Raw genomic sequence first — 1,063,662 nt, 5'->3', positions numbered from 1 at the left:
CTGCTTGCTGAAGTCTCATTTCTCCCTGGTGCCCAACCTTGCCTGGGCTTGCCTGCCCCACACATCTCCTTAAGGCAGTAAGGGACCCTCCTAGGAGCTGCCTCTCACTTCTCCCAGGAGTCCCCAGGGCAGCCAGTTAGTAAGTTACTATCAGGGGTCCAAAGTGAGGGTTCTACTCCACTGCCATCCAACAGCCTCCCCTTTCGCCCCACCCACTAGCCAGCTTTCTGCGGATTATCTAATTAATTTTTGCTTAGCCACAGACCCCAGAGCTCAGGAACTGCGTTCAGTAACGCAAGCGATGAGGGCTATTTTATTTTAGGGACTGAACGCAGGGGGGGACAATTATGCAAGCGAGTACCATCGATTTCTGCTGAAACAAGGAATAGAAAAATCTTTCTGTCTCCTCCAGCTGAACTATGCTGTCTGTTTTTTTTTTTTTTTTAAACAAATAAACAAGCCAATCTTCAAACAGTGGGGAGATAGAAACCAAGGTCCCCTCCTTACTGCAGCCTCCAGTTACTTCGACTCAAGATTCTGGGGTAATTCCCATCTTCCCAGTGTCAGAGTCATGTCTTGTCTTCTCTACCAGGGACCCTCTGTCTGAGATCTTGGGTTCTATTGATTTTTTTTTAACTGACTTTAACTATGAAGTCACATTTTCCCCAAACTATATCCCTTCTCCAACAAATCCCCAGCCACACAATGGAAGGCCTAGTTGGTTCCCATGATGTGACTTAAATTGATATTCTCCATAAATCTACATAGTTATTCCAGAGCTCTTACATTCATATATTCACAATTCAAATTCAAGGTTGTGAAGGGTGTGCAATTTTAAAGACATGATTATTTATACTCTTCCCTCTTGTCCAGTCTTGAGGGGTGCAACAAGACACGTAGACATCTCTCGGAAGGATATAGGCCTTGTATAAGAAATGTGTAGAATATATCGAGGACATTGATATGGGGGCTACGTGGTGTATAAGGTCAATATTGAAGACATTTGCGCTCTGTAATAGCTAAAAAACACAAGGGAAATTTGTAAGAACTCAAGTCTAATTAAAGTTTGTATTTGAAGCTCCGTTTCATGTAGCATGAATATTCCTGGGCTTTTCATGTGAGAGGGAGGCTAGGATGGCAGGTAAACGCAAAGAGATGCGGAACTGAGGAACACACGCCGTTGTTCTAAAGAGTGGCAGAGCTGACTCGCCTGAGTGTGTGCTGCGGTGACAGCTATTGGTGACTGTGTCCTCGCCTATCTTAATGTTTATGAAAGTGTGGCCAGAGTTCTTGGAATTACGGGCACGGTGGTGCCGGAGGACTGGAGAAACTGTAGCCTCCAACTGTTTGAACAGAAGTGGTATTTCCCCTTCCATGGAGAACCCTTAGGTTTCCTTCCTCCCAGCCTGGTTTCTTATTCTTTTTCTTTTGTTTTTTTTCAGTCTAGAAGCAGTGCCTTCACACAGTGTTCAGGGGCAGTGCCCACTCCTCAACAGTAGCCAGCATCCCCCTCGGATGGGCCACCTCACCGAGGCCTTCTGGCGCTCATTGGCTCTGCCGCCTCCGAGCCCCTTTGACAAAGCAATTCTCAAACTCGCTGGTCCCTTTATACTTTCACAAATGACCGAGGACTTCAATTGGTCCCTCTGTAGTTCCCAAACTAGGGTGACAAATTGAGAAACCTTAACAAATAGATAACAAGCCATTTAAAATAGCAAAACCTATCAGAGAAACATAGCATTTTAATGAAAATTGTGTTGTCAGTGCAAAAGACATAGATCTCACTTCAAAGAGGATGAGACAGTTTCTTCTGGAGCCAAATATGAGTGGCCGTGGTGTGAGGACACAGATTTAGGTCACCCCAATTCCGTGTTCCAATGTGTTCATGAAGATTTTATACTTATAGAACAAAAACAATCATAAATCAAAGCACTCTTCAAATGCATTGGCTGAACATCGGGTAGGAGGAATACAGCAAAGTGGGGGAATCTCTACCATAGGCCTCAGAGGCTACCTGACGACATTCTGGACATTCTTAGCCCTTGGGTTGGTGGTCTGTCAAGACATTCTGAAAAGGTCACACCTGATCAACTGATAGTCACGTGGGTGTTAGGTCAGACACAGAGGTGAGTGATAATGGCTTTTGAGGGGCTAAAGATAGCCCAAGGTAATTAGTCTTTGGCCTTGCAACATCCTGCCTCTCTGTGATCACAGGAGTCTTACCAGTGTGTTCAGCTCTGCTGGAAGCAGCTGTAGCAGATGCAGCACTTTGCTGGCAACTTTAGTTCACAGTATACTTCAGAAAAATTCTTGGAAGAGGTGACCTTATTGTTTATGTTTGCGAATTTCTTTTAACATCTGGCTTGATGGAAGATAGCTGAGTCCTCCAAACTGCTTCTGTATTTAGTGTTTTAGGCCATTTCATGTCCTGAAGCCACACCCCCCCCTTGAAAACTGAGAATAAACAAAAACGTGAGGTGTGGTACACATCTTTAATCCCAGCATTAGGGAAACTGAGGTAGGAGAATCACTGTGAGCTCAAGGCCAGCCTAGAACTAGAGTGAGTTCCAGGTCAGCCTAGGCTAGAATAAGAACTTACCTCAAAAAACAATCAATCATAAAATAGTTATGGGCTGAAGGGCCCCCACATGATCGAGAACCACTTCACTACGTTTCACTTGTGTCTCGTGTCATTTTCAGCAGACGCTGAATGGGCCTTTTGTGTCAGCCTGTCTCCATCTGAGGAAAAGGCTGAGTAGGTCCTGGGCCTTGCTTTGGAGGGTGCAAAGGGCACCTTTTCTCTCTGACTGTCCCAACAGCAGCTCCCTGACTCTGTGAAAGGACCCCAGAAGTTTACCAAACATCTTCTGGAACTCCATCTTTGTCTGTCACCTGGACCCTTCTGAGTCATTTCACGTTGACTGTCAACCTGACAAGACCCAGAATCATCTAGAAAACTTGCTTCTTTCTGGTCATGTCCTGAGGGTTTATATAGGTTAGGTTAAACTGAGGTGGAAAGAATCACCTTGGCACCATTCCAAGGGCTGGAGTTTGGGATGGCATCAGAAGAAGTAAGCTCTGGCTGGAGAGATGGCTCCGTGGTTAAAGGCACTTACTTGCTTATGAAGCCTGACAGCCCGGATGCGATTCCCTTCTACCCATGTAAAGCCAGATGCACAAAGTGGCTCGTTAGAGCACTTCTAGAGTTAGTTAACTATGTCAAGAGGCTGGCTGAGCAACAGCCTTCATCACGTCCTCACTGCTGACTGCACACCACCATGCCTTCCCCACCGTGATGGACGGTGACCTGGACCTGTAAACTGAACTAAAGCCTTTTCCCTTAAGCTGATTTTTGTCCTGTGGTCTCAGCAACAAGAAAGGTAACTAATACACCTTTCCAACCATGATTAAATGTATTCACATGTTTAAGGTTTGTTTAAACCTTTTTTGGTGGTCTTACCCCTTTGCAGATCACTGTCCCATGTCCCCTCTACCGTAATGCTTCTTAGGAGTGCTGCTACATTTCTTAACAACCTCCTTCTCCTTCACTTCCTCCTCACCTTTCAGAAACTCCCCTCACAGGTCTGCAAGCGGCCCTTTGTTCTTTCACAACCCCCTGGCGGCATTCCTTACTGGTGACAGGCTTCTGTTTGTTTCAGGCCTGCCTGTCGTGCTTAACCTAAAAGTCTCCATTCAGGTGGTTTGGGGTGGGGCTCCCGGAGGGAGGGCTGTGTTGAAAATTCCCTTGGTAAAAGGGTTTGAGCCTGGCAGAAATGAATACCACTGTCAGACCAAAGAAGCTCTGTGGTTTGGGGATCCTGGATTGATATGGACGTTCCAGGTTCCAGTATATATTCCTGACAGCTTTTGTGTTGTAAACAAGCTCTTCCTGGCTCTCCACAGAAAGGTTCCAGACATGGTGAGCACCCCCATGAGTCTGATCAGGATGTGTCCATAGCACTTTCCCCAAGAGGAAACCAAGGCTCCTGGAAAAGGCTGATTTCAGAAAGAAATGAGAAAACCTACGTCTCTTCACACCAGAAGGCAGAACTGCTACCAGAGGTCTCTAAGGTCCTGTCATCAATAGAGGCATTACTGGGACAACTGAAATGTCATGAAATGCGGTGACTGCAGTGGCTCAAAACACTTCAATTATGCTGAAATATACTGGGTCTTAATGTTCTTTTTGAAGGTACATTGATTATCTTGGAAGAATGCTGAGGAACCCAACTTGTTATATTTAAAAGCTGGCAAAGAGATGGAAAGAACCCAGCGTCCACTCTCCAATATGAGCTGTAGTTCCTTGAGCCAACTGATTGATGGTGGCAAGTTCGTCTTTCTGGAATTATATATTATATTATAATTATATATTATATTATATTTATGGAATTATAGCCCATGAGAAGTGAAGAAGCTATGGAAGAATTAAGATATTTGTATTGTGTAGACCCCTACGAATAAATGAATGGATGGATAAAAGGAAAGAAGGGTGAAGAAGGAAAAAAGAGGGAGGAAGGGAGACACCCAAAGGGGGAAGAACACAGCACACAATGTTACCTTTGTCAAGAAAACTTAATTCTGACTAGGCCTGTTTGTCCCACATGAACTACATCCTGGGACCCAAATCTTGCCAGGTCTCTGTGTTTTCAAGTAAAGTTTTATGCGCATACACCCGTGCTGGTTTGCTTAGGTACTTGCAACAGAGACTGTGGGGCCCAGAAAGCCTATAATACCCACTAATTCTTTTCAGTGAAAGTTTGTCAACCCTTGCTGTAGACCAACTCACAGCATACCTGTCAATTGACTGCAATGTATAGACCTTGTTTAGACCCTGACTGGAACAAAGTGACAACTAATTAGGAAATAGAAACTTAACCACTGATTGGAAGATATGTATAATTATTGCTAATAATTTTAGGCACCATAATAGTTGTGTGTGTGTTTAAATTCTTATTCAGTGGAGAAGTGTTGCCCTATTGGGATAAAATGAGATTTGTTTCCCAATAATGAGTCAGTGGGGACTGTTTCAGACAATGTTCCCAGTTATCTGTGTCATCCAGTAACAACCCTTTATTATTTTCATCTTAAAAATGAAAACCAAGGCAGAGAGTTACTACTTGGGAGAAGTGGGGATGGCAGGCAATCTTCTGGGTCCAATTTCAAGAGCCTGTATTCTTCATCCCACGGTTAGCACTTCCCGAAGGTTGCAGAATGGTCCATTTGGAGATGACCTCAGAACTCTAACCGCACAGGGTGTATCCACCAGGACATGGGCAGATAGCTCTGTAGATAGCCACCTCTGTCACCAGCTCAGCAGACATGTGGCACCTTCCTCTGTGCTTGTCACAGGCTAGACATGGGAGAGTCGCACCCAGGAAGCCCCTTCCAGCAGAGAGTAAATGCAGAGAGGGAACATCCACAGACACTCTTCCTCACTGGCAGCCCATGCTGGCTTGTCCGTGGAAAGGGCCTGGGAGCAGTGAGTCTACAGATGGGAAAATCCACAACACAGTGACTGCAATGGTCCTGGAGGCCATATGCATAGACCAGGTGGGCATGGCACCTTGGGTTCAGAAGACTGAGCCCTCTAACAAGGCAAGCAGCAGGGCAGGACTGCTTACATCAGGCACACTTACCTGCATGTGCCTGGGTAGGATCCCCTCGGCTTGCACAGTGGTCAGAGTGGGAGCAATGCCACACATCTTCTCCCACTTGTTCCCTGACACTCCAAGGTCACATCATGGGAGGGCACCAAGGCACAGAGAGTGGATGGCTCCACTAAGTGCATAGTGATTAAATGGCAAGCGGCTGGCATCCAATGTCTATGCTCTTTGTCTTAAACCTCCTTGCTCCTTAAGATGACTAATGAGGTACATTTGGGGACAGAGGAGAGAAAGTTTTACTACTACCTTTATTTAACAGCCTTCCCCTCTGCATTTAAAATAGAACCCCACTTACAAAATGCACCCACACTTTCAGGATGCACTAGCTTGACAAAGAAGGTCCATAAACTCAACCTGTAGAGGGGGGGCTGCTGACATCACCGAGGGCTCCAAATGCTGGTCCCTTGTCACCTCTGCTCTTGGTACCTGTGGGAGGGACAGCAGGGGGTGGAGGGGTCTGAGGCATTGATTTCTGACTTGTGTGACTGCTGTCCACTCCAAGTCCATATCCTCACAGACTCAACACCGACGTCACATATCAAAGCTATGCGTTTGGGTGCCTAAGTTCTCACAGCCTTAACATAGATGGCACCTCTCAAAGCTGTGCGTTCAGGACCTTAGCTTTCTGCCTGAAGACCCATTTGTTGGTGGGCTGAAGAGATGGCTCAGCAGTTAAGGTGCTTGCCTGCAAAGCCTGATGACCTGGACTCGGTTTCCCACTACCCATGTAAAGTCAGATGCACAAAGCGGAGCATGCGTCTGGAGTTCGTTTGCAGAGATGAAAGACCCTGGTACTCCCGTTCACACACTTTCTGTCTCTGTGTCTCTCTCTCTCTCTGCTTGTAAAATAAATCACTAACTAAATAAGTAAGTAAAGACCTGTTTGTTGGGAGCTACAGTCTACGTCTGGACTATGCCAAAGCTTCCTATGTTGAAGCCATGGTCCCCAGATGAGGCACTACTGGGAGCTGGTGGAACTTTCAGGAGGTGGATATAACAGAAGAAAATTAGGTTACTGGGGGATGTTCTTGAAGAGTATATAGGAGACTCACACCCTCCCAACTCCCTTTCTTTTGCTTTCTGGTCGCCATACAGTAAGAAGACTTCTGAATTGTGCACTCACTTCCAGGATCTTACCTCACCCCAGCCCCATAGCAACAAGTCCAAGCAGCCATTGAGGGAGACCTCTGAAACTGAGTTCAAATAAACATTTCCTCCTTTTCAGTTTTGCCTTTTTTCTCTCAGGTATTATGTGACAGTGGCAGAAAGTCTGATTCAATCTCTGTACATTTCAACAGCACCAAAGCTAGGCCGTGATAACATGATGGAGATTCACGTTCTCTGTCAGTGAGTCACCTTGTGACACAGTGAAGACATGCCTGGTGTCGCACCCAGTTCACTGCTTGAGTCTCTTTTCTAGATTTCAGTGACCAAATGGCTCCAGCTCACTTGAGAAAGGTGTGAACCTTGGGGTTGCCTGAGACCTGACTGCTGTCAATAGCTGCTGCTGATGTCATGTGGGCCCTAGAAAAAGTAACAGGAGGGGTGCCATGTGCAATAGACAGAATGATTGTCCACTAAAGATGTCCCATGTAGCTAGCCATGGGGGTACACACCTTTATTCCCAGCCATTGGGAGGCAGACGAAGAGGGTCACTGTGAGTTCAAGGCCATCCTTAGACTATCTAGTAAATTCCAGGTCAGCCTGGGCTTACAGTGAGATCCTATCTCCAAAAAACAACAACAAAAATGCCCATGTCACATTTCCAATTACTGATAACTCAGACTCCTTATGTCTTTATGTGGGAGTAAAGACCATGAAAATATACTGAGATAAAAGTACTTGAGATGAGGAGATCATGAGTCAAACAGAGAAGACCCTGGTCACACAGATGACCTGAGATGAGGAGACCTGGTCACACTGATGTCTTGCGATGAGGAGACCCTGGTGACACAGATGTCCTGAGATGAGGAGACCCTGGTCACACAGATGTTCTGAGATGAGGAGACCCTGGGTCACACAGATGTCCTCACATGAGGAGACCCTGGGTCACACAGATGTTCTGAGATGGGGAGACCCTGGGTCACATAGATGTCCTCAGATGAGGAGGCCCTGGGTCACATAGATGCCCTCAGATGAGGAGACCCTGGGTCACAAGATGTCCTGAGATGAGGAGACTTGGTCACACAGATGTTCTGAGATGAGGAGACCCTGGGTCACACAGATGTCCTGAGATGAGGAGATACTTGTCACACAGATGTCCTCAGATGAGGAGACCCTGGTCATGCAGGTGACCAGTGATGTTACTTTTATCATCACTATGATTCTTATACATAAAATAAATACTCAAGGATGGAAAAGTTTATTTTGCTCTTGTTTCCAGAGGGTTCAGTCTGTGCTCACTTGGCCCCATGCTCATAGGCAGAGCGTCATGGTGGCATGAACAAAGGAGAGTCCTCTCTTCATGGCTGACCAGGAAGCTAACAGTAAGTGGCCGCCCTTTATGAGAACTTCCTCCAACAAGGCTCCATGGTTTAATGTTTCCAGGACATACCAAGACAGAACTACCAGGTTGGTTAAAGCCTTCAACACATGGGCTGGTGGTGGCATTTCGTGTTTAACCACACAGGGCTCAATGTAATATAGACTCTTTTCACCCCAGCGAGCACCACATTGTCTGCCACCAGGGGGAGCCATGACTACAGCCGAAAGGTCAGGGAGGTGTGGCTTTGCTGGCTTTCAAGTGGCAGGAATGGTCTCTGAGCCAAAAGATTCTAGAGACCCGAGACACTGATTACAGGCCTGGACATGAAAGCTGCCCCAGGGGCTGGGAGGATGGCTCAGTGGATAAACAGTGAGGATGTGAGTTTGGAGCCCCAGAATTCTTGTACGGAGTCAGCTGCCAGGCAGGGGCATGTCATCCCAGTGCACTTAAGGTTCCAAGCAGAGTGGGGAGAACAGAATGGAAAACAATGCGAGACCTTGCTTCAGAGGAGGTGAAGGGCGGGAAGAGACAGCTGAAAATTGTCCCCTGACCTCCACGCGTGCACTCTAACACACACCTAATCATGCATGTACATACATGTACACATATCACACACACACACACACACACACACACACACACACACACATAGAGATATACACAGAGGGAGAGACAGAGGTGCTCTAGGTACAGTCACTGGAATGAAAGGCAGTAAGGACACCTTGTTGGTGAAGCCCAGTGACACCTGGCCTGGGGTCCTCTAATGTGGAGGAGTGTGGCATAATGTCATTCACGACGTTATAAACTGGCCAAGCACGCCCCCCCCCCCCCGGAAGCTCTTACCATTGCTGTCTGATGCCCTGCATGGAAGAGCAGAGCCCAAAAGCTATCCCCAGGCATTACCTGAGTGTGAAAGAATTTAGGAATAAGTTACCAGATGATTTCACCTACAGTTATGTGTGTACAGGAATGTCCACGTGGGGCTAAAAACTCCCTGACACATGGGCAGAAGTGGGGCTTCTAATTCCGTATCTACTGAGAGGGCATGGACAGGCGAGACTGGATAGAAACGTGATAGAAGCAGGGAAAGGGCTATGATAAAAACCATGGTCAGGGCTGGAGAGATGGCTTAGCGGTTAAGCGCTTGCCTGTGAAGCCTAAGGACCCCGGTTCGAGGCTCGGTTCCCCAGGTCCCACGTTAGCCAGATGCACAAGGGGGCGCACGCGTCTGGAGTTCGTTTGCAGAGGCTGGAAGCCCTGGCGCGCCCATTCTCTCTCTCTCCCTCTATCTGTCTTTCTCTCTGTGTCTGTCGCTCTCAAATAAATAAATTAAAAAAAAAAAAAACATGGTCACTCATAGGTCACTGGTCATCCTGCTCGGGGGACCCTTCCCAGCCCAAAGGGAGCTTTGGATTACTTTCTCCTTGGCCTGAATAAAATCTGCTGGCTTCACTGTAACTCTTGCACTCTGCTTCTTTATTGTGTGGAGAGAAAGAGCCCGTGAACTCCCGAGCTGAGGTGCCACCTCCCCCCCAACACAAAGGTCTTAAGATTCCCCCCTCCCCCCACCCGAGCAATCCACGGAGGAAGACTATCTCACTCAGTGTCTGCAGAAGTCTGTGCTGAAAGATGTCATTTGGAGCTTAGGACTGTCCTTTGTGCAGACTAGTGCGTTTACTGGCGTTGGGGGGGGGAGAGAGGAAAAGACCCATATGCAGGAAGGGAGTGAAGGAGGAAGAAATAAAGAAGACAGGGCAGGAGAACGTGTGTACTAGATGGCTCAGAGCCCCTGGCTAGTCCCGTATTGACAAACTAGATTCATCTCCCCTGGAGAGAAGTCACATGGATGCAGCACCCCATCCTCACCCTCAACCCATGGTAGAGGACTATGCTCATTTTACCACCAAGTTTAGGGTCTCGCGGTCCAAAGTAAGCCTTCACGGTGGGGGTAGGAGGAAGGGAAGGCCAAGGATGTCAGATGATCAGATAGGACCTCCCTTATACAGAAGCCACCTTGGCTACATTGACCTCAGATTGCTTTTAGGTGAGGGGTGTGTGTGGCCTGGTGGCCCTTCCCAGAGTGCAGGGACCAAGGCATTTCAGGGTGCTAGAAAAGGTGGGGAAGAGGACCCAGCCAGCAGTTAAATGTCCAAAGCTGCCTGTCCCTTGACTGCTCAGAGGTACGTCTGAGATCCCTTCGGCAGCAAGAGCCTGCAAGGCTGAGTGTGTAAGTGAGAGCTATTTAAAGAGCCCCGCCTAAGCTGAGGAGCTAGCCCAGTTGGCGAAGTGTTCATCTTGCATTGTGTAACTGTTCTTAGGGGTATTTTAACAAACCTATTCACTCCAGTGAGGGCACTGGAGTCAGGCTGAAGGCACAATTTCACCAAAGTTCAACCTAGTGGGCCAGTGAGTTTGTTGGGGCTTCTTATCAAAGTATTGATCAAAGGCAGTTGCCCCGCTGAGAATCCCACCCCCAAGTGGGTGAAGCCTATGACAATCGCATCCCCGGACCTCACTGGATGACTTGCAGGTGGTTCAGCTGGGTGGCTTCTAGCTTCCCAGCAGTGGCTAATGCTCACAGAACCCTGAGGAGGGGCCTTGCACATCTCGTAAATGTCAGGAGCTTCCCGAGACTTGACTTTGGATCAGTTCTTGAACTCTGGAAGCTTTGATTTACTTCCTAAGTCTTGCAAAACCTCCTTCCAGGAGGCGGCATTTCCATTAGGGAAGGACAGCTACACAACACCTGTGGAGAGTGTTTGAGTTCCAACCATCCCCCCAGAGTGCATGCACAAAAGCCTGGCGAGGGGCTGAGAAGCCAGTCTAGCCTAAGTGGCAAGTTCTAGGCCAGTGGGAGACCGTGTCTCAGAAAAGGTAGACAGTCCCTGAGGGATGACACCTGAGGTTGTCATCTGACCTCCGCGTGCTCATGCACGCATGTGCACCCCCCCCCACACACACGCGTGTGAGAAAGAGACTCATCATGCCAGCAGAGGACCCCTTAGCTGGGGGCACTATCCAGACTGCTGGCAGGCTCAGGTACCCAGCACCACTCAAGTTCCCAATGGCAGCCGTAGCCTGGAAATTGGTTCCTAACCTTTAACCCACCCCTGTTCTCCATGTGCACCACAGCTCAGGAAAATGAGGGGCCTGTCTCTACCCCCAATTCCACACAGTATTCTGTCAAAGAACACCACATCGGTAGCATGGGGAGCCCACAGCAACGGTCAGCGCGCATCAGTCTGTGCTTGCATTTATATGCAATTGTAGACAGGGAAAAAACCCCCGCACATGAGGAAGGCAGATTGAGGAGGGCCCTCCCTGGGCTGAGAGGGTGCCACTGAACCACACAAACAGCTCCCATATATTTTTTTCCCCCCAGGGAAATTTTGGAAACTATTGTGGCAAGGAAATGAGAGCTTTTACTGTTAAAATCAAAAGAGCAATTGACGCTTAGGAAAACCATTGGTTATTTTCCAAAACCGTGATATTTGAACATGAAAGACAAACTCAGTTAAGGGCAGAAGGGATGGAGCTGAAATCTGATGTGATGGATTAACGGCTCCATGTAATTTAATATTGGGAATTTTTGTAGCCCCAGGGAAAAAAGGCAAAGAGATATAATTGATATATTTATGACAAGGAGAGACTTTTTTTTTTTTTGCTCATGTCACAAGAGGCCAAAGAGAGGACACAAATAGGAAAAGCAAGGCAATGATTACACAGGAAAGAATTTTTCTGTTGTAGATAGTTCCGCAACGCTGGGACAAACATCCAACCAGTTTTATAGGAGGAAGAGATTTATTTCAAACTTACAGATCCAGGGGAAGTTCTGTCGATGGTGGAAGAATCATTCATAAATCCAAACCAAGAGGAAAAAACAACACCAGCAGCCAGCAAACACCGAAACGCAACAAGCACAAACCAGCAACAAGCAGGATCCTTGCCAGCTCACATTGCTTGTTATACCTGAAAACCTGGGTCTGCTACCAGGGACACCTTGGGGCTGGACTCCACTATCCTCCCCTGGTGACACCTCCTTCAGCCAGGAGGCTGGAGATCCAAGTTACAAGTTTATTTTTTCTTAATTTTAGAGAAAGAGAGAAACAGGGGGCGGGAGAAGAGAGACACCCGGGGGCATGTGTGACCTTGTGCTTGCTTCACCTTTGTGCGGAAGAGTAGAAAATGGGTCCTTAGGTTTTGCAGGCAAGTGCTTTAACTGCTAAGCCATCTCTCCAGCCCTACACGTTTAATGTTTCACATCTCAGTCAATGGGAGACATACATTCAAGCTGCCACACTTTCCTGAAGCTAAAGATAGATCCAAAATGTTCCATGAATAAAGAGGAAAGTATTCAAGCAGACAGTTCAGAATTCCAAAGACAAGGGCTGAGGATGAGAACAGTGGTTGGGAACTTGCCTGGCATGTAGAAAGCCCTGTCTTCTATCCTTAATATCATAAAGATGTTCAAAGACAAAGGGAAAAAAATTACTTAATACTTAGATGTCCACTTGCATTTTCAGCTGACCTGAGAGTCTGTCAAGCAGACTAAAGGGTAATAGACAGTAGAACCTCAAATTAAAAAAAAAAAAAAAGTCAGCACAAAATTATATACCCAGCCAAGCTGTCTCTCCCGTGGGTGAGAAAAGTGGGATGTACAGTATGTATGATATTTTTTTTAAAGTACCATGAAATAGTGAACTATTCCAGATTATTTTAATTAAGCCTCTCAGAGTAGAATAGGGCAATTCTGAGGATGAAAAGGAAGCACTAGAGCTCCTGCAATGTTTCTAGGGTGGGGCTGGGCCTGTGTCATGATTGGAGGTGCCCATGGGGAAGGAGCTATCCTCGGTCACACCATAAGGACTGAGTTCTGAAAGGGCTGTCCTAGCTGTGTGCTCTCCCATAAGCCATTTTGACTGTTCGGAATTTAGTGTCCTCTGGTGTAGAATGGGAGAGGACCCCTACCTCACTGCCTATTTATGAAATCAAGTGACGATGCCCACCCATCACTTTGTACAAAGCAGCCGTATTTGAAGGTACTGGTTGAAATACTTACGGTTATTATTGATCTTGGTGGGGTAGAATACGTTCAAACACAGTTTTAAACTCTTCCCAGCAAACTAGCCAGAAGCCCTTCTCTCTGTGGAGGGAAGACCCAATAGAAATCCTGGAGTTGAGGCAGGTGCCTCTGGGAACAGCTGTGAGAATGGAGCCCAAGATCTGTCCTGGATGTCCAGGCTGGTTGGGCTGGGATGGAAGGTGGAGTTCGTTTAATTTCCCTCTGGGATATTAAAGCACCCAGCTCTCTGTTGAGTGGAAACCTATGACAGAGCACCCAAGACAGCACCCACAAAACAAATGTGAACCACAGTTCCTGGAAAGAGCCTTGTCGTGTTGAAGGTCCTGCAGACTGACCCCCTGACTGGGGCTTTGTGACTGCAGACTTGCAATGTTGTCGACAAAGAGCTGCATTCTCTTGGGGTGTCTTTAAGTCCCCTTAGTAGCCATTCACTGCTCACCCTATGTCTGGTCCAGCATCCTTTTGACCATCAGGTAAGTAAAACATTCAGGATGTATTAACTTAACAGATCACTATTTTCTACTAACTCAAAAGCTGGGAATATCATCAGACGGCATCTGAGACCTATTGCAGAGACTTTCTCAATTCACTATAACCCACTAACCAAAGTTTTCACTAAGGAAGTTGGTAAATAATTTATGACTGTCTTCTGTTCTGGGACCTTGGAAATTCATGTGATCATCTCCATGGTGGAGGATAACATTCAAGCTAACCTATGGCTTTCAGGCCACAGTCACTCATATTTCACTCAGAAAGAATGATCTCTTACTCCCTTTTGTGTGAAAGCTGTGTTTTGTGTCTACAAAAGCAAGCCACCTCATCAGTGTTCCTCCTGGGAAAAGAGAGCCGGATGCAGACCTGTGTACAGTGTGAAATTGCTGTCTATTTGTCTTCAAACCACAGACATGGGGCTGGAATTTCAAGCCAGCACTGGCTATTTGAGATCCGACAAGGCACCCCCACCCCCGTATGATGAGATGATAGCTCTCAGGCTGCTGGAGCCAGCTCTTCTAGGCTGAGTAACACTCCCTCAGAGTGGCCTGGGAGCAATGGGCAAGCTGTCCTGGCTTCTGTGGGGATCTGCACACTGGTTGGAGCTGGTGTCATATATGCAGGCCTCCACTAGGAGCTTCCAGCTGGACGAGGGCACCACTGAAGTTCATCTTCTTGGGAAGGATGTGTCAAGCCAGGTAGTCGCTGTCACCCATGTCTATCAGCCATCATATGCCAGGCTCATATGCAATGTATGTCACTTAACCCCTAGGCAACTGCGAGCGGTGGCCATTCTTATCTTCAGTTTATGAGCAAGGTCATCCAAGACCCAGGGAAGATAAGACACTTGGTGCTCATAGATACAGACCTTAGATCCCGCCACTGGAGAAATTAGCCCACAGCATAACTTCAGGAAGAACTTGAGGGTGATATGTTGTGACTCTTAATCTTGATTGGCAGCCTGACCAAAGTTAGGGTAACTTAGAAGACAAGCTGGGTGTGGTGGCAGACGCCTTTAATCCCAGCACTCGGGAGGCAGAGGTAGAGGATCGCCATGAGTTCAAGGCCACCCTAAGAAGACAGAGTGAATTCCAGGTTAGCCTGGACTAGATTGAAACCCTACCTCGAAAAACCAAAGGAAAAAAAAAAAAAAAGAGAGACACCAGGGCATCTCCAGGGAGACACACCTTAACTGTGGACAGCAAACATCCCATGGGCTGGGGTTGCAGACAGAGAAAGAGAGCTGAGCCCCAGCATTCATTACTCTGCTTCGTGATTAGAGATGCCATGAGACTCACTGCTTCAAGCTCCTCCTGCTGCGTCAGCCTTAGCTGATCCTGCCACCACGCCTTCCCCTACCCGGATGACGGACTATACCCTCACGCCACGAGCCAAAGCAAACCCTTCCTTCCTTAAGTTGCTTCCGTCACAGCAAGCAAGAAAGGTAATCGATACACAGTTTCTGTTTATCAATGTCGACTATTTTCATTTGAGAAGTTATTTTATTTGCTCTTGAATGAAAATCCTCTAATGTCATCATCATCCTTTAAATAGCTGTGACATAGTAATGTCCTCTCCATGAAGTAAAACATCTTACTGGTTTCCTCCTGAGGGCTGGTGGCTGTCTGTTTATGAGCATGGTGCTGTGGTCCTGAACTTTGCCCTTTCTTCTGCTTGGGAATGTGATGGCTGCAGTGTTTTAAATTTTCCAACTCCTCATGCCAGATCTTGAACCCACATGTTTTGTTCTTGAGGCACAAGGTAATGACGTATGTTCATGTCCTTGAATCTCTGTTTTCTCTATAGTGGACACCAAATTGACTGTGAACCATGGGCATAAGCTGAGCTTGTGTAACCCAAGGAAGGATGATCAAAGCTGTGAAAAATCTTTGCTCCAACCCTCAGAACAGAGTTCTGAGTTCTCAGTCCTTATGCCCTGGGCCAGTAACAGTGCATGGTCCAAGGACCGGCAACTCCACCTCCTGGCCTCTCTGTGGGTTTTCATTTCCCTCTGGTCCCTCCCGCTTAGGTTTTGTGATGATTCACCCTCCTCTCAATACCTCTTCATGCTGGGGAGCGCCAGCGTGCAGTCCTTGGCCTCTTCCCAGTGGAGAGCAGCTCAGGGTACTGGCAAACACTTACTGAAGGGTTAATGAGCCACTGGCCTCGGGCCACTGACCTCAGTGGACCATAATACTTTCCAAGACGGCAACATGATAGGCGACTTCTGTTAAAAAAGCAAGCTCAGGGTTGGAGAGATGGCTTAGCGGTTAAGGCGCTTGTCTGCAAAGCCAAAGGACCTCGGTTTCATTCCCCAGGACCCAGGTAAGCCAGGCACATAAGGTGGCACATGCGTCTGGAGTTCATTTGTAGTGATCAGAGGCCATTCTCTCTCTCTCTCTCTCTCTCTCTCTCTCTCTCTCTCTCTCTCTCTGTGTGTGTGTCTTTCTCGCTCTCAAATAAATAAATAAAAATAAAATATATTTGGGCTGGAGAGATGGCTTACCGGTTAAGTGCTTGCCTGTGAAGCCTAAGGACCCTGGTTAGGGGCTCAATTCCCCAGGACCCATGTTAGCCAGATGCAAAAGTGGGCGCATGCGTCTAGAGTTCATTTGCAGTGGCTGGAGGCCCTGGTGGTCCCATTCTCCCTCTCTCTCTGTCTCTGTCTGCCTCTCTCTCTCTCTCTCTCTCTGTCACCCTCAAATAAATAAATTTTTAAAAATGAACAAAAATATATTTTAAAAAAGCAAGCTCCTAACTCAAAGATCTAGCCGTAAGAGCTATCAGGCCACCTGGACAGGCAATTGGTAAACTAAAGCAAAGGCTTTACCTTGCCCACATTCGTGTCTCCCAAAGACCCCCCACCCCACAATCCCTCACCTGATGCATCTTTACTCACCCACGTTCATACACAGCAGTGGCAAAACTGGACCCCATGTTCATACACAGCAGTGGCAAAACTGGACCCCTGGAGAGCTGCTGCCCCCCACCCCCCCACATCAATCTAGTCAATCCCAAATTCTAACACGTGCTGGGCATCCACCGTGCAGAGGGGCACACGTTTATCTCTACCTGGTGGGTTGACTTTCCTAGCAACTCACCTTCACAGACGAGGAGACAATCGCCCGAAAGGCCGGGATACGAGCCGTCAGGTAGGAAACATCTACGACTGTGATTGTGTTTGAGAACGTTTAACAGGCTGCTGACTTCCGTACAGACTTAAATAAAGGAGCAGCTTTGTTATTCACTCATCTCTGGGACAAGAGAACGGATTGGGCTGAGTAAAATCATTTGCTACGTTAACACTTTGCAGCATTGAAATATTAACTGTGGTTCGGGGCGCTGTGGACAGTGAGGTCAAAGGCTCCGGAGCGTCCTCTCTGGGGCGGGCACGTCCGCACATCCTGCTGCCCACAACCCACGTCCTCAGTGTGGACTCCCGGGTGAGGATCGGGGGGCTCTGGGGCTCTGAGGCTGAGCCGGGCCTCCACTCCTGCCAGAGAGGACTAAGCGCTCTGTGAACGTGGGGAGGAAGAGGAAGGCTTTGTGCTTTCCCCACCGCTGTTTAAATCCCGACCGTTCCTTCCTACCAAGTGCTCCTGCTACAAGAGGCCTTTCCTAAATGCTAAAATAAATAAATAAGCAAAAAGAAGAAAGCTCTCCTGACCACCCAGTCAGGAGACCCCTGCCTCCTGCACTGGAGACACACAGACAAAAACCACCCCACACATCCTCACCACACGGACACACATCATACATCACACACACTAACACAGGCCACCCTCACTCCTCACCATACACGCGCATATGATCACCATGCTTATCACACACAAACTACCCTCCACACAAAGACACGGGTCCCTGTTCCACCCCCCCCCCACCACTCACAGGCACCCTCATCAAACACACCCACACAGCCCCACACAGAGAAACGCATCACATTACACACACACGTGTGCCACACACAGACATACCTTTGCCAGCCAAGTGTTACACACCCACACCCTCACCACACACACCGAGACAGGAGGGAAAGGAAGGGAATGCGGGGGGAGGTGGGGAGAAGATCTCATTACTCCCCGGCATCGGGTTGAAGTCAGAATTTTGACACTTCTGATCGAGTCATCTGCAAAGGACTCCACCCTGCTTTGTGGGAAATAACTTCAAACAAGAGTGTTAAGGAGTCCTACCTTTCCTTTGGCTCTTCCATTCTTTCCGCCACCTCTTCCTCAATGGACACTGAGCCTTGGAGGGTGTGAGATGTTTCAGTGCTGGACACTCCTCTGTCACTTCTTCGCACTACTATGTTGCCAGTGTCCAACACTGAAACATCTCTATCACACCCTCCAAGGCTCAGGGTCCATTGCGGAAGGGGTGGCGGAAAGAACATAAGAGCCAAAGGAAGGGTAGGAGTCCTTACAAAGCAACTGTCCAGACAGAAATTTGTCTTGATACCCAAGACCTTGCAGTGCCTAGCAAAACCTTCACAAGACCCTCATAATAGGAGAAAAAGATGATGACATAATCAAAGAGAGACTACTGGAGAGAGGGAGGGAATATGATGGAGAGCGGAGTTGTGAAGGGGAAAGTGGAAGAGGGAGAGAATTATCATGGTTCATTGTCTGTAAGTATAGAAGTGGCAATAATAAAATAAAACAATAATAAAAAGTGTTAAGACAGCCAATGAACTGTTCTTAAGTCCAAAATGTATGCTATTTGGGTTTAACATTACCTATTTATTATCTATGAACCTGTACTTTGCTGAGAAAATCTCACAAACAAGATCATGAGCTATTGACTACAGTCCACACACATGCTTTGATTGCCTCACGACCTGTACTCATCTTCTCTCATGGGCCCTGCTGTGGCTTTTATTTGACCTGACCTCAAGCAAGAGCCCCAGGACAGGGGCAGGGAGTCTGGAAGCTGCTCCCAAGGCCCGCATTTTCTGCGGTACCAGTGTCATTGAATTGGTGGGAATGCCTTGTGTCCAAGGAAGACAACAGTGGGTTTCTATATGATGAAACCACCCTGGGTGTTAGCACTCTGGGGCCAGGCTGCGTTTGAGAGTATTTCTCTCCCTCCCCAGTGCTGTGAGAGCCTCTCGCAGGGCAGGCGCATTGAACAGCAGCGCTTTGTTGCGTCCTGTGTTTTACATCGCTGGGTGCAGGGGTTGGCTGGGGTCTTAGCTCAGCTTCCCTACAGACATAGCAACAGCTGAAGTGAGGTTGCCATGAACCTCGGGCTGGTTTGTAAACAGGTCCCGTCTGAAGAAGTCCCTATGTCCCTTTCATGGTCCATGGTCCCTTTCTCGGGGTTTCCTGGCTTCCTTGGGTGGGGCTATTAATGCAACAAGGTTCTTTCTTCAAGTATGGATTAAAATATAAAACCTAGCGGGCCATGGTGGCACATGCCTTTAATCCCAGCACTCAGGAGGTGCAGGTAGGAGGATCTCCATGAGTGTGAGGACCCCCTGAGACCACATAGTGAAATCCAAGTCAGCCTGGGCTAGAATGAAAACGCTATCTCAGAAAATCAACATATATATATACAAATATATTCAGATCTGTTTGAATAAGTTAAGTATCTGGCTGATTCTTTCCTCCCCTGAATTAAATATACATTTCTTTCCAAAGGAAAAAAAGAAAGCTGTGCACTGGTCCGCGGCTGTGTGCATCCCCTTTCATAGTGTCCCTGAATGACACATTGTTGCTCCAGAGCCTGGGCTTTGCCCATGTGTAGCACTGCGCCAGGTAACGAAAGGACTTTTTCTTATGCTTCTGTTCTTTGTTTCCAGGGAGCAGCAGGGGGAGGGGCAGAACCAGACAAGTGGAAGAGGCCAGGGTTGTGAGTCCCAAAGAACGGAGCTGAAGAGCCCTCATGCCACACTCCCTGCCCATCTGCTTCTGTTTTTTTTTTTTTTTTTTTTTTTGTCCTCCCCAGACACTGCTGACCATTCTCTCTTCATCCTGGCTGTGCTTGGCCCTTCCTCCAGCCTGCCACGCCTTAACATGAAGGAGGCTGCTTCCTGACCCTGCTGTGGGTTCAGCATGGTAGCATGGTGGTACTGGGCATTCATCCCCAAGGGCACCACTCCTGGCACTGACTATGGGAAGGAGGACCCTGGTGTGCAGTCCACATCGTTTGCAGTTCTAGTTTTCTCCTGGAGCTCCTGGGCCAGAACAGTGTACCAGCACCACAGCTTTACCGGGTTAATTAGATTAATTATGCACCTATCTTTGCCCTCCCTGCCCAGCAGGGCCAGGATGGAGAAAGAAAACCACCCCAGGAAGTCCCTAGCAGTCTGCCATGTCCCCATCAGAAAGGGTGTGCCCAGCACTCATCAGCCCCGTGAGCATGTGGGGGTTGGCAGCTGGCCCCACAACCCTCTCAGGTGTCACCTGCCACATTGTCCCACCCTGGCGGGGTGTTCCAGTCCTTGACACCTCCGGATGGCTCAGGGAGAAAAGGGACGTGCTAATTGCATTCATCTGGTGGAACAGGCCCTCTGACAACAATGGTAGGGGCGGTCGACAGGCTGCGGACTGCTGAGTCCGAAAGTTCACGAAGTGAGGCGGCTCAAGTTCGCCTCTGGAGAGAGAGCAGCCCACGGCTTGCTGGCATGCAGGACCCCACAAAGCAGGTGTCTGGTACTCAGTCCATTTCCTGGCCTTGACCAGACCAGAGGCTTCTGGGTTCATCCCGGGCCTCTGTCCGTGAGAATCATGCCCCAGAGGCCACTGGGAGCTGAGCCTTTTGAAGGGGGGTAACAGCAGCCTTCAGGGACTGGGATTGGTGAAGGTGCCCCCTGGGCAGCTGCCCCTCCATGTTTGGATACATGTCTGTACTGTACCCCAGCGCCCATGCCTTCTTCCAACCTCTCAGGGTTGCCACTTCATTGGCCTCTACCAACGCCTCTCTCCAGTCTCTCCCTGTGGACTCAAGGTTAGCCTTGGATGGTGCCCCAGTTTATGCCAATAAGAATACCAGCCTTCTGGGCATGACTCACGCCTATAACCCCAGCACTCTGAGGCAAAAGGATTTCTGTGAGTTCTAGGCCTGGGGCACAAAGTGAGTTCCAGGCCAGCCTATGCTACAGAGGGAGACCCTCTCAACACGAAACAACAGCAAACAAACAAACCGACTGAAAAGCAGTAACCACAAATAACATGGATTTTCAGAGTTCAAAGCAAGCCAACAACTTCAGGATGTTCTCAGGATGTCCTGACAATGAAACAGGTAGAAGCTGGGCTATTCTCATACAGATGCATTTTCTTTGGCTTTAATAAACACCGTGGTTTCTCATGTGTCACGTTTAAAATTATATTTTGCTGATCAATATATAATGAAGCTTCCTAAGGGATTATACAATCCGTGGCACATCTTCACTGTCACAAAGCCTCAAAGGAGAATGTGACAATAATAACACCACTTACTCTAATTTTCTCTTCACCACAGGGCAAACATAAGTGCTCTGTGTTTTCATAGTGCTTCATATTTGTAAACAACAACGACCACTACATTCAGTTCCCAGCACAATTAGTTCCCGTCAACCATCTTTCAGGGTCCAGGGAAGCAAGAATTATTATCTTTGGTTTATGGATTGAGGAAACTGAGGCCCACAAAGCCTGCATAATTTTGTTTGGAATCACAAATCACCAGTTGGCACAAGAAGTAGAATTGGATGTTAGATGTTCTGATTCTTTCTCCATTACAATGTAACGTCTTCCCCACCCCTCCCGGAGGAGCTCCTGACAGTTGGTGATTTCTGGAGAAGAGCTGGGAATTTCTTAGTGGTGTGGCCATTGGCAAGTGGCCCGTGTTCCAGCAGATCAGCCACAGTCAGGCTCATGCAGGCAGCCGTGATTAGACTCAATGTATCAACCCCCCAAAGACATGAAAAGAGGACTAATTGGAAAGGGGTTCTACATGGGAAAGACAGAATAGAGGGCAATGAAGGGTGAGTATGATAAAAATACATTTATAGGGCTGGAGAGATGGCTTAGCGGTTAAGTGCTTGCCTGTGAAGCCGAAGGACCCCCGTTCAAGGCTCGATTCCCCAGGACCCACGTTAGCCAGATGCACAAGGGGGCGCACGCATTTGGAGTTCGTTTGCAGTGGCTTGAAGCCCTGGCATGCCCATTCTCTCTCTTTCTCTCTCTCTGCCTCTCTGAAGTAAATAAACAAAAATAAACAAAAATTAAAACAAAATACATTTATATACATGCGTAAAAGTGTCCAAAATAAATTTTAAAAGAATTCAATTTTTTTCTTTTTTAAAAAATATTTTATTTATTTATTTTTTTAGCAAGAGCCAGAGAGAGAGAGAGAACTGGTACATCAGGGCCACAGCCACTGCAATCACACTCCAGATGCTTGCGCCACCTAGTGGTCATGTGTGACCTTGAGCTTACCTCACTTTGCTGTGTCAGGCTAACATGGGATCTGGAGAGAGGTCGAACCTGGGTCCTTAGGCTTCGCAGGCAAGTGCCTTAATCGCTAAGCCATCTCTCCAGCCCTATTTATTTATTTGACAGAAAGGGAGAGAACGGGTTCTCTAGGGCCTCCCGTTGCTGCAAACAAACTCCAGATTCATATACCACCTTGTGCATGGCTTATGTGGGTCCTAAGGAGTCAAACCTGGGTCCTCTGGCTTTGCAAGCAAGCGCCTTAACCACTGAACCATCTCTCCAGCCTTTAATTGCCCTGACCAGCGGGGAGTTGAACAAGGACCTGAGGAGAAGTTAACCTGAGTGGGAAAAGGCAAACAGACACAAGAAGGAGACCATGCTAGGTGTTTGTCAAGGCCTCGAGATTTTTTTTTCCACGTAGGTTTATATAGGGTTGTAGGGGGAAGGGGACATGGTCAGGACAAGGAGTTGTATGGGGAAGGGGACATGGTTAGGGCAAAGATCACAGAGTTACTGGTTAAACCGTAATGCCTTTGTTTCTTCATCAGCTACTGGCAGGATGCGGGAGTGCTCAGCCAGGCGTATGATCCCATTGTTTCTGGTAATTGAATATTAGGTGAGGAAGTAGAAACTTAACTTGCTATATGGCAGTCTTTGTTTCTGGTAGTTGAATATTAGGTGAGGAAGTAGAAACTTAACTTGCTACATGGCAGTCTTTGTTTCTGGTAGTTGAATATTAGGTGGGGAAGTAGAAACTTAACTTGCTATATGGTGATTTCTGTTAACATGGCCGAAGTTTGGTTCATAGCTCCCAACATTTAATTGCTTTTTATTAAGACTATGGTTTCTGGATATAGCTTAAAAACATTAGGTGCCCACAAACTTCTCTTGGGCCACCAAATAATGCCACTCAGTGCCCATGTGTCCTGTGTCCTTCCTCAACACACAACTCTGTGGCTAACATTTCACGTGCCATTTTCTAGTTGCTTCCACTGAAGCTGATGCCTTACGCACAACAGGCCTGGTGTGGCTCTGGAGGGAGCTGAATGAACCCCATGAGTGAGGCAGCAGGAGAAGGTTTCTGGACAATCTCTCTGCAGAATAAATGGCAGCAGTCACAAAACCCTGTGTTTTTAGACTAACTTGGGAGAGAAATGTCTCACCTACCTGAAACCTTGGTAGGGAATTGTTGCGGTCAGGTTCGCATTGCTGGCAGAAATCACCTGACAAGAGCAGATTTGGGGGGAAATAAAAAGGGTTTACTTTGGCTTACAGACTCGAGGGGAAGCTTCATGATGGCAGGGGAATCGATGGCATGAGCAAAGGGTGGACATCACCCCCTGTCCAACATAAGGTGGAAAATAGCAACATGAGAGTGTGCCAAACACTGGCATGGGGAAACTGGCTGTAATACCCATTAGTCTGCCCCCCAAATACACTGCCTCCAGAAGGTGTTAGTTCCCAAATCTCCATCCATTGGGAACCTAGCATTCAGAGCACCTACGTTTATGGGGACACATGAATCAAACCACCATATTCCACTCCTGGTACCCCATAAACTGATAATCATACATGATATAAAATACAATGCATTTAGACCAACTTTGAAAGTCCTCATAGTTTTAACAACTCAGTCTAAGACCTTTTAACTGAGCCATAATACCAAAAAACCCACCCCCCCAAACCCATAATGGCACAGAGTAAACATTCACACTGCAAAAAATGGCGTTGGGCATAGCAAAGACATATTCAACCAATACAACTAGGGCAAACATCATACTCTGTAACTCCAAGTCCAGCAACTCTAGTCAGTGACAAATCTCCAAGTATTATAATTCTAACCAGCAACAAGCTGAGAGTTCCAATTCTGCCCCCTCACCCCGCCCCCCAAGCTAGGCTATTCACAGTCCTGGAAAACTTCATCTGGGGCTGGCAACTTTCCTTGGCAGCCATCTCGAGGTATTGGCATCTCCACTGGGTCTCCAGTGCAACCAAATGGTTCATCCTCATGGATCCATGGGTCTCCATGTGGGCATTCAGCAGACCCGCCTCACACTGCCCATGGCCATTTCCAAAACACAAGACTGTGTTGCAAACTCAATGACAACCTTTTCCCCACATTTCTTATACTCCACAATACCAGGTAGGGTGCCACTTTCTTAATCCAGGGGGGGATGAGCAGACTTTGAAGAACAGGACATTCCTTGAGCATTCAGGCCCCTTCAAAAGAGGCTACATTCTTCCTGTTGCCCCAGTGCAGGTCAGCTGGCCCAATCTCAAAGGTTATAATCTCATATAATTGCAGCTGAACAGGCAGAAGTTTCAGCCCAGAGATTTCAATTCTGTGGCATAGCCCTCTACACACACCAGTCCATTTCTACACACCACAATCCTGCTCAAGTTCTCAGGGCACGGGCATAACAGCAAGCCTCTCACACAAACTGCTTCTAGTCCAATGTAGACAAAGCTCCTTTTTACCCTCATAAACCAAACCTCACAGTCCATAGTTCTTACTGCATTCGGAGCTTGCAACTCTGACCAGAATAGTCCATCAAGCTGTACTTACAGCACCGCAAGGCATCTCTTAGGCCAAAGTACCACATTCATCTACATTCCCCTTGAAAATCAAAAGGCCAAAGCCACACAGTCAGGTGTCTAGAAGCAAATGAGCCCCACTCCTAGTACAAACATAACTATTGCAGTCAGGTTCACATTGCTGGCAGAAATCTGAAACCTGACCAAGAGAAGCTTTTGGGGAAAAAAATGGTTTATTTTGGCTTACAGATTCAAGGGAAAGCCCCATGATGGCAGGGAAAAACTATGGCATGAGCAGAGTGTGGATGTCATCCCCTGGCCAACAATAGCAACAGGAGATTGTGCCAAACACTGAGTGGCAAGGTGAAGCTGGCTATATACCCATAATCCTGCCCCCAACAATGCATTGCCTCCAGAAGGCATTAGTTCCCCCCCCCCCATCAGCTGGGAACCTAGCATTCAGAACACCTAAATTTATGGGAGACACCTGAATCAAACCACCACAGCAGTTGTCTGGTTGCTATAAATCACTGTACTAGACAATGTCTGTGACTTCATATCCATCCAGGGGCCAGAGAGCCCTGTGTGCAATGAGCTCCTAGTGGAAGGACAATGCCCTTGAGTGGTTTTGTCCTAGTTGCTTCGCCAGTTCGGAACCCCAGAGAACCTGGGCATCCAGGTTGGGCCCTACGGCATCTTCACCTGTGGCTGCTGGGTGAAGAAGAACCCTGGGATTTGCTCAGGTTGTACGGAGGCAACACGAAGCAGCAATGGCTGCTGGGACGGAGGGGCCCTCGGAAAGGGGAAGGTGTGAATGACCAGAGGAAGATGAAGGGAGGCTTAATGGGTGACAAAGGCAGGGCACCTTGTAGCCTTGTCCTTGCTGAGTCTAACGAGCGTATGTCACGGCAGCTGACACGGAGCTCCTAAGAGAAGTGAGACAACCAGGAAGGCTACCATTGTGTGGCCTACTTCACCTGTTCATTCCTGTCTCCACTCAGTGCTTTGGGACAGAAGACATTTGTAGACCTCCTCCTGGCTGATCCGGGGGAAATGTTAAGGGTGGGAGCCTCCATGCCTTCCTCTTGCAAAGCCACAAGGGGGCTTATTGGCTCCTCACTCTAATAGCTTTGTCCATGGGAGCCTTGCCTATTGCTCCAGCCTCCTTTTCATCCCTGACCTCCAACGGGCATTTACTGGGATGCTTTATATATTTATTTATTTATATGTGTGTGTGCATAGATGAGTGTGTGGTGTGGGCCAATATGTATGCAGATGCCCCACATCCCGTGTGGCGACCCCAGGAGAATGCCAGGTGACCTCTTATAATTCATCTGTATATTTCCCAGAACCGGGGTCTCGGTCTCTCTCAACCCGGAGTTGGCATCCATTAGTGAGCCACAGTGATTCTCCAGGCTCTGCCCAACCTCCACAGACCTTCACTGATGTGCACGCTGAGCCCAGCTTTTTACGTGGATTCTGCAGTGTGGAGCTTGGTGGGCTCCAGCCCAAAAGGCCCTCATGCTTAAGAGGCATACACGCTTAATCACTGAGCCGTATTGTGAGCGTGACACTTGTTTTTGCATGCAGTGTGTATGTGTGTGTGTGTCCATGTTTGTATGTGTGTGGGTGGATGTGTGCCTGCAGGTGTATACGCCAGTGTTCCTCTCCTTCTATTCCTCCTTCTCCTTCCTCTTCTCCTCCTCCTCCTCTTCTCCTTCTTCTCCTCCTCTTCTTTCTCCTCTTGTTCTCCTCCTTCTTCCTCTATCTCCTCCTTTCTTCTTCTTCTTTGAAATAGGATCTCTTAGGAGCCTGGAGCTCACTGATCAGGCTAGACTGGCTGGTCAGCAAGCCCCAGGGATCCCCTTGTTCAGATCTGGAATTACATCTCTGGCATTTTCACATGCGGTCTGGGGATTGAGCTCAGGACCTCATACTTTCAGGTCAGACACGTTCCCCACTAAGCCATCTCCCTAGCCTTATTTATGTTTTTAATAAAACATCTGTTTGAAATTTCTCCAAAGGGGAGACTCACTGACATGGAGAGAGTGCTGGCTGTTTCCGTGCTGGGTTCTGAGGGGTGCAGAAGAGGCCGAGACCCGCGCAGCCTGGGGCCTGTGACGGTTAAGTTCTGGTGTCAACTCCCTGACTGGGAATCCACAGACGTTCCTCTTGGACAAGGTTGCTCCCAGGAAGGGCGACTGAAGGAGAAGGTCCTCCGTCCAGAGAGAGCCCTTCCCCCAGCGTGGGCGGCCCTCCTGGAGGTGCCACTGTTTACTGAATACCTTCGCTTGCACATGGGTCTATCTTGCTCCACTATCCTTCGTCATTGGGACCAAATTTCCTCAGCCTCCCCTCGTGGACTACAGACCAGCGGCTCTCCAGGAATCCTCCAGGCCGTCAGTGTTGGATTGGGGTAAGTGAGGCACCCAGCCACATGCACTGAGCAACTACTGGGTTCCTTGACTCTCAGGCCTGAAGACTGCTGTTGTTGGACTCTTTAAGCTAATCTGATAAATTCCCCTCTTAATACCATTCTTTCTATCAGTTCTGTTCCATTAGTGAACCCTGTCTAACACAGGGTCTGACTCCCGAACAGTCTACAGACGCCCCTTTGTCAGCTGTTTCCCCCTGCCCACTCGTGTGGACACAGAGGAGACCTCTTGGCTCTCTTGTGAGGGCAAGCCTGCTAGATGATATCCAGGGTGTGCTTTCCAGCATTGTGATTGGATGAATAATTTTAGTGCACACAGTGGGCCCAGGCCCCTGTCAAGTAACATGGCTGAGCTTCCCTAACCAACGCGTGTGGGGATGATTGCTTCTCCCATAGGGGCCTTACGTGGCTCTTCAGGCTGCTGTTTATATAAGGCATTACTTTCAAGGCACACAACTTATCTTAGTCAGTGTGTGGCTGCCACACTGGCAAGAGCTCTGGGGACAAAAACCACTCTTGCCGGCTGGACAGATGGCTTAGCGGTTAAGTGCTTGCCTGTGAAGCCCTAGGACCCCGGTTCAAGGCTCAATTCCCCAGGACCCACGTTAGCCAGATGCACAAGGGGATGCACACATCTGGAGTTTGTTTGCAGTGGCTGGAGGTCCTGGTGCGCCTATTCTCTCTCTCTCTCCCTTCCTCTGTCTGCCTGTCACTCTCAAATAAATAAAGTATTTTTTAAAACCACTCTTGCCTAAGACTGAAGCATTTGCAGCCTTGACAGGTGGCTGCATTTGTGGCCAGATCTGGACACAGTGCTTGTGGCTGTCTGTGGGGCTAGCTCCAACTGGAATGGGGATGTGACTGTGGGTGTTGGGGCTCAGAAAGAGTGGTGGGCAGGCTCGGGGATGAAGCCAGTGGATAGTGCTAAGGTGCGTGGAGTCACCCTAAGGAGGCAGGTCTTCCTCCCTTTAGAACCAGCAACTTCCACCCCTGAAAGCACCCAGTAAAATTCCCCCTGCTTCCCGTGACAGGTGGCCAAACTCTGTGATGATAAACAGTCGGGGTTGCTCCACTTGGAGTGATCCTAGAAAAACGAAGGCTCAGGGTGCTGGGAGGGGCAGAGGCTCATAACAGCTGGACAACCCCACAGTGGGCACCTCATTCACCACCCTTTTTCTCACCAGGTTCTGTCCTGTGCATCGGCTTGCCATACGGCACTTTAGAGAGGCGCTTGGCCAGTTTCCCCTTGAAGGTTTGAAGAGCCCCCACCTTCTAGTTTCTCCTAGTAAGGAGGCAGAGTTAACGTGCTCTGACAAGAACCTTTGCTTTTAATTAGACTCCTGTAAAGTCTGTGTGCCTCATTCCCAGCGAGGAGGGCCAGCAGGGAGCTCTGCCTTATCTAGACATTAGGCTTCCTGCTTTTTAAACAAGAGGAAAGGTTTCCTGTCATGTCAAAGAAGAGGAAAAGAAAGCCCGCCCCCTTCGCTCCTTAATGAGGCCAGAAAGCTGGGGTCAAATGCCATCCAGGCGGAGGAGCACGCATGCACGAGAAGCTGAGTTTGGGTGTCGGCACCCACTCAGGCCACCTGCGGTGTGGCGTGCTCCTGTGATCCCATATCCCGGTGCTGGGGAGCTAGAGACAGGGGGATCCCTAGGATTTATGGCTGGCTCATCTAACCAAATTGGGCAGCTCTGGGTTCACGGAGACAACCTGTCTCAAAATAAGGTGATGAGTGATAGAGGAAGACCTCTGCTGTTGATCTCTGGCCAACGCACACATGTGCACATACACAAATACATGCACATACACATATACACACACAAACATGCACACACAAACACACACGCACACCTCACAAGATCTTGGGTTCAATCAACAACACTGGAAAATAAAATAACTGGTATGTGTTGAATGAACTATGTTCCCTCCCAAATCCAGATGTCGAAGCTCTAAGCTCCAGTTTTTCAGAATGAGGTCTGATTTAGAAGCAGGGTCCCTGCATGACAGATGTAATTAGTTAAGGCGAGTTCACACTGGATTCGGGTTGTCCTTCTTCAATACGACACATGTCCTCACTTGGACACAGATGCCTACCAGGGAGATGGCCAAGTGACGATGAAGACAGAATCTGGGGTGATGTTTCTACAAGCAAGGGGTAGTGAAGATTGCCAGTGCCTCTGGGGAGCTGGGGAAGCCTGGGAGGGTCCTCCTGGACCCCTCTGGAGGATTCAGTCCTGACAGATGTCCTGGGACTTCAGGCCTCCATGAGTGTGAGACACGATGTGTCTTTTGTCTAAGTTGCTCACTGTAAGTGGTCTTTGGCAGCCCCAGGAAACCAGTGTATGAATTATACCAGGGTGTCTGGATGTGAGTTCAGCCCCTCATTCTTGTCCTGGGGAAGCAGAAGTGTGCAGGACACCTGCTGTCTCAAAGCGGGGACAACCTGGCCAGTGTCACAGTCAGACCCTCATGGCAGGAATCTGTGACACGTTCCCACCCCCTGGACCCAAGTGCCTATGTGTGCCTATATGTGCTACTAGGATGTCAGGAATCTGATGGGGTGGGACGTTGGGTACCATATGTGTGTCTGGATATGAGTGTGTGAAAGAAATCAGAGGCATCGAGACAACCTGGCTAGTACCTCATCCTGAAACCATGACACTAGCCTGACGGTCCTCCTTTAATGCAAGCAGACAGATTTCTGGGTGTGTCAAAGGCCTTTGGCGGAAGACTGGCATTGCACACAGTCTATTCAATGCTCTGCCCTCCCCAGGTGAGGCAGCTTGCTGAGATCCTGCTGCCCACCCTAGGACCACCTCCCATCTTCTGCTTTCCTTCTAGATGGGCATGAGCACACCTGCACCACTGTGCCCTTCTCTCTCTCTCTTTTTTTCCCTTCAATTTTCATTTTTTTCAAGGTAGTGTCTCGCTCTAGTCCAGGCTGACCTGGAATTCACTCTGTAGTCTCAGGCTGGCCTCCAACTCATGGCGCTCCTCCTACCTCTGCCTCCCAAGTGCTGGGATTACATACATGCGCCACCATGCCCAGCTGCCCTTCTTCTCTTAGCCCCATCTTCCCTGGTGTGTTTTCCACATCAAGCTGGAGCGTTTCTAAGGTCATGGTGCCCTGGGGTTGAGGATGAAATACATATCAAGGTTAGCTACAGAGCAACTAGCAAAGGGGTCTGTCCGCAGGGAGCCCAAGGACATGGCGCTGCATCTGCACAGTGTTCTAAGACCAGAATCCACTGCTGACCTCTGGGCTTCTGAGTGTACTCAGGAAATCCTCGTGCCAGGGCTGGGGAGATGGCTCTGTGGTCAAAGGTACCTACTTGCCTAGCTTGCTGGCACAGGTTCAATACTCAGCCACCTGACATGTAAGACAGTGTTGGCAAGTTGTAAGAGTCCTTGGTGAGCGCACACGCAGGTAAAAACATTTTTAAGCTACAAAATACTTGCTTGCTTAGATACTCCACACTCTCTGAGAGGTCCTTCCATCCTCCCGGTCTGTCACAGCCCTAGGCTGAAAGAGGCAAAGGGAAAGGATTGTGTGAGACTCTGAAATGCAGAGAGCTCTCTGTATGGCAACGTCTGACAAGCAGATGCCCATGGGCACCTACCTGGCATGTCCAATAGCCAGGAAAACCTCCTTTGGAGTCCCCCCGGTCCCCTGGTGGATGACCAGAAGACAGTAGGTTTTGGATGGTCTGAGTGTTGAAACTTCCAGACACTCCCTGCTATTCCTTCCTGTTGGCTTGTGGGTTGGCTGCTCCACTTGACGCATGGATGCTTGAGCTCCAGAGGGCTGAAGGACAGGCCATGGAAATTCGGGAGTTATATCTGAATGTGTCATTCATGGGAGGCCTGGTTCAGCTGCATAGCCTTGGTCATATTCCACAACTTGTAACATCGTCTCCTTGTCTGACAAATGGCTGTGTGGTAGTCCCAGCCCTGTAGGCTGTCCCCAGCCCTGTAGGCTGTAAGGGGTTCATAAATGAAGCATTCACGAATGTGTTCCAGCACACAGTAAGCCCTGAACGCATCTGTGAAATGGGTACGTCAAGCTCCAGGCTGGCTGTGGGCAGTGTGGGACACAGACAGCTGCCCGAGGTCTGTGTGTGGCAAGAGGATGGACTCCCAGGGAGTATGACCCCGTAAGGAGGAAACACTGGCCGCTTCAGGCTCGGTCTGTCTCTTGCATAGGCCATCGGTGTCTGACTCGCCCCGGGCATTCCTCGGTCTGCCAGCGCGCCTCTTCTGAGCGGTGAGCGAGATTGTTATTCTCGTGGATGGAGCCAGCAGCCCATTTGGCAAGAAGAGGCTGGGTTGGAAGGCGATCAGCGAGTGGGCTGGGAATGAGGCTCGCCGCATTCTGGGCTTCCTGCAGCCCTGACCCAGCGGGCGTTTGGCTGAGCAGGGCTGGCCAGCAGATGGACAGAACTTTTCTCAAACTCCTTTCTGAGCCAACTTCAAAGACACATCCAGCTTGGGGCAGCATTCTTTGTTTTTCTTTTCTTCTATGAGAGGTTTCATATGCAGACATCCTTTCAAATTTTGTGGGTTTTTCTCCCCCGCTAATGAGATGTTTGGAGATGTTGGTACTGGGGTGCGATGGGATCTATAAGGAGTGAGGAATCTCTCACTCCCAATGGTCATAAAATTTCTGGTATTTTTCACTGTCCAGGAAGTGGGGGAGGGCTAAAGTGTTTGCCTCACAAACATGAAAAACTGACTTGGTCCTGGCACCCACAGGCATGCTGAGTGTGACGGCACATGGCGGCGCTCGCAGCACTGGGGAAGGGGGAGACGGGGAACCCCCCGGGTCTTACTGGCCAGCCGGTCTAGCCTGGGATTCTAGTGAGCTCCAGCTAGTGAGAGGCCTGGTCTCCAAGGAGAGGGGATGACATTCTTGAGAATGACACAGTTGGCCTCCCCAGTCCTGTGCACACATAAGCATGCACTTCTGTACGCACACACACACACACACACACACACACACACACACATACACACACATTGGAAGAAAGAAGAGAGAGAGAGAGCGTGTGAGAGACAGAGACAGTAGGTATTGGTGTCCAAGATGACCACCGTGGGGTGAATTCTGTGACGTCTCACCAGCAAGGTCCGAAGTTTTGGTTTTAACTCAATTTTTAGCTATACAGGCTAACCTTCCCATTGATAGATGATTGCTTATTTTTCTTCAAACACTTATTGAGTAACAGTGATATAGGCTGTGAGAACTCAGGCACACGTGGAGCAGGAAGGACAAGATGTCCACTTCACCTAACCCTCCTGGGCGGGGGTTGGGGAGCCCGGAGAAGCCACATCCAGGAATCTGGGAAGCACACCCCAGGCAGGTCAATGAATAGCCCTTTGGGTCTCTCCATCCCATTCCAGTTCCAGTTTCTTTGTAAGATCCCTGCCCTGGAGTCCCATTACTGGTTACCTGGAAGATGTGAACCACTGAGCTGTCCTCATTGATTTAGACTCTGCATCTTACAGGAAGCACTGGGCAGGTTCAGTTGTTTCCTTTAACCTCAGTTTCCATAAATGCAAGGCAGGCTGTCTGTTCTCACCAAGTCTGCGTGAAAATGAGAGAGCATGGAGTCAAGGCTCCCAGGATGGAGGTGGGACACACATCCATTCTCAGAACTCGGGGCCTGAGCCTCAGTCCGTGCTGCTATGACCGAGTGCCTGCTTCTTGATAATTCAAAGAGCGGAGTGGGCTGGAGAGATTGCTCCATGGTTAAGGCACTTGCCTGCATAGTCTAAGGACCCATGTTCTACTCTCCAGATCCCGTGGAAGCCAGATATACAAGGTGATGCAAGATCACAAGGTCATATATGTTTTCAAGATGATGTACACATCTGGAGTTTACCTGCTAGAGGCCCTGGTGTGGCAATTCTCTCTCTGTTTCATTCTGTCTTAAGAAAAATAAAGAGAGAGAGAAGAGAGATTTACTCATAGTCTTGGAGACTGGGTCATTGCCTCTGGTGAGGAACTTCCTTCTAACCCATGGGAGAAGGCAGACAAGCAAGACATGGAGGCAAGCTTGCACCTAAGGAACAGCTGAACTTAGGACTCCTTCCCAATAAGAGCTAACTCAGTAGCTGCCATTGATCTCCCATGGGCTCTCAGCCCCTCTCAAAGACCCTGTTGCACTGGGGACTAAGTTTCCCACCTATAAGCTTCAATGGGCTCCTTCAAATCATAGCAGCGAGCTTTGAAGGGTCCCAACAAATCACTGCATTCCTCTCCCAGGAGGCTGGGAGGAGAGTTGCCAGGCTGGATTTGTCACATCTAGAACATGACATGATGGCCACTGTCCCCTCTAAGGAAAGTGTGACAGAACAGTGGAGGGGTCATCCTCATCTGCTGGTTTGGAAGGGCCAGGGTTAAAACATGGGAACTCTGTGGCTTTCTTCCTCTTCTTCTTGCATGTGTGTGTACATGTACGCATACGCATGTGGAGACCAGAGGTCAGTGTTGGCTGTTTCCTCACTCTTTCTCAGCCTTATTCTTTGAGACAGGGTTTGCTGAATCTAGAGCTCACAGTTTTGGCTAGACTAGCTAGCTAGTGACCCTCAGGAATTCCCTGTCTCTGTCTCCCTAGGGCTAGGATCCCAGGTATTGTCAGAATGCCTGGAATCTTACATGGGTGCTGGGGATCTGAACTCAGATCCTTGTGATTTTATGGCAAGAAAGTTACTAAATGAGCCATCTCTTCAGCACCACCCCCACAGCTTTCTTAGCAGGTAATCGAGGCCTTCCTATGTGGGACCCCTGACTCTCATGTGTGTGGTACCTGCACCCACTTACTTGCTAAGGATCTCAACTGCAGGCAGCTCTGTGGCCCGGCTGCCCTCGCCTTAATAGAGAGGACCTGAGATTCCTGAATAGACCCAGAACACCAGGGATGCAAGAAGGCAGCTCTCTGATGGCTCTGAGATGAAGCTGGTATTGCTTCCGGGGATTCGGAGGTCCTGTGGAGGGGCGGGGGTGAGCATAGATAGAAGACCCCTTCTTGCTTCTGTGGAAGTGTGCTGTGTCCCCATGCGGAACCTGGCTGGGTGACGTGTGGAGGAGCATTCTGGCCAAGGACTGGTGAGCACCACCTTCCCCTGACACGAACTCTGTGCCACACGGAGCCAGGCAAGAGCCGAGCGATGGGTCTGGTGTGCCAGGCTTCTTTAAGCCAGAACCCCGGCCTCCCCCGCAGCAACCTCCTCCCTCACGGGGCTGCTGTTTTTCATTTGCCCATGGCTCCAGCGTCTGTCACACAAGCAGGTGATTCGCAGGAATGCTAGGGCCATTCAGGGCTTCTAATTGAATGGTAAATGTTCCCCTGGGACATTGCTCAATCAATCCCTAATGAACAGAATGCATAAGGCACGTTCTGGGGACAGTGAGCAGCAAGGTCGGCAGACACGGGTGTTCTGATCTACTGGGACCCACAGCTAGAGAGCCGGAGGGTTTTCATGACCCTGCAAGTGAGCTTCCAGCAGCACCAGCACCACAAACAAGGCGACAGGGCAGTGCCAGGCGTGATGGCTGCTTGGAGCTGTCGGGCAGGGCCTGGGAGACACTTAGTCGGGAACGTGCTTCCCTTGTAAGCATGAGGACCTGAGCTTGACTCCCATCCCAACACCCGAGTAAAACTGCCAAACGTGGTGAGCTCCAGGCCCATGAGAGATTCTGCCTCAAAAAAAAAAAAAAAAAAAAAAAAGTGGATGGGGTTTCCGTGGGACTGCACTTGAAGTTTTCCTCTAGTCTCCACACACATGCAAAGAACACCCATCCATGCAGGTGCACACAATTCATGCATTAAAAGTAAATAAATAAAACAGCCAGGTGTGGCGGCACACACCTTTAACATCAGCACTCGGTAGGCAGAGGAAGGAGGATTGCAGTGAGTTTGAGGCCACCCTGAGACTACATAGTGAATCCCAGGTCAGTCAGGGAAACAGTACCTCAAAATGAGAGAGAGTGGGGGGGGGGGAGAGGGGGGAGAGAGAGAGGGTGGGGGAGAGAGAGAGAGAAACAAAACACAGGGCTGGAGCGATGGCTTAGCTGTTAAGGCGCTTGCCTGCAAAACCTAACAACCTGAGTTTGATTCCCCAATACCCACATAAAGCCAAATGCACAAACTGGCACATATATCTGGAGTTATTTTGCAGTGACAAATAAAGAAATAAAAATATTTTTTAAAAAAAGGGTGGGGGAGGTAAAACAAGGCATGCAGCTGACAGGGACTCCGGGGTGGGGTCTTGAGAGGTCAGTGTACCCCGGAGAATGAAGAGGCACTGGCCGGTAGCATCCAGAGCAGACACTTGCCCAGAGCCGTGTTGTGAAATGCACAGATAACAGGTGCTGAGCAGGAAATCAAGGTAAAGGAAGTTAGAGGGCCCAGGGGATGATGGGGTTTCAAAGCAGGGGAGCATGGGAAACTTTGGAGCCCCAGTTCTGATCTCAAGAACTTACTTGCCCCTGGGTTCTTTCTGGGGTAGGTCTGACCCACTTTACACATGTGCACCCCAATATTGCCCAGCTCCCACTCACACCTCCAAGTCTAGGCCTTTACTGCCCACAGCACAGGCAGCTTTGGGAGCCACTCCTATACAGTGCAACTGCCTCTGAGGATGAGGATGGGGGATCTATCTCCTCCAGGGGATGTTAAAGAGGTGTATCCACCTTCTCACGACACCAGCCCAAGGTTAATAGTCAGAAGGCCAGGGACGGGTCTGGCCAAGAGCGCACCCTGTGAGCGTCCTTCCTGCATCCCTCACAGCCTCCAGCAGGTGTTCAAGGACAGCGTGGTCGCGTTTGGTATCTGCATGGGGCCTCTGCTGCATATGAGGGAGCCCCCCTCCCGCTGCTGCCACAGCAAGATCCCTGACACCCCCTGCTCCCCCACAGGCCCAGCTCTCACCTCCACGCTGCTCTGGTAGAGAGGTTCACGAAGGTAGCAGGGGCCAGAAAAGAGGCACCGGCACCCCCTGGCTCCCTCAGCTCCCACACTCATGGCATCACCAGACGGTTCACAGGTCCCAGGCTTAGCAGGTCTCTGCTTGAATGTCTCCACTACACTCCCGGGGATCTCTGCAGTGCGATCTGCGCAGTGTCAAGCAGTGCTGGCCTCCAGAGCGGCCGTGCTTCAAAGGTCACGTCCATAGGCATGTACGGCACGTGGTCATGTGTGCGCAACTCACACAGGAACGCACATTTGCACATGGACTGAAACACTGGGTGCACACAATACGCGTGTTCACAGATGTACCAGAACATGTACCATGCAGATACATGGACACATTCAACACAAACACATACATGTAACACTTGCACATGGACACAGTGATGTGCTGCCACTCCTGTGTGCAGCTGGGCCACCCTCGCGATGATCACAAAGGTGGACGGAAGTGTTGAGGCCATGAAAGATGCCCAGCAGAGCTCCCAAGAGTCATCTGTAAACACGGTCATACGCTGCAGAAGCGCGTTTCAGTGAACGATGGGATGCGTACCTGATGGCACTCCCAAAGATTATATTCTGGGGAATCAAACCTGGGGACTCAGACTTTGTAGACAAGCACCTTAATTGCTAAGCCATCTCTCCAGCCTCAGGACTATGTCTTTTTTTTGAGGTCAAGGTCTCACTCTAACCCAAGCTGACATGGAATTCACTATGTAGTCAGGGAGGCCTTGAATTCACGGTGATCCTCCTACCTCTGCCTACTGAGCGCTGGAATTAAAGGCATGCGCCACCACACCTGGCTAGGACTAATTTTTATGTTAGGGGTTAAAGGGTGAGTGACCCTAGTGGGAAAGATGAGATCCAGCTGGCCACAGAGACGACAGTTCCTTCTCTAGGGGAGTTTCTCTTTGTAGAAACTCTGGCTCCAGAAGGTTCTCAATTTTTAAGCTATTTTCCAGAATGATAGATAACAGCACTGTTTCCCTGCACGGGCGCTTCGGCAACAGGGCTGTCAACATCTTCTGAAGAGCGCTGTGGCCAGTGAAGGGCAGGCTCTCAGCATGGCATCCTCAGGCCATCTCTCCACACCCTTCCACGCCCACCACTTGTTTGCACAGCTCAAAACTTAAGCTCAGGCCCAGGGCAATTTTTGAAAATAAGGTAAGATTTAGTAACAGCTTGTGAAAGTTTCCATTTGCTTCCCCTTTCTCTAGCACACATGTTCTCAGGATAGTGCTGAGCCATTATGGCTAGCCCAGAAACTCCCCATAGGAACAATGAATGAGACAGAGATGGAAAAGCAGAGGTCTATTCTGTTCGGTTTTTTTTTTTTTTTTTTTTTTTTGGATTTACGAGGTAATGTCTCATTATGGTCCAGGCTGGCCTGGAATTCACTATGGAGTCTCAGGGTGGCCTCAAACTCACGGTGATCCTCCTACCTCTGCCTCCCAAGTGCTGGGATTAAAGGTGTGCACTCCCAAGCCCAGCCATGACGCCCAGCCAGATGTCTATTCTGTTATGGAGATAGATGCCCGCAAGAACTGGAACAGATTTTGGTGCAAGCCTTGAACACTGAGTAAAATTAAAGTTGATAAAATGCCGGGACACTTCCATGTTGAAGATGATTGCCAGGGATGACCTGCAAGTGACCAGCAGGTGTCCGTGCGAAGTGGGCCTAGCAGGGCACTGTGTCCCCAGAATGAGGTCAGCTCTGGTGAGAACTTGTTCTCAGACATCTAAGCCTCCAGGTTCAAAGGACCGATTTGGACCTACAAAAACCATGATGTCTCCTATTTTTGCCTTGGCAGTGGGAAGAGCAAGACTCCCAGAAAATAGCTTCCTATCTGAAAGAAAATGTGAGCAATAGTCAAAGGCATGAGGGAAACAGGAAGCAAATATTTACTTGCACTGGCCTCACCTAAAGCCATTAGGTGTATATGTAGGCTAAAATGAAGACAAAGAACTCTGATGTGACACAATATTCTAGAACATTCTATGGGTGTATTTGTGGATATAAATGGCATCTATAGAATATTGTTGATTTTAAAATGTCTAAATTATCACTTAGACTGTGATTCCACGTATAGAAGTGATACATTTATATAATATAATTTTAAAAGTCATCATATTTCCTTTTGCTAAAAAGAATATGTTGGGCTGGAGAGATGGCTTAGCGGTTAAGATACTTGCCTGCAAAGCCCAAGAACCTAGGTTCACTTCCCCAGTATCCGCGTGAGCCAGAGGTACAACATGGGGCATGTATCTGGAGTTCATTTGCAGTGGTTGGAGGTCCTGGAGTGCCCATTCTCTATCTGCCTCTTTCTCTCGCTCTCAAATATCTAACTAACTAAATAAAAAGATAAAAAATAAATTGTTCAACATTGGGCTATATGATCTCTCACTGAAAGTGATAGCTCTGAGAATATTTTTTGTGTGTGTGTGTGTGTGCACGTGGTGTGCATTGGAGTGGCTAGCTTCTCATTGCTGGGACAAAGCCTTTCAGAAGCAGCTTATAAGAAGAAAGGCTTTATTTCAGGCCAACAGCTTTCAGGGGAAGGAAGCTTCATATGGCAGATAAAAGCAACTGGTGTGAGCACGTGACATGTCTGAGGCAGAGGGACAAGTGAACACACAGAAGACTAGAAACTGGAAACACCAGGGCCTCCAGCCACTGCAAACGAACTCCAGATGCATGCGCCACTTTGTATATCTGGCTTTACATGGGTTCTGGGGAATTGAACTGGGGGCCATTAGGCTTTGTAAGCAAGTGTCTTTTACCACTGAACCATTTCCACAACACTTGTATTGAAGATACAATACAATACAGTACTTGTATTGAAGAGTGAAACCCAGCACTACATAACCAAGTTGAGCATTGTATGCACAAAGGGCGAGGGTCTAACGAGTGAGGGGCAAGGAATTTTTGACTTTGAAGAATTCTTAGAACTTTTGACTTTGAGGAATTCCTAATCATCTGTCCAAGGAAGTAATTTAGGGGTATGACCTATTGGACTTCGCTGGTCTAGAACACACACACACACCCACACACACACTAAATTCACAAAACAATCACACTAAGCCTACCCGTTGCCTTCAAAAGATCTGTAGGCAATTTGTTATTTGTAGCAGGAGCTGTCTTCACTGTGGTCAGCATGTTTCACTGATGGACACTTGGTCAGGAGTGCAGCCAGGTCACTGAGGAAGTAGGGCAGCGAGCATTCTTCACAATCAGTCAGCATCTCTAACCATTCCTTGTCAATATCGGTCATCCGCATTCCCTCTGGTTACATTGCTTAAAGTGGGTGGATTACACGGCTGTAAGATTAACTTCAGGGCAAGTTTCAAGACAGGAACTTAGCAGAAAAATACATCTCACCGCAAGATTCTCAGAGAAGTTATTTGTAAGATCTGAAAGAAATATTCCCACAGTCCTTTTCCGTGGTTCATTCCTGTATTTCACATAGTTCATTCCAACACTTCATTCTTACAGTTCATCCCCATAGCTTTTTCCTACCACATAGAAACCAGAATCTGACCACATATACATACTATGGGCTACTTACTGAGGAAGCCTAATGTTTTGTTGCATGGACCCTCCCCTCTCCTTCAGAGACCTTGAGGGGGCCAGAATCCTGCTTTGTCTGGTGCAACCAAAAATGTCCTCTCTCTTCTCTTCAGACCCCTGCCACCCTGTCTGTGATTATTGGTGCCATCACCTCTCTTTCCTAAACCTTCGGCCTAAAGCACAATCTGACTCAGTGTCCCTCCCCCTAACCTAACCTGACAGGGAGGGAACTTGTGGCTCTTGTAAATGTCACCTTTGTGAGATCTATGAATTTTATTTCCCCCCATAATCTTATGAGCCTCCCTTCTCCCTCTAGAGGTGGATGTTTCAGTTTGGAGTCAACCTCTGTGCAGCAGGCTGGCATTCAGTCTTACATCTGCTTCTCTCCTCTATTCCACCCTCTGCCACAGCACCATGTGCCTGGACCAGAGATTTCACTGTGCCAGTGGACCCCAGCATCCAGGGCAGTCCAACACAGCAGCTTCCCTGGGCAGGGTCCAAGTGGCAGGTACCTTGCACAGTCTCCCAGATGTCCCCAGGGAGCCTGGCCCCAGTGCCCACAGTGACAACCTCATGTGGGTCCTCCAGGTTACAAGCTTTCCCTTTCTGCATCTCGTTTCCTCACTCACCCACCGTGATGGCTAATGCTGGCTGTCAACTCCACAGGATCTGGAATCACTTAGGACATAAACCTCTGGACATGTCTGTAAGGGAGTTTCTACACGGGGGGGAAGGGAGAGGGAGAAAGATCCACTCCACTGTGAGCGGCACCATTCCATGGTGTGGTGGTATCTGTGGCAGTCAGGTTCACATTGCTGGTAGAAATCACCCAACCAAGAGCAGCTTGTGGGAAAAAGAGGCTTATTTTGGCTTACAGGCTTGAGGAGAAGCTCCACAATGGCAGGGGAAAATGATGGCATGAACAGAGGGTGGACATCACCCCCTGGCCAACATAAGATGGACAATAGCAACAGGAGAGGGTGCCAAACACTGGAATGGGGAAACTGGCTGTAACACCCATAAGCCCACCCTCAACAATACACTCCCTCCAGGAGGCATTAATCCCCAAATCTCCATCAGCTGGGAACCTAGCATGCAGAACACCTAAGTTTATGGGGCACACCTGAATCAAATCACCACCCATGGGCTGGGGTCCCAGACCGAATAGAAATGAATATTCATCAACATTCACCTCCCTCTTCTTCCTGAATGTGCAATATGACCAAGCTGCTCCTTGCTCCCATGGCCACGCCCCCCCCATGCCAAGGTGCACTGTGCCCCCAGACTGTGAGCCAAGGGCCGGGTAGGTGGCTCACTGGATAAAGCGGTTGCTATAGCAGCAGGAGGATTGGAGTTCAGACCCAACAGAGCCCACGGAGCTGTAACCTTGGTCCCTGAGAGGAGGAGGTGGGATCCAAGCAGCTAGGCAGATGACCTGAATCAGCGAGCTCTTGGTTCACGTGAGAAACTCTGCCTCGATGAATGCGGTGGGGAATAAATGAGGATGACACCCAACGTCAACCTCTAGCCCCTGCTCACACATATGTGTACATGCACCAGCACGCACATGTGACCTGCATATGCACACACATGCACACCATACCACACCACACACACATACACACACAAAAAAAACCGTGAACCAAAATAAGTCCGTCCGTTCTCAGGTGGCTTTTATCAGCTATTTTGCCACAGCAGTGAGTGAAATTAACTAGAATATTATGGGAGCTTTGGAATCAACTCCCACAGAAATCCCTCCTGCAAGTCTCCTTTGTCTGGAGGTTTGCCTCTGGGGGTCAGGCCTGGAATAGGGAGCCTTTCGCATCCAGGACTGCCTCTCCTGGCTGCCTTTCTACGTTCCTCCAGCCTGTGAGCTCTGTGAGGGCAGAGACCATGGCTGGCTCAAAGTCTTGGTGCTTGACCATCGTCTGTATTGGCCCACTGGGAATCCCTGGTTCTGCCAATCACACCACGAGCTTTAGTCGCCCCAGCAGCACAGAAGTGGGGTTACTTTCTTGTTAGTCCTCCCGCCCCTGCCAACACAACACACAATTTATTAGAGAAATTTTATTCAAAATCAGTGTCTGAGTCGAGGCAGCCAATATGTCCTTGGTTTGCTTAAATCTATGTCCTGTTAGAACTGTTTCCTGCTTACGTTACTCAGGTAGGGGAATCCTCTCTTCTCTTTGTTGCTCAGTTTGGGATTTTGAGACCAAAAACCTTCACTATGGCCCACCTTCTTCACACTGTTGAGACATGGTGCTTTCCCCCCAGGTACAGCAGAATGGATGCCATCTTGGAGTAGAACGTACTCGGGTCAGGTAGCCACGGCAGCTCGGAGTGGAACAGTGCAGTGACCGGCAAGCCTGTGGCCATGGCAATGGAGTTATTGGCACTCCCTAGGAGACTGCGGAGGGAAGGTCACAGGAGCCCCACCGGGGACTCCTGCTATTGTCCCCGCCTGTAGTTGCAAGTGATCTTGGGAGAAGCCAGAGAATGTAGGAGGTTGACTAGAAGGACAATTCCATGATGTGGCTTCCGTGAGGTCATCGCTCATCTTGGGGTGCTATTTTGGGGTGACACGGCTGCATTTGAGTCACTCATGCTTCCATAAGTAACTCCCCATCCATAGCCCTGTAATGCATGAAACCCCAATAAACTCACTGGTTCGCCAAGATTGGCTTTTGGTAAAACTGTGCCTTGGTCTGTCATTTGAGGCCTATCTGAGGTGAGCCAACGTGGTTCCCCATGGAAGAAGACTCACGTGACAACTGTATGTTCCCATCGTTTCGGGCAATGCCCAGGACTGATGCCTAAAACTCTTTGGCTCACACTGGAGACCACTGTGTGTGACACACTGCATCACTGACTGCTTACCAAGTGCTATTCCCTTACAGAGACACAATGGTTTAATTATAGAAAATACTTAAAAACTCTTCCTAGTGTCATCCCTCAGCATGTAAGTATCACATTAGTATTTCTTTAGAGTGTATTGTATTAGAATGTTTGATTTCAAAAATTGTTATTTGAATTGCTGGCTTGAGTTTCATAAAAATATCATTAAATGAATATTGGCTTGGGGTTAAGACAGAATTTGTAAGTTTCTTAAATGCCCCCAAACATATTTCTGCAACTTTATACTATGTGTTTACATATTTTTAAAAATATTTTTATTTATTTATTTGAGAGAGAGAGAAAGAGGCAGAGAGAGAGACAGATAGAGAATGGGTGTACCAGTGCCTCCAGCCAGTGCAAATGAACTCCAGATGCATGCACCATCTTGTGCATCTGGCTTATGTGGGTGCTGGGGAATGGATCCTCGAACTGGGGTCCTTAGGTTTCACAGGCAAGCACTTAAACCGCTAAGCCATCTTTCCAGCTCCCTATGTGTTTATATTAAGGTGGCTTTCAGCACTAGTGATTTTAAAATCAGCACATTGATCAACTCTGAAAAACGTTAGAGATTCTCTGTGCCCTGTGATATCAAATATTTGGCCAAGATTTCTCTATGTAAAAATAAACAAACACATCAACCTCATTAGTATGTAAATTCAAATCATTACTATGCAAATCAATATTATTATGTAAATTCACCCATCTTTGCTAAATGGTATATATACATCAGGGAATCATTCTAAACTAAGTTTAAAATATTTATTATTGGTAAATATTTGAATGTATTCATATTTTATGTGCCTATATATCTAGAGTTGTATAGAAAATTCCTCAGGTAAAAAGAGGTGGTGTGAGAAAGTTGAAGAAACCCCGGTCTAAAGGTAGGTGTCATGTCATGGCATCTTTGAGTGTTTAAGTGGGACACAGTTTTATATATATATAAATCATCTGGATTCTGGGCTTGGAAAGAGAGTGGAGATAAAAGACTAAACTCGCCGGGCATGGTGGCACACGCCTTTAATCCCAGCACTCGGGAGGCAGAGGTAGGAGGATTGCCATGAGTTCAAGGCCACCCTGAGACTACAGAGTTAATTCCAGGTCAGCCTGGACCAGAGTGAGAACCTACCTCGAAAAACCAAAATAAATAAATAAATAAATAAATAAAAGACTAAACTCTATGATGTAAAATGTGTGGACGATTGAGTAAAGACAAGGATAAGCGTGTACAAAATGTATGTGTGTGTGTGTATGTGTGTGTGTGTGTGTGGTGCGCGTGCTCACGTGTACACACACTGCTGTGGTAGTTACCCTCGCATTGCTGGGACAGAACATGCAACCAGAAACAGCTTATGGGAAAGGGGGCTCACTTCTGGATCACGGCATCCAGGGGGATGGGTTGTGGTGGGGAAGCATAACAGGCAGAAAGCGGGGCACCACATTCCCCACAGCAGCCAGGAAGGAAGTAGTTGGGAGTACGAGGTTTGGGGCTCGGCGACAGTACTCCGAAGTCTGTCCCCAGTGACACATGCTCTTCAGCAAGGCTCCATTTCCCAAAGGCCCACAGTTTTCTCAAATTGCCACCAGCTGGAAACCAAGTATTCAAAGCATATGAGCTCATGGGAGGAATTTCATTCAAACCACCATCCCCATATACACTGTCACCAGCTCACTACCATTGTGACAAATTGTCTGAGATCACCATCTTACCAGGGAAAATGTGTATTCTGGCTCGCGGCTTCAGAGTCAGCAGTCGGTGATCAGCGGACTGGATGCTATGGGCCTGATGCACCGTGGGACGTGGCGCAATGGGGCTGCTCACCTCGCGGCTGCCTGGAAGCAGAGAGAAGGAGAGTGCTGCAGTCATCTTCGCGCTGCTGGGACGAACATCCAAGTGAGACACAGTTTAGGGGATGGATGAGGGGATTTATTTCAAGCTTGCAGATCTAGGGGGGAAGTTCACTAACTCTACCAGGAGTAATGCAAGTGATTGTCTAGATGAGTTATGTTCTATGTAATGTGTCTTAAGTTTATAATGAGGTGAGAGTCAATCCTAGGCTTATCTGACACCAAAGGTTGGGGCCTCTGGAAAAGTGAACCTGGGTGAGCACTGCTGGTGGTACCCAGGTGTGGTGGTTTGAATAGATGGTCCCCAATATATTCAGTTTTTTATTTGTTTGTAGTTAGCATCTGCAGCCACCTGGATGGAGGCAGTGTCACTGGGTGGATCTTAAGGTGTGGTGGTGGGTTTGAGATTTCAATCTAAAGATAGGCAAAGTGTGCCTACCTGGAGTTCCTGAAGTGTGCTGTGATGTGTGGCCTTTGGCTTGTGCTTCTGTCTGTCTGCTTGGGCCTGTGAAGGCAGGCCAGCTTCTTCTGCCATTATGGAACTTCCCCTGGATCTGTAAGCTCCAATAAATATCCCTTCCTCCATCACTGTGCCTGGTCTGGAACCTGAAGCTGTCTGCTACACCAGGCATCTCCAGTCTTGCCTACCTGCCCATGTGGCTACTCAATGATGGGTGAGTTGCTGCATCCATCCTCTTGAGGAATAAGGTGCTTACCTACTGTGTGAATGTGTGTGTGTGTGTGTGTGTGTGTGTGTGTGTGTGTGTGTGCGTGCATGTGCGTATGTGTATGCGGGTGCATGTGCCACAGCCCACATGTGGAGATCAAAGGACAGCCTAAGTTTTTTTTTGTTGTTGTTGTTATTGTTGTTTTCACTTCCTACCTTGTTTGAGACAGGCTCTCTTTTTTTTAAAAAATTTTTTTTGTTTATTTTTACTTATTTGAGAGCGACAGAGAGAGAGAGAAAGAGGCAGATAGAGAGAGAGAGAATGGGCGCGCCAGGGCCTCCAGCCACTGCAAACCGAACTCTAGATGCGTGCACCCCCTTGTGCATCTGGCTAACGTGGGTCCTGGAGAATCGAGCCTCGAACTGGGGTCCTCAGGCTTCACAGGCAAGCACTTAACCACTAAGCCACGAGACAGGCTCTCTTGCTAGCAGCTTTGTACACCAGGCCCGCTGGCCTGTGAGCCCGAGGCTGCGCCTGCGTCTGCCTCCCACGTCTCCATAGATGTGCTGGGATTATAGAGGTGTGTTACTGTGCCTGGCTTTTTGCAGGTTCAGGGGATCTGAACTCAGGTCATCATGCTTGTGCGGCAAACATTACATTTTCACCCCGTGGGCCATTTCCCCAGCCTCCTGCTTGCTTGTTTTTATGAGTCAATATTTACCTCCTGGTAAAGGAAACCAGCTCTGTTAATGTGAAACAAAGGTTTCATTGTCATCACTGAGCCTTTGCTCCTTCCAGTCTCTCTTGGTGTTTGTCCTTTGGCAAAGAGCTAAAATACCCAATCAAGCAAGTGTATGAAAGAAAAGCACACTTGGGGCTTCCAGCCTCACCTCATAGCACCAAGGAGAGCTAGCTGGTGGCTGATTACTGCCATCCCCACACCACAATTCTCTGCTGGGCTGCACCCTCTTCTCCGAGACCACAGCTCACCTGTGGATGTTGGGTGGTGTGGACCATTCCATGAGCGTGTGACTGCTCCTTCCCAAAGCCTTGCTTCTGGTTCTGTCCTTGAGCAAGAAATTAGTCTGTTTTGGTCCACACTTTGTCTGCCCCCAGCTCCTGTGCCTCCTGATCCAGGACTAACTATTCAAGACTCATAGGATGGCCATTTGCTGTGCAGGCATGGCAGGGATTTCCAAGCAAAGTGATAAAGATTCATCACCAACCGATGGCCGTGTTTCTCCTCACCCTTGAGAAATAGCTCTTGGGCCAGACGTCCAGCGGTTATGGAATTTCATAAATGAGATTTGGACGACCTCTTGGGAAGCTAGAGAAAACATTCTAGTACTCTTGAAGCTTATCTTTGCTGGCAACAGCCAACATTTTGGAAGAGTAAGAAACATGAGTAGGGTTTCTTTTGGTGAAGTCCAACATGCAAGATTAGTGCTAGATGGGACTTGGATCAGACGGCAGAGGGCGATTTTAATATTCCCATGTGCTCAACTTTTACTGCCGCTATCGATGTTATTAATTCAGCGCTGGCTCTGGCACCCAGATGCATTTCCAGTGGCAGTGTGAAGCCACTTCTAAGATGATCATCTTGGCTTGATGTATGCTAACTCCACGCTAGCTTTTAACACCAATTCAGTATTTTAATTTGGTATTAAACACTGGGTCCCCTGCTCCCTTCCATGGGGCCAAAAGTCTAACAGGAAAGTTACTTAGGGAAAAATATCATTTATGGCAGTATGTTTTACGGTAAAAAAATATTGTTATTACTTGACTAAAATAGTGATAATTCCACGTGAACCATCGGGGCTGTTTCTCTACTTGCCCTGTCTTCTCTGCCCTCTGTCTGCTGTGGCATCCCAGGAAGCTAGTGGGCTTGTGCCTTCTAGATCTTCTTTCCTTTCTCTTCTCTTCCTCTTTCCCTCCTTCCTTCCCTCCCTCTTCCCTTTCCTTCCTTCCCTCACTCTTCTTTCTCTTCTACCATTTAACAGACACTACATATTTATCATCCCAGACATGGAAAGAAATTCCCATCCTTACAGGAAATCTACTTTTCTGTGTGTCCGTGCATGCATGTTCGCATAGAAACGAGTGCAGTTACGTATGTACATGTGAGTGTGGTTATGTGTATGCCACAGTGTGTGCATGCATGCATGTGTGGAGGTAAGAGGACCACTTTTCCTCGTTTGAGGCGGGGTTTCTCTCTGTGGATTCTCCCTCTGCTGTTCTTCGCTGCCTGGTCCATAAGCTTGCAGGGAAATCCTCCTGGCTCCACCTCCCATCTAGCCAGCTCGGCCTGCTAGAAGATCGCCAGTTTACCTGGAGTCTGGAGTTTGGGAATCAAACCTGGGTGCCCTGGACTGAGTGGCGAGTACCTCATCCACTGAGCCGTCTCCATCGACGTGGCCAGCAGGGGGTTGCTCTCAGGTAGGCCCAGCAGTCCGCTGTCAGGGTCAGAATCTTTCCTGTGGCAGCAGCTCAGCCTGTGCCGTCACACAGGACACCACGGGGTCATCTCCACTTGAACCCCAACATTTGTTGTGTGTCCCCGGTCGGCACCATCTTGGCACACTTCTGGCCGCTTGCAGCGCGGCTGTGCACAGTTGCACACCCCAGACCTACTATCATTCACTCATTCATGCATGCCTGCATTTGTTCCTTAGCTCCTTCTCCCTCTGCCCCTTCCCCATAAGCCGGGCTGCTGCTCATAATGAACACCGTGTGTGTGTGTGTGTGTGTGTGTGTGTGTGTGTGTGTGTGTAGTGCATTGTACAGTTTATGCATGTGTGAACCCTCTTCTGACAGTCTTTCATATTTCATCCTTGAGACACTGTCTTTACCAGAACCTGAAGCAACTGTTTTCAGTCAGTCTGGCCAGCCAGTGAGCCCCCAAACCCTTCACTGTGGCTGCAGGCATGCCCAGCCATGCCAAGCCTTTTACACAGGTGCTGGTGCCCTCTTGCTTGTGCAGCCCGCCACCGTTACTGACTGGTCCAGATTCTCAGCCCCACACATTTTATGATCATTTGAAAATAATTTTAAAGTTGGAGATAACTGCTGGGCGCGGTGGCGCACGCCTTTAAACCCAGCACTCAGGAGGCAGAGGTAGGAGGATCGCTGTGAGTTCGAGGCCAACCCTGAGACTACATAGTGAATTCCAGGTCAGCCTGGGCTAGAGTGAAACCCTACCTTGAAAAACCAAAAAAATAAAAATAAAAATAAAAAAAGTCAATTGAGGATAATTACATTAGGAAAGTTACCCATGTCCCCGTGGTGTGTGCACAAATTCTACATTTTATGTAAATGGTGAAGATCGCAGACTGGGTGCAAGTCCAAGGACTTGAGTGGCCTTGACCATGCTCAGCGCTTGTCCAGTCTCTGCTTTATCTGTACGGCGGACACACGTCACCTCCCTGCTGGAGCTCCTTGAGGTTAAATGAGCTCATACGAGACGCTCAGAGGACGGCTCTGGAGGCTGTTCCTCTAGAAGGACACTCTCACTACAAACAGACGACAGTCACATTCCATTCCCGATCCTAGGGACCCTGACTAATAATGCTCGTTGACATTTGTCTTGAGATCCAGGCCCTTCCTGGTGGTCTCCGGCCATCTGTTCTGGTTAGCTAAATACAGGAGTGCAACATACAGGCCTACCGGCCCTGCGGCAGGCAGCCCAGGGCTCAGGGAGGTGCCTGGAGCAGCACACATTTGGCCCAGGCCTCATGAGAGAAGATGTAGTCTAACCCCTGGGCAGCAGGTGGGCTGTTCTGGGCCCTTGAACTAGTCAGAGGACACGGCATAGAATGTCCCGGGCTGGGTCACTCCGAGCTTGAAGCTGCATGGGAGATTTGGTATCTGAGCCAGGAGACACAGAGAAAGTTAGCACTGGGCTGACGTTGCACGATGACTCAGGAGATTGTGTTTTGGGCCTAGGTGGCGGCTGCCCAGGATGCCCAGCCACATCCATCAGCGAGGAAAGCGCCCGAGGTGGTTTGCTGCTTCGTGGCGCTCCAGCGCCCTCTACCGATAAAGATGCACATTGCGCCGCCCAGAAAGAAACTTCCTGGCTCTCCTAGGGAGGGGGATGGGTAACACACTCCACCTTCCTATGGGAAGTACTGCCTGGCAAAGTCACAGGGAAATCGCCCACCTGGAAAATTGCTAGAGCACGTGCACTCTGAACCCACTGTGTGCGAGGCCGTGTCCTGGGGGCTCCGCCACGAAGGGGGTCACGGGGCCTGAACTCATGCAGCAATGAGTGCGGGCACTGGAGAGATGGCTCAGTGGAAAGGACCTGAATCCGGACGCTCAGTACTCACGTAAATGCCGGGTGTGGTGGTGCACGCCTGTAATCCCAGTGCTGAGGTGAATCCCTAGGCCTTACTGGCTGGCTCCTCTAGTTGAATCAGTGAGCTCTAGTTTCGAGGAGAGGTAGGTGTTGTCTCAAAATAAATAATAAATAAATAAAAAATAAGATGGAGGGCGGGAGAGATGGCTCAGCAGTTAAGGCGCTTACCTGCAAAGCCTGAGGACCCAAGTTCTATTCCCCAGTACCCACAAGCCAGATGCATAGGTAGTGCATGTGTTTGGAGTTGCTGGAGGCCCTGGTGCAACAATTCTCTACCTGCCTCTCTCTCCCTCTCTCAAATAAATAAAACAAAAAGTAGAGTGGAGAGTGACTGACAAGGATACACACACACGTGCACCCCATACACATGGACATGCGTCCCACACACACTAAACATATGTCACATCAGCTACTCTCTTGTTGCTGGGACGAAATACCCTGCCAGAAGCAGCTGAGGGAAGCAACGAGGTTATTTTCAGTTCACAGGTTTGAGTGGTGGAAGCCTGGTGGGGGCAGGAACCCCGTCTGTCTTCACCCCAGAAGCGAGGAAGGAGAAGAAAAGCAAGCAGGGCCCTCAAATTCCTCATATTCCGCCCCCAGGGGTTGACTTCCTCTTGCCAGGCTCCACCTCTTAAAGGTTCCACAACCTTCTCCAACAGAGCCACCCACTCAAACAAGAGAGTGTGTGGGTGCATTTTACGTGCCCACCACCACACATGCAAAAGCAAAGCAAAATAATACGAAAAAGAAACGGATGTGCAGGAAAATGACAGATAATGAACCATGAGTGCCCTGCTGGAGAGCATAGGAAAGGGCGGCCTTCCAGACTGGCCAGCCAAGGAATGACTTAAGCCTCAGCCTAATGTCTGGAATACATGGAGGGAAGAAAGCATAGGTCAGTCTGGTCTAGAGAGTGAGACTCTACTTCAAAAAAAACCCCCACAAAACAAAATATATTTCCAAAGCCCCTACCTTTCTCATCGCAGAGGAAAGAAAATGGTATGCAGTCATTGGTAACTGAATCTACTGCTTACATAACGTTCTTGGATTGTTTAAACCATGTTGCTGCATTTCCTTGGGAGAATTCTTGGCTTTTCTGGGTGAGGATTCTTAGTGTCTTAAATGCTAAATCTGCTTCTGTCCCCAAGCAACTGCACCCTTAGGTGCACCTCCTTGTCTCCGGGATTGCCAGGGTGGGACGTTGCTCACCAGTGCTTCTTTCTCGCTGCCTCTGTCTTCTGCCTTCTGGTGGGAGTCCCAGTCCTGGAATCAATCTACAACCTTCTGTCCCAATGCCGCGAGCCTCCGCTTGTGTTTTCCTCCCAAGAGAAGCCCATGACTAAAGTCCCTTCCTCTTCCCTCCTGCCGCCCTCATCAAATCCCTTCTCCACTAAATGACTTCTCAAGCAGCCGCCATGAGAACCCCGGAGCGGATGTCCTGCAGATGGAATGCTGGAATGTGTCACTAAACCTTCCCAAACGCTTCAAGGAACACTTGGGAAAGGGAATGCCACACCACGGTCAGTGTCTGTGGCATCAGCCCCACAGGTGGAGTCAGAAGGGGTGGGTGACTGCCTGCTGCTGGTGCCTAAGGCAGAGAGCACACAGGCTTTCCTGTCCCTGTCTCTGTGGAGAGATAGAGAGAGAGAGAGGGAGATTCAATCTCATTTACCTTCTGTTCCCAGAAAACTTACAGCACACACACACACACACAGGAACACACAGATGGTTTAAGGAAATATGGCATAGGAAAGCCATCCTACCACATGCTGTTGTGTGGGTGACGCTTGGGAACTCAGGGAGAGACTGTGGTGAGATCCACTAACACAAAGCCCACCGTCTAGAAGAACTCATAGACATAAAGTAGAATGGGGCGCTGGTGAAGGAGAGACAGGAGCAAAATAGCTTTTTATAGGCAGTCACGCAGGGCTAGAGGCTCAGAGAGGACAAGGAGATGGCACCCAGCCTGGCCTGGGAGGAGGAGAGCTCCCATCTAAGACAGTCTCATCCAAGATGGCAGCAAGCAACACCCCGAGGCAGGAACTTCCTGTTTCTTCCTCAGCTCAACCAATCAGGTCTCTCCTGGCACAGCTTGAAGCTCACCCTATTTGGATGTCCGATCCTAACCACAAAGCTCTCTCTTCTTCCTGTGGTTTAACCTCAAACACCAGTGTGTCAGTCTCTCTCTCTCCCTCCTGCCCAGCCTGGGCTGCGAAGTGGGGGCACTTCCTTCTGCCTGGGCATTTTCTTGCTTACCCCCTACATGTGTGTGCTCCAGTGGCTGAGGTGCGGTTGCCCCCCTCAGCAGCGCTCAACCATTGCAAGAGGTGCAAGGATTCCCACCCAAGCTCATCCCCACTCACTCTGCAAAAGTCGCAGCTGTGAGGACAAGCGAGTTACCACACAAAGTCCCCTAGTGATTAAGTAAGTTCTGTGTTGAACGCTTCCCTGGAACCCCCTTTGGTTATCTGAGCACCCACAGCCATTTGGCTTGCATCACAGCAGCTCCCGACAGATCGCGGCTCTCACTGACTGTGTCTTGCTGGGCTGAGCCCTCTGCATGTCTCAATGTGCCTCCCACCAAGAGCCTGCTGGGTTTCTGGTATCTCTTAGAGAGCAGAGGAAGCTGACAATGGCCTGCCATCGCCTCCTGACTCCCATAGATAAAACATGTCTCTCAATCAGCAAGTCATAGGTGAGTGGCCACATCTTAGCGTCTGATCTTTGGGGCCATTTTTAAGTTCAGAGTTCACTAGGCCACCGATGACAGTACGTCTGGATGGGACAGACTGTCCCATACTCATCAGTACACAGGCTTGCTCAGGAGCCTCTGCGCTCCAGGCCAGTACAAAAATACGATCTGGGATCCTGGAACACACCTTGATGTAACCTTTCTGGAATTCCCAACTATCCCACGCTGGCCTCTTCCTTCTGATCCATCCTTCTCAGGCGTGCAGGGGGACTGGTTCTGCCAGTCAGGGTGACCCACCTGCTGCTGGCTCTGCGTGCAGAGGTGTAACAGGGAGAGTGCCGTCACTCTGCATCCTGGCATCCCTTGCTGCTCAGGGGGCTGGCTACAAGCCTGGGTTCCCAAGAAAATCAGGACCCAGCTAGTCCGAGCGGTGGTTGAACAATGAGATCCAAGATGCAGATCAAAAGATCAACACTCCAGAGTTGTCCTCTGAGCTCCGCACACGCTATGGCACAAGTGTGTGCACACACGCACTCACAACCCACACCACAACAGAAGGAAGAGTTGAGACCTGGGGAGAGAACTCAGTCAGTAAAGTGACTTCCTCCCGAGAGTGAAGACCTGAAACTCAGCGTGACTATTGCCGAGTGTGCACCCGTAATCCCGGCGTCGGGAAGGCCAGTCTGGCCTAATAGGGGAGCTTCAGAACAAGGTGAAGCCCTGTCTCAGTGACGCAGGGCAGTGATCCTGTGGAACAACACCCGAGAGTATCCTCTGGCCTTCACATGTATGCCTTACTGTATGCACACGAACCACCCTGCATGCGCCCATTACATGTAAACACGAATGCACGCATGCATGCAAAACATACACTCATGCAAAAAAAAAAAAAATGTGTAGAAGCCTGCTTCCACCCTGAAGCCAAGTGTCCCACGCTATGTCCTCAGACTTTGCCGGCCGGGCACCAGGTTCTGTGTTACCCTAGTCACATCTTGTCATACATGTCCCTGGATGGGCTTCGGCCTCTCAAGAAGTGGTCCCTAACCTTCCCAGGCCATGCTCCCTACTTCCCTTCCCGCAGCATGCAGCTCAGGCTGACCCTTGCGTCTGTACTTGTTATCCCAGCCTAAATCCTGAGATACCCAGCCTGTTTTGTTCCCTGCTTGAATCCTGGTGATTATAACGTCACAGGTGTCCAGCCAATTATCTGTCCAGTGGATGAGTAAATGGGAGTTTTGTAAATGGTAAATTCAGTTTTGAACATGGCCCACGTCTGGCTCATTTAAGAACAGGTAAGGGGCCGGAAAGATGGGTTGCTGGGTACATGCCTGTAATCCCAGCGCTAGGCAGAGGGGAGAGTGGGGGGCAGAAGCAGGAGGATGATCAGGGTCTTGCACCAGTCTAGCCTACTTGGAAAGTCCCAGGCCACTGACAGACCCTGTCTCAAAATAGTGGAGAGGGCTGGAGAGATGGCAGTTAAGGCACTTGTCTGAGAAGCCTAAGAATGCGGACACAGTGACACAAGCATTTAATGTCACACTTGTGCACAGGGGCAGACGTGTCTGGAATTTGTTCACAGTGGCTGAAAGGCCCTGGTCTGCCCATTCTCTCTATCTCTCTCTTTCTCCCTCCCTGCCTCTTTCTCTCTCTCAAAAATAAAATATAAAAAACCTAGTGGATGGCATGTGAGCAATGATACAGTTGTCCTCTGGTGCATGCACGCGCGCGCGTGCACACACACACACACACATTAGGTAGGATACTCAGATGCTCATGAGCATGGGTGACTTTGAGACAAGGTTTCCCATGCTACTTCATGAGAGCACAGGAAGGTTGCTGGCTGGATGGGCCCAAAGTGCCTCTGGGCACTGCTGCTCTGCAGATGGAGTCAGGGTCATCATCATTCATCTACCATGAAGAAATGGTTCAGGTTGTAGATGGACATCGCGACCTGTCCCTCATGGGCATGTCACACTGTATTATATCAAAGCATGTACCAGCCACTGCTCAGGGGGACTCTCGCTGCCCTGTGGGCGTGCACTGGGAACCCAGCTGAGGGCTCCAGTCCTCAGGGACCATACCAACCTGGGCCTGGGGACAGCCCACCTCATCCCCTTCACAGGGCACCATGGCCTGGGGTAGCCCCGGAGCTTTGGGAGCCTTGCTCTGGAGAAGAAGAGTGAGGGTGGGATTTACAGATGTATTGGAGTTTCAACATGGTTTACCTCACAGTACCTGGGCTTGGTTAAATCCTGGATCTAACTCTCCTCTGCTTTTGGGCATCTCTGTGCAAATCCTGTTTGTTTGTTTTTCTTTAAACTTTTATGTTTTGAGCCTGGCATGGTGACACATTTCTTTAATCCCAGCACTCAGGAGGCAGAGGTAGAAGGATCTCCGGGAGTTCGAGACCACCCTGAGACTACATAGTGAAGTCCAGGTCAGCCTGGGTTAGAGCGAGACCTTATCTCAAACAATCAAACAAAAAAAATCATGTTTTACTAAACTTACCAAGCACCTGATTTCCTTATGGCGTTTTCGTACGTTGTTAGATCTGGTTGACCATCCCCTCACCATCTTCGCTTGTTTCCCACCTCTCCGTTAACCGTTTTTAGCCATGAGAGGGTTTCTGCTTGTGGTTTGGGCCCCAAAGGGAGGAATGTAACAGAGTGGAGGCCAGTTTGGCTGGGGCCATGAATTTTGGGGGAAGCGGTGGGGCGCCAGGCTGAGGATCCCAAAGACCAGCCCCGGCCCGCTGTGGTCCAGTGGCTCCACCTCTGTGCAGGCTCCTTCTCTGGGCACTGGGTGGGTGGCCACGCCACCTCCGTGGGCCACCGTGAAGCTCATGGTGACAGAGCTCTAAGCCCACGGCTTGGCCTGCATCAGTCCTTCTGCTGTGGCTGCTGAGAGCAGAGGGACAGAGGCTCCTTGGGTCCAGCTGGTAGCCAGGTATCCTCGCTGTCTGCTGTCAGCGTGACTGTCAGTCTGGAAGCCTCTGGACTCACTTGCAGAGGAGCGTGCCCACTTGGAAGCTGTGTGAGAGCAAACGCCATGCTGATAGCTGAGGAAGGGTCACTGGGAGATCACCACCCAGCCTGACCAAGAGCCACACCTGGGCTCCACCCTCAGCACCCAGCAATGTTGCTTGGACGAGCAGCTCTGTGTATGGAGGACAGCTTGATGTCACAGCGGGAGTATATGAAGAGGCTGGGGTTTGATTGCTTTTTTCTTTCTTCCTTTTTAAAAAATATTTTATTTGTGTGTGTGTGTGTGTGTGTGAGAGAGAGAGAGAGAGAGAGAGAGGGAGGGAGAGAATAGGTGCGCCAGGGCTTCTAACCACTTCAAACGAACTCCAGACATGTGTGCCCTTGTCTGTCTGGGTCCTGGGGAATTGAACCTGGGTCCTTTGGCTTTGCAGGCAAGTGCCTTAACCATGAAGCCACCTTTCTCACCCCTGGTTTCTTATTTAAGTGTGACGGCTGCTCCACGCACAGAAATGTCCTTTTGAGTTCTCTTATTGCACAATGATTTGGAAAAGCTTGCCTTTGAGATGAAATACTCCGTTTATTTCTTGGCATTGGAAAAAACAAAACTTGCTGTTCTTCTGTATCTGTTTCCTCTTTTGCCCTTTCACTTCTTTTCTGTGTTTGCATTTTCCTTTATTCTTTTACTGCAATAACATAAAGCTTCAATTACTTTTTCAAATGGTACAGAATTATAAAAATTATACTGAGATACACAAATATGTATTTTCGAATATGTGTGTTTGTTACATGCACTCGGGTGGAGCCCTGTGAGCCCACCTGTGGAGCCCAGAGGAGAATGTTGGGTACCGTCTCTCTCCGTCACTCACCTGTCTGTTTTCTCTCACGGATCCAGAAGCCATTTTCCTGAGCCCCAGCGTTCTCTGGACTCTGCTGCCCACAGGTTGCTTACTGATGCGCATGCTGGGCCCCGCTGTTTGCATAGGCGCTGGGGAATCCAACTGAAGTGGGACCAGTCCCCCCGCCCCCGGCCCTCATGCTTGTACAGAAATGCACATAGCCACCGAGCCATCTCTCCAGCCCCCAAGTGTGCATTTTTTCCACATATTCAAACATAATTTATTTAGTTATTTGAGAGCGACAGACACAGAGAGAAAGACAGATAGAGGGAGAGAGAGAGAATGGGCACGCCAGGGCTTCCAGCCTCTGCAAACGAACTCCAGACGCGTGCGCCCCCTTGTGCATCTGGCTAACGTGGGACCCGGGGAACTGAGCCTCGAACCGGGGTCCATAGGCTTCATAGGCGAGTGCTTAACTGCTAAGCCATCTCTCCAGCCCTCAAACATAATTTTAACAAGCTCAAAAGTGCCAATTTCTTCACCTAACCCTCCACTCTGAGTCCAGCTCCCTTCCTTGTGGGCCTTCACTTCTCCATGTCTGTACTCATTTTTTATCTCCCTCCCTTTCTTCCTCCCTCCTTCCTCTTCCTTCCCTCCCTCTCTTCTATCTCTCCCTATACTTATCCTTTCTCTTTGCCATTTTAGTCATATATTGCAAGCATCGTTTTGCATCATCCCTTACACATTCTTCAGAAAACGACAGCATTTTAGTACGAGGTTTGCAGTACACGGTCTCCTTTACTGCTAACGTGTTGAACTGCTGCAGACAGCTGCTGTGAGGATCTCTGTGTGTCCTCGCGTGCTCTGCCTGGACATTGCACATTCTTTGACACGCGCGCTTCCCCCTACATGTTCCACACCCATCCATACTTCCCAAACATCATGCGCAGGTGGTTTCACTGGGGGTGGCAGGGAGACTCTCTAAAGATCCGCCTGTAAGCGGTGCAGCGAGCTCCAGAGATGCAGCTCCACAGCCTTCACCGTGCTGAGAGGGGCTTTCTGGGGACGCGGCTGCCCTTGAGTTGAAGGATGGGGTAGACTTCTCGTGGTGCGGCTGCCTTTGACTCATCCGTTGCTGGGATGAACCTCCAGACCAGACACAGTTTATGGAAGGAAAGGGTTTATTGAAGCTTCTAGATAGAGGGGAAGTTCCATAGTGGCAGGAGAAGTTGGCCCCCTTTGCACAGGTCCACACACAGAGAAAAGCCACCAGCAACGTGAGCAAGCACACTGCCGGATTCCCAAGGTGAATTCTGACACTTGGCATATCCTTGACTAACAATTCCAGCTCTTCCCCCATACCTTAGAGCTGGACCCTAGGACTTGATCTGCCCAGTGACTCATACCTTCTCCCTCCAGGTGGCTGGAGAGCTAAATTACAAACTGTAATCAACTCTTGAATGGATTGGCGGACATCCATTCAAATTACCACACCGGATAAACTCAACGGTTCACCAAAACAAACAAATAAACAAAATAAGAGAGAGAGGGCTGGAGGGAAGGCTAAGTGGTTAAGGCGTTTGTCTGCAAAGCCAAAGGACCCAGGTTCGATTCCCATGTTGGCCAGATGCACAAGGGGGCACATACGTCTGGAATTGGTTTGCAGTGGCTGGAAGCCCCAGCACACCCATTCTTTCTCTCTCTCTCTCTCTTTCTCTTTCCCTCTCCTTCCTTCTCTGTCAAATGAATAAATAAATAAATAAAATAGATTTTTTTTAAAAGAGAGATAATTTCCTTATACTTTATTCACACTGCTGTTCCCAAGCATTAGCTCCTATGTCAGTCTCGTGGGCCTGAAAGCCCATCTTGATTACTGTTTTAGTCTTAATGCATTTCTTTGCTCAGCCTGACTAAGCTGGACCTATGATCCCCACCGTTCTCGCCACTGTCAACAGAATGAGCAGAGAGAGGAGCTGGTGTGAGGTTGGGAAAAGCCAGAGGCAGGAGCTGCTGCTGTCCTGAATGTCAGTGAGGCAGGAGGGACAAGCCAACTGAGGGACGGGGTAGCAGGCCCTGTGGGTCCTTCCTCTCCTCTCTTGCTCGTCCCCTTGTCCCATCTCCATCCTGGCTGCTCAGTGCAGCCCCGCCAAGAGCCTAGGGATGGGAGACTGTCTGAAGGAGCTGCCTACAAGTGGCTTAGTGTGCTCCAGAGATGCATTCCAACTCAGGCGCTGGAGACACCCTGCTGCTTGGACGGACTGGAACTGAACCTTTGACACTCTGACACACCCACCAACCCGTCCCTTCAGTCTGCTCACTTCTCCCTAGTTTTAGAGAACAGGAATCCTGGGGCTGGGGAGATGGCTCGGCAGTTAATTGACTGCACGAAGCCAGCTCACAAAGCGACCCATGCTCCCAAAGTTCATTTGCAGTGGTAAGAGACCCTGGCACACCTATACTCTCTCTCTTGCAAATAAAAACAAACAAAATAAACCATGATACTGTGATAAACCCCAGGTCCCAGAGTCCATGTTAAGTGACTTCTATTCTGGGGAGCCCCCCCCCACTTTAAGGTTGTTACTGAGTTGTCTGCCAGTAGGAATCAAAACTAACTTTCTTCCTCTTTCTCTTTCTTTCTTTCTTTCTTTCTCTCCTTCCTTCCCTCCCTCCCTCCCTCCCTCCCTCCCTCCTTCCTTCCTTCCTTCCTTCCTTCCTTTCTTTCTTTGACAAATTCTTACATAATCGAGGCTGGCCTCAAACTCACCCTCTATCTGAGGATGACCTTGAACTTCTGACCCTCCTGTTTCTGGATCCTAGAATCAGAGTGTCCAAGCTCTGGGTGAGTAAGATTTCTCACACAAGATTGGGGACAAGGCAAGATCAGCTGCAGGGGTGAACCCAGGCCCCCTAGGCAGTGGCCTGCAAGGGCCCCTCTTATAGTCTGGGATAGTGATAGGTCCTCCGTCCATGTGGTCAGGGGCTGGCCAGGCACTGTGGGACAGAGGAGCACCCAGCGAGGGAAGGTGTCCTACCCAGACCAGTACAGAAGTGAGGTGTCCTTACCACTGAGCAAGGACTGTTCCTGGTCAAGGGCCATTCTTTTGTTTGTTTTTGGAGTGAGGCTGCAGGAGGTGGATTTGTGTGGTGTGAATGCATGTGCAAATATGCATTTGTACGTGTGTGTGTGTGTGTAGGCTGGAGACTGAGATTGGGTATCTTTCTCAATTGTTCTCCAGCTAATTTTTTGAGACAAGGTCTCTCCTCACACTTGGATCTCGCTGCTTTGACTAGACTGGCTGCCAGCAAGTTCAAGGAATCCTCCTGCCTCTGCCTGTGCCTCCACAGTGCTGGACTTACTGGAGCTTGCTACCACGCTTGGATTTTCCCATGGGTACTGGAGATCTGCACACAGCTCCTTGTGCTTGCTTGCAAGGTCCACTTTGCCCACCAAACCATCTCACCAGCTTCCCAGTGCCAGTCTCTCATGGCCTCTTGCAACATTAATGACTCAGGAATAAGTTGTGAAAAGTTATAAAGTTCTATAGACTTTCAATCCAGGCCAAAGTTTGTCCAGGCCACAACCTAAAGGTCCAGGTATCACACTTCGCACGGTTAGCCAGGTATCCGGGTGGGGCCAGGGATTAACTGGCTCGGGCCACGCTGATGTGAGCTGTGACCTGACCTCAACCCTGGCTGTTCCTCTTCCTGTGTGAGTCTCAATGCATGAGCTCAGTTTGCCTTGGGGGTTTCCTGAGAAAAGTGGGAGGGGTTGAGTACAGCTCATGACGGTGGTGGGGGGGGCTCAAACACTGTGCCCCAAGCCATCCCAGTCCCAGTGCCACTCCACTGCAAACTTTGTGTGTGTGTGTGTGTGTGTGTGCGCGCGCGTATCGTTTCAGAAGCAAATATAGGCAGGGCCTGCGTAGGGAGCAGCCAGTGTCGACACGCTACCAGGATCACTGCTCAGAAGCAGGACCTTCCCACCCGTGAATCAGTCAACTTGGCTTCCTGATCTTGTGAAACCTTAAAGTCAGGAGGACAAGCAGATCCGTCTAGTCTGACACAACTACTTTTGGGGAGGTAGCTGCTCTCTTGGAGACAGGGTTCGCTGAACTCCTGGAAGGAATGGTATGTAAAGCCACATATCACAAAGAAGAATGCCTCTTGTGTTAGGCAGCCCTTCGTCCTGCTCAAGGGGAAAGAGACAGTAGTCGGGGCTAGGGAGACGGCTGCATGGCCAAAGACACTTGCTTGCACAGCCTGTTGGCCCAGGTTTGATTCCTCGTTACCAACATAAAGCCAGTTGCAAAATAAAGTGGCACATGTGTCTGGAGTTTATTATCAAAGGTGAGAGGCCCTGGAATATTCATATGCTTTCCCTCTCTCTTTGTCTCTATCAGTTAAATAAATAAAAATAAGAAAGAAGCCGGGCATGGTGATGCATGCCTTTAATCCCAGAGGTAGAGGTAGGAGGATCACCATGAACTCAAGGCCACCCTGAGACTCCATCATGAATTCCAGGCCAGCCTGAGCTAGAGTGAGATACTACTTTACAAAACCAAAATAATAATAAATAAAATACAAAGAAGATGATAGCTTCCATTCCTTAAAACTTTACATTTATTTACGTGTGTGTGTGTGTGTGTGTGTGTGTGTGTGTGTGCGTGCCTGCATATGGAGGTCAGAGAACAACTTTTGGATCAATCTCACCTACCTGGTTTGAGGCAGGGTCTCTCGTTGTCCAGCACTCTCCTCACAAGCTTCCAGGAATCTCCCTGGTCTCTGCCTCCCTTCCTGAAGCAGGTACAATGGGATCAAAGAAACCGGTCATAGCTCTTGGCATTTCCATGGGGTCTGGGATCCAAACTCAGAGTCTTGTTGCAAGCGCTTTACCCGCAGAGCATCGCCCCGGCCCAGCTTCTCCTCTCTACGTGGAAGAAGAAACTGCATCACCGTAACACCTCAGGGAAAAACAGCCCACGAGAGCCTGTCACCCCCAGCCCCCGCCGAGGACAGGGCTCTTCCCTCTGAGCTTCAAAGGACAGCGAGCCAGGGAAGGCATCCGGCCGACTCCTTGGCTGCAATTCTGTTCATGCTCATCAGCCGAGGTGCCGTGCTCCTGTAACGGGAAGAAAATGGCCCAAACTCTGGAAACCCTCTACCCTGCTCTCACTCCCTGGGGCCAGTCTGAAAACCCTCTTGTTCAAGGCTAGGGGGTCTCTGCTCTTCTCATCAAAGTGCTCATTCATAAAAACAGTGGCCAAGTGGGTACGTAATTCCTGGCTCAGGCCTTGAACATCTGGTGCCCTTTGGATCTGACGATACGGAATGGCAGCAGGGTGGCCAGACAAGTGTGGATTACAGGGGTGCTGGGTAATCTTCTGCCGTATGTTCCTGTTTAACCTCTCCTCTCTCTTGCCCACATTCACGCACACAGGAGGCATCTTGGCTCTGAGGAGGCTTCCCCCACTAGCCGCTCAGCATCATGGGGTTTTCCGGATGCCCATATGCCGCCTTCTGCGTTAAGTTCTTCACAGTTGAGAGGCAGATTACCCATTGCCTCTCAGCGCTCAGATGTTTAATATGCACCCTCCTGTGTCCCTGTATTTTCATGCTTTGTCCATAAATTGGTTCATGGGGTGTGATCGTGTTTAGGTGAAGAGCCTTAAACTTCACCAGGACTCATTGGGACAGAGACACATCGTCGTGACTTGCTGCGCCCTGCGTAACCAAGTCTTGTCCATACCCTGCGTGTGGGTTGTGGCGGACATGACACCATGGGCTGGTGCTGCTTAGATAGATTTCAGAGTTAGACACAAGACATGGTTTCTTCGAACCTGGATCCTTTGGTTTTGCAGGCAAGTGCCTTAACCACGAAACCACCCCTCCTTTTCTTTCTTTTTCTTTTTTTTTTTTGTGAGTGTGTGTGTTCATGTGTGTGAAAAGGTACATGCTTGTGAGGGTGTGTGTGCACATGTGTGTGGAGGCCAGAGGACAACCCCGGGGTGTCTGTCCTCAGGAACACTGTCCATCTTCCTTCAGACAGTCTCTCTTTGACTTAGAATTCACCGCATAAGCTGGACTGGCTGGCTAGGGCGCCCCCAGGGGTCTTCCTGTCTTGTCTGTACCTTCCCAGAACTGGGATTACAAGTGTACACAGTATGGGTTTTTTTTTTTTTTTTTTTTAATTTAGTCCAGATTCTGAGGATCAAACTCAGAGTTTCGCATCTGTGGACTTTCAAACCAGGCCAGATCCTCCTCTCCTCGACGGCTCTTCTGCATAAACTGCACACTGAGATGCGTGTGGCGGCATCCCCGCGCACTCTGCATTTGAGAGGTCAAAGCAGGATTGTCATGCGTGTGAGGCCAGTGTGGGTTATAGAATGACACCATGTAGCAACTCCCTTCCTCACAGAAAACAAACAGCAAAAACCTATGCACTGTCCCCTTTGCGCCAGCCTTTCCCTAATATGTTATTCATCTTTTTTTTTTTTTCCTACAGAATTTCAGGTTTTTGTAGGATTTTCTCCTTGGAAGGCTCATAAGCTTGTTCACAGATTCTAGTTATTGAAATGTCATGAAGTTTTGGTGTGACAGGTATCACAGTCTCTTGTGTCTCTAGTAACTGTTGTGACTAAGCTAAAAGCTTTCATTTTTCTGTAGCCAAATGGTTTCATTCATAAATTACATTGTGCTTCATCCTTTCTGGTGCTTATTCTAGGTTACAAAGGGATCTCCGTCTCCCTATCTTTGCACTTGCTCTTTTTTTTTTTTGTCTTTCCCAGATTTATTGAAGATATTACAGAATAGCAGAAAACATTCAAACAGCTCCACGTGGTTGGAGAGAATGCCAAAGTCCAGAACCTTCGGCCTTTCCTTAAGTGTCAGGGTCAAGTTCAACAAGCTCCTGATCCACAGCTGAGACCTCGGGAATATGATATTTCTTCTCCTCCTCCTTCTATCCTTCTTCCTCCTCTCCTTCTTCCCGTAGCTGGACAGGCCCTCTCTGAATCCACTTCGTCAGCTGAGTGACTCAGCCTGCTATTTTGTTGCAGAGCTTTTCTTGGGAATGATGGTGATCACCTTGCCCACACACTTGTTGGTGTGGAAGTCACTGCCCAGGCGTGTGCAGGACTTCTCAAAGATGACCCGGGATCCTTTCTTCACAGTCTTAGTGTGAACGTGGCCCATGTTGGCAGGCTCTGGGGAGAAAAGTGCGCTTGCCTTTGAATGCCTGTTTGATTATCAGCTGGGAATGAAGCTTCATTTTAATCCACAGTGGTCTGATGTCTTGCGCTCTGCCACTTCTCTGCATCGCTCTGTGGCGCTGCGCATGCCGTACATTCAACATTGGTGCAGGGTCGCCCCGGACTCTCGGCCAGGCTCCTGTGGCTATTGTTACCGAAGTTTTCTCCGATTGTGTGTACACTCGCTCTGACCGTCTGTGCTTTATCTTTTATTTCCAAAGGCTACTTAGTTGTTTGTGCATATTTTACCTTTCTGTATTATCTGAAAATTAGGTAAACTCATGAAAAATAAAACAGCTGAAATGTTAAGACTGCACTGAATATGCACATTAATTTAGGACTAATTGGTGTATCAATTACATTACGTTGGTTAATTGGTATACCTATTGTATTATACACTATATTATGCTAATTTAAACTAGGAGCATGGTACAAATCTCCAGTTATTAAGATTATGAATATATTAATAATTTAAAATTTCCTAAATAGTACCATGTCTTTATTATCAGGCTGTTTTGTTTTTGTTTTTAAACATTGGTTTTATTATAACAAGCCTTCACTGGGGATGCACCCTTCTGAGGCGCTTGCTGTTGGATTCCGTCACAGATGTGTCCTCTCAGCCAGGGTTGGCACATGTGCTTCCATCACAGACCGTGTTCTCTGATTGTGTACTCTTCCAAAACGTTAAAAAGCGCCATCCAGTTAAAATAAATTACCAGCACCCCGGGGCTGTGATTAGGGGCCTTCCCCATCACTCACACACCAGGGAGTTCTAGAACCTTGCTTTGCTTGTCCAAATAACACACGTTACAGAATGAGAACAACGGTGATGCCGCTCTCCCGGATAGAGTCAGGAATCCCCCACCCCCACACACAGAGGGTTGAAGAAGATTGTGGAACTAGGGAGAGCTTTCCCACTGGAGGGTCCGTGGACTGAGTCCAGGGTGGGCTGAGCCACTGTGCCTCTCCTTTGGCAGGGTTGTGTTCCAATGGCAAGCTTTCATTCAAAAGTTCATTTTGTTTTCTAGAATGTGTTGCTGGTAGTTCTTTTATTTATTTATTTTAAATCTTATATATATAGCATATGTGATATAGATATACATATATATATCATATATGTATATATGTATGGATATATATCATATACATATATACATATATACATATATACATATATGTTATATATGTATATATGTATGGATATACATACACACATATATATATATATATATATATATATATATATATATATATATGTATGTATTATAACAAGTGATACACTTTTATCCCCTCAGGCTTGCCATGACTCAGGGATCAATGCAAAAGAGGGGGTGGGAAGATTGTAAGAGCCACATATGACATAGTCCCCCAATATGCCATAAGGACTGATTGAGGCCTTCATAACCCCATGGTGAGCTTTCTTGACTGGATGGGGGAGAGAAGGAATGTCAGGGTGTTGGGGTTGGGAATGGATTAGAAGGGTAGGCAATGGGGAGTTTGGGCAGGGAGTTACACAAAAAATTAAGCTATCTGGCAGTTCATTTAGGCAGAATGCAATGCAAGGTAAAAATGAGGTCTCCAGGAGGATGTGGCATGTTCAATCTGTGACTTGGCCCCTGTGGCCCCATAGCTCATGGAGCCACATGAAGATGACGGCTTTGTGAGCTTCACTGTGGCTCGTGTGTAAATCACCATGGGCTGAACCTCCCCTCAGCCTCTATCCCTAATTCGTATGCTGGAATCCTAACTCCAGTCCCTCTGAATTTCATTATATTGGAGATGAAGTCTTGTGGAGGTAATGAAGTTAATGACAAAAAGCAAGATGAGGGAGAGCAACCTGGTCCAAGAGAAGAGCTAAGACAGTGCCCTTTCGAAGCTGCCTTTAGGAGACCTGGAGGTTTCAGCCAATCAAGGAACACACTGAGGTGGTCCTTTGATGTGTTTCTGAGGGGAAAGGGTGTGTCTGGACACAGACTATGAGAGAGAAGTCACAGAGGTATTGGAGGAGGACAGTGGGGACACGGAAGTCCTCTGGTCCTCCAAGGTCAGTGGAGGAGGAGAGTGGGGATACAGAACACTGGTGGTCTTCCAAGGTCGATGGAGGAGGAGGGTGGAGATACAGAACACCTGTGGTCCTCCAAGGTCGATGGAGGAGGAGGTGGAGATACAGAACATCTGTGGTCCTCCAAGGTCGATGGAGGAGGAGGGTGGAGATACAGAACACCTGTGGTCCTCCAAGGTCGATGGAGGAGGAGGGTGGAGATACAGAACACCTGTGGTTCTCCAAGGTCGATGGAGGAGGAGGTGGAGATACAGAACATCTGTGGTCCTCCAAGGTCGATGGAGGAGGAGGGTGGAGATACAGAACACCTGTGGTCCTCCAAGGTCGATGGAGGAGGAGGGTGGAGATACAGAACACCTGTGGTTCTCCAAGGTCGATGGAGGAGTAGGGTGGAGATACAGAACACCTGTGGTCCTCCAAGGTCGATGGAGGAGGAGGGTGGAGATACAGAACACCTGTGGTCCTCCAAGGTCGATGGAGGAGGAGGTGGAGATACAGAACATCTGTGGTCCTCCAAGGTCGATGGAGGAGGAGGGTGGAGATACAGAACACCTGTGGTCCTCCAAGGTCGATGGAGGAGGAGGGTGGAGATACAGAACACCTGTGGTTCTCCAAGGTCGATGGAGGAGGAGGGTGGAGATACAGAACACCTGTGGTTCTCCAAGGTCAATGGAGGAGGAGGATGGAGATATAGAACATCTGTGGTCCTCCATGGTCGATGGAGGAGGAAGGTGCAGATACAGAACACCTGTGGTCCTCCAAGGTTGATGGAGGAGGAGAGTGGGGATACAGAACATCTGTGGTCCTCCAAGGTTGATGGAGGAGGAGGGTGGAGATACAGAACATCTGTGGTCCTCCAAGGTTGATGGAGGAGGGTGGGGATAGAGAAAGCCTCTGGTCCTCCAAGGTCTTTAAGCAGGCAGAGTTCTGTTCTTGCTTCCATCAGGGCTGGAGTGGAGGTGGGGAAAAGCAGGAAGGAAAAGCAGAGAGCAACATTACACTTCAAGGTTTCCTCAGCTAGGGTAGCAGGAGGGCCTGGCCTTGTCTTCCTGCCCTTGGACCCCAGGCAGCAGGAGTTTCTTAAAATGAACACATGTGTTCTGACAGTTAAACTGAATTCTTTAGGGTTGGGACTGTAATCCAACCTGACTGTCCTTAAGAGATGTGATCTGGACATGGGCAAACACAGAGGAACAACCCTGTGAGGACATATCTGCCAGCCCAGGACAGGCCTCAGGAAGGACCAGCCCTGGGGCACCCCAGCCTTGGCCTTCTGTCCTCTGGACCTGGGGCAATCAATAAATGGCTCTTGTCTGAGCCAAGCTCTGTGGCACTTTGTCACTACAGTCTCACACGAGGCTGGACTCAACTTAGAAGAAGACACCTGCCAGCCTGTGGTTCTCAAGCTTCCCTTGGCTTTTCTGGAAAGGACTGGTTTCTCAGTGGGACACTCAAGACCAGAAAGGGTGGGCAGGTAAGAGGAAGGACGGAGAGAGTCTGAGGAATGCATGGTAAGGACTGGAGGCCAGGAGCAGTAGGGACCTTCTAGAGAGTTCTTAGGAAAGGAGATGTGCTGGTCACACTGTGACCTGACACCAGAATTAAAATGATATAGGAGGCCCATCATTTGACTCATGCTCCAAAAAATACCAGGCAGAAGATCCCCAAAATAAGCAATTAATATTTTTTTTTCACCATGAACCCTTCTGCGTAATGTGTTGAAAGCTCACACCATCCCACAGCCCTACCCAGGAGGTAAGTTGTCCCCTGTCACTGTATCTTTGCACATTATCTGTTGATTTAATTCATTGTCATAGGATCTCAGTGTTTATATTCAGTTACACTTATCTTACTTACATCACAAAGTTTGAAACAAGATATTTATAGTATCTGCTATATTACTAGGTACTGTTAATCTCCTGTGTACTTAACTCATAAATTTAAATTGCTTGTAAGTTGTCTATACATAGGAAAACCATAGTGTGTGTGTGTATATATATTTTATATATATATATATATATATATATATATATATATATATATAATATATATACACACACACACATGTATAATAGATAATTATAGTATATATGTTTAATATATACTATATATTCCATGGGGAGTCTAGGAATGTGGAAAATAGGGGAACTCTTCCTCCCATCCTGCTTTTTAATAATTAACATTTTATCATTAACTATCATTTGTTCTGTTGGGGACCTGGGCCATGATGATGGACAGAAGACAGCAGTCTATCACAAGGGTCTGGGGTTGAGCAGAGCTGAGATGACCATTTTATCCAGTTAGATGGAAGGTCCCGTGGTGTCCTGGGTGCCATGGTTGGTTTGGAAGGATGTGTGTCTTGGCACAAGAGTTTGGATACAGGTTATGAGAACCTGTCCAATGTGTGTGTACTGTCACATTGTGTGTGTGCAAGTCCATGTGGAGAGCAGAAGACAGAAGACAACTGTGGATGCTGTTCCTCAGGTTCTGTCTGACTCTTTTTTTTTTTTTTTTTTTTTTTTTTTGGTTTTCCGAGGTAGTGTCTCACTCAAGCTCAAGCTGACCTGCTCTCAGTCTCAGAGTGGTCTCAAACTCATGGTGATCCTCCTACCTCTGCCTCCTGAGTGCTAGAATTAAAGGCGTGAGCCACCGTGCCCGGCTTTGTTTTATGAGACTGGGTTATTCACTGGCCTGGAACTTTCTACATAAGCTAGACTGACTAACCAACAAGCCTCAGAGAGGGATCCTCCTGCCTTTGCCTCTAGTGCTGGGATTACAAGCATGCAGCATCATGCTTTGCTTTTTTTATGTGGCTACTGGTTCTAAACTCAGATCCGCGTGCTTGCCAACTAAGCACTTTACCAAGTGAGCCATCTCCAGAGACCATTGCTCAGCGCTTTTGTTGGGATTTAAGGACCTACTTGAAGGGCCCGAGCTCTGATTGTGAGGCCACTGAGTTCCAGGCAAGGATGGCTATGGGAGCCTAAGAAGACAGGACATTCTCTCATCATGTGGAGTCACAGAGCAGCAAATAACAGGGCTTGCCTTGACCTGGGGAAGGTCCTAGAAGAGAAATTGACTTGTGTTCTCATCCACCGTGTCCTCAACCAAAACTGATTCCCACTCTTCAACAGGAAACAGGATGGGGTAGGCCTTGGCCTGAAGGCAGGGGAAGACCTGCAGGCTTTGGGATGAGAGGCAAAACACGAGGCAGGGGATTCCAAACAGGTATGGGGTCACAGTGAAGGACAGCTGCCTGCGTAGAGCAAGGGCCCGAACTTCTCCATGTGGACCCCAGGACTTCGCACATGACGAATCTGTTTGCATGGAGAAGGGAATGGAGTGACACGAGAAAATCCCAAGCCATAAGACTAGAAAGCATGCAATTATTTTCGCAGAAAATGAGAGACCAGCCCAAGTTTCCTTGTTTAGGACTTGTTTTTAAACAGCGGAATAATTGCAGCCGCCTATTTGAGATTTCCAGATGGTTCCTCAATCTTTCTGCTTCTTCAGAATTCCTTAGCATCGTTACACTTGTCTCAGAAGATTGCTGTAGTGTTTCTAATTGGATCATCGCGTTTACAGCAAACATGTCTCCGAGGACCGCTCTGCTGTACTGGGTGACAGAAATGTGTGGAACCTTCCACAGCAGTTGGAGGAAGAGATGAGGTTTTGTGTGGCTTGTGCTCTTCAAGGTTTCCATCATTCCTTTTACTCACTATTACATCCACATCAACAAATTGAATACTAGCATGGGAGGTCATGCTTCTGAATCAGGATAAAAGAGCTAAGTTTGATTATTTTTCAATTAAAATGGCACTTCCATTTGACTTCAGAGCACCTCTTAGTTTTCTACATAAGGGGAAGGTAACGTTTGATTCTTCAGTGGGAAAACTTGGTCTGTTTTAGTTTTCTCACAGTGTGTGTGTGGAGGTCAGAGGATAGCATCCCTGTCTTTCATTGTCTTCTGCCCTGTTTGAAGCACAGACTCTTGTGTTTACTTGCTATGCTTGCCCTTAAGCTTTTGAGCAATTCTCCCACCCCTGCCTCCCCTGTGTCCTAGACACACTGGGACCACGGACACTGGTGCTAAGGTCTCTAGTTTGATGTGGGTTCTGGGGAATCTTAACTCAGTTCCTATTGCTGGCATTTTATAAGCATTTTATCCACTGAGCGATCTCCCCAGCCCACCTTCCCTTTTTTTTTAAATTTTTTTGTTCATTTATATTTATTTATTTGAGAGTGGCAGAGAGAGAAAGAGGCAGAGAGAGAGAGAGAGAGAGAGAGAGAGAGAGAGAGAGAGAGAATGGGCACGCCAGGGCTTCCAGCCACTGCAAATTAACTCCAGACACATGCGCCCCCTTGTGCATCTGGCTAACGTGGGTCCTGGAGAATCAAGCCTCGAACCAGGGTCCTTAGGCTTTACAGGCAAGCACTGAACCACTAAGCCATCTCTCCAGCCCACCACCTTCCCTTTTTCATTTTCATTTGAAGGAACATTGTCTTTGCTTTTAGAGCCTTGTTCTACCCAAGGCTGACCTGGAATTCACTATTTAGACTCTTGCTGGTCTCAAACTCATAGTGATCCTCTTACCTCTGCCTTCTGAGTGCTGGGTTTAAACACACACACACACACACATACACTTTTATAGATATACATGACATGATCCCGTTCTTTCTGGTAAATTATTCTTTAAAGCTGTGGCCACCATAGATGGATAAAGACATTGACATTGATATAGACAACCTATAGATAAATAAAATATAGATATAAAGGACATACTGTAGAGCTACTTAAACAATATAAATATACATATATGTAGATATAGATGATAGGAATAAATACTTGTAAAGCTGGATCAATAAACAGATACAGGTAAATAAAGACAGACAGAGATGGGAGATAAAGACAGAGTTCACTGTGTGAGAGGTAAGCCAGGGCCACAGGTGGAGCATTCCACATAATTCATTGACTTCCTCCTAATTGTTATCAGTCTGTGCAGCTGATAGCTGACAACCTATGATAAATTTGAATTTCCACATTAGACCTCAGTTGGTCAGAATGTTGCCAAATTTCATGATTTCCTTTCCCCCCACATCCTTCTCAACTTCTCCCCTTGGATTTAAAAACAAAATTTTCATTTATTTACTTATTTTCAGCAGAGACAGACACAGAGAGAAAGAATGCGTGAGCCAGGGCCTCTCAGTGCTGGAGAGAAATTCCAGAAGCGTGTGCTGCTTTGTGTGCCTCGCTTCCCCTGGGTACTGGGGAATAGAACCCAGATCATTGGGCTTTGCAGGCAAGCGCCTTTGCCACTGAGCCATCTCTCCGGCCCTTCTTGAATTTTTAAAGAAGAAAACTCCTCTAATTTTTCTAACAACAACAACAAAAGTCCTTCCAGATGGTGCCATATTTGGGGATACAAGCTTAAATTAGTATGTTAAGGATGGGCTTTAGTGAAGACATGAACCAGGATGTTTCCATAGCTCATTTCCCACTTTGAGATATATGGCTTGTGTGATAGATACTGAGATATGGTTCGTGAAACACGTGAACATGCAGTACTTCAAGGTGAATCCCTGGTGATCTGGGGACACACAGGCCTAGTTTCTGCATGAAGCAAGTCAAGCTCTTGGTCCTGAGCTCCTCTTGACATCTAGGAGCCCAGGTGACCACACAGGGAGAGGCTGAGTGAGCCAACCGCCCCTTTTCTGGGCAAACTTTCCTGATTCTTCCTCCTTTCCATTTCCTTCCTTCTCTTCTGGAATTCTCCCTTCAGAGAGCAGAGAGAGGGAGATAAAAATCACTTGTCTGGGTTCTGCATGCACCCCAGAGCCTCACCCCACGTGCTGGTTTAGAATCTTTTTTATTTTTATTATTGTTTCTAAAATACTTTTATTTATTTATTTGCAAGGAGAGAGGGAGAGAGAGAGAGAGAGAGAGAGAGAGAGAGAAAGCGAAGAGAGACAGAGAGAATGGGCACACCAGAGCCTCCAGATGTTGCAAATGAACTACAGATGGGGCAGTTGGTGCATCTGGCTTTACATGGGTACTGGGGAATTGAACCTGGGTCATTGGGTGTTGCAGGCAAGCACCTGAACCGTTGAGCCGTCTCTCCAGCTCCTGGTTTAGAATCTTGATGCTTTCCTTGTGTGGATGAGTTTGTGTATGTGTTTGTCAGCTCTCTGCCTCTAGGCCTCCTCCTCAGTTGTTCAAGAGCATCTCTGTCTTTTTTAGTCAGGTAACCCAAGAAAAAAAATAATGTGATTTAAAATAAATAAAATAAGATAATGGGATTGGAACTCAAGTCCTTTCCATCCTGGGAAGAGCAGGGAGGTAAATGGAATTACTGCAGGAGGTCCAGTTCCCTCTGCATGACTCAGGTCTCGGAGGTCCTGGCTGTCTTCCTCCTGTGCCTGTCTCATCACACTCCCATCCAGTCCATCCCTGGTACCATCGTGGCTCCTGGGGTGTCCAGGTCTTCAGAGTCACCTTCAAGGAGGTAGGGAGCCCCCCGCCAGCAGATGTGGGGACACAAGGTGCCCTTCAAGTCATTTTCTCTCATTGGACTTTTCTTCTTCCTGTGGTAAAAGGTACAGCCTACAACTGGCCTGTGACCATGTCTAAACATGGGCATTACGTAAATCCATATTGCCTACACATCACTATCCAGGGTGTGCTCTATTTCACTTCTCTAATAAATGATTTCCAGCACTCTGTCGTCAATCGCTGAGCTTATTAAGACCCAAGGCCTGGATACAATGGCTCCACCGGAAATCACAACTGAGCCTCTATCAGCAGGTGAGGCGAGGCCATTACCTGTCTGTGCCAGCAGAGGGCGCCAAAGGACCAAACCTTGCAGGCCTGCTCCAGGTTGGAGGGGAAAAAAAATTTCAAGGAAGAAGGGCAGGTTGCCAGGGAGCATTTCAATAAAAGCTCCATTTTACATAGCGAAAGCTGGAGACAACCAACAGTTTAGTTGTGTAAGCTAAGTTTTCCACGAGTTTCCTATCAAGGAACAAGAACTGTCACTTCTTTCCCAGCCTACTTCGTACTTGGCTCTTGAACCCACGTCCTGGGATTCTCCACAGGAATGGTAGGTGGAACGGTGCCCTGGGCCACTTAAAAAAAAAAAAAAAAAAAAAAAAAAAAATATATATATATATATATATATATATATATATATATATATATATATATTTTTTTTTTTTTTTTTTTTTTTTACTGGGCTGGAGAGATGGCTTAGCAGTTAGGGCACTTGCCTGCAAAGCCAAGGACCCAGGTTCGATCCCCCAGGTCCCACATAAGCCAGATGCACACGGTGGTTCTTTTGCAGTGGCTGGAGGCTATGAGGTGCCCATTCTCTCTCTCTGTCTCCTCTTGTGTCTTTCTCTCTCTACAGCAGGAGAGAGACAGAGAGAGAGGATGGATGCACCAGGGCTTCCAGCCACTACAAACTCCAGACGCGTGTGCCCCCTTGTGCATCTGGCTTATGTGGGTTCTGGGGAATTGAACCAGGATACTTTGGCTTTCAGGCAAATGCCTTAATGGCTAAGCCATCTCTCCAGCCCCCTAGCGCCACTTTTGCAGGCAGGGAACCCCTCCGCGTGGTGTCCAACTTTGGAGTGGAATCAAATTTGATTTAGAGAAAATAAAGAAATGAAGAGCAATTCTTGTTTCTGGCAGGTGTGAGTTAGCCAGGCAAGAAGTGCTGGGAAGCTGCCTTGGTAAGTCCTCCACCAGTGGCTGGCTGCTCTGCTGAGGCGATGGCAGGAATCCAATCCATGGCTTCCAGGATCCCAAGGCACTGGAGGATACAGGTACAGGAAGCAGCAGGCCACTGCATTGGCAGAAAGGGCTTTTCCCAGTGTCCATAACAAAAGACCCAGAGGAAACCAGAAAGCTCTTTAGAAAACAAAACCCTGGCTGCTGTTGCCACAGACAGATAGGAAGGAATTAGCTGAGAAGGTGACTATTACATTAAAGAAGGTGGTGCTGGGGAGTGGCTCAGTGGGTGACAGCATTTGCTAGACAAGCCTGATAACCTGGATTTGAACAAGCCCAAACCCAGACATGCTAATATGGGAGGCAGACACAGGAGGGTCCCTGGTCTGGGATATGCAGCCCAGAGTTACCAGCAGCTTTGCTTCACACAAGGTGGATGGTGACGACACACCTGAGGTTGTCCTTTGACCTCTATGTGTAGTGTGTGTGCCTGCATATACACCCCTCACACACGCACCAGTTTAATAAGGCACAGCTCTCCTCAAATCCAAGGCTCACCCCAAACAGAAATCAAAAGTCCTTCCTTAAGAACCTTCATTGGCATTCATTATCTAATATGAAAAAAAAATTAAGAAGCTCACTTCCTTCCTTTCCTCACTTCGCACTCCTTACCTTGTTGGTGAGCGAGTCTGGCCTAAAACAGCCCCAGGCTCAGCCAAAGACAAAGAGCAGTCGAGGTGAACAACCGTCATTCCACTCAGGCCTCTGCGCATGTATACACACGTGTGTGTGTGATACACATGCCCACCACACCACAATACTGCACATACACACACATACTCACCAGCAAAGCACAGCCCCCAGGGCTCTCCCGACTTCCGCCTGCCCTCCTTTCCCATGCCTCACTTCTCCCAGCCTATCTCAGTTCGGCGTTAGCAGATAGATGCGCACCGGACTCTGGGAACCGCAGCCTTTTCTGCTTCTAGATGAAAATCAAGTTCTCTATGCAAATTAAGGGCTCCATCACTTGACTTCCTCGGCCCAGGCACCCGTTGCTCCATTTCTTTGACCTCTTAGTAGAATAATTAGGTGATCTCGTTACCAGGCAACAGCAAGGCAGAAAGAGCAGGGCCACGGGATAGGAAGCCTCTTGCTCGGTGTCCGGTGATGTTCACAGGTACCCAGTGTGGCTTCACCGTGCACCCCGCCCCCCTCCCATGGCAGAGAGGACCCCTCCTGGCCAGAATGCTTACAGACCTGCTGTTCACACAGTGGCCACCTGAACCACCACAGCTGTTCAGAGGACCTGGTTCTGGGGAAAGGAGCCACCACTAGTCTCTCTAGTATAAAAATCTCAGAGCGACAGAGACAGACCTAACTCTGCAAGTGAAGGGGTTTGGAAACTCAGACCCCCAAGTCTGCAAAGGGGAAAAATCACAGGGTAGAACTGGAAGATTTCATCTTTCTTTCAGGTTTTGTATTCTAAAACCTTATACATTCTTAATTTATTTGTTTTATTAAACTTTTTGTGTTCATTTTTATTTACTTATTTGAGAGCGACAGACAGAGAGAGAAAGAGGCAGACAGAGAGAGAAAGAATGGGTGTGCCAGGGCCTCCAGTCACTGCAAACGAACTCCAGACACGTGCGCCCCCTTGTGCATCTGGCTAACGTGGGTCCTAGGGAATTGAACCTCAAACCGGGGTCCTTAGGCTTCACAGGCAAGCGCTGAACCACTAAGCCATCTCTCCAGCCCCTTAATTTCTTTCTTATTTACACATTATTCACAATAATCTGTACACCATGGTGAGTTCTGCTGTAGCATTTCCATACATGCGTGTTTGATCCATTGTGCATGCCCACCCTTACTTCTATCCTCTCTCACTCTCCCTCCTACCTCCCAGCCCCCGTGGTTCCCTTCTCCCCAAAGCCCTTAACACTTCCTCTTCTTTTTCCTTCCCACATGTGAGGAGAAACATGTGATCCTTGATTTTCCATGCCTGGCTTACTTTGTATATAGCGAACCCTCCCCCTGACAATTCTATCTTTCCCTCAAATGGCATGATTTCATTCTGTCTGACTGAATCACACTCTCTTGTAAATACATTTTCCTTGTCCATCCATCTATTCTCCTGCAACTAGTGTGTATACACAAACACACACATGGGCCCATATTGTACACACACATATCCAGAAGTGTGACAGCTGTACGTCATGGTAGTTCTAGTTTTAGTTTTCTCTTGGCATGTGTGTATACTGACGCATGTGTTTGAGTTTATGTGTGTGAGTGTGGGCATGTGTGTGCCATGGCATGCCATTGGAGGTCAGAGGGTTACTTCGGATGTTTCTTGCTTTCCACCTTGTTTGAGACAGGGTCTCTTGTTATTCATGACTGTGTTTGCCAGGCTAGCTGGCTTGAAGCTTCTGGAAGATTTCTTATTTTTTAAAATAATTAATTAATTTATTTGACATAGAGAGAGAAAGATATATATATCTCTTTGCAGAGAGATATATATATATCTCCACTGCAAACTATCTCCAGATGCATGTGCCCCTTGTGCATCTGGCTTACATGGGTCCTGGAGAATTGAACCAGGATCCTTTGGCTTTGCAGGCAAATGCCTTGACCACTAAGCCATCTCTCCAGCCTGGGAGGAAAAGTTTTTTATGTTGACTTACAGACTTAGAGGCAAGCTTCATGATGGCAGGGAATAGCGTGACATGAGCAGAGGCTGGACATCACCTCTGCCACAGCAGGTGGACAACAGCAACAGAAGAGTGAGCCATGTTCTGACAAGGGGAGCTGGCTGTAACATCTCTAGTCCTGCACCCGGCAGCACACCTCCTCCAGCAAAGCTCCTCCGCCCAATTTGCCACCAGCTGGGGATCAAGCATTCAGAACACTTGAGTTTTTATGGGGCATATCTGATCCAAATCACTAGGAGCTGACAAGGATTTTTCTCCCCTTCTGTAGTTGCCTCTTCACCATGTTGGTCAGTTCCTTTACTTTGTAGGGACTTTATTTATTTTTTATTTATTTATTTTCTTAAAATTTATTATTTTTATTTATTTATTTGAGAGCGACAGACAGAGAGAGAAAGAGGGAGATTGAGAGAGAGAGAGAGAGAGAGAGAGAGAGAATGGGCACATCAGGGCCTCCAGCAACGACGTGTGCGCTCCCTTGTACATCTGGCTAACGTGGGTCCTGGGGAATCGAGCCTCGAACCAGGGTCCTTAGGCTTCACAGGCAAGCGCTTAACCGCTAAGCCATCTCTCCAGCCCTAGGGACTTTATTTGATGCAATCTCATTAACCAGATTTTGTTTTCATTTCCTTAGCTACTGGAGTTGTAGCGGGGGACTGTTACCTACACCAACATCTAGATGTCTCTCTTATGCCTTCTTCTGGTAGTTTCAAACATTTAGGTCCTTCATTAAGATCTTCATTCCATTTTTGTGTTATTTTCAGGGTGAGAGATAGGAGTCTAGTTTCAATCTTCAAAAAAGAACAAAGCTATAACTGTCACAGTATCTGATCTCAAAGTACACTGCAGAGCAATATTGACAGAGACAGCATGGTTCTGACACGTTAGCACACACAAAGACTCATGGAACAGAATAAAGGATCCAGAGACAAATCTATGTCCTTCAGCCAACTGCCTCTGGACAAAGGTGCCACAAATATAAGTTGGAAGAAAAACAGCTTCTTCAACGAATGGTGCTGGGAAAGCTGGATATCCACACAAAGAAGAGTCTCTGGAGGCACATCAGTAAGGAGGACTTTGCGCAGCGCTGTCTGGTGTGATTGTCTTCAACGTGTGTGTTTAGGAAATCTTCCACCATCAGAAGGCTGCATCCTAGAATAACAACTGTGAAAATGCCTGGAGCTGGGATTATGTGATTTTGGGAAACTTCTTCTAATTGTTTCCATACTTCATACATTTTTTTTCGGAGATGGGTCTCACTGTAGCCTAGGATGACCTGGAACTCACTGAACAGTCCCTGGCTGGCTTTGAACTCTCAGGGATCCTCCTACTTCTGCCTCCTGTTTGCTGGGATTAAAGGCATGCACCACGATGCTCAGCAATTTTTCAAAATTTTTACAGTAGATGTTGCCCTTCTGTTAGGACGTGTGAGCCCATCCACACATGCGGATACATGTGTGTGTGTTTTGTATGTGTATGAGAATTTGCAATATCTAGGGCTTTGCTTTCTAAAATGTGATTCTCTTGGGAACAATGAGTTGTTATCCCCTGAAACCTGTTTACTCCTTTAGGGGTGGAGAAGAGAAACATCTCCCTTCTCGATGGTGTCCTGCCTTGCTTTGATCACCGGTGAGGCTTGGAAGGTACAGATTCTGCCCCAAACCCAGCTGTGTACTTCAGCCCGTCTCCCGGACACCAGGCATTCGATGATCACAGAGCCTGCATCGCCCCAACACTCACCCTCCAGATCTGGTAAGTGTGTTTCCTCAGGGGTCCTCATTCTAAGCCTGCCAGGAGGCTCTGCTACCTGCCCATCTCCAGAGGAGAACACAGACACAGAGCCATCGGGGTTAGGCTCAGATGCCCAGTAGTGCCCATTTCACAAGTGCCCCCTCCGCATGCAGTGGTAGGCTGTCCCGCAGGCATGTGTTGAACTTGAAAAGCAGCGTGCACTGAGGAGCTGCGGGAGTCACAGGGCATATGGAGACTAGTTCACAGCACAGGACACCATGTTGATTTCGTCTGGGCTTCTCTCAGGAGGCCACACGATGTTTTCCCTTGTACAGAGCTGCCTATGTGAGGCGAGTGACCATGGCCTCCTGAGGAAGGGAGTCCAAGCCAGGAAAGACATGCCTGCTCCTCCCATACTTCTTGACCCAGAGATCTAGGCTTTCCAGAAACTACAGTTGCATGGCCTGGAGGCATACCACATACTTCAGCGCAAGCTTGTGCAAAACCCTAAGCCACAAACTGGTGGGAACAGCTTTGGGGGAGACACTTGGAATCTCATGTGTCACAGCCTCTAGGCGCACCGTGGTTTCACACGACAATGAAACTCTAAAATGGACCTTGTGTGGGAATCGCAGCTGAGTTTAACAACCCAGTTCTCTTTGCTTATCACACACGCCTAATCTTCCTTGTATGCATTGTGCCACGTCCTTTGGGATGAAGATTGTACCTTTCCGTGGCAACTCGAGGTTGATCTCTGCTTGGACGGGATCATGCTGTAAGCTAGGAAGATGTGGTGAGAGCAGTCCTTTGCTCTCAAGGATCTTGCAGCCTAAGGGAGATGCCCCAGCTCTAGGAACAATGATCTTTGTGTCTCTGTGTGCGTGACTGCAGGCAAGTGGTAACTTGGGTCCCGCTTAACGGAGCCACTGTTGTACTTGTGGTGGTGTGAGTCAGGTGTCCCTCATAAACTTAGGCGTTCTGAACGCTAGGTTCCCAGCTGATGGAGATTTGGGAATTAATGCCTCCTAGAGGCAGTGTATTGTTAGGGGAAGGCTTATGGGTGTTATAGCCAGTGTCCCATTGCCAGTGTTGAGCACATGCTTCTGTCACTGTTGTCCATCTGATGTTGGCCAGGGGGTGATGTCCACCCTTTGCTCATGCCACCGTTATCCCCTGCCATCATGGAGCTTCCCCTCGGGACTGTAAGCCAAAATAAACTGTTTCTCCCTCAAGCTGCTCTTGGTCAGGTGATTTCTGCCAGCAGTGAGAACCCGACCGCACCAGCACTTCACATGTTTCTCTACAGGTTTACAGCCAGCCTGCACCAGAGCCGAGCACGCAGAAGGTCTGATCCATGTGCTGCCAGAGCTCCCCACCCGCCCTCAAATGGTTCTGCTCGTCTCTAATCTCCTTTTCCTCTCACATGCCTATCAGCTAGCTCGGCATCGGCACCGGCTTGGCAGAACAATGCCTCTGAAATTAAATTCACAAAGGCCTTGGCAGTTAATTCTGAACCCAGGCCTGATGGGTCTTGGCCCCACATTGCAGCCAACTCGCCTGACCCAGTAATGAGCAAACAGAGCAAGGCTTCGTAATGCTTCTGAGACGTGCCTAGGGACATGGTGAGGATGGCTGCGGACCTGCACCCTGCACCTTCTGGAACAATACCCCCTAGGACTAGACAAAGAAGACCCTGAGGCCTGGAGCTCTGTGAGAAAACCTCACGACATCACCAGCAGTGCCCTCAAGGGAACTGCTGGTGCTGAGGCCCCGGGGGTGGGGGTGGAGGGGGTGGCGGGGGAGGGGGTGGCGGGGGAGGGGGTGCTCCAGCAACCCGTGTTACAGGCCTTTTTATCATCCAAGTTTCTGAGGATTGGCCTTCTCCTTCTCTCATATTTTTACCTCCTTCTGCTTTTGCCCCCCCCCCCCCCCCTCCAGCAGCTGAATAATTTGGGCTGTGAAAAACACAAAGGTGACTGTGTCTTATCCTTTGGGGACTTGCTACATAACAGACCTTTGAAATCCCAAGAAAATTGCTGCTCTCTGCACAATATTCTGTTCCACTCAGGTCCACGGAGGGGCTGTCTCCTCCTGACACGGCTTCCTTGGGATCCCACAGGCAGCTCGGGAGCCCAGGCCAGCAACCTGACTGCCTATGTCAGATCCAGACCACTAACATTTTTTTCATTGAGGACAGTTGCCTCCTTCTGATAAGAAATTACTGTCATCTTTCTTGCTGCTTGGCACCACATAGCTCTGTTCTGTCATTGGTTGAAAAGACACATTGTGCTGGGGGCCATTTCCAGAGGCATGTCTGTATTTAAAGATCGTTATCTTTAAAAATTGGCATCAGAAGTCACTGCCAACTAGGGTGCCTTGACTGTGCTATGGGCACAGGCGGAATGCCACTGCAGGGTGATCTCGGTGACTCAGGTCTATTTTAGAGTGCTTAGTTCAGTGTAATCACCACACTTTCCAGAGGAGTTACTGTGTAATTGCCACGTAGTTTATTTCATGGTAACTATGCAATTAACTTGTCTCACTTCTCTTACGGAAAGTACTATAATTCTAATACAAATGCACTGGATACTAGTTTTCTCAACTATACTTAAAAATATCTATATTGTTCAGTACTTTCTTCAGTTTTCTCCCTTTCTGATTTTCAAATAACATATCTACTTCATTTCCTCTTTCTTTCCTCTTTTTCTTCCTTCTTCTCTTCCTGTACAGCTCCTCTTACTCCTTTTTTTTTTCTTTTTGCCTTTTTAAGCCAAACAAAGGTAAGATTGCTAAAATTATGTTGAGCAACCTCAAATTATTAAAAAAAAAGTTGGGGACATAAAAAATAGCAGTGGTGGCTAAATTATCCTCGTGGACGAATGAATGCAGGGCCAGGGTCTCTGAGAACCTCCTGAGGTCTGACAGAAACCAGCAATTTGTGCATTCAGCCGCACTCTCCACGAAGTGACAACTGGGTATGGGAGGGAATTTTGCTTGACTCCAGGGCCCTTTGTGTTTCTTGCAAGTGGGGATGGCACTTGGTGACTGTCCTCCAGGACCTTCCCTCCATTGTTTAGGAGGAGAGGGAGGCGGATCGAATCCCATAGTAATAAAAGGCTCTGACGAGTGGGAGTAACTTCATGGCTAATTACCACCTGGAGGAAAGTGGTTCATGCCAACTGCTGAGTTTCTTCCTGAGTTCCATTATGCCTGTCCCTGTCTGAGTGGTCAGCATGGCATTCACACAGGCCACCAAAATGGCTGATGCATAATTTCTTCTTTGTTTAAGTTTTTATTTACTTATTTATTTGAGAGAGGGGAGGGAGAGAGAATGGGCACCCCAGGGCCACTAGCCACTGCAAACAAATTCCAGACGCACATACCACATTGTACATTTGGTTTATGTGGGTACTGGGGAATTGAACCTGGGTCCTTACGCTTCACAGGCAAGTGTCTTAACCACGAAGCCATCTCTCTAGTCCCTGAGACATACTTTCTAAGCACAAGCCAATCTCACCATTGAAATCTGAGACTCAAGGTCAGCTGTAGGCATGTGGGCTCATCTAATGTAATCAAACCATCTGTCTATCCATCTACCCGAATATTCAAAGTTTAGAGAGGGCTTAGGTCTTGGGGATAAGGAAGACATGGTTCTGCCCGTGAGGATCTTGAAGACGAGTGGAGGAGACAGAGTGAAGCAGCTCACAATTCGGCTGAGGAAAGAGAGAGCCCCGCGCCATGCACACAGCTTGTGAAAGCTCACTCCCTCCTGCACACCCCACATTCCTTGATTGGAGCGCCAACCAGGCACTCTCCAGGGTCCTGAATGTACGACCCAGAAATGAATCCTACTGACGGAAAACAGACAAGTCTACTAATGCACACACTGCTTGTGTGATGTTATGTTCTGTTTCTGCAAAGAAATAAGGGAGGGGACAGGGAAGGCAGGTCCATGCCAGATGCAATGACAGAAAAGAATTCTCGTTCAAAGCGGTATGAAATCAGTGACTGTCATAAAATGAGGGCCTGAACCTTGGGATGTCGGGAGGAACTGGTCTCCATGGTGGAGTGTGCAAGTGCAAAAGTTGGAGGGTCTTATCTAAGCTCCGGGGGACAGGTGACCTAGGATAGGGGTCCTGGAACCAGCATAATCGAAATTTGTTACCAAAGGCAACCTACATACATATATATTTTTTCTTTTTTTGCATCTTGGTGAGTACAAAGTCAAATTAAACACACACAGCCAAGTCAGAAAAGAGCAGAGAGAGATGTGTTACCCTAGCGGCTAATGAGAGCATGGGCATCCTCGCTGAAGAAAACTACTCTCGGGGAAACAGGATTGTAGCAGTTCTTTTATTGCTGCTGGGTCAAACCCTTAGACCAGAAGCAGCGTATGGGAGGAAAGAATTCATCTGGGCTTATAGTCTTGAAGGAGAGTTGCATCATGACTGGGCAAGCATGGCATGGCAGACAGCTGGGCATTGTGTGACCTCAAATGGGTGAAAGTAGTCGGAGTGAGCTGGCTTTGAACACCCAGTGGGCTGGACTAATAAACTTCAAGGTTTGTGCCACCATAACACACCCCCTCCAGCAAGGCTCCACCTCCCAAAGGCTCCACAATGTTCCCAAGTTGCCTGTTACAGTTACTGTTTGACTTGCTGAGACAAACACCAGACCAGAAGCAGCTTATGGGAGGAAAGGATTTATTTCAGGATTGTAGAATCCAGGGGAAGTTCCATCATGGCAGAAAAAGCTGGCTCACTCCAGGATCCATAGGAGAGAGAATGTATGAGAGAGAGAGAGAGAGAAAGACAGAGAAAGAGAATATGGGTACACTAGGGCCTCCAGCTGCTGTAAATTCCAGATGTCATCTAATTTTGGGGTTGTTAGGCTTTCCAGGCAAGCACCTTAACCACTAAGCAATCTCTTCAGCCCCTGTCTTTTTTTTTTAAAGAGTAAGAAATGGGCTGGAGGGATGGGTTAGTGGTTAAGTAACTAGCTTGCTTGCAAAGCTAAAGGACCCAAGTTCAATTCCCCAGAACCCATCTAATCTGGATGCACAGGTGGCACATGCTTGTGGAATTTTGCACTGGCTGAAGGCCCTGGTGTGCCAATTCTCTCTCTCTCTCTTTCTCCCTCAAATATAAGTGAAAATGAAATATAAGAAAGAGTATGTATAAGCTGAATATCCCTTGCACCCTTGCCATTGTTTCAATACTTATGTCTGTCAAAACCAGATGTAGTTGGTGTGGTTATTTTCCAGGGTGTGGAGACCAGAGATGCTGTTGAACATGGTAACAGGCATCATAAGACCCTCTGACCTCCCCTCTCCTCCCCCGCCCCACATGTAGTTGTCTGACTCTGCCCATCAGTGGTGCTGAGACTGGGGACCCCGTCCACATCCTGTGCACCCTCACACACTTGCTCAGAGGCTGAGATGGAAGCTTGGAGTAGCTGTGTGTGGAAAGCTCCAGTCTTGGCTAGTCATGCCTGGAAGATGGCAAAGTAATTAGATGGGGCGACTACATTCTGTACGGGAAGAATGGGAAAAATTATCCTGTCATCACAGGGCAATTATCCTGTGAATATTTTGGCAGCACATTATGTTTTGCTGTGTAATTGCAATTAACATGTAAGCGATCTAGCACTTCTCCTGTGTGCTGGCGAATATGACTCATGCCAAGGTGACAGCTACACGCGTGTGGCATGTGTCTGAAGGGAGAGGTGGCTCCAGCATTAGCTGTGTCCTTGGCCGCAGCCTCTGAGATGGCCCACGTTCTTGGACGAATTGAGGCAAGACTGCTGAGGAGGGATTTACAAAACAACAGTCACGTGCCGTGCTGAACACATTCTGTTGTGTGAAGATGTGAGTTTTCTGTATCGCAGAAACCTTTGCAGGTCAAATACCTATTCTTTTCAGGTTTGAAAATATTCGCTTTTCTGGTTCAGTTGTTTTGTTCTTTGAGGCAAGGTCTCCCTGTGTATCTCATACAAGGAACTCACTGTGTAGTTTAAACTGTCCTTGAATATGTGATCCTCCTGCCTCACCCACTGTCTTGTGTATTGGCACTGAAGACCCTGCACCATGCCTGGAACCAAGGATCAACCTACTCTCGATGGCACAGAATCTTCTATACTTTGGAGAAGAAGTACAAATATAATTTATCTTCCCATACCTTTCAATATTCTAGCCTGGCTTTAAAAGTATTTTTTCCTTTAATTCTAGCACTCAGGAGGCAGAGGCAGGAGGATTGCCATGAATGAGTTCGAGGCCACCCTGAGATTACATAGTGAATTCCAGGTCAGTGTGGGCTAAAGCAAAACCCTACCTCAAAAAACCAAACAAACAAAAAAAGTATATTTTTTCTGCAGATCTAACTATTTCATTAAAATTCTTTTCAATTTTTTGCATATATTTGTTTGTGTCGTGTGTATGTGTGTGTGCATGTATGTACACATATGGACATAGGTGTGTGCAAGTATGAGGAGGCCAAGAGGTCAACATCGAGTGTCTTCCTCAATCATGCTCCATCTTAATAATAATAATAATAATAATAATAATAATAATAATAATATTGTTATTGCTTTTTGAGGTAGGGTCTGTATTTCACCAAGCCCAGAGCACATAGACTTGGCTATATGAGATAGCCAGTATGTCCCAGAATCTTCCTGTCTCTGTCTCCCCAGCACTGGGCTCACATCTGGATCTTACGTGGATGCAGAGGACCCAAACTCAGGTCCTCATATTTGTGGTGATCACATTACCCACTGAGCCATTTCCCTGCCCTGCCCCCTCTAACCCTTTTAATGCTCCTCAATTTTTCTCTGTGGTGAGCTCTGATACGTTTCCCAGAGTCCTGTCCATCTGAGTAGCTCAACACAATCACCTTTCCTCTGAATTTTCAGTACTGTCTTGATAATTTTCTCCAATAAATGATTCCTGAAGAGAACACTGGTTCTTTTTTCTCTTCTTTAGCAATTTCCAGTAGCAGAATAAGAAAGGTGTGGACTGAATGTGTCCTGGATGAAGGAGGAATAGGTGCTGGGATCCCAGCTTCTCGTGGGTAGCTGGTTGGAACCACGCAGAGGTTCTCGCTAAACCCGGTGTCCCGGGCTGCACCCAGTTGAATCAGATTGGTGGGTGCCTTGTTCCGCTTCTTTCTGGACCTGGTTACCCAATTCCAACAGAGCCTGCGGGGATTTACTAGGTTCTGGGAAACCTGCTCACACCACCTCAGCCCTTACAAGATGGGTGTACTGGCCCCGGGGCCAACACACTCTCAGTGACCTCAGTCCTAGTGACCTACTGTTAAGTAAGACGGCGTCAATAGTGACAGCTCAAGCTTCTGTCCAGGTATCCTATTTCCAGGCCCGAAGCCTTCATCTGCTGTGTGCAATCAGCCACCAGCCTGTGTCTTCATTTTAACAGTCTCTTTCTCCTGAACCTGTGCTCCATCACAGCTTCCCATGGCCTCAGGGCTTAAGCAAGACCAAGGGTGCTAGGCTGGCCCTTCCTAGACACAGTCTAGTCATCTTGGTTATTTGTATTTTGTTATTTATTTATTTATTTATGTATATTTATTTTTGTTGTTTTTTGCAACAAGGTCTCACTCAAGCTGGCTTCAAACTTGGAAAGCCTCTTGCCTCAGCCTCCCAAAGGCTTCAATTACAGGCATGAGTCACCATGCCCCATAACTAGTTCAATTCATTATTTTGTGATACTTGGCACTGAACTCATGGTCCATGCCTTATCACTGAGCCTCTCTGGTGGTTTGAATCATGTGTTCCCCTTAAACTTATGTGTATTTATCTATTTATTTATTTATTTATTTGAGAGAGAGGGAAAGAGAGAGAGGGAGAGGGAAGGAGAGAGAATGGGTGTGCTAGAGCCTCTAGCCTCTGCAAATGAACTCCAGACGCATGTATCACTTTGTGCAAATGGCTTACGTGGGTCCTGGGGAATCTAACCTGGGTTCTTTGGCTTTGTAGGCAAGTACCTTAACCACGAAGCTCTCTCTCCAGCCCAACTTATATGTTCTGAATGCTCATTCCCCAGCTGGTGACAATTTTGGAGCTGGAACCTCGCTGGAGGAGGTGTGTTTCTGGGGGTAATCCTTGAGGTTTGCTAGTCACTAGCTTGCCAGTGTAATTTGTCCCACTCTCCTGCTGTCGTTTTCCACATGTGGTGGCAGAGGTGCCCAGCCTCTGCTCATGCCATGCTTTCCCCTGCCACCATGGAGCTTCCCCTCGAGGCTGTGAACCAAAATAAACACTTTCCTTCCATCAGCTGCTTTTGGTCAAGTGTTTTGTCCTAGCAATGAGAAGGTAACTATGGAAACCTCATTGCTAATGGCTATTTATTTACTTGAGAGAGAGAAAAAAAAATAGGGGAGACAGAGAGAGTGAGAGTGAGAGCGAAAGCGAGAGAGAGAGAGAGAGAATGGGCATGCCAGGGCCTCTTGCCACTGCAAATGAACTGCAGACTCATGTACCACTTTGTGTGTATAGCTTTACCTAGATACTGGGGACTCAAACCTGGGCAGGCAGGCTTTGCAAGCAAGTGCCTTTAACCACTAATTCATTTCCCAGGCACATCTAATGGCTTTTCAGATTTTTTAAATTTTTTAAAAAACATTTTGTTTTCTTATTTGAAAGGGATGTGGACAGAGAATGGGTGCACCAGAGCCTCTAGCCACTGCAAATGAACTCCAGATGCACATACCACCTTGTGCATCTGGCTTACTTGGCTACTGGAAAATTGAACCTGGGTCCTTAGGCTTCACAGGCAAGCACCTTAAGTGCTAAGCCATCTCTCTCTCCAGCCCAAGAATTTTATTTTATTTATTTTTTTATTTTTTTTAAATTATTTATTTATTTATTTGAGAGCGACAGACACAGAGAGAAAGACAGATAGAGGGAGAGAGAGAGAATGGGCGCGCCAGGGCTTCCAGCCTCTGCAAACGAACTCCAGATGCGTGCGCCCCCTTGTGCATCTGGCTAACGTGGGACCTGGGGAACCGAGCCTCGAACCGGGGTCCTTAGGCTTCACAGGCAAGCGCTTAACCGCTAAGCCATCTCTCCAGCCCAAGAATTTTATTTTTATTCAGGGTTTTACTATTATTCCCTCCTTCCGCCTTGTTTGAAACAGGATCTTCCTCATGCTGCTACCAACACAAAACTAGGTAGCCCGCACAGGCCTTGAACTTCTACCTCCCTCCCTCAGTCTCTCCAGGGCTAGGATGATGGACATGTGTCCCTGAGCTGGAGTCAGCTTTCCAATGCAAAAAACACACGAAACACAAAATATGAAGAAACCTTCTGTTTTATGCGAGAGCTCTCCATTCGTAAAGACGATACTCATTATTTATTTCATCACCACTGTAATTTTACACAGTGAATCTTGTCATCAAATCACAGCTGTGGTCACAGAGTGGCAGTGTGGACCTGGCGATCACGAATGCCCTCTTGTCGTCATGCTGGAAGCAATCATCTATGCATTATCTCTCTGCATGCACTGGAAGCATAATTTGATTTGCTAAGAATTATTTATACACAGTTTTTCAGACGTTTATTGAATCTACCCGCTGTAATTGTACAAGATAATGCGTGTGAGTCGTACGTGAGTCTGAACGTATGATCTCTTCTCATTCGTGTGCATACGCACGTGTGAGTGTGCAGGGGTGCACACCGGCCCTGGTGTGCGTGTGGAGGTCGGAGGACGACCTCGGGATACTGACTCGCTCCTTCCACTTCGTCTGAGAAAGAATCTTTCTTATCTCCCTGCTACAAACACCAAGCCGGCCGTCCCGTGAGCTTTGCGATTCTGACTTCGCCTCCAGCTGCTGTCGGTGCATAGAGATTGCAGACCGCGCATCGCTTGGTGTGTGGTCTACATGGGCGCTGGGTATGTAAACTCTGGTCGGCAGGCTTATGGAGCAAGCATCTTGAACCACGGCTTTAATCTCCCCAGCCCCGAACATATGCTATTTATTATAGGCTCCCATGGTCAAGAGCAGGGCCAAAAGTAAGGCCTGAGTCTGAATGCCAGCCCCTTGCCAAGGTGCCCCTACCAGCCCTAACTTCCCACCAGGCTTCCGTACCCTCTTTAATTAGGCTCCGATCCCACACTACTCCTTCTGCACAATCATTTCATAATGCCTGCGTCTAAGCTGTAGTTTAATAATCTAGATAATAACACGCTTCGTGCGGAATCACTGATAATAGCTGCATATTTATAATCCTCCCCACGAATGTTTTCATCTTTGGAAACACAATAACATTTCTCATACCAATTTTGAATCCCCACATGATCTTATTTTCTTCTTAACTGCTGATTTCTTCTTGCTACCCTGGCAGTTATCATCCATCAATGCACTGCTGAGGAAACCCGCGTGCCTTATCTCCTGCTCGTGGATGGGACCTCACCCCGTCTCTTACTCCCATCGCTCTTAGCTTTATTAATGTTCACCTGCTCAGCACTTAATGCTTTAGGAAACAGAGCTGAATGCCTCTGCTTTGATCTGGTGCTGGGTTAGTCAGGGTGCTCCTGAGAAACAGAATCAATGGTGTATGTGTGTACGTATATGTGTGCATGTGTGTGCACAGGATGAACTTGATTGGAGGAGCTGGCTTGTGTGATAATGGAGGCAGCCAAGGTCCACACGACTGAGAAGTCCTGTACCAAGCCATCTTCACTCTGGAGCACCCTCAATGCTGATAGCATGGCCCCAGTTCGAGTCCAAAGGCCAGAGGACGAGGGAGGCTGATGGTGTAACTCGTGACCTGAAACTTAAAACCTGAGAGTGCGGGGGCTGCTTGGAGTTCCGATGTCTGAGGGCAGCAAGAGAACCTGTCTCAGCCCCGCACAGAGACCGGCTCCTGTCTCCTTTTCCTTTGTTGTCTCTGTCTAGTTGGATGAGTGAGGCTCCCCATCACTTCCTCACCCCTTCACTCAGACAACACTGAGCCACACTTTCCCTGGCTGACTCACGACTCCACTGCCAGGCGCCGTGCCCCTCTGGGAACTCCTCACTTACACACCACAACTAACATGGCGTCAGTTCCGTACACGGCCGTTCATTCAACATTAGCTAGAATTACCCACCTCAGGTGCGTTCTCACTGTTGGACTTTGGAACATCCACAGTCCAACTTCCTTGGGCCCATGCTGACCTGTTCAAAGAGTTTCTCAAGATCCCTGTGCTCTGCAGCACCTTGTGCATCTGGCTTATGTGGGTACTGGGGAATCAAACTCAGGTCCTTAGACTTTGCAAGCAAGTATTTTAGACACTGAGCCGTCTCTCCAGCCCTACATTACTTTTTGTAATTAAAAATATATAGCTTATGGGGCTGGAGAGCTGGCTTAGCCGTTAAGGAGCATGCCTGCAAAGCCCAAGGATCCAGGATCGATTTTCCATGCCCCATATAAGCCAGAGGCACATGGTGGCACATGATTCTGGAGTTTGTTTGCAGGGGCTAGAGGTCCCGGTGTGCCCATTCTCATTCTCTCTCACCCTCTTCTTCTTTATCTCTAATAAATAAATAAAAATAAAATCTTATAAATAAATAAAAGTAAAATCTTTAGAAAAAAATTTTAAGATTTTATTTTTATTTATTTATAAGAGACAGAGAGAGGGAGAGAGAGAATGGGCACACCAGGTTCTCTAGCCACTGCAAACGAGCTCCAGATGCATGTGCCACCATGTGCCTCTGGCTTATATGGGACCTGGAGAATCAAACCTGGATCCTTAGGCTTCACAGGCATGTGCCTTAACCACTAAGCCAGCTCTCCAGCCCAAAATAAAATCTTTTAAAATATATATGGCTTATTCCCAAAGACTCCACATGTCTGGGCAGCAAGGTCACTGAGAAATCTTGCTGGAGCTGAGCTAAAAACCTCCTCCCTATAGACCAGCTGTCAGAAAGCTGGAAGAAGCTATGCTGCATGAAACCCTATGGTAAAGAGAAGTCATCAGTCAGTGGAGATAAACAACAGTGGACACTGCAAGCCTTAAGTTTGCCAAATGACTCAATAGCTGCAATAGTGGCATACCCATTATGGGGCAACCATCAGCTGTCTAATTGGACTGCTTCAAGGGACGGAATACATGCCTCATATTGTAAACCTAGTCAAAAACCTATGGCATGGGAGCCCATGAGCCCTAGAGATGTGACACCCACTGTTGTCTGGGTAAATGCATATATTATGCTCACCAAACTACCCTGTAAAAACACTCTTTATCTCTCACTCTTCCTGTCTCTATTCCTTTATTTCTAAAAGAGAGAGAAAGAGCCACTGCAAAAAAACTCCAGTCACATGCACCACCTGTGTATCTGGCTTACATGGGTCCTGAGGACTGGAACCTGGGCCCTTTGGCTTTGTAGGCAAGCATCTTAATTGCCAAGCCATCTCTCCACCCCAAAGCACTTTTATTAATGTTCATACCTATATATTAATGTTGCTCTCACATTTGGTTAGAGAAGCTTCTCACATGGCAGTGGGCTCTGGGATGACTCAAAAAACCCCACAGTGCTGAAAAGAAGTGACAGAGGAGTGCTCAGCACTGAAGCTTCTCTATCACACCTTCCAAGGCTCAGGGCCCATTGTGGAAGAGGTGGCAGAAAGAATGTAAGAGCCAAAGGAAGGGTAGGACTGCTTACAATGCAATCTTCTAGACACAAAATGACCTGGATATCCACGACCTCATAGTGCGTGGCACTACCTACACAGGAACCTCATAATAGGAGGAAAATATGATGGTATCAAAATAAAAGAGAGACTAATTGAGAGGGAGAGGCGAGCTGATGGAGGGTGGAGTTGTGAAGGGGAAAGTGGGGGGTTAATTATCCTGGTCTGTTGTCTGTAATTATGGAAATTGTCAAGAAAAAAACAAGTTTTAAAAATAAAAAAAAAAAATCCTCATGCTTTTCCACTGCTCAGAGAACGTGACCTGTTTGCTCCTGAGAGAACCCCCAGTGACTGTCCTGTGGGGAAAATGGGTGCAGTCTTGCTTTGTGGCGTTATAGCAGAGCGGAGGAACATTTCGTAGGGAGGGCCTAGTGGAGTGAAGACAGGTCAATAGAAGCACGTGTTTGAGGAAGATGTTGAGACTATGGTCCTATGATCTTCCCTCAAATGAACTCTAGACATGTGCTCCCCCTTGTGCATCTGGCTAAAGTGGGTCCTGGGGAGTCGAACCAGGGTCCTTTGGCTCTGCAAGCAAACGCCTTAACCACTAAGCCATCTCTCCAGCCGACTTTTTCTTTTTGTTTTTTTGTGGGTGTAGGGTTTCGCTCTAGCCCAGGCTCATCTGGAATTCATTATGTAGTGTCAGGTGCACTCAAACTAACAGTGATCCTCCTATCTCTGTCTCTGCAGTGTTGGGATTAAAGTAGTGCATCACCATGCCCTGCTGCAGTTATAAATCTTTTAATGGCAGCAACTCATTAGAATCAAGTCTTATTATTAAAAAAAAAATTACCTCTTTTTCTGCCAGACTAAATGGACTCAGAACACATACTGTCAACATAGACATGCAGAGAGCTGAGGAGCAAACATTGTTTTAGAGACATTTTTCTTTTTGTCATCATAGAAACTACATGCCTAATATAGAAAACTTAAAAAGTAGGAACAGAGCTGGGTGTGGTGACTCATGCCTATAACGCCAGCTCTCAGGACACTGAGGCAGGAGGATTGCCATGAGCTCAAGGCACGCCTGGGCTACATGGTGAGACCCTGTCCCCAAACAACACAAACAAACAATCAAAACCAAAGTAGAGACAGTATGAAAAAGTGGAAAACACACTTGTATTTCCTTCCAGTCTTTTTTTTTTTTTTTTTGTCTGTGCTTTTCCCATTTTAACATAGTTAAGAACAAATACATGTGTCAATTCTCAGAAAAAGTAGTGGGCAAGAGTCAAAAAAATAAATTCACATGAGGTTGGATAAAAATTCTCATATTTTGTTCAATAATACAACAAATTGCAAATACCAGCTTAAGGGGTTCTGATCGGAGCAAGAGAAGTAAGCTAGAGGGTTTGTATTAACAACATTTGGGGAACACACACACACACACACCCCTGACCGAGTCTTACCATAGATATGACTACGCTGGCTTCCTCTGACCTGACTTCTTACAGCAGGAATGGTGGCGTGCACCTTCCATGGGAGCTGGCTTTCAGCTTGGAGTACTGATCTTTCTCAGGCCAGCAATGTATAGTAGTGTCTTTCCATGTCTCAGCTCCCAGCCAGCTACAAAGAACTGGGGAAACTGGCAGGGGAGGTGGCTCAATGGTGAAGTACTTGCCTAGCATGTGAGGGGCCCTGTAATCCATGATTAACCTCACCCCAAAGGAAATCAAAAAGAGGGGAACACAATGAGGGCGAGTACTCTAGAATGCCTGCTGTGTTGTTGCTGGCCTATGGTGTTTGCTAGGTCACATGGATGAGGTGCGTTTTTGACTTATATATTCCATAACGAGGTTAGCAGAGTAATAACATATCATAAACTGAGGAGCACCTGCATATTTATAAGTATTTATTAAATACATGTAAGTGTAGTGACATTGTATATGTGTTGGGGAAAACGATAGCCAACTCATGTTGCCGTATTTCTTTCTCACATGGAGATGGTTTTCTCATTCTCACCTTTAGGTCTGGAATCTCTGATGTGAAATAGCATGAAGGTGTGCCTTTGCCCATACACAGACACTGGTGCTCAGGATTACGAGAAGGCTGAGAATTGAGCTACTTAGGTCTGATGGGATCCTGGATCTGCTCAACCAACCCTTTTGGAGACTTGGGATCCCCAGGCACCACCAAATATCCCTATGCAGGGCTGAAGAGAGGGCTTTGTGGTTAAGGCACTTGCCTGCAAGGCCAAAGGACCCCTGTTCGGTTCCCCAGGACCCATGTAAGACAGATGCACAAAGTGGCACATGCATCTGGAGTTCATTTGCTGTGGCTGGAGGCTTCCATGCACACATTCTCTTTCTCTGTCTACCCTTTTTCTCTCTATAGCACTCTCTCAAATAAATAATAAGTACATAAATAAATAAAAATGTTTTACAAACCATTATGTGCTGTTACTGTAGCATTAGTCAGGTGCATTTCTACTCAACTGGCTTTTAAAAAACCTTTTTAAATTTATTTATTTGATAGAGAAAGAGGGAGAGAGAGAGAGAAGGAGGGAGAAAATGGGCATGCCAGGGCCTACAGCCACTGCAAAGGAACTCCAGACACATGTGCCCCCTTGTGTGTCTAGCTAACATGGGTCCTGGGGAATCGAACCTAGGTCCTTTTACTTGGCAGGCAAATGCCTTAACAGCTAAGCCATCCCTCCAGCCCTCATCTGGCTTTTTAATTCACATCTGTGACATTCCACATGTGATTCTTGTAGAAATGAAGATTGCTTTCATAACTTTTAAAAAATCTACTTTATTTATTTATTTGAGAGGGAGAGAGAGAGAGAGAGAGAGAGAGAGAGAATGGGTGCACCAGGGTCTCTAGCCACTGCAAACAAACACCAGACGCATGTGCCACCATGTGCATCTGGCTTAAGTGGGACCTGGACAATCAAACCTGGGTCCTTAGGCTTTGCAGGCATGTGCCTTAACTGTTAAGCCATCTCTCTAGCCCTATGATTGCTTTCTATAGCTATCAGATCAAGGAGACGCCGTTGGCCATTCTTGCTAATCAAAGAACCAACTAGAACCATGACACAGACAAGTCAAAAACATCTCACAAACCAACCAGGGGCCACATATAAATGCCATGCAGACCGACTGGAACCATTACATGCTGGTGAAAGTGGCTTAGCCACCCAGTCATCCGTACTCTGGGTGAGCACTCATCATAAATCGGTGTGATCAGACCCAGTCTCGTGCCTGACAGTTATAGGCATGAGAAGGATGGGGGCTGGACAAGGAAGAGATTGATATTCTCAAGGGATATGCTGTGAGATCTTCATAGACACCAACTATCTCCAGGACACTAGTCTGTCATTTAATCCATGGGCATGTGCATGGTGGGCTGTCATAGAACCAAGCTGCAGCTCTGCTACATTTTTTTTTTTTTTTTGTGGAGGGGGAGGGCTCTGCATCTGTCTTCTCTCTCTCCAGTTCCATCCTCATCCCAGCACGGACTGCCACTAGCTTGGTTTTGTGGCCATTCCTCTAGAGAGATTCAGAGTGTTGAATCATTTCAGAAGAGTGACTCCCAAGGGACACTGCAGAGATCCACCTGAGTCTTGGGGACCGGGGATGCTGGAGGGTCAATTGGCTTGTTCCCAGACAAATAGTCTGTTCCAGTATGCCAGCTTCCCACCTGGCATTCGAATGCCATCTCAGCAGGTGTACCCAGGCACCACGCACAAGCGGAAGAGCAATGGAACCAGCTGCAGGCTTGGATATCGCGTGGCAAGTACGATCTCTCTTCACTCTTCATCATGTGGCATCTTGGGAGTGACCCCTGTGTCTTTGGGAAGAAATTACACACAACAAAGGCTAAAGATGGGGCTGGAGAGATGGCTTAGCGGTTAAGGCCTGCAAAGCATAAGGACCCAGGTTCGATTCCCCCATACTCATGTAATCCAGATGCACAAGGCGGCACATGTGTCTGGAGCTCATTTGTGAATAGAGGCCCTGGTGCGCCCATTCTTTCTCTCTCAAATAAATAGATTAATTAAAAAAATAGTTTTGCCCTTCAGGTTTAAAAAAAAAGGGCTAAAGATGTCTTTGACATGATCTTTTTCCTCTCATGTGACAGGAGAGGAGTTTGGGGCTCAAGGTTATATAAAGAATCACCCCAAGTCCTCAGCTGTGTGGTTCCCATCTACAGAACAAGTTGGTGGGAGACAAGATGTAATTTCCATAGCATGTCAGAATTGAGAAGACAACATTGGTAAGAGCAGGACCGAGTCCAGAGTTCCCGAGTCATGATCCTAGGGCCTCCTTGGAGCCACGGCTCTGGAATTGCCTCTGTTCAAGGCTGTGGACTTGGCCCTTGGCCATGGTCACAGGAAGAGCTGTTCACAACTGTCAGTGGCACAACAGCATAGCTTTCGAAAATGCTCTGCTTTTTCATTCCAGTTCTTTCCTGTGTGGTCATTTTGGTGCGTCCTAAATTCAGAAAGAGAGTAATGCCATGTGTGAGTTATGTAAGCCATGTGCATAATTTCCTTGCAAGGGGATATGAGCTCAAAGTCTCTCTGTAATAAACAAAAAGCATTGTGCATAATTTCCCACTGGTCTTTTTTGTTAATTGGACTCTTACTGTTGAAGCCTTTAATGTGGGGAATAAATGAATAACTGGCTTTTATCACAGTCTCCTTTCATTATGTACGAGGGCTCAAAATTTAAAGTGAACTATTTTTAGATCTTACATTATGATATAAAAGACTGTTTATTGTGGGCAATACAGGAAGCAAATTGCAATTCTGCTTCTGTCTGGTTTCCCCACGGGGGCTTACGTGAGTTTCCATTCTTGCTGATTCATTGATTATGTCCAAAAGTGACTCCAGTCAAATCTGATCACTTTCAACGTGGAATGCGAGCCTCAGATATTTCTAGCACAACTCAAGTTCAAATTTTGTGTAATCTGTTTAGGATGAAGGTGTTTAAATAGATCAGATTAAAATGCTGATATTGAAGCCCTGCTGGGATGAAATATAGACAGCAGGCTACTGTTGTGGGGGAAAGAACACATTTTCCGTTATTGTTTTGGTTTCAAAGGCTAGTTCTCTGCTCTGCATTCTCTTTCCTCTTCCCCTCATTTCATTTCACTCTCTAACTTCTCCTCTCCCCTCCTTTTGGCTCATATTCCAACTTTATTGCTCTCTTTTATATCCATGTATGCACATGTAGTGGGGCGTATGTGTGAAAATGTATGTGTTTGTGTGTGTATGATTATAAAGCTGGAGGATAACTTTCGATGTCATCCTCAGAAATGCCTTTTTCAGACAGGGACTCTCATAGATCTGGAGCTTACCCATTAGGCCAGAATGGCCAGTCTTAGGGATCCTTTTGTCTCTACCTCCCCAGCACTTGGATTCCAGGTGCACAGCATCATACCTGGCATTTTCACATGGGTACTGGGGTTTGAACTGAGGCCTTCACCCTTGAGGAGCAAGCACTTTGCCAATTGAGTCACCTCCCCACCCTGCAGCCATCCCCTAATGTGACATGACGTCATAGACTTTTGTCAGCTAGCTCTCTTGCTCCTAGCCTCTAGGGTAGAAACGCTTGAAGTGGCACACAGCAAGTGACTGTAAACCCAGGAGCCTCTGGAAATTACCATAGTCTCTACAGGTTCCTGTAAAAACCTCTTAGACAAACACATGAAGAATTACCTTTTACAGTTCTTGGACCAGAATAGACCCAGAGCAATCTGCTTGTGGGTCAGAAGCCTGTGAATTCATGACACAGACGTTTCCATTTCCTTTCCTGCCCACTGGATTCCCATCGTGCCTTAGGCCCTGAGGGTAAGCAGATAGATGAGAGACAATTCTTGCCTTTGGCTCACCATCAGGGCTTGGCGCTGGGCCCTCCTTCCAGCCTTCAGCGCCACGTGGTGCTGAAACGTCATGTTTCCCAACATGAAGTGGTGGTGGTGCTAGGGTCTCCTTCAATGCAGAGGGGAGAATGCGATGAGCAAGGGCATGTGAAGCATTTATTGTGCTTGCACTGCAAGTGCTGGGTGAATGGTCATCTATCCCCGAGGTCACATAGCAGCCCAGGATCTGGGACTCAGCAGCCCAGGAGTGCAGATGAGAACTTCATTGTTGGAAAAAGAATGGCTCTTAAGCTCCTTAAAAGGACGTGTCCCTTCTGGTCCCCTTGGAAGTGACCAACAAAGTGCAGTAGGGAGGGTGAGAGGTGGGTTGAAAAAGGTGCTTCTGCAAAGGAACACGGGAGGAGCGGAGGGGTAGGGAGAGCCTCAGATCTTCACGTAGAGGCCTCACTGTGTAGGGGAGCGAGGACAGGCAGGAGTGGGCAGGAAGCGCTTATGATTGCCAAGCCTTTCGAATAAATTGTCTGGACAACAGTCCTGAGGCAGGCATGAGAATCTCAGGGGGCATTCTGAAGTTGGCCTCTGGTGGCTATTGCTTCGGCAGGGCTCCCCCATTACCATGACACCCCGATCCTAGTTAGAACCTGCTCCTGGGGCGACAAAGTCCTGAAGGGCTAGAACTGGAGAGCCGAGGAGACACCTCACCACCTCAGTACTCTTGGGGATTCCTTCAGAGGTTCAGGGAAGAAGGACGGAAGACAGAGGGAATACCCTTACAAGAGAACCCACATGGAGGAGCCTGGAACCACTGACCGCCACTCAGTACAGGTCAACTCTACCCACCATCAGACGAAGCAGCCTTCCATAGATGGGGATATTGACCACCTTCTATCTCCAAGGCTTCTGCTTCCTTCGTGATCCCCAAATCTTACTAGCTCTGGGACAAGTGTTGACAGCTACTGGCTTATACACAGCTTCTTTGGTCATTTGGTCATTTGGTCATTTGGTCTGACCCAGCTGTTCCCGCTGGGTGTGCCAACCTTCTGCTTTTTCCTCTGACGTTACAGTACGGCAATGGGAAGGGTGGCTGACTTTGAACTTCCCACTCTCTCCAGCTTGATTTGTCTCTACGGAGTCGGTGTACTCTTGGCAGGTAGGTACAGCCTATCAGAGCGTTCCACCGCCTCATGCTGCCGTCCTCCCCTCAGAACACGGATTTTGTCTACTTCTCGATTAGGACACAGGAAATCAGCCTGGTCAAATCAATTGTTTGACCAAATGGGGCTCAATGTCCAATAAGTTCAATCTGAGAAATCGGGTGACCTGTCCTTTTCCCTGCCACTTCTTTCCAGCCCTAGTGGTTCTGGAAGGAATAGCTGCTGAGCTGAGGAGTTGGGAAAGTTCAGAGATACTCCCCCGCCCCCCAAATCCTCTAGGTGAAAACAACACCCCCTCAGTGTCATAAAAAATGAAATTTGGGGACATGAAACAATCAGTCTTCTAAAGAGTAGAAAGAGGTTTCAGTTGTGTTCATGATAAGTGAGGCTCTGTGGACTTGGTAGAATTTATTATTCAAATTGGTTGCAGACATATTGGCCACTGAACAAAATATCAAACGCTGACGAAGGTGTGGGAACAAGGAGCTTCTGTATGTGGTTGGTGGGAGCGCCCATTAACGTAGCTATTACAGAAACAGTACAGAGGGCCCCGAGAAACCTAGAAACAGATCTGCCATATGATTTAGCCATCCACCTCGGGGAGCACACATGAAGGAAATGAAGCCAGCACACCAGAGCTACATGAAGACCCATGTTTATTTTTCTGCTACTCACAGTGCCCAGGGTATTGAACGAATCTGGGCGCTGCCACTGAATGAACAGATGAAGACCTTATGGGTCATATGCACACTGGAACACGATTCAGCCGTGAAGGAATGGAATCGGGGGCTGGAGAGATGCTCAGTGAAGAAGAGTGCTTGCTGCGTAAAGCACAAGGGCCTGAGACTGCCAGAGTCTGATTTCCCGGAATCCACATTAAAAAGCTGGGCATGATCACACGTGTCTGTTACCCCATTTCTGCAGAAGGGTGTGGAGACTGGATAATCTAGGGGTCTATGAACTTAAAATGGCAGCTCTGGGGTGATAGATAGGTACATAGATAGATAGATAGATAGATAGATAGATAGATAGATAAAGACAGACAGACAAAGAGGAGAGACTACAGCTTCTAGGGAATACATGGATGGGCAATAGAGGAAGGCACCCAGAGTGCTTTTCTGGCCTCTACACATGCACACACAGACATGTGCATATGTAACTCACACCACACACACACACACACACACACACAGAATGGAGTCCCTTCATTTATAGTAAAGTGGGCAGATCCAGTAGGCACAAAGCTACATGAAGTAGGCCACATATACAAACATGAGCCCTGCGTGTTGGAAGTTGAGAAAGGTCACTTGAACGTTGAGTGGTGATCACTCGCGATGGGGGAAGGGTGCTGGGGGTGTTGGTGTATGACAGGAGACTGGATTTGATCAGCGCACATGTACACACTGATATGCACAATTAATATGCTAATCAAAAATCAAATGGAGGGGCTGGAGAGATGGCTTAGCGGTTAAGCGCTTGCCTGTGAAGCCTAAGGACCCCAGTTCGAGGCTCGGTTCCCCAGGTCCCACGTTAGCCAGATGCACAAGGGGGAGCATGTGTCTGGAGTTCGTTTGCAGAGGCTGGAGGCCCTGGCGCGCCCATTCCCTCTCCCTCTATCTGTCTTTCTCTCTGTGTCTGTCGCTCTGAAATAAATAAATAAAAAATAAAAAAAAGGTATTTAAAAAAAAAATCAAATGGAGCCGGGTGGGGTGTGGAACTGCATGCCATTAATCCCAGCACTTGGAAGGCAGAAGCAGGGGGATCACCATGAATTCGAGGCCACCCTGAGACCACATAGAGAATTCAGCGTCAGCCTGGGCAAGAGCAAGACTCTACCGTGAGTTCCCCGACTCCTCCCACCCCCCCCCAAAAAAAAAAAAACACATTCCAATGAAACAGTCAAGTGGGGATGGCTGCAAAACAGATGCCATGGAATATTTCCTACCATTCTGGAACTTTCTTTCCTGCATACACCCCAGAACTACCAGGGTGTAGAGCTGTAGAGAGCTTGTGGAGGAGAAATAGGAAACGGTTGGCCTGACAGGGCTGTTTCCTTGCCACGTTTGGCTTTCCAAGAGAGTCAAAGGAAACTCGAAACTGGGGGATCGCGAGTCCTGCAGAGGGGCCAGGTGCACCCTGCATTTCAGGAAGCTGCCAGCAGGTGGGGGAGCTGCGCGTCTCCGGCTCACATCTGCAGGAGGCTGGCGCGCTGCGCTGCGGCGCCGCGGGAGGGAAGCGCCGGCCCGGCCAGGAGCCCAGGGCTCGCCCGCCTCCCCGCTGGGCACTCGGAGCCATTTTGGGCCCCTGCAACGCGCCCGCTGCCAGGACGCCCGGAGGTACGCACCGCTCAGCGCATGCAGCTGACCTGCCTGTGCAGATTGCATCCTCCGCCCAGCTTCATGAAGATTTCAGTATCAAGCGTTATCAAACCGCATAGCTGCCTTTAGGAGGGGCAGCACTGCGGGTGACGTGTGTGTATGTGTGTGTGTGTGTGTGTGTGTGTGTATGCATGTGTGTGCATGCGTGTGTGTGCATGCGTGTGTGTTCTCATGTGCACCCCGTGTACACGTATGCAGAGGCGGGAGAAGAAGGCTGGGTGCCCTCTACTGCTCCTTGCTTTCTCCTCCGAGGCCGTCTCTCCCTGAACCTGAAGATCACGCTGGTGTTCCGTTAGACTGGCTGACCACAGAGCCCCAGCGATCCTCCTGCCTCCACTCTGGGCCATGCTAGGACTACAGGCATGAGTGGCCGCGCCTCACTTTTTACGTGGGTGCTGGCGATAGAGCTAGGCCCTTACACGGGAGCAGCAGGCTTTTTAGTAGCTGAGCCATGTCCCTAATTTCTGGCTGACTTTTAAAAAATAAACTTTTAAAATATTTTATTTTTATTTATTTATTTGACAGAAACAAGGTGAGAGAGAGAGAGAGAGAGAGAGAGAGAGAGAGAGAGAGAGAGAATGGGCAGGTCAGGGCTCCAGCCACTGCAAACCAACTCCAGATGCGTGCTCCCCCTTGTGCATCTGGCTTACCTGGGTCCTGGTGATTCGAACCTGGGTCCTTTGGCTTTGCAGACAAACGCCTTAACTGCTAAGCCATCCCTCCAGCCCCTGGCTAACTCTAATTTACTCATGATTTGGGGATCAATAGGATGGATAGAAAAGGATTCAGAACCAGCCCAGACATCAAGACCAGGCCAGGGCACTCAGTTAAAGTGCCCAGCACTCCAAAGGCACCCTGAGGTACTGTCCTAGTTCAAAGTCAGCCAGGGGGTCAGTTCAAGTGGTTGACTCTGTGTGCCGTCACAGTCACTCTCAGCAGTGAGATGGTTTGGCCAAATTTTGCATCCTGAGTTTCTTCAATTTAATTGTTGTCATTTAATTGAATGTGTTTAATTGTCTGTGTGTGGTCAGAGAGTGAGATGAGGCAAAAGTGATTTCTGAGGGATGCATCTCTTTCCCCGTGGCCATCCTGAAGCTTGTCTCTCCCTGCATCTCTGTCCCTTCTCCACCAGCTCTCTCCCACATCTTTGGAGAAAACCTTAAATTAGAGTTTGCCTCACCAGGATTCAGTAGTTGCCTGATCCTATGGGGCAGGTGTTTTTTACTTTTCCTCTCTCCTTAATTTGGTGTGAAGTTCAACTTTGTTTCCACATTCCTTCCATATTCTTTTTCATTTGGAGGATTCATGCTAAAGATTTAAAGAGCTCTGAAGGCTGGGGAGATGGCTTAGTAGGTAAGAATGCTCACTGCATATGCATAAGGCCCTAAATTCAATCTCTAAGTGCCACTGAAAAAAATCTAGATATGGGGCTAAGGAAACAGTTAAAGGAACTTGCCTGCAAAGGCTGATGACCTGTGTTTGATTCCCCAGTCTGCAGGTAAAACCAGACACACAAAGTGGTTTTTAGCGGCAAGAGACCCTGGTACAGCTACATTCTCTCAGTCAAATAAATTAAAAAATATATATCTTTTAAAAATCCATGCCTATAACCCCAGCACTGAGGCGTGCAGAGACAAGAGGATATCTGCGGTTTGCTGGTCGGCCAGTTTAACCAAAAATCTAAGAGCTCCAGATTCAGAGAAACTCTGTCTCAAGGAGGCGAGGTGGAAGAAAGAGAGGATAGAGTATCCTCCTCTGTACGCATGCACACACCTGAACACAAACATACATACCACACACACATACATACATACACATACAATACACACTACACACATACCAAGAAATAGAGAGAATTTTGCCTCTATTAAGTATAGGAACAATATGGTAATGTCAGCCATTCCTCATTCTGTTGTTAGCCCAGACATCTCAACCATGTGACCTGTTCCTTCACCTAACACAGGCACTGTGGGTAGACCCCAAAAGTTCCTGTGTAGCTGGTGCCTGGTGTGGAGATGTGAGAGGTGCTGGGTCTGTTGAGAGGTGGGATACAGTAAAGTGCAGTCAGGTCATAGAGCTCCTTCCTTGGAAGGGGTTAATGCTGGTCTCGGGAGTGCATAGTGGTCCAGAGACAAAGAAAGCACAGGGCAAAGCCATCCCTGTGCCTGACATCTGCATGTGCTGGCGCCTTCTCTGCTGTGTCCTGAAGCACTTGGGGTGGAGGCAACTTGCCAGGATGTCGTCACCATGCTCTGGCTTTATGTGGGTACTGGGAAATCGAACCTGGCTTGTCAGGCTCTTCAACTGAGCCATCTCTCTAGCCTGGGTCCCAGTGTTGTTAAATATAGTCATGCTGTTGTACGTCAGAGCCTCAGAGTTAATGATCTCATAACTGCTTGTCTCTGACGAGCGTCCTGCTCTTCCCACTGTCCGGCTACTGGCAGCCACTGTTCTGCTGTCTGTCCCAAAGCTCCCCCTGGTTTAGATTCCAGAGAAGTGAGATCTTTATTTTGCAGAGCTGGTGGGGGGGGGGTGTGTGTGTGTGGAGAAACCCAGCTCCTTGCATGTGCTGGAAAGCACTCTGCCATAGACTCACATCCCAGCCCAGGATGTGTCTTTCTGTGTCTGCCTTACTTCAGTTAGCATAATGTCCTATGGTCCTTCCACTTTGTCACAAGTGATATGAGTTCCTTTTTGTTAGTGAGTGGATGATATTCCATCACATGTCATAGCACATAAAATAATTTAATATTTTCTTTATCAGTTCCTCTGTTGACAGACGGTTACATCATTTCCACTCTGGCAAGTGGACGGGCATGCTGTTGTGAGCACGGGACAGCAGCCGTCATTTCGAGACATAAATTCCATTTCTTTGGGATATAAACCCAGGAAGGCGAATTGCTGAGTCATATGGTAATACCTCTTTTAATATATATTTTTTAAACTTACTAAGTTGAGAGGGATGCAGAGAGAAAGAAAGAAGGAAAGAGAAAAAGAGAGAGAGAGAATGAACACACCAGGGCCTATAGCAACTGCAAACGCACTCCAGATGCATGCGCCCCCTGTACATCTGGCTTATGTGGGTACTGATGAATCAAACCTGGGTCCTTAGGCTTTACAGACAAGCATCCTAACTGCTAAGCCATCTTTCCAGCCTAATAATGCTGTTTTTAATTGTTGAAGAAACCCTCACTTCTTTCCTTAATGACAATAACAATCTTCATTCCCAGAGAAGATCCAGGGCTCCATTTTGTCCACACCATTGCCCATATGACACTTTGCCTGTTTTGGAATAGCCATTCTAAGAGGTTCATCTGTATGTGCAACTTGATTACTTGAACAATCAGGAATCAGGTATGAGACATGCCTCACCTGCAGGTTTATGAGAACATTTCCAGGAGGGATTTACTGAGGGGAAAGACCCCACACAAAGAGGTTCCAGGAAAGGAAGTGCCTCTTGCCTGGCTGCCCTTGCTCCTCGCTGGTGAGTGGTGATCACACCTGCCGTATTGCTGCTGGCCTTCACGGGCATTGGAGCCCGGCTTCTTCAGCCCTCCAGCACAGACTGAAGACCAGTGGCTGTTCAGGAATCCCCCAGCTCTTCAGTGCCAGATTGGAACTGTGGAGGCCTTCGCTTTTATGGACTGAGAAGCTACTGGGTTCTCAGATTCTCAAGTCTGCCGACAGCCATTGTTGGACTACCCAGCCTTACCTTTAACTGCTTTATCTTATAAACCAGCTTAATAACCCCCCTTTATGATATATATTGATTCTTTCAGTTCTGTTCTTGCAGAGAACCCTGACTCGACTCACACAGGTGATATATATGTATTTTTTTTTTTTGAGGAAAGCCTAACTGACTGGTCTTTTTTTAAATGCAAGAGAGCAAGAGAGAGAGAGAGAGAGAGAGAAAATATTGGCATGCCAGGGCTTCCAGCCACTCCAGTTGAAGTCCAGATGCATGCCCCACCTTGTGTGCATGGGCAACCTTGCGTGTCTCTCTCACTCTGTGTGTCTGGGTTATGTGGGAGCTGGAGAACTGAACATGGGTCCTTAGGCTTCACAGGCAAGCACCTTAACCACTAAGCCACCTCTCCATGTTTTGAATTGCATGTCCATGATCCTAGAGATGCTGAACACCTTCCCATGCACCTGCTTGCCATTTTTGTGAGCCCTTTGCCCATTTCTTACCAATATTATATTTTATTGTTGTCAAGAGTTTCCTGCGGATTTGGAATTTTAGTGCCTTATCAAATATATAGCTTGCAAACATTGTCTCCATTCCATGGCTGGCCTTTCATTTTGTGATGTTTCCTTTGCTTTGCAAAATCTTTTCAGTTTGATGTCCCACTTTTTAAAGCTAGTTTCAGTTCTTACAGTTAAGTCTTTAATTCACTTTGAATTTTTGCAAGATAAGTGTGTAGTTACTGGAAAAAAAAAAAAAAAAACAAAAAACAAAAAACACCTGACCAAAAGCAGCTGATGAGGCTGATGAGAGGAAAGGTTTTATTTTGTTTTACAGTCTCGATGGCAGGGGACAGCATGGCATGAGCAGAGGCTGGACATCACCTCTGCCACAGCAGGTGGACAACAGCAGCAGGAGAGTGGGCCAGGCTCTGGAAAGGGGGACCTGGCTCCAACACCCCTAAGCCTGTTCCCAGAAACATACCTCCTCCAACGAGGCTCCAACCCCCACCCCAACTTACTGTTATCTGAGGACCAAGCACTCAAAACACATAAATATATGGGGGAGATCTCTTTCCAACCACCACAAGACAGGTCCAATTCCATTATGTAGTTTTCCCAGCACTTTTGAAGTTGTCACTGACAACCTGCATGCATACATATGACATAATGTAGCCAATCACAATTCCCTCCCACCACCTTTCTTAGTCTTCCCTGCCTATCTTCCCATTCACGTGAGTTCCTTCTTTCTAACTAGTTCCTTTTCCATTTTGGTGTCCCTGTTTTCCTTTACTCTCATATTATATGGGTCTTGTGTAGGTAGTATCAGCCACTGTGAGGTCATGAATGCAACAGCCACTTTGTGTCTGGAAGACCATATTCTGAAGCGCCTTCCCATACATTGTCTCTTGCATTCTTTCCACCACTCTTCCACAGTGGTCCCTGGGCTTTGGAGGGTGTGCTAAGGACGTCTCACTTAGTGCTGAATACTCCGCCATCACTGCTTCTCAGCATTTTGATGAATTTTGAGTATTGGCCACCACCATCTGAAAAGAGAAGATTCTAATGCCTATAGATAGAAATTTGCTTCTTTTATGCCCAGAATTCTTAGGTTTGATCTCTTTACAATGTCTTGAAACTTCTGCTCACATCTTCTATCATTCTTCCTTGTTAGAATATTCCAAATCCTTCACCTTTTCCTTAAGCTAAGATAATCTGTCTTCCCCTTCATCCATTCTACTGGTGATATACTTACAGAAGTTTTTATTTGACTGACTGTGTTTTTCATTTCCCACATTTCAGATTTGTAAAATTAATTTTTTAAGGTGACATATAAAGATTTACGTATCATTCATTCTGGCATTTTCTTTTTAAAAATTTTTAATTAATTTATTTGCATATCTGCAAGCAGAGAAAGATAGATGAAAAGATATGGAAACCTACTTTTGTGGACAATGGAATACTGAGGAGCTGTAGATTGTTACTAGAAAATTTTCAGTGCCAGGGATGGGATACCTTCTAGTGAGTTGTTGGTCAGGGAGGTCCCTGATGCCCCCAAAACATTACAGGCCATTGCTGAGGCCCTTGGTTTCCCACCAGGAATAGATGGTAAGACCCTATTGCTGAAGAGTCCACATACTTAGGTTGCAAGATCACTGAGAAACCCTGCTGGAGCTGAGCTGCAAACCTCTTTCATCTAGACTGGCTGACAGAAAGCTGGAAAAAGCCATGCTGCATACAGTTCAATGGGAGAGAGAGAAATCACCACTGAAGATACTCAACAGTGGACACTGTAAGCCTTTTATTTTGCCAGCCAGTCCAAATGAGCCAACGAGTGCAATAGTGGCACATCTGTCATGGTGGAAACCAATTGCCCTCTAATTGGACTGGAGGCCCACTCCATGGGAGGGAAAACATCCCTGATACTGAAAACCTAAAACAGGGATAGTCAAGAGCCCTAGGGGTGCATATCTGTTGTTGTTTGGCTAAATGTATATACTATGCTCACCAAACTGCCCAGTAAGCACTTCTCTTAATGTTCACACCCATATATTAATGCTACTCTCACTTTTGGTACAGAACCTTCTCTTTTCAGATGGCAATGACCTTTTGATGACTCAGAAGGCATCATGGTGCTGAGAAGAAGTGACAGAGGAATGCTCAGCACTGCAATGTCTCTATCACACCTTCCAAGGCTAAGGAGTCTATTGCAGAAGAGGTGGCAGAAAGAATGTAAGAGCCAAAGGAAGGGTAGGACTCCTTACAACGTGCTCCTCCAAACACAAAATGGCCTGGATATCCATGACCTCACAGTGCCTGACACTACCTACCCAAGACCACCAAAATAGGAGGAAAAGATGATGACATCAAAACAAAAGAGAGACTGATTGAGAGGGGGAGAGGGGATAGGATTGAGAGTGGAGTTTCAAAGAGGAAAGTGGGGGGAGGGAGGGCATTACCATGGGATAGTGTCTACAATCATGGAAGCTGTTCATTAAATAAAAGGGTGATTGTGGCTAGGAATGTTGCCCAGTTGGTAGAGTGCTTGCTTGGTGTACACTAAGCCCTGCGTTTTATCCTCAGAACCACTTATGCCTGATATAGCGACACATGGCTGTAATCTTAGCCACGGAGATGCGGAGGGAGGAGGATCAGAAGTCCAAGGTGGCCCTCAGCTTCATTGCTAGAAGGTTCAAAGGCAGCTTGGGCTTTGTGAGACTCTGTCTGGTATTGTTTGCAGTGGTAAGAAAGCCCTTTGCTGATCCCCTCCTCCATTGCCGTCGCTTGAACGGTAAGCACAGAGAGACTATCCATGCTCTCTCAGAGGGTGGGAGCAGAGCCGTTAAGTCTTATTACCACGCCAAGTGCAGGAAGTAATTGCACACATTTGTAAGGAGCTTAGGGTTGATTAAAAATGCATAAACAAAAGCTGCAAAAATTCTTCTCAGGCTCAGGGATGCTCTCCCCTCAGGGAAGGACCCAGAGCTGTTCACCCTCCATCCTTGCAGCAGCCTTCCAGGTCCCCTGGAGCAGGCAGAGGGCAGGAGGCAGGGTGATCTGGAGAGGTCTTTTTGTCTTCACAAGTAGCCAGGGAGAGGCATCCGTAGCCCTTCTGGGAAGCATCCTGTTGAATTCTTACCAGCTCAGCGTCCTTACCTTAGAGGCTATGCTGTTGTGCAAGGTAACGTTTGCTACCAGCATGGACCAGAAAGAGAGCAACAGAGACAAACTGTTGGGGTGCTTGGGGAAGGAGGGTTCACCCAAATGGATGTAGCAAGTCTCAGAGTGGCAGAGGCTTTTGGCAGGAGTTTTAGCAAACTTTCCAGGTTCACTGATACTAATCTTTCTTGTTACTATGTCTTGGCAATTTCTTCCCATCGAACCAAGCCATTCTGTTGGTTCAGGATTGTAGTGGATAGCCTCATGTTGCTTGGATGAACTTCCAAACCAGGCACAGTTATGGAGGAAGGGATATTTAGTGAAGCTTACAGATCCCCAGGGGAAGTTCCAAAATGGCAGAAGAAGCTGGCCCACTTTTCACAGGTCCAAGCAGAGAAAGAAAAGTGCCCACAGAAAAGCAGGCAGGCAAACACACTCCAGGAGATGCAGGCAGAACTCAGGGACATTGCATATCCTAGACCGGAATTCTAAACCACACTCATGGGCCAGACCCTAGGATCCACCCACAGTGATCCTCCTCCAGCCACATGGCTGCAGATCTAAATTATAAGCATTACTAAAATCCTGAATATATTGGGGGCCATCCATTCAAATTGCCCCAAGGGTCAACCATAAACACACCACTGTGACAGGTATGAGAAGTGAGAGATGTCCTCATTCATCATTTATTTGTGAAAACAGGCCAGGCATTGTTTTTCCTTGAGAGGAGTCAGCTCCTGCTCCCAAGGAGCCCATGTTGTGGGGAGGGAAGGAGAATGGTGGGTTCCGTAATGGGTTTGGGTGCACAGTACTGAAGTCATGCACAGGAGGGACAAGTTAGGTTGAGAACTTTGGTAACAAAAGTAGACTTTATAGGCCAAGGTGCTGAGAAGAAGTGACAGTGGAGTGTTCACCATTAAGTGAGACATCTCTGTCGCACCCTCCAAGGCTCAAGGGTCACTGCAGAAGAGGTGGTAGAAAGAATGTAAGAGCCAAAGGGAGACGGGGAAGACCCGCAATGCTTTCATCTGGATACAATGTGGCTTTTATATTCATGGCCTCACAGTGGATGATCTCCATAAAACCCGAATAATAGGAGGAAAAAGTGATGACATCAAAATAGAAAACGACTCCTTGGAAGGAAGAAGGGATTCAGTAGAGAAGGGACTCGACAGGGGGGAAAGGGGAGTTGTGGGAGGTGATTATGATCATGGGATATTCTCTATATTTGTGGAAGCTGTCAATAAAACGTCTAAGAATGTCAAAAAGAGGGTTGGAGGGATGGCTTAGCAGTTAAGGCACTTTCTTACAAAACTTAAGGATCCAAGTTCAATTTCCTAGTACCCACGTAAGCCACATGCACAAGGTGGCACGTGCATCTGGAGGCCATTTGCAGTGTCTAGAGGCCCTGGTGCGCCCATTTCTCTGTTGCTCTCCCTATCTGTCTCTCATTTACGAGTAAATGAAAAAAAAATGTCAAAAAGATAGACGTGGATCTCCAAGGCCTAGTATGAAAGCCAACCAACCTTCCCACCTACCTCCCTCCCTTCCTTTTCTTCCATCCTTCCTTTCCTTCCTCCCTTCTGTCCCTTCCTTCTTTCTGCTCTCTCCTTTCTTTCTCCTCCTCTCTCTTTTTCTCTCTCTTTCATGTACACACACACACACACACACACACACACACACACACACACACATACACACACACGCACACACACACGAGAAAGAGAGAGAGAGAGAGTTATCAAGCATCTACTCTGTATCAGGCATTACTTTAGGTGCTGAAAATTTAATAAGGAGCAGCCCCTATTTTCAAGAAATTCCTTGCCTATAGTCTAGATTGTTCCTTTGGAATAAATTCTCAAAGAAAGTACATTTGAACTACACTGTCCTCCTTTAAAAAAAAAAACTTTTTATTTATTGTTATAGAAAGAAGGAGGGAAGGAAGGAAGGAAGGAAGGAAGAAAGGAAGGAAGGAAGGAAGGAAGGAAGGAGAGAAGAGAGAGAAAGAGATAAAGAGAAAGAATGCGAATATGGGCACACCACGCCCCCTGCTGCTGTAAAGAAACTCCAGATCGCCACAGGTATGTGTCACTTTGTGCATCTGAGTTTCTGTATGTACTAGGGAATTGAACCTGAGTTGGTAGGATTTATAAGCAAGCACCTTTAACCAGGGAGACATCTTCCCAGCCCCACGCTAACCTCCATTTTACTCTCATCTCTGCTATTTAAAACAAATGTGTTACTGACATGTACAACAGAAGTTTCATAGAATTTAGCTGAATAGAATTCCATTAACTGAACACATCCCTGGAAACAATCCTAGATGGAAGAATGAGTATTTTCACACCCAAAGCTCTCATTTGTATCTTTTTATTTCAATCATCACTCCTTCTATGTAATATTACTATTTAAATTTTCAATGTTTTTATTTATTTATTTATTGAGAGAGAGAGAGAGAGAGAAAGAGGTAGATAGTGAAAAAGAGACAATGGGCATGCCAGGACTTCCAGCCACTCCAGAGGAACTCCAGATGTATGTGCCCCCTTATGCATCTGGCTTACGTGGGGCCTGGGGAATCAAACTGGGGTCCTTAAGCTTTGCAGGCAAATGCCTTAATTCCTAAGCCATTTTCCCAGTCTCACTAATTAACTTTTTTTTAACCTTTATAAATAAAATCTTACTTTTCATAAAAGGGATTATAATGAAATACAAAAATGGTTTCTTGCCAACATTATTTGTGACATTTATATGTGCTGTGGTAGAAATAAATTCCACTTTTTCTTCATTGTATGATATTTCATTGTATGGATATATTCTGGGTACATACCCAGCCTACTGTTTATGGGGTACATTATGTTCTTGCTCCTGTCCATGACCATAGTTCTCCTAAGATGATCTTGTGCGTAATTTTTTTTTGTGTGAACATGTACATGCCTATCTGTTCAAGCATACTTTTAGCTAAAGATGTTTAGGTTGGAGAGATTATATATTTAGCACTTTTTTTTAGTGTAAATTGTCAGTTTTCTAAAGGAATATTCCAGCTCCTATTCCCACCAGCATAGTGTCCTAGGTCTTCCACGACCTTCTCTACAATTTTAGTCATTCAGGTAGGTACCTGACTGCACTTTTAATTTGCATTTCTCTCATGAGCAATGCAGTTTCTGACTTTCTCACGTACTTAGCTGCCCTATGACAGCATCTTCAGTGAATTGACTGTTAACATCTCTAACCCACTTATATGGTAACCGTCTTTTTCTTACTGATCTGCAAAGTACTGTCTTGTTGACAAGTCCAGCAGTTGGCTGGGGCAGTATTGTTGGACAGCTCCCTTCCATATGGCCACACAGGCTTCTAGGCCGCTCCAGTAGCTCTACTGAAACATGTCTCCCAGGTTATTGGTGAGAGAAGAGAGGGCAGCACTGAATTGCTTTGACCTGTGAGTGGTCCGTGTTCTGCTCATAACTCAAAGGTCCTTCAGGAGAAGTCAGATGTCCCTGCCCACCTGGAGGGGGTCTGGGAAGCTTGGAGGAAGGAACAGGCGGGTCATTAAAGATTGAAAATTGTCTCTTGTTAGGCCAGACCACCAGTCTCCGCTTGAAGAGATTAGAGAGCAAAGGGAACGTGACAGGGGAGTAGGAAAAGCCCCCATTTATCGGAGTCTGGAAGAAAGGGTGCATGCTGCAGGGGCAGAGAGAGAGGCACATGGGGTGAAGAGGAAGAGGAGCTGGCATTGTGGGGGGCGGCCCTGAAGCATGAGCAGCAAGCGTGGTTAAGGAGAGTCAGGTGCAGGGGTTGCATCTCATGCTGTGCCTCCGGAGACATACAGGGGCCTCTGACATTGGCGAGAATTTACTGCACCGGCTCCAACGTTCCCAGAAAAATGGAGGAAAGGAGCACTCCATGCACGGGGACGGTGAGGCATTTCCTTGAGATGCTGAAGACTGGTACTGTGTAGCAAGACCGTGAAAGCCAGGTCCAAGGCCACTGGACTGTGCTGCCTGCAGCCAAACGAGAACGTGGCAGTAACAGGCACGTGGAAGTACCTGGCTGCGCATCCATTTCCTGTTTGCAAAGTCAATACGCAGTGCAGTGTTCAGCTAGACCGTGTTGACGAGTGTCATCTCGCTCTGGCAGAGAGTAGATTCCTCAGGGACAAGCACCGGGTTCTATTTTGAACATCCCTCGTCAGTCAAGTACGACCCTCTACCGAATGGGGATTTTCTCATTTTACAAATACATTCAACTAAACCTTATTCATTTAGGAGGCATCGATTCCTTCCCAAAAGTGGTGCCCACTTCACATGGCAAATAGCTCACGTGTGGTTTTTTTTTTTTTTTTCCTTCTCTTTTCTCCTCAAGATCTCTTTAAAAAGAGAGCAAGACAATACAATCTGCATTAATGCACAGCCGTGAAGAGGACTGGAGGGGAAGGAGCGATGGGTGCTAGGCTTCTGTACGTTTCCTGGAAATGATGGGAGCGGGGCAGTGGTGACTTATAAACCAGAAGGAAGGATCCCTGGGGGGAGGGAGAAACAGCAGAAACGAGCCACAGCTCCACCTCTGTGCCCCAGTGCGTTGTAGAATTCCACACAGGCTCTGAATCAGACATTTCAAAGGTGGGAGACAGATATAGGAGGGCCAACCAAGACAGGAGCCCTGACGAGCTCCTGGCGTCCTTTGAGCACAGAGCAGCCAACAGGAAGATGTTTACCCCTCAGGCGACGGAGCAAAGGGCTCTGCCCAAAAGAAGCTAAGCGAGGTGTACAAGGTGCACCAGGCAGCCTGCGAGGGCCTGTGCCCACAGCATGCACTGTGGCCCGAGGGCGAGGCTTGTCTCCACCCTCCTTCCCCTGGGGTAGAGCTCCTGGACAGGGACAAGGGGGTCTCACTCACCCAGCAGAGCTCACAGCCTTGTACTTGCACTGTTTACAAATACAAACGGACAACATGGTCACAAATCCGCTAGGAGGACCTGCAAAGGGGAAAGAGCAAGAAGCACCAGCAGAAGGAACTGACCCAGGATGAGACAAAGAACTCAGGGAATAAAAATTTAATTAAAATAAAATCCTCTTTGGGGGCCGGGGAGGTAGGTCAGGCAGTGAAGTGTATGCCTCCCAAGCACTGAGCACTGGACCCCAGATCACGCGTACAGATGCTGGGTGTGGTGGCGCGCACCTGTCATCCCAGGGCTGGGGAGGTGGAGAGGAGGAGCCCTGAGACTCGCTGGCTGGCTCCTTTAGCCCAATTAGTGAGCTCTAGGCCAATGGTAGGTCCTGTCTTAAAGGAGGTGTGAGGTGTTGCTGAGGAGGACACTTGAGGCTGTCCCCGGACCTGCACGCCCGTCTGTGCATGCACGAAGTGCACACAAACACACGCACGCACGCTAAAACATACCAACAGCACCTCCTCATCGCTGTCCCTAGAGGGACTTCAGGACAAAATGCATGCATATATGTGACGCAAGTTTCAAGGAAAAAGATCACTAGGGAATAAGAAAGATGTCTTGGAAAGAAAAAAATAAGTTGTTTTCAAAGTAAAACATTTGACAAAATGTTTAACCAGGTTGTCAAGGACATTTCTCATTCAGTGGAACGAAAGCAGCAAAACAAGGGGGTAGGGTGTGTGTAAGGCCCCGCGCGACGAGGAAGAGCCACGGAAAGAGACCCAAGAAGAATCCACAGAGTCTTACAGAAAGCGAGAGGAAAGCAAGCTGAGGGGATTCTCTTATGAAGGACGTCAAAAGATCCTCCCCAAGGCCTGAGCAGTCATGGCCCCAAACTAAAAGTGTCTTTTATTTTAATTTTTGTTTTTGTTTTTTTGTGGTAGGGTTTCGCTCTAGCTCAGGCTGCCCTGGAATTCACTCTGTAGTCTCAGGCTGGCCTTGAACTCATGGTGATCCTCCTACCTCTGCCTCCTGAGTGCTGGGATTAAAGGCGTGTGCCACCACACCTGGCTGAAACCATCTTTTCATCATAGCATGGTGTGCAGGAAAGACCACACCAAGCCACGGTCCCACGGAGGTTCAAAACCACCAACCAACAACAGACCCAGAGGGATCCGGAGTGGAAGGACTGTTCGCTACCTGTAGGATTCTTACCAGCACTTCGTACTACAAGGAGAGACCTCTTGCAAGTTAGCTACACACGAGGGTTGAGGAAGTGACGAAACCATCCTCTTGTTTTATTTCCTGGGCAAAATTCCTGACCAAGCTATGTGAAGCTGTGTGCACCAGTGAGAGACCAGGGGGTGCCAGTAGGAGTCTACCGGATCCAGGGTGCCGGCTCAGAAGCAGAGCCAGCGAGGGGTGAGTCTAAGGCAAAGGCACTCAGAGAGATGCGGAAGGGGCGGAAAAATGACTCCGAGTATTTGAAAGTGCTCTTAAGATGCGATGACGGTCTAGTAAAGACAGATATTGCCAGATAGGTGGATAATGAAATACACAAGGATAAAAGAGAATTCGTGCCAGAAAGGCGAAGTCACCGTTGCTCTGTTTAGATGCTGCCGCATTCTGCCTTTCGGCGTCAGCCTTGGGACCAGCAGATTATGGTTGCAGAAGAAGACAGGCACGTGGTCAACCTCGACGATGAAAAACGTGGACAGATGAAAGTCATCAAGAGGAGAAAGGTGGACAGACAGGCAAAGGCACGGGCAGGGAGCTCACATACTCCCTTAGAGGAGGAAGTCATGCTGTTGTCCACCGCTGATAGAATAAAAGGCCGATCGTAAAGACAGCTTATACCAGAACAAAGCCCTCCCGCCACCCCGATATCACTCTATTGAGAAAAAAGAGGGGAAAGTATTTAAAATGCCTGGTAAACCCAGCTGTCACCTCTTGCTGCAAGAGAGCAGTTAATAATGCCTAATTTTTAAAATTTATTTATTTATTTATTTGAGAGCGACAGACAGAAAGAAAAAGAGGAAGATAGATAGACAGAGAATGGGCGCGCCAGGGCCTCCAGCCACTGCAAACGAACTCCAGATGCGTGCGCCCCCTTGTGCATCTGGCTAACGTGGGTCCTGAGGAATTGAGCCTTGAACCAGGGTCCTTAGGCTTCACAGGCAAGCGCTTAACTGCTAAGCCATCTCTCCAGCCCAATTTTTAATTTAAAAAAATATTTTTATTTTTGGATAAGGCTTCAATTTTATAACTAAAAATATTTAATTAAGGTTGCTTTTGAGGGACTGCTCTGTAAGCAACTAAATTGTGCATCCTTTAGAAAAGCTAAAACTTAATTTTTCTGTGAACACTTTTAGGGGTAGGGAAGAGATACTTCTTTTTTTAGATGTTTCTTGTAAAAATTATTTTATGTTTATTTATTTGCTTGAGAGAAAGAGAAGAGATACAGTGAGAGAGACAGAGAGACTGGGTGCACCAGGGCCTCTAGCCACTGCAAATAAACTCCAGACGCATGCTCCACCTCGTGCATCTGGCTTACATGGGTCCTGGGGAATTGAACCTAGGTCCTTTGACTTTGCAGGCAAGCGCCTTAACCACTAAGCCATCTCTCCAACCCGAGATACTTCTTGTAATTGTCACCGTAGACCTGTATATGCTATTTGATGCTTTAGCCATAATTAATTTAATTAGAAAAATACATTAATGTTTTCCCCAAAGTAAGTTTACTTTTGAAAAGTAATCTCTATGCATATGCATGCTATATGTGTGGGGGGTCATGTGTGTGCTGTGGCACACATGCGGAGATCAGAGGGCAGCCTGCAGCGTCGTTCTCACCTTCCACCTTGTTTTTGAGGCCGGGTCTCTTGTTCACTGCTGAGTTCACCAGGCTGGCTGGCTTGGGATCTTCTTGGGAGTCACCTGTCTCCTCCTCCACCTCCCAGCAGGGCTATAGGGGTTACAGATAGGAGCTCCTGTGTCTGGCTTCATGTGAGTCCTGGGCATCTTGACTCGAGCTGCTGTCCTTGTGCAGCAAGTGCTTTCCCCGAATGAGCCATCCTGCAGCCCTTCTTCTGGGTTTCACTGTGTGTGTGTGTGTGTGTGTGTGTGTGTGTGTGTGTCTTCCCAGGTTGCAACTTTTAGAGGAAGTCAAATCTCTCCCTGTCTCACCCACCCCCAAAAAAGGGACCAATTATGGATAACTTGGCTTCCAACTAGACTAGGTCCCCTGCATTTGGATTTATATTTAAGGGAGCTTTGTGAATGATTAATAATTGTTTTAAAATGTGAACACAGTCTCTTAGATCTTCCCAGACCAGCAGGCGAGTGCCATGAACAAAACTGCAGCTAGGGCTGGAGAGATGGCTTAGCGGTTAAGCGCTTGCCTGTGAAGCCTAAGGACCCCGGTTCGAGGCTCGATTCTCCAGGACCCACGTTAGCCAGATGCACAAGGGGGCGCAGGTGTCTGGAGTTCGTTTGCAGTGGCTGGAAGCCCTGGCGCGCCCATTCTCTCTCTCTCTCTCTCTCTCTCACACACACACACACTCTCAAATAAATAAATAAAAATAAACAAAAAATTAAAAAAAAAACTGAAGCTAACTGTTTGCTTGGCAAGGTGACAATGCAGGGTGTTTGCATGTCGTGGACTGTGTCAGCCACACTGATGGCCAGGCAGGATCATTCACAGCAGAAAGCATCTCTTGACAGTCTATGTGCAGACTCTTGAAAAAACAGATGGGTGCATCCTTTACCCTCCTAGGTATAGCCATACCTTTTGCACATGACCTCAGCTCCCTTCATCAGGAATTGGAATCTGTTCTCTCTCTCCTGAACCTGGGTGGGCATGTGACTTGCTTTGAGTAGAGAAGGGTCCCCTTCCCCTTCTCTGGCATCCTCAGATTATGTCTAAATGACCTTTTTTTTTCCCCAGGCATCTTCTGGGTTTATTTCTGTCTTTATTTCTTCCTCTAACTCCTGTTTGCCCATGCAGATTTCTTATCTGTGGTTCTGTCTCCATCATGCCACATTCTCTGGTGCCCGTGTGACATTGTGTCCTGCCTCGCATTGAGGAGCTAGTCCCTCGCGTGGAGGGAGGCTGTGGACTAAAGGAGGTGCTCAGCCTCTGAGCGGCACTGGGACAAGGCATAATGTGCAGCGCTGGTCAGGTTTTCTCCTTGGGATCCACGACATTCTAAATGGAAAACAAGGGCGGTGTGTGAAGCCTGCATGCGCCTCCGTTCCCACATCGCAGCAGTCACCTTCTCACTGCTGTGACCACATTCCTGACAAGAAGCAGTTTAAGGGAGGAAGGTCTTGTTTGTAGCTTCTGGTTTGAGGGCACATGGTCCATTGTGGTGGGGAAGGCACGGTGGCAGGAAGTTGAGGCAGCTGGACACATTGAGTCCACAGTCAGGAAGCAGAGAGAGAGAGATGAACACTGGAACCCACTTCACTCTCTCCTTTTTATTCAGTCCAGGGCCCTGGCCCATGGTATGGTACCATCCACAATGAGGATGGGCATCCCCACCTCAATTAACCCACTTAGGAAATTTCCTTACAGACATGCCCAGAGATTTGTATTCCACTGTATTCCAGATCCTGTCAAATTAATAACATGAGCCACAGGAGCCTTGCGGGATCTCCGAGTTTGTATCTCTACATTTGGCATATCTCTGTTATTAAATGTTCTTCTCCATCTTCTTCTTTTTAGAGAAAGAGTGAGAGCAAGAAAGAATGAGAGAGAGAGAGAAAGAGAGAGAGAGAGAGAGAGAGAGAGAGAGAGAGAGAGAGGAAGAATGGGCATGCCAGGGCCTCAGACACTGTAATTAAACTCCAGATGTTTGCACCACCTAGTGTGCATGTGCAACCCTGAGCTTGCCTCACCTTTGTGCATCTGTCTTATCTGGGATCTGGAGAGAGATAGAACATGGGTCCTTAGGCTTTGCAGGCAAGTGCCTTAACGATTAAGCCATCTCTCCAGCCCTCAAATGTTCTTTCTTGTTATTTGAGACTGTCTTTTTCTAGACTAAACAATTGTGCCTATATTAGCATAAAACATCATGTTCATAATTTACGTGGGCTACATAGATAAAAATGGACACAAAATCATCCATCTAGACCTCGTAGTTCACTCAGCTTCCTAGTAGAAGAAGTGCAAATCGCAGGGCATTGAAAGCTGAAGGGACCACAGGCTTCAGGAGAGGACAGTTGACCAATCCATGGCCTGACCTTCAGGGGAAGCGGTAATTTTTCTCTACGGCTGCAGGGCTGCAGACACAGCCCCTCCTGTGCTTCCAAGTGGAGCTTGGTGAATCTGGTGAGTCACAGGAAGTCCCCACAGGAAGTGGGAAGGGGCCGCTCCCCTGTCTCCTGCATCTGTGATGAATGTGTGCAGTGTGAAAGCGCGGGAGGGCTTGGAGTGTTCCGAGACTGAGAGCTGATAGATAGGACAGAGTCCGGACTTCCTCCCTACTGGGGCTGAGGGCTGCAGTTCACGTGCAGACTTCCCACGTGCATGGAAGGGTGTAGCTTTCCTATTCATTTCTAAAATATGCGTGGTTAGCTGCCCGGCACAGAAAGCAAACACCCTTAATAGGCCCATGTATAAAACCTGGATCTTCCCTTCTTGCTCTGAAACATCCTTCTATTTTTCCTGCATCATTCTTGCCACTGTACAAATCTGAAGACAGCTGTTTGCAGCATCCTTCTTCATAGGGGCTTTATGACTGTCCTCTTGCCATAGCCCCCTGGGTTGTCCAGGACTGTGGCCCCTGCTGCTGGGCTCTGGACATCATCCCTACAATGCATGGAGATGAGCCAGCATGCAGGGCACCATCCAGAGAGATCTCAGTCCCTCACAGTGTCCCATTACCCAGGATTCAACTGTGCTCTGAGTAATTTCTGCATCGGCTTGCTTAAAAAGGCAGTTGTGGTGTGCAAATGCTGGTGTTAGCACATGCGTGTCTACATGTGTGACCTGCAAAGCCTTTAAAATAGGAGCATGCTATCTGTCTGTCTCCAACTTTCACTCTCTTCCTTCCTCACACCCACACATGCTATGAACTGGAAGGTCCCAGAAAGAAAAGGGGACACCCGTGTGAAGATTTTATGAGGCTGACTGGCCTGATGACAGCTTCGCACTTGTGGAGAGTTGGAATGGGCAGATCCAGAGGCCAGGTATCCCGGGCTATGGTTCACTCCCTTTGCAGCCATTGACTGAGCACGTCTGTGTCTGAGACAGGAGCCTTGTCATTCCGATGTGAAAGCTTTGGAGTGTATTAACAGACCACTGGCTTCTACCGACACAGAAGCTAAGGATGCCCTCCGAGAGCATCTGAGATGGACAGCCCAGTTTTCCTCACTTGGTCATATCTGGTAAATGCATTGGTGTATGGCTATCATTTGTTCTGACTGAAAAGTCTACATGAGCCACTTTCTGCATTGGAACCTGTCGTGTGGGACAACTTGAATCCGTGTTCCTGGGCCACGGTCACTTATCGCTGACTCAGAATAAATGAGCTCTTATTCCCTCTGGGGAGAGGAGCACGGGACAAGCTTGTGAGGGGCCACGCTGGCTTCTGGAATGTGGGGGCCCTGAGCAGCTTTTGGAGGTATAAGCCACGTGCCCCATACTCAGGTGATTTCCTGAAGTTTCTGATCTTTCCTAGCGTCTACTAAACTTCCCTTCCAGTTCATTCCAGGCCTTACCCGCCTTCTGCTCCCTGGATGGAGGACATCTGTCTGTGCCTCAAATTTCAGAGCAAGGTGATTTTTATATGGAACAATGTTGTGCCAACAATCAATGTCAGAAGAATGGGGAGAAAATATAACTCTTTTATCGTTATGTTTCTTGTTACCATGACCAAATGCCTCACAAGGATCATTGCAAATGCGGGTTTATTTTAGCTTGCAGTGGTAGGAAGGCACACAGTAGGACTCTGAGCGGGCTGACTGCCTTGTGTCCACAGCCACGAAGCAGAGAGTGGGCAGGAAGTGGGACAGGGATATAAAACCTCAAGGTCCATCCCAAGTGGCCTGCTTCCTCCTGTGAGGCTGTCCTTCCTGAAAGCTCCACAACTTTCCCAATGGCCTATTTCCTCAGTGACTGGACTTCATACCTGAGGGCCGAGGCTACAAGGTCCCCATTGGGAAAATCTATCAAGGCATCCTGAGGTCAAAACAGAGATGGCGTTGGTGTGATGATGGAGAATTTCCAGCTTGAACCTCTCAATGTGCTACAGACACAATTTTCTCTTGCTTTCTGAAATGAGCACCATCACAGTCAAGGAAAGCCAAGAATATTTTTAATCACTTTTCTTCGGCCTGGTATTACAATGTAAGAGACTTGTTATTAACAAGCATATGCATTTAATATGTTTTCTGAAGATGAAGGTACCTTTTAGTCTTATTAGAAAAGCAATGTGCTGTTTTAACAGAATGACATCAGGGGATCAAGTTCGTAAAATACCAATATTCCTCATCTGTCCCATCAACCAACCTCTTGCATATCATCCCCAACTTCCATCCACATGATAAACTATCAGAAACCAGGCCTTAGTGCACAGTTTCATAAGCTGCTTTTTGCCCCTTTTCTCTTGAATGTTACTCCACAACGTGGTCAATATCCAGTCACTGAAGGATAGCCTACCATCTCGATCCATTCGTTAGTTGTCTATTACTGGCTTTAGTTATTCAGTCTGAGAAGTGAATTAGACAACATTGCTTCAATAGGATGAATGACCCAGGCCAGAACTGTGCTTTGATTTACAATATTCACATGATGAAAAGAAGAGGAAACATGATCCGCTAGCCTGGGCATGTGTACACGTGAGGGGTGGGCTATGCTTTCCCAGCCACATCATGCCCCTCTCCCGACACTAGCTCTCAGTGCCACTTCCTTTCTTGCTTTTAGAAAAGTTTGCTATACTTTATTTAGTTACTTATTTATTTGAGGGGGGTAGATAGAGAGAACGGGCATGCCAGAGCCTTTAGCCACTGCAAATAAACTCCAGACCTATGTGCCACCTTGTTTATTTGGCTTTCTGTGGGTGCTGAGGAGTCAAACCTGGGTCCTTTGGCTTTGCAGGCAAAAGCACTTAACTGTGATGCCATCTTTCCAGAGCTCTTGCTTGGCTTTTGTTCTCTGGACCTGAGGTGAGGCTTAAAGGAGATCTCCAGCAGACTGAGGGGTCCCTGAACCTGGGATGGAGTTTGAGGGAGGGTCTGTCATTCCAGGCCCTTGTGAGAGTCCAGAAGTCCCAGCAATCATATTTTTCTCTGAATCAGGGGCCTTTATGTCACCTCCATGCTTTTCAGCCAGAATAGGCCCACCGTGCCTCCCTCGTGACCCAGCCAAGGAGCCTTGCTGAAAACCCCGAGACTTGAGCTGAGGCATTAACCCTGCCACAGCTGTAGGGCCTTGCTATCTGGGGGACAACAGGATGTGCTTTAGCTCACTAAAATTGTGATGCTATTGCTGGAGGAGGCCAGAGGTTTCCATAGCAACTGAGATGATGCACAAACCCTTAGCATCACTGTCACCTGTGTCCACTTGGGGAGGAGGACAGACGCCATTAGAGTGTCCTGGGAGGTCTTTTTCCTGTGGTGCCAGACTGTCAGCAATCAAGTTGGGAAGCTTGTCCACCTTTTTTCTTTCTCAAGTCCATCCTGTTTGGGCAACTCAGGGATTCCCACTCGATCCCTGGACCTTGGGAGTCTCCCATGAGCAGTCCCTCCGCACCCACTCCAGATCACAGGCTCAGTCTTCTCACAATTCTGTTGCAGTTACCTTCTTGTGGCTGGCAGAAAGCACTTGACCAAAAGTAGCTGTTGGGAGGAAAGATGTTTATTTAGGCTTGTGGCCTCCAGGGGAAGCTCCGTGGCGGCAGGGGAAAGGAACGACATGAGCAGAGGCTGGACGTCACCTCTGCCACAGCAGGTAGAAAACAGCAGCAGGAGAGTGAGCCCAGTTCTGGCAAGGGGGAGCTGGCTGTAACACCCTAAGCCAACTCCCAGCAACACACCTCCTCCAGCAAGGCTCCACCTCCCAAATGAACATCAGCTGGGGATCAAGCATTTCAGAATACTTGAGTTTATGGGGACACTTGATCCAAACCCTTGAGGACGGTGCTGCTGAGCTGAGAGCAAGAATCCTCCTGAACAATGATTGCATCAGCAAGAGGTCTCCACAGAGACTGCTCAGGGTAGGCCAAGATGCTTTCTTGACACTTCGGATCTCACCAGAACTGACGGAGACTGGGTTGAGAATGACAGTATCCCATCATTTTCTGTGCTGCGGATGGCAACTCAGGCCTTGTGCCCACTAGGCAAGGATTTTTACCACGGAGCAGCATCCCAGACCCCTGCGGGAGAAACTGGAAGGGAGCCATGGTGAACTGGCAGTGTGTTCCTTGTATGTGGGGGAGAAGTTGGTGATGGTGAAAACTGCTATGGGGACCTTTTGTGAAATATCAGGCAGGGGGATGCTTTGGAGAGAACTGATACCACACCAGCTTTGTTTCTCTGTGATCTGTTTGCACACAAGACTCTCTTGTTTGCACACTGATTTTAACACCCTTCCCTTTGGCATGTTCTTATGTCACCAAAGTTCTGGGGAACGTGGACCAATCAGAGGAAAAGAATCAGCTATTGGTTTAAATAACATTCTTAGACAGAAAATATGGATGTCTTATTTCCAGTCATCTTGACTGAGCCCTCAAGTCTTTCCTTAGGAGAGTATGTTCTAGAACTTGAAATAAAAATGTCTCTTCCTTCTTCATCAGTCTGAAGTGAGAGAACCTTTGTGGTCCCAGAATAACACGTAGGTTCTCAGAGTGAGCTCCTGGCTACAGACTCTTGGGAGATAGGGCCTTATGTCCCTCCCTCCCCACTGGAAACTTCCACAATGTGATTGGTGAAAAGCAGAAACATAATACTTATCATTGGTTTCTATGTAGTTATGTCTTTGCCAAAACTGGAACTTGGGCTTGACAAAACATTTAAAAAATATGTATAGGGCTTAGCGGTTAAGCGCTTGCCTGTGAAGCCTAAAGACCCCGGTTCGAGGCTCGGTTCCCCAGGTCCCACGTTAGCCAGATGCACAAGGGGGCACACGCATCTGGAGTTCGTTTGCAGTGGCTAGAAGCCCTGGCGTGCCCATTCTCTCTTTCCCTCTATCTGCCTCTTTTTCTCTCTGTCACTCTCAAGTAAATAAATAAATAAATCTTTAAAAAATATGTATATTATTTAGGATGATGTTTCAGTTTCCTTCTCTTTGCTCGATAAATGTCCAGCAAGAAGCAGCTGATGGGAGAAAAGGGTTTTTATTTCAGCCTTACAGATTCCAGGGGAAGCTCCCTTCTGGCAGAAGGAGCTGGCTCACTTCCATAGATCCATACAGAGAGATGCCACCGAACAGCCAGAAAACCCAAATAGCCAGAGCTCCAAACTGTTCTCTGTGTACCTAGTAGGATGGTTGTATCTCTTCCCCAGAAGGGTTCTACCTGCTGGGGACCTAAGTTGCAAGCTCAATGTTAATCAAAAACACCTGAGGGCTGGAGAGATGGCTCAGCAGTTAAGGTGCTTGCCTACAAAGCCTAAGGACCCAGGTTCAATTCCCCAGGACCCATGTAAAGCCAGATGCACAAAGTGACACATACATCTGGAGTTCATTTGCAGTGGCTGAAGGTCTAGGCATGGCTATTCTCTCCCTCCCTCCCTCCTTCCCTCCCTCCCTCCCTCCCTCCCTCTCTCTCTCTCTCTACACACACACACACACACACACACACACACACACACAAGAAAGTCTGGGGAGATGTGATTGACTTCTTTGGAGGGTGGGGAAGGACATGTCTTATACCCATGCAGTGATAGTCAACTGGTGCCTGGAAGGACCTAGAATCTCCTCTGTCTTAAGCACGGCTTTTACTGTTGTAAAAATGTCCATGAGTCTAGTGGTTTGGACCATCATGCCTTGGCCATCACAAAATCTTGGACACCAGTAGTTCCAGAATTATGTCAATATTTCTTCAGAAAGCCTCCCAAAAAGGGGAAAAAATATTAACTTTACATTTCTATCCTTTAGGAGTCACTGGCAAGTCTTGTGGTCTCCACCTTTAAAGCCAGCATTGATAGGAATGCAGGGAACCCCCAGCAGTGATTGGAATGGGCAGCAAGGGGCCGCTCTAAAGGGTCCTGGCGCTGGTTGGGTTGTCTCCCCGTGCCCTTTTTAAAAAATTAGTTATGTACACAGTGTATAAACAGCCATGTTGGTACCATCATTAGCCTCCTCCCTGTCCTCCCCCCTTCACAGGGACCCTCCTCATTGGGGAATGAGGGTCATACATTGTGGGGTTAGCCATCAGTTATGGGTAAGAGGCAATGTCTCTGTGCATAATGTCCCAGCGTGTGGCTCTGACGTTCTTTCCACCCCCTCCTCTGTACATTTCCCTGAGCCATGTTGGGTTCGTTTTAGGTCTGCTTCAGTGATGAGGTCTTGGGAGCCTCTGTGTCTCTGGATATCTGGTTCCCTGTGCCCTTTTGACAGATGAGTGAGACTTCCCTGAGATCACCATAGCAACAGGGAGTCTGGAGAGGCAGCCTGTTGGCAGGATTGGGAACTGTTTCTACTCCTGAAACCCACATCTGCTCTTGCCTCTCACACCTGCTACTTCTGCCTGGGTCCCGCACCTCCTTCAGGGGAAGACCCGCCTCCCTTGTCTCCAAGACCCGCCACTCTGGCTCCTGCTTCTTGCCTGGCACACCCTGTCACCGGGCAAGGGCTTAGAGCTGTAACACCAGCCAACAACAAGCCCTTGGTTAGCATCCTCCCACCACTGACAGAGCAGAGCCGTCACTGACGCTTGTCAGGTGTCACTCTGTGTGAATAAAGTCCTAACCCTTCACTCGCCCTTCACGCCCATCCACTTTAAGACAAGCACTCAGCAGAAGAATTGGCTATATCAGTCAGTGGCAGCTTCCAGTCTCTCTGACCTCTGACCCCTGTGTCTGTGTGCACACCTCTCTGGTCCCATTCGTTCTTCTGAGGTTGGCCATAGGAGCCAGGGCAGAGTGAGAGAGGGTGGGGGCTGTTTCCTCTGCCTCAGGACCCTCCCTCTTCCCAGCACATTCCCTTCAGCTAGCTGACCAACATGGCTACAGGCTACAGGCTACAGGCTACAGGCTGGAATGTGGGTGTCTTTGAGGTGGTCCTTTGGTCCCCTGCATTTAGGGTTAACCATTCCTGTGTCCCAATCCCAGAGGATTAAACATCCCTATGCCTGGATCCCAGGGGAGCTGGGAAGCCTGGCTAAGATGCTTCCAGTTCTGAGTTGTCTGTTGCTGAGTGACGGGGAGGAGTTTTCCCACGATGATCCACCTTTAACACTGGGATAAAACGCAAACCTCCGAGGCTGGGGATGCGGCTCAGCTGGTACTGTGCTTGCTGAGTGTGGTGCGTTGATTCAGGTGTCCTCCGTAAACTCAGGTGTTCTGAATGCTAGGTTCCCAGGTGGTGGAGATTTGGGAACTAACGCCTCCTGGAGGTGGTGCATTGTTGGGGGAGGGTTTACGGGTGGTATAGCCAGTTTCCCCATGCCAATGTTTGGCAACTCTCCTGTTGCTGTTGTCCACCTGATGCTGGCCAGGGGGTGATGCCCACCCTCTGCTCATGCCATCATTTCCCTTGCCATCAAGGAGCTTCCATTCGAGCCTGTAAGCCAAAACAAACGTTTTTTTTTTTTTTTTCTACAAGCTGCTCCTGGTCGGGTGATTTCATCCAGTAATGTGAACCTGACTGCAATATTGAGCATGCACAGAGCCCTGGGTTTGATTCCTGGTAGTGCCATTATAGTCTGGGCATGGCAGCCCACACCTGTCATCCCAGCCCTTGAGAAGTAGAGGCAGGAAGTCATCACCAGTTGCACAGGAAGTTGGAGGCAAGCCTGGCCTACATGAGACTGTCTCCAAATAAAACAACCCTCCTGTGTTTTAAAGAGAATAAAGAATGGAGATTCTGCAACTAGAACATAACTTTAATCTGTGATACTGCCAGTGTTTTGCCTGTGAATTCAGGTACCCAGATCTTTAGGAACAGTCAGAAGCAGGCAAATTCTCCAAAATTCTGGCTTATGGAGACACTGGCATCAGCCACTGGCTTTCCTGCTGCAAAGGCTTCTGCTTGATTTCTTCCCTTCCTCTTCCTTCCTCCCTTCCTCTTCCTCTTCCCCTTCCCCTTCCTTCCTTCCTTCCTTCCTTCTTTCCTTCTCTCCTTCCCCACCCTCCTCCCTATCATCCATTTCTTCTCTTCCTGTCCCCTTCTCCGTTCCTTCCTTCCTTCTCTCCTTCCTTCCTCTCACCCTCTTTCTCTCCCTCTCTTCTTGCTTTCTCTTCTTTTTCTCTCTTTATCTCCTCCCTCCCTCCCTTCCTTTTTCTTTCGTTCTTTCTGTCTGTCTGCCTGCCTTTCTACCTTTCTTTCTGCAGAGCCCCTTCTCTGATGTTCAGGTCTCTTCTGGAAGTGGGGGTGGGGTGGGGCAGGCCTTGCCATGGGAGGAGGAGGGGCACCTGCCGTCTGCCATGTCACTCCAGGGGAGAGCGAGAGGACTTTGATTACTTCGGGGGTGGCAGGGCAGGTACGCAATCAGTGCTTAATTGGAAACTCTGAGTGCAAGGCAGCCCCTGAGATCAGCAGGTGCCCTCCAGGGGTACGGAGAAGTGCAGACCTCTGCGTGGAGCCTCTTGAAGCCCTTCCGTGCTTAATAACAGCAATGGAAGGATCCTGAATGAGCCCATCTAGGCAATCAGTGAGGGTGTCCAGCTGCACAACACAATCTCAGCCAACTCCCAGAAAAGGCAATTAATCCTCCTAAAAGACCCTGGGAAGGGGGCAGAATTTCATTTTAAATATCCCACGTGGAGCTACCAGCTTGGAGGCTCAGCAGGTATGTGAAACTGCGGCAGATCAACTCACGCAGGGATGTATGCTCTGAGCCAGCCGTGGTCTGCCAACCCTTGAGGTTCAGCCTTCATTCACTCAGGGTTTGCATACTCCAGGGCCTGGCACAGGCCTGAGTCTTCTGCCTCAGTCACCCGCTCTGCCTTGGTGCTTGATATGGGCATCATCCAGAGTCGCTGTGCGCTCCTCCAAGCTTCCGAATTTGCCATCAGTTTGAACCACCACTTCCTCCTCGGGGTTGCTGTACCCATTCACCCATTTTAAACGCTTGTTTCTAGGTCTTGGCTGTTATGAATGAGACCACTGTGATATTCATTCACATGCAAGTCCTCACGTGGACGGGCGCTTATGATCTTATCGGTGGGTTCTTAGGACTGAAATTGTGGGTTGTTTGGTGAGTATGTGTGTAACTGTGAGTCATTTCACCTCCTGTAGAAGTCACATTTGCATTATATTCTCACCGCTCACTGCTCTTTTAGTTTTAGCTGCTCTGCACTTTCCAGATATATTTAGTTATAATCCCTGAAAGTTTTTTTTCCTAGTTGTTCTAGAGTTTAAAATATTGATCTTTACGTTACCCCAGCCGATTTAAAATATTATTATACCATAACATAAGAAACAACACTGTATCCAATTTCTTCTCATCTGTTCAGTTTCTGACATGTACTTTCTAATATTAGTCATCCCACAATGTATTGTGGTTACTATATGTGCCTTAAGCAGTCACATTTTTGCATACATATGTGGTGTGTTTATGACTAGTGTATGCATGTATGCTCGCAGGTGTGTGTACTGTGTACAGAGGCTGGGTAGAATGCCCGGCACCTTCCTCTTCCACCTCCACATTGTCTCCGCAAGGTAGCGTCTCGCTGAACCTGTAGGTCAGTGTGGTAGGTTGAAGTTATGTTCTGTGATAGACCCAGGTGTTGTTAAAATTGAGTTTGCAAGGGCTGGAGAGATGGCTTAGAGGTTAAGGCGCTGGCCTGCAAAGCCTAAGGACCCATGTTCGACTTTCCAGTTCCCACGTCACAGTTTTCCAGTTGACCTACCCAGTAGCCTGTTGGAACTAGACATTGGGTTTTCTGCTGTTGAGTGCTGTGCCAAACATATGCTATCAGGCAGCTCAAACAACTGCTTAACCCTCCCATTTGTCTATTTAAATAAGGGACGAGGTTGGGAGGTGCTTTGTGGAAGGGAGTAGCTTACTCCGTTCTCCCAAGCTGAGTCCTTCTGCCATTTGCAGGGAAGCTCTTTGTACTTTAACGAATGTTCTCTGCCCTGTGGGGAACTTGAATGATTCCCCAGTGAGGTAGGCGCTCTGGGAAGTTCAACTTTCCTGATACCACTATGTTTCCCCCCCAGCAGCTGTTCTCGGCCTGTCCTCATAGGGTTTCAGTGCAGCCACCCACACACCCCTCGGCAGGGGCTCCCCTGCTATAGTCAGGGCCCCTCCATAGAGCTCCCTTCTCTCTGGTTTCTGTCCCATAAATGTCCATGGCTTCAGTTTCCCTCAACCAAGCAGTCTGCTGGGATCTGTCTGTTTGGGTCTCCTTCCCCTTTCCGATCTCTAGGTAGGAAGCTTGATCAGTATATGTTGGCTTGTGTCCCACTGATGGGGGTTTGAGGTCAAAGGCTGTTCATGCATGGAGACATTCACATCCTCTAGTTGTTTTTAGTTTATAGTATCTTTAAAAGTTTACTGTTTTTTTTTTAAAATGATTATCTCCTTTGGGTGTTTGTTTATTATATTTATTTATCTGTTTGTAAGAAGAAAGAGAGAGAGAGAGAATGAATGGGTATGCCAGGGCTTACTTCTGCAAATGAACTCCACATGCATGTACCATCTTGTACATCTGCCTTTACATGGGTACTGGGGAGCTGAACCAGAGACATCAGGTTCTGCAAGTAAGTGTCTTTAACTGCTGAGCCATCTTCCCCACTTCTACTATGTTTCTTTTGGGGTTGTTTTGTCGTTGCTGTTGTTGTTGTTTGTTTTTGAAACAGGTTGTCACTCTAGCCCAATTGTTAGTTGATTTTAGTGACCAGAGGGCAAGTGTTATTTCCTTTACATAGTCAAAGGCAAAACAGGCATCTGTATTTTTTATTGTTGTTGTTGTTTCTCGAGGTAGGGTTTCACTCTAGCCCAGGCTGTCCTGGAATTCACTCTGTAGTCTCAGGGTGGCCTCCAACTCATGGTGATCCTCCTACCTCTGCCTCCCGAGTGCTGGGGTTAAAGGTGTGCGCCACCACGCCCGGCAGGCATCTATATTTTAAAATTTAGTTCCTATGATGATCACTTTGTTGCAGGCGGTAGGTTAAGTGTAGAATGCTGAACAAAGCACTCTTCCTGAGCTTGCAGTTTTTGATAATGTTCAGCACGGCACCTAGTCTGTTGAAAAAGCTCAGTAAACTGGGCGTGGTGGCACACGCCTTTAATCCCAGCACTCGGGAGGCAGAGGTAGGAGAATCACCATGAGTTCGAGGCCACCCTGAGACTACAGAGTGAATTCCAGGTCAGCCTGAGCTAGAGTGAGACCCTACCTCGAAAAAACAACAACAAAAACAAACCCCAAAAAACCAAAAAAAAAAAAAAAGAAAGAAAAAGCTCAGTAAAATTATCCCAAACGACTATCAATGCTTGTAGTTGATGCCATGACAGCATCACGTCCTGCATGGGTGGAGAACTTCAGTCACATTTTCCTGCCCAGCAGGCTTCTAGCATGTTCCCAGCTCATGGCAATGGGGTTTGGGCCTGGCCGCATCTGATCACAAGGAGCTTGTTATGGCCTCACAAGGCAGCATATTCCGTCATGAAACTCTAGTTAACTGTGAACTTCCATGGCCTGGATACAAGTGGGGACTTGGCCAATAAAAAAAGCATTAGATATTGTTCTGCAGAGGAGAAACGGCATAGAGGAGGGAGCTTGGGAGCCACGCAGACAGACTCCATTCATCACGTCTCCTGAGCTGGCTCCAGGGCTGCCTTCCAGGCTCCTGAGTCCCTGTTTCCACGTTCGCACTGAGCCGCTTCCTGACAGCTTGTCTGCGATGCGCTGCAGGGACAGCTTGGGCGCGGGGTTCGCGCACGCTGTGTGGTGGCCGGACGCTATGACCACCGAGGCTCTTTCTGCTTCTGAGAACTTCTGCCACAGCCTACTTGCTTCTATTCTCCAGGAGCTCTGCTCATGGTCACACCTAAAGCCTCTATAAAGAGCAGGTCCCTGCAAGGGCTTCTCCCTCGACTTTGTAAAGGTTTTGTCTTCCTCTGCACTGGGTGATCTAGTTAGGTCTATAGTCTCTACCTATGTTTCTCTCTCTCTCTCTCTCTCTCTCTCTCTCTGTGTGTGTGTGTGTGTGTGTGTGTGCAGACGTGTGTGCCCTGTGCATGCAAGGAGAGGCCAGAAGACATCATTGCGTGTCATCAGAAATCACTCACCCTTGAGTTTCCTGGAAATAGAGTTTCTCACTGAACCCAAACTACCATTTTCCATCAGAATGGCAGACAAGAGATCCCCCCTCCCCCACTTCAGTGATTCTTTTATCTCTACTCCCCACGTGAATGGAGTTCCGCATAGCCATGCCCACCTGTTTATGTGGGAGCTGGGGCGCGGAGCTCAGGGCCTCATTCTTGCATGGCAAACACTCTTAACTTGCCGATTCATCTTCCTGGCCCTCACTCATGTTTCTTTCTCTCCCCCTTCCTTCCTTCCTTCCTTTTGAGAGAGGGAAAGAGACAGAGTGAGTGAGAAAAAGATAGATAGATAGAGAGAGAGGGAGAGAGAGAGAGGAAGGGTCTGCTAGGACTTCTAGCCATTGCAAACGAACTTGGGATGCATGGGCCACCTTGTGCATATGGCTTACATAGGTCCTGGGGAATTGAAGCGAGGTCCTTCAGCTTTGCAGGCAAGTGCCTCAACCACCACCAAGCCATCTCTCCAGGCCCCACTTGGGTTTCTTAATCTTCTCTTTCACTCTCCAAGCGGTCTGACACTGAGGTTAGCAAGACAAATCCACATCTCAGGTGTGCATTTGTTGTCAGACAGCCACCCAGCCTTCCAGAAAGCAGAGCCTATTGTGTCTGTGCTGTTTGTGATCTGGGAAAGCTCTTGGGAAAGTTTTCTTTATTTTAATAGAACATTTTAATTTACCTTGGAAGAAACAAACAAACAAACAAACAAAAAAACCCCATCTAATTGAAAATATGGAGTCAGATTACCCTGTGGAGAGGTTTCCTCTGTCATAGAGATTGGGGGCTTTGAATAGCCTTGTTATTTCAAAGCAACCATGCACTTGCAGAGCTGAGCTGATGCCTAACCCAACAAGACAATGGAGAAAACTGGATTGCTGGGAACTAATGCACACTGTGGGTCTGCGGTCTTGCCTCTCCCAGAGAGCAGACGGGTGCTGCACACTGTGGGTCTGTGGCTTGGCCTCTCCCAGAGGGCACATGGGGGCTAAATCCTTCAGCTTTAGTATGTGTAGATCACCTGAGCAACTAGCTTGAAATATGCCCAACTGTGGGCATGAACTTTTAGTATACAGTGTTATTCTGTGCTACGTTCTACACAAATATTTCAAAAGAAGTACATGCGGAGGAAACATTGATTGCTCACACCAGCAGTGTTGAACATCAAGTGAGCATTGCCAGGCCTAAGAACAGGCCAGGCTACCACAGTCACCCAGCCGACTAACCAGTGTGAGGCGCGGCCTGCAACTCTCCCGTCAGGCATCTGCAGGTCCATGTACAATTCTGGTAGAAGACTCGGATTTCTAGAATATATAGTCTGATATTTGAAACGCACGACTCCATAGGTTTATAAATCTCAGAGCAAACAGCTTTAAAAATGTTTTTACTTTTATTTTTAAATATTTTTATTTAAAAATTTTTATTTATTTGAAAGAGAGAGGCAGATACAAAGAAAATGAGCATGCCAGGCCCTCCAGCTGCTGCAAAGGAGCTCTGGGCACATGTGCCACCTTGTGCATCTGGTATACGTGGGTCCTGGGGAATTGAACCTAGATCCTTTGGCTTTGTAGGCAAGCTCCTTAACTGCTAAGCCATCTCTCCAGCGCTTTTACAAGTGTTTCTATGCTTACTATAACTACATTGGCCATGTGGGCCTCTCACTAACCATGCCTGCATCTTAATGCTTGGTTTCAAGGAACCAATTCCATAAGACATTCTCTGACATGGCCTTGCATAGGTAGAAGTATTTTACTTTGCATCTTTACCCTCGGTCTTCTTTCCCTAAAGACTTCAACCTCCTCAGTGATAGAAAGGTAACTGGGAATATTACTCCAGTTTATGTTTTTAATAAACCTTTTAGAGTAAAAGGATATCTAGGAAACCACATGATGCACGTGCACAGATCACTTAATTATTAAAGCATGAGCACATGTATGACCAGTATCCAGACGGAAAATGGTAATTAACTAGCTACTCCCTGCAGAGTCACTATTTCTCTGACCTTCTGGCGACAAATTCCTTTCTTTACATTTTAATGTTCCCAGGGTGTACTTTTTTCTGTTCATGACCCCCTCATCACCTGAGCAATTTTCTATGCATCCCTGGGTATATAGGTAAGGAACATAAGTATGAAAATCAAACATTGTTGCTCACATATCATAAATAAATTTTTTCTAAAATAATTATTTGGTATACAGCAACTTATCATTGTTTAAAGAAAAGAGCAAGTTTTCATACTAATGAGAAGCATCCTTTTAGTGGAAACAAGAGATAGAGCCACATGGAGTATATAGGTAGATGTATGTAGTTTGTAGATAACACATACACACACGTATCATACTCCTAGACCAGTGAGTCATTTGCTTTGCACACATACATGCATTTCCATATTTGTGTCTGCCTTTTCAAACACACACACACAAATAAAATATGGTGCACAGACTGCATAGGCTGTATATTGTCCACATAGTGTATACATATATAGAAAAATCTTATGAAACCATACTGATCAAAATGAAAATGCATAATTGCAGAGCCCTCCCCACCAAACCCTTCCTGAGCTACTGAATCCTTTCGAGCTATGAATCCTGGTTTTAATGACATAGGAGTGATAGGAACAAAACTACCCCATGCCTCCCCTCACCAACACACTGTCCATTGATCCACATCATACACTCAGAGGCCTCACACATGACGAAAGGAAGGGAGTGATGCCAATCGTGTATCCGACTTTGGGAAACTAGGAGTCTGTTGTTGAGCAGGTCTATGGACAAGGAACTTGAGGGCAGCCTAGACCACCCTTTCGTGGTGGAAAACACCCCTTCTCAGTGAAAGATTTCCAGTTTGGCAAAGCCCCAGCTCCTTCTCTAGGGTGATAGCCCTGCCCAGGCTATGCAGCCCTCTCTTGCTCTGGGCTCCAGGCCTTTATCCTGACATGGGTCCCCATGCCCTCACTCTCAGCTAGTGTTCACTGTCTATTATAGTGACAACTTTGTCCATCCTAGTAGACTGGAAGATCTGTGATCAGTTCCCTGTGCCTGAGCCAAGACAGTCTGGGATCTCAGACTGCTTCAACAAGGGCCACACACTTTATTTCAGGTAGAAACCAAGAGTTAACTAGTGGTTACTAGGGGCTTGGTAGTGGGCAAGATAGAGGCAGCCAACGGCGAAAGAAAGGTGGCTGGATTGGATTTGTGCCTACTGAATGCATTTATGAAAATATTCACATTGAGTCCCATTAATGCATGCAATGAATATATCTTAAATAGAAATGAAATAAATACAGTCTTCATTCATCTGCTATGGGAACTGAACATACACTGGTCACGTCAGTGTATGCTCACCCTCCTGACCTTTTTGGCATCTGGCTATTCATCCTATGCTTATGCTGTGGCTGGTACCACTGGCCATCGAAGCTGCGAAGTGTCTCCCTTCCCAATCACAAAGACCTGCCAGGCCCTGCAGGTCTATGAGTTGGAGAATCTGCTACTCCCAGGAGCCCCGGAACAAATCCTCGCACGTTTACTGGGTGAAGATTGAGCAGAGGGTCTGAGGGTCTGGGAGCATTCCTTACCGGAGCCTCAAGTCTAGATGTGCTGTGATGGTTCTGCACTTAGACCCAGCACCATGGCTTTAATGGCACCCCAGAGGTTCACATGCTGGAAACAATTTCCAAATCCCCATGTTGATGGTATGTGGAGATGGTAAGTTGATGGCTTGTGGAAGGGAACTGGGATGAGGCAAAGTCATGAGAATGGACCCCGTGAGGGCACCAGTGGCTTTATAAAAGGAAAAGACCGAGCTGGAGAGATGGCTCAGGGGTGAAGGTGCTTGCCCGTGACAGCTAAGGACCCATGTTAAACTCTCCAGGTTCCATGTAAGGCAGACGCAAGATGATGCAAACGTGCAAGGTTGCACATGCGCACAAGGTGGTACACACATCTGGAGTTTGATTACAGTGGCTGGAGGCCCTGGTGCGCCAATTCTCTTTCTCTCTCTCTCTCTCAGAAAAAAAAAAAAAAAAAAAGAGAAGACCCCTGAGCTGGCACAGGCATTGTGGCTCATCGTGGTGTGGCAAAAAGTCCTCACCAGGTGCCCGCCTGCATCATGCTCTGGGCAGTCTCAGGCTCCAGAGCCATGAGCCTAACACATTTTTGTTACAGCGACAGAAAATAGATGAAGATAATTGGTGTGCTTGGCTCGTGTGCTCCGAGCTTCTGAAAATACCCACTTTATTTCTCCTTTTGTATCCATCATATACACGTGCACATCTGCATATGTGTGTGCACACATTTTCGTAATTAAATTCTTATGCACACACACACAGACACACACACACCCATATATAAATAAAATAGCTCTTAGGCTGTTTGCTTCCCAGGAGTGACGTCTTAATCTTCCTATGGCCTTCAAGTGAGCAGGAATTGATAATGGGCTTTTCCATTGTGTACTAGGGAATTAGAGAGGCTTTCATCCCATCCCCTACGTTCTCCCTGTTTTGGGTTTTCCCACAGCAGAAGTAAGGCCTGGGGAGAACCCTTTACTGCTATGTTCTGCTAAAGGCCCATCTATTGGACTCTTTGGAAAAAAAAAAAAAAAACGTTGGGAAAAAAGAAAAACCTTGAAAATCCTATATTCATAAGAAAGAAAGTAGGCTTTCCTTACAATACCCCCAGCTGCATTAGAAAACTCTTATCTACAGAGAAATGGAGAAAGTTGTCATGTGGAGTACTCAGAAATATGGATATATAATGCTTGTAAAATTAAAAATGCCTAATACAGCTTATATGCCTATGAGCTGATGTGAAGAATCACCCTGTCTGCAGATGCCTTTAGATATTTGTGGCCAAGGAGAGCGCTCCCTCTGGCCTGCTCCGCAAGCCTCTTGCTGGCGTGGCCCCTCCCCACTGGTGTGAGCATTGGGCACATCAGCAGGACGCACTTGCTGACTCCTTATATCTCAGGTACTTTCTCAAGAGGAAAGTTAAATGAATCATTCCCTTAGTTTTTAGCCAGCATGATGAGTTGCTTTCTTTCAGTCTTTTTAGATTCTTCTTTGGGTCTTGAGTATCTAACCCTCAGCTTCCAGGCTTGAGTGGAGGAAGATGGCTATTTTCCACAAGTGTTTATTTTTAAAATACCCAGAGAGACAGTGATTTTAATAATTTCCAAACCTGCTGCTCAGCCTGGGGGCTCCATTCATCTGTCTGCCAGAGGGTCTAGTAGGAATCTTACCCCAATTGGCAGGTTTCCTGAAGGAAGCTGGAGATGACTTACTGACAGGAATAGGTGGGAAAAAAAGATGAGTTGGGTGTACTGGGGTGGCAGCTTCAAGAGGCGGGGCTAGAGCCAGGGCAAGGAGAGCTGCAGAGACCTGCTGGGTTCTGGGGAGCTCGAAGATCGCTGTGACTTCCTTCACGCCTCTCATTTCTTGTTCATAAGCTTCATGTGTGACCAGAGCCATCATACCTAGCTTAAAAAAATCATGGATTCTGGGGATCAAACTTGGGTCCCCATGTGGCAAGCATTTCACCCACTGAGCTATCTCCCTAGCCCAGTATTTCCTTGAGTGTCGTGGTGACCCTACAGAGTGAATGTTTACCTCTTTTGTACTTGTGACCATATATGGGCAAAGCGAGGGTTCAAGACTTCAGGTAAGTGGCTTAGGGCAGGATGGGAATCTAGACCCAGAGGTGCCTGGCTCCCTGGTCAAGCAGAGACGTGTAGCACCCTGGGACGGAGGTTGGGAACTCTGAACTGGAGACCAGAGGACCCATCTCCTCACTTACTACCTGGGTGACCCTTACACCACTGAGCCCCTTTCCTTTTCCAAAGACAGGCCAGCTCCCGACAGAGTTGGTACAAGCAGAAATGAATTGAAATACCAAAGCTCTCAGGGCAGGACCCGCAGGAGCATATGGAGCCCACGAGGTGGTTGCTGACAAGTCACCTCTGAGAAAGTTCTTAGTGTAATGCTCACTGGATGTGGTGGCTCATTCCTATAATCCCAGCACTTGACAGGCTAAGGCAGAAGGATCAGGAGTTCAAGGTCATTCTCAGTTACACAGCCAGTTCAAGGCCAGCCTAGGCTTCCTCAGATCATGTCTCAAAAGTTTCTAGCGCTTAAGTAACCAGGCTGCGGTACGTGTTACGGGTAATGTAGGGACGAAGTACATTTCCCCAAGTCCATTTCGGTTCCTTGTCACTTTGAGCAGAACAGACCATGAGCCTTCTTGGGACTCCTTCACTACAGAGCCAGACACACAGCAAGGACCTAGGGGACAGCACACTCAGAACAGCCCACGTGGAGTGCTCCCTTCTCCCATTCCAAAGTAAATATCTGTAACTAGTTCATATGTAAATCTCCATATTACTGTGATACTTTCAGGGCTGGCACATAGCTCAGAGGCCCTGGGTTTGCTCTCCAGCATTGAGTCAAAACTGAGTGTGGTGACATATGCTTGTAACGTCAGAAGTCGGGAGGTAGAGGGGAGAGGAGCAAAAGTTCAAGGTCATCCTCTGTTACACAGTGAGTTAAAGGTGGATGGGGGTAGGCTAAATGAAATGAAAAACAATAAGAAGGAAAGAATACTTTCTTCATTTGCACATCTTATTTTTACTTCTTTTGGGGAAAGTGAGTGTGATGTTCAGAATTCTGGCAATACAGAAATTCTCATTAAATTCAGCGTGTGTAGCCCCTCCCTTGCATTCTTTTTGCCTTCTGTTCTATCATTTGTGGGGGGTAAGGAAAGTAGTATACAGGAAACAGTCCAGGTACGACACAGAACTTATTCGTTAGCATGCACAGGGTTTTTTTTTTTTAATTTATTTGAGAGCAACAGACACAGAGAGAAAGACAGATAGAGGGAGAGAGAGAGAATGGGCGCGCCAGGGCTTCCAGCCTCTGCAAACGAACTCCAGACGCATGGCGCCCCCTCGTGCATCTGGCTAACGTGGGACCTGGGGAACCGAGCCTCGAACCGGGGTCCTTAGGCTTCACAGGCAAGCGCTTAACCGCTAAGCCATCTCTCCAGCCCAACATGCACAGGATTTTAAAGAAAACATACAACATCCAATTAATTTAACTTTTTATGGGGAGAAACATTTTCAATAAAATATCCTACTGGATTCTCTTAAAATATTAAATTTTCAATCCACAAATTATTCACAGTCTCCAGATCCAGGCGGTGAAGTTGTTTCCTGAACCCTCTTCAGCTGCAGGTGACGCTCGAGCAGATGAGCCCCTGGCCCGAGTCCTTCCTGCACGCCCTGTGCAGCCTTTGGCAAGTGTGTCCGTTCCCAGTGCCACACGGAAGGACGATGGACATTCGTAAAGACTTGCATGATTTTTCGCGATCCTGAATATTCCCTAAGTGGAACTGTAGCCCAGAGCACCGAGCACGTATGCTTCGTACATGCGATAAGCATTGTGGACTCTAACTGCCCTTAGGACCGCTGTTTTGCCATGATGCAGGCCTTTCCCTTGTCCTCCAGGAACTCAGAAATAATAGGGTTGCCTCCACGCTTAAAACTCCTCCAAGGGCTCAGCAGTTAAAGGAGCTTGCTTGCAAAGCCTGATGGCCCAGGTTCAACTCTCTAGCACCCATGTGAAGCCAGAGGCACAAAGTGGTGCATGAATCTGGAGTTTGTTTGCAAGGGCAAGAGACATGGTATGACCATTCTGTCTCACTCTCTCCCTCTTTTTCTCTCTTTCTGTTCTTCTTGCAAATAGATTCATAAAAATATTTCTTTTAAAAACCTCAGAGGAAAGAAAAGAAAAAAACTCCTTAGACACTCTTTTGTGCAGAGAATAAAACCCAGTTTTCTTACCAGGACCAGCAAAGCTCTGAGATCTGCCCTAGTTGGCAACTTCACCTTGAACTCAGATCCTTGGTCTCCGTGTTCCTGGTACCAAAAGGCGTCACTGAGTTTTCAACTATGCTAAGCGCTTTCTAGCTTCAGTGTTTTTGAACCTTTGCACATGCTATTTGTTCCCTGTGGCTGCAATGTATTTCCTTTACTGTCCTGATCTTTGGCATGCAAGCATTAGTACCCATGTACACACGCATGCTCTCACACACGGCGCACATGTGCACACACGTGGATGCGCTCACACACATGCATTCACGTCTGAACACAGGCGCTCCCACACATGCACACAGGTGCACAAACACACGCATGTGCTCTGGCTTGAATGTGGTTCGTGTCTCGAAGGCTCACGTGTTGACACTCTGCTCCTCAGGGTGGCAGTGTTGACAGGTGGTAGAACATTCGAGAGGCGCAGCCAGGTGGGAAATGATCCTGTCATTGGGGGTGCTGCTCTTTGAAGACATTAACAATATTCTTAGGACTTAGTTTTCACATGTCAGGGCGAGGGTTCACATACCATGGTACCATTTATCACAAGGACCCTGCCAGATGTTAAACCTAGGGACCGAGCCCAGCCTCCACCACTGTGAACTTAAATTCTCTATTCTTGGAGCTGGAGGGATGGCTCAGCAGTTCAGGTGTTTGCCTGCAAAGCCAAAGGATCCCAATTCAACTCTCCAGGACCCACGTAAGCACAAGGGGTCACATGCATCTGGAGTTCGTTTGCAGTGGCTGGAGGCCCTGGCTTGCTCATCCTCTCCCTCCTTCTCTCCCTCTCTCTCTCTCTCTCTCTCTCCCTCTTTCTTTCTCTCAAATAAATAAATAAAATATATTTTAAGATGCTCTATTCTCCACAAGGTATTCAGCAGTAGGTATTTTGTTACAGCAATTGAATTGACAGAATCCTATACACTTTACACACTCACAACTATGTACAAAAGTGTACCTGCACCCCTCATACAGCACATCTCTCTTCTCTTTCCATCCAGCAAATCCCTTCCTCTCAGTCACTCCTAAAATGTCTTGGTTAAAAGGGAGAACAAGGACTGGGGAGATAGCTTAGCAGTTAAGGCGCTTGCCAACAAAGCCTAAGGACCCATGTTTGATCTCTCTCCAGATCCCACGTAAGCCTCACGCACAAAGGTGATGCAAGAGCAGGGTTGCACACGCGCACTAGATGGCACAAGCGTCTGGAGTTTGATTGCAGTGGCTGAAGCCCTTGAATGTCAACTCTCTCTCTCTCTCTCTCCCTCAAAGGTGGGGGAGAATAAGGATTCACCTTCCCCCAAGCTCTGCACGGAAACGGTGAGCCTTGCTTTGCTGCCCTAGCTTCTTCTGGTTTTCCTCCACGGACCTTTGTTTGTTATAGAACTCCCCCACCCCTGAGAAGGTGCTGGCCATTTTGTCTACCAGTGTCCCCTCTAGACAGACACCCACGCCTGCAGCATCAAGATGTGTGGAAAGCGTGGAGTCACGGAACCCGGGACCGTTTGCTCGGGCTTGCTTGAGTGACAGGCTAGTTCTCAGCAGAGAGGATGAGCTGTTCCGGTTGTTCACAGCACAGGACGTGACTGTCGCTGGCGGGAAGGAAATCACTCCTTTCTAGTGACAACGAGGCCTCCTGTGAACACTTTGGTTGTAGATGGCTCCCTTGACCTTGGACACTTAAGACTTCTTCTTACTTGCAAATGAGGTAACTCAGAGACCCTTTTCCTGACCTCAGAGCTTACACTTGATGAGACCGTAAACAACTGTACTAGAATGCCATGTGCCTTTAGTAGGTCACATGAAGGCAGCTGGCGTTTGCAGCTCTTCAGAGAAGCGAGCGCTCTCATGGGTGGTTTGCTGTGCACAGTCCTTGTTGTTGAGGCCCGGACTCTGCTGCCCACCATCCTCCAACTGCTGGCTTATCTAAGGGGGAAGGGGTCTCCAGACCACGGTCTGAAGGGCATATCCGACCCTTGCCTACCTCAGGGGTCTACAGACCACGGCCTGCAGGTCGTATCTGACCTAGCTTGTGCTTTTATGTGGCCTGCAAACTGCAATGCCTTTTATACTTTTGGAATGGCTACAAAAATAGCAAATGAATATTTTGTGGATTTTTTTTTTTAATTTATTTGAGAGCAACAGACACAGAGAGAAAGACAGATAGAGGGAGAGAGAGAGAATGGGCGCGCCAGGGCTTCCAGCCTCTGCAAACGAACTCCAGACGCGTGGCGCCCCCTTGTGCATCTGGCTAACGTGGGACTTGGGGAACCGAGCCTCAAACCGGGGTCCTTAGGCTTCACAGGCAAGCGCTTAACCGCTAAGCCATCATGTGAAAATGATATGGAATTCAAATTTCAACCTCCATCACCTAACCCATAGGATCACATTTGTGTGCTCCTGGCATCCCTCTACTGGGGGGATTTCAATGACTGCTACTTCATAGGTGGTCAGTTATAGAAAGAGCTTGCCAATGCTTTGCCCACATAGTAACATCTTCCTTATTGGTTGATCTCCAGCCTCACCCTCCATCAGCTTATCTTTTTCTGAGAGCCCTTTCTGACCTCAGCTCAGCTGACTCTGAATTCCCTATGTTCTGATCTCTCTCTCTAAATATATATATATATATATATATATATATATATATATATATATATATATATATATATGTATATAGTTTTTCAAGGTAGGGTATCACTCTAGCCCAGGCTGACCTGGAATTCACTATGTAGTCTCAGGGTGGCCTCGAACTCACAGTGATCCTCCAACCTCTGCCTCCTGAGTGCTGGGATTAAAGGCGTGCGCCACCATGCCTGGCTTTTATTTGTAATATTTCCAAGTTGAGAAAAAGAGAGAGAGAGAATGAGTCACCAAGGCCTCCTGCCACTGCAAATAAACTTCGGATGCATGAGCTACTTTGTACAGCTGGCTTTACATAGGTAGTTGGGAATTGAACCCAGACCATCAGATTTTGCGAGTAGTTGCACCTTTAACCACTTGGCCATCTCCCCAGCCCCTGTTTTTATTTTATTTATTTATTTTGGTTTTCCGAGGCAGGGTTTTACTCTAGTCTAGGCTGACCTGGAATTCATTCTGTATTCTCAGGTTGGCCTCGAACTCACAGTGATCCTCCTACCTCTGCCTCCTGAGTGCTGGGATTAAAGGTGTGCGCCACCATGCCTGGCTCCCTATTTTTATTTTTTAAAGCATGTGAGGGGTTGGGAGAGATGGCTTAGTGGCTAAAGCACTTTCCTGGGAAGCCTAAGGACCCAGGGTCAGTTCTCCAGGCCCCACCTAAGTCAGATGCACAAGGCGACACATGTACCTGGAGTTCATTTGCAGTAGCTAGAGGCAAATAAAAATAAATTTAAAAACTTAAACAAAATTTAAAAACATATGTGTATGTGCAAAGCACATGTGTGTGGGTATGTATACATGTGTATGCATGTGGCAGTCAGAGAACAACCATCAATCTCACTTCTCACCTTTTCTGAGACAGGGTCTATTACTGGCTTGGAGCTACTGGGTTTTAGTGGCTGGCCAGCAAGCAAGCCTTGGGTTCTCCTGGCTCTGCCTCTCAAGTGCTGGGATTCTAGGGGCGCACCACCATGCCTGGCATTTGTATGTGGGTTCTGGAACTCAAACTCAGGTCCTTGTGCTTGCAAGGCAAGCAGCTTATGAAATGAGCAGTCTTCCCAGCCTCTGCATTCTCTATATTCTTGTGACTTCTTGGGTCTACATGGAGACTTTCCACCACCACCCTCACTTCAGTTCATATTGGTGGGATTAAGAGGTTAAAAGCCTATCCTCCCCTGTGCACTGGAAGCCTTATCAATGGAGAGCCACTTTCCTTTTGTTCACTGTTGTATCCATGGTATTGATGCAACAACACATGAATTGTTTCTAGAGTAAAGATTGAGGGAGGATTTTTGAAGGCAAAGTGAAAGTTTATTCAAGTAAACAACAAAAAAAACCAAACCAAAACAAACAAACAAACAAAAAACCCAGCATAGCAGGCCCCACCAGAGGCAGACAGCTGAGAATGGAGAAGTGAGTTAGCAGCTGGCCACCCTATGGGCACAGTTGGAATACTGGTTTTGAATGCCATCTCATAACAGAGGAGGAAGTGGCCTCAAGGGACTTGCTCTGCCAGGCCCATCTTTTGTGACTTCTCCTGTGTGTGGTCACAGGTAATGAGGTAACATGAGTAATTAAATCCCTGGACAATAAGACTCCGACTTTAAACCCAAGGTGCCCCTAAGGGATTGCTAACCAATGGCGTTAGTACTTGTTAGACATTGTACCAAGCCAGGAATGGGGAGCAGTAAGCAGTCTGAACAATGCGTTCACAGTGACCAGGCATTCACCCTGCTTCCAGCACAGGGGTGTGGCACCCTCATGACAATGATGCCAGGCACAGGACTATATCCTGGCCAGAGCCTGGGCTAAGGACCATCCTTGTCTGCCCCATTGCCCTACAAAGCAGCTCTTGAATTTGGCTGTGCTAAGTTTCTGTATCGGTTCCTTTTCTCTTCGTGTCTCTGTCACCTGACAGAAGCCACCTATGTGAGGAGGTCACCGACTTCCTCCAGCTAGCTTCCCAACCCTCCCCAAACAGTGCCGACAGCTGGTCCTAGACCCTCAACAGGGCATGAGCCGTTTGAAGAGGACACTTTTTATCCAAACCATACCTGCCCCTATCATTAAGTGCTCATTTCCAAAGTTTGAGGAGATCTTGTCATTTTCGGGCACTGTGGATGTGGCGGCAACTTGCAGAAAGTGGGTTCAGTGAGCAGTTGAGGCAACTCCCCAATCCACGCAGCTACTGAAGGCTGCACAGCCCTTTACTGGAGCTGACTACATGCTTACAATAGCACGGTTGGAATTAGCCATTTAAAATGCTTTTTCTCAAGATTTCCCTTGGGTAATTCTGAAGGGCAAAGTCATTCTGAGCCCAGAAGCACACAGCGTGTGCTGTGTACCTTGCAACGGAAACCGTGTCAGCTGAGCCACGTGGCGCTGCTGAGTTCAGAGTCAAGATACAGCCTGACTGGGAGCGGCTGTTTTCTAGCCCTAGATAATTCTCGTAGACCACCAATGCTCTACATGGAATGCAACTCTGGACCATCATCAATTAACTGACTCACAACCAGTTTAATCCTTTCCCTCCTCCATTTGCAACCCAGTAGTAAGAAGCCTGACTTTGTAAAACTGAGAACTTTACTGTGTGAACACATTGTATATTGGTCGTTTTCCTCTTGGGTTAACCTTTTCTGTTCCGCTGCATTTGTAGCCTAACCCCACGTCTTTGTAGGTTTATAATTCTAGGAATGCTATCAGGTTCTTACAGTGTTTCCATGGAAGGGAGGTAGCCATTCAAAAGACTGCCACGTGTTCTCCGTCACAAAGTCCCACCCAGCTGGGGAAAGTGCTTCCCTACAGTCTCGTTCCTGGGGGCTTGCTTCACTCAGAGGAGGACAGAGAGCTAACGATGCTTTTATAGACCACGGCCCAAGGACAGGTAGGGTATCTTGTTGTCCACTACTGTGTATGCTAGACTAGCTGGTCTACCAGCTTCCTGGGTTCCTCCTGTCTCCATCTCTCATCTTGCTGTAAGACAGCAGGGATTGCAGATATGAGCTATCGTGTTTGGCTTTACATGGGTTCTGGGGATCTGAATTCAGAGCTTCACTTGCATGGCAAGAGGGTTACCCACTGAGCCACCTCCCTAGTATGAGGGCTGAAGATGGAAGGGAGTAAAGCTCTTGTCACTCGGGCCTGGAGCACCCAAATTTATTCCCAGACCCCATGCCAAAGGTCGAATGTCTCCATGGGCATCTGTAACCTCAGTACATGAATGGACGAGATGGCAGGTGAAGGCAGGAGAATTTTCCAGACGCTTATAATGAGCATAGCAAAGAACAGCAGAGCACCAAACCCTGCCTCACATAGGTGCACAGGGCTGAAAGGTGTCCTTTGACCTCCACACAGGTACTGTGTGCACTCACACACCCCAATAAATAATGATAAAATAAAATACATTTGGAAATAGTTAAAAGGGATATTACAAGCAACTCTTGCCCATAGTTTTGGTAACTTCAAGGAAATGGATGAGTATCTTAAAAAAAATATAGACTATCAAACCACACAAGAAGAAATGGGCACAATCTTCCTCAACTCAGTACAGCACATTATAAATGAAAGAAATTTGATGCCACAGTCAATGGTGTGGAACAGGATACTTTACCCCTCATACTGGGCACAAGGGAAATGCCTTCCACTACCACTCAGCATTGTCCCAGAAGTTCTCACCAGTGTGAGGGGAATGAAGTGGCAGCAGCGGACTCACACCACTGTTTCTGCAGGGGCCACGATTGTCTGTGTCGAGAATTCCAGAAGCCCAAGGGAAGCTCTTGGAGTGAAGGACGGAGTGTATCCATACTATAGGATGAAACCAAATACCTGACATCCTGGAGTTCTGCATTGATTGAATCATGCTCCTCCAAAAAATGTGTGCTGAAATTCTAATCCTCCCAGTTCCCAAGACTGTGACATTATTTAGAAATAGGGTGATGCTGGGTACATTGAGTTAAGATAGGGTTACACCAGGTAGGACTAGCCTTTGATCACATCTGATTAGAGTGACACAGACATGCCTGTGAAAAAAATGTGAGATTGTCCCCTGCATGCTAAAGAGCTCCAGAGGTCACCAGAAGCTTGGCAAGAGGCTGGAGCAGGGCCTCCTCTCATGACCTCAGAGGACACCAGCTTTCCTGTCACCTTGAGTTTTGCCCTTTGGCCTCCAGGACTGTTATCAGTACTTTGCTATGGTTTAAGCCACCCAGTCTATGGCATTTTGTGAGGGCAGAGCTAGGGAACCAATAGACAGTAGCACAAACAAGAAATGGAGAGAAATCCTGTAGGACAAATCAAAACCTGTGCAGGGTCTAGATGTAGAAACACACACATCTCTCCTGAACTATATCAGAAATCTGAGATAGGACATCTGCATATCACATTCATGGAGAACTTATCATCATGAAGATGTCAATTCTTTTTACCTTACAGGCTCCAATACAGGATAGTTACTGGGGAAGGACACTTAATTGGGGAACCTTTGCAAGGTGTTGGTGGTAGTTTGAATGTATGTCCCCCATAGACCCAGGTATCTTATTAAAGCTGGTAACTTGGGTCTCCAGCTGCCTGCTGGAGGAAGTATCACTGGCGGCAGATCCTGGAGTCTAGCCCTAAGGTGTCACTGGGGGAAGATCTGAATTCTAGGCAAAAGGTATGCAGAGAAGTCAGAGCTCTGGTGGAGTCCCTGTTGCTTTCTGTTGGGTCTGTTTGGTTGTTTCTCTCTGCTGGGATGTAGGGTAGCAGCCTCTCTCACCATTGATCAAACTTCCCCCTGGATCCGTGAGCTTGAAATACATTCCTCCCATAATCTGTGTCTGACTTGGATGTTCATCCCGGCAGCATGAAGCTCTCTACTGAAATACTCATCTGTAAAAGCACTGGAATTCAAAACCTAAGCACAAACCCCTGCATGCTTTAAAGCTACTTTGTCTACATACATGTACATATGTCTTCTTGTATATATGTGTGCATTCATGCGTGCATGTCTGCCTATATGTTTGCATACATTCATGAATTTATGCACGTATGTGCTCTGTACAATGTTCCATAGTTTGGAATCCTTCTTTGAGAATTATTTTGCAAGCACATATTCTCCCTATAAAATTTCCCCAAGGGGATACACTACATAAATATTTAGGGGATGCTGCCTTGCCTGAATGTACAGTCTATAATAAGCAGGGGAAAATGCTTTCACCTAGAAAAGGGAACCCCGGAGATGCTGACAGAGCCAGCATGCCACAAACTCAAGTTCCTCCTACAAAGCCATTCAGGATATAGAGAAATCAGCCCTCACATATTGTCATGCATTCTGCATTTTCCGCTGCAGTATTCTCTTGGTATCAAGCCCCCGGCTGGCCAGGTGGCCGTCGTACATTTTGAGACATAAAGGGTAGTCTTTGTCAGTAACACAAGGCTTTTCTGACCCATAGTTGGATCTGGAGGGCCAAGCAAGGCTTAAAGCAACCTTAGCTCTTGAGGCTACTCACTTGTTAAAATATGCAATCGCATTTCTTTTCTTTTTAATTTGTTTTTTTTTTGAGGGAGAGAGAAAGAATTAGTGTGTGTGAAAGAGAGAATTGGCATGCCAGGGCTTCCAGCCCCCACAATCAAACTCCAGATGCATGTGCCACTTTGTGTGCATGTGCGACCTTGCATCCTTGTGTCGCCTTGTGCTTCTGGCTTCCGTGGGACCTGGAGAGTCAAACATGGGTCCTTAGGCTTTTCAGGCAAGCTCCTTAACCACTAAGCCATCTCTCCAGCTTTGTAACAGCATTTCTTAACATTCACATTGAGCCCTTGACCCACCCCTTCCAGTTAACCACTTCACATGACCCTTGGCCTCATTCTAGCTTGCCACAGTAGAAAACCTGCTCTTCAATCTCTTGTTCCTACCTAGCATTTTCTCTTATGAAAGTAACAGACAATACCTTGTGCATGTTTACATATTGCAGGCCAGATTCCCTCCCTATAGTTGACTTTCCCAACCTGTAGCTCTTTTTGACCCCCACAATGTCATTTAACTGAGGAAGACCTGAGACTGGGAGAGGTTATTGTCTAAACAATGGTTCATTCCTTAACTAGCAATCCTTGGTTCCTTGACACTGCTCTTCTCACCTGGAAAAAAGTAGGTGTGTCCTTCTCCCTGTCCAGTGCTTCCCATGAAAGAGTGTCTCCATTTCCTCCAGGAATGCTGCAACTGGACTAACGAATTTTTTCTAGGGTTAAGGCATTTGCCTGCAAAGCCAAAGGACCCAGGTTTGATTCCCCAGGACCTATCATTAGCCAGATGCATAAGGGGGCACACACATCTGGAGTTCATTGCAGTGGCTGGAGGCCCTGACATGCCCATTCTTTCTCTCTCCCTCTTTCTCTGTCAAATAAATAAATTAAAAAAAAAAAAAAAACAGACAAGAAATGCGGATGAGGATACAGGCAAAGAGAAAGCTTCTTCCACTGCTGGTGAGAGTGCAAACCAGCACAGCCAGTCAGTGTGGAGATTTCTCAGTGTCAGAACTAGATCTCCCATGAAACCCGGACATACTGCTCCTTGGCATGCTCCCTAAGAACTCCACACTCGACTACAGAGATACCTAGATACTTGCACATCTGTGTTTATAGCTGCTCTGTTTTCAACAGCTAAGAACAGCCAATGAAAATGTGGTTCCTATATGCAATGGAATTATATTCAGCAATATGAGAAAATGAAATTATGAAAATTTCAGTGAAGTGGATGGATTTGGAAAGAATCATATTAAGTGAAGAGACTTAAACAGAAAAGACCCAAATCACGCATTCTCTCTGATAATGTAGATCTTATCTTATAATATTTATTGGTATGTACACAGGGGGTAAGTGTGAATTAAGCCTATAACTGTAGATCTGTACCCAGAAGTGAATACAAGCAGATAATCTTGAAGAGAGGAGGGCAGGAAGGGCGGAAGGATTCTCGTGGTCCAGGGAGAGGAGAGTTCAGAGGAAGTAGAAGACAGGAGATTGGAGCTGGGGATGGGAATCAATAAACACAACTTCTGTTGTAAATTCCAGAAGGAACGATACCTAAATTTGGCCACGCAATCATGCTCCTTCTCAGCGAGGGACTGTTAAGAAGAGTGGGGTCCAATGCTTGTGTTCTCAACTTTGAAAGCTACAATCAATACACACCCTTGAATGGCTGTAGTGGGTACTTACATAGTGGAAAATTCAGCATCCATGAAGAGGAGGAAAAACCACAGTAAAAAAAAAAAAATTGCACAATATTCTATGAAGCAGAACAAAATCTGAGCATCCTATGGGGCACTTTAATTAGAGCCCAGAAAATTGCAATTTCTTGCAAAACAACACAATGGACAGGAAAAATCCAGTGTAGATCCACAGAGGACCACTTAGAGATATACCAAAAAAAAAAAAAAAAAAATGCTGGAAATGGCAAACTGGGGAGAAAGGCTCAGAAACAAGAGGGGGAAATTGGCATGATTATCACAACAATCTTAAAATGGTTCAACACTGTACAATGTCAGTTAGGCCAGTGTGCTGCAGAGATTCCAGAAGTTTCCACCTTAAATTCTTGTTATGCTTCACAAGGATGCGAGTTGTCAAGGACTAGAGAAAACTGAAACTGTCTGTAGGACTTCAGGTTGGCTGGGGAACAAGATACAAAGAAAATGGGAGTAGGTGATCACTCTGTTTTTTTTTTTTTTCATTTGGGGGTGCTCCCTACGTGGAGAGAGGGAAGACTGTGGAAACTTTAGGAGGCTGGAGACATGCTGGAGGAAGTGGGCCACGGAGGGTGGGCCTTGAAGTTTTATAGGCCAGCCTCTCTTCCTTTATCTTTCTTCTTCCTGAGTGTCCATGCAAGGTGACCGGCTCCTGTCACTATTGCCATCCTGCCGTGTTGGAATGGACCTCTGGAATAGAGGGGCAGAAATAAAACCCTGTTCTTCCTTAAGTTGTTTCATGTCTGGTATTTGGTCTTGGAAACAAGTCAAGTAGGTAAAACACCATGTCATAAAGTGTTATTATGACACTCTTGATTAATACTGCACACCATGCTGGGGACTCCATAGGCTCTCGACAAGTAATGGGAAGCCCTGTGAACAGAACGATCGGACTGCGCTAGGCAGGGGTGTGAGGGAGAGAGCAGAGGCGAGGAGGAGGAAGGGGGCCATAGCGAAGTACTCTGAGGTTACAGGCAGGTGAGACAGAGTGGGCAGTGAAGGAATCCTGAGCTGGCCTGGCAAGAAAGCAAGTGCCCAGGAGGAGAAGAGTGACAAGGACAGGCGGAGGACGCTGGCAGGAATGCTCTTCAGCCTCCAGAGGGGCCTGTGAGTGTGATCTCATCTCGGCTAACTTGTACTGGTCTCCAGTGCCGTCGTCCCACCAACCACAATGTAGCCACAAATAACCTGGCCATCACTGATCCTCCCCGCCGCCGGGACTGCCTCTGCTCTTGGCCTCCCATGAAGGCAGCAGAGTGTCTGGTGACTTAAAGGTTTCATAAGTGATCAAATTCATCTCCCAGTCATGGTCACATGTGGCCCTTGGCAAGCCACTCAGCTGCTTGTCTCCATTGCCATTATCTGTGACATGAGGGGGTTGAGGTCTTCAAAGATCTTCAGAAGGCTCAGAGTTCATGACGTCACAGTTGAAGAACCACTGAGTGACTTTTTTTTTTTTTTTAAAGACATGAAGCAGGGCTCGAAAGACAGGTTCGTAGTTAAGGTATTTGCCTGCAAAGCCAAAGGACCTAGGACTAACGTAAGCCAGATGCACAAGGTAAGCACATGCATCTGGAGTTCGTTTGTAGAGGCTGAAGGCTCTGGCCCATTATCTCTCTCTCTCTCTTTCTCATAAATAAATAAATAAATAAATATTTTTTACAAAGAAATAAAACAAAGAATGGTATAAATATACTATGTAGCAGAAGGTAAGACAGCTCATCACCGACTGCTATAGAGCAAAAGAAAAATAGTGAGGGGTCACATGGGGAGCAAACCCGACCCAGTCTTTATCCATGGTCCTGTGGTGGGAAGGAGATCATGGTGATGGTGAGAAGGAACACTTCCAACTTACCCATGGGTCACATAGCCTCTCTTATGTGGGAACAGTAGCCACCTCTCAGCCTCCCGCTTGGAAGGAGCAGAAGCCAGGGCTACATCCTGTTGCCAGGCCCACTGCAGCATCTGCGATGTGGGTTGTACCCCCTTCCCAGGTTGGGACGAGTGCATCTCCCGTATTTCCTCTGTGTAACCTTCAGCCAGAGATGATGGGGTTCCCTGAGGGATGGGTCTCGTAGTTAAATTATGTGATAAAGAAAGAATTATGGGCCTACTGAAATAGCGGCTAAGGACTTGGGCTGGAGGCAAGCCAGAGAGCCAGAGGAAAGGTGCTTCTAATGATGACATCGGGAAAGAACCTCAAGTCATTCCAGCCACAGTTGCTTAGATGGGACAGAGGTGACGTGCAGGAGTGGGAGGCTCTAGAAGAACCTCACTGGAAAGGAAAATGGGGCCCCAAGCGTTGGAGTGTTGCTAAGGGCCTGGGTCCTACTCAGGTATGAAAAGAGAGACAGACATTAGAAATCAGTGTCTGTATTCTGGAATTTCAGTCTTTTTTTTGTTTGTTTGTTTGTTTTTTGTTTTTTGATTTTTCGAGGTAGGGTCTCACTCTAGCCCAGGCTGACCTGGAATTCACTCTGTAGTCTCAGGGTGGCCTCGAACTCACGGCGATCCTCCTACCTCTGCCTCCCGAGTGCTGGGATTAAAGGCGTGCGCCACCATGCCCGGCTTCAATCCAAGGTTTTTGAAGTGATTAGATCTTCTTCTCCATCTTCAGCCCTCACGGGGTAACTACTAGTACAGGCTTCTCAGACACTCTGCTTAGGTCAACGTGGTGAACAAGGGGAGAGGGTAGACCTAATGCTGTCTGGCCTAGAAGCCCTTGGAATCTCCCTGTTTGTATGGAAACATGGAAAACCACCCCATGGTTCCCTCTCTTCTCTTTGTTTTCCAATCCAGTAGGAGCAATCACAAGGCGAGGCTATCCCACACCCCTCTTGAAGAGCTGGAGATGCTGAGCAGCGGAGGCCTGTTGCATGTCCCTTAGATCTTTTCTATTTCGTTCCCATCCTTTGAAGATACACCGTAAGGTGACTGCCAGGGATTCCTGTCTCCTGCTGTTCATGCATCTTTGCAACCACCTTGGTTTTTGGTGGAACTTGAACCTGGTTAATATGGTTAACATGGCACATTGCATTTTCTACGTATTTTCATTCTCAGTAGTGCTCATACTTGGTGAAACTTTGTGTTAAGTGATTCCCTGCTACATCTAACATGTTCTTCATCCTTTCTCCGCCGTGATGTCTCCCTTTCTGTTCAGCGATCCGATGCCTTTGCTTCCATCAGATGCTGATCATAAGAAAGGCATCTGTCATGTTTGCTCTTTATTCTGGACACTTTTATTCAAGTGGATATATACAGCTGCAAATTGTGTGTGTGTGTGTGTGTGTGTATGCATGCTGAAACGGGATGATCTTAGGTGCTGTTCCTTAGGTGACATCCACCTTTTTTTTTTTTTCTTTCCCAGAGACAGTGTCTCTCATTGACCAGGAGCTCACCAATTCAGCTCCTGCCTCTAACTCCTCAGCACTGGGATTACAAACACACACCACCATGCCATTGTTTTATGCCTGGGTTCTGGAGAAATGTCTCAGGTCCTTGCTTTTAAGAGAAGCACATTACTGAGTTATTGTCCTGGCTCCCTGGTTACTTTAAGAGTGTCCAGAAAGCTTGGCATCAAACAGGCATTGTTCTGATTAACCTGTGCTCCAGACCTTCTCTTCTTGCTTTCCTGTGAGCAGAACCTTCTCCCTCACCTGCGTTCAAAGCCTTCTTCCCTAACTGTGAGTAGAGCCAGCTCCCTCAGTCTCATCTATGACCCACACATGTGAAATGCAGAGATAATGGTATCATGTGGCCATGGCAAAAATTGGTTTTCTAATATACTGATTTCATTTGCTTTGAATGCCCAGTAGTAGGGAGGGTTTGATCATATGGTTATTCTATTTTTAATGTTTTTAAAAGTATGTTTTATATCTTATGCTTCTCCTAGCATCATTCATAATTAGCACACAGCTTCCCCTCAGTCAAGAGTTATCCAGCCCATGGAAGCCACCCCCATGATGGCTAGCTGCCACAGTGCTGGGAAGTGTTCTGTGAGCTGCTGAGAGAGAAAAGCATCAATAGTCTTAACAAGCAGTGGGTTTGGAAAGTGATACAATCAACCAATCAGGTAAGATGTGCCCATGGACACAGTAGTAGCACAAAAGTTATAGGGACAATCAACTGTTCTCTGGTTGGGCTTGACGTTTACTCAGTGGGAAGGAATTTGAATTCATGCCTGGTACTGAAAATGGCTTGGAGGGACATAGGCTCTAGAGGGAAAATACCACTATTCTTTGGCTAAATTGATGAGTTGAACCCATCCAATTTTCTCCTAGGTCTCTCTCCATCTATCTATCTATCTATCTATCTATCTATCTATCTATCTATCTATCTATCTAACTATCTATATATATATATTCCCCAATGATTAAGGGTTCTCTCACTTTTTGTTTGAGAAGCTTCTTTTCACACATGGTGGTGAAGACAGGAGAGATGATAAGAGAAAGTCCAGTGCTTAGCACAGAAGAGTCATCTCTAACACTCCCACCAGGGCTTAGGGAATGTGGCAGAGGTGGTGCTGGAAAGAATGTGAGAGCTGCTCTCACCATCAGCCAGAGAAACTCTGTGGAGAAATTCTGTGGAGATGGTGGAGACACTGAGGTGAGTCAAAACTCAACCAAGCTGGAGATAAGATGTTATAGAGAGTTCAACACTAAATGAGACATCTCTAGCTCACCCTTCAAGGCTTGGAGTGCATTGTGGAAGAGGCGCAGAAAGAATTACGAGCCACAGGGTGGGAAGGGATACTTTGGGACACTGACCTCTAGACATGAACCCATGACCTCATAGCTGTTGTTGATACCCCAGGATGACTTGCATAATTCTGAGTCAACCAGCACTTTGACATCAAAAATGGAGGAGGACAAAAAGAATGAGATGTCAAAACAGAAGAAGGAATACTGGAAAGAGGAGGGTGCTCAATGGGATAGGGGTAAGATAAGGGACAAAACAGCTTAATAAGACAGGAATATAATCAAATTACAGTATGTTCATATATTAATGTTTCCAATAAAAATGTTTAAAAAATTATTTAGCCAACACTCTCCGTAGTGCTGGTGTTGAGAAACTTTGATCGAACAAACTCCAACTCAACTATACACTTGGCAGAGAAAATAACACCAAAAATAGATGAAGCGAGAATTTCCTCTATTATTTCTCTTCAATTCCTTCTTTACTGGCCACAAAGCAGCACAAAAGAGAAATATTGCAGGCTAATTTTCTTCACCTTGAATTTCAAGTGGTTTTCAAATATTCACCTTTGTAATTTTATCTTGAATGGGCACATCTGACAGTCTAGATTGGAGCCAGATGATCATTATTGCTTTAAAAAGCAAATAAGCACCACGTGGTTCTCAGTTCCTGGTTCCTAACCCTGAAGTCATGTGATGGGAGGGAGCCAGGCCAGATACCTACATATACAAACTCCCTCCCGTGCCTGAACGGCAGGTGAGGAATGAGTTTTTGTCTATATCTACCAGAGGAAGAGATAGCTGTTTTGTCACTCTTCAAAATATGGAAGGAAAAACTCAGCTCCTTGGAGTTTGGAGAGAAAAGATCCTGAGTTCTCATTCTCACCTTCAGGAATGTAGATAAATTTCTTTAAGGACTAAGTGGCCAACTTTTGTGCCCCAGAGATGTCTCCAACTCCCTAGGTCCCATTTTCCCTTGCCATGTAAACACAGGCAAATCTGGCTGTCTCATGTCCATATTCTTGTCAATTAATTTCCTAAGACTTTATTTTAACCCTGAATTCCAAGTTCATGGACAAATTTATCCAGAAATTACAATGTTAGAAATAGAAAAATATTTTCTTCACAATCAATTGTGTTGAGGAGCCCTGAGGGGACTTGAAGGTGACCTACAAGGTCTTGCCTACCTTCTTGGCATTCCCTATGTGACTGTCTCATGTAAACAGGGTTGTGCCACACAGAAGAGCTACATTGCTATTTGTCCAGAAGAAAAGAGCATTTTTGTAACCTGTCCCAATAGGGCTCTTTCAGAAAATATAATGAAAATGTTCTCTAGACTTAGGCAGAGCTACTGATTAAGGCATGTCTCCTAGGGTTCTACTGTAGGAAGACAATACTTCCACTGTGGTTTGAATGCTGTTACTCCCCTCTGAAACATGTGTTGAGATTTGATTGACATTGTGGTTCCTGGGTGATGAAGATACTAAGGAAGGTCAGTGGAGTTCTCACTAAGGAAGGTCAGTGGAGTTCTCGCTAAGGAAGGTCAATGCAGTTCTCACTAAGGAAGGCCAATGCAGTTCTTAATAAGATCAACTGAGTTCTCATGGAACTGTAGGAAGAGCAGATTGTGGCCCCACACTTTCCATATCATCCACTTGCTCACTCTTCTGTCTTATTACAATACACCCAGGCAAATCTTAGACTTCCAGCCTCCACAAACAAGAGCTTGAACAAATCTCTCTTCTTTATGAGTCATGTGTCCCAGGTTTTTTTTGTCACAGCAACAGAACACAGAGCAAGACAATCTCCAATAAATGGCTATTGACCCTGAGATAAACATGAAGGCTTATACTTTTCAGTTCCCCCACCTGGCCTCAAAGGATCTGTCTCTTTCACTTGATTGACTGAAGCTCTGTGGCCCCATTATAGTTTTCCATTTCCAAGTACAGGAAGGAAGAAATGATATGTCGATGTGCTGAATTCTTTCATTTCTTTTTTTCTCTTTCTTTCAATCTTTCTTTTCTTTTCCTTCTTTCTCTTCTTTGAGGCAGAATATCTAGCCCAGGCTGGCTTTGAGATTGTGGCAATCCTCCTTTCTCAATCTTTTAAAAGCTGGGATTTTAAGCAGGCATCCCCTCACCCACTTCGTGTTGGATTCCCTCCACACAGGCAATGTGACAGTCTTCAATCAGGCAAGAGTGTGGTCACATTCACCATCACTTGGGGATTATTAAAAACAAGGATAAGGCCTGGAGGATGGATTAGCAGTTAAGGCTCTTGCCTACAAAGCTACAGAACCTAGGTTCAATTCCCTAGGGCCCATGTAAGCCAGATGCATAAGGTAGAGCATGCGTCTGGAGTTTATTTGCAGTGGTTGGAGGGCCTGACACGCCCATTCTTTCTCTGTCTCTTTCTCTCTCTCTGCCTCTCTCTGTAAATAAATAAATAAATAAAATACTACAAAGAAAACAAGGATAGAAAATGAAGGGGAAGACCTTCTTTCATTACCTTACACTGCACTGTTTTGGCCTGGATGAGCTCTGAGCTCATTCACCAGAGGAAAATAATGCTGTAAGTTACTACTAAATAGCTATAACAGAGGAGACTCAGTAGCAGACTCTAGGAAGCAAGTATTTATAATTTATGAAATAACACTAAAAGGTGTAAGATATTAAATATATTACTCACACTGTACCTTGGATGATAAAGCATTCACCAGGGAGGAAGGGTAAGATACCAGAAGCTGAGCTTGAATCCCATCACGCATACTGAATGGCCAGGTTGGAGGCGCGTTCACCCCAAGGCCATTTTACAGGAAGCTAGTGACAAAAGAGGCTGCCAGGCTTCAGACATAGAGCCAGCACCCCTTTCCCCAGGCAAGGACACTCAGCGTGCCAATGAACTTGAAGAAAGAGATTATTAGTCAGTAAGAGGGGTTCATAGCGTAACGGTTAGCACTCTGGATTCTGACCAGCTACCATGCACTTGATTCCTGATACTGTCATGTAACAAGAAATCGTGAAAATTTTTTTTTTGTTACAAGTAAACATTTTCAAAGTGCACTGAATTTAACAAGAAGTTTATTAAGTACATATAGTATGTCTCTTCACATGATATTTGTCAAGCTTGAAATTCTCCTGACCCCAAAGTCAACAGCCAAATCCCTCTCTCCCAGGATCCTCCAATGAATGAATGGCAGAAGAACCACAGAAAGGGGAATCTGTGTGTCGTGTGTGTGTGTGTGTGCGCGCACGCGTGTGTGCGTGTGTGCGTGTGTGTAGTGTATCAGTGGTCCTGTGTCTCCCCATCCCCAGTGCAGGTATTACAAGAATGTGCTATCATGCCTGGATTTTACATGGGTTTTTGGGATTGGAACTCAGCTCCTCATGCTTAACTTTAGTGACTGCACAATCTCCCCAGGCTGGGTGTATTTTCAGACACCAAAACTTCAGTTGGTTAGCCTGGAGAGTGGCGTGTTCTCTGTGAAAATTCAAAATCTTAACATTTCCAGGGCAGTGGATGCAACCCCACCTGGTATCATAGGTGATTAGCAGGGAGAGTTTTGTGACTATTTCTAACTTATAAGACTAAACTTGTGTTTTGGGGGACCTGAAAGTATGACAATGTGTGCCCTAAGGCAGGGGCTGCTAAGGACCTCCGCATGGACTGGCCTCCAGTCTTCTTTCAAGGTGCTAGACAGTCAGTCACACTAGAAAGAATCTAAGAAAGGGACACAACGTCCTCTCTGGACAGAGATGCTGTCATCTACACATAAATGAGTTTAGGGTGTTCTCTGACTTCTCCCGAGAGTGTTTACTCAACAATTGCTATTGAGGGCTCATCTGGAAGATGGCCCAGAGACTGCTACTGTAGATACGCCAAGGTTCCTACCACCATAGAATCATAATTTAATGGAGAGAAAAGAAGGTACCACAAAGAGGAGTGAGCATGTGAGGAAAAAATGCAGATGTCTTCAAGGATTATGAAAATTCTCCCAGAAGTCCTGTTGGACCTGACATGCGAGAATGAGACAAGCTTGCCACACAGGCAGCCTTTGGTAAAGCTACCATCCTGGGATCTGCTCCAGAGATCAAAGGCCCTGAACCAAAGAAAATTTTTATAGGCAAAATAGCTGAGTATTCACTACCTGTTCCAGACTCCAGGAAAACTTGTCATACCTCTGCAAGAGCAGAGGCCATTTTACAGGGGGAAGCATTTATTTTCAACTGACCCCTCCTGTTCCTCCTCCTGCTTCTTCCTCCTCCTCTGCATCTCTGCCATAGCTCCTTTCCCAGCTTCTCCTCCACGGTGAAGCCTTGGCATCATCAGTGCTGAAATGGCCACAAGGGGGAAAACCCTGAAATTCTTTCACAAGCTACAGGGCATCTTTCGATGCTCACGGGCCAGGTGAAACAAGATTCGGCCTCGTGCTATGATGACTTGCTAATGAAGAGGGGGAAAATAGGTCACATGGATGCTTTAAAAACACACTGGCTTATAGGGATTCAAATAATGCATCAGGATTTTGTGTCACAGAACAATTTCTTTTCATGTAAATTTGATGTACGTGACTGGCAGCTACCGTAACATAAATGCTCTTAGCACAGTCTTTGAGCCCTAGGGTGGGGCTTAATGGTCCCAAGCTCAGACTTTCAATCCATAATTTTGTGTCTTTCCTGTATGTGTGTGAGAGAAAGGTAAATGTGGGCTATTATTTCTATGGCCCTACATTAATGCTGACATGCCTTGCAAGAAATCTCATTACATTACTTAGTATGGAGTCAAAGTGCTTACGATTTAAAGAAACTAAAATTTTACCTGTAGGAAAATTGGCACAATTTCTTATCTTACCATCCTTACTGCCAAGCATTAAAAAAAATGCACTTTCTGTTTGGGCAATTTTGCACAGCAGGAACTTAAAATTATTTACAGCTTTCCTTATCTGGAACCAGAGGAAATGCACCATTTTCCATGCTACCGTTTATACTAGGAACTGTTCTTAGGAAAAACTAGGGCTAAATTACTGGTGTGTGCAGAAATCAGAGGAGGAACAAGAGTGCCAAAAGTCAAGAGGTTCCCCCCCCACACCCACCATGCCCAGTACAGACATAAGGGACTTAGCTAGAGCAGTGAGCATTAGCACAAGGATGTGACATGGTTTTGGGGGTTTCTGAAAAATGGCTCTCAGGCAAGTGGGAGTGTAGAAGATACTTTGGAATGTGTATGAAACTGAATGCAGTGTTGGACAGAGACTTTCTGTCTGATGTAGTGGGCCATGAATGTAGTGCTGGACAGAATCTACCAGTTTAATACAGTGGACCATCAATGTGCTGCGGACAGAGACTTCCAGTTTGATGCAGTGGACCATGAATGTGGTGCTGACAGAGACTTCCAGTTTAATACAGTAGACCATGAATGCAATGCTGACAGAGACTTCCAGTTTGATACAGTAGACCATGAATGCAATGCTGACAGAGACTTCCAGTTTGATGCAATGGACCATTAATGCAGTGCTGACAGAGACTTCCAGGTTTCTTTAAAAAACATTTTTTATTTATTTATTTATTTATTTGACAGAGAAAGAGGGGGAGAGAGAGAGAGGGAGAGAGAATGGGTGCACCAGGGCATCCAGCCACTGCAAACGAACTCCAGACACATGAGCCCCCTTGTGCAGCTGGGTAATGTGGGGCCAGGGGAATGGAGCCTGGGTCCTTTGGCTTTGCAGGCAAACACCTTAACCACTAAGCCATCCCTCCAGCCTGAGACTTCTAGTTTAATACAGTGGGCCATGAATGTGGTGCTGACAGAGAACTCCAACTTGCTGCAGTGGACCATGAACATGTGTACAGAAGCTTCCTGGTAGATGAGGTGGGCCATGAGTTCTGTCATTCTTATGAAAACTACCATCCAATTGCATGTTCTAGGGGGCTCAGTACTATTTTCCCAGGTGTTTGAACCCATGGAGATCAGAAAAAAAAAATCATCCTTTATTTTCAGCCCTGAGCCATTTCTAGCCTGTGGTCTTATTCTTTGCTATTTATCTGTGTGTGCCTGCAGACACCCTCCAGATAGGAGTCCTAAGACACACCACATGTTAACCGGTTATTGTCCTCACTGGTGATTAATAATTCCGTGTCTGTGGGCTAAGGAGATGGCTCAGTGGGTAAAGCGCTTGCCTCACAAGCATGAGGACCTGAGTGCAATTCCTAGTACCCACACGAAATGCCAGGAGTGCTGGTATATACCTATGACCTCAACACTGAAGAGGTGGAGACAGGAGTGCCCCAGGAACTAGCTGGCTAGTCAAGCTAGTGTAATTGGAGAGCTCCAGGACAATGAGAGACCTTGTCTCCAACAGAGGTGGATGGTATACCCAAAGAACGGCACCTGAGGTTGTCCTCTGGCCTCCACATGTATGGGCACATATGAGAATGCACACAAAATGTACCCACACACATGTGAACGTACATACATATTGCACGCACACACACTAATTCCACATCCTAGATTTTAATTGACCTTATGTGAGATGTGAGTTTAATGAATGTGAATGGGCTGAGGAATGTTAAGTATCTGGACATACATATACTAGGGACTTCATCTTACAGTGGACAAGGAGTTTACAGGAAAGCTGACTCCTAATTCTATTAACGTTAACAGCACTTGTGTCTTTATTGGCCAGGCATATTGATAAATATTATGGAAAGGTTTATTTCCTTTCATCTTTGCCACAATTAGGTATAAAGACTAACACACACTTTACTGCTGGAAAAATGGAAACTTGCACAGGTGGGAGAAAGTGTCTCAGGAGTCACTGGGCCCTGTGCTGCCCTGCTGCTCTGAGTGGCAAGCAGCCCCTGCTTACCCAGAACCTCTTATCTGCTCGGTGTAGCGTAGGAAGCTCTCCTGTTTGGTATTGTTGGTGCCAGTTGCAATAGAGCCATTAGTGGCAGAGGGCGCTGATATAGACTGATACAAACCATTATAGTTTAAAGAATGCTACCTTACCTCTTATGAGTGGCCCAACAACTTCATGAGTAGGCTGGATTGATGTTTTAATATCATTTAATTAGAGAATAACTTAACTTTGGAACATATAACCTAACGTTTATTGCCCTGTGAGTGTGTGAACTAGACAGTCTTTAGAACCTCATGCCTGATCACACCTATGGATTGAGTCCAGAGCCCCTCTTCCATGTTCTCTGGAATCTCCATCCTTCAAATAACTGACCCACTGCTTCTGATCTCCACTCACTGGGCAGGAGCAGAGACCAAATAGTGAATCCATATTCATGACCATAGAGAAGAAGAAAGATCTCTCACACCTAAAACATGGTCTCTGCCCCTTATCCACAGACAGCACGTACCCATGGATAGTCTAGCGAGGGCTCACTAGGTTAAAATGAATGAACAGCAGGACCCATCACCAGTTACTTTGGGAAACAAGTGAGGAAAATGAAAAATGGGGGGTGAGGACATGGAAGCTTGAGGGTAAACGCGTTTTCAGAAAATGTATCATTTCCACAACCTTGCTTTTCCCAGCTGATCACAGATCCGGGAGATACTGTTGATTTCCAATTTCTGTCACTACAATGCATCCTTTCTCGTGCCAAGCAATCAAGTCCTGTCAGACTAGATCACCATCAGGTTCAGCCATTACCAGTGCCCAAGGCTTGGATTCTTTACCAGCGTCATGATTTGGCACTGCTCTGCTAGAAGATTAGTGATTCATTAACTGCATACGGTTTCCTCATTAAGTGCTCATATAGTCTCTCCATAAGAATTTATTACAATACTGTAGCCAACTGTTTAATATCTAGACAGGTACAAGGCCTCTGAGGAGAAATCCAAATAGAAGTGCAAACCATTTCTCCAAGGAGAAATCAAATAGAAATACGAGCCTTTCCAGGCAGCCTATCCAACTTAGCTGTGATACCCAGTGCGGCACATTTGCTTGTCTTGTTTTGGAACTGCGATTTGTGGCCTCGAGGCAGAAAACTCCAGTTGGGTCTCTAAGGCTCAGTTAACCTGGAGATAATGACCTTACTGCAGAAGGTTCTGAGAAAAGCAAAGATGCTGCTGTTTATGGAAGGGGTTGACCTTGGGAGGCTGTCATTGGGAAATAGTCTTCCTTTTAATCCACCATGATCATCAAATTTTCTTTCATTTACTTATTCTACAGAGTTCAAAAAAAAAAAAAAGTCAGAGTGCTGAGAATCACTGTTGAGTGCTCAGCTCTAAATGGGGCATCTATATCATTCCTTCCAAGGACTAGGGGACATTATGGAAGAGGGGAGGTTAAGACTGTAAGAGCCAGAGGATGGGGAGGAGTCCTGTGAGCTGCCGGGTGTGGCATGGCCATTGCACTCATGAACATACAGCTGCCCTGGGAATGGATCACCAGCTCCCACCAAGCTGAAAGCTAAAAATGTCATCAGATAGCCACTGAGGTATAACAGAAGTGTCCCTGCTTTGCTGTGACCCGCCTACTTGATGTTTCCTCCAACACATTTGAAAAGCACTTTAGTTTATGACTTGTCTTTTGTTCTATAATTATAAAACATTCGTGAAACTGTTAACATGTGGGAACACGGGATCTGGGGTAACCTACATTGTGTCCCCAGCCATGGCCCACTCATATTTGGCTCCAGAATAAACTGCCTTTGACTCTCTTTGAGATGAGAACTATTTTTGCTATGTTTTGTGTTGACAGAAGGCAGCAATAAACAAAAGAAATGTGGTTACTGCCCCTAGGGCTATGTCGTGGTAACCCACAGGGACTCGCATATGAAAACACTCTTCATAGTCGACTTGAGGTTCAGGACCCAAGAAGACTACAGGCTGCCGTGGAAGCCTGTGATGAAGGCTTGGCCAGATCAGACTGGGTGAAGCATCATGTTTTCAGGACGATGCAGGACGATAGACTAGTGTAAGGAATCAATGCCGCAGCCTGACAAGACACACAAGCATTCACAAAGATTTAACAGTGTCCCAGTTCCAAACCCGAGAGCTCCAGCCACTCCACCTACCAAATATTTGTTTCTGTTGTTCCTCATCTGTGCACATGGCATCTGGGAGCCACTGAGACTCCTTGGGCTGCCACAAAATCCAGGGTATTGATTCACATGGTGTAAGAATCAGTCTCTTGAATGATGGCAATAACGCTCTTTGGTTTTGCCCGAATGTGTGTTATTTCACAGTACGCTCATCACCAGGATTGGAGATGGTGTTTCCCGGGAGCGCTTGTGAAGATAGCGAAGGAACAGTGCCAACTCGGAGTGAAGCCCATGTGCCACCCTACTGGGACATGGCTTGTTTATCTCCCACTGCCAATGAGGCCAGGGCTAAATTTGCCAAGCCACATGGGGTAATGCCAAGATGGGTAGCAACGGACTATTCGTGATGAACTAAATCAGTTAAAACAAGAGAGGCAAAGTGACTCACATCCTAAGCTAAGCATTGTGCAAAAGGGGAGAGCAACAACTTATATGTGGCTAGAGGGGTATCTCACAGAGAAGCTTTCAAAATGGCTTCACCTGGGCCATTCAGGGGTCCTAGTGTTTCATGGATAGATGGAGTGTAGTGGGTTAAATATAAAGCCCCAGAAACTTAGGCTTGAATCTTGAGTCTCCAGTGGGCAGATCTTCACTGGGGAAGCCGTATGTCACCGGGATCCGATCACAGAGTCATAGAACCTGACTCCTAGAAGGGATGATTGTTAGTTAAACCAGTTGGTGGCATAAAGGAAATTGAAGTCTGATGAGACAATATAATTGACCCAAACTGTTGACTGAGGGGTGCTATTCTCGCCATTCTTAAGAAGCCCCTAGCCTCTTAAAAATATCTACCAAAATCTATTATTCCCAACCTCCCCAAGCCTGGATCACCCAAGATGGCCCAGGGTCTGTCACCATAACTTCTCAATCTGTGAAGTAGGCATGACAACCCTACCCCAAGCTGCTGTAAGAATTCAGGGAGGCCACCTACAGTTTATATACCTATGGGTTCAACAATAATCTGTTCTGTTACAGGAATTCTGACAGAGGAAGTCCAAGGTCAGAACACATGGCTAAGGAAGGACTATTATTAAAATGTCACAAAAGGGGGCTGGAGAGATGGCTTAGCGGTTAAGCGCTTGCCTGTGAAGCCTAAGGACCCCAGTTTGAGGCTCGGCTCCACAGGTCCCACGTTAGCCAGATGCACAAGGGGGCACACGCGTCTGGAGTTCGTTTGCAGAGGCTGGAAGCCCTGGCACGCCCATTCTCTCTCTCTCCCTCTATCTGTCTTTCTCTCTGTGTCTGTCGCTCTCAAATAAATAAATAAAAAATTTAAAAACAAATGTCACAAAAGGGAAGTCGGAAGGCCTGCATGCCATCTAATAGTAACTTTTGGGTATCTAGACCTGAGCAATGAAAAGCTCTGTGTGGCTGGTGTTATAAATCAAAAATAACATTATTATGATTAAGTATCTCTGTGGTTGTCCAAGCTTCCACAAAACCCAAGAGCTGGGACTAAGACAGTTTTTTTTTTTTGTTGTTGTTGTTGTTTTGCTTTTTTGAGGTAGGGTCTCACTCTAGTCCAGGCTGACCAATAATTTACTACATGGTCTCCAGGTGGCCTGGAGTTCACAGCAATCCTCCCAAGTGCTGGGATTAAAGGTGTGCACCACCACACCTGGCTCAGACAGTTCTGAAACTTAAATAAGTACTTGGAATTTGCTAACAGTCTCTGGATTGTCTTATGTATATTTCAAGTACAGAATTTAATCCTCTTTTTATTTAGGATTGTTTCTTAAAGAATTGGATGTAAGTGCCTGTGTGAATAAGTGGGTACCTCGCCTCTTTTGAGGGGGAAAAATTCCTAAGATGATAAACCTGATATGCTTAGTCAAAATTTCTAGGAGGAAAAGGAGAAATAATTATGTTTCTGCTATTGAAATAGCTTTGCAAATTAGCTTACATTTCTTAGCTTCTTGAAGAACAGTTTTATGAAGTAGCAGATTCTCACACTCTTGAGTTCTTTGTCTCATGACCACACAAGACTATGCATACGGATGATGGGGAATGAGAAAAAGGTGGAAAAGCCCCAAAATTTTTAGGGCAAGCATGCTTAGGATTTCAGCTGATATCCAAAGAAAAGAAATAACGGAATCTGGGAAATTACATACTTTCTGAGTTCGAGTTCAGGGATCAGGTAGGCTCAGCAGTGAGGGTCTGCAAGCAGCCTCAATGAGAGGGGGATTTCTTGGGGCATAGTACATTATCTCACTCAGGAGGTAATTATTCCTCTCACCTCCTTAGCATGTTTTTAGGTGTAGGGTGGTCTCCTGACAGGTGAGTGATTGACATAACTCCACCTTCTTCCCTTTTATACCATGAAGACTAGAGGTGGGGTTGCTCCTCCGTTTCCAAGCCAGCTAGTGTCTGCCTCCCTACAGCAAAAACAATGACAAATATTAGCCCGTTTCAGAAATGAGTAAAGCAAGGCAGAATGGTCCAAGGTGTTCTAGCCGCGGTAGCCAGAAGACTTGCAGTTTTAGAACAATGATATGAACACCTGTGACTGATGACACCTTTGTTCCTTTTCAAATCAAGTATTTAGCAGGGAGGAGATTAAGCTGTGGCATCCTGTGTCTGTGGGGCACATGGCTCATGAAGTCTGCAGAATGAGTGTGATGGTGCAGCTGGGAACATGGGATGGGACTGGAGAAAGGGAATCCTCTGAGGGTCCTCAGGGAAGTACTTTCTCCACGGCATGCATCCATGATGTTGGGAGTTTCCAGGATGTAAGCACCTGGTAGAAGCCCCCTCCTTCATGGTGAGAGACTTCATCCACATTGTCCCCTCCCTTCTGTCTAGTTCTACCTCAACTCAAATACAGTATCCCCTCCCTCCATGTGGGTGAGACCCCACACACATAGTCCCCTTGCCAGTGGTGCTAAAAGTTGTATCTCAGAAGACTAAAGAAACAAAGGGACATTTGCTCCCAGGAGAGAACCAATTTGCTGGGGAGATAATATAGAGCCAAGAGTCTGAAAGCCTGGCCCAGAGAGTCTCATGAGATAGATCCCAGCTCCTGGAAATATTTTTTAAAATACTTTTAGACCAATCATTCATCTGAAAATGTAGGTAATCAATGCTGTTTATCTCAGATGGTAGTGGGAATGAAGAGTTTAGGAGGATGCTTATTAAGAGTTAGGTGCTCTGCAAGTGTTTGTTAAATAAGAAATCCCTCCCCCAGTGAAGAAAGCAAATGTGGTATTTTGAAGTCCATAAAGGTGTAAGGAGAGAGGATTATGGATAATCCAGACACAGGAAGCTGGTTTTGAGAGGATGATGTTGAGTTTTCCTAAAAGTTCAGAAGGGAAGTAAATTTTCATAAAAGAATGGCTGGGGGTGTTGGTACCTGACAAGCGTTGGTCACCTGAATGTCTGGAAGACAGCCCAAGACTACAGAGCAAGCTGGGCTGATGAGGTGGTGAGAGGCGGCCCTGGTGGAGGACATGCGAATTCCACGTGACGGGGCATTGAGTGACCAAGCCAAGCAACAGACAGCCATGGGGGAGGAGGCATCATCTCTAGAGATGAGGGTGCTGGTCCTGGGTTTCTAGTGTGGACAGATAGGCATCACATTAGTTACTTCCTCATTGCTGTCGCAAAATGTCCAACAAGAAGCAATTCAAGGAGGAGAGTGTTGACTTCATTTTTCAGGTCTAGGCTACACTTCATCATGGCAGAGGAAGGCCAGAGCTTGAGGCAGCTGGTCACATTCAGTCAACACTGGGGAAGCAGAGAGCCATGGGACCTGGCTCAGCCAGCTCTCTCCTCCTTAGACAATTCACGACCCTAAAGGGTAGAATTGTGCTACCCACAGGATAGGTATTCCTATATCGATTAACCCAATAAAGATAATCCCTCTCAGGCATGACTACAAGTTAGCCTAATCCAGATAACCCCTCTCAGGCATGACTAGAGGCTAACCTAGTCCAGATGATCTCCTTCAGGCATGACTAGAGGCTAACCTAATCCAGAGAATCCTTCATAGGAATGACCAGAGGCTAACCCAATGCAGATGATCCCTCACAGGCAAGAGCAGAAGCTAACCTAATCCAGATGATCCCTCACAGACATGACCAGAGGCTAACCCAATCCAGATAATCCTTCACATGTATGACTAGAGGCTAACCTAATCCAGATGATCCATCACAGGCATGACCAGAGGCTAACCTAATCCAGAAGATCTCTCTCAGGCATGACTAGAGGCTACCCTAATCTGGATGATCTTTCTCAGGCATGACTGGAGGCTAGTTTCCTGGGTGATTCTAGGTCAAGTTGAAGATCAATATAAGCCTTCGCAGGCATCCTTATCCTGGCCAATTCTTCTGGTGAAAACTAGTGAGTGTGGTGGATATACCAGCACATCTTGGCACATGTGTTTATGAACACATCTGACAGTAGTCATGGGGAGGGAAGAGGAGTCCTGCAGAGATCAAGTTTTGCTTTTCTGAACATGACCAGGGGTCTGCTCATTCAGAAGAACAGAGACTAGGAGGAGACATTAGGTCTTATCACAGGGAGCAATGTGGAGGTGTTAGTTTAGGTCTAGCAGGTCCCTGGACAAAGGCTCCCCTGTGGATGTAAGCAGTCATTGTGTGGTGACGAGTGTACAAGACGGGAGGAGTTGAGCTGACTGGACAACTGCATTCAGAGTGCTGGCCAATGGTCACCTTTAACATCACCATGAAAGGATGGTGACTCTGACCCCTGGTGTCCACATTACATCAACAAGATGCAGGAGGACCATATGTGAATGGAGTGTGCCTGTGGTCCTAGCTCTTACAGGTGGACATCGCACAGAGTAGAGCACCAACCTTCAGAACATTGTGATGGGGTGTGAAGTTTTAGCCTGTGAAGGTAAAAATAATATAAACATGCTGAGTGCCAGCTTCATCTAAAAATGATGAAAATGATAAAATATGTTCTCAGTATTTGTTATCAGGCAGGGCTCTCTAGAGGAACAGAACTGTTAGAATGAATTATATGAAAAGGGGAATTTATTGGATTAGCTTGTGGTAGTCCAATAGCAGTTGCAGGCCCAAGAATTAAGGAACCTGGTAGCTACTCAGTCCACGTGGCCAGAAGCCTCAGCAGTCCCGACCCGGCACTGAAGGCCTGGAGGCTTCCTGAGGAGCCAATGGTCTTCAATGCATGCAGGTCTTCAGCTGATACTGGTCTTCACTCCACATCGGAAGGCATCAAGCAGCTCTGGCAGCCAAGTGGAAGGAAGGAAGGGGCTCTTTTCACCCAGAGCTTCCTTATATAAAGTTTCCATCTGAAAAGGGCCACCCACTATGGGAGCAGGGGTCACTCTGGGGGAAGGACTTCCTCCTTCAGTTAATCCTTCCTGGAAGTAACCTCCTTGGAGACCCGCCTGAAAGGGATTTCTGTGGATCACTAAACAGATCAAGTTGACAACACCTTAATTATCACAAGTCCACCTCTTGTCAACTTAACAGCAAACCATATCTCCTTACATCATACTTAATTTCCAAATGAAACCAGTGACAAGTTCATAATTCTGCTTAACATGGTATAACTATCCCTCATACAACCAGAAATGCAAAATCTTCCCCCCAATACAAAGCAACGTTCCTTGAGGAATGCTTAGTCTCTAGTATAATAGGTCTAATATAAATTCAACAACAGTTAGCTAGTGGTATAATCTTAATATTGGTATAGATATGTGCAAACATTCTGTATAAGGTAGGACAGAAACATTGCAATTATAGTTCTTGTTTTGTAACTTGTCATTGTTTTGTAACTTGTGGCCTTACCTGGTATTTCTAACAACCTTCTTCCAGGTTTGTATTGCTGGTAGAAATCACCCAACCAAGAGCAGCCTTGGGGGAAAAAAGAGATTTATTTTGGCTTGTAGACTTCAGGGGAAACTCTATGATGGCAGGGGAAAATGATGGCATGAGCAGAGAATGGACATCACCCCCTGACCAACATAAGGTGGACAATAGCAACAGGAGAGTGTGCCAAACACTGGCAAGGGGAAACTGGGTGTAACACCCATAAGCCCGCTCCAAACAATACCCTGACTCCAGGAGGCTTCAATTTCCAATTGCCATCAGCTGGGTACCTAGAATTCAGAATACCTAAGTTTATGGGGAACATCTGAATCAAACCACTTACATTCTGCCTCTGGCCCCTATAAACTGATAACCATCCATGACATAAAATGCAATGCATTTATCCAACTTTAAAAGTCTCCATAGTTTTTATCAATCCTAATGATTTTCAGGAAACCCCATAATACAAGGTCTTTTAACTGAGCCATAATACAAAAAAACAAAACAAACAAACAAACAAAAAAGATCCTCCAGAAACCTATAATGGCACAGAATAAACATTCACACTGCAAAAGATGACATTGGGCATAGCAAAGAAATATTCAACCAATACAAGATTTAAAACAACCAGGGCAAACATCAAACTCTGTAGCTCTAAGACCAACAACTCTAGCCAGTGACAAATCTCCAAGTACAATAATCCTAACCAGCAACAAGTCTCTGGTATTCCAATCCCACCCCTCCAGCTGTGCTGTCCTGGAAAACTTCATCGGGGCCAGCAGCTCTCCTTGGCAGCCATCTCATGGTCCCTGCATCTCCACTGATCTACATTGCAATCCATGGTTCATCCTGATGGCCCCAGGTGGTCTCCATGCAGGCATCCAGCAAATTTGCTTCACACTGCCCATGGCCATTTCCAAAACACAAGATCATGTTGCAAACTCCATGACCCTCTCTTTTCTTTATTTTTTATACTCCACAATACCATGTAGGGTGCCAGTTTGTTAATCCAGGGGGGAATAAAGCAGACTTTGAAGAACAGGACACTCTTTGAGCACACAGTTCCCTTCCAAAGAGTCTAAATTCTTCCTGTTGTCCCAGTTTAGGTCAGCTGGCCCAATCTCAAAGGTTGTAATCTCTCATATAATTGCAGCTGGCTAGATAGAAGTTTCAGCCAAATATTTCATTTCTGTGCCATATCCCTCTGCTCACACCAGTCTGTTTCTATGCAATGCAACTCTGCACAACTTCCCAAGACACAGGCATAATAGCAAGCCTCTCACACAAACTGCTTCTACCTAGTCCTGCTAGGCAAAGCTCGTTCTCACTCTCATAATCCAAACCTCACAGTACATAGTTCTTACTGCATTCAGGTCTTTCAACTCTGACCAGAATAGTCCATCAAGCTGTACTTACAGCACTGAAAGGCATCTCTTAGGCCAAGGTTTCTAATCCTTCCACATTCCTATTGAAAATCAGCTCCAAAAGGCCAGAGCCACACAGTCGGTGTCTAGCAGCAGTACCACTCTTGGTACCAACATTACTGTTGCAGTCAGGCTTGCATTGCTGGTAGAAATCACCCAAACAAAAGCAGCTTTGGGGGAAAAAGAGGTTTGTTCTGGCTTACAGTCTTGAGGGGGAAGCTCAATGATGGCAGGGGAAAATAATGGCATGAGCAGAGGGTGGATTTCCTGGCAAACATCAGGTGGACAATAGCAATAAGAGAGCGTACCAAACACTGGCATGGGGAAACTGGCTATCACACCTATAAGCCTGCCCCCAGCAATACACTGCCTCCAAGAGGCTTTAATTTCCAATTACCATCAGCTGGGGAGCCTAGTATTCAGAATACTTAAGTTTGTGGGGGACACCTGAATCAAACCACCAAAGTATTCTAACACAATACCCCCCCCAAAAAAATCTGAAGAAGATTATTGTATCTAAGAGAAACATTGTACTAAATGACTTTTAAAGAAGACACACAAAGCCCAAGTGTAGTGTGTTTTAGCTCTTGTAACACATTGGGGAGGGTGTGTAATGCACTCATTATGGATTTTGAAAGAGGAACACACTTAGAGAATGTGTGGGGAGATTCCATCACATGTTCATGCTGGTTTCAGTTCACGTGTTGTTTGAAATTCAGTGAGGATGATGCGTGAACTGGGGCCTTTAACTCATCAGTTTGATATACTTAATAAATTCAAATAAACACTATTAAAAGTCTTGTTTGTTCTATTTGTTTAATAAGAATACAACTTACTCTTAGAAAACACATTAGAACACAATATTATTTTGCTTATAAGTTTGATTGTATATATCAGTATTATAATGTAGTCTATTTTATATCATATTTTAAATTTGTTTGGTTAATTTCTTCCAACTGCTTTTTATCAAAATGATCCTAAGATGCTTGTTTATAATTTATTGACAGAGGTCTTTCATACACCAGGACTAAACACAGAGAAAGGGCAACTCATTTCAAGTAACCCTATTACTGAGAATTGAAGAACATTTTAAATTAAATAAGTGACTGAAAACGTTTTGGTTTGTTTCAATAACTTGAATTAGAAAAATATTCTTTGTCACACTTTGATATTTCATTTTTTTTTTGGTTTTTCAAGGTACGGTCTCACTCAAGTCCAGGCTGACCTGGAATTCATTCTGTTTTCTCAGAGTGGCCTCAAACTCACAGTGATCCTCCTACCTCTGCCTCCCGAGTGCTGGGATTAAAGGCTTGCGCCACCACTCTCGGCTCTAATTTTTATTTAATATTGTTCAGTGAGATTTTCCAACTTTTTGTATGGACTTACAGCAAAGTGAGTATTATTTAAAAATTTCAAGGCTGGGAGTGGTGGTGCACACCTGTAATCCCAGCACTCAGGAGGCAGAGGTAGGAGGATCACTGTGAGTTTGAGGCCACTCTGAGAAAAGAGAGTGAATTCCAGGTCAGCCTGGACTAGAATGAGACCTTAATTCACAAATAAAATAAAATAAAATAAAATAAAATAAAATAAAATAAAATAAAATAAAATAAAATATAGAAGTTAAAGATTATTGAGGGCTGTAGAGATTGCCCAGTAGTTAAAGCCCTGCAAAACCTAATGACTCAGATTTAATTCCCTAGTACCCATGTAAAACCAGATGCAGAAAGTGGGACATGCATCTGGAGTTTGTTTGCTGCAGCTAAAGTTCCATTCTCTCTCTCTCTCTCTCCCTCTCTCTCTCTCTCTCTCTCTCTCTCTCTCTCTCTCTCTCTCTTTCCCCCTCTGCTTGCAAATAAATAAATAGAAAAATTTTTAAAGATTATTGAGAGGGAAGCTTGGTTACAGTTGGATGTGAGCTTTGGGCCCAGGACCCCTTTGTTGATACCAAGTTCTAGAATGCAGTAGCTGTGTGATGATGTGATATCATCCCATGGGCTCTTCCTCTGTGGATTGCACTTGACCCAAGTGTCATGAGCAGGAATAAGGTCTTGGGTATGGAGCCGTACATGCATTACTTAGTAGTTGATCCCTGGTGCATAGGCAGGATAATCTCTTTATACTTGAAGTTCCTCCCAGTCATGATTACGAGCGGATGTTCCGACACTTCTGCAACACCTCTTGGAAGATGCCTCACCCGCTACACAGGAGGCAGCATGGCCATGCCGTTAGAGACTTGGTGAGGGTTAGACAGCTCCTCCAGAGTGTTGTTTGAATAGATTCAGGAGCTGAATCATTTTCTGAAATGCGGTAGACAAGAACAGATGATGCACATTTTTCACACATTAAAGGGGAAAGGCATTTCTGCCTAACAGCTTTCTTCCCTCTGCACAGTCTTTGTAACAACTGAGTCCACGGGGTATAGTGTCCTCAGGAATCCTGGGGCACACACAGACCACGGTGGGTAGGAAAACTTGGAACTTCCAACTAGGTTCAGTGCCCAGAAAATAGAATTCTTACTTTACCCAAAACAGTGGAAGCCTTCTTCTCCATTTATGGACCTGGTTCCCAGAAGCCATTCTGTCCCCAGCTAGAGCTAGGGCTCCTTTGAGCCACCCTTCCCCGTCGCTGCTGTCCCAGACCCCTCCCGATCAGTCCTGCCCTCGTTTAGGAACATCTATGGCGTCATTCAAGTTCACACCACTTTGAGATCGCAGCGGGCATCTGTGCATGTCTGAAGAGCAGCCGAGGACATGGTGTGGAATCAGGCCCTTGGCCAGCCCTGGCAGCACCTGTGACTTCCTGGCTCCATCAGCCACACGCTTGTCATCAGTGGCCCAGCCACAGCACAAAAATGTACCCAGAATGCTAAAAAGCTTGTTTTGTTTTTTAATTTTAATAAAAGGTCTTTTTCTTTATTTACTGTGCAGTGTTCAAAGGACTCACAAGTATTTACCGGCCCCCATCAGATCAGAGGCAGGAATGGATGGCCAGAAGCCGGGTGTGGTACCAAGGCCACGGCACAGAAGGACGGGAGAGACGTGCACTGCAGTGCCCAACTGGGATGGCAGTGTAGCTCTCCCACCTTCCTCTGGCTCCTGCCACAGGCGTGACTGCCCCAGTCAATCACCTGCTGGCTCTGAGCTCAGGCAGGGATGGATGAGAGCCGAACAGGACCAGGGAAGGGTAAAGGCAATTCTGCTCTGCCACGATAAAGCAGAGCTATCCAAGCCCCTGTGAGGCGCAGCAGCATTGGCTCTGGTCACATGCCACACTCGGCTAGTGGCAAGGGGGTGCTGTGGACAAGCAGAGCCTCTGCCTCACAGAAGCTTGGTTGTACCATGTCTTCTTCCAAACTGGCTAACGTGCTCTTGCTGATGACTTGTGTGGTGGTGTAGGTCTTCCCGTAGCACTGCATAGCAAGATAGGACGTTGGGGGATGGGCTGGCGACTAAAATAAATATCCTTGGAGAGTGCAGGTCCCATGAGGGTCACAAAATGGTACCATAAAAAAAATAAACTAAGAAAGAGAAAAAGATATATAGTTCAGTCAGAGAGCAGTTACGTTGAAGGTGTGAGGCCACAGGTTCATCCCTAGCCCAACAAAGAGAGAGAGAGAGATTGGTCAAGAGAGAGCTGAAGATGGGAAGGGTGGTTTTTCAGCTGGGGTACACTGGTTCCAGGGGCCCTGGGCAAAATATAGTCATCTGCAGGGAGTCCATAGTGGGACAAAGTGACTTATGTAGGAGTCAAGATGAGACAGTCAGAATGATGAGTAGATAAGGCCTGCACGGGATTAGACAAAGGCATCATGAAAGTTCCTTGTTCAAGATGGGGCCCATGATAAGGCTAGAAAGACCTTGAGAACTCTTCCTGCCTCTGGTCAGAGCCTGCAGCTGACAACGTGCATTGATGGGCAGGGAGAGCGCTCTACTCATGGCCTGATCGTCCACCCTGTGCCTCTGTATCTCTTGAACCTCATGTCCCGTTTCCAGTGAGATCCCCTCTCCCATCGCAGGGCCTGCAGCAAAGAGGTGCTGCTGTTGGCTGGCTCTCTAGAGAGGTCACTCAGACCCGGATGTGCTTTCCAGTGAGCGCGTCTGCACTTATGTTCTTGTCCCCTTACATGATTGTGTTTAATTGATTAGTCCCAGTGCCATTAGACTCAGATGGGAGAAATGGAACCTTTCTCCAGAATGTCTAGACCTGTGGAGTGGAGATGTTGCCCCTGGATACCACAAGGAGAAGCCGACATTGCAGGGGAAGTAAGATGATGGGAAAGTTTTCCCTCCATCACGGATGAGCAGACATGAGAGAAGATAAGAGGAGTTCCAGGCTGCAGAGGTACATCTGTTTCTAATTCATCTGGGGACACAGGTACAATCTTTCCTTTTCTAGCATTGGTGAAAGGATTGACTGCCCTAGCATCCTCCCAGATAATTCACTCTTATCCAAACTGGACCTGGTTAATTTTCTGTCTCTTATGTTCAGATGAATTCTAAGTAGAACACTGATAATGAAAAAAGAAAACCCAGCTCTCACTTCAAAGAATGTAAGTGTAGGGGCTGGAGAAATGGCTTAGAGGCTAAGGTGCTTGCCTGCAAAGCCAAAAGACCCTGGTTCAATTTTCCAGTAGCCACATGAAGCCAAAATATCATCATTTGCAGTGGCTGGAGGCCCTGGCACACCCATTCTCCCCCCCCCCTCAAATAAGCAAATAAATAAAGTATTTTTAAAAAAGAACATAAGTGTATTTTGGAATCAAATATAAGTGACCATGGCTTGGGAACACAGGTTTAGGTTACCCCAAATTCTGTGTCCCAACTTGTTAACAATTTCATTGTTTTTATAGTAACAGAACAAAGAAAGTTGTAAGCCAAGGCACTCTTTGACTATATATCCGTAGGTTATAGCAAAGTGGGGAAATCTCTGGTATAGTTTCAGATGTTATCTGATGACATTCTTAGGTTTCACGTTGGTGGAAGCTAGGGAGTCGATTTGTATATTCCAAAGGCATTTATTTGATAGTCACCAAAAGTTAAGTCACCCAGAGGTAAGAAATAAATACTATTAAAAGGGCTAAGACTGCCCATGATAGCCTGGCTCTTACCTGCAACATTCCAGCTCCCCCTGATCATTGATGTTCTCATCAGTTAATCTAGTTAGTGAGCCTTGTAAAGTGTTCCACGGAGGAGTGGCAACCTTGCAGAAACTGCAGTTCTCAATATCCTAGTTCTGATCTTGTGTCACCTTGTGGCAGGCTCTTCACTCTGGAGCCCCGCCCTTGAAATCCACCCAGCGATGACCCCCTTCCTTCCCTGCAGGGCTGTGAGATAAGGAGCCCTGGCCTGTCCACGTTCCATGTCATCAAACTACACTGAGATGCTGGACACATGAGATGAGGCTCTTTCTGCCCACACATTATTTTAACTGCACGCATTGGTCATCAGCAACTACTGATTAAAGGAATTACACATTACTACCAAAAGAGCATAATTGTTGGTATTAGAAAAAAGACTGTAAGTGGTAGGAAAATGTCCAGCTCAAATATTTTGGAATTCTAGTTTTCATATAAAAGGTTGAATGCTCTCCATGGAAAATAAACCCATGAGTTGGTCTCTTTGGAGCTAGGCTTAATAAGCTCGAGGTCAGGACATCCAAGACTGAACAGCTGTGGCTCACCTGTCACTCCTTCAGGGGAAGCAGCACTCTGTGAGCACCCCAGTGTTTCCCATTGAGCTGCTCCTCACACTGTGAGTGGAGAGTTTTCCTAGCAGCAGGAGGGCCTCATGTACTCTTGCCCTCGGGTCACATGGAGTATCGCAAAATGGGAACTCAAGGGCTGAGGGTTAAAATATTTTAATTTATTTATTTATTTATGGGAGAGAATGAGTGAGAGATAGAGAAAGAATGGATGCACCAGGACCTCTAGTCATTGCAAAGGAACTCCAGATGCATGCACCACCATGCACATCTGGCTTGCGTGGGTAATGGGGAATCAATCCTTTAGGATTTGCAGGCAGGCTCCTTAAGTGACAAGCCATCTCTTCAGCCCCATGTGTTGAGGTTTAATAGTGTTAATCATTTTGTTTCATTTTAGGTACTCTTAAGTGATCTCAGCTTTCTGTCACTCTTTCCTTTTTCTTCGTGTTGTTTTCATGACGGGTGTACACAACAGTGAAGATTCCCAGGACTGCTACTGAGTTGGAGCTATGACCTTCACTCATGCTAAGACCCCACTAGTCCTCACAGTGACAGTGACAGTATGTGTCAGCTTAGCTAGATATTGGTTTGGTTAATTTGGTTAGACCAAATTAACACTAAAACCAGTAGAGTACGGTTAACACAAATGGTCTTTCATGTGAGTGGGCCCCTCCAGTTAGGTGAAGGGTTTTTAAAGAAAAGATTGACTTCCCCATTAGAAAAAGGAAATTCTTCCAGGGGTAGCCTTTGAATTCCAGAGTACAACTTGGACTCTTTCTGAAGATGTCAGACACACGAACCTCCATAACCACAAGCATCAACTCCCTGAAGCATTGTGTAGTGAGTTACCTGGCTATTGTCTATCATCCACCTATCATCTCTCTACTTATCATCTAAAGATTTATAGATATATATCATACATATATCTATCATCTATAAATCTACCATTGCCTACCTAGCTTTTATCATCTATTATCTATGTATCTGTAATTTTTATCTGATTGTTCTGTCTTTCTTCCTTGTGTCCTTTCTTCTCTTCCCTTTCCCCTTGCCCCCACTCTCTCTATCCCACTGGTTCATGTAGAAAGCACTAACTAATTCACCAGTGCTTTATACCAACGAATCAGTTTTGTATTAGGTCTTTTAAAGAACATGATACTATGAAAGCGGTTTGACCTTGTGGTCCACAGCAAGGGCTTGGAGAGTCTCCGATGTCACCGGGTCACATGTGGAGAATGTTTGTGCTAAACTAGTTCCTCCTGTGTCTCTGTAACCTCAAACTTTGCTGAGGAAGTAGACAATTGATCTCTGTGTCAAAGCTAATCTTCAGGAAGAAAACATTGTCATCGAGAAGACACTGGGCTTCCCATTGTCCTCCCAGTGTCTACAGAGAGCACTGGGTCCCTGGACTTTGGCACCCAGCTGGGGATGTTTCCATGACACCCTCTCCCCTAAGCATCCTTGGTTCATAAACCTTGCTGATGAGTATATTTGGAAACCGCCTCCTAACGATCCCATCCTTGCATATTTTGTTTCTGTAAATTACCACAAATTGAGCCATCACTGGAGGACTTCATGAACACCTTCTGTGTGCCCACAAGACTCCATGGGCAGCAAGGAACTAGAAGACACCAGGCAGGTGGCCCTCCCCTTGGCAAGATTTCATAAAGCTCTGGACCACAGCCAGACCATCTCAGGAAAAAGGAGGAAAAAAAAGTCCACAGTTGGTGGTAAAACTCTTTCTTTGCCTGAGGGAACGTTAGCATGCACATTACTAACTGAGGCAGCCCATCTGGAAGCTGGCTGTGAGAAGCACTTCCCACCACTGTGAAAGGGTCAGTGAGAGGTGACTCCATCCACACTTCACTTTCACTTGTTCCAAGTGGGTGCGTGCTCTCTAATGTCCAGGAACTGTTTAGAATGTCTGTAGAAATGGCGAAAGTGAGTATGATTCCTGTCTGTGGTCCTGAAGCAATTCCCAGTCTGGTTCTTGTCCTCAGGGCTCTCTGAGCCTTCCTTGGTGCCAGGTTGACCAGTTGTCTTATTCAAGTATGCGGAAGGTGCTTTCTTTACTATCATTGAGATGTCATATTTTTTTTTCTCTGTGTGAATGTGTCTGTGTGGTATACATGTATATATCTATGTGTGTACATGTTTATATGTGTTTGGACCCACGTGTGTAGCTACATATGTATGTGTGGGTGGTTTCTACCTTATTCTTTGAGCTAGAATCTCTACCTGAACCTAGAACTCATTCAACAACTAGGATAGACTAGCCAGTGAACCTCAGAATTCCCCATCTTTAAACCACTTTTCTCTCCAGTAGTTACATTATAGGCATGAGGCACAGGCTGCTATGCTGTTGCAGTCCGGTTCACATTGCTGGTAGAAATCACCCAACCAAGAGCAGCTTCTGGGACAAAAGAGGTTTATTTTGCCTTACAGGCTCGAGGGGAAACTCCACAATGGCAGGGGAAAGTGATGGCATGAGCAGAGGGTGGACATCACCCCCTGGCCAACATAAGGTAGACAATAGCAACAGGAGTGTGCCAAACACTGGCATAGGGAAAATGGCTATAACACCCATAAGCCTGTCCCCAACAATACACTCCCTCCAGGAAGCATTAGTTCCCAAATCTCCATCAACCTAGCATTCAGAACACCTAAATCTATGGGGGACACCTTAAACAAACCACCACACTCTACCCCTGGCCCCCATAAACTGATAACCATACATGATGTAAAATGCAATACATTCATCTAACTTTAAAAGTCCCATAGTTTTTATCAATTCCAATGATGTCCATACATACCCATGGTCCAAGATCTTCTAACTGAGCCATAATACCAAAAAGTAACCTCAAAAACCTTTAATGTCACAGAATAAACATTCACACTGCAAAAGAAGGCACTGGGCATAGCAAAAAAAAAAAAAAAAAAAAATTCAACGAATACAAGATTTTAAACAAACAGGGAAAACATTAAAACTCTATAGCTTTAAGTCCAATAACTGTAGCTAGTGACAAATCTCCAGTCCGATATCTCTAACCAGCAACAAGTCTCTGGACTTTCAATTCTTCCCCTCTAGCTAGGCTACTCAGAGTCCTGGAAAACTTCATTGGGGGCCTTCAGCTCTCTTTGGCATCCATCTCATGGTCTTGGCATTTCCACTGGGTCTGTGCTGCAATCCACAGTTCATCCTCATGGATCCACTGGGTGTCCATGCAGGCACTCAGCAAACCTGCTTCACACTGCCCATGGCTGTTTCCAAAACACAAGACTGTGTTTTAGCTACAAAATAATGGGGAGATATTATTATTTTTTCTGATTCTATTTGGTGCTCTGTAAGCCTCATACCCAAATGGGAATCTCTTTCCCTAGATTTGGGAAGTTTATTTTCTATAATTTTATTCAATATATATTCTATGATATTGATCCAAAGGTCTCCATATTAGATACCCAATTATGTTTTCTCATGGTGTCCACATTTATTTCACAAATCTCTCATTGATTTTTAAAAATTTCTTATTGTTTCTGACTAATTAATTTGATTCTTCTATGGCCTGATCTTCTGTCTTCCACTAGGTCCATCATATTGGTAAAGCCTTCCCTGAAGCTTTTTGTTTGATTTCTGTATTTCTCACTGCTGCTGGCTTTATTTCAGTTAGTTTTTTTTTTTTTCTTTCAGGTGTTCTGTGTCTTTACTGAGCTCTATTTTCATATCCTGGTTTGACTTCCTCATTTCATTTAGCTGTTTGTGTCATTTTGAATTTATTCAGGATTTCACTCAGGCATTAAACAGTGTACTCTTTAAGTTCTTTCTGCATATTTATAATCTTTTTTTTTTTTTTTTTTGGTTTTTTGAGGTAGGGTTTCACTCTAGACCAAGCTGACCTGGAATTCTCTATGGAGTCTCAGGGTGGCCTTGAACTCACAGCAATCCTCCTAACTCTGCCTCCCGAGTGCTGAGATTAAAGGCATGAGCCACCATGCCCGTCTCTATAATCATTCTTTTGAGCCCTTTTCTGGAGCTTCTTCTAAGTAGTTCTTATGGGATCATCTGCTTTGGAACTAATAGTTCATGGGGGAGACATATTGGCTTTGTGAGTGTGTATGTGTGTGTGTCCCATTTTGTGCTGAGACTCAACTCATCTGGAGATAATATATTGCTTAGGTCTTTCTGGCACATCTGTGTTAAGTAAGTACTTGGAGCAGTGCTTGATGTCTCCTTGGGCTCATATGTCTTCACTGCTCTGTGTTGCTTGGGGTTCAGTGTTGGAGGTACTCGGTCCTGCTTCATGGATGGTGTTGGTGAGGTGGTCTCAAGCTGGTTGCATCTTTGCTTGTACTTACACTTGGAGATCAGCCCAAATGACAGATCATCGGTACACCCTTGGTGGAGGGAGTAAAACAGCTAAAAGGAATCCTAGTGCTGGACCTCAGCAAGAGTCTTAGCCCCAGTGTTAGATGAGCTGGGTCCTTACAGTGAAGGGGAAGAGATCCCTAAATGGAATGTGTCTACTGGATATGATGCACTGGTCTAAATGACAGATCATCTGTGCCTGTTTGGTGGCAATAAAAGCATTCCTGCACAGAATCTGAGTTTTGGAACTAATGCATTGTTCCCAACACCAATAGCAGATTATCTGAGCCTGTGTGGTGGAGGTAGGAATATTCCTACAGAGAATTTGAGTACTAGAACTTATGTGCTGGTCCTAGCATCAATTCAATAACAGGCCATGTGTGGCCATGTAGTAAATGGAAGAGGTTTCGTAAGGAGAATACCACCTCCTCTTGTCTAGAGGAAAGGGAGCCTGAACAACAGGATGGAAAAAAACCCCTTTCAGCTCAGGCATTATCCATCACTCCAGTATCACCAGGATATGCTTTCAGAAGTGGATCTTTTTAGCCAATCCCTCCACAGATGGTCAAGTCCATGCTGAACTGCACAGGCCTTTGATGTAAAGGACTTTGCATTTCCTGTAATTCATGCAAATTGTATTTTCTTGGCTTGAAAAATCAAAGTATTGTTTGAACTGTCAATTTGGGGTCTGACAAGTACCTGAGATCTTCCAATGCTTGGGAAATTGCTGCCCCTCTTGGGTAGGCTTGGATGGAGTGGGGGCTGACTGGGTGCTCACCCAGTGTTTACACCTAGCTTGGTCCCATGTGGGTGGGAGAGGCTATATCCCCATTTTGTCTTAGGTCCAGAGAACTGGAAGGCAGGGAGGAGATGGTCTCCTAAACCTTCCTCAGAGAGACTGTCCATTGAAATCATGTTATGTATTGGGGAAGAACATAGCACTGCAAGGAGAGGCATACTCAGAGGGGCTGAGACAGGGGGGGTGCTGTGGTAGTTTGAATAGATGGCCCCCAATATATTCAGTGTTTTTAGTTTGTAGTTTGCATCTGTAGCCACTTGGCTGGAGGTGATGTCACTGGGCCAATCTTAAGGTGCCTGGTGGGTTTGAGATTTCAATCTAAACATATGCAAAGTGTGCCTAGCTGGAGTCCCTGAAGTGAGCTGTGCTGCATGGCTTTTGGCTTTCAGGCTTGTGCTTCTCTGTGTGTGTGGTCCTGTGAAAGCAGGCCATCTTCTTCTGCCATTATGGAACGTTGCATGGATGTGTAAGCTTCCATAAATATCCCTTCCTTCTATAACTGTGCCTGATCTGGAAGTTCATCTCAGTGCACCTGAAGCTGTCTGTTAAAGTTGTTAAATGTGAAGTGAGGAGATTCCGTGACAATGATACTTGGCCATAAGGATCCATAAGAAAGGTGGATTCCATTCAAGTTTAAACAGCTGCTGGTAAGAATCCTTGTAGAAGTGTTTTCTCTGGGTGGTTGTAGTTGCTTTGTGTTACATTGGGATTCTGGCCAAGGCTCTTGTGAGGCTCCTGTTCTCGGGCACAACTGGGCACATTCTTCTGTTTCATACCACCTCTCCTGGCCATGTGTCTCAGTGCAAGGACTGATGGAGTGAGTGACTGCTCAGGGATGTCCAAAAGTGACTCCCCTTTGAAACTGACTCTTGTCATAGTTGCAGAGAAATAACGGAACCTATCCTTGTGCCTGGATGTTTAGTGCACTGGCTGTAGGCACTGGTTCAGTGAGAGGAAGGGAAGACAGAACCTACACTGGATAAAGACCTCCTGGGGTGAGAAAGCTCACAGTTAGGGTCAGTCAGGTGTGTGGTGTAGTATTTGAGTGGGGTCTGCAGGGCCATTCCTGCCCTAAGGAATTAGGAGTAGAAAGAAGTCCTGAGCTGGGAGCAGGCTGGCCCTGCAGGGCTGTCTGGTACTGTGGACATCTGTCTGCAGGCTGGGGTATATGAAGGCATAAGATGCTTTAAGAGAGTCTTACTGTCAGGGCAGGAGAGGTGGCTCAGTGGTTAAGGCACTTGACTGCAAAGCCTAGTGACCTGAGTTCGATTCCCCAGTATCCATGGAAGGCCAGATGTACAAAGTGGCACAAGCATCTGGAGTTCATTTGCAGTGGCTGGAGGCCCTGGTGTGCCCATTCTCTCTGTCTGTCTCTCTTCTCTCTACCTCTCTCTCTCTCTCTGCTTACAATGAATAAAAAAAGCCACACTGCACACTGCATGCAGTTCAATGGGAGACAGATATATCACCAGTAAAGATACTCAACAGTGGACACTGAAAGCCATATATTTGGCCAGCTGGGCCAAATGAGCCAATGAATGCAATAGTGGCACTTCCATTAAGGGGGAAACCAACCACCCACCCTCCCTGTAATTTGACTGGAGGCCTGCCCCATGGGAGGTAATACATCCCTGATACTGAAAACCTACAACGCAGGTACTCATGAGCCCCAGGGGTATAATGTCAGCTGCTGTCTAGCTAAATGTATATACTATGCTCATCAAACTTCCCAGTAAGCATTTCTGTTAATGTTCATACAAATATATTAATTCTACTCTCACTTTTGGTAGAGAACCTTCTCTTTTCAGATGGCAATGACCTTGGGATGACTCAGGAAGCATCATGGTGCTGGGAAGAAGTGACAGAGGAATGCTCAGCAATGAAATATCTCTATCACACCTTCCAAGGCTCAGGGTCCATTGTGGAAGAGGTGGCGAAAAGAATGTATGAGCCAAAGGAAGGGTAGGACTCCTTACGATGCCTTCCTCCAGACACAAAATGGCCTGGATATCCATGACCTCGCAGTACCTGACACAAGACCATTATAATAGGAAGAAAAGATCATGATATCAAAATAAAAGACTTATTGAGATGGGGAGGGGATATGATGGAGAGTGGAGTTTCAAATTGGAAAATGGAGGGAGGGAATTACCATGGGATATTGTTTACAATTATGGAAGTTGTCAATAAAGATAATTTTTTGTTTTTAAAAAAGAAACCCTTGGGCTGGAGAGATGGCTTAGCGGTTAAGCGCTTGCCTGTGAAGCCTAAGGACCCCGGTTTGAGGCTCGGTTCCCCAGGTCCCACGTTAGGCAGATGCACAAGGGGGCGCACGCGTCTGGAGTTCGTTTGCAGAGGCTGGAAGCCCTGGCGCGCCCATTCTCTCTCTCTCCCTCTATCTGTCTTTCTCTCTGTGTCTGTCGCTCTCAAAAAAAAAAAAAAAATTAAATAAAAAAAAAAAGAAACTCTCGTGGTCCTATTCTGATTCTTCAGAAGTCACCCCACTGTGGTGAGCATTTTGGCTGCTAGATCAAAGCTATAGGGCCCACTTAAGACAGGGCTACAGTGGCCCTGAAAGAAGAGGAGCAAGGGCTGCTGAGAAGAAGTTGTGTATGGGTGAGGCTGTGCTCATCAGGACCCCATGAGAAGAGTAGCCTGGGACGTGAACACTTTGGTTCTGGAGAAGCTGAGCTGTAGGTGGCGTGCGACAGGCAAGTGGCCCTGTGTGGCAGAGCAGGTGTCAATAGCAGGTAGATGGAAAGGTAGTGGCTGACTGCATGGGGACTGCATGGAAGGCAGGAGCCTCGCGGTTGGAGGGTGGACGGGTGTAGTGTGGGGCAGCAAGCACAGAGCGAACTGGCTTCTACAGGGAAGGGACGAGATAGCAGGACGTACGGCGCTGGGGATGGTTGCTGGTCCGTTTTGTTTTTTGCTTTGGTTGGTAAAGGAGCACTGGTATTTTTGTTTGAATATCCACGACAGAGGGTGGAAAAGGACCTGTGGCTGAGGTGAACGACATGCTCAGGAAGTATCCAGGTGGGTTCAGTGTCATCACCAGGGTCTTCCTAAAGCAGGTGCAGGCGGTCAGCAGCAATCATGGCTACTATGCAGAGCTCTAAGGGATGCAAAGCCAGGGCCGTGGGCAGCTCCAGAAGCCAGTATGGCAAAAGAATCGAGCCTCCCTTCCAGGAGCCTCCATCAGGGGTCCTGCCCGAATGTTCATGTTAGTTCTTGAGAGTTGTGGCTCACTTCTGACATTCGGAGCTAGAAGGAAAACACATCCCTGCTATTTTGTGTCATAGAGCTGAGGTCACTTGTCATGGCTGCAGCAGGAAACTAGGACAGAGCCCAGATTGGATTCATAAAGAAAGGTGAAAGGAAGGGAAGAAAAAAGAAGAGAAAGAAAGAGAAAGGAAGGGAAAGAGGGACGTCAAGAAAGGGTGTCATATTTTAACATGAACCAAAAGTGCATGTTTCTAGTGTGCTGGGTGCTATGGTGAGAGAAAAGACAGAAAGGGGAAAGGCAGAAAGAGATGTGCCTGATGTTTTGACTTCATGGACACCCACATCAAACAACAACAACAAATCAGAAATGGCTTATGAGATCACTTGCTTAGTCAATAAAGTGCTTGCTGTATAAACACAAGGACCTGAGTTTGAGTACCAGAATCACATAAAAGCTGGGGTTGGCCTTGTGCACCTATAATCCCAGTGCTGGGAAGGAATAAAAAAAGGGCTCATTGACTATAGTTGTCTAGCTGAATAGGTAAGCTCTGGGTTCAATGAGAAATCCTGTCCTAAAAAAAAATATATATATAGATAGATAGATATATAGATAAAGAGAGAGAGAGAGAGGGAAAGGGGGACTTACTGGCAGCATATATAATGGGAGGGGAAAAAGATGGTTTGAGGCTAGATTGTACCTGAGCGTCTTGGAGCTGCTGCCCAAGGAGCATGGATTCCATGTCATTGTCAGCAATGACAGTCTTATACAGGGCTCACAGGTAATCATCTTGCCATACTGTGAAGACCCAGCCAGCTGTGTAGACAAGTCATCACTAGTGAGGTAGGTCCTTGGAATTAGGCTAAATTCTTAGGCAAAGTAGAATGGCTCCTTTGGTGCATTTGTATCTGGTGGCTTGATTTTGTCTCATTCTGTCTGACCTATATGGCCCAATGCTTCTATTGACTTCTATTAGAATTCTCAACATTAAAAATTTGTACCATTTCAGTGAAAACCCACCAAGTTCCATAACCACTTTCAGTGAGCTTGTGTCTTCTGCTTGCCTTTGGTCTTAACAGGCATTTAGTCCTGTTCCCAGCCTGGCCCCTCCAGAGCCCCTCATTCATCTTGGCACCAGGCAGCCAGCTTGTGGAAATTCCATCACATTGCTGTGTTTTGTTTAACTCTGAAAACTCCTGATGGGAACTCTCCTGTAACTCACCTTATTCTGTCTAAAATTACAGCTACACCCACCTAACCCACACAGCTCTGGTAAAGCCATTGTCTCTAATTTATTTTAATTCTTTTAAGTGCACTTGCTTTCGTCTGAAAGCCTGGGTCTAACCAAATATTTCTCTAAGGGTCCAATTTGAAATGGGGTCTGAAGGAGCCAAGAGCGGGATAATTTTCACATCACAACCTTCCTGATCCCTTGAACACACAATGTCGCCATTGTTAATGTTGACGGGTGCAGTGGTGATGGTAGACAGGTTTGTTCATTATTGCAAACAGGCCCCAATTAGTTTGCTGGGTGCATTGTTATAACTGTGTATAATTTTTTTAATGTCTCTCTCCAACCACTCATTTCATCCTTTCAAAATTTTGAAGGTTTTATCACAGGCTCCGAAAGTCATGGATGAGTACAGTGTACCTATGCTTTCTATTCTTCTCTTTCCATTTTCCTTGGTCACATTTAGCCATTTTATATTAGTGATGTAAAGTCTGCTGGCATTGAAATTGGCAAGCAGGTTAAACTTTTAATATGTTAAGTCAGCTTGACCTCCTGTGATTACAACTGTTATTACTATGGTTTCAAAGAAGTAGACGTGAATTCAGACGTTAGTACAATGCTTGGTGATGAATAGAAAATGAAATATGAGAATGTGTTGAAGCAGATGCAAGCCAAAGAGCACTGACATATGGAATAAGAGGCCCAAAGCTCCCTTCACAGTGCATACAACTTGATAACTGTGGCCCAGCATGAGCTGGTCGATGAATAAATGAATGAATGAATGACCATGAAGCAAAAGCTCTGATGCAGAGGGAATTGTCCACCAACGGGATGAAACCGTAATTAGCATTTTTCTTTGCAATACTTAAGAAAAATTGTTTTATATTTTATTTATTTATGAGGGTTAGAGGAAAAAAACAACAACAACAGAGGGCCTCTAACAACTGCAAATGAACTCCAGACACATGCACCACCATGTACATCTGGCTTATGTGAGTTCTAGGGAATAAAAATGGGTCCTTAGCCTTTGCAGGCAAGTGGCCTAACTACTAAGTCATCTCTCCAGACCTGAAATACCTTTATAGTTTATTTATTTATTCATTTATTTATTTATTTGAGAGAGAGAGAGAGAGAGAGAGAGAGAGAGAGAGAGAGAGAGAGAGAGAGAGGAGCAGATAGATAGAGAAAAAGAGAGGGGAGGGAGATAATGGGTGCCCCAGGGCCTCCAGCCACTGCAAATGAACTCTAGGCACATGTACCACCTTCTGCCATCTGGCTCACGTGGGTACTACGGAATTGGACCTGGGTCCTAGGCCTCACAAGCAAGCACCTTAACCACTAAACCATCCCTCCAGCCTTGCAATACTGTTTGCAATGTAAAACAGAACAAGGACTCTGCCTTAAATTGTGACAATATTCAGCTCCATCCACCAAACGTGACATTCTTCTCTTGTTTAGCTTGAGCACATGAGCCAAGACATGGCTGGAGGTCTCTGCACACGTCTTTCCTCTCTGCACAGCCAGTCCCTTCCAGGCAGGTGCTCTTTGATTTGGAGAGAACTTAACTTTCTCAAAGACTGTTCCAGAAGAGACCCAGAGACTCCCAAGTGTTTCTCAGAGGACTGGGTTGAGTCCTAGATGGTCTGACTTTGCATCGGGGTGGATGATGATTGTACCCAGCAGGGAGGGGTGCATCAGGAGTCAGAGTAATAGGCACCCCATCCTGTGACATGCCTCACATGAAGGTGCATAGTTTACTGCTTGCTTTCAGATGAGGGAGCATGCAAAATAGAAGTCCCATGAAGGAGCGGGGCATGGTGGTGCACGCCTTTAATCCTAACACTTGGGAGGCAGAGGTAAGAGGATCACCATGAGTTAGAGGCCACCCTGAGACTAGGTCAGACTGTGTAGAGTGTAGCCCAACCTCTAACAAAACACACAAACAAAAAAAGTCCCATTAATGCCAAGGATTTTGTAGCTTTTTTAGGGAGCTATCAGATCCCAAGGGTTAGTCCCAAGCAGAGTAGGGACTTAAGAAACATATACTAAAAAGGTTTTAAAAGTTGTGACTTGAATTCATCCACTCAAAAAAGAAATAAATAAAAGCATGTGCTGAAAAGTTAATTCACATTGGTCCCATGTTAGTAGATGAGAAGCTAGTGGGAGATTTGTAAGGGATGGGATTCCACCACCATAAATAGAATACTTGCTGATTAAGAAAATTTAACGTTATTGCTGAAGACTCCGCATATTTGGGCTGCAAGGTCACTGAGAAACCCTGCTGGAACTGAGCTGATAACCTCATCCATGTAGATCAGCTGACAGAAAGCTGGAAGAAGCCATTATGCATGCAGTTCAATGGGAGAGAGAGAATCCACCAGTGAAGATACTCAACAGTGGACACTTCAAGCCTTACATTTGGCCAACCAGGCCAAATGAGCCAATGGGTGCAATAGCTGCATGTCTGTCATGGTGGAAGCCAACTGCCCTCTAATTGGACTGGTGGCCTGCTCCATGGGAGGGAATACATCCCTGTTACTGAAAACCTAAAACAGGGGCAGTCATGAGCCCTAGGGATGTAACGTCTGCTGCTGTCTGGCTAAATGTATATACTATGCTCATTAAACTGCCCAGCAAACACTTCTCTTCATGTTCATACCTATATATTGCTACTCTCACTTTTGGTAGAGAACCTTCTCTTTTCAGATGGTAGTCACCTTGGGATGACTCAGAAGGCACCATGGTGCTGGGAAGAAGTGACAGAGGAGTGCTCAGCACTGAAATATCTTTATCACACCCTCCAAGGCTCAGGGTCCATTGCGGAAGAGGTGGCGGAAAGAATGTAAGAGCCAAAGGAAGGGTAGGACTCCTTACGATGCCCTCCTCCAGACACAAAATGGCCTGGATATCCATGACCTCACAGTACCTGACACTCCCTACACAAGACCATCATAATCGGAGGAAAAGATGATGACATCAAAATAAAAGAGAGACTGATTGAGTGGAGGAGAGGATATGATGGAGAATGGAGTTTCAAAGGGGAAAGTGGGGGAAGGGAGGGAATTACCATGGGATATTGTTTACAATCATGGAAGTTGTTCATAAAAATAATTTTTAAAATATTTAAAGCTTCAGGATTGACATCTTGTTAACCTGTTAATCTTGATTGTCAACTTGAGAGGATTTTGGTTTGCATGGAGACACATACATGGGTGTGTTCACAGGGGTATTTCCAGATAGGTTTCAATGAGGAGGAACACCCACCGTGAATATGGGCGCTGATGGGTTGGGATCCCAGACTGACTAACAAGGGGAAAAGCAGAAAGTGAGCTGGCCTAGAGCTTCTCTCACAGCCATTGCCTCCCCACTCTACTGTGCCCTCAAAGTATGAGATTTCCTTACATGGCGCTTGGGATGTATTTTGTCACAGCAATGAAAGAGTATCTAATACCGCCTTCCACCATGTTGTGATGCAGCAGGAAGGCTTTTCCACATGCCGGCACCCCAGGCGGGAGTTCCCGGGACGATGCAGGGATGATGTAGCAGGGGGCTTTGCCAGATGCTGGTACCCAAAGCTGGACTTCTCAGCCTCCAGAACCACAAGAAATAGATCCACTTTGTTTAGAAATGAGTCACCAGCACTGTTCTGACACACAGAGACCGACACAACTCTGGAAAGCCATGTGTCTAGCGAGCTCTCCTGTAAATAGTGGGATCTTCTTCTTTTCTTCTCTCCCTCTGCTTCTCTGGCTTCCAGCCTCATGCCGTGCTAGCCCTATACAGATAGATTTATTTCATAGAGCTTTTCTAGTAACTTACCACAAACTGGGTAGCTCACACGATGTAATTACTCTCTTCTGTTCAGGAGGCCAAAAGTGAGAAGTCGCAGTGTCAGCGTGGCTGGCTGCTTCTGTGGGCTCTGGTAGTCTCCTCTGTACCTACTACTCCTGGTTGCTATTGGTAACCTGGGTGTTCCTGGGTCTGAAGATGCCTCACTCTTATCTCTGCCTCCGTCAGCTCATCATCTGTCATCATCTCTCTGTCTCTCCTGGTCTTGTATTCCCTTCACTTCTCTTATAAAGGGAAGACACTTTTCATTCCTGGGGGCCTGCCTTAAGCTAGGTTGATTGCATCTTGAGATTTCTAAACTTCATTTCATCTGCAAAGATCTTTCCTCTAAATGAAGTCCCATTCACAGAGTACAAGTCGGCACATCTTTGAGAACCATCATTTGACTCAGTATGCTTGGCATATATCACATGTACACCCATACAAAATTCTCAAGGGTTGGAAGATGGCGAAGGGATGGAGTTCTTGCTGCACGGCTGTGGGTACGTGTTTTCGAATCACCAGGTGCCACATGAGAGCCAGAAGCTGTGGTGGGCTTCTATAGCCCCCGAGTGCTGAGGGTGAGCTGGGAGGTGGTGGCAGGAGAATTTCACAGGAGCTCGTGACTGGTGTGATGAACAATGAGAGACTCCACCTCAAATAAGGCAGAAGACCTCCACACATGAACTATGGCATTCACGCTCCCACACATGAACACAGGAAGACCTCCACACACAGACTATGGCATCCACACTCCCACACATGAACACAGGGAGACCTCCACACATGGACTATGGCATCCACACTCCTGCACGTGAACACAGGGAGACCTCCACACATGGACTATGGCATCCACGCTCCCACACGTGAACACAGGAAGACCTCCACACACAGACTATGGCATCCACACTCCCACACATGAACACAGGGAGACCTCCACACACAGACTATGGCATCCACACTCCCACACATGAACACAGGGAGACCTCCACACATGGACTATGGCATCCACACTCCCACACATGAACACAGGGAGACCTCCACACACAGACTATGGCATCCACACTCCCACACATGAACACAGGGAGACCTCCACACATGGACTATGGCATCCACACTCCCACACGTGAACACAGGGAGACCTCCACACACAGACTATGGCATCCACGCTCCCACACGTGAACACAGGAAGACCTCCACACACAGACTATGGCATCCACACTCCCACACATGAACACAGGGAGACCTCCACACATGGACTATGGCATCCACACTCCTGCACGTGAACACAGGGAGACCTCCACACATGGACTATGGCATCCACGCTCCCACACGTGAACACAGGAAGACCTCCACACACAGACTATGGCATCCACACTCCCGCACGTGAACACAGGGAGACCTCCACACATGGACTATGGCATCCACACTCCTGCACGTGAACACAGGGAGACCTCCACACATGGACTATGGCATCCACACTCCTGCACGTGAACACAGGGAGACCTCCACACACAGACTATGGCATCCACACTCCCGCACGTGAACACAGGGAGACCTCCACACACAGACTATGGCATCCACACTCCCGCACGTGAACACAGGGAGACCTCCACACATGGACTATGGCATCCACACTCCCGCACGTGAACACAGGGAGACCTCCACACACAGACTATGGCATCCACACTCCCGCACGTGAACACAGGGAGACCTCCACACATGGACTATGGCATCCACACTCCTGCACGTGAACACAGGGAGACCTCCACACACAGACTATGGCATCCACACTCCCGCACGTGAACACAGGGAGACCTCCACACATGGACTATGGCATCCACACTCCCGCACGTGAACACAGGGAGACCTCCACACACAGACTATGGCATCCACACTCCCACACATGAACACAGGGAGACCTCCACACATGGACTATGGCATCCACACTCCTGCACGTGAACACAGGGAGACCTCCACACACAGACTATGGCATCCACGCTCCCACACGTGAACACAGGAAGACCTCCACACATGGACTATGGCATCCACACTCCCACACATGAACACAGGGAGACCTCCACACATGGACTATGGCATCCACACTCCCACACGTGAACACAGGGAGACCTCCACACACAGACTATGGCATCCACACTCCTGCACGTGAACACAGGGAGACCTCCACACACAGACTATGGCATCCACACTCCTGCACGTGAACACAGGGAGACCTCCACACACAGACTATGGCATCCACACTCCCACACATGAACACAGGGAGACCTCCACACATGGACTATGGCATCCACACTCCCGCACGTGAACACAGGAAGACCTCCACACATGGACTATGGCATCCACGCTCCCACACGTGAACACAGGGAGACCTCCACACATGGACTATGGCATCCACGCTCCCGCACGTGAACACAGGAAGACCTCCACACATGGACTATGGCATCCACGCTCCCACACGTGAACACAGGAAGACCTCCACACACAGACTATGGCATCCACACTCCTACACATGAACACAGGGAGACCTCCACACATGGACTATGGCATCCACGCTCCCACACGTGAACACAGGAAGACCTCCACACATGGACTATGGCATCCACGCTCCCACACGTGAACACAGGGAGACCTCCACACATGGACTATGGCATCCACACTCCCACACATGAACACAGGGAGACCTCCACACATGGACTATGGTATCCACACTCCCGCACGTGAACACAGGGAGACCTCCACACATGGACTATGGCATCCACACTCCCGCACACCCACACGTGTGCACAGGAAGACCTCCACACCTGAACCGTGACATCCACGCTCCCGCACGTGAACACAGGAAGACCTCCACACATGGACTATGGCATCCACACTCCCACACATGAACACAGGGAGACCTCCACACATGGACTATGGCATCCACGCTCCCGCACGTGAACACAGGGAGACCTCCACACATGGACTATGGCATCCACGCTCCCACACGTGAACACAGGGAGACCTCCACACATGGACTATGGCATCCACGCTCCCACACGTGAACACAGGGAGACCTCCACACACAGACTATGGCATCCACACTCCCGCACGTGAACACAGGAAGACCTCCACACATGGACTATGGCATCCACACTTCCACACGTGAACACAGGGAGACCTCCACACACAGACTATGGCATCCACACTCCCACACGTGAACACAGGGAGACCTCCACACATGGACTATGGCATCCACGCTCCCACACGTGAACACAGGGAGACCTCCACACACAGACTATGGCATCCACGCTCCCACACGTGAACACAGGGAGACCTCCACACATGGACTATGGCATCCACACTCCCGCACGTGAACACAGGGAGACCTCCACACATGGACTATGGCATCCACACTCCCGCACGTGAACACAGGAAGACCTCCACACATGGACTATGGCATCCACGCTCCCACACGTGAACACAGGGAGACCTCCACACACAGACTATGGCATCCACACTCCCGCACGTGAACACAGGAAGACCTCCACACATGGACTATGGCATCCACACTCCCACACATGAACACAGGAAGACCTCCACACATGGACTATGGCATCCACACTCCCGCACATGAACACAGGGAGACCTCCACACATGGACTATGGCATCCACACTCCCGCACATGAACACAGGGAGACCTCCACACATGGACTATGGCATCCACACTCCTGCACACCCACACGTGTGCACAGGAAGACCTCCACACATGAACCGTGACATCCACGCTTCCGCACGTGAACACAGGGAGACCTCCACACATGGACTATGGCATCCACACTCCTGCACGTGAACACAGGGAGACCTCCACACATGGACTATGGCATCCACACTCCCACACATGAACACAGGGAGACCTCCACACATGGACTATGGCATCCACACTCCCGCATGTGAACACAGGGAGACCTCCACACATGGACTATGGCATCCACACTCCCGCACACCCACACGTGTGCACAGGAAGACCTCCACACCTGAACCGTGACATCCACGCTCCCGCACGTGAACACAGGAAGACCTCCACACATGGACTATGGCATCCACACTCCCACACATGAACACAGGGAGACCTCCACACATGGACTATGGCATCCACGCTCCCGCACGTGAACACAGGAAGACCTCCACACATGGACTATGGCATCCACGCTCCCGCACGTGAACACAGGAAGACCTCCACACATGGACTATGGCATCCACACTCCCACACGTGAACACAGGGAGACCTCCACACATGAACTGAGTCATCCATGCTCCCACACATGAACACAGGAAGACCTCCACACATGAGCTGTGGCGTACATGCTCTGCACTCCCACACATGAACACCCATACACGCTAGAAAAATAAAATTCAATTTCTTTCTTTGTAAATTCCCCCCAATTCTTCCTATCATCATCTGCACCAATATTACTTCTCCTTCTCAGATAACTTTCTGCCCTGTCAGATGTGAATTGACCCCTAACCTCCTCAGCAGGCTTAAAACAATCTCCCTAGCAGGCAGGGCATGGGGAGAGTGATCACAACCCCTCTCCCTGTCAATTGCATCTCTGCCATGTGCGCCAAAAAGTAAGCGAGCAGTGGAATAACTCATTCCTGTGCTGATAACAGGAAAACCCCACACTCCAGTATAGTTCTGTCCCTATTTTCCATAGTCATTTTCTTGTCAAAAGCAGGGTCTTCTGACAATTTGGACGTCAATATCTTAGGAATTCAGGCCTTTGAGCTGACCACAGTCCTCCCTTTCATTTGAAACCCTCCTGGTTCTTGAATGCCTGATTTGATATTGCCTCAAAGAATAAGTAACCAACTGCTCCTGTTGTCTCGGGGCCAAGTGCAACCTTCAGCTCAGATGCACAAGGAAGTAATAGCAGCACATGTGAAGCTCTGTGTGCACACAAGGGCATGGATTCCTTTTGTATTTGCACAGGGACACTCACAGGTACACAAAGGGGTTTAGTCACTTCTTGATATCCCAATGCTGCTTTTCCCATTTTTCTTTTCTTTTGTTTTGAAGTACAATCTCGCTGTAGCCCAGGCTGATCCGGAATCCATTATGTAGTCTCAGGCTGGCCTTGAACTCACACTGATCCTCCTGCCTCTGCCTCCTGTATGCTGGGATTAAAGGTGTGCACCACCACACCCAGGAGAGATCAAAAAAGAGAGAGATAATACAGGTGCCCCAGGGCCTCTGGCCACTGCAAACAAACTCCAGATGTATGCACAATGCTGTGCATATGGCTTTACATGGGTACTGGGGAATTGAACTCAGACTGTCAGGCTTTATAGGCAAGTACCTTAACTGCTGAGCCATCTCTCCTACCCTCTTGCATTTTCCTTAACCTGGTTTATATTTTATTTAGTTCCCCAGTTATCTCTTTTTCAAATAATTTCTGACTAAGTTTCAAAATGTGAAAGCTAGAGTCCCTTCAAAATATTTCTGTGGGCTGGGGGAGAGTGCCCTGTGAGTAAGTGTTTTCTCCACAAGCAAGAGGCTCTGAGTTTGATTCCCAGAACCCACATACAATGCCAGAAGTGGTTGCACGTGTTTGTAACTCCAGCATTGGAAAGGGGGACACAGCAGGTCCTTGGAGCTTGCTTGCCATCCAGTCTAGATTAACTGGTGAGCTCCACGCCAACGAGAGACCCTGTCACAGAGGAGGTGGGTGGTACTCTTGAGGACAGCACCTGAGGTTGTCCACTGGCTTCCACAAGCTCATGCACCCCATACATATGTGCACCTATACACATATGAACACACATGCATGCATACCACACATGCATGCCTGCACACCACATACATATAAAAAATGCACGCTTCACACATGCACACACATACACACCACACACACATGCATAGCATACACATGTGTGCACATCACATAACTACACATACATGCATACCACACACACACGCACTCACTCAATACATACACAAAAAGGAAAGTAGTGTTTATAACAATATCTATCTACCTACCCCGAGTCAATCCTGTAATTTTATAACAATGATACCTATGTACTTATCCCCAGTCAGTCCTCTCATTTTCCTTGCATTTTTTCTGCTAAATTTCCCTCTTTATTATAAATTTCTGTTAGTTTTTATCATTTTGCTCCCAGCCATGATGCTGGGTGTTCCCGATGTCAGCGACCTCCCAGTTTTCTCCTTGTCTCTGGTGCATGCTGTGCCTAATGAATGGCCCATTTGTGCCCACTTCACATTACAGGGCCAACCATGAAAATATCCATTTCACATCGCTCTAATTTGTGTACAGAGCACTTTATCATTTATCTTCAAGCACTGAGTCTCAGGGTGGAGCTGCGGCTGATATTTTGAATATCCTTCTTGACGAAAAGGCAAATAGCAAGTCAGCGGCGGGGCTTTAGGGCTGAAGCGGAGTCCGCACTCTGTAACCGTGAGAGCAAAGAGAATCAAATTACTTCCTGTCCTATTATTTTCAAGTTTACCCAGAACAAATGAACACCTGTGTTCTGGTTTTACTTATTTATTTTGGGACTAAAATGTCACACACAAAAAATTCTAAACAGGAGTCCAGTGATAATCATTTGACAATGACAACAGCTTATGAGGATGAGGACCTGGGAATGACTCTCTGTGACCGGCAGCGTTCTCGAGGCAGAAGCAGAAAGGGAGAAAAGATGACCAAATGGGGGAGGACTGTTGGACTCCAAGGATTCTGTGGGCAGGCAGCAGGTTGACAGAACTGTCCAGCTGAAACAGCGATGTTAGTGAAGGAAGGGGGCCCCGGGCAGAGGAGCTCAGAGGACACACTTCAGCCAAGGGCCATGGGCCACAACACCTAGGCTCCAATCTACTACAACTTACCCAGATGGATCCCAAAATTGTTCTCACTGGTGACTTCTTTTGACTTTCCACTTCTGTGCCATTTGGAGGGAAACTGTATCATATCTACTAACCAACACCTATATACTGGGGACAAATAACCTGTCTTTTTAGCATCACATATCTGTGACCTGTATTTAATGGAGGTTTAGTATTTTTGAACCACTGAGATTTGGGCTTTGAGTCAGTGCTGTACAAGAGCAGATTTTGAAGACTTCAGAAAGCATGGAGGGTTATATGTGGATCTTGGGGATCAGAGGGCAGAATTTTGGCTGCCATCACTTTGACCCTGGTATTATTTCAGTAACTATCATATTAAATGGCAAAGGGGCTTTGCAGATGCACCAAAGGCTTCCTATAAAAAGACCTTATTCTGGAGAGATGGCCGTGCACAGAGCCCAGGCACTGACAAGCCTCCTTCAGAAGAGCAGCAGGGAAAATCCAAAAGATTTGAAGTGTGAGGAGTGTTCTAGAGCACACTGCTGACACTGAAGATAGAGACACCATGAGCCAAACCATATGGAGGCTTCTAGAAACTGAAGATTCAGTCCCTACCCCATGGAGCTAAATTATTTTTATTTATTTATTTGAGAGTGATGGACAGAGAGAGAACGAAGGAGACAGAGAGAGAAAGAGAGAGAGAGAGAGAGAGAGAGAGAGAGAGAGAGAGAGATAAAGCAAGAGTAAGAATGGGCAGGCCAGGGCTTCCAGCCACAGAAATTGAACTCCAGATGCATTCACCCCCTTGTACATCTGGCTAACGTGGGTCCTGGGGAATCAAGCCTTGAACCAGGGTCCTTTGGCTTCACAGGCAAGAACTTTCCAGCCCAGGAGCTAAATTATTTGATCCCTGAGGAAGCCTGGTGTGATAACTCTTCCCTGTAGCCACACAGTGGAAACATCTTGATATTTTGGTTCTGTGAAGTCCTGAGCAGAGATCACAGACATACCATGCTATATTCTTGATCTACAGACTTGAATACTTATCAACTCATGTCAGAAGCTATTATTTTGTGATATTTTTCTAATTTTATCTTAGTATTATTATTTTATTTTTGGGTCTTTTGAGATAGGGTCTCACTCTAGCCCAGGCTGACCTGGAATTCACTATGTAGTCTCAGGCTGTCCTTGAACTCACAGCGATCCTCCTACCTCTGCTTCCCAAGTGCTGGGATTAAAGGAGTGCACCACCACGCCTGTGTAATTTTCTAATTTTTAAAATTTTGTTGTTGAGTTAGCGCACGGGTTTTGTGGGTAACATTATGGAATTTTCAAGTATAATTTATTTCAGCTAATTTTTCTGGCCTCATCTCCTCCTTCCCTTCTTTTCTTCTCTTTCCTTTACTCCTCTCACTCCTCTCTGTTCACAGGTCACACATCTCATTTCGCCACCACCTTCCTTATCACCTCCTACCACCTGCTCTGGGTCACCATGCTAGCTTTGTAGGTTTTATCTATGTGTGCCCCTTTATGTACATGCATATTAATATTATAAGCTGGATTTGCACATGAGAGAATATGTGGCTTTGGGCTTTCTGAATTGGGTCACCTCACTTAAAATAATTCTTTCCAGAGCCATCTATTTTCCTGCAAATTCCATAATCTTGATTTATTTCCTGCTAAGTAACATTCCATTACGTATGTGTACCACATTTTCCTTATCCATTCGTGTGTGGATGGACATCAGTGATGGTTCCGCTTCCTTGCTATTGAAGTACAAGCGTCTCCGTGGTAGGATATAGAGTTTGGGGGTATATGCCCAGGAGCAGTCTAGCTGACACTTCTGTGGCAGTTCTATCCCTAATTTTTGGGAACCCTCTCTGCTCATTTCCACAATGGCTGCTCTAGTTTTCATTCCTACCAGAAGTGAATAAAGGTTCTCTTCCCCAACATCCTTACCAGCATCTGTTGTTGATTTTCTTGATGGTAGCCATTCAGACTGGGGAAAGATGAAATACTTCAAAACCCACACACAAAAGAAGGAGGAGGAGGAGGAGGAGGCGAAGAAGGAAAAACCAAAACCCAAAGAGGATATTAGATGATAGAATGACTGTCCTTGCTCCTAGATTGGCAGAATTAATGTTGTAAAAATGGATATAGTAAAAAAAAATAATAATCTACAGGTTTAACACAATCCCCAGCAAACTGCCAGTGATATTCCCTACTGAAATAGGAAAATAAAACAAAACAACAATAACCAAAAAATAATCCAAGAACTCATGTGGAAACACAAAAGACCAACAGCAAAGGCAATCCTTAAGGAAAGGGAACACAGCGTTAGGGGCCTGAGTACACCGTGTGCCACAGGGCAACGGTGACAAAGACTGCCTGGCACCGGCACCAGGACAGACATGTGGAGCAGTGGCACAGAGCAGAGACCCAGGGACAACGCCATCTTGCTTCGGTCATCAAATTTTGGACAGATGAGCCGAAGACACCCAGCGGATAAAAGACAGCATAATAAACAAATGATGCTTCCAAACCTGGACATCCACCTGCAGTATAAAGCATATATATACGTATGTATGTATGCATGTGTATGTACGTGTATGTGTATATATATGTCTATGTATGTATGTATGTATATGGATATGTATGCATGCATGTATGTATGTATGTATGTGTGCATATATATACTGGCCAAATACTATACAAATTTTATGCTGGCCAAATATCAATTCAAAGCGGATCAAAAAGCTGAAACACTAAAACTCCTGGAGGAAAATACAGGGAATGCACTCTGAGCAAACAGCTTCATGTATTAACAAGTGGAACTACATAAAATTAAGCTTTCTGCATAGCAAAATAAACCATCAGCAAAACAGCCAATACACAAGACAATTTTTTTCCAGCTGTATTTCACATGGTGGTAGTGGGGGGTGTCTGATATCCAAAATTTATAAAGAACTTCAAAAGTTAAACACCAAAAAACAAAACAAAACAAAGCAAAACACCCAAAATCCCACCCAGTCACCAAATGGGCTAACAAAACAAACTGGCAGTTCACAAAAGAAAAAACACAAATGACCAATATGGGTTTTTTTTTTTTAAAGCGTTTATGGGGGCTGGAGAGATAGCTTGGTGATTAAAGCACTTGCCTGCGAAGCCAAAGGAACCCAGGTTTGATTCCCCAGGACCCACAAAAGCCAGATGCAGAAGGGGGAGCATGAGTCTAGAGTTCGCTTGCAGTGGCTGGAGGCCCTGGGGTGCCCTTTCTCTCTCTCTCTGCCTTTCTCTCTCTCAATAACAAATAAAAGAATAAATAAATAAATAAAATACATTTAAAAAATATTTATGGGCTGGAGAGATGGATTAGCAGTTAAGGCACTTGCCTGCAAAAGCCTAACGACCCAAGGACCTGAGTTCGATTCCCCAGTACCCACGTAAAGCCACATGCGCAAGGTGGTGTAGGCCCCTGGAGTCTCTTTGCAGAGGATGGAGGCCCTGGTTTGCCCCTTCTCTCTGCCCATCTTTGCTCTCTCTCTCTCTCTTTCTCTCTGCTTGCAAATAAATAAATAAATAAAAATGTTTTTCAAAATGTGTTGAATATCTCTAGCCATCGGGACATGCAAGTTAAAACTACTTTGAGATCCCTGTCTGCAATAATTCATGACATCAGCAATGAAAGTGGAGCACACCTTCTCAGTTCTCAGAAGGGGAAGGCCTTTCTCCTAGCTGGCTGCGCGGGCGAGTCCAGCCGTTGGTGACAGCCGGCGTCACAGCGTTCACATAGAAACCCACGTGCACAGCTCACGCCTTCGCTGAGATAGTTTGGCGGCACGGGTGTGCTTCGACCTTGTTCGTTCGTTAAAATGCATGCGCTCTCAGTGACATTTGAGCTCTTTCTAGACATTTCCCCTCTGGCACTCATTATAGAGTAACAAATTTTACTTGAAGTAAGGGTAAGACTCCAGATTTTTATTCTAATTCTTTCCCCCAAGCAAACTATATGCCTGTAGCTTTCACCGGTGGCTCAGTGGGGATTGTAGGGTGTAAGAGATAGCTGTTAGGTAACCTACAGCCAAGGTGAAGCAGGATAGAAGAGTTGGAATCAGGTGACTGCAGGAGGTGGAGTTGGTTGCCTGTCCCCGGGGAATACTATGTGGCCACACTGGGTGACTTTCACACTTTTAATGCAGCCCTATTAGCTGCTCTCTGGCCTTCATCCCTGCTCCCGTGTTCTTTACAAAGCTCACTCATTTCTGACTGTCCAGAGGGTGACCTCCGTAAAGACAGTGACTGGCATCTCTTTCAACTGTGCTGCATAAACCATGAGTATCGCTCATAGTGGGCTCTCGGTAAAATATCCACCAGGATCAAACAAGATCAGTGATCCCCTTTGGATTTCAGAAAGTGTGGAGGGATGAAGAATGATACAAGGAGGTTGAGGAACTCACTGTGAGAGGATCAGGGGATCTTTGGAAGATAAGTACCACATAGCAGCAATGTACCCTGACAATGGTCAGAGTGGCGCAGTGTGATGGCTTATATTGTCAACCTTACAGGGCCTGGAAATCACCCAGGAAGTGAACTTATCGCCATGCCTGTGAAGGGCTACCTAGATCAAGTTGGCCTCTGGGCATACCTGTCAGGGCTGGTCTTCATTAGGTCAACTGAGGCGGGAAGAGCACCTTACCTGTACTGATTAGGTTAACTGAGGCAAGAACCACCTTAACTCTCTCGATTTGCTTAACTGAGGTGAGAAGACCACCTTAACTGTTTAATTAGGTTAACTGAGGTGGGTAGACCACCTTAACTTTTTAATTAGGTTAAATGAGGTGAGAAGACCCCCCGTCCCCCGCTTAACTGTATTGATGAGGTTAACTGAGGCCAGAAGACCACTTTACCTACAGGCAGCACCATCCTATGGGCTGGGATCCTGGACTGTATAAAAGGAGAGAGCCAGGTGAGCAGCTGCGTTCGTCACTCTCTGCTGCCTTGCTGTGGGTGGATGTGAGCAGCTGTCTCAAACACCTGCCACACCTTCCCTACCATGATGGAACTTTAAGTTGAGATAAATCCTTCTTTCCTTAATTTGCTTCTGGTCAGGTATTTTTGTTCTAGCAGCGAGAAAGTAACTAATACATTGTACCCAGTGAATATATCATCTAAAAAGTAATACAATTAAAACCGTCCCAAATCAACTACCAACGGGGCAGTACAAGGCTCTGTGATCATGTTCTCCCTTGGAGGGAATACATCTAGCCATGGGCCTGGGGAATCATAAGGAAGTGTGTACTACAGATCATTCTTTATCCTGAGTCTCTCAATGATACAGACTCTTTCCATGTTCTCTGCAATGTATGCCATATTTGTTTATTTGTTTATGAGGAAGGGAGAGATAGATAGATAGAGAGAGGGGGATAGGTGTGCCAGGTCTGCCAACTGCTGCAAACAAACTCCAGATGCATGTGCTACCTTGTGCATCCGGTTTACATTTAAGTGGGTCTTGGGGGGATTGAACCTGGCTCCTTTTGCTTTGCAGGCAAGCTCCTTAACTGCTAAGCCATTTCTCCAGCCCTGCTGCAATATATTTCTTTCCTTTCTTTTTTTTTTTTTTTTTTTAGGTAGGGTCTCACTCTAGCTCAGGCTGACCTGGATCTCACTATGTAGTCTCACAGTGGCTTTGAACTCAAAGTGATCCTCCTACCTCTGACTCCCAAGTGCTGGGATTAAAGACATGAGCCGCCACTCCTGGCTTCTGCAATATATTTTGAACTTAAAAACTTTGAACAGTGTGGCTGGGCTGTCTGGACTGGTGTTCCTTGGAAATGAGTCCAAGAGTCCAATCCTAACACACATTATACAAACCCTTATTATTTTCCTGCTTATTAAGGAATAACTTCGGGGTAGAGAGTGTTTCAATATAGAAACTGCCATAATAGAAAATAAAAACTCTTTCAGCAAAGATAAGATAGGTGTCATCAGGGCCAGGCAGACTTGTTTTAAGCAGCTCTGTGTATTTTAGAAAACAGTGATTTTTATACGTTGACAAGGTCGTCTTGACCCAGCTAATGTCAAACAGTGACATCAAAATGTTTGTGTCAAAATGTCCTGCAAATCAAAATATACATGTTAAACCATCCTGCTTCCTGTGCAGCTATAGTGCCATGCCTGGAGCCACACGGGCGGGTCAGATCTATCCACGCAAGCTCCCCAGACCATCTTTGCATATTTACCAAAAGCTCATGTCTGCTGGGGGAGCCACACTCACTTTGGCCTCCAAGTTCAAAGCATGCAGGTTGTGGGGTCTTGAGTCAGTCAACTGATACTTCCATATAAAGTGCTCACAGTAGCATTCATTTGTTATGAAAATTTTAAAATATTTTTTAGTTATTTATTAGAGACAGAGATAGGGAGAGAAAGAGAGAGAGATAGATAATAGATAGGTAACTTAGATAGATAGAAAGATAGATAGATAGGTAGGTAGATACATAGATAGATAGATAGATAGATAGATAGATAGATAGATAGATAGATAGATAGATAGATAGGTAGATGGAGCTAATGGGCATGTCAAGGACTCTAGCCACTGCAAACAAACTCCAGACACATGTGCCACCTTGTGCATCTGGCTTATGTGGGACCTAAAGAATCGAACCAGGGTCTTTACGTTTCACAGGCAAGTAAGCCCCTTAACCACTAAGCCACCTCTCCAGCCCTGTTATGAAATTTTAAAGTAAAATATATAATGGAAATACCACAGCTTCAAGAACAAAATTTGGACACAGCTGAGTTTTGTGATTTTGATGAGACCCTTGGGGAAGGGCCTTAGACTGATGGGCGTAGTCAGAACACAGGCCTGGGACAGGGTGAGGTGACAGTAACTGATACTGTGGCTGAGGGTCTCCTATCAGATTCTATAGGGTGGTCTATGCAAGCAAGCCACTAAGTGCTGGGGAAACTTGACATTCAGCAAGCAGAAACCTGTGGTTCTTTGAGTGTCTTCTGAGGGCTGCTGGGAAAGCTACCTTCCTGCCAGGATTAATGTGACAAGGATCTCTCAGCTGATTCACCCGAGCCCCGGGGCCTACAGCTTATGATGTCTGAGGCCCTTCCACGTGCTCCTCCTCCACCTCAGCGGCCACGGTCTTTGTTGCTCTCTCATCACCACGCCCAGCTTCTCAGGCACATTTCACCTTCCGCCTCACAGGGAAATTGGACGTGGTTTTGGAAGATGAAATTCATGTGGCATTCAATTTACCCACTTGGGTGTGTCTGACTGCATAGTTTTACTGTGTTCCCATCTCTCCAAACATTTCTAGAACATTTTCATCACCCTAAAAGGAAGTTGTTATGGATTGAAAGTACGTGTCCTCCCAGAATGTATATGTCAAAGCCACAAAGTGAGACAGTGTTAGGAAACGGGGCCTTTGCGGATGACTTGGCCATGATTAGAAGAATGGGACCCTTAAGATGAGATTTAGGGGCTGGAGAGATGGCTTAGCGGTTAAGCGCTTGCCTGTGAAGCCTAAGGACCCCGGTTCGAGGCTCGGTTCCCCAGGTCCCACGTTAGCCAGATGCACAAGGGGGCGCACGCGTCTGGAGTTCATTTGCAGAGGCTGGAAGCCCTGGTGTGTCCATTCTCTCTCTCTCCCTCTATCTGTCTCTCTCTCTGTGTCTGTCGCTCTCAAATAAATAAATAAATAAAAATATTTTTAAAAAAAGATGAGATTTAGTGGTCTTATAATACTAGATACCAGAATGTTCTCTTTCTCCTGTTTCTTTCCTCTTCTTCTTCCTCCTCTTCCTCCTCCTCCTCATTCTCTCTCTCTCTCCCGTTCTTTATCTGGCTGAAGAGATAATGGCCCACTCTGACACATGCTCCCTTCACAATGTGCTGCCCTTGCAGGAGGCTCAAACCCCTGGCACGTCTGATCTTGAAGCAGAACCCCCTGATCTATGAGCCCAAATGCAACCGTCTTTACTCCATGAGCAGTTACCTTGGGGTATTTCATTACAGTGATGCAAAGCTGGTGAAAATGTGGTTTTGGATTCTTGCACATATGTACTCCTGGTATGGACTTCTGGGTCACCCGTCAGTGTGTGTTTATCCACTGGAGTCGCCATAGCAGCCCAACCCTGTCAAATTCTCATCACCATGTGTAAGTCCCCTACTTCGCCACACTCTTTTCATCAGTTGTAATTGTCCTTGGTATTCTTGGCCGTCCTAGCTGGGGTGTTCTCTCCCGGGACTTCTGGTGTGAATGACTAGAACTTGGAACCCCACACACCTTGTCTCTTCAGCTCACCTGCATTAAACATGCCAGGGGCTTCTAGCCCTCTCTGAGGAGTGTCTTCGCCAGCAAGTCCCAGGTATTCTCGTGTCTCAGCCACCTTGGTGCTGGGATTACAGGTGTGTACTACCACCCCTGGCTTTTACATGGGTGCTTGGAATTCAAACTCATGTCGTCATGCTTGCATCTCACTGTGATCAAAATGAAGCAAAACTTCCGGGACATGTGCCCCACAGGGAGGGTGCAAGATGCTCTGCCATCATCTCACAACTGGTCTCTACCACCTAACCCAGGTTCCCCCCAGAAACGGATATTCCTTACCCACACAAGAGGATCAGGGGAGTGGAAATTTCCACATTCAAGAGCTTCCCAAGCACAGCATGCTTGATTGTTTTTTCTTATTTTTTTTTAAGTCACTTAATATTTATTTTGGAAATGATTCAATGTTAGTACCAAATATTTACCTCATTTTGAATGGTGGGTGCCAACTGACAGTGTTATGATGGAGGAAAAATTTCCTCATGGAGGTAGTTAGGATTTTCTTGGGTTGTTTCTCCAATGAGTTGATATATATATATGTATGTACACACACACATGTCTTTCAGGACTGCATAATGGCATCAGTTTGTACATGTGTTACCACACCTGCAGGTGACTGGAATAGGAGGGAAATTTCCAAGTCAAAGGAGAAATGGACTTCAATTTTATATTGAATATCGTAAACATATTATCATGCAACAAGGATTCTGGTGCAATGGCTGGGACAATGAAAAATGAACACATGCTATTTTCTGTATCTTCTAAAGAGTCTCACCTCTTTTACCAATGAATGAGTTAAGTTAGTTTTGTGTACAAGTTAGGTTGGGGGTATGGTATAAAGTTTGGTGGTGACATCTTTACTTGTTTTGGCCTTTGGAGGTAGGGTCTCTCTCATTCTAGCCCAGGCTGACCTGGAATTCACTATGTACTCTCAAGCTGGCCTCAAACTCACAGTAATCTTCCCACCTTTGCTTCCTGTGGTGTTAATATTTTATAACTTAGAAGCAAAAAATATCTTATTATATCATTTAAAATAAAACTTTCAGCCAGACATGGTGAGAGCACCTTTAATCCCAGTACTTTGGAGGCAGAGGTAGGAAGATTGTCATGAGTTTGAGGCCACCTTGAGATTATATAGTAAATTTAAGGTAAACTTGGGCTAGAGTGAGACTCTACCTTGAAAAAAAAAAAAACTTTTATCAACTCAATTGTACCTCCAAATATGAGTATTTTGAACTAAATATTTAGAGGAATTAAAATAAAGAATGATGATCTCAAATAATTAAGAGACGTTATTAAACTTCTGTTATGATATGCCAGCTTCCATATTGGTTTCATGAAGCTGAAGCATGAGTATGCTTGTAATATAACAAACATTATCCAATAGTGTTTCCCTAGAACTTAGTATTAACTTTAAAACCGTGTCTAGGGATGGGGACATGGCTCAGCAGTTAAAGGTGCTTTCTCCACAAGCCTGTTCACTTAAGTTGGTCCCCCAGCACTCATGTAAAGCTGAACACAAAGTGGCACATAGGTCTGCAATTCCAACTTTCCTATGGCGACGGTAGGCAGAGCTACATGAAGATTGTGGGGTCAGTTGAACTGACATTCCCAGTGGCAAAATGAGAGAGAACTGTGTCTTACAGATGGTAGAAGGAAAGGACCAACATCCTGAGGTCGTCTTCTGACCTACAAACACACACAAACTGTAGTAGTTTAAATGTATGTCCCCTGTTGCAGTCAGGTTCAGCATTGCTGGCAGAAATCACCCAACCAACAGCAGCTTGTGAGAAAAAAGATTTATTTTGGCTTATAGGCTCTAGAGGGAAGCTCCACGATGGTAGGGAAAATAATGGCATAAACAGAGGGTGGACATCACCCCCTGGCCAACATCAGGTGGACAACATGGACAGGAGAGTGTGCCAAACACTGGCAAGGGGAAACTGGCTATAACACCTATAAGCCCACCCCCAACAATACACTCCCTCCAGGAGGCACCAATTCCCAAATCTCCATCAGCTAGGAACTTAGCATTCAGAACAACTAAGTTTATGAGGGACACCTGAATCAAACCACCACATCTCCATACACTCAGGCGTTCTTTTAAAGCTTGTCTCCAGCTGCCTGAGTAGAGGAGGTGTCATTGGAGGCATATCCTGGGGTCCAGCCCAAAGGTGTGTAGGAGGCTGACCTGAATTTCAGCCAAAAAGTATTCAGAGAGGCCTGAACTCTGCCTGGGTCCTACCTGATATTTGCTATGAGTTTTGTGCTTGCTGCTTTTTTGGTATTTTCTAGCTGTTTGGTTGTTTTTCTTTGTTTGGCATCTTCTTCTGCCATTGATGTAACTTCTCTTTGTATCTGTAAGCTTGAAATAAATCCCTTCTTCCCCTAAACTGTGATTGGTTTAGATGTTCATCCCGGAATATAAACCTGACTATAATACAAAGTTTATCAGTGTTGCAAATTACAAAAGCAAAAATATGAACAGTAATAGGAAAAAAGAAAAAGGGCTTTTAAAAAATAAAAATAAGAGGATTATTTGTTAGTAATTAATAACTTTGACCATAAAATGACTTCATTTTCCAATGAGAAGGCTGAAAGTGCTTTAATGTATAAAAATACAATGCCCAGTGATATGCTGGCAACAAGAAACTCACTTCACCAACAAGAACCCATATAGATTTCAAAGGAAGACATCAAAAAAATATTCCATGCAAATAACAATCCACAGTGGGGGCTGGAGAGATGGCTTAGTGGTTAAGCGCTCGCCTGTGAAGCCTATGGACCCTGGTTCAAGGCTCGGTTCCCCAGGTCCCACGTTAGCCAGATGTACAAGGGGGCACACGCGTCTGGAGTTCGTTTGCAGTGGCTGGAAGCCCTGGTGTGCCCATTCTCTCCTCTCTCTATCTGTCTTTCTGTGTCTGTCGCTCTCAAATAAATAAATAAAATTTAAAAAAAAAATCCACATGGCCAGGTGTAGTAGTGCACGCCTTTAATCCTAGCACCCTGGAGGCAGAGGTAGGAGGATCGCTGTGAGTTCAAGGCCACCCTGAGACTAAGCTATACTTAGATAAAAAAGGCCTTAAGACAAATAGTGTAAACAGAGACAAAGAAAGTCACTATATACTAATCAAAGCATCAATCAACAAGATGATTATAAATCTATAGGCACCTCATGCTAGATAGCCTGCTTTACAAAACAAACATGAGATCTAGGGAGGATAAAGGTCCAGTATTATCATAATGGGAGACTTCACACTCCAGTATCATCAGTGGGTAAGTCAGCCTCTCAAAGTGTCGAGAAAGAAATGTCTAAGTAGGTGTAAGTGTCCAAAACAGACAATTAAGAACATTTCATGTGAATGCTCTGGAATGTACATTCTTTTCACCAGCACATAGAGAATCCTATCGAATTTACTTAGGACACACAGGTCTCAATGAGTTAAAGCAAATTAAACTCATAGCACATATTTTTATGACCATATAGAATAAAACTAGGAATCAACAATGGCATCAACTTAACAAATTTTGAAAATACCTACAGATTGAGCAACATGATTTTTTTGTGTTTTTTTTTATTAAATATTTTATGTATTCACTTTAGGGAGGGGGAAAGAGAGAGAATGAGAATGAATGCATTTGCCAGGGCCTCACACCACTGCAATCAAACTCCAGACACATGAGCCACTTTGTGAATTTGGCTTTACCAGTATGAATTATAGACAGGCCCAGGTCTGGACCATGTTCTCTTGGCTTCCTGATCCACACAGATGTGAGGAAGGAGTCACGCCACAAGCTTTGGCTGCCAGAACCAGAGCCTCTGCTGTCCCTTTCCTCTCTGTGTTGGACTTGAATCACTGGCTGCGTGAATGCATTAGCTGCTTTTCCTGTTGCTGTGACTGAACACCTGGCTGAAGCCACCTAAGGGAGGGAGGATTTATCTTGGCTCACCCTTTGAGCAGGAACAGTCCCATTTCCTCCAGCAAGTTTCCGTGTCCTAAAAGTTCCACAGATTCTTGCCTTAACCGCTAAGTCATCTCTCCAGCCCAAAAGTATTGTTTATACTAATTACACTATATACTAATCAAAGAAGAGGCAGATAAGGAGGAAGGTCATCTATGTGCCAAACTGAGCTTTTCTAGCAGCAGGTCATGTTGCGGTCTTGTATCCAGTAATTGACCCACAATAACCACACATTCCCTACCTATGTATGGGACATTGCCTGAATTCCTTGCGGACAGACTCCTAAAGGGCTAAAATTAAAAAAAAAAAATAATGCTGTGGCCCCCCTAAGAGTTTCCAGATTAACTTCCAGAACTGGAAACTCACCTCGAAGATTGTCACTCACTGGACAAGAGAGGAGCTGACCTTGCAGGGCAAGGAAGGCAGAAGAGTGGGGCCGAAACATGCCCACAGATTCTGAAAAGCTGTAGGAAGGGCAGCTGCTGATAATGAAAGAGACCAAGGCTTGGCATGTGGGGGAGGAGCCCACAGAGGCAAGGGGAGGGGCCAGCCAGCGGCACCAGGTGCTCTGAAGAGGGTGTCTTTGCAGTCAAGGAGCCCAGGGGTGGTGGTACAGGTCTGTAGTTATAGCGCTCAGGAGGCTGTAGCAGGATGGCTCTTGGAGTTGGATGCTAGCCTGCGCTACCATAGCGACACTCTGTCTCAGAAAACAATATGAAAAAGAAGTAATAATAAAGTAAAACCAGGTGGGGGAGTCTCAGCACTCAGAAAGTGGAGGCCAAAGGATCAGGAGTTCAAGGTCATTTTCAGCTACACAGAGTTTGAGGTCAACCAGTGCTACATGAGATCCTGTTTCAAACAACTAAAAGGAATCAAGGTAGGCATATCCCAGGCACCTCTTCCCCAAATGCAGCTTGGAGCGGAATGTCCCAGAATCTGGCAGGAATGTATGACCAACTTCCAAGAGCAGGTGGACTCAGACATCAGGAAGTCTGGATGAGGTTGGCTGTTACTCCAGGGGAAAGGGAATTAAATAAAGATGCAATGCACTGGGAGATTTGTAGCTCTCTTTAACAGGGTGGGGATAATTATCCACAGTAATACAGAAAACAGCCAGCGGAGGAAATGAAACCCCAGTTAATTTCAGAGGGAACTAAGTGTTCCTGAGGAAGGATGTGTGATCTCAGGACTAGAGGGCTCAGCAGTGGCTGATATTTACAAGTGACCAGTCAACACCGGAACCAAATTCTTTCGGAGTTATCCTGAGTAGGTGGTGCCTTTGGATGGGAGGGGCAAGGACTCCAACTTGCAGAGAATGGAGTCAAGTAGTAATCCCTCCCCTGAACAAGAGACGGCAGATCTGATGAAAACAGGCTCTGAAGAGAGAGCTCGGCAGCTGAGAGTGCTTGTGGCTTAAGCATGAGTACCTGGGAGGTCCTGAAACCACCAGCATTCGATTCCTTGGCACCCACGTAAAAAGCTGTAACTCCATTCCTACAGGGAGCAGACATTGGCAAATTGTTGGGGCTCACTGATTGAAAATAGTAGTTTCGGGTGGCAGGAGAGTCCCTGTCTCAAAGCAGGTAAGTGATATAAGAGGGGACCCAGAAGCTGGGCATGGTGTTGCACACCTTTAATTCCAGCACTCAGGAGGTAGAGGGAGGAGGATCGTCATGAGTTCGAGGCCACCTTGAGACTACATAGTGAATTCCAGGTCAGCCTGAGCTAGAGTGAGACCCTACCTCGAAAAACAAAGCAAAACAAAACAGGAGACTGGATGTTCTCCTCTGGCCTCTGCTCACCTGTGCACCTGTACACACATGAATATAAACGCCACACATGCCACGTGCACCACATAACACACACACACATGCGTACAAAAAAAAAATATATATATATATATAGAAAGAGAGGGGGGCAAAGACTGGGAGTAAGAGTCTTTAAGAGCAGATTATCTACTTTGATGGAGATACAAATTTGGGACAAAGAGAGATTAAATAATATGTCTCCTAACATAATTTTCCTTTAAATTTTTCAATTTGTTTCTTATCATTTCATACACATATATTGTATTTTGATCCTCTATACCACTCCCTCTCTTCTCTGCCTCTCCCATGGAACCCCTTCTTATGGCCCCAACATACCAGTAGATGCGTCACTGAGGGGAATGCCTCCTCCCCTTCCCCCACCAGGAACCACTGAGTGCATGAAGATGCCACCAGTACACACTAGAGAAGAGACAGCGTCTTCAACGAATGGCGATGCAGAAACTGGATCTCTGCACATAGAAGAACGGAATTAGATGCTTACCTCTCTCCCTGCATAAAATATTTTATTACAAGAACGCATTTTAAGACAAAATTGTTTTTTGAAAAAGGGAGTCACCAGCATCAATGCAGGGTGACTGCTTGTGAGGTTGGCTCATGCCAAACTGAGCTCGCCTGTCCCTGGGGTCCAGGCACTGGCCACCCAGACTGGTCATGTGCGCAGCAGAGCAGCACACGGCAGCAGAGGTCTGCATGGGCTTACCTGGGTTGGGGTGGCTGGGGACCAGCCAGTTGGGGGCAGTTCCTCATTCTGGTGGCTGGGCACCTGTTTGTTAGAGCTTTGCTCAGAGGAACATGTGACAGTGTTTCTTCACTTATGTTTTGGATTTTCTTTTCACTTCTTAGTCCCCTCAGACCCTGTGCTGTGAGCAGGTAACAGTAGCAGTACAGGTTCTGCTTCATTGTTGTTAGAAATCAGTATTTTTTAAAGTATTTTTAAATTTTCTTTATTTATTTGAGAGAGAGAGAGAGAGGAAGAGCCAGAGAAAGACAGAATGGGCACACCAGGGCCTCTAGCAACTGCAAACTAACTCCAGATGCATGTGCCACCTTGTGCATCTGGCTTACATGGGTTCTGGGGAATCGAACTGGAGTCCTTAGGTTGCAGACAAATGCCTTAAGCAATTTCACTAGCCCAAATCAGTATTTTCAACTCGAACATTTTTCTCTTATTACTATTACTTATATTTCCTCTTCCTTCTCCTTATTTCTCCTCCTCTTCCTCTTCTCCTCCCTCCTTATTTATCCTCCTCTTCCCCGCTCCTATCCTCCTACTTCCTTCTCTTCTTCTCTTCCTCCTCCTTAGTAGTTCTCTACCCTCTCTCCCACTTCTTGTCAAGACCTTTGTTCTATTCACTGTGGAACAGAGCTTTGGACACCATGGGTTTGTAAAGTCACATGACTGAAAGGTGGGGATGGCTATGACGATGTTTGGCTTAGCATGCATACTAGAGACCCAAGTTTGCTGGAGATCCCAGCATAGTGAGGTCATAGCCTGACTGGAGCCTGAAGCTCCTGAACCTCACCCACAACTCTCTCCATCACAACATAAGAGTTCCTCCCCCAGGGAACTACATTCACCATCTTGTTGTCTGATGTTGCCAGTACTGTGTGCCAGGAACTCAGGCCCGGGTCAGGTAAGCTGGGCCTACCGTTCCTTGGCTTGGAGACCATAGCCACATGGCTCAGCTTCTTGGTGCCTCTAAGTTGTGACAATCATGGAAAATAATTCAGAGGAGCTCCAACACCAGAGGAATTCAGGTGATGCATCTGATCCAAGCCAGGCTCAGTGCACACTGCATCCCGTGGTGATTACCTGCAATGTGGTGAGTGCTGCTTTCTCCATCTCATGAAAACCAGCCAAGGAAAGATCCACATACTCTTATCTACTGATGTCCACAGCTAGAGAAATTTGCACCTGAACTGTGGTGGAACTGGGCTTTCCCTGGGCCTCTTGCTGTTTCAGGGGTACAAGCAGGAGACACAGGATTGACCAACTGTAGGGTTTGCATGGATTCTTCTGCTACCAATGTAGACCAACATCAAAGGCACTAAGTAAACACATCTTCTTAAAAATATGACAGTTAGGGGATGGAGGGATGGCTCAGTGGTTAAGTCATTTGCTTGCAAAGTCTAATGGCCTGGGTTTGATTCCCCAGTATCCATGTAAATAAAGTCAGATGCACAAAGTGGTGCATGCATCTGGAGTTCATTTACTGTGGCAAGACGCCCTGGCATGCTTCTCTCTCGCTCTCTTGCTCTATCTCTTAGTCTTTCTGATTGAAAATAAATAAAAATATTTTAAAAGGTAAAAATATGACAACTAAGAAGCATATTTTTACAGATGGTGGTGACAGCTAGGAAAACTCAAAACTTGTCAAAGTGCTGAGGAAAAGTGACTGTTGATTGCTCAGCACTAAATGAGATATCGCCTGTGGTGGTTTGATTCAGGTGTCCCCCATAAACTTAGGTGTTCTGAATGCTAGGTTCCCAGCTGATGGAGATTTGGGAATTAACACCTCCTGGAGGGAATGCATTGTTGGGGGCGGGCTTATGGGTGTTATAGCCAGTTTCCCCTTGCCAGTGTTTGGCACACCCTCCTGTTGCTGTTGTCCATCTTATGTTGGCCAGGGGGTGATGTCCACCCTCTGCTCATGCCATCGTTTTCCCCTGCCATTGTGGAGCTTCCCCTCGAGCCTGTGAGCCAAAATAAATCTCTTTTTCCCAGAAGCTGCTCTTAATTGGGTGATTTCTACCAGCAGTGCGAACCGGACTGCAACATCTCCTTTGTGTCCCCTGAGGCTCAACGAACATGGCATAAGAGAGGTAGACAGAAAGTAGAGGATGGGGAAGAGCACTGGGAAATGCTGTCTTCCAGGTCATGAACCAGCCCTTGCATTCATAACTTCAGAGTGATTGTCATGGACTGCACGAGACTTGTATCATATTGAACCCATCAGCATTTCATCATGGATGACGGATGAGGGAAAAATAAAATCAAGGAAAAAGAGAGACTAACTAGAAAGAAAGGATCAGTGAAAGGGGAGCAAAGGAGGTGATGAAAGGTGACAGGAAGGGATGAAGACAAAAAAATTATGCGTATTTATGAAAAGCATCAATAAGAGATATTAAAAAATAAATGATTCATCAATTAAAATGAGATGACAACTACAGTTCACAACAATTATATATTTCAGAATAGGTAATAGAAGGGGTTTCATATTGTCAATTAACATGAAGTTGCCATAGCAACGGCATAGCGTGATGTTTTAGTTCAGGCTCATTGTGGGCATTGGTCAAATCAGTCTTTATCATTTCTTTATGTTTGGGGCCTTTAAGCTCTTCCTTTGGGTCTTCTTAATAAGTTATTGTTGAGTGACAGTCACCACGCTGCTGGGGACACAATACCAGAGCTTCCTTCTTCTCTCTGCATTTGAGTTCCTTCCATACAGCCCCCTCTTATCTCCCATGTCTCCACCCTTCCAAGGCTCCAGTAACCGCTATGCCACACTCAAATAGACTTACGTTAAGCTTCCACATTTGAGAGAGAACATGCGCTATTGGTCTGTGTCTGGCTTATTTAACTAATATAATTCCTCTAGTTCTATTATTGTGCTGCAAAGAATTTCGTTCTTTAAGGCTGAATATGTTCCATACTGAACCATTTGTTTTGTTATCTTCTGTATTACCTTTCTTGGTGTTTATTTCTTTTGTGATTTTTGTTGCTTTTTTTTTTTCACTACTCCCAATTTTCATTTTGGTTTGATTTTGCTTTTCTCGGTCTTTGAGATGCAGACCTAGGCTTTTCATATAAAATTCTTCTCTTTTTTTGGTTAAAGTAGATATTTACTCTTAATGTTTATTTTGCTGTATCTTATAGTTTGATTTGTTTTATTTCCACTTTTACCAGTTTTAAGAATTAAAAAATTCCCCTTTTGATATCTCCGGTGACATTAAATCATTAAAAAGCATGTTGCTAGGGCTTGAGAGATTGTTTAGTGGCCATATAATTCTCATTGATGTCAACATTTATTTTTGTTTCTTTAGATGAATTTGAGTGGCTGGTCTGGTCAATTGCATTGAGATAGAGGTACCTTTGCTTATTTCTAAGAAAGCATGGGTGCTGGAAACTGATTCTTTGTTTACTACTTTCTGGAAATAGCTTATTTTGCTCTCACATTAGGAAGATGATATTGTTAGAGCTAAGAGTTTTTATTGTAAGTTGGTTTTCTCTTTTCGTTTGAAATGTTGCTCTGGCCACCATTGCTTTGATGACAAGTCAGCTGACTCTGCATTGTGTCTCCCTCCTGTGTTGCTTTTCCCTTTCAGTTTTCTAGACTTTTTTCCTTGATGATGACACTCAGCATTTTGTCTATGATGTGTGTCTGAATTTGGATCACTATCCTAGAGCTCATTGAGTGTCTTGGTAGCATATATTAAATCTTAAATAAATGTTAAATATTTGTATTGCATGTGGGCAGTTTTCAGCCCTTATATGTTTGGATTTTTTTGCAAGGTTTTTGCTTCTTTTCTGATGCACTAATTACACTGTCATTGGGTGGTGCATGTGGTGAGCCCATGTTTACCGAGACTGTGGTTCATTCCTTCTCTTTGTTCTTAAGATCACATTATCGTGATTAACCTGTCTCCAAGTTCAGTAATTTGTTTCCTTCTATTAGCTCATGGTGACTTCAGAGCCCTCTACTGAGTTCTTCATTTTGATTAGTATACTTTTTCACTCCAGAATCTTTCTTTGGTTATTTTTTATAATATCTACCTCAATGTTGATGTGCCTTACAGCTCTCTTCACATATTTAAACAACTTCCTGAAATCTTTAGCTATTAAGTACAACATTTGAGTCTTTCAAATGCTTTTGGGTTTCTAACTTCCTGTATATTTCACTATTTTATGTATTTGAATGTTTCAAATGGATGCATTTTTTTTAAACATAGACATTTGAGACATCACACTTTAGTAAGTCAGAATACTAACCCCCTCACCCCAGGCTTGTTCATAGTGATTCACTCTTCTCTGCTTTGTGACTTAGATAAAGCAGTTCACCGAGTTTGTCCACACCTTACACTGTAACCACAGATGATTATCCTCACAGCTGTGGGAACATGGGCTTACACTGCCCACGTCCACACCTCACACTGTAACCACAGATGATTTTCCTCTCAGCTGTGGGAACGTGGGCTCACACTGCTCACGTCCACACCTCACACTGTAACCACAGATGATTATCCTCACATCTGTGGGAACATGGGCTCACACTGCCCACGTCTACATAACACTGAAAGTACTTCCAACCTGACTTTCTGGCCATCTCTGCTTTTGGTCTCCGTGATAAGCTTGGCATCCCTTCCTCTGCATCATACACAGCTTTTAACCTCCATGCATTGCTGCCTGATCCCTCTATCATTTGTGACAATGACCTTGGGCATAAATTGCCCCTAAGTCTGGTTAAATTAAAGTCAAGCCCTTGCCTCATTTAATCTCTCTTTTTCTCTCTCTCTTTCTCTCTATTAAACTATCTTCTCTCCTACTTCATTGGTTGGCATCATGATGCAATTAGCATTGTCTAAAGATTCACCACCACATTATTCTACATTATTTTTGTTGATGTCTTTTAACCTGAATTTCATTAGGTGCTGTTCCAGCAGTCTTACTACATGATCTGTAGGACCCGTTTTACAGTCTGTATCTTCCCTGGAAAGGTCTCCTGTCACCTTTCTCTGTAACCACACATTCATTAGTTTTCCCATTGTTGTGACAAAACACCCAAAAGAAGCAATGTATGGGAGGAAGGATGTATTCTGGCTTATGGTTTACCTGGAAACCAGTCCTCAGACAGCACAGTGTTGTCAAAGTGGCTCATCTGGCAGTGGTATCGGAGTGGGCTTGTTCACATCTTGGTGTATCCTATGAACTTGTGACCTGATCTGTTCTCTTTCTTCTTTGTGTACCTCAAACACCTAGATGCTTTATAACCTTCATCTCTTCATTTTTATTTTTATTTTTTTTTGCATTTGGTGTGTGTGTGTGAAGATCAACCAGAAATTGATGTTCAACGTCTCCCTCTTTTGCTACCAGGGTCTCTCACTGAACACAGAGTTTGTCAGTTCGCCTAGAGTGACTAGCCAATTTTCTCTGGGGATCCCATCTGTGCTCCTGAGTACTGGAATTAGGTGAATGACATGCCTGCTTGGCATTTGTGTGGGTACTTATCTCCAGCCTTTATCTTGTGCAGCAACAGTTTACCCCATGAGCAATCTCTCCAGAGAGTAATATCTTTGAAAATATCCTTCTTGAGCTTGTGGCCAGGTGCAGTATAGACTGGTGGTTTTCAGTTCCTGCTCCATCCTCACCAGACCACAACCCTCCATGCTGGAGAGCCCCTTCCTCCTCATCTTGATTTAGAAGTCCTGTTTCCTGGGTCTTGTGTCTTCCTTCTTAGTTTTAAACTCCATTTTCATCCTGTTGGTAGCTCCAGATCCCTTGTGCTCATTGTGTTATGGAAAAATGTCTACACTGTAGCATTAGTGCTTAGTTAGGACATGAAACTTTAGGTGAGTGGTGCTCTGACCAATGGATTTGAATGACTTTCTCTTCTGTTTTCTAACTGTTTGGGGGTTATTTTCTTTAATCCACAAAACATCCACAGGTGGAAAGGCTTGGGAAAGTGGGAGATGCTATTAGCATTCTCATTTCACAGACGAGGAAACCCAGGAAGAATACCAGTGTGATGGTTCTCCATCCTTCATGTCAAGCTTATTTTTTCCACTCAGTATATTTAGTTAGTATCTTTGCTGACATCCTAATGTTTCAACCTCCTGTGAATTTGTGTGGCAAGTTTTCTTCTGTTGCACCACATATGTGATGGACCATCATGTCCCTTGGTCCTGATAGTTTCCTGAGTTTAATGATTCTCTTCCCTCCACAAGCTCTCCATCTCTCTTCCATTCCTTACAATCTTCACCTTTGTAGGATCTTCCCCAGGTGAGCTCAGAAGCAGGACCTTTTTCCTGCAAGCATATGTTCTGTCCTTGACTATGGTCCTTGTGGGGTTGGGTTCCAATGCCCCAACCCCCTGTGACTTCACCCTCACAAGAGAGTGAAGAAGCGAGCCTGGGAAGAGCCACACTGCTTGACTTCCAGGGTCAGCATGCCTGGGCTAGTGCTCAGACAGCTTGTGAGCATGGCTTCTACGGCTGTCTGTGAAGATTGTAGAAACAATTGGCTTGGTGGATTTAAAAATCCGAGAGCCTCCCTCAGTATGGCAGCCCCTCTAAGGTGCTGGGGATGTGAATGAATAGTTCCAAGGTTGACCCAAGCAGCCTCTGCCTGCTGACTTAAGCTTAGGGCATCTCTCTTCTCCCATAAAAGCCCTCTGGCTCTCAAGCTGCTGAACTGAGTCTCTTGGTCTTCAGCTTGCAGAGGACACGATGTGAGACACACAGCCTTCACAATCATGTGACAAATTCCCTATAGCAATTCTTCCCCCCATCCCCACAATCATGTGGCCTACCAACACTATAATAGGCATTTCTCCTACTCCCCCACAATCCTGGGAGTCAACACCCTATAATAGCTTTTACCACCCCCACACCACCATAATCATGTGACCAGGATCCTCTAACAGTTACCACCACACATCCACAATCATGCAAGCCAACACTCCAACAAGTATTTCTCTCTGTCTCTCTCTTTACACACACACACACACACACACACGCACACACACACACACAGAGTCATGCACAAACTACTTTTGGCTTGAAAATTCTATCCTGTCATGGGACATTTTTATCCCATTGGTTGGAAAACCCTAACTAACAGAGAATGCTACTTTGCTTAGGGATTTTGATAAAGTGTCTCATCCAACATGTTAGATAAGATACATGGGAGGTTAGAGAGCAACATGAATCCACCAGGATGCTGTGAACTCTCAGAAGAACATGGGAAGAAGTGACAAACAATATGAGAAGAAAATGATTGTGGACTGACCATTGTGAAAGAAAGTAGCCTCGTCCCTCTGTATAAATGCATCAAAGTCTCCTTGGGTAGAACCTGCAAAGCTGGAAAAGAACACAACAGAACACTGGACTCCAGTCTGGCCCCTTTAGGTTTTGATACAAAAATCTGGTCATGTTTCACAATCCCCTTAATTTTGCTGTTTTAATGCCTTTTAACTACAGACATTTCTTATTAAGAAAACAAATAGTTGAACAATTTAAGTGTAATAGTACAAAAATGACAACAAAATAGACAATGACCATCATCGTTTCTTTTTTCTTTAATACATTTTTTATTAATTTATTTAAGAGAAAGAGAGAGAATGAATGGGCATGCCAGGGCCTCTAGCTGCTGCAAATAAACTCCATACACATGTGCCACCTTGTGCATCTGGCTTACATGAGTCCTGGGGAATTAAATCTGGGTCTTTGGGCTTTATAGACAAACACCTTAACCACTAAACCATCTTCCAGCTCTTTTCTCTCTTTCTTTCTTTCTTTCTTTCTTTCTTTCTTTCTTTCTTTCTTTCTTTCTTTCTTTCTTTCTTTCTTTCTTTCTTTCTTTCTTTCTGGTTTTTCGAGATAGGGTCTTGCTCTAGCTCAGGCTGACCTGGAATTCACTTTGTAGCCTCAGGGTGGCCTCAGATTCACTGTGATCCTCCTACATCTGCCTCTCAAGTGCTAGGATTAAAAGAATGTACCATCACACCTGGCATCATTTCAGTTTACTGGTTATATTTTACAGAAGTAGAGCCATGTTAAATGTGCTTTTTTTTAAAAAAAATAAACAAATCCCTTTCTTTCATCATTGACTTTATTCTTTCTTTCTGTCCCATGTCTCTACTTCATCCCAGTCAGGTAACAAACATCTATATATGGTGAGCAACATTTTTACTCCTTATACATTCTCTCTCACATAGACAGACAGACACACATGGATAGTAAGAGAAATTACATTTTATTTTTACTAGTGAGATGTTACAGATTTTTCATTTCCTTGCTTTTCTCAATTAATATGGTGAAAGTGTCCTCACATCAGAAATAGCTGTACCTAGGCTATTTCACTGACTTCAGTCTCAGAGCATTATTCAACCCCACTTGGGGATGGCCATGCAGATCTCTCCCTCCCTTTCTCCTTTCCTTCATTCCATTCTCTTTCCCTTTTTTTCCCCCCATTAGTGAGCTTTACTATTACATTGCACAAACGACTTTAAACTCTGGTGATTTCCTACCTCAGTGGGGTTGATGCCAAAGACTGAAATTACTAGTTGCAGGGTGTTTTCGAAATAGATAGTTGCAGAATCCATTTAACATAAAGAAAACTGTGAAAACATCAAATTGCTACCAGTAATGTCTGAAAGTGTCCTTTACCCTGTCTAACAACATTAGAATTTCAGCTTCTTTTATTCTTTCCTACTTGGTGAGTGGTAGAGAAGAAACTTCCAGTGGTACTTAACTTTATATTTTATGGCTTTTTCCAGGTGGCCGAGGAGCTCAGTTCTGTTGGCATTTTTGTTTTATGCCCTAAATTTTTATATTCAAAATCTGTGTCCAGGCTGGAGAGATAGCTTAGTAGCAGTTAAGGTGCTGGTCTGTGAAGCCTAAGAACTCACATTCTACTCTCTCCAGGTCCCACGTAGCTAGATGCACAGTGACACAGACATGCAATGTTGCACGTTGCCACAAGGGGGTGCATGCATCTGGAGTTTATTCACAGTGATGGAAGGCCCTGGCATGACCATTCTCACTCCCTCTCTCTCTCTCTCCCCGCTCTCTCTCTGAAAATAAATGATTAAAAATTTCTAAAAAAAAAAAAATACTGAAACCTCTGTGTCCATTATCTTTTGTTATCAATCAGTAGGTATGTTTATCTATGTTGCTATAATAAAATACCTGAGGCTGGATATATCAGTTATTTTTCTCTTGAATGGGACAAAATATATGACAAAAATCAGCCTAAGGGAGGAAGGTTTTACTTAAGCCTACAGTTCCAGATTACAGTCCATCTTGGTGGGGAAGACATGGTGGCAGAAGCTTGAGGCAGTGTGTACCAAGTGCTCAGGAGGTACCTTCTGGATGAGGAGAGAGGGAGGGAGGGAGAAGAAGTGAGGGAGAGAGGTAAGGAGAGGAAGGGGAGAGAAAAATGGTGGAAGAGAAGAAGAGAGACATAAAGAAGGAATGAGAGGGATAGAGGGTGAGAGAGAGTAAGTAGGAGAGGGAGGGAGAGGAAGGGAAAGGAATGGAGGGCAGAATGGAAGGAGATGGAGGGAAAAAGAGGGAGTGAGAGAGGAAGAAGGTGAGACAAGGACAAAGAAAATAATAAGACAGAGAAGGGCAGAAAAAAAAACAAGAGGGAGGGCTAGGGAGGGAGGAAGAAGAAAAACACCAAGATTTCATCATGGTGAAGAAAGCATGGCCAGTGGTTCAAATCCATACATCATTCAGAGGGAGATATAAAAAGAGAAAGAGAAAGAAAGAGAGAGAGGTAAGAGTTAACTGGCTATGAGCACCAGTGGGAGAAAGAGCGAGAGAGAAAGACAGGGGAATGAACTAGTTCTGAACACCCAATGGGCTAGACTAATCAACTCAAGGCCCTTCCCAGTTGACACATTTCCTCCAATAAGGTTCTACCTCCTAAAGGCTCCATTAGTTGAGGAATAAGTAAGAAACTTTATCACACATGGTTGAGGCTATGGGAGACATTTTACATTCAAACCAGTACAGGGTCCAATGTGGGGATGCTAGAGAAGGAAGTGGTCTTACTATTTCACCCCATCTGACACTGGAAGGTGACAAATAGTGTGGACAGCTTGTTGAACTCTCTTGTGTGGGTGTGTGTTCTGCAGGCCACGCTGGCTGCTTTCCAAACCAGACCATGGTGTGATGGTGGAGGTGAGGCAAGCGTAAAACCCTTAGAGATGAGCCGGAGAAATGGATCTGTAGGGCCTGAAGACACCTTAGAGGCAGTTTTATTTTACTCTCTAGGACCCACTGAACAGCTGGGTATGGCTATAATCTAATGGGGATTAGAGACAGAAAACTTGCTGAGGTCCACAGAAACAAAAAGGCCGGGGTGGAATGATTGCTTAGTGCTTAAGGCACTTGCCTGCAAAAGCCACAAAGGACCCAGGTTCGATCCTCCAGGAACCACTTAAAGTCAGATGCACAAGGTGGTGCAAGCATGTGGAGTTCGTTTGCAGTGGCTAGAGGCCCTGGTGCACCACTCCTCTCCTCTTTCTCCCTTTCCCAAATAAACGAATGAATAAATAAATTATTTTTAAAAATACAGGCAACTTTGAGATCAGTAAGAGCCTCCAGGTCAAGTAAGGGTGAGGATACCTGATGTTTTACTCTAGCCATAAGTGAGCATATGGGGCACTGCATGGTGATATATATATATATGTATGTATATATGTATATGTGTATATGTATATGTATATATGTATATTTACATTTATATATATACATATTTATATTTATATATGCCACACACCCACATAAACACATGCAAAAATATACCTCTGAGGGATGATGGAGGCCCCCTCTGTCCACCCAAGTGTCCACTCTAAACCAGTGGGATCATCTTGGTATCCTTTCACATCCGCCCTTGCATTCTCCTCATGCAGAAGGGACCAGGCCCCACAGGGTCTGAGTTCGAACATAGGAAAAGCCCCTTATTTCACTGGCTGCATGATGGCCTGTGTGGTTCTGGGCCCGAGCCCTGGCGTCCCTCTCCGGAAGCTGAGAGGACAGTGCGTCACCAAGCTCGCGGGGAAGACATGAAGACTGTGCGCATGTGAGCAGCAGCCGCGCAAGCCACCCTAAGCAGCGGCCCACGCAGAGCCGAAAGGCCCGCCCTGAGAAGGATGGGCGCTGTTGCCAGCCAGGTATCCCCAGGCTGCTCAGAGTATCTCCCAGCGCCAGGGGCTCTGAGTGTGTCCACGTCAACTCTCTTGCTTCCCGCGGAATCCATCATCGCCACCTTCACTCGCTTGGGTTTCCTAATGCTGTCCTTGCGTCCTACCCATGTTCCCATGGCCATCCTCCTCCGGGATCCTAGAGGAAGCCACGAGGGAACACTGACTGTGCTGCCAGAACCGCTTGCCGCGCGTTGGAGGAGAAGTCTATTACCCTCCCTGCCTAGGACCTGCCCCCACAGTCCTGCTGTGTCCTGCCTCTTTCTACATCTCCACTGAGGTGTCTCTCCTGCTAGAACTCTGCCCTCGTGTCAAGACCAAAGCCAGCAAAGCCAGGGACATCTGCTCCAACATCCACAGGAACATCCCTGGGCCATGTTTGCATCCCTCTCTCGCCATTTGCGCGCACACGCACACACACACACACACACACACACTACATAAGCACACAACAACAGACTGGTAAGATCCACCCCAGCATCCACACGAACCTCCCTGAACCTGATCTATTGGTGTGCATGCTTGCTCCCACCACACATGGATGCACATCCCACACAGATGCACATTCGCAAACACGCAGTCCATACACACAGGCATGGTATACACACCTGAGCACACTATATAGATAAAAACATACACACCACATACACATCACATAGACAAAGATACATACACCACCAACACATAGATACAACACAGCACACATTACATACCCATCGCACCATAGACATAGAAACAATGCACACCTAAATACACGTATAGACACTCCACATACATCACAAGGTGTACACATATAGTCACACCACAAAAACATGGACACACACTCAAAACCACTTGCCCAACATAGAGACAACACACAGAAATCATTACATACAGATACAGGACCCAGAAACACACAGTTTACTAAGAGAAACTCAGATGGACATACACGATCATGTTCACACACAATTATACACAACCACAAATGTGTGCTATGCATACAAACACATCACATAGACACAATCATATTGCCATTCCAGGAACACAGATAACACATATAGAAACGCCCAAGCTGCACACAAACATATGCTCAACAACACACACATGGACACGTACACACACAAAACTAACTGAATTTTATGTGCCAATTTTTGGTCATTCAGCCTGTTTCATAAAATTATTAGGATTATTGCTTGATTCTTCACTAAATTATGAGATTTGAATGGCTGTGTCTTGAACATCTTCTTGGATTTTTTAAAGGAAGTCAAGGGAAGTGTGCAAGGTCTGCTCATAGAGGGTGCAGAGCTTAATGAACTCACATGAATGCAATGTGTTTTCCCCGCTCCAGATAAGGACATCAGGCGTTCCAGAGGTCTTATTTCCCCCCAAGTTGTCCTCTGCCCATCTCTGGGTTCTAGGAACCACTACATTGACTGTGGGTAATATACAAGTCCCAGGCACTTGTAGAAGACTATGTGAGGGGCACAGAAGATTCACCATGGGCATCCTAGGCCACCTCTGCCCTTTGCAGCTGAGCCTGGAGAAGTAGCCACAGCTAGCTTCCTCTTTAGCCAAACTTCTCTCCTCCAGAGGAGTTGGGTCATATGTTCACTCTGGGTCCAGCTGTGACAACATCAACACCTCATAATTCTCTGCCTCCTCCCCCCTGCTGCCCGCCCACCAGAGCCAGGTCTCGTATCTCATTTCGTCACCTCAACACATTGCTGGGATGACAAGAGCAGGAATGACGACTCCATTTTCCATGAGGTTAGATGGAGTTGGGGCTGAAATCTGAGCTCCCGCTATGGGCAGAGGTGTGTACCTGCATGGAGTGACGGATGGTCTCTGTGAGTGGGGGTGCATGTGCATAGGGTTGGGGATAGTCTCTAGTCTCTGGTCTCTGGTCACAGCTGTGCACCTGCATGGGGTTGGTGAAGGTCTCGGGGTACAGGTGTGCTCCTACATGGGATGGAGCATGATACCTGAGTATAGAAATGCCCCTGTGTAGGGTTGGTGGTGGTCTTGGGGAGTAAAGGTGCATCTTTGTAGGGTGGTAGATGGTCTCTGATACTGTTGTTTGCCTATTTTGAGACAGCGTCTCTACATACATACATAGTACAGGCTGCTTTCGAACGTACGATTCCATGGCCTCAGTCTCCCCCATGCTGGGATCATAGGTGACCACCACCAGGCCTGACTTACCAAGCACCTGGTTGGAATAAGGACTGGGTCGTATCTCTTGACTCATATCTTGGGAGTTTTAGGATACTCTCCCATTGATACAGATTAAGAGCAAGTTAGCTTTTTTGTTTCTCTCTCTCTTCTATATAGTTAGCTAGGAGGAATGTGGATGCTACCTTTCCGGCCCTGGCAAGACTAGAACCTGCGTCTGGTCTAGTCTCATTCTATATGGCTGCAATCACCACATCACTAACAGCTTCCTGCTTTTTCCTGCTTCTCCTGGGCTCAGCACACCTCAGCAGTCCTAACACTGAGCATGCCCTTTGTCCAAGTTCTCTTAACTTTTAGCTGTAAAACCAAAACAACCAACAATGGCATGGAATAAATATCAACACTGAAAAAGATGGCATTGGGTATAGCGAAGACAGATTGATCAAACAGATCATTTAAAACAGCAGTACAAATACCAAATTCTGGAGCTCCAAATTTAACAACTCTGGCCAGCGACCAATCTATGAAGTTTCCAATTCTACCACTCTACCTGGGCTGTTCCTAGCCTAAAGAAAACTCTATTCAGTGCCAGGCCTTCTTGGAAGCCATCCAATAGTCCTGGCATCTCCACTGAGTCTCCACTGTAACCCGTGGTTCATCCTCATGGCTCGATTTGGTCTCTACACAGGGACCTTCAACAACCCTGCTTCACGCTGATCATGGCCACTTCAAAAAAACAAAAACAAACCACATTGCAAGTCTGATGACCCTCTCTTTCCTGTTTTGTTATACTCCATAGTACCAGGTAGGCTACTGAATTTGCTAGTGCAGAGAGGAATAAAGCTGACTTTGTAAAGCAGGATACAAGCACTTAGGCCCCTTACTTTCAAAAGAGTACAAAATCTTTCTGCTGTCCCAATGTAGAACAGCTGGCCTAATCTCAATAGTTGTAATCTCTCAAACAATTGCAGCTAAACCAAGTTGTTGTCTTTAGCCCAAAGTTTTAATTTCTTTCTGTGCCATTTCAATCTGCTCACACCAATCCATTACTATGAAATGTAACCCAACACCAGTTCTCATAATACAGGCAGGCAGATTGTAACACGCCTCTCACACAAACTGCTTCTAGCCTAGTCTGATTAAAAAAAAAAAAACCTCTTTGGAGCTGGAGAGATTGCTTAGTGGTTAAGGTGCTTGCCTGAAAAGCCAAAGGATCCAGGTTCGGTCCCCAAGACCCATGTAAGTCAGAGGCACAAGGCAGCACTTGTGTCTGGAGTTTGTTTGCAGTGGCTAAAGGCCCTGGCATGTCCATTTCTCTCTCTCTCTCTCTCTCTCTCTCTCTCTCTCAAATAAATAAATGAATAAATATAAATATTTTAAAAATAAAACAAAATTATTTCTTCCCCTCATAAGCCAAACCTTACAGTCCATAGTTCTAATTGCATTCAGGTTTTCTAACTTTGTTCAGAATGATCCATGCAACTCTGCTTACAGCACTTCAAGGCATCTGTTTAGACCAAGGTTACAAATCCTTCCACAATTCTCTTGCAGTCTAGTTCCAAAATGCCAAGAACCAAACAGTCAGGTTTCTAGCAATAACAACCCCAATCCTGGTACCAATTTTACTGTTGTAGTTACCTTCCCCTTTTTGGCACAAAGCACCCAACCAAAAGCAGCTTGTGGGAGGACATGTTTATTTTGGCTTCCAGACTTGAGGAGAAAACTCCATGATGGCAGGGGAAACTGATGGCATGAGCCGAGGATGGACATTACCTCTTTTTTAAAAATATTTTTTGTTCATTTTTATTTATTTATTTGAGAATGACAGAGAGAAAGAGAGAGAATGAACACACCAGGGCTTCCAGCCACTGCAAACGAACTCCAGACGCGTGTGCCCCCTTGTGCATCTGGCTAACGTGGGTCCTGGGGAATCGAGCCTCAAACCAGGGTCCTTAGGCTTCACAGGCAAGCGCTTAACCGCTAAGCCATCTCTCTAGCCCAGACATTACCTCTTGACCAACATCAGGTGGACAACAGCAGCAAGAGAGCATGCCAAACACTGGCAAGGGGAAGCTGGCTATAAAACTCATAAGCCCACTCCTAACAATACACCTCCTCCAACAAAACTCTAATTCCCAAATTGCCACCACCTGGGGACCTAGCATTCAGACCACCTGAGTTTATGGGGGATAACTATTCCAAATCGCCACAGTCTCTAAACTGGGAAGTGGGTAATTTTCTTTGGCTTGAGCCTTCCTGCTTGCCTTCCCTCATAATCATAACTCTCCCTCAAAGAAATCTCATAATTCATAACTTACCCTATACTGATTCTGTGTTTCCAATTCCTTGATAATTTGGACAAGGACCCTCAAGTCAGACTCCATGGTCCTGTGGCTTTCCCACATCTTTGTAGAGATCTAATCCCTACCAGAACTGCAACCTTGCAAAACCACATCTCTTAACTTTTGCCTGGGGATGTCTCAGATCTGTTGTGAGCTGGTCTGATGACTCCCTACATACCAAACAGAATGATAAAATCCTTCCCCATAGTGCCTCGGAATGTGGCTGTATTTTGGAAGTAGGTAGTAGCAGGGTGCAGACATAATTATCTTAGATGAGGTCATGCTGGAGTGAGAGGAATTGCAGTCTCCTATGAGAGCTTTCCTTATGAAGACAGAATAGGCACAGGTACACACTCAGAGTCAAGGCCATGGAGGATGAGACCAAGATCAGAGTGCTAAGACTCTGACCCAAGGAACACCAGCTCCCACATAATCCAGAAAGATTCCTCTCCACCCACAGGATTCAGGAGGATAGCCCTCCCGCATCTTGATGTAAGATTTTTTTCACAGTTATAAGATAAAATATTTACATTTCATTGACTTATACAGTTCATTGCCCTTTCCTTCAGGAACTCCAGATCTTGGACACAGGTCCCATTTGTGTGTATGTGGGCATGTGTACATGGGTGCCCAAGCATATGTGTGTGCATGCACGCAAGTGGCGGCCAGAGGGCAACCTCGGGCACATGCCACCATACCCTGCATCATTTACTGTCATGACTACAGCTTTATTTGCCTAAGTCAGACAAGAGTGGGCCCTTTTTTGGCAGGGTTTTCTGCCTGAAATCCCTTCAATCCTTCTTGGGTCGATGACACCCTTCCCTAAGAATATTGATCTTGTTGACCCTGTGACAGAAACAGGAGGACACGGGAGCTTGGATCCTACACCCCCTCCCATGCCTCTGAGTCTCACCTAAGGCAAGGACAGTGGGCACAGGGCCAGCCTTCCTGACCTTGCCTTTTTTCTGCTGTGAAAACTGACCTTACGCTGTAGAAAGTCTATAATTCCACGTGGAATGGTTCCAGGCCAGAGGGCCATCAGGCTGGGTCCCACTCTACGTAGGGTTAGAGACATATGAATCGTATTAGACGTGATGTGTTTTATAATGGTGACTTTTGCCCCTGTCTTTCTCAGGCACATGGCTCCCTCTGTGATTTAGCTTTGCAGGTGGTTCTCTTAACTAGACCAGTCAACAGTTTCCTCTTAAAGACTTTGGCATGGCGTGTGGAATGATCTATTTTGCCTTTGAGTTTCCACAGGGCTTCATGTGCCTCCATCAGGACAGGCTGCACACTCTCTGCATCAGAGTTCCATCTCATTTCATCAGTATTTACCAGGTGCCGGAATTTGATACTTTTCATCTCTGTGATCAAAGCACCAGACACAGAAGACAATTTGATGGAGGAAGGATTTATTTTAGCTCATGGCTTTTGAGGATTCAATCCACAGTTGCCACCTGTATAGAACACTGTGGCAGCAGAATGTGAGGCCATGGAAACTCCTCACACAAGCTGGGCAGGAAGCAGAGAGACGGCTTCCAAGAAACCAGAGCAGAATATAGTCCCACCCCCAAACACTCCCACTTTCTCCAGCCAGGCTCCACCTTCTGCGTCCACCTAATGCCAGCATCTTTTGAGTCCCTTGAGGTATTGATCCATTTATTATGACTTGCTCATATCTGGAGATGCTCCTAGCCACACCCAGGGGTGTGCTTTACCAGCCCCTGAGGCATTGCTTGGTCCAGACAAGCTGATAACCACAGTAACCTTCACAGTTCCTCTGAGTCAGGTGTGGTCCTGCCTTGCTGGCCAGGGGTGCATGTCTGCTCTCACGGAGCTCACAGCTGACTGGGCCTATGGATGCTTCTTCTGAAGAATGCCATGTACATACATGTGAGGGAAGAGTTTGGTGCATGGGTCAGTCCCGTTCTCCATCTCGAACGTGTCTACTCTGTGCACATGCTCCAGAGAGCCAACCACAGAGAACCGGCTTTGTGGGGAGAACCCATAGCCCGTGCGAAGTCCGCGAGGGTTAATCTGGGTTGTCAACTTGACAGGATCTAGAGTTACTGTGGAGACAAATCCATTGGCAGGTCTGTGAGGGATTTTCTTGATTAGGTTAATTGAGGTGGAAGGATCCACTTCAAATGTGGAGAGATCCATTGCATGGGCTGGGGTCCTGGACTGAATCGGAAGGAGAGAGAGGTCTGAACAGCAGCATTCACCACTCTGTGCTTCCCGGCTGTGGGCTGGATGGGACCAGCTCTACGTAGCTTCCTCACCAAGATGGGCTGAGGGACTGCATCCCTCAAGCTGTAAACTGAAATAACCCCTTCTTTCCCTATGTTTCTTTTCTTGGGTGTCTTGTTGTGACGATGAGGAAGGTAACTGATTGGAAGTCCCACGAGGTCATGCTCACAGAGGCTTGCAAGTAAGTAGAGCGCTCACCGGTGGCCGTCTTGACCCTTCGATGCTATTTCCCTTGGAATTATGCTTTCTATTTGAAAGGAGCCTTGGCTCTTGGGCCGTCCCTATGAGCCCTGTCTTTGTGAGGACTCTCAGATGCCCATCCCCCACTTTTTCAGGTCTTAACCAGGTCATTTCCTGGCAAGTGCTATTGCCGTTCAATGGGGCTAGGACTTGGAAGGTCTGTATTCCATCACCATCCACCACCCAGGTGGAGGTCTGAGCATACACACCAGGAAGCTTAAGACTGGCTGTTTGCCCCCAAGTCCCCTCAGAGTGGAGCCTGGCAAGGCCTGGCCCTGCCCTGAGTTGGGAGAGTCATGGTGCTTTCCATCTGGCCCAACTCTGAATGCATATACCAAATGGCTTCCCAAATATGGAGTTCACTTAAGCATCTCCTTGGCGTAGTGAGCCACGGAAAAGGGAGGGTGCATAGTCCCAATGGAGGGCGGAGAAATAACTCGGCCCATGTGGGCCACTTGTGTCCCCTTGTGTCACCTGGTAGAGTCATGGCATCTCATCTGTAAGGAGATGACCCTCCTCACTGACACCTTTCACCCAGAGAAATTGCAAGTAAAAGACACCATGCCAGGTCAAAAGGGAACCATAGAAACGAAGGAGAAAATTCTACTGCATGAATTCAAGTTGTGGTACTTCTCCCTTTTGAGAACAGGAGCCCTTCACTGTCATTTCACACTGGATCTCCCCCCACCCCCAAATTGAATGGCCGGCCCTCCTCTTAAACTCAGTCAGAACCTTAGCCTCACCAATCATGGTGACCAGGCAGTAAGCGTAGGGCTCAGAGCTGCAGCCACTGGGGTTAGAAACCCTGTTCCTTCTGCAGGTGAGGGGAAGGAGGCTCCTGCACCAGACCTGGTCACTGGAAGTTGCCGTTTGGCCCTGATGAGTAAGCCTACCTGCCTGCCTGCCTACCTACCTACCTAGCTACCTACCAAGGCCGAGGTGAGCCTTGCAGATAGCTCCTGTTCACGAACACTTGCACACTGAATGGATGGAAAGCCAGCTGGACCCAGGAACGGAAATGAGGCCCATGGCCAGCCTGCCTTCCTGGACAGGGCTGAAGAGCAGGGAGTGCAACGTCAGCTGCATGCAAAACCAGAGGACACGGGGGTTCCCATGTGGACGGGCAGGGCTGGGCGTGCAGCGCAAGCGGGCCTCAGAGCGTGATCACCCACAGCTGCAGAGCAATGGCAGGCAGCTCGGCTCGGCTCAGCTGACCCTTCCCCGTTCACAGGGTCTGGCCATCTTGTGCCCAGCCCTGGTAAAGCACCATTTTGTTTTTGCCTCACCATGTGCTATTCCTGTGCTGCTCTGCGAGCGGTCTGACTTAGGTGGGCCGCCCTTGGAGGTACACAGGCAGTCCTGTCTGAAGAGGCCCACTGCCTGTGAAAGTGGCTCCACTCCCACTGGACGGCGCTCTCCTACCTCCCCCAGATGTCCCCCTGGTCTGTTGCCCTCTCTCTGTACATTCAGTCTTGCACCTTAAGTTGGGCTGCATTCTGGTTCCGTAGGTCATTATGTTGCAAAAAATAAAATAAAGTGATGGATGTGGACACAGGCCCTTTGAAAAGCTTCGGTTTGAAATATTACTGCGATTCCAAGGAATGTCATACAGCCCAGGCCACAGCAGGCTTGCTTTCCACAAGGTTGTGGAAGGAGTTACGTGTTGGGGATTTTACACATTATCAGCTATTTTAATCAGTTTTTTTTTTTTTAATGCACCATTCAGAGAGCAAAACTAGAATTGCTTGTGTCTGCACTTCACCATGTATTCAAGATAATTAAAAATTAGCCAGGGAAATCAGAGAGAGCTTTACAGTAGCAACCACGGATTTGGAGGCAATATGTTTTTTTTTTTTCTTTTTTCCTTTTAGGCAAACGAACTGGACTTTTTTTTTTTTTCCCTGAGAGTCAATACGGGCTCTGAATCTTGCTGCACGTTTTATTAAAACTGCTAACATCTCATGGTCACCTCTGTTTAGCTGACAACCTTCCGGAGTCGTCACTCACCCCTGGCCATATCTTATTAGCAACCGGCAAGGGGGGGGGGGGAGAAAAAAAATAACTAAAAATAATCGGCTGTTGAAATGATTATTTAAGCCTCCGAGAGACGCATCCCGATGACTGTGCGTGACTGTGCTAGCCGCGCTCTGGGTCCTGCCTCCTGTTCCGCTGCACTCGTCTGTCTGCTGCGGCGCTAAGACTGCAGAGCGCCCCAGCGGCCAGAGCAGGGGAGGGGTCCCCGCTCGCGTCCGCGCGCGGCCCGCCGGGCTCTCCTCCTCGGGCAGGGAAGGTTAAGCCAGAGAAAAGGGAGCCGGTTGCTCGAGGCCGAGCAGAGAGGAAAGATGAGCGTGCCCGCCCGCCTGCTGCCTGGCTGCGGAGGGTGAGGGCTGGCGCGCACCGGAGGCCGCTGGAGGCTGCGCATCGGGCCGCCCGGGATGAGCTCACGGCCGCCGCGGCGGCTCCCTGCTGCACCTGCCGACCTGCCGGCGGCCCGCTGAGCGGACGGCGCACCTGGGCCGTGGCCGCGGCGCCCGGGAGCAGGTGTGCGGGAGCGCAGCGCGCCGAGCCAGCGCCGAGCCCGAGCCCGAGCTCCGGACCAGCCCGGCCGCGCCGCGTGCCCCGGGCAGAGGAGGCGGCAGGGGCGGCGGAGGCGGCGGCCCCCGGGCAGGTGGCGAGCGGAGATCCGAGCCGGGCCGGGCGGAGCGCAGCGCAGCGCGGGGGGCGAGGCCGGCGCGTCGCTCGCTCGCTGGCTCGCGGGAGGCCGGGCAGCAGCAGGGGCATGTGGATACTGGCTCTCTCCTTGTTCCAGAGCTTCGCGAATGGTGAGCCTTTCGGTTTGTGATGGATTTTTTTTTTAATTTTTTTAAAAATTTTTTTCATTTCTTGTCATTGACCTGGGTGGCTGGGTGTTGGGGTATTGCGGCGGGGGAGATGGCTACATGGGTGAAGTCTTCCCCACCTGTGTTTAAAATTTCATGCATTTTATTTTATTTATTTATTTTAAATATGTGCATGGCTTGGGAGAAGAGACGTGTTACCTAGGCAAGTGCCAGCTCTGAGCCTAACTCCAGGGCTAGAGCCAGCCGGGTCTGGGCAGAGGAGATGGAGAGATCCAAGCCACTTTGAATATGGGAACCTGGAGAGGGACGCGGTGCTGGGAGGCGGAGGGGTCACTTCAGAACGTTGCCTTCAAGATGCTGAGCCGCTCCAGCCTTTAAGACATGTGCCTTAATCCTGCCACGATTTCTCTCAGCAGTAAGGAAGGCTGGGGGAGAGATGTATCTTTCTGCGTCTCTCTCACACCCTCCACACTACACATCCCTCACAGTAGTTTCATGTAAAAATATGCACTGCTAACATAAGCATTACATCATCTGAAGTGTTGACAAATTAACACACACACACACACACACACACACCTGTAAAAGTGAAATCAGAGAACATGATAGATGGTGTTTTCCCTCCCCCTTCATGCTCAGGCAATATTATATTTCGAGATGTGTCCTTCCTGGGTTTTTAGAAAGCTACTGCTCTTGACGGAGTCAGACCCAATTAGTAAGTGTGACTGCACCTCAGGCTGCCTGCCGCCACGCAAATATGAACTTACATACGTATGTATGAATGGCTTCTTCTCATGTGGGAGCCGGAGGGAACTGTCTTCATTTGACATTGCCTGCGAGCCACAGCCTGAATTCCCATTTCAAATTTGGGAACACACATCTGCTTGCAACGTATAACCTGCTGACAGTGAAAATTAAACCATTAAGCAGAATTCATTACAGGGTGGGGGGGGTGGAGAGAAAGAGAGAGAGAGAGAGAGGAGACTGGTCCTTATGAGAAAACAGGAAAGGCAAGAGGAGGCTTTAAGCTTTTCCTGAAAGATACACAGGGAAGCTGTAAGCGCTGGCTGCATTTTCTTTGCCTACCTAGGCAGTACTTAGAGAATCAGCTCGCCTACAGGCCAAAGAAAAGGCACAGATGTTGCCCAGCTTTAAAAAAAAAAAATAATGATGACTAAGAAAAGATGGAGCTGAAGGAAGACGGTGCTCTTGAAATTCACATTGAAACGGCACCTTGCTCTGCAATAACACCGAAAGTGAAGTGATGGGAACTTTCATCTTTGAGATTTTTCTCCCAGGGGGAAAAAAAGCATTGCAACAAGTTCTGACAAGACACCCCTCCTTCCCAGAGGGCATTATGCCTGTCCTGTCTCCTCATGGGAATTTACCTTGGGGGACAGATGTGCTTCGGGAACAGGCACTGAGGTGTCAGGACAGCTTTCCTGCTTGCTGTTCTAATAGAAATGCACAGAAAAGACACACTTGTTCACAAACGTGTTCCACAGCCAGCATGCCTGGGTGTCCTGCTTACCTGTCAGGGAGACATAGCTGGACTCCTAGTGCAGGCCTGTGCTGAGGGAGGAAGGGAGACCTCCACTGTGTGGAGGGATAGATGTCTCGCCATGGCGAGCCAGGCTAGGCTTTTGGTTGTCAACCAAGCGGTATCAGCTTTTCAGTGTATGCTACGTATGACAAGGCAGCGTGAAATGTTTCATGACGGTCTCTGATCAGAGAGATACAATAAATGTGCATGTGCTTTTGAATCAGCATTCTGCAACTAAAATCGAAGGGAGAATTATATGCAGTCAGTGACAAAACCGCAGCACGGAAAATGGGTGCCTAGGTTGCTCGTGTCCACACGTGTGAAAGCCTGCAGGACTTTTAATGTCAGTTTTGAGAATTACCGTGACTGCTAAACACACACACACACACACACAGGCAGGTTTGCATTTGCATGGATGTGGTATGTGCTCTGACTGCACTGACCAGGAGAAAAGTCCTGTGGATCATGGCCCTTCCTTTCAGGATCAAGCACTTGGGGGCCGGGGGAGGGAGGCCTAACTAGAGCTTTGGGCTCTTTTGCTGGGGGCGGGGGAAGCTTTGGGGGTTTCCAAGGAATCATGCTGTAGATATACCATGCAAAGGGTCATAAAATACATACTCATGTCAAAGTAAAATAAGAGTGGGTTGGACCACTGCCTGTTCCTAAGACTATATTTTAAAAAATAGGAAAGTGAATGGCTCTTACCTATTTGAATGACACTTAACAATGGAGGATTTTTTTTGTTTGCTCTACAACTGCCATATTTTGGCCTACCTTCATCTTGAAACATACCCAAATGTGTGATAAGTGCCTATGATTTCTAATACCCAAACGGATTCTTGGTAGGCCTCCAACATCAAAATACCTCGTGATGATCAGTTTTTCATGTGTAAATGATTATGCATTTCGATACTTTGGGGATAATCAAAGCATACATGTGTCTGCATTTTGTACAGCACAGCTTCATTTTTAACTGTGGAAAGCAGCAATTTCCCTGCTGATGTAAGAGGGTGCTCACTCATGTCTTAATAAAAGCATGATAGCAGAGAGTATTTGGGGGTGAACACCAGAGGCGAGGGATGGGTCCCTGCATGGGTTAACGGTTGTGAATGACCTCACCTGAGAAGGTGTGGGGTCATGCAGAAGCGGCCAACCTGCTCTGCAGTGCTCCGAAAATACTCACAGGAACACAAGGAGCAGAGACACACGCGTGTGCACACACACCCACACGCCACTCAGGGCCTTCTCAGCATGCACACCCGCTGCATCGTGTCTCAGCACCGTTTGTCTTGATTTTAACCCCGCTGAGCACGCCGTCATTTAAAATTCTCATTAAGAGCGGAGGTGGGTTCCAGAGAAGCAGAATGGGGAGCCAGTAGATTTCGTATATAGAGCCTGTTCTTGCTGCACCCCGACGTCTCTGTTTCTGCACACAGACACCCTTGACATTGACTTCTCTTCAGCCATGAGACTTTGAGCTTCACTGCGCCTTGCTCTCAGCCCCTCCCCCCCCAGCTCCACAGTGAGGAGGGGGTGGGGTGATGTTAGTGAGGGGGGGCATCAAGGTCAGGAGGGTGTGCAGCACCTTTGAGACTCAGCAGAACACGCGACAAGGGCATTAAAGACCGAACACTTGATATTTCATCCCACCATAGAAACAGACCTTCCTTCTCAGTACAGATGCTCCTTGAGGCCTCTGAAGGTGATTTTTCAAAATTTAATTTCTATGAACATAGGCAATCAAAAATATTCTCTGCCCATCTTCATGAAGCAGATTGAGAGTCTACCTCAGAATTTCAGGGTTTGTCTAAAATCCCCAGGCCTCTGAACTGAAGCTGCATGCCCCCTACAAGATGCCCTCCATAGGAAAACAAAATGCCAGGCAGACCTTTAATAAATGCCAACCGGTCTGCCTCCACTCCTTGGCTCTCTCCTTTGCCACTTGGGTGTCACTACAGGTTCCTTGCTGCCTGGAAACATCAGTGAATTACAGGGCAGGCTCTGTACAATACAGCATGCTGGTGGTGAAAATAATTTTGTCTAAAAAAAAATGCCCATTTAAATCCCTAAGGCCTGGATCTCCATATAGCTGATAAAATTACCTTATCTCTGATGTGTTGGGGTTGGGGAAGGAACAGTGACAATTCCTAACAAGCCAATTCAATGCGTATGGAAACTTGATGTCAGGGAGGGAGGGGTCATTTAATAAAGGCTCTCTGAGCAACAAGGACGCTGGAAATTGATGTTGGGGGGTGGGGCTGGGGGTGAGGGGAAAGCGATGAGTTTCTCACAGTGATGCTTGTACAAAATGGATGGTGTCCAGGTTTCTCTTTAATTAGCTGAGTTGTATAGGTGAGATGAGGAATGTGGCTCTCGCATAATTAAGGTGGAGAAAGACACGAGGAGGGTGTAGGCTTAGGCAATGCCCTGGGGGCGTCTTCAGATCTATCACCCCCATTCTCCTTGATTTCCTGTGGATGGTCCACTGAGGCCACCTGTGATTGTGTCTGGGCATCTTCTTGGCGGAGGGTGTGGGGGGGTTCTGTGCTGAGTGAGGTGCATGCTGGGCTTTGGTGGTCCCTTGCTGCGCTGTCAGTTTGGGGGGAAAGTGAGGCGGTGCTTCTACCTGCATGTCAATTGTGTCCCCACCATAGGACACTAGTGGGCGGCAGACCTCACCAGACTCCTGCGCAAAGCAGAGCCGGCAACCCGCCGCCGCCTCCGAGGGAGGATTGCTCAGCGCCTACGTCTCAGGCTTTCCGGGGAAGACTCCTCCCGGGCCTCCCTCAAGTTCGCCGCGCCCCGAACTCCGGGCCGTGGGGTTGGGGTGTGAGCCGGCGTGCGGCACGTCCGAGCCACCGCAGGCCATGAACGATCAGATCAGTCTGTAGTCATTGTTTGGAGGACCGGGGCGGGAGAGGTGGGGGGCGCGCGCTCACAGCAAGCGCGCAGAAGGGAAAGGGGGTGTGGGATGATGGTGGTCCTCGGCGAGGACCCCCTAATGCAGACTGGCGAGGGTGTCCCGGGGTGGCGTGTGCATCTCGAAGGTGGCAGCTCCGCGCCTGATTGGCTGACCTTCCAATGTCATTCCAGGAGTCGCGGCTTCTCCTGGGGTGGAGGGACAGAGTGATGCCCACGCCCTCTCCTCCTGCGCAGTCCGTCAATCTCCTGCAGCTGCTGCTGCTGCAAGGCCCGGGGGGTGGGGGGGACCTGCAGCCGCTCCCCTCCCCCAGGCAAAGCTGGCAGCACCTGTGGGCCTCAGGCTGGCCTTAACTCTTCAGAACCGGAGAGCTGGGCACGGGGGCTGGGGGTGGGGCTTTCTCCGCTCCCTCGTTCTGCCTGTCTCCTCCACCCCATGGATCCGTGCTATTTAATGTTGTGAGAATGCGATAGCGTTCAGCGTTGCCATTTCTCTCGCCAAACCCATGGGTTTAGACAAGACGGTGGGAGTGGAGGGTTCCAGCGGCCCTACCGTGCACGGGGCTGTGCTGTTGTGAATTCGGAGGTGGGTGATGTGCCCTCCAAGCTGGCCAGGGTTCGGAAGGAAGCAGCCAGGGGAAGGTGTTGATGCCCCCCGGATGTTGGTTCAGAGGGCAGGGTGGGCAGATTCTGCTCAGGGTGCTCCAGAGCACCAGGCGTAGCCTCCATTTATTCCTTTGCCCAAAGCCTGGGATTTCTCTTGGGTGGCTTCAGGACAGCGTGTAACTCGAGGTGAATGGAGCTTGCTAATTGCAACCCTATCCAGACATCTGTAAACTGAGCTGGAGAGAGGGCCCAAGGGTGAGTGTCCTCAGCGCAAAGGTGGCCTAGGTGGACAGGTGTGAGAGAGAAGTGAGTGCGTGTGTCCAAGCCTTCCTTCACCTCCTGAGACTCTCTTCTCTCTCTCCGGCTTCTTCTGCCCATTTTAGCGCCTGGTTTGTCTTTCCGCCCGCAGACTCCACTTCTCACGGAAAAGCCATGTGTGAGGAGGGAAGTCCTGCCTCCTTGTTGTGACCTAACCCTAGACTCTCTGGCTGGAGAGGCATGTGTGTCCTGCAAATGTTTCTGGGACATGTTCCCTGTTACAAAAGGATTCACGTTTGGCACATGTGATGGGACTTCTGGGTGACACCACCTCACAGAACCTCTGTGGGTGCGCCTCCCATGTGGAGTGGGTCAAGTGTCCTAATCCATAATTTCGTCAATGCCCCGGACCCCTTGTTCTCAAGTGACACGGTTTGAAGTGTCTGCACCATGTTTATTGCCCATCACATTCTGAGCGGCAGCTAGAAACATCAAACTGACATTTGAATTTCCCAGCAGCTCCTGGGAATTCATTTCTTCATCAAAGAGCCACCCAGGATATTAAAATTAAAAAAAAAAAAAGCTCAGTTTCTTAGGCCTTTATCATCACTAAAAAGCCACACCACTATTTTTCTTAAGTCTTCCGTGGATTTAGGGTTTCTAATCATTATCTTATTTTGCAGCAGAGCTGAATATAAAAGTTGGCACCTCATCAAAGAAACATGAAAGAGATATGTGGTAATCATTGCTAAAAATCTCAATTTAACTTAAATATCAGAAACAAATACTTTATGACTTACACTATATATCGTCTTTTCAGTTTTGGGAGATTTATAATTACTCTGTGCTGGCCAACCCGATGATTTGTTTCAAACACCATCCAGTTGGATTGTTTTTTTTTAGTGCCTCTGGATTATGTAAATATATGTCACGGTTTAATAGAGAGGGATGGATCAGACAGAATAGATATGATGAGATGAGAAGAAAGAGGGTACGGCACGGGAGATGGAATGACAGGGATTAATCAATTTTGCCTACATCCCTATTTAAGTTATTTTTTACTCAGAAGACAGTGAATAAGACTTAAGAGTGAGCAAGCAGTCCTATTTATAGAAAGTCGCTTTTAAATGCTGGGGCAGAAATAGTGAAAGAAAGACTTGAACACGCACGGGATCCCCTCTGCTCTGCATGCTGGCTTCCCTGTCCTCCTTGCACGGTGCGCTTCACCGAGGAAATAAAGCAGGCCGTCCTTGAGAAAATGCTGAGAAAAGAAAAAATTGTGTCGGTCTCTGAAGAATATTCTAGAAGTGCAGTCAAGGTGTAGGTTCAGGGCAGGCTTGGAGAGACCTGAGTAGGTCTGAACAGTGGCCTGGAGGTACAGCCAGGACATTTCATTCCAGTAATGCACTCGTATCTATTTGGCAATAAGGCCGCCTCCCTTGGAGATTACCCGAGGGCGGGATCTGCATGCCAGCCTGGAGGGCATTGGATACTGGCAGAAGGGTTTCATGTTGGATGTGGCGACAGTCAAGGGCCCGCCACCTTAACCTGTCATTGCATTCTGGAGATTTAAATTGTGACATATGTACCTCTAATTGATCAGACCTGATGGGCAGATGATGGTGCCACAGGCTGTGTGATTGATAAGAGCATTACTGGACAAGGGGAAAAGAAGATGTCTGTTCTAGAAGTGAGAACCTTTTTTTTAACACTCCATATAGAAGTGAGATCATGGGCATTTTCCCTTTTGTTCCTGAATTATTTCACTTAACATAGTCTCTGTCCTCCAAATCCCTCAAAGCTGTACAATTAAAAAAAAAAACTGATTTTAAAATATTTATCTATTTTTTAAAATATTTTATTTATCTATTTTATTTATTTATTTGAGACAAAGAAAGGGAGAGAGAGAGAAAGAGAGAGAGGAAGAGAGAGAGAGAGAGAATGGACATGCCAGGGCCTCCAGCCATTGCAAACAAACTCCAGATGCATGCGCCATCATGTGCGTCTAGCTTATATGGGTCCTGGAGAATCGAACCTGGGTCCTTAGGCTTCGCAGGCATATGCCTTAACCACTAAGCCATCTCTCCAGGCCCCTTATTTTGTTTTTGGAAGAAAGAAAGAATGGTTGGGCACACCACAGCTTCATATCACTGCAAATGAACTCCAGACACACAATGTATTTGGCTTTACCTAGGTACTGGAGAACTGAACCTGACTCTCAGGCTTTGCAAGCAAGTGTCTTTAACCACTGAGCTATCTCTCCAGCAGCTAAAAATACTCTTTACTGACAACCTCCATATCTATTACCCTGGTCAAATCCTCTCCCACCATTCTCTTGTGTCTCCCCAATCCCACTGACCCACTTCTTTCCCTCTTCTATGTCAATGCCATCATTTATTTATTTTTTCTTTTTGCCCTCATATCATGCAAGTCTTGTGTAAGTAGTGTCAGCCACTGTGAGTTCACGAATGCACTGACCACTGTGTGTCTGGAAGACAGCGTTCCAAAGCACTCACCTCATCCTTTGGCTCTGGCTTTCTTTCCACCACTTCTTTCATAGTGGTCCCTGAGCCAAGAAGAGTGTGAAGGATGTAAACTTTTAAATAACATTTTTTAAAACTTCTATTTGTTTGAGAGAGAAAGAGAAAAGGAGAGGGAGGGAAGGAGAGAGGGAGAGGAATGGAGGCACCAGGGCCTTCAGCTACTGCAAACGAACTCCTGACACATGCATTACCTTGTGCCTCTGGCTTATGTGGGACCTGGAGAATTGAACCTGGGTTCTTTGGTTTTGCAGGCAAGTGTCTTAAGTGCTAAGCCATCTCTCCAGTCCAGTAATATTTTTAAAAGTAAGAAACTTCCTCTGATTTGTTTGTATATTTATTATCTGTCCGTCAGTCCGTCCATCCATCCATCCATCCATCCATCCATCCATCCATCCATCTCTCTCTCTCTCTATCTCTCTCTCTGTCTATCATCTATCCTTGTGTGTGTGCATGGGGATGCCATGGTGTGGATGATGGAGATGAGAGGACAGATTTCCGAAGTAGGTCTTTACCTCATGTAAGGCAGGCTCTCTCATTCTCCAGGATAGCTGGTTGGTCCTTGAGCTTCCAGGAAGCTCTTCCTTCCATCTCTTTGGGATTACAGAAACCTACCACGACTTCCTGCTTTTACATGGGCATGGGACACTGAACTCAGACACTCAACAGAAAGCACTTTACCTATTGCCTGTACCATTTTCCCACCCCCTAAAACTTTTTTTTTTTTTTTTTTGAGGTAGGGTCTTAACTAAGCGGACCTGGAACTCAGTATGTAGTCTCAGGCTGGCCTTGAACTCACAGCAATTCTCCTACCTCCACCTCCTCAGTGCTGGAATTAAAGGTGTGTGCCAACATGCCTGACTACATTTTATTTTTATTTATTTATTTGAGAGAGAGAGAGAGAGAGAGAGAGCAATACAGAAATAGGAAGGTAGAAAGAGAGAGAGAGGAAGAGAATGGGTGCGCCAGGGCCTCAAGCTACTGCAAATGAACTTCAGATGTGTGTGCCTCCTTGTGCATCTGACTCACAGGGGTCCTAGAGAGTCAAACCTGGGTCCTTTTGCTTTGCAGGCAAGCACCTTAACCACTAAGCCATCTCTCCAGCCGTCCCCATGCTCCCACCGGCTACATTTTTTTGAAAAAGCAATGGAATCATCTTCCTTCCAGTGGTTTCACTGCCCCACATGGGCCTTGTTTCCTGTCCACAGTAGAGACGCTGAACACATGTGGGATTCTGTTGCCTTCTGGACTGGAAGCGTGGTCCACAGCCAGGCCCTGACTTGCCCCATGATCAGCTGCTGTGCAGAGCACCTGCCTTTTATCTTTCCGGGAGTGACCCCAGCCTGGGTAGCTCTGAGGCGCTCGCTCCAGACCATGGAATAGACATACTGAAGAGGCAGTAGAAACAGATTCGTGCTTGGCTTATGATTTTGACTCGTGTGTAATCCTCTGCTCTTTTACTATGAACATGAAGCAACAGAAAAGGGCGTTTAGCCTGGCTTTGTGCGGAACTTAAACAATCTCTTTTTGTTGTATTCTCTGAAAGTCAGTTCAAAGCTTTGTCTGGATCTCTGAACCACCTTTTGTCAGAAGCTTCTGCAAAACAATCACATGGTGACGTCACTTCCGGTGACGGCCCAGATGAGCTCAAGGGTCCAAAGTGGCTCTTGCATCACCACGGGTTCACCATGATGCTCAGGTGTGAGCTGGTGTTGGGCCCAGGGTGGAAAGGCAAGGCACTGAGATGGCTGTCTGTGCGACGGGAGGCTCCTGCCGTTGACTCCTGCCAGTCATATGGAGTCAAGTGCTGGCTTTTCTCAGGAGCTCTGCAGGGACTGTGGGTGACTGGGGACAGTTCTGTCATGTTATTATGAGACAAAGGCTGATGTGGAAGCCAGAGGACACCCACCCTCCGGTGGCAGTCCAGGGCATTCACCTTTTTTGCACAAAGGAAATGAGTGTTATTGTGGAGACCTCCCTTTGAGTAAACATATCTATTTGTGTGCGTGTGTGTGTGTGCGTGTGTGTCTGTGTGTGTAGATGTGTGCATCCCATATGCGTGTGTGCAGAGGCTGATAAGGATGGCCGTTAACCTCCTTTTTTCCTCTTCTGCCTTATAACCTTGGGAGAGACTCGAGCTTACTGCTTTTGGGTTAGACTGGCTGACCAGTAAGCCCCAGTGAGCCTTCTGTCCACATCCACTCCAGCCCTGGGTGACCATGCCTGGCTCTTGTGTGGGCTCTGGGGACTGAGCTCAGGTCCTCACGCTTGTGACTCACTGAGCCATCTCCCCAGCCCCAGGGAAACATATTCCTTACGAGAAAAACTTGAGATTCATTGTTCCTCTCTGCAGCCAGGCCACTGTGATATGATTTGGTCTTGGGTTCTCCTGGGATGTCAAAAACCTCAAATCCCAGTTCACTTAACTACTGTGTTTATTTCTTAATGGCTGTAGAGCACTTTTTAATAACTGATGTGTAGGTGCCTGAGTAGAAATAGCGATGTTATATAATATCAGCCTTGAGACTTATGAAAGGAGCTAAAGATACTCATTGATAACTGGCCACGGGAGCAAAGCAGGCAGCTGAGCTCCATGGAGAAGCACTATGGTTACCCATCCTCCCCCGAGTCCCATCACTGCCCACACAATTCCCACAGAGGATAGCTGCTCAGATATTTCTCTGGAGGTACATAAGATGTGAAAAGCTCCTTAAGGGCCAGGAGTCTCCTTCCACAAGGTGTTTTAGTTGACAGTCCAAGCTGGTGGTTTGTCTGGTACCTTGGCATGATAGCAGCCCATGTGGGATGGTTGCTCACCACAAGTGCATGCCAGTTTTGATTACCACAGAAGCATGGGGCGTCTTATTACCCCAGCAATGTGTCAGGACTCACCAAAAGCAACAGCTCTACTTGTTACTGTTTTAGGATAAGGTTGGGCATTTACGCAGGACTCTTGGGAGGAAAACGTTGACCGAAGGGTGATGTTGGTATTGGTTTGGGGTCTATAACTTTGATCAGCAGTTGGTTCCTTCTGGGATCTCCCGTCACCAGCTGCAATCCCATTGGCGTTCACCGTCACAAGACACCCCACATCCTTCTTCCCTGCCACACACACTCCTGCTACCCTGTCACCGAGGCGGGAGGGCTAGAAAGTGCTGTAGGTTTCTGCACTGTCTGGTGCTCAGAGACAAGGGGAGCAAAGGCTGATGGGAAGAATAGGGCTGGAGGAAGAGGTTTGTGTCTGGCCCATCACTGCATATGACCTCTGTTCCCATGTCAGGGCAAGAGGAATGTGGTGATGTGGAAGGGAGACCCCAATTGGTGGACTTGAGCTGTGATTTGGGGACTCTCCTCCTCTCAGGACGGTCTCTGGATGATAGTTCTTTCTGTCTAAGTGGGATGGACCAAGGAGAAGGGTAAGAAGGCATGATGTTTTCCTATAGAACTCTCTGAGCCTGAGCTTCCTATTGGAAAGAAATTCCAGTGTGGAGCTTGGTGTGTGTCGTGGTGGGGGGTGGTGGTGGGGGGAGAAGCTATGGTTTTAAAACCTCCCATATGTTTCTACCTCCAGTGATTTCCATGGCCATTTGTTGTGGTGTGATACACAATGACTTCATAGGTACCTGCTCCTGAACGCTTGGCCCCAAGTTGATGTCACTATTGGAAAGGGTTGCTGGAGGAAGTGGGTCACTGAGGTTTTGTGACCCAACCTCCTGCTTCATGACTTCGGATGCAATGTGACCAGCCAGCTGCCTGTTTCTGCTGCCGTGTCTTCCCCACCATGATGGACTGTATCCCCTCAAACTGTAAGCCAGAAGAACCCCTTTCCTTCCTTAAGCTGTTCTGTGTCTGGTATTTGGTCATAACAATGAATAAAGTAACCAACACACCACTTTTCCCACCATCCATGGGGTCCCCCAAGATACAGATTACATAGTTTCCTATATAGTTGGTCCGTTTCTGACCTGAAGAGGGTCTGATGCTGCTACTTGGGGCGTGACTGATGGAGGAGGAGGACTTGTCCTAATCAGTGTGTGCCTGTGTATGCTCTGACCAGCGGAGCTCACAAATCATTCTTGGAAAAACAGGTACATGGAAAGGAGACAGCCATGCTCTGACTGAGGGAGAGGGACCAGACGTTAGCTAGATTGACTGAGAAGTTTCAAGTGTGCCGTACTGTGTTGCTGGGGAGCTCCATAGTGGGCGGCGGCTTAGGGAAGGTATGTATGCGAAGGTTTGGGATTTGCTGACTACCACAGGAATATGAGGAGACTTGCTAGGGGCTGGCCATAGGACAGACTCCAAGCAGAGGGAGATGCACTTCCTCTAGGGTGACTCTTGGTGTCTATTCTGGCGGCTATGGTTCATCTATGCATGTCAGCATCTTTCTGTCTGTCTGTCATCTCTCACCCATCATCTGCCTGTCAACCACCTATCAATTACCCATCACCTGTCTATCTATATATTAGTCAGTTTATCTATCATGTATATACCAGCTTATATACCTATTGATCTACCATCTATCTATCTGTCTATATGTCTATTCATGTATCATCTATATCTATCTATCTATCTATCTATCTATCTATCTATCTATCTATCTATCTTTCTATCTATCTATCTATCAATCTATCATCTACCTCTTTCCTTTCATCTTATCTGTTGATCTATCTACTCTTATTCTCATTTATCTACTGATGTAGCTATCATCTATTGATCAATTCATTGCTCAATCTGGGTCATTCTTCTTGCTTTCATGTATTTGATCCTCTGATTTATCGATAACATAAACTTTTCTTATAAACTTGACTCCTACTTCATTGGCACCTGGAGACACCGGTCGAAAAGCTCCTTGGAAACTGAAGACAGTCACATTGCCCCGAGGAAGTGATTGACAGTGGCCTCACTGCAAGATGAGCTGGCCTGCAAGGAGGTCAGACAGAAGGATGGAGTTATTTTCCGGTGGAGATGTTGCTTCAGGGCCACCCCAGGATTCCGTGTCCCGGGCACGTGCTCACTGCAAAGTCACATGGCAAGGCTTTGGGGTCATTTTCTCTGGTGGGTTTTCTCAGTGTCTGGTCCTTTCCTGTAGGGAATGTCCATGATTTGGCTGCATCTATTATACACAGTATGTGTTGTCAGAAAAAGTGAAAATGACATATAAAGACATATACACATTATAGACCTTGCTGCCTATATGATAAAATTGAGGCCAGCGATTAGTGGTGGAATTAGCTTTTCAAGAACACCATGCCCTTGATTTTTGAACTAAAATAGGCTTGAATACGTGTTGGAGGGAGGCCTAAATTCAGCACCTTTAAAAATATCTTTTTGTCCTGAGATCTTCGTTTAGATAATATTAAAAATAGCCTTCTCCCTGTGCATCTTAGAGAGTTTGACGCTCTAATCCGCTGGCAACTTCATTGTGATTCACTGCGGAGAGGTACCTTTCAGAGCGGCTGTTGGGAACCGTGGCTTCAGAGGTGGTGGGTACAAAGCCTGCGCAGGCCATGGGCATGCTTTTCTGCTTACTCATCGCTACACGAGTTAGGGGCGACGCTTCTTTCTGTGCAAGGATAGCTTTCCTCACCTTTGCAGGCATCTTTAAAAATGATTTTTAAAAGGGAGAGCTTTACATTAAGGAGGCACAAGTTCTGCTGAGGGAATTTGTGCAAGAAGACACCAGTTTAAAATAGCTCCCGGGTCTTCTCGGATTGGGAGGCATACTCCGTTCTCTTTTGAAGTTGGTAGAACAGTAGGTCAACCATTCTCATCTCTCCTCGACAGCAAGGGCATAAATATTTCCATCACCTGCTTTAATAATCTGCAGTAGACCCATGAGTAATTATAAATAGCGAGCCACTTTCTTGAGACACAATAAAAATAAAACACTGTAGGACTAAGATTTCTTGTTGGAACAAATAGCCGTAACTCATACAAAATGGCTGTTCCATTCTTTGATGAATCTAATGGGGTGAGTGGTTTTCCCCCGGGGTTTCCAACACCTCCCAGCATGAATGAATATTGGCAGGTCCCATTACACACCAAGCACCATAGTGGCAGTTTGTGATAGAGGTGATGGAGGGGAGAGCTAGTTGCAAGATAGGAATGGGGCTGCATTCAGCTTCTGTATCCTTTCCTCTTTCCTCTCTCCCTCCTTAGACAAGGGGAGAAAGCACACAGAGCTTCCTCACACACTGAGAAAAATATAGGGGGAGAGTAACATTTCCCTCAGGATTCTGGAGGCCTCTGGAGGGTCCATGGTCTCATGATGACCCATCCTCCTGTGGTGAGTGCCTGACGTGGATTTTCCAGGGAGACTGCTATGTCTTCCTCTTCGAGGGGGTAGGTGTGGATTTAATGTGTTTTTTTTTTTTTTTTCTGAAGTGCATAGCACAGGTTATTTTAGGGTAAGCCTGAAGCTCTAAAAAGAGCCTTAAGGGTTAAAGTAGACTTCCGGGAACCAGGCAACTGTTATTTTGGGCAACTTGACTTATGGCAGGTATGAATAAAAATGACCACAGCCATCATTTTCACGACTTGGCTATTTTTATGACAAGTATGCTCCTGACAAATTCTGTTGTTTCTATGATTTTTTAAAGTGAAATCCGAGATCCTTGTCTGACGGCGATTTTGCAATCATATTGGACATGGGGTGATATCTGGACATTTGTGGTTGTCGCAGGTCTGGTTGGTGGGGGAGTTGCTCTTGGTGTGGGGGGGGCGGCTGGAAACCAGGGACGCGACTCAATATTCTGATAGCTATATGACAAAGCATGATCCTGTCCATCATGCTAGAGGGGCCACCATTGAGACCTCTGAACTACTTGCTTCTGAACCTTGTTGCTGTGTGTAATGATTGCTGTGTTTGGTTCTTCCTCCCTTCCCTTCATCCCATCTTCTCTACCTCCATCTCTTTCTCCTTCCCTTCCCTTCCCTTCCCTTCCCTTCCCTTCCCTTCCCTTCCCTTCCCTTCCCTTCCCTTCCCTTCCCTTCCCCCTTCCTTTCCTTCCCTACTTTTCTTCCTTCTATCCTTCCTTCCCTTATTCCTTTTTTCCTTCTTCCCATCCTCCCTTCTCCTTCCTTCCTTCCTTCCTTCCTTCCTTCCTTCCTTCCTTCCTTCCTTCCTTCCTTTTTTCTTTTTCTCCCTCCCTCCCTCTCTCCCTCTCTCCCTCCCTCCCTCCCTTCCTCCCTCCCTCCCTCTCTCTCTTTCTTTCTTGGTCTCATGTAGCTCAGGATGGTCTTGAACTCACTGTGTAGCTGAGAATGGCTTTGAACTTCTGACCCCCCAGCCTCCACCTCTGAAGTGCTGGAATGACAGGCACTCACCACCATGCCTGGTTTATTTGGTCCTGGAGATCAGACCCAGGGCATCCTGCATGCTTGGCAAGCACTCTGCTCATTGAGCTACATCTGTAGGTCCCAGTTTTGTGCTTTGACAATGGGTTCTGGAATGGTCCTGGGCAGAGGGGAAGGGAAATGCTCAGAATCAAATCTCAGCTGTAATTTCTGAGCTACGAGAGTCATTAGCTTGCACCCATCACCCTTTATTTACTTTTGTCTTCTTTCCTTTCTTGTAATCAAATCTGTGTTTCCCCTCCTGTCATTAAGGACACAGATACTGGAGGTGCTCCTGGGTCCCATCAGCCATTCCCCCCCCCCCAAGTGATTATGCTAATCTGTGTTTGATCAGATGATTAAATTATAATGTGACTAGTCCTGTGTGCTAAATGTTCAGAATGCATTTTTCCTGGTCTGTGCCTTGTGCCTGGAGCTCTGTGGCCAATGGAGGTCTGGTCTGCAGTGGCCCTGGATTTCTGTTCTCAAAGCTTTGTGATTCTCTTTGTTGCCTGGGAGAGGGTGTATTTATATAACCTGATCTCTAGCAGAGGCTGGAGTGGAGAGGCCTCCGAAACAAGGCAAGCCTAGTTGGAAAGCATTAATTACTTGGCAACATTCAATGTGGAATGTGCTGGAAGAGAGCTATTGTGCAGTAAAACCGTACTCAGAGGTCCACTCAGTCACTTTTCTAGGTGAGCTCCGTGTTCTTCTCCCCTTCACTGTCATGTGTTGCCTGGCTTAAGCTTCTGTGTATATGGTGGCCCTGGGATGGATGTTCTCTAAATTTCTATTCCCATGGAAAGTACCCTACCATTTAGTTCTGCTTGTGTGGGTGCACATGAGCAGGCGTGTGTGTGGGTGCACATGCAAGCATACGTTTGGAAGCTGGAAGACCACGCTTAGTAACATTGCTGAGGCCCCACCCACCTTTATTTGAAACAAGACCTCTCCCTGCATCCTGAAGCTCACAACATAGGCTAGACTGGCCAGCCAGCAAGCCCCAGGGATCCACCCCTCTACCTCCCAATGGTGGGGTTACAACTGTACACCACTGCATCCGGCTTGTTCACATTAGTTCGGAGGATCAAAGTCAGGTCCTCGAAATGTAAGTCCCTTCCTGATGGAGCCATTCCTTTTTCTTTCTTTCTTTCTTTTTTTAAATAGCATGGCATAAGGTAATGGTCCTTGTACTAAGTTGGTTTGCTGCATTTGCTTTTGTTGAGTAGTTTAGTCTGGGGGATTTAGTCTGGGTAAAATGTGTATGAAGTGCTTTATGATGTCAGAAAATGGGGAATGTGTAAGAAAGAGCCAACTTAGAAGTATGGAGATATGGTGGTTTGAGTCAGTTGTCTGCCATAAACCTACGTTTTGTTTGCTTGTTTTATTTTTCGAGGTAGGGTTTCGCTCTAGCCCAGGCTGACCTAGAATGCACTATCTAGTCTCGTGGTGGCCTCTAGCTCAGGGTGCTCCTCCTACCTCTGCCTCCCAAGTGCTGGGATTAAAGGTGTGCACACATGTTTTGAACGCTTGCTTCATCTGGAGGCAATTTGGGAAGTGGAGCCTTGCTAGAGGAAGTGGGTTGTTGGGGTGGGCTTAGGGGTGTTGTAGCTAGCTCCCCCTTGCCAAACCTTGTTTTTCACCTGCTGTTAGCAAGGTGATGTCCAGCCTCTGCTCTGCCATCTTTTCCCTGCCATCATGAAGCTTCCCTCAGGATTGTAAAATGAGAACTTCCTCCTATCAGCTGCTTTTGGTCATGTGCTTTGTCTCAGAGACACAAATGTAATTGCACCAGTGGATGCCGGTAGGATTGAAACGCCTCCACCATAGGACCAGAGATTGCTGTGGCTTACCGTGTAGTCTGAGGAACTTAACAATGATTGGATTTTTCTTCATAAGCCAACACATGTTCCCCCCCACCCAGCTCCCAAGCACAATGATGCTGTCTGGTTATAATGAGTATAATTACTTAGAATATGGGAAGTTGACTTTTATCTATGAAAATGTGCATGGAGCTTGGTCTGGCTGCCACTTGTCCCAACTTTTTCTTCAGTGTGAACTGTGCTACAGACCTACCAGTCATGGGCCCTGTTGATACTATCCAGAACGTTGGGCCGTAGAATTGATCAGAGCTTGGGGAGTAAATGTCTGCACACATTTACACCTCCCCGTGGCTGAGATATTGCACATTAAAATCTCTCAGCTTTCTTTGAAGAAAGGAGTCTCACTTGTAATTTGTCTCATAGAAGAGGGTAAAAAATAACTCCCATGGGGATGCTCCAGTAACCACGATGTGTACCAGCTGTGTTTGGCCACCATGAAAGTTGGGAAGAGGACAATGATGATAGCAGCTGAGGTTTATTCCTTATCACCGGAAGTGAGGTACCACCATGAGGACTTTGTTCAGAGTGTCCCCATTGTGGTCAGGACTTGAAAGGAGGAATTTCCGTCATTGGGTGTAAAGCAGGTGTGTTAATTGTGAACTGGTCAAAGTGCCAGTGGTGAAATCACAGAGGGAGGCTCACACCTCATTCCAGCCCATCAGACGGGAAGGCGCTCTAAATCTGCCTTACGGATGGTGGGGTCAGATGTGGGATGGTACATTTCCATCCCAACCAGGTCATAGCTAATTCCAGGGTGGCATTTTGAGCCCATGTCACATGTTGGCATGATTTCCACACACCAAATTTTCTTTAACCTTCTGAATAAAGCCACACTGATTTCTTTACAGTGTTTTTGTGCATGCCTCTGTGTATGTGTGTGTGTGTGTATGTGTGTGTGTGGTGTGCATGCAAGTGTGTGCATGTGGAGTCCAGAGGTGACATCATGTGTCTTCCTCAGTTGCTCCCCTCTTTATTTTACTGAGGAAGGGACTCTCATTTGAGCCCTTAGCTCATCAGTTTGGCCAGTCAGTCTAGCTAGCCAGCTTGTCCCAGGGACTCCCTGCCTCTGCCTCTCAAATGCTGGTATTACAGGCAAATGCATGGCCTCCAGCCATTTTTGTGGATATTGGGGATCTGAACTCTAGTCCTCATGCTTGAGTGGCAAGCATTTTACCCACTGAGCCATCTCTCCAGCCAGCTCCCCAGCCTCCCTTTGCAGTCTTTAAGTGGAAAGTGACCATGTAAAATTGGTTTTGAAGTCAAGTAGGGAAGAGTCACTTTGGGCTAGTGAGATATTAACTTAAAGAGCAGTGTGTAAAATAGAAAATTCTTTTTTTTTTCTACTCAGCCATTAACTTTCTTGAATTCTATAGCCAAGAAATAGTTTAATTAACTGTTGTCCATGCCCTGGTGACATAGTTCATGATACCGTGTCCTATTGTGAGGAGTAAAGTTAGAGAAGGGCTGATGATATTAGTATCTCTTGCAGCATACTGCATTTCATGGGTTCTGAGCTAGCCATCAATTTTCTAGATTTCAAAATAACAGAATCAAAGTATTCTGCGAATTTTGGATTAGAGACTGAAATCGGATGTGCGTGTGTTTGCAGTTGGGGGCTCCCTGAAAGCAGATGCAGACCCTGTTTGCTGGTGCACTTCTGAGTCCGCCTGCAGGTGCACTGTCTGTGACGTGTCTGAGGGACATGTGTCTGCAACATCACTGAGACATTCTCATTGATTCGGTTTGAATCACAGCTCTCTTAATGAGAATAATATATGCCTGTGCATATGTGAGCACAGAGGCCTGTGTGTGCATACATGGGCAAACACATCACACCATGGAGACGTACCTACTGTCCTGTTACGTAGGTAAGTCCAGACAAGCCATTCCTGTGTGAGACTTGATCTTAGTTTGTGGCTGTAAGGCGGTAGGTTGTCATTTTGTTGAGGTGTACTCTTTGCACGGCTGTCGATGCATGGGGTAGGCCAGTGGAAGGCAAAAGGCTTGACTGATGTGAGAAACCAGATCAGACCAGATCAGTAAAGCTAGTTCAGGTTTATTGGCATGGCTCTTGGGCGAGGTTCGCTGGTCCCAAGATGTGAGGCCAGAGAAGTAGCATCTGGGGCCTAAGATGGAGGCCTTTTAAAGAGGGTGGGGGCGGGGGAGATGATGCGCTAGTTGGGAACCAGGGACAGACTGAGGAAAGTACCTATTTCAAGGATGGGAGGGAGCAGAGGCCTCCTTATAAGGTTCCAACTAGGGAGGGGGACCAGCCATTGACTGACAGGGGAGACTTGAAACTGCTGGTCCTCAATCATGCTCAGGAATGTGGGTGACGGGTTTCTGGAAGACATGACCGTCATGTCAGGCCCTTTGTTCTGAGCACGGTCTCGCCTAACAGAAGGTTCCTGTGGACTCAGGCCCCGCACCTCTCAGCTGGACCCATCGTGATTTCATTCGCTCCTCTCTTCCCTGCCATCTCACACACCTTGAATCAGCAGCACCCTTCCACATCGGCAGCAAAGCCAAGCCCTGATGTCTGTAGCTCCCGAGCACTGCTGGTTTCTCCCCAGCCAGCCCAGCCACGCTGCTCACTCGCTCTTCCTTCCACCCCGCGTGCTGTGTATGTCTAGGTGTGCACGTGCATGCAGCTACATGTGTGTGCTTATACATGTGGAGGCCAGAGGTCAATGTCATGTGTCTTACTCCATTGCCCTTCACCTTATTTATTTTTTAAAAGATTTTATTTTCATTTATTTATGTATTAGAGACAGAGAGAGAGAGAGGGAGAGAAAATGGGCATGCCAGGGCCTCTAGCCACTGTAAAAGAACTCCAGATGCAATTGCCACCATGTACATCTGGCTTACGTGGGACCTGGAGAATCAAACCCGGGTCCTTAGGCTTCACAGGCATGCACCTGAACCGCTAAGCCATCTTTCCACCCCTTCACCTTGTTTTTTTGAGACAGGGCTTCTTCCCGAACCTGAAGCTCCCTGATTGAGCCAGAATAGCCAACCACCAAGTCCCAGAGATTCTACTGTCTCCACCTCCCCAGTGCCAGGGTTAGAGGCACACTACCACACCTGTACCTGGCTTTGGTGTCATCTAGTAGTTGCCTTCCTTGTGCTGGGACAAAATACCAGACGGAATTCAGTTTAAGGGAAGAAGCAGTTAATTTCAGCATACAGTGCCAGGTTACAGTCCCTCATGGTGGGGAATGTGTGACGGAAGGAACTTGAGGGAGCTGGTCACATTCACCCATAGCGAGGAAGCAGAGCGATGAATGCTGCTGCTTAGTCGGCCCTCTCCTTTATACCGTGCAGGGCCCCAGGACACAGAATGATGCTGCCTCAGTCACCTGTTAACCTAGTCAGTGCAGTTAAGGCAGTCTTCCCACCTCAGCTAACCTAATCAATGCAGTTAAGGCGGTCTTCTCACCTCAGCTAACCTAATCAATGCAGTTAAGGCAGTCTTCCCGCCTCAGTTAACCTAGTCAATGCAATTGAAGTGGTCCTCCCAACTCAGTCACCTGTTAACCTAATCAATGCAGTTAAGGCGGTCTTCCCACCTCAGTTAACCTAATCAATGCAGTTGAGGTAGCATTCCCAACTCAGTCACCTGTTAACCTAGTCAATGCAGTTAAGGTGGTATTCCCACCTCAGTTAACCTAATCAATGCAATTGAAGTGGTCCTCCCAACTCAGTCACTTGTTAACCTGATCAATGCAGTTAATGTTGTCTCTCTGCCTCAGTTAACCTAATGAAGACCATCCCTGACATGTATGGTCAGAGGCCAGCTTGATCTAGATAGCCCTGCACAGACATGGCAAGAAGCTCACTTCCTGACAGTTAACCCAGTCAAGATAATCCTTCACAGGCAAGACCAGAGGCTCATTGTCTAGGTGATCCTAGGCCACGTCAAGTTGGTAATCCATATAAATCACATGGGGGTTTTGGGATCTAAACTCAGGTCCTCATGTTGGCATGTCCAGCACTGTACTCCAGTTCAGGTCCCCCCCTCGATCATTGCCAAGTGTTTACCCTTAGTCAGAGGTGACCGACTAAGGGAGGGAGGAGCTGCCTGAATGTAAACTGAGCTCTTTACCCTTACTCTCAAAGCCTGCAGCATGTCCCCTCATTCCTAATGAAGATGGTACCCTCACCCATTTTGTAAGGCGACTTTGGTGCATCATGTGACAGCCATGCCAGGCTCGCTCCCTGCAACCGCCTTGGCCTTCTGGGTAGTTCCCCACCACACTGGGCTCCTTCCACCTCAGCACCTGCCACGAGCTGCCTGGCGAGGTGGCATGCCCCATGCTGGGCCTTCCCATGCTCTGCTTCTGCATGGCCCTGGGCTCTGTCCAGAGACCACGTCTTGAGAGAGGTCTCCCCAGCTCTCTGATTAGAAGCCAGGTCACCTCCTTGGCCACTCTGTTACTCTTTACAATGCTCTGTGCTTCCTTGTAGCAACGATGAGAAGTCGGAAGTTGGAATCGCCTAGTCATAGGCAGCTTTCCGGTGCTGGGATAATCATTCAAACCCAGCAGATAATGGGAAGAATGGGCTTATTTCAAATTTACAGATCCAGGAGGATTTCCATCTATGGTGGAAGAGCCTCACTCCCATTCATAAATCCAAGCAGAGAGGGCAAAGGCCACCAGCCACACCAAAAAGCAGCAAGCATGCATCCACCATGGCTCAACCCTGCTCTCTGCACCTTTGGCTGGAACTCAGATCCACCCCCAGTGACACCTTAGGGCTGGACTCCAGGATCTACTCCCCAGGGACACCTTAGGGCTAGACTCCAGGATCCGACCCCCGAAGGGTCACCTTCTCCAGCCAGACAGCTGGAGATCCCAGTTACAAGTTCAATTTTAACACCTGAGTCCATGGAGGGTGGGGGGAAGTACATTAAAACTACCACAGTTGCTTATCCCCTAGGTTGTCAGCTGGGGAAGCCCAGACCTGCCATTCTGTTCCCATCGCAGAATACTGGGGGGCCAGGGGTGCTCCTTACTGTGTGGAGAGATAAGATCTGAGTGGTACAGTTCTCGGAGACCAGGTTAGCTGTTCTCTCCAATTCCATCCCATTTCCTTGTTGTCTGAAGGGTGATGGGATTGTTCTATGTGTTAGGAGTTTCTTTAAGTGAAAGATCTAGATGTGTGTATTATTCATTGGAAAGTCAAAGAGAATTGTGCCCTAGAATTTTCAACTCTACACATTACTAGAGGTGTAGCAGTAAAATTGTTTTTGTTAGGCCAGGTACAGTTACAGGTGTGTGCCTGTAACCCCAGCAGTTGGGAGGCCAAGGCAGGAGGATTTTGAGTCCAAGACCAGATTAAGGTACAGAGGAAGAGACGGCCTCTGAAACAACAATAAAAATAACCCTTACTTAAAAACAATAACAACAACAATAAAACTTTGTGAGTGTCTATTTAATCTCAGACATGTTTTGCATACTTTGAGATATACAAAGATTTGATTGAATGCTTTTTTATCCAGAAGCAGTTAAGGAAATGCCTATAGCAATATTAAACCATAAGACCCAGGAGAGCAAGGATTTTGTTTGGCCAGTCACAGTATCTTCAGTTCCTGGCACAGAACCTGTCACATAAATTGATCTGTAAGCATTGCATGTGTAAATGACAGAAACGACCATATAAATGAGTGAAAAACTGTTAAATAAAGACCATTCCCTCTTGTGTAGAAAGTGGCAAATTCCAGGGAAAGACAGACATGCAACCACCTAATAAAGGTAGGAAAGAAAATGAATTTTTTTTTTACAAATTTAAAAAATATTTTATTTATTTGAGAGAAAGAAAAGGAGAAGGAGGTAGAAAGAATGTGTATGCCAGGGCTTCCAGCCACTGCAAAGAACTCCAGATGCGTGTGCCACCTTGCGCATCTGGCTTATGTGGGTCCTCAGAATCAAACTCCTTAGGCTTTGCAGGCAACTACCTTAACTGCTAAGCCATCTCTCCAGCCCTATAAATATGTTTTAAAAATATTTTTATTTATCTATTTGCATGCAGAGAGAGATCGAGAGGAGAGAGACAGGGAGAATGGGTAGGCCAGGACCTCCAGCCACTGCAAATGAACTACAGAGGCTTGTGCCAATTTGTGCATCTGGCTTTACGAGGGTAACTGGGGGATCAAACCCTAGTTGTTAGGCTTTGCATGCAAGTGCCTTAACTGCTGAGCCATCTCTCCAACCCAGGGCAATGATCTTCATGTGGGGCATCTAGAAAGTTCTATAGCAATGGAGAAAGGAATGGCTTCTCGTTGGCACATGTAGGAAGGGCTCAAGGACAACATGGTATCCAATCGTGGCCTCTGGGGGGTGGTGGGGGGAGGCAGCGATGTGAAGTTTGGCAGTCAAGAAGCCACAAGGTGGCAGCTCTGGGAGCTGGGGGAGTGTGGCCATGCCATGCCATTATGCTTCTGTGTGGAAGTACAGTGGACACCTCTGAAAACGGGGCTGAGGCCAGACCATGGAGGCATCTGCCGTCACCCTCAAATTGTCTTTGAATTTGATGTGTATGGCGTTACCGTAATTGACATTTGAGTGGTCAGTGAAGTGTTTTGGACCCGGAGGAAAGAAACCACAGGGTAGGGATCGAGGGGGCTGGGGGTGCAGGCTGAGGCTGAGAGAGATTGCCCCAGGCCACGGCGCTGGCCATGCCATCAGCCATCAGGGGATGAGAGGCAGGGGGACATGATGGCCCAAGAGTCTCTGTAGAAGTGTTGTGCCAGGGAACACCTTCCTGGGTAAGCTCACCGACAAACTCAGCGTGCAGCTGGGTTTACGCTATTGCGTTCCTAGTTACCACCTGTGCCACCCACCTGAGTTTATTCATCCATTCGCCCATCCATCCATCCATCCATCCACTTATTCGTGCTTCATCCAAGATACCGTGAACTTCGCCTTCCTGCAAACTGTGCCAGGGCAGAAACATGGACATGGAATTTTATAGATCTAATAAGAAAAACAGAAAAAAGAAAAAAAAAATCCAGAAGTTTTGTTATCCCAGCAAAAGCCATGAGATTTTGAAAGCTGAAGGTGCCACAGTGTGTTCAGGTCAGAAGACACAGCCTGATTAATTAACGCGGTTCAGCTAGAAACTGCCAGTTCTGATTTCTCCTTTTTTTTTTTTCCTCCCTGCGTTTCTCTTCAAAGTGTAGAACACACACATCTTAGATAGTTGCATCCCCCTCCCCCCCCCGCCCATTTCTCAAGCAAGAGCTGACAGTTGATTGCAAAGGTCCCTCCATCTCCAACTGGCCATGGCTCTAAGACATGGGACCTTATGGCTCAACTATCTCCACAGCTTAGGACCTTGGGCCTTACACACCAAATGTCCAACATGGCCCTAGGACACAGGGGCCTACAGCTACAAGAGGAAGGACTTGTTTTTGGCTCCTAGTTTGAGGGTGCAGCCCAGCATGGTGGGGGAGGCAGCTGGTATATGAGGCAGCTGGGCGCATTGAGTCTGCAGTCAGCAAGAAAAGAAAGAGGAGAGCTGTGGTGAGAGGGTCCAGTGGTTAAAAGTGCTCACTTAAAAGGCCTAGGTTCTGTTTCCTAGCGCCCACAGAAAGCCAGACCCTTGAAGTAGCACATGAATCGAGTTTGATGGCAACAGAGAGAGGCCCTGATGTGTTCATTCTCTCTCTCTCTTCCTCCCTCCCTGCAAATAAATAAATAAGTATTTCTTTTAAAGAGTAATGAAATGCTGATGCTCAGCTCTGCACCACGGTTGGCTGCTTTACATAAAAGGCTATTTGTCCCCTACTTGGCATGTGGAGATGTGGATGTGTGCCCTGACATTTTAGCTTGGAAATATAGCTCAGGGGGCTGGGAAGATGTCTCAATGGTTAAAGGTGCTTGCTTGCAAAGCCTGCAGGCCTGGGTTCAATTCCCCAGCCACCCATATAAGACAGATGCACAAATTGATGCAAGTGTCTGGCATTCATTTTCAGAGGCAAGAGGCTGTGATGAACTTATGCATGCATGCAGGCACGCGCGCGCGCGCACACACACACACACACACACACACACACACATGCAAAAATACAGTTGTTTAAAAAGAAAAAAAAAAAAAAAACTATAGTCCTGGGGCTGGAGGAATAGCTTAGCAGTTAAGGCATTTGTCTGCAAAGCCAAAGGACCCAGGTTCAATTCCCCAGGACCCACATAAGTCAGATGCACAAGGGGCACATGTGTCTGGAGTTCGTTTGCAGTGGCTGGAGCTCTGCACACCCGTTCTCTCTCCCCCTTTATCCCTCTTTCTCTTTGTCAAGTAAATAAATAAATAAAAATATTTAAGTAAAAATTTAAAATTAAAAAAACTATAGCTCATTTTGTAAGTCCCCAAATAATAAATTTTTAAAATATTCAATTAACTACTTTATTTATTAGCGAGTGAGAGAAAGAAAGGGAGACAGAGAGAGAGAATGGGCATGTCAGGGCCTCTAGTCACTGCAAACAAACCCCAGATGCATGCACCACTTTGTGCATCTGGCTTATATGGGTGTTCTGGGGAATTGAATCTGGGTCCTTAGACCTTGTAGGCAAATACCTTAACTGCTAAGCCGTCTCTCCGGCCCCACTGAACAATACATTTTTAAATGAAGTTATGAGAATAATAATCTAAAGATATGTAACTTGCTGTGCGTGTAAGACGAGCTCGTCATTCAAACACTCCACAGAATACTTCTGTAACTAGATCTGTGGGGACCAACGGCATCTTATATCCAGTTCAGTTTGTTATGCCCAGTTCTCAGCGCCCCCAGGGACCACCAAGGAGAACCAAACACGCATGCAAAGGCAAGGAGCTTTATTTCGGGCTTAAGCTCAGACAAGCGCCCCCGCGTAGCAGGAAGGCAGTATTTTTATAGGGATTTGAACAAAAGAAGTAGGGGGCAGTTACATGATTGGTTGGTTTCAATAGTAACTGTACTTGTCTTCTTTTGATTGGCTGGGGCAGAGAGGCAGAAGGGACAAGTCTTGGGCATGCCTGGACATGGCTCGGGGCTGACTCAGGTCTCTGCCTAAGCGGAAATTTGAAACTTAGGCCTGGCCAGGGCAGCGCCTCACTGAAGCCTGTCATGGCGCCAGTCTGGATTCCGGGTCTTTCAAGTTCAGTCTCTGTCCGCCTGGCCCAGTGGTAAGACCATGCTGACCATGGAGACTCAGCCAGGTTCTCTCTACCAGGGCCTAGCGAGGATGAGTTATGACATGCATTGGCATTGTGTCCTTTAAAACCTGTCTGAACGAGCGCTGACTGCTACACTGAGACTGCAAACCGGACGCAGCTGTCCATGTGTCCCCCTCCCCCGCCCTTCCTGGGACTGTGTGTCTTCTAAGGTGAAAGTTGGGGGATGGTATGATGACAAGGCCTACCCTGTTGTCTGGCAGAGAGTCATGGGGGGACAGAGGGTGTCCCTCCCTGGATACAGCCCAGCACAGCTGTGGTTTGAGGCAGTCTGTGTTCAATTATGGCAAAATGTTAAATTAGCTGAAAGAGAATTTTTTTTCTGGTCACTTGAATTTGCCTTTTGGACTTCATTAATCATTCAATAATTAAATCACTCTGGTTAACCCCTTCTAGCCAGTCCTAAAACATCCAGCTTCCTATCTAACCCCAGTTCCTCTGTTAAATGTTCCTGAGCAAACAGCCCTGAGCCATAAAAGGGGTTCCAGCACCCTGAGGTGCTTGCCCAAGGTTGAAGGACCTGGTGGATGGAAAGGTCAGCTCTTCCTGTCACTTGTCGGGTAGCAAATGCTCACCTCTCATCACATGTCAACAGGAAATGCCAAATTTCTATTTCAGATCTAAATATTGTTTTCAATCTCAAAAAATCTCTTTCTTATTAAACGAAAATAACGGAGTGGTCATTTTAAGGTATAATAATGTCTTATTCTGAAGAATCTCTTTTGTGGGGGGTTCAATTTCATTGTAGCAGTTGTATACATTTAATGTTATCTCACATTTTATTCAATTTTCTGAAGGAACTATTTTAGAATCAAAGATGTTTAAGAGTTCCCTTTCACTCCAGACTTGGTGGAGGGCTGGGGGGGAAGAAAACATGCATATGAAGTTGGGAACTAACTTGTAAATTTTCAATTAATTTTATTCCAAGAGCTAAGAAAGAGTTCCCCTGATGATTAAGCTTGAGGTAAATGGCTTCTGGGGGGTGTGGGGTGGGCCTGCAGCCATGTTATGCTGCAGGGAAGGAAAATGATCTTTTCCCATGGTGAGGCTGGGAGCTTTCCTACCCGGGAGCTTGGGGAAGGGATGGGCCATGCAGAGCTCTACTCCATCTACCTTTTTTTTTCATATAAATGATGACAAATTGCCTTGCTGTGAATCTGAAAGTCCCTCAATGGCATTTTTATCAAAGCCTTTAGAACAAAATGCTTACTTAAAGAGACTGTTGCGTCTTGGGAGACAGGGTGGTGGGGAGCGGGCCTCATTATTTATTATGCAGATGACACACTGCATTATGCACGGGTGCTACTTTCCTGCCTTTTAATCACTCGTTAGGGGCGATGAGAGTGATTACGGTGGACAAACAGGGCTCTTGCCCGCACAGGGCTCCTGTGACGTCACCCTCTTCTTCCAGGGAGCTTCGTGTCGCCTGCCCTGGAAGCCCCCCAGGTACACACGCTAGCAAGACACTTTAATAATTCGCTGAGAGATCATTGTCAGTTAAGGGAAAAGTCATCTTTTATCACAGGTGCTTTGAAAGTGGCACGTTCCAGAGATGCACTGAGCAGTCAGATTTGCACTAACGCTGGGTGCCTCTCCCCCACACCTGGCGTCTACGTGGGAGAAAACACTAAGCCGGGAAGAGTAGGAGTAAGGAGAGGAGTGGGTGTGGAAGGGGAAGCCAGAGCTGTCAAACTGTTAAGACAAATGGGGCTGAGAGAATCCTAATTAAACCTGAAATTGCTTAGAAATAGGAAGTATGTATTCCTAATGGCTGGCATCAGAAAAAAAAAAATCTAATTTACTCTTGTCTTTAAATAAGGATAACCCATCATTTGGCTGTCCAAGATTTCAATCATTAACCTCCTGATTGGGTGAAGGGAGTGATTTTCTAAATGCTGTGAATTTCACCTCCAAGGGCTGCATCAGCTATGAAGACAGGCTGGAGCAGAGCTCCAAGCAGCCCGTGTAGTTTTGTTTTAATTGTCTTCTCCTCGGTGTGTCCTGGGAAGACCATCATGTCCATACTGGAAACAATATTTGTTGAGGGCTGCGGAGATGGCTCAGGTGGTAAAGTGCTTACCATGCAAATATAAGGACGACACTTTGGATCACCAGCACCCAGGTAAATGCTGGGCGAACCTAGTGACCCCCTGTCAGTCCACGTAGAGAAAGTTCCCAGGGCTCCAGTGAGATACCCTGCCTCAGAAAACAAAAAACAGACCTGAGTGATGGAAGAAATGAGACAAACCATGTCAACACACACACACACACACACACACACACACACACTCACACACACACACTCACACTCATATACACATGCACATACAGTGCACATGCATACCTGTGCAAAACAGAAAGAGAGAAATACTTGATCGGCAGAATTTCAAAGGACATGGCTTCTTAAGACCTGGAAGAAAACAGCTTTATTCTGAAGATACCCTGCAGTGTTGATGTTAGTAGTAAGAAAATGTGGCCCCTAGAGTGAGGATTGGACTTTCTGGGAGGATGGGGACTATCTCTGATGCAGATGTGAGCAGCTCTCTCTCCTCCTGTGGTGGCACCTCTGGTATGGAGATGCATGCCACACCCTTGCCTATTAAGGGACAGAGAGGGCACCTGGGGCCCCCTTGAAGTGTCTGCTTTGTGGCCACATGATTCAGGAGAGAATGAAGAATAAGCAAAGACCTTCTTCTGAACCTTAGCAAAAACTTTAATCCATACTGTTCTTCCCCTGGTTTCCATTAGTTTTTATTTTATTTTTTAACACATGTATTTGACACAGATCCTCCTCACCCTTTATTTTTTCTGTCTGTTTTGACACTGTTTCCATGGCAGATTGGAAGGAGCCAGAGACTGATATGAGGAGGAGAAAGGCTTCTATTTCTGATCAAGTCTCTGGCTTTGAGATATCATGGGCCTCAGATGTGGAGTCTCAAATGGGGTCATAACAATAGTGGCTGAAGTATCAGATGGCTACACTTCATTAAGCCGTGTGTGTGTGTGTGTGTGTGTGTGTGTGTGTGTGTGTGTGTGTGTGTGTTGGGGGGGGGGAGTCTCTAACTGTTCACTGCCATGTTTGCCGGGCTAGCTGCCTCATGAGCTTCTATGGATTCTCCTGTCTCCGCCTCCTGCCTTGCAGGAGAAGTGCTGGCATTGCAGCTGTGTGCTACCACGACTTGCTTTAAGCAAATCCTGGATACCTGAGATCTAGCCCTCAAGTCTGTGCACCAAGCTTCTCACCCACTGCACATCTTCCCCAACTAAAAGTGTTATATTTTCATTTTCTGGTAGAGGTTGTTCTTAGTGGTATCCCAGGCAGTGAATGGATCCACCTTGGTTCCTGTTCTGGGAACAGGCTCCGAGTCTCTGGGAGGGGGCGGCTTGCCTGTGAGGTCTTCCCTTTGTTTGCCCGAGTTGGGGGCTGGAGAAAGAAAGAGGCTATAGATGAGACAGGTGAGCTTAGTTTGGAGAAAAAGAGCCTTAGCTGAGGTGTGTACTGAGAAGGCCACTAAGTTGCCAGCCCTCATGACCTTCAGACTCGGCGAGGTTGAAGTGGCCACAGGGCTCCGTTTTGTCATTTGTTTTGCAATAAATAAAATGGCCACACCTTGATGGTGGCGTTGGAGGGGAAGGGCCTCTCTTCTCTTCCATGCCCTGCATTCTCAGCTGCCTTTGAGCACTCTCCTTCCAAAGCCCATCAGACCCTGTTTAGACCATTCAGGGCATGGCCCTTTTCTGGTTCGGATTGTCCTCTATATTTACTCTGAACTTCTAAAGACCATTTCCAAGCATCACAATCCCCTCAAAGCTTCCTGCCCCGTTCTCCACTCAGATTTGGTACCCACATCCTCCGTCACCATCACCTGTTGGGAGGCCTGTGTGCAGCTCCTGCCTTCCCAGTCCTGTGACCTCCCTCCTGTGACAAAGGACACCTGGGTGGCTGGAGGGTGGTCCTGCTGTTTGTACAACCTGCAGAGAGTGATTTCACCACCACCGTCACATCCACAGGTCACTGTCTCCTCTCACTGCTTTGTAATGTTCCTTTCCCTGCCTTGCCCAACATTAACAAATCTCTTTGGGCATCCGTCCACTGCCCGTGGGTCCGTGGCAGTTCTGCCACTAAGCTTTTGGTGCCTACCTCTCCTTCCTTGGCACTCCTCATCTTCGTGGGAGCATTGAGCAGGGAAAGAAGGGAGAGTTGTTCATTGTTTCCGGCACATCTTTTTCTGAAGGTCTCAGTGCTACTCTGGGGCTTTCTCTCCATGCTTCCTGCTTGGGCTTCCATAAAGTTTGTTCTTAAGTTTTTGAGGGTTTTTTTTTTAAGATTTTTTTTTTATTGGCAACTCCTGTAAATATTAACACTATACCATGATCATATTCACCTCCTGCCACCTTCCCTTTTCCTCCTCTCAAATCCTCCCTCCGATGAATCCCTTCTTCATCCTTTCAACTGATACCTGTGTCTATATTTTGACATAGGTTATATAGTTTTGTATCCCTTCGCGCCTGGTCTCCTGTTCCCTCAGGGTCCTCCTCAGTAGGGTCCCTGGTGTTCACTGTGGGGTATCTAGGGCCCCCAATAGTCTTTGGATGGTGATGGGGCTGTGCTTCACGATATTTATTCCCACCCTGTGGCTCTTACAATCTTAACACACCCCCTCTTCTGCAACCGTTATTCTTATGGATTTAACGATAACACAATAAGCCTTTGAGAATTTCAGATTTAGGGCTGGAGAGATGGCTTAGTAGTTAAGGCACTTGCCTACAAAGCCTAAGGACTCATGTCTGAATCTCCAGGCCCCACATAAGCCAGATGCACAGTGACGTGAGCAGGCAAATTCACACATGTGCACAAGGGGGTACATGAGCCTGGAGTTTGATTACAGTGGCTGGAGGCCATGGCCCACCAATTCTCACTCACTCTCTCTTTCACAAAAAAAATAATGAGAGGCCAGTCTGTTGGGCTTGCTTCAAAAAGAGAAAGAAAGAAAGAATGAAAGAAGGAAGGAAGGAAGGAAGGAAGGAAGGAAGGGAAAGAAAGAAAAAAAAAAGAAAGAAAGAATGAAAGAAATAAAGAAAGACAGAAAAAATTTCAGCTCAAGGTTACATGCTGCAAAAGTGTTTTGAAAATGATACCCAGGGCTAATACCCCCAGCTACGGATGGTGCAAGGTTGTGTGCTTCTCCTAGGAGTCAGGCTTGGCATGCCCACCCCTTACTGCCTTCCTTCTTCATGGCGTGTTCCAGTTTCATGCATCCGCCACGTGTGTTTATGTTAGTGTCTCCACCTTCTGCTGCCTCTTGGGGATTATCAGCCTCTTGGCTACAGTATTGATTTTCGACGATGCCCGTGAGTGCTCGAAATTCAGAAAGATTCAGTGATTGGGTTCACTCAGACCCATGCGTGTGTTCCTCTTTTACCTGGTCACAAGTTTGGTAGCGTGATTCTCTGCAGCCTTTAGACGACAGAGTTCAAGTTTTGGGCTGGGGAGATGACTTGGTGGCTACTGATGCTTGCTCCACAAGTCTGCTGAGCAGAGTTCAAATTCTCAGCACCCATGTAAAGCTGGACGCATAAAATGGTGTGTGCTTCTGTAATCCCCAAGTGCCCAAGACAAATGGAGGTGCAGTCAGGAGAACCAAAAGCTTGTGGGAACAGTGAGTCCGGTCTTCCCAGCAGCCAAGGCCCAAAACAACAAACAGTAGAGATGTTGTCTCAAGTCAGCCAGAAGGAGAGAACCAACACCCTGAGGGTGTCCACTGACTTCCACGTGCACTGTGGCGCACACACACACACACACACACACACACACACACACACACACACACACCATTATTATCATCTCATCATCCATATACATACACACAAATAAGTAGAATTTAAAACTTACCCATCTCATGCCCATAGTGTGTGTCACAGAGGGTGTTCTTTTTGAGCCTCTGGACTCATCCACGTGTGCCGTACTGCACACCAGGCCGTGCGTGCTTACACATGAGCTTTGTGGTTTTCCCCCTTTCTACTACTTTCCTCCCTTTCCCCCTATATTTCACAGGAAAATTTCTCTAACGACCCACCCAAGCTCACTCTCCTCAAATCCGTACCTTAGACTCACTCGGCTCTCAGCCAACTCCCATCTCCTACTCCCCCCAGGAGAACAGTCCCCTCTGAGGTCACCAGGGACCCCCTCCCCCCGCATTACTGAGCACAGCTGTTAACAATCCCTCTTAACAGACTTCTCCCTTGTTCAGTCTCGTGTCTGGTTTCCTCATCCCCACGGTCACCTGCATCACCCACGGGGACGTGCTGGGTCTCCACGTCAGTCTTCATTGCTGTCTCTCACGTGACCTTTGGGTTTAAAGTGTTAGAATTCCTCCAATCCCACCCCTGTGCCATCCTGTCTTCACAGCCATGAAGAGACTGCACCGGATTAGTCAGGAACAGTTTGGTGAATGCTGCATTGGTGGTCACGTGGCAAAGGAGCGGTGGGGCAATGGAGAAGGTATAGAATGGTCTCCTGAAAGAGGACAGGGGCCAGGCCCAGGATAAAGAAGCTGGATTTGATGGCCCAGAAGGGTCACTTTTGCACATAAGGCAGAGAGTGGCAGTGGGTTGTGTCCTGTAGAGATAGTCCAACACACACAGTGAGTGCACATATACTGCCCAAAGTCAACGTGTTTTGTTTGTGAGGTAGGGTCTCACTGTAGCCCAGACTGACCTGGAATTCACTATTGAGTCTTCTCAGGGAGGCCTCCAACTCATGGAGATCTTTCTACCTTTGCCTCCTGACTGCTGGGGTTAATTAAAGGTGTGCACCACCACACCTGGCAAAACCAAAGTCAACTTCGACCTTTGTAAGTACCTTATAACTTTTATTCAACGTAAACCTTGTATCAGTGGTTGTGTAATGGAGAGCAGAGTCCCGTTGCTTCAACATTTTCAATAGAGAAGGCTAACACCTTAGGTCACTCCCAAGGAAACAGACCTCATATATATATAAATATAAATACATATAAATATATATATATATATATATATTTTTTTTTTTTTTGGTAAGGAACTTGGAGTGGTGGTGTGGTAGTTTGAAGTATGTTTCCCCATTGACTCAAATGTTAAAATGAAGCTTATAATTTGGGTGGCCAGCCTCCTGGCCAAGCCTGTCGCTGGAAGTGGAACCTGGGATCCAGCCTAAAGGTGTGCTTTGGAGCGGATCTGAATTCCAGCCCGAGGGTGTGGATATAGAGCATTTGCTGTGGTGGAGTTGTGTGTGCTGGTTCTGGAGTTTTCCTTGCAGTTTTTCTCTCTGTTTGGATCTATGGAAATAAGCAGCTTCCCCCTTCACTGATGTATCTACCTCTGGATCTGTGTTTGATTGCATGTTCACCCCAGCATAATGGAGCGGTCTACAACAGGAATATTCTTAGAAACAATACTTGTGAGGAAATGCAGCAGTGATAATTGAAATTGAGATGCTACCCCGAGATAAGCTACAAGCAGAACCTTAGCTGACCTCCTGAGGCAGGTAGTTCACGCTGTGTTGGACGCCAGCAGCCACTAGTGACCACCCATGGTTGAGAGATGCTCTTTTGGTCATTGTGGACACCTGGGAGGGGCCTAGAAAACAGGGGCAGGAGAGCTCAAGTCTTAAAGAAGGGACCTGGGCATCAGACCAGAGCACCCACAGCAGCTAACAGAGTCAAATAAAATTCACTTAGTGATGGTGCATGTGGAAAGCCCTTGTGACTGGTGAGATATGCCTCGGCATGATAAACACAGCATACCACTTGCATGGATACTGAATAAAGATCAGTAGAACTAGGCCGTTGTTCCTTCTGCAGCATGCACCCCCCTTTTCCCTCATCTCTCTGTCTTCTTTTATTTTCTTACCTACCTCCAGAGCTTGGCCACTACCTTCTCCTACACTCACACTTATTTCAAGGTAGCTTCCTTTTATTTTCTTGTTTCCTCTGGGTCTTGATGTCACCAGGTGTTACCCGTGAATGCACACTTTTGTCTTTCTTACTGTGTTGGCGGAGAGCAAGGCATCTTGTGCACATAGATCCAGAGACCGCCTGGAGCTTTCTCAGGAGTATAGACAGGAAGACTGTGCCCTAGAGAGAGAGGGTGCAGTTCACTTGATAGTTAAGGAGTAGTCAAGAGGCCAACAACAGTTTCTTAGGAGTTACCCCAAGGCTACGTAATATGAAAAATCCATGTTTAAATCACAGGTTTAAGGGCCTAGATATATTTCTAATATTAGAGGAATTCACTATATGCCTAGGTGGTCATCCAGCCAGATAGTTCAATAGTAATAAACCACTAATCAAATATTTATAATGCTTTCCATTATGTTTTACCTCGAGTGTGCTACATAAGGCTGATTTCTTATGATAATGAGACTAAAGTGAATCTAGCCCTTGACCATATTTGTACAAGTCATTGTGTTCAGTTCACAATTTTTGGACCTTGTGGCTGTCGAAATGAAGCATTGGTTTGTAATCTCTCTAGGATTTTGAGATAAATCATAACACTTTTTGTCCAAGGTCATCCAAAGCCATTTGTGTAGGAAGTCTTCATGAATAATAAAAGAACTAGAGTAAACTTTAAATCCCATCAGTATCTGTCAGGGAAACTCAGAGAAATCAGTTCATTGGTAAACACACATTATTGAACACATATGGAGCACTGGGAACTGAGGCCACTAGGAATCAGCAGACATTCATTGCACACCTACCGTGTGCCAGGCCTCAGCTGGTTCTGTGTAAGCAAGACCTCATAGACCTGCCTCTTCCATCAGGGAGCCAAGGCTAAGGAGATTAGTTACTGACAGCAGTAGCTCAGAGCATGTCATGGTAAGATAGAATGCACTTTGGGTGCACATCATGGGGAACTTCAGGAAGGTCTGAAGGGCTAACATTGGATCACTGTGAGTTTGAGGCCAGCCTGAGACTACATAGTGAATGCCAGGTTAGCCTGGGCTAGAGTGAGACCCTACCTCAAAAAATGAACTAACTAACTAAATAAATAAATAAATAAGAAAATGTCAGGAGACTGTCCAAGATCATGTCATGTGCATAGGTGTACGGCAGGATAACATGAAGCATACCCAGTGCAGAAACCAGCAATGGTAGACCTCTCACCCACCATCCATTGGCCTGGAGGTGTGAAGGAGTGGTTCCTTGAACCTGGAAGGATGAGAGGCCTTTGCTGGAGAGGTGTAAAAACCATAGGGGACCCAGCAAGGAGTGAGCCAAGGGGTAAAACAACTGACTTCATGAGGCTTTAGGAGATTGGAGGAGGTGACGCAGTGACTGGCGAATATGAGAGGGACTTTGGGTGAGAGATAATTATACTGGTGGCCATGAATTTTTTGTAACATAAATCTTCTTGGTTGTTTGATTTAACTTCAGGCGCCTGCAACAGTCCAAGTGAGGGAAACAAGAATGAAGATTAAATTCTCTCTTTCTCTTTTCTGCTCCCTTTCCTCCTTCCTACTTTTCCAAGATAAGTTCTGTATATGGTATACATATATATATGTGTGTGTATATATATATTCATATATATATATAATATATGAATATATATATATATATATATTCATATATATATACACATATATATATGTACGTCTGTGTATATGTATATATATATACATACACTATATATTTGTATGCATTACACACACACATATTCTCTCTGTCAAAATGTAAGAGTGTGGGATCATGGACAGCTTCCACCAAGATTTCATGAGAAAACCTTAGAGTTCAGACAATGTGTAGCAAGTCTGGAATCCTTACAGGCAGCTGTGAGAATGACACCTAAACTGCCACGGAGACTTCAGGAAGTGGGAGGAAATGTTGGGATGTGGAACATATGCCAAGGAAAGCGGCAAGCAGCAGGCAGCGAGCAGAGCCAGACCAAGAAGGAAGCTACACGGGCTACAACTGGCGCGGCCATGAGGCTGGGGCTGCTCCAGCTGTTCAGAGCTCTCAGTGACTCGCGTGCCTCAGGCACCGCGCATATGCCCCCCACGGCCATATGGGGGTCTTGGTCTTGGTCTTGCTTTGGATTCTCCCATTTGGAATGGACATGCTCACTCTCTCCATATCTTAATTTTGATTTTAGAGGGGCTCACAGCTAAAAGGGCTTGTTTCAGGAGACTTTGAAGTGGAACTTTTAAACAATACCAGAACTGTTGGGACTTTGGGGAAGGGATTGGTGTGGTTTGGGTTGTATGCAAACAGTTTAGGTGGAATTGTAACTTTGTTATTGGCTTTATTTAAGTGTGTTTTAAGGAGATGTAGCAGACAGCTCCTAGTTCGCTGAGATGAACTTCCAGACCAGGCACAGTTATGGAGGAAGGGATATTTATGGAAGCTGACAGACCCAGGGGAAGTTCCATAATGGCAGAAGAAGCTGGCCTGCCTTCACAGGACCAAACACACAGAGAGAAGCACAAGCCTAAAAGCCAGAAGCCACACAGCACACTTCAGGAACTCCATCTAGCCACACTTTGCATATCTTTAGATTGGAATCTCAGACCCACCACCACACCTTCTGATCTGCCCAGTGACACCTCCTCCAGCCAGCTGGCTGCTGATACAAACTACAAAGTAAAAAAACACTGAATATATTGGGGGCCATCTATTCAAACCACCACAGGAGATGTGAGGAAAAAAGGAGCAGAAGTATTTGGGCGTTCAGCCAGCAAGGTTGGACTGTGATTGTCAGTCTTGACTGTCAATGTGATTAGACTGAGAGCTTCCTCGCAGACCAGGAAAGCACGCCTGTGTGTGGACATGACAAGATCATGCAGGCTGTAATCTTATGGGTGGTTGAGTTCGCTCATGGCTCAACATTGAAATATACTTATGAGAGGTAGTGAAAATTTGAAGGATGAAGTTGGTCACTGGGGACATGTCTTAAAGGACATGTGTAGACCTGGCTATTCCCTATCTTCACTCCATTTCTTGGTTGCCATGAGTTGAATAGCTCTGACTGTTTGTGTTCTCTCTACCACGGAGGAGTGAAACTTTGGTATATCTGGATTCTAGAAATTTCTACATCACCCAACCACTCTGAGGTTTGACACAACTACATCCATCTTTACAGCTGATGGGCCCCTGAGGAGAAAGGGGAGTAAGGGGAGGGTTGGCAGCCTGAGATTAGATGCTGTGGGTGTTGTGGTGAGAAGAAAGTATTTTGCAGGTGATCAGAGCCTGCGTGGAGGTCCTCTCATATCAGCTGGTGTGTAGCATTATTTTATAGCACATTTTGAGTCAGCCCCATTGAGTACTTTAGTCATTCTTTCCTGGGTGTTTTTTTCCGGCTTGGGGTAGGCAATGGAGTGCCATCTGTGTGCCCACGTGGTAGAGTGGCATTCTAATCACTCCACTGCCTTTTTGGAGAGGAGAGGCAATGAGAAACGTCAATGGCATCATTTGCATTTGTAAAGCAAAAGCAAGCCATCACATCTGCATTGGCCATATGGCACGTGTCCTGTAATTGTTCTTAAAAAACATTTGAGTCCTCAGCTGTGCAGTGCTGACGGAAGGCTCAGGGAAATTGCAAGATGTTCAAGAATGAGCATTCCTTTTCCTCTCAGCAACTGACTGATCTGACTTATCTGTCATCCAGTACACCCAGAGGAGAGAAGAGTTTCTGGTCACTGTAAACTACCAGTAAACACCTAGCAAATTGCGGCCCTAATAAGATGAGTCCTGTCAGCTGTAGTATTTGCCTATATGGTGGACTAAATGATGCCACAGGGTCCCCAGGATGCCTGTGCCCAACTCAAGAACACTCAATTCAGACTCTTAAGGAAATATTATTAGAGATGATCCATTAGGTTTGATGTGGTTGAGATGTTCCTTACAAGAGGAAGACCAGCCACCAGAAGAAAAGTACTCAATATGATGGTGGGATAAGAGTTTAGGGAGATGCGAGAAATGGCTCACAAACCAAAAAAACAAAAACAAAAAACAAAAAACAATAAAAAACACGCAGGCTGGAAAGCTGGGAAAGACAGGGAGAGAGAGATTTTTTTCACTCCGGGTGAAGTACCACATGCTGACCTCTGGTCTTGACTTTATAAAGCTGAGTGTGAACTTTGGTCCTCCGGAACTGCAAGAGGATAAAGAAGGTCATTGTAAGGCACTGGATTTGTTACAGCAGCAAAATGAAACTTATACTGTAATGTAATTTCCTTCCAGGGATTTTTCTTGCATTTCCCTGCCAGGTTATCTGCATGAGGGGGGAGATGATGAAAGAAATTAAGTCTGACTGGATGCATTAGCGCATCTGTGGTGATGTCATTTCCAGATTTGGAGTTAGCGAGGGGCACTGCTCAGTGGAAAGCCCCTTACAATCGCCAGTTCTTCACCCAGCTCACTCAGAACTCAAGAGCTGCTGCTGATCCAAACACAAGCTCTGGAATAAGGGGAAGGAGTTTTCTTTTTTTAATCCAAGATTTCTCATTACATATGTGCCTTAATGTCTCCTTTGCCTACAAATATAGCAGCTGATGCCAAAAAACTGTCAGAGTAGGGCAAGTTGTCCAAACTGTACCAGCTTACTCTTGAAGATAAAATATTTCAAGAGCTTGGCGTATAGTTTTATAGTTTTATGAGACTGGAAATGGAATCCTCCCTTTATTGATGCAGAATTCTTCTATTTGAGTTGTTCCGTTTTAAATTCTTGTATTGTGAATAATGTTTCTCTGACTAAAAAAAACAGTACTTTCTGATCATTTAATGATTATGAAACATTTGAAACATACAAGCCAAAGAGGGGCAGGGATAAGAAAACACCGCGTTTCTTCAATGTGGAGACGCTGACACATTGGATTGGTTTTCGGAGTTAGTGGTGTGCAGCCACGTACATGGCTCAGCATGCTCTTCCATGAGAGACTTCGGTGGTGACATTCTCTCTCATTACAGGCATCCTCCGTGTAAATAGCAAATTCCTTGTTGCATGTACTGGTTTCTCCAGAAATCTATTTCTTGTTCGTCTGCTTTGCCCATTTCATTTTGAGTGGTATTTGGAAGAGAAGTCTGTGATTTTTCTCTTCTTCTTTCTTTTCATTCTCCTCCTATTCCCTTTCCGTTTTCCTTTTTCTTCTCCTCCATTTTCTCTTTCTCTTATCCTTCCTCTTCCTTTTGGTATTTTAGGGTTAATTTTTTTAATAGATGTGTTCAATTTTTGAAGGCCATTGTTTGCCTTTTAATTTGGTTGGGTTTTTAGTATATAAGTGTCATTGAACTATATGTGTTATAAACTATTTGACATGTGTCTTGGGGTTGCTGTGAAAACTTTTATTTTATATTCTTTGCAGAATAATTTATTTCTATCCTGATGGTTATGATCAGCTCATAATGACCTTCTCCTTGTAGATAAAAATATATTTTTCTTCTCCATTGTTGAGTAATGCTGCTTTTAACCCCCAACCCATCACTCCATCCATTATACATTAAGAATACTTTTTTCCCTAGCTTTTTTTTTTTAACCCTAAATTTCTTTGTTAATTGATTTCACTTTTTGTTGTTATTGTTGTTTTTTGTTTGTTTGCTTGCTTTTGGAGGTAGGGTTTCACTGCAGCTCAGGCTGGCCCAGAATTTGCTATGTAGTCTCAGGGGCCTTGAGCTCATGGTGATTCTCCAACCTCTGCTTCCTGAGTGCTGGGATTATAGGCGTGTACCACATTCCCAGCTTAATATTATCTTTAAGCAGTTCTAGGGCAAGTCAAAATATATTCATGGATAGTATTATGTGAAGCTGTAAGTGTTCACACACATGAGTTAAATGCCCAAGAACAGTAATTTGTATTTAATGATGGACTTTTGCCTAGATAGCAGTGATACAAATCCTTGGTATTTTCCACATTTTAGTAATGTGCCAACAGTAAGCAACTTAGACTGATAAATTAGGCAAAAAAATTCATTACTTCTTATTTATTTATTCATTGAGGGAGGGAGGGAGGGAGGGAGGGAGGGAGAGAGAGGGGAGGAGGAGGGAGAGAGAGAGAGAGAGAGAATGAGCATACCAAGGCTTCTAGCTGCTGTAAAGAAACTCCAGATGCATGCCCACCATGTGCAGCTGACTGATATGGTTTCTGGGGAGTCAAACCTGTGTCCTTCAGCTTCACAGGCAAGTGCCTTAACCACTAAGCCACCTCTCCAGCCCCAAATCAATTACTTGTATTTGCATTAAGGTTTGTAGGAGTGAGGGAAGCCCACAAGATGACAAGATAGGAGGAACCCAAGTCTGAGCAAGCCCTGGGCTTCCGGAATTTCCCCCATTCAACTCTTTCTCAGCTGACTTTCCAAATAACGGTGTCAGAGCAATCTCATACCAAAAGATTATGGTGGCTGCACTCAGAAATGCTGATAATGAATTCTACGTAGCAAGCATGCACTTTCTCCTGACTGTTTGCATTTAAAATATACATTTTGCAGTAATTTTGGTGACTTCATTTTGAAGAGGTTCTTAACAGACATTTTGGAAGTGTCTTGTGTCATGAATTTATTCATAAACCAGCCTGTCACAAACCTTAATGCTTGCTGGAGAGAACGTCTTAGAGGCATTAAAGTTGCTCGGTGTGCTTCCTCTGCCATCTTGAAAGATCATTTCTCACTTCTCTTACCTCTTAGATGTGTGGACTTACTGCTCTGAGCTTCAGGACCGAGCAGAGAAGAGAACGTAACATTGAACTCCTAGCTCTGCAGGCCTCTTAGGTGCTCAGTCCCTCTCCTGGTTATGATGACAGCATCAGTTTGAGAAGCTGTGGCATCTTTGGTTTTGGCTCATGACCCATACCACTCAGGTGAAGGGTGGGAAACCAGTGATGGGACCTTAGGACAGCAGAGAAAAGATAAACAGTGGATTGTGTCTTCATATGCTGGCATCTCTAATGAAGAGCAGGATGCCTTCTGGTATATCTGTACGAGATGCACCACTGATGAGTCATGGACCACACAATGAATGGCTTGCTAATTACAGCCAATGCGATGGAGCTGGTGTAACGCAGCCCAAGTAGACCTTGGATTCCTTCTGACCATAGGGCTTTATTTATTTATTGTGCTGTGAACCCTAACACTACAGAAGTATTGCCCAATTCCACTGTGTTCACACTATAGCTTGGGCTTTAGGATTGGATGTAAATTTCTGAATTCTGGAATCCACACTGAAGACTGCCTTATCCAGGACAAGCCACTTCCCTCAGATTTCTTGGGAACCTGAAATGGCTCTCCAAACTTCTCAGATTTTCAGGTATCAATCCATTCATATGTCATTGGTCAGAGAAAGTCAAACAGCCAAACCTGATGTCAACAGGGCGGGTTGGGGAAATAGACTCCTGCCTCACACCACAGGGATGGCTAGCAGCTCCTATGGGCAAAGGAGCAAAGACTTCAGAAAATACCATGATTTTTCCATTGTAGCTCAATTGCTTTTATTTGACAGCCCTGCTTTGAGGGTCAAATGAGCACCTAGTTGGATAGTGCATTGTACCTGGCACACATGAGGAGCTCAGTGAATGTCTGTGGTCAAAGTTTCCACTGATTCGTTGTTGTGTCTTCCAGTGGTCCTCACTGTGGCTTTTGTAGTTTGGAGTTTGGGGACAATCCCGCCTCCTGTCATGATCTGTAAAGTATACCAAAGCCCCTTGGGGCCCATTGCATCCACACAGGCTCATCTGTAACCCTCGATGGTTGCTGTGCCACATAATCGCCCGCATCCAAAGACTTGTTGGCAATGGCTTCATCTTTCCACCCATTGTGCTCACCGAGTTTTCGGCTGATGTTTCAATTCACTTGGTATCCTGTTCTCGTCTGTTTTCCTTTATTGTCTACTCTGATCATTTATTCTACCTATGTTTATTGCATTCCTAGCATATGCCAGCTGCGGGGCAAGGGGCAAAGATGCATGCAAAGTGTGGTCACTGTTGACTGAAAGCTTAGGAGTGGGCTGGAGAGATGGCTCAGCAGTTAAGGTGCTTGCCAGAAAAGCCAAAGGACCCAGGGTCGATTTCCCAGGACCCATGTTAAGCCAGGTGCACATGGAGGTGCGTGTGTCTGGAGTTCCTTTGCAGTGGCTGGAAGCCCTGGTACACCTGTTCTTTCCCTCTGCCTCTCTCTGTCATAAATGAATAAACAAACAAATAAAAGCTTAGGAGTGCCTGGGACATGTAAGTCCTCATTCATTGCTGATGTTGGTGGATGAGGGTGCAAAAGAGGGTACAGTCTGAGGGAAGAAGGATCTGGAACACTGGACTGTGTTCAGAGAGCCGAGGAAAATCACCACAGGCTTGTATGTAAGGGAGGTATATGACCTGTGTTTGGGGAAACACTGGATTTGGGGTTCGTGTGTGTAAGTGATCTGAGTGGTTGGACGCTGGGCATTGGTTGGAGAGAGATTCTAGGAGTGTGAGCCAGAGAATGGAGGAGTGAATGTGGGGGGCTGGGGGGGCTATCTGTGTCTTGGGGGAAAGAAGTGGTCAGTGACTACAAAGATGACTAGGATGCCTGCACCAGAAAAACCTCTCATGTGTGGCTGAGAGAGGTGAGGAGGTGAGGCTTTCATACGGACACAGGAACCTGTGAGTCTGTATTCCTGATGGGATAACACAGATATGTTGGAAAAAAATTCCTGATGGGATAACACAGTAGATATGTTGGAAAAAAGGGGTGAATTAGTCTGCAACTAGCTCTGCGGGAAGAAGAGTAGAGAATCCATTGCGTGGTACGTGATGAAGCTGTGTGTCTGTCTTAGCATGCTGAAGGAAGAAGAGACAGCAGTGGGTGGGTGCTCAGCACAGGCTCCGGGGCAAGACTGGCAAGGTGGGTAACATTTTCATTCCCAGCTTGATTAAGAGTAGGCCTCCACTGCTCACTGCAGTCTTGTTTTTGGAGCTAGAAGTTCCACAACAGAGCAGAGGCATTAAACTTAACTGTAATTTAAGCTGATGTTGCCTGAGTCCCCAGAGACCAGTAACACGAGTGGGGTGGAAAAATCAGCTGTTTCTGTCGTCGCCTAATGATAGAAAAGACTGGAAAATCAAACATATTGGGTTAGCCTCACTGTGCAGCAAGGAAAAAAAAAATGAATGAATTATAAATAAGATGGATAAATAATTTAAATATATCACTTATTGCCTCTTTATTGCTCAACGCTTGAAAAATTATTTCAATTAGAAACTTAAACTCAGTTTGATAGACGCCAAAGAGTGTGAGGCTCAAGATAAATTGGAAATCCCTTTGTGGTATAAAAATTTGATTCAGCGGTATGAGCTCTATTAAAAAGAAATTAATAATGTCCAGGAAAAAGAGGCAGTGCCAAAAAAAGGTTAGCCTTTTCTCACAGAATGTTGCTTATTTTTTTTAAATTTTTTGTTTATTTTTATTTATTTATTTGAGAGCAATAGACAGAGAGAGATAGAGGCAAGTAGAGAGAGAGAGGGAGAGAGAATGGGTGTGCCAGGGTCTCCGGCCACCGCAAATGAACTACAGACGTGTGCGCCCCCTTGTGCATCTGGCTAACGTGGGTCCTTGGGAATCGAGCCTTGAACCAGGGTCCTCAGGCTTCACAAGGAAGCGCTTAACCACTAAGCCCTCTCTCCAGCCAAGAATTTTGCTTATTTTTAAGAGTAAAAAGCCACCTGCTTATTATAAAAATAACTTTAAAATCAAACCCATAGAAAAACTAAGTATTAACCCCACATAACAAAACTGAGTATTCACATTATATCTTAAAATCATAGAAAGGGTGAATATTATACATATTATTATATATGTAATATATATATTATACATATTATATATGTATAACACACACACACACACACACATATATATCACCGTATTTTTTTTCTACACTCAAGAAAACTCTTCATTTGATAGATAACTTGTTAAAAAATAGCAGAATAATTTCTTATCATACACCTGTAAAGCAATGGACTCACCTGGGCGAAGCAGCAATGGGTCTTCTCCAAGCAGGGTATTCCAGAAGCTGGGGTTGGTGGCTCTGTGGACAAAGCTATAAGATGCCTCCTCCCCCGGCCCTCAGTATGAACAACAGACAAGCATACAGCCAGCTGGAACTCCAGAGGCATGTGGTGTGGAACCCCCTTGGCCATCTGCTCCAGGATCTGAGGGTCTGAGACTGAGTTAGCCTTTTGACATTGCAGCCCAAGACCTGAGATGTGCAGCTTAGAAGGGGAAAATGTTTATTTTGGTTTACAGTTTCAGAGGTCTGGTCATGGTCATCCTGGTGCTTGTGGCCTGTTGTGAGATAGCAGCTCACAGTGCATCTATGTGGATATACAAGTTGGAGGAGGTTTCTCACCTCATTGTGGCTAGGAAACAGAGACAGACGGAGAGAGAGGGAGAGAGACAGAGAGAGAGAAAGATGAAGAAGAAGAAGAGAATGCCGAATGCCTCCAGTGATGTAACTTCCTCCCAGTCAGCTGCCCTTATCTCTTAAAGGTTCCACCATCTCCCAGTAGTGCCACTGGCTGGTGACCAGACCTTCAGGACATAGGACTTTGGGACACAGTCAAGATAAAGTATAACAATACCAAAGTATTGGGATTTGAACAGTTTCAGATTCTTGTTAATTCATGGAAACATGTACCAGCTTATGTTTCATTTCAGGCTCCAGAATGAACCCTTTCCATTCCACACATATATATATATAAAAAAGAAGGGTCTGAAGTGAATGTCTCAAGAATGAATGACACCTTAATATTTCACCTTGTGAACTAACTATGCATCCGAGGTAACAAAATATTAACTAAGAATCAGTCCCCCTGCTCCATCCCATAATAAACGGCATGCTTGTCACCACCAGATAGCAAGCGGAGGGGGCTTCCCCATGAGCAAACACCAGCTGGGCTACGTGTCTGTCTGGCCAGTTTCCACCAAGCAAGGGGGATTAAACAATGTCTTTCGGGCCCTGGAAATACCTCCTTTTTCTGATAGTAGGTCGAGTCCTACAACTTGCCTGTGAGTGGGTTCCCACACCCCACATCAGGCACCACTGAAGCCCGTTTTCTTAATCTTAGTAATGTCCAGACAATGAACTTGTGACTCCTGGCAGTAAAACTCTGTCTATCTTTGGCACATATTCCTTCCTCTGCCCCAATACAGACAGAAACGTGACCCTGTCAAGTTCATATGCTGAAGTTCAACTCCCAATGTGATTAATTTGAGGCAAGTTCTCATATATCCAGGCTAACCATGAATTTGTTATGTAGCAAAAGATGACCTTGAACTCCTTTTAAAAAGATATTTTATTTAATTATTTGACCAGGGGGGCAGGTGGGGAGAGAGTAAGAAGCAGGTAGAGAATGAGCTTGCCAGAGCCTCGAGCCCCTGCAAGCAAACTCCAGACACATGTACCACCTTGTATATCTGGCTTTATGTGAGCACTGGGGAATTGAACATGGGTTCTTAGGCTTTGCAGGCCAGTGACTTAACCCCTGAGCCATCTCTCCAGCCCGATCTTGAACTTTTTTTTGTGGGGGGGAGAGAGAGAGAGTAAGAGAGGCAGAAAGAGAGAGAGAAAGGGAATGGGCATGCCAGGGGCTTCAGCTGCTGTGAACAAACTCCAGATGCATGCACCCCCTTGTGGCCCATGTGCAACATTGCATGCGTGTGTGACTGTGCGCCTGGCTACATGGGACCTGGAGATTCGAACATGAGTTCTTAGGCTTCAGAGGAATGCAAGTGCCTTAACTGCTAAGCCATCTCTCCAGCCCTCGACCTTGAACTTCTAATCCTCATGCGTCCACCTCCTGAGTGCTGAGATTGGAGATGTGTGTGTGCCATCATGGCCAGTTGAGGCTGGGAATTTGTGCATGCAATGCAATCACTCTGCAACTGTGTTGCATCCTCAGCCCCGGAATATGGTCTCTTAAGAGGCTGTTACATTAAAATGAGGACATCAAGGCGGGCCCTACACCATTCTAACTGCTGCCACTGGGGGAAGAGGACAGGGACAGAGGGCTCATTTGAAGACCTAGGACACAATGTCATCTGAAAGCCAAGGAGAGAGGCCTCAGGACAAGCCAGACCTGCTGAACCAGGCTTATGTTGGCTTTCCAGCCTCACAAACTGGGGGAGTAAATTCTGTTACTAGGCCACCTATGCTGGGGTCTCTCATTACAGCAGCCTCAGCAGACTGAATCACCAGCACCACCGTTCCTGAAGCCATGGGCGGGTGGCAGACGTCTCAGTTGTCACACACTCACCGAGCTGAGCTGTGGAAATGTCATCAAGGTTTGGCTTTATAGCCTGGGTCTCAAAATTGGGATTAAGACAATGTGAGGACAGCCACATTTACTAATAGTAATTTTATAGTAATGCAGCCCCTCATAAACAGGGCAAGAAATCATTTGACAGTATCCTGACCCCAAGAATGAAAATGGCATACTTTGATTGACCATAATGTGAGTACTTTGGGGCACATTGTCAGAGGATTGCATCTTATCTATTTTTTCTACAATTCTTAGCACCTCTTAGAAGACAGATATAAGTGCACCCTGCTCTCCATCCATCCCCGTGGGCAGTGGCAAAACCATTTGCTTCTCCAGCCAGTCAGTGCTGAGCATGGTTTGGGTGCATAGGATGGCTCCTCCTCTCCACGATGTTTCTTGTGTGCCTTTCCTCAGAATAACGCATATGAGTGGAATGTTACTCTTGTCTACATATCTCCTGGACATTTTACAAATATATTTATTTATCATGCTCCTTCCTTCAGCATCCAAACAACTTTGATGGTTTATTGCACTAGAGAATTCCCACATGTGCACTGAGTGTGCATGCGTGTGTGCACACGCTTGCACGTACCCTCCCCCCCACACACACACTTGGAGAGGTCCAAGAGTCAACCAGGTCCAGTTGTCTACCCTAGTGATTCCATGTAACAGGACGCTGGGAGTATGAACACCCAAAAGTTTCCATGGAAATCACAACTTCATCCCATAGAGCAGCCTTTAAACCATGAGCATAAGGAAGGATGGTGAATTAGGAAAGTCACCAAGGGTGAAACAAGCTGTCAGGAGAAATACATGTTCCACTAAGTTCAAGGTGGCTAATCCTCTAGCTAGAGTTCATGAGAAGGGCTATGAGAAGCTGGATGAAGGGGGACACCCCCCTTATAGATTCTGAACAATGGCCCTTGAGTCTCTGAGATGGGAGGGAATGGAACCCCACCATGCCTGTGTGAGCCTTAGAACCTAGCAGGACAGAGACATAAGAGCTGATGCAGAACAGGCCTCCACGGGCAGTGCCTGGCCCAGGGTCCCAACGCCGAGGATGGGAATGTGCACATAGTCAGAAGAAATAGAATGGAAAAACAAAAAACTACTTTTTCCTTCCACTGTGTGTGATGCTTTAACAACGGAGGTGGCTTGTCAGGATATAATGAGGCAGCTGCTGGGATTATGGAGTTTGGTCTGGATTACTTACAAAGTGCATGGGGAGCTGGAGCTTCTTACCATCCCACCCACGTGCTCGGGTCAGGAACAGGCACTCAGCCTGGCACAATGGCCAGGCCAGGTCGTCCTTCTGCAGTCACCACTCTTTCCTAAGAGACACAGGGTTAAGGTTGGAGAGATTCTCAAGAAGTGTGATTCCTTTTCATCTCCACTGCCCTCTGCCTTCTTCCCTTATCTTTCCTCATCTCTATGGCCTGGACACTTTCTGGACTTCATCCTGTGTCTTCTTATTTGTGTATTTGTTTTATTTATGAGAGAGAGATAGACAGAGAAAGAGAGAGAGAGAGAGAGAAAGAGAGAGAGAGAGAGAGAGAGAGAGAGAGAATGGGTGCACCCGGGCCTGCAGCTTCTGCAAATGAACTTCAGATGCATGTGCCACCTTGTGCATCTGGCTTACGTGGGTCCTGGGGAATCGAACCTGAGTGCTTTGGCTTTAAAACGCAAGCACCTTAACAGCTAAGCCATCTCTCCACCCCCATGTGTCTTCTTTAACTTCTCACAGTCTTGTTCTCCTCCACCATCATCTCTCGACTGTGGGTTGGGTCCACACGAGTAGTCTCTCATGATTTCAAAGGAAAGGTGGAACATTTTTTTGGTTTTTTTTGGAAAAGCCTTTTCACAGCAACTCAGTAATATTTTGTTAGTGTTTCAGTCTTAACAAATGCCAACTATCTGTCAGGTAATGATATAAAAATTGATATTTTTTTTCCTATTGTAAATGCTAGTCTTCGACTTTGGATGCCGAGTGGAAAACAACTCTTTTAAAGGTTACATCTGAACCCATGGCCCCAACACTGCCGCAATCCATGAAACAGCATGAGAAAGGTCAGTTGCTAAATACGTCTTTGAAATGGATTAGCAGAGGGCCTTCCAGGAATGTACTGTGCATTCGACGCTCGATTGTGGTGTAAGCCAAAGTCTTCGTGAAATACTTTCCGTGGGATTTTTATAGTAAAGGGTTTCCATTACTTCAGTTTTATTTATTTATTTATTTATTTATTTTGGTGTTTCAAGGTAGGGTCTTGCTTTAGCCCAGGCTGACCTGGAATTCACTGTGTAGTCTCAGAACCACCTTGAACTCATGGTGATCCTCCTACTTTAGTCTCCTAAATGCTGGGATTAAAGGCCACCGCGTCCAGCTTGGTTTCCCTTGTGTTAACAATAAAAAAAATAAAGCCCACATATGGGCTGGAGAGATGTCTTAACAGTTAAGGCATCTGCCTGCCAAGCCAAAGGACCCAGCTTCAATTCCTCAGGACCCACATAAGCCAGATGCACAAGGTGGCGCATGTGTGTAGAGTTTGCTTGCAGTGGCTGGAGGCCCTGGTATTCCCATTCGCTTTCTCTATCTGCCTCTTCCTTTGTTTCCCTCTCTCTCCCTCCCTCTCTTTCTCTTTCTCTCTCCCTCTGACTCTCAAGTGAATGAATGAATGAATGAACGAATGAATAAATAAATGAAATGTCAAAGAAAAGATTTTCATAAAAAAATCCCACATATGATATTTTGTAAGGAAGTGTGTAAGTGGTTAATAGTAGCAGTTTTGAGAATTCATCCCAACTTCATTGGCTCAATATCAGAGAAGTGGGAGATAAGAACCAGTGATTCCCAAACAAAAAGCAAGTGGGAGAGAAGATCCTACCTTGGGCAGGGTCCACCAAAGTTATGGTGTGTCTCCATCTCACCTGAGATGCTTGGATGGGATGTTTGCTCTGGTGAAGAGCTACACACATACAGTGAAGCCCTTGGTCTCCTCCACCAAGCTTACATTCTCATCCTAAGAATTTATTTACAAATATCTGAGGTCATGTCCCTGTTTGCCTAGATTTTTGTGTGTCCTTCTAAATCAAAAATAATTGTGCGCTCCTCAAACATTCATTTCTGTTCAGAACTCTCAAAGTTGAATGTTAGGGACAACTTCCAAATCTACTTGTTCATTTCAGAGCTAAGAATATCTGCTTAATTATACACTTAAGAATTATTTAGAGGAGAGGTGACAGTACTGGAAGGCATGCTTTACTCAGGTGTCAGTTTGTTTGGGTGTTACTCAGAAAGTCACAGCTTCTCACAGAGCCAACTTGTCCTTAACGTGGGGGGCATGCTGACAACCAGCTGATGAACTTTTCTGCTTCTGTGGCTATTCTTCCCATGTCAGGCTTGCTGCTAAGGGTCATTTCAAACCACTGTCCTCTGGAGGAGGTAGAGAAGGTTCATGCCATGGATGGGTCTGAAATGACCCCAGTCTCATGTGCTTGAACATACTGTCCCTAGCTGGTGATGGCATGATGGAAGTTTGTGGAACCTTTTGGGACTGTGGCCTATCTGGCAGAGGTGGGTCACTGGAGGTGGTCCTTTGAAAGTATAGCCCAGGTCTGGTTCTGGTCTAGCCCTCTGCTTCCTGGCCCATACCAACATGTGGGCAGCTTCTGCTAAAATCTTCCTCCACCATGATGGACTGAAATTTCCCACTACCATGAGCCAAGATAAACCCCTCCTTCTTTAAGTTCTTTCTGTCCTTAAGTTGTTTCTGTCACCTGTTCTGTCCCAGCACTGAGGAAAATAACTCAGATTCTGATTGCTTCAACCCACATCTTCCAGGTCTGGCTTTGAATACTGAACTTCACACTCTTTTCTATCTATCCCAAACATGCTTACGAGGACTGCCTGCTGGGGGCATGCTCACTGTGAGCCTGTAACCAATCAGTTTCGGGCCATAAATGTGATTAGCCATATGTTGGAGTAAACTACATAGATAAGAGCAATCTAACAAATATAATGTATGAAAAAATATGGAAGAGATTTACGAGAGGATGATAGTAAACAGCCCGTAACTGAGAGTGTGCTAAAATGAGCCACCATTCAGTTATAAACTGAGATTACCCACGTGTGCTGGTGTTCATAGGAAGGTGAGGCTTTGGCTGGGGACTGGAACTGGTGCAGTGTGTATCAGAAGCCTGGTTGTAGTAAGTGACGGGCCTGTCTTCTGACAGGTGGGAGGAATCACAGAAATCCACTGGGTCTATCTGCATGAGGTCATATGTGATTTCTGAGTTGAATATGATAATGGCCATGCCAGTTAATACAGGGGTTATCTGAAAGAGCATCGTTAATACCTCAGGACTAGAGGAAAGTCTGACATAGCTCTTGGCCTTCTCTCTGTAAGGCTGGATTGCAGTTTACATTTAAAGTGACATCACCAAGTACAGATTGGATGCTCTTGCGGTCACATTGTGTTTCTGCAGAAGTGGTCTGGTGGTTTCCAGAGGGCTTCCCCACTGTGTCTTTTTTCTGTCTTTTCTTTTAATTTTATTTTTTATTAGTTATGTACACAGTGTGTATACAGTCATGTTGATACAATTGTTAGCCTCTTACCTGTCTTCTCCCCCTTGGCAGGGACCCTCCTCATTGGGTAATATGGGTCGTGCATTGTGGGGCTAGCCATCAGTTATGGGGAAGAGGCAATGTCTGCATAATGTCCCAACTGTGGCTCTAACAATCTTTCTGCCCCTCTTCTGCAAATTTCCATGAGCCATGTAGGGTTCATTTTAGGTCTACTTCAGTGATGAGGTCTTGGGAGTTTCTGTCTCTGGATCTCTGGTTTGGTAGGAGTTGAGTGTTCTCTGTGTCTATCTCCTTTACCCTTGTGCTGGTACCAGATTCATCAAGAAAGCAGCATTCTTGCTCATTTCCCCAATTACTCTATGGTTTCAGCTGGGGCCCTGGAGAGGTGCAATGAGATGATTCTCTCCTCAGGATCTGCATCCATCTGCAAAAGAGAAGCAAATACTCCAATAGTAAAGTCAGCACCAGATAATGGGCTAACCATTATTATTTTAGAGAGACTTTAATAGGTGTAGGCCCTCTTGTAGCCCACAATTGGTGGGAGCTTGACAGTGGAGAGCAGGCTTGTTTTTTGGATATGGTTCTGACTTGCTTCCTAACACCAGCTATGGGTTCCGTTCCACTGAACAGATGTTAGCCAAATCAAGAGCAGTTGGTTACTCATCATGGCTGTGTGCCACTATTGCATGTGTGCGAACATCATGTCAGGTTTTTTTCTGCTGAGTAGCCTGGACCACAAGTTGCTTGGACAGATATTGGTGTCTTTCATGCATGAGTCCCACATCATCTTTGCAAGACAGACAGAAGCTGAGTCCTTCCTGGGGCAAATTGGTGATCCAATATATTTAGAGGGCTTCCATAGATGCCACACTGAGCTCTTGGGCTTGGACTTAAGCAGGCTGGTCTGTAATCCTGGCTGGTCATTCTCCAGATCTGTCATCTTGGGAAAGTTTCTCATCTGTCTTAGTGCAAGATTCCTAACTTGAAAACTGAGCATCAGAATCTCTACTTCGGGAGATCAACTGAGGATTAAATACAAATCAATATGCTTATTTATGTTTATAGAGATATTAGTGTATAGCCCACAGTAAGTAAGCCACAAATATTATTCGTTACTCTTACTAAATTAATAGTTGCTCATCCTGGGAATTTAAAATGAACATTAAGCGCTTCAAAGAACCTGGTGACAAAGAACTGCTGACTTTCTTCGACCTGCGACTGTCCACACTGTTTGGCCAAAGATCTTAGGTTGGTTTTTCACATAGTACCAGATGTGGTACTCACTGGGATACCCTTTGAGAAATACATTTAAGAGTGGGGCTTTTCAAAGTGTAGCCCCATGTGCTCACAAACCTGGGGTGTGTTGACCTTAGTGTTCTGACCCATTAGATCCAGTAAGTATAGACCCAAGGTTAGGCTCCTGGAAGCACCTGTGTGGTGCTGGTGCAGACAGCCACAGGCTTCTGTGTCGGTCCTCATGTTTGTGGAGTAAGTGATCCCTGGAGCCATCTCTCCAGCTCATGAAGAACCGATTCCAAACATGATGTTCATTTATGTAATAAGTGCACATTTAACTCAAGCTCTACACAAAGCAGAAGGCAACTTCCAAACCCATGGGGCTATCTCCCTGAGAGGTTAAAATCTAGTAGGAGAAATAAGATGCTTGGGTGTGAGGCTGCTTGGACCCTCTATGCTTGCTGCAAGGCAGCGAGAACTGAGGAGATGAACCTCCCTTCGCACATCAGCCAGGGCCCAGGTGAAATCACAGAGGAATTGGTGAGATGAGCAAGAGCACTGCTTCTACGGTGCACCTGACCACCTGCGGCACCAGGGTGGTGGAGACAGACACTGAGGACATGCAAAATACCACAGAAGCAGAAATCCAGAAGCTGCTGAGAGCGGAACACTAACGTAGACTTAAAACACACCCACCATGGCTCAGGGAAGTTTTCAGAAGACACGGGTGGAAAGAATATAAGAGCCACGAAGTAGAAGGGAATGTCCGGAGGCACCTCCTTGAAATGACTGACTGCTGCTCTCACATCTCGTTGTAACCCATGACCCCGTGAGGGAATACCAGCAACCCCACTGAAGAGGGCCCTCAGCGGAATGGGAGCAGGGAGGAGGGAAATGATGGTACCAACATGTGTCTGTACAAAGTGTCTAGTCAATAATAAAGAAGAGAAAGATGATCAATCTCATGACCAAAATAAAATTCCACTATTGATCCAAAGTAAAATATAAATTGAGAAATTCAGACTGGGGGTGGCTGTCTGGGGAGCAGATAGATCTCAGAAGTGGGACCACTGGAGTGGGCTTTGGGGAAGGGTTCTGTTGCAAGCAGGGTCAAAGGGAGCAATATTTCAACAGGAGAAACTATGAGAAGGGTGCCGCAGCATAACTGTTCCATGATAAAAGTACAACTTGACTGTGGAGTTAAATGAGAAGCACTAATGGCTGGGCTTCTGGGGTTCCTTGGGGAATGAAAAGAAGGTTGTCATTTTAAGTTTGACTGTGGCATTAACAGCCGCACCCAAGATTGAAGATCTTTTCTGTTTAAGTTGAAAAATCAGCACATGATACCATTTTTAAAAGTAAGTATAGAGCTGAAGAGATGGCTCAGCAGTTAAGGTGCTTCCCTACAAGGCCTAGCAACCAGACTTTGATCCCCCGGTACCCGCATAAAGCCAGATACACAAGTGGTGCATGCATCTAGAGTTCCTTTGCAGTGGCTAGAGGCCTCGGTGTGCCCATTTTCTTGCTTTCTTTCTCCTTCTCTCTCTCTCCCTCCCTCCTTGCAAATAAATACAAAAATGATGTAAAAAATAAGTGGAAAGTATTACTACTGAGTTATTTTTTAAACACTGATAATAACTCTAAAAATAAGTTCTTGGGCTGGAGAGATTGCTTAGAAGTTAAGGCACTTGCCTACAAAGCCAAAGGATCCAGGTTCAATTCCCCAGGACCCATGTAAGCCAGTTGCACAAGGTAGCACATGTGTCTGGAGTTTGTTTGCAGTGTCTAGAGGCCCTGGTGTGCCCATTCTCTCTCTATCAGCCTCTCTCTCTCCCCCCCTAAAATAATAAATAAAAATATTAAAAAATAAATTCTTAACTACCTGTTTTTTTTTTTTGCATAATTTAAATAAAGGACCTTAAATAAGTGGCCACAAAAGTATCTCGTTAATGCTTGTAACAGTCTTTTACTCAAATACTACAAGCATTAGCTTGCCAGGGACACCATGACAGAATACCACAGGGTAGGTGGTTTATGCAATAGAACTTCATTTTTCACACCTCTGGAATAAAGGTCTGTGAGAGAAGTGCCAGCAGGCCTGGATCCTCTGGGGAGGCCTCTCCTCAGCCTGCAGGTGATGACTTCCCCTGGTGTCCTCATGTGGTCATCTCTGTGTGTGCCTTATCTCCTCTTCTTACAAGGATGCCAGTCAACTTGGATCAGCACCTAGACCAGTACCCTCATTTTATCTTAACCATCACAAAGACCCTGTGTATAAACACAATCACATACCAGGCAGTTGAGCCAGATTTAGCATGCATGTTCTGGAAAATTACCATAGGGTAGATAACTCTGAACTTATATGACTTTTCATTGCCAGAGGTATTAAGGCATGAAACAGTTAGAGAACCTTAAATCTGACTGTCTGTCCTGGGACTGCGTGTCATGTTTTGAGAAATCACTTGGGGTAAAAAGTCTTGCCTATGAGAGCCAAACCTTAGCACAAGCATGGCCATCTGGACTTCCTTCTTCCCCTTTTGGGTAACACATTTGCTCCTTTTGGGGGGATTGTTGAAACCATCCTGATATTGATACAGTGACTGTTTGCTTTTTGGATACATGGCTTAAGGAAGGAGATTTCTGGGCCTTGGTCAAATATCTCCATGGTGGAACGTCACCACCTTCACCAGCTGCAGTGGTGAAAAGTGACTGAGTCCTCCTGCTTCTGCCCCTGGGAAGCTGCTTCCTTTTTGAGGATCTGTTTGTGAATGCACAAACAAAATTCTTAGAAATTCAAGTCACATACTCAGATTTTTCTTTCAAGTAACCTCTACTCTTTAATCTGCCTTCAAAGGGGGGGAAAAAAAAGAGGGAAAAAAATCCATGCCTTTCTCGTTTCACTTGCACAGGGTTGTTTGAAGATGGAGATGGGAGAGCCAGTGTTTGGAGTTTTGCAAGGCTAAAACTGCATTTTTTTTTTTTTTTTTTGAGCTCAGCCTTTCCATAAAGGGAAGCTATCCACAGAAAAGGTGGTAAGATGGAATGTCCCACGCTGGTGCCTGCCTTCCTCGGTAGCTCACCGTGTGGAGATGAGTCACCCACCACACTCATGCAGGCAGTCAGTAGCAGATCTGGCAAGCTGGTCCACTCCCATTTTGCTATTTTTAACTCTTATTTGTCTAAAATGGGTGTTTGGTAAAACGGGTGCGTGATACAATCTAAACAAGGGCCCCTAATTTCCCCGGTAAGAGATGTAATGGGTGATGGAGTGGGCCACACTTGGATATCTTTCCAGTTGGAACTCTAGGGCAGGCTGGGCTGTATTCCATTATTATCCAATGAATGCTCTGATCTGGACTTGAGCTGAATGACAAGTGGCAGCTGTGAGCAGAGCAAGCTCCTGTCACTGTGTAATGCCTGGGTTCAAACTGTGCCTATTTCACCGAGCAGCTAGATGGCCTGAATCACTCTTAGCCCCAAGTTACCCCTCTGGAAATGGGTTAATAATAGCAGTTCCCTTACACAGCCCACCTAACGACTGGATGAGCAAATACATGATGCAATTAAAATAGCACTGATGGGGCTGGGGATATGGCTCAGTTGGTAAAGTGTTTACCTCACATGAGTATGAACACCTGGGCTTGAGGCCCAGTAACCACGTAAGACTTCTGCATACACTGACATCTACCTATAATCCCAGAGCTGGGGAAGTGGAGACAAGAGGATCCTTGGAGTTTGCTGGCTAGACAGTCTAGCCTGGCAGGCAACCTTCAGGCCACTGAGAAGCCTGTTTCAAAAAGAGGTGGATGCCATAAGGAACAATACCCAAGGTTGGCCTCTGGCCACTATATGTGCATACGTGCCCCCGCAGCATTATATACACATGCACAACACACACATGCGTGGACACACACACACATACACACACACACACACACACACACACCTTGTATAACACACTATTGCATATTTTAAGAGTGACATAAATGTTGTCAGCACAGTTCTGTTAGCATAATGCATCCTCTTGTGGTTTTGGACTTTATAGAATCTTCTAGCATTCACGTTTATAATATGTCACAAGGCGTGTGAGAAATGGTGATTCCAGCTGCATATTGTGGCACAAGTTTTCCCTGTATATAGCTTTAGGAGCCTGGTCATGCAACCTTGTTTTTGTTTTTTTTTTTTTCTAGACATGTTGACTTCCTGAGTCCCCTAAGTTCCTTTCCTCCCCTCAGGAGGGAATATTTAATTCTGAAGAAATTGCTATACATCAGTGGATCACCTTGGAGATTTTCTGGCCAACAACTCACTGACCTTTCTTACTAGCCACTCTGCTGAATCTATATACTTTGCAGATGGGTATCTATATTCTTTGCCTGAGAACATATTTCTTTAATCAGAAGATCACCACTGTTCATGACCTCACAGTGGCTGAGGCTACCTACACAAGACCTACATAATATGAAGTCAGAAATATAAGGGCATCACAATAGAAGAGGAACTGGTTGGGAAGAAGAAGGGATTCAGTAGAGGGGTACAGGGTGGGGACAAAAGCAGATGGTGGGAGGGGTTATGATCACAGTACATTGTGTGTATGTATGTAGGTTGTCTGCAAGTAGTTTGAAATATATTGCAACCACAACTCAACTCTAATTTTGTATTAATTAAACGTAAGCAACAATTCAGAACAATAAATTGGAAATGAACTCCAGGGTAAGAGGTAGAGTGAGACTGGGTCACAGAGTCCTATCCCACACAGCATAGCAGACATGAGCCAAAACTGACAGTAGACAGGATTATCATGTGGTCCTCAAGGTGGGTCCTCTGCAGGTAAAGCGAGACAAGCCTTCATGCCTGTGTAAACAGTATGGTCAGGCATATTGAATGCGGAACAGCCTCTATTCTGCCACATTGGAGGGTAGCAATCCAACAGTGTATCAAATAAAAATGAAGTATTTAAATTTTAGGCAAATAGTGAATATTTTCTCAGCATAAATATTTTCCAAGTATTTCATGAGACACAGTATTAGTTTTCTGAGCTTTCTTAAAAACTATCATAGACTGGGGTTCTTAGAGATCAGAAATCTATTTTCTCCTAATTCTAGAGGCTGGAAATCCATGATCAATGTTATGGTAGCTTTGGGTTTTCCTGGAGTCTGACTTCTTGGACTGTAGGTAGCTGCCTTTTCCTGGTGTCCACCAGTGAGTATTCCTCAGTCTGTGATTCGTGATCTTAATCTTCTCTTCTTAGAAGGATACTAATCACATTGGCATGATCCTTTTACAAATCAGCCCAGAACAGAGGAAGTAATCCAGTTAACCAAAGTATAATCCAAAAGAAAGAACTACAATGTGGAGGCATAGAAGTGACAGAAGCGGTGATGAGCTTTTAAGGCTACATGACTGCCGAGTTGTGTTTACAAAATAAAGATATTTAGCATGAAAACATGGAATCATATATATTAAACTCAGAATAAAGAGTAACAATGAAAGGTATAAACTAAGAGTTAATAGATATTACTAGTAGTCACTAAAGAAAGTGACAGCAGCCTAATATCATGTACAATTAAAATATAACCACATGTAGGATTAACTATATAAAGTTTCAAAGTTACCAAAGGAAGATGCTTACAGGGAAGGAGCCATAGCTCACAGAGGACAGGGGCACTGGTGATGGGGACCATGGCTACAGGTGCAGTGTTTAGTCTGTTATGTGCCCTCCTCTAAAGAACCCTGGCTAGGCTGTCTTCATATCAGTGCTTTACATAAGAGCATTGATGAGAGAGAAAAAGGGTAGGTGACTTACCTCTAGTTGTAAACACATCCAGTGAGATCATGATCTGGAGTTTGAATCACAGTCCAGTGCATTTGGAAGAAGGCAGGAGAATTTTGTAAAAGAAAAATTATGAAGTGGGCATAATGCAGACTTTCCCCTGCTACTTAGTTGTCTACTTCAAATGACAGAGCAAAAAGTTCAGGAAGAAGTCTAAATATATGTGGGGATTTTTGACAAGGATGACTCCAATCTTCTTTGGAAAGATGATTTTATGGAATAATATTGTAACAACTAACATAAATGAGCCTGTAGTCAGGAGTCATGATATCCTTGGCAGGGTGCTATGCCTCATCTTCCACTGCAACAGACTACTTTTGGGGCAGAAATAAGGAATACATCCTAATTAGCTTTTAATATGTCATTATCATGGCTGGGTATATGAGTAAGTGGCTAAAGGTGCATGCTTGAAAAGCCTTCAGGACTGGATTTGATTCCCCAGTACCCTTGTAAAGCTAGATGTACAAAGTGGTGCATGCATCCAGTGTTTGTTTGTAGCAGCAAGAAGCCCTGGTGCACCCATTCATTCTTTTTCTCTCTCTTTTCCTTTCTGTCTCTACTTCCCTTCCTCTCTCCTTCTCTACCTCTTTCTCTTTCAAACAAATAAACACAGTTCTCATTTAAAAATATGGGCTAGAAATACTAAAGAAACATACTTCAATTAAAAAAAAAATCTTATACTTGAAAAAGCCTCCTTACACATGACAGAACCACCTCAAGGGCAACATGTAACTTACTGTATATTATAAAAGTCCCACCAAGTATTATCACAATATGCGTGGAAATCTGTGAAGCATTCCTTATAATACGTGACTCACATAACAAAGAAACAAGTCTTTATGGTGAACAAGACAAAGATGCATAAGATGAGTCACCAGACACAAGCCTGAGCAGAACCTGAGAAGGAAATACTCCACATGAGGCTGACTGTCTAGTAAACGCTTAGCAGTATGCTCGATCTTTCCAAGAATACAAGCGAATCCAACCAACCTTGCCTGTCCATGTTTCCCCTACAAAAATATGGGTAGAGCTGGAAACATGGGTATGTTTACCCCATGCTGCCAAGGCTGCTCACCTCTCATTTCTCATGAATGTGTTTGTTGGGGCAGCCTTGGAGGGTGGCACCCTCTCTTGGAGTTCAAGGTAAAGAATCAACAAGCTCTTGGCTCAAGATGTGCTGTTGTATTCTCTTGCACTAGATAAAAATGCAACTTTTTCCAGCATATTCAGCCAAATATCACAATATTGTTAACATGATTGAGCATGTCCACATGCATTAATATGAAACAAATTACAAGTTTTTTCAAATGAAAAATGTTATAAGATGGCAAAAATGAGGTGCTTATGGTTATATTTTATCACTTATTTTGGTTTCTCGAGGGTCTCACTCTAGCTCAGGCTGACCTGGAATTCACCATGTAGTCTCAGGGTGGACTCAAATTCATGATGCTCCTCCTGCCTCTGCCTCCCGAGTGCTTGGATTAAAGGCATGTGCCACCATGCCCGGCTCTTATGATTTATTTTTTTTAATTTTTTTGTTTATTTTATTTATTATTTGGGAGTGACATACAGACAGAGATAGAAAGAGGAAGAGAGGGAGAGAGAGAGAGAGTATGAGAATGGGCGCTACAGGGCCCCCAGCCACTGCAAACAAACTCCAGATGCATGTGCCACCTTGTGCATCTGGATAACATGGGTCCTGGAACATTGAGCCTCAAACCGGGGTCTTTAGGCTTCACAAGCAAGCACTTAACTACTAAGCCATCTCTCCAGCCCCTTATGATTTATTTTTTAAAAAATATTTTTAGTAAAAATCTGTGGCTCCTGTGTGTTCCATTGTCCAAAAGAGTAGGTATCCATATGACTTATTTATATCCTCTTAGATTTTGATCAGCCCTCCCTCCACCTTTCCGTAACTCAATCTCTTCCCCTGACCTCACTTAGGCCTTTCCACCCCCATTAATCTGTTCTTCTACTTAAATATATACAATATCATCCTATTAAATACCCACCTCTTTCCCTTTCTGTTCCCTTTATATCTCCTTTCTAGCTTATTGGCCTATGCTACTGAGTTTTCTTCCTACTAACAAAGAAGTCTAGTCATTTGTAGCTAGGATCCATGTGGTGGTTTGATTCAGGTGTCCCCTATAAACGTAGGTATTCTGAATGCTAGGTTCCCAGCTAATGGAGATTTGGGAATTAATGCCTCCTGGAGGCAGTGTATTGTTGAGGGTGGACTTATGGGTGTTATAGCCAGTGTCCCCTTGTCAGTGTTTGGCACACTCTCCTGTTGCTATGGTCCACCTTATATTGGCCAGGGGGTGATGTACACCCTCTGCTCATGTTGTCATTTTCCCCCTGCCATTATAGAGCTTCCCCCTCGAGCCTGTAAGCCAAAATAAACCTCTTTTCCTGCTCCCCCCCCCCACAAGCTACTGCTCTTCGTTGGGTGATTTCTACAAGCAATGCAAACTTAACTGCAACAATCCACATATGAGAGAGAACGTGCGATGTTTGGCTTTCTGGGCCTGGGTTACCTCACCTAGTATAATCCTTTCCAGATCCATTCATTTTCCTGTAAATTTCATAACTTCATTTTTCTTTACTGCTGAGTACAACTCCATTGTGTTGAATGTGTCACATCTTCATTATCCACTCATCAGTTGAGGGACAACTAGGCTGTTTCCATTTCCTAGCTATTGGGAATAGATTGGCAATAAACATGATTGTGCAAGTATCTCTCAGGTAGTGAGATGAGTCCTTAGGATATATGCTTAGAAGTGGTATAGCTGGGTCATATGTTAGATCTATTTTTAGCTGTCTCAGGAACTTCCACACTGATTTCCACAATGACTGGATCAGATTGCATTCCCACCAATAGTGTAAAAGGGTTCCTCTTTTCCTGCATCCTTGCCAGCATTTATGGTCATTTGTTTTCATGATGGTATCCAATCTGACAGGAGTGAGATAGAATTTCAACATAGTTTTAATTTGCATTTCCCTGATGACTAGGGATGTAGAATATTTTTTTAGATGTTTATATACCATCTGTGTTTCTTCTTTTGAGAACTCCCTATTTAGTTCCATAACCCATTTTTTAATTGGGTTGTTTGATTTTTTTGGACAATGGAACACACAGAAGCCATAGATTGCTACTAGAACATTTTCAGTGCCAGGGATGAGATACCGTCCAGTGAGTTGTTGGCCAGGGAGGTCCCTTATGCCCCAAAACATTACAGGCCATTGCTGAGGCCCTTGGTTTCCCACCAGGAACAGATGGTAAGACCCTATTGCTAAAGACTTCACATACCTGAGCTTCAAGGCTACTGAGAAATCCTGCTGGAACTGAGCTAATAACATCCTCCATGTAGACCAGCTGACAGAAAGCTAGAAAAAGCCACACTTCATGCAGTTCAATGGGAGACAGAGATATCACCAGTGAAGATACGCAACAGTGGACACTGCAAGCCTTCTATTTGGCCAGCCAGGCCAAAAGAGCAAATGGGTACAATAGTGACTTGTCTTTTACGGGAGAAACCAACTGCCCTCTAATTTGACTGGAGGCCCACTCCATGTGGGGGAATACATCCCTGATACTGAAAACCTACAACAGGGGTAGTCATGAGCCCTAGGGCTATAACATCTGCTGCTGTCTGGCTAAATATATATACTATGCTCGCCAAACAGCCCAATTAACGCTTCTCTTAATGTTCACACCAATATATTAATGCTACTCTCACTTTTAGTTAGAGAACCTTTTCTTTTCAGTTGGCAGTGACCTTGGAATGATTCAGAAAGCACCATGGTGCTGAGAAGAAGTGACTGAGGAGTGCTCAGCACTGAAATATCTCAATTATACCTTCCATGGCTCAGGGTCCATTGTGGAAGAGGTGGGGGAAAGAATGTTAGAACCATAGGAAGGGTAGGACTCCTTATAACATTCTCCTCTAGACACAAATTAGCCTGTATATCCATGACCTCACAGTGCTTGACACTACCTATACAACACAATCATAATAGGAATAAAAGATCAAAAGATCATGACATCAAAATAAAAGAGAGACTGATTGAGAGCAAGAGGGTACATGATGGAGACTGGAGTTTCAGAGGGGAAAGGTGAGGAGGAAGTGAGGGAATAACCATGGGATAATGTTTACAATTATGGAAGAGAAAGAGAAAGAGAAAGAGAAAGAGAAAGAGAAAGAGAAAGAGAAAGAGAAAGAGAAAATGCAGAGAGAGGGGGTGGGGTGGGGAGAGAATGGGCATTCCAGGGCTTCCATCCACTATATCTGGCTTACGTGGGTTCTGGAGAATTGAACCGGGATCCTCTGGCTTTGAAGGCAAATTCCTTAACCACTAGTCCCCCACAGTCCTTTTTACAGAGCCTTTCAAGTCCAGTTGTCTGAGGACCAGCTTGGTTTTTCTGGCTGCAAGCTGTATTCTTGTGGATGTGTGGACACACTTTCCTTTCTTTCTTTCTTTTTAAAAATTCGTTATTTAATTAATTTTTTTATTTTGTAAATAGAGAGAGTGGGCACAGCAGGGCCATCCAGCTACTGTGCTCCGGAGCTCCAGACATATGTGGCATTTTGTGCATCTGGCTTTATGTGGGTCCTGAGCAATTGAACCTGAGTCCTTTGGCTTTGCAAACAAGTGCCTTAACCACTAAGCCACCCATCCAGCTCCACACTCTCCTTTCTTGGGAGCCTGTCACAACCCACACACAGAAAGAAAAGCCAGATCGTTCCTTACAATGATCTTGTACTCCTTTGGTGGATTGTTACTTAGTGAATATCACAATTGTCTTTCAGAGCCAATCACCTTCCCTCTTTATTCTCTTGATGGTATTCTCTGAAATTGTTTCTCCGTTGACTTTCTCTGACTGGAACGCAGCTCTTTGAGGACAGACTGCCCGTCTCACTCCTTGCTGTGAACCAGAGAAGTCTCTGCGCTTGTTCCATCGGCAGGGATGACTTCAATGAGGATATTTCTGTCAATATTGTAGCAGCATCAAGTGGCACAGTCTTTCTGGAAGCGGAATTTGACAATCCACATTAAAAACTATAAACTGACATCTGCTTGCTAAATGTCTCTCCTCAGATTTTATCCCATGATTAGGATACTTTTGAAGAGTTTACTAAGTGTGTTTGTGTTGGTCAGATTTCTATTGCTGTGACAGACCATCTGAGACAGTCAACTTTAAAGGACAAAACATGTATTTCAGTTCATGATCATGGTCAGTGTTGCAGTCAGGTTCGCATTGCTGGCAGAAATCACCCGACCAAGGGCAGCCTGTGGAAAAAAAACAAAAACGTTTTGTTTTGGCTTACAGGCTTGAGGGGAAGCTCCATTATGGCAGGGAAAATGATGGCATGAACAGAGGGAGGACATCACCCCTGGGCAACATAAGGTAGACAACACCAACAGGGGAGTGTGCCAAACACTGGCATGGGGAAACTGGCTATAACACCCATACGCTCACCCCAAACAATACACCTCCTCCAGGAGGGTTTAATTTCCAATTGCCATCAGCTGAGAACGTAGCATTCAGAACACCTAAGTTTATGGAGGACACCTGAATCAAACCACCACAGTCACTGAGATTCAATCCCTGTTTTCTGGTCTCTGTTGTTTTGGGGCCCAAGACAAGGTAGATGCAATGGCTAGTAAAATTGCAGAATACAGGTTAGGGAAGTGGGATGCTGTGGGTTTCAGAGGAGGGGAGGGTAATTTACAACTCATATAGCAGATGCTAGGCTGGACTTTAAAAGACAGTACTTGTGGTTATGCCTGGGGCTTTGCACTTGTTAGCCATGCTCTTCATTCCTCCCTAAACTTCATCTCCAACTCAAGAATGTTTAGTTTGTCAATGAATTGTGACTGGCGTTGAGCAAGATGAGTTGGGTCAAGCACTTGAAGGTGCATCTTAGGTACTGAGGACACAGTACCCCAGAATGCAAACACTTCGTGCATTCCATTATGCGCACACGAGAGGCAATTCCAAGTGCTACCAGTGTTACCTAGAGAAGAACCCGTCTGTAATGAGAGAACTGTAATTAAAAGTTCTGTGGGCTTCTGTTTTACAAGCAGGATTCTCTGTAGGACATAACTTGAAAACCAATTGGTGCAACTTGCTCTATTCTTGCAGGAGAGAGAAAATGCAGAAGGTAGCTGTGGCTGTCTCACCACCTTTATGGCTTCCTGTGTCACTGAGGCAGGGAATCATAGTCAATGATACAGTAAACCAGGGGCATATTTTAGTTTGTGTCAGAAATAGAAAGAAATAAAAAAAATTTGCTTAACTTGGCAGGTGGAGGAGCAATTAAATGACTTGACCTATGCAGAAAATGGCCAGAGCCATGAGGGAATGGGACAAGGACTGGGGAGACCACCATGATCCAGAGGAAGCTAAGCCCCAATCCAGTGTGGCCATTGTCTAGTGCCTCCCTCCATTTCACTTTCTGTGGAGCGGGACCTGCTCACGCCTGTCCAGCCTGGTCAGGGGCACCTCGGCTTGAACTGCTGGGACCCATGCTGCTACGTCTCTGAGCTAAGCCACCCTGTTGCAAATAGTATTGGCTCATTCCATTCATGCTTCAGGATTGCTCCCTTAAAGCAAACTGGCCTCCCTCCATACTCCCTGGTTCCACGTCCATGGATTCAACCATCTACAAATCAAAAACATTTAACAACACTGTGTTTGTACTCAACACATGTGGGCTTTCTGCTTGTCATTATTCCCTAGATATTGCATTGGTAATATAAGGAGTGTGGAGATGACTTTAAAGGGATTGGGGAAGATGTTTGTAGGTTACACGAAGACACTTTACATTTTATGTAATGGACATGAGTACTTCTGGGTTTTGGTATCCAAGAGTGTCTCAAAACCCATTTCCCCAGAGAGACTAAGGGAGAATGGTACTGAGGAGAAAAAAAAAAAAAAAAAAAAACAAAACTGACTCCATTGTTTTATAAACCAGTACACATTATGCCAACATGGAACTTTACCAACAGTTTTATTGTTTCAAGCCAGCACTCCCATTGGAAAGAATAGATATAAGGCTCTTGCTCTCACTATTCTCTGTGCAGACACTCTCTTCCAGAATGTTGGTCTGGGTTATTTGATGTGTAGCTTGATTTTGTTTGCTGGTTTATTTTGAGGCAGTCATGCTCTATAACCTAGGCAAGGCTTGAACTCATGGCAATCCTTCTGCCTCTGCCCTAGAGTGCTGGGATCAGACGAGTGTGCTACTATAACGGGCTTCTATATTGATCTAAACATTGTTCTATCATAACCTCAAGTGAAAATCATTCCAAACATGAATCTGATGGCTTTACAAAAAACAAAACTTTTATGAAAGAATGATGGCGATGAAATGGGGCTCAGGAAAAAATGTGCCCATGGAGCTGAAGTGTGATGGATGGTCACCGCTTTCATGACATCTAAACCAAGACATGTGAGGTGGCGTCTCCTTTGTTTTCAATTGTGCTTTCCTGATTGTAGATGTTGAGCATATTTTTCAGGAACCTATAGCCATTTGTGTCTTTTGAGAATATCTATCCAAATGCTTGGCCCATTTTTAAATAGTGTTTTGGTTATATTCTTAGTACTGATTTAAATACCTTGAATATTTTTTTTTCTTACTTCAGTGCATTGATTTCTGTTTCCTCAAGGGAGCACACACCATGTCATGTCCTCTGAGCTCTCCTCTCCCAGGACACCACACACCATGTCATGTCCTCTGAGCTCTCCTCTCTCAGGACAGCACACACCATGTCCTGTCCTCTGAGCTCTCCTCTCTCAGGAGTGTACACACCATGTCATATCCTCTGAATTCTCTTCTCTCAGGAGTGTATACACAATGCTATGCTCTCTGTCTGAAAGGCTTCTCTCCTCCTTGGCCTTTTAGCTGTGATCCAGAGCTCCAATGCCAAATCAGACCAAAACATCTTCTTCTTAGTGTCATGGCAGTACATAGCTTTGCTCATCACAGATGAGATGCTTACATTTGTGTCTGTTATCTTGATCATCTCTGTCTCACCCACAAATAGAAGTGTTATCCTGGTCTGAATTATATGTGATTTTGTTCACTGTCATGTTTCCTCATCTCTGCTCAGTGATGGCTTGCATAAGAGGAGGAAGGATGAGTAGTAATATGGAAGTTTGGATGGTCCCTTATTATCTAAGTCTGTTTTGATGTATTCTTAGGTGGGACCTGAGATGAATCCATCAAGTGACTGTAGCCAGGACTGTAACTACAATGAGCCTGGGACTCTTCTGTGATGGCTGCGATTAATGTGGTTTCCAGTGAACAGATACTTTATGCACATCTGACAGTACATTTACACATGACTTTAAAGTTGTGAATAGAGCTCACATATTTGTTAGTTTTCCTTTATAACTTTAAGTTAGCTGACATTAATGAATTAGAGTAACACTGACTGACTTCACTGCAAGCGCCAGGATTGTTTCATAGAGGATACATTTGAACAGGCAGAATCTGGAAACTTCTGCTGTGTGGTCAGATGTTGGGGAATAATGGAGCTATTGTCCACCTGGACCTTGTATAAACTGGAGCCACAGAGGTTCCCAGGCCATTCTGGAGGTAGGGAAGCTTCTTTCCACCTCTCTCTCTCTCTCTGTCTCTCTCTCTCTTTCACTTTCTACTAAGAAGGATGCTTGCTCTTTTTCTTCATTACTATGATGGCCTTTTGTCCTGCAACTTACATTGAAATGTCAGACAGAAAGGAAAAAAAAAGATTGTGTTAGTGACAATGTTCTTATAATGACCAAATGCCAGCCTGGCTGCCCTCCATGCTGTGGTATACTCTTCTTGGAAAGAGCTCTTGGGGTCTCCTCCACTCGCTGTACAGGGTCTCAGCTGCCACACTGCCCTGTTCCCAGTGGGTGAGGCTCAACCCAATTTCAACTTCCCAAGGGCCCACGACTTCCTTCCCAGCGGTGGGTGAGCACACGAACCCAGCATATGCCGGATCCCCAAGGCTCCTCAGTGCCGGGCATCTGGCCTTCGCAGACAACAGCTGAAACAGCTGGCACCGCAGCTTCCACTCCCTGGTGCCCCAGGAGCTGGCCTGTTGCCTACAAGACTGTTTCCTCTCTTGTTCTGTCAAAACAAGTGGAGCTCCATGAAGGCTTCCATGCACTTCCCAGCCACGCAGGCTGCCCAGCACGGCATCTGGGTCCATGTGCCTTTTCCAATCAGAGGGAAACTGTGTTCTCATGTGCCTTGGCTTATGGGTACTTTTTAAGGAACGTCTTGGAACAGAGTACTGAGTGAGATGAATGGTGCCCTGCAGACACTCATGTCCATCTGTTGTGTCACAATATCTTATTTGGAAACAGACCTTTTGAAGACACGATTAACAGGGATCAGAAGGTTAAGTCACCCTGGGTTTAGGATGTGCTCGTGTACTTGTGAGAGGAAGGAGAGGGATGCGGGCATATAGACACGGAGGGAGGAACCAGAGAGATGCATCAACGAGCTAAGGAGTGCTGAGGCTTAGTGGAAAACTGTGAGATGTGTGGGCATTCTTCCCCTGGAAACCTCCAGGAGAAGTCCACACTCCTCACACCTCAGTTTTGGACTCACTTTCTATTGCCTTAAGCCACCAAACTTGTGGCAATTTATGAAAAGTTCTAGGAAACTGACTGAGTCCTCTAGAAGCAGAGCCAGAGGGAGGTGCTCGTGAGCATGGTTGGCTGGAGCAATAGTTGGGACAAGAGCAGGACAAAGAAGCCTCAGGAAGGGACACATCTCAACTGTGGGGGCTGGCTTCAGGCTGGCCTCACAGAAGACCTGTGTCCAGCTTTTAGCAATGGAGCCAGCTTCTGAAAGACAGACAAGTCAGCCTGTGGTGGACTGTGAGCTGCCAGGGTTAAACAAGGCATAGCAGCCAGGGGAATTTGGTCCTCATTTGACAGAAGGTGGCTCATGGGTGTGGGGGGAGTGCAGCTGAAAGGCCTTCATTGCTGAAGTTCTTAGTAGCTATGGACCAGGCACACCTGTAATAGAACAGGGCTCCTAGAAAGACCACCATGGCTTCTTCCTGCCTAGTAATTATTTCTTAATTAAAATTCCATCAAGTTGTGGGATTTATGCTTGATGAGTGGCAATCAAAAGAGGATGTACATGGGGCTGGACAGATGGCCCAGCAGTTAAGGCACTTGCCTACAATGCCTAATGATCTGGATTTGATTCTTTAGTAAAGCCAGATGCACAGAGTGGTGCATGCATCCAGAGTTTGTTTGCAGTGTCTAGAGGCCCTGGCACATCCATATTCTCTCTGTCTCTTTGCAAATAAATAATTTTTTTAAAGAGGATGCACATGATGGACACATGTCACACAACATGCCAATGGCCATCCCTTTTCCAGGGGTCTGCTGGGTGGGAGGAAGAGGTATTCAATGACAAAGACAGGAGCAGGTATTGAGCTACAGGTGTCCATTTAGTCACAATAGGAAGAATGGGTGGAGCTTTCACAGATGAGATCCATTCAGAACTAGGAATGAGACACACAAGAGAACTTTCTTTTATTTTTTAATTTTTTTTTTAAACATTTTAGCCAGGCATGTTGACACACGCCTTTTTTTTTTTTTTAATTTTTACTTTATTTACTTGAGAGCGACAGACACAGAGAGAAAGACAGATAGAAGGAAAGAGAGAATGGGCGCGCCAGGGCTTGCAGCCTCTGCAAACGAACTCCAGACGCGTGCGCCCCCTTGTGCATCTGGCTAACGTGGGACCTGGGGAACCAAGCCTCGAACCGGGGTCCTTAGGCTTCACAGGCAAGCGCTTAACCGCTAAGCCATCTCTCCAGCCCCTTTCTTTTATTTTAACTAAAAAAAAAATGTTTATTTTAATTTATTTATTTGAGAGCAACAGACAGAGACAGAAAGAGGCAGAGAAAGGGAGAGAGAGAACGGGCACACCAGGCCCTCCAGCCACTGCAAATGAATTGTAGACACATGTGCCCCTTGTGTATCTGGCTTACATGAGGTCCTGGAGAATTAAACCTGGATCCTTTTGCTTTGCAGGCAAACACCTTGACAGCTAAGCCATCTCTCCAGCCCATGCCTTATTTTTAAATAATGACTAAAATATGCTTTCTTAGTTAGGTTTGTATAGCTCTGGTTTTGAGGTTCCCTTCCTCTTCATCCAGGCTGTGTGTTTTGGTCTACATGCCTAACCTTTCTGTGCCTCGGCTTTCTTATCTGGAAAGTGGATTTGTGACAACATTGTGCCTTATGCTTAGTTGGTGTGAGAAGTAAGTCTGTGCACATGAAAGCCTTGGCACAGCATCTGGTTGAAGAGAATGACACTACTGGTCCTTTCGGCGTGTGTGTGTGTGTGTGTGCAGATGTACACACCTGACTCACACGCAGGTGGAGGCCAGATTAGGAGAGTGAGTCTCTTCTATCGTTCTTCCTTTTATTTCCTTGTGACAGAGTCTCTCACTGAACCTAGAGCCGCTGCCCTTCATTTAGAATGGCTGACCAGTGAGCCCCAGTGACACTGGTCTCCGACCCCTCTCAGCGCCGGGGTTGGGGGCATGCGTGACTCTGTCCATGAGCGGTGGGGATTGAACTCAGGTCCTCCTGCTTGTGCAGCAGGCATTTTACCCACAGACTCATCTCCCTCGCCCTGCGGTTATCTCCACACCCACAGCGGGGCTGAGAAATGCACAGGCTTCACACCCCAAATTGAGTGACGTTGACCCCAATTCCATGCTCAGCTGCTGGTCACTGTGGGTGCATTTTCTTGTCATCAGAAGACGGCCCCTGCCAGATCCAGACTCACGTGGAGTACCAGCCACTGAGTTTACCACCTGCCCGGCACTGCATTTGAAATGGGGAAACCTAGTTAAAAACTAGGCCTTCGATGCTATCATGCTAATATGCCAGTAGATGGTCAAAATGTAGAAAGATGGGAGGATAGATTCTAAATCTGGTTTTCATATTTCAATAAAAATGAAAAAAAATGGAGAGACATTAGTCTTTGAAAAAATGTCAAAGGTGACTTCCTAGTTCGGCTGAGGAAGAAATGAAGACCAGTTACATAATAACTCCTTTGTATTTTTAGAAAGGTAATAGATATAATTTAGTGAATATCCCTTGGTTTTCCTTGGAGAAGAGCTTACTCTTATTAGTAAAAAAGAAAAGAAAAAAAGAAAGAAAGAAAAGAAAAGAAGGAATGTTCCAGTGGCCTGGTAAGACAGAAAGATAGGTTTCCCTCAGGAGCTTCTCAGCAGTGTGGGGACCAGCCAGGGGCTTTACACTGGGAGAAGCTGACTGGCTTCTCAATGGAGAGCGAGAGCAAGAGTGAGAGCGAGAGAGAGAGCGAGAGCGAGGGCGGGGGAGAGGGCATTTATGGTCTAGGAGCAGGGGTCTGTGCATCAAAAACCACTAAGAGGAGACATAGAAAAGGGGTTCTGGCTAATCTGACTGACAGTGTCCCCTGAAGGCTGCCCAGGGTGACCAAACATCCCTAGGGAAATGGTGAAAGCTGAAGAGCTCATGGGGACACCTAAGGTGACTAGATATTGATGGTGGTGATGTCAACTTAGCAGGACTCCTTCTAAGCTTGGACACCGTACAGATGAACACAGAAGTAAAGAGTCATGGCTGAGTTCAGGGGAGCTCAGAGGAGCCTGACTAGAGCCTGTTCCACGCTGTTATTCACAGCGACCCAGGAGCCTGAGCCAGGCTGGCGCATAGAAGCTCGTCTCTGGGGGTGATCTGGGGGAGGCAGAGCTTACATTCAGGGCTCTCCGTAGGCTCTTGCTGTGATGCCCCAGGATGCTGCCCACACAAACGGTGAGCACCAGACACCTCGTCCTGCCTCGTGGCCACAGCTCAGCAGGCCAGGTGTGCAGCCGAGGTCCCCTGTGAGTCTCCCCACAGACCTCCATATGCCCTATGAGCACATGGCATGCTACACCCTCTATTCTGGGATAGTCACCTCCAAAAACAAATTGCCATGAAAACATCATGGAAGAGCCAGTTGATCACCACAGAGCTGCTGGTGTCTCGTGCTAATGTCAGCCTGTTTTCAGAATTATTCCTGTAGGGGGACAGAGGATCTGGCCCTATGTCTTGGGCGTAAGGACAGCAGGACAGAGTGTACCTGCAGAGTGCTAATTTTAGCAGATATCCCAGCCACCTTCTAGACCTGGCTGGAAGTTTTTAGCTTACAAACAATTTCATCCCAATATCAAATGGGGTCTTTGGGCTTAGTGGTTAAGGCCCTTGCCTGAAAAGCCAAAGGACCCAGGTTCGATTCCCCAGGACCCACATATGCCAGATGCACAAGGTGGCGTATGCGTCTGGAGTTTATTTGGCAGTGACTGGAGGCTCTGACATCCCCATTCTCTCTCTCTGTCTGTGTATCTACCCAGTTCTCTGTCTCAGGTAAATAAATAAATTGGATTGCCTCCCCTCTGCAACCAACTGCAGCCCTTCCTCAAGCCACTAGACCTCGGCCTGTCTTCCTGCCCAAGTGCTTCTCCTGCCTGCCTGAGCCTCCGCGCACTGAGTCCCCTCCCCCAGCCTCGTGGTCACTTGTCCTCAGTGACTAGCCGCTCGCTGTGTTTGTACGTTTGCTGATTACAGTCAACATGGTTCTCCGGAGCTGCTTTGGCCTGGAAACCAGTCCGTACTGGGCAACTCCCAATTGCCCAGGTGCTTCCTGCAGGTTGTTCATAAGAGTGCCAGGGAGAGGCCCCACCCAGATGGTCACGGAACCTCTGAAACTCCTGGGAGTGGCCCCTGTGTCTCATGAGAGGAAACCCCACAGGGATTTACAGCCCTGATGTTGGCTAGTCCCAGTCTTGAACTTAACAGTTAAGCCCTGCAGGACTCTCGGGGAATCAGGACAAGGGTTTCCACTAGTGGAAGACTTGGTGTGACTGTGGGAAGCCCTGGACCACAGCACGCACACAAAACCACCCCGGAAGTTGCAGAAGAATGCAGGGAGACGATGTTTGTTATGGGGTGTTTTGTGGTATGTTATGGTGGGGATGGAGAGCTGGCCCCGTGGGTGAAGTGCTTGCCACGCAAGCCTGAGGACGGGACTGTGGATCCCCAGTACCAATGTCGAGTGCTGGTGGCAAAACCCCTCATAATTCAAGCACTTGAAAAGACAGACCAGGAATTCCCAGGATAGGATGGTTGGTTAGACTAGCCAAATCTGCCAGCTCTGGGCTCAAGTGAGAGACCCTGGTTCTGTAACAAAAAGGGAAGTGATTAAGGAGACACTCGATGTCAATCTCAGGTTTTCACATGAACACACACATGCGTCCCACACATGAATGTGTGCCCACTCACATGTGAACACGCATACATACCACACACACCCATGCAAAGAAAAGTATGCCATGGTACCATTCTCAGAATGGCCACACGGCACCCCCCACAGGGTGTCCCCATAAAGTAATGGAATAGCACTGTGTGTGTGGGGGGGAAGGGGGTCACTATAGAAGCTCAGAGACCTGGAGCGCAGTCTGAGCTGAATGTGGGCCTGGATGACCTTGTGTCTTGCAGTGTGGTCACTGCCTGTGGTATATTATAAGCCTGGATGGGCTTCTAAGATAACTGTTGTGTTTGTTACTCAACACCCACATGCTTCATAAACACATCCTCCCCAACTTCATACATGCTGTGTGTATATGTGCGCACACACACACACACACACACACACACACACACACACAGTGGCAAGTGCAAGGATCCAAGGATCATAATTGGCAACACAAGCTATGTCAAACCACTATGGGTTCTGCCTCTCAAAGATCCTGAATGTCACAAGGTTCACTGTGAGCAGGATTGTCAGTTCATCCTGTCAATTAGCCGTGATGCCCAAGACCAAACATTAACAAGGCTGTAGCTAATACCATGACGTCATTTCCGCCTGTCATTCAACCAGGAGCCACGGTGAGGGGCATCATGGGGCATGTGCTGTTCTCAAGTGCAGCCAGGCTGATATTTAAAGGAATTTTAATTGCAGGCATGAACAAAACATGCACCCTTGGTGTTCCATCTCCCACTGGCCTGCAGAAGCTTCCTGGGGCTGTAAAGGTCTAACTTTTCTGAGTAGAAGGCAACGTGCTTGGCCACTGACCATCGCTGGCACCACAGCTGTGGCTCACGGGGCTGCTTTGTTGTGTCTGGCCTCTCAGTGCCCTGCTGGAAGGGATCTGGAGCCAGGGGGACTGCTAGGATCCCTCAGAGCCCCACTTCCGCCCTAGTTTACACCCGTGACCAACTCCATCCTTCCAATTTCAGATGGGGGAGCTAATGGGGAGACTCAGAGGCATGAAGACAACCAGTTACCTACTTCCATGAGTAGAAAAAGGAATGTTGCTTTTTATCAGGAGAAAACTATTTAAATTTTATTCTTTTTCTGTGGGCACCTACCTGCTCTGTTTCCTTAACCTTGAACCACTTTGTGCTCACTTCTTTTTGTTCCCCCATCCTCTGCCCTCTCTGTGCTCTCCTCTTTCTGTTCCCCTCTCCTCTGCCCTGTTTGTGCTCATCTCTTTCTGTTCCCCACCCTCTTCCCTCTCTGTGCTCACCTCTTTATGTCTCCTCTCCTCTGCTCTCTCTGTGCTCACCTCTTTCTGGTACCCCTCTCCCAAACTCTCCCTGCATTCACCTCCTTCTGTTCCTAGTGGAGCTTTGAACCAGTTACAACCGAGAACCAGAGCACTGAGTTGGTTGCTTGCTGTCACACGGTTTTACAAAGTTTCAGAGTAGTTGATGGTGATGATCAGAACTTGAACATTCTCATTGACCAACACCTTGGACGCTCCACCCACCAATAGTCAGTGGCCTGCAGTAAAAATCAATTGAGTCTGAGATGACCTATTTACAAAGATCAAGCCTAGGCATGGATGTTCAGCACCAGGATGGCATCTCCCAGTGCTTTATGGAGGGCATACCTCAACCATTGTGTTACCAAAGAGGTATTTAATTCTTTGACACATATGCTACATGTGAAGTCAGAAGGCTGGCTGGCTGGCCATCTATCTATCTATCTATCTATCTATCTATCTATCTATCTATCTATCTATCTATCTATCCATCCATCCATCCATCCATCCATCCATCCATCCATCCATCCATCCATCCATCCATCTATTGGGGCCATGCGGATCATGACATCTAGGGGTTACTGGGTTTGTATTCTCTGCCAACTAAGGAATTAAGAAGCAGGAGAGCATTTTTAAATATTTATTCATTTATTTGAGACTGAGAGAAAGGAGGGGGGGCGGAGGGAGGTAGGGAGGGAGGGAGAGAATGGGCGCTCCAGGCCCTCGAGCCTCTGCAAACGAACTCCAGAAGCACGAGCCACCTTGTGTATGTAGCTGGCTTACATGGGTCCCGGGGAATTGAACCTGGGTCCCTTGGCTTTGCAGGCAAGTGCCTTAACAGCTAAGCCATCTATCCAGCCCCAGGGGAGTATTTTAAAAGAATATAGTTTATTTCAGAGTTAGGGGAAGAAATGAAAGACTCCCCAGAGAGGTGTAGGGCTCCTAGAGCTAGGAGCACCCAGGGTTTTCCTGGGAATTGAATGGGAAGGCCGTCCTGAGTGTGTGATTGGTCGGCTTGGGTGCAGGTAAGAGGCGCTGATTGGCTCACGGTGCGTCCAGTGCTGAGCCATCTCAGGCCCGCCCACCTCCGGGCCAGCAAGGAGGCGCAGATGCAATCTTGGCTGTCTAACTTACCAGCGGGGCTCCTTTCCTGAAATAACCTACCCCAGAAAGCCGACTCTTGCAGCGTTTTTCGGGGAGAATTTCAACGTACCTCGCAGTTTGGTTCTAGCCGTTCTTTACTTTTCATCCGCGGCCCTTCCCCTCCCCGCGGAACTTTCCCAGGGTAGTTTTAATTAGCCTCCCTTCCCCCCCTCCGCCTTTTGCTAGTTGATGGAGCTGGGAGAAGGGAAACGGCGGCAATTTGAAACCTTGTTAGAAATTTATGAAGTGCTAAAATGTTTTATTCCCAGAGGCTGGCGTGCCAGCTGTCACTGCGCGCATCCTGTGCCTGCGCCGGCGAGAGGAGGGAGGAGGAGGGGTCCCCGGGCGCGCGCCAGCCTGGGCAAATGGAGCGCTTCGTGATTAGCGCTGGGCAGAGGCAGCCTCCCGGCTTCCCTCCCCGGGCCTGACCACCGTGGGAAAGAGGGCACCCAGGCCCAGTGGGAGACGGTATCAGACCGGACACATATACCATTGAGATTAAGGTTATCAGAGCCTTTAATAAGACATTGGGGGGTGGGGCGGGCTCTGGAGGGTTGGTAGCGTGAGAATTAACACAAACACCTATTTTATGGGTGGCCTCAAGCAGTTAATTGCCGTATTACTTGGAAAATGTCCCTGAACTAATTTGCTCTGGAGAAAACATCTTGCAAATCTTACAATTGGTCCAGAGGAGGTCTTGCGGGTGCCTCCAAATGGTTGTTCTTTCTGGAGCTCTCTATTCAGCCATTGCTCTGATGCCTCCCATCTCTTTCTAAAGGGAGCAATGAAACTTGTTTCTTTTTTTTTGTTTTAGTTTACTTTACTTATCTTGGGGAAGGAGGGGAGGGACAAATGGAGAAGGAATTAAAGGAGGACAGGGAGGAAGAGGAGATAAAGAAGTGGTAGAAGGCTTGGTAGAAGGATAAAGATGAGGAGGACAGGGATGAGGAGGAGGAAGGCTGAGGTCAGGCCAGACAGCCCCTTCACAGTCCATGCCAGCCTAGCTGTACAGGGAGGAAAGGGAGACGTAGGGAGGACAGGGCAGCTGCCTCCACTGGGTCCACAGCCTCCCTGGGGAGGGGGAGACTTATACAAATCCTGCATGGTGACCACACTGGTTACGAAATGTAGTCCTAAGCACCTTCTCCACCCTGGCAAACCTTGCTACCTCTCCAAACAAATCATGCCAGCAAAAGATTTGGGTCACATAGAAACTTTGGAAAGTTTATTTTTTAAAAAAATAAAGAATCTTAACATGAATGTCCCAAAACACCATTTCCAGGGCTGTCGTAACAAAGCATGATGCACTAAGTAGCTTAAAGTAGAAACTCATTGGGCCTCATGGTTCTGGAGGCTGGAAGTCCAAGGTCAAGGCCTTGGTGGGGTTTGACTCCTTGTGGGAACTGTGAAGGGTTGTCCGATCTGCTTGCCACCATAGTGGGCCATCTTCATGTCTCCACAAGATTCTCCGGAAAGCAAGAGGAGACAGGAAGGTGAGGGAGAAGGGAAGACAGAGGGGAGGGAAAAGGAAGGAGAGTTACAGGGGAGGAAGAGGGAGAGACAGACTGTGCTCTGCTATGGGCTTTAATGATAGAGAGAAGGACCTCAAAGACAGAAAGCTGAAGACACAGGAGCACAGCCGTGCCAGAGCATGGGCACTTCTGACCTGTGCCGTGGTGGCATTTTAGCTGTAGGGAAAGTGGCATGTAGTAAATGGTGTGGAAGCCAAGGGAAGAATAGTGGAGTCTATGGAGCACAGGCGTCCTGGGCTTGGCTCACCGGTCAGTTCCAGGATCCTGCCTGTGTTCTGCAGACAAACTGCATTTCCTTCTGGGATTTCCTGGGTACAGGTAGGATGGAGGCCTGGGTGCTGTGAGGGTGGTGACTGCTGTGATTCCTGTGTCACTAGGAGTAACAACAGCTGAGCCCCGAGCTGGGCCGTGGGGATCTTGAGATTCACATGTGAGTCCTTTCATCCTTTTGGAAGCACTGTCTGAGGTTCTACCATGTGACACACACTATAGACGTGACCCCAGCAAGGGCTTCTGGGGGCCTGTGTCCTGGTTAAGTCGAAGGCTCAGGTGAGAGGAGAGAAGGATGGGCCAACTTGGGCAGCAACAGCAGGTAAAGTCCAGATCTACACCCTTAACCAGGTGAGCTAAGGATAAGGGACGGCCAAGCCTGCAAGGTGACAGGAGGGAAAATGAAAGCCCTCCAGCTCGGTGGCAGTGTGCCCAGTTGCAGTGACTTCTCTGGCTCTGGCCTACTTAAAGGCGGCAGAGCAGCAAGGCGGTAGACGCCCACGTGCTTTCCAGCTGTGTGACTGGTGTAGGGCAGGGGCCTGTGGGGCCTGGCAGAAACACAAAGCACTGTTCCTGGGGTTAGGATGTCATGTGTGTGTGTGTATGCACAGTGTGTGTGCATGTGTACATGTCTGTTTGTATATATGTGTGCACTCATGTGTGCCCAGATGCATGTGCATATGTGGATGGAGACCAGAAGTAGATACTGAATATTTTCCTTTATCAACTGTTTTCTTTTAGGTAAGGTCTCGTTGTGGCCTAGCCTGACCTGGAATTCATTATGTAGTCTCAGGGTGGTCTCAAACTCACAGTGATCCTCCTACTTCAGCCTCCTGAGAGCTGGGATTAAAGGAATGTGCTACCATGCTTGGTGTAATCTACTATTTTTGAGATAGGATCTCTCACAGAACCTGGAGCTCACTGATTCAGTTAGGTTAACTAGTCAGCAGGACTCTGGATCATCCTGCCTCCACCTCTCCAGCACTGCAAATACAGGTGCACTCCACTATGCCTGGAACGTTAGGGAGATGCTGAACTCACATCCTTTTTAAAGGTTTTATTTATTTATTTTAAAAGAGAAGGAGAGGGAGAAAAAGAAAAGAGAAAGAATGGACTCAACGGGGCCTCCAGCAACTGCGAATGAACTCCATACACATGTGCCACCTTCTGTATCTGGCTTTCGTGGGTACTGGGGAATTGAACTCTGGTCCTTAAGCTTTGTAGGCTTAACCAGTAAGCTGTCTCTCCAGCCGTGTACTCAGACCTTTATGCATGGCAAGCACTTTACTGACTGAGCCATCTACCTAGAATCTCTGACAAGTCATGCACCCTTCTCAGCCTCGGTTGACTTATCTGAAATGGGGTCACTATGATATTGGAAGCGAGGGGCTGGATAGATGTCTCAGTGGTTAATGACCCTTACTTGCCTGCTTGCTTGGAAGCAGGACTAAAGCAAGGGCCAATAAGAAAGCCAGGGCAGAGCCTGAGTCTCAGTGGGGGTGGGCAAATGGACTCCTCTACTTAGCACCTCTGTCCTCTGGGATGGGGTTTCCTCTAGGGCCCTGATGCTGAGGTGAGGGAATCAGAGTGGGGACCTGAAGCCAGCCTGTGTCACCTAGCCCAGCCCAGCTCACAGGGGTGTTGAGGACGAGTGATGTGGCAATAATTCCAGTGAGGGCTTGTCATCTATCTAGACAGAGTGTCCTCACCAGCCCCCCGCCCACGAGGAAGTCCACTTCTCCTGCACTGTGGGCATCTGTTGACTGGGCGTAAGGCTAGACCATTGGTGATGGAGAGCCCCTTTAAGCACCCAGCTCCCTCGAGGGAAGAAAACTGGGCCCCTTATCTTTACCCAGGCAGCTGACTGTGGAGCCACAGTGACCTCAGAAATTCCAAAGGAAATAATAAGTAGAAGAAGCAGGAATAACCCAGATGAGTTCTTCAGTTTTGTGCTAGATTTTCCTGTACCTTCTGCTCTGGGTTAGTGGGAATTCTGTTTGGTGTTCCGTCTCCTGTCACCGTTCCAGCATCTACTGGGGTGTGTGTGTTCAATTCCGATGGCAGCAACTGCCTCTTTCTCTCTCTCTCTCTCTGCCTATTGCTTTCTAATAAATAAATAAATAAGAAATTGTACTGTTGAGTCACGTGCATGCTCATGCACATACATGTGTGTACATGCACAAATGTACACACACAGTCATATTTCTCTTCATCAGGAGGTGATTTGCAGAACACTGCTTAACTTGACTTTTTTAAAATGCGTTTTAATTTTTTTTTATGTTTTAGATTATCTGTTTAGTTTTTTTAAATTTTTTAATTTAATTTTATTTTTTTTAATTTTATTAACATTTTCCATGATTATAAAATATATCCCATGGTAATTCCCTCCCTCCCCACCCCCCCACTTTCCCATTTGAAATTCCATTCTCCATCATATTACCTCCCCATTACAATCATTGTAATTACATATATACAATATCAACCTATTAAGCACATATACTAAAATTGGAACGATACAGAGAAGATTAGCATGGCCACTGCGCATTTAAAAATTTTTTTTGTTCATTTTTATTTATTTATTTGAGTGTGACAGAGAGAGAAAGAGACACAGAGAGAAAGAGAGAGAGAGAGAGAGAGAGAGAGAGAATGGGCACACCAGGGCCTCCAGCCACTCAGACACGTGCGCCCCTTGTGCATCAGGCTAACATGGGTCCTGGGGAATTGAGCCTCGAACTGGGGTCCTTAGGCTTCACAGGGAAGTGCTTAACTGCTAAGCCATCTCTCCAGCCCTTAATGTTTTTTTTTTTTTAATAATTTTCTCATACTTAAATCAGAAGTGGCCATGGCTGTGTGGATGACCATGATGGGACTGTGGTGATGAGGGTAATGCTGGTGACAGTGAGGAGGATGAGGTCACATTTCTCATCCTTGTTCTGAACGTGAAACCCAGTCCTTACTGAGCTCCCAGCATGGATCCCTCCCACTAATGATGGTCCATTGAATGTCAGCTCCTCTTCTCTCCAAAACCTCTACTTTGTTCTTTGGATTTCCCCTATTTATAAGCACCTACTTTTTATATTGCTGTTGTAACAAGTTATCACACACTTGATGAGTTGCTACAACATACATTTATTATGTATGTACAGTTTTGGAGGTCAGAAGTCCCACATCAGTTTTGTTGGATCCAAACAAATGTGTCAGTGGGACCAGGTTCCTAGAAGAGGCTGAAGGAAGATAGGGATCCTCTGACTTATCCAGCCTGTGAGCTGCATTCCCATGCGCCTTGACACCTGTTCTCATCTTCTATCTAAACAAATTCAGTAAAGCTACAGGCTATAAAACCAACCTATGAAAGTCAGGTCCGTTCATACACACAATAAGCTGTCTGGAAAGGAAATAGGCCAACAACCCCACTTATACCAGCATCTAAAAGAAAGGAGTAAATGGAGCAATAAACTTACTTGATAAGGTGAAAGAATTACACACTAAAAACCACAACACACTGGTGAAAGAAATTATGGGAGTCACACACAAGTAGAATGGCAGCCTGTGTCCATGGGATAGAAGATTTAATCTCATTAAAACGTCCAAACCACTCCTCAAAATGAAGACTCAGTGCAGTTCCCCTGCTGTGGTTTCAGCCTGTCCCTTCTCATATTTAGGTGTTGAAACTTAACGGCCAGTGTGATGGTATTTGAGAGCAGTGCCACTTTTGAATGGCATTACGACCCTTCTGAAAGGGTGGCAGTCTCATCTCTTGCCTGTCCACCTTCTCCCACGTGAGAACAAGACATTTTTCTACTCCAGAGGAAGCAGGAATAAAACCCGTTGGAAGCACAGAGATTTCACAGGACAATGGAGTCTTCCAGAGCTAGATGCTAGGCTTCCCAGCCTCTAGAATTGTGAGGAACCACACTTCTGTTCTCTACAATTTCCCAGTCTATGGTTGTTTTGTCACAGCAGCACAAGCAAACTAAAATACCTTGCCATGACCAGCACACCCATGACCTGTCAGGGAGACTTGAGGGTTAGAAAAAAAGATAGACACAAGTAATAAAGTAAAGCTGGGATGGAGTAGTCTACAGGCTCTGCTGGAGACATTGTGCCACCCCCTAGCCAGGGTTGGGTTACTTTATACACAAGTAGAAAAGCTTCAGCAACTATTTTCTTTTACCAAATACAGAAAAACCATGGGAACAAGGAGACAAGGTCAGATGATGCAGGAATGATATAGCTGTGGACTGTTTTCCTACAAGAACTATTCTGTGCACAAGGTCAGGTCTGCACAAACAATCCAAGAGGAGAAAATAAAGAAGGCTGTGCCTTGTGAATTCAGCTGACGACAGACACGGCTGTGTGAAAGACTCCTTGTGATTGTGGTTCTGCCCAGTGCAGGGGCCTTTCCATAAATACAGAGTAATACTGTACCACATCACATGTGGCTCTCTATGATACCTATTAAAACACTGGTGCTGTTTTCCACGGAAACAGCAAAACAATTCCAAGACTCTCACATGAAGCTTCCAGGAACCCCGGATAGCAAAGTCAATCTTGAGAAAGAAGCATGAGTTTGGAAACTTCACACACCCTCCCCTACTTTCCCCTTTACAACTCCACTCTCCATCATATCCCCTCCCCCTCTCAGTCAGTCTCTCTTTTATTTTGATGCCATCATCTTTTCTTCCTTTTATGAGGGTCTTGTGTAGGTAATGCCAGGCACTGCAAGGTCATGGATAGCCAGGCCATTTTGTGTCTGGAAGATTAAATTGCAATCAGTCCTACCCTTCCTTTGGCTCTTACATTCTTTCTGCCACCTCTTCCTCAATGGACTCTGAGCCTTGGAAGATGTGATAGAGATGTTTCAGTGTTGAGCACTCCTCTGTCACTTCTTTTCGGTACTATGGTGCCTTTTGAGTCATCCCAGAGGTCACCACTGTCAGAAAAGAGAAGGTTCTCTAACCAAAACTAAGAGTAGCATTAATATATGAGTGTGAACATTAGGAAAAGTGCTTACAGGGTAATTTGGTAAGTGCAACATATGCATTTAGCCAGAAAACATCAGGCGTTACACCCCTAGGACTCATGACTTCCCCCACTATAGGCTTTTGACTAGGTTTTCAGTACTAGACATGTATTCCCTCCCATGGAGTGGGCCTCTAATGCAATTAGAGGGCAGTTGGTTTCCCCCATAACAGACATGCCACTATTGCACCCATTGGCTCTTTGGCCTGGCTGGCTACATTTAAGGCTTGCTGTGTCCACTGTTGAGTATCTCCAGTGATGATATCTCTCTCTCCCATTCAACTACATACAGTGTAGCTTTTCCAGTTTTCTGTCAGCTGGTCTACATGGAGGAGGTTTTCAGCTCAGTTCCAGCAGGATTTCTCAGTGACCTTGCAGCCCAAGTATATGGAGTCTTCAGCAATAGGCTCTTACTATCTATTCCTGGTAGGAAACCAAGAGCCATGGCAATGGCCTATAATGGTTTAGAGGCATCAGTGACCTCTCTGGCCAACAACTCACTGGAAGATATCTCATCCCTGGCAATGAAAATTTTCTAGTAACAATCTATGGCTCCTGAGCGTGCCATTATCCAAAAAGGTAGGTTTCCATATGGCTTATTCATAATATATTGAATTTTGATTAACCCTCCCCCACCCTTCCTTTCTTATCTCATTCCATATGCAAAAGATTAAAGATGTCATCATAAGGCTGAGAACTGTATGACTCCTAAAAGGAAGCTGAGAAAGGCTTCATGACAGTATGCTTATGACTTCGTGGCTATAGTCCCCAAAGCATGGTAATGGAGGAGAAGTACGTGCAAACGCACAGTGATGTTGGAGGGGACTCATTGCAAAGAGAGGGCAGGGGATGCAGCCCAGCGAGGGCAGAAGGTGCTGGCAGGTCTCAACAGAGGCTCATCCTTAAGGGCAGCAGCAGACGCTCTTCCCAACTTTCTGCAGAACCCCCACAGACACCTGCAGGGTCACAAGGTGAAGTTCGATGTCAGTGCCGTCCTGACATCATGAGAAGCAGCGCGGGCAGCACTAGGCAGTGCCACTCATGTTGGCAAAGGCTTCACAGGAGGTGCTGGCAGCCCTCAGGTCCAAGCACCCATTTCTTATCACTTCTCCACATCTTAGTTCTACAGGAATATGACTGGGAATATGGCTTTGTGAGGGTGTTTGCTCATATATATTTTTTTTATTTGTGTTTTTGAGATATGTCTCATGTGGCTGAGGCTGGCCTCAAACTCATTATGTGGCTAAAGGCTACTGAATTTCTTTCTTTCTTTCCTTCCTTCCTTCCTTCCTTCCTTCCTTCCTTCCTTCCTTCCTTCCTTCCTTCCTTTCTTCCTTCCTTCCTTCCTCCCTTTCTTCCTTCCTTCCTTCTTTTCTTTCTCTGAGGTAAGGTTTCACTCTCATCCAGGCTTATCTGGAATTCACTCTATATTCTCAGGGTGGCCTTAAACTCACGGCGATCCTCAGACCTCTGCCTCCCGAGTGCTGGGATTAAAGGTGTGTGCCACCACACCCGGCAAGTTGATCCTCCTGCCTCCACTTGCCAATTGGTAAAAGATGCACAAAAACCTGTTTGAGCCACCATGCTCAGTTTATGCAGGGCTGGGGATGGAGCCCCTGGGCTTTGTGCATGCTAGGCAAACTCTGAACCAACTGTCTTCAGCCTGTTCTTGGATCTCAGACCTCTGCACCACCCCAAATGCACCCCAGACTTCCTTTACATCACAAACTAAAACTGTCTCTTCTGGAAGCCCAGGAGCATTCAGCGATGGCAGAAAATAGTCTGATTCAAGGAATTTGCACTCAGCTGTAAATGAGGCTTGATGCAGAATTCTAAAGAGATGTTAATTATTCCCAGGGGCACTGGTGCAGAGCTACAGTGTGGGAAATACTCCCAGGGAGGGGCATCATGGACAGCCATGGCTGCCTTAGGGGGCTCCCCCTACTTTACTTGTGGGGCAGGGAGATACAACCTTAGGTTTCTGGCCAAGCTCTAACTCCACCTCCCTTTATCTTTGTGGGGAGAAGGCCTACTTGTCTGGCTCAGAGTTGACTGCAAATTATGGGAGACTTTATTTCTCAATGCTGGAAAAAGACTTCTCCCTCTTTTTTTTTTTTGATTTTTGCATGCATGTGTTATGTGTACACGTGTGTATGTATATTTGTGTGTGTGTGTGTAGAGGCCAGAGATCAATGTCATGTGTGTTCAGTCATTCTTCATGATATTTTTAAAATTTATTTATTTGAGAGGGAGAAAGAGGCTAAGAGAAAGAGAGATTGAGAATGGGCACACTAGGGCCTCCAGCCACTGCAAACGAACTCCAGATGCATGTGCCCTCTGTGCATCTGGCTTATTTGGGTCCTGGAGAGTCGAACCTGGATCCTTTGGTTTGGCAGGCAAACGCCTTAACTGCTAAGCCATCTCTCCAGCCCCTCTTCATGGTACTTTTTGAGACAGGGTCTCTCAGTGAAGTTGGAGCTCACTGATTCAGCTAGACTGGCTGGTCCATAAACTTCAGGAATACCCGTTTCTTTTACTCTTACCCTAAGATTTGAGGCACATGCTGCCCCAGCCGGCTTCTGTGAGGATTCCTAGGATCTGAAATCGAATCCTCATGCGTACATGACGTGTACTTCACCCACGTAGACGGCTCCTCTGCCCTGGACTTCCATTTCTAATTTTGTTACTTTCATGAGAGACGTAACTCGCATTATATCAAAATTTGCATAGCAGTTTTTTTTGTTGTTGATTTTTTTAGGAGATTCTTGTCTGTTGCTTTGCAAAGGTTGCCATGCAGGGGTTTCTTCTGTGACATAAGGGGATCTGGTGAGGACAGCGGGGTTCTTGGTTCAAATGTTGTCATGAAACAGGTTCACCCACACCCACACACATGGCCTTTCCTGAGGAGCAGAACTGCGAAATCAATGCTGAGAACTGAAGCCTGAAAGGAAATTAGCAGGGGAGACTACAGCATTTGCCATATTTAGACTCTCATTGCTAGAAAAAGTGATTCTGCAAGCTTTTAAAAATAACTTTGGGAAGTAAACCTGCCTTGCATCCTGAGCGCTACAGGCTGATTCAGGCTCCTCGAGTTCCTGTGGGGAAGCCCTGGTCTGGGAGTTCAGGTTGTGGCTGCATTTGGAGATAGGATCTTTGTAGTATTGATTATGTTAAACAGCTAACCCAAGGTCATCAAGATGGGCTTGAATCCAATGCTAAGAGGCCATTAGGACACAGAGACACACAGAGGGAATGATAATTTGAAGACACAAGAAGAGGCCTCTGTCTACAGCCCTAGGAAGAAGAAACCATGTGGACCCCTTGACCCTGGACTCCCAGCCTCCAGAGCACGAGATAGGAAGGTACCTACTGTTAAAGCCTCTGGGTCTACAGTGAACCTTTTCTTATTGTTTTTGTTTGTATTTGGGGTGCTGGGGATTGAACCCAGGGCCTCAAGCGTGTTAGGCAGAGCTCTTCCTCTGAGTCACAGCACCAGCCTCGATGGCCCCACTTCCACGGTAGCATATTGTCAAAAGAGAAAGGGGAGCAGACTGATGCCTTTGTAAATTAGTAACAAGAGGGCAGAGCTGTTTGAGAGGAGAGGGCTGACCCTTCTCTTCATGAGCATCTGTCTATTCCTGCCCACCCTTAAACAAATGACTTCCTTTCTTAGAGTCCTTGGCAGCAGGCAGTCGCCCCCGCCCGCCCCTCAGTGCGGCCTCGTGCTCTGTTTCCCCTTTTGTCCTGTGGTCTATTTCTGACTGCCCTGTTCTTTCAGCCTATCTAAGGCAGAGGAACCCTGATCCTTCAGCCTGGAAGTTCAAAGAACTAACTCTTACATAAGACCTGGGTGACAAAAAATGACCCTCTGTGAGGTCCCAGGGGACAAACGGTGGTCAGCTCTGTGCGAGGATAAGAACGTGGAACAGAGAGGGTCCTGTCCCCGTCAGAGCTCATGTTGCTCTCCATTCCCGGAGTGCTGGAGCTAGGAGGCAAAGGTGGCTACGCAGATACGCCTCTGCCCTACCTAGGGTCATGTGACTAGCTCTGGCTGATAAGCCAGGGTATTGAGGCCCATCAGGATGGCTTGGTGGCTCCCCGGGATGCACATCTCCCACCTTATCTGCTATCTGCTGTCTCTCCAAGTGCGCATCCCTCACTAGTCCACCAACCTCCCTCTGGCCTGCCAGATGTGCACAGCCTTGGGCCTTACCGTTGACCTCCTGAATGTCACACTCTGGACTGAGGCCAACTACCTGTCTTCCCACAAGCCCTCCCCCGACCTGGGCATATTTTGATGACGTACTAGAGCTCCTGGCAAGGGGACAAGGAATGAGCCCAGAATCACGAGCCAAGGGTCCTGGCTCATGGCACAGAGGAATGGAGCCCGCCAACCAAGAACACCAGCCAGCATCATTTTCTCAGAACTCCAATAGGTTTTAGCCTGCTGTTAGTTTTAGCCATCAAAACAGATGAGTACTCTGCTTCCTTAGCCAGCATGTCCATAACTGGCACATAGATGTGAGTAGGCTTCCTGTGCAGAAAAGAGCCGTTGAAATGGAGAGGCGACCAACCAGCCCTGGGACTCCAGTGATGTTTCTTCCATCCACCTGGTTTATCTACAACCTTCCATGTATTTTAATGATATGAACAGGCAGCATGTCCCCTATGACAGGGGCCAAGGTGTCACTCCAAGCCTGTCCTTCCCGCAGGGAGGAGAGCTACCTCTCGGCCTGAAGTGGAATCAAGAGTTGGAGAGCTGATGAGGATACTCTTTCCATAGACTTTGCTTTTGTGGAAGGTGGCTCCTCTGTGATAGGAGGGGAGGTGGTTCCTCATCCCAACACAGACAAGAAGTCAGGGAGTGTGGAACCCCTAACTCACCCAAGTGTCTTCTCTGAGGTGCTGGCTCAGCAGAGCCAATGGAGAATGAGACCATTTTGATATGCTAATAAAAGTCAGAAATTAGAGTACAGAAACATAGCTTCTTTAGGCCTAATGATTTTCAGTGGTTGTAGAACATTTGTTCTCTATGGTTATCTTTTTTCTTTCCACTTCTTGACTTATTTCCTGACTGAAATCACAATGTAGTTATAATTTCTCTTTCTACTAAATATCATATCAAACATTTTAGTAGGTTATTGTCTTTTTAAATATGCATTTTATTCATAATATTCTACTAAAGTAATGTACCACAGTATATCATTTTCTTATTATGGATTATTTTGATAATTTCCAACTTTATAGGGCTTTAAATAAAATAGAAAGCAATAGCTTCGTACAAAAAAAAAAAAAACCCATTTGTGATCTTCAAGACTGTAATCTCAGCAAGCATTTAGAACAAAAGAGCCTGAAATTGGATATATGGCTTCATAGACAATATTTGATCTTTGTGCCTAGTTCCTGGCATAGAGCTCCTAAGGCCTTTTGAATTTCTTGACTGATGAGGGGATCAGAGCCTTCTTTTGTTCTACTGAGGTGCCTGGAGTCTGCATGCTGGGTACCTTAAGCATGAGGCTGGTCACCAAAAGCCCAAGGCATGATGGGAAGGTAAGAATGTCTAGCCTCTCCTTGACCTTCAGCAACAGGGAAGGGTAGAAGTTGCTTTCAATTATGCCTATGGAATGGGACCATCATAAAAACCCAAAATGAGGAGGTGCAGAAGAGAACTTCTCTTTGGGGAGCAGATGAACACATTAAGTGTGGGCAGCTATCGAGCCATGAGGGGTATGGGAGTGCCACACCCCATCCCATGCCTGCCCTTTGCACCTTGCCAGCTGTTTCTGTGTCACAGCCCTTAGTATTAATCAGGAACAGTAGTAAGTCCAGTGTCCCCCAGAACGAGCGGTTCTACCAAACAACCTAGCCAGATAGGACCGAGCTGGAAATGCCTGACTTTGTAGCCATGTTGAACAGAAGTGTGTGCAGCCTGCAGACCTGATATTGACTGGCCTGTGAGTGAGGGAGACTTGAAAGGCCGAGCTTTCAAACTGTAGGCTTGACAGTGAACGTCAGAACTGAAGTGCAGGGCCTGCGGTTGGGGCCTGGAGAGCTGGAGTGCCAGTTGGGATGAGAATACTGCACATGGAGCCAGCAGTGTTGTCGATAAAAACAGCTTAAGATCTGACACGCTGCATTTGAATTGCCACTCTGCTTCTGGCTGGCTTGTGGTCCTTCCTGGCCTTTGGTGCACAGCGTAGCATCCAGAATCATCTGTGCCTCATTCCCTTTAAGAAGTATCTGATGCCCAGCCCATAAGACTGCTGCTGATGGAGGGCCAAGGGATGCTATGACATGAGAGAGTCTGGGACACATCAGTATTACACAGAAGGATCTGGCTGCAGAGTTGCTGGGCAACGATTACGTCTTCCTTGGGAGCTCCTGGCTGCTTACTTTACAGATGAATACATGCGCATGTTCAACACTCTGATGCTGTGTGGCACTTATTTCCTTATGACTTCTATATGTTCCTCAAGGAGCTGCATTTCTTCTTGCTCACACATCTTGGAATGAAGTTGAATTCAATAAACAAGTAGAGAATCTAGTTTGCATTGGTGTGTTAGGCATGAGAATGCAAAGCAAGAGGCACTTAGTACTTTCAGTTTGGAACGTCCATTCCAGTTGGGAGGAAGACAGCACCAGAATCCATATACTGCAGTGTGCTGTGTGCAGTGAGTCTTCTGCACAGGAAGAGGGAGGCCAGGCTTCCTGTAGTGTGCTGTGTGCAGTGAGTCTTCTGCACAGGAAGAGGGAGGCCGGGCTTCCTGTAGTGTGCTGTGTGCAGTGAGTCTTCTGCACAGGAAGAGAGAGGCGGGGCTTCCTGTAGTGTGCTGTGTGCAGTGAGTCTTCTGCACAGGAAGAGGGAGGCGGGCTTCCTGAAGTGTGCTGTGTGCAGCGAGCCTCCTGAGCAGGAAGAGGGAGGCGGGGCTTCTTGTAGTGTGCTGTGTGCAGTGAGCCTCCTGCAGAGGATGCTTCCTTGGTGGGTTATTCCATGCCTAGCAGTTTTGAAAGTTGACTTGTGAAGATTCCATCAACTTAAATTTCAAACCAATGGGCACTTTTCTATTCTGTCACAAGTGCACTTTGAGACAAGAATCAAAGTTTCAAGCTCTTTGACTTAGTCAACTATATTCTTTCCCCAAAGCATTTATGTTTTCCTGTATGTGACTGAGGCCCTCTGGAACTCAAGAAGACCCAGTCACAAAGCCAGATGGAGGAGGGATTAATAAGACAGGAGAAAACCCCCCTCCACAGTAAGCATTTCCATACAAAGTTCACTGGGAGAGCAGGCGTTCATGGAAAGAAGGGAAATTGAGAGAGCCAATGGTCCTTAGCTATTGGTGTGATGAGATGGAGGCTTCCTTCTCCATCATTGGGATTTCACTAGTCCTGAGCTACTGGTGTGGAGGACTGCATAACTTGAGGACCTACAAGTAATCCTGCTTACATCCAGCCCAGATGCCTGGCCCTCTGAAGGAAGAACATTTGCCCTTGCTGTGTGCTGGCTGGACTCTGGATTGGCCAGCCAGTTCTTAAAGAGAACTTTTTCTGGTTGTTTTTGACCTTTTAAAATACTTCCTGCCCTGCTAGCATAGTGGAAGCCTGTTCTCTCCAGAAGTCAAAAGTCTCCAGTCAGGGTTTTCTTGGATTGGAAGGGTTTAATGTCATCTCCGGGCCTCATTCAGATTTCCTTGAAGACACTAGGGCCTCCAGGTAACCCCGAGTCCATTAGGAACAGATCATTATATCCAAGGGGCTGGCTCCCAGCCCAGGATGAGCACAGAGTATCACTAAATAGACATAATAGTCACATAGGTCGCCTACTTCACATTTCAATTCCTCTCTGAAAGTGTTTTTCATTCTCCACTGTTGTGTTTTTATCTTTGATTCAAGCTATAATCTGCCAGTTTATGATCCATGTAGCTAATTAAGACTAGTTTAGGGGCAAAAAGTAACTTATTTTGCAAACTGTGCTCACTTGTAATGGTTTCAATAATTGTATCATCTATTTTAGAAATTATCGCTAACATGTAATTAATTAGGGGACCCATGTTCACATCAGTCAGGAAGGAAGCCTCCAAGGTGATGAAGTCATAGAATCCATTTTATTCTGAGGCAGGAAAACGAGTGTCACCTCCATCAATTGGTGCTTCTTAGCAGGAGAGCGCCTAGATGTTGTCAGGCCAGCTCTGAAGGCCCTTCACACTACCAGTTCATTGGGAACATTGCAGTAATGCCTTCAACATTGGGAACCCTAATTGCTAGTACATTCCACCTTATAGAAGGGCAAAAATCTACCTCACTTGAACTTCCTTCTTACAGTCCTTGAGGTCTTATAAAAATTTGGTCTTTCTGTCCACAGATCCATTGCATCAAATTCAGGATTCTCTGTTTGTCCCCTCTGCTCCTCTACCATCTTTTTATTGTGGACTGAAATCTGTCTTGTCTGAAACCCTATGTTGAGAGACTAACCATTAGTGCCTTAGAATGTGCCTGTATTTGGAGAGAGTTCCTTAATGAGGGAACAAAGCTAGAATGAGGCCAGGCCCTGAACCAACATGGCTGTGTCTTCAAACAAAGAGGAGATTAGGACACAGGCACACAGAGACACTGTACACACATTTGTCCAAAATCTTGAGCCGTTCATGCCTCTTTCTCCACCAAAGCTCATGTTTTATTTTTTCATGTTTCTGTTCTCTGATAATGTAGATCCAAATAAAAACAATGAATAACATCCATTCCATAGCATAAATGCTATCCTGTGTGGACATGTCCTCTGGCAAACAAATTACTCCATTACTGTTGAGTTCAGCCTCACTTAAGTTCTCCAGGCACGGGCAGAATGCAGTCAGATTCTTTACCAGAATACAATGTAAAAATGGCCTTTAGCCCTGCTCCAGCACCTGGTGATAGAATCCTTGTTCCCTCCTGAAACCTCATGAGCTGGCCTCCGTTGTTTCTCTTGGGCATTCTTGTCTCTCAAATTCCCACCAGAATGGCTCACTAAAAATTCCAGGGATTCTCTAGCCAGAAGGTTCAAAGTCTTCTATATTCCCCCCTGCCAACCAGTTCCAAAGGCTTAACAACCTCATGGACAGGTTTATCACAGAAACAGCCTACTTTGTGGTACTAATTGTATTCATTACTTGTTGCTCTGACAAACCCTTGACAAAAGCAACTTTAGAAAGGAAGGCAATTCTGGTTTATGATTGGAGGGTACGGTTCTTCATGGCAGTAGGAGTGCCAGGCCTCTGGTTGCATCACATCTTCAGCTAAGAAGCAGATCAGGGCCGGAGAGATGGCTCATGCTTACAAAGTCTGAAGGCCTGAGTTTGATCTCCCAATACTCGCATAAAGCCAGATGCAGAAAGTGGCACCCACATCTGGAATTCGTTTGCAGTGGCAGGAGGCCCTGGTGTACCCATTGTCTCCATTTCTCTCTAAAAAATACAAAAAATAAATAAGCAGAGAGGTAAATACTAGTGCTGAGCTCATTTTTTCCATTAATTCAGTACAGGACCCCAACCCATGGCTCCACCTCCATTTGGGGTCAGTCTGCCCTGCTCAGTGAAGCCCTTTTGGAAGCATCCTCACAGACCCACCCAGAGGTGTGTTTCCATAGTGATGCTAAAAATAGGTTGACAACGAAGATGAACTTCACACAACCTAACCGAGTTACACGGCTTATATTGTTCATGGGGTACCACAGCCAGCTCACATAGGCAAATGAGAACTTAGGTGTTTAGGGTCTTGAGTATTTTGAGATGAGTTCTGGCTCCCACCCTAACATCTGTTGCACTCTCTGTTGTCTTAGCAACTGTCTTGCAACATCTCACGTTAGATCATGCCGTCGAGGGCTGGACCACATGCCTGTCGGCCATGCTGGAGGTTCTGAGGTGTCCTCTGATGGACTGTATGAGTGTCCTTGTACAGATCAAGGAGAAAGTGGAGGGATGGAATTGTCATGGTTTATTATCTACAATTATGGAAGTTGTCAACAATAATTAAATAAATACATTAAAAACGATTTTGTCTAGTTAAGGGTGATTTTTACCAAATCCAGCCTGTCATGCCTCCCCTACTCCCTCTTGTAAGTGAACAATCTTGAGTTGATTTAGTCCGAAACATTCCAGTGGTAACTTTCAGGAATGACAATTCAATTTGGTCTTCAGGAGTCATCATGAAGGATACATACACCTTAATATTCTATCTGCTCCATAATGCTTAAACATACACCACAGAATTGCTTTGGTAACAGGCAGCCACCCAACCCAGCCCAGCCCAGCCTTCTAGAAAAGAATTGCCTTGGAGACATTTCTTCAAATGAAGTGTCAAGTCCAAATCCATTCAAATTTCCCATGAGGGATAATGGATTCCATTTAATGACCTTTCTCTGTGCCTCTGGGTGGACATTGGGTCTATTCCATATCTCATGGTAGGGAGCAGTATTGAGTCTCGTAGGAGATGACCTGCTTGGCTACAGGGCTCTTGCTCAGAGACACCCAAGCCTCTTTTTGCAGGTTTCGGGTTATTAATGGTGTGTTAGTTACCTGGAGAAGGTTTGAGATCTATTCTGTTATGAGTACTTAATGGGAAGGAGAAAGCGATTTTTCTCTCTGTAGAGAACTTCCTGTGATTCGACAAATCCATTCTAGTGTGATAGGCAAACTGTCAACATTAATGAATTCCAGCTGTGATCTGGTCCCGGGAGGGGAAGCCCCAGTATAGCTGTAAATTCACATGAATGCTAGAATGCATTCGAACATGCTGTATCTTTACCCTGGATTCAGATCTAGAGAAAACCATACTAAAAACTGTGTTTTCTGGTTTGGTTGTTTCCACCCTTGATCATACCTTAAATTTGGAGAACTACAGAAAAATAGGTAAAACAAATTTTCTAGAACAACAACATAAAAACTAGAGGGAAAAAAAAAATGCTGCAACAGATATTCTAAAGCAACATTCCCCCAGCAAAGTTTGTTCTGTTTTACTTTTGTTCAGGTCTGATGAGAAGACATTGCTGAGCCTCAGTTTACCAAAGTGTAATAGAGTCTTAAGGAGACTAAGGCTCGGGAAAGAAGGCTTCAGAATGAGCTCTGAGAAACACACCAAGTGCTAGCCAAGGGCATCTAATGAAAATCTTCAGAAGCATGTGTTGGCTTTTGTTTTTGACATAAGACCCAACACTATGGTATAGCCCAGGCTGGCCTTGAACTCACTGCAGTCTTCCAGCGTCAAGTCACTATTTTGTATTGATGTTTGAGGATTCAAAGGTGTGTAAGGGACAGGCTTTGATGTTCCAGGAATTGTGTGCCCTCCGTTCTGAGGACAGTACCCTGGGACTTTTCTTCTCATTCTCAGGGACTCAGAGTCCCAAGGAGTCACTCCTTAAAAGTGAATCTAGAACCACATCCCAGTCCTGTCCCTCAGGATAGAGGTCAGAATTTCTCTGCACTTTTCCATCCTGAATGTTCAAAGAGCAGTACTAGCTGTGTATAATGGGTGTGTGGGCCATTAAACTTCGGTTTGGAACGTGGAGTATTTAGCATCTGTGTCACAGCACAGATTTTCATTAAAGCTTTGTTATTCAGTTATGTCCAAACCAAGACCAACAGTAATAGCCTTAACTTATATTTTCAAACTGTGTTGCTGAGCAATGATTTCACGGTCTCATAAGAAGAATTGGGCTTGGTGGCGCACACCTTTGATCCCAGCACTCAGGAGGCAGAGGTAAGAGGATCACCATGAGTTCAAGGCCACCCTGAGATTACATAGTGAATTCCAGGTCAGCCTGAGCTACAGAGTGAGACCCTACCTCAAAAAACCAAAATAAATAAATAAATAAAAATATAAGCATGGCTCAGTACATTGTGGTATATTTCAAGTCACTCATTCCAAAGCCTCGTAGGCTTTCATGCTATACCTGGTGATGCTTGTCTGGTGGAATGATGCCTTTGAACCCTGTTTGTGGAGATTAAAACAGTTTCACATATGGACGTGCACCCCAAAGGGAGGGGGCCCTTCTTATCTCTGCATGGTGCAAATCCCACGTGTGGGAGGTTGACATTCCCTTTGCTAGGGAAGGCACCCTCCCACCACAGTCTGACACAAGAATGAACAGGAAATGTGCCAAAGCCATAAAAACTCAATGCCCACCCCTGTCGATGTGCCCCCTCCAGCAAGGCTCCACTTCAGATCCACGTCCTTTCCAGACAGCACCAGTCTCCGGGAGGACAAGTAATCCAACCCACAGTCTGCAGGGGGATGCTTCACACTTACATCAGAGCACGGGACAACTGGCTTTGTCACGGCACCCGTCCTGCCACTGAAGCTTCACTGAAATGGTGGCAAGAGAATGTAGGCCCATGTTTAGGGATGAAGAGGAAGAGAGGCATGGCTCGCAAGCCAGAGGATGAGCTGCAGGAAGAACCAACGGACAGCTTTTGGCTTCTGAGCAAAGAAAAGTCCAGTGAATTGGAAGAATGAGATACTAACTACAGTCAGTCCTCCAAGCGGTCACAGGAGACGTAGGACACACTTGAAATAAGTTGAGTGCTCATTTACTTCGTTTCCGAAACACAAAGTTAAACTTGTGCTTTACCTGCAAGAAAAAGAGAGAGAGAGAGAGAGAGAGAGAGAGAGAAAATTACTTTAAAAACTGGATTTTGATAATGGCCTGGGCCAGAGCACAATGGATAATGGAGAACTTCTGAGCACTGTGAGGTTGCAGTGTAGGAAAACGATGCACTGCGCAGCCTCCACCGCTGGGATAAGTTAGGACAGACGTGGGCTTTTCCTTGTGCTCCTCCACGGCCATCAGTCAAGACTCGTGCCCAGGCTGTCATTGCAGCGCTTGACTTTTGTACTTTCACATTGAGATACCATTTCAGGGTCTGGCTGTACTGTGTCCTGTTCTTTAATCGTGGGGCAGTGAGGAGCGTAATTTGGTTGGATTCCCTTTGCCCATCCTCCCCTTCCCTTTGAAAGTTTTATTTTACAGTTGCTCTGGCTGGCCGTGTGTGTGTGTGTGTGTGTGTGTGTGTGTGTATATATATGTTGCTGTGTTTGGATCATGCCCTTTCCTATATCATTTTTCTTTGTCTTGAGCTACTGCCTGTTAACAGTTAAGGTATAATTCTGTCTGTGTTATTATGATGTTGGCAGCATTATCTTTTTATTTCTTCATTTATATCTTACATGAATTTGTGCTCCTTCCACCTTCATTAACATTTGTCCCCAAATGTCTATGCTTCCAAATTCAACGTATCTGTTAGTCTGCTTTCTCCTGTTATGACAAAAATCCCAAGGCTGGGTAAAATGTGAGGTAAAGAGATGTATTTAGTTCATAGTTTTGGAGGCTGACATCCAAGGAGCACAGCTCTATCTGGGTCCACCCCAAACATGTTGCATGGTATCTCGATGGCAAAGGCACGCATGAGACGGAGAAGTCACACGGTGCAGCAGGCAGCTAGAGGATGTAGTCAGGCACACGTGTACATTATAGCCATCCCCTTTCCTGAGAACTAACCAGAGTCCCGTGAGAAATATGTTAGTTCTTTCCAAGAGCCACAGTCCCAGTGACTTAATAACCTCCTGCAAGGTGTCCCCCCCACCCAAGGACCCTCCCACGTGGCCACATTTTCACATCACCACAGCTTCTGGCATATGAACCTCAGAGGACAAATTCAGCTCACGGCCACAATACAGCAGAGCCATTTATATGATTTCGATTTCTTTCTGGGTTCTGCTCTGAGGCTCATCTCTCCTGCCGAGATTTCTGATTCTTTGGAATTCCTGGCCATTCTGTTGCCCTTTGAAACCAGTGATCTTGAGATACCGGTGCTGGACTACAGCGCTCAACATGTACGTTTTCCACGGCAGGGTCCGCATGCTCCTCCGGAAGTGTTCGTGTCACACACAGCCCTGGCAAGAATAGTGACTTTTCAACATCTGTTGGTGCAAAGAGACCTAGTTTGTAACATGAATTACCTACATACACATAAAAATGATTAGAAAAATGATAGAAAAACTATGAACTAAATACATCTTTTTTCCTCACATTTTACCCAGCCTTGGGATTTTTGTCATAACAGGAGAAAGCAGACTAACAGATACGTTGAATTTGGAAGCATAGACATTTGGGGACAAATGTTAATGAAGGTGGAAGGAGCACAAATTCATGTAAGATATAAATGAAGAAACAAAAAGTAGATAATACTGCCATTAGAAAGAAGGATACTGAAAACACTTACTAGCCATTTTCTGGGTGAAATTCTTAATTTTCTTCCCCTTCAGAGCTTTGTAAAACACAGCAAACAATTCAGCTTTCTTTTTTTTTCTTGTTAAAAAAATCAAATCAGTATGGGGCTGTAGAGATGGCTTAGTGGTTAAGGCGCTTGCCTGCAAAGCCAAAAGACCTTGGTTCGATTCCCCAGGACCCACCTAAGCCAGATATATAAGGTGGCACATGCATCTGGAGTTCATCTGTCTGCAGTGGCTAGAAGCTCTGGTGCTCCCATTCTCTCTCTCTCTAATAAATAAATAAAATAAAATATTTTAAAAGTCAGAATGAATACTGGGTAAAAAGAACACTCTTGTACAAAATAGCTCAAATATTAGAAATATGTTATTTTGGCTGCATGCATTTAGGCGTGTGTGTGTGTGTGTGTGTGTGTGTGTGTGTAGGCATGTTAATGTGAGTGAGTGAGAGCACACAGACATGGTATAGCCCTTGTGCAGGTATTGGTGGATAGCTCCGGATGCAGTCCTCACCTTCCACCTTGTTTCAGTCAGTGTCTCTTCATTCTCATATTTTAGTACTGTGTTCACCGACTGGATGGCCTGGAAGTTTCTGGGAAATTCTGCTTTCTCTATCTCCCTTTCTATCATAGGTGAAAATTAATATACAAGTTTTTACATGGGTTCTGGGGTTCTGAACTCACGTGGAAAGTAATGTATCCTGTGAGATACTCAGATGTAAAATGTGTTCTTGTGTCTCTGAAACTGGGCTGGAGAGATGGCTCAGCAGTTAAGTGTGCTTCCTGAGCAAGCATGAGAGCCCGGGGCACCTGAAGTCACCTACCTGAGTTTGAACTCCAGATTTCACACAGGTAGCTGGACACACCACATGTACCTAGAACCCCAGCCCCACCAAAGGGAGCAGAGACCAGAGTATCACCCAGGCTCCTGAGACACAACAAACTCCAGTGTCAGCAATAGACCCTGGCTCTAATAAGAATGGGTAGAGAACACCGGATATGGTGGTGCATGCCTTTAATCCCAACACTTCGGAGGCCAGCCAAGGTAGGAGGGTCACTGTGAGTTCCAAGCCAGCCTGAGACTACATTATGTATTCCAGGTCAGCCTAAGCTAGAGCAAAACACTGCCTCAAAAATAAAATGAAATAAAAAGAATGTGCAGAAGAGCAGTGGAACCGGACACCGGGTGTTCAGCTCTGCCCTCTACAGGCAAACACCCATAGTACAGTGACTGTACAGGCACACATCTGCATGCGTAAAAACACACACGATGTCACACGTATGCACAAGAACAGCAACTCAAAAAGAAAACAAAAAGAAATTCTATCCTTATCCTTGTGGTCAGTGACATTGTTATAATGAAATTTAGGTTATAAGAGAAGATGTTTATAAAATACCCACCCAGTATTATTCCTCAGAATGAATCTTCTCAATTAGCCAGAGTCAGTAAACTACAATTTCTTTCTCTTAAAAAGTAAGCTATTCTGGCTGGAGAGATGTCTTAGTGGTTAAGGTACTTGCCTGTGAAGCCTAAGGACCCAGGTTCGATTTCCCAGTATCCACGTAAGCCAGATGCACAAGATGGCACATGGATCTGGAGTTCATTTGCAATGGCTAGAGGGCCTGATGTGCCCATTCTCTCTCTTTATCTCTAATAGATAAATAAAAATTTTAAAAAATTAAATTATCCAATCAATAAACACCTGAGGATGTCAGTTATACACCTTTCAGTGCACTGGCTATGAGGAATAAGGCCACATGGTTGCCTGTGTCTCTCTGGGTGGCTCTCTTCCACATGAGCCTGTAGCAGTGTTATGGCTGCAACAGTGACCAGAGGCTGAGGGGCAGGACCTGACCTGGCAGGTAGATCACAGTGGAATTCCTAAGGAGCTGACGGTGAAAGAACACGCAGGAGATAACCGGAGAGAGGCGGGAACGGTATTCAGTGGAGGCTCTGTGGCTACATCAATATGGCTGTTTCTTTCTTATCTTGTCATGAACTTCCAGGGATTTCTTTCTTTTTATTTACCAGTTTCAGTGTCTCTGCTCATTAATCTCACTCACTTTCATTTCAATGTCTGCCTCTACGCAATGAATTCCCCTTCATAACAGCTCATAATTCTCCCGAGTATGCTCAGGGTTTTACTGACTTCCATACAAGGGGAAGATTTGCGTTAGTGATCACTGGGTTTTGTTGTTTTGCATTGGACAGACGGTTAAGTTGCTGGGGGTGGGTTGGATTCCTTCTAGGCTCAGGTTACTGAGGGTAACCTGGCATCAGGGCTGTGGTGACGTCATCGTCCTGCTCTGTCTCATGTTCTGCATGCGGGCAAGTCATTCCACACGACTGTGCCTGGAAGGCGATCATTTTCCACTGTCTGTTCTGATGTTCCTTACCCAAGGTTGCTTAGCTCCTTAGGCCCATGCAAGTGTCCACACATAGGTAACCAGTCATCCAAGACCCCTCCCTGCCTGTGCACGCCCACCTCCTGCACCTCACTTGGGCTGTACTTCCCTCGCCCTCTGTGGCCCTCCCCCTCCTGTGCATTTTCTTTTCTCTGCTTTGTGAGTCGCAGGAGCACCAGCGTCTTCTGCTCTCTGCCACGTCTTGTCCTACTTTAACTCAGCGATTCCTCTGACTTCCACTTGAGTCCCCCCCCACTTTTTTTTTTACAGAGAGAATTTTGTTGTTTTTAATAATCCTCTATGTGAGTTGTTGACCTAGGACAGTAATAATAAACTCAGTCATTATATTTATGAGATCATGTAACAGAATATGGCTTTGTTTACATAAAATTTTAGCTCACCATAGGCTTTAGTTAAATCTGACTTTTAAAGACAAAAACCCAAAAAGAAAACAACAACAACAAAAAAAAAATAAATAAATAAAACAACCTTGAAATAAATGAAATACCAACAAAAGCTTTAGGAGAGACCTGTTGGACTATTTGGATTAATAAATAAACCAAAAGGTGTCTGTAAACAATGTCTTATTTGCTTAAAGCCCAAACAAAAGAGGAAATATCAGGCACATTTCAAATTAAAATTATTTAGTTGTTTTTATCAAGCAATTTAAAAGATGAGGTTTCCCCTTTGTAACGATTGCAGAAAAGCTCTCAGGAAGTAAGCTGGGACTCACCTGGCTCCCGCCTGGTTTGTTACCGTATTTCCTGGTCACAGCCTCCCTCTGGGCGTCTGTATATCTCTCGGAGGATAAATCTGTTGCTGGGGTTCTGGTTGTCATCTCATCAGTAGACACAGCCTTGCCTGGTTTCTGTGCCATTGTGAAGTTATCTAGTGCTGACGACGACACTGGTCCCAGTGTGGGGGACCATGGGGCACGACTGGAACAAGTTCACTGGAAACGCACAGTCGTGACGCAGGAGCACGACTTGCCGCGGCCTCATGCAAGTGTGAGCGCGTTCCGAATCATTACACGAGCACTGTCTGTCTGATTTTGGTGGTTGTCCCCGGATGACGCTGAATTTGAAAGCATTTATTCAAATATGAAAACATTTAAGAGGTTCGGAATCAGTTAAATGTTATACTTAGGGGGCGTATATTACCTAAGGCTAAGTTGCATTCCTCTTAGTGTGGAAGCTCTTTGCAGAAGAGGCCCATGTTCATGCGCATATCCACTCTCAGATTCTTATAAAATCAATAAAAGCATTTTTGACCCAGTCGGCACTTCCAGTCAGTGTGAACATACCGAGCTTAGAAATCCAGGAGGCTGCCTTGGTTCTCAAGTTCACTGACCTCTCAGAAGTAACTGCCGCTGCTAAGAACCTCTGGGTGACTTGCCGCACCCAGCGTGTCTTATTCTCCTTTTGGTGGGTGGTTTAGACAGGGTCTGACTCCGCAGTCCAGGCTTGGAGCTCTCTATGTAGCCTATCCTGACCGCAAACGCCTGTTGACCCTCCTACCTCAGCCTCCCCAGTGCTGGAATTGCAGGAATGATACGAATTCTTGGTTTCCTAGGGCTGAGGCACTGATCTTGTTCTTTCTCCCTTATCTCCATGTGTGTTTTTAAAAAAAATATTTGAATGTGTTTTTCATTCTTTTTGGTTTGTATGTGGACATGTGGGTATGTGTGTTCACATATGTGTGCAGGAGTGCCTGTGCTATGACATGTATGTGGAGGTCACAGGGCACCTTCTTAGTGTCAGTCCTCACCTTTCGATTCCTGTCGAGGTCAGATCTCTCATCATGGTTGTTCGTGGTCACGTTTGCTTGTTCACACACTTCCAGGGAAGTCTTCTATCGTTGCCTCCCATCTCACCATGGGTGTGTGGGGATTACAGAAAGTTGCCACTGCTTCTACCTTTTTCTTTTCTTTTTTAAAACTTTCTTTGGTTTATTTTTATTTATTTATTTGAGAGCAACAGACAGAGAGAGAAAGAAGCGGAGAGAGAGAGAGAGAGAGAGAGAGAGAGAGAGAATGGGCGCGCCAGGGCCTCCAGCCACTGCAAACGAACTCCAGACACGTGTGCCCCCTTGTGCACCTGGTTAATGTAGGTCCTGGGGAATCGAGCCTCAAACCGGGGCCCTTAGCCTTCACTGGCAAGCACTTAACCACTAAGCCATCTCTCCAGCCCCCTGCTTCTACCTTTTTCTGTGTCAGGTCTGGAGATCTGAGCTCAGGCCTTCAGGCCTGCTCAGCAAGCACTTGATCAACTGAGCTGTCTCCTCAGCTTCTTTTAACTTCTTTTCTGGGGCGTGTGCATGTGTGGTGTATGCACACATGTCTTTGTAAGAGTGCCCTTCTTGTTGCTGGGACAAAAATACCTGGTGGAAATCAGCTTAAGGGGGAAGGGTCCATTTCGGCTTACAGTGTGTGGTGGCTTGATTCATGTGTCTCCCCATACTCTTATGTGTTCTACGTGCTGGGTCCCCAGCTGGTGGAAATTTGGGAATTGGAGCCTCCTGGAGGTGATGTATTGTTGAAGTCGGGCTTATGGATGTTCAATGCAGCTTCTCCTTGCCAGCGTTTGGCACACTCTCCTGTTGATGGCAGAAAGCACCCAACTAAAAACAGCTTGTGGGAAGAAAGGGTTAATTTTGGCTTCCAGACTCAAGGGGAAGCTTCAGAATGACATGGGGAAAGATGGCATGAGCAGAGGGTGGACATCACCTCCTGGCCAACATCCGATGGACAACAGTGGCAGGAGAGTGTGCCAAACATTGGGAAGGGAAAACAGGATTTAATAGTCATAAGTCCAAGTATACACTGCCTCCAGGATGCTCCCATTCCCAAATAGCTACCAACTGGGGACCTAGGCATTCAGAACACATACATTTACAGGGGACACCTCAATCAAACCACCACATTTCATCCCTGGTCCCCATAAACTGATAACTATACATGATGTAATATACAATGCATTCAGTCCAACTTTAAATGTCCCCATAGATTTTATCCATCCCAATGAAGTTCCAACATCCCCATAGTCCAAAGTCTTTCAAAAGAGTCATAATACCAAAAACATGGCACATAATAAACATTTACACTGCGAAATATGGCATTGGGCTTATCAAACAAATATTCATCTAAGATTTAAAACAAACAGGGCAAACATCAAACTCTATAGCTCCAATTCCAATAACTCTAACCAGTGACGAATCTCTGAGTTCAGTAATTCTAACCACTAAGAACTCTCTGGAGTTCCAATTCTGCCCCTGCAGCTAGACTACCCAGTCCTGGGAAACTTCATCTGGTGCTAGCAGCTCTCCTTAGCACAATCCCATAGTCCCAGCATCTCCATTGGGTCTCCACTGCAACCCACAGTTCATCCACGTGGCTCCTCTAGGCCTTCATGCATGTAATCATCCAACAAGCCTGCTTCACACTGCCCATGGCCATTCCCAAAAATCCAAACCATGTTGAAAATTCAATAGCCCTCTTTTTCCTGAATTTGTTATGCTCCATAATACCAAGTGGGCTGGCAACTTGTTAATTAATGGGGTAATATAGCAGACTTTGAAGAATAGGAAAGCCCTTTAGCATTCAAACCCCCTCAAAAGAGTTTACATTCTTCCTGTTGTCCCAATACAGGTCAGCTGGCCCATTATCAATGATTATAATCTCTCAAACAATTGCAGCTGAATGGACAGAAGGTTCAGCCCAAAGATTTCATTTCTTTCTAGGCCATATCCCTCTGCTCACACCACTCCATTTCTATGGGATGCAACTGCACACAAGTTCTCAGGATATGGTCATAACAACAAGCCTCTCACACTAACTGCTTCTAGCCCAGTCCAGGAAGAGCTCTGTCTTACCCACATAAGCTAAACCTCACTGTCCATTGTTTTTACTGAATTCAGGTCTTTCAGCTTTGACCAGAATGGTCCATCAAGCTGTACTTATAGCACTGCAAGAAATCTATTAGACCAAGGTTTCAAATCCTTCCACATGCCTCTCTCAAATCAATTCCAATGAACAAAGCCACAGTCAAGTTTCTAGCAACAATGGCCTCACTCTCAGTGTCAATTATACTGTTGCAGTCAGGTTCACATTGCTGGCAGAAAAAACACTCAACCAAGAGCAGCTTGTTGAAAGGGTTTATTTTGGCTTATAGACTTGAGGGGAAGCTCCATGATGGCAGGGAAAAATGATGGCATGAGCAGAGGGTGGGCATTATCCCCTGACCAATATCAGATGGACAACAACAACAGGCAAGGTACAGCTGTATTGAATAGTAATAAACCTGCCCCTCAACAATACACTGCCTCCAGGATGCTCCACTTCCCCAATCGCCACTAGCTGGTGACCTGAGCATTCAGAACACGTAAGTTTTTTTTTTTTTTTTTTTTATTTATTTATTTTTCAGAACACGTAAGTTTATGGCAGACACTTCAATCAAACCACCACAGTGACTCATACCTATAATCTTAGTACTTTGGGAGGCTGGGGCAGGAGGATTTCAATGAGTTGAAGGTCAGCCTGGGCTTTAGAGTGAGACTTTAATTCCAAAATAACCAAAACGTTAAGTTGTATGTTCGATAATATTTTTTTTTTTTGTTTGTAAGTAGATTGTTCATTCCTGCTGTTACATTATTCAGTGCATAGGCATTTCACATGTGTTTATCACGTTTTTTACTGCCTGTGTCTGGGTGGTCTTTGCTTGTAGCTCCCTACACAGCTGCTGTGAGCAGCCTAGCAGGTTTCCTGGTGAGTGGTTTTTGAACATATGATCCGTTTCTCTTGGTGTGTTGCAGAAGACGGACTCTTGTGTCCAGGTTCATGTGTGTCTTCATCTCTGGATGATCTGGATGTATGGATACTTTTCCAGAAATGAGTTCATCATTCATTTTCCCACCTGCAGAATGAGTCTCTGTTGCCCACATCTGTGTGACACAGAATCTATTCTGTATTTTCTATTCTAGTTCTCCCGATAATGTACTAATAATCTCTCATCACTGTGACCAAATGCCTGCCAAAAAGCAACCTCAGAAAGGGGGGTTTGTTTGGGTTTGTGCTTCAAGAGGACGCACCCCCATCATGGCAGGTGAGGCATGGCAATGAAGGGAAGGCATGGTGGCTGCATCAGGAGGTCATCTGGTCACAGTGTAGCCAGGGTCAGGAGACAGAGGATGAACAGGAAATGGAGCTGAGCTGTGAAGCCTCAATTCTTATTTCCAGTGATCTACGTCCTTTAGCAAGCTCAACAGCTATTCCATGGGGAAATGATTCTAGTGGGGTCTACTTTACAACTCCCCCACTTCCCATTCCCCACTCCCCAGCTCACCTTCTTACCCTGCCCTGTCTGAATGTCAAGGAAGAGGAAACTATGGCTTTGGTTTTTCTTTTGTGTGTAACATCTTCATCATGGCAGCCCCGTGCCATGTGATATGACAATACAAAGCCTCAGGAAGTCAGCTGAGGGAACACTTCTCTGCGGTCCCAACCTCTGGCCACTTACCACGGTTACCCCAGGGTCTCATGAAAGCTCATGCCAAATGTTTTTGCATCGCTCTTGGCTAGTAAGGACAGCTAGTCCTTGGGTGCTTTCCTCACACATAGGCTCTGCTCTCTTTTGAAGCAGCTCATGTCTGAGGGAGTGATTAGGACAGGGTAAAGTGAGATGCTTGTGGGCACAATGGCTCCAGTGGTGGAAGACATCATTCATTGCCTGTGATTAGGTGATGCATAGCATAGACAGTGGGTTTTATGTTTTGTTCTTTATTTATATTTTTAAAATTACTTTTTTTGAGTTAGGGTCTCACTCTCTAGCCCAGGATGACCTGGGATTCTCTCTGTATGGTCAGGGGGGCCTTGAACTCACAGACATCACCTACCTCTGCCTCCCAAATGCTGGGGTAAAAGACTTGCATCACCATGCCTGGCTTAAGTTATTTTTTGATGTGTGTGTATCTGTGTGTGTGTGTGTGTGTGTGTGTGTGTACGTTCATATATGTGTGGAATGCATGTGTGGTGGTTAGAGAACAATTTTGGGGTTTTTATGCTTGCCTTCCACCCCACACTGAGGGAGGATCTCTCACGGTTTCCTGTTTATTGTTACACTCAGGCTAGCTAGTCTGCAACCTTACAGGAAAAGTCATCTGTCTCCACCCTTCATGTTGCCTTACTGGGGTCACGGGAGCCTCTCCACAGCTCTGGATTTTACTTGGGGTCTGGGAGTCTGAGCTTAGGTGCTTAGCTGCTCTCCAAGCGGTTTATCCACTGAGCCATCTCCCCAGCCCCTTATCATGCTGCCCTGCAGTGTGTAGACAGACAGTAGAAAGTGAAATGTCTTGGAAATATAAGGAGAAGTGACAGGGATTCCCCATAGGTCACTTATCTCTTTACTAGGATTAAACATTTATTGATGATTTTCTCATAGTCATTAAATAATTTCACAAGCAGGCTCTTGGAATGTGGTCTTCTATGACAAAGTATTCATTTGATGTTTGATTGAGCAGTATTTCTTACACACACATATTTATGTCTTTATATTTTCAAGCGATATTTTGTTATGTGTGTGTGTGTGTTCATTTGTGTGTGGAGTGCACAGGTGGGAATCAAAGAACAACTCTTGAGTGTAAAATACATTTTATGTATGTGTGTGTATGTTTGCAAAGACTTTCCTATCTTGACAAGGCTACTTTTAAGGATAAAGAAGGGTCAATTCAGATATGACCAAGCTTTATTTGGTTCAAATTATGCACAATTGAGTTGGCAGAAGACTAATGCAGGGGAAAAAAATCCTCAGAAATCTAGGTGGAATTAATTAGCTTTTAAGAATGACAGTTACCTCATTCCTAACAATGTATTTGGGGTAATGTCAGTTTCTTAGAAAGCTCCGCTGTAAAATTACAATGCTGCCATCAGCGTTTTTACTTGACTTGAAAACCGCAGTCTGGAACTGCTCCCTCTGCTCTGATTGGAGCTGACTTCTTAGCGATTTTCACATTGTGACTTAGGAAGCTTTGCTAATGACGTGACTTATGTTTGGGAGAGAAAATGACAAGGCAGTCACTACTGATGAACACCTCTCCTCCCTTCTTCAGGGGAAGATGTCTCACATTTAGGAAATGTGCTTCTCTCCAGCATCTTTTCCCAGGTAGAAACCCCTCCCCAGCCCGCTTCCTGGCTTAGCTGCTGTTAACCTTGACTGCGGTGGGCTCTGCCAGAGATGAGACCCAGACAAGAAGAAGGGGGCTCCAAGCAAGGTGTCTATAGACGGCTAGCCTTGGTGCACAAAGCTTGCCCACATTTGGTCTTCTGTAAGAAAATCAGCCGTATCAAGAAAACCAAAACCGTGAGAGGCAAAGGTGTTGGCTGTCCTGTGAGTGTGTAGGGGATGGAGCTTGTAGGATTTTCAAGTGTCATAGCCTGGCTGAACAGAAGGAATGGACGGAACCTTGAGGACTATATAGTCTCTGGACAACTGGCTTCCCTCTCTCCCATTCTGTCTCTTCCATTACTAAGACAACATGATACTGGCACCTAGTGTTTGAATGACAGAGTTATCGAGGACAGCTTATCCACCATCCCACGTCTACACCCCCAGGCCACTTTAGTCACTCTACTACAGCCCTTCCTAATGGACTTTTCTCTCAGGAGTATGACAGCAGCCACACATCTCTTCACCACACACCCCCATACCACTCTTCCTTTACATATATTTACTGAAGTTAAGGCGAGAGGAAGCTGGGAATGGTCCAGTCAGGTGTATCTCGCAAAGGGAAAGAGTGTTCCTTTCCATTTCTCCTGCGTGATATTATGACCTTCCGGAATTTCCTGAACAAGATCTGCCAACCCACATGGGTACCACAGAGCAATTTCCACTATATAACTTTGATGTGGCTGATGAGTAGTACCCGTTACCTATGCAGTACCACTGTCTATCCTGATGAGTTTATTACAACTCAAGCCCTTGGCACAGGTGTCCTTTCCATCCTGTGTGGTACTTTTGGTACCATCTGTGGCCTCATGTTTGGAACTACATCAATCTCCTGGACCTAGTGCGTGAGTCCTCTGCCACTGTCCTGAGGAAATTCTGGGCACAGAATGCATGATGTGTTCTACCATCGTGTGTGGTCAAGGATGACACGTCAGGAGATGCGGTCAGACAAAAGCTGTGGAAACGGCAGTGGTGGGGGGCGGGGGGTATCTAGACTGTGTGGGTCTCACAGGCAATCAGACCCCACTCACTGTCTTCTCCACAGGGAAGGGGCTGATGTCTGTCTTTCAACTTTGTAACCAGGATCTCTGGTCCAAGGTTTGATTTGTACCCCTTCCTTTCTCAGCTCCTCCAAATTCTCCATTCCTTAATTGTGGGTGGTGATTCTAATGTGCTTAAAATAGAGGCAACTTTGTGAAGCATGAATTCCAAAGGAAAAGCTCCAAGAGATGAACAAATTCTGAAAGGATTTCTGTCTCATCACAGGAGTATGAGGTGGGAAGTGAAGGAAGGAGGTGACAGACTCACCCACCGGAGCTTACTAAACACTTCCAGTGAGCTACGTGTTATTTTAAACATATCACACCATGGCAAGAGTGTCTTTCTCATTGCCATGACAAGACGCCCGACAAAAGCAACTTCAGGAAGGACGGGTTTGTTTTGGCTCACAGTTTGAGAAAGTGCAGTCCACCCTAGCAGGGGAAGGCGTGGTGGTGGGAGACTGAGGCAGCTGGTCACATTGCATCGGCAGACAGGCAGCAGAGAGGAGACGAATTCAGATACTCAGCCCTCTTGGGTTTGTGCTCTCTGGGACCCAAGCCTAGGGGGTGGTGCCTCCCACCTTCAGGGTTGGTCTTTCTTCTTCAGTTACACTTCTCAGAAAACACCCTCTGCATTAGTCGGCCTCCATATCCCCAACACACAATACCCACCTCAAGCAATCTAGGGAAGGAATGTGTTTAATTTGGCTCACAGTTCTGGAAGATAGAGCTCTCGGAAGTGGAAAAAACATGGCAGAAACAAGAAGCCCACAGGGAGGCAGTGGAGAGAGCCACAAATGCCGAATGCTCAGCCAGTCCAGCAACCCAAGCTCGCAGGATGGTCCACAGTTAGAGCGTGTCCTCCCAGCTCAATTAACCTAATCTAGAAAATCCCTCACGCATACGACCCGAGATTTGTTTCCATGGTGATTGTAAATCTCAAATTGATAACCAGACATTAACCGGCACACTAGCAAAGTCCTGTATCACCCAGCTGTGCCCCAACTCTCCCTTCACTTTGTTTACTTGTTACGTTTTTATCGACCGACCATCTTTATACATATGTATATGATGTATTTTGATCATAATCCCCTCCCATTACTTTCTCTTCCCCCCCTTCCTCTGAAGCTCTTGTATTTCATTGTTGTTGTTGTTTTTCCCAACCAGTACCTTCTCTACTTGGCTGTTTCTTTCTTCTCTCGTGTACGGATGTGGCCCTCTGAGTTTGTCCTATGCTCTGATGGGGCACACATAGGGCAGGAGCTGGCTCCACTGCATGTCTTTGCTTGACATTAGAAATGCATGGCACCCCAGCATGACAGACATACCCCCACTGGTGTGTTGTGGAGCTTCCTGGAGAGTTGCTCAGAGGAGATCTGTGTCACATCTGGAAGGAAGCCAGGTCAGCAGGCAGCATGGGCAGAAGAAGCAGCAGATATGCAAAGAGCTGGCCACAAGGGTTCTGGCCAGGTGCTCTATCTGCCCAGCTGCTCCAGACTCGGCCTGCCTCTGACCAGTCTCCCTCTGTTGTGGGAAACTATTCCCCTGGAACGAAGGGAACATGCAACTTCACCCCACATAAGGTTCAGATGGCAGAGCAAAGTACAATTGCACCAATACCAGTTCAGTGAACCAGCGAGTTCACTGGGGTCACTTACAGAGCATGGAGAGAGAGGCTGCTTAGAGGAGCATGGAGCCCCCAAAGCAGCCACTTTGATGGGGCTCCTTGGGTCAAGATCACTCCTCAGATACTCCTCCCTCATCTGCAGGATGAGAGCCTGCTCACAGAGCATCGGGACCCCAGGGCAGCCGCACCACCCAGAATTCTCATCCCACTCTGAATGACGACTTCCCCATGACTGCTTCAAGGGGCTCTTTGTCCTTGTCCAAGAATATGAGACCCCAGAACAGCACTTTAGTGGGGCTCCCTATGTTAGGGTTACCCCCACAGATGATCCTCCCACATCCTCGAGGTGAGGGTCTACTGACAGTTCATGGAGACTTAAATGAAACCACCTCAATAGAGCTCGTTGTTCCCCGATCTTCTACCCTGTATGTACATTGTCTTCCCCTAAGGTCACGAGGCCTGTGTGCTATTGTACACAGTTGGCATAGGGGTGCCTGAGACCTCAGGTGGGGGTCTGCTGACCCTCCCCAGGCCTTCTGTGAGTTGTCCCAGCTGCTTTTGATAAAGCTGGCAATAGTTGTTGACTGCTTTCAATGGGAGGGAATTTGCCATAAAACACCCTCAGACAGAACTGTTTCCCACAACAGAGGCTTAGTACCCGGTACCCTGTACCCAGTACCTAGTACTGAGCTGAGCTGTGAAAATATTTCTAGCAAGAGTGTGTGAGTGTGGAGGGAGGCCCTCAGAACCAGCTTCAGTGGTGTGAAGATAGCTGTCTGGTGTCTGGCTGTGAGCAGAGTCCCACACAGACTCGGCCTTGCTGCCACCAGCGGGGCCACATGTACCAGCAGATTCAGTGAGCAGATTGAGGCTGGTTCTTTGAAAACCAGCCTGTTCTCCTTGTAATCAGTGCTAATTTTTGCATCTCTTTCTTACTAAGTCATGTTCAATACCCAGCAAGAAACTCAGTGCATGCATTTGTATCAGACTTACCATCAACTGCAGCCTGCTCTGGATTCCATCATCCCTCTGCTCCCCAGCACAGTCAAAGAGAAGCTGAGTCCCTGAGAACCTGCCTTGGACCCCTGCCCAAGGGGGCAGGGGCAAGTTTGCCACCTAAAGGGGACAAGCATAAATCCCCAGAGGTCTTTATAAAAACATGGTGTGTGGGAGGGAGTCCTGGTTCTGCCACCACTGACCCTGCATCCTCCATCCAGGGACTTCCTCTCCGAAGCTCTGCACCATCTTTTACAGAATGCCTGCACTTAACCTGGCAGAGCCACCATTCCCCACAATAAGTACAATGTCACGTGGCTCCTTGCCACGGCTGTAGAGAACAGGTACCCCACGTGTGTTGATGTTGTCTCTGGACAGCCAGGCCACTCCCAAATCATACTGATTCTTTCCTTTCTTTGGAACCCATGACTGGAGGCGCCCTGGCTTTTAGAAAGACTCAGGGAAGCTGAGGTCCTGAGGTGGTGTACTTCGTTGTCACTGGACTTCTGTTGTCTAGTTTGTGGATTCTGGCCATTGGGTTTCATTTGTTCAAGTATAAGAGCTCTACATGCATTTGGTAACTAGCGAAATAAAGGCACTCAGTAAGTGAATTAAAAAGCCAAATGTGTAGGAACCGGTTTGACAACATTTGCTTTGTGGGAGTTGAGACAGAAACAATTTCAATAAAACAGATCAGGGGAATGGCTTAGGAAATCGTAGTATATAAAATATGCATTCAGGAAAATGTGCTTGTGAAATGTGTGTCAACATGGAGTGTTGCACATCATATGATGTTATGAAAATAAAGCAGAGGGTATCACAACAACCTGCTTTATATTTATGCTTTAACACAGTGTAGTTACATAGGTCAGGCCCATGGGCATGTGTTCTGGAAGGAAAAAAATGTGCGAATGAAAACAGAAACTGTAGACTCGAGGAGGTGGGTGGCTGTGGTCCCTTTGTCAAAGTTCTCTGTATCATTAGTGCCAGTTTGCAACAAAACACATATTGTTGACTTGACACTTCATTCTCCAATAACCAGTCATGCTTTTAAAATGCTGGGTCTATGAGGTCCACTTTTATTCTTTTAAGTTGTGGGTTATTTTATTCAAGGATAGGTCTCAATATACCCAACAAATAGAACATTCGATCATAGCATCTGGCTGTGGTCCTTCGGGTACCTGTCTTCTAGTGGGACGTGCCCACTGGAAGTTACGCTCTGTGCATGCACCAGGGGATAGTGTGGACAGGCCCTGTTCTCCCCAAATTCAAAATATGCATAAAATCTAACTGTGGCCATTACTGTGGGGACAGAATGTGCAGCGTGTAGAGCAAGCTCTTACACTTCCCAGTGTTAAGTTCCAAGGCCGCTCAGCAGCCTGTGTCCAGAAGCTGAGGTGAACATCACGCCTTGATGAGCCAGCCTCTCTGTCGAGCACGCTGAGTAGTTTTGAGTTATTTCGTCTTAGCAGGTGCCTCGGAGGCAAGGCTGACTGAGCGTCGTCTCTGTTGTCTCTTGCAGTGTTCAGTGAAGAACCACATTCCAGCCTCTACTTTGTCAATGCATCTCTGCAAGAGGTAGTGTTTGCCAGCACCTCGGGGACACTGGTACCCTGCCCGGCTGCAGGCATCCCTCCTGTGACTCTCAGATGGTACCTAGCGACGGGCGAGGAGATCTACGATGTCCCCGGGATCCGTCACGTCCACCCCAACGGCACTCTCCAGATTTTCCCCTTCCCTCCTTCAAGTTTCAGTACCTTAATCCACGATAATATTTACTATTGCACAGCTGAGAATCCTTCAGGGAAAATTAGAAGCCAGGATGTCCACATCAAGGCTGGTGAGTACCATGGTGTTCCCTGTGGCTGGGCTCGGGACGGGAGGGCAATGACAAGAGAAGGGCACTGTGGCTGAGGACTAGTGACACCTTCTCCCTCCTGCCCCATGCCGTCGGCGCATGGCAGCGTCGGCTGCGGGTGCCCTGTGGCGGCAGAATGGCCTTTGACTAGATTTCAGAGCACACGAGTGTCAGAACTAAGGCCAGAAAGTCATGGTTAGCCGGTCTGCATCCAAAGGTGGTTCCTTGCCGACCTTAGGGTACCTCAGCTTAGACTTCCAGGCATGCACACTGTGTGTGCTCCCCCACTTTAACATTTCTCTGCTTCCCCTTCCTATCCCATCTTAGGTTAAGGAAAGAAGGGGTGTGATTTGTTTTTAAATGTACATTTTGGCTGGAGTTAAAATATAGCCTAAACATATGCTGTCATAGAAAGTGGATCAATCTAATATCTTAGCTTTCTTAGTAAAATTAAGTGGCTATTTGAACATTTTGACTATATCATGTGTTGCCAAAATATGTTCTTTTTACCAACATATCGTGACTTTTTTAGAAAATCATCAGTGTTACAAGTCAATTCCAAAATGCTGCCTGAGATACCCAGACATCAAAGGCTTTATTCGGGACATATTGTGTCCTTCTATGGATTCAACAAAGCCTTGGAAAACAAATTCCAGTTAGCAAACAGCACCGGAATGTGTTTAAGCCTGTCTTTGAAACACTTGGGTAACTGACATAATGTGATGGCAGGGCAAGAGAATGTGACTTTGATTGTTGTCTCAGTCACACGGTAGCTGGGGGAGCATTGGAATAATTTCGGCAGCGAGTGAGGTGCTTATAGAAGACACTATGACACGAGCCACATATGAGATGTCTCTGAGAGCCTGCAACGGATCACTTTGATATAAGCAGTCAAACATCAGACTGTGAGTCACCCTGCCAGGAGCCATTTTCTCAACTCTATTTTGATCTCATTGACACCCGCATGAATTCCAAAACACACTCTTAAGAAAGGCAGGGGATGATTGGCCTTCATTAGGAGATAGGAACATCTGATGTGTCAAATCAGTAAAATAAAGCAAATGTAGCTTGGATGGGGTCCTCTGAGCCTGACAAACAGAGACATGGCGTATGCCTTTGACTTGGCAGTCGGAGGCAGTTCAGCGATGTGTTACAAGAGCGTATTTATGGTCTACAAACACCAGGTATAGCGGAACCTGGAATTTCAAACAGCTCCACATATCTGACTTCTGCCTTGAGTTTCCCGTCAGGTAGAGGAGGAGGAATTACACACTCACTTCTGCTCTATGTGCTGTTTTCTAAATTCGCCACCAAAGTAACTCCTTTTGCACGACGCTGAATTCTTGGAAGGCTGATGTTGCACCATCGTGTCTGGCAGCTGCACGACCCCCCCCCCCCCGCCCTCTCTCTCTCGTGCATGGCTGCAATGTTACAGCTGACAGGCCAGCATCGGGAGCCCTGTGGCACAGGAGGGCAGCGTGCGTGGAACACACACAGCATGGGTAGCCATGGCTCCCAACGGGAGTGTCTTTTCGCTTTGGATTTAGCCTCTCTTAGTATGGGCACATTATGCCTGCGATAATCCTTTATTTATTTTCTCAGTGCTGGGGATTGAACCCAGGTCCTGTGGATGCTAAGCAGACGCTCTACCGCTAAGCAGCCCTCTCAGCCCCAGTGTCGCCTTGCCCTTGGGACGGGCAGGGGAGGAGTAGAGGTGCCACAGCTGGCAGGGAGGTGCAGGCTGAGGCTGAATGGGCCCTCGCTCGTGGAGACGAGGACTGTGTCACTCATCCTGAGTGTCCTGCTTGACTGCTATTGAGTTTTTTGTTTTTTTTTTTTTTCCTAGAATCATCCATCGTATTCTCCACTTTCCTTCTGTGACTCCCAAAATTCTTGATCATAACAATTTTCAGCCATTTCAGCTCAGGCCTAGATGCCTACGAGTGGAGGAGAGCTAACTCATACGTCTCATTGCCCAACAATTATTGTAATGTCAAACACTTTCTTGGGCCTGGAGAGATGTCTTAGTCAGGAAAATGCTTGTGCGTAAACATGGGGACCTGGGTTTGGATCTCAGCACCTCCATAAACGCTGAGCATGGTGGCACATGGTGATTTCAGCGATCAGGAGGCAGAGACAGGGGGTCTCCTCTGCAAGCTGTCTATCTATCTAACAGACTCAGTGAGCTCTGGGCTCAGGGAGAGGTCCTGCTAATAAGTAAGGTGAATAGTGATTGGGGGAGACGCCTGATGCAACCTCTGTCCTTCACAGACATGTGCCTGCACAAACATGCCAACACACATACAAAGCACACACATGCATTCCAATCACTCATACACACGCAAAAATAAAATAAAATAATTCTGCTCTAAAAGCTGCCCTGCATATGGGCCTCCACATGGGACATCCATTGCCCATCTCCTTGTGCTGCTTCAAGCAGCCGGCAGCTTGATCGTGGGCAGGACACATGTGTCCAGCACACACGTCCTCCAGAGTCAACGGAGGTTGATCACACTGACTTACCTGGAGGTGGCCAAGCTGGGGCTTTGTATCCAAAACAGCCAAAAACATTTCTCCTACCCACCACGGTGGGCTAACTCCACAATGCATGACCCATATACTTCAACAAGGAGGGGCCAGGGGGAGGGGATAGGACATGGATGAGCCTAACCATGGTACCAACTGGACTGTATTCACTGAGTACAAAACTAATCAATAAAAAAATACTATTTTAAATAAAGAACAAAGTAAAATTAAGTTAAAAAAATAAATCAAAGAAACACAAATGGGCAGGACCAGATACATGAAGGCACAGTCTACAGAACCGGGCCCCTGACACGCTAGAAGCCGCAGCCAGCCCCGTGAGTGCCTGTCCCGTGGCCTCACATTTCTGAATGGAGGACGCAAATGTCGGCGGCAGCTCTATTCATTCCTGTGCAGCCTTGAATGTGGGAATGGGTAACGATGGAGTGTCTCTGCTGCAGTAAATGTCAGAGAGGTTGTTCTGAGCCTTCCTCTCAACTCCACCTCATCCTTGCCCTCCCATGTGGGTCCTCATGGGGTCCAGTTTAGCAAGAATCCTGCTAAACCACCCATCCTCCAATATCTGACCAAATTCCTCACCCCCCCCCGCCCCGCCTTCAGTGTACGTACATTGTCGGTGTGCCTTTAGCAAGAATCTCATTCAGCCAGTTTAGCAAGCATATCTTCACCCTTGAGGGTCTGCTATTACTAATTTCACATCCTTTTGAAGGTAATGAATATTTAAGCAAAGATAATGATACCTTTTGCCATGTGTAGCAGTGAAGTGTGCCGCAGCCAGGAGCGCAGAAGCCTAGTGTAGAGGTGAGAGAGTGTGACATTCATTGTACCATCCTTTACTACGTGCGGAGTTGTGTGGCCTCACCTCACTCTGGGTGGTGGGAGCTTATACACGCATACCGTAAACCTAAGGTGATATTAAAATACCCAATGATAGGGCTGGAGGGATGGCTTAGCGGTTAAGCGCTTGCCTGTGAAGCCTGAGGACCCCGGTTCGAGGCTCAATTCCCCAGGACCCACGTTAGCCAGACGCACAAGGGGGCGCACATGTCTGGAGTTCATTTGTAGTGGCTGGAGGCCCTGGTGCACCCATTTTCTCCTCTACCTGCCTCTTTCTCTCTCTGTCTGTTGCTCTCAAATAAATAAATAAAATTAAACAAAAAAATAACCAATGATAGAGTCATCACTCATAAGAAAACCAAAAAGGAAAGTGGACAAAATACAAGTCAGTATCAGAAAACTGTGGGCAAGTGTCTTTCATGAATATGGCTGTGAAAATTATAAAAAATAAACCTTGATTAAATCAAATCCAAGACGCTATAAAAAGGATAACACAGCATGACCATGTGAGGTTCACCTCCAGAAGGCGAGGTTGGTTTCCAACTTTAAAAAGTGATCAATATAATACTCACTACATTAACATAATAAAGGTAAAACAGTGAAAAAACTTCCACAAATGCAGAAAATCATTAAAAAATTCAATCTTCACTTATGGTTAAGACAAAAATATCTTGGGGTTGGACAAGTTACTTAGTGGTTAAGACTACTTCCTGTGTGAGCATGAGGGCCTGAGGGCCCCCCGGTTTTATTCCCCAGTACCCACGTGAACAGCTGAGGGAGGCCATACGTGTCTATAACCCCAGTGCCACGAGGAGCAGAGACTGGAGAATTGCTGGGCCTTACCGGTCAGCCAGTCAGAGTGAAAATGGCCAACTGTCCATGTGCCTCAAGGAAACATGGGAAAGAGTGATGCAGAGGAGGGCCGACAAATCCCTCTGGCCTCCAGGCGCAGACGGAGTGCCGCATCTGCACATACATACACATGCCAAAAAAGAAAACCAAATACCTCAAAAACTGAGAATAAGAGGGAATTTTCTCACTCTGACAAAAGGACTACAAAAATCCTAGTACGCTTAATATCCTAAATAATGAGGGAAAAAAGTAAATGTTTCCTTAGACACATGAAGAGCAATGCCAGAGTATACTCTCTTACCATCCTTATTCTGCACAGCACTGAGTTGCAGCCGTATGACATGAGAAAGAAGGTACTTGTGATCTGATTATAAAGAAGCTGGCCTATCCTTATTTGCAATAAGAGTGTAGAAAATCTGATGGAGACTATTTAGAAGAAGAAAAAAAAACCCTGATAAGTGAGTGGTAGTGAAAACTAGCATACATATGCACAAATTATTTTTTTAGTTGAGATTATCATTTATGATAGAATAAAACACAAGAAATACTTAGCTATCAACCAACTCCCCAAAGTGAAAGAACAGCACACTGAAAATTACAAAACTGTACTTGGAAAGAACTAAAGGAGATGTATGCAAGTAAAAGGAGAAATAAAATGTTTTTATGAGTTAAAGGTTGAGTGTGGAAAAGATGTCACCTGTCCCCCAAATGGTTTCTAGATTCAGTGACAAACTCAACACAGTCAAAATAAATAAATTGATTCTAAAATGCCTATCAAGAAACATAAAGGATAGAGAATGGCCAAAGCAATCTTGAAAACCTGACAGCTCTTTAAAATGCCTTGCACCACTTGGTTTTAAAAACTTACTGTGAGAGTCATTACTACAAGCATGAACAATGAAACAGAGCAAAGTTCAGATCTACACAACACGAACAGTTAAAGAGTGACAAAAGCTACCCAGAAAAATCAGTGGAAATAATATACTTGCTTCAAGTGATGCTGGAAAAAAAATACATATCCATATGTTAAAAAAAAAAAAAAAAAAAACGAAGTTTAACCCATACTTTTTAACCATACACTCAAATTGCCTCAAAAAGAATTATGGATCTAAACATTAATCTGCACCTGTAAGACTTGTTAAATAAAAAATGGAAGTAAATCTTTGTGGTCTGGTGTTATTTAAAGGTTTCTTAGGTAGGACCCCAAAAGAATTGTCCTTAGCAGGACAAATTACTACATGGGAGCCAAATAGTATAGACTTACTCTCTTCTGAAGACGCTTTCAGCAGAACTAAAAAGCAGGCATGCTTGAAATAACTACTTCCAAAGTCAATTTGTTAAATGGCTGTTATTGACAAATTTAATGATATCAAAAATAAGGTTAAAATGCAGATAAAAGGTTTAAAAAACAAAAAATAAGCAACGAAGCAAAAGCATGTGCACTGGAGGCTTTTTCACCTCATGCCCCATCCCTGGGTTGGGTTCTCAACTGCTCTTCCCCTGTTGTCTGGGTACGTTGGGTCCCTGTGGGCTCTGCCTCTCTTCCTCACCCAGTGACCACCACTGCCCTGTGACACCTGGTGTCCAGAGCTTCACCTGGCTCCTTTCCCCAGCTGTCCCCACAGCTACTGTAGTCCTTCTCCCAATGGGAACCTGGCCAGAGGTGTGGCTAAGGTTGGCACACTTTCTCTGAAGCAGGAAGTGATGGGAGCTGTCCCACCCCAATCTGGCAACACCATGGTAAGTGTGACAACTGTCATGCCAGGAACAATCCTCCTGTCCACCTCCAGTTCAGAAATCAAGGGTACCCATCAGGGTCCCTTGGGTATTTTCACAGTGGGCAGGAAGGGAGATAACCCAGTTGGTGGGCTGAGGGCTCAGTTGTGGAGTGATGGCTCAGGACACTTGTGAAGGACTGTTTTTGGGGATTCTCCTTGTATAGGAGTGTGACATTAATGAGTAAATAAAAATAATGTGATGACAGGTTGAGGAAAAGACTAGAGAAAAAAGAAACTGAGTTTTAGTGGTACCACTGTCTTTTATTTATTTATTTATTTGAGAGAGAGAGAGAGAGAGAGAGAGAGAGAGAGAGAGAGAGAGATAGAGAGAGAGAGAGAATGGGTGTGCCAGTGTCTTTAGCCACTGCAAATGAACTCCAGATGCATGCATGCCCTTATGCGCATGTGTGAAATTGTGTACTTGCGTCACTGTGCATCTGGCTTATGTGGGACCTGGAGACTCGAATATGGGTTCTTAGGCTTTACAGGAAAGTGCTTTAATTGCTAAGCCATCTCTCCAGCCCACAACTGTTTTTTATATAGCTGGCCCCAAGATTTTCTTTTCCTTCCTTCCTTCCTTCCTTCCTTCCTTCCTTCCTTCCTTCCTTCCTTCCTTCCTTCCTTCCTCCATTCCTTCCTTCCTTCCTTCTTTCCTCCCTTCCTCCTTTCCCTTCCTTCCTTCCTTCCTTTTTTTGTCATGCAGTAGTAACTTTCTTGTTGCTAGGACAAGACACTCAACCAGGAGCAACTTATGGGAGAAAAACACTTATTTCCAGCTTACAGTTTTGAGGAGAAGCTTCTTATGGTGAGTAAGGCATAGCCTTACTCAGATGTCTGGGCATCACACCTCTACTGCATCAGGGAGGAGGCAGCAAGAGTGAGCAGTGTGCAGTAAGTCAGCAAGGCTGGACTATAACTCCTGAAACCATCCTGCCAGTGATGTACCACTTTAAGCAAGGCTCCAGCACCCAAAGGCTCCACCAGATAGGGATTAAGTATGAGGCTTAATCACAAACATATGAGGCTACACAGCACATTTTACATTCAAACCACCATAGGTTCTATGAATTATATAATTGATCCTGGTCTGCTTAAGTGACTGTTCATAGTAAAAAATTAAAAAATATATTATAATTAATTTATTTGTAGAGAAAGAGAAATGAATGAATATGGCTTTACATGGACACTGGGGGATTGAACCTAAAATATAAGGCTTCTCAACAAGTGATTTTAAACACTGAGCCATCTCTTCAGCCTCCAAACAGGCGATTTTTGTGGGGGGGGTTCATGTTTTAAAGGGGCTGTTTGTGCTAAAGGAGTTAGCCTATTGCAGAGTCATTGGTACTCAAGCTGTGTTTACTGTGCTTCTTCTTGCTCAGTAAATGGACCTGGTTGGCTCCAAGTCATCACTGTGGTCTCTTTCTTCTCAATCTTAACCACAACCACAAACCTCAAGAAGCTGGCCCAGGAAGACCAAAGTGACCATAGTGTTTACTCAGAAGCCCTTGAGGGATTGCTGTAGCATGGGTGTGCTGGCTGTTAAGGGCTCCGACCTGTATCCTTTAAAGCACTGCTTGGTCATCGGAGCCACTGCACACACATTCAACTGAGTAATCCTGGGAATTCCATGCCAGGGGCAACCCTCAGCCAGCATCAGCCAGCTGTGACAATACAAGGTCCCAGCTGCTCTGGCATGGAGGTGGGTATGCGGGAGATGCTCTCAAAGTCATCTAGAGATGACTTAAATTAGGAGGAGGTGCTTGGGAGGAAGAGTCATATATGATACTATTTCATTTGTTTTGGTTTCTGTTTTTTGTTTGTCTGTTTTTGTTTCAAACCAAGTCTCATTATGTTAGTTAGTCATGGCTAGTCATAAACCTCTGGGCTCAAGAGACCCTCCTGCCTCAGCCTTCCAAGTAGCTGGGATGACAGAGGTGGCCCTCCTGGACTATTCCATTTCTTATAAGGCTACTGGTGCCAGTCTGGGGTTATAGATCCCAAAGTGCACCTGGGTGCATTGAGCAGGTGCTCGTGTTGGAAACTCTTAGATGACTTTTCAGCAACCTGCTACACTGTCTTTAGAATGAAGGGTGCAGTGAAATGTGGAGAAGTCTCCTCATCTTTTCACCATTTAAACAGAGTTCAGTTTACCACAGTGATCCTACTACATTAGAACCTGGGCTTTTTGGAGATTGCCTGAGGAGAGAGAGAGAGAGGCAAAAGTCACAGACTTTAAAATTGTGGAGACTGTACATCTGACTTAGTGGCTTAGACGCTTGCCTGGCAAGCCTAAGGATCCATGTTCGACTCTCCAGATCCCACCTAAACCAGGCGCACAAAGGTAAGGCAAGGGCAAGGTCACACGTTTCCACTAGGTGGCACAAGCATCTGGAGTTCAATTGTAGTGGCTGAGACCCTGATGTGCCAATTCTCTTTCTGTCAAAAACAAAATAAAAATGAAATTGTGGCTTCTGAGGTGACCCATGCACTGGGGAGGCCAGTGGGTAGCTGTGGTGGTTTAAATGCAAAACATTCCCATATCCATCAGTGTGTATGAATATGTTTCCCATCTAGTCCCCCAGTGGGTGGAACTTTTGAAAGGGTAGAGCCCTGGGGGAGGAAGCGTGTCCCCTGGGTCAGGCCTTGGGGTTGATTAGCCTACCTGATGTTCAGAGCTAGCTCACCCAGACTGTTCATTCTCTCTCTCTGCTGTGGATATGTGAAGTCACGAACCAGCTACCAAGCTGTTCCCCACCGTGATGCAATTCCCTGAATCTATAAGCCAGAAATAAACCCTTTCCTCCCGTAAGCTGCTTCTGGTTGGGTGTGTTGTCCCAGTGATGAGAATGTCATTGTAACTAAAGTGGTGAGGACCCCAGTGCATGCATAGGTACCTGGGACAGAGTGACCTTCCAGGAGGCTGGACCTTGGCTATGGTTCTGGGATAGGCTGTGGTTGGTCACCTTTTAGTCTATGGCTCTGATTCCCAGGCCCAAGTCATGACCTGTGACAGAGGAGCTTACCTGTATCTCCCAGTATTGTCTCCTCTCTGCCCTTCTGTGGCTGAGACATGTTGGACCTTTGCTTTGATTTCTAGTAAACACCCTTCTTTGTGAGCTGTTGATAGGAGAGCTGAGTCTGCTGGAGGTTTGGGGACATGAGGTGATCTTACACGTTAGCAAGAAACAACCAGGCCCCTCTTTCTCTCTGTCACCTTTCTCCTCCTCTGTGTCCCCTGCTTCCCACCACACCCAGGGAGTTCTCATTTAGCAATGAGTGACACCAGCCCACTTGTATCTTTCCCAGCTGGGTTAGAGTTACTTAGACAGTGTTTTGTCACACAGGCATTCCCTCCCCTGTGCAAGAGCCTTCTGAGATGGGATCAATTTTACCGTATGGACCTCCTGTCAGTGTGTGGACTGGCTGCCTGCAAAGCACACAGCACCAGGACAACATGTCATTTTTTTTTTCTGTACAAAACTCACCTTAAATGATAGTCTTTTATATATACTATGTTTTCCAGATACAGAATAGATAGGAAATTATCTATCTACCTTTCTACCTACATATAGGAAGAGGTTGGTACAAGGTGGTATTGACTCACAGCATTGTGGAGACTGAGACCCTCAGTATTCTGACCCCAAGCAGAAGACCCTGGGGGTAGCAGTGGTGGAGTCTGAAGCCTGGTGGTATGGATGGCATTCAAGGTCAGAAAGCCCTGGTGTCCCTCCAGGTCACTGATGGTAGAAGGTTGATATACCAATTAAAGTCATCAGGTAGACCTTGTTTAACTTGCTCCTGTCACCTCTGTGCTGTCCCCCAGCTTCAAGGAGCACATGGTGCCCACGTGGACCAGGACCATTCAGCATCCCCCTCCCCTCAAGTAATGGGAAGAATAATGCTTTTTTTTTCCAAATAACTTTTAAAACTATCTGTAGAATTTTCACTTAAGAGGAATTGTTTTCATTGCCAAATCATTTTCAAAGACTTCTTGATTTTTTAAAAAATTCTTTTCCTTTATTGTCAGAACATTCCTCTTTGATCTTACAGGGTTGAGTATAACCCCCAGAGCCAGCCACTCCCCTTAAGAAGCCACTTTTCACCTCCCCCTTGGGAAGCCATTAGGCCTGGTTGCAAGTTAATCTTTCCTGTAGAGTAGGGAACAGTGTATTGGTAATGAAGTGAATGCTCAATTGGGTGATGAAAGAGATGTGAAGCTATGTTATGCAATTGATATCTGTACGCTACTCCGCATGTGTTAGTTTGATGTCTTCTTGGAACAGGTCCAGCGCTATTGATCTAACTGAGGTTCTTTTCTCTGCCTTCCAGTTTTACGTGAGCCCTACACAGTCCGTGTGGAGGACCAGAAAACCATGAGAGGCAATGTTGCAGTCTTCAAGTGCATTATCCCCTCCTCGGTGGAGGCGTACATCACTGTCGTCTCGTGGGAGAAAGACACTGTCTCACTTGTCTCAGGTAGGCTGTGCGCCACCCACGGTCAGGACATGGGGACACCATTTACAAAGGGTATTCCAGCCTTCCATTTCTGGGTTCATCAGAGTTACGAGTGAACATACTTAGGCCAGTGGAACATTATGCGTAAGTTGATGCTACTCATGTGGTGGGGCCATCACATGTATTGTGTTTAAGCCATTCAGTCCCCAAACTCTGGTGAATAGTGACTTGTACTATTTGCGTAAACTTAACTTGCAGGGGAGAATTGTGGTTTTATTTGTGCTTTTAAAAATAGACAGGTTGAGTACTGTGTGTCTAGGACACCTCGGTGGCATCTTGCAGCCCACATTCTGAAACTGAAGTGTGGACCATGGAGGCCTGCTGGTCCTCCCAAATGAGCTGAGTTATGCTGTATATGACCTTGGAGTCAAGGTTTCTATTAAGAATCTCTATTTAGGACCGGGATAGCCGTTTGCAGGGGAGTAATTTCTTGGCCTCTACTGGGTGCCTAGAAATGTCACCCTGGAAACGCAGCCTGCAGGGAGTCATGGCGTGTCCACTTTTAACAGTGTTGGCATCAGCTTCTTGCTCGGGCTCTACCTCCCCTCCCTGCTGGCAAGGCCACTGTGGTCATGGTGCTCAGCATCTCTGCTTTGGGTCTCCTTTAACAGTGACTCCTGGCATATTTGGAAATGTGTTGCTGCTTTTCCGAAAGAATTGTGATGAGGCTAGTGTGAAATACCAAGTGGCTCCTCTTTCCTTTGTCTCACACATAAGGCGAGGGCTTGCAGATGCACTTTAAGGCAGTCCTGACTGACAGCAACGTTGCATCGATTTATAGAGAAAAGTTGGAACTTCCCCTGCGTGGAGTTGCCTTGTTTCGTTTTCTGCTTCTTGATTATCTACAGAGTATATGGGTTACCTTATATTAAGGAGCCAGTTATGAGTACACATTATGGTTGGGAGTATGTTGATTAATCAACTTAATTTAATATTTTATACTTTAAGAACAAATGAGGGAAGGTAGGATGTAACAAAAGTTCTTAGCTTTGTGTGTGTGTGTGTGTGTGTGTGTGTGTGTGTGTGTGTGTAGATGCTTGTATCCTGTACGCATGCATGCAGAGGCCAAAGGAGAGTGTCGGGGGTCCTCCTCTTTTTCTTTTATCCACCAGTTGTCTCGAGGTAGAGTCTGTTACTCAACTTGGAGTGATTGTCTTTGCCGCTTTTGCCAACAGCAAGCCCCAGTGATTCTCTGGTCTCTGGCCCTCTGCAAGGACGAGGGATACAGACATGCATGGCCATGCCTGGCTGTTTATGTGGGCACTGGGAAGTCAAATTGAGGCAATGCCAGGTTCTCTTAGGCCCTCGTGTTGTATAGCAAGAGCTCTGAACTGCTAAACCATCTCTTTAGCCCCTTAGTTTTCCTTAATATTCTCTCTCTCTCTCTCTCTCTCTCTCTCTCTCTCTCTCTCTCTTTTTCTCCAGTATTGAGGATTGAGCCAAAGGCTTCATACATGCTTGGCAAGTGCCCGGCTCCATTTTTAACTGGGGACTTTGAGATGGGGACTTGCTGTGTTAATGACTTATGCAGGCCTTGGACTTTCGCTCCTTCCTGCCTCTGCCTCCCAGGTAACTTGAATGACAGGCTTGTTCCACCAAGCCCGGCTTAATAGAATCTTTACAGTGAATGCAGACCCCTCATACTTTAGTGGACAGCACATTCTTGCTTTATGCAAAAAAACAAAAAAAGAAAGAAAGAAAAGGGGGCTGGGGAAACTGCTTAGTGGTTAAGGTGTTTGCCTGCGAAGCCTAAGGACCCTGGTTCGATTCCCCAGGACCCACGTAAGCCAGATGCACAAGGGGGCGCATGCGTCTGGAGTTGGTTTGCAGTGGCTGGAGGCCCTGGTGCATCCATTCTCTCTTTCTCTCTGCCTCTTCCTCTGTCTGTCTCTCTCTTAAATAAATAAATAAATATTTTTAGAAAGGAAAAAAAAAAGCCAAGGGCTGTGGAAATCTTGGGTAAGGAATGTCATGTTTGTCTTTTCCAAGTTGCTTTGCAGTGACAAGAAATTTGAAACACTGGCGCACTGCTATAAGAAGAAATAACGTCTATCACACAACGTACTTACTTTCGCCTTTCATCATGCTTTTTTCATGTGTACACATGCGTGTATACATGTTCCTATGTGTGTGGATGCACACAGGTATATGTGCTTGTGGAGGTCAGAGGACAACCTCGGGGGTCATTTCCAGGAATGTCCTCCACTTATTTTTGAGAAAAGGTTTCTCACTGGTCTAGAGATCAACAAGTAGGCTAGGCTGGCTAGGCAGCAAGCCCTAGGGATCCACCTGTCTCTGCCTCCGCCGTGCAGGAATTCCCAGCATACATAGACCAAGGCTCACATTTCGGTGGGTTCTAGGTATTGAAGTCAGATCCGCACACATGCAAGATGATCGCTTTACCCCTGATCTCTCCCCCAGCCCCTGTCACCTTGCATCTTGGCTGGGAAAGTCAACGAGAAAAGCACTAATGCTTGCACACCACGAGCTTGATGTGAGCATGCCGGCCGTTTCCCAGAGGTGGCTGTACTTGGGCCATGAGCCACCTTCTCCCTGGGGGAGGCTGCAGGTGGCCAGATGTCCATTCTGGAATCAGACTGTGTCTTTTCTCCTCCTTGTCAATTCATGGGGCTCCCAGTCTCTAAGGTGTAAACAACCCCAATTCTTTTCAGCCATCTTCGGAAACAGCGTGTCAGAAGCCTGAAAGTAGGAATCCTCTGATTGTCTCAATGGAAGGAACAGTCGTGATGTCTGGTGGCCCCATTGCTGTCACCCAAGCTCTTCTATCACCTTCACCCCACCGCTGGCTCACCTTTGCCCTCATACTCGGGTGTAGTAGATGGCAGAGTCCCGTGTGCTGAGCGGGCACACAGCACACATCACTGAAACGAGCCAGGAACAGCCAGGGTCATGGGACTGTCTATACTGGTTAGATGTTCATGTCCTTTGTCTTTCCCTTCCCCCGCATAAAATCTTTGGAATATCAGAACATTAATAATAATAATGCAAACCCACAGAAGCACAGTATTTTGACCACTGGAAGTACATGGAGTGATGATCACTATTGCTGAGACTCCCCCTAAGACAATGCCCCGGGGAAGAACAATGAGCCCACGGGCTCCGTGTTGGGGCATTGTGAGCGAAGCCCATTGAGACTTGCTTTCTGATTAGGGAGGGGACAATCTGAGTGAGAGCCCGGCGTGCCATTTCTGTTTCTCCTGATACAATTGTGAGCGTCTCACCAGGGGTTTAGCCACATTAACATCAAAGACACAGCCCAAGGGTAACGGGATTTGGAAAATGGAAAAGGCAAACATTCTACGGATCCCAGAGGAGCCTCCTCTTTCTCTAGCAGTCGCCCCATTTTCCACCAGGGTTTCCAAGCGGAACCCTTCCATTCCTGATGACCTGAGGAGAATTTTATCTGCTACCACTGATAAACGCAGATCTGAGGACAGCTGTCTTCTGCCTGTGTTTGGGGATACAACAGAATGATTCTCTGTCCCTGTTTGTAAGAATAACACATACACCAGCACTTTGCATGAAACATTTGTGTGGGGCTTGGTGTGGAAGCAGATCTGGACTTGGTAGGTAACCAGTCGGTGGCTGCCACGAGCAGCCCCTCCCTCAATCCCTCACAGGTGGATTGGGCTGCTCAGAAACTTCGAAAATCCACACTATGGATAAAGAAGCTTGGCGGGGGGGGGGGGGGGGGGGGGGCTGTGACAGGAGAAGGCTCACAGATGATGTTGCTTAAGGTTCCATGAAAGGGGTAGTTAAGAAAACTCCTTGTTTGCCTTTCAGAAAGGTGGAGAAAACAATGACATGACCGAGTCCAGCCAACCAGGCAAGGTTTTCCTGCAATGCATTTCCACCACTGGTGCTCCTAGTGCTTGGGGAACCCATTCTCAGTGAAGGGGGGTGTTGGGGGCCATGAGCTGTGCCCTGTCTACTGCTGCAGTCCTCCTTTTCATAGTCTTTCGGGTTATATTTCATCTCTGAGTGTTTCAGGCTGGTCTGCTCCTTGGGTGTTTAGGTTGAGTGAGACTCGGGGTGCCCTGCAGTCCAAGGGATGCCATCACCCTTTGAAGGATGAAATGGGCAAACCCGAGAGTCACCTGAGAGCTTTGTGTTTGACTTCAAAACCCCTGGGGAGTTGCCAAATGAAAAGAAACTCTTCTTTAACAATGCATTAAGAAGAAATTTGTAGAATCAAATGGAAAGTACAGAAGGAGGGCTGGAGAGATGGCTTAGCGGTTAAGGTGCTTGCCTACAAAAGCCCACGGACCCATGTTCAACTCTCCAAATCCCACATAAGCCAGACACACGAAGATAATACGAGCACAAGGTTGCACATGCCCACAAGGTGGCGCAAGCATCTGGAATTTGATTTCAGTGGCTGATGCTCTGGTGCGCCAATTCTCTCTCTTTCTTAAATGTAAAAAATCAACTATAGAAAGAATGCTTTTATATCTGTGTTTTATCTAACGCTGTCCTTGTGTTGACTATGGAACCTCATTCTGTCCCAAAGGCTGGTAGTCAATTCCTCACAGGGGCTTCAATGGGAAGGGAGGAGAGGTGTAATATTTTTGCTATGGCCTTGTTGGAGAAGGAGGCAATGGAGAAGAATACTCCATAAGAACATTTGTAGGAAGAGGGGAGTCTCTTTCTAAAACCATTAGCTATGTTGTAGCTTTGCAGCCAAATCTGTATCTTACTGGGTGTCTCTGTGTCTTCATCCCCATCCAAGAGTGATTGCTCCTAGTTCCTGTGATTCTGGAGGCTTCCCTGATGCTCCTGAGTCTGGGTCATGAGTGGTCAGCAGCTGGGTTTGTACGCTCTGCAACATCACCAGGAAGCCCAAGAGACCACCAGCGGCAGAGCTCTGCGGAGCCACCGCCTTCGGAGAGGCGTATCCCTCCCTCAGCACTGGAAGCTGTGTGCTATGGACTAGAGTCCCAAACTTCCACAGCAGGGAGACAGATGTAGAGATACCCACGTAGAATTCTTGCAAAAGGAGCACGTGTGTGTGTGTGTGTGTGTGTGTGTGTGTGTGTGTGTGTGTTTATATTTCATATAGCATGTTTGGATGTCTGAATGGTGCCTATGGGGGTGAAATATATGTTGTGTGTGCACACATATGGTATGTAAGTATAAAGTATACACGTGTGTGTAATTTGTGTGTGCTAAACTTGGTCTTCTCAGAAAGCATGGTGTCTTCATGTCTGGTTAGCATTCCTTTCTACATGGTATTCCAGGAGAAGATGACTTAACTGTAGCCCCAAAGAGTAGCTGGATCCCTAGGGAAGAGTCTCTCTCTCTGTGTCTCTCTGATTTTGGTCTCAGTATCCTTAAGAAATGGCCTCACAGGACGGACCACCCACACTGACTGGACATTAAAACTCTGCACTGCGTATTTCATGTCATCTTTTTCTGTGATTTCTGGGGATTGAACTCAGAGCCTCATGCACAAGAGGCAAGTATTCTACCACTAAGCTAATCCCTTGCCCATGCTTTACTTCTTTTTTAGAAAGAGGGAAACAGAGAGAGAATGAATGTGCACACCAGGGCCTCCAGCCACTGCAAACAAACTCCAGACCCATGCGCCACCTTGTGCATATGGTTTATGTGGGTCCTGGGGAATCAAACCGGGGTCCTTTGTCTTTGCAGTCAAGTGCCTTAACTGCTAAGCCAGCACTGCAGCCCCATGTTTCACTTCTTAATCCTGGGACTGTCTAGGTGATTGCCCCTTTTTGGACATAAACACGCAGGAGACTTTTTCTGTATGTTGAAAGTCCACAAGATAACACCAAGTCCTTTGACTCGCTAGGATCTGGCATGTAGTCTCTCCCCTGCTGAGATAATTACAGGGAAAGGGATCGAAGCAAAGCCAGCACTGGGACAGACACATGGGAGAGAGTTGCAAGGCAGCCACGCTGGGAGACCCAAGCCCTGTCCATAGATGCACACTCCCCGCTCACAGGCACCACCAGGGGCAGCTGTGCAAGCTGGGCTCTGTAAGGAAAGCACTTTCAGACTCACTCCATTATGTCTTTGTTGTAAATTGCGACTTCTTTCATATGGATGGCTTAAAATATTTTTTATGCATTCAGTGATCACTTCTCAACTATAACCATTAACACTGCTGGAGAATGCCAGTGAACAAGATGGTATATCTTCTGAGAATTTAATGCCCAATCTTCCCAGCCTCAGAGGAGATCTCAAAATCCCAAGTTATTTGAATGTCTTCAAAGGCTCAGAGATTGTCTTGCTCTTCCTCAGTGTGCCCTTGGTTCATCGTATGTCCTGCCATTGGTGTGTGTGGGGGGGAGTGGGGGTGCTTCCTTCATTCTTCTCTGTCCCTGTGGTGTATGGATATTCAGTATGTAAAGAACACATGGCCAGCTAGACTCACCAGACTTAATTTGGACCCAAGTGTGTTCTTTCATCTCTTGTTCATCTGTGAGTTTTTTTTTTTTTTTTTTGTTGTTGTTGTTGTTTGTTTGTTTTTTTTTTTTTTACCCTAGCCCAGGCTGACCTGGAATTCACTATTAGCCTCAGGCTGGCCTCCTCCTACCTCTGTCCCCCCCCACCCCCACCGAGTGCTGAGATTAAAGGCGTGCGCCACCATACCTGGCCATCTATGAATTTTTATTTCAGGAAAATTTGACTGGCGTCACGAGGTCATTCACAGCATCAGGAAGGGCTGACTGCCGTGTAGCTAAATGTTTGGTAACAGCATGCTGAAATCAGAAGTCGTGAAGGTGGGTCCCATGGGTAGCGGGCCACACTGTGAGAAAACGGGACTCAGGGTCTACAGACGTGAGCTTTGGCTGAGAGTAATGGATTCGATACTCAGGGGGTCAGTGTGAAGTCAAGGCATTGTCAAGAGCAGAGATGACTGTGCAGTGTCCGCATTTCAAATAATGTCACTGGACTACGTGACATCTCAACCCTGTGTTTCCCTGATGTGAAGGAAGCGAGGAAGTTTGTCAATGGAAATAATAATAAGCATCCAAAATGATTAGTGGTCTGAAAACTTATACACGAGAAGGTTTTCTTCTCTCAAAGTATCCCAATTCCAAAATCAATTCCAAAGTCACTGATTTTTTTTAAAGTGGATAAGCCATCACTGAGGGATCAAACTTCTGTAGCTCAGTCTTATTTGGAAATTTGTACTGACTTCCCAAGGTCTCTGTGTGGGGAAGCAGAGAAAGTGTTTATAGAATATGCCAGTCCAGTAGCCTCAGGAAAAGAGGGGATACTGTGAGGGTCGGCCATCCAAAATTGAGCTCTGTGGATAGTAGGAAATTCCCAGCATGCACTGCTCTGGTAAGCAAATACTGTAACTCAGCAGGTTCAAATCTTCTGATTGAGTCACATCTCCTCTGCCCTCTGTGCGCCTGTCATTTTGCAATGGTTTGGATGAGAGGTGGGGTTTGAACCCCACCACAAAGGTCTGGGTTGGGCATTCTCTCACAGCTTTGGCAGTAAACTTTCTCTCTGTGGAATGGCAGGCAGTGTTTTTATAAAGATTAGAAATAATTTAACTGCAGTACTTGGCTAGAAAATGTGCTTCCTGGGCTACACAGAGTCAAGTGATTTCAGGGTCCAGCTTCCTCTTCCTCTGTGGGGCCTGGAGATACCAGCGTGGATCCTGAAGCCAAGCTCGAAGGCCATACAGTCCAGATCCAATACGATACCATGCAACTCCGGGTTAACCACATGACTTTCCTACATATCAGTTTTTCTCAGCTGTAAAATCCAAACAGTACTAAAAGTCTTGTCAGAAGGGGAGTGTGTGTGTGTGTGTGTATTTATTTTGACACAGGGTCCTGTGTATCCCAGACTGGCTTCAAACTTTTTGTTTAACTGAGGACAACATTGAACTTTGGACCACCCTGCTTTTGTCTCTCAAGTGCTGGGTGCACACCGCTGTGCCCTGACTACCCAACGATGAGGATAAAATGCACGTCCTGAGCCATATCCCCAGCCACATATCACAAACATTTTTTTCTCAATTTTTATTAACATTTTCCATAATTATAAAAAATATACCATGGTAATACCCTCCCTCCCTCCACTTTCCCTTTTGAAATTCCATTCTCCATCATATCCCCTCCCCATCTCATTCTACTTTCATATATACAATGCCAACCTATTAAGTACCCTCCTCCCTTCCTTTCTCTTCCCTTTATATCTTCTTTTTAACTTACTGGCTTCTGCTACTGAGGTTTTTCCTTCTCACACAGAAGCCCAATCATCTGTAGCTTGGATCCACATATGAGGGAGAACATGTGGTGCTTGGCTTTCTGGGCCTGGGTTACCTCACTTAGTATAATCCTTTCCAGATCCATCCATTTTTCTGCAAACTTCATAACTTCATTTTTCTTTACCGCTGAGTTATACAAACGTGTATAGAAAGTAACTGAGTGGATGCTGAGAAGCGACAGTGGAATGCTCAGCACTAAGGGATGCATCTCTGCTACATCCTGCAAGGCTCAGGGACCATTTTGGAAGAGGTGGCTGAAAGATTGCAAGAGCCTAAGGCAGGGAAGGAGGGCTTACCATGCTGTCTCCCAGTCACAAAGGGGCCTTGACACTCACGACCTCACAGTGACTGACAACTCCTACACAGGACCTGCATAATAGGAGGGCAAGGGCATGATGGCACTGAAATGGCAGAGAGGCTAATTGGAAAGCAGAGGGTGTTCAGTGGAGGGGGATTTGGCAGAGGGACAGGGGGCTGGTGGGAGGGGGTCACAGTCACAGTACACTGTCTACACTTATGGAAGTTTCTGATAAAAAGAGATGGCTTGGCGGTTAAGCACTTGCCCGTGAAGCCTAAGGACCCCCGTTCAAGGCTCTGTTCCCCAGGACCCATGTTAGCCAGATGCACAAGGGGGCGCACGCATCTGGAGTTCGTTTGCAGGGGTTGGAGGCCCTGGAGCGCCCATTCTCTCTCTCTCTCTCTCTCTCTGCCTCTTTCTCTCTCTGTCTGTCAATCTCAAATAAGTAAATAAGAATAAACAAAAAATTATTTTTAAATTTTAAAAAGTCAATGAGGTAATATACATTAAGGGATGGGCACACAGATAAACAGTCACGCATGCATACATGGCTTCTGGGTGTCATGTCAAATAATGACAGGTGTGCCACACCTGTTTATGAACATGGATATCAAAATCGCGGGGTTGCCGTGTGGATGAGCATCAGAACAACTTTCTGACCTGGGCAAGGGGACTGTGGGCAGGTCACAGGGAAGTGATAAGGGCGGCTGCCTGGCCCGCAGGAACCCCGCGAGCCTGGATGAAGAAGGGGTGCCCCAGAGCGTTGCTCATCTCTACCATGGGACTCGGTGTTCTCTGGAAGATTATCTGTGGATGGAGTAAAGACCCGGGGGTGTGGGGGGTCTATGCCGCCTGAGCCATGGTGGCAGAGTGGGAACTCAGCCTGAGCTCCTGTGGTTGTTTCTGATCTAGCCAATGCTGTTACCATCAACTTGCTTCGTTGCTGTGTTTAAGCATGCATTACGGGTAAAGTGCTGCTGTGCACGTGGTGGCTTCTTCAAACCATTTTATGGCCTCTTTAGCAAGGGCACAGGGGGACTGTGAAGATAGCGCTAGTCAGTACGTCGCTTACTTTTCAAACACCAAGGATCTGAGTTCAATTCCCGGAACCCATGTAAGAAAAAAAAAAAAAAAAAAGCCAACATGATGGTGTACTTTTGCAATCTCAAAGGAGACGGGGGATCCCTGGGGCTTGCTGGCCAGCCACGTAAGCTTAATTGGTGAGCTCTAGTCCAATGCCAGCCTGTCTCAAAACAAATGGATGGCACCTGAGGAGCAGCAGTTGAGGCTGCCTTCTGGCCTCCACGTGTTTGTGGTCATTCATGCACATGTACCAGCATACACATGAACACATGCACACGTGTGCACACCCACCCCACACAAAGGGTACTGGTAAGATAGAACTATACCAGATATAATTTATTTAAAACTGATGAGGCCAGGCATGATGGCACATGCCTTTAGTCCCAGCACTTGGAAGGGGTAGGAGGATCGTCATGAGTTCAAGGCCACCTTGAGACTACATAGTGAATTCTAGGACAGCCTGAGCTAGAGTGAGACCCTACCTCAAAACAAAACAAAACAAAACAAAAAACTGATGAGGTTATTATATTGAAGGGATAGAGACTAAAGCACTTTAAAAAAAGTTCAAAAGAAATTCACAGGCCAGTTTAAAATAGACTTATCTCTGAATTCTACCTAACTCTTAAATATTTAAAATATTTAATTACTTCAATGTGAGTAATATGCTGTGTGGAGGGGTTACACCTAGGGACAAATTGTGTGCGTGTGTGTGTGTGTATGTATGTATATGTGAGGTGTGTGTAAGTGTGTGTGTGTGGTGTGCATATGTATGTGGTGTGTGTGTGAGTGTATGTGTGTGTGGTATTTGTGTGTGTATGTGTATGTGGGATGTTTGAGTGTGTGTGTGCGTGTGTACGTGTGTATGTATGTAATATTAGTCTGTTTCAGGCACCAGAACACATTACCGTAGACTGGGTGACACACACAGTAGGAATGACTTTTCACAGTTCTGAAATTCTCAGATCAAGGTGCAGGGTGGATTTGGCACTTGGTGAGGCTTCTGGTTCACAGACTACCTTCTTGCTTCTTCACATAGCAGGAGGGGTGAGGGATCTCTCAGGGGTCCCTTCATGATCCCATTCTTGAGGGACCCATCTTTACAGACTAACCTCCCCCAGCGGTGCCAGTTCCACGTACCAACATGCTGTTCATAGGGTTCAACACAGGGATTTTGGAAGCACACAAACTATGGTTGGCACCCGTGCTTCTCCAGCACAGGAAATGCCCTTAAATTGATGGCTCTTGGATTATCATAGGTAAGGGACACATGAAGAAGTAACAAAGGCCATGATCCAAGCTTTCTAGAAAAAGCCCTCAAGCACCCAAACCTGCGTAAGTCTCCCACCTTTTCTGCCTCCCTCCATCTGCATTTCCCCCCACCCCCGCCACAGTGGATCGCCCCCCCCCCCCCCGCCTCCCCTGCAGCTGGAGGTCAGGGTGGTGTGCTTGTTTCCAGCTCCATTGCACTTGAGCCCTCAGGCTCACCCTCTCCCTTGCTCTGGCCTTTTTATATCGCATCCCTTTGTTCTCCTGGGCCCACTGCATTGTAGCAGCATCTCTCCAACAATTGTTCTTGTAGCAGAAAAAGAAAGGTTTCTATGAAGAGCTTTCATCTAGTCATTTTCAGACCACAGATGACATTAGGGAAGAAAGACAGCAATGAACACCCCCCCACCATTAATTACATAGTGAAATTTATAGTTCTTGCCATTGAATTGAAACCCTATCATTGAAAAAGCCAAATGAACTTGAAATTGAGGAGGGCCATTTCCCAAAGGGAATGTAGCCAGGCCTGGATATCACTTCATGGAGATCCAAAGGGCACACCAGCCGGGTGCACATGATGGGTTTCTGCAGTTACACTGTCTTTAAATGTTATTCCAGGGCTGGAGAAATGGCATAGCAGTTAAGGTGCTTGCCTGCCAAGCCTAAGGACTCATATTTCGCTCTCCGGGTCCCATGCAAGCCAAATGCACAATGAATCAAGCCTGCAAGGTTGCACATGCACGCAAGGGGGCGCACACATCTGGAATTTGATTGCAGTGGCTGGAGGCCCTGGCATAACAATTTATCTTTCTCCCTTTGTCTCTCCCTCTCTCCCTTTCTTGCATAACAAAAAGGCCAGTCTGTTGGGCTTGCCTAAAATAAATGTTATTTCAGGGTTGGAGAAATAGCTCAGTTGGTAAAGTGCTTGCCTCACAAGGTTAAGGACCTGAGTTCGATCCCCTTTGTAACATGCCTGGAAAAGTGAGCCAAAGCTGTAATTCCAGTGCTGGGGAGGTGAAGACAGGCAGATCCCTGGCCAGTCACTCTGGCCTATGTGGTGAGCTCCAGGCTAATGAAATGCCCAGTTCTAAGAAAAAGGTGGATGGTCTTGAGGAATGATGCCCAAGGAGGAGGTTCTCCTCTGGCCTCCACACTCAGGCGCATTCCTGCGTGTGTGTCTGTTACACGTATGTGCACCTACACACATGAACGTTTGTGCACACACATGCATAGTGAGTTTTGAAAGCATATTATTCCTGGATTAAAGATTTCAAGAAAAGCCTTTTCTAAATTCTTCACTAGAAATTACAGAATGTGGAAGCAAAGGAGGGTCAGCCTTCCTGGTAATTTTAATTACCCAGACAGATTTGCTGAGAACCTGCCCTCTCTGTGCGGTCATTTCCCGTGTGTCGGTCTGCGTCCCTCACGCTCTCCTGCTGAGCAGAAATGACGCCTCTGGGAATCAGCCATTCCCCCTGCACCAGCTCTCCAGCATCCCAGCACCATGTGAAGATGCCCTAAGCCTCATCTCACAGGCCTGGCTTCCCTGCTTCTCCAGGGGTGGCATCAAGAATCCTGGAGTCCATCTTCAGGGACAGTCACATGGGGCCTCTGTCTTCTTTGAGGCCACTGACCAATTTATACTGGACCCATCGCGTACATCATTTACAGTCCTGCCCAGGAACCCGGCTTATTTCCCGAGTCCAGGTGATTTGTGGGTGTGAAAGACAAATACATTGACTTCTGTTGCGCTCTATCAAAGGAGTTCTTGCAAGTGTCTTTATTTTTGAGACTTAAACATAAAACCTTTATAAATAGTCAGAACATGAATAATCACTATTTTTCTATGGGAAATGATGAAGCTGGAAAGCTCATTTCATGCATTTAAAATATAGGTTTATTGCATCACTGATTAGCCCATAGATTTTACACCTGTTTGCTGTCATTGGGGGAAAAATATCTTCTTAATTATTTTCATTTGAAATCCTAGCCATAAGGAAGAACTATGAATGGTGCCTACTGATTTATGAGTCATTATAGGAACTCTCGTGAGACTGTTCTGCAGAGGAGGACAGAAAGGGGGGATGATAGGTATTTTCTTCTCTTTAGAAAGGTTAAATTAAGGAGACAGCATATGCGTCCAGTGTTTCTAAGCCCTACGTAACAGTTAGGGTCAATTTTCTAAGAGATGCAAGTCCAGTCACTACCTATGTGACGAGTCAGGAAAATTCTTTACACATGTCATGTTATTATCACTGGACCTAAAATCCTGTCTTATAGTGAGGCTAAGCCTATTAATTACTATCCTATATGGCCAAAACATTTGAAAAATTCAGAGAAACAGCAATTTGATAATTGTTTTTCTCTAGGATTTAAACAAGTCTCTTTAAAACATACATTTTAAAATTTTTTGTGTTTATTTTTATTTATTTATTTGAGAGCAACAGACAGAGAGAGAAAGAGGCAGAGAGAGAGAGAGAGAGACAGAGAATGGGGCTCCAGGGCCTCCAGCCACAACAAAGGAACTCCAGACGCGTGCGCCCCCTTGTGCATCTGGCTAACGTGGGTCCTGGGGAACCGGGCCTCGAACCAGAGTTCTTAGGTGTCACAGGCAAGCGCTTAACTGCTAAGCCATCTCTGCAGCCCAAAACATATTTTATTTATTAGAGAAGTTTTGTTTTTTGAGGCAGGGGCTCGTTCTAGCCCAGGCTGACCTGGAAGTCACTATGCAGTCCCAGGCTGGCCTTGAACTCACAGTGATACTTCTAACCCTCCCTCCCAAGTGCTGGATTTTTAAAGGTGTGTGCCACCATGCCTGTGTGGCTCAATTTTTATCACAGACATATGTTGAAAAGCACAATGGAGCCAGGTGTGGTGGCGCATGCCTTTAATCCCAGCACTCAGGAGGCAGAGGTGGGAGGATAACCATGAGTTCAAGGCCACCCTGAGAATACAGAGTGAATTCCAGGTCAGCCTGGGCTAGAGTGAGACCCTACCTCAAAAAAAAAAAAAAAAAGCAATGGAAATGAAAATGGAAAATACAAACAGGTAACCTGTAGACTTAAAACACGTGATAGCGTTTAGGGGGAGGTGTAATGGTAGTTGACTGACCTTTGTAATCTTTACCTCACGGTAGCCGAATGAAAGCTTCGTGGAGGCGGAGCCTCCGGACATGAGCTGGGGAGTTGCGCGGATGTTGAGAACGGCAGCTGTGGTCTGGTGCAAACTGGATGGATGTTTGTTTAATGTGCTTGGGGTTCACAAAGGGTCAGTGTTCACTAGTCACTCTTTGGGCATCTAGTGTGGAAGATGAGAATGAATCACACCGTGTTCTTTGAGATAAGAGTGTTCCTTGTATCTGGATATCAGGGGGTTATTCATTGGGGATCTGGGTTGCTACATTATTATTTTTTTAATTTTAGAGTAAATAATTCAGAAAGAGGAGACATAAGACCCAAAGTGTTCCACCGTGCAAAAGAGTCACACAGGGTCTCCAAATAAACGACAGAGCTGTCCCGTGCCCAGGGCACTGAATGATGTAATCGTGTTTCTGAACACCGGCTCTGTGCGGTCTCTGAGCTGGCCTTTGAGAACGCAGCTGCAGATAAGGAGGCCCGTGTGCCCAGAGGAGGGGAATGCACGGAGCTGCTTCCTGGCAGCCTCCTACCACACGGCCTTATTGTAGCACCAATTTTTGTACTTTAATTCTTTCCCCAGTCACTGTGCTTTGGTGGGATTATACTGAAGAGAGGAAGTGGGGTCCCTTGAATCTCCATGGTCTGAGCAAGCACTTGCTCAGTCTTTAGCTCCTGGAATGTGATGCCATGCCGCCGGCTTGAATTGGGATCATGAATAGCTTCTTATCTTCCAGTATCTCAGAACAGCACTTCTTCAACTGCTCAGTGCCCTGGAATCATCTGGGAATATGTTAAATAAGACAGACTCTACCTCAGTCATTCGGGGCCCGAGACTCTGCATTTCTAATGGGCTCCTCCATGCTGGTCCAAGGGCTGTGCTAGAGAGCAGCAAGACTGTGAACTTTTCCAACCAGTTGTGCATTATATAGGTCAGGGCCATTTTGCAAATGTACCAATGCCCACAGGGACTCCTCTTGCCAGTGGAATTTGAGCCATGGCATCCCCACTCTGAAAAACTCTGCAGGCAAATACAGTGTGAGACTATCACTGAGGACTGCCACCTTTCACTGCTTCTGCTGGCCTAGGCCACACGGCCAGCTCTGTCATGCCAGAGTACCCTCCCCCCAATACATCCCATTGACTGCTCCTTTCTGCCAGGCTAAGGCTGGCGGTTCCCGCCAATTTTTCTGAAAGCTCCATTGTAATCACATCTGCCCCAGTGGCCCTGGGGAAGCAGGTGAGATGCTCCTCCTCAGCTCCCAGGGGTGCAAGCAAGACATGTGTTGTCTTGATGTGAACGTACCAACAACCACCAGGATGGCACAGATATAAGAGAAAATGGGGGCTGGAGAGATGGCTTAGCGGTTAAGCACTTGCCTGTGAAGCCTAAGGACCCCGGTTCAAGGCTCGGTTCCCCAGGTCCCACGTTAGCCAGATGCACAAGGGGGCGCACGCGTCTGGAGTTCGTTTGCAGAGGCTGGAAGCCCTGGCGCGCCCATTCTCTCTCTCTCGCTCTACCTGTCTTTCTCTCTGTGTCTGTCGCTCTCAAATAAAAAAAAATTAAAAAAAAAAAAGAGAAAATGGGATGGGATGCCAGGAGGAGCTCCCCACTCACTCCTTGTCCTGTGGCTTCACAGTCCCCACTCTCATGTCATAATTCAATGCCATGGTGAGATGCCAAGAAGTGGAAACCTAATCTGGTTATGGGGCTGGAGGGTGGGCCTTTGGGATGTAAGTAGAGTTAGGTGAGGGCACAGAGGGGTCTCAATGATGGTGATAGTATCTTTATTAGATGAAGAGAGACCCAAATTAGCAAGCCTGCTACCTAGCCATATGATATCCTATGCTATGGGGGGGGGGTACTCATCAGAGAGTCCCCATTGCAAGGAAGTCCTTGCCAGCTTCAACTGCCTGAGGTTGAACTTCCCAGCCCTTAGAACCTTGGATGAATAAGCTTCTATTCTTTATACATTACTCAGCCCATGGTATCCCAGTATAGTAACAGAAAATGGGCCAAGAGATGCTCTGCATGAGGCCAGATTTCCCCGCAGATTGACAGCTGGTTCTACAGAGGTGCAGTGGGGGTGGGGAAGTGATCCATAGCCTGTTAGAAAAATCCAGTGATTTAATCTTGGGTACATGTATAAGGGGGTCACCACAGGTTTATGAGGCCCTAATGCACAAGAAGAGAGGTTTGGCTTTGTGATGTGAATGTGTTATTTATGCATACCTCGTAGATTGATTGCACTTTGCACAGACTGTCCCTGAACATATATAACATTCCAAGCATGAAAGTACTGCATTTTTATTTAGTCTTCATAAATTGAGTTCTGGATCTGAGTAATGTCATCATACAGACCTCTTGTTTGCAAGTGGCAAGCCTTCAGGCACAACTGTCGGCCCTGTGGGGTGGATAGTCAACGTGATATCAGTCTCATTGCACTTGGATTTTTAAATATTTTATTTATTTATTTGAGAGAGAGAGAGAGAGAGAGAGAGAGAGAGAGAGAGAGAGAATGGGCATGCCAGGACCTCTAGCCACTGCAAACGAACTCCTGACACATGTTCCACCTTGTGCATCAGGCCTACATGTGTACTGGAAAATCGAACCTGGGTCTGTAGGCTTTGCAGGCAAGCGCCTTAACCACTAAGCCATCTCTCCAGCCCATGCCCTTGGGTCTTCTCTGAGGTAGCCAGTACGCCGTGGCAGGTCAATTGAGGCTCAGGGCTCAGCAGCAGCTCAGCAATGCCCTACAAAGCTCAGGGCCACAAGCTGTCCACCATGGACCATGAGGTGGGCCATGTCACACCCCTATCTGTGAGCTATCCTCCATGACAAGGGCCATATTAGTATCGACGTGGTCTCATTTCTCATTGCTCTGACAAAATACCTGGCAAAAACAACTTAAGGAGGAGCAGTATGCTCCAGCTTCTCCTTGGACATTGCAGTAGAAGGAGGCATGGTGGAAAGAGCTGGAGCAGTTGTAGTGAGGAAGCAGAGAGCCATGAAGGCTCAGCTCTCTCGCTCGCTCCCCCCTCCCTTTCTGCTTCTTATGCAGTCCAGGACCCTGGCCCATGCAATGGCACTACCTACATTCTGATTGGACGTCCCCCTCAATTCACCTAATCTACAAGCTTCCTCATAGACACTTCTAGGAATTTGTCTCCGTGGTGACTCTACATGCTGTCAAGTTAACAGTGGAGCTGAACTTTCCCAGACAGCCCTCAGGAATGCCCGAGGGTTCTTCCCTCAAGAAGGAGAAATGAACACTCACAGGCAAAGGTGACAGATGCCCCAATGTCTAAGATGTCTTAGGAGTGGAAGGAGAGTGTCGGCCATGCGGGGTGGACAGTCGACATGCTATGGGCTGGCCTGGGCCCAGGAGTGCGGGTGTTTAGGAGCCTGGCACACTCTTGTTTCCACACAAACTCACACCACAAGCACACGTATTTGCACAAACATACCATCACACACACACACACACACACACACACACACACACACACACACTCAAACAGGACAGTAAACACACATATAAACATGCACACACAGACACACATCATCGATAGCCAGAGAAAGCCACTGTGAGTGCAAGCCCACTGACGTATGTTTCTGCGGGGCCTGGGCTCTCCCTTTGGCCTTCTTCCTTGTGGTCTCCGCTCCGGGTTGACCCAGGCTGCTATCACCGTGCAGACTGGGAACTCAAAGGGCAGACATCGTATCTTCCAGGTGGATCTGGAAGCCAAGTCCAAGGTTGGCTGCAGCAGGATCGTGCACCTGAGTTCTGTGGAGGAGCTTTCCGGTCGTTCATGGAGGCTGTCTGTGTTCTCATGTCACGTAAGCCTTCCATCCCATGCTGTCCCGCCCCTCAGTGCCCCTGCACCAGGAGGTGGGGGCGCGGGCACACAAACTTGTAGCCCGCAGCACGGACATTGTCACTAGGTGGCACGCAAGAGAGCTAACTGAACCGGAAGGACACATTTTTGCGTGTTTCTGGGCAAAGCAAAGCTTCAGAGGGCTCCTGTGTAACAGCCGTTCCTCCAGTGTTGTCGTGGCAGAGGAGAGAGGAGCGATGGAGACTCCTGACTCTGGGCATGGGCCGCACGCGCTCTGACCAGCTGCTCTCAAGCTCGGGTGCACCGGGTTCAGAGGCCCACGACCCATGATGCTGTACAAACAGCACGCTCTTGGCTTGGCATCTGTCACGGCAGTACTTGTTGGCTTCCAAAGAAGATAGAGAGAAAATCTACATAATTAAAGGATGAAAGACGCTAGCTAGGACTAGGAATTGAGGATGGCTCAGGGGATAAAAGCATGCATGAAGACTTGAGCTCATACCCCCAACACCCACATAAAATGCTGAGCGTGGCAGTGCGTGCCTTTAACCCCAGCCCTGGGGAAGCCAAGACAGCTGCTCTAATACAATTGATGAGGCCTGGGCTGGAGAGATGGCTTAGCGGTTAAGCGCTTGCCTGTGAAGCCTAAGTACCCCGGTTCGAGGCTCGGTTCCCCAGGTCCCACGTTAGCCAGATGCACAAGGGGGCGCACGCATCTGGAGTTCGTTTGCAGAGGCTGGAAGCCCTGGCGTACCCATTCCCTCTCTCTCCCTCTATCTGTCTTTCTCTCTGTGTCTGTCACTCTCAAATAAAAATTAAAAAAAAAAAAGAATTGGTGAGGCCTTTCTGTCTCAATAAGGTGAAGCAACTGAGGAAGGCAAGGTGTGTCAATTTCTGGTCGTCACACATACACAGACACAGGCAAGTGCACCTCCACACACGTGTAGGTCTACTTACTTACAAACATGCATACACATATGCATACACCCCCCCCCAAAATAAATAGAGATGCCAGGATTGTACATTTGAAGAAAGAAATGTGCTCTGTGAACTTGCTCCTGATGTGATCGCTTCTGGCGTCATGGTCTCTGCTGCTGTGTTCTCTGTCCAGGTTCCCACAGCCTCACATCCTCACCCTTATGCGTCAGGTACATCTGCAGCCATGACCAGCCCTGGCCCCTAGTGTCTCCGGGAGTGGGGGAGAGGGCAGCAGATTTTGTTAGTTCATGCTCCAATTCCACAGGACAACAACTACATAAGTTTACAGTTTTGCTTATCCATGTGCTCCTAGGCTGTTTATTTTTATTACCCAGCAGGAAGCTTTCCCCCAAAGAAACAGGCCTAGTTTTGGACCCTGGAGTTCATTATCTGTATACTTTTATGTTGCATTTTGTCCCTTGGGCAGGCCCAAAAGTAGACATCTTGGTTACAAAAGAGCCCGCATCCTTCACTCTTCCTTTTCTCCTCTGTCCCCTGCAGATCACACCCTAGTCCTTCTGGAACGTGAGAAGGTCTTCATTTTGCCGTGGATTAATCTCTCACTATTATTTTATCAGTCTAAACTCCTCTACAAAGAAATCTTTTAATGCAATGCTTAACTATATGGAGAGAGGTTAATTTAGAAGTAGGCATTAGGCTGGAAAGATGGCTCAGCACCTAAGGCGCGTTCCTGCAAAGCCTAACAACCAGGGTTCGATTCCCCAGTACCCATGTAAAGCCAGAAGCACAGTGATTCATGCATCTGGAGTTCATTTGCAGCTGCTGGAGGCCCTGGAACATCCATTCTCTCTCTCTGTCTTCTATCTCTCTCTGCTTGCAAATAAATAAATGATACTATTTTTTTAAAGAAAAAACTGGGGGTGGGGCAGCTGGAGGGATGGCTTAGTGGTTAAGGCACTTGTCTGTGAAGCCGAAGGACTCAGGTTCAATTACCCAGTACCCATGTAAGCCAGCTACACAAAGTGGTGCATGTGTCTGGAGATTGTTTGCAGTGGCTGAAGACCCTGGTACATCCATTCTTTCTCTCTCTCTCTCTCTCTCTCTCTCCCTCTCTCTCTGCCCCTTTCCTTCTCTCTCAAATAAATAAGTAAAATTAAAAAAAAAAACAACACAAATTAGGCATGGTGGCTCCTACTTGTAATCTAAGCACTTGTAAGGCAGAGACAAGAGGATCACTGACAACTAGAAGCTAGCCTGGGCTACATAGTGAGTTCTAGGCCAGCCTAGGATAAGAGTGAGATCCTGTTTCAAAACCAATGAAGAAAGGTCAGTTTGTCTTTTAATCCTAAAAGGACACATTAAACATTTTTTTAACTTCTTACTAAATTTTTAATTTTTACCATGAAATCTTTCCAGTGGAGATATGTTTTCTTTTCCTTTCTTTTCTGTGCCTGGAACAAAGTCCAGTGTTTAATGAGGGCTGCTTTTGTTGTTGAATGAATACATTTCCAATTAAAAAAAAAAAAAAAAAGGACAGAAAATAACAAAGCAGGCCCTTAAACCCGGAGCAAAGACCAGTGTTCACCCTTTGCACATTTCATTCATTTGCTGCTTATAAATAATGCTGACTAGAACTAAAAGCTGACTTATAATTTCCGTGCTTATTTTGGGAGTGCTTAAGACATACTGTGCCCCCGTAAGCATAGAAGCTATCGTTCGGTGTGTTTTTACATGTGTGTAAATGCTATTTTTTTCCTGCTGAGAGTCAGCTTAGGGATTTAGAAATCATTTCAAATGAAAGTGCACTGCTTTGCTATGGAATCAGCGCACTTCCTACTTCCTGAACCCTCAAGGTCAAGGGTTGGGGCCCCTTGTAAACACACGTAGTCAGAGGCAGTGGTGGTTTTGGCATGGCTCATGCTACATGGTGGTAAGAAATTTGTCTGTCAGCGGGATGGGATACGGTAGAAGTGAATGCGGTACCACTGTGGGCTCCCCTTGGGAGACAGATTGGGGCATTTGCACTGGCTATGGAGTTTGCTTCTTTTTTTTTTAATTTTTTTTGGTTGTCAAGGACATCTGATGGCAGAAGGACTCTCAGTTAGCTGATAGCACATGCTCTCAGCCCTTATGCCAATCTTGGGGGCCAGGGTCTGAGAGAGTCTCATAGGTTTTACACATGAATGTGCGTGCTCTTGTGCACGGTCTCCCAGAGGAGCGTCGGGCAGGAGGGACTGATTTCCGCAGCAGACTTTGGACTTGTCATTCCGAGTAGAACAGAAAAAGAGCCAGTGGAAGAGGCTCTTGACATTTGGACCCAGATCTGCAAGCAGTGGAATTGGGAAAGAATGTCTGCACCTGTCTTTGCACTCAGGGTTAAAGGCTTAAAAGTGTATATTGTTACTTTCGTGGCTGTGGTGTAAATCAATCCTTTCCTGGCCAGTTGATGGCATCCTCCCCAGTATTTCAGCACTGAACCATGATAACTCTTCCTCTTTGGCTCTTTCTTCCCTTCCTCCTTTCTTTCCTCCCTCCCTCCCTTTCTGTCTTTAGTCATTTCTGTATGATTTGGAGGCAGGCAGCAGCATGTAGTTTTTTTTTTTCTTCTTTGTTTTTTCGAGGTAGGGTTTCACGTTAGCTCAGGCTGACTTGGAATTCACTATGTAGTCTCAGGGTGGTCTTGAACTCATGGCCATCCTCCTACCTCTGCCTCCTGAGTGCTGGGATTAAGGCATGCACCACCACTCCCGGCAGCATGTAGTTTTTAAGGACTGAATTTGGAAGCAGATCTGTGTCTATATTCTGTGTCCGCGGCACGCTGCCCACGTGACCTTTGATCTACGCAACTTCATGGGATTCAATTCCTGTGACTGCTACACCCACCCCCTACCATGAAGTGAAGGCCCAACAGGGTGATGGATGTAAAAACACTGAACTCTGCTCTGGCATATAACCACTGTTCAAAGTGCAACAGCTGTCCTGAGTGCAGTTGCCTCAGATCACACTCACCACACAGCATTGGCTTATCTCTTAAGCAATGGATTTACTCACATCTAATCTTTCCAAAACTCTAAAGCATTTTGTCTTTGGTTCCACGTAAGTGGTGCGGAGATGCTGCTGTGATATTTTCACCCATCATACGTACCAGTTGTTGCTTTGAATGCCACGCTTGGCCACACGGGGAAGATAAGGGCACTGAGTTGGGGTTTTCCAGAGGCTCCAACCTAAACATGAACACTGAGCATAGACAGGAAGATAGATAAATGGAGGGATGGTCATCTGAACACCAAGTGCATGTGGACAGGCAGTATCATGATGTAGCAGAGACTGCACGTTGACATTAGACCACAGTGCGCCGAGGAGAAAGACTGGAGTGCTCCAGGGCCGTGGCTATTTCTCCATGAGCAAATGATAGCTGCGCCAGATCGTAATGTCCTCAGTTTCCCCAGATGACAAAAAATGGGAGTCTTTTTTTGTTTGCTTGTTTGTTTTCCGAGGTAGGGTCTCACTCTAACCCAGGCTGACCTGGAACTCAGTCTGTAGTCCTCAGTTGGTCTTGAACTCAAGGTGGTCTTCCTACCTCTGCCTCCCGAGTGCTGGGATTTTAAAGGCGTGCGCCACCCCCGTCTGGCTAACGTGTGCCATTTTGATTCTTTAATGATTCTCCTCTGCATGTACCTGATGCCTCGTGATCCCATTTATTTCAGATTACTTCTTCCCTCCAAGCACCTCCCTTTGCATCTCAAGCTGACTACTGGCAGGGCTAAAAGATGGGGTGCATGGGGCCTGTTATCGGAGCAGAGGCAGTGTGCTTGCAGCCTCGGTAGCTAAAATCAGTATTATCTTTAGGACAACTTCCTTAAATTCAGGACTTGATCTGATTCTTTACCCATCCATGGTTGATTACAAGCACATAACAAGATTCTGCCTGTGATTGGCGTCTTCCTTTTGTGGGGGTTAAATAAAGCACCTCTAGATTTGTTTGTGTCTTCCTCCCCCCCCCCCCCCCCCCCCGCCTCTCTGGCTGGAGTTTCTCTGCACGCACTGTGGCGTCTCCAGGGGACTGTGGTCGTCTTGTTCCTGTTTTAGACTTGAAAGCGGGATTCAAATGCAGCTGGGCCTTACAGATTGGCCATTTTGCTATCATTAAGCTTCATGAATATGAAGAGTATCATGAAATTTCCACCATGCCCGAGGGTGGGGGTCTGCGCTGGAATCCTTCCTCAGCCGGCTGTGCCCTGTGAGCGTGGGCTTGGCACGTGGCCGCGGGACGTTTCCTCTCCCAAAGTGCACACCGCCTGTTAGCTCAGGCGCAGGCTGAGCACTTCAGTCCAAAGACCTTGGACTAAAACAGGAGGTCAAGCTCTTCACAGACTTGAGGTTCAGAAGCAAGATCAGGTCTGTACAGCCAGAAAGTGACACTTATGTAGCCCTCTTGGTTAGGACCTTTTCTGCTGTCACCCAGTTCACCCTGACAAATTCCAGGAATGAGTCCACATCTCTCTGCCTCTGAACGCTTGCTCTCCGTGGGACCTTTCTGGGCCCCCCATGCCTATCACATGCACGTCGATCCTCAGCTGTGTTAATACTCCAGTACCTGATTAAAAGATACCAAAGGGAAACGTCTCTTGACCCATTTGCGTTCACAAAGGAGCATCTTCTAAACTGGAGATTTCTACTGCCTTGTCCTATTGTGTTTGCTTTTGTAAATAGGCAACCATTCCTCATTCAAAATGTCAGGCAAGTCTAGTCTCACCGGCTCCACACTATTTCCAGGTTTCCCTTGAATGCACGCCTATTGGCTGGTCACTAGTTGTCTATCCTTTCAGAAATTGCCCTGCGCATTAACAAATACAGGAATGTGTCACTTTGCGCCAGAAATACTTATAGAATCAGCACAGCATGGCTCCTCACGCCCAGCAACTGTAATCTAGTCACCACCTCGTAAAAACTTTTCTTTGGCCTGGCTCGCTGATTTCCAGAAAGTGGCGGCTGTGTTGTGCTTTGGGGTAAGTCCTCAAGAAATGGGGTTGTACCCTGGGTTGTTTGTTTTTAATTGCTTGTGAAAATGGCCTTGATAAGTAAGCCAACAGAGAATGACATCTTCAGGGCTAATTATTGATGTATTCCTTCTGTCAGTTCCAAAATAAAACCGTAGGGGTGCAAGATGGGACAGAGCTCCCTGCCCAAGGATGTCACTGCTCCTGACTACCGGCTTCAACTCCCAAGGTCACACGAAGCTCGTCCTAGCCAGAAAGGTCCAGAGGACCCAGAAAGTTAGCCAGCAATAAGCAGAGTGTGAAGAGCATGCCTGCTAAGTCTCTGTCTCATCCAGAACATTTCACATTACTTGAAAAAAAAATGTTTTGGTTTTCTGTGTGTGTGTGTGTGTGTGTGTGTGTGTGTGTGTGTGTGTGTAAAATGCACATGCCTGGTGTAGTTCTGTGCACAGGCCCAGAGAGGACACTGGGTAGTCTCGTTTATCCTTCTCTACCCTATTTCCTGGAGTTGGAACCTCTCATTGGCCCTGGAGTGTGCCACAGTTTCATCTAAACCCACTGCCCTGGCCGCCCCAGTCTTTGACCTGCTTCTTCCAACCCCCCCCCACACCCTGAGCACTGTAGTTATAGGAACATGCAGCCCCACCAGGCTTTTAAAACTCATTTATCTATTTGTAAAGAGAGAGACAGACAGACAGACAGAATTGGCAGCAAAGGGCCTCTAGCCCCTACAAACAAACTCCAGATGCATGCACCACCATGTACTTCTGGCTTATGTGGGTACTGGAGAATCGAACTCGGGTCATTAGGCTTTGCAGGCAAGCACTTTAACTGCTGGGCCATTTCCCCAACACATGAGGACTTGAATTCTTTCTCTAGCATCAGGATTTTTCTTGTTGTTGTTTTTTTTTTTTTTTTTTTTTGAGGCAGGGTCTCACTGTAGCCCAGTCTGACCTGGAATTCACTATGTAGTCTCAGGGTGGCCTCAAACTCATGGTGAGCCCCCTACCTCTGCCTCCTAAGTGCTGAGATTAAAGGCGTGCACCACCATGCCCAGTTTAGGATTTTTTTTTAAATGTGGGTGCTAGAGATAGGATTCAAGTCCTCATGTCTTGCAACCATTTTTTCACACTGAGCCCTCTCCCCACTTTCAGTGTTTATGAAGCACAGGTTTTCGTTTTTCTGGGTATTTTTGAATAGGCCGACATCACATAGTCAGGTCCCATATTTGAATTAATATGAGCAGTGTTTCCAGTATAGTTGACACTGTGTCTTGTCTGTTGAACACACGCATGCATCCCTCCCTGTGACCTTGATCAGGCAAAACAGCATGACCTGGCCACGTTCTGCTGTCCCACTGCTACTTACACTGACCTGATGGAATTCTGGTTCCTTCTTTCTTTCCTTGCCATTGGCCGAGAGGGGTTGCCATGACCATTTTATCCACCTGTCATGCATAATTATACTCCAGCCTTGACAGGACCAGCATCAAAGGAAGCTGGGAAGGAACATTACGGCACTCGACTTCACTGTCCCCAGGAGGAAGCCACCAGCAGCGCAGTTTTGGGGTGCAGTGTGCAGGGGGCTCAGCACTGGTCTCTGGGGGTGTTGTAAGAGAAAGGGCATATTTGTGCTGCTAGATACCTTTTGTGCCGAAGCATCTCATAGTGCATCTTGGGTTTCCCTCATCTGCTTGAGGGCTGGGCTGGAGAAATAGTGCACACAGATTCTGTGACAGTGCAGCTGTTATGGAGCAAGTGTCAACATCTTTTGCTCGTGCACAATAGGGCTTGCCTACAAGGTCTTACAAAAAGAGATTTTTTTTTCATGTCAGGATTTCGAAGGGACTGGTGAGCAACCTGAAGATCATTTGCATTTGTGTGTGAAAATAAAATAAAAGCCAGGCATGGTGGTGCACGCCTTTAATCTCAGCACGAGGGAAGCAGAGGTAGGAAGATCACCGTGAGTTTGAGGCCAGCCTGAGACTACTACAAAGTGAGTGCTTGATCAACCTGGGCTACAGTGAGACCCCACCTCAAAGAAAGAAAAGAAAAGAAAATAGAGATTCCAAGGCAGATAGAAGGTAGCTTTTAAAGGGGCTGGAAATGAAATGAGGGTCACTGCTTGAATGTGTGTGTCCCTCTGTCTGTTGGAACCTACTACCCATGTGATAGGATTAAGGACTGTGTCTTCGGGGACAATTCTGGATCATGAGAAGCAGAATAAATGGGCCACAAAGATATGCATGCTCTGACTTCTGGAACCTGTGAATATGTTATTTTTATGCAGATGTGGATGTCCCCATAAGCGAGGAGATAAAAGGCTGGCATGCTCTAAGATCTCTAGAAGGAGCACAGCCAAGCTGGCACCCCTTTAGCCCATGCACCCCAGAGTAGGGTTCTGATCTGTAAATCCATAAGATAATGTACTCATGGCCTTTGTGCATGTCTGTGTGGTATGTGGCATGAGCGTATGCATGTTCCTGTGTGTGGGTATGTGTGTGGGGTGGGGGGGGAGATGCACACGTACTGCTAGAGACCAGAGTTTGATGATGGTGTCTAGACTGGCCAGATAGCAAGCTCTAAGGTTCGCTCCCTGTCTTTGCCTCCCCAGCACTGGTATTATAGGAGCTTACTACCGTGCCTGGCATTTATATGGGTTTTAGGGATATTCCTGGTTATATGGCAAGTGATTTAACCACTGAGAAAGCTCTCCCGCCCATATTCATATTGTTTAAAGCCTCCACATCACAGTGTTTTGTTACAGCAGCAGTAAGAAACTAATACCTCAAACACTGAAGCAGAATGCATCTCCCGTCACAGGAGCTGGCATGGCTGCTGGCTTGCATTGGCTACATGAAATGTGCCTTCCCAGACAGACTAGGAACCCTTCAGCCTCTATAATTCCATCAAACAGGACTCGAATGTCTCTTGGCTCTGGTATGTTCCCCTGGTAGTCAAGATGGTTTACAACAAAAAGAAAAGATTTTTATGACCCCAGAAGCATTGCACAATCAGCTTGCATTAAAAATGTGCAAATGGGACTGGAGAGATGACTTAGTGGTTAAGCACTTGCCTGTGAAATGTAAGGACCCCCGTTCAAGGCTCGATTCCCCAGGACTCACATTAGCCAGATGCACAAAGGGGTGCATGCATCGTCTGGAGTTCGTTTGCAGTGGCTGGAGGCCCTGGCACACCCATTCTCTCTCTCTCTCTCTCTCTCTCTCTCTCTCTCTCTCTCTCTCTCTCTCTCTCTATATATATATATATATATATATATATATATATATATACATACATACATATATATATATATATATGCCTCTTTCTCTCTTTCGCTCTCAAATAAATAAATAAAAATAAACAAAAAAATGTGCAAATGTCCACTGATATTCTGATCTGCATCTTAAATCACAAACACTGTGTGTTAGAGATCACATTTTAAAAAATATTTTATTTTTAGTTTTTGACAGAAAGAGGGAAAGAGAGAGAGAGGAAATGAATGGGCATGCCAGGGCCTCCAGCCACTGCAAATAAACTCCAGATGGGTGCACCCCCTTGTGCATCTGGCTAACGTGGGTCCTGGGGAATCGAACCTGGGTCCTTTGGCTTTATAGGCAAATGCCTTAACCATTAAGCCATCCCTCCAGCCTCAGAGAATGCATTTTGTTTTTTTCCACTTAACTCAGTTTGTACTAATCACCATGTCATAGTGGGTGGCAGCATGCGTGTTCTTCTACATTGTGGCTTAGGTGCCAGTCTGGAGTTGGGCAGCTGAGTGCAGGGTGTCCTCCATCCCATGTCTGGGGATTACGATCATGTACCACACAGATTTTGTACATGGATTCTAGGGATCAGACGCAGGTCTCCAGGCTTGCACAGTGAGCATTTACCTACTGAGCACGGCCCCGGTGTGGCCTGTCAACTCTCACAGGAGGTCATAAGAGCATGAGGAAGACACATGAGGAAGATTGCCGGGCACTAAAGGAGAATAGCTAACCACCTAGGAGGCTCACAAAAACTTTAAATGCTTAATCATGTTCTGCTGCTGTCTAAAGGGTTCATTCGCACCTGTCTTTGTAACGGTGTTCAACAATTAGCCAGGAGACCTTCAGTTGCTGGTAGCTTTAAAGGCTGTGATTGAAACCTCAAGGCTAGCTGTGTGTGTGGAGGTGCTTTTCTGACCCTTTAGGGCCTCATAATAGTGTATGTGCCCACCAAGAAACACTGGCCCAAGTTAGAGATCCTCTCACCTGTGCCTCCCAGAGCTGCGTCAGAAGCCCATGCTGGTGCCCTAGGTGCGGATGGTCTGCCAGCATCTCACCAGACAGCTGGTCAACTTTCAGGAGCCCTCCTAAGGCTCCTATCTGGAACCCTACCACACCATCCACTCTCCAGCTATTCCTTAACCTACATCCCAGCTCCCAAGGCATGGAAGATGTACAGGAGGAAAGATCACGGCGCAGCTAGGGCGCCATTCTTCCCATGACCTCTGCACCAAACGAAAAGCCACAATGGCAATTGCTATGAACAAAAGTAATAGGAACTATTTAAGCCCTTGAGGCTCCAGCATCAACAGCTGGCCGAGCAGTTTTATTTTGTGTGTTCATGTGTCATCTGAGAAGACCATTTAATTATCCACACATGTACATGTACAGATCACTCAGTCGTTTTCATATCTACCCCCGGGAATGAATATAAATGCTGTAGAAATTGCTGAGCATTTTGTTTTCCCTTTGTGTTCTTTTGTTGTGGGGTGTGTGTGTATGTGTGCAGTATGTGTGATAATTGTGTATGTGTTGTATAAATACGCTCGTGTGTGTCCTCCTCTGTTACCTTCCTTCCTTAGATCCCTGAAGCAGAGTCTGTGACTAAGCTCACCGTTCTTATTGTTTTTCTTTCTTTCAGTTAGACTGGATGACCAGGTGTTCCTCATGCTCCTGCCTCCGCCTTGCTCAGCCCTGTGTGGCCACACTGGCTTTTTACACGGATACTGAGAATCACACTCAGAGCCTCTTGCCTGTACATCAGGCATGTGTGCCCACTGAACCTCCTCCCAAGCCCCCCCACCATTTGACTTTAAAACAACATCGTGTATGTAGTTGCGAGAATGTAAACCCCACTCTAGCTTCACTGGCTTCGTTTCCCTTCACTTCTTCATCACTCTGGACACATTCTGTCGCGTGCACGAAGGTTCATTTATTTTATGACTTTTAATGGATGCCAGTATCCTTCCTGCCCATCTGCAGCACATTCCTGCCCACTCAGCACCATCGGTTGGCACTTTCAATGTGGAAGACACATGGGCAGATTTCTCCAGAGCATCTGGATGCTTAGAAACAGCTGGTGATGAGGTGGATCTTATTTTTCATGTGGATGCATGGCATCAGGCAAACAGGCCACATTGTTATTAATGGTGAAAAGTCCAAGGGTTTCGGAGCTATGAGACTGAACATGGCTGTCAGCTACTATTATAGGATGTGTTTTGAAGATAAATTGTTTTAGGGAAGGATATTTTGAATGGATAATAATTTTCCAATAATATGTAGTTATTATTTGAAATAATAACTGTACATCTATATTTATAAAAGCAAATAAGTATAACACAATAACATAAAAATTATACAAATAATATTTAGTTCCATCCATGCAAAGGATGTGCATTGTAACAATGCTACCATTGTGATGCCTTTGCCTGTCACCCACAAAGTGGCTCTTTCAGAGAGAGGAACTAGACACTGGGCTATGGACTGTGTAACACAATTTCTGGGAGTCTATGGAAATTATTTAATAATAACAAAAAATATTCATAAAATCAGACATCATACTTCAAAGTTTGAATTAAAGTGATGTTTGATGGAATCTTTTTGAAATGTTTATAACATTTACAAGCTATTCATAGCTACCAAATATGTCTGATAGAGAAATGTCTCAGAAGTTTCCAAACACAGCAGAAATAAGTGACCAAATACACTTGTGAGGGAAATGGGGTTCATAGCTATGAAGCAAAGGCTAGCCTTTCTTTTTGCTACTAAGGAGCAAATTGGCTGTCTGACTCAGCCATAGTATTGTGTAGATGCTTATGACAGCTCTTGGCTACTGTCAATATTCTGAATTTTTACAATTTTTCCATATAATTGCTGATAAAATGATGGGTAATCATAATCATGTGATGAAAAGAAACCTAATTTTCAGGCTAAAGAGATGACTCAGTGGTTAAGGTGCTTGCCTGCCAAGCCCAATGACCTGGTTTGATTTCCCAGTACCCACAAAAAGCCAAAGACAGAAAGTGGAGTGTGCATCTGCAGTTTGTTCATAGTGGCTAGAGGCCCTGTGTGCCCCTTCCCTCTCTATCTCCCTCTTTGCAAATATTTTTTTTAAATACTGTTTTTCAAAATGATAAATTAGTACATCCACATGAATATTTGTGGATTGCGTTTTTCCACTTTTAAAGAAAATTTGAAGAACGTAAGCGCTGATGTTGCAGGTTCTTGATAAAAAGCATAGAGCCATCACTAGGGTAGAGATGGGAGAAGAGAGAGAGAGACTGGAGGGAAGTGTGGGAAGGAAGCAGTTCCTTCAGGCACACACGTGCCCACCGTGTATGCATGTCCCTGGGGTGTGCAGCTGCTCAGCCTCCGTGGCGTATGAAGGGTGCCTCATTCCTCTGAGAGCTAGGAAGAAACAGCAGAGACGGCAATCTACGGAGCTCCTGATTACAGTGTGTGTGTGTGTGTGTGTGTGTGTGTGTGCATATGTGTCATATTCTCACACGATCCCTGCTTCTCATCATCCTTTTCTCTTAGATCTGTAAGGTTTGAGGTCAATATTTTCATCTTCTGAATATTTCACCCAGAAGGGAAAAGCTGAAATGAGTTTAGGGAATAGATGTTAGTAGAAAGTTCATGGGGATCAGGTCTCAGAGGTACCCCTCTTCTTTCTGTGAGTAAGAAATAAGCACTCAGGGCTGGAGAAATGGCTTATTTAGAGCCAAAATCAAAGTGGAAAACAACACTAAGTGCCTGTAATCTCACTGCTGGGAAGGCAGAGACAGGAGGGTCCTTGGGGCCCAGTGACCGGCAAGACTAGCCATATTGGTAAGGTCTGAGGTCAGTGAGAGAGAGACCTTGTGTCAAAAAAATAAATAAATAAAATAAAATAAGGAGAGGAGCCCGGCGTGGTGGCGCTCACCTTTAATCCCAGCGCTCAGGAGGCAGAGGTAGGAGGATCGCCTTGAGTTTGAGGCCACCCTGAGACTATGTAAGTGAATTCCAGGTCAGCCTGGGCTAGAGTGAAATCCTACCTCAAACAACCAAAAGAGAAAGGGGGAGGGGGCTGGAGAGATGGGTTAGTGGTTAAGGCACTTGTCTGCGAAGCCTAAGGATCCAGGTTCGATTCCCCAGGGGTTAGAGGCTCTGGTGTGTCCATTCTCTCTATCTGCCTTTCTTTCTCTCACAAATAAATAAACAGATAAAATATATCAGAAAAGGAGAGATACAGAGGAATACACCCAGTCTCAACCTCTGTCCTCACAGACACGCACACCCTGATACAAGTGTGCCCAAATGCAAGCTGGGTCTGTGACTTTCTTGCTGCTGTGACATAATATCCAACCAGAGGCAGCTTAAGAGAGGAACTGGTTTACGTTTGGCTCACAGTGCCGAGGGGAAGTTCACCATGACAGGGAAGGCATGGCAGTAGCAGACAGCTGGTGTCACATCCTCACACCCACAAGGAAGCAGTAACAAGAGCCCGAACACCCAGTGGGCCTGGACTCTGAAACCTCAAGGGTTCACCCTGTGACACACTTCCTCCAGCAAGGCTCCCCTCCCTAAGGATTCCAAAACCTTCCCAAACAGCACCACCAACTGAGGAGCAAATATTCAGACACACAAGGCTATGGGGGATGTTTGCATTCAAGCCACTGCATGTACCAATACAGATGTGCACACACACGCATGCTCCGCCTACACTCACAAGAGACATCGTCCCTCAGAAAAGTGGGTGAACAGCTTCTGCTTTCAGTTATCTTTAGGATTATTGAGCTCCCAGCTAGATGCTTCACCAACAGGTCTTCTCTTTGAGTTATGGTTTTTTTCCAGACTTCCTTCTTTGTTGGCACAAATTGCAGAGGTTTTTGACCCTGGACTCTTGCATTAAGGATATCACTTTAGTCTCTGCAGTGAGTTTCATGGCCTGGAGCCCCAATGCCATAATACACGTGTCATTTTCTTCCCACATGGCCTACACTACACTCTTCAAGCATTACTGAGGATATTTTTTTTTCCTGTCACAAGATGGTTTAAATAATGCCTCACTCTGGGATTGTCCCTATCCAAAGCAAAACACTTTGTTCTTCTCCTTCTCACTTTGCTAAAAACTGAGAGGAATTTAGGAATGAATGATTAAAAAAAAGTTGCATCAGGGGCTGGAGAGATGGCTTAGTGGTTAAGGCGCTTGCCTGCAAAGCCAAAGGACCTCGGTTCAACTCCCTAGTACCCATGTAAGCCAGAGGCACAAGGGGCACATGCATCTGGAGTTCGTTTGCAGTGGCTGGAATCCCTGGTGCACCCCTTCTCTCTCTCTCTCTCCCCCTCTCTATTTCTCTCTCCTTCTCTCTTTCTTTCTCTCATGATGCCTCTTTCTCTTTCTCAAATAAATAAATTTATATATATATATATATATATATATATATATATATATATATATATATATATATGTTACATCACAACTGAATTCCATGGAGGTGACAGTGTCTGAGGAATGTGGAGGGATCTATGGCTAGCTGGACTGCACACTGATAACCTGAAAGGGTGTCTTGTATTTCTGACAAGCATGAGACCTGAGAGTGCCTCCCGCCCACTTCCCACAAGGCTGCGGAATGTTTGCTGCCATCACTGAACAGAAAAGGTTCTAAAAGGGCATCACTGTGTGGAAGCTTTCTGTTTCTCCATAAACACGGATCAGTCTCAGTGTTCACTGCTTTGCCATAATTCAATTAGTAACCTTCTGCACACAGCCAATTTCATCTTTGAGTATCCCTGCCTCTGATTAAATCCTTTGCTCTCGGTGTGGGCCTTCCCAGTGCTCTGTGTCAGGGAACTTCTGCCTTTCATCATGATCACGAGAAACACTGCTGGTTGACATGCCTGTGCCCAACTCCTCTGCTCTCAGACGAGCTCCCAGAAGGAAGGACAAGGGACTCATAGGAGGAAAGTGCACAGAGGCAGATACATACAGCCTTCCTGAGAGAACCCTTGGGACAGATCATAAATAAATAAATAATAAAATATTTTTTTAAAAATCTGAGTTTGCTTGTACTCTCAGAATAAGAACTTGTTCCCATCTCCAATCCACCCACCCACATAGACAGCATTTATAGCCCGTCGATTAAGCACTGGCATTCCTCACTCCATCAGGCAGTGGAATCAGTGTCTCTCCAAGTGCAGCTGAGTTGTGAATTCACCCAGTGTTGCATTTGACTTCCTCTTGCTGAGACAGAACGCCCAGCTGAAAGAAGAAGCAGCAGAAAAAAACAACAGGCTCTTATTCCATTCTGGAGGCCAACTATCTGGGATTAGGGTGTCCACACATTGAGACCCCTGTCTTTGGTCTGTAAGTGGCTGGATCCTTCCTCTCTGGGTCCTAACAGGGTCTTGTTCTGTGCCTACATCCCTTGGACTTGTGCTCCAAAGTTCTTATAAAGACATCAGTCTTATTGGGTCACCTTAACAGCCTCTTTTTAACTTAAGTCTCTTGGCAAGACCCCCATCTCCGAACACAGTCACCAGGTAGCCCTTCAGCAGGCGAACCACGTGGGAGGACACAGCTCAGTCCGTAACACAACAGAAGTGTCTGCCCTTGACTGACATGGCCCAAGGAGCTGACTTGATGCCATCCCTGGCTAGTATCAGCCCTGTGAAATGCCTGCAGTGTGCCATGGGCATCATTTCTCCATAGTGCCCGGCTGAAGCCCTGAGGCCTCTTTTTAAGTTAACTAATGTGTGTGTGCCTGTGGGGGCAGGGGGCATGGCAGGGTCTCTTGCCACTGCCAACAAATCACTTCCCATCTGGCTTTATGTGGATGGCTGGGGAATTGAACGTGGGCTAGCAAGCTTGTCAAGCAAATGCCTTTACTCCCTGCGCCCTCTTTCCAGTCCCACCTCCTTATGAGCCTTTCTTTCCTCCCCACGGAGGCTTATTTCAATTCAGAGGAAATAAGTCCAGAAATATACACTGCAGACCAACCAGTGTGAGTGACAGGGGAGAACACAAGCCTCTCTTGTTCAATTTCAGACAGCAGAAGGAAAGAGGTTACAGGCCAGTGTCCGGCCAGTACCCATCCTGCAAATCCAACTCAGCCGAGTGCAGCGTTCAAGAAGAGCTCCGTTACATCCTACGACTATCTGCTCATCTGTCCACCAGAGAGTATTTGTGCTTGTCACAAACTGTGGCAGGTGCTGGAAACACAAGGCAGTATCGTGTGTCAGCAATGTCACAAAATGCTTATGAAGAAAAAGAGGTTGATTTAACTCAGATTTTGATGGGTCAGGGGCACGGTGTCTGCATGGCTCAGTTCTGGTGAGGGCTGCATGGCAGCCAGGAAGTAGGTAGGGGAAGAGCCACGCCTACTGCTTTTATTAATTACAATCCTCTCTGGAGAACCCCAGGACGGGCACCAGAGATACCACAGGGTCACATGTAAACTATTTCACACCCTAAAGCACCTAAGGACTCCTGTTCTAGGTCATTCCTTCACAGTTCCACAGTACCCACCCTCCATTCCATCTTCTTGGCACCAGGCCTCCACTCTCAGTGGACCCTTAGGGACATTCGACCACTACCCAAGAACAGTGTCCAGGCCCCTGCACCTCACAGCCCCTCATCCAGGCTCCAGGCTCCAGGCTCTTACCAGAACACATCGAGACTCTTGCTGGCTCTCCTTGGGATCCCTCACCCCCCATTCTCATTCTTACTGATTGTGAGAACTACAGGAGATATTATCTAAAAGCAGTGTCTTGGCTCTGTCTTTCCACACTCAGCATTGGAACAGTACTTCACCTCTCACTGCTTTCTTAATTTATTTATTTATTTAAGAGAGGAAGAAGTAGAGAGACAGAAAGAGAATGGGTGCGCCAGGGCCTCCAGCTATTGCAGTTGAACTCCAGACACATGCGCCACCCTGTGCATATGGCTTGTGTGGGTAGTAGAGAATCAAACCTGGGTCATTAGGCTCCACAGACAAGTGCCTTAACTGCTAAACCATCTCTTCAGCCCCCTCTCACTGTTTTTGTTTTTGTTGTTGTTGTTGTTTTAGGCAATGGCCTTTTTGTTAATGACAGAGTGAGCAAGCGAGAGCCAGAAAGAGAGAAAGAGAGTGTGTGAGAGAGAAAAAGAATTGGCTCACCAGGGCCTCCAGCAGCTGTAATCGAACTCCAGATGTGTATATCACCTTGTGTGCATGTATGACCTTGTACAAATATCACCTTGTGCATCTGGCTTATGTGGGATCTGGGGAGTTGAACAGGGGTCCTTAGGAGGCTTCATAGGCAAGTGCCTTAACCACTAAGCCATCTCTCTAGCTCTCTCTCACTGCTTTTGATGGGCACTTACAGCTGTGACCCAGCCAGCTGTTCCCGCCCACTCAGGTTCCAGTCTTCTCCCTCCATCTGACTACGTCTCCCTGCTCCATCCTTTATACCCACATGCTGACCCAGGATCCCCAAGACACAACAGAAAGCCAATGCCAAGTTTCTCTTCTCTGTAGCCCTTCTGGGTTATGGAGTCCAGTTGTCAGCAGGTCATCACAACGTGTGTCACCTGGACACATTACTGATCTTTCCGAGTGCTTGGTTTTCTGTCCAAAAGCACATTGGGAAGACTATCGCTTATACGTTGAAGTTTCTAGGGGTGCTTCACATGGCTGCATTAATCTATTGCCTTGCTGAATAGCAGCACATGGCTGACTTGCAGCATTGGATTCTGCTTTCCACCATGTTCTACTCAGCTGTTGGATTTTTACCACCACCTGCTTTTGGAGCATTCAGGAAAACAGTAATATACTGATCCCTTTCTAACTATATCACATACTTACTTAAAGGAGAAACTTGGAAGTTTACTCCATTTGTTTTGTAGTAGCAGGGCATTTGGTCTATGCAGATGGGTAGTAATTATTGCTCCTGTGGCATGGCTGGAAATGTAATTTAATGAGCTGTAATGAGACTGTGTGGCATTTAGACCAATACCTACAAGGTCAAGGTCACCTTTCCAATTTCTTTGTACAACATCCCTAATCATTTCATGTCTCGTAGTGTATTGTAGTGTATTGGTAAACTCTCAAAAATTAGGTAGTTTTAATTATCAGGCCAAAGCCATGATTCCACTCCCCCCACACACTTGTACATCTTCTAAAACATGCATTAACTTGTTTTTTTTTTTTAATCAGTCTGTGGTGATCTTTATTTCATAATAAGAAATCCATTTAGCTGGGACCAAATGCATTGGAATGTTGGAAGTCTACAGTCTTCAGACGTGTGTATTCTAGAATTTCTGTGGATTCAGAGCCATAGTGAGTCTCTTGTTACCTATGTAGAAGATGAAAAGAGAACCTTTAGAGCTGGAGAATTTTCATAGCCAGTAGATTGCTTGTTTGCAAGCTTGCAGAACTGAGTTTGATCCCTAGAACTCACTTTAAAAAAAATACTGGGGGTGGGGGTATGCACTTGTAATCCAGGCCCTGGGGGGCGGGGGGAGGGGATGAGATAGATGGATCCCTGGGGCTTGCCAGTTCAGCTTAATTGGAAAGTGACAGTGACTGAGGTAATAGGGCCTGTTTTCCTAACGATAAGGAATACTTGCCCAAATTCCTTTTTTATTTATTTATTTATTTTTTATTGTTTTTCTCAATTTTTTTTTAACATTTTCCATGATTATAAAAAGTATCCCATGGTAATACCCACCCTCTCCCCCCCACACTTTCCCCTTTGAAACTCCATTCTCCATCATATCCCCTCTCCATCTCAATCAGTCTCTCTTTTATTCTGATGTCATGGTCTTTTCCTCCTCTTATGATGGTCTTGTGTAGGTAGTGTCAGGCACTGTGAGGTCATGGATATCCAGGCCATTTAATGTCTGGAGGGAGCACGTTGTACAAAGTCCTACCCTTCCTTTGGCTCTTACATTCTTTCCACCACCTCTTCCGCATTAGACCCTGAGCCTTGGAAGGTGTGATCGAGATGTTACTCGGTACTCCAGTCACTTCCAGCACTATGATACCTTCTGAGTCAACTCAAAGCCACTGCCATCTGAAAAGAGAAGATTCTCTACCCAAAGTGAGAGTAGCATTATTATAAGGGTATAAATATTAAGAGAAGTGCTTACTGGGCAGTTTGATCAGCATAGTATATACATTTTCCCAGACATCAGCAGATTTTACACCCCTAGGGCTCATGACTACCCCCGTTTTAAGTTTTTAGTATCTGGGATGTGTTTCCCCCCATGGAGCGGGACTCCAGTCCAATTGGAGGGCAGTTGGTTTCCACCATGACAGACATGCCACTATTGCACCCATTGGCTCACTTGGCCTGGCTGGCCAATTATAAAGCTTGCAGTGTCCACTGTTGAGTATCTGCACTGGTGTTATCTCTTTCTCCCATTGAACTACATGTAGAATGGCTTCTTCCAGCTTTCTGTCAGCTGGTCTACATGGAGGAGGTTATCAGCTCAGTTCTAGCAGGATTTCTCAATGGCCTTGTAGCCCAAGTATGTGGAGTCTTCAGCAATAGGGTCTTACCATCTATTCCTGGTGGGAAACCAAGGGCCTTGGCAATGGCCTATAATGTTTTGGGGGCATCAGGGACCTCCCTGGCCAACAAATCACCGGAGGCATCCCATCCCTGGCCCTGAAAATTTTCTAACAATGATCTATGGCTATGGCTCCTGAGTGTTCCATTGTCTGAAACCAGAGGATTCCATGTGATTTATTTGCATCCTCTTAGATTTTGATTAGCCCTCCCTCCACCTTTCCTTTACTCAATCTCTTCCCCTGACCTCACTTTGGGCCTTTTCACCCCTGTTAATCTATTCTTCTACTTGCATATATACAATTCCAACCTGGTCTTGTGTAGGCAGTGTCAGGCTGCGACATCTGTCACCCCATTGATTGCCAGGGTTGATTCGGCTGAGCTGGCTGGCTGGGTGGGTGTCCCCTTCCTCCCTCACCACTCCTGGTGTGTCCCTCCCAAAGCTGCGCATTCGGTCGAAGAGGACGACCTTCCCCGAATAGAGGAGGACCGGTCTTCGGTCAAGGGTAAATGAGTAGCTGCGCTCCCCTGCTAGAATCTCCAAACAAGCTCTCAAATTCCATTTTTTTTTTAAATTAATTTTTTTTTGTTCATTTTTATTTATTTATTTGAGAGCGACAGAGAGAGAAAGAGGCAGATAGAGAGAGAGAGAATGGGCTCGACAAGGCCTCCAGCCACTGCAAACAAACTCCAGATGCATGTGCCCCCTTGTGCACCTGGCTTATGTGAGTCCTGGGGAATCGAGCCTCTAACGGGGGTCCTTAGGCTTCACAGGCAAGCGCTTAACCGCTAAGCCATCTCTCTAGCCTCCCAGTTCCTTTTTAATACTGTTAAAAATGTGGAACTTAGGATTGGCAAACTTAATATATTCGTCCCGGTGTGTGGGTGAGTGTACAATGTGGGGTCCGCATATGAGGTGTGTGTGGCATGTATGCCGTATGTAGGAGTATGTGGTCTATGCATAGTATGTGGTATGCCTATGTGATGTGTGTGTGGTATGCATATGTGGCCTGTATGTGGTGTGCTATGTATGCTGGCATATTACTGTGGGTGGAATGTATAAGCGGTGATGGGTATGTATGGGGTATGCATGTGTGATGTGCATGTGTAGTGGGGGTGGTAGATGTGGTGTGGGTGGTTTGCATGCACATATTTACATATGTGTATGTATGTAGCAGGCATATGTGGTAGGTGTGTGTGAGTGGCAGAGATGAGGTTGGGATGAGTAAGGGGATGCTGTTGACTCCATTGTCCATTCTCTGCTAGTTCAGGCCAGTAGTTCAAACTCCAGTGGCAGCTAGACACTAGTGTGAATGAGAAAGTCATCTGACAACCCCCCTACCCCCCACCCCCGCCTTCTGAGCCACCTTGGCTGGCCTGTGGCTTCCTTAGCAACGATCTTCCAGGAGACCCCTCCCCCACCTCTCATTCACCCATCCGTCAATCACCGCATAGCCATTAGCTGAGCTGACCTCACTAATAGCTTTCTGCTGTTTGCTAAAGTTTCCTGATGCAGTTGCAGAGAAATGAAGACCGAGGGTCAGGGGATTCCTGCCCACCGTCCCCCCAACACACACACACAGCAGAAGCACTGCAAGAGGAGGGAGGCTTGGGGTGACCCAGGTGGTGAGGCACAGAGAGATCAGGCTGTTAGGGTCCCTTTTCCAGGCTGCACCTGGTCACGGCTGTGGGGGGCGGTGCTCTCATTATTCTGCTGCCCTCCCTCCTGCCTGGGGAGAGAGCCAGCCATGCAGCGGCTGCAGAGTCGGCTGTCCCCAGCTCTCCCCTCCAGTCCCACACTGGGCTGGGTTTTATTTTTCCTGAGGCTGGATTTTCACAAGCTTCAGATTTGGAATCACTGTGCCCTGGATCCTGTGCACACATGCGTGCGTGCGTGCACGTGTGCACACACGCACACAAATGAAAAGCATATTAGATGAGATGAAGTGGACTTCTTTGCCTGTGTATGCATTTTCATGTGTGCATGGATGAGTAGTGATTAGCACGCACGCGTGTGCACACGTGTATAAAGGCCAACGTTGGATGTCTTCCTCAATCTATATCTACCTTATTTTCTGAGACAGGGTTTCTCACTGAACCCAGAGCTCACTGATTCAGCTAGACGACGAGCTGCCAACGACTCCCAAGGATCTGTCTAATCTCTGCCTCCCCAGCTCTGGCATTCAGGGTGCCTACCACCCTGTGGGTGCTGGGATTGAACTCTGGTTCTCACACTTGCGTGGCAAGCACTTCAGCCACCGAGCCACCTCTCGGCCCCCTCAAATGGCCATGGTAAAATTTTTGTTTTGAGGTAAGCCCAACAGACTGGCCTTTTTTTTTTTTTTTTTTTTAATTGCCCCAGTATGGGAGCATGAGTGAGAGAGGAGAGAATTGGTGCCTCCAGGCACTGCAATTGGACTCCAGAGTGTGCCATCTTGTTCATAGGTGCAACCTTGTGCGCTTGCAGCACCTTGTGCGTCTGGCTTACATGGGACCTGGAGAGTTGAACATGGATCCTCAGGCTTCACAGACAAGTGCCTTAACTGCTAAGCCATCTCTCCAGCCCCATAGTGGACATTATTAGTTATGAATATACTTAGTATGCAAACAGCATATGTTGGTACGATCCTTTCCCTCATCCCTGCCCCTTTTCTAAAGGGACCCTCCTCATTGGAGATGCAGGTCATCCCCATGGGGATTGTGGGTTGTGCATTGTGGGGCAGCAGAAAGTTTTGAGGAAGAGGCAATATCTCAGCAGTAGGTCTTACCATTACCATTAGTCCAGTGCTCTAACAGTCCGTCTTGTTTTGGGAAGCCTTGTAGGTCTCTCTAATCAACAGCTCATTGGGGGTGTTAACCACAAGCTGGTTCTGGGAGTAACAGGCCAGCGCCAAGGGAAAGGAAAGAAGAAACTAGAACAAAGGTAAAAAAGGAACAGGATAAATTTAAGGTTAGGCTTCATCTCACCCTCTCTAAGGCCCTTCAATTCAGGTACTCCCCCTAAGGTCCTGTTGAGGTCTCAACCTTTTAATCTATCTTCCAGGATATAGGATTCTATGGTACCAGTTCCATTTGGTTTCTGTTTTGTGTCCCCCCCCCCCCCCGCCTACTTTTCCCTTCCCCTCCCTGTTGTCCAGGCCTCGAGATGTCTATTAGGTAGGCCAGCAACTTGAGCTGATCCAGGTAAGGAACCACACATGAGAGACCATGCGATGATAGTCTTTCTGTGATTGTGTGAGTTCACTGAGAATGACCTGTTCCAAATTAGGTCATTTTTCTACAATTTTCATGGTGTCGTCTTTTTCTAACTGCTGGGTAGAATTCCATCATGTAGATATTCCACATCTGGTTATTCATTCATTCAATGATGGGTACCTGGGTTGATTCCAGTTCTTAGCTATTATGAATTGAGCAGCTATAAATGGGGTTGAGCAAATCTCTCTGAACTGAGGCATGGAGCTTTTAGGGTAAATGCCCAGTAAGGGAATGACTGGGTCTGTTTGTAACTCTATAGTCAACCTTTCTAGGAGTCTCCATATTGATTTCCAAAGTGGTTGTACCAGCTTACATTCCCACCAACTCTGGATAAGAGTTCCTATTTCTGTACAGCTTCACCAGCATTTGTTTTCATTAGCTTTTTTAATGTTTGCCATCCTTACTGGGGTAAGGCAGAATCTCATAGTTGTTTTAATTTGCATTTCCCTGATGGTTAGGGACGTTGAACATTTTCTCAAATATGTGTTTGCCATTTGTATTTCTTCCTCTGAGAACTTCCTATTCTGTTCTCTGCCCCATTTCTGGCAAAGCTGAAAAATGTTTTCACAGACAAACCTAAGCAGAGCCCATAGATTACCCACAGAATGGGAGAAGATTGTCACTGGCTCTGCAGCTGACAGAGGCCTAATTTCTAGAATCTACAAAGAATTCAAAAACCTAAACAATGAAAAATCAAACAGTCCACTGGACATTTTTGATATTTTGTATGCCTATTGTATGATAATTCTATGCATCTGATATGTATGCGTTCATTTGTCATGAATATTTCTCTTGAAATATGAACATTTCCAGCCCATGTTCGTATCAGTGACAACAGGTAGAATCACAGTTGCTGGAAATGAAATCCAACAGCTTTTCTCCAAGGGTGCTGCAGTGTCAATACCTGAAATGTGCATGTTGTGCGGCCTTACTGGAGCAACTTTGAATGAGGAGCTTCTGTGGGAAAGTGCCGTGAGACTCTCAGAACCACCGTCTATTGCTCAAGGTATATCAGGGTACTTGACGACGAGGGAGAAGCTCACATTTGCTCCCAGGAGCCATAAGGGAAATAGCAGGGGTCTCTGTCGCATTGCTTAGTTGAGTTGGGGCACAGGTGAGCTGCCGGATCGCTGATGAGTCAGAAGCATATGAGGGCGGCCAATGCTGCAAAACCAGACCAAACCAAACAAACCCAAAGAGGAGACAAAGCCCAGCCGCAGGAGATTCGTGGGGTCCGTGGTGGTCTAGACAATTAGCGAACATAAAAATCCTCACTGAAAAGCCACCAGCGAAACCTCAGCTGCCTCATGCATCCTACTGCCACGTTAATAAGATCGAATGACAAACCGATTAATATAGAATGGGGAAAAGGGCCATCTATTTTTTTTTTTAAATACCCAACATTCATGCTTTTTTTCATATTTTCCTAGCCTATAATTATTCTTAATCAAAATACAGCAAATAGTAAACAGAAAAGGGAACTAAACGTGGTGACAGTTTGCCAATAACAAGGAGACAGCATTCCATCTGTCTAGCCGCGAGTAAAATGGGTGTAATTACTGCTCATTTTTCTCGTAATTGCTGAGTTATTAGTTTAAAGCTCACACTCAACTGGTGAACAGTGAGTACTACCCATTCTTAATTACAGCCCCAGCTTCTCCACATGCTTGAAAACAGGCGACTCAAGAGCAGAGAGACAGATCCGCATTAACTGTCTGTCTATGGACTTGTGACCGTCGATTTAATTTGTCATTCGATCAACTCTAAATCTCCTCAGCACCCAGATATTGAACTATAGTGCTTGTAATTCTTTTTCAAATTGCAATTTGTTTTTAGGCTAATAGTCTTGAATCCATTTCCACTGGTGAACTCACAAAGCTTTTTTTTTTCAAGAAAATGATCCAAGCAGACCATGACTGTCTGCCCCGTGCTTGTCAGATTATACATTACTGGCTTGTTCTCAGAGATCTGCAAGTTGCTTTCACAGCTGATGACCAGGGACCTTTCACATGAATGCTCAGGGTGGCACAAGGTGCTTTTCACTCAAGTGTTTCCTGTACCCCAGTGGCTCCCCAACAATTCCAGTCAACAAACCAGGGTTAGCTCCAGTATTTCATATTAAACAGTATTTCTGTATTTCATAGCAGGGAAAATACAAAGACAAAATAGCCTTCCTAAGGTGGAGAAGATGGCTCCATCAGTAAGGCACTCACTTTGCAAACCTGGGGACATGAGTTTAATGTTGCCTTAAATCCCAGACTCTCCTGAACAGCCCGACTCTACAGTTGTTTGTGGGGCACAGATGGCCAGTATGTGTGTGCTTAAGGGCGCACTCTCCAGCGACAGAGTGCTTGCTGAATGACACAGGAGGTAAAGAAGTCACAGGACTGCAGAGCAGCACATCCAGGCTGAAGTGGAATTGCCTCCCAGAAGAGTCATTTGAGTGATGAACACAGAAGAGGAGAGGATGAAAATACGGAACACGAGGTTCGTCTTACTCCTTTCCTCCAGAGCAACACCAGGATTGCTTTTCTATCTTCCAGAAACTTACCAAAAGGAACGACTAGCTGGATGTGGCAAGGTACGCCTTCAATCCCAGCACTTGGGAGGCAGAGATTGCTGTGAGTTCGAGAATACCCTGAGACGACATAGTGAATTCTAGGTCAGCCTGAGCTAGAGTGAGACCCTACCTCGAAAATACACACACACACACACACACAAATGATGGTGGTAAAACTGGGTGTGGAATATTCACTGGAACACATCTCACACTCTGAAGAAGATAGGAGGAAGGTGTCTATCATGGTGACAAGCTGAACCAAGAATCAGTCATTGCTATTCCCGCCACAGATACAGAAAATTCTCCTCTCTCTCTTTCTCTCTCAGAGAATATTGAACTTCTTAGTTGAGATAAGCTAGTGAAGATTGGAGAAATGCATTTTACAATCTCCATCCTAAACCCCTGAGGACTGCATATCCAAGATTCTTTTGAGCTCCCTGTTAACTGCACGGCGCATAATCCTTTGGTTGTGCTCTGCCAGCTGGGGAGCAGAGATAGGGGATATTTGGGGGTTGCAGCTTGCAGAAAGCCTTGCCAATACTTCACCCCAAAGCACAAAAATGAGCATTTGCATAATCTATCTATAGTTACCCACATTTCTTTCAGTCTTCTTATCATGTTTGAAAAAAAATCTATTAAAAGTATATTAAAACTAAATGTGCATTTTTTTTTTCTTCAGAGAATTCATTTTGCCTGTGTCTCTGTGTCCTGTAACTGGGCTTTCCCATAACTTATTCATTTTTGTGTGCAGGGTGTTTGCCGAAGAGTTGACCTTGTCCATGCTAGCCTTGGTGTGTCTAGATCAGTTCTTTTGACTCAGAAGCTTAGTTCTGAACAATTCTGAAAATTTTTTATCTAATAGAGCCCCAGGTAAAGTGGAGTTGTGCAAACTCAGATATCTTATCTCCTAGAACAGAAATAGAGATGGAAGCTGAAATCCACCATGCATTTTTCCATGTCCCTTACTGGCTCATAAGGTAACCACAGTGGTATGGATTCCCCTGTACAGAACACTCCTGAGTCTTGTCCACCAGCCTGTCAACCAACATACACATGGAAAGAAGGGAGGAAGGGACCGAGGGAAAGGGACAAAGAAAGAGAAAGAGAGGAAAAAAAATCTCCTATATTAAGAAATAACATTTTGTGCTGATGAGACTGGCCAGCCTGCCTCCTCCTTGCTTTCTTAATTATTTTTATTAATTATTTTCCAATTTTTAAATCCTTAACCACATGTATTTATTCTGCATAGTTCTACTAAAGCCACTTTCTAAAAGTCCATCCAGAAATATTACATTTAAAATCTAGTAGAATTCACATCTCTGGGCCTTATGCTAGCTTCCATTTTGCTATTCTTTAAAACAACAACAAAAGAAAAACTCGAAGCCCCACTTTGAGACTTTCTTTCTCTCTCCCTTTTTTTCCTCACTTAGTTCCCCCTTTCTTGCCTATCATGGTGACTCCCAACCTCCACCATCCTGCTTATTAGCTTGTCCTCTCTTCTTAAACCTGTTTCCTGTACCCCAGTGACTCCCCAACAATTCCAGTCAACAAACCAGGCTTAGCTCCAGGCACCCAAGAAACACTCAAAGGACACAAATACACTCCCCAGTCTCTTATTGCTCATGTTCCATGAGGAAGGCAGACAGCTGTTGTGACACACTTGTAAATGTGGTAGTCTGATGCAAATGATTTTAAAACCATTAATAAATTAAATTTATTAGAATATTAGCACTGTGCTTATTTCTGTTTCTATATTTTTTAAACATTTATTTTTATATTTTTAATTATAATTAAATAATTTAAATGTTTTTATTTTTATTTATTTATTTGAGAGAGATCCAGAAATATGAAGGGAGGCAGAGAGAGAGAGAGAGAATGGGCATACCAGGGTCTCCAGCCACTGCAAATGAACTCCAGATGTGTGCGCTCCCCTGTGCATCTGGCTTATGTGAGTCCTGGGGAGTCAAACCTGGGTCCTTTGGCTTTGCAGGCCGGATTTTAACTGCTACACCATCTCTCCACTCCCTGTTTCTTTATTGTTTGCATGTGTGAATGCATGCCTTTATGCATGATGATACATGTGGGGGATGCATGTGGAAGCCATGGGTTGATATTGATGTCTTCCTTGATGGATTTCCATTTATTTATTTTTCGTTTCTCAAGATAGGGTCTTGATCTAGCTCAGGCTGACCTGGAATTCACTATGTAGTCTCAGAGTGGCCTCAAACTCACAGTGATCCTCCTACATCTGCCCCCTGAGTGCTGGGATTAAAGGTGTGTGTCACCACGCCCAGCTCCATTTATTTATTGAGGCTGACTATCCCAACGAACCCAGAGATTACCTATTTGTCTAGTCTAGTGAACTAGCTTGCTCCAGCCTCCCCAGCACAGAGATTACTTGTGGCTGCTATGCCCTCCTGGGCACTGAGGACCCAAATTCCATGACTCACACTTGGGCAGCTCCCCAGCCCCACTTAATATTCTTGGAGCACAGGTGAGTGAGACTCTAGAAAGTGAAGCCGCAGGTGCAGGAGAGAACGGGGTGCCTGTTGATGGAACAGCTACCGTGGGAAGAGGAGGAAGATGGATGTCCACAGTTTCACATTCTTTCAAGTGCCGAGATGGGCTGGTGGAGAGGAGAAATATTGGGCAAAACAGGGCCATCTGCATCCTTGCTCTCAAGCACTCCTCCATGAGGGGTTTCACGCTCCCTGTGTTCTGAGAGTACTTTCCTCAACCCTTTTCCTTGCTGTCTTCCATTAACCATTGACCAAGTAGTATTTTAATAGGGATGCTTATATTTTGTGTCTTCACGGCTTCTTAAAGGAGCATATCCTGGTATATTTAAGCATCAGTAACTAGTTGGTTTCCTTTTTCTTTTCAATTAGTCTATGTTCTTGTGTCCAGAAAAAGAAATACCATCCACGTCATCTCTTGGGAGAAAGCAAACTTGTGTATTCTTTCTTTCTTTTTCTTTTGTTTTGATAGGGGTTGTCTCTCTCTCTCTTTTTATCTCTCTCTCTTTTTCTCTAACCCAGGCTGACCTGAAATTCTCTATGGAGTCTCAGGGTGGCTTTGAACTCCCAGCAATCCTCCTACCTTGGCCTCCTGAGTGCTGGGATTAAAGGCATGCATGACCACACCTGGCTTAATTTATTTATTTTTTTGTTGTTGTTGTTGTCTTGTTTTTGGTTTTGGTTTTTCAAGGTAGGGTTTCATTCTAGCCCAAGCTGACCTGGAATTCACTGTGGAGTCTCAGGGTGGCCTCGAACTCATAGCGATCCTCCTACCTCTGCGTCCTGAGTGCTGGGATTAAAGCATGCACCACCACACCTGGCCTAATTTTGTGTTTTACAAACACAGCTCTCCACAAACTTCTTATACATAGAACACAACTCTTACACACCCATGATTTATTCCTATTACAGGCTTATGGCTGACAGTTCTGACCGATGCTTGTGATGACTGGGATCTTACCGTCAATTCCTAGCCTCCCTTTATTTTCTCTTTGATGATTTCCCAAATAGAAAATTTGCATGTGTTCATGCAGTTCATAACCATGGACACATAGGTTTCCCATGAGTATGCTAAAACCTATGACTTTGTTTAGAGGATTTCCCCAAAGCATATAGGCTTAGACTTATGTATTTTGTTTTAATTCTGATTGCTTAATTGATTTATTCAGACTTTGTTTGCCAAGACCAGGAACCACCTCAGCCACTGTAGTCAAGACCAGGAGCCCCCAGAACACGCTGATAATGAAATGTGTGCAATATGTCCAAAGTTGACGCTGTGCTTTGGTGTCTGAGCTGTGGGTTCCAAGCTCACATAGAGAGTGTGAAAATGGGTCTTGCTGAGCCACTGCCCGCCTCCCACAAGCACCTCCATTTATTATATCGGTGTGACCTCCATACCAAAGTGCCCAGATACCTGAGCCTGCAGAGAGTCATTTCAGAACTGCACACTCTGCTTCTGAAATGCACATGCCACATTCAGAGATATATACATTAAGTTAACTGATTTTGATCATTTCTTTTATTCTCTGGTGATGATAAGTTAAATAGGGGAGGCTGATGGTTTGGGGACTTATCAATACATGCCCTAAAGGGGTCTGTAGATAGCAAATCAATATGGAAAGACTAATGTAGGATGTGATCAGGAATTCACAATTAGCTTCTCTTGACACGCATTTATGAAGCCCGTGAGAATGCCTCCCCTTAGGGTGGATGAAATGAAAGTGAGATCTCTGTGGAAACCTTTATTAAGCAGGAAATGACTCCAGCGTTTGTTCTTAACTTGTTCTTGACTTAGTGTGTGGGTGGAACTGACACTGCCCGGCAGGGGGATGGCGCCTGGCATATCCTTTCTTCAGCTCTCTTGGGCCCAGTTTCATGTCACCCTCTCGCAGCCATGTGACCCCAGCTCTTAAAAATGCTGCGCAAGATCGGGTTGGACTAAAAACCAGCATCGTGGGAGTGAAGAGTAAGTCAGAGTCCTATCTTCAGGCTGAGCGGCCTCAGTATTGGAAGGTGACCTTGTCTTCCCAAAAGGCTCAAAGAGTTGTTCACGTTTCTGTGTGGGATTTGATAAGCTAGGGGAGTTATAATAGGCAGCATCTGGGGGCACAAACTTTATATATAATAAGCTCCTTTAATGTGTGTGTACATGTGTGTGTGAAATGCTTTACTATGTATCTAGAACAGTTCTTTTATATATATATATATATATATATATATATATATACATATATATATATATATAAAATTTATGTGTATGTAAAATGCTTTACTATGTATATCTACAGCAGCTCTTTAGTACATATATAATTTATTATATGAATATATATATTTAGTATGTACACATATTTTTAATATGACTATATACATTTAGTATATATATATATATATATACATATATATATATATATATACACACATAATACATGCCTTTTAATATATATGTGTGTACAAACGTAAAAAAGACCTTCCCCTCATTTCTTCCACCTTCACTTGTCATGAACTATGTTCCCTGTATCTTCATTTACCTGTAGATCCATGCTGTTAGCCATTATAAATTCTCTCTATACTTATATCCCATGTGTTCATTATGCATTCTATGCAGGGACTGCACTGGCATGCAAGACCAGTTGGCTCCGCTAGGTGGATCTGGGTCAGGAGGCCTCAACCCTCCCCGATACTGGGTGCTATGAGGCCTCAGGTAGAACACCTGAGTCTGCACAGGCGACAGCAAGCTGGAGCCTGGAAGCCAGAGCAAGTCTCCAGACACCCAGCTCATGGTCTACTGCTGCCTTTGCCAATAGCCCCATCAAGGGATGCCCACTGCCTCTACATAGGCACACACTCTCCTGGTACACCTCCTTACCCAACCTTCTCATGGCCAGAGAGGCAGGTGATGTCAGAATTATTGCATGCTCTTATGAGGAAAACCCCGAGAGACCCAGAATTTCAGAGTTTGTCCACTGCTGCAGGCGTAGGGTCAGACACAGGGCTTCTGTCCTTGCCAACCTCTGATTTCCCGTATACACAATCAGCACCGGTCTCACACCATGTCTAGTAGCCTGGTGGAGAGTGAGGTAGGCCATCACGTACAGGTGCTTGCTCCACTCCTGGTTCTGGAAGAGATGAAGTTGATGATTTTTCTTGCCATGTTTCCATATCAGAGGATTTATCATTCAGGTCCAGTTTTGGAGTCATGGGACAGCTTCTATAATTGTCCACGTAAACAGTCACTAGCTGTTTTCACCATGGATTCCCATGTCCCACCTCCATCCTGCAGCCCCTTCACACACACGAGGCATTGCAGAACAGGCAAGAAATTGGAAGTGGATCTGGGCTGCTGAAATTCCAAGAAAACTTGAGGGTAACTGAGTTATACCCTTTAAGTCAGAGGAACCACAACACACCAGGAATTCCACCCAAAGTCCTGCCCAGTGAAACAGATCCAGTGTGTCATTTTTGCAGGTGAACTTCTGTGCATGCACACATGTACGCATGTTTGCATGTATGCAGGGGTGCTTGTGTGGAGGCCAGGGGTCGACATTGGGTATCTTCCCGAATTACATTCCATCTAATTGAGGCAAAGTCTCTCTTTTTTCACTTAAAAAAATTTTTTTTTTTTAGAGAGACAGAACTGGTGTGCCAGGGCCTCAGCCACTGTAGTCAAACTCCAGACACTTGCACCACCTAGTGGGCACGTGCACCTAGTGGGCATGTGCGACCTTGCGCTTGCCTCACCTCTGTGTGTCTGGCTTACGTGGGATCTGGAGAGTCAAATATGGGTCCGTAGGCCTCACAGGCAAGTGCCTTAACTACTAAGCCATCTCTCCAGCCCGGCAAAGTCTCTTTTGAACCTAGAACTTTCCAATTCAGCTTGCCTATCTGGCCTGCTTGCCCTGGGCTCCCCTGACTTCACCTCCCTTGTGCTGGGTTGACAAGTGGGCTCCACTTCTGCCCAGTATTTACATGGATGCCACGATCTGAATTCACACCCTCAGGCTTCAACCACTGAGCCATCTCCTCAGATGTGTTTTGGATTAGTTGCTGGTAGAAACATCAGGACGGGCCACTTGCCTGGAAGGGCCAATAAGAAGCCCCCTGGCTCTGAGAACGCAAGTCTGAGGAGCTTCCTCTGTGGCCACACTAAGCAGGTAGAGGGCTGTGAGCCACGTGGAATGGATGCATTTGTCTGTGCACAGAGAGGCACACCTCACTGCTAAGGAGCACAGGGAGGAGGTAATGGTGCCTGGCTTTGAACGGCAATAGCATGAAGGTGCTTCAGCTCCTGGGTTCTTTCTGTTGTTAGCAGTCTGAATGGGGCTCTGTGAGTGAGGAGGACTTCCCAACTCCTCTTCCCACCAGCCTCAAGCCTTGTCCTGACATCCTGAGGCTCAGCCATGAGCTCCCCATCACCAGGGCTCAATAGTAGATTCATCTTCTTCCCCCTCAGAGGGCCAGGGACCAAGGACTTCACACTATTCTTTGTTAGTACCTCACAGAAGTGCTACTTGAACCTGGAATCACCCCCCTTTGCATCCACAGGTCCTGTGGCTGTGGCTTTAACCAATCACAGCTTAGGAATATTTGGGGAAAAAAATTCTGTACTAGAGATCTTTTCTTGTTATGATGCCCTAAACAACTCGGTATGACTAATTACAGTGAATCCCATAATTTCAGAAATTGAGATGTGGTTTAATGTGTGTTATCATAATTATCACATAGGTTACAGGCACATGATGCTACTTCACATAAGAAACTTGAACATCAGATGATCTTGGCGTCTTCAGGGGTCCGAGAGGCAGTAGTGCTGGGGGCATCCTGAAGGATGACCTTGTGTCATGATTATCCATCTGTTTTCATGCAGCATTGCGCCACAGCTGTCCCCAGCTATCCCGTGTTCTCACTGGTGCCTGGCTTCCAGGACAGCTGCTGAGTCTAGATGTTCATCCTCTGCAGCCTTCGTAGTGACAAGCTTAGCAGGTGAATGGTGGATGGAAACTGTTCCACATCCAGGTGGCTAGTAGGTCAACATGGTCATACACACAAATTGTCAGAAGATAATTGTTTTACTGTGGTAAAACTGACATAAAATAAAATTTATGAGTCAAGCCATTTTAAGCATCTACCACACAAAATTCAAACCAATAAATATCTCTATGCATTGTGATTTTATTCATGAAATTTTATGCCAAATTCAATCCATACTCCACCCACACAGGGTCCCTAGCCTTTGGCACATTTTTTTGCTAAGTTTTTTTTAAAAATATTTATTTATTTATTTATTTGCAAGGAGAGAGAAAGAGAGAGAGAGAGAGAGAGAGAGAGAGAATAGGCAAGCCAGGGCCTTCAGCCACAGCAAATGAATTCCAGATGCATGCGCCCTTTTGTGCATCTGGCTGTACATGAGCACTGGGGAACCAAACCTGGGTTGTTATGCTTTGTAGGCAAATGCCTTGACTGCTGAGCCATCACTCCAGCCCCTCTTTTTGCTAATTTTAAAGCAAGCTTTGTGCTTTGTTCCTTCCAGACAGTCACTTGCATTAAGCCTCCTTCTTTGCATGTCTCCTGCCCTGTCCACCTCCTGTAAGTTAAGCAATGGCCATGCCCTGGCAACCCCTGTCACCTTCCAGAGACTCTAAGCCATGGCATCCCCCCTCACAGATGAGATGTATGCTCAACCTCCACACCATCTTCTTTTCTTTTTCTTAATTTTTTTGTTTGCTTATTTATTTATTTGAGAGAGATAGATAGAGAGATAAAGAGGCAAAGAGATCGAGAAAGAATGGACGTGCCAGGGCCTCCCGCCACTGAAAACAAACTCCAGATGCGTGTGCCCCCTTGTGCATCTGGCTACTGTGGGTCCTGGGGAATCGAGCCTTGAACCAGGGTCCTTAGACTTCACAGGCAAGCGCTTAACTGCTAAGCCATCTCTCTGGCCCTCTACACCATCTTCTTGTCATCGGTGAGCATCCATGTGTTGTTTGCTTCTTCTGTTCCAACACTAACCACTCTTATGTCTAGCTTTGTGGTTCACACTGGATCCTCCAGGGCAGATAAAAATGACTTGTCTCTCTTGCCCACGGAGTTCACATCTCTGGATGAAGGGCTCGTATTTACTGGCTATTGTATCCATCAGAGTAGAAGAGATTATATCTAGATAACAACTTCTCTGTGCCCCAAACAACAAAGACAGATTCATTTCTTGCTCACTACATCCACGCATGGTGGCTCAGCTTGCTTGGGCCCCTCCACATCCTGGTCCGTACTCTGGGAAGCATGGTGCAGGGCAGATCGACCTTTGTTTGACATGTCAGGTCTCAAGATCACCTGAAAAGTTCTGAGCTAGCCATACAAATGTCTGCCTCACTTCCCTTGCCTTCCCACTGGCCAAAGCACACAGCAAGTATTCTCACTTCCACACAAAGGAGTTTGGCTATCATTCAATTGCAGGTACAGCCCAGTCAAAAATACACAATGGGGGCTGGAGAAAGGGCTTGGAGGTTAAAGCACTTTGCCTGCGAAGCCCAAGGACCCATGTTCCACTCTCCAGATCCCACATAAGCCAGACATACAAAGGTGAGGCAAGCACAAGGTCGCACATGCCCACTAGGCAGCACAAGCATCTGGAGTTCAATTTCAGTGGCTGAGGCCCTAGCATACCAATTCTCTGTCTCTCCCTCTAAAATAATAATAATAATAATAATAATAATAATAATAATAATAATGGTATAATTGGATAAGATGCAATCCTTCCAGAGGTAGGAGTACTATTAATTCTATTTCAGTTTGTTTCTGACTTCTCTAGAATTAAAAGACTTTGTTTGGTTATGGTTGGAGTGTGGCATGTCCTTCACGGGCTTGTATGGTTGAATAATGCCATCCCCACCTGGTGGTACTGCTCTGAGACGTCATGGCACCTTTTAGACACTGGGCCTAGCTGGCATAGAAGGGCTATAAAGGCAGGACTCGGGGCTTAATAGGCCACGTTGGCTGTGTGTTGCTCTCTGCTCCACGGTTGCCAGTGAAATATAACCAGTGGCCTTTTGCCGCTGTGTCTTCCACATAATGGAGTGCACCCCCTGAGTATGAGCCAGGATAAATCCTCCCTGAAATTACTTCTTATCAGGTATGGGGTCACAGCAACAAGAGAAGTAATTAATGCAAGCATAGACATTAAATAAGCTCAGGCTTTGTGGACCCTGAGATCGCTCTCTTGACCACTTGGCTCTGCCACTCTGGCGTACAAGCCTCTCAGACGGTGTGTGGGCACGTGACCACGCTGTGACCCAGCATAGCTGTGGGTACATCTGGGCTTTAGGTTGTTAAGATCTCTATTGACCTTCCCTTAACCCTCAGGGTGACCGTTCTGTTTTTCCCATTCATAGAGAAATGGAGGGGCACTGGGGTGCTCTCATTTGCCAAAGGCCATCTGTGTAGTAGATGGCGAAGGTAGGCTCTTGAACAAAGGCAACCTGATTCCAGGTTCCATAATCCTAACTGCCTTGCTCAACTGCTTTCCTGCGAGAGCTTTCAGAGTATAGATAAGAAAAGTGGATTATCTTCTCAGATATTGAATTTTGTGAACATGCCTTATGCACGATACCTCTTACTGTCTAAATAGATACAACTTTATTCAACCTTTTATTGTGCTGGAGTCAGCTGTGCACTGGGAGGATGGTTCAGTGAGTAAAGTGCTTGCCTTGTAAGCCTGACTTGAGTTCGATCACCAGAATCTAGGTTTGAAAAAAAAACTGGCATTTGGGGCCTGCTTGCAATCCCAGCATTGGAGACAGGTGAACCCCCGGAACTCTTTAGCTTAGCCGGACTAGCCTGCTTGGTGAATTCCTGGTCAATGACAAATCTTGTGTCAAGAAAATAGATGGCATGTGAGAAACAAAACCTGAGGTTGTCCTCTGACCTCCATGTATACAAGCGCACACATGTACATGCACATGCATACCCTTGCACACACACACACACACACACACACACACACACACACACACAAAGTCAGTTGTGTCTTTTCTCATCTTAATCCAACAGCGCAGGTATGCAGTCGAGGCTAACTTCCCCCACTCTGCAATGGGAAACTGAAGTGGGGAAGAGAGTGTGAGTGCCCATAAGATCTGTGCAAAGAGCTGCTTGGTGTGGTGTGGTGTGTGTGTGTGTGTGTGTGTGTGTGTGTGTGTGTGTGTGTGTGAACATGGTGCCTTACTCACTGAGTCAGGTGGGCTGCTCTTTGCTAGTCATTACAGCCCCAGAGGGGCGCTGAGTGAAGGAATTCTTTAGGCAAGAGCTTTGTTAACACTGGGCCAATGGGCAGCCCAGCAGGGTGGGGGTTGAGCTAGGAGCCTTCAGTCCCTGTGCACGGAGCAAGGCGTCCTGGGGGGAGGCAGGGGAGGAGCAATTTTTGCATTTCTGGAAAGTGGACTTAGATAACGTACGACTTAATCTGTGTGAAGGAGAGAGGGGAGTCAGCACACAGGGGCACTTGGGTTATAGGGCTACAGGTTGTTCTTTCCCTGGGGTGGAGGAGTGGCACCTGGCTAATGTGTGACCCATAGTACGTGGTGGGTCACTTGTTCACGTTGACCACGAAGGGCCTAGTTACCTGGAGAGCTTGTTTTCAGCCTTCCTTGTCCGTGCGGCAGAGCATGTACACTCTGGGTAAGAGAGCCTGCAACAGGTGTGTGTCCAGCACAAAGAGACCCCCTAAAAGTCCCTAGGGATTATCTCTACATGACCACGGGCAGTCAACAAGCTTGGGGGGAGGGTGAACTCCTCTAAAAAAAGAAAACAAGCTGTGCGTGGTGGCACACACATTTTATCCCAGCACTCGGGAGGCAGAGGTAGGAGGATTGCCGTGAGTTCGAGGCCACCCTGAGACTCCATAGTGAATTCTAGGTCAGCATGGGCTACAGTGAGACCCTATCTCGAAAAACCAAAAAAAAAAAAAAAGGAAAAAAAGAAAGAAGGCAAGCTATCCCTTGTTTGTGAAAGTACCAGCACTTCCTATCATACCTGGCACAGGGGCGCTTGATAGGCTGTCAATTTCCAATGTTTGATTGCACTTTAAAAGATAAAAACAGGAGAAAACAAAAACAAAACAACAACAAAGAACCCCACCCACTCCCCCTAGGCCGGTGTTTGCTTGGGATCAGGTATTTACACATGAAAGCCTGCCGTGCAGGAGGAAGGAGGCAGACGGAGAATCCAGCATAAGTCTGGCTTGGATCTAAGTGTCCTCCAGGGGCCTCTGTGGAAGGTGAGCCATCCGCATGGAGGCCCACGCTGTCCTGTGTTTATTTAGTCTCTGTTTGAAAAGCAGCTTCTCCCCTGCCTCCGAAGAAGCTGATTACAGACGCGCTTCACCGTTCCCTTGCAAAAATGTCTCCTTGAGATGGCACCGTAATCAGTGTTAGATCAGCACTGTGTAGCTGCCAGGCATTCTCTTTGATCCAGTATGGAATGCATTTGTTTAAGAGCCTTGCTTTATTGATTTTTTTTTTAGCTGCTTTTTGCTGTGTGTGGCTCATTTGTACATATGCACATCACATGTTTTCTGTTTTTTTTTTTTTTTCTACATCAAAGTACATAGTAAGTTCTAGGCACTCAGGAAACAGGTATAAACCAAAGGGATTCCTGCCACTTACCTTCCACTGTGGAAGCTGATTTCCAGGGGACCCCTTTGAATAGGTTCAAAGTATTTTATGCACTCTTCATTATTCCCGCCCTCATTGCAATAAAGCCTCCTGGGAAAGGGCTTCTTTGGCACCTCAAACTCCTACTGGACAGCAGTGCCTTTTTTTCTTTCAGTTCATGGCTTAACTGGTTAAATTTGAAGGCCACTAGTTTCCAGGAGAGTGTTGACAACCTGTGTTGTAAGTGAGGAGAGCTATCAGTGTAGGAATAAAGTTGAAATTTACTTCGGTCACTAATGTGATGTTTCTTTATTAGTTTTAATTATATAGCCAGAAGTTATCATGTTATGACCTTTAGGGAATCTAAAAAAAAAATAGTATCAAGTCCATAAAAAACAATGTTAAGATTTTTTTAAATTACTTAATTTATTTATTTTATTTTATTATTATTATTTTTTCTGGTAGGGTCTCACTGTGGTTCCAGGCTGACCTGGAATTCACTATGTAGTCTCAAGGTGGCCTCGAACTCACGGTGATCCTCCTACCTCTGCCTCCCGAGTGCTGGCATTAAAGGTGTGCGCCACCACGCCTGGTTTAAGATTTTTTAATTCTAAATATACCCAGGGGGCAGGCCCTGATCTGCCCACTGCATAGCACGACCAGAAACCCCAAGCTGGGTGTGATTCAGTCCTGTCCTGAAGCTAGCAGAGCCCTAACTGTGCCCAGTATGCCAAGACCAACTGGCAAACCACCCAGAGAGTGAGTGTGAGGGTGGGGATGAGGCTCCTCCAGGTCTCTCTGTCAGAAGGTATCTCACACAGATTATAAGATGAAGATAAAATTACACTCGTCTTATTCTGTTAGGGAGCTAGCAAGCTGGTGAGACTGGTTCAAAAGAATCCCAGCAGAACCTTGCATTTGTCAGTCATAATGACATCAATATGAAAATACGGGCAACATCATTTCCCATGGGGGTAGAGTGGAGGAAGGGGATGCGGGGTGGGGCAGGGAGTCAAGTAAACCAGAGAGAGGCAGATTTGGGGGGTATATCAGTTACCTAGCAACCAGCTGAATGTATAAACAGCTCCAAGGTGATGAGAGGGTCCCATCTGATCACCTCTGACCAAGGTGGAACATCTTTTTAAAAATTTTTAGTGGGCTGGAGAGATGGCTTAGTGGTTAAGCGCTTGCCTGAGAAGCCTAAGGACCCCGGTTCGAGGCTCGGTTCCCCAGGACCCACGTTAGCCAGATGCACAAGGGGGCGCATGCGTCTGGAGTTCGTTTGCAGTGGCTGGAGGCCCTGGCGCACCCATTCTCTGTCTCTCTCTGCCTCTTTCTTTCTCTGTCTGTCACGTTCAAATAAGTAAATAAAAAGTATTTTAAAAATTTATTTATTTTTCCTTTCTTGACATTTTCATACGCATGTATAATGTGTTTGGATCTTATTCTCTCCAAGCCCCTCTCTTATCCTCCCCTCCTCCCACCTCCCACTGGTACCTTTCTTCTTTCTCACCAATCCCCATCTTGCTTTCATGACACTCTTTTTAACCCACGAAGTTACCTTGGGATTGGTCGGTGGTCATGGGTGGAAGGTTATTGACTGTAGAATTGGCATCAGTGGCGGCACCACTGATGAGGTCATTGTGGTCGGGGGCTCCCGCAGTCACCTCCACCCTGTTTATTTTCGGCGTGTGTGTGTGTGTGTGCAGCATGTGTGGCGTGTAGTGTGATGTGGTAACGTGGCAAGGGTGATGTATTTAGAGACGTGCACACTCTGTGAGGCCAGAGGGGAGCACTGGATGTCTTCATCCTTTCGCTCCTCTATCTGTTTCCTTGAGACAGAGTCTCTCCTTGAACCCAGAGCGACCATTGATTTTTGGCCAGCAAGCCCCAGTGATCCCTGTGAAGCTCTGCTCCCCGCAAGACTGCGGTTCTAGGGCACAGCGTCCTCGAGTCCGGTTTTTATCATGGGCGCTGGGGAATCGAACCTGGGCAGTTTCAGGTACTCTATGTGATTCACTGTAGCTAGTTGTTGTAGACAGCTTCTCCTTGTTGGGGCAAAAATACTTGAAAAAGATCAACTGAAGGGAGAAAGTGTTTATTTCAGTTTGTGTTTCCGAGTGTCAGTCCCTCGTGGCAGGGAGGGCGTGGTGGCAGCAGTGTGAGACAGCTGGCCACGCTCAGTGTACAGATCAGGAAACAGCGGGCTATGACTCCTCATGCTCAGCGCGCTTCCTGTTTTTCCTATATCCGTGTGCACCCTCACGTTGTTGCCCAGTCTTGGCTGGTGGGCACAATGCTCCAGTGAAACATGCAAATGCAGATGCCCCTTCCACAGACGGATGTGGTCTCCTTGGGTCATATACCAGCAACGAGGCTGAAACCACCATGTAGAGGTTATGTTTTAAATATTTTACTTATTTATTTATTTTCAGAGAGAAAGAGGCAGATAGAAAAAGAATGAGATAATGGGTGTGCCAGGGGCCCCAGCCACTGCAAACACACTCCAGACGCATGTGCCACCTTGTGCATCTGGCTTACGTGGGTCCTGGGGAATCAAACCTGGATGGTTTGATTCAGGTGTCCCCCATAAACTTAGGTGTTCTGAATGCTAGGTTCCCAGCTGATGGAGATTTGGGAATTAATGCCTCCTGGAGGGAGTGTGTTGTTGGGGGCGGGCTTATGAGCTTTATAGCCAGTTTCCCCATGCCAGTGTTTGGCACACTCTCCTGTTGCTATGGTCCATCTTATGTTGGCCAGGGGGTGATGTCCACCCTCTGCTCATGTCATCGTTTTCCCCTGCCATCATGAAGCTTCCCCTCGAGCCTGTAAGGCAAAATAAACCTCTTTTTCCCAGAAGCTACTCTTGGTTGGGTGATTTCTACCAGCAATGAGAACCGGACTGCAACAGTAAAGTGGTACCGAGGAGTGGGGTTGTTGCTAGACACCTGACTGTGTGGCTTTGGCCTTTTGGAGCTGATTTTCAAGAGGACTGTGAGAGGATTTGAAACCTCGGCCTAAGAGATGCCTTGCAGTGCTGTAAGTACAACTTGATGGACTATTCTGGTCAGAGTTGAAAGACCTGAAGGCAGTAAGAACTATGGACTGTGACGTTTGGCTTATGAGGGTGAGAGCTTTGCCTGGACTGGGCTAGCAGTTTGTATGAGAAGCTTGCTGTCATGCCCGTGTCCTGAGAAGTTGTGCAGGCTTGCTTTGCGTAGAAATGAACTGGTGTGAGCAGAGGGATATGGCACAGAAAGAAAAATCTTTGGGTGAACTGCTGCCTGTTCAGCTGCAACTGAGAGATTACAACCTTTGAGACTGGGCTAGCTGACCTGTGCTGGGGCAACAAGAAGAATATAGACTCTTTTGAAGGGGCCTGAGTGCTCAAGGAGTGTCCTGTTCTTCAAAGTCTGCTTTAGTCCCCCCTGGATTAACAAATTGGCACCTACCTGGTATTGTGGAGTATAAGAAATGCTGGAAAGAGGGTCATTGAGTTTGCAACATGGTCTTGTGTTTTGGAAATGGCCATGGGCAGTGTGAAGCGGGTTTGCTGGTTACCTGCATAGAGACCCCATGGGGCCATGAGGATGAACTGTGGCTTGCAGTGGAGACCCAGTGGAGATGCCGGGACCATGAGATGGCTGCTGAGGAGCTGCCAACCCCGATGAAGTTTTCCAGGACTGTGAGTAGCCTAGCTGGAGGGGCGGAAGTGGAATGCCAGAGACTTGTTGCTGGTTAGAATTATTGGACTTGAAGACTTGTCACTGGCTAGAGTTGCTGGACTTGAAGCTACAGAGTTTGATGTTTGCCCTGGTTGTTTTAAATCTTGTATTGGTTGAATGTTTCTTTGCTATGCCCAATGTCATCTTTTGCAGTGTGAATATTTATTCTGTGCCATTATGGGTTTTTTGAGGTTATATTTTGGTTATTATGGCTCAGTTAAAAGATCTTGAACTATGGGGATGTATGAACATCGAGATTGATAAAAACTATGGGGACTTTTAAAGTCAGACTGAATGCATTATATTTTACATCATGTATGGATATCAGTTTATGGGGGCCAGGGGCGGAATGTGGTGGTTTGATTCAGGTGTCCCCCATAAACTTAGGTGTGCTGAATGCTAGGTTCCCAGCTGATGGAGATTTGGGAATTAATGCCTCCTGGAGGGAGTGTATTGTTGGGGGCGGGCTTATGGGCTTTATAGCCAGTTTCCCCATGCCAGTGTTTGGCACACTCTCCTGTTGCTGTTGTCCACCTTATGTTGGCCAGGGGGTGATGTCCACCCTCTGCTCATGCCATCGTTTTCCCTTGCCATCGTGAAGCTTCCCCTCGAGCCTGTAAGGCAAAATAAACCTCTTTTTCCCAGAAGCTACTCTTGGTTGGGTGATTTCTACCAGCAATGCGAACCGGACTGCTACAACAGGCAAGTACCTTAAGCACTAAGCCATTCCCACAGCCCTAGAAATCCTATTATTAGTTCTTTGCACACTCCCCATACTGTTTTCCATAGTGATTTCCCTTTGCACCACACACTCCCTAGCCGCTATTGTCTTGTTGGTAAAGGCTGTTCACAGTAGAGAGATGTCTCTTTGTGATATTGACTTCCATTCCCTTCACCATCAATGTGAGGTCGAGCTTCTTTTTGTTACGCCCAGTTCTCGGCACCCCCAGTGACCACCAAGGAGATCCAAACACATATGCAAAGGCAAGGAGCTTTATTTCGGGCTTAAGTTCGGACTCTTGGCTTCACCAATGCAGTGAATCCGTACAAGAGCCCTAAGCAGCAGGGGGGGCAGGTCTTTTATAGGGATTTGAACAAAGAAGTAGGGATAAGTAGGAGAATGGTTACATGATTGGTTGATTTAAGCAGTAACTGCACTTGTGTTTTTCTGATAGGCTTAGGATACTGATGGGCAAAGCTGGTGGGCAGGGGGCTAGGGGGATTCCAGGCAGATTAGGTAACCTTTATTGTAATTGGCTATGTGTATTTGAGGAACTTTAAGCAAACTTATTTTAAGAAAACTTATCTATAACCACAGGAACACATGGTGCAGACAGTCTATTCCCCCCTTATCAGGAAACTGACCTTGCTGGGAAGCAGAAATGTAGTCCTATTGATGATTCTGAGGCTTGTTGTGGCTTCCTGAGTCCTTCACTTTAAAAAAAAATTTTTTTTGTTTATTTTTATTTATTTATTTGAGAGTGACAGAGAGGAGGAGGAGGAGGAGGAGAGAGAGAGAAAGAGAGAAAATGGGCATGCCAGGGCTTCCAGCCACTGCAAACGAACTCCAGACGCGTGCATCCCCTTGTGCATCTGGCTAACGTGGGTTCTGGGGAGTTGAGCCTTGAACCAGGGTCCTTAGGCTTCACAGGCAAGCGCTTAACCACTAAGCCATCTCTCCAGCCCGTCCTTCACTTCTTAATATGCATGTTGCCTGTTAGCAAATGTGCTTTTGAGAAATGCCTACATATGCTTCTTGCTATTTTTTTGTTTTCCATGAAGTTTTGTGAGTTCTTTAAATATTCTTAATATCAATGCCATGACTAATTTTAGCAATTTTTTAAAACAATATCCTCTAAGTTTTGTCTTCACATTGTTGAGTGCTTTCCTTGGTGTGAAGATTCTTTTGCATCTGATGCGATTCTGTGTGTAGCTTTTGCTTTTGTGTCCAGCATGTTTGTGTCCCCTTCCCCGCAACAAATAGATCGCCAATTCCAGATTCCAGTGTTTTAAAGCATTCCCTTCATGTTTCTTCAAAGAATGTCATGGATGGGCTGGAGAGATGGCTCAGCAGTTAAGGCACTTGCCTGCAAAGCCTAACGAATGCAGGTTTGACTCCCCAGTACCCATGTAAAGCCAGATGCACAAAGTGGCTCATTTGAAATTTGTTTGCAGTGGCTAGAAGCCCTGGCATGCCCATTCTCTCTCTTTCTCTCTCTCTCTCTCTCTCTTCTCCCTGCTTGCAAATAAATAAATAAAGTGAATTCTTTTAAAATATATTTTATTTACTTGGGCTGAGAGATGGCTTAGCGGTTAAGCGCTTGCCTGTGGAGCCTAAGGACCCCGGTTCGAGGCTCGGTTCCCCAGGTCCCACGTTAGCCAGATGCATGAGGGGGCGCATGCGTCTGGAATTCGTTTGCAGAGGCTGGAAGCCCTGGCATACCCATTCTCTCTCTCTCCCTCTATCTGTCTTTCTCTCTGTGTCTGTCTCTCTCAAATAAATAAATAAATAAAAATTAAAAAAAATATATATTTTATTTACTTATTTGAGAGAGAAAGAAAGAGGAAGAGAGAGAGAGAGAGAGAGAGAGAGAGAATGGGTACTTTAGGGCCTCCAGCAAACGAACCACCTTGTGCATCTGGCTTATGTGGGTCCTGGGGAATAGAGCCAGAGTCCTTTAGCTTTGCAGGCAAACACCTTAACCACTAAGCCATCTTCTCCAGCCCAAAACTAATTCTTTTTTTTTTTTAATTTTTTTCTGCTTTATTTATTTATTTGAGAGGGACAGACAGAGAAAGACAGAGGGAGAGAGAGGGAATGGGCGCGCCAGGGCTTCCAGCCTCTGCAAATGAACTCCAGACGCGTGCGCCCCCTTGTGCATCTGGCTAACGTGGGACCTGGGGAACTGAGCCTTGAACTGGGGTCCTTAGGCTTCACAGGCAAGCGCTTAACCGCTAAGCCATCTCTCCAGCCCTCATTCAATCTTTCTGTCCCCTCTTGTGTAAAATTCCCTGAGCCATGGTGGGTGTGTTTTAAGTCTACTTAGTGTTGAGCTCTCACCAGCTTCTGGATTTCTACTTTGATGTGTTTTAAGTATCCTCAGGGTCTGTCTCCATCACCCCGGAGCTGGCTGTCAGGCTCACCACAGAAGCAGAACTCTTGCTCATCTCACCAGTTCCGCTGGTTTCACCGGGGCCTTGGCTGATGTGCAAAGGGTGGTTCATCTTCACAGTTCTCTCTGCCTTCTGAAAAAGAAAAACAGATTCTCCAATGGAGAATGAGGTCAGCATAGGTTAAGCATTGTTAATTAAGAGAGATATTGATGGGTGTAGCCTCTCTTTTGGCCAAAGACTAGTGGGAGCTTCTCATTGGAGTCCGTGATCTTGGCCTCCGTAGGATTCCGACTCAGTTCCCAGTTGAGCTATGGGCTCCTTTCTAAATTTGTGAAATGTAGATACCACCATTGCACAGGTCTGTACATCTTGTCAGGCTGGCTGCTTTCATATAGCCGTGTCCTCTGCTAGCACACAGGTTGTTGGCTAGTTTATCCAGTGGTTCATGTAGTGCTTTCCAGCACTATATGGACAGACCATATGGGAACTGGATTACTTACAGATTTCAGCCTGCTATCTTGATATTCTGTGTCAGCAGCGTGGTGGTGTCTTTGGCAATGGGTTCTTACCTGTTACCTCAGGTGGGTAATCAAGTGCTTTGAAAGAAGCCTGTCTTGCTTTGGGGTCCTCATAGCTTTCCTCGATCAATAGCTCAATGTGGGTTGTAACCGATTTCTGGTGCTGGGAGTTACAAGCCAGGGCCAGATGTTTTAGGGTTAGGCTTTATCCTACCTTCTTCAGTTCCCTTATTACCAGACAATACCCATATACTCCTATTGATGGTTTATTCTTTTAGTCTGCTATCCAGTAAGATTTACATGCAAAAGGAATTGGCATCATCATTCTTTTTTTATAGTTTACATTATGGAAATCTTTTACCACTTTGGTTAAATTTATTTCTAGGAAAGTTCTCAGCTATTTAAATAAGATTGCCCTCTTGATCTATTGCAGATGACTGGTTCTTAACATATTACATTACTCATGCCTGTGTGTTGACTTTGCATCCTGTGCTTTTGCTAAATTTGTGAAATCTAGTAATTTGCTGGTGAAGTCTTTGAGGTTTCATCCTTAAACAGTGGCAATTTAACATGCTCCTTTCCTGTTTCTATGCTTTATTTATTTATTTTTGGTTGACTGCTTGACTTATGGTATTAAGTAGTAAGCTGAATAAACGGGATAGAGGTGCATGCCCTTGTTTCATTCCAGATCTGAGGCACACAAGGAAGCCTTCACATATTCGCTGTTGTCCTCTCTCTCTCTGTCTCTCTCTCTCTCACACACACACACACACACACTTACTATTTGGAATTACATTCCTTCTAAACTTCATATGCTTCAGAATTTTTATTGTGGAGGATGTTGATTTTTATCAAATGCATTTTTGGCATCTATTGAGGTGATTATATGTGTTTTTTATATTCATCATTTTGCTATGTTCTAATGTTTATTGATTTGTATATATTAAACCATCCTTGCATTCCTGGAATAAATCATACTTTAAATAAGTTTTAAATGTGCTGTTGACAGTGGTTTGTTATTAACTTTTTGAGGATTTTTGTATCTGTGTTTATCAAAATATTGGCTGACAGATTTCTGTAATTGATTTGAGCTTACCTGTTTTTTTTTTTTTTTTTTGTATCAGCAGACTGTTTGACTTATGGAATGTGTTTGGAATAATTCTTCTCCACACCAAGTTTTGGAATAATTTGAAAACAATTGGTATTATTTTTAAGTGATTACTAGAATTAATCAGCAAAGCCATCTGGTTCTTGGCTTGTTTTGGTGGGAGAATGGTAGTTTTGTTGTTGCTTATTTGGTACTAAGTGAATATCATTATTTGTCTTTTTTGGTTTTCTGTCAATTTATGATTCAACCTTGTTAAGGTGTATGCATCCAAGAATTTCTTGGCATATACTTGTTCATATATTTTGTTTTATTTTATTGGATCCAAGAACTTATTGTAATGGGGAAAAGGGAGAAGAGGGAAGGGAGAGAAGAAGAGGATAGGGTGTGTGTGAGAGAAGGAGAAGGGAAAAGGGGAGAAATGCGTGTGCACATTACTGAGACAGGAGAACTTAAAGAGCATATGTTCTCTTAAAAAGTGTTTTCAATTAAAATTTTATCTTACAATGGAAAGGATATATTAAGTGTAGAACATTCATGTATTCACATTTACAATGACTGTGGATATGATCAGACAATATATACATAGAAATAGATTATTTGTAGATTTATCATGTGTAGATATTACATAAAGTGGTAATGAAATAATACACTATGGTTTCATTGAAAATAAGCATGTTAAGTTGGAGAGATGGCTTAGCAGTTAAGGCACTTGCCTGCAAAGCCAAAGTACTCAGCTTCAATTCTCCAGACCCATGTAAACCAGATGTATGAGGGGGGGCATGCATATGGAGTCTGTTTGCAGTGGCTGGAGGCCCTGTTGTGCCCATTCCCTCTCTCTCTTTCTCTACCTGCCTATTTCTGTATCTCTCTTTCTATTAAATAAATAAAAATAAAATATTTTTAAAAAGAAAATAAGCATGCCAAAGAAATATAATTACCTTTAAAGAATTTGTTTCATTGTAAATTAGCATAATTTAATAGATGTACTTTTTTACTTTATACTTGTGAAAAATTCAAAAATAGGGATTATATAAGAGTAGATAGACTGAATTATATTTTATTTAAAAATTATTATCTTTAAGCCTGGCACAGTGGTGCATACCTGTAACTCTAGCAATTCAGGAGGTACAAGGATTATTACTTCCAGACCAGCTGGGCTATAGTGAGATCTTGTAAGACCCAATTTTAAACAAACCAAAACAAAATGCAATAAAACACAAAAGCAGAATAATGACAATAATACAAATCCAGCAAACATTACTACCCTCAAATACTGAATTGTTTTGAGTCTGTCTAAATGGAAGGATGTCCTTAAGTGGATAAAATTTAGCAGTGGACAATATTCAAGTTAATACACCAAGAATTTACTAAGCCAAGCTGCAAATTAGATTAGACAGTTGTGCCAAAAATTCCTAGACAGAATCAATCCAGATGTTCTGCATATAGATTTTTTTTTTTTTCCTTTGAAAGGGATTTAAGATGGATACAAAGATGCTGGTAAAGGAGAGAATTAAAGTACTTCTATAGAGTTCTTCCACTCTATTGATACATTAAAGTTCCCCCAAAGTAACAAGCACTAGAGTTCCCCTACCTCCCGTAAGGTACCACAGCAGCAGAGTATCCCCACTTCCCCAAAGGTACCCTATCACAAGTGCCTCCACTTACTCTAAGGCACCCCATAGTAGAGCTCCCCTCACATCAACTCCTTTTCCCCACGCATGGGGGAAATTCCATAAAGGCAAGGAACATAAAGAGTTCATCCGTGGATTTCACTGAGCAGCTTGTAGACCATCTATCTTCACCACTGTCTTATAAAATCCATGAAAATGGAGTTTACACGTTGACAATTATTCAGAGGCCTAATGACTTCATGTTCAGGGACTAGACATTTTCTTCCATTCAGTTGTTTATTGGAATATATATGTATATACATTATCCTTCTCAATCTTTATTATTATTATTTTATTGTAGAGGGGAGAGAGACTGAGAATTGGTGTACCAGGGCCTCAGCCACTGCAGTCGATCTCCAGATGCTTATGCCACCTCGTGGGCATATGCGACCTTGCCCTTGCCTCACCTTTGTGCATCTGGCTAACATGGAATCTGGAAGTAGAACCTGGGTCCTTAGGCTTTGCAGGCAAGTGCCTTAACTGCTAAGCCATTTCTCTAGCCCATGGAATATTTCTTAATGCTTTCATTTTTTTTTGTTACTTTATTTATTTGAGAGCAACAGACAGAAAAAGAAAGAGGCAGCTAGAGAAAGAGAGAGAGAGAAAGAGAGAGAATGGGTGTGCCAGGGCCTCTAGCCACTGCAAACGAGCCCCAGATGCATGCACCCCCTTGTGCATCTGGCTAATGTGGGTCCTGGGGAATCAAGCCTCCAGCCGGGGTCCTTAGGCTTCACAGGCAAGCGCTTAACCACTAGGCCATCTCTCCAGCCCTGCTTCCATTTCTTAATGCATGACCATGTATGGGCTATCCATCCCACATGGGTCTTAGTTTATACGAACCGAAGTGTGAGAAATGACGATTATCTTAAGAAAGCAGACCTCATGCCATGTGCTTGTCTTCACCCTCACTTAACAAAGACTACTGTAGCTGCCAAGGTCCCCCTATGTGGCTAGGAGGACAGGTGCCACATCTTCTGTGTGGCATGGGGACACCTGTCCCTGCCTGGCGAGTGCTCTGCCCTGTGAATTTTGGTTAGCACAATATCGGCAGAGTCTGTCCAGATGGGCTCACAGCTCCCCTGCAGGTGCTTGACCTGGCTTCTTCTAAGTCGGGGGTTCTCAGCCAGAGAGGACGCTTGCCTGGGAGTCACGTGATAATGCCAAATCCACTTTTTGAGGGTCACACCTGGGACAAGCCCCCCTGCCATGTAGTGTGCAGAGGACAGGATCCTACCATGCATGCCATACATCCTGCCATGTCCCCCACAGCAAAGGGTCTTCTTGCTGTAGACGTCATCCCTGTGGAGCTGGAAGCCCGCGAAGGCAGCAGGCAGGCGTGCAGTCCGCTCTGGTTGAATGCCATCAGTGTCTAGGGCAGGGACCCCGGCTTCCTGGTCAGGTGTTGGTAAGAGCCATGTAGTGGTGTTTTGGTCAATGATGCATGGCACATACCGTGGCTGTCCCATGAAGTGGTATCTCCTAGTGACGGCATGGTCCTCTTTCTTTGCATAAGTACCCTTTAGAGTTTCCCCGCAATGACGAAATCCTCAAATGTTGTTTCCTCGGAATGTATCCCTGTTAGTAAGTGGCAAAGGACTGTGTGTGTGGGTGTGAACATGAGGAAGAGGGGGACATGTGTGTGTAAGGCAACATGCACACACATTCCTGGTCATAATTTCTATGACAGCGTAGACATCCAGAGTCTCTTCCAGATTCTGTTGAATGTCTTCTGTAAACACACGGTTCACTGGCAGGGCAGCAACGTGAATTTTCTGACGACTGTGGATGGGCTGGCGTCCCACTCCCGCCGTACCACAGCTCTGATTTCTGCGATTGGACATGAAAACGGTGCCAACCTCACAATCACGTGTCATGCTCTGTTGATCTTCCAAAAAAAATTGTGTGTGTGTCTGTGTGTGCGCGCGTGCGTTCACATGCATGTGCGTGCAGCTATGTGACTGAGGGCATGTGTGCCCCTTGACCAGTGTGGAAGTCAGAGGACACCTTGGGCCTTGGTGCCCACCTTCCACCTCGTTTGAAGCGGCCTTCGTGGACCCACACAGGGCTTTCTTAGAGATTGCTGAGAGATATTTTCGACTCTCACCTTGTGGTTTTTTTCACAACAAAAAGCTTAAGTCAAGAATCTAAAACCACCACAGGCAAGAGTGAAAGTAATACTGCTAAAAGACTAAGGGAACAAGATTCCCCCAGCTGTTGTCCAGAGGGCGCTGGGGTGGCTTTGCTGCGGGGAATGTTCACTGTGCACACCAGGTTCGCCGGGCTGTGAGCTTCCAAGGATCCCAACTCATTGCAATGCTACTGCTTCTGGCTTTATTACGCTCTGGGGGATGAAACCGAAGTCGCCATACTTACTGCAGCCGTTTCATTCGCTGAGCCAACTCCCCTGCTCACGCCGATCAGGCTAATCTATCAATGCGCACGTGAGATTTTGTCTTTGGGATCTGATGGCGGAATTCCTGAACCACAGGTGAGCTCACTTTTCAGACGTTGACCTGCAGTAAAGTACAAGCCTGGTCACCCACAGTGGAACTTGATCCAGATTTTGTACTGTGCCTTCATAACCTACCAACATTTGCAATTAGAATTTTAAAAAGTCACAACCGTTTGATATTGATAAAGGGTTTTCTCTATAATTAAGGTAACATTTTGTAAGTAAGGCAAACCTTTCATGGAGAATTCCTTGGCCTTTTTGTATGTTTTTTGTTGTTTTTTTTTTTTTTTTAATTAGGACACCAGCCTGTCCAAGTCTATCAAATAATGGGCACAAACACAAAGAAAAAACCAGACTATTTTTTAAAAATTTTTTATTTATTTATTTGAGAGCAACGGACACAGAGAGAAAGACAAATAGAGGGAGAGAAAGAATGGGCGCGCCAGGGCTTCCAGCCTCTGCAAACGAACTCCAGACGCGTGCGCCCCCTTGTGCATCTGGCTAACGTGGGGCCTGGGGAACCGAGCCTCGAACCGCGGTCCTTAGGCTTCACAGGCAAGTGCTTAACCGCCAAGCCATCTCTCCAGCCCAACCAGACTATTTTTGATCCTCAATAAACCCTTAGCTTTGTTCCATGGCCTGACTTTCCATATTCTAGGGAGAGGAGTCCAGGGCAATTCTGTCCTTTTACACCCCATAGAGCAGGCTTGTCATCGGTGGCCACGGCACTGGAGGACCCAGGATTAGGTCTCCGCTGCCCAAGCTGGAACACAGGTAGGCTGTGGTGGGCAGAGTGGTCATCACCTTTGCTGTGGCCCTTAGAGGGCATACAAGCCCATGCATTTTCTCTTGGACAAGACTGATGTTTTTATGTGTGTGTGCATGTATGAATACACTTACATATGTGCATGGCATGTGTTTGTGTATGTGGGGGGGGTGCATGTGCACATATTTACACACGTATGGGGAGGCCAGAGGTTAACATTGTGTGTCTTTCTCAACCACCTTCATCTTATTTTATGAGACAGCATCTTTTAATGACCTGGAACTCATCAGTTCATCTACTCAACCTAACCAGCCACCCTTGGGCATCCCCTGCCTGTTCTTGTCCTGCATGCCCAGCAGAGCACTCGGGTACTCAGGATGTGGACACAGGTCCTTATGCTGGCACGGCAAGTCCTGTATGTGCTGAGCCATCTCACCAGGCCCTGCGGCACCTGATTTGGAGAATTTGAAAAGAAATTTCCTTCGTGTACAGGGAAAATAATTTGGTGCCCAGATTTTGATTATCTCATACTTATTCCTTTCTTAATTACTTCGTATTTGTTAAATACAAGCTAATAAATTCTGACAAACAATCAGGGAACCGGCACCTAGTGATCTGTTCAGTTTTAATTGCCTCGCCTGTTTTTTCCCCCCTCCTCTGCTAAATTATAACCCATCAGTATGAGGGTCTCTCTGGTGAGCAGCTAGGAACATGCCCAGGTGCAGCCAATTCCGCTGCCTAAAGAAGAATTAATGGCTCCAGAACCCCCAAGATGAAAAGGCAGGGCGGCTGTAATGTATTCTCAGCCATGCCGCAGGCATGGGCAGGTTTTGCATCCACAAGGCTATTCCAGTGAATTCTTCAAACCTGTAACTGCCGTTTCTCTGCACCCCACTGATGAATTGGAAACTGTGGCCTTCATGAACACACGTAGGATTTTCTTAAAGATGTCCAGAAGATCTCTTCCTTTAACCTAAGGTTTCTTTAGCAATACAAAGCCCCTCTAAATATTAAGAATAGAAGGGGCTGGAGAGATGGCTCAGTGGATAAAAAGGGGAGGCCACACAAGTGTGCAGATGGGAGTGTGGATTCCCAGTAATCACGTACACGGTGAGCAGGCAGGGAGGCCAGCCTGAAATCCCAGAGTGCAGGAGGTGGGGGCAGGGAGGCCCCAGAGCAAGCTGGCTACTGGACTGGCTGAATCAGCCAGCTCTGGACTGAAGGAACAAACCCTGTCTCATAGTATAAGGTTGGCAGTGACTAAGGAAGACACCTGATGTCAATCTTTCACATACATATGTATGCACACCAACACAGATGTGTACTCATGTGCATATAAACATGCAACACACACAAACTTTTAAAAATTTAAAGCCACCAGCCACCATATCAGACCCAAATGAAACTAATACTGCCAAAAGACTCAAGTAAACATGATTCTCCCAACTGCTTTCCAAAAGGGAGCTGGGATGGTAGATGGAGATGAATTGACCCAGAGGATGTCAGGTACCTGGAGATCGTTTTCCTCTCACCACTACACCACTAATAATATGCCTTACTACCCAGGTGTAGTGGCACGCAGCTTTAATCCTAGGACGTGGGATGCAGAGGTAGAAGGATTGCCGTACGTTTGAGGCTGGCCTGAGGCTACGTAGTTAGTTCCAGGCCAGCCTGGGTTAGAAGGAGACCCTACCTCAAAACTCTGATAATAGGGTTGGAGAGATAGCTTAGCAGTTAAGCACTTGCCTGTGAAGCCTAAGGATACTGGTTCAAGGCCTGATTCCCCAGGACCCACGTTAGCCAGATGCACAAGGGGTTGCACGCATCTGGAGTTTGTTTGCAGTGGCTGGAGGCCCTGGCGCGCCCATTCTCTCTCTCTCTCTCTCAATCTCTCTGTATCTACCTCTTTATCTCTCTGTTGCTTTCAAATAAATAAATAAAAATATACAAAAAAATTTAAAACTCTAATAATAATAATAAATATGCCTTTCTATTTGAAGGTATGTTAGTGGCTTTTAATTTGCTACAGTGAGATGGGTTGTGTGTCTTATTGATGGTGTTATTATTTTAAAAGGCTCATTATTCTTTTTAAATATTTTACTTATTTATAAGCAGAGATAGAGGAAAAAAAGAGAGACAGACAGAGATAATGGATGTGCCAGGGCCTCTAGCCATGGCAAATGAACTCCAGATGTATACACCACTTTGTGCATCTGTTTTTACATGGATAACTGGGGAATTGAACTGGGGTAATTAAGCTTTTAGGCAAGCACCTTAACTGCTGAGCCATCTCTCCAGCCCTTTACTCATTATTCTTAAGCCATTTGAACACAGTATATTCTTTTCAAGTAAGCACAAATGCTCTCCTCTGGGGAAGTCATTCTCCACACTACAGTCTTATCACACAGGGTGGGGAATGGAGCTCAGCTGCAGGAGTGATTCCTTTGCATGCATGAAACCCGAGGTTCCTTCCATTCTTAGCGTCATATAACTGGGCATGGTGGCCCACACCTTGGATTCCAGCACTCAGAATGTAGAGTCAGGAAGATCAGAATTTCAAGATCATCTTCAACTACATGAAACTCAGTTTCAAAAAAATAAATAAATAAATAAAGAATGATCACAGCATTGATATTTTAATTTCATGGTCAGGTCACCACAGAGCCTCCTTTGCTTCTTGGACTCTCACGTCTAACCACCATTCGCTCTCCTCTTTGTGGCTGCTTAGTGAATATCAGACCACCTTCCAAGTCACCGTGGAAATGTTGCTTAGGAGGAGAAAAATGCCACCGAGCCCTGGATGTGACTGGGATGTCTGTCACAGACTTTCTTAGCACGCAGTGTTATCAAATAGTTATAATTAAAGTTAATCACTTAATCATGCGATTCAATGGTGGTATGCCTCACTGGGATGGCACCCATGAAGGGAGGCGCCGTTCTTTCCTCTTTCCTGCCCAGTGCAGCTTGCACAGTGACAAAAACATTGTCTCTCACCCACGTGTTTCCTAACTTACACTGCGCAGAGACACCTGCCTGTAAGAGCACCGAGTACTAAGAATTCCATTGTGAGCAGGCTTCATGGCCTCACTATGTTCAGCTTATCCTGAGCAAGGCTTCCCCACCAAGTCCGGTCCACCTCTTGCCAAAGCCAGGCCAGCTTTCCGTCAGTACCTAAATCCAATTCAATGCTGACATCCCTCTATCCAATACTTTCCAATATCACCGGCCCTTCCGTACCAGAGGGTCCAGCAGTGCCACCTCTGCCTGCCTGCGTCGTCTCCCGTCTCCCTTCCCCTCACTCACAGGCTCTCTCTCCCCGCTGTGTGAGGGCAGGGAACATCACGCTGTCTGAGGCTGCGCAGAGCAGAGCCAAGGCATTTCCTACGAGCATAAATCTTAATTGCCACCCTTGCTATAGATCATAAGTGACCTGAGCCTAAGTATCATTGCACATGGGGAGGGAGAAAACCAGGCGGAACAGCTACAAAGAGCTATTAATGATAACAAACCAGGTGTTCTATCTCACTTCAGCATAAATTTTATGACAACAATTTTGCTTAATTGCTTCTTCTGGCATTGAAATTTCCATATGATGTGCATGTTTAACTCTTTCTAGACCCAAATACTAGAATGCCCCCTCCAACACTAATTTAAAAATATGAAGCAATGCATCTGGTTTGATCCATTTTACAGAGAAAGAACATAAAAATAAACCAAGAGTAGATTCTAGAGCTAATACCTTGACATTGAGATAAGAGGTGACCTGGGAATTTTATAGTCCCGCTTGCTGATGGTATTATTGAAGTATCCTGGCAAATGGAAATAACAGTATTCCCCATATTATGCCCCACTGCTCTGGAAGAATCTGGAAGCAGTGTGTATTTCGTTGTGGGCTCCAATGATCGATAGATTGGAAGAATATGTCGCAGTGGGGAGTTACTGAGACCATGGTAGACACAGTGTAAATTATGGAGTTCCTGAAGGCTTGGAACACATTTCACTGTACCTGCCTTTCATTATCAAAGCTTACTTGGGGGACAGTGGGTAAAGCTCTTATGCAGCAAGCACAAGGACTGGAGTTCAGATTCTTGGGACCTCTGTGAATACCAGGTGGGCTCAGTAACCCACCTGTAATCCTGGCCTTCAGAAGCCAGAGTCAGGGATCTCCAGGGCTAGCTGTCCAACTACAATAGTAAAATCGACATGCTCTGGGTTCAAGGGAGAGTGAGACATCCTGCCTCAGCAAATTAAGTGGAGAGCAACAGAAAAAGCGCCTAACCTCGGCCTCTGACCTCTGGCCTCTGTGTGTGCATGCACAGGCGCACCCACACACATGCACACCCATGCACATCACACACACACACACACACACACACACACTACACATGCAGAAAACCTTCTCCGGACATACAACAGTTTATTTTGAGCTGTAGCTCTTATATTTCCTGGGAATAGTTGTTTAAGAAATGCTGAAACGGGGCTGGAGAGATGGCTTAAAGGTTAAGGTGCTTGCCTGCAGAGCCAAAGTACCTTGGTTCGATTCCCTAGGACCCATGTTAGCCAGATGCACAAGGTGGCACATGCATCTGGAATTTGTTTGCAATGGCTAGAAGCCCTGGCGTGCCCATTCTCTCTGTCTCTCTCTCCCTTTTTCCCTCACTCAAATAAAAGTATTAAAAACGAAAAGATCTTTTAAAAAATGCTAAAATGTTCCATGTTGCCCATCTGTGAGGAGATCGTGTCTTTGGTTACTTTACCAGGCACACATGCCACTTGTCTATGATGATAATTATTGAGTTCCATTCACTCACGGAGCGGCCATTTGTTCACTTTGAAAAGTACTTTTAAATATCAGTCTCTATGCCTGCCTTCATAACAAAGCACTTCTGGGACATGTCAGACCTACAGCCATGTCAAATGCAGATGTTCCTTGAATCCCAATGCTTCCACCTAACAGTTTATCCACATGAGGATGTCCTGAGAACACCATGGGCTTAATGCAAGTTATCTGTGGATTTGAAACCTTCAGTCTTTTCCTGGGATAGCATAATAAGGTGTCATCTTCTTTTGGCATGTGGGTACCAACAGCCAGCTGCAGCTCTCGGCCACGTGACCCCAAGGAGACTGGGGATCTTCAAACTGTGTGCTGTGTTCCTGAGCTGGTGCCCAGATAGGCTAAGTGCATGTGTGACTTAACACTACTTTCAACTCATCATAGGATCACTGAGACAGGATGCCACGGAGGTGGAGGAGGGTCCGGACTGAGGCACAGTGGCATTCTTCATGTGCTGTGAAAGGAAAAATAGTGGTGCCATATATTTGGGTGAATGAATGGGAGTGTGCTGGGTGATGGATGGGGGGCACGTGTGTCCTTCCGGAACTGCTCTGCTGTAAACCCACTTCCCCCAGTCTCCCTTCGCTCAGTGCCAGCTTAGTGACCCAGGGTCCTGGCAGCTTCCTTCTCATCCATCTGGGATGGCACACAGCACATCAGACCTGCCATGGTGGGAAGACATTCCCATCCACTCATTTTTATTTTGTAGGAAGTTGAAATTCCGGAGAAGATGGCATTTTGGTCCAGGACAATTTCGAATTAAACAGACGGTAAGGCGCAGGGTCAGTCTTAGCTCCATCCCCTTTGTGGATGCCTGTGACTGATGGGACATTTGTCTTTCTGTGATTTTACAACACAAGCAAACTGTGGTTGCTTAACTAGCTCTTTGCTGATTAAGTACAAAAAAATTCACGCTCCTTGATAAAAATGATGAAGTTAGTTGATTTAATAATGTTGTTTAAGAATGTAAACACAAGATTATTAATATTTTTCTGTGAAGGAAAGTGACCCGCAGCGGGGGCAGATGACTCCGTGGAGACATTCATTTCACAGAGGCTGTAAGTGACCCAGAAAAGCTGCTGACTTTTCAGCAATGGCCACAACCCACTGGCTGTCCCGTGGCTCTGTGACCTTGGCGAAGCCCTGTAATTCCTGGCTTCATTTTGCTCAGACTTGAGCTTGGCCTAGATTGGAGGCCAAATGCATCCCAAAGCCAGCGTTAGCCAGCTAGGGCATTCGTGTTCGGTCTATGGACTGTTGGTCTGCTCACTGTGACAAAATGTATTTTGAACAGTTGCTAAAGTTTAGCATTTTAAAGGTGGTACAAAAGTCTAAATTTTCCCTTCTCATTGAGCTGATGGCCTGGAAATGCCTTATCATTTTCACCAGCTGGAGTGACTCATCCCCTTTACTCAGGTTACCAGTGGTGATCCCACCACTTTCTCGCCTCACCAACGCCAATACAAAGTGCCAGTTGGTATTCTTGTTCATGTGAATGGCTGTTCCTCTATAGCAATTCAGAAACACTAAATGATTTATAAATTATTATCCAAAGTAAAAGTCTTTTCTTTTCAAGAAAAATGAGATATAGTATGTTTGTATGGAAATAATTTTAAAATATAATTAATAAAGAATATTATATTTTCCTATTTAAAAATCTAATTTTCAGGGCTGGGGAGATGGTCTAGTGGTTAAGGCCCTTGCCTACAAAGCCAAAGGGCCCAGGTTCAGTCCCTCAGGACTCAGGTAATCCACGTGCACAAGGAGGCACATGCATCTGGAGTTCATTTGCAGTGGCTGGAGGCTCTGGCGTGCCCATTCTTATTCTCTCTCTTTCTCTGTCTGTCTCCCTCACTCTCAAATAACTAAATAAAAATAAAATGTAAAAAAAAAAAATTAAATCCAATTTTCACAAGGTTAATTTTTCTTTTTGAGAGAGAGAGAAAAAAAATATGCTCACCAGGGCCTTCTGCCACTGCAAACAAATTCTAGAAGCATGTACCACTTGGTGTGTCTGGCTTTATGTAGGTACTGGGGAATTGACCCCAGGGCCATTAGGTTTCACAAGCAAGTGGCTTTAACCACTGAGACATCTCTCCAGCCACTCAAGTTGCCTAAATAGTGGCCCCTGGTGGGATTTTGATTTGATGCCTTCAGTCTAGACGAGGGGTTGCTGAAAAACTGTGAATCACTGACCAAGCTTGGTCCCTGACCTGTTTTAGCAAATAAAGTTTTATTGGGCTATAGTCATACCCACGCACGTGTGTATTGTGTGCCGCTGTGTTCAGACCACAGTGTCAGACTTGAGCATTGCCACAGAGACGGTGTGACCCTCGAAGCCAAAAAAGACTTGCAACTTGGCCTTTTACAGTAAGGCTTGTTTTCCGTTAAGACACCCAAAACTTGAAATCTGTCACTCATAATGAGAAAAAGAAAAATAGACAGAAAAGAGTGTCTTTTTTTCTGATCCAGTAGAAGATGAGGTCACAGGGCAAACCAGTGTCTGTAGTGTGGAGGTGCAGCTAGGCCCACAGAATGACAGTGAGGGCGAGTGGCAGAGGCAGATGCTCAGGCAGCAGGGAGATGCTGTAAACACTGGAAAACAAGAGCCAGTGACTGCTAGAAGGGAAGTGTGGCCGTCTGGGAGTGAAAGTGCCCTGAGAGGTCCTGTGTTCCTCAGGGTTTTTTTTTTTTTTTTTTTTTTCCCCCTTTAGGAAACTTACCAGGGTCTCACATGGATATCAGAGGGAAAAAAATTTTTTTTTTACCGCATCTGTGCTTGGAAAGTAGAATAGTAGGTATCTGAAATAAACCCAGTGCCTTCTCCCTACCATACCAATGCCTTGTTCTCTAAGAAAATGACTTCAAGAGCATTATCTGCCCGGAGGAAAGGGTAGTCGGCCCACTCTAGCCACTTCTAGCTTTCTTACTTCACACGAGGGGAGAGACCAGCAAGCGGGGAGGCTTTCACAGGCTAAGAGCCCCCTCCTGGAGATCATAGCTCAGAGTTTGGGCATACTCAGGGCTGAGAGTCACTCTTTCCCTCCTAACTCCTTACCGTCACATCCACAGGGACCTACAGTCATAGTACGTTACAGCTGAGAGAATGAAAGACACTGAGGTCGATGCTGTCTAAGAAGGAGTTTGGGAGAAACAACAATGGGAGATTAAAAAGAAAAAGTCGCTGTCAGCCGCAGCTATAATACATTAACCATTCCTGACCAGCTCCACACAAAACCTCACACTCAGTCTAATTAGATCATCTCCTAACATCCGGTATATCATGTCTGGCTTTCAACAACAACAACAAAAGTCCAAGGAATGAAAAGCAAGAAAAAAAAATTCAAATGAAGACAGAATAGAAATCAGAACTAAAATTAGACGTGGCACAGATCTTGGAATTATTGGCCAAGAATTTAAATTAATCATGATTGTTAATAACATTAAGAATGAATAATATTAATATGATAATAATATTAATTGTGATTAATTATAATCAAACTGAGGGCTGTAACATAAATGGCATGAAAGAAGCAGATAAGTAATATAACCAGGCTTGGAAACCTGAGGAGGAATTTAAATGCGATTGAATTTGAATTGAAAGAAATGCTGGAGATAAAAAGTAATGTAATAGAAATAAAGAATGCCTTTAGTGGGCTCCCAGCAGACCAGATACAACCAAGAAAGACTCAAGCTCGAACATGTGCTGGGATCTGAACGGAAGGAAAAGAAGAAAGTAGCCGGGCGTGGCGGCGCATGCCTTTAATACCAGCACTCGGGAGGCCGAGGTATAAAGGATTGTTATGAGTCTGAGGCCAGCTTGAGACTATAGAGACCCTATATCAAGAAAAATAAAAATAGGGCTGGAGAGATGGCTTAGTGGTTAAGCACTTGCCTGTGAAGCCCAAAGACCCCGGCTCAAGGCCCGACTCCCCAGGACCCACAGGATGCACAAGGGGACGCACGCGTCTGTAGTTCGTTTGCAGTGGCTGGAGGCCCTAGTGTGCCCATTGTCTCTCTCTCTCTCTCTCCATACATATATACACACACATATATATATACACACATATATCTGCCTCTTTCCCTCTCTGTTGCTCTTAAATAAATAAATAAAAATAAACAAGACTTCCGGTTAAGATGGCGGCCTAGGTACCACGCCAAAGCAGCCTGGGGGGGAAAAGACCAAAAAAAACTCAGCAAAATACACACTTTTACTAAAAAGTGGGGTGTATAGGAAGTTGAGGCGGCAGCGGAGAAGTGGAAGAGTTATAGAGCATCCAGAGCCTGCAAAGGCGGGAACAGCGGCTCCGGGGCGGCTCGGCCATCCGCCGCACCCGCGGCGCGGCAGAAAACCGCCGGACTCTCGGCTCGAGCCGCAGGACAAGCCAGGTGCGGGATTTTCCCCTCACACCGCGCTCTCCGCAACTCGGGAAACGTGAGGGGAGAGCGGCAGCGAGCAACGGAGGGAGGAGCAGACCGCGAGGTAAAAGCACACGTGGAGAAGCGATACAACCAGAGCAGCCGCGGCTCCCTCCCCTCCCCCGCCGCCTGAACCCAGCTCCAGCGAACACAGCAGCGGCCTGGGACCAGCCACGCCAACTTGGGCTGACGGCGGGACCCAAGCAGGAGCAGAATTCGGCAGCAACTTCAGCGGCTCCAGCACCGGTACCAGTGGCGCCAGCAGCAGCGGACCCAGGAGCGGCAGCGGTGGCAGATCCCGCAGCAGCGGCTTCGGGGTGAGCAGCAGCGGTGGACACGGCAACGGCAGCTTCAGCAGCGGTGGTGGCTCCGGGGGTGGCAGCTACAACAGCTGCAGAGGCGGCAGCAGCGGCTCAGTTTGCCTCGTAGGAAAAGCAAGTGCCCAGCTCCAGAAATCAGAACAGCAGCCCGACGACCCAGGCAGCAACTTGACTGAGACCACAATCACCCAAGGTAACTGGGATTGCACCAGGGAAGGGTCTCACTTGGTCACAAGCTGACTTGGATACCTCAACAGACCAGAAATCTAAACCTCTTTGTTGATAGAGGATCTGGTCATTATAATAACTACTCTTGCATACAATCTCGGGGCTGTTTTTGATGGAATGGGTACAGTGTTTAGTTAAATTTTAGAATCTACCAGTATATTATTCCACTCAGCCTGCTTGAATACTCCTATAGCAGGGAAACTCAACCCCTAAGAACATCTTTGTAGATACTCTGAGAGTCTTAAGAGCCACACCTAATACCTTAAGGTCCTACCCTGAAAATATATTACATCAAATCAATTGATACAGCTAAGAATACACAGCTAGCTAGAAAATCCAAGCATTAACTTAATCCAAGATGCAAAAATATATACATTATAACACAAGAAACACTAAAAAGCAAGACGATATAAATCCACCTAAAAGTATTAATGCATCAGAAATGTCCTCCAGTGAGAAAGAGTTAGAGGAAATGCCTGAGAAAGAGTTCAAAAGAATAATTATAAATATGTTCAAAGAGGTCAAAGAACACATGAAAACAATCAAAGAAGAAATCAAAGAGGAAATCAAAGAGGAAATCAAAGGAATCAAAGAAGAGGCAGGACACCAATTTAATGAAATAAAGAAGGCAATCCAAGACATAAATAGAGAAATAGAAATAATAAAGAAAAACCAGTCAGAATTACTAGCAATGAAGAACACAGTTAATGAAATAAAAAACTCTGTAGAAAATCTCACCAGTAGGATGGATGAGGGAGAGGACAGAATATCTAAGCTAGAAGATCAGGTGGCAGACCTAATGCAGTCCAACAAAGAGAAAGACAAACTTATAGAAAAGTATGAGTGGGAATTTCAAGATATTCGGGACACTATGAAAAGATCCAATATAAGAATTCAGGGCATAGTAGAAGGAGAAGAACTCCACTCCAGAGGCATAGTAGGCATCTTCAACAAAATCATAGAGGAAAATTTTCCCCAAATTGGGAAAGAGGTGCCAATACAGATACAGGAAGCCTTTAGAACCCCAGCCAGACAAAACCCAGAAAGAAACTCTCCTCGCCACATTATACTCAAACTTCCAAACACACAAACCAAAGAAAAAATATTGAAAGCAGTTAGAGAGAAAAATCAAGTTACCTACAAAAGCAAGCCCATCAGGATTACAGCAGATTATTCAACACAAACTTTTAAAGCCAGAAGGGCCTGGAGTGATATATTCCAAGTTCTGAAAGATAACAACTGTCAACCAAGGTTACTTTATCCTGCAAAGTTATCCATCCAAATAGATGGAGAAATAAAGACATTCCATGACAAAAGCAGGTTAAAGGAATATCTGAAGACAAAACCAGCTCTACAGAAAATACTTGATAGAATCCTCCATGCTGAACAAAAGGAAAAGCACACATATAAGGAACCTAGAAAAAACCAGCCATACTCAAATACCAGTTAACAGAAGAGAGCACAGGTAGAACAAGTAACACACACACACACACACACACACAAATGGCAAACATAAATACACACCTTTCAATAATATCTCTTAATATCAACGGTCTCAATGCCCCAACGAAAAGACATAGATTTGCAGACTGGGTTAAAAAGCAGGATCCTACAATTTGTTGTCTCCAAGAAACTCACCTCTCTACAAAGGATAGACATTATCTTAGGGTGAAAGGTTGGAAGACGGTGTTTCAAGCAAATGGGCCTAGAAAACAAGCAGGGGTTGCTATCCTAATATCAGACAGGGTGGACTTTTGTCCGAAGTTAGTCAAAAAAGATAAGGAAGGTCACTTTATATTGATTAAGGGCACACTACAACAGGAGGACATTACAATCCTAAACATATATGCACCTAACATGGGGGCTCCCAAATTCGTCAAACAAACACTATTAGAACTAAGGTCACAAATAACACCAAACACGGTGGTGGTGGGTGACTTTAACACCCCACTCTCATCAATTGACAGGTCATCCAGGGAAAGAATAAACAGAGAGGCATCTGGACTAAATGAGGTCATAGAAGGAATGGACCTAACAGATATATACAGGACATTTCATCCAAAGGCTGCAGAATATACATTCTTTTCAGCAGCACATGGAACATTCTCTAAAATAGACCATATATTAGGACACAAAGCAAATCTTAACAAATTCAGGAAAATTGAAATAATTCCTTGCATTCTATCTGACCACAATGGAATTAAACTACAAATCAGTAGCAAGAAAGGCTATAGAGCATACACAAAATCATGGAAACTAAACAATACACTACTAAATGATGAGTGGGTCAATGAAGAAATCAAAAAGGAAATCAAAAAATTTATAGAGTCAAATGATAATGAGAACACAACATACCAAAATCTCTGGGACACAATGAAGGCAGTTCTAAGAGGTAAATTTATAGCCTTAAGTGCCTATATTAAGAAATTAGAAAGGTCACAAGTAAACGACCTAATGCTTCGCCTTAAAGCCTTGGAAAAAGAAGAACAAGGCAAACCAAAAAGTAGTAGACGGGAAGAAATAATAAAGATTAGGGCAGAAATTAATGAAATAGAAACAAAAAGAACAATCCAAAGAATTAATGAAACAAAGAGTTGGTTCTTTGAAAGGATAAACAAGATTGATAAACCCTTAGCAAATCTGACCAAAAGAAAGAGAGAAGAGACACAAATTAATAAAATCAGAGATGAACAAGGTAACATCACAACAGATTCCAGAGAAATTCAAAAAATTATAGGGACATACTATAAAAGCATATACTCCACAAAGTATGAAAATCTGAAAGAAATGGATGATTTCCTTGATCTATATGACCTACCTAAATTAAATCAAAATGAGATTAATCACTTAAATAGACCTATAACAAACATGGAGATCCGAGCAGTTATCAATAATCTCCCAACTAAAAAAAGCCCAGGCCCGGATGGATTCACTGCTGAATTTTACCAGACTTTTAAGGAAGAGCTAACACCATTGCTTCTTAAGCTTTTCCAGGAAATAGAAAAAGAAGGAATCATACCAAACTCCTTCTATGAGGCCAGCATCACCCTGATACCAAAACCAGGCAAAGATAGAACAAAAAAAGAAAATTACAGACCAATCTCCCTCATGAACAATGATGCAAAAATTCTCAACAAAATATTGGCAAACAGAATACAAGAGTATATCAAAAAGATCATTCACCCTGACCAAGTAGGCTTTATCCCAGAGATGCAGGGATGGTTCAACATACGCAAATCTATAAATGTAATACATTACATAAATGGGTTGAAGGACAAAAATCACATGATCATCTCATTAGATGCAGAGAAAGCATTTGACAAAATCCAACATCCCTTCATGATAAAAGTCCTACAGAGACTGGGAATAGAAGGAACATATCTCAATATAATAAAGGCTATTTATGACAAGCCTACAGCCAACATATTACTAAATGGGGAAAAACTGGAAGCTTTTCCACTAAAATCAGGAACAAGACAAGGGTGTCCACTGTCCCCACTTCTATTTAATATAGTTTTGGAAGTCTTAGCCATAGCAATAAGGCAAGAGACACATAAAAGGGATACAAATTGGAAAGGAAGAAATCAAGTTATCATTATTTGCAGATGACATGATTCTATACATAAAGGACCCTAAAGACTCTACTAGCAAGCTGTTAGAGCTGATCAAAACCTACAGCAATGTAGCAGGATACAAAATAAATACACAGAAATCAGTAGCCTTCGTATATGCTAACAACAAACACACAGAGGATGAAATCAGAGAATCACTCCCATTCACAATTGCATCAAAAAAAAAAAAAATACCTTGGAATAAACCTAACTAAGGAAGTAAAGAATCTATACAATGAGAACTTTAAGACACTCAAGCGAGAAATTGCAGAAGACACTAGAAAGTGGAGAAACATCCCTTGTTCCTGGCTTGGAAGAATCAATATCGTGAAAATGGCAATCTTACCTAAAGCAATCTACACATTTAATGCAATCCCTATCAAAATTCCAAAGGCTTTCTTCATGGAAATAGAAAAAACAATCCAAAAATTCATTTGGAATCATAAAAAACCTCGAATATCTAAAATAATACTGAGCAACAAAAAAGAGGTTGGTGGTATCACCATACCTGATTTTAACCTATACTACAGAGCCATAGTAACAAAAACAGCATGGTACTGGCACAAAAACAGACATGTAGATCAGTGGAACAGAATAGAGGACCCAGATGTAAGCCCAAGTAGCTATAGCCACCTGATATTCGATAAAAATGCCAAAAATACTCATTGGAGAAGAGACAGCCTCTTCAGCAAATGGTGTTTTGAAAACTGGATAAATATCTGCAGAAGGATGAAAATAGATTCTTCTCTCTCGCCATGCACAAGAATTAAGTCCAAATGGATTAAAGACCTTAACATCAGACCGGAAACTTTGAAACTGCTAGAGGAAAAAGTAGGGGAAACCCTTCAACATATTGGTCTTGGCAAAGACTTTCTGAATACAACCCCAATTGCTCAGGCAATAAAACCACAGATTAACCACTGGGACCTAATGAAATTACAAAGATTTTGCACCGCAAAGGACACAGTGAAAAAAGCAAAGAGGCAACCTACAGAATGGGAAAAAATCTTCGCCAGCTATATATCTGATAGAGGATTAATATCTAGGATATACAAAGAACTCAAAAAGTTAACTAATAAGGAATCAAACAGGCCAATCAAAAAATGGGCTAAGGAGCTAAATAGAGAGTTCTCAAAGGAAGAAATACGAATGGCATATAAGCACCTAAAAAAATGTTCTACGTCACTAGTCATCAGGGAAATGCAGATTAAAACTACATTGAGATTCCATCTCACTCCTGTCAGATTGGCCACCATCATGAAAACAAATGATCATAAATGTTGGCGGGGATGTGGAAAAAAGGGAACCCTTCTGCACTGCTGGTGGGAATGCAGACTGGTGCAGCCACTGTGGAAAACAGTGTGGAGGTTCCTAAAGCAGCTAGAGATTGATCTACCATATGACCCAGCTATAGCACTCCTAGGCATATATCCAAAGGACTCATCTCATTTCCTTAGAAGTACATGCTCAACCATGTTTATTGCTGCTCAATTTATAATAGCTGGGAAATGGAACCAGCCTAGATGTCCCTCAACAGATGAGTGGATAATGAAGATGTGGTACATTTATACAATGGAGTTCTACTCAGCGGTAAAGAAAAATGAAGTTATGAAATTTGCAGAAAAATGGATGGACCTGGAAAGTATTATACTAAGTCAGGTAACCCAGGCCCAGAAAGCCAAGCGCCACATGTTCTCCCTCATATGGGGATCCTAGCTACAGATGACTGGGCTTCTGTGTGAGAATGAAAATACTATGTAGCAGAGGCCAGTAAGTTGAAAAGGAGACATAAAGGGTGGAGAAAGGAAGGGAGGAGGATACTTAATAGGTTGATATTGTATATATGTAATTACAATGATTGTAATGGGGAGGTAATATGATTGAGAATGGAATTTCAAACGGGAAAGTGTGGGGGTGGGGAGGGAGGGAATTACCATGGGATATATTTTATAATCATGGAAAATGTTAATAATAAATAAATAAAAATAAACAAAAAATTTTTTAAAAAAGAAAAATAAATAAAGGAGAAAGTGACCTGCGTATCAGTTTTCCTGTTGTCTATTCCGACTATTTTTTAATGCTCTTGCCACCACACTTGCCCTGCCGCGAAGGACTATATCCTTCCAAACTATAAGCTAAGATAATTCCTTCCACTTTTTAGTTACTTTTCATCAAGTGTTTGTGTACAGCCACGAGAAAAATGCTAACGTAGACCCTAACAGGCAGAAACGCAGGAAGCCTAGCCAACCTAAGGGCATGATGGGGGGACAGTCACAGAACACTCTGCCAATGGCAGCGGGCTGCCCGCTCTCTTTATCTCACACAGAGCACTCGCCAGGATTATGTCCTGGTCCATCAAAGGTACTTTGGCATGAGTAAAATTGCATAAATTATATATCATCCCAACATATAGAATTAAATGAAAACCCAGGTAAATAACTGGACAAATCTCTAAGTATTGCACGAATGAAAACATGTTTAAAGAACACCCGAGTCGAGGGAAACATTAAAGGATGATTTTAGAAGTACTTTGATGCAAAAAGGAAACCAGACGTGTAAGGCGTAATTAAACTGGTGGAACTGACTATGCGGAGGGCAGCAGAAGGGAGCTGGGAACTGACTGCAAAAAGGAGAAAATAAACCATAAAGCCCAGAACAAAAAGACTAAATGGAAAGCAGGAAGCCGACAAAACTAAAATCTGGTTCCGTGCAATGATCAATAAGATTGGCAAATTTCTGTGTCAGTCAGCTTCTCTGGAGAAACAGAACCAAGAGAACGTATCTAGTTATAAGAGGGAGTTACCAGATCAGATCGCAGAGGCAGAAAAAGAAAACGTCCTACCGTGGTCGTCTGTAAGCTGGAGTGCCAGGGCATCGGTAGGTGCTCTGTGTAAGAGGCCTGAAACACCCAGGTGCCACAACAGCGTCAGCCTCCCGCCCCCCAGCGGGAGGCCATAGAACCTGGCCATTGCTGCGTCCGTGAATCCAGGTGTCTCAGCAGTCCACACTCAATGCTGAGGGCCTGGATTTCCCTGACATCACTGGTACTGAGTCCTTGTCACACATCTGAATTCTGACGTCAGCAGAGGAGGACAGCAGTGACGCGTGCTCATGAGCAGGGGATAAAGGCGCATATATGGCTTCATCCTCAAAGCCTGACTTCTTTATATCAGGGCTGCATGGAAGGGGGCACCCACAGTGAGGGTAGGTCTCCCCACCACTTCAGTTAGTCCTCTCTGGAAACACCCTCACCTCCCAGAAGTATGCCTCCTAGATGATTCTAAATCCAGTCAAGTTGACAATAAGGAGCAGTCATCTCTCTGACCTCTAGTGATCCATCCACAGTAACACAGAGCCTGGTGTCTCATGCGTGCCAGTATCAGCACAAACTATGGCATCAGCCTGGAGAGGGAAGGTGTGAATGAGAGAACGAGTCTCCCCCTTTTTACACATGTTACCCCTCGTGTCCCAGCTATTGGATGGTACCACCTATATTTAGAACGTCTTCTCCACTCAGTTTGCTGACCTGTGCCTGTCTTCTCTGGAAACACCCTCACAGATGTTTCTAGAAGTATTTTTTGCCCATTCTATAGGCATCCTTCAATCTAGACAAATTGGCATCCAGATTTAATTATTTAATTTAATTTGATTTAGTCACTACAACCTCAGACAAGGCTAAGACACATCTTACCAGACTTGAAAGAAGGGGAATCATGAATGAATTCATGGCATTCAAAGGCTAATAATTAAAAGGGTGATAGGGTTAGGAACAGATTTCTGCCCATAAATTTAATAAGAATTAATGTATTTGAGGAGAAGTAGGTGACCCCATGGGACTCAACCTATCGAGAGACTGAGGCAACAGGACCCCCGAGGTGGTCTTCTTTTCCTTGAATGCATTTTGATGGTATGTGGCCTTTAAGAAATCAGTAGGTTCCCAAGCGGGGGAGACGGCTTAGTGGTTAAGGTGCATGCCTGCAAAGCCAAAGAACCCAGGTTTGACTCCTCAGGACCACATAAGCCAGATGCACATGGGGGCACATGTGTCTGGAGTTCATTTACAGTGTCTGGAGGCCCTGACACGCCCCTTCTCTCTTTCTCTCTCTACCTGCCTATTTCTGTATCTCTCTCCCTCTCTCAAAAATAAATAAAAATAAAAATATGTTAAAAAAAAGAAATTAGTAGATTTTATCTGAATGATCAAATTCACCAGTTTTCTACAATCTTTTTCTCAAACTAGTGGCTGAGGAAATATTTTTAATTCATTCTTTGAAGCAAAAAAATTACCTTGAAACAGGAAAGGAAAACTACAGATAACGATCTTCATGAACAGAAAATGCAAAATTTCATGACAATATACTAATGTGCAACTCCCTAATTATAAAAAAAAACAAACTAGTCCTTTACAAATAAATTGTGCAGCCATGGTGCATCTAGTCAGGTTTTTTTTTTTTTTTCCACAGCAATGAAGAAATAACTAATACAACTCTCTCCCTAATTTTTCTATAAATCTACAGTTGTTCTCAAGAGTAAATGAGCTGTTGATGTAAAATAGACTAAATAAAACTTTGCTAACCATTATTTAGCCATGCAAATTTCTTTTATAAATTTAGTTTTGATAATTTACATACATATGTAATACACATATATATATGTATATGCGTATATATGTGTATTACATACATTACATATATATGTAAATTGTGTATTTTGATCATATTCACCCCATTACACTTCCTCAAGTCCTCCCTCTCCTCTTGAACCCTTTATTCTCAAGAAGTCCCATTTCTATTTGATGTCTGTGTGTGGGTGTGGGTGTGGAGGGGGCTCACCCAGTTTAACTGGGGTTCTTGCCTGAGCGTCAGTGAGGGTTATTTACTACAGGCAATTTACCAGTGGCTTCACCACCGAAGGAAATGTCTCTCCCACTCCCCAGAAAAGCACAGTGAGACATTCGAAAACTCCCTGCCCTTACATAGCTGAACAGGTGAGCAAACTGTAGCCATCTATACAATGAGATATTGTTAATATTAGTTCCCCATTTCTGGCATGAAACCAACAGCAATCATGTTTTGTTTATTTAAAGGTGTTGTTTTTTTTTTTTTCCAAGAAAATCAAACTTAAATGTAGCATCTCGAAGGTCACCTTGGGAAAGTGGGTCATTTTGATCTGCCCTCTCTACTGTTTATACTGGAGACACAGGAGAGACCTCTAATCCCCCAAAGCTGCTTAAGCAAGGAACAGCCTTAGAAATGGCCACAATTTATTAAGTAAGCATTGCATTGAGAGATTGCAGTTTCTGAAAATGTGTCTAATTAATTAGATTGGTGGAATAAAGCAATTAGCAGAAGCTGTTTTTTTTTCAAAACAGAATCTTGATGCCGTGTGTTGTCCTGGGGCAGATGCCGGAGGTGGGGGAAGCTGTTGACTTCGTTTCTGCCTCCCACGGACTCCCTGTTATGTGCAGACGGGCTGTGGAATGCCGAGGGCCATGGACACTCTTCCATATTTATGACGTCTTCAAGAAGAGGTGCATGTGAACTAGCTTAGCTTTCCTCAAGAGGGATTGATTGTGTACTGTGCAGCTTCAGTGTGCTCAGGCCTTAAATCAGAGAAAGCACTCCATTTCCTTTACAAATTGCCCAAATTCAAGCTTCCCTCAGCTGGTTTGGGACCCAGTGTTCAAGATAATTGTCTTGCTGAGAAGAATTTCCACAGTGCTCTACCTGCTTCGTTCTGTCTTAATGTTCTTTTTTCTTTCTTGCTTTCTTTTTCTAAAATATATTTATTTATTTAAGAGAAAGAAAGAGAAGGATGCACCAGGGCCCCTAGCCACTGCAAACAAACTCCACACACGTGAGCCACTATGTGCATCTGGCTTATGTAGGTAGCTGCTGGGGAATGGAACCTGGCTTCTCAGGCAAGTGCCTGGACTGCTAAGGCATCTCTCCAGCTCTCTCTCTTTCTTTCCTTCTTTCTTTCTTTCTTTCTTTCTTTCTTTCTTTCTTTCTTTCTTTCTTTCTTTCTTTCTTTCCTTCCTTCCTTCCTTCCTTCCTTCCTTCCTTCCTTCCTTCCTTCCTTCTTTCTTTCTTTCTTTCTTTCTTTCTTTCTTTCTTTCTTTCTTTCCTTCCTTCCTTCCTTCCTTTCTTCCTTCCTTCCTTCCTTCCTTCTTTTTTTCCTTCCTCCCTTCCCTCCCTCCCCCTCCCCCTCTCTCTCTCTCTTTCTTTCTTTCTCCCTTTTTTTTTTTTCTTGAGGCAGGGTCTAATATAAAAAACTTATGAGAAACCATTAGTGTTTTTATTTTGCTGAGGATAAACATGAGACCCAAAGAATCTTAAGTGTCTTGCCCACTGTAACACTCCTGTTAACCAGGCAGGATTCTCACCCAGGCGAGGTGGCCTCCATCCCAGGCTCCTGACCACGTCGTCAGCCGGCATGGTTTCGTGCCGCGTAAAGCAACTGTATAGACCGCCCTCCGTGCCGTGCATCTCTGCAGTCATTTCTGAACTCTAATTCACAGGGTGTTACTGCTGCAGACTGGTGTTGATTCCCAGTGTGTGTCCTTAAAGAGATGACCCCTTGTGACCCTACCCCAATCCTTTTTGGAGGGAGAGGCATCCGTCCATTAATCACACTGAATGTGATTTAATTTAACAGGTTTCCAAGGTAGTATCAAACTTCGGTTTGGCACACACACACGCAAAAATACTTTTAGTGCTAATTTTGAGCTATAATTCAGAAACTATTATGGCTAATCAAGCATGTAAATCAGTCAGAGGTACTTTGTCTTGCCTATTTCCAGACCCTTGTTTCAAGTCAGCCACCAACAGTGTCTGAAGTTCGTTAGTTCATCTGACAATTACTGAGTGCCCGTAATAAATTCTTAGGCGCTCCTTTAAATGGTGGGGAGACAAACAGCAAGGCCGGGGGGTGTGTGCTGTCAAGGGCCTCATGTGTACCGAGGGAGAAAGGCAATCGTTACATGCTCATAGATGATCTGGACAAGCGAGGGGTGGAAGCAGCCCAGGGTGCGGTGGTGATGCCCTGGCAGATGGCAGATGAGATGGTCGGAGAGTCTCCACAGGCGCCCTGGGAGTGGGATGCTACAGTTAAGACCTGAATGAGAAGCAGAGAGACAGACAGAAGGAAAAGCATGGCGCATGCCCAGAGGCAGGAGGGAGTCCTTCACACGGGAAGGACAGGAAGAAAGGTTGTTTAAAGAGAACCATCTAGAAGGAGGGCAGACAGGCAGGGTGACATCAAGCTGAGCCTTGGAGGCGTTTGCATTTTATTTCAGTCACAGCAGGAAGCCATTTTGCACACCCAACAATATGACCTTTCCTGCCAGTTTGCATCTCTTCCACTGATTAAAAATGTTATTAATGTGCACAGCCTCATGCTGCCAAGTTGTGACTTATAGTTGGCACCCAAGCACAGAACCCCTAGCAGCCTGCAAAGATGGTGGCTTCTCCCCTTGAGCCACTTAGGGAACTGCTGTATTCAAGTGAAATTTCTCAACTGAGAAATGGAATATTTTATATATAAAAAGCTAGACTACAAATAAAACAACACCACACTTACCTTTGGGTAGTATAGATCTTCGATTAAACGTAGCAGATATAGCTGGGAATGATGCCACTTTAATCTCAGAACTTGGATACTGAAGTAGGAGGATCCATTATGAGTTCAAAGTCAGCTTGGGCTAGAGTGAGACCCTGTCTCAAAACCATAAGCAAGCAAGCAAACAAACAAGAACAAAAGCGTAGCAGATGTCAAGATTCCGAACACCGCCAGGAAACTGCACCCCCGAGATTTTTGGCTGAGTAGTGTCTGAATAAAAGCCCTGTCTCTTTCTTGCTGTATATTCCTTAGACCACTTGACTTCCATCAAATGAAATGAATTCTAACAGCTGATATGTTGAGAGATGATTGATTAGCTTTCATAAATCCAGGACATTTCTCCAAATATCGTATTGTATGTTTTTGACACATCTTTGGCACAGCATTAAAGAATCAAGGTGATAATTATTAAATAAAAACTCAATATAAGCCAGGCGTGGAGGTATACACCCTTAATCCCAGCACTCAGAAGGCAGAGGTAGGAGAATCACTGTGACTTTGATGCCACCCGGAGACTACTATGCAGTAATTTCCAGGACAGCCTGGGCTACTTCAAGATCCTACCTTGAAAATCAAAAGAATTCAATATGTCTCAGATAGCTACAGACACATCTTCAGGGGTGACCTTAGAATTTGTGTGTCTTTGGCTTCGAGAGATGACTCAGTGGTTAAAGCAGTTGCCTGTGAAGCCTAATGACCCAAGGTTCGATTCCCCATTACCCATTTAAAGCCAGATTCACAAAGTGGTACATGCATCTCTCTCTCTCTCTCTCTCTCTCTCTCTCTCCCTGCTTATAAATAAATACATATTTTAAAAAAGAATTTGTGCATCTTCATTCTCTGTAGCTTAATTAGTTACTAACAAAACTCAATGTTAACTGGAACTGCTACAAGAAGTCTAACGGTAGTGAAAAAATTCTCTTGATCACAATATAAATTATGCTCACAAGTACCATTGTGCCGTTTCAAGTTTTATAGTACTATCATGGAAAACAAGTTAAAATGGTGTTTTCCAATTTTCTCCTATTGTCAGGAAGCTTTTGAAAAACGACGTAGTACAAATGATGACATGGGTTCACGTAACACAGGCCCAGCCCTGTGCGTGGCGGAGGCTGTGGTGGGAGAATCTTCATATCCCCATAGGCATGGGCCGTGTTTTATTGGGCTTCACAGTCTGTTCCCATGGGCAGGTCTGGGATTTTCTTTTCCTATCACCCTTTACAACACCTTTTATCAGATCTATGAGATGGAAAGTTTGAGAGACTCACCTGTATACTGACAGTGAACCTAGAGGGGCTTTTGCATATCTATTGCATCCGCTAAACCCTGATGGTGTCCATATTTGGCTTTCTTTAAGATACAACATCTTCTTTCTTCTCCCGTAGAAATAATGTTACAGTTAGGAATCTTCACTGTGCAAGCCCTCTCATCCTCGTGGACGTGTGGCTCTGGTGCTGGTGGGCCGTCACCTTCTCTCGATCACTTTCTGTGAACAGAGACGGACACTGGTTCAAAAGGAGCCAATCTGTTTCCCACAGGTTTGGTCACTCGCGAGAACCCTGGCTGCGTTGTGTTCACATCACACCACTGAGCTGGGCGGTGGAGGAGAGGAGCTTATAGCCGGTCCTGTGAGACAATGGAGGAAGTGAAAAGTAGACTAAAGAGATGGCTCCATTGGTAACATGTCTATCTCAGCAGCATGAGGATGGGACGGAGCGATGGCCCGGTGGTTAAGGTACCTGCCTGCAAAGCTGAAAGACCCAGGTGTGATTACCTAGGACCCACGTAAGCCAGACGCACATGGTGGCATGTGTGCCACGAGTTTGTTGTGGCTGAAGGCCCTGGCATGCCCATTTTCCCTCTCTCTCTCTCCCTCTCACTCAAATAAATAATATTTTTAAAAAATTGTGAGGACATGAGTTCAAACCCACATAAAAATTCTGGGTGTGATGGTAAGCACCCGTAATCCCAGTACTGGTGGGAGGCAGATCCCTGGGTTTTACTAGCCAGCGAGACTGGCCTGATTGGTGAATTCCAGGCCAGTGAGAGACACTGTCTCACCAAAGGTGAGCAGTGCTCCTGAGGATGACATTCAAGGATGTTCTCTGACCTGAATATGTGCACATCTCTCTCTCTCACTCTCTCTCTCTCTCTTTCTCACACACACACACACACACACACACACACACACACACACGTACACACACAAACTAAGAACTCGCCCAAGCTCTCTCTTACAAAGTGCAAAGCTATCTTCAGCCACTTTCACCCAGTCATTTCCATCTCTCCGCAGGCTGCTCCTCCCAGCAGCCAGCCTCTGGAGCATCCATCTTCATGTGCCTTCACGAAGAGCAGTTGACTTCTAGGACAATCTCTGTCCATTTACCTTAGCTCTCTCCTCTAGGAGGGAGGAGCCATGTGGGTTGAATTTACTCTGCTCAACTGACTGTAGCATCATCCCTAACACTCACAACGGTGCTTGAGCTCAGCAAGTGCCCAGATGATGTAAGACCCCCCGAGCAGATGGGGACTGGTTTGTGTCCACCGCCACCTCCTTTTGGAAGGGTTGTTGCCATGATCTGAATGCGGTGTCCTCCACAAAACACATACTGACGGGAAAATCCCCGCATGTGGTGGTCTTGGGAGGCCAAGTCACTTGGGTGTGGTTAAGTCATGTGGGCAGAGCCTCCCAAATGCCCATGTAAAAGAAGCCCCAGGGAGCTGCCTTGTCCCTTCCTCCTGGGGAAGCAGAAAGCAGAGGGGGCCTTCGAAGAGCGAGCTCTCGCTGGACACCAGTCTTGCTAAAACTGCTTCATCTTGGACTCCAGAATGGTGAGGAATGAGTTTTCCTTGTTCAGAAGCCGTCCAGTGTGCAGGGTGGCCGTCATAGCAGCCCAGACAGATGCGTAGAACACTTCTTCCCAAGACAGCGATGCTTAGAGAAAGGATTGCAGGGCGTCACCCAGGCCGAGAGGATGGTGGAGACAAGGTGTTGAGCCCTGAGTGGTACACCAACTCCTGTGGCAGGGAAGGCTGTGACGCCAGAACACACGCTGTCGGAAATGAGGCCTGATTCAACAAGTTACTTTTAGTTAGCCAGACCCTGAGTTTGGGAGAGGGCTCCGTGGGGAAAGTGCTTATAGCCCAAGCAGGAGTACGGGAGTTCAGTCCCCAGACCCTGGTTAAGAAGGAGGAAACTGTGGTGGACTCCTGTAATCCCAAGCATGTTTGATGTGGAAGGAGAGCTGGAGGGCAGAGAATGGGAGAATTTTCCAGAAGCTCGTGTCGAGCACAGCAAGGAACGGCAGGGCAAGAATTCAGAGTGAGAAACCTTGCCTCGCATGAGCTGCAAAAGCCGAGGACTGACCTAAAACTTGTACTGTGACACACACACACACACACACACACACACACACACACACACAAGCAAATAAATATTATTTTTTTTCAAACGGCAGACACAAGATAAAGTTTCCTGTTGGCTTTTCAGTGTCTTTGAATTCAGGTATTTTTCAAAGCATACTGTCATGTCAGCGGTAGCTGTAACACCTGCCACCGGGTGCCTGTGCTGAGATCTTTCAATGATCTGAATGTGGAGGCAGAGGCGCCATCTTCCCCAGCGTGTGTGAGAGGAACTGGAAGTGAGAGCAGAATTTCTTCCTGTGTTCACAAAGAAGCGAGGTGGCAGGGCAATGTTGGCATACTGGGTCTGAATGCACTGGCTAGAGACACACCACGTCTCTGTAAATGGTAAATATGGCCCTCCAGCCCAAACATGCATTAACATTACATTTTAAATATCTCACTTATTTATTTATTTATTTGAGATAGATTGAGAGAGAGAGAGAGAGAGAGAGAGAGAGAGAGAGAGACAGAGAGAATGGGCACGCCAGGGCCTCTAGCCACTGCAAAAGAACTCCAGACACATGTGCCACTTTGTGCATCTGGCTTATGTAGGTAGTGGACTCAAACCTGAGTCCTTAGGCTTCACAGGCAAGGGCCTTAATCCCTAAGCCATCTCTCCTGCTCAAGAACATTGCATTTTTTCAAAATGCCATTTCCCACATTATGATAATACTCTATTTGCAGATAGCATGAGAGGCAGGCCTTTGGCCCCAGATTGTCTTTTCTTTGGGTAGAAGTCCTGTTCAACTGTGGATCTATTTCTTAGAGACACTGGGGCTTCAGAGAAACAATTTTAGATTCTGTTATGAAATGGCAAAAAAGCCCTGCCAATCCCCAGAATTAAATTCTGGGAAGATGAGTTCTTTGTTTAGATTTATTTCTGTATTCCTCAGGAAACTTGTGTGCTGTGAGGAAGGGTGTATTTATTTGAAATAGTGGATTAGAAGAAACTGGAACCAGTCTACGGATAGGTTTTTGTTAGAGCTATGCCATCCAGACATGAACATCCAGAGGGGGAAAGAAGATCGTGTGTCTGCTTTGCAAATGGGCTGTGTTTATGGCTTTAGTAGGGACAGGGTTATGGAGTAACGATGGGTGCTGGGTGATCATAAGCTGAGTACTCCTCCAGGTACCATACACGGCCAACAGTGATTTCCAAAATGGTTAGCTTGTGGTTAAGGCACTTGCTTGTAAAGCCATAGGACCCAGGTCAATTTCCCAAGACCCACGTAAGCCAGATGCACAAGGGGGCGCATGAATCTGGAGTTCGTTTGCAGTGGCTGGAAGCCCTGATGCACCCATTCTCTCTGTCTGTCTCCTCTTTATCTTTCTCTCTCTGTCTCTCTGCTTTCAAATAAAATAAAATAATTATAAAATGGTGAGCTTGAATTTCTACTTTCCTGAGCTGTGATGTGATGCCTTATATCTTAAAAGATTGTTTTCTTTTCTTTCATTTTCTTGGGGAAGAAAATATGAATTAAACATTAATTGTACTATATTGGCTGCCAAAGCCTAGAGATTGCAATTTGGAGGTGAGAGCTGCAGGGTAGCTTGCTGCTTCTTCGTTGATTATTCCCATGGAAAAAAGTGACTTGTTGAAAGATTGCAGTTCCATTGTGAATAATAGTTATTTTCATGGTCTTTGAAAAATGAGGCAGAACAGTGGAGAGGTATACATGTACAGGCCCACGAAGTGCCTTGTGGAATTTCTCATCCCATCTTTATTTTTTCTCCGTATAAGTACATTCTCGAGATCCTAATCATCAAGCCGGAATATGTAGGTCTGGAAAATAAACCTGTTCAGCAAGGGTCACTGGGATTCCTTTTCTTCATGTACATTGCTTCATTTCCTTTCCTATATGTGCAAAGATTTACCTGATCTTCTATGCTCAACATAATTTCCTTTGTTCTTATTCAGTCATCTTGCTAAGTACCTTCCCACCTGTAGAATAGTGCAAATTGAAAAAAAAATGCACAGGAAAATAAGTCCAGTTGATTTTTCTTTTTCCCATCACACAGAAGTGTGAGAGCTGCAATCTTCACGAGTGGTCTGTAATGTAAGTTTTTTAGATTAGACGATCAACATGAAGGATCGTCTAATCTAAAGAATTGAATGAGATAACCATTTTAACCATTATTATTTTTTTTAACAAAATAATTTTACTTATTTATTTGCAAGCAGAGAAAGATAGAAGACAGACAGACAGACAGAGAGAGTGAGTGCACCGGGGCCTGCAAAGAGACTCCAGATGCACGTGTCACTTTGTGCATGTGGCTGTATGTGGGTGCCTGGGTGCTGGGAAACTCAGCTTGGGTTGTTAAATTCTACAGGCAAGTGCCTTAACCACTCAGCTATCTCTCCAGCCCCTATTACTTTTTTGTAAATCTATAATAAAACAAACAAACAAAAATAACAAACAGAGTGTGTTGCTCTAAAAACATCAATTTCACCACAGACTTGCCCCATCAGCACAACACAGATGCCAATAATTATTGACCATCCTGTTCCTCTGTGTTTGGGATGAGTTACCAAGGTACTCATCCTGTTCAAGACATTTCATTATGATAAGAGTGTCGCTAATAAGCAAATGATAGTCTCAGTAGTTTTTTTTCTGAGTGCATGAAAATTTGGACAATTGACTTTGTGTGACACAATTCTAAGAGGCAGCCGGCGTGGGAGGTGCCTGTGTTGGGGGGATCAGGCTGCTGTGCAGTTCGGGTCTCTGTTCCCACCGCAGCATAAGACAGGGAAGGACTTTCATGCGTTTGCCGTCACTTGATTCATACCAGGCCCTGAATTTGATTCTGTTCGTATCAATCTAATAAGTTTCTATAATATTGGACATTCTGTCAAATGGAAGCAGGTGAAAAGTGAGACCATGTGAAACCCTAATGGAAGCAAGTCATGTGCAGTCTCTTTATTTATTTATTTATTTATTTATTTATTTATTTATTTATTTATTTATGCAGTGGAGAAGCAAATGATTGCCTGTTGGTAGAGATGAAAACCCAGGCTCACCAGTGCTGGGGCTTTGAATTTTGCCAAATACATGGAGGCAGCCAGACTCTTTACAGGACCTGCAAGAGGTTTCCCAAACCGAATGCAAATAGGTGTTTAACTTTCTCTTCCAGCCCAAGCCCTGGGGCTTTGTGAGCAAGCGCATTGGAAAGGGATCTGGCTTGCCAATCAGAAAATAGTAATTTTAAAAGAATGTTCCAAAGAGTGTGTGTTGAAACTCGAGTTGAGAAACATGTGAAGTAAAGCTAATATTAATGAGGGGCTTTATTAGCATTTGGAGATGAGTTGTCAAAGGATCAATTAAGGTTTTTGTTATAAAGACTACAATCTTGTTCTTTTGGTAATGCTGTTGGTTGTAGGCTATGCTCAAATCTTTATTCTCTAATTGATTGATGCTAATAAAATCTTGTGCAAAACTCAGTCAACATAGGAAGCATTTTCCAACATGAATGCATGTTGTAATTAGCTGATAATGTAAGTGCTCCGTTCCAGAATCAGTGTGCAGAATAAATAGCCTCGGAACTGGGAAAATATATGGTTCTGTGAATTACAACCCCGACGTTGTTATGCAAATTGTTTGCTTTAGGTTGAGGCCTGCCCTGGTTTTCCTGTCAGAAATGGGGGTAGAAACAGGTGACTCCTAGGTCACTCCTAGTCCAGGTAAACTCTGCAGCCACATCTGTTTCCTGACCTCTCCAGTGGACCTTGGCTTCATGGGGAGGTTAGAACAGCTGTTGTTCCAAGTTTGCTTTTAGGAATTTTGTGTGCATGTGGTAGCGTTGTGGGCTTTTTGTTTATTTATTTATTTTAAGGGAAGCCCAACAGACTGGCCTTCTTTTTATTTTTTTTTTCATTCAAGAGAGATGGGAGGAGAAAGGGAGGGAGGGAGAGAGAGAAATTTGGCATGTCAGGACCTTCAGCCACTGCAATCAAACTCCAGGTTCATGTGCCCCTTTGTGCACACGTGTGACGCTGTATGCTTGCGTCACTGTGTGTGTGGCTTACAGGGGTCCTGGAGAATCAGACATGAATGAGTTCTTAGGCTTCACAGGCAAGTGGCTTAACCACTAAGCTATCTCCCCAGCCTTTTTATTTTTTAAGGAAGGCTTCATTTAGGCTTACAGCATCAAGGGGAAGTTTTGTCATAGCTGGGATAGTGTGGCAGAGCATAGGCTGTGTATCATGTCTTGTTATAGCATTGTGAAGTAAGATCATCTTATCAGATCATTTCTTCACTTCAGGAAAAGTGTTGGTCCTCTCATTAAAACGTGGTATCTCTCATTGCCTGTTTTCATTTGGGTTGATGGAATCAGTGCCCCTCTTCTGCCATTAGATGCTGTGTGTGGTATGTAAGGCTGCTGATGTACTTGACCTAGTGTGATTTTCTGAGTTTGTAATAATTATAAGGGATTATTAGATACAGGAATTTGCTTTAGAAGCTAATTGCTATCTGTGCATTGAGGGGTAAGGCTGTGCTCTCGGGATTTCTCAGAAAGGTTCCTAACAGGGACCTTTGTCCAAATCTCTCTGGTCTCCATGGCTTTCTCCACTACATTGCCATACGCATCTGGTCACCCCAAGATCAGCTTTGAGGTTGGGGGGGGGCATCAGTGTGACCAGGAAACTGATCATAAAACCTCAGCCCTTGTTTCCAGACCCCATCCCAAGACCTCCAAAGTCAGAACTGCCCTTCAGTTCAATCCTTCAGTTACTAGAAAAACTGAGACCAGTTAAAACTTAGTAACATTTAGTCACAGACAAGAGAGGCCATAGAAATAAGCAACATCCCAGATGGAAGGTGATTCCAGATGCAGCAAGGAGCTGATTTCTACCCAGAAATGACCTACAGCTATTAGCTGCTCGGTGCAGTGCCAAGCCTGCCTTATATGGACATCACTTGGGAGCATGGAGGCTGAGCATGGCTGAGGGATCAGCTCCTGCGATTGGTCGATGTTCAGTTGCTTGGTTACCAGTGTGTCCATTTATTTAGGTGACAACTGAGCTGTACACCAAGCAAGGCTAGAGTTCAGAACACACAGAGGCCACTTTAAGAAAAACAAATGACCTTATCAGTCATATATGGAGGCCCATTTAGGACAAGTGTGTTTCCATTTAGTAAGTGATTCTCAAGCAATTGAAGGTTGAGGAGTCCCAAGCTAACATGTCATTGCCCTTCATCCTAAGCACAGCTGGCATTTCCCAATGTGCCCGTCCGCATGCAGTGCTCTCACTCTTAATCAGCCGTACTTCTGGGTCACTGAGCAGCCAGCCAGACCCTTTCATGTCATGGCTAGCTACTGCTAAGAGGAGATGGGCATATTTTCTCTTCCGCTTTCAAGGAAGAGAAATGATGCTTTCTGAAATGGTCCTTGTCCCTCTCTTTAACGCCAAGACACTTCAAGCAAGAGCAGGAGAGTCTTGGAGGACTGTCACTACTTTTGCCATTACACCGTGCTGATGGAGCGGCTGGGGAGATGGCTCCGTGGAGAAGTGCTCGCCATGCAAGTATGAGTGCCCGAGTTCAGATCCCCAGTTCCCATGTAAATCGCGGGAGCTACAGCGGCTGCATCTGTAAACTCAGTGAGCCTATGGTTAGATGGGAGGTGGAAACAGGAGAATATCCTGCAAACTCACAGGCAAGTTACCCCAGAAAACATGGTGTGAACAATGAGAGACTCTGCCCCAAACAAGTGGAAGATGGGGACTTACATCTGAAGTTGTCCTCTGACCTGCACACACTGCTGTGTCACGTGCACCTCATGCACACACGTGTGCACAAATGATAATACTATAGGAAGAAGAGAAAGTACTGGTGGATCTGATGGGCTCCATACTTTTTTTTCTAATAGATCTGTGTGTGTGTGTGTGTATGTGTGTGTGTGTGTGTGTGTGTGTGTGTGTGTGTGTGTGTGTGTGTGTAGGTCCTAACCTCCCCACCTTGTTTGAAACAGGATCTCTTGTTCACCACTGAGTCCGCTGGCCTAACTGGCTCATGAGGATTCTCCTGGCTCAGTTTCCCATCTCCCCACAGGAGTGTTGAGATCACAGATGCGTGCGACGGTGTCAGGCTTTTCTGTGGATGTGGGATCTGAACTCAGGTCCCCACGCTTGTGCACCAAGCGCTTAGCACGCTGGCCCTCTCCCCGGCCCTGGGCACCGGCCCATCTCGCCATTCTCTCTGAACCTTGTATCTTCTCACATCATGGATCATCGGAATCCCAAGATGAACTTTTGGCAATTCAAGCCTCACGCGGGTCCCACCTGTGGCTCCTCTTTTGGATCAGAGGCCCCACGGGTTGGGACTTGGGAGGAGCTCCTTGGGAGCCATCTGTTTTCTGCCTGGGGCCTTTCCAGCTGACTGCACAGTCTGTTTATTCATTGGGAGCTGGGGCTGGGGGTGATACCAGATTGGGCGATGGTTCAGAAAGCACACCCCCTGCCCTTCGCTCTGCACACAGCCACTGGCACCCTGCGCTTGGTTCCTTCTGTGCTGCACGATCTCCATTCCATGGGCACCTACCTTTCCTGGTACTTCCCTATCCACGGCTGTTCTCATTCAGATAGGAGCTGATGGCAGCATTTGCCACCGCCTCATACTCAGAGCTCATTTCAAGGTACCCTTCATCTGACTTATAGACAGAATTGAAAAATGCGTGGTATATATGTGACCAGGCCCGAGCCAGGGAACCCCCAGCACCAAGCAACCAGGATTTTGAAACGGAGCTCTCTGTGCCTCAGCCGAGCAGCGCCTATGCGGTAAAACCACACCGGGGAGAGAAACCCGGCTCCACCCGGGGAGGCCGAGGAGGGATATCAAATGTTTCCTTTGTGCACTTGAGACGTGAAGATGGAATTGCCAGCTCCGCTTTCGCTAACCCAGGGTGGGTTTCCCTTCAGTTTCCTTCTTGGGATGCAGCTCCACGCGTGGAGACAATCTTGTCTCCCGCCTTAATGCATAGCGATTTCCCTTTTCAAAACACGGAAAGCCTGATACCAGCATTTTACTCACTTTCATCTTTGCTGTCTTGACTTTCAGTTCCCGTGGACTTTGTTTGCAGAGCAGCTTTTAGTGCACAGCTAGTTGAGTGAAAAATAAGAGTCCCCGCACCCTCCTTACCCGGCACGGATGCAGAGCCTCCCCCTGCTATCAGTATCATCAAATCAGTATCAACCCTTATGGGCACATCGTTATCTCAGCATGCACTGTTGACGTGGGCATTTACCTTGCTGTTGTAGGGGGTTTGGATGGGTTTATCCCGGCGTGCGTCCATAGTAGCTGCACTGTTGGCTGCGGTTGGGGTGTGGTTTGAGCAGCGCTGTGAAGGTTCGCTCACTGGAAGTTCTGTTCGCAGTGTGTGGCTATGCTGGGAGGGAATGTGCCCTGAAGAATCAGAACATCTCAAGAGTTGCCTGTAGAGGTTTTTTTTTTTTTTTTTTTTTTTTTTTTTTTTTTGCCAGTCAGAAAGAATTCCCTATCTCTCTTCCATTTGAAGCTGTCTTATTTTCCCCCACCCCATCAGAGTGTTTAAGATGGCCCAGAGAAAAAAGCTGAGACACAGGATGGGAGGGGAAAAAAAAGAAAAAAAAAGGGCAGAGAGAAGTATGTATTTCATCTGCTATGCCAGGAATCGCATCTGTCTGCGGGTTCATTTGCGACCGTTAGTTCTGAAAGTTGATATTCCGTGAGTACTAGTCTGGGAATCAAGTGGCCAAACAATGAAACCAGAGGAAATTAAACCTAGCCTGGAATGGTACAGTGAATCAGTCCCCAACCCAGCAACCCGGAATCCAGGACGTCTCGAGATGACCTGTGTGCTCTGATCACACACAGCCTGAGGATTTCCGTCTCGCTAGCTGGGTCCTTTTCATGCCATGACCTGTCTTGGCTTCCCATGTATAAAACAATGGGAAATTTAGGATGGATGTTTTATCTTTTCTTTTTTTTTTTTCTTTTTCTTTTTTTTTTTGGTTTTTCAAGGTAGGGTCTCGCTCTAGCCCAGGCTGACCTGAAATTCACTATTTAGTCTCAGGGTGGCCTCGAACTCACGGCAATCCTCCTACCTCTGCCTCCCAGTGCTGGGATTAAAGGCGTGCGCCACCACACCCGGCTATGTTTTATCTTTTGTGTGTGCACAACGTGGGGTTGTGTGTGGGGGGGGGGAGGGATGGGCTTGCACGGGCCACACGGCACACATGGTGGTCAGAGGACAACCGCAGGGGTCCCCTATCCCCCTCCATCTGGTTTGAGGCACGTTCTCTTGTTGCTCACTGCTGTGTGCTCCTGGCTAGCTAGCCCACAAACCTCTGGGGATTCTGCTCTGCCTGCCTGCCGTCTCATGAAAGGAGAGCTGGGCTTGCAGATACTCACTGCTTCACGCGGCTTTGTGCGGCTTCTGGGGAATCAGAGTTCAGGCGGTGGTTACACTGTACAGCCACCTCCCAGCCTGGGCTATGGAACTATCATCCCCCGGTCCCACTTTGAACTTCTGGGTTCTGGATTCATCTTTCTTCCTTAGTTCATCCTTGGTCTTACTTTCTCAACTTATTTAGTCTTAGCATTTCTGTAACTTCTAAAATTTTCATTTTGTTTAAGCCTTTCGTCTCAACATTCCTTTAATCATTTGTTCCACACGCTGGCTTGCTTTTAGCATTGGCGTGGCATACGTACAAAGAGCAGTCGTTCGATTATCCAAGGAGAGCCCAACTCTGCCAGATCTTTGTTCCATCCTCCACAAGAGGTGGGTTTTGGCAGACCTGGCAGTCCACATATGGAGTCCTCTGTTTACGTAGTGGCAGTTGCTTCCATCGAGGTAATGTTTAGCATAGCCCTTCAACCACGTATGGGCAAGGCCACAGAGATCTAAACGTTTCCTTGCTTTAAGTCTGATCGGCCTGCACATGGCCTGGAATCCCAGTGGGTGGAAACCAGGTGCCCACAGTACCCTTCAAGAACCACTGGGGCTCACTGCAAAGGCAACGTGGTCACCTCGTGCACTGTTATGAGATCTCCCCGGAAGTCCTCACTCTTGCTCCTGGCTGAGGCTGGCGTTGCAGCTTCTGAACGTGGTTTGCGTGAGCATGAGTGTCTGCTTCTTTGCGTGACGAGCCCCGTTTTGACACCCAGAAACTAAAAAGCCTATGAACTAAAAGTAATAATGAAAGCAGGATCCTGGTGCTATTTTAGTTTTAAAATAATAGTAGTTCATGATACATGAACATAACCCATAGCTCATATGTCCCTAACTGAATTTTTTACTCCATGAATATTTTTATCTATTTATTTTAATTTTTTTTAATAAAAAGGTTGCACACATAGACCGCCTCTCCCCCACTCCAATCTTTAATTTTCATCTCATGGACTTAGTCCTGGCTGTCTCCTTGTATAGATGCTTTCTGGGGCATATGTTTTTAATAAAAATCTTCCTCATTGTGTCTTTTTCCTTGCTGTTCTCTGCCATGAAGATGTGGCTTTTCCCATGGAGTCTACACGGAAGAACTGATATACATGTGTGTCATTTTGTGCCGATTTCTTGCACACAGCCTGTGATACCGTGCAGTTGGTGTGATAGGGTTTTACTGGGCACGGTTAAATACTAGGCTTTAAATCCCTAATCCTAAACTACAGACAGCATTTCTCTGAAGTAATTACCTGTGATTCAAGCCCATCTCACTACTATTTGCTCATCTCACCAGCACATGGGATCAGGGAATTAAAGATAAGAAGCAGATCAAATGAATTACATTTTATGGTATCTCCAGAGAATAATCTTTGACTCTGAAAGTGCAAATACATTGGGTTGAGTTACATGTTGATTTTTTAAAAGGGGAAATGAAATATTTTCTTCTGACATGAAGATGTTATTGCAGAGCTCGGAAGGAGAGTGAGAACGGGTTGGTATTTACTATGAGTTACCAACTTTGAAGTGGTTTCCTTTACTTCCAGGTGAGCTCTGGTGTACCCTGGCAAGACTGAGTACCCCACGCTCCCCCGGTTGGCCATAGAGGCCAAGCTGTCCAAAGCAGAGATCAGAATTCAGAAGGAGTGGTCCAAACTCTGAATCCTGGCCTTCCCCATGTGTCCACCCTGTTTGTGAGCCCACCTCTGGTCTTCTTGCAGTCACCCCTGAGAGTGACCAGGAAGGACAGTACAGCACGGGTGTAGGAGCTTTGGCGGGTGGCAAGCACAGGCTGGGGCCACTTCCCTAAACGCTGGCTGTTTGACACCCCTGGGCCTCTGTTGCCTTATTTGGGAAGTAAACACAAAACAGTTTACCTCCTGGGTAATGGGTTTTGGAAAGACAAGAGAGAGGACGCGGAGCGCACAGCCGACGCTGAGCGCCCTCCAGCTGTCCACGGGTCTGCGTGAGAATCTCCTGTTACGTTACGTTTATGTCCAGAGCTCACTCCCCGCCCCGCCCCCGTCATTTCACACAGGCCTGTGCTCACCCGGCTGTCTGTATTTTGTGTACTTGGCGGTTGCTGTTTTGTGTGATGCTGATTGCAATGGACACAATCAAATGATGATACACAACTCTGCATTTTTTTTTAACTGCACTATACTCCTGGGACTCGCTCAGTCTTCTGGTTATCAGTAGCTGCATCCTACCATTGGTCTGCATCCAACACACACCGTGCATCTCTGCCCTCAGCAATGGTCACTCGAGGTTATCTTCAAGACACCAGTACATGTCTGGCCACTTGGACTTGTCAGTTTATGGACTGTCCTTCTTCCTTGGGCAAGGTACACAGAAGGACTGAGCACCGTGGGTGCTTTAACCACCCTCTTTCTCCCAAGGAATGAGAGTTTATATACGCCTCTAGCCTTACCAGCTCTCACAAATGTCTGGATTTCTATTTTTTTTTTTTTTACTTAATAGTTTCATTTATTTATTGAGAGAGAGACAGATAGAAAGAGAATGGGCACTCCAAGGTCTCTAGCTACTGCAAACTCCAGATGCATGTGCTACCTGTGCATCTGGCTTACGTGGGTCCTGGGAAATCTAACGTGGGTCCTTAGGCTTTGCATGGAAGCACCTTAACCACTAAGCTGTCATTCCAGCCCTGGATTTCTGTCCATGGATAAGTGAAATTTCCCACTAATTCATTCTGATTATAGATCAGTTTTAGGATTTTTTTGTGTGTGTGTCTATTAGAACCTTTTGGTTTTCCTTTTCAAGTGAGATTGGGTGCCTTCAGAGTGAGATGGCCCTAGAAAAGCTTTACTTTTCAAAAGATTGCCTGGCCTTTGTGTTACCATTGGAATTTGTCTGTTTCCTTCTCATTTTCAGGAGACATATATAGATTTTTAACTATACAATTTTGATGATTTTAGGCATTGCAAATATCTTCGTCTACTCAGTAGAGGTGTGAAATGTCTCCATGGCCTCCTCTCCCAAATAGCTGAACAGATGGCTTCTTTTGGTTTGTTTGTTTGCTTGTTTGTTTGTTTTGAAACAAGGTCTATCTTGCCATGTAGGTCAGGCTAGCCTTGAACAACACAGCCCAGACTGATCTGCAATTCCCACTGACCCACCTTCTCAGCTTCCTACTCGCTGGGATAACAGGTGTGTACCACAATGCCCAACGCTATAGTTTTTCTAAATTTTTTTGAGCTATGCATTATATAAATACGTTAAGTGAACACAGTGATGGAGTATTTTTGTGTTTTACTCTTTGTTTTACTGTTCTGTGCTCTCACGTCAGTCAGTACCATCCACAGCAGTTAACTGTCACCCAAGTGTCCCCTTGCCCCTCCCACGGGTAGCTGTCCCATCCTCCACCCACCAGCCTGCGGTCCTGAGCTTTCTATCAACATAGAATTCGTTTTCTTTGTTCCTGGGCCCATGTAAGTGAAATCCATTCACATTCATTCATTGGCTTCTTTCTCTTAAAATAATACTTTCTGAATTTACACATGTTCTTGTTGGTTTCAGAGGTGTTTTCCCTTTATTTTATTCCCCCCCTCCCCCTCCCCACCGCAGTCTTTGGTTGCCAGACTTTTGGGATCTTTCCAGTGTTTGATTAATAAGAGAAAGCTTGGTAGGAATATTATTCCAGAAGTCTTTTCATGAACATATGTTAGCATTTCTCTTGGATAAATACTAGGGTAAAATTGCATGTTTAACTTCATAAGAAACATTCAAAAGGTACAATTTAAACTAGCGCTGAAAATATGTGAGCATTCTTATCATGTGGTATTCTCTCCAAATTTTATTATTGACAGTAATTTTAATTTGAACCATGGTGGTGTGTATGAAATATCATTTGACGGATTCAGTTTGCACTTACATGATTGCTGGTCATGCTCACGTACTCATTAGTTATGGTGCGGCTTCTCTAACATAAGTATCGAAATCATGTCCCTAGTTTTAGGGGGTTATTTGTCTTATTATTGAATTTCAAGAGTTCTTATATATATGTATATATATTAAATTTGAATCATGTATCAAGTAAAATATGCTTTTTTTTCTGATTTCTGCCTGTCTGTTTTACTGATGATGAATTTCAATTAGCTAATTAATTTTTATTATTTTACTTTTTTATGATAGTGTCTTTTGGGCTGGTTGGAAAAGCTTTGCCTATTACAAGGTCTCAAAGATATTTTTATGGGTTTTCTTTTTAAAACATAGGATTTCATACTTGGTCTTAAAATCCATCTCTAATTAACCTTTATGTTATGGAGTGAGATAAGGCTTGAAGTTCATTTTCCTCTGCCTACAGTGTTATTTGATTTGAAAATGCCTTTCTTCTGCTCTCATTGAGTTGACTTTATGTCATGGTTGAAAAAGTTAACCATACATGTGTGGATTTCTCTTCACTGATCTCCTTGTTTCTTGCATGCCAATGCCATATTTCCTTAATTGTATATGGTTGAGCAGAAATCAATCATATAAATACTTTGGAATGCTTTTCCCCTATTTTCTTGATTATTAAAATTATATTAATCTTAATGTCAAATGCTATGAGTATTTTTTTATTTTTGAGGGTGAGTATTATATTTCATTTTCCTGCTGCATCACACTAGCCATTAGATATAATGCTGTTCATCTTATTTCCATGGATGTCTTTTTTCAGTTTTCCTTTTTATCAACTTTCTCAGGCTTAAAAAAAAAATAAATGGAGCTGAATTTTATCAAATGCCTTATCTGCATGGTTTGAGATATTGATGAACTTTCTCCTTTGCTCTGTTGATGTAATGGGTTGCTTTGACTGATAATGGAATGATTTTAATCACTTTTATCTTTTAAATTAAGTGTATCTTATAATTTATCCTTTCTATGACTATAGCATACAGTGTTTTTTAAAAAATATTTTATTTTTTATTTATTTATAAGAAAGAGAGAGAGAGAGAAAGGGCATGCCAGGGCCTCCAGCCACTGCAAATGAACTCCACATGCATGCTCCACCTTGTGCATTTGGCTTCTGTGAGTTCTGGGGAATTGAACCTAGGCCCTTAGGCTTCAAGTACCTTAATTACAAAGCCATCTCTCCAGCCTGCATCACATGTTTTGAAGGTGAATTATGTATGGTTTATTATTTATTCTTGATGGAGTGTCTCTTAGCATCCTGAGATCTCACTCTTCATTTCTGACTTACGACTTCTCTTCATATGGTCTGACATGTGAGGGCTGATATATGTGTGGGCTGGCATATACATGGTTTGACATATACATGTCCACCCAGACTTAGGATGCATGATGGATGCATAGTCCTTTGATCTTCAACACTTTATTTTCAACCACTTAGTTTTTCAGGTTCTAAGCATTGTTCATTTAAAAAGCATATATTGGGATCTTGTCTTTCATACGAGTACCTGTGATGTTGAGTACATTGGTATTAGATGTAATTATCAGTGGATAATAGAAAAGGAAAACAAACACCAAAACAATGGCTTAAATATATTTTTGTATTTGTTTTTCTTTTATATTTTATTTTTGGTATAATTAAGTGATTATTTTCCTTATTAACTATTTCTAATACGTTTTGTTTATTTCTTGAAAGAGAGAGAGAGAAAGAGACTAGCACACAAAGGCCTCTTGCCACTGCCAACAGGTGCCTGCATCACTTTGTTCATCTGGCCCTACATGGGTACTGGACAATTGAACCTGGGCTGGGCAGCTTTGTGAGCAGGTGCCCTTTACCACTGAGCCATCTCCCCAGACCACGTGCTGACTTGCAAAATAACACACCTACTTGTGTGTGCTAAATTATTTTCAACACATAATAATCTATTTTCTAATCATATTAAACTTTTAAAAATGTAAGAACATTGTGATTATAAAATTCTATTTATTCTGCCCACCCCATTTGGTTCCTTTACTTTTCTACATTCTATAAAACTCATGTTACGCTGTCGCTAGTACTATGGCTTAATCTGTCTGTCACATAGAAGACATATTATTCAAACACGTGTGTTTATGCATGCATAATCACACAGGCTACTTGCATGCCAAACTGCAGACTTGAGTTGCTGAAGTTCTTTGCACATTACAAGTTTCCTAGCTACAACTTCTCACGAGTTTTTTCCTGCCTAATGATGTCATCATTTAGATTTTGCTTTTGAGGTATACTTTAGATTGATGTGGGATTATATATTGACAATGAAAGGGCTGGCCCATGTTCTGAACAGTTGTGTCAAAATATTTTACATTTCAGGAGTAGAAAGAGGAAGAGATGGAAGAGGGTGTGGCCAGAAATGCTGGATCCAGTGACATAGTTTTATAGAGAAATTCTCATAGCAGGGGACAAAATTTCCCACAGGATTAATTTCTATGTTTTTCAAAATAGTTTTTATTTTCTGATAAGTTTCAATCTGTTCAATTTAACAAGTAGTGGTCTCCTGCTGCTTCTATTTGTTGTGCCAGGCATTAACCTAAGTCAAGGAAGCTAACACAAGAACAAATAGAACCGCCCACCTCCCCATGCGAACTTACATTCCCCGGAGGAGATAAAAAAGGAGCATATGCCAGGCACAGTGGCGCACGCCTTTGATCCCAACACTCAGGAGGCAGAGGTAGGAGATCACCAAGGGTTTGAGGCCACGCTGAGACTACACAGTGAATTCCAGGTCAGCCTGGGCTAGAGCGAGACCCTACTTTTAAAGAAATAAAACAAAACAAGGGACATAAAGAATGGGCTGGTTATAGACTGTGATAAGCAAGGGGTGGGGGCTGTGTGAGGTGGTAAAATTAGTATATAGTGCCAGTTATGATCAGATATGAAAATCCTGCTTGCCACATTCCTTGAAATCGGGCCCTTTTGGCATGGTGGTGTTAGGAGTGATGGTTGATTAAAATGACCCCCGTCTAGTGACACTTATTTCTCTTAGATGTATAATTTCTTCCAGAGTGAACTGTCATTTTTATTTGGAGAGGAAAAGAGGGCAGAAATCAGGAGCCCAGGCCACATTCTGATTTCATTTCCATTTCCTGCTTATTGGCAAGCTCAACAGGCTTAAGAAGGGAGCTGCCTTGCCCAGAGGCAGCTGAGGGATGGTAGGGACCAGGATGTCAGTACGTGAGACCCTCAAATCCAAGGTCCAGCAAGCATAGTACTCAAAGCAAAAACAATTTGAGGGAGTCCAAAACGTATTTTGATTTCATTATTTTTTAATTTTCATTTTATTTTTTAAATATTTTATCTTTATTTATTTGAGAGATACAGAAATAGGCAGGTAGAGAGAGAGAGAGAATGGTGCACCAGGGCCTTCAGCCACTGCAAACAAACTCCAGATACATACATCACCTTGTGAATCTGCCTTGTGTGGGTCCTGGGGAGTTGAACCTGGATCCTTTGGCTTTGCAGGCAAATGTCTTAACCATAAGCCATCTCTCCAGCCCCTTGGTTTCTTTTAAACTCAGAAAACCTGACTCTAATCCAGCCTGCCCTATACTCTACTTATAACATTGCAGCCGCAAGGTGTGGTTTTGGTAGCATGTCGTGGAGGACCTTGTCTGTCATGGTCCTTCTCCCACCACCCTTCCTCAACTGAGTTGCTCTCTCTGCATCTCTTCCTCCCACTGAAGAATGGAATTGGGGAATTTACAACCCAAATCCACTCTATCCTCTTGGGTTCCATGAAGAAATGTCCACAGGAAGGCTTGGAGCCAGGTGGTCTCCTTGCGCAGCGTTTGCAAATGCATGGACGTGGGAATGAATGCTTGAGCATGGGAATGGATATGCTTGGGTGGAGGAATCCAGCCATGCTGCTGCACTGGTGATGGTGCTGCCAATATTCTGTCTAGTTTTTCCTGGGTTTTGTGATTGTGAAGAATGTCAGGTGCAGAAGGAGAAGGGCATGCCAGGAGGGTTTTTGTTTAGTTTTTTTTTTCAAGGTAGGGTTTCACTCTAGCCCAGGCTGACCTGGAATTCACTTTGTAGTCTCAGGGTGGCCTTGAACTCAGGGCGCTCCTCCTACCTCTGCCTCCCAAGTGCTGGGATGAGAGGCGTGCGCCACCATGCCTGGCTTCAGGAGGTTTTTTTTTTTTTTTTTTTTTTTTTTAAGAAAGAAATGCAACCCAACTAAAGCTCTCTGCTCCAGCAGAGGGGGAACCTGAAAAAGGATGCCAAAATGGAGACCTTATTTAGGGATTTTGTATATTAGAGAACAAAGAAAGTAATTTGATAGGTCTAGAAGAAGATCCACATAGGTCCTCAATTAGTTTTGGGGTCTTTTCATAACCCGGTCCCTCTGTTAGACATCATTCTCACTCCAAATGGGAGGAAGTGGGTCAGCTTTATTGCCCCAAATAATCTGTATTCCCCATTGTTCTTATCCGGGGCTGGCACTGAGCTCCATGGTGCTGAACTCACGTGTGGGGAGGGTCAAGGGCATCCGCAGAGCCCTCAGCTGTGCGGGCTCAGAAGAGTCAAGGTTCCGCCTCGTCTTCCTTTCCATGGGACACAGGTCACAGGGGTCTCCTTGGTTTTGTTGGAGTCTAGTGTCACTTTCTTCTCTCATCTCTGGGTGATGTGTATTAGGTGAGCATGGGTTCATGGCATCCTGGCACCGTGTAACAGAAGACTCCCAGGAGCCATGCCCATGCGGAGCAGTTTTAGAGTGTGGGCTGGCACTGCCCAAAAGCACTCACACTGGCATCTGAAGTGTGTGCTGATGAAGGGCAGGCTTGCAAACCCAGAGATTTTGGACAATGAGGACACGTGGGGGAAGGGACAGGATGAATATTAACGGCCCACCGAGGGCATGGGCAGAGGACGAGATCCAAGTCTTCCCTTCGGTGTGCACTCTGGCATCCTGGGAACTTTAGGCATTATCATGTGCCCTCCCCCAACAATCATCTTTATCTAGGTGTGCAAGTCTCTACAAAGGACAGAGATATGGTAGGGGTGTGGGCTGTGGGGGGAGGTGACACATGTGTGAAAAGGACAGCAGTGAGAAGAACCCCATTTTCCAAATGGCCTGAGCCCCAAGTTCCCAGAGGCATGCCTTTCTGGCTCTCTCCCTGTGTTTGGAAGTGACTCAGTAAGAGGTGTGTCCCCCAATTCCATAAAAATCATCCCTTTTCAAGTCATGTCAAAAGTCCATGTGGGGGGGCAGCATGTGTCCTCTCAGGCAAGGAACTTCAGGAGGCTGAAGGGGGTCCACGCAGCTTAGAGACCTGAGGCAATAATTGTGGGCGGGGGATCATGCCCAAGGCATTCATTCACAAAGTGGGGCAGCTGATGGGTGTTGTGGAAATAAATTGTAGCTTAAATTGGACAAGTGACATTGTGGTATGTTGCTTCTCCGTCCCTCGTAAATGGCTTGCTTCTCCCATAAGAGGGCATGAAGCCTCTCTGAGGATAGGTTAATTCTTTCTCACCCTCATTGGGATTGGCATCCATCAGAAAGCCTAGGTTCACGTCTTCTTTCTCTTCCTAGTTCGGCATCTCTCAACTCCTGGGTAGGGGAGAGGAGAGGTGGCTCCGTGGGCTGAAGCACTTGTTGCATGAGTGCTGTGACCCAGGTTCAGGCCCCCAGCACCCACATAAGTACCCAGCATCAGCGGCCCGCTTGTGAGCTCAGCGCTCAGAGGGAAGAGCCAGGCAGAACCTTGGGCAATGCTGACTAGCAAGCCTGGCTGAACTGGCAAGCTCTGGGCTCAGTGACAGACCCTGTCTCAAAAAAGTATGGAGGATGGGCAGGCTGCAGAGATGCCTTAGTGGTTAGGATGCTTGCCTGAGAAGCCTAAGGACCCTGGTTTGATTTTTCAAGGTCCCATGTAAGCCAGATGCACAAGGTGGCACATGCATCTGGAGTTCAAGGCTAGAGGCCTGGGTGTGCCCATTCTCGATCTCTCTTTCTCCCTGTCTCTGTCCCTCTCTCTCTGTCTCTAATAAATAAAAAAAAATAGAGGAGAACCATCAATGGCAATACCTAATGTCTTGCGCCCTCCACATGCCCATGCACAGATATATACGTACACCTATACGCACACATGTGCACCCATACATGTACAAACACACATTTAAAAAATCCTGGATGGCTGGGCGTGGTGGCGCATGCCTTCAATCCCAGTACTCAAGAAGAAGCAGAGGTAGGAGGATCACCATGAGTTCGAGGCCACCCTGAAACTACATAGTGAATTCCAGGTCAGCCTTGGCTAGAGTGAGACCCTACCTCGAAAAAGAAAAAAAAAAAAAAAAATCCTGGATGATGTGAGTCAGTTCAAAGCCATCTTGACCAGCTCTCCCCAGAATGGTACCAGCCTACTGAAACTGCCTAGACAGGGGATTTTTTTTGTCTGTTCATCATGTGACAAGCATCAACTCACATTTTGTCTGTCCTATTGGTCTTGGTAGCAGTTCAATAAGCAGAGGGAAGGAAAGCAGAGCTGTTCAAAGCCACCTTGCAGGACTTGTGTACCCTACAGACGAGGTGCGTCCCAATGCTCATGCTAAGTCAGGGCTCCAACACCTGCAAAGGAGGAAGAGTATGAAGATGTGAACCTAGGTTTTCTGGTGGATGCCAATCCCATCGAGGGTGAGAAAGAATTAACATATCCTCAGAAGGGAGGAAGCATCGTCAGAAAAGTGGAGGGAGGACATGGTGGGGAGGAAGGCCAGTGAATGCCAGAAACATCCCTGCCACTTTGCTTTCACGTGCTCCTCTGCAAAATCAGAAGTTTCCTCCAACTCACGCTAACGACTGATGGCCTGGCAGCGGCAAGGGGTGCGGAGGAAGAAAACACACCGTTCTTTGCATCTGCGTTCCTCACAGCAAAATGCATGCCCTGGCATCACTGTTCTTTTCCCTATGGGCAGTCCATTTTGAAGAGACAGTTGAGAGCTTGGTTCCAAGTGGAAACTATGCACATCCCTCTAATACCAGGTTTCCAGGGTGAAAATCAGCCCGGCATTTTGGGGTGATTTCCTTTCCACACTTAGGAAGCTGGTCAAGTGGTAATCACTCAGTATTCCGTAATGAAAAGCAACCGGGCAGGGAGCAGTCTCTGTGACAGACAGAACACTTAAGCACTGAGGGATTTCAGTCCCTCGTCCCTTGCAGTGATGTCCCCTTGAGCCCCATGAGGCTTCATCTTTTCCCCCTACTTCCCTATGTCTCCACCAAAATGCATTTTTTTTTTTTTGAAAAGAGGCTCTTTTAGTTTGACTGCTTCCAAGTGTGCCAATGATCTCCACATCAGCTATACATCTTCATCCACCAGCTCCTCAGTGGTGGCATGCTTGCCCGGCATGTGCAGTGACCTGGGTTTGATGCCCAGCAGTTCAAAAAGATATGATGGTGTGTATGTGTATGCTTATAGACCCTGGACAGACACTGACCAGTTTGGAAAGTCCACTACCACTATGGGTTCTTGGTTGGTTGTCGCTTTGAGACGTGGTTTTCCTGTAGAAGCATGGCTTCATCCCCCCTTCTGCAAAAGCTATCCTGGGAGAGTAGTCAGAGCCCCCCACAACACTCCCACGGCCTCCAGTGCCAGGTGCTACCAGCTCTCCTTGAACATCCCCTCTCCCATCTGCTGACGTGCAGGGTGTGCCCACAGGTGCCCCTCAACCTTATCACCCCTCACCCCTTCCCAAGGGCAGTAAGCTATTAGGTTCCTGGGCATTGCACCTTGGGATGATCCCCCTTTCCATATGGGGACTACTGAGGTGACCCCAACAACCCTGGGTAGTCAATTCAGGCCTTCAGCTTTCTGAGGCTCTGACAGAGTGGAGTGCCTGGGTTAAGATCTGTGTAATTTTGTGTAATTACATTCAATTGCTCACTCATCTCTCATCACTTTCTAATGAGCTGTTATTTTCAGAGGTGGGGAAATCAGTTCAGGAAGAAACGATAATGTGGGGGAGATAAATAGCCAAGTGGCTGGTGAGGGGAGCCAGACTGTAAACACAGGCCGAGCTTTCTCCATTCAGGGACTACAGGCAGCAAGGGGCGTGGGGCTTGAGTCTGGGAAGACACAGAAAGGGGAAGTGAGGTCACAGGAGTTGAACAAAGCCACCAGAAAGAGATGATGTTATGGGCAAGTGAGGAGAATGGACAGTGGATCAAGTTTGTTCATTCTCTGAAGATATCGCTGAAGTCAAATCATGGTTTTCTTTGGCATGTGCATGTGGTGTACGCGTGTGCTTGTGTGTAAGCACATATGTGTGTATGTGTGTGGGGGCCAGAGGCCAATGGTGGATGTCTTTCTCTACTGCTTGTCTACCTCAGTTTTGGATACAGTGTCTCTTACTGAACCCGGGGACACTGATTTGGCTAGACTGACTGGCCAGCAAGCTCCAGGGATCCTCCTGCCTCGGCCTCCCCAGCACTGAACTTACAGGTACCCATCACTATGATTGGAATTTACACCCGTTCTGGGTATCCAAAGTCAGGTCCTCATGCTTGCGTGTCATGAGCCATCTCTGCAGCCCTCAAATCACTTTTTAATAATGATCTAACTTTGAGTGATTCTTTAGCAATATGTGTGCTGAAGAGTGAAGCAGGCCCAGATGTTATGCAAACACTTGTGGGTACACTAAGCTCCTACTCAGCTCCCATGGCAGGCTCCCAACCCAGACCGTCACCTCAGCCCCCACACCAGCCCCCACTCCAGTCTTCCTTCGGGATTTCACCAATGGCTCTTCTTTCTCTCAGGCAGTCTCAGTGTTTGCAGTGTTTGTCTGTTATGTATGTGAAAGAGATAAGTCCTCGGAACTACAACATGATCTCCCAGCCACCTCCACTTCTACACGCATGTGTTGGTGAGCTTTACTTGCTTGTGTGTATTTCCTACTAAATAGGCATCAACCTTTGTTACTGTGGTTTAAAGCGAAGTGGGAAACTGTTTAGTGGTGAACTCATACATTTTGCTCTCCTTCTGCTAACAATGAACTAATTTGTCAAATGGGCCACAAGAGAAAAATAAAGAATAATAATGAAAAACAATTGTGTTTTACTGTTTCCTGGTGCTTGGGGGCGGCGACCTTCAGGGAAGAGCTGCACTAGCGAGGTCGAATTTTCCCTAGTGAACCCCAAAGCATCTGTTTAAGTAACTGGGTTGAGGCCGTGCAGGTCTCTCACGCCTGTGCTGTGGGGATCAGAGACTGGAAAATCACTTGGGCTCACTGGTCAGCCAGTCTGCCTGAAAAGAGCTGCTCTGGCTTCCATGAAAGACTCTGTCTCAAGGACACACACAGATGAGTGATAGAAGATGACACCCAATAGTCTCCTCTGGCCTCTGCACACACCCAGGGTGTGCACATCCGTAAACACACAGGCATATAACTCACACCACCACATATACTGCACAAACACAGACAGAAGCAGAAAATCTTCAAAGAGGATGAGAAATGTGCCTCCTCACCAGGTAGACTTGGGGACCATCTGCTCCCAAGGACTAGATTCCCTTTTCATATCATTTCAGTGACCAATTTAAAATGCAGAAGAGGGACTGGAGAGATGGCTTAGCAGCTAAGCACTTGCCTTTGAAGCCTAAGGACCTTGGTTCGAGGCTCAATTCCCCAGGACCCAAGTAAGCCAGATGCACAAGGGGACACAGGCATCTGGAGCTTGTTTCAGTGGCTGGAGGCCCTCGAGCGCCCATCCTCTCACTTTCTCTCTCTCTCTCACCCTCTTTTTCTCTGTCACTCAAATAAATAAATAAAAATAAACAATTTTTTAAAAAAAATATGAAGAATACCATGTAAACGTTGCACACACAAATGACACATACACAAATCTCCTCAAAGCAATATGTGCATGGGTTTTTATACTCAAAACAGTGAGGTGTTTGCATCTGCTATAATAAAATACTACAAAAATTAGTGCACTTGTCCCTTGGTGCCATCATCATCTCAGAGTATGATTTCTCCCAGTTATTTCCTTCCACAACGACCAGTTTTGTTCATGTCTGATAAGCCTTGTTTGGTAAGGCTTTTTTTTTTTTGTAAGGTATGAAATACAATATAATATCTCATTCTTAATTACTTTTTGTCTCCTATCATGAAACTGACTGAGTGAACCCCAGCTTATGGTATTTTTTTTTTTTGCATTTATGGCACACACATGTGTTTGCTTCGGGCTATGATGGGTCACATACCTGGTTATGATGTTAGACAGTAGATTTCCCTGGAGCTTTCCCTTGGAAAGGGGTCAGGTCCTGAGTATGGAGAAAGGAGAAGGCCCTTGGAGGTTCTCAGACATGAGAGGATGCTCTCCTCCTGTATGCTCTTGTAATCCCTTGGTCTTCATATGTGCCATCTGTACCCAGGCTTATCCTTCCAAATATACTCACTGAAGGATTGTTTTTGCCTATTTAGAATTTTTTTTATTTTGTGTATTTATTTGCAAGCAGAGACATAGAGAGAGAGAGAAAGAGAGCAAGAGAGGGAAAGTATATGGATGTGCCAGGGCCTCCAGCCACTGCATATGAGCTTCAGATGCGTGTGCCTCATCCAGCTTTACGTGCGCACTGGGGAATCAAACCTGGATCACTGAAGGTTTTGCAGGCAAGCACCTTAACCTCCAAGCCATCTCTCAACCCTTTCTTGAGAACTTTTAAACTTTTTGTTGATGATATTTATACATGTATATAATGTACTTTGGTCATAATCTCCTTATATTCTCTTCTCTTTTCCTCCCCCTACCTCTTGGACTTCCTTCTTCTCCCCAACTAGTTCCTCTTCTACTGTGATGTCTCCTTTGTCCGTGTGTGTGTGTGTGTGTGTGTGTGTGTGTGTGTGTGTGTGTGTGAGAGTGTGTGTGGTCCCACTGAGTTGAACTACGGCTGCTTAGTGAGCATGGGTGGGGATTAGTTACCAGAGCACAAGCAACTACCGGTGGCCTACACCACCGCAGAAAACACTTCCTGCTCCCCCAGGAACCATTAACTACATGATCACTCTCCAGGACCGTAGCAGACAGCTTCAGGTGCACTGAGATGATATTCCAGACCAGGCCCAGTTATGGAGGAAGGGATATTTATTGAAGCTGACAGATCCAGGGGAAGTTCCATATTGGCAGAAGAAGCTGGCCTGCCTTCACAGGTCCAAGCAGAGAGCAAGAAGCAAAAGCCTAAAAACCACGCGGCACAGCACGCTGTAGGAACTCCAGCTAGGCTCACTTCGCTTCTCTTTAGATTGGAATCTCAAACCCACCACCACACCTTAAGATCCACCCAGTGACACCGCCTCCAGCCAGGTGGCTACAGATGTAAACTACAAACTAATAAAACACTGAATATATTGGAAGCCATCTATTCAAACTACCACAAGGATGGATGGTGGGGGGCGGGGCTCATGACCTCCTCCATCCTCCATGATGGCTCATTGATGGCATCAATATTGTACAGGTCACAGCAGCCACTGTAAGGTCATGAATACAATGGCCATGTCATGTCCATAGCACTCCCTCCTAACCCTCTGCTTCTTACCTCCTTTTCTCCCCTCTTTTGCTCTGTCCCTTGGGCCTCGGCAGGGGCGAGGGAGAAGTCTCACTGAGCACTGCCCAGTCTCTTCTAAGCACCTTGATCAGTTTTGAGTCTCCCCAGTCATCACTGCCAACTGTTTCTTGAACCACAGTTGGGAGCAGCACTCACCTATAGACATAAACACGAATGTTTGGCGGGCAATGGGATGGGTATAACATATCCATTTAGCCAAACTACAGTTCAGTAGAGGATTTTTTTAGTATTTTACTTCTTTATTTGAGAGCGAGAAAGAGACAGACAGAAAGAGAAAATGGGCACGCCATGGTGTCTAGCATGAACTCCAGACACATGAACCCCCTTGTGCGTCTGGCTTACGTGGATCTTAGAGAGTCAAACTGGGATCCTTTGGCTTTGCAGGCAAATGCCTTACCCACTAAGCAATCTCTCCAGCCCTCACCAGAGGATTCTTAAGGGTTTGTAATATAAACTTTTAGTTTCACCACCAGGTTAGCCTTCAGAAGAATGCTGCCTCTGCAGAGCATGAAGTGACCTCTCGGGAGGAAAGTGGCTGTCCTTTATCTGTTGCTGTCCACTAATCAGTGCTGCTTGCTGTATATAATAAAAGTGACTTTGTCCCCTTTTATCTGGTATAGATATGGGCTTCTAAATTCACTTCACCTGTGAACCCAGTGAAGGCTATTCCTCCACATGCTTTAAAACCACTTCCAAAGGGTAGTCATAATGGTTCGTGAAAATGGAGAAGCACTTGGGGTAGACTCAGAAGTCTCCCAGTTTAGAGAGAGAAGAGGCCTGGCTGCCTTTTAAAAGTAAACCTAAGAAGAAGCATTTCTGTCTGTCCTGTGATGTCATGCTGAGACCAGCAGTGCTGTGTCTTGTTATGAATGAGACCTGCCTGAGGGGTGGACACTAAGTCACCTGGCTGGACCTGCCTGAGGAGCCCCAAGCCATTTGACACCCCGGCTTCTCTTTGCTTGAAAACTGACTCCACTGCCCCATGCTTGAGACTGACCTTCAGAATCGGATTCTGTACAGTCAATACAAGTCCTATTAGCAATAACTCATGAGAGGACATAAGATGGTGGCATTTGCTTCCAGTGATATAAATACATGATGTAAAGTTTCTGGAGGACATTGACAAGAGGGTACTATTCTAACATGATATGTTAAGTTTTAAATTCCAACACTGTGCTCTTGGTTACCCAAGAAAGCCATGAGAGATTGTGGGAGCAGAGAGAGTACATGTCCTATTGCACTAATAGCTGTTGGAGTAAATTTTCTGGAGCTAAACCTGCCATCTCTTAACATATATAGACAGGAGTATCAAAGTTTATAAACTTGCCATGGCTGGCAAGTCTTTAATCCCAGCAGTTGGGAGGCAGAGGTAGGATGATCACCATGAGTTCGAGGCCAGCCTGGAACTACAGAGTGAGTTACAGGTCAGTCTGGGCTAGAATGAGACCCCATCTTGAATAAAAACAAACACACAAACAAACAACCAGACATTTATAACTAGCTCAATGGAGTACAGACCAGGAAGAGGGTGTATGTGCATGGAGTTACTCTCTCCAGAGTGAGTCGCTCTCTGAGAAAGACTACCAGTTAGGTTCCATTCTCATACTATGCTAAGGACACAGGAGAATCTCTGTTATTCCTGAGGGGGTGACTGACAAAATCCTCCCCATTTCCCTGGAACAGCATATGGAGGTGTCTGGGTTCAGAAGAGAAGAGCTGCAGATACCCACGCAAGAGCTGAGCTTCCTGTGGTCAGGGTGGACATTGGTCTGTGCCTACATTTTCATGGGAATGCATTCTTCCTCTCCCAGGACCTCAGTGTTCTTTGGTGAGACTTCTCAAGAGGACACTATGCATTTCAGCCTTTCATCTCCTTTGCAATCAAGTTGTAGAATTTCTCTAATTCCTCCAAGGTAACAATTTGTAGGTTTTAGGTTTTAAGGAATTAGTTACCAAATAGAAAACAACAAGGAACTCTCTGGAAATGACAAGCACCCTTCGGTGGGATATGGGATCTTATAGCTTCCCTCTCCCTGTGGCCCCTTTGTCCTGTTGGCTCTGACACTTCCTCAGGTGGGAAGATTCAGGTCACCTGTCAGGCATCATTTTTATAATAGGTGCAAGAAGTGAAGCAGATACTGCTGAGAAGTGTTTGCAGAATGTTTCTTGTATAAATCAGTGGATTACCTTGAGAATTAACCATGAGAACCAATTAAGTACCTTGCTACAGTTCCCGGTTAGAAGATGAAAGTTTGTTTAGAAAATTGTAAAATATGGGCTCCGTCATTGATGTATACATAAAAATACTTCCATTACTTTGGCAAGAGTTAACAAAAGAAACGCCTGCAGGGTCCCAGGATTTGTATTTGTGTACGGTTTCTGTCTTAAAACCCTGCATCATGGAGAGTCCCGTGGGTTTTCACTCTCACCAGCACCCCTCCTTTGGAAACGCTGACAAGAAAGTGACCTCTTCATTACATAGGTCTCTAGACATTATGAGGCGAGTCCTTACCCAGTGTACACACCCTTGGGACTTTCATAGTTGTTCCACTCAAACACCTAAATAAAACGCTCGGTGGCTTTCTAACATCTAGGGAGAAATGTGAAATGTGCCCTTTCTTCTTGCTTTGTAAATCCTACCCATAGAAACCATCCCTAAGAGGCTTGGCCCTTTGATCTGAGCCCATCGCAAAGCAAGTTCTTGCCTTACAATTACATGCAGATGGTTTTGAATATAATCAGATAAACAAAGATGCTTAGCAGAGGGTCCAATTTCCGGGTTGGATTTGTATCCTAATCTTAGTCTAAAAAACGTTAGGAAGCCCTTTCCGGATGATCTGCCCTGTGCTCTTATTACAGTCACTCCAACACGTTAGTCCTTGAGCAAAGACAGCAATGCCCGTCTCTACGTGGTGTGAGGAGAAGGCTTCTGAGAGCTCACAGGAAACTACTGATGGCGAACAAGTCATGGTGACATTAGTTCTGAAAGGCAGGCACAAAGGTGAAAATGCGTAAAGCTTGCGTGTGCACCAATTTCACTAGATCAAAAACAAAAGAAGGAATGAAAAAAAAGCAAAAGAAGAGAGAATTGTTACATTGTTCAATTCAATGTGCTAAGTGGAATGCAGCTCGAGAGCTGGTCCCAGTGGAAAGGTGGAAAGTAGACAACCTTCAGCATCAACCTGCAGGTGAAAATGTGGAGATGGATGGTAGACTGGTGAAGAACACGGGAGTATTGTTGAGGTGTGGAGGTCAGTGAGTTCCAGATGGTGGCGCTCTGGAGCAGGGGCAGAAATGCTTCAGAAGGCCACTGTCTCTCTGGGAGGTCAAAGGCGAGGGACATGGCACGCCAATTCTTGTCATGGATCGAGAGGACGCGTCATCCACTCAGTAGTCTGGGGAAGAGGCAGCATAAATCGGGCTCTCTCACTTTGGAATGTCCACCTTCCACTTGGCTGTTTCGCTTTCACTTCTAGTGACCTGAAATTTCTTATTCAGCCCGTTGTTGCTGCGTAACTAAATACCTGAGCCTGGGAATTTATGAACTGTGGAATTTGTATTTCTCATGGCTCCGGAGCCTGGAAAGTCAAGGTCAAGGTCCTAGCAGGTTTGGCATCTAGTGAGGGCTGCTTTGTGCTTCCAAGAGGGGACTTTTGTCTCCGAGTTCTCAGTGTGGTCAAGGGAGAGACTGTGTGCCCTCACATAGTAGGAGGGAAGAGGGCATGAAAAGTCCCCCTTCACCCTCAAGCCCTCTGTGAGACTGCGCATTCCCTGCACAAAGATGAAGCACTCTTGCCTGAGAAAACACCTCTTCATCCTCACCTCGGGGGCTTTCAATAGGTAGTTTCGACAGCACCATTCAAGTCACAGCACTTGCCCAGCACACAGGGCTGGCAGATCCTGCAGGAGGATGGCAAACTCGTCCCCTTTGCAGCATTGCCACCAACTTGTGGAAAGCTTCAGTCTGAGAAGAGCCATCCTTGTTTTTAAATGAATAGCGTTTTTCTTTTTTATATTTGATTTATTTATTTGAAAGAGACAGGCAGAGGGAGAGAGACAGAGAAAGTATGGACACATCAGGACTTCCTGCCTCTGCAGATGAACTCCAGACACATGGACCACTTTGTGCATCTGGCTTTACAAGGGTACTGAGGAATCGAACCTAGGCTGTGGGGCTTTGCAAACAAAGCACCTTTAACAAGCAGAGCCAACTCTCCAGCCATGACTCGTCCTTTAAACTTAGATTCATCAGCTCAGCTCACACATTGCGGGACTCGTGGTCTCTCCCCTCAAAGTCCACATCATGTTGGAGGCTCTGCTGGGCTCCTAGCAGCACAGAGCGACAGTGGAAACCTCCACCGAGGCACTGCTGGGACGTCCCTTGCCTCTCAATGTCATTTCTTCTTCAAAATACTGCAAAGGCGGGCTGGAGAGATGGCTTAGCGGTTAAGCACTTGCCTGTGAAGCCTAAGGACCCCGGTTCGAGGCTCGGTTCCCCAGGTCCCACGTTAGCCAGATGCACAAGGGGGCGCACGTGTCTGGAGTTCGTTTGCAGAGGCTGGAAGCCCTGGCATGCCCATTCTCTCTCTCTCTCCCTCTATCTGTCTTTCTCTCTGTGTCTGTCGCTCTCAAATAAATAAATATAAAAAAATTAAAAAAAAATTTAATAAAAAAAAATACTGCAAAGGGCGAAAGCTTTGACCTGAGGGCATCTCTTCTAAGAATTTAGTTTTAACTTTAACCAGCTCTGAGTTTGGGTCTTCACGTATGCACAATAAATTCTCATTGAGTTATTACCACAGTTTTTGCATCTATCTATCTATCTATCTATCTATCTATCTATCTAAAATATTTTGTGTGGTATCCTATGAGGGGTGTGTGTGTGTGTGTGTGTGTGTGTGTGTACGCGCACGCAGATACTCATGCCCTGTGCACAGAAAGCAGTGCCCATAGGAGGATATTGGGTCTCCTCCTCCTTCACTCATCTTTATAGGTTTGTTTTTTTCCAATTTCTTTTATTTGCAAGCAGAGAGAGAGAGAGAGGAGAGAGACAGATAGAGAGAGAATGGGCCCACCAGGGCCTCTAGCCACTGCAAACGAACTCCAGACACGTGCGCCCCTTGTGCATCTGGCTTACATGGGTCCTAGGGAATTGAACCTGGGCCCTTTGGCTTCACAGGCAAATGCTTTAACCACTAAGCCATCTCTCCAGCCCCTGTATAGTTTTTGAGACAGAATCACTGTCTGAACCCAGTGATCCCCAGTGGTTTTCCCATCTCCACAAGACTGGGGCTGTAGACATGCAAGGCCATGCCCGGCTGTTTATACAGGTGCCAAAGCATTGAATGCTGGGCAAACCAGGCCCGGCCAGGCCCTCACCATTATTTATAACGTTGTAAAGTAACAGAACAGAAGGTGTTTCCTTCATGCTGGTTGAGGCAGATGTAATTCAAAGGTGGCCTCACAAGACTTGCTCCAGTCATCTCTTCCCTTCAGAGTACAGAAGGCACCTGTGGACAGGTTGGCATGCCAGTGCCAGGAGATGTATTGCATGGCAGAGATTTCCCAGCTTATAGTGGGTCAAGTTAAGAGTTTTCTACTTTACAAAGGATTCATCAGGAAGCAACCCATATGCTAAGGAGTGTGTGACTTGGATATTATGGGTCTATTGGGAGTACTAAATGCATTTTCAACTTGGAATATTTTTTAAAATTTTTATTAGCATTTTCCATGATTATAAAAAAAATCCCATGGTAATTCCCTCCCTCCCCCCCCCCCACTTTCCCCTTTGAAATTCCATTCTCCATCATATTACCTCCCCATCACAATCATTGTACTTATATATATGCAATATCAACCTATTAAGTACCCTCCTCCCTTCCTTTCTCTTCCCTTTATGTCTCCTTTTTAACTTACTGGCCTTTGCTCCTAAGTATGTTCATTCTCACGCAGAAGCCCAGTCATCTGTAGCTAGGATCCACATATGAGAGAGAACATGTGACGCTTGGCTTTCTGGGCCTGGGTTACCTCACTTAGTATAATCCTCTCCAGGTCCATCCATTTTTCTGCAAATTTCATAACTTCATTTTTCTTTACCACTGAGTAGAACTCCATTGTATAAATGTGCCACATCTTCATTATCTACTCATCAGCTGAGTGACATCTAGGCTGGTTCCATTTCCCAGCTATTATGAATTGAGCAGCAATAAACATGGTTGAGCACGTACTTCTAAGGAAATGAGATGATTCCTTTGGATATATGCCTAGGAGTGCTATAGCTGGGTCATATGGTAGATCAATCTTTAGCTGTTTTAGGAACCTCCACACTGTTTTCCACAATGGCTGGGCCAGATTACATTCCCACCAGCAGTGTAGAAGGCTTCCTATTTTTCCACATCCCCGCCAACAGTTATGATCATTTTCAACTTGGAATATTTTTGACTTCTAGTTTATCAGGAAGCAACTTCATTGTTAGTTGAGTAGCCTCTATATATGCCCCCCCCCAAAAAAAAAGAAAGAGAAAGAAAGAAAGATGTTGTCAATGTGATTAAGGTCCCACAGGAGCTGACACAATCACACAAGGCCTTCAAACTTTGGTCTGGAAGTCAAAGCATGAGAAAGGAAGGAGGCTACCGGGCAAAGAATGTAGGTTGTCTAAAGTCGAGGGGAGCATCCTCCAGCGGAAGCCAGCAAAGACATAGGGACCCCTGTCTTACTCCCAGAGCAGTAAGGATTGAAGTAGATATTTTCTGAGAACCTTCAACATGGCACCCAGACTTGTAGGACCCTGGGCAGAGCACCCCATCACCCCATGGCTGACATACGTAACTGAGGGATGACTATTTGCTGGGTGCTCTTGTATTTATTTAAGTGCTTAGCTTGTGAGGAGTGGGTTCACAGACACAGAAAATGAACTCACAGGCTTTTCAATAGTCAGTCATCTTATCGTGACTATTATTTCATCTCCAATCCGTTCTCGCCACTCTGTATGGTGACAGCCAAGGCAGTGTCCTGCAAACCTCCCCCTCTTTTCCTGTCTCCATTTGCCTCTGTCAGTAGGGACCCAAGGGTTGCTAGAAGGCTTAAGGGGAGAGAGGTGACCATTCCTACCTGCCGACCCTATCTGCTAGTAATGTATGAACAACAGCCTCACAGCTCATGGTGGCAGAGCTGGCCCCATTGGACTTCAGTTTGCAAAGTTGCTAATTCCCTAGCCTCCAAAGTCAGCCTCCCTGTACCTTCTTGGAGAAGACTGATGGCTGTCACCATAACTTCATAAAACATATCAGAACATTTCCTCTTTACACCTTCCCATGGACTCAAGAACTGGATGCAGTGGCCAAGGCATGAGGCAGAGCCCAGCTCCATGGGCACTTTCCCCACACCTCTAGGTTCTCATAGCCTGGCCCTGTTCCCTGAGGTCCTGACCACCCTCTAGTCATGAAAGTCCTGAAGCCGTGGGGTCTTCTTACTTTCCGCCAGCATTTGTCCAACAAGCTTTTTCACTCTTTCCCTTTGCCCTGACTTGACCTTGAATGATATTCCTTACTGCAATATTAAGTCTCGTGTGAGATGGGTAGGAGCAGGGGAAATAGACCTAAAGACATATGGGGAAAAGTGTAAGAGAAGCAGGTCCCACGGACACTTACTTGTCAGGTGGCTGAAATAACACTGGATATGAGCGTCCGAGCTTCTGCATTTGTACCTCTTGCCCCAGTGATGCAGAAGAGGAAATTTTTTTTTAAATGTAATATACTTAATTATCATAGTGTGTATTTCATATGCATTACATGTATAATTTCTGCCAGTTCCTTTCCAGTTGGAAATTGATTTCTCCTTCCTGGATTGATTCTCAGAAGCTCAGGACTCGTCACCCTTCCTCTGCAGTCCTGTAGCAGGAGAGGAATCAGACAGGGAGTTTTAAGAGCAGGTTTTGCCTCTCCTGACTTAGTTAAAGATCACCAGCAGCAAGAACCCCCTTGGGAGGAGTGGATGGCTCATTGGGCCCCATGGGGAGGGTGGTAATTAAACTCGAAGAGCAGCACTGATGTTCGGCTAAAAGCTTGTCTTTAAATAGTAATTCGCTTGCGTTGTAAAGTGGAAGGCCCTGGGGTGGCTGTTGACATAGCGTGAGGAGCTGGTGCTTCCTTATATATATATAAAAGCCAAATTGAAGAAACTGTTATGAACTCATCTGCGTAAAGCAACATGATTCTGCCTGAGGGTGCAGACAGCAGGGAGTGATTGCCAACCGGCTCTCTTCCTGCCCCTCCCAGCTCTGCTCACAAGTCACTTGTCACTAAAAAAATATATATATATATATATATATATATATATTGGAGACACCATATGCCAGACTGCCTCTGCCAACTGAACAAGCTAGCTCCCCTTGCTGACGACACTCTCAGGATTCCACCCCCCCAATGCCCCATCTCAAGGATGCCAGAAATCACATACTCCTCTGCCTCCCAACCCCTGGCCTCTCCCAGTCAGAACACCCATCTTTCCCTGGAAGGTGGCAGAGATGCCTTGAGTTTGCTTGACCAGCGTGAGGCAGATCTGAAGGATGCTCCAAGCGTTGCTATGGAAACGGAGCTGCAGAAGTTCTGCTCCCTGGTCTCAGGGAGTCCAGGGAGACAGGCTGGGCGGAATGTGAAGGGAATCCCCAGGCTGGGTTCCACCGAAGCCCTTTGCTGATGGAGGTGGAGGGAGTGCATCTCTGCCCCCACCCCCGTCAAAACCTCTCTCCTGTTTCCTTCTTTAAAAGGCATTTTGTGCTCTGGCTGTGGGTTTTCTGTGCTTTATTAATTATGCAAGCCCTTTTTGCTCCCATGTGTAAGCAATGCATTAAAATTTTAACTGTGAGGAGAATGGGCTTCATGCGGCCTGACAGCTGATTCCCAGGGCATTGGAGAGGAGGGCTGTCTTGGATGGTCGAGGAACTGGATTGAGTGAGCTTGCAGCAGACAGGCAGACATGCAAGGTGGCTCTGGATTCGTCGGATTAGAGACACCATTTCTTGTTTCCCTCAGCCGCCTGCACTGGAACCTTGTCACAGGCAGGTTCTTTCTCTACTTCCCCAAGTGGAGGGAAAAGGATGAACGTGAGGCTGGGAGATAGTTCCGTCGGTAAAGTGCTTGCCTTGCAAGCATGAGAACCTTAGTCTGATCCCAAACAACCTGCATAAAGACGCTGGACAAGGCAGCTCATGCTTGTCCTCTCAGTGCTGGGGAGGTGGAGACAGGAGGAACCCCGAGGCTCACTGGCAAGCCTGTCTAGGCTAATTTCAGAGTTCCAGGCCATTCATCGACCCAGTCTCAAAACCAAAAGGTGGACAACATTCCTGTGGGTGACGCCTGAGATTGCATTCTGGGTTTCACAGTTACCCACACACATGTGCACATATACCCTCACACACACACATGCACCTGCACACACATTTGTACACATGCACTTAAAATTATGGGGAGGGCTGGAGAGATGGCTTAGCGGTTAAGCGCTTGCCTGTGAAGCCTAAGGACCCCGGTTCGAGGCTCGGTTCCCCAGGTCCCACATTAGCCAGATGCACAAGGGGGCACACGCGTCTGGAGTTCGTTTGCAGAGGCTGGAAGCCCTGGCACGCCCATTCTCTCTCTCCCTCTATCTGTCTTTCTCTCTGTGTCTGTCACTCTCAAATAAATAAATAAATAAAATTAAAAAAAAAATTATGGGGAGCGGTGCAGGACTGCAAAATAAACAGGCTTTTACATATGGATGTAGCTTCTCTTCTTGGCACGGAGACTATGATGTGCCCTTTGCCTGGACCAGCCAGAGCCGGGGGCAGAGAGAAGAGTGCCACCAAGAGCAGAAGCCTGTCTTGGTTGATTTGTCTGAGTTTCAGGGGCATTGGATGAAGTTGACTTAGGTCTCAAGAAAAACTTCTGTCCAGTGGCCTCTTCCCATGATGTCTATCAGCCTCAGTAAAGGACCCTCCATGCATCACCCAACCTGACCACCCCATCAAAGCCACCTTCTCAGTAGGGCTACTCTGAGAGTTGTTACAGGAGACATACCCGTGACTTGACCCAGATGTGTCTCTTTTTCTCTGCATGGGTCTGTAGGGAAGCCATTAGCTTTGGCAAAAGACCCTCTTACTCATTTATTTAGTTAGCAAGAAAATGACTTTCAGTTTATAAAGTGAATGAAACCAAAAGAAATGGCAAAGACAATTTACGAAATCTCGAATTTGAGCCTGGAGGTTTATGCTTATGCATTTACAATATGTGATATTTGCTAGCATGTACACGATTTTTTTTTCAAACTCATCTGTGTAGATTTTATTTTTCAATCAAATGCTTAAATGTGATCTGCCTCTAAGAGCTATCATGTAAATATTAAAATAGGGTCAATTACAAAATTTGGAGATAGATTAGGGTAATATGAATTGTTTTTCTTACTTAAGAATGTATCTGTTGTTTTATTATGTAGAAAATACAAATAAAAATAACAACACTCCATAGTATTTTGATGTGTGAGAAGGCCTCTCTTATACTGACCTTATATGAATATGCATTTGAATTTCCTTCTCTCACTCTCACAGTTTCATATTGAATGCTTAGTCATTCATGCAATCGCTTTTATCAACATATTTGCTCTCATTCTTTGTCAGTTGTTGATGGAGTGATGGGACTAGAGTGGACCCACAAAGATGTGGGAAGCACAGCAAAAATGGACCCCTCTTAATGACATTTTTACACAGAGCTCAGCAAGTCTAGGGTGGTGGCTTACCCGGACCATGACTCTGTTTTCTAAGGGATTGTGTTTTATCATTTTTTGACTGACATTTTCAGAAAGTCTTTGTGTCTTAGAATATTTTGTTGCTGTTGTTGATTTCTTTTACCAAGCATCACACTATGTGGAAGAACTCAGGAAACTCAGAATAATGTAAAAGGGGGGAGGGGTGGCCATAGACATGAGGAATTGAAATCGACAGCAAGGAGATTATACTGCAGAAGAAAATAGAATCGCTCAGCCCAGTGAGAGTGGAGGAGAGCGAGAAATCAGTTCTACCTGGAAAAATCAGGGCTGGCTTTTTAGAAGAACTGTCATTTGATCCAAGTCTCACTTCCTGAGAATCCATCTAGTCCTTAATTAGTTGGTTATTAGTTGGTGAATGAATGAGTGACCATTCCTTGCTTTCTGTACTTTAGCCATGCATGTGAAAGGAGGCAATCGAGCATCAAATGTGGAACAACCCAGAACCCAGAAGTCTGACAGCTGATCCTGAGTCAATATTTGTTAAGGACTCATGAATTGTAATAAGGACATTCAAGATGGTTGTCATGTGACCACAGAGCAACCCTCCATGCAGAATGAAGCTTAGCATAAAACTCTTACACCCAATTATCAGTACTAAATGATAGATTCCATGCACATAGGGATAGAGTCTCTTTCATCATATCTCCCCAAAGCACCTGGGGAAAACAGGAACATAAAATAGTTGTGATTAAGTGGGGAAATGATACTCTTATTAATAAATCCATTAAGTGGGCTGGAGAGATGGCTTAGTGGTTAAACACTTGCCTGCGAAGCCTAAGGACCCTGGTTCAAAGCTTGATTCCCCAGGACCCAAGTTAGCCAGATGTACAAGGGGGCGCACACATCTGGAGTTCGTTTGCAGTGGCTGGAGGCCCTGGTGTGCCCATTCTCTCTCTCTGTCTGCTATTCTAAAATAAATAAATAAAAATAAACAAAAAATTTTAAAAATAATAAATCCATTAGGTAAAATAATACACAGCAGGATGGCTTTATATCTGGGTAACTTAAGGAGTCTTTGTCTCAAAAATCAAATGTAAACTGGGCATGGTGGTGCATACCTTTAATCTCAGCACTTGGGAGGCAGAGGTAGGAGGATTGCTGTGATTTCAATGCCAGCATGGGACTATAGAATGAATTCCAGGTCAGCCTGGGCTACCTCAAAAAAAAAAAAAAAAAATCAAATGCCAAAAGAGGGCTGGGGACATAGTGTATTTTGAGGCCTCAGTTTCAATCCCAACACTGTCAAAAAAATTAAGATAAAATTAAAAGGTAAAGTAAGTAAATAAAATAAACCATTGTTCTAGAAGTATAAATAAATCAGAATTATTTCCCAAAGGTTAGCTATTTCCCAAGAATAATGTTATACAAGGATATTTCAGTGATCTGTGGTTGGTCAAAGAAGGACTCAATTTTGGAAGGATAAAGACAATGGCTATTGCCAACAGTTCAGACGCCTTGAGACAGTCCTGGGAGGCCGGGGCCGTCCAGGTCAAGTACTTTCCACTACATGGCCACTCTCGTGCCTTGCTGTGATTCAGCAAGGATTGCCCCCTTCTCTCACCTTGGAATGAAGGAAAATCATCTCTCTGTAACACACGTGGCCACTCAATGTTGAGGCAGAAGAGTTCTTGATGAGTGACGGAGGATTGTCCCTGCCTTGCTCAGTTGCCGCACAGATGACGTCTGGCATTGCCTCAGTGTCGCACAGACCCTATCTCCACCCAGTTACTCAGTCTCTCCTTCAGCAGCTTGCTCTTCTCCATCCCTAAGTACGCACAGAGTGCTGTGAGATCCAGATGCACCGCACCTGAGCCTCACTTCAAGGGCCTGCAGAGCCACGCGGGAGGAAGAGGACCACTTCATGCGAGGAACAAGGGGCTCGGGGTCTTGTGTTGGGACAGCAGAGAGTTAGGGTCTCTCAGTATGGAGCTGAGCATCTGAGATGGGAGTGTTAACAGAACAGGTTCCCTTAGGCTCTGAGGGAGACTGTTCCTACCTGTCCCAGGCTCTGGGGGCTGGTGTTCTCTGGCTGTCATGAATGTGTAGCAATAGCCCCCGTTTCTGCCCTCACCCCAACATGGCATTGTTCTCCCTGTGCATCAGCTTCTTTGTCTGGGTTTCTTTGTTTCATAAGAACGTGGGCTGTAACGCTGCTCCTACTCTGGTATATTTTACTGATCGAATCACACAGGAAGCAGCAAGACCTGAGTGACTGGGATTAGGTCACTGACATGATGGTGGGTGAGCTGGAATGGGGCATTCAGGGCTCTTAATACACCCATAAAAATGTACATCAAGGCTGAGGAGATGGCTTAGTGGCTAAGGCACTTGCCTGCAAAGCCTAAGGACCCAGGTTCAACTCTCAAGGTCCCACATAGGCAGACACAGTGACACGAATGCACAATGTTACGCATGTGCCACAAGGGGGCGCACGCATCTGGAGTTCATTTGCAGCAGGCTGAAGGTCCTGGTGTACCGATTCTCTCTCTCTCTCTCTCTCTTTCTCTCTCTCAAATAAAAATAAAAAAGGTTCATTAGTTTCCATTAATTTCCTCCTGTGACATTAGCTCTCACCAATCAAAGAACAATGTTAGTTTTCTAGGAGTTAACTTCTCAGCCATGCTTTCTGCTTCCGATGCTCTTGCAAGAGTAGAAGGTAGTCATGGTGCAGGCCACAAGGCAGCCTGTCTGTCTCTACATCGCTCCCTCCTTTGCTCCCTACTCTCTCCCTCCCACAACACTTCCAGATGAAATCCCGTTGCAGATAGGATATGTCCGTAGCCTCTGGAGGAGCTCTGGTCAGAGGATGAGGGTAGGTGCTGCTGTTTAAAGAGGAGGTTGTTCAAAGCTGAGCCTTCTCTGGGTACCACTCTGCTGGGAAGTACCCTTCAGGAAAGCCAGGGCAAGCCCTAGCTCTCTCTTTAATCACACACCAGAGCTGAAAACCAGAAATAGAAAAGGAAATACTCTTGTCTTCCCCTAAAAATGTTTGGAGTACATTTGGTGCTTTGAAATCCACGAGGGCTTGGTAGGAAGGCCTCATAAGGGAGACTGTGTGCTTGGAGGGTGTGCATCAAGAGGAAACCCTGTGCCTCTGCTCTTCCACAGCCTTTGTGGCCACATTTATCTTTAATGTGTTTACATTTTTAAATCAAATTCAGGAATAATTGCTGAAATCCTGTACCTTTTGATTCACCCAGAGGGAATAATTTTGAGCCAGGCTTTATGTTACAGTAAACCCCTTGACTAGAGGGGTTATATCCCAAGACCCTCAGTAGATTCCCAAAGTCCCAGTTATTACCAAAAACATGTGATCTACTTTATCATAACATGCCTTGTGTAAAGGTCAGTTCAGAAATTAACCACATTAAGAGACCAGCAGCAATAACGAATAATAAAACAGGCCTGGAGAGATTGCTTAGTGGTTAAGGCTCTTGACTGCAAAGCCAAAGGACCCAGGTTCGACTCCCCAGGACCCACGTGAACCAGATGCACAAGGGGGTGCATGCATTTGGAGTTCATTTGCAGTTGTTTCTCTCTCTCTCCCTGTCTGTTTCTGGATCTCTCTCTAATAAATAAATAAATAAAATAATAAAACAGCAATTTTAGCAATAGGCTGTAGTAAAAGTTATGTGAATGAGAAATCATTTCTGAAAATTTTCTGTGTAGTCTTTTTAGATCATGTTTGACTACAGGGGCCTGGAACTGTTCCAAGTGAAGCCTTGGATAAAGGGGGAATGACTTTAAATCCTGAAAAATTTAATAGGGTCAATACTTTACTCTGAATTTGAATTAAGTTAGAATCTTGTGGCTGATTTTGATAGTGGAGATGGAAGCAAGAAGATTGTCATGAGTTTGAAACAAGCCTAGTGTACATGGTGAATTCTAGGCCAAGCAGGGTTAAAATAAAGAAAAACAAAACAGGAAAAATAGAAAGAAAGAGAGAGAGAGAAAGAAAAGAAGAAAGGAAGGGAGAGAAGAGAGTGAAGGAAAGAAATGAGGATGGGGAAGAGGAAGACAGAAAGAAAAAATGAAGGAAGAATGGAAAGAAAGGAAGGAAGGAAGAGGGAGAAGAGAGGGAGGAAGAAGGAAGTAAAGAAAGGAGTGAGGGAAGGAGGAAGAAAGAAAAGAAAAGGAAAGAAGCAAGAGGCACACTGCTTCCAGCAGCAGCCATGACGTGTATTTGTAGCCCTTGATGGTGGATGCCCTTGCCCTGCGGATGGCATGAGCCCTGGAAAAGAGCCTGCAGGGGCTCCGGCTTCTGTGGAGGCTGGCCACCCCTGCCATCACCCGAGTCTGCTTGTGCCACGTTGAGGCCCTGTAGCTATTCTGCTAACGTGCATTTTCTAGTCAATTTTCAATTTTTTCTCTTATGATATTCCAGTGGAAGAAAAAGCTTGACTTTCGTCTGCACTGTCATAAATGACATTTACTTTTTTCCCCAATGGAAACTACTTGAAATAATTAATATCCAAGCATATCATCTTTTATACAACTACTTGCTTCTAGAGAAATTCCAAGGTTAGAAAATGTCAAAAGGAATCTGAATTGATTTCGCCACCTGGGGTCAAATTTTCTATTCTAGTCCTAAGTCAATTTTCATAGAAAACTCCACACACTCTAACTTGAGAACATCCTATTTTCAGTCGGTAAAAACATGCAGCTGCCCATTTAAATGTAGATTTTTCTTAAAATGCAGAGGTTGGTATTTTACCTTCTATTTTCTAAAGTTCTGATCCACAGTAGTGAAACTGATGCTAAATCGCTCAAGTCAATTTAAGTATATAGTGAAACACTTTAAAATAAAATCACATTTATAGAGCAGCAGGTCTCAGTAGCAAAATATTTATCAGAAACAATTGGACAGGCTCATCTCAGGGAAAGTTGTTTGAGATGCTAACGTCTAAGCAGCTCGAGATAGCATGCGGGAATCAATTAATCAAGTCAGAGTGCTTTCTTTTCAAACTTAGTTAAAGGGGCAGAGAGATTGGTGAACAAATGCATGGATGGATGGGTAGATGGAGAGGTGAACAGATGGCTAGACAGATTAATGGATAAAAGGAGGGATAGATAGATGCATAGATACTTGGACAATGGAGAAATGCACAGATAGGTTGATTCATTTCCTTTAACAGTTTTTAACCCTTTCCCTTGCCCACCATTGCTACGTCAGATGGTGAATAAAGAACTTGTCCAATCAATGTGCCTTTGAAGGAATGGAGGTTTCAACCCCAGCATAAGAATAACTATTCCCCAAGCATGGCCTTATCAATAAGGGTCAAGGGCTCTTTCTTTTCACTGAATTTGTCTCTTAGTGTGAAGATTTTGTAGAAAATTCCAGAGAATTCTGTGTGGTCAGGCACTATTGAGTCTGATCCAAAGAACATGGAGAAACAGGCCTGGGCAATCTGAAATGATGTCTAGTCCTTTTTTTCTTCCCTACTTGAAGACATTTCTTAAAATAAATTGCACCCTTCAAGTTAGAGCAGCGTGTCTGCAGTGGAGAAATTGCTTCCTTGCAATGTCACGGGGGGGTGCTGGGGCAGAGCTGGGATGCTGCGTGTATGAACCTGCTCATGCCCTGTGATGGCTGATGGTGGTGGTTAGATAAGTGAAGACTGGTCTCCTTGTTCCTCATTATGGGAAGAAACAGGGTCCCAGAGGGAAAGGGGGCTGCGAGTTATCCCAAGCCCCTGATGTTTTGTAGTGAAAGGGCAGTTTCCTCTAGGAAGGGGAGTTTCTTTCAGACTCCCAAGACCTGTCTGCAAGATCCTTGCACCCTTTTTTATTATACAAAAGTGGCCTTACAAAATCTCTGAAATTTAGCCTGAACATTTCTTCAACTAACAGATCAGGGTCCAGGTGGAAACTGGGGTGAATATGTTCTCTATATATGTCTGGCCTGGATTTCCTCTGCTTTTGGTATACCCTTGATCCAGATCCTTGGTCCTTTTGGGGTGTACCACAGTTCTTTCATATTCTGTTCACGTGATTATTTTTTAACTTAGCAAAGGTTTCGGCCTCCTGATCAATTTATTCTGCCTTGTCTTCCAGCTCAGAGGTTGTGCATTCCATATGAATAACTCTGTTAGTGAGGGGTTCCAGAGAGGTTTTTTAAAGCTCTATTTGAGTTTTTGTTTTATATCATGTTATTTATTTTATATTTATATTATTTATATTTATATTGTACCCATCTCTTTTTTGATTTACGTTCAACAACAAACATTGTGAAACGCTGGACATGAAAAATTCAATAAGTCATATAAAAGCTCTGTAGAAAGCCTCACCAGTAGCATGGATCAAGCGGAGGACAAATTTATCAGGGCTTGAATATGAGGTAGATGAATTGGTGCATTCAGTCAAAGACAAAGATTAATTGATAAAAACTTATGAATAACAAAATCTTTGGCACACCGATGGAAAGACCAAATCTGTGAACCATGGATGTAGACAGAGGAGGATTCCATGCCAAAGGCATAGAAAATCTTTTCAATATGATCATAGTAGAAAAATTCCCAAACCTAGGAAAGAGACACCCATCTAGGTGTAACAGGCACTTAGAACGCCAAGTAGACTAGCTCAGAAAAGAGCTAGCCCACACCATACAACCCTGAGGCGCTGTTTCTCAAGTCACTAGCAATTACACACTTTGAAAGTTCTAACTAGCTGAGTGTCTGCCAGCATGAGCTCACCAAGGAACCTGGAGCAGTGGCATGGAGTTGCTTCTCCAAGGTCAAGGAGATGTAGTATTCAGTCCTTTCATCTCCGTTGGAGATATCCTGCACTGTGTGATCCTGTACACTAAACCAGCAATGCAGAGCGTCAGTGTTCCTGGCCTTCTAGTCAATGTCATAGAACCCTAACCCTGAGTACAGTTCTGTGGAGTTCATGGTAATGCATGACAGGCATTCTCCCTTGACTTTTTTTAATAAGAACAATTGATATATATGTATCAAATCTCTATATCTAAAAAATGTTGTTTTGGTCACATGTTTATATGGTTTGGTGCCAAAAGCTGGAAGTGGGAAAAAAAAAAAAGAAAAAGAAAAGGTCTACTCCCTGCCCTTTTCTTTTCCAAGGGGGGGAAAAAATCCTGTATCAGCAAGGGTTCACAAACTCCATTTTGAAAAACTGCAAACGGGATCTCTAATTAATTATCAATAGTTTTTTTGTTGTTTAAAAGGGGAAAATCAAATTAATGAAGCCATTAAGATACATTGCATTCCCATTAAATACATTTTGTAGCGTGTGTGCCTGATGACCACAAGCATGCAATCTGACTTCCCTATCAAGCCCAGACGAGCTATAATCGTGTGGAACAAATTGCACGGTGATGACCTTGATTCGTGCAGGCACGTGATGTCCAAGGCCAGGACCTCGTCCACTAACTGCTTTCCTAACGAGAACAGCAAGTTTCACTCTCCTCTGCACTGGCTTGCCGCCTCTTCACTGTCTCCTGTGCCCCCAACTCGATCCTCAGATCTCTCTCTCCAATTTAACATTTGTCCATGTTAAACATGCAGGGGGACACGCACACAGGTTTCCTGTTTAGTTTTCTTCTTTAGTGGCATTTCACAACCTCAGAACTTTGTCATTTGGGGCAAGATAGTTCTTTGTTGTAGGAGAGCATACATACATATATATATATATATATATATATATATATATATATATATATATATATGATTATTTGAGAGATATTGAGAAAGAGAGAGTATGGGCACTGCTGCTGTAAATGAACTCCAGATGCATGCGTCACTTTGTATATCTGACTTCGTATCTGACTTTAGGTGGGCTACAGGGAATTGAACCTAGGCCGCTTGCAGAAACCTGCTTGCTTGCAGGATTTTGCAAGCAAGCATTTTTAACTGCTGAGCCATGTCTCCAGCCCCCTTGGACATTTGTAAGACTTTTTTTTGTTAAACCAGGCATGGTGGCCTTTGACTTTACTCAGACTGAGGTAGAAGGATCATGAGTTCAAGGGTCGCCTGGGCTAGAGTTAGACAATACTTCAAAAGACCAAAAAAAATGTTTATTAACAATTTTCACACATGAACACAATTTAATTGGATTACACTCCCCCCCGCATTACTTTTTTTGTCCCCATTTCCACTTAACCCTTTTTTGTTTCCACCTAGTCCCTTGGTCATGTTGAGATTGGGCATTGCTAGATGTCCATGCTCCCTGCCAGTACAGGCCTGATTGTGACAGCCCAGGATGTTCCCAAATAGTGCCCAGTGTCATCTGTGGGGCAACACAACCACGGGCTGAGGGCAACATTCAGCTCATACGATGACTGCAAAACTACAAGGGGACAGTGAGGCTGAGCTGGATGCAAACCAAAACAGTGACTCAGGGTGAGACCATCGGGTTGAACCCAGGACGAAGCTAGAAACAAATTGTTCATGAGCACAGCCTGGAACCTGTATCCCTGGCTTCATGTATGGCACGCCCTCCACCCTATCCTATGTCTCAGAAGCTGAGTGTTGGGTGGCTGCAGGGCTCTGAGGCCGTAATAACAGGGAAGGAGCCGAATCCCAAGGAAGGCACAGGAAAGCATCTCTCCACATTTCCTCATGACTCCTGGACTTGCTGTCATTGTGTGCACACTGCTGACATTCCTATAGAAAAGGCTAATATGTAGTAAGGCTGGAACCAAAATGGTGGCTGGTATCACAGAACACCAGAGAAAAAGGGCTGGGAAGAAAGCTCCATGAGCTAAGTGCCTGCTGTGGAATTCTGAGGACCTGCGTTTTCATCCCCAGCACACATGGAAAATCCAGGCATAGTGGTGCATGCTGGTCACCCAAGCACTGGGGAGGCAGAAACACAGCATCCTAGGGGCCTGCCGGCTTTCTAGTCTAGCCCCATTGGGGATCTCCAGGGTCAGTGTGAGACCTGGTCTCAATAAGGTGGAGAGAGACTGAGTTCGACACCTGACATTGTTCTCTGGCCTTTGCACCTGCTGCACACGTGCATGTACGTCCACTTGCATATGCACACATGCACCCCCTTACACACACGCGTGCCCGCACGTGCGCCTGCACACACACGAAATACCAGAAGAGAGAACTGAAAAATCACCTGGGCCCATCCGTGACGGCCACGATGGTGGAGATCCTAAACTAACCGTTGCCATACTGCAAGGACTGGACTGGGTTCCAGCAGACAAAAATACAACACCCGCCTTTGCTGCTTCTCGTGACAGAAACAAAGGGATTTTGGATCGAAGACAAATAAAGAGAATCTTCGCAGACAGGGCCGGTCTGCTTCTTCGACGCTGTGGAGCACTGTGGAGCGCTGTGGAGTCTTTCCCCTTCCTGCATCTTCTCCCTGGCTCCAGGGCTCCTTTCTTTCCCAACCCCTGCCTAGTGGCAGACAGAGATGGATTTTGACAGAACCAGGAAGAGTTGTTCCATTTCCATGGCAACGTCAATTCACATTCTGCAGGTACAAGGTCTGCCACTTAGGCCACTGCCTGAATGAAGGCGGCTGAAGGCTCCGTGCGCTGCACAGCCTTGCCAAAAATAACTTGGCAGGCCACCGTCCCTCACCGCCCCATGCAGAGGGACATTAGAGCGAATGCATGCCAACTGTCAGCTCCACTTGGTCTTCCTCGTGAAGAGGGAGAGAGGGGAGGGGAGGGGAGCCAGCCAGGATGCCCAGTCCGTGGTCCAGGAAACAACGCATTTGCTCGTTGAATAGAACATGAAATATATTCAAACTCCTTCACCCCAGGGCACCAGATAATTTGTATTTCAGCGGAAGTATTCTAATTACATAGTTTAGAGTTAGAATTAATTAGCATTTGGGGAAGTAGTGATAAAACCCAAGCAGTCCTTAAAAATTAATTTTAATACAAGTCAGGTTGGAGGGACTTGGGTTTTTTTTTATCAGATTTTTTGGGGGTTGAAGGTGGGAGAGGAAAGAATGACACCCGCTGTCAATTGTTATTTCAGTCCCACTTTAAAAGTTAACCACCTCATCACTGGGTGTTAAAATCCAAGCCAAGTGTCAAGCATAATTCAAAATAAATCAGGATTTTAGGTCAGTGCTTGAGGGTGATAAATGAGAAGAAAATGTTCAGAATAATCCTTTAAAAACAGGGCCTGTTGCCAAAGGCATGGCTCCTCACAGCAGACTGACATGAAATGAGGCCAAAACTCCTATCACACACCGTGTTAGACAACCAGATACTCGACAGTCATTAAATATAATGTGAAGGATAATGTTTTGGAATCAGCAAGCCCTGCGAGAGAACAAGAGGGCTGAGCGCCGGGCTCTGGCAGGGGTGGGCCTTGGGAAGGAGAATGACTTTTCCCCTTTCTAGGTTGTTACCATTTGATTTCTTGGGATGAGGAGGCAAAAAGATGGTTCAGACCTAAGAAAAAAGATCTTTCTCCTTCAGCTGGAGTTTCACAACACTACAGCAAGCTCCTGATGGCCAAAGGCGTAGCCAGGCTTTGCTTCTCTGATATTGGCCACTGTAAGTCCATACTGAGGGGGAAAGAGATGTGGAGTGGTCAGCTTCCTCTCAAATCCTTCATCAGTAGGGGCAGTGACAGTCTTGTTGTTGTTGGACGAGAGAGGGAAATGCAAGAGAAAGGGTGGTTTTAGCATCCAGTGAGAAGTTCAAATGGATGGCAGACTGCATGTCCCATTGCTGCCCTTGTGCCGTCCCTTACTTCGTATTGTCTTCAAAGTGATGATCAATGTGACATGGAGCTTGTGATGAAATGCTACTTTGGACATCTTTAGAAACAAACTTCAGAAGCTATTCTTTTTATTTACTTATTTATTTGAGAGAGAATGAGAGATAGAAAGAAGCACATAGAGAGAAAGAGAGGGGATGGGTGCACCAGGGCCTCCAGCCCCTACTAACAAACTCCAGACACATGCACCACCTTGTGAATCTGGCTTACGTGGGTACTGGAGAATCAAACTCAAGTCCTTAGGCTTTGCAGGCAAGCAGCTGAGTTAGTGTGCCCTAGTGTGCCCATCTTCTCTATCTGCATTTCTCTCTCTTTCTCTCTCTCTCTCTCTCTCAAAGTAAGCAAGTAAATAAATAAAATAAAATAAATTTAAAATATTTTGTTTGCATGCAAAGAAAGACAGAGAGAAGAGAGAGATGCAGAGAGAGAGAGAGAGAGATTGAGAGAGAGGGAACGGGTGTACCAGGACCTCTAGCTACTGCAAATGAACTCCAGGTGCATTTGTGACTTTGTGCTTCTGGCTGTACCTGGGTACTGGGGAATCATCAGACTATGCAGGCAAATGCCTTAACCTCTAAGCCATCTCTCCAGCCCAGAAACTATTCTTTAGAAATGGCGTTACTTTTACAAAGTGACATATTTGAAAAAGCTACTCCTGTTCTCACAAAAGCAGTGGCATATCCCGCACCTGAGAAATGGGAGAGCATGAACCTATCAGTCTGGAAGCTCTAGACTTTACGAAAGATGAAAACATCATTCTTTGTTAGGCCCCTTTGTATGCATGTGTGTTCCTGGGTGTGTATGGGGGCGCATGTGTGTGCACACTCGTGTAGACACCAAAGCACAATGACGGGTACCATTCTCAGGTACACTGTCTACCTCCTTTGAGATGAGCCTCTTATTGGCCAGAAGCTTGCCAATTAGGCTAAGCTCTGTCAGGCGTCTTGTCTCCATCTCCCATTGCTGGGGTTACAGGAGCATGCCACCACCCCTAGCACCATTAGGGATCAGAGCGTCAAGGTGAGCTCTCTATTGACGGAGCCTAAACTCCTCAGCCCTAGAAGGCCATTCTCTAAGGAAAAATGAAAATAAAATTCTGCACCATGGCCCTGTCTTGCCAATACTGTCCCCCATGCTTTTCAGCCTTCCTGACTCAGTTGAGGTATCTGGGGTCAGCTGCTGAGGGACCCAGGAGTCAGCTAACACAGTTTGAGTCATACGGTGTACTTATCTCCTTCAGAGAGCTCCTTGGAAAAGAACATGTGACAGTTGATGAACTCCGTGGCCGACCCCACATGAGTAACGGTTTAGCAGACTCAGCTGCTTAACACACCATAGACGTTGATACCACATTGCGTGGTGCAAGGCAGAGAATGAGGAATGAAGGGAAATTTTTCTTCAGTATCCTTCTGTGTATTCCCCACAAAGGGAAAACTCTCCTATTTAAATAAATGTCACTTAAGGTACTTGCATGCAAAGCCTAATGGCCTAGGTTTGATTCCCCAGTACCCACGTAGAAACAAATGCGTGATGTGGGGCATACATCTGGAGTTTGATTGCAGTGCCTAGAGGCTCTGGTGCACCTATTTCTTTCTCTCTCTCTCTCTCTCTCTCATTCTGTCTATCTCTGCTTGCAAGTAAATAAGTAAACATTTAAGGAGCCAGAGGTACAGGAAGGTAGTGGTTTATTCTGAATAAGGAGATAAGATACTTCTGATCTGCTAAGCAGGAACCCTGGGATGTTTTCCTACTATTCTAGAATTCTAACAATGAGCTGATTGAATGAAATTAGCAAGTCAGTCCTGTTCATTTTCCTTGCAGTGATGAATGTTGCATGGTCCTGTGGCTCACTGAGAACATAGGGTGGGACCAAAGAGGATTCCAGACTTGTAAGTAAGTAGATCATGAGGGACTGTAGAGGCAGCTCCATTATAAAGCTTTGACAGAGCATCTGCTTTACCATACCTATTAGTTTTCCTGTGCATTTCACCTTGATTTTCGTAAGTTACTTTAGGAGATTGCTTTCTTCTCAAGGAAGACGCTTTTGTCAAGAAAACCACGTGTCTGCTGGCTCAAGGCCAGAGGATGCCTATCACTGCTTCTGCAGATGGTCTCAGGTGTTTGTGAGAATTCTCTCTGCAATCTCCCACTGCACTGTTGACCTAGCAGGGATTGTTTTTTATTATGCATGTGTGTATAGGACATGTGTGTGCAGATACATGTGCACATGTGTGAGCATGCAGGTGAAGATCAGAAGACAGCCTTTGATATTGTTTTTCAAGATTGCCATCCACCTCCTTTCAGACGCAGTCTCTCTTTGGCCTGGAGCATCCCAGTTTGGCTAGACTGGCTGGCCAGTGAGCCCCAGGGGATCTGTCTGTCTGTCTCTGCCTACCTAGCACTGGGATTACAAGCGGAGGTCACTATGCCCGGTATTTTTATGTGGGGTTTAGAGACCAAACTCAGGTCCTCATGCTTACAAGGCAAGCATTGACTGAGCCATCTCCCCAACCCTAGAATTTTGAGATCAAACCTTGCACATTAAAGAGAACTGCATCTCTTTGTCCTGGTCAAATCTGCTCTGCTTCCTGGAGATGCCAGGGCCATTCTGACTTTTCTGTGTTTCCGTCATCATCGAAACAGCTTTGGATGCTTCAACCCTGTCTCTCAGTAGGGGCATAAGGTATAGGATCCTAATGTCCCCACTATCTTGGCACAGGACACCCAGAGGCAAACACCACTTTGTGCCAGGGGCAATGGGCATGTCCTTAGACAGGACATGTGACCTGAGCGAGAGGCATCTCTGTCTCCTGCGACCTGTGCCCTTTGTTGTCCTGAACACCATCTCCGTAGAAGGAGAAATTTGAACACTGGACCCCCTGGCCCGTGGTTTTACTCTGTGTGGTTTCCAATTACACATGGTCAATCACAGTCGGAAACTATCAAACAAAAAGTTCTGGAAGGAAGCAGTGACCACATTTGCATAACTTCTACACCAGCTTAATGTTATATTTCTGCTATTTCATGTAGTTATTGTAGATCTCATGCTTCACCTAGTTTATGGATTAAACTTTAACGTAGGGCTACAGACAGGAAGAAATATCTATGCAGGGTTGGTTGGTGGTGTCTACAGGCGTGCAAGAAGCACGTTGGCACGGATAAGGAAGTGTAATGTATCCCAGCAGAGGAGTCAATGGGAAGACAGGGGAGTTAAGCAGGAGCAAGCGGAGAAAGAAAGGCAGAGCCAGACAAAAGTAGCAAGGAGGTGTTTACATACAAGCACCTGCTCCCCAGGGGGCTCCCTGGAGGACAGCACAGAGCCAGGCATCTCCCATGGGCCTTTCCCTTCAGTTCTGAGAGAGACCACCAGGGATACTGTTGTGCCATTAGTGGGTCTAGGGAGAGGCTCACTTTGGGTGACGAGGGAGATTATAACACCGTTCATTATCAATTTCTTGTTAACGTACACAGTGACAGGTTTCATTTGGAATTTTCCTATGCATTTACGTCCTCATATCTTGTTCTTATTCATCCCCACCTCCCCCCACAGTCATGCTGGGAATCCCTTCTCTTCACAGAGCCACCCGCCGTGACTCGCATGAAGTTTTCTTCCTCCTCGTTCTCATGGTCTCCTTTCTGTGTTGATGTCCTCTCTCTCTCTCTCTCTCTCTCTCTCTCTCTCTCTCTCTCACACACACACACACACACACAGAGAGAGAGAGAGAGAGAGATAACACAAAAAGAAAACCATAAAACTCTTTGACTTGTGAGCCATTAAAACTGGGATGTTTTGATCAGTGATCTGATTCTGACTCTATTTTCTCCGTGCTTCTAGATGAGGCAAACTTTTCTCTAGGGAAGTGGTAAAGTCACTCAACTGGGGTCAAATTAATATTTGAATAGCTGGTTACTAAGTGAGATATGCCAAGTTTATATTTCATTTGTAGAGAATGTCTCAATGTTGCTCTAATTGAGAAGTAAGGGCGGTCAGCTGTGCAGGGCTGAACTCCTTGGATTTCCAGTTGCATCTGTGAGCACCTGTATATTGAGGCCACTCTTGTCATCGACTGCATTATCTCAGAAGCTCTTTGGAAACTGTTGTCTCTTCATCTGTGAAGCATGGAGGTGTATTATCTTTCTTCTCCACTCCTCTCTCTGGAGTCACTCAATGAGGACTAAAAACCTTCATTTAGAGACAGTGATACAGCTAAAATTAGATCATTCCCTAAGCATGGTGGTTTGAATATAAAATGTCTCTCATAGTCTCGTGTGTTCATGATTAAGCCTCATACTTGATCCTCAGTGGATGGGGCCTTTGGGAAGTGAGCCTGGCTGGAGGAAGTGTGTCACTAGGGGTGGGCCTCCAGTCCCACTGGGTGCTCTGAGCCAGCCTGCTCCCTGCTGATGTGAGGCAGTGACAACCTTCTCTCGCTATGCTTGCCCTATGGTAACGCGACTCCACCTCGATACGGAAAGCCCAAAATCAACCCTTTCCTTCTGCTCAGGTGTTTTGTCCCCAGCAAGAAGAATGTAACTGCTATTCCAAGTTCGGTGTTTAACTCATGCAGGCATGATGCAAAGCCATCTGGGGCCAATCTGGAACACGGGATTGTCATTCCAGCAACTTAAGAGGCTGAAGCAGGGCCACTGAACGTTTGAAGCCTTACCTGTGTTGCAGGGTGAGTTCAAGGCCAGCTCAGACAACTTGCTGAGACTCATACCAGAATGCCAAGAGAGGGCCGTGGATATAGCTCAGTGGTAGATTTGCCTAGCATGTGTAAGGCCCTGGGTTCAATCTCCAGTGCCACCCATATCAGCAACAATGTCCCCTACTCGTCTGACGTTAATCTGGTAGAATTTTTGAAAGAACAAACATAATATAATGTAACATAACCTGGCTCCAGAGAGGCAAACGCCTCCAGTGGAAAAGCAGAAAACCAAGCATCCCTCAGGACAGGTGTCCACTGGCTGCCCCGACGGGCTGCAGAAACATCAGGCCTGGCAGACCCCTGGTTGTCACCGTCAGTAGCTGACAGTGGGGAGTTTGATGGCATCATGGCCATCAGGGTTTGCCAGTGGCCCCTTTTGAGTTCTGCTTAGTGTTTTCTGGGACTGTGTGCTCTCCATGACTGTGTTTTTGGAGATGGGGTGGGGATTGCCTGAGAGGCATCTGTCTGCTTTCTAGATCATACACGACCTTCACTGCACCAACATCAATGCCCAAAGACTACAAAGGTTTCTTGAGGGAAATGAGAGAAAGTTGCAGTTTCTTACAGAGAATGGCAACCGCCTTTGTGATTCACACATCAGATAGCCAAACACATTTCAGGCCCTTTACTAAGCACTCACTCCTCAGTAACAACTCCTTTGGCCCAGAAGCATGACATCCTGTTCATAGCCCTTCACAATGCCTTTCTGAGTGTCTAAATGTCCACACAGTTGGGATATTTTAATCTGATCAGAATGAACCTATGCTTGACATGTATTTATTATTTTTGGGTACAGGAGAGATTTAAAATTGAAATATTCCCATAATTAAAAATAAACCCTTGGACCTTTGACCTTCCATTTTAGGGCTATAAATAGTATGTTACATACCATTTAAGATGGGGTACAATGTGGCTCTCAACATATTCCATTTTAATAACTTTATTTTTGATTGTTTTTCCTGGACATACCTCATGATTATTTATTATTATTATTTTGGTTTCTTGAGGTAGGGTCTCACTGTAGCTCAGGCTGACCTGAAATTCACTCTGTATTCTCAGGGTGGTCTTGAATTCACAGCACTCCTCCTACCTCTGCCTCCCACGTGCTGGGATTAAAGGTGTGCGCCACCACGCCTGGCCAGACCTCATGATTCTTAAATATCCTCTTACTGGAACTCAACTGCTATTATTGACTCTTTGTAGAATATTGAAACACATAGCCTTTGTCATAGATCTCCTTTGAATATTGATAGTGTGGCATTGGGATGACGAAGAAGGTAGCTGCCTCCTCTGAACCACTTCTATGTAGGAGTGATCAGTTTTAAGACATCACTTGCCATTTTACATTCAAATCAAGCAAACTTTGTTTTAGCAACTTAAGTTTCCTTCAATTCAGCAAGGAGCGAGTGAATGAGTGGTTTTAATAATCTAGGGTTCTTCCCTCTTCCCTCTGTGGAGCCACAGGCCAGTTGTGACTAGGTAGGGCTGCATGTGTGTGTGTGTGTGTGTGTGTGTGTGTGTGTGTGTGTGTGTGTGTGTAAGGAAGTCCCAGGCAGAAGCAGGATCCAGAAAATGGCATCAATCTTCAGACTGACAGTTCAGTCAGCTGATCACTCATTCTTCATTGCTTGTCTCAAAAGCAAATGTACAGAACATTGTTACCATTCTTCACACAAGAGCCTGATGGCTGAGATCAGTAGGGAAGGATGCACTGACCATACTCATTTGTCTTTGAGATTAGCCCAGTTATTAAAACACTAGCACCCAGGAAGTTAATAGCCAAGTTTCTCCAGTCAGCTTCAGGAGTCTTGAAAGAGGGTTAAGGGGATGGCTAATGATGAAGCACTTGCTTGTCACACAAGCATAATGACCTGAGTTTGGTCTCCAGAAACCACATGCAGTGCTGGGTGTGGCGGTGCACGTTGTAGTCCCTGGGGAGACAGAGGTAGGAGGGGATCCCGGGGGGCTCACTGACCAGCCAGTCTGGTCTAATTGGTCAACTCCTAGCCAATGAGAGAACCTATCTAAGAACATTTGGACAGTGTTCTGCAAAAGAACACCAACGCTGTCCTCTGGCCTTCCCATGCATACAGCTGATCACAGGCATACGCATAGCCCCAGACGTGCACGTGCACGCGCACACACACACACACACACACACACACACACATCTTAGAAGAGGTGCAGCCAGCTGGAGAGTATTGCCTCTAACCTTTGTATCGCGGCGGTGATGACATCTTGTGTGTTGTGAGTGTCTCTTTGCATAATTTTGAACATCTGCCTCAATGAAAATGAGCCTAAATATAACCAGTTTGCTCATTTCATAAAGACCCATATTGTGATCATGCAGTTATTGGTGAAGGGTTAGAAGTCAAGAATGCTGTCATCGCTCTATACAGAGGGACTGCTTGAGAGTCATATTGGGATTTTAAGCGAGGAGCAAAGTGTGGGTATCACAGTCATAAGGGAGTGCCCCAGGTGATCTCACGTGACCAGCTGAGGTCCCCAGAGAGATGTTTAATTGGCACATTTGAAGCTGAAAGGTTCGGAAGGCCACCCCATACCTTAGTAACGGCCATTTCTCTTAGTAACAGCAGAGTTCCTGCAAACAGGTGGAAGAGCTAAGGAATTCTGAGTGCTCATCAAGTGGACGGAGCTCATTTCATCCCTCACCTTTAAAAGTGTTCTCTCTCATCCAAGAAACAGACATTAAGAAGCCACAAGCAGTTCTAAAGGGACTGAGAAAGCTCTAAGAGATTTTTTTTTTCCCCTAAGAATTTATCAGACTTTTCCCCCTAAGAATGTTACGTATAAGTTCCTAGATTTTACAATTTTTATCAAATAGCACACAATCATTTAAAATAAGTGGAAGTCAGTTTTTAGCATGTAAGAATACTTAGCAATATGCACAACAGGAAAATAGCTCGATTCTACCCATTTTCCTTTGCAAAATATAAAGACAAATGTCGCTTTCAAATAGTGCTGAACTTCTGACTGTTTATTGGGCTCCGCCTCCTGTAGTGGTATGGGTTAGCCTCTGCTCAGCCACTGATGGACGGACAGCTGGCTATATTTTCATGGCCCTTCATTCCAGCTTTCTTGTTAAGGAGTCCTCAGAACTGTCCATTTATGTCTAATCACCTTTAGAATTCACACCCCTTACACACATGAAAAAGCTGGGCAGAGTGGCACGTTCCCGTCATCCCAGTGCTGGGGAAGTGGAGACAGGGGGATTCCCCAGGACTTGATGGCCACCTATTCTCTCCCACTGGGTGAGCTCTGGGTTTAGTGAGAGACACTGTCTCAAAGCATAAGGTAGGTAGCCCTGGGGAAGTCACTCAATGTCAACCTCTGGCCCATATCCACACACAAACACGTGCACCCACACACATACAGACATGCATACACATCCATATAACGCACAAAACCAAAGAGGAAGCATACGAGACCCTTGGTGCCAGAGACCTCATTCAGGAAGTTGGGGGAAGGACACAGTTGTCAACATTGCTGTCTAAAATCATGGACTTTTTTTTTTTTTTTTTTTGCTTTTTCGAGTTATGGTCTCACTGTGGCCCAAGCTGACCTGGAATTAACTATGTAGTCTCAAGGTGGCCTTGAACTCATGGCAATCCTCCTACCTCTGCCTCCTGAGTGCTGGGATTAAAGGTGTGTGCCGCCACACCTGGCTCTCAAACCATGGACTTTTTGATCTGATGTGTGTTTGGAGCTCTGTGGCCAACTGATGAGCCTTAAGAGAACAGCCTGCAGAGAGGATTTCTCAGTGCATAAAATGTTAAGACATAGTGTTATAAAGGAAATCACTTATCAGGATCATTAGTGTCAATGTTCATGCCCCAGAGCTCGTGAATATGCCCACCCTTGCAAAGGGGCTGTTAAGGCTGTGGGTAGGAGTCAGTTTCTAAACGGCCACGGACACAAGGAGGCTGTTGTGGGCAGGTCCCAGTGTCAATACAAGGAGTCTTAAAAGCAGCAGCAGGAGGAAGCAGGACCATCAGTGTCAGAGAGTCACAGCGGAGGGAGGGCTGGCTTTGAAGATGGAGCGGTGGAAGGGGAGGGACGGACCAGGGGACATTGCCCCCGGAGCTTCGAGAATGAGGTCGTTCCTACCAAGACTGCCATTTTAGCCCAGGGAGATCTACTTTGTACTCATGGCCTGAAGATGAGAAGACAGCAAGTTTGTGTAGTTTTATGCCAGTAGGTTTCCAATCATTTACTTTTACTTTTATTTTTTATGAGAGAGAATTGGTGTACCAGGGCCTTAACAACTACAGACTCCAGAAGTGTGTGCCACCTTGTGCATCAAGCCATCTCTCCAGCCCTCTGATAAGTTTTTTTTTAAGCAGGTATGAAGATTATATATATATGTGTGTGTGTGTGTGTGTGTGTGTGTGAATTGTGTGTGTGTATACATATGTGTGTGTGTATTTATTTACCAAGTTAGGATAGAAGTAGTAGAGGTCCATGAAATATAACATCTGAAATAAAAAATAGCTTCATGTGTAATTCTAGCAAATTTAAAGAAGTGTAAAATGTAAGGAGCGCTACCTTATCTGAACTATATTAAAATCTCAGTAATTATTATTAACAATTTTGAGGCAGTATCTTACTTCGTCCAGGCAAACTTCATGCTGCCTATATAGTCCATGCTGACCTTTCTGATCCTTCTGCCTCAACATCCTGAGAGCTGGAATTGCAGATGTGCACAGCCACACCACACTGAATATTAGTAAGTAATACTGTGGCTAAGTCACGGGTAGTAACACTACCATGAGTGACTACAATAATAACAAAAGGTGTTAAATTTCAGTTAGAGATTAGTGAAAACTAAGTACTTCTCCCCATGTCCAACTGCATAGACCTTCCTAAAGTTTGCAAACGGAGGGTCCCTGGCTCAGGCAGAGTTCCTGGCTTAGAAGGAATGTTCCACCCTAGAGTACCTTCAAGATGGATGCTGTTCAGACGCTGAACCAGAAAATGCTGGCAGCTTGAGGGACATTGACAGTGCAATTGTCCCTCAGCTACACAGTGGGGTTCAGTGCAGAAAGGAATACATTAGACCCTGTCTTTTAAAAAGTGCCATATGAAAATGCAGTAACCATCGCCTTGTATGCCAGCGACTCCACCAGGAAATGTTCTTTGGACTAAAGTAGGCAGAAATGAGTACTTTCATCTTACTCTTTAAATCACAATTTCTTTTTTAAAAATATATTTATCTATATGAGATGGGGGATGGGCATGCAAGAACCTCCTGCCACTGCAAATGAACTCCAGACGCATGCACCGCTTTGGGCATCTGGCTTTACATGGGTACTGGGGATTAGATTCTGGGCTGTTGTACTTTGTAAGCTAGCACCTTTAACCACTGAGAAAACTCTCTCCAGCCTCATAAATTACAACTTCTGATGTTAATTGGAGGCATTTCTTTTTCTATTTTGCCACACATTACATTAATTGATGTATACAGTTAAGAGGTGAAAGAAATATCTACATAGTCCTTAGTATAAATCTTTTTAAAATGTTACTTAATTTGAAGACACATGCGTGATTTATGAGTTTTTTTTTTTCTTCCTCTTGTATGTTCTGGATTTCCTAGACCAGCATCTAGCTAGCCTGCTTCTCCCCTGTGCCTGCACCAAGTGCAGTTGGAAAGGAGGAAGACCTCCCTCCTGCTGGCCACACTGCTGGTCTATTGTACAGCGGGGCTGGCCACAGCCCTCCATTCTGCCCTCCAGCTTCCCATACTGATGGGCTTTGGGGTGAAATCTGGGATTCCTTCTGTGACGATCACAGTTTTATTGACTCAAAGAATCATTTCTACTCTGACATCACGACTCATTGTTGAGTCACATTCGTTTAAATACTCCAAGGTGACAGAACATTGTATTTTCAGAGCTGATTTCGAAGTCTCCTGGCCTATAGTCTTAAGTTGGTATCTAGGTAGTATAAGTCACTGCTTATTAGAACAATGATAATCCCTGACTATTGATGCTGTGTAAATGTTGGATTTAATATGAAATTATATTGAAAGCTGTTTTAGCATTCCATGTTCCTTGAAACATTTGCAGTTTAGAGTGAAGCCCACACCACAGTTCCCTGTGCTCTAACACATCATTACACCAAATACTTGACTCGAACTCCTTTGATTTTCAATCTTTTTAAGATTTTCATTTTATTTATATGATAAAGAGATAGAAAGAGAGAGAGAGAGAATGAGTCCACCAGAGCCTTCAGCCACTGCAAACAAACTTTAGACACATGATCTACCTTATGCATGTGGCTTATGTGGATCCTGGGGAATTGAATCTGGGCACCTTGGCTTTGCAGGCAAATGCCTTATCCGCTAAGCCATCCTTGGACTCCCTTTGAGAACCCTAAGGCTGGGGCTGAGGACATTGCTCAGTGGTAAAGCGCTTGCTGCACAAGCACAAGGAGCTGAGCTTGGATCCCTGGCACCCATGTAAGATCTACTGATTGTGATGGTGCACAGCTGTAATCCCATCATCAGGGAGCCAGAGATGGAGGATTCCCCAATGCCCAGGCTGTCTAGCCAAATAAATGAGCACTGGGCTTAGTGATAGACCCTGTCTCAAAAAATAAGGCAGAGAATAATCACCAGAAAACCTGACATCAACTTTTGGCCTTCACATGCCCACACAGAGGTGCATATGCAATATGTTCCTGTGTGTGCCCACAACCAAACCAACACATGTACACATATGTGAACATACCGTATGACGTACAGAAATAGAGGACCACTCTCTTTCTGAGCCTGCCCCTTTCTCTCAAATAAATAAATAAATTTTTAAACAATATTTTTAAGAGCTGTGGAGATGGCTTAGTGGTTAAGACATTTGCCAGCAAAGCCAAAGGACTCTGGTTCAGTTCCCAACACCCACGTAAAGCCAGAAGCACAAAGTGACGCATGTGTTTGGAGTTTGTTTGCAGTGGCTGGAGGCTCTGGCATGTCTTCTCCAATCTCTCTCTCTCTTAAATAAGTAAATAAATAAATAAGCACATTTTTTTTTTAAAGAACCATATTGTTTTGATGTGTTTGTGTCTCCTTCCAGCCCCGACAAAGCAGAATCTGAGGTGTGCCCAGAGACGGATTATGTGAAGTCAAAACCCGCCTGGGCCTCCTGGCATTGATCCACCAGATAAACTTTGTCCTTGTGATCCCAAAGTGTACACTTCTGAAATGAGTAGTCATAATTATTAAACTGCCGTTGGAACTATTTCACAAGGTTGTTTAAAAGTGTGTCATGAGCAGTCTCTATGTCTGTGGGGACAACTCACCAGTGGGGAGTTTGGATCGCGGGCAGGGCAGTGCTATAAGTGATCTTTGTAATTCTGCGCACAAGAACTGATGACAGCTGGAAGAGACACCTCACATCCGGCTTCACGCTACCCACGCCGCCTCCTCCACAGCATGAATCCTGGACTCAAAAAGCAGCGGTTGATGCTTACAAGGGACAGGCCAGAGAGTGACAATAGTGCCTTAAAGAACATGGCCAGTGAGGGTCACGGGAGGAGACAGTAAGGGGGGGCAGGTGGAGAGAGAGAAGGAGAGGTGTGCCAACCTGCCATGGTTGTGTTCCAAGAGGCTCAGGGCAGAGAAAAGGGCAGTGTGAGTGGGCGAGAGGAGAAAGTTGGCAAAGAGGGGAGAGAGAGGGTGGAAGGACCAGGCTGTGTGGACAGGATCAAACTGAGACGTTTCAAATGGGAAGGATAACCAGACACACCCTTGAGCCCTGACATTTGATCGCTTCTCCCTTCTACTAGACACAGGATCCACTCTTTTCTCCTGACATCCTTCATTCCTGACAGGTGACGAATGCTGTCAGTACTTTGAAAGCAGAGTTCTGAAAATGTTCCTGCGCCACCCATCCAAAAGATGGCCTGTCTGTGGATACACCTGAGAATCCCTTGAAAATTATTTATCCACAGCCTTGTACACTCCTGTGTTGGCTTCCAGAGTTCCTACGATAGGATGCCAAAGATTCCTAAGTTAGGGTTCATTTATAAAGTCTATATGTACCACATAAAAGATAGTGAGAAAACTGCAATCTTCCAGAAATGCTAGATTCCATGCTTTTTATAAAAAAATATATATGCCCACGGGAAAAGAGACTATTTGTGGATGACCTCAATGAGGTATGAAATGAGAACACCCTCAACAGAGATGGTGACACAGTGAGGAAAAACGGGGAGCATCATTTCTGAAAAGGGAAGAGCCAACTGTTAAAACAGGAAGGGAAGCAAATACATGAAATGCAAGAATAATCCTGTCCATAACAAACTCACCTAGAAGTAACTCATTAGAGTCCCTCATTCCCTTTGGCAAAAAGTAAGAACTTTACACAGGGAGGCGAGGCTGTCAGCTAAAGTCCAGGGCGCCCAATCGAGTGTGAACTCCCTACAGACAGCAGAAAATAATTAGTGTATGCCTGCTACTATCCTTATCCTAAAATAACATGTCTGAACTTCAGATTTAACTACAAAGGAGAGATGAGTACAAGCCTATCTGGAACTGAGTGAGTGTTATTCATAGCACGTTGTAGTCAGCTCCACATTGCTGGGATGACCATTCAAACCAGGCACAGTTTGTGGGTGGAAGGGTTCCCTTCAAGATCACAGATCCAGGGGAAGTTCCTTCAGTGCCAGAGAAGCTGTTTCCATGCATTCGAGCAGAGAACACCAACCGAAGGGCCCATAGAAAAGCAAAAGCAGCAAACAGCAGGAACCGGACCAGAGCCTGGACTGCTCTCTTACACCTCTGGGCTGAAAATCAAAAGCACCCCCAAACACACCCTAGGGATGGACCCAAGGATCTGGCCCCAGTGACCCCTCCTCTAGCCAGGTGGCTGGAGACCCAAGTTACAAGCTTTAATAAAAACTCAAGTCCATGGAGGGTGGGCATATATTCAGACCAGTACTCAGCATCATTGAGTATCTCTAAAATGAGTGTTCTCTGACCTGGCTTGGTTTACAGGGAGCAGCCCAGTGCCACGTTGCACTCCAGACTCACACTTCATCTCTCTGCACCCACTCTGGTGTTCTTGGACTTGATGCATCTGAGTTTTCCTACTCATCAGCTTCCCACTGGCTTCAGCCCGTGTGGGCGTCAGCATAAGACAGGCTGGGAGGTCAGCACTGGCCAAGTGTTACTGCACACACCCCTTCTCTTTCAGGTTGTTCCCAGAGCTTCAGCTTTTCCCATCACCCCTCTGGGCTGGGGGAACATCATACCTTTGAGTCACTTCTGGTCTCTGGACACCGCTTCAAACATTATAAAATTGCCCCTTAGCAGAGTCTTTCCCAATGACTACATTTGCAGGTGGGTCTCTTCCCCATAGGGACTTCAGTGAAAATGAAGAGAGAGAGAGACCCAAGGTCAAACATACAGTCTGTACCCGGGAAGGTAGGGAAAGTAAAATTACAACTCAGAAAGAATACAGTTGGCATTTAAACAGTGAGGTGTTGATGGTCACTATCTGTCAAATAAAATGTCATCTGCCACTGAAATGTCCCTGGAGGAAGGACTAGAAATAAGAGCTGTAATCAGAAAGAAATAGACTTGGGAAACAAGCAGCTTATTTCTAGAACCCTCATTTTCAGAAAACAAGGCCATCAATGCTGTATTTATAGAACATGCATTCTGAATTTCAGAAAATTTAGAAATGACTATAGTTAGCAAAAACGTAGTAAATATTTAGAAAAATGGGGGGGGGCAAATCATATTTTTGCTTTGTGACTTCCTTTCCTGCTGTCTACTCCACCCTCCTCCTGAAAGCCTCGAAGAGATCGCTTGTGAAGTGGTTGCCCTCAGCCTCTCACTTCCAGCTTAGAAACCTGGATGGTTCTTTTCTTGGTAGTTACAAGGCTTTTGAAAATGATTTGCTAAATTTAACTGTATTTTCACTCCATTGAATCAACTTTAAGATATTTTTTTGGGGGGGGGAAGCAACAGAGACATCAATTCCCTGTTATTTCTTTTAAAATATTTTTTATTTATTTATTTGCAAGCAGAGAGAGAGAGAAAGAGAGAGAGTAGATACAGAGAGACAGAATGGGTGCTCCAGGGCCTTCAGCTGTGGCACACACAGTGCATTTGGCTTCATGTGGGTACTAGGGAACTGAACTCAGGTCCTTGGGCTTTGCAGGCAAGCGCCTTAGCCCCCGAGTCATCTGTCTAGCTCTGCCTGTTATTTCTAAGTCTTTCCAAGAGAATTGTTAGGCATGTTGGAGCACAATCTCCCCTACAGACCAAACAAGACAAGCACTTTGCCTGTTGGAAGATTCTTAATTAAGAAATGGGCTCATTCATCCACAGTCTGGCACAAACTGGAAGGTTCCAGATGTATGTGTTCCAGGAGTTTGTTTGATTGGAGAGGCTGAGGAAGGAGGGCAAAGGGCAGGAGAGATGCCAGCTAGAGGGACGGACTGCTGTCAGAGCTATTCGGGACTGAGGAAGCTTGTGGCTGCAATGACTTGTACTGCTGAGCCAGGAGTCCGCGCCAGCTGTCTCCATATCTGGCATGCTGGTTTCACTCTGCGATGCTTTGAACTGTAGCACATAGCAGCCGTCTTCCTGTGCCCATTAGTCCGTAAGCGTGTGTGTGCTTAGTTCATAGGGAGCTTGGAAAATTTCATTTCGTGTGTATCAATGGCCTGCTTTATTTCAGTTAATTTCCTGGGAAGGATCACTCATCCTACATGGTTGGCAGCTCTCACCTGGTTAGGAACGGACTATATATTAAACTGGGAATTCTCCTGTATTCTAATCATTCTTCTATCTTAACAGCAGAAGATTCAGTGGATTCTGAAGTCCAATTTTATATTCATAAGTATGTTTATTTACCTTTTTCAAATTTAGCGCATTTTCACATACTTTAATAATATGCGCATATATATATATATATATATATATATATATATATATATACAAACTTGACCAACTCTAGTACCATCGATTCATAATACTTAGAAATGGCTGGAGAGATGGCTTAGTGTTTAAAGTGCTTACCAGCAAAACCAAAGAATCCAGGTTCAGTTCTCCAGCAAAACCAAAGGATCCAGGTTCAGTTCCCCAGGGTCCACATTAAGCCAGATGCACCAGGTGGCGCCTGCAACTGGAGCTGGTTTGCAGCAGCTGGAGGTCCTGGCTCACCCATTCTTTCTCTTTCTCTCTCCTTGCAAACAAATAAATATTTTCTTAAAAAAATATTTAGACAGGTTAAATCTCTACTAAATGTGACAAGTACAGAGTATACTAGAGAGATCTAGAATGTGTGAGGATCTAACTCTCATTTGTGGTCAGTGGCCTGTCTGCGCACCACTGGGTTCTCATTCTCATGTTCCTCATCTCCGTGAACAACAGAATCCTCTGTTAACACATGGCCCAGAGCCCTAGGCATTGCTCTGCATGTGAGGATAGCCCCTTTACCTTCAAGCAATGCCACACACTCCTCTCTCTTACATCCTCAGGCCCCGCTGATGGCTCTCTCAGATTACTAAGTATCGCTATGATGGGAGCTCATGGGTCTCTACTCCAGTGGGCTCTCTTCCAGAAGATTCAGATCTGCTCACGTTGTCCCCCTGCTGAACATGCTCAGTTGGCCCCTGTCAACTTTGGGGTACACTCCCACTGTGTGGCTTCTAACTCCTTAATGATGTCACCCCAGTGAAACATTTGCATGTCACCCCCAGTGACCTCCAGGGACATTTAGATAGGCTGGTGGTTTCTTGGTTGGCACTTGATCTGAAATAGTTGCCATCTAATTGTACACGGCACAGGTACGCACATGGTGAGAGAAATGGGAGGAGGGAGATCCCCTCCACCCTGAGAGTCTGCAGCCATCGCACAGACAGATCACTTCCTGGAATTCTGGAAAGGCTCATGATTGAGGAGACCGGTAGTGTCTCAGGTCTCACTCTAGGCTCTTAAGGTTTCTCACCTGTTTGTGGCTGTCACTGTCTCTCCCACCTGGATCCACAGCCTCCTAGGAGAATGGATAACTGGAAAGCTTGTTAAAGGTAAGCAGGGATGCATCCCAGCCTGGGGCTATTGATGAGAGGAAGTAGACAGACGTATTCCAAGGAGCCGTCCGTCCACCTGAGTGGAGAGGAGCCCTGCGCGGGGCAGTTGCCCTACAAACATCCAGTCTGTTAGGTCTGCTTTCAGTTGATGATCGATGCTGCTCCCAGCCAATGCAGGCTGGAAGGGATGCACAATGAGGCCACCTCCCAGATCCCTTACTTTTAACGCAGAGCTCTGCTGTATCGTGGGTTAGATTGCTGCATCTGTGCGCTTTTGAAGGCTACTGCGCGCAGCATGGAATGTGAGCTTGCCCAGTCGCGAGGCACTTGATGTGGGAACACCCCAGCTCCTCGCGGACACGAACTTATACTTACTCCCCACCCTTTCCTCACCCCCTTGTTCCTTCTTCCTTCCTTCCTCTCGCTCTCATTTAACATGCATTCTTGAGTTCCTCTGTGTAAGAATCTGAATTGACAGTGGTCCAGTCTTGAGCTGGACAGTCTGGGATCACCCGAAAAAGTCAGGCCAGTGAAGGGGAGAGGGACTAGCCAGCAGCCGGGGCCTGGGAGAGAGCCTCATAGAGTGGCGAGAGTCCAGGATGCCAGCATCAACCAGGTGGCTTCTACCAGGCTTTCTTTGTCTCCCTGCCACGCACTGACCCCGGGAGGGTGACATTCCTTCCCTTTCAGGTCGGCGCCCAGCCCCCTGGGACTGTCCTCTAGGGACTGGGTCACGTCTTATGGTCAGTGATCTCAATATCTACCACATCTCAGGGATGATTTTATTTCCACAACAGTGACTTTATAGGACACATAATCCTAAGCTGTCTTAAATAATTTGGTATACAAGCAAGGTAGCAGGCAAATGCAAGGGATTTCAGTGGCGCCCGTGTTTTCAAATATTTAACAATCAATGCATGGCAGTAATAGTGTTCATACCCAAAAGATGCTTTCTGGGCTGCATGAATGTGTGTGTGAGAGGTGAGCATTTATGTAACAAACACATTCCATAGCCTTAATTAGATTTAAGTATACATATTCAAAACATTTTAAAAGTGAATGTATGAAATATAAGTAATGCGCTATATTCTATTATGTTACCTTTCCAACACAGCAAATCATCTGAATTCATATACACTTCATTTATTTATTGTAGATAGGCATACAAACTGATGATAAGCAGCTTTCTGTATTTTTCCACTTATATCAGTGAAATTAAAACTAGAATATGGAGCCGGAGAGATGGCTTAGCAGTTAAGGCACTTGCCTGCAAAGCCAAAGGACCTAGGTTCGATTCCCCAGGACCCACGTAAGCCAGATGCACAAGGTGGCACATGCGTCTGGAGTTCGTTTGCAGTGGCTGGAAGCCCTGGCACTCCCATTCTCTATCTGCCTTTCTCTCTCTCTCTCTCTCTAATAGATAAATTAAAATAAAATATTTTTTAAAACTAGAATATGGTGGATCCTACTTTCATATAATAGAAACAAAAGACATGCTGGGAATTTTTCTTCAGTGGGACACTCTGGGTATTGTGGATAAGGCTAGCATGGTTATGAGGCAAAAACTAAAACTTGGCTGTAAAATTCCATAGCAAAAAAAAAAAAAAAAAAACAAGAAGATTTGGGAAGGGTCTTAATAGCTGGGACAGTAGGTTTTCAAGGTTATTCAAAGGACATTTAAGTAAGCAGCAAATCAGAAGAAAGGAGACCCTGACACTAAAGAAAGAGATGGAGTGGTGGATTGGTGGCTCAGTGGCTAAAGGCACTTGCTCTGTAATCCAGGCAACTAGATAGAGTTCTGACCCCCAGAACCCAGGTAAAGTGAGATGCGGGCTTTCACGTGTCTGCAGTCCCACTGCACCTATGACAATGAGAGGTAGAACCAGGAGAATCTTGAAGCTTGTTGCCAGATAGCTTGGCTTTCCCAGCAGCAAATAAGAAAGACCCTGTCTGAAACAACATGGAGGGGCTAGAGAGATGGCTCAGCTATCAAGGTGTTGTCTGCAAAACCTGATGGCCTAGGTTTGGTTTCCCAGTACCCACGTACAGCCAGGTACACAGTGGTGCATGTGTCTGGAGTTTGTTTTCAGGGGTAAGAGGCCCTGGTCCTCTCTCAGTCTCTCTCTCCTTTTCTCTTGCAAATTAATTTTTTAAAAGGTATTTTTAAAACAAGGTGGAACAAAAGGACTATCTCACCCTGAGATTTTCCTCAGATACCCAAGTGTGTGTCATGAAGTACCCATACACGTGCATACATACATGCCTACATACTTCCATATATACATACATACACAAATGATAAAATAAGTAAATAAGGAGTGGCATCGTAGCATCTCCAATTTGGTTTTAAGGATTTTATATTTTTGTGTTGTTTGACTGTGTTATTTTTTCTCCTGAACCTCAATATAAAGCCAGGTAGTCACTCAGTCTCATGTCCCAGGGCTCCAGGGAGGGGAGAGGAGGAGGGAAGCTATGTGCCCTGCTCAGCATCCTATGGGATAGCTGGAGAAAGACTGCAGCTGCAGGAGATGACAGCCTGCAGGAAACCACAGCAAAAGCCAGTTGTGGACATTATGAAAGGGCTTTCTGAGGAGGTGAACTCATGACTCTCACATGGTCAAAAGACCTTAGTTCATTCATGAATCAATGAGGTTGTCAGTGGCTGGCTGAGACGCTGTTAACTTCCCCCCTGAGCATGTGGTTGCAGCAATGCTGGTCTTTGTGGCCGCGGTCTATCGCAAGCTTGTGAACAGAATCCTTTGTGCTACCATGGACAGCAGCCGTTTGCATGGCTAACGCATTTCCATCAGCTGGCTTCTAGCTGTGTGGAACTGTAGATGACCCGGCCAGATCAAGTAGACGTAGTCACGGTGGATGGGCTCGGTAGGACATCTTCCACTTGAACAGGTCCCCCACAGCTTGGTTCTTCCTAAATACTCCTCACAACATGTGTGTGTTGGTGAAATGCTGAAGAACCTTCCAGACTTAGCCATAATTCATTTTCATGAATTACTTTTGGACTCTGTTTTCGGTTTAGAAGACTGGGGTAGGAACTGGGCAGATGGCTTAGTGGTTGGTACTTGCCTAACGAAGCCTAAGGACTCACGTTCCACTCTCCAGATCCCACGTAAGCCAGATACACAGGTGACGCAAGCTCGCAAGGTTACATATGCACACAAGGCAGAGCACACGTCTGGAGTTTAATTCCAGTGGCTGGAGGCCCTGGCATACCAATTCTCTCTCACTTTCTCTCTCTCTTGCTCTTGTTCTCTTGTAAAACATAAGTCCAGTCTGTTGGGCTTGACTCAAAAAAAAAAAAAAAATAGAAGACTGGACTAGAGTAGAAGCATTGTTGAAAGGAAGACCCAAATCCTTCATTGCCTCTAGAGTTTAAAGCCTTCCCCCTCAACTGCAGGAAGTAGGTGCCAAGATTCTCCTCCAGATGTCAGAACCCCAGATAGCACTGAGAAACTACATAACCCCTGCATGTGTGCCCCTATGATAGCGTTACTTTATAAATTAGACACGACCAGAAAGCAACGGTGGTTGATAATAAGCTAGAGCCACCGTGACAGCATACCGGGAAGATTCGCGTATGCGCGCTTTCTTTCTCAGCGCCTCTTTGTATCCTGTAGATCTTAGCAGCACCAATGTACAATTAGATCCTTCTTTTTAAATTTATTTATTTATTTATTTGTTATTTGTGAGCAGAGAGAGAGATAAAGAGAAGAGAGCCAGAGAGAGAGAGAGAGAGAGAGAGAGAGAGAGAGAGAGAGAGAATGAGAGAATGGGCAATGCCAGGGCCTCCAGGCGCTGCAAAGGAAATCTAGATGCATATGCCACTTTATGTATCTGGCTTGACATGGGTACTTGAGAATCAAACCTGGGTCCTTGGGCTTTGGCGACAAGTGCCCTAACCGCTGAGAAATCTCTGCAATCCTCCCCCGCCCCGCCTGCCCTGATCCTTCTTAAGTTGAGACAATTTACCTTTTCACTTACAGGAAGTGCTTCAGAAATTCTTTGTGGCAAAACTGAATTGCCAACATTGCTATGTACATGTTTGGGGACCCTGATAAGGTGAATAAGGGTCACTTGAGCACACCTTATCTCTTCAGTAAAGATGTTGCTTATCTAACTTGAGTTTTTTTCTTTCAAAAAAAAGTTAATATTTTAGGCATGTAAAACCACACTTGTGCATAGTAGATGCTCACTAAATGTCTTTATAATGCATCTAGATTGAATTGAATTAGTATAAATAGCGCAAAGCATTTGGAAATGTTTGAATAAATGTTAGCTGATTTATAGGTGATGTGTGACCATGCTCCTCTGGGTAGGCCTGTGGTCTTCTGTGTCTACCTCTCGACGTGTGCTCCAGCCTCCTAAACATCAAGAGTGGTCATGTGTGATGTTTGAAAACGTGGCCCTAATTTGCCATTAAATTTGGTGAAATGTCTTTCACTGACACAGCATATTCACATAAAATCACAAGCCAGTCAGACTCTTAAAAATAATTACATCCTTAGCACAGTGACTCTGCCTTAATTACACTTTCACAATTAGGCAGTCTTCCTGTCACTAGCCCCCCTGGTGGGAACTTTCCATATTGTCACCTCATTTTCAAGCACACATCGGAGGGGAGCCACTCTGCCCCCTCGCGCCCCCCCCCCCCTTTTCCAGTTGACGCCTCCACAAGTGTTGAGGGCACAAGCGCTAAGAGTTATAAATCGTGTTGCTGATACTCTCTGGGAGAAACACAAGCACCTCCCGTGTAATATAAACACAGAGAATCAAGTGTTCTAGACTCAAAGCACACCCTGCCCTCCCCCTCACAGCCCGAGGCCTGGGAACACCACGTGCTTCCTTTTGCTCCCGTTCTTCCTGCCATGACTCCAGAGAGCGCGGAAAATGTGATGATCTCTCTGCTCCTGAGTCTCAGAACCAATAACATTTTCCTTTAATCCGATTTCAAAGACATGAAATTTGTTTCACAGGACACCTGTGTAAGAACAGCAAACCAGAAAGTTGTTCTGAACATGACAATTTGCATCTAGGAGGCGTGGGAGAGGCGTCTCCATGTGGACATAAGCCTTCCCGTTGTTGCGACACACACCTGACCAGAAGCAGCCATGGGAAGAACGGGTTTATTTCAGATACAAAGGAGGCTTCCTCATGGAAGGGAACGCACCATAGGCCTGAGCAGGAAGCCTGCGGCTTATCTCCAGAGCAGCTGGAAGCAAAGTCTGTGTGAGCTAGCACGAGCACCCAGTGGACTGGGTTAACCAACCTCAGGGTGTGCCCCCCAACAATGCACCAGCAAGCCTCCATGTCCCCAAGGCTCCACAACGCTCTGAAACTGCTACCAGCTGAGGAGCGAACATTCAAAACACACGAGCGTAGGGGGCACACTGCACGTGAGCCTCCATGTTCGGCTTTATGCGTTGGGGTGCCACCCATGTGTTCTTTTCATTGTCCAAAGACCCCACGTGCAGTTTAGTTAGCCATTCTGCCTCCACAAGGACATCAAATTAAATAGAAAAGGTGCTTGCGACCCATGTGTCTATTGTTGCTAGATTTCAAATGTAGCTTAATATGTCAATATTATTTAAAAATCAATAAAAGATAAGGATAAGTCCCCTTATATGGTCAAGGAGGCTAGGCTTGTAGTGCATTTCCTTTTCAAGAAAGTTGGGCCGAGCAGATTTCATACACGAGAGAATAGATGTGTATGGAAGGAGGCGAGGGGCCGCTCCTGCTCTGGTCAGAGCATCGCGATTGAAATGACGCTGCTCTCTGCAGCTCCTGAGGTGGCAGGCTCACCGTGAGGGAGTGGCCTGCGTGGGCGCAAGGCTCCGCCGTGCAGTGCAGCTGCAGCCCAGGGGTCTGGCTGCTGACGCGCCTCTGCGCGCATCTCCCGTGGCTTCCCGACGTGGCCTCACTCCTCAACCTGCAGTCCCTTCCCCCAGGCCTGCGTGCGCCAGTCCTGCCTTTCTCAGGGCTGCTAGGGGAGCGGCAAGGCCTGCGTCAGAGTGAAGGCCGTGAGCTGTCCTTTCATAACGTACTGGCTGCAAGTGGTTCTGGCCTATTGTCCACTTGAGAAGACAGAAGCAAGCCACACTGTCGTGCCCTGTTGAGTTATTATTATTATTTTATTTTTTTTTTTTTGCCATTGCTGTTAAAGAGGTTGTGAGTCAAGGCCATTGCTTCCCAGCCAGGCTTTCCTCAGGTCTAGAAGCTCTCACAGGAGGGGCTTCTGAGGCAGGGGGCTTCTGTTGGAGACTGGAAAATGAACTTAAAACTTTTAAGATCATTTTTCGAGCAGATGAATGAATATACATGCTGCTTCATTCACATATCAGGAATTCTGGTACATTGACTAAAATATTTTCTGATTGCCTGAAAGAAAAAAAAATGTATATATAAATATCAATATTCAGTGATTTTTGCACTTTAACCAATATTCTTTTTAAGCTCTAGCTTGTGGAATCCCGAGTGTGGTAATTCATAATGGCTTTCTGTTCACACTTAGGCCTGTGACACTTGAACTTTCTTCACTGAAAACCATTGTGAGAAGTGGCAGTTGTGACCCAGCAGAGGCCTAGACTGGTGTCAATGGCGCTCGGCCATTAAAATGACTGTAGGTGACCACGTAACGTGGAAGACAAGGTTTCATGCGGAATGTATGTGACAGATGACAAATATCTACAAAGACTCACTATTCCTCTTGAGTGCGTCTTAGGTGTTTTAGGAAACAAAATCGAATCATTCTAAAATCTTTCCTGCATAGAACCTGACTTAAGGTATGTGAGAGTCCACCTCAGACTATCCCCCACCCGCGTGGCATGTCTGCACGTCACGTTCCGTGTTCTGAGGGAGGGATGCTAGATGGGGAGATGTTCACAAAAGGCCCTGGGGATTGCTGCACTTTCTAGCAGGAAGGATTCTTGCACCCTCCTGGTTGAAGCCATACCTAGTCAGAGACTATCCTCTTTTCTAAGCAGGAAGCTGAGCCAGGAACAGGAACATGTCTGCCAGCCAAGAGCCTAGAGCACCCTTTACATGGGGACTGATGGGCAAAGACTCCTACCCTTGTGTGGCCCACATCCGCTGCTGCTTCATATTTCTGGCAGGAAGTTTCTGTTTGGGCTCATGGAGTTTAGGGGTGAAATATCACTGTGCAGTGTTCTATTTTTGTCCAGTAAAATGAACAGTGTGGTAAGGGTGCCTTATTTTCTTCCTCTTTCTTATTATAACTCATACGTACCGTTCTCATTTACCTAGTCACAAAAGACGATGAAGTGTGTGTGTGTGTGTGTGTGTTAGTTTGAATGGATATACTCCAATCAATTTGTGAGTTTTATTAAAGTTTGTAGGCTGGTGTCGCCATAGGCTGATCCTAGGGTCCAGCCCTAAGGTGTGGGGCAGAGCTGGAACTGTAGTCTAAAGGTGTGCAGAGAGTCTGAGCTCGGCCTAAGGATCCTGGAACGTGCTTGTTTGTGCTGTTGGCAGTTGCTTTTCTTGCTCTGCATGGATCTGGTTAAGGGGGCTAAATTTTTTCAGCATTATGGAATGTCCTCTGGATCTGGAAACTTAAAAAAAAAAAAAAATTCCCTTCATCCCATAACTACGTCTGTTCTGGTGGTTCATCCCAGTGACCCGAAGCTGTCTATGACAGTGTGCAGTCATGCACATGAGTGCACATTGGTGTGTGTGAAAATAAGATCCAAAATATTTTCAATTTATTTTCTCCACTGATGGAATACAAATTTTAGAAAAATTAGGGGGGGGGGAAGTTCATGGTGTCCCAATTGGAGAATCCTATAGGGTGTTTCTTACAGACTGAGAACTTGCGCTGGAGAGACAGTGGTTAAGGTGCTTGTCTTCAGAGTCTAAGGACCCATGTTCAACTCTCCAGATCCTACATCAGCCAGATGCACAAAGAGGAGGCAAGCACAAGGCTGTCCATGCCCAGTAGGTGGCGCAAGTGTCCGGAGTTTGAGTGAAGTGGCTGAGGCCCTGGTGTGCCAATTCTCTTACTCTTTCTCTCTGTGTGAGTGTCTAAAATAAAATCACAATAAAGAAATGACTAGGAACTCAACCCCAAAAGAAAACAAATGAGCAAGAATTATGGTGTCCATCCCCCTCTGTAGCAGGCAAGTGTTGGTGACTCCCTGGGTGACGGGAGAGTTGGGGTGTGGCTTTGAGGCTGCAGTGAGGGGCCCTGTGATTTAGGTAGAGCCTCTCCTAGCCCGTCTCTTGCTTCGTCTCCAGGGTGTTAACAGAAGTTTGGGGAACGCATGATCAGTGGCACTAGGTGCCTTCTGACAGACAGATTTTGGTGCAGGGTTGGGCCCAGCAGAGGTCTCCGTGCTCAAAGCCCTGTTCTTATAATTAGTTATCCAAGTTGTGCTGACGGTAACATTGGAAGCATAACAGTGTTATTAAGTTAATAATTCATTGTCCAAAATATTAGCTTAAAACCAGGCAGGGTGACCCTTGCTTGGAAATCCTAGCACTCCTGAGGCTAAAATAGGCAAATTTGAGGCCTGGGCTATATGGCAAGACCATGTCTCAAAACAACAATGGAGGGCTGGAGAGATGGCTTAGCAGTTAAGTGCTTGCCTGTGAAGCCTAAGCACCCGGGTTTGAGGCTCGATTCCCCAGGACCCACATTAGCCAGATGCACAAGGGGGCGCATGCATCTGGAGTTCATTCTGGAGTTCATTTGCAGTGGCTTGAGGCCCTGGTGTGCCCATGCTCTCTCTCTCTCTCTGTCTCTTCCTCTCTCTGTCACTGTCAAATAAATAAATAAAAATAAACAAAAAAAATGGAGAAAAACAAACCAAGCCCAGATTTTAGCTTAATAATCTGAAATTAAAAAATCATCTCTATTGTCCAAGGACTGTTTTTTTAAAGAATATTATATGCATTTTGAAAATTATACTAATGAATTGTCAGTAATTTTATTATAATGTGAGATTTTTTTTATACAATTTACAATTTCTTTTTTTTAGCAAAGCAAATACAAACCACTTTGGAAAACCATCAACTACTTCAGAAGTTGGTGGCATGTGGGCCTGATGACAAAGTCACTTCCAGGCATGTCCCTATGTTATCTGTTTCCCAGCGCTGTAATTAAGTGCCAGAGGCAATTAGCTAATAGGAGTAAAGCTCTCTTCCACTTACATTTTGGGCGCTCTGTGATCGGGTGGTCCCCAGGCTCTGAGCAGAATTCTGGTGAGGGTGATGAAAGGCAATAGTGAGGAGTTGATGGCCCAGCAAGCATCCTCATCGTGAGCCAGGGAGCAAGCGGAGGATGAGGAAGCTGGGTACTCCCCTCTCTGATCACATACTTCCAATCCCCATGCATCATATGGACCATGCGTAACCACCACCACCATCATCATTATCAATATTATCTTTAGAAATCGAGCCATGCCCCAAACCCTTAGCTATGCACTGTGCGTGCCTGTTCTATAAATAGTCACATCGTTCACTGAGCAATATTAGCCTCTAAATTGACGTGCAAGGAAAGTAAGGAAGTTGAAAGCACGGTCCGAGTTCACAGCTTGTAAATTTATGGCTCAGGTGGAATCCCCACCTTATACTGCCTATCTGAAATGACAGGCCCCCTTCTCCCATGATGTTCCTGGTCCATGTGGTGAGGGACGCAGCTGCAGACACCTTGGACATGCATGGACTGGGGGTACAAGAACATGGGACATGGCTCGTACCGCAAATGTCCTACAAAGACAAGAGCGGCTCAAAAGACTGGCGGGCGGCTTGAATGTGAGATGGTCCCCTTGCCAAACTCGTGTGTGTAAATCCTTGATGCCCAGCTAGTGGTGATGTTCAAGAAGGTGCAGAACCTTAAGGGGGGTGGAGCCTTGCTGGAGGAAGTGGGGTCACTGGGGGTGGGCTTTGAGGTCACATAGCCCAGCCCACTTGCTGTTCTCTGTGTTTCCTGACCATTGGGTTTGTTTCCTGACCGCTGGGTTGACTGTTGTGGGGTTCCGGCCTGCCGGGTGTTCCCCATCACGATAGACTCTGCACCCCGAAACTGGAAGCCGAATTAAACCCTCGTCTTTCCATAAACCGTTTCCCAGTGGGGATTGGTCTCAGCAATGAGATCGTAATGGATATAACCAAGCTTATAGGACAGATTTGAAGCATGCGCTGACTTTCTAGTTGAGGAGACGGGACACTTCTTTTTCTCGGTCGTGTGTATGTGTATGTGTGTGTGGTGTGCATGCGTGTGTGTTCATGTGCGTGTGTAGATGCACGTCTGTGCGCAGGTGTAGGTGCACGTAGAGGCCAGAGGTTGGTGTCCACTGCCTTCCTCAGGCCCTGATCTCTCCAAATTATTCTTTGAGGCAGGGTTCCCCACTGAAACTTGAGCTCACCAATTTGCCTGAAGGAGCCACCCAGCAAGCCTGAGACCCTTCTGCCTCCACCGCCCCAGTGCTGGGATCACAGGGGTGCCCTGCCTTGCTTGATTTGTACGTGGGTGCTGGAATCTAAACTCAGGTCCTCTTGCTGCCGCAGGCGCTTGACTGACTGGGCCATCTCTGTGCCCTTAGATGGGCACTTCTCCCCAGACCTATGCACCTTCACGGTGCCCTGAGAGACAGAGCCTTGCAGCTCCTTGGAAGGTCACTTGGCAGGATGCTGTGAGTCCCCCTGCAGCGGGTCTGCATGAGGCATGCTTTCTTGCCCGTCTCCTCGCAAAAAGCCACCCCCAGAGGTGTCGTTCAGAGCAACCTTTCCCTCTGTCTCCTGCGGCTGCCTTCCTCCCTCCCCCGTGAACATGTGCATGTGTCTGTGTGTGTGTAACACACACACACACACACACACACACACACACACACACACACACAGCACATCTGCACACCAGGCCTCCAGGTCATTATTGTTTGTTATGTCGGGGGGAATGTTGCCATCCCCATGAGGCCTATGATTAATGATAATGTTCAAACCAGAGGTAATTTGCTGACATGTTGGATCTTTACAAGGTACCAGGGTGGAAGCGGTATTTTTCAAACCCTGCTCTGCCCAGGGCCCCAGGGGCTGTGCCTGCTTGGTGGGGGGTGGGGGTTGGGGGGTGAGGGGTGGGGGGTGGGAGGAGGGCGGGATTCCTGAAGCAGATACTCCATTTTTAGCTCTTTCCTCTGTTTATTTGTTTATCATTCCTGTTAAGATTTGGGATGAAGGTAAGTGTTATCTACAAAGAAAACTAAAAATCCTTATTTTATTTCAAAGGGACTGGCTCTGCTGCAAAGGAATCTTTCCATGGAGCCTTGGTCAAGGTTTTGCTATTGTGATTTATTGTGGGTTATTTATTTATTTATTTATTTTTGGTTTTTTGATGGAATTCAGGGCCTGGTGTATACACTCTACTGCTGAGATTCCCCCCCACACCCACCCACCCACCCATCCCAGCCTTGTTAGCACATTCCCATGATAGTCTGTAGTAGTTTTCTGGATTTTCCCACAGTGAAGTACCACAGCCTGGGTGGCTTAAACATCACTAGTTTGCTTTCTCTTGGAGAGATGGCTCAGCACTTAAAGGCTCTTGCTTACAAAGCCTGCTGTCCCAGGTTCGATTCCCCAGTAACCACGTAAAGCCAGATGTACAAAGCAGCACGTACATCTAGAGTTTGTTCGCAATGGCTAGAGGCCCTGGTGTGCCCAGTCATCTCTTCTCTTCCCCTCTCTTTCCTCTCTTCTTTTCTCCCTTCTTTCCTTTTGCTTGAAAATAAACAAAAACATTTGAAACAAAAAGACCCCAACCTCTCACTAGGCCCATCCTCTTAGGGTCCTCAGAACCATCACTCAGATGGACCTCTGGGGCAAGGCCATTATCACCCTGTATCTTAACTCAGTTGACTCTATGTGCCTGTATGTGGCCCCATCTCTTCTGATGAGGACCCCGGATGAAGTGGAGGAGCGCTCACTCTAATGACCTCGTCCAATCTTAATCACCTCTCCAGAGGTCTTGCCTCCAAATCCATTTACATTCTGAAGCACTGCGAGTTTAACATATGACTTTTGGAGGGCACAAATCAATCTGTAACATAATTCAAAACTAGTATGACACATGTATCCTGGGCCGCAGAGGTCCCGTAGCCATCATGTGACAGATGCCCTTTGCTGACGTCACAACATACTGCCATCATGCTGGCCCCAAGGCCTTGACTAGGAGGCAGAGTTCACCATCCAGAAGGTTACAGCGTGTGTCTGCCTTGGCATTGTCCTTCCATGGCGGGAAGGCCCTCCACAAACCTTCCCACTGTTGAGTGACTGCCTGTCCCCTGTAAGTTTCATAATGGCTTCTAGTGTGTGTGTCGCTATATTCAAACAGCACAGCTGGTATCACTCGAACCAACTGCAGGTCCAGAAAGAACGGCTAGTCTTCCGTGTACACAGGTCGTCTGCTGTTCTGTTTCTTTCTGGGTGTCAGGTTCACAGCTTTTACCTGACGCGGAGCTAGTGATGCTTGCTGGCAGGGGAACCGAGTTGCCAGAGCTGCATTTCAGTCTCTGCTAGATTTTGGTGCACCACGTCCTTCTTCGCCTAGAACCGTGTGGGTATTTCTGCCCACGTAAGCGCGGGCTGCACTCGGACAGTCTCATTTCCAGGGGAGATGAGCTCATCGTCCGAGGGGAAGGCTGGCCCATGTGGCCTCCGCAGCAAAAGTGCCACTGTGCGCGTGCTGGCGAGCTCCTGTGGTGACGTGCACTGGCTGTCACCCAGCTTCCCACCATCAACCACACTGGCAGGATTAGCATTCTAGAAGGGCACAGGATGGGAGGCATCAATAATAATCAATAATCTAATAATAGTAGTAACAATAAGAAGAAATGAGCATTGTGGCTTTCTATTTAAAGAAAATATAGTTCAACACACATTTTATTTTTCTTTTTACTTCTAGCTATTTGTGTGTGTGTGTGTGTGTGTGAGAGAGAGAGAGAGAGAGAGAGAGAGAGAGAGAAAATGGGCACGCTAGGGTCTCTTTCTGCTGAAAACCATCTCCAGACACACATGCTACTTTGTATGTTGGGCTTTGTGTGAATACTGGGAAATCGAACCTGGACCTTCAGGCTTTGCAATCAAGTGCCTTTCACTTCTGAGCTCCACACAGAAACATTTAAAATAAAGCTCCCCTTGTGGATGCTAGGCAAGCACTATCCACTGAGCCACCAGCTCCCAGTGTTATTTTTTTAAAAATCATTTGCAAGGTTATGCAACCAGGAAGGGTAGGACTCCTTACAACGTGCTCCCCCCAGACACACAATGGCCTGGATATCCATGATCTCACAGTGCCTGACACTACCTACAGAAGACCCTCATAATAGGAGGAAAAGGTCATGACATTAAAATAAAAGAGAGACTGGTTGAAAGGGGGAGGGGATATGATGGAGAATGGAGTTTCAAAGGGGAAAGTGAGGGGAGGGAGGTCATTACCATGGAATATATTTTTATAATCATGGACGTTATTAACAAAAAATATTTGAAAAGGGATAAAAAACTTATGCAACCATCAAAAAAATAAAATAAAATAAAATAAAGCTCCCACTCTAGCCACCCATGGAAATGACGTAAACCAAAGCAACAGCCCACCTGTCTGACTTTGAACTATCTACGAAGCCTGTCAGGGTCTTTGGAACGCGATCCCAAAATGAAGTTGTTCCAGGGTGAGCACCTTGTTTTCGTTGAGGAGACAGCACACCCCATACAAGATATATAAGTTCCACCCTCTAAATGTTAATAAACCTATGCCAGATAGAACTTGGACCATAGAACAAAAGATGATTATTCCCAAAATGTTTTCTTTAAAGAAATTGTTTCTTTAGAATGGCTTGAAATAGCTGTTATTGAATTTAAAATATGATTCATTATGAAAAAGAAAAAAAAATTCACACCCATTTTTCTCCCAAACATATGCTGTGAAATGTGATGCAATCTTGTCATCTAAATTTAAGCCTGGAAGGACACAGTGTCCATTGTCCCCATGTTCACGCACAGTGGTAAGCTCGTTTTCTTGACACGTGTAAATGACATAATGGAACCAAAGCTGCCACAAAGTGATGGACAGATGGTCAGAACCGAGGATTTTAAAGTCTTGGTCCTTCTCATCTACAAAGCTTCTCTATTAGCAGGGCCAATGGGGCTCTTCTCTCTTCAAGCTGAGGGTCTTGTGACAGTTTTTTTTGGGAGGTACAGAGCTTGATGCTGGCTCACTCCTTATCAGCCATATGACCTGGCAGGTGGCTTGTAATGCCATGCCTCAGTTTATCTATTAATAAAGCAAGGAAAAAGTAGTAGCAAGTTGTTGTGAAGGACTAAGTTATTCCCCACGAATCACACGGTACAGAATTGGAGCCTAGAACAACTCCATGCAGCATTAGCTATTGTAGTTTCTGGAGCCTGGGTTGGTTTCACTGCGCAGGGAAGCAAGAGTGGCCAAACGAGTGGCCGGAGGTGCAGCTTTGCCTCAGGTGGGAAATGAAAGTGTGACCCCAAAGGCCTAGATTTTGTTCAATTGGCTGCCCCTGCCTGCCTGCTAAGCAAAGAGGGTTCTGAGGTTAGATAGGAGCTCATTTGTCTGGCCTAGGAGCAGACTGCTTCTCTGCACATTGGGTCAGAACTTTCAAAGTCGAGACTACATTGATTGGATCCTTTGTTATGGTTCTCTCCAAGTTCATGCCCATGATAGCAAACCTTGCCAATTTTGCCTTCCCCTGTAACACACTGAAGGGAAAAAATACCAATGAAGAAATGGCTAACAAAAACCGAAAACAACACCCAGGATCTAAGGGGGAGAAACCGTACAAACACCCATGGAGAAAATACAATTACTGAGCCAAATGAGAGAACGCTTAATGATTTTCATGGAGATGTGACATCTGAAATAACTGATTTATTGTTAACCTTGGTTGATAATAGGAATGTAAAGTAGGATGGAGCTGAGTTGAATCCATGGGCTGCAGGTGACAAAGGTTCTTCCCCAGTGTGTTCGTTCTTTGATGAATTGACTTTGTTAGATAAAGTGGAAACAAGCATCACAGGTGGCAGGCATGACACTGAGTGAGTGGTCACGTTTAGGTAGCATGTGCCTGCAAGGACCCCATTTCATGGCTTTTTCCTCTGAGACAGACTTGGAGAAACTGGCGTGCAGTAACTTGGCTGTGGTCCCATTTCCTGGATCCTCAGTGGTTGGAAAGCTCTCTGTAATATCTTGTGATGAAAACTTACTTTTGTATTGAAGCCTGAAGTAAATAAGACATTCAATTCTATTTAACTATTTAATTTAATTATTTATCCATTTAATTTTATTTTTATTATAGCCATTAAATTATTTTAGATTGTTGAAAACACATATATGAATGAAATGATTGTGAATTTTTCAGGTGAAAAAAGAAACCCAAGTAGGGAGGATATACTATAAAATATTGAGAAAATAAAAAATGATTATTTAAAAGTAAGAGGACCTTATAATTGTGTACCCCAGAGATGAGAATTTTAATATATATATATTCAGTTACTTTCCTATGGTGATATACAGGATTATAGTTTTGGAAATTTTTTTTTTCTCATAGAACTTATTCTTGAACATATTCAATATGACTCCTATTTCATGGAGTATTTATCCTTCATTAAAAAAAAATACTTTTATTTATTTGAGAGAGAGACAATGGGCATGCCAGGGCCTCTAGCTACTGCAAACAGATTCTAGATGTATGCACCACCTTTGTGCATCTAGCTTATGTGGGTCTTGGGGAATTGAACCTGGGTCCTTAGGCTTTGCAGGTAAATGCCTTAACCACTAAGCCATCTCTCCAGCCCACATGCTTCATTTTTTTTTCTTGTCAAACACTATATACAACACTTTTTGAAAGGAAAGGAGGGTTTATTTTGGCTTGCCATTCAGGGGGATTGTACGTTACATTCTCATTGCTGAAACAAAACATCCAACCAGAAGCAGTTCCTGCAAGGAAAGGGTTTCATCTTGGCTTAGAGCTTGAAGATAACGCTTCATTGCGGTGAGTAAATCATGGCAGGAGCAGGCAGCTGGCATTACATCTTCTTCATCGGGAGGAAGTAGAGAGAGCTAGAAATGCTACACTGTAACACCTCAAGGCCAACCGCGAGTGACGGCTTCTAACCTCCCAAACAGTGCCACTAGTTGGGGATTAAGTACTCAAACACATCAGGTTATGGGGCACATTTTGCATCCAAATCACCACAGGGATACCGCCCATTGTGGTGGGGAAGGTGAGGAGATGGGAGTATGAGGTAGCTGGTCATGCCAGATCTGCATTCAGGAAGCAGAGGACTGAATTCTTCCACTCAGCTTACTGTCTTCTTCTTTTCAACCATTTTATTTATTTTTTATTTTTATTTTTTGGTTTTCCAAGGTAGGGTTTCACTCTAGGTCAGGCTGACCTGGAATTCACTATGTAGTCTCAGGGTAGCCTCGAACTCATGGCGATCCTCCTACCTCTGCCACCCAAGTGCTGGTATTAAAGGCATGCGCCATTTTGCCCGGTCTTTTTGACCATTTTAATATGGTAAGGCTGCAAAGAGTTTATGAGAAACAAATGGAGACCACATCCCGCATTCCCTTCCCTACAAGCAGCCCCTTTCATTATTTCCCATGGCATTTACTTAGATTTTTCTAAATCATCTCCATGCACTTACTGACTTCATATTATGGCAGATCGTGTCTCAGGGGTTCTTGGCCATATCCCCATCTCCTCAGCATGATTAAGATTGTAGTCAAATTTATTGTGGTCATGCAAATATCATTAACTGCTGAGCTAGGCAGTGCATTCTGATGGTGTTTTCCCGTTTTTGCTTTAAACGTCCGAAACAGCCACACTCCAAAGCACAGAAATGTTCTATGAGGTCGTGTTTGTCAGAGAATTTATCAAACCTCATTTGTTTTCCTAGCAGGGAGCACTCCCAGAGCTTGCAAGGGGCAGGAGCCAGACAGCTGCAGCAGGCTGCTCCTCGATCCACTTCCCTGCCCTCCCCTGCCAGACCCCTTCTCTTCTTCCCTAGGCTGGAGTCCCTGTTCCCTAAAACCTGTCATCTTCCTACTTCCTCTCTCTCCCCCTCCTCTCACCAGGTGTCCTCCAGCCTGATGTTTCCAAAAAAGGTTGCATGAGATGAACTTTTTAAAGAACTTACATTTGCAAAACAGAATAGGAGTTTGGGGCTGGAGAGATGATTTAGCAGTTAAGGTGCTTGCCTGCAAAAACCAAACAACCAGAGTTCAATTCCCCAGGACCCACGTAAAGCCAGATGTACAAAATGGCTCATGCATCTTGAGTTTGTTTGCAGTGGCTGGAGGCCCTGGCATGCCCGTTCTCTCTGTCTTTCTCTCTTTGTCTCTCTATGCTTGCAAATAAATAATTAATATAAAAAAAGAATAGGAGTTTGAAAACAATTGTCCTCCCAGGAATTGGGAGGCAGAGAGAGATTTGTGTCTTTTTGCTCTCAGATAGCTGCTATAGTCTTTGTATATTATTCCCTTTTATTTATTTATTTATTTTTTTTGGTGGGGGGCTCACTGAGGCCTTCCTTGTTCCCTCTCTCTGCAGTCCTATGATAACACCCTCTTCTCCTCTCAGGCTGGAACCCTTGTGGTTTGGATGTTAGACCTCCTGGGAAGAAAGAATAATTCAAAGCATCTCTGTTCTTTCGCAGATTTTACCAGTTCTGTTTGATGTTCCAGAAAATTTCAACTTTCCCTGTTGTGTTTATATTAACACTTAGAAAATTCCCATACTAACGAAATAGGCACCCAAAGTTCTTCTTCAGCTGAACAAGAGAGTCAATCAAACTTCTCACTTCTGGGAAGCTGAGGGAGGGGTGGTCATGGGAGTGTGCTTGGCTGGGACGTGAGGACCGCCCTGCAGAACTCACAAGTGTCTGCTGACTCTGATTCCTGAGCTTCTCCAAGGCCCTGTGTGCAAAGCGGACCCAAAACCAAAGAAGCTCTTCCTTGGCGTCTGTGCTACCCAATGCTGGAGGGACACCCTTGGATTCCTTTCAGCAGCTTCCTGACTTCAGGGAGGACACTTGAGTTTGCTGACATTTCATAGCAACCCTGGAAGACGGCACATCTCTAAATGATATTTCCCTTCCCTTTCTGCAATATCATTGTTTCCTTCCTTCCTTCCTTCTTTCTTTTCTTTTTTTTTTTTTAAGATAGGGTCTCACTGTAGCCCAGGCTGACCTGGAAAATTTACTTATGTAGTCTCAGGGTGCTGGGATTAAAGGTGTGCACCACCATGCATGGCTTCCTTCTTTCTTTTGTTATTTTTATTATTATTATTATTGTATGTGTGTAAGTATGATGTGGGGGGCATGTGTGGAGATCAGAGGATAACCTTGGGGTGGTCATCTTCCCTCGGGTTTAAGACAGGGTCTGTTTTTTTGTATTTTATTTTTATTTGTTTGAGGGAGACAGAGGGAGAGGGAGAAGGAGAGAGAGAGAATGGGCACACCAGGGTCTTTAGCCTATGCAAATGAACTCCAGACACATGTGCCACCTTGTACATCTGGCTTACGTGGGTCTTGGGGAATAGAACTGAGGTACTTTGGCTTTGCAAGCAAGTGCCTTAACCACTAAGCTGTCTCTCCAGCCCCAAGGCAGGGTTTTTTGTTATTGTTTGCTGCTGAAAGGCTATCTGCCTTCCAGTTTCAGTATTCTCCTGCCTGCACCTTCCACTGTCCCAGGCATATTGGGGTTAGACTGCATGTCTGGTATTACATGGTACTGGGGATCCAAGTTGAGGTCAGCAAGTGTCTTTAAACCCTTAACAATGTCCCCAACCCCATGATTTGTGACTGATGGAACTGAAGCGAAGTCCCCTCCTGTCATTGTTACTAGTATAAATATTGCTGATAAAAATTATACCATTCATGTAGTTCTCTTTAATCAATTTCTAGGCAGGTTACTGCTTGTTAAAAACCCTCAAATGTTTTATGATAGTCCATAAAAGTAATAAATTTCCCTCCCCAATACATCAGATTGTTAAATTTCACTTCTTTTTTTTAAAATTTATTTATTTGAGAGCGACAGACACAGAGAGAAAGGCAGAGAGAGAGAGAATGGGTGCGCCAGGGCTTCCAGCCACTGCAAACGAACTCCAGACGCGTGCGCCCCCTTGCGCATCTGGCTAACGTGGGACCTGGGGAACCGAGCCTCGAACCGGGGTCCTTAGGCTTCACAGGCAAGCGCTTAACTGCTAAGCCATCTCTCCAGCCCTCACTTCTTGTATGTATAAAAATATTGATTATTTTCTTGGTATCCCCATATTAGGCATTATCTCTATTTTTATTGTTTTAACTTGATGGAAAAATTAATTTCACTTATCATTCATAATTCACATATCTGCCCTCAGCCACCTATGTCTTTCTCAAAGCAAAGCTCTCATGCTGCCACGTACTCATCTGACAAACGGCAAAGTTTCTACAGACACAGTCAAGCATGTAATAAAAGCTTTAATCAATTTATAAATGAAGATCAATTGAACACTTAAGGCATTGTTTTATGGTTTACGTCAGTGTAGGTATTGAATTGTAGTGTGTGTTGAGGATATGTTTGAATGAACAAACAGGTGAATGCAATTATTTAATGTTTTTTTTCTGACATGTCCTTGTGTGGAAAACTGCTTACCTTCCAAATAGCTTGTTATCCCCATAAATCCCCTTTATTTTCTGTTGCTTGAGTACAGGCAGGTAAGGAGCTAGTGATCAAAATTTGGGAGCCCTCTGGTGGCCAATAGTATTCAGTGCAGACTGGGATTTACTCCTTTTTAGCTTAAATTCTGAATTCTCATGATTCTAATTTTTATGTTCTCCGTTCATTCCCGCTTTTCTAACTTTATAATGCAGGCTTACGCAAGGCCGTTGTCATGAAAGTACATAATGCGCCTTGCAAGCCAGCACATCAACAGAGATGCCAGCACATCTGTGTGGATTGCTACACCAGTCACCACAGCTAAATTATACAACCAAGCTAAGTGCCCAGGAAGCAAGGAACAGAGCAGGAAAATGCGTTTACATACATGGCGGTGGCATGTCTGCAGCGGTGATTAGGAATGGCGCTTCAGCATGCGTAGAAATGGATGTGGCTGGGGAACGTGATAAGCAAATGAAGTCATTCTCAGATGACAACTATCAAATATCATTTGTGACCCTAGACTCTGTAGATGCATAAAATCACATGTGCACAGATGACCTGGAACTGTCTGGGGACAAAGAGGACTGATGAGAGGGCGTCAGGGGCATTGGGGAAGATCTTGCTAGTTTAGTCACTGAAAATATAGGCTTAAAAATAATCAACAGGTGTTCATGATGTAGCACAGTGGTAGAGAGCTCACCCAGCACGCATGAGACCCAGAGGTTCCAACCCCAGCACTCAATAAAAGCGGGGGGTGGGGGGGGAATTACAGGATAAACTTTTTGATACATTCCATGCAACTGCATCAGGGAAATAACAGGCATTTTCAAGGTGATGTTGGTCAGCCCCAGACAGATCCTTACAAGAGTTCCTGTCACTAGCAGGTCACAGAGGACAACAAGACATCTGGAGCCTTGCTCGTGCAGTTCCCAATGCCCTCTGAGATGGTCCTGCAATACCACCGAGCCCTAAATGAAGTGAGGGCATGCATGCTGGAAATAGAAAAGTAGGTGTGTATGGTAGTTTAAATAAATATCATGCAATAGATTTAGGAGTTTTGTTAAAGCTTTTTGGATTTCCAGCTACCTGGCTTCAGGAGGTGTCACACAGGGCAGATCCCAGAGTCCAGCCCTAAGGTGTGGGGGTGGATTTGGAATTCCAGCCTAAAGGTATGCACAGTGCCAGGGCTTGGTTCTGGGTTCCTGCTTGCCTGTGCTGGTGGGGTTGCTTTTGGTCTCTCTCTTTCTCTCTCTTTCCCATGTCCTGTGAAAGGGCCCAATGTCTTCTGCCATTATGGAACTTCCATAAGCTTCAATAACTTCCTTCTTCCGCTGGTCTGGAGGCTCATCCCAGCAATGCGAGACTGTCTACTCCAGAATGCTAGCTGTGTGTGTGTCAAACCAGCTTACCTGGAAGGTTCACCCTTATCAGCTGGTGGGGAAGGCAGAAATGGAAGTTGGAAAAAGAAAACTTTCATGTCCATATAATAAAAGAGTTATCATTAAAACATTTCAAAAATGCGATGGGGGCTGGAGAGATAACTTAGAGGTTAAGGTGCTTGCTTGCCTGTGAAACCTAAGGATCCAGGCTCAAGTTCCCAGATCCCATGGAAGCCAGAGGCACATGATGGTGCATGCATCTGGTGTGCTTTTACAGCAGCCATAGGCCCTCGTGATGTCAATCTCTCTCTCTCTCTCTTTCACAAATAAAGAATAAAAATATATTTAAAAATGGAATGGGCTGCTGGAAATAGTGACTTCTCCATCACTATGATATTAGAGCAGAGGCAGAAGCTCATCCTCAGAATTGATATGGAGGGAAATCAGGTTCTCAAGACCTGACTAGATGACAGAGACACTTCCACCCCTGCCACAGGGGCCTTTGGGGGCTAATGACCAACAATCACATAGAAGCTGCTGATGGCTAATCTTGTCAATTTGACAAGATCTAGAATCATCTAGATCACAGTGCCTAGAGGCCTGGTGTCTGTGAGGGAGCTTCTAGATTAGACTAACTGAAGTAGATACACCTGCCTTAACTGTGGAAGGCACAGTTTCATGGGTTTTGAATGAGAAAACTACCCGAGGACTAGCGTACATCACTCTCTGCTTCTCGAGTCTGTGTACGTGTGACTGGCCGCCTCCTGCTCCGGCCGCCATACCTTCCCCACCATGACGAACTGTGTCTCCTCAAACTGGGAGACGAAGTAAACCCTTCCCAACTTCTAAGTTGTCTCTTGTCAGGTCTTTTGTCTCAGCAACAAGAAAAGTAACTAGCGCAGTGTTGGAGCCTGGGTCAATCAAAGCATTTTCACAATGGAAAAGTTGTAAGTGGCCCATGAAGACTTGGGTCTAGACAGGTCAAGGTCATTTGGCTCAAGTGTCAGGAGTAACGGGTGGGTGGATTTTGTCTGCACATTGCACATCCCTTCTCTCTATCTCTCTGGCAAGCCAAGGCCATGCTGGAGAGGGGCTGATTAGAACCTACCTAGTTGATCCTGCAGGAGACTTTAGAGATCCCAGGGGAAGAGCCGGGAGATACCCATCAGTAGAAGAGTGAGCCAGTGTTCAGGGTAATGTCTGGGTGGCTTTGACAATCATGTGCTTGCATTTCTAATGGAGATGACAGGGAGGAGTCATCCAAACCTGAAAATAGTTGTAAATGATGTTCAGCCATGTCTTGTCCACATGGGGTTGATATAAACTAGACATTTCGAACTTTCTTCATCTTCTCCTTCTTCTTCTTCTTTTTTTTTTTTTTTTGATATTTCAAGGTAGGGTCTCCCTGTAGCCCAGGCTGACCTGGAATTCACTATGGAATCTCAGGGTCTGTCTCCACAGTGCTGGGATTAAAGGCATGTACTACCATGTCCGACTAAATTTTGAACTTTTTTAACAGTACTTTTGAAAGCTCCCAGATGTATCCTTGCTTACAAACCATTATTAGGTCAGTTTACAGCAAAAAAAACTTTATGACAGACTCTAATATGTGGCTGTCTGAAAGGACATATAGAACTAGACTCATCTATTTGGCAAATGATGGGAAATTGCTGTTTCCTTGCTTCAAATCTGGGTTGATTAAGCAATTTCAAAGCGGTTGAATGTGGCATGCCTGCAGGAGGAAAAAAAAAAAAAAAACTGTGGCAGAGAGAGGAAACCTTAGCAGTACTCAACATATGATGAATGTAATCTTGAAAACATGAACTCTGTGAGAGAACTGGTTACATTGTGTCCCTTTATATTTACAAAGTTGCTGGTCAGTTGTACTTTCAGTCACAGATGAGGGAAGTGGCCCTTCCCTTGCTCCCCATAATATCTAATGACCACCTTGTGTGACAGATGGGAGGGGCTTGATGATGTTCTAAACCTTAGGTGGTGTTAGAATTGCCTTGGGAATATGGAGACCAATGCTTCACCATGCAAGCCAGCCAATTCAATATCAAGTAGAACCCAGGAACCTGTATGTTTTGTGTGTGTGTGTGTGTGTGTGTGTGTGTGTGTGTGTGTGTGTGGAGAGAGAGAGAGAGAGAGAGAGAGAGAGAGAGAGAGAGAGAGAGAGGGCCTCCAGCTGCTGTAGACAAAGTCTGGATGCATGCATCACCTTGTACATCTGTCTTGCGTGGGTACTGGGGAATTGAACCTTGGTCCTTTAGCTTTGTAGGCAAGTGCCTTAAGTACTAAGCCATCTCTCCAGTCCACCTTTATGTTTTACATCAGCCCCAGGTAACTTTGCTTTGTTATAACCATGAGTCATAGTTCTAAACCAGTGCTGTGAAATGCTGGCAACTATGTGGCTCACCAGCACTCTGTTACTCATGTCCAATCTCATTCCTAGAAATCCTAGTTCCACTGGACTAGACCACAGCTGTGGCCCACAGATACTGAAAAGACTGCCGTATGATCCCATGAGAAGCACTGCTGACACACCCCTCCACAGTGTAAACCAGGGGCACGAACACGGCAGTTGTCAAGCCTGCATCACATCACAATTACTTGAAGGGCTTTTGAACTTACATTGGCCTCTGATTCCCCATGTCAGAAAAGGCTTCTGATTGGTTTTGAGTTGACACGGGGGCTGATGTTCTGGGGACCACAGCATGAGAACCTCTGTTATGCTCTGGGGAGTTCTTGGGTCCTGCCTTACATGTTGCCTGACTGGGATCACATCTGCTCTCTACATAGAATTTTACACAAAATTTAAGGAACAGCTGCTAGTTGAGAGAAGTGACTTTAAAGTCTGTTGCTATCTGCTTCGTACTTTCTTGTGGCCATCCTTCTGTTCTGATTTTCTGTACCCACTTCCTGTCACTGCTTTAACAAACAGGCACAAGTGCCAGCAGCTTGTAAGAGACAAGGTTGTTCTCTCCTAGCACTGGGGTCAGAAGACCCGTGGGCTAAGTGGTCTCACTGCCCAAAGTCAAGGCGTTGGCTCCTTTCTGTTGGTCTGGGGAGGCTGCTTCCTTACATCTGTACACTTGGCTTCTGTACATCTGACTCATGGTTTCTTTTTTACTTCTAAGCCAGCAATAGCTGGTTAAGTCTCCCTCACAACCCATCACTGTGCTCTTGATTTTCTGATGCTTACTCCCATGTTAAGGACCCTAATGATTACACTGGGCTCTCCTAGGTAACTGAGAATAATCTTACTACTTTCTCCCTTTCTTTAGTGCTTAATGTGCACGTTCCTGTGTGTACAGGTGCCTGTGCAGGGAGGCCAAGGAAACAGACTTACCTATCATTCTTCAAGCATGCCAGCCACATTATATTTTTTGAGACAGGGTTTCCCATTGGTCTGGAGCTCACCAATTAGGCTAGATTGGTTGGCCAGCAAGTCCCAGATATCCAGCTATTTCTGTCTTCCCAGCGCTAGGATCACAGACACAAACCACCACACCCAGCGTGGGCACACATATGTTAGCAATTGAACTCAGGTCCTCATAGTTGTGAGTAGAGCACATTACTGACCAAGATATCTCCCTGGCCCTGATAGAACTACTTTCAGGTCAGCGGGGACAAAAATCAGGTCATTATCTAGTGTTCTGGGGATTGGGATGGGTACATCTTTGCAGTCAGATTTTTCTATCTATCATACCTGCCTTCAGGTCCTCAGTCTCCAGAGGCTGGGGGCTTGGCAGTGAAAGCCACTCCACCTCCTGAGAGCTGGATCATGAAAGTGGGCTTTATGACTTCTTTAGACTGCTAGACCTGGAGGCATCAGAGGATCTACCTGCAGGTAAAGATTGGTTTATATATGTAAGTGATTAATAGCATGTCTGTAGGCTCAGTTGGTAAAGTGCTTGCCTTGCAAGCAGGAAGACCTGAGCTTAATTTCAAGAACCCATGTTAAAAAAAAAAAAAAAAAAACAGGCATGGTGGTACATGCCTATACCAGTGTTGGGGAGGTGAGACAGGCAGATAGATCCCTGGGGCTCACTGGCTAGAAAATGTAGCCTAATCACTGAGCTTCATGCTAGTGAGAAGTCCTGTCTTCAAAAAAAAAAGATGGGCACCACCTAAGAAATGACACCCAAGTGTCACACACAAAACACACGCGCGCGCGCACACACACACACACACACACACACGCACACACACACGGCAGATCCTGACAAATGTTTTTAAAACTATTAATATGATGGCCATAATCTTCAACTTTCCTACGTACAATCCCAGTCACCTCATCACTTTCTTCACAGGCAAATGCTGTCAGCAAGTCTCTTGGGAATTCTCTCAGATACATATTAGGCATGCACAGACATCAGCAAATTCATGATTTATTTTCACAAGTGCACATTAGGCAAGCGATCTACCACTGAGTTACATTCCCAACCCTTTCCAGTCTTAACCAGACTCATTTAAGTTTCCCAGGCTGGCCTTCAACTCACTCTGCTATCCAGACTTGCCTTGAGCCTGTGATCTTCTTGCCTCCGAATCTAGGGTAGTGGGCACTAGAGGGCAGCACCATCAATCCCAGCTAAGCAATCCGGCTTTCTGAGTAATCCAGTGTGGTGTGTGCGTGCACGTTTATGTGGGGTGGGAGGAAGGCATGCAGATGTGTGCATGTGGAGGTCAGAGGTAGACATTGAGGGTCTTTGTCAGCTAGTTTTCTCCTTACTTTTGAGACAAGTTCTCTCCTTGAATGTGGAGCTCACTGATTCCACTCTGTGTCCTGGGTCTAAAAGCCTTAGGCATCCTCCTGCCTCTGCTTCCCCAGCAGTATACCACTGCACCTGGCTTTTTCCATAGACACTTGGGATCTGAACTCAGATCCTAACGCCTAGGCAGGAAGCACTTTACTGACGCCATTTCCCCAGGCCGCAGCAAGTGCTTAACTATTTCAAGTAGTTATAAGCTGCTACTGTAGGAAGGCGCCTCAATTCTCTTTGCTAGCCTTTGATTGATGAACATTCGGAGTTTAGTTATTGTATAATTGTGAACAGAGCTGCAGCGCAGTCTGGTCAATCCATACATGTGCCCATGCACATGCTGTATAAATCTTGAACCGCGAACCTTCTGAATCACAGACAATAGCCACTTTAAGATTTGATAGATCATGACAAATTCATCCCTTTTGACCTTTTCTCCTCTGCCACTGTATGAGAATGCGTATTTCCACACATTCCTGGCTGACTCATGTCATTGAGAGCTGCCATTCTGCAAGGGAAGCATAGCTTTTCATCTTCCTGTGAGCATCTCTCTTTCATGAATGAATTCAGCTTCCCTTCGCACATTCCTCAGCAATCCTCCTTCTCATTAATTAACTACCACTGAATGTCTCTCACCATCTTTCTTAGAAAGTGGTTGACTTTTTTCCTTAGTGATTAATTAGTAGCATGTAATCACAGTTTAAGAAAAGATTTCTTTTCTGAGATATGAATTATAAATATTTCTCACATTTTTCTTTTTGATTTTGCCATACAGAAGCACTCTATTTCATGAGGTTAAATTTCTAGATTGTTTATAGAGTCATAGTTTTGTGTCAAACTTAGAAAGGCCTTTCTTGGGGAGATGGCTTACTTGGTGAAGCACTTGTTGCATAAACATGAGGACCAGAGTTTGGAGTCCCCAGCACCAGTGTGAATGCTGGGTAGCACAGCAATTACCTGCTACCAGGGGGCAGAGTCAGGGGATGCTGAATCAAGGAGTCCTGGGTTGTCTCAGCAAGTAGGGAGAAATGGAGGAAGACACCCAACATCAGTTTCACACACACACAACACGTTTGAAAAGAAGGACATCCCTTGTCTTAGGCTGTAATACTTGCCTTACATTGTCTTTTGTTGTGTAAATCTCTGGAACCTGACTTCCTGTGATGAGTTAGGAGGACCAGAATGACATTGTTTTCCCACAAATTCCAGTTGCTTCTGCACCACTTCCTGAGCAATTGTTTTTCTCTCTGATAACATACAATGTCTCCTTTCTTTTAATGCCTGCTGAGCTACATGTTTATTTGTCTCTCCAGTCTCTCCCTTTTGTTCCAGTTTTATCTTTTCAAGGTATTTATATATTTGAGAGAAAGAGAGAGAGAGAGAGAGTCAGATAAAGAGAATGGGTGGGTCAGGTCCTCTAGCCATTGCAAACAAACTCCAGACACATATCTGGCTTATGTAGGTACTGGGGAATCGAACCTGAGTCCTTAGGCTTTGCAAGCAACCACCTTAACCACTAAGCAATCTCTCCAGCACTATTCTTCTATTAATGGGCATCTGCTACATTTATGAACTATGTTTAAATATCTACTAGATATTCAAATATCTGCTGTTAATGCTTTGTTCAGTCATTTTTGATGTTTTTGTCTCTTTAAATATGTGTGTGTGTGTGTGTGTATGTGTATGAAGACACCAAAAGCAAACTTGAGTGTCATTCTCAGGGGAGCTATCCACCTCCTCTGGCAAAGGGCCTCTCATAGGTCTGGAGCTCCCCACTGAGCCCCAGGGATCCTCCAGCATGCCCAGTGCTAGGATTACAAGCATTGTTATGGGAATTGAACTCCAGTCCTCCTGCCTCCAAGGCAAGCACTTTCCCAACCAAGCCATCTCCTCAGCCCTCCCTGCATGCCTAGTTGAAAACCAACTTACTTTGTGGAATAAAACTTCACTTGGTATTTCCTTAGTGTGGTCTGAAATGAAGGTTGATTCAAGAATTTCCTTCCTGTGGTATGCTAATTGCTTTCTCAGGTACTCTGACCTAATACCTGACATGAAGCCGCATAAGGAAGGGTTTATTTTGGCTCAGTGGTTTAAGATGGCATTGTCGTTATGACAGAGACATGTTTGCATTTCTGGCAGCGTGTGGTGGTAGGCCAGAAAACAAAGAATTCGGGAGTTAGCAGAGCCAGCATGTAACCTTAAGGCCTGTCCCTCTGCCACCTGCTCACGCCTTGGCAACATCCACCAACAGCACCAAGTTCAAAGACATGCACCTGTGGGACACATTTCAGATGCAAACATCAGGATTCTAAGTACTCGTCTTTAATGGTGTGCGGTTCTACCTATTTGAATGCCCCTGTCTGTAATATGTTTTGGGATATCTGCGCCTCCCACCCCCCCCCCCGGAATTCTCAAATGTCCCTACTGCGAATGAGATCAAGATTCTGGAGTGATTTGTGCTTCCACTTCAGCAACCTAATTTTACCTTTTACTGTGGAAGTTGGTTGCTTCATTGAAGTATCTTCACTATTTGTAACAGTTTTCCAATTGATGCTCATGAATTTTTCATCCATGCAATTATATTGTATGCAAATAATGATAATTTCCTTCTTCAATATGCACAGCTCTAATTTTCTTCTCTTATCACAGGGCATGCTGCAGCATTCCATCTCATTCCTCTCTGAGATTCACCTCACATCCTCATCTCTAATTGTGTGTTTTGCTCTTGTTTATTTGGTTCATTTAACCAATAGCGTATCTATCCTATTAATTATTTTTAAATTTTTGATTGGTTCTAACATCCAACTCCATCTTATTTTTAAGACTATTTCGTTCTTGCATTCATAATTTTACTCATTTCCTTTTGCTTTAGGGTTTTTTTTAATAGGCCTAACAGCCTGCTTTGTAGTGTGCTAGCTGCGTTTATTTTCTGTTAATTTGCTCCGTTTGCAATGCTGTGTGATTTTGTTGATCTTTCCTCTTCGTCTCTCAGCTGGCTTCCTGTCTTCACGTTTGCTACTGTTTCCTTTACAAAGGTACGAGCTGAGCGTCACCTTGTCATGTGACACAGGTTGTGACATGGTCTGCACCTGTGAGCAAGCTTCCACATACTCTTAAGTCTCTATTTTAGCTTCCTTTGAGACTCAGGGAGGAAATTCCAGGTGCAAGGTCCTGCTAAATTCTATTTCCATTGCACTGAATTCAGAGAATATTATGTCCTGTATCCTTTCTTCTGGCAAAACTTCAAAGGGCTTCTCTCTGATCTAATATGGCTTCAAAGTTGGCTTTTTTTTTTTTTTTTTCCCCTGATTACCAAGAAGGAAGGGGAGATATCTGTCCTTGGGTTATAGAAGTAGATAAGTTGTGGTTAGGTCCAACTCACTCACTGGGACCTTTATATTGTTATTTCTTTTTTCCTTTTATGTGTGCTGAGCCAGTAGTGAAAGAGGTGTAAATGTGACTTTCACTATCAACATTGCCCTTATGTCTTTCTTATAAGTTTTACTATATTAACTTTGACATGATATTGACCCTTACATCTCTTCCCTCTTTGTGAAAGATTCTACCCTTTGTCCTCATGAAGAGCCACCCTTTGTCAACATAAATTCCCCTGACCCTCGTTTTAAGCTTGTCTTCTGTGTCAGGGCCATTACTTTCTCTGCCTGATACACTTTTCCACGTCGTTAATATTGCATCACTTTGAGTACTTTAAAATCAACCAAATACTGTATCATAAAGTTAATGAGCCAGCGTGGGGATAAGTTTAGTAAACTTGAAATGTGTCTGTTGAAGCTGCTTTCTCATTGCTAGATCAATCACCTGGCCAGAAACAGCTTATGGAAGGGAAGGGTTTATTTCAGACTTCCGGTTTCCAGGGGAACATCATCACAGTTGAAGAAGATTGACACACACCAGGAGCTGACCCTGAACACACACCTAGGGCTGGACTCAAGATCCATCCCCAGAGACTGACACACCCCCTCCAGCTGTAAGAAGTAGGAAGCTTAATCAAATACCTGAGGCTATGGGGCCATTTACATTCAAACAACCAGGGTCAGATTGTATTTTACATTATCCTTCCCATATGCTGGCCTTCCTGTCTGTGACATGTATCTGCTCAGAATGTGGACGACATAGATTGTTTTTAGTTGTCAAATGATTAATAAATCAATAGGCCACATTTGACTGTTTTACTCTAACAGCAGCAGCAACAATGAGCCCTGATGAAATTATAGACTGCTAAGCACGCCACTATCATCTTACTTGGTTATTATTTTGTAGTTTTTAAACATTTAATTGCCAATCTCTATACATATGTACAATGTACCCTGATCATCATCCCTTACCACGACTCTACTTTGCCCTCTCCCATCCCCCTCCACTGAACCCCTTCCCTTCCTATTTTTCTATTGTTCCTACTTTTGAATCTCTACTTGTCTTGGTCCTCCCATTCAGAATGTTCTCGTGTTTTACTGACTCTTTTCACATTTATTTTATGCCTTGATTATTTTCATACCATTGAAGAATTACCATGTATGTGATCCTTGGTTATAAACATGAATATGATCCCTGGTTATAAATATGTATGTGATTCCTGGTAACAAACATCCCCATAGCTCATACCTCTTACTTCCCTTCTTCTCTTAATTTTGCATACAGAGATTTTTTACTGCCTCAATGTAACACTTGACTTCTGCTCCATAATTCTCAAAGTGGTTTCACTTCAGACTCTACAATTCAACAGAATAAATGCAGAAAGACAACTTAACAATTTCATTTTGAAACACATAGAAATATGAGTATAAGTGAAAGTCCATCCATTAACAATAACCTAGACTCTGTAATCAATATTTGCTGTGTTAACTTTACCAATCAGCTAACCATTTATTTATTTTTTCTAAATTATTTTCATTTACTTATTTGAGAGCGACAGACAGAGAGAGAAGGAGGGAGATAGAGAGAATGGGCACGCCAGGGCCTCCAGCCACTGCAAAAGAACTTCAGACGTGTGCACCCCTTGTGCATCTGGCTAACGTGGGTCCTGGGGAATCGAGCCTTGAACCAGGGTCCTTAGGCTTCACTGGCAAGCACTTAACCACTAAGCCATCTCTCCAGCCCAGCTAACCATTTATTTATCCCTGTGTTCATCAACCCATCTCCTTTCTATATAAATTTCAAAACAATTTGCAAACATCAGTGGTTTTAAATCAAACATATCAACACATCTATCATTAATCAGAGGTCAGTATTAGTAGTCTTGATTCGTTTTTTCTATGAGCCTTTTTTTCCCCTAACTTTTGAGGATGTTTACACAGAATATACCATGATTGCTTTTCCATTTGAAAATGCAGTGTGCAGGCTTCTGAGCAAATGTACTCTTGCCTCAGGAAAATATACTTCCGAGAGAATTTTACAAACCTTTCACTGTCTTCACCTGTGTAGCTAATGAGATCAATGCAGTTCTGATTTACTTTCTTCTGTAAGTGACATGATTTTCCCCTTTGTTCATCTAGGCATAAAATAATTCTTCTATGTCTTACAAAGTCCAGGAAAACAAATTTTATTATAGATATAATTTTTACTTACTTATTTATGCCATTTAATTTTAGGCCATTGTGAAAATCTTTCCATTGTGGTAATTTTTATCCATATATTCAGGTGTTTCCATATATGACTGCTAAAATTTATGTGTTATTAAAATAATGCTTTAGGGCTGGAGAGATGGCTTAGCAGTTAAGCACTTGCCTGTGAAGCCTAAGGACCCCAGTTCAAGGCTCGATTTCCCAGGACCCACGTTAGCCAGATATACAAGGGGGCGCATGCATCTGGAATTCATCTGCTGTGGCTGGAAGCCCTGGCGCGCCCATTCTCTCCCTCTCTCTCTCTCTCTTTCTCTCTCTCTCTCTCTCTGCCTCTTTCTCTGTCTGTCACTCTCAAATAAATAAATAAAAATAAACAAAAAAATTTTAAAAAAAATAATGCTTGAATACTTTCCAGTTTATTTACAAATTTGTTTCCTGGGCACCCAGTTAGGGAGACTTTGTATTTCCTTGTGTTCTCTTACCTCCCTATTCTTCTCATCTGTCTATAATCTATATCTGTCTATCATCTATCAGCTAGCTCTCATCTATATCTATCAACCATCTCTCTATCTGTCATTGACCTACCTAAAATTTGAGAATTTAAATTTTTTTTATTTTTTATTTTTATTTATTTGAGAGCGATAGAGAGAGAAAGAGGCAGATGGAGAGAGAGAATGGGTGCACCAGGGCCTCCAGCCACTGTAAACGAACTCCAGACGTGTGCGCCCTCTTGTGCATCTGGCTAACGTGGGTCCTGGGGAATCGAGCCTCGAACTGGGGTCCTTAGGCTTCACAGGCAAGTGCTTAACCGCTAAGCCATCTCTCCAGCCCAAATTTGAGGATGTTTTATGAACTGATTGCTACTGTTCTAGACAGTAGCTGGTCTCTTTATTTACACTATGATATTCGGTTTGAGATTTGCCTTTGATCCCTCTTATATTCCTTGTGCCCTTTGTTTTATTGTATTATAGTTTTCTTTCTTTCTCTTTCTTCCCTTTCTTCTGTCTTTATTTCCCTCCTCCCTTCTCTCTTTTTTTTTTTTTTCATTTTCTTTGAATTTTTTTGAGGCATGCTTTTATTATGTGTCCTAGACTGGCTTTGAGCTTACTACGCAGGCCACGTTGGCCTTGAACTCGCAGAAACCCTCTTCCTCGGACTCCTTGGTGCTGGAATTATAGGCATGCACACCTGCTTTGTGGCCTTACTTTTACTGGCGGTCATACTTCACGTCCAGTGCTTCTTCCCCAAGGGGCACTTTCCTTCCAGCTGTGTTGTTGGCGTCCTCTTTCCTCTCTCACTGCATCTCTTCTGGGATTTACATGAAGCCCATGTTGGATAGTTCACACTTCTCCTTTGGTAGGAGACCTGCCTGGATCATCACTCATGGCCAGATGGGCAGGAACTGTGTGCAGTGTGTGGTGACCTCTGCGCATCAGGTTGGTTCTGTGCGATCTCCTGCCTTCACTTCTGCGAGCTGCTCTGCCTGTGCTTCCTTCTGGAATTTGTCTGCTCTCTTCTCCCGCTGTGTCCTGTGGAGGTCACGACAGACAGGCTCTGCATCAGCACCAACTCGGCTCTGCCATCATCTTCCCAAACCGGGGTCCAGCCAGGCCTCTGCCCTCTGCACACGGCTCCTTTCGCTGTGGGGAGGACGCAGTAACAGGCTCCGCCTAACATGTGGACAGGTGTCTTTTAGTGATCACTTCTCACACTGTCCTTGCACTTTTCCTACTTCCAGAAGGTAAGAAGTTCACGGAAACCTCTTCGTCTTTTCAGAAGATGAATCTCAGCACGTGAGTGCTTGAGGAAGCCTTGGGCTGGAAGCGTTCTCTACTGGGCAAGTGGCCACAAGGCCATCCTAACTGTGGCCAGTGATAGACTTCTTATCCTGTGTGAGAGGTTGTTTTCTTGTTGTTGTTGTTTTTAGTTTTTTTGAGGTAGGGTCTCGCTGTATTCCAGGCTGACCTGGAATTCACTATGTAGCCTCAGGGTGGCCTTGAACTCACAGTGATCCTCCTACCTCTGCATCCCAAGTGCTGGGATTAAAGGCGTGCGTCACCATGCCTGGCTTGAGAAGAGTTTTGACAGAAAACTTCTATATACACCTCATCCACCCCAGCCCTGGACACACGTTTTGGTTGCTATCACTGTCCTCATCGGTGGATAGGCAAAGGCACGGGTAGAGGCAGAGCATGGCCTGAGTCCCTGGAAGTAGGGTGTCTTGACCTCACCGTTCATAAACTGGGCATAGAATCTGAATCCAAGGAGCCACCCCCTGATCATAGCATGCACTTTGACATGTAAAATAGATCAGAGAACACAGAAAATTGCCCTAATTGTTGTGGGTGACCTTACCGTGGTAACACCCCATGTCAGCTTGTGGGCAGCTTTCTGCCTTCACCCGTGGTTCTGCTCACTATGATGCAGTTCTCTTCCTCCTCACTGGGTGGGGATTTGGGCCATATGTGTGGATATTGCTCATAGAACAATAGAATGCATAGGATGGCTTTCATGTGGCAGAAATAGCTCAGAATAGCCCAGGCACGCCTAGATCTTGATGTGGGTACTTGGGATCAAACTGAGGTCCTCACACTTGTAGAACGAGCATTGATACCTGCTGCACTGAATTGTACTTTTTAACTTTTAAAAAATTGTCATTTGTTTATTTGAGAGGAAGAGAAAGGGAGAGAGAGAGAATGGGCGCGCCAGGGCCTCCAGTCACTGCAAATGAACTCCAGACGCTTGTGCCCCCATGTGCATCTGGCTTATGTGGGTCCTGTGGAATCAAACCTGGGTCCTTTGGCTTTGCAGGCAAGCACCTTAGCCGCTAAGCCATCTCTCCAGCGCCTGAATTGTTCTTTTGATGCAACACCTTTGTCTGTCACCATCAGTAGCAATGGAAATATCTATTAGCTTTAGTATTAACCAAGGCCCAGGCGAACTCTGAGGTTGTCACACTGAGACGCTGGACCAGCTCTGAGCAGCGGTCTCCAAGCCACATGATGGTGTAGAGCAACAGAATCCTCCTAAAGTAGTTTTGAAAATGTGAAGAGAAACCTACATCTTACTGTGGCTGGCTCTCTGTACACTTGGGGCATAAAGTCATTTGCCAGTCAGAATGCTACGTCTCTCCAGCATTGCCCACATTACCTTGTCAGAAAAACCTTTCCTAGAGTAGTGTGCCCGGGACGCTTGTGTCACGATGTGATAGAAATGTGAGGGCTGGGCTGGAGAGATGGCTTAGCAGTTAAGCGCTTGCCTGAGAAGCCTAAGGACCCCAGTTCGGGGCTCGATTCCCCAGGACCCACGTTAGCCAGATGCACTAGGGGGCACATGCATCTGGCGTTCCTTTGCAGTGGCTGGAAGCCTTGGCACGCCCATTCTCTCTCCCTCTCTCCCTCCTTCTTTCTCTCTCTGTCACTCTCAAATAAATAAATAAAAATAAACCAAAAACAGAAAATTAAAAAAAAGAAATGTGAGGGCTGCTTTTCAGGAGATCACCCACACCTATCTTCTCAGTCAATATTGCATTCTGAGGGAGTGGCTGTTTATCAACTCTGAATCCACAAGATCAGAAACCATTCTCAGGGTTTACCCATCCAACTTCACTGTATACATTGATACAGGTATGAAGCATTACAATGATGTTCAGAAGTGTGGTATTATAGTCATATACATAAGTGTGGGGTTCTACAGTGATACACCCGAGTATGTGGGCGTTTCAGTGGTATACTTGAGTGTTCGGGATTATAGTGATATGCACTAGTGTGTAGTGCGACAGTGGTATACACAAGTGTGCAATATTCCAGTGGTATATATGACTATGTGGTATTGCTTGTGTGTGTGATTGTACAGAATGTACACACACACACACACACACACGCATGCACCATCCGCCCCAGATCCCTTAATGTTCAGAAACCAGAGATACAGCCATGTTTCTGTCTAGCATCAGAAAACACTGGAAATATCAAAACTCATTTTAATGTCATTTTGAATTTAATATGAAATTATCTAATTACATCCAATTCAACTAGGACGTAAGCTACTAATTGCGACTGCAGCCAGAATTTTGCAGATTTCTTCCTGTCATACATTGGCACCAATCCTAGATGCGATGTTCCTCGCAGCTGTATTCCAGAGCACCATCTCAGAGAGAACTGTTTCCCCCACCAGCAAGTAGATACACAGGACAATGTTTCTTTTTCCTTCCTTTCTGTGAGTAGACCTCAAATGCAGGCCTGTTCCCCTCCCCGCCTCCTGGGGCGTGGGGGCCAGAGTGTGGGTATGAGTAAAATAATGAACTGCACCTCAGCTAATATATTTCCCACCTTGCATCAAACTATGGTTATTAGAATAAATATCATAATCATTTTTAAAATAAGATGTTTACACAGCAAACAAAAGCGAAACGGTATCTTCAGTAAACAGCTTAAGCATAGCCATATCTTGAAGCACACTTTTCTCCCAGATCAGCTTGTACAATGTGAGTTAATCAGAAATCAGTTCTGAATATTGATTTTTTTTTCTTTTCTTGTCAGACTGACACATCCTAGAACATCCTTCTAGGCATCTCTTTTCCTTGTTCTTTTACATTTGAGGCACTGAATCTGTATCTTTTATTGCATGCGTTTTCTCCATATTTGAATCATCTTGGTTTTATACAAAAACAACAGTCAAGCAATGCAGTTCATGTTGGAAGGTCCCCTGGTTGAGGTTCTTATCAGCACTGCAGCATCTTGAGAAGATAAATGGGGAGTGCCTGTTAGTGCAAATATCAACTGCAGCTCTCTGGTATGCCTGGCATCCATGTTAATCCCTTGTTAGCCACTGGGCACATATTATAGCGAAACTAGTTGTTGGGATGCATGCCCTGAAATCCTAACTCTGGAAACAGCAGTGTCTAAATTACTGTGGTTATTGTGTGTTGCACAGTGATGTTTGATGCAACTGAGCGAGCAGTTTTAATTTAACCTGCTCCGACAGCTATGTCTACCTGTGCAGACTTAACATCAGATAATCCACTTAGTCATGTTCGTGCGAGAGCCTTGTGAATATGCCACATGGAAAAGAAGCGAAGAAACACTCAATTATCTCATGCGTTTGATGTGGAAATTACTTCTGCACTTTTCACACACCATTGAAGATACCCTACTAATCTTTTTACAGAGACTTATGTTTCTTCCAAAGAGAAAGGACACCTGGCCCATGGACACTGTCACAGGAAACGGGAGCTATAATTGTAAATTCCCTCCTGTCATTAAAATTCCCTCTGATTTCTGTTGTTAACCCTGGAGTCTGTTCTCTCATAACTTGGCCCTTTGGAGTCTGAATAGTTTAAGCTCAGCCATCAATGGGAAACCCAACTTCCACTTGAGTAGTCTTCAGATGAAGAGCTAGATGCCAGGAAGCATTTTGCTAAACATCTCGGAAATCTTCAGCTTTTCCCCACTGTCTCCATTGTGCTGTATACAAACACGCAGCCTGACTGACAGGCCTGGGAAGACTAGAAAACAGATCCTCATCAGTCCTGGAATGGCCCCGCCCACTGGCCACAGCATCCACCAAGAGTTATCAGGGGAGCATGTGACGCACCAGGTATTTGCAGATGCGCAAAAGCCAGGGGAATCCCAAGACACAAAACCAAAACATTCATAGCACTTCTCTTCAGAGGATCAGTCAGAAGTGCTATGCATGTTTTGGTTTTGTGTCTTGGGATTCCCCTGCCCTATTTCATAATATACTGTTTTGTATCTTGTGTGAATCATGGAATGTTATCCTAAAATTAAATAACAACTGAATGGTTACATGCACACATTTCTGAATCAACACAGATTAGAAAAATTGTAAATGAAACCACAAGTCAGAGACAGTTCTATATTGACAGAGTTAATAAGGAATTAACTTCAATATGCAATTGTGAAAATTCTTGCTAGGGAAGCTAGCCCATGCCTCTGTTAAGAAGCAGAAACAGGGCTGGAGAGATGGCTTAGTGGTTAAGCACTTGCCTATGAAGCCTAAGGACCCCGGTTTGAGGCTTGATTCTCCAGGACCCACGTTAGCCAGATGCACAAGGGGGTGCATGCATCTGGAGTTCGTTTGCAGTGGCTAGAAGCCCTGGTGTGCCCACTCTCCTCTCTCTCTCTCTCTCTCTCTCTCTGCCTCTTTCTCTGTCACTGTCAAATAAATAAATAAAAATAAACAAACAAAAAAAAGAAGCAGAAACAGATTTTTTAAAAATTATTTATTCATTTGTTTGTTTGGGAAAGAGACACAGAAGAAGAGAGTGAGTGTGTGTGAGAGAGAGAGAATGAGCACACCAGGGCCTCCACCCTCTGTAAACGAGGTCCAGAAACATGAACCACTTTATGCAGCTGGCTTATGTGGGTCCTGGGGAATTGAACCTGGGTCCTTAGGCTTTGCAGGCAAGCACCTTAACCACTAAGCCATCTCTCTAGACCTAGATTGTTTTATCAAAGGAGGAGGAGCTAAAGGTCAGGCAGGAAAGGGGGTTATGGACGTTAGCTCTCACTGCGTGTGGCCTTAGCTTCATGTCCTGTCTGTGTGCCTGTGACAGGGGACCAGCTTCTACGATGCTGAGGAGCTACCATGTTAACCTTCCATCACTGCTCAGAGTGCAGCACTGAACACAGCACAGGTGACTTAGGAAATCATGTGAAATCAAGGATCAAACTTTATTCTGATTCCTCAAAAGGGAATGTGATGGCTTGATTTTTGTTCCTCTTTTTTTCCATGTGCGACTTTTGACAATGTGAGACTACAGATGAGGGTATCTGACATTGAGGGGACACATTCTTACAGGTGGGGAAATTGATACGTAGAAATACACTGTGGCCGGCAAAATAAAAATATCTCCACCAAGATGTCCACATCCTGACCACCCAAACTAGTGGAGGTGGTGCATGCATGGCAAAGTCAGCACAGATACACAGATAGATAGATAGATGATGGTGGATATATAGATAATAGGTAGATAGGTAGATAGATGATAGGTGACAGATATATAGAGATATAGATGACAAGCAGTGACTCACATGGTCATGGGGACAAGGTTCATGACCTCTTGTCTGCAAGCTGGAAACAAGCAGAGCTGCTGGTCTGATCCAGTGTGTGTGCCGAGGAGGCTGAGATGCAGGGCCAGGAGAGCTGGTGATAGAATTCCCGGTCAGAGTCGGGATGCCTCAGCACTACAGGCCACCCACATGTATGGGTTTCAGATCCCAAAGGCCTGAGAAGGATCAGTTCTCACATCTGGAGTAGGAGAATGTGATGTCCTACCTGAGGATTCATCCTCCTCCTGTTCTGTTCCAGTTCTTGGGATGGCAAGATGTCCACTCACATTAGTGAGGGTGTGTCTCCTCCTAGTCTATTGACACAAATGACTTAGCTTCTAGAAACACCTGCACAGACACCAAGAACTAATGTGTTTCTAGATATCTGGTGTCTCTGAGCCCTTTCTAGAGAACACAGACACATAGTCATCACATGGAGTAAGCAAATTAAATCATGCATTCAGCTTCCATATTGATGTAACTCTTGAAGAAACTTGGCCTTCATATTGGAGTCTTTTAGAGATACTTAAGAAATTCTTAATTTCTTTAGGCCAATATTCCAACAGCTGTGGAGATAAAGATCTCATAGAACACATTTTCTTTTGAAAAGTAAGGGGCTGGAGGGATTGCTTAGTGGTTAAGGCATTTGCCTGCAAAGCCAAAGGACCAGGTTCAATTCCTCAGGACCCATATTAGCCAGATGCACAAGGGAGGCCACGTGTCTGGAGCTCATATGCAGTGGCTAGAGGCCCTGGCAACACCCATTTTCTCTCTTCTCTCTCTCTCTCTCTCTCTCTCCCTCTTTCTCTGTCAAATAAACAAATAAATAATATATTTAAAACTACTTTTAAAAAGTAAGGTTTGGAAAGTAAAGCAATCACACACAAATAGGACATCATTCCTTTTTTAGCCTTAAAATTTCCAAATAGGTTTTAGGCAGATCACATGTGAGGCAGCTACCAACGGTTGTAAAATAACTACCACAGATGTGTTTTCTACTTTAGAAAAAAAAATAACCAATTAAAACCAACAGAAACATGATCATTCTTTCAAAAATGATTATTGCTGCTGAAAGTATGATGTACCATGTTGAGAACACATGGCCACCATGGAGAGAGGGGTGTGTGGTGTGCTGGACTTGGTTCTGTTAGCAAAACAATGAAACAGGGATGCTAGGGAGTGGAACTCACCATTGCTTGTACACTTAACATACCCTGGCTCCAGAATAAATCCTCCAGGCAGGAGGACATGGTCATGGCAGGTCCCTCACAGTGGGGACTTGTCAATACTGCACACATTTCAGCAGAGCAGCAAGCATGACCCACAAGCACAGGGAGGAGGCAGGAAGTGTGCTTCCTCGACTGCAGGCTGCTGATGGACAGGAAACAAGACACTGAACCTGCCTCACTCAGACCTGGCTCTGTGGTGCATAGACAGCGTCATCCTTCTACATACGTAGCTAGTATCGTCACCAGAATTATCCCAACAGGACTTTTGTGTGTGTGTTTGAACATATTTTATATTCTTCTTTCTTTTTTAGTTTTTGAAAAAGAAAACATCATTTTTATAAAAAAGGTTGCACACATATACCCTCCTCTCCTGCACCTCAGTTCTGCTGAGGGTCCTTGGGGGGGGTTCTGCTGAGGGTCCTTGGGGGAGTTATGGGTATTCATTACAGGGACCAAAAGGCTTCAGTCAGTCTCTGCAGGCATGGGGGAAACTCTGTGACTCAGGCTGTTCCCTCCCACCCTGAGGTTGTCACTGTCTATCTGCCCCCTCTTCCGCGATGCTCTCTGAGCCTTGGTGGGCATGATAGAGATCTGATTTAGTGTCGCTTTCTCTGTAAACTCTGGATTTCTGTTCTTACAACGTTTGAGTGTCCACAGTACCTGTCACTATTTCCCTGGAACTTGTTTTCAGGCTAGTTATGAGAGCAATGTTTGTGTCACTAGGACCCCTGCGATGACTTCTGAGCCCAGTTATTTTTTGTGCAACTTTTTTTTATTACTCTTGTTTTGGAGGCAACTCTCACTGTAGTCCAGGATGACTTAGAACTCACTCTTTAGCCCAACATGTTGGCATGTCCTCACATCACTTCTTTTCTCCTAGTATGCTATACACATGTCTCTATATAAAATGAAGAAACCTCTTTAATCCCAGTTCTTGGAAGGCAGAGGTGGGAGGATCTCCATGAGTTTGAGGCCACCCTGAGACTACATAGTGAATTCCAGGTCAGCCTGAGCTAGAGTGAGACCCCACCTCAATAAAAACAACAACAACAACAAAGAAACACTTTAAGATCCCCTTAAAATTGTTGTCATCATTGGGACATAAGGAGTCTGACATCTAAGACTCACACAAGCCCTGGGCATGTGTGAGTTTTCGTGTCCATATCCACTCTCTGGACCCTGATGAACTTTCAGAAGCTCAGTGTGAGGGCACATGTGGGCCTCGGGGGTTCTTGATGTCATTTTTCCCCATGTCTCTTGGACAGACAGGCCCCAAACACAATTGCAAAGCCCAGGTGCATGTTAAACCCAGGCTTCAGAAGCTATATTTGTTTTGCTGAGATGGCAATAAACAGCCCACACGGCTGGTGTATGTGGTCAGGATTGAATTCCTTTACATTGGTTTCACAGTGAGACATGTGGACCCACATACAAAGCCATGGATGGCTAGTGGGAGTTTTCTTCTATTAAAAATGCTGCTGTGGGGCTGGATTGATGGCTTAGTGGTAAAGGCACATGCCTGAGAAGCCTAAGGATCCCAATTCGATTCTCCAGGTCCCACATAAGCCAGATGCTCATGGTTGTGCATGCGTCTGCAGTTCATTTGCAGTGGCTAGAGGCACTGGTACACCCATTCTCTCTCTTTCTGTCTCTGTACCTAATAAATAAATAAAAGTAAAAATAAAATCTTGCCAGGCATGGTGGCATATGCCTTTAATCCCAACACCTAGGAGGCAGAGGTAGGAGGATCACCATGAGTTTGAGGTGACCCTGAGACTACATAGTAAATTCCAATTCAGCCTGAGCTAAAGTTGAAACCCTACCTCAAAAAAAAAAAAAAAACTTAAAAGAAAAAGTCTTTATAAAGATGCTGGTGTGTTCCTTCTGGAAGGAACCAGTGAACTTGTTTATTAGCCATGGGGCCATAGGGTGCACAAGGAGTGAAGGGAACACGGTAGAGCCAGGAGCTGGCTTCCCCAGAGAGAACACAGTGGGGAACACTGGCCACCAGACTGGAGTCCAAGAATCCAGCTGCAGTTCCAAACCTGTAACTTGCAACAAAGCCTTTTTAATCAGGAGATGTTACAGTTTTGCCAGATACCAAATGCTGCTGAAGTAAAGTAAGGACTTTCACCACCTGCTTGGATACTGTAATGCGGCATGACTTCAGAAAGGGGACACGGGTACTCTAAGATGGTGTGACTTCAGGAAGGGGACACGGGTACTCGAAGATGGCGTGATTTCAAGCAGGGCACATGGGCACTGTGACACGGCATGAATTTAGACAGCAGACAATGTGCATGGTTCTGCTCACAGCCATACAAGTTTCAATCAAAACTGCTTATCTGGGGAGGAGTTGCCATTTTATGCTGGACAGTGACATAACCTGTGTAAGTTAGCCGTGCCTTGCCGACAGGGATACAGGGTCCTGTCATTCCATGTCCTTGGCATGGCCCAGTGTGTGGTCAAGCACACGGTGACAGACATCCACACTGCTCCCTGCTCCATCATTTCACCACCAAGTAAACTTACAAGATGAGGAATCATGTGTTCTCATCTGCCAGCCATGTGGCGTGTGCACGCACACACACACACACACACACACACACACACACACACACACTCACTAACACGAAGAAGCAAGTCAGGAAGAGACACGGCTATACTTTACTCTTTTGTTAAGTAATTCAATGACTTAGCAGCCCATGTCTATTATTGGAAAGCTTGCTTATGCACATTAATAATTCTAATAGATACTAATGTCATTCTGTTGCCACACCCACACCAGTTTTATTCATATTCATAGAAAGGCCCATGTGTTGGTTGTACATACAGATAATTTAGGTACGTGTATTTAAAGGGATCACATAGCATGTGACGTTTCCTGACACACGGTGCTCACTAATATAGTGTGTAAAGTACCTGCATGGACTACATGCAAATGCTATCACACTTGCTATGTAAAATACTTAGCATCCTCCAACTTTATTGTTTATTTTTTAAAATATTTTTAAATTTTTATTTATTTGCAAGAAGAAAGAGAGAGGAAAAAATGGGCATGCCAGGGCCTCTAGCCACTGCAAGTGAGCTCCAGATGCGTACACCACTCTGGGTTATTAGGCTTTGCAGGAAAGTGCCTAACTGCTGAGCCTTCTCTCCAGCCCTTATTTATTTATTTATTTGAAAATTCATTTGTGAAAGAGAACGTAGACATACCAGGACATCTTGCCAGGGCACATGAGCTCCAGATGCATGCACACTTTATGCATGCAGCATCATGTGAGCGCTAGGGAATTAAATCAAGCCAGCAGGCTTGGCAGGCGGGCACCTTCCACCCCTGAGTGCTCTCTCCAGCCTGGATTCTCCAATTCTGACATCAGCCCATTTGCTGTGGACAACTGAAATCAGGGCTGGATTCCTTCCTTGCAAACATGTGACGTCGCTGTGGGCTGCTTTCCTAGTGGCCTTTCACTTAAACATGTTCCACCTTCAAGCAAAGCTTTCTGGCCTAGGTTAGCTCATCTTGTGTGACTACTGAGTCAGATCTGGCCAGCTCTGGGGTGGAGTGACATTTTCACTTATGGGAATATCTTCAAAAGGTGATTTTCTAATTCTATTTAACCTGCCTAGATGTGATGAAGACAGTAACAAATCATTTATTGAGCACCTAAGTATGTTCACTATGTTGAGGTGGCTCCATGTCAGAATCCTCACACACAGCTGGCTCCTTCCTACAGGAGGGGCTGTTGATAACCCCCTATTTTCAAATGAGTGAGAAGTTCACTAATTTGCCTAACTATACATACGATGGGAAACAAGACTCTTTTAGGCTTATGACAACTGGGTATAAGCAGTAAAAGGGAGCCCTAGTTCAGGACATCCACCCATCTGCAGAAGAATTATCAGAATACATTGACTTCATTAGACATGAGAACATGCCATTTTATTATCATCTTCCAGAAAAGATGCCCAGTTCTTTCTAACAAAGGTGCAGAAGCAATCCAATGGAGAAAAGGCAGCTGCTGTGCATAAATGGTATGTGGGGATGATGGGCTATCCATAAGCAAAAAAAATTTACCCTGACCTGAACCCCATATCTTGTTCAAAGTTAACTCAGAAAACATCATAGACTTAAATGTGAAATGTAAAATTGCCAAACTTACTATTTTGTTTAATTTGTAATCATTAAGGAGCCAAGTAAAAACACTGATTTTGAATGTGAGAAAGAACGTTGCAAGTTTCCAGGCTGCCCCAGCAACTGCAGTTGCTGGGGGCTGAAATGAGCAGAGACTTACTGCCTCTCGGGATGTTCCCCTAGGCCTGAGTCAGAGAGCTGGCTCTGGAGCAGTCCCCCTGTTCCTCTGGCTTCCTGAAAAGATGTCATTTGGGCCCTTCACCCCCAATCCATCCCATTATTGGGAAACATTGTATAACATTGCAGAGAAAAATGGAGGTCTCAAAGGTAGAGGCCATCCTAAGGCCAATTTCTCACCATGTGTTTCCCAGTAGCCCCCATGTACACAAGAATGTAACCATGCCTCCAACGTAAGTCTGATGAGAACTCATCCCATCACCAAGCGCAGAGGGAGATTGGCAGGTGCAGATACAGGTATACTGCACCCTTCTCCATGTCTCCACACAGACTTAGTGTCTAAATCAGGGATTTCTTGAGAACCAGTGTATGACTGATAATCAATATAAATTCGTTAATAATAAGTAATTACATAAATATGAAAATTCTTTCACTTCCTCCTATGTGGGGCATATCAGAATTTTTTTTTATAATTATTATCAAGGTGCTGTGCATTGTTATGTTTAATTCGTTCCACTTTATGACCTGGTTAGGAAAATTGACCACATTGTTTTCCCTGCATAATGTACCATTATGGGAAATGATTGCCCAAGAGTTGTGACCCCGCCACCTAGCTGACAAACAGCCTGTGAGGGAGATTTTTCCAGAAGGTTCACACGGTTGATGTCAAGCCTGAACTGATCTGTTTTTGCAATGGGTATTTTGATTTGCTCCAAGACCCTTGCTACATGGTCCACCGTTTCTGCTTGCTCGTGGTGGCTTCTTCACTGTCCCAGGGGGGTGTGCTGAAACAACTGCATCCTCTCCTGGGAGCTCCTGCTCCCACATGCTCTGGTGGTGCCTGGGAAAAGAGGAGATCATTTCCACATAATTTCATCGAGGTGACTGCAGGATTACGTGTGAACACTGTTAATAGGGGCAGAGGGATGACACAGTTGATGAGATAAGTGGAATTGCAAAGATGAGATGTTTAGACTTCCAGACAAGTAATCCAAGAGGGTTAGACTGAAAGACTACTCTAGAAACAGAGCAAGTCCCAATGTCCCCTGCAAGTTACTGACTCCTCCCAGATAAACCCTTTTGGCTTTGACCTGCATTACTTTAGGTGATACAGTCTACCTCAGGTGATAGTTTCTCTGAGGTGAAGTCATCAGCTTTGTGTGACAATGTCTACCTCAGATTATGTCATTCTCCTCAAGACAACATTCACTTCAGGTGAACTGTCTGCCTCAGATGACAAGGTCCACCTCAGGTCACATCATCCACCTCAAATGACATTTTTAACCTTCAAGTATTACTTACAGGTGATATCATTACACCTTAGATGACATTATCTACCTCATGTGACCTTGTCTACCTCAAGTGATGTTCACTTCAGAGTATATTACCCACTTGGGGTGACAACATTCACCTAAGGTGACAAGGTCTACTTTAGATGACAGACATCATCTACCTCAGGTGACATTTTCCACATCAGATAATATTGTCTACTTCAGAGGACAGTATCCATTTAGGACGATCATGATTTGCATGAATTGGGAAAGCCCACTTTAAGTAATATCATCTGCTGTAGGTGACATTTTCTTATCTTCCAGTCTCCATTTATGTGGCTGGAAGAAAGAGAGGGAAGACTGAGCGTAGCCTCCCTGGTGACCGAGCTTTGCTGCAGATGTAACTTGCTGATACCCTGAGACAAACACACAACATGTTACAGCAAAAGTGCTTCTCCCAGCCAGGAGCGAGTAGACAAGTGAGGTATGGGTTATTCTGATTAAGACAGCAGGTTTCTGGTTCGGTGGAAACAATCCCCATCTAAGCAGCCTGAGAGCCTGGGCAAGAGACTAAGCCCTCCGAGCCTGTGTTCCTCATCTGCATAACAGGTCGTCACACCTAGGCCATAGGATTGCTTTGAGGTGTAACAGAATGTCTGCGTGACAAAGTGAAAGGCGCTTACTACTGTTTCCATCGCTGTACCTGCCCACAGTACACTGTGTGTCTTCACTGTTGAGATGGCATTGTGCACTGGGCTGATCATGGCAGGCTGAAGGCTGCCCTCCCTTCAAAGATGTACATAGTCTAACCTCTAGCAACTGTAAATGCTACCTCATCTGACAGAAGGGGTTGGGTGGATGTGAACACACTTAGGGATCTTGAGGTGGGGAGATTGGTCTTCCATTATCCAAATGAGGCCCAGATATGGTCATGATCCTTAACACAGTCACAGGGTCTTTTTAGGGGTGAAGACAGAGGGTTAGTATGGGCAGTGGTGAGACTGGAAGAAGAGGGAATGCCTTTGAAAAAATCTTGTGTATGTGGGTGTTTCATATACACATATATGTTAAAAGTAGACTCAAAACTGTAAGATTTGAGAATATAAGTGCTTTAGAATTTAGCAGGAGAGAAACTGATACAATTTGACCTTGTTTAATCCAATGAACAAGGAACTGTGGCACAGAGAATCTCGGTTTCAGCTGAACTGCGGAGATAAGTAGACAGAATCTGAGACAGTTGTCATGGAGCTGAAACTCATAGCCAGCCTTCAGATGCTATAAGATGGCATCAGAGAAAATTATTTCATCCCTGGGGGGGAAAAAAAAGTGAAGACTTACAGGTGCTTGGAAAATGTCTTTAGGAAGATGTGACTCCAGCTTTGCAGCTATGGATTTAGAGAGGCAGAAGGTAATCTAGATTAATGCCCCAAACCATGGACCCGGGAGGAGGAGTGCCCAGGCTGAAACCACAGAGCTGCTGTGTGCTGGTAAGCTCCAGTGCTGGGAGCCAGTGAGCTCCCATGGGAGCGGCGCCGGGGAACCTTGCTGCTGCCGTGCTCGGTGTTGCCAGAAGATTCCGTTTCCCAAGAGACAGTTGTCAGGCTTTCTCTGTCTACTCTGTATTCTGTTCTGATTGGTGAGCTGCATGAGATATTGAGTGTGACATGAACATTTTGAAACGGACGTTCATTTAAGGAACCCACACCTCACTTCTGTCATCTACCACACAAGTCTGGCTGACGTTATATTCTGATAATAGACTTTAGTTATCTTTAACCCAAAAGTAAGTAGCACAAGCTTGCTGTGATTGCCATAGCATAGGAAATTGCGGTCGTCCCTTGGTGTCCACGGGGGTTGGATCTAGGACTACCTGCGACACCGGCATCCATAGGTGCTTACGTGCAGACACGTAACGGTGCAAAGGAGCTGTGTGTGAGCTTACAAGGCTGGGTTACTTGTAACGCTGGACACAATGCACCTGCTGGGTTACTTGTAACATCTGATATGATGCACGTGCTGGGGGATAGTTGGTGTTTGGTACACTGCATTGTTTAGGGTGTGGTGATGATAATGTGGAGAAAGCTTGCACATGCTCAGTACATATGCACTGTTTAAAATACTTGTGTTCCATGGCTGATTGAGTCCACAGACTCAGAATCTGTGGTCTGAAGGAGTCACTGTGCCCCAGAGTGGGTGGGTCTAAACAACTGACGTGTGCCTTTCTCATCTTCAGAGCCCTTCCTGTGTTCTCATACCATTTCCCTTGATGTGGTCTGTCCCCCCATTTCTCCATCTTACAAGGACACCAGTCACAATGGAGTAACCCCTACCTAAACCTCATTTGACTTTCATTTCCTTCCAGGTAACATTGCAGATTGGGTTGGTGGTCAGGATGCCTCCCCCATTAATATTTTGGGATTACATCTCAACAAAAACACACTTTTAAAGTCATATCATGCTTCCAAAGCTTCTAGAAACAAGCCCATATTCCAAGCTTTCCAACTCTATTCATCTGTGCATACAAAAGTAAAACTTATAACCATCTTAGTTTTATCTTCACATACTTAGAAGTGAATCACTATTGCTATATTTTTACTAAAAGTTATACTAAAGTAGAAAAAATATATTTTCACTCAAAAAGTGAAAGGACAATGCAGAAAAATGAGGTACAAAATCCGGTTTGTAACATTTCTCTGATCATGTCACCCACAGTCCTCTTCTCCCCCACAGCCTCCTCCTTGGACCTCTACCCTCTAAGACTGATACGCAGGCCACATAAGGTGCCATTGCTAATCTCACGCTGACCTGACTGTTGCTGCAGTGGAGCTGTTCCCAGTGCGCATGTGTTTGCATTCTGCCGGGGAACAGCTAAGACTGAGTCTGAGGCCAGCGGAGGGTCAGTTCCTTCAGTGGGCAAGTCCTGATACACCTGTGCCCCGTCTGGGTCCAATGCTACACAGAAGCTCTCGTTTGAGATGTGACGCTACCTGGCACTTAAGGAAAGTGCCTAATTTTGGTGGAACATACATGTTTTGAGGTATTTTTTGTTTTTTTTTTTAAGTATTTATTTGAGAGAGTGAGAGAGAGAGATTGAGATAGAAAGAAAGCCCCAGTGCCTGTAGGCACTGAAACTAACTCCAGATGCATGCACCACCTTGTGTATCTGGCTTACGTGGGTCCTGGGAATTGAACCTGGGTCCGTAGGCTTCATAGTCAAGCGCCTTAACCATTAAGTCGTTTCTCCAGCCTGGGATATTTGGTTTTATAAATATATGAAATGGAGAAGTCTATGTTATCATAAAGGTAAACTGAGGCCCAGTAAAGTGTTTGTAAAGAGCCTATCTGAGCAGCATTGACATATGAATTGGGAAGCTCAACCCTGACATGGTTTGGAGTCCCGTAGAGGAGACACCAGGGCAGACTCCCCTGGGGCAGGTGTGGAGGAACAGAAGGGAAGCGTTGCTGACTTGCTGCCCAGCTGCCTGGCCTGCTCTGTCCCTCCTGCAGGACCCGGGCTGCACCTGTGTAAGTCTTCTGGATGCTTCTGATTGGAGGAGCTCAAGTTCTGTGTTTTCCTTACTTTATGCATTTATACGACATAGCTCCAGGCAAGTATACTTGTGTTTGCAAATCAAGCAAATATAGTCACTTACAGAGATTTGTTTCCTTTTTTTGAGTGTGTATGCATGTTTATATACATGTGGATGCACATGTGTGCAGTTGCACATATGTGTATGCACATGTGTGGAAGTCAGTGTCTTCCTCCATCTCTATCCACCTTATTTTTTTTTTTTTTTCTGAGACAAGGCCTCTCACTGAACCTGAAACTCATTGATTTGGATGAACTCACTAGCCAGCATTCCCCAGGGATTTTGTTTTTTTCCACCTCCCCAGCCCTGAGATAGCACACATGTGTCACCAAACCTGGCATTTTAGGTGGTTGTTGAGGGTCTGAATTCAGGTCCTTATACTTGTGCCTCAAGCACTTTGGCTGTTGAGTCATCTTTTCAGCCCCTGGTACCTGTATGTTTGTATGTGTGTGTATGTACGTATGTGTGTGTGTATATATATATATGTGTATATACATACATACACACACATATGTACATACATACATACGTATCATATATGTGGTTGGAGATGTATGTATATATGTATATAATTTTCACTCTTACTAGCTCTCATAAAGCACAAGTTAAAATGATTAGTGGTTCTTGTTAAGGAAGATCTGTATATAATATTGGTTGGTAAGGTCAAAGTTGGGGGCAGAAGCCTCTCTGCTGGGAACTGCTTCCAGCTGAGGCCATGTGCCATGGCTTGGCAGAACCAGAAAAGGGGGAGTCAACTGCTCAGGTGGCACCCTCTATGCCCTCTGGACTGCCAGGCCTTGTTAGTGTCTAAGGTTACAGGAAAAAGCAATGGAGCTCTGGGGTTGCCATGGAGACACGGAGCTGTCAACAGCTCCTGCACTAATAGTGACAAATGGTACTATTGCATCCGGACTCGTTTCATCGGATTCCACTCAGATAAAGATGCTTAACCTTTACTGAGAAAATTGTGTCGTGATAATTACTTAGTAAAAGACCTGATTAGGCAGCAGCATTCTATGTCTACAGAATTCAGTTTAGAGGTTTATTATGCATTTTATTGATGACATATTCAAAGGTCTGATTTTTATGAAAGACCTTTGCGTATTGGAAAAACTTGCAGCAAGGAGCTTTTGGTTTTGAGGGTCTCATTTGAAATAAAATAAGATAAAATAAAAAAGCAACTAAAATGTGATTGTTTCTTTTCAAGTTGTTATTGAAGATCCTAAAAATTATGTGTACATTTAAAAAATTAGATTTCACATACCAAGTTTTGTACAGGGTCCTCTGTTCACGTACATCACGCTCTGTTTTGAACGCCCATTCTCGCTGATGGGCGGCGTCTGGCTGGAATGCAAAGGAAAGAGGCAGTCTGGGTCTTAGTCTATTTTCTTTTGCTAAGACAAAATATTGGAGGCAAGAGACACTATATAAAGAAATATGTTGAGCTTAATTTTTGACACTGAAAGTCCTATGGCAGCATAAATCCCTTCTAAGGATGACATGTGTCCAATGACCTAATTGCCTCTTGCTGGGCCTTCACCATTTCCTCACAGTGGTCTGGACCAGGCTATCAGCTGAGGAAGCCCTGGGAGATGCGCTTGGGCCATAGGCAAACGATAACAGGTCTTAACTTTGCTCACCAGAAATTAGTAGCTAATTAGTCATGTCTGCTCTGAGGGTGAGTAGGTCACATGTCACTGGGCATGCCTCGGTTATCATCCCTGATCTAGGAAGAGGAGGTGACAGAGGTGTACATGGGGCCAGCATTGGTTTAGAATGTTTGCTCCTCCTTTCGGACCATGCTCAGAGCCTTCTGAGTCACAGATGTTGTTGGACACAGACACTCTGGTCCTATGAGCTATTACCAAAGGTAGTGAAGAGGCAGCTCTCCAGATCTCTAAGAAGCCTCCCTCTTTGCAAGGAGCCCAGAGAAACAGAAGTGCCCCCTACCACAGAGCTGTCTGTCTCAATGTGGCCACTGGCAGAATAGTGAAGCCATATATCTTTACCATCCATGTACTTTGGAGTTTTCTTCTCTATCCTGGTCTCTACCCTCAGGTCCTAATCTTGCTAACCGGCTTAATGCATGTTTATTGTTTCTGCCATCCAACCCTATGATGCTTGTCAGTGAATAATCCTAAGGCTGGGTGCTGGGGAGAAGGCTTAGCGGTTAAGGCACTTGTCTGTGAAGCCTAAGGTCCCATGTTCAACTCCCCAGATCCCACGTAAGCCAGATGCACAAGGTGGCGCATGCACCAAGTGGCACATGTGCATGAGGGGCACACACACCTGGAGAGCGATTGCAGTGGCTGGAGGCTCTGGCGCACCAATCGTCTCTCTTGCTCTTTTGCAATTTCTCTCCCATTAAAAAAATAAAAAAGGGGCTGGAGAGATGGCTTAGCGGTTAAGCACTTGCCTGTGAAGCCTAAGGACCCCGGTTCGAGGCTCGGTTCCCCAGGTCCCACGTTAGCCAGATGCACAAGGGGGCGCACGCGTCTGGAGTTCGTTTGCAGAGGCTGGAAGCCCTGGCGCGCCCATTCTCTCTCTCTCTCCCTCTATCTGTCTTTCTCTCTGTGTCTGTCACTCTCAAATAAATAAATAAATAATTTAAAAAAATAAAAAAGAATTCAAAGACTGGGAAAAGGCAGTGGGGAAATTCTCTGAGGCAAGGTTATTTTTCATAATGCCCCTCCAATCCGAATTAGCTTTGTTGTCCTCCTAACCTGACTCTTTGGGACGAGTGTCCTCCCAGATGTAATTAAAGTCATTAAGTTTGGAGACCTTCACAAGAAGACTGAAGGGCACATTTTCTTATCCCAGTGAGATATCTTTAAGGAAACGCACCAGAACCATACACATGCATAAATCTGTATGACAGGAACGTGTTCACGCATGCTTGAAGCTTGCGGAAGAAACCCTCCCACATTCCATTTTCTGACAAGCTGGGTTTAACTTGCCCAAGACAGATTTCCAAAGGTCAGCCTTTGATAAGAGAGGACAGATATCTGGCTGCTCCGCAATATCTCACCAGTGTGCTTGGCTTCTAACAACAGTTGAATCTCAGAGAGGAATTGGGGGAGTAAGGCTATGGTGATAGGCCAGGGCTGTAGACAATGATGGTGCCAACCATTCCCCCTTGTTCTCATTGTATGGGGCATTCACAGTTTCCTCTGAGTTTCTCTGGCACTGAAACAATTGTCAGACTAGTGAACTACATGAATGACCAGGGAAGTAACATTGTTAAGGTTGCCTCTTGCTGAGCCTCCACCATTTCCTCACAGTGGTCTGCAGCAACCTGTACACCTGTTCCTTCCTACACTCCTTCGTCAGTCTGCTAGGGCCACTATAACAAGACAGCACAAGCCACACAGCCTAAATGGCAGGAATTATCTTCTGACCCTAAAGGCTAAAAGTTAGAAGTGTCAACAGGCCCTGGAGAGATGGCTTAGTGGATAAATCACTTGCCTGCAAAGCCTAAGGACCCATGTTCAACTCTCCAGACCCCACATAAGCCAGACACACAAAGGTGAGGCAAGTGCGAGGTTGCACATGGCCCTCAAGATGATGCAAGTGTCTGGAGTTTGAGTTCCGTAGCTGAGTCCTTAGCATGCCAATTCTCCCTTTCTCTCTCTCTGTCTGTCTCAAAACAAACAAACAAATAAAAGCATCAACAGGGTTGGTTCCTTGCAAGGCTGTGAGGGAGAAGCTGGCCAGTGTCTGGTGGTGTGGGCAGTCTCTGGCTCTCCTTGGCTAGAAGGAGCATCCTCCAAGTCTGCTTCTGTCTTCATGTGGCATCCTGGGTGTTCTATGTGTGTGATGTCTAGGTCTGAGATCCTCCTTGTTTCCTTATAAGAGCCCACCTTAATGATTTAATTAATTACATCTTCCTACAGAAGATGGCATTCTGAGACACTGGGGAGTGAGGATGTGGGTGGATAAATTGAAGGGAGTGGGCACAGCTCACCCCATAGCAATGCCCATGTTAGCACACACGGCATGCTCCTCTCTGTCCTTTCTAAGCCTCCTTGTTCCATCAATTCACCTATATTTTCAAATTCCTCTTTAGGACTTTAGGACTTCTGTTGTTTCCTTGTTTTTTTATGGTTTCTTTTTTCTTTTCTTTTTTTTGATTTTTCGAGGTACGGTCTCACACTGATCCAAGCTGACCCGGAATTAACTCTGTAGTCTCAGGGTGGCCTTGAACTCATGGTGATCCTCCTACCTCTGCCTCCTGAGCACCACCACGCCCGGCTTTTTTTTTTTTTTAATACATTTTCTTGATTCGTAAATTTAATGCATTCTCCTTTTATGAAATTAAGGAAACATTGCACTGGAGATTTCTTTTGTCTAGAGTTAATTAAGCACATGGACTATTGCTGAATCTAACTGAATTAAAAATGGAACTGTCCTAGAAATATCTGGATGATTCTGACAGATTAGATTAATACTGCAACAGTATGACATAATTTAACTTATTTACTGCTTTTAATATGGACATGCACAAGGCTGCATGTTTGTTTTTATGTTTTCTCATTGTCACTAAATACCAATAACTGATGATTATTCCGTTGCACAGGATATTACGATGAGCTGTGTTCATGTTTCGGAAACAGATTCCAGTGATTTTCTATTGTACTTATAAATCTATGATTTATTTGCAAAATCTGTATGACAATTATTTCAAAATCACCTTATTTCTCCCATCTTCATGATCTTGAAAATGGTTTCTAATCATAAAGTATAAAAATTTAGTATTTATACAAAATATTACACATTGACAAAACTAAAATGGGTTGAAGATACGGCTCAGAGGATAAAGGCTCTGCTTGTAAAACTTGACAGCCTTGATTCGATTCCCCAGTACCCACGTAAAGCAGATGAGCAAAGTGGTGCATGCATCTGGATGTTGTTTGCAGATGCAAGAGATCCTGCCATGCTCATACTCTCCCTCCTTCCCTCAAAGTTTTTCTCTCCTTGCAAATAAATAAAATATTTATTAAAATGAAATGAAGATAGATACATCTTACAAAAAATTCATCTCAAGAAATAGTCTTAGGACATTCCTACTCTATTTGGAAATGTCATATAAGAAATAAAAACATGGATTGAAGAGTTATAAACAATTAAATGCTTCAGTGATGTTACATTAATGTCACTACTTTGAATATATATATGTTTTGTTGAGAGAGAGAGAGAGAATGGGTGCGCCAGGGACTTGAGCCACTGCAAACGAACTCCAAATTCATGTGCCACTTTGTATATCTGGCTTACGTGGGTCCTGGGGAATCAAACCTGGGTCCTTAGGCTCGGCAGAACAGCACCTTAACCACTAAGCCATCTCTCCTGCCCTTAATGTCACTTTTACATTGACATAATCTGAAAGAAAAATAAGTTTTCCAGAGACCTTTGATTTTTCATGCAATAATAGATAGCTCCATGTGAAGTTATTGAGGTTTGAAATTATATAGCATATTTGAGTAAAATGTCAAATAAAGAATATCTCTGTTACTATCTACAGTGGCCTCTTTTTCTTTCTAAAAATTCCTAAATGCAGTTTGAAAACATCTTGTTCTGTAATCAGCCACTAGAGAGAACTCTAATACCATACCATCAGCTTTCAAATATTTTACTTTTTTATTATAATTTTACTACTTTATTTAAGTCATTCTGCTAATTCAACTGATCTTAATATTGGTCTCCAAATTTTCTTTGGAAGCAGTTGTTTTTTGTTCAAAATTTAAAGCCTGAAAACCATCATTTCTTCCAGTTTAATCTTACTTGTTAGCTCTCTGTGTGGCCTCTCTTACTAACTTTAAATATCTTATTTACTATTTACCTGAGAGCAAGGGATAAAACAAAACAGATAGATAGACATGATAGATAGATAGATAGATAGATAGATAGATAGATAGATAGATAGATAGATAGATAGATAGATAGATAGACAGACAGAGAGCATGGCTGTGCCAGGGTCTCCTAACACTGCAAACTCTGAACACATGCATCTCTTTGTGCATCTGGGTTTATATGGGCAGTGGGGACTTGAACCCCGAGCTGTCAGACTTTGCAACAAGTGCCTTTTGCCACTGAGCCATCTGTTCAGCCCATCTCACACTAATGAAAAATGAATAATGAGGCTTACTATCACTCTGCCTTCTTGAGGGTAAGTCAGTTACTTCTCAGTATTCATGGAGCATTGGTTCCTGTACACCCTCAGACTTCAAAATCCAGGATGTGTAATTCTCTTATACAAAACTAGGTAATATTTGCATCTAGCCTTTGCTCATAATCTCAGATGCTGTGAATCTTTCCTAAATCACTTAAATATATTGAATACATTGCAAATGCTGTGAAAGTGGTCACTGGTTTAAGGAATAGCGACAAGAAAAAAAAAAAAAGTCTTCGCATGGTCAGTTGAGATGCAGATGTTTCCGGTCCGTGGCTGGTTGAATCTGCAGATGTGAGGAGCACAGGTGCAGAGCTTACTGGAGGAACTGACCCTCAGGTGTGCGTGTATAGAGTGAGGAAATGGCCTACAGATGGCCAAGATGCCTCCCAGCCAGATTTCCCCTGTTGACTGAGGAGCTCGAGCAAATGAAGTCTGAAAGCAGCCCCATTACTAGAGTGTAAGATCTCTGTCCCAGGGATGGGGACACGTGTAGACCCTGCAATGCTCCTAAGTTCTAACACCATCCCCCCCTCATCAAAGCCACTGGCCACATTGTGACCCTTGCAGTCTTTGTATCTTTTCCCCATCACCTGTCAGATGGCAATTCTGTCCGGGAGGCAGGTCAAGTTTCTCCACTATTATCCCATTTCCTGTTCAGATACATGAAACATTATCAGCTCTGGAGCTTTGCGGCACCGCCCACCCCACTGCAGAGCTCTAGTGAAGAGACTACTGATGGCTATGTCCTGTGACTATGCGGCCCCATTACAGTACTATTTTGCACTGCAATGTGAGCCTGTTGAAATCTATTTGTGTTTTCTTTTTTATAATTATGATAAATTATGAACCATTCAATTATACTTACAGTTTTAGTTTGGAAAAAAAATCTGTGTCCTTCCAGTGATAGCATTTAGCTTCAGTATAAATAATTTTATTGAGTACATATGCAAAACATTCAAACTGAGTTCTTGGTGTTCTCTCTTGGTGCTTTCCTTCCTTTGATTCAACTGAATCACACCTTCTTTCTGTAGCTTTGATCCTGGATGTGTCTACTTCAAGTAGACTGCCCAGACGCTGCCGTAAGTAATAATGGGCAGACGTAGTATGAGTGCTCTCCTTGTTTTTCATAAAAATCTACATACTGAATGAAGCTGGGACCATGCAATGTCTCTTCCTTCCCTTGTGCCATGTTATAAGAAATCTCTTCAACTTTAAGGCCTGCTGATTTCAGGTCTTCTTGGGGCTTTGTCGAAGCACTTTGTAGCCTTAGCCAGGTCTGTGCAGTCAGGTGAATGACATATTTTATCTGTGAATTTTTAAAAACAATCTTTATTTATTTACTTACTTATTTGAGAGACAGAGGACCTTCAGCCTTAGCAAATGAACTCCAGACACATGTGCCACCTTGTGCATCTGACTTACGTGGGTGCTGGGAATTGAACTTGGGTCCTTTGGCTTTGCAGGCAAGAGTCTTAACTGCTAAGCCATCTCTCCAACCCTATCACTGAACTTTTAAAAGTTCATTATTAATATTATTATTATTATTTATTGAAAAGCATACAGAGAGAGAGAGGAGAGAATGGGAATACCAGGGCAAATGGACTCCAAATGCATGTACCACTTTGGGCATCTGGCTTTATTGTGGGTCCTGGGGAATCTAACCAGGGTTATATCAGGCTTTGCAAGCAAGTGCCTTAACCAATGAGCTATCTCTGAAGCCCATATCTCTGAACTTTGACAGTAAGAACCTGTGATATTTCAGGACATACTTATATAGCTTGCAGTTCCCTGATCCATGACTTTCAAACCTGCATGTTGTAAGCTATGGTTGGAATTGAAATGCATGTGATATTTGAAGCCCAATATTCACAAAAAAAAATGCTGTAGAAGACAGGAAAAATTAACCAGTATCTCATTCATAAAGTGTAATTATTTGCATCTCATACTAACAGTGTGAGATACATGACCATGTTGCATTTCTGCAAATAATCTATGAGGAGTCTTCTTGTCTCACTTTCTTGCCAACACATCACTTTGGCTCATCTGGGTGGTATGCAGTAGTATCTACCTATGGTGTTCATTTTTATTTTTCTGATAGAGATACTGAGCATTTTAAATACGCTCATAAGCTATTCTTATATCTTCTTTGATTAAGTTTCGATTCCAATATTGTGAACATATTAATTGAGACGTTAGTCTTTGTACAGTTGAGCCCCAAGAATTCACTATATATTCTCAATACAACTCATTTATCATAATTATGCTTGGCAAATATTTTCTTTTAATAGTTATTATTTAATATTAATGCAGTTGGACTTATCATCTTAATAGTGCTTTTGAAAAGCAAAGATTTTGTTATGATTAATTTTACTTTATAAATATTTTCCTTTTGTAGTTTAAATTATTCTGTGTCATAGATATAGCAACTTTAACTACTCCAAGGTCAGCTCAGTTTTCCTAGTGTGTGTGTGTTTTTTTTTTTTTTCTCAAGAAAGGATTGGTTCAGTCCTTACATTAAAGTTGGTTATCCACTTGGAGCTTGTTCAGTTTTCTATATTAACCGAGGACCTTTTCTCAGAGATGTGAGCTTTATTTTATATGGATATCCACCTCTCCCAACACTGTGTTTGAGTTCTTTTCTTTCTCCATTGAATTAATTGAGTATGTTTGTTGAGAGGAAATTAATGTTATGCCTATATAGGTACAGATGGTCTATTTCTGGACTGTAAGTGATACCTTTGACTTTCATTCCTACTTTGTGCCATAATATACTGTCTTCATCGTGGATCCCCTGTAACAAGCCTTGAAACCGAGTAGTCACTTCCTCCCTGTGTTCTCAGTCAGTTCTGTCTCGCCTCTTCTGTCTCTCTCTTGTGCATAGGGTTCAACTACATGCTGTTGTTGAACTGGCCGTCGGCTGCCTGCTGGGATCAAGATGGTTGTTGTGTTGACTCAAATGATGAATTTGGCAAGAACTGACCCTTTAACCATAACTCTTCTTGATTATAATTTATTCCTCCATGTATTTACATCTTCTTTTGATTTTTTCATTAATGTTTTATCAATTTTAGCCCTTGCATGTCTAGCATTTAGTTTTTATTTTTTCCTTGGGTATATTAGGATATTTTCCCTATTATAAATGGCCTTGCTTTGGAATGTTAACTTCTGGTAGACTTGTTGCTAGTAAGTAGAAATGTGCTTTGATTTACTTAGTATATTAATCCTATAACCTTGTTAAATTCATTTATTAGTTCTGGTATTTTCTCTGGTAAGTCATGTAAGTTTTTGTTTGTTTGTTTGTTTGTTTTTTTAGGTAGGTAATCCTGTCACCTATGAATGGAATGAAAACAGTTCCATTTCTTGCTTTTTCAAATTAATGTGTTTAACTTCCCTGTCTTTCAGTGGATGGGAATTTTAGAAAGACACTGCATAGAAGTGCTCAGAGCAGACATTCTGGCCTTGCTCACAATGTGAGCTGAGAAGGGTGGGGGCTATTCTGTCTATTAGGTGTGTACTTCCTGTGGGTGACTTTTATCATGTCAACAAGAGTTGCCTGGTCTGTATCAATTAAATTTTGTCCAGTGATTCTCTTTATATATGACCATATTTATTTATTTTTATTAAGTACATACTTTTGTATGGATACATCATGTGTTGGTACCATCTTTCCTCTCTTCCCTACTCCCATTCCACTGGGGGCCCTCCTCACTGGGGTTACTGGTATTCCCGATGGTGTTGTGGGTTATAAAATTTCTCTCTCTCTCTCTCTCTCTCCATATATATATTGAGACGATTTCATTTTCTTTAAGCAGAGTAAGGTTTGGGTCATTCTAAGAACTAAAGAAATGTGCCACAGATTTATGGGACAGTGCCTATTAAAGACGGGTCACAGAAACAAATGGGGAGAAACTTCCAACCACAGTGCAAGCCTGACAACCAAAATGGACAAAGGGAGGACCCCCTTGTGGGAGTGCTGTATCTCTAGGAACTTCTCAGACGGCCACCAGGGAGCCTCAGAACAAGCGATGCTTGTTTGGGGTTCTGTGTTCCCAGCAGAAACAGCCCTCTCTCTCGTGCTTCTACAAATCTGCCATTGGCTGGGTATGGCCTGAAATGCAGTGCTGTGCTGCCGACTCAAGATGCTCTGCTCATGGTAGCTGACCTCTATGTCACCATCAGCCAGGGCTCTGGAGGGAGATCTGACAGCCTTGTCTTCTGTGGTCTATCAGCCTACAGATGGCTCCTCCCAGTGTTCAGATGTTGACCCTGTTTGCCATTCTCAGGATAAATCTCTCTTGGTTGAGTTACATCTTGGTTCTTTTATATCTCACTGGATTCAACCTGCTAGCATTTACCCTTCTTCCTGCATGCCCTTAGTTCTGGAATAAGGGGATCCTGGCCTCATCAGGTGAGTCATAAGTTTAAACTCACCTCTATATTTGTTGGAGGCATGGTGTAGGATCGTGTCACTTCCTATTTAAATATTTGGTGGATGTCACTGGTGAAGCCATTTTGGAGATTTTTTTTTCTTGAAATATTAATTAATTAATTTATGACAGAGAGAACATCTTGCTGTTGCAAACCAACTCCAAACACATGCACAACTTTGTCCTTCACATGGTACTAGGGAATCAAGTAAGACTCTCTGGTAGGCAAGTAAGGACCTTTAACAACTTAGTCATCTCCCCAGCCCCTGTGATTGATCTGCTGGGGAGGAGTGCAGTGATGTGATGGCTACTTTATTGTGGGTTCTGGAGAAAGGGGTGGAATGATGTGATGTCATTTACTTCACTGCTAGTAAGGGAGAGGGGGTGTGGAGTGATGTGATGTCATCTACTTCAGTGTGGGTTTGGGGGAGGTACACTGACTTGAAATTCATTTCTGGGCCTCCACATCCTCTCTGGTCAAGAATACAGGTAACTTACCAGAGTCTAGAAGTTCAAGTGCTCCATCATCTCCTGTGGCCTTTTGACCTGGGAGCAGGAACAAAAATGTTGGTTGTCCATTTAACTCCAATGTTTCCAATTGATTTTGGCTTCTACATATGGTTATTGCTCACTCAGAGAGACTGTATATATCTGATTATCAAAATAGATCAGTTAAGAAGGGTATAGAACATATCTGGTCAGTAAAGCTGATCTGGTTAGAGAATGACACAATAGTTTAAAATCACTTTGATTAATATTTAAGTTTAGTTGTCAGGTGACAGTGTAAACTATGTCTGGGATATAGGAAGCATACACATTCTATCTTTTAAGTATCTGTCAGTTATAAGTATAGGCAGAACATTTTAGTAGTCCTGGAAACAATATTTTATTATGTTATCAATAACTTTAAGGCAACTGATTTAGTCTAGAAATTGTATGCCAGGAAAAAGACATGACAGTTTAAAAACCTAGCATCTGTGTTTGAAAACAACTTTGGATAGTCTGTATACCAATGTTTGGGGAGGAATGGAGTGATGTGATATCTGCTTCACTGTGGGTGTTGGAGAGGGGTGGAGTGATGTGATGTTATCTACTTCATGGCAGGTGTTGGGCATTCTTGTATTCTCCTCATCCTATCAGCCTTGCCATGATTTTATCAGCTTTATTTGTTATCTTTTTCATTTCAATGACTTTTGCATAGCTTTATGTTGAATAATATTTGTAATTTTTATTTTTATTAAATTTTGGCTTTTAATCTTTCATGCTTTTAGAGTTAAATTGTGTTTCTCTTATAATGTGTATAGTTGAGTTCTCCTTTCTTTATACAACCTGAGAATATCTACCTTTCGTAATATTTAGAACATCCCTTATATGATGTGATTAATGACACAGCTGGGTTTTAAATATACCATCTTCCTCTTTGTTTTCTACTTGCCCTATTTTTTTTGCCATATTGTAGATTAAGTATACACTTTCACTTATTAATTATATAAAATTTCATTTTTTCTTCACTATTAGTTTTTTAATTCTACTTCTGCTTCATGTAACTGATATTACTGTTTACTTGTTTGTTTTAATGTCTTCTGTATAATTCACATATCTTTTTAACAATTAAATCATGTTTTAAAGGAACAGCATGCGGTTATGTTTTGTAAGGTAGTCATAATAGTATATTTTAATTTCTTTCCCTAATATTTTCTACTATTGTTCAGTAGTTTATTTTTACATGATTTTTTAAAAAATGCACAAAATGCTGGGTGTGGTGGTTCACAGATGGAATACCAGCATTCAGAGGCCCACCAATCAGAAGGGTTGTTGTGAGTTTGATGCCAGCCTGGGATATAGTTGGAGACCTTGACTTAAACAGCCGGATGTGGTGGTGCATTCCTTTAATCCCAGCACTCGGGGTGCAGAGGTAGGAGGATCGCCCTGAATTCAAGGTTACCGTGAGACTACATAGTGAGTTCCAGATCAGCCTAAGCTACAGCAAGACCCTACCTTCAAAAATAAATAATAAAACAAAACAAACAAACAAAAAATACTTCACAATGTATTGGTATTTTTTTAACTTAAAGATACTGTTTTCAAGATATTTTCAACCTGATTGTTAAAGTTTTTCTATCCCATTTTTATCATTTGCATAAATTGAATATTTCATTACATGACCATCTACTTTTGTCATAGACACTTAACGTGAAGATTTCATAATGCAGAGCTGGTGACAGTCTTTCACATTTTGTTAGGGTTTGTAAGTCTTTATTTCACCCGCTTTTCATGGACTCTTTTAAACTTGTAGAGTACTTTGCCGTTGACACGCACATACAGACGTAAGTACACACACTCACATCACACACTCACATATGCAAAAGAAGACAGACTCTACTCCTCTACTCCCCTTCACTATCTCAGACTTGGCTCTGTGTCCTGAGCTGTGGGATAGGCCATCAGGATTTTTGGGTGGTGGGTCACTACACCATATGTGAGACCTCTGTCTCCATTCTGTCTCCCTCCCTCTCTCTCTCTCTCTCTCGTCACTAGGGAACATAGAGAGCTCATTTCAATTTGTGCTATTTTCCTCACATCCACTACTCTTGTCTGATTTCTAACTTTCTAAAGCACTATTGGGTAATTTGTTGCTTTCCTCAAACATCACTCTTTCAGAGGTGCCTCCATTCTGTATGTTTGTTTATCATTTGCTTATTATTTACTTTGTCACTCTGGAGATCCAGCTCTGGAGCCTCATGCACAGCAAGCAAGCTCTTGACCACTGACCTTTATCAAACTTCCAGGGTCATTTTCATTGTCGCCAACAGCACGCAAGGGTTGTATAGGTAATGCTTCTCATAGTACTCTATGAGTGATAATAATCCCAGGCCTTGCTAATTGACACATCTCCGAATTTAAACCTCTCTACCCAAGAATGTGTAAAAGTAATATGGAGGTGCTCTGATGCCACCTAAGTGAGGAGAGAACGTGTGTGTGTGTGTGTGTGTGTGTGCAGAGCCCCCAGGGTGCAATACCTTCAAGGCACCAGCATCACTCAGTAATGGAACTTTCTCACCACTAGACTCTTGCCTAGGTCCTGGCAGCTGTAGGCTTTGTGCTTTTCTCCTTCCTCTCTCAGCACATGTAGGGCCCCTGCTCTATAGGAGCTCACTGTTCACTGAATGATACCAGTAGCTCAACTTTAATAATTAATTTAATAACATTTAATATGTGGAGCCAAATTCATCTCTAATACAACCACAGAAGATGAGCATTTGTACCTCATACCCTATACCCTCTAGTGTTTATGTTGAGAAGGTTTTTAAGGTTTAAATTGAAAGGACTTGTATGGAGAATTTGACTTTTGCACCTCTCTTTTTTTTAAATCATTCATTATATTCCATTTTTTATACATGCATATATTTTCATTTTTTTTCTCTCCAATGCCCCTCTCTTGTCTCACTCCACTCTAACTCCCTTCTTACTAAAGAGGTGCTGTTTATCAAATATAGCTAAGACTTTGTTATGCTGCCCCCCATGATATGACTCATCCCCTCGTGTGACTCACAAAGTTCATTGAGACAAGAGATGCGAGATACAAGACTCCCCTGGATGCAAAAGTCAGGCAGGGATGATGTGGTTTCCTCTGCTACCAAGTATGGTTTGGTGTGAGGTCTATGCTTATACAGCTTATGAATGGCCGCCCTCCTTAGAAGGAGGATCCATTCATTGAATTAATATGGACATGAATATGAATGTGAATCAAGCGAGGCCAGGAGTATGAGCAGATGAGGGTTTCCTGAAAGGTGACATCAAGGTGAGTTTGCAATCATGGGACCACCAGAGCCATCTCTGCTCACCGCAAAGCTCCTAACCCCATAAGAGAGCCCAGTGTGTGATGGGTCACATTTGTTGAGTGATATTTAAGCAATGGGAGAAATTTCTGAATAAGATATCCAAAAATGTGAACTGTTCCCTGTTTTGGCTTAAATTAATGCAATTCATAGATATTTCTAAGGACACACAGCAGTGTCTAGAAGACATGTGACTTCTGAAGCCCTGTGTTTTGCTACAAGAACACTTTGTTTCCAAGGAAACCATCTAAGCCCTCAGTCCTCTCTCCTCAGTATGCCCCAAGAGCTAGCCACTATGTCTGTCAGGTCACGAGACTGGGGCTCAGAGGCTCATTTCACAATTTTACTCTGATGTCACAAACTTCCTATAGAACCTTTGGTTGAATGGGTCTCCGACTTCTTTGTTCACAGAATCTTAAAGATGATGATCACCTTGACACTTAAATTCTTTTGCTTTAAGTTTTCTGTGCCTCTTCAGAACATTTTGCAAATGTAAATTCTTCTCCATAGCATTTTGCTTATTTGCCTTAGACAAATCTCTTTAAAAGTAATGCTCAATATGACAGTTGTTAAGTAATGGATTATGAACTTATGTGCACATAAACAACAACAGCAACAGAAGAAACATAGCAAAGAGCCACAAGGTGGGGAGGACTCCTGCAGAATGCTGTCTTCTGGACATGATGTGGTTGTTGCATTCGTGACTTCATAACCACAGTCACCACCTGTGTAAGGTCTGCTCCATATGGAGTCCATGAGCATTCTGTCATTTATAGTGGAGAAGGATTAAAAATGACATCAAAACAGAAGGGGGACTAGCTGGAAAGAAGAGGGTACGCCAAGTGAGAAAGAACAAGAGGAGGCAACAGGAGAGGGTTATGATTAAACTACTGTATACACATGTATAAACATTTTCAAGATTTTTTTTTTTAACAAAACAAGAAACATGTAAGGTATAGGTCTGAAATAAGAGTTGGAGTGAGAAACTTGAATCCATTTCAAAGCTCTTTCATCTGTGCTCCTAAGGGACTGAAAGCAGAGAATCTATTGTTTGGTGCAGTGGCTAATGAAGTAGTTCTGTAGACTGTGGCAACAATGGTGGTGGTGATGGTGATGATGGTGGTGACCATGGTGGTGATGCTGGCTAATGTAACAGTATTACGCATACCTGAATGTCATACCATTTAAAAGCACATTAATACTCAAATTTTCTGAATACTTAAAACCTGACTTCTGGGCTGGAAGGATGGCTTAGTGGTTAAGGCATTTGCCTGCAAAGGCAAAGGACCCAGGTTCAATTCCCCAGGACCCACGTAAGCCAGATGCACAAGGGGTTGCATATATCTAGAGTTCCTGTGCAGTGGCTGGAGGCCCTGGCATGCCTATTCTCTCTCCCCCTCTTTCTCTGTCAAATAAATAAATTAAATAATTAATATTTTTTTTAAAAACTTGACTTCCATGTAAACTTGAAAAATGTTAATACCAGGCATATGATCCTTATGATTTAACTTAATAGCAGGTTTTTTATGAAATAATGTTTCCTCATGACACTTCCATTGATATTTGAAGCATGCTAGACTCATATCCACCCCACTGTCATCCATTCTCATCGCTCTCCCGTCTCCCACTGGCCCCTCTCCTCCACCTAAATAGTCTTTCTATTTCATGTGCTTTTAATTAAATCTAGTTTCTGTATATTAGATAAAATATATAGTGTTATCTTTCTGGTCTGGCTTATTTTGCTTAATAGGAAGTCTTCTAGTTCTGTGAAGATAACACCAGTTTGTTCCTTTTTGTAGAGAATAATACCACCTTTATATTTTTTAGAAAATTGTGTGTGTGTGTGTGTGTGTGTGTGTGTGTGTGTCGTGTGCACGTGCATGCACGTGCAGTAGAATCTCTCAACATTGCAAATGAATACCTGTCTGACTTAACATGCGTGGATAGGAAATGGTACCCAGGCTGGCAGCCAACTTTGTATGAAAGTGCCTTTAACTGCTAAGCTGCCTCCTGGCCCCACCTTTTCTTTATCTGCTAATGCTGTTGGGCACCTTGACTGACTCCATTATGTGGCTGCATGGTTGTGCAGGCGTGTCTGTTGCATGCTGACATGGATTCTCTTGACTGTACACCCAAAAGTGTAGAGCTGGATCATATCGCCGTTCTAGTTTTAGTTTTGTGAGAAAAGTCCACACTGGCTACCACAGCAGCTTAACTCATGTATATTCTCTCTCCACAACACAGAGTCATCTTCCATTGCTTCCTTTTCACATGTTCTTGATAAAGCCATGGAATCACAGAGTATTTCTGATTTGCATTTTCTTTTTTAAATATTTTATTCATTTTTATTTATTTATTTGAGAGCGACAGACAGAGAAAGAGTGAGCGAGAGGAAGAGAGAGAGAGAGAGAGAATGAGTGTGCCAGGGCCTCCAGCCACTGCAAACGAAATCCAGACGTGTGCACCCCCTTGTGCACCTGGCTAACGTGGGTCCTGGGGAATCAAGCCTCAAACCAAGGTCCTTAGGCTTCACAGGCAAGCGCTTAACCGCTAAGCCAGCTCTCCAGCCCCTGATTGGCATTTTCTTCATGGCTGAGGATAGTGGGTATCTTTTTATATATTTAACTATTTGTACTTCTTTTTTTCTTAATTAAACATTTAGTTATTTATTATTTACAAGCAATGATAGAGAGAGAGAATGAGAATGAACACACCAAGGCCACTAGCCCCTGCAAACAAACTCGCTTATGTGGGTACTGGGGAATCAAACCCTGGTCATTAGGATTTGTAGGCAAGTGCCTTAACCACTGTGCCATCTCTCCAGCCCCAGCTGGAGAAAACTCTTTATTCGATTCATTGCCTACCTATTTCTTGGCTGATTTATTTTTTAGTGTTTGCTTTTGGGTTCGGTATATATTATAGATATTAATCCCTCATTGCATGCATAGCTGGCAAGATTTTTCTCCCACGATATAGGCTGCATCTTCACTCTGTTAACTATTGTCTTAACTGGTACAACTTAGTTTTATGTAACCCTATTTGTCAGTTCTTGCTATTATGGCCTTAGCTACTGGAGTCCTATTCAAAAAGTCTTTGTCTATGTGTATATCTTGAAGTTGTTTGTCACTAGTGAATCAGAGTTTCAGGTCCTGTTAAGGTATTTGTTTCATTTGAGTTGATTTTCAAACTGGAGAGGGAAAGAGAGAGAGAGAGAGGAAGGGAGTGAGAGAGGGATTTCATTTTAATTCTTCTACATACAGAAATCCAGTTTTCCCAGCACCATTTGTTGAAGAGGTTGTCACTCCAGTATATGTTTTTGGCCACTTTGTAAAATATTAGGTAGCCAGGTCAGCTTATTTGTGGCACCCTCCTCCTTTCCATTTGTCTACATGTCTGGTTTGTCCCAGTACAATGCTGGTTTTGTTACTCTGATCCCGTACAGAATTAAAATTGTGATGTCTCTCCATTGCCCATGTTGCTCAGGATGTTTTGGCTATGTGGAGTCTTTTGTGTTTCCATATGAATACTAGGGTTATTTTTCTATTTCTGTGATGATTCTGTTAGAATTTTGATGGAGAATTCACTGAATATGGACATTGCTTTAGGTAATCTAGCCATTTTCCCAATATTAATTCTACTGGCCCATGAGGAACTAACTATCTCTCTATCTTGTAGTGTCTTCTTTAATTCTCTTTAAAATTTTCATTTTAAAGGCCTTTCACTTGCTGGATTCGGCTTAATCCTGGGCAGATTTTAAGGCTATTATGGGTAGGATATTTTTCCTCATTTCTTTCTCAGCAAGTTCACTTGTGGTGTGCGTGATGATTTTTGTGTCCTGCTACTTTGCTGAAAGTGTTTATCTGAACTAAGCATTCTCTCGTGGAGTCTTTATGGTCTTTTAAACACAAAATCATATCATTTGTTAACTGGCATATAACTTCTTACTTTCTTATTTTTAACCCCCTCTTTCTTTCTCTTTCTCTCTCCCTCTCTGGCTTTATTGCCTGGCTAAAATTTCAAGTATATATTGAGTAGGAGTTAAGAGAGTGGACAGTCTTAGCCTATTCCTGATTTTGTAGGAAATGCTTTCAGTTTTCTCCAGTTAGAACAATGTCTTCAGGGTGTCATATGTAGTGGATATTGCATTGAGACATACTCTATACTCCTTTTTGCTCAGGGGTTTTATTAAGAAGAGACGCTGAACTCTGTAAAAAGAACTTTTCTTTATCTGTGGAGATGATCCTGTGACTGTCTTTGGCTTTACTTGAGTCTTACTAAAGAAACGATATTCTGATTATCTTCTCAAGTCTAAGGACTTCTATAATGTTTTAGGCTCAATTGTATTTCGGCATTATTTCCTCATGATGAAATTTTGTTTGCTGGTATGGGTGGAAGTGTGTGCATGTACACATATGACTGTGTATGTGTGTACACATGCATACATATTGGTAAAAAGGACAAGCCTTCCCAACTACATATGTGCAGTATAGTCATGCAGGACACATTGTGTAAAACTGCATGTGTGACTTTTTAAGGTCTTGATTCCAGTGAGAACTCTGGTGAACATGGTCTTTGAGAAATTGACTTACTAATTACTGAAAATTTAATTTTTTGTGAAGGAAACTGTGTATTATTTAGAGTATGCTAGTTCATTCATACATATTCATTTTTGACAGTTTGGTACCGTTAGAGATCCATATTGATTATTTTCTGTAATTATGTCATATGTGGTCAATCTGCAGCATTAGGCACCTTTATTAAGTTACAGGTATGTGGTGTGGTATATTGTGGAAATGGTATAGTGACAATATAGACAGCAGCTGTTATCCATGTCCAATGAACAGGTGGGCTGGGAAAGGGGTTGAAATGAATAACTATGGTGGGATAGAGGGATAGAAGGGAAATTATCACTTTTCTAATTGCTCACAATTTGTACTTTATTTCTTTTTTATTTTTTTATTTAACTTTTTTCTCTACTAAGTGATGTGAAAAACGTACTATTAGTTGTGACAGTTTTGTTGTCATTTCATTAAAGTTAAGCTTTAAAACTTGCATTTTGTAAGACTAACAAATACTGTTTATATTATGAAGACCTATCTTTTGAAAATCAAAATTCATATGTATTCTAGAGTGGATTGAGCTTTCTACTCTAGAGATTTTAATTAAAAACAAGTGAACAGGCCTGGGGAGATGACTTTGCTGATGAAGTGCTTGCTTGCCTTACACACATGAGGACCTGAATTGGGCCCCAGAATCCAGTTAAAAAAGCTGGGCATGGGCTGGAGAGATGGCTTAGTGGTTAAGCGCTTGCCTGTGAAGCCTAAGGACCCCAGTTCAAGGCTTGGGTCCCCAGGACCCACGTTAGCCAGATGCACAAGGGGCGCACACAACTGGAGGACCTTTGCAGTGGCTGGAGGCCCTGGTGCGCCCATTCTCTATCTATCTATCAGCCTCTTTCTCTCTTTGTCTGTCACTCTCAAATAAATAAATAAATAAATTTTTTACAAAAAGCTGGGCATAGTGATGCACTCTTTCAACCTCTGCACTAGGGAGGTAGAGACACATGGATCCCAGAGGCTCAGTGGCTGGCCAGTCCAGCCTAGGCTCTATGCTGACGTAGATTAGGCTCTACGATGACAGAGCCTACATCCAGAATAGTGAACAAACGTTCTTCCTGAGGAACAAAACTTTCCTGTAGTCCGCACACACAAAAATCTATGTATACATGCTCCTGAACACACATGTATCCACATATACACATATCCACAAAAAGAAGCAGAAGAAAATTAACCAAGACACTGCCATTTTATAGTAATTTTGATCTTTGTTTTTATAAGGAGCCAAAGTTTATCTACGTTTTCATACAAAAAAGAATACAGAGGCATTTTACTCTGTGTGGTGAAATAAGGTTATTTCTTCATGTAGACATTATTTCCTATCTAAACTTTCTAGCAGCTTACTTCTTCACTAAAAATATTTTTTTTTCAATAATCTCAAGTGATTTAAAATTGTTCATGCCATTTTAAGGAATCAAATACCTCCTGTCTTAGAAACAAAGAAATGTTACCTGACCATTTATAAATCACAAAGGTCACCATTCATCCACACCGGGGGGTTAGAAGGTGTTATTTTCTGCCATAATTCTGTCTGTATGAGATATCACTCATAGGGTGAGGGATGTTTTATGAAGGAAGAGAAAGACCTGCTGTTGGGGGGTCAGCACACCCTCAGACTCTGAGGCAGACATGAGGGAGGGAGGTTTGGAAGTCTTGGCTCTGGAACATGCCAGACTCTGTCTTGTGCCTGTGGCCCTGGTGAAAGCTGTTTTCATAAGGGATTTTATGCAAAATGCCATTGGAAGAGTCCATTCTATGTGCATCTAAACTAGAAATGTGTTCCCTGGAACAGATGAATGTAGAGAGAGAGGGAGAGAGAGGAAAACAATAATTCTTTATTGCTTTAGTTCACCCTCTATGTCAGAAATAATCATAACAGTAATACTAAATGAGGCCATTGCTTTTCTGTCTCTTAAGGGCTAGGTGAGGTTTATGTGAGTCATAAATAAATATGAATAGAGTATTAAATAAAAATAAACATGTTAAATAAAGATGACTAGATGAACAGCTTCTCACAGCAAAGGTGGTGACAGCTCTGCTGAGCACCAAGTGTCAGAGACTGGATGGGCAGGACTCAGGGAGGTTTCCCTGCCAGGCAGGCTTGGGAAGGAGATCCTGAATTTCTGAGCTTCCTGCGGCACATTCCCTCTAAGCAGCCTGTGCTTCAAGCTCACGTAAAGACTTGTGAAAGCAATGAGCGGAAGCTGGGGAGATGGTTCAGTGAATCAGAGCGACTGCTGCACAAGCATGAAGAGCTGGGTGTGACCCCTGGCACCCGCATAAAAGTGCAGTGTGGCCGCACACTCCTGTAAACGCCCGTGCTAGGAGGAGGCAAGGCCGAGCTAGGAGCGTTGCTGGGCCTTGGAGGTGAGGAAGAGAAGGGAGCGTTGCTGGGGTTTGGCTCTCAGCCTGTATGGCCATTTCAGCACAAGCTCCAGAAATAAGATGGGGGGTGGGGAGTATCCGATGTCCTCCTCTGGCTGCCACACTTATGCTCATGGGGCACATGTATCCACACCCATATGTGTGTACATGTGCCTGCACATACATAAATCACAGACACACACACAAACCACACACACACAAAGCAATTCGCAACACATGGGAGTTGACGCCCTGAGTGCCCAGACAAGGAGGTGGGTTCCCTAAACAGCCCTGAGCCTCATTAGAGAATAGAAGGAAGCCTGGCTTCAGTACAACATGCCCTCTCCATCAGAACCCCCAAAGGAGCTGGGAAGTGTGTGTGTGTGTTCTCTAGACTCTGTCTGGCTGAGTCATTCCTTTCTCAGCTGTAAGCGCTTGCTGTGGGACATAACAGCGAGACTTCCTCAACACTTCCTGCAACAGGCTCAACATGGATATTGATTCCAACATGGAGGCAGCAGACAGAACACGTGAATCAGAACGAGCTGCCAGCTACAAGCAGATAAGCACCCAGGGGTAACGAAGTCTCCTGTGCTTGCTGCCAGTTCCAATCTCCACAGCGTTTAGATCGGTGTTTTCAGTAGCAGCCAGCCGAGTGCAAGCATCCCTGGTGAGGTCTTTTGTGTAACCCATCCTTACGAACCACAGCTATGACAACAGTGAGCCACCCATGCTGCCGTTTGCCCGGGGAGTGCTGGGACCACCAGCGCTGGTCACGGGGTGGCAGCCGTGGAGCGGCAATCCTGTTGGCAATGGTGGTGGTCACGATGGTAGGCATAGGAGAGGCAGAAGTAACGGCAGTTAGAAGGGCCGTGGTCACAGCGGTTATAGCGGCAGTGATGATGGCAGTAGGGAATGACAGCAGAGACGTGGCAGCAGCTGCAGGAATGGGAGGTGTGTAGTGATAGCCGAGGGGTGGTCAGGCTGCAGTATCAGTGGTAGCGGCCATGTTGGTAACATTAGTGGCCACAGCCATGGTGGTAGGGATGGGGGGGGTGACACCCCACAGTGTTGTGGCACCTGTGAGCACACACATCTCTTCACAGGCCACGGCCAGGCCAGTTTCAAGCACTTCGTTCATGGTGAACCCTTTGTTCTGAGCCTGGGCTGTGAGTTGACCCAGCTGGGCTATTCTTTTGTCCTCCCCACTTGTTGCAACACTGAAATTTCCACAGCTCGCACACGTGCATGTTTCTGGAAGCCTGTCTCGGTGCCGGGGGAGACAGCTGAGCATCACATCCGACCGTCTGACGCATTTGGCTCACCCTTTGCCTAGACAGCATCTGTTGTGAGCACTGGTGAGCTTCTGAAGAACTTGACCCAGTAGCTGTTGTTCCTGGGCAATGAGGTCCCGTGCCATCTTGATTGGCACTTAGACATCATTATGACCTGAATACAGATTTAGGAACGTGAGTTATCCTTTGGTGAAATGTAGTAGTGGGAACAGATATGAAATCTCCCTAGTGACTGAAAACACAAAATCCGAAATGTCCCCTGTTTTGGGCCATCAACACCCTGAGGCTGTTCCAAGCGTGACAAGTGGCCCTGGGGTGTAAGCTTTAATGAGGTACATGTCACAGGCAGAGGTAACTTCCATGGCCACAACCTCTAGAGGTGCTCTGGCTGGAAGAGTTGTGGCGGGTGTAGCACCAGCGCTTTTAGTAAGACAGTCACACTCTCGATGCAACTGTCTTCTGCCCAGCTACTCCCCTCAAACCCTAAATGAAAATAAAATAAGACTAAGTAAATTCAAATTCCTACATTGAGATTCTGTCCATAGAGTGGCTCTGTGGCACTTGGAACCGTATATCCCCCAATAGACTTCATGTGTTTTGTTAGAACTTGTCTCTGGTGGCTGCCTGGCTGGAAAAGGTGTCGCTGGAGGGGAAAGGGTGGATCCTGGGGTCCAGCTCTAAGGTGTTGCTGGAGGCATGTCTGAATTCCAGGCTAACGATGCACAGAGAATTCTGAGTGCTGGCAGGACCTCTGCTGTTTTGCTGCAAGATTTGTGCTTGCTCTTGGTGTGTGCTGGCTGGTGGTGGTCACTCTCTGCTTGGATCTGTGAAAGGGGGATAGTGTCTTCAACTACTATGGAACTTCTCCCGGATCTATAAGCTGAAACAGACCCTCCTCCTACAAACTGTACTTGGGTACTTATCCCAGCAACGTGGTGCTTTCTACAACAGGCTTTTTCCTAAAGTTGCTTGAATACACATTTTATTTTAGCTCATGAATATAGAGAAAGAAGTATTTGTAGTCTTTTTCTTTAAAATTTTGTGATTGAAGATTTTATTTAAAAAAAAAGGCTACATAATCAAGGTACAAATCTCCAATCTGTATTCTTGAGACTCCACTGATTGACATAAGTGGTCCTCAAAAAAAAAAAAACTGAAGCAAAACATGAATTTACAACTTTTTTCCAACTCTTTCAGCCTAAAATAAAGGAAGATGTTACAATATCCACCTGGGAAAAAATGCTTTATAAAGCTTGGTACCAAAATGATGGAATGTTTTGATTAAAGACACATCCAGAAGGAAAGTAAAAATAGAGCTGGCCTTTGAAGAGAGAAAATTTTAGTCTTCAAATTTGGCTTTCTTTAAAATAATATTTTTTTTTAAAAAAAGAGGATGTTCCAGAATAGCCTGTCCTCTAGTTCAAAATCTGGACCCACACAGAATAGATTTCATTTTTGGAATCAGTCAGTAGAGGAAAGGGAGGAGGAAGTTAAAATGTGACATATCGTCACTTTTATTGGAGATGGAGTTTTCATTAAACATTCTTGCAAATCTTTTGTAAAATTAGACTAAGTGACTCAATGTGCTTGTATCAACTATCATAGTGAAAGGGCTGTTTGATCACATGATTTAACTATGTAGAAATGTAAAGTCCTCCTGCCATTCTTTTCTTTAAGTTTGTCTTTAGGTTCCTATGGGTAATATTTAGTATAAACTGTGGACTTTGGAACTCACAAAGTTTTAAGGCCTGTTCCTCCAGGGCCACCTGTCCTTTTATCCCCAGCCCTACTATGCTCCTGATCTGTGCAGTATGTGGTGGGGCCCAGAATCATCCTCAGTTTCATTCATCCATCCTTAGGGAGGGACATGGGAAGGTGCCCCATGAAGAGGGAGGGACTGATATTCAGAGTCAGGCTTCTTCATTTTCACCTTGACCGCATGACCTTTCTCTTCCGATGAAGTAGAAGTGTGTCTGGGAGTCAAGCAAACCTGGAAGGTGTGACCTTGGCCCTCAAGGTCTAGAACCTTGCTGAAGTTCAAGTCTCTCTCGCCCACCTCTACAGTGTTGGGGATTGAGTGAGATAATGAGTACCCGGGGCACAGTCATAGGCACAGCTCACTGCTCCTCTCCACCTCTCCTTACATCCATAAACGTTCTGGGTGAAGTAGGTAGAGTTGAAGGATGTCTCATCACCATACCATCACCGTAGACCATTAAGTAACAATATCACCATATTGTACACCCATTCCTCATTTCTTGACTGCAGGATGTCATCAAATCTGTGTTTTGCTTTAAAAGAAAGTGTAGATTTTACCCCAGAAATGTTAGGCAATGATTTTAAGGAAATAACTAGAGATGCAGACAGATCTACAAGGAGAGTTTTAATTATAACAGTGAAATATTAGGCATACCCCAGAGAATCTAGATTAATTAAATTATTGTATAACCATACAATGAATTTTTACCAGTATCAAAAATAAGTAATAAAACATGTTTTGGTGGTTCAAGGAAATGAAAGTAGGATCTTGCACATGTGAAGTAAGCGTTCTACCTCTGGGTCACTCCCCTAACCTGATATATTGAAACATCTTTTTTGTTGTTGTTGTTTTTGTCAAGGTAGGGTTTCACTCCAGCTCAGGTTGACCTGGAATTCACTATGTAGTCTCAGAATGGCCTAGAACTCATGGTAATCCTCCTACCTCTGCCTCCCAAATGCTGGAATTAAAGGTGTGCGCCACCACGCCTGGTGACAGAAACCTCTCATAATTAAATAACACTCACATGCTACCTATTCCCTATGCATTCCAATAAAAAATAAAGTAAACTGAAAGCAAAACTGTTTAATAATGGAAGGTGGCTAATGTCAGTACATGTACGCAGCAGCACTCATACCAAACCTTGCAGCAGCATTCCCAGTGGCCAGCCATAGATGGACTCATGGTCAGCTCCGTGTCCTTAGTGATGGAAAGTCGAGATATTATTTCCTGGTTTATATTCTTGAATTTTTAAGCTTCTTCATTTCATGTCTATCTTTGTAATTAGAAAAGTACAATGTAAAAGTCTTACCTAAGAATCGGGTGCCCTGGCACATACCTGTCTCCCCAGCACTGGGGTCCTAGAGGCAAGAGAATCCCTGGGTTTGCTGGCTAGCTATTGTGGTCAAATTAGCTAGTTCCAGGTTCAATGAGAGATTCTGTTTCAAGAAAATAATTGAGGCCGGGTATGGTAACACACTCCTTTAATTACAGCACTCGGGAGGCAGAGATAGGAGGATCACGGAGAGCTCGGGGCCACCCTGAGACTACATAGCTAATTCCAGGCCAGCCTGAGCCAGAGTGAAATCCTACCTAGAAAAACAAATAATAATAATTTAATATTGAAATAAGGCCATTCCAGACATTATGTGGAATAGTGTGGGTCATTGAGCCAATACTAATGCTGTCCTGTGAAGGAATGGGTGTGCCCATACACGTGCCGAGGGGCACAGCTGGGTGAACACAGGGGTAGAGATGTCTGTTATGTTGCCACAGGGTGAATGGCTCTTAGGGGAATCTGGAAGAAGTGAGCTAGGAGCTGTTTCCAAGGCTCTTGGGAGAAGCACAGCCTGTGGATAACTAGGCTGCCTAACTTCTACCTTCCCAGAATGTGAGAACAGTCATTTCTATTGTTTCAACCACCTTGTTCACAGCACCTTGCTACCACAGGCATGGGAAAGCCACGCAGACTTCACACTGAAAGGTGAAGCCAAAGGCAAAACACAACTTAAGCTTCACCACTGATCAGTGCATCAAAGTCCACCCTCCTTCTCACCAGGAGGTGTGCGGAGCTCCGCTCGCACCTGTCAGTTTGCGAAGGGACACGGTCTGTCATCTCCTGGCTGGCTATGAGAGATCCGCCTAAAATTGTTGCTGTCTAAAAGATGATTGATAGACTCCAGAGTCTTCACTCCTGTGCAGTGAAGGAAAGAAAATGAGCAAAACTTTTAGCTTTTAGCTGATGTTTGACATTCAAACTCAACTACCTCCTGAGCAGAGCCAAACTACCAGTGCATATGAGCCTGGGCACAGTAGTCAGAGGAGGCTGGAAGCAGAGGAGGAAGGAGAGGAGGAAGCAGACATAAACTGAGGCTCCTTCAGTTCCTCCCAAATATACATATAAATTTCACTCCAGGAGACTTTGATGGGTGGAGTGGTATCGATGATAAATAAGTGACTGCACTGTCCTTTCCCACTGACACTAGTAATGACCCCAAGAGAATGGGCACCCAGACTTCTGACTCCTTAGGACCTATCCACTTGCCTGCTCTCCTTCTCACCTATGCATTTGTCCTCTCATCCTTCCAGATCTCTCTGCTCAAGCCTTCTCCTTCCAGGACAGATGAGCACTGGGGAGATGTGGATAGTGGTCACTGGATGGGAAACAGTGTAGATGAAAATGTTGGCCAGGGAAGGGGAGATGGCTGGGAGGGTATAGAATTCGAGTTGCGATCCCAGCACCCACAGAAAATTCTAGCCTGTAGTCTCAGCACTGGGCAAGCAGAGACAGGAGAATGCCTAGGCCTTGCTGGCTAGCTATTGTAGCCAAATGGGCGAGTCTGGAGCTCAACAAGAGACCTTGTCTTCAAGAATAAGGTTTAAAAAAAAAACAATTAAAGGGATGGAGAGATGGCTTAGTGGTTAAGCACTTGCCTGTGAAGGCTAAGGACTCCAGTTCAAGGCTTGATTCCACAGGACCCACGTTAGCCAAATGCACAAGGGGGCACATGCATCTGGAGTTCCTTTGCAGTGGCTGGAAGCCCTGGTGTGCCCATTCTCTCTCTATCTATCTGCCTCTCTCCCTCTCTCTCTCTCTCTCGCTCTCTCTCTCTCTCTCTCTCTCTCTCTCTCTGTCACTCTCAAATAATAAATAAATAAAAATGAACCAAAAAATATTTTAAAAAAGCAATTAAGGATGACATTCAATATTGACCTCTCCATGCACACATTGACACATGCATGTGCGCCCACACACATGAAAAAAGGATAGACACGTGCACATCACCCACACACATATATACACAGCACACATATGTTGCCCAATGAGCATGGGAAGTTTTTTGGGGGGTGTTTATCTATGCAGTGACTATAATAAGTTGCACCCCTCTTTGAGGAGTTTGGGGTGTGGCCCATTTCTCATTTATCTGAGCTAGAGTTTTATTAGAATTCTATAGTTTAGAAGGTGGGAACTTTATCAATGGGGTTCATGGGGTTAAAATGTTTTGGGGAGACTGGAACATGGTGATAGACCCCCACACTTATCATATGTGAGTCCCTCCATTTCATTTTTCAGCTAAAGATTTTGATAATTGAACAAAGAATTGAGTAATTCCTGGGTAGTGTCAATGCCATAATGCCTATGGTGGGAATTTGGCACTGTTTTATGTATTTAGATAGTTCAGGTATCTTTAGAATGTTCCAGAAAGCAGTGGTGTACCTGCAGAAATCAGACATCTCTCTTCATAATGTTTTCTTTTTCTATGCCCGTCATTTTGCTATTTCTGTCCATAAAGCCTTGGTTATTTAAAGGGCTTCTCTCTAATTAAAATTTAATATCAAGAAATGAAAGAAAAATGGCTTCAGCACTAGACATTTATAACAGCTTTATTATATCTGCACTCCAATGACAAGCTGAAGTTTTCTCAGCATGACACAAGGATAATTTGTCAGAAGACATCAAGATGAGTAAAATGTGCATTGGAGAAAACCTGCTGCACTCTGTCGCAAGAAGAGAGAAAATTATCTCAAAACACTGGGGATTTTTATTCATCTTTTATGCAGGGATATTCGACTTTTATTAAACACATGTTGAATTACATCAAGGGAGTGAGAGAAGTTACTTCGGAGGTGTGAGGAGGGAGCAGAGTGGTTATACGGAGTGATATTTACCAGAGACTTGCTGATGAAAACTGACATGAAATGAATGTATCTATGTGGAGTGCATAAACAATTGTAGAATAGAAAAACGTGGGATGAAAAACATGGGAAATGAAACAGAAGCAAAGTAGGGGCTGGAGACATGGCTCAGCTGTCAAGGTGCTTTCCTGCAAAGCTTCATGACCCAGGTTTGATTCCCCAGAACCCCCGTAAAGCCAAATACACACAGTGGCATCTTCATCTCGAGTTCATTTGCAGCAGCTAAATACCCTGGCATGCCCTTTCTCTCTGTCTCTTTTCTCTGTCTCCCTCTGTGCTTGCAAACATATGAAAACAGAAAGGAAAGAAGGGCTTTGTTTAGAGCAGGGAACCCATAGCATTACCCCCAGGTCTTTGGGTTTCATTAGAATATATTATAGTCATTTCAGTAAAACTGGACCCAACAACATAGGAAGCCAGCAATGCTTGGACTCTTGTTAATATTCTTAGATGATTATATCCTAACTAATCTATGGAAGAAGGCAGTCTTAAAATGGCCTGAAGTTCCATGGTTTTGCTCTGAAGACCAAAGGGAGAAAGCTTGCATACACTGTGACACACAGGCCAGCTTTTCAATACTTAGTAGATGCTGCCAGGTTAAAACAGTGGAGAAATGGCCTTGGTAGGTCAACAGGTACAACTGCATCGTGGTCGCTGACCAGCTCCTAGTGAGTAACCCGGGACGTGCCAGTTCTTACCTCCTATGGGAGGAGCCTTTCCTGCTAGATGCTGCTGCCCAGGGCTTGATGCGAAGCCATCTTTGTCCGTCTGTCACATCGGACATCATCATCTCCGGACACGCTTCCACACTCATTGTCCAGGCTTGCCTGTGCACACCAGTCTCAGCGTCCAGCGGGTCTGTGCTTACCGCACTCCCTCTTGAGCGGCTTCCTTCCCTAAGAACTACCTTGAAGTCCAGGGAAGAGTCTGATATTGTCAAATACACACAATCCTTAGACTGGATAATTTTCAGGGATTTTTTTTCTCCAAATATTTATTTTCTTCCATTTTTCTGCTTTCTCCTCTGAGTAGCTCCAAAGAGTATCTCTCTGATTCCTCCCGGACTCTTCACTGTACTTCCATGTTTTTCCTGATTTTTCCCTCCGTGGTGTGCCCTAGGTCTCTCCTCTTCTACTTCTTCAACCCCAGGATGTCACAAGCTCTCAACCACTGAGCCACAGCCTGTTGGGTAATTTCTCAAGATTTACTTTTATCTTCACTGATTTCCTCAACTGTGTCTAAGCTTAATGCTATGTCAAGGGGCCTGAGGAGATGGCTCAAAGGTTAGAGGAACTTGCTTGTGAAATCTGGTAGCCCTGGTTCAATTCCCCAGTACCCACATAAAGCCAGATATACAAAGTGGCTCATGTGTCAGGAGTTTATTTGCAGTGCCAAGAATCCCAGACATGATCATGTTCTCTCTCATAAATAAATAAATATTTTAAAATGGTATGTCAAGGATTGTATTATAACAGTTTGAATGTTCCATTTCTTACTGAGTTTATCTCTGCGACGTACTCTTGTTCCCGTTCCTTTGCCCTATTTTTGATCCAATGATGAGCCAGTTGCCTTTTTTTTTTCTTTTTTAAAGATCTTTGGCCCTTATTCTGATGTTTTTCCCAGTAACTCATCCCCTGGCATGGTCAGTAGTTCCATCTTGGGAGTGACTCATTATTGGTAGCTTTAGGTTGAGAGGGAGAGAGAGATGTCAGCTGTCTCTGGGCGCTATTACTTTGCTCAGCCTAGGTAATTTCTGGCCAGGCTCCTTGCAGAACGCACAGTGTAAACACAACCTCAAGCCTACCAAGGCCAGGACTGTATTAAGACCTATTGCAGTCAGGTTCACATTGCTGGTACAAATCACCCAACCAAGAGCAGCTTGTGGGAAAAAGAGGTTTGGTGTGGCTTATAGGCTTGAGGGGAAGCTCCACGATGGCAGGGAAAACGATGACATGAACAGAGGGTGGACATTACCCCCTGGCTAACACAAGGTGGACCATAGCAACAGGAGAGTGTGCCAAACACTGGCATGGGGAATCTAGCTATAACACCCATAAGCCCACCCCCAACAATACACTCCCTCCAGGAGACATTAATTCCCAAATCTCCATCAGCTGGGAACCTAGCATCCAGAACACCTAAGTTTATGGTGGGGCGGGGGGGGGGGACCTAAATCGATCCACCACAAGGCCCATTCTCTTCCCAGAGCTCAGGCTAGGAGGAACGGGTTTATAGAAAGAACTTTTTCCTTTCTAGGGGGAGGATTCAAGCTACACTGTCAGTGGTCACACTCTGCAGGGCGTCTTCTCCATGATGTAGGACTGAGAGCTTCCGCTTTCCCCACTGAGCTACATTTCCCCAAAGTTCCTGTGTCCATCTCCCAGCTCACTGTCAATGATGCACCCCGAAGGGTTTTCCTTCCTGGGACTTGTGCTGCCCGGTTCCGTGCACGCTTGTTCTGTTGATGTTGCCCTGCTGGATTTCTTATACCCAGAGGGTTGCCAAAGTCATTAGCCTTCTGCACAGTGAGAAATGGGCATGCTGCAAGTTACAGTTGATTCAGTGACCATCATCCACCATATGATAAAAATGGGAAAATAAGGTTCCAAATGGACTATCAGGGTTTATACTTTATGGCAGAAATGATCCACACTTAATTACGAGTGCAATTTTATGTCAGGATCCTGAAAGAAAATTCATTATATGCCCTTATGGCAAAGATTAAATTTAACAGAACACAATGAATAAATGTGGAGTCCAAGAAAAAAAATAGTCCCCAGTGCTATTTTAGCTTGAGAAGTAATTGAGCATAGTGCTATCGAAAATCGGAATTTTGTTGCTCACCAACGGCAAGGGAGAGTTCACAATGAATTGCCTGCAGATTAAGGAAGCAAATGTCATGGGTTTTGTGAGGGTGCAGTGGGGTACGGCAAGATTCTCAGCAGTTTCTGCTGTGAGTTGCCCACGCATGTGTGTGCAGTGGGCATCCTGGCCTCTGCACCACAACATAACCAGCAGGGGGCATTTTCAGGTAGGGGTCGTGGGCTCGGAGGCAGAGTCCTCAGCCCTTTAGGACAAGGTTGGCAATGTGTACAGAAGCTCTGAGGTGCTTTGTGTGTTCCTAGTTTCTGTCAACTGACACTTCAGAATCCATGGACAGGTTTACTGTCTTGTGCATGGTTTTTATTTATTTATTTATTAAATATTTTATTTATTGGAGAGAGGTGACAGAGAGAGAGAGAGAGAAAGACAGATAGGTATAGAGAATGGGCGTGCCAGGGCCACCAGCCAGTGCAAACAAACTCCAGAGGCATGTGCCACCTTATGAATCTGGCCTGTGTGGGTCCTAGGGAATCGAATCTGGGTCCTTTGGCTTTGCAGGCAAGCACCTTAATCACTAAACCATCTCTCCAGCCTGGTTTTCATTTAATGTTTCAAATATTATAAAATCCATCAGGAGCTCCTTTGCAATAAAAAGTGATATAAATATTTAAATATCTCTTCTCAAATGTTATATTTCATTTCTATTTACTGGCACTGTGATTGGAGACACATGGTTCTAGGACCTGCATGTTGTTTAATTAAAGCATGTGATAGTGATTAACAGGGTGTGATCCTGGCCCCAACAACACATTGCCTCCAGGAAGGTGTAAATTCCCAAATCTCTATCAGCTGGGAACCTAGCATTCAGAATACCTAAGTTGATGGGAGACACCTGACTCAAGCCACCACAGCTGTACCTCATCTTCTAGACGACTCTTGTTCCCTTAAAGCCAGGTGCTTATGAAAAATAGTCACATTGCTACCTTTAAAGGCAATGTCAACATAACCAGCCATATATGTATATGTGCAAATATAGCAAAAGTGAAACAACATTGAACTCTATGAAGTTACCTTCCAAAGACTCTAAATCCATTCTTTTAAGAAAATTTTAAATTTATTTGAGAAAGAAAGAAAGAGAGAAAGAGAGAGAGAGAGAATGGGCATGCCATTGCCTCCAGCCACTGAAAACAAACTCCAGACACATGCGCCACCTTGTGCATCTGGCTTATGTGGGTCCTGGAGAATTGAACCTGAGTCCTTAGGCTGTGTAGGCAAGCGCCTTAACCACAAAGCCATCTTTCCCCAAGTCCATTCTTGAATTGCAAAAAGGAGGCCAGCAAGTGTCAAAGAGGAAGGAGAGAGATCTCATTTCCACAAGAAAGTGGACCGACTTTCCTGGAGGAGGCTGGGGCAGGTGGCATAGGTGGGTGGAGACAGAGTTCCCTGGAGGCTTTTTCTTTACCGGAACCCGAGGGACTGAGGAGACTGGGGAGCCCTGCACAGGGAGACAGTTCTCCCTGGATCCCTGTCTCTGCTCTGCAGCATCTCCAGGTCTGCACACCCACCTCACCCTGGCGTGTCCCAGTCTCTCCTGACATCAGCTTTTGTTTACCAAGTCTAACCGTTTGCTCTGCTTTGTATTGCTTGCCTACTACACTGCTGGATTAATCACTTTCTTGTGGCTGGGACAAAATACCTGACCAGAAGTAAGTTAAGGGGGGAAAGGGTCGTCTTATGGTTTCAGGTCACAGTCCATCCCGGCACGGTGGACATGGCTGCAGGAGCTTGAGGCAGCTGGTCACGTTCAGTCCACAATGAGGAAGCAGAGAGGGGTGAATGCTGGTGCTCAGCTGGCTCTCCCCTTTTATTCACTGCAGGACCCCAGTCCAGGTAATGGTGCCAACCCATGGTTAAAGCGGATCTACCTAGATAATCCCTCACAGGTGGTTCTAGGTCTGGTCAAGCTGACAATCAGCACAAACCATATGAAGTGGAAGTTTGGGGGTTCCCTGCCAATACACCAATGCACTTAGCGATAAATTTAGGGCACCCCAGATTCTTGTCTTATGAACTTAAAGAATTAAAATCCATACCATAGGGTAAGGTTTAGAGAGACTTTATTAGATTAAGATAAGGAAAGAGAAGAAAGTGCAGAGAGTTCCTGCCATGTGGAGGGCAGGGGGTGGTCCAGACTGAGATGAGGAGAGACTTACTAGAACATGGAGGTCCAGGAGTGATGAACGGGCAGCCAAGATAGCTTCCCCCCTCCACACCCCCATAAGTGTCCATTTATAACCTTATTTTGGTGGGGCTGATTGGTCTGGGCTAGGGACTGGCTCAGGAAGAAGCCAGCCATAACATCAAGTTTGGTGGCTGAACTAGACCAACCACAATGTCAAGATTAGGTTTAAATTCTAGGAAAAGGAAGAGGAGAGGCTCAGGTTGTTTGTGGCCAAACGGATCTAGGGAAATCCTTTAATCAAGAGATAAGGAGGAGACAGCTTCCCCTCTGATCTCTAGCAAAGTGGAGGTGGTAAGTACAGACTGAAGGGCACTCCTGCCTTTACTTTTAGGGGGTCCAGTCACCCTAACTGCCTTGCCGTCACATCTGTGCTGTTTCCCTATAGTTAGGAGATGATGGTAGGTTATCTTTGACCCCATGACTACCTCTGCATGTGGCAGTGAGTTTCAGTAATTTCACCAGTGATGTTAAGTGATAAAGCAAGACGACAAGCCATGATTTCATAAAGAAGTTCATCTGGTGAGCGAAGGCTCTGTCACCCAAGGCCAATCTCAGAGTCTCTTGTGGGGTCAGATTGTTGAAGACCAGGGCCCGAGGGTAGGAAGGGTCGCCTGGAGCTGTATTTGACGCAGTGTCTCTATGCATGGGTATTTTTGTGAGTAACACGTTTGCACAGGTCTTTGTATGAATGGGTCCATGACCTCCTTATGATTTCCTTAGACATCTTCATGTGTAATCAGGAAGCAAACTCAATCCAAGACTTCCAAACCGTGTTGCATTAAAAAAATAGCAAAAAAAAAAAAAAAAATGGGGCGGAGATGATGTAGCTCTGTTTGATCCCCTGCACTGCATAAACCAGGTGTCTTGGTGCACGCCTGTAATCCAAGTGCTTGGAAGGCAGCGGCAGGAGGATCAGAAATTCTAGGTTACCCCTGGCTACAAGCGAGTTTGATAGGAGCCTGGGATACACTGGACCCTGTATGAAAAAACAAACAAACAAAAAAGTAGGAGGAAGTAGAATAACCAGAAATGAAACACAGTGTAGGTGTGAAACTGTCAGCAGCTTTCTGTGGCTCCTGCTGCAAATGCAGCCATGTCCGTCACCTGACAGATGCCCCCTTACCTCATAGTTAAAGAACAAATGTTGGGAATCTTGAAGACCCCCACTGCTGGAATGAGGGTGCTCACGCCTCTGACAAGAAAACCTCAGCAGAGAGAGCTCTTCAGGAAGGCACTCTGTGGCCACCTCTACTCTGCCCACAGGAAATTAAGCAGTGAAGTTTACGTTTTATACTGAATTCGGTGCGCACACTTGCATAGGCATATATAGACCTAGAACCGCAGCCAGTCCCAGGGTGCAAATCTGAATAAAAACAGAACGCATATCCCCACCACTTGATGCGTGCTGATGGACTCAAGGCTTTTTTTTTTTTCCATTTTTATTTTTAAAAATAAAGCTACACCCATGAAATCGATTTCATAAGCCATCAAAAGGTTGCTATGTACAGTGTGAAAAACAAACACCACCCCATAATTGTAAAGCTGCACCACAGCGTCTATTTTTATTTGTCACGGTTCCCGTTTTCCCAAGTTCATTTCCACAGCACCTTGTCGTCTGTGTCACGCTGTCAGACCTCACGGCTCACCCAGCGTCTCATCCTATAAGCCCAGGGCTCTTCGGCGCTTGGCTGGGTCACTGAGTGACACCTGGAGAGACAGTCACTGTGGGTCCTTGTGCTGTGATCACTTACCCATACTTATTATTTTCTACTTCTTTCTTTCTTTCTTTTCTTTTCTTTTCTTTTCTTTTTTTTTTGTTTTTTTGGTGTTTTGAGGTAGGGTCTCTCTCTAGGCCAGGCTGACCTGGAATTCGCTACGTAGTCTCAGGGTGGCCTTGTACTCACGGCGATTCTCCTACCTCTGCCTCCCGAGTGCTGGGATTAAAGGCGTGCGCCGCCACGCCCAGCATCATTATTTCTGTTTCTCTCTTGGTGGAGCTATGGCTTCATGTTTAAGTCATAACGGACACATATTCGTTGCAGCACTGGGCAGGTTCCGGTGAGACGCTGTGCTGTGTCTGCCCTCCCCAGGGACTTCTCTTACCCGTCTTTTCTCCCTCCTTCCCTTCCTGCTTCCTCTATAAGTGAGTTCCCTTTCTTTTTTTCTACTTCCTGATATTTTGTTTTGTTTTTTTTTTTTTTGAGGTAGAGTCTCATTCTATCTAGCTCAGGCTGACCTGGAATTCACTATGTAGTCTCAGGGTGGCCTTGAACTCATGGCGATCCTCCTACCTCTGCCTCCCAAGTGCTGGGATTAAAGGCGTGTGCCACCACACCCGGCCTCATCTTTTTTTTTTTTTCTTCTTTTTTTCTCAGTTTCCACATAGGAGAGGAAACACAGGATCCCTATTTTTCTATGTTCGGATATTTTTGCTTAAGACGATGATCTCCAGTTTCAGCCACTTTCCTGAAATGGCTCAATTCCACTCTCTGGCTGCCCCCGGCCCTGGAGAGGACAGTCCAGGTGAAATGTGGGCTTCCTTCCCTCCAGAACTGGTGGCAGAAATGCTGCCTATCCATCTCCTCTACATACTCATTAGTCTGACACAGGAAGCCAATCTAGTGACACTCTGTCCCCCCTTGTCACCGTCTCCATGAGAGAGAGGCCTCTGAGTTCGCCAAAGTCCCAAACAGAGCACCCAACAGAGCCAGAGCCACACCCAAGGCCATGACGCCTTCTATCTCACCCCCCACCGCCTCACCCAGGGCCCATGCTGAGTCTCTGCTTGAGCTGTTATATTTTCAAAACATATCTTAATTCAGAGCCTTGAATAAAAATTTTTCCAAGTTTAATTTTTTATCTGCTTTTCCTTTTATTTCACTTTTAGCCCTTCTTTTTTTAAAAGAAAAATTATTTTTTTATTTGAGAGAGAGAGAAAGAGAGAGAAAGAGAGCAAGAGAGGGCACACCAGGGCCTCCAGCCACTGCAAATGAAATCCAGACGCATGCGCCCACTGTGCATCTGGCTTATGTGGGTCCTAGGGAATCAAACTAGGATCCTTTGGCTTTGTAGGCCTTAACTGCTAAGCCATCTCCCCAGCCCCTGAGCACTTCTTCTTTGAATACCTTTCTCTCCTGAGTCTCATCTCAGTTGTCTACTCCTTAGATACCCCATCCACCTCCTCTTAGAAAAATAGGTCCATCCTATCTCGGTCCTTGTCTTAAATCTCAGGTCTCTTCGAGGTGCATTTCTTAATTCTCCTAGGTGTGTTTATCATAGCTCACAAACTTTTCCTTGTCAGCTTGCTGTCTTGTTTCCAAGAGAAATACTTGCTGCTAGACATCAGTGGCCCAAACTATCTTACTTATCATATATGAGGGGATAAACACAATTTCAGTTTTATGAGCTTCTTTGGTTGTTTTGTTTTTAAAATCCTTAAATAATCCCTTCAAAATCTAATTCTCTCCTTTCAAAGGATTTATTCTTGAAAATAACTAGAAATCTAATGAGAGCAAAGATTAATGACAGACTCCAGTATCTGCACAGGCAGAGATCTGATCATTAACAAACTAAGCAGGGTAATTAGGTACACAGTCAGATGCAATGTGCGGGCTTAAATTAGCAGCGGATAATTGAGCCTCATTTAACTGCGGGAGAAGTACTCTGAGAGAACTTTATTTACAGGAGAAAATGTTGTAGTGAAATTGCTTTCAGAGAATTTCAACATATAGATTGCCAAATGATTCCTTACAAGAAGCTAGCCTGGAGTTCAAGCCTGTTTTACACGCTCCAATATCACCATCATTATTTTCAGCCCAACAACTTCCAGGCAGTTCAGGACCAAGCTAGGACACGACTGTTCCTTCCCTGCCTTCATGATGCTTCCATAAGCATAACAAAAATCACTAGAGTGTGTTATGTTATTGATCCGATGTGGGGGTAAACTCTAAGTATGTGTGTCTCTAATATCGAAAAATCATTTAGGTTAACGCTGTGCAAGGTGGAAGGGTAGCAGCCCAAATAGGAGCCCAGATGTTTCTGTGTCTACATTTGTGCTTCTTTTTTGTTTTGAAAGATTTTTTTATTTTTATTTATTTCTTACAGACAGACAGAGGGAGACAAAGAGAGAGCAAGAGAGAATGGCCACACTGGGGCCTCTAGCCACTGCAAATGAACTCTAGACTCATGCACCACCTTGTGCATCTGGCTTACGTGTAACCTGGAGACTGAAACCTGGGTCTTTAGGCTCCATAGGCATGCGCCTTAACCACTAAGCCATCTCTCCAGGCCTACATTGTCACTTCTTGTAACTGGTCACAGTGTGTGCTCATCTTGCCCCGTTATGACCACATCTTCACATGTCCCATTCACAGCAACCCTAGTTTCCAAATTAAGTCACATTCTGATGTCCTGGGGACCAGACTTCAGCCTACATAGTTCTGAGTGGGGGAGAACATCAGTATATATGATCAGGTCTGCCTTCTTAAGCCCCCGCCCCTCCTCTCCCCTCCCCTGCCCTTCAGTTCTCTTAGACACAGCTTTTGGCACAAGGACTTGTCCTCAGCAGGCCTTTGCATGGCTGGAGTCCTCTGTGAGTCCTATTGGCCTGTGCCTAATCGCGAAAGAGATTAGGGACCTCATACAAGCCCCGTCAAGGAGCCAATGCCTCTCTGACGTACATCTGAATCGAGAACTACTGAGAATCTTAAAGTCATTGTGGACATATGGGTTCATGTCCTTAGTCTCATTCCTCTATAGTGAATACAGTTTGATTTGTTAATCATTCGAACATAGAAGTGCTACATTTTCCTGTGCAGGCTCACTTCCCTCCTAAAACCCTACTTAGAGAGCTGCATCCCAGTCTCATGTTCCTCTAACTTGCATACACCATGATAAAAGCTGTCATGGAAAACATGTGGCCGCCACTGCAAGGTGGCAGGCACAGTTGGTCCAAGCTTCATTGTGTTGAGCCACCATTTGGCACCTGGTTAGCAGAACCATCAGCTCTCCCATTCTTAATGTCTCAGTTCCGATGGTAAGAGCAAAAATAAAGAAAAATATACTAAGAAATATTTTAAAGTGCGCTTTTAAAATCTGATTGGAAATTGCACCATCCATATTGAATGGTGATGCAGCAAAAAGTCCAGTGTATAGTGAAAACATAGTTAACCTCAAAATCTTAAAATGGGGCTGGAGTGAGAGATAGCTCAGCGGTCAAAGGCACTTGCGTGCAAGGTCCCTGGTCCTGGGTGTGATTGCCCAGTACCCACTTAGAGCCAGATGTACTAAGTGGCACATGTGTCAGGAGTTCCTTTGAAGCGGCGGGAGGCCCTGACTTGCCCATATTCACTCTCTCAGTTTTCTCTTTTGCTCTCTCTCAAATAAATAAAATATTTTAAAAAGTCATAAAATGTGCTCCATTTCTGATAATAATCTGGAAAAATAATTCTAGAAGGTGGAAAACTTTTTATGTATTATACATGAGGACAGAGCATGTAAAAATCTTAACGGGATGTGTCATATTTTTTTTTCTTACCTCAGATCAAGAAGAGACATTTCAAATATGGCAGTGAATAGTTTGAGTAGGCAAAGAAAACTATCATAGATTCTTCACAAAGCCATCTGTTAAAATTACTTTGCATGGAGCTGGGCGTGGTGGCGCATGCCTTTAATCCCAGCACTTGGGAGGCAGGGGTAAGAGGATTGCCAAGAATTTGAGGCCACCCTGAGACTCCATAGTGAATTCCAGGTCAACCTGAGCCAGAGTGAGACCCTACCTTGAAAAATCAAAACAACAAGCAAACAAAAAATACTTTGGATGGGCTACAGAGATGGCTTAGTGGTTAAGGCACTTACCTGCAAAGCCTAACGACCTGGGATTGATTCCCCAGCATCCTCATAAAGCAATGTACATAGCAGTGCATGTGTGTGTAGTTCATGTACCAGTAGCTACACACCCTAGCACACCCATGTTCATCCTCTCTCTCTCTCTTTTCTTGCAAATAAATATATAAAATATTTTAGATGACATAACCGTGTGTGATTCTGAGATAAGAGATGAGCAATTAAGAATTCTACCACTGAACCACCAATGTGCTTGAGATGAGGAATTGGACCAGATACAATTGAGTGCAGTGATTCTAAGCAGAGGAAGAAACTACAGGACAGCATCAACATACCTGTTTGAGGTTTCTTATCATAGCGGCAAGATAATCAGTGTTACATTTGCATGTTTTTACTTATTTTATTCTTATTGATAGTATTTTTGGGGTGAGGGCAGAGTCTCACTCTTCCTCAAGCTAATCTGAAATTTACTCTGTGGTCTCAAGGTGGCCTTGAACTCACAGCAATCCTCTTACCTCTGCCTCCCACGTGCTGGGATTAAAGGTGTGCGCCACTGCACCCCAGTGAGAGGATTTTTGAGTGTTATGGTATATGTTGTATATGCACGCTTGTGCTGATTCAACACTCTGTGAGCTCACCTTCCCTGGCTGGAGGAAAACATCAGAAGTCCTCCTCAAGTACCCATTGCCTGTTTTTATTTGTGATAGAGCCTCTTACTGATTCTGGAGCTTGTTCATGAGCCCTGGCAATTCTGTGGTCTCTGCTCCCCCACAGGACTGTGGTTAGAGAGGGCGTGACCATGTTGATATAGGTTCTGCTATTTCAAACTTGGTGATCTCGGGCCCCCTTAGCCCCTTATGCTTCTGTAGGAAATGCACTTAACTGCTGAGTTGCCTCTTCAGCCCTAATAAAATTTTTAAATATATATGTTTTATTTATTTGAGAGAGAGAAAATGAGGCAGATACATATATACAGAAAGAATGGGCCTTCCAGGCCTCTAGCTGCTGCAAATGAACTACAGACACATGCCTCACCTTGTGCATCTGGCTTTACATGGGTACCAGGGAATCAAACCTGGGCCCTTAGGCTTTGCAGGCAAGTGTCTTAACCACTTAGCCATCTCTCCAGCCCCCTAATAGTATTTTAGTATTTTTAATTGAAAAATTATAACTGTTTATATTTATGTCATACTCTCTGTTGGCCTTTTATAAAATATATGAAATAATTATATCAAGACAATTTGTATATCACTTGGTTTGTTGTTCTATATGGTGAGGTATTTGAAGCTTTTTCTCTTAGCTATTTCAAGATGTAGATCCCTTATCATGGACTACATTCACCCTGGTTAGCACTGGAGATGTGGCTGTATGCCTCATTACGTCTATGCACTAAGCTAACCTCCAACAGTAGAACCATGGGGAGATTGATGTCTGCCTCTCCCAGAGGAGCAATATCAAACTTCAGGAGTTGAATGGCTTCCTGTGATCATACACCTGGAGAGTGGCCACCCTAGAGCCCATGCCCATTGCGTTCTGAAGCCTGGGTTCCCTCTGCAACCCTGTGGGGTCTCTCATAGTAGGTGAGTTTGGACCACTACCTACCATGCAAAAAGCCTTTAACTTTATTCTTCGTGAGAAGAGGGTCCAAACTAGCCATGAACTATGGTTTGAAGATGTACCTAAAAAGCTAGCAGTTTCCCCAAGTAAACAAAGTTACCTGTAAAACTTTGACTTTGGGCAATTATGTTTATCATATAAATCTCAGATCTCAGTGTATGTGTGTGGGTGTGGGTGTGTGTGTGTAAGACAGAGAGAGAGAGAGAAAGAGAGAGAGAGAGAGAGAGAGAGAGAGAGAGGAAGAGAGGGAAGGAGGGAGAGAGGGAGGGGAGAGAGACTGAGAGAGAGAGAGAAAGGGAGGATTAGTGAAGCAGAGTTTTTATGTTTGTGTTTTATTGATGCCAGTACTATGTATTTAAATGTTTGTCTATTTTGAAGGAAGTCTATAATCCCATTTAAGTGCTCAAAGAAACCATCTGTTCCTGTGACTCAAAACCTCTGCAGAGCCAGGCATGGTGGTGCACACTTTTAATCCTAGCACTGCCCCAGGGAGGCAGAGGTAGGAGGATCACTGTGCATTCAAGGCCAGCCTGAGACTACATAGTGAATTCCAGGTCAGCCTGGGCCAGAATGAGACCCTACCTCGAAACCACCCCCCAAAAAAAAATCCTGTGGAGATGAAGGTTCAGTGGGAAGCTGGGAGCAGGGAGGATGTTCCTTATTACCATGGAGACCATACACATGGGACCCCAGTCATGTGGTGCATTTCAGCGAACAATGAGAGGCTATCACACTGGTATGACATGTCTTCTGGGAGTTGGTGTCGCGCTCAGTGAGGTTCGGTGATGCACAGTGAGTGACTATACGAACAAGGCCAGAAGACTGCGCATGCTCAGGACCAACTGGTACCTGCAGTTGCCTCAGTGGGAGTGGTAAGGGTGCTCTGAAGATCACTGGTGGAAAGCAGGGCTGCTCATCCAAGCTCATGGAAACAGTCCAGAGCATGTGCAACAGATGCCAAGCACTCCATGCATTCTCTTTCTCTCCTTCCTGTCCTTGCACTTCAGGAAAACTGATTATTACAGCATTATTTAACTACAGAGCACATTGAAAGAAAGGTTTCCACGAGGCACAAAAATATGGGCAACATAGATTGTTAAGAAACACTTGGAAGCCAGGAGTGGTGGTGCATACCTTTAATCCCAGCACTCAGGAGGCAGGGGTAGGAGGATTGCTGTGAGTTCGAGGCCACCCTGAGACTCCATAGTGAATTCCAGGTCAGCCTGGGCTAGGGCAAGAGTGAGTCCCTACCTCGAAAAACCAAAAAAAAAAAAAAAAAAAAAGAAACATTTGGAGTATGATGGCATATGGCAAGGGGTAAAAGATTTTTAGTGGCAGAATTAGCTAGAAAACATGGTACTCGGAGTTGTTTTGATCTTTTCTTTTTGAGCGAGTAACTGTGAATGTCTATAAAAAGTTAATTTAAATGTTACTTTAATGATACTTATATTATTTTTTGAAAATATGAACATTTTTTCACAAAGGCCACTGTCTTAGTGTTGTTTCTACCTCCACGGTCTTTCGAATTGCTCCTATCTTGCATAAGAAATCCTAAGTTATTTCATCCAGGCAAGTGTCCACTGAATAACATACAGCCATTGTAGAAATAACTGGAGGAGGAGAAAATTGTACCTTTAACTACACATTTGATAACTGAAAACAATGAAGTCAAGACAAAAATTCTGATTGCAGTGAACAGAGCAGTTTCAAATGGTCTTGAGAGCAACAAAAATAAGAGATCGTTTTTAATCTTTTCCTAGATAAATGTCATATTGTCTTTCAAATGGACTCACATGACATGCAGAAATATTCCAAGAAAAGTTCAGGAGCAACAGAGGAGTTCCACCACGGGACCAGAAGGGGACAAACACCCACTTTAAGAGCTATTTTTATTTATTTACTTTAGATATTTTTAATATATTTTTATTGACAACTTCTATACTTACAGACAACAAACCATGGTATTTCTCTCCCTTCCCCCCTTTCCCCTTCATAACTCCACTCTCCATCATATCCCCTCCCTCTCTCCAATAGTCTCTCTTTTAATTTGATGTCATCATCTTTTTCTCCTATGATGAGGGTCTTGTGAAGGCATTGCTAGGCACTGAAAGGTCTTGGATATCGAGGTCAATTTCTGTCCAGACAGTTGTATATAAGGAGTGGTACCCTTCCTTTGGCTCTTACATTCTTTCCGCCACCTCTTCCACAATGGACCCTGACCCGTGGATGGTTTCAGTGCTGGACACTCCTCTGTCACTTCTCATCACTACGTTGCCTTTTGGGTCATCCCAGTGGACACCACCATCTGAAAAGAGAACCAGAAGTGAGATTAGCCTTAATATATATGAATATGAACATTAAGTGTAGTGTTTCCAGGGCAATTTGGTGAGAGTAATATATGCATTTATCCAGACAAGCACAGACTTTATACCTCATGACCACCCCTGCCATAGCTTTTGATTAGGTTTTCAGTACCAGGCATGCATCCCTCCCATAAAGTGGGCCTTCTGTCCAATTAGACAGTTGGAAGTTGGTTTCCCCCAGAGCAGACCTGCCACTATTGCACTCATTCAGTCATTTGGCTTGTCTGGCCAAACTTGAGGCTTCCAGTGTCCACTGTTTTCATCACTGATAACTTCTGTCCCCCATAAGGCCACATACAGTGTAGCTTTGTCCAGCTTTCAGTTGGCTGGGCTACAGGGAAAAGGTTTTCTGCTTAGCACTAGCTTGACTTCTCAGTGACTTTGCTGCTCAGGCACATGAAGTCTTCAGTAATAAGGTCTTACCATCTTTCTCACAGGTAAACAAGGGCCTTGGCAATAGCCTATAATGTTTTGGAGGAAATAGGAACCTCCCTGGCCAACAACTCACTGGAAGGTATCCCATCCCTGGCACTGAAAATTTATTAGTAACAATCGATGGCTTCAGGATGTGCCATTATTCAAGAAAGTAGATTTTCATATGTCTTATTCAGAATATCTTGAAGTTTAATTGACCCTACTATTTCTTCCCCTGACCTCACTTAGGCCTTTTCCCTCTATGTAATCTATTCTTCTACTTATATATATTTTATTTTTATTCATTTATTTGAGAGAGAGAGATACAGAAATAGTCAGGAAGAGGCAGGGGGAGAGAATGGGCACTCCAGGGCCTCCAGCCACTGCAAACAAACTCGTTGCGTGGGTCCTGGGAATCAAACCTGGATCCTTTGGTTTTGCAGGCAAACGCCTTAACCGCTGAGCAAGTGCCCTAAAGCGCTCAGCCATCTCTCCAGCCCCAATTGTTAGTTTTGAAAGTGATGATTCAAAAAACTGACAGTCACTCTTTTCATTGGAGGGAGGAAGATTCATGCTCTGCTATCCCTTCCTTACACCAGCACACCAGGATCCTGCCCTCCCACTTATGGTCTGTGACTTCTGAGTGCACAATTCTGGCTGGGCAGACATGTGGCCCTGACATAAGTACCCGTGAGGTTTAAGAAGGATGAGGATAGCCCATTTGGCTCTCCTGCTCCAGGAGCATGCATGAGCCTTTTCTTCCTCTTCCTCCTCCTTCCCCCTCTCTCTGACGCTTGTGTTCTCCCTCTTCCACTCTCTGCTCCTTCTCACTCTCCCACTTACAATGACATCTTGGATCAAGAGAAGGATGAGGATGGGTTATTTCATTTGAAAATACAGATTTCTAAAGATATCTTCTGTTGTCCAATTATAATCTAATGATGGAACAAATTGAGATCTAAAAGTAGCTCTCTGGGGAGATGGCTGAGCACTTTAAGGCACTTGCCTGCAAAGCTAAAGGATCCATGTTTGAATCCCCAGGACCCACGTAAGACAGATGCACACGGTGGCACATGCATCTGGAGTTCACTTGCAGAGGCTGGAGCCCCTGGCATGCCCATTCTCTCTCTCTCTCTCTCTCTCTTTCAAACAAACAAACAAACAAACAAACAAACAAAAAATTGATGGGAGCTGGGAAGATAACTCATTCAGTCATGAAGACGTCAATATGGGTCCCCAGACCCCTTGTAAGATTCTGGGCATTGTTACGTGTGACTATCCAGTTGCTGGAAAGGTAGGGACAGGAGGATCTCTGGCACTCTCCAGCTAGCTAGTCTAGTCTAATTGGAGAACTCTAGGCCAAAGAGAGACCCTGTCAAAAACAGCAATGATGGTGATCCTGAGGATGACACACACATACACACACACACACACACACACACACACACACACACACACACACACACACGAATACAACAGTAGCAATCGTAAAGCAACAAATTCCAACCCTGCATGGGGGAAGAGTGTAACTATCCTAGGATACACTGATGCATCTATGGGGTTATAATTAGACTGTCTCTTCTGTTCTGTTTCTATCTTTGTGCTTTCATTGAAGTAGCTCAAATTGAGGCAGAGTGCACAATTTCATGTGTGATAAATCCACAACAAGAAGTTATTGTCCCTTAGTATCATATTTTAAGAGAAAATGATAACCCAAGACCATCTGCTAAATTAGTTATATACCAAATATGCACCACTTTTACTGTTGTAAGATAAACACAGGATCTGAACTATGGGCCCATGAGATCTCCTATGTATGTTTACTGGGTCACACACACATGAAGCCACCCCAGTCTGATCTAGTTAAAAAATTTAAACACAATAGAGGCTGGAGTCAATGTGAGAAATTGTTCTAACAGTAGAGCAAATTCCTAGAGGACATTGTGGACGAGGCTGGCCTATGCTCCCTCTGTTTCAACAAAGAAATCCTGCTTGTGTGTTCCAGGATCAAGATTTCTCATCTCCTCCACGGGAGCCTTGTATATTCAAGATGTACAGAACGAAGACGGGTTGTATAACTACCGCTGCATCACGCGGCACAGGTACACGGGGGAGACGCGCCAGAGCAACAGCGCCAGGCTCTTCGTATCAGGTGAGGGTCCCTTGGGACCGGTTTCCTCCTCTTAACCAAAAATGCACTTACCCCAAAACCGAAGCCTTCCTCACTAAAATGAAGCCTTTAGTTTTGACCCACCTTATTTTCAAAATTATAAATATCTTTTGAACCAACGTCAATAATGCAGAACAAATACAGGTATGTCAAGATAAAGTCATTTTTTTTTTTTTAATTTTGTCAAACTGTAAATTCCTTTGAGCAGAGGTTTTCATGTTTTGAAAGGCACAGCCCACCCCCTTGTCCTGGATATTTCTAGAAGTCTGTCATTGCAGTCTTCACCAGCCCCTGCTTCTTTCTACCATACACAGCTCAGGGGAAAGCAATGTGGTGTGGAACAGACCTTTTTTAAAAAAACACTTTATTTACTTATTTATTAGAGAGAGAGAGAGGCAGATAGAGAGAAGGAGAATGGGTACACCAGGGCCTCCAGCGCCTGCAAATGAACTCTAGACATATGTATCACCTTGGGTGGTACTGGGGAATTGAACCTGGGTCCATAGGCTTCTCAGGCAAGCACCTTAACCATTATGCCATTTCTCCAGTCCTTTTAAAAACCTTTTAATTTTAGCGTTGACAATTTTGTCCATATGTATGATGTATTTATACCAAATTTTTCCATGACCTTCTTCTATCCCCTCCTGCTGCAGCTAAACCCCTTCTTCCTGATTAATCCCTTCCTCTGAGTTCCATGTGATGCTTAATACCGTCCAGGAAACCATCCCCACTTCTGAAGGGGTACACACACTGCCTTCCAAGATTTTCTTCAGTTGAAGGAACTCTAAGTTAGTGCCACTTCAGCAAATGGAACTGATGCTTTAAGAAAACATCAGCATTTTTCATAATACTCATAACTGACTTGCTATTGATCTATTCCTCAAACAAACAAGCAGGCCACAGGGTAATGCATTACCAGTTCAGGGAGTATCTGGGGAGTGTGAAATATGCATTCCAGTGCTAGAATATTCAATGCAAAGTACCTGATGCCTTGACAGATTAAGAATCAAAAATTTCTTCACATAGTAAATACCCCAGATGGCCACAGCCAGAGGTAATAGACCAAACTTTTTTTTATTTTTGTGGCCACCAATATAATTGTAGTGATGCTTTGTGATAAGAAGTAACTACAATGAATTAGGGTAATTTAAAATACCATGGATGAAGATGCACATTCACATCTTCTCCTTGACATTGCCCTCTCTGGATCTCTCTTATCAATTCACCTACTTAGAATGGATAAAGTTGATCTGCCTTTCAAGATTCAGCACAAATATAAGTAAAATGGAGTGATTTTCCTCTAAATCAGCTAACAATTCTAACCATTAACTATTTCTTCACTTTTTTTTTGGGGGGGGGCTGTACAGACCATTACTTTCTTCCTTGTATGCCTTAAGATGCCATCTTCTCAGAAGGAATGGAATACAGAATGACAGCTGTTGTCTTACAGCTTCAGACTATCTCAGAAACAGCATTGTGTTTGCACTGAGGTGGAAGCTCCTAATCAGAGATGAGGTGAAATGAGAGAGAGGCCTCGAGGGTGAGGATCATGCTAGGAGGTTAATTTGGGGTAGATAAGCATTTGTCCACGTAACAGATGATGTCATGCTCCAAATATGAAGTGTCCTCTGTGGGCCCATGTCCTCTGCTATGGGTACTGCTTTAGGAAGCAGGGGGAAGCTTTGAAGGTCATGCTAGTCTCTGGTTCTGGTCCCTCTCTCTGCTTCCTGGCTTGCCATGCTGTGGGGGTGGGGTTGTCTGCCACATGTTCCTTCCACACCATGTCTTTTCTCTGCCGTGAAAGATCAAAGTCCCTATAAGACACCCGTGGAAGAGATGCCAATAGATAGGACAGGGAGGTGAGAGGCGCAAGAAGTAAGGAGGGTCCACAGGCACATGTCATTAAGAGATCCGTATGAGGGGGAGAAAACTATCATTGCTAAAAGAGGAACCAGATGCGGAGTGAGGACCACCACTCAACGTGGCGAACGTTGAGGGAAAAGGGAAGCAAATTTCAGTGTTGGTTAGACTTGAATTCATTTTTTAAATATATGCAAGGAGTTGAGGTTGTAGTAGGCACATGGTGGAACATCAGACTTAAGATGATTTAACATTTTCCCCGAATTAGGGCTGGAGGAATGAATGGCTTAGAGGTTAAGGCACGTGCCTGCGAAGCCTAAGGACCCAAGTTTGATTCTCCAGGTCCCACTTAAGCCAGATGCACAAGGTGGTGCATGTGGCTGGAGTTTGTTTGCAGTGGCTCAAGGCCCTGGTGCACCCATTCTTACTTTCTCTCTCTCTCTGTCTCCAATAAATAAATAAATCTTTAAAAAGATTTTCCCCAAACTAAAATAGACAAAACAAGGTGGCTAAAGGACAAATTCATGGGAAACATCAGGTGATGGGAGACTGGCTGAGGAGGTAGCTAGAGACTTAGTCATGTTTTAAGATGGTCTTTTGTCACTCACACATGGTGACAGCTCTTTGGCATTGAGTTTATTAAAGGAAACTGTTTTCATTAGTAATCCCTACTGATGACATAGTGACAAAATGGCATGGGTTCAGTGATTTGTTTTTTTGTTTTTTAGAGGTAGGGTCTCACTCTAGCTCAGGCTGACCTGGAATTCACTATGTGATCTCAGGGTGACCCTGAACTTACGGTGATCCTCCTACTTCTGCCTTTCAAGTGCTGGGATTAAAGGCGTGCACCACCACACCTAGCTTTTGGACTCAGTGATTTGATGCAAACCCTCTTAATATCAGAAAGCAGAGGAGGACTGAAGAGAAATAAATAGGGGGATGAGTAAAGACTTAAAAAAATGCCACGATCTCCTGCATCTAGGTGATGAATATATCAGTCCATTAGATTATTTTCTCTATTTTCATGTGTAGATTTATATTTTCAATAAACATGTTTGTAATAACTGCTTTTAAGTGTGCTTAAAAAGTTGAGAATTAGGGCTGGAGAGATGGCTTAGCAGTTAAGCGCTTGCCTGTGAAGCCTAAGAACCCCAGTTCGAGGCTCAGTTCCCCAGGACTCACGTTAGCCAGATGCACAAGGGGGCGCATGCGTCTGGAGTTCGTTTGCAGTGGCTGGAAGCCCTGGTGCACCCATTCTCTCTCTCACTCTTTCTCTCTCTGTCGCTCTCAAATAAATAAACAAAAAAAAAAGTTGAGAATTAGAGCTAACACCTCTTGGTTGTTCTAAGTATGGTCAAAAATATCCACATAGTTACAGTTCATCTCAAACATTGTTTAACCATTAGACAATAACCCAGTTCCTTTTTGGTAAAATGGTTTTATTGAGGTATAATTCACCAAAACAGACTTCATTTTATGTGTGTGTGTGTTACCTTCTCATTGCTGGGACAAAATATCTGACTAGAAAAAAAGTCAGAATAAGGGAGGAAGGGTTTCTTCCTGCATACAGTTGGAGGCTACAGTCCGCCACAGCGGAGAAGGTGTGGTGGCAGAACTTGGGACAGCTGGTCACATTAACCCACGCCGAGGAAGCTGCTGCCCAGCCCGCCTTCTCCTTTTGTACAGTCCAGGACCCTGGCCTGGGGGTGGTGATGCCCGTGATTGAGGTGGGTCTTCCCACCTTAATTAGCCTAAGCAAGATGATCCCTCACCAGAAATTCTAGGCCCTGTCAAGTTGACCATCAAGATAAACCATCCCAGTACAATTCCGTATTCTTAGTTCAACACCAGGAGCAGCCGCTACTCTGTTCCTGGCTGCCAGGGAGGCTGAGGGGAGGGGCTCAGGTGTTTGTGGCCAGACTCAGCAACACGGGGAGTGTCTGTCTAATATTAGCAGCGGCAATAAGAAGAGGAGCTCCAAGACGGCTTCCGTATGCTGAACAAGTTAAACCAGCATCCCTTTAATTCAATCGTGAATCATTTGTATCTGCTCAAGTGATCTTCCCTACAATTTACAGTCAGATCCAGTCCCCTCCCCAGCTGCTGGCAGCAATTCTTCTAGTGCCTATTTCTATAGATTTGTACCTAGTGGACATTGTATATCGCCGTGATTGTCCAGGCCGTGAATTTCGTTTCTGACTTCTTTCATTCAGCACCAGTCCTGATGTCACATGTGTTGGTAGTTCCCTCTTATTTTTTATTGTTCAGCAGTATTTTATTGTGTCCATATACCGCATCTGTGTATCCATTCCCTCTGTGGTGGGCAGCTGGGTGCTTTTGGCTGATGTGAGGAACCCTGCCAGAAACATTGGGGAACAAGTCTTTGGCTGTTACAAGTGCTCCTGCGATGGACATCTGCAGACAAGTCATTGAGGCAACATGTGTTTTCACTTGTCTAGGATAGATACATAGTAGAATTGGGGGAGGCCTTTATGAAGATTTATCCCTTTAAGAAACCAGCCAACTGCTTCTAATGGTCCACACCATTTCACATTTGTCCAGTGGTCAATGAGTGGATGAGCTTCCCTCATCCGTGTAGCACTCATTTGTGTTTTTACTATGGCAATCCTAGTGAATGTGAATTAAAGTTAGTGATACTTGGGAACATAGAATTGTATCCGTGGAGTCCCATGCAGTGTCTTGATACATCCACGCATTGTGGTGCTTGATAAGGTTGAACATATGTCTCCGCTCAAGCATTTATCATTTCTTTGCCATGGAAACACTCAAAATCTAGCTTTTGGAACATACAGTCTATTCACCTACTGTACAATATAACACCAGAACTCTTACTCCTGTCTGACCACACGTAGTTCCCCCTGGGACCTGCTCGCTCCTCTCCCTGCCATTCTGCTCTCAACTTCCGCGAGGGCAGCTTTTTAAGGTTCCCTTATGTGTGTGAGGTCATATGGTATTTGAATTCCTGTGCCTGGCTTCTTTCACTCAACATGACGATTTCTCATCGTATACATGTTTTTTCCTAAGATTTCATTGCATTTTTTTAAAAAAATATTTACTTATATATTTGCAAGCAGAGATAGAGAGAAGAGAGACAGACAGAACAGGTGTGCTAGGGCCTTCAACCACTGAAAACGAATGCACCTTTTTTTATTTTGTTTATCGTGGCAGGGTCTCGCTCTAGCCCAGGCTGACCTGGAATTCACTATGTAGTCTCAGGGTGGCCTCGAACTCATAGAAATCCTCCTACCTCTGCCTCCCAGGTGCTGGGATGAAAGGCGTGCGCCACCACAACTGGCTGATAGCACCTTTTGAGCATCTGACTTTACTTAGGTGCCGGGAAATCAAACCTGGGTCATTAGGCTTTGCAGACCAGTGCCTTAACTGCTGAGCTAGCTCTAGCCCAGATTTTATTACTTTTATGGATGAACACTGGCCCATTGTACACAATATGCCACATTTTATTTCTCGCTACATCAGTTTATGGACATTGTTGGTTTTATGATACTGTAACAAAATATATGAGATAATCAATTTATATAGAGAGGGTTTTTTTTTTGGCTCACAGATTTGGAGGTTTCAGTGCATGGTTTATTGGCTTTGTTGAATTTGTGCCTGGGCAGAGGCAGGACATCCTAGACACTGTACCTGGGCAAAGGAGACCTTCATTTCAGAGCTGGTATTGAAAGAAAAAGGAAATGATGGCAGGTACCCAATGACCCAACTTCCTCTTCCTGGTTCGATCACCTCCTACTGAAACCACCACGGGGACTGAGGCTGTAACCTGTGGGTGCTCAGGGAACACCCAGCAGGAAGACTACAGCGGGCGCTTATGTTGTTTCCACCCCTGGCTGTTGTGGGTCACACTGCGACACCCATGGTCAGCAGGTGTCTTCATGCCTATTTTGTTTCCTTGGGATTTTGCTGGATCGTGTGTCAACCTTGGCTTTATTTTCATCGTTTTGGAGAAACTATTGGCTGTGTAATTTACATTCCCACCGACAGTGTGATAGGGAACCCTCTTCACATCCTCATGCACAGCTGTTATCTTCAGTCACAGATGTGTGACAACAGCCCAGCACAGATCCACTTGCATTGTCTCAGTGGCCAGTGCTGGCAGACGTGTCTCATCCCATCTACACATTATTCTTGTGTCTGTCTTCCCGGTGACAACCCATCCACATATTTTCTTTATTATAACTGAACTGTTCCTTCTTATTATAGAGACACGGTGGTTCTTTACTTGCAAGGATTCCTCAAGTTATTCAATGTATAAATTCACATTTTTTTCCTCACGTATTCATTGAGTTTATTGTTTCCAGCTTTATTCAGGTATACTTGAAAAAATGTATACACTTAATGTATCCAAGTTGTTATGAATATGTGTATTCTGCATGGAAAGAGTTCATATGAATAAGGCCATTTTTCCTGTTACCATACAAAATCTTAAAGATCTTTAACTGTAGTCGCCACAAGGTTACACTTGGAAGCCGTGGCCCCGTGTCCACAGCCTCTGACGATTTCTCTTTCTTCTGCAGACCCAACAAACTCAGCCCCATCCATCCTGGATGGGTTTGACCACCGCAAAGCCATGGCCGGGCAGCGTGTGGAGCTCCCATGCAAAGCGCTCGGGCACCCCGAGCCAGACTACCGCTGGCTAAAGGACAACATGCCTCTGGAACTTTCTGGGAGGTTCCAAAAGACAATGATGGGGCTACTCATTGAGAACAGTCGCCCCTCTGACTCAGGCAGCTACGTGTGTGAAGTGTCCAACCGATATGGGACTGCCAAGGTGATAGGCCGCCTGTACGTGAAACGTAAGTTGGACGGTAACTGGCAGAGGTGATGTAGGTCGCCGGGACGGTGTCCTGCAGTGAGATAAACCCCGTACTTTCTCCACAACTTTCCAGGGAGCTTAGTACCACTACCCTAATGTCATTGGTGGCCGAATTATGAATGCTCAGGGAAATTGTCCTTCGGTACATAGCACAAAGTCTGAACTCACAGATGTCTGATGGCCACACCTTTAGATCTTTTTGAGGCCACAGAACCACTACTTTTCCAAGATCACCCCCCCTCCCAGCTATTGGTTCAGAATGTCTGAACTGTGATCATACCCAAAGGAGAGGGTGGGGTGGGCCCTTCAGCTCAGTGATTGATGGCAGCCAACCAAAATGATTTTCCTGCCCTGTTTCAAGATGTTACTGAAAATTTCTCGACAGGGCTATTTTCAGTAGAACTATAGGACTAAATGGGCCCTGGATTTGTCAGTCATTTCCTCCTCACCTCTGTACAGTTCTTTCGTTCTGTGTCATGGTGGCCTTGAGGAACGCATTGAGGAGGATGTTAAGGGCTGACTCCAAGGCAGGACGGATGTGTCTGTATGGGTCACACTCTGACCTGGGGAAACACCCTCAGATTTACTCAGGCAGAAACTAAACCCAAGTGCATGGCCCAACATCATGTAACCAGAATGGCATGGGCAGAGCCATAGCCAGATGGGGAGCTTCTTTCGTTCTAATACAATGCCTTTTCGGTTCTTGTAATCTTTTCTAGTTGAGAGGCTAAGCTCAAGCAGGCAAAACCCCCAGAATCTCATGCAGAGCAAGGCTCTGTTGTCTTACCTTGTGTCCCTAGCCCCACATCTGTTTATGAAAAGGCCTCCTCCCTGTCGACCAAAGATTAGATTGCCTGGCATCACACTCCTGAAGAGAAGGCACAGAAGTTGGACATCTGAATGGCTGTCCAGAGCCAGCAGTGTGGTTCAGTATGAGGAACACAGCCAGACAGCGGGGGGGGGGGGGGCAAGGAACGGGGGAGGGTGGCATACAGCTGTCCCTCTGCAGTGGCAGAGCCGGGCACATGTGGGACAGCCAGCTGCACTGACCCCCGCTCCTCAGCTTCCTGGGCAAACCCACCTCCACGGCTCCTTGCTTCCACGGTGAACTGTCTATAGCTCAAGATAGCCTCTAAGGCAATCCCATGAAGAACCTCTGATCACATTTACCATCATTTTGCTTAAAAACAATATCCTGGGCTGGAGAGATGGCTTAGCGGTCAAGCGCTTGCCTGTGAAGCCTAAGGACCACGGTTCGAGGCTCGGTTCCCCAGGTCCCACGTTAGCCAGATGCACAAGGAGGCGCACGCGTCTGGAGTTCATTTGCAGAGGCTGGAAGTCCTGGCGCGCCCATTCTCTCTCTCTCCCTCTATCTGTCTTTCTCTCTGTGTCTGTCGCTCTCAAATAAATAAATAAATAAATAATGGACAAAATAATATTAAAAAAAAGAACTCCAGAATCATGTACCATTAAAAAAAAAAAATATATATATATATATATATATATATATATATATATATATATATATCCTGATAAGTTTATAGTCCTTCAAATTGTTCTGGAAAACCTATCGCACTGTGCTCCTGAGTACAAGCCCCGTCTCTTCCATTGCTCCCTCCATGCAGAAGGAGGGTCTGTAAACGTGGGTGGCTAAGATGTCCCGCTTTCTCTGCTCCAGTGTAAGGCAGTATCTGCCCTGGCATACGCCCCCCTTCTGTCTTCAGCTGACTCTGAATAGTTTCTTGTTCTTTCCCTCTCAGGGCATTCATCACTACCTACAAGTTATATCTATTTATTTATTTGAGAAAGAGAGGTGGGGGAGAGAATAGGCATACCACAGGGCCTGTAGCCACTACAACCAAACTGCGTGTGCCACCTTGAGCATCTGTCTTACGTGTATACTGGGGAATCAAACCTGGCCCTTAGGCTTCACAGGCAAGCACCTTAACCACTAAGAAATCTCTCCAGCCCTTTTAAAGTCTTCTTTTGTTAATAGTTATTGATTTACTACCTACAATTTAAAAGGGAGTTGCATGATGGTTTGGATGGTGCTTGCTTTCACAATTTCAATCCTCTTCCCTGGAGAGCTTCTCCCTCTGGCCCTTCCTTGCTTCTCACTGCATCTTTGTCCTGTCTCTGCTCCCATCTGTGATCTCTGGGGTTCCAGATTCACGGCTCTGGACTCTTCCAGAGTTGCTTCTTTCCTGCTGCTCACCTTTCCTCTTCCAGCTGCAGAGTCCTGGCACTGAGAGAAAGCCCCACACATCCAGGCGTGGCCCCTACTTCCTAAAGACCAGATGAACGTGACTCCCAGCTTCATGGCATTGCAAAAGGACAGAGTAGAAAACTGAATTGAGTTTCCTCCAGCCCAGGCCCTCTTGTTATAAATATCTTCCCCTCCCCACACCCAAAAGGCAAATTTTAAGTCCCAGGGCCTCTAACACCTGACTTTTCACTGTCCAAGTCATACCAAGCCTTATAGTGCCTCAGCTATACTCAGCGCCCTGCCCTGTGTGAGGCTGGTCTTAGCTCTACCTGCACCACATCTTCTCAATGCCTCCTTCCTGACCACTTTCCTCCACTCTGGTTTTTCTTGCGCCATCCGGTCAATCAGTCCCTTAAGCGTGTTTGACTGTGGCATTCACACTCATCAACATTCTTGAATAATTTTTTGTTTATTCATTTGTTTCTTTGTTGTGCTGGGATTTGAACCCGGGGCTTTGAGTATGCCAAGTGAGAAGATTTATTCTGAGTTATGCCCCTATCCCTGTTTGTTAAATCTTATTTTGAGGGCTGGAGAGATGGCTTAGTTGTTAAGGCACTTGTCTGCAAAGTCATAGGACCCAGGTTTGATTCCCCAGGACCCATGTAAGACAGATGCACAAGGAGGCGCATGCGTCTACAGTTTGCAGTGGCTGGATGCCCTAGAATACCCATTCTCTCTCTCTCTCCCTCCCTCCCCCTCTCTGCCTCTTTCTCTCTCCCTTTTAAATAAATGAAGAAATAAAAATAAAATATAAAAAATCTTATTTTGAGATAGATTTCCACAAAGTTGTCAAAGTTGCCATCCTCCTGCCTCAACCTCTTGAGTAGCTGGTATTGTGGATATCTACTGCTATGATTCCTGGCTCCTGAGTACCATGGCTAGTTTTCACTGGTTTTGTAACAAAATATTGAAGCCCTTTATAATCTTGACTCAAATAGTTTTTTTAATTCCCCCCACCACCACTTTTCTACCTCTAGGATATCCAAATGGAATCAAAAGCTTCTTTGGCCATGCCTATGTTTTGTGCTTTGATTCTTATGGCCCCTGCCCTCTGTGACACCGTCTTTCCATGGGCTGGCCACCCACAGTTGCAACTGTCATGGCTATCTTATCTTTGAGATTTTCCCTTTTCCTCCGGATCCTTTTCCACATCTGATACCTCTCCCTGGCTCCTACATCACTCGTTACTCTGCCTGTCTACCGGTCTGCCGAGACTGAGTTCTTTGGACCCAAATTCATGCAGTGCTGAGATAAAAGTTAATCAGGAACAACTGGGATGAAGAACTCCAGTTTGTTTCATTTGCCTGTTGAGGGAATTTAGTTATGACACTTCGTGTACCTGAGTAACAATTTTTTCTTTGGAGAAATGAGGATGATCATGCAAAGTTGACAGAACTGTGGGAAGATTCCTTAAGTTGTGCATGGAAAACGTCTGAGCGTGTTTTGACACATGCTAGATGTTGCCACAACCATGGTTCATCTTAGTCACATCTGGGAGTTTAACCCTTGGCACCAAGTAGATGTTCAGAAATGTTTCTCTGGTGAACTGGGTTTGTGGAATTAGAAACAGGAATTCAAGGATAGTAGTTGCATCCTGATTCCAATCAGGTACTCTTTTTTATTTTTTATTTTTTATTAGTTTTCTATTCTGCAAGTACAGGCAGTTTGGTACCATTGTTAGGCTCATCTGTGACCTACCCCCTCCCCATTGTCCCCTCCTTGTTGAGGTATATGGGTCGTGCATTGTGGAGTTAGCCCACAGTTATTGGTACAATATATGTCACTGTATATCATGACCCAACATGTGGCTCTGACATTCTTTCTGCCCCCTCTTCCTCAAAATTTCCCTGAGCCATGTTGGGTTCATTTTTGGTCTGCTTCAGTGATGAGGTGTTGGGGGCCTCTGGGACTCTGGCTTTCTGATTTGGTAGGTGTTGATTTTTCTCTGTGTTGGTCTCCTTCCCCTTTGTGCTGGTATCTGGTTCATCAGGAAAACAGCATCCTTGCTTGTTTCGCCAATTTTCCTTAGTGTCAGCTGGGGCCCTTTTGAGGTATGTTGGGGCAGCTCTCTCCTTAGGATCTGCATCTATCTGAAAAAGAGAAGCAGATTCTCCAGTGGAGAGTAAGTTAGCACCAGGACAAATGAGATAGCCCTTACTTTTTTTTATAGAGAGTTTAACAGGTGTAGGCCCTCTTGTAGCCCATGATTGATGGTAGCTTGATATTGGAGAGTGGTCTTATGTTTGGATATGGTTCTGACTTGTTTTCCCAGCTCCAGCTGTGGGTCTCATACCACTGAGGGGATCAGTTAGCCGAATCAAGAGCAGTTGGTTCCCCACCATGGCTGTGTGCCACTATTGCACTTGTGTGGGCATCACACTAGGTTATTTTCTGCTAAGTAGGTTGGACCATGAGTTGCTTGGACAGATATTGGTCATTTCCCCCAGTTGCCCATGTAGCACCTTCTGATACTAGACACGCTGACTGGGGACTGACTCTCTCCTGGCTTCCAGCCATGCCGTTCCATTTTATGTGTCAGCTGCATATGGCGTCTTCAGCAATAGGGTCTTACCACTAACCTTCAGTGGGTCATCAAGTACCCTGACAGAAATCTGTCATTCTTTTAGAAAACCTTGTAGGTTTCTCTGATCAAAAGCTCATTGTGGGTGATAGCCCCATGCTGGTACTGGGAGTTACAGGTCAGTGCCCCCTAAGAAAATGAGGAAAAAAGGTAACTAATATATAGGAGTTAGAGAGGAGAAAGAGAGGGAGAGGGAGAGGGAAGGAGGGAGGGAAGATGTAGAGGATTTAGGTTAGACTTGATCCTACCCTCTCCAGTGTCTTGTGGTTCAGGTGTTTCCTGTAAGGGCCTAGTGAAGGTTCAGCCATTTGGTCTGCCTTTTAGGAAGTAGAATTTTATGGTACCATTACCGTTTGGGTCTAGATTAGTGTTTCCCACCCCTTCGATGCCCTCCCCTCCCTCCCCATCCCTCCTAGTGTCTAGTCCATGAGATGCTTGCTGGGTGTGTAAGGTATCTTGGGTAGATTCAGGTTAGGTGCTGTAGATGAGTGAGACTATGTGGCGATTTTTTTTTTTCTGTGCCAATCAGTTACTCTTAAAAGTAAAACTCGATTTCATGCTCCCTCACCCGAACTCCTTCCTCTTCTTCACAGCCATGTTGGTTGGCCCAGGGACAGCCATGCACGGTGTATGACCGGGAGTGCATGTATGTGACAGAGCAGGCCATCAGGGCTATTTTGGGGCAAGGAAAACGGGACTCATGTTTTCAGATACTTATGTCTTTGTTGGTAATCACCATATTGCATTTCTTGGTATTAGTGGATCCAATAAACTCAGAGAAGGACATTTGCCCAACGTTTTTCTATTATTCGTGTAGAGAATAAAAGGCCAGATTAAACAACAGCAAAGAGGGCGTTCCCATGCAAAGCAATGCAGGGAAACCTCCATCTCATCAAAAGCCCAGCATGCTTCTGAAACAATATTGATATGTAGTGATGTTTTAATGTCCTTTTCTCTCTTACCTAACTTCCCAGAGCCACTGAAAGCCACCATCAGTCCCAGGAAAGTCAAGAGCAGCGTGGGGAGCCAGGTGTCCTTGTCCTGCAGCGTGACGGGAAGTGAGGACCAGGAGCTCTCCTGGTACCGAAACGGTGAAATCCTCAACCCTGGGAAAAACGTGAGGATCACGGGGATCAACCACGAGACCCTCATCATGGACCACATGGTCAGAAGCGACGGGGGCGCATACCAGTGCTTTGTGCGCAAGGACAAGCTGTCCGCTCAAGACTACGTGCAGGTGATGCTTGAAGGTCAGTGGGCCCCGACAGAGGCTGTGTCTCAGCAGTTCCCAGCCAGGCTGCGGATGGAGGAGAGGGCCAGGCAGGGAGGGTGACACATGAAGTTCTTTCTGTCCTTCATTCTAGCTGGTGACTCTAAACACACTCCATAAACTAGATCTGGCAAAAATAAAAAAGAACTTCTGATGAGAATGCAACTATATTAATTACAGATGCAAAAAAAGTGACAGATGAATCTACATCTGGAGTTCATTTGCAGTGGCAAGAGGTCCTTGGTTGTGTGCATGTGTCTCCCCCCACCCCACACACACATGAGTCAATAAACATGGAGAGAAGTAATTATGTGAATGCTATTCACTTGTGTTTTAAGTTTACTTGTGCAAAGGTGAACTGCAGATAATTGAGACTTTGGTTTTATTGACTCTGGACTGGGAGTTCTCAATGATGCCTTGTCTGGGGCTCTTGGGCACACTGTAGAGTGTTTGTCTGGGGCTATCTGAGGCATTACAAGATGCTTAGCAACACCTCTGGCCTCTACTCCCTCGATGCCAGCAGCTTCCTCTCCAAGTTGCAGCCATCAAAAAATGTCTCCTGACATTGCCAGATGTCTTCTGGGCTGTGAAACCAGGAAGGACTTAGGTGAGAAGGACAACTTTCAAGGTGGCCTTGACCACAATTTCAGTAGAGTGTGTATTAGCTTCTTTCCTTGCAGCTGTGGCAAAATACATGACTAAGAAACTTAAGGAAGAAAAGGTTTATTTTGGCTCACAATCTGATGGCATGCCATGCAGGGCCATTGTGGCAAGACCTTGAGGCAGCTGGCCACATTGCATCGACTTTCAAGAAACAGGGAGAGAAGGGCACGGGAGCTCACCTTGCTTTGTTTTATTATTATCCAATCTTGGACTCCAGCCTATGGAATTAGGCTGTCCACAGTTAGGATGGGTCTTTGCACCCCAATTAACCTAGAATAGAACTCCATCTCAAACATGCCTAGTGATGTTTCCATGGTGATTATAAATCCCATTAAAATGACATTCAAAGGTAATTATCCCAGAGTGTATGACTTTGGACTGGCAGTGTTGCCCTGGCCAAGTCCTAATGTGTTAGGCATTGCCTTGAGGTATAATGATTTTCTTAGATGACTACCAAGTATTTAAATCTCCCAGCTCATCAATCAACCAGGAAACAGAGCTATGACAGGTGACATTTAAGTGAGGAACATGTTTATAAAAAAAAGTTGAAGTGCCTCCTGTCTATCTATATGTGTATCTTGTTAGGAATCATTTCATTAGATGTCATTTAAAATTCACCTACTATCATCGAATGCTTAAAATAATGAAATGACTTTTTCTCTGGCCCAAAGAGAAGATAAATAAAATCCGTTAATGCGTGAAAGTAAGTTTATATATGACTCAATACTAAGAATAACTTGTGCTATTACTCTTTTAGCCTCAATCACTTTAAAATGATTTCAGGGTTTATTTTTGAATTTTTGAATTTATTTATTTCACTTTGGTCGCATGTACTCCATATTGCCTTCTCCTATCCCCTCTGTACCCCTTCTTCTTGTCTCCTTACCAGTGGCCACTTTCAAGGAGACAATCACCCTCCTTCCTCAGCAACCTTTAACTGTCAGTAGTTCATTACGGAGGAGGGAGTGCGGCCTCCCAAGCCCCTCCTCCATCTACAACAGAACGATGATCAGCCCCATCCCAAGCACGTTGTGCAGGTGACCACACCTGGTGTAAACACGTGAGTGCAGTGGCCTTGTCATGTTGGGATTCCAGAGTTCCAGGGCACGCCCCCCACCCTCCAGCTCTTACCTTCTTCCTGTGTTACCTTCTACAATGTGCTGTGAGCCCTTGGCTGCTCTTAAGAAAAACAGCAGCCTTAGCAGCGACACTCCTGTTTTGTTTCCAGCTTCTCACTGCAAACAGTGAAGTTACTGTGCCGGGCTGAAATGACCTGAAGGAAAAGTCCCCGTGTTAAATGCCTGACGTGGCGTGGTGCGTGCTAATCAAGTGCGGAAAGTAATCGTTTTGCACGGAACTGGTTTGATAACCATGATGCACACAAACGCATTAATCCTCAGAGTTGCTATTTTTAGATTCTTTGCAGAAGAGGGAGTGATTACCTGTCTAGGCCTGGTTACCTTGGCAACCATTTCGAGCGACTAAGGAAACGTAAAGAGCATATCGATCACCTGTAATCATGCTGAAAGGGTTCGGGTTATCAGAGACTGACAGCAAGCTGGATTTCAAAGATACTCAGGTCTCACTGGGAAAATAACATCGGCTTTCATCTCCAAAGAGCCTATCACTTGAACAGAAAGAGGGGGCAGGGGGTACACGGAGCACACTCCCAAATTTAATTTTTGTATGTCTGTTTACATTCATGACAAGATGATTCATTTTATTTTAGTTTTGCCCTAAGAGATGACAGTGCTAATGTAGCAAAAGAAGGAGAAATGGAACAAGGAGCATTCTAGCATGTGTTCTGAAATATCTAAGTAGCCTTCTCTGACACAGCCTCCCAGGATGCCAGCTGTGGGAACTAGATTAAGATAACATTTAAAAAAAAAATCTCACAACATGGTGGACCACCCTTGACCACTGATAGGGGGAGAAGTCTGAGAGCATTTCCTCTGAAACTGAGTACCTAAAAATGGGTTTAAGATCAAGCCCGAATAATGAGAAGTGAGACAGTGAACAAACAGGATACAGGTTCCAGTTCTAAGAATGGTCAAGTAGCTCCTACAAAACAATCTCTCAAGCATGTGAAGCCTGTGAACTTTAGGGAGAGGAAAACTACATGTAGAGAATAGAGAAATCCTCAAAGCAGGCAGAACAATGGACTGAACCCCAGGAAGAGGGACCAAGGGATGTCTACAGAGATAGGACTTTCCCCTGAGAACACCCCACAGTCCATGTGGTACATGTGGGCAGCCGGGTACCTGCGCAGTGGGGGGCTGGGGCAGAAGTTCCAGGAAGGAAGGACAGTACTAGGGAGGCCCCAAGTCTTTACATAAACTGCATTGAGAAACCTGGCTGATGCGTGAACCCCAATATGAGGAGACGTCTACATCTAATGCTTTGACCAACTAATCCTATACACCACATAAATGAATGTAATCACAAGGACCACATGATTATTTCAATAGATGCCTAGAAGGCCTTTGAAAAATACATCCCTTCATGATCAAAACACTGGAATACAGAGGCATGGAGGGTTTATAGCTCAACACAATAAAGGCTATATACAAAGCACCCAAAGCCCAAATAATACTTAATGGGGAAAGACTCAAGGAGTCTCCACTGAGATCAGGAACAAGATAGGGGCGCCCACCATCACCACTGCTCTTCAGCATAATACTAGAAGTACTAGCCCAAGCAGTAAGACAGGACAAAGAACTAAAAGGGATTCAGATTGGAAAGGAAGAAGTCAAGTATCCCTACTTGCTGAGGACATGATCATACACATAAGTGAGCCAAAATTATCCACCTCAAAACTTCTGAAGATGATTAATTCCTTCAGCAATGTGGCCAGATACAAAATCAACACACAAAACTCAGTAGCATTTCTATATTCAAAGGACAAATATACAGAAACAGAAATCAGCAAGGCTATCCCATTTTTAGTAGCCACAAAAAATCAAATGCCTTGGAATAACACTAACCGAGGATATGAAAGACTATACAATGAAAACATAAAAATCCTCAAGAAAGAAACCGAGGAGGACTTGAGAAGATGAAGAGACCTCTCATGCTCCTGGATAGGTAAAATTCATATTGTGAAAATGGAAATTATACCAAAAGCAATATGCAGATTTAATGCAATAACCATAAAACTTCCAGCATCATTCTTCACAGAGATAGAAAAAAATTTATCTCAAACATCATATGGAATGGCAGTAGGCCTCAGATACCCAAACATATCCTCAAGAAAAGAAACACCTCTGTAGGTATCACCATACCCAATCTAAAGCTATCTTACAAATCCACAGTAACAAAAACAGCATGGTACTGGCATAACAACGCACATATAGACCAATGGAACAGAATTGAAGACCTGGCCCTTAGGTCAAGTAACTACAGCTACTTGATTATTGACAAAGGTGCCAAGAACATAGACTGCAGAAATGACAGCATTGTCAACAAATCATGCTGGACAGATTGATAACCACACAAAGAAAAATGAAACTGGACCCACTTATCTCACCATATAAAAAAATCAGCTGCAAAGGGATTAAAGACCTCCATATAAGACCTGAAGCTCTTCAAGTACTGGAAGAAAAATAAGAGGAACTCCATATGATATAGGAGTGGAGAAAAGACTTCCTGAACAATACCCCAGTGAGCCAGGAAATTAAACAATCTCTCAAACAACGGGATCTCATGAAGCTAAAAAGCTTTTGCACAAACATACCATAAGCAGAGCTAATAGATTACCCACAGTATAGGAGAAATTTTTACCAGCTATGTCACTGACAGAAACCTAATGTCTAGAATCTACAAAAAAAAAAAAAAAAAAACTAAGTAAAAAATAAAACAAACCACTCAACAATGTGGTGGAGAACTGAATAGATAGTTCTTAGAGGAAGAAATACAAGTAGCTCACACATACTTAAGATATTCAACATCCCTAACTATCGGGGAAATGCCAATTAAAACAAGTATGAGATTCTACCTTACTCCAGTAAGGATGGCAATCATTGAAAAATTAAATGACAACAAATGTTGGTGAGGAACCTTCATTCAGTGGTGGTAGGAATGCAAACTTGTACAACCACTATGTAATTAAATATGGATCTTCCTAAAAAAGATGAATATAGATCTACCCACAGACCCAGCTATTCCCTTACTGGGCATTTACCCTAAATGGTCCATACTTCACTAAAGAGATATTTGCTCAACCATGTAGCTGCTCAATTCATAATAGCTAAGAACTGGAATCAAACCACGTGCCTATCACTACACAAATGGATAAAAATGTTGTAGTACATATACACAATGGAATTCTGATCAGCAGTAAGGGAAAAAAACGATGCAACAAAATTTGGAGGAAAATGGATGGACTGGAACAAATCATACTCATGAACACCCACAATCACAGAAAGATAAATGCCACATGTTCTTACTCTTCTGGTGTGCCTGACCTGGATCAGCTTGAGTTGCTGGTATACCAGATACCATACAACAGGGATGTAAAGGTTTGGGGGAAGGGGAAGAGTTGGGGGGAAAGAAACACAAAACTAAACCCAATATGAGCTGGCTCCATAGAAACTTTTCTTCTTGAAGGTAAACTAAAAGATTCAACCCTCAGCAGGAGTATACATAGAGTGTCTGGAAAGAAGGGCCCTGGAGATGGTGGGATGAAGTCTAACCTTAAAACATTTGGGTTCTGACCTGTAACACTCAGTACTAGAAATCGGTGCTATCCATCCACCTTGAATTTTTTTTGTTGTTTGTTTTTTGTTTTTCGAGGTAGGGTCTCACTCTAGCCCAGGCTGACCTGGAATTCACTATGTAGTCTCAGGGTGGCCTTGAACTCAGGGTGATCCACCTACCTCTGCCTCCCAAGTGCTGGGATTAAAGGCGTATGCCACCACGCCCGGCTACCTTGAGTTGTTTATTGGAGATACCTATGAGTTCCCTGAAACAAGACAGGCTTCTGTCAAAGCACTCGATGACCAACCTGAGGCAGAAGGTAAGACCCAATTTCTGAAGACACCATATGCTGCTGACACAGAACATGGAAAGACCTGGCTGAAATCTGGAAGAGAGCCAGACCCCAGAAAGTTAGCTCATCTAGTGCTGGAAAGCACTACACGTGCTACTGGGGGAAAGTGGCCAACTGACAAAAACCAAAGCAGGCAACAGAAAGAGACTTGAAGAGGGCCAGGGTTAGAACAGCAGACAAGGGTTCTCATGTTTCTACTCTAAGCATCTTCAATAAGGGGGGGGGGGATGCTGAGTCAGAAAAGAGCTTGTCATGAAAGCACAAGGGCCTGGGTTGCTTTCCCAGCACTCATGTGCCAGTAAGGCTCAGGATTACACCATCACTAGGGAGACAGACACAGGAGAATCACTAGGGCTTGCTGGCTAGCTAGTCTAGTCAACGTGGTGGACTCCAGGTTCAATGAGAAACAGTGTCAAACATAACCTGGCTAGTGAGAAACAGTGTCAAACATAACCTGGCTAGTGAGAAACAGTGTCAAACATAACCTGGCTAGTGAGAAACAGTGTCAAACATAACCTGGCTAGTGATTGAGGAAGACATTCAACTTCAAATTCTGGCTTCTACGTACATGTGCACACAGGTGAACATATGTTCACACACGTATACATACCCACGTGCTTGCAAACACACACACACAGCACATCCACATCTAAACATGCAAAAATATGTTCAATAATTTAAGTCAAAACATAGCTCTAACTTATAACCATGTAAGAGAGACTGGGAGAGAAATGGAAACTAGAAAAAGAAAGAAGGAGAATACAAGGGAATGCACTAGTCTTGTCTTAATGCAATTTGGTGGAAATAAAGGTTGGAAGCAATATTAAGTAAGTATCCAGTCTGAAGCTTGGATAGAAAGAAGACCACGAGAGATGCTTCGAGCCTCTTCGAGTCAGACAAAAGAACTCCCTTACTCTTGTGCATTAATGATTAGCTACGTGCAAGGAACAGTGATGGCAACATATGATTTCTTGGTAAAATCAAGTTCGCAGAACAATGAGGCCAGGTCTAATGTCTGCAGTGCTTTGAGGGCAAAGGCATACATTACCTATTTTAACATTTCAAAGTTCTTTTGTCATTGCTGCTAGTAAAAGGGAAATGTTTGCAAACCAAAGACACTGCAATGATACGAACCTAGGGGCCTATGAAACAGCCTTGCATGGGGGTCTTCTCTGCCCACAGGAGACACAAGCGGGAATAAAGTGAGGACTGAGGAGCTGAGGTACAGAGGTGGCAAAGGGTAGAATGAAGCACCATCAGCAAGCCCCCCCGCCCACTATCGCAGGAATCCTATGTACCTGGGGTAGTTAGCCCCAGAACTACACATCACGATCTTGGGATGATAAAGGACAATCACCCCAGGAGTATTTAGAGCTTTCTCTGGTGGAATTGCATACGGGCTCCAGCTTTGTTTCCCACTTTCATTCTGTTTATACTTTTTAATATTTCAAAAGTGAATATATAATATTTTATAATGAATGTTAAAATCTATAACATCTAGTAATTACTTGTGTTATGTGATAAACAGTTCAAATGCGCAAAGAATACTTTTTTTGAGAAAGAAAACAAAGTGTCATCCTCTAGCAAAGTTGATTATCTGACTTAAAAATTTGGGGCAGATGGTCACAACTATGTCATGTTTCCATGAAAAAAATATTGTAAAGTTGATGTGTCTCCCATGGCCAATGGGCTTGTTGATAACTTTCTCTCTCTTCATATATTTATTTCATATTCACATCTCTTGTTTTGTTTTGCATGTTATTTGTATGTATGTGTGGGCATGTGTATGTAAATGCATGTGCACAAGAGGCCAGAGATCAAAATTAGGTGTCTTCCTTTGTCACTCTCCATCTTATTTTATTTATTTTTTTATTAGTTATATACACAGTGTATACAGTCATGTTGGTACCATCAGTAGCCTCCTCCCTGTGCTCCCCCCTCCGCAGGGACCCTCCTTGTTGGGGAATATGGGTCGTGTACTATGGGGTTAGCCATCAGTTATGGGTAAGAGGCAGTGTCTCTGTGCATAGGTGAAAGAGATAGACACAGAGAATACTCAACTCCTACCAAATCAGATATCTGGAGACACAGAGGCTCATCCATCTTATTTTTTGAGACAAGTTCTCTTACTGGTTAAATAAACTAGCCAGCAAGTGATGAATCTTCAGTCTCTGCCCCCTCCCCAGCACTGGGATTATCGGCAAGTGTTACCAAGTCTGATGTTTATGTGGGTGCTTGGAATCCAAACTCTGATCCCCACACTTGTATTTCACCCATCGAGCCATCTCCAAGCCCTCGTTTCACTTGTCTTTATATAAAGTAATAGCCAAAACTGGAAAAAAAAATATAAAGGAAAAGTAACACAGGCTAAGTTATGTCTCCGTGGTGGAACACTTGCTTAGTGTGCATGCAGCCCCAAGATCCATCCCTAGCATTTCCAAAAGAGGGAAAATAAAATAAAAGACATATATAGCAAGCAGGACAATGTGACACTATATACGTGGGTCTGGTTTGCGGGGACAGCTCTTCCTTCTGCCTCTATTTTTGGCAGAACTACTAGCAGTATCTATTTCACCCTGAAAACGTCCTGGGCTGGATGATGACACCCATGATCACCTCACGAACAGAACTTTGTAGAGATTTAACAGGCGTTGGAAGGGGCACATTTGATTTAGCTTCTCTCCTTTTCAGAGACTGCACTGATATTTAAAACGTGAGTCCTTATGTAATTAAATCTATAGAAGGCCATTCCTCATAAAGTTGAGGTCGTCAGTCTCTTGGTGGTTTTCTGTTATTTTCTTCTAAACAGTCTCCTGTAGGGCTGGGTATAGCTCAGCCAGTGAAGTGCCTGCCTTGTAAGCAGAACGACCTGAGTTCAATCTCCAGAATCCATGGTGCTGCTGGCCTGTAATCCCAGTAATGAGGAGCTAGAGACAAGAGGCTCCCTGAGACTCATGACCAATCAGCCCAGCCTAATTGGTGAGCTCCAGACCACTGAGAGATGTTGTCTCAATAAAGATGGACAGAGATGAGAATAACACCCAAGGTTGTTTCTGCACATACACACATGTTCACTTGCACACACACACACACGCACACCCAACCAACACTAGTCCTCTGGTAAGAAATCCCCCCAAACACGAGGAAAACTGAAAGGGGAAGCCTTCTCCGTGGTGTGCAGAATTGTTATTTGTTACTTTGGGTGGGTGTATGTGTATTTTGAACTGGAGATCTTGGGGTCTGTTGGGTTTGATGTGAACATCCAGGTTGCATCAATTTTCCTCTTGTTAAGGCAATGGGGAGTAGAGATGGGATCTATGACAGCTTGTCAGCAACGGTGCCCACCAGCTGAGAAAGTAATGCCATGCTCTGCTATCCTGGGGTTTGCAGTTGTTCCAGGTCTTGGCCCTTTGGGGCACGGCTTGCTGGTTGCTTCATGATTTGCACACGCCACTTCCTCCCGTACTTTTTGTCCCTGCAGACGGAACCCCCAAAATCATCTCTGCCTTCAGTGAGAAAGTGGTGAGTCCCGCAGAACCGGTGTCCCTCATGTGCAACGTGAAGGGCACGCCCTTGCCCACCATCACGTGGACGCTGGATGATGACCCCATCCTCAAGGGCGGCGGCCACCGCATCAGCCAGATGATCACGTCCGAGGGGAACGTGGTCAGCTACCTGAACATTTCCAGCTCCCAGGTCCGGGATGGGGGTGTCTATCGCTGCACCGCCAACAACTCGGCCGGAGTCGTCCTATACCAGGCTCGAATAAACGTAAGAGGTGCTTGTCAAATCAGTAACTCGAACAAACACACATAACCCATTGTAGTGGAGAGGGGGCGCTGCATGCTGTGGGCTGAGCCTCGGAATGCCCCCCACGGAGTAACCTTTGCTTCCCATCTCCTGACCCTTCCTCCCTACTCGGGAATGGCACTGGTCGCCGATGTTGGAAATGGCATTTTGGTTTCCCTAGTCAGCTTGTTCTCGCTCTTTCCTCTGAGACTTGTCCATTGACCTCCCCTTTCCTGGTTTATGCTCTGCATGCCCCCCTCCTTTCTCCTTTTCTCCTCTCACCCCATCCATGGTAAGCCTTCATGTACATGGTGCGTAACTTACATTCATAGTGCGCCGGCCTAACCTCCATCTTCACTACGGACTCGATAGAGAGAAACAGTCGACCTAACGCTGGCAACATTTTCACAAAGAAAGGAGCATGACCACACAGGGTAGACAAGTTACTTACTATTGGCTACATGGCCTTTGTCTCATAACTCAAAATATTTGAATAGGAGTAGCCGATGATAGAACGATTTAACATTCATCCAATTCATTTGAAAGTAATAAAAATTTTTAAAGATCCTCATATTAGAAAATGCCAAATGCCGAGAAATTTAAGTGGAAGAAAGATGCACTTTCATTAAAAAAAAAAAAAAAATCTGTTTCTAGCCCCAAGGAAACGTGTACCCATCTCCCTCCACGACATGTACCCTTAAATTATCTTCAAGAGTTTTGTTTGTGTCTCTCCAGGGCCTGCAAGCATTCGACCAATGAAAAACATCACAGCCATAGCAGGACGGGACACGTACATTCACTGCCGCGTGATTGGCTATCCCTACTATTCCATCAAGTGGTACAAGAACTCTAACCTGCTTCCTTTTAACCACCGCCAGGTGGCCTTTGAGAACAATGGAACTCTTAAACTCTCGGATGTGCAAAAGGAGGTGGACGAGGGCGAGTACACGTGCAACGTGCTGGTGCAGCCGCAGCTTGCCACCAGCCAGAGCGTCCACGTGACGGTCAAAGGTAACTCTGCCCCCCGCCTGCCCCGCGCAGCACCTGACGGGGCCCAGCTTGGTCACCAAACCAGCCCTTAGGGGTGGGGATATCTGAGAAAGGGATGCTGGTGAAGACTGAGCCATGGCAGGTGTGGTGATCCTCACAGGGTCTCTGCTCCCTCACTTGATGCCATTCCTGTCCATTGCGCGCTTGCTGCTTTTCATGTGCTCTTAACGTCCCCATAAGGGTGGGGGGGAGCAGAAAAAACTCGCTGGCTTGGTTACCTAGTTGGCTGTCAGGCCATTGTAAACAATGTATTATTATTATTTTTTCTAATGACCTCTGAAAGCGATTTCTTCAGAAACCAAGTGGAAGGGACTTTCTGTTTAGAATAGCCACTCAAGTTCTTACCTTACGTGGACAGAGGGGCAGCGCTGAGTACCCGTTGCTCACGGGAGCGTTCACGGCTTAGCACTTCCACCCCAGGCAGCCTCTCCCGGTAGGTCAGTCGCTGTGCCCTGCCGTAGAGCAGCATGGCCTTCTGCTGTCAAGACCGTCTCAGGAGAGTCTACAGTACAATCCCGGGTCTATTCACACAGCCCCACAGTGGACGATACTGAGGGGAACCATTTCTTTTACTCCCAAGAAAGTTTCCTCAACCAACATCGAGTCAAACCTTTGTAGCTCTGTATAAATAGTCATGCAATATCCCATGAGAATAGTTCCTCATGTCATCAAACAGTGTCAGCCTGTGCGCGAAGCCTCCAGCCACACCTAGCTGCCTCCCTAAGCCTTCAAATATTTCTCCTGTAGTGCTGGTAATTGTCCTTCGGTGTGCCAACGACAAAGTTGTACAGGTTTCCCATGGTAGCCCATGCCCTGTGAGATTTTCATCCTTTGTTTCTTTAAAAAGATGTTTATTTATTTATTTGAGAGAGGGGTGGTGGGCATGGACATGCCAGAGCCTGTTTGCCAATGCAAATGAACTCCAGATGCATGTGTCACCTTGGGCATCTGGCTTTAGGTAGGTATTGAGGAACTGAGCCAGGCTGGTAGGCTTTGCAATCAAGACCCTTTAACCACTGAGCAATCTCCCAGCCCAGATTTACTTTCTTTAAAGGAATATGTATAACCACACATACTCATGCATGAATTATATATATATATATTGCTTATTATTTGTTACATAATATATTATACATTAGATATACCTGAACTGAAATAATTTTAAACCTTGCTTTCTTAATTTTTCTCTCTTATTTTTCACATTTGATTTATTTATTTGTATGTAGAGAGACAGAGAGAGAGAGAGAGAGGGAAAAAGAGAATGGACACTACAGGGCATCTAGTCACTGCAAATGAACACCAGACACACACACCACCTTATGCATCTGACTTTATGTGGGCACTGGGGAATGGAAACTGGATCATTAGGCATTGCAGGCAAGTGCCTTAACCTGTGAGTCATCTCTCCAGACCAGTTATTAATTCTTGATGTATCAGGGTTGTGATTAGTCCATATAAGTTTCTCTGTGACTGTGCTGTTTTCTTCATCCACCCTTTATGAAGCATCTGCCCCAGGCTAGGCCCTTGCTCTGAGCACTGGGGAAGATGGTGGAAAGCAAGGAGAATGGGGTCTTTTGGCGCGGAGTGCTCTTTCTGGTCAGGAGAGACAGGCAACACATAAGAGATGGAAAAAAGCCAGAAGCCACCTGACAGTGTGCGATGCTGTGCAGAGAACTCACCATGGCAGTAGCCTGCGGACAAGTTGCCATGGAGACCCAGAAGCTACATCAGTGGATGCATTCATTTTGCCATCTTAAAACACATCAACCCATCCTTTCCTTGGATGAGTGTCTCACTCACATGTGATCTTGTGATATCATGAGCTGATCATTTCCAGATGGCTGGTTCAGTGATGTACACAGATATTTCAAGTATTAAATGAATTCAATGCACAGAATCAAATTATCACGTGTATTAACATCACCACGATCTCATCAAGAGCATCGTTAAGGGCTGGGGAGATGGCTGTGTGGGTAATGCGCTTACTGAGCAAGTATGAGGATGCAGTTCGGGGCTCCAGCACTGGTGCAGCTGCCAAGTGCACATGCTAACCTGCCAGGAATCCCAGTGCATGCGGAGTTAAAGAGATGGGATCTCTGGGGCAAGCTGGGTCACTAGACTAGCTGAACTATCTATCTGTCCATCCCTGGGTTCAAGTGAGAGCCTTGTCTCAGTAAATAAGGAGGAGATCTGTCAAGAAAGACACCATACTTCAATCTCTGACCTCCACAGGCACACATGTGTACATGCACCCTGCCCCCACATTCACCCATGCTCATGAACATTACACACACACAAAAAAAAATCGTCATGCTAGCATAATCATTGCACTACTGCGGATCACATTAAGTGACAGAAACCAGCTTATGCCTGAAAGAAAAAAAATGCTGGGCATTGTAACCAACATATGTATGATTCTTGTGTCTACCAGCGCTGGGGGGTGGGGGGCAAACCCAGGGCTTAGGAAATGCTGGGCAAATGCTCTACCACTGAGCTATGTCCCCAGTCCTAGCATATTTTGATTTGAGGAAATGACTTAGTCAAGCCGCTTTGTGTATAGGCGTGTCACCACCATCATGCTGAGGATGTCCAAACAAAACAAAGAAACTGCGATCTCATCTTGCATCACTACACTCACCTGGTGGAGGGCTGTGGCTGGCAAGGAGGAGGTGGTAGTTGGATTCAGGTTTGCAATATTTAACAGGGTCGTCAGGAAAGGGTATTATGAGGTAGCGAGGTTTGAGCAGCGCCACGGTACAGAGTGAAGACAGGCGCACAGGAGGGATGACGTAGCAACAAGAACACTCAGGACAAAGGCCAGGGGTGCGCCTGCTGCTGGGAAGGGGCTGAAGAATGGCCAGTGTGGGGCTGGAGAGATGGTTTAGCAGTTAAAGCACTTGCCTGAGAAGCCTTAGGACCCACATGTGACTCTCTGGATCCCACATAAGCCAGATGCACAAAGGTGAGGTAAGCTCAAGGTGGCACATGCCCACTAGGTGGTGCAAGCATCCGGAGTTCAATTGTAGTGGCTGAGGCCCTGATGTGCCAATTCTCTCTGTGTGTGTGGCTGTCTTAGTCTAGCCCTCTCTCTCTCTTTCTTTTAAAGAATGGCCAGTATGGCTGCAGCAAGTGAACAAAGGTGACATTAGTGGGTCATTTAGTAGATGTGGCAGGGCAATTTCAGAGGACTGGCTTGGGAGGACTTGGGCTTCTCCTCTGAGTCAGGAAAGGCTTCATGGACCGCTTTGTAAAGAGAAGTCTCACAGACTGACTCGCAAGGGTTTGGAAAGGACACTTAGCAGTCCTTTGCTGAGAACAGAAGTGTCCTGGGAGAGTCTGGGCCCGGGGAAGGAGCACAGCTGTGCGACAGGGGAGTGCAGTGGGAAGGAGGATGGAGAGCGTCTAGATGTATTTGCAGCTCTGGTCCATAGGCTGTCTTCATGGGATCTAATGTGGGTGTTAATAAGAGTGTTAAAGGCATACATGATAACTCTGAGCTGTGAGGACAGCAGTGATGAAAGGTCTGCCAGCTACAGAGTAAGCAGAATATGCTGCGGAGGAGTCTGAGGGAAGAAACTAGCAGTCTAGGTGGACAGCCATGGGGCTGACGCATCCCGTAGGCAAACAAGTGGAGGCACTGCAGACAGAGGGCAGGAAGTCCCCGTGGCTTCCCCAGGTGTGGGTTCTGCCTTACAGATTCACCCAACCACTAAGTATAAAATCTTGACACATTCTAGAAATTTCCAAAATTCGTAACATAAATCTGCACTCTGCTGAATTCACATGCACGAAGTGATACAGCGGTGGGTGCACCCCGCAGCAACCTTCCTTCCGCCCTGGACCTGACCCTATCTTCTCTCCCCAGCACTGTTTTATTGCTTAGGCAGTACTGTAACAAGAACTATCCCCATAGCATTTACAGTGCACTGGGTATTACAGGTAATCTAGAGATGGTTCAAGTCTACTGGAGGATATGAGTAGGTAATGTGCAAATACAGTGCCATTTTACAGAGGGGATTTGAGCACACTCTGATCTTGAAGTCCATCTTCTGTACATACTAAGGGCTTGTGGGTGAAAATGGCATCTCTAATGACAGCCATTTCAGCAGGCAGATTCCGTGGTTCCCTGGACCCCACAATATGAAAATATCATAGACCAATAACAACTTGAGTGGGAAGGACTTCAGCAATGGGTTGGCCAATAGGCTGGGAATAGAGAATATGCCCCAAATATATGCCCTCGGAGGGCTGGGGTAGTCACTCAGTGGGTAGAGCATTTGCCATGCAAGCATGAGGACCCGAGTTCAGATCCCTGGTATCCATGTAAAAGTGGTAACACCCACCTGGGAAAGAGGTGATGGGAGGATTGTGAAAGCTTTCTGGCTAGTCTAGACTAATCATCGAGCTCCTCTGGGTTCAGTGAGAAACCCTGTCTCAAGTAAATATGGTGGAGAGCAACTGATGAAGACAGCCAATATCAACCTGTAGCCTGCGTGCACACACACATGCACACACAAGCACACAAACACCCATACACTAGTGAACACTATACACACAGCATACACACCACATACAAAAATGATGAAAAAAACAGGGGCATTCAGTTGGTACTTGTTACATATAAATTACCTTGTGCACATCTGTGCAGGGGAGTAAACACACCTGTTTGTTCAGCCTTCATTTCTTTCAAGACATGATTTCTCCTGTTTTAAATATTTTTATTTATTTATTTATTTGACAGAAAGACGAAGAGAGAGAATATGGGTGTACCTGGGTCTCCAGCCTCTACAAATGAGCTTCAGATGCATATGCCACCTTGTGCATATGGCTTACATGGGTCCTGGGGAATAGAACCGGTGCCCATTGGCTTTGCAGGCAAACTCCTTAACCTTTAAGCCATCCATCCAGCCTAGTTTCTCCTGTTTTAAGGAGCATTTTGTAAACTGGAATATACCAGTACTGAGGGGTATCCTGCCTTCTATTTCATTTCATCTTACCTATGTTGACAGATGAAACTCTAGATACTCAACCAGGAAATGACAAAGATTATCTGTGATCAATTGGTTTGATCCCTCTTGGACTTCTAGTTGAAGATGTCCCTTAGTTCATAGAGATAGTTACACACCATTAACAATTCTAGCTTTTACTCTGATGTTAGGAAGGTCTTAACCAAATTGACATCTTCACATCAAAATTGGATCTTAAAGTGTAGTGATATGAAACATTACAAATTAAGACATATTTCATTGGCTAAAATTATAGTCTGTCAAGAATTGTTAAAAGTGAATAACTTTTGCTGTTTTCAGTTACGAACTGTTAAGGTGAGGAAACTGAGGTATTAACCAACTTAATGAAAAGTGTGAGAATTTTTGGCTTTCCCCTGAGCTCAGGATGGAAGAAATGTATTTCCATTGTATTTGTGTTAAAACAGCCCTTGTTGCCCTGCCTGTTTTAGTCACATAATGAGCACTTTACCAAGATTTCACAGGAGCAAACACAATGCTTCAAGAGCCAGAGCCCTATAAGATGGGAGTGGATCCATGTAATTCCCACAGTAATGCTCTAAACTGCAAAACCAGGACAATCTTAGGGTGTTTCCAGGATGTCCTACAGTGATACTGAATGGTGTGTGTGTGTGTGCGTGTGTGTGCATGTAGGTGTGCATTTAGATGATGTTTGAGCAAGACGGTTTTTGTTTTGGCTTGGTTTTGGTTTTTCACAGTAGGATCTCACTTTGGTCCAGGCTGACCTGGAATTAACTATGTAGTCTCAGGGTGGCCTTGAACTCATGGTGATCCTCCTACCTCTGCCTCCTGAGTGCTGGGATTAAAGGCATGTGCCACCATGCCTGGCGCAAGAAGGTGTTTTTTTTTCAGGCAGGTCTTTTTATTGACAACTTTCATATGTGTACATAAAGCATTTTGATCATAATCCCCTTCCATTTCCCTGTATTGATCCCATTCTAACACCCTTCATTAAAGTCCTTCTTCTTCTTAATTAGCCTCCCTTCTACTTTGATGTGTTTTTTTTTTCCCCTTGAATGTGGGTGCAACCTCTGAGTTCAGTTAGGGTTGCATGCATTGGCACGGGAAGAAGATGATACCCCATTCATGTCCTTTCAAAGCTAAGAGGCATGGCCACTCTATGTTTGATATAAGCTTGCCTATTTTAGAAAAAAAATCATCCCTAAAAGATAGATCTAAGCAACGTGTTAGTTGTTGGTGGTCGAGGCTTGCACAGTTCTGGAATATACTGAGACGTGCACCTTTGCTGGTTTCACATACATAACCGGAGATGAAGCCACGCTCTCCCAGGTCAATTTAATGCGTGGTTTTGAGTTAACACTACAAAGCATTTTCTTCCCTGGAGTGCTTGCCATACTGAACTTGAACAGTGCGTAATTCGGTGTCCTAACTGCCACAGACGACAGCTCTAAGAAAGTTAATTGGCTACCAGACAAAAAATGTCACCTCCTCTAAATGTTTATACAAAACTTCATAGTTTACAAAACACGTTCACAAGTGTCATTGTCATTAGTGCTGCCGTGACTCCACAACACGGATGCAGTATGACAAGAGCAAGAACAAAGGCGACACTGCAAAGTCTGATCATGTGGTAGAGGCTTTGATGTAGATCTATCACTTCCACCACAGTCAGCCCGTCACGAATCTTAGAAAAGTCACCCACGGGGCAATGGAACTCAGGGCTGGAGCAAGGAGAAATGAAGACAGAGGACCCAGGAAGACAGCTGGCTTTAGAGTCAAAAAAGAAATGTAAGGCTGGAGAGATGGCTTAGCAGTGAAGGCAATTGCCTGCAAAGCCAAAGGAACCAGGTTCGACTCCCCGAGATTCATGCAAGCCAGATGCACAAGGTAGTGCATGTGTCTGGAGTTCGTTTGCTGTGGCTGGAGGCCCTGGAGTGCCCATTCTCTCTCCCCGCTTTCTCTCTCTCCCAAATTAATAAATAAAAATATAATTTTAAGAATGTAATAAAAGGAGCTGTGTGTGGTGGCATACACCTCCAATCCTAGAATTTGGAGGCAGAGGTAGGAGGATCACTGTGAGTTCAAGGTCATCCCAGAACTACAGAGTAAGTTCCAGGTCAGCCTGGGCTAGAGTGAGACCCTACCTCAAAACAACAACAAAAACCAAAAAGCAAGCATCAGGAAAGAGGGGGAAGACTCAGTCAGTAGAGCACTTGCTGGGCAAGTGTGAGGATGGGGTTGAGCCCTCAGCACCCATGTAAGTGCCAGGTGGGTGGGCACCAGGCCTGTAACCCCAGTACTGAGGACGAGGAGACACGGGATTCTCAGGACAAGCTTGCTAACACACATACACCTGCCTACACAGGTGTCAGTAGGACCTGCTCATGGCAGCTCATACATGTACTCCCTGCCCATGAGAGGCTGAGGCAGAAGGATTGCTGTGAGTTTGAGGATATCTGGACTACTCGTGAACTCTAAGCCAGGCTAGGTTCAAGAGTATGACCCCATCTCAAAAGGAAAAAAAAAAAAAAAAAAAAAAAAAAACAAAAGATATTGAAAGCTTTTTTTTTTTTAATGGAGAGGGGAAGGGAGGTAGAAAGGAAGGGAATATGAGTTGAAGTGGAGAGATGAAACACAGGGGATTGGGTGAAGGAGAGCAGCTGGCATGTGCCCAAGTGGGGTTTGGTCCACCTGCGTCTGTGGAGCACCGCTCGAGATTCAGACCAGGGGAAACTTGAAGTATGGCTTCGACGGCCGAAGCTAAAGTCAGTAGAGAAAGGTCGTCTAAACAGCAAGCAGTTTTGTGTCTGAGAAGCATCAGGCCTCTGGAATCATATTTATGAGCTTTGAAGTGAATGTTTGCCAACAACAAAGATAGTCGGCAATGTGCTGAAAACACACACTAAGTGTGAACATTTGCCATTTCACAGTCTGCTCCCATCTGTATCTGCTGTTGTTGAGCAAATTTCTCTTATTTTAAAGAATAAAATGATGAATTCCCATAGCCAGAAGCTATGAGACAGGACTGTGGAAAATATATATATATATATATATATATGTACTCCTGTTAATAGGTGTGTTAAATGAGATAAACTTCTGATGATGCTGATGATGGTGATGATGATGATGATACTTCACTTAGTGTCATTGTTATACTTTCCCATTCAATTGAGGACAACTTGGTCCTGAGTCCCCTGCAGCATGAAGACTGTGATGTCACTGCAGGCCTTGCTGATGCTATGGTGACACCCCTTGTGTTGAGCTTCCCACTTCAGATGGCTGTCCTGCATGGGCACCAAGGAGCCCTGTTTTCCTCATTGCAGGCAGTATTTCAACTGGACATCACCCTATCTTGCTGTGGTACCCATGGCATACCTGAAGAAAAGAAATGCTGAGCTGGGCATGGTGGTACACACCTGTAACCCCAGCACTCTAGAGGCAGATGTAGGAGTTTTACAAGTCCAAGACACACCTGGGTTATATAGCAAAACCCTGTAAAAAAAAAAAAAAAAAAGAAAATAGCTCTGAGAGTGAATCTGTGTTCTTCCATCTGAGATGCCACCTTCTAGTGACATCATTCTTCAAGTGTGTGCAGTGGCGTTCTGTGCAAAGGAGCATCCTGGGTAGGTGGCCCTGAGCAGGTGGCCTTCCGCACTCTCTGACAGTTGTTTCTTAGCTGTTCCTCCCTGAGTGTCACCAACTGCCACTAGTTTCCAGATCCAACTCTTTCAGGCATGGAGGTCTCGTTCTCTTGAAGGCTGCCACCTTCTCCTGCTTCCCTTGCCGAGTCTCTGGTTGCTAGAGAAACCTACCATGCTGTTGACAGACAGCACAGCTTTCCGAGGTTACTTTCTCTGTTCAGGTCCCTCATTAAAGCTGAGCAGCGTTCAACGTGAGGTCTTGTCTACAGAGGCTGTTCGTGTGTGGCCAAAAATAACATCTGTCGAATGTTTATATTGATTTTTTTTTCCAGCGGTTACTTAGGGAAGGTGTACTTTCAATTATTTTTATATGAATAATACAGGAGAAAAACAGATTGGGGTCAACATGAAGGTAACATATTAAATGTATAATCTATGGTAATTTATTGTTAAAATAGGGATTTGGATTCTCATTGTAGTTTAATGCAATAATGTGATGGAAGGAAAAAATGACACAGAGGGAACAGTCATTACTGCTCCCTCTAAATTCCCTGAGAAAGGACTCCTGTGAGGCTCACTTACCACCCAGGGTGCTCTGCTTGGGATACCTGCTGGAGTGGGGTCAGGGATGAGCGCTGACCACAATTTACACATCCTCCTTCAGACATGTTTGCCCTGAATGCTGAGTGACATGCTATTCTCCCATTCTGGACAAGAAACCAGATATCTTTCTTCAGGGGACCACTTAATTAAATGTTTTATTAAACTCATCTCTAATATTTTTTTTTCCCTAAGCAAGGATGAAAAGACTATGTGTACAATTTGTTGTGAGATTAAAAATATGCAGTACTTTATTAAGTTAAAAGCAAAATTGTAGAAGAAATAATATTTGTAATATTTGCCATGCTACTGTGGAGGGAATTGTTGAGAGGTGAGAAAGGAAGAATGAAAATGAATAAAATTTTAAATTAGAAACAAACAGTTTTCTGGGCTGGGGAGATGTCTGGGTGAATAAAGTCTTTGCTGCATGAGTGTGAAGACCTGAGTGTAGATCCCCAGAATCCAGGTCAGGCTGGGATGCGGGAGTGCGGCCTCTGTCATCCATCCCAGTGTTTTTACACAAGATGGAGAGAGGAGAGCCCTGAAGCTTGCAGACCAGCGATCCTAACGTGCACACTGGCGAATTACAAGCAACTTCACTTCACACAGGGTGGGAGGTGATGCCTAACACCCAGGGCTGTCCTCTGACCTTCACCTGACCTTCACGCACACCCCAGGGCACGTGCACACCTGCATTAATCCACACAAGCATGGCTCGTGAGTATACATGTGCATGCATGCACACGCACACACACATCATATGCAAACACACAAAGAGTTTGAAAAATGAAACAATTTTCAACCACTCAACGTCATGCCTTAGGACCTTTTATAAATTATATTGGTACAAAACACCAATTGTCCCAATGCATAAGCTCAACAGAATTATGTACGTTATATGCACATATGAGCTGGCACCATTTATATTATTTTTAGTCATAAATATAAAGGCATATTCATGTGTTAATAAAAACATAAGTGGTGAAACATACTTGTAAGTATGTATTGCATTCATGTGCATGTGTGCATGTTACATTCATGGATCGATAGGTGTAGCCTCTCTAATATGTGCTTAAGTAAGTATACATACATGATGTCAGAACAGTCTCCAGGATGTCAGGGAACGTGGAGTTGAGAGAGTTTCCTGCGTGCCGTAGGCTGTACCGCAGGGTTTCTGGCCCGCCTGCTCAGTTGCTTTACTGCCCTCCAATGCCTCTCTCTGTGTGGCTGCCCTCATCAGACAATTCTCTCTACTGGGTGCAATTCCTAGTGTTTCCCTTATTCCTGGTCCTGTGGAGCACCCCTTAGAAATCATCCCTCTTGGCCATGGAAATTTACCAAATGTATAAACGTGGGGGCTTCTGTCTCTCTGGCTGGCCATGTCTAGCATTTTTCTTCTTCTTCAAGACTTTGCCCTCAAGCTGGAGAGATGCATTGGCAGTTAAGGCACTGGTCTGTGAAGACTACGGACCCGTGTTTGACTCTCCAGATCTCACGTAAGCCAGATGCACAAAGGTGAGGCAAGCGCAAGGTTGCACATGCCCACTAGGTGTAGAAGTGTCTGGAGTTCGATTGTATTGGATGAGGTCCTCGCGTGCCAATTCATTCTCTCTCTCTCTCAAATAAAAATAAAAAATAAAATAGAGTGCACTCCCCAGAGACCAGGTCACTCCCACTGTCTTTGACTCTACAAATGTCAGATGGCATGTAGATGATTGGCAGATCAATAGAAGATAAGTAGGTAGATAGATAGATAGATAGATAGATAGATAGATAGATAGATAGACAGACAGAAAAAAATGTGCCAGTGTATAATAGTCATAGCAGTTTCAGCAGGCAGAACTGAACTTTACTGTTGGTGGCATGACCAGCCTCCAACATTCGTGTAGGTTTATACTGCCACCACCTCACAGAGTTTTCTGCCCCCATGTCCCATCCAGGGACTTCTACCACTGGTCTTCCTAATCACGGCAGATCTAGTTAGTGAAAGCGGTGCTGACGCTCCATTACTGAGCATGTGCGCGTGCGTCTCCAAGTTCATGTTCTTGTTAGGCATCTCAGTGGCTCACATTACCTTCAGCCGCCTTGCCAATAGCCATGCCACTTCTTCCCGCTTTGCCTCAGTTCTGTAGCATAACTAGGACTCTCATTCCTTAGAAAGGACTGTGGACATAGTCTCTAAGACTGTCCCTTGTCTCTTCTGTGTCTCCATCTTGGTTGAGAAGTCTCTGGGGTTGAATAGGTGCTTTCCTCCCTTTGCTCCTGGATTTGTTCCTTGTTTCTATATTGACTGCCCACATCCTGGTCCTCTGTCCACACTGATGTCCAAGAGCATAGCAGGAATAGATTACAACCTCTTCTTTCTTTATATGTGTCGAGTCCATTTTCCTAATAGTATCTATTAAACAATCCCCAATTCCTTCTCTCCATTCACCACAATCATGATGGTCCTTTCAAAGCGATCTTAGATTTATAAAGTATATGAAAACTTTCCCTGTAGATACTTCACCTGTTTTTTTTTTAAATTTATTTATTTATTTGAGAGCGACAGACACAGAGAGAAAGACAGATAGAGGGGGAGAGAGAGAATGGGCGCGCCAGGGCTTCCAGCCTCTGCAAACGAACTCCAGACGCGTGCGCCCCCTTGTGCATCTGGCTAACATGGGACCTGGGGAACCGAGCCTCGAACCGGGGTCCTTAGGCTTCACAGGCAAGTGCTTAACCGCTAAGCCATCTCTCCAGCCCTTTACCTGTTTTTTAAATGATGCTTATCTTCCCTCAGATCTGTTGGGTGAGCAGTTGACATGCACTGGATTAAGTTAATGTATTTAATATGAGCTATACTAACTTTTCATTGACCAATTCTTTGAGAATAGGTGTTCACATTACCAAATGTAATTAATAACTGGCCATTTTCTGCTCAAATCTCTGCAGAGTTCTGCCTTGAATTGTCTAGCATATAGTTGGAAGATTCCTCTTCCCGCGTTTCTCCTTCAGAGTTTCTCAGGAGATCTTCTGTTCTTTGACCTCCTGCTTCTCTGTGGTTTTTGATTCAGGTGTCGTCTGAACCCAGCCTTCAAGCAGGTTTTATATGGGTGACTTTTGGTTCAGGTTCACATATGAATGGTTGTTTTATTTAATTGTATGTTGAGAATTATTTTTGCCAAATTACTCTCCCTGTAATTTTATTTCCTATTTCTCATTAGCTTCCACTAGGTTTTCTCAAGTACTTGTTACAATGAGCTCTGTTTCCAGAAGGCAAGAAAAAACGTGCTGTGATTTTATGTCCATGCACGTGACATGCGTCTTCAAACTCCAGAGGGTATATGGTTTATTCATGAAAGAGCTCATTCTTTGTTAGGTGTATTGATTGAAGTCTGGGGAAATTCTTTGGTTTTACCTATTAGGATTTTTCAAGTTGTCTATAAGTGATTAAAAATATCTTACAACTTGACTGTGGACTTTGCACTGACGAAATAAGAGCATGTTAATGCTGAAAGCCATTTTGTCTCAGTCTTACCATGAAGAAACTGAAGTCTAGAGGAGCAGAGGTGTGTTCCAGGATACACACCTTCCCGGAAGGGCAGAGCGTGGGTCCCTGTCATATGTAAAGGTGTGTTCCAGGACATACACCTTCCCGGAAGAGCAGAGCGTGGGTCCCTGTCATATGTAAAGGTGTGTTCCAGGACACACACCTTCCCGGAAGAGCAGAGCGTGGGTCCCTGTCATATGTAAAGGCATGTTCCAGGACACACACCTTCCTGGAAGAGCAGAGTGTGGGTCCCTGACATCATTTGCACTCATATTTTCACAATGTGGGCAGAATTGATGAGAGCTATCTAACACTGGCGTACCTTCAGGTATTTAACATTACTCCTTCATTGTATTACTACTCCAGGTCATGAAACTCATTACAATAATTTAACTGTGGCTGAGGAGATGGCTTTGTTGGTCAAGTTTTCTTGAAACCATGAGGACTTGAGTCTGATCCCTAGAACTCATGGGGAAACAAGGAGCATGGTGGTGTGTGCCTCTAATTCCAACTCTGAGGAGGAGACAGGCGGATCTCTGGGACTCATTGGCCAGCCACTCTAGGCTAATTTGCCAGTTGCAGGCCCACTAAAGACCTTGTCTCAGAGAAGGTGGACAGCATTCCTGAGGAATGATACCTGAGGTTGTCCTCTGGCTTCTCCACACATTTATACACACAACAACAACAACAAATAATTTAATTGATTCATAGCTATGTAGAACTTTTATGTCCTATTTCCCCACTTTACTCAAAAAAAAAAAAAAAAGCCATATTAAGCAAGTTGTGATGAAGAACCAAACTGGTAAGTAGACATGACCTTTTAAAGTCAAGATCATTAAAATATCTTTCAAGTAAACAATCTCTTTCTGGCATTCCTTGAAGAGGGGCCGATTGTAAAGAGAGACTATATGTATAAGTGCATGCCAGTGACATGCTTACTGTCTGAGCTCAGCAGGCATCCCCTCCAAGTGGTCACATGCATTGCTTCCACCAAAAGTCTCAACAAAACAAGAACTACTTGCAACCCATCTAGATGAGACTTTTCTCCCCAAAGATAATGAAATATGAGCAAGTTTTCACTCATCCTGATATCACGAGGATTCAAACAGCTTTCTTACATCAGTAGAGATGCCGGTGAGTTGGGGCGAGTCAGTAACTCACGCTGTCCTCTCCCAGTCCCCCAGAGGAACAGATCACTGGCCTTACCTCGGAGGAAATAGCCTGGCACCACCCTCTTCACACACACACACAGTGGCTCTGCTTGGCTAAGTGTGGGCATTCTAGAGAATTCTGAAGTTGCTCCTCATACTGAAGCTGTAAAGAAGTGGTGTTCATTTTGAAAACACCTTCTATAACAAATATGAGCATCATCTCCAGCGCCAACTGCTCCCTGCTGGTATCTCACGTGTGGCACTTGGTGATAGTATTCTGGGCAACCCTTTCCTGCCTGTGCCTCTTGGGAGTGACAGAAGGGGGTGCTGCCCTGTTTCTCAGGGCACTTTGCTCCTCCAGATGCCAAACCATTTGTCCTAACCCTCCTGATGTCTAACTGGCATCTTTTATGCTAAAACTAACAACACTGCCTGTCTTTGTCCATTAAATTTCTACAGTGTACCTGAAGAGCTTATTTTAATTCCTAAAATATTTAAATTATTTTCCTCTCGTGGAGTTACTCAGTTATTTTAAGCAAACTGGGGGAGAACACGCTAATTTTCATGGCTGCGTTCTGAGGTTGGCGTGTGTGTGGCTCCACTGTTCCTCTCCACACGGCAGCTCAAAAGGCACATCTCATGCAAGAACTAAGCTGCTTAAAAGTCGCTGTAGGGGAGCTGAAGAGATGGCTTTGTGGTTAAGGCACTTGTCTGCCAAGCCTAAGGACCCATGTTCAACTCTCCAGGCCTCACATAAGCCAGACTCTCAAGACCATGCAAGCAAGCAAAGTTACACACACACATAATGTGGCGCATGAGTCTGGATTACACTAGGGATTATTATTGATTACAGTAGCTGGAGGTACTGGGGCATCAGTTTTCTCTCTCTTGCTGTCTCTCATAGAAAAATGTACAAAACAAACAAACAAACAAACAAAAAGTCACTGCAGGAAAGGTAGTTATTTTGTTCCTTGACTTATTCCAAATATTAAAGATAAATGTAACATTCCAGCTCTGGAAACCAACTGGAGTCTGAGACCAGAATGAGAAAAAAAACAAAAAACAAGAAACACCCATTATTTTTTTAAGGTGATGAGCAGCGGTCTTGAAATGAACCCTTCAAACTATTTCCTGGCTTCTTGTCCCTCTTTTATTTTTTATTTTTTGTTTGTACTGAGGGAAACTAGCAAGACACTTTCCATTATGCCACAGCAGTGCCTCTGATATTCTAATGACAGACGGAGAAATGTGCTGCGGACACAGACTGTCAGAGCTCGTCCTGAGTGCCGGCCATGAACTTTGATCCACATGACTTTGGTTTTAGGATGGCTATTATAAGAGATAGCAGGGGCTGGCCAGGACCTAGATAAAAAGGGACCCTGGACACTGCTGACAGGATTGCAAATTGGTATAGTCATTACAGAACACAGTGTGCAGTGTCCTAAGGAAAGCAAAAACAAAAACAACCATCATACAATTCAACAATCCCGCTTCTGGGTTTATATCAAAAGCATTGAAATCAGTAGGTAGAAAGGATGTCACAGTAGTATTTATGGTATCCAAGACATGGAAAAGAGCCTATGAGGCCATTGACAGATGAACAGATTTGACAGATGAACAGATAAAGAAAATGTATCATACATACACACACACACACACACACACACACACACACACAATATATGTATATATATATATATCTCACTTTCACATACATCTGTGTTTATGTGTGTATACACACACACACACACATATACATACACTGGATCATTGTTAAGCTTATTTTTGTTTGTTTGCTTGCTTGCTTGATTTAAATTAAATATTGTTTTAGTTCTCTGAGTCAGAATCTCATGTAGACCAGGCTGACCTCAGACTCTGTATAGCCAAGGCTAACCTTGAGCTCCTGGTCCTCCTTCCTCTGCCTTCCGAGTGCTCAGATTTCAGACATGCACCATCACACCCCACTTCTTTTGTTTATTTTTAATCGTGAAACATTCTTAGAGCCATGCGGGCTCAGCGACCTAGAACTTTCTTAAGCTAGGAAAAACTCAGTGATGTGGTCCAATCCTGAAATGTCTTTCTGTCCATGGGGGAAAAAAAAATGTTAGAATTTAGAATGCAGCCACAATCAAGTAATTTTTCAAACTTAAGTTCTTTTAAAAGTGAATTTTGGGCTGGAGAGATGGCTTAGTGGTTAAGTGCTCGCCTGTGAAGCCTAAGGACCCCAGTTTGAGGCTCGATTCCCCAGGACCCACATTAGCCAGATGCACAAGGGGGCACATGCATCTGGAGTTCGTTTGCAGTGGCTGGAGGCCCTGGCATGCCCATTCTCTCTTTCTCTGACTCTTTCTCTCTCTGTCGGTCACTCTTAAGTAAATATTTAAAAAAAAAAAATTAAAGTGAATTTCTTTAAATATATCCCAAATCCCACTCGATTCAGCAATAAGAATTCACATTATTTCCAGTCTATGTCTAGAAGTCAACTGTCTTTTGAGTGTTTTATGGTTCACGTTATTTTGGCTGTTGCAAGTGTGACTAAGACACCATTGTTAAGGAAACCTTAGAACTAGACCCTGAAAGTCACTGGCGCCAGCTCCAGGGACAGCGCCTCCTCCTTCCCGTCCTTTCCTGTCCTTCCCACTGGCAGGCAGGACTCAGAATGCCCTGCTGGTTCTCTCTGGCCTCCTTTTATCTAGGTCAGCATTTTGGTGTCATCTACTATCAGTTCATACTGAACCCCAAGGGCAGCTCAGAGTGAGAGGCCCATGTTTGAACCTCGGGCTTCCTTCAGCAGCAACTGTGTCCCCCTCCCCCACCAGCCTCCTCCCTTTTCATCTCTCCTCTCACCCCCCGAATCCAGGCTTCATGTCCTCGCTCCTACGACAGGTGACAGGCACAGGCCCGTGGCCCAGTTTGCCATGAGTCCGAAGCAGCTCTGGCTGTGCCTGGTCAGAAGTCAAGGAGGGACAAGCCCACAGAACGCTCAAAGCTGAACAGAGACCCCAAGTCACATAACAGGCCAGATGCAGCACTGCCTTCCTGTCCGCTGTGCTGGAGGGAGGAAGGCTGGCTCAGTGGAACCAGTCGTCAGGAAGCCTGTGTGTCTGGGCTGATTGGACTGTGAATGACGGCTCAGCGCATGCCCCTGTACCATGTTCTCATTATCGCATCCCAGACGTGTCTGCCTCGTTATTTCTCCTCTTCCTTCTTCTCTCTGTTTCCTTTTTCCTTCCTCTCTCTTTCCATTCTTCTCTCTCTTCCTCCCTCCTCTCCTCCCTCTCTTTTCCTCTCTCTTCTTCTTCCCTCTTGTCCTCCCTCTCCTCTCTTCTCTCTCCTTCCTCCCTCTCTCCTTTCTTTTGAGATAAGATCTTATATAGTCCAGGCCAATGTCAAACTCAAACTTACTGTTGCTGTTTACTGGGGATGACCTTGAACATCTGATCCTCCATCCTGCTCTTCCTTGTGCTGGGATATAGTCATGTGTCAGCTCACCATTTTTATGGCTTGGGAACCACAGGTTCTTGGTGTGAGTTGAGAATCCATCTCTGTGTGTGTCCGGAGGAGAGCCAGGTCCTGCTGAGTCAGAATCCTCCAAGTTGAGTCTCAGGCATGCTTTACATTGGAAGCAGAGGACAGGTACCCAGTCGTCTGCATTGCAGGACCAGTGACTGGCTGTGAGCAAGCCCCCAGCTCATTGGCCTCATTGTGTTGGGGTTGCACTTGGCATGTACAGCCACTACATGAGAGCCTGTCTCAAGAAACAAAGAAAACAGAAAATAAAAGGGAAGAAGGAAGAATGAGACAAGTGCATCTGGCACGTAATAGGGATGGGGCAAACAGCTCAGTGGCTCAGCGGGTCCTGGGCAAGTCTCATGAGGATGTAGCATGGACTGTGCTCTGAGATACACATCATGGGGTTTTCACTCTGTACTATGCAGAACTACATAGCGTGATTCTGGGAAGTTGTGATTTTAGAAGAATGTGGTTCTTCAAAACGGAGATGAAGTTTTAAAGAAAAAGAAAGGGGAAACTTTCTGAAGAATGGGGAAAAAATTATCTCATTGGATGGAATGGGGGAAATGATGAAAGAAAAACTACTGAGGAAAAGAAAATATCCCATTTTCATATCTTAGAAAGACCATAGTTCAAGGCCAAATATGCTGAGCCATCTTAGACCAACAGGCATTATGAGAATTACAGAGAAAAGAAAGTCAACAAGCTTTCCTGAATCCCTGTGCTATGTTTGATCTTCCCTGTGAACTATGGCCCTTGGGACAAAAAAGATGGAGGGGAAATGAGGACAATGACTGGTTGCCCTTTGTCTGCCATGGCTCTGAGCTGGGCACATGGCATTAGTCCTTTGCCAACACTCTCCTGCACCTTTTATTGTTATAGATTGTTTACACATGGGGACTCCACAGAATTGTGAACCTTAAACACCAGACTTGAGATAGCCTTTCTAATTACTCAAGACTGGTCCACAGTCAAACTGTGATTTTTTTTCAGCTGTCATACTCCTTTTACAAAGAGTTGAGTATTAATTGTTGAAAGACAAATCACAGAAACAGATTGACATGAGTTAATGTTCTTATTAAGATTTTAGAAAGAATAAAAAGATAAATTGGCATTTGGCAATATTGGATGGCTCTGAGTTGCCTCACAAAAGGCCTCCCAGCATTATGGAGTACACAAACCCGGTAATATGTGACATTTAGGAGATATTTACATAGTTCTTGTAGAAAGGTTATGTCAAAATCAGATGCATGTCACATTCAGTTCCCGCTCCTGCGGTATTACAAGTCTTTGCTGTCACCAAGATTTGGGGAATTCTCCTTGTTTAGAGGATATAATGAACCAGATAACAGAATTAGGGAGTGTTGAATGTGTGGTTCAGCATTTTACAAAATCATGGGAAGAATTTTTAATTGCATGGTTCAGTTTTTGCCCCCAGTTTCATATCTCATGGATGCAAGACCTCAGCTTTGGACACTTCGCAGAATTGTAAACACTTTTGTATGTTTCCCACTGAGTTTAATGGGGGTTGTTTGGGTGAGCATGGGCCTCCTAACAGTGGCTAACCACTGGAGAGAGGCATGAAAATAGGCGGAAGCAAGTAGGAAGAAGGAGGAGAAAGGGTTTGGTTGGAGTTGGTGGGGAAAAGAGAGGGTAATGGGATGGATATAGTCAAAATACATTATGTATATGTATGAAATTGTGAGAAAATTAAAATATAATTAAAAGATAAGTATATAAGATATGGACAGATGGAGTGGATTAATTGTAAAGCATTTCCCTAGCGTGCCCCAGAGGCCCTGAAGTGTACAAAATAGTATTAAGGAATATATTGATTCTAGACAACATTGTCTTTTGTTTGATATTGCTGGAAAATATGAAGACCATGAATAATATTTTGTGTACCTATAGTTACCTGTTAAAAATAATAAGTATGCCTGGCGTGGTGGCGCACGCCTTTCATCCCACCACTCAGGAGGCAGAGGTAGGAGGATTGCCATGAGTTCAAGGCCACCCTGAGACTACATAGTGAATTCCAGGTCAGACTGGGCTAGAGTGAGACCCTACCTCGAAAAACCAAAATAATAATAATAATAATAATTATTATTATTGGTTAAATTAAAAACTCCTAAGCATTTTATGCTCCACACTTGTGACTCATGGCTGAAGCAGCAACAGCAATGGAGACAAGTGGTATGGCTGGACACTCAAGGTGCCGGGCTGGGGACACAGGCTGACATAATGTGACACGAAATTGGTACATAAAGAGTCTGTGACTGCCGTTACCCCAGGAACAGGTCTTTGTCCTCTAACTAAATCCCTTATTTATCAATGTGTTTTATTTTAATTATTCTGGATATGTTCTTTCTTATAAATAGGTTTTAAAAAATAAAATGCATCTTCTTTTCTTCTTAATACATTTTAACCATGATTTCAGTTTTGGTCTTAACTATTTCCTGTGATTCTGCTACAGTGACAGAGCAGCTGACTCTTGGGGGGGGCACCATGATCCTATGAAAAATGTCCCCAGTGTGGTGTGCACTGCCTTTTGCCCCTACTCTTTGCCTCTGCTGAGCTTGTCAGCATGCCTCAGCATCTAGTTTAGACAAAGCCATGAAAAACTGAGTGTCATGGCCTCCTGCATACCAGTCCTCCCTGGGCTTGCTGGGACTGTGGTGCTGCTGCCGATTGCTTTCCAACGTGCTTGGCAACCAGGTAATGGTGTTAAGTACCCAGTAGCCTGTGCTGAGTTGCTGTCTGCTGCCTGTGTCTTCACGAATGCCCAGCTGGACAGAGACCAGCACACGGTGTTCATTGCAATGTGCCCAGCACTTACAGCGGTGGTTCAAGCACATAGTAGGTGCCTAAGAGTCATCACCTGATTCATGAGCGAGTGATTATCTAGACCGGTCCCTTAATTACATCAGCCCTGTGCTGGTAACAGAAAGATCCTGTGATTGACAGATGAACAGCTTCTGCAGACAACTTCTTACTGAGAACCCTTCTTGTCCAATATGGCCTAGCGTATCATGTCACTCACAGCAGGTTATATGCTTTGGAAACTTAGTTATTCCCAAAGCCTTGTATGGAAATGTGCCTTGCCTTTTAAGCACGTGTGCCAAAGCAGACTAAAGTCCAACAATGCAGGCTCTAAACCTCAGAGCTGGCTGGAGCCTTCATGGAATGGCCAATTAATTCCAAGTCTTAAAGGCAAAGTCTCACCTTGGAGGTTTAGTTCCTCTATACAGTACAGCTGTGAATAACCAAACATAATGCAAACAGGAATAGCATAGTAATAACTTGCCTATGATCTATATGTGGAGTTCAAATTCACTTTCCCTGGCTCCAAGCTAACTAGCTTATGGCACCAAAACTCTCTGAGACCATCTAGGAAGATAGCAGTGTAGAATGGTCCAGCAACAAAAAGACAAGCACCAGTTCCTATAGGGTTATATTAGAAAAGAGCTTTCCAGATTGACTGGACTGAGGGCTGTAACCTTGTGTTAATGAGCAACGCATTAGAACTCTGACATCTAACCACAGACCCATTCCTAAATTAAGGCCATTCACACAGTTGTGAAAAATAAAACAGGGGTGTATTCATAATCCTTGACATGCAAAAGAATGTCAGCAATAAGCCTGGAATCTGCGTGGTCCTCCCTGCAGGAAAGAAGTGGGTGGGCGGGGAAGCAGTGACTATTGTACTACATATGGTAAGGCAAGAAAGGAGACTCTTCTTGTCCACATGACCTTTAAAAGTCTTGAAGGCCAGAAGCTGGAGAGATGGCTCTATGGAAAAGCACTTGCCATGCAAGCATGAGGCCCAGAGTTCAGATCCCCAGATCCCACATAAACGCAAAGTGGGCATGCCGCCCAGCTGCCATGCCAGCCCTTGGTAGGCAGAGACAGGATCCCCAGGGCTAACACTAAGTAGACCAGCCAAATCAGCAAACGGTGGGCTCAACTGAGAGACCCAGTCTCGACAGATAAGATGATCTAGGGATACACAAATGCCAAACTCATCTTTACATGTATATACGTGCACACATGTACCAGCAAACAGGTGAACTTCCCGTGTGTGAACTTACTTACCAAAGCCTGTCATTCATATCATTCACAGTATTTACAGTGCAGATTGCAGACTGAAGTGTTTTCATTCAAAACCAATTCTTGGATTTCAAAAGAATGAATGAAAAGAGATTGATCATAATTTCCGCAGAACCAATCACCCATGCATTTCATTCGCACGATGAGAGAGTCTGGGAATGGGGTCCATCTCCCACCGCTCTGGTATTCATGTGCTCATCGGTGGTCCAATGAACTCCTCTTCATCGCCATGCGCAAGGCCAAAGGGAAACCACCACGTAGAATATAGACACGATTCAAGACCACTCTCCTCTATTACTTTTCTTCTCCTTTTCTTTCAGTGCCACCTTTTATCCAGCCTTTTGAGTTTCCAAGATTCTCCATCGGACAGCGCGTCTTCATCCCATGTGTGGTGGTCTCGGGGGACTTACCCATCACCATCACCTGGCAGAAGGATGGCCGGCCGATCCCAGCCAGCCTGGGGGTGACCATCGACAACATCGACTTCACGAGCTCCCTGAGGATCTCCAACCTCTCCCTAATGCACAACGGGAATTACACCTGCATCGCCCGGAACGAGGCGGCGGCCGTGGAGCACCAAAGCCAGCTCATCGTGAGAGGTGAGTGGAGCTGTGAGCCACCTGAGGGCGAGCAAGGGTGGAGCTCAATGATCTCCTTGAGGACTGAAGGCTGCTAGCCCCTGCCTCCTGATATTTATTTTATAGCGCATCTGATAATTCTTATAATTTATATAAATCATATAAGTAAACAATTCTGTCATTTAGATGCAATTTATCTAGATTTTAGACAATGAAAATTATTTAGATATTAGATAACTTTACAGTGAAAATTACCCAGGTTTTAGATAACTTTAAAACAGATAAAAATAACATTTTCCAGGGCTGGGGAGATAACATAACGCTTGCTATACAAGCATGTGGACCTGTGTTCACTCTCCAGCAGCCATGTAAAAAGCAGGCGTGTGGCACATGCATGTAACCCCAACCCTGGGGAGGCAGAGAGAGGAGATCCCTAGGGCATGCTGGCTAGCTAGCCTAGTCAGATTGGTGAGCTGTAGGTTCAGCGAGATACCTTGTCTCAAAGAAAAAGGTGGAGAGCAATTGAGGAGGAGCCCTAACATCAACCTCTAGCCTCCACATTCATGCACACAAATGTGCATTTATTCTAATGTGCACACATACACACACACACACACACACACACACACACACACACACACAGGCACACACAAACTCACAGTTTTCCTGACGAGCCTTAAAGCAGTGATTTTTAAAACTGTGTTTTTCTTTGCTCCTCATTTCTACATAGTGTCAAATGCATCATTATTTTGGGAAGCTTTCTCAATGTTTTAACATCAAGGATAATGTGATAGTATTTATGGAAAACAATTAGGACAGGATAGTCTGATTTATAGAAAGCATTGTCACCTCACTACATTTAAAATATGCTGGACTTACTCAGATCTTTGCTGTATACACCAAATTCTCATTAAGGTTCAGAGTACAACGATGAATTAAGTGGAAGTTTACCCTAGACCTGTCAAGCATGAGTGTTGCAGTCAGGTTCGCATTGCTGGCAAAAATTACCTGACCAAGAGCAGCTTTGGGGGAACAAAAATTAATTTTGGCTTACAGACTCGAGGAGAAGCTCCATGATGGCAGGGAAAAATGATGGCATGAGCAGAGGGTGGACATCACCCCCTGGCCAACATAAGGTGGACAACAGCAACAGGAGAGTGTGCCAAACACTGGCAAGGGAAAACTGGCTGTAACACCCATAAGCCCGCCCCCAACAATACACTCCCTTCGGGAGGTGTTAATTCCCAAATCCCCATCAGCTGGGAACATAGCATTCAGGATGCCTAGGTTTATGGGGGACACCTGAATCTAACCACCACAATGGGTATTATACAATGTAGTGATTTTTCTAAGAGTACAGCCTTTGTGTACACATTGAGGAATTAACTACATGAAATTAACGTTATTTTTATTTACATTAATGTTGATAGTTTGCATCTTAAGATCCCTGAATATTAGATTTAGGTTCTCTGCAGTTGTGAGGAGGGGGATGGTTTCCCATTCCCTTCAAGACCATCCATAGCAGACTCCTTTGAGAAGAGGGCACCATGACCTTCCTCAGCCTCAGCCTTGTCCTGTGAGGCCTCTTCTTTCTGTCACTGACAAGGATTGCATTTCTTATGGCTCACCAACAAAAGAAGGTGGTGTACACTTCAAAGTCATGGGAAAAAACTAACTTCATATTTCTGGGAAAAGCAATCCCTCTTGGAATAACTAAGCAGGAACGTAGGTCCCCACTGAGAAAGAGGGAAAGAAATGATAGGTGAAGCCTTCTTCTACTACCTTTTGCGCTGGAATATGAGGATGGGAACACGGAGAGGTTGTTCTTCCTGCTTTTTTGAAGATGAATCAAATGGGAGCCAACCTGTCTTTGCCTCTTGATTCCTCTTCTAAGCAGAACTGACTCCTACCATTGTCTGTGATGGGCAAAGCCGAGCATCAGCCGTCTGCAGTGTAATCTGCTCTGAAGGATCCAGGTCAGGGAACTAAGAAGATAGGGAAAATGGACGCCCAGGTTCTTTGTATCACTTTCTCTTAGGGAAAAGGCAAACGGAACATTTTTTGGAGCCAAAACCACAGTCAGATGAAGTAGAATTCACTGATCACCTTGGGTTCACAGAGCTGATCATGAGCTGATTAACGGGCCTGTGGGGTTCTTCTCAAAGCTCAGCTTCTGCGGCATTGCAGAGAATCAGTGGATGGGTGACAGAGCCCCGAGGAAGGAAATGTCTCTCACAAGCAGGTCAGTGTGACTGGAAGTCAGCAGGATAGGGAAGTGTGGGGCAGAGTCCCTCATTGAATTGTACTGTGGGATCTGCAGGACATTGAAGTGTGCGTCTTCTAGTTCCAGGTCAGAGTTGTCACGCCATCATCTTTGGGAGCAGATCCATCTCCCAGATCTGTGGAATTTTTTTTTTCCTCAAATTACCAATTAGTACTCCTCAAATTTTGCCAAACATTAGAATCTCATGAGGAGCTTTAAAGAATTCCAATGTCTAGATTGCAGCCCATTCAAATTAAAATAACCACTTTTGGAGGGAGGACTCAGGCCTCAATGGCTAATAAAAACACCTGAGTTGATTCTGACATGCAACCAACTTTGAATCCTGGTGAACTGGGTAATTTGACAATGTGGTTATTTTAGAAGCTTGATTTTTTTCCCCCCTCTACATACACAGAGAGGCTATTGGTGGCTCTAACCAGGGTGGAGACATAGCCTGACTTGTCTTGTTAATTATCACACTAGCTGCTGTGTGACGAATGGATTGAGCTAGGACTCAAGGGGATAAGGAGGTTTTTCAAAGATGGCAGTGCCTGGGAGGAAAGCTGTGATGGTGGAAGTCACGAGAGGCAGTAGGAATTTGCGGTATGATTCAGTTTCAACACAAACATGTTTATCAAATGCACGTTGCAAATAAGAAAAGGAGATTCCACTGTGGGAGCACATAGTAGTATCAGGGGCTTCTCATAGTGACAGGGCAGTTTAAGGGAAAACAGGGTAATCTTGGTCTGTGGTTCTGTGAGTCTGGTCCATCCTAGGAAGCAAAGAGGATAGTGGGAGCTTACAGAAGCTGCTCACATTGTACATTCTTCCCACATGCTGCCCAGGAAGCAGAGAACTCAAGCTGGAAGCAAGGGTGGAATATCATGCCCAAGGCCCCTTTCCTAGTGACCCATCTCCTCCAACCACACTCCCAATCTGAAGATTTCACAATCCAAAAGTCCATCCTCTTGGATCCAGATGTTCATATACATGAGCCCATGGGAGGGCGGGGATTTTACATCCAAATTGTAACATGCATGTTTTACCAGGTAACAAGATGAGAGGAACTGTCCTCTACAAAAGCAGAGAAGTGGGGGATAGCCGAGTGACTGGAGGAGTAGGACTGTGCAGACCTAAGGCACTCACATATTAGATGCTTAGGGGAGAGGAGGGGGGACCAGGGAAGAGACAGAGAAGGGAAGGAGCATCAGCAGTGTAGGAAAAAAACAATCAAGCGCACTGTGAGCTGAAGGAGCAAAACAGGAGCTTTGTCAGGAAAGGGCAGGGGAGGGATTAAGAACATCATATCCATCCTGACAATCATAGGTGGGAAAAGGAAGACCAAGACTCCATCACTGTTTTAGCAAGCTGCAAGCTCGGTACATAACCATGAAGATCAGCATGACCACAGCAAGGACAGAAGAGAAGAGCTCAAGAACCGAAAAAGGCAATTTCATTATAATGTGATACCAAAAAAAAAAAAAAAAGAACAATAAACAAGCAAACAAAAACCAGGAAAAAATGAAGGAGGTACAAGGGAAGGTGTCATTTTTAGGCCTGGGGTTTTAACCTCATGCTCTGAGGCTGGTGGGAATGACCAGTAGAGGGGAAAGGCAGATCACAGTATAATCACAGTATAGGCGAGAGATCACCTCAGGACCCTGGCCCTCAGCAAATGGATCAGAACTGGAGTATCTGCACCAGGAGGGTGTGACCAATGTGGGATGGTGACAACCATAACTTGAGCCACAAGGTGGAGCCAACTGAAGTACTACAAATGATATGGACACATTTTTTGAGTCAAGAAAGTTAAAAACAAAAAGCGTTATTGAGAGAAGCCGTCACTGAGAGGCAGTGTATCAGTCGCTTTCTCATTGCTGGGACAAAATAACCAACCAGATGCAGCTTAAGAAATGAAAGGGTTTGTCTTCAGCTTCCAGTTTTGAGGGGAAGTTTCATCGTGGTGGGGAAAACTTGGTAGGAGCAGCAGCTGGAGTCACATCATCACATTAGCAGGAAGGAAGTATTGAGAGTGCTATGAAGGCTGAATGTTCATCTAGCTTTTTCCTTCTGTTTCTTATGAAAATCTCATTAATCCACCCCATGGGGTAGTGAGGTTCTCCGATCTATCAATTCTATAAGATCCCTCGTAGATATGCCCACAGATTTGTTCCCATGGTGATTCTCAACACTGCCAAATGGACAAGCAGACATTAACTATCACAGGCAGGCATTGGGTTTACCCTCCCACTATACTCAAGTGTAAAATTAAACAAAAGAATGTGAGGAACTGTTTTCAGACAGTACAACCTGGGCTGTGATGCTTGAGTGAAGAACAGTACAAGCTCTGGAGAAAAAGCTCTAGAAATCCTCACAAGACTCCTTTGTGGTATTTGCCCGAACTGTGCTTCACATGCATAAATACTCTGCAATTGCTCAGACACCTTGAAGTTCTCGTCACCAGAGCAGTCCCACTGGGAATCCAGCTGAAATCTCACAAAAGTTGCCTGTCAAGAATAAGGCTGGCAGGCTGGAGAGATGGCTTAGCGGTTAAGCGCTTGCCTATGAAGCCTAAGGACCCTGGTTCGAGGCTCGATTCCCCAGGACCCATGTTAGCCAGATGCACAAGGGGGCACACGCATCTGGAGTTCATTTGCAGTGGCTGGAAGCCCTGGCGCACCCATTCTCACTCACTGTCTCTCTCTATCTGCCTCTTTCTCTCTCTGTCACTCTCAAAAATAAATAAACAAAAATGAACAAAAAAAATTTTTTAAAAAAAAAAGAGTAAGGCTGGGGCTTGGTGAGATCATTCAGCAAGCCTCCTGACCTGAGCTCATCCTCGTCAGTACCCATGCAAAGCTGAATGCAAGGAGGTGCACACATCTGTTATCCCAATGTGCTTGCAGCCATTGGAGGGGTAACACAGAGAGTCTGTAATCTCACAAGAAGACAAGAAGAGAGACCCCATCTCAAAAGAAGGCAGATGAGGCTGAGCGTGGTGGCACACGCCTTTAATCCCAGCACTTGGGGGCAGAGGTAGGAGGATCACCATGAGTTTGAGGCCACCCTGAGACGACATAGTGAATTCCAGGTCAGCCTGGGATAGAGTGAGACCCTAACTTGAAAAAAAAACAAAGAAAAAGAAGGTGGATGGAGAGGAGACCCGATTGTCCTCTGACCTCCACACACATGATGTGATATGCATGTACTCACATACATCATACATGTACACACACACACAAACACACATATATATATTAGTTACATATATATATATATATATATATATATATATATATAAATTTAAAAATAGAAAAAAAGGAGTAGGGTAGATATTCCCCTAAACTCAGGGCTATTCCAAGCCAATCTGGAAAAAGCAAGACACATTCATGACAAAATAAAACTACTTGACCAGTAAAGAAATTATCTGTAATAAGAAGATTGGAAGGCTGAGGTTGTGACTTAGTGGTGGAGTGCTTACCTAGCATGTGCAAGTCCCTGGGTTTGACACCTAGCACCAGAAAAATTTTTTAAATATATTTGGCATTCAGTGACATTGCATAAAATGGAACTTTAGTACGTAGGTGGAGATACACAAAGATGTGACCCATAAGGGATAAAAGCCAAAATAAATAGGTACATGGGAGTCAAGGAGAGAAATAGAAGATAGTCTTTTTCTTTTCTAAGAAATGGAATAGGTGTAAACTTGAATAAAAATGTGTAGTATTTATCTTTTGACATTTGCATGCTTGTATATTACATTTTCATCATAGGAACCCCACATTACCCCTTCTTGCCCCCTAAGATCCACTGTACCCTTTCTTCTCATCACACACCAGTGGTTACTAAGATGAGATTTTTAGATATAAAAAATAAAATAGCTAAAACCAAAATGGCAGATGGGCAGTAGGTCTGCGCATATGACTGTGGTGGACAGTCACTTCAGGCCATCGTGTCTCACTTGTGGTCTGTCTCCCCCTGTCCTTCAGAAACACGGGATGTTCTCCCCGTTCAACACCTGCTGTGGGCAGCAGCCCATTTCCATGCTAGCTGGAGAACAAGAAGCTACTCTCAGATCCAGCTTTTTATGTGAATGCCCAGGTTCAGTCAGGGACTTTTATCACTGCGCTAGCTAATGTATCAAGAAAGCGCAAACAGAATGTCTGGTTTAAATGAAGACTTTCTCTACTCACTATCACTGTTTTTAGAACAGACAGCATTCCACATTGCAAACTGGGCTTATCCATTAGCTTCACAACATATAGGGGGAAAAAAATGCAATGACAAAGTTAATGGAGCCAATCCACATAAAAGTAGAAAAAAATAGAAAATAACTCCACGAGCTTTTACTTTAATCTTGCTCTGGAATTGAGAAATGTTTCTCTCTTGCAGACTTTAAACTCATGGCCTTAGACAAAGCTTGGGCAAAGCGGAAACAGGATAAGGGGTTTAGAAACCTTGAAATTGCCTGTCACATGGAGAGCTGTTTGGGTGGCTCCAAGTGACAAACTATTAATTACAGGACCAAGATGATCCGTGATAAGGAGAAGAGCTGTTGTTGATATGCTCCTGGAAGATTCTGTGGAGGGAGGAAGCTCTGTCAGCCTTGATATGTAAGCACACAGGACAGGTAGAGTCTCATTCAGTGCTAGAACTTTCAGAAAGCAGGCGGGCCCGCATTTCTGCCTGTCGCTAGTGTGTGTGACCATGGTATAGTTCTTTGGGTCTTGGTCTTCTGATCTGCAGATAAGAACAGGGAAAGCTACCCTGTGGAGTCTCAGAGTGTAGCAAGCTATTATTGGCTCTACCTGAAGCATCAGGTTGCTGGTAGTACCACCAGCTATGTTTAGTGCGTGAGGAGAGGTGGTGGACAGGGAGCTCAGGCGTCCAACCTGAGGCCACGCGGCTCCAGCTAAGACATGGAGCCTGTCAGAGTGTCCCATCCCCTTGTTTCCAGAGACCAGCGCCTTCTTCATGCAGGACTGATCAGGGGCCACAAATGTCCCTGAATCAACTTCACTGTGTGAGGAGGGACAGCTAATAGGCTCACCCACATGTGAGCTCCACTTCTCTCCCCCCTCCCTCCTTTCATCTCCGTCATGGTTCAGACACCTGCTCACATGATCTTGGGTGAAATTCCTTACTATCTCATTTTGTCAGCTGTTTGTTTATGTATTTACCTTACAAAGGTTAGACTCTTCTTATGCCCCTCTCCCCCGAGTCTCCATTTCCCTAAGAGCCCACCTCACTCAGTAGGGTTATGAGTGTTCACTGTAGGGTAATTAGGGCCTCACTCAGTGGATGCTCTGCTTCAGGAAATTTCTACCCACCCTGTGGCTCTTACAATCTTCCTTCCCCCTGTTCCTTGACAGGTATGGTAGGTATGGTAACCATTTGTTTTACTTTTTATTTATTTATATAATTTTTAGTTTTGGTACTTCAAAGCAGGGCCTCACTCTGGCCCAGGCTGACCTGGAATTCACTCTGTAGTCCCAGTCCAACCTTGAATTCACACAGTCCTCCTACGTCTGCCTCTTGAGTACTAGGATTAAAGGCATGTGCCATCACACCCCAACGGTTTTAGTGTTGAGTTGTCTATAGCCTGTGCACTGCTGCATCTATTTGTTCATATTTACAATGACTTATTTTCAGTGAATTTATCCATTATCATAAGAAGACATAGAAAGAAATTTACAGTAAAAATCATGATTCCCCAGCTATAGAGAGGGCCTCAAATCCAGCCACAGGGCAATTGGCTACGTCCATAACTGTCTTGCCACTTTGTACCAGAGGACACATCTTACATTGCAAGGTTCAAAGAAACTCGCAGAAGGAGGGAGGAAAGAATGTAAGAGCAGGAAGATGGGAAGTGGGGCTGTGGAATACTATTTTCTGGATACGGTAAATCTGCCACACTCATGGATTCACAGCAGGTGCGTTTCCTGTATGTGACTGAGGCCTCTTCATAGATGAGGGAGGGGCTCAGAAGACCCCACACCCACCAGACTAACTAGCAGAAATGGGTGATTTCTGGGAGAGGGGAGACTGTGTCCTTCAGTGGTATAGGCACTGGAGGTTCCCGTTAGCCAGTCAATAACCTTCCAGCCATAGCTAGGCTGGCGACTCAGTGTGTCAAATAATAAACAAGGCATGGAAGTAAGACAGGGATCTAATTGGAAGAAGAGGGTTTTAGTGGAAGGGGGAAGGAGGAGAGGGTGAGTGGAGAGATCAAATTGTGTTATATACATGCATGAAATGGTCAACAAAAACAGTGGGAACCCTGTAATCACTACAGACATCGGCCCTCCCCAGTCCCTAAAGCACACCAGGATGGACATTACTAACTCTGAATTAAATATGAGGCCCACTCTCAAACACCTTTTTCTGCCTTGGGACTTTCAATCTGATCTAGGACTGTTGCCGCTTCAAAGAGATGGAGACACCCCCGCCCCACCGCGCGCCAGGGACTGCGTGCCTTTTATCTTCACGTCACATTCTAGATGAGCAAAGAAAATGCACTTAGCAGTCTAATAAAGCTCTTCCCAGAGACCCAAGGAGACATCCTCTTAAAGGCACCCCTACCTCAGAACATGCTTACAGGCAGGTCTGAGTGGGTCTGCTCAGTGTGAGCTCTAGAAGGTTGGACGAGCCCGGGTTCAGGATTATCATTGTAGCTGAAGGGGTCAGGCCTCATGAAAGGAACCTACTTACTTCCTGAAATGGAATGCTATGCCACTTAGGCACTGAATGCTAACATCCATGACAGTCTTCTGTCTTTTTTTTTTTTTCCCTAAATATGTAGGACCTATTGCTCTCTCTTTCCTTCAGTGGAAAATGTCAAAATCAGGCTTAGCTATTCTCTTAGTATAAATAGGGCTTTCTTCCATGTGGTCTCAAAGGGCATGGCTTGAACAGTGATAAGTGATCTATTAGTTATTTTCATTGCCATAGAAACTTCAGGAGCATGCCTCTTTGTTTCTTGAATTTTCATGAGTCCTTAGACCAATGTGAGTGTCCGAAAAGTCAGTTCTATTCTGAGAACCAAGAATATACAGTGGGAACCCACAGGCTGGAAGATCTGTTAGTAATGATACAGTAGGATTTTTCTAATTCAGGGTCAGTTCTACCTGTAATTACTTTATGTTTGTAAAATGAATAATGAGTATTGCATACAGACATCTTTGATGGGATCTTAAGTAGCACCTCTGAAATGTAGACTCTGTGGGGAGAGGTCTTAGATCAATTATAACTTGATCTTCTTCTCGAAGATATACAGGAGATGGCCTCTTTGCCTATTATACAAGTCATCTCTTCCTATTAGAAAATTTGAGTCAAAGCGAGCATCGAATATAGGTGACTTCAGGTTCCCTCTCAGTCCTGTGGAGAATGAGTCTAGCCTGATGTTTTAATCACGTCAGCTGCCCCGGAGGTGATTGGTCATTTTCAGTAGAAAAGTTGGTGGTGGTGTGGTAGTGTGTTCCTGTCATTCTAGAATGTGGGAAGCGGAGGCAGGAGGACTGAGAGTTTGAAGACAGCCTGTACTACATAGTGAGATTGTGTCTAAAACAAAAAGAAGAAGAAGAAGAAAGGAGGAAGGGAAGGAGAGAGAGTGGGAGATAAAATTGACTCTATATGATCTCTAGTATTTTCCTGGAAAGAGCCTCCTCACCATAGAGACTCATCCTTTTTAGATTTTTTTTTGTTTATTTTTTGTTTATTTATTTATTTGAGAGAGACATACAGAGAGATAAAGAGGTAGAGACAGAGAGAATGAGCACTCCAGGGCCTGAAGCCACTGCAAATGAACTCCAGATGCGTGCGCCCCCTTGTGCATCTGGCTAATGTGGGTCCTGGGGAATCAAGCCTTGAACTGGAGTCCTTAGGCTTCACAGGCAAGTGCTTAACCACTAAGCCATCTCTCCAGCCCTCATCCTTTTCAAATGGATTTCATGTACATGTATATTTTACTGAACATAATTTTATCAGCATACTGGCCTACCTACATGAAATTAAATGCTCAGCCCTAAGCAGTATGTCAGAGCCCATGGCTTTGTAGAGTTCTTATTTCAGAAAGGAACATACCTGGATTCACTGAACAAATCAATGAACCAACACTCCTCTCCTACCCTCTGTCTTCCAACCACTTGCAACAAAGTTCTGAGAACTTCCCTAACCTTAATTCAGTTGATCCTGCTAGCAGTCTTATAAGATTTATGCCGTAATATCTCTCATTTTCATATAAGGAAATTGAGTCATTTTATAACTGATATGATGTCCAGCAACCAGAATTAGCAGAACTGGAGAAACTAGGAGAACTGGGAAAGGGCTAGGTGGGTAAGAGCACTTGTCATGCATGCATGAGCGCCTGAGAGAGAGCCTAAGACTGCATGAATTTGACCCCCTGAACACACACACACAAAACTGAGAATGGCCACACATGTATGTTATCATGGTCTTGTGGGGCACAAAGACAGGGCAATCACTAGAACTCACTGGTCAGCCTGACTAAAAGTAGCAGCTCTAGTTCTGGTTGTTGGACCTTATGTTATATCAGTTATCAACCAAGTTATAACCAAAGAAGAGGCAAGTGCATCAAGTCCAAAGAAGTAGGTGACAGTTCATTGTATTTCTAGAGAAAGAAAAAAGTGTGTTGCTTTCCATTTTCTGGCCCATCTTCACGTAGAAAACGTTAAAGACAGAGAGAAAACATTGTTTGACAATGAGAGCACAGCAAAGTGATGGGACTCATCTGGCCTACAATCCTTCTAGTGTGTGTGTGTGTGTGTGTGTGTGTGTGTGTGTGTGTGTGTGTGTAGTATGTGTGGTGTGATGTATACATATATAGTGTATGCACATGCGTGAAGATGCATGGGCTTCATGTGGGGACATGGTGGAGGCTAAAGAAAGACCCTGGGTCTTCCAGTCTCCTTGAGATGGGTCCCTCTCTGACCCTAGAGCTGCTGTTTTTAGCTCCTGCCCAGGAGAAACTCCTACCCCAGACAAGTACTATTTGAATAGTTCCTGCCCAAGAGAAATTCTTACCCTTGGCAAGTACTATTGGAGGAGCAAACATGTTTATCTCTTTAAAATATTGGTTGTGATCCTATTTGGCATGGAATGAATTCCTGAAGATCCTCTGCAACACAATTCAAAAACAGAATGCCACATACCACTGGATTGGCCAAATGCCCCCCCTGTATTAAAAGGCCAGATTTCCTTACTAGGAAACAGCTATCTTCAATGAAAGCTTGCTGATGTGTAGAAGAAAAATCAACAGTACTGAAACTACTTCTTTTATTTCCCCCAATTCACAATACTATTTTTTTGTTTTCCCACTTTTGTAAAATATTTATTGGGTTTGAAGGTTCATAAGAGATTGCTGTTTTATAAAATCATGCCTGTCATCAACCATGATCTCATCTGAATGACTTGATGACATTTCTCTTTCCAGTTCCTCCCAAGTTTGTGGTTCAGCCACGGGACCAGGACGGGATTTATGGCAAAGCCGTCATCCTCAACTGTTCGGCGGAGGGGTACCCTGTGCCCACCATCGTGTGGAAATTCTCTAAAGGTATGAAGTCACTTCATCTGCTTGGTCAGCAAGGATGATAGTCCTTCCAGTGGTATCCCTTACAAGAAGATAAGCCATTCTATGTCACGGACACACCACAGGCTCACTCAATGCAGTCATTCAAACCATGGACGTGTCTACCACATGTCCTAGGAAGAACCATAAGAGGTCACTCAGGTAGTGATTTTAACCCTGGGGAAAGTGCTACTTTTTTCTGTCTAACTGAGATGACCATGGTGTGCTCAGAAGGCCTCTGTGAACCCCAACATGGGAAGCCAGTGTGAGTTGTCAAAATTAATCACTGCTTGAAAATTATCCCATAGTTAGCTATGTGACAAAGAATGGTTTTAGACATGTAAACATAAAACAATTGAGTTTGAAATATATCTGTAGACCTCATAGTGTACATACGACATGCTTCCGATGTCTTAAGGGAACAGTCCTACAAAGATGGGTCACCGTTCTCTACCGGTACACACAGTGCACCATGTCTTCTCCTCAAGGGAGTGGCCTTTCCTTATTTTCAAGGAATGTAGGAGACATTTTTTAAAAAGCACTATGTACTAGGGAAACTGATAACAAAGTTGTATTTAGACACTGGAAAAAATAATTTTTTGTCATCCAATAGTCTTCTCCAGGAAACATTGCTAGTGGCCCAGTCAAAGGGGAGAATGCGTTCTTGGAAGATGGACACTCCTGCACTTTGGTTGGATGTGTGTTTTGTTTGTTTGTTTCCCCCCCCCCATCATTTTACTCTTAGAAAAAGGCTGTCAGGCTGATCTATATAGATATGTTCATTGTTCCCTTGGGATAATTTTCTGTAAATAGAGTCACTAGCTCAAAGAATAAAGAATTTTTATGGCTTTCAAGATGTGTTGAGAGTTTGCCAGCATTTCCCCCGTGTGCATTTTTGTCAGTTCCTTCCCACCTCCGACTTCAGGATCTCCAGTGACGTTGTCACAGGATCATGACCTGTCACTTCCTGCTGCCCTACTTCTCATTGATGGTCTATCATCTGCTCTCATTTCAGCTTGCTGAATGTCCTATAGTCTCTTTCCATGGACAGAACCTTTTCTCCTTGTGTTCCTTCCTACCTATAGTGCACTTTCATTCTCCAGTTTCACGGCTTGCATTTCACTTGAACCCTGACTTTGTGCAGAAGTGACTTTATTCATATTTGAATCCTATATTTTTATTTCTTGGGTGAGATTTCATCACCTGCTTTATTTTTCCATTTCTTTCTTCCATTTTTCATATAGCAATTTTGTCAAATCCTAGTGTCTTTGTGAATAATTGAAGAACTCTCTGGGACTAGAAGACAACTTCTTCACACAGATCCCTCACTTAATGCTTCCTCTCAGATTCTAGACTCCTCACTGAGTGCTATCTCTGTGGTCCCAAAACTTGCACCAGGTCCACAGACACTCCGACTCACTTGGCTGTGTACCTCAATCCTACCGAGGTGAATCTCACTTCAAAATATGATCTCACTAGGCTGATGCTAGCTAGGATGTGCATAGCCCATCCATTCTTGTCTTTGTCTCATTCACCTCTGCTCAATAGATGTCACCCATTGTCTGCTAAACTACTTTATAGTTGGGATAATAACTATCTACTAATTTCACAACAAAGAAAGTTTATAGGTTTTAGGATTCTTTCTTCCCTTTGATCTAGGTATTTCCCAGGAAGAGAAGAAATTCCAGTTTATCCCTCCAGTCTCAAGTCCAAAAATAGCATTGTTTGGATACAAAGCCTCATTCGATCTGGATTTTGTTTTAGAAAAGGAAGGAATCTAAAAACTAATAGAAGTCATCAGCTCAGAGAGAGGTCTGAGAGCTCAAACCGTGCTTAAACAACTGAACCTACACGAACCAGTTTCCTTACATATGAGATAAAGGGATTAATGTGATGATTAGAGCAAGGCAGAGGTGCTCATGCCTGTTAACCCATCTCTGAGGCAGGAGGGTTGCCATGAGTTCAAAGCTAACAGGGCCTACAAAGTGAGTTCAAGCCACCCTGGACTACAAACAAGAAGAAAGTGGTGCTTTAGTAAGATGACCCCTACACAACACTTACTGTGCCATCGGACAGGTGACAGCCAGTATAGACCCTCTGCCACCAAGAGTGCTAAAAGTCCTCATAGCTAGCGTACATGGTCTGCCAATTGCCCTAAGCAACTTGCTGACTAGGTCGACTTCTTCCCACGAACCAGAAATGCTTTGCAGCCCATGACTATGTGTGAGTGCCCGAATCTGCTTTCACCTTCTCTCTGCTCCACTGAGCTTCCTGTTCTGGCTCCAGCACCACGCAGAAGCGATGAGGGTTCACTTTTCTATGATGTGTGAACGTCTGCCATAATGACAACCCCTCCTTCCGTTCAAAAACACCTTGGTCTTCTCGTATGGACTTGTGCTTGTTTATTGTTTTACATGAATGATGTTGTGTACATACGTTTGTATGTACATGAATGTACATACACCCACTCCATGTGCACACATGTAAAGGCCAGAGGAAGACATTCTTCTCTACTGCTCTTCTGCTTTATTTCTTTGAGACAGGATCTCAAACTAAACCTGGAGCTCACTCAGGTTTTCAGTTAGACTGGTAGACCAGTGATCTCACCTCCCCTCTGAACTGGTGTAACAGGCATGTGCAGCTATGCCTTGATTTTTTTTTTCAAAGAAAGAGACAGAGGGAGACAGAGAGAGAGTTGGCATGCCAGGGCCTTGGCCACTACAATCTAACTCCAGATGCAAGCACCACCTAGTGGGCATGTGCAACCTTGCACTTGCCTCACCTTTGTGCATCTGGCTAACGTGGGATCTGGAGAGTGCAACATGGGTCCTTTGGCTGTGCAGTCAGGTTCACGTTGCTGGTAGAAATCACCTGACCAAGAGCAGCTTTTGGGAAAAAAGGTTGATTTTGTCTTACAGACTCAAGGGGAAGCTCCACAATGGCCAGGGAAAACAATGGCATGAGCAGAGGGTGAACTTTACCCCCTGGCCAGCATCAGGTGGACAATAACAACAGGAGAGTGTGCCAAATATTGGCAAGGGGACACTGGATATAACACCCATACGCCTGCCCCCAATAATACACTCCCTCTAGGAGGCTTTAATTTCCATTTGCCATCAGCTAGGGAACCTAGCATTCAGAACACCTAAGTTTATGGGGGACACCTGAATCAAATCACCACAATCCGCCCCTGGCCCCCATAAACTGATAACCATACATGATGTAAAATGCAATGTATTCATCCAACTTTAAATTCCCCATATTTTTTAATCAATCCTAACAATGTTAAAACATCTCTATAATCCAAGGTCTTTAACTGAGCCATAATACCAAAAATTCCCCCCAAAACCCATAATGGCACAGAATAAACACTTATATGGCAAATGGTAAATATTCAACCAATACAATATTTAAAACACCCAGGGCAAACATCAAACTCTATATCTCCAAGTCCAACAACTCTAGTCAGTGACAAGTCTCCAAGTCCAATAATTCTAACCAGCAACAAGTCTCTGGAGTTTTAATTTCACCCCTCCAGCTAGGCTACTCACAGTCCTGGAAAATTTCATCCAGGGCGGGCAGCTTTCCTTAGCAGCCATTTGTGGTCTGGGCATCTCCACTGGGTCTCCACTGCAACCCACAGTCCATCCTCATGGCTCCATCAGGTCTCCATGCAGTCATCCAGCAAACCTGCTTCACACTGCCCATGGCCATTTTCAAAACACAAGACTGTATTGCAAATTCCGTGACCCTCTCTTTTGTGCATTTCTTATACTCCACAATACCAGGTAGGGTGCCAATTTGTTAATCCAGGGGGAAATAAAGCAGACTTTGAAGAACAGGACACTCCTTGAGCACTCAGGTCCCTTCAAAAGAGCCTACATTCTTCCTATTGTCCAAGTTCAGGTAGCTGGTCCAATCTCAAAGGTTGTAATTTCTCAACTGCAGCTGAATGAGCTGAAGTTTAAGACCAAATATTTCATTTCTGTGTCATACCCCTCTGCCCACAGCAGTTCATTTCTATGCACTGCAACCCTGCACAAATTCTCAGGACACAGGCATAACAGCGAGCCTCTCACACAAATGGCTTTCAGCCCAGTCCTGTTACAGCTCTTTCTCACCCTCACAAGCCAAACCTTACAGTCTATGTTCTTACTGCATTCAGGTCTTTCAACTCTGACCAGAATAGTCCATCAAACTGTACTTACAGAATTGGAAGGTGTCTCTTAGGCCAATGTTTCAAATCCTCCCACATTCCTCTTAAAAATCAGCTCCAAAAGGTCAAATCGACACTCATGTATGTAGCAGCAAATTATCTCACTCCTAGTATCAACATGACTGTTGCAATCAGTTTGTCGTTGCTGGAAGAAATCACCCAACCAAGAGCAGCTTCTGGGGACAAAAGGGTTTATTTTGACTTATAAACTCAAGGGGAAGCTCCATGATAGCAGGGTAAAACAATGGCATGAGCAGAGCGTGGACATCATTCCCTGTCCAATATCAGGCGGACAATAGCAACAGGAGAGTGTGCCAAATATTGGCACAGGGAAACTGGCTGTAACACCCATAAGCCCACACCCAACAATACATTGCCTCCGGGAGGCTTTAATTTCCAATTGCCATCAGCTGGGGAACCTAGCATTCAGAATGGCCAAGTTTATGAAGAACACATGAATCAAACCACCACACGTGGGATCGGGAGAGTGGAACATGGATCCTTAGGCTTTGTAGGCAAGCACCTTAATAAACCATCTCTCCAGCCCTGTGCCTACCTTTTTATGTGAGCACTGGGGATTGAACTCAGATCCTCATGCTTGTGCAGGATGTGCTCCGACCCACTGAGCCATGCCCCAACCCTAATAAGAATGATTAAATTGAGTAAATTTGATCGTATTCCTAAAAAACATTACTCTGAAAAAATCTGAGCACTGAAAGATAAAACATTGACCTATCAACCATTACATCATTATAAGATTAAGACTTCCCCCCAATGCCAGGGTGGTCTCTCCATTTACTCTCAAATCCTTTTATTTCCCAGCTCATTGATAACTTCATCATTTCTCCTCATTGTTGCTTCATAATACGTGCATGAGTGACTGCCTTCAGCACTCTTGGGCCCTCTCTGGTATTCTTGGTGGAAAGGTCTGGCATTGCTCCTGTGACCCCTATTTGTTCACTGTCTGCACTGCACACATCCCTCTTCCCTAGGCAAGGAGGGAGAAGTCAGGCCATCTTTCATGTAGGGCGGTTCCCATGTCTCCCTTGCAGAGAGGTGTGGGATGGGACCCTCACTTTTCTTGCCTGTTTTGCTCTAGCTGGGCCCCTCCATGCCCCTTTCCCTGTGATCTTCCAGTTTTTACATATAAATCACACACACACACACACACACACACACACACACACGGTCCTTTTTCTCCAACTGCATCTTCCCCTGGATCCAGTACGTTTTCTTGGTTTTGCTCTGTCCTCTGACACTGCCCTGGGCAGGTGTTAGAGGTGGGGCATTTATGCATCAGGGAGTGTGGCCTACCAGAGGCCAGACTGTCCCTTATCATGTGCTCAGAACCATTCCCCTCTCTTGCTTCATGCTAATCCACCCATATGACCCCTCCCTTCAGGTCATAGACTCCTTCTAGGGCCAACAAAGACTTGACTCTTTTGTTCAGACACTCGCAGAAGCGAAACCATGGATGTTGCTGGGCTCAGCAGACCTGGTCACCATACCTCAGTCACGCACTCCGGAGTCTCTTCCTGCTTCAGTAGGCTGTTCTGGACTGCCTCCCCTTGCTCATGCCACAAACTTCTTACCCAGTGTCAAGGTTACATCATTGGGAACTTCCATAGCCTCAAAACCCCATACCATGAGGAATGGTCAATGGAATAAACCATAGATCCTTAAATAGGGTAGCTTTAGGACAGGGATTATACCAACACCAATTTCAGACCTGGGTGAGATGCAAGGCTGACCCCGTTCTCCACAGCAAAGAGGCTGGTTGTCCCATCCAATAAGGCAACGTGCTCTCTCCACAGACACATCTGGAAAGGGGCAAATGGCAAAGTGACACCCACTTAGGTGGAAGTTCGTCTCCTGTGGGGACACAGGGAGTTTCATTTTAAAATTACTCAACGGGGCATCAGTCCTGTGACCCAGGTGAGATGATTCTTGGTTAGTTTCTCCCTCTGTCCCTTAACCCAGCTCTCTGTCTCTTTGTAAGTCTGTTCCCCAACCCTGGTCATGATAATGGGCTCTTCTCAGTGAGGAAGACACTTAGCCTCATTTCTTTGCCCTTGGGTCTACTCAGGAGAGAGTGTCTAAAAATAAACCAGCTTGGAAGTTCATTGTGGGTCCCGTTATATGACAGAGGCAGCCTTGGGACCCAGTAGACCTCTCTGAGTAATGATGAGCTCTTGGAAAAGAACTAGCAAAATAGAGGGAATGTCTGACATACTGTTTTCTTTTCTTTATTTTAAAAAATGTTTTATTAAACTGGGCGTGGTGGTGCATACCTTTAATCCAAGCACTCAGGAGGCAGAGGTAGGAGGATCACCATGAGTTCGAGGCCACACTGAGACTACCTAGTGAACTTCAGGTCAGCCTAGACCACAGTGAGACACCACCTTGAAAAAAAAAACAAACAAACCATAGACAGACAGATAGATAGATAGATAGATAGATAGATAGATAGATAGATAGATAGATAGATAGATAGATAAATGTATTTGAGAGGATTCAGGTCACAGCAGGTCCACCTCCCATTGCAAACTAATTCCAGACAGATGTGCCTCTTTGTGTGTCTTTATGTGGGTATGGAGGACCTTGAACCCAAGCCTTTTCAAGCAACCACTTTTAATGGCTGAGCCATCACTCTCTACAGCCCTGTTTTCTTTGTGAAGGTTAAAAGATGATAGAGGAACTTCTCAGAAATGAAGGCCTCTAGTCTTCCTGGGGGTTCCCACTGATGCGTAGGGAAGATGGGACTTGTCAGTGGTTCCTCCAGCTTAGGTGGGGCCACCAACTCAGCAAGCCCCAAACCCATCTGGCATCTGACCCTCCTCTTTCCCCAGTCTGCCATGTTCCTTCTTTCTTTCATTTTTGTTCTCCAAGAACTTTCTTGTGAGTAGAAGCTATCACACCAAAGACATGTTTTGGAGCCTTTGACCCCAGGAAGTGGTAGCTGAAGGTCTTAGGTGACAGATACAGTTCCTCTTAGTCCCATTGCAAAGCCATGGTGGCCTTAAGGCAATTGGGCTCTGATGTAGGTCACAGTGGCAAGTGCTGAGCTGTGGTCTGTTCACACAGTTACGTTGAGTGAGGGGTCAGTGTTCCATCTTGTTGATAAAAAGACCTTCCTTTACAGTAGGGTAGGCAGAGACAACCAGAACAGAGGTGCACCAAACCACGGGCCTATCAAGTGAGAGAGTGCCCTGAATAGACACGAACCCAGCCTATGGAAGTTTTGACATCCTCTATGTATGGATTTCTTCAATGCAGACAGGAATTAAGTGATGGTGGCACAAGTGCACAGTAAATATAATTTTGTGCAGATTCGGGAGGGAAGTTGCCTGGACCTCGTCTCAGCGAGTGGGTGGCATATTTTGAAGAAGGATTTAATACTGGACTCTGAGAAGAACAAAACTATCTTTTAGTTACTTGAGATCTGCAGACGTCACTGTAAGGCACATTTCCTCTCTGTGGCCATGGCTGCCCTGCGTCACTGCTTCTGTGACGTGCAGATCATCTCCCAAAGGCCACCTGGCTGATAACCTGGCTTTTATTTTGCAAGTCCCTTTGAAATGCCCCTCACTGGTCATTTATCAACCAGAGTTTATTGACCCAAGAGACAAGAAATGCAGTTTTCAGGCTCTCAGCCCCTGCGGCTTACTTAGGGAAGAGTTAAGGGGGAAAGTGGTGTCAGCACCCGATGCAGACGTTAAACATCATATGATGTGGATTACTGTACTGACAGAAGTGTCTGTCCTTGCACCTGGAAGCAGCCCTGTAGCCCAGAACCAAACCAGTGTCCAAGGACTGTGGCCCTGTCCACGGCTTCGTTGTCTGTGGTAGGACACCCGGAAGTCATCAGCACCCCTCCAGTGTGTACCTGCTTTCTTCTCATCCCCGTTACAACTTTTGCAGTACTCCTTCGGCCTACCACCTCGTCTCAAAGAAAGAAAGTGTTCAGCTTGAAGTAGTAAAAACAGCCCAACTTCAGGAAAACACCCCGCTCCCCATAGGAAGAGAGAGTATCAGCATGTCTTGGAGAGGAGAAAGAGTAGCTCAAAGGCTAACCATGTGGATACCATCCAGGGAACAACGGTTCTCCTCACCCTTCTTTTCACTTCAAATCCACCTTATCCCCCAGCTAGGGTGACTCCGAATGTGTGCAATGGTCAACTTTTCGGGTCCTGCATGTTGGCACTGACATGCGCATTCATGTAATCTCTTGTCCCTTGATAGCAATAATCTTGTGTAGGGTACTGAGAAGGATGCACAGAGAATAAGCCACATGGGCCCGTAAGCTAGGTCAGAGGGGACTGGAACACAGGCCTGTCTGAGCCATAGGCTTTCTCTATGATCTGTAAAACTTCATAGGAGAACGAAAGATGAGTGACTGAATTTATCTGGCGCTGCCTTCTAAGTAATGCTGTGCTCACACCTTCAGTCTCTGGGAACACAGCCTGGTATATCCCTTCAACAAATAAGAAAGGTGCTCCCGGGTATTCATGTCACTGGTCATTCAGGAGGTATCTTACATCATGTTCTTGCATTTTGTTTTCTATAATCAAGATTAAAACTGCCCCCACTTGGCCTCAGGTAGCTACAGAAAACTGACAGCTTTTTAATTGATGATGACTGTTTGTCACCTTGTATAGTTTAGGTCTAGTGAGTTACCCAAAGTGCTTACCTTGGGCTAGGAACATTGCACGATATACCTATTTCATTCACTGCATATATTTCATTCTTTAAAATAAAGGAGGCTCTAAACAAGATGGATAATTCTAAAAAAAAAAAAAAAAAAAAAAAAAAAAAACGAGGCAAAGTTCATTTCTCATATCCAGTGGTGCTGACCATATATCTTTTTTTTTTTTTTTGCTGGACACAAATAGTGTTTTGTTAACTTTTATTGACAATTTCCATTCATGTAGACACATCATAATCTCCTCCCACACCCTTCACTGTCCCCTTGCCCCACTAAATCCCTTCTTTCCAACTACTTCCTTCTCCATTTTAGCATCATCCTTTTTTGCCCTCATACTATTTGGGTCTTGTGTAGATCGTGCTGAGACAGGGCCTCCCGCTAAAACAATTTGGCCAGACTATCTGGCCAGCAAGCTCTAGGGACTTCCTGCCTTGGCTTTCCCAGTACTGGAATTATAGGTATGCGCTACCATGTGCAGCATTTTTTAAAATATTTAATTTTTATTTATTTGAGAGAGGGAAAGAGGCAGAGAGAGAGAATGGGCACACTAGGGCTTCCAGCCACTGAAAACAAACTCCAGATGCATGCGCCCCCTTGTGCATCTGGCTTATGTGGGTCCTGGGGAATCAAACCGAAGCCCTTTGGCTTCACAGACAAATGCCTTATCCACGAAGCCATCTCTCTAGCCCATGTACAGCATTTTTATGTGAGCTCTACAGTTCCCAACTTGGGTCCTCAAGCTTGTGTGACAGACACTTTACTGACTGAGCCATGGCCCCAGCCCTCCACAAAACTTATTTTTTACTTTTTGTTTGAAGAATGAATAAGAACAGGATATTGGCTGGGTGTGGGGGTGCACACCTTTAATCCCAGCAGAGGTAGAAGGATCACTGTGAATTCGAGGTCACCCTAGGACTACGATAATGAAATTCCAGGTCATCCTGAGCTAGAGCAAAACCCTACCTTGAAAATCCAATACTAACAATAAAAATAGTAGAATATGACATTTAGTATTATCAGTTGCCTTTTCATCCATGGAAGGAGATTCGATCCTTAATTCCATTCCCTCAAGAAGGAACTGAAAGATATCCAATTCACCTAATTTCTCATAGGATCTTGGTAATCTGTTGTTGTTTAGCAGTTTACCTCTCAAAGCAGTAGTTATCCCATATAGTTATGATCTTCCTATGTCCATGGATCAGGAATACAGGGCTAGGTGAGGTCCCTGGCTTAGGGTTTCTCTCAACAGTATGATCAAGGCATTAACTAGGGATGCATTCACATAAAGGATTTCAAAGCCTGGTGGTGAAGGGTGTTCTCCTTAGCCCCACATGTGATAGATGTCAGGATTTAGTTTCTCATGGACTATGGCTTTGGTCCTGTTCTCAGTGTTTCCCTATGGGAGACTTCTCACGCTCACAACATGGTGGGCTCAAAACAGGAAGGTTCTCGTCATAAGAAGGAGAAATGAGATGGGGGAGGAAAAAGGAAAGGAGAGGACAGGAAGGGAAATAGAACCCACTATCCTTTATACCACTACCCACTCAACTTGCCAAGGCTCTGCCAAGCTGAAAGCATTCCACAAATGGACATCAGTGTTAAAAACAGAGGATACATGCTCACACATGTCTAGAAGCATAATATTTTCCAGATAGTGGGACAAGACTCTTATATTTTTTAATTTTTATTATTATTATTATTATTATTGGTTTTTCGAAGTAAGGTCTCACTCTGGTCCAGGGTTACCTGGAATTAACTCTGTCACCTCAGGGTGGCCTTGAACTCGTGGCAATCCTCCTACCTCTGCCTCCTGAGTGCTGGGATTAAAGGCATGTGCCACCATGCCCGGCTCTCTTGTATTTTTTTAACTGTTTAAATTCTTGTTAAACAAACATGCAGAAACTCTCATTTTAAATTCTAGTAGGTAAACTAGTAAATGGTTTTTATTAGTTAGTTTGATAGCTTTGTTTTTGTTTAAGTTTTGGTTTTCTGTCTTTTTTTATTGTTAGCTCCCATACTTACAAACAATAAACCATAATGTTTCCCTCCCCCACTCTCCCCTTCACAAATCTATACTCCATCATGTCCCTTCCCTCCCTCCATTAGTCTCTCTTTTATTTTGATGCCATCATCTTTTCCTCCTATTATGAGGGTCTTGTGATGATAGTGCCAGGCACTGTGAGGTCATGGCTAATTTCTGTCTGGTCGATTGCATTGCAAGGAGTCCTATCCTTCCTTTGGCCCTGGCATTCTTTCTGCCACCTCTTCCACAATGAAGCCTGAGCCTTGGAAGGTGTGATAGAGATATCTCAGTGCTCTGTCACATCTTCTCAGCACTATGGTGCCTTTTGGGTTATCCCAGTGGTCACTGCCATCTGAAAACAGAAGCTTCTCTAATCAAAAGTGAGAGTAGCATTAATATATGGGTATAAACATTAAGTAAAGTGCTTACAGTGCAGTTTGGTGGGCATAACATATGTATTTAACTATACAAGAGAAGGCACTACATTTCTAATGTTCATGACCTCCCCACCATAGGCTTTTGGTTAGGTTTTTAGTACCAGGCAAGTATTCCCTCCCATAGAGCAGGTCTCCAGTCTGATCAAAGAGCAGTTGGTTTTCCCTCTAACAGACATGCCACTACTGTACCTGTTGGCTCATTTGGCCTAGTTGGCCAAACTTCAGGCTTGCAGTTTCCATTGTTTTCACCACTGATGGCTTCTGTTTCTCATAATGCTGCATGCAGTGCAGCTTTTTCCAGCTTTCTGTCACGTGGTCTACTAGGAGAACATTTTCAGCTCAGTCCTAATTTGATTTCTCGATGACCCAGCAGCCCAGGCATGTGGAATCTTCAGCAGTAGGGTCTTATTATCTATTTTTGGTGTGAAACCAAGAGCCTTGGCATTAGCCTGTAATGTTTTGGAGGTATCAGGAAACTCCCTGGCCAACAACTCACAGAAAGATATCCCATCCCTGGCACTGAAATTTTTTCTAGCAACAGCCTATGGCTTCTGGGTGTGCCATTATCTGAAAAATTGGTTATTATGTGGCTTATTCATAATACCTGAATTTTCATTACCACTCCCCTCAAACTCCTTTAATTCAATCTCTTCCCCTGACCTTGCTTAGGTGTTCTGTTTTTTTTTCTGAGGTGGCATCTTGCTCTAACCCAAACTGACCTGGAATTCACTCTGTACTCTCAGGGTGGCTGGCCTCAGACTCACAGTGATCCTCCTACCTCAGTTTCCCAAGTGCTGGGATTAAAGGCGTGCACCACCACACCCAGCTCGATAGCTTTGTAAAGAAATCTACATAATTACTCTATGTTGCCAAATTTAGTGGCACAAAGTTATTATATTTTCCTATCATCTTTTTAATGCAAACAGAGACTATAGTAATAGCCTCTTTTGTATAGCCGCTTACAATTTTTATCTTTTCAATAATCAATATAGCTAGAAACCTATTCAGTCATTCTTTTCAAAGAACCAGTTTGGGCTCTACTGGTTGTTCTCTTCTCTTCTATCTCGGCAATCTGTTTTCTTACCTTCTTCTTCACTGGGCTTTCTCTCGCTCCTGTGATTCCTTCCTGAGGAGAGCACTCACATTGACCTGTGACATTTCTCCTTTTATAATCTAAGGGCTGGATGCTACACACTGCAACCTGTGCATTAAGCCACATTCAACATATTTTGTTTTATTTTATTAAAAGTTTATCCAACTCATAATTTTCCTAGTCTTCCTAGTGACTCCTTTCTTCAAACCCTGAACTTTAAAAAAAGTGTTGTTTAATTTTCAAATATTTTGAGCTTTTCTAGGTTTTATTTTTTCTGCTATTGGTCTCAATTTTAACTATAGAAATAAAACATTTTGTATTATTTATCTTACAACACATTAAAATTTGTATTAAAGCTTACAGTATTCTTTCATTTAATGACTATCTTTTTAAAAAAATTATGTTTAAGATTTAGGGATTTTTTTATGTATTAGACAGAGAGAGAGAGAGAGAGAGAGAGAGAGAGAGAGAGAGAGAGAAAATGAGAGATACAATGGGTACACCAGGGCCTCCAGCCACTGCAACCTCCAGACACATGTGTTACCATGTGCATCTGGGTTACATGGGACCTGGGGAATCAAACCTGAGTCCTTAGGCTTTGTAGGCAAACACCTTAACTGCTAAGCCATCTTTCTAGCCCTAATGACTATCTTAATCTGTTCCTACTGCTATGATGAATTTTAAAAACTTAACAACCAAGAGACATTTGTCTTTCCTGGTTCTGAAGATCGTCTGAGATCATGGAATGAGCATAATGGATTTTTGTGAAGGTCGCCTTCTAGGCTACAGATTCCTGACATCTTGTTATGTCCTTACATGATAGAAAAGGGACCAGGAGCCTTTTCAGGGTCACTTTTACCAGGGTACTCATCCCATTCAGAAGGGCTGTACCTTTATAACCTACACATAACCCCCAAAGCCAGCCTGTAATTCCTTCCTGCTGTGCATTTTGACTGTGTGATAAAGGGGTGTACATACATTCTGTCTATTGTAGTAACTGTCCAATAGTTACCTGAACTAATAAGTGTTCTGCTATGTTGAGTGGAACACTCTATAAATGTCAATTGATTCAACTTAATTGACAGTGTTATTGAAGTCCTCTGTTGCACTCTTTTTCTGTACCTTTATCTTCCTTCTTTTTCTGAGACTATAATTATTCAATGTTATATGAGTCAATATTTTTCCAAACCTAGACTGATCTCATGTATTTTTTCTTTTTTGCTTTTGTTTGTTTGTTTGTTTTACTCTGGATAATTGTGTTGAGTTAATTATTGCCTGTTGTGTCCACTCTGTGAATAAGCCTCTTTAATATATTTCTGTCATGTATAATAAGTTTATTTTCATTGCTATTCTTTTGTACATATTTTATAGCTTGAGTATCCCCTTTGGGTCCCTCCATCCATTCATACATGTAAATGTAATTATCATGAAGTCTCTGACCAACAATTTTAGCTTCTCTTGAAAGGTTTTGTGAGCTGTTTCTTCTGTGTTCCTTTTTCTTAGCTTTTCTGGGTGAATCTCATCAATTTCTATTATGTTCTGCCTTTCTATGATATTCTGTGTGTAAAAGGAGGGACTGAAGCAAGTCACAGTTATTTCCAGTTCTTTCTCTCCACTGTGCTCTTAGGCCCGTAAAACCCCTTCTCTCCATTGCTTATTGAAGCTGAATCTCACACACAGCTTGTAGCTCTTGTCATGGCTTTTAATTCTTTACTTGGTTTACCTGGTGGCCTGTGACTTCAACTTTCTTATTCACTGTAAGAATGAATAGTTCATGGTGAGCCATCATTTACATCACTAGAATACAAACAGCCCATCATAGGAACTATTTGTTCCTATTCAGTGTGAAAGGGCCTCACTAGGGCATTATCCATTTCTTTGGTGTCTCCAGAAAGGCACAGGACCAGCTCTGAGAACCTTAAAACAGAAGCACTGTCGGGTTGGTAAAGCTGGTATCTGCTGTCCGGTTTGGGTGCTCAGATGGGGTGCCCAAGATGCCCTGTATGAGAAGTGGGGACATTGCTAATGTGGGCAGTCTGGGGCCACAGAGCCAGCAGCTCCTGTCTACAGCACACACTGGTGACCCACCCATTGAGCTTCCTCCAGGAAAATCAAGTCCACCACCACACCAGGGGATCCCTGCAGTTCCCAGACTCCCAAGACAGAGAAGGGAGCTCCTGGCAGAGAATTATAAAGCCTAGACCATCGTCTCCCATGCCCTGCCCAGTCACTCTCCCAGGCTCCTCCCAGGACTTTAACCCTCCATCTTACTGTTGTTAAAATACTTTTCTTTCCAGTTAGTTTCATGAGGACCTCTTATGAAAGTCACACTGTGTTTGTAGCCCAGTTTATTCCACCCACGCCATTCCTTCCTACAGCTGAGCACCCTTGGGAAGCAGTGTTTGTACAGTGTCTTTACATAGTGACCCAACTTACGTGTTTGTGCGCCATCAAATGACATTAACAGTATTCTGTGCTTCTCAGGAGTAAGGCAACCTTACCAAGGGAAACAACAAAGTCTGCAATGGTGGTGTAGTGAGTAGGACTCTAATGCCATGTCCCTGCAGTGCTCCTTGCTTACCTCCAGGTGAAGTCCCTGGGAACAGAAGGAACTTGTTTAGTACGAAAACAGATGTCTACTTCTGGGGTTGTTGTACTGTGATTTTTTTTTTTTTTTTTGAGTAACTTATCAGGCACTTGAGCACTCACTCCCTCCACGTGGCATGCGCCCAAAGCCATTGTCTCTCTTCATAGTGCTGGTGAGATTGAGTGTATGGCTTCCTGGTGTTTGCTTGCATAGTAGGCTTTGCTTTTCTTGTTACTGTGACCAAATTCCGTAGAAGAAGCAATGGAGGAAGGAAGGGTTGATTTTGACCCCCAGTTTGAGGGTAGATCCATCGTGGCAGAGAGGGGATGGTGGGGTTCATGGAGGTGGCTAAGCACATGTCGTTGGGACCTCTTGCATCTCAACAGGTGAGGAAGCAGAAAAAGGAGGGTGCTGGCATTCAGCTGACGCTTCTCCTTTTCTCCACTCTTACTCAGGCTGGGATGCCAGCTGATGGGATGGTTACACCCCCACATTCAGTGCAGGTCAGGAAGCTTCCTCACAGACAGGCCCAGAGGCTGCATGTGAGCTCACTAGTCAAGGTGAGGATGAAGATTAACCGTTAGATGTTGGCATCATGGATCTTCTTTTTTTTTTTTTTTTTTTTTGGCTCTGCACCCAGGTGCTGGGGTCCCTCAGTTCCAGCCAATTGCCCTGAATGGCCGCATCCAGGTCCTCAGCAACGGGTCACTGTTGATCAAGCACGTTGTGGAAGAAGACAGCGGTTACTACCTGTGCAAGGTCAGCAACGATGTGGGCGCGGACGTCAGCAAGTCCATGTACCTCACGGTCAAAAGTAAGGAGGAAGAATGCTTTGTTTTACCTACCGAGATCTTGGGGGCTGAGCGTTTCCATTGTTTCAATACACACCTGTTTCGAAGCAAAATAAGCACAAGCAAGGACTATTTCAAGGTTTTTTTTTTGTTTTGTTTTGTTTTTTTGCCCTAGAAACATAGTTGAGGAAGATGAAAAATATCAGTCATGTGTCTGCTGCCCCCTCAGAGCCCTTCACGAAGTGTGGGGCCCCTCATACCCAAGGCATGGAGCTATATTCTTCCCTCTGCTTAGTTCCCACTGCCATTGTCCCCATGGTCTGGGAATCTTGAAAGCTCAGTTGGCTTCTCTTCAGCACTCACTTCTCTGTCCCACTGCTCCAACTGGAGGAGTCAATGCATGACCTTGTATGTATTCTGTTTTTAAATTTTATTTATTTGAGAGCGACCAACAGAGAAAGAAAGAGGCAAAGAGAGAGAGAATGGGCACGCCAGGGCCTCCAGCCACTGCGGATGAACTCCAGACACATGTGCCCCCTTGTGCATCTGGCTAACATGCGTCCTGGGGAATCAAGCCTCGAACCGGGGTCCTTAGGCTTCACAGGCAAGCGCTTAACTGTTAAGCCATATCTCCAGCCCCTTGTATGTATTCTGTATAGGAGCTGTCTGCGTGTTTTATTATTTAGTGATTGGCTTGCCCATAGTTTTCCTTGTTAAAGTGATCAAGCCACTGAGCTGCGACTTCTCTACCCACAGCAGTCAGCCATAGCACGAGGGGAGTGTGGGCATTGCTGAGGGTCTGTGCTGCTGGCCCGGTGTCAGGAAAGGACTTCTCGTGAAGAAATTCCTCTCCAATTCTCTCTCTCTCTCTCCTCTCCCTCTGAGTCTCTGTCTCTCTCAAATAGAAAGAAAGAGAGAGAGAGAGAAAGAAGTAAAGAAGGAAGGAAGGAAGGAAGGAAGGAAGGAAGGAAGGAAGGAAGGAAGGAAGGAAGGAAGGAAGGAAGGAAGAAAGAAAGAAAGAAAGAAAGAAAGAAAGAAAGAAAGAAAACAAAAGAAAGAAGGAAAGGCTGCATAGATAGTTTAGCAGTTAAGGCGCTTGCCTGCGAAGCCTAAGGACCCATGTTTGACTCTCCAGCACAAGGTCGCATATGCCCTCTAGGAGGCGCAAGTGTCTGGCGTTCAAATGCAGTGGCTGAGACCCTGGTACGCCAATTCTCTCTCACTCCTCTCCCCCCCCCCTCTCATAAATAAATAAATAGAAATTCTTCCCAATTTGAGCCCCCAGGGAAAAGATACAAAGTAGTGAATCTTTCTCTGAGTCCTGCTTATTAACTACCTTGTGCCTCTAAATGGCTAGTGTCCATCTCTAACTAGCTTCCTAATGGATAAGTTTGAATTCTTCCCAACAACAAGACTTTGTTCAGACATTTACAAAATTCCATTCTTCCATTGATAATACAGGTTTCATATCACTTATTGGGAGTATTTGATTTTTAAAGTGAATTTCAGTGATATGTGTTTGTGAGTATGTGTGTGTTTGCACACATGCACACACACACGAAATTTAAAGGCTACCTACACTGAGTATCATCTATCCAGTGCACTAAGAATTGATTTTACTCTGCTATTCCTAACAGAACAATGGAAATTGCACACTGTTTAATAAAATTTTATATTGAGAAGAAAGTTATTATTCTGAAAGGAGGTTGCTTCGAAGTCTCTTTGCACATATTGGATATTTAATGTTTGACTTCTCAATTCTGTTCTCTGGAGGGAATCATGTGTAAGAATTTGAATACAAACTCTAACTATTAAATCTAAACCTAAACGGTAAGGGATTTTTTAAATTTTATTTTATTTCTTTGAATGGACACACCAGAGCCGTTTGCCACTGCAAATGAACTCCAGAAGCATGGGTCACTTTGTGCATCTGGCTCTATGTGGGTACCGGGGAATTGAACCCAGGCCAGTAGGCCTTTTAAGCAAGCACCTTTAATTGCTGTGTCATCTCCCCAGCCTTATTTTATATATATATATATATATATATATATATATAATTTTTTTTTACAAATTATAAATTGCTGAACCATTAAGCCAACCCAAGGCCAGTATTGACATACTGCTCAGTGAAAGAAATATACTCTGCAGTTCCTTTGTTATACTGCACATTTGTGAGACTTCCTTTCTCTTCCACGAACACATATCCAAGACCTAATAGCCCAAGGTCATCTGGAGGACATAAGATCCACCAGTTCTAGGCCTTATCTTTGTGAATGGAAATGTTTCTCTGTGAGAGGAGGGAGTGACAAGGAAGAAGGGAGTGATCTACAAGGTGCAAAGGAACATGGTGGATGGCAGGGGACAGAATTTCAACTTCGGGGGATTAAGAATAGCATCTTAGAAAAAGAAAAACTTGAGGGGCTAGAGAGATAGCTCCGTGGCTAAAGAGGCTTCCCCTATAAGCCTGTTGGTCAGAGTTCAATTCCTCAGCACCCACATAAAGCCAGATGCAACAGGAAGCAGGGTCAGCAGAGTACTGATATTTGCATGTTTACACACCAACCAATCTGGTCTTCCCAGCAGGAAGAGAGACTCTGCCTTAAGCAAGGTGGAAGGAGCGGGCCTACACACGTGTGCTGTGTCACACACAGACTCGTAAATACAAGCACATATTACCACACACACACGTACACGCAAGAAGATAGGAAACCTTTTGAGTAATGGGGAGAAACATACAATGTGGAAAGTGCAGATTTGCCCCACACCTTCTCCCTCCACACCTGCGCGCTCCTGTTTCTAGTAGAATGTTGGGGACGCTGGAAAGATGGCCTGGTGGCTGAGATTCCTCCTCTCCCCCAGGGCAACTGAGCATCTGTATGTACAACCCTCACCCAGGAGACAGCCCAGGAGCCACAGTAGGACAGGGTGAGGGGCCAAGGTGCACCTTTGCTCATGGAATCTGTAGCTCTGGGATACACCATCTGTTTCCCTAGGGTTCATTTGTTGAGAACCTCATCCCAGTAGAATTAGGCCCTTAGGAAAGGGAAAGAAAATATGAATATACCCTAGAAAGAAGGAAGAAACAAGACTTCCAGTTTTACAGGGAGGGGTTTTCCTTATCTTTGCGACACTGGGCAGAGGCCAGTCCGGGTGCTACCTCTGGAAGATGGAGGGCTGCCCCTAACATAGGACCCTGGTCCTTCATAAAGAGACCAAGGCTCTGGGGACTTCCAGTGGGAAAAGTGGAATAGGACGGAGATTACTTGCTTTCCCAATAGGGAAAATCAGGAGAAAGCTCATTTTATTTCATTATTTTGCTAGTGTGCAGGTTTCAGTGCAACCATTTCATTCATGTGCTTCTAATCATATTCACCCTCATTCCCTCCTCTCCTCCCGCTGCTAGTACCTATCCTCCAAGGATCTCATTCCACTTTTATATCGTATGTGTGTGTGTTATAGCTATGTTCTCTGTATAGCTGTGTGTGTGTGTGTCTGTGTGTGTGTGTGTGTTTGAAGCATAGATATGGTCACTTTAAGAGGCCTGAATCTCAAAGACCAGAACCACATTAGCAAACAAGAAACAGTCCCCTGTTACCAGGGAAACGTCCAGTCACCTGGGTTATGGCCCTGAGTCCTATCTAAACAGGGCTGTGCAGAACAGCTCCTCCTGCTTAGAGAGCGTGAAGCAGTGGCCTTCTCTTTCTCCCATTCTTAACTCCGTTGCCTCTGGGACTTCTTTCACATAATCTGTGCTCAGACGCACCCCCTCTCCCTCAGAAACATCAAACGGACCACCGCGCACCATTTGCTGTCTCTCTCCTTAGCCAACATGTCACTGGAGGTATGGTGCTTCCAACTGATCTAATAAAGTCCCATTTCTGATAAGATATTCATCTCAACTGCCTCTTGTGGAAGCAGCCTGCAGTCCACCGCTCTGCCTTTCCTAAAATTACCTGCTATATATACACACATATGCATATATATATATATATATATATATATATATATATATATATATATATGTATATATATATAAACTTACATGCTGCATATGAAAGAAGATCTGTTGTCATTCTTCCCCACTGGGCTTTATCCTTCCTCTCTCCCTCCTTCTTCCTGTAGTCTCTTTCTTCCTCCCACATGGGCCTTCTTCTTCTTTCATGATACACATCTATCTATCTATCTGTCTATCTATCTATCTATCTATCTATCTATCTATCTATCTATCTATCTATATTATACACACATATACACACACACACACGAGAAAGCATGTGAGCATGTGATTTTTTTTTTTTTCTGAATCTGGCTTATTTTTTCCTAACACAATCTTTTTTTCCATCCATTTTTTTTTTTTCTGCAACTGGCATAATTTTATTCTTGTCAGTGGCTGCACAAAACTCCACGGTGCTTAGAGGCCACAGCTTCTTTATCCAGTCCTCTGCGGCTGGGCCTCCAGGCCGACCCTGACGCACGGCTGTGCTGACGAGTGCCGCAGCGGCCGGCGTGTGCGGGTGTCTCTGAGGAGCGCTGTCTCGGTGTCCTCCAGGCGCAGTCCCATGGGGCTGGGGCATATGCTAGTTCTATTTTTAGTTATGTGAAGGAACCTCCACATTCCATAGTAACTTCACTAACTTACACTCCTACTCCAGCGGTGCATAAGCATTGTTTTCCCCCACACATCCACACCAACATTTATTGTCACTATTTCTTGATGGCAGCCATTCTAACTAGGGTGAGAGAGAAGCTCAGCATAGTTTTGGTTTCAGATCCATAGTGGTTAAGAGCAGTGAACCTATTTTCATATATCTTATGGCCATTTGTACTTTTCATTTCAGTTACCCATTTTTACTGACTGAGTTGGACGGAGTTTTTGGTTTATGTTTTTGTTTTTCTTTTAGTCCTCTACATATTCTTGATAGTAATCTTGTCAGATGTAGGATGCATATTTTCTAAATGTGATTCAGGAGAGCTTGCTGTTGATCAAGAAACCGAGGTGGCTGCGCAGAGGAGAAAGGTGGCTTCCGGGATGGCCCCGTGCTGGTTTTCAAACACGCTTGGAGAAACCTAAATGTGGGCTTGAGGGTTCGCAATGGGAAGTTAGAGACAGGCACTGGCTAGTCTCCTGTCTGGGAACCCTGCCTTTTGCTTTCAGAGGCATCTCTGAAACACACACACACGCACGAAAGATATTTTCACAGTAAATCCCCGCTCGCCAGCCTCTGTTCTGGAAGCAGATGTGAGGCGCAGGGGGCTGCTGCCGGCAGCAGTTAGCCCAGGGACTCATTGGGAAGTGCCCGGAGGAGCCACCAGGGGCGAGGCCGACCTGCTCTAAGCCTTCCGACTCAGCTGGTGTTCCTACCTCTAAGCTCACGCAGCCATCTCAATTTTATTTTATCTCATGTACAAAAAAAAAAAAAATCCTCTCAGGAAAAAAAAAAGAATTAAACCTGAAAGAATGTTCAGGAATATTGGTTTGCAAAGGCAGAGGTAGCTGCCTCTGCCATCAGACTGGTATCTGGTGCCCATACCGACCCCAGGCCCCACAAGCAAGGATGTAGAAGTCAAGCTGGCCATCAGATCTGGCTTCTTCTGCCATCCCAGGGGCCATTTGGTGTGTGCAGAATGTGGTGTTTATGCTAAGGAAATGTTACCTTAAATGGAAGGGCCACAGCTACATTTCTCCTCAGTGGCCCCACCGGCACCCTGCCGCTGGCTGGCTGGGTCTGTACCTTTGGGAGAGCATAGGTTTCAGCATGAACCTGTGGCTTGTGACAAATGCACGGCTCTTCTTTTATCAGCTGCTGGGCTTCACACCTTTCCGATCCCCACATGCATCAGGAAAGAGCATCGCTTATCAAATAGGGCCGAGTACTTCCCTAGAGAGTCCGTTACCCCTGGGAGGTGAGGAAGCTCCCGGCTACAGGGCAACACGCAAGCCACAGTCCAGCCTGGCCTGCCGGCCTCCTCCCTCATGCTCAGCATGGACAGAACTGATGTCACAGAATGTGCTCCTGCGTGTGCCCGTGTGCGCCCATGTGACCCAGGTCCTGGATGATAGGAAGCTCTGCGGTGGCTGGACACCTGCAACCCTACAGTGCCAAAGTGCGTGTATTAGGCTACAGATAAGATTACTATGTTAGTTACTTTCTCATTGCTATGAACAAACACCTGACAAATGCAATTTAAGGAAGGAAGGATTTGCTTGAACATAAAGTTCCATGGTATATCTCCCACGGTGGGTAAGGCGTGGTAGCAAGAATGTGATGTAGCTGCTCACGTCGCATCCACACAGCATATCCTGTCATCCAGATGTCCCATGAGGACTACTTAGGTGGAAGATGTCTGTGCTGATCTGAGAAGAAACTATTGTCCTGCTGATGTCCTCAAAGTCACCTAAGATGCAAAGGTCAGGGATCTGGGTGCTTGATCATCACACCGTGTGTGGTCTGTGATCATCACACCGTGGGTGGTCTGTGATCATCACACCATGGGTGGTCTGTGATCATCACACTCTGGGTGGACTGGGATCATCACACCATGGGTGGTCTGTGATCATCACACTCTGGGTGGTCTGTGATCATCACACCCTGGGTGGTCTGTGATCATCACACTCTGGGTGGACTGGGATCATCACACCATGGGTGGTCTGTGATCATCACACTCTGGGTGGTCTGTGATCATCACACCATGGGTGGTCTGTGATCATCACACTCTGGGTGGACTGGGATCATCACACCATGGGTGGTCTGTGATCATAACACTCTGGGTGGACTGGGATCATCACACCATGGGTGGTCTGGGATCATCACACCCTGGGTGGTCTGGGATCATCACACTGTGGGTGGTCTGAGATTATCACACCTGGGTGGTGTGGGGAAGACTAAACACTGTGCTTTCTGTGCTGGCATCTCCATGAAATGGATCAACCAGCACACAAAGATGTGCTCAGGAAGGTCAGAGGTGGAGTGAGACTCATAAATAAGGCAATAGCCTGAGCTGTGCTGAGAACTAGCTTGTTCATTACCTTTCTTTTCATGTCCGCACTCTGTTGCAGCCTGTAAGCATGTGGGACATCAACGAATCAAAGCAGTAGAACTCAGTACCCGGCAGACTCCTAACTCACTGCTGGAGTCCCAGATGTTCTTCTCACTTTCTTCAAGCTGCTATAAAGCAAAAGGGTGGCAACACCTCTCTGGTAGGCTTGTTGCAAGACTGACATTTATTATCTGAAACAATCTCTTATCAAAATGCTGACATATAGGAAGGACCAAAAACCTTTCATAATTCTCAAGTTTGTTAAAAGAGTTTGTTAAAGGAGTTTGTTAAAGCTGCTGCTGCCATCATGCTTATCATCATGATGACATCATCATCACCATTATCATGTCACTATCACTATAATCACCACCACCTCCATCATCAACAGTATCATCACCAGCACCATCATCACCATAGCTACTACCACCACCACCACATCACCACCACTACCACCATCATCACCACCACCATCACCAATTCATATCATCCTATCATCGTCATATTATCACCATCATATCCCCATCAATGTGTCCTCATCATCATTACTGATTGATGGTTTCAGCCCCTCCCCCAAAAGACATATTAGTGCCTCTGATCAAGCATGAGTGTCCTCGGTTTTTAAAACCTCACTTAATATATCTGTAAACTGATATATATATATATATATATATATATATATATATATATATATATATATATATATCTGTAAAAGTTGGTCAGCGCCATTCCAGCGTACCACACATACACACGCACATCACAGCTCTGGCTCTTCTCATGAAAGGCTCTGTGTCTCATCACCACTGCCTGCCGTCAGCATAGGAATTTCAGTCTCACTGCTTGCAGTTAGCATAAGAGCGGCAAACGGACCTTAGCAGGGGTTCAGCCTAGTGCGGAGGCAGCTCTCAGCAGGTGGAAGTCCCTCCATGCAGTTGCTGATGGTTGTTCTTGCTGAGCACAGCTCCTAAGCCCTGGGCCCCCTCCCAGCTACGCTGCACTCCCAAGTCATCCTTAAACACTTCCAACTAAAGACTCTGGGGCATCTGCTAAGGAGGGATTGGTAAAGTCGGAAGGTTGCGGATGAAGCAGGTGTGTTTCCTGCTTGGATTCCAGCTTCTGTCCAGACTCAGCGTCAAGGACTGAGTTAACTCCTCCCCCAGTTACAATGCTGAAGCCATAGCTTCAGAACTTGGTCTCATCTTGAAATCAAATCCTTGCAGACATAACTACTTAAAAGAAGGTTTTATGGATTAGGTTGGGCCCCTGATCCAACATGGCTGGTGTCCCTATAAAAAGAGAAAATTTAGTCATAAAGGTGTGGAGTTATACCCCCATAAACCTTCAGAAGATCTGAAAAGAGCACCCCTCATCTACTCATTGACAAGTCTCCTGTTTACACTCACTGTAAACAAGACCACCTGCCCCAGCACATGGGTCCTAACTTGTGAATTCACTATGTAATTACCCTCCAATTATGTGTAGTTGATTGAAAAGTGAGCAGGTGTGGCTTGGTGTGAGCCAATGGCATCTTAGAAAATTCTGGAAAACACTTTGTGTTCTTTGTTCGTGAGAGAGAGAGAGAAGGAGAGAGAAAGAGAGAGATGTGTGGTAGGTGTGATGTAGGCATGTATGTGTGCAGATGTACGTGTCCTGTGAGTGTGCATGTGGAGGTCAGAAGAGGGTCCTTCTACTTTGTTTTCCTCCCTCCCTTCCTTCCTTCCTTCCTTCCTTCCTTCCTTCCTTCCTTCCTTCCTTCTTTCTTTCTTTCTTTCCTTATTGAGAGAGAGCGAGAAAGAGGAAGAGAGAGAGTGGCACACCAGCCACTGCAACAAACTCCAGATGCACCACCTTGTGCATCTGGTTAATGGGGATCCTGGGAAATTGAACCTTGGTCCATTGGCTTTACAGGCAAACGCCTTAACCACTAGCCATCTCTCCAGTGCCCCAATGTATTTTCTTAAACAGGGTCCTTCACTGAATCTGGAGCTGTCATGTTTTGGCTGGACTGGTTGGTCAGTAAATCCCAACAATCTTCCTAACCCTGCACCACTCAGCAGTGGGGTTACAGGGGAGCCCACCCATGACTGGCCTTCTCCATGGGTGCCAGGGACCAAACTCAGGTCCTCGGGTTTGCACCACAAGTACTGTCACGCATGGAACCATCTCCCCAGCCTCTTGTGGTCTCAGTACAAGACTCTGGAAGGGTGTCCATCTGCTCCAATCCTCAACCCTATCATGGTGCTGATGCCCTGTTTGTTGGCAGTAAGTTTTAGCATCATCTTGATGACCAGTCCAATACACGCCAGAAGGTAGAATCCAGGCCTCCAGAAAGATAGCACTGTACCCTGAGGTAGTGCGGGAAGCCATTGATGCCGAGCCTGTTGTCAGGGCGACCTGGCACTGCATTGCTTGTGCTGCCTAAGCCGGTAGAGGTCCATGTTTTCTCATTTTCAGACATGGCGTCCAATGGTATAGGTGAGGAGAGCGATTTGCCACCAGTCAGTGGGACATGAGTCCATTGCTCAGCCCCCCTCTATAAATCAGGGTGGAATGAGTAACTAAGAGAACGAGGAAACGTGTTAGTGTGGAGAAACTACCAGGACTTTGTAAGTGCTTTGGGTTGAGGCAGGATGAGCCTGTGGGAGAACTGTAACCAGGGGACCAGGCCAACTCTCATCCTTAGGCACCTCTGGTAAAGGGAAAGTAATATATTGTCTTTTAAAAGTGTTACCAGGAGGGGACTAGGGGATGCCCAATGGGTAAAGTTGTACAGACGTGAGGACCTGAGTTCAGATCCCCACGTACATAAAACGCTGAGCCTCGTGGTACACACCTGCAGTCCCAGCACTGGGGAGGCAGGTCAATCCCCAGGGCTTACGGGATAGCTAGTCTAGCAGGATCTTGACCCTAGGTTCAGTGGGAGGCCTTATATCAAAGACTGTAGTACAAGGCTGGAGACATGGCTCAGTGGTTAAGGCACTTGCCTGTAAAGCCAAAGGACCCAGGTTCAATTCCCCAGTACCCACATAAACACTGGAGGCCCTGGTGTGTCCATTCTTTCTCTTTCCCCACTCCTCTCTCTCAAATAAATATATAAAAATAAATACGTGGGAGGGGGATTACTGTGGGATATTGTTTACAATTATGTAAATTGTCAATAAAAATAAATAAATAAATAAAAGCTGCTAAGTACAGTCAGTGGGGAAGCATTCAAACTCATCTCCCTGACCCTCCATTCAATTGCAAATTTTAAATAAATATTTTAAAAATATAGCAGAAGGTTGCTAAAGAAAATACCTGAAGTTGATCTCTGGTCTCCATGTGTATGTACATGCATGAGTGTACACAAATGTAGCTGTGTCATGTGTGCACACACACACATACACATGTGCACATACACATACACACATACACATGCACACACACACACACACACACACACACACACACCCATGCATGCATGTGCCATTACTTAAGCCTGCCATCCTCAAGAAACAAAAAAACTGGATAGTATTTTATCCCTTTACTATCTTCCCCTTTGTCTTTCTCTCCTCCCTGTCCTTCTCTCTTCCTCTTCCTTCTCTTTTCAGACTCCCTTCTTCCCAGCATTCAAAAATGTATTTGTCAGTTTGGGGTAATTTCAGCTCTGTCTGGGGTTCTCAGGGATTGAAGGCCCTCCCTCGTTCCTCTCCTCGTCCCCTCATGTGGATGACGGCGTGTATGTTCCCAGTTCTCAATCAGCTGTCACCTCCATGCGGGCATCTGCCTAGATGTCTGCGTGCCCATCTGGTCCTGGGCCACCAGGTTACTGAGCAGCTGTGCCTCATCAGTCTTCTCTTCAGCAGTGGTCACTGAGCGCCCCCTGGCGTCAGGGACTTTTCTAGACTGCACACTGATCCAGTAGACTAAGGGAGGGAGGGAGGGAAGGAGGGCATATGTCTTGGATGGAACATTTCAGGCAAATGGAGGAGAAAGTACAGTCTTAAGTTAGAAAAAGTTGTATTTGGAGAGCCACAAGGTCTCCATTGTGCCTGAGCTAGGAAGTCATTCATACATATGTATCTAGTTGTGTGTGTGTGAGTGTGTGTGTACATATATACATAGCACAGATTGTATATGATTTGTGGAGAGGTTCTTCCACACGAGTTCTCATGGTCAGTGCATTCTGAAACAATCCTGTGTTATAGTGCTTTGATCTCCGGGTTTTAAAACCTCATGTAGCTAACCCTGATCACGTTCCCTCAGGGTTCTTTCCTCCCTCCTTTTGTACCATTTTAACAGTCACTCTCTTTGCCATTATTTCCAACATTAACACCCTCGTTGTCGGGTTTTTTTATTTTTTTATTTTTTGCTCTTTAATGCTCAAGCAATTGATGGTGATGAAAGCCATGATTAAATGCTGATATGTTCTCCACATATACTTTACTGTTTTAAATCATTTGTTGGACAAGAGGACCCATTCTCATACTTTTCAAATACCAGTTTAATTTTTTTGGGGGGGAACGCTTAAAGAAACAGGCTTGCTGCAGTGCTGGCTGGGTGTTTTCCAGGTTCTTGTGTGGTACTCCAAGCGTTGGAGGAAGGTGCATACAGAGAACAAAAGCAGCAAGGCATTTTATCCAATATGGTAAAGCCAAAACCAAATCCCCTGCAGGGATCCCTGAACTAGATCTACCAGGAGCAGCACTTTACTATTCGGTCTTCTTTACAGAGTCTAGGAGGAGGGGGTGCTGTTTACTACCAAGGGGCATATTTTGGGTGGGGTTCTCTGTTTTGATTGATAGGCTTGAGTAATGCAAATTCTTCTCTACTGCATATGTCCTTTCCCATGATGCATTTGGTTTTAATCATATGTACACCCATTCAGGTATAGCCATAAGGGAATTCTCTCTGAAAGCTCATTCAAGAGAGTCACCATTGGTCTTACTTCACACAACCCCAAAAGCCAGTCCAGATTTAGTCAGCCCATCTCCCCGGGTTTCGAGATGTGTGACAGACACATCTGAATAGAAACAGGGTGTTGCCGAGATCGTGCTGGGGGCGGGGGGGGGGGAGTAGCACTCCACTGTTTGAAGTAGGGTGTTTCTGCAGCTTCCTACAGCTCAGAGTGCCAGGTTACCAGATGCATTGTTAGGAAGGTGGTGTGTGTACCAACCATGCCAACTAGACCTTCAGGTCGCCAAGCCTTTCCCGATCCTTGTGTGCCTCCAGCTGTCATGTGAGAGCTCTCTGTGGCTTTTACTGTTACGACTAAGATCACATAACCTCTCTGTGCCACATTTCATTCTCAAATCATCTCTGACAACTCTAACAGGGTTTAAATGAAGGAATGTAAATATATAGATATCCTAGAACAAAGGAATGATATTGCATTCTTTCTCACACCATATATAAAAACAGAATCATGGCTGGAGGGATGTCTTAGCAGTTAAGGCATTGGCCTGCAAAGCCAAAGGACCCAGGTTCGATTCCCCAGGACCCACATTAGCCAGATGCACAAGGTGGCGCATGTGTCTGGAGTTGTTTGCAGTGGCTAGAGGCCTTGGTGTGCCCATTATCTCTCTCTCTCTCCCTCTTTCTTTGTCAAATAAATAAATAAAAATAAAATACTTTTAAAAATACAGAATCAATAAAAATCCCACTGGCTTGAATATGAACACTTTAAAACTCTAAAAGAAAATATTTGAGTGAATCTTTGTGTCCTCAAGGGAGGTAATCGCTTCTTATCTACAGCACCAAGAGCTTAAGGAACAAAAGATAAAGCAGGGTTTTTATTTAATTATCTTTTTTTTTTTTTAGGTTTTTCAAGGTAGGGTCTCCTCTAGCTCAGGCTGAACTGGAATTCACTATGTAGTTGCAGGCTGGCCTCAAACTCATGGTGATCCTCATACCTCTGCCTCTGGAATTCTAGGATTAAAGACATGTGCCACCATTCCCAGCTATGATTTTGATTTTTTAAAAGTATTTATTTATGTGCAAGCAGAGAGAGAGGTAAAGAATACCGCAGAGTCACTAGCCACTGCAAATGAACTCCAGAGGCATGTGCCACTTAGTGCATCTGGCTTTATGAGGGTACTGGGGAATCAAACCTGGGTTGTTAGGCTTATGCAGGCAAGTGTCTTAACTACTGAACCATCTCTCCAGCTCCTGATTTTGAAACATTAAAAGTGTTTTGAGCATCAAGGAAACATAACTGAAGCCTTATAATTGGGAGAAAATACCTGTAAATTGTATGTTTGAAAAGGAACTTATACCCAGGATAGTTCAAACTCAACAATAGAAACAATAATGATGCAATTTAAATGTGGAGAAAAAGACTGGAGTGTTAGGGGTTAAGTGCTTGCCTGTGAAGCCTAAGGACCCCGGTTCAAGGCTCGGTTCCCCAGGTCCCACGTAAGCCAGATGCACAAGGGGCACATGCCTCTGGAGTTCATTTGCAATGGCTGGAGGCCTTGGCGTGCCCATTCTCTCTCTCTCTCTCTCTCTCTCCCTCTCTCTCTCTCTCTCTCTCTCTCTCTCTCTCTCTCTCTTTCCCTCTTTGTCTCTCTCTATCTGTTGCTCTCAAATAAATAAAATAAACAAAAAAATTTAAAAAGTGGAGAAGAATTTAAAGGAGGCATGTATCTAAACAAGAATCACTTGACACAGCAAGTGTCACAGTCACTAGGGACACATATAAAGAAAAAGACAGGTGGCAAGTGCTGGAGAGGGTGCAGGGACACTGGACCCTCACTGGCTGCTGGTGAGACCATGAAACCGGCCACTGGGCCATAAATTAGTGGTTTCTCAAGAAGTCACAAGATCAAGATGTAGCGTATATGTGTGAAACTGTGAAAACACGGAGAACTCAACCATATGACCCAGTCTTTCCACTCCTGGGTATGTACCCAGGAGAAGAAAATCCACACAGAAATGTACCGTGAAAGCTTACAGCTGCATATTCATAATAGATAAAAGGCAGAAATGATCAAAGCCCATTGGTTTGTGGGCAGAAACAAACCTGTGGTATGATGTGCAGTGCACGATTGCCAGACACACTAATGCATGGTACAACAGGGATGAGCCCAGAAAATGTCATGTTACGTGAGAAAAGCTAGACATGGATGTACGTGTTTTCTATGATTCCATTTGTAGGAAATGTCCTGAACAAGCCAGTTGATGGAGGCCAGTGATGACCACAGATGAGCAGTTAGATCATCTGGTTTCAGTTACCATGCCACTGCTGATAAAAGTTGCATAAAGTTGGGTAAACTTCGAGAACCTTCCCCAGAATCGTACTCTTTGCTGTGGTTTGAATATAAAGTGTTCAAACACATCAGCTCGTGTGTTTCAACGCTCGCTCCCCCAGCTCGAAGTGCTGTTTGGGAAAGTTGTGGAACCTGTGAGAGTCGGAGCCTTGGCTGAAGGAAGCAGATCCTTGGGGTGGGGCTTGAGATTTCGTAGCAAGGCCCCACGTCCTGATGTGACCTTTTCCTGTCACGCAATGTGACCAGCTCTGCTCCCCGGTTATTAGGCCTCCCTCTCTACAAAACTACCCGCCCCCCGGAACTGTAAACAATATCTTTCCATCCTTAAGTTGCTTCTGTTGGGTACTTTTTAAATTTGTTTATTTTATATTTATTTGAGAGAGGAAAAAATGACACATGCGCCCCCTTGTGCGTCTGGCTAATGTGGCTCCTGGGGAATCGAGCCTTGAACTGGAGTCCTTAGGTTTCACAAGTGCTTAACCACTAAGCAATCTCTCCAGCCCCTTCGGTTGGGCACTTTATCCCCAAAATGAGAAAGTAACAGATACACTCTTGTTTGACAAAATGAGGTAATAACCAATACGCTGTAGAGTTGTGATAGAAGGTATTGGCAGTAGAACACCAAGTAATTAAGCTGTTTCTCACTGGGGGAAGCTGCTGCATTTGCTCCTCAGTGTGTCTGTGTCGACTTTCTAAGTGTGTGTGGCGGGGGGGGGGGGGGGGTAGGTTCGTGGTAGGGTCTCACTCTAGCCCAGGCTGACCTGGAATCTACTATGTCGTCTCAGGGTGGCCTCAAACTCATGGCGATCCTCCTACCTCTGCCTCCCCCGAGTGCTGGGATCAAAGGCAGGTGCCACCACTCCCAGCTCCATGAGTCATTTTTAAATCTCCATATCAGAAACACTTGTGCTTTTATGGTATATTAACTCTTCTACCCTCCTCTACCTGGCATTCTCTACTAATATTTCAAATTGATGCCCCAGAATATGGGATTTTCCTCCTTTTCTCTAGTATTCTTGATGTCTCTTAAGAAAGTTCTGTTTACTCGGTCTGAGGTTTAGTAAGCTTTCATTAGTTTTTTTTCACAAATATTTGAATTTTTTATGCCACTTGAAATGCTATTATGCCTTTCTTTCTTGTCTGTGCAACTTACACTTAGGATGTTCATGATGAGTCGTCTACTACTGGACCCTTGGCTGGTTGACATCAACAGCCTTGTGGGGAGGAGGCCAATAGCCAGAAATCTCCTAGAAGACATGCCAATTCGTTTGATCAGTAACCACCCTGTTTTTCGTTCATTCAACATTTTCCAAGTCCCCACCATGTGCCAGACAGAATTCTAGGCACAGTCACTCAGCATCTGAGCCAGAGTCACCAAACTGCCGTCTTCCATCTTTCCAGCCAAAGTCCTGTCCCAGCCCAGCACATACCCACAGGGGTAGCACGTGGGGACCACCCTTGCTGTGGGATGAACATATTTCACAGGGAGAAGGGGACACCTCTGAAAGAGAGTGCTGGAAAGTACACACTGTACACTGTTAGAAGATTTGGGGAGAGTTCAATGAAGCCTCCCCCATGGGGCTCTGGATTGGGTGAGGCGAGGAAGTGAGAGCAACTCCAGGACTGGATGCTTCAGTAGTTCTTCTTCATAGGAGGGAGGAGCAATGCTGAGTCACAGCCAAGGTAGGCAGGGAAGCAGTGGTCATTCAGGACAGCCAGGGGCGGCTGGACATAGGTGTAGTCTGTATGCACCGTATTCGTGCTGTGGACTGTGTGATGGTGAGGTGTGTTTGCTATGGTCTTGATCCATTTTGGTCATAGACTGAACTCGTTAGATATTGGTTTTGTGACAAAAGAATGTGTAAGCCCAAGTGGAGGTTCCCTGTTGGTATGTGATTACAGGGGCCAGCCCCTTATACCTCTTGTTCTTGTAATCATCATGGTGGTATTGTTAATTTTAACTTAATCCATCTTCAGAAGGCTGCAGACAAGAATGTGTGGCTTTATTCCCTGCAGCAGAGCAGAGTTGTGTGCGTGTCAGCCCACAGGCCACGAGGCCAGTGCTATGGCAAGTTCAGCTGAGCAGAAACCGCTGAGTCATCTGCTCCCCTGTGACAGCACACAACAGAATTCCTAGCAGGTGAACTTGGAGTGCTCTCTGCCATACTTCACTCCTTCGAGTGCGGGGCTCAGGCCACGATGCTTATTTGTGCCTTGAGGACACCCAGGTGTGACCCTCTGCAGAGCCGATCTGGCTGCTGTATGTTAGAACATCTCCAATGGCAACAGCTGCAGAGCAGAGTTACAGAGGAGCATTTGTAGCGCGTGGCGTGTCATGATGGGGTGTCTGTGGCCATCAGGGTGGGGACCAGCCATCTGCTCTTTGTAGTTAAGACATAGCTGAGCATGAAGCAGAGGCAGGGTAGGAGCAGCAAAGCTCCACATACGCTGTCTTCCAATTTAGTCATGTAAGTCCCCATACCATGGAGCCAATGGGTCCTAAAACCTCAAGGGGATGTCCACATTTTTGTGTCTATACGTTTAGCTACTGATTGTAAGGCCCATGATGGAAGAGTGTAACCCACATACATGCAGGGCTTCTAGCTCTTTCTGAACACTAGAACTGTGACTTTACATGGACAATTTGTGGTGCAATCAAGCCTGAAAAGACACACGGGATTTTATACACATGGAAGAGCATGAGTTCATCCTACAGAGAAGTAGAGGAGGAAAAGTCCTCAGCCAGTTCTAATTCTCATCTTTGTATTAGTCCATTTCCCATTATCATAATAAAATACCTGATGCTTAGTAAGTTGTAAAGAAAAGAGGTCTCTAAAAGTCCAGACCACATGGCACTGGCCCTGATGAAGGCCCTTGGGCTGCATCTTATGGCAAATGCCATCACGATGAAATCACGTGAAAAACATAGATTACATGAAAAGAAAGAAGTGATGGGTCAGGCTCAGGCTTGTATAATAACCATCTTTTGAGAACTAGCCAAGGCTCAGAGAAAGCTGCATCAGTTCCTTCTAAGATCAGCACTCCCAAGGACCCCAAAACCTTCAACCACCTCCAAATGCCACCAACTGAGAACCAAATTTCCAACACATGGACATATGTCCTCCGCACCTAACCCAGCATTCTCTACAAGGAAGTGAAGATGGCCCTCACCTTCCAGGTCCAAAGCATCTCCTGAATGGGGCCCAGCCCTCTTCTTACAGGTCCAGAGCATCTCCTGAATGGAGTTCATCATCCCTCCTGTAGGTGGTGTTGTGGGGTCTGCTCCATGCTGAGAAGTATTAGCCAGGACCATGCTCCCGAACAAAGGACCTGACATGAAGGCAATGTCCTCCAATATCATCACCACCCACATTCCTGAGCATGATCAGGACCAGCAGTTAGTTTCAAGTCTCCCATGCCAGCTAAGGGCTGGTCCCCCTCCCTACTTAGAACCTTGTAAGGAGACCTCTGCTCCCTCCCATCCTTGAAATAGTTACTTTCCTCAGTCAGCCCTTGGTTCCTAACTAGCACATCATCTCCCACCCTGCCCCACCCTCCTTTTTAAAAGGCCTCCATCTTAGGCCCCAGATGCTACTTCTCTGGCCTCACATCTTGGGACCAGTGAACGTCACCCAAGAGCCATGCCGATAAACCTGAACTAGCTTTACTGATCTGGTCTGATCTGGTTCCTCACGTCAGTCAAGTCTTTCAAGAAGTTGCTGTCATGCTGTCTGTCCCTTACTGCTTAGCTTCTGTATTTGCTCATGTCAGTGTCCGTTGTTAGTGATGGTGAGGAAAGCCATGTGCTTTCCAGGATGAAGGTCGGCTGGTGCAAAGACCATGAACTTCTGCTCCGCCATGTTACTGCCAGAGTAGAGCAGAGTTCACAGACAAGGAGCAGAAGTCCTGGAGGAAGTCCTCATGATGGTGAGGACTTGACGTGGCATGCTGAGAGACCAGCCAGCATCTTCATTTTTCTTATTTTATTTTCCTGAGGCATGCCCATGCATGCCAGCTTTTTTCTTTAACACAATGAAATCATATTGCATGTGTTAATGTGCACTAGCTTTGTTAGTCAAGATTCTTGCTAGCTTGGATATTTTTCTAGACAAATAGGCATCTCATTCTTTTGAAATAGATACGCAGTACTTGAATGCATGGTTAGATAGCATTTTCAGAACTGTTCTCCTATTAGCCATGAAGCCTGGAATTGAATGCTACATATTCATCTCCTTTGAGAGCAACTTTCTGGACTGGCTCACTAGGGAGTCCCAGCCAGTGTTTGCAGCACACAGGAAACAATGAGGAAAGAAATTGACCCCACACCACAGAAAAAGGTTTTGGAATACGTATTATTGGAATTCCATTGTGTCTGCTCTTGTCCTAAGCTGCTAAGCGGTACTTCAGAACACTGCTTCTCGCCCAGAGAGCTGCAAGTGAAATGTCACATCTTCTCTAGTGTACTAGCACATCTGATTCAGAATGGACCCATCAGAAAGCGCTTTGCAATTCCAAATCCATAATCACTCTCAGGCTTGTGCGCAAGGTGGGAAGAAGGCTTTGTTTGTTCCTCTGTGGGAAGGAGAAGGAAGGGGTATTCAATGGTCACAAGCTGTCAATAAGCACATAATGGCATAATGGTTGTCACACCATGTAGCCAGCCCTGAGTTGGTGACAGCAGAAAAAAGAAGTTAAGAGCATGCCTATTAATCAAATACTGTTTAGAAGCCTGGCATTTTTCTGCACCATTACACGTGTGTGTGTGTGTGTGTGTGTGTGTGTGTGTGTGTGTGTGTAAGAGAGAGAGAGAGTGAGAGAAAGAAAAAGAAAGAAAGAAAGAAAGAAAGGAAGGAAGAAAGAAAGGAAGGAAGGAAGGAAGGAAGGAAGGAAGGAAGGAAGGAAGGAAGAAAGTTAGAAAGAAAGGAAGAAAGGAAAGAAGGAAGAAAGAATTGGTGCACCAGGGCCTACAGCCACTGCACTCAGACTCCAGATGTGTGTGCCATCTTATGCACATGTGCAACCTTGCATGCTTGCATCACCTTGGGCATCTGGTATATGTGGGTCCTTAGACTTCTCAGGCAAGTGCTTTAGCTGCTATGCTATCTCTCCAGTCCATCCACCATTACTTTTGAGACCTCAGACAAGTCTCCCTTTTTCGCACACCATTGTCAGATTATTCCTACAACTGTAAAAAACTGACATTGTCATCATTCTAAGGCAGCCTGTTGTGTCCTTTCATACATCCAGGTGGTCACTGTAAATGGCTGAGGATTATGGAAATGAGAACAGACCAGCCTTGGGGAGAACCTGGGGTCAGGATGGGTTTGATATATGTATATATGTGAGGGATGGATATACACAAAAAGAAAACCTTTGTTTTTTTTTTCTCTTTTTCATTTTTCTAGTGGGCATATTATGCATTGACTTTGTATCAATTTGTTTAAGTATTGTTAATATTACATCTGATTGGTTGTGAGTGTGAAACGTTCCCAAAGGCTCATCTGTTTGAACACTGGCTCCCCAGATAGTGGTACTGTTTAGAGGCTAGAATCTTTGGGATGCGGGCCACTGGGAGGACCACAGCTTCTGGGTCCTCCCTGAGCTCTTGGCTTTGTGGTCAGCTGCAGCGTTAAAAGAAGAAGCCACACCCTCTTGTCTTTACAGTCATATGGATTGATCCAAAACAACCCCCTTCTTTCTTTTACATTGTTCGGTCATAGCAATGAGACAATCAATTACATCCTGGTTCCTAGTTACAGGACAGTGAGCAGATAAGTGACCTATCCAAGGGCAGCACATCCTTTGCCAGGAGAGGGGTCCTATGTTTCCAGTTGTACACAGGACACGGCAATGAGGCCTCCTGATTGTCTTTATTTCAAGATTATGATCTAAGGAGACATGGATAGATGCAAGGTTGACAAGACATGGATTGGTGCTGGATAATCTTAGATGCCAATGTGGCTACGCATGATGCCTGTACGTTTGGCCAAGATCATCTCAGATGTCACTGTGGATTTCTTGGATGTGATTAACATTTCTTTTTATGTTTAATATATTAATTTTATTTATTTATTGGAGAGGAGAGAGAGAGAGAGAGAGAGAGAGAATGGGCATGCCAGGGTCTCTAGCCACTGAAAACAAATTCCACACACATGCACCACCTTGTGCATCTGGCTTACGTGGGTACCAGGAAATTAAGCCTTGGTCCTTTGGCTTTGCAGGCAAATGCCTTAGCCACGAAGCCATCTCTCCAGCCCGTGATTAACATTTCAGTCCATGGGACTCTAAGTAAAGTAGATTGCCCTGCAAAATGCAAGTAGACTTCATCAGTTCAAGGTCTTTGAGTCAAATAGAAGAAAGGTCCTGTAGAACATTGAATCCTGCCAACCAACCACTGAGGAGTTCCTCCACATCAGCTCTGCCCCCAGCTCTTCCTGCCACCCTGCCAAGTTCATAGTAGAATGCCATCCCCCCCCCCACCCTCACGGTCACACACACCAGTTCCTGGACATAGATCCTTCTCTCGTCTGTACTTTCTGTTTCTGTCCATCCTACTCCCTCTGCTTCTCTGGGAAGCCTGAGTTAAGGGAGATTCTGGTGTTAGCAGCCTAGAAGTGAAGGGCAGAGCCCACCTAAGGCTTCATATGCAGAAACCTCTGTGTGGCTACAGGATGAGATCAAGAATGCATTTTCTGTGTATGCTCAGGATATGCTGCATTTTAATTTGGGAAAAGCCAATTTTAAAATCTCCAGTCAGAAAAGCACTTCAGATATGTATCACTAGTGTTTTAGTCAGCTCCCTTCTGCTAGAGTCCGGCTCACTCTTCGGCTGCCACTTCCTACCTGTTGTGGTAAGGAGGTGATGTCATGCCGTCCCCTGCCATCCAGGAGCTTCCCCTTGGGACTATAAACCAAAATAAATATTTTCCTCTCATCAGCTGCTTTTTAAAAAATATTTTATTTTTATTTATTTATTTTAGAGAGAGAGATACAGAAATAGGAAGGGAGAGAGAGAGAAAATGGGCGTGCCAGGGCCTCCAGCCACTGCAAATGAACTCCAGATGCAAGCACCCCCTTGTGCATCAGGCTTACGTGGGTCCTGGAGAGTCAAACCTGGGTCCTTTGGCTTTGCAGGCAAACACCTTAACCGCTAAGTCATCTCTCCAGCCCTCATCAGCTGCTTTTTGTCAGGTGTTATATACCAGCAAGAAGAAGGTAGCTACGACACTGAGGAAAGTAATTTTTGATTAGGGAGATGATTTTTTTTTTAAACTGTAAAACTGAACAAAAGCGGGGCTAGGTGTCCTAAGCTCTTGACTTCTGGGGAAAAGGACGTTACTGGGAATCTGTTCAGGAGCTTTTGTAATGAGTATCTCTGTAAGGCTGGAGAAGAGACTAGTGCAAGTAGAGAAGCTAGGATTCAGATACAAGCAGAGCCTCAGCTGGTCCCAGAGACCTCCGAGGCTGAGAGGGACCCTCAGCATCACCTCAGGCTAGAACCTGGAGGCCTGGGTTTCTTACCCATCCCTGTCAGCCACTTGTAGGTTCCTGTATCCTCCGGGGTCCAGCCGTGGTTCCCCCGAAGGCGTCCCAGGCAACCATGGAGACCAAGGTTGTGCACGCATGGCGAGAGAAAGAATCACTCCTGGGAGTCAGTTTCGGTGAACAGCTCTCGGTTTATTATCAGGGAAATGGATTTATAAGCAGTCGAAGGTGGGAAGAGGACTCTAAGGGGATTGGTGGGTTTAAAGGTTGCTATCCTATGCCTAATATGGGGACATTTGTTCCAGCATGTAGGCAATGGCAAAGGGAAGGTGTGCAAAGGTGCTGGCTGATACCACATAAGGAGTTTCCTAGGCAACTGGCCAAAGGCCACAGGGTTAAAGGCAAAGCCTAAGTTTATCTGCATGTCCAGGCATCCCGTGCTTGGAGAGGGAGTGGCCTTGCTTCTGGCTGATCTCAGGGTCTGAGATTTTGTCCAGGGGTCCAGGCTCACTGTGACCACCCCCCCCCCAAGAACCCAAGAACAGCGGGAGGATCCTGGCTCACTGCAACCCTCGAGAATGGGTGGAGGAACTCCCCTGCCCGTCCGGTCCCTGAGATATGACCAGTGGCTGCGGGTCAGGCTGCTGCGACCCCTCCATAGCCCTCGTTCAGAGAGCTTAGGTTTGCTTTAACCCAGGGTCCTGTGCGTGTCCGACAGCCACTCACCTCAAGTCTGTGTGCTGCATGTGGAGGCACCTTGTTGTTTCTGCAGGCAAGCATGACACATGTATTTTAAAGGTTAGAAAATGTCATAATGGTAAACATCCAATATACGTAACATCCTTGGGTGTGCAGAGAAAGTTGTACATGCATCAAACTTACTGAACAGTGTGATTTGGTTAGGAAAGTGGGGGAAGAGAAGGAATCTTTTCCAGTTGCCTCCCACCTTTGTCTGCCAATGTACAGAGTTTGCTCCTTGCCTCCACCTATCACAGTGGCCCGACCAGTTTAAACTGTGATATCTGCCCTCCCCTGGCCTGGAGTGTCCAGTCTTTTCATCCAGGGTCACTTGCTATATTGTGTCAGGGTGATATAAGGCTATGGTGTGGGACAAAGGGTCTTTTATTTACCATGGCTCTGACTATTCTTGAATGCTCACTGATCATCAAAGCTCTCTGCTTGACAAGTAGTCTCCATCCTAGCCATTCTTTGACTCCAACCAGTGCCCTATAATTCAGTTCAACTCTCCCATTAACTACTTGGATTTTAGAATCTGGTTCCATGAATGAAAGGGTGCAACCCCCTACAGGCTTGCCCTCACTTCAGACACCAGCACTAATCATGGTCCCCCAGGTTGCCCACACTCATGCCTGGCCAACTGTGCCTTGGAGGTCATACGGCTTCATCATGTTTGAAAATTTGCTACCCAGCACACCGTTGTTCTCGCTGATCAATTGTTTTACTCCAAATGCAAAGGGACAACTACACACACTGGTGCATATGAAAGCATCTGGAAAGGAGATGGAGAGATGGCTTAGTGGCTAAGGCATTTGCCTGCAAAGCCAAAGGATACGAGTTCGATTCCCCAGGTCCCACGTAAGCCAGATACACAAGGTGGTGCATGCATCTGGAGTTCATTTGCAATGGCTAGAAGCCCTGGTGTATATATTCTCTCTCTCTTTCTCTCTCTCTCCCACTCTCTCTTTCCTTTTCTGTCTCTAATAAAAAATATTCTGGAAAGATCCCAATCCCAGGAGCTTATGGAGTTAGCTATTGACAATTTGCCACTACATTTTTATGGCTTCCAATTCACCAACCAGAAAGCTCTCTGAGCCTCCTCGTTTGGAGTTCTGAGTTTCACCACTATGGCATGTAAACTAAATCACTGATTAGATGCAGACTCAAAGTCCATCCACTCCCAGATGTTAGGGAAGGAATGTTCCAGACTTCTAGTCATGGGCTTGGTCTGCTGGCATGGCCAGCTCCTCCTTGGAAACACACCCCACCACGAATCACCTGCTTAACATTAACTCAGCTATGGCAGAAAGAATCCACTTGGATAACAGGAGAACCAGCTCACGACATAGGCACATTCCAGATGTCTTTGAGGCTCTGTCCAGGCAATAGGGACAGAGACCGGAGGTGTGATTTATGTCATGCAATCACATGTGACTTCCTGAGTAAACTCCCTGCCACACAGCCTAGAAGCCACGGAGCCTCATAACGTCAGCAAAGATACCAGCAGACTTTTCCAGACAGTTTGTACCATCTCCAGACCCCAGAACACCTCACCTTGCTAAATCTGGGGCCCACTCACATGTATTTTATGTCATACAGATACGGCTTAGTTGTCCACGGCCTTGTATCAGATCGTCACAGACTGGAGCGTCCAGCAGCACACGTTTGTGATGCTGCAGTGTCTGGGAGTCAGTCCTCAGACACTGTTCACCCAGCAGTCTGCTTCAGGGTCTCCCTGGAAGCTGTGCTCATGGTATCAGCCACAAAGGGTGAGGTCTCATCTGAAGGCCCGAGTGGAGAAGAATTCACTCCAAGTTCATGTGGTTATTGGCAGAGCTGGGTTCCGATGTGACTGTGGTCAAATGCCACCATGCCCTTAGGACTGTCCAACACACCTGCTTACTCCAAGATGTGCAAACTGAGGAGGCAACGAAGAGGATGGCAAGCGAGAAGGTCCAGTCTCATGTGAGCTGATTGACACAGTGCATCTCAGCACCTTGGCCAGCCACGGTTCCCTTCCACACTCAGATAGAAAAGGTGGCACAGTGGGGCTACAGAGACGGCTTAGCAGTTAAGGCGCTTGCCTGCAAAGCCAAAGGACCCAGGTTCGATTCCCCAGGACCTACACAAGCCAGATGCACAAGGTGGCGCATGCGTCTGGAGTTTGTTTGCAGTGACTGGTGACCCTGGTGTGTTCATTCTCTCTCTCTTTCTCTCTCTCTCAAATAAATAAATGAGAATAAAGAAAAGATGGCACAAGGACATGGATCTCGTGGGACGAGTACAGCGAGGGACTTAAATCTTACAATCTGCCCCTCACAGGGCACACGTCCCTTTGGAACAGCAAGCTGTATCTGTGTATGCATAGCTCCTCCCTCCCAGCCACAGCATACAAAAGTCACGCCTCCCTGCCGTGGACTGTGGGACATGGAAACGCTGTGGTGTGCATATGGTTAGTGTGTCCCCAGATGTTGGTGCATTAGAAGTTTGGTCTCCGGGAGCTGGAGAGATGGCTCAGTGGTTAAGGTGCTGGCCTGCAAAGCCTAACGACTGGGGTTCAATTCCTCAGTACCCACATAAAGCCAGATGCCCAATGGTACAGCATTTATCTGGAGTTCATTTGCTGTGGCTGAAGGCCCTGGCACGCCCATTCTCTCTCTTTCTCTCATTCGCTCCCTCCTCTCTCTTTCTCTCTCTGTCTTGCAGACAAATAATTACATTTAAAAAAATGAGTATGGTGGTATATGCCTTTAATCCCAGCACTCAGGAGGCAGAGGTAGGAGGATTGCCATGAGCTCAAAGCCACTCTGAGACTACCTAGTGAATTGCAGATCAGCCTGGGCTAGAGTGAGAGCCTACCTTGAAAAACCATGAAAAAAATAAAAGCCCACAAAAGAGGTTTGGTCTTCCATGTGGCAATGGAAGGGGTGGAACCTTTAATAGGTATGTGTGTGTGCGGCATGGAGGGGTTGTCTAATGGACGCTACTTAGATCATTCGGGCCTTGCCCTGGAAGAGGACCGTGGAGACAGAGTAGTCACTGGCTTCATGTACAATGGTCTCTAGTTCACATATGCATTGTCACCATAATATGATGCTGCTACTAGACTCTTCCCAGAGGCAAGGCTAGGCCAGTATGCACCAGCAACAAACCCAAAACAATTCCATTGAAGTCTGGCTCAGTGATCCAATGAGTTAATTGGGACTACTTAAAAGAGTAAGGCCCAGCAGTCTCCTCTTCCCCAGCAATGGTTTACTATACATACATACATATGTGTGTGTGTGTGCGCGCACGCACATGTGTGTGTGTAAAACCTTAGGGCAAGGCTTCTTGAATCTTGTAAGTTACTGAGCCTCCTGAGCCTAGTAAGTTTTATTAACTCCCAGTAACACAACCTAGGACCATGCCCTTAAACCTCCAAAACTGTGGCTAAGTAAGCCTCTATCAGGTCAGCCTTTCATGAGTACTTCATTATAGTGATGTAAAATGGATGAACTCAGGCAGTATTGACAGAGTACTTCCCCCTCCACCCAAGGGCTGCCTCTGTAGAAGAAATCATCAGAAAGGATGAGGAAATCTGCTTACCCCCAGCCCCGCCCCCCTGCCAAAAAGAAAAAAGAAAAGAAAACCCTCATACACACTGGCCAGTATTGTGACCTGCTTTTGTCACATCTTGTCACTTCACTATTGCGTGATGATCCACTTCTCTTTCGCTGGAAACGCGTAAACTCATTGCTTCATAGCCTGTTCTATTCCGGCCCGCATTTGTTGGTTTTCCCTGTCATCCAGCATTTTGCTGTGGGCCTGTTAGTGATCTGTGCCCTTTGCCACATGTCTGGCCCACTGTGCACCTCCCAAACTGCATAAAGGCAGAGGGTCCGACACCCTGCTTCGTTGATGACGGGAGAGAAGGTGGGCGCCGGGCGCCATGCTGCAGGGCACACAGTGGGGTGCCTCGAACCCTTCAGGGAGCCTGCTCCTGAGCCTGGCAGGACGCAGACTGGACGCATGCTCGGTGGGTTTTTCAGTACTAGAAGTGGCCATGCTGACAAGCAGGGAAAATCACCCATCAGTGCAGGGTCTTGAAACTGCAGGCGGCACCAGCTGGCAACCCGGCTCCTTGCTTCTTGTGTTTTGTTTTTTGGTCCCCCCCTCCCCCCGCCCAGACCAATGCTGGATGTGCCAACGTGGCCCTTTGTGGATGCAGTGCTTAATTACTTCCGGCAGCCTCTGTGGGCAGAAGATGTCAGTCCTCTTTCAAACGTTCTCATTAGTGGTGAAGTTGGAGATGTCAGCCCCAGCCCAGAGCAGTTCGGCAGCCATCACTGACATGTCACCCAGTACTTCAGGGGTGTCTTAATGTGTGTGTTGCCCTTTCACAGATTAGCAACAGAGATAAAGGAGGTCACAGAGAAGCAGTCAGGGAATTCAGAAATTCTGGGTAGATTCTGTAAGAGGAAATGTGAAGTAACCGTATATTACACTACCTTCTCAGCCATCCATCAGCAGTGTTCACTGTAAGTGAGCAATCGTCAAGTGATTACAAGCCGACCACTTGTGATGTGTGGCCCTTATATAAGATGCTTATTTCCAGCCTTCCGTATGGTACCACATGCCTGCTTTCTTTATAACTTCCATTTCTTTTTTTTTTTTTTTTTGCTCATTTTTTTATTTATTTGAGAGTGACACAGAGAGAGAAAGAGACAGAGAGAGAGAGATTGAGAACGGGCGCGCCAGGTCTTCCAGCCTCTGCAAACGAACTCCAGACGCGTGCGCCCCCTTGTGCATCTGGCTAACGTGGGACCTGGGGAACCGAGCCTCGAACCGGGGTCCTTAGGCTTCACAGGCAAGCGCTTAACCTCTAAGCCATCTCTCCAGCCCTATAACTTCCATTTCTGTCACAAATACACTCACTTTTTTTATTTTATTTTTTGTTTTATTTAACTATTAGAGAGAAAGAAAGGCAAGTGGAGAGAGAATGGGCACGCTAGGGTCTCTAGCCACTGTAAGTGAACTCCAGATGCACGTGCCACCTTGTGCATCTGGCTTACGTGGCCACTGGAAAATCGAACCTGGGTCCTTAGGCTTTGCAGGCGAGTTCCTTAAGCATTAAGCCATCTCTCCAGCCTGCAGATACATTCTTAAAGGTAATAACCTTTTCCTTTTCCTCATATTTTAACCCTATGTCCTTGATTTTTTTTTTTTCTTAAAATGCCAAAACTTCTTTACTACACTTGCCACCACAGGGTTTTTCTTCCACAAAGAATATTGGGGTGTCTGAGTGCTGCATAAAGGAAGCTTGCAGGTGAGCCTATGCATCCCCAAGTCTCCATAGGTTGTCCTGCAAGTGGTGAGACCTAGCCACGTGTATATGCCATCATCTGAGGTTTAAAGAACATGGTCACAAAGTCAAGGTCATTTGTAATACATGAGATGTTCGTGTTGGTCCTTTCCGGGCCACACATTACAGGTACCTGCCCGTGTTTTCTGCTTTGCTCTTTAGAAGTGACTGGTGTTGTCTTAATCACCATGAGGTTTCTTTTCACATACCAGTTCTTAGCAGGGCACATCTGCCAACACCAGGATCCTGTGGCACCTTCCTCCTCTGGGCACATGTCCTCACATGCCACCACACTTCCTTGGTCTTCTGGGTGAACTTCCTGGGGACCCTAAACACCAACAGCTTCCCAGAATGCTCAGATAATTCTGCAGCCACTGACGTTCTTCCTCTTGTTTAGGAAAGTCTAGAAGCTTCTTTGGCTTGTCCCTGCAGAATAGTGAGAGGTGAAAACACCCACAGGGAAAAAAACAGAGGTGTCAGAGAGGGCAAGTGCTAAAGCTTTCTCACTAAGCAGTGGCTGAGATTCATGCAAAGGGGGAGCATGAGCTCCCCCACTCCAGCTACCCCACTGCCAGCCCCTGACACGTCCCCCACTCGCCCTGTGTGGCGCTCATAGGTCTCTCTGCGGAGGGACGTGATGGTTGGGAGAAGCAGGTGAGAGGAAGTGTAGGCAGGATACAGGTGGGGAGTGGTACAAACGAGGTGTCTTCCAGTGGGCAGGGGTGAACATGGAAAGAAAGGTGTGTGGAGCTGCTACGACAGGCCAACCGCGCTCCGGGAACCAAGGACTGTTGGATTTTAGGAAGGAGCTGAGTTCAAGAGAGAGATGCAGCGGGGTCTGGAGAAATGCTTCAGCCCACCCAAGGAGAAGAGAGCCTGCGCTTTCAAGGTTCCCTATGAGAGAATCAGGATAGGGGAGATGTTGTGCCGTGAGGAAATGGACCCAAGGTGAGCTGACACCACCCAACTAAACTTGGAGGCATTTTATTTCTGAATAATGCGGTTTGAAGCCTCCAGAACGTCCCTGGTTGAGGGGAGTCCGGAAGAACAGTGGGCCCGATTAGTGTGAGACGAGCCAGCTCTATCTGCCGGCCTTCTTAGTTGTGGGTTAGTTACCTGCAAATGTCCACATGGGGATCTTTACTTTGTGGAGCACATGAAAGGTGTGGGTTCTAACACAGGCTACACGCTCAGCTGACTGGCCTCAGGAGGAGCTAGGGCAGAGACTACAAGCATGACAACGGTACCTTCCTGCCACTTTGCCGGGACTCCAGGCCCTTCCTAATGATGTCCTCCCACTGCAGGGAGGAGCAGCCGTGAGGACTGTCAGCTGCGCCTTCAAGCATCCATGCAGCCTTGACATAAGGACTTGCACTTTAATTACCCACAATGTGTCACCACCCCAGTGAACAGCAGTTGCCAGCAAGACACACACGCCAATCAACTGTGCTGAAAGTCCCTCCGTGTGCGTTCTCTTCCAGCTACGTATTGGCAGCAGAGACATTAACACAACAGCTCACGTTGGCATGTGGCTGAGATTTGGAAATTCAGGCAACTGGCAGGAAGCGAGACTTTCCCCTTCCTGCTTGTGGCTCTCATCCTGGGGACACATAATGCCTGCTCCAGCATTATTATCGTTACATTCTTATTATCATGATAATCAGCAGCAAGAAGCGCCGTTCTGGACAAATGGTCAGTTGGGTTCTGAAAGCCAACGTGGCAGTGCTGGGGCTCGTCCAGCTTTTAAAATACTGCTTTTGTGCACCCCCACCTCTGACACTGGACAAGATCAAGGCGCGCTGGCATGCTTGGACCCACACCTCGCCCACCTAGCAGGGCTCCCGCTGCGGGCGCACAGGGGCTCCGAGGCAGGAGACGCCGCTGCTACCAGCAGGCTCCCACAGCCCCGGTTTGGGGGACGGAATACCTGCCGCAGCTTTCATGCCGCTCCATCGCCCATTCCTTTGGAAGTCTTCCCTGAGGCCTCTTAGATCTGTTCCGTACAAAGCAAACTGCAAGGCAGGCGCCGGCGCTTAACGACGACATGGAGAGCAGTCCACTGCGGTGTGATTGTGAATTTTAATAAGCGCTTGGCTGGGGCCTGGGTGATGAAGAAGGTTGGCTGTGAGGCTGCTGTGAGAGAGCAGCCAGTCTCCTGGTGGCAGTCCCCTAGGAGAGAAAGGGGCTTCTCTCTATAGCCAAAAGAATTCACTGGGCCCAGGGGGGCACTGGTTTCCTGCTTTTTCTGAGTGCTCTCTGGTCCACAGAGCTGAAATGAACCATGATGGATGGGAAACGCAAGGTGTAAGTCCTGCAGGCTCCTCCCTGGGCTGCCAGTGTGCGGAGGTCACTGCCCTGGTGGCTTCTCTCTAAGACACTGCAGGGTGGTTCTCATGGTGGCAGTCACAGGGGCTCTGCGAGAGTCCTCACTCTTTGCAGAGCCCTTTCCTCTGAAAATCTTCGGCCAGTTCATCTGTCAGAGCGCCCTGCCTTTAGAGGCCGCGGGATAGGATGCCGTGACAAGGTGTGCCAGTGATGCTATCTGGGGGAAGGTCAGCCCTTAGAAGAAGTGGGACATAGCCGGCCGAAGTAGGTCATCAGTGGGGGAAGTTTGAAGGATAGGTTGTGGCCTAGTTCAAGCTGCTCTCTGCTTCTGGGGTCACACCACGTGAGGAGTTCTGCCTCACATCCCCCCCTCCCCAGATGGAACCTTTCCACCACGCCTTCCCTACCAGAATGGACTGAAAACTCCAGAAACCATGAGCCAGAATAAAACCTTTCATGCCCTTAGGTTGTTTCTGTCGCAGCAAGGCAAAAAAGAACTACTACAGGGCAGGGGAAATGGCTTAGCACTTAAGGGGCTTGCCTGTGAAGCCTAAGGACCCTGGCTCGATTCCCCAAGACCCACATAAGCCAGATACACAAGGGGGTGCATGCACCTGGAGTTTGTTTGCAGTGGCTAGAGACCCTGGTATATGCCCAATCTCTCTATCTGTCTCTTTCTCTCTCCCTCTCTCTTTCAAATAAATATAATCAATATATAAAATATTTTTTAAAAAGGAAGAACTGCTACAAAAATGGAGCCCAGAAGGCAGGAGGGCTGCGATATTCTAGACATGAAGTAATAAAAGCCAAGACCCAAAGGCAGACAGGCTGTAGAAAGGGAAGAGCAGGAAGAGCTGAAGACAGGGACGGGGCCACGGGAATGACAGCCCCCTACGGGCAATGCAGAGGGCAATTGGCTCCTGTAGAGCCTCTCTGGGGCTGGCCTGGTCCAGGACTCTGAGCATGCCCTGACCGCCTCACCAAGAATAAGCAGGACAAGGCACTGGGTACTTTCCAATCCTAGTGTCTGTGAGAAGGAAGACTACCTACCTTTGTAGGAACAGGGAGGCTAATAGATTCCTGGGTGGCCAGTGGAGCTAAAAACTATTGCTGACGTGATAGTGTTTGTGAGACGGGCGTGTAGAAAGGACCAGCTGTCACCGTGGCCAAGTGCTGGTCCTGAAGACTACCTCCTGTGTGGCTTAGTGTGTGTCAGCTCTACACAAATCCAAGGATGGTGACATCACTGGGATGCTGTTAGACATACAAATTCTCTTGGGATGTAGCCAAAATGATCTGGAAGTGACCTGTGTTCACCCTAAAGGCTGAGCAGCTACTGTGAAGGTGACTCACAGGAGCTCTGCCCTGCTTACTCAATGCACTACAACCTAATAGAGCTGTAATCTGGATTCTCAGTGGAGAGCTATGTACTCCACCCCTGAAGTTGGCAGGTGTCAGGCAAACACTGAACACTAAATAAGAGCAGCCACCCTTAGAGCTCTGGAGGTCAGCGTGAAAACACCTGACGTTAGTTTTCTAAGTATTTGTCTATTTTCCAGCATTTGAATGTTTCAAAGGCTCCTTTGGAGCCTGGATTAAGTAACTAACTACCTTTGTTACCCGTGCCCCTTCTGAGGGAAGAAGCTACGCTGGGCTTCATCTAACCTAAATCAAGTGCCTTTAGATGGTTCCTATAGGATTCTAGACACTTATGCTAATTTTTTTATGTCTTTGGGGGACATGCATGTGGAGCTCAGAGAACACATTTTAGGTCATGCCTCCCTTTCCACTTCATTTGTGACACAATCTCTCATGATTGTTCATCTCTCTGTTCACCAGGCTCGCTGGCCTGTGGGCCTCCTGGCAATTCTCCTGTCTCAGTGTCCCATCTCCATGTAGGTATGCTGGGATCTCACAAGCCCACTGTAGCTTATGGCTTTCTACCAGGTGCTGTGGTCAGTTTCATGTTGCTGGAGTAAACTTACAAACACACACACACACACACACACACACACACACACACACACACTTTACGGGAGGGAGGAACGGGATTCATTTCAGCTTACAGATCCAAGGGAGCGTTCCATCAGTGGCAGAAGAAACTGGCTCCCATTCATAAACCCAAGCAGAGAGAGAAGCCACCAAACAGCCAGCACCACAGACAAGCACTGCGGGAAGAGCAAAACAGCAGGGGGCCTGTAGCCGGAAGCCAGAGTTCCTGTTCTCGACAGACCTTTGTTGGGCTAGAAATCAGAGCGGCCCCCCTCCATCCCATGACACCCCCTCTTGCCAGGTGGCTGGAGAAAGGTTTTTAAATAAAAAAACAACGGAGTCTCTTGGGGGTCATGCATTCAAACTACCACACGTGGGATCTGAAACTCAGGTCCTCAGGTGTGTGCAGAGAGCTACTTTTCCACTAATCCATCTTCCCAGCCCTTATGTACATTTCTTAATCACATCTTCTTCCCTCCGTAGGACAGCTTCCTTCCCAGAGCATTGAATCCATCCTTCCCTGGAAATGCATTATATGTTGCTTTTTCCCATGTGGAATCATTTCCTTTGCCCCTTAAGAACTCAGAAGGCGCCATTGAGTTTGGTATAGACAACACGTTCATATCTAAGACAACCTGTCTCCATAGGCAGCCTATTCGGAACAACCCCACTTGGCCATCTTGGGCTAGAACAGAAAGGAGCATGGTTGCAGGCTTTGGGTATTCTTATTATTTTCTCTTCCTGAGAAATTTATGATGTCAAGTATTCTATTCTCGGTATGGACTGCTATTATTGCTTCTCACATAAAAGAAAAAAAAAAAAGCCTCTCTCCTGTTTTTAAGGGCCCAAATAACCTTTCAGCGCCGAGGTACTTGGAATTTCGACATCCTGAAACGTTGCATAATCTCGGCTGCTGAAAGCTCTGTGACACACAGACTTCCCCGAGAAGCGATGGGAATCCGTCCTAATTGCCTGACTCCTCTCTGACACAGAACTGCTCTCCGACTCTGCAGTCACTCACGGGGAGAATATGAAACACCGAGAATTAAGAGAGCGAGCGAGGCCTGTGCCGCGCACGGTGGCATCTGCTCCTCTTCAGAGGGAGGTCACCGCCCTCCCCTCGACACGAGGCAGTGACAGTGTCACCTCGTGTGGGGCGGACATCACTGTCAAGCTCCGGTGAGAAAGGGTAACAGCGTGCAATCACTGAAAGTGCCGAGGTTCCAGAAAATCACGGAAGGCTTTTCATCTTCCCAGGCCCTGTGCCGACACCTCGGGTGGCTGTCACTGCCAAAGAAAAGCCGTGTTTCATTTAAGGCCATGCAAAACCGGTATGAGCCTTACCCAAAGTGCCTGAGACCAGAAATATTTTGAATTCCACGTGTTTGGCTTAGAGACGCTCAACCTATAATTACATCTGGGCTAGGCATAGGAAAGGGAGGCTATCTGCTAGGTTGCATGGCCTTGTTGGTGGGGGCAGGGGGGTGCGGGGGGCCCAAACGTGAGTCATTTCCCTTCCATCCTTCCCCCTGGAGTGAATGAGAGGTCAGATCTTTTGGACTTAGTGCATCGAATCACTTGTCTTCCTCCCAGAGGCCATCAAGGCCAAGCTCATCTTCCTGTAAGAGTTCACGGCTCAAAGACCTTCAGGTCTTTGATGTCCACTGGCAGGCTCAGGTGTCACCCAGAGCATCCAGAGGTCCTGCAGGTCCGACTCTGAAACTCAGAGCTGTGGGCTGTTGCTTAAGAAGAAACGCTCACGACCTTGCCTGGGACCGGCCCAGTCTTCTCTCACGACCCAAGCTGCCACATCCTGTGCTTGTTCACTTGAGTGTGCCCAGAGATGGTTCCCACTGGGGACGAGAAAGCTGCATGAGCACGTGGGTTCCTGTCCACTGTCCAGACCCATGACCACACTCAGGGTGTGAGGCTAACGCCCACTCTTAAAGGCTCACCCCTTGAGCATGTCGGGCTCCTAGAGTCTAGAACTGCCATATCATGCTTTTTCCTTCATGTACTAACCCCTGTCTAAATAAACCTTTTTCCCTCCCAAATGAGATCTGTCACAGCATTCCTCTCTCCCAAATGACTTTTAGTTAATCTTGCACTCACTATTTTATAGACTGGGCCCGGTGAGAGGCATCGTTTGGTTCGTTCAGCTTTCAGATATTAGGTCTCCAATCCATCCTCAGCTCTGGGGCTGGTGCTTGAAACTCCACATGGCAGAAAGCTGATGGCCGCCTGATTTTAGAATGCAGACAGGAAAAATAGACAGCCAACTTGAGGGGTTAGAATTCCTGTGCAACATATGTCCATGCGCAGGAAGAAACAAGTTGGCATATACTTAGGAGCACCACTTAGGACAAGGGAACAGAGGAAATCTTGCCAACCGCATAGCTTCTGCCTTCATTCATTGCCAGGTAACTGAGGCACGGTGGGCTTCATTACCTGGGGTCTTGCTGGCTCTGTTTCTAGCTCAACAATCTGGTGAATCGTGAAAACAGCACCCAGGCAGCAGTGAGCTTTCTGCCTCAGTCCCATGGGTGATACAAGCAAATTACTGCTAACCAGAGAGCTCTCCATGTAGGTTCCATATGTAGCAATGGCAGGCAGTGTGACATCATCTCGGGTTCTTTACATTATTGGTGGGTTTTAAGTTTCTAAGGCTATGTGACTAGGGACATGTGTTTACCCATTGTCCGGTTTTGCAAGCTATCTGACTGCAAGATAGGACGTAACAGTGCAGCGGCATGGGAAACGCAGGGCTTCAAGGTTGTTTGTATTCTTAGCTCACATTCTCTCAGCTTGGAGGGTGAGATATTTGCAGAACAGTGTAGGGACCTGTTAACACACAGGGACTTCTCAGCACAGCATGGAGCTTGGAAGGGGCTTCAGAACAACGCTGTTTTCCTAACTAAAGTCTCCACTACGGACGAGACCATTTTCTTCCCTTTAAATGACCCGTGAGCAATGAATTCCGTTTCTACCCTTGGCTGGGCTTTCTGTGATAAAGGAGCTCACAGAGCGCCCACACAAGTTACAGCAGCAGCACTTGTAGCCTTAATTATTGGTCTTTATGGAACATTCTTACACTAACTACGGAAGAAAATAAATGACTCTATATTTCACCAACCCAACATTTTCTTCTCTTGTGTTTTCCTGTTCCATAAGGGAATGCATGCTTGTGGCAGTGGGCACAAGAGGTTACCACGACACAGGAAGCCAGTGTGAGGCAAATGACGTGCTTGGGTCTCATCTCTGGCCACCATCAGGACCCCATTCACACCTGGATATCTGCAGGGCTGAAGGTGGATAACGCCATTAAAATTGTCTTAGGATGATACAGAAAGTTCCAGTCTGCTAGTTTTTGCTTCCACGTGTATCTTAGTGGGTTCTTAAGCCAGCAGTGAGACATAAATTATTCTTTACACTACTGCATTCCCAAAGAGGCCAGGGTCACCTAGTAGGAGAGCGAGAGTTTGTGATTATTGTGGATGCAGAACAACCAAGTTGTGGAATCTTGGGGGGTTCACCAAGACCTGAGCTATAAGGAAACTGAGAGTTTTGCCAAGCAAAGTCTCTTGTTTGCGTGAGTAAAAGACCAAAACCCAAGCTAGACCACAATTTAGGGTCATAACCTGCCTCCAGCATGGACTTCCTGGATGTGACCACACTAACATTGTTCCTTAGGGAGAAGAACCCAGGGTATCACCTGGAGGACATAGGTGAGAACCATGGAAAATAGAAATGTATTTTATGCCCCAAGAATTGTCAAGTGGGTGAATTTAAAGGTACCACAATGACATGACATGGACCGTGGGATTACCAAAAAGCAAAAGAAAAGAGAGGCAGTAACCTGGACCAAGAATATCACAGAAGAACAGGGGAGAGCGGCAGGTTGCAGATGCTGCCCCATCTCCCCAAAACTCCCCAGCCAGCCATGACCTGTGTTGACCTTCCTACATAACACTGCTTGCCTTTGTGGACTGCTCATGGGCTAAAGCTAACGTCTGATGTCAACACGCCTGGAGCCATCTTACCATGTGTAGCAGCGACCTTCACGCAGCAGGGACAAAACACCTGACCAAAAGCAACTCGAGGGAGGAAAGGGTTTATTTCAGGCTCACGGCAGTTTCAAGGAGAAGCTCCATCATGGAGGAGGAAGCAGGTTCACATCATCATACATCCATGGGGGGGGAGGAGATAAAGAGAGCGAGAAAGAGAGAGAGAGGAAAAGAAAGAGAGAGAAGCCAGAGCACACACTCAAGCTGACTCTCGACACACCTTAATGCTGGACTCAGCCCCAAGGTCCACCCCTGGCAACACACTTTCTCCAGGAGGAGTCCACCTCCCAAAGACTACACCACATGGGGACTAAGAAGAAGCTATGGGGACATTTACATTCAAAGCACCACCCATGCAAGGACTCGGGACAGGCCAGAAGATGAACTCGCTTGATACCAAGTCACTGATAATAGTGCCTGGTAGTGCTGCGTAGGAAAGGAATATTTGGAGATTCTTGGGCAGATACTCTTTTCCAGTGAGCTATGAGCAAATGAGTGCGCTCCTAAGCATGTTCATGCATTGCACACATGTGTGTAGGGTCACATCTCCAGAAAAAAACTACCAAGATATGCACAGAGCCCACCTGAAGAGCAGGAATGAGTTTGAGGGAGCACATGTTCATATGCGGGGGGGGGGGGCGGTGGATAGCACAGAACCGCCCATAATTGTGTGCGCCTCCATTTCCACACAGTGACGTTAAGCACATGCTGGTATGAACTCCAGAAAATACTAGCAAAAATTTTAATCGTAACTGTCACAGAATGGTGGAAATTTATTTGACTTTTATCTTTTTTGTCAAATGTAAGTATATTTGAGTTAAATATGTTTTTAGAGCCTTCACATACTTCTGAGTAGAGAAAAATATTTAAAATATTACTTTGATTTTAAAAATTAATGTGGCATTTATTAAAGTCCATTTCTTCCTTTCAACTTTTAGCTCAGCTTTCAAATGTTATTATTCTATATATGAACCTAGCACATTCGAATGAGTCCTTTAATGGGATTTTTGATTAATGCTTGCTTCCATTTATAAACAGCTCATTTCTCATCTTGTATCATCTTTTCATCTTAACTTAGTTCAATTTACATTAAGCCACATTTATAAATTACACATATTTTATTTTATTGTTTAAGCAGTCCAATTATCTGACTGATCAGAAGCTTTCTGAGTAACCTAATACGTTTTAAAAAATTAAAGAAACTTATAGTTTTGATTACTCTTGACATTTGTTACATATCATATTCCTGAGTCTAACCTTAGAAAAAGTCATATTTAATATCATAATTGTACATCAGTTACTCAATTTTATACATAAATTAGAATTAAGCATTTGATGAGAAATATTAAGTTGATATATAGACATATGCCACACACATTTAAACAAACTCTACAGATAGGTGTCTTAGCATGCAAACAGTAAGGTGGCGCATGCCTTTAATCCCAATACTCAGGAGGCAGAGGTAGGAGGGTTACCATGAGTTCAAGGCCACCCTGAGACTCCATAGTGAATTCCAGGTCAGCCTGGGCTAGAGTGAGCCCCTACCTCGAAAAACCAAAAAAATAAAAAATAAAAATAAAAAGTAAATCTCCAGTTTTCTTCTCTAAACTTTGCTCACGAATTCTGCAGGGGTAGGGAGATGGGAACAACGTCTGTTTGCCCAAGAAAGTGCACAGGTAGCAGGAGGAAGAAGTGATCTCACCCAAGTCTTACTCGCAGGAGCCTGGGGGACTCGGGAAGCTGCATCGCTCGAGCTCCCTGCACATTGCCTGACGTAGCTGTGAGGGAGCCTTGTGACTCTTTTAACTCTGCTCCACGAGGCTTGTAAGCTGCCTGCGCTGCTCTCTCTCTCCAGTAGAGAATGTTTCAATGCAGAGGAGGGGGCTACACAACCATTCTTCCGAACTGAACTCTGACTCTTCCCAACCAGGGAACCCTGGCAATAAGGAGCTTGGGAGCTCTTTGCCTAGCACGGTCTACGCCATGGCTCTAGATTCCTGTTTGTTCCCATAAAACTCTAAGCCTCTCACAAGAGCTGACTGCTTCTGCTCAGGATGCTAAGCCACTTCATTTGATGCAACTGTCTACTTTGTTCTCCCGATATATTTTAATTCTTTCCAAAGTCCTCTTTTAGATGGTAGCTAAAATATACCTTAGGATCTTCATGCCTAATGCAAAACTGACTTGGAGTTACAGTCCTGGGGCTGCCAGGGCTGAAGTGGTAAACTTCTACCCTACAAACACGCACTGCTGGTGAAACTCACAAAGAGATCATCGTTATCACAGTTCTTATAATAAGAAACACCCAGAATATCAATAGCCATTTTTAAAACCCCAAGAGAAGTGAGGGGGGAAAAAAGGCACAGAGAATTAAACACACAAACACACACACACACACTACCCTATTGCTGATCCCAAGGACAAACCTTAGAACAACTCAATACCAACAGGCTTTCCTTTTTTTCATGTGTGTGTGTGTGTGTGTGTGTGTGTGTGTGTGTGTGTGTAACAGGTTAAACTATTTTATCCTGTCATTCCTGCTACTGTGACCCCTGGGGATCTCTTCAGTAGGGTTCACACTCTTCACTGTGGAGTCAGGAAGGCCTCAGTCAAACTCCCTGTGGGGTAGCAGGGGCACTGTGCCTCAGGGCATCCTACCTACTCCCAATTGCCTTTCTTACTCAAATAAAATCACTTCAGATAAATCAATTCCCAAAGGCAAATAAGAACAAATAGGCCAACTGGACAGTACTATAAAAAATAACTGAGAACTGATTTAAAGCTTTCTGAAAATATTGAAGGCACCATGTCTAGATTGGTTCTCCAGAGAATTCTAGGAAACATGTGGAAGTAAGAACATCACTTCCCCATGCTGTTATCGACAGTGAAAGCAGACGCAACATTTTCTGTTAGTTTGATTGCCATGCCCCCATGGACTCATGTGTCTGAATCCTTAATCCTCAGTTGGTGGCTGTGTTTTGGAAAGTGGAGGAACCTGCAGGTTGTTGGAGCATCAAGTTGTCTGGGTTGCGTTCATGACTGTGCCATGTACTGACTTAATTTGTCCCAGCCTCAGTTTCCCCAACTACATAGCAAAGACAGTAGAACCGATCTCATTGGATTAATACGTGAATATGCAAGAGTGTCTGTCAACAGTCAGTCAATACATGTTGTTCACATGGATTAAGCTCCCAAAGTGACATAAGGATTGATTTTTCCACATAGAATGATGATGTTCACTGTTAGAATACTTCATTGAGAAATGCCTCTGGGTATCTTGAAAATGGTATAGTAGGACCAGTACATTTTGATCTGATGCCAGGAAAAAAAAAAAAAAAAAAAAACAACTTTCCATCCTATACCTCTCTTCCCAGGTGGCACAAATAAAGCTTCAGAGGGTTAGGGAAGAGGGCAATTATCTTTATCTTGTTACCATGGTCCCAGTAACAACTACATGGGCCCCAGTGGAGGATGGTGAGAAAAAAAATCAGATGGGGAATGAAGAAAATGCTGGAGTATTGGCTACAAGCTTTCATTTACAAGGCCTTAGAGATCTCGGGGTTGATGTGGTCACTACTCACCCATGGGATTCAGGACAGCTGTTGATAAGTCCACTCACAGAGCGAGGTGCGAGAGGGGATGCCACAACACTTACTTCCCTTCTAACTGGTAGGACCTGAGGTATTTTGAAGTTATAGGAGGCTCACGGGTTCAGGGTAAGAAAGTGATAAACGGAATATTTGAAGGCAGAAATGAATGCAGCTGAGAGAAGAGAGGCTGAGCTTGAGGTAGCTGGAAGAAAGGAGTTGGCATGATGATGAACCTTAGACAAAAGCAAATTTGGATTTAGTCCCCAGGGCAGTGGACAGCAAATGAAGGTGGAAGTTGGTGGCCAGGGCGGACTGGAAAACCGAGATGGAGGCAGTGGCAGAAGGTGACCTGAGCACATATGACCCCATGGCAATGCTGGTTGGAGTTGATAACAGCCAAGCTGTCAGGAATGTCCAAATAACTTTGAAGAGGGATCATTCCGTGTTTACCAGCAAGTAACCTGAGTGACTGGTGTGCGCAGGCAGTGTGCACGTTATACACACTCGTGGCGTACATCCTGCACAGTGTCCCTACTACAGCTGTATGGATGGAGAGTCTGTAAGCAACTGTGTTTGGACTTCAATATTTAGGTAACTGATAATTCAGTGGAAGACAAAGGGCAATATTTTCTGTGCAGTGTCATTTATGATCTGAAATTTTATATCATCTATATTCAATATATATTGTATATATCATTTCTATGTTTCTATCTATCTGTCTACTTAGAAGATGTATTAGTTCCTCTTCTTGCTGATGAACAAATACCTGACAAGAAACGCAGGGGAAAAGGGTTGATTTTTGCCTGTAGTTGCCGGTGTCAGTATGACGTGGCTCATCACATGTGCCCACTATTGTGAAGTAGAAAGTAGACAGGAAGTGGGGCCCATTCCCAGTGCCTCCCCTCTTCCAACAAAGCTCCACCTTCTAAAGTTTCCACAACCTTCCAAAGGAGCACACCAGCTGGGGACCAAGTGTTCAAATACATGAGTCTATGGGCGACATTTCACATCAAACACAATAGAAAATGCGAAAGTACTTTTAATTAATTAATTTAGTTATTTATGAACAGATAGAGAAAGAAGAGAGAGAAAAAGACAGACAGAGAATGCCAGAGCCCTAACCCCTACAGACAGACTTCAGATACATGCACCATTTTCTGTATCCTGCTTTAAGTGGGTACTGGGGAATCAAACCCAGGTCATTAGTCTTTGCAGGCAAGTGCCTCAACTGCTGAGCCATCTCTCCAGCCCTGAAAGTATTTTTTTCTCTTTTGGTTTTTCAGTAGGGTTTCACATTAGCCCAGGCTAACCTGGAACTCACTATGTACTCTCATGATGGCCTTGAACTAACAGTGATCCTCCTACCTCTGCCTCCCGAGTGCTGGGATTAAAGGCGTGCACCACCATTTCCAGTGTATTTTTTTTCTTATTGATGACAGTTACTACTTCTTCAAGACTTCAAGGTTGTATTTACTGCCGAGAGTTTCCCTCTGCTTATGTCTGCATGAACATTTATTTATGGAATTAATCGCAGTGTTAAGTGGTTCATCTCAGTGCATGGAGTGGTAAGTTAGATTTTCTGAGTCATCCCTCCGGGCCATAGGAGTTCTCCCATGTGCACTTTGAACTCTATCCTGATAGGTAATATTTCTGCTAAGATGCACTTGTCAAGATAAAATCCTTGCGAGGCAGCTATGATTATTTCCATAGAAGAGTAAACAACTTTTTTTTTTCCTTCCTTTCCACTTAATATGCTCTTAACCTGTTGACCAAGTATACACTTCCAGTCACCATTAAATGTGTGTCGCCAGTTTTCTTCTAAGTTAGCCAATGGTGTTTGAAAGGGTGTATTCATTTGCAGATCAGCTCCAATCACTTAGTCAATGAAGAGATACAGAGCTTCGACTTCTGGGGGCAGGGAAACTGACTGGAACATAGGATATTTAAAGAATTCAGATTTTCTTTATTCAATTAAAAATGCCCCCCATCATACCAGTACTGAGCCAAATGTATTCTCAACTCCCTAGTACAGATGTTGTGACAGGCTATTTTGAGAATTCCATCTTGCTTCCTCCTGATGGCATTCTTCGTAACTTATCTGAAATCTGGAAATTTCCCAGAGATCCTAATGTGTGGTATGGAGGAGGGATGCCTGAAATTTCTGCACCCTGCTTGCTAGGGGGCAAACCCTGTGCCAGCATGTGAGAGCAGGTGGCAAGGTTTTGAATTGTCACCTCTCTCAGAGAGGCCCTTGAATGTTCACATGGCCACCGTCCTCCCATCTTGCTATGCGAAAAGAACACTTTAGTAAGGCTACTGATGTTTACAAGTTGTGGGTGGCATGGGCATGGATATGACAAACAGGCTCTCAGGCTCTCAAGTGAGGATGATCTCTGGGTCCCAGGGGGACAAAGTTCTGGAGTCCCCTGGGATGCAGGGCTCTCAGTAAGGGTGCTCTGGCAGTAACCTCAGGAGCTGCTTTCCACTCCATATCATCCTCCTGCCTCTGACAAGGGGAACGAGGACTGAGGCAGGATCCACAGTACCAGGAGAGAAGATGTGACCTAGAAATCCACTAGAGAGCCACATCCGTCACATGTGAGGAGAACATAATGACTGGCAGGGCTAGGGGTGGCCAGGAGAGAGTTCTGAGTAAAGTAACATACGGAGCCAAAAGCATCCCCAGGGGAGGGAATTGAGTGGCGTTAATCAAATTCCATCAGATTTCAAGCCTTTAGCACTCATCAGTATAGGTGTCAAATTGCCAGGTACCCTCAATGATCTGGAAAGGCAGGCCTCAAAGTTTTCAGTGCAGGAACACATTTACACTTGGCGGAATTACTGGGTGGGCTGGGGAGGGGAGACTTGGAGACTGAAAGCACTCGCCATGCAAGCTCGGTGAACAGTGTTTGGATCCCAGGATCCATGTAAAGCCAGCCAGATGCAAGTAACCCGTGATTCCAGTGTGTCTGTGGCAATGTCAGGCAGAGTCAGGAGAATCCTGAAGGTCATACACTGGGTAATCTGGTATTTGCACTGGCGACAAAAATCTAAGAGAGAGAGAGGATATCCTGTCTCAAACATGGTGGTGAAGTCCAACACCACTAGGTTGTCGTCTGGCTTCAACACATGCACCACGGCACGTGCACACCCATACATATGCACACCATGCACACACATAAGCATGCGCATGCTCACTCTCTCTCTCTCTCTCTCTCTCTCTCTCTCTCACACACACACACACACACACACACAAATGAAAAAAAAAATTATTGAGAATCCCGAAGCACTTGTGTTTATATGGTCAGCATCTGTCAATATATTTGCTATCTTAGATATTCCAGATAAATTTTAAATGCCTAGATGACAATAAAAACCAATGACACATTACTATAAAAAGCAGCTTTTAGTGAAATCTTGTTTTCCAAGACAGAAAACCTGCCAGGAGGGGAGCGTTCCTGCTTTGCATTATCACAGGACCCTTGACAGCCTGGCCTGATGGATCTGCGCCTCTGCTTCTTCACTGAATCCATCTTGTCCCATTGCTTTGCCTGACATTGGAAGAAAATGCAGCTCACACAGGGAGGTGGTGGCAATAGGTGGCCGAAGAGCCTTTCTAGAGCACTGTCCTCCCTGAGGCTGCACCAGACGTTGGCAAGGGCTACTTTGTAAAGGTCATTTGCTGCACAGAACAGAAATCATATCAGTCTCTTTTTTTCTACTAATTCTGTTCACACCTGCCAGTGTATGTGTATGAACGGGCCTTTCACAAATGCATGGTTTTGTGACACTGCATTTGTTTCGTGGAACTATTAATGTTCATGACAATGTGAATATTGAAATACTAACATATTCCACATAAAAATATTTTTTACTAGTTTTATTTCCTTAAGGAAGAGAGAGAGTGGGAATGTGGTTCTCGTGCTGCTGCACACAGTCTGCAGACTCACGTGCCCCTTTGTGCATCCAGATGTATACTGGTACTAAGGAACTGAACCCAGGCCATCAGGCTTTGCAAGCAAGTGCCTTTTACTGCTGAGCCATCTGTTACAGCTACCTTCTCATTGCTGGGACAAAGTACTTGACCAAAAGCTGCTGATGGGAGGACAGCTTTTATTTTGGCTGACAGTCTTGAGGGAAGGTGTCATCAGGTCAGGGGAAAGCATGGCAAGAGCAGAAGCTGGGCATCACCTCTGCCACAGCAAATATTATCACTTGTTATTTTTTAAGTGATAACTTCATTCAATTCCAGAAATTTTTCTGACAAATATCCAAACAAAAAAGTTTGTTCTTTTTTCCACTTTTTGCATTTGAAAATGTGTTCCAGGGGGCAGGAGCAATTGCTCAATGGTTAAAGGAGCTTGCTTTCAAAGTCTCATGATCCTGGGTTCGATTTCCCAGTGCCCACATAAAGCCAGATATACAAAGTAGCACATGGATCTCTGAGTTTCAAGGGGCCCTGGTGAACCCATCCTCTCTCTGTCTCCCTCTCTCTGTCTTTCTCTCTGTCTTGCTCTCTCTCTCTAAATAAATACATAAAACTAAAAACCAGAAAATATGTTCCATGAAGAAAGTGGGTAATCAGCTCTAGCCCAGTTTCTCCCAGGAGCTTTTATTTTTGCAAACAAGTGCCTTTAATCACTGAGCAATGTCCCTATCCAATGTGAGTGCCTTGGATATTCCTGTCATTGTCACACTGAACGCCAAATGATGTGTCCTCGAGGGTGAAGTGGAATGAAATGGAATGACTTGCCTTGCCTCATTGAGCGCATGCACAAGTGAAGCTGGCCTGTGTGCTTGTTTCCCTGTGAGTGTGACAGTGAGGACACAGGCCAGTGGGAAAGCATGGAGCCTCTGATGCAAGTCACACCAGGGTTCCAGCTGCCGTTACTTCTGCACCACCGGGATATTTAGAAAACAATTTCTTTTTTCATTAATGAAATAAAAGTATGTTTGTTTGTCTATTTGATAGGGAGAGGCGGGGGGTGGGTGGGGGAGAATGGGTACGCCAGGGCCTTCAGCCACTACAAATGAACTCCGGATGCATGCACCACCTTCTGCATCTGGCTTACATGGGTACTGGGGAATTAGTCCTGTGTCCTTTGGCTTTGCAGTCAAGTGCCTTAACTGCTAAGCCATCTCTCCAGCACTAGAAAACAAGTTCTTGTTATTCTGAAAATAGCTTTGATCTCACAGATTTTCCGACAATTTCTCTGTCAGCTCCACCCATGAGAACAGCTGACATAGGATAATTCTGATTATTTTATTTGTATGAATTAATTTATGTGTGTGCATAATGCACAACCATCCCTCATTACTCATGAGGCACTGGTCCCAGCGCTTGGCCTTGCAGGCTTTCTGCCAGGACCTTGGTGCAAGGCCTTTCTCTGTCCCTGTAACTGTTGCGTTCTGCACGTCTACAAAAGGGCAGTATGTGGATGGCCCCAAGCTCCGTTGCCAGTGCATGATGCTGCTGAATTCCTTGTGGACCCAGCTGCAGACACTTCTGAGTGCCTGCATGGATGAATGGGGGAACATCCTTTCCTAGGCAACCAAGTTCAAACAGTACACTGGCATTTCCTTTCTAAAAAAATGTCTTTAAGTGGGTTTTCAGTTTTATACTATGGAGCTTTTGATGGGTGGAGCCTTGCGATAACAGCGTCTTTCCTAGTGTCCTAGAGCAAAGTTATTACTTATCTTTACTGGAAGAACATTTTTTGTAATATTTTATTCTTATTCATCTATTTGAGAGAGACAGAGTCAGATAGAGGGAGAGAGAAGGAGAGAAGGAACCACTGCAAATAAATTCCAGACGCAAGCAGCATCTTATGTATCTGGCTTATGTGGGTCCTGGGGAATCGAACCTAGGTCCTTTGGCTTTGCAGACAAATGCCTTAACCACTAAGCCATCTCCCCAGACCCTGGAACAAACGATTTAAAAAAATATTTTATTTATTAATTTTCAAGGAGAGAGAGAGAATGGACTTCCAGGACCCCTTACTCCTGCGACAGAACTTCAGGTGCATGAATTACATTGTGCATCTGGTAGGTGCTGGGAAAATGAATCCAGTGTTAGGCTTTCAAGTATGCATCTTTAACTGCTGCGTCATCTCTACAGCCCCTCGCATGAATCCCTTTAATGACTGCTGTTCCTCTGCCAGCAGTCATTGGCTAGCTCCACAACTTTGTTCATGCCCCATTTCTGACAAGGTGATATTTTCTACATCATCCTGTTCTGGCATTTGCTCTGCGTTCTCGTCAAAAGCCTGACTAGAAGCAGCCAACAAGAACCCAGCCACCACCTAGATGCTGTGCTGTCTTGAAATTTCTTCTGTCAGATTAATTTGTCCACTTCTTTTGAATTCGGCCCCACTCATAATCTGATTCTCTGCCAACATGTGACTCAACGGGTCCAGTTTCCAATGAATCTCTGTTCCCATCTGAAGCCTCATGAGCACAGCCACAGGATTGATTGTTCACATTTCTACTGGAATTTTGAGATGCCGAACTTCCACAGAACGTCCCCTTAACCAAGGCTATGGCCCTGTAAGGAATCCCCAGTCCCTATCCTCAAATGCTACAGAAATCCCTTCCATGGATCAATGTCACCATCTTAAGGGCCACGTGATTAGATTTAATGACAGCAATGACTTCATTTCTCAGTACCGATTTTCTGCAGCAGGACCTTTTCTCATCATGGTGACAGCAAAACTAACAGAACAGCTCGAGGGAGGGAGGAAGGATGGGAGAGAGATGAAGGAAAGAAGGAGGGCAGGAACTATCTTGGTTCACAGTTTCAGAAGCTTCGGTACATCTTAATAGGGAAGGGCTGGATGGCAGCTGGAGTGTGAGACCAATCTTCCCACATGGCTGTGGACCAGGAGACACAGCAAAGAAAACTAAAGTAGAACCAGAGGTGAGTGTAGCCACAAAGTCTGCTACTAGTGATCCATTTCTGCTGGCTGTGACTCATCTCCCAAAGGTCTTTCCAGACAGTGCCAACAGCCAGGGAACATGCCTTCAAGTATGAGTCTTCTGGGTGGCTTTCATTGTCACTCTGTCACAGTGACTCTTCAGCTGCACGCTTCACTCGGTGTCTTTCTTCCACATTTTGTTTAGGGACTACAGTGTGTACATTCGTTTTCATTACCCTTCTTCTCATTTGTGAATCTGCCATTGGGAAATAGTCATGTGAGGCGTGTTCGTGGAAACAAGGGTAGCCGACTGCATGGAGACATCAGCTGGCTCCCAATCTGCATGTGGAGCTCTGATCTTCCCAACACCTGTTTCCAGGGCCTCACACCACAGAGCATGGGCGAGGGCAGGGCGCTGTGTTCAAAGGCTGATATTGCTTGGTGTGCCTAAGGGGAGAGAGGGTGAGGGCGGGGAGAATCCAAACCAGTAAGTTTGTAAAACATTATAGCTATTATGTAAAGTGCAAACATTAACTCCTTTGATTCTAAGGGTCTTATTTTTGTGTATTATTACTAAGTCTGATTTTAAGAATTTTTTTCCATAGATTCTTAAACCCAGTCACCCACAACCACTTGGCATATATATATTTGATTTTTTGAGGTAGGGTCTCACTCTAGCCCAGGCTGACCTGGAATTCACTATGGAGTCTCAGGGTGGCCTAGAACTCACGACAATCCTCCTACCTCTGCCTCCCGAGTTCTGGGATTAAAGGCATGAGCCACCACGCCCGGTTCACTTGGTATATTTTATGAAGGAAAAGAATAATCATGTCTAAACCATATCTAACATATTCAATACACATGTGACAAAATAAAACATGTATATTTGCATGGCGTGTGTGTGTGTGTGTGTGTGTGTGTGTGTGTGTGTGTATTAATTTTTAATGATATAGTGCCTGGGAAGTAGAATTCTTGCTGTCAGAATAAAATTCCGTAATTTATTGAGTATTGTCTTTAGTAAAATGTACACAAAAGGAAAAAAAGGACATAAAATGTCCACAGAGATCCCCCAAAAGTTTGCATTATGATATAATATTTGGTGGGAAATTTCTATAAGACAATTTGACAGCACATATAAAAGTTATAAAAATGTCTGTCCTTGTTAAGCCAATACTTCCATACTTACTTATTTATCTATATCAGAGAAGTAAAAAGTACGCTGAATGATGTATGTGGAGTGTAAATGCACCTTAGTGATAAAAAGGGTCTGCTTGAGTAGCGAATAGTCATGTGAATTATGGAACATTGGCCTAATTCAGTACTTTATTGTGATTTTCAGCTGTAGATATAAAAGTACTGAAAGATTGTCTGCTCGACAGAAATACTGAGACATGAGGATGTCTGTAGAGGAGGGTGGGCACACCATGAGAAAGGATGCCAAGGTCACTGGAGCCCGAGAAAGCCTCATGTTTTGAGGAAACAAAGAGGGTCGCCCCTTCCTGGGTTGCTATGATGCTGCTATACATGGGACAATAGACTGGACCCAAGTATGTAATTCAGGTTTCTTTGGGTTTTCATGGCGACAGGAGACTGGTCTTGCTTTCCTGTCTGGTCCAGGCAGCAAGATCCTACTAACGTGACCACATCTATCTTCTAACAATAGGATTAAACAAATTTTCTTAATGTAGGCAAAAGTCATGCAACCGTTTTATGAAAGAGGGATTTGAAGTGTGTAGATTGTAGAATCTTGACAAGGTGAAGACGCAACTGTATGTACGGAGAGGACAGCAAAGCCATCAAGAAGGTTGTTGAGCGGAGTGACTGGCTTCTCATTCTTTTCATTTTCCTACACTTCATTCATTCACTTCAGTGCTGGGGATGGAGCCCAGCCCTTGTGCTGACACGAACCCTCAGCTTCACCCGGTTGTGCTTTCTAGAGTTTCTAATGTTAAGTTTCTTTTCATTAGTTCACAATCAGAAAAGAAATCAAGAAGCTGGGTGTGGAGGTGCACACCCAGCACTCAGGACGCATAGGTAGGGGGGTCATTGTGAGTTCAAGGCCACCCTGGGACTATATAGTGAATTCCAGGTCAGCCTGGGCTAGAGCCAGACAAATATTAAGAAATCCACGTTGTCCACATAGAATATGAGACCATTGAAAAGATGACAATCTTTGTCCTAGTCCATCTAAAGGACATATTATAAATTATCTTTTAGGGAGGCAAGCTGTATTTCTGAGTTAGATATAACAGGTATACCCACTAAACTCTGCTTGTCCTGGGAACAGGGTTATTCATTTCTCTCAACATTTTTTTTGTTTTTTTGTTTTGTTTTGTTTTGTTTGTTTGTTTTGAGGTAGGGTCTCACTCTAGCTCAGGCTGACCTGGAATTCACTATGTAGTCTCAGGGTGGCCTTAAACTCACGGTGATCCTCCTACCTCTGCCTTACGAGTGCTGGGATTAAAGGTGTGTGCCACCACGCCTGGCTCCTCTCAACTTTTGAGACCCGTTAACCTATGATTTTCCTCTATGAAAACTAAGTTTGAAAAATATGGCAAAAACCAGAAAATTATGGGACACAAAGGACATTTGTCCTTTATCCATGCCTAAGTGTCTCATCTGTGACATCTCACAGACATAGGGGGCCAGCTCAGGGGAGTGTTGGAGTGTCAAGGGCACCTTCCCAGCCAGGACTGCTGTGGGCAGCTGGGAAAGTGGCCACCCGGCCTTGCTGTGCTGCGCTGTGCTGTCTTCCCAGTACAAGATTTACTTTCTGATGCCTTAGCTTGCGTTCTAAACAGCCCATAGCCATTTTCCACTTGCCCGTCTCAGCAGCATTGCAGACAATCATGGACTAATCATGGATTGATAGTGATTATTAGCTTTCATGGATAAGCCTTTCTCTCTGAGCAAGATTCCAAACAGGCTCACCTTTCTTCTGCATATTTAATTTTTTTAAAAAAAATTTCATGTATTTATTTGTAAACAGAGAGCAAAAGAGAGGAGAGAGACGGACAGAGAGAACGGATGAGCCAGGGCCTCCGGCTGCTACAGATGAACTCCAGGTGCATGGGCCACTTTGTGAACCTGGCTTGACTTGGGAACTAGGGAATCAAACTCAGGCAGTTAGGCTTAGCAGGAAAGCGCCTTAAACGCTAAGCCGTCTCTCATGCCCCCTTCTACATATTTCCTAAGGCTTTTTGCGAAACAATTTGTTTCATTTTTTAAAAGAGGATCATGTTTTGGAGCTGGGGAGATGGGAAGAATGTCTACTTGGTAATGTGCTTGCTGTGCAAGTGTGAGGATCTGAATTTGCGTGCCCAGCCACCCCCCCATGAAAGTTGGCATGATGACGTGTGCCTGCAGCCTCAGTGCTGGGAAGGAGAGACTGCAGGATCACTGGAGTTTGCTGGCCAAGCAGTCCAGCCCACTGGGTAACTCCAGATCAATGAAAACCCTAATCTCAAGAAAACAAAGGCGTGCTGGCACACACCTTTAATCCCTGCACTTGGGAGGCAGAGGTAGGGGGATCACCATGAGTTCAAGGCCACCCTGAGACTACATAGTGAATTCCAGGTCAGCCTGGGGTAGAGTGAGGCACTACCTAAAAAAGGAAAAGAGAGAAAGAAAGAAAGGAAGAGAGAAAAAAGAAAGAAGGGAGGAATGGAAGGAGGGAAGGAAGGGAGAGAGAGAAACAAGTGAACAGAGCTCCTAAGGAGTGACATCTGAGACTGTCATCTAGCCTCCACACACACGCACATATGCACGCACAGTACATGTGCACCCACACACTTGAGGACACCCATATATGTGCATGCACACACGGGCACACACACATGTGCGAGAGCACACACACACACACACACTGTTTCTATAAGAGAGAAAAACAAATGACCACATGTTCTGAATTGCTTCTTGCACACTCCACAGAAAGAGCATTGTTGGCCTAAGATGCATTTTCACGGTTGGGCCCTTCTGGACAATCTTGAATATGAGCATGGCAACTTTAAGATGGAAGAAAAGGGGTGTCCTCTCCTTCGCTGTCAGGCGTACAGAGAAATGGTACTCATTTGTCATTGATGGGGTCTACTTGCTTAGCGAAGCAGGGACTCCCTATGTTAAATACAACCAGTACAGGATCTAAGTGCAGCAGACTCACTCTAAACATGGCATAGGATCCACGTGCTCTGAGCTGGGGCCTCACTGAACGCTTTCAAAGCATGGGCATGCTGGAGCACAGCCTCCCATTGCCAAAGTGTTTTAAATACTCTCTTCCTGTGGTGGCCAGGCTGGTAGCCACGTGTGACAAGCTGGATAGCTGGCAACATTTTCAAGACACTTTGGACTGTGCAGGAAGCTACCTACCCTCCCCCCAACCCCAGCAAGCCCAAAGAGAGGTCACATTCACCACCCCACCCCACCCCCTCCCAGAACAAGCACAGAGCACAGGTTTGCAGGCAGGACCAGCTTATCAGTGGAGGCTGAACAAAAGCCTAGGATGGCTTAGCAGCTAAGGTGAATGCCTGGAAAGCAGGAACTTGAAATCTAGGGCCTAGCCAGGGTAGCACCCTACTGAAGTCTGTCATGGCATCACTCTGGTTCTTGGGTCCTTCACCTCTCCACTCCCAGGTGCTGAGGAGCTACAGGTAATGTGACTATAAATAAAGAGAGAAAGAGAGATGAGTAGAGGAGAGGAACATTCATGTCTCTTCTGGAGATAGGTGGAGATCTCCTTGGATCTGGGGTATCACCTCCTTTCACTACTTTTTATGGTCATGGTGGCTGTCAGGTGTCTTTAGCAATAAAGCAATTAAGGGCACAGAGGAAACAGACATGATATGAAAACCAAGACACCACGCCTTATCATCCATTCCAACACCCTAACACAAGTCTGAAGGCCTGTAGCAGACAGCTTCAAGTTTGCTGAGATGAAATTCCACACCAGGCACGGTTATAGAGTAAGTGATATTTATTGAAGCTTATAGATCCAAGGGAAGCTCCGTAATGGTAGAAGTTGGCCTCCTCTTAAGGGGCCAGGCAGAGAGGAAGAGAAAGCCAAAAGCAAAACCACACAGCACACTTCAGGAAACTCCAGGACGAGCTCAGGAATGTCAATAGCATCATCACACCTTAGAGCTGGATGGCCCAGTGATGCCTCCAGCCAGGTGGCTGGGAATCCAAGAAGTTTCAGTAAACTCTTGACTCTATTAGGGACCATTTATTCAAACCACCACCAGGTCCAAGGGAAGAGTTGGGGATTTCACCCAAAGCTTCTGTCTCTCCCTGGAGAGTCCCCTGGGCAGCCTTTATCATCACAACGCATGCAGCAGAAGTGGTATCTAAGACACATGCATTCACTGGGCAGCTGAGGAGCTCCATAGCTGTCACTGATATTTTAGCTGAGAGCTGGAGGGTGTATTCCGGTGGCAGGAAGGCCTGTGAGAGGAGACCTCTGAGCGGTTGGCCTTGACTCAGCCAAAGTTCCTTAGAAGAAGCCACCTTGTTGTCCTCAGGCAGCTCCACCTCAGTGTCTCCTGGCCCAGCTCCAAGCCAGCAGCTGGGCGGTGTCTCTTAGCATCTAGAATAATCTGTAGTGCTTCTTATCAGGGTCCTGTACATAGAATATACATGGAACCCAACATGTTCAGTGGTGATGTTCTAGAACTGACACATTTATTCATAATGTACTGGCTATAGACACCCATAGGTAAGTAATTTCAGTTTATAGTGAAAACAGTTCCCCCCTGCATGTATTGTGGTGACCCCAAATCTGTGCGTCCCCTCAGTTCACACTACACAAGAGTCTGACAATGGCTCATGAGTGTTCAGTGAGTGGGTCAGAGTGGAACACCCAGGAAGAGCCACCGTCTTGCCTCATTGTCAGCATGCATTCTTGCCCATGATCCCTGGGTGAGAAAAATGTGCCCTGGGGAGAGACAGAAAGCGTAGTGAAACATGGAATGTGGCTATTGCTGGTTTCTGTCCTTGGCTATGGTGTGTGAGTGTTGGGGGGGTGGAGTGTATGCATCTGCATGTGCCTTTTCAGTGTTCCATGCATTCACCTGTAGTGGGGTGCACTCACCAGGGATGGGGTGGCCTCACCTGTGGTGACCAGAACTGAAAGTTGGATGTCCTGCTCCATCATTCTTTCTCCCCCTTGCTGTTTGAGCCAGAGTCTCATTTTCAGAGATTCTGGAACTGCTGTTTCTTCATGAACTCTGGTGCTACTGAGATCTCTGCTTCCCTCTGTGAGTGGGGTCACAGCTGTACGGGGTGACACCCAGCTTGTTGTGGACTAGGGAATCAAACCTCTGGCCTTGTGCAAACCAGGCAGGTGCACAAGAAACCGTTGCACCACATCTGCCACCATGCCAAACAAGTAATGTGCAGGAAAATCAGGAAGCTGCCATCGAGACTCTCGTGACAAGTATTTGGGTGGCCCTGTCATTTTCTTTTTGTCTCTTGGTTTTTCGAGGTAGGGTCTCACTCTGGCCCAGGCTGACCTGGAATTCACTATGGAGTCTCAGGGTGGCCTGGAACTCACGGCGGTCCTCCTACCTCTACCTCCTGAGTGCTGGAATTAAAGGCGTGCACCACCACGCCCAGTATGCCCTGTCATTTTCTAGACCTGCTGTAGCAAATTACCACAGCAAGACTTCCAGAACTACATCATGTCATAGTCCTGGAGACCTGCTGTCTAAAATTAATGTGCCACAGGACAGGCTCCTTCCAGAACCTCTGAGGAGGACCAGCTGGTGCACCACATAGCTTCTGGCACCAATGAGGAGGGCTTGCTGGTGCATACCTGCATCACCCACAGTCCTTAGCATTTCTGGGCTTCTGAATGCACTACTCTGGCTGTGGTCTGTGTCTTCTTCTTTTATAAGTAGTTTCTTTTTAATTTACTTTATTCCTTTGAGAGAGAAAAGGAGGAAGGGAGAGAAGGAGGCAGATAGAGGGCCTTCAGCGACTGTAAATGAACTCCAGATGCATGTGCAACCTTGTCCATCTGGCTTACGTGAGTCCTGAGGAAGTGAACCTGGGTCCTTTGACTTGGCAGGCAAGTGCCTTAACCCCTTAGCCATCTCTCCAGCTTGCCTGTGTCTTCTTATGGCCTCCCCTTCTGTCACTGATTCTCCTTTTCTGCTCATTGTAAGGGTGCTTATCACTAGGTTTGGGGTCCACTTGCCAGGACAATTTCAGCCAGAGATTCTTGTGCAAATTGAAGCATCAAAGACCCTTATTCGAGATAACATCATAATCTGAAGTTTGTTCACACAAAACATACTCCCACCACAAAAGGATTATGAGATAATTTCTTCTGAAGCCAAATATGAGTCACCACAGCCCAGGAATATGGATTTGGGTTGCCCCAAATGCCATGGTCCAAAGTCAACATGGTTTAATGAAATATTTATAGTCACTGAGCAAGTCATGCATCATAAAAAAAAAGTAGACTGGTTACAGCAATGCAGGGCATCTCTGTCATCAATCTCATGTCCTATCTGATATCATTCTTAGCTTTTATGTTGCTTAGGACTAGTGGTCTGTTGATATATCCTTGAAGGTTGCAGGTGATAATCACACGGATTTTAGGTCTGATACAGAAATGTGTATTGAATGGCTACTAATTAGGGTAGATGAGGATGCCCAACATAATTTGTCTCTGAATCTACTCTGAATCTACAACATTCCAGTTCCCCACATTCAGTTCTAACTTGTCACTCTTCAGCCTTGTCGAGTCTTTAAACAAGGCATGCCCCCCACCACCACCTCAACCAGGGAATTTCAGTTCACAAATTCTAAAGGTGAAAACATGGACATGCTCCATGAAGTTCTGCCCACTTACAGGAAAGGAAATTGAAATGGATAATATCCACCCCTAAGTGAATGACTTTATCTCCTACATGTCCATTCCTCAATGAGAAAATACGTAACAGAGGCCTCACAAGCAAGATGCAGTTTCTTGGGGTGAGACTTACAGGGATGCAGAAGCCAGCCTGAAACACACTCTGGGGTGTGCTATCTTGCTACTGAGAAGGGATACGCTGATGCTGGAGAGATTGGTCCATGGCAAAACCAGAGAGAAGCTCTCCAGAAGCCAGTTCCCAAGAGCGCCTCCTCAAAGCTCATGTCGGAGCTTCTCTGAGCCCTCTTCCCAGTACCCTGCCTCTTCCCTCTGGCATTGTGCTGACCGTCTGAGCAGTTCAACTTCATTAGATTCACTGGGACAGTGACAGAGGACTCTTCCTGCCTTTTGTTTGAACCCCACAAGGTCCATCATTATTCATCACAAGGCCCCCCAGTGCTGGCAGTTCTGGGAACAGCAGGAAATGGCTTTTACTGTGTAGCTCCCTCTGTGTGCTTATATTGCCATGGAAATTTCTAGAAGAAGAGCTTGATAATGTTGTGAGGGAAAGCAGCTTGGTCCAAGAGAAGAACAGAGATGATGCCCTTTCAGAGTTCCAGCTTTTATTAGGAGAGTTGGAAGCCCTGTGCCAAGTCACAGAGTCAATGGAGGAGAGTGGGGATGAAATAGGCCTCTGGCCCTTCATGATCTCTAAAGGGAAGGAGCTGTTCTGTTGCTACCCTGTTCTTAGATAGGACTGAAGGCTGCAACTCAGCTAGCCTTAGGTTTCCCTAGCAACAGGAGGCTGGTTGGTCTTGCTTTATAGGCTAGCTGTGGTCTCGGGCAGCAGGAACCTGTTAAAGTGACCACATCTATTTTTTAACAAAGCTCCTTCCACAGTAGCCGTAAGGGCTGTTGTTATTACCTCCTTCCAGGAGGACTCAGTGGCCATTGCTCAGTGTGCTGATAAAAGAGCCATGGCCTTGCTCCTCAGTGCAGGAGCCCCACTGTGCCTTGATGATGGATTTGTTCTCAAATAATCTTATACATGAGATGACACAGTGGAGAAGGTAACCTCCCTCCTGGTAGATTGACTTATGTGGGCAACCAAAGGCCATCCAGAGGATGTGTCCAGTCCAGTCTTGTCCTGGATGTGGCTTTTCTGCCTCACCTTCTGCTGGGCTGCTTTGCCTTGTGACCAAAGTATATGAATCCACTTGGACAGGTTTGGTCCTGACCAAAAGCCCCCTGGCTCTTTTTGTAAAATACAATTTATGTTTCTTTTTATTTTCTTTTTTTTATTTATTTGCAAGTGGCAGAGAGAGAGAGCGAGCGTGCGAGGGGGGGGAATGGCTACACCAGGGCTACCAGCTACTGCAAATGAACTCCATACACATGTGCCATCTTGTGCATTTGGCTTACGTGGGTCCTGGGGAATTGAACCTGGGTCCTTTGCAGGCAAACACCTTAACCACTAAGCAATCCCCTCCTGCCCTCTGTTGGCTTTTTTTATCTTCACTCCCATAGCTTCATCCCCTTTCAACAGACTCTGACCATGCCCTTTAACTGACTGCTCCCTTCTCCAAATTTCTGGGTATCCTCAGTCAGGTCACAGCTGAATCTTGCTATTCCAGGGTCAATATGTGCCTTTAAAGTGACTGTCAAGAAACATGGGAGCTATGGATCCCATTGAGCAACAGGTGACAACTGTGTGTTCTTATCACAGAAAATCTCCTTCAAACATAGGCAATGAATTAGTCACTGAGAGCCATGTCTGTTCACTTGAGGACCACAGAGCCCAGTCTGCAGGTCTCTGTAAAAAGGTGGGCATCTCTGCTCCCAGCAGCCTGGGCTTTTCACAAGAACCTCAACTCTGTGGTTTCTAGGGGCATTCATATTTGTCCCTGTAAATTTTATTCACATAGAGATAAAACTGGAGTAGTATGAAGATCAGCACCCCTTTTGATTACCAAATATATATATATATATATATATATATATATATATATATATATATATATATATATATATATATATATACAGTTTCAGTTTTGAATATGGGAGATAAAAGAACATTTAAGTATTTTTTCATGTGTATCTGTGTGGTGTGCATGCATGTGTATGCATATTACAGATGTTGATTTTAGATGTCTTCCCGAATTGTGCTCTACCTTATGGTGAGACAGGGTGTGTGTATGTGTGTGTGTGTGTGTGTGTGTGTGTGTGTATGGAGTATGCATGTGGGGTGGTGTGTGTGACGTGTCACATAGGCATGCCCACATACAAATGCTTGTAGAGACCAGAGGAAAACATCAGGTGTCCTTCTCTTATCACTTATCCACGTATTGCCTTGAGATAGAGTCTGCTCCTCAATCCACGCTTGCTGTCTACCATCTAGCCCCAGCGATTCTCTGTTCCCTTCAACATGGACCTGTGGACTAGGGTGGCACACATGCATGGCCATGCCCCATGTATGTGGGTTCTAGGGAATTGAACTTGATGGTCTGTAGTCTGAGAGGCTGTCATGCTTAAGCAGCAAGTGCTCTTAAACACTGAGCCATCTCCTTAGCCCTCCACCTTATTTTGGGAGACAGGGTCTCACACTTTCCCAGGAGCTCACCGTTTGGCTAGACTAGCTAGCCAGTGATTCCCTATCTGCCTCTCCAGACCTTATGTGGGTTCTGGGGATCTGAACTCTGGTCCTCACGCGTACAGAGCAAGAACTTTACCATTGAGCATCTTCCCAGCTCATTTAAACATTTTTAAGGGTTCAAATATTTCTTGACTTCATTTGCAACCACTTCCTAATACAGCTGCTGTAAGTTACAAATGCACTGCATTTATCTAACTTCTCACAGGCTGTAGCTTCCCCACACAGAAGCTGCAGAACACTTCCTTCCCCTCCCTGCTGACCGGGCTCACTGGGATCTGTGACTCACTGGCAGTGCCAACTTTTTCAAGAACAGCTCAACCTGCCAATCATTTCTAGGAAAAGATCCACAACCAAACCTTGCAATACAGTTCTTCCGAAAGCAGTTTTGTACTTTCTTTTTTAAAATCAATTCGCTTTAGTTTTTTGTAAGCAGGGGTAAACAGAAAGGGGAGAGACAGAAAGAGAGAGAAAAAAAATGGGTATACCAGGGCCTCCAGCAGCTGCAAGCGAACTCCAGAAGCATGTTGTGCATCTGGTTTTCTGTTCACTGGGGAAATCAAATTTGGGTCATTAGCCTTGATAAGCTAGTGCCTTAACTGCTAATCCATCTCTTCAGCCCTGTACTTTCTTAAAGTTCCAAAATTGTAAGTTGGGTGTTATCTGCATTATATAAGAGTTGAGGTATAATTTTAGATAAAACTCTGGAAACATGAAAGGCTTTTTTATTTATGTATGCACATGCATGTGTTCATATATGTGCAGGAGTGCATGTTTGTGGGAAGAATTGTTCATGCATCTATGTACACGTGTATGTGGAGGTCAGAGGTTGACATCATGTTTCCTTTTCTACCTTATTCATTGAGGTGGAGTCGTTCACTGAACCTAGAGCTCACCATTTCGCCTAAATAAGCTAACAAGTTTAGCTGAGGATCCACCTCTCTCTGTTTCCCAAGCACTGAGACTGCAGGTGTGTAACTCCATGCCTGGCATTTACATGTGTGCTGGGGATCTGAACTCGGGTCCTCATGCTTGTTCAACAAGTGCTTTACTGGCCGGGCCATCTCCCAGTCCCAATGAAAGACCCTTTTGACTTGATCATTGCACATTTCATATGCATATCAAATCACATGACACCCCAGAAGCCTGTAGCATTACAACCATAGTAGAGTGTCCCACGAGGCTGAGGTGATGGTTCAGAGGGGAGGAGCATCTGCACCACCAGCATAAGATCCTGAGGTTGATCCCAGACAGCCACATACAAACCAGGGGCAGTCAGGCACACCAGTAACCCCAGTCCTATGGGGAGCAGAGACAGAAGAATTGCAGGCCAGCTGGTCTTACCCAAAACACCATCATCTGTGGGCTCGGTGAGCAACTCCATCGCCAGGAAATGTCACGAAGAAGAGGTAGAAGATGACACCCAACATACTTTCCCTCTGACCTCTGCATGTGTGAACATGGCACATACACACACATCACATGCACACTATACCATACATATTACACACACACCCATACATGCCAAAAATAAAAAAAATAAAAGAATGTTCTTTTTAAATATTTATTTATTTACTTGAGAGCAGGAGAGAGAGAGAGAGAGAGAGAGAGAGAGAGAGAGAGAGAGAGAGAATGGGCTCACCAGGGCCTCCAGCCACTGCAAATGAACTCCAGATGCGTGTGCCCCTTTGTGCATCTGACTAACGTGGGTCCTGGGGAATTGAGCCTCGAACTGGAGTCCTTAGGCTTCATAGGCAAGCACTTAACCACTAAGCCATCTCTCCAGCCCAAGAATGTTCTAAATATGTTGAGGATAACCACTGTCGCTCTGCCTGTCATCAGTATGTGATGCTGGGTCGCCACCTGGGCAGCTCCGGACAGTCTACCGTGAGACACAGCATGAAGTGGGATGTACATACTTGTCTCCTCATACCCAGTAAGCCAGGGTGGACCAGAAGCCAGCTGTCACTCTGGAGCAAGGCCTCTGAGCCACAAGTGCCACACAGCTCAGAGAAGGCTCACAAGAAGGTTTCTCACTGCTTAGGCCCCAGAATATTACAATGAAAACCATGGGTCAGGCCAGCTGAGACAGGTAGTCCCCTACGCTGATATGACAGTGAGATGCTTTCGTTTGAGCATGTGAGCACGTGATTCTTGATCTGTTTCATATGACGAAAATACTTTCTAATAAATTGTAAGAGTGCATGTCACAATAGTTAAAATACAGTAAGTAAATGAGGTGTGTGTGCACATGTGTGTGTGCCTGTGTGTGTGCGCATGTGCACATGTGAGTGCTATAACTGGGAAGATAGTTCTCCCTATTCCCACCGTAATTAATCCCAGCACATCATCACCCGTGATCTGCAGGGAAGCTGCTGTTAGGTTCGTGAAGTCCTGGAATCTCCAGCATTCTAATCACATAATTCCTGTCCTGTCCCACCAACTGCTGATGTTCAAACACTGAGACCTGATGAGATTTTGTATATTGTAGAGGAAGTATTGTGGGCCCCAGGAGTCTTAGTAGGAAGGAGGAGAGGCAGCAGGTAGTTTGGGTGGAAATAAAGCCATTGTCGTCTGAAACAAAACTGAGCCCAGTATCTACTCGCCTGATGAGACGTCTGCTCCATGGGCTGGGATCTAAATCTCAAGAGGTTGGAACTATGGTCTGAGAAGAAAGAAAAGGAACTTCTTCACAACGACTGACAGCCCAAGTTCAACTCCTCAGTACCCATGCAAAGCAGATGCACAAAGTGGTGCTTGCATCTGGAGGTTTTTTGCAGTGGAAAGAGTCCTTAGTGTGCCCGCCTCTCCCTCTCTCCATCTCTTTCCCTCCCTCTCTCTCCAAATAAATAAAGAAAAGATTTTGAAACAAGACGAAAGAGGAAGGAAGGAAGCAAGCAAAGGGAGGGGCAAGGAGGAGAGGGGTGGAAAGGGAAAAGAAGGGAAGAGGTGGGAGGGAGGGAGGAAGGCAGAGAGAAAGGAAGGAAAGGAAAAGGGAGCCAGGTCACTAAGTCTCAGTGAGGTTTCCCTTGCTCTCCTCCGTCATGCAGATAAAGGGAGGTGTCGCCCTCCCTCTTTGGTGCCTCAGCACCTGGAAGAATGAGTTCGCCCCTTGCACATTGGATGAGGACCGCCTTCAAGGAGAAAGCCCTGCTTCTCTGGGTGCCAGATGAAGATGCACCTGGGAAACACGCCAACACAAAAGCAGGCGACACCGCCTCTGTTTCAGACCGAATAAAATTGCAGGGGACACAAGCTTTATCCAGCCAGGTCCAATGCCCCACACTGACTAGACGGTCAGGCAGCCCTTCAAGTGTGTACTAGGGGCTGGTCCTCACATCCCTGCATCAGAAACTCGGCTGGAACACGGTTGAAAGCAAAGAAAAAAAAAAAAAGCACAGTTTCGGCTTTTGGCAAATCAAGTAGACTGAAACATTGAGGGCACAGCTGACTTAGATAATGTAATGAGTAATGTTGAAATAGTACTGGAATATCAAATGCTAAAGAAAACTCGCACTACAAAGTAAAGAATCAAATGGCATAGCCGGCAAGCTACGTTCTGTGAACGTGCTGTGTGAAACGTGGAATGTCTGACTATTGTTTAGAGATCAATCCAAACACCATGTTCTTCCTGGGCTGCAGTCTTACCTGTTCCAGATCTTTCTGCAGTCTGGCCACATGGATAGCCATGGATACCACACAACACTATACTCCTGGGTTGCTCTTGGTCTTGAGTACTCCTCCTTCTTTTTGGAAAGGGTGTATGTGGGGGGGGGAGGGTATGGGTGTGCCAGGGCCTCTTGCTACTAAACACAAATGCCAAATGATTTTTACCCCTTTTGTGTCTGGCTACACAATAGTGAGTTGGAGATTGAACTTGGGCCAACAGACTTTGAAAGCAAACATCTTTTATGACTGAGCCATTTTCCCAGCACCTCAAAATCAATAGTTTTTTTAAAAATGCCAAAAGATCACAGGTAGATACATGCATTCATTAAATTCGATGCAGTCCTCCAATGCCAAAGACTTCAGTGATGAGAGGTCAGTCTGAGGGCAAGGTGAACTTTGTATGGAAGTAAGATAGGAGCTGAACATCACAGGAGGACCCCCAGGCCATCAGCGCATGAGTGGGATTCAAACTAGGGGAAGAGTGATCATCTTGCACAGTCGGACAGTGCCCCATAGCCATGCTTGGTCTAGGAAACATGCCGTAGATCACAGCATGCTCTGTGCGGTGGTACAAACGCATGCTCAGCACGTTCCAGAGTGGAAATAGATTGCTGCACTGAAGGAGGAGGAAGTTGGTAACCGGAAACAGGCTATAGCAAGATGAAAACGTCTCCTTAATTCCAGACTGCAAATGCTGAGCTTATGGTCAATAGCAAAATGCCACTCTACATTGCAAGAGGTGACATCATGCAAGTGGTATTTTAGGAATAGGCGCCTAGCAGAAATCTAGAAGAAGCTGAGCTAAAATAAAATAAATAAATAAAACAAACTGGGCTGGAGAGATTGTTTAGCAATTAAGACATTTGCCTGCAAAGCCAAAGGACCCAGGTTTGATTTCCCAGGACCCATATACGCCAGATGCCCAACGTGACGCAAGTGTCTGGGCATTTGCAGTGACTGAATACCCTGGTGCTCCCATTCTTTCTCTCTCTTTTCCTCTCTCTTCCCCTCTCCCTGCCTCTCTCTCTCTCTCTCTTTCTCAAATAAATAAATAAAAATAAAGAAAGAAAAGGCTGAGCTAGCAAAATCTGCCCCATCCCAGGCATCCTGATAAAGGCTTGAGCTAAGGTCATGGCCAAAGGAGAGGTTTCATTTGAAAGATGCTCTGACTGATGACAATAAATGGCCAAGCCCAGGACTTGCCAGAGGACCCTGGAACCCATGCGAGGTTGAGTCTGGACCATGGGCCCTGGGGAAAGACTAGAGAGGGACTTCACTTTGGTCTTGTTGAGCTGAAGGGGATGGCATGCTGGCTGATGGAAAATACCTTGTGGGCTTTCAGAGTGAGAGCGAGCAGCTGAGGGCAGGCGGTCGGGGCCCCAGTAGAACATTGACATAGACCACCCAAGCTGGTGTGGCGGGTCCCATCCTCAATCTCAGCTCTTGTGAGGCTGAGGTAGGAGGATAGCCAGAGTTTGAGACCAGCCTGGGCTTTAGAGTGAGATCTCTCTCTTTAAAAAAAAAAAGACGTAAGCAAGCAACAGAATCACAGCCCAAACAGATGAACACTGCAGATCTAAGCCTGGAGAAAACAAAGCACAAGCCTGGGCAGTTGGGGAGCCCTTGCGGGTTCAGGCATCCTGATAAGTAGTCTAGAAAACACGAGCTATGCTCTCTGGTGCTGTGACAGCGAGCCAGCAGTAGGGGTGGCAGCTTCCAGCGCAGTCTCAGCCTGACGTCTCAGGGTCCAACCAAAGCCATGGGTTGTCTTCAGCAATGGGGTCTTGACGTCTAATTCTTCACCAGTCAAGTGCTCAGCACTAAATGAGACACCTCTGTCACGCCAACTAAAGCTCAGGGGACATTGAGGCAGAGGTGGCAGAAAGAATGTAAGAGCCAAAGGATGGAGGGGAGAGCTTTGGGATGTTGTCTTCCGAACACGAAGTGGCCTTGCCATGCATGACCTCGTAGCAGCTGCCGTTGCCTGCACATGGGTGAACCCATCAACCTGTCCTTGTGGATGGTGGTGGGACAGGGGAGAGACATCAAAATAGAAGAGAGACTAGTTGGAAAGAAGCAGGGGATGCAATGGAAGAGGGTGGAGGAAGGGGCACCAGGAGGTAATGGGAAGGGATTATGATCAAAATATTATATATAAATATACTATATATTAAATATATATAATATTATATATAATATATGTATGTATGTATGTAGACATATGTGTGTGTGACAAGATTTTTTTAAAAAGTCAGTTTTTCTCTTTACTTGCTGCCCCCTTGTGACCATTCGCCTGTGGTGTAAGCGGGTCATTGGTGCAGGCTCAGCCAGGAGGTCGCCTAAGCTTCTCACTGGCCAACCCATCCCTTCTCTGCTTCCCTGACAACGTGCTGCCTTGGCTGTTGTCAGGACAGAAGCAGGTGCGCAGCATCTACCATGGCAACCAGCTCTAAGAATGCGCAGAAGAGGGAAATCAGTCATTGTCCAAGCGGCAGCCCCTCAGAGCCCATGGTACTTCACCCTACAATTAAACCTGATGGCAGTTCTCAGAATAGCACCCCTCATTTAGCTGTCGACTCCCTTGTTCTCAGAGCTTCCCAAAAGAAGTAACAATCGCCCTGACCTTGTCTAGGAGGCTGCTTGCATCGAAGGCTTTTTCCTCAATAGAAGACAGAGGGATGCTTCCTATGACTGCCAGTGCTGTTTCAATGTCCACAGAGGGTTAGATTGGCCATTTCAGGTTGATGTTTGAGAGAGTGAGGGGAGGAGAGGCCAGAGGCCAGATGCTGGCTGTAGCTGCCTTGCCCTTTGCCCCTCCACAAGCTCCTGTAAGCTAGAGGGGAAATGTTGCTTTTTCTGTCTTTCCCCTGGGGGATGAGATTCCTGACACAGAACCTTACCCTCCCTGGGAAAAGTCATGATTTGGGCTGGAGAGATGGCTTAGAGGTTAAGGCACTTGCCAGCAAAGTCAGCAGACCCAGGTTTGATTCCCCAGTACCTAGGTAAAGTCAGATGCACAGGGTAGCCCATGAGTCTGGAGTTGGTTTGCAGAGGTCCTGGCATGCTGTTCTCGCTCTCTCCCTCTTCCTCCATTTGCCTCTCTCTCTCTCTCAAATAAATAAACGACACTTTTTAAAAGAAATTGTGATTTGGGAAAAGCTCTGTGGACAGTTCTGTGTTTAAAAAAAAAAAAAAAGCTTTTATGCTTTTATAAAATAAAGAAATCTCCCCAAAGGCTTAGTGGCCCGAATTTAAGTTCCTGCTGACAAACCCCTGACTTGAATGAGAGCAGCCTAGTTCCTCCTGACAGTGGGTGCTTTGAAATCCTAAGCCTGGACTGAGGCCTGAGGCCCGAGGATTCTTCCCAGAGCCTCAGCTTGGGCTGAATCAGGCACAATTTCGTCTTTGGAAAATGGCAGCGCATCTCACACAAGGAGGCCTTCCTGTTCATGGCATGCCTAGACAACTAATATAAGTATTTTTACGACTTTTAAAAAATAAAGTTGCTGGTGCTCTAATGTCTAATGGCTGGACAATATCCTATCCTATGGATATGTGATAACTTCTTTACGTATCCATAAACTTTTCTGTTGTGCCTCAGGGCTCCCATTATCAACAAGGTTACAGTGAGCATCCTTAAGCAGAAACTGTGCACGTGCATATGAAATGATCAGTTTCTTAGGATAACGTTCATTCAGTAAATGGAATTGTGGGGCCAAGAGATGTGCTCGTGCCAATTTTATTATTATTACTTTTGACATGTGGGCTGAACTGTGTTTCCCAAAGGCTCTTCCACTAACCAACAGTCTGCAGGAGCGGAGTGCTGATGTCACCTACCAACAGGATACTGTCGGTAGCTGCCTGTCCCATGTCAGTGGGTAGAAGTTACCAATCTCTTAACAGAGGATGTTGAGTATCTGGACTTTCCATCTGTATATTTCCACATTTCCTTTTAAAAGTGACCTCTCTGGATCCTTCATGTTTTCTGAAAGTCTTGTTCATCTTCATGTTTAATATATAAAATTCCATTACTGTATGGTGATCTTTTTTTTTCTATTGCATATTGCTGCATTTCCTCCCTCTCCTTCCCCAGTTTGCCATTTTCCACTAGGTTGTCTTTGCTTGTTTATTACTTGTGTGTTGTCATCAAGAATTCCTCTAAGATGGCATTGTCAAGTCTAGTAAGCATCGCCCTTCTGATTTCCCACACGAGTATCATACATGCAGTGTATTTCTTTTCTGGAAAAATACCTCGATTTTTGAACATTTTAATTAATATATTTGTTTAAGAGAGAGAGAGGCAGACAGAAAGAGACTGAGTGTGGACATGCCAGGGCCTCCTACCACTGCAAACAAACTCCAGATGCATGCATCATTTTGTGCATCTGGCTTTGTTGGGTGCTGAGGAATCAAGCCTAGGCCACCAGGCCTTGCAATCAAGTGCCTTTAACTACAGACCCATTTCTCTAGCCACACCTAAAATTTTTAAAAGAACCCTTGAAATATCTAAGGACAGCCAGTGGCTTGGGGTGTTTGCTAGGCACGGCATCGGGACTTATCTAACTGTCATTTTTTTTTTACATGACGCACCCAAGTAAAGGCAGGAAGAAGACCCAGCAGCAGATATTGCTGACTTGGGCTTGGCCACTCCTCTGGCCAGTGGGTCCCACTGTGTGAATCACTATTTGCTCCTGGGCACAGTTAATGTACAAGTCCTCAGGCCTCTCCCTAGAGCTTGACCCGCACTTGAGCACCACCCAGCCCTCTGAGATCTCACACATACACTTGGGGTCCTTGATGCAGGCTCAGTTCTGACAACCTTTGCTTCTCCTCCCTGCCCCCCTCCCTCCTGGCCTCACATAACTTTCAGTTTTCAGCTTCAAGCTTCACAGTTTGTTTCCTGTTTCTGCCACTGTGGGTAAACCTCCTTGGCTGAAGGCATTCTAATGAGAGCTCAACCAGCTCTGCATGCAGGCACACCCGGGCTCACAGGGGCTTAGCCGCCAGCCTGCCTGAGCCTTGCTTCTTAGAACCAAATGGCATTAGAAAGAGAAGCGCGCTTGCAACCCGGCTTCTTCGTTGTTCAACATACAACTCCCTTTCTTTAGGGTCCTGAGGCTCTGAGGAGAAGCAGAGACTCCCTTCAGCGCCAAGAGCCATCCTAGGACAGCATGTTCCTATGTATTAGCTTCTTCTCCCATTGCTGTGGCAAAAGAAACTGAAGGAAGAAATTGCCTGCTTGGCTTACAGTTTGAGAGCACAGTCCATCACGGTGGGTAAGGCATGGTGGCCAGAGCATGAGGCAGCCAGGTCACATTGCATCTGTGGTCAGGAAGTGGGGCCGGGTTATAAGGGCTGGAGCAGACAGCTTCAGGTTCGCCCAGATAAACTTCCAGACCAGGCAGTTATGGAGGAAGGGATAAGTATTGAAGCTTACAGATCCAGGGGAAGTTCCATAATGGCAGAAGAATCTGGCCTGCCTTTTCAGGGTCAAGGAGAGAGAGAGAGAGAGAGGGAAGCACAAGCCAAAAAACACACAGCACAGCACACTTTAGGAGCTCCAGCTAGGCACACTTTGCATAGATTTAGACTGGAATCTCAAACCCACCACCACACCTTAAGATCCGCCCAGTGACACTGCCTCCAGCCAGGTGGCTGCAGATGCAAATCACAAACTAATAAGACACTGAATTTATTGGGGGCCATCTATTCAAATGACCACAGACCTCAAAGTTAACCCCTAGTGACCCACTTCCTCCACCTCCCAAACATGCCATAGCCTTCCCAAACAGCACCACCAGGGGACCAAGTGTCTGTGGGTGACATTTCACCTTCAAACCATAACACATGTGGGATATAAAAGTGAGATGAACCCATCCCCTCCCTGGCCGCTGCCCCAAGCCTGTTACACAATTCCTTTTGGAGAGAATGATGTCATGGTTTTGCCTTCCTGAGGAAAGACAGGCAATGCTATGAAGCATCATTGTATATTCTCAATATTTTGAAACGTGCTTAGATGTTTCCTAAGCCTGTTGTGGATGTGTACCCAGGGGTATTAGGTGATAGAAGCATCCATCTATAAAGATGAAGAATGGGGGAGATTAAAAGGGTATCATTCTCCTGCATCACTCAAGTATTTTCCTGGCTTTTCAGCTTGTGGGAGAGAGACCACATCTCTGGGCTTAGGAGCAAACTTACATGCATGAAGGAGCAGTGAGTGAAAGCCACCAGGGTCCCAGCATGCACTGCTTGGCAGGGCTCATTTTCATTGTAGCTGAATCTTCTTTCTAGCAGGTTTCTGCTTCATTTAGAGTTTAGGGCCGTCAATACCTCAGTTAGTGCCTGCTCACTTCCCCTGGGGGGAACAGATACACACGTTGTTTTCAAGCCTCTGAAATCTAAAAGCCCCCTGAGAGCTGCAGGATCATAAAACAGCTCCTGATTAACAGCTCTGTTTGCCAATAACCCCTCTGTCTTCTTGTTTAAGAAGCAACCATTGGTGCAAACAAGGGCACTGAAGAGACCCTGAGCCTCACAGAGGTGACACTGAAAATGTTTCCAATATGTGCCCACCAGCAGCTTAAGGATTTAGTCTTGGATATGAAGTGGACACGTGGTGCAAGAAAAAACCTTGGTCTTAGATATGTGTATGTGCCAAGTGTGCGTGTGTGGGCAGACATGCGTGTGCCAGGGGGGAGTGTACACAGATATATGTGTGCATTTGTGGGAGTGTGAGCAGATGTGTGTGGGCAGATATGTGGGGGCAGATGTGGGTGTGTAAGTGTGTGTGCATGTGTGGGAGTGTGGGCAGATATGCGTGTGCATGTGTGGCATATACATGCTGGCATCTCCTGAAATTCACTCACATTCTGGGCATGATCTCCATCCTGGATAATCATTAATCCTGCAGTTCAGTACGTGAGCAGAATCCACCCACTGTGAGTGAGGAAGGGAAGGGAAGGAAGAGGGCTGTGGCCTCAAAGCCTCTGCTGGCTGCTCTGTTGGGAGCCGAGCTTCTGTCTGCAGAGTCACCAGGAGTATCACATGTCCCCATAGTCTTTCTCAGCCAATGATCCTTGCATGAAACCCAGAAAACCAAGTGAGATTGTAAAGATGCTTGAGAACTTCGAAGGTTTTCTTTTTTGGAGATAAAACTCTTACATAAGAAATACATAATAACAAATTGTGACATACACATCACAAAAATTGCACGTCATCTCTCATCATAAAATTTGGGAGAGGAGGATAGGCACATGGCCCAGTGGATAAAGTGCTTCCTGTACTTCAAGCACAAGCTTGAAGCCCTGAGCTCATGTCCCCAGCACCCATGTAAAGGTCAGGCATGGCAGGATGTGGCTCCACTCTCAGTGCAGAGAAGGCAGAGGCAGGAAGATCCCTGCACCTTGCTGGCCCAAGCAAATTGATAACCTCTAGGTTCTGTGAGAAACCCTGCCTGAAAAACAAGGTGGAGAGCAACTGAGCACTTCTGGTGTCAACCTCTGGCTTCCACATGCATGCACACACACGTGCACCACACCCAGATGAACACACATGCACTCGCAAGTACACACCATGCACACAAACGCACAAAAAGTGAAATAAAGTTGGGGGGGGGGATTCTAAGATAATTCACGGGCTCCCATGGGCCCAGAGCAGGGCTCTTTGCCTCCGGCACATACATGTGGAGGTGTGAGCACATACATGTGCTAGTGTGAGAACAAACACAGCTCCATACAACACATGTGTCAGTACATGTATATGTGGGTATACATATGCACACATTATGCATGCATAGAAGGAGAATGCATGGGCATGCTACATGCACACAATCGGCACTTGCTAGCAAGGTATGCATATCACACACATGCATACACACATGCACATATATGCATACACATCCACACTTGCATACACATATGCACTTGCACACACGTGCACGTTCCTTCCCACACATGCATTTCTGTGTGAGCCCTTCTGTTGATCTCTGTCAATAGTCTCTTTGCCAACAGCATACAATGGCCCCTTGGAGAACGGCCAACCCCTTGCCACAATTTTTTCACATCAGGCCAAGAAACTTCAGTATTTGAAGCATTTCTTTTCTCTTATTTTGACCTCTGTTGCTATTGTTTAAGTGGTATAGATAAAGGAAATATTCATTAATACATCATATGGAACCTATGCAAGAGAACTTCACTTGCAAATGTATTTTATATGTTCCTCAAGTAATAGATGGGTACCAGAAATCTGAACATGGGTCTTCATGCATTGAGGCAGGCACTTTACTAATCACCAAAATGATGTGCTTTTGAAACGGAATTTAATGTCCCTGACATTTGGGTAGTCCAACGATAATGTCATCTGAAATACTGCTACAAATCTGGATATGACTCAAGCAGCCTGCCTGCATCCCATGCAGGTGAGCAGGAATGTGTGCTAAAAGCAAAATGATCCAGGCATGATGGTGCACACCTTTAATACCAGCCCTCGGGAGAGGGAGGTAAGAGGATCACTGTGAGTTCAAGGCCAGCCTGGGACTACAGACCAAGTCCCAGGTCAGCCTGGGCTAAAGTGAGGCCCTATGTCTAAAACAAAACAAACAAACAAAAAGCGAAATGAAGAAGGCTCTGTGGGAAATGGACACTGATACACGTAGACACCAAGTGGTCAGATGGCATTAAGAAAGAGGACAAAGCTTCAGGAATTAAAAATCTGTGACGTTTTTCAGTTCCAAGATAGGACAGACGTCCTAGGGACTGATCCTTCCTGGACAAGAATCTCCAGAAGGAGAAAGCCCCTGAAAGAGGTGGGCTACATGAGCTCTGTTGCCAGGAGTTCCAAGATGCCCTGGGCCATGGACTCCTGCAGCATTATTGTAAAGAGCTCTGTGAGGTCACCTCTGCAGCCAAGGTTGAGAACAGAATGATGGTCTTCTCTCTCTCTCCCCTTCTCTTTCTTGATCTCCATCTCTCTATTTTTCTTTTTTTACTTTTTACTTTTTATTTATTTGTTTAAGAGTGACAGACAGAGAGAGAAAGAGGCAAATAGAGATAGAGAATGGGTGCGCCAGGGCCTCCAGCCACTGCAAACAAACTACAGACACTTGTGTCCTCTTGTGCATCTGGCTTGCTTGGCTCCTGGGGAATCGAGCCTTGAACCAAGGTCCTTAGGCTTCACAGGCAAATGCTTAACCAGGAAGCCATCTCTCCAGCCCTCTATCTCCCTGTTTTTCTATGACAAATAGTCTGTATGTTAAGCACCTGCTTCCAAGGTAGCTCCCAGTCTGGCACCTAACTACTCAGGGCATCCATCCCCAAGCCACTTGGAAACACTGGCTCTGTTTCCATGGAAACAGCTTGACTTCTGATAATCATCAGAATACTATGTAAGGAGGAAAGTAACTGGCAGAAAAACCTGTCTTCCCGCTATGAGACTGATCTGTCCTCTCCTTGTGGTCCTTACAGTGAGCTAAGTAGTCTGGCGACACACCCAAGGTAGATAAGATACCCCAGTGCTGAGCAGCTAATGGGAAGAAAGGTTTTTATTTTGACTTCCATTCACTAGGGGGAAATTCATGACAGCAGGGAAAAGCATGAAATGAGCAGAGGCTAGACATCACCTCTGCCGCAGCAGGTAGAAAACGCCAGAAAAAGAGTGAGCCAAGACATGGCAAGGGGGAGCTCTCCATAACACCCCAAAGCTCACTCCCAACAACTCCCAAACAACCATCAGCCCGGAACCAAGTATTCAGAATGTACGAGTTTATGGGGGGTGGGCATCTGATTCAAACCACCAAACACAGTCTTTCTAGAATCAGATCTGTGTGATTGACACCACTTCCCCATATTCTGCTGGTCACAGAGACAAGTGGTTCTGGGGAATGTCAGAGGGCTCAGGAGGGTTTGAACTGCCAGGTGTCAACTTGGAGACTCGCCAATGTAACCACCCATAATTACTTTTCTAATTAATTCTCTGGACTGCTCCTTACTTCTCATGATGACATGTCTGTTACAATTTTTTGCTTATGTTTACTGTCACTTTGGCACAAATTCCAAGCCTACTGAGTAATATTTTTTAAACTAATTGTTAGAAAGTTTTCTAATTAGGTAAAATAGAGAAGCTATGTACATGACCAGACAGGACAGGAAAAAAAAAAAATAGGACTAATCAGCCTGCCCATCTCCATGTGAATTGGGAAAAAAAAAATACTGTTTTAATATCTTTGTGTTCATATTGGTGCTTTCCATGAAAATAAATCAACTTTGTTCCAATAACGGGACCTGAAACAACTTCAGAGTGAGTGTAATACAAACCCTGAGCGTTCTCTGTCTTTGCCCTGACAGGTTTAATCATATCAGGAGGCCTGGCAAGGCCGCCAGAAAGTGGAGATGTTGTCATGCTTGTTAAAGCTTAATATCCAGTACAGCCCACTCTGGCTTGGATTTGATTAATGGTTATAATCAAAGTAACTTTATTATGTAAGCATAGTAACCCAGCCGAGAAGATATTTTAGTATGTGCTAAGAACTTATTAATTCCTGGCGGGAGGAATAGTTTTCTTTATGGGGATTAGAGCTGCCCAGCATGTGGCCTCACTTGCTGAAACTTTTATGAACAATACGTATTTGGACAGGAGAAATTTATGGCTCTGCAGTAGCTGTAACCGCGCCCCATGTTTCTGCTGGGTCTTTCTTCAGATGCCCGCAGTGGGGGCCACCAACAAAATCTCATAAATCCTTCTCAGAGCCGTGCTAGCTGCAGACCTCATTGTTTTCTCAGGCGAGGAAAGGGAAATGAAGTGGAGAGGCAGAGACCCCAGACCGGGAAGCCAGATGCACAAGGTGGCGCATGCATCTGGAGTTCATTTGCAGTGGCTTCAGGCCCTGGCTCACACCTGTTCATTCTCTCTCTCTCTCTCTCTCTTTTAAATAAACAAATAAATAGCTAATCAATTTCAACATATGCACACATTTCATGGTCTTGACACATACATGTATTTTTTTATACGTGCGTGTGTGTGTGTGTGTGTGTGTGTTTGTATGTGTGGTGATGCAGGTGTGGGTGTGGTGGGGCGTGCAAGTGAACGTGCATATTGTGTAAGCATGCATGCGGAGGTCAGAGGACAACCTCAGGGCTGATCCTCAGGAATGTCAGACAATTATTTGTGAGATAGGAGAGTTTCCCATTGGCCAGGAGCTAATCAATTAGGCTAGAACGGCTGGACTACCGGCCTCGAGGGGATGCTCCTCTTTCTGCCTCCCCAGTGCTGGGATTCTGAAGGCGTACCACTACGCCCAGCTTTTACACCAATATGGGGTCTCAAGTAAAGCAAGAACCTCACTGACTGAGTCATCTCCCTAGTCCCCTCCCCCAATTCATCTACCAATGGACACTTTGGGACACTGTGGGTAATGCCGCCATGACCCTTGGTGTAGCAGACATCATTGTTTACAAAGTCCATAGAAAGGACTCGGCTGGGGAAAACAGCAACTCATAGGAAAACCAGTGCCTCTCGGCTTCACTTCCGTTTCCCACATCCAACAAGCCTCAATGAGTTGAGCCTTAATCTTCTGCACTTACCACCTAAAAATTCCTCACAAATTTCAAGCCTGGCCTGGTGGTGCATATCTGCAGACTCAGCTACTCAAGAAGCCGAGGCAGGAGGATTACAAGTTCAAGGCCTGCGTCAGCTACAGAGCGAGTTCAAGGCCAGTCTGGGAAACTTAGTAAGAGTCTGTCTCAAAACCAAAAAAGGCAAAAGGGTTCAAGGACGTAGCCCAGAGGCAGAGTACTTGCTTGGCATTTACGAGGCAAATTCTTCCTGATTTCATCTTTGAGGTTGTGTTTGTAAGTGCAGTCTCACAGTGGGGCATGAACTGGCAATGTCGGGCAGTGCCACGCCCACTGCCTCCTCAGAATAGAAACGCAGCCGTTCATTCTCCCACCCCAAGGGAAGGCAAGAGAAGGCCTGGGGAGGGTTTCATCATCTCAGGGACTAATGAAGGCAGCAGCATTACTTTTGTGGTGACAGTGATATTTCTTTTTACTTTTAAAAATTTTATTTATTTGAAAGAAAAAGAGGGAGCGAGAATGGACACTCCAGAGCCTCCAGCCACTGCCAACAAACTCCAGACACATGCTCCACCTTGTACATCTGACTTACGTGGGTCTTGGGGACTCGAACCAGGTCCTTTGGATTATGGACAAACACCCTAACCACTAAGCCATCTCTCCAGTCCGATAGTGATTTTTAAAAAATGCGGCTCAGTGGACAAATCACTTGCTGTGAAAATTTTAGTATCTGAGTTCACAACCCCAGCACCTACATAAAACAGCCAGATGCCATGGCGGGCCCTCGTCATCCTGCAGGTGAGAAGAGAGGGGGAAACAAGAGAATAAGCCAGAAGCCGGGGGATGTGCAGGTGGCGCAGCTAAATTGGCAAACACAGCAGTGAACGTGAGACCCTGAGAGCCTGCCTTGAACTAGGTGGAGGGCAAGGACCAACACCCACAACTTGTCCTTTGATGTCTGCACACATGCTGTGGGATGTGTGCACCCAAAATCACACACATGCATGCTCACATATGAGCACACACACATGTCATATACACACGACATACACACCAAAAAAAAAAAAAATTGTGCCTAGATAAGAATAGAGCTCTGGATTAGAGGCATGCGTGATGCATAATGTTTCATCACAAGTCTATTCTTTGCCAGTCTTAAACCTTCCTGCTCTGTTTTTTAAAAATAAATGTGAAAGTTGAGGGGAGGGACGTCAAGTGGAAACTAGTCTAAAAATTCTCTTATATTCTAGCCTGTGATTTTGCCCCTCAAAAGAGGTACATGGTGCCTGGCTTCCCATCTGCACAGGCATATGTCAACACACACATCGGTTCATGGAATCATGTTAAAACGGCCCTTAGAAATATGTCTTTGATCAGTCCAATGCAAGTGTTTGTACCCCGCCAGGTCTTTGTGTGGAGTGTATACATGCATATAGTATATGTAACAAATTGTAGCACAGTCAGCAAACATCAACGTCAGCTCTCCTCTAATGTGGACTTGTAGCCCAGCTGTCATGGTTTGAATCTGGAATGTCTCCATAGGCTCACACTTGGAACGCTCTGTCTCTGGCTTGCGGCTCCACTTTGCAGGATGTGAAGAATTTATGAGATAAGGCCTGGCCACCAGAATAAGTCACTAGATGCAGGCTCTTAGAGGTTATACTGAGCCCTGCCTCCTGTCCACTACTATGCAAACCAGCAGCTGCCTCGCATTTCCATAGCAGCTCCTTCCACAGTGGAACAAGCTGGAGTCTGTCTGAAACCCTGAATCATATTACACCTTTCCTTCCCTGGGTTGTCTCCATCAGGTATTTTGGTCACAGAGAAGAACAGTTGTTAAAATACATCATGGATGTGAGAGACTGTCCTTCTGCAGTCAGATGAGAAACTAAAGCCCATGGCATTCAAGGGTTCTATCCACACAACTGGTCACTTGAAGCTGCAGGAGGTTGGAGCCAGGCTCCTTGTCCCCAGGCTCCCTGTTCTGTCATCCTTGATTGACTTGACATGTGGGAGGGGCCCTGCCCTAACCTGAGCCACCCTCAACCCAAGTCACATCTCCTGTCATAATCAATACCTTGACCTGGGACACCATGTGGTTTTTCTAGAGATGCCCCTGAAAACCATTCACCCTGGGGGTTGACTGTATCACCTGGTGCCTCACTTTTGAGAGCACCACTGGTTCATGTTTTCACCTAAGAGAAACAAATAGAATAATGATGATATTGTGTTCAATAAATGTTGGTTTTCTGATGAAATAACAGTGAAACATAAACTGTTTCAAACCTATGCATGGAGACGTTCACTGTGGAATCCAGGCACCAAGATTGTGATGTTCAACCTTCTGTGCGCTAAGATGTTGAGGTAGGGGTATAAAAGATTAAGGAAGTACCTGCAAAATTTTGATCATGAGGGCTGAAGAGATGGCTTAGCGGTTAAGGCACTTGCCTATGAAGCCTAAGGACTCATGTTTGACTCTTCAGGTCCCACATAAGCCAGACTCACAGTGACGCAAGCATACATGGTCGCACATGTGCACAAGGGGGTGTATGTGTCTGGAGTTCCACAGCATTGGCTGGAGGCCCTGGTGTGCCAATTCTCTCTCTCTCTCTCTCTCTGTCTGTCTTTCTTTTGCTCTCTCTCTCTCTCACTCTCTCTCACATTAAAAAAAAAGGTCAGTCTATTGGGTTTGCCTCAAAAAAATTGTTCATGCGCTGTGGAGATAGTTCAATGGGTCAAGTGCCTGCCTCACAAACATGAGGACCTGAGTTCAATCCCCAGAACCCACATAATGTGTCAGGCCTGGTGCACGTTTATATTCCCAGTGCTGGGGCAGTAGAGAGAGGAAGATCCCTGAAGTTCACTGGTCAACTAGTCTAGCCTAAATGGTGAGCTCCAGGCCAGCGAGAGACCCTGTCTCCAAAAGAAGCGGACAGCACACCCGAGGTTGTCCTCTCGTGTCTTCATGCACAGGGACACTCACACACACAAGCCCGTGTGCATGCACGCTCATGCACATATGAACACGCACATGCACACAAAAATATGTTCCCATCTCAGAACGCGTCCCTCTTTCACCTTTCCACCTGGAGACTCTGTCATTCCCTGACCCGGTTTCCCAGCTTGGGTGCTGATCCAGTCTTACTGCTCCTTAGCCCCATGCCCTCCCTCCCCTGAACTTTCCTGAATGAATGGAGGAGGGGCTAGGCAACTGCTCAGGAGGAATGAGTTCGCACATCAAACCGTGGGATGTCCCTGGCCCCACTCGCCCGTGCTCGGAGAGTGTGATAACAGAGCGCATTCAGACCACATCGTGGGTGTTTGGAACCTTGGTCCCTGCTCATCTCTAGTTTCTTCTTCTTTACAAAGTGAAGGGATTCGGTGAGATAGTCATAACACGAAGCACGTCTAGTTTGAGGTCCATCCAGTCTCTCTGCTGGAGATCCAAATCATTTAAATCATTAGAAATAGTGACACACTCTGGGAAAGACTATTTTCATAGTTGTTAAGGGGAAGGGTGGAGAAAACCCTGATTTCTATCATTTGCTGATTTCAGCAGCATGAATACCCCCTGCCACCGCGATGGGCAGCGAAACCAATAAACATCCCTGTGACTGTGCTGGAAGCCGGGTGGAGATATGCCATCACCCGCTCCCCCGGCCAGGGGCTGTGTGCCCCCCCCCACACACACACACCACTGCATAGTTAAGCTGCAAGAAAGTAGGTCAGGGGGTGTTCCTGCCAGCACAAGACTGAGCCAACCTGCTAAGCATTAACGGTCCTACCGTGGGTAATGAAGGAAACTTATCAATTGATTTACGGCGATATAAAGCAGCGCTGGCTTTAATGAGCCCTTTGCACACGGCACACAAGCCTTGGGCAATGCTGTCTTGGTCTGGATTTCCTCTGCGGACAGTTCTCCCGCAGCCTCTGTCCGGTACCAAGCTCTGAGAAATGACCCCACCCACTTGTCACGCTTCTGAAAGCCTCACGGGAAGCGCTGGGGTTCTGACATGTTGCCATCTCTCAGCACCCAGGACTGTGACAAGTGAAAATGTCATTAGCATTGCAAAGAAGCACAAGAATGGCTCGTTTTTTTTAAGAGATCCTTTTGACCATTCTCAGCTGGACAGGAGAGAGCTCGGGCTAGCGAGGGTATTTCCGACTAGCTGCTTGGAGTCATTAGGCCGAGTTGGCATACGCATTTGATGGGGGCCTCGTGCAAGGGGGGAGGAGGGTGAATGAGGAGCGTGTGTGCAGAGTGAAACAACCCAATCGCACACCGGAGGTGCATGGTGTAGTTGAGCTATTTCTCCCACAGAAACTGCAATAACATGATACAGTTATTGCTTTCTCATGCTTGTGTGGGGGGTGCTGTGCATATGTGTATGTATGTGGGCACACATGTGTACAGATGTATGTGCACATCTGTCCACATATGTGCGTCAACATCAAATGCCTTCTTGAATTCCTCACCATGTTACTAACTGAGACAAGATTTCCTCCTGAACGCAGCTCACCAATTCAGCTCGACCACCTAGACCACAAGCCCAGGAACTCCCTGTCTCCTTCCCAGTGCTGGGATTACAGGAGCGTGCTGCTACACCTGACATTTTATGTGGGTGCTGGAGATGAGAACTCAGGTCCCCATGTTTTGCACAGTAAGTGCTTCATGCACTCAACCATCTCCGCAGCCCCCCCCCCCCACGGTTATTTTGCAAGGAAGGAACTGCGGAAAGCAAACAAGCCCTCAAGGAAATGCTATGGTTTTTAGCAATTAGTCCTTGGGTCTATTGTTTAACGTGCTGGGATGCCGAGTTCTGAGGGCTTCAGCCTTCGCTCTGCCTTGCTCCCAGAGCTGGACAGGAGCTCCCATTTCAGCCTGGCTGGTGCCCCGAACTCTGAAGGCGTGAGACTGATAAGAGGCCTTGACTTAGAGAGTGGTCACGCTTGTCATGTCTTCACAGGACATCTACTGGCTGCTTGTCCTTTTCCTTTCTTTACTGCCATGCCCAGATAGCGCTTTTGTCCTTTTTGCAGACACCATACAGTGGGAAACCTCACCTGTAGCTTTAAGATACCCATGACATTAGAAACCAATAAGCATGGATTGGTTTCCAAAGATTGGAAATACATTGCCACGCAAATGAGTGTTACGGGCGTTGCAGGAGCCAGGGTCATTATCAGAAACCCAGGAAGGAACCACCAGGGCCACCTTCCAATGCTCAATTAAATGTGGGGTTTCCAGGTTCTGATCCATGTTTTCCTTCTTTGAGAGGATAAATGGCAAGTCATTATTTTCTTCTTAGGCCATCAACAGACATTCACAGTTTTGTTAATTTTTGTCACATGGATCAGTTTTGGGTCTCTGCTGTCATGATCCAGTCCTTGGCACTTACAAAAAAATGGAAAGAAATCTTGATTCATGGATTTGAGCCCAAAGAGAAGGCATACTTCCAAAGGGAGCCACAATGCCTGGTTCCTCTGTGGAGGCAGCACCTTGATGAGCTGGGAATTCTGCACTTGTTGAGCATGCAGCAGAGAAGGAAGATGGTGGCTCACCATTTCAGGCATGCCCACTTGCTACTCTTCCAGTTCCCTTGTCACAAGTCCAAAGGATGGCATTCTCGTTCCTTTCCCACAAATGGAACCTTCAAAGATCCACTCACTTCCTGTCGCCTTCTTCATCTTAGTTGGGAAAGGCAAGGCGGCGCTGCACTTGTAAAGGAGCGTACCACTTCTCCAGACACTCGAGGCAGAACTGTGGTGACAGTCACCCACTCCTAGGAATTAACCCATGGGAAATAGAAACATACGTATATAGAGAAACGGAGGCATGTTTCCTGTCCCTACCCAGGCGCGTGTCAGGTGGAGAATAGACACACAGGGCAGCGCAGCCACACCACGGAGCTGTGCTGGACAGTAAGAGGAGTGAGGCACTCTCCCACGTGACGGCACGGGTGAACCTCAAGGCCATCGCACTCCTAGGAACCCCAGACTAGACTCAAAGAATAGATGCAGTTTTCTACAGTGGCACAGCCACGGGTCAGTTCCTCATGTTCCAGTAGATAACCTTCCAGCCATGCTCATGTGAGCAACCCTAGTTTGGATCAGTGGGAGACAAGAAACGACATCGAGGCAGAAGTGGAACTAGTTGGAAAGAAGAGGGGTGTTCAGTGGGAGAAGGGAAGGAACGAGAGACGGTAAGGGGCACATATGATCAAAAGACATTGTGTGCAGGTGTAAAATATATTTTGAAAAGAACTCCACTGTTAAGAAATCTCCATAAAAGTGCTGGAGAGATTGGTTAGTGGTTAAGGTACTAGCCTGTGACACCTTAGGACCCAAGTTGGATTGCCCAATACCCACTAAGTCAGAGGCATAAGGCGATGCATATGCGTGTGTCTGGAGTTTGCTTTCAGCGGCTAGAGGTCCTGGTGCATCCTCTGTCTCTCTCTCTCTCTCTCTCTCTGTTTCTCTCTCTCTCTCAACTAAGTAAATAAAATGTTATTTTTAAAAGGCAATATAATGGTGGAATATAGATTGGTAGTTAGAGTAGAAATTGGGATAGAAGGGAAGTGATTGTATATTGGCAGGAAGAATCTCTCTAGAAAAATATAAATGTTCCAACATTTGATGTGATATGGGGACCATCCAACTGTATAGAATTGGTGATGGATATATATTTATATTTATATTTATATTTATATTTATATTTATATTTATATTTATATTTATATTTATATTTATATTTGTCAAGTCCAATAGTGCAGCCTTCTCCCCAACCCATGCCCACTTACTTCTCAGACTATGACCTTATGTGGAAATATGGTTTTGCAGACTTAAGTAGGTGAGAACAGTCTGAGACACTCACCTTCACTCATCAGATCTGCAAAGACCCTATTTGCACATAAAGTCATATTATGAGGGTTCAGAGAGAAATGAACTTTGAGGAACCCAGAAGTCAGTTTGATCCCAGTAATTGGCAGAAGGACTTTCTTCCTGTGGTTACAAAAATGAGGGAAAATGGCTGGTTAAATAGATTTGTTTTGAGTATTTTTCAAGTCTTCCAGATCCCTATGGAAACATTTCATCCCCTTCCTATGCCTTTAAATAACATATTTAAATTTTAGGCTTTGTTATTTTGGAATCTGTACCTGATCACGTGATCGCCTGGAGTCCTTGGCTGGGGGGGGGTCCATGGCAGGCTGTTTTCTCTATGTTCACTTGGTCCTGGCATGTAAGTTCATGTTCCACAAGTGGAGCTTTTTCCAAGAGAATTCCAGAGGATCCGAGAGGAGGTCGCATCCTTCCAAGATGTGTTTTTATTGCTTTGACTAGATTCCTCAAGTCTGTTACCAAATCAGGGTCACTTCCATGTTCCTTCTTTAGCATAAAGTTTACTCCAAACGCACGTGGGGTGGAGCCAGCTGCATATTCTGGAATCGTTCATCTTCTCTATCTGTATCACCAGCTAAGGTTGTCAGCAGCTCCCTTTGCCATTTGTGGTTTTGATTTTTTTCAGTATTTTTATTTTTATTTATTTATTTATGAGAGAAAGAGGCAGACAGAGAGAGATTGTGGTTTGGACTTTGAGGTTTCCCTCTCTCTCTCTCTCTCTCTTTCTCTCTCTCTCTCTCTTTCTCTCTCTCTCAGCTATTGCTCTAAAGATAGATACTTTGAAGAGCCCGGATGAGAAGCCTGATGTTTAAATCCCTGCCTCTCAGATCATTAAAGTACCAACAGCCTATGACATCTGGTTTTGCAGTATTCAATTTTTGTTTCATCCCTGGTTTTTCTGTTACTTGCTTGTAACCTTGGAATGCATGCAGGAGGGTTTAAATATGCTATCTGGTGCCAGGCATGGTGGCAAACACCTTTAATCTCAGTCCTGGGGAGGGAGAGGTAGGAAGGTCACTGTGGGTTCGAGGCCACCCTAAGACTACATAGTAAATTGGGCCAGCCTGGACTAGAGTGAGACCCTACCTAGAAAAACAAAAATAATAATAATAAATAAATAAATACGTTATTTGGAACTCCAAGTATTTTTTGGAATTGGAAGTGGGGTCTTATGTCATCTATTGCCAAGGATGGAAACTTGCAGATGGATGTGTGCTGGAGGAAAGGAAATGCAAGAAGTTTCACAAATAAAGTTTTCATTTTCTCCATAAATTGAGGATGACATTTCTGCCATGTTAAGGAAGGAAGGGGAGGTGTGAGGTCTCTGAGTGATTGATTTTCAAGGTTTGGAATAACTGTAAGAAATGAAGGTGATGAGAAGTAATTCATAGGGATGGTTCTAAGTTGATTAATAGTGAAGGCTTCATCTCCATGGTTGACAATGACAGAAAAGTAGATAATTTTGAAAAGATGAAGGCCATACTTCACAATTCTCCTTTCCAGACCAACCAGCAAGTGAAATCCTTTTCCTGCATTCTGGGCCTCTGACCCACATCTGCCCCCAGGAGGATGGGAAGAGAACAGCATGTCCGTGACATGGCAATTTCTGCCTTCCACCCGCATTAGCCAAGTTTTGTGTTTCTGCCACTTTTCCTTCATGTTATCCTTTATTCTTGCTGAGAAGTTTCTTGAATAAAGTCTATCTCAAAAAAAAAAAAAATCTCATGCTGGGAGTGGTGGCGCACGCCTTTAATCCCAGCACTTGGGAGGCAGAGGAAGATGGATTGCCATGAGTTTTAGGGCACCCTGAGACTACATAGTGAATTCCAGGTCAGCCTGGGCTAGAGTGAAACCCTACCTTGGGAAAAAAAAAAATCCCCTTAAAGGGTGTGGCTCACTCAGTACAGTGCTTACTGCAAGGCATAGGAACCAGAGTTCAATTCCCAGGCGCCAGTGTAAAATCTTGGCTTGTTGGTGCTGTGGAAATAGAGACAGGAAAGATGCTCAGGGCGTGCTGGCCAGCTAGTCTAGTCAAAATGCTGAGCCCCAGGTTCAGTGAGAGACCTTGTCTCAAAAAAGCTGGGGAGTTATTAAAGAAGGCACCTTTAGTGATTAAAGATGTCAACCTCTGGCCTGTGGCCTCCACATGCATGTACACATAGGTATGCCTATACCTACACAGGTGCATATAAACATACATATGCACACAATCACACACCACACGTATATTTGGAGGAAAAAAAAAAAGGAGAGAATTACCTCTTTAAGCATCACTTAGCTGAGTGTGGTGGTGGGAAAGCTAAAGAGGGCCAGGCTACTGACCAAGCTGCATCCCTCTTGGTTTTCCAGTTCCGGCAATGATCACATCATACCCCAACACTACCCTGGCCACTCAAGGTCAGAAGAAAGAGATGAGCTGCACGGCCCATGGGGAGAAGCCCATTATCGTCCGCTGGGAGAAGGAGGACAGAATCATTAACCCCGAAATGGCCCGCTACCTCGTGTCCACCAAGGAGGTGGGAGAGGAGGTGATCTCCACTCTGCAGGTAACGGCTGGCAGAGATCGCAGGCTGGGACTCATGTGCCTTGGGAGGGAACATTGGCTGCTTCTCACAGAGGCAAGCACAGAGGAGGTGCATCATGGAAATCCAGTTGGAATTTACTTGGGATGCTAATTTCTCTGCATCTGTGGACAGTCCTGATCGCTATGTAGTCATCAAAAACAGTGCCTCAGTCTGAGTAAAATCAAAACACAAAATCACCATGAACACTTCAGGGAACCCAACTAAGATAAACCTAGGTTTTTATGACAGTTAATCCTAGAGAAATGACAGGCTAAGTTTTCTATATCATTTGTCTTCCTATTAAAAAAAAATTGGATGGGTTTTGGGACCAAAAAAAAAAAAAAAAAAGAACACTAAAGTGAAAAAATATTTTGCTTCTTTAGAAGAGTCTAAATGTAAACAATATTCTGTCATCAGACTTCCAAGAGCTAGGGGACATGTACTGCGCTACTTTTCAGCACCATTGGTGATTAACTGAGCAATGTTCTCATGATGGTGAGGGAATGATGCTGAAGTACACTCACAGGGAAACATTTCATAGCCTTGTGTGTAGAGCCGACAGTGGCTTTCTCACAAGGGTCCCATGCTGGAGTCATCTAGTGCAGAACTCTAATGAAGGCCTGAGCTGCGATTGCAGTAAATCATCTCTCAGTATCCACCAGTGATTGACTCCAGTCCCCCATAGATGCCAGATCAGAGGAAGCTCATATGATTTATATCACACAGTCTAGTATTTGCATGGAGCATATACACATCCTCCCATGCACTTTAAACCCTCTCTGTATTACTTATAATACCAAAGGACATGTCAGCACTATGTAAACGGTGCTGTATCATTCAGAGAACTGTGACAAGAAGACTATGTGTATAATCAGGACAGATGCATAAGACTGGCGGGTATAGAGGACCCATGTACTTACCAGAGATTTGTTTCTTTAGGCATGGTTGCTTTGGGTGACATAAAGGCATATCATGAGAGAGAGAGAAATGCATATGTGGAATATGTGTGGACTTCACTATGTCCCTTGCAAATTGTGCATCTGGTTTAAGGAGCTGGCAAGATGACATTAATAACATGCCTTGGGGAGAACTGTGCTTGTTGACCATAGAATAGACATGCGGGTGTGTGTTTCTGTGTATGTCTGTGTATGTGAGTTTGTCTGTGTGGATGTGTATGAAATTGCCTATGCAGGTGATTGTGTATTGTTGGTGTGACTCTGTGTTTTTGTGTGTCTGTCTGTATGGATGAGTGTGGATGTGTGTGAGTGTACCTATATAACCAATTGTGCTTGTATGAGTGTGAATGTGCCTGTGTATTGGTGTGAATGTATGCCTGTGTGTACATGTGTGTGTGTGTGTGTGTGTGTAACTGGCTAGAGGGGTGGAAGCCAAGTGCTGTGTTGTTGATCCCAAACTCCACCCTACGGCATAAGATGAGTATGTCTCTGCCTTGCTCACAGATTTTGCCCACTGTCAGAGAAGATTCTGGCTTCTTCTCCTGCCATGCAATCAATTCTTATGGGGAAGACCGTGGAATAATTCAGCTCACCGTGCAAGGTAGGAGGGAGAGAGCAAAAGGAAAATCGTGACCACTTTGGGACAGGAAGTGTGTGTGTGTGAACAGCAATGTGACCCCCAGCTGTCTGGAATTCTCAGAAATCATGAATATATGAATGTATTGCAATACATGTATATTTCAGGACCTGTGATGATCTCAGAGTATAGCTCTGAAACATAATATGCAGAGTCCTGTCAGGAACTGGCGGGGGCGGGGGCAGTGAGGAGTTAGGAGCTACATAACAAATGCAGGCAATCACAGGGTGGGATTCCCTTACATGTTCTTAGGAGCTGGTATACCAGATGACCAGAATGGGAGGGCGTTCAACATTTGGAGCTGAGTGGAACAGGTTCCTTACACTCTCTCTGTTTGTCCACTGCTATTCGGAGGAAGTCTTGAGAAGGTGGAATCATGCCATAAATATGATTAGGTGGGAGAAAGCTTTCAGATAAGCAGCCTCCTTGCACTGTGTGATGCTAACAAATCATTTATGATTTCACCTTACACTTGTCTTTATACTCACCCAAAATTAGCCATCTCTAGATGGCTCAGCGATTAAGAGCATTCGGCATATGAGCATGAGGGCCAAAGATGGCCTGAGAGCGCCCCAAATTCAACTCCCCCACACCCACTTAAAAAGTTAGTGGTGCTTATGGTTATCTGCAATCCTGGGGTGAACAGAGAAATCTCTCGGCCTTGTTGACTCCAAAACAGCAGACAAATATGTGGACAAGCAATGGAAGAAGGACAGCTGGCGGTGTCCTCTGACGCCCATGTATGCCCGCAGACATGCAGCACATCACGTCATAACATCCCAGCCTCCATGAACATCGGCCATCCCGTGTAAAGTATCTAAGTCCCCAGTTTAAAACTTCTGTAGTTCCTCACTAGGCCAAAAACAGGGAGGGAAAAAAACAAAACAAACACATAAAACAAACCCTTTGACCGAGACACAGAGTACAGAAGAATAATAATCATTTTGGGTGGCAGAGATTAAAAGATCGTGTTGACATGGGTCTTTTTAGCCTTTTGTAAGCAGTGTTGTAACAGATATGCATAAAGGAGAAAAAATAATAAAGTATTTGTTCTACAAGTTGTTGGCATTTCTGCTAGCTTTTGCCTGAAGGTAGGTGGTTTGACTAACCCCTATCTTTCTGTGGATGGCACAGAGCCCCCGGACCCTCCCGAGATAGAGATCAAGGATGTGAAGGCTCGCACAATCACGCTCAGGTGGACCATGGGGTTCGACGGCAACAGTCCCATCACGGGCTACGATATTGAATGCAAAAATAAATCAGGTAAGTCCTTGAAGTCCACCAGCTCTCATCAAGCTCTCATTCCTCCTGCTGCTTCATCCACTGTGAGCACACACCTCCTCCCCTCACCCAGGAAGCTCCGAAGGTGCCCTTCCCCTTGCTGGTCTCTTTCCTTGCATGCGTGCGTCCAGGTCCGCCCTTCCCCATAGTGGCCAGGCTAGAACCCAGTCTTGCCTACTACTGGTATTGTAGGCATCTCCACCATCCACAGGCAGCCGCTGACAGAACCAGACCCTGTTCTGACCATTGGTAATTGCTGTTCCCTTTCCCTTCCATTTCCTCAGCTAAGTAACTGTTAGGTCACACACCAGGGACCCCTCCTCTGAGTACCAGGGTCTGACTGTGCCAATGTCTATAGGATGAGGCATACAGAAGGTGGATGATGAGTGAGGAGGGCTAACCTTCCTGCCAAGGGACAGGCCAGGGCCACTGCTACAGAGGAGAGCCCATCCCACAGCCCACACAAAAATCTGAACAGCTGTCGGTACCGTTACACATGTGCCTGCTAATCTCCTCCCAGAGGCCAGTCTAGGACCACTGTGAACTTCATGATACCCTTGTCTAAGGATAGGACACCACCACTGTGGCCTTAGTCAGAACTTTCCCAGGTCTTCTGAAAGATCTGAGGAAGAAGAGCCCTGTCTGCATGGGAAGGGTGGATACAATCCTTAGAGGCCACAGAAGCAGCCTTACTTTATGCTTTCTGGGTGCCAATGTATTGCTTCAGATTGCCCTGCTGTGAGTGATTTGGTGTCCTCTGAGCTCAGCTACTGCAGCAAATCAAGCTTGAGACAGCTGGGAAAGGCACATGCAGAGAGCAGCGTGCTCAGGCAGAACTGGGAGATGAGAAGTGGGGGACAGAAGTGCGGAGGGATGGAAAGTAAGGAATGTGGGGGAGCACTATTGAATCCAGAGTGACAGTTTGAGAATAGCAGCTGAGGTCACTTGAACACACTTAAGAACAGAGGGTCATTCAGCTCCCTGGGCTCAGAGCTGTGGGTGGGAGTGTGATGTGCCTGAGACCTAAGGAAGAACCTTATACGGGGGAGCGGGGTTCAAGTCACAAGTCACAGTCTCCCTAGGAAAGGTGGCAGCGAAGCACCAGTGGCTCAGGAAGACACAGTGACCTGGGACGGGGATGACACAACGCAGGTCTTTCAGGGCCAAACCGGCTTTCCCAGGACCAACCAAGAGAGCGGTTGCCATTACTATTGCCCTAAAGAAATGGTCAGGAGTTGGGGGGAGATGACTCAGTGGGCAAGAGCATGAGCTACAAGCACGAGGTTCTGAGAAGGCCTGGGACCACCTAGTTCAACTACCCAGCACCCATGTAAACAGCTAGGCATGTCCTTATATGTTTCTTAACCCCAGTCCTGTGGGGAGTCACCTGGGCTAAACACTGCAGCTTCGTATTCAGCGAGAGACTCTGTCTCCGTGAGCAATCGAAGAGAGGAAAACCAATGTTCTCCTCTGTGCTCATACACAGGCAGCCATATCTGCATATACACATGCATGCACAACACACGTATAAATTTTTTAAAAAAAAAAAAGAAATAGGATCTGGATGGAGTCAAAATAATGTAAGTCCTGAAATTCAGGTCTTAAAATTCTGAAGGGAGGCAGAGATGGCCCTGGAGGTGGAGGCCCATGGTGATAGTACAGGACAAGCGCACTTGGGCACCATGAGGACATTCAACAGGAGGAACAGCCCCACCTCCCGCTGGCTGAGCACGAAGCTGCCCGTCCTCAGATCAGAGTGCGTGGTGTCCCTGCCACAGAGCAGGAGCGAGCCAGGCCCTTGCTGCCTTCAGGGAGGATTGTTTACTGCCAGACATGAGTGGCCATCCCCACTGACCTCAGGGGTGTTGCAATCCAATTCAAGCTGGTCCTCTGATGACCACTGGTCTACTGCCCTGTCCCTCTTCTAGCTGCCCATCTGTTCTCCTCATCTGTGAAATAGGAGAGCATTACAGAGACCACAGGCTGCCCTTCTCTGGGTCACAGTGTCCCCACCCCTCCTTAGGGCTTCCGTTTATTCCTGCATATCACCGTAGGTGTGTACTGACTGATGCATCCATTCATGTATGTTATCTCAGCTGGCCTGGAAGCTGGTGGGGGTCCCTGTGGCTACTAAGTCTGTTTCTGCCCTGGTTTAAATAACCGGCATGTGTGGGCAGTCAGTGGATGGATGCGGAATGATACTCTTTAGGGAAGGAATCCATCTAAAGCCTGTCACTCAGTGCCTGGCACGGAGCAAGCGCCTAACAAACAGTAGCATTTTGTATCGCTCACACATGCATACGGATGCTTACAAGCAATTGTCCCTAAATCCTGTCTTCACTTAACTACTGTCTGCCATTTAAGAGTTCTCAGGACCTGCCCCTGACTAAGCCTCCTGTAAGTTTCCCAGAGGCAGAAACTCTGATTTTTGTTGTTGTTGTTGTTCCCCTAAGTCCCTAGCACCTAGCGCAAGGTCTGGTTGTAGGAAATATGTGTGGCATTTGGCTTCTATGCAGCTCAAGTCTAAGGCTCGCCCTCAGCAATAGCATCTTTAGATATAGAAATGGGCCAGCTCCGTGGAACCTCATGCTCCTCTTCCATGAAACTGGACACACTCGGGATTGGTCCTCTGTGCCCTGTTGTATGAGATGATGCAGCAGTGTGGCTGTGACATCTGTTCAGCCCTGGAGCCAAGAAGTTTGAGGGTTGGAACAGGGACTACGAGAGTCACTGGGGAAATCCCACAGGACAGGGAGGCCAGGCTCTATGACCAGGCTCTGCGCCAAGGCTCTTCAGAACCCGTAGGCTTTGAGTAGAAATGCTTGGAGGAAGGAAGGTGCCACTTGGGTAGTACGTGGCGACCAGAGTGTGTGCTCATTGTCTTCATGGGGCATCTGTTTCATCATAGTGGCAGGAGTGTGAAGCATCTGACTGCGTTCGGTGCAGTGAGGAAAGAGAGAGTGATGGATGCTGGTACTCAGCTAGCCTTCTCCTGTTTATTCAATCCAGGACCCACTGCCATGATCTTCCCACCTCAGTTAATCTAATCTAGAAAATCCTTCACAGACACACCCAGAGATTTGTTACCATCACAGCTCCAAATCCTATCAGGGTGACAAGCAGCAATTAATCATGCACCTGAATTCATATAAAACTGATCCTTCAAGTCATACCTCTTCTAGGAAGCCTTCCGTGACCACTCGTCCTCCTCCCCTACTCATAGGAGTATGTACTCTGGAGGTCTGTGACTATTTAACATTTGTTTCCTGCTTAGAACTTGTCCATGGAGAGTCCTAAATGACCCCGAGTTCATGGACTGCGCCCCACACGTCTTCCCCCGGTCTCTTCGTCCTACAGAGCCTGGCACACAGGCCAAAATCATAATGGACTCATCTTGAGCAATACACCATCACCCCACAAAAACTTCCCTCCCCATTTTGGAAGTTTGTTCTCAGCAAAGAGGCTTCCTCCCACTATCAGCCAATTCCAGAACAACCCCAACGCAGGCTGCAGGAACTCACCAGCCCCAAAGCAGGGTTCCGCCTGGTCTAGGTGGGCACCCACACGTTCTTACCATGGCTTCTCCAATACAAACATTCTTGAATCCGTCCCTAGCCTTGGCCAAATGGCATTCCTTCTATGACTTGAAGACAGGTGGGTTTCCTTGGCTTGCTATTTGCCAGAGAAAACTAATGACCCGTGTCTCTCTTTCCTCATCTCTCCCGACTCTGGCATTCTCAGGGGAGTATATGCCCCTTCCCAGCGTCATCTGGTGGGGATGGCACTGTGGAGCCAGTGCCAACCCGCTCTTCTATTGCCCTCCACACCACATGCCTTGATGGCTGCCTTCCTCCCTTCCTGGGGACACTGTGTCTTCTCTACGTGGACTCCTTAGCAGATCTTTCCAGTGTCGCCCTCAGCTCATTGGTCTGTCCTTGTTGGATTTGCTTCCTTCACTCTCTTCTTGGAAGTGCCTGTCCTCCATATCCACCTCTCTGTGTGCTTCACAGATCGCTGGAGGCTGACAGAACCTTGGACAGCTCCATGTAAACTGCAATATAGACACACAGGCCAGAAACCTGAACTCCCCTGGGCAGATGGGGTTCTCCACCAGAACTCCTTGGGACCGTTCCAAGGGACCATTAGCCCCAGTGGAGAAGAGGACAGTAAGAAGAGCTTTCCCACTGTGCCCATACCAGTATCTGCCCAAGCCCCCTTTCATATTCTGTCTCCAGGACTTCCAGTCAGCCACATTCATTCAATCTTTGGCCTCTACCAGACTCCTTTTAAGCCAAGTCTACCACCTTACCCTGGTCTCTAATCACCTGCCATCCTCTGGAGTCAGGTGTCTGACCTGTAAGCGGAGTTCAGCCACTCAGCATTCTGTAAGCTACTCAGTCTTCCTGAACGTCTTTGGAATTAGGGGGCAGTGGTGGACTCTGTACTTCCCTGCCCCTACAACCAGCCTCCTGTGGGCATGACATAATATGCTGCCCACTTTTCAATGAATGGTTCTCATGACTGAACTGGGTTACAGTCTGATCTTGTATTGTCCTCCCATTTTTACTCCCTGCAAATGTGTAAATGTTGTGGTGATTCTTGTTAAAGTGTTCTTCTTTTGTGTCTGACCAAACTGTCTCTCTGCATTGCTCCTGGCCATCATCGAGCCTGCTGCTGGCTTCTCAGAGACCCTGTTCTAGCATAACATACTTGGGCCAGGTATCTTTGCAGAACATGTGAAGGCCATACAGAAAAACCTTCAGCTTGGCATAGCGTGGTTGAGGTCATGTTCTATCCCCATGTCTCACCAGCTGTAGAGCACAGACTGATTGTGTCTGGCTTTGCAGGTTGTCATTAAGCTTCAATCAAATGAAGCAGTTCTTCCAAACTTCACCTGTCATTCAGAGTGATCCAGACAGTATTGCTTTTTTACCGAGTGGACCCTGGACACCACACCCCAGAGTTTAAGGTTTAGCAGGTGTCAAACACAATCATAAACAGACTCTGACATTTGCCATGTGCCCATAGACACGAGGGCCACCTGGCCACGGTTGTCAGACATCTAGCCTAGTTCCCTGGTGGGAGGGTAAAACTGCACATTGGCAGGTAAATTCACCTAGAAATGATGATGGCGCACAGTCAAGGTAAACTTAGTAGCAGTCAACCACAACAGGAAGGTAGGATTGCAAATCCAAGAATCTCAGGGTGAAAACCTGAGTGAAGGGTGTTTGTTGGTGGGAGGGCAAGTAATGAATTGCACGGGGAATTTCCACAGATCTCCCGACCTGGAGGAGGTACTGTGGTTTCTGGAAGACAGCAAATATAATACCAGGAGGATTTCTGAGTCACACTGCAAGGTTGTTTCACAGGGAAAAGTTTGTACGGAAAGAGGGTGTTGAGGATCCCGGTTCATAGCAAGATGCAGGGTTGTTCTCTCCTTGCTCTGGTCCTTCCTGTGACTTGGGATGTGGGAGCAAACGTAGTCAGTCAGTCCTCAGCCTCTTCTACATGCCAGAACCGTGCTGCAGGGAAAAGGGGCTGTGTCTCCATTGGTCCTGGAAGTTCCAAGAGTTTCTATATTGTCTAGACACAGGCCGCCTACACCCCAGGGTCAGCATCGTCCCAGAGCCAGACAGCAGGTCACTCTGTACTTTGCAATGCTGTGTGGCTTCTTCCTGTAAGAAAGTATCTTCCACAGAAGGCCTGGAGCTCTTTGAGACAGGCTCGTCGCTGGTCATCATTCACTAGTATGGATGCCTCCCGTTCCATGATCCTCTGTTGAGTCACATCCTCCCGTCATTCATATTTTTGGCACATTTTCTCTTTCTATGCCACAGCCTTCCACCTCCAGTCTTCCCAATTCAAAATACACCTTTTCGTTTCACTACAGCATCAATTACCGGTTTCTGTTAAGTGTCACTTCTGAGAAGTGAGGGCGTTTGAAAGCAGTCTTCATGCCATGTGTATCTTTCATAGACTTTTCAAACTCTCTTACACTTAGAACCACCCAGGAGCAGGGAACACCCCTGAACCTCCCGAGCTCTTCACTCGTGTGACAAAAAATAGTGGCCATGCACAAGCCTCTTAGGCCAATGGCCTTGCCTTCCACGAACCCATCTACAAAACGTGCATTTGCGGTGGGTCTGCTCTGTGCCAGGCACTAAGCCAGCCCTGGCGATACAATGCCACGTGACGAGAGTGGCCTTTGCCCTGCCAGCTTACGATCCGCAGAGAATGTTCCTGAAATACCTTCATGTGTGTGAGACGTTGCAGCAGAGGACACTGGATAGGGTGGGAATTGCCAGGCGTCATCTCCACCCAGGGTCTCAGGAGCTTCCTTGGCCTTCCACAACCAACCTCTGCTTGTGGCCACCTGCTCTCATTCAACGATGGCCCTGGCTCTTCTGATAGAAGGACCCCTTTTGTGGATCCCTAAAATTCTTCTGCCAAAATTCCCGCAGGCTCAATAATGGCTGTGCACTCTACACAGGGGATATTACTCAGGTTAGCTATGGCTGAGAAACAATTCCTGCCACCAAGGATTAGGGTTGAAATAACTTCAAAAACTTAGAATTACTCAGTATGCTTGCTTAGAGGTGTTTCTACTAGAAGCTGAAACTGACTTGTATGGAATTGTCTTCATTTTATCACACTCTGGGTGGGGGAGAAAGGATATGATAGGGCTAGGAGTTTTGCTGAGTGTGTTGTGCCTTTTAGCAGAGGGGAATCTGAGGGGAGAGGGGAACAGGTGCTTTACCTGCAGCTTGTCTCACTGCTCTGTAGAAGGAAGGTCTAAGTGGCCCTGAGCTTCCATGGCACCAACTTCCACACTCATATTCCTTTTCCTGGTCTCCCACAGTCACCATTCTGTGTTTGCTCCAAGGACCCTCCCTGTGCAAAGGTCACCTAACCCTATGTCCCCCACAGCATTGCCAGTGCGTGTGTGATTTCATGTCCCCTCTGATGACCAACTCTGACAGAAAACTGGGAATATTGCATTGAGATTTCACTTTGGGTGTAATGTGTTTCTTTCTTCCCTTCATTCTTTTCCTTTCTTTAAAAAAAAAAAAAAGAAAAAAGAAAAAGAAATTCCTGTTGTGAACTTTCAAAGGCAGAGAAAAAAAACTCACGTCTCTATCTCTTCTTTTTTGAAAAACAAAACCCAAAAGACTCCTGGGATTCTGCTCAGAGAACCAAAGATGTTTCCCCTCAGCTGAACTCGGCCACCATCATTGATATCCATCCTTCCTCCACCTACAGCATCCGCATGTACGCCAAGAACCGGATTGGCAAGAGCGAGCCCAGCAACGAGCTCACCATCACCGCGGATGAGGCAGGTACGTGGCGCAGGGGGGATTCCATGCCCCACAGCCCAGAACCTCCCCTTCGCTGCTCATAGTTCCCACCAGGCCCTGTAAAATACTCTCAGAGCTCTGCCTCTAACTTTGCAGGCATTACTGTACAGATAGAATTCCATTCAAGGTTCTCATGCCCAAGACTTGAGAGAAGAGATAGTAGGCTAATATCATCAGAGTCAAATGGCTGGGCCATGGTACAGTTTCTTTGCTCTGGCGCATGAGATCCAGGCTGATGGAAAAACCATGAGCATACTGACTAAGACCTATGAATTCCAACTGCAAGAGAGAGAGAGAGAGGAGTGCTTAACCACAAAGTGGCAATAACGTGTCTACAGGGAGAGGGGGGAATGAGGGTTATTGATTTGATAGTAACATTACTGCTTATGAATAACAATTTCTCTTTTCCCATTAAGAAGTATCTGTGGCTAAATGTTGAAAATTTCAAAGGTAGCTATAAGCATTTTGAAATGGACAGAACAGCTTCCTCCCCCTTACCACCTAGAGCCGACCCGGGATGTGATGGCAGAATCTCCTAACGCAGGGACGAGGAGGTAAACCAGTGCAGAAAGTGCTTGCTCTGTAAAAGCTAGGTGACCTGAGTTTGGATCTCCTGAGTCCATGTAAAATGCTGGGCACAGTGGTGGATGCCTGTAGTCCCAGCCCTGGGGGAGACAAGGGACAGGAAATCCCTGTGGCTTGTTGGCTAGCTAGTTTAGGTAAAGTGGTGAGCTCTGGGTTCAGTGAGACCCTGCCTGAAAGAATCAGGTACAAAGCAATGGGGCTAACCTTTGAACTGCACACACACACACACACACACACACACACACACACACTATTACTATATCACCTATATCCATGTACCTATATATGTGTGTGTGTGTGTGTATATATATATATATATATATATATATATGTATGTATATATATATATGTATGTATGTATGTTTGTGTATGTATATGTATATGTATATACATATATATATATATACATTTAGAAGATTATATACATATATATAATCTTCTAAATGATTTTATGATCTGATCCATTACTCACAAGCAGTACATGCGTGCATGCTTCTTCTCGGAATGCTAGCCCACACGCGTGCCTGCATACAAGCACACACATGCGCATGCATAGCCAATAACACTTGCCCCACTCACGGCGTCATGACTAGAATTCACTGGCTTGTATGTAGAGGACTAAGAAACCAGACTGTGGTCAGTGGGGTGCTGAAATTCAGCCTGCCACTCTGGGTCTTCTCTCAGAGGGAAGCAGGGAGTCAGTGCCTGGCAGGTTCTTTGGAGGGGAAGGAAGGACTGGAGCTGGTGCCGACATCTTCATCTCCACCACTGCTCTGCGCTTCTTGCAGTACTGAGTGTGAGGCCTATTGAGACACTGCCGGGAATAAGACTGCACGTAATCATCTCCAAGAGTCACTGCGAAGTGTCTGCAAACTCAATCAGATTGATCTCCACATCCCACCACCTCCTCTATGTTCCAAGCAGACCCTGAAATTATATATCTCAGAAATACTCCTCTACAGTTCACAATAACATCTCCCACAAAGCATCTAATAGTTTATGTTGTTGGATATATCAGTTGTTTGCCATTTTTCTTTCTTATAAGCACTGTAATAATGACCATCCCTGTGTTATTTCTTTCCATCTCCAAGGTTATTTTTCTATGGTACATCACAAAATGTGGAATTTCCAGGTCCAATCAAACACAGCGTTCTAGCTCCTCTGTCATGTGTATTCACTAAGGGACATCAGTTTAAATGTACATATTTCACTAACTGCACCTCACTGACCATTTGTCAATGTGGGAAGACATCCACTCTTGACAACTGTTTTCAATGGTGGGTAACAAAATGCCTTCATGCCTAGGTGCCTCGGGGTGAGCCATTGCTGCTCTTTCAACACTCTCTGCCTGGCTCTCCCCTGTAAAGTAGATGTTTTCCTCCCTGCACAGACATATTTGTCCACTGGAAAACAAAATCCAAATTCTGAGCGGGATCTGTACTACTCAGGAACAAGTGGGAAATCAGTGTCGATCAGTTTTCACTATTAAAATCTCATTCACGTATTTACCTAAACAGTCCTCAACTTCCTGGAATGCCATTATGAGGCTGGGCCATCACGGAATAAGCTCCCCACCTCCCTCAACCCGACACGTAGCCTGTGGGCATGTGCTCAGCTGTCCTCCTGCCATCACTTGTCTGGGGCTGAGCCTCGACTCGGAGCCGGCTCAGAGTAGCTCAGGGGAGCTCCCACCTCCACTGGTGCCTCTTATGGCTGCTTCGCTGATGGCCCTGCTGTTCCTTGCTCAACGTTTGCTTCCCTCTGCACTTCTGCTGCCCCTGCTGGTTGTCATGGCAACGGCTCGGCAGCCAGGAGGCCAGGTGAACAGCCCCAGGTGCCGGACTACAGGGCATCTGCAGGGCATCTGCAGACAGCTGGAGGAACGGCTCAGGCTGGCCTCTTGGATGTTGGCACTCCTGGGTGCTGGAATGCCACTTCTTCTGGCCACATGAGCGAAGGGAAATCACACCTGCAGTCCGAGCTGGTCTTTGTGTTGGTGCAGATGTGTGCACGGCTGAAACCAGACAGTCATTTCCCATGGGTGACTTGCAGGGAGGAGCACCGCTCGCTGGACCAGAGGTCCCTCATTAGGACAGACCGCAGGGGCTGAGGACGCTGGAGCCGCGTTCTGACGGCAGCGTGCAGAGGGCTCGTCTCTGGAGAATTACAGCCATCTGGAGAGACCTGTTGCCCCCTCTCCCACCAAAAGAAGAGATTACCTCTCAAACAGTGAAAGTCCTTGACGGAAAGCTATAGACCTACTCATCTTTGCAGTGATATAGTGCCCACGTGTCTGGCGTCTGAAGTCACCTCTCATACATAGTACAGCCGCTGGGGGAAAGTGTCCGTCGGGTGCTTAGCTCTGGATACCCCCGCACACGACTACTTTGAATTGATGCTCAGTGATCCCAGCAGACTAACCGTGACCTGCCCTCACTTCTGCGGGCTTGTGTTTCTTCCCCTCTCTGGAAGAACCCCCAGATTCCAACTCTCTTTTTCAGGGTTTGCTTTGAAAACAACAGGTCAGAGATGCTGCCACCCTGTCCGGTAACTTCTCAGTTTCTGGGGGCACTCGGTGCTTTCTCCCCCCGACAGGGCAGAAATCCTTGTGACAAGAGCATTGGACATAAATCATTGTATCTCATGGACCCCGGTGGCCTGAGTTAGGCTGTGATCCCCTGGGGGATGTGTGCTATTTATATTTCTGTCCCGTGTGTGTCTGGCATGAAGGAGATTGCTCAGTGTGTGGAGGAGTGATATTTTGGCATGAGTGTAATGGTGCAACTTGTGTGTGAGAGGAGAAAATACACCGGTAGCTTGAACACACCCTGGAATGTTTGAAGGGTGTTATGATCTGAGCATTGGTATTTTCCCAAAATTCACCTTATCCTTGGTGCTATGGTAGTAAAAAGTGAGGACCCAGGCGACTGGTTAGATTAGGGTGGCATCCTTATGAAGGGGATGAATGATAATATCCTTATAAGAGGCCCAGGAGACTCACTTGCCCTTTCTACCATTGGGGATGAGAAGAGAAGGATCAGGCCTGGCAAAGCAGGAATGTCTCTACCATCCCATAGAGCGTTCCTTCCCAGCGTTGGGAGAAAGCATGCGTCCAGAGCCTGAGTGTCTTCATGTGCAAGTGCGCAAATGCATTTTCATACTTAAATGCACTTGACCTCAGAGAGCAGCTGTGAAGCTAAGATCACACCGATAACTACACTCATCTTGACTCTTCCAACAGCCCTTAGCCCCACCCCACCGCTAAGAAGAAGTCAAGAGAGTAAGTGGAGACATAGTCTGGGTTAACAAGATCTGCTCTTAATGGACCAGAAGTGCATCCGACTTCCCAGGTCACAGTGACACAGATCAGCCTGTCACATCATGGCTGCCCCTCGCCAAAGACCAGCTTCCCCATTAGCAGTTGTGCCCCCCCCACCACCCGCCAGGGTTGCATGTCACTTAGCGCCCTGTGGTCGGGAGTGGGGTGGCTGATCCCATCATCATTTTTGTGATAAGTCTGTGTGGAAATGTGGAGGTTCAGTTATGTGGGGGCTGCTTGAAATGCCATGAGTTTTTACAGCATCAGAGGATGGACAGTTAAAATGGTGGGCTCCCAGTGGACCTGGTATTAAGTGGCGGGCCCCTGTGAACCAAATATACCCTACTCCCTAAAAGTCCTCTGCTTCTGCAGTTCCTTGTCATCCTCCTCTGTCTTCAGCTTGGGGAAACTTTAAACATGAATCCCACTGCAATCATCACCGGTCTTCCTTATCCACAGTAGGTGTACTTCTGCTGCTGTCCTGCAAAGTTCTAGAATGTTTGAGAATGCCTTTCCCCTTCCTTCCTTGTCACTCTCAAGTATTTATCCAAATATCACTCAAGAAATCATATCCCAACCACCCTATTAAAATTCAACTCACTGCCCACTCTGGCATACTTGGACCCATCTCTTCCACTCTCATTTTAAAAATAGCATGTATTGAGCCTGGCATGGTGTCACACGCCTTTAATTCCAGTACTCGGGAGGCAGAGGTAGGAGGATCGCCAAGAGTTTGAGGCCACCCTGAGACTCCATAGTGAATTCCAGGTCAGCTTGAGCCAGAGTGAGACCCTACCTCGAAAAAAAAAAAAAAATAGCATGCATCACCATCTAATTAAACACATGCATTGCCGGTGTATATATTTTCATGGCCTACTTTTAGCCTCTGTCTCATGGATAGAAATAATTGTATTTTTCACTGTCGTATTTCAGGCACCAGAACAGTCTTTGACACACAATAGATCCTAACTAAACAGAGTTTAAATGAATGAGTTATTGATTCATAAGTAGTCAAGAATTCAGTCTTTGCTAATTTTTAAAATATTTTTAATTATTTATTTATTCACTTATTTATTTATGAGAGAGAGAGGGAGAGAGAGAGAGACAGAGTGGGCATGTCAGAGCCTCTAGCCACTGCAAACTAACTCCAGACACTTGCACCACCTGGTGCATCTGGCTTTATGTGGGTAATGGGGGATCAAACCTGGGTCCTTAGTTTTTATAGGTAAGCACCTTAACCTCTGAGCCATCTCTCCAGCCTGATCTTTGCTAATTTTCACATTCACAGTCTTATTTTATTATTATTTTTACTAATCATTATCTTGATCCCTTTCACTCTCACCTACTCAGCTCCCATCAAAGAGGAGCATCTATTTGGTTCTACTTTATTTTGTTTTGTTATTTTATTTTACTTTTGAGACAGGGTGTCTTGTATCCCAGACTTTTCTCAAACTTGCTATGTAGCTGAAGATAACCTTGAATTTCTGATCCTCCTTCCTCTACCTTCCCAATGCTTGTACCACAATGTCTGGTTTAGGGTCATGCTTGGGATTTGAACTCAGGGCTTTGTGCATGCTAGGTAAGCCCATTCCCAACTGAGTTTGATCCCCAACCTCTTTATTTTATTTTGAACCCACTTTATGCACCAGTTCTTACATCCATTGGGATCTTGCTATCATGTATGAAACAATTGGCAGGATGGCTGAGTCCAGAATAATAATATAATATATATATATATATATATATATATATGTATATGTATATATATATATATATATATATATATATATATATATATATATAAAATAGAATATATAATAATATAATACTTAGGCCCAGAACTCTGGCTGTAGCCAGGATGGACATAGATGCCTAGGAGAGAGAATATTTTAAGATTTGTATCTCACTGTCTTTTAAGGATGAGAGACAGTCAGACAGCAGGAAGCTCAGTGGGCTGTGAGTTATCAGGGAAGGACCCATGTGGATGAGTCAGTTGGCCCATGTATGGCCAGGAGAAGAGAAAAGGCCACTGTGTCTCTAGATCAATAGAATGAATAATGTTTTGCCTTCTGCCTTGAGGAAATACTAGGCATTTCACATATAGTCTTCATTCCTCACTATCTTATAGACTAATCAGTTTTGGCTTCTGTAGGAATGCAGAAGTAATTAATTTTGGAAAATGACAATATTAATGTTTACTTCTGGTCTTCTCCACGCCCTGGAAAAAGCTAGGTATTCTAGGCCTATTAAACAAAACAAACAAACAAACAAACAAAAAATCCCACCCTTGCCTTTCTTTATATATTGCAGCTTCAATGTGAGCAAATAAGTGTACTCTTATGTTGTTAGTGGCTTTTGTTTTTGAGGTAGGGTCTCACTCTAGCCCAGTGTTGCAGCCAGGTCCTCATTGCTGGTAGAATTCACCCAACCAAGAGCAGCTTGCGGGGAGAAAAAAGAGGTTTATTTTGGCTTACAAGCTCGAGGGGGGAAGGTCCATGATGGCAGGGAAAACAATGGCATGAGCAGAGGGTGGACATCATCCTCTGGCCCACATAAGGTAGACAACAGGAATGGGAGAGTGTGCCAAACGCTGGCAAGGGGGAGCTGGCTATAACACCCACCAGCCTGCCTCCAACAACACACTGCCTCAGGATGCATTAATTTCCAATTGCCATCAGCTGGGGAACCTAGCATCAAGAACACCTACGTTTATGGGGGACACCTGAATCAAACCACCACTGCCAGGCTGACCTAGAATTCACTGTGTAGTCTCAGGCTGGCCTCAAACTCACAATAGTCCCCCCAACCCTGCCTCCCAAGTTTTGGGGTTAAAGGTGTGCGCCACCATGCCCCACTAAGTCTACTCTTTATTATTATTAATTATTATTATTTTCAAGGTAGGGTCTCACTTTAGCCCAGGCTGACTTGGAATTCACTATGGAGTCTCAGGGTGGCCTCGAACTCACAGCACTCCTCCTACCTCTGCCTCCCGAGTGCTGGGATTAAAGGCGTGCACCACCACATCCGGCTTCCGCTAAGTCTACTCTTAAATGCCAAAGGTCAACATAGCTTTCAAGCTGAGTTCATCAACAGAAGCACCTCGTGGGTGACCCTCAGCATTGTAACACTCAGGGAGTTAAACTGCCTCAGGTTGCAATTTTAAAGAAGTTAACTACAGGCACATGAGAACCTGAAAGTACAGAGAGAACTAACTCTTTTTATAATAAGCTCTCCTCATGATGTTTTGAAAACTTATATTCCTTTCCAAGATTAGGTAAAGCAGCATGGATTCAGTAAGCCACTGATGTATTAGTAGGCTCCACTATAAAAGTATTAACTTTAAAACAGTCAGCTCTGTCTAGCTGGAGATTGAGGCTGTCCCCTGCTGTGGGACCTTCAGTAAACACAGACCAGACCACAGGACAAATTGTCCCTGGTTCGTGATTTCATCATAGACACAAGTGTTGTTGGATTCGTTTGAGAACATCTCCAAACGAGCTATAGAAGCACCTTTGTTTTAGTTATAAAGCCTCATCATGAACCTACAGGCCGTGACTGTCACCTGCCATCTTCCTCCAGGCCACAACCCGACATACGCAGGGGTTCAGGAGGAGCTGGTCATTCTGATGTCAGCCACCTTCCCTTCCTACCTCAGCACTTTATACCCCACCACCCCTCAAAATAGTTTCTCCAAGAGTGGTTTTGATGGAGCCACCACTCACTGCTCCATCAACAGTGGGAGAAAACATGCGTTTCCACATGTTTTCAGATCTACTACCAAGTTTCTCACACAAGCTATTTGCTTCTGTGGGCTGAAATTAGGAGGCCAGTTCTGCCAAGTGGGGATAACGATTGAGCCTAGGACTTTGTGCTTGGTAGAAGACTGGCCTTTTGCTAGGACATTGTTGTAGGAATTAACTTAGAGGCTAGACAAACCTATTTTTTAACCCAGGAAGTTAGTTAAGCCAAGAGTCTATAATGAGATAATTAGGTTTAAACCTTCAACAGAAAAAAAGAGAATCCTACCTCAGCATTCTCTACCTCACTGTCCCTCCTCTCTCCCCATGACACACTCCCTCTGGGGCCTCAACTCTTGCTCCTATCTTCAGATAAGACATTTCTCCTTCATATTCGCTTCTTTCTGTGATTTAAATCTTTTAAACTTCTCCCTTCCTTTCCCCTTACTTAAACTGATGAGTATTTTGTTGTAATTGTTCATAGTTTCTGAGCCTCTTCTTTTCAAACCACCTCTGTGGTATAAATTCTATCCCATCACATGGGAAAGGAAACTGAGTCATGGAGAAGTTACATAACATGCAGAAAACAATGCAGCAAGCGGGAGATGGAGCCAAGCAGGAGAGTCGTGAATTTAGCAAGGACATTGTGGCACTGCTTTAAGCTTCCTCTTTCTCTGAAGAGAAGCCATCTTTCTCTGGACCATGCCCCCTCAGACCTGCCCTCCAGCTTTAAGCCCCCCCACCCACTTCATCTCTGAACTGTGCACGGCCAGCCTGGAATCTCAGCATCTGCTGCCCTCTCTCCTGTGTGCCCTCTGCCGTCTGCATGCGGCCACCTGCCCATCACAGAAGTGGCTCCTGCACAGCTCAACAGAGACCTCAAGAGTGTTCCTTCCCAAGCCCCTGTTTAATCCCGAGGCGTGTCTGCCTTCTGTCTTCTCGGAAGACACCTAAGTCGCCCACCGTGCAGGACTGTCTTTCAGGCTCTGCATCTGGCAGCTCTTTGAGAAACTGCTTTAAATGTCTCTGTTCTACACACTTATGATGTAGCAAATTCCTAGAATGTGCTGACTCACTCTAGCTGAAGGGAAACTGCCCCTCGGTGTCTCATGATACCCAGAACCTAGAAACAGGTTGGCGTGGGTTGCGGGTTTTGTGCCCCCCTCAGCTTTGCTTTCTCCACGTGCGTCCTGAGCTCCTGTCTTGGCAAAATCCTTAACTATGAAATATGGATATCCAGGGACTAGAGGGACTGGAGAGATGGCTTAGTGGTTAAGGCACTTGCCTGTCAAGCCTAAGGATGCAGGTTTGATTCTTGAGGTCCCATGTAAGGCAGATGCACAAGGGGGTGCATGCGTCTGGAGTTCATTTGCAATGGCTAGAGGCCCTGGCACGCCCATTCTCTCTCTTAGTCTCTTTCTCTCCCCTCTATCTCTGTCTGTAATAAATGAATAAAAATAAAAATACAGGGCTGAAGAGATGGCATAGCTGTTACGGCACATGTCAGCAAAGGCTAAGCACCCAGGTTTGATTCTCCAGGTCCCACATAAGCCAGAGGCACAAGGTGCCACATGCATCTGGAGTTCATTTGCAGTGGCTAGTGGCCCTGGTACATCTACTTTCATTCTCTCTCTCTGCTGTCACAAATAAGTAAAAAATAAAATAAATAAATGTTTTAAAATCTGGATATTCCAGACCCCAAAACAGAAGTACCCCTGTTTTGCTCCCCCAAGAACCCTGAGCTCTTTGAGGAAGCCCAAATCATATCCTCAACAAGACTACTAAGTTACTAAGTCAGGGAGGTAGATGGGTCTCAGTCCGTGACGAAGAGTCATCAGCATACACAGAGCACACTACGGCAGCTGCCTTCTCATTGCTGGGGCAAAGCACCCAACCAGAAGCTTCTTATGGAAGGAAAGCGTTCATTTCTGCCTTCAGCTCTGAGGGGAGGTTTCAACATGGTGGGGAAAGCGCGGCAGAGCAGGCAATTGCGTGTCATGTCACATCAGCAGGAAGGAAGTGGTCAGGGAGAACAAGAACTGGCAAGTGCATTGGCACACTACCTCCAGCAAGTCTCCACCTCTGAAAGGCTCCACCAGCTGGGAACTGAGTAGGAGGCTGAATCACAGGCCCTCCAGGCTAAGGGGGACCTTTAGATTCAAACCACCACGCACATTACCCACGCCAAAGAACAGAGTAACAGCTTCGGGTTTCACCTGTTCCCTTGCTCAAACGTGGAGTCATTAGTCACGTCATCAAAAGCACAAGAAGAGTGCAATGACAGGACTCCAAGACTCATTGGGTTTTTCTTGTTGTTGTTGTTTTGTCCCAAAGGGCAGACCAACCTAGTGCACTCTGACGTTGCTTAGCCCCTCCAGACAAGAGTGTGCTTCTCTGGGCTGCACATGGGGGCGTCTGGGGTGCCTGGCTCTGCTGCCCTGCTTACACTCTGCTCTAATCCCACTTTCTAACCTGCCTGTGGGTTTTCGGTCCTTACAGCTCCTGACGGTCCACCTCAGGAAGTTCACCTGGAGCCTGTATCATCGCAGAGCATCAGGGTCACCTGGAAGGTAAACCAAGTCAACACATGTCTTCTTCACACTTTACGGTGCTGAGACACTAACTGTTTATGACACCTTTATTTCCCAAAATCGGGTTTATAGCCCTTTTCTATTCAAGTGTAATCATGTGTACCTTAATGATTAGGAATTTTTTCTTCTGAGAAGTTTATCTATATTTTGTGATTTTGCCCTGGAGTGTACTTACAAAGAAACGAGAAAGCTGTGGCATCACTAGGTGTGATAATCAGAGGGGACTGCCATTGTTCGTTGTTGACCAAAAAAACACACTGTAGGCAGCACGAATCTGTGTTAATATCCATATTTTACTATTTCTACAGCAAAGTATGTATGAGTGAAGTTGCTGGTTCTTATTTTATTCTGAGAATTTGATTGAGCTCCTTCGTATTGACCTCTGTGCACTAATTTCAACACAGTCGAAACTTTTCCTAATTGCTTATTATGAATGAACAAAAAGAAAAAAACCACAGTGTGGTCCATAGTCCACCAAGCTGATTGAAGGAGAAAAGTCCCCACAGTGCCACCAGCTAGCTGCGTCCTCAAGAAAGGCCCTTGGTTTCCTGAGCAGAGAGAAGAGCTGTGGAGGCAGACTCGCTGCCTCGCGGCCTGATGGGAACTCCCCCACTGAGTAGAGCAGGGGGCAGAGCAAGCCTGAGCCCAGAGAGGCTGGGTTTCCCAGGGAAGGAAGCCTCGCTGCCCATGGTCTGTGCAAGCGTGTCATAGACCTCCACTTCGGGTCACTGCTGCTCTGTAGGTCCTCAAGTCATGGCAGTTACCTAGTCAGTGAAATATCGTGGGAATTCGTCACCTCCTAGAAGATGCTTTTGACAATGTCCATGAAGGCCAAATCCCACTTTCTCTAGAGAGCTATTATCAGATCTGAACCTTCTACCATCCAAGCTCCTTCTATTTTGGTTGCTTCAGCATGCTTCGTTTTAGTATTTCTTTTCTTCCCTCTCCTTTATCTTTTCCCTTTACTTGTCATCTATTCTCTCTTCCTTCCTTTCTTCCCTCTCTTTCCCTTTTTCCTTCCTCCTTTCTTCCTCCTCACCTTTTCTTCCTTCCTTCATTCCTTCCTACCCACTTTCCTTTTCATTCATTTTCTTTTCCTTCCTTTCTTTCTTCCCTCTCCCTTTACTTTTTAAACTTTTTTATTGACAACTTCCATAACTATAGACAATAAACCATGATAATCCCCTCCCTTCCCCCACTTCCCCCTTCACAAATCTACCCTCCATCATATCCTCCCCTCAATCAGTCTCTCTTTTATTTTGATTTCATCTTTTCCTCCTATTATGAGGGCCTTGTGTAGGTAGTGCCAGGCACTGTGGGGTCGTGGATATCAAGGCCATTTTGTTTCTAGAAGGGCATGTTGTAAGGAGTCCTACCCTTCCTTTAGCTCTTACATTCTTTTCTTTCTGCCAACTCTTCTGCAATGGACCCTGAGCCTTGGAAAGTGTGATAGACATGTCTCAGTGCTGAACAATCCTCTGTCACTTCTTAGCACTGTGGTGTCTTTTAAGTTGTCCCAGAGGTCACTGCCATCTGAAAAGAGAAGTTTCTCTAACCAAAACTGAGAGCAGCATTAATATATGGGTATGAACATTAAGAAAAGTGCTTACAGGGCAGTTTGGCAAGTATAATATATGCATTTAGCCAGACAACAGTCAGCTTGACTCCCCCAGGATTCATGACCTCCTATCATAGGGTTTTGACTAGGTTTTCAGTACCAGGCATGCATTCCCTCCCATAGAGCAGGCCTCCAGTCCAATTAGACAGCAGTTGGTTTTCCCCATAACAGACATGCCACTACTGCAACTGTTGGCTAATTTGGCCAAACTTAAGGTTTGCACTGTCCACTGTTGTTTATCACTGGGGATTACTTCTCTCTTCCATAGGACTGCATGTAGCATAGCTTTTTCCAGCTTTCTATCAGCTGGTCTACAGGAAGGAGGTTTCAGCTCAGCTCCAATAAGATTTGACAGTGACCTTGCAGCCCAAGTATGTGGAGTCTTCAGCAGTAGGGTCTTACCATCTATGCCTGGTGGGAAACAAAGATCCTTGGCAATGGCCTGTAATGTTTTGGGGACATCAGGGACCTCCCTGGCCAACAACTCACTGGAAGGTATCTCATCCCTGGGCACTGAAGCATTTCTAGTAACAACCTATGGCTTCTGAGGGCACCATTACCAAAACAAAGTATGTTTCCATATGGTTCATTTATAACATCTTAAATTTTTAACTTTTTTGTTTATTTTTATTTATTTATTTGAAAGTGACAGATAAAGAGAGAGAGAATGGGTGCACCAGGGCCTCCAGCCACTGCAGATGAATTCCAGATGCATGTACCTCCTTGTGCATCTGGCTAATGTGGGTCCTGGGGAATTGAGCCTCAAGCCAGGATCCTTAGGCTTCACAGGCAAGTGCTTAACTATTAAGCCATCTCTCCAGCCCAACATCTTAAATTCTGATTAACCCTCCTCCTACCCTTCCTTTACTCCATCCCTTCCTCTGACCTCGCTTAGGCCATTGCACCCCAGGAATCTGCTCAATGCTCACATATACACTATCCTCTCCTGAATCCCCCCCCTCCTCCCTCCATTGTAGCCCCCTTTCTAGTTTACTGGCCTCTGCTACTGAATTTTACTCCAGCTCACATACAAATCTAAACTTTTGTAGCTAGAAGCCACATATGAGAGAGAAATGTGGTGTTTGGCTTTCTGGACCCAAGTTACCTAGCTTAGTATAAACCTTTCCAGATCCATCCATTTCCCTGCAAACAAAATGCTGACTCGGCCTTGACTTAGAGGCCTGTGAAGTTTCGGCCATGAGCCTGCACACTGGTTTGCACTTGGTCACCATGTGGAGAAGGAGGAAGTAAGAAAGGTGCAAACACAGCATGGTCCCTAAAGACAGAAGCCCACGTCCATGACCAAGGATGGAAATACCCAAGATAAGAACTCAAAACTGAAAGAGTTGCCTGATGGAGAAGCAGGGGAAGAGGAGAGAACACCTCTGGTTTCGTGGTTGGAAACAGACAGGTAGACTCCAAATCTCCCAGAGATCAGGCTCCTTGGTGGTTTTTCTATGACTCCAGAGTCAGGCATTAACTTGTCAAATCGTCACTACACAGACACCCCTTCTGTTGAGCCTGATGTGGATCATCCAGCCAAAGAAAAGTTTCAGATTTAAAGCTTTTCAGGTCTGCTGGAAGCTGTGGATTCAGTCAATCCCACAGACACTCGAGGCCCTCCAACATCAGGCAACGACACCTCAACTCACGCTCAAGTCTCTCCTTCTCCCGGGCATGCCCCACTCTGCCACGCAGGGGCCAAGCCCTCCCTGTCCCATTCGCTCTGGTCCATGCTGCTGCTGGTGACGGGTGCCGCTTCTGCAAGGCTCTGCAGAAAGATGGGAGAATCTCCACGGCAGGCATGATGGTTTCCTGTCTATGCTGCTGGTGGTGGTGGTGGTGGCGGTGGTGAGGGGGAAGTTCCCGTCACATCCCTTCACAGTCCTGTGCATCTCTGCAGTAGTATGAGCACCTTAAATCCAGAGGGTGCCTTATTGATCTCCCATCCTGGGTGGCTGGCACATGCTGGAAGAATGAATAACTAAGTGACCAAATAAACGAGTGAGTGAATGAATGAGTTAGTAAGTGAATGACTGGGTGAATGAGGGAAGTAGTGAGTGAAGGAATAGGAGAATGAATGAACACTGAGGGCATGCATGGGTGAGTAGCTGAATGAATGAAGAAATGAGGTAGTGCATGAATTTAGGAGCAAGTGAATGAGTTAGTGAGTGTACGAACGGGCGAATGAGTGAACGCAAGAAGGAATGAATGAGGTCGTGAGGGAATGAGTGAGTCAACAGGTGAGTGAATGGAACAATGGGAAGATGCCTGAGGCAGAATGAAGAGGCCTCTAGGACGCAGTAGCCTCAGACGTGTCAGATTCAGTCACCGCTGGAGACGGCTCCCCACAGTTAGCATCCTGGAACAGAGAGGGACACGTTACCATCTAACTCCTGCTCCAGTGAGATGCACGGACCATCATGGACCTGAAATCCGCACCTAAGGTCAGACAGATCTTCTTGCTCAGGGCCCTTTCTATCGTAACCCACTGACCACCTTGCCCAGGGCTTCCCACCGTAACTTCCACTGGGACCCAATGACCACCTTGCACGGGCCTTCCCACCATAAGTCACTGACCATCTTGCACAAACTCACTGAAAAGTGCAATGAATCTGTAGGGCGTGTGTTTTTAGGACATAAGCATCTGTACCTAGCAGAAGTGAGCCCATAGGAAGGACTCCCAGAGCCAGGCGTGTGATGCGTCTGTGTCACGCAGGATGTGTGCTCAGGAAGGGCTCCTGAGAACTACCGCATCTTCTGAGTTACATAAAAACACTAAGCCAAGCCTCAGCAGGGCTCAAGCATCATTGTGTGTCCACACAAAGCAAAAAAAAAAAAAAAAAAAAAATCAACTGACAGGAAGCATTCATTCTGGCTCCTATCACATACCCTTTAAAAGTAAAAGGGTTGGGCTAGAGGAATGGCTTAGCAGTTAAGACCTTTTTGCAAAGCCAAATGACCCAGGTTCGATTCCCTAGGACCCACATCAGCCAGATGCACAAGGGGACACAAGCATCTGGAGTTCATTCACAGTGGCTGGAGGCCTTGGTGCACCCATTCTTTCTCTCTCTCTCTCTCTCTCTCTCCCTATTTCTCAGTCAATAAAAATAAAAATATTAAAAAATAAAATAAATTTTTAAAGTGAAAGGGTTTATCTACATCTATATTTTGTTTCTAAGTCAAAATCAGAAAATCTATAATTATTGATATTTGGTAGAAAGTCTGAAAAATCACACAACTGAATATTTTATTGATTTTTCAGAAAATTCCACTTTTATTTATCTAAAAGGCATTCCCTCTCTCCCTCCCTCCCCCCTCCCCCCCCCCTTTCTCTGTCTCTCTCCACCCCATCCTCTCTCCACAGACATTATCTCACTATGTCAGCTGGTCTTTTACTTTGCAGCTCAGGCTGACTTCAAATCTACAGTCCTTCTGCCCCAGCCTCCTGAGTGCTGCTATTATAACTGTGCCAGCATGCCACACCTAGTGTCTTCTTTTTAAAATAATAATTGTCACCTTCTGTTTGCCAATATTTTGTTGAGAATTTTTGCATCTATGTTCATGAGGGAGATTGGTCTGTAATGTTCTTTTTTTGTTCTATCTTTGCCTGGTTTTGGATCAAGGTGATGCTGGCTTCATAGAAGGAACTTGGTAGAATTCCTTCTTTTTTCTATTTTATGGAAAAGCTTAAGAAGCAATGGTGTTAGTTCTTCCTTGAAAGTCTGGTAAAATTCAGCAGTGAATCCATCTGGGCCTGGGTGGTTTTTAGTTGGGAGATTTTTGATAACTGTTCGGATCTCCATGCTTGTTATAGGTCTATTTAAGTGATTAATCTCATCTTGATTTAATTTAGGTAGGTCATATAAATCAAGGAAATCATCCATTTCTTCCAGATTTTCATACTTTGTGGAGTAGATGCTTTTATAGTATGTCCCTATGATTTTTTTAATTTCTCTGGCATCTGTTGTGATGTTACCTTTTTCATCTCTAATTTTATTAATTCGTGTCTCTTCTCTCTTTCTTTTGGTCAGATTTGCTGAGGGTTTATCGATCTTGTTTATCCTTTCAAAGAACCAACTCTTTCATTAATTCACTGGATTGTTTTTTAGTTTCTATTTCATTAATTTCTGCCCTAATCTTTATTATTTCCTCCCACCTGCTGATTTTGGGTTTGCCTTGTTCTTCTCTTTCCAAGGCTTTAAGGTGAAGCATTGGGTTATTTACTTGTGACCTTTCTAATTTCTTAATATAGGCACTCAAAGCTATAAATTTACCTCTTGTGTCCCAGAGATTTTGGTATGTTGTGTTCTCATTTGACTCTATAAATTTTTTGATTTCCCTCTTGATTTCTTCATTGACCCATTCATCATTTAGTAATGTGTTGTTTAATTTCCATGATTTTGTGTATGCTCTATGGCCTTTCTTGCTATTGATTTGCAGTTTGATCCCATTGCGGTCAGATAGAATGCAAGGAATTATTTCAATTTTCCTGTATTTGTTAGATTTGCTTTGTGTCCTAATATATGGTCTATTTTAGAGTAAGTTCCATGTGTTGCTGAAAAGAATGTATACTCTGCAGAATTGGATGAAATGTCCTATAGATATCTGTTAGGTCCATTCCTTCTATGACCTCATTTAGCCCAGATGCCTCTTTGTTTATTTTTTCCCAGGATGACCTGCCAATTGATGAGTGTGGGGTGATGAAGACACCCACTACCACTGTGCTTGGTGTTATCTGTGACCTTAGTTCTAATAGCGTTTGTTTGATGAATTTGGGGGCCCCCATGTTAGGTGCATATATGTTTAGGATTATAATATCCTCCTGTTGGAGGGTGCCTTTAATCAATATAAACTGGCCTTCCTTATCTTTCTTAACTAATGTTGGACTGAAATCTACCTTGTCAGATATTAGGATAGCAACCCCTGCTTGTTTTCTAGATCCATTTGCTTGAAACACCGATTTCCAACCTTTCACCCTAAGATAGTATCCATCCTTTGTAGAAAGGTGGGTTTCCTGGAGGCAACAAATTGAAGGATCCTGCTTTTTAACCCAGTCTGCAAACCTATGTCTTTTGGTTGGGGCATTGAGGCCACTGATATTAAGAGATATTATTGAAAGGTGTGTGTTCATTTTTGCCATTTTTTTGTAGTTCTTCCGGTTTTACCTCTGCTCACTTGTGTTAACTAGTATTTGAGTATTGTTTGCTTTTTCCCAGTTCCTTATATGTGTGCTTTTCTTTTTCTTCAGCATGGAGGATTCTTTCAAGTATTTTCTGTAGAACTTGTTTTGTCTTCAAGTAGTCCTTTAGCCTGCTTTTGTCATGGAATGTCTTTATTTCTCCGTCTATTTGAATGGATAGCTTCACAGGATAAAGTAACCTTGGTTGATAGTTGTTATCTTTCAGAACTTGGAATACATCACTTCACACCCTTCTGGCTTTTAAAGTTTGTGTTGAGTAATCTGCTGTAATCCTGATAGGCTTGCCTTTGTAGGTAACTTGATTTTTCTCTCTGACTGCTTTCAATATTTTTTCTTTGGTTTGTATGTTTGGTAGTTTGATTATAATATGGCGAGGAGAGGTTCTTTCTGGGTTTTGTCTGGCTGGTGTTCTAAAGGATTCCTGTATCTGCATTGGCACCTCTTCCACAATTTGAGGAAAGTTTTCTTCTATGATTTTGTTGAAGATGCCAACTATGCCTTTGGAGTGAAATTCTTCTCCTTCTACTATGCCCTGAATTCTTATGTTTGATCTTTTCATAGTGTCCCGAATATCTTGAAATTCCCACTCATACTTTTCTATAAGTTTGTCTTTCTCTTTGTTGGACTGTATTTGATCTGCCACGTGGTCTTCTAGCTTAAATATTCTGTCCTCTCCCTCATCCATCCTACTGGTGAGATTTTCTACAGAGTTTTTTATTTCATTAACTGTTCTTTATTGCTAGTACTTCTAACTGGTTTTTCTTTATTATTTTTATTTCCTTATTTATGTCTAGTATTGACCTCTTTATCTTTATTTCATTAAATTGGCATTCCGCGTTTTCTTTGCTTCCTTTGAATTCTTCTTTGAGTTCTTTGAGCATATTTATAATCATTCTTTTGAAATCTTTCTCAGGCATTTCCTCTAACTCGTTCTCACTAGAGGTCATTTCTGTTCCATTAATAATTTTTGGTGGATTTATATTGTCTTGATTTTTAGTGTTTCTCGTGTTATAATGTATATATTTTTGCATCTTGGATTATTTAATGATTGGATTTTCAAGTTAGCTGGGTATTATGAGATGTATCAATCAATCTGTTGTTATATATCTTCAGGGTAGGAGCTTAAGGCACTAGGTGTGGCTCTAAAGACTCTCAGAGTTTGTACAAAAGTGACTCTAGGTGTTGGGTGTGCCTGCTATGAGAGTATTCAAGTAGGCTAAAAGGAACAAAATACAGGCAGATTCTAAAATATAACTAAACAATGTACACTGTCAAGGAAAGACAGCTCAGAGTATTTATCCAAGAGTAGGTATTATGACAACCAGATCCTCTGTCCGTCCCTTAGGCTGTGTGGTGCCTCACCCACTCCCTTAATCCTGACAACAAGGCAGTTAAGATTTCTGGTCTGTAGAGGGTTCCAAGTCAGCTTGTGACCAGGTGAGACCCTTCCCTAATGTATAACAGAAGAGTAAACAAAGCCACTATAATTCAAGAAGCAACAAATAACAAGCCCAAACTATAGCTTATTTAAGAATGGCAAATTGGACCATCCATCCAATTTAACATATAATTTATCCTGATATGGAAGGTGCAATTAGCACTTCTGGTTCAGGCATATGTACCAGGTTTATTAGGCGGGTTCTGACCTGATGTAATCCCAGTAACCTTTTGGGATGATTTTGGTCTCAGCTGCGCTCTTGATTGGGTCTCTCTTTGGTGCTCTGTCAGTTCAGTAGGCGTGGCCGGTCCCTGGACCGCTGCGCTGTTCCTGAGGGCTGGGCGCTGGCGGTGGGGAGGGGAGGGAGCTGATGCTGCTCAGTTTGCCCGCTGTTCCACGTGTTCTTCTAACCTCGTGATCTGCTCCTCCGTTGTTCACTGCTGTTCTCCCTTCACGTTTCTTGAGTTTACGGAGAGCTCTGGTGCTAGTGGAAAATCCCATCACTCGGCTTTTCCTGCGGCTCAAGCCCAGTGTGCCGCAGCCTCTGCCGTCTGGTGCGCGGACCCGGGGCGCTTCTGCTCTGGATCTCTCCTACTTCTCTGCTGCTGTTTCAATTTCCTATACACCTCAGTTTTTAGTAGAAGTCTGTGTTCTGCTGTTTTTTTTTTTTTTTTTTTTTTTTTTTTTTTTTTTTGCTTTTCCCCCCATGCTGCTTTGACGTGGTACCTACACCGCCGTCTTAACTGGAAGTCCTCAATTGTCACCTTCTTGAAGCCACTCTCAAAATCAGTGGACCCTCTTTGTGCATATTAAGAGTAGTTTACTTGCCGTGTGTGTGTGTGTGTGTGTGTGTGTGTGTCTATGTGTGGGTTTAAGGATGTGTATCTGTGTGTGTGTATGTTTGCATTGATGATTCATAAAATGATCGTTCATTACTTGAGACAGGTCTCTTCCTTGCTTGTGTGTGGTATGTATGTGTGAGAGGATGCATATGGAGGACAGAACTTGACATCAGCCATCTTCCTCAATCACACTCCACCTTACTTACCAAGGCAGGACCTCTCACTTTACCCAGAGGTCACTGGCTCAGCTAGTCCAGCTACCCAGCTTGCATCAGGGACCTTTGTCTCTTCCTCCCAAGCACTGAAATCACAGGCAAGCCACATTATTATGCATGCTGGGGATTTGAATTCTAGACATGTGAACAAACACTTTATCCCAGGTCCCTGAAATAATGGCTACAGACACATCAAAGCGCTTATCTAGATTGCGCAGTATAAGGCATGGACTGTTCCTATTGCTGTCATCTTGTTCTTTCTTTAAATGAGAAATCTTTACAAAATTTCAGAATGTCTGCAAAATATGCATTTCCTTTTGAGGCAAGGTCTCATGAAACCCAGGCTGGACTTCAGACTGTCTACATAGCTGAAGATGACCTTGATCTTCTGATACTCCTGCCTCCACCTCTCAAGGGTTGGAATTCCAGGCCTGTGCCACCAAGCCCATGTTATGTGGTGCTGGGGATGGAACCCAGGGCCTTGTGCCTGCTAGGCAATCATTGTACCAGCCGAGCCACCTCCCCAGGCCGAGCACACAGTGTTCAAATGCTGAAGGACCTCAGCACCAGGAAGAGTCATGAGCTAATGGTCAAAGTAAAAGCATTGAGAATTACCTTCCTACCTTGCTTGCGCTTCAGGATCAGACACTGTGGCGAAAAATTGTGTGAAATACCTGATTTCCATAAAACATGAGTCTTCAGAGATTAAATTAATTTCCAGTAATCTGAAGAGAGAGTCCACACTTCCACTTTCCCCAGAAATCCATGTGCGTTGCCAACGCATTACGACAGTGTACCACGTCTCTGAGAGAAATGGTTTAGTGTGTCACTTGAAAACCACAGCTGGAGAGATGGCTCGGCAGGTAAAGGCTCTTGCTTGAACTCCACCTGCCCCAGGCTCCTCCGTGTAAGGGCTCCGCCCCAGGACAAGTGTGGAGCATTGCAAAGTGGCGTGGGAAGCCACTGCGGCACCGGTGTTTGCCTGGGGATCCCAAATAGCTGTGGTTCTGGGCATTCACCCACTTCCAGGTGTCCTGCTGAGCATCCCTCCATGCTCTTGCTCAGCAGCATTCCGGGTGTGTCCAGCTTTCCACAGACAATGATACCTCATGTTGGAAGGACATGCCTAGGATATGAAGGGTGACTGACAACGGTCAGACTAAACAGTGAGCTTCCAAGTCTTCTGTCTAATCAAGTACCTAAAAAGGCCACAGTCCTGAGATTGTGGCTCACTGCCTGCCTACTGGGCTCACTGCCTGCCTACTGGGTTCATTGTCTACCTACTGGGCTTATTGCCTACCTACTAGGCTCAATAAATACCAATTACGTCTGCCATTCCTTCCAACCTCATGGAATAAATTTCACCTGATTCCATTAAAGTTAGAGAAGATATGCAAATTGTACACTTTCCAAATTATAAACCCAACCTTGGAGCAACTTGAGTAGTAAGCCAGTTTTCCTTTTTCCTATACAATTTGAAATTCAAGAGTTGTCATCAAATGTCTTTTACTAATTTTTATAACCATTACCTTAATCCTTAGGCTATGAAAAAAATTACAGAAGTTGATATTTGTTTTATGAATTAATCTATTGGTCCCAGTTTGGGTTTTACATTAGTTTTATTAAAAATCATGAAGACTGGGCTGGAGAGATTGCTCAGTGGTTAAGACTGTTGCCTGAAAAGCTTAAAGACCCTGGGTTCAATTCCACAGTACCTACATAAAGCCAGATGCACAAAGTGGTATATGCTTCTGAAATTTGTTTGTAGTGGCTAGAGACCTTAACACATACATTCTGTCTATCTGCACCCATCTCTCTCTCTCTCTCTAAAATAAATAAATAGGGCTGGAGGGATGGCTTAGTTGTTAAAGCGTTTGCCTGCAGAGCCAAAGGACCCTAGCTCAATTCCCCAGGACCCAAGTTACCCGGTTGCACAAGGGAACACATGTATCTGGAGTTCATCTGCAGTGGCTGGAAGCCCTAGCAAACCCGTTCTCTCTCTCTTTCTCTCCCCCTCCCTGTTTCTCTGTCTAATAAACAAATAAAAAATTGAAATAAATAAATAAATAAATAGATAAATAAATAAATACTTTTTAAAAAACATCATGAAGACCTATGTGTCTTCCAGATATTTAAGGAATTGTCAGCCTTTCTTACATTGACACTGCTAACCTCTGTCCCCTATAGCAAGCAAAGAAAAACACTGATTTCAAAATCCTTGGTCATCCTCAGGGTGAGGAATATTTTCACTTCAACCGCTCAAGGCTGACTTGAATGTGGGAGCTCCACTCCTCAATAGGAGCGAAGAGGGTATCTGGTAGGCAGAGTCCTAAGCTGCACGCCATGGTTCATTTTCAGAAATCCCTTAAAGCAGTGTTGAATACAAAGGCGGCCCTTGAATAGCAGCCCAAGTTTGATGCCTGCCCTTGGGTGCTGGCCCCCAGCACACATGTCCCAGTAAACGGAGACATCGTGAAATTCATCCAACCCACGGTTTTGTCGTAAGTAATCTAACAAAACCCGAATGGATAGGAAATTAAGAAAGACATTCAAAAGACCATCTCATACTTATATTTCCTGGTTCTCCTACAACACACATTCCACTTTTAATAGAAAGCAAATAGGCGCACCATGTTAAAAATGAATGTGGCATCATGAATTCATTGAATGGCATCTATCAAGTGTATGGATAAATGAAAGTACATTACTGAATATACTCAGTTCTCCTAGAAATCATGAGGTCAACTTGCCAAGGACATTTCTCATCTTTTCGGTGAGCTCAAATAAGGAAACTATGTTATTAAATTGGGCACGGATGTTACACTGAAAAATCAGTTGAGGGGGAACAGTAATACACACCCAGTCAACCCATGTAGAACAATGCTATCTGTCCTGCTGTGGGTACACCCCTAAAGCAAAGGAACAACACACCACTCTATCTTTCCAAGCTCAGCTGGACAAAATTGGCCAAGGTCTGTGGAAAGATGCCCAGCCAGAAGAGCATGAATCAATTGCCCCTACTATAGTCAATTCCCAGATAGTTTCCGTGTTAACTTGAAGTGCAGCAGGAAAACATGGAATTCTTTGTGTGTGTGTGTATGTGTGTGTGCATGCGCGTGTGCCCATGCAGGTACCGCGGTGTTCCTGTGGAAGTCAAAAGACAGCACAGGGTATTAATCCTCACCTTCCTCCCACCTGGCTCTGGCAGGTTCTCTCATCCTCTGCCACGACAAACACCTGACTATCTGCCCACCAGCTTTGGTATTCTCTGACACCACTGCCCACTGCCGTAGGCGTGCTTTGGGATCACAGATGCATGTGGCACATCTTCCAGCTCCACGTGAGTCCTGGGAATCCAACTGTGGCTGCCAGGTGTGCACATACAGCAAATACCTGTAGCCAGTGAGCCGACTCCACATTCCCCCCAGTATTCATTTTCAACGTATATTGAATTCAGTTTAGCAATTCAAGCACATTCACCTTAATGCACCAGTACGTAACGAACTATTTCAAGATAATGATCTGTGATATTTTAAAGGCAAAACTCCTCTTTGGATCAAAACTGTTGAAAGTTAATTTTAAATTATTTCCATTCCGATGATGGGTATTCCCATTGGTATGTACCCCTTTGAAAAATCCAAGTTGAGACTAAAAATAAAACTACTTTGTGTTTAAGCACAGATGTACAGGAAGTGAGATAATTTCATCATCATAAAATGAAGTGTCATCCTGCTTTCCCTTGACAGGAGCAATCTGGAGTTAGAAGGTTGGTTTGTTTTAGCAGAAATGAGAGGAAGCCAGAGAACTGATCTGGATTTACTTCCAGAAGGACAATAGGGGCTGGAGAGATGGCTCAGCAGTTAAGAGGCTTGCCTGCAAAGCCTAAAAACCTGGGTTCAATTCTCCAGTACCCACAAAAGCCAGATACACAATAACAAATGCATCTGGAGTTCGTTTCCAGTGGCTGGAGGCCCTGGTACACCCATTTTCTCTCCCATCCTTTCTCATCTCTATCTCTATGTCTGTGTGTGTCTTCTGTCTCTTTATACTTGCAAATAAATAAATAAAATTTAAAATGCATTAAAAAAGGGGGGACAGAGGCTATAAGGAAGCTCCGTGCTGTTCTGCAGATGCGCACACAAGCTATCGTCACACCCAAATGACATTTGTCTCAAATGGTCTCCTGCTCATTGGCTCCTCCGGTGAACATTTAAAGCTCCTGGGAATGTGAAATTACAGCCAGCTTGGCAGTTAGCAGACCCTCAGACCTGGTCACTGAATTCCTTGGCAGTGGCCTTAGTTCAGATTACATGGACGCTCCATTCCTGTGGGTCCCAGGACTCCATTTATCACCAGATTCTTCTGCTCCTCTTCCTCTTCCTCCTCCTCTTAAGGGTCTCTGGGTCTCTGTAGGATTTCTATTGTTGATAAACATGGTAGAAAAGCAGTAGGAACTTCCACCCGGAAGTCCTCCCAAGCCAGCAGGGGCTGTCCCTGTGTGAGGGTGGAAGCCCTAGTCACCCCCTGGGCTTGACTAGAAGGGAAGGGAAGGGAAGGGAAGGGAAGGGAAGGGAAGGGAAGGGAAGGGAAGGGAAGGGAAGGGAAGGGAAGGGAAGGGAAGGGAAGGGAAGGGAAGGGAAGGGAAGGGAAGGGAAGGGAAGGGAAGGGAAGGGAAGGGAAGGGACTATCTCTCCTCTGCCGTCCCTGGTAGAAAGGGACAGCTCAGTCCTGAGGAACGCCCCTCTGCCCTTCCCTCCTTCCTTTCCTTTATACACCTTGCTGCCTTCCCAGAAGGAGAGCTAGTGAGTGGAAGTAAGGTCCAGACTGGCCCTTTTGCTCCAGAGCATAGATAGGGTCATGACTCGCCTTCTTCCAGCAACCCCGTCCCCCCTTACAACATGTCTGAATTTAGATGTTTGCCTCTCCCACCTGGGAACATACTTTCGAACATTTTCTGTAACTCTTTAACCCCACCTTTGAAGTCGTATGTCTGAAACCTGCTAACAGATCTGGTTGAGGGGCCTCCTATCATCATGACTCTTTTGTGGTCACACTCCTGTCTTCTGGGTCCGCTCTGCCATCCTCGAGGGCAGATACTCTAGATTAGGTTTTCCAGGGGGGCTTGGGTTGAGCCAACCTTTGGGATCACTTAGCTGCTTCTGGACAGCTGAGACTAATCCTTGTGTCTACAGATCAGTACATGCCCCTCTTGACGTCCAGCTTGTCCCCCGTGTCCCGCTGCCCGTGCAGACTATCTAGATCTGTAGCTAGCTAGACCTGTCTCCTACGACCCCAGGCTCCCAGATTCGTTCCTGGGTGGGCCCTGGCTATGCTTCTAGAGGGTCCATGGAAACTACTCTGAAATACCCTCCTCACACTGTTCCTGCTCTGAGCCCAGACGTCTCCTCTGTCCCTGTCATTTCCCATCTCCTGGACCCACTACCCTAAGCCCTGCAACACCGAGCTTAGCTGCTGCCCTGTCTGACAAGAACGCAGTCACCACAGGCCACCAATGCAAGCCCTTGCCCTGTCAAGTCAGTGCCTATATCAAACTGTCTGTCACTCGTCCTCATTCCTCCAGCCTGATTGAATAGCCCTTTTGTTCTGAGCACTGGCTGACGGACGGGTCCGGTGTCCCTCCCCCATTTCTCTAAGCATGGTCATCTCTTTTTCTGCTACCCACCAGGGCAGATAATGTGCTGCAGAGGAGAATCAAGAAGCCATGGATGGCCCTCTTAGGAAAGCAATGGTGTGGACAGTGTACAATGTACAATGTGCTCTGGGAGTGCAGAGAGAATCGAAGTGTCAATAGTACATGGCGCTAGCCCCTCGGCCACTGGTCCTTCAAAATCCCTCACCCACTTGTGAGCAGACGAGCCAAGACCTCCCTGTCCAGCAGGAAAGGTCACCACTGTCCCTGTGGGGAATGGAAATGAATTCAAATGGGACTGTAGATGTCAGTCAACTTGGATGTCACTTGAAGAGTACATGCATGGCACCCAGGGTCACCACAGATGTCCCACTAAAGGACATTAAGCTAGCTGCATTCCAGAGTCCTGTTCTGTTCCCAAAGCGTGCCTGGGTTTCCGGCACTGTCCGCTTGCTCCGCAGAGCCAGCTCACCCCTCAGGCTCCAGTGAACCGCTCCTCTGCGGGCAGTGCGCTTGCCCCTTTGAGAAGGACAATGCTTCCTTTTCCCTTGGGAAAGGGCTGGGCTCTGTGAGCTTAGGGCTGCATGGCTACCTTGTGTGGAGCAAGTGTTTCCTGGTCTGACCCTCCCCTCTCTCAGCACCTTCCTGCAGAGCTGCAGTGGATGTGGGGCCCTGGGAGGAACGCTCACAAAACAAGAACAAACAAAAATTGCTGAGGTCTCCCCACCCCATGTTGAAAGGGAGGCAGGACGAGGCGCAGTGAGTTTGAGGGAACCTGCAGGTAAAACTTCAATCCATGTTTCATGGGCATCTCTCCGCAAGCCCTAGGAGGGCTGGCTGTGCCCTTCAAAGGCAGGATTCTGTAGTGAGGGCTTCAGCTGACTGTGGTGAACCAGGGAATCCTGCGCATTCCACAGTGCTCCTTGCTGGGGGAAGGAGAGGGAGTGAGCTGGGCGCCCCCCACCCCATGGCTGCGGCTTCTCATGAAGGCAGGCCTGAGCCAATCACTGGCCTCCAAGGCAGTGGGGTGAGCTGTGAGCCTTTGCGCATCTCTGTCTGTTTAAAGGGCGAAGGCTCTGCCACAGGCAGCTCACTTGAAAGGACACATCAAACGCAGTCACTGGCCAAGCACACAAATAAATTGACAAGATGCTCCTGTTGTCATGGAGATCAAAGAGCAGTCCCTTAAGGAAATGGAGGTGGGGGGAGGGGCTGGAAGGGACTGGAGGGCTGGAGAAAGCCCCTGGAGGGTAAAAGGAGGTGGCCTGGGGGAGTTCCTGAGCAGCAAGGAAGAGGGAAGAAAGACTCAGAGAGAGCTGAGAGATGGTCTTGCAAGGAAGTCGGGCCTTGACTGGATGCAAAATTGAAGGAGGGTGGGGGAGCAAAATTCAGCCTGGAGGAATAATTTATCCTGCATGAAAAGCCTAGCAGTGAGTGCAGCCTTCTAGGACAAAGGTGTCTTCTAATGGCTTTGACAAAAGTGCAAGGAGGGCTGGGCTGGGGAGACAGCTCAGGAAAAAGCACGTTCCCAGCATGCTTAGAATGAGAAGGGCTCAGAGACAGGGCAGAGCAGCCAGCCTGGAGAATAGATCAGTGATCGATTGGCCAGAGACCCTGCCTGTAAGGCGAGGGTGGACAGCAAATGCTGTCCTCTGACCTCCACACAAACATGCCCACACTCACACACATACAAGTAAGCCACACACACACACACACACACACACACACACACACACCAAAAGGGAAAGAAAGAATGAAAAATTAAAGAGATATCACTGACTTGTGACATCATTACATGACACTATGTTTCTGTGTGGTAAAGGACTCGTTTCTGTAGAACTTTTAAACCTGGAGCGGAATAAAGGGACTTTAGAGACTATTTTGTTTGTATTATTCTGCAAAGTAGTCCCCTAAGATGTTTTAAGAAGACTGGTTGCCAGGTGGGATTTCCCGTTAACCTGAGGGTCTATCTCTTGATTGGTCTTAATCAGAAAAGCATGGCTGGGTGAAGGAGAGAACAAGCTTTCTGGAACCTTCTCTGGAACCTATGCCAGGGTGATGGCGATAGATACTGAGGATTCTCCAAATGTACCAAAGGAGAAACCCAGAAGGTCCTAAGAACTCAACACTAAAGTGGACTTAAAACACCCCCGCCACGGCTCAGGGAATTTTGCAGGAGAGTGTCCAGAAAGATTGTAAGAGCCACAGGCTGAGAGAGGATATCCAGAGGCATTGCCCCTCCCCCCCCCACACACACACAATGACTGACTGCTGTTTCCACAACTCACAACGCATAACCCCAAGGTGAACACCAGCACCCCCATGAGGGTCCTCAGTGGAGTGGGGGCAGGGAGGAGGGAAATGGTGCCAACACATGAGATGTCCATACAAAGTTTCTACCTAATAAAAGTAAAAAGATGTAAAAAAGAAAAAGAAAAAGAAAACAAAGAGAAAAGGGGGCTAGAGAGTTGGCTCAGCAGTTAAGGTATTTGTTTGCAAAGCCTAATAAATGCAAGTTCAATTCCCCAGTGCCCACAGAAAATTGACTATACAAAGTGGCATGAGTGTTTGGAATTCATTTGCAGTGGCTAGAGGTCCTGGCTTACCCATTCTTTATAGTGCATGCTATCTGCCTCTTTCTGTCTCTCAAATAAATAAATAAATAGGGCTGGAGAGATGGCTTAGTGGTTAAGCGCTTGCCTGTGAAGCCTAAGGACCCCGGTTCAAGGCTCGGTTCCCCAGGTCCCACGTTAGCCAGATGCACAAGGGGGCGCACGCGTCTGGAGTTCGTTTGCAGAGGCTGGAAGCCCTGGCGCGCCCATTCTCTCTCTCTCTCCCTCTATCTGTCTTTCTCTCTGTGTCTGTTGCTCTCAAATAAATAAATAAATAATTAAAAATAAATAAATAAATAAATAAACAATTTAAAAAAAAATACCTTTCTACCCAGATTGGGTCTTCAGAAGTTATTGATATTCTTGATTGAGAAACAAAAAAAAGAGGCTAGACCCTTCTAATTCCTGCCTCCACCTGATGTGTTAGCTCCACTATGGCTGCCCGCGTGCTAAGTGACAGCTCAGCAGCCACTCAGGGTGTGCATCCCAGTGTTCCGACCCTCCCACAGCATTACTAATTTCTTACCCTCGGTAGTGGATGAGCCAGGCTCTGGGCTAGACTGTGAGCCTGATTGCGGTGTGAGCCTGATTGCAGTGTGAACCTAAATGCATATACAGTGTGAGCCTAAATGCAGTGTGAGCCTGAATGCAGTGTGAGCCTGAAGCGTCTGACTTGACACTTCCCCTCAGCCATTCGTCCCGGCAGCCTGAGGACTCTTGCCTGGTACTTTCGCTGTACCCCCTCTGTGGCCACAGTCCTTCTCTTGTCCCTCTGCACAAGTACTCTCTGAGAATGTCCACCGTGTTTTACTCACATGTGGGCAGGGTAAGCTATTGAGTGCTAATGAAGCCTGGCCTTCTCAGTGGCTGCAGCCGGCTTCCTGGAAGCCAGATTTCTGGTAAGGAGGGAGCGTCAGGAAAGACCCTGTGGCACTGGACAAAACCCTGGAGGGGCTGAGCCCTGGAATGTTGAGGGCATGGAAAGCAGGTTTTGGGGTGCTCTCAGATGAACTGTGGGAGAGATGTGGAATGCACACGTTTCTTCAACAGTTGGAGTACTGTGAAGCAAGGACAATACAGGCACGAAGGAAGGAGTGAGGAGCAGGGAGGGCAAGTCAGGAGCAACAGTGGAAGAGACAATGTCTCCCAGAACCTTCTGCCGGGCCTGAGGAGGAGGAACAAGCCATGGCGAAAGTGGTTTCTCAGGAAATCTGCCTTCCCCAATATCGTGCAACCCAGATTCAAAATTTGTTCCGAGCCCCACTACCTGATCTCTCCTTTCTCATTCTTCTTGCCTCACCACTGCCCTCATTCCATTAGTTTCATGAAAATGAACCTCTATTTCTGATTATTTTATTTTCATTTTTATTTTTCTTGGTTTTTCGAGGTAGGGTCTCGCTCTAGCCCAGGTGGACCTGAAATTCACTATGGAGTCTCAGGATGGCCTCAAACTCACGGCGATCCACCCACCTCTGCCTCCCGAGTGCTGGGCTGAAAGGCATGCACCACCACACCCGGCTGCTATTTCCGATTATTTTACCAATTTTTCCTCAGTGATGTTACACAGCCACAGAAAAGGGCTCCTTCTCAACTCTTGGCTGCGTGCCACAGACATCCACTCCCTCAAGCATTCTTGCTGAAGATATCATCCACACCTGGCTTTCAAGTGAAGGGTGTTATATATTAACTTGTCTTAGGATGGTGTGAAGCCTTCACCCAAGCAAGTGAACTGGTGTCTATACCCATACACACCTCTGTAACTCTCTAGCATGTTATTCACAACTCAGTGTGCCTTCAAGGTCACTTTCTAAAAGTATGAAATATCCCCTAGAGTTCCCTGAACTTAATATACACCACTCTCACATGTACGGATGTTTTCTCAGAGATCTTTGTGTTTTCAAAATATGTCCTCAAGGATTTCTTTAATTTAAAAACATCTGAAATTCCAATTTGATTTTTCTGTGTCCACATTAAAAATAGTAGTTAAACCTTGCCTGACAGGGTAAGAATTTCTGTTTGCTTTTGTGAATGAGAATGTAGTGCTTTCTCTTGGTGAGATCTACAAAAGTGTCCTTTGATTAGAAATGCCTTGTTTCCTGTACCTTCAAAGGAGAGCAGTCAGTGTTAAAACCAAGTGCAGCTTTGAGGACTGGAGAGACAGCTTAGCAGTTCAGGCACTTGCCTGCAAAGCCTAAGGACTCATATTGCACTCTCCAGGTCCCATGTAAGCCAGGCGCACAATGTGAGGCAAGCGCACAAGGCCGCCACGCACCCAGGATGACACATGCACCTGGAATTCGAGTACACTGGCTGGAGGCCCTGGCGCACCTGTTCTCCCCACCCAACCGCCACCCTGATTAAAAAAAAACAAAAAAGTGCAACTTTGAGAAAAAGCCTTGGTTGGCATTCCAAGCCTATACTTCGCATGAGAAAGATGTTACGATCGCATTGGCATTCAGTCTATTTGTGTGTAAAGAAAGAAGTCTCTGGGTGACTGTGAGAGAAAACGGGGTACGTGTAAAGCACGAGTCGCAATGACTGCTGGATGTTCACCCGCAGAGGAGGAGGAGGAGCACGTGCCAGGCGTGATAGTACAAATTAGCGGCAGTGATTCCGGTTCTGGGCCAGCGATGGAGGGGGTGGTGATGGTCGCGATCACAGGCGGTGATGGTTTGCTGGTAGAGGCAGCGGCACATTGGGTAGTAAACATGGGAGAAGTGCTGTGATGGTGGTGATGACAAGGGTAATGATGCTGGCAGAGGAGGCGGCAGTAACGGTGGTGGGACGGGTCGTGGTGGAGGGCATGGACGCTGTGGTGCAGTTGATGGTAGTAGTGGGAACAAGTAGTACTTGGCAGGTGCAAAGGTTTGGGGGAAGTGGTGATTGACAATTGGCTGTGGTGGGGTCAGAAGCCAGTATTATCACTGAGCCTCAGTGGTTCCCTGGGGCTGATTTCAGCATGGTGTCTTTTTCCAAACAACCTGACTGATACCTAAACAGTACCTCATAAGTGCCTGTTTTAACTTTCATAATTCACTGGTGTATGCTCACGGACTCCCGTAACCACAGCTGTGATTGCATTTTTAAACAGGTTCAACACCATTTGAGCCGCACGCAGTCACTCACCACAACCCGCTACCTTTTAAGACTTCAGTGGTTTTGGGGTTTGGGGGTGGGCTCTGGAGCCAAGAGCGTGTGTTGCAGTTATAAGCAACAATTCTCACTTGCTGGCGTGCTCCTCATTTCCCACCACAGCGCCACCCTGTGGTGACTCCACATTCTATTAGCGTCCTCAGAAGGCAGTGCGTGCACTCGATGCTGAAGGAAAGGACAGCTTGTTCATCTGCTGCTGGTGACAGATCAGTCCCTTGAGTGAACACATATTCTGTGGTGTATCCACAGACTGGTAACAATAAGTTCTTATCTCGTTAGCAGCCGATTGAAGTACAGACTTGCAAAAATAAGATAGTCATACGCTTCTGAGACCGGGACTTGAATCCCATCAATAAGATTAGAGACAGAGAAACTGTATTACTAAGTCACTTAACAGAGCTTTTATGGTGTAAAGTGAATTACAGAATAATTGTATTAACAATGGAAAAGCAATTAAGTCAAATAATACATCAATATGATGGAAGCTTATTTTCAAAGATTGCAAAATAAAGATGAGGATATGATTGTAATAACATGTTAAACTACAAAGGTGAGACATAATCATGGAGACCACTGGAGAAATACCTTCTCTCTACACAAGTAGGCTTCATGCATGCCATGATGTGACTTGGGTGTGCATAAGAACCTTTATTATGAAACAAATTAATTCCAAAATAGAAAAAAAAATCTTTAATAATTTATTTATTGATTGATGAGAGACAGTGAGAGGGAGACAGAGAGAGGGAGAGAATAGGTGTACCAAGGCCTTTAGCCACTGCAAACGGACTCCAGACGCGTGCGCCACCTTGAGCTTTACGTGAGCACTGTGGAATCGAACCTGGATCCTTTTTGGCTTTACAGGCAAGTGCCTTCACTGCTAAGCCATGCCTCCAGCCCAGTGACCTTTATTCTAGAATTAGCAGCACAAAAAATTTAGTTCTTCTAAACAAAACATAAAGAGTATTCTTTTTCCGTTTTAAACAAGCTATTGAAACGGAGCAGAACAGGACAGAGCTGAACCTGGAGTCTAAGCTCCCCAGGGCAGGCCTTTCCCGCTTACGCCGTTTAGTTCTGTCTCTGGTGCCTTAACAACAGAAGCCACCACTGTCGGTGGGGGGTGAGCGGCCTCACTGAGGAGTCACTGCTGTGCGCAAAGGGCCCTGAGGCCTTCCAACCGTGGCGCTCTATCCCACGGGCAGTGAGCGCAGGCTCTGGGGCGTCACGTTTATTCTCTTGCTACTGTCGGTGAGTGACGCTTTGTCATTTTACTCATTGCTGTGACCTGACAAGAATCAGCTTCAGGGAGGAAGGTTTTATTTTGACTTACGGTGGAGAAGGCGTGGTGGCCGGAGTGGCAAGCCAGCTGGCCACATGGCATGGGCAGTGGGGAAGCAAAGGGGCAGAGCAGGAAGTGGGGGTAGGGTTGCCAAACCTCCAAGTCTGCCCCCACCCACACACAATGACTCATTCCCCTCCACTGAGGCTCCATCTCCTAAAGCATCCACCACCTTCCTCAGTAGCAGAGGGCCAAGCTGAGGCTCATGGCCAAACGCATGAGCCTACAGGGGACATTTCACACTCAAACCACAACGCAGACCCCTGTGAAAGCAGGTTCACTGTCATATCACTGCAGAGGGTAGCCAAGAGGCTCAGGCCAGACAGGGCCATGAACAGGAAGGGCCAGGGAAGAAAGACTTATGCAGATGTCTGCCCAATCTGGAGCTTGTGGTCCCATGGTTTCCATTGCTCCGTGGCCTGACCATAACAAATAAAACATTCTAAAATTCCCAAGTTTTAAGGTAATTTTATTAGGACATTGACCTCATAGTTCTATTTTATTATTAGTCATTAGTAAGGAATTTCGCACCGTGCCTGACTTGTGGACTAAACTTTATCTCAGGCGAGTATGGGAAGGAAACGACATAACCTATATAGGGTTAGGTTCTAGCTGCGGCTTCAGGCATCCACTGCACGTCCGGGGCTGTATCCCCCTTGGGTAAGGGCGAGGCTGCCAATGAGTTCGCAACGGCTGCTCTGTTTGTGAATATTTGGCTTTACTTTTCTCTTCCTGCGTTGCTTCGGGTATCGATTTTGTTTGTCTTGCCTCAACTTTTCCATCGATTTTTGTTTTTCTTTTCTTGTTTAGGCTCCCAAGAAACACTTGCAAAACGGGATTATCCGTGGCTACCAAATAGGCTACCGAGAGTACAGCACCGGCGGCAACTTCCAGTTCAACATCATCAGCATCGACACCACAGGGGACAGCGAAGTGTACACGCTGGACAACCTGAGCAAGTTCACCCAGTATGGCCTGGTGGTGCAGGCCTGCAACCGGGCCGGCACGGGGCCTTCTTCTCAGGAAATTATCACCACCACCTTGGAGGACGGTAGGTCTGCCTCTCTTTGGCAGTGCTTGCCCAGGAGCCAGTCTGTAGCCAGTAGCCTGGTGCCTGATGCTTGGCCTAAGTACCTCACCCAGCACAGGCCTGTGCCGCAAAGCCGAAATGCATTCCTCTTTCAGAATCTTCCTTTCTGGTATTAGACACAAGAGTCGAGTTGTCTTTGCCTCGGTTAAACCAGAGCTGTCCCCTTGCTAGAAGCCAAACTAGAATGTAGAATTGTTATTCCCTAAGAATTGTGCCCAAATCATTTTGTTCCCCCACCCCTCCCTTTTTTGAGATAGGGTCTCCCATAGAACCTATAGAACTCACCAATTTGGCTAGTTTATCTCTCCAATACTTTTCAAGACTCTTTTTTTTTTTTATTTTTACCTCTTACGTATTTTTTAAAGTTTATATTCCCCTGAAGATGGCTGTGGATTTTTGTGTATTTGTGACTAGAGAAAACCATTGGCAGGCTGACTGGAGTGGATCCCACAGTGATCACGCGCCCCCTAGTGATCACGTCGGCTTCATTCAACTAATTCAAATGTCCACAGTGCTTGAAAAACACAGGATCCTGGTGTCCCGAGGCGTGGTGCCAGGTGAAGAGACAAGGACCTGGGACTAAAGGCAGCAATGCCCGGTTGATTTTAAAGCAGCCTGTGGGCAGAGCAATGGTTTCTTGTATAAGTATCCATTTGATCCTAGACTGTGCAATGCCAATTTGAATAATTTTTACAAGGAAAGAAGTCTCACGTAATTAGAAAGTTAAAGGGCCGTGTCTTTTTTCTACATCCACAACCTTGACAAAAGTAGTTAAATGTGCCTTTTGGTTTCCAATTCGCTGCCGGTTTTGTTTATGAACATATTTTAGTTAAGGTTTTGCACGGTTGGGGCTGGAGAGATGGCTCAGCAACTAAAGACACTTGCTTGCAAAGCCAGACTATGTGGATTAGATTCTCCAGTACCATGCCCATATTCACTCTTTCTGTGTCTGCCTCTTTCTCTCTGTCACTCTCTCAAATAAATAGATAAATACAATATTTAAAAAAAAAAAAGATTTTGCACTGTCTTCTATCTCCAACCTTTAAAATTTGCATTAAGTCAGTCTCAAAAATACCATATATTACTGACCTGTCTCTTATTGCATCCTCTCTCATGCCTCTGATGAAACATCATAGCACTGATGGTTTGAGGAGAAGTAGTGAAATCCTTCAGTTCCATTTCTGCTTTTTCATGTTTCCCAATAGGCTTCCATTTTAGATGCCCCAAGTCACTAAACAGGGAGAGAATTCACACTATAAAGTAAGTTTAACGTGAAGCAGGAGCTTGCGATAGCAATAGGAAGTAAATCAGATGCGGAGTGTTCTCCTCTCTGTGCCTTCAATCTGAAGTACAGTAAACTGGTTTTCACCATGACACATGCATAAACTCCGGATATCTTACTGAGCTATCACAATATTCCCACAGGGAAATGGCATTTTCTCTTTCTTTCTTCCTTTCTTTCTTTCTTTCCTTCTTTCTTTAAAAAAAAAGGATCATCTAGAAAAAATGTATCTGGAGAGAGCATAGAGTAGCAAGGGGCGAAACAGTGTAAGAGGTGACCAAGGACTAAACAAGGTCTCAGTCAAAGAGAGAATCAAAAGGAGAAGGAAGGTCCCAGGGATGCAGAGTACTATCCCATCTGATGTGTAGCTGGCCAAGATTTTGTCCCGTTCTGTAGTTTGCCTCTTTGCTCTATCCACAATATCCTTTGCTATACAAAAACCTCCTAATTTCATGAGGCCCCAGCGGTTGATTCATGATTTATTTTTTTTTTCCTAAACAACTGGAGATATATTCAGAAAGTCATTGCCTAGGCTAAGATGTTAAAGGATTTCCCCTGCTTTTTCCTCTTGCAGTTTTAGAGTTTCAGGTCTGATATTAAGGTCTTGGATCCATTTGGACTTGATTTATGTGCATGGAGAGAGATAAGGATCTATTTTTCATCCTACTACATATAGATATCAGATTTTCTGAGCACCATTTGTTAAAGAGGCTGTCTTTTCTCCATTGAATATGTTTGGCATTTTTGTCAAAAATCAGAGGGCTGTAGCTTCCCAAACTTACACCTGGGTCCCCTATTCTGTTCCATTAATCTGCATATCTGTTTTTGTGCCAATACCATGCTGTTTTTGCTACTATAGCTCTGTAATATAGCTTAAAATTGGATATGGTGATACGACCAGCCTTATTTTTGTTGCTCAAATTTGTTTTGGCTATTTGAGGTTTTTTGTGCTTCCAAATGAATTTTAGGTTTTTTTTTCTATTTCTATGAAGAATGTCTTTGGAATTTTGATAGGGATTTCAGTAAATGTGTAGATTAACATTGATTCTTTTGATCCAAGAACAAGAGATGTCTTTCCATTTCCTAGTGTCTTTGGCAATTTCTCTCTTGAGTGTTTTAAAGTTTTCATTGCAGAGATCCTTCACTTCCTTGATTAGGTTTGTTACAAGGTACTTAATTTTTTTTGAGGCATTTGTCAATGGAAGTGAATCCCTGTTTTCATCCTCAGCATGTTTGCTGTTAGTATATAGGGAGGCTACTGATTTCTGTGTGCTTATTTTGTATCCTACCATATTGCTAAATGTTTATCAGCTCTAACAGTTTGCTGATAAGAGTCTTTAGGGTCCCTCATGTATAAAATCATATAATCTGCAAATAATGATAATTTTATTTCTTCCTTTCAAACCTGTATCCCTTTCATATGTGTCTCTTGCCTTATTGCTATGGCTAAAACTTCCAGTACTATATTAAATAAAAGTGGGGATAGTGGACACTTTGTCCTATTCCTGATTTTAATGGAAAATCTTCAAGTTTTTGCCCATTTGGTATTACGTTGGCTGTAGGTTTGTCATACATAGCCTTTATTATGTTGAGATATGGTCCTTGTATTCCCAGTTTCTTTAGGATTTTTACCATGAAGGGATGTTGGGTTTTGTTAAATGCCTTGTCTGCATCTATTCAGATGATCATGTGATTTTTGTCTTTCAGTCCATTTATATATGCAAGCCCAACAGACTGACCTTTTTATGTGATGGGGGAGGGAAGGATTGGCACGCCAGGGCCTCCGGCCACTGTACTAGAACTTCAGACACTTGTGCCCCCTCGTGTGCATGTGTGACCTTCTGTGCTTGTGTCACTGTGTGCCTGGCTTACATGGGACCTCGAAAGTCGAACATGAGTCCTTAGGCTTCGCAGGCAAGTGCTTCAACCGCTAAGCCACCCCTCCAGCCCGGCATTTTTTTTCATGTGGGAGAGTGACAGTGTTTCATTTTAGAATGATACAGTGTGCTGCTTACTCAGCATGGCGTTTCTAACGGAACCGGCCAGTGTGATTACAGGTTCTCATGATGTAATTGCAGTGCCCAGCTACCCTCCCGAAAATGTCCAAGCCATAGCAACCTCACCTGAAAGCATATCAATGTCTTGGTCCACGCTGCCCAAGGAAGCCTTGAATGGGATTCTCCAGGGCTTCAGGGTCATCTACTGGGCCAACCTCATGGACGGAGGTAAGAGGACGCAGCAGGGACTGTGAACTGGTCCCTGTTCCTAAGTGGATATAGGACATGATGGGCACTTTGGTGTCAACAGGCATTTTCTGCTTTGTTTTTATCATCTGTGCCATCAGTAGAAGTAGATATTTTATCCAAAGCAATATGTGCACATTTGTGGTGTGTGTGTGTGCACGTGTGTGTGTGTCTGTGTGCACACACGATGGCCATAGGTCAATCTTGGGTGTCCTAAGTCTCTCTCCACCTTATTTTTTGAGAACGGGTCTCTCACTGAACCTAGAGCTCCCTGAGTTGGCTAGATAATCTAACCAGAAAGCCCTCGGGAAGTGCCTATCCTGGCATCCCCCAGCACAGGACTATATATAGGTGTGCAGGACAGAATAGGTGTGCACCACCATACCTGGCATTTCACATGAGTGCTGGGATCCAAGCTCGGTCTTCATGCTTGTATGGCAAACACGTTACCCAGCCTCCAGCTACCTTCAAACCACAGGGTTTCCATGCATCTCCCATCGCACAGTTTACCTGACACAGCTCTGTTCTGACAGAGATAAGGTGCCTGTCCTTAAAGCTTTAAAAGTAAGTATTCAAAACCCTGTACCTCTTCAAATAAAGAATGTTTGGAAAGATATACAGCTTTAAGAATACATTTTTTTTTTCCTCATGGAATAAGGTAAGACTGGTATGATAAGTGTATAATGAAAAGTTCCAGTCTTAACTTTCAAAAGGTGAGAAAGAAGCCTTCGGAAACATAAACCTACTTAACCTGTTGCCTCTGAGCAATGATGTTTATGGGTCAGCAGGCCATACCATGCGACTCATGAGTGGGGCACTCAGCTTATGTGGATCCCATGGGCCCTACATAGGGAGTGATGGTGTGAAAACCCCCTTCTGCAGACACTGAGAACACATTACACATGCACAGAGGGCATGAACACACTGCACATATCACATGCCTAGCATACATACCACACACACCGCATATACACCAAATATACCACAGCATTACAAGCACACTACTTTGCACATCACAAACATCTCCCACACCACACACATCATATACACACCATATACGCACCACACACTCAAGACACACACTATAAATACATCACACAAACACTACACATCACCAACATTACACACACCACACATCACAAATACCACAGCGCATATACACCACCCACTATGTGTACACCACCACACACTCCACACATCTCATGCAGCACATATATGCCACATACACTACACATATACAAAAGACAAAATCACAAATGCCACATAATACACCTCACATTTCCCATACACGCATATGTACACCACACATGAGATTCCCACACACAACCGGTACTTACATCACAAGACTACACGTGCATCACACACAAATCATCTACCACAAGCACTACATGCATAGCACACAGTATGATGACCAACAGGTACTACATGTGTGCCTCCCACCACCCATCTACCACACTCCGCAAACACACCACATACCACACGTGACACACCCTTCACATACATACCATGTATGTGTCATACATGCACACTCTCCAAACATAACACAATCTAGAAGCACACTACACACTCATCTTTCATTCATACACTACATTTACCTCACACAGTCACATATCACCCGTATATCACAAACACTTCACATACATAATCCATTCCACACAGCAAGTACTCACACCTCATGTACACACACACACACACACACACACACAGAAACACACAGATTGAGACAGTCTGTTTCTCAAATTGTGACTATCAATAGACCCATGTATTTGCTAAACTATGTATAAGGAAGTATTTTGTTCTTCATGTGATCAGATAAAATACAACTGATACAAGATAGGACAAGCTAAGCCAGGCCTGGTGGCGCACGCTTTTAATCCCAGCACTGAGGAAGAGGTAGGTGAATCACTGTGAGTTCAAGGCCACCCTGAGACTACACAGTTAATTCTAGGTCAGCCTGGGCTAGAGTGAAACCCTACCTCGAACCCCCCCCCCCAAAAAAAAGATAGGACAAGCTAAGTGCACATGGAATAAATTAGTCTCTCAAAACAACATGAGCCCTAAATAAGTAAACAAGGAGCTGCTAGTTCTGCTTGGCACGTGTAACTCTTCTGTCCCAACTGCTGCTTTCAGTTTTCTATTTTTCATGGTTTCATTAGCGGTCACTCACTAGTTCTTGGTGACATTTTCACACATGTATATAACGTATTAGATCACACTCCCCTCCTGTTTCCCTCTTTCCCACTGAGCTCCCTCCTCTTCCCAACGTGCCCTTCTACTCTCCTGTCTTTCTTTTTCTTTTTCTTTTCTTTTTTTTTTTTTTTTTGATCATCCAGTGAGTTTCCTTAGAGTTGCTCACAGGAACATGGGTGAGAGATTGTTTACAGAGACACGGGCACCTTACCACAGACAGTAATGAAGAGAATGTCTCTGCCTCCATCACCCACGAACCACTATACATCCTCATGGAGAATTTGTGGCCCTTGTGAACTCCTCGCCCTTCATCACGCGATGTCCGCTGGGCCAGTCTTGTATTGTGAGTTCAGGAGTACAACAGTCATGTCACGCCCAGAGATCAGTATTCCGCACCCCCACCCCTTCCTCCAGCTCTTACATTCTTTCCATCCCTTCGTCCATGATGTTTCCTGAGCCTTGGATAGGGAGGTAGAGATGTCCCATTTATAGCTGGGCAGTCTGCTATAACGTTGCCTTATGTAAGCAAGTAAGGGGTGCCCCGTGCCCCTCCCTCTCACCTCATTCCTGCCTCAACACAGCATCTCCAGCTGTGCAGCCTTCCCTGTGTCGTGGCAGAGGCTACGCCTTCTCTGAGAGACAGACTTCTGTGCACTGAAAGATGAAAAACTTCCAACACAGGACCCAGCCGTAGATTCAGAGCTAGCTCCTAACATCTCTATTCACTTTTACTTTTTCGAAGTGTGTGTAGGAGAGAGAGAAAGAGGAAGGGGGTATCTTTGACATGATTCAGAAGTTTCCGAACTGGAAAAGCTCTTAATGAATTATACATTTAGTTTTCCCGTTAGCATTCAACCTAGTCAATCTATATTAGATATCATAAATGAAAACGGTAACCGAATGCGGAAAGAAACTTCCTCCAGAGGAGAGGTTTTCTGATCCGCTTGGGAATGCCACCCACAGGAGCAGACCTTCTTCTCATCTGTAAACCATCTGTTGAGACTTCCAAGTGGTGACTTCCACCAGCTACTCTAGAAGGTGCTAGGCCCAAGGTAACCCTTGGGGGCTATCCTAACCTGCGTTCACCCTCAGCAAGGCATCTTTCCACAGAACTCGTCTCTGTCTTCCCCAGGTGGCCCCACGTCTGTGGCTCATGTTAGGTCCCTGCTTGGTGATACACGTGGCACCTCTCCTCCCTCTCCCCTCACAGCCTGGCATGTGTGTGATTAGCCTTGACCGCACCATGCATCCAATGTTCTTATCCAGCGCAACCTTGACCTTGTTGGTGACAAAGCATGAAAATCTTATAAAGGCTATCCATGGTCATTTCCATGGTCAACAAAAGAGCAAGCTCTTGATGTCTGTCCCTCTGTGAACTATGCTGACTGGACAGAAGGACAGAAGGAAGGGCAAAAGCAGGGGCAGATAACCCCAGGCAGCCAGAGGAGCACTTAGTCTGGCCAGCATGACATGTTTCCAACCCTGTCTCCATCACTTCACCAAGCGTCCCCATGGTCCAGTGGCCCAGATCATGGCTGGTAGCCACAAGAGCTAAAAGGACACTTTCATTGCTTTCAAAACGTATCCAAAGATGGTCTGCGTTTGCAGCCAGCCACCCAGTAAGAGCCTCCTGGGTTGCCACCTCACATTGCCAGTGGTGCCTTGGTAAGGGAGACACTCCCACAGTGGATGTCATGAGCCCCGTTCACAGCCACCTGGCCCTGGGCGACAGGTCTCAGGCCTTCCTGTCATGCTGAGCCTGTGGCTGTGGCGACTACTTCCTTCTGAACCCAGCGGCCTCACACCGTGCAGACACTTGACACGTCGTTCCAGGTGCTCTCAAATTGCCATGTGCAATACGTCAAGGGCGGGGGCATGGTGTTCCAGCTCTGAACAGCACTAGCCATCCCACTCCAGAATGCGAGGCAGATTTAGCACACACCAGGTTCTGACACATCGCCTGTCACTTCGCTGATGGCGCTGAGTGGAGTTCACACCAGGTAAAAGGAGGCACGTGCCCAGCATCTTGGATCAGCTCAAGCACATCTTTACAGCCATAGTGCAAGACTCCTTGGCCAACTTAACGTATCTGGATTTAAGGTTCAGCTCCTCTATGAACTGTCCATTACCATCCAGCTTGTTAGCATATCCATCACCCCACATTGTTACTGCTTTCGTTTTGTCCCCCAAAAGGCACAAGGTTTCAAGTAAGCAAGATGGGTAGGTCCTGGTGATCTAAGGTACATCATCTGTGACCACAGTCAATGAAATGCTAGGGTTATGTACTTGAAATGTGCCCGGGGTGTGTCTTAGGCTTGAGATGAGCTTGGATGCCTGAAATCCATTCAAGAAAAACACAAACAAGATCCTCACTTTGCAGAAGCTTCATAAGGCGGCATAAGTCGACAGGTAGAAATTGATGCTGGGGGAGGGGAGCACGGTGTGGGACTGGAGGGCAGCTCTGGGCCAGCCCTGCTCTGGGGCCATTGTGAGAGGTCAGTGGCTTGACCGAGACTGAGTCACTCTGCTTTGTCAAATTGATTTTCTTTTACCTGGTGCTTTGGGACATTTTGGCATGGATGATTTGTTTGGTTTGGTTTTGCAAAGTCCACCTGCGTACAGCCCCTTCTCGTGTGTGAGACATAGCAGGGAAGCAAAGGAGTGTAATGAGAGGAAAGGCTTGTAATGAGGGCCTGCCTTCTGGTTTTGTCCCCCAGAGCTGGGTGAGATCAAGAACGTCACCACCACGCAGCCTTCCCTGGAGCTGGACGGGCTGGAGAAATATACCAACTATAGTATCCAGGTGCTGGCCTTCACCCGCGCAGGGGACGGGGTCCGGAGCGAGCAGATCTTCACCCGCACCAAAGAGGATGGTGAGTCAGAGGGCAAGGCGCTGTGTGGGAAGCTCAGAGCCCATCCCGAACGCTCAGGGACATGCCGGGCTCCTGCCAAGGGGCAGCCTGCCTGGGCCAAAGCCAGGCTGGGAAGGCTGGGTCAGAGATCTTACCCTTGGCCTTGTTCACACAGTCCGGCACAAGCCAGGGTCTCTGCCTCTCGGGCTCATGCTTGATGCAGCCAGTGACCCCCCTTTCCTCCCTGGTCAGTTGTCTCCTCTCCTCCCTGTGGCCCCGTAGCTTCTCCGTCCTCTCCCTTCTTTCCCCTCCTCTTCTTTTTCCTCTCCCTCTTCTCATCTCTCTCTCTCTCTCTCTCTCTTTTTTAACTCTGATGACTTAGTTTTGTTTTCAACAAACCCAAAATTCCCTGTTTTAGAAATCTCTCACGTGTGGACTGGACAGGTGGCTTAGTGGTTTAAAGCACTTGCCGAGCGAGCCTGATAACTGGAGTTCGAATCCCCAGAACCCACATAAATGCAGATGCAAGTAACTCACACGCATCCGTAGTCCCAGCATACCTTCGGCAAAGGAGGCAGGGTCAGGCGGCTCCCAGAGCTTGTGAGCTAGCTAGTCGCTAGTCTACCGTTTGCAGTGGAGGGGGGGATAAAAAAACCAAGAGAGGCTATGTCTCAAACAAGGTGGAAGGTGAGGACCCCCACCCCGAGGCTGTCTTTTGACCTCCACGTGTACACCAGTGGCACACGTGAATGCACACACAAAAATCCTTAATTTGAAAGCTTCGTGGCATTTTTTTAGATTCTCCCAAGGATTCATGACAACTCAGTGCATGTCTAACTCACTGCCCCCTGTGTATTCAGACATTCCTCCTTGCTGCCCCGTACGATTCGGTACCGAGACCGACATAAACCATGGGGCAGAGGGCGAATGTCTAAGCAGCCGGAGGAGCACTGAGGGTCTATAAATAGAAAACCATGAGTGAGATGAGCAGTACCACCGTGGTGAAGGAAGGAACAACAGACGTCTGCCTGATGCCCTGAGAAGTCTTTCCGGAACATCCCGCACAGGCGTCCGAGGCACAGGCTAACACAGGACTCGAGAGCTCTTAAGTGTGATACGGACTCAGGTCTGAAGTGGTTCATCCTCCTGCCAGGATTCAGCTCCCCAGGTGGTGGGGCAGGTTGGGGAGGAGAGCCCTCACCATTGTCGGTTATGTTTCCACCTGGTATGCACAGGTGCAGTGTCCAAAGTTCCTCAGATACACAGACCACTCCCCCCCCCCCAGAAAAAGTGATATTTTTCTGTCCCACCTCACTTGGGTCCTGGAAGCAAAGCGTGGAGCCCTGGCTCTGAGGTGAAGATGGCTCCTTCTCTTTATCCCTCCTGTTCCCCATGCAGGGTTTCTGGACAGATAGCCATTGCTACCTATGTTCCGCTCTCCCTTCCCAAGCCAGGCCTAATTCTCCCACAGTCCCATCTGCCCACCCACTCGTGATATTCCACTGCCTTCCCAAGGCCTCCTCATGTTATGGTATCCACATACACGTCAGTCCTGACTAGCTTTAAGTTGAGAGGACACATGGGCCATTCTCCCCAGGAACACGCAACTGTTTTGAGCCATTCTGCTCAAAAACACTAAATTCTTTTGGGAAACCTAAGGTCAGAACTCAGTGTCCTTAGGAAGTAGATCATTGCTTAAGGTACCTACAGGGCTGAGTTCTGAGTGAAGAGAGCCATAACTTAATTTTAGGATGTAATAATGTGGGCTGGAGGGGTTGCCTAGTGGTTAAGGCACTTGCTTGCAAAGCCAAAGGACCCAGGCTGATTCCCTAGGACCCACGTCAGCCAGATGCACAAGGGGGCGCATGCATCTGGAGTTTGTTTACAGAGACTGGAGGTCTTGGCACACCCATATTCTCTCATTTCTCTCTCTCTCTCCATCTCTCCCTACTCCTCTGTCTCTCAAATAAATTTTAAAAACTTAAAAGGAAAATAAAATGTAATAATGAGCCACATAAAAGCTAGCGCTATGCCTTGCTGTCATGGGACTTTGGTGCTCTTGAGCTGAATTGTCCTGTGAAGAAAGTCTCTGCAGTGATCAGACTGCGTGGGGTGAATGACCCCCTTGTCATAAGCGAGCTGTTGCTTGACATTAGATACTGGATCCCTTGTTTGCCCCACTTCAGAGCAGGGGTGAGACATTATCGCTGAGCAGCAACTCAGATGTCACTGAAGTTATTATTGATAGAGAACAAGATCAACTACAAAGTCTGACATTGGTATTTTGCAGAAGAATGTAATGAAATCCAGTAAGAAGGAAAAACTGTCCACAGTTCCTATTGACCGGAAATTTAGGGTCAACTTTTAATTAATCCTCCAGTTTCAGCTATCACAAGGTCTAATTTGACAACCAATTTCTCTGCTGTTATGTCCAATTCTGGTGGCTTGTGGTGGTGTGAGTGACTATGGAAGACCCAGCAGGGTCCCAAGGAGGAAATGGATCGGAACAGAGTGCGCAGACCTGAGTGCTGCTCAGTGTTTATTCAGGATAGCCCATTGCATTCCAAAAGAAATGGAGAAGATTGGGTAGAAGGATGGAAACACAAAACCATGACAAAAATCACTCATTTAGGAAGGATGGCGAACAGCGCCAATATCTAGCCCAAATAGGCATTTTCACAATGTATAAGAGGCTGCGATGAAGCGGCTGGTTGAAAAGACAGGCCGTAAGGCTAATTAGCATAGAAGAAACGTCTCACGCAGCGAGAATTCAGAGCCTGCCTCTGCCTCCACGAAGGAGTCTCGTAAGTAGACTGCGAAAGCAGGCCTAGAATTGCCACACAGATAGTTGCCATCGTTTGTTGCCACCTCCATGCATGGAAGTGTCGGCTCTTGCCAATGTTCTTACAAGTGAGGAAGACTGACTCATTCACAGTGGTCCCCTCCCTGCCTGACTCACTGGGAACCACCATGCCCACCCCAGCGCCAGCACGCCTAGAGACTGAATTGTGTCACTCATTTTATCAGTAGAAAAGACAAAAGGCTGACAGTCACAGGTTTATACCTTGCTACTTGGCTGGAGAGCAAGTCTCCTGTGCCCCGGTTTCTCAGCCTCTGTGTGTGGATTCTTGGGCTCATAGACACGTTTCCCAGCTTTGTGGCCATATTTATGCGTCCAATGACAAAGTCCCAAGCCCATGACCGTTACCCTCAGGCTTACGGACATTATCTTGGGGTGAGAACCTAAAACTTCAGATCCACTCGGCAGGACCAGTGGGCAGATGAGAACTTACGTACCTGTCATTGCTGCAAGAACACAGGAAGTAATTTGCTGATCTGGCTTTCTGCTTCTGAGCACAATGGATTCTGAGTTTTAAGGCATTTGTAAAAAAAGAAAAAGAAAAAAAATCTGATCCTGTTTTCTTTTCCAAGGCAAAGCAAAGCAGAGGGCATAGAGAGAGCAAACAAATATCGACTATTAATTTTCAATTGTTATTTTCATTAGGCAGGCATGAGCCAGACGCATCCTGATCCCTTTATGCAAAAGTAAACATTGCATATGTGTAATAGAGGCAGTTACATTTCAGACCAGATATTTACAGACCAACATCACTGACGTGCACACGACCTGGTGAGGTGTTATGTGAAATGCATGAGCTTGGCTTCCTGCCACCACAGTGAGCCATTTCTCTGGTGGGACATCTGAAATAGATCTAAGACTGAGTGGAGGGAAAAAAAAAAAAAAGAACACTACAATGTTTACTTATTTTTGTGATCTTTGTGTGTATATGGGTGTGTGTGTCCGTGTGTGCGTGTGCCATGGCATACATGTAGAAAAGTCACAGGCAACCTTAATGTCCACCTTGTCTGAGTAAGGCTTGCTCGGTTTTGTCTGTGTTCACCAGGCTAGCCGGCCCACAAAATTTGCCCATCTCCATGTCTCATCTCACCTTAGGCTGGCTGGGTTTACAGACATTCACTACTATACCTGGTTTTGTATGGATTCCGGGGAACCAAACACAGGTCAGCATGCCTATGTGTTTTACCCACTGAGTACACACAGACACAGGATACATAAAAATAAGTAAAACAAAAGCATCGCCATATTTGGTCATGACCCACTCTAATGACTTCGTTTGAATTTAATCGCCTCTTTTAAAGTCTTATCTCCCAACAGACTGGCATTCTGAGGTAGTAAGGTTAGGAGAGCAGTGTCCCAATGTGGACAGTTGTGTTGTGGGTGCACAGTGGGTCCCATGGCATTGATCCTCGGCGGGCTGAAAGGGCCGAGGAGCCATCACTGAGGAGCAGCTGGGAACCACGCACGATTCTGCTCGGCCCTGTGACTGACCCTGGCTCTTCAGTTCCAGGTCCTCCTGCGGGCGTCAAGGCAGCAGCGGCCTCAGCCTCCATGGTCTTCGTGTCCTGGCTGCCCCCCCTCAAGCTGAACGGGATCATCCGGAAGTACACCGTGTTCTGCTCCCACCCTTACCCCACAGTAAGTTGGTAAATAATCAAGTGCGTTTCCAGAATCTTCCAGGGCCCACTGTGGCTGCTCCTTCTGGACGGTTTCCCTCCTTTTTTTTTTTTTTTTTTTTAATTCCTCCTCCTACTCCAGTCTTCCCCGTGGTTTAACTTGTCTTGCTGTCTCTACATGCAAAGCAAGGGCCTCATTTACACCTCACTTGAAAACACACTCCTGCATCATTATACGGATGCAGTTGCCCACAGCCATTGTTTCTCTGGGAAGTTGCCAGGGCACTGCCAGTAGCTTATCAAACACAGGGTGCAGAGGCCGTAATTGTGCCTTAATTGATAGCTAGTGGACAGGCCTATTGATTTCCCTGTTGGACTCACCATTAAATGACTCCATGTTGCTCCCTCCTTCCTTCTCTCCCACCCCCTCCGTGCTCCATCCCACACTGAGAAGGAGCTGCCGGCCTGTCCCCATGAGCTGGAGCAGGGAGACAGCAAGGCCTGAGGCCCCACCAACAGCAGAGGCGCAGTGGGGCATGCCCCCCACAATCCGCGGTAGGCTTAGTTCACGGATCAAATACTATTCAAACCCGTGGTGCTTGTAATCACTGCTGTTGGGACTGCTGCCTAACTGTTACACTATTAAATTTTTTGAGGCCAGATACCAAAGCTTATCAGAGAGAGAAATTTTAGAGAAACGAAGATATAAAAATGGCACGTGAAAGGGAGCGGGGTGATGACTCAGTAGGACCTACGCAAGCCTGAGGGCCTGAGTTCAGATCCCCAGCACCCAGGTAAGTGTGGGGCATGACGGCAGACACCCGTAGTCCCGACACCGGCGAGGTGGAGGCTGGGAATCCCCAGGCTTGCCCGTCTGCTAATGCTGAATCACCGAGGCCCAAGTTCAGGGAGAAATCCTGTCTCATAAATAAGGTGATGAGCTACTGAGAAAGAGACCTGACATTGACCTCTAGCCTTCTCAAGCAAACACACACACACACACACACACAATCAAAACGTATGTTGTCTTAATGGAGATTTCCTTATAGTTTGTAAAGGAGGAGTGGTGTTTATTTCATCTTTCCGTACCCCAGCTCCTGGCATAGAACTTAGAAACACGTGCCATACAGTACAGTCTGCTGCTTAATCCATTGCCAGTGTGTAGTTCAAAGGCAGTGTTGCAGACGTGTTCACACTGCTGGCAGAAATCACCTGACCAGAAGCATCTTGTAGGCAAAAAGTTTATCTTGGCTTACAGGCTCAAGGGGAAGCTCCACGATGTCAGGGAAAATGATGGCATGAGCAGAGGATGGACATCACTCCTTGGCCAACAAAAGGTGGACAATAGCAACAGGAGAGTGTGCGAAACACTGGCAAGGGGAAACTGGCTATAACACCCATAAGCCCAACCCCCAACAATACACTGCCTCCAGGAGGCATTAATTCCCAAATCTCCATCAGCTGGGGACCTAGCATTCAGAACACCTAAGTTCATGGGGGACACCTGAATCAACCCACCACAGGCAGGTTAACTGGATAAGTGACCCCTGACCATCTCCAGAATCTTCTTAATCTTCTCAAGCTGCAAATCTACACCCCCTAGACACTCTTCTTCACCCTACTTTAGCCCAGAACCCCCTCCCACCCACTCCCCACCCACCCATCCACCCCCCACCCTGCACACACACACACACACACACACACACACACTAGACTTCTATGAGTTTGCAGACTCTAGGGCCCTCCTATCGGTGGGATCTGATAGAACTAGATCTTTTGAGGCTGGATGACACTGAGCATGTCCTCAGGCTTCCTCTACGTTGAAGCAGTTTTCAGAATCCCCTCCATCTGTGAGACTGAACAATATTCCTGAACTCACTTGTTAGCGCTTTAGTTGAAGTGATACATTTTCCCACTGCGGAATCGATTAGGGTGTGAGAGGGCATGAAGCCAGGATGCATTAGTGAGCAGGAGCTAGTGGTGTTGCCTGGGGCCCGGGGCAGCTGCTTTCCTCTGCCCAGAAGGTCAAGAGTGTGCCTTGCTGTGTAGGCCAGCATGAGCCCACTGCCTCTGAGGCACTGCTGTGAATCCCAAACAGCCGGAGCCAGGTTCCAGAACTACTTTTGCAATTTCTGTATTTGTTTTCAAATACGCTGCTCATTGTCACCTGGGAGCAAAGCAGGGCTGACCCTCAACCAGCAAGAAATGTCTGTGTTGCCCACCTCGCCGAGGCTGCAGACCACCACAGACCCCTCAGCACGGTGCCCCGTCTTAGCACTGTGCCTAACGTCTCCAAGTCTACTGAAGAGAGACTGGATCATTGCTCATGTGAAGAGATCTCACTCTCCACTCCAATTGAAAGTGTGTCTTTATATATTCTTGAATATATTTTATTTATTTATTTAAGAGAGAGAGAATGTGTCAGGGCCTCCAGCCACTGCAAACGAACTCCAGACGCGTGCGCCCCCTTGTGCATCTGGCTGACGTGGGTCCTGGACAATCGAACTGGGATCCTTTGGCTTTGCGGGCAAACACCTTAACCGCTAAGCCATCTCTCCAGCCCCGAAAGTGTGTCTTTAATTTTGAGTCATTCATTCATCCACTCACTCATTCATCCATTCATTCATATATTTACTGTGGGCAAATCTATGTCTGTTTTGACTCCATCGAGCCACAAGGAGACTGGCAGGCTCCCAAGGATGCCAGCAGCCTGCTCTTGCTGTCCCAGAGACTCACCTCTAAATCCAAATGCTACCCTGGCTTATTTGAGGTGAAGCTTAGTGGCAGTTGCTGATGTGACACATCCCTGGAGAATGCTCGGCGCCACACGAGGCTCTGTCCTCCTGGAGTAAGGCACACACAATGAAACGGGGACGAGTTCTGAAAACATATGTGAGGAGTCTGGCGTGTGGGGCATACCTTGAATCCTAGCTCGGGAGGCAGAGACAGAGGACCCCCCGATCTGATTTGATGAGCTATGGGTCCAAGTGAGAGACCTTGTCAAAGAATACACTCTGTCAACCTCTGGCCTCCTCATTCATATGCACATACACAGCAATTCCCCCCACTACACACACACGCATGCCCATGCACCCACACACAGATAAACACGAATGCATGCATGCATGTGTACTACACAAAAAATAACAAAAGAGGGTTGGAGAGATGGCTTAGCAATCAAGTGTTTGCCTGTGAAGCATAAGGACTCCGGTTCAAGGCTCAATTCCCCAGGACCCACGTAAGCCAGATGCACAAGGTGGCGCGCACATCTGGAGTTCCTTTGCAGGGGCTGAAGGCCCTGTTGTGCCCATTCTCTCTCTCTGTTTCTCTGCCTCTTTCTCTCTCTGTCACTCTCAAATAAGTAAATAAAAATTAAAAAATAACAGAAGAAGTGTAAGATACCACAAACGTAGGGTGTTTAGCCATCTTAAGCTTTTGTGATTTAATTTTACATCAGAAAACTTCCTGTGGTAGTTTTTCGGAGGCATGCACTTCGGCTATGCATGGAAATGAACACCAGAGGGCAGCACCAGTTCTGTTCATTTTCCTTGTTCAGAAATGTATTTTTTTTTTTTTCCTTTGAAACAGTTTCATAGTTGAATGTAGAACATGGGAGGAAAAATCAGGACACAGTGTGGCCTATTTGATCTTCTCTCGTGAGTCGCTCAGTGCACCTCCTTGATGCTGTCCATCTCCCAAGATCCCCAATTCATCTTCTGTTCTCGTCAAAGGACCTTATTAAACACACACACACACACACACACACACACACGCACAGGCTTTCTTCTCTCCTATGTAACATATCTCCTCTAATAAATCATGTTCTCACAGTTAAGCTTCGTGAAAGGTCAGTAGAATCGGAGACTCTATGTCTCTATGTGGCTGGACAGGTTACATCAACTGTAAGGCAATCCAGTTCATCTTCAGATCATTTATAAACAGGGCTGAACAAGCATTGATCTTACCTGGAGGGCCCAGCAAATGCAATGAGATGCCAGCCTCCTGCCCAGACACGTCAACAGCATAGTCTCTGTGACCATGCGATCAGAACCTTGACCATGTAGTGTGTGGACACAGACTATTAACGTCAGTATGTAATTCACACGTTGTGAGAAGCAATGAAAATACAATGAAATGAGATACCTTTTAAATACCTCAGGTTAAGGGTTGGGGAGATGGCTCTTTGCATAAAGCACTTGCCCCCACAGCCTGAACCCTGAATTTGGATCCCCAACTCCACATAAAACCAAACACTGTAGCACCCACCTGGACTCACAGCGTACCCACATCAAGAAGGTGTTAGAGACAGGAGAATCTCCCCAAATCTTGCAGGCCAGACAGCCTAGTGCAACCAGTGGTCATCCATAGAAGGTGAGGAGTGACGCCTGAAGCTGACCTCTCCTCAGGCACACCACGGCACATGCACACCCACACACACGCCCACACGCACGGACAAGTACACACACATGCAGATATCATACATGAACACTAAGCATTAAACAAACAAATAAAGGCCTCATGTTTGAAAGTAGTCGAGCTGTGTTTCCTTTCTTAAATTCCTCCCCATGTAAAAATAACCTGTGAAAATGTTATTTGTACATTAAGCAGGCGCTAGGATATAGTAACTGTCTATTTCACAAGGCTGAGTCCACTTATAAAGAGCTGAGGAATGTGAGATTACAAGCAGAGACTCCTCATTGATAAAGAATAAGTATCAGAAGACATTCAAAATTACACCAGGGCTGGAGAGATGGCTCCACCTTTAAAGGCACTTGCTTTAAAAGCCTGCCAGCCCAAGTTTGATTCCCAGTAGCCACGTAAAGCCAGATGCACAAAGTGGCACATGTATCTGGAGTACATTTGCAGTAGCCAGAGGCCCTAGCATTCCCATTCTCTCTTCTCCTCTCCATTTCTCTGTCTCTCTCTCTCTCATGCATGCATACACACACACACCCACATACACTCAAAACATTTTTTAATGTGAAACACTTCATGAATTTGCATGTCATCCTTGTGCAGGGCTAATCTTCTCTGTATCCTTCCAACTTTATTATATGTGCTGCCAAACAAGCACTAAAATCATTTTTTTAAAAAATAAAAATGTTATCGGTAACCTGTGATCACTCTCAGGTGTTCCGGCCTCAGATACAATATTACCAAGTTCCTACAAGCAACAGGTGCTCGATGTTTCCTGTTCCACTGGGTTTCTTCTGTGTCTCTTAAGTGGTTGTCATAGCCCTTGCCTGAACTCTTTCCGTAAGCCATGTTTACCAGCCAGTTAATCCCGATCAGTGTCTTGAGCAGGAGATGCTGCAGGGGAACCTTTACTTCTCTGAGACTGACAAGGAGATGGTCTAGTCTATGCAGTGGAGCTTGACACCCACAGGGCTGAGCTCAGAGCCCCCAGCTCCGCACCCTGAAGGCCCACCGTCTTTCCTGGACAGCCAGCTCCGCCCCGTCTCAGCGTTCCCCAGCTGTGTTTTTCAACCTCACTTGGTATAACCGTGGCCTTAATGTTCCCCATGAGTACAGTTTGATCTTCTTACGCGCTGGAGTCACCACTAGTCACTGCGATGTCGGGGCGCCTGGCTGTGTGCTGAAGCAGGGGCCACCCAGCAAATGTGTTGGTTTAGATTTTATGGATTAATACTGTGGGTCATCCAGGGGGCGAAGTTACTGCTCACCAGGGCAGGCAAGTGTTGTGTAGACTCCACAGTTCAGTACTTTTTGCCCCAGCAGGACTGAGCTTAAATGCTATGTTTTCCTACTGCTGGCATGGCTCTCTGACATACCCTGAGGGTGCGTCTCTGCCCTGTGATGGCACATCGGGACACCACGGGGGTGCCTGGTTGGGCTCTGCACAGACCCCTGTGTTCCCTTCATGCGTGTGCATCTTACCAGGATCCCATGATCTCTGCTGATCTTCCTCTTGGAGGCAGACACGCGCTAGGCCTTCGGGGATGTTTGTTCAATGCGACGTTACTATAGCCCCCAGCACCTTGCTAAAGACACAGGGATGTAAGAAAGGCACTACATTGATGCTAAGATACATGTAAACACTACAGACATACGACATCAATACTGGCTTATAAAACCCTTGGGAACAAAAATCCGGATGCTTTCTTGGAAATATTTTCATATTCATGGCCAGTGTTAATGGATATATCTAAGTCTTTTCTAATATTTTTTTTTTCTGTTTTTATTTTTTACTACTGATCACTGGGAGAGTAGAGAGGAAGTCTGTGTTATCATTCAAGAGTTTATCCTGTGGAAATGGTCCTCCTCCCCTTGAAATGGTCTCAACAGGTCCAGCCAATCACTGGGTGACATTTCGATGGGGTCTTTATCATGGTTTTCTTCTCACACGGTCACCAGTGGACATTGGCTTCACCGGGCATTGTTGAATCCATCCAATGACTGACTATACTAGTCAAAGTTCTGGTACCCATACCAGACCTGTACCAGAAGGGCGGGAACTACCATGACCTTTATTCAGAATCCTGAACCCAATCTGGTAATTGATAAAGCCAAGAAGAATAGAGCACATAGAGTCCAGTGAAATATCTTTGCAAAAGAAAGCTCTTTTGAAGCCCCGTCTGACACCATTGTTAGCCCAACTTGTCAAGTAAACTTTTTTTAAAAATTTTTGTTCATTTTTATTTATTTATTTGAGAGTGACAGAGAGAGAAAGAGGCAGATAGAGAGAGAAAGAGAATGGGTGTGCCAGGGTTTCCAGCCACTGCAAACAAACTCCAGACGCGTGCGCCCCCTTGTGCATCTGGCTAACGTGGGTCCTGGGGAATCAAGCCTCAAACCAGGGTCCTTAGGCTTCATAGGCAAGCGCTTAACCGCTAAGCCACCTCTCCAGCCCCCGTCAAGTAAACTTCTAACCAGAATTCAGGCTTCACAATAGCATGCATTCAGCTTAGAAAGGCATTGCATTATTCTGAGTGTATTTTCTTTTTTTAAAATATTTTATTCATTTTTGTTTATTTATTTGAGAGCAACAGACAGAGAGAGAAAGAGGTAGAGAGAGAGAGAGAGAGAGAGAGAGAGAGAGAGAGAGAGAGAGAGAGAGAAAGAAAGAAAGAAAGAAAGAAAGAAAGAAAGAAAGAAAGAAAGAAAGAAAGGGCACGCCAGGGCCTCCAGCTGCTGCAAACGAACTCTAGACGCGTGCACCCCCTTGTGCATCTGGCTAACGTGGGTCCTGGGGAATCAAGCTTTGAACCAGGGTCCTTAGGCTTCACAGGCAAGCACTTAACCACTAAGCAACCTCTCCAGCCTCTGAATGTGTTTTCTGTTGTTGCTTATAGCTTCCAATGTATATGAGCTAAACTAACTTTAAAAACAACAGATAAATTGGGGCTGCAGAGATGACCCAGTGAGTCAAAAGCTTGTCACACAAGCATTTAGAGCTGAGTTCAATTGCCAGCACCACAGAAAAACCAAGCACGGGGCTAGAGAGATGGCTTAGCAGTTAAGGCATTTGCCTTCAAAGCTGAAGGACATAGGTTCAATTCCCCAGGACCCACGTAAGCCAGCTGCACAAGGTGGCATATTCATCTGGAGTTCATTTGCAGCAGCTGGAGGCCTGGCATGCCCATTCCCCCCCCCTCCCTCCCTCTCTCTTTCTTTCAAATAAACAAATAAAGTAGAAATACTTTTAAATAAACAGTCATGGTGGCACACACCTGTAGTCCCAGTACTGAGGACACTGAAACAAGGAATCACTTGGTCTCACCAAGCTGGTCTAGGTGAATAGATAGAGATATTGTCTCAAAACAGAAAATGGAAGAGAACCAAGGGAGACCCTTAACACCTATGGTCAACATCTCATACCAGCAAGGCCCACTAGTTACAACAGAGGACAGATGGTGAGCTTACACTGGCATCAGTATCGCCCAGAGTCTATTGCCTCGCTCTCGGTGTTGGGCAGTCTGAGGGCCTGAATAAAGGTGTAAAATGACATGGGTCTGCCATTGTCCTCCTGTTCCAAGCATGCACCTCCCATTCATCCTGCCCTTCCCCCCAGCCTCCACCACCGTCCATCCTATGGACATTGCCATGGTTTTGCTGAAATGCCCTTTTGATCGTGAGCTTTTGAGGTCTTTCAAAGATTGTCATTGAAAACGTCTTGTCTTTCGGACCTTGCCTGACCCAGGCTGTACTGGTGACGGAGTGAAATGGACTCAGATCTCATTCAGTTCACTTGTGGAGATGGCTACTTTCCCAGTGGCTACTGTGTTTTGTGCCTTTATTAATCGTCATTACTAAGAACACTCTTCACTAGTTGTTTTCTTCTCTGTGGGAAGTTACGTGATGTTAAGCTTGCCTTTATGTGTTGAATGGGTGGCAGCCACAAAGTTAAATTAGTAATGTACTTCTGACAGGTGATTAGAGTGGCAGGTGTTATTGGTGGCACATCGATGGAGGAGGAACAGTGAAAGGAGGTGACATGTGTCAATGCAGAACACACAGCTGTCACCTCAAAGGGAATAAGTGATTCTGGAGCCAAACGTGGGTGACCATGGCCCAGGAACACAATCAGGTTATTCCAATTTTCAGGAAGGTTCTATAGTTACAGAACAAAGAAAGTCATCAACCAAAGCACTTTTCAGAGAAATTGGTGTGAACATCAGGTAGGCAGGTCCCAGCAAAATGGGAAAATCTCAGCTTTAGGTTTCAGATGCTGTCTGATGACATTCTTAGCCTTTGGGTTGGTAGAAGCTGTGGTCTGTTAGTACATTCCAGAAAGGTTTCTCCTACTAGTCACAAGGCTGGCAGGTCAGACAGAGAGGTGGGCAGCACCTGACTACTAAGGGTAAAGCTACTAAAGGTAGCCCGGGTAATTTGTCTCTGATCCTGTGACATCTCATCTCTCCATGATCATAGGAGTTCTGTCTGGGAGTCCATTGAGCCCTGCTTGAAGGTAAAACAGTGCTTTTCTGGAACTTTCATTCATATATGGTAAGAAAGGACCTAGGAAACAGACAGGGAAAGCTGTTGTCCCGTCAGCTCTCACGGGACAGTGGCCTTGATTCTCAACAGTCCCATCAAGGAAGGAGTCTCCTTCATGCTTCCTCTGGATATCAACTCCAGCTTACTTGAAGAAGGATGACAAAAATTTGCGTATTTTGTAAATCTGGCAAAATGAAACATATTCTATTTGAAAGGCTTTGGGGAAAATAGTCACTGGTCACAGACATAAAGCAGTGATTACACTGACTTGGGGGAAGGTACGAGGAAACCGTGGAAACGGGAAATCCTTTCATGTTGCTGCAAACACCGGGCTGCCCCTCTGCCTTGAGGAAGGTCTTTGTGCCACGTTATCATCTTTTGGAGGTGAAAACTGTGAAATAAAATGGAAACGATATCAAAATGAATTATACATAGGATTTTTTTTTCTTAATTTTAAATTCCTCCAGCTAACTGCTCATTCTTAATGGAGTACAGACCATTTCTTTGCCACTGAGCAGAATGATTTTATATTCTGAAAGTGACCTTTCCCTACAATTAAAAGAGCCATCCATTTTGTTTATTTTTGCTTTGGGGAGGCCTTTTCCTTTTTAGCCACTGCTGCGAACAGTTTCCCCGTGAAATCAGAGCTTTTGAGATAGTTAAACATTAATTATTAAATATCAGAGCTTTTTAAGGCACCCTATTTCTTTGATAGAATTAGTTTTTCATTAAAATGTTAATTGAAATTTTTATGTGGAATTATTTTTATATCCAACAGACAGGCTGAATAATTTGATCTGAGCGGACCATAACTTTGTAGCTTTTTTTTAAGTAAAGACTTTCTATCACAGTAGAATCGCCTGAAGGCTGTTATGGAACTTATTGAATCCAACAAGCATTCCTTTGGTCCCATCCACTTACTGGTTTGTGGGTACTTACCCATGCAATGCTCTGAGACTGTGGGGTCTGGTAGGGAACTTGGCTGTGAGTCCAGGCTAGACCAGACACAGTAAAATGACATAAAGGGCCATAAAGGAAAATATAAACAAAAGTCAGATAAAAGGCCCTGGTCAAGGGGGTTAGGGAGGGTTTTGTAAGCACGTCCATTAAACTAAATGATGTAAGGGATTTGGAAACGGATTCAATAATGTTGGCTAAGCAACTATGTGAGCAGAAATGATCAAAGAGCATTTCAAGTCATTCATTGTGACAAATTCTTATTTACTGGTTAAAAGAAAAATCTTATGCATGGGAGGGAAAACCTTACATCAGCAACTGGAAGACAGAAAGATTTGCAAGTGAAGATGGGTCTGGACCATCCCAAAACTGACACAGAAGCTCTATAAGGAAAAGAACATTCCGGAAACCCTCACACTCATTCAAGCAACAGGGTGTCCAGTTCCTTGCAAACCCATGACTCTCCCCAGCAGACCTAAAGCAGTAACAGAGAGGCAGAATGCGTGATGTATGAGCATTCAACTCAGATGTCACAAGATTTATCCCAACGGCTTTATTTTCCATTCTGGATATATTTTGGGGAAGGCAAACATGTCATAAGTCTTGTAAAACTTTGCTATAAATATATGTATTTTTTAAATCAAATACACAATGCTTCCATTTATTTCCCCCTAGACTTCTTGCAAATATTAAGCCTCATTCTGGGATGTGAGTAGGGTGGTTTTAAAAGAGGAACTCAAAAGAGATTTTTTTTGGTGGGGGGCTCCAGTAAGAATTGGTCAGACTCCTGGCCTCATTTGTAATTAATCTTCATGTGCCAAGTTGTAATTTTAATTTATAATCCACCAGTAAATATCTATGTATCCTAACTCGGTGATTCGTTATAAGCCTTCGGTTACTAGGTGTAGAATAAAGACACTTTAACACAGATTCTGTTGCAGTAGCTCATAGGAGAGAATGGTTGATGTTGGCTCGTATCAGAGCCCAGGGTCCCATGGGGTGTCCAGGTTCTTGCCCAACAGAACAAAGAATGAACAGGGGTGTATCATGGTGCATCATGGGTAGTACCAGAATCAGAGAGAGAGAGAGAGAGAGAGAGAGAGAGAGAACTTAGAAAGGTTGTAGGAAGTGGGCCAGAGCTGGAAGGAACATTAGGAGTTCAGTGACCCAAATGCAAGCTTTCTCATGCATTTGGGGAGGCACTGTATCCAGCCCTTCATACTCTACCTGTCACATGGGAACCTTTGTCAGCTACCTTTCCAGTCTTCCTCTCTGCCACCTAGTTTCTGACATATGCTAATCTCACAGCCCTCACAAGCCCCACTCTCCTGCCTCACTGTGGTCCCAGAAGTATTTGTGATTGTCTCCTGGTGTCCTGTAATGCTTGACGTCACTCCTAACCCACAGACCTTGGCATTCTAATACAGAGGTGTCTGCATGAAGCCCTGACAGCTTCCCGCAGTGCCAAATATGATCATGCAGGCTGGAGAGGTGGCTTAGCGGTTAAGCCCTTGCCTGTGAAGCCTAAAGACCCCAGTTCGAGGCTCGATTCCCCAGGACTCACGTAAGCCAGATACACAAGGTGGCGCACACATCTGGAGTTTGTTTGCAGTGGCTAGAGGCCCTGATATGCCCATTCTCTCTCTCTCTCTCTCTCTCTCTCTCTCTCTCTCTCTCTCTCTCTCTCTCTCCTCCTTCTCTTTCTATCTGTCTGTTGCTCTCAAATAAATAAATTGAAATAAACAAAGTATAACCATGCCATTTGTCAGCACAGTAAGCAATGAAGTGTGCCTTCTCGGAGAGGAAACCAACTTCCCCCACAAGAGAGCTCTCTGGCTATACCGGTCACATGCCATCAGCTGGCGAGGCCCCATTTCTTCTCATGCCAACATCTTGTCTGTCAGACCAAGGAGTGTGAACCATACCTGGTCACATCATCTGAGAAGTGATTCAGTGATAGCAAGGTTAATTCTGGACTCCCTCCAAGCCCAGATGTTTAAGCACTTTTAGGTGAGGAAGAAAAGCTTTGTTCTCACACAGCCATTTAACAAAATGTAGGACAGATGAAGTCATTGACAACCCAAGGTCAATATGGTCCCTTCTACATCATCTTGAAGAACATAGCAGGGTCAGAAATGTGCTGCGGATGCTGTGGACAGAATTCCCACCGAGAGTGACACCAACTCAGGCCACGTGCCTAGACCCAGAGCTTCCAGGATGCTGCCAGCGCGGACTTCCGGTCACGTAAGCCCCACCGCAGCACCACATTGCACACTACATTATACTGTAGGCATCATAAAATCTAGAGTTTAGACTAGCCCTGACTTAAATTTAGAGGTGAGACTGAATAGGTAGAGATCTACAAGGAGAAGAGTAGGTATTTAGATATTGTGATACTTAATCTTAAGAAAATGATCGTTCTCCTCTCCTCACCCAGTTTTTCACTTTGCCCCATGCAGTTCATAGATTCCCCGAGACTCCACTTTGCACATTGGCATTTTTGTTCCCTCTGCACTTCTATTCTATTGTCTGTGCTGGGGGCGCCCTGCTGTATCCCCATCCTCTAAAGTCTGCAATGCACCTACAAGTCTTAGGGGAAATCCAAAACTAAAGTCAGTCCTTCTTTCTCACTGAGCACCCCCCATATTTAGAAGCAATAACTCCTAAGTCACCTTACAGACTACTAGACTGATGAATTCCAAACTATGGTATCTGACAAGTGTCAATATTGTCGCTTCTACCACAAGTCAATAAAAGGCTGGAGAAAGTATTTCATGAGGAAGCCATGTTCTTCATCCATCCCAGGACAAGCATTTCACGCTAGGCATTAAGAAGACATTATTAAGGGCTGGAGAGATTGCTTAGTGGTTAAGGCGCTTGCCTGCAAAACCAAAGGACCTCGGTTTGATTCCCCAGTACCCACATAAGCCAGATGCACAAGGTGTGGCACATGCATTTGGAGTTCGTTTGCAGTGGCTAGAAGGCCTGGCACTCCCATTCTCTCTCTCTCTCCCTCTCTCTCTCTCTCTCTCTCGGTCTCTCTCTTTCTTTCTCTGCCTCTTTCCCTCTCCCAAAATATTTAAAAAAAGAAGAAGACATTATTAGGGCTGGAGAGATGGCTTGGTGGTAAGGCGCTTGTCTGCAAAGCCTAAACACTCACATTTGACTCTTCAGGACCCATGTAAGCCAGACATAGAGATGCAAGCATGCAAGGTCGCACATGCACACAAGGGGGTGCACATGTCTGGCATTCTATTGCAGTGGCTGGAGGCCCTGGAGTGCCAACTCTCTCTCTCTCTCTCTCTCTCTCTCTCTCTCTCTCTCTCTCTCTATCTCTCTCTCTCTCTCTCACACACACACACACACACACACACACACACACACACACACACACACATTAAAAAGACAGTCTGAGGATGGAGGGATGGCTTAGTGCTTAAGGCATTTGCCTGCAAAGCCAAAGGACCCAGCTTTGATTCCCCCTGACCCATGTTAGCCAGATGCACAAGGTGGAGCATGCATCTGGACTTTGTTTGCAGTGTCTGGAGGCCCTGGCATGCCCATTCTCTCTCTCTCTCTCTCTCTCTCTGTCTCCCTCTTTCTCTGTCAAATAAATAAATAAATATAAAATATTTTTAAGGCAGTCTGTTGGGCTTGCTTCAAAAAGAAGACTTTATTAATATAGTGTTTCCCTAACCTGATTGAGCTTCTGACTAACTTTTCCCATTTCACTTTCTTGTTTTTCTTACCTATTACCTCCTCTTATAAGGACCAACCACCATTTGAGTATGCAGCATCCATAGCTGAAAGATTCTGTTTAAAAATAGGATTACCTAATTTTAAGTGTATCCCTTTATCAGGAACATCTCACACCTCCAGAACTCTCTCCCAGCCTAGGTCTCTCCTGTAGGGTTCATGACTGAATATCCTTACCCACCTCATTCTGGAAGCAGGAGATTCCCAGAATACATGCCTCCTCTAGTATGAGAAGGCTAGCCTCTGCCACTATGTCTTTCAAGTGCAACTCCCTTACCAAGTTCTGTGTTCTTCAGACTGCAAGGCCACATGGTTTCACTGGAGCTCACAGCCCTGTCCATGTCTGGGTTAGATTACACATAGTCAGGTCTGAACAGAAAGCCCTCACTCATGACCCAGCATCTTCTAAAGCCCAGAGGCAGGTGAGCAGAACACACAGAACTGGCAAATCCTTCCCAGGCCACCCCACAGTATCTCTTGTTAAGAGAGACTAGAATCTTTGGAACTGTTTTTTTTTTTTTTTTTTTTAAATCTTAAAGGTTATTGCTATAATTTCAAGATAACATATTTCACCACATATCCAGTTACATATTTTTTTTAAAACAAAGAAATTAACCCTTTGGTTGTATAAATTACTCAGTTGGCACCCTTACTCCTTGTCCTTCTGTGCACACAAGAAACAGGTGTCTCACTGTTGCAGACATCACAGGAATATTCAGGGATGTCACAGAGTGGAAATGTTACGTGCCCAACTCCGAGGCAACCGCTGGGAAACAGGGAGCAGCTTAGCTCTTATTTCATTTGTTCTTTTGATGATGCTATGTTAACTGAAGGAAATTATCAGAGTAGACATTTTTCACTTGAGTTCTTGGTTCTTCTGTATGAATGATAACACAAAGAAGGCGACCTAGGGAATCATATTTTATTTCTGATTTAGCAATACTTCACGTTGTGAGCAAAAATAAATAAATAAATAAGTAAAATACGACCTCTGGAGATAATTAAGGACAAATTATACCTCATAGACAGGATGCAGATTGAGTTTTCACCAAAAGCGGTACTTTCTGTACAGAAAGTCTTTATTTTATGAATATACATATTGGCTTGCTAATGTTTAATGTCCCATAAGAACAATTGTTATGGCAAGCACATCATTAAGCTTTGTGAAATTAATCTGGCTGCAACATACCCTTGGAATACAACACAATGCAAACATATACAGACTCAGGATTTTCTCCTTGGCTTGCAAAGAAACGAGGCAAATTCCCCCAGATGTTCTGGAAGAGGGGACGTGAGTCTGGTGTGAGGGCAGGGGTGGTGGAGTCTAGCACGCGTGTGTGCAGACATTTTGGTAATCCACAGAGGGACCTCACTGTTGTTCCTTTTGATCTTCTGAAATTCTATCTTTGAGATAAATGCTTGATTGCAAAGAAGCCTCGGACATTATTTTTATTGGGGAATTATGGTTTGTGTGACAATATCAGACAGAGTGGGGATGGAGGGGTGGCTCTGTGGGCAAGAGCACTGGCTACAAAAGCCTGAGGACCTGAGGTCAATCCGTAGCCTCCATGTACAAAGCCAGGCATGGCCATACATCCGTGCAACTCATGCTGCAGGAGAGGAACCGGGAGGATCACGGGGGATCCATCTAACCAAAGAGATTGAATGGACTACAGGTTCAGTGAGAGAGTCTATGTTGGGGAAATAAGGCAGAACATAGACAGATGAAGACACTTGATGCATTCCTGTGTCTTTTGAAAGCATGTGCGCGTACACACACACATACCACAGACACACACACACACACCTCTCACAACATACTACGAATAATCACAAAAAATTAAAAAGGAGATACAGATAAATCTGTTTAATCATAGAGCTGATATCACAACGTATGCAGCTTTCTGGGACCCCTAGCAGGGCTGCAGAAGCCAGCAAGGGTGAGGGTGAGACCTTCCAGTGTTGGCTGTTCACAGTTGACAGCCTGGGATGTGAGAAAACCGAACTGAGTTTGGGACCAAAAGCAGTGAGCTCCTTTGTTGTCATTTTATTTTTAATCCTCTATATCTTTATACTTGGAACTGTGCCTGACATATAATTGGGTGTTGTTTTTATGTCAATTTTATATTGCAATGAGAGAATTAGACCACTTTCACTTAGTGTGATTATGGATAGGGTTAGGTTACATATACAACCTTGCTACTTTATGAAATGGTTGCATATGTTCATCATGTTACTACTGTTTGCCTTCTTATTATGAATGAAACATTGGTATAATTCCAGGTTTTTTATTTCATGAGCTCATTAGCTTCATTTTCCTCCCATTTTAATGATTCCAGTGGTTTCTTCAGGACCATCAGGACACAGCTTTGCACAGTTCCTTTCAAATGACATTACGTGCCTCACACTTGGCATCTCAAACTTCTGGTAGCATACTTCCCAGACCACACATTTTATGCTTAGATATGTTAAAACCCATCACTGAGCTATTATTTTTTACTATCATTTATACTTAATGAGGTTTGAACAATTAGGAAAATCTTCTATTTTCCTATATAATCATTACTTCTGGTTCTTCTAACCCCTTTGCAACTACTAAGCTTGTAAAATTCATCTGGCAGCAGTGTGGCCTTGGAATGTCACACGATGCAAACACATACGGCCTCCAGAATTTTCTAATCAGCTTTCTAAGGCACATGTTAAATTGCTCCTGAACTTCTAGAGGACAGCTCATGAGTGTTACGTGTGGGTGTGAGCAGGTGGTGCACAGCAAATGCACACACAGGCACTCACACATTTTAACCCGAGTACGAGCATCTGAGGAAGCCAGCAAGTGCCCCATAGTTGCGGTTCGCTTCCCTTGGCGGTTCTTATTCCTTAGGCTGTAGTTCTGTTGGAGTTTAATCTTTCCGAATCTTGGGTCTGTGGATTTATAGTCCTTATCAAGTTTAGGGTATTTTCAGATATTCCTTCTTTTTTTTTTTTTTTTTGTTTTTGTTTTTGTTTTTTGAGGTAGGGTCTCACTCTGGTCCAGGCTGACCTGGAATTAACTCTGTCATCTCAGGGTGGCCTTGAACTCACGGCGATCCTCCTACCTCTCCCTCCCGAGTGCTGGGATTAAAGGCGTGCGCCACCACGCCCGGCCAGATATTCCTTCTTAATGCACTCTTCCTGTCCTTTACTGATGTCGGACCATGTCTGTTAGGCTCGTGGTGTTCCCACAGCTTCTAATGCTGTCTTATTTTATTTATTTTCTATTTTTTTATTTTTTTCTCTGTGTACTTTATATCTACGGGGATGTCTTAAAGCTCACTAAATGTTTCCCTGAAACACCCAATTTTCTAACAGTCTAGTCCTATTTTTTCATCACACCCATTGTTTCATTTCAGGCTCAACCTTAGCCTTTTTTCATCATTCATGCATCTACTAAAGTTTCTGTGAATATACAGTTATAATGCCCCTATAGTATGAATAGAGTGACCACTTCATTGACTTCACAAGAATCAATGTGTGTCAATTTGGGGTCAGTTTGGATAGCTGTAAGTCTTCCTTTCTGACCCACGTGCTCTCCCCTTCTGGAATTCTTAGAATTTGTTTTTGAACAGCTTTATTAAGATATAGTTTACACAGCATGGAGCAGGTTCCTTGTGCAGCTTACATGAGATAGAATATGGTGTTCTAACATGATGAACGTATCCAACCATTTCATAAAGTAGAATGCCTTGTGGAGTTTGCACAGTGTAGAATGGATTCACTGTGCAGTTTGCATGGGACAGAATGGATTTCATGGGTAATCTACATGGGCTAGAATGGATGTCATGGGTAATCTACATGGGATAGAATGGACGTCATGGGTAATCTACATGGGATAGAATGGACGTCATGGGTAATCTACATGAGCTAGAATGGACGTTATGGGTAATCTACATGGGATAGAATGGACGTATGGGTAATCTACATGGGCTAAAATGGACGTTATGGGTAATCTACATGGGATAGAATGGATGTCATGGGTAATCTACATGGGCTAAAATGGACGTTATGGGTAATCTACATGGGCTAGAATGGACATCATGGGTAATCTACATGGGCTAAAATGGATGTTATGGGTAATCTGCATGGGCTAGAATGGATGTCATGGGTAATCTAAAAGGGGTAGAATGGATGTTATGGGTAATCTACATGGGCTAGAATGGACGTCATGGGTAATCTACATGGGCTAGAATGGACGTCATGGGTAATCTACATGGGCTAGAATGGATGTTATGGGTAATCTACATGGGATAGAATGGATATCATGGGTAATCTACATGGGCTAGAATGGATGTTATGGGTAATCTACATGGGCTAGAATGGACGTTATGGGTTATCTACGTGGGCTAGAATGGATGTCATGGGTAATCTACATGGGATAGAATGGATATCATGGGTAATCTACATGGGCTAGAATGGATGTTATGGGTAATCTACATGGGCTAGAATGGACGTTATGGGTTATCTACGTGGGCTAGAATGGATGTCATGGGTAATCTACATGGGATAGAATGGATGCCTTGTGTAGTTTACATGTTGTAGAATGGATGCCTTGTATAATGTACATGGGACAGAATGGATGCCCTGTGTAGTTTATATCAGATAGGATGGATGTCTTGGGCAGTGTACATAGGATAGAGTGGATGACTTTGAAGGCTCATCAGTGGCTTTAGTGTGTCCATAGAACTGTGTGACCTTCATCTTTATCCACCTTGAGATCATTTTGTCAACATAAAGAGATATCTCACACCCATCAGTTGTTCATCGCCCTTGTCCTCCCTGCCCACCCCATCCCTGACAATCACCACTCTACTTTCTGTGTGACTTGCCTACTCTGGACATTTCTTAGAAAGCCACCTATACATCAGTGCTATTTTGATTGGCATCTTTCCCTTAGAAAAGTGTTTTCAAGAAATTTCATGACCTGTGGCCATTTCTTACTCCTTCCTATGACGCATGACACTTCATAATATGAGAACAGCGCATTGTCCACTCCTCCTTGGCATGGTGCCACATACCTGGAAACAGTTTATTGGCTGTCGTTGTGAGATTTGCCATTGGGAGTTCTAGATAGTTTAAATCATCAATGGCTTTGTCCTTCCCTCTGATAGGCAGCTGCGACTTAGTATGACCAGATCTTTCCCCATTGTGATTTCAAGGCTTGCTAGGTAGGGCTACAGGGGTGTTGAATCCCGAGACAAATATCTGTCACTTTTGAGATAAGACCCTTAGGTACTATACCATGAATCATGATGTTTGATGTGGTTGATAGGAACAGTGCCCTACCTGGCTTTGTGTGAGTTCTGAGCACCAGCCCTTTTAGGTAGTTCTTTCTACAGGTAGTGCCTTCACCTGTATGCACAGATCTGTGCCCCTGAACGCCCAAGGATGACCCTGTTCAAATCCCAGGAGTTCTCTCTCTCTCTCTCTCTCTCTCTCTCTCTCTCTCTCTCTCTCATGCGCACATGCGCGCGCTTCTAGTGTCCTATCCTGTGATTCATGACTTCCTACCAATATCACAGTTTCTTCAGCTTTGGGAAGCTGTGAGTTTCCTCCCAGGCCCCCTCCATGTTCCATTGACAGAAGGCTCTCTCTCAATTGCAAAGCTCACCTCATCTGTCCCCATCTTTCAGAGATTTTTTTCGTTCATTAACTAATGTGCAGTCCCCATTAAAAAGCAATGCTTCATTGATTCTGTGTGTTCCTTCCCTGGCTCAGGTGGTGGGACACATCTGTTGTTAGCCGTCCTGGTCAAGACCACAAGTGCCATCAACTGTCATCTAGCAGTCACCCTGCTCTCGGGTGATCATCAGTTACCAGGGAATCATTGTAGCCTCAGGTCACCCGAAACCTGCTAATTTACATGTCATATTCTTACCTTGTTGAGTGTGGGAACGTTTCTGTCTCCTCTCGCAGGTGATCAGCGAGTTTGAAGCATCCCCGGACTCATTTTCCTACCGAATCCCCAACCTGAGCCGGAACCGGCAGTACAGCGTCTGGGTGGTGGCCGTGACTTCTGCTGGAAGAGGCAACAGCAGTGAGATCATCACCGTGGAGCCCTTAGCCAAAGGTGCGCCCGTGTGGGGACCTCATCGGATCCCACCAAAGCTCCACGGGTCTGCAGTTTCTGTTCTGTCTGAAAGGAAGCTTACAGTGCTGTGTAACCAGGCAAACCCAGACCACCACCATTTCAACTCATGAAACAGGGTTGTTGCCAGTACGGAAAGGGCTCCCCCTAGAGGTGAAGACAGGAAGAAGGATGGAAAGGGCTCCCCCTAGAGGTGAAGACAGAAAAAAGGGTGGAAAGGGCTCCCCCTAGAGGCGAAGACAGCAAGTAGGATGAAAAGGGCTCCCCCTAGAGGTGAAGACAGCAAGAAGGATGGAAAAGGCTCCCCCTAGAGGTGAAGACAGCAAGAAGGATGAAAAGGGCTCCCCCTAGAGGTGAAGACAGCAAGAAGGATGAAAAGGGCTCCCCCTAGAGGTGAAGACAGAAAAAAGGGTGGAAAGGGCTCCCTCTAGAGGCGAAGACAGCAAGAAGGATGAAAAGGGCTCCCCCTAGAGGTGAAGACAGCAAGAAGGATGGAAAGGGCTCCCCCTAGAGGCAAAGACAGCAAGAGGGATGGTTGCCTGCCACTGAAAGGGTCTGGGAAAATTAATGAAAATCACTATTAGGCATTCCTCCCCCCAAAAAATTATATTTTGATAAGAATAAGGTATCATATTTCTTAAAGACAATGTCTGTATAAGTAGATCAATAGCTGCTTTTTGTACAATGCCTCTAAAAGAGTCCTTAGGTGATAGTGGGCAGTTGGAGTGACCAAAGAATAAAATGTTTCTACAGCTGAATCTATATTCTTCACATCGTTACTGTGTTAGACTGCTCCTTCAAAGAGCAGGCACAGTGGAGCTGGAGAGATAGCTCAGGCTGTAAAGTGCTCACCTTGGATGCATGAGAACCTGAGTTTGAGCCCCATTGCCTACATGAAAATCAAGACAGGTTATATGTGCTTATAATCCCAGTGCCAGGAAGGGAAGAGACTGGTGACACCATCTATCCACTCAGTCTGGCTGCTTGGGGATCTTCAAGCCAACGAGAGACCCAGTCCAAAACAGAAAGGAGGCATGAACAGCGCAGGAGGAAATGACACTGAGGTTGTCCCCTGGCCCACACATGCACGCGTGCACACACACACACCAGCCACAGCCACAGACCTGACTGTTTCTGCAGTCGATGCCAACACTGTCTCCAGTGGCAGTCTGCATGCTCCGCAGATTCTAGGAGATTCTTTGCCTGGTGTAGGTGGGGAGCAGGTGTGGTCTATGGCTCCCTCGTGGAATGCAGCCACTTCAAGTGACACTTTAGCTCTAGAAATAGGGATGGTGGGCTTGAAAATGAAGCTGTGTTTCTGAAATCGCTGATTCCTGGAGTCGCTTACAGAGAGGCAGTCAGCATAGTACAGACCTAACAGGGAAAGGAATGAAAAGATTCTGGACAAACAAGGCTAGAGGAAAACGCTAGACTGTGTGGCTTGCCACGACTGATTTCACGTGCAAATCTGGGTTTTCATCCATACATTATCCCAATGGATGTACAACTTCTGATTGGGTGCAGAATATATTTCTTAAATGGATGGCTGTTAACGAACTTCCAAGCCCCCTTTCTGCTGCTGAGAACATTCTGCTAAGCACAGAGGACGATGTTAGGCAAGTGAAAAAATGCCAAAAATCCTCCACAGACAGAAGCCCAGCACCTCCTAACCAGGATCTTTCTGTCATCAGGGTATAGTCAGAAATGATGATGACTTACAAAGCGGCCCCTGCCTTACACCTCTCTCCCTCCACCAGGAGAAGCCACTTCGGGCATGTGGCCCAGTTTGGTTGCAGAATTTCTGCTCCCATAAACAACCCGGCTTCGGAGCCTGTGGCCGTGTGCCCTTTCTCTCTTGCCTACCATGCTCAGAGCAGCAGAGATCGGAGAGGGCTTGGTAGCCCTTGATGACTTAATGACAAGTTGGTGTTCTGCACCAGAATGGCTTTAGAGCGGCGCAGTTCCAGGAACTCAGAGACTCCAAAGTCTCCTGGGGGATGCTGCGTCCCACATCCTTTAGCCAGTCTAAGCCTGCAAACCCAGCAAAGGGGCAGGAGTCGAACACTGGTCCCATTTCTATGGGTCCAGAACCAAAATGGGGATTGAGTTCCCTCCACTCGCGAGCTCCATGTCCCTGCATCTAGCCAGGCTGAGCGACTTCAAGGAGCAGTGTTCCTCCCCTCTACGTCCCCAAGCCCCTGTGGCATGCCTGAGCATATTGTCTAAAATTAAGGGGAGAACAGCCTCAGGCTCTGGGGTCATGCCTGGGGGAATAGCAGAGATGGAGAGCTTTTTGTTTTTGTTTTTGTTTTCTGTGGGAGAGTTGTGGCTTGGTGCCTGTGTCCAGCTCTACAACCCACTCAAAGAAGCAGCATTAGGAACTGGTCATGGTGGCCACTTTGGCCACCAAGGAGGCTTCCTCTTAGGTAAAATCACCTGGATATTTTGGGTCTCCATCTCCTGAGGCTGTACCAAGGTCTAAAGCTCCCGGAAGTAGCTCCTCTGTCCCAAGCCACATGGTGTGTCCTGTGAACATGCCGGACCTCCTCCATGCATGCACATGAAGATCAGGCTGGTACTATGAAGCAGGAAGGCTTCATGCCACTGATAAACAGAGGTTGTCCCTGGTTTACATCTTTTTGTCTGCTGGGCTATCTGTCTTGCTCCATCTTCTCTCCCGATATTACAAGTAGATTTTAATGTACAGTTTGAGTGCCAAGAAGAATGGCTTCATAAAATGCTTTGAAAAATAATTGGGCTCATAGAAAGCACAGCTTGGAGCTGCTTGGCTGAGGAATCCTCGACTGTTTTTAGATTGCCTCTGTGTGTGTGATCAGTCAGCAGAAGAGAAAACAATGCTACAATGGGGGTTTTCAGCTATTTGTACATTCTTACAAGGAAAGTCCCTGTAACACTGACACCAGAGAATGGTGTTGACAGCTAGCAATGTTAATGGGCTTCCCTGGGAATTTTAGGGTGTTTGCTCTATTTGCGAAGGTCACCTTGGATCTTCTGGTCTTCTAGCTCCTGCAAGGATCCTAACCTTCAGCGGGACGGTGACCACTCCATGGATGAAAGACATTGTCTTGCCGTGTAAAGCTGTGGGGGATCCCTCGCCTGCAGTAAAATGGATGAAAGACAGGTAACCAGTAACCCGATGCACGCTTTTCAGTGAGCCCTCGGCCCGCACGCCGGTCTCGTGCTAGATCCCCGTGCGCTTCTCCTAGGGGGCCTTGGCAGCTGCTCAGGAGGCCTCGCTCGCCTGCAGCGCGGCAGGGGTCCCGGCCGCAGCCAGTTGTCTCTGTATCCATCCTCTACTAAAACCAGACCTGGAAATCCATGGGAAGGCCTCTGAGGAAAGGCATCAAACCAATCCAGTGATCGTAGTGGAAGTTTGCTCTGCCTGAGACAAGATGCTCATGTTGTCACGAGCCTTAACAGCTCTCCCGTCCTCAGAAATAAGGGGCCATTGAGCACACATGCCCTAAGAGGTGACTTTAAGATATGTAGTGTGGAAATGGGAGCTGGCGCAGTTGGTAAAGTTCCTGCTGTGTGAGCATGAGGGCCCAGCACCCACATAAAAGCATGGTGATGCCTGTCTGTGCTGGGGAAGAGATGGCTCAGCGGTTAAGGCACTTGCCTGCGAAGCCTACAGATCCAGGTTCGATTCTCTAGGTGCCACGTAAGCCAGATGCACAAGGTGGCACATGCATCTGAAGTTTGTTTGTAGTGGCTGGAGGCCCTGGTACTTCATTCTCTCTCTCTCAGAAATAAATACAATAAAAATAAATCTTTTTTTTTTTTAAAAAAAAAGGTGGAAACTAATTGAAGAAGACACCTGACATTGTCTTCTGGCCAACACATGTATTCATACACACACACACACGCATGAACATGCATGCATACACATGCATATCACATACATATATACATGCAAGAAAAGAAATGTAATACAGCCGCCTTCTCAGCCCAGCTTTCCTGAGGCTGACAAAGCCCCTATCATTCCAACCCTCTCTGGAAGGTTGACAGTTGAAGGCCAACCCTCTGGGCTGCATAGAAAAACCCCCATCACAAGAAATGAAATAGACTGCCTTAGATTCTTCCTCTTCTGAAAGTTGGCTTTCATAGTTCAGAGTGATTACTGAAACAATGCAAATTTAATCCCAGCACTCATGAGGCAGAGGTAGGAGGATCACTGTGAGATCCAGGCCACCCTGAGACTACATAGTGAATTCCAGGTCAGCCTGGGCTCTAGAAAAAAATAAAATAAAATAAATTAGAAAAAGATAGCAGGGAGAGTGGATGAGATAGATTCTGTCCTGCCTGTATGTCCTTTAAAAAAAAAAAAAGGTTTTATCTTATTCAGAGAGAAAATAGGACATAAACAAAGGTTGTACAATCACTAATGGCCAGAAGGATTTGATCTCATGAATTCAGAAGAATGCCCATTTTCAAAAAAAAAAAAGGCACTTAGAAGCATAAACTATTGAAATAATGGATTTGATCCATGGAGCAATTTTCTCATTGCATTTTAAGTTGGTTAATACCAAGCAAATATTTAATCTCCCTGGTCAAGCTGGCATTCTGCTTACATGGTAATGACCCCAGTCGGCTGGACAATCTGCCACCTGGTTGTGGTTGTGACAGGGAACTTTGTGTGGAAAGTCATGTGTCTGCCCTCGGATGCCACGACTCATCATTGTCTATCAAGTTATTAAGAAGTGTGGCTTAAAATGTTTAATTTATTTATTTGCAAGCCGAGAAAGGAAAAAGGAGCATGCAGGGCCTAAGCCACCGCAAATGAACTCCAGATTGCATGTGCCGCTTTGTGGCGCTTGATGTGGGCGCCGACGGATCGAACCCAGGTCATTAGGCTTTGTGGGCAAGCGCCTTAACCACCGAGCCATCTCCCCAGCCCCAGAATTGTGGTTTGCAATGCGTCTGTAAGAAGTCACAAAACTTAGTTTCCCATACATGATTTGGTCAAGCCTGCCCATAGTAGGGATTCCTAAAATTGCCACGCACAGGAAACTCCTGGACCTTGAGTAGTGAGGGCGTGACGGTCAGAGGTGCCTGACCACTGATGCCACACTCACATCACAGTTCTCACAAAGAACGCGGAGCTGTTGGTGGTTATGGCCACGTAGTCGCAGCTCGGCTATTTCAGCAATGGAAAGGAAGAGTGCCGGGGCGTTGTCTGCTTCCGAGCCAGCCTTGATGCTCCTCTCCAGCCTCAGCTAATGGGGGTTGTAATTTCTTTAATCTGTGCATCTTTCTTCCTGTGAGGCAGTAACGGGACACCCGGCCTCGTGACGGTTGATGGGCGCCGAAGCGTTTTCAGCAACGGCAGTTTCGTCATCCGCACGGTGAAAGCGGAGGACTCGGGGTACTACAGCTGCGTCGCCAATAACAACTGGGGGTCCGACGAGATCATCTTAAACCTACAAGTGCAAGGTACAAAACTTGGGGACTCTGTGAAGCGCTGTATTATTGTTGTTTTTGCATGCAAAAACAAGCTGAGCAAGTTCGAGGATCAGCCTTCAGAAAGAGCTGACTGCTGCTTTCATATCGCACAAAGCACTCTCGTCTCGTGTGCTTTGGAAAATACAATGAAATCAAAGAAAAGAGGAGATTCATGATCCCAGCGAATATACTAAAATGCACTGTTGCTTTAAATTTATTTTCAAGGGCTGGAGAAAGGGCTTAGCGGTTAAGGTGTTTGCCTGCAAAGCCAAAGGATCCCGGCTTGATTCTTCAGTACCCACGTAAGCCAGATGCACAAGGGAGCACATGCATCTGGAGTTCATTTGCAGTGGCTGGAGGCCCTGGCATGCCCATTCTCTCTCTCAAAGAAATAAACAAATAAAAATATTTAAAACAAATAAAAAATATATTTATTTTCAAGCAGAGAGAGACTAACAGAAAGAAGAGGAGAGAGAGCAAGAATGGGTGCATCAGAGCCTCTAGTCTCTGCAAATAAACTCCACATGCATGGGCCAGTCTTTGCATCTGGCTTTATGTGGCTACTGGGGAATTAAACCCAGGACTTTAGGCTTTACAGGCAAGTGTCTAAACTGCTGAGCCATCTCTCCAGCCCTAAGATGCAACTTTCGTTTTTTTGCAAATAAAATACCTGATCTATTGTTTCTTTATGCGAATGTCTTTTAAAAAGTACTTCTAAAAGTCCTTCCACTAATTGCACTGTTTACATAAGGATGTGTGATTTAGAAGGCAGAAGTGAAAATAAGTTTATGATCTTATGCCTGCTAATTAATTTTTCATGTTATATGTGTGTACTTACAAATACATTTGTAGATGTGTATGCATATACATGACTTAGCCTGATGTTACATTGTTTGTATATTATATTTAATGCAAGGTATTTACATGTTTATTGCCAGCCATGCAACCGTCTCCAATGACTAACATATTTAAGATGTGTGCAAAGCCCAAGCAGCCATTGGTTAGGTTCAGAGTTAGGAGTGCAGTGACATTTTATTAGAAGAAAAATCAAAGTGCATGCCTCTTTGGATATAGATATTGTCATATTAATAGATTACAGCAAATTGGGTGAAGAGATGGCTTAGTGGTTAAGCACTTGCCTGTGAAGCCTAAGTACCCCGGTTCGAGGCTGTATTCCCCAGGACCCACGTTAGCCACATGCACAAGGGGGCTCACGCATCTGGAGTTTATTTGCAGTGGCTGGAGGCCCTAGTGAGCCCATTCTCTCTCTCTCTATCTATCTATCTATCTATCTATCTATCTATCTATCTATCTATCTTATCTATCTATCTATCTATCTATCTATCTATCTGCCTCTTTCTCTGTCGCTCTCAAATATTTTTTTAAAGTGAAAAAAAAAGATTACAGCAAATAAAAATACCATCAATACCATGCTCTGGAGGATGGGATGGGACAGGAAAAAAGAACCATATATTTTAAAAGTATTGAAAAATCAACCTTGAATTTTGTGGTAATTGAATCAGGGGAATTCTAGGGCATTTTTGGAACCTAATGCTATATTATGATTCTAAAAAGATGGGCCAATTTTTCAGGTCTTTGGGGTAAAGCTCACTCTAAACTTTTGATAAATTGATTCTGAGTTTAGTTAATGTTTCTGTACAGTATTACGTTGAGGCCATTGTCTAGCAATGTGTGTCCTTTGAGCTTTGCCGGGTAGATGTGCCATGCCTCCCTGTGGTACCTTTGGTTTTCAGCGTGTGTGTATGTGTTAGATCTTGGAAGATGAGCTTATGAAGTCGACTTTTTTTTTTTTTTTTTTGAGGTAGGGTTTCACTCTAGGCCAGGTTGATCAATCAATCGACTATCTATCTATCTATCTATCTATCTATCTATCTATCTATCTGTATGTATGTATTCTCTGACTGTCCTGAAACTCAAAGCCATCCTTGTATCTATGCCTCCTGATTGCTAGGATTAAAGGCATGTGCCATCACACCTGGCTCTAAGAAGTGGACATATTTTGCAATTATTTTTACACTAGCTGCTTTTTCCCCTTTCCCTGTCAGTTATTTTCCTCACTCAACTCTCAGGGTATTCTGAGTAATTACTGTGTGTATCCTTAGTAAGTATGAAGATTTCAATTAGTAATTAACAACCCAGAAATTCAAGGAGTATTGAAGAAACAAACTAGATATGAATCCAAGTACAAATGTAGTTAACTTTCCTTAAATAGTAATCTCACTCGATTCTGTCTCTTTAGCCCAGAATATCAAGGGAATAGACACTTTGACAGACGTGAATCACATGTTTTGTCAACCTAAAACACGTATTTAATAAATGGCTGTTAAAAAATGATTTGGTAAATGACTATTACAGAAGATTGAAGACGTGAAAAACTAATTCTTGTTTTCTACAAACTGTTCCTTTCCAGTTCCACCAGATCAGCCCCGGCTTACTGTATCCAAAACCACGTCTTCCTCGATCACACTGTCCTGGCTTCCTGGAGACAATGGGGGCAGCTCCATCCGAGGTAATGAGACAAGCTGTCCACAGTCAGTGTTTAATGCCACTGTCCACCACCCAGTAAAAGATGTGATAGTTTATCCACCATAGACACATCATAAAAGGAACTTTCCCATTACCCATGCAAGAAACCATATGTCTGTTTTCACAGAATTTGTTGTAATTCTGGATCATTTATCCAACGAGTTTATTTACAAAGTAATCTGGTGCATCTAGTCTAAGTGAAACATTAACAAATGCAAGGGGAATGGAAAGATAAAGGAATAAGGAGAGGAGAGAAGAGAAGAGGAGGAGATGAGCAGAATTTCTGCTTGTTTAGGATGTTTCTCTAGCTCAGCCTTGAGAACTAGCTGAACCACTTCAGGAAGAGGTCTATTTTTCCTTTCTTCTCTCACTTGTCACTGACTTTGGTACCATGAAGTCCCCTTCCCAGCCACCGAGCCTTCTAATTGTGACACATCTGCATCAAATGACATTTGATGTCGCTGTTACTCCTTTGTATGTCTCTGTTATTCCTTCAAGTAACCACAGCCACCATTCAGACCTGAAAGGTCATAAGCATTAAGAGTGTGGATGAAAAACAACGTATGTGCACGGAGTCTTTGCAGTTGGTAGCAGAGTCTGAGGGAAGCAGGCGTGAAGAAACAAGATATCGCGTTCATTTATGTATAAATGAGGTTGGGGCTTAATTCGAGCAATTCACTAGCGAGCAGAGGAAGAGCAGTCAGTGCAGAGGAAGAACAAGTGACAGCTGTGTTACAAAGGGAGTGGAGCAATGAAGAGATGATGGGGCTCCCGGTCCAAAAGCCAAGGGAGAGACAGAATGCAAAAACAACTGGAGAGATGGCTTAGCGGTTAAGCGCTTGCCTGTGAAGCCTAAGGACCCCGGTTCGAGGCTCGGTTCCCCAGGTCCCACGTTAGCCAGATGCACAAGGGGGCGCACGCATCTGGAGTTCGTTTGCAGAGGCTGGAGGCCCTGGCGCGCCCATTCTCTCTCTCTCCCTCTATCTGTCTTTCTCTCTGTGTCTGTCGCTCTCAAATAAAATAAAAATAAAAATTAAAAAACTGGAGAGACAGGGCACAGTGGGGTGAGCCAGCTCCTGGCCCCTCAGGCACAGGGTCCCATCTCCTCCCGTCTTCACACTCATCCCTACCACACTCATCCCTACATTGGCCGTAGTCAAACACCTCAGAAAGACTCAGAAATCACGAGTTGGGGGCTCTTCATTTTTTTTTTTTTTTTTGTCCAAGAGACCCTGGCTGAAGGGAGAAGTTTGCTTTGATTTTTGTAGGCAAGAAGAAAGGTGCTTTTTAAAAATAGCTGATGATTATGGGTGAGGCTGTGTCTGTGGGTTGGAGGCGCGTGGGACAGCTCTGCATAGCACAGGGACTCATTAGCAGGCAAAGCAAGCCACTCCCCCGCAGCCGCCAGGGCCCAGCTGCAAGTAAACAACACCAGTCTCAGCGGTCACAGTCATGACACACTTAACCTCCTGGCCATGTGACACTGGACACCTAGGAAGAGAAGGGGATCCCAGGTCCCCAAAGCTGGAGACGGGTGAGACAAATCAACCATGTTCCTGCCTCACATGGTCCGAGCAAAGGCTCAAGGCTGAGCACAGAAAATCCTTAAGAGAAGAAGAAAAGGGACAGCTGGGGACGTGGCTCAGTGAGTGGAGAGTTGGCTGCGTAAGCACAGGACTGGAGTTTGGACCCCCAGGGCCACGTAAGCACTGGGTGGGCACGGAGGCCTGCCTGTAATCACAGTGCTCGGGAGGCGGAGACAGGAATCCCAGGGGCGAGCTGGCTAGCCAGACCGGGCACTTCGGCAAGCCCTGGGTTCAAGTGAGTCCCTGTGCTTTGCAGGGCTGTTGCCACTGAGCCACTGAGGAAGATGCCTGCCATCCACCTCTCTCTGGCCTCCACACATACCAGCATGCGTGCTCACACCCATGTGAACACATCCTCTACACATGCATACATACTCACGAAAAAGTTGCTCATGGGATCCAGGCCCCAGGCTTCATAGAAAAGGTTTCAAATTTGTCAGCCTGAGAGTTTGCGAGGGAATGCTTTCGGTGTGAGTATAGAAGCTCTTGGAGACGGAGTCAGTGAGATTGACGTCGAGTTTCCAAGACCATTGTAAGCAGGACTTCCCTAAAATGCAGTCGTGGTCAGAGCCGCTGCCATCAGAAGGCGTCATGTGTTTAGTGCTCACATCGATGGATGTCGACGGGCAATCAATAGCCCCCCCATTTAGGAATCCAGCTATCTTTAATGGAAGGAACTTGGGGAAGAACCATAATCCCAGGATTCAAGGCAGCTGGAGAGAACAGGATGTGGGGGCAGGACGGAGTACCAAGGCATGTTCATTAAGGACTGGGAAGGCTTCATGAGGCCCAGCAAGGAGGGGTTGCAGGAGGCCAAAAGGGACAGAAAGAAGACAGGTGTTGGGAAGACACTGGAGGAGGAAGCAGCAGTGAGTGGCATTCATGGAGGGAGGGACGTAGGAAGTGCTCTGTCTATTGCCAACAATGGAGATTCAGCCTGGTGTGGTGGTGCACGCCTTATTAATCCCGGCACTCGGGAGGCAGAGGTAGGAGGCTCGCCATGAGTTCGAGGCCACCCTGAGACTACATAGTGAATTCCAGGTCAGCCTGGGCTAGAGTGAGACCCTATCTCAAAAAGCCAACAACCCCCCCCAAAAAAAAATATATATGTAGATACTCAGTGAGAGACAGAAGAAACAAGTCCATGGAGATCAGGACACCGTGCTCTAGTCGGGCTGTGAATGTTTAGGAGACAAAGGGACAGGGAAGACAGGACATCTCTGCCTCCAGAAACTTCTGTAAAGAACAGTGAAGGAGGAAGTAAGGAGGAAGAGTGTTTTGAGGAGCCCCGAGCAAAGAGTGGGGGCTTCAGGCCATTGGTGTCTGCAACTTCCTCATCACCCGGCCTCTCTGATCTCATGTACTGCTGAAAAATAACACTCTTTCAGGGTTGTGTGAGCTGATAAAAACAAGCTTATAACAGCACCAAGATGTGGGCAATAGAGCAAGAAGAGAGGCCATGTGGAGAAACTTAGATGGCTTTCGGACCTGGAGCCAGTTCCTGTGACTGTAATTATCAACTCAGTGGAGACCCCTCTTCCCACTCCTATCCCGTTCCTGAGTTTTGGTTCTCTCAAAATTAGCTCTTGTAGCCTTTGCCCGAGGATTCAGACTCATGCTCCCAAAGACAGATGTTCATCTCCTGCTGTCTGGCCTGGCTTCAGACGGGGATGAGCAGGAAGGTGGTTTTATTTTCACCACATTGGGCAACGATATAGCAATGTCTGGTGAGACCTAAGTGTCTCCCTGATTGGTCCACCACATCCCTTTTCCCAGGCAAAGGTAAGTTTCCTAGGATTGAGAAGGGTTAGAATGTCCAAAGATGTTCAGGTTCAGAGAGCTCACATGCCAGAACCGCCCAGTCAGCTCCTGGGTCGGGGGTCAGGCAGTGGGCACGGGGTGCTCAAGTGACTGTTTCTCGCTCTCTGAAGGGTACATCCTGCAGTATTCGGAGGACAACAGCGAGCAGTGGGGGAGCTTCCCCATCAGCCCCAGCGAGCGTTCCTACCGCCTGGAAAATCTCAAATGTGGGACGTGGTATAAGTTCACTCTCACCGCTCAGAATGGAGTGGGACCAGGGCGCATAAGTGAAATCATAGAAGCCAAAACGTTAGGAAAAGGTAAGTGTGCCTGTGTCTACTGCCAACTCTAGATTTCCTGTTTCCCAGAACACAAGGAGGGTGGGGGGGGGGGGTCTGTGTGTGTGTGTATATATACACAACATGTTTGCCTATGTATTTGAACTTTGTTACTCCTGAAATGGTCCTGGTAGCGTGACAGCATTATAGGGCTGATCCTTCCAGAATATTGTAGTTCTCTCTCATTATTTCACTTGCTGTTCATGGAAGAGGGTCTCTTGGAAATCAAGAGCGATAGCACCAACATGAATACTAAGGCTGGGCAGCCACAAAACTGGACACTTGTCCTCCTCACTGTCCTTGGGTCACCATCTCCCTTAGTCACCTCTAGGCCCTGGTTGATCTGTAACTTTCACATGGCCTCAAGGTCCCCGCTTTTCAAGCAGGAAGGGACTGAGATCACTTGTTTACACTTCATTGTGAATTTGGTTTCTTTTCTTTTCTTTTATATCTAAAGCAAAAGTAGACTGTTAAGGAGAGGAACCTTGGCAGGGGTAGGGGGGGGGAATTGACACCCAGTTGTGAAATGTACAGCCAGTAATGCCAAATATCAGGGACATTCTCCATGAGCGTGGCAGAGAAGAAGGTATTTAGGAGTCCTGCACCAGGGAAATGGGCTCAGATGGCAGGAGAAAGAAGATATCTGGACCTGGAGCCTGAGTGTTAAATAATGAGGTAGGATTCAGGTGATCAAGAGATGGTTTATTTAGAATTACATCCATGAAGTTGGGGAGCCTTGATACCAAGTGTTTGGATAGTGGGGGGTACCCCTGCATACATCCTTCCCAAACCCAGCTGTTTGCCCTCTGTCAGGTCCAGCACATGAGAATGGAAAGGGGTTACACCACTGAAGGACCCCCACATGTGAAAACAGAACTGTTCTTGAGAGATCTCTGCAACACACCACAGTGGCCTCTCCCCACTCGATGCTCACACTCACACATAAGTCATCAGGTCTAAGGACACCTGGTTGGTCCATAAGGGTTCCATCCGTGCTGGACACGTCATGAGTGGCAGGTGGTCAGGCCATGATCCCAGCTCTTAGCCTGGATGAGAAAGCATCTGAACACCGGGGTGTGGGGGGGAGGTTCACCCACAAGCTGACGCCGTGTGCATCCCCCCCGCCAACACAGAGCCCCAGTTCTCGAAGGAGCAGGAGCTGTTCGCCAGCATCAACACCACCCGCGTGCGGCTGAACCTCATCGGCTGGAATGATGGCGGCTGCCCCATCACCTCCTTCACGCTCGAGTACAGGCCCTTTGGGACCACGGTCTGGACCACAGCTCAGCGCACGTCGCTCTCCAAGTCCTACATCCTGTACGACCTGCAGGAGGCCACGTGGTACGAGCTGCAGATGCGGGTGTGCAACAGCGCCGGCTGCGCGGAGAAGCTAGCCAACTTCGCCACGCTCAACTACGACGGCAGTAAGTACCCGGCTTGACGGCCTTCGCGGCGTGGCTCAGGGGACGTGCGCGCGGTACGCAGTCCCTGTTCCCATCGGAGAGAGTCACCCTGGGCTCGACAAAGCCCATCGGGCTGTGGGCTTCCTTGTCCGTAGCGCCCGGGGGTGACCTTCACTGTGCGTCTAGAAAGAAAAGAAACGCAAGGAGGGCCGAGAGGAGCTCCCTGGGGAGTCCCAGTGCCAGAGTGACCTCTCCTGGGCCTGAAGGATGTTTTTCCTCGTGGTTCTGTTCCTTTGTGGATGACTGTGAGCTAACGGGGCCTTTGTTGTCTCCCACCCTTCCCCGCTCATCCCAACCCACACAACAACTTTCTTTTGGCTCTCATCAAACTGCATGTGCAAAACAGCTTTCCACGGTGAAGGGGTGGGGGGTAGGATGCTAGTCTGAGCAGAATCAGGGGCACGGACAGGAGGAGAGTATTGGATTGGATAGCATTACCCCCTGTGTGCACGCACACCCACATGCACACACATGTGCAACCTACGCGTGCATTCTGAAACCTAGGTGAGGAGGGGGTCTCTTGACATTTTGTTGAGCAAAACCAAATCCTTTCAGTTCTTAGCCTTCTTTCTAGCATCGGAACCCACTCACTTGACATCTGAGCAAACAAACACCCAGTCCAGTGAGGTTGAGGTGGCCCATCACTGTGCATTAAGGGGACCTAGGCAGATGCCCTGGCCGTGGCACATCACTACTGATCTCGGCAGCCTCACAGTGATCCTTATGGAACAAGTGGCCGTGAGAGAAGTCAGTGTTCTCGCCTCCAGGTCAGCCGGGCAGCAGCGTTGACAGCTGCAGGACAGCTCTCCTCTTGCTGTCTGCCCATTCCCCGTGGCTCAGAGGACTCGGGCTCAGTTGTGCCTGAGATGCGCCCCTCCCTCTAACATGCCAGAGGTCATCCCTGTGTCTTATGTCCAGGACCATTGCTTCCGAAAACAAAACTCAGCTCCCCTTGCGCCTCCGGCACAGTCTGGGCTCAGGGAGTTCCTGGGCAGTTTAGCCCCTCTGGCACCTGGGGCTCCAGACTCCGTGCTCGGCCACATCACGGAGCTCTGAGACAGCTCCTGCTGCCCTTGGCAGCAGCCTTCCCCCTCCGCTTCTCCTAGATTGCGTCCCTCAGGATTTTCCATCTTCCGTGATGAGTGACTTCATTCAGAAGATTCTTTGTCCCAAGGTGTCACACTCAGACGAAGTACCATCTATGACCTCTGTTCTTATATAAAATAAAAAAAACAAGGACTGTGGCACTTACCAACTGTTCACCATCTAAGGCTTCACCCATGTTCCCCCACTGGCGTGTACCCAGTGGGATAGTTGATGCACTTGTCACTTTGGATGGCTGATCTGCAACCTTCGCATTGTGGCCCAGGGCGGCTCTGTGCTCTGCACATGGGTGACGCTCACTGTCAGCCCTGTCATCACAAGCTGCTCACACAGAGCATTCGACAGTGTGACTGCCAGGTCACACACATTCTTCCGACTTTCAAAGCGTGTCTTCTGAGAAAAAAAAAAAAAAGAACATCTATACTGTTCTCGCTCCATGGAGGATCACAGATTATAAAAAACGGACTGTGAGCCACATCCGTTTTCTGAAATAATTTTGAAGCTGAGAAATAAAAGTGCAATTTTTATATTGGCTTGGAAAAGATGAAAGATCTCTTTGAATTAATTTTGTGGATAGATAGCTCTAATATTGCTCTTGTCACATCTGCTTGAGGAAGTTTTTTTTTTTTTTTCATTTTGGGGAAAACAAACAAACATTGAAGCAAAAATGAACCCTGCATTCACACCATTCAGTTTGGCAGCACTTCCCACTCTATGTCTGACTTGCTCTTGGTTCATTCCCTGCACAGGACGTGTCTTCTTGCTCGTGTTGTGACCCGGCTCGCAGATCTAGCCTCACAGGCACTTCTTCTGAGCCTCTCTCCTGGGTCCTGAGTATTCTTTCGTAGGCTTCACTTTCCAGCCAGAAACTCTGAGGGGCTGGGGGCACACTTCTTGGCTCCAGCAGCAGTGGGGGAGAGCGGAAGCTTACATTATCACTGCTCCACTTACTGAAGGCAGGAGAAAGACCGTTCGTGCTCTGGGGAAAATTACATTATTTTTACTTTTTTGTTTCCAAAGCATCAACTTTTTGGCCCTTGTTTTACATGGAAAAGACCACGGGCTGGATCATCTTACATAATGAAAGATGGCAAGACTTGTGCCCCATCAAGCACAGATGTCTGTTTAGATCTCTGTACCTTTGTGTTCAGCCTCTGGGTAGAAAGCATCTTAAAATAGCTCAGAATTCATTTCACTTCTGCATTTTCGTACAACTGTAAATAATCTGAATTTTATAGAACAGTGTGGCAATCCTGGACAATAAGTCACTGTTTGGGAGGCCTACATGGACGCCCCTTTGGAAAGCTGTCTATAACTCTTACTCCCTAAAATAGATGTTTAATAGAAAGTGAGTGAATAATCCAATAAAAAGAGGCTTAAGCTTTTCTTTTTTTTTTTTTTTTTTTAATTTTCAGCCAGCATGCCTGGTACATTCTCCCTCAGTGGGCCTTCTTTCTGTCCACTCCCCAAACCTACTGTTCCTTCTTTCCAGTACCTTCCAGTAATGGTGCTGTGGGGGACCAGCTGAACATACACTCAATTTCAGATGAATTCACGCGGCTTTTGTAAGCCTCGAGCCTGGCTCTGTGCCGTTGGCTGTCTGCGCCCTAGAGGACCATGCACACTGAAGTCCCTCACAAAGAAAGGCTGCAGAGTGAGTTGGAAGTTTGGGCCGGGAGAGAAGAGTCAGGGAAGACCTAGGGAAGAGTGTTGTCTCATTTCTCATCACCTCAACACCCTTGGGTCACACCGCGCGGCTTTTCTTGTTTTTTTTTTTTTTTGTTTGTTTGTTTGTTTGTTTTTTGTAACCCGTCATCCCTAAAAAAAAACGCCACCATGCCGTCTCCATCAATCCCCATCTAACACCGTGGCCCTACTTTCAGGTACGATCCCCCCACTCATTAAGTCAGTTGTCCAAAGCGAAGAAGGGCTGACCACCAACGAGGGGCTCAAGATGCTGGTGACCATCTCCTGCATCCTGCTGGGGGCGCTGCTGCTGTTCGCGCTGCTCATGGTGGTGCGCAGGAGGCGGCGGGAGCAGAGGCTGAAAAGGCTCAGAGGTAGGTCGAGGCCCTGCCCGCTGCCCCCCGGGAGCCGCTGCCTGTGCGGCGTGGCACTCCCCCAGCAAGTCTGAGGAAGCCCCGGGGGGACGGCAACGAAGCCGTTCCTATCACACAGACCATCAGCAATTGAGTGCAAGGCGGCCCCTTACAAGTCCCCTAAATCCTAGCTGTCGGCAGATAATGAAAATTAATTTCTCATGGGCTCCTTTGAGCCCACTCTCTTTAATTTTCCAGTGGTTTCAGCAAAGCTACCCAATTATGGCTTTTCTTTGAAAAAGCACGGCGAGATTTGCTCTGGAGATGAGAATTATTTTATTGCCTGGAAGCAGAAATTGAGGGCTTACGGCGTAGGTGAGGCAGGGTGAGGCAGAAAGCACGCGCCTTCCTGAATTAGAAATCTGAGCTGAAGCCCAGGCCAGGAGTGTCAGTGTAGGGGAGACATCATGGGAAATGGAGACCTCTGGTCAGTGAGACCTCTCACCTGGCTTGGGGTACCTCTGGGCCATGGGGCTCTTCACGGTTTCTTGGCCTTGCCCTGCGCTGTTGATATGGGAACTTGCAGTGTCTTTGAGCGCAATGGAGCCTTTCTCAGCCGTTGTCTGGGCTGTGCCTCAGGAGCTAGGTTCAGGGTGTTCGTGGCCACGCAAAACTCCCACCGAGTCAGCGTCGTCTGGGTTCTTGTTGGGTGAATTTCAACAATTGAAATCGATAGACCATGGAGGGTGAGGTTTAGGAAGCTTTTATTGTAGAGCTTAGGCAGGAGGGAGTTTCTGGAAGTGGGAAGGCCCACTTGGAGACCCTGAGGGGGGGTCTTCTATGGGAATTTACTGGAGGGAGCTGAGCTAATCTGTTCAGTCACCTTGTCGGGGATGTAGGTGCTGCTGGGCTTCCAGGAAAGGGAATAAACCCATTTACATTGCTGGGGAATGGAATTATCCTGAGAGTACTGCTTTTGCTTCTCCTGGGAAAGAAAGAGATGAGGAAAACCTGGGATCCCCCTTGCATCTCTGGCCTCTAGCAAGGTGGAGGTTGTAAGGACACCTTTAAAGAAAAAAAGAGATTGGAAACAGTCAGATTCTGCCTTACACCCTTGAGGGCATTTTTCCCCCCAACAGGCTCAAGGACATTCCTCATTTTCAGCCACTTCTAGTTTATATTAGGGGCCCTGTTACTCCTAAACAGCCTCACTTGCGTCCAGAGGGCTCTTTCCAAAAGGAAACTTTCGACAGGGAGCATCCTGTGCCCTCTACCAATGAGGGTCTTTGACCAAGCCACTGAATGGTAAATGTGCAAATGCAAGGCATTTTCATCTTGTATGCAGCATGTATGTGTGACGTGTATGCACGCACGTCTGCATGCTTGCAGGTGTGTGTGTGGGCATACACATGCACGTGTGTGGAAATGCTCATAGGTGTGCGTGTGGAGACCAGAGGTTGAAGTTGTGTGTCGCTTGCGAACCTCTCTATATTTACTGAGACAGGCTCGCTGGCTTGAACCCGAGGCTTTACCTGTTTAGCTAGTCTAGCTGCCCAACTTGCCCCAGAACCACGGGTGCTGGAAGTCCGAATGCACTTTACTGTCTGAACCATCTCTGCCTCCGCCCAACATTTCCATCTGAATATCAAGATCATGCATTGTGCCTAGATAGTCTCCAGAGTTTCATTGAAGGAGCAAGCCCTGAAGTGCTACCCCAAAACATATGCACAGCATCCCTGAACCCTGATTCTATGCTAAGGAAGCCTGGGTCTCCTCGGAAAATACTCTACCACGATCCAGTTAGCACAAGTAGACGCAGTGATGTCTGACTCAGCCTCACTGTCCTTGTTTATGTGAGCCCCATGCAGGCCACTGTCGATTTTTCTGTCACCTTGACAATGAATGAGACTATCTGAACACCTTGCTCTCCCATCTGTAAATTACAACAGTTCTTACATCCAAGTGTCCCACAGCCAGCCGTTCAGATGACTCACCAATCTCGCTGAAATGCTCTTTCTAAATCATGTTAACCAGTTACATTTCAATTTCACAGACTTACCTGAGTGAATACGATATATCCTAAGCCCTTTGCTAGATGCTTAATGTAGAAAGATAAAAAAGAGCTTTCTGGACTCTTCTGCTCAGTGTAAGAGGGTTACTCATCAGCATCTACCAGGGGGAGAAAAAAAGTGCTGTGTACACCACACAGGGCCTCAGACACACCTATGTCAGTGCAGAAGAGGAAGGTGAGACGCAAGTGGGAAGGCAACAGGAGCCGAGACATTAGTAGTCCATCACATGTGCATTTTATTCCTGTGCACTTGAGAGAAGGAGGGGCCAGGACACAGCTTTCCACAGGAGGAAGGTAAGAGGTCTGCCGAGGAGCATAGCCTTCCAGGGAAGTAGCTTGCTCAGGCCCAGAGGCCCCCGAAGCCCAGCTTTCACAACAGCCCAGCCTGCAGAAACCTTCTCTTGTCCAGAGTCGGAACGGGAAGAGGGAAGAGGCCGGCATGCAGAGGCTCGGGCGGGGAGTTCGTGCCGCCTGCTGATGCTGAGGTTTCGTGGGCAGGCGCAAACAGCAAACCCTTGTCGGTCACTGGGTCTGTTACCATCTCAATCCCCAACCAGCGTAAGCAGCTTAGGGGACAGAGTTGATTTCAGCTAGTAGCTCCACAGGTAGAGTCCATCGTGGTAGGGAAGGCCTGGCCGGGGCAGGAAGCTGGCCTCACACAGCCACATCAGCAGGGAAGGAGAGAGAGAGAGAGAGAGAGAGAGAGAGAGAGAGAGAGAGAGAGAGAAAGAGAGAGAGGAGCAGCACAAGAAGCTGGACTATTGGTCCCCAAGACCTGACCCTAGTTACACACTTCCTCCGGCAATGTTCATCTCCTAACGGTCCCGGAACAGCACCAACGGCTGGGGAACAAGTGTTCAAACGCACCTATCGAGGCACTTTACATCCAGACTTCCTCCGTTATCTACCATGTCCTAGATGACATAACATGCTTCAGCGAATAACATTTTCTGATTACACATTTTTGTTTGAATCAAGAGTTTGGCCAAATTCTGAACAGTGAAAAAAAAAAAATACACAAGGCCTTTCCCAGAGTTATGGTAACACTGTAGAGGCAGCTGGTCGGGGGCCATAGTAGGGGACACATTCATTAAGGTCTGTCACCTTAAAAGGCCAAGGTGATGGGCCTGTAAAAGAGAGTCCACAAAAGGCCATGCCTGTCATTGGAAGGACCTTTATCTGTTATCCCTGAAAATCCCCTCTGAAATGTTCGTGAGCCACATAAAGTATTTCCAACTCCCTCAGGGAGGAAAACTGCAGCCTGCAGTTAACAGCAACAGGTGCCAATCTATTAAACATCCGGAGTTCATTAGTGGCATCACCCAGTTAAAAGCTGACCCACATAAGACGTAGTTTCAGTGCCTGCGTTAGAACAAGTCCACGCTCTGCAGATTCTATGGAGAGACCTGTTTCCATCAATGTGTCCCAAATAAGGGCAACGTCTCTAGGAGCATGTTATTTGAGCATCCACTTAGCAGGATCAAAATTGGAAAGGAAATTTAAATTAGGAAGGTATCATGGGGGGGGGGTGCCTAATGGATGTTTATAGAGCTATATAAAGTTAAATCCAACTGGCCAGTGGCATTGTTAGATGTTTGACAGCATTAATATGTTTCCAAGAATGGCATCTTCTATTGCAAAGACCAGCAACCTAGTTAGGTGAATACAAGGTAATATTATTTTATGTAAAAAGAAAAAAAAAAGAAAGAAAATGGGACTCAGGTACCCTAGCCAACCTATATTTTTCCTTCCTGAGGACTTACTAATTTTAGAGCTCAGCGACCTTCTAAAGCCAAAAATTGTCTGCAAGTACTAGTTTTATTATTTTTTTTAATCTATATCCTTATCCAAAAGTTCAGAAGCCACATTTTCCTTTTCAAGGATGGCCTGGTTTCCCTAACTTGACGATTCTTTGAAATGCAAGGTTATGGAGTGAGTCACTGGCGAGGCCCGGATGCCAGCTGTCCACCCTTATGAAAATTTGATTCCCAGGTCAAGTGCTTAAGTACAGTATGACTAAAAGCTTTCCTCTTTAGGATGGGTTTGCCCAAGGGACTGTGACCCTATGTTGCCACCAGGCAGCAGGCGTCAGCTGGCAGCACTAAGCCCAAAATTCTAGGACTTCAAGTACATAAGAATCACAGTGTGGGGCAAACTCGGCCATGTGTCTTTGGCAAAATGTCCTTTTACCCTCAAACAAAAGATATTTGTTATTTTAGACTTGCTTCCAAAGAGAAGAATGTTATGAAAGCAATCAGTTCCAGAATCTGGGCTCGTGGTTCTGTTGCTTCCTGCTCTGTAAATAAAACACAAGTTTCCCCTAATTGTAAAACCAAGCATTGAGTTGAACTTCCCTGCTTTTGAGCAGCAGGAATGTGCACCTTGAAGCCAAATTCTCTTAGACTGAAGCAGACAGGGAAAATAAAGATGATCCGGGCACTAACACAAGAGCCCCCTCCAAAGAGGGGGTGCATGGAGGATGTGTCCCTCACAGGGTTCACTGTCAAGTCGATGGACTTGGGTTTAAGACGTTGGCATCAGAAGCCTATACCAAGAAAACTTCAGTTCTAGCCCTGGTGTTCCCTCCCATCCTTCCTCTTTTCCTTCCTCCTTCTCTTGTGCCCTCTCCTCCCCTCTCCCTGTGCTCTCTACAGTTGGCAGGGCAGACCTAAGTAGAAAAGTGATTCTGGTATGAGAGTGGGGAACCAAGGAGCCTTGAGATGGAGGAGAACCAAGGGTGGAGCTGGGCCCAGGAGTGAGAGGTCAGAGGCAGGCAGTCCCGGATATCAGCCTGTCCCTGGAACCCTCACCTGGCTCGCCTGGGGGTTCCATTCATTTTGCCCTTGTTTGCGCTTATAGTTCTCGCTGCTTCCAGTATACATGACTGTCATTGGGGATACATGTCTCCCCACAGCTTTTAGAATTGGCTTCCATATGAGCATACCAATGACTGGAAGTCATGCTTAGGATCTTGCAAAAACTTCAACCTGGCAAAAATTTCATTTCCACAGAGAAGCAGGGGATGATGGTGGAGAGCCTTCAAATAAAAGCTTCGGGTTGATGAAGGAGCAAGATACAATCTGCTACCCTGATGGTTTTCTCTTTCTTTCCCCTCTTTGGGGTGTACAAGTGACTTCCCCACTGAGGTTAGCCTAACCTAACAGTCCATTTTCCCCAAATAGAACTTCAGACATGGAAAACATCATGAAGATAGGAGTGGAACCATCTCTCTCTCTATCTGTGTGTGTGTGTGTGTGTGTGTGTGTGTGTGTGTTGTACATGTATGTGTGGGTTCACATGCATGAATACAAACACATGTGTGTTAAGAGGCCAAGTGGTTATGTCAGGTGTCTTTCTCAAGTGCCCTCCACCTTATTTTTATTTATTTATTTATTTTGGTTTTTCAAAGCAGGGTCTCACATTGGCCTAGGCAGGCCTGGAATTCACTCTGTAGTCTCAGGGTGGCCTCGAACTCACAGCGATCCTCCTACCTCTGCCTTCCAAGTGCTGGGATTAAAGGTGTGCGCCACCACACCCGGCTCCTCCGCTTTTTTTTTGAGGTAAAGTCTCTCACTGAACCTGGAGCTCACTGATTCTGCAAGACGAGCTAGCTAGCAAGACCCCAGAGACCCTCCTGCCGCTGCCCCCCCAGCACTGGGATTATGATCACATGCCGCTGTGCTCAGACTGTTATGTGGCTGCTGGGAATCCAAACTCTTGCAAACGCTTTACTAAGTAAGCATTCTCCTAGCACTGGGAGCCATCTTCTCAAAGAAACATTTGAGTGTATAAAATGTGAGGCAGCCTGGACATCAGATGCTCTCAGGGCTGCAGGCCCAGGCCTCCTTAGGCTTCTCCCTGATGTGATATGATCCTACTGACATGCCCCTTCATGCATGTGCAGGTCTAACATGAAAGCAACAGTCCACAGAAAGTATGCAGGGACGGTGCTCCTAAACCACCCGGGGTGCCTCTCCTATCGGCAACAGAATGTGTGCTTCTAGAATATTACCCCCGTCTCTATCTCGCTTTAATCCCCCAACAGCAGGGCAGATCAGTGAGCAAGGCACTTGGTGTGACCAAGTCCATGGTGTTCAGATGGAAACTGAAGGCCAGAGAGTCTCTGTCACAGGGGAATGGGTCTAAAGTCACTTGCTGGTTGGGGTGGGGGCGGGGGAAGGAGAAGCTGTGTTTGGGTCACCATGCTGACCTCACTCTTCCCAAGAAACTTGATATATGCAAGTAAGGGCTATGCAGCCCCTCCCCCACCATTTAAATGACTTAGCAAAGAATTACAGAATCGAAAGGAACATTGACATATCAACAAGTATTCTCTGCTTTGTGTGATTGCCCACCAAAAAAATTACTTTTTTAATTCTTAATTCTTTTTTTCAATTCTTTGTTTCTCTTAACACTCACAGCCTTTCATATATTTTGTATGTGTGTGAATGATCTGTCCTTCTTTTTTTAAAATTTATTTTTATTTTATTTATTTGAGAGCGACAGACAGAGAGAGAAAGAGGCAGAGAGAGAGAGGGAGAGAGAGAGAATGGGCGCACCAGGGCCTCCAGCCACTGCAAACGAACTCCAGACACGTGTGCCCCCTTGTGCATCTGGCTAAAGTGGGTCCTGGGGAATAAAGCCTCGAACTGGGGTCCTCAGGCTTCACAGGCAAGCGCTTAACTGCTAAGCCATCTCTCCAGCCCCTGATCTGTCCTTCTTAATTCTTTTCACCATTTGAATACTTGAAGTCCTATTTTATGCTCAGTCACATGGCCTCTCATGCCCAGTCATGCCTCTACCTCACCACACTAATGAGACAGCTCTCTTAGGGCAGATGACCCGTGCACCAAATTCCCCTCTCTGCCATCATTTCCTAATCCTTTCTGCAGCACTCAGGAGCTGGGAAATCTCTGCAGAAAACCCTCCCTTCTAGATTTCACCGTCACTGGACAAGCCTGAAAAACTGTCTCCATCATCCCTCCCAACCCCCAACAGATTTAGATGGGAGTCCAGGACCAAGGAGGGCATGGAGAGGTAGTTGTAGGTTTCATGAAAGATGCCCCCCCAAGTCTAAATTTAGGGTTGATCCGAAGCCGTGGCAGGCAATGCAGAGGGCTGTGGGCTGAGCTCGGGCAGGAAGACTGGGCTTCGGCGATGTTCTCACTGGAGCAGATGGCGGGGGAGGGAGAGCTACTGAACATCTGCTTTGCAATGGTGTGCACCAGGAGAAGTGCCGTTCAAACTGGAGTGTGAGCACCAGGAATTATGCAAAGGAGAAAAGGGAGGGAGGAGCGGGAAAGGGATGCCAGGAAGGAGGGGTTGGGGGAGGAAAAAGGTAAGAAGAGGGAATGGACAAAGAGAGAGAGAGAAAAGGAAACTCAGAATGGTTGACAGCATGATCAGAGCCATGACTAGCTTAAATCATTTTATTCCTTCAAAGCCTATGCGCTGGTCATGACAAAAAACAATCACACATATTCCAAATGAGAAACAAAAAAAAAATGTAGACTTCAATAAATGCTGTGCTATCCCACTGAAGGAGAAAACTAATGCACACCCACCACTGAAAGGGGGTTGATTTCCAAGGGAGCCCAAGGGAGAAACCCTGTGTTTTCTGAGCAAAATCTTCCTGATGTCATCCTAAGACCTTTGCGGATAATCTCCAAACCATCGAAGGCAAACAAGAGGCATGAAATAATATGTAGCATGTGTCCATTTTTATACTGATAGATTCTAATCATGATAGATAAAATTGAGGTCATTGAGATTGTAGAGTAGATAGTTTCTCTCTCTCTCTCTCTCTCTCTCTCTCTCTCTCTCTCTCTCTCTCTCTCTCTCTCTCTCTTTCGTGCATGCTATGTGTGCTTTGTGAACAAGTATATTCTGGTCCAGTAGCCTTCACGTATGGGACAGAGGAGGATGTCAAGTGTCCTCCATTACTCTTCTGCTTTATTTTCCTGAGACAGACTCTATCACTGAACCTGGAGCTCCCCACTTGTCAGCCAGAAATCTCCAGTGATCCTTCTTTCCAGTCCCCCTCTGCGCCGGTATTACAGGTGTGCACAGCCTCACCTGGCTTTTTACATGGGTGCTGGGGATCAGTCTCAGGTCCTCATACAACAAGTGCTTTTGCCCGCTGGGCCATCTCCCTAGCTCCCTAAGGAGTCGGGCCCTTAAAGGCCTGGGCAAGCCCCATGTGGTAGTTTGAATAGGTGGCCCCAATATATTCAGTGTTTTATTAATTTGTAGCTTGCATCTGCAGCCACCTGGCTGGAGATGGTGCCACTGTGTGGATCTTAGGGCCCAGCCCTGAGATGTGCTTGGTGAGTTTGACTTTCCAATCTAAAGATATACAAAGTTCCTAGCTTGAAGTGTACTGTGTGGTTTTTGGCTTGTGGCTTCTCTCTGCTTGGACCTGTGAAAGCAGGACCAGCTTCTCCTGCCATTATGGAACTTCCCCTGGATCTGTAAGCTCCAATAAACCCCTTTCTCCATAACTGTGCCTGGAAGTTCACCTCAGCAAACCTGAGGCTGTCTGCTACACCCCAGCTCTGTTTTCATGTGGCTGAAGGATAACGGAAGACACAGTGATGTGGGGGTCTCTGAATGGCTGAGGAGGTTTTGGGGTGATTCACAGACTCAGGAAAGAAAACTCAAGTAGTAAGTAGAGCAAAGAGTCCACATTTTAAGATTGGAACCAAGACAATGAGATTTACTCGGTATAATCATATCCTATGGAAAACGTAAAACTTCACTCACAATGCTTGTAACGAATATGGTGTGGGCAGGAAGGAGACTCTGAAATGTTACCAGAGCCTGTACTCAGCCCGATTGATAAGACAACCCAAGCCATTCCTAAAAGAGAGTTAAGTAAGGAGGCACCTAGAAACTGTACCCTAGGAGGCATGCTTGAGGACTAACCTGGCAAAAAGAAAGCTGAGGTCAAGCAGGGGTGGGCGCAACGGCAGCGCTATGGTAACACTGGAATGGCTTGTTGATGGCTCCCAAAGGCGCTATCACCATGAACAGGTAGATAGTGTACGAAGAATTCCAGTACCAGAGAAGGAAGTTGTTTCTCTCAACTTAAATGTACCTCTGAGAGTTGGATACGGGCCACCCTCCTGCGATCCCAGCACTAGGGGAGCCAAGACAGAAGAATCTCGAGTTTGAGCCCAGCCTGTGACACCCTAACTATCTCAAAAAGAACAAAAGGCATCCTGGGAAAAGACCTTAGTGCCACTTGCCTGTCTGCGAAGGACTGGGCTTCATCCAAGACATAAAGAGTAAGGAGAGAGAAACAGGATGCGGGGAGCAAGTAGGCGGTGGGGGGGGGGTAAGAAGATGAGAGAGAGAGAGAACATGAGAGCAATTCAGGTCACAGAGCTGTGTGTGAGAGGCTGTTCAGCTGTAGTTTCAGAAGTTTATAGGAGCCTAAAATACTATGGTGCAGAATACCGCTGTGCTCAGAAGGTATCTCGGAGCACAGCAGAGGGGGACAGCTAAGGGCTCCGCAGAAACCACATCGTGGTTTTCTGCCGAAAGTGATAAGTGAAAGAAACCCGAGAGGGACATCTGAGCTCGCGGGCAGGAGGCAGGAGCTGGGTGGGCAGCTGGAAGTAGCCTGGAGGGTTAGGCTCTGTTGCCAAACGCTCTGCTTCACTGAGGTCTCCATGAAGGTGCCAAGCCCAGGTGGGCACCCGGGAGGCTGAGCACAGGTCTTCTGCCCTTCCAGCATGGTGATGTAGAAAGCCACAGGACTAGAGATAGGGCCACCTAGACCACGATACCTGAGCTACGGAGAGGAGACGGATGAGAACATGGAGGTGTTGAGATTGAAAGGTCAGTCCTAGGGGTCCTGGAGTGCGAGATGGGTGTTTAGCATATAGCAGCAGCCGTAGCCATCACTCGAGTGGCCAGTGGTCCCAGCTCAGGACCTCCAAAGTTAAAGGACATCTTAACAGTTGCCTGGGCCCCAGAGAAACCTCGCCCTTGATAATGGAGCTGGCTAGAAAGTCTCCACCACTGTTAGGGTTGCGGTATTCCAGAGTTTGTTTGGTTTTGTATGAGCAAGGGTCTCCTGTAGCTCAGGCTGGTCCTGAACTCTCTGGATAGCTGAGGATGACCTTGAACTTGTGGTCCTCCTGCCTCCCTCCACCTAGGATTACAGTCATGAGCCACCACACCCTGTTTATGTAGTGCTGGGGATGGAATTTAACTTTTCCTAAAGCAAGTACTGACTTGTCGCAAATTCTTCTCTCTCCCAAACCAAACCCTGCCTTTGTGAAGGTCTTTGCATTCTTCCTGAGGAGCACGAAAGACACCAAAGCCCTGCTCTCTGCCCAGAACCACCCCTCAGCTTGACTACCAGCCCCCTGCTGAAAAGTTCCACCCTAGGCCCTCTTCCTTTGAAACCAGACCCCTCAGTTCTCCACCCAAAGAGACCTCTCCTGTTTTACTACCTTTCTCCCCCTTTCTCCCAGTTTTTTCCATTTTCCTGGACTCCCTGCATCCTCTTCTGTCCTCTCCAGTAGGCAGAGCTCTCACTTTGGCGGATTCTGTCCATTGTCACATTGCAATGCCAAGCCCACATCCCTCAGCTTCCCAGCTCGACCCTCAGAGCCTCTCCCATGGGCCCTTGTAGGCCGTTGGCAGGACACAGTGCCCAGCCTTCCATACAAGCCCTCCGAATGAGGTCCAGATGACTGAATTTATAGCCCCCTCACCTCCATCACCACCTCCGTCTGCGTCTTCACTTTCGTCTTGGCCAGGTCAAAGCTTTCACACCACGGCAGGTCACCCACTGCTCCCATCCACTGGCACCCCAGCAACCTCTATGCCCAGAGACGTGGACCTTCATTCCTCCCTGGGCAAGCTCGTGATCCCAGTGTCTGAAATCCATGTATGGAGTCTGTGGTCTGCTCAGTTTTAAGCCCCCAAATCTCATCTTCTTCCCAGATTTTCCCAGCCTAACACACTGTTAACCATGGATCATTCCCCTTAGCCCAGGGGCAGCTGTCTTCTCATCTGTGATCAAGGGATCTGACTGTATCCTACTGTAGGCACAGAAGATCCTAGGAATCCTCTTGGAGCCTGAACCATAGATGTTGGCTATGTGTTCCCAGCTGGATACTGAATTTATCTGGGACCCACTTTCTTCATCTCTAAAGAGATCATGTGGGATTAAAGGGACTTGTACCTGCTGGCCGAAGATAGCCAATGTGATCCAGGTCCTAGAATGTGCTCAAAGTCACCCCAACCTGCTCCAGAGCCACACTCTGCACATGGCTTTCTCAACTTGGTCAAAGAGGAACTCGTAGAAACAGTGGATTTCTGCTATGTAGTTTTTCTCAATGTTTCATATGCAATGGACGAGACAGAAAGGAAGAGGCAGGTAGACTGCAGGCTTGACTGAAATGGATTAGGAACCCAACTACAGACTGGGGGTGTGGCAGTTAGAACTTGTCAAAGCTCAGGGCACACAAGTATAAAGGACTGGGGAATAGCTAGTGTCTGTCCAAGGACCCATGAAGGAGAGCGGGGCAAGGGAGGGAGGCGCACCATTCAGAGGCATGCTCCCAGTGAGAGCTGAAGACCAGGGTGTACTTCTTGGCATTTTGTCCTCCTTTTGAGCATATTGTCCCAACCATTGTTGGTTGTTACACGGAGCTAATTAATCCCAAGTTTCTGGCATTTTATATATGTATTTACTTTGTAAGTGTGAAATTATGCAGGAAGAGAAGAAACTCAGGCTGTTTGCTTCATCTACAGATAAATATAATGACACAAACTAAGAAACTAAATGCTATTTGTTTCCTGTGCTTTGGCCTCGTGGGTGGAATAGATGGGCCCTGTTTCATCTCCCAGAAAGAACCCATCTGTGCACAAAGCAGGCCCCCATGTTGAAGTTTCCAAGGTGTCTATGTGGCTGGCTGGCTTGAAGAATCAAGCTGGGGTCATCGGGATACCAGGTTGTCGGGGGGGGGGGGGGGCGGTGTCTGTGACTGCCCACGTAGCTCAGTAGCAGTCGCTGCTCCCTAACATGAGACTAGCCATATTTAAATGTCAGCCCCCAAAGGACGAGGCAGAAATGACCCAGCTTTTGTACTTCTTCACTGGAGCCCCTCACCATCAGACAATTCAAGAACATGCTCTGCCTTGAACGCAGCACTTACACATCAAGTCTTAAAGCAGTGGAAGAAAACTAAGAGAGGCCTTTGTGTTCTAAGAAAGGAAACATTCACTTCTTTCCAGGATGAAATGTGTAAAACAGCATAAATTATATTTTAAGGGAAACGAGGATTTCAAAGCAGTGTTGCCAAATACGTAGATTCATCTTGTGATATTTTTAGACAGGAATTCTCAAGTCAGGAGGCACCACCAGGTCATGGTAAACTGTGTCCCCAGAGCAGATGAACAACAACGATTTAATTTTGCTTTTGAAATAAAGCATGTAAGTTTGTAAAATCGGTGGCCAACCTGAGAGATACAGATCTCTATACTGAAGTGAGCTACTGTGTGGTGAACTTTTTCTCATTCTGCTCTTTTGTAATGAAAAGGGTAGATTTGACAATATGCATGGTGCTTTCAAAATGTTAATTTTCTGAATACTGAAAATCTAGTTTTCTAGAAGTAACAAGTAAGTTGTAACAAACACTTTAATAAATGCCAGGGTTTTATTGCCACAAGATAGTGGGGGTATCTTTCTGTCATAAACGAAAGGTATGAGGCTACATAAAGGCATAAGGGTTATAAAAATCTACACTGCTCTTCCGCTCATACTGGGAGCCCGACCCTGAACGCCCGGCATCCCCAACTTGCTCCCTGCTCTCCTTCCATATGGGTCATTGGTCACACATTAAACGAGATTTGGGTAGACAATTATATCTCAAAATGACTTGTCAAGCCGGGCATGGTGACTCCTGCCTATAATCCCAGCACTTGGGAGGCTGAAGTAGGGGAATTGCCATGAGTTCAAAGCCAGCCCAGGCTACAGAGTAATTTCCAGGTCAGCCTGGGATAGAATGAGTCCCTACCTCAAAACAACAAAAAGGCTTGTCATCTAACTAGGGAATACTTGTCATAACTGGCTAAATGAATGGTTTCCTTCTAAGTGAATGCTAATGAATTATTTACCTTGTACTAACATGAGCTTTCTTTCCCCAGATGCGAAAAGCTTAGCTGAAATGCTAATGAGGTAAGAAGAACATGGCCTTTCCCCCACATATCACATCTCATATATGTGTGTGTGTGTGTGTGTGTGTGTGTCATATATATGTATATGTGTATCATATATATGTGTGTGTGTGAATCAGTCATATATATGTGTGTGCACACATGTGTGTATCATATATATGGACAATTTCCAACTTGCCTTGATAATTTATATCTTTTAATGATGATCTGAAATTGGTAACACATGCTCATTTCATCATATAATTTCCATTTACATTCTAAAGCATTCAGGTCATGCAGGTTGGGTATATAGACAAGACATAGTATGTTTTTATATGTACCATAGCCAGTGTCTTGTTGGCTCAGCTCAGCCAATAGAGTGTTTCCCATTAAGCAGGGAGCAAAGAGCATGATATAGGGAGCTCCAGTTCTGTTTCTACCAAGGGAGACTACCTTTAAGGTCAGGCCTTTCCAACAGTTAACCGAGGTCAAAGCAAACCACCAGAGGAAATGTGTTTTGTGCTCCACTCTTCAAAATCAGCACATGAGCCCAGAGACTCTTGCCCTTCATCTCCCATGCCTTCAAGGCCCTCAACCAGCCCCTGCCTCCCTGGTCCCTCAAGCCAACCCTGGAGGTCATAGCCTAATGTGTTGTTGTCTTTTTTCATCAACATGGATGTTACCTCAGTTATAGTCAATAGGTAGATGAGGCGATGAACAGGGGCTATTGAAGAACCAAGAGCGTTCACAAACATCAAAGGCGGATGTGCACATTCGTGGGTCACATGATAAGCAGGGATGTGCAGAGTGGAAGATGTCCAGAGATTCTGTTTTGTGCCCAGTCCCACTCTTTCAAGCCTCGGTTTCCAGTGCTTTCTAACCCCCCGCTCTAAACACTGGAGCAGGAGCTACCAAGCAGTTGCTAATGTACGGATGAACTCCCTAATACCTGCTTCTTATGGCGTAATGACCAAATAAAACAAGAAAAAAATTGGCATTCATAAAGTAAGAAAAATGCCAGAGACCCTGGTAGTGATCTTGGGGATACCATTTTAGGAAGATGTGTGGGAGAGAAAGAGGATGGGGTATTAGGAATCTTCCCACTCCCAAGCCCACACAGTTTCCTTCCTGTCCATGCATGTAAAGATAGCAACTTGTCATTCATAAGGAGCCCAGTTTGTCCTATCTCACCTGAACTCTTGGAGAGAGAGACAGAGGCAGATGTTGGGGTCACTGGTACATAGTTACATTTCTCACAGATATCTTTGGATACACTGTGTTTCAAAACAATGTGAGTCATGGGTCAAACAATGATGGGCAGGGAGCAAAGATAACTCTGAAATATTTGGTGAAAGTAGTTATAGGAATGCCGATGCCATTTTCCATGCATAAGAAAATTGAGGAAGGGTATAGACATTTTGATTTTTTTGTTTGTTTGTTTTGAAGTTGGGATTGGGTCTAGAGGTGGTTTTGACTGGAATACAAAGTCCTGTGTGGGTCATGCTGGATTTGAGATTTTTTTTCAAGCATCCACGGAAGGTGTCTGATAAGACAGTCAATTACGGATATCTGGACTCAGGAGGATGCCAAACAGATCCAACTGCCCTGTGGAATACCTTCTTCAGGACAGGAATCTAATCAGAGATGAAACCTGATAGTAACATGACCAAGATACAATATGTTCATACAGTAAAGTTCTCAATTTAAAAACGATTGCATAAAATTCACAGAGGTCCTTCTTTTCTCCAAGTCTATGCTTGTTTGCTAAGCAAGTGAGAGACGTTTTTGGGGATCACACATTTCATACTTAGCAGATCTGATAACACATCTGGAAGACAAAGACACAAGAGTCACTCAACTTATAATGACTAACTTACTAGATAACGCAAACTTTATCATGTAGACTTGAAAGCTGTGAATTCATTAGCATTTAAACTCACAGAAAGCTTGATTCACCTGGCTGCCCTTGAAGGTGCCCCAATCACACGGGTATCAGCCAGTGAGGTGACGAGTGCTGTCTGAGCTCTGCGTGGCACCCCATAAGCAAGGTGTAACCATGGCCCACCTTAGCCACCGGGGGCCCCGTCACAGACAGCACATCGGGGCTGCTTCTCCTCCTGCTGTGCAAAGCGTCCAGCCACCTCCCCCTTCAGCCCTGTTTCCTCTCTCCTTGCCCGGCCAACCCCTCTGCCCACCCCCATCATATGCCAGGTCTGTTCACCAAGGCTGTGAACTGTGGTCCATGGTTTCTGGTGTTTCCTCGGTGAATGTGAGGAGTTTTTGCCTGTCCTGAGCTCTTGAAATGCATCCCTACATTGTATCCCTTCCCATCAGCCCAGACCAAGACATCACCTTCTTTCTTAACAAAGCAAGTACTGTGACTAGAATCACACCTGCTGTCAAATGCTGGAATCAATCATGATCTTCCCAGTTAGCAGGGCCAGTGTGAGGTGAAGAACATTGAGAGGACTAACCATTGCCACTTTATTTTTTTTTTATTTTTTTAATTTTATTTATTTATTTATTTGAGAGTGACACAGAGAGAAATAGGCAGAGAGAGAGAGGGAGCGAGAGAGAGAATGGGCGCACCAGGGCTTCCAGCCACTGCAAACGAACTCCAGACGCGTGCACCCCCTTGTGCATCTGGCTAACGTGGGTCCTGGGGAATCGAGCCTCGAACTGGGGCCCTTAGGCTACACAGGCAAGCGCTTAACCGCTAAGCCATCTCTCCAGCCCAACATTGCCACTTTAGAGGGCTAAGTTGATTTCCTTCCAAGATGCAAGTGATTGGGAAGAATAATTAAAAAAAAAAATTCCAAAGTTCCTCAAATAGTAGATTTGCATGGAATACTTTGGGAAGGAAAGTTCATTCTTTTCTCATTGCCGTGACCAAATACCCGACAAGAAACAACTTAGGGAAGGAGGGGGTTTTTGTTTGGTTGGTTGGTTGGTTTTGTTTTAGATTTTTTGCTTACAGTGAGAGAAGCATGGCAGTAGAAGTGAGGTAGCTATTCACACTCAATTTGCAGCAAAGAAGCAGAGACAGTAAACAGGAAGTGGGCCGAGCTATAAACTTCAAGGCTCACACCCCCATCACCCCCCAGTGACCCACTTCCTCCAGGAAGGTTCTCCCTCCTAAAGGTTTCACAACAAGGCCCCTAAAATCTTCACAGATGCTACTACCAGCTGAGGATCAGGTATCTGAACCACCACAGAAAAGCAACAGCTTTCATCATGAGTGGTCAGTTCAGTCTAAAGAGTTCAGTTCTGACAGCTCTGGTGGCCAGGCAACTATGGACCTGGTCAGTGTGGGACCCACCATGCTCTGGATGTGGACCAGGAGCTATCTTCCCCAGACAGCTGAGGACTTAGCCTGGTGGGGCCAGGGGAGCACGTGGAGCCATCAGCCTGGACTCTAGCTTCCGCCTGCTCGGTAGCTGGTGTTCTGATCTTGGGCACAATGACCACGCTACTGATGCCTTTCTCGCCTGAACATTTTTGAACTTATCCCCAGGTTTATTGTTCTGTATCCAAGTGAATACAGCGTCTCTCTTTGTGAGCTGTGTTCTATGAATTGTTTATACTACTTCAGCAGGATTGGCTATCCCAGGCTGAAAATACAGGTGTGATCCAAAAACCCAGATCCTCTGGAAATCCCTCACTCAGCCACGTTACCTACCACTGGGCTCCAAGATCCCATAAATCCATCCACTTCATGGAAACAAATCCAACAGAGAAGAAATGGTACCCATAACACCCCAACAGAAAGAATTTTTTTTTCCATTTATATATTTAGGCAAGAATAGCCTTCAGAAAATATCCCCACCTTCAAAGAGGCAAGGGTGACTTGCTTGCTCTATGGAAACTAGCAAACACATACTCAGTGACCACGATCAGCACTGGAATGAGACCTGGTGGCGAAAAGGAAACGATTCAAGCATTTAAATTAGCTTAGGTTTTTTTTTTTTTTTTTGATGTTCATGATTTATAAATGCTCATATATATGTCTCAATGAGATGTGATCTGTGGATATAGTGATTGCACACCTCTAAGAATGTCCTGTATGGTGTCTAGGGGCAAGTGTGTAAGCTTTGTTATCCCCTCCCCAACACACACACACACACACACACACACACACACACACACACACACAGTTTTAAATATGAAGACTGAAAATTTGTATATACTGGCTGCCCTGGGATATACCTTACCTGTAAACCACCTCAGATTTTCCCATCACCACCTTTTAATCAGATAGCTGGCCAGAGGTGGTATTTCAATAACAGCTAATACATTCAACAGGAAAAGCAACGTTACTTCAACATTAAAGACATTTGGATCTTCTTCCAGTCTGCAAATGAGGTGTTTGTTTTTTTCAATTTTTAAAGGTTTGGTGTGATTTGAATGACCCATTGAGTTTATAATTTGTGAGTATTGCCTTTCAAAATGATGACAGATGACCAAATTATGGCAGCAAATATTAACATCCTAAAACCACTTAGACCCAACATCTTAGAATAAGCAAAGCCTTTGGAGCCACGTCACCCAGTCCACACTATATCCCCCAAATAACTTGGCTTATTTAATAAATATTTTCTGAGCATCTCATTTGACCATCTGCTGTGCTGGGGACATACAAGGACCAGAGCAGATGGACATATCCCTGTGGAATGTATGTTCCAGTGGGAAAGGCAGATAATGAGTAAGGTAAATCAATTAAACATGTCTAATTGACTCCGTTTAATATATGTCACTGAGTAGTAAATGCCAAGGAGACCAAATTAAGTGGAGAATGGGGGTAGGACTCGGGAGGAGTTCCCACGGCAGGGGCAACATGCCTCATTGAGAAGATGGCTCTGAGGTGCACCTGGCAAGAGGGGAAGGTGATGAGTATTGGGACAGGAATAGAACATGTGCTCTAGGCAAAGCAAACAACAAAGCATAGGGAGATCATTTTGTCTCTGCATCTCAAGGTTTATTGGGCCATTTCCTTGCCTTCCCATGGGGGGGGGGGAGCTGGCAGCACCATCTTTGGAGGCAAAGGACCCTACCTGTAGCCCTGATTGTCTTGTTTGTTCATCAGGTGTAATCGTACTCAGTCTCTGTGCCAGGAACAATGTTCCCAGCAGTTACTCGGCATGCTTCCTGGGTCCGTGAGACAGGAGACCCTTGTTGTTTAAGCACAGCCTGCGCTCGAGGCTCATGGTGATTAGAGCAGCCTCAGATCGTCTCATAACTATTCATGATGAGCAGAAGGAACTAGCTCGCGCTTCTATTTCTGGTACAAGGACAAGCTCCTGTCCCTAGTGAGGTTTCTAAACAGATCTCCGGGACATCCACAGAGGAGTAGTTCCCCATATGTTTTCTGTGGAAATACAGCTCTTGCTGCCGTGGCTGACACGCAGTCCCCCAAGGAGCCAGACTGCTCCTTGTTCTATGCAAGTACTTGGATCTCTGCAGTTTTTCCCTTTTACTTTTTTTTTAACCACAAGTGCAATGAGAAGGTAATTAAGGAAGGAATTCAAAAGAGCATAGAGACCGTGTGAAAAACCAGGCCAAAAGGCCTGGAATTTGGGCTGGGTGTAATGAGCATGCTCTGGTCCCTAACCCGCTTACCCATCTGCAGAGCGAGGAATCTGGTTCAAGATCAAGTCCTTGGAGGGATGTTGCACCTTTCCAGAAGTGGCCTTGTTCACAGGATGCTTTGTTTAGACTCAGATGACGACAGGGGCATCATAAAATATTCAGAATCCTAACATGAGTTTTAGCAGGCAGAAGTCCAAGGGGTTCCTAAAGGGACTTGACCTTCGGACTGTTAAGGCTCCATCAGCCAGTTGGTTTAGGAGTGGTTAAGGCAGTCTCAGAAGTTACAAAAACCTGGAAACTTTTAGGTTGCAGGGAAAAGCATTTGTGGTGCATTGCACAGAGCTTGCTTGCTCTCCCCAGAGGCGAGCCACCTTGGATGCATGCACAAGGCTCCCTAAATCATTCTCAGACCAGACTCTGAGGGGCATGTGTCTGGAGTTCAGGATTCTATGCATTATTTCATTGGTGAATCATCCCAAAGATTGCTTGCTTTCTAGAGCATGCTCCCATAAACATTATTTTAATTCCTAATTCTTATAATTTTGTAAAGACTGAACAACTATTCCCCCAAAGTGAATTGCTAATTACAGTCTCTACTGGCTTTTCTAGCTTTCTGTAAAACATGGAGGGCTTGCTTTTATTGCAGGCTGTAACTGAAGGCTCTACCACACAGTTTTCCCAACTATTTTCATTACTTTTTGAGAACTCACTCTCAGAGTAATTTTCTGGTACATAAAATTTGAGATAAAATTATTATAGTAATTGCTTCTTTTTGTCTATTCCAGGGTACATTATCAGCTAGGGAAACTGAACTAATGTCAGGGAAGCTAACAGGCCTGTGATTTGTTACTAGAACAGAAGTAAAATGATATCAACTATAAATACAAATCTGTTGGTAAAGCCACCATTCAGTGCCCAGCTGGCTTACATACTCACTCCCATACTGCTGTGGAATAGCCTGTGTCTGACAAATGAAAACATTATTGGTTTGAGTTCCCTATTTCATGTGTGTTTTAGCTTTTACTTATGAGGCAGGAATAAACTAAAGGTTTGATTGATAGTTATTCATCCAGTCTATTGGTAACATATATTTATAGATCTCCTCTGAATGCCAAAATAAAATATTCATACATGCCGACTGAAAGAAGTAAAACCACTTTATATCATGCACCTGTCCCCCTCTCCTTCAAGTTATTTACATTATCCGACAATAAACCCAACTGATGCATCCTGTTGGCACAGTGTCACACTGAGTGGGATTTCTGAGTGCATCTTCTCCATTTTATTCTCAGTAAGAATACACGAACGTCAGACACCTTGAGCAAGCAACAGCAGACCCTGAGGATGCACATTGACATTCCCAGGGCTCAACTTTTAATCGAAGAGAGAGATACAATGGAGACCATAGGTAAGGCACCCAACTTGTCAGTGTCTCATGGTGTGGCTGCCACAGCCAGACCCAGGAGCATGGGGAATGCTCAGGAGAAGAATGTCTCGAAGCCTCCACAAGTGAGTAGAAGCAATGAGGAGGATCATAGGTTCTGGTCAGTGCTGTTTCAGTAAAAGGGAGTGTTGTGGTCAGCTGCACATTGCTGGCACACAAGGAGCTCGTGGGAGGAAAAGGTTTATTTTGGCTTACAGTCTTGAGAGGAAGCTCCATGACGGCAGGGGAAAATGATGGCATGAGTGGACATCACCTCCTGGCCAACATCAGGTGGACAACAGAAACAGGAGAGTGTGCCAAACCCTGGTAAGGGGAAGCTGGCTATAACACCCTTAAGCCCACCCCCAGACAGCACACCTCCAACAAGGTTCCAATTCTCAAATTGCCATCAGCTGGGCATCTAGTCTTCAGAACACATCAGTTTATGGAAGACAGTCGAATCAAACCACCACAGGGGGGAATGAACTCACATGTGCCTCAAGTATTGCCCAACTCTGCTGGCCTTGGGTCTTTCCTTCTGACTGTTAGTGAGCGGAGGGAGGCTGGAAACTGCTCACGACATTGGAAATCTGGGTGGATGTGCCACAACACCTGTTCTGTCCCATGGCTCTTCCAACACTAGGGGCTGAGTGTTTCCCACATCCCAGGACATTATGGGATGCTGGGAAGTGGGGAGATAGCTAGCATGGGATGTTTGTTTAAGTACAAGCCAAAGATTTATCCAACAGAGGCTAGCCTTGTTGGATGAGTCGGTGAAGATAATTGGACGGCTCTGTGACCTCGAGGCTCTCTCAACCACACACTGTCCCAAGGACTTTAGCAAATTCCCTACTGTTGCCTTCCAGCCCGTCTGTGGAAAATGTACTGGCTTTGTGACTGAGATAAGAGAGGCTCACGTAGCTGGCCAAGGTCACAGTGGCAAGAACAGAATCAGGGTCCCTTCCGGGCCACCTGCTTCAGCACCAAGCCATCTGCCTCCAGTGCTGTCGCCACCTGCTTCCGGAGCAGCAGGATCGTTAAGACCCGCTCAGTCCTACACGGCTTTTCCGCACTTGTGGTAATAGAGCCAGTGCAGGCACTGAGGCCACCCCTTTGCAAACTGTGCTTGTCTTGAGAGGTGTTTGCTGCTGCTCTGTGCCAGGGCAACCCTTTCCTGTGGACTGCATTCAGCTGGTTACCTGCCATCCATTCCCTGGGTGGCTCTTGCCAAGAAGGCCATGGGAGGAAGGCCAGGTGGGCAGGAGGTCTCCCGTATCACCTTCACCCTTTCCCTGTCCCACCAACTGGTGGAGACATCTTGATCTAATGCCCCCCAAAGACTTTGGCTGAGGGTACCCAGCCTGGATTTGCACTTGGCCTGGGGCTAGCCGTATTTAGAGAAAGGGTGGCCAAGTCTGCAATCAGTTGACGTATTGCTACCTGTTTCTTCTAAGAGGCCCCACTCACCCTAAAGTGCAGAGGTTGTGTTAGATTTTCTTAGTGATGATATGGAGGGTGATGTGCTTTTGATTGTCTTTCTTTTCGCCAGTGATGACTTGGAATACTTTTTACTTATCTCCATAGATTGGGTGTGAAAAGAAAAAAATTTTTGGAAACCTCAGCTCACAAAACCAATATGTTTCTGAGCATGAACTTTTATAAGAATGCCATGCATATATAATATCACCCTCTCAACCTCTGTGGTGCAAAGGTGTAACTATATACATATATGTATGTATATATATATATACACATACATACATACACACACACACACACACACACACATACAACTTATTTGCAAGGAAGGAGGGAAAGTGAGTGCATGAGAGAGAGAAGGGGTGCACCAGGGCCTCCAGCCACTGCAAAGGAACTCCCAATGCATGTGCCACTGTGTGCATCTCATTTTACCTGAATACTGGGAATTCAAACCTTGATCGTTAGGCTTTCCAGGCCAAGTAGCTTGGCAAGGGCACCATGGTTACCTAAATGGGTTTAGACAAACTGCTGCAAGCACTTCACCAAACCTGCTAGTAATCCTACACATGGCTATTACTGCAAACACCAAGATGGAACCTGACCATGGTGCATGGCTTCCCCGAGGCAGTCGTTGCTGGCTTAACACCAGTCAGTGTATCAGTCATTTCTGTATTTCACCATGACCCTGTGGCCAGAAATCCACCCTAGTCTGTCAGCCACATCTATCATGGAGAATCACTTTTTATCACTTGGTGATAATCAGTGGACCAATGGCATTTTCTTTTTAAAAATATTTTATTTATTTATTTATTTGAGAGAGAGAGAAGAAGAAGAGGCAGAGACAGAGAATGGGCATACCAGGGCATCTAGCCACTGCAAACAAACTCCAGACATATATGTTCCCTTGTGAATCTGGCTTACGTGAGTCCTGGGAAATTGAACCAGGGTCCTTAGGCTTCACAGACAAATGCCTTAACCACTAAGCCATTTCCCCAGCCCGTTAATGGCATTTTCTAATGGGGGAAAGTAGAACTATCATCCTTCAAAATGCTCTGGGCTCTGACGGTAAGAATCCAGATATTAGACTGCCATTAATTTCTGGCCAGAATGAACAGCTGACTCTATGATCCGACAGGCTCCTAACAGTTCCTGGTAACAGTTTCTAACTCAGCCGTGAATCTCATCTGATGGGATAAGAACAGGGCTGCCCACTAGAAAACACACTGCATCTGTGTTATTACTGATAAACCGAGGTGGGTAGGGGCAGCTCCATTTGAGAGACACTGTCTCCGTCTGAGGGCGCGAGCGACAGCTGTGGGTCCAAGGCTCCAAGCTGGGCTCTGGCACCCATCTCAGCACCAACCTGTACTGCAGTGCCCGCTGGGATGTTTGCAGACAGCTTGGCAGCACTCCCTCCAGTTCTCTGCCAAGAAATTTGATTCTAACTTCAAGAGGCTTTTCTCCCCCACCAGAGCCTTGGTAACTGGATTTCACACAGTTCACTCTGTTCAGAGCCTTTTTTGGGCACAGAAACATCGCTGTGATGTTTATGACGCTCGCGTCACTGTTCAGGTGTCAGGCGTGATGTAGCGGGTCCCAGCTGACTGATAAATCATCGGAGACTCGGTCTGGACTACAGTCCATGAGAATGTATGAAAAAGTCCATATATCCCAACCAAGGTTTCACTGGAGCCAAAGAGCTCTGAAGGACGCGTGGAAAGTAACACAGAGAGGTGACATAAACCCCGAGCTAACCAAATAATGGCAGAGCCCCAAGATGGGCAGAATTCACATGAGCCCAGGCTCCCACCTCCACAGCTTTCGAGAGCCTATTCTCTAAGGACTCTGGAAGCTCAGTTGAGTGAGTCACCATAGAAGCCAGTCACAGGGTGCTCTGCAGCCACGGAAGCTCCAAAGGGGTGGGAAGAAATGGAACATGCTGCCACTCTTTTTTTTTTAAATTATTTTTTTAAATGGATTTTTATTTATTTATTTATTTGAGAGTGACAGACACAGAGAGAAAGACAGATAGAGCGAGAGAGAGAGAGGATGAGTGCGCCAGGGCTTCCAGCCTCTGCAAACAAACTCCAGACGCGTGTGCCCCCTTGTGCATCTGGCTAACATGGGACCTGGGGAACCGAGCCTCGAACCGGGGTCCTTAGGCTTCACAGGCAAGCGCTTAACCGCTAAGCCATCTCTCCAGCCCATGCTGCCACTCTTGACAGGAGAGCAATCAACAGGTTTTGAAGACTAGCTGTTCCCCTCTTCACAACTGCTCCCCCCAAACATTAGAAGACTTCTGTGTGACAGCCCACCTCAGTGTAGAGAACTACACAGGTGTTTCCCTGATACAGCCAACAGAACGTTCCAGCAGCCACAGAGCCTGTCCTCCACGGCAGCCCATCGCCGGGGTGCTGACCTCACACACCATGTCTCAGTCGAGCTTTCCATACATGCCTAGACCCAAAGCTGTACTTAGTGAGCAGCTCCAACGAAGGTTGTTTGCCTAATGACAGGAAGCTAAGAGCTAGAGAGACAGCTCAATTGGTAAAGTACTTGCCTTAGAAGCATGAGGATCTGAGTTCAATTCCCAGAACCCACATAAAAGTGTTAGGTGTGGTGGCTTCCACTGGAGAGGTTGGAAAATAGGAGGATCATTAGGGCTTGCTGGGCCACCAGTGTAGACTATTTCTTAAGTTCCAGGCTATTGACAGACCCTGTTTTAAACAGCTGAACCATGCCTAGGGGATGACATAAAAGGTTGTCCTCTGGCCTCAACACACACATGCACACACGCACACACACGCACACACACAGACATTCATGTACACGCACAAAGAAGCCCAAAGAGAAATAGCTTGGCAATTAAGGCGCTTGCCTGTAAAGCCTAAGGACCCAGGTTCAGTTCCTCAGTACTCACGTAAGCCAGATGCACAAGGGGGCACAAGCATCTGGAGTTCATTTGCAGTGGCTGGAGGCCCTGACATGCCCATTTTCTCTATCTGTATCTCTCTCTCTCTCTCTCAAATAAACAATAAAATAAAATATTAAAAAGCAAGAAGCCCAAAGAGAAGGAAGACCCTTCTTAGCATACTCACCCTTCTCTGCACCAAAGCTAACCTCTAAGCATGGTGTGTAATGCTCTAATAAAGTGCCAGAATCCCTACTCATTTTCATTCATGTCACTGGTTTTCTGTGTCCCCACTTTCCCGTAGATGATCGCTCCACGGTCTTGCTGACGGATGCTGACTTTGGAGAGGCAGCTAAGCAGAAGTCCTTGACAGTGACCCACACGGTTCATTACCAGTCTGTGTCTCAGGCCACTGGGCCCCTAGTGGATGTTTCAGACGCTCGGCCGGGCACGAGTGAGTGGTCACCAACACTTGAAATGAGTGGGTGTTATTGATGCTGACAATGTTAATGTTTCGTCTCTGGCAAATGAATATTTGGGGCATTGTGTAATGACATCTTTGATGGGGATATTGAGATTTAACTATTTAATTCTATCTGCAGTTAGAAAGATGTCAAAAGAAGTGTTGGTATTGGTTTAGAAGACTGTAGACGAATGTGAAAATTTTTAGGTCAAATTAATATTATAAGTTTAGACAACACAGAAAGGGAAAGGTTATCGACATGAGTGGATATCAGTAGTATGCCTTGCGTCTCATGTGTTATCTTCAGCCACCCCACAAGGCATCTATTTCTGAAATAGATACCATCATCCTTGTTCTACACATTGTAACATGGAACCTCAGAGAAGTCAGCCACACTGCCCGAAGTTGCCCACGTGAAAATGACGAGCCAGGTTTCAGCTGTAGACAAACACATCTTTAAAGCCTGAGTCTCTCTCCTACACATAATGGGGAAAAGTGCTGTTCTGGCTAATCTGAATATATTGTGTTGAGATCAATTATTTATTAATTATTTGCATCCATAATATATGGAAATTAATTACTGCAAAGAAGTTAAATCCTCTAATGTGTATCTAAGAGCTTATTAATTAGATATCTTTGTTTCTTCCTAATTGAAACCACTCCTAACTCTCTTTAAAGACTGAGAAATGGATGTCCCAATTATTATGATTTGAGAAGCTTTGATGTGTAGCTTTTAAATCGCTAATCGCTTTCTTTGCAAAAATTTACATTTCCAGAGTAGCATAGTATCATTAGAAAAAATGAATATTGTGATGCCCAAAGCTATTGCTGGTAAAGTCTAGCTTGTGAATCCCTCATGAAAACAGTGAGCAGCATGAAGCAAGCTGGTTGGTTACCAAAAACATCTTAATACACAGGAGTGTTTTGACAGGTAATGCAAATCCTTGGAAAAAATGGTTTTGACCCTGTTGCAGGTGAGCTTTGACTGTCCCTTGGGTCTAACATTACCCTCCCCTCTGTGCGCATTTCTGCATTCTGAAGACATAAACAGGACAGAGGGAGAAATAGCTGGGTAAGAGGAATATCTTGCAGGCTGTGAGCCTCGCTCCTAAAGGACACTTTAAGGCCTTTATCATCTGTCCAGTCACTAATTTCAACCTGTGGTCTGAGGTCCGGCTTCAGCCTCTTTAGGGTACTGTCTTCATGGGCTTCTCAGCCACGTTTGGTGCTTAAATTGAGGGACACTGGCAGGGATTGGACGTCTACACTGCTGCATTCTGGTCTTCAGCATTCATTTGGCCTAGTCAGTGTGGAACAGAGCAAGAAATGGATGGAAAATAGAGCCAATGTCCTGGGCAGTGCCTCCTGTCTTCTGTGTCCGTAAGAACCACTTAGAGGCATACTTAAAATATTTGCTTCATGGCTGGGAGGCTAGCTCAGTAGAGCACTTGTGTAGCATGCAGAAAGCACACTACAAAAATAATAAGTAAATAAGACAAAAAAAATCAAAGGAAAGAAAAAATACTAATTTTAGGACACTCCCTTTCCCCATTAGATATTGTAGTCCAGTCAGGCTAGAGCAGATCCCAGGAAACTACACTGTAACTATCCTGGGGAAATCTGATGGGGTTGTCTAAACCCTTCGCTGAGAAACCCTTCTACCAGTGTTCCAAAGATGGCCTAAAGAATGACGGGGGTCATGTCTCAGTGTCCCTGCCCTATTGGAGCAGCAGGACAAGGTCCTTCCAGCCTCCCAAACTGGTAGCACATCAGTTCCATGCACCAGACAGAAGACAACACCTACCATCCCGTTTCAGCGTTTAGGGAGCTGAGAAGCACACAATGGTGGGGAAGTAGTGCGGGCAGAAGTGACACCCGAGTGCCAACCGCCTTCCAACTATGTGACTAATGAGCTCAGAAGAAGCAGAAGTGGTTTGGGTGTCATGTGAAAGGTCCGCAGAGACGTGAATCAGAGTCACCTGCAGGCAGGTTCTGAGTGGGCGGGCAGGCAGGACGTTCCTGGAGGACCCACACTCACATCCCGTGCCCGCGAAGTTGTTAAGCTTCACGAGGGAGATTTACGAAGTTATTCACTCAACCCACAGAAATAGTTATTCTGGTTTTACTTTATATGTGTCTCAGTCAGTGCTCTGTGAGTGAAATGAAAAAGATATTCATTTCATGGCATGGGGAAGGGGTAAACAAAGTCTTTTCAGTAAGCGCTGGATTTTTTTTGTTGTTGTTTAAAAAAGGACCTAGTGAAGAAAGGGCGAGTCAGTGTGGTGGACCGTGGGAGTGGGTCCTTTGGGAAGACCTTCATGAAAGGTGTAGCAGTTACCTTTTTGTTGTTGCAACCAAACACCTGACCAAAAGCAGCATATGGAAGAAAAGGGTTTGTTTCATCTTTGATTCTCAGGGGGAAATTCCATCACAGCAGGGAAACCATGGCACAGCAGAGGCTGAGCATCATATTTTGTAATACCAGCTGGAAGGTGGCAGTCAGAGTGAGCTAGCCAGTCCTGGCAAGCTGGGCTAATCAACCCCAAGACCACACCTCCTCCATCAGTGCTCCACCTCCCGAAGGCTCAGCAACTTTCCCAAGTTGCCACCAGCTGAACGCCAAGTACTCAAACCACAGGAGGCTAGGGTAGGACAGCAGAAACAGCTTATGGAAGGAGAGAGTTTATTTCTGGCTCACAGTTTCAAGGGAATGTGCCATCAGAATAGGGAACATATGGCAGAAACAGTGGGGTGTCACATGCCCAAGGAGGAAGTGCAGAGAGTGAATTCAGCGTGGCCTGCTGGGCTGGTGTGCGGGACAGCGAGGCTCCAGCACCTGGGGATTAAGTACAGTACATGGCTTAATCACAAACCCACGAGGCTGTGGAGGGCATTTTCTATTCAAACCACCCTACCTCAGAGATACAGTCAGATTGTCATATGGAAATATTGTGGCTTAAGAATGTGACTTAATAATGAACATCATTAATGATGCTTAATAAGGTTAGGAAACGCCTTGAAGATTCCCAGCAGCCTTGCGCATCATTCTCTGGTTCCCTCCTGCTGCTCTAAAATGAAAATGGTATCTCAGAAACTCTCACCAGGCATGGTGGCACATGCCTTTAATCCCAGGGCTCGGTGGGCAGAAGTAGGAGGATCTCCATGAGTTTGAGGCCAGCATGAGACTACATAGTGAATTCCAGGTCAGCCTGGGCTAGGGCGAGACCCTACGTTGAAAAATCAAAAAACTAACTCTTGAAGCTCAGAGATCACGCTTCATTAAATGTTATCCCAAAACTACAACTATGAGGAACCTACAACATTCTTTTTCTTTTCATTTAGAATTAGAAACAATGGTTGGTTGAGAATTGTGTCCTTTTGGGGAGCGTTGAGTCCTTGTGTGCTTATTGCTCCCCGTGCCCTTCCCCGGGCTCTCCACCTCTGACCTGTGTCACACCTGTGCTGGGGCAATCCTGGGGCCTGGGCTCTGCTCTCTGCAGTTCACTGTCTATGGGAGGTTCCTTTCAGAAGTCAACTTCCATATTATGCGCTTGTGCCTCACCAGATCCAACCAGACACAGATCAAAAGCACTGAGATACAAATCCCGCCTGCACTCAACACACACAGCCTGCGCTCCCATCAGCCCCTAAGCAACGCAGCCCCACACGGATCCCCACAATGTTCACGCTCTACTAGATACAAAGAGGAATCCAGAGCCGAGAAGACATGTACAGTCTAAGCAAACACGGCGTCACTTTGTCTGAGGGACTTGAGCTTGCGCAGAGCCGTGTATCTAAGGAGGTTCCTGGACCCCTGTCCCCACAGATGAAGCGATATCTGTCATGCGACTGTCTCGTCTATTTTCTCAACCACACTCGACGTTATTAGTCTACCTTTGGTGTTAGGCCTGTGCTGTCAAAGGAATTCTTTGTTTTTAAGAAGCGCTCCAAATACGCTGTTTGCACTGCAGAATTCGTGTTTGCAAACATTGCGTTAGCCAGCGAGAGCGCTGCAACAAATGTTCATCCTGAGGATGGAGAGACGCAGCAGTTTGCTGTTTACTGCTCCTGGTGTGTGAAAACACAGCCTGTGGCTGTGTCTTTCGTGAACTTTATGTCTGTGTCTCTCCCAGGGATTCTGTTTTACATTCATAACCGGGGCACTCTTCACATGTCTGGCCCAACACCTCCAACACTGTAAGACACCATAGGTACTTAGCAGCAGCAGCAGCAAAATAAATAAATAACATTCAATACTGGCTGACTATCGTGCTCTGAGATCAGCATACTAGAAATGGGATAGAAAGAATGTTTACAAGCTGAGGAGGGACCTGGACAATCAACTTAACTCCCTTCTGCGTCTTGTCCATCTCCTGAGACATCTGTGTGCAACAGGCACGTGTGTGGCCTCACGCTGTGTGCGGCAAGCATCTCTTTGAAAAGGTACACATGCTCTTCTCCCAGCCCAGTGATGGAAATGTACCAGCAAGGCCATCACCGAGCAAAACTAAAACCAGTACCTCTGCTTGCAAGGTGTGGGAGCATATGAAAACACGAAGTGATGAATACTGATCTTGTTTATGGGGGACGGGGGAGCATATGTAGCTGGAAGTCACTCATTCACTCCCTCATCCGTGTAGTGAGCATTTGCCAAGCACCCATCATATATATATATATATATATTTATTATATTATATATATATAATATGTATAGTCAGCCCTTGGTTTCCGTGGGGCATTGCTTCCAGGATCCTCAGGGTATTAAATTCCAAGGTGGCTGAAATCCCCTTTCATAAAATGGTCCAGTAGTTCTGTATAATAGGAGCTACCTTTCAGTGATGGAAATCTAACCCAGGGCCTCACGCGTGCTAGGCCAGCACTCCACCACTGAGCTAGGTGCTTAGCCCCTCCATAGAGCCTGGACGTGTCCTCAGATGTCCTTTAAATCTCTCTAAATGGCTAGCAATGCCGAGTACAGCGTCAATCCCATGTAAAGAGTGGTTACACTACACTGGCTTAGGAGCTATGGCGAGTCCCTGCATGTTCAGTGTAGACACATTGTTTCTGGGTGTTTGTGATCCTTGGTTGGTTGAACCTTGGATGCAGATCCAGTGATGTAAAGGGTCTAACACTTGCAAATCAAACTCAAGGTCAAGGTTTCAGTACTGCTGGTGTCTGGTCTTTGCATTGCCAGAGGAAGCAGACTGTCAGGCTCAACGGTCGGAAGGTCCCATTTATGGACAAGGAGGACAAGACTGTGAATGACTTTCTTCATTCCTGCAGCTTGATAGCCTGACGGACGTAGAGCCAATCTGAAGCCCCAGCCAGCTGCTGAGGATGGCAGGAATCCTTAAGCCCTAGGAATCCGAGGTCCCCGAGCCCCAGGAGGAGCTGCACTGCTGTGTCTCGACTTGTGACTTGGGCATGTGACCCTCAGCCTGCCCGACCCTCCAAAGTGCATATTTTGAAAGTCTAGTTTTGTATTTTTAAAGAGCATTGTTTTTTTTCCGTCAACCCATCTAAGTTGAATTTTCAGATCAACCCGCTGAATCTCCAGCCACCATCTTCCCAGTTAATCCAAGTTGTGCTCCACCTGGCGGAAGGTTGGCTGCTCACGTATCACAGATGTGTGCCCTGGCTGTCCTGCCTGCCAGTTTCAGGTCACTTAAGGCTAGAGGTAGGAGCCATGTCACCAGTCTTAGACATGAGAAGAGCAGCCTCATCCAGTGAGGTCACTAGCTAGCGAGGAGCAAAACTGGAAGCCGGACACTGACCAGCAAAACCCGGAGCCCACCTTCAGCCTCTGTGTGGCCTCCAGGTGGAGATGATGCGATCTGATGGATGTATTCATTACTTTTCTTCTCGCTAGAACAAAGGTACCTGACCAAAACTCAGCTTACTAGAGGAAAGGTTTATTCCAACTTACAGTTGGAGGCTATAGCCCATCAGTCAGAGGAAGGCATGGTGGCAGGAAGTTGAGGCAGCTGCTCAAATTCACCCACAGTGAGGAAGCAGAGAGTGGCGAATGCTATGCTCAGCCAGCTCTCTACTTTTTGTTATTTTTTCAATATTTTTATTTATTGGGAAGCAGAAATATATATATGTGTGTGTATATGTGTATATATATATATATATATATATATATATATAGAGAGAGAGAGAGAGAGAGAGAGAGAGAGAGACAGAGAGAGACAGAGAGAGACAGAGAGAGACAGAGAGAGAGAGAGACAGAGACAGAGAGACAGAGACAGACAGACAGACAGTATGGGCATGCCAGGGCCTCCAGCCACTGCACACGAACTCCAGATGCATGCACCACTTTGTGCATCTAGCTTTATGTGAGTCCTGGGGACTCAAACCTACGTTATTAGGCATCTCTCCAGCCCCAGATCTCTCCCATGTTATAGTCTAGAACTCCAGCGTACAGCATAGCCCTTGCCACAGTTAAGTTGGGTCTTTCTTCCTCAACTAACCTAATCTAGAAATCCCCTCACAAACATTCCAAGAGATTCATCTCCTAGCTCATTCTAGATCCTATTAAGTTGATCATCAGAGATCAAACATCACACAAGTGCCACGTGGAAAGCAAAGAGTGGATGTTACACACCCAAGAGTGCATCCACACAGAGATACATGCAGCTTACAGCTGGTCTTTGTTTCCATCGAATTTACACCCATGGGTTCAATCGCCCACAGATTATTCCCTAAACAAAACAGAATGGTGTTTTCATAGCAATTGCATTGTATTAAGGACAATAGGTCATCTGTATGGATCCTAGCCTCAGATCCTCTAGAGATATTTAAAACCTACAAGATGTGAATATGGTTATGTCCAAATAATGAGAAAAGCTGTCACAGGAAACATTTCCCCTGGGCAAATGTGAACACACATCTATACACCCCAACAGGGCACAGGCGACAGACCAAAGTACGATTGCACCAAAACTAGTCTTGGCAAACCAGGGCATGTGTTGGGGTTACTTCCACAGCGGGGTGAGGGGGCGCTTACAGGAGGAGCATGGATGACTCAGAGGCAGCTGCCTCACTGACAAGCGCTCCCCAGCACAGGCGATGAAGAAGCTTCACCTCTGGAGCTCACTGCATAACCTGCAGTCAGCTCGGCTGGTCGGAGAACCTCTCCCCAAGCAGTTGTTTTCCCTTTATTTATCTTTAGGGTGAGGTCTTAAAACCTCCCCCACCCCAGGATTTATGGACTTCCTGGGTCTCTTGAGCTTCCCTCGCCCCTCCCCAGGAGGGAAATATTTCAATGAAGAGGGAATTGTTATACAACAAGCTCACAATACTCATTAAATCATTATTGAGTCTTTGAAAAAACATATATTCTAACCTTCAGAATGGGTCCAGAGATAGTAAGGGGCAGGTGATCCAGTGATCAAGTGTGTGATAAGCCCTTGACGAATACTTGTCATGTCAGTGAAGACGTGTTTGTATTCCTTTCGTATGAAACAACTGCCCACTTCCTCTTGCCAAGCTGAGGCCTCATCTACCAGACACGAGAACCAACAGCAGAGAGATAAAAACAGATTAACCCAGAGATCATGGGGCACATGACATGCCTTGTAACCCTATTATCCACAAACTCGTCTCTTAACCCGAATTAAGAATAATTAAAATAATTTGATTCGGCAGACAGAAACTTAATGTGGGTTTAGACCTGGAGCTGAAAGGCCGAGAGTTATTTATATCGCTTGCCCTCCCGTTCATTGGCTGTTGAAGAAGTGTGATGTTTCATCACCAAATTTTATTTATACTAGAGAGTTTGGAGGCTAGCAAAGCATTTTCTATGCAGTGGGAGAAAATCCCAGTGTGTATTCTTTCCTTAGATAAACTATTAATTTACTTAAAGATACTACAGGGAATCCAAGAATTTGAGTTGCTATCTCAGAAATTACAATAGTTCCAAAAACCTGGTTATTTTAGAAAAAAAAAATGTGTCAAGTACTTTCATCTTCTACATCCTGGGACAATCTTGACCCTAGGCTACCTGCTTAGCATAGAACAGAATTGTGGCCTGCAGCTCAGGAAATGAATAGCATGACCTATATTTTCAACATTACCAGGTCATGGAAACACCATCCTCAAGCAGAAAAATGCAAAAGGATGATGAACAGAAGTAACTTGAAAATGGTTCTAGCTTTGAGTAGAAATTTTCCAAATAGGGTGAGGAGGGGCCTGAGAGAAAGAAGGCCTGTGCTCCACCATCCAGTTGCAAAGACTGTCCATCTGCCTCCCGCCTCATATCTGGGCCCATAGAAAACATGCTCAGAAGAATCCATGTCTATAGCTGCAAGAGACATACAGAAGGATAAAAATGAGATTCCTTAAAACTTACGTAAGGGGCCGGGTAATTTTCTGGAAAAGATTCATTAACATTTAAATAACAAGCCACAACTCCTTTAAGCTCCACTTATCAAGTCAGTGGTGCCTGGAAGACGTTCAGCCTCCTAGCCTAGCCGGGCACTGTTTTTCTGCCTTACAGAAGGACCGCTGTGCTGTGGGGAGACGCGCCGCTCTCTCCCACACCTTGTGTTTGGGGCTCCCACACTCCAGCAGTCCCTCATCTGCATTCTCACCAAGGCCAAGAAAGCCTTCTGTGGAGTTTTGCAAGTAAGGCATGAAATGTGTCTAAAAAAAAAAAAAAAAAAAAAAATCAATGCCACAGAGCATATGCACCAACACTGAGTATTTTGATGACCCAGAAGATCTTAAAATATATTGATTTGGATGTCCTCTCTCGCCTCACGGAATAACTAATTGGTCCAAAGTCCAATACCTGGAAACCTGTAGAAGGAAAAAAATCTTCTGTTTAAAATGAAAGTCATTCCACCACCCACCCTGTGTCAGCCTCTCACATTCTCACATGGGTTATAAAGAAGCCACTGACGGGGGCAGGGCACCATGCTAAAAACTTGGACTGCCTGGATCGGGTTACATGTGACCATGTGACGAGCAATAGAAAGAAATGGAAATAGAAAGGAAGAAGGGTTGGTTTGGTTCCATTTGTATCATTGAAGAGGTACGTCAATGGTGTCCGAACTGGCATTGTTGACCCATAAAGTGACTTTAAGCAGTACAAATTCCAAGGGCTATTGTGGAATGAACAGATAACCCAAAGACCGGCCCTCGCCTCTGTCCTGGAGAGATTTGGAGCTCATGAGAACATGTAACGTAGCCTGGACAGTCGTGTTCCAAGTGGGGTCATTGCTTTGCACCTTTGAAATGGCTGTATCTGTGCTCAGCAGGGCATCAACTGCAGATTCAGGGGAGCGAGACCAGTCTTCTTTGCCAAGCAGAAAGTACAAAGGTGGGCAAGATCCACTGGGCATCCCATGCTACCCTTAGACAAAGCAGCCCAGGATTTGAGCCCCTGCCCTGCTCCACAGAATTCCAGGGAAGGAAGTGAGCGAGCCTGCTCCAGGGTCCAAAGCACTGTGAACTTTCAGTTGACCAGAGTTGAGCCCAGAGGGCTTCCTCCCGTCCACCTGCTGCCTTTGGCTCTGGACGGAGAGAAAACTAAGTGCGCCTTTGCACTTCTGCAGACAGTTGGCTCATGCCATCAAGCAGCATTTAGCTGTGTGCCCTCCACATCACACGACCCACGTCATCTTTGTAAAAGTTCCGACAATCCCACTGGAGAGATACGCTGCTGTATTTGAAGGACTGAAGTGATGTTTGGACCGGAAGGTAACATTTTGTTCTAAGGCCTCCAGCTTGTCCCTGGAGAAAAGGTTGTAACTGAACCATTGAGTAAGCATGGGACAGCAGGGATTCCTGAGATGCTGATGTCCCTTTCCTAGGGCCATGGTGACAAAGTACCGCAGACTGGGTGACTTAGAAAGAACAGGTATTTGAGTGCTCTCGCTTCTGGAGATTGAGCATCTGTAATCAAGTTGTCCCCAAGGTCACACTCCCTGTGGATGATCTCTTTCCTGGTCCTAGCTTCTGATAGTCTCTCAGCAATCCTTGGCCATCTTGGGTTCAAGGGTGCAGTTCTTTATTCTCCCTACACAGGGCTCCGCCCCTTTCCTGTGTCTGTCTCCTTATAAGGACTCCAGCCACATTTGAATAGGGTCCCACCCATTCTAGTATGACCTTATCTTGGCTAATGAGTGAGAAGACTGTCTTTCTGTATTAGTCAGGGTTCTCTAGAGGAACAGAACTGCTAGAATGAATTATTTTAAAAAGGGAATTTACTGGATTAGCTTACGGTAGTCCAATAGCGGTTGCAGGCCCGAGGATCAAGGAACCCGGTAGCTGCTCAGTCCACGTGGCCAGATGCTTCCGTAGTCCCAAACCAGCACTGAAGGCTGGAAGCTTCCTGAGGAGCCGCTGGGTTTCTATCCACACGAGTCTGCAGTTGATGCTGGTCTTCAGTCCGCGCTGGACTTCAATCCACGCTGCATGGCAGCAGCAGCCACAGCAGCCAGAGCTCTTTTCACCCAAAGCTTCCGTATACAAGGCCCCTCTGTGAGAGGGGCCACCTGCTCTGGGGGAAGGGATCACTCTGATCCTCCTTCAGTGAATCCTTCCTGGACGCAACCTCAGAGACCCACTCAAAAGGGATTTCTGTGAATTACTAAACAGATCAAGTTGACGACACCTTAACCATCACACACTTTCCAAACAGGATCACATTCTGAGTTCCTGGAGTCAAGATGTACTACTCATAGATCTAGATCTCGTAGGCTTGGGTGGGGGAGGGGAATGTCATTCAACCCATGACGCCGTGTGACAGTGAAGGAATCTACGTCCTCTCGTGTGTGGCCGCGCTCCTTGTATCATAGAGGGTGCTGATTCTCAGAAAGTTCAGCGAATGGGCTTCAGGTCATAAGACTGTTGAGGGCCAAGAGCGAGCTCTCAATCTATACTCCTGATTCCAAGTGGAGTGTCATCTTCCCCTTACAGGACTTTTTAGACACTGGAGTATCAGGTGTCCAGACTAGACCATGAAATAGTGGAAGAGTCCTCCAGCAGGAAGCCAAGGAGGGCTTCCTGGGGGCTTGGCTGGATGGGGAGGACTGGTGAGGAGCAGGGGTTGCCTGTCCCCCCATACTTATGCCCTGGGTATAGACACGTGACTCTTGGTTCTCCACAGATCCCACCACCAGGAGGAATGCAAAGGCTGGGCCCACAGCGAGGAACCGATATGCCAGCCAGTGGACCCTCAACAGACCTCACCCCACCATCTCAGCGCACACGCTCACCACAGACTGGAGACTGCCCACTCCCAGAGCTGCGGGGTCTGTGGACAAGGAGAGCGACAGTTACAGTGTCAGCCCGTCACAAGACACAGGTGGGGCAGGTTCCACCTCACCACTGGGGGCCATCAGGGAGAACCCCAGCCTTTGCTCACACCACCAATGGGTTACAGGGGCTCCTTGTGGAGGGGGAGAGGGGCTCCAGTGTTTTCCCCGTTCATTCTCCTGCAAAGCCCCCTTTTTAAATATATATATATGTATATATAAAATTGACAACTTCTATACTTATAGACAACAAACCATGATATTTCCTGCCCTCCCCCACTTTCCCCTTCATAACTCTGCTCTCCATCATATCCCCTCCCTCTCTCCATTAGTCTCTCTTTTGATTTGATATCACCATCTTTTTCTCCTATTATGAGGGTCTTGTGTAGGTATTGCTAGGTACTGTGAGGTGTTGGATATCAAGGCCAGTTTCTGTCCAGACAGTTGTATGTAAGGAGCGGCACCCTTCCTTTGGCTCTTACTTTCTTTCTGCCACCTCTTCCGCAATGGACCCTGAGCCTTGGAGGGTGTGAGATGTTTCAGTGCTGGACACTCCTCCGTCCCTTCTTCTCAGCACTATGTTGCCTTTTGGGTCAGCTCAGTGGTCCTCGCCATCTGAAAAGAGAAGCTTCTTTAACCAGAAGTGAGAGTAGCATTAATATGTGAGTATGAACATTAAATGTAGTGCTTTCAGGGCAATTTGGTGAGAGTAAAGTATGCATTTAGCCATACAAGAGCAGGCTTTATACCCCTAAGGCTCATGACCTCTCCTGCCATAGGCTTTTGATTAGGTTTTCAGTACCAGGCATGTATTCCCTCCCATAGAGCAGACCTTCAGTCCAATTAGAGACAGTTGGTTTCCTCCAGAGCAGACATGCCACTATTGCACTCGTTCAGTCATTTGGCCAAACTTGAGGCTTCCAGTGTGAACTGTTTTCACTGCTGATGACTTCTGTCTCCCATAAGGCTGCATGAAGTGCAGCTTTTTCCAGCTTTCAGTTGGCTGGGCTACAGGGAGAAGGTTTTCTGCTCAGCACCAGCTTGATTTCTCAGTGACTTTGCCCCTAAGGCTTGTGAATTCTTCAGCAATAGGGTCTTACCATCTCCTTCTCATGGGGAACCAAGGGCCTTGGCATTATCCTGTAATGTTTTTGAGGCAACGGGGACCACCCTGGCCAGCAACTCCCTGGAAGATATCCCATCCCTGGCACTGAAAATTTTCTAGTAACAATCTATGGCTTTTGAATGTGCTATTATTCAAGAGAGTAGATTTTCATATGTCTTATTCAGAATATCTTGAAAAGGGCCCTTTCTAATGTTGAGTGACTCTCTGAGAGTCCACAGGCCAACAGCATACCATTTCCTTCCATGCAGGGCCCAGTGAGTTTTGCAAGACTGAACGAAAAGGCATCTCTTCTGCGGGTACCATGCATGTTTCGCACACCCATGCTGATCCCTCCTTTTAGTTCCTACCCTACTGAGAGAAATATAGACACTTAATTTTCACCCACACAGCGGGAGTAATTGCTGATTACCCTCCGAGGGTGTCTGACCCACCTCTAGGATTAAGATACCACACTTGACAAGGTCACGGCACCTCCTGTAGGGGGCCATGGGCTGATCCTCTTGACTATAAGGCTTGATTATAAGGTGAGCCACCTCGTCGATGGTGTCAGCCACCAAGATGTCACTTCTGAGAGAAGACAGGCCCCAAGAATAGCACAGCGTTGTCCCTCCACCCCCTAAACTTTGAAATCACATCTGAACCTAATAGCTGTAGGAAATTTTAATACTCGGTTATCTTTTGTTCTTCACAATATTCTTCAAAAACAGAGTTCCAAAGGCGGAGTGTTACTGCGGGAATTTATTTTTATGACTGGTATTTCTCTTAGAAGGTTGTCAGAGTTCCCCAGAGTTGACTTCAAAACTTTACAGCAGGTTTAAAAGGTAGCAACGTCTCTGACCGAGATAATGCGGCCCAGTTATAAGGCCTGCCCGCACAGGTCTTTGTCCTGTTTCCTGGTCCCCATCAAAAGTGGTCACAACAAAGGACGAGTCTGGGGACCAGGGACTGTCCTGCCTAGTGGCCAATTTCTGTTCAAGTCACACCTTCATTTCCAAACATCTGCAACATCTTCCTCCCCTAGTAGAAGCCTGAGGAGCTGAACTGCAGAACTCAACTCATCCTTGCCAGTTATGGAGTCTCTGCAGCGCAAATGAGCTTGCAGGTCAGAGCAGGGAGAGGGGCTGAGGCCTGGATGCCACCCTCCAGACTGTCCCCACCGTATGTGTGTGTGTGTGTGTGTACACATGCAGGCACGCATGTGTCTGACACAGAGCTCACCAAGTAGGATCGACTGGCTAATGGGCCTCAGAGACCTGCCTGCCTTACCCCACCCACCCAAGCACTGGGATTACAGGCATTCATCACCACGCCAAGCTTTTCTTTTTCTTTTCTTTTTATTTATTTTTTATTTTTTGCTTTTTGCGGTATGGTTTCACTCTAGAACAGGTTGACCTTGAATTCACTATGTAGTCTCAGGGTGGCCTCAAACTCACGGCGATCCTCCTACCTCTGCCTTCCAAGTGCTGGGATTAAAGGCATGCACCACCATGCCCAGCTTCTTTTTAATTTTTTAACATGTATTTTATTTATTTATTTGAAAGAAAGAGGCAGAGAGAGAGAGAGAGAGAGAGAGAGAGAATGGACATTCAGGGACCCCAGCTGCTACAAACGAACTCCAGATGCATGCGTCACCTTGTGCATCTGGCTTACATAGGTCCTGGAGAGTCAAACCAGGATCCTTTAGCTTTGCAGGCAAACGCCTTAACTTGTAAGCCATTCTCTAGCCCATGCTAAGCTTTTCTTTTTTAACATGGGCTCATTATATCAAAAGTAAGTCCTTATGCTTGCAAAGCAACACTTTACTCTCTGAACCATGTCCTCAAGCCCAAGCAGCATTCTTTACTTATCTATGGAAATGTCCATGGCTGTAAACATCCGTCCCCGAGCTGATCTTGGTGAGGCTAAATGATGCCAGCTTCAGAGTGACAGAGGCAGAGTCCTCTGATAATGAACCAAGGCTCCTGATAGATCATCCACGATCCTCAAAACATGGGCCAGATGCCAAGGTGGGTCCAGTGGGCTCAGTCTCTCTTGTGTTCACTCCTTGGAGGTGGCATAGACCAATCCTTGTTTTCTCTCCCCGGTGGCAATGCAGACCGAGCACGGAGCAGCATGGTCTCCACAGAAAGTGCCTCCTCCACCTATGAGGAACTGGCCAGGGCCTATGAGCACGCCAAGATGGAGGAACAGCTGAGGCATGCCAAGTTCACCATCACCGAGTGCTTCATATCCGACACGTCGTCCGAGCAGTTGACAGCAGGGACAAATGAGTATACAGACAGTCTGACCTCCAGCACCCCTTCAGAGTCAGGGATCTGCAGGTTCACTGCATCTCCCCCCAAGCCTCAGGACGGAGGACGAGTGGCGAACATGGCAGTCCCCAAGGCACATCGGCCAGGTGAGAAGGGAGAGGCGGGTTTCCCAGTTCATATCCGTCTCCTCTGGAAGCTCCACCGGTCCTCAGACTGGGTGGGTGTCCTGCTTACTGATTCCCACAGAACACATCATCCAAACGCTTATTGCCTGAAAACAAACAAACAACAACAAAAAACCCCAAATATTCATTTTATCCATAGATCTGTGGTTTGGTCGGGGCATGATGAGGACAAGCAAGGGCCACAGGACCTGCTTCCAAAATGCTTCACTCATTTTGACAAGTGTTAACTGGCCATGCCTTTCTGTGGAGGACTCTCTGAAAAGTGGCCTGGGCCCCCTCCTACCATAGCAGCTTAGTTCTAAGAGAATGTGCTCCAAGAGACAGTGGGAAACACCAATCTTTTAACATTGGTCTGGAAACTTAGCTGATAGTTCCTATAACAAAATTCCTGAAGCTGAATACTTTATAAAGAAAAGAGGTTAACTTAGCTTATAGTTACAGGAAGGTCAATGACATGGCCCCAATATCAACTTGGCTCTGGTAAGGACCTCATGATGGTTAGCACTGTGGAGGCAGTGCATACAAAAAGACGAGATTATATGGTGAAACAGGACATCAAAGCATGGGGAGGGGCTCTTTTATGGTAGGTAGCACTTATGAGAACTATCTCCAACCCATTAGAACCATCTTAATCCTTTCCAAGGGTAACACCCCAATGACCTATGACTTCTTCAGACCCCATCACTTTCCAGCATCACCACTCTGAGACCAAGCTTCCAGGTCACAAGTCCTTGATCACAAAGTCACACCATCCCCAACCACGGCACTAAGAGATAACACTACTTCACCATGGCTAGAATTCCAACAGCCACAGAGCCCAGGGAGCCCAGATTCATGAGAAACAGAGCCCCACTGCTTGGTGAGTAGAGGCCAGGGAATGCAGGGTTTCCGTTTTAAGACTGCCATACTTGAGGGCTTACTGGTATTGGGGTTTGGTTTCCCGAACCACTCAAGATGATGAGAACTGGAATCCAGGCCAGGCCGTAGTGTCCACCACTGGCTGGTCTGACCTATGAGTGAGAGCTGCAAGTTGCTGGGAGCTGATGGATGAAACAGATGACGCAGATGTCCAGCAGGGTCATGGGTTATGAGGTCCAGCAGGGTCGTTGGGTTATGAGGTCCAATAGGGTCATAGGGTTATGAGGTCCAGTGGGGTCATGGAGCTATGAGGTCCAGCAGGGTCATCAAATTATGAGGTCCAGGACTTCAATGACTGTCTAGAAGAGAAATAACAGTACCTTCCAGACTTCTGAACTCAAAGAGAAACAGGGTCCTCATATGGGCTTATATTATGAGAGAAACCAGACATCTTGATTTTTCTCTGGTAAAGTCAGTGTCTACATGTTGGCTCTAGTATTTGCAAATTCTGCCCAATACAATTAACACTTCAAGCATAATTCAACCCACTGAGACTGGTCACTCTTCTGACCCCAAGAACATCTTTTTCTTTTCCTCCCTTTCATAGTTGCCTATAGACTTTCTGGTACGAACCATCCAGTCTTGCTGGATCCAGTTGTATTTCTCATCTTACCCCCTTTTATTTTTCTGGATGAATATGCTAGTTTTATTTCAAAATTTATCTTCTATTTTGAATTCTTATAATTCCTTTTGGTTTTATGGCATACATCCCAGCTGAAACAAGACCCTTATAAATGCATACAAAGATACAAAGTAAAGAATATTCTATCCAGCAAATAATCTTGCAAAGGGACTCAAGAGTCACTCCAGATACAATAAAGAGTAATGACTTCATTTATTTTCATGCTGTCTCCCTCTGTGGGAGAGAGGACAAGCCGTTATTTGTAGGTGGTTTTATATCAAGTACTTTGCTGCTCTCGGGACCTATTTGTGCAGCCAGTGCAGATACGCAGGGGATGAAAACGTTATCTGTTGCTGTTCATTCTGAAGGTGAGGAGGCAGGGGCAGGAGAACCAATCAGAGAGCATCTTAGCAGTGCTGGACATTGGCTGCTGTCTGTAACATGGGCATAATACTGGGGCCATACCAGTTTGAGCAAGGTACCTACCATGTAATGCAGAGACACAAGAAAAGCAAATCGCAGGGAAAGTGCCTCAGACCAGCTAGTGACTATCTGCTGCTGTCTTGGTTGGAGACACTCAGAAAGCCCCCCTTGTCCCCCCCCCACGTACCGTGGAGCCCCAGGTCCTTGCTACACTTACTGTTGGCAGTGGCCCAGAGGTCGGGAAGCACCTGTTTTCTTTGTGTGGCAGCCTGGAGTACCGTGTGCCACCGTCTACAAGGGCACCACCGCCCCTTCCCCTTCCCATGCGATGTAGGGCATGGGATGAGCTTCTGGGTGGAAAGGCTGTCCTACTCCTGCAGGCCTTTAAATAATTCAAGGTTTGACATTTCTGTCTGATGCCATGTTGTCCAGATGATTAGATTAATATATACTTTTTTAAGTTTGTGCTTTGCCCGTGACATTGTTGCCTGGGTCCATTATAGCAGCTGAAAGTTCACTATGAAGTGATCAGCATCTTAATACATTATTTAGAGTAGAGCGATTTTATAACTTTGGCTATGAATAATTTTTAAATCAATGTGAGTTCTGGTATCCACAAACTTTGGTTTCTTTTTTCCAGATGGCTCTATTATTGAATTTTTAATATGTTTTAGAGAGAAACATTTTGCTTTCTAGCAGGCTTTCTTTGCTCTTTGTTCATGTAACTTAAGTGAATATGGGATACAAAGTAAGCCCTGGAGCGCCTCACTTCCAACACAGGCTCCCAGGCAGAGATGGATGAGGTGGGCAGTCTACTGTGGACTGACTGACAGGAACATGGTCCTGGATGGTGGCAAGACCAGGTGGACCCCCACAGTATGGGTCAGAAGCTTATAAACTTCTAGGGCAAAAGTGACTGTCTCAAGCAAATATTAAGGAATCTGACATATTCCTGGTGCCATGGTCTGACTATAAAACTCCACAAACAACTTTGATGATTTCATCTCTTTATAAGACACCTGGAAAACCAGGCAGGGTCACTCAGGCAGCCACCACAGCAAGGGGTCATTATAGCAGTGTCGTTGTGCAAAGCAAGGTCGCCATTTGTCATGGGGATAAGCTTTCAACCTCAACCTTTCCCTCTGTCCCCTCCCAGAGCTGGATGGGTCAGCCATTTTCTGCTCCTGTTCCATCTTCTGAACCTCTCTTTCTCCTCCCCATTGCTTTTCCTCTTCCTCAGTGATCTTTTCCCCTTACCTTTTTGCTACTTTTTTTTTTTAATTTTTATTTATTTATTTACTTGAGAGTGACAGACAGAGAGAAAGACAGATAGAGGCAGAGAGGGAGAATGGGCGCGCCAGGGCTTCCAGCCTCTGCAAACGAACTCCAGACACGTGCGCCCCCTTGTGCATCTGGCTAACGTGGGACCTGGGGAACTGAGCCTCGAACCGGGGTCCTTAGGCTTCACAGGCAAGCACTTAACCGCTAAGCCATCTCTCCAGCCCACCTTTTTGCTACTTTTTATCTATCCTCACTACCAATAATTAGAACCCCAAGTGTTAAATCCTCTACAAGTTGGAATCAAGTGTCATTCAAGAACTCACAATGAGATTGTGACTCCAAGAGAAAAGGGAAATGCTTGATTTTTCTTCATTGTTCCTCCCAGGAGCTACAGACATCCCAGAGGGAGTAGCATGTGAGTGAACAGTATCGGGCATGGACGCTGAGCACTGCCTTGTCTTACTGGATGTGCATCATAACATGGATGGATAGGTGAATGAAAGGATGGACGAAGAAATGAATGTGTGAATATATCATGATCACATTCATGACAAGATTGACTAGTACACTCAACTGTCTTAATTATCAGAAATTGTTAATCAAATTGAAGAGAGCATTTAACTCTCCTCTATCTTCTAGCATTCTTTGAAAGAAAATGATTTTTTGTCCCTCCAGTTGTGACCTTAATAAACCAAAAACAAGTCTCTTCTATAGATAAATAGTTGCTTCGCTATGAGATGTGGGTAGCTCTAAGCAAGGCAGGTATCAGAATCTAGTGTTAGATTTTAAAATAACTGAGATTCGACTTTTCAGAACTTGTTTAAGTAAAATACTGGTCATATAATTTTTTTTATTAAGTATGTACTTTGTATGGACACATCATATGTTAGCATCATCATTTCTCTCCCCCCTACCCCCATTCCACTGAGGGCCTTTCTCAGTGGGGTTGCTGGTATTCCCCATGGGGTTGTGGGTTATGGATTATGAGAGAAGCAGTCAATCATTGTTGGGGGCAATGCCTCTGCACATGCCCTCCTAACCCATGGCTCTTGCAGTCTTTCTCCCCCTCTTCTGCAAAATTCCCTGAGCCGTGGTGGGGGAGTTTGAAGTCTACTTTTGTGTTGAGATCTTGGAAGTGTCTGGATTTCTGCTTTGATATCCTCAGTGTTTGTCCCCTTCAGCCTGGTGTAGATTGTCAGGCTTTTTCAGTTTAAAAAGAAAAGTAGCCGGGTGTGGTGGCGCACGCCTTTCATCCCAGCACTTGGGAGGCAGAGGTAGGAGTATGGCTATGAGTTCGAGGCCTCTCTGAGACTACATAGTGAATTCCAGTTCAGTCTGAGCTACAGTGAGACTCTACCTCGAAAAAAAACAAAAAGTCTCAAAGCTCTCTGTGTTTCTGACCATTTGTTGGAAAGGTGACCTGCTGAGATTCCCTGGGACGGGACAGCTCAGTCTCACAGTGATCACAGGATTCTTGTTGGTTTGGTGTCATTTTGAGAAAGTTCTGACTTGCTTGGGTTGTGGGTCCTTCTTATTCATGGTGTTCAGCCTGTGCACCCAAGCGTTGCACCTCCATGTATCTACTTAAACCATCTGCCAGCTCCACACAAGCCACCTTGTACGCCCGGCCTCATAGACTCATCTTTAAAGTCATTCCCCTGCCCGCCGAGCCCTGGATCACAGAAACCTCTAGGGTCTTTCAGCTGGAAGAGGCCCCAGAAAGCAGCCAACTAGTCAGTCCACTGAGTGAGCAGCTATGTAAAGCCTTGTTGAAGTTTAATTTCAGGATCCATTCAGCCCACGCCCCGCTCTCTTCTGAATGCATGCCGTTGAGACAGACCCAAAGTCCACACCCGAAGGGCAACGCGGCCCTGCCGGGCTCGGTGCTGTTCTGACCCAGGCTACCTGTTATTTTCATCAGGCTGTTTTCCCTCTCCGAAGCCTACTTGGCTCTCATGTTAGCTGGTTTGTTTATTTTGACACGTGTGTGTCGAGCATGCGTGTGCAGATGTGCCTGCCCTGTGCATGCATGTTTGGAAGCCAGAGGAGAGGTTGGATGTCCTCTATGGATCATCCGCCTGTTTCTGGAGAGGAAGTCTCTCATTCAACCCAGAGCTGCTGTTCTCAAAACTCTTTCAGTCAACAAGCACCAATGATTCCATGTTTCCCACCCCCCACGGGAGGACTGTGCTTACAGACGAGGTTGTCCTCTGCTGTTTGTGTGAGCACTGGAGAAGGAAACTTGGTGCTTTGGGGCACCTCATAGGTCTTCACTGCTTGTACAGCCAGCTTTCCTAAAAACTGAGACATCTCCCCAGTTCCTCCCATGTTGTTTTATTTTTGTTGTTATTTGCTTGTTTTTTTTGAGGTAGGGTCTCACTCTAGTCCAGGCTGACCTGGAATTCACTATGTAGTCTCAGGATGGCCTCGAACTCACAGTGATCCTCCTTCCTTTGCCTCCCAAATGCTGGCACTAAAGGCGTGTGCCACCATGCCCAGCTTCCAACAGCATGATTTTGAGCCATGCTATTAATTGCCAGATGAGAGGTAGCTTGGTGAAGAGGCAAAACTCTAGCAGGAGTGTTTATAGAGAGATGATCTGAGAATGGCTCTCGGAAGCAATGAGGTGTGCATGGTATGGGAGGAAGAGCTCTGGAAAGATCTCATGAGGACACGGTCTAGGCAGCGGGAAGAGCAAAGATGAAGGCCGGGGGTCAAGATGAGCTTGGCATCCACTGTGCAAATCAAGATTTCCGTCTGAACAGCCAAGCACAGGCAAACTTCCAAACGCTCCTATAGGATTTCAAGTTAGAAGCTGGGCTGGCAGACAAAGCCTTCACATCCCGCCGCCACCCACACTGCACAGACACGAATGGCACATCACACTCATCCCAGCTCCTTCCCAGAAACTGAACCCCGGTTGGCCATTGGTGGCCTCAGCTTCTTATGGGCTCTCCAGTGACGCCAGTCTGTTCCCAGCCGTGTCCCTCAGCACGTTCATGATACACAGACTTGTTCTCAGGGCTCCGGTTCTTGGACCTGTAAGTGCATTTGTCTGAAATAATAGCTTAGCACCCACCTTCCTGAGTCTTCTGCAAGCACAGGGTCCCAGGTCTTGAGGCTCTCTCTACAGTGTGTATAGTTTCTGCCATAGCTTGGTCTATTGTCTGAACCTCTCACTCTGCCTTTTCTCTGGCTTCTGAACCCCATTCCCACCCCAAGAACTGCTATTCTATGGCTGGGCTTCAGTTCTAATTATTGGGAGGGGGTCACAAGATGCCTTAGACTGTATCTAAGAGAAAGTTCTTAGATATCATCTGAAAGCCCACCACGGGTCCACACAGACCCTGTCAGAATACAAATGTGTTGTAACTCTGTTGATTGAATATCTCTAATACAGAAATATATTGAGTATTACTTTGTCATAGGAGTGTTAACATAAGGGCTGGAGAGACGGCTTAGTGCGTAAGTCACCTGCTAGCACAAGCCAAAGGACCCAAGTTCGATCCCCCAGTGCCCACATAGAGCCAGATGCACAAGGTGGCCCATCACAAAGGCAGCATGATTACAAGTCATGAACCCACATAATCCCTTCTCTGATGTCCCAGTGTTCTTAGGGTAGAGGCTGTCAAGGCGCTCAGGAGTCAGCCCCATCTTCTCTTCCAGCCTCCAGCCTCTGGCCTCCTATGACCCTGAGTGAGCCTAGAATTTTCTCACTTCAAGGCTGTTCCCACTCCTTCTGTGGGATGGGCGCAGGCATATCACCCCTGTTATTGACACTAGGCTGTTGAGATCGATCTACCACCTTCACAGCACAGGGCAAGCCTAAGCCCACAGCCCTGTCCCACTTGGGACAGTCAGCAGCGTGTGCATCCCCAGGGTACTTTTGTGGGAGCTGGATCTGTCTTTGAAACCTCACATCCCTTCCCAGGTGGATGCCCTAATGCCTGGCTAGTGAGATCTGAGCCTGCCTAAAGTCCATGGAAGAGTGTCCAGCCCTACTTGGTTGCATAACTACTGGGTCTCTGAAGCCTCCTGAGCTGTGGTCAACTCTAGTCCTGCTTCCTACCTCAGTGTAGTTTTTTAAAGTTTACCAGCAAGTCGGAAGATCACAATATCAATGTACCTTTAAAAATGCATGAAGTCTCCGAAACACAAGCCAAAGATGGTAACAGAGCCCATACGCTGGACCTCAGACATCAATTTCCCATTATTTATTTAGAGTTTTTCCTGGTTGTCATTTGGGAGTGAAGGCTCATTTACCCAGAGAGATTCATGTACAAGTTTTCATTCCCATGCTGCAACATTAATATTCAACCAAAAAAGCGTAAGGATCTGTCTGCCTGTGGTAAGGGTGGAATGTACACGTGCCTTCGGTAATGAGCTGCTTGACACTGTGCTGTTCTTGCAAATCTGATTTCTGTCCTTCCCATTGAAATTGCTAGAACTCAAGGTAAGCATCCTTTGCTCCTTGTTTCTGCATTGGTATCCAGCTTGGTCTCAGCACAGACGTGAAACCTCGTTAGAAATTGATGCAAGATCCTTTTTGATGTTGTCTCTGGAGGTGATTCGAGCCCTGAGGGCCACGGTACTCTCACATTGCGCGCAAGTTCGGAAAAGCATTTGCGAGTTTTCGCAGCTGCTGACCACGTGGCACCTAAGGAAGAGGCTAGCGCCAGCTGCAGTGTGCCTGGGAATACTGAGCTCCAGAAATGCACGTGCTTCTTCCACTTAACCCCACAATTCCCAGTGCAGACAGACGCACTTTACCCATTTTGTAGGTGAGATAGCTCGGAGGACAAGAAAAGCTCCATTAGATTAAAGGCTCCCTGAGAAAATCCCATGACCCCTGCATTTCACAGAAAATGAGAGCTGACAAGCCCAAAGTGGTCTCAGAGCTATTTGGAAGCTGGTGGCTGGGGGATTTCAACACAGTGGTCTAAACCATTGCCCTCCCTGTCCCACTCAGCCACGCCTCCCTCCCCACCAGGTTCAGTGGGAGACACACATCGTGGTTTGTCTCCAATCTATCTATCGCCCTTATTCTTGTCCTCTTCCTCAAAGGAAAAGCTGCAGCTCTTGTGGGCCAGAGATATTGCCTAGTGTTTAAAGGTGCTTGCTTTCAGATCCTGATGACCTGGGTTCGATTCCCCAGTACCCATGTAAAGCCAGAGGCACAAAATGGTGGCACATGTGTCTGGAGTTCATTGGAGCAACAGGAGACCTTGTGCTCATATTCTCTCTCTCTCTCTCTCTCTCTCTGTCTGTCTGTCTCAAATGAATATTTTTTTTTAAAAAAAGAGCTGAAATAAGCTGGAAGTGGTGGCACAAGCCTTTAACCCCAGCACTCGGGAAGCAGAGGTAGGAAGATCATTGTGAGTTCAAGGCCACCCTGAGACTACATAGTGAATTTCAGGTCAGCCTGAGCTAGAGTGAGACCCTACCTTGAAAAGCCAAAAAATAAAAAGCTGAAATATGTTCAAACTCTGTGCATGGATCTAAAGATACGGAGAAAGCTCAGGAAGTTTTGCATTCCTACTTTTTAGCTAAAAGGAGACAGCATTTGAATAAAGCACTTTCTACGGGGCAGGCCGTGCAGGGGTTGACCGCCCCCTTCCTTCGTGGAGGATGGCGAGTTCCAAGCAGGAATCTGCTGCCGGATGAGTGGCTGCAGAAGGGACACAAGAACCAGGCAGGGGGTGATAATGACATCTGCATTCATAGTGGTTAGGAAGGAGGCAAAAATCAATGCTGGCTTATTTCATCTGGCCTTTCAGGGACATAAGTATCACTCAGGGTCTCCAGGGCAGGGGCATAGGATGAGAAATGAAGCATTATATGAAATAATAAGACATAACATTGAGATAATGGCTAAATCACTCTCCTCCCTTGAGGTGTGAGTCAAAACAGAGGCTGTGACTCCTCTCCAGGCAGGGCATTGATGGAACAAGTTGCAGCTTGAATCTATAGTGAGGCCTGGGACTAAAGTGTGAGAAAAGGGTGCCCGTGTCTTTGAAGCTGTCAAAGGGCTTTTCCATGACCAGTAATACACATTCATGCCCACCTTTTTAAGGTTTCTCTCTCTCTCTCTCTCTCTCTCTCTCTCTCTCTCTCTCTCTCTCTCTCTCTGCTCTATTTCTTTCTCTCTTTCCCTCTCTTTCTCTTTCCCTCTTTCTCTCTCTCTGTCTCTCTCTCTCCTGCTTGCCACTCACTATCCCATGTGATTCAGGGAGTATGTTTTTCTTTCCCACTGCTTTTATCTACCAGCAACTCTTGAATTTTCATTTTTCTGTGGCTGTGTGTTCTCTGTTTCTTCCCTTATGTTTCCATCTCTGTGTGCATTTCAATCTCTCTAGTCCCTGTCATCCTTTGCTCCACTTTCTCTCCCTCCTCCTTCTCTCTCTCTCTCTTTTCCATCTGCCCTCCCACCTCACCCCATCCCTTCCATTTCAGCCTCAAATACCCTCTTGTGCTCAGCACCTCTGCCTCTGTCCCACTTCCCCGAGCACCTCTCTGCCCACGGATACCTCAGCCTCCCTCCCTCTAGCTACAGTGCTGACTCTAGCATAGGGGTATGGCTTCAGGAGCAGAGTGCAAAGGTGATATAGTGTCAGATGGAGCTTCAGCGCTTTTTCCAAAGACCCCCTCCCCCCCGGCCTCTCTGAGCCTCAGCTATCAGGTCTGGGTCCCTGCTCAGTTTGAGCTAGAGACACAGGCTGGGGGCAAGATAACTTGGAAGAAGCTAGAAAAATGGGCAGTGGTGTAAGCAGAGCCAAATGGACTGGAAGGGAGATCAGATCAGATGCTGCCCTTCACTTGGACTGGTTATCTATCTGTCTGTCTGTCTGTCTATCTTTATCTCTTTCCATTTCTTCCTCTCCCTTTCTCTGCTGGGTATCTGTGCAATGGGTGTTGTTTCCTGGTCCTTCTTCTATCATATTTTTGTATCCTTTTTTGTGCTTTTGAGTTCTTGAATGAGCGCTTCAGCTCAAAGGAAGCTAAAGAGGAATGGAGAGGAGAAGGAAGAGGAAGAATAGTAAGAGAGGATGAAAATAAGGAGGAGAGGAAGAATGAGGAGTAAAAGGGAGAAAAGTAGAAGGAAGAGGAGGAAGATAACGGGTACGGTGTTAGGAAGGAAGCCATGAGGAAGGAGGGAGATTGTATTGTATCTATAATGATTGTGGGTTTTCCATCAAACAGTGTGAGAACTGGTCTCTGGCCCCATGGGTATCTGTGTAGCGCCAGGTCCCACACACAGGACTTACGTCCCTGCCAGGGGCAGTGCCATGCTCTGGTGACCTGATACAGTCACTCTAGAGTTCAAAGAAAAGAGGTCTCATGAACTGCTGGTCTTTGGTGCTTGCACTGTAGAGGATTGAGAGTTGATCACTATGGGCATGTTGCTCCTTGTGGACAAAGAGGATGTGACTCACCACTGGGCATCAGGGGCACTGGGAAGCCAGGCCCAGTGTGCACTCCCCACCGAGCCTGTGTGTTGGCTTTGGAGACAAACAGATGTGTGTCTACTTCACATGAGCTACCTGATGGAATCCTTACCCCAGCCCTCCATGGAAGACGCTATTATTCCCATCTGGTGAATGAGGCGACCTATCCCAGTTCTACACTGGCCAGACAAATGTAGGCAGTGTCTTTTTGGCCTCTACTGCATTGCTACCAGGGCAGTCAAGACTCAATTTCTCCCACATGATGGGCAGGTGGAGGGTAGGACAAGAGTAAGAAAAGAGGTGTGCTGATGTCCCCACCTTGTGGGAGAGAGACTATGTCACGGGTTGTCTTTCTGAGGAAACTAGGATCTGAACAAATTCCTAGAAAATCCAGTTCTCCATTGGTATTTAAGCATGTGGGTTGGGACTTCAATGGACACAGTGGGTTTGTAATAAACAAAGCTCACCACTCACTGGGTCGGTACTGTCTGCCCACAAACATGTGATTTACTGTGAACACTCACAGGCCTCATTCACACAGTTGAAAGCACTGCTTTGAGTGTCAATTAGAAAATACTCACTATGTACAGAAGCTAATGAGAGCAGGCATATAACTCTCTAAAACTTCTCCTAGAGAGCTGAGTCCTTCTGAGAGGAGACATTAGATACCAGAGACGCATGGCAGGCCCATACTAAGCTAATCCAAGGAATCCTGCTCTGGAAGGATATGCTACCACAGGGAGCTGAGGAGATAGCTCAGTGGCTAAAGGAGCTTGCTTGCAAAGCCTGGAGGCCTGGGTTCAATTCCTCCCAGCACCCACCTAAAAGCCAGATGCACAAAGAGGTACATGCATCTGGAGTTAGTTTGCAATGTTAAGAGGCCTTGGCATTCCCATGCATATTCTCATTCTCTCATTTCTCTCTCACTCACTCTCTCTCTCCTATTCCTATCTCCTTGCAAATAAATAAATAAAAGCATTTGACAAAAGATATGCTATGGGTTTATTTCCATCATGAAAGATCTGCAGTTCTCATCAACACTTTTTCCATTTTTTGTTTATTTTTATTTATTTGAGAGCGACAGACAGAGAGAGAGGAGGCCGAGAAAGAGAGAGAGATAACATGGGTGCACCAGGGCCTGTAGCCACTGCAAACGTACTCCAGATGCATGTGCCACCTTGTATATCTGGCTTACATGGGTCCCAGGCCTCGAACCAGGGTCCTTAGGCTTCACAGGAAAGCGCTTATCTCATCAACCATTTTTTTTCTACCTACCTAAGTTCTCTTGCTCATACTTCTGCATGCAAGGCCAGAGGTCACGGGATTTGTCTTTTATTTGAAACAGGTCTGTTCAGTCCCGTATAAGACCTGAGCAGTCCATCATCTGGCTGGGACTGACATGCTACAGCATTGAAAGGGTTAAATATGGACTGTGCCCCCATATGATATGTGGTGGGGTGTTAACAGAATAAAGACTGTTATACCACACTGCAAATGCATCACGCGTGCAAGATTGAGTCAGGGCTCAGAGACAGTATCAGATTTCTTTAGCTTACCTTTTCATGTACCCCTGGAGATAATTGTCTCCCACATATCCTCAAACATTTGAACGATGTGGTAAAAAGAATATTGTTTACATAAATAAATAAAATGGTAAGTGAATATAGTCTGCTTATTAGACTCAGGAATAGACAAGTAGCCATTTTATGGAATCAGATACATAAAAATTCGCACATTTAAAAATTGATCATGGGCTGGAGAGAGATGGCTTAGCAGTTGAGCACTTGCCTGTGAAGCCTAAGGACCCCAGTTCAAGGCTCATTTTCCCAGGACCCACGTTAGCCAGATGCACAGGAGGGCGCACACGTCTGGAGTTCGTTTGCAGTGGCTGGAGGCCCTGGTATGCCCAATCTCTCTCTCTCTCTCTTTCTCTCTCTCTCTCCCTCTCTCCCTGTCTCTCTATCTGCCTCTTTATCTGTCACTTTCAAATAAATAAATAAAAATAAAAATAAAAATAAAAATTGATCAGGGTGTGAGTCACATAAAAATGTTCATCACATTGAAAAAGAAACTTTCCAGTTTATTTTTTCTCTTTTTTTAAAAAACTTTTTTTTATTTAATTTTTATTTATTTATTTGAGAGCGACAGACACAGAGAGAAAGACAGATAGAGGGAGAGATTGAGAATGGGCATGCCAGGGCTTCCAGCCTCTGCAAACGAACTCCAGACGTGTGCACCCCCTTGTGCATCTGGCTAACGTGGGACCTGGGGAACCGAGCCTCGAACCGGGGTCCTTAGGCTTCACAGGCAAGCGCTTAACCGCTAAGCCATCTCTCCAGCCCTATTTTTTCTCTTTTTATGAATATGTATTGTGTGAGATGTGCATGCACGTGCACCCATGTGTGCATGTGTGTGGTGAGTGTGTGGGCATGCAGGGGTATATACACATTGTGTGGAAGCCAGAGATTGACACTGGATGGTTTCTTCAGCCACTCTACCTTATGCTTTGAGACAATCTCTCACTGAACCTGAAGTTCACCGAGTGGGCTAAGCTAGCTAGCTAGCTAGCAAGCACTGGGAGTTTCCTGTCTCCCACTCCCCAGAGCTGGAGGCATGGGGTAGTACCAGGACGCCCAGCTGTTACCTGGGTCCCGCGTGTCCAAACCCAAATCTTCAGGTTTCAGTGGCACTCGCTGAGCCACCTCCACAGCCCCCTCTGGTTCATATTCAGTGGCAGCTCCGTTACTGCTCTCATATTTGTTCGCAAAGAATTAGCCCCTTGATAGAGAAGACTGAGAATTTCCCTATTAGTATGTAAGAAGATAAGGATTCTCAAAGCCTGGAGGTTCCATTTTCAGAAGTTACATGTTTTTTGTTGTTGTTGTTGTTCAAGAGTAAAGGCAATGGTGATGCATCTTTCACATGAGTATCTGCAGAGGCTGCAGCAAATGACAAAAACCCTTGTCCCAAGGGCACCAGATGATATGCCATTTCTTTCTACTACAGTTTCTGTCTACTTCACTGTCAAGCTGCTTATGACTGGGCCTCCCTGGGATTCGGTTTGTTGTGTATTTGATTTCAGTGAGCCAAGTTCACCACACCCGGCTAAGGATCCTGCATTTTAAACTACCACAACAAGGGAGGTGTATGGGTGACCTTGAGCTTGAAGGAAAATGAGAGGAGAAACATCACGAAGTAAGACAAGGTGTCATCTTAAAGTCAGAAAGTGAGGGATGAGAGGTGCTGGAAACATTAAGATAAAGAGGCTCACAAGACAACTCTTCCTCAGTATCCCCAAGCTCAACATGTCTGGAAATTTGTGTTAGCTTGGTACCTGTGGTGGCTTGAATTAGGTGCCCCTGTAAAATCATATATTCTGAATGCTTGGTTCCCAGTTGATGGAAATTTGGGTGGTGGAACCTTGCTAGAGGGGGTGCTTTTCTGGGGATGAACCATTAGGGTTATTCTCTTGCTGGTGTTAGTTTGACTGAATCGTCTAGTGCTGTCTTCTACCTGCTGTGGCAGAGCTGATGCCCAGGCCGCTGCTCATGCCATGCTTTCTCTTGCCATCGTGGACATTCCCCTCAAGATTATAAGCCAAGAGCCGGGCATGGTGGCACATGCCTTTAATCCCAGCAGTCAGAACGCAGAGGTAGTAGGATCACCATAAATTTAAGGCCACCCTGAGACTACATAGTGAATGTCAGGTCAGCCTGGGCTAAACAAGACCCTACCTAAAAAAAAAAAAAAAAAAAAAAAAAAAAAAACACCACAAAAATAAAGAAATTAAAAAAGAATATCAGCCAAAATAAACAACTTTCCTCCCATCAGCTGCTTTTGGCCAAGTCCTTTGTGCCAGCGATGAGAAGGTAATTGCAACAGAAAACAGGAGTGGGGTCACTGCAGCTAGAAACCTACCTGTGTGGCTTTTGGCCTTTTGGAACTGATTTGCAGGAGGATTGTAAAAGGATTTGAAATCTTGGACAAACAAACACCTTGTAGTGCTCTTAGCAGAGCTTGATAGAATTTTCTGTTCAGAGCTGAAAGATCTAAATATAGAAACAACTGTGGACTGTGTGTGACTTAGCTTTGTCTGAACTAAGCTAGAAGCTATTTGTATGAGAGACTTGCATTCTGCCCATATCCTAAGATTAAGCAGGATTGAATTTATAAGAAATGGACTAGTCTGAGCAGATGAATATGGCACCAAAAAAAAGAAAGTTTTAGGCTGGAGACAGCTCCCATTCAGCTGCAATTGTTTGAAAGATCACCACCATTGAGGTTGGCCAGCTGTTCTGCATTGGGACAGCAGGAAGAATGCTGACCCTTTTGAATGAAGGGGGCCTGAATGATGAAGGCATGTCCTGCTCTTCAGAGTGAGCCTTATTCCCTTCTGTATTAACACCTTTGTAGCCTACCTGATAGCAGCCGGGTTTATTTTGGATATAGCCCCTTGGCAATATGAGGCAATGTTGTTGGAGTCCCTGCATGGAGGACCAATGGAGGCTTGAGGATGAACCATGGGTTGCTTTTGGAAGATACCATGACTGTGGCACAGCTGCCAAGGAGAGCTACCAGCTCAGGATGGCATTTTCCCTGGGCTGCAGATAGCCCAGCTAGAGGAGTTGAACTGGAACCCCAGAAACTGTTACAGGTTAGAGATGCTGGACTTGGAGCTAAAGGATTTGATGTTTGTCACTGTTTGTTTTCAATCTTGCATCGGTACCTTGTTATAGCCAATGCCATCTTTTGCAGTGTGAATGTTTACTCTGTGCCACTATGTATTTTTGGTTTTACACCTCACAGACCTTGGGCTATGAGGATATTTAAACAGTGTTAGAACTGACTAAAAAAAAAAAAAAAAAAAACTATGGGGACTATTAACATTGTACTGAGTGCATTACATTTTCCATCATGGTTGGTCATCATTTTATTAGGGGTGGGCAAGTGTGGAATGTAGTGGCTTCAATTAGGTGTCCCCCCATAAACCCGTGTATTTTGCATGATTGTTTCCCAGCTGATGACAGTTTGAGAGGCAGAGCCTTGCTGGAGGAGGTGTGTTGCTAGGGGCGGGCCTTGAAGTTTATCAGCCCCCCAGCTTGCCAGTGCTAGTTGGGTCACTCTCCTGCTGCTGCAGTCCATCTGATGTCCCGCCTTTGTTCTACCATCTCTTCCTTGCCATCATGGAGCTTTCCCGTGAAACTATAAGCCAAAATACTTTCCTTCAATAAGCTTCTTTTCACTGGGTGTTTTATCTCAGCAACTACCGAAGGGGAAAAAAAAGTTACCAAGAGTGGGACTAGCCACTGAAGATGGCCAGGAAGAGTTATTTGTTGTTGAAGTCAGCATGCCACACAAGCAGCTCTTGCCAATGCACATCTTGAATCTTATGGCTGGAGAATGAGTAACATCCGCTCCAGCACAGTGGAGAAGAAGAACCAGGCTGATTCCAGCTTGAGCTGGCGTGCGGCTTGCAGAGTTCTTCTGGAGGCCGGTCCTTATGCACTCATGCGCTGCAGGGGACAGCGGGATGAATGGGTGACTCTAGCCAGGGCCATGAAGGTTGAGATGAAAGTGAGTCAAAAGACACTGTGGAAGTGGGGTGATCAGGAGAGGAAGGTTTTGGGAAAAACAAACTTTAATGTCTGGAAGGACAGCAATGACATTAAGCAAGATTGGTTACACAGATAAGGAGATGTTTAGGGTGAGTGTGGAAGTAATGACTGGTCTCCAAGACCTGGCTCTGCACACTGTGGCATTTAAAATTCAGGATGGACATGCATGCCGAAATGTCAAGCAAATCTCCTGAAATTCCTGACAGGCTCAGGAGAGGACAGGATGGAAAGTGGAATTGTTAATCAAGAGATGACACCAGCAGCCAGGCCTTCCAAATGAGGCTGGGGGACAGGCCCTTGGGAAAGTTCTGCACTCGGGGATGAGGGAGGACGAGATCTGGCAGAAGGGAGCAGAGCGTGTCAGTCAGAGGTGCAGAGAGAGCTGGGAGACCTCAGTGCTGAGGCACCAGAGTTCAGAGAACAAAAACACATCTCAAGAGCATCAAAGGTTGCCATGGTACCAGCAGGTGAGGACCAGGAGGAAACCATACATCATGAAGCCCTGGTGACCTCCTGTGTGTCGACTTCAGTAACCGAATGTTGAAGGCGTCATGTCAGTCAGATCAGGATTTAACAGGAAGTATATGCCAAGACATGCAAAAGATTTATGGTGGATATTCTTGAGGAGAATAAAGAGAGGAAGGAGGGAAAGGCAGGGGTTGCACAGGGATCATAATGCAAGCCTGAGGCCTGGGAAGAGAAAGGGAAGGAGTTCTGGGTAGGGAGAAGCTCAGACCACAATGCTCTTCAGAGAAGTCTGTGGCCAGGTGACAGACGTCACAGATTAGCAGCCTGTTAGAAACATCCAGCACCAGTTAGAAAAGCTCACCAGGAGATCCCTGCCTTGCTTGCTACTGGTTTGGAACAGCCAGGAGGGAAGGGAATCTCCACATATAGAGATGCAGGTGAAGACTGGCCATCAGCCAACCTTTCTTCCCAGATCAGGTGCTCCTGGAGGAGACGGAGGCTGTGTTGCCATGGTACCATGGAAGCCAAAGACTGATGCTCAGGTCTCTATCCCAGCACGGCTGAGACATCCAAGGCACAGGGAGAAGGTGTAGTTTGGGGAGGAGGATCGTGCTGGGATGTTCATCTCAAGCCACATGGACAGCTGGAACTGCCCAAGGTCACACAGTTCCATGGATTTCCCAGGGCAAAGCCAGCTCTCCCTTGGTCTTTGCCCAGCATCCTGGCTCTGTCTTCCCAGCCCGGGCATGCTCCATACTTCCAGTAACATGGTGGCATGGGCAGGGACTCTGTCTTCTATAGCTCTATGCTGTCTGATGATTTTCAGTGAGGGTGTCTCCATCTTGTTGGGTCCATTTCTCTGGCTCGTGTGTTACCTGGAGAACCATAGCTAATGTTCTGTGGAAAAGCTGGCTTCCTCTGTGAAGACCATCCTGTCTGCTCTGTGGTAAGTTCAGAAGAGCTGCCATGATAGATACCCATGTGCCCAGGGCTCCATCTCTAAACCTGAGTAGCCGGCCATGGAGATGCTCTGGCCCTGTAAACTGAAAACCAACTAACACTCTGTGTTTGTCCCCAGGTGACCTCATACATCTGCCTCCATACCTTCGAATGGACTTCTTATTAAACCGGGGTGCACCAGGCACCAGCAGGGACCTGAGTTTAGGACAAGCGTGCTTGGAACCCCAGAAAAGTCGGACCCTGAAGCGCCCCACGGTCCTTGAGCCCATCCCGATGGAGGCTGCCTCCTCCTCCACCTCTTCCACAAGAGAAGGACAGCCACCGTGGCAGCAGGGAGCCGTGGCCACATTACCTCAGCGAGAAGGGGCGGAACTGGGACAGGCAGCTAAGATGAGCAGCTCCCAAGAATCCCTGCTGGACTCTCGGGGCCATTTGAAAGGAAACAATCCCTACGCAAAATCTTACACCCTGGTATAACACACGGCATGGCTGGACAGCAGTTGTAAATACAATTTAAACAATCCAATCAAAGCTACCTTTTTTTTACGGAATTCCAATATTTATAATTAAAGAAAATTGCCAAAATATATTAAAAAAAAAAAAAGAAAATACTGAAATCACAGACAGTGCAAAGACTCTCCTGCTTTTTTTTCCGTCTGAGTGTGAGCTCCATCTGCCTGGGCATCTGATTTTTGGGGAAAGAAGTCCAGTTTTATGAACTTCACAGGCTACTGCATTTTTACTGATTTTCTACCAAGTGCATGGGGGACTCATTAAACCTTCTGACTGGAAGTTCTAGCACACAAGAGTCAAGAAAGGAAATGGGGGGGAGATTAGCCTATTGTGAATTTAAGAGGAACGTTGATTTGGGGGCAGGGGACAGCTTTAGTCACATCTGCGCACCTTTCTTTCCCACTAGAATCCAGGTCTTCTGTTGTCCGTTAGGTTGAGTGCCGTCCGTGAAGGGGTGTTGGGGGGGGGTATCCATTCGGTTTTCTTTTTGTTTCTTTTTTAATTTATGAGACACTCTTTGCATTTTGTCTAAGCGAAATAAAAAGGAAAAGGTGGTCTGGCTTAATTTCCATGCTTACTTGAATCTCCCTTCTGTGACGCTCGGTTCTCCTTCCCACAGACACTGGTGTTTGTAAACACCAGGACTCAACCCAAGACCCAGTTTAATAAGCCAGAAAAGTGACTAAGCAGGTATTGCTGGAGAAAGAAAGAAGAGACGATCTCTGCTTTCAGGATAAAGACCGCAAGACATCATCTGCTTTCCATCACCATGAGGGGCTGATCCGGAATCCTAAGCCCCTCACAGGGCACCTGCTCTCTAGCTATACAGGGCAAGCAGATCATAGCTAAATCTAGACCACTGCTGTTTTGTCAATAAAGTTTTATTGGTAGAAGGCCAAAGACCCTATGCTCCATTTGCGTATCATGTTTCTCTTTTCTTTTTTAAAAAATTTTATTTATTTATTTATTTGCAAGCAGAGCGAGCGAGCGAGCGAGAGAGAGAGAGAGAGAGAGAAGAGAGACAGATAGAGAATGGGCATGTCAGGGCCTCCAGCCACTGCAAACAAGCTCCAGACACGTGCCCCTTGTACATCTGGCTTACTTGGGTCCTGGGGAAACGAACCTGGGTCGTCCTTTGGCTTCACAGGCAAATGCCTTAACCGCTAAGCTATCTCTCCAGCCCTGCGTACCATCTTTGATCGCTTCCACCACTACAATGGTGAGTCGAGTGGTTACAAGAGGGACAGTATGGTCGACAAAGTCTAAAATGTTTGACCCTTGACAGGAAAAGTTTGCTCACCCCCTAAAGTTCTACATTTTAGCCCCAACTGAGTGAGGAATGTAGAACCTTATATCACACCCTCCATGACCTGTCTTGTCTCCCCTGTAACTGATACAGAAATTCTCAATAGACCACATTCATATTCGTTGCCCCAAATCCTCTCCTCCACTACCAGAGGAAAACTAGTCTACAGATGGATTCTCCCCTAGGGTCAAAGTTTTTACTTTCTTTACCCTCAGTCTCATCTAAATGCCTTACCACATGACTGACCCAAGCAGAGAGCTTACTCCAAGACAGAGGTCCCTTAGCCCCTACATAGCACACCTTAGAAAGATCATGGTGCCAACACCCCCCCACCCAAGGTCTTTCCTAAAGGAGCAGAAAACCCCAACTTCCAATTCACAGTTTTGGCGTTGACCGGAAAACTTGATCCAACACCCATGGCTGCCCGCTTCACCCAGTAACACCCTATACAGGTGCCATTCCCCAGACGCTCCCTGCAGGACCTCGCAAAGGCTACCAGCCTAGAGTAGGTTGGTTAGCTCCATGTCAGAATGTGCTCAGAACTTTCTTCCTTTCCAGCTCTCCCTGCTTCCCTCCTTCCCTCTCTTTTCCATCCTTCCTTCCTTCCATTTATTTTCTAGGCAGGCCACATGCCTCCTTAGCTGAACCAGCAGAGCAGGTCCAGGCTTCCCGGCGCAGCTACTGAAGGTGAGCCTGCTGGCAGCTTACGGTTTGCGTAACGTATGTGCGTAGGGCCATCTTTGCTGTGCAAAAGCCACAGTAGGCTACTTTCTGGGGAAAGAACAAAGGCTTAGCCTTTTGCGAAGCTACATCTCCTATACTCTCCCATACTTAGAAGTTTACCTTTTTACTTTTTTTTTTCACTCAAGCTGTACAAAAATAAAAAGTTCAACATCACATAAGCCTCTGGAATGGATTGCTTTCAAGATTCTTGCCTTTAACATGACCATTAAAATGAACTCCACACACAAGCATTGTATCAGAAGTACCCCGCACCTCAGAGAGGGGCCCCGTATTACTGTCTGCAGCGGAGTACGGGTCTGTGACATGAAGGCAAACTAGATGCTTCAAAGCCCATATTGGGTTTCTCCTCTGGATCTCGATCTGGCCCTGTTCTGACTTGCTTGTGGAGGTCGATGAGTTGTCCGTGTGCACACAGGCTCCTGTCTCAGGATGGTCAATACTCCAGCCTCTACAAAATAGTATCAGGGTGAATGGTCAATGCTATTCTGACAAAGGTTCCCTTCTGTCCATCCAACTGACTGAAAAATAGCCCCTCTCAAACAAGTAAGCAGTATGTAGTGTCTCTGTACCTATAGTCCTGCGAGAGCCACACATCCCTCTTCCACACCGTCCTGGCACTCCCGTTCACCTCACACATACCCCCGTCCACCATGGCTGAGAGAAGAGACGGCAAAGTGGCAAGCCAGGAAAGGAGCCGGTGATAAACCACACATTACCAACAAATAAACTACACAGTGAGCCAGAAGGTAGTAAGTGTACAGAGGAATGGTGGAGGGGAAACAGGAGTGTGTGAAGCTGGTCACAAGGTAGACTGGTGGCCTTTGATGCCATCATCTTTCTGCCCCGTGGCAAGGACGCCTTGTACTACTGTCTTAAGACACCAGATATGCACCATTGCTTAAATTGTTCTTAAAATAAGCAGACAATTGCTCAGTTAAGGTCTTTCTCACCATGAGTCCTGAATTACCCTTTTTAAAAATAAAACTGTGCCATTTTAAAGAAAACAACTGAAATGTCCCAAAGAGGTGTTATAAATCTACTTTTTGCAATGGTGCATGGCATCCTGGGATTGGGAGATGAAAGACTGGTTTCCTAGACAAATTGTCCTAGAAAGATCTAAAGAAACTTAACAGTGTATGCACATTGGAAAGTGGGGTTTTTTTTTAAATGTATTTTCAAGAAGAAAAATATAGACAGTAAAGAGAATAGGCCACCAGGGCCTCTAGCCACTGCAAATGAACTCCAGATGCACGTACCACTTCATGCATCTGGCTTTACGTGAGTACTAGGGAATAAAACCCTGGTCATTAGACTTTGATGGCAAGCACTTTAACCACTGAGCAAGCTATCCAACCCCAGGAGAGTCTTTTTTAAAAAGTTTAAGTTTTATTTATTTGAGAGAGAGTTGAGGGGAGGGTATCAGGACCTCTTACCACTGTAAATGAACTCTAGATGCATACACCATTTTGTGCATCTGACATTAGGTGGGTACTGGGGAATTGAAACCTGGCCAGCAAGTGCACAAGCAAGAGCTTTTAATCACTGAGCCATGTCTCCAGCCCCAAATCCCCTTTTACTGTCTAAAGAACATGCCCCAGAGGTTACCTCACTCTCAGACCCACGCTTTAATACCCAGAGCTCCAGAGACCCACAGTGCTTCTCATCACCATGACTGATCCAAAATGACCCACACATGAGATTCCAAAAAGGATTTCCAGTGCTGCTGGAAGTCAAGAAGTTGCAACGTCCAGGAAGGACTTAAATCAAGGAGTCTTCAGGTCTGAGTTGTTTTCTTTGTGTGTGTGTGTGTGTGTGTGTGTGTGTGTGTGTGTGTGTGTGTGTGTTTTAATGCCTGAGATGGCCAAGTCTGGAACTGCCCAAAGAGTGCCTGACCCTGGAAAGCCAGGGGAGCCAACTCAGGGCCAGGGTTCAGTTGTGGACAGACACCCACTCAGCTGAGGACAGGATGGGTCCCAGCTTGATGGGATCAGCCCACGGTCATGGTCATCAAGCACGCTGCTCATGGAGCGTCTGCTGCACGTGCTCCCTGCATTCCAACTCATCTTCTGAACAGGGCTCTGGCTCTCTTCTGCGCTGCACTGTTTCTTGAAGGATATTTACATAGCAAATGACTTTGAAAAAGAGACCGTTTATCCCTGCAGGACCAAAATCAGGTTTGCTTGCTGATCGGGGCAGTCCCTCCTCTCCATCCTTCTTCCATCCCACCTCACTTTCTCCACGAGCACTCTCTGAGCTCCTCCTCCTCACACCACAGTCCACCTACCCTGCACCCCTGCCTCTCCCGTGCTCCGGCTCTTTGTGCATACGCTTCCTACCTTCTGACTCACTACATGGTGTGCTCGTTTATGGTGCTGTGTGCATTACCAGGCCTCCCGCCTAAGCACTGCAGCTCCACCCCTACCGAGAACTCTGTCTCATTCAGCACGTAACAAAGTGGGCACCGTGTGTGTGTGTGTGTGTGTGTGTGTGTGTGTGTGTGTGTGTGTATGTGTGTGTTTATGGAAATGAAGAAGCACAGGGTTTCCTAAGCTCAGGGTTTCTCAGCTACCACATGACCCTTCTGCACGTGCAACATCACAGGGACCACTGAGCATCACTCCAGGAGTCCTGCAAGGGAGAGAGACGGTGAGCACAGGGCACCTGAGCTGAACCCTGAGTCATAGTGTCCTCAGGAAACCGCAGGGCACCTTCTTAACTCTTAAGCATGGTGGACGTTCTGCAGTGCACTCACACTCAGGTTGTGAACGGCGCCAGCTCCCTCCCCAGGACCCGCAGGGACAAGTCCCAGCTCAGACCTACTGGCTTGCAAGCTTTAGTCCCTCAGTAAGGACCGTTGGTTTGTTTTTTAAGGTTGCTACCATCCTTCCACTCTGCATCGCCCCCTCTCAGAAAGACAATCATGAATCTGGGGGAAGGTGGCTTGGAGCACCTGGCAAGGGTGCCTTGTTTCATGTCCCCAAAGTCTTCGAGTCCTTGTGCCCCAAGGACTTCAAACCAACTATAAGAAGGAAGACAGTGTTTACGATCCATAGCACAGTGGCTCCCCAGAGAGGGCTGTGCTCTGTCTTAAGGCTGTGTTCGCCCTCCCACGGAGAAAAAGATATACACTTAAATATGTTGTTTGAGGAGGTGCTTGGAAGGGTCACTGGGTACAGCAGGACTTAGCGCCACCTGACATCCTGACGACAAGAGAGGCAGCATCCTCCAGCCACACTGTGGAAAAGTACAAGGATTATGCTTTTTTATTAAATATGTATTTTTTTATTTATTTGTGAAAAGAGAAAGAGAATGGGTACACCAGGGCCTGTTTGTTTTTGCTACAAACTAACTCCAAATTCATGCACCACTTTGTGCATCTGGCTTTATGTGGGTACTGGAGAATCGAACCTAGGCTTGCAGGCTTTGCAAGCAAGCATCTTTAACTGCTGAGCCGTCCCCCAGTGCAAGGATAATGAAGATAATACTTTGGTCCTTCATGGAGAGGGAACCCTCTATAGAAGGGAGTATAGAAATATTTTTGCAGCCTCTTAAAAAGATGCTTCCTGTTTCTACATGCAAAGTGGAAATGTCTTTCAGGCTCACCCTCTCAAATGGGGCAAAGATAGTACCACACCCTGAGCCGGCGCTTCAGCCCAAGCACATGAGACAGGGTCTGGCCTCGAGAAGCCACAGCTCTGAATTCCATCATTGACACGCTCAGTCTAACACAAAGCCAATGAGCCTCCCACCAGCGCAGCCCTCCAGACAGGTGAGAGGTGGATTCCGTTGCAGCTCTGGAAGGTGACCTGAGGCTCCAAGAACAACCCACACAAGGAACTTGCAAAGTAAAGCGCTCGGTAGGTGGAGGCAAGAGGATCAGAAATTCCAGGTAATCATCAAAATGAAATACATAGAAAGTTCTAGGCCAGCCTGCATTACATGAGAGCCTGTCTAAAAAGAAAAAAAAATGGCAGAGGGTACTCAGAGTGTGCAGGAAGGGAACATTCCCATCGCTGTGGAGTTAACTGTTCGTGCTTGCCAAAGTCCTCCTTCGAGGTCTGTGTGCCATATGCATCCACTCTTGAGAATACAGGATATCCAACTCTCGAGGCAAATATATAAGCTCATGGACATCTACATGGGGTCAGGGAATGTTGAAAAGGAGGGATATGAAATGAACATGGGTGTGCAGGTGCATTGTGGGATGTGAAGTGTTCTAAATGTCCATGGCTCGGCCTATGAAGCTGACTCAAAAATAAACTCTTAAACTGAGCTTGCCTGTTTGATTGTGTTTTAAGACAGACTCTCACTATGTAGCCCAGGATGGCCTCAAACTTGCAAAAACTCCCCTTGCCTCAGCCTCCCAAGTCCACATGCACAGCTTCTGTTTGTTCTTTGCTGTGGAGGGGAAGGAAGAAAAAGAACATGACTTGATGGGAGTTTCTGATGGCCGATCTTGGATGTTAACTTGGCAGGATCTCGTGTACCTCGGAGACAAATCTCTGGGCGTATCTGAGAGCTTTTCTCCATTGTGTTCATTGGGGTGGGGAAACCCTCCATAAACTTGGGAGACAACGTTCCGTGAGCTGGGGTCCTGGGCTGTGTAGAAAGGAGAAAGCAAGCTGAACAGCAGCGCTCACCCCTCCCTCCTCCTGACTGCCGACGCTAAGTGACCAGCTGCCGCGTCTCCTGCCGCCACGCCTGCTCCACCACGATGGACTGTAACTTCAAATTGTGAACCAACATAAACCCTTCCTTCCTCCAGCCACCGTTGCTAAGTGTTTGTCACAGCAATGAGAGCATAATACACAGATTTTAGATCGGTACCTGAAATCTTATTTAAAAAGACCAGCCTTCCCTAGGGCGTTTCTGAATACAAGCTGCTCTCCAGGTCAAGCTTTAATCTATAACATTTAGCAGTTTCCTAAAATTTTTCTGGGATCATTCATGAGATTTTCACCTGAAAAGTAATTATTTTTGTTGTTGTTGTTTTCTTTTAATTTAATTTATTAGTTTTCTCTTCAGCAAATACAGGCAGTTTGGTACCATTGTTTAGGCTCATCTACCCCCTCCCATTGGACCCTCCTTGTTGATGTAAATGGGTAGTGCATTGTGGAGTTAGCCCACATTATTGGTACGATAAATGTCTGCATATCCTGACCCAACATGTGACTCTGACATTCTTTCCACCCCCTCTTCTGCAAAATTTCCCTGAGCCATGTTGGGTTCATTTTTGGTCTGCTTCAGTGCTGAGGTGTTGGGGGCCTCTGAGGCTCTGGCTCTCTGATTTGGTAGGAATTGACTTTTCTCTGTATTGGTCTCCTTCCCCTTTGTGCTGGTGTCTGGTCCATCAGGAAAACAGCACCCTTGCTTGTTTCGCCAATTGTCCTTAGTTTCAGTCAGGCCCCTTTTGAGGTATGTTGGGGCAGCTCTCTCCTTAGGATCTGCATCTATCTGAAAAAGAGAAGCAGATTCTCCAACGGAGAGTAAGTTAGCACCCAGAAAATTGAGATAACAATTACTGTTTTTGATAGAGAGTTTGATAGGTGTAAGCCCTCTTGTACCCCATGATTGATGGTAGCTTGATATTGGAGAGTGGGCTTATGTTTGGGTATGGTTCTGACTTGTTTCCCAGCTCCAGCTATGAGTCTCGTACCACTGAGGGGATCAGTTAGCCAAATCAAGAGCAGTTCGTTCCCCACTATGGCTGTGTGCCACTATTGCACTTGTGTGGGCATCACATCAGGTTATTTGTTGCTAATTAGGTTAGACAATGAGTTGCTTGGACAGATATTGCTCATTTCCCCCAGTCACCCGTGTAGCACCTTCTGGCACTAGACACGCTGACTGTCTGGGGACTGACTCTCTCCTGGCTTCCAGCCATGCCATTCCATTTTACGTGTCAGCTGTGTATAGAGTCTTCAGCAATAGGGTCTTACCACTGGCCTTTGGTGGATCATCAAGTACTCTGACAGAAGTCTGTCATTGTTTTAGGAAATCTTGTAGGTTTCTCTGATCAAAAGTTCATTGTGGATGGTATTCCCAAGATGGAAGTGGGGGTTACAGGTCAGTGCCCACTAAGAAACTGAGGAAAAACATAACTAATATACAAGAGTTAGAGAGGGGGGAGAGGGAGGGAGGGAAGATGTAGAAGATTTAGGTTAGTCTTGATCCTACCCTCTCCAGAGTCTTGTGGTTCAGGTGTTTCCTGTAAGGGTTTTTGCTTGTGCTGGCAAAAGACTGGCGGTGTGTCTGGGGCGAGTATGCCTTGATTATTCCACCCGGGCTGTTGCTCCTCCTGAGCAACCTATCAAAATGGCTTATCTCACTTCTCACCTTTGGAAGTCAAGGAACTAGAGTCGAACCAGCTTCTTGGAGGTCATCACACCTGATGTCAGCCTTGTCCTACATGGATGAGGTTTAATCTTGTGGATTGCTCCCCACCCACACACACGCCATAGATTCAGGTCTTTGTTTGTTTGTTTAACTGAGTTTTCAGCTTCAGCCTCGAGCAGAAAGACCCAGCTACAGGGGGGGGTGACACTGGGGGTAGATCTGAATTCCAGCCTAAAGGTGTGCAGAGAGGTTGTGAGCGCTGGCCACACTCGCTTGTGATGCTGGCTGTTTGGTGGTGTGCCTATTCTTGGATCTGTGAAAAGGGGCCAGCTTCCACTGCCTCCGAAGGAACTTCCCCTGGATCTATAAGATTGAAATAAATCCCTTCCTCCCATAACCTGTGTCTTGTTTGGAGGCTCATCCCAGCCACGTGGAGCTGTCTACAACATGGCTGTTTGGTGGTACGTCTACTCTTGAATCTGTGAAAAGGGGCCAGCTTCTTCTGTCCCTGAAAGAACTTCCCCTGGATCTGTAAGATTGAAACAAATCCTTCCTCCAGTAACCTGTGTCTCTTTTGGAGGCTCATCCAGCCAATTGGAGCTGTCTACAACATGGATCCTTCGCGAATTCTGACTCTGTCTCCTTCCCTCACTCTTGGCATAGAAACCCCTCAACCAAAGGCCATCACAAAAGTGTACCAGCCTTTATCTGCATCTGCTTTCAAACCCCCTTGAGGTGGGGCCAGGTCGGGGGTTCAAACCTTCCCTCTTGCTGATGGAGAACTGGTGTGTTGTCTTTGGAGGCACTTGGCAAGGAACTTGCATCTGAACCATCAGGTTTGGGGGGTGAGGGAAATTGACCAAGCGAGAGCTTTGACACCAAGGAAGGGAAGTCGTTTGATTCTCCAGCAGGACTGGACTCTTGGCCAGGAAACACCCAGTTTGAGCACTGCCTTTGATGACCAGTCGATGCAAGGCTGATAACCTAATGAGGGTGTACATCTGGGCGAGCAGTGGGCCTTTGAGAGACAGAGGACAGGGTATTTATAGGCTGCAGCATACCCAGGGAAACTTCAACACATTTGCAGAAAGTTAAGTGTGACTCCTTTGAAGGCGCCTGTGTGATCTCTCTCTTTGTCACTGACCTACGCTCACAGCTACCTGCTAAGGGGAGCCTGGTCCTTCTTATCCCCAGGGAGCACAAGCTTGCTGACTAAAGCCGAGAACAGTATTTCCAAAGAAAAAAAGACAAAGACAATGACATCTCATACAAAGTTAACGTGAGCTGGTTCTTGGACCAGAATAATATCTGGGGGTGGGTGTTTTCAGAAACTCCGAGGAGTCAGGAAGCACTCTGCAATCCTGAACATGTACCATGGCAGGGTCTTCCCATCTACTGATAATCCAAGACTTAACAAACCTGTTCAAAGAAGGCTCCCGTGCTTTTTTTTTTTTTTTTTTTTTTTTGAAGCATCCTTACGTCTTCTGAACAGACTTCCCCATGAGCACGAATTGCATTAGTTCCTGTACTCATTGTGGTGACCAAATACCTGAGAAGAGTCAACTTAAAGAGTGAGAGGGTCGGGCTGGAGGGATGGTTTAGCAGGTAAGGCATTTTCCTGCAAAGCCAAAGGACCCTGGTTCGATTCCTCAGGACCCACGTTATCCAGATGCACAAGGGGACGCATGCGTCTGGAGTTCATCTACAGTAGCGGGAGGCCCTGGTGCGCTCTCTCTCTCGCTGTCTCTCCCTCTTTCTCTCTCTCAAATAAATAAATTAAAAATATTTTTAAAGTTCACGGGGTGCAAACCATCATGGTGGGAAGGCACGTCAGCAGGAGTGGGAAACTAATTGATCACACTGTGTTCATAATCAGAAAGAGAGACAACAGGAAATGGGGCTGGCCTATAAAAACCCCAAGGATTATCCCCAAGGACCCACTTCCTCCAGCAATGTTCCACCACTGAAAGAAAAGGCTCTAGAACTTTCTTAAACACCACCACCAGCTGGGGACCCAGCATTCAAACATATGAGTCTGCGGGAGACACTTCACATTCAAACCACACCACCAGCCCCACAAGAAACTCAATGCATGGCATTGAGGTTGTAGCCTCTGGAGCTAGAGACTGGGCTCAGATCTGGTCTGTAGCCCGGAGAAGCTGATGATTGGCATGAGTAAGCTCTTCAGTCCCCAATTTCCTCATCTATCAAGAATGGAAAATGCCTGGGACTCCTTTTAAGCACACTTTAAGTATGGAATTAATGCACCTAACAGGCTTAGAACAAGACTTGCCATATAATAAATTATTTATAAATGTGAACAGTTATTATTCTAACCCACTCACATAAGGCCACACATGCTCAGTAACACCTCCAATGGAGAATGTCCCAACAAACATCCCACTCAGTCATCCCCAGAACTGGTCCAAAGTTTGAGCTGAAAAGGGTCCTTTTGTCATGTTTGTGCACATGAGCAGAAGGCAAACACTGCCACAGGACTCTGGGTTAGCGGATGTCTGTGGAAATCAAAATCGGTTCATAGCCCAACAGCACGTACATGTATGTCAAATTGCACCTCTGTTTCTACCGGGCACATCCATTCCCAGCTGATATCATGTCTCCTGCACCATTGAGTTAGTTCAGGGTCATAAAGCAAATCACACTGACATACTTAAGGAGAAGGAATGGGGACTGGGGAAAAGAAACTAACTCATAAAAAATTTCTACCAAAAAATATATAAGACATGGGGACTGGAGAGAAATGGCTTAGTGGTTAAAGCGCTTGCCTGCAAAGAGAGAGAACCCAGGTTTGATTCCCCAGGACCCACATAAATCAGATGCACAGGTGGTATATGCGTCTGGAGTTCATTTGCAGTGGCTGGATGACCTGACATGGCATACTCATATTCTCTCTCTCTCATTCTCTCTCTCTCTCTCTCTTTCAAATAACTAAATAATAAAAATTATATATATATATATATGACAGCATTTATAGCTTGAGCTTCCAACAGAAACTATTGTTAGCACCCTAAAGGAAGTGTGTTTAAAATTGTCAGTAGTCATTAATGCCATGTTGCCATATGTTCTCATTTATTTCTTATTTATTAGACTTAATGAAAGTAATAAGAGCAAATGCTTATTTCTCAAATGTTTTATATATATATATATATTTTTTAATGAGCAGATTACACCGAGTAACACCTCAGAAAATGGAGAAAACAACCCAGCCAATGGTCGGAGGTGTGTCCGGGTAACACACGTTACACCCGACGGCTTGTCCAAGTTTCTTCGAATGTAGCATTTCCTCCATACTCTCTCTTCTGCTTGTCTTTTAGTGATGCTCAACTTATACCCAGTTGAGGAGGGGACACAAGAGTGGAGGGTGGCCGCCACTGGCTCTGCCCGTCATAGTCATTGAGCATGTTAGGTTGACAGCCACTGCTGAAGCCACTCCCGACGAGGAATGCAGGACCCTGAGACTGCCTTTGAGGGGTGAAAGCTTCCCTCAGCATGGGCTGTGGCCTGACACCATTCTAAGAGGTCTACTGTGTCTCTAGGCTATGCCTCTCCTTGTGACTCCTTTCACTATAGGTGTGCACTCTAAAAAGGGCAGAATGTGTGCAAGGCCACCCCTCAGTAGCCCAATCTTGCCTCCTAGCCTCCTTCCTGCAAACCTTGCTGTTTGAGTTTTTACTTTCCTTTGTGAGCAGTTGAACATTTGCCCTTGAATCACTTTGCGTGTCCTCCCCACTCTCTCCTCGGGTTTATTTTACACTCTGTGATTTCTGGCTGGATTCCACAGATGCTTTTGTCTCTCAACAAAGTCCAATTCTTGTCAATCAAAAGCCCTTTGGTTTTTAGACTGTTATCTTTACAGTGGATTTCAAGAGCCTGTTTGGAAACTCAAAAGTCAAGAATTTGGTCTTTGTTCTAGATATCAGCCCTTCCTTTGAGAGGCAAGACAAAAGGCTGCTTGCAAACTAGGGAGAAGGTAGGAGAGAGGGAAGAAAAAAATGGCAAGATGATTCTCTGGCCTTCGTGGCTATGCATAACAGCGATGTGGTCTCCCAAAAGATATATTGAAATTCTAACTACAGTATGTGGGATGTGGCTTTATGTGGAAATAAGGTCTTCAGAGATGCAGTTAAATTAAGATGAGGTCATACACCATTAGCTTGGAACTAAATTCAATAAAACTAATGTCTTCATAAGAAGAGAGGAGACAGAGTCATGATGGATGGAGACAGAGATTGGAGTGAAGCATCTACAAGTCATGGAGGGTCAAGGACTGTTGGCCATGCTAGAAGCTAGGAAGAGGCAAGGACAGATCATCTCCCTTAGGATGTCAGGGGGAGCCTAGTTCTTTCCACACCTTGATTTTAGACTTCTAGTCTCCAAGACAAAAGCCAGTTGGTTCAAGGCCTACAGTTGGGATAACTGGATATCAGTACCCAAAGAGATGAAGAGCATTTAGTGCTACCATGAAGTCACAGCCCCACAGCACCTCCCCTCTCCCACCAGGCTCCAAATCAGAGTTTTAATGATTCATGTTTTAGAGGCAAGTTAGAGAATGGACAGCCAAACATCTTGGTTTAAGCAAGAGAGGAAGTCCATTGGTTTAACCATAGTCTTGGAATACATCTTATCAGCTTCAAGAATGGCAGGATCTATGGGCTTCCAATTACTATTACCTGCACATCTCCATCTTTTCTCCTTATCTTCCCTTCATCGTTCAGGGGTCAACTCATCTATTTGGTCTTCTTGTAACAGATAAATTTGGGGTTGTGAGGTGCTTCCTGGAGCCCTAAGCCCTGAGTTCATGTCTACAAACTAACCAAAGAATTGGCAGTTCCACACTTTAGTCAGATAGCACAGGGAAAAAGGCTGAAGATGGGAAGGGAAGATGGGAAGAAGGAAGATCATGGAGCCCAAGGGGCCTGCCACGGACTGACTCTCGGGGAGATCAGGACCGAGGGAGAACAAGGGCGAAGGCTCAAGGAGAACTCGGGATTCGGCGAGGAAATGACAGACAGACACACTCAAGTTGAATATGCTGCTGCAATTTACTGAAGGTTTCATGAAGATTTTATATAGATTGAACAGGGAAACTTAGCAAGCCAACAAGTGATCTCAGAAATCATTAATCTAAACAATCTTAAGTATTATTCTACTCTAAGCATACGTGCAGTGTTTATCAGGCAGGAAATGTACCCATTTTCTGAGAAGCATGTCTCGCACCATTGACCACAACATTATACGAACAGAATCTAGGGTAAAAGGTGTAAGGTGAATAACAGGTTACTTATTTCTTATACCCCAAGGACTGCATAAACACCAAGGCTTACGCTTCCTTGCTAAGCGTTCCCATAAATGGAAGAGAATGCCATAGCCTCCTTTTTTCTTCATAATTCACCCATCTATTACCGAATTCATCATATCCTCCCTCATAGGGGAGTGGAACTAAGTAGATTTCAGCTCTAGGAGTCCACCATCTGCCCTTGATCAAGTATTGAACATATCCCCCAGGAAGTTTCCTGGTGGGAATGCCTAAGTTTTGTAACTCCTTTTCTGCAGAACTGTCATGCTTCTTATGAACACTACCGATCAACATTTCTACTTTCATATTCTCAGGCTCAGTATCGTTCTCAAACATCATAAGCTGTTTTTACTTTACACCATCTAAAAACTGTTTTAGAGTTAATTTTTTATTTCTAGTAGAGTTATACATTTCCTCCATTGCCCTAATCATAGGAGGGGCACATTCAATACTCAGATTGTTTCTTGTACTCTGATTGCGTGCATGATTACTAATAAGTGTTGAATTAGCTGTTCTTAGACAAACAGCTAGAAGAAAGCAGGAGAGAAACAGAGCGCAGAACACAGCTCATTGGCACCGGCAATTAGGTCGTCGTGACTTCATGGGCAGCAGGAACCTTTACAGTAACTGACTGCCAAGGGGTCACCGGGGGCATCCCTCCGAGGAGTGCTGGCCCTCTGTCCTCAGCTCTCTTCCAGTGCAGAAGCATCTCTGCTTGCTACATAGGCGAGGTCGCCGTGGACGTAGCAGGGGCCCATGTACAAACATGGATCCAAAAAAGATTGAAAGTGAAGGCAGTAATAGAGAGTAACAAGTGCCTCTTCCCACCCCAACATCTATGCCAGGGTGAGAGAGAGAGAGCTTACCAGGGCAAGGACCCAAGAACTTTGCTGCCACAGTTCCAGAAAGAGAGAAAAAAAAAAAATGGGCTGGCTCTCCGTGGGTCAGGGAAGAACTAGAATTCATGCCAGCCCACCTGGATACACCTACGCCAGGTGTCCCAGCCAATGTTTCTGGGCTTAGAAGAGAAATCCAGCCACACCTGGGCAGGGTGTGGACTCTCTCTTTGAGATCTAAAAGGCTAAATTCTGTGGCTAAAGCAGGCGGGGCAAGCTGAGATAGTCAAGACCAGCAGGGACAGGTATGGAAAGGGCATGAAGTCCTAAGTCTCCCCTTGAAGGGTCATCCGGGTCTTGCCTAGTTAAGCTAACTGCCTACAGTGGAGCACCCCACATTCTGGTAGCTCATTTTCATTCCTTCTCTGTGATTGTTTTCCACTGATTTTCCTCCATTGTTCTCCATTTGGCCAATCTGTAAATCAATTAATAAAATGTGTGTGTGTGTGTGTGTGTGTGTGTGTGTGTGTGTGTGTACATGCACATATATACCTGGAGGACAGAAGACAACCTCAGATGTCATTCCTTAGGTATCATTCACTTTTTAATTGAGAGAGCTTTTTTCACTAATTAGGTTAGACTACCTGGCCAGTGAACCCCAGGAACCCTCCTGTCCCCACCTTCTATGTGCTTGGATGATAGGAATCGGCCACCCTGTCTAGCTTTATATGTGGGTTCGTGGGATCAAACCCAGGTTCTCATACTTGCATGGCAAGCACTTTGCCAACTGGGCTCTTTGCCCAGCGCTTCAATTAATAATGTTTTGTTTTGTTTTGTTTTTCCTGAAAGTTCATTTAGTCTGAAGTGATTCTGCATGCACAGTGGTTAAAATATTACATTATCAAGCCTGTCTCCCTGACAGCTGCTGCCTCTATGTTCTGGGGAGTGGTGTTTATTCTTTGTATGCCTCAATTGCCAACTTGTACAACAGGAATAATAAGATAGCAGCCGTTAGTCATTTGAGAGTTGTTGAACAGATATAAGTGCATGCAGTCCGATGTGTTACTATGTACAACTATATAACAGTCCCTGGCACACACAATGAGCACCATATGATTTCCCTCTGGACAGGAGTGGTCAAACTGAGAGCTCCAACACCCCCTTCAGGAGCTGGGAGACGGCTCAGTGGTCAGAGATGTGTGCTCCACAAGCCTGCCAACTGGAGTTTGGGTCCCTCACACTTAGGTAAAGCTGGGTGCACAATGGCATAATGTCTGTAACCCCAGTGCTCTATGGTATGAGCAGAGTCCAGAGAATCCTGACGTTCAAGGGTCAGCTAGTGTGGCCTTGTGAACAGCAAACCAGAGAGACCCCCGTGTCAAACAAGGTACAAGAAGAATGGCCCCCAAAGTTTTCCTCTGCTCTCCGCATGTCTGCACTGACATGTGCACACCCATACACGCAAATAATAATTTAGAAAAAGAAGACTTTGACGAGACTCATCCCCAGAAGATATGCCGGTGAAGCTCAGAGGGTGAGGTACCTTTTCTGAGTTCACTGCAGTAACAAGAAGGGAAGCTGAGAATCCAAAGGAGGTGCCCCATTTCCAAGTGCTGAGCCCTTTTGCACATTTGACTTTCTCCCTTCACCCTGGCTCTTTCTCTTCAACTAAAATGCTCAGAAATGCCTCATCTCCAAAATATCCCTGCACTGGAATGTCTCCTCCAGGCCCAAATGTTTCTATCCTGTCTCCTGGGCGTTTTGCTAGAATGTCACAGGAGTCAGTGGCTGACACTCATCTTTCCCACATTCCAGTCATTACTTACCTCCTTACCCATTACAGCCTTGTGTTCTGTCTGCCATTCTCTTCCCCATCCTCCCCCCAAAATAATTCTCTCACGGGTCATCAGCTATCTCTCAACTGTCACATCAAAAGATCTTTCTGAAGATCATGTGTCCCAACTGCTGCGTCCTTGTCCCTGATGCCCATCGACTCTTACAACACTGGCTCCCAGGGCTCTGCCCCTCACACTTCCTCCACCTGGGGTATGAATGGCGTTATGACATGTGTGCCCTCTATTGCCCTGCAAGTCGCGTGGCTTCTGCAGGTAGAATCACAGAATGCACTGCTCCAAAAATGGTCACCAGGTGTTGCAGTCAGGTTCGCATTGCTGGCAGAAATCACCTGACCAAGAGCAGCTTGTGGAGAAAAAAAGGTTTATTTTAGCTTACAGACTCAAGGGGAAGCTCCATGATGGCAGGGGAATACGATGGCATGAGCAGAGGGTGGACATCAGCCTCTGGCCAACATAACATGGACAATAGCAACAGGGGAGTGTGCCAAACACTGGCAAGGGGAAATTGGCTATAACACCCATAAGCCTGCCCCCAACAATACATTCCCTCCAGGAGGTGTTAACTCCCAAGTGTCTATCAGCTGGGAACCTAGCATTCAGAGCCCCTGAGTTTATGGGGGACACCTGCATCAAACCACCACATCAGGTCAATAGGAAAGAAAGAATGTATGTAAGGTTCTTCACATCCAAAGTCCTATCTTCTTCTAAGACGACGCCTAAGAAAAAAATGGAAAGCTTTGTAACGCGCTCATCTCTGCTTAGGGAAAGTCCTTTCCGAGGCCAGGAGAGGGGAGGAGGGAGAGGACAAGGATGGAATGCATGCAAGCCCTCTGATAAGGAACATACCCTACAGCAGGAAGGCCAGAAAAGCCTTGGGCGAATTCACAATCCAACCCTTTGCCACCTGGAGTCCCAGCCACCAAGACGAGCAAGAGCATTCACAGGAGGCTGAGGTGAAGGGCATAAGTTCTATTCACAAAGGTCCCCACTCCCAAAAGACTGACAAGAACCTGGGGGACTGTTCTCCTCAGCCAGGGTGAGCGGGCCAAGGGAGCACTGTGAAGGGTCCAGTGTCTTCAGACGCAGAGGAAGACCTGGTGTCAGCCTTCCTCAGATGCCTCCATGTCAGTCTCCTCTTGCTCAGATGGTGCCATAGTGGTCCTTGGAATGAGACGTGAGAGCGAGGGAACAGGAAGTTGCGTCCTCACTGCACGGATAGGACAATCCCATCCTGCTCCTTGTGGAAAACAGGTCTCCAGAGAGCACGCAGGTCACAGTTGCAGCATATCGAGGTGGGGGAACGGGGACATTACCACCCATCCTGTGGTGAGCACCCCCCTTGCCTCCTTCAGCTGGTTACGGATCTGTCATTCCTTGAGCTGGGCCACAGGAGTTGGAACCTGTGCAGGTGAAGACTGGCTCCAGTCAGCGAAACCGTGGGGTTGCTATGTGCACGTGTGTGTGGATTGCTCGGGGGATTTGGCGCTGAGCAGTGTGGGAGCTGGCGATCTTTGTGTCTGGTACTGGTGACGCAGGTCTACAGGGGAATCCAGGGAAAGGAAGATGGCTTTGAAATGGAGAGGGAGGGGAGATGGAAGTGGTGGCGGGGATGAGACCTGGGGAGGACAGGGCTGGGGGTCTGTTTGGAACACCTGCTCTCCTGTTCTCGGAGAGGGAGGGCGTCCCACGAGCACATGGCAAAGATGCCCCCATTTACACACAGCCTAGGGGATGAGGACTCTAAGGCTTGCGGACAGTCACTTTTCAAAGGCCACGGGCTCATGAAAGACGGGAGCTGGGCTGTAGGAAGTCAGGACTGCTCACGTCCATCTCAGGAGTGGCCCTATCACTCATGGGCGTGAGCTTTGCCTTTCATCACCAGTTAAAACTTACATCCCCTGGCCCATCTCCTCTGGACCTTTCAGCCTCCTCCAAGGGTTCCCAGAACTGCCTCTATCTCCACCCTTCCTGCCTTGCTCTGTCTCTTTTCATCCCTGCAGCCACTGTGGCCAGTGCTCTATCGCCAGGAGGTTTCTCTCCTAACTTCCCGCCTGTTACCAAAAGAATCCCAGAATTTCCAGTGCTTCCTCGTGGCCCTGAGACTTTTCTCAGACTCATTCTATTGCTGGGCAGGTTCTTCTGTGTCCGACTCTTGCCTGACCTTCAGAACTCTCCTTTCAGGTGACACTTCTGATCCCACATATTGGGGACATATTCCCAAATACCCTGGGACTCCTCTGTCAAAGCTACGATTACCCCCAGAGCACCCATGATTGGCATACTGTGTTTCCTCTCACCACACTGAACTTCTGGGAGCAAGGGGCTCATCTGCTCATCTTGGCCCCAGTTGGAGTGACTCAGCTAGGTGCACAGGAGAGTTTCAGCACAGGCTACGGCAAAATAAATAAATAAAATAAAATAAAATAAAACAACCATTGTAGGTGGGTCTTTATTATATACCAGGCACTTAGAAATCCCTTCCCAGGAAGCATCGCATGATGTTCCTGCAGCCTTCAGAAACTGTGACCTGTATTTTAGGTGTGGTGAGACAGTGGGAGCCACAGAGCTCCAGTGACATGAACAGGGCCATGCTGACACAGGCATTCGGAAGCCACCTTTGCTAAAAGCAGCGAGGCCCACAAGGTAGCTAACGGCAGCCTGAGAGGCTGTCCTCTGCACCGCCATCCTGGGCCTGTCCTTTGCCTGAAGACGCAGGCATCCACGTTTGTCCTTAACCTTTCCTCCTGAGGCACCTTGGGTTACAAGAGCAAAATCTCATGGCACAGATCAACCCCAGAGGATGGCCATAATCCATGAGGTTGAGGCTACTCCCCACTCCCACAAGCAACCTCACACTGCTGGGGAACCTTGTCGGACAGGCCTGAGCTGAGACATCAAAGGGCAGGACCACGCCTTGTTCCAGAACACTCAGCTGTGCGTGCTCTTGCCTTCCAAACCTCAGCCTCCTGGCAGTGCTCAAAGGTAGACCTGAGGGTCACTTTGTTCCTCTTGCCAATGTGACCACATTGAACTAACGTCCTCTCTCTGCCTTGTATCATTTGCCTCTTGGACATGTTGGGAATGGGTGGCCGATCCTAGAATTTTGGGGGCTGTCAGAACCCGTGCTCCCAGGCTAAAATCTCCAGTAATGTAGCTCATTTGGTGGAATGCTGGCCTGCCATTCACAAAGCCCTGGGTTCAATCTCCAGTATCAATATGCATGGCGTATCCAGCGAGGCATGCCTAAGATCCCAGGGCTGGGAAGGAGGCAGAAAGGTAGAAGCAGAAGGATTCCAAGTGTAAGATCATCTTCGACTACATAACAAGTTCAAAGTCACCCTGGGCTACACTGAGACCCTGTCTAAAAAATAAAAAAGAAAGAAAGAAAAACAGCTTGGATCTTTGGCAGGTGGGAAGAGCTACATCCTGGTATCTGTGGCAAAGCAAGGATTAATTTACCTGAAGTCAGCTACCTCAGAGGCCTTTGAAGGTGCCGTGGAATTCTCTAATGGCAGCCCCTCTGTGAATGGTAACACTAGCCAGCTGCAGTCGGGTCCAGTCTCAAACTCACAGGGTTCACTGAACAACTGAAGGAAGGAAAATGATGCATATTTAAGGAGAGTCAGAAGTGACAGCAAGAAGATGCTTCCCGGTGTTCTAAGAAGGAAACCTTGCCCCTACGGAGGCCTCTGGAAGCCCCCCATCCCTGCTGGGGGCTCATTTATTACTTCTCAGGGTGACCAACTGCCCCCTGAGAAAGGCCACTCTCACACAGCCCTGTGAAGCAATGCAATCTTTTTTCTTTCTTTCTTTCTTCAGTAATCTCTGTGAAAGGTTGTAGGGTTTCTCCACGGGATGAAAGCTAATTGATGCTATAAGCACTTTGAAGACCCGCCATGCGGGCCCATTAAGAGAAAAGCTGGCTCACAGTGGAGAGCAATGGCTGTGTGTAATTAAAGTTTCACCCTAATGTTTTGTGATTTTCAAGTAACTATTCAAATAGATATTATCAGCCTAAAGATACTCTTAGATTTAAGCCCACATGAGCAATTTGTGGAAAACTTAGATTTGCTTTTTAGCCCAAATACATTCTGTTTGTTTGTTTTTACTTTTCCTCTTTTGTCTTGCATCTGGAATCCATTAAGCCTTGTTAAAGACCGTAGTACTGTCTGCTTCCCTTCCTAACTGCTCCCTTGGTCCTTCCGCCCAGGTCACTACAGAGCCGCCATCACACCTTCACGACACTGCTCCAGAATCCACTCAAGGTCCCCTGCCACAGTCTGCCCCTCCAGACTCATGAAAGGGGACCATAAGCTGCCGGTTGAAAACACTGCTTTTCCCTCAAAGACAGTAAGGGATAGTTGATTCTGGAGCCAAATGTTGAATGGCCGTGGTCCAGAACGGTGAACTCAGCTGACTCCAACTACCATATTCCAATATGTCAACAGTTTCATGAAGTTTTTATAGCAGCAGAAAAAAATAAAGGTATCTTTAAGTACATTGATAAAAATATCAGGTAGGTGGGTTGCAGCCAGCAGGGAAGTCGGTGCCATAGGCCTCAAGTACTAAAGGCATTCTTGACATTTGGGTTGGTAGAAGCGGAGAGTCTGTTCATATATTCAAAAAAATTTTCCTTTTTGTTCTAGAGAGAGAGAATTGGCATTCCAGGGCCTTAGTCACCGCAATCAAACTCCAGACGCTTGCGCCACCTAGTGGGCATGTGCAACCTTGTTCTTGCCTCACCTTTGTGTGTCTGGCTAATGAACATGGGTCCTTAGGCTTCATAGACAAGAGCCTTAACCACTAAGTCATCTCTCTAGCCCTTTTCTTTTAGCTTTCTAAAATACTTTTTATTTATTTATTAGAGAGAGAAAACCACAGAGAGACAGATAATGGGTGCTCCAGGGCCTCTAGTACATGAACTCCAGACACATGTGCCTCCTTGTGCATCTGGCTTACATGGGTCCTGGGGAATCAAACCTGGGTCCTTTGGTTTTGCAGGCAAGAGCCTTAACTGCTGAGCCATCTCTCCATTCCCCCCGAAAGAATTTTCATTATAGTCACAAGGATATTACATCATACACAGTGGTAGTTGGATGCTAGGATCTGGAGAGGACTTACTTGGATTTCCAGGTTCTTGTGCCCTGAAACAAGGACTTGGACAGAGACACAGGGATACTGGTAGAAACAGGGACCATTTACTAAGAAAAAAAAACAGCACATCTGAGCAAGTAAATGGATCAGAGAACTGGAAAGTTAGATGCTCCCTACCCATGGGCAGATACACACTCCTCTATGTGTTTGGCATGTGCCTCCTCCACAATGCTCTGTGACATGTCAGCCTTGGCGGGAGGGTTTCCAGTTTTAATGCCACCAAGTTTCTTTTTTACACTGATCTTAATACCTCACTCTCCACCCTCCTCTTGCCACAGTGAGCAATAAATGCCTATTAAGGGGACTAAAGACAGCCCATTAACTCTAGCCCTATAACGTCCAACTCTTTCTCAGTCAGTTACAGCTCTAATCGGTTGATCTGCCATATGGAATCTTTAACATGAGCATAGCCTTTTTTCTGTAGTTCCCACTCACCAAGAAACTACCTTCATGAACACTTAACAAAAATCAGTAACAATACAAAGCAATCTAATTCATGTTAGTTGTGAAAATATTTTAGGTTCAGATGTCAGATGTTCCTATCATTGGCATCAGCATTTTGGTATTTATGTTAGATAATAGAGTTTTTTTTTTTCTTTTTTTGCATGTGTGTACCTGCAAGACAGGGTAAGAGGACACAAAGCCACTAAGCAGTAACGGCTGTCCTGTGGCCATTCCCACTCTTGGGCTACTGAACGATAGGGACCTTGGTTAATTCCACACCCACTCAATCTTCCCATCCCCTGTGGACTTAAAGATCGGTGGGTGCAGAGCATGGTGGAACACACTTATAAACCAATAGACTAAGGGCAGAGAATCATGACTCAAGGCTAGCCTGACCTACATAACAAAACCCTGCCTTAAAAAAAATCTGGCGCTGGAAAGACGGCTTAGTGGTTTAGGCATCTGCCTGCAAAGCCTAAGGACACAAGTTCAGCTCCCCAGAACACATATAAGCCAGATGTACATGGTGGCACATGTGTCTGGAGTTCATTTGCAGTTGCTCAAGGCCCTGATGATTCTATTCTCTCTCTCTCTCACTCCCTCTCTCTCATAAAGAAATAAAATGAAAATATTAATAAAAAAAATCTGTAGCAGAAGTCACTGTAAAGAAATTGTGAGGCCAGGTCACAAAACACTAGCCATTAATCAATGGGAGGCTGGACCATGACTGGATGACTATGGTTTGGGCTTCTATTGCTGAAAAACAAGAATGGGCTTTAGAAGCCAGATACTGAAACAAGGAAGAGACAGAAAGAGCCGCTCCTGGGAAGGAAGACACAAGCAGAGTGTACAGACACGACCCGCCGGAGAGAAGGCAAGCACACCCCATGAGGTGTCTTTAGAACCCTCAGCGCAGATGTGGAGGACTCCCATAAACTACCCTGTACAGCATGTGCATGGCTGGTTGGCAGCTCTGCAGTAGAGAGCTTGCCTGACTGGCCCTGTGGTCCTGGGTTCCAGCCCCAGCGCCACAAAATAAAGGAGTTAATAAATACCTTGAGAAAGAATTCCTAAGGTGGGTGAAGGATGCTCTGCTATCTTTATTACACAAGCAGCCGTCCATCCAACATATTCCAGGAAAAGGCCAGAAGGAGAAATTAGAACCAAAGGAGGGGCAGGCAGAGAAGAAGAGTGGTCCTGAAATGGGATGTCCGGCTCTCCTGACAATTTAGGAGGGTAGATTTGTGCCAGTACCATGCCAACCGAGATCTTGGTTCCCCATGCACATCTGGTAGCTAAGACCCCTGCTTAGACGTATATAAACATTTTTCAATGGTACTTTTTTATCCTTCCCAAACATGCCCTCGGGTGCCGTTCAAAGGCAGTGTTGAGAGGTGCTGCTGGGGCACAGCGGGGAGGTTAAGGTTGCTGACCAAGAAAAGACACATACACACTTTGCGTGTGGAGGGGAACTGCCCCTCAGGGTGGGGAGAAGGCACCCACTTCTGGGGGGTCCTCCCAAGGTCAAACCTTTGTCCAGAAAATGAACTAAGGGACATGGCTCTCCTTAAGCGCTGTAAAGCTGGCTATTAAAGAACGATGAAAGGAACCGGTTTGAGCTGCCCTTTCTAGTCAATCGAGAAATGTTCAGAATTTTCTGCTCAATTAAAAAGAGACTTTAGGGGCCATGGAGATGGCCCAGTGATGAAAGGCATTTGCTCCACAAGCCTGATGAGCAGAGTAAGGACCCCAAGCACCCATGGAAGGCCAGATCCAAAGCAGCTCACACATCTGTAATTCCAATGCACCTGGTGGAGCCAGGAGAAGCTAGGGGCTCAGGATCAACTGCACTGGCCTTCCCTGCCGCAAGGAACAGAAGAGACCCTGTCTCAAACAAGGAGGAGGGAGAGATCGACACCACAAGGTTGTCCCCTGACCTTCCACATTCCTCCTGTGGCACATGTGTGCCCATAAACACACGCACGCACGCACACACAATAAAATAAAAATAAAAATAGCATTAATAAATAAACAACAGGAGACTAAATCCTGGGCGGTGTGATTCCTCTTTCAGAATTTTCTCATGGGCTTAGAGAACAGAGATGAATTAGCTTCACATATAAAATTAGGACAAAGCAGATTAAGCAGCCCACTAAATTAAGCCTCTGGGAAGAGGGATCACAAAGCCAGACTAATCGTGGGAGGTTCAGGAGGCAATGATCTCAATCTTAAAACAAGGATAGATTTAGATCAATGAAGAAAGATCGGAAGTGTCTGGGGCCAGTGTGGAGGGGGGGCTGATATTAAATGGGAGGGGGAGACAGTATGTGGAAGGTTCTCTCATCTTCACACAGAGGACTGCCTTGACAGCTTTATGTGGTTTCTCTGAGAAGCAGACCTAGGCAGGATGGGTGTTTTCAATGGAAGGCTGGTAATAAAGATGGAAACCACACAGTACTCATGGGAAGCCTTCCTTCAGTCAATGAGAAGTTCCCACTGAAAGATCCTCTCCGTCCTCAGGAACCACTGGCTCAATCCTATGAGTCTGTCCTTGGGCATCTTCACAAACTCTCTGGAAGCATGGCCTCTTGGTCACCTCCTCTCACTCTGGCCACCCAAGGACGGTGTCACTCCTCCTTTGTGAAGATCCCAAGGGGCTCTTCAAGATGGGTGTCCCAGAGAGGCTTGGGGTTTTCCCCTGGATACTGCTTGAACACAGCAGTTCTCTGAAAGTGATTGAACTCTAAAGGTTGTTCCGGGCCATGGACACCCAGAGAGTTCTGCCAAGCCTACATCAGAAAGCTGAGGGTCGGGCCTCCTGTATGTCTGGGGAAATAGAGGTGTCTCAGGGTCTCCAAGCAGCACCTCACAGTCCCCCTCACGGGCTGCCAGTTTACATGAAGCATCAGAGGCCGTGTGTATCAGACAGGTGGGCAGCGCAGGCAAGGTGGGCGCAGTCTTTCCCAGCCAACACAGGGCACATTCCCCCTTGTACCGACCTCCCATCCCCTTCTCCAGAAGATTCAGTGCCCAAAAGAGAGTGGGGGAGGAGGAAGAGGAAGGAAAGAGTAATGGAAGGGGAAGGGAAAGGAAGAGAAGAGAAGAGAAAAGAAGGGAAGGAGAAGGGAAAGAAAGAAGGCAAGGGAAGAGAAAAGCAGAGGAGTGCGTACTTCAGGGCAGCACCAGTCCATGAAGGAGCTCAGCGAAGGTAACAGCTTGAGGCCGTGACCGAAGAAAGTGGCAAAGCGCTGCCAGTGAAACCACAGGGATACACGTGTCCAAATCTGGTCAGCCTACACGGAGCGTGGTCAGAAGCTGGGACACAGGGCCAGGAGTCAGGAAGGCTGGCCCCGTTTCCATCTCCTTGCGGAGCCGCAGTACCTCTGTCAGGAAGCTCTCTTAACCCTTCCGGCCCTAAGAACTGCCTCTTACCTCCCAACCCGCTACATCACCGTGTTACCCCGCAGTGTCTGTGACCGGCAAGGAGCCACATGGCAACCAACAAAGTGGAGTGGGGGAGAAGAAAAACCAGTGTGGATGGGGGGTTTCAAGTGTGCAAGGGCAGCGGGAGAGACAAGCCCAGGTGGGAGCCCGACCCTGAGCATCACCTGCGACGGTAGCTATTAATACCCCGTTTCATCTGCGTCCCCACAGCAACCATCACCCGGGCAGACTCCAGCCTGCTGCATACACCCGAGCTTCTCGTTCAGGAAGCGGAGCCCCGACAGCTGGCTGGCTGGACCGGAAGAAGATAATGAGATCCAAGCCACCGGGAGACGACCTCAGAACTGGAAGGACAGCTCTCTTGCAAAAAAAAATCTGGGCAAAGACACTGACTCGTCTCAGATCTAAGCCTCACAGGTAATCAGACTACAGACGCAAATGACAGGCAAGGGAGTGTGGGAAGAAAGAGGAGCTGAGACCCTGACAGCCTGAGAGGACAGCAGGAGTGAGAAGAGCCTTTGAGCCAGGCATCACGGTGCACGCCTTTAATCCCAGCACTTGGGAGGTAGAGGTAGGAGGATCGCTGTGAGTTCGAGGCCACCCTGAGACCATGCAGTGAATTCCAGTCCAGCCTAAGCTGGAGTGAGACCCTACCTCGGTAAACCGAAAAAGAGCCTTTGAATGTCATTATGAGTTGACTGGTGTACCCTTCAAACAAAGGCACATTGGATCCCCCAAACTCCCAGCACCTAAGCATGGGGCACCATTTAGAGATTATTTTGCCAAGTGATCTAGCTGGCGTGAGGTGATTGGGTGAGCTGAATCTAATATGAATAGTATCTTGTAAAGGAGAAGCACTGAGTGCAAAGGAGATGGCTTAGTGGGTAAGGTCCTTGCCTTACCTGTGTGGGGACCTGAGTTTGATCCCAAGTACTCACATAAAAATTCTAGGTATGGCATGCCTGTAATCCCTAGGGCTTGCTGGCCAGCCAGTCTACCCTAATGGGTGACCCCTAGTATGAGAGGCCTGCTGCAAAAATAAGTGGGTGGTATACCTGAAGAGCAACACCTGAGCGTGCCCTCTGGCTGCCACATCACACTCATGCACATGTGCACGTGGGCACAGAACAGCAACAACAACAAGAAAAAAGAAAGCCCAGCTATTTGCCCAGAGCAGAGGCAGGTATCTCAGTCTGCCTTGTGATACTGATCAGAACATCAAAGATGAGGCACTTTATAAAGATAAGACATTCATTCCCCATAACACTGGGGGCTGGAGCCCATGGTCAAGGACATCTGTAGGTCTGGTCTGGTTAAGGTTTTGTTTCTACTTCCAAGATGGCACCTGAGTGCTTGGCTCTCCAGAGGATAGGAATGCCGTATCATTACATAGCAAATGGCAAAAGGACAAAAAGATGCCACTCCCTGGGCCAAGCCCCTTTTATTTGTTTTATTTTATTTTATTTATTTATTTGACAGAGATAGAGAGGAGCGAAAGAGAGAGAAAAATGGGCATGCCAGGGCCTCTAGCCACTACAAAAGAACTCCAGACACATATGCCACCTTGTGCCTCTGGCTTACATGGGTCCTGGGGAATCGAACCTGGGTCCTTAGGCTTCTCAGGCAAGCACCTTAACCACTAAGCCATCTCCCCACCCCCAAGCCCCTTTTACAAGCGCCTCCATGTCTCCAGGAGGGTGGAAGTTCTATGATCCAAATGCTTCGCTTCCCAACATTCCATTAGAGATTAAGTTCCCAATGTACGGATTCAGGGGACACAGTCACCCCATAGCAACAAAGCAAAGTGGCAGAGAGAGGGTGTGAGCAGATGCAGGAGATGGTCATCGACAAGCCAGAGAGGGGCCTGAGAGCGATATTTCTCCCCCAGCGCAGGGAAGCCCGGCCCTGCCCTCGCCCTGACCTTGCATCCGGCACCCAGAGCTGAGACGCTGTTTTGGTTGCTGACTTGGTCAGGTTTACGCGTGGTGCTCATGCAGCCCAAGCAAGCCGAAACAAGCTCCAGCTCAGTCTCTCAGCTACCCAGAACAAGCTTTTCTCCCTTATGCATCTAGGTGGACAGAAGCAGAAGAAAAGCAGTGAATACCACTGGCCTCCTCTGTTATTTGTACGCATGCTGCTTGTTCTTTCGGGCACGGTTCCAAGTGCTAGAACACACATTGATAGTCGACACGCTGCCCCAGGCCAAGGCAGCCTGGAGTAAGAACTTTGCTTTCTCATCTAGTGCCTCCCTGACTCCCCGCGGAATGCACCTCTGAAGTGAGCCAGAGCAGGCCAGCAGGGCGAGAAAACAAGCCCTCCCCATAGAGCCCTGAAGGACCCAGGGCCTTCTCTGTCTCTGGCTCATTGTCTCCATGATTTTTCTCAAGGACTCTGTTGCAGTCTAGTTCACATTGCTGGTAGAAATCACCCAACAAAGAGCAGCTTCTGGGAAAAAGAGATTTATTTTGGCTTAAAGGCTCGAGGGGAAGCTCCACGATGGCAGGGAAAAACGATGGCATGAGCAGAGGGTGGACATCACCCCCTGGCCAACATAAGGTGGACCACAGCAACAGGAGGGTATGCCCAACACTGGCATGGGGAAACTGGCTATAAAGCCCATAAGCCCGCCCCCAACAATACACTCCCTCCAGGAGGCGTTAATTCCCAAATATCCATCAGCTGGGGAGCTAGCATTCAGAACACCTAAGTTTATGGGGGACACCTGAATCAACCCACCACAGACTCTATACCGAAACAAACCCCTTCCCCCTAGAATCTTATAATAAAAGACATCTCCCTTTGTTCCCTGGATTTGAAGCCTCTCTCTCTCCCTCCCTTCCTCTCTCTCTCTCTCTCTCCCACCATGACCCCCAATCTGCTGCCTGTGGCATGATGCTGATAAAACCCCAATAAAGCTCGCAGAGCACTTCATCCCATTGCCTCTCTCAAACCAGCCTGTCCCCCCTCTCTACAATCCACCACTAAACAGTCCATGAAATTATGACTCCCTCATGAAGGCAGTATTATCATGACTGATGTCTTTAGTCTGCAGATAAGAAAAGGGAGGCACAGAAGGGTTAAATATCTCGCTCAGGATCCAGAAGGAAAAGGGTTTCCTTTGCCTTGTCCTTCCACAGGCAAGAGTCCCACGTGACAGGGAACACATGGCAGGAAGGAGAAGCTTGCATCACGTCGTGACACAGCAGGGAGGGAGCAGAGAAAGAAGGGCTGCAGTGTGGCACCTCAAGGCCATCCCCCGGTTGCACAGCTCCTCAGGCAAGGCCCCACCTCCTAGGCTCCACAACCTTCCCAAGTAGCCCCACTTTGCTGGGGTCCAAGTGTTCAAACACATGAGCCCTTGGGGACATTTCACATCCCAACCACCACGGTGACTGACAAATGATGATGATCGTCGCAACTGTGGAGGTGTCCGTGGCCCCAGATTGGCTTTTGAGTCCAAGCCACTTCACTCGCTCCCTGGAGGTCAGACATCACACCCACACTCACCAGCCTAAGTCACGTTGGTCCGCTGTTCTCTCGTGAGCGTGTCAACTGTCCGTGGGGGTTGGTGGGGGGGGGACAGCAAGTACAGCTGGCTGGAACAGGAACATGGAAGGTCAGTGGGAAGGGGCGGGCAAGGACAAGGAGAAGACCCTCAATGACAGAGGACCAGATGCAACCCTGCAGGACTCATGACTGACACATCTTAGGAGCCATCACACAGAAGCACGAGAGCTCATGTGCCATCACTTCAAATGCCACTGAGCCTCACGTCATCACCGGATCCTCTGTCTTATTTAGATTTTTTTTTTCCTAGCTTGTTTCTCCAGCTGTTGGATTTAAATTTGTCTGTGTGTCCGCTCTGAAATCTGTGTTTCCCAACCCAGAGCCATGGTGCATATTTGGAAATAAGATTATTTTAATGCCTTATGAATACATTTATGAGTGGGTTTGCAGGCATACAAAAATAAGTTAGGTGTCTAACAAATTGACTTCGTTGGAGGAGGGGAAAAATCAAAATTAGATGAAACTACAGGAATTCTAGAAAATCCTGTTTAGGGATGCTCAGGTTTGGGGGGACTCCTCTGGGTACCTGTGGTGGGCGGAGAGCGGTGACCCAATGTAAGTTAGTGCTCTGACCCCTTTTGGGCCTGACCCTCAAAGAAAAGGGAAGGGAAGGAAAGGAAAAGGAAGGGGAGGAGGAGAGAAAGAGCAGGATGGAGGAGTAGAGGAACACGATGCCGAGGGGCTGTGGTAGTGACCGATGCGTGGAGATATGGACTTCTGACCCACATACATGGGGGGATTTTGTGGGACCCTTCTTGACGTTTTTCATGACTGTTGGCCTATATGAGTTTCAGGGTTGTCCTAGTTGCTCTGAGTGTTTTGGAAGATGGGAGAGGCGGGGAGTTTAAGCCATGCTGCAGCCCCCTTCTTCCCCTTGAATGCTTAATCAACAACCTTTTTGAGGCTCACTATCGATGAGAGACTGTCCCCCGACCCATCCTGAAAGCAGCACATTGACGCTTGCAGAAAGTCGCAGGCGAACTCCTGAGTCCTCTGTACAGAGGCTCTGTGTCACAGTGGCACAGAGCGGGTCAGCTGGGAGCACTACGCTTTGGCCTTACATCTGAACCTGGAATTTAGGATGGACTCCCTGAAAGTGCTCCGAGAACGTGGGCCGTCACGCTATCAACAGTGGTGGGAATGACTGACACGCACCACCACCCCACCTCTCCCATGTGAACAGAAGCCCTGTTTAAATCATGCTCTTATTCCCTCCACAAGAGAGAGTTTATGACACACAGGCATATTATTTATAATATCCATGAATTAAGAAATGATAACTTAGGACTAGAGAGATGTCATAGTGGTTAAGGCACATGCCTGTGAAGCCTACGGACACAGGCTTGATCCCCCAGGTCCCACGTAAGCCAGATGCACATGGTGGTGCATGCGTTTGGAGTGCGTTTACAGTGGCTAGACGCCCTGGTGCGCCCATGCTCTCTCTATCTCTCTCTTTCTTTCCCTTCTCTGATAAAGTAATTAATTAATTAATTAATTTTTTTTTAAAGAAATGATAGCTTAATTTCTATTTCACACAAAGTGAAAATACAACAATGAGCAGTGGACAGATGGTGCATGGTGAGAATACAACGGGGAGAGAAGAGTATGCCCAGAGGACAAACGCCACAGGGAGATAGCCCTTTAAGATGCAGAACTGAAATGTCACTGGCCATGTCCTCTCCTATTTGAAGGCCTCTCACGTCATATGAGAGCATTCTAAATACTTCTGCATAAACTATACATTGCTGAGTTCACACAGGGAAATTACTATGCTAGAGATTATAAAATATATATTCTTGCCTAGGATATTCCAGCTTCCATTAAACTCAGAATTTTGTCCCTTTTCTTTCCTTGTTTGGATATTTAAAATGCTTCTCTGAGCTTGATAGGAGTGTAAATTTTCCCTAATGGAGAATATTATTATCTAAATGATAAGTCAATTGAAATAGACCTGAAAATGATACAGCCCAGGTCTAATCCTTCAGTCAGGGGATCAAAGAAGCCCAGAGTCGACAGGAGACATGGAAGTTCACAGAACTACTTAGAGGCAGAATGAGGGAGGCCTCAGACTGGCTCCTGACATGTGGTCTCCTTATCTTATCTAACATTGTCCCTCTTGCTTAGAAAGAAACTCAGAGCCCCCTCATGGAATGGCTCTCAGCTAAATTGCTATCTTCAGGTGGGCTTCAGGCAGAGACAATGGGCTCCACTTGCTTACTCAGAAGGAAAGCCGGCGGCCAACCTCTGATTCTAATGACCCTGTTTCAAGACCGATGAATGCATGGGCTAGCCTCTGCTCTCCTCATAACCCCTCTCTTTTGGCACCACCCTCCTCACCTAGCCAGCTCTTCTGTTTTTGAATCTTCATATCTATTTATGCTCAAGAGTAGTCATTCTGATCCACCCAGTGCTGCCCTCAAGACACACTGGGACGCCTGCTTGGCCCCACTCTTATAGGAAGAACCTGGTATAAGGGCCCTCCTCTTTCAACACCTCATCAGAATTCTCCCTACTGGGTTCCCGGATCATTGCTGAATGGAAGGAAAATGGGGCACTTAATGTTTGGAATAAAGCTAGTAAGTGCATTTGGGAGACACTTGGGTGCTCAGCAGATGTGGGGGGTACCCCTGACTAGTGCAGGAGAAAGGAAAAGATTGCTTTCTGTAACACATAAATAGCAACTTGCTTTTACAGGTCAAGAATCAATGCAAATTAGTTACCCATAACAACATCCAGTGTTGGAATTAATCCTTGGTTACCGGTTACCCCGTACTTATTTCTTAAATGGGAAATGCCTATTAATATATTCAAATAGCATCCCAGATCACTAAAACTCCATTTGTTCAGCAGAGTACCAATGATCTTGGAACCAGTTTCTCTTAAGTAGCATCAACAACAGAAACTTCTAGCTCTCCAGAGTCAGTCAATTGAGCTCAAAAATAAGAGAAAAGATTGTATTTGTTTTCTAAAAGGGTCGCACTGGCTACAGACCCAGGAATACCATTTTCTATTTCTTTTGGACTCCCAGAAGCATGAGATTTCTAAAACTATGCAATAAATTCTAATTTTATGATAGAAATTGTTAAATTCTGGACCAAACTGTTTCCTGAGATTTAATAGAGCAGTCGCTTGGAGATGGGTGGGACCACCAGCGTGTCTCTTGAGCTCTGCCAAGATTTTTATAGCTCCAGAAAAAAAAAATTACCTCTGCAAACAGAAGCTCTGAGCAGCAGCAGTCTTAAAGATGTATTGCCTGCCAGCAGGTTCGGTAGGTAAAAAAAAAAAAAGAAAGAAAGAAAGAAAGAAAAGCTGAATAGGAAAAATGAAACTGGGAAGTCCCTGGAGAAGGGACCCAGGCTCCTCTAAGTGAGCTATTTGGCTATAGCCACTAATTTGTTTCATCGCCTTTTGACTAATGGGAGTCAGGCCATGTTGTTCGCAGAGGAGTCTGCCTAGGAAAAGTGGGGAGAGGGAAGGAAGAGTAGGGAGTGTGAGACACCCACCCACCAAATGATCACGATCAGCCTCTGGGCCCTCTTCTCCCCTGGGACGCAGGGGGATGGGTGCGCTGGCCCTCAATGTGCATATGGGCACTGGTGCATATGGGACAGTAGTCATGAAGGTGCCCATGATGGAGGAGGAAGAAGTGGCATGAAGAATCCTTTAAAGGAACACACGACTGCAATTGAATGCGGCTGTGTCATCCACGTCCCAACTCTGGTGGCCTTTCATCTTCTAATGAGAGTGCAATGGTCTTTTGTCAAGAAGATCTGCATAGATGTTTTAGGCTACGACATTTAAAAAGAAGTAGCTTCAGGATGACAGGAATGACTCTTGTGCAGTGGCCGGTGTGTGTCAGGTACAGAGCTAGGAGATAGACCCTGTTTGCTTATGTGTAATCTTTGCATGTCTCTCCACACTTAACACATAACCAACTAGAACTGATAAAAAGCAAGTGGCTTTATCCAGGCAAAGAAATGAACCAGTGGGTGTTTAAACTTTGCCTGGTCTCACTCCAAACACAATGGTCTCTTTGCTTCACAAATATATATCCTGAGGTGGGCATGGTGGTACACACCCTTAATCTCAGCACTTGGGAGGCAGAGGTAGGAAGATTTCGATGACTTTGGGACCAGCCTGAGACCATATAGTAAATTCCAGGTCAGCCGGCTAGAGGGAAATCCTACCTCAACAAAACCAAAGAACGGCTGCAAAGATGGCTTGGCAGTTAAGGCACTTGCCTGTGAAGCCTAAGGACCCAGGTTCAATCCCGCAGTACCCACGTAAACCAGATGCACATGGTAGCACGTACATCTGGAGTTTGTTTGCAGTGACTAGAGGTCCTGCAACACACCCATTCTCTCTCTTTCTTAAATAAATAATAAGCCAATAAAAACACATATATAAACAGGGAGTGGTGGCTCACACCTTTAATCCCAGCACTTGGGAGGCAGAGGTAGGAGGATTGCCACGAGTTCGAGGCCACCCTGAGACTCCGTAGTGAATTCCAGGTCAGCCCCAGGATAGAGTGAGACCCTGCCTCAAAAAACAAAACAAAACAAAACAGTATATATATATATATATATATATATATATATATATATATATATATATATATATCCTGAAAAGGTAGGAAAACAACTGTTGTTATTTGGTAGTTTTTCAGTAGGGAAGATGACACCCACTTGAGAAAACAGCTAAGATGCGAACTATATTGTATTAGCGGCTTGTCATTGTGACTTACATGACCAAGAAGAAGCTAAATGAACAGGTCTATTCTAGCTCATGGTTTCATAATGCTCAGACCATAGTTGGTCTGCCCCATGAGCTTCACCAAAAGAATATCATGATGGTAGAAGCTTGTGGCAGACAGGAGACAGGAAGAGAGAAAATCTAAGGAGGAGCCAAGGTAAGGACCCACTTCCTCCAGCTAGGTCTCACCTTCCTATTTCCTGCTTCCCCAATCTCCCAAAATAGCACCTCCAGCTAGGGACCAAGGTTTCGACACGTGAGTCTCTGGAGGACACTTTATATTCAAATCAACATCCAGGGAGAATTACAGGCCGAGGTGATTAGTTTAGAAGGATCTACTGCCTGCTAGATTTCTGCTCAGTGTCCCCAGAGCACCGTTAACCACATGACCAGGAACAGCCTGCTGAAGGGCTCTCTGGTCTCCTGCCCTGAAGCCCCTAGCCACACCTCTTGACTTTCCTCCCCTGACTCCCTTACCCACACATCCCGACTCATCTGCTCTGACACCCCAAGCTACTCTGCTTGACGCTCCTGCCCTGACTCCTCCAGCTGCACCTCATGGTCCCCTGCTGTGACTCAGTAGGCCACATCTCCTGCCCCAAGGCACACAGACTCCTTGCCTCTCCCTCCACAGAACCCACTGATATGATCCTCCATCCACTTCTTCAAGAGACGATTCCTTGTGTGGTGGCTCACGCCTTTAATCCCAGCACTCAGGAGGCAGAGGGAGGAGGATCACAGTGAGTTCGAGGCCACCCTGAGACTACATAGTGAATTCCAGGTCAGCTTGAGCTAGAGTGAGACTCTACCTCGAAAAACCAGAGAGAGAGAGAGAGAGAGAATTCCTCACTCTAGTACCACAAGGTTGGATCCATGAGTTTGTGTGTGTGTGTGTGTGTGTGTGTGTGTGATTATAGAATTTGAAATTAAGGAACTTAAGGACTTGCAGAAGGGAGTGAAGGCAAAAACCCAATGAAAATATATTTATATTCAGACATATAAAACCACAGAAGCTCACATCATCAATTGCTAAATTAGCAAGCATTGGTCCCAGGGAGATTTATGTCCACTGTTGGCTAGGAAGTTCTCTGGCTCCCATCCTGCCCAGGTTCCACAACTGCCTTTCCCCCTCCCCATCATGACAGCGCCCTTCCTGCATTTCCCATCTGCTGATGTTCAGTCCAGATGCTCAAGGTCCTGACAGCCATGCAGTGACACCCCACCACCCCAGTGAACAAGAGTGGCACAAATATTTGAGACCCTTGAAAGGAGAGCACAGGAGTGTCCCAGACCCTCTGTAGACCCTTGGCCCCTCTCTCACACACCTCTGTGCCCTCCCCACCTCGGGGAGGCAGGAGAGCAGGTTTGAGAGTCTTCCCATCTCTCAGGACTTTCACTGCAAACATTGGCATTTTCACTTTGTCTTCATTTCAAGAAGTTATTCCCGTTAAGTACCAGGAATGAAATCCTTGCACACTGAGGGAGGGTATGGAGAGGCATAGGTGTTTGCCCTTGGGTTCACATGAGGGGAGCCTCAGTTGGGAAGAGAGTCCTCCAGTCCCCACACCCTCCTCGCCCCCTCTTGTACTGTGTCTCCCCCTCAGTCTGCCTGGCTCCAGTCCACCTCATGCACAGCAGCCCCACAGCTCACTCTGCCAAAGTCTTGTCCCATGACTGCTCCCCTCAAAGCTCATGTGGCTCCCCAACCCTTCCTGTCACAGCCTTTCACATGGTCTCCCTCACAATCCCACATCTGCGGGAGACACCCACAGCGGTGACTCACCAAAGCCAAGTTCAGCGCGCTGAGCAAGAAGGGAGGAAGGGCCCGTCTGCTCATCAGAGGGTGACCAAACCTCCAGGGCTCCTGTGGATTTTAAATTATCCCTTCTCTGCAACTTCTACTTTCTCAGCACACCCCAGGACTCAAAAAAAAATCCCAAGAGGACAGCCACTGGGCTAGGACGTGTTACAAACTGAACTCTAGTGGCCTAAAGCCTGCCAATAACCTCACGTTGTCCCTCCAGCACCTTGCATAGCAAGGGTGTGGGCAGCGTCCAGCACAACACAGGCATTCGTTGCAATCAGGGGAAAATGATCTCAACGGTGAGGAGGAAGGAGCGTCCTGTCACAAGGTGTCTTCCTCCATGGATTGTATCTGTGCGTCACTCTTGTCTGTCTAGTCACAGTGCTGGGTGTTTCACCATCCTCATTGACTCAGGATTTCCTCTCTCACCAGGGAGGCTCAATGGAAATAGAAGGTGATCAAAACATCAGGAATGACTAGTGTAAATGGGTCAAAAAAAAAAAAAAAAAAGACCAAAGTTTTCAATTTGGCAAAAAAAAAAAAAAAAAAAAAAAAATCACAGAGCCCCGTGGCAAGCCATGCATTCCATTCCGTCACCACCCACATATTGATTCAGCACCTGCTGCAGATAAGACATGGCCGGTGGGAACGGGGATCCCCCAGTGCTCATGGAAGAGGAGGTTCCTGTCCTCATAGGCCTTCATTCCGGTGAGGAAGTTGGTTCGCAAGGAGACAACTCCATACTGTGGTCATGTGAACATAAAATGTCCCACTTGGCCTGATGTGTCTGAATGCTTAATCCTCTGCTGCTGGCACTGCTCGGGGCAGCTATGGAGCCTTCGGGAGGTAGAGCCTTGCTTGACAAAGTGTGTCCACTGTGGGATGGGCCTTAAGAATGTTATGTTCCAGCCTTGCTTGGCATTTGCTTTCTCTGCTTCCTCCTGGTTGATGTGAGGGTGTGATATGCCTGGCTGCCCAGTCCTGCTGTGCTTTCTCCCGCCTCAAGCTGTGAGCTGAAATAAACTCTTGCCTTCCATAAGCTGCTTCTGGCCCAGTGTTTTGTCCTAGCAACAAGGAGCTTAGGCATAGCTTGACTTCCGGTCGTGCTGCATCTTGATGGCCCACTGTTTGGCCAAGCCCAGACTCTAGTGAAGGATGCTCAGTGAGAAGCCGGGATGCCATCCAGCTGGGCTGTGTCTGCCCTGACATCTGGGACTGGGGGCCTCTAGAAGGTGACACAGGCTGAGGGAGAGCGTGCCTTCCTCTGAGAACCTGCCTTTGTTCGTTCACTCTTATCCCCTTTTGGTTGGGGTCGGTCTGTGAGTCCATGTCTGGCCCTGTGGCCATTGGCTGCTCTTCCTGCCCACACCTTCTCATCTGCTGCCCGCTAACTTCCTCGTCTGTGAGCTCCCCCGTCGAGGCTCAGAGCCCATACCCACACTGCCAGTGGCCCTTCAGGAGGAGATGCACACACTGCGGGATAGAAGAGGGAACTCACTCTCTACCACAGGGATCTGCCTTCAGTTACTCCTTAGGAAGCAAGCCAAAATGCCATGATTTGAGAGTAATGTATTTCAATTTTTATTTCTATCATCAGCTGTTTCAAATGAGAAATTATCTGAGTAGTTACTGTGACTTGAATGCATTTCCGTATAAATGTGAGTAAGAAATTGAAAATCCACTTCAGCAGCGGGGGAGGTGAGGCCTAGTGGGAGGAGTTAGATCTGGGGCTCTTTCCTCAAGGTGAAGAAGTCTGGGTTAGAAAACCCTTAGGCTGTAACTTGAGCTCTTCCATCTTCCTCTGACGCGTGCTCACTGGCCAGGGGATGCCTCCCGTGTGTTGCAATGTAGCAACAAAGCCCTCAACAGATGTGGCCCTTCGATCTTGAACTTCCTGGCCTCCAGAAACAATAGCCTTCCGTCATCCCTACATACATTCCCTAGTCTGTGGTAGTCTGTTGTAGTAGGCCAGAGCAGACTGACTTCGCACTATTGCCCATTTGAAGATCTTCCCTCAGGTGCCCATTTTTGTGTGCAAATGCAGATAATCCCATAGATTCAAAGGGCCATGTCCAGCCACTAAACAGAGAAGTTCAAAACTTTCTCCTGATACATTAGACAGATTCCCGTTTCTAAGGCAAAAATGGGGATAAAATCAACATAAATGAAGAAAGACTCATTTTGCTCATGGTTTCGGAGGTCTCAGCGCACAGTTGCTTGTCTCTGCCACTTTGGGCAGCACATGTGGACAGAATGCACGGTGGAGGAAGTGACTCTCCCCCTAATAGCAAGGAAGCAGAGTCAGAAGGCAGGAAGGACCCCCAAGAGCACATTCCCAGTGGCTTAACCTCCTTCTACCGGGTCTCGCCTCCTAAAGGCTCCACCTCCTCGTAAGAACACCACATACTGGTGATCAAGTCTTTATCACATGGCTTATGGGGGACAATCATGAGCCTAACCATGATATGTTAGGAGGAGGGTGGAGCCAACCCAGGGACTTTCTGCTGGTACAGCTGTTGACTTTCCAACAAATGCTTCCAGGGAGCTGGCTGACAGCATATGTGGCTTGCATCTGCTGTATCACACACACAGGAAGAGTGGATTGAATTGTGGCCCCTCAAAAGACATATCACCCTGTGAGTGTGCCCATATTTGGAAAAACAGTCCTTTGAGATATAATTAAGAGGAAGGACTCAAGGGCATCCTGAATAGCCCAGGTGCATTCTAAGTTCGGTGATATTGTCTTCCTAAAAGGATGGCAGAGGGACATCTGAGACCTGAACCCAAGAAGGCCATGCAAAAATAGAGCAAAATTTCCTTGAGGTATCTACAAGGCAAGGAAGGCCAGCTTTGTCAGCAACGTAAGAATATCCAAGAGAAAGGCAGGCCGGCTATACTTGACCTTGAACCCTTGGATTTCCAAACTATGAGAGAATAGACATGTTTTAACCTACTAGGTAATGGCCCCTTGTGATGGTGGCCACAGGATTTGGGGAGAGGCTAAACCTTAACCACCACATGTTCCCATCACCTCTAAGGGAAGCTTGGACATCAATATGGGACCTGGATCCCTGTGACCCTTGGGCCATTTGTTTTCAGGCACTGAAAATCAAAATGCAATATCTTTTAAAAATATTTTGCTTATTTATTTACTTGAGAGAGAGAGAGAGAATGGTTACTCCAGGGCAGCTACAAATGAACTCCAAATGCATATGGCATCTGGCTTATGTGGGTCCTAGGGAATCAAACCTGGGTACTTTGGCTTTTCAGGCAAACACTTTAACTGCTAAGTCATCCCTCTAACCTAGCAATGTATTTTCATTGTGTGTGTGTGTGTGTTCACATGTATTGGCACCTGCGTGTGCTTCCAAATTAATACTAGTAATAGTCAAGTTCAGAAGTTGCTGCCTTTGTTTTCCTTTTTTGCGTGTGTCTGTGATGTGCCTGCATGCGTATGTAGCTAGAGGTTTGTGTGGGTTTCTTCCTCACTCCCTCTTCCTCTTATTTGTCGAGATAGGGTCTCTTCCTTCAGCTCAAAGCTGGCTGACTCAGCTGGACAAGCTAGCCAGCTTGCACTGGGAATCCCTCGTCTCTGCCTTCCAGGCACTGGGATCACTGTCAGGCCGCCCCACTCACCTGGCATTTATATAGGTGCTGGTCATCCAAACTCATGCTTGCACAGCAAAGGTTCTCCCAGTCACAATACGCAATGTTTTACACCATCAAAAAGCTTATCAGGGGCTGGAGAGATGGCTCAGCATTGAAGGCATTTGCCTGCTAAGCCTAAAGATCCAGTACTCATGTAAAATGCAGATGCTCAAAGGGCACAGGCATCTGCAGTTTGTAGCAGCTAGGGGCCCTTCCATATGTTCATTCTCTCTCTCTCTCTCTCTCTCCCTCCCTCCCTCCCTCCCTTGCAAATAAATAGTTAAAACAATTTAAAAGCTTACAGGCTGAGTTGGAGAGATGGTTCATTCATCAGTTAAAGACACTTGCTTGCAGAGCCTGCTGGCCCAGGTTCAGTTCCCTAGTACTCATTTAAGGCCAGTTGCATGAAGTGGCACATGCATCTGGAGTGCATTTACAGTGGCTAGAGGACCTGGTAAACCCCTCCCCTTTTTTATTTTATTTTTTCCCTGTTTTGGTTTTTCAAGGTAGGGTCTCACTCTAGCTCAGGCTGATCTGGAATTCACTATGTAGTCTCAGGGTGGCCTCAAACTCAGGGCAATCCTCCCACCTCTGCCTCCTGAGTGCTGGGATTAATGGCATGCTTCACCACACCCAGCTAAACTCGTTTTTTTAAGGGAATAAAAAACCTTGCAAGTTTAGAGGGTATTAATTTTCCCAGACAAGAGCCTTTGCAGCCCAGCACCCTACCTAGGGTTAAGAGGAGAGATACAGAGTGCAGGTAGACGTCAAAGGGCCTGGAAAGGATGTAGAGGCAGCCACAAAGTCCACCGACTGTTTCCTGTCACACACATACTTAATGAAGCAAATTATTTCAAAACCAAAGCTGTGCCTTCCATCTCCCCCAAGAGCCAGCCTGGCTCTATGAGTGCGCCATGGTTCTGAATGCCACACACGCACTATGAATCTTTAATATGCAGTCAGTGCTCCAAGCACAGACATGGGCTCCCTGGGAGACACTTAGGAGGCTCTGTTAGGTTTTCCCAATTAGATGTTCCAGAATACAGATCCCTTAACGTAGGGCAAGTCTCCTTTATGTGAAACAACCCCCACAAATCCAGCTCCAGTGGGCACTTCTGTTTATCCACAGACCATCAACAGAAGTAAGCTGAAATCATTTAAAAAGGCAGTTATATGCTTCTGGCAAAAAGTAAACGAATAAAATAAAATAAATCAGCATTTCATGGTTCTACACAAACTTGTGAGAAAAATATATTTATATACGCTACAGTGATTTCCTTCCTAAAAAAAAAAAAAAAATTTAATGTGTGCATGCAAGAGAGGACAGACAGGCTCTGGAAGAAGCCTCCTGGATGGGCCAACAGGGACCTGAGAAAAGATACTTCTCCTTGCCTCAGTGGTCCACCCTATGGCAGGAGAGATATAGTACTAAGACAAAGCTGATCTCTCCTAGGGAACAGAGTTTGTATGTATGAGGGAGTTTGGGCCTTATTAAAAGTATAACTCGCTCTTGCTTTTTCTAAAAAAAAAAAAAGAAGAAGAAGAAGTTCAAGTCTGCTCAGGTTCACAAACAGCTTGGAGCCAGCTCCTAAGCGATGCTTCTGTGGGCTCTGGTCAGATCACAGCTGGGCAAAGGGCTTCCTTGCAGGCCTGCCCCAGGACACCTCACAGGACCATGGCCCCATCAGTACCAAGTACCCTTTCAGTGCCCCCCAAGGGATGCAGCATAGATCCTTCTGCTTCCCTGGAACCTATTCGTTAGTCTTGGCGCATCCCAGGAGCTATGGGAAGCCCGGGGCAGAGGCCCTGCCCACAGGGAATTCATGGGTGCTACAGGGATATTGAAAGAGGGGCAGGACACTTTCCTGACAAAGAGAAAACACTCTGTCATTGTAAGAAAACAAAAGCCTCACAGCAGCTGCCTCTTTAGGTGAAGATTTGAATGACAAATTACTTTGAACTTCACTTTTCAGAGGAGCTTGGTGTATCACCAGTTAGAAGGTCACCAGTGAGCCAGGTATGGTGGCGCACGCCTTTAATCCCAGCATTCTAGTGGCAGAGGTAGGAGGACCGCTGTGAGTTCGAGGCCACCCCGAGACTACATAGTGAATTCCAGGTCAGCCTGGGCTAGAGTGAGACCCTACCTCAAAAAACCAAAACAAAGCAAAAAAAAAAAAAAAAAAGTCATCAGCGGTGGTGAGGTCCGGTTGTGTCAAGTGTCCTTATTTCAAAGGTTTCCTGAGCATCGTGAATGTGGTGTCTGCACCAGATGGGATCCGCTGTAGACCACAAAGGTCGCAGCTGCTGGGACTGCTCTTTGAAAAGGACTTGTGTTGTGACTTTTGTGGTCATTGCTATGGCTGTTTTAATAAATGAAGCTAGCCAGGAAGATTGTGAAACAAACCTTTCAATGGCCAGTGGCTGGATGGTGATTTGGGAATGACGCCATTCCTGGCTCCCTTGGGGGCACAGTCAGTAGAAAGCTGCTTGCATGAATCACGGGCAGTAAAGGTAATTTTGGTTTTCTTCTGTCTTAAGGACAGCCACCATTCACAGTGACCCTGAGGGCTGCACATTTCCCTGCACACGATCCGCTCCTCACAGCTTACCTATGAGCTCTGCCCATGCTGTTACAGAAACCAGGAGGCTTAGAGACACCCTGCCCTTCTCCTCTGGATCACCACCACCCTACCTGGGGCTCTGGTCAGCAGTCCTGTTCAGTCCTGTTGGGCCCAGGAGTCTTCGCCAAGGCCCTGGGACTGTTAACGTGCTAAAGTTGGGTTAAACACAAATTAACTTAACTCAGACAACCAAGCACTGAATAGCAACACATAACAATGGAAAACCTTTTTAAAAGACATTCTGGTATAGATTGAGCTATGCCTTTAAAAAAAAAAAATTGTGGGTGTGTGTGTGTGTGTGTGGCCGTGGGCACAATCTCTGCCCTGACCATTGCCATTTCTCTGAGCCATGCTTCCTTTTAACTCTAGAAGCATCCAGTGTATCCATCCCTATGTTACAGTGGCTTCTGCATTTGACAAAAGGACAATTCCATATTGTACATGAGCATCTATCTTGCAGACATGTATTACTTCATGCAAGAAAAATATAATTGAAGGGCTGGAGAGATTGCTTAGTGGTTAAGGCACTTGTTTGAGAAGACTAAGGACCCAGGTTCAACTCCCCAGGACCCATGTAAGCAAGATACACAAAGTGGTACATGCATCTGGAGTTCATTTACAACAGCTGAAGGTCCTGGCACACCCATTTTCTCTCTCTCTCTCTCTCTCTCTTTCTCTCTCAAATAAATAAAATCAAATTTAAAAAAACATTAAAGAAAAACATAATTGAAGGGCTAGAGAGATGGCTTAGTGGTTAAGACACATGCCTGAGAAGTCTAAGGACCCAAGTTCAATTCTCCAGGTCCCACATAAGCCAGATGCACAAGGTGGCGCATATGCCTGGAGTTCATTTGCAGTGGCTAGAGGCCCTGGCACACCCATTCTCTCTTTCTCTCTCTCTCTCTCTCTCTTTCTCTCCCTCTCTATCGCTAATAAATAAATAAAAATCTTTGTTTTACTTTTATTTATTTATTTGAGAGTGAGAGCGAGAGAGAAGAAGAGACAGAGAGAGGAAGAGAAAGAGAATGGGCACACCAGGGTTTCCAGACACTGCAAATGAACTCCAGATGCATGTGCCCCCTTGTGCATCTGGCTAACATGGGTCCTGGGGAATTGAGCCTCATACTAGGGTCCTTAGGCTTCACAGGCAAGCGCTTAACCACTAAGCCATCTCTCCAGCCCTAAAAATAAATCTTTAGAAAGCATAAGTGAAGCCTTCTTTACACTACTCATTTATGGCAGTACATCTCTGAACAAAGAAAGATAGCCTGGATTGGTGTGACTTAGACATCAATTGGAAAGATACGCCCCTGAGAGTGAGAGCATGTATGTCTTCCTGTGTCTAGCTTGTCTCACTCAACCTAGTACTCTCTAGTTTCAGGAAGGGTGCTGGAAACGGCAGGATTCCATTGTTTTGAATGGCAGAGAAGTAGTAGATATAACATTTTCCTAGTCCAGTCATCCACAGAAGGGCATCTGAGTCAGTTCCACATTTTGAGTGTTGTAAATAGAGCTGCATTAAACATGGGGTAGGGGACATAAAGCTTTCCTCTCCCTGGGGTGTGAACCCCGTGCTAGGATTGCTGGACCCTATAGTAGCTCTATTTTTAGTACTTTTTGGAGCATGCTACATACTGATTTCCATAATGGCTGTATATTTACAGTCCCATGAACAGCTTCATAATAGTCCCTGCATCTCTGCATCTACAGAAACAAATATAATGTATTCTCACTCATATATGGAAAGCGGTAAGTCACCCTTGAACTACAGAATGGAATAGAGACAGGGGAGGGGAAGTAGTGAGAGGTCAGAAAGAAACAAAGAGGTGCTGAGCATGGTGGCGCACGCCTTTAATCCCAGCACTCGGGAGGCAGAGGTAGGAGGATTGCTGTGAGTTCACGGCCACCCTGAGACTACATAGTGAATTCTAGGTCAGCCTGGACTAGAGTGAGACCCTACTTTGAAAAACCAAATAGAAAATGTGTTCATGAATGGAATTTTTGCAGTGAATCCCATTAATTTGCACAACTAGAATGTATCAAAATGTAAATTTTAAAAATCAAGATAGGTCATATTTCACAGAATCAGCTTTTTCTGAGACAACTTGGAAGCTCATTCAAGGACTTGGGGACTCACTGGAATGACACGGCTGGGTGGCCATTCTGTGCCCGTGCTAAAAATGTCTTGTTTTTCAAAACATAATTGATTTCAGGGACAGAATTGATGGATGTTGGCTTTTTAGTCAAACCACAGGAAAAGGTTTATGAACAGAGATGTGCAAACTGATTACATGCTTGGCCTTAGAGGTCATGCAGACGTTGAACTACCTCAAAGAATTTCTATTCACATGAAGAACTGTTCAGTAGCTACTTCCTAACCTGGCTGAGTCACAAGATCTGAGGGAAGCTGGAAAGCCCCTTCAGGAAATTGCACTCAGGTCTTATTGGTGGCTAGGGGGAGGCCCAGGTCAAGGTAGATGTAGCAAGATCTTGGTGGACCAATAGGAAAATGAGGTCATGGTCCTCTAAGATTCTTCCAAGAGTGACCCAGGATGCTTGAGTCTGTCTCCTAAAAGCACATGTTAGAAACTCAATGCCCTGTGTCATATAGCATGATGTTTGGAAGTAGAACTCTTGGGAGATATTTGTGGTCAGCTGATGTCACTGGGACCAGGCCTTGGTGATGGCATTAATGGTGACTTCATAAGAAGAGCAAGAGAATCCTGCTGTCTTGCCAGGTGATTTCTTCTGTCATGTAATGACACAATGATGTCATTACCATAATATCACATAATGGTGGGATTGTAAGGAAGCTCTCACCAGATTACCAGCACCTTCCATACTGTACCAGCCTTCTGAATTGTGAGAAATAAATTTCTCTTCATTTAGTTCCCCAGCCTGGGATATTCTGCCTTAGCCTCAGAAAACACATGCTTTCCTGCATAGGGTGCCATCAATCTTGGGTTTATATGCCATATATATATGTGTGTGTGTGTGTGTGTGTGTGTGTGTGTGTGTGTGTGTGTGTGCTGGGGTCCTAGGCCATCTAAAAGGAGAGAGCAGGCAGAGCTGGTTATAGCGTCATCGCTGTGGACACTGAAACCAGCTCGGCTGCACACTCCTGTCTCAGTGTCTCCCCCACCGTGATGGGCCGTAACCTTGAACTGGAAGCCCAAATAAACGGAGCTTCAGCAACCAATGGAAGCATGCGATTTCATATTGTGTACTTTCGCATGGGTGCTAAACTGAAAAGCACAGGCAAATTCTGAAGAGCTGGAGGCCTCAGGATTGATGTTAGCAGACTAAGCAATCACTGTTACTGTCTGGGTGTGGGTCGCTCCCCAGGGCTGTCTGTGAAAATTTTGCCCCCATTGTATGTGGAATAATGTTTGAAACTTGATGCTCTCCTGGTGTGCAGAAGTGCTGCCTCTGGGAGGTGATTAAGGTTAATTGAGGTCATCAGAGTGGGGTCCCCATGATTGCATCATGGTGACCTCAAAGAGAACATTACACAGACACACACACACACACACACACACACACACACACACACACACACACGAGCTTCCCGCCTCTGGTCACGTGATGCTCTCTCAGCAGGAAGGCCACCACCAAGTGCAGCTCCTAGGCCTTGAAAACATGGAACTGTGGCCAAAGCAAAGCTATCAGTGCCTGCCTGCCCCAATCTATGGTGGTGCGATACCAGCAGCAGAAAACAGGCTAACAGAACCATCCAACATGGTTGCATGTCAGAAAGATTTGTGCTTGTGTCCTGGCAGGGCCAGTCCCTCACCTCTGAAACACATTGCAGAAGTGGCATGCATACCTCAACCTAATTCTGGTTAGTGCTACAGTATGAGATGTCTTCTAAATCTTTTTTTTTTTTAATTTTTTATTTATTTATTTGAGAGCGACAGACACAGAGAGAAAGACAGATAGAGAGAGAGAGAGAATGGGCGCGCCAGGGCTTCCAGTCTCTGCAAACGAACTCCAGATGCGTGCGCCCCCTTGTGCATCTGGCTAACGTGGGACCTGGGAACCGAGCCTCGAACCGGGGTTCTTAGGCTTCACAGGCAAGCGCTTAACCGCTAAGCCATCTCTCCAGCCCGTCTTCTAAATCTTAATTACATCTGCTGGACGCAGCACGCCTGTGTGTGTGCACATAGAATTCGAAAGGTAACAGGAGTCTAAATAGGAAAGATAGCCCCCTCCCCCAGAAAGCCCATCCCTTCCCCATGTCACCACAAACAATGACACCTGTTCTGCCCACTGGGGGACCTATCAGTTTGTACAAACAGGAACTGCAATGTTGGAGGAGATCATTCATTTTCTTTGGGGCCTCAAAGGAAAATGAGTTCCAAACAGCTGTTGGGGGCGGAGGGGGCGGAGTGGAGAAATCTATTCTCTCTCTTTCTCTGGAAAGAGCCCGATGACCTTCTCCCATGGCTCTGGGTTCTGGCTCACAGCCTAGGGCGCTGAGCATGTCGCAGGCACCGAGGAGCAAGAGGATAACTCTATTAAACGAAGTGCAACGACAGTCAACAATGCATCATCGAAATAAAAACCCAGCTTCCTAATGCAAGTCAGCTCCCAGGACAGACTTAGGACGGAGCCACAGGACTCATCTGAAACGCCTCATGGCTTGCTAGCTGCTAGCCAGAGGTGGGGGAGACCCGTTACACACGGCAGCAGAAATCCTTAAGAGGTCCTTCACCTGAAGAGGGTTGAGTGTTGTTGATTTTTTTTTCCCCACCTTCCAGAATCTTCCAGACTTTGCCAGTCAGGTAGGAGCAGGGCCTTCTTCATATAGTGTTTGCACACTCTTTCCAAACAAGGCATAGATTGGAGGCAACATAACCCTGGGAACTTCCTGGTCACCAGGAACCTGCCCTTCTCAGTGGTTCCTTGCATCTCCAGAAGCTAAGCTTCCAAAATGCTAAAACAGGTAAGTCCTTTTGGAATGCCTTCCAGAACCTTAGCAGACACCCCCTGGAACACAGGCTGAAGTATCTTTAGCCAGCACCAGGTGCCAAGGACTCTGGGCTTTAGGGCAAGTGTGGTTAGTTAATAACATTTTTTTTCATCCTTGCAAACTAGATGAAATCATTTCTGACAGTATGTCAAAACGCCTAAAACTGGCTAATTTTATAAAGAATGGAAATTTATTGCTACCAGCTCTAGAGACTGAGAAACCCAAGCGAGGGCCTTGTTATGACATCATTATTGAAGGCATCACCTCATCACAGAAGAGCAAACACAGGAAGCAGGATGACTCCAAAAGGATGACAGAGAGGGGAAGAGAAGGGGAGAAAGAGAGAAACTCAGCCTTGTATAGAATGCTACTTGCTCCTGAAATCACAAACCTAATCTGGGCAGGAGTACGCCATTCCTGAGCGGGAAGCCTTCCTGCCTAAGCAGCTCTCACAGGCTCATCTCTTTTTTTTTTTTTTTTTTTTTTTTTTTTTTTGATTTTTCGAGGTAAGGTCTCACTCTAGCCCAGGCTGACCTGGAATTCACTATGGAGCCTCAGGTTGGCCTTGAACTCGCGGCAATCCTCCTACCTCTGCCTCCTGAGTGCTGGGATTAAAGGCATGCGCCACCATGCCCGGCTGCTCATCTCTTGGTAGTGTTTCAGTGGTGACTGGATGTCAACATGGGAGACTCTGGAGACGGCTAGGCAGACAAAGAGCTTGCTGTGTAAGTATGAAGACCTGATTCCTCTGCTTGGGAAGCGGAAACAGGGGATTCGCCAGGGCAAGCTGGCTGGTTGCAGAACCCAAATCAGTGAGCTCTGGGTTCAAGTGAGAGACCCTGTGTCTACACATAAGATGAAAACAATCAAAAAAGACACTGATGCTGCTTCTGACCTCCACACGCATGTACACACATGCTATACACCCACACTTATGTGTGCCCACTCACAAACACATGCATATGTGAACACACTCGACACACACATTGTATACACACACACACACACACACACACACACACAAATTCAACATGAGTTGTAGAAGGGCCCAAAAACCAAACTATAAAAAACATACGGGGGGCTGGAGAGATGGCTTTGCAGTTAAGGCATTTTCCTGTAAAGCCAAAGGATCCCAGTTCAATTCTCCAGGACCCACGTAAGCCAGATGCACAGGAGGCACATGTATCTGTTGTTTGCAGTGGCTGGAGGCCCTGGTGCACCCATTCTCTTTCTCTCTCTCTCTCTCTCTCTCTCTCTCTCTCTCTCTCTCAAAAAAATAAATAAAATATATTTTTTTAAAAAACCATACTGATAACTACACTGAAATAAAAATTTACCATAGGCATGGAAATACTTGCATTAATTTTAAAAATGTACTTGTTCAAGATGTCTTTGTAAGTATTTTTTAATATTATTTATTTATTTGAGAGAGAATGGATGTGCTACAGCCTCTAGCCACTGCAAACAAATTCCAGGTGCATGTGCCACTTTCTGCATTTGCTTTATGTGGGTACTAGGGATCAAACTTGGGTCCTTTGGCTTTGCAGTTAAGTGCCTTAACCATTAAGTCATCTCTCCAGCCATGTAAGTAAATTTTTTTAAGAGAAGGATATATTTAACAAGTACCACAAGAAATTACCAACCCATCAGCAATTCTCAACTAGGCAAATGAATTGGGCTATGAAAATTAAAATTTTAGGTCAAACTATAACTGTTCAGGGCAACAGGGAGGCAGTCATTTGGAGATGTCTGATGGGCTCTCTCAATCCATCTGTCACCCAACCCAAGAGAGAGGCAAGCGATGACGGACAAATGACAGGTAAACATCACTGAGGTTTAACTCGAGCACAGGACAGATCTTCCCTGACTCTGAAAGACCTGGGCAGTGGTGTGGTGGTCTGAAAATAGCTTCACAAATCCTTCTGCATTCACACCCCGAGCAGAAGAGCGCCTACCTTTCCCATGGTGTGGGCTCTACTTAGTGGCTCTCTTCTGATTAACAGAATGGGGCAGAAATGAGGGAACGTGACTTGTGACCTAAGTTATAAGGTCAAGAGGCCTCCTTCTTGCCCTCTCCTCAATCACTCACTCTGGGAAAAGCCAGACACATGCCCACGCCCTGCTGGGAAGCTTGCCAGAAAGGGGGCTTCTGGCCAGCAGCCAGGAGAGCAGTGAGATTGACCGAAGGAAACCCAGGGAGCAGGCCGGCAGCTGTGAGGAAGAAAAGGAAGTCCGCAGGAGAGACCAAAGGTTGTCACCACAACAAAGAATTGGCTCCCTGTTTACACTGTCACTCCGGCTGGCTATGAGATACAAAAATAATGCCATTAATGACTCTTCATAAAATGAAATGGAAGTGAGGGTTATTCAGCCCCGAATGATATCTTAAAAGAGGCAAAAGTGTGACACCAATAGCTTCCCACTTCCCTGGATCGTAGAGCCTAGGTCAGACCACCACCCTCTTTCATTCTATTCCATTCTATTCATTCCTCTCCTTGGATTCCTACCTTAAGCAAAAGGCTAGTATTTTATGAATTTTTTGGGGGGGGGAGTTGACTTTTCTATATAGGGTCTCACTCTAGCCCAAGCTGACCTGGAATTCACTATGTAGTCTCAGGGTGGCCTTGAACTCATGACGATCCTCCTACCTCTGCCTCCAGAGTGCTGGGATTAAAGGCATGCACCACCACGCCTGGCTTAAGTCCTAATTTTTAAGAAAAGTTTCATTCTCTAATCTCCTTTGCTAATATGAAACCATCTTTTAAATTTTTCTACTCAAGCTGTTAAAAATAAAAATATAGGAATAACATTTTTGAAAAGTCATTCTCTTATAAATACCTGCCTATGATTAAAAATAAAAATACAGAACTGACATCTTTGAAAGTCACTCCTTTACAAAGACCTGCCTATTTTCCTTGTGAGCCACAGCTAAAAAAGAGAACATTATAAGTTTACAGAATTTGAACTTCCCCAAAAGAAAATCCACCTGGCTTTTGAAATTTGAGGTAGAAAACATCAGGTCAGCGTGTTTCTAAAAAAGCACCAGGTAAGGATTTCCAAATCAGCTCATGCATAAAACATGCACACAGATGGAAGTGTTTAGGGAGATGGCTCAGGGAAATGTGACGGAGAAAATACAGAGGAAGCCGGGCATGGTGGTGCACACCTTGAATCCCAGCTCTCGGGAGGCAGAGGTAGGAGGAAAAACCTCGAAAAACCAAAAAAGAAGAAAAAAAAAAAAAAAAACAGGGACAGTTTTATAACGCTAGTGAGCCCCACAAGCCTCCCCTTCCGCCATGACTTACCAATGCCTTAGTAATTACAAAGGGAGTGTATCTGCCTAGTGTAAGTGACACCTTGTTGGTGGAAGTATTCAGTAACTGAAGTGTGGATTATTGCATGGAAAGTCAGGTAATAGAAGGGACACTAGACTCACCTCTAGAAGGGCTCTAGGGACTGAGGTGTGGCCCAACAGTACAGCCCATGCCCAGCAGCCACAAAACCCTGGGTTGCGTCCCCGGCACCGCAAAGAGGACCTTTACAGTTTAGTCCTGTATACGCAGAATCAAAGGTTTCCTCCTCCCAACCAAAGCTTCTTTCTTCTTTCCTCAGCGGCGGCATCGCTTTCTACATGAATGAGTTTCTTAGTTTATTACCTGTATGTTTCATTAAGCCAAAGACTCGGAAGTCACCTTCTACATTTAAAACCAAGAGTTCGCAGGCTCACATAATTTTTTGAAAATACAATTTCTGCTTTGTTTTATTCTGCCATGTACTTTAACTTCCAGAGGTCAAAAGTGACTAAAAAAAAAAAAGGTGACTCTGTTGTGTTTATGGAAAGCGCTAAAACCAGAAAGAAAGAAAAAAAAAAGAGTAGTGTTTCATAAGCTTAATTTCATTTGTGTGACATGGGCTGGAAGTTCCAAGTTTTAAAGACATTCACAAGCTTCCAGAAATAGCTCCTTAGAACAATAGCTAAGAAATGCATGGTCTCTTGTCAGCTGGAGCCTGACCATCTTAGAGCACACCATTTTAATTTGGCCTGATAGCACATTATTTATTAATTTTTTTCCTGTGAAATGTTGAATTGTAGAAAACAGTAAGCTCATTTTATCAAATTTAAAATTTACTTTGAACTTGAGGCTGAGGATGCCATAACAGATTCAAATGGACATCTATAAGGAACTAACACAAAACCTTTCTAGTTTTGCGACAAAATCAACGCAGACTTTTCCTTTGTAGTGGCCACTGGCACACGGGCCAGGGTCGTCCTTTCCTCCCTTGAGGCGGGGCCCGCGTTGGCTTCATCTCAGCAGCGTCTGACGATTGCTGTCTTCTGCACCCTGAAAGGTCTCCATGAAATCAATAAGTAAATCCCAGAAACTACCCTTAAAATTCCCAAGACAGAGCTTATTTCCGCAAATCTTCCTAAATCTAGGTCTTCCACAGTAAGGTGTGCATCCGAATCCCACAGCCTCTTAGCTTATTAACAGCTCTGCATTGGGGAAAAAGTTGTACAGCCTGATCCACAGCCCACCACATCTTGTCAGACTGTTTCTATTTTAAGCAAGAAGGACTTTGTGGTTTTTTATGTGGTTTTTTTTTGTTTGTTTGTTTGTTTCTTTGTTTTTTAAGATTGTCTTCCCCAACTCACTGCAGAGATTGTGGCATGAACTAGATATTGGATCTCCCATCTTTATGATTTTTTAAGCTATATTGAACACTCTTTAAAACCACTCTTCTTTTTAAGAAACTATTTTTATTTGTTTATTTGAGAGATAAAGGAAGAGGCAGAGAGAGGGAGAGAGAGAATGGGTGCTCCAGGGTCTTCAGCCACTGCAAACAAACTCCAGACGCATGCTCCACCTTGTGCATCTGGTTTACGTGGGTTCTGGGGAATCAAACCAAGGTCCTTTGGCTTTGCAGACATACATCTTAACTGCTAAGCCATCTCTCCAACCCTAAAAGACACTCTTTTCTTTCCCCAGTTCTTTAGAATTGCTCTTTAAGCCTATCTTGTGTGAGCCCCCTGAGCCATAAGGTCCTACTATCTCAAAGGGTGATTGTATTCTATGACAAGAAATTCACAATGCCAGCCCTGAAGAGCTGAATACAAAGGTCCTGGAAAGGTCTAGACTGGAACACCAGCTTAAAGCATGCTGGAAGCCTTTGGATTAGTTCTGACGCGGACTGGAGGTGACAGTCAGCATAATTTAGAGCTTGTCCTCTTTAGAGTCAGAAATGAGTCTAATAACAAGAGTTGGCGCAGAAGTTGAGCTCCCCGGTGGACTTCTGGTCTGTGGACCCCCCCCCCCCCCGCAGGCATTCGTACTGCAAGGTGTTGGCTCTACTCACTCCCTGGACTGTATCTGTCTGGTGAATATCATTGTGTGGCTGCCAAGGGCCAGGACAGAACTTGCTTGTGCCTCCCTCCCTGTCTTTCTCAATCTCTCTCATGTCTGAGAAGAGTTAGTCATCTTTTCAGATCAGTTCAGTTACTGCGTGGGGGGGGGGGGGCATTCAACAGAAAGCCAAAGCAACAGGATTTCATTAGTATTTAGTAATGTCTTTTTAAAAGACAGGGAACTATAAAATGTGAAAAGGCAGACAGCCTGATTTTTGTCTTTAAATAAGCTCTCAGAGACCCACCCATTACAACAACTGAGTTGAACCTAGAAGACATTAAGTTAGGTGAGAAAAGCCAGGCAGAGGTGTGTTAGCTTTCCATTTCTGTAAGTGTGTGTGTGTAATACTCAGCTTATGTAGAAGATCAGTGTATAGCTTTGGTGGTTCCAATCCATAACTGGCTCCATTGATTTGGGGTCCAGCCTGGTCTAGCCAGATTGGATGAGATCAAAGTTGTGCATCAAGAGAAAACCCTACCTCAGAAATTAGCTTCTGGAAAAGCTGGAAGCAATAAGAGGAACACATTATGCCAGTCAGGTCCCAAACAAGTCCACATTTGATGCTTTGAGAGCTTTTCTTTTATATCATACCAGTCTTCCTTCACGTGTTTTGGCCTTGGGACCTGGAAGTGACCTGTAGGTGACAGGATGGACATTGGATATGGACAGTCTTTCTTTTCAGCTGGACCCTCCCTCTATATGTTGAAGACAAAAAGGCCCATTATCCCCTGGACCCTGACCACTGGGGAACCATCCCAGGGTCTAGGCACTTGACTAGCCTTCCCCAGGTTTGTCCCTGTGGATCTGTTTTTGGACCCAGAGTACAATTGTTCCTGAACATGTCTGACAGGCCCCACCAACAGTTGTCAGGCAGCCATAGCTTGCGGAATGAAGTGACACATTTACTATTAATAGACCTTCTGTTTACATCATTTGATGCTTAATGACCTACTACAGATCATCCTTGGTACTTTTAATAAGTCAGATTAGCTGTGCTCTGTTGGTTTCTAGCCTATTCTTTCTGGGAAGCATGTGGTTTTTTTTTGGGGGGGGGTTCAAGGTAGGGTCTCACTCTAGCTCAGGCTGACCTGGAATTCACTCTGTAGTCTCAGGGTGGCCTCGAACTCTCAGCGAAAAAACATGTTTTATAGACTCATTAGTCAATGACCAAGTCTTGGTGGAGTTCATGTGTTTTCAGAATATCTCACTTTTGACAACATAAGAGGGATCCCTGTAGCTGCTGGAACAGATTCACCTGCTGAGTGAAAACAGAAGTATGTGGTAGTTCTGGAGACAAAGTTGAAAATTCAGTTGTCCGCATGACCAGGCTGTCTCTGAAGGCTCTGAGGAGAGTCCATCCCTGACCTCTTCTTGGTTACTGGTGGCTATTAGCACTCCATTAGCTTGCGATCATATCCCTCTGTTTGTCCAGCCTCCTACTGTTCTGGACTGTATAATCTCCCTCTAGTAGTTTATTGTGCTTGGAACGCAGAGTGTCCTCCACAGACACATGTTTGAACAGTCAGTCCTCGGCTGGTTGGGAAGATTGGAGAACCTGTAGAAGGTCGTGCCTTACTGGAGGAAGTGGGCTAGTGGGGGAGGGCCTTAAGGTTTGACAGTTCAGGACCACTTCCTGTTTGTTCTCTACCTCCTGGAGGCAATGTGACAAGCTGGGCCCGGCTCCTGCCACCTTGTCTTCCCCACCATGACTAGACGTAACCCATCAAAACTGTAAGCTGCAACAAAGTCCTTTCCTTCTTTAAGTTGCTTCTGGTCAGATATTTGCTCACTACATGAAGAAAGTAACTGAAGGAGTTAGCAAAAAAGAGCCTGGACAGACACTATGGGATTTGCAGGAGATTACAGACTTGCAAGCAAGCTTGAGCCACAATCTGCCCAGACAGAACCAACTGCCCCTACTGTCTCAGGCAACATGAAGCTGCTTGCTGACTTGCAACCCCAGGAAACTAAAATAACTGCTCAGACAGCTTGTATGTTTTCACTTTTCCTTCCTTCATTTTGCAAGCAGAACAATATCCTTATCCCCCATCCTAAGGTCAGTAAGGCCTCCCAGCCACATGCCTCCCAGTGTGCTGTCTTGTTTCCAAGGTCATGGTGTCCTTGGAATCTGAGGTGTCATCTTCTCAGGCCCTGCACTCTGCTTACCTTTTAAAAAAAATATTATTTACTTATTTATTTGCAAACTGAGAGAGAGAGAGAGAGGGAAAGAATGGGCATGCTACGGCCTTGTAGCAGACAGATTCAGGTTCGCTGAGATGAACTTCCAGACCAAGCACAGTTATGGAGGAAGGGATTTATCGAAGCTTACAGATCCAGGGGAAGTTCCAAAATGGCAGAAGAAGCTGGCCTGCCTTCACAGGCCCAAGCAGAGAGAGAGAAGTACAAGCCTAAAGGTCAAAAGCCAAATAGCACACTTTAGGAACTCCAGCTAGGCACACTTTGCATATCTTTAGATTGAAATCGGAAACCTACCACCACACCTAAAGATCCACCCAGTGACATTGCCTCCAGCCAGGTAGCTACAGAATGCAAACTGCAAACAAATAAACAACTGAATATACTGGGGGCCATCTATTGTATTCAAACCACCACAGGCCTCTAGACACTGCAAGTAAATTCCTGATGCATGCGCCACTCTGTGCATCTGCCTGTACACAGACGCTGGGGAATCAAACCCAGGTTGTTAGGTTTTGCCAGAAATCACCTTATCTGCCAAGCCATCTCTCCAGCCCCCAGGCCCTGCACTCTGGGTAAAATGTGGTCTTTCCCATTAAGATTTCTATCAAATTTCTTTATTCCAAACTCACCTCAAACCTTTTTTCCTTACAGTAACTAATCCATAATTTAAATATGAAATCATCCCACAGGTTCAAGCTTTGAAAGCCTGTGCCCCCCCCAACCCAGCTGGTGGCACTATTTTGGGAAGTTGTGAATACTTTAAGAGATGGAACCTTGCTGGAGAAAATCGGTTATCGAAGGGAATATATCCTTGAGCCTGTGCCCATCTGCTAAGCAGTGATGAATGCCTTCTGCCACACACCTTGCAGCCGAGATATTCTTTTTCAAGTCCATGAGACCATGGACTAAGCCCTCCGAAACAATGATCCAAAACACATTGTTCCTCCCTTAGAGCTGTTTCAGTCAGCCATTGGTTGAGCTCCTGCGATCCATGTCTGCATGTGATTTTTTAACATATACTAAACTTGGAGAGCCACCGAGAAAAGAACCTGAAATTTGGCCAAAAGAGGACAAAAGAACAAAGAAAAATAAATTACCCCAGCGCAATTGTAGTCCTCCAGCCTGGCAGAACATTAGAATCACGGGATCACAGGATGCTTTGTGAAAACACCGATGCCCAAAGCCCGTATTCAGGCTGAGTTGAGTTGGGAGAAGTCCAGCAGGGGTGTACTTGTAAACTGCCCCAGGTGACTACAGTGTAAGCCAGAACCAAGAAGAACTGAGTCTCAGGCTTCAGCCAAGGGCAGCATAATGGTAAGCCCTTGTAGGTTCAGGGGAGGTTGGCCTGCCCCCTGGGTTCTGAGCAGCAGAGTAAGCACAAGGCTTTTGTTTTGAACTTACAGAGAATGCAAGGCTACAAAACCAGCTACAAAAGGTAATTTCAGGGTAATTTGGGAAGCAGAAGTGTGTGAATAGATCAGGGGTATAAAAAGGCACCAAATTAATACAGAGTCCGGAACGGATTTCAAGTGGGAAAAGGGAGAGATACTAAATCTTTCTGCTATAGTGATGAGCAAATTTCCAGATTTTGGTGACTTAAGCTCAGGTTTATAGGAACCAAATGTCCTTAGCCATGTGTAGGGTTAGCCATGGCAGCAGTGTTTTGGCTTCTGGGTTTTTTAAAAAATTTTTTCTGTATATGTATATATACATATATATACATATATACATATATATATATATATGTATGTATGTATGTATGTATGTATGTATGTATGTATATGTATATATATTTGTCCCTCAATGCTTCAATGCTTCAGCTGTGTCCAGTATTCACTATAGAGAGGTGACTGAGAGGTGACGCTAAAAGACTAAAGCCAGAGAACACAGTATTATTCACAGGTTCCAAGAGAAGGAAGCTTATTATACCAGAGAGGGCCACAGGCAGAGGCGCCATGCCGGTGCAGGACAAAGATGCTCAGAGCATCTGAGGCTTCTGTGTTGTGAGGGGGGAGGGGTGGTGTGTGCACGTGCATGTGCCCTTGAGACACCCTGTGCACTCACCTGCTGCAGAGCATACTGTCCTGGGTCCTTTGGCTTTGCAGGCAAATGCCCTAACTGCTAAGCCATCCCTCCAGCACTGCTTCCTCACTCTTGTTTGAGCTGCTCTGAGTCACTTTCTGACCCCCGAGCCCTTTGTCTCCTCCATGACCGGATCACGGGCACATGTGGCCACACTCAGATGTTCAGCATGGGTCCTGGGGATCAAGCTCCAGGGGTCTCAGCCTCCCTCAGGCCCTCATGCTTGCAAAGCAAGCACACTTAATCACTGAGCTATACCTCCAGCCTTCAATTTTTTTGTTGTTTATTTTTATTTATTTGAGACCAACAGACAGAAAGAGAAAGAGGGAGATAGAGAGAGACAATAGGCACGCCAGGGCCCCCAGCCATTGCAAACAAAATTTAGACACATGCGTCCCCTTGTGCATCTGGCTAACGTGGGTCCTGGGGAATCAAGCCTCAAACCGGGGTCCTTAGGCTTCACAGGCAAGCGCTTAACCGCTAAGCCCTCTCTCCAGCCCTCAGTTTTTATTTTTATTATCTCATGTGTCCCAGGCTGGCTACAAACTGGCTATGTAGTCAAGGATGACCTTGAACTTCTGATCCTATTTCCTGTACCTCCCAAGTGCTGGTCTTACTGGCGTGCACCAGCTCACCTGATTTCCTGTTGTGCCAGGGGTGGAAGCCAGGATTTTGCGCTTGCTAGCTGTCCACTCTACTAACCGAGCTGCTCCAGCACTCCCCATAGATAGTTTTGAATGTACGGCACTTTAAATATGAACTGATAATAGAGGATCAGACATCTTGGAGAAGCACAGCTGCGCAGGGCTTCTCAGCTGCTGATCTACCGACATTTAGGAGCTGATAAGCCCACGCTGTAAGAGACAACGCTGCCCTGCATCATGCTTAGCAGTATCCCTGCCCTCAGCCGCTGGGAGCCAATATACCCCACCCTTGCTTTGAACAACAACAACAAAAATATTTCTAAGTACCACCAGATAGTTAAATGTCTCCAAAAACTCTCTCACTCAGCTGAGAGAATCACTGATCTGGAATAAAAGGAAAGAAACATCCTAAAGCAAAGAAATAGAAAAATGGCTCACAGGAATAACAACAGTTCTTTAAGGTAATCACTATCCTGTTAGATAGGAGAGGAATCTATCCCATCCTCATTAAAAAAAAAAAAAAAAAAAAAAAAAAAAGAACAAACGAGGTCAGCCTGGGACTGCAGAGTGAGTTCCCAGGTCAGCCTGGGCTAGAATGAGACCCTGCCTCAAAAGAAGGAGAAGGGAGGGGGGAGAGGAGGAGGAAGAGTGGAAAGAAAGAAGGGGATGGAGAGGGAAAGAGAAGAAGAAAGTGTGATTATATGAGTACAAACTATGATATTCAGGCAAAAATAACAACAACAAAAAAAAAAGGAATGAGGAGGCTAAGTGCGAGGTTAAAATCAGAAAGTACAGCAGAAGTAGTGAAAAAGACTTCAAGTCAGTAAGGCAAAGAGATAGAAAATGAAAAATAAGAAAAAAAATTTACAAAGTGAAAGATGGTTCCAGGAAGCTGACATCCAAATAATAGATGTTCTAGAAAGTGAGCTCTGAGGGAAAAAAAAAAAAAAAAAAATAGAGAAAGAAATTACCCAATAAGCAATTTAGGAAAATTTCCAGGAATGGAAGGGCATGAGACTCCAGTGGAAAGTTTCCTCTAAATTTCCAGCACAGGTGGATCAAAGATACTGACCTTGACCATATCAAATATAATTTTTTTCAGAAAGAGGGAGAAAGAACATTCCATAGCAAAGCCCAAGCCATGGAGGACTGGAGATCAGAACAGTGTGGGGTTTCCCTTCAGCCATCTCAGAGGCTGTCACATAATAAAGAACACCGGCCAACATCTGGGGAAGCAACACCTACTGCTAGCAAGAACAAGGAACCACGGGGAGCTCCAGACATTACTAACATGACTTTGGTTCTTTCTTATAAGCTGAAATGCACACTGCCCATGTGACCCAACATTGCCACTCAGAAAGAAGAAGGACAAGAAGAACAGAAGCAGGAGATGTATATGAACGTGTTTGCTGCAGAATTATTGATAAACTCCTCCAAACAGTTGCAAAAAGTTTCCCATCACTTGAAGAGACACATCAGAGTCTATCTGTACTAGAGGGTAGTCCACATCCATAAGAAGACTTGAAGTACTGATATCTGGAAGGGAGGGACACTCAGGGCATGATACCATGTGAGGAGATGGGCATGGAATTCCAGATTCTGAATGATTTCACTTGTACAAAGTTCTGGGGAAAGACAAAACTATCATGAGGCAAAAGGGGAGAATTGGTTACCTGAGGCCTTATGGCTAGGCATGAGGAAACTGTTTTTACTTATATGTGTGTGGTGGGCATGCATGTCTGTAAGTGTGTGAGTGCATGAGGAACGTGCTGGTGTGCATGCAAGTATATGCATTTACATCTGGAAACCAGAGGTCAGCATCAAATGTCTCCTTCAATTATTCTCTACCTTATCGATTGAGATAGACTTTCTTTCTCAGTGAGCTCACCAATTTGGCTAGTCTAGCTATCCAGCTTGTCCTGGGGATTCCAACTGTCTCTGCCTCCCAAGCACTGGGACTATAGGCACACCACCATGTCCAACATTGATATTGGTCCTGAGGATATGAAGTCAAATGCTCATGCTTGCACAGGAAGCCCTTTGTTGACTAAGCCATCTCTCCAGCCAGTGGAGAATTGTGGGTTTATTTTTTAATTTTCATTTATTTATTTAACAGAAAATGAGAATGGACATGCCAGGGCCTCCTGCCACTGCAAACAAACTTCAGACACATATGCCCTGTGTATCTGGCTTTGTGTGGATACTTGGGAAACAAACCTAGGCCATCAGGCTTTGCAAGCAGGTGCCTTTAACCACTGAACAATCTCTCCAACCTTTTGAAGAAGAATTTTAAGGGGGAAAAAATTCTCCTATACCTTAATAATAAGGGTGATTACAAAATTTATATAATTACCAAACTCATAAAACTGTATATCTTCTTAATGATTGACAACTATTATTTATACACTATGCATCAGTAAAGCTTGGGGGGAAAGAGCATAAAGTTAAAGAAAAAAAAATATAATTACTAGTAGACTAGAATTTTATACCTAACCAAACTACCATTCAGTTAAAAGAATTAAGAAAAACACATCTTTGAAAATGCAAACATTTAATATCCTCAAGATAAGCCTTCTTAGAAAGATTCTCAAAATACATGCCAAGAGGAAGAAACACATGAGAGCTATGAGACAGAAACTCTAGCCAGGAAGAAAACTAGGCAACTACTCAAGGGAAAGAGAATAGACACCCCTGGGTGAAAGATGTGCTGTCCCCATATTGGAGTAAACAGACAAATTCATAACTCAGAAAGCATACATACACTTGAGTGAAAATTAAAATTACGGTAAGCACATTATAAAGATGTATTCAGTAAATGAAATGATAGTAGATTGAATGATTCAGCTACAGATAATATTACCATTGGCATAATGATGAAAATATCAGCTACATAGAAAGAACTGGGGAGAAGGGAAGCTGGTTGGGCAGAAGTCATATAAGAAGTCATCATTAATATCTACAGATAAAATTTAAGAAAGAACTATAAAAGTGTGTCTAGAAATATGGAGGGGAAGGCTCATAGAAACAATTGCAAAGAGTTGAGAGGTGTTGGGGTGGAGAGATCGCTCAGTGGTCAGCACTTGCTTGCAAAGCCTATCAACCTAGGTTCGATATAAAACCATATAAAGCCACATAAAGGTGGTACATGTGTCTGGAGTTTGTTTGCAATGGCAAGAGTCCCTGGCATGCCCATTCTCTCCCTATCTACCTCTCCCCCTTTCTCTCTGTTTCTCAAATAAAATAAAATAAATAAAAATCATTTTAAAAAAAAGAAAAATGTTGCTGAGGGGAAACAGGTCATGGAGAAGGGACGTCTGGAAGAGAGCAGTGTTGTTTTTTGTTGTAAACATTATTGAAAAATGTTACCTTTTTAAAAAAATAAAATTTAATGACAACAAAAAAAACGGCAATCTATCAAGAGAAGAAGGGAATGTGAGTGCTGACAAAATTAGGCTGAGTTAGAAGCAGAGACTAAAAGCACACAAAAGGTGGAAATGGAGTGGTTGGAAGGTATAAATAGCGAGGTCAGAGCACTGGTAAAAAGTAAGGCCAGTAGAGCTGAAGAAATGACTTAGTGGTTAAAGTGCTTGCCTGTAAAGCCAAAGGACCCAGGTTTGATTCCCCAGGACCCACATAAGCCAGATGCATAAGGTGGTGCACGCATCTGGAGTTCATTTGTAGTGGCTGCAGGCCCTGGCGTGCCCATTCTCTCCCTCTCTCTCTCTCTCTCTCTCTCTCTCTCTCTCTCTCTCTCTCTCTCTCTCTCTCTCTGCCTCTTCTCTCTCTGTATGTCTGTTGCTCTCAAATAAGTAAATAAAATAATTTTTGTAAAAAATGAGTTAGCTTGCTTCACGGGCATAATCAGAACAAGTCCAGGATATAGGCGGCGGCTCAGAATCTGTTCACAAAATGGAGATTGTCACAGTGTCCATTCCAGAGGGTCAGGGTCTGGCAGTGACAATGGTGGTGGCAGCACTGGTGTGGCTGATGATGGTGATGACAGTGGCAACAATCACAGTGGTAGTAGTGATGGAGGTGTTGTGGCAACAACGGTGGTAGTGGCAGTGGCGTTCAGCATGATACCAAATGGTAGTGCCACTGTGCCACCCCCTCCCACCTGTGTGAGGTGTGTGACCCCCTTTTCTGGCAGTTTTGGTTTATTTTTGGTCTGGCTTCATCATGCACAAGTGATGATAGTCAACTCAGCCTCTGGATGGGAAAGTGCAGTCTTGACTTTTATTCTTTGTTCAGCTGAAATGTCTCACAGAGAACCTTATTACAGGTATCTCTGCTCCTTCACCATGCCGAGAATGAGGACTTCAATGGCGTGGATGCTCAACTTCTATTGTGAAATAGTGAATTGTGAGAAAAAAAAATGAGCAGGGGGTTGGAGAGATGGCTTAGCAGTTAAGCGCTTGCCTGTGAAGCCTAAGGACCCCGGTTTGAGGCTCGATTCCCCAGGACCCACAGAAGCCAGATGCACAAGGGGGGCACATGCATCTGGAGTTTGTTTGCTGTGGCTGGAGAATAGGCTGATGTGCCTATTCTTTCTCTCCCTCTCTTTCTCTCTCTCTCTCTCTTTTTCTCTCTCTCCCCTCTTTCTCTCTCTGTCTGTCACTCTCAAATAAATAAATAAAACTTTAAAAAAATGTTTTTAAAAAAAAGAAAAATGAGCAGGGTTCACTATCCAAAGATGTTTGTATGCACAGGAATGCAGATGGCGTCAGAGTCCTGTACACTACCATACAGAACTGACCAGTTTTCCCATCATTTTATTTGTGGCACTGGGGCTGATGAAGGCCCATCTCAACCATGCTCCTAGTACATGGCAGATGATGAGCTCCCTGGCAGTGATAAAATATCCACCCTCCTCCATCCACTCATGACCTCCAGCGGTGCTGAGTGCTGCAAGAGCTGAGCCCTCTTCCACACGGGCCTCGGGAATCCTCAGCTGCCCTCCCATGGGATCCCTGGAACATCCAGATTGCTTCTGCTTTGCGGCTCCACCTCTGAATTGGCTTTGTTGTGATGCTATCTATGTTGTGCGGGGAAGGGGGGAACCCTACCACGTACTGGGTGATGCACAATAGAAATTAATTTCTCACTGCTCTGGAAGCTGTGCAAATCCAAGATCAAGGCACGGATAGGTTTTGTCTGTAGTGAAGCCTCTTTGCCAGCTTCAAATATGGCGCCCTCAGGCTGTTCGTGTGTGTGGAAAGCAGAACTCTCATAAGGGCATAAATTCATTCAAAAGAATCCCGCATCACAACCCTAACTGCCACCTCCATGCTGAGGAAGGGGGCTGGGAGCTGGGTGTCAGGAGGGACCCAGCAGTGCTCCTCGGCCACATCCCCATCTGGGTGGCAGGGCTTGAGAGAATGGAGGATTCCATGGAGTGTTTCCTTTCAGTGCACATGGCTGGAAAGTCGTGCCCCTGGCGTCAGCCCTGTGCTTCTGTTGGTCAGAATTCCTTCACTGTGACGGAGGCTGATAGGTTGCACCTGGTTGTAGGTGACTCGGGGGGGGGGGGGGGGGAAGATCATCAACACACGTGCCACATCACATGCGTGGACGTCAGGCGACAACGTCGGGTGTTGTATAAGTCTCTCATTTGTCGCTGTCTTCGCTAGCCTTGCTGGCCTGTGAGCTCCTGGGGATTCTCCTGTCACTACCTGTCACCTCGGGAGGGCTGAGATGACAGATGCTCACTACTGCGACCAACCGTGTGGCACCTGGGAATCCAAGCTCAGGCCATCACGCTTGCACAGCGAACGCTTCATCCACCGAGCATCTCCCCGGCTCAGCCCAGCTTAATGAAAGGAGTTTCATGAATCCCTTGGCCACCCATGACTAGAGTCACCCGAATTGTGGGTAGCCCCATTCCGTGGGCTGGGATCCAGAACTGAATGAAAAGGAGAAAATTAGCTGAGCACCAGTGTTCGTTATCTCTCTTGTTTTTTGTGATGGCAAGGGCACCATGACCAGCTGCATCAGGCTCCTGCCTCCACGGCTTCCACACCAGAGTGGACACTTCTGCCACCATACCTTTCAAATCAGAGTGTACACTCCTGCCTCCACACCTTCCACACCAGAGTGGACACTTCTGCCACCATACCTTTCAAATCAGAGTGTACACTCCTGCCTCCACACCTTCCACACCACAGTGGACACTCCTGCCTCCATGCTTTCCACACTACCATGGAGTATATCACCTCAAACTATGAGCCTAAACACTCCCTTTCCTCTTTAAGTTATTTTTGTCTGGTTTTTGTCACTGAGATGAGAAAAGTAACTAATACACAACACAGGACTTGGAGCAGATATGATTCCTGCCTCATTAGGCTCCCATCAAGGCCATGGTGAGAAATTTGTCATCTTACCTCTAAACTGTGCCAGAGAGATTTTTGTTTTTCCATCTGTTTACTACTTTGTTCCTTCTCTCTGTTTCCTTTTCAAACCCTCTTCCTGTCTTTCATACTTTTCTTCTTTCTTCCCTTCCTCCAACCTTATCGTCCTCTTGGTATTAATTTATTTCAAAAATATTTACTGTTCTGTCAGCTATGTGTACAAGACAGATCCGGATCAATAATTGGTAATGAAATACAAAATTACACAAGCTAGGGTTTTCCCCTTTGGTCATCTGCAAGACAGCAGAAAAATTTCCAGAACAGAACGGACAGCGGGGAGAGAAAAAGTAACCCCGGCGGCCTCCTCCCCGACACCATGAATCCAAGGTGCCTGGCTTACAAATACACGGTGTGGCTCTATTTGGACGACGGAGGCTGGATCCACTTCAAACAAGCTGCCAGCGAGTGTCTTGCTGCCTGATGGAGATGCTGGAACTGCTGAGCTGCAGCTCAAAGAGCCAAGATGGAGATGACTCTGCAGTCTCCTCACCCTCAGCAGTCAATCGTTGGCTTTGCACTGGCCACATCAGCTCCGCCTTGCCAGCTCCTCCTCTCTGGAAGATGAACTTGCCAACCTTTGAGACATCTGCATTGTCACTCCTGTCACAGAACTTCAGCTGTGACCCTGGTCTCTGAGGTGTCCTTGAGAAGGTGGCAGTGTGCAGAGGAAAGGTGCCACGCTTTCCAGGGTGCATGAAGGAACATTCCAGAGAAAGGAATCCCTCAGCAGGCTCTAGATGATAGTCAACTCAGCCTCTGGATGGGAAAAGGAAGGTCTGGGGACTTATGAGGAAGGAGACAACAGTGTCCCACAAGGACAAATGGCCCGGGCTAGTGGGAGATGGAAGCAAGAAATGGAGTTGTGTGTCTCTAGGTCAGGGGGTGACAAAGGTCTGGTGGTCTGCAGCAGAGCTTTGAGAGAAGCAAGAAATGGAGCTGTGTGTCTCTAGGTCAGGGGGTGACAAAGGTCTGGTGGTCTGCAGCAGAGGCTTTGAGAGAAGCAAGAAATGAAGCTGTGTGTCTCTAGGTCAGGGGGTGACAAAGGTCTGGTGGTCTGCAGCAGAGGCTTTGAGAGAAGCAAGAAATGGAGTTGTGTGTCTCTAGGTCAGGGGGTGACAAAGGTCTGGTGGTCTGCAGCAGAGGCTTTGAGAGAAGCAAGAAATGGAGCTGTGTGTCTCTAGGTCAGGGGGTGACAAAGGTTTGGTGGTCTGCAGCAGAGGCTTTGAGAGAAGCAAGAAAGATCTTCCCTGGAGCTTCCAGAAGCAACCCTGCCAGTCTCTTGGTGAAGACTCTGGACTGTGACACAGTAAGTCATTGCTGCTTGGGCCATCGAGCGTACAGCCCACCATGTAGTGGCAGCAGCATCCTGCCAAGACAAAAGACACAGGCTCTGAAAAAAAGTCTGCTCACATGAAAACAGTGATTCTTCCATTTGAAAACAGCCATGGAAACTGTTCACTTACTGAAAGTCAGACAACTCAACTTCTTACCTAAGAAGTAACATGTAGCCAGGCATGGTGGTGTATGCCTTTAATCCCAGCACTTGGGAAACAGAGATGTAGGAGGATCACTATGAGTTCGAGGCCACCCTGAGAATACAGAGTGAGTTCCAGGTCAGCCTGGACTAGACTGAAACTCTACCTCAAAAAAAAATAATAATTAACATGAGACAGTTCCCCAAATCCCTCTGCAAGGCCCTGGGCCCACAGGAAGTATTCTTGAGGCTCAGCTTCCCCAAGGAACTGGCCAGGTGCTCCTCACTGCCTGCCTCCTCTTGAGGCAACACAGAGTCCATCTTTCCCAGCTTTCCAAACAGCCAGGGCTATGCTGTGTGAACTGACCTGGCAAAATGAGTGTGATAGACTTGGAGGCAATTTTGTGTAACAGCTCCCATAAAGGTATATCCATGCCCTAGCCATGAGGGCATAAACGGGGCGGAGGGTCCTTATCTGGAACAAAGAGATGTAAGTGGTACAGGAAGCGGAGGATAGTAAGGACTGTGATATCATCCTGGAGTTGGAGTGAACCCTAAGTCCAATGGCAGATGTTCTTATAAAGAGGCAAAAAGTAAAACCAAGAAGATACACATAGACACAGAGAGGCGATGTAAAGATGGGGGCAGAGACAGAAATCCATGTGTCTGTGAGCTGAGGGGTGCTGAGGACTACAAGATGAAACATATTCTTCCCAAACATATATGGAACATAGTCTTCCCAAAAGCATCCAGACCACATCAACCCCACTGTATTTTCTCATTGCTGTGACCAAAACCGTGACAAGAAGCAATCTCAGGCAGGAAAGGTATATTTCTGCTTACAGTTGGAGGTTACAGCCCACATGGCAAGGGGAAGGCTTGAAGAAGGACCTTGAGGAAGCTGGTCATATTCAGTCCCCAGTGAGGAAGCCATGGTGATGCTCAGACAGTACTCTTATTTTGATTTGGTCCAGGATCCCAAATCATGTGGAACAGCACCACCCACTCAATTTGAGTGGGTCTTCCCACTTTAAATAACCCAATGCAGAAACCCTCCCGTGGACGTGACATGCCCAGAGATTTTTATTTCCATGATTCTAAATCCTTTGTCAAGTTGACAACATGAATTAACCATCACATCTCTCAACTTCTCGGAGGAGATTTCTGTCCTCTCCCAATGTGTCTGCGTTCTTTCAGTCACCCAGTGTACGACCAGCGTTGTGGCAGCCTGGAAAACAAATCCACAGGGTAATTATCCAAGCTCTTTCTTCTCCAATGCCAGTGGCCCAGAGATTTAGTCCCAGGGGCACCATGATGGTTTGGATTGAGTATCCACTTGAGAAAAGCTAGAATCACTAGTGAAGGGTGGTCTAGAATTGGTTGTCCTCTAGGCATGTCTGTGAAGGATTATCTTGGTTATCCTCTAGGCATGTCTGTGAGGGATTATCTTGGTTATCCTCTAGGCATGTCTGTGAGGGATTATCTTGGTTATCCTCTAGGCATATCTGTGAGGGATTATCTTGGTTATCCTCTAGGCATGTCTGTGAGGGATTATCTTGGTTATCCTCTAGGCATGTCTGTGAGGGATTATCTTGGTTATCCTCTAGGCATGTCTGTGAGGGATTATCTTGGTTATCCTCTAGGCATGTCTGTGAGGGATTATCTTGGTTATCCTCTAGGCATGTCTGTGAGGGATTATCTTGATTAGGTTAATTGAGGTGGGAAGATTCAACTTAATTGTGGGCAGCACCAGTCCCTGGAGAGAGCTGGCTGAGGACTAGCATTCATCTCTCTCTGCTTCCTCACTGTGGGTGGATGTGACAAGCTCTGCTTCAAGCTCCTGCCACCATGCCTTCTTCTCTGCCATGAGGGGCTAGAATCTGCCACACTGTAAACTGAAATAAAACCTTCTTCCCTTAAACTGGTGTTTGACGGTATTGTGGTTCAGCAATGAGAAGGTAACTAGTGTAAGGATGGGCCCTAAATCCCTAAGGCAGGCCCTAGCTGGAGACCCTCAGGGAGAATGTACAGTGTCTCCACACTTGATGGGAATGGGAGCACACTTCCTGTATGTCAACTAGAGATGGGGCCTTGCTTACGATGACTGGCAGAGAAGCTCCTGAGCCACGACAATTGTTATTAATATTGTCATTAGATCCAGGAAGGAAGGAAACCAGACGAGCATGAAAGGTGGGGAGGACAGGCACGCTAACCTCTGACCCTCAGGGAAGTATTAAGCTTTGGGCCTTTTAGTAAACACTTGCTAGTAATCTACTCCAGTTACCATCTGCTCAGAAATAAACCCGGATGACCATCACAAGGCATAGCAGCTGAGTCCATGAACCCCAAGTATAGACACCCACCTCATCTCCCCAAAATCTTCAGATTGAGGAGGACTGTGGTCCCAGACTTCAGGAAGCCAGGTGGCACATCCAAACACTGAGTCAAGGCAGACAGGCCTCCGTTATAGAGCAACACAGAGATGAGGAAGGTGATAGTACTTGTTAGGTTTCCCACCAAGATAAGTAGGCAAACACGGCCTGGTGGTTAGAAACCATAAGCAAAGAGGGAGATGGGACCCTGGAAATGTTTCGGAAGCCATAATACAATCAGCCTCACCTTCCTCCCTCACCCCCCAAAAAATGAACAGATTTTAAGTTGAATGGGTTTTAGTAGTCCCACAACTCTGTGGGGGCTGAGTGACAAGTTCAGCCACCTGCAGGCCATGGAGCCAGGAGCAGGGACACTGGATGCACCAGAGAAATATGAATACAAGGCATGTGGGGAAGGCAGAGCATGTAGAGATGTACAAAACCATGCATACACTGTGGCAGAAGAAATTTAACAAAGAAACCAGGGCCAGAGGATGCTCGAAAACAGTTTCTATTGTATGAACTTTAGCAGGGGGACAGAATGACCCTGCGCCTCCTTCCTGTCTATGCATCTGCCCCCTGCTTGTACATTGTCTAGTAAGTGCAGCCATGGGCACAAATATCCCCTGAACACACAGCTTTCTGTTCTTTTTTTAAAATATGATTTATGTATTTATTTATTTATTTATTTATTTATTTATTTATTTATTTATTTATTTGAGAGAGAGAAAGAGGAGTGGGGAGAGAGAGAATGGGTGTGCCAGGGCATCCAACCACTGCAAATGAACTCCAGTCACATGTGCCCCCTTGTGCATCTGGCTTACGTGGGTCCTGGAGAATGGAACCAGGATCCTTTGGCTTTGCAGGCAAACACCTTAACCACTAAGCCATCTCTGGAGCCATCTGTTCTTTCTTATCACTGATTTGTTATTAAGCAATTTTCTGACTGTGTCCTAAAATCATGTCACCTAAGAAACTTGTAACCCACCAATAGTATAACGAATTAAAGATAATGTCAAACTGCCTACAAAACTGTCTCTAGAACCCCTGAGCTATCAGAGCTCAGTACTCAGGCTTTGGAAGTTATTCTCCTGAGTCCATGTTGGCATAAATAGATTTTCTGATTCTCTACTCTACACAAGGATGGGGGAAGAAGCAGGGTTTTGAGAGTGAAGGGAAAACAAAGCTTCAATAAAGGACGGGTCAAGTGGACTCCTGAAAGTAGAGAGAGCTGGGGGAGAAGGGGGCAGGGCAGGAGCTCATGTGTGCTGAGCATGTTCCTGCTTAAACCTGAGACAGAGGCAAAGCCCTTGGAGCATGAGCATCCCAGACAGCAGAGCTCTGAGCACAAGACCAAGGGAGAGAAAGAGAGAGATGGAGAGAGAGACAGGGAGGGAGAGAGAGAGAGAGAGGGAGAGGGAGGGAGAGGGAGGGAGAGAGAGAGGGAGAGAGAGGGAGAGGGAGGGAGAGGGAGGGAGAGAGAGAGGGAGAGAGAGGGAGAGTAAGAAGGAGAGAGGGAGGGAGAGAGGGAGAGGGAGGGAGAGGGAGGAAGAAAGAGAGGGAGGGAGAGCAATCGGTGTCCCTGAAACACCTGAAATTGCACTTTCTAAACATTCCCAGATGATTCTCAAGGAACCAGCGGGAGCTTGGCATGGCTGAAGTCCTGTGGTGGTTCCCTTCTCAGTACTGGGACAAAACAGTGGAAGTAACTTATAGGGGAAAAGATTTCATCTTCCTGTTTCAAGCGGAAGTTTCACTGTGGCAAGGAGAGCAAGGCAGGGCAGACAGGGGAGCATCCCCTCTTACCACAGCAGCAGAGGGAGGAAGAGTGAGGTAGCTCTGCACACCCAGCACACTGAGCCAATGAAGCTCAAGCCCTGCTCCCAACGTTTCCAGAACTTTCCCCAAATCCCACCATGTGGGGACCAAGTGTGCAAAGCCCAAGAGGATATGAGGGCCATTTCATTCAAACCATCACATCCCCTATGGCCAAGTAGGCGAAGGATGTGTTTTTATTAAGGATGTTGTCACCTTTCTTTCTGGAGTGCATTTTCTCCTCCTCGCATTGCATCCCTTCCTAGAAGCTTCCAGATACCCATGGAGACCTCTCTAGTTCCCAAGAACACACTTCATAAGCATGAGCCTCACTGCAACACAGCTGGCAATTTTTCTTCAGCTCTCTCAGTTTCCTTCTCATAATAGACTCAGATCTTCAGTTTCCCATTGCAGTGTACCTTCCATTGAAGGTAGAGACCACAAGCCTCTGTCTTCCAAGGACTTGGATCTGGAAAGGTGGGCGGGCCACAACATCCTATGCCACCTTGCTTCACCCTTGCTGAGCCATTTACGTAGAGAAAACAGCCTTCAACAGATGGAGAACTAAGTCAAGTCCATTTGGATCTGAAGAGACTGCTTTCTTCATAAAAGAAGTTGTGAACAATATGATGTAAATAAAACACATTGGCCACATGGTCTGGAGTTCTTGGAACCTAGAATTTTTGCTAGAGATGCCCACGCATCTCCTTTTCCATATGTCTTGAGTTACGCTCTCCCAGAAGCAAGCCTCAAGACAAGAATATGAACGCAAGCAGTTTGCTCAGGAGGTTATCTGAGGGAGCTCCACGGGTGGAGGGAGAGTCAGGGAAGGAAGAAAAGCTGCAAAAAGGAAACCTCACCCTTGAGCAGATCACCGTGTGTGATTGGGACAGTACGCAGGAGCCTCATCTATAGAACACGGGAACTTGGGTATTTACTGTCCAAGGCCCACCGGGCATTGGCCAGAAATTGTGCAGAGCAGCAGTAATGCCAGTCTCCTCCAGTTACCCACAAACAGAAAAGGAGAGAGAGAGAATAACTGGAAGAGCATCCTCTGGAGAGATGTGGGCAGCCACAGAGGCCATCTGCCCCCATGCTGACCGGTGTCCCCAAGGCCAAGAATTACTGTAGCACCAACAGAAGCGGACAGGTTTCCACTGCCCAGACAGCTCCGCTCACACATGCCCATCTACAATAGTGGCCTATGTGGCAGAGACTGCGCCTTGTCCCTCCATGTCTGCCCTCCCAGCTTCCTGTCATCTTGTCCCATCCCACAGCTGGTCATGGGGGCGGAAAGCAAGACCCTCAGCATGACTGTAGACGGCATAAGCTCTGCCCCGGACACAGAAAGCTGCCGTCACAGGTGTCTCTTGAGGCTGTGGAAGCAAAGGACCTTTCTAGCGAAGCCCCTGCGGGTTAATGTGCTGAGCTTTAGACCTGGCCACAAGATCCTCCGCTTCGTGCTTGAGTTTTTCACTGTCATAGCAAAGCAGGGAGCTGCTAGTCCTCAGCCTCTGGTCGTCCTTCCATTTCTGTCCCTAGACAATTTAAGCCGGTGGTTGAGATCCTGGCCAGCCAAGAGCCTCTGAGAACCTGACTGGGGTAAAGTACAACCTTGCGTCTCTGATGGGAGGCTACAGATGGGTGGTGTTATCCTTGCTACTCAGTGAAACCTCACCAGGAGATGTACTGGGGCTGCATTGGTTTGAATGAAATGTCTCCCATAGGCCCATGTGTTTTGAACATTTGGTCCACAGCTAGTGGCGAGTTGAGAGATTTGTGGACACTTTGGAAGGTGGAGCCTTGCTTGAGGATGTGTCACAAGGGCTAGGCTCTGGGGTAATAAAGCCCAGCTCCAGGCCCACAGGACTCACGTTACTTCCTTCCCATTGGTGTGGAGACTTCCCTCATGCTTCCTGCTCAGAACTGTCATGCTTTCTCCGCCATGAGGGAACTTTCCCTTGAAATTAGAAGAGAAATAAACCTTTTTCCTCCCACAATCTACTTCTGGTCCAGTGTTTTGTCTCAGGAACGAGAAGGTGACTGCGAGACTGGCCCTACAAGATATGCCTCCCCCATCCTCAAAGCCATCAGGTCAACCTCACTGTCCTCACCAAACAAAACTCCCTTGCCCTGACACTCATCTCTGGTCTCCCTCCTAAAAGGACCCTGTGAGGACAGGAAGTTCCACCCTGACAATCTAAGCTTCCCGTCTTAAAATCCTGAGTCCAGCCGGGCGTGGTGGCGCACGCCTTTAATCCCGGCACTCGGGAGGCAGAGGTAGGAGGATTGCCGTGAGTTCAAGGCCACCCTGAGACTCCATAGTGAATTCCAGGTCAGCCTGGACCAGAGTGAGACCCTACCTCGAAAAACCAAAAACAAAACAAAACAAAAAAAATCCTGAGCCCAATCACATCCACAAAGCTCTTCCAACACAGGTGGTAACATGCCTATCCTGGAACTGAAAACAAGGACATTTTTGGAGACCCAAATTTCATCCACCCCTCTCACTGAGGTTCAGAGACTAGAGATATCCAAAGGATTTGACTCACTGAGGAAGGCATCCTGGGGTCACTGGAGATGGCAGAATGCTATCAGTTCCTCATGTAGACAAGAAGCATGAGGAGTTACAAGGCGTACTAATGTTCCACACAAGAAGGTCAAGAGAAGATGAAAGACTTCTGGCTCTGAAATCAGACCCAGATGAGGACCTTGGCCTGCATGCAGCATGACTCTGTGTATGTTTCTTATCCTCCCTGAGCCTCAGTTTCCTCATCTATAAAATGGGATGTATACAGCACACTTTCTTGGGGTCTGTTAAGCTGAAGTTAAACAATGCATGTACAGTGGTTAGGAGTTTGCCACAACCTTTCAGGTGGTCTCTTAATCTCTCACTCCCACCCCAGGGAGTGTCATGTCTACTTTCCAGATGCCAAGATGGAAGGGAAGGGTGAAAAGTTGGAAATGCAGATTCAAACATCTAGAAAAGGGAAGGAGAGGGATGTGGCACAAGAAGCCCCATCCAGGCAATGATGGTGTCCTCGGGTGGCCTCACAACGATACAGATTAGGAGCACAGCAGCTTTTTCTTAGAGATGGTTAGCTAGGGACTGGCACAAAGAATGATGATGGGACTAGACCTCCAGCTTGATTCAGTCTCATCCAAGATGACAGCTTCCACATTCTTCTTCAGCAATGGCAAAAGTTTCTTTTCAGGGCTTTAGCAGCTGTGAGGGGGCCCTCCCTGAGTCAGCCTCCTTGGATGCCCATCAGCCAATCAGAATCTTCCCTACAAACTTGAGCCTGGTAGTGGGGCTCATTCTGGGGTGCCTGATCCTATGAATGGACTGAGTCATGTTTGCGCCCCTTCCCTGGAGGCTTCTTCTCCAGAGTGACTTTTCCCTTTGTGAGGAGGACTTTCCAGTTTCCTTTTCCCATCTTCTCAGTCTGACTGGAGGTGAGGGGGAACTTCTTTTGGCTTTCCCTCTTACTTCAACTCTCCCTAACATTAATCTGATAATTTACTTTTCTCTGAGTCTATTTTTTTTTTTTTTCGATTCTTTGCTAACATGGACAAGAACTCAAGGCTTGAGAGCTACTGGCTTAGAGCTCTCTCCGCTCTCAACATGGAGGAAGCTGGAGCTCCAACCCAGGCTCACAAAGGAACCAGTTAGAAATGGGCGGATAGCTGGAGCTCCAACCCAGGCTCACAGAGGATCCAGTGAGAAATGGGAGGATGGCTGGAGCTCCAACCCAGGCCCACAGAGGATCCAGTGAGAAATGGGGGTTGGCTAGAGCTCCACCCCAGTCTCACAGAGGACCAGTAAGAAATGGTGGAATGGAAAGGCTGGACAGCAGAGGCAGAACAGAATGGCCAGAGTCCCAAAGCCTGCAGTGACAGGGAAATGTGATGGAAGGAGAAGCAGCAATGTGAGGTCAGAGGGCTGGCATCCAAGATTGTCCAGCCGTATAATGGAGAGAACTCTCACACACATTTGGTTTGTCGAGTCCTCTAGACCAGTGAGTAGAGTCAGGTACCAACTCTGTTCAGGCCTGTCACATCCTAGTGGTTCCAAACACACCATGGGTAGATAGCGGTCCTGAGATGGGTGGCAGAGGGTGCACCGGGGTGACTGGGCAGCCAGCATGATGCTTTAGGCCTAGGCAATGCTTGCATGAGAACCCAGTAAGAAGCATGGGCTCCTGTCCTGCTGATGGAATGCTGCGATTCCCCAGGCAGTGTTTCTGGGCAGAATCCCACTTAACCAAGTAGTAGCCTGGCTCTGAACAGAACTCATCCTCATTGATGTTACACTGCAGGCGGGCCCTCAGACAGTCAGGAAGTGATCCTGTACTTGGGAGCCTGTAAGGAAGGCTCAAGACCAACAGAAAAGTGCTTCTCCATCTTTTAAACTCTCAGGTAGAGACCCTGCAGTGTAGTTACGTTGACATAACGACTGTGGCCATATTGGAGTTACAGAACCCTCATATTCAAATTGATTTTGCAGCCCCAAGAGGAAAATGGTGAATGGAGTCGCTTTGCTTTAAACAATCCTCTGTGTTATCCCAGACAGCCTAACAGGCCCTGTGTGTGTGTGTGTGTGTGTGTGTGTGTGTGTGTGTGTGTGTTCCTTTGCTCAGCTCTGCACACCCCTAACTCCCAGGGAGGTCACACTGCCAAGCAGTCAGCTTTCCCCTAATTCTTATCCAATTATACGCCTGTTAACAAAAGAACAAAGGACTTCCAAAAGGGCAATGTGGCCCTGGGAGCAGGAGCTGATCACCCAGCAGGGAAACAGCCACTGTTAAGGAACAACCAGAAAGAGACAGAAGCCGAAGGCTGGGCCTGCTCTGAATCAATAAGCAGTTAAAAAACAAAGGGGGTGGGGGGCTGGTATCTCTTCAGCGGATCTTATAACCCAGCCTGCAGCCCCAGGTGAGCAGGATGGTGTGGGTTGTGTGTGTACCTAGCCCCCAACCCAGGTTCACGGCCTCTTAAATGAAGGCAGAAAGAAGGTGGGCTTTGGCAGTGACTAAGAATAGACAAGGCCATGAAGCTGGGGACCCCAAGATGAGGTTAGAGCCTTACAGGAAGACGAAGAAAAGGGCTGGGTGTGGTTGCAGAAACCTGTAATCCAGCCCTTGGAAAGCTGCAGTAGAAGGATGGTGAATTCAAGGAGGACAGCCTGAGCTATATAACAATACTGTGTCTCAAAAAATAAACGAAAATGAAAGAGTTCTCTCTTCCTCTCTCACTTCCTTTTTTCAACCTCTGTCACAGCAAGAAGGCAGCTGGCTGGCTACTAGCCAAGAAAAAAAGAAAAGAAAAGCCCTGACCACTGACCAAGTCTGCCGGTACCTCAGTCTGGGTCTCACTGATGCTTAAGGTTTAGGTACAGGTTTGCATGAGCATGTGAGAGCAGATGTCTGCAGTTTAAGTGACCCAGTCCATGATACTGTGTCACAGCATCCCTGCTTGCCCAAGACACAGGACATGACAGGGTAGCCCAGGTACTGCACCTTGACCATCTGACATGAGCTGGAATCTCCTAATCCGGATACTATATGAGGCCTCTCCTGAAACACAAATTTTACGTCAGCTCTAACACTGCTCTTCCTAAGAGTACATGACCATACTGAATTATCCAGGCTAATCTTTAAATATATGGATCTGTGATTCAGAAGTACTATCAGAGGTTTATAAGGTCTGAGAAAAACACAACCGTCTGGAGTTAAAGCCATTCAAGCTAAAATGCATGACTATGCAAATATGCTCCTCAGAAGATGGCCTGTTGCGATTCCTGTGATCCTGAAATTGTGCCCAAGCCTTCTCCAAGACAGGTGGATGGATTATAAGAAACACAATAAAAAGAAATGCATTAAAAGCTATAGAAAAGAGCTGGAGAGATGGCTTAGGGGTTAAGACACTTGCCTGCAAAGCCAAAGGACCTCGGTTCAATTCCCCAGGACCCATGTAAGCCAGATGCACAAGGAGACGCATGCATCTGGAGTTCGTCTGCAGTGGCTGAAAGCCCTGGCATGCCCATTCTCTCTCGCTCTCTGTCTCTCTCTCTCTTTCTCTCTCTCCCTTTTTCCCTCTTTCAAATAAATAAAAATAAAAACATCTTTTAAAAAGCTATAGAACAGACAAGTCAAAATAGAGTTGGAAATGGCTCAGCAGGTAAGATCATTTGCCACAAGCATCAAGGGCCTAAGAGTGGCTGGGTTCAATCTTCAGCACACATGTTAAAAAAAAAAAAAAAAAAAAAACCTGGGCTTGGTCACATACGCATGTAATCTCAGTCCTGTTGTGAGGGTTCCAGTAGAGATTGGAGAATCCCTGAAGCTTGCTAGTCAGCCATTCTTAATGAAAACATCAGCTCCAGGTAGAGTGAGAGACTCTTGTCTCAAGGAAACAACGTAGAATGATGCAGGATACCTGATGTCTTCTTCTAGCTGCCACATGCATTCACGTGGGGCATCTGCACACACATATGATCATACACTGTATACACACCATCCACCCCCTGTACACACCACATGCATACACGTGGGACATCTGCACACACATATGATCATACACTGTATACGCACCATCCACCCCCTGTACACACCACATGCAAACATATAGGACATCTGCACACACATATAATCATACACTGTATACGCACCATCCACCCCCTGTACACACCACATGCATACACACACAGCCATACTACACATACACTAAAAAAGAGACAAAATTGCTATTACAGACGGTAGGCCTGCTTCCCTAGAAAGCCAAAGGAAGCTACTGAACGTCTTCAGCTCTCACACCTTAGTCATCTGAACACTTGCAGAGATAAATATGCAGACACCAGCCATCTTTGGAGAGTCCAGAAAAGAATGCTTTGGATAAAGGTTCCGTTTAGAACATGAAATATCTAGAAACAGAACGGAAAGAAATATTCAAGACATACCTGAAGAAAACTATAAAACTTTACCAAAGTCATAGAACTCTGCAAAGATTTTGTAAGGATGTCAACCATTCCCATTGTGCCCAATTTATTTATAAACGTAATATAATTCTGCCTGCCAGTGGGGTTCCAATGTGTGTGTGTGTGTGTGTGTGTGTCTTGGATGCTCTATTCTTGGAATCTTTCTTTTATTAGCTAATGTGAGTGGGTTCCTGCTCATAGCAATCAAATGACTAACTCAAACTGAGCCACTCTTTCATCTCTCAGGAGCCAATGTATCTTGAGCACTCTCCTACACCCTCCTGTATTTCCCTTAAATTTACCTCTTTTTGCAAACAATAATAATTGCATCATTAATCATAAAAATAAGAGTAAATTTAAAAAATGTAAAACCTCTTCTTGAAGTTGTAATATGTCACATCACCACTTTTGGCCTCAAATCAATGCTTTGCCTCCACCAGCTCAGTCCCCTTGACAATGAGCTCAGAGTCTCAGGAGAAAGATTCTGATTGGCTTTAGCCCACCTTGAATCAGGTTCCCACCACTGGTCCAAGTGGCTGTAACCAAGGAGAGCAGAGATCAGGCTTGAGCTAGGGCAGAGTATTGGTAAGGGATCCCCAAGTTGTAATTAGACACCTACACTGAACCAGGCCCTCATGTATTTCATCTGTGTCCTTGTAAATCCCTAAAGTTTTTCCAACCATCCTGCTGAGTAGATTTTATCATCGCTTTATTATTAAGGAAACTGGTTGCTTAAGATATATAAGCTGTCTATGGCCACTTGTCCAATCTGCCAAGGTGGCTCTACCTCCAACATGCAAGTGCTTGGGGGGGTGTCATATTTCCAAGTCTCCCCAAGTTCTGCTGTCAGAACCATATCCACAAGGCTGGGCCATGTTTCTACCATAGCCATGTGACCGCAGAATGAACACCTCCTTGCCCAGGTCTCTGCCCAGCACTTCTGGGTGAGATACCAGCATCACGCAGGAATTCCCACCATCTCCCAGTTTGCTGCTGAGGGAGCAGTCCCTGGAGAAGTCTCACGTGGTTTGCCCAGTCTCTCATGCTGTCGCTATGGCACGCTGTACCTGCTTACGATTGTTCCCATCTGTCTGTCTGCAACCCTCCCCCAGAAGCCTGGCAACAAGCCGGGCTTCGTCTTCCTCTTTGGCCACCAACATACACACCGTAGTTCAGCAAACCCTCGTGGACCACAGTTAAATCGGTGTTGCTCTAAGTTCTGGACACCTTGTCACACACCCTGAGGGGTGACTTGTGCTTTCCTCCTTTGAGGAATGGACACTGCGTCCCACAGGAAGGAAAAGTCCTCCTGGGCTGGGACCACAGGACACTTCTCCTTTCTCTGGCTCTGTGAGGCGGCCTGCAGATGACTCCACACGGCAGCTTCCCATGCAAAGGGTGAGGGACACACTTGTTAGCTAATGTCACAGATCTGCATGGATCTGACTAGGGAGTGAAATTCATCTCCCAGCTCCATGGAAATCAGACCCTTGTCCTGAGATTGGGATGACAGATGCATGTCATAATTTCCGAGGGACATGAACATGTGTCACAGCTCCTATCTTTCCTAGTGGGCTGGAGGAGAACTCCCGCACCCTCGGGATCATCAGGGAAACTTCTCCATTGGTGTCTTCTGCTTCACAGAGTCCCATGGCGAGGGAGTGTATTGTTAAAACCAGGCTGGCTTTGCAATGTCAGGGCCCAAAGGACAGGCTTCACTTGCTTTAGGTGAAATATTTGAGGATGAGGGAATAGCGGAGGTGCTGGGAACAGTAACTACAGAGGAATTACGGGTGCGTATGTTTACCTCCTGGTTCACATTACATTTGTAGCTTTAAGAAGCAGCAAAGACTACACCTTAAGCCATTTATTTTCTTTTTTGTTTTTTTTTTAAATTTTATCTATTTGAGAGAGAAAAAGATAGAGAGAGGAAGAGAAAGAAAGAGAGAATGAGCTCTCCAGGGCCTTCAACAGCTACAAAAAAAAAAAAAAAAAAAACTCCAGACGCATGCACCACTTTGTGCATCTGGCTTTCATGGGTCCTGGGAAATCAAACCTGGGTCCTCTGGCTTTGCAGGCAAGTGCCTTAACCACTAAGCCATCTCTCCAACCACGCAAGCCATCTATTCTCTATGGCACTTGTACTGCCACTGCCTCAGCAAGCTTTTTCTGAGATGCCCCCTCAACCTGTTTCCTTTCTCTAGGTAGGGACCACCCGTTCAGGTGCCCTGCTTAGCCCTCCCTGACTGCCAGAGCTGAAGCCATTGTGTTCCGTGCTCCTTATAGAGGTCGATCGTGGAATCTCAGCATTTCCTGGTGGAGGGGCTGCAGGGAGGGTTTTCCACAAGGAAATAAGCACAATATCAGACGGATGCCTGTGAGAGGAACTCTCCCTTGAGTGTCGGTCTTTCTCGCTCTAAGTTCTTTATGAAAACAAGAAGGGATCCGGGAGCCTGGAGAGTTGGCTTAGTGGTTAAGGCGCTTGCCTGCAAAGCCAAAGGATCCCGGTTCAACTCTCCAGGACCCACATAAGCCAGATGCACAAGGGGACACATGCATCTGGAGTTCCTTTGCAGTGGCTGGAGGCCCTGGCGTGCCCAATCTCTCTCCCTCTCTCTCTCAAATAAATATTTTGAAAGAATAAGGGATCTAGGAAGGAACACGACCAGTGTTACGCCTCCCAGACTTCACTCCCAGCCCACCTTGACACCCGCACAACCAGCACGCAGGAAGTGTGTACACACACTCAGAGCACTCCCTCCTCTTCTCACAGCTCCTCCTGCTCCACCCCGGGCCTTGGCTAAGGAACAAGCAAAGGGAAGAGAAGCACGTACGTCCATAGTGCACACAGGGCTGTCCTAGAACACCCTCGGGTGCCAGAGGTGAGATGTGAGTTTTACATCATGTTCTCCCGCGCCAAAGCCCGCTTGACAGCCACAAACACGCCAGGGGCCAGAGCTCCTGCACCTGCCGCCCAAGGCAGGCTCGCACCCACGTCCTGCCAACTGGCTCTTCATTCCATGCACGCACTCTCTCTTTGCTGCCCATGGAAACTCTTTGAGGTGTGCAAAGCCAATTTGCCTGTCAGGTTTGCAAGGGAAAAGTTAGAGCTGGAGAGAGGCCAGTCCGCTTCTCCAAAGCACTGGTCCTGATGAACAAGCCAAGCTCGGTGCAGAGCGTCCAGCTGCCTGGAGGACGCTCCTGGCCCGGGGCCACACAGGTGTGGAGAGCCCCAAGCCAGGGCCCGAACAGCGCTCGGTGTGGTGGGGTACTTCCTTAGGAAACAGACAATGTATTTGAGTAGACCTGGTTGACACCCCAAACACAAAAGCATCACCACCCCCCCCTCCTTGTTTTCTCCCGGAAGAATCCTGAATTCTGAAGGCCAGGATACAGCAGTGCATTCTTGTCATAAGAGGAAAATACCGCCCTCGCCCACCATCAGTCAGCACCCTCCAAATGAGACAGGCGTAGCTGGTGACAGACCTCTGGGTCGTAATAGCAGGCAGTGTGCTACACCTCCAACTCTTTTCATTGAATGTGTATGTACGGTATGTCTAAGTGTCTGCAAGTGCGCCCATGCGTACACACATATGGAGGGTGGAGTTAGAGGTTGACATCAGGTGTCTTCCTCATTCTCCACCTTAATTTTTGACACAGGGTCTCGCTATGGCCCTGAGGCTTGGGAGTTTGGCTACACTAATAGCCAGTAATCCCCAGTGAATCCCTTACCTCCACCTCTGCAGCATTAGGATTACAGACACCCTGCTACCGCTCAGCTTTTACACAGGTGCCAGGCATCCAAACTCAGATCACCATCCCCTCCAATTCTCAAGAGAAGAAGGGAAGAGATATCTGGCCAGTTGCTTCCTTTAACCCCAGACAACGTTCTAGTTTAATCTGAAGGGAGAGATGCAGGCAGACACTGGACTCATTCATCTTACTTCCTTTTATTACAACATCAAGGAACACAGTTTCAGATGGATGGCCATGGAGATAAACTTAGGGATTACTCACAATTTCATTGTCTACACCTGCCTACAAGGCTTTAAGTAGTGTGGATCTCTGTACATGCATTTTAGGTTTTCAGTATGTGTACTGTGTGTGGATGACTTCTCTAGGGTGTTTTTCTTTTAATTTCTTGACAGATGATGGTTGAACTTGGTGTCTTCAGGTGAACCAGGTAGCAGCTCCCCAACTAGGACTGAGAGCCGGCCTTTTTCTTCTGGAATTTTCTGAACTGGGACTGAATTGCCACCGCTGCACGCTCTGTCTCTGGGGCATCCATGTCAATGTCGAATTCTTCCTGGACTTTCTTCTGCCCATCTGTAGCAAGGAAAACACAAGCATACGTTGATCACATTGCTGCAACTAGGAAAGCAAACAGCAGCCCTGATGAGGGAGTCTGTGTGGTCCACCTTGGGTAACCACGGGCAGGTGCTCTTACTGTCATAGGCTCGTGTGTATAAACACTTGGTCCCCAGCTGGTGGCGCTGTTTGGGGAGGATGTAGAACCTTTAGGAAACAGAGCCTTGATAGAGAAAGTGGGTCACTGGGGGGTGGGGGTGATCCTTGAGCTTTTATAACCCACCCTACTTCCCGTTTGTCCTCCACTTCAGTGGATGCGATGTGAACAACCAGCCCCCTGCTCCTGCCTCCACACCTTCCCTGCCATGATGGAATGTATAGCTCAGTCTGTACAGCAGACTAGAATCCTTTCCTTCCATAAACTGCTTCTTGTGAGGTATTTGGTCGGTCACAGCAATGAGTGAAGCCGCTAATGCAGGTTCTTAGTCACCAACCCCAGGACAGGACCTTGTTCGCAAGGCCAAAGCCTGTGCGGCACAGTGGAGAGTTTCCACGGCTTGCGCCCGTCTGAACACTGAACGTGAGTGGGACACAGTCCTGACCTCATACTTCTATAATACCAGCTGATGGTCAGAAGAGCTCAGAACTGGAAAGGCATACTTGGGCTCTATGCGTTATATTACTAACGGGCTTTGCTTATTGTGGTCTAGGCTCCGATGGTTATTGTTGTCGTGACCAAATGACAGCATTTAATCGCCACCTTAGACTGGACTTCCACACATCATACACTGGATTCCTTAAAGGCAGACTCAGCAATGAGTTTGCCAAGGGAGAAAGATGTAGTCGACTCACACTGAAATGATGGCTCAAAACAGGGCACAAACCAGCACAAAGTGAAGACAGGGTGATGGACGCGTGGTGCTGTGTACTTTCATGAATCTGCATGCCGCCCTCACACATGGACCATGCGAATCGTCCCTGTGTCTTTCCAATCCAGTCTGTGAGCTGCCAAAGCAACCACCACGCTGCCTTCTCTTTAGGCACTGGCCAGAGGGCAAAAAAGCAAGCAAAGAAAATCCTCCGACCCAGGGAAGACTGAAAATGGGAATCGCCACAGGGAGAGCTGTCCCTGTCCTTTCTTAATGCAGATGCTGGGTGGTGTGTGCAGCTCTAGGAAAGGCTCCTGAGGGCAGGACTGTGTTAGGTAATTCCTTATTGCTGGAAGGAAGCCAGGTGGCCACCCTTTTAATAGAAGGTCTTGGGCTGGAGAGATGGCTTAGTGGTTAAGGCACTTGCCTGAGAAGACTAAGAACCCATGTTCCACTCTCCAGATCCCATGTAAGGCAAACAGATAAGGTGATGCAAGCATGAAAGGTTTCACATGCACATAAGGTGACACGTACGTCTGAAGTTCAATTGTAGTGTCTTGAGGCCCTGGAGTGCCAATTCCCTCTCTCTCTCTCTCTCTCTCTCTCTTTCTTTCACTCTCTCCTATTATAAAAAATAACAGTCTGTTGGGCTTGCCTCAAAAAGAGAAAACAAAGCTCTCAGGTATAGCCAGAGTTGGGAGTTAAACCCCAGTATACAAATGAGGTGGCCAGAGCCATCAAGAAGACCCACCTCCCCTGGGACCTGGGCTGACACCCTCACTGTCACCTTGGCTATGCAGCAGAGAGGCCACATAGCTTTCTAGATGATAGATGATGATGATGATGATGATAGAGGGGTAAGAAGATAGATGACAGATCAATGGATGGATCTAATACATGCATGTGTAGATAATAGAGAAGATAAATTCATAGCTAGCTGATAGATTACAGAGGTAGATTGATCAATATATACGTAGATACTTACACATATACACAGCTACATAGATTGACCCATTGACCCATCAATTTCTGGGCAGGACAATCATCCCTTATTTCAGGTACATCTTGCGTGCTACTTTCACTGGGGATCCTTGGACATTTAGGAGGTTCTACCCAGCGCCCTACAGTCACACCTTCATCTGCAATGGCACGACGATGGCTTGGACCTTGCCAGCCTCCTTACGCTGAAGAAACTGTGACCTAAGTCAAATCATTTTCTTTTCTCAGACTCGCCGCCATGCCCCTGAGAGCAGAAACTGTGAATGCACCACTGTTGATGTGAACACGGGGGGGGGGGGTGTCATCTTCCACAACCGGAGAATGGGAACACTTCCTACTTCATCAAGTTTGATCCCCACTGCAGGGAATACCACGGATCAGGGCCTTCGGAAAGGGTAGGAGATGCCTGCACCTCAAGTAGATACTTGAAAAAACAAAACGTATAACTAATGCAATCCCATGAGCCTGGGGCTGGAAGGTAAGGATCTGGCATGAAAATGGCCCCAGCTCCGTGCCAACAGGAATAAACCTTTAGCACATCGTGAGGGGCCCGCAGCACTCGTGGCGCTAAAAATTGTCATCTATTAAGGAAGGTTTGCCAGGTGTGGTGGCGCACACCTTTAATCCCAGTACTCGGGAGGCAGAAGTAGGAGGGTCGCCGTGAGTTTGAGGCCAGCCCGAGACTACAAAGCGAATTCCAGGTCAGCCTGGGCTAGAGTGAGACCCTACCTCGAAAAAAAAAAAAAAGAAAGAAAGAAAGAAAAAAAGAAAGAAGGCTTGCCTTCCAATCCTTCCCTCCCAGAAGAGGCCCCTGCAGAGACCGTGACGGCAAAGGGGCCAGCCGCAACAGTGCCAGAGGTTGGAAGAGTTCCTTTCAAATTAACAATGTTATTGCAACCCACAGTTTTTCAAGGGCCTGATCCACCTTCCCCCTTTCACAATAAGGGGGGGGGGGCGGTTCCATAATATTCCTTTTTGACAAATGACAAATGAAGATGCAAGAAATTATGTACATTTAGAGAATTCACGATGGCACAGTGAGGATGGGTCATAAAAATCAATTTTGCAATTACATCTTAAACTAATATCCTATGCCCCAAGTGATTTATTGATCCTTCCCTCGTTTGAAAAATACCACGGTGCTTTAAGAAACAAGCCCTGGATGTTTAAGGGACTGTTGCTCTCTGCTTACTTCATTAGAGTCAGTGTCCCTGTGGGGAGCTCTGCATTGTCACGGGAGAGGCAACGTGCTCCTCCCACCGAGCTGGACAGGGACCAGGGACATGGAAAGTAGACAAAGAAGACTGACCACAGCTGAAGAGGGACATCTCATTGGATGTGGTGGTGGCACCTGTGATGATGCCAGTGAAGAGCCTGAGGCGAGATGGCCCCATGGGCTCCCGGCATCCAAGATGGCACAATTCCGGGCACCCCAGACTCAGTATTCACAAAGGGTAGCTGGAGGAGAGGGTGAGGGCCAGCATCCCACAGTCAGAGCCTCTTCCAGCCTTGGAGCCTTCCAAGGAAGCCCTGGCGGTACTGCCAAGGGCGCAAATGCAAGGGGACCCTGGGGAGAGCTTCCCTTCTCCGTAACTCCATGGTAGAGCTTATGCCCGCTGGCAGCTTGTACTGCTAATGGCAGGGAGACCTTGGCATTATGGCTAGGGAGGCTGAAGATCTCTGAGGGTAGATTCCCTCTGTGTGTCACGTACAGAGAACACACACACACACACGTACATACACACACTGGGACTGCCTCGAGGTTTTTAATGACCAGCACTCCCCAGAACCCTAATTCATTCTTTCCATCTCCGGTTTCACCTCACTGTCCCCATCCCCTCCTGACTTGGGAATGGAGCAGCCCTACTCACTCCAGCACCTCTCTCAGGGCCTGACACCAAGCAGGTGTTCAATTAGCAAAGGCTGGTTGTGAGGGAGTCCATCAAACACACCAGGCAACAGTCAAGTGGACACTTTTAGCCCAGGGACTATAAAACAGTGAAATTTCCTCTGCAGTGAATAATTTCCATTTTGCAGACGGACCCTTTCTGTCACCTCTCCCCCCAATGTTGTGAAGCTCAGATGGTCTTTTGGGAAGTGTGGCCTGGAGGTGTCAAGGCAGAGCCACTTTGGGGCCATCCAGAGGTGCAAGGGGTGTGGATTAAAGAGAATGTGAAGATGGAGATGTGACCATAGGAAGATGGCTCCGGGAAATTACTGCTTACAGGGGGTGGGGAAAAGAGGGGACATAAGAAAATGTAGGTGTCCCAAGACAGACGCCAAGTGGGGGATCAGGAAGGTAAATGTGTATAGTCACACAACTGAGCCCAGGGGGGCTGTGGCCCATGAAATCTGGGGATCCAGAGTTACAGAGAGCAACTGGGTAGACGGCCCCAGCCGAAACCACAGAGGAATGGGGAAATGAGCAAGAATGGTGCTCTCTTAGTTAAGCTGATATCAGCACAAGGATGACAAAGAAAGACACTGAGGACACTCAACACCTACCAAACCAGACATCTAGATGTTCCTAAGTGCCCATCACTGAAGCAGACTTAAAATGCTCCCAGCATGGCTCAGGGAATTTTGCAGAAGAGGGGAGCAGAAAGATTGTTAGAGCCACAAGGTCAGACATAATGCACAGAGACATTGCCTCTCCCCCAAAACTGACTGCTGCCCCCACAGTGCATGACCCACAATACCCATGGGGTTGACATGCCTTCCCAATGAGGAGGGCCTTTTCAGAAAAGGGGCCGGAATAGGATGGAACCAACATGTGGTGTTTGCATACAAAATATGTCCATATCTAATAATAATAAATAAATAAAATGGGTAGAGGCAGAGGCATCCCAGTAACCCCCAGTGAGGGTGGGCTCCTACCCCAGAGAGTGACAGGCAGGTTTCTAACCTCTACCTGCTAAAGCAGTGGCTACCACCCACATCTGGCCAGGCACTTAGGGGCGCATAGGGCTCATACCCCTGAATATAGAGTCCTCAGCTTCCTTGGGGGTGAGACCCTGGCCCGTTCTAGCTGTCAGACCCTCCTCCAAAGAAGTAAGGGTGTGGAATCTCAGTGAGACTCAAACTGAGGACTGCCTCTAGCCACTGTGACCCTACGGGAGGGTCTCAGCTACACTTCTCACTTTTCTCGTAGAAAATATAAAGTGAAAAAATTCACTTCCTTCTCTAATCCACAGAGCAATATGGGGTAGAGGGTTGTGTAGCTTTTTCTTCCAAACTGAAGTGGGGGTGGGGGTCCACACAGTCAAGAAGCCAACAAAATTTAACAGGCATAGGAAAGACAAAATTCACAAAACCTCTTGCCACAGCCCAAGAACTTTAAAAAACAAAAATCAGTAGCAAACAACGGCTAGGAAGCAGAGGCTTGTCTTCAGTGAAAACGCCTGCAAGCTGTACACAGCCATCCTGGGATGAAGTTTTGATGAGTCATGCTGAGATGGACCTGGGATGAAGTTTTGATGAGTCATGCTGAGATGGACTTTGCAGCATTGGTTCCAGGCTTCAGTGGAATTGTTTCTGTAGTCTGCCGTGGGTGTCCTTTTGGGGATGACTAGACATTTATCTACTTTTAGCCAAGGAAAAAAAAAAATGATGCAGCATAAATGCAAGTGAGCATCACATTCAGAGATTGTCTCCAACTTACTAGGAAGGCTCGTAGCCGCTCTGGCTCTCAGCTTTTTTATATAAGGGATAAGAGTAAAATCACCTTTCTTTCCTAGCCTCAGTACTAAGCACAGATCAATGCCTAAGTATAAGCTAATCTGCAGTAGCAGAATGTGGCCAAGGCTGCACAATCAGGTGGAGAGGTAGAGTCAGCCCCGGGGTCCTCAGTAGCAGGGCTGTGGGAAACTGAGTTGCCCCAGCAGTAAAGCAGAGAATCAGGAAAGGTCTTCGTGTCGACGTGGACTCAGGGCAATAACTTCCAAAGCCTGAGTGCTGAGCTCTGAGGTTTTATAGACAAATATGGCAGGCAGTCTGACCTCATCTTGAATTCTTGACACTATTGGTGGGTTACAAGTTTCTAAGGTTATATGATTTAGGGGCACAAACAGAAAATTCTATAGCAATAAGACAGTGATAAAAAAGTACAAATGTGGAACAGAAAGCTGTTTGTTCAGGGGTATTTTTCCACTCACAGTCTACTTTCACAAGATATCTGTCTGACTCAGGGCAGGATACAGTAACACAGGGCTCAGCTGGTTTAGCTTAGAAGCTGAGGTGTTTGCAAAAACACTGCTCAGCACAGAAAAGGGAGTGGGGCTTCAGTTTGATTAAATTCTCCACCACAGCAAATTCTTTGAACCTGTGTAATGATGGAACCTTCTGGTCATTTGTTCCTTACTTCAGAGAAAAAGGAGCACATCCCAACATAACCACCTTTGATGGGCAGCCTGGGCAGCTTGATACAGGACCAGCTCCAGCTGAGTGATACAAGCCATGGAAGATATACTCAAAACACAGTTTTAAGAAAGACCACCCATACCAACCTCCATAGTGTACAATGCACAGGTCAGGAAACAAGAAGGGTCCACTCCACTTTCCATGGCCAGGAGGCTCCCAACCACACCAGAAGCCTCTTCACAGCTATTCAGTAAGAGAGTGCTATGTCTAAATTATCAGCAAGGAAGATGTGTATCATTGTGAATTCTAGACTGCGGTACACACCTTTCCCTTCATCTCTGTTTATTGTCTCATGAAGATGTCTAGAGACTTGTGTCTGGTGTCAGTGGATTGACATTTTTATTTAGGCTTCTGAATTGGAATTGGAATTGGAAAAATGTATCAGACATCTCTCTTTGTCATTCCGAGTGAGCAGCATTTTACCAGAACATTCCTGCCCAGGACTGCAAAGATGTCATTTGCATCTGCCTAGAGTTCCAGACCACTATCATTTCCTTCTCTGGGTGGATGCTACAAGCCTGAAGCTGACCACAGAGTGGTCAATAGGAGAACTATGTCCATGCCACTCAGTAGTTTTGATGTCAAAGATATCAGCCCCATTGGAGGATGAGCAGAACCCCAACTTCCTGGCCATTTTCTCAGAGAAAGAAGAGACCCCCCTCCCATGGACATATTGTCTCTTGTGCCCAGTGGCTATCAATGCAAACATCACTAGCTCCCCTGTTCTCAAGCCCATCACTGGAACCTTGTCTCAAAGGAAGTAAATATCAAAATAAGCCAGGCTGGACAGTTGACATAAACTTGGCACATTATATATTTGGACATTTATCTGTCTTTCATCCATTTCTTTCTATATGTGTATATCCATTCATGTATGTATTTATCATGATATCACTTCATCCTTCTATCTATCCATGCATGCATATCTATATACATCAATTTTTCCATCTATCCATCTGTGACAGTTAATCTCAATTGTCAACCTGACAGGATTACAAATCTCTGGACATATCTGTAAGGGAGCTTCTAGATTATGTTGAGGTTAAGGGAAAAGACCACAGCCTAAATGTGAACGTCACTTTTCCATGGACTAGGGTTTCAGACTGAATGTAAAAAGGAACAAGCTAGCTGAGCCCCAACAGCCATCACTCTCTGCTTCCTGACTGTGGGTGCAATGTGACCAGCTGCCAGCATCCCCTCCCTGCCATTTCTGTGTCCTCTCAAACGGTAAACCCAGATAAATCCTTCCTTTCTTAAGTGGCTTCTTGTCACGTGTTTGGTCATAGCAACAAGAAAAGTTACTAATTCACCATCCATCCGTTGTCATTTATCCATCCAAGTATCTATATAGTTCATGTCCTCTGTTCCTCTCTTACACACACACACACACACACACACACACAGCTTGATGAATGGCCCAAGCAATCAGTCCGTCCCCTCTGAGCAGGTACTTTACCTGAGGGAAGGACACAGACATCCTCAATGGCCTGCCCATAGTGAAGACATGATGTTCCCTGAGGGTCAGGATAGTTCATAACCTCATTCCACCATGAGGTCCAGCTAGGATGCAATGCTGGCCTCGTCAGGGTTTATACTTCCCACCACTACGGATATTTCTTACACTACTTTTCTGAAATGCTGCTGCTTTTCTTGCAGAAATCAAAGCAGGAAAAGCCTTCTGCCAGTGTGTTTGATATTGTCGTGGCAGTGTTCAGGAACCCCTGCTTCAGGACCCAACTCCAATCACAGACTTTTATTGATTGTAAAATAGATCTTCCCATGTGATTCTCTTGAATAGATAATTTGATGGGCGAAGGGAAAAGAGAGTCCTAAGCACAAAAGATAAGGAACTGCTACCAGGCGACAACCGTGCCAAGAGAGCTCTGCAAACCTTTGATAGCGTTCCGCAGATTCATTGGACAGACGGCAGCACCATCTGCATTCATGTATCCAGGCAGACTCATGTCCCGTGTGGAACTGAAGGTCTGCATGCCAGTCCACAGACCCTCAGCAGGCACTGGCTGCACACCAGTATTAGTCTGCTTTGGCCATACCTCAGATCAGGCAGCTCAGAAAAGACATTTGTGTCCCTTGGTGTGGAGATGAAAGTCTGAGGTGGCATGTCAGCCGGGCGGATCCCTCCTGACCTCTCTCCTACGTCTTTTCATGCTGAGGCACACACACGTGCCTGGCGTCTATGCACCCACAGTTCCTCTTAAAGGACCTCAGGCCTATGGGATTAGCAGTCATTCTAATGGTCTCATTGACTATTAATGTCTCTTGAATTTTGCTGTCCCCACATAGAGTCACACTGGAGATATAGGATATTAGTGTTTCAAGTTGGAGGAGAGTCACAACCCAGTCCATAACCGCCCCTAACCAAGCCTTTTATAGACTTTCAGGTGGTTTGAATTCTTTGCAGCGTCTGATCCCGACACCAATTTTATGAGACTGCGGGAAACATTCTGAGTCCCATTTTACAAAGGCTCAGAGATGACATGTTTCACCCAAGGTCGCCTCAGGATACTGTGTTGACCAGGGCTGATTTGGAATCCAGTCTGGCTCCAAATCCTATGGCTGTGCTGCAGTGTCAAAGCACTCAGCTCTTTAGAGATAGGCCTCTGCATGGGCCAATTACTGTAGCTTTGGGAAAAATCCTGACTTCACAGCTCCTAATCTAAAGACATAAGGCCATGAACCAGGTGGCAAAGTCCACTTGTTTACCAGGAGAATTTGACCACAGTTCATACAAGGTCCACTCACCTAGCAGCAGGCATGGAAAGAGTGTCCTTGTCCTGGGGACTAGGGCAGAGAACACCCTCAAAACCCTGCTTCTCAGAGGCACACAGAAAACAGCCAAGTAATACAGTAAAAAGTAGGATTTCAGCCATGTGTGGTGGCACATGCCTTTAATCCCAGCACTTGGGAGGCAGAGGTAGGAGAATCACTGTGAGTTCAAGACCAGCCTGAGACAACATAGTGCATTCTAGGTCAGTCTGGGATAGAGTGAGATCCTACCTACATTAAAAAATAATAATATTAGAATTTCAGAGAGTCTAAAACCTGAGCAGCGTTCTGACCAAAGCAAGAGAGAGAGAAATGACAGAGACAATAAGAGAGACAGACAAAAAAGAGAGCCAGGTGAACAACTAGAAAAAAAAAATGGCTGAGTGGGAGGAACAGGTGCCAGCAAGCCCTCCAGCCACCTCCCTAGGAGGACAGGAGGCAGCAAGAGATCTCCACAGCCTAGAAACAGCACTGTCTGATAAACTGTTCTTATCCCTGTATTCACAATCTAGGTAGCAGACTGAGGATAATTAACATAAATTCCTTGGAAATTAACAGCCCTGGAAAGTCATCCAAAGCACAACAGAGCTATTCAGGGATCTTACAACAGCCCAAGACAGGAGAGTTTTAAAAGCATGAACATTCAAAAATATTTTTAAGGGCCAGGCTATATGGTGTTCAGATATGCAAGGCTCTGGGTTTGATTCCTAGAAATGAAAAATGAACTACACATGTACATATTAGACCCTGAACTTGAGAAAAGAACTCTAAATATAGTTCCTTCAGAGTTTATGATGATGTACGATCTTTTTTTCTTTTTCATATGGTTCTAGCAATAAGTCAGGAACAGAGCAGCTTGTGGTTGTAACACAGGCGCACACACACACACACACACACACACACACACACACCAAGGGCAAAGGCTTCCATTTACATATTCACAGCCCTTCATAGTTTGAGATTTATTTGATAGAAACAAATTACCTCCTAAGGCCTAATCTTGCAGATCAGAATTTGCGCATAAGCAGTAAATTGGGATATAATTGTCCTGAGTAGGAGTTTTTCTTCATTAGGAGTCGAAGCACATAGCGTACTATAAAAGGAGCAAAACTTTAGCACGCTATAAAGAAATAACAGTCATTTAACTTAAGTGTGCCTTGCAAGCGGGATATCTGAATGCCAAGGTTCGCAGAATGTCCTACCTTATTTCAAAGTAAAATGCATAATGTAAAAGAATTAGCATGTATCACTTATATTGCCCTTAATATAATTAAGCTAATCCACACAGAGCACTTGGGGGCCTCTGAGCTGGGCGCCACACCTCTTTCATATCAAGGCTGCATGTTAGCCATGCAGTGTCAGTGTGCGCTCATTTCTGAGGACCCAAACCTTCTACTTGGGGCAGGGACAGCCAAAGAGACAGGTAAGAAAACACATGGGTATTGGAATTTTATCCCTTAAGCTTAGAGTTGGGTCAAGACATACCCCGAGAATAAAGGAGCCAGTATGGGGGAGAAAAGGTCAAGTCCTTCCAAGAAAAATAATGATAATAAAAAGAAATTTATACATGTTAAGTGTTTCATAATACTGGCACACAGCATCGTATTTTTACAAAATGCCTATTAAGAACCCAGACAATGTGTTCTTTAAAAAGCTGGGAACAAGGCACACCGAAGGCCACAGTGTCCTTCAGGGGGACAGTACTGGGCCAGGAATGGATGCTCCCGTGCTGGGCAGAGGTGGGATCCTTGCTGTCTCTGTGGCCCCTGGGCTCCCTGTGTTTGTTGCACATCAGGCTGCTGATGCGGAGAATTGCAATTTTCTAGGTCCATGCCAAGCAAGAGCCAGAGATTAATGTGCAAGGTCAGGCATTAAGCCGCAGCAGGCAAAGGGACTTCCTGCATCTGCAACATTCTCCAAATCACATAAAAAAATAAATAAATAAAAGCTCCTCTTTGGTACGTGAGGCTTTTCCCCAGGGAGTCCATTGCTCTTTTGTCCTAAAATAGAGACATCTTGAGACCCACAGTCCGGATTGTGTAGCTCAGGTTCTGAGCTCAGGAGAGCCTAATTTGGTCAGATGAAAGGGACAGTTTAGCACAAGCTTCTCACGCCCATCATCCCCGGCCCCGGCTCCGTGGAGCCCTGTCCAGCTTACATAAACCCACTGTGCTCTTAGCTAATCAAGTGTGTGAAGATCCAGAGGGCATTGATTGAAAAGAAGGAACTCTGGTGGGATGAAACATCCCCCGGGAGCAAGAGTCACCCAGGGCACGGGGCACAAACAAGAGGCGCCCGGTATACAGAAAAGCTCTCCTCTTACGGGTTCAGTGATCAGGTTGCAAAACGTCGTTTTACTTGCACAAATAAGACAATAAATGAAGGCCTTTCTGAGGTGGGGGGGAGGAGAGGGGGAGGATAACGCCCTAGGTTCCGATCCTCTGTGAGCATATGGAGGGAACTGAAGCTCGCTCTCGGGGATGAGTAACTAGCTGCCTGCCGGAATGGAACGCCACAGAAGGGGCTGTCTTGTTCTCTCTGCCTCCACCCGCCCCCAGCCGTGAGACGCTGTTGTGGGCCCAGTGGAAAAGGGAGAGAGGTGACCACCTAGCCCTCCAAGCAGCCTTCCTTTAGAGAGAGCCAAGATACAAGTGCTCGAGAAACTCCAAGAACATCAGGGTGCCATGGCTAAGTGTGCTTGTTGCCTCTGTTTACCACCTTTTTCTTATTTTTATTTATTTATTTGAGAAGGAGAGAGAGAGGTAGACAGAAAGAGAACGGGCATGCCAGGACCTCCAGCCACTGCCCTACCCCCTTTTACTTAGTTATAAAAGCCCTGATTTGGGGCTGCGTATTGATGAAGAGAAGAACTTCCCATTTCCTTGTGCTTGGGCGCAGTCATGTCATTAAATACTCTTAGGGCCTTTCCCCTCTGCCCCAAGCGGCTTTCTGATGGCTGAAAACCAGTGTGATGGCCGCTGCTCAGGCAGCCTCACTGGACCACAGGTGGGAAGTCATCTTCTGAGGATGGACAAACGTGAGAGAGATGCCTGGAGCTCCTTGAAACTGCCTAGTCTCCTTCAGCTCCCAAGCTGCATGCAGCCTCCTTGCACATGAGAGATAAATGAACTTCACCAATATTTAAGTTCTCCTAATCCCCACCGTTCATTTGGGCTTTTAGCTTCTCAGCAAAGAAACTCATCAACTCATACATGTGTCGTGAGCACTTTACAACTTAGCTGGAAATATTTCATTTCAAGGTAGTCATAGAAAAGATTCAAAGTTATATCACTGTGAATTTATTTTTTTTTAATTTATTTGAGAGCGACAGACACAGAGAGAAAGTCGGAGGGAGAGAGAGAGAATGGGCGCACCAGGGCTTCCAGCCACTGCAAACGAACTCCAGACACGTGCGCCCCCTTGTGCATCTGGCTAACGTGGGACCTGGGGAACCGAGCCTCGAACCAGTGTCCTTAGGCTTCACAGGCAAGCGCTTAACTGCTAAGCCATCTCTCCAGCCCTGAATTTATTTTCTTCTCGTAACTTTTCTTATGCTTTACACATCTGCCCAATTTCTAACAGGGATGGTCAAATCTTCATGGCATTAAACCTTTGAGCACTCCAATTTTGCTGTGTCTGATGATTGAGACTTGTCACCCCAGCTACTTAGGAGCCTGAGAAGGGAGATTTGGAAAGCTCAGGGCCTTTTCTGGGCAACAGAGTGAGTTTACCATGACTGTTTAAGACAAAAGGTTAAAGAAAGGTTAGGAAATATAGCTCAGTGATAGAACACTTGCCTAGATTCAGTCCCCAGAATGGGAGCGGGGGGATAATTTTTTTACATAAATTTTCATCACTGTCACCAGCAACAATCAGGTGCTCTTACTGAATGCGGTCTTGCCCCTGGCAAAGCGACCACCTCTCACTCACTCGATAGGACCCCTTCCCTCCCCAGCGCGTGAACCGTATTTGTCCTGTAATGCAGGGACACACAGGAAACAGCTATCGCTGATGTAGCAACCAGGATGGTGCAGTTCCTAACCAGGCTGCAGCTAAGTCCTTTCTTTCTGCTTCCGATTCATGTTTAAACCCCTTTGCTTTGTTTTTGAACAGACTCTTGTAGCTTTCTTTGACATTGTCTGGTTTTCTTGGGCATCGACAGGTCTTAGGGAGGACCCTCTGTCTTCCAAACCTCAGCTGAGTCCAGCTTCTCAAACTCCTAGATGCTAGTCTCAAAAGGACATGCTGAGCACCATGAGGAGTCGCAGAAAGCCCCTTGTGTTCAAGAGGCAGAAAAGTCCAAAGTGACAGGTTAAAGTAGCCCAAAAGGACATCTGTTAATGAAATAATGGACCCAGGCCCACTGGCGGTTTCCCCACCCTCTTCATTCCATGTCTGAGAGGGGAGTTGACATGAAAGAGGGAAGGCAGAGTCTGGACAAATGGGATGCCTGCCAGGACTTGGCACGGAAGAAAGCAATGGCTCCTCAAGCCTGCTGTACATGTTGGAAAGAAAGGGCAGGATACACACACACACACAAAAATCACCCCTCCAACCCACATGCCAGGCAGGGCCCCGCTGTTCTCAGTGCCTGGATTCCTGCCTTTTTTTCCCTTCGCTCACTCACTCGCTCGCTCTCTCTTTGTGGCTGCCTGATTAAAATGCCTTTCCAGCAGTTCACAGCGCCTGGCTTCATCCCTGGCTGATAAGGTATTGTTTGTTCTCTGTGGTCCTGGCTGTCATCTGGGCCGACGGCCACACTCCTATCTCCCAGGACACCTTCCTCCCCGGCTCTTCAGCCTTGAGCCTCTAATCCAGGCTGACAGCTGCTTTCCTTTGCATATTCTCAAGAATGACTGTACAGGCTTTTTGCAAGCAATTGGATGGGCCGCTGGGCGTGAAATTTGACTTTGGGTGCAAATCTCTGATGGGAGTCATGAGAGGATCTGCAAAGCAGCCCAGGACCTGTCGTGGGTGGGTCCAGCGTAGCTGAGGTACACACTTCCCAAGCTCAGCTCAGGCCATCCACCAGCTACACCTCACTCTACATGTGTAGAGAGAAAAGAGGGGCCAGAAACAGCCATTACTGTAGAGATGCCTGCCTTCTGCATGTATTTTAAAATGCCCTTAGGTCGATCAACATGGCTGGGGATTTGTGTAAGAATGGCGGAAGGGCAGTGGCAGCGTTTGCATAGATGTCTATTAACATGCATTTGTCTAAACAAAAGTGTGTGCTGAGTGCCAGGAACTGCCCAGGGCACTTCAATTCCACACTCTTTTCCTAACCCAGAGCAGTCCTCCACTGCCCCCTTCTTCCCAGATCTGTGAGGCTATCACATCTGACCTCCATCTTCTCTTACAAAACGGCTCCATCGTGGGCTGGACAGATGACTCAGTGGTTAAAGGCCCTTGCTTGTAAAGCCCAACAGCCGGGATTCAATTCTCCAGTACCCAAATAAAGACAGGTGCACAAAATGGCACATGTGTCTGGGGTTGGCTTATGGAGGCAGTAGGCCCAGTAGTGCCCACATTCCCTCTTTCCCTTTCTCTCCTTTCTCTGTCTTAAATAAATAAACAAGCTCCCTCTTACCAGCCTAGGGGTGAACACTGGCCAACTGACTAGACATTCCGTAGAATTGATTGCCTGGTCCCACTTAGCAGGTGCAGGGGTCCAGATAGCATTTGTAAAAAGAATAAAATAGGGCTGGAGAGATGGCTCAGCAATGAAGGCACTTGCCTGCAAAGACTAAGGACCCAGGTTCGATTCCCCAGTATCCACATAAGCCAGATGCACAAGGTGGCGCATGCATCGAGAGTTTGCTTGCAGTGGCTAGAGGCCCTGGCACACCCATTCTCTCTCTCTCTCTCATAAATAAATATTTTTTTCAAGAAAAAGAGAATAAAATAAAGCTACAACTTAAGAAGACATGAAGTCAAGGTGTTGCTCCTAGGAACTAGATAGCTGGACCATGTAGACTACTGGAACCCTGAATGATTATTGAATAGCTCATTTTAGATTTAGCTTTCAGGGATATGTGGCAATATTCTGATAACCAGTTCCAAGAAGACATGCAACAATTCTTTCCCAGTGTGACAAGTTCGATGCTCCAGGTTTCTTTCATGCTGTACAGGAGGGTGGGTGATGAGAGGTGATTTCAGAAACAGGCTGCTTTAGCTATCACTGAACCCTGGCCTATCTGACAAGACCAGGGACAGACACCTGTCCTTGACAGGAGCTGCCCTAACCTCTTCCTCCAAGAATTCTTACAGGGGCTGGAGAGATGGCTCAGTGGTTAAGCGCTTGCCTGTGAAGCCTAAGGACCCCGGTTCGAGGCTCGGTTCCCCAGGTCCCACGTTAGCCAGATGCACAAGGGGGCGCACACGTCTGGAGTTCGTTTGCAGAGGCTGGAAGCCCTAGCGCGCCCATTCTCTCTCTCTCCCTCTATCTGTCTTTCTCTCTGTGTCTGTCGCTCTCAAATAAATAAATAAAAATTAAAAAAAAAAAAAGAATTCTTACAGGCCAAAATGAAGCAGAGCGTACTTATTTCTCTTACAAATTCTAGATCAGGGAGAAATTCCCAACATCAGGCAATGGAATCCAAAGCTATATAGTTTAAAAAATGTTCTAATCCATGATTTTCCAAGTGCCCCTGAAAAATGTCATCCTTTGAAGCATTCTGTTAGCACAGAGAGTAGAAGCCTTTCTGTCTGGATGAAAAATGTCAGCAGCGATGAAACAGCCGTGTTAGACTGCAGGTGCTCCAGGAATTTCCAACAGAAACCAGGAAGGGCACAACCTAGATGCTAAAAATAAATAAATAAAAGCATCTACATTGGTCTGCTACAGAATGGAAGCCTCTCCCAGGAGCGGCCACATCCGACCTTTCTCTGGAGCATTCTGAGCTGAACGGAGAACAGGTACCACAGGGAGTCAGATTTCACAAGCTGTGAATGGCCAGGCTGACCGTAATGGGCTGTTTCTGGCTCAGATTCGTAATGGGCAAGACTTTGTGGTTTTGTTCCATTTTGTGATGTGTGAGCAGAATAAGATTGAAGATTATTATCTGCATGCGGCTCACGATGTCTTCTAAACCCTATCTAATTCTCCCACAGATGCATCTAGCTGATAATTTGAAAATTACACTTCTGCTCCCTTACACGTGGCAATAATTTAAGGCATCAAGAGAAGAGGCAAGCAAGATGTTCTCAACCAGTAGCTAACTCAGTCTCAACTGCGGAGCGGCTGAGGAGGATGGGACCTTGTCACCTCAAGCATGTTTCAAATGATGCACAGGTCCAGGTGGCATTGCCTGGGCCCACAGGTAAAAGGGCTTTCAAATTGCAAAAGAAAATTGGAATACTCAGGCTGCAAAAAAAAAAAAAAAAATGGCAGAAATAATTCAATTTCAGGTGTATCAACTGCTGCCCTCTGTCTGATGTGTGGACCACTTCTCTGTATACCTGTGCTCACCTGAAGTTGCTCACAGGCTCAGCAAGGACCTTGCAAAACCACATACACCCTGTGATTCTGGCCAGGAGAAAAAATCCTCTTTCCATATTTACCAGTCATCTGGTTGGAAATGCATTTTCTTCCAGATAAGCAATGGAATTTCCCCATTTTCACCTTTTCATGGTAACAGTTGCTTCCAACAAAATAAGTATTTGTTATCACGTGCTTCCAGCCACTCATAGCCTCACGCACAGTCCAGCCCTTAGATTTGCTCCTCTATGGCCCCCACCAAGATAGAAACATTGTATTCCTCCACTGGCTCCATTGCCAATGTTCTCTTGTTGCATGCAAAAAAATAATAATCAATCAATAAAAAGTAAGCCGGGCATGGTGGCACACACCTTTAATCCCAGCACTTGGGAGGCAGAGGTAGGAGGATTGCCATTGAGTTGGAGGCCACCCTGAGACTACATAGTTAATTCCAGGTCAGCCTGGGCCAGAGTGAGACCCTACCTCGAAAAACTAAAAAAATAAAATAAAATAAAAATAAATAAATAAAAAGTAGACAAATAATTTAGAGTGTCTGAGAAAAAGAGCCAGCTGGCCAACCACAGAATCATAAAATTCAGAATGAAACAGGCGACGACACGGTCTCTTTGATGACAGGGGAGATCGGGAGAGCGAGGTTCGTTACAGGAGAAGCAGGAGCAAGTGTGTGAGACAGAGTGGCAGGGGCAAAAGAAATGTCGAGATTCCCATAACCCAACCCTCGATGAGCAAACCAAGAGGCAGATGGAATATTCTGGCCAGATTTCCGAGGCTAGCAGGCTCAGGGCGTTATGTCGGGGGAATAACCAGAGAGGAAAGAGGAATCTAGCCGCCATCTGCTAACACGCCTTTGCACTAGATGAACCAGAAAAGGTCTGGTGCCAAACTCAGCTCTTATTTTCTCCTGAAAGTCTCCGAAACAATTGTGGAGTTTAGCGCTGTCTGGGCAAACCATTTAAAGTACTATCTCTAACCAGCAAGTGCCTTATAATGGGGAAAAAGTGACTTCATGGGCCATTTCTGTTGTCCCAGCCCATCTTCAGAGCACACTATAAAACCTCACTTTGTTTTATGACTGGTGGGAAATTGCACTTTGCTGAATGCTCATCAATCCAAACTGCCAACAGGCTTTATGTCTGCATGGAAACCCTGAAACTACATCTAGGAGAACAATCAGTGTAATTGTGGTCCGCAGACACATCCTACCACCTTGTACGGAGCTTTGCCTGATGACGCCGAGCTGGGTGAGCCAGCTACGACAGGAGGTCCTCACATCAGAATTAGTGCTCCAGCATCTCAGCCTTCTGAGGAACTCAATTGTCCATGTCTTCAGTGTCTACGATGGGAGAAGGGCACCTGCAGGATGCATGTGCTCACACATACTGAGACCAGAGGCAGCAGCTGACTTCCATGCAGCAGAATCGTAATTGCTGGAAGGAGTGTGTTCTGAACACTCCAATGGCACCATGTCCCTGGCTTCCCAGGGCCTCTGCCGGAATCTGAGCGATCCATACCATTTGTTTCAGTTGAGCCCCAGATTTACACTGCTTACAGACCAAAGGGCAGAGGCAGCTAATACAGAAAGGCCCTGTGCAGAACCCAAAGGAACCTTAGCAGGTTGATAAGAAGTACCTTGAGGCTGTGGAAATGGCCCAGAGGGTTGGAGTGCCTACTGCACATGTATGTCGAGGTCCTGGGTTTGAGTCCCAGAACACAAATCAAAAGCTAGACATGGGCTGGAGAAGATTGCTCAGTGGTTAAGGCGTTTGCCTACAAAGCCAAAGGACCCTGGTTCGATTCCCCAGGAGCCACGTAAGCCAGATGCACAAGGAGGAGCATGCATCTGGAGTTCATTTGCAGTGGCTGACGGCCCTGGGATGTGCTCTCTCTCCCTCTCTGTCTCTCTCTTTCTCTCTCTACCTCTTTCTCTCTCTCAAATAAATAAATATTTTTTTAAAATAAAAGCTGGACATGACCAAGCATGCCTGTAACTCCAGCACTGGGGTACGGGTGCTGGAAGCAGTGAGGTTCAGGTTCGCTGAGAGACTTTGTCTCAGGGAAGAAAAACAGAAAGGGACACCCAGTGTCTTCCTCTGGCTTTCATGTGTGTGTACATGAGGAATGCACACCTGCACACCCATGTATACATAACACACACACACACACACACACACACACACACACACACACACACCTGGAAACCCGTACCTCATATTTAGTTACTGGGAGAGAGATATCTTTTAAGGGAATTATAATTTTCTAAACTTTAGTAAATCTCACAATATGCAATTAGTCTTCTTGCCCCTAGAAGACATGATTGAACAGCACCATGTGACGGTGTTAGGCAAGCTTCAACAATGGCGATGAACAGCGTGAACAAGCGGGGGATCCTGCAAGCTGTGAAACCAGCCAGCTGGGTAAGACGGACATGCCTGTGTAGTCCGGGCGCATGGCCTGTGTGGGTAATCAGCAGTGCTCTGAACGGATATGAGGCTTACTCAGTGGGAGAGAACTCATAGCTGCCCCTGAGAACCAAGTCAGAATTCTATGGATAGGAAGGTTATGGACTCCAGAGAGAAGCTCCCACTGGTCTTTGGCTAAGAAGGGTAGCTATGCCCATCAAAAAGTCTCTTAAGTGACTAGGTTTAGCCCCTTTAATCTAGCAGCTCTCACTCTTGGTTGGTAAATCTGTTTTATATATAGAGAGAGAGATGGCAGCATAACCCAAGGAGAACCAGGATCCACCAATACAAGAAAAGATTCCTGATTGTCTAGCCTAAGATGAGTCACCTCTGTCACATCTGCCCGGGCCCGGGAGACATGTGCAGGACGTGACATTTAAACACGAGGGCAGGTCTCGCTAGTAGCCTGACAACCAGCTCCAGGTGTATGGCGGTGCATACTGAGGGCATTCAAAATCCATCGAAGCAGAAATTCAGAGGTTTCCGAGAGCTTAACACTAAAGCAGTGTCCTAACACATCTGCCAAAGCTCAGGGAACATTACAAAGAGGAGGCAGAGAGATCGGAAGAGCCACAGGGTGGGAAGAGCATTCTGAGGCGTTGCCATCCTTCAGTGAGACTGATCGATGCATTCATGGCCCCGTGGTCAATGCCAACAGTCCTGAGGACGCTCCTCGTGGGAAGGGGGCTGGAAGAGGGAATATAAGAGCACACCCCGAAGGAAATATGACCAACACGCAACACCGTTCATACAGAAAAGTTCATAGTTAATAAAGTTATTTAAAACTGGCCCGATATGGGCTGGAGAGATGGCTTAGCGGCTAAGCGCTTGCCTGTGAAGCCTAAGGAGCCTGGTTCGACCCTCGATTTCCCCAGGACCCACGTTAGCCAGATGCACAAGGGGGCGCACGTGGCTGGAGTTCGTGTTCAGGGGCTGGAGACCCTGGTACACCCATTCTCTCTCTCTCTCTCTCTCTCTCTCTCTCTCTCTCTCTCTCTCACTTGCTCACTCACTCGCTCACTCTCAAATAAATAAATAAAAATAAACAAAGAAATTAGAAATGACAATAAAACAAACAGCCACAGCGAACCATCCACCATAAGCACACTGTGCAGACCTAAGGGATGATTTGAGAGCCCTACCCATGGAGGCTGGTATGGAAGAGCAGGCTACAATTTCTGGAAGTGAAATGACAGTAATAATAAATACTTTCAAATGAATGCTGGGAAGAGCCAAGTTTGAAAGTTGCATTTTAAATTCAGTGACCTCATCCCCTCAGCCATTCTCCCTTCTTGAACCTTCAAGATACAATTCACAACAAATGAAGCCCTTCTCCTCCTCTCTTGACTGTGGCCCAAGAAGAAACAATTCCCCTGGTGACACCATAAAGGAATGGATGAGTTTAAGGAATACGTATTTACTTAAGAGAAGGAAATGACCATTCCTGGTGCTTTTAAGCAGCTGATGTTGCAAGTGTTAATTCAAAGTTCCAAAGCTCAGACAGCCAAGGGAGACCCAAAAGAAAGTAAATTGGGGCTGGAGAGATGGCTTAGTGGTTAAGTCATTTGCTTGCAAAGCCTAAGGACCCAGGTTCGATTCCCTAGTACCTATGTTAGCCAGTTGTACAAGGTGACACATGCATCTGGACTTCGATTGCAATGGCTAGAGGCCCTGGTGCACCCATTCTCTCTCTTTCTCCATCGGCCTCTTTCTCTCTATATCAAATAAATTAATTAATTTAAAAACTATTTAAGGGCTGAAGAGATGACTTAGCGGTTAAGATGCATGCCTTCGAAGCCTAAGGATCTGGGTTTGATTTTCCAGGTCCCACGTAAGCCAGATGCACATGGTGGCACATGTGTCTGGAGTTCGTTTGCAGTGGCTAGAGGCCCTGGCATGCCCATTCTTTCTCTCTCTCTCTCTCTAATAAATAAATAAAAATAAAAAATTTTTTAAAAAAAACTATTTAAAACAAAAGAAAGTAAAATGGCTCCTCGGGCCTCCCCAGGAAGGTAGAGGCCCATGTTGGCATCTTTTCAATGAGTGTGAGGCTGGAGCTTGGCATTGAGCACACGGCAGCTCGGTGTTACCCCAGTGTCACACACCCAGGCAGGGCAGCAGCTGCTGTACCCCAGGACCCTGGAGCTGCTGGTGGATGCACCCCTCTCACCTTAGCTGTGGACCAACGCGGCTGCACTTGACACCCCAACCCTCCCCAGTGAGAGCCTGGGGCTCCCTGCACGCCCAGGGGAAGACTGCCTTTCTAGAAACCTGAGCGCACACCTCCCAGCTTGCTCCTTGGAGGTAGTCCTCCGCTCCAGAAGTCTAGAAGCTACTCTACTTCTCCCCCTTGCTCTAAGAAACCTGACCTGCTCTAGGAACCGACCGTGCTCTGCCCTCTCCCGTTTCCCAGTTGTCCCGGGACCCACGAGGTTTTGCTGTGCAGGTTGCCTTTGCTACACCATCGCCTCCCTCTATCCTGAATGACCCCCAATGAAAGAGGAGGGGTTCAATCAGAATGCTGAGAACATACCTCCACCTGTACCAACGACAGCCTGAAACTTCAGGAATGCCAAGATGTCACCTTTCAGAAACAGACGTGGAAGGTGGAGAACTGGCTCAGCAGGTAAGAGTCCAGGCAAGCATGAAGGTCTGAGGAGGCCTGAAATCACCTGAGTGCGATTCCTTGAACAGCTGACAGCTGCGGGGAGAATGACTGGGGCGGCAGAAAACTCCATCGCAAGGAAATACGCAGATGAGCCCAGAGAGGACACCCAGTGTTCTCCTCCGGCCTCCCTGCGCCTGCAAACACGATACACACCACTCATGCTACAATGCCATGCATACATGTATGTATATATGCTAAATATGCACTAAGCATAATAAAAAATAAAAATACATAATACACAACAAGAATATATAGATAAAATATATAATAAAGACTAAAAAGCAGACCTGATCATTTTTTTCTTTTACATAGATTATGATAGCCAAGAATACCACCCAGTTATAATAAAAGGATGACATCAATTGTCTACCTTTGTTGGACTTATTTTTTTCTAATGCCAATCCTGAACCTGTATAGGAGAATCATTGCTTTTTGGTCTTTATGAAACCACATGCACTTTAGTACAAAAGGCTTCATTTTATTTTATTTTGTTTTTTTAATTAGAGTGATCTGGCCCAAAGCCTCAAAGAAAAAGTCCAAATACACGCCGCAAGCTGTGGTAGCTGTTCCTCTCTCATCTCTCCTCACTGGCTCTCTGCCCCTCTGCTGCTCCATCTGACCTTGGCTCCATAGCTTTGGTCCTCCAGTGGGTGGTCCCAGGGGTAGGTGGTCAGAAAGCGGAGCAATATCTGGCTATATTCCTCCCCTTCCTCTTCCCAGTGATTTGGTGAACATAATACATAATGTTCAGTAAAACTTGAAATTCAGACTAAAAGTGTCCTCAGTAAAACTATATGCCAAACATTGCATGTGATATGTTCTAAAAGTGTTTATTATTTATCTGAAATTGAAATGAGTGGCATTGCCGTTGTCGATTTGTGAAAGCTAACAACCATCCATCTCTGCACAGCTGTGCCATGCAACAGAAGGCCAAACCCTGATTAACCACTCTGGGCATCAGGGGACGCTGGCTCCTCCTGCCGAAGCACACCTTTGTAAATCTCCCTTCATAGCAAATGCTCTTCACATTATCCATGTGGGACATTGCCCACTGTTTCCATGCAGACTGTGACGGGTGTGTTTGCCACTACAGATTCCCCACACCTCTCTCTCCAGCATTGCTCTCTTAAAGTAGTCCTCCACCACCAAGTTCTTAGTACAGAGCCTAGCACACAGTGTGTGATAAGAGATAATTCCCAAATGAATGAAGGAGGGGAGAGAGGAGGAAAGGAGATGAGAAGAGGGTGAAGGGAAAGGATGAAAGAAGAGGAAAGAAAAGGACTGGAGAGATGGCTTAGCGGTTAAGGTGCTTGCCTGTGAAGCCTAAGGGCCCATGTTCAACTCTCCAGATCCCACGTAAGCCAGACGCACAAAGGGGAAGCAAGTGCAAGGTTGCACATGCCCACTAGGTGGTGCAAGCGTCTGGAGTTCTTTTGCAGTGGCTGAGGCTCTGGCAAACCAATTCTCTCACTCGCTCACTCACTCTAAAATAAAAAAATAAATAAAAAGGAGAGAAAATAGAGGAGAGAAGAGGAGGATGGAGGAGGAAGAAGTGGGGAGTGAGGAGAAGCTGGACCCCAAAATGTATTGAGAAGGGCCTGCTAGTTTACATCTGAAAGAGATGATACTCTCACCAGCAAAAAGTAATAATAATAATAATATCAAGGATGAATTTGAGTGAGGGAAGAAGGGGAGATGCAAGAGGTGCAGGTATGTTCCTGAAACCACTGTTACCCCAGAACTTCCAGCTAAAACAGAAGTGGGCTCTCCCGCTGGTCCCAGCTCAGCTGCGCACATCCCGCCTTGAGTCCCCCATGCAGCTGCAGGCCCGGCTCCTGGGCTGGACCGTCTGAGCCGTGCTTCACCCGTACCTGGCCCTAAGCCTCTTAGCATGTGGCTACCGCAGTGGCTAGTTGGGTCCCATTAGAGCCTAATGGCTCGGGGTGGCTGGACTTCTTACATAACCAGTGGTGTCTTCCATGGGGACACAGATGCTGCAGTCTCTTAAGTTCGGGCCCCCAAACTAACCACACTTCCACCTTGCTACCTTCTTTTTGATCTGTGGAATCACAGAGCCTTGCCTGGATGTAAGAGGTAGCCATCTTTAACCCACCATAAGGTGTAAGCCAACACAGGAAACCCCATAAAGCCACAACCCCCAGGCAAGAAACCTTAGAAAACTGTCACCTATCTCTAAAGAGATCCAGGAGCTTCAGCCATGCATTACAAAGGGGAGGGGTTGGGGAAATAAACACAGTGCAAGTTTTATGACCCTCATTTGGTAAATTCATGAGATTCCGATTGATATTTCCTATTACGTCCATTTGCCTTGATTGTTTGCCGAAGGATGTACTTCTCCGGCGTTTTCTCCTGTCCACTTCGGGGGGGGGGGGGGGCGGCGGGAGGGAGAGCTCTCAAGTGCGAAGCTCTTCTTCAAGCTTGGGGGTAACCTGCTTCTTGTTGGTGAGCATCGGGGGAGCTCACATAGTGGTCAACCTGGCCTTGGGCTTTGTCAGTGCTGGGGCGCATTAAGGACATCTCATTCACTTGGGTGTGCTTAAAAGCCAGGGACTCGACACTGGCTTCCTTGAGCACCCAGCAACACTCTTCATTCTGGTTGCCCTGCCTGGCCTGGCACCCTGGCCTGGCACCCTAAGTGACTCCACCACTGTGGGGCACTGTCATCGGCTTGCTTGGCGTTTGGTTTTTTAGACAAAGTCTCAGGTAGGTGGTTGGTGACATGTTTTGCATACGCAAAACCCTGGTGACCCAGGCAGTCTCACAGGGGTCTTGAGGTGTGACCTCGGTGTGTGATACATGTGCACGTAGAGGCCAAGGACAACATTCAGGGCACTCTTCAGGTGTGTGTCCACCTTTCTTAGGGACAGTCTCTCACTCACAGCTGGGCTAGACTGGCTGGCCAGAGCCCCCGGAATCCCCCTGCCTCTGCGTCCTAGCACTGGGATTACAAATGCATGCCACTGCGCTCATATGTATATTTTTTCATGTGGGTTCTGGGGCTTGAACTCAGGTCCTCATGCTTGGCAGTCAGGCACCTTACACAGGAGGCCATCTCCCCAGCCCCTAAGATTTCAACTTCTTGATTCGTATACTGTGGTGGGATGTTCTGCCTCGCATGAATCGCAATCCATTCGCACGCTCCACCTCAGGCCTCCAAGCTAATTGTTAAAGCTATGAGGTTTCCAGTTACCTGTGTTGAACCAAGACAGCTGTGGATAGAAGTGCTACAAAGGGCAGAGATTGTGGTGTAAACAATGCACACTTAATTGCTTTTAAAAAAAAATAGCCTTGTATGTCACTCCCATCGCAGGCTTTCTTAGTCAGGCAGCAGAGGCTGAGGCTTTGTGCAGCGGATGCAGCTCAATGGCCTGATTCATCATTTTTAACAATGCAAGGGCCTGTGTTTTCCATTTCTCAATGGAAGCTATGAAAAATGTCACCATCCCTGTCCTTCATAAACATTGAAGAGAAGGAGTGGTGGCTAAGAGAACAACAGGGAATGAGTTCATGGAGGTCTTTTTTTGTTTTCTACAAGCCGGGCAGTAAATTGCTCTAATCTCAAGACAGACTTGCTGCGTGGTCTCCGCAGCCTCTGCTCTCCAGATACCACGAGCAAGCGCGCTGGGCCGGCGCACACCTGCAGCCAACGAGACAAAGCCACGGTGGGCATCAGGAGTCCCAGGCCAGTGTGCTGGGCTAGCTTACGATGCAGGACCAGAGGAATCCACAGTCTATCTCATATTGAAGTCATTCTTTAAAAGCTGATCACAGGCTAGAGAGATTGCCTAGTGGTTAAGGTGTTTGCCTGTAAAACCAAAGGACCTCAGTTTGATGTCCCAAGACCCACATAAACCAGATGCACAGGGGGCACATGTTTCTGGAGTTCCTTTGCAGTGGCTGGAGGCCCTGACGCACCCATTCTCTGTCTTCCTCTCTCTGCCTCTTTCTCTCTCTCTCTCTCAAATAAATAAATTTTGTAAAGTAAGGCTTAAAAAAAATGATCACAGCGAACTTTGCAATCAGCCTGTCAAAACCTAAGGAGCATTTATCACTTTCAGAAAAGAGACTTTCTCTGAGGGGAGAATAAAAGATAGCAGGGGCTCAAAATACAAAGAATTTAGCCTGAGTCATCATGATTAATTAGTATTGATCAGGAGATTTAATTAGCATTGATCGGAAATGCAGACTTGTTCCTGATTAAGAAGGCTTAGAGAAACGGATAGTTCAGTGGAATTCACATAAGCTCAAAACCGTCCCCAGGGGCCGTCACTGCCTCCAAAGATGTGCTCAAAAGTCTTGGACAATTTGAGAGGCTTTTTCCCTGGAGCCTGAGACAATTGCTGTGGTTGTGGTGAGGACACCCCAGAGACAGTGGGGAGGGAGGACCTCCATCCTGCCCTGTGTGATTTAGCTGGCTGGAAGGACCTGCCTAAGGAGATGACTGGCTCTGAGCACACTGGCTGAGAGCAGAGCTCCCCACAGGAGTCTCAGCATCCCTGTAGACCTTCCTAGGCCCTGGTGAACCTCGCATGTTAGCCTGACTTGAGAAATCAGGAGATAGGGGGTGGCAAAATCCTCCACAGGCCAGCTCCAGACTCAGGGTAGGGGGGTCCCCTCTCTTCTAACTTTCTGAGATACTAACTTTGACCGATTCACGTGCTCTTCTGTCTGCTCAGCTCACCCAAAATCATGTTCTAGTTCACAGACAGAAGTGGTGCTCAACCTCCAGAACTACAAATAAAATTCCACTAAGACATTTCAAAATTACTAGATATTTTCTATTTTGACAAAACAATTGATAGGCAGACCCAGCGACCTTGTCCGGGGTAAAATTGCAAAGGACAGAGGTCAACATTTTTCCAAGTTCAAGCTAGGAAAGAAAACCTTAAACTGAACGTTTAAAACATTATTTTACAACTTCAGATTTCACTAAGGCCTATGGGGTGTCTCCATACGATGCGGGATATAATAATTCCGTCTCCGCCTGATGCAATCCAGTGTTCCATGTCAAAAGTGAGGAGAGGAAGTTAAACAATAGGAAGGAGGGAGAGAGAGAGAAAGAAAGAGAGAGAGAGAGAGAAAGCAGGAGAAGGAAGAAGGAGGGAGAAAAGTGGAGATAGGGAAAGAGAAAGAAGAATGGAGGAGAAGACGTGAGGGGAAGTATGGATGGAACCTGCAAACAAACATGTGGCCTCCATGTTTCAATTTTTAAAAAGAGTGCAGGGAGGCTTGTCATTAGTCTGAGATCAACATCCTTGCCGGGGGGCCTGGTTGGGTACATTCATACTGACACTGTGGACACTGAACCCTGTCCCATGGATTCTGACCACAGTTCTAAAGACATCTCTGAACCTGCAGGAACTTGAGATAAGGTTCAACCTGTGGTATTTGGAGTGCAGACTAAGCAACTAAAACCTCCTCCTCTTTCTGCATGTGACATCTGGAAGATCCCAGCTGCACTATACCAGGAGCCTTGCCCGAGACAGCACCGACCCGCCTCACAAGACTGCCGTGGCTCAGAGAGAAGGCAGGGCGTGAGCATTCTGAGGCCGGACCAGATGCCGAGAATCGGTACAGATGCAGAGAACTGTGACAAAGATGGAGAGATGGCTCAGTCAGCGAAAACATTGGTGAGGACTTCAGTTCGCAACCCCAAGCCCCATGCAGAGGCCAGGTGTGGTGGCTTACTCTTGCAGTCCTAACAGTGGGGAGAAGGAGACCAGAGGACCCCTGTAGCTCACTGGCCAGCCAGTCTACCTGATTTGGCAAGTCCCAGACCAATGAGCCTATCTCGGACAAGATGGACAGCACCCGAGGAATGACACTGGAGACTGTCCTGTGACCTCCATAGGCAAGAGTGCACATGTACACATGTACACCCGCACACGCCTGGACAAGCGTGCGCACATACATACACACAAAAGAATCATGACCAGAGGCAAGCACAGATTTCCACATTTGTTACCTATGCTTCAAGTGTGTCAGCTGCCAAGACAGCAGGTCAGAGGGACTGTGAATATCCACAGCATTACTTGCTTATCAAAGTCACTGCAACGCAAAGGGCAAAACACGGTTTAAAAAGTCACTCATAACTCAGATTGAGAATAATACATTCACCGGCAGCATCAATCCCTAAAGTAATCTTCACAGGAATTTGTCGCTTGTGGGACAGTGTCAGACATGAGGCAGGTTTCTGTGGAGTCCCTGATGTGTTAAAAGCTTGCCTCAAAGAAGCAGTTTCAAGTTCACTCTCTCCCTAATGGAGCAGCATTAGGGGCAACCCTGTGTCTCTGCCTCTTTCTTCTAGAATACAGATTCCTTATTTTTTTTTAATTTATTAATTTCACAGGAAAAAAGCGAGAGAGGGAGAATGGGCACACCAGGGCCTCCAGACACTGCAAACAAACCCCACATGCATGCGCCCCCTTGTGCATCTAGCTAAGGTGGGTCCTGGGGAATCAAACCTGGGTCCTTTGGCTTTGCAGGCAAATGCCTTAACCGCTAAGCCATCCCCTCCAGCCCTAGCATACAGATTCTTGAGAGGACCAGCCATACAAAGCACTTCTCCTCCTCTTCCAGCCACTCTTGTTTCAATTTCTTTTTTACTCCGATTGCTTCAAGTAAGAAAAGAAAAGAATGAGAGAGAGAATCAAGAAATCCCACGTGGAGACCAAAGGTTTTTGATTTTCTACCTTGCATGTCACACGCATAGCAGGGATTGCAATCTATGGATTTGTGGCCTGAGCCTCCGGGCAGCCTTTGTTGCAGTAGCAGGGACAGATTTAAGGTTCCATGGCCTGGGAAACATCACACATCATGGAGACTGATAACCTCAGGGAGGTGAGATTTCCACAACCAGGTGCAGCTCATGAGTCTATCAGCAGCGTGCGGTGACAGGAGTCTTGACTCCCTGTTTTCTGTTGTTTCTGTCCCTTTCCAAGAGGCACAGCAGAGCGAGCTCTCCTGCCAACCACCGAGATGTGTGTGGAATTGGCATTCACCAGCGTGGTGTGGGATAGAACTCCCACCCACACACTTTCCAGACACCCTGCCCGCACCCCGGGCTGCCTGTGCCTCCCTGTCCCAGTCCCTGGCTTAAGGCTGGACATGTTGCCACAGGGCATGGGCTTGGTCACCTTTCTGAGCACAGCCTCTTCTTGCCCTTCCATGCCAGCCACCCCTTGGCATATAAGCGAGGTCACCCAGGTAGCACCTTCTGCCAATACTGCCCTTCTTTCCTGGGCACAAGAATAGACCCTCTATCACCCCCTTGACCCTGGAAACAGCATTGCTTCCTTCACATTTCAATGCCCATTCCCCCCCCACACATACACACACACACACACTCACTTGCACAGATCAATGAGTGACAGATTTAGCAGATCACAGGCACAATCTGCCCACATGGAGGTGTGGGTATTGACAACTCATCACGTAACCCTGAAGAGGAGGGAAGGCGATGTGCCCTCAGAAGACATACTTGAATTCTACTTTGTATTTGAAAAGTCGTACTCAGTTTAATGATAGTGTATATATCTGTCTATAAATGCAGGTCCTTTTCAGTCAACCTCTGTCTCCACCTACCTGACAGCAAAAAACTCTCTCCATATATATATATATATATATATATATATATATATATACATATATATATATGGAGAGAGAGAGAGAGAGAAAGAGAGTCTATTTCCTCCAAAGGTGAAATAAACTCACACTCCTATGGTTTGGATTTTATTCAAAATAGGAAGAGGATAGAACCTAGTGTTATGTTGCATCTCATTCTTTCATTTTATTAAATTTAATTTTTAATAGTTTTATTTTTATTTGAGAGTGACAGACAGAAAAAGAGAGAGAGAGAGAATGGGCATGTCAGGGCCTCCAGCCACTGCAAATGAACTCCAGATGCATGTGCCCCTTGTGCATCTGGCTTACGTGGGTCCTGGGGAATCAAGCCTCAAACCGGGGTCCTTAGGCTTCGCAGGCAAGCGCTTAACCGCTAAGACATCTCTCCAGCCCCTCATTTTATTAAATTTATTAAATTTTGCTGGTGTATATGGTGTATGTGCTATGTGTACAGTATGTGATGGTAATGTACGCAAGTGTATCCACCTGTGCGCTCACCGCAGGCGGGGTGCTGGCTAGAGCAGAGCATCAGACGTCCCACTCCGTCATTCCTCTTCCTCTCATATTTTGAGCCAGAGTCACTTACTGATACCAAAGCTTGCTGTGCTTTCTTCCTTTGCAGGCCTGGGGTTACAGGCATGCATGGCCACTCCCAGCTGCTTACGTAGGTTTGGGAGATTCGAACTCAGGTTGGGCTTACCCAGCTGCTTGCATGGGTTCTAGATTCAAACTAAGGTGGGTGATTCCAGACCCCCTCAGACCCTCATGTTTGTGCAGGAAGCCCCCTTAGCTGCTGGGCCACCTCTCCAGCATCTCTCTTACCTCTAATTCTTAACAACTTTATAATCATGGGAAATCTTACATTCTTTCAGCATTCCCCACAGCCTCTAGAAAGAGCTCAAGTCGCACGATGTTTTGCCCAAGGAGGAGACATGCCTTTCAGGGCCTGAGATTGTACAATGTCACTCAAAGAAACGACAGCCCCAAAGTGGTCCACAGGTGGCCTGGCACAGAGCTACACCTGGACCAGGGGATTCCTCTCTCGAGTCAGGCTGGTTTGTTTGCCACAAAGACAGAGCCATTTGGAAACAAATGCATCACGACTCAGTAAGTCATGAAAAATCCACTCCAGTTTTAGAAATTCAATTTCGCTTGGGTAAGCAGCAAGCCCATCAGGAGGTATATTATTCATAACCTTCCTTTGGATTGGAAGTGCCCCAGGAGCTGCTCCTTCTTGGCGTTCCTCTCCTTCCGAATGTCAATAAGCAAATCGAACCCTGAAGTCTCTCTGGGTGACCAGCGTCAAGACACATGGAACATCCAGAAAAATTAGTCTTGCAAAAAAATAAAAGTTGTGGTTGTGTCTAAATTGGTAATTAGCAATGAGTAACCTGGATTCGCATATTGAACTGTATCTACAAATGTGTTTGAATTTAACTTGGCTGCCTGCACCTGATTAGGAGACTTGTCACTGCAGCTATGAATTACTGTTTTACTCAAGTGGAAAGTTACTTCAAGAAACAATTAATTCCTGGGCCTGACTCAGCAGACAACATAGGCTCTCTGTTCATGCAGCCATGGAAATCTCTGGATCACCCGGGTTTCAACATACTTATGTATTTTATGATGTGTGTGTGTGTGTGTGTGTGTGTGTGTGTGTAAAATCTTATATTTCTTTTTTATAGTGTCAGATGTTTGGATCAAATGAAGCAAGAACTCTACCAACTAAACCATATCCCTAGTACATTTCGTGTGTGTGTGTGTGTGTGTGTGTGTGTGTGTGTGTGTGTGTGTGTGTGTTTATTTATTTTATTTATTTTCAGGCAGAGTGAGAGAATGAAAATGGGGACTTCAGGGCCTGTTGCCACTGCAAACGAATTCCCGACATGTAATTTTGTACATCTGGCTTTATGTAGATACTGTGGAATCGAACCCAGGCTGTACAAGCAAGTACCCATAACTGCTGATCCATCATCTCTCCAGCCCTCCCTCATATTTTTTTCCTTTGATTTTTCAAGGTAGGATCTTGCTCTAGCCCAGGCTGACCTGGAATGCAGTATGTAGTCTCAGGCTGGCCTCAAACTTATGGCAATTCTCCTACCTCTGCATCCCGAGTGCTAGGATTAAAGGTGGGCACCACCTTAGCCTCCCTCATATTTTTAAAAACTTTTTATAGTGTTTTATTTATTTGCATGGGGGGCACCAGAGCCTCATGTTATTGCAAATGAACTTGTGCTACCTTTTTGCATCTGGCTTATGTGGGTGGCGGGGGCCAGCAGGCTTTGCAACGCAAAGCATCTTTAACCACTTAGCCATCCCCCTCATATTTTTGATGCTGTAAATATTTCTGCGAAGTCTACAGCACTGAACTCAACTGGATTGATATATCATAAAAATGAGGAGGCCTTCTGGGGATTTACAGGCAGTATGTAATAGAGATATATCCTATTTCTCATCAATAAATACTATGATGCCAGCAACAGTGAGAATTACCAGAAAGCTGATTCCCAGCCAACGGACTTCTCAAGACAGTGTTTAATGTAACAAAATGGCTGTGTAGTCTAAGAACATAATTACTTTCTGAAGTTTTAATGCACCTGGCCTGTGTGTGTTGTGGCACAAATCATCTCATGACACCATAAGTCACTGTCAGTGCTGTCCTTGTTTTATCAGTTAAACACGAGACCTCAATTAACTTTACATCTGAAAGCATACCATGTCAGCTTACAGACACCAACAGAATTTGGGGGTGTTCATCCTAGGATGAAGCAACTGCTCTCTAACTCCCGTGACATTTTTGGTGTTCTGTACGCCACATGTCTGTTTCCCATGGGTCCCTGTTCCTCTAACACGTGCAGGCAACTTCCTTCAATATTAATAAGAAACATATATTAACATAATAGATCTCCCTAGAGTAAAACCAGTTGAATTTCAAGGCAAGATAATACTAAGGTAAAATGAAAATGCTAATAACCGAGAAATTTAAGAATAAGAAATTAAGCAACTTAGACTCTTTATGGAAATATGCTCTAACCTTCTTCTGAAACTTTCTGGCCCAGTCTTTCTTGAGCTGTTGTTGTGGACTTTTGACTTTTTTAAAGGCAAACCATCCACAAAGTTTGCTATTATAACAATGTGTCATAACATAGATATGATATGTTAAGTAGGTTTTACCTGAAATTAAGGTACAGGCTATTGGTAACAAGTAAAGTAGATACAGTACCATGAGCCTAGAATTATCAAATAACCTCCCATGCCCTTTTACCACCAAGAAGCAAATAGCACTTAATATCTAGGATTATGTAACGACAAGATTTATTCATAGCATCTTGAACTTTTCCATTTGATTAATTTTCATACCTCCAGAAAAGCCTCACTCTGTTTCCACTGGTGTGAGCCAGTTCTCAGCTGGAAGTAATGCCAGCATTTGAAGAGACGAAGATGCATCCTGCACAGGAGCGAGTCATTTCCCTGCATGCAAAGCACTGAGCATGAGGACACCCACGCCTGGGAAGCCGGTGTGCGGAGGCATGGGAGACGCGGTGCTGACCTGGCCACCACTGTGCCTGGTCCCGAGATCCCAGGCTGCTCAGCAATCAAGAGAGAACCATCCCTGGGGTGCCTACCTCCTCTGGGAACGTTGTTAAGCTTGCGATACACATGAATGAAATATAGTGGGATCATCAAAAGTATTATTCTGTGGTTAAACCTCAGCCTCTCACAAGCACAAAGTGGAATTTTCCAGAGGCTTCACATCATGGGATACTGCAAAAGGCTGAATGTGGAAGCAGGCAGGAAAACCCCCGGCCTGTTAGCAAGATGTCAACATGATGTGTAAAACACTGCCACACTTGTCACTAAATATATCTCATGCCTTGAAAATATAATTATTTTTCATAAAGAAAACTGTGTAGGTTAATATGAAGTAGGTTTATTACATTTTTAGCAAATTACACAGTAAACCTATACTTCTAATATAGGAATTATCAATAGAAAAACCAATACACACAGAAGTTCTTTAGGGGAGCTGGAGAGATGGCTTACCGCTTAAGCAGTTTGCCTGTGAAGCCAAAGGAACTCGGTTCAATTCCCCAGGACTCCCGTAAGTCAGATACACAAGGTGGCACATGCATCTGGAGTTCGTTTGCAGTGGCTAGAGGCCCTAACATGCCCATTGTGTGTGTGTGTGTGTGTGTGTGTGTGTTTCTACTTTTTTCTCTCTTCTGCTCTCTCAAATAAATAAATAAATAAAAATTTTAAAATATGTTCAAAAGGAAGTTCTTTGGCATCTTTGAGCACCGTTTGGTGTATGAGCCAGTATTATGATCTCTGTGTGCGTGTGTGTGTGTGTGTGTGTGTGTGTGTGTGTGTGTGTATGCCATGATGCATGTGTAGAGGTCAGAGGGCAGCTGTCCACATTGGTCCCCACCTCTCACTTCATTTTGAGGCAGCAATTTGTCTTCATCACTCATTTTTCCCAGACTAGCTGGTCTCCAACCTCCCAGAGATTCTCTGGCCTCAGCTTCCCATCTTGTTATAGATTTGCTGAGATTACAGAAGCCCACCACAGCTCCCAGATTTTTTCATGTGGGTTCTGGGGAACCTACAAACCCAGACACTTATGCTTGGGGCAAGCATCTTGTCCACTAAGCCATGTTCCCAGGCCCCTCTTCCCCACTATTACGAATGGAAAGTTGGGAAACCAACCCGATAAAGAATCTCTGAAAAGCCTTTAGACTGTCCGTCCCCAAGGCACTAAGGCTCTGAGGACCAATGGACGTGAGCTTCAGTGGACAGGTGGATGTGGATGTATGACCAAGAAGCTCAGTGCGGGTCCCAGGCACCCTGCGTTCAGGATGCTCCTCCACAGTGGGCACGCATCCTTTCTCGTTTTGAACCCTACACTTTCCACTTCCCCTCTGCGTTCTCCCTTACTCCCGCCTTTCTTTCTGACCTCCCCAACAGTGTCGCACATTCTCCCCAGGCCTGAACAGCAGACAGAAATGCTCTGGGCAGAAAGAGAAGTGCAGTTCAGCTTGGGGAACACCCTGTGTCCTTCCTGCTTGTCCTGCTCTGGTGACGTGAATATCTATGTAACTACACAGTAACCCCTCTCGTCCCAGAGCTCCCCACTCTGGCCCCGACCCCTAAGACCAAGACAGCAAAGAAGACGTCCTTGCTTTTGAATCCAGACTGTGCCCCGACACACCCTCACTGCAGAGAACACAGGGTCGCAGGCCACTGGAGACTGACATGAACCACGCTTTGATTGGTGGGTAAGCATACAGTGGGAGGCAGGAGGGATTTTTCCACAGAAGGTAACTTTTTTCTGTAAGTCATAAAAGTCAGGTGGAGGGAGATAGCTTTCTAGGTCAAGTTTCAAGCATGAAGACCTGAGTTCAAACTCTAGGACCCACATTAAAAAAGAAAAGAAAAGAAAAAGCTGGGCATGGTGGCACACACTGTAACCCCAACACACACACACACAACAAAAGAAGCAAGAACACGCACAATCTAGCATTCCAGAACCATGCTGTCGTCCTCACTATTTGGGAGGGGGTTCGTTATCATATGTTGTCTTCCAGCACTAAAGTTGGGGGCTGGGGTTGCTCCCAGCTCAATTTCCCTCACACGCACGTTTGACGCCCACAGCCCAGTGCCCCTGCACCAGTCTAGTTTCCCTCAAAATAAGGTGCCCGTTCCTGAAATTTAAGGTGGCGCCTGGAAATGCAGGCAACCAGTGCTCTGAACACCTCTACTTGCTGGGGAGCCCCTGCAGGAGAGGTGACACCCCTGCCATGCCACCACCACCCCTGGGACCAGCACTGGGTCCCTGGTGCTCAAAGGGTAGAAGTCAGGTTTCCTGCCCTCCTTCCAGGAGTACAGCACTTCACAGTTTTCAAAGCGCTGATCTCATTTGATCTCATTTTGTCTTCACAACAACCCCGGGTGGATTCTCACCAACACTAATGAAGAAAGCAGAGAACTATATTTGCATTGTAATTATCATGTCGCCCCAAACAGGAGTCCTGTGTTGGGAGGGAGACTGCTCTTGCCACTGCATTTGGCTTCCTTGGTTTTCTTTGGAACGCCAGACCACAGTGCTTGCTGTGAGTTCCTAAAAGCCTCTTCAGACCACAACGTAGGCTGCCAAAGTCATAAACAGACTTGATCTGGGGCCGCCACGTGCCCGCGGGGATGCGGATGGGGAAAGGGTCAGTAGCTGGACAGTATGGGTCATCTTACCATTTTCTCCTGATGTCTTATCTTTTCCATTGGTTGCCCCAGCACCTTGTCTCTAAAAAACAAATTAGAAAAAAGAAAGAAATTATCAGATGTATGTAGGATTGTGTTTGCCTCTTTCATAGACTCAAAGATCTCTCTTCCATCATATAGAGTCCTGTGTTACCTAGCACAGATGGTTAAAGCAGGGAGTAGTAAGACCAGAAAAGGACCTGCAGACACTGCCCACGGCCTCCCTTATCCAGGCCCACCGCTTGCTGAATGCAGCTCGGGAGTCACAAGGGAAGCCAGACAGTGATGGTTGTTGATCAAACATAACCTCATCAAAAATGAAAGAAACAGCCAAGGCTTTGTGCCAACTGTACGGGTGCCAAGGAAGGCCTTGTGATGCTGAATTCTCACAACAGGCACCAGATAGACACAAGGGCTTCATTTCGAAGACATGTTAATACCTAAATGACTCTTACGCCGATAGTTAGCATCCCTCTTGTTGCTGATCCACTTTCCTATCCTTGTCTACGCCGGTCCCCCACATGTGGCCAGTTTAACAAGAAGTACAAAGAATTAATAAGCTTCGTCTGTGGCCATATCACCCTAAACACACCAGATCTCATCTGATCTCGGAAGCTAAGCAGGGTCAGATCCGGTTAGTACTTGGGTGGGAGAATTATAAGGCTAGGTGTATGAATCTCTGAGGAGGATTCCCTGCCAGGTCTGGGATGCTGTGTAAGCTGCATCACAAATGTAACCAGAAAGCACAAAGCACATCTCTCCCAAGCCCAACATGACCCTTCTAGCTACTTTAGTCCATGGCGGGATGGGTGTTAAGTCAGTCAAAGTTTTTGGCCACTATCAGAAAAGATACTTGGATTTGAAAAGACCCAAAGATATCTTAACCACTCCCACTTGGAAAAGAAGGAAATGAGACAGGCGGGAAGCATAGCATGTCCAAGGTCGTGTCCAAGGTCACAGAGTTAGTGGATGGTTCCTGGCCCAGAGGGTGTTGTCTTGTGGGCATCATCATTGCGACATAACCACAGGAAAGAGGTCCTGGAAACAGAGCCAGGCACAACAAGGAAATGCCACCATAGGTGACCTTCACTATGAGATAATGGTGCCCTTAAAATTTACATGTGAGTCCAAAACTTCAGCCTAAAAACAATCCCCTATGGGAGGAACCTGTGCTCTAAATGCTCAACTTTGTCATGGGTAATTCCCAGGTCTTTAGTCAACCATGATTCCTGGCAGGTGGATTGTCCCGAACAATTTTGCATGGACGTTCTAGTTAGTGTAAGGAAGTAGAGTGAACCGTCTTGTCCACGCCTACTTCCCGGTGCAGATAAGATCCAGAATGCACAAGGTAGACTCCACATCCTAGCGGCCCACCCGGCCAGGGATGCTCATCTACATTGCACAAGGCAGGCACCCCCATCTCTGGCAGGAGCAGGGAGGAGAGGTAAGAAGTTGGAAAGGCCACAGAAACACTGTTCCCTTCTTCATATTTAATTTGGAACACCTCGAGTTTCCACAGTGCTAGATCATCCTGTGTTCCCGCACAAGCCGGAGGTCACAGTCCCCAGGCAGATGCCAGTTTCCCTACTAAGGTAACCCTCCATTACCTAAGGGAAACTGTAATACATATCGGCATGATTTTAATCAATTTCTCACCTCTAGCAGACCTGTAGGCACAAATGTCCTTTCTTCTCATCTGTCTTTATGCTTCCTCTCTCCTGTTACAGAGCTAAGTTTGTAGCACCTGATGGAAAACTAACTTCCACCGAGCCGGGCCAAGTCCGTGACATAATAGCAGACATCCTAGGTGGTGAAAACCTCCACTATCTAAACCCCTCCCTGAATATTCCATAGACAGTTCACAAAGAAGAAGAAAACCCTGCAGAATAAAAGGCGAGAGTTTTAGAGTAGAATAAAATGAAACTAAATGAAACTCAAGTGCAAAACAGACACGGCTCAGCCCATTGCCTCTGAATGCCTTCAGCATGAATACCTTCTAGATGCTGTGAATCCCACCTAGCTCCTTAAAAAGGGTCATTTTTTTTTTAGAAATGAGCACAGGGAAGAAAGGGGAGCATTCTGTCAGGATTTCTAAGGCAGGGTTTCATGCCATCCCTGAGCTGATGGAGACACAATGAAGCTCATGGGCGTGATGATGATGGCGTCTCAGATCAGAAAATACCCTGGCATGAAAAGACTAAGTCATTGAAAGCATCTTGGCTCAGAGTTCTCAAGGGAAAACTCAGGGCAGCAAGGGGTTAGCACACTGATCACATAGCAAGAGCATCAGAGCGAGGCTGTGCTGAAATAAGGGAACGTGTAGATGGATGAATGGGTCGGTAGATGAGTGGGTGGATGAAGACTGGCTGGCTGGCTGGATGGATTGATGGATGGATAATAGATGAATGAAGAGGTGGGCGGGTGGATTGATAGGTAAAATGGATGGATGGGTAGATATATGGATGGATGGTGGATAAATGGCTGGGTGGGTGAGTAAAAGAATGATGATATAAGTCATTCTCTGAATTGCAAGGAGGGGAAAGTTCTTTTTCATGAAGCGATAGGATCACACGTCCTGGTGGAAAGAGGCTGTCTCCTTTTTATCTCCACCTCACTTTCCTCTCAAGGTAAGGGGATGTCTGGCTCCTCCCTCCATCCTCCACCATCCCAAGTATGATGTCATTATCTTGAGACTCTGTGTTGCCCACGAGACAGAACCTGAAGAATATCATTTATCATAATTGGACTAATTAGACTGAGTGTTAAGGAACAATGGCACAATGACCTAACTTGAGAGCCGACCCTCTCGTGTAAGACTCTGGAGTCCTGAGGAGATCAGAAACCGTTCACGGGCATCATGAATCTCACCACTGTGCTACCCAGTTCAGACAGCCATGTAAGCTGAAGTATTAGCATATGCAGAGAGCAGCCAAAGCTCACAGTAGGAAATGCATGCCACCACAGAGGCCCTGTTCTCTCAGGGTAGAAAATACACCTTCGGAACTCTCCAGGAATCCATGTGCTGGTGCATGGCAGTGGCTCCACACACGTGCTTTTTGTTGCTGTTGTTTTATTTTGTTTTGTTTTTTGGGGTAGAGTCTCGCTCTAGCCCAGGCTGACCTAGAGTTCACTATGTTGTAGTCTCAGAGTGGCCTCGAACTCCCAGTGATCCTCCTGCCTCTGCCTCCCGAGGGCTGGGATTAAAGACATGTGCCACCAGGCCCGGCCCCACACTTTTTGACTGTCAGAATCTGCTTCTGTGTTTCCTGATGGTTTCAGAGAGTAAGTCGGCCACCACAGGCACAAAGAACAGAAGAGGCTGATGTCTGTGAGCTCTTGTTTATTCAGTTCTTCTAGAATCAAGAGGGTGATAGCCTTAGAGGCCAAAAAGGAGACTCCATTTCAACCACAACCACCTGTAGACCTCGTAATTCCACTCTCGGGAGAGTCCCACTGAGTCCCACCGTGAGTCTCACTCTCTGCTATTTGTCATGTTGCTCAGTGCATGTTGCAGTCAGGTTCACATTGCTGGCAGAAATCACCTGACCAAGAGCAGCTTTTGAGGAAATAAAATGGTTTATTTTGACTTACAGACTTGAAGGGAAGCTCCATGATGGTGGGGGAAAATGATAGCATGACCAGTGGCTGGACATCACCCCCTGGCCAACATAAGGTGGACAATAGCAACAGGAGAATGTGCCCAATACTGGCAAGGGGACACTGGCTATAATACCATAAGCCCGCCCCCAACAATACACTGCCTCCAGAAGACATTAATTCCCAAATCTCCATCAGCTGGGAACCTAGCATTCAGAGCTCCTAAGTTTATGGGGGACTCCTGAATCAAACCACCACAACGCAAGTTCAGGTCCTCCCCTGTCATCCCTAGTGCTACTGCACCTGGAAAACTTCCTCTCTGGGATCCTTCTAGCTCCTTGTCCTTACGGTCATGGCATCTTTTTCCATGCTCGTGCAAGCATCTAGGAGAATGTACATTCCCTTCCTCCTTCAGCCGTCTGAAACCAGTGCCTCTGACCTGGAAACCAGCACTCTGCCTGCCCTCGTGGCCTTCCTCCCTCTTTAAGCATGCTAAAGTGATGTCCTTGCTGCCATCCCCAGAGACTTCAAGAATTCAAGGGTCCTCTGTGGAATAGTGAATTATACTTGGATTTCCCTTTATCCTAATAAATAATAAAATAAAGGCTTCTAGGGTGCAGACACATTTCCAAAACAACCAATTTCCATGTTGACTTTACTTCCTGACTAGGGCACGTTAGACACCCAACTAAGGACCCAAGACATACGTGAGTTTTGGCATGTGTATATGGGTGTGGTGTGTGTGTGTATCCACATGCATGTGGGCACATGTGCTTTCAGGTGGGCATGTACGTGTGTGTATGTGTGTGTGTGTGTGTGTGTGTGTGTGTGTAGGCCAGAGGTTGGCTTCAGTGTTCTCAGTGTCTTCCTCCATCACTCCCACTTCTTTACTGAGCTAATGTCTCTTTCTTTACAAGAACCCAGAGCTCACAGACTCAGCTAGTCTCGTCAGCCAGACTGCCCCACGGATTCTCCGTCTCCACTTTCCAGGTATTCACGTGGGCACTGAGGATCTGGACTCTGGTCCTCACACTTGCACGCAGCAAATATGGTAACCACTGAGCCATCTCCCCAGCTCCAGCAATACATAATTTTGACAGCACTGCCTAAAAGCCATCTGTGGCTCTGGCCCGTGTTGGTGGTGGCCATGGGTCTATAAATTTTGCTGAGGGGCAATGGAAGAACACAGTTGACCTGGATAGAGCCACAGCTCTGGGTTCTCAATCCTTAGAGGCTTTCCCAGGGCTCAGAAGGGGAAGCTTCCTGCCTCACCGAACCTCACTAATAAAAACGCAACGTTTCATAATTGTATGAAACCTCAATTAAAAGGAACAATTGAGTATAACAGAAGACCCCTGTGCCTTTAAATGTTCCTTTGATCATCTACTATTTGCCAAGTGCCCATAAAAAGGCAGGAGAGGTATTCTAAAGCAGTAATTTCTAAAAGTAATTTTTCCTGACAGTCTCATTGCACCAAGATCTACAAGAAAGTAACAACCAAAAAAAAAGATGTCTTCGTCTAGGTTTCTCAGAAAGCACAGCCTGGGGAAAATGCTATTCAAGCTACAGCTTTGTTAGAGAAAGGCAATACTGGGGGGAAGGAGGTGGGAAGCTGGGGACAGAGGCACTGCTCCCAGGGTGCTTCAAGCTGGCATAGATCGGTGTGGGTCACGCTCAAGCAGGCTGTGTCTAAGGACAGCAGCAGTGTTATCCAGCACTGACTCTCATCGATCCAAGATGGTCCACGTCGCATCGATGTCCGATGCCTCTGAGCTGTGCAGTCTCACACCCAGCACATGCCCGGGATCCCCGTAGAAAGTCGGAGCAGAAGGTGGGGTTGAAGATGGGGGTGTGGGCTGGAGATGATGAGCTGGTGCCGTGCACCTGCCTGAACCCACACATGCAGAGCGGGCACCTTGAAGGTCCTCACCAGTAAGGCGTGCACACAAGCAGCATACAAACCTGGACGGATGATTTTACCCACCAGGTTTAATGATCCCTCCACAGTGGCTATCCCACTGGTTGAGCAGACTGCTCCAATTTTCAGTAAATAGCTGGCTCTGGGTCCATCACTCCCTGTCCTTTGAACTCAGAGTGGCTATTAAGACATGTCCTGTCACTTCTAAGTTATACCCAAGAGCACAGATATTGACAAGATCCAAGTCTTAACAATGTCTGCCTGAGTAGAAAATACCCCAAGCATCACTAACATACTCAGCAACAGCCTGGCAATGTCTCCTGGGCACCCCACTTGTACTTCCCATGAGCACAGTGGCTTAGTGACAGCTCAACCTCCTAGAAAACAGTGCAACACCACCCAGTGCTTGGAGTTGCCAGTCCCGCACAAGCTGAGCCTGGCCTTTGCCCCTGGCAGAAAATGTACAAGCACACCAAGAAACTCAGAGATCAAATAATACTTTGGTGCAATATTTGAGGAAAACATTAAGATGTGAAAGAAAAACAGAATTGGAATGACTAACATTTTCTTCTGTCTCAGGCTCCAGTAAGGCTCAACTCAACACAAGCATTCATGTTTCCTAAAGCAAATACAAGAGTCAAGGAATGCAATGGTCAGGCTTGAATGGGACGCCTAATCCACCTCCTCAAACACTCAGGGAGCCTCGTGGAGAAGAGCGGCAGAAAGAATGCAAGATCTTGGGCTGGAGAGATGGCTTAGTGGTTAAGCGCTTGCCTGTGAAGCCTAAGGACCCCGGTTCGAGGCTCGGTTCCCCAGGTCCCACGTTAGCCAGATGCACAAGGGGGCGCACGCGTCTGGAGTTCGTTTGCAGAGGCTGGAAGCCCTGGCGTGCCCATTCTCTCTCTCTCCCTCTATCTGCCTTTCTCTCTGTGTCTGTCGCTCTCAAATAAAAAAAAGAAAGAAAGAAAGAAAGAAAGAAAGAAAGAAAGAAAGAAAGAAAGAAAGAAAGAAGGAAAGATCTGGAGCACAGGGAAGAGTGCTGTGGAGCCCTGTCTCTGGACAGCTGTGAACTCACACCACGGCGGCTCCCTGCACAAGACTGAGCCCTTCAACAATTCCTCGTGAATGAGAGATGGGATCACGAGACTCCACTCCCTCCAGAGTAGCTAAGGACAGCTAAGGGTTGCTGCAAAGAGGAGGAGGAGGAGTCATGCTCATCAGTGGTGTAGCCACTTGTAAGCTGTCCATGACCCAGTAAATAATCTCCCACCCATGCTCATGAAATCAGCCTTAGTTTAACTTAATGGGTCCCAAAACATGGGATTAGCTGGGAAGAAAGATTTTAGTGACAGTGAGATGGGAGTAAGAAAGGGTAGGAGTTGATGAATGAGATCCAAATACATTATATACATGTACGAAATTGTCAAAAAGAAATGCCAGCTGGGCATGGTGGTGCATGCCTCTGATCCCAGCACTTGGGAGACAGAGGTAAGGGGATTACCATGAGTTCAAGGCTACCCTGATACTCCATAGTGAATTCCAGGTCAGCCTGGTCTAGAGCAAGACCCTACCTTGAAAAACCAAATAATAATAATAATTCCATAGTTCTAAGCATTATTATATATCTAGATATTCTATATCTAGGCATTATTATTATATCTAGAAAGTTATTCTAATACAGCACAGTTGTTGGAAACCTGTCATTGTACCCTGGACCATGGCTGTAGGTTAAGAATGGGTGTTGGGCTGGAGGAATGACTTAGTGGTTAAGGTGTCTGCCTGCAAAGCCAAAGAATCCAGGTTTGATTCCCCAGGACCCACGTAAGCCAGATGCACAAGGGACACACGCGCTCCTGTGGCACCCTGTGTGTTCTCCCGCAGAGGCCAGAGGAGGACATCAGGCATCTCTCTCCATCACTAGCCCACCTGTTTTTCCTTAAAATTGAGTCTCTTACTAATTCCAAAGTTGAAATTTTTTACATGAGCTCTGGTAATTTCCAGGTCTTTGCTTCCCACAGGTCTAGGTTTCCGAACCTGTATAGCTATGGCCAGCTGTTTATGCAGGTGCTGGGGAATCAAAACCAGGCAGCCTCAGACCTCTGGCCATGCAAGAAGCACACTTAACCATGGAGCCATCTCTCTAGACCCTCAATGTTTCTTTTGAAAAGCAGTTACTCAAACACAGTACATTCTCCAGTGCGAAAATCCATCGGTAGTGGACGCTGCCCGGTCCAGCGTCAGATAGGGGCCCAGCTGTGACCTGGGGAAGTCACGTTTCCAGAGTTAGCAGCTTATGCCTTCAATGAGCTGGACCACAAGCGACCCAGAAGAAAAGTATGCTCTCCGGCTTTGGCTGGCTCACAACCCGGATGGATGAAGGAGAATAAACCCATCACTCAATGCAGCGGGAAAAGCTGTGAACCAAAAACGACTAAGGTCAAGGGTCGGGGCGCAGGCTCCTAACTCACACGTGTTTCTGTCCAGAGCACATGTGAGCCACTGGCTCCCGCCAGCTATACAGTGACAGTCTCTGTTGCTACCACGCCCGGGAGGAATGACACTCATAGCTGACCCTGGTTGGCCACAGGTCAGAGATCTGGCCCTAGAGGTCTGCTCTCTTCTAACCCATCAGGGGGTGTTTCCCCAAGTGCCATCATCTGGGCTGTCCAATGCACAACTTCTGTGTGAAGCCAAAGAAAGTCCTTGTCCCCCAGTGCTCTGTTTCTGGCCTCTGCCTTCCGTCTTCTGTTGGTCCCCTTCTACCAAGCCATGGCAGGCTTTTCTCAGAGGAAGGAAAGAACCATCTATCTTGTTCTCCTGGTGGCTTGGAAGCTCTTGTATCAAGTACTGCTTCACAACATCCACCATCCCCCTGTGACGCATTTTTCTAAGTTGTATTTCTCCATGGAGCTGTCTTCCTTCTTGTTGTAAAATCCTGATATTCACATTTCTGATAGCTTTAGGCTTTCTAGCTCCCCTGCAATTGCAGCCTCTCAGCAAGACATTCCTCAGATGAGTCATAAATAAAGAAAAAAGCACAAGTCTGCATGTCATTGCCATGCACTGCGCTGAGACCATAAAGGTTCAGATAGTGCACTCGCTCACAGAATCAATATCCCGTCCAGGAGAAGCGTCCCCAATTATCCCAGCCCTTCGAAGCCCTTCTAAGACTTTCTCCCCTGCTCTCTTTCGATCGCTATGTTTACAAAGAAACAAAAAGACACGCTTCCATGGTATTACCTCTAATGTTTTATTGACGAAGGTTTGTGAGTCTCTTAGATGATCAGACTCTAAATGAACAGAGGAACAAAACCCACAGCGATCGCAAAGAGAAATAGAGCAACAGCTGGGCTGGCCAGTGGGTCACTGATGAGCGCTCAGGGCCACCATGATCATTAAGCAAGTGGCTTGTCGGGAACATCAAAGGCATGTCATTAAAGGTGCCTTCCAAACCAAGCACAGAATAGATTTAATTTCTTGCCCCTGATATTTTTAAATCATCTATAATTCTTCTAATAACATTCTAAAAATTGAGCATTAAGAGCTCGACTAATTTAATCCCTAAAGGTGTAGAAATTAATGTCAAAAGAAAACTTCAGCTGCAAGGGTTTTTAAAAAAAACTTGGTTAAAAAAAAAAAGTGATGAGTATTTTTTCATGACAAGAACATTAATCTCTTTCCTCTGCTCCCTGGTTCTCACCTCAGAGAGACCCAAAGGCTAAAATTTGCCTCGAAAACCGTCTTCTATTCCTAGCGTCATTAGCCTGACCTTTGGGGTAAGAGAATTAATTGGCAGCGCTGAAGTTCTTGCAAACCTTGTTTGAAGGGATCCTCATTTCCAGGTATTCATGATTTGTGTCATTGATATTCGTTGTGTGCCTTATAGCCCACAGTCATGTTTTTGAAATTAGTAGCTTCACCCTAAAGAACCTTTCTTTGTACCAATTTCCTTCTCTGTTTGCAAAAACATAGGATGTAGTCATTGTGGCCTTTCATGGGGTTCATGTACAAGGGAGAAAGCCAGAGAAAACCCACTCACAACCCAACTAACCGGAGCTAAGTCTTGTGACGTGACCACTCGGGGAAATTTCCTCTCCATCTTCGTCAGCTGTTAACATACACTTAGTGTTCGTTTTCTTGGGGGGGGGGGGGTTGTTGTTGCTGTTGTTTTATTTTTTCTTTATTTATTTGAGAGAGAGAAATAGGCAGGTAGAGAGAAAGAGAGAGAATATGGGCATGCCAGGGCCTCCAGCCACTGCAAATGAACTTCAGATACATGTGCTCCCTTGTGCATCTGGCTGATGTGAGTCCTGGGGAATAGAACCTGGATCCTTTGGTTTTGCAGGCAAGCGCCTTAACCACTATACCATCTCTCCAGCCCTTGCTTTTGTTTTTTAATATTGTATTTACTAGCCGGGCATGGTGGCACATGCCTTTAGTCCCAGCACTTTGGGTGCAGAACTAGGAGAATCACTATGAGTTCAAGTCCACCCTTAGACTACATAGTGAATTCCAGGTCAGCTGGGCTAGCCCCTACCTTGAAAAAACAAAGAATGAAAAATGTATGTATGTATTTATTTATTTACCAAAGAAAGATGGGGGAGTGTGGAGAGAATGGATATACCAGGGCCTCAACCACTGCAACCTACTCCAGACACATGTGCCACTTAGTGCATCTGACTTCATGTGGGTACTGAGGAATTGGACCCAGGTCCTTAGGCTTTATAGGCAAGTGCCTTACGTGCTCAGCCATCTCTTCAGCCCTAGTCTTTGTTTTAGAAAAATGGCTACCTTCCATACATATAATCCCACAACAAGGCTATAGCTGAGAAATGTGTGGTTGAGAGTCAGTGTTCTCTGGATGGACGCCTCCAGTCTCATAGATTTGATGGTGACAAATTGTAGTAAATGACCCGTGCTTTCATATCCCACAAGTCTTTTGGATGTCAATAATTCCCACCTGGCTTTGCATCTTCACCTTATCGCTACACTCACCCAACGCAAGAAATTACTGCCTATTCTCAATGGTGATAGACAATGCAGAAAGTTATGGATGGTCCTTTAAGTTGGATGGAGATGACTACAATTTTTGTAGTGTTAGGGGCCCATACTGCCCCTCCAAATCATACATTGAGGCCCCCACCACCTCAGAGCATGAGCTAACTTGGAGCAAAGGTCTTCTCAGAGTAATCAAGGAAAGATGAGGCTGTTGGCAGCCCTAATCTGGCATGATCTGTGTCTGTATGAGAAGGGACACACCCACAGAGAAGACACCACCCACAGCTGAGGAGAGAGGCCTGGACAGATCTTTTCCCACGAGCTCAGAAAGAACCAGCCCTGGGTCACCTTGCCCTTCAACTTCTGGCCTCCAAACCTGGGAGAGAATGAAGTTCTGCTGTTAAGCTATGTGTGTGTGGCAATGCATTACGGCAGTGTCAGGGGACTCAGGTGCTGATGGTAACATGTGAAAGAACATTGGAGCTGCATGGAGGCAGGACATGGTCTGGGCTGGAACAATAAAAGTGTTCTTCTTGAATACCACCTTTTCCAACCACCTGGGTCCAAATCCTACAGCTCGAAGCAGGACCAGGCATGCAGGACAGATTTGTGGTCACAGCAAAACGAACACAGCTGCTGGCCCCAAAGCTGAGTCTCTGGCCACTCTAGAGCTGCCACTGCCACATGCTCCCAAAAGGCGGCAGGGTGATGGGATCTACCTGGTATTGGTTCAAGAAGAAGGAGAGGAGCCAGGTGAGGTGACATGTATCTGTAATCCTAGCACTCAGGTTGAGGCAGGAGGATCAAGAGTTCAAGGCCAGTCGGGGCAACATAAAGATCAACTAATAGGGCTGGAGGGATGGCTTAGAGGTTAAGGCACTTGCCTGCAAATCCAAAGGACCCAGGTTCAATTCCCCAGGACCCACGTTAGCCAGCTGCACAAGGGGACGCACATGTCTGGAGTTCGTTTGCAGTGGCTGGAGGCCCTGGGGTGCCCATTCTCTTCTCTCTCTCTCGCTCTCTCTCTCCCTATGCTCTTTCTCTCTCAAATAAATAAATGAATATTTTTTTAAAAGACAAATAAATAAATAAACAGCTAAGCAGAGGTGCTCCTACCACTGGTGCGACACTCAGGGATGGCTCACCATGAAGGGAAGTCAGGCACATTTCTAACACGAAGGGGAGTCAGGGCACGTTTCTAACATGAAGGGGAGTCAGGGCACGTTTCTAACATGAAGGGGAGTCAGGGCACGTTTCTAACACCTCTACTCCACCTTTTGGGGATACAAGGGTTCAGACACGGTCTCATGCATCCCAAATTGGCCACAAACTCCTTGAGTTGTCAAGGCTGGCTTTGAACCCCCGATCCTCCTGCCACAGCCTCCTGAGTACTGGGATTGAACGGTGTGCTCTCACAGCAGGCACAATCTCTGGTCTTTCTTACAGAGCACCATTTACAGACCATAGCTAGACAATGGCACCCCCTTCTTGGCAGTTTCACTTTCGGGCACTTCCCCTAGACCTCAGTCAACCAAGGTCCAAAACTATTAACAGTGCAATGAAAAAACCGGTTAGCTTGATGAGAGAGAAATCACATTTGCACAATTTTGATTACTATATATCACTATAAAATTGCTCTTTTCAATGATTAGTTGTCCATTTTGACTGTGCCCAATTTACAAATTAACTCTAACTATGTATATGTAAGAAGACATAATCTATCCAGGGTTCAGGACTGTCTCACTTTCAGGAATCTGTAGCTAGGAAAGAGCTACTGTGGAGTTTAATGGGTTCCCAGGTCTATAAGTTTATCTATCTGTGTCTTGTGACAACATTGGCATGTGGCTTTCTTTGTGTTAGCACCCATCGGGGTTACCGCATTCAGAACATGCTCATGAGAGTGGCAGATGCCATGCCTATGCCACAAGGGAAGAAAGTGTCCACTAAGGACACAAAGACACTTTTCAGGAAGATACAGCAGTATATACCTCAGTGACAGTAGACGTGCCAAAAACACTTTGCCCGCACAGCTGACGAAGGTGAATCTTCCTATGTGTGAATTACACCTTCAAAGGCCTGACTTGAAAAAAAAAAAAAAATGAAGTCATGTAATCAAGCAATCCAGCTCCTCCCAGCCTTGTCCCCTTCAGCAGCGTGACCCTGCAATGGTCAGGTGACGTCACTGACCCTCAGGGAAGTGAGCACGTCTGTAACGTGGACATAACAATATACCTTTGCCACTGAGCTATGCATGTTAATGTTCCCATGGCATGTATCTGGTCCCTAAAAGGAGTCACATAGCACAGGGATGATAAAACAGGCTTTCGGAATGACAGGACTGTTTCTTTTCCATTAGACACTGTATATCGAAGGTAGCAAAGATCATACCCGATGCAGTCATTACTGGGAGTCACCACGCGTCCCCTCCCCCGCGGGGCCGAGCGACAGTAAGAGCTGCAGGCCTCAGCACCTTGGCTTCTTAATCTAGTCAATTTCTTCTTCACGGTGAATTACGATAAATTAAATTGAGCATGTCTCTGCTCCGGCTGTTATGAGAAGCCAAACACAGAATGCCATTTGTAATGATTCTTCCATTAAAGTCACCGCCTCTACCGATGCCAGTCATTGAGTTATGGATTCCAGTGGAGGTTTCCTGAAACTCTCATTCTGGCGTGGATAGGCTTTGTGATTTTGGATCAAATCACACTTTGTATTGTTTTTTTTTTTTTTTTTTTTTTTGTTTTTTTCTAGAAAGGATCTTCCAGGGGGAAGACAGGCTCATCACCAAAAGACAGTTGTGGATGGAAACTGGGAGAAGTCATCCCATGCATGTCCCTGACTCAGTCTCCACAAAAGCCAAGGTGGGGTGAGGGACAACATGAATCACCAGACAGCCACTTTCGCTGATCCCAGTAATAGTCAAACGAAGCCCCGCTTGGCCATCTTTGAAAACCCCAGGGTTCAGAAGGATCTGGAAGATGTATGAACATGGATGCAGCCATCCATCTTCCACATCTGAAGAAACCTTATTCCTCTCACTTACTTCCTCTGCTGGCCTCCTGACTTCAGGTCATTTCCTTGGATCATCTACGAAATAATGGCTGCTTGGGATAAAGACCAGACTCTTGCCAGAGCAGCGGCTGTGCTTAGAAGAAGGACAACCATGGGCTCTCAGAAGCACGGGCATCCAGAGTTGACTAATGAACTGTCACAGAATACATAGAAGGTGCCTGACTCCTGTGGAGCAGGAGAGAAGAGATTTGCTCGCTCTTCCCCTCTTTCTCTCTCTGTCTCTCTCTCTCTCTCTCTCTTCCTCCCTCTCTCCCTCTGTCCTATAAGTGAGGGCTGACCAGCAGCAACATGTCAAGAGGAAGAAAGAGGGTGGAAAACTGTCAATCAAAGATAAAGACAATGGCAGAAACTGGCATGCCTGCAACTAACCATTTAAGGACAAGGTTACCTTGTAAAGCTGATAAGGTTAAAAACTAACCAGCAGAGCTAGTCATTTTTATTTTTATTTTATTTCATTTTATTTTTATTCGATAACAAATGAAACCCACAATGGAAGGTAATCAATACAAGCTTCAAGCCCAAGCCCGCTTGAAGTCCCTCTGGGATGGATGTAATTTGCTCAAGCACTTTCACATTTCAAAGGCCAAAGGGGCTGACTAAAATAAGGCCAAGAAATCTACGTGTGGTCATCTAAGGTCATAGAAACTGGCTACAGAAAAAATACACATCTTTTCTTGGCTGTCGACAGCAAAACCAGCACTTCATCCCTCCATGTTGTCACTGTTACGTCCAGGAGCAGGCCATATTAAGTGTAATCAAATGAAGGACACAGGAAGACCAAAGACCACTGAATGAATGGTCCCCATGGCTGGGAAAACTTTTCCCTCCCTCCCTATCCCTGAGAACCCATCCACTCTGGTGGGGAGGGGTGATGGGTACACCATCATCAGCTCTCCTCAGCTGATCCTTCATCAAATGAGAAAGCGGGGATGTGGAGAAAGGACTCAGCCCAGTCGGTTCTCATCCAAGAGAAGCGGTGGTGGTTGGAATGGAAAATGCTCCCCACAGCTTCATGTGCTGGATACTTAATTCTCAGCTGGCGGCGCTAGTCGGGATAGTTAGGGAGCCTCTGGGACGTGAAGCCAGGCTGCAGGAGCTGTGTCTCTGGGAGCTGGCCTTCCCATTTGGTGCACAGAGTCCCTTCCCTCTGCTTGCTCCCTGTTTCTGTGACATAGTGATGTCCAGTGGCCTGCTCCCGCCAGCTCTCCCCACCATGCTGAAACCTCCCCCGAAAACTGTGAGCCAGAAATCAACACCCTCCTTCCTGCTTCCCGCCGGGTGTCCAGCCCCCAGCAGCGAGAAGGCGACCGCTGCGAAGCTCATCTGCAAACGGATGGCAAGCGTCTCCTGTGTCTTCCCTCCAGAGGCGAAGGCAATGTCTTCACGGGCAGGTGTCTGCATTTTCTCAGTTTCAAAACCGAGAACCTAACGCAGCCAGAGAAGCAGCCTTATGTCATGGGTACCACCAAGATCTGGTTGGACAGAGGCCAAATGTAAAGACGCAGAGAAATTTAGAAAAATGCCGAAGGACGTCGCTGCTGAGTGGAAAGATGGAATACGAGCAGACAGACTGAGGATCCAGGCGCTCGCCTCTTAACCTTGTCTGTTTAGAGGGGAGCCATTGGCCTGGAAGACGGAAGACCTGATTGAGAGGACACCTTCTACCACCCATGGAACAGATAATTCATCCATCTGCTTGCACACTGGAAATGAGATTTTTTTTGGGGGGGGGGGCTCGCCTTAGCTTAAAACATCAAAGCAACAGTGTGGAAATTCATGACACACAAAATTCAAAAGTGGAATTCTACATGTGGAAGTGTTTGGGCTTCTTTAGGAAAGATACATTTCATGAGGTTGTTTGAAACGTCATGATGGACCCCAGAGGAGGTTCCACACCAGGCCTGCAGACCTGTCCTGTGCACTGAGAGCTCTGGGCCTGTGAACACGGCCCTGGGCACCTAGTGTGTGCCCGACCTGACTGACGGTTCGCAGGCCTAATGGGTTTCATAATTCTCCCCCAAATACTCTTCCTATGAAGCCAAGACCACAGCAGTGCAGCAATTTCTTGTGTGGAAATGCAGATGCTTCCTTGGCACTGTACGTGCTAAACGTGTTCCTCCGAGAAGGGTGTTCCAGGCTTCCGAAGCTGGAGACTTTCTTTTTTTGGTCATAAAGAAATTGCCATATTTTTCTCCCACTTAACTAAAATGAAAATAGCTTCAGAAAATGATAGAAGACTGAGGTCATACACTTTTGGAAGTAAGGAGAATGTCTTATTCTAAATCAGTTATCACAGCTCAAGAAGGAAATTAAGGAAGATCAGAAGATAAGCCAAAGCCCATATGGGCCTTTAATTTTTTTTTTTAATTTTTATTTATTTGAGAGAGAGAAAGAAAGAAAGAAATAGGGAGAGAGAGAGAGGGACAGAATGGACACATCAGGGTCTCCAGCCACTGCAAACAAACTCCAGAAACACACACCATCTTGTGTATCTGGCTTAACTGAGGAATCAAACCTGGGTCCTTAGGCTTCAGAGGCAAGCACCTTAACCACTAAGCCATCTCTCCAGCCCCATATGGGCTTTTTGATTGACTCTTCCTTGGGGAGATAAACACTCCGACACTCTCCCTGTGAAATGTGGCCCGCCCACCCTCCTGCCTACAACTCTACCTGAGGCTATCTCCTTCTGAGGAGACATTGTCTCATCCTTCACTTTCCTATCCTGCTGATGGCCAGAATAACTTACCTTGCTGCAAAACAAACCAAGTTCTAATTAAGTCAATGTTGCTTTCCAGGGACAAGGTCACTATGAAAGGCCAATGCTCAGGCCACCACATGGCTTCACATCTTCCCATATTGACCAGCGTCATTAAGGTGAACCATTCCGTTAATGGAACAAGACTGGGCATGTGCATTCTGGGCACCCCTTTATCCCCCAGGAACCTCGGCAGTCAGGAAGAAAAGTCAGAAGTTTGGAGGGTAGGAAAAAGCTTGGGACAAAACTGGAATAAACACTCGGTACTGGACATTAGAAGGGGAAACTTTCACATTAAAATTAGACTTCGGCAGATGTATTGGTGGCCTTTATAAATGTAACACTCATTATAAATGTATTCAGTTTGGGACCCCAGCCCACAGAAAGCTGCCATAGGCCTTCCCATCTCAATTGACCTAATCTAGAAACCCGCTCGCAGACATACCCAGAGAGTTGTCTGATAGGTGATTTCAGACCCTGCCAAGTTGACACTTGAGATCAACCATCCCATAGGGTAACTGTATGTTTTCACAATTGTACAAGAGTATCACCAGTCCTGTCCCAGCCCTCGTCATGAGCTCTCTTGGACATCCCAACCCTGAGCTACGGCACCTCAGAAGAGTGGGTAGGAGAGAATTTCAAGGATCACAGAGCAGTTGCTTGTTTTAAAATTGCCTCGTTTCTAGCAGAAATCTTCTCAAAGCTTTGGCCAAGACTCACTTCCCTGTTGTGATTTTAAAGGGACCCAGAGTTGAGGAAAGGAGTCTCCTGGGGTCACTGCTTTAGGCCCAAAGTCACACCGGGCTGGGTCTATATTTCTGTCATGTGAAAAGCCAAAATCTTCATCCAGAACTCATCTGGGGGGGGGGGGGGACACTCGCATGAGTCCCTGGCAGATGTGACTCTTGACAAAACTCAGCAGAAAAAGTGACGTGGAAATTTCTAAAGCAACGCCCCATAAATGAAACAAGCCAGCTTTGAAATGGGGGAAGGATTAAGTCCAGAGAAAAGAGAGCTTTGATCTCAAACGAAGTGTTTGGTGAGGTGCTTGACTAATTGCTACATCTATTTTAAGAAATTTCCTTCAAGATGAAGGGAAGATGGCCTACATTTCTAAGGTGGAGAGCACAGCCAGGAATAACATTTAAGGCATGGCACTGTATTGTGGAGAAGTTTTCAAAGGACTTCTGCAGATGTGAGAAAGGAGCTATAAATACAGATGGAGTCCATCCACAGGCAAACTCCAGAAAGAAAATCACCAACGTTATCATCATAATGTTTAAGCTGCTACCTAGAGCTGGGAGACCCAAAGAGAACAACAATATCAAACTATGAATAAACATGAACACTAGTAGAAAATAAATTATAAACAGTTCTAAATGCACCTGCAGATTTCTCACAATTCAAACAATATGTAAAATTTCAAAAAAAAAATTAACTGTCCTCTTATGACCTATTTCCCATGCAGCAAAGAATTTTTTACCTTTCACTGTTCAAGAGACATATGAAAATTCAAACAGCACCCAATATTCACTCATATGAATGGAAAAGTATATGATGATATATTTCAGGTCATTGTTATCAGTAGGCAATTCAGAATTAAATATAGCATTATAACACTACTTGTGTATCTGTTCACTCAAACTGAGCATTAATAAATTCTCAGATAGTTCCTGTGGTACTCATGAGGAAGCCCTGAGTCCGACTCCCCTCAGAAAGGCATTGCTGGGCTTTGTCTCCCCAGCCCTAAGCAATGAGCCGCTGCTTCCTCAACACTTGCCATGTATATAAACCGGACCTTGACTCCATACGCACCCCAGAGCGGAATCAGTTTTATGTGGCCCTGTCTGTCACGCTAACGCTCTGAGGAGCAGAGACTATGTCTATTTCGTCCCCCCAGCACCATGTCGAGCAGGTAACAAGTCAACCAAAGCTATGGGGTGTTGGGTACAAAGATGGAGAAGGTGTCATCTCTTAAAAGTTCATGCTCATGGGAGACAGAAGGAAATGAGACTCGGGGAACGTGTCACTTGGATCATAGCGAGGGCAGAATTCTCTGGGAAATGCTTGCTAAGGACTTAGAGGGCTAAGAGCGTTTTTCTTTATTCAGAGCCATGACAGGTGAGCAAGGCACGAAGGCGCTTAGTGGAAACTCCTGACAGATGAAAACTTCGCCACAAAGCCCCCACGAGCCATTCATTCACAAGAGTTGCTATGCTGACATGTGATTAGGACATGAGGTGAAGAATTCAGGCAAGAAATTGATTCCCTTGAAAACCAGGCGGAGACCTGGGAGGACAGAACTGCTTTGTGGAGACTTCTTTTGTGGACCTCTCCTTTCACTCAAGGCTGAAAAATATCCAGGACTACATCGCTTTGAGTACCTTTCTTAAGACATAAGTGAAATTAGGACAGGTGTAAAAGAAAGTGGGTTGTATTCAGAACATGACAGAAAATGAGAAATTTAATAAGAAAATGTGCACTTCAATAGACAAGACTGGCTTCTCTCGAGAGTGCTGTGATTTTGAACAGTGTTAATTTTAGGCCACCCAGTCACCTGTTGAAAAATGAACACTTAGGGCTGGAGAGATTGCTTAGTGGTTAAGGCACTTGCCTGCAAAGCCTAAGGACCGATGTAAGTCAGATGCACAAGGTGATGCATGAGTCTGGAATTCATTTGCAGTGTCTGGAAGCCCTGGAGTGTCCATTCTCTCTCTCTCTCTCTCTCTCTCTCTTTCTCTCTCTCCCCCTCCCTCCCTTGCTCTCTCAAATAAGTAATGAATATATTTAACAAAATAAACATGAACAGTGGCTTTTAATACTACCTATTAGAAGTCACATGCAACCTTGAGGGTGCTATGCCAAGGAAAATCAACCAATCACCAAAGACACAGAGAGCCATTTGCATAAGACATCGCATCACATGAACAGAGACAGAGGAAGTACAGGGCTTCGAGGGTCTTGGAAGAGGGAGAGGGGATGTTTCATGGTTACACAGCCATGTTTTCAGGATGAAAAGCTCTGCAGATGTTTTCACAAGTGTTAGCATACTGAACAGCACTGAGCCACACACACAAAAGTGGTTAAGATGGTTTGTTTTATATGTACTCTTCACCACAAGACTTTCCTTCATACAAAGAGAAGCACTAACAAACCCTTTTAGTGTTAGGAGGTTTCTGAGCCTTGAGGCCAACAACTCACAGCCATTCAAGCAGACAGTAAGAAGCAGTTTTCAAAACGTGCGTGAGTTACAGATGCCCGCGCTTTCCAACGAACAACTGACTACCAGACGTACACACTATGTCTTGACTTTTTTAATATTTTATTTTCTATTTATGAGAGAGGGGAGGTAGAGAGAAAGAGAGAGAGAGAGAATGGGCTCACCAGGGCCTCTAGCCACTGCAAACAAACTCCACATGCATGTGCCACCATGTACATCTGGTTAACGTGGGTTATGGGAATCGAACATGGGTCCTTAGTCTTCAAAGGCAGACACCTTAACCGCTAAGCCATCTCTCTAGCCCAGCATCTTGAATTCTTGACAAGGGCTAATAATAAAACCAGCATAGCACTATGGCTAAAAGATAGTATTCTAATTATTCCCTCATTTTTTAAAATATTTTTTATTTATTAATTTGACAGAGAAAAGTGAAAACAGAAAGAGTATGAGTGTACCAGGTCCTCCTGCCCTTGAAAAAAAAAAAAAAAACAACCTCCAGGTGCATGCACCACTTGGTGCATCTGGCTTTCCATGGGCACTGGAGAATTGAACCCAGGCCTTCAGGCTTTGCAGGCAAGTGCTTCTAACTGCTGAGTACTTTCTCCAGCTTCCTCCCTCATTCTTTCAAATTGTGCTTGGGTGTGCTCTATAACTACCCTGAACAGAATATCACATTATCACCTTTAAATAATTTTAAGATAATAACATTTATTGTGGATGCTCATTCTAGGCTGTTTTTCCCTAACAAAGTTTATTATCCAAAACTCGGGAGGTCACTGATAGCAATGGCCTTTGTGGACGCTATTCCGTGGTCCTGTTGGGAGTCTGCAGGTAGACTGAGGAAGTCCCAAACACTAACAAGCTAAATCAGTATGTTGTCGTCCAAAGATGAGCGTGCACAGCAGAAATTCCGAGACAGGAGGAGCCAGGTGGCGGTCCTCTGGGAACAGATCTATACTAAAGCACCCCATCATTCCAAGGAGGTGTCATCACTACAGTGTGACAACCTGGAGCCTTTGTTACTGTTTTCTTTTGGAAGGCTTCAAGACGTGGAAAAAGAGAAGCTTCTTTAAAGGGATTCTCAGCTCTCTTGCCTCATGTCTTGGGCATGGGCAGGTCTTGTACAGGCTGGCATCCATTTGTGACCCTCAGCAGTGAGGATGCCAGCCCTAGACCTTGCCACACAGCCATTCCTAGGCCCAGAATGTGATCATTCCTTGAGGACATGGATTTCTTTGTACATCAAAAAAGTGTGGAGAGGGCTAGAGAGATGGCTTAGTGGTTAAGCACTTGCCTATGAAGCCTAAGAACCCTGGTTCAAGGCTCAACTCCCCAGGACCCACGTTAGCCAGACGCACAAGGGGAACATGCATCTGGAGTTTGTTTTCAGTGGCTGGAGGCCCTGGCGCACCCATTCTCTCTCTCGCTCTCTCTCCCTCTTTCTCTCTCAATCTGTCATTCTTGAATAAACAAAATTTTTTAAAACTGTGGAGAAATGTAAAATTGGATAAAGAAACTCTAGAAATAATTAATCTGTTTTCCAGGTTCAAGAAAACAATCCCTAATGAAATATTATTATCTAGTAAGAAAATAATGCTTGTAAAGAACTTATGTGCTAGAACAGATCCAATTCCTTAATTCATTTTTGCATGTGTGTGGAGTGTATGCATGTTCATATGGATGTGGGTACACATATGCATGCTGGGGCATGGGCATGCATGTGTCCATATCCGTGTGTGTGTGTCTATGTCCATGTGGGTATGTGTGTGTTTGTGTATGCATGTGTGTGTCCATGTGTGTATGAGCGTCCGTGTCCATGTATGTGTGTGTGAGCATGTGTGTATGAGTGTGTGTGTGCATCCATGTCTGTGTGTGTATACTTGTGTGTATGTTTGTGTGTGTGTGTGTGTGTGTGTGTGTGTGTGTGTGTGTGTGTGTGTGTAGGCCAGAGGTTGACACTGGGTACCTTGTTTGTTTGTTTTCTTTTTTTGGTTTTTCGAGGTAGGGTCTCACTCTAGCTCAGGCTGACCTGGAATTCACTATGTAGGCTCAGGGTGGCCTTGAACTCACTATGATCCTCCTACCTGGGTTCCTTTTTGATAACTCTCCATGTTAGTTGCTGAGGCAGAGTCTCACTTGGACCCAGAGCTCACAGATTCAGCTAGCCTAGCTGGCCAGCTGGTCTAGGAGATGCCCTCATCTTAGCCTCTCAAGGGCTGGGATTAAAGGCATGCACCACCACACCTGGCTCAATTTATTTTTAATACTGGAATTTAGTCACAAATAGATGTATTCATGTATCAATTTAAAGCACACGCATCTTAGGACAAAGGGACAATATATTTCCTTGCTGTGTCTTATATGATTAAATAGATGTCCATGCATATTTTCAACCTTCTAAATCCTCTTTTCAGGGAGATTACATACAATCAGCATAGCTAGTCATTTGGTAAAGAACTTGGCTTAGCCATCAGTGTGGTCCTCTGGGGACTGGTGGCTATTTCTTTGGTCACACCTCACTTAAACCAGTTTGTATTTTAGAATCAGGAGAAAAGCAATCCTAAGGTAACCCAGATCTCAGCTCCAGCCCAGGAGGGTGGGGACGGTGCTGGGCATTCAGGCCACAGGCTGGGGAGGGCATGCATGACTGAAGTCATCTGAGTCTCGTCAAAGCCCTAGACTGTCTGCGCAGTGAGGGAGCAACCTGCAGAAACGGGGGGCCTCTGCTGGTCCCTAGACTCTTCCTTAGTCTGTCCACACTGCCGCGTTCCTTCCCCTTGGGTGTTGGGTAGGATTATTTCTCTCCGCATGAGTCTGCTGTGCCCCCTTCGATTTGGAAGGTGCCAGGTGAAGAGCAGAATGGAAGACGATGGCACTGTGTAAGGTGATCGCTTCATCCTCTGGCAGCGCTGTGAACATGGCCAAGCCCTCGGCCTTTCAGAGGCTGGACGAAGCACAGCGTTAGAACGATTTGTGAGGCACAGGAATGGGCAGACTGATGCCCACCGTCAACTTTTCACCAAACTGGTTGTAGAAGACAGTCTGGGAGTGGATGCTTGACTATATAGGTTTGGGCCATCAAGGGGTGTGACAGGCTGGTTTTGTTCTGCGCACAAAATAAGGAGGGTGGAAGTTTCTTGTGTCAAGATTCAACATCACCTGCTCTCAACTGAATGGGAAATGTCTTCTCCTTGCCTAGGCATCCCTCCCATCATTTCGAAGTCTTAGAGGAGCATATTAATAGTACCTGGATGAGAAATGTGCAGAATTCATCACACAGCTATGGGAGTGGAGCAGGACTCAGCTTTGGAAGGCCCCAGGAAAATGCATGCAGGTTAATCCTTTTGTGTGAAGGAACTGTCCTATGGGTCCTATGTCAAATACAAATACTTAACATACCTAAATATTCTCACATATGTCATATAACTAAAGTAGTCAAGTATTTTGCTTAAAATAGATGTATTAATTTTTTAACAATATTGTAATTATTGACAGTTAATTTTACTGTTAATTGAAATATTTGCATACACAATTTGCTTTCCATATGGTAGGCATATTTAATCTCCAACCACATGCCGTAATTTATAACTTGGCTGCCTGCTTCGACGTCTCTCTCTAAAGATCTGCCTAGACTCTTATTCTCTAACCACGGCAAACTGCTCTTCTTCTCTGATACAGCAAACCAAGCCTCCGGTCCCCGCTTCTCTGGCTACTGTCCCTCTTGTTTGGATTCCAGCAAGTTCCTCTGAAGCAGTGGAGACAATGCAGACAAACGGGCTGTGTGAAGACCATACTGCTCCCACATTGCTCCAAATGTCAGGCATTCTTTCCTCTCGAGAGTCTTCCCACTTTTCCTTCCTTTCTTTCACTCCCATGAAAACATGTATTTGTCCCATATACCCACACTCCCATTTCCCACTTAAAAAGATGGAAAATTCAGGTTTCGAACCAGAAGTTAAAAAAAAAAAAAACTGAAACATAGCCTTTGACCTCTTCAAATATGCCCCAACCCCAGCCACAAATAGCAACACTTAGAGGGGAAAAAAAAAAATCAAACCCTGATGCATGGGTCACAGTTGCTGATAAACCCACACTCAGAAATTCATTTAATAGCTGGACATAAACCAAGAGCAACCCGCTGGCCCAGCCTTTCCCTGTCAGAAAGTTTATGGCCCAGGAAAAATAATTCCAATCAATATGCTGCAAGTGATAATGCCATTAACAGTGTGATCTCTAAGACTGTCCTTAGAAAACCAGCAACCAATGTAATGTGAACCTGTCCACCTGCAGCCGCTCATCTCTTCCTCTCCCCAGGTCTGAAGCGTTTTCCAGAAAGCCATTGGAAATTAATGAGAAACCACAAGCCTGGAGTTTCTGGAACTATCTGTGTGCTTAAAGAGTTCCTGCACCCAGCTGGCTGAGCACCACAGGAGCCTAAAGACGCATGCTTCTGTACACAAGTGCGCTGAGGGAACAGATGACAATGGCAAACACCTGGGCAGAAGCTGCAGCCTCCCAGACATGGGGACTTCCAAAGCCCAACCCTTTGCCACTAAACCGTCAATACAATCAACTGAGTCATTTATCCCATTTTCCTCTCTGAAAATAAAATAATAATAATAATGTATCTTGCCTTCAGTTACTCTTAGAATTCAGAAAAGAAAAACACGGCTCTTTGATCCTGAGTTTTGATTAATGGACTAAAGGCTGGGCAAACAGGTTATGCCAACCCACTACAATCCTGTCCTGGCAAACACATTCCAAAGCTTAGCCAGCTCCTCTTGCCCTGTTAGGAAAAGGCAACCTTGAAATCAAATTGTAATCACTGGAACTTACTGTCCCCAGTCAGAACCAAGAATGTCCACTACTGTATGGGCCAATGTGGTTGGTGGATATTATATACAAGTATGACAATGATACGGTGAAATCCATGATTTTGCACAATTAACGTATGCTAGTAAAGAAAACATAAATGGCTCTCTGTAAATCTTTGTGTGTCTCCACTTCAGGCATCCCCTAAAGAAGGTTAAAACTGGATTTAAAAAAAAAAATGAATTGTCATTTGGCCTTCTGATGCTGGACTGCTGTGGTCAACTGCAAAACCCACATGGCTTCAGTTCGTCCCAGAAGCCACGCTTCAATTCAAAGTGGGTCCTTTACAAACCCAGCCACCCACCCACAGCAAGGGGTTCTGGTCATCATGGCCTCCGAAGCTCAGAACTGCGACAATGACTCTCACCTTAGTCTGTTTCATCTCACTATTTGTCTCTCCTCTGGGTTCCCATGACAGTGAACCGTGTGCACCCCCAAAACCAATACTGCATGATTTTTTTTGTTAAATCAACGACTGCTTCTGGTTTCAGAACATGCCTGTTCCATACCCCCACCCCATGACTGGATTGCAGGAGACTGCCCATGGACAGTCCTTGCTGCCTTCTCTCTTTCAAGATGGCTGTTGTCGGGTAGAAGATCTGTTTCATGCTCGGGATACATACGTATGTGTGTCCACAGATTTACCCTTAAATGTCCTTGGTCTGGTTCCACCCATGCCTTAAACAGCGTCATCCTTTCTCTGTAACCGAGGTCTGCATGGAACAAAGACCCTCATCTCTGGCCCTGAGTTAAGCCATTCCCCTCAAGCCAAAACCACAGGAGAGTCCAGGACAGGGCAGTGAGGGGAGGATGTTCTGGAAGGGTCTCGAGTCCACTCAACAGCTGTTACTGGTGTGTTGCATAACGGAAATGTCTTCCCCAGCCCTTCCCAATCAGGGTAGCCGGTGTAACATGTTTTCAATCAACCCTGCAGACATGCGCCTTTGTGTGTTTGCATCTTGCTCTTGGTTCCCCTAAACAAGTTAGTTTTTGGTTTTGGGTTTTGGGTTTGTTTGTTTTTTAAAAAAAAAGGGGGGGACTTAAATCAGATACCCAAATGAGAACCTGAGGCTGTTCCTGGCTCATCCCTGAGACTCCCTTTCAACAAAGGGAAGGTTTGCCTTCCAACTGTGCCTTCTAGGTTCAAGGGCATGTTGCAAACCGGGCAGGATTGCTGAGGCAGCTACTAGATTTAAGCCTTCATTTTGATCCCTGTGAAATTATCTTCAAGTTCATCCCCATAGATTGCTCCAAGCTCATCTGACTTATTTAATATGGAATGGAAATGAGACACCCCCACATGCCACCTCCACACTCTCATTGCCCTAAATTTGGACTTTATCTGTCACCATACTTGTGCTGTTCTTGTCAGTCACATATCATCCTCCCCGCCCCCTCCAAAAAAAATAGTGCCCAGTGCGTGAGGGTTACACCGTGTTAAGTTTACCCAGTTGAGAGCTAGTTCCGGGCTCAGTTTGCTGTTCTCCCTTCGCCTTCAAGGCCCAAAGACCCAGAAGTGCAGAGCTAACAACAGCGTGTGTTCGCACCTGAAGAGCGCTTTCAGCCCAGCCCAGCTTTGTGCTGGCTCAAGGGAACAGCTAGTGAGCGCCGGGTTTCTGCAGCCACAGATCTAAGTAAGCCCAGAGGTCACAGGAAAGTACATCATCCTTGCTCTGGGCCCCTGCAATCCTGTCCTCAGAGTAATTAAAACTAGAAGGCACATTGAATTCAGCTGCTAGGGAAAAAAAAAAAAAAAAAAAACTTTGGGAGGGGGGTCCAGTGCCCACTGCAGCAAAGAGCGTCTATTCTCCTTTATTAAATGTTTTAAGCAGATTTAAGTGTTAGTGAAAGGACAAATTCCTGCTCTCCAAGGAACACGTGCCAAGAGAGCTGGACGCCAGGAGCAGCTGGAGATGGGGGGGCAGGGGGGTGAGTGCCTGCAGGTAGGAGGAAGAGATGGGTGCAGGGGAGAGTGGGGAGAAGGCGGAAGGGTTGGTGTCAGAGGAGCAGAGGCTGAATCTTGATGTCTTTTTGTCCATGCTTAAAAAAAAAAACCTAAGAAGCCAGGTGTGGTGGCGCACACCTTTAATCCCAGCACTCGGGAGGCAGAGGTAGGAGGATCGCTGTGAGTTCAAGGCCACCCTGAGACTACAGAGTGAGTTCCAGGTCAGCCTGGGCTAGAGTGAGACCCTACCTTGGAAAAAAAAAAAAAAAAGAAGAAGAAGAAGAAGAACTAAGAACACAGCCTTCCCGCTGCTTCTGAAGAAGAGTTGGGCAGGACAGGGCCTTCAGAGCTGCCCAAATTACAGGGTCAGCGGAAAGGAGGTTGTGACCATAACCGTGGTGTGAGCTCTGGAAAGCCTTCACCCCGGAGACCCACACAGTCAAGTAAGCGTGATGAGCTGGGCACCCAGGAAGGCGTGGGAGAAGCATCACCCTAGGCAGGACCCTCCTCAAGGGATGAGTGATAGAGCCACAGTCCCAGGGAGCTAACTGGACCCAAGGGATGACCCCCCCCCAAGGACCATGCCAGTCACTAGGCCCTTCCTTTATGGGAAATAGGCTAAGTTGTGCTTGGAGTAAAGCTGCCCAAAGAACCAGCCCATCTTGTTGCCAAGCAGGGTGAGCTAACCACAACCCCAGTGGGAGTCACTATAGAGCCCAGCAGAGAGCCCCTCCCCCAAGCACAGACTAAAAGACAGATGCCTCGTCCTGGGTACCTTTGCCCTTCCTTCCCCTTGCCTCCCACCTCCCACCCCCAGCTGTTCAGTGAACCCCAAGGGCATTTGTACACCAACAGGCACCTGGTGGCCAGCCATCCAGCACCACAGTCCATGCCCTGACTCTCCTGGTCACTCACTGCCGGCCTTGAACCAGTTAGTTCACTTCTCTGAGCCTCAGTTTCCTCATCTGTCACCTACCGCCCAGGGTCTTTGGGAGGCATGATGCAGGGGACAGTGTAGGAGTGCTTGGCAGTGCTCTAGGACTTATCCGTGAGGCAGACATCACCACTGTGGCTCCTGCTTCCGGGGTTGCCAGGAGACTCCCGTCTCCCACCCAGGTCCGCTCTCCTCCTCCTCCTCCCACCCCCCCTTGCAAGCTCTTGGCTCCGTCCCAAGTCCTGTTCCTCAATATTGTACTGCTTTGCCTTTCTGCTTGGTGTTTACATTCCAAAGTCAGCCATCAGAGAAATAAAAAAGCAGCGAGGAAGGCATTTTATTTCTGAAGTTGTTAATTTTACTCTAGTCTTCCAAAAAAAGATCGCCCATCTGTCAAACAATTAAAAAAAAAAAAAAAAGACAAGGAAGATAACCGATCTCTTAAAAGTAATTAAGTGACAACCAAGAGGAAATGAAAATGGACTTGGCTCATTTTGAGTTGGACGAGAACAGAATTGTATAACCCTACATTTTTCTTATGTGAGAGAAAGATTACAAGCTTTAAAATAAAATAAATGAGCTATCAGTTGCCCCAACACAACATATTCTGCAAACACATAATCACAGAAGGGACTTTTCAGTTTGAAATAAACTCCCCGTCTGGCCAGTGTCTCCTGGTGACCTGGAGCTACAGATCAGACATGCATGCTTCGTGGCTCCTTCTATCTATCTGCAAATGTTCCCCCAGTTCCCCCCACCACCACCGTCAACGCCAAGGGAGGTCCTTACAGGCCATGTTTCTGCACCAAGTGACGCTCTGCACGCCCCCTCACCCCAGCTTCCCCACCTCTCTCTCTGAGGTCGCCTCGCGGGGTGGTGACCCTGCTGACCCTCTGACCGTGGCTGTCCCACGGCAACACGGGAAGACATCCCCCCGCCCACCCACCCCGCGGGAAGAAGCGCGGGTCTTCGTGAGAGAATTAAACGATCGCTCTCTCTTCTTTGCCAGGTCCAAAAATCCAAAGCCCTGAGCCCAGTCACCGGGCGATCAGAGACCCGGCGGCGTCCCTTCCCCTCCCCAAGGCTACTTTCACAAGTTGCAAACTTGTTTCCGCACTGCCGTTCACACGGAAATGTCTCGAGAAACTGGGTCCCCAAAGCCGTGGGCTGCAGGCTCCATCCACTCTTGAGCCCCTCTGGGAACCCCGCGTGTTTTCTGAGACCCACCACGGGGCTGAGACGCCCCCCCCCTGCACCCCCCCCCACCCCGTTCCCACCTCTCTGCCTTGCTGCCCTCTGCGGCTGGGCATCTCACCTCGCTCATGTTGGTCCGACTCCGCAGCCCGGTCCTGCCGCTCAGCACAGAAAGCACACGGTTCAGGGGTGGCTGGCTGCTCCACCGGTCCTGGCTTTTCTCTTAAAAAGAGATGCCCGGTGGCATCATGCCTCCCGCGAGCCAATGAGATCCATTCACCTGTCTGAACGCCTGCAGATATCCGAGAGCGCGAAGAGCCACCTAGCGGAGCAGAGGGGAACTGCGGCAGCTCGCGGCTCCAGGGCCGCCGGGGAGCGGAGGGGACCCAGGGCACCGCCCGGGGGAGAGGGTCGCCACCCGTGCTCCACCTGGGGTGCGTGGGAGTCACGCCCTCGGCAAACGCATTTCAAATGCTGTCTGGGACCGGTTTTCTTTCTTAGGAAGAGCGCCTCTGAAAACCTGAGGGGAATGACTCGTGCCCACCTGCGGTTTCCGTCTCTCTTCCCCCTTGAAGGACCAGCATCTCAGCCCTTAGAGATGAACACTTCTGCGCTCGGTCCTCTGCCCCATCGGTCTTCTTGCTTGGACCCTAGTGTGGAAGGGCATGTGCAGGTGTGGGTGGGTGGGTGTGTGTGTGTGTGTGTGTGTGTGTGTCCCGCGCAGGGCATCCCTTTGGACTCACAATCTTGAGTGACAGGAGAAGGGAGCACCTTGGTTTATTCATGATCCTACCAGCCCGGACAGCCCAGTGGCAAACTCCGTGGACTGTGGGCTGCTTTGTCATGGAGGAGCTGAGACTTCTTGTCGTGGGTTCTCAGACGCGACTCGCTAACAAAAGAATTGAGGCATGGACTCAGAAGAAAGCCCGAAAACAATTTTTACTAGTATTTAACAGAAAACCCCACGGGGGTGGGGGGAGGCAAGCTGTAACTCTTGGGGAGATGGAAAATAGGAAGAGAGTTAGGGTACAGAAAGCAGGCAGGTTCAGCCATGGAGGCCAGCCAGTGAGAAAACCCAGTGGGCCTGGGAAAGGATGCTTGGGAATGTTTGCCAGTATCCAAAGAAGAGAAAGAGAGGGAAAAAGAAAACAAAGAAGAAGAAAAGTGTTACACAGAACCCGGAGAAGCAGGCAGGCTCAGCAGTCTGCAAGCGGCTGCCCCAGCCTACTGCACGTGGCGGCATGAAGGGAATACTCCCATTTCTCAGCATGTGTTTAGGTGAGGGGTGGGCTCCACCAGGTGAGTGATTGACACCCCTCCATCACCCTCGTTTTCAGAGCAGGGAGATGGGAAGCAGAGTCACTCCTCCACTATCTCCAAGTCTTCTCTTTTAAAATATTTTGTTTAGGTATGTATGCATTTGAGAGAGAAAAAGAGGCAGAGAGAGAGGGAGGCAGGGAGGGAGAGAATGGGTGCATCAGGGCCTCTAGCCACTACAAATGAACTCCAGACACATGGGCCACCTTGTACTTCTGGCTTATGTGGGTCTTGGGGAATCAAACCTGGGTCCTTAGGCTTCACAGGCAAGCACCTTAACCACTAAGCCACCTCTCCAGCCCTGATCTCCGGACCTTATAATGTCTACCTACCTACAGCCGTGTGGCAGGTCTCCTTACCTCAGCCCTGTCCTGCCTTCCTGGGAAGAGGCTCCATCTTTCTGCCCAGTCCTGACCTCTGAATCCTTGTCATCCACAAGTGTCCACAATGAAGGCATCTGACAGATGAAGAGCATTCGCAACCTATGTCCTAGGCAGTCCTGGGTGAGAGTTAAAGGGGCTGGCGAGACTGTCAGGTGCCCCCAACACCTTCCCTAGTGCCCCCTTCCTTGTGCAAACTAAGCCTCACGTCCCCTCCCCTTGAATAGTCTCCTCTGCCCAGGTGAGAATGCACTGTAGCCTCCTTCCCAGCTGCCAGCATGATGCTGCCAGTGCCACCATTACAGACATCCTCCATGTGTCCCCAGAGGGGCACCAGCGAGACCAGGACCTTTGCTTAGAGCCCCAGTCCGTGTATGTGAGAAGCAGCAAGCCCCACTTCCGCTTCTTGCGGACGTCCATCTTCCCAGGTCAGAGCCGCTGTCCGTGGCTAGCATGTCCACCCACAAAGCTTCCAGGCAGAAGCGTGGCCATTTGTGGTGGTGCGTACGGCACAGATTCATGTGAACAGTATGATTTCCAGTACACGCTTAGATACAGTGTGATAGAGAAAGGAAGAGAGGGATCCAGCAAGCACTGGAATTACAGGCATGTCCTATCACACAAGGGCTTTTATGTGGGTTCTGGGGATACAAACTGTGATGGTTTGATTCAGGTGTTCCCCATAAACTTAGGTGTTCTGAAGGTTAATCCCCAGCTGATGACAATTTGGGAATCAGAGCCTCCTGGAAGCCATGTATTGTTGGGGACAGGCTTATGGGAGTTATAGCCAGCTTCCTCTTGCCAGTGTTTGGCACACTTTCCTGTTGCTGTTGTCCACCTTATGTTGCCCAGGAGGTGATGTCCACCCTCTGCTCATGCCATCGTTTTCCCCTGCCATCATGGAGCTTCCCTTCGGAGTCCGTAAACCAATATAACCCTTTTCTCCCACAAGCTGGTCAGGTATCTTTTTTTTATTTTTTTTAACTTTTTGTTTATTTATTTGAGAACGACAAACACAGACAAAGAGACAGAGAGAGAGAGAAAAAATGGGTGCGCCAGGGCCTCCAGCCACTGCAAACGAACTCCAGGCACATGCACCCCCTTGTGCATCTGGCTAACATGGGTCCTGGTGAATCAAGCCTTGAACCGGGGTCCTTAGGCTTCACAGGCAGGCGCTTAACCACTAAGCCATCTCTCCAGCCCTGGTCGGGTATCTTGTGTCAGCAATGTGAACCTGACTGCAACATAGCTCATGTCTTCGTGCTTACACAGCAAGCACCTTACCCACTGGGCCATCACCCTTGCCCACCCTCCCCTTTTTTAGGGTCTGCTTTGTTACTACTTACTTTTATAGCTGGGCATAGCTCAGAATCTGAGGGGTATCTATTCCAGAGATGTCCAGCTCTGCAGATGCTCAAGCCACCTTTTATTAAGATGTGCAGTATTTGCAGAGGCCCTGGGCTCACCTTCCTGTAAGTCACCTCAAAACTTCGTGTCATGCTAAGACCACAGCAATGCTATGTGAGTAACCACTCCACAGTATTACTTGGGAAATAATGACAAAATAGTCTGTGCATGGTCATATAGAAACAAATATTTCCTATGCATGGTTAGCTGAATCTACAGATCAGGAGCCCATAGATATGGAGAACTGACTGTGGGGTGTGTGTGTGTGTGTGTGTGTGTGTGTGTGTGTCCCATCTAACCAGCTTTGATGACCTCCCCCACCCCCAGCAATTGTCTTTAGATCACGCAACACATTACACAGTGGATGCCGATGTGAGCAGAAGCTTAGAACCTGAATCCGTGGTGTGATGAATAGTTTTATGAATGATTTTGGCAATGTCTTCTCCACGTCCAATTTCCTCTGCTGGTAATATAGAAGTACTCAAACCTTGCCTCTGCTGACCTAAGCAAAGGAATATACGCACTAAATAGATTGAACTGGAAAATAAATGTCGGAAGAACTTTGGGAGACTTACGCAAATAGCTCCATATATTAGAGTGCAGGGAATGCTTCAACCCCACTAGATTAAAATATAGACTGGGAGCTGGACATGGTGGTGCACGCCTTTAATCCCAGTACTCGGGAGGCAGAGGTAGGAGGATCACTGTGAATTTGAGGCCAGCCTGAGACTACATAGTGAATTCCAGATCACCCAGGGCTAGAGGGAGACCCTGCCTCAAAAAAGCAAAATAATAAACACACACATACACACACACACACATAGAGAGAGAGGCTGGTTCTATCATTTAGTTTTGTTTTAAAATAGTGTGTGTGAGCCAGGCGTGGTGGCGCACACCTTTAATCCCAGCACTCGAGAGGCAGAGATAAGAGGATTGACATGAGTTTGAGACCACCCTGAGACTACACAGTGAAGTCCAAGTCAGCCTGAGCTAGAGTAATGCCCTACCTCAAAAAATAAAAATAGTGTGTGTGTGGCTGGAGAGATGGCTTAGTGGTTAAGGCGCTTGCCTGCAAAGCAAAACACCTCAGTTTCATTCCCCAGGGCCCACGTAAGCCAGATACACAAAGTAGTGCATGTATCTGGAGTTCAACTGCAGTGGCTAGAGGCCCTGGTGAGGCCATTCTTTCTCTCTCATGCTCTCTTCCTCTGCCTTTCTCTCTCTCAAATAAATAAATAAAATATTTAAAATAGCGTATGTGTGCATGCACATGTGTGTGTATGCAAGTGCACATGTGCACACATCTGTATAACATGATCCTGCCTAAAGGGGCAGGATTGGATTAGGCAGTATCTGTGATTTTTTAAACAACTATGTATTTATTTTAATAATTACTTAAATTTCATTTTTATGTATTTATTAGAGAAAGAGAATGAGTGTGACGGGTCCTCCAACCATTACAAATAAACTCCAGGAGCATGTGCTGCCATGTGCATCTGGCTTACGTGGGTTCTGGGGAATCAAACTTGGGTCTTTAGGCTTCACAGGAAAATTCCTTAACCACTAAGTAATCTCTCAAACCCTATTTATTTATTTGAGAGAACAGAGAGAAACACAAACAAAGAGGCAGACAGAGAAAGTGAATATGGGGGAACCAGGGCCTCTTGCCACCACAAACAAATGCCAGATGCATGCACCACTTTGTGCATCGGGCTTAATGTGGGTCCTGGGGAATTAAACCAGGGCCATCAGGCTTGGCAAGCAAGCACCCTTACCACTGAAGCTTCTCTCCAGCCCATTTAGGATAATTCATAGGGATACAATATACTATTCTGTGGCTGATTAAGGCTTTTCATCAGATTTTGATATCACTTGTGCTATCCTTGATACTCAGGAGACTGAGGCAGCAGGGGTGTCAAGTTCAAGACAGCCTGAGACCCACAGCAAGTTCAAGGCCAGCCTCAGCAATCACTGTCTAAAAATAAAGTTATTTTTAGAAAGGACTGGAGACATAGCTCACTGGTAAAGTGCTTGCCTGGCAGGAAGGGGAAGAGGAGGAAGAGGAGGAAGGGGAAGAGGAGGAAGGGGAAGAGGAGGAGGAAGGGGAAGAGGAGGAAGAGGAGGAAGGGGAAGAGGAGGAAGAAGGAGAAGAGGAGGAGGAAGGAGGAGGGAAGGAGGAAGAGGTTCAATTTCTGCCACTGCAAAAGAAGAGGAGGAGGAAGAGAAGGAAGATGAGGAGGAAGAGAAGGAAGGGGAAGAGGAAGAGGAGGAGGAGGAGGAAGGGGAAAAGGAGGAGAACAAGGAGGAGGAAGAGGAGCCCCTCCCGCTTCACTCCTGCTTGGGCCCCACCTTTGCTTGCTGTCCCGTTCTGAGTGTTGTCATGGTCCTTCAGCGCTGCCAGACCCTTCCCGGAAGAGACTGCAGCCTAGCCCGGCTTCCGGCCTCTGTGACGACCCCTCCCTCTTTGCCTTCACCGCTCCCCAACCAGCTGCTGAAGACAATACGGGTGTCTATGCAGCACCCAGCCCTGGCATCCTCACCCTAATGGTGGATCATAGGCTCCTGTCTGATTCCTCACCTTTTCTCTGCAGCCTTAAACTTGATTCTTTCCACACCACCCCCTCCCCCCACACACACACACACCGGACTCCATCCTTCACTAATCTGCTGGGTCACTGGGCTCCAAGCCAAAGGCCTCCCTGGTTTTGTCCACTGACAGCAACATGCAACACGATTCTACAAAGCTCTCCTGGAGGAGTGTCTAGTGTGGCAGTACATTGGAGAGTCTGGCTGCTAATTGAGGTGCTGTCTCTCATCATCCCTGTTTAAAGCCCCTTGAAAGAGGGAGAGGGGAGGCCCTGAGATGGGCAATGTCTTGGTCAGTGAAGCACCTGCCACATCAACATGAGCACCTGAGTTTGGACCCTCACCCCATGTACCAGGTGGACAGGGAAGCGCCCCTATAATCCCAATGCTAGGGAAGTGAGCAGAGACAGAGGATCCCCAAAGCAAGCTGGCTGGTTAGACCCACTGATTCAGTGCGTCCTGGGTTCAAGCAAAAGAACCCATCAGACACTCATAATTAACTCTGTCCTCCACATGCACATGGGCACCCACATTTACACATATGTGCCCACACACATGTGGACATGCATATACACACACGTGCCCACCATGCACACACACATACACCCACTAAACAAATAATTAAGAGTCCAGGTGCCATTACATTACTCTTCTCTTGCCCACACCTGGCACGGGGCCAGTATGGAGCGTGGCACCTGGAACTACTTCAGAGTCTATAAACAGCCCAGCGGGCACTAAGCATGAAGAGAGAAGGCTGAGACAAGAAAGGAAGCTGGTTTTGTTCGGCAAATTTCGACTCATTTCCAAGGACAACACGTACAAATTTTCTCTTTGGAAAACAAGAAAAGAAGGTCTTTCCGAAACCTCTGTGCTGTCAAGTTTCCCTCTCTCTCTCTCTCTCTCTCTCTCTCTCTCTCTCTCTCTCTCATGACTAATGAATCAAATACAAAAGAAGAAAAAGAAAAAAGTTTTAATCAAGGTTTCTAAAACATTTTCTTCTAACCTGGTAAAATACACTTCTTTTAAACCTGGTTGGTTGGGTTTTACAGCCTTCTGAGGGAAAATAAAAATGAACAGAAATATTAGGCTGTGGCCTGGCAGGGTTTGCTAACACGCTACAGCGGACATGCTGTCCCTGACTGCAGCCGCCTCCCCCCCGCCACTCTCTCTGCTGGTCCCTTATCCAGCTGCTCTGCATGGGAGCTTTGAGAGAGAGCTGCGTGTGAGCACTGTTTGTGAGCATTGTGTGTGAGAGAGAGCTGTGTGTGAGAGAGACAGGATAGGTGTGTTTGAGAGTTGTGTGTGTCACACTAGTTATGGAAGTTATTGAGAATCTGTTACGTTCAGCTCCTCTGTCTTTCTCCCTCTCCTTTTTCCTCTCCTCTGTGTGCTCTCTCCCTCTCCCTCTCCCTCTCCCTCTCCCTCTCCCTCTCCCTCTCCCTCTCCCTCTCCCTCTCCCTCTCCCTCTCCCTCTCCCTCTCCCTCTCCTCTCCTCTCCCTCTCCCTCTCCCTCTCCCTCTCTCTCTCTCTCTCTCTCTCCTCACCCCCAGCTTCCTCCTCCTCCCCTGTGTCTCTGTCGTGGAAAATCACTCATGTTTGACGTCCACACCCTCTATCCCACCTTGACACGGACGGGTCACTCTTTCTTCCCCAAAGCACCAGCCAGCAGACGAGAGAGAGGACTGACGGGCAGATGTGGGAGGCGGAGGCGGACAGAGCCAGGCAGCTCCTGAGGCTCTGTGGGCCACTGCTCTCCTCGAGGCTCAGTTCTAGAGCAGCCGCCTCACCTGAAGACTCTGCGTGCAAGCTTTGAAGGATTCTCTGTCGGGGGAGGAAAAGATCATTTTATGGCCTGCAGTCTCTTTCAGTCCAATTAACTGTGTGACCCCGTCCTCAGGGCTGTCTGCGGTACTGTGGAGCTGCCCTGTCACCCCCGCAGGGTCTCCTTGATGCAAAAGGCCAGTGGTGTTTGTATTCAGAGCCACCACTCAGCGCCAAAGGCCACACCGTGGGCCTGCTGGCAGGACTTTCGATCCTTCACAGCTCAGCCGCTTTCAAAATTGTGCCTTGTTGAGTTCCTAGTTACTTTCCCTGTCCCCGCGTGGACACAGGTGGAGTCTTGCCATCCCCTCTCCACAGTGACTCCCAACACCGCCAGTGAATGATTCCCCTGCGAGCCGGCCTGCTTGCCTGCAAGGCGCACAAAATCGTGTTCCCCTGATTTTCATGCCAAGGTACTCACTCCCACCACACTCCTGACCGTTTTTGGACCAAGAACTTCAGGGAGGTCGTCAAAGAACTGGAGAGGTGGTTTGGTCAGGGAAAGGGCTTGCCACACAAGCATGAAGACCTGAGTTCAGATCCCCAGTACCCACGTAAATGCCCGATGAGGCAGCATGCACCTGTGATCCCAGTACTCTGGAGGCAAAGGCAGGCAGACCCCCAAAACTTGCTGGCTAGTTAGTCTAGCTGAATGGACAAGCTTTGGATTCAGTGTTTCAAAAATGTAAGTGGAAAGCAACTGAAGAAGATACCCAACATTGACCTCTGGCCTACACACACACACACACACTCACACACACACACACACACTCATGAACGCCTACCTACACATTCACAAAGGAGGTTATCAAGTCTATACAAGGTTACAGGGTGGGTCCCAATCCAATACGATAGGTGCCTTTATGAGAGATTGGGACACAGATACGCACAGAGGACCACACAGGACACATTGAGGAGACACCAAGGAGAAGGGCCACAGGATGAACCAACCTTGAACGTCCAGCCTCTAGAATCGCAAGCCAGCATGTTTGGGCTGCGTGACAACCTGTCTGTAGTCTCTTGCGGCATCCAAAGCTGACTAAGCCATCTGGACCACAGGCAAGGCCGGTGCGCAATGAACTCTGCCGTGGGCGTCCGAGTCCCCACCTCACCTGTGAAAGACGCTGTTCCCTCAGCTATGCCAGTGATGGGCTCGGCCCTCAGCCCCATGTCCTCAGAGTCTAGACTGTCTAGCCTGGGAGCTTCCCACCCAAGTCACGTTTTTATGCTAAGGAGGTGTCCCTCCCCCGAACGCCTGGCCTCCCCACTGGTCCCAGTCCAGAACAACTCGACCTCATCAAGCCCAGCTTTAAAACTAACATGGTCTCAGCTGCGGTATTTATTTGCCCCATGCACCCCTAGTACTTCTGGGCCATTTTGCCTTCCAGTCTCCTCTCCCCTTCAGCTCCACTTGCAGACAGACTAGTCTCCACACAGGGGTACCAGGAGCAGAGGGAGAAAGCAGACCGTGGAGCTGGGTCACCTGCCCAGCAGCTGGCCACATGGCTCCCTCGGTGTGGCCAAAGCCTGCAGAAGGCAGCAGTGCTGAGGTGTTCACCTGTGCAAATAGGTCCGTCATGTAAGAAATGTGTGGGGATGGGCTGGGGAGATGGCTCAGTGGTTAAAGACACTCACTTGCAAAGCCCGAAAGTCCAGGTTTGATGCCCCAATGCCCACGTAAAGCCCTATGCACAAAGTACGCGCATGTTTCTGGCGTTTGTTTGCAGTGACAAGTGCCCCCCCCCACCCTATGTGTGGCCATTCTCTCCTCTCCTCTCCTCTCCTAGAAAATAAAATATTTTTTTAAAAGTGTGGGTGGGGAGGAGTTTAAGGACAATGGAATTGGGAAGGGCTCTATTGTACGTCAACAAAATACGGCACAGAGTATGCCACTCAAGTTGATATACTTGTAAGTCTGGAAAATACAATGGCGGCATCACGTCCACCAGGGGGCACCAAGGAGACTGTCTTAGAAGTCGTCAGCAGGAAGGAGGGAGCTCCAGAGAGGTGTGTCAGGGTTCACTGCAGTCTTTGCTATTGGTCTACATAAGAAGACTCCCTGAAGCCAACACGGAGGGAACCTCAAAAGCATAGGGGGAAGGCCTTGAGAAACCCCCAGAGGAGCCACCACAGTGGGACAAGCTCAAGGAACGTAGCCAGGGCCTCACCTTCATGAAATCTTAAATGTGCAGATGAAAGGTACCCAGCCCTCTAAAAAAGAATGTGTATGGTTATAAAGTAAGGAAGTCTAATAGTGGTTTGTTTGTTTTTTTTTATTTTTCATGGGCCTGTTAATATTATAATATTGTAATGCCACTGTCTCTTCACACCCGTAATAGCAACCTACTGGTTATGTCAGGCAAATGAACAAGATGCAGGATGGGTCTGCCCGCCTCACAAGCTCAGGGGCTGAAGATGCAGAAAAGGGCTTAACAGAGACTGAATTAGTCGGCTCCCAGCAGCCCCTCCCAGTGACACAGCATTTAAATAGGTCACAAAAGAACTCTAAAGGATGACCACCATGAGGTGCTATTTCACACATCAAAAACAAAACAAAACAAAAAAGCCAGGAAACTATGCTAACATCTTCTAAAACAAAAGCAAGCGCTATCCAAAGCTGATCTCTTACAAAGCATTCCTATCATTAAAGCTATTTGAAGGCTGAAAAACATTAGCATAAAATGTGATAAATTAATTCCATTTAATATGAAAACTTGATTTAAGAAATCCCAAGTATGATATATCATGCCAAAGAACTCATTATCAATATATGAAAATTTATAGTCAATTAAATTCAGTGAACTAAAAGTCTTTAGAAAAAAATTGAATTCCCTAATTAAGCAGTCAGCAGGTGGGGGCTTCCAGTGCAAGCAAGAAGCAATGTTCCCAAGAGAATGGTGATGTGGTTACTAGCTTCATAAGTGAGATGTTTCAATGTAGGCATAATTGTGGAGAATGATGCTTAAAAAGGCATAAATGGCACCATGTATTCAGACTCCAAAAGGCAAGGTTGTTTCCATGATGTGGAGAAAAAAAACAGAAAAAAAAAGAAAAAGAAAAAGCCACAATTCCTCTTCTGAAAAGTAGCACTGGTGGCCAGGGAATGTCACACACAAGCATTTTGGACGATCACATTCTTTCTATCCAGTGGCCCTATTTTGACCTGAATTTTCTACGAGCCATGAATTCACCTAAAGCTTCTCCTTCACCCCAGTCATGAAAAAGTGAACAAGTTCACCACAGCCTCCTCAGGAAACATGCAATTCCTACCAGGGATAGTCGTTTCTCTAATAAGACCCCTGTGGATGTGTTATTCTTGAGGAGTCTGTGTGTGTCCGTTGGCCTCTATGACCATGAAAAAAAAAAAAAATGCCTGAAGCTCCACAACAAATTGAACTACGTCAGGAGTGGACGAGACACCTATGAGAACACGATTCTAGAATTGTATGGGAATCAACGAACAGCTCCAGGAGACGGCTTTTGCCTCAGGAGAA

The 1,063,662-nt window shown here is 46.0% G+C and overlaps 2 protein-coding genes, 1 long non-coding RNA gene and 2 pseudogenes across 4 annotated transcripts; 2 read left to right on the top strand and 3 right to left on the bottom strand.

Moving 5' to 3' along the window:
- Nucleotides 1-41,756: 41,756 nt before the first annotated feature.
- Nucleotides 41,757-44,354, bottom strand: LOC123460932. Its single transcript, XR_006637290.1, has 3 exons — nt 44,241-44,354; nt 43,901-44,117; nt 41,757-42,272 (listed from the first exon to the last, which is right to left on the bottom strand). It is a non-coding gene; the product is annotated as an uncharacterized LOC123460932 (long non-coding RNA).
- Nucleotides 44,355-229,548: 185,194 nt separating this feature from the next.
- Dscam (DS cell adhesion molecule) lies at nt 229,549-908,633 on the top strand. 2 transcript variants are annotated; one of them, XM_004654491.2, is made up of 33 exons: nt 229,549-229,626; nt 340,489-340,806; nt 351,165-351,311; nt 601,815-601,961; nt 608,396-608,674; nt 614,516-614,791; nt 624,003-624,299; nt 625,046-625,321; nt 647,210-647,488; nt 659,182-659,301; nt 675,018-675,191; nt 756,881-757,077; nt 758,556-758,652; nt 759,823-759,951; nt 767,139-767,306; nt 777,465-777,535; nt 800,434-800,674; nt 804,074-804,220; nt 809,146-809,301; nt 813,645-813,778; nt 833,377-833,530; nt 836,573-836,690; nt 838,839-839,002; nt 841,443-841,541; nt 845,076-845,264; nt 846,416-846,706; nt 849,733-849,909; nt 863,126-863,156; nt 870,013-870,128; nt 874,838-874,987; nt 886,113-886,310; nt 889,482-889,784; nt 907,674-908,633. In XM_004654491.2, the coding sequence occupies exons 1-33, from the start codon at nt 229,584-229,586 to the stop codon at nt 908,030-908,032; spliced, it is 6,045 nt and encodes a 2,014-aa protein (XP_004654548.1). In that variant the 5' UTR covers nt 229,549-229,583; the 3' UTR covers nt 908,033-908,633. The 2 variants fall into 2 exon arrangements, with proteins under 2 accessions (XP_004654548.1, XP_045007302.1); XM_045151367.1 differs by having other exon boundaries at nt 874,838-875,014.
- Nucleotides 308,891-308,980, top strand: LOC123461239 (annotated as a pseudogene).
- Nucleotides 818,731-818,830, bottom strand: LOC123461159 (annotated as a pseudogene).
- A 79,541-nt stretch (nt 908,634-988,174) lies between the features above and the next one.
- Nucleotides 988,175-1,052,922, bottom strand: Pcp4 (Purkinje cell protein 4). The gene is made up of 3 exons (XM_045150695.1): nt 1,052,779-1,052,922; nt 1,024,144-1,024,195; nt 988,175-988,569 (listed from the first exon to the last, which is right to left on the bottom strand). Exons 1-3 carry the CDS (start codon nt 1,052,785-1,052,787, stop codon nt 988,442-988,444), a joined length of 189 nt encoding a protein of 62 aa, XP_045006630.1. The 5' UTR covers nt 1,052,788-1,052,922; the 3' UTR covers nt 988,175-988,441.
- Between the last annotated feature and the right edge of the window lie 10,740 nt (nt 1,052,923-1,063,662).

This window comes from Jaculus jaculus, chromosome 5 (genome assembly GCF_020740685.1).
Source record: "Jaculus jaculus isolate mJacJac1 chromosome 5, mJacJac1.mat.Y.cur, whole genome shotgun sequence".
Lineage (NCBI taxonomy): Eukaryota > Metazoa > Chordata > Mammalia > Rodentia > Dipodidae > Jaculus > Jaculus jaculus.
This window is presented reverse-complemented; position numbering and strand designations above follow the sequence as displayed.

What these genes read in the sequence shown, in the direction of transcription:
- Dscam (XM_045151367.1), top strand. Translation starts at nt 229,584, where the DNA reads ATGTGGATACTGGCTCTCTCCTTGTTCCAGAGCTTCGCGAATG. An exon ending in GGATGTCCACATCAAGGCTG is followed by an intron (nt 340,807 to 351,164) that starts GTGAGTACCATG and finishes TCTGCCTTCCAG; the next exon opens with TTTTACGTGAGCCCTACACA. An exon ending in AGCCAAAACGTTAGGAAAAG is followed by an intron (nt 845,265 to 846,415) that starts GTAAGTGTGCCT and finishes CCGCCAACACAG; the next exon opens with AGCCCCAGTTCTCGAAGGAG.
- Pcp4 (XM_045150695.1), bottom strand. An exon ending in TAAGACATCAGGAGAAAATG is followed by an intron (nt 988,570 to 1,024,143) that starts GTAAGATGACCC and finishes TCCTTGCTACAG; the next exon opens with ATGGGCAGAAGAAAGTCCAG.